Here is a 1,066,879-nt window from a genome sequence, read left to right as displayed (position 1 = left end):
GCAGTTTTCACCCCCAATACTAGATTTCTTTGGCATCTTATAGCATTTCTGATCCTCATCTTCTTGAGTTTAATGAATAATTATCTAGATACTACTAAATCAAATGTTTTACCAAAGTCCAGGCTGATAAGTCTTATAATTTTTCCTTTGTCCACAAATGCAATTATCTTATCAAAGAAAGATATTGGGGTTAGTCTACATATCACGCCTATCTTGAACTTTAACCCATTTTCTTGTTCCCTCCTTGTCCTCTGTTACTCATGGCTAACATTTGCTCTAAAGAGCCTATAGATTTTGTACTAAAAAGCGTGTAGATTTCAATGATGTAGATTATTTAGTCTTCAGAAGTGAAGGGTAAAGGGCTCTCGAGTTCAGTGGCTGTGTTGCATGTGTTAATTTCCATATCCATGCCCTTTTGTCCATTAAATGTGCTGCCTCTGCTCTATGGGTTTGCATTTTCTTCCTTACGGAAATTAAAGCAACATATTCCTTTAGCTTTTAGTTACCTACCCTGTTGTTATTGTTAGTGATCCTTTATTTTGTTTTCCTTGTAATCATGCAGCTAAAAACCTTTTGTTCTTGTTTTCCTTCCCAGTGCCTGTATGATTTGTTTTGATTTTGAGCTGTACCTTTAATTATGGATGTTTGAAGGGTAGTTTTCTCTGCATATCACTGCCTTCCTTTTCTGCTAGACTTTCTGCATATTCCTAACATGTCCTGCACTGTCTGCATCACAGTTGCTTGGGCATATGGAGCTATGGGTAATATTCTGCCTTTACTTTGTGTGATCTCTTTGGAGAGAAGTAAGATTCAGAGAGCCTTTTCTGTCTTGTGACTACTTGGAAGCAAAGCAGAATATGAAATTTGCAATCCTTAGGGTAGTGACCTGACAGCTTCACTCCTTGGCAAGTCTAGGAATGCAGACTTCAGAGTTTAGGGAAAGAAGAGCCGAAAATCAAGTTTTGTTTTGTCTTGTTTTTTACTGAATCTGGTGGGCTGATGTCAGCAGGACTCAACAGTGAATGTTGAGTTTTCTCACTTGTGGAGCCGTGGAGTAGTCTGGGGTGAGTCTGGAGTTTAGAACAAGGACTTCCAGGTTCAGCCTGGTTGTCTGAGAGGAGCCCACCAGCTGTGAGCGTCCACAGGAACCTTCCCCAGGCCAAGGTGTGCAGACCATCAACACTTCACATCTACCCAAAGTGCAAGCTCCACACTGGACCCTCACCTTCTGCCAGGCAGCCTGGGGGACAGCGTTAGCATCAACGTTAGTCGTATGTCACAGGCCTCTTCGTTTTCCACTGGATAATTTTTGCTCATAAGCTTTCCCTGAATTATATTTTAAATTGAAAATTTGCAGGTTTTAAAGGCATGTATATAAATACTAAATTACTGTTTGCTTAATTACCTTTAATTACAGGTAGTAAATAGTAAGCATTTATACTGAGGTAGCATGTAATATCTCAAAGCAGCTCCTGCACAATGTTAGATACAAAATAAATAATGTCAGTTTACATCCCTACAAGTTGACAGTCCAAATTACTTACAGCTTAACAGCTTCTATGTGGACTTCTTGCAGTCTGCCTTTACTGACTCATGGGATCTAGAAAACAAATCAAGAGTGAAGTTTTTACACCTCTCATTTTATTTAGTTCAATTCTCTGCTGCACGTTCTGATTGGATCATATAGGAAGAACTTTTTTCACACTTAAATTAGTTCTTCAAAAAGGTACTTACCAGAAAATGAGACTGGATTTTAGCCCTATAGAAATGATATGTAATTCCAAGTAATTTTAGGAATTCAAGCAGAACAGAGTGAGAGGCCAGTTGTAAACCATCTGTACTCTTCAGGGCTTTCTGCAATAGAGTGGAGAAGGTTTTCAGGAGAAGTGACATATTACAGGCTTACAGCAGAACTGAAAAACTTATTTGCTGGAAGAAAAACAGTGCTGGTAACTTAATTTTCTATAAAATAGATGTCAAACCCCAGGCAACAGACCTACAAAGGCTTTCCAGAATCTGGATATATCTACTCTATAGGCAGCACAAGCTGCAATGGGATGGAAAGATGTCATTTGGAAATTATGAAGCAGATGCTGAACTGGTTAGAGAGTGCAGCTACAAGTGGGAGATATGGTAATAAGGGGTCAGTATCAGTATCCACCAGCAGAACTTACATAGGAACAGAGCAGTCAAGTTATGAAGGACAGGTTTGCCTACAAAATTTTCATACTGATTTCCAAACTGTTCTTGTTATCATGATACCCCTGGAAATGGCATTTGACTGAGATAACAAGCAGCTAAAGACGATAATGGGGATCTACAGCAGATGGAAAGATATTTATGTTGCCATAGATACCATGCAGGAAAAGCGTGTAGGAGTAAAGCATGGCACAAAAAAGCTTCTAGGAGAAGTGGTGAGTAAGTGAAGGACTGAATTCACTCAGCAGCTGTTAAGGTTAGGTGAGACATTAATAAAAACACATCAGTTTTTCAGGGAATTGAGAAACACGGAGGAAAGGGTCCTAACGATGATTTGCAGAACAGTTGTAGGCTACAATGCCATGTTGTGCTATAGGGTAAGACAGAAAAAGTCTTCGGGCAAAGGTTGGAGGTGGCCATAAGACATGAAAAAGCTGGGAAGGCCCTTGACCACAACCATGGTGTGTTTTCCTCTTGCATCTGTTGAGCGTGCACCAGACCCAGGCTGGTGGTAGGGGATGTACTCTCCTCGTCCTTCTCCTCTGCCCCTGCATCAAGTCCATACATGCTCAGGAGGTGACCCAGCCCTGCTAATTTGTTATCTGCAAACTTTCCCCATGTGGAGAACATGTTTAGTGGTCCCACAGTGCTGCAGGACTGACTCCTCAGTGATGGGCTCACATGTGGCTACATTTATGGAAGGGAAAGTCAGGCCCTAAGCAGATGAATGCATGTTTTTGAGTTACCCAGACAAAGGGCTTGACTAGGGGGATATCTTGAAGAAGTTTCTGTTTCACTCTTTACTGGGGCAAGATCTCCTTGAGCTCAGGAAGCAGAGTCCCCCAGGGACAGCTGAGGCAAGGCAGAAGGTGAGCCCTCTCATGGTGCAGAAGGACCAGACAGAGGTGATGGGCTCCAGCCATCACCCTTTGCTCTAGAGCAGCCTGCACTGCTGCAGCAGGCAGTGAGGCAATACCCTGAGACATCTGCCTGCTCATGGGTTGGAGAGCAAAGAAATGTGTCCATGGGTGACTTGAGCAAGCAGAGGGCTGGTGCTTGGGGAAGGCCCATGACACACATCCAGCTGTTGCAGCGGAAGCAAAAGTGCTCAACAGTGCTGCGGCTGTCAAACTGTCTCCAGTTCTGGCCATAACATGGTTGTCTCCTGCTGCTGCTGGCGAGCTCCCTCTCTAGGACAAGTTTTAGTCTGTGAGGAGACTTGGAACTCCCTGCCAAGATGGGGTATAAGTGCTTTAACTGTGCCTGGGTGGTGGGCAGAACCGCAGGTTGCCAAGGTCTAAAAGATAAAAGGCAAGATGAGCGTGGGGATCCCAAAATGCTGGTGTGGAGAGGGATGGGGCTGCTCTGCTCTCTACTCTTGTGCAATGACTGCAGAGCAGTGTTGCTTCTGCTGCTCTTGCAGCCCTGTGGCTGCATGATGAGGATGACAGCTCCAGGCTGTGGCAAGCCCCTCTCCACACAGAAGCATTAAAGAAAAATGGCTGTACACAGGCAGTAACTCCAAAGAAACTGCTCTGGAGGCAGACATAAGGTCCTTATAGAATCACAGAATCATTTCAGTTAGAAAAGACTCTCATGATCATTGAGTCCAACCATGACCTAACCTAACCCTAGCACTAAACCATGTCCCTAAGAACCTTGTCTAAACACCTTTTAAACACCTTCAGGGAGGGTGACTCCACCAGTTCCCTGGGCAGCCTGTTCCAATGCCTGACAACCCTTTCCGTGAAGAATTTTTTCCTAATATCCAATTTAAACCTCTCCTGGCACAACTTGAGGCCATTTCCTCTCGTCCTGTCACTTGCTACCTGGGAGAAGGGACCAACCCCCTCCATGCTACAACCTCCTTTCAGGTAGTTGCAGACAGTGAGAAGGTCTCCCCTCAGCCTCCTTTTCTCCAGGCTAAACAGCCCCAGATCCCTCAGCCTCTGCACATCAGACTCATGCTCCAGACCCTTCACCAGCTTCATTCCCTTCTCTGAACTCTCTCCAGCACCTCAATGTCTTTCCTGTAGTGAGGGGCCCAAAACTGAACACAGGATTCGAGATAGGGCCTCACTAGTGCTGAGTACAGCTCCCAGGGCACGATCCTTTCCACATCTGGATCATGTTGGGGTGTTGTAATGCTGGAGCCTGGGGCATGACTCAACACAAAGTCACATTGAGTGCAACTGGAAATGGTGCCAAATGTGAGTGTGAAGGAGATGAATGGGTTGTCAATGGGGAGGGAAACTTTGTAGGCAACATGATCTGCTGCCGTCTGTGAGTCTGATGCTTTCAGCTGGGCCTTCATTACAGCAGAATATGATGCACAGGGATTGATGGAGAAGAGCAAGGAAATTACGAGATGACTGTGACTGTAAACTGTAAAGCCCAAATGAAAAAAGGGTTTGGCTCATTAAGGCTACAAAAGGAATGATGAATAACCATTAAAAGCAAGCATCAGATGTCCTGCACATGAAACAGAGCAGTGCTTCATATGTGTGTTACATTACAGCAAAGCCACACAGCCAGTAACTCAGTGATATCTGTAAACCTCCAAAACGAAGACATTCTTTCAAATTGTATAAACTTGAAATACTTTGTAGTACATTTACCTGAAATAATTTGCAGTGCATTTACCTGACCTTACTGGCCATTTTTACCTATGGTCAGGAGAATACAGCCATGTGCTCAGTATGTTGAAGGAGAAAGGCTGTTTTTTAAACCAAGTTTCCTTTCTTGTTCTTGTGTCACAACATCTACAGCTTTAGTAGGCAGGCATATTTTATTCTTAGTAAGAACAGGAAGTTCTTTCATGCTAATTATCTAGAAGGGCCCAGAAAACATAAAACGTTTCCCAGACTATTAATAGACTCAAGTATCAGTTGTCTTGAGAAAGAATCTAGCCCTAAGAACCATTGATTGCACAATTAACAAATGCAGTTGTGAAGTGCTAATAAGCAACGTTATTTTTCTGGTCATATTCTTGTCAGCCACCAGCTCCCCCAGTTCAGCAATACTTGTGAAAAGTCGCACTCCTCCTGCTATAAAGGCAGGCTGCACCTTTTTCCTTTCCCAGAATTGATGTTGTTCCTCTATGTGCCTATAGAGGATGCAGTTCCCTTAGCAGAGACGAGCAGTAACCGCTAATCAACTTCTGTGGACCAGCTACCAGAGGAGGACACAGGTTTAAAACTACATTAAACTTGATCTCAGCCAAAGATACTTTTTAGTTCAGGAAGAAAAACAACTGCCCAACTGACAAAGGAGTTGTAGAAAACTTGTATAATAATTCCTTTTTTAAAAAAAGTACTTTTTTTAAAAAAAAAAAAAAAATAAAAGCACACACACAGGTGATGAAAAATATGCTGGATTTTAGAAATCTGGTTTTTGAACACGGATTGATGTTGGTGCTCTGAAGGAATGATACTGACCTGAAGAAATGCTAAGCATGCCAGACTATAAGCTTTGGAAGAAATCAGCAAGTATTATATGTTTTTGATAGGATCCTTGAAAATTTTCTGAAATTAACAGGATGATAAATTATGGCAAATTGGGCAGATTTTTTTTAACGTGAGTTGTAATAAAATACAATCTACCTCAGTTCATAGCCATAATAGGGCCTACAAGGATTTGATTTGACAAATGTTGATAAATGCATGTTGTCCTTTTCACACTTTCCTCTTCCAGCTCTTCCTGGGTTCCTCCTGCAGACCTAGAAATCACAGCAAGATGCCAGGTGCAGGCAGGGCACTGCTGTGGGACCTCAGCGCTCGCCCTCGGCCGCGCTTGCAAGGGCCAGGGTGGCATTTTGGCCACTTTGAATCACTAAATTATAACTGGGGAAGGAGACGGAGAGCAGTCAACCCGAACACAAGCTAGCAGAAACAGTAAACTAAAGACAAAAAAGGCAGCTTGAACTGTAAGTCCTAGCAAATGTGGTTATGCTCTGCTAACCTTTCTGTGCTGTTGAGCATTTTGTCATTGCCACCTTACGACGGCCTCTGGTACTGCGAGTGCAACACCTTTTTTTAAGAGGGAAAAAAAAAATCAAATGCATGGGGGCAGCGAATCTGAGTTTCTCAGTGAGCAGATGCTGAGGGGCATGCATTACAGTACACTGCAATTATATTATATCTTCAGTTACAAAGTCAAGTGATCGGCAGAGGAGGAACTAACAAGTTTTCAGGACAAGAGTAGTGCCGTTTTGGCCAAAATTTTCTTCAATGGACAACCTTGACTCTGCCAATCTCTTCTCTTGTGGTTGCACAGGAGAAAAATGCAACTGAAAAGGCGCCCCCCTCCTTTTTTTTTTTTCTTTTAAATTTTCTTGCAGTGACAAGCGTGCTGCTAAAAACCCAGAAGTGTGGATTTTATGCCTGTGCGGTGGTAATACATCATGACTCTGTAAGAGAGATTGTTGGTGTAGGTGCAACAGGCAGTCCTCGCCTGGGATCTGTTAGCTGAGATTATGTGTGCGTGCTTGGCAAGGAGGAATGGATATGGGCTGATTTAGAAATAGATTAAAGCTTAGAAGTATATTTTAAAGACATGATGCTCATAACATCCTATCCTTATTTGATGGCCAAAGGCAAAGATGTTTTGTACGCCACCGGCAAAGCAGGAGCTTGTAGGAGATGGGAAAGACAGGGCAGCCTTCATGGGCTATGAAGCAGCTAGCAGGGGGATGCTCTGGGTAAATAAACAATTTGTCTGAAAAAACGTTCTCTTTTACATTTTTGCTTCTATGTAGATTCTCACATAAGGCATTTTTAGCATCTTTTGTGTAATGGTTGCTCACAATATTGTAGGTGTGTAACAAAAGAGCCGGAGAGAGGGGAAGTTCAGGTAGACAAGATGGGGAGCAGAACCACAACCTCACTAACCACAGGCATGTCCAATTCCACGCTCCTCTTCTTCAGGTTCTGATTGATTAAGGACAAAACAAGGAGCCTCTGCCCCTGGTTTTAAGGCATAACACAGCTGCAGCCAGTTCAGTTTTGGTTCTCCTAAAGCCACGCCTGGCCTAAAAGATTCCGTGCAGCAGAACCAATCTCTCCCAGTTAGCTCAGCTGCCATTCTGTGACAGAAAAAACCCTGCTTAGCTGTTGCCCCTATGCAGTAACTAGCGGAAAAATAGGAGGAGATATGTATTTCCTCTCATCCTCAGGGTGTGCCATGGCTTTGCTTGGTGAATTAACTGCTGAATTTGACCTGGTTTGTGTGCCTCTGTGACAACACTGAGTGAGATCCTAGCCAAGAGCTTTCATGTCTCTGCTCGTAACCATCTGCACACAACGGAGCTGGCATCCCCACACTCTTTGTTTCTCTGTTTTCTGGAGGGGAGAACTATTTTAAAGGTTTGCTGTTGCTTTAAGTGCGGTAGTAGCTGAGAGCGGCCTAGCGTGGGCACAGCTGCCCGCACTAAAGATGGCGGCGGTGGCGCTGACCCGGAAGAGGCGGCCGGCCCGGGCCGCGGGGTGAGGGAGCGGGAGGGCGGGTTTCCCCAGCCCGCCGCCGTCCTGTGCGGGGAGCCGAGCCCAGCGGGGCGCGGGGGTGCCGGCAGCCGCCGCCATCGCAGCCCGCATGGGGCGGGCGCGGCCGGGCCCCGGCGCGGCCTGAGCGGTGGCCGGCGGGCCGCTGGGGCGGGCTCCCTCCCCGGGCAGGCGGCTCGCCCTGGGCCGGGGGCGCCCCTGAGGGGGCGGGGAGCCGCGGCGCCATGCAGTGCGCGGACCCCGCGGCGGCCATGAAGGGGCCGGAGGGCGAGGGCAAGCCGGAGCAGCAGCAGCAGCAGCCGCCGGCGGGACAGAGCGGCGGCAAGAGCAGCGGCGGCCGCGGCGCCAAGGGCTGGCAGTACAGGTGGGCGCGGCGGGGGCGGTGAGGGGCCGCGGGCCCGGGAGCCGCCGGGGCTGCGGGGTGCGGGAGTGGGAGCGCTCGGGACCCCGCCCGGGACGGCCCGGCTGCCGGGGCGCGGGTCGGTGGAGCAGCCGCCCCGCCTTTGGGCGCCCGCGGCGGGCGGACCCTTCGCGGTACCGGGGCCAGGCGGGCAGCTGAGCCCGGCCGCCCGCTCTCCCTTCCCCGACCCGGGGGGGCACGGGGGGCTGTCAGTCGGCTCCGGTTTTGGTGTGTTTGGGTACGAGCACAAAGCCCGGCAGATGCTGCCGGGGATCGCGCCTTTGCTCCGTCCTTTCGGGTCGTATTTTTGCCTCATGGAACGTGGAGACCCGTGTAAAGTTAGCGGAGGGAACTCGTCGCTTTCCAGCCTTTCTAAAAAGCTAAACTTTGTGCTAAATTTTAGCACCGTGCGTCTTCTTAAAAGAGCTTAATAGCAGTCTTATTTTTCTTTTTAATTGATGCTGTTAGTTGCTGATAGTGAAACTTAGAGTATGCACAGAGTTCATGTATTATCTGACTTATTTTAGGAATGGCTGTACTTAGCAGAAATCAGGGTGATTGCTCAGGTACAGCAGAAGAGAGCAGAGCAAGTGGGAAAAGCCGAGCACACAGCGTTATTTTGAGATGGATTCAAACTAAAATCCTTCCTTTGAATGACCTGCCTGTGCATTTGAGGGATTTGGGTGCGTTTGAGGGATTTGGGGGATTTCATGTACATTTTTCTGACGTGCTTTTTGGTTGGAAGACTTTGCGCTCACACTTGATAGTGAGCTCTCTCAGGCATCGCATGAGAGACTTCAGAATCTCTGCTTTTAGGTCTCTCATCCTTGACTGGAGTTCTGCCATGTTGCTGTTGGAAATACTGCTGTTATGTGAAGTTTGCACACTTCTCCTACAAATGGAGACTCTCCAAAGCCGTCATCTGCCAGCCCAGATGGACGGGCTTGCTGTTTCCTTCATGCGGAGACAGCAGAACCGGCGTGTGGTACATCTGTGTGTGCTGCACGGGATGGGGGCCCATCAGATGGCTTAGGGAAACCTGCGCCCAGGCCCTGCAAGCACCAAGTGCCCCGTGGTTTTAATAGGGAGATTGGTCATTGCTGAGAATCTGGGTGATGAGTAATTTGCTTTTCTGATGACTAGTGCTTGAAAGAGAAATGATGATTTCAGGGCAAATAGTTCAAGCTTTTACATAGGGGAAGTTTCTTGTCTGATTCAGTTATTGGTTGCTTTATCTGCTGTTTCTAGTCACTCCTAAACATTTTTTAAACTATGAATTTTCTAATGAGAATTGCTGCTGCTGTGACCAAGCACTTACTGTCCATGTATTTCACACGTGAAACACAGGAGTAAGTTTATGCTATCAAAATGAAACTATTTTATGTGGAGTTGGAGATAGTGGAAGGGATGAGACACCTGGTTTGCCTGCACCTCTTTGCTATAATGTTTGAGATGGTGGTCACAGATCAGCGCTATGCAGTGGAATTCACTTTTAAAAATTATCCATCCAAGTGTTTTGTTTCTTCTTTCAGTGCTGTGACTTATAGAGCAAAAGTTGAACAGGCTCATTTAGTGACAGCCAGTTTGGTGGCTTGATGTCTGTAAGAGGAACTGTCCACATTATTGCTTGCAGCTGAGAATATCTAGTTTAATATGCTCTAATACTCTAGTGCAAATTATTTTTTTTCCTAGATCATTTGGACAAGTTTAACATACTGATTATATTATTATGGACACTTGAAGTACCTCACTGTTAATCTCCACTCTGTTGGACAACAATTATTTACTCCTACATTTGTCTCTATATCTAATTACCCGCAAAATATCACCTTTCACCCCTGCCTCCTTAGGAAGTACTCCTGGATGGTATGGTGTAGCTTAGTTTTCAATTTGTGAATTACTTCAATTCTAAAATATATTTGACAAAATAAAGACCCCTCTAACGATAAATCAGTGCGTAAAATACGGGGTTTAGAAACGAATTTGCTGGGAGCTTTGGTGGAAATTTGATATTTTTTTTTAACTTTTATAGCAGAGTGTGAGCAATGTGGGGTGATGCAGCTTGGCAGGGTCCTGAAGTCCTCACTCAGTGTAGACTGCACTGATGCCGATGTATAACTCTGTCAAAAGAGCTGTAGCATAGTTGTCAGACAAATGGGACAACGGGTACTTGATACTTTAATGCTCCAAATGGGGAATTATGACTATGGAAAAAGAAAATCTCCAGCGCTGCTGGAACCTGTAATAATGAAAACTGAATCTGTCAAAGAGTTAGAAAGTCCCACATACTTGTGGTAAAGTGCATGTCTAGAAAATAAAAAATGGAGCAGAAAGTCTAACCAGATATTTTTTGTAGGGCAATATTAGGGAGGTTTTTAAATAGCTGTGATAGACCAGATGTTTATCACAGTGGACAAGAGGCAACCAGAGGCTGCTGGACACGTCAGATGATGCAGAGATAGAGCTGAACCTCTTTGTAGACTTTGCCTGTAGCCCATGCTCAGCGAGCTCAGCCGGGACAGTAGCGCCTCCTTCACTATTTGTAGGGGCTCCGTTTCTTCAGAGGACAGGAAGATACTTTTTGGACTTAATAGTTCTTGAGAAACTGCTCTTCTAGACATCTGACAGGAAATGATCTTGTTCACGTATGCATATATGATCAGCGTTAAAATGTGTCTGAGAGCAGCCAAACCTCAGCTACATTTTCTTGGCCAGGGTGAGGAATAACATGAACATTAATGTGCAGTTCAGTAAATAAAAAGAGCCGGAGAGGCTGTGCTGCACCCTAAACTCTTTACCCCTGTTTCATTTAGAGAAACATTTACTATGAGGTGAGACTTCTGAATAACTTCAAATTATTAAAAGATGACTTGGTAAAGTAATTTAAGATTATAACGTTTCCTAACAGCTGCTTTGTTTTCAGCAGTAACCAAAACTAGGAAGGAAGTGTAATGTTGCCCGTATAAAGAATTATTTGCATTCAACACTTCGATTTTTTGACCATCTTCGTTTTGTTTTGCCTTGGTCTAACTGAAATAGAGTAGTTTCAAATCAGTGAAAGGAGACAGACAGCGGGTGCTTCTGTAACCTGTGAATCATAGTCATTCAAATAACAAAAATTTCACAGCCAGAAAGCAGAATCTGTATCTATGAGCTAAATAGAGAATTGGTCAGAATATGTGCCAGAGAAGTATAACAAGTCCCTTCAGCCTGGCTTTTGGATAATTTTGAGAGAAATGACTTGTGATAACTGGTTTTCATTTAGCTACAAAATTGAAAGTTCAAAGCACTGTGGTTGACTAGAGAAACAAGATTGTCTTACCCAGTTGGAGACATGCTAATGTGCTGTCCTCTTACATTTTTCTTAGTGGTTCTGCTCTGGAATACATAAATCAGCTGCTATTAAAAGGATTCCCAGCATTTCTTCCCTTACTGGTAGAAATACACGTAAGATGTTCCTGAATTTCCCAAATGATTGCTTATTTTTAAGGTTACTAGTTACATTTCAAAATGTACTTCCTTTTTGGTTGTGTGGGTGTTTTTGTAGATAACTGCCTTTTTTCCTTATTTTGGAAATGGTTTTAACATCTGGTCACTATGGATTAGGCATATATGTTTAGGATTTTTTTTTTTTAATTCATGCTATCTTGCAAAAAGGATCTAATTAGTAATAATAAACGAATGTGTCTTGAAATTGGTACAATCTTGTTGAGTGGGTGTTGATAGGAATCCTTTTTGAGGGTGGCGTTGATGTCAGTCTTAATTTCTAGAAAAATGTGTAGAGTTTTTATAGTTTTTGTGCATTTTAGTCACATTCCAAGAATGTTTGATCTCAGGAGGATAAACTTTGTCAGTTTGGCCTTTAAAGCTGAAACTAGCTTGATAGAAACAGATGCAGGAGGTAAAGGCAGCAGAAGGTTCAACAGCGCTCGTGTTGCAAACCTTTCCCTTGCTGGTCCTTCCTTGTTCTTGTTTCTGAACTTAACATTTCTCATCATAGTATTAATATGAGCATTGAATTCTTGCTTAGGCTGCAACAGAGTGTGTTAGCTGACCTAATTAACTCTGCACCCCTGAGAGCAGGACAAAATTTAAGTTAAAGTCCCTATCACTCGATAAGTAGAAGAAACCTTCCGAAGCTTCATGTAAATATTAGTGTCACCCTAGGGCAGTTCTCTCTAATACTGCTACTCCTGGTACTTCTTTTTATTACCCATCTCCATTGTTTTCTACCTTCACTGCTTAACACAAAATGCTTAGGGGTTCCACGAGGAATTGTTGTATATTTACTGTAATCAATGACTGCGAACTGCTTCCTTGTGCAAAACTACAGAGGGAGGCCGTAATTTTGGGGTGTTACCTGGGTGGTCTGGCGAGGGCTGCTCCCCGTCTGTTGCAGCTCACCCCACGTCCCCGGTGTCCTGCTGTCATTGGAACCTGTTGGCATTTGTGACATCGAGGCGCCAGCCACCAACAGGGATGGAGTTTCTGCCACCCTCACCGCTTTCGGGTTGGCTGGTGGCTCTGATGTTGAGCTTGCATCAAAGTGAGCCCTGATCTTCCTCGCTTCTGTTGCTGGTGACTTGTGGAGATGCCTCACCACTGTGTGGCCTTCAGAAAGCCCTCGCTGCTCGCTTTTGCTGGCCTTCTGAGATGCGATGAACTGGGTGCTGAAAAGAAAAGTTTCTGAGGTGGTTGCTGGGGAAACTCAGAATTTATTTTTGCAATTTTGTAAGTTGTATTTCATTTTATTACTAAAAATCAGATTAAGATGGCTGTCACATTTGTTTCACATGCTGGAGGGAAATGACTGAAAAACCTGCTGCCTGAATTTCTTTATCCTCATTGGAGTCTTTGCTTAATTCATAACATCAATTTAGAAATGCTGCACTTTACCTAATTTGCTCATTAAAATAGACAAGAAGCCTGTGTTTAAAGTGGTCAGCTGGCTATATCCACCTCAGGATCCATTCTGTGTTATTAAAATGTTAAGGTCACTGTTTATCAAGCTGAATTTATAACACTTGCTGAAGCCCCAAGCATTTTTCGCAAGGCAGGTGAGCCATTTGTGTTCACACAGGTATTTATGACCTGGAAGAATGGGGTTGGAGTAGAAGGAAGCTCAAATGCATTGTAAGTTAAGACAAGGGGTAATAAGCAGATAGAGTTGGGGAAATAGGCTTGGCTAATTTAAACAAGAGCTTCATGATGGCTGATGTTCTAGTAAGGAACCTGAACATCATTTCTGAACCAGGTCAGCAAGGTCTGGGTTCCCTTCTCCAGCCCTGTGGCTCCTCAGCGAGTGGTTGTTGAGAGCACTGTCCCTCTCTTGCTTCTCAAAGCATCCTCATGTTGAACAGGCAGGTTGTGAAAACTCGCTGGGGCAGGGGTGACAATGTGGGTGGGGGTTGGTTCTGGCATTGCAGGATACCTGTGTTAATACTGGGATATTCCTTTAGCATTCAAATTAAGCTAAACCAAAGATGCACAAACTTTTGAATAGCTTCTAAATATCAAATGATATGTGCTTTCCATGGAATAGATTTCTGTAGGAGTTAATGGCCATTACAAATGTCTGTCTGTCACTAAGTGCAAAGGGTGTTTTTCAACTTCACCTTTTCTAATTTACTTGCATAGCAGCAAGTTAATTAAACTTGACTACAACATTAACAGCCTGCTCTGCCACACACCTTCTCTCCCCAGAGGGAAGATGAAAAACAAACTGCGTGTGGCTGACCTAATCACATTGCTTAATGCAGAAGGTGCCAGCTGCTGCTGCTAGGTTGTACTAGATAGGTTCTTGTGTTGTGCTCATGGTACCATGAAAATTAAGGCACGTGTGCAAAGACATGTGTTTACTGAAGGATGTTGCCTGGACATGCACTCTGATCACCTGGCAGTGCCAATGAATTCATCTTGTAGGGGATCACTGCCTGCTGGTAATGCTGCTGGAGAACTTTTCTTTTTAGGGTGTTTGCAAAGCTGATACCATTTCAGATTTTCTGTATTGTGATTCTGTGATATGGGAGGGGAGTACAGACTGAGGTGCTGTTACTTCATGTGTGTTAAGCTATTATATATTTGACAACCAGTAATGCCTCTGCTTTGGAGCAGGAATATCCATGTTGGAGGAAGGCTTTTTGCTATGGGTGTGCATTTTTTGCCTTTTTTCCTTCCAGGTGTAAATTCCTGAGCTTTTGATGAGGCTGGAAATCTTTAAAATCTTGACTAGTGCTTAGAGGTTGGCAGATCAGGTTCCTGAAGAGCCCAGTTTGCTTTGGGAAGTTGATTTAGTTTGTTGCAGTGGAGATGAAAAAGAAAGTCAGAGTTCTGCAGGGCAGAGCTGCAAGATGCTGTAATAAGGAGCTGATTTCTGTCTCTGACTTCCTTTCTGGTAGCAGCCATATTCTTTAAACTGGTTTCCACTGTAATCACTGTGTGTTCCTCTTTTTTATTTCGGAGGCCTAGTTTGGAACAGTTTGCTCTGATTTTGTATAACTTTTACAGGGTCACAGCTGCAGCTGAAATCAGCAGAAGCTGTGACTGGAATGTATGAAGAAGATAAAATAAAAATTGGGCCACAACTGAGACTGAAAATTCGTTGTGCCTCAGTTCCCTGTCTGTAAGATGGGATGATAAATGTCTGTGTCCTTGTGTTGTTTGGTACATGACACCTTCATTAATCTTGATGATGATCATAAGAAAAGAAAACAGTAAGGAAACTTTTTATTGAAAGAGTGTGAATACCAAATGAATAGTACCTGATGTTCATTGCGTGATGAAAAGGAGACTTTTAAAATAATTCCTTGTCTGGGAATTGCTGTCCACCCAAAATGCTGAACAGTAAAGTAGTCCTGCTCTTTTTATGTATTGTCATAACGATAGGTGGTTAACACAAGTGCCTTCTTAATTAGTTTTTAAACCTGAGTACCTTACGCCTTAATTTTAATGTAGGAATATTTTCATTTAATTTATGTATATCAAAGAATAATTTGGGTTGGGAGGGACCTCTGGGAAATCTCTACTCCAGCCTTCTGCCTGAAGCAGGGCTAGCTTCAAAATTAGAACAGGTCATTTGAGGCCTTCTCTGGTTGAGTTTTGGGTGCCTCCAAGAACAGAGACCCCCCCCCCCACCGGCCCCCGCCAGCCTTTCTGGGCTCCTCTTGCAGTGCTTATCCCCTCTCACTGTGAAGAATTTTTCCTTGTGTCCAACACTAAATTTTTCTTGCCACAAGGTGGGACGGTCACCGCTTACCCTTCTGCTCTGTATCTCTGAGAAGAGTCTGACTCCATCTTCTCCATAGGTAGAGGAGACAGTGGTGAGATCCTCATGGAGCCTTCCCTTCCCCTGAAGGAGACTGAACAGGCCCAGGTCCATCAACCTCTTCTTCTCTGGCATGACATACGCAGCTTGCGCTGGCCCATGGGCTAGTCCATCCCGGGTGCAAGGCTTTGCGTTGCTTTTGTGCAAGTTCTGGTGGTATTGGTCAGCCTGTTCCTCTGGACAGTCAGGGTCCCCAAAAATCCAACACACACTCCCACGTCCCACCTGCTCCCTGAGGTTTGCTCTCACCTAGGAGGCTGCAGGGAGTGTGTGCTGGTCCAGCAGCCAGCTTAGAGGTATTTCACAGTATTGACCCCTGTATTGCACCACTTGTGACTGCCAGTTGGATTTCAAACCATTGGCTACTGCTTTTGCAGCCTGGTAGTCCACACAGGTTTTTGCATGTGCTGTTGCACTCCAGGCTTATGGTTTTTCTGAATATTTAGATAATGTAGTCAACTAAGTGTGTTCTTGCTTGGAAGATAGTGGTAATTGCTATCCTCTGTTTATATGAAATGTCTCAAAAATGGTTCAAAAATAATTTTAAAAAGGCAAGAGGCTTATCTGGAGTAGCTGGTCAGTGTATTTACCTTCCATTTAATAGCCAGTGTTTTATTACTGCAAAGTCCAGGATGGCAACATGTAATTGTCAATACAATCTTTTTAAAGTCATAATCACAAACAAGTCTTAGAACTGGGAGGGCATATCTGTGTATTTCTGATAGGATAAAAGCTGCTAGATTAGAAGCAGACCAAAATACCTTGGGATGGAATGTGCAGTAAGCTAAACCACACTGGGCTGTGCTTGGAGTCACTAAGTGATGTGAAGGTTTGCTCGGCTGCTGTCTGTGAGTAGTACTGACAGGGGGCTGCTGCTTTCTGGGGTGGAGTAGGTCAAAGGTCATCCAAAACTGCACAGATGCTCATCCATCAGTGTGTTCATCTCACCTATGTTATGCCAGTACTATTTGTGGAGCAGACTAGTGCTCATTTGACTGCTTGAGCTTATCTGAAAGTACTGCAAGGGAGAGTTTGGGGTTTAAGTAGCAATAATATGTGAAATGTGGTGTTATGGGGTGCTACTGTAAACTGGTAACATAGATGATGGCAAAGCTGCAGGCAGCAGTTGTGCTCCAGAGGTTTGTAGTGGAGAGTTCAGACCTTTTAAGGTACCTTTTTATGTATATTCCAGCTCTAAAATGTTGTTGTCTAAATCTGCAGTTGTATTTTTCCAGAGGTAGCTTGAGTAGTAGTTAGCATTGTGGAAAAATCTGCAAGGCTTGCTCCTGACTCTTGGGTCCAGCTTCAGTTGCGTTACGCTGACGCAAATCCACAAATAAATTGGATGTGAGTGGAGTTCTTGCTGACTTGAGGTGTTCACATATGTGCAAGAGAAATTGTTTAGTTGAAACTTGCTGCAGCTTTTTTCAGGCAAATGTATTTTGAGAGCTAAAGAGAGCTCTGAATGATAAAAGAGTTAAATAATCAGCTTTACACTGGTCCAATGAGAACAGTGTTTTGCTACTTATTGGTTAAATATTGTATATTTCCTTGTTTTCTGTTGCTACTCTGCAAAAACGTTACAATGCAGTTTCATTCGTGTATAAGTGACCTGTGGCATTAATGCACAAAACAGGAGAATCCAATGCAGGTTTAATTAAAATGGTTTTAAAAAAAACTTGTAAGCTTGATTTATCATTCCCCTTGAGAACTTGTGTTGATAGAAGCTTGAGGTGCAAACACAAGCGTTGTGTTGGTAGCAGGGTCTGGGGGGGTTTAGGGGTGGGAGAGCCCCTCACCCCACATGGGAGCCTGGGCTGTGTTGTTCTGTGCTCACGGATGGGTGACAGCCTATTTTGGCTCTGCTGCACCCTTCCTTCGTCAGAAGCCTTTGCATCTCTGCCAGAACTTATCTTACCACGTACTCCTGTAAACCTGTAAGAGCACAGATAAGTTTTTGTCTCTCATGAGGATGTGTGTGTTGCTTGCACGCTTGTGGCCAAGTGGTAGGTGTTCTGAAGCATCCCAGAGACTACTGTCAATGTTCTTGTCATGTTGTTGGACCTGTTTTCCTTGTTGGTTTCTAAACTTATAATTGCATAGTCAAACACATGAGCTGAAGAGCAGAGGCTTTGCTGCTGCTTTACACTTGACTGAAAGGGCGCTGCTGGTGAATTGTACAGCAAGGGTAGTTTTTTTTTCCAAAAGCTGTTTGCAAAAGCAGAACTGATTTATTGATGTAGATACTCTGTAAACAGTACAGGGCCTTTCCTCCTTACATTACTGGGTGTACTGGGGAACCTACACATCAACAAGCCATGGGACTGGAGTGTGTTGTGGTGGTTTTCTGGGAGCAAGTGATCTCTGCAGTTGCAGATCTACCCAAAGTTGCTGTTGCTGACATAGGTTTTATTTTTTCTTCTCCTCTGCCCTTTCCTTCCACGTAACAAAAAGAGGAATCAGTGCACTTTGAAGTGGTCAGCAAGGGAAAAAACAAGCTATTACAGATGGCAAGCCCATGGACAGATAGAGATTAACAAGTTCAGTGAAAATGGTTACTTCTTTTTTCAAACTGTGTAGTCAGAACCACTCACTGGCTTGCTCTGTTACAAAACTGATTTCTTCTTTTCTTTATGCTCTGCTAGCTTTTAATCTGAAGACAATGTCTTTCACCAGGTTTTTGCAGCGTGCTGTGAGCTCAGTAGAAGGGAGCTTCTTCCCTTGGCCAGGGCCTGAAGACACCATCACAGCAGCAGCTGTGGCAGTGGGATCCCTCTTTAGGAGCCTTCTCTGGCATCTGTATGGGCTCCAGGCTCCTGGTCATCTTTTCTACTGGAAGCAAATCCACCCATACTCAGCTGCTCTTGATGCCAGGCCTTGCAAAAGGCCGTGGGGAAGCCTTTGGCCACCACATTTGCTCTTGAAACAGCTGTTTGGTCTTCAGAGACCTGGCTGCTCAAAGCATCCCACACAGTGCCGTCTGGGTCCCAGCGAAATTAAAATCATCAGAAGGGCGGTCTTGGAAGTTTTCTGCAGTCGCTTTCCAGATGGGTGTCATTTTGTGCCACTGTTGGCGGTGATTTCTTTATGTGGGGCTTTTGGGGAGAGCTGCACCATGAGGGGTGTGGAAAGGACTTCTGCATCGGGTTTTGTTCTTGGAGAAAGTGTTGGCCTGGTGCTCGGCAGGTGTGAGCCTGCGTGTCTTGGCTGGAGCTCCATAGACACGTCATTCTGGGACTGCTGGTCCTCTGTATCTGCGTCCAAGGCTTGGGTGCTGCATGTCAACAGGATACAGGGGGAGTTTAGCTTAAATATCACTCTCATGTTCCTCCCCCAGGACAGGGGACAAGCCCACAAGGCACTGACAGCTGATGCAATGTAAGAGGCATAGTAGAAAAGGACAAATAAGACTAAAGGATAAACAAACTAACAATAATCCTTTGTAAAAGCTTTATACCTATTGTATTTTAGTAGCACTTGGGTATGTAGAAATCTGGCTCGTGGTAAACGTTTTTGAAGACAGGGAGGAGTAGTTTTCTGAAAAGAATGTGAACTGGTTTGTAATTTATCGACTTCAGGCGTTTGCTTACAGTCCATCTCACAACATCTACAAACTAAAAAAGTGTGATAAATGGGCAGCCAATTCAGTGGTGTTCAGCCTTCGAAAAAGGAAAATAAAGCAAAACCAAAAAAAACCAACCAAACAAAACACCACAACCAAAAAAATCCCCAGAACCCCCCCCCCCCAAAAAAAACAAAACCCAAACCACCCAGAATTTGGGGGCTGGTAAATGGGCTGGGCTGGAGTTCAAATACTGAGCCGTGAGTTTGTGCACACATTTTTTCCTGGACTGTGACTTGCCCAGTATCCTCACTTAAAGTTGAAATATTTTTACATCTTTAAGGATGTGACAAGTCTGTTGCAACACTTAAACTTTTTTTTTCTGTCCTTCTTTGAAAGGACACGTGAATTTCTGCATAAATATGGACTTCAGGGGTTGTTGACTCATCGTTGCTGAGCTGTTGCTGTTCCTTTGACAATCTGAGACTGCTGTGAGCATTTTGAATGGCAACAACAGCAGCATCTTGGCTATGAAAAGGTACCCGTACCCATAGGTACATGTACATGCACGTAGGCGTGAATGCAAAGGTTTTTCTGAATTTGGGAAGGATCCCTGTGCAGCCAAGCTGTGCTGTCAACGTTGAGATAAGTTATTCAGTGGTTTAAGTCAAACTCACTTGTGAAATCTGTTTTCTAGAAGTCAAAAACCCCAATGTGGAGAATTGTGGGGACTTCTCAAGTGCAGAAGTGGCTTTGAAACTACAGTAAAACCTGTTTTATTAGAAACAATGTTGGAAGATCTCGCTCATATTTACTTACTGCAGTTTTCTGTGAGCAGAGCCAGGGCCTGAACCACTTGTTCTCAAAATCTACCCTCTTCAAAGCTTTCTGTAGTGCTCTGAAGAGCTTTGCTGTTAATTCCATATCACTGAAATATTACTGGAGTTTTGTGCATTTTTTTACACTCTTAACTGCCTTACAGCACTGATTTAGCAACAATTATTTTTTTAACCCTTGCTGTGGAGACACTAATCTGAAAATCATTGAAAAAATGCTCTAGTTATAATTCCACAGCCTTGTTGTTCATAAATAATACTGGGAAAGATTTTCTGTATTCATAGGAAAGTACTAATGCTTACCCTGAAGATTACGTTAACTGTGGTTCTGTAATGGGTTTGTACAATTATAGGATCTACCTTTTGTGAACTGGAATCTGCAGACTGGATTAAAATATTTTTTTAGTGTGTAAAATTGTTAATTATTTAAAAGAAGCCTTAGTTCCTGTGTTGAAAATGCCCTGGCCCATGTGGTGTTGGAATTTGTGCTGTGAGAGTGTGATTACTGCTTGTAAGGTCTGTTCATGCTCCCATCTCTTTGGGCTTTGGCTCCTCTCACATCCTCTCGTCTCCCTAAAGGCAAACCATGGCTCGGTCTCATCCCTGGCAGTTGGTGTGTTATAGAAAAGCCATAGAATGTCCTGAGTTGGAAGGGACCCACAAGGATCATTGAGTCCAACTCCTGTCCCTGCATGTGACAACCCCATAGTTCACACCATGTGTCCGAGGGCATTGTCCAGTCTCTTCTTGAACACTGTCAGGCTTGGGACTGTTCCAGTGCTCCAGCACCCTCTGGGTGAAGAACCTTTACCTAATATCCAACCTGTTATGTCCAATCTTTTCCTAATGTCCAACATGTTCTAATATGTTCCGCACCTACTGCAGAGGTTGGTCTGTGCAGGAACCTCCCTCAGCTGAGCAACCTGGACCTTGGGACTCGCACCACCCATTGCTGCTGCGTGTTGGGCTCTTCTCGCTTAGCTCTGGCAATCAGTGCTTAGTACATTTCCATCATTTTGTGGAGTAAATAAAGTGGTCTTGCTTATGAACGGGAGATACTTGCTAAATGTACTCCCGAGCTTTACCTGGGACACTGAGATGTGGCTCTTCTGTGGGAGATGCTAGGTTTGGGGACACCTGTGTGCAGAGTTACGGATTCCGAAGCAGCTGGTTGGTGTGCTCGGCATCGTGCACTTGTGCTCATTTGCTGCAGCATTCTCCTGCCAGACCAGCAGTGTCCACAGGGCTGGAGGTGACTGGCTTGCTTGTCCTTGGTCACTTTCTTAGACTTCTCTAGGAGGCTATTTTTAAAATTTTTTCCATTAAACCATCACCTTTAGGGACTAACAAGGCTAGAGACAGGACTTATTGAAGAAGAGGCATTTGGAGAAGTTTGGGTCTAGTCAAAGTGAAGATGAAGGAGTGGAGGTGAAGGAGAAATGCAGTCAAGTGCTCGTTTGGTGTGGAAGTACGTCACCAAGAGGGCTGCGTTCCCTTCCATGGCTGGCTTTTTGTACTTCTGAAGAGTGACAAGATCAGTTGTCTCATCAGTCACAATCAAATAAGTGATGTCCCTGCTCATTGCAGGGGGGTTGGACTAGATGACCTTTGAAGGTCCCTTCCAACCCAAACTGTTCTATGATTCTAAACATGTTGAATAATTTTAATTGAAGACTGTTTAATGAATGGGCTTTCCAAGGCCATACATGTATCACTACTGTGTTCGCTGCATTCTGGTGTCACCTGTCTGATTTTACTTGGGTTCTGTTAAACACACCTCGATTTAAGCAGGGAGTTAGTGGCTGAGTGTGCAGGGCTCTGGATGATGTCTAACTGCAAAGCTAGGGTGGAGTTTACATTCACTGAAACTCAAAAGCAATTAGTTGTGACTAGGGACAATTTTCAAACGATTAAAAACCAAGCTCATACATTTTTATGAGTATGCAGTCTCTTAATTTTCAGCTAAATTAAGACAGCAAGCAAGTCTAAACTGTACTTTCCTCGTATGCCAGTAATAACAAAAGAGAGGCGTCTGCACAGGATGAGTTTGATTATGTCTCCTTTAGTGTTTTTGTACACTTAAAATATACAATAGCCTGAATACCCTCTGCTCTCCTTGCTTTTATTTTTATCTGTAGTAGCACTTAATGAGCTGTTAGAAATTAAATTCCTAGATAGACCTGTTGGCTGCTCTCCATTGCAGGATATTACTGCAATACTAATTGCCAGAGTAGTAGCTAGAACACATATTTTTGCTTTTAAATGTAAAATTAAAAATCAGCAACTTGTATTTTGTTTGTTTGGTTGTTTTTTTTCTTTGAAAACTTACTTTCTCGCATCTCTTATATGACTAGTATTACTGAGTGGCAGTGATGTACTCTGAGGTTATCTTCATTAGTGGTACCCTAAATAGCTTACTTTAGGATGAACCTTAGAGTAGCATGTTATATTTATCAAATCATCAGGTATCTAATTAATCTGATGATACTGACACTATCTATAAATGAGGTGTAGGCAGAAGCTTCAGTTGGTTTAATTTTACCCCAGTACTTAGTCCAGCTTAGTCTCCACGAATGGGGATGATCCTTTGGCTCTAGTAGTCCCATTTTTTCCCCCACCTTTTTCCCTTTTGCTGATATGGGGATACTTTGACCTCTTAACTGAGACAGTTGGCTTCTCCAATGGACTAGGAATGATTTTAATTTAATCTTCAGCATACTATGAGTTACAGAACTTTTAATTAAAAATCTAAGTAAAATGGTTCAAATGCAACTTTCTTTTAAAAAACAAATAGTGCCTGATATCTGGGTCATTGTTTCAATTCTTCATTGGAATAGTAGGAACTTATTTTCTCATGCTGGACCTGAATTGTCTATCAAGAGCGTGTTGTTCAGTGTAGGATTATGCCCTACTGTAAGAGGCGAGGGCATTGAGGTGGCGTTTCTAAAATTATGGGAATGTACAGTATAAAGCAGGCCTTTAAGCTGTGGTTTTAAGATGATTAGTTCATAGCCATAAGACCTGCAAGCCTTATTTAGGACGATTGGTCACCTATTTTGCCTATAGTGAGATGAAGCCTCCGTGCCCAACGCTCTTGATGGGTTCTCATTTTTGGTGGATGTTGCAAGTTGAGGCTTTGAAAGAGAAACTACCTGATTTTCCTGCCAGGCCAGAGGAGGAGATGTTTTGGCTTCTGTTTTACATTTCAGAATATCTTGATGTGACCTGTACCCGCACGTTGTGTCCTGTCGAACATCTATTCAAGTGCGTGATTGTTCGTGTGGTCAGGAAGGATTTGGGGGATGAAGGATAAATAAAACCCCACTGGTGTAGGAGTCCCTAGGGACTGCTTTTAGTTAGTCACCATCATCAAGATTCTGTTAGTAAGCTTGTGAAAGTTAAATTTTGTTCAGGAGTCTAAAAATACAAAGCTTGGAGGAAGCAGAAAGCAGGAGCAGCGTGGACACTAAGTCTTTAATTACCCCAAACTAGTGCAGATATGTCCAGGAGAGCCTGCTGAATAAAACCCAAGTATTGGTGAAACTAATTATGACTCAAAATTATTTGAGGTTCACTAAGTCTCGTTAAAGTGTCCTATGAAATAATTTTAGAAATGAAGCTGAAAAATAAAATCTGTTAACTGTGGGTAGTTTGATTAAAATAGTAGTACCAGTCTAAAAAGGAAGGTGAAAATTCATTTTCTGAAAGTAGATAATGATGATCAAAAGCTGGGAAGGAAGATCTAAAATTTAACCGGTATTGTCTGATTGCTTTTATCTTTTTTTTTTTTTTCTTTTTTTCCTGAATAGTGATCACATGGAAAATATTTGTGGCTACTTAATGAAATATACCAATCTTGTCACTGGTTGGCAATACCGGTAAGTCTTTTATGGTGATTTTTAGTAATGTTGGTCTTTTGAGGCATCTAGATGAACATGTTTCAGATTTTTTTAATAATACTTGGATTTTTCCCTTTTTCTATTAGGCAAGCTTTATGGAAGAGCCTTTTGCTTTTCTCAGTATAGATTAAGCTAATTTGTTGATAATTATTATTTGTATTAAGGCAGGGATAAGAAGAAATGCATAGAAAATATGAAGCAGTTAACGCATGTGGCGGCTTATAACTGTGCTTGTTTGTGTAAAACAAACAAAACCCGAACTAACAAAAAACCAAACCAGCATTCTTTTTCCTTTTTCCTTTTCTACTGAGTCTTCAGCTTTATACAAAATCACACCAGTGTTTAAAAAAAATATATATATAAAAAATTGTCGTTACTGAAAGTTCAAACTCAAGCAAGCTTTTCCCTTTAGTTCTCCAGGATGTGCCTCTCCTGGAATAACTCACATTACTTTGGCCAAAGAAATGTGAGTTTCCTGCTCGATGCTGTTCCTAGGGCAGCACAGAGCAACCAAATCACTGTTGGTGAAACGAGTGCTTAGCACACCACGCTGCCCACGTTCCTACCATGCTACCACCAGCATGCAGTGACTTGTTTCAATACTCATTTGATTAGTTGAAGCATAGTGTCCACTTCATTATTATTATTATTATTATTATTATTATTATTATTTATTATTATTATTATTATTAATTATTATTATTATTATTAAATCTGGAATTGCTTCAGTTTCACGGTTTCGTATCTCAACTGTTTTGTATGAGGGGCAGTTTTACCCTTAATTTATGAAGTTTGAGGATGTATTAAGCCTTAGACATTCAGGATATTTTGATTCCCAAGATCTTGCAATAGCACTTTTCTGTGGGCGCAGCTGTTCTGTTATGCAGTCCATGGTCTCTGAGAAAAAAATTGGTAAGAACTTAATTTTTATGCAGTCTTTTTGGGGATATAATTCATATGTTTGGTATTTTTATCACCTCAAGTCTTTAAGTCCCAACCCCATCTGTGCCAACTTGTAACCAAAGTCTTCCCTTTTCCCAGTAACACCCCTCCGACCCCAAATAAAGGAAAAGAATGAGCTGGTTTTATTTATTGTATTTGCTTTATCATTGCAGATTTTTTGTTTTAAACAATGATGCTGGCCTGCTGGAGTACTTTGTGAATGAGCAGTCCAGACATCTGAAGCCCAGAGGTACCCTGCAGCTGGCGGGAGCTGTGATTTCACCCAGTGATGAAGATTCTCACACCTTTACGGTCAATGCTGCCAGCGGGGAGCAATATAAACTGAGAGGTAGGGCCTGGGTTCTTGGCCAGGGGTTTCTTCCACTAGAGGACACTCCTGGCTCTCACCTGTGGCTGCTCTGCTGGGCTTGGCAGCCGGTCCAAAGCAGAACATGTTTGGCGAACTGTTGCAATGAGACTTATATGTGAAACATTGCTCTGTCCCGCTCTTCAGTTAGGAACCATCCTTCTTTATGGGTGGTTCCACACTCGTTGGGTTTGACTTTCAGATGACCATGAACTTCAGATGTCTAAGATGGGATTTAATGTTCATGCACAGCATCCCTAAATTGTACTGATTCAAGCTTTTCTAAATGATTGTAGGTAACAGTACTGTGTTAATGCTTGCAGAGAACTCTGTTATTCCTAATGTTCAGTTTATTAGCTTTCTTGTGATGGTTATAGAAGCCCATTAACTGATTTTGTAGGCTATGGAAATCTGGGCTAATATCTTCTAGTATTTCTTCCATTGAAGCCTTGCTATCATTTTCTAATTCAGGGTACCTCACTCTTATTCCAGGAGAATGTGTCACGTTGTTGAATTAAAATATGTGTGAGGGGAGTTGCTGTCTGTAGAAGTTATTTCTGTGTTACAAAATTTAATAAAAAATACATGCCTTTTATATTGAACTTGAATTAATGATACAATTACAAGTGAGCTGAACAAGTTTTAGATTTTAAAAAATCCTTTACTTTTAGTCTTCTGACTATTTTAAAGAATTAAGCAGGCTTTTTTGGCCATACTTTGAAATGTCATAATTTACATAATCCTTTTGTTTTGATTTTATTAGCTACTGATGCTAAAGAACGGCAACACTGGGTTAGCAGGCTACAGATATGCACACAGCATCACACGGAAGCTATTGGAAAGGTATGGTGCGACTGATATTTTTGTGGGCAAAATGGTTTAGGCCATTGTGGAATTGTGGTAGAAGCAGTTGTGAATACAACTATCCTGCTGTCTGAGATGAATACTACAAAAGGGCCTGTGGTTGGGCTTGAAATTTACATAAAGAAACATTTTCCTGAGTAATAGCTGACTTGTAATAGAAAAATCTCATTTCACAGATTGTTCAAAATTAAACAATACAACAGGGCAACTGTCAGCAGATAGTGGAAAATATTTATTTAACAGTTGCTACTAGTACATTTTTAGGGCTTTGTCATCTGTCCTTACTGTATAAAAGAATAAGAATTAAACTGCTCTGCTGTATCTTTGAAATTGGAATATTTGCTGGTTATTAGGAAGTAATTATGAATGTTTCTCAATATGTTTCTTCACTAGAACAACCCTCCTCTGAAATCTCGCAGCTTCTCTCTTGCATCCCAAGGAAGTGCCAACTCTCCTGGTGTGCAAAGAAGACCCAGTCAAAACGCAGTTTCCTTTTTCAATGTTGGACATCACAGATTGCCAACTGGAAAAAGAGTTCCTATTATGCAGCCAGATCACCTTGTAGATGTTAGAGAGGTTTGTATGCCCTAAATTACCTTATAATCGTTTGAAAGAGCTGTCTTATTATTTGTAGGTTGCAGAGAAACCTGCTATTCTTAGTTGGATATATTGTCAGTAGCATGTCCTAAGCTATTATTTCGTAGCTGTGTGAGGGTAACTTACTGGCCTTGGCTAATTGTAGAATTATGTGGTGTATATTCTATGACTTTTCTACTTCACAGTAACATCCTGATGCTCAAGGTAGAATTTTGCATGTCCTCATCCTTGCAAGTCCAGCACTACAGGTGACAAGGAATATCCTTAAGGAAGTATAATGTCACACTATGAGACTATTCTATCAAAAACTGTGTTTTTTCCCATGTCAAGCTATAGAATTGTCTAAGCTGTACTTGTATCTCCTGTGAATAAAGAGGCATCAGTCATGGTTGATGTTTAAGAATACTACTAATACCATGTTCTGGTTTGCTAATTCACATGGACAAATTGTCTAGGGATGGATGTGACTGAAAAGAGAGCAAAATAAAATGAGCAGCTCTGAAGCATACTTTTTCATTACACTTTCAGGTGTAGTGTATTTTGGAAAAATCCCAAATAATTACCTTTCCATCTTGACTGACAGAATGGACTGACTACTACTTGATTTAACTTGAGAGTTTTTACGGGGTAGATCATGCAGATCTAAAGATAATAATACTAAACCAAAATACGTTGCTGAATTGCAAACCTGTGTTACTTAGTAGCAGTATTGATATCAATGAATATTTTAATGTTAGTGTAATTAGTGTGGTGTGGTATGTTTCTTGGCACAAATAAGTTTCTAATGGAGAGCTCTTTGATTTAGCAAATAAGGATTTAGGACGTGTCAATAGTTAGATGTTGAACTTGGACCAACTGGGGCAGAATAGTGCTCTATATTGTAAGTGTCATTAACCTTAAAATATGTGGCTGAGCATTGTGTTAAGTTCATCAGTAGGAGGCTGTAAATCGATATTGAAAGCACTTCCCCTGGTGTGGTTTGCTGTTATCATCATTGTTCTTGATTTACCTTAAGTGCTGTGGCATAGCTATTCGGGAAGATAGACAAAGTGACTGCCTGTTCAGATCTTAGAGTCTGTGAATCTCTCTATTGTTGGACATGTCTTGCTGAAGGGTAACTGCTGCCATCCTCTTTGTACCCCCAAGTAGCAGTAAAGTCTCCTATAGTGCTAATGCAAAGAAATGCAAAGGAAAACTTCAGGGGGCATTTCTGTGGCTGCTGCTTTCTATGAGCTGATTCATCTGCTTTCTCTTCTGAAAGAGAAGTTTCTCTTCCAAGTTCATTTTAAAACTGAAGCTTTACAGGTAATTGCTTTTCAGTTTCATTCATCAAGTTACCTCTTACTTGTGATAAACTTCTTACTAGTGTGGTACAACAGTTACAACATACGGTAAACTTAAATATTTGCACTTGCCTACCCATTGCATGAAAACAGCAACAATACAGAATATGGCATGAATATTTACAGAATTTGTGCTAATAGCTCTCTTAGCAGTTTTTCTTTCTTTTATCTGTTGTGTTTTGGTGTTTGAGAAGGTGAGGTAATGTTCCAGAAATGACTTTATAAGGTTTTGACTTTTCAAATGGTGGTATGGCATTCAAAATTCAAGGGAGGAAAGAGGAGAGTGTCTGATCTGGAGCACTGAAGCAGGGGCTTGTGTCCTCTCATTGGGATTCTCACTGGCCTGATCCTGGAACAAAGTGCTTAGGTGCTGCCACATAGGAAATTACTAAGAATGAAGAATCACCGGAAGGTTTGTGGTGATTTGTTAACTATTATCTGTGGTTTTTCTTTTGTCTTTTTTTTTTCCAGAAGCGTTTTTTGAAGTATTGGAATAAGAGTTGCACACAAAAACTTGTATTGTGTTCATGACTAGAAAGAAAATAAGATACTTGTTCTGATAACAGCTGGTGTGTTTGTGTGGGCAAGGCTGCATAATTGTTTTATTAACTTTCTGGCCTGTCACTCCTGGGACATGTGGACGCTGACTGTGCAGAGTTAACTCTGCTTCCGAAGAGCTGATGCTCTGTAAATTCACACCAGAGCACATCATGTAGCCAAGCCCTAAAATGCTCCAAATACCTACTGTGAACTTTGATAAATAGATATTGCTTAAGTATTTATTGCATAAAACCTTCCTGGAAGGAAGGCAGGCAAAGGTGCTGAAAAAAGTAATCAAGATACTGCTAGGAACAGTGAATTAAAAAAACTAAGTAGTGCCATAGCAGTTAAACACATAAAGTAATAATTTAATTTGTCTGTTCTGCTAATTCAGTCTATTTTTACAATTCATTTAACTGCCACAAAATGTAATAATTGCAGACTTCACTGTCCAGTTATGTTAATGCTGTTTGTACTCCTAGAAAAGGGACCAGCATGTCTAGAAGTTTGCGTTCATCTCTGTGATTCAAAATCAGGCAATATGCTGATTTTTGGCCCCCCTCTGTGAAGTAGCCAGTGAGACAGTGATCCTAAATGTGGTGGCAGTGCAGACAATGAATGGGAATCCTGTGTGGTTTGAGCCAGACTGAGCGATACAGGTCTTTTCCTTTGAAGTGCTGGATCTCTTCTTGTAGGGAGTGGAAAGATCTCAATGCCTACAGATAAAACCTCATAGATCCTCTTCCAGGCTGTGTAGAGCTCGGAGCTAAATTACTCCTCACACAGACTGTGTGGGGTTTTCACCCCTCGCGTCACTATCAACCAAGCATGAAAGCGTTTGATATTCACTGCAGCAATTACCATGGTCAAATTCTTCTTTTTGAAGGCACTTTGATATTCTTTTCTTGTTAGTAAAGTGCTGTGTATTGCTGTGGGAATTTCATAATGCATTTAATGACTCTTTAATAGCTGTATCAAAAAAAGTACAGTTAACATTATATACATCTGTTATCTTGTAGCTTCATTATTGCCATAAAATCATTTGGGATCCTCTGTGTGCACACTGAACACACCTCCGTCACCTGATAAATGACTGTGTTGTTTGACAGATGATGTCTCAGGCTGAGGGCCAGCAGAGAGACTTGATCAGGAGCATAGAATGCCTTCCTGTCTCCGGTCACCTTACATCCTTGGATCAAGACCTGTTAATGCTCAAAGCAACTTCCATGGCAACCATGAACTGCTTAAATGACTGTTTCCATATTCTCCAGTTACAACATGCTTCTCAGCAAAAGGGATCTTTACCAGCAGGTAGGTACAGGTGCTCACAAAGAACAGAACTCTACAACAAACACTTTGAATCCTTTCCTTCTTGCAAAAATAATCGTTCCACTAAATCCAATTTCACATGGGCAGAGAAAAGTGCCAGCTGTCTGGTTTCTTGTGAATTTTTCCAGAATCTGACTTGCTAGTGTTGGGTAGAACTCCATGCACATAGTGTATTTTCTTTATCGCTTATTCTATCAAGAAGTCTGTGGCAGCAGCTGCATAAAGGTTGCATCTAATTGTTGTGGAGCATCTCACAACAGAATGAAGTACATAAGGCACCACAACCAGAAGGCGCCATTGGGATGTAACTCATCGCTCAGGAACAGTAGTAGTAGAGGGGGAACTTTATGGGATTGCAGGCTCTATGATGTGTGGTGTCCAGTACAGCTCCGTCAAGTGTCATGCTTCTCTGACTTTTTTTCACACACTAAATACATATTATAAGCATTTACACATGTGTAGGTTTCATTTCTAGTTAAGCATTAACCTGTGCAAAATAGTGCTTTGTATTTTATTACTGAAAGTGTTTATTTATTAGTATTTTTATTTTGATTTAACATCCTAGTCTAAAACATAGGCTAAGGTGTCAGTTTTCATTCTGAGGCCAGAACAGACTTGAAAGCAAATTGTTCCACCTCATTTTTGTGCAGTGTACTGAACTGAATATGTTCTTTCCTGTTTGTAAATTCTTTTGCATCGTACTGTGATTTTGTTTTTTCATGGGTTTACTTCGTGTTTTTTTGTGGCGAAAAAGCTTTTTCGGATTCTCAAATTCTTCTCTTACACAACAGATAGGGTAGATATGCTTAGTATGTAACAAAGTACACTCATAAGTTGTCTCTTACCTTATCTTTCCCATATTCCTATCATATTTGTGGTACTTGCTTTGCCAGTGCATGTTATTTCAGAGCTATAATTAATTTAGCTTCCAAGAGGAAAAAAAAGCTGTATAAAAGTATTAAAACTATATTGTTTGTGATTCTTAAATCACCACAGGCATTAAAAGAAAATGTGTGAATAGGATGAATTAACTTTTTTTGCTGTATTTGAGTTTAAAATACCATTTTAAAACATGGAAAACTGGATGGCACCACCCCAAATATTTGGCTGAACTTCAGAGTTACTCACACTGAAAGAACTCTTCCAATTCCCTTTTTTTAAACTGTAGATGCATAACTGCGGGAGGTATACCTTAGGAGTCTCTTTGTTTTGACATTTTTGCATGTCTTACTAAGGTGACCCACTAGTACCAGGAGGAATAAGTAGAGCCCATGAGCACCACTGTAATAATTTGTGAAGAAGGTAGTGTTTTTTTTATCCTTGATGAGTGTTTTTGGGTCTTATTTTTAATTTTTTTTAATCATTCAGGGAAAAGCTCAATTAATCTGACTGTCTGACTGCAGTTCAGTTGGTATCTGCTTGTTAATGGCCAAATCTACAAACATTGCTTTAAGAAGTCCAAGTCTTGAAGATTTCTGGTGGTGTCGTAGGGAGGTGGACAGAGCAGGGAGGAGCAGCAGGTTGGATTACTGGGGCCAGAGTTGATTTTTTAAGTCTATTTAGCTTAGATTTCCCCCCACACTTGGGAGCAATACTTATTCTTCTGGTTCAACTGGTGGAGTCTTTTTGGTGGGCTTCAGAGGGTCATACAGAATGGAAAAGGCTTGTGGCCTAATGCAGATGCTGCAGGAGGTGTTTTTGTATGTAAGTGTAGGAAAACATCAAATGAGGTAGGGAAAAAATCTCGAATACAGACTGTTCTGTCTAATAAAACATATAAAAGCACTATTTAGTTTTCCGAGGATCAAAAAAGCAGGTCAGCACACTTCAGCTGGGTCCAAGTGAAATGCTGCAAGAAGTGATGATGAAGAGGAGGCTTGTCTAACAGAATGTGAATTTAAACATGAAGCAGAAAAAAGTATTTCAAGGTCTATTGGAGTGGTACTTGACTGCTAAGAACGCGTTGAGCAAGTGCATGGCAGGCTTGAAAAACAAGGATTTAGAAATTATGTATTAGTGCTGGGTTGCTATAAATTGTTCAAAGAGAAAAAAATAGCAGAAGGATGAAAATACTGCTCCAACTGCTTCAAGCTGGACCATAAATCACAGATTTAAAAGATGAACAGGGAAGTTACAGGTATTAACTTTACCTAAATTCAAGTCAAAAGGGGTGAAATGTGCTGGATTTAAAAAAAAAAAAAAGTACTTTATTATCATAAAGGTGAATTGTAACAACAATTTGCAACTCTTGAAGAAAAATGTTGAAAGTGAAGACTATGGACTGTGAGAGGTCTGTGTTGTAGCAGAGGGGAGATGCTGAAAACTGTTTCAAAAAACATGGGTGAAGTCTTTTGGGGGAGGAAGTGATTTCAAGAGAATAACTTGTGCTACCTGCAACAGTCAAAAGCAGATTTTGAACATGATCTTCCTGTAGAAGAGGAGTAATGGTGTGCTATCCTATCTTCTCATAAAGATTAAAACACAACTTGTAGCTCAGATCACTTTAAAAAAAGGTGTTTTTTTGTTAAATTTAACAGCAAAAATTAAGCAGAGCTTAACAATAAATTTTAGAAGTAGCTGATAGAGAGTATAAAGGAGGCTACTTGTGAAATTGAAGCTAATACTGAGGCAGTGAATGTGGATTAAATGCAGCCTAGAACATGCGGTTAGAGATTATGTTGTTGAAAGTTACAGCTCAGAAAACAGGTATTGTGAAGAGGTTTTAAAGATGAGTAAAAACCTTTTCAAAAAGGTAAGTGTGACAGTGATGTTCTGAGCATCTTGTTTTTTGACTTCTTTGAAACTTCTGTTTAAATAGCTTAAACCGCTGGGGGATTCTTGTTTCTTTTTGTGTAATGGATTTAGGAGTAATAGACTTAATGAAAATAACTGTGTTGCTATGGAAAAAGTTGTCTTGTCCCATAAGTAAAACTGGGCTTTTTTCCCACCGCAGTATATTCCTGGTAGAAATGCTGCTGTTTAACTGAATTAAGCTCATTTTGAGGGTGTGACCTAGTTCCAGGTCACAGATGTCTTGAAAAAAGGGTTGTGGAACATATAGGAAGAGAAAACAGACACCTCAGTGTAGGTCCCTGAGCACGAGAAACTGCCATATGGTGGTGGAAATTCAGACTTCTCAATAACTTCAGTGTTTGCAACCTGGCCAAGATGGTTTGCCAGCTTGTGTATTCTTCAGTAAAAACTGATTGGAGTCACCTGTACGTTTATTAGCCTTTGAAAAAGAGTGGAACATTTGTATTATTAATGAGGAACCTGATCCATTCTGAAAAATTAGCTGGAAGTAACTAGAGATGCTGGAGTCATTGAGTTGGGTAATAGCTTTCCAAGCCCTGCAGCTTTTTTTTTTGAGCAACTATTATTTATTCAACACTGTGTGCTTACCTGGAAAAAGACAAGTTACCCTCTCCAGAGGAAAAAAAATGGCAACAAAACTTTTGCTTTAGCTCGTTTTCATCTAGAAGTTTGAGAATCTGATAAGTGACTGACTCTCTTTTCATTTTGGTACCAGGTAAAGATAATTGTGTGGGTTACTTAACATTCCTGCAGTGCTGGGTTCTTCCTGCGGTGTCTGATTACACCTTTCATGACACCAACTAGTTTCTCCAGTCCAAGTTGCATGTATTACAGCTCACCAATCGCAGGGTTTGTGCTAATGATCGCTGAAGGTGGTGTCTCATTGCACCACCTTTGTTTAGTGGCTGCTGAAGGGATTGGCTGCAGCAGGAATTGGCTGCTTTCAGCTGATTCCTTTAAAAAAAGAAATATATATAGCTCTTTTGTGAAAACTGCTACTCGCTGACCTTCCAGAGAATGAGCAAGTTTCAGCGCAAACTTTCTTTTGCTTCAGGAACAACAATCAGTTGGTTGGATCCGAAGATATCTCTGGCAAACCACTTCAAAAATGGAGCAGCGCAGAATTTCCCGGCAGAGATAAACAAGGCAGCATCAGTCAGAGAAGAGCAGCCCGTTGCAGAGCCCTGCCAGCTAACAAGGGTAAGGTAATGTGAACATCCCGTTTCTGTGGGGAATTACTTTGAGGAATACCTGTAAATGCTTCAATCATATTCTCTGAAAATGATTTAATGACAAATCTTTTCACACTTCTCGATTAGCTGTGTTGGAAGAGTGAGTACAGTTGCAATAAATGAAACTTTCTAATTGCTTTTTCAGTAATTTTTGCTGCTTTATGTAATGGGCTGTTAAGTGGTGGGAGCCAATTGGGCTGATAATGCAAGGTGTTGAAACAAGCAGTGTTCCCTTGCATTTTGACCAAAAACAACTGGAAACTGAAGTGCAAAATCCTGACTGGAATGCATGACACTCAAAATAGGCCCAAGAACTGCCTAAGCAGATGAAAGACAAATTAAATTCCAGCTATTAAATCTCCCTGTCCTTCTTTCCTAGCTCTTGCTGTGTCTGTTTTTCTTCATCTGAGCAACCCTCATCACTTCAGGATGGCTTAGTTTATTTGAAATACAGCTGCAGTCTGTATCATTATAACTGTCAGAATTGATTTCAAGTACAAAATATGAAAGTAAAAAACCAGCAGGGATTATGATAAAGAACATGTTTTCCTAACTGGGCTAGAAAATCGTAATTGCATTCTTTTTATACTAGTTGGTTTCACACAGTTGTTTGGATGAGACTGTATCACTGTGAAAAGAAAACGTGCTGTTTTATGTCTCTGCAGCAGCACTGTGCTATCTTATGGTGAAATCAAAACAAAGATTTTTTTCAGTTGTTATAATTTATAGATTTTTAAATGAATCTGAGTAGTTGCTACTAAGTTAAGAAAAGAAAAAATGAAACAAATCAGAAGCTTTCAAAGAAATAACTTAATTCCTTAAAATAATTGAGTTATAGTCCAAGTGCTTCATGTATATCATTGTCTGTGTTTGGAATATGACTAGTCTTATGGCTCCCCTTGGATATTTTCAGCTCTTATTTATGATAGCAGAACAGTGTAGCCTCTTCGGAAAGGAGTCACCTGTGTGATACTGCAGTTGTCATCATGGTTTGAGCTCTGTGTGGAGGCCTGGCCTTCTGTTTCTGGTGGTTTGAATGTTCATACCTTGAGCTGGAGCAGGTGCCTCTGGCCGAAGGGCTTTGCTTGGGCAGTCGCGTATCGCTGCCCTCCTGCGGCATTCGGTGCCTCTCCCCTCCACATCTGCCCCCCTCCAGCTGTTTGCCCCAGGAGGATGCTGCACGGAGCCCCGGGGACACCCCATCCCTGCTGCCTGAAGTGTCCCACCTTCTGCTTGCGGGGTGGTGGTTGATACAACAGCACTAATATAATTTCTGCTAGTGTGTCTGGATGCCTTGGTTATAACAACAGACAACCCATGTGTGTATGTTGTTTTTATAAAACTATCCCAGGTTACTTTTCCTTCTCTGTTACATGTTGGCACTAGCAGCAACACTAACGCTTCTGAAGACCAGCCTGTAGATACGTTTATTGCTTGTCACCAGGCACATCAGTGGGATCTACCGTTTGCTGTAGCCCTTGGAGTAATGATGGCAACACTAGGAGGCCTGAAGTCAGGCGGAGGTGAAGGAGTGTTACTGAGATAGTTGGAATTCCAACTAGCTTTTGCTTCACTATTTTTGTCTATGTATTAGATGCTTACCATAATGTTAGCTCACAAAATTTACAGGAAAACAGGTCATACTTGCTTTTAAGCTTAGCTTTTTTTTTTCCTCCCCTGACCCATGTGAAAAATGGTGAGAAAACTTAGACTGAATCTTCCAAAATGAAATTTGCACCGAGTTATCTTAATGTCTCTTTCAGTTCAACTGTTGTTTATCTTGGGTGTTAATTCCATTGTATAGCTCTCTATACTTCTAGTCTTTTCTTCATACATGGACAGCTAAATACAATATGAAGTCCTTTCTGGATATTGTCACATCTTTGAGTTGATGTTTATGACTCTTATCACAGGAACCTGAAGAAATAAATCCGGAGGAGGAGCTGGAGGATATCTGTGATGATAAAGAAGATGACCTAGGAGCAGTGGAAGAGCAGCGCAGTGTTATCTTGCATCTCTTGTCTCAGCTGAAACTTGGCATGGACTTAACAAGAGTAAGTAACTGATGTGTGATGACCGGCTGCAGTAAAAGTGTCGTTTTAAATTCAGCTGCCATATTGAGCAATATTGAGTTTAATATGAAATAGTGGCCTGTAACAACTTCAGGTCTCAAGATCCAGTTTGACACAGGTTTTTAAGTGAAATGTGCTGAGGGGGTGGATTTTCTCTAATACAGCTGGCCATATCTTTTCTATTACATTCTCTTTTTGGCTTTCCTATAATAGCCTGTTTTCTTTCCCGCCTTTGCACCTTACTCGTTCTGTGTTGTTTTCTACAGCCTTTTCATGTTTTTATCTTTATTTGGCTTTTTTCTCTTTGTAAATTGCTTTTCTGGGACCTCTGATCACTGTGTTTTGCTCACATTTTAGAAGAGGGAGAATAAATTTCGGTCTGAAAGTGTGTCCAAAACAGGACAGAACCCTCCACCTGAGAATTTCCCTTACAAAAATGTCTGTCTTTGTTTTACTTAATTAGAGCTTTCTGGCTTTTTCTCTTATTTCAGGTGGTTCTTCCCACATTTATTTTAGAGAAGCGATCATTGTTGGAGATGTACGCGGACTTCATGTCCCATCCAGACCTCTTCATTGCAATCACCAATGGCGCTACCCCCGAGGAGAGGATGATCCGCTTTGTGGAGTATTATCTCACGTCATTTCATGAAGGTCGCAAAGGAGCCATCGCAAAGAAACCGTACAATCCCATCATCGGGGAGACGTTTCACTGCTCCTGGAGGCTGCCGAAGGGCGATGTAGCCACTGATGCTGGCAGCAACTTCTCTGCTCACTCCCCTTCAGAGCAAGGAACTTTCTCTAAAGATCTGGAAGGCCAAACAGAGCTGGACTATTATACAGTAAAATTTGTAGCCGAGCAAGTGTCCCACCATCCTCCTGTCTCAGGGTTTTACGCCGAGTGTGTAGAGAGAAAGATGTGTGTCAATGCCCATGTCTGGACAAAAAGCAAATTCTTAGGAATGTCAATAGGAGTGACAATGGTTGGTGAGGGTAAGTGGAACTTCTGTCCTTTATTCGTTTTAGAAAGCTGTTAAAATATTAGTTTGAGGGGATATTTGATGTTGTGTGCCTCTGGCTGAAATATAGGTGAGTACTGCTCGTTAGTTTTCTTTCAAAGACTTCTCAAAAAAAATTTGCTTGTAGAGATGTCAGCTACTATTGTGGGCTTTCATGTTGGTTTTTTTTTAATGTATTTTTGTTTTTCCTCTAGTCTCTGTGATCTGTAAACCTCAATGTGCAGTTATTCAGTGACTTCTTACTTTACTGTTTGCAAAGTACAGAAGATACTGCAAGTCCTCATAAACAGCAGATTTTCATATCGGGGGAAAAAAAAAACCTACGTAGGTTTATGCTTTACCAAAAATCAGGATTATATTTGGAAATAAAAATTCAACTTTTAAACTAAAGGGCAGTTACTATAATTGAAACATTTGTAAATATCAATTTACAAGCATCAGGCAAACTAATTTGCACCAGATGTTTATGGAATAGAAGTGGGATTCAATTTGCATATATTGCACTTATGTATCTTACTATGCAAGTTTGGATTTGAACTACAGAAATTGGTTCATTTAGTGAGAAAGGTAACTGCCGTTACACCATAATGTCCATTTAGTGCCAGTGTTTACTGTGAGAGATAAGGCAGCATCTCCTGTTCTGTGTACCCTGCGTACATGTCTCAGTAACTGGGGATTCTGGGCACTTGCGTGACTACTGCATGTATGATGGGATGTGGAAACATCTTGGAAAACCCAAAGAAAGTTCTATTTTTTTTTATCAGATTCTTGACATTTATTGCAAAAGCTACTGTTAGGAAAAAGAGTTGGGTTTATCTTGGCAGAGAGGTGCGGTGAGGAGAGTTGTATCTACCACCTGCCTTCAGGTAGGGTGAGATGTGTTACAGGGAAGGAAAAAAGGAGTATTAGCCTTCCTCAGGATCTGCAGGTAAGGGTGTTCATTCAGTATTTCCTTTTGGCAACATAAGTCTTATGTTGCTGTGTTCCAGAACCATCAATGAGAGAGGGACCAGCCCTTTTACCTACTACTGAAAAGTATATTGCACAGCACAATGTTGTACTTCATAGGGCAATGTTATTAGGATTAATGTATTTTCCCAAAAGAAACATAAATGCGTGTTACTCAGGTTGGTAATTTCAGGAAAATGTTTGTGTCTTGAATCTGTAATGAATTTCAATTTCCTGTGTGTGTATGGTGTTTGTTTTTTATGTGTGTATGTGAGGAGCTATGAGGAAGATTAGTCAAATGTAGTATTTGCTGTCTGTCTCAGTAACTTGTTTGATCTTTTCTGAAGTGTTACTGATTTAGGGATTCTTGTATTTCTTCACACAGGTCTCCTAAGTCTGTTGGAACATGGGGAAGAATACACGTTCTCTCTGCCCTGTGCATATGCTCGGTCGATTTTAACTGTTCCCTGGGTAGAACTGGGAGGAAAAGTCAACATTAACTGTGCAAAGACTGGATATTCTGCAAGTATTAACTTTCACACCAAGCCCTTCTATGGTGGCAAATTGCATCGGTGAGAACACTTTTCTTTTTCCCCTGTAACACACACTCTGGAACCGCTGTGTAAATACTGTTCTGTGTACTGAATAGTTCTCATTGGATAGTCTGAAAAAGTGTAGGTTTTTCCTGTTTAAAAATACTTGAAGGTATTATTATGGTCTTAAACAATACCATAGCTAAACAATTGAATCTCTTGTGATCCTCAAATGAAAAAATCAGGTTGCCTTTAAAGAGAGTAAGGAAGTTCCATCCTTGTCTATGTGTTCAAGCCAGTGGAAAGACAGAGCTCCTGGGTTTTATTTGTGGCTGCCACAGATTGTCTTATTACTGACAGAAGTTGGTTAATTTTTCCTGTTTTTTCTCTTGGCTCCTGGTTTGAAATGGGGTTGATCTTGCTGTTTTAAAGGTTTGCATGTTTGTAACACGTGCTGTCGTTGCATTGCAGGGATCATTAGTAAATAGTCTTCTGTTTCTTACTGTTCTTGGGATTTCTGTATAAGAAGCATAAGACTATCAAGTTAAGCAACTTGCAGAAAATCCCTAGGTAAAAATACCTTGTTTTAAAGGCAAAAATTATGTTCTTGCAGTGGTAATTCATGTGTATGAATGTTCAAAAATTCACAGGTAAAAGAAAGATGATCCAGGGAAAGATACTTCACGCGGATTCCAGGAAGTATCTGCACACTTAGTGCAAAATCACTGATATTGATGGTTTTAGACGTTTTATAGAAAGACCTCTGCAGATTAACCTTGTACTAATAGACATTTAACTGAGGAAGGAGAAATTTAAGTAGTAATCATACAAAGAATATCTTATTCCAGCTCTCAGCCATTTCCTGGATAGTGCTTGTTTAAACCTTCCTTAGATTAAATGTGTTAGAGATGATAATAATAAAATACATAACAGCCTAGAATATAAGAACTTCTTAAATGTGGGTTGCCTCTCACAAGTTGCAAAAAATCAGCAGTTTTCTCTAAATCCCTTTTCCTGAAACAATAGGGTAGGGTGGCTTCAAGGAGAACAAAACGAAACAACCAAATGAGCAAAACCCAAACATCAAAACCTCCATCTTAAAGCACTTTTCTCCATAAATTCCTGTACATGCTTTGAATTTAAATTGCAGCCATAGCTCCCCTATCCCAATGGCATCTGGAAAACCAAATATCACGTGTAGCTCTGTTTCACTTGTGGCAATTTTAAATTATGAGTAGTTTGTGATTTTTTTTGTTTCCATTGCTTACAGTGTGTCTTCCACCTTGCAATAGCTCCTGTCATGCCGTGAAAAATAAGCAATAGAATGCAATTTCATGTCAGCGATTTAGTTTTGGGAACTGTTTTTTTGTTGTGTCTCTGAAAGCAGTCACAGGTGTAGAGGCTTTTTAAAGACATAACTGCTCAAGGTACTGTAGCTATTGAAAATGTGACATGGTGATGATTGGACATTGTCAAAAGAGTCTCTTGATGGGGAAGCAGCCCTGTTGTCATGGTTACGTGGAGCACAAGTCAGTTGCTATGACGACGTTATAGATTTATTTTTTTGGTAGAGTGACCCTTGTTGTTAGACCTCAGCTGGATAGTGGCTGTTTGGTCCTGCACCTCTTAGGTGAAACAGAGGATGATGATGACAAACAGCTAGGCGTGTCTCAATCAAACAAAGCTTGCACGTAAACGCTAGCAGGTTTTTATCATTAATATTAGTTCAGGCAGATATTATGAACTGCAATGCTGGGAATGGTTGTGTGTCACAGAGCAATGCAACATGAAGAAATGTAGGTTGCAATGAGAGTTTAATGCAGCAGCTTGATACTGCGCCTTAGTAGTGATGTAACTTTTGTTTACTTTGAGCAGAGACAGTAATTTTGTGCTTGACGTTAAAATACTGGATGTCAGTGTTGTGTTGTAACCGCACGGCACTTGGAAAAATTAAATGCTTAAACTTGTGAGGATGTAACTACAAAATCTGAATGGGCTGGTCTCTGACGTCCTCTGGATTTGGTCTGTTCAGAGATCTCTTGGGAGCAGGACAAGGACTCCACCACTTGCAATGGCTTTGGTGCAATGTGGTAGTCACAGGATGAAAAAGCCATACAAAGTGAAGGCTGCTTGCTTGTCACCTGCATTGTCAGTTGTTTTCAGGAACTGTTAGCACTTGTCAACATCCACCAAAAAAAAAAGCGCTGTATAGTTTAATGTAAATTTGGTCTTATTGCTTATATCGCTTGGAGGGTCAGGCAGATGCAGACACAGCTGGAGGGGCTGGTGCATGTGGAAGAGCATCAGAGGCACCTATGCGTCCCATTCTCCATCCTGCTCTGAGCGTGGGCAAGTGGGAAGTACGGAAGAGCTGCTTTCTGCTCCTCTGCACGTAGCCGTTCAAAGGGATTGAGCGCAAACCAAAAAACTGGTGCGCTGTTATGAGCCGCACGTAACGTAAGTGCGAAAGGAGATGTAACGTGTGAGCACTGATGCACCATGGGGAGGGGAGCTGGACAGTGGTGTGTTTTAGAGAGCTTGTGTATGGGTAATTACAATTTAATTGGTGCTGGAAATAGTGTCCTTTGTGAATACTGCAGCACCTTACAAGTGAGACTGTCTCAAGTCTTGTTTGCGTAGCTTGCAAACTCTTGTGTTTCTTCTTTCTGGGAACAAAGTTCTGTTTGAGGGTGGAAATGTGCCTGGCTGTGCTCAGTGAGCTTCTGCTCCTTCATTCAGGATTAAGTGAATGTTGGGAGGTCTTTGGACAGATATTGATGTTGAGAAGAAAAATACGCATCAGTGTGGGTAGTTATGGTGATACTTGAGCATCTGTGCAACACTTGGATTGAAATATTTTATATTAGACATTTTTAGAATCTTACTGTTGGCAGAGGTTTCTGTGGAAGAGACAGGGAAGAAGAGCGGTTCTCCTGGTTCCTAGTTCCCTACCTTGCTTTCTGCCCTTGTGTGTCTGCTGCTTATGTGAGCAACATACAAATGAGACCACCTACATATGGAAACATTGAGATGTAAAGATGTGAGGTAAAGTGCTGGTAGGTAGTGAGTTACATTCTTGGTAGAAAGCTTAATTTTTATTTTTTAAGCCTGAACTGCACATCTGATGTGATATTTCAAGTGGAAATGATCAATGCTTGTTACATGTGAACCCTCTTGTGTTAGTTTCTTTTTCATTTTCAATTCTGTTACAAGCTTTGAAACAAGTTTAAGCTGAAGCCAAAAATAGGGTTTCCTGGGTAACATGAAGAGAACTAAAGCAACGAGTGGAAGTCACTTTGCTCTTTGAGCTTCTCTGTGCAAATGCAATTCCGGTAACCAACACTTTTCAAGACAGTGTGACAAGTTAACAAACTCATTCAGGGTGAAGTTGAGTGATTATGCAAGGAACAGTCCTCAGCTGTTTTCAGCCATGGCCTTTTAAAATAAAAATTACTTTCCTAGAGTCACAGGTGAAGTGAAGCAGAACACGACAAACACGGTGATGTGCAGAGTGCAAGGGGAGTGGAACAGTGTGCTTGAGTTCACCTACAGCAACGGGGAGACAAAATACGTGGACTTGACAAAGCTGTCTGTGACCAGAAAACGAGTCCGGCCCCTTGAGAAACAAGGACCATTTGAATCAAGGTAGAGTATGTTTGCTATTCTCTGATCCTTTGTGTCCTGAGCAGTCTGGATAATGCTCTGGGAAAACCTGCAAATGTAGATGTTATTTGTGGATAGTGCGTAGCAGCAGTGATATTAATTTTTTAGTTTTTTAAAAACAAAACCTAAGTGCCTGATGAGAAGTGCAAAAAACAAGTGCAGGCACATGGTTGTTTATCTTGTCTCTCTTATTTGTGGACAGAGTTATCTTATGAGTTTGCAAGGTGCCTGCTAGAACGGATACTCCTTATTTGTTTTGTTTTTAACCATCAGCTACACAGCAGGGCAGCTCCTGACAAGGGAGGTCCTCACAAGAAGCTGCTTGTTGACTAGCACTCAAATGGCAGCTCTACAAAGTGTGCAAAGAGGTGTTAGATTGGCACAGCCAAAACCTCAGAGCCGTTTCTATCTGCTCCTGATTGCTCATGTAGCTGTGAGACTTGACCATGAGCTCTTCCACCTATGCTGGTGGGACTCAAAGCAGCCTGAGGTGGTTCATCACATGGAAGCAGAGGGAGGAGTGCTCCTGTTCTGTGAGAACTGTGTGTGGCCATCCTGTAGTTCCAGGTGGCAGGCTGAGGTGACTTGTGAAAACTGATGTTAACGATTTGTTTTGTAGGAGGCTGTGGCAGCACGTAACAGAGTCTCTGCGGGATGGAGACATTGATAAGGCTACGGAGCACAAGCGAGCCCTTGAAGAACGGCAGAGGAACGAAGAGAGGCTTCGTGCGGAAACAGAAACACCTTGGTGTACTAAATACTTCCTTAAAGAAGTAAGTTCCCAAGCAGTGTAGCCTTTTAAGGCAGAGGCAGATTCTAAGGAGAGCATGTGCACACATGGATCTATGTCCTGTCAGAATAAAGTATGTAGCCTTAGGTTTTATAGACTAGATCCATAGGAGCAGGGTGACCTGAGCACTCCCAAACATAAAAAGCTGTGACTTCACTCTTCACAAACACTTCAGTTTGTTGGTTCCATTACAGCAAAATGTTTGGCTGTTTCGTGATTCACTTTATTTTACCAAGGCCTTCCTAGTGGTGTGGGAAAAACAGCTTTACATGTGCACGTGTAAGTAGACTGTAACAGTAAATATCCAAAGAAAATAATCAGTAGTATTAACTTTGCTTATGTTGTTTGCAAATGAACTCAAGATATTACTGGTAGCAAGAAGGAACATCAGTTCATTCTCAGCCTAGAACTTTTTGTGTTCTTGTACGTTACGTTTTGGATTGATCTTATTTGTTCAGTGGTTTAACCTGTATTTCAGTAATAATAATAATATAGTAAGATTTTTAACATGGTGATCTGCAGCCTACCAAAGACGGCTGGGGGCTGCTGGTATAACTGTGAAAGAGGCTTTCCTTGTGATCCAGATGACGAGAACCTGCTTGTGTGCAGAGCTTTGCAGAGCCTCGTGCAAGATGGGAGGACTCAGCTAAAATTTGTGCTGTAGTAGGTTAGATTCTCCTTGTAGTGAAAGCTTTATCTGTTAAACTGCAGTTTTGTAACTTCCCCTTCTTTTTCTTCCCATATCTGTGATCTAGTAAGGTTTTAAAACTTAGACTAAGAAGGAAACATACATATTTCTCTTTTTTTAAGTTTGGGACTATCTTTTAGCTCTAATAGAGCTTTTTGTTTTCTAAAGCCATGGTAGTATGATTAGCTCAGATTTAGATATTTGTATAATTAGTATCTTGATTTAGAAGAGGTAAAATTCTCTTGCTAATCCACAGTGCAGGTCTACTCAGAAAATGTTTAAACATAATCCTGAGCTGCTTCATTTCTGGGTAAGCAGTTGGGCTGCGTTAGAGCTGGAAATCCTGAGTAGCTGCCTCTTGCTTGCTTGGCTTTTTAAAGGAATGGAGTGGAGGAGAGTGGCTTTCCATCTGGGTTAATTACAAACGCAGCCGATTGCCAGGGAGTGCTCTGGGATTCCCAGAGTCCGTGTGTATCCTGAGCAGTCTTAGCAGCCTATGGCAGTGATCTCTGTGTCTTAATCCGTGGGAGTTAAAGGCATAAGTGATGCCCCTCTGATTTTTGCAGCTATTAGTCTAATAGTTGTATGAAAGGAGTTCTCTTGGGGCAGTGTCTTTACTATAACCATATTTTCTCTTTAAATTGCAGGGAGATGGCTGGGTTTATCATAAACCCCTCTGGAAAACAGTCTCTGCTGCGCAAACTCAGCAAATGGACACTAACTAGAAAAGATGCTTTAAGATGAGTTTTCTGCTTTTCCTCTCCTTTACCTCTGTCTCTCAAAACACGGTAATCACACCGAGTGTCCCCTTTTTATGTAATTGTGAAAGTTTAAATGAGCATAAAGAAATAAGTAAACTAGGGCACTTTAAAGCTATTAAAAAAATCAAAAGTTGTAGAGACAAACTTGCCAGGTACGTTCAACCAGCTTGGTTTTTTTGTATGATCCAAGAGATTTTTATCTGAATTGTGTAAGATTCTTCTAAGTAGATCTGATTGCAAAAGCTGCCTAAGAGAAGAAGGAATCGTTGGATTTTGGAGTGGCATGGGAACTTTGTTGAGAATCTGCATCAAGCTCTTTAATAACTGAAACCTGCTCAGTACCCATGTAGACAACAGCAACAAAAACTGCTGCTTTTATACCCGGTGATTAACCCTTTTGGCAAAAACCGGAGGGATGTTTGGAAGCGGTGCCTGAAATCAGTGTTAAGAAACAATTGGATCGTGTTGACTTTTTCCGTCGGAGAGAACGCGTGCATGCATCGGAGGAATATGGGATACATGTAGAGACTACGTTTCTTTTTTATGGATTTATAAAAGCAATTAGAATTGTAACCATGGAGAATTTTTTCCTCTGAAGCGTTTTAATATACTTGAAATAATTGACTTGAATTGGAAAAGTAATTTGAAAACTTTTCAACTCCTAATTTTATTAAATCTCTTTGAGTGACTTTGATTTTTCTCATGTTATAGTGTGATGAGGTTTGGCCTTTTTTTTTCCTCTTCCACTCTCCTTTCCCAAGGACTAAAGCTTTCAAAATGGTCAGAAACCAAACAATTTTGTATTTAAATTTCTCTGCCCATCTAATCATCTCAGAGGTGAAGTATCAGTGTTACAAACTGTCCTTTGGATTGTTTTGTTTTTTCTCCTGTGGTGTTACTCAGAACAAAGCAGTGAAATGTGACCTGTGAATACATGGACTGTGGGTCCTGGTTTTTCATCTTACCATAAAAAACAAGCTGATTATACTGAGGACTGGGTATTGATTTGAAACACAATCAGAAATCAGGAAACTGTATTCAGGTACAAACATCCTTTTTGTTTTGTTTTTTTTTTTTTATAACTATTTTATTGAAGTCTAAGAATTGCTGGCAATTAAGAATAGTACTTATTATGGCTTTCCTTATTGGTGTAACTACAAGCTACCTTAATTTTTCCGACAGTGGTGCCTTAATCTGCTTTTTCTTCTGATGTAGTCTTCCAGACAGTGTATATAACATTATCTGCCGCTTCCCAGCCATGGCAGTGGCGGCACCTGATCCAGCATCATGAGAACTCGCAATTGTGTGACCTGGTAAGATGTTTTCTGTGGAGAAGATCTGAGTGTAAGAATGCATCAGAAGGTTTAAATACCCATATTAACTTTCAACACAAACTGTAAATTGTGAAGGGAAAAAAAAAAAAAGAGTTGGGTTTATGCACAACTGTTTTGATCCTCTTGTACTTTTTTTTTTTTGCTGTGAAATGCACTGAGATCTCAATGCAAGTCATAGTCTGTTTGTGAGAAGTGGGGGTGGGAATAATAAAACTACAAAATGATTCATTTGTTCTGTCTCCTTTCCTAGAGATCAGGTGACAAGGAAGAGTTAGGTTGTTGTTAATTTTGATGCTGGCAATCTGTCTGTCTGGGCTTTCCTTGGCCCTGGAAGTGGGATGTTTTGGCACTGTGCACTTGAGTATTAACGATATTCTCCGGCAGAAGAATGTTGTAGGCCCTGCCATCTCGTTTGTGATATTCTATAGAACCATCCTGTTGTGTTAGTTCTGGATATCCATTGGGCATTTTCATGTTTAACCAGGAATAAAAATAAAAATGAAAACAGTGGGATTAGTTCCTCCTTGTTTCTGGGTCCGCGGCACATTTGGGGTGTGCTCCTTGGCCAGTTCCAGGGTTTGGGGTAGGGGTTGTGGTGGCAATGCCTGAACTGCCATGCTTCATTGGTACCTGCACCAAACTGGGGGCAGTAGGGGGACAGAAAACAAATATATGTATATGCTTCATAGTTGTTTTATCCATGTCATATAGCGGATTTGCTTTTAACAAACATCAAGGGCCGTGGTGCAAGGTCCAGCTTTTAACATTGCAGTGATCAGAGCGGAAAACCCTTATCAGCTGAGTGTACTCTGAGGATCAAACTTGTGCTTAATAAAATATAGACCTGTGACTCAGTCACTTGAGCTCTGCTTGTAGTTTTGATTTGTGAATTTGTCAAGGTGATGGCTGTAAAGCAGACTGGAAAGCTCCCATGTTGACTATAAACCCTTTTGTGTTCCTTACATAATATTATCAGTAAAATCTTTTCCACTCTCATCTGGTATGCTTGTGGTTTCACACTGAGAAAGCTGTTACTAATTTTGTTGCGTAAAAATAGACCAACACTGAAGAAACAGTCTTCTAAAATACATGAAACCGTTTCTTTTAACATGGGGGTGAGTTAGGAAAAAAAGAAAGTGAAGTCTGCCTTTGCTCAGGTGATCACAAGAACTGGAATGGCTTCCTGATGTGGATTTAGTTATGATGCAAATTTCTAGTTACTTCTAGAAACAAAGGACAGAGTTGAAAACAGTTTAAAAAAATTCCAGCCGCTGAATATCCAGCTTAAATTGGAAGACGTTTATGTGATTCTTCTGGGAGTTGCAAGCACCCTATGGACTAACGTGTGTATTTTTAACTCTGACCGGATCTGATTATCTTGCGTAACTGCTGTTGTTTCCATCTTGTACCTTCTGGAACAGGGAAGGGCTCAGCACTGCGGCCTGTGCAGATATTTGCTAAAACCACAGCATGTTCAACAGGGAGCATGGCAGAATGTAGGATTTGGGTTTGTATTCCCTTCTGTCATTTTTGGCTTGATTGAGCTTTGCTGAAGTTAAGAGCAAAATTCTTGTTGATCTCAGTGATACTTTATTTGTAGGATCCCTGAGTTATAAACAGATCTTGGAGCTTAAATCAGTGTTTCTCTTCAGAGGTGCTGTGTACCCTGCTGCTTGTGGAAAACCCAGAATGTGACAAGTCACTTTTATTTAACATGGGCATTCAAGCGTATAATCCTGAAAGCTTGATTCTGGCTTGCCTTTAATGGGAAAAAAAATGCATTGTGTAAATCAGAGAGTTCAAGTTTTTAGGCATGTGGAGGGGAATAGACTGAGAAGTTTTTCAGTGTATTTACAGTGTAAACTGTCAAGCCCAGGATTAAGTCTCTGACCCCCCAGGTTAATTTGCATTCCAGCCATCAGAGTCAGCAATGTCTTCAGTGTCTCCTTTCCATGGGCCGATGCCCCCGTGTCCCAGTCACCTGTGAGGAGAACAGGCCAGAAGTGTCTTTTAAAGCCTCTTGAACCGAACTTGGAAGAACAAGTAAACATATTCATCAGTGTCATATCCAAACAACTCGGTGCAGAACTTGGTAGGGGAAATTTTGCACTGAGTATTATGGGAAGTAAGGATTGAATAGCCTGGGGGGACTTTGGTGTGTTTCTGTAATTTCTTATCTCCATGTCAGGAAAGCTGCCACATGCTCTCTGTTCCTCTTGGGCATAAATACAGTAGAACAGTGGTCAATGCATTAGAGGAATGAGACTGAACTGAGGTGGATGGAAAGGGTTTTTGGTGAATTGGGGGGGATATGCTGCAGGAGAAAGGGCTTAGCTTGGAAAAATGGTAAGATCACAGTTGCAGGTGGAGACTTACACTTGGTAGCTGAAGTTAGTTTTTATTATTTAGATTGGATGCAGCCTAATTCATTCCCCTTCTGTCCTTCTCCAAAGTGATTAGAGACAATTTTATTCTAGGCTTTTAATTTAGCTGTAGAAACAGTCCAAAAGGTGGGAGCAATAGAGCCTCGGCTGCGGAAAGCTCGAGGCTGTTGTGTGGTTTTCTCCCTTCCCTCTTGTAGGGGCTGACCCGTGCAGCCGTGTGCTCCCGAGCAACGTGTTCCTCCCAGCTGTCCTGAAAACACCTCTCTGCGTGGGGGAGTGTCAGGAAAACCTTAGAGCAGCAAAGGGGTTTTATTGCCTTTTGCTCCCAAGGGTGGAGGGGTTAAGGTCTGCACAGTGTCGAGGGTTCAGAGTGAGGTGCCCAGGCAGCCTGGCTTGGTCTGGTGGTGATGGGAGCAAAGGTCCCTGCTTCTGTCTGATCACATTTCCTCAGATCGAGTAACAGCAGACAGGTGGGAAAGAGTTGCAAGAAGAATGAGCCAACACGTTTGTGTTGATGGTATTACTGTGGCACAAATCCATCACCTAGAGGTGGCAGGAACCTGGGCTGACGTGAGGACAGAGTTGTCTGTGTACCCCATGTGGAGACTTCTTAGGGTGAAACAGCAGCATCTGCATGGGCAACTTCTTTTTCTAATGAAGAAACTTCATGCACTCACCTGAACTGTCAAGTGCACCCAGGAATTTCCCAGTGAAAAAAGGTGTGTTGGAGTTGCAGCAAATCAGACTTTTCCAAACTGGATTATCTGGTATCTTCACGATGTATTGGGGACTGTCTGATCAATGAATAGTTTTCTTGGGTTCTAGCACTTCCTCCACTAACAGTGTGTTACATCTCAAGATTATTTTTTTTCTGCTGCTACAACGGATTTTTGTCTGTGTGGAGGCCATTAAAAAAGGAAAACAAAAAGTTGTCCTGATCTCTGCAAAATAAGCAGTTAGAAGAGAAACTTGTGATAGCAATATGGAAGAACTTCAACAGATAGACATGGAATTCAGGTACTTATTAATAAAAGATTAAACATTATTATTTAAAAAATAATAAAAGGGATGCTTTGCATCATTATACATTTAAAGTAAGTACAAAATCAGTTCATATATAATGTTGCACTTTAACCAAAGTATTGATTCCACAGTTCACTGTATCTGTGGGAGAAAACAGACCTTATTTATATAAGTTATGTTCTAGATCTTAGTTTCATTCTAAAAAATGGAGCGAGGGGGTTTTTTTCCCCATGAGCTAAATGCTTCTCGCTTATCCTCTTGTTTCTCACGATGAGGCTTTTTGCTTGCTGTGTCACTGCGTATTTCTGCTGCCGTCACTGTCCTGGTGCTCCCCGCTGGGAGAAGCTGTTTTGCTGGCCTCGTTGTCCGTGTTGTTGTTGAGGATGTCGTCGCAATCCATCTGCGCCATCAGGTTGAAGCGCTCGGCCACGCAGTGTGCGGTGAGCCGGGCCTCGGGGTCGTGGTCCCAGCACTCCGTGATGGTGTCGCACAGAAAGCGCATCCCCTGCGGGCAGAAGGGCCGAAATCAGGATCAGAAAGCAAAACGAAGAGGAGCTGGAAGCTGATCTAAAGCAATCACAGTTTTACCATATTTTGGACAGCTTCCTGCAGAAATACCTTTTTTTTTTTCTTTCTTTTTTAATTTATTTTTTGGCTAACCTTAAGCACAGAAGGAAAACAGCCTTGGGGAGCTGTGGCAAGTGCCAGCGTTTGTACCACCACCGGCAGCGCTTGTGTCGGAGCAGCTCACCTGGGATCTGGTCCCAAGGATTTTCCGCTCTCCCTGGAAGTCAGGTTGTGTTTACTGTGGGACTTAAATAGGGGCTGGAAGGAAAGAGACCCTCCATTATCTCCTACCAGCCTTGCCTGTTCAGAGCATCCTAAAACTGGGATGGAGAGGAGAGGTCCAGAATTGTGTGTCCAGCAGGACCAGTGCAGTGATTGTCCCCCCTCTCCTTGGCACTGGTGAGGCTGCACCTCGAATCCTGTGTTCAGTTTTGGGCCCCTCACTACAGGAAAGACATTGAGGTGCTGGGGAATGTTCAGAGAAGGGAATGGAGCTGGTGAAGGGTCTGGAGCACAAGTCTGATGAGGAGCAGCTGAGGCAGCTGGGGCTGTTTAGCCTGGAGAAAAGGAGGCTGAGGGGAGACCTTATCACTGTCTGCAACTACCTGAAAGGAGGTTGTAGCATGGAGGGTGTTGGTCTCTTCTCTCAAGTAACAAGTGATAGGACAAGAAGAAACGGCCTCAAGTTGTGCCAGGGGAGGTTTAGATTGGATATTAGGAAACATTTATTCATGAAAAGGGCTGTCAGGCACTGGAACAGGCTGCCCAGGGAGGTGGTTGAGTCACCATCCCTGGAGGTGTTTAAAAGATGTGTAGATTAGGTCCTCAGGGACATGGTTTAGTGCTACATTGAGGTTATGGTTGGACTCAATGTTCTTAAGGGTCTCTTCCAACCAAAATGATTTGATGGTGACCTTCAGGTTGGCTGTGTGGTGGGTCTCTGCATTTCAGGGCTGTGCCACCTGGGTGGAGAGGAGAGTCAAAGGCAAGTTTGGGATTCAACATCTTAAATCTGACTTAAATCTTAAATCTGAGCTTTCTGAAAGGATCCGTGGTGCCAAAGAGTCATTGTGGTGTGCAGCTGAGCTCTTGTTTTTTCACCACAAAATAGTGTCTTGCTTTAGGTGGGATTGGGTGCTTCTCAATGTGCTCCAGAACATGTTCAGTTTCTCTCAGTTGCAATGGTTATTTCTCACAGTGAGATATCTGTATATCTGTATATCTATATATCTATATATCTATATATCTATATATCTATTATTTTTTGCCAATTGTGTGGTGCTCTGAAAAGAGTCCAAATATTTTTGGGCTTAAAACCAAGGTGGCAGCATTCAGATGGTATTTTTCCCACTCTGAAGCTAGTAACACAGCCAGCACCAGAAGCTACGTGGAACTTTTCTTTGCTGATATAATTCCTATCATGTGCTATTGCTTTCTGCATTATGGTCAACCAAGGTTGCAGCACAGTGGAAAAATCCGTATTCTAAGTAAAGCTTCATGTTTTCCAGTAGTTTACCTGTAGTTCTTAATTTGCAGTTAAGAGAAACCAAAATTCTCACATGGACCAACAAAACAGGAAAATGCAAGTCCTACAGAGATGTACTCTGTGTCATCCCCCTTCTGCACCTTTCTCTGAACTCGCTTGTACTAAATCTTCCATAATGGACACAGATTAGAACAGGATTGTGCAGTACAAGTGACAGATGGTGTGTTTCGGTACCTCTTATATCACTCATTTATTAGCTTAGTGGAAAGGATTTGAGGATAATTGATTAACATGCAAAAACAAAGTGGCTTAGCTGAAGCTTTTAAAAAAAGCCTTTTCTCAAACAGAACATAGCACTGTCACGTGGTTTAGTAATTAGATTTTCTGTGCTTATTTAGCCCTGAAATCATGATATTTATAAGCAGTTTGCCTTGTAAATAACAACAATGCTCTTTTGAATGGTACAGTCAGAACACCTCGTTACACTCACAACATGGACTTAATTTGGGTTTTACGTTTGATATCAGATTTCCAGAAGATGCTGAGTTTTACCAGTGTGTTTTAGTGGCAATATTGACTTAAGCTCCCACTGGTCCTGTCCTGCACCAGCCCATTGGTTGTGTCAGTGCAACAGTCTGTTTCAGCTGCTTCATGAACCAGATCCAGGAATTTACCTGGCTTCAATAACCACTTTATAATAACTTATGGTGTGGTGTGAAGTGAGGAGGAAGCATGGGCTTAAGGTGTTTGTAAGTTATCTTGGAGACTTTGGGGATAAGTTTCTTCAGTGGGCTTTATTGTGCAGCCTTGCAAACGGTTGTCCTGGAGCTGCTGGTGGGCAGCACGTTGGGTGAGTCAGCTCTGTCAGGACAAGTATTGCCTGTGTGTGCTGAAAACCTGAAACCGCGAAACAATGTAGGTCTTCACTTGGCTGATAGGGATCCTGATGGCTGAAACGTGGAAGTAAAGTTTGGAGCTTTGCATTAAGCTGATTTTTGTTGGTGGGAACATCTATGGGTGCTTCCCATTCAGGTGAGCAATTTGTCACCCTTCCTTCTTTTTTTGCCACCCTTTCTTTTCTTCTTCTGGAGCATCTTTCTTATGAGGGGAGACTAAGGGAGCTGGGTCTTTTCAGCCTGGAGAAGAGAAGCTGAAAGGAGATCTCATAAACATTTATAAATATCTCCAGGATGGGTGTCAAAAGGATGGACCAGACTCCTTTCAGTGGTGCCCAACAATAGAATGAGGGGCAATGAGCACAGACTGAAGCACAGGAGGTTCCATCTGAATGTAAGGAGCAACTTCTTTAATTTGAGGTGCCAGAGCCCTGGAACAGGCTGCCCAGAGAGGATGTGGAGTCTCCTTTTCTGGAGACATTCAAGCTCACCCAGACACATTCCTGTGTGATCTGCTCTGGTGAACCTGCTTTAGCAGGCGGGTTGGACTGATGCTCTCCAGAGGTCCCTTCCAACCCCAACCACTCTGTGATTCTTGGGGTCACTTCCTCCCTCAGGAAGCCCCTGAGCCCAGGAGTGGCCCAAGCCGGTGGTTTTCTGCTGCTTCCCAGCAGATGGTGCTGCCCTGTGCTGCATCCCGGGGAGACTGCTTGTAAAATACCCGGAAAAATCATCTAAAGCCAGGCTTGTGAGGAGATGCTTATTAGATCAGCTAAGATTAGTCGGAGCCAAACTTTCAGCAACACAACATGGCTTTTCTGTTCCTCTTCCCCGATGAATATCAGGGGGTCTAATAAAAGTTACTGCCTTGTAAGCCTTGCTCTGTTTACATGCTAGACCAACCCAACTACAGCAACGTTATTAATTGGAAGTGATTGCAGTCGGCCCTTCTTCATCTCAGCAAACAGTGCAGTTATGGTCAGACTCTGTCATAGTGTGATTTTTCACAGCCCAAGCCTGTGTACACTTCTCCTGTGGCTTCAAAGTTTATCAGAGACCCTGGGAGGTGAATGTCCAAGATGAATGCTCAAAGGCTTTCAATGTGTAGCAGTGCTGATTGAAGTTCCTGTATTTGCCTTCATCAAGGGAAAAGGAACTTCAGAAATGGGCTTGCTGACTGATAAACTCACCGATGATCCAGCAGAAACCACGCATTCATTTGATGCTGTTTGCAGCTTTGGTCAGTCAGGTCAGTTCTGAGTCTTTGGACAAACATGGTTTTTAGAGGTGTTGTAGGGAAAACATAGTCGTCTTGTATCATGAAATTAAATCTTTCCTCTTGAAAAGCCTGGCTTTATATGCCATCCAGGCAGAGTGGAAGCAGCAGCAGTGTGTTTTATGGGTGGATACTGCAAAATGATGCACTGAACACCACAAAGCTCTGAGCCTGTGGGCTTGATGGTTCTGCTTGTTTTTTGGATGAACTGAGTTGTCGATCAGCGGATGGTGTTTTTCTACAAGACACGTGAAATTTAAGTAGCGCCAAAGTCAGACAAGGTTTGAAAATCACAGTCAGCATGCCCATTACCCCTTGTGTCTTCAATACATGGAAGTACTGGACCTAGGGGAAAGGGACATCTCATGGCCAGGAGGTAACTGTTTCTGGTGCTGGTTGGTCTGCATGTGCTGGAGGATGGCTTTTACAGACCAAATTTCATCATTGCTGAAGTATTTCTATTCTGGAGAGCTGCATTGTGCTTTGTGTGCTGAAACACGGTGCTTTCAGACCCTCCAAGCTGAAGGCTGCTCAAAGACTTCTCCTTGGCAGGTTCCCTGCTCTCAGCTTCACATGCGTTTCCCACTTGTTTCACTCGCAGGAGACGCTTCTAATTTTGGTTTTCCTTGCAGAAGTCCTTCTTATATGCCAAGTCATGATTTCTCATGTTAGAGGTAATTTTGAGCTTGAAATCTCCACGACCAGACAGATAGGAGGCTGGGTGCATCTTCCTCCCCTCTGTCCCTGCTGTGCAAGGGGCTGTGAGTTCCCTAACTAAAGCTTTCTGCGTATGGTGGTTGTGGGACAAATGGGGTGGACCCATACCATGTACTTGTCTCACGAGAATAACTTGCACTGAAATGGTCCATTTTGCTGTTATCCGCAAGGTAACAGAGTACAATCTCTTGGCATTTATAATGCTTCCCGATCAGAGCAATTTATTCATCATTATATTTTGCCGTGCCCCTGGCTGGTGGCTTCTAAACACTGGGGAGCTGGGTATTGTGGGGCTTATGTGGGCTCAGCCAGCCAAGAAGGAGCTGTAAGTAGGGCGCAGGAGTTCTGCCTGCTGTTGCTTTGATTACAGCCGTGATGATTTTTTTTATGCCGGGTGAATGAAGTGGAACAATGTGGGTTGCTCTTTACTGGAGCAGTTACTCCCAGCTTACCTGATGCACCAGCCAGCTGCTCGGGATCTCAGGACGTCCTCTGCCGTGCAGCACGATGTCCCTCATGGTGTCCACGCAGGGCTGCTCCTGGACTTTTGACCCAAAGGGCAGCTCATAATTCTTTACCTCTGTGAAGAAGCAACAGCAGCATTACAGGGTGTTTTTCATGCATTTGGTGTTTTGCTTTGGTATGGTCGACTGGATGAGGATATATTTGTTTCTCAGACTGCAAAAATAATTGAATCTGGAAACAATTTAGAATTTGAACATAGAAATGTAGTGGTGAGTTTTCATGTAGAGGTTATTTTCAGAGACATGACCAAGGAACCATCTGGCCACCTTCCTAAACCCAAGAGATGTGCTACAAAGGACTTGGTGTGTGTTTGGGTGAGACGTATTTTTAACATGTAAAATGTGTTATGCTGGTGATAGCTGGGAGAGGTGATTGTGGACCAGCATCCAGATTCCTGCTGCGGGCAGGGATCGGGTTAGAGGAGAAATGGCCATTCCAGAGGAACAACCCCATCTCGTGGAGAAAAAGCCTGTTGCAGGGGTGAGAGGCCGCCCTTGTTTCTGCCAGCTCCTGCCTGGACACAAACACAGGTAAAGTACGAGTGGGGAAGGATGGCCTGGGATGCTGGTTCGGGAGCAAAGGCTGGACGGGACATCTGAACCAGGCAAGGGTCTCCCACCACCGAGCGTGGGGCACACAGGGCACTTGGGGCAGCTTTCCTGATGAGGGTTGGAGCTTCTTGCAGCTCCATGGGCTTATAGTGCAAGTACATGGGATAGGAAAGGAACCAGAGGGAGCTAAAAAGGGAGGAGAGGGCAGCAGGGCAGGCAGGGGCGAACAGCAGGGCAGTTAATTAAATGTTTGCTATACGCAATTTCAAATGCCAGGATGTGGCTCTGTTGGAGGCTGGAGTTTGAGTCCCCTCTAAACATAAACTCTCTGGCATTTTCTGAAAAAATAAAAAGTGCTCATGGACAGGGAGGGCGACACAGCTTTGGCTGCTTGGCTTGCTTTGCATCGCCAGCAGTGGCCGGGATGTGACTTGGTGGCTGGGGCCAGCTTGGGGTGAGGGCTGGACCAAGTGACAACCTGAGGTCCTGTTGTGCTCCTCTGCCACTGAGCTGGTCCCCTTGAGCTGCAGCACACAGGGCAGGCAGCCATGGGGCAGGATCTGCTGCCAGCTCTTAGCATCCCTGCAGAGGCCCAGGCCTCCCCAAATCAGGTCCCATGGGGGTGCTGGGCACATGAGTGAGCCATGTCCATGTATGGGGATGAAGGCAGCAAAATGGAGCATGGCAGCCCCAGTGTGATTCTCCTACCTCCTACCACTTCACATCTGGAGGCCATTTCCCACAAAACGAGGGCCATGGAGTAGACATCCATCTGCTTGAAAGACTCCAGGTCTTCCAGGTTCACCCTGGACTCCAGGACCTCTGGGGCCATGTACCTGGCAGTGCCCACCTGCCCACAAAGAGGAGAGAGGTGTTAGCAGGGGTGGGTGAGGACTTACTTTGGCTGTGGGGTGACCAGGGGTGGTTCAGAAAGGGTCTGCTAGGTTATACTTGCCTGACCGCTGTTGGCAAAGTCGTCCACTGTCAGGGAAGGGTCGAGGCGTATGGCAATGCCGAAGTCACAGAGCACGCACTCCTGCTCGTTCTTCACCAGGACGTTGGTGCTTTTGATGTCCCGGTGGGCGATGGGGATTTTTGGCCTGCCGCAGGCAGTGTAGTCACTGTGGAGGTGGGCCACCCCGCTCACCAGGGAGCCTGCCATCTTCTGCAGGTCCATCCAGCTCAGGACATGGCGGGAGAGGTAGTCCTTGAGGTTGCCCCGGCTGTGGTAGGCGGTGATGAGCCAGTACTCCCGGCGGGGCCCCGTGCCCCGGTCCTCGGCGGTGAGGAACCGCAGGACGCTGTCGTGCTTCAGGCTGGCGTCGGTGAAGATCTGGCTCTCGTTCTTCCAGGAGGAGTACTCCTCGCAGGGGAAGATCTTCACAGCCACCGTCTCGTACTGCCCCGAGCGGCTGTGGCTCAGCTTGGCCCTCCACACCTCCGCAAACTGCCCTTTGCCCACCATCTCGTCCAGCTCGATGGGGAGCAGCTCGACGGGGCGGTTGCTGGCACAGACGGGGCTGGTGGCGGCCGGGCTCTCGTCCATCAGCACGGACAACTTCTCCTCCCTCTCAGCGGACCTCCCGGGCTCCGGCAGTGCCGGGGGCTGCCTCGGTTTCCCTCCCCACGCCTTGGCTCTCTTGCGTCGCTTCTGCGTGCGGCAGAGGTAGAAGATCACAGTGATCATCATGGCCACCAGCAGCGGGGGCAGGAGGCTGATGGCGGCCACCGGGATGACCTCTTTGCTCTGCAGCATGGAGTAGCCTGTGGGGAGAGAAGCAGAGGTGAGGGTGCTGCAACAGCTTGTTTCTATCACACAGAGGAGGAAAATATGCAAAGCTGCTAATGAAGCGCAGCCCTTTGCGGAGCTGCAATGCACGCTGAGCGCAAACCCCGGCCCAGCAAAGAATCCAGATGTGGGCAGTTGTTAAGTGGGCTGCTCAAATTTGGCTCCATTTATCAATTTATTTATCATTATTATTTTTTTTTCATTATTTAACGATTTATCAGGATGCCAGCCTGTGTTAATTGGGCCAATGCAGCGTGTAAGACCCTGTTGCTGCCACGAGAAAGGCTCGGCTGCCCTTTGGCGGCCCCCAAGCGCTGCTTGTGCTCACGGTAAGGGGAACTGGGACAGAAATAACATTGATAAGGCTGAGGCAAGGCCCAAACAGAGCAAATCTCTGAGGGGGTTTGTGGCTGGGGCTTTGCTGAAGAGCCAGGAGGGATGCTGGGAGGTGGTAGGACTGTGAATCCTGGGGGAGCACCAAGACGCTTTGCACAATAATTAGTGTAAATGAGCATAATTTCAGTGCTGTCTGCCAGTGTTGGCATCTCTTCCTTTGTCCCACTACAACACTGGCCCTCAGCAACCGCCCAGGCATGGCTGCTTTTGTGTTATTTCTTTTAAATCCTCCGTCAGCTTTCAGATCATGGGGGCAGGGGGAGCACACAAAAAGCCCTAACCCTCGCACAACATATAATTGTCTTATCCTTTGATGTTCGCGATTCCTGGAATAAACATGCTGACTTCAGTAGAGATATTCAAGTAAAATCTTACTCAGAGGTTTTTCTGCCAAGTATAATAACCCAGGGGAAGAGGGATAAGAATCATTCCATAAGCAAAACTCTCACTGCTTGACCTCAGTGTGTGCAAATCATAATTCAGGTTCTGGAAAAACAGAGCGTTTCGCTATTTTCTTTGGCAAATTTCAAAAAAATGTGCTGCAGCTAATTTCTGCAAGGCCGTGAAAGCGTTTCTAAAATAGGCATCAGGTTCAAACCACAAGATCAACCTAAACTGATATAAATCAATAACTAACTCAGGAATACGTTTATTTTGGAAAGCGTTAGGCCTGGATATCACCTACTGCTTTAATGGATTTACCCGGTGTTTAAGGTCCCATCCTTGAAGCGCTGAAGGAAGAGAAGGTATTTTTAAGGGAGTTGGATGTGTGAGTCCTGCAAAGGGGAAGGTAACACAGCTTCAGCAAATTCCTTTGTGAGGATGCCCTGTTCTGATGGAAACCCTTGGACACAGAGGGGTTGCAGTGTGGCTTAGACTCCCTGCACAGAGAGCAAACGCAGCTGCTCTGGTGATAACCGTGGGTCTTTAAACCCAGGCCTGGCTGAGCATCACTGTGGGGGTCTTTCCATCCCTGCCATGGCTTAAGAAATCAAGAAATGGGAAAAAAACCTGCCTGCTTCAACCATTGGAGAAGTGCTCATCTATATCAGGTATTTTTCTTCTCAATGTTTACCTATACTGTCAAAGATGACCATAAGTCAACATTTAAAATGCAAACAACCCATTAAAGCAGAAGAAAAGGAGTATAACAATGGGGTCTCTGAGTCTGGGGCTTCCCAAGCTGGTTCCACAGACCCAGTCAAGGAGGGGATAATTGTTGAAGGCTGTCACTGCTCTCACACAGCGTTCCAGCACTTTCCATGCCGGCTGGCAGGAGGAGGCTGTTTGTGGAAGCCTTTGGTGGGGGTGGCATTTCCAATGAGCCAGTTGTCATTTTTGTGTGAAATTACATATCCCAGCATCAGCTTTGGGATTTGACTATCTCTCCCTAGAAGTGTGTGTACCTGTTATGTTTGGCTTGGGAAGCAGCAAAGAACTGCCAAATTCAGCATAATTTGCCTTCGTTAAAAGCGGCTTGTTTGTTCTGAGAATTTGCATTCTATTTTTTTAATATCTTTATTTTCATTGCAGAAAGTTGTGCCACTGACTTGCAGGTTACACTTAGGCTTATTTGCAGCATTTCGTTGCTTTGTAATTATGGAAAATCTGAGGGGTTTTGCTTTGATTTTTGTTACGGGTCATATTCGTATTAGGCATTTGGATAAACCTGGTCCATTTAGAGTAAGGGAGGTTTGGACGAGCCCCCAAAGGTTCAGGATCTAGCTGGAAGCATTTCCAAATCATATGACCCTCCTGAAGTACAGAATTAGCTGTCTCTTTCCCTCCTGTGAATTTTCATGTCCTGTTGGATCTCCAGCCATCTGCAGAAGCATCCGCAGGTGTGCCCAGCCGAGCTCAGGCTCATGTACAGCACCGAGGTAGCTCTGGCCACCCCTGCCCAGGGGAGATGCTAATGCAGAAGTCCCAGGAGAGTGGCAGGGGAGGCACGGTGGTGTCGAGCCCCGGCACCAGCACCTTTCTGGGATGCAGCCATAGTGGACACCACCGGTTCCCCTGGGTATGTCGGGGCAGGATTTGCTTCCAGAGTGCTGACTCACACTGGGTTCCATCAGCTTCTGGGTTCCCTGGTTGATTTGCCCTGCACTGAAGGGCACAGTTCACCAAGAGATATGGTGGATTTTCCATCTCCTGATGTCTCCAGACTGAGGCTGGAGGCGTTTTTGGGAGGGATGGTTTAGCCACAGGTAAAGTACTGAGCTCAGTAACGGGGTACAAATTTTACCCGGCTTTTACATAGGAAGGTCAAAAAATATGCGGAAAGAACTCCTGTCATTGCATCTCTATTGGAAATACAAGTTATTTGTCATTACCATTGGATGCTTCTCCCCCCATAAATCACATTAACAAAAGCACTCACCGTTCGTGTGGTTTTCAAAGATGAGTTTATCGTTGCACTCCTGCTCGTCCACGCAGCCGCAGATGTAGATGATCCCGTCCTCGCTGGGCTGGTGGGTCATGATGCAGCGCGAGGTGTTGTAGTTGGGGACCATGAGGTTTTCAATGGGGCGGTGGGGGTTGTGGCAGAGTGTGCTGATCTTGATGCTCTCGTTGTCCTGTCTCCTGTGCGTGCCAAAAGAATGATAAAGCATTAGTCTAGCAACTCAGCCTTCAAGTCACCTGCATGTCATCTTAAACCTGGTTTTGAGATCATTAGTTTTAAGCCGTGTAGGGAATGGCTTGTTTTCACTGGCTCTGATATAATTTTAATTATACATGCTTTGGAGAGTCTCTGTTGAAGTCCTTTATCTCTTCCAAATGGTGAAAAGATAAATGTTCAGCACATGCCAACAGTACAATGTGAATCAGAGACTCTGGTTGTTTCCATTAGATAAGTGACCGGTTCATAATCAGGCCTTGGATCAGGTAGTGCCAACCCCTGCGCAGGGTTTGGAGCAAAATCCCTCTTTTACCAACACCAGCTGCTAGGCCAGCAGGTTTGGGGGCTGTACGGTCCTAAGGAAACTCTCCAAAATGAACTTCTCACCTCACTGTCACCTTCGCTGCAACACAAGTCATAACGTGTCTGTCTCAGCAGGGGCTGGAGTCTCTGCTGCCCAAATTTCACCTGTGCAGGGTGAAAACCTGAGAAGTATGGGACATGGTGACCACTTTCCAGCAACTGCTTGGCTTGTCCTTCCCTCCTGCTTGGCTTGTCCTTCCCTCCTGCTCCTTTACAGATGGAGCTGTCAAGTGCTGTCTCACCCCCTCTGGGCTGAGGGCTGGCTGTCACATCCTGTCCTTGCAGGACCATTTGCTCCCGACTCGGGTGACCTGCAGCAGTAGAGCCCTTCCGTTGCTGCTCAGGGCTATTTCTAGAAATGGCTTGACCTTTGGAGTTGCCAAATTATAACGTGAAGGTGATGTGACTCCCAGACCATGGGGCTGCGTTTGTGTTTATACCGTGGCTACAGACACTGGGGAACTATGGATGAAACCTGCTGTGTCACCTGGAGACATGTAACATCCCCCATGTCAGAAATGGTCCCTTCTCCTACAGGGAGGATCAACACCTGTCTTGTAGAGCCAGGGGATAATTAAGAGGCAGGGTTTGACCCTTGTTTCCGGAGCCTTCCCCAGAGGAGGTGGGATAACCCAGCACCAGTTGGGTTTGCAGGGCAGCCCTGGGGAGATGACAAGTGACAGGGAGTGATCAGCCCCACATGGATCATCATGGTGAGCATTGCAGATACTCCAGGGGATGTTTAAAGGAAATTACAACTATTAATTACTTTTCCAGGGGCAGCCTCTGCTTCTTGACCTAGCGGTGTGAAGTGTGAGGGGAAAGGTATGGAGGGGTTTCACGATGCCTTCAAGGTTAGCTGGGAAGTCAGACATAAAAGTGGTGGGAAGTCCCCCTGTTTCAGTGGACTCCACGTTTTCCTTGGGTTCCCAGGTAATTTGTCAGAGGAGCTTCCAACTGAAGAGTCCCAAGAGGGTGCAGTCCCAGGCTGGGCACACTGGAGGATGTGACCATGTTGCTCATGAACATGGGGCCAAAGCTGCCGCTGTGACTGCGGGATCCACGCAGGACAAGTTCAGATGATCCAAATATGCCTCTGCAAATGAGTGATGGGCAGCAAGGGTAATAAAAGGTTCTGGAGGGGGATATATGACCAAGCTGGGGCAACTTTCTCCTCTCTTGCTGCCTCCTCATCCTCCCTTTGCCAATGCAATAAGCCTGAGCTCACTGGGAGGTAAGCTGTGTTTGCAAGGATCTTAATCTCAGGATGGGTTTTAGGATGGGTTGGGAGGTGCTGGGAGGATGGTGGCAGGTTATCTGTGACACTACAGCTGCCTCAACCCAAACCCATCCGATACAAGGGGTGATGTTGCAGCCCCATCCCATCCTGCGGTTTTGCTTTCCTGGCCTGCGGATTTATGCTGCAGGGGTCTTGCTTTTTTCCGGACGTGTAGCATGTCAATGGGAAAACCCAGCAAGATGCTGGATTGCCCAGCCATGATTTAAGGTGAATTTTCCATAGGCACACAGGAGAACTTGGGGCAGAGGGTGGATTGGATTTTGTTTCTTTGTGTGTTGGTTTTTTTTTTCTTTCAAGTCCATAATGCGACAGTTATGTTGAGGCAAACTCCTACTGAAAGTGGGGTGTGCAGCATTCATGCTAATTAGCAGGTTGAGATAAAGCCTAGCGATAAGTGCTTGGCTGGCTTTCACATTGGCAGCCAAATTAAAAGGGAAAGTGGAGGAAAATCACTCTGGGCAGACCCAAAATGGATGGGTTGTTTTTTTTAGTTTTGCTCATGGGGACCAAAAAGCTGGGGAAGGCACTCTTCCGGGCAAATGATGAGACATACGCTTGGCCCGAAATGCAAGAGTGTGTTTTCCTTCCAGTCATCTCCTGCAGAAGCAGGAAAGGGCTTTTCCCAGGGGATGGGGAGGAGTTGGGTTAAACCCAGTGGGCTGAACCCCAGTTTGGTACCAGCTCAGACATTCACACACCAGGTGGGGATGGACCTCAGCTGCACCCCTGCATCACCACCATCAGCAGCCTGATGCAGGAGGACATCATGGGTTTGGGGTCAGGGCTGCTGGTGTTGCCCAGTGGGTTCAGCCTATAAAGTTAAATTCAGGAGTTTATTGGGTTTAGGTATCCTGCAGCAAACTTGCCACACTTTGTGTTGGGTATTTACACGCCTAACTTATTTAGAAAATAAACTGCTGCTAATTATAGGGCAGACCAAACAATATTTACTGTGAATTGTAACTTTGATTTTAATGGAGTCAAATGGGAAGGAAGAGAAAGCCTTGAATTTATTTTAATGGGCAATAATTCAAGTGCAGAGGTGCGTACCTGTGTTCCCATGAGCTGTCACCCTGCAAACTCCTTTTTTCTCCCCATGTGCCCCCTTGACAAGGGGATTGCCACTTACCATATGGCCACGCAGATCTCGTAGGGGTCCTCGCAGTAGGAGTTGAGGTTGCAGTTGCTGTAGCACACCTTCTCCTCGCAGGCGGGCGGCGTGGAGTCGCACCACTTGCACAGGTTGGTCTTGAGGCTGCGGCGGGCGCCGGCACTGCAGGCTGTGGGGCAGAGGGGTGGTAGAGGGTGAGCGTGGCTGTGCATGCCCCGAGTAGGGAAATATAACCACTGTTTACAGCAGTTTGCCCAACCAGTTGTCCCTATTTCTATACGCATTTATTTATAGATTTCATTTTGCTCCATCACTTGTACAAATGTGCTTTAGATTATCACAGAACAGTTGGAGTTGGAAGGGACCTCTGGAGATCATCCAGTCCAACCCACCTGCTAAAGCATGTTCACCAGAGCAGATCACACAGGAATGTGTCCAGGTGGGTCTGAATGTCTCCAGAGACAGAGACTCCACAGCCTCTCTGGGCAGCCTGTTCAGGGCTCTGATACCCTCAAAGTAAAGAAGTTTCTCCTCATATTCATATTCAGATGGAACCTGCTGTGCTTCAGTTTGTGCTCATTGCCCCTCATCCTATCATTGGGCACCACTGAGAAGAGCCTGGTCCCATCCTCTTGACACTCACCCTTGAGATATTTATAAACATTTATGAGGTTCCCTCTCAGCTTCTCTTCTCCAGGCTGAACAGACCCAGCTCTCTCAGTCTCTCCTCATGAGAAAGATGCTCCAGTTCCCTAATCATCTTTGTAGCTCCCTGCTGGACTCCATCCAGTAATTCCTGTCCTCCTTAAACTGGGCATCCCAGAACTGGACACTGCTCCAGAAAGCCCAAGCCTAGAGGAGATGAAGGGATGCTGGTGTGCAGTGGCAGGTCCTGCTAGATAAGAGCTTTGCAGAGCCTGGGAGCCACAAGGAACCACATTTTCCCTCTGTGTTTCCCATACCATTTATCATCAAGGGGAAGTTTGTTTCTTCCTTTGCAGTCTCAGCTCAAAGCATCATCGCCCTTCATCCTGAGTGCATGTAGTGTCTGAAAAGGGGCATCTCTGGGTCTCTGCCTGAAAACTTGGTTTATTCCCCTCCCTGGGGGTAATAAAAGGTTCTGGAGGGGGATACATGACCAAGCTGGGGCAACTTTCTCCTCTCTTGCTGCCTCCTCATCGTCCCTCTGCCAGTGCAATGAGCCTGAGCTGGGGAATGTGTTTGCCACCCTCTTCCTGGTAATCTGTTTTTTTGGCAAAAAATGGTGGGCTGGGACTTTCCGAGCTCTGAAGCGACAGGGGCTGCTCCTGCCCTGGCTCTGCTGCCTCAAGCTCTCCTGCCCCTGAAGCGCTGGATCCAGCCGCAGCAGCAGGAATAATTGCTGCCCATGTGAAGCTGCTCTGTGTGTATCTCACGGGCATAAAATTATCTCTATTTTTATATAGTGGGTGAATGAACTATGCTCAGTTAAGGGATAAATCCCAGCTAAATTTAAACTTCCTGTTTTAAGGCTGCTAAATGTATCTCTCCTCTCTCCTTTCTTCTCCTCTCTCCTTTCTTCTCCTCTCTCCTTTCTTCTCCTCTCTCCTTTCTTCTCCTCTCTCCTTTCTTCTCCTCTCTCCTTTCTTCTCCTCTCTCCTTTCTTTTTTTTTTTAAATAAGCCACTAAATGACTTATGTAGAAATATATATTTATAATTTTTTACTTAAATAAATACACTCAAGAGTGTTCAGATAGGAACCTGAATCACAGCAGCTAATTTTTCGAAGGTTTGGGTCATCTGTGCTTCTCCAGCTGCCATTTCCACGGGCCGCCCAGCAGTGCTGGATGCTCCTAGCACCCAGCGGAAAGGGCAGTGGTGGCTCCCTGCTCTGCCACAGCCGCCACAGGGGTTTTCCATCACCAGCTGTTACGTACAACAAGAAACAAATTGCAAAATCCCTGACCGTGGCTTGGGAAGCCTTAGCCCCTGCAAACAAGGTCCTGCAGATACAGGAGTGCCCTGGGTCTGTGGGCACCCTGCAAGACCTCCTGCATCCTTGATGCTTGTGTCTGCGACCTGCTACGGCCAAGCCTGTGGTCAGTCTCCTTTTTAATGCATGTACTGACCCAACAACAAAAAGGGATTTTGACTCCTCTGCTTCCCAAATCTGGGGCGTGCAGCCAGCTCTGATGGCATATTCTTGCGTGCAAGAGCAGCCCAGACCCCCCGTCATGAGACAGCTGTAAAAGAGCTGCTGGGAAGCTCCCACACAGAAATAAACCCTTTACCAGCTCCTGTGGCCTTGTATGTAGGGCTAATGTTAACGGCAGAAGGGAAACCTGGCTGCAGAAGAAAAGCCTGTTGCATCCGGATGTTGGAAGGAGGAAATTTTGGTTTAAATGACCCATGAGAGGCTTAAAACGTGGCTCAGCAGGGACGGTGTGGTGCAAGGCAGTGGGGGAGCTGGAGGCAGAGCGAGCGGGTGAGGATGCTGCCCACAACCTCTCACTATACACCATCTCCATCCTTGGGGCTTCTCTGGCCCTTAGAAGCACCTGGGGCTCTTGTGGGTGACCACAACAGACCCCAAACCCCACATCCATCCACGGGTTAACTATCAATATCATGACTTCAACTGGGATTTGAAGCAGCTGCAGCCCCCACAAGCCACCCTTGTCTCCCTGCCTTGCTCTGCCAGTGCAGGACCTGCAGGACCCTGGGCAAAACTCCTCTCAAAGACAAGAGTTTTGGAAGTGGATCAAAAATTAAGCCCAGCCTTTGTGTGAGGCTCTCATTCTACAGCATCAGCCACCAGGCTTTACAAAGTCCATTGGCATTATTATGCAGGAATAGAGAATGGAAAGGTTTGGGGTGTTCTCGTGGTTTGGTTTTGGGGTTTTTTTGTTTGTTTGTTTGTTTTCCCCAAAACCCCACTCCTACCAGACCCCGGGTCTGTGCTCTGGTGGTGTCACTACCCTGTTTCTTCTTTCACCCTTTCAGCTCAACCCATCCATGCCCTGGCTCATGCAGTGCTCACAGCACGTCTGTACGGGACCGTGGGCTCAGCACCATCATCCCAGGGATATTTGGGGGCCCCTGTAGAGGAGAAGCAAATGGACAGATTCGGGTTGTAGATGTTGCTGATGCAGAAGAGCGATGGGGTTTGCTATTTATGTATTTATACTAACCAAGAGTGTTATTTACTTATATCAAGGGTCTCAGAGTAAAATGTCAGCCCCGGCAGTTTTGTACTGGCACATGTGGTGGGGATCTTGACTTGGCAGTTGTTTGCGCTGTGGAGCGGAGGAGCCAGGGCAGATGAAAGAGTTAAATATGGAAACAAGATCCAGAAATATAGCAGTAACTGGACAAAATTCTTTGGAGACAAATTGTTCTAAACTAGCTCAGGCTGCGATTCTGTTATCTGCTCTGCAAGAAAGGTCAGAGAAAGAATATCTCTGTTGGGTTTTTTTCTTGTTCTCCCCCCTCCTCCTTCTCCTAGGAAGTTGAAAAGTAGATCACAAAGCCCACTGCAAGTTTCTTCAGGACTTCGTGTCCTTGAACCATTAGCTCGTAGGTACAATTTAACTGCCACATCACTCATCTTGGCCTTGATTAGACCCAGATGAACACTTTCAATATTAATACTCGGATGATTTAATAAAGCTGCACGAGCAGTAAAAGTAACAATACACTTCCATAAAGGGGTTCCAGATGTTGCCAAGGCAAATGCTAAACATCAAAATACAAACTTCAAAAAAAAAAGAAAGGGGAAAAAAAAAAGCTGGATAAGCAAAACTTGGAACAAACTATAAACTAATTAAACGTGGGTTGAGTTTTCCAAAAATAAATTGAAGCCATAAGGATGTGATGTGAGCCAATAAATAGTACAGTTAGTCAAAGTTATTGTGGAACGACCGTTGTAAAGATGGTTTGAAGTCACCGATAGGTAGGCTCACAGTAAGCTTGGCTTTCTATCAATAGGAAGGCTTGTTCTCTTGTGCACGAGAACAAGATCAAGTCTTCTGGTATCTATAACCGGGACCTCAGAGAGGTTACTGAGGGAATATAAGATGATTTTCAAGCAGAGGAATAAAGGAAAAAAATACGCCAAAAGTGCCTGAGTCTCTCCCACAAGAGCAGCAGGGGTGATACCACCGCACAAGGACATTGGGATAATTTTTCATACGTGTTGGGGCAGCTCTTCAGCCTCTCATCGCCCACAAAGCATCCACGTTCTCTGCGAGGCCACATGCAAGGCCCATCGAAGCACCACCGCCGCAGTCAGAAACCCATCCTCTCCCCCCATAGAAGAATAATCTAAAACAGCTCTCCAAGAGAATTTCACGCCAGTCCCATCACCGCAGCCACGGAAGCAGTCAGCTCCCAACAGATGAGTTTTACTCGCTTGCCAGGTGCTCAGCTGCCAATGGTGACTGCAGCTGTAAGAACCCAGTGGGATAAATAGGGCTCTAATTTTCTTGTCTCTATCAATGCAGCCCCAGGTAGCAGGTAGGTCACCTACCACCTCACTTTGGCTCTGTTTTTCTGCATGCTGCAGTCCCAGGGAGGATGAACCAGTAAGGAGCAAGCCTGGGGTGAGGGAGGGGGGGACACGGTGCCCTCATTACAGGGAAGGAGAAAGCGCTTTGTAGCCAAAGCGATGGCATGTGCGGGCAATTCATTTTTGCTGTGGAGCAGAACGAGCAGTTTGAGTTCTCACATATTGTCCCTGGCATGCTCATTTGTGACAACTAAACACCAGATGGGCTTAAGGAAAAGTGCTCGGTGTGAGACACTTGCACCCCTCCATCTCTCCTCCTCCCAAGGTGGAAGGAGACCTTCCATAATTTAAGTGCAATTTGCCCTGCAATTCAGCTTTTATTCTCCAAGGAAAAAGAGAACCTGATCATTTTTAGGTCATAAGTGCTTTACAGTGAGGTCTACCCTCTCTCGTCTAAGCAGCCCGGGGTGGGGCTGGTGCTCAGCAGTTGCTGGGGGCTTCCCAGCTTGCCGTCACTGCAGCAGCTCCGGGACCTCTCTGCACCATCTCTTCCATGCACGTCAGTCAACCTGTAATCCCCAGGCTTAGCACTTTGAGAGACCAAGGCCTGGGAGATCAGCTGCCATGCCCGGAGTTTTTCTGTAACCAGCAGCATGCTTAAATGCAGGATGGGGGAGCACCTGTATCTTAACCCTGCAGACACGTTGCTCCTGGAAACCCCCCAGGTAGGTGCCCTGATGGAATCCCAACCCATTTAGAGCCACGAAGATGACTGAGTGGAGCATCTCCCTTATGAGGAAAGGCTGAGGGAGCTGGGTGTCTTTAGCTTGGAGGAGATTGAGGGGTGACCTCATTGTTTATAAATATGTAAAGGGTGAGTGTCATGAGGACAGGGCCAGGCTCTTCTCAGTGACAACCAATGGTAAAACAAGGGGCAATGCATATAAAGTGGAACACAGGAGGTTCCACTTAAATATGAGAATAAACTTCTTCACAGTGAGGGTGACAGACACTGGAACAGGCTGCCCAGGGAGGTTGTGGAGTCTCCTTCTCTGCAGACATTCAAAACCCCCCTGGACACCTTCCTGTGTAATCTCATCTGGGTGTCCCTGCTTTGGTGGGGGGACTGAACTGGATGATCTTCCAAGGTCCTTTCCAATCCCTGACATTCTGTGATTCTGTGCTGAGACTCGCGTTCCCACTTGGGTGAGCCTGGGCTTAGCGGCAAGTCCTTTGTCCACTGCCAAGTTCAGGATTAGGCTTTGCCTTGGGCTTTCATCCATGGCTAATGACATGACTACGCAGTAACAGAGCCTCTCATAAAATTATTATGAGAACAAACAAATTCTTTCCCTATTATATATAATACTTGTTTTTAAGATTAAACCAACAGCAGGGCTGGTGGGCTCCGTTCTCTTGCTGACCCATGTGAGAACACCATTGGTTGGTGTTCCCCATTGGCAGGTTACTCCTGAGCTGCCTCCTCCACGAAACAACTGTCAGTGCCATGGATGGGCTATGTCAAGGTATCTCCTATGTCCCCGATTTCCAGGAGATCCTCTGCAGGGTCAGAAGTCCCTGTTGCAGCTGCCCAGCATGACCTGTGTAACAGAGGTCCCAGATTTCCCGCAGTCAGCTCTGGCTTGAGCTAGATCTGGATTGTCGGAAAGCGCCCAGTTTCACTGTGGCATCTCACATTTCTGCAGGATCAGCACAGAATGAGACCTCGGCTGTTGTACTTTTATTTTGGATGGAGCTTGGCTTTATTCAGCTCAGTTCTGTTCTCCAGTGGTGGGATCTGGTGCTACTTTCCACTGTTGAACCAAAGAGCTTTTTAGTATCATGCCACTGTTCTCCATCGATGTGTTTTACAAACACTGTATCTTCATCTCTGTAGGAGAGGTTGAGCTGATCAAATGGAGCTGAAAAAACTTATTATCCCACTTTTTGTCCCTGCAAGGCACAAGCCCCCAGCTCCCACAGGAAACCCAGCAGCACTCATGCTGCATTTGCTTCAGGGGACCAGGCTCTGTCCTCAGGTATGTGGTCCCACGTTGTGCTGCATAATAAATACTGTGCTTGGCAGAGTATGGAGCAAGGAACGAGCCAGTAGTGTTTCCTGGTGAATAAAAAAAGACTGATTTTGATTGCATTAGACACCAGTGCTTCCTGGTGCCAGAAAGACATGCAGTATACATTTCTGGTTTGCTGGACCCTCTTCAAACAGGCTGGTAACTGACTTATTCCAACACTTATTTTTCCTTTGTGAAAATATCCCTTTAAATTAAGTGTTTAGCAAATACTGCTTAGTCCCATTACAAAGCAAATTGGGTATGGATCATACCAGCAGACTTCTCCAATCTCTTTCAGATGCTTGAATTACATCATGATCTAACTTCACCCTGGGGAGAGATGAGCTCTGAAGAATGTTGTCCGTCCTTCTGCTTTGGTAATCTCCAGTATTTTTTGGGTACCTTTCGCAGGTTGTCTGTGCATCAGTGCAATGACTCCGCTTTGCATTGGGACAACTCACGCAGAGGTTTCCCCAGGGTTGTTCCCACCAAAGCTGGCTCCACCCGGGTGAGCTGGAGCACGGGGGCCAGTGGGGTGATGCCCAGTGCTCCGTGGGGAGGATTTGGCCAGAGTGGATTCTCTTTGGGTTTGGTCAGTCGATGTCTGTGCCTGTGGGTGAGGATGGGGAGCACACCCGACCCAGTGATCCTCTGTCTGCCCTTGGAGCCGCTCATCTCCTCCATCCACCGCAACAGCCCATCTTGCTCATGCCCAAGGCACCAAAATCAGGTAACACCAGAGACCCTCCTCCTTCACCCACAGCAAAATGCTTCTCCTCCAGATCTCAAGTTTCCTGCCCCAGCTTTCACTTTCTGTCCCCTAAAGCTGCTCCTGCCTGGACAACCCGTGCTCCTTGTTTGTGTCCCAGAGCTCTGGGTGCCCTTGTGGGGTCGGGCTGGCAGGGTACAGGGGTGCTGCTCAGGACGGCTGGGCTGGTGGGGACGCCTGTGACGGGAGAACTGCAGGGGCAATTATCTGCCATATTGTGCTCTCGCTTGTGTTTAAAAACAAAAACAGCTCAACTGACTCATAGATCCTACGGCCTCTGAGTCATTTTTTATTTCTGGATGTCACTGCTCTGCCCTTTGCAATGAAGGGAGTTACATGTGTGTGCACGCTCACACACACACACATCAAGTTCACATTTGTTTTTCCCCTATAAAAACAAAGCAATTTCCATACCATTAATGAAACAGAAATGATTTGACTTCGCGTACCCTGGCTTTTATTTTCCATTGTATAAACTCTGCAGATGAAATAATGATGGTTGTAAAGTAAACCTTTTTTTTTTTCCCCTTTCCCTTTCCAGGCAGCCTCTTTTTGAAATAGCAATAGGGAGTCACTTACAGACTTGGCTTGTGTTGAGCCTGTAATAATTAACTCCTTCATCGCCAGCTTTTCCTCTGTTGGTATTTAACCACAGCGTGGGTGAAGGCGGCAGCAGGTCTTTCCTGAGACTGGCAGTGAAGCGGGGGGCAGAGCAGGCAGGGACACATGTGAATGGAGAAGGGCTGGTCCGTGCAAAGCAGAGGAGGGTGCTTGGGGTGATGCGCCTGTGGGTTGCTCAGCTCTGCAGGGAGAGCCAGGGCACTGGCACTGCAAAACCAGAGGTACCTAAACTCTTCTTGCACACCCCACTTTTTCGTGAGCAATTCAGTTTCTGTGCTTAGTCTCCTTTCCTTCTTGCTCCCCTGAGGCCACCAGCGCTGACATCTCAGCCCAATGTCCTCTTTACTCCCCACCACCACTGCGGAAATAAGCTGTAGTAAATAATTTCATCACCAAGTCTTGCTCTTTCTGTTTACAGGCCCGTTATGGTTTTATGAAGTATGCAGAGAAAAATTAATACGGTGAAGTATTCATAATACCTGTCACGAGCAGCAGAAGCGGCTGGAGCTGGGTGCCCAGCACGTGCCTGTGGGATGGGATGAGCTGCCCTCCCTGTTGGAGTGTAAGCTCTGCTTTTTTATATACCCTTGCCATTGCACACAGTCTGTCTGGGCAATTTGTCTGTCTTCAAGGCTTATAAACACACCACAAACATTTTTCCTAATCGCATCTATCATGCAGCGGCACAGCCCTGCATCCCCCCTGCATCGGTTCAGATGCTTCACTGGTGCCTGGCCCGGGTGCGTTAGTGACACTGGCTGAGATATTGTTACTCTTCCCAGACTGGGTGATGTGTTTTATATTATTTCTCTTGGATTTATTAAGCATTATGTAACCGGCTAACCAATCCCGCATGCGATGCGATCGCGGCTGATTTCATGTCAGTGGAAAGAAAACAAAAAAAATGTTCTGAAGTGGTTGAAGTGAAATTCATTTCCACATGCAAAGCAATTCCTGGAGGATCTTCCTCATCTCCACATGGCTGCTTTGCATCCAAGCTCTCATGCAACCCATCAGAAAAGAGTTATGGAAAAATTGCATGTTGTATACAACAGGATGTTACAAGCAAATCCTCTATTTACATCCTGCATTAAACTATTCTGATAAAGTTTATTTTACTTAATTATTTTTAAGCATCCTCGTGGATTTCTGCTGCTTCTTGAAACGTGTGGCGTTTGCATATTTTTTGCCTTTTAGCTGGAGGACTCCTTCAAATGTGAAAATTAATCACCAAAGAAAGTCTGGCATTAAAGTTTGAAAGACAAACTGAGCCAGCCCTGCAGTGCCAAGGTCCTGAAGCCCAACAGAATGTGACCCAGTGCGATAGGGAGGATCCTCTGCCCTTTCTCAGCTTTGAAGTACTCTAAGTATCAGGTGAGGCAAAAACTATACCCCTATTAGACTCTGAACTCAGGCTCTTTCAGTAGTGCTCTTCTTGCTGGTGTTATGGACAGTGTCCTTCCCACTAACACCAGTCTGCGCCCTGAGACATTGAGCTGAGGATGGAGGAACATGAAAAGGGTAAAACACAGACCTAGAGGTCCTGTACCTTTTGTTTTGTTTTGTTTTGTTTTCCTCAGTGTCTTTGAAACACTCAGCAATGTCTGAAAATGTTGTATTTCTGAATCCATTTCACTGATGCACTTAACCTTCACTGCAACATCAGTAAAGCTGGTGGCTGGGGGAGGCCTGTTTGCACGTTATTTGCATTATTTTTCAGTGAGACCCTAAGGCACCCAAGCCCCTGCTTCACCCAGATAAATAGCTAAATTCAAGTTAACCTGAATTGCTGAATTGAGCCTCGATGGGCTGTTGGATCATGTAACAGTGTTTGCCACTTGCTGGGCTGCAATTTGAACATAAAGGTGGCACCAAGCCATGATCTCAGGAGCAGGCAATGGACTGTGGATGGACAGGACAGGACAGTCCTGTAGGCTATGCTGGTGGGCAAGTTCACAGCTCCTCGTGGTTGCCAACACCGCACCTTGCCTTGTGCCAACTCGCTAGATGAGCAAAGTTGTCCTAAAACCAGGAGGGAACCCACAAGTTAGGTGTTTGTCCACCATCCAGAAGCCTGCTTATCCCCTCGGGAGATGAGCAGGGACAGGGTCTGCAGGAGTGCTTGGTGCCCTACAACCCTTATTGAAAAGGTGGCCTGAAGGAGGGTTGAAGGTTAGCGCAGGAGTCCCTCAGGTCATACAGGACAGCAGCTTAACATGGGTTTTTTTCCCTCCCTAAGTTTGTGCTGGCTATTGTGGGTTGCTGTGTTATTATGGCTGGTACCTCCAGAGTTGATACCATGCCAGGTAAAAACTGTCCTGGTAGACAACAGCAGTTGTGATTTTGCCTGGCAATAACTGTGCTTATCCCACTAGGCATTCAGCAGCCACTGGGTAAGTACTGGGCTATGAAAGTTGGACGCGAGGAGCTACAATGGAAACAAAAGGCTCATGGCTCTCCTGTGTCTGAAGAGGCAACACAAGATCTCAGCTGGCAAGAAGTCCCTTTCATTGCACCTATTGCCACTGTTCCTTTCTCTTTTGTATCTTTTGCCGTCTTTCCCACCCACATGTGGCACTGCAGAAGCTCTGAGAGAACAGGCTAAGTCAACAGTGCAGCTGGACAACACATCTGGGGGCTGGGAGGGAACCCCCCCCAGCTGCAGGTCAGCCCAAGGGAAAAACACACCATGGCCCCATTGCCACAGCAAATCCCGCCAGCCCAGAGGGTGCGTGAGGAGAACATGCCATCTCTCCTGGCAGATGGAAAGCATAGCAACTTACTCAAGCTCTGAGGAATGGGAAAACTGCTGACAGCAATGTTCATAAATGATCTGAGCATCTCTGCTGGCATCTCTGCTTATTTGGGGCATTGCACTGGTGTATGCCATGGCATGGTGTGTATAGGCTGGTGGTAGGGTTTACCTCCGCATGTCCCCCATGGGAAGTGTCTTCTAATGAATGGGGATTGGCACACTGTGTTTTCAGAGGGCTCTGATGCTTCAGCCCTTTGAAGAGCGCTTTGCAGTGATACAGTTTTGACTAAATGCTGGTCTCAAAAATGAGTCCCTTCTTCACATCTCCCTTGCTGCTTGGGAGAAGGAGTCACAGCCTGGCCATACACAGGTGGTTTGAGTTTATCTTGTCTCAAGTCGTAGCAGAAATTGCTGAGACCAGCACTTGCAGGTCTGGGAGCTGAACAGAAGAACGTAAGAGTCAACCAACCCCATAATGCCGTTGCCATCATTTTTGTTGGTCTTTTTTCTCCAGAGCCACCAACAGTATCTCCTGTATCTGGTTTATTTAACTGCAGCTTCTGTATCTCATGCTCAGGCAGCTACAGCAGAGATGAGTCCCTCTCTCTACACAGAAAAAGCCGCAGCAACCAACCTAACAGCAAAAGCAACCGAGCTGCAAGCTGATCACAGATGCTGCTCTCTCTTAACTACTGCAATCCAAGTAAAACTGCTACACAGCAGTTGTGTTGGTTTTTATGTTGTTTGTTTGTTTGTTTGTTTCTGGTTTTTGTTTTTTGTTTTTGTTTTTTACTGTTATTATATTATACTCTGGAAGTCAACTTCACACATCTTTTTCAGGCTCTGCAGGAATCCTGAATCTCTGTGAACAGACGGAAGTGAAGTTTAAAGACATCATCCAAATAGGTAAACATGTTAGAAACATTATCTGGGTCACATTTGGGCAACAGAGTTCGCTCTGTTTTAAGTGCAAATGGTTTACTGATGATTTAGATGAACTTCCTGAGGAGTGTTTGAAATTCCTGGCACATGTTCGGTTTACCATCTGCTGGAAGGACTTTGATGAGCCCACAAAGACTGGAGCTGCTCTTCATATCTCATGTGGACTTTTGTGATTGACGAGTCTGAATTTTTTCGCATTTGTATTATTTTGATTCCTGAGGAGAAACAAGGCTTGCAAGGGACTGCGTGATGAGCTGCTGGGGCAGAGATACTCTGTTAATTCTCCATCAATGTGCTGTCATCAAGTTGTTCCAGCACTGCCTATTGCTTACATCTGTTAAAATTATTATGTGGAGTCAAGTTTTGCCCTCATCTAACAGTAATTAAGTAATTTGTGATGTCAGAGGGAACCTGAACTTGAGACTAGCCTGTATTACAGGCTCTCAAAACTTTCTTGCTTTTCCTGAAGTGTCCCACGTGTAGTGTGTAAATAGATGGTGTGTTCTTCTATTTCATTTCTTTCTTGATCTCTTAAAATATATAATTCAAGGATCTATTGTTGTCAACCTACCAAAAAGCACTGCCCAATAGGGTTGAATTCAACCTGCATATTTTCCATTTTGCTGAAGCAGAAGTGAGCTATGGCAGGAGGGCAGAGGGAACAGGCTTCTGGAAAGGAATTGTTGCAGGAATGAGACCGAGAGTCCTGTTCACAAGGCCCGAAAGGGCTTTTTCTGCCCACATGAAAGCAACAGGATCTTGCATGTTTGCATGGTGCCTCTCCAGAGACCCTCCTTGCAGGAGAAGAAGGTTCCGCAGGTCCCAGCCCCAGGGAGCCCAACAGCCAGAGGGGACACAGTGCAGGGGACAAAGCTGCTCCTCCAGCACAGAGGAACGGACAAAGAGGAGGAAGGTTCTCCATTCACCACCTCCCACTCTGACGTCTCACCATTCAGCAGTACCACTTTGCCTTTTCAACTCGGTGTCCTGCCCCAAGGTACCTCCTGAAACGTGTCACGGTCTGAATATTGCTGAGCAATCCCTCTGCCCAAGAGCTGCCTTCCAAGCCGCAGCCTGTTGTAGAGGTAAGAGCCCTAGTGAGGGTGAAAAAAAAAGCTTATGCTGCTTGTGCAGCTCTTTTGCAAACAGGTGAGCACAGGGCAAATATACAAAATGAGAGTGAACATGTGCTGGGGAGATCTCACCCTCAAGCACACATTCTGTCCCTCTGGTGGGAACATCTGCGACCATGTTCTACCACCACCGAGTGCCTTTGACATATTAAAGACATGGCAGGAGCTGAGCTCTCGGGGGACCCATTGGTCTTATTTCTGTGGACACTTGTACCCTGGGTCTATTTGAAGATGGATGATTCATTTAACTGCTTGTTGCTTATGGCTCTGTGTGTCACTTCCCATTGTACGAAGGGTCCTGTTTGCTGTCGTGGATGGTTTGGGCTAATTTTGGGACAAATCTAGCATGGAAAAAATGCTTTACGCAGCAAGACAGTGGCTGATTCAGTTTCTTTCATGCTGGATTCTGGTGCTCAGAGTCTCCCAGGCAGGAAGTTTTATCAAGTAACATCAGACAGATGTTCTTCATCATGTCCCAGTTGTATTGGCTGGTGACTTGCTCTGTCAAACACTTGTCAGATGACACAGAAATTCATTCTGCACGAGTGGCATTTTATTAAATGATCCACCTGAAAACAGCAATGGATCTTTTTAAATAAATATGTATACCTGTAATAGTTGTAAAGACCCTAGAAGGACTTGCAGTCATGGCACTTCAAAGAAGTGTTCCCAGGAAGGGGTCTGATTTCCTGACTTTGCAGTACCAGTGCCAGGTACATTATGAACTCAGGTTGGCAGTATCATTTTTCTGATGGGATGCACAGTGTGCCAAAGCAATGCAGGACACAGTCTAGCTCTGTGGTTTGGGATGGCTGAGGTGAGAAAGGAGCCCTATCAAAATATCAGGGTTTTGCATGGTCAAAAAAGAAAAAGGCCCCTCTTAGTGGTGTAAGAACCAGCAAGGCAGGAACTTCAACAGGTGTCTCTGAGCCTCCCAGAAGCAAAGATACAAGACAAGTATGTTGTTTCCAAAGGGAACATCTCCACAGGCTTGTTGGCAGAACTGAAAAAATTAGGAGGTGCTCAGATATTGGGGCAAGGAGATGTCTCATCAATGATCGGATCACATCAGTTGGTGTCACTTCAGGTGCCTGTGTCATGGCTCAGCCCCATCTGGACCCTGGACCAGGGCAATAAGCCAGCCCTGCCTGCTGCCTGCCACGTGTGGTGGCACAAGCTCATGAGCAGCGCTGTGCATGCAGGGCATGTGTTAGGGTGTGATGGTCCTGGAGGCAGGGACTCTTCAGCTCCTAGGCATGCTCAGAGGACTTGCCATCATTTGTTGCAAGGGAAGGACAATAGCTCTTTGCAGGCTGAGTGAAAATGGGAAGGTATTTCCTTCAAACGCCTTCAGGCCTCATCACCACAGACTCTGGAGCTGGGGTGGAAGCTGCTGGCCATGGCTTTCTTTGGAGCTCTGCTTACCCAGAAGAGCTGGAGTTTTTGACCTGGTGGAGACTCAATGACATGGAGCTATAGGGAACATCTCCACCCCCAGCATGGCAAGGTGAGAAGTGTTGCCACAGGCCAAGTCAGATCATGTCCAGCACAAAGCTGCTTCAACCCCTTCCAGAGCCGTGGCCAAGGTGTGGGTTGACCTGGAGTGTGGGACTTTGCAAAGTGATGCCTAGCAGCTGCCATCACTGGATCCTCACATCAGCTCCCCGTTGTGCCTGCTGATAGCTACAAGCTGCACAGCAGAAATGTTGAAAATGTATTTTAAAAAAAATATTATTTTAATCTTGAGACCAGCTGTAAATAATCCTGTCTAGTTAAGGGCAACACTTAGGCTGAGGAATATCCTCAGAGCTGCTAGAATCCATGTGGCTGATAGCCCTCCGTCCAGCGCAGGCTGGCAGGCTGGGGTGTACAGCTGGACGCGCTAATTGCCCCAATGCTGAAATGCATTTGCTGTAGTATAAATCAGCTGTCGCTTGTCAGGCGTGTTCCTGGCTTATCAGTGGGAAGCAAAACACTGCAATGGAGCCGCTCCATGAAGGGTAAGTCCTGGAGTGGTGTAACTGGTGGGAGCATAGGCTGCAGAGGGGACTGCACGATAACCAGGCTCTCCCACTTCTCCTAAAAGCTTGACAGCTGCCAGAACCCCTTCATGGTCTGTAACAAAAAGATGAACGAACTGGCAAAGAAGAAATATGACTCTGATGGACCTTACAGATCCTTTCCAGAGGCAGGATCACGGCGGTCGCCTGTGAATTCAGGGATGTGCATGCGAGCAGGACAGCTTTCAGCCACCCCTTCACTTCCCCTGTGGGTCCCTAAGGAAATGTTATCCCGCAGTTGGGGTCCAGCACGGAGATAATGTAGCTGTAATCCGCAGTTTTGATAAGGCAGGCAGCCATCAGTGGCGTTATCTCCCCTCTACGAGGAGGCCCCTTCCCGCGCGAGGCTTTCACTTGGCACACAGCGCTGATGTGAAAAGAGCAAAGTGTGTGGGAGCTGCTGATTGTGTCTCCTTGGTGGGACTGGTTTTTTTTAAAATTTATTTATTTTTAATAAAAAGATCAGATGTTGCTCTTCCTTGAAAACATGACAGTCTATGGGAGAGTTCATTAGTTTATGGCAAGTTGCAACGCTGTGGAGCCCGGCTGAAAGCAAATGTTATTGCAAAGAGTTATCGCTAAGGGGAGAGGAAAATAATGTCCTGAGGAAATAAACTCGGTAGAGCAAAACATGGAACAATATAAAGCTGTGGAGGACAGGCTGTAGAGTTAAATACTTTCTCAGAATAAAAGCCCCCAGTCACCTGTTTTTAACGCCAATGCTTTCTTTCTGCAAATTCAGTGAATATGTGGGATACATCTGTTCAGGACTCCATCTCTAATGGGAGTAACAAGTATCACGATTGCAGCTGGCTGAACTCTTTTACTACTAGTACACAAAAATGTCTTTGTGACCAGCATTAAATAGTGATAGCACCAGTAAAAATCAGCTTTTTTTTTTTTGCTTTTTTTTTTTTTAATAAAAAAGAAAACGAAAGAAAAAAAGAAAAGGAAAGCAGTGTATTTTCACTTCAAGCTCCATGGAATTATATTTCAAAAAGGACTTTCCTCCACAAAGCCCCCCGATACAATACAGATTAGAGCAGCTTTAATGATGACCAGTCTGTCTCAAGTCTGAGCAAAGCTGGAGATGCAAGGGGAGAGGAAATGCCTGCTTTTATAAATCTGACATAGCTGTACACTGCCAGCTTTCTTAGCCTTCAGTTATTCCAACTTACACCAAGGGCTGAAACCGTAGTATCAGGTTTGGAGAAGTGTAAAGGTGAATTTGAAATAATCCATCACTTGCATTGCTGAGTCTCATGCTGCTCACAACACTGCAGAGGACTCCAGTTTTGCATTGTCAGGGTTTTTTCTTGTACTTTCTTCTTCCATTTCTTAACTGGAGAATTTGTTGCAACTTTGTTCTTATTTAGCCTAATGGTAGGATGCACAAGTTTCTCCTTGAGGCAGTGGGATGCTGTGCCTGCTGCCAACCCACCTATATCCACCCAACCAATGTGGGGCCCTTGCAGCCTCTTTGTTTTGAGGGTGATAACTTATTCCTTGGTGCTTTGGCTGTCTTAAAACACCATCAAAACAAAATATGGTGCTACTTGAGAAAGACTGTCATAAGCAACCCTGCAGCCATGTATTCCAGGGTGGTAGAGGAGGTCTGTCCTGTTGCCCCAGCTCAGCCTTGGACCTTGCAAAGCACCTTTCTGCAAACGGATATATTTGTCTGTGAAGGGTGACTCTTCCTTTGTCTTCTTCCTTCCCCTGTCCTCTCACCATCTGAGGTTTTCCTCTCTGTTCCTGAATTGTGCATTGGTGTCGGAGTGCAATCCCCATAGCTCCCCTGCCCAAGGAGTGGGCTGGTGTTTTGGTGGCAGTACAACCCCTGATTTTAGATCTGGTGACCTTGGAAATAAGAGTCTGACTTCTTCAATGAGCTGCTGGAGGAGCCTGGGATAGGTCAGAGATTTCATGAGCAGATCAAAAGCCAGAGATGTTTTTCTGACAGCCCTGGAGCTCCCTGTAATGATTTATGAATTATATAGGCTCTACATGTTTAGCTGAAGAGGCTTACTGGGGGAACAGGGCTGGTTTGTGCAAGCAGGAAGGAGCACGTGGCTTCAGAGGGCCACCATCTACCAAGAGATACCCCCTTGAGCGTTCTCTGCAGACCATCAAAGTGCTTTGAGGGACTGTGGCAAAGGGGAGCCCAGGAGAATCACAGCAAAAAATATCAGGGTGTTTTACTGGGCCAGCATTTTAACGGGAGACCAAGTTATGGGCAAGCACACCTGCAACATTCCCTCGTTTCACAAATAATTTTTCTCTATCTTTGGAGCTTCAGCAGATCCCACGAGGTACAGCTCTCCCTTGCTAAGTGCTACACGCCCTGGCAGATTTTGAGTTTCACGTCCTCTCTTGAAGGCTGGGTGCCCAAAAGCTCCTTGCCAGGCTCCTGGGGCTCTCCATCCTCTGAGAGCTGTTGTCACAGCAGTGACACTTAGCTCATGTTCTTGAGGTTGTCTCAAAGGCTCAGAGATGTGGTGCTTTTCTCTCCTCTCTGTGAGAAGAGACTTTGCTCAGCCCTGTGCCTGCACGGCCTGACCTGAGCCCTATTCCTGACAGGCAGCACAAGGGAGACCTTCCTGATTCTGATGCAAAACAGGGCAGGAAAACTCCTGATTATTAACTTTGAGGCCAGAATGTTTCCATGTGCACAATACAGTAATCTCTATATCATGTCTGTAACTTCTAGGTTATAGTCTACTGAGCAGATACTCTCGCAGTCATTGAAGGCTTTTGAGCAACAAAAATCCACCACATCCTGAGCCTGAGTAATTACCTGCTGGAACAACTTCACTGTGTTGCGCACTAACACAAAAGCAGCTGGTTTCAGCTTCCAGCATGTAAATCTTGTTTTTCCTCTGTGCCCTAGAAGAAGAAGCCCTCTGCCAGAAAGCATCTCTCTGGAACCACGTTAGAGATTACGACAAGCTCACCTCCCAGCTCTCTCCTGGCCAAACAAAAGACACTGAAAGCCTGCACCCCCCCACAACTCTAAGACAGGTTTTCCAGTCCTGAATGATCCTTGTATTTTTTTTTGTCCCGGGCTAGGTAAATCCAGAACTGTGCCAGCTCTCTGCCCTGCTCCCCTGTGTGAGCTTTTGCATTAGCAGTGGTGCAGCTACAGCTTCTGTCTGCGCCTTCTGCTGAGAAAGCCGTGTAAAAGTGCTGCCCTCCAGCAGCCACTGCCACTGGGGAGAAGTTTAAGGGTAGATATTCTGAAGCCTTTCCTAGGGCTGACCAGGGAGAACTAGAAAATCCAGTAGCTGAAATTTCAGCTGTGTGTCAGGCTATAGTGTCTGCTGCCCCGGTGTAAACTCCTAGGAAGAGCAGCAAAGTCCCTGAAGATGCTCAGCTGGCCTGGAGGGAGTTACTCTGCGATACCTCAGATGCAAGTGGGGCCATGTCCTCTATGGCAAGTTTTAAACCTCTGTGCTAAGAGGAGAGACTTTGCTGCTGTCAGGAAGCCAGCGCTGTCACTCTTTAAAGAGGTTGGATGAGCCGTGGGATTTGTTGCTTGAAGAATAACTGAATGTGTATTTTCTGTCATTTTGGGGCATTTGCTGTTCCCTTCTCTCTTAATGTCGGTGTGAAGTGGGCTCCCAGGGAATTTTTACTGTCTCAGAATGGCTGTGTGGTTGATCTTAATAGGTAAGGGAAGTGGATGTAGCCCCAAAAAACATATACCATTGTTGAGCTGAATCAGAGCGAGCGAGCCTTGGTTTATTATTTTTTTCCCCTATACGGAGGCAAATTTTGTCATCATATCACTCACGTAACCTTTCAGATGAACTTAGTAATCATGATACGTTTTGGTTTGGCTTCTTTCAGATTAAAACCTTGCCTTTCAGAAAAAGGAAACCATAAGTTAAATAACTCCAAAATTAGGTATTTCTGAAGGATAATTAGTGGTCTTCTTTCTTACCAAAAACAACCCAAGACTGTGCTTTAAATAATACCTTGTCGTTATTCCTTCAGTTCTGCTCCAAATGTGACTAATTTAGCAGAATGTTATCAGTATAACATTCTACATTTTAAACCATATTTTAGTGTATTATCTACAATAATGAATACTATATATCTCCACAGCATTTTGAAAAATCAACCAGATCTTATGTCCTAAATCCCCCCATCTGGGTCTCTCTACTTCAACAGTTGCACCAAGTTGCCTACATACAAATTACCAAGCGATCATATTATTTCATTCTCCGTTCTTGTAGATAGGGGGACCCATGTAAAGTGAATGCAGATACAGATCCCTGCCCCCAGTTATTTCATTTGGATGCAAAAATACTGGAGTTATAATCCTCCTACATAACCGCTTTGAGCAAAAGGCAATTTTTGTTGCATCAAGTTTTCTATAGGGTGGTGACTGGGTCTGTATTTGTAAAAGAGCTCACTGCAAAAGCTGCCATTGTCTGTGTAGATAAATATATACTATATAGGGATATATATGTGTATACATATACACAGGCACTGTATATACAGAAAGACACACACACATACTTAGGGGATGTGTATATAACACTCACTTATATACAAATCTATTCCCTGTTATGAAACAATCATCAAGATATAAACAAGAGAAGTTAAATCATGGATGGGCGCATTTTCAAGTGCTGCTGGAGGGTTTTATCTACAGTATTGAAGAAGTGCTATCAAAACCTAAACAGGGCACTTATTACAAAGAAATCTTTACGTAAGTGCTGGAAAGGTTTGCCGAATAACCAGATGTTGTTGCAAAGACACTTCTCCTCCCCCTCTCCCCATTTCTTTCCTTCTTTCATAGTTCGATTAATTCTGCACATAAACCAGGGCAGATAAAAGTTCTAAGCTGCAAACTTCCCCACATCTGGACACTGTCGAGGCCAGATCATTCAGCGGTGCACTTCAGTTGCTTTTAAGCTCCCTCAATAAAATAAAAACTTCCAACAAGTAATGCTGACCTATATATATTTTTGCACTGTAAACACTGACATCTGCGAGCTGCTCCAAGCGAGCATACAGCACTTTCCACTAAGGCAAATGCTCGCCCTTCGCTGTAAGAGAAAGACACAGCTGATGCAGTCATAGCAGCATATTCTGCTAAACTCTCCGCTATTTCCAATCCTCTGGCTAATTGCTGTCAGGGGAGAAATCAAAGATCAGCTTTTTTGCTGGAGGATTGAAAAATAAACGACCTCTCGGAGCATGTTGCTTAACGTTGTCTAACCAGAAACATTTTTCTACTCACAGAAGGAGAGCAGCAGTAAGGAAAGCAGACCCGGTCTCCTCCAGTAACCCATTTTCTGGATCCCACCAGTGACCAGAAGCCCGGCTTCACGGCGTTGGCCAGTTCATCTTCCCTCGGTGCAGCCAGCCTCCTGCGACTCTGCTGTCAAGCCCGGAGCCCCGGCTTTGCGAGGCTCCCAACTCGGCTTGCCAGGAAGGCGGATCCAGCTGCTAAAGCCCAGCTGTGTGTGGGGTCCGCCCAGGAACTGCAGTTTATGAACAAACCAAGCCTGACCCTCCTCTCGAAATAATATATACAAATATGGGAGGGGGGAGCCAGGGGGAAGAAGCCTGGCTCCAAGAAAAAGAGTTTGATTCTTCTTTTTTCCCCCTATGACAACACGGAGCTGCTCCGCACAGCCCAAGGATCTTTGAAGGGGACCTAATGCCTACTGCATGCATCTAATCAGAAAGGCATGGGTGCTCCCGCGTGCCTCTTTCATCTGAATAAAACATGGAAGGTAACGCTTCAATATGTTGAGCTGCCATTAATTTGCTACTTTCCCCCCCCCCACTTTTAGAAATTAACTCTATCTTTTAAGTAAGCTTCAGTGGGTTATATATTTAATAGGGGTAATTGGAAAGTTTAGGGCAGCTTTTTCAAAATAACCACATCAATATGAACTTAGCCTAAAGTACGGGCTTTTGACCCATTAAAGCAGCATGTTTTAAACATATTCTTATATGTTTTCCTGAATCAGGGCCTAAAATAATAACATAGAGCATTTAAATAGCCGCTTTCTCCCCAAGATCTTAAACTGCTTTACAAAAACTTGTAAGAAATATTATCCCCACTTACAAAAGGGAAACTGTGAAACATAGCAGAAATCTGACTTACCTTGGTTGTTAATCAATCAGTTGCAAAAGGATGAGCAAAATCCTCAGACTCTTGTCCTGTGATCTACCCCAACCCTTCAGAATGTATTAAAATAATGATCAATGTAATCAAGTGCGGCAGAGAGAAAGAGATGTTGTTATTGAGTTTTTGCAGACAAAATGCCTGCCCTAAGGTAAGGCTAATTTTTTATAGCTATTGATAAATACACCTATCACTTTTTTAATGCATACACAGCATTCTAATTCAATGAGTCTCCAGCTTTTTATTTACCTATTTTACAATTAATCTTTTACTTCATTCATCAGTATGTGGTGGATACATGGTGTACCTGCGTATGTTTATGTGTATGTGTGATCATTACTCGTGAGTGTTTTGCCCCGCTGGACATGAAGATCCTTTATTTGTATTAATCTTTCCAATAAACCACACCTGCTTGTTTTGTAAACTCCATAAGTCATTCTGTTAGGGAGTTAAATAATGACATGTCTTTTCCCTTCCGTATTTAAAAAGGAACAAGGCGAGGTGTTAGATGAGGTACAGACACAGCTGATACATACAAAGCATCTCTCCTAACGCCATGGCTACACCAGCACACGTCTGCAGAGAGCTGCTTGGTCTGCTCCCCCTTGCTTCAGGGCACCCAGATGCCAGCCAGCTTGGCCTGTCCTCCATAGAGAAATGGCCACATGTCCCTGGGATAACAGAGCAGAAAGCTGTGTGGATGCACTGAGGGAAGACAGCACTTGGGGTGCACAGAGAACATCCGTCTGGAAGAATGAGTCCAGAAACTTGGCTGACCCAGGGATCCCTGGAGAACATCAGCTTGAATCTAAGGAGAGATACAACATTGCTCTCCCTCCCTTGGCTGTCTTCACATCGAAACGGGCATCTTTCTATGTGCTGTGTCGTACTAATCTAGAAGAGACGGGTTGGTCTGAGTTACAACAGCTGAAGTATGGCCTTTGCAGACTAAGGACAAGCAAACGTTTAGCAAGCTTTCAGAAAGACGTTATTTTCCAATCAGCGTATTGAAACTGCTGAGTGCACAGTGCTATCTTTGGGTGACCTGCCAACTCTCCTCTTTCTGATCCAGAGCATTTCAAGATGCCCACAGATCCCTCAGACTGCCGGTTGGATTTGCAGACGTGAGCTCTTCTGCGTGTTACAAGGCAGCTGGATAAGGCTCACGCTAGGAACGCCACAGATTATTCATGATCTATGGGAGCTCTCTTTAAAAGCAGGAAGAATCCCCCGCTGCCTAGCAAAACTCGGAGAGAAATAATGTCCCCAGTAGGAGCCTGGAGGGGCTTTAAACAACAGTGGACATTGACAAAACACGCTGTATGATTTGGAAGTGCAAGGGAGGCAAGGGATATTGTTTTTTTAGTGGCAGGACCTGGGAAAGCAGCAGGAAGCCTGCACAACGTCCCTGCAGCCAGGCACCCTGAGCCACAGGAGGTGCCTTTTCCAAAAGCCCAGGCAATCCCAAACAACTTCTGGGCCAAACCAAGCCATGTAAAATACTTCATCCTGTCTGTAGAATAATCTTAGGGCGAGATTTTGGGCCAGAGCTCACTGAAATGAGAGGAATGGCAGTAGTTGTTCCATGCGATGGCATCTTTACAAGGCAGTTGAGTTTCTACAGGAAGCTCTGCAAGGGGAAGCTTTTGGGGAGCGATGTTCATCCCACTCTTCCTAAACAGCTGTACTTATTTCTAGATGGTGTTAGACCTGCTGCTTGGTAAAACATGGTGTCGTGGTGACATGGGTGAGGGTTTGCTTTCACAGCCTCTGGGCTCTGCAGGCTGCTTTCTGCACTGAGGGAAACTGCTCAGCCCTTGCTGCATGTAAGATTGCACAGAGCTACATGTATCCTCCCATAATCTGCATTTTTGGTCCACTGAGCTGAGGCTACTGCAAGCCTCATTTGCAAAATAGAAAAAGTGTGAGACTTAGAGCTTGTTCCTTTCCTAACGCTATAATGTGAATGACCCCGGATTGAGCAGAGAGCCGGGCAGCATGTGCCTCTCTGACCTGGGCTTTTCTCTAGCCAACAGCTCTGTTCTGGAGACCCTGCTTATTTCTCAGACCTTATCCAAGGAAAAATGGAAACTAAAAATCCACCAAAGTTACTTGAGGAAAAGTAAGAACTCTGGGATTTAGCCTGGAGTGTCTAAACTCACATTATAGAGCTTTGCTTCCACAAGAGAACACAGTGACCTTTGGACTAAGGCACTAGGGAGGAAGAAGAGATAAATGGTTATTTTTATTGTTGGCTTGTTTATGCCTTTTGGTGTAAATTCTCCTGCTCCTCTATTAGTGATCTGGACAACCTCATAATTCAAGACACACTGAAAGCTGGATTTAGGCTGAGGAATGGAAAGTCTCCGCAGGGTGATTTTTAAGTTGCATTGTAGGAGCAGTTTTCCCCAAGTTCTCGTTTAGGAGCTGGAAGATATTTGCTAGAGAAATAAAGTAAAACATTGGCCACCTGAAACAATATAGCATATATTTAAGAGAAGGTTTCAAACAGCCTGGGTTTCCACTCTGAGAGGCAAGGCTCTGCAATCGATCAATAGATTTGAAGCTCCCAACATAAGCACCAAACACCCTTGTGCAGGGTAACATCATGATGGACATCTGGCAGACGCAGGCAGTAAAACCTCTTACTCTTTCCAGAGGCAAAGATGACCCTCATGTGACAGGGGACATGAAGGGAGAGAAGGGGAATAAGGGAACCATGTAGCCATATCCCAGAAAGTGCTAACACAAGGGCCAAAGCTCCTGAGCTTCCGTGAGCCTCCTCCATGCCCCAGAGAACGTAGCAGGGCCATTGGGTTTCAAATGACTGACCACAGCAAAAGGTGTGGGGTTCACTTCTACATCAGAACATGTTCCCTTGGCCATCTGGATTGCTTGCACATTACACGACTGGATTATCTGTTGCATCTGCTTCGTTCCTTTTAATCTGTTGATATCAGTAGTGATGTTGGGCTTTGGATAAGGCCCGTGAGTGTTTCTGTTGTGAAGAGAATTTGCCTTATACTTCACAGTTTTAAAAGGCAGGTCTAAGGAAAATGCCTACCTGACAGGATCACGGACTCAGTGCATATTAGTGAGCAGAAATCCATACTCTTAATTTATGTGCACATATTGTGTGCTTGTATCAAACTACTTCCAAGTTGCCCTGGCAGTTAATTAAAGCCCAAAAATGTCAGTGTCATCATTTCTGCACCTTATAAGCATGGCCTTGGTTTCACTGCACCTTCAGCATTGGTTGTCTGAGAAGGATGTGCACCCTGTGCTGTGCATCTGATCCAGCCGGCATCTCCATCCTGCGTTCACAAGGACACGGGCTCCAGTCCTGGTAGGGCTGAATACACTCAAATGCCATTGCCTAGTGGACACTGTAGGTGCCCATCGCTCTCTGGGAAAAGCTCTCGTTACCTTCTCGCTACCACCGTTTGACGGTGTTTTGGTGTTTGAGCTCACATACATGCTATCACCTGAGGGAAAATATCGTGACTTGACCTTCGGCATTTTCTATTCTCTCCCTGCAGCTTGTCTTAGGGATGGCGTGGTGACCTTTGATGACCAGATAGCACGACAAGTGCAATCAAAGCCAGCAATGCATCCTGAAGGCCACAGCTACAGCTTCCCTGGGTCAGGTGGCCTTGTCTGCATTGCCACAACAACTTCTCTTTAGCCCTGCCAACTTATCTGTGTTTCTGCATCTCAGCTAATGCTTATTTTGGTAGCCACACAGGACAAAGGCATTTTCTAATTGATGCCAGACTTCTATTGGAGTCTTTCTGTAGTCCAGAAACACTGGCTTAAATTCTAACTGCCCTCAGACTGCATACAACAGGTTCCTTGACCAAAGCTGCAACAAGATTAAGTAAAAGTCTATTATAGTTTGCTCATCTCTACCTTTTACAGTGTTATTGAGGGGGTATTTTCCCCCCTGTTCAGTACTGTCCTGAATCTTCTTGCATTCTACCCATAAAGTTCTGAGCTTTTCTTGCTGCTCTCTTTTTGCTGCTTTTGAGGCCACTTTCAGTAAACTTTCATTCATACTATTGATGTGCTTGTACAGATTCTTTCAAAAATGTGGATTAGTTTTGGTTTTCTAGTTTGTATGCATGGATCCAGTTCCACTGTTGCTGAAATGGATGGAAACCATCACTACCAATTTCAGTCGGAATAGGATCGAGTGCTTTCTTTTCCCCATGAAAGACATCCAGGTCACTTTTTCAGTTTCCACTTACCTTTCCATGAGTTTTTTATTTCCCTGAGTAATTAACAAAATGTTGATTTTTCCACTGCTTATTGGCCATTTCACACAGCCATTTAGATGATGGAAATATGTCTATCAGGACCCCAGACTTGCATGAGGAGAGGATTTCCCATTGCTTCTTTTTGAACCTATTTTGCCCCTTGGTCTATTCCATGCTGAAGCAGCTACTCATGCATTCTACTGACAGTTCCTTGACATTGTTTCATCCATTGTGTTTTCTTAGGGAACCTCAGCAAGTGCTGTTTTCTGCTCCATCCTACCAATGACATCAGATGCAACAGATGCCAGGGTCTTCAGTGAGGATCAACCTTAGAAGACCAAAAGCACAAGCTGGCATCACTTGGGCCGCCAGTCACTCCCGGTTAGCAAGAACCTTCTGGTCTGGAGGAATCGGCCTGTAGAGGGAAGCATGAACAGTTCAACAGCCTGACTCTGATCTTTATGTTCTATTATTATTACTAGTAGCAAAGTTATTATAGGATCTAGGAACCTGAACCACAGATCAGGAAGGTGCTTTCAAAGGGAAACTCCTGGCCATCTCACTTTGGCTTGTGCTGTCCTAAGCACTTTTTGCAGCAGCAGCTAAACTGAAGGGTATGAAGGGTGGTCAGTCCCCAGAAGCAGGCCAGAAGTACCCCAAAAATATCCCTAAGATACATGTGGTGTGCATGGTGGCTTCTCAGCTCCAGCTGCGTTGCTCCACAAATCTATCTATCATTATCACTTCTATCATTGTCCTTGTACATAGAGTGTTTTAACTCTTCTCCATATCTCTTAGAAGTGTTAAGAAAATTCAAAGCTGAAAATAGTTTTTGAGATAACTGAATGTTAGACCTGCAAAATATGACTGTACTTTATTGATAGTGTTTTTTCTATAATAAAAACATTTGGTACAAAGTATGATCCTGTATGATCTTCACATAAATACTTCCATTATATCACTGATATGGATCAGAAAAATTTCAGTATGCACATCCTGCAAATGCAAGTGTAATTGATACAAGGTATGTATCGTAATGTACATCTTGAGTAAACATAAGAAAACCATATCCTAATGGAAAACAGACTTTGTCTTACAACGTGCAATCATGCCCTTACATCTAAACTGGGCTTTGGGTTTAGAAAACAAATCTTAAATCAGTCCTATTCAAAGGACAAATCACAGTTCACATATTTGTAAAAAAACTTTTGTTCTAGGAAAGTCTTTTATGAAAAACCTTGGGAAACTCCATCCAGCTACAGTGGTGGAGGGGTGGGAAAGGAGGGATTGAGGTATCAGTTCAAACAATCTGAGGAAAAAGTTGAATAAACATTGAAGACAACAGAATAGAAACCAGACGCCAAATATTACTTCATGGGATCTTCAAAAGGGATTTTGAGATTTATTTTAATTGTTGTTGAAAGAAAAAGATTAATTTTTGGATGAAAAATGTATGCAAATAAAGCTCCGGTCAACACTAGAAAAACCATTTCCTACTCAATGCAGAAAAAAAGCAAAGCAAAGAAACCTATAATATCAACTCTTTAATCCCCCGAGGTGGCCTGTAACCTGGGCTTCAAAAGGGCAGCAAAAGCAAAAAAAGCTACATGAGAATATAAAATATGTAGTCCCTGAATCAAAAGACACGAATCTGGTGCAAAAATGGGAACTCTCAAGGGAGTGATATGTAAACCAGAGAACGATGGGTGTGCTCCCGAGTGTCCAAAGTGATGTTTGGCATACAAGGAAAAATGAACAGCAAGAGGCTTCCCCAGAGCTGAACCTGGGGGATTTTAACTCCTCGGGTACCCCCTGGGGAAGCGTGGCGGGGTGGGACACACTTCGGTGTGAGCCGGAGAGCTGGCGGGCAGAACACGGCTCTGGGTGTCTCATGGCTGCCGGGACGGGGCCAGCGGAGGAGGCAGCGTGGGCTTGAGGGCGAGTAAAGGGAACACAGCGCGACTGAGTCCTTTGCTGCCCGCAAAGGGGTGAGAGCAGAGAAATAACAGACTGGTGGGCTTTAAAAATAAAAATAACCCGAGCTGCATAATGTTAACAACATCCAGCGGGAAAGTTAATAGCTGCTGGGAGAGGATCTGTAAAGCAAAATGACAAGTTGTCCTGCTAAGAAGGGAAAATAAGACACAGCATGGGTGCATCAGAAACTTTTCAGTGACCTGAGAGCTAAGAGAGGAGCATGAGCAAAAATAAATCTTAGAAATAAACATTTACAAGTGTTTAAGTGAGGATGAGCACCCGAGGGATGGCAGAAGGTCTGCTCTCGCCTGGACAGGAGCTCACGCTGCCTGGCTCCTCTAACAACGAGAGGTGCCCTCACCCCCGTGTTCGCGAAGAGGTGCCCACCCCCCGGGGACACTTCTTCTGGCAGAAAGGTGGGCAGGACGCCTCGAGAGGGCTTCGATCGAGGCAATCGATGAGCATCGGCCACGGAAGGCCGCCGGCCGGCGGGGTTCGCCGCGCCTCAGCGCCGGCCCCGGGCGGGCACACACCCCCGGGCGGGCACACACACCCCCGGGCGGGCACACACCCCCGGGCGGGCACACACACCCCCGGGCGGGCACACACACTCCCCTGGGCGGGCACACACACCCCCGGGCGGGCACACACACCACCCCCGGCCAGGCACACACACCCCCGGGCGGGCACACACCCCCGGGCGGGCACACACACACCCCCGGGCGGGCACACACACCCCCCCCGGGCGGGCACACACACCCCCCGGGCGGGCACACACACCACCCCCGGCCAGGCACACACACCCCCGGGCGGGCACACACACCCCTGGGCGGGCACACACACCACCCTCGGGCGGGCACACACACTCCCCCGGGCGGGCACACACACCACCCCCTCGGGCGGGCACACACACCCACCCGGGCGGGCACACACACCACCCCCCCGGGCGGGCACACACACCCCCCCGGGCGGGCACACACACCCCCCCGGGCGGGCACACACACCACCCCCCCGGGCGGGCACACACACCCCCCCGGGCGGGCACACACACCCCCCCGGGCGGGCACACACCCTCGGGCGGGCACACACACCCCCCCGGGCGGGCACACACACCACCCCCCCGGGCGGGCACACACACCCCCGGGCGGGCACACACACCCCCCCGGGCGGGCACACACCCCCCCGGGCGGGCACACACCCCCCCGGGCGGGCACACCCCCCGGGCGGGCACTACCCCCGCCGGCCGCTCTCTCTAGGACCTGCGATGAGTTTGCCCGCCGGAGCCGGCCTCAGCGCCTGCGCGGAGGAAGGTGGCCGGGCGCCTTATAGCCATGGAGAGCGCCGAGGCCGAACCCAGCGATAGCCGTCCGGAGGAGGACGGCGCCGCGCCCTGCAGCGGCCTCACGCCTCCGGAGCAGCCCGTAGCCGCGGCGGCCACGGTGAGGGTGCGGGGGGAGGCGGCGGCGGGACGGCGTCCTTCCCGCGGGCCGCCGGCCTCTGCGCGGCCTACTCCGCCCGGGCCGAGCACCGTGCTTTCCTGAGCGCGCTGCCCGGCCGCCGCGCCGCTAGCCTGGGGAGGGGTGCGGGGCTCGGCCGGCGCGGAGAGGCTGGGGCCGGGCAGTAGCGGGAAGGCACTGCAGGTGGGATGAGCTCTCACTCTGCGTGCCCGGGGCCGAGCCCCTGGCTAGGGCTGAGCTGTGCACCCCGTCCCTCCGAGCAGTGGGGTTCTCCTCCTTCCAGTCTCTGGCTGTTGTTAGAGGGATTTTTGTGCCGTCTGCCCTCATCCCTTGTGCCCTATTGTTATTTTTATTTCTCAACGTTTTTGCCCTCGCCCCCCCAGTTTCACAAGTAGATCCCCCTCCCTGCAGAATTCAGCTGGAGGTTCCTGGAGCTCTCTCTGCCTTTCCAGGGTGGGCGTGCGGTCCGGGCCCGCTCTGCCTGCCAGGGTGTGAAAGATAACGATCCTCCTCCGGGAGACTGAAAGAAAAACATCGCAGTCCGGATGTGTTCTGTTTCCTGTGAAACGGGAGAGGCGGTTACGTGTGTCCCAGGTGTCTTGAGGAGGAATTCACCGGTAGTTGGGAAGTGTTTGGGTAGAAAGTGCAGGGGTTTGTTTGTTTTTAAAAAAGGTTACTTTGTTACCTGTACAGAAGAATATTAGTTCTTCTCTATCGTACTGGGTCATGATGACTTTTGGTATCTAAAGTTATCTATTTGTCGGCTTTGATTTTTTTTTTTTTTCTCCAAAAGCAGGCTTTCTGTTTTCATTTGCAAATGTGATGCAGAACAAAGGTATAAAACAAAGACCTGCCAAAGCCTTTATCCTGTAGAGACCTGTCTTATTTGAATAAATGTGCTGTGAGAGAAGGGGAGGCAGGGTTAGGAACCTTTGCCTTGTGTGGCTAATGTTACATGAATCTTTATTTTCCTCCTCTAAAAAGATGGAAGACTGTTTGGCAAAAAAAATGGAAATCACTGTTTCAGAAGCCGAAAAACGGACTGGGAGGAATGCCATGAACATGCAAGAAACATACACTGCTTACCTCATTGAGACGAGGTAGGTGATGAGAGCTCTCTCTGAATGCATGGATGTGCCATTCTAAACCAGCTATCTCCCCTTCCCCAAAAATATTAAGGTACAGTTGATGAGAGGATTTAGTTTGTTTATGATTTGTTATGTGATTATCAACCTACTCCAGAGGAACTTTCCCCATGAAAACTTGGCATCTGATCTCCAGTATTAATGCTGGTGTTGGGTAACTCTATACTGTAATTTTTCATTTAGCTAGGTGGAAAACATGTGTGCTTGAAAGATACTGCTTTAATATGGTGTCAGCAACTGCTTGGTTATTTCTTAGACATGGTTTGCATAAATTTATATACATATGTATGAGGTTGTATGTGAGAGAGGTTGTGCATCATGGTCTAAAGTAATGGTTAGGCTTGTTTGGGATCACAGGAAAATAAAGGAAGGCTCATGACTTATGTCATGTGGTCAAAATTTAGTGCTCCACTAATATTTGAAATGATTTGCTTGATCTGATCACCACATACTCCTTGTAGATGCTCTAAGGGTTTGGATTAATTAACTGCTTCCTTCCTTCATATTAGCTTAAACTTTCACTGGAGAGCTTACTGCTTTCAATCTTCTTGTGTTAGTAAGATCAAAAATACAAATAAACACTCCTTTTACCACAAAGACAGCTTGGGTTTTTAAGCACTGAGTAGTGAACAAAGCTTTAAAATCTCTTCTAACTTATAGTTACTTGCCAAACAGCCACAGATGACTCCTATTATGCAGGATCATGTTACTCAGCTGAAACAAGAATTTCAAAATCAGATTTTATTAGGAGTTTTGTCTCTCTCTTCTTTATATTAACAGTTTTAACCTTTGGGCCTTGCCTCAGGAGTGATCTGCTGTACAGATAAAACCTTCTGAAACAAAGCAGTTGCATTTTGCAAAGGCAAAGAGTTCACATTGTAATATTATCATGTAAGTCTTGTAGTTACTAGTTAAAAGGCTTCTTAACTTGCTTAACAGATGAAGGGACACACCAGTCATGCTAACTGCAGACCTACTGGGATACATTTACTACATATTACTAAGCTTTCGGAATAAAATCCAGAATAGACGTGCATGGCATACATTATATTTTTCAAATATTGTAGCTCTTTGGCAGTTGCTCAGATGTTTAAAAAATGCTTCTACAGTTTATTGGTATTAAAGATCACATATTCTCGCATAAGTAATGTTGTTTTTCTTTTCATTGTATTTCTGAAGGAAAAGAGAAGAAAATCAGAATAACTGGTGTCTAACTATGTTGTGAAGTGTACTCTGGGGGCATCTTTACACAGCTCTGGAACACACTGACTGCAGCATCTCCTTTCCCAGTCATCCTTATGTTACTTTAGACTCACTCCTGCTGGTCTTTCCCAGTGGTTCTTTCAGTGGCAAACCTGTATTTTGCTGCCCAGATTGCATGCTTTCATTAAGATTTATACTGCAGTCAGCAAATACCAAGACCAATTATATGTTTGTCACAGAACTATTGAAAATGTGGGTTTGTCACATCTCTAATAAAATAGGTTCTCTATTCCTTTTGCTGAGAAGGCAAAATTTCTTGCATAAATATAATTGCTGGCTATTAAATGTGCTTCCTGCTGAGCCTGGAGCTGTAGGTGGGCTTCACAGCAATTTGTCTGTGGGTAATAGGATATTTTGTAGCAGAAGAATAAAACTCAGTTTATAGTACTATAAAAGGAAGACCACTTAATAATAGTTGTATTACGTTTATGTGAACTGGGGTTCCACTGTTACTGCTATCTAGGATTTAATTTCAATAGGAATTGCATGCATCTGGGTGAATAAGGGACACAAGATGGATGCAATTACAACCACTGTACATTTGTAACAGAACAGGAGCTGAGCACCTAAACTTTTTAACATGTTAGTTTCACTGGTGCTGATGAAACTGTTTTCAAAATGCAAGTGATGGTGTTGCTTCCTTTTTCTTTTCAAAATGAAAATAGCTACTCTCACGTTTTCATGTGACTTTTGTGTGTTTTGGGTGTTTAAGTGATATTACACCTCCACATAGATCTCTTACTTTGAGACAAAACAAACTCTGCTGCTCTAGACTGCAGAGCCTCAGCAAATTCCAAGGGTTGTGCTTCCTGAAAGCATCTCCTTTATTCTTGGTTTACACCTTTCTGCATTAGCTAAGTAGATTTTTGTGGTGAGCCATTTCCGTTCAATTAGTCTTGAAGTCAGTTTGTATAGTTTAATGGAAGCTGTGAAACAGTTATTTAAAAATAACTTAGTTTTTATATTCTTCCTGTGCAAACAGATGAACACTTCCACCTCTTTGTGGGAAATGGCAGTAAGGCAAATACAAATTCTTAAAGTGTGTAACTAAATATTCCTTCATGAGATGTAGGTGCTCAGCATATCACGTGTTTTCTAGAAGGGAAACCAAAATATCCAGGACCTCACTTAAATTCAGATTTTCTTGCTTTTTAGAAGTTTTGTCTTATACCAGAGTTGGTGTGAAACTTCAAGAATGGAGACAGTATAAAAACCCAGAATTTCACTCCTGGTCTTGTGCTCTTTGTTTTCCATGACAGAGCTGAAAGTTGACTAGAATGCAGAGAACCTCTAAGTGCTCTGTGGTGATGGGTGTTTAATCATAGTACCTACAGGGATGCCTTTTTTCCTGTTCTCCTTCAAAGTAAACAATTTCTTCTGTAGTTGTAAGACGCTTCCATTTAGCTATTTAGTTAACTTTGTTTCCCTCCCTGCTGCCTTTCAGGTCTCTGGCCTGGTCCTGGTCATGAAACTTGATGACTAGAGGTTTTTGTGTTTGTGTGGTTTTGGTGTTTGTGTGTTAGTTTTTTGTTTGTTTCTTTTTTGTTTTGTTTTTTGTCAATGTGGCTTTAGGAAAAAGTAACAAACTTTGTGCAGCATGGTAGCTGACTACTTAATAGCGGGATTCCTGGTTTTCAGCCCTACTACACTTATCTTCCTTTTGATGTAATCTGAAAGGGTGGCTCACTATATTTGCTTGTTACTCCCACAGTATGGCTGGGGAAGTTACACATATTTCTGCTTTCAGTATTTCAAAAGTTTTTCATCAGTTAAATTGTGACATGAGCGATACCTACTTCTCCCATAAGATGTTGGATTGTGCATCTGTAGTGTAAGGGCTTCTAATGACAGTTTCTGTGAGAGAAATGAACTTCTATTGTAAATGAGTAGCCAGTTCAGTGGTAGCAATGCTCCACCACGGGTCTTCAGGAGTTTTTGCTTTGTTATGTTTTAAGTTACTTTCCCAAAGTCTTCTGCTCCACGTTGGTCTCAGCGAAGAGCCCAGGCATGTATTTCCCGAGGACAGGCACAAGGTGAATGCTTGTAGAGGTCTCCTGTCTTCTGATAAAACAACAAAATGCAGATTTTGGTCACTGAGGGTCAGGAAGACTGGTCTGTTCCCTCCAAAGGAGGTATTAGGTAAAAAGGAAGAAAGTCTGAATTCAGCATGAGCTTTAAACGGCAGCATCAAGAGATGAAAGAAGGTGGAGGAACGGAAATTTACTGCTGCTTTATACTTAATTGATACTATGAATCATTAACCTGACTAGTGGATGTATAATTTAGTTAAATAGAGAACTGTTTAGGTGACGGTATAAAAAACCAACCAAACAAAACACCACCAAAACCAACTAAGCAACCAAACAAAACCCACCTGGCTGTGAAAATCTTCTGACAAGACAACTTGCTAGATAACTTTTGGTGGTTTACAAAATCTGTAGTTGATCTGTAATGATTGCTCTTCTGTCTGTTTAGAGGCCTAAATACAGAGACCATTTCTAAATAGCTAATGGAAAAAAGCTGCCGAGCCCTCTGCAGTGTTATTCCTCTACAGAGAGTGAACCTTGTCTGCTGTAGGGGACTGAAGCGTCACTTCTTGTACGCTGGAAGGTCAGAGGCTGAAAGCAAAGTTACTGCTTCTACGATTGAAGAGGTGATTGCTTTTACAAGGAAATAACTGATGTATTTCCTCCTTGTCTGATTTAATATTTTGCAGCCATTCCTCATTTTTATTTCATTCAGAATTGTTTAATGGCTTGTTTAAGATAATTAGTTTTAAATGGGAAATGGGAAGAGGTTAATTAGATGGACTGGAGTTCTCACATTGGCACTTTGAATTAAAGCAAATGAATGTGACTTTTGGAGTAATGTAATCTTCCAATCGCATATGATAACATCAGTTATGAATGCAAAAGCTGAAGGTTTCAATTTTGTCTTTTAATTTTTTTTCAGGCAGGTTGGTTCATTCAGTGAATAACGTGCATTGTTAAAACTGTTCTTGGAGGGGAAACATATGGTTTTTCTGCCTGAAGACTGTACAAGTATTATATTGTGTTTTTAAAACCAAAACAAATTGAGAAGTTTGACTGAATGTCAACAAGTGATTATAATCTTAATTGAAACTGGTCTGCAGTACTTGCATTTAATGGTGGAGTTCATAATGTGGTCTAAAAAATTAGATGGTAATGAAGGTATTAAGTGTAATGAGTACCTTTGTGGATTTCTACTTCCTTTCTGAAACGGGGTTCCTGGGGAGAAATGCTCTTGTAATTGGTGATATTTTATGGTCTCATATGTAACCAGGTGAAGACATTTTTGCTGTGATTAAAAAAATTTTCTCTCATCTTACTTGCCTGTCCCAAATCCATCCATGCAGCTTCAAACGCTTATTACTTGATTTGAAAGGCAGTGGTGTGGATGCAGACTTGTAACTGAGGGCTGTACAGCACTTTCCCGTTGCAGCTTTGTTCTCTCTAGAGAGTGGAATCTGGCTGCTTTTACTATATCAAAGCCTGGGTGGAAAGGGGATCTTAAATTACTATTAGTAACTTCAAAATATGTTTAAAATTTATTAAAATGGGTTAACTAGAAGTCATTGATTCTTTGTTTGGAGCTACTTGTCTGCCCTTCTGAAATGTTGTGTTCCCCCTCCAGTCACTAAAAGTTGCTAAACTGACATTTTACAGCGTGTTGGAGAGAAAAACACAAACAAGCAAAGTCCCCAAACACAGACAAAACAAAACAAACAAACCACACAACACCCCAGCCAAGACTGCTGGAGTGGGTGATGCTGGTGGCAGAGGCAGCAGGGATGTCCGTCTGTCCTGCAGAGATGGGAAAGTGTGGTGGCAGGTTCCTGCTGAGGCCCAACTGTTAGGGTGCAGCTTTTTGCAAGAGGATGTTGGGTGAAGAAAAACATCCAGACATTTCTCTGGGCAAGTGTCTGTCTACCTGTTTTGCTGTCACATTTGCTTGCTTTACCTGTTGTCTCTGAACTGCTTTTCACCCCAAGCAAGAACTATGTTATGTAAAGATAGAAGCAACAACTACAACCAGAAAAGGCAGCATTCTCACTTTAAGACAGTGAGAATAAATGCATGTTAGAATAAAGGAAGTAACTATGATCTGAGAAGAGAAATAACACCAGGCTGCTTAACACAGACCACGTTGAGGAAGCTGCATCAGGTTCTGCCTAGTTAAAGAATAAACTGTGCAGGCAGGTTTGACCTTCAAGGTTCTCTGGTAGTAATTTAACCTTTTTCTTTAAGGTCTAATGTGAGGCTCATGTGTCCTTCATAAGGGTTGTAAAGCTTGATTAACTTAGACTTAGGGAAGTCTGTTTTGTCAGAATAAATTGACAGTGTAGTGAACTTCCTTAGTTTGAGCGTGAGGAAGATATGGTGAACGGCATGATCTGCTCTGGCAGTTGCTTCCTTCTTCCTTGAGTTCTTGAGGACCCTCGTGGACACAGAACTTGAAGTAACAGGGTACCTGCATCTCTGTGGGGTGGTAGTGGTTTGTCCTGATATAGGACTTGACTTGTCTATAAAGCTGTGGTCCTTCCCTGCTGAAGTGCACCCTCCTAGCTATTTTACAAGTTTTTGGTTCCTGTTTAATTTTCAGCTTGATAGTTGTGTGTGTGGACTGAGATGTTAGTATTCCAATTATTGTGGGTTTTTAAAAAATATTTTAAGTAACCCATGTGTTCTTGTTAATTCTGACAAATACAAAGCTGATACAGCAGACGTGTTGAGATATTTTTTGCACAGTTAAGGCTCCACATGGTTGTTGCTGCTTCTAGTTTATAATTAACTCTGCAAAACAGTCATGAAGCTTTAACAGCATAATTTACAATGGAACATTCTCTTGTCAGAAGGCTGTGATTTCTTACAATGACAGCTTACTGATGGTGTGTTGACCTGAACCCTTACAAATGGTAAATAAACCACTGCATTATTAAAATATGTGATGATTCTGTTGGTGCATTTCCCTCCCTTTGCTGTTTATAGGATAGGAATGTGAAATGTAAGTGCATCCTCTTCTAACCTGTAATCTGTACTATGGAAGGAGAGTATATATAGTTCTCCAAACAGACTTGAATCTGTGAAACTGCTTTTACATTTCTAAAGACATTCTTGATTTCATTTATTTTTTTCCTGTTAGTTTATAGCAGAGCACTATTCTTTAGTTTTCTCACACTTGTGGTGTTAAAACTGTTGAAACATATTAAATAATGTGACTCTCCTAAATGCAGGAATTGGGAGTTCTAAGAAGAATACAGATTAACTTTTTCATGGTAAAACTGACTTGTCAAAAATGAGTGTATGGAGGAATGACAAGCCAGAGCAGGATGAGTTAAGGCAGATCAACTATGGAAGACAAGCTACCTGACTTTATACCGCTAATGTGTATTACTGCAATTGTGTTTGTTATGTTGGTGCCATATTGAGGCCACTTACAAATGCCACTTACCAACATTTGGGATAATTTTCTAACATCTTGTGAAGTTGTATTTCTACTGAATTGCACTTGAAAACAGAGTAGGAATGTCTTGACCAGAAACTTCCTTGAAAGATAAGCTTTTCATTCTTCCCGGTACTGACCTTGTTGACATTATGGGTTATTCAGAAAGTGATAAATATAAGATTAGACTTGAGCTGGATTGGGTTAGAGGCAGAAGACAGCAATTAAGTACACACTGTGGTGAAATGGAATAGCTAAAGGAACTTTTCTAACTACTTTGTGTTCAGGAGGTGGAAAACTTCAGGTTTGAAGTTGCCTGTGTCAGTGTAAGCCCATAGAATAAGTGGAGAAGAAAAATAATTGTGGCTAGCAGTACTTTTCATTAAGGGCTCATATTGACAAGAAAAATAAGAATGATATTTAAAAAATAAAGGTAAATGTTCTTCTTGCAGTTTCCCTGGAGTGGAAGTTCTTAAGCCTCTCTAACTTTACGGTCTGCCTGAAATGTGGTAGGCTGCCATAACCTGTCAGTGGTGTGTGCACACCCAGCCTGCCTCTAGTTACGAGGTGATGCAGTCAGTCTTAAACTTCAGTTAAATTTTAAAAAAGATGAATAATGGAACTCTCCTATTACAGAAAAATGAAAACTGGAAGGAAGAACTAGTTAAGCACGACTCCTGAGCCAGTCCCAGGGTTGCATTTGCTGTGTCCAGGAGATAGTTAAGTGCTGCAGTGACAGACACATAATAGCAATGGGCCAAGTGCATCCTCCAGGTTTTTGGTTTTTTTTCTTCTCTTTGCCTGATAGAACATGCATTATATTATGGAGAACTCAGTGTTCTAGGTCTGAGATGTGGATCTATAATCTTGCTGCCTTTAGAGTAAGGGTGGCTGCCGTCTGCCTCGCTCTGTACCTCCATGTGAGTCTGCAGTGTCTTCCTGCTGGTGCAGCAACATCTGTACCTGCAGCACAAATGGGTCCTCCTGGCACGTGACTGGGTTCTCAGGGCAGTCCTGGCCCCTCTGTTTCTTGTATCCCTGTCAATGTTTGCATGTGCAGTATGTTCTCAGACAGCACCCACATAATCTGGTGCATTGCTGGTAGCAGTCTTGATAATAGCCTGTGCAGAAGTAGTGCTCTTGAAACCTGTGGTGTAAGTCAGTGCAGCTGGTTGATAGCTGCTGAGGTTGGAGAGTAAAAGGGTCCCTAATTCTGAAGTACTTTCATGTGAGCATCTTCAGGGGCCAGACTGTTTACCAGACTCTGGGAGTTTCTCTTCTAGGAAAGTGAGGTTTGTGCCTTCAGTTTTCAACACAACAACTGAACTTCCAAGGCATAGTAGCTTAATTCTTTGTCTATTTAAACTTACCTCCAACTCAGCAATAGTACAAACACTAGATACCTGCTTTTAGCTGAGGTGTTCTTGAAATGTTTAAATTGTGTAGTGTTTGTGTAGGGAGGAATGCTGCACAGCTTGTCATTGCAGCACTAAGCTCAGCTTACCCTCTTCAAAACTCTGTTTGCAAGTTGCAGCTTTGAGTTGAAATACTCTTAATAGGGGGGAATTCTATGGGATGTTGGCAGTACAATTTAGTGGCTGTCAGCAGTGTGCTCACCTCTTTTTCTAAGTCAGTCTCAAACAGTTTTATTCTGCAGCAGTTTGTGTTGAATGCTTATGAATACATCCTTTCTTTTTCCTCCTTGTGAATTTCTGTTTCCTACAGATTCAGTCACCTGGAATAAATGTCCTTTCCACAAGGCAAGGATAGATAAACAGAAAATGCTCAGCCTTACTCATTTTAAAAAGATTCCTTTTGCATAATTCTGTATTAAATTACTTTAACCTCAAGATGTAACGATGCTTTTAAACAAGAGGGTATAGCAAGGCTGTTCTTTTCTAGTGAGAGTTCAGAAATGGATGACAAAGGCTTCTTGTGTTTTATTTAACTGTATGGAATAATTGGGGTTGCCCTGCAGTGGGATTGTTTGTTTTTTCGGTAAGGTCATTAGAAATCCAACCTTGAAGGTTAAGAATAGCTTAAAAAAAGTGTGCAATTTACGTGTTTTTAAAACTTTACTCCAGGAAGTTCTTATGAACTCAAGGACTGCATAGCCTGCTTTCTGCTGGAAGAAATAATTTAGTACTCTATTCTGAGTATTGTAGAGTTAAGTACTTGTAGTTCTGGGTTCCGTAGTACAAGTAGACATAATAAAGCAAGTCCAGTGAAGGGCCACGATGATGATGATGAGCTTGGAGTATCTGGTGTTCAGGGAGAGGCTGAGAGAGATCACGTTGCTGGGTGATGTTTGCTTTAAGTTTTCAATAATTTTTTCAGATGCATCACTTTTGTACCTGCTTACTCTATCTTTAGCTAGTTTGTTAAACTATGTCTGTAGTCCTTAACTATACAAAGATATCACTTTGAACCCAGAAAACTGGAGGTGCTTTGAAATTTGTGAAAACATCCTTTAGAATTTCTAAATATTTAAGTGTAGATTTTAAACTATTCTAGCTGTTGCAGACAAGACAATTTTTATCCTCTGAAGTGAAGACTTTCCCATTGAATAGTAAGTTCTTTCTTGTAATACTCTGTATCCTTCAGCTGCTTTAAGAAATTCTGCTGGCTTGAAACCTGACACTGTTCCAAGAGAAATATGTCTAATTCTGTAGTGTCATGAGCTAAGTCACTTGTGTGGCTCTTTACTTGACTGCGATCTACCTGTTTGTTTGTGGTGTGATGAAAATGTATTGACTTTGCCTGTGTTTCTGAAAAAATAAAGCATGCTGTCAGGCAGAAATCAGAAATATATGGGATGTGAAAATAAGGTTACTTTAGACTATAGGCAAGTTATGTGGTAATGATTACTGGGTAACTATTTTCAGGACCTTTGCTATAATTTTACTGATGGTATGAGGAAGGAGTTGATAGCTTACTGATGCTTGAATTTGCTGTTTCATGTTTCAGAGCTGTTGAGCCCCAGAGTGAGGGACAGTGTGCCCCAGTGGACTCCCTGTGGCGACGTTACAGTGAATTTGAGTTACTGAGGAATTATTTGTCGGTCACCTATCCACATATTGTTGTTCCCCCTTTGCCAGAAAAAAGGGTAAGGAAAGCTGAGGCTGCAGCTTGCTTTGTCTTGTTTGCTATTTATTTACTATTAACACTCTTCTGTTTAAATAGGCTGACTTTGTTTGGCATAAGCTATCAGCAGATAATATGGATCCAGACTTTGTGGAAAGAAGAAGAATTGGTTTGGAAAACTTCTTGTTACGTGTGGCTTCGCATCCTGTTCTTTGCCAAGACAAAATCTTTTATTCATTTTTAACACAGGTATAGTAAAGTGTTGTGCTTTCTAAATACATTCATTAGCAATTATTTATTTAAGATGATGTCTTTTTACTCCTCTTCCCTGCCATTGACCCACAGCTTGTTCTGTATCTAGAAGAAGGATAGACAGTGTGAGTGAACTTCAGGTGGACAGGTCCATCTGAAGACTTTAACAGCCCACTGCAGTTGTACAACAGGGCTTCTGAAGTACCTTATGGCATTTTTCCAGTCTAGTTCTAAGGTTCCGAAGAGAGAATTTCCACCTCTTTGGAACAGCGTATTGGGAACTTAATGTGTATTGGTTGGGAAAGCTTCCTTAGGACTAAAGCTGAAATATAATAGTTAGCGTGCTGTACCGCTGGCTGCAGAGACAGTACTGGCTTCCAATTCACTTTTTGGATATCCGTGGTTTCTTTAGCTTTGCGATTTGACTCGTGATCCATTTGTATGTGTCATGGTCCAAAACCACTACAGTATGTTGTCACGAAAGTTGTGATCCAATTGTCAGCTAAAGTATTGCATTCTGTGGTTTTGAACTTCAGGAGATGTTGGATGTCTTTTTTTCTGTGCTTTGAGAGATTCCCAAGTAGTGGCCTCTGCAGGTATGTTTACTGCCACACGGTATAGCATGTAGATGAACCAGTGTATGGGAACTGGCAACAGGGGACAACCAACTACACGTGAGCGAGGTGACCGCATGTGCACTGTAAACAGCTGTGACCTGTGTGTTTTCTGTGTGCTCTCTGCCTCAGCCTGTGAAGGTCCTTGGAGCTGCTGCTGATCTAATAGGCAATAGATGGTTACTACTCTTATTTCTAAAGAGCTGAGCTCCTTCTTCAGACAAAGCTGTGTGGCTCCTGCCCCCAGTTGATAGAATGAGGTAATTGAGTAGTGCAGAGACTGTTTTTTGGGGGGAGGTTAGTATGCAAACACAACATAATGACATGTTATTTTTAACCCAGATTCTTGGAAAGTCGTGGGGAAGGTAGCAGAGTCAGAAACCAGGCTTACTGGAGAAGCTCTTGTGATGTAGGGACTGATACAGGGGCTTGCAAAAGCTGTGGCACTCTTAAGTAACTCTTACTCAACGTTCTTTTCCTGTGTTTTTAGGAAAGTGGATGGAAAGAAATGGTGAATGAGACTGGATTTCAGTTAAAGGTAATTACTGTAATTGTTTGTCTCAAGACTGCTGTGACACAGAAATACTCCAGCAAACGTGTTTTAGGCTATTATTTTGAAGGACTGTTTGCTGATAGAATGAGTTAGAGGCATTGCTTTATGTATACTTGTAACTACAAAAAAACAGTGGTGTCCGTAGCATGTAATAGGGAAGACTTCAGTTGTGAAGTTCTCTAGGAGGCTTGTTAATATGTGCCTATGTTTGATGCTCAACCTTGTAATTCTGGCAGTAATGTAGAATTGTGATCCTTATAAGCTTTAATGAACTTGAGCCCATAGTTGACAATAATTCTCTTCCATCATTGGTAGGGCTTGCATATTGCTAGTATTCATAATATAAAAAATGTAAAGCTCTCAAGCTGTATTTTCCTAGTCAACACATCTTTATTTCAACTTACACTGTAAGAGTTCAGAAGGTTTTTACTGGCAGGGTATGTTCAGGAGTGCACACAGTGACGTGTGCATAAAATAAAACTCATAGCAGAGTGCTGAGAATATTTGCCTACCTGAAACCATATAGTAGATTAAATGAGAGATGAGCAAGTCCTGTTTTCCTTCTAGATTTGATCACATGTGTAGTTTCCTTTCAACAGTTCCTGTTTTCTTAGTAAAGAAAAATAACTTTTTGTAAAAGCCTGGGAAAGGGCATCTTCTCTTTATTCAACGTCTGAAGTATAAACCCCTCAAGATTGGAGGTTATTTAGCACTACATAGGAGAACAAACCCCTGTTCACTACATGTTTTAGACTAGAACCAGACCACTGGTTTACATGCTGCTGCTGTCTCTGCTGCTAATGCATTAAAGCAGGATGTGTCTTTTGTCCCAAAGGGCTTGAACCCGGCTAACTAAACTTTAAATTAGGCATTAATGCAGTGTAGCATGTTATAGTTGAATGTTGATGTTGGAGACTTTGTTTACTCTGCCAACTGTATGATTAAATCATGCCTCTGCTCCCTTCTGCCTCCAGCACTTAATTTTGTTTTTTAAGGTATTTTCTTGCTTGGGATTTTAACCCTTTGTTTAGGAAGGAGAAAATTCCCATCTTTAGTCTACTTAAATGATTGTAGGATCATAGTAGGAGTTAGTTGTCTGAAAACTCCTCGGCTGTACGTCATTTGATGGGGAGTTCATCTCTAAATGATTGTGTGTATTACCCTTAAATCAAGTTTAAGACTGAACAACTGTTTTTCTAGCAGTGTAACTCTGCAAATGCTCGAAAGTGATGTGTGGGAGTTACTGTGCTGTTAATGGCAAGAAGGAAATAACCCTACTTATATAGCTGAGCATTGGCAGAATCTTGGTTCCTGCCTGAGAGTGCTTGTGTACTGCTGAACTCTTCCTTGAGAGCACTGTGTGTCTGTAACAAAAGGCAGAAACTTGCCCTGGAAATGTAATGTAGGAAGCGATACTTTTCAAGTGTAACCTCTTGAATGTGCGTGCTGTCCCAACAAACTCAAATGGCTTTGCTGCCTGCTGTTGATTATAAATACAGTATTTTGTGAAATAGCGACTTAGAGGGAAGGACTCTGATTTAAAGTCAGTGTACCCAGGTGCTGTTTGTACTGTGAGAAATGTGTGAGGAGTACATGTAGGTGTGTCTGCACAGCCTGAAATCTTCCTGGCTTGTGTAATGACTTGTTGGGCTGCAGCAGTGGAGGTCCAAGGCCATATAAACCCATGGAGCACTCTGAATGATCCTAAAGGCTGGGACTTGTGGTTACTGCAGTGTTTTGTGTTCCTTGTGCTGTCCTGGACACGCTTCCCCATGGTGCCTTTGTCTTCCCTTTGCAAAATATTCTTGAAGGAGCGCTGTGTGTGGCAGTGACAATGTACCTGTCTTTTTCCAATATCAGTCAGTCCTAGTCTTGCAGGTTTCATTCGCTTACATTGGGTTTATGGATTGTTTTGTGTTGGTAGTTTAGTGATTGGAGGACAGCTAAAGTTAGCAAGATTTCCATCAGTACCTGTCATCCTAGTTGCAAGAAAAAAGCTGCTTTTCTGTCAATTTAGATGCTTTCCTAAGTGCCCTCCAGATATGGAAGTGAAAGGAACTTGCAGTGATACTCAAATATGGGATCTTCTGCTCAGCCCCAATGCTGTGGGAGGTGAAACAGTCTCAAACTGTGCCTGTCTCATCTGCAGAAGCTATTGCAAGGGTCCTAAAGGAAGCACTCTGGTCTTAGCTTGGGAAAACACTGTGTTTCCCTCAATGTAAAATTCAAAATAGCTCTTCAGGCTCAGAGTTGGCTGTAACAGTGCGCAAAATATTCCTGTGTCATACACCAGCACTAACAAATATGGTGAAGTAACTGGCTGCCAGCAGTTGTGGCACAGTCTGGCTCAAAGAGAACACTGCAGGGAATCTATACACCCCACAAGATGTGTTTATTTTTCTTTCCCTGAAAAGAGGGATGTTTTCATCAAAAGTAAACTCCAGCCATGTTCCTGGGGTTGGAGTTTTCATGCAGTATAGATGAGCCCTAAGTGAGCTGTATGGAAAATGCCATACAGAAATTAGAAGTTGTGGTGATACAGGTCCTCTGTGGGTGAGGCTGGGATATCTAATCTGTGTTGGAGTCAATACCCATTGGGCAGTTTAATGTTCAATTAAACCAAAACCACCTCCTTAGAGAGGTTCCATACTGCTGTTGCAGTCATTGGTAAACCAACATCTCAAAGTAGCCAACTACCTTTTTAATTAGGTATTGAACTTTAGAGATTTATATATGCTCTGTTATAGAAAATAACATTGCATTAAGAATGCTTCTATTCTGATATACAAATTACATATTTTCTGTAAAGCAAGTAATAAAATAAAGAGAACACCACATAAAAGATTTTGATTTCACTGGGGAACTGTTCCTGGTAATAAAGAGCATATAGAGGTCACTCTGCCACTAGTTTTATTTTGGTTTGAAAAATATAAAATAGTTTGTCCATATGGTCTTATGTTACCTGATTGCTTCATCTAAAAAGAATGTAGGGTTGTGTATCTTAACTCTGATTTGTGTAACATTTTAGGAAGGGACTATTTTTGTGGGATTTGGATTATACCAGCTTAATTTAGTTGATACTGTTTACACCCTAGTTCACAAAAATAGCTTAGTGGGCTTATTTTTTTACCTTTTAATGAAAAAAATTCAGACATGCAAGGCAGCTATTTGTTCAATGCTTGAAGGATTAAATATGCCAGGGAGGCAGAACTTTTTTCTAATGGTGCTGCCAGAAGGCTGAGATTTTTTTTGTCACTGAAATTTAATTGCATTAAATTAACAAAATGTGTTTTCCCTTTTTTTTCAGGCAGATTCCAGATTAAAAGCTCTTAATGCAACATTCAGAGTGAAAAACCCAGACAAGTAAGATTCCACATCCTTCTTCCTGTGTTTTCCCTTTTTCACTTAAAACCGTAACTTCAGATGACGGAATATTCTATATCCTTAGAATAAGTTCAGAAAAGAAAAATTATCTTTCTGCACTTCAAATCTTAACAGAAACCCAATAAGGAGGTAGTGTGAAAAGATTTGATAAATCCTGTGCCTAGGAGTAGGAAACATTCAGAAAAATGCCGTAGCTTTGTGCAAAATGAGTCTTCCATTTTAGCTGGATTAAAAGGAAGGGTTACATGAAAACTGACTCTGAAGAACCACCTCTTAATATTTGTTTGTAAAGAAATCTTTGCAAGTGTGAACAGAGTACAGATATATAGGATGTCTTCCCAAAATCGACTAGTGTGCAATTCTGGATGATGCACCCTGATGTTGCAGTTCAGAGTTCTCTTCAATGTGCCACTCTTCACAGGTGCTTTTGGGAGCCTGGAGGTCAGTTCAGCTCTGTTGCAGTTTAAGAAGCTCTGGGACAGGCACTAGAGCAACTGGCTAGATCAAAAAAATGATCAGAGTTGTCAGGGTATGTAGCGGGACATTCATCACACTCTAGGTGATGTGAGAAGGGTAAAATTAGTTTCTACTTCTGTGATAGTTAGAAACAGTGTGCAGAAAGAGGATGAAGAGATGTTGCAGTTTGCCAACTATAAGCCATAGAGACCTGTATGAAATGCCCTTTGGGGTTCATCTGCTGTCCCACAGTGGCAATAGGAGATGCTGTTTAGGGAATGACCAGCCATATGCCTGAGTGCTTTCTTCTGCCTGCTCCCTTTGTACTTCTCCAGCCTCTATGGGTATTGTATTAAGGATGTGAGAGGGTACATACCTTTCTGTACCTCTTATCTGTGAATTGGTGCACTCCCTCTTTTTTATTGTTTTCTTTTGCAGCCTTCTGTGGCAGCAAGGAAGCTTTTAGCTGGGGTTTAATATAAGAGATAAGTCATCAATGATATCAAAAGACAGCAATTCTCTCAGTAGCTACAGGTGAAATTGGTCCCTTATTTGAATGCTTCATCCTCAGTCTTCATCTGTAGCTTGGACTTAAGCCTTTTCTGCTTTCACAGCAGGGAGACTTAGCCAGGAGCCTGCCTGTAGGCCTAGTTGGGCAAGACTGGTTAAGGCTGAGGTGAGGAATATACTGTTATCTTCTGAGTTAACTTAATGTTTTGGAAAGCAAACCTGTTGTGAGAAGTGGCTTGATAAAAAGCAGGAAAAGAGTTAATACAAGGAAAATGTGAGGAAGGGCTTTTAACCAAACCAGTCCCTGAGTATCTGTCTCTCAATAGAGATTTCACAGCACTGAAGAGATCTGGCACATGCTTTCTATTGTATTCTGCCACCTACATAGCTTCCAAATTGAACTTTTGGATACAAGCTGTTTAATAAATAACTGATGAGCATAACTTTTAATTCCTGGAGAGCATTTAGTATGGTGTGTGCAGCTCTAACAGGCAGAATAGTGCCCTGCTCTGCCCAGCATGCTTAATGCTTGAGATGCCTGGAATCTGACACTTTACCCCTCGGTTACCTTTGGTGCTTGCGTGACTGGCTTGTAAAGTGTGTTGAGCAAGCTCACCTTGCTGAAACCAGAGATGTGACCACTGTGGAGAGTGTAGGCTTTCAAGTTACTGGACCAGGAAGGGTTCAGGTGAAGAACAGCTGCAGCTCCCTGTCCAGATTGCCTTGCGGTGCTGTGAAGCTGCACCCATCAGCTTAGAGCAGCCTGAGGAGCTTTAAACAGCTGAAACGATGCTGCCAGTATTTCAATATAGACTGGAAACTAAACCTCCTCCTATGGGAAGCAATTAATGATGGAATTTTATATAGTGATAAAAACGTGATATTCTGATACTCAGAGGTAAATTTGTATCTACTGCAGCCCTGTCTTATTCAGCTTCATGGCACCCATCTTGTTGTTCTCCTTCTGTGCTATAATCAGACCAGTAGCTTTCTTCTTGGTGAAAAGTTTCTCTAGAAGACACTAAATCCTTTCCTAAGCCAGAACTTAAACAAAGAGTAACTTTGGTTTGTTTGTGTTTTTTGTTTTTGTTTATTTGTCTGGTAGGTTGTCAAGTGGCTTGTTGTTTAGTAAACTCTTCCTTTCTTGTAGTGTTGATACCTTCCTTCACAAAACAGGACACTGGTGCTGCCCTTCCTGGTGTAGGGAGGAGTTCTGCTGCGCAAAACGCACAAAGTAGATAACTGATACTGAAATACTGTCTCCTATAAATAACCTTTTCTTTGCTGTTACTGTAAAAGATATTTTTGAGAAGAAACCTAGTGATGTTCCTACAGAAATGTGACCTGATCAGTTCTTCATTTGTCTGAAGACAATTAAACAGCTCAATTAAATCTTTAGACTGGTAATGTCGCAGAATCAGTAAAACCAATGGAAAAGCACTGGGCTTGCTTCAGTTACTGAGTATCAAAACTGTCTCCTTTCACAATTTATTCATGATCCACTAGGAAATAAACAACCCTTGGTGTGCCTCACCAAACTCACTTTGAAATTACTTTAATTATGTAATTTCTATATGTGAGCAATGAGTAGGACTTAAGCAAATACTTGAGAAATAAACACCACTAGTTTCTTAAAGCCCCTTTTTTTCTGAAAGATTATATTTGTAAAATTTTGAATCTTCATGGAAGATCAGGCAAAAAATAGCATCACTTTGGTTTATGTTTTTCTGAGACAATAAAAAGACAGCTTGGTTCTGAAGTGGTGACTTTTTTTGTTAATTATTATAATTACTAAAATTATTAATTATTGTTATATGGAGGAGAAATTGGCACAGGAGATAATGTATTGCTGCTAGGGTCCAGGATGCTGGAAGTTCTCTTAGGTTCCTGACTCTTGCCTTTAGGGAGTATGGCATTCCTGGAAGTTTTCTTGCCACAAAACAGGATAAATAAAACTTTTCATTATGAATTTCTGGAGTGGAAAGAGGAGTCTTCCCAAGCTGAAGGCATGCTTTTTAATCTTTTGTTTTTAGTTCAATTATTTCAAATATCTTCACTGTGCATGTCTGCAGCTGTCCAACATGCAGCCCTAGTGCATATTTTATAAAGTGTAAACTGAAATGATTGCTCGCTAAACCCCACTGTGCAGCTCAATGACTGGTTTTATCCCATACACTTTCTCTACTGGCTTTTAAATCTTTTCATGTACTTTAACCCGGTGTGTGTCATAATCTTATAAAAGATGCTCCTTGGAGATCAAAAATATTAGAAATGGTAATAAAGCTCCTTCTTCCTGAATGTGAGGAGGAGAATATTTTAGGGGAAGACTTCCTGGCAGGGGAAGAAGAGGTGTTAAATGGAAAAACCCTGGAATTTCGTACTTGGTCACACAGAACAAGTGACCTGACACGTTTCAGTAAGACCTCTCAGGTAAAACTGTTCTGAAACACAAAGCCTGACTGTGTGCCTGCTGTGGGAGGGAGGGCTGAAGGTTTTAATGCTCAGACATCAACCTGGAAGGCTAATCTCATTCTCCCGTTCCTTAATTTGAGTTGTGTTCTTCTGTCTGTTTATTTTCAGATCATTGTTCAGTAATTTAGGTAAAGCTGTTTGTGGCTTCCCCTCTGGATGAAATACACATTCCTGTGCACCAAAGTAGGTCACCAGTCAGACTTGTGTGTAGCAGGGAGGGTTTGCGTGTACAGAAGAGGCTGTTGCAGTGGCTTAGTTGGTTACCTGTCACTAACAAAGCTGTGGCAACCGATCCAGTCTTGTCATGAGCACAAGCTAAATATATTGACTTAAACTACCACCAAGGCTTAACTAGGGTGGTGGATAAAAGGCCTCTTTCCTTCAGCAGTGGCAGGCCAGCAGCGTGTGTGTCCCTTGCAGAGGTGACTGGTGCTTCACTAAGCTGGAATAACTTGGTCGCTTTTAGCCTTGTGTGGCTCTTGTGCAGGTACAGGTCTCTCTAGGGTTTTGTGCGTAACTAGTTCCAGTTACTGTACGGCTTAGCCTTAGGGGAACTGTGGTAATTGTGAGTGATTCTGTGAACTTCTGAAAGGCTGTATTAAAAACTGGCTGGATGGCAGCTTGAAAGTGAAGTAGCTTTGTCAGGACAGAAATATTAATACATTTTTATTAAGAAATATGTATGCTTCAGCAGACTTTAGCTTTGTACTTATTTGAAGCTTTCCTATTCTTTCCTGTTGACTCACGCTTGCTTTTATAAATCCTATTTTTTAAAAAAGCTGATACCCAATACAATTATGTAATAATTTCAGTTAACTACTTGTAGTTCATACAAATGTATCTCTTAAATTGTTCTGAACTTCCATTTACACAAAAAATGTTATGCAAGTGTTGGGTTGTTCACTTTAGGGAAATTAAACTCTGCAGTCACTTTTTTAGGAGTCTTCAGATAATTCCACCTCAGCATAATTCATGCTGTGTCTCGCTGGCTGTGGCATTGTGGCTCTATCTGACGTTCTGTCACACTTGCTTTCATGATGCCTAATGATGTACTATCTGTTTCCTGCTCCCAGGAGATTTACTGAACTAAAACACTATAGCGATGAACTGCAGTCTGTCATATCACACCTTCTGCGAGTGAGAGCTGTAAGTATTTCCCATGTGTGTCGTGACAAACAGTATAATTCATTTCCGAGGCAGTATTTCTTGTTCAGTCAAGAGAACTGGTGTATCTACTCTAGAGTAAGGGCAGTTTTGCCTGAGGAGTCTGGCTCTGGAGCAGGAGGTGGCAAGGAGGAGGTGCTGATTTAGTACAGATTTGGGAAGGGGAAGAATTCCCAATGTTATTGTCAAGTTTGACAGTCATCAGAGGAACAAATATATACATGTTGCTAATCTGCCCGCTCCCCTGCTGGTCACATATTGGAGGGAGGTGTTTTAAAGTGAATCAAGATATCTGCTTCTCTCTACTCAGCAGACAAGTTGCTTTTGCTGCATGTCTGGGCTGGGAAGGGCCCCAAAACACTGTTTTCTGGTCAGACATATAATACTTAGTTTTCCACAGCTTGTAGTATGAATCGTGTGTGCTTCCCAGCACACTTTTTCTTTCTTTGGCTTGTTCTTTGCTCTGTAGTGAATAATGTTCTTTCTAACTACGAGAACAATTATGTCATGCATCAAGATATTCTATGGGTTGAGAATGGAAGTTGGTTTTTTTTTAAAAGCCACAAAAAGGAAATGGAAAATTACAATTCCAATAATGAGGAGCATGATCCTGCTTTTTAGTATGTTCTACAGGGATTTAATTTTTGATGGAAACTGTGCGGTGTAGAGGACAGTAACTGATTGCTGTGTTGAGCTGAAGTTCTTGAGAGGATTAATCACTGGTGGTGTACTGACAGTGACTTTTACTCAGGGCAATATGTGCATGAGATCTATTGGGCAATTTGTTTGTTTCCTTTTTAGTGCTTTGACAGACCAATAATGGTAACTCTTACCAAGCTTCAGTCTCATTCATTGGTATGTCACAGTTACAAGGGCATTATCTGGATTACAAGTCACTCTTCAGAGTGTACATGTGGTCCCTTCTTCTGAGGATGTTGCCAGTGTTGTAGCACTGACTGCAGCAGGCACTGACTCTCCAAACAGCTGAAATGACATATCTAGCTTGAGCAGTAAGTTCTGCAATGGATATAGCTTATTTCCTTTGTTTTACTGAGCTGGATGGAAAAATCAAGTCACTTGTTACAGTTTTGCTGAAGCTTTCCCTGCATTCTTGGTGTCAGGATGGACTTTTGTTTTGCTATCTTTGTGTTAAATAAGCAAGTGTGTATATAAATTTGGCATTATTTGGGTGAAGGAGAGTATGCCTTACATCTGGTTTTCAAAAACTGAAGGTAACTTGATTTGTGATCTTCATAGACGTATCCTGTACATGGGCACCTCCAAAGAGATATGTGAAATGTTACTTTTCAATATAGCATTGACTGTGACTTCAGTCTTCAAAGACTTAATGCTGTTGATTTTTCCTTCAGTAGTGGCTTAGATTAGATTTAGGCTTAACCTTGTTTATCTGTATAAAAACATTAAGGCTTTATCTTGAAGTTTGTATGTTTTTCACAAAGGAATTGCACTTAAAATTGATGACCAAAAATTGACTCTGTTTTTAGAGGGTAGCAGACCGGCTCTATGGTGTCTATAAAGTCCATGGCAACTATGGAAGAGTATTCAGGTAAGAGTTAATCCATTTTTTAAATATGTACATAGGAGAGATGTGTGTGTATAGAGTAGGGGATTTGTTGGTTATGTTGTTATGCTTTTGAAAAGTATATCTGAAACATTTAAATGCTTGCCTTGAAAAACTTCACGTTGCTGTTCAAATGAGTTTTCTGTGTTGGATACAGTGATCTCCAGATCTGCTGAGCTTAGTTTCAAGTGGAAGATTTTAGCTTTTTGGTTTGTGTTTCAGACCCTTGGGGCTTTTGGTTTTACATTGGCGTTCTGTATCTTTAGAGAGTAACTTGCTGCCTGTTTTCATGCAGTTGTCTCTGAAAAGCTTCTAGGTACTTTTAAGGATTAAAAATCAACAACTATATCTGTTATTTTTAAAGTGAATTTGCCAATGTTTTTTTGATTTATATGAGTGAATTGCGTGCTCCAGTTTTCCATCTCACTGGAGAATTAAAGAATCTAAACTTCTGGTTAAGGGAAACCTCTTGCTTCTACACACTGTTCAAGTGCTAAATTTAATTCTCAGGGTTAATGGATTGCAGATGTCTTTCTTGTTGGGGGTTTTAAAGTGAAATTAGGTGTAGTTCTGTAATAACACAAAGACAAACAAATGTCAACATCAGCAGAGTGGAATGTTTATGAAAAAGTGAAGGACGGGATAGATGCATTAGACATAAATTATGTGCAATATAAAGGGACTTACTCCTTTTTTTTTGTAAAAAGAGTGGTGGGTGTAATTCTGGTAACTAAGAAATCTCATAAGGTTTCACAAAGCTGAGAACACCATTAAAATTGCAGTGTACATACTTGATGGCCTGAACAAGGCTCTTGCTATCTTTATTGCAGCTCTGTTTCTGTCTCTATCTAAATGATCTCCCTAATGTGAATAGGTAGTTGCAGTAATGAGGGGATTGCAAGTTATTTTTTTAATGAATAAGAACTCAACAGCAATTTACTATGAAAATAGAAAATTACATACAGCAAAGAGTTTCAGGAGCAGTAAAATGCTTGCAAATGTCAAGTCTCACCTTCTGGTTTTTGGAATGAAAGGCTTCTATCTGATGTGTTGTAAGTCTGGAAAGCTTAGTTTCTTCTTGATGAGCATCTTAGGCCAAATTCTGGTTTAGAAAGTTCCCTCTTTTTCCTTAAGTGTTAGTATTGTGTTGGTTTTATGTGTGTGTTTGTTTTGTTTTAAAATTGAATTGTATCTATTTAAATGACTCTTTCTGCTCAAAACCAATCCCAAACTTCAGTATATTTGTGAGGATGAGTTTAGGTGGCAGGGACAATTGTGCTGAAAATCGCCTTGCCACATTGTCAGTGTTGCTGCTTAAGAAGAAGAAAAGAGGTTGGCTAAGCCAGGCTTTGAGGCAATTTCTATTCAGGTGTCACCTGGAAAGAAACTATATACAGGATGCAGCTTATTAACTTCCTTACCCTTCATGTGTGATGTTGTTTCTCATTTGTTTTTCCTACAGTGAGTGGAGTGCAATAGAAAAGGAGATGGGGGATGGTTTGCAGAGTGCTGGCCACCACATGGATGTGTAAGTACTGACTGAATATCTGATAGTTTGATGTAAGCCAGATGTAGAACTCTCCCTCTTTCCTCTCTTTTCCCTCAATCCCAAAGTACATAATGAGTAGAGTACCAGGAAAGTTGGGGGCGCGTTGTTTTTAGGTTTAGGGTGTTTCTGTGACTTAGATACAGGCACAATTTTAGCATCTATGTACTGTATTAAGTAGCTCAAAAGGTCTCCGGAGAACCGGAGGGATTTCTTTTTTTATTATTATTTTGAAATTGTAGAAGTGTTTGGAATTCTTCCAGTTTTTCTTCTAAGCTACTATGCCAGAAACTGGTGGAATACAACTTTAATGTACTGCAGACCTGATGAGATCCATTTGGTTTTGATAGCAGCATTTTGTACCATGCAGTAGATGGTAGATAGATTTGGACTTAATTACAGAAAGTTAAGAAATGTAATTAATCAGCACTGAAACGCTAATGTTAGAGTCTTGAAATAAATACTGACTGGATGTAATAAAGTAGAAAATCCTCCCTCCTTGCATCTTTAGAGTCAGTTGGCAGAGTATACAAAACAGAGCTTCAAAATAAGAGTCTAGCACTTCAGAGGGCTTGCAGAAGTGGTATTCTGGGTTTGTGCTTTCTGCTTTTCAGATAGTCATACATAGTAAGTGAAACAGTGTAACTTCTCATTGCTCTGATTCCGCTTCTGTAATCGCACAGTACACATAAAGTAACAACTCTGTCAAGAGATGGAAGCTGTTCACATCTTCATGCAGCATTCTTACTGATAAAGTGTAATTTCTGTTGAAGTTACCACTTTAGTTTACAGTGCAGATTTATGTACTGCTGCCTGCTTGTACTTGGTTTAATGCCTTGTCAACTGGAAGGGTATGAAGAGACATGCCAAACTCTGCCCTCATCTTCTTCAGAATAATTATGTTTTAATGACATCTGTAAGAATTTGAACCCCTGTGAATAATTTATTCACACTTGTGTGTTTTGGCTAACATGGTGGTTTGCACCCCAAAAAATGCTGTAATAGTTTTCAGACAGAGGGCTCTGGTGAGAATGAAGAAATGGAGAATGCGTTCTGCTTTCAGAAGAAAATTGAAGTGGAATACAATGATAAGCAACTACTACAGTATGCAGACATTAAATTACCAAACCATGGTATAATATAGAGGAGTTAAGGCAGCACAAGTAGGTTTTCAGTGGTTCAGATACACACTGAGATGTCAAACATGTAACCAGCTAAAAGAAGTAGGTCTTACTTCTCAGTCAGGGGGCTGAACCCCCTCTAGACACCTGAGATATTTAATGTTTCTGTCAGTGACACAGTCAGGGTTAAAGATCCAGAGCAATGACAGTGAGTTTCTGGGTAACCGTAATCACTGCATGGTGTCTGAGGTAGCTTTCCTCGTCTGTTGTCTCTTCTGCTCTGGCACTCGGTACAACAATCATCTCTTAGTGACGATCAAGCAAGAAGCAGCAGCGGTGAGATTCAGAAACTCGTTCAGTGACCCGTGCTGTCTCCCACCAGTAGGGATCATATCTGGGCTCACTTGAAAGTATAACTTACCAGCCCAGTTACCACTCCCATAACATTAGACGGGAGTTTATTGTGACAGAAAGCTATTTCACAAAGGTTGCCTAATATAGACGTGAAACTTCAAGGCTAATTTAATTATTCTCTATCTATTCCATATGCTGTGGTTATTACTAGATGTTTGTTTAAACTTTTGAGTTGTTGTTGTTGTTTAGTATGATCTAAAACTGCTTAGTATTTGGAGAAGGCATCCCAAAGCACCTCTGGGTGTGCATTGTATGACAGGATGAAGCTTGCTAAAGTAATAGAAAATGAGAGTATGCTGAGAAAGCTTGAGTGAATGGCTATAACTCTGTCATTTAAAAGATGAAAGAAAAATATACCAGACCCTTGACTTTTGTTCTTTGTGCTATTAATGAGTTGTCCTTTATCTCTATATTAACTAGGCTGTCATGACAGGTGGAAGCAGTCTAAACTAAAACAGGGGTTTAGTTGATGATTCCCATGAAGAGTGGAAACATATTGGGTACCTTCACTGCAGTGTTTCTCCTTAAGATTTTCCTTGGTTTGCCTCCCTGCTTAGGACAAACCAGTATTTAAACTTCAGCTTAGGCAGCCCAAAATACAGCTTGTCTTACTATGTTTTTCCTCAAATCAAACTTAAGTGTCATTATGAAAACCCTGTCTAGAAAAGGTGGGGTTTTGTTTGGTGGGTTTTTTGTTTGTTTTTTGGAGAGTTGTTCTGCCACAGATGAGCTCTAGCACTGCTCTAAACTTAGAACTTACTTGAAACTGAAATGTCCCATCTGCTGCTTTGAGAAATCTAACCACTATACTAAAATTAATGCACTTAAGAACTTAAAAATAGAGAGGGTAAGCCACTTATGACCTGTGTGGCTGCAGGATTTTTTCAGACCAAGTATATTTTTCAACAGTTTGTACTTCTTCTTTACTTTATTAATGTGAATTTGCATTCTGCCTGTTGTTTTATCTCTACCTAAACTGATCTGCTGTTGCTGGTCACTTCATCTGTTATGCTTATTTATCACCAGTAGCCTTAGGTAGGGCTTTTCCTGGGTGTGCCATGTCTTTGATTTTTGCAGAGATTCAAAACAACTCATCTTGCTTCCAAACTTAAATTCATACTTGAAGAGATGGGCATGTCTACAACTCTTCCTCAGGCTTCACATTCTTCCAGTTACTCTGGAAGTAGCCACTCGCTCTTTGAAGAGCCATAGTCTGCACACCATCCTGAGCAGCCCTGAGGGTGGTAATAACAACTTTCAGGAGCATCTCCCTTAGATGCCCAGGAGTCTGTGATATTGTTGTTCCTTTTAGAGCTAGCAAGAGGGATTTCTTGTTCTATCCCAGGTCATATTACCAGTTCCCTTTCAGCTTGAGACTCTGCTCTCTTCTTCTGTAGAGCCAGTTACTGGAGAGGCACAGGAGGAAAGGGAGAAATTCAGACTTTGCAAAATCTTTCAAGCCAAGAGATGTTGTAATGAACATTTGAGTTACAGTGTGGTGGTCACCAGACAAGCATGGGCATGTGCTCTCTTCAGAGTGCCTGCAACTCTGCAGGGGATTGCCACATACTTGAGAATCCAGGCTGAGCTGGCAGAATAGATGGAGTTTGTCATGGGATCTCATTGATTCTCTTTTATCGCTGGTGGCACGTGCCCTGTATTGCCAGTTAAAGTGGCCTGTTCTATTTCTGTCACTGTGCCAAGTGAGATGTGCTGTTCCCTCTTAGCTGTAGGCCTGTGTCTGCAATTGTGTCCGAGCACAGTCATCTCAGTTAGTGAGTCCCTATTAAATACTGTCCAATAAGCCATATTAACTAGAAAAAGGAAGTGTTTTTTTCCATTTTTAGGAGACATCAGCTTAAGTGACGAAACTCTTACTGAATGCAAGAGCTGCAGAGTTGTTCCAAGCCCTTGTACTTCAGATTTCTCCCTAAAAGGCAGGTTTAAACTTCTTGTTGCTCTGAATTGATATGCCTGACTTACATAGCAGACAAAGCAATGCACTATCAAGGAGCTGAAGGACTCAATGTTGTGGTGTTCAGAGCACCACTGTGAGTTCTGTTGTACTCAGGCTGAATAATGAGCAGTGGAAGCAGCCTTTTAAATACTGCCTCTTTGCTTTTCAGAAGGTACAATGCTTGTGTTCCTGTGCCTTAATGCTTTAGGCCTTGCAGGGTTTCTTCTGCACTATGTCTCTTCTGTCTTGGTGCTGCCTATTGACAGTTCACTGAAGAAATGGAATAAATTGTTTTCCTTTCCTTTAATAAAAACTGTCTCGTCTTCAGCAGGAAACTTATGGTAGATCTTGTTGTAGTCAGAAGATTTGATGTAGTAACAACCAAAGAAACAGAAGTGTTTATATAGCTGATTCAGAGTTAAATTAAAAACAAAGGAAAAACTGCTTTTGGAAGTGCCTTTCACTGCTTTACTTTGTGACTGGTGTTTCAGGTGTCTTCCTTTCCTGCTGTATGCTTAGTCCTTAAAAGGTTAACTTAAGGGGCTTTGTATTTAACCGTTGCTGTTTTTCACCAGATATGCAGCTTCTATTGATGACATACTGGAAGAAGAGGAACATTATGCAGATCAGCTGAAAGAATATCTCTTCTATGCAGAGGCACTACGGTATGTATAGAAGTGTATAGCTCAAATGGAAGCTGTACTCCTTTTCTCTGTACATTGGGTTGATACAGAATTTCATTTGGTATCCTCTTCTGTTCTCTGAGAAGCGGGAATGTCAGTGTTGTAGAATCAGAATCTGCATTTTCTCACCGCTTGCTTGTGTGTGTTTGCCATGTGGGTGGCAATAAAAATTAGAACTGAGCTGATCAGCAGTGAAGCAACAGAAATGTGAAGTGTGTATACTATGAAAGGTAATGCTGTTTATTCCCCTGATTACACTATTTCTTTGGCTTCTGCAAAATAGTGCCCCAATGTACTGAAAGCTTCAGCTTTCATATGAGATAGGCCAAACAGAGCTGTCACAGCCCTTACAAATTCCAGCAAGTTTCAAAGTGCCTTGTACAACTTTCATCTGCTGTACGGTGTTGTGCATCTAACTACTGAGGGTTTTAAAATTTTTTTTATAACGTTAGCCTTCATAGGGCAGTCCTTATAAGTGTGGATACAAAAGCAAATTGCTTTATGCTGTAAGATTGTACCTGAAGCTGTTGTACTGTCCATGGGCTGGCTCTGAACCTCTTGGAGAGGTTCAGTAGTGCAGCAGAGAATTGGGTTGGCGAGTGTGATGGCTGCTGTGTGGGAACCCGGAGCATGAGTAGCCTCTCCTGGGAGACAAATGTGCATCCGGCAGCAGAGTACGGATGTAGCATCCTCAGCCCACACAGGACTGGGACTTACTGCAGGTGGTCAGAGGGAATGTTCCTCTTTTTCCAGATGAAAGGCACTGTATGAATCTAGGAGCACAGTTTCTTGTTTCATTGTTTAAAAAAATGTGAATAATTTTATGATTGCTGCATTGCTGCTGTGATGAGTACCATCTTTAGGTACCTTTTGTCATAGCTATCATTTTTCTGTAATATTTTTAATAGAACTATTTTATGGTGGTGGTGTTAAGTAGATGGTGGGACTGGTATTACTGAGAGTGTCTGGGAATGAGTCTATAAAGAGCAGCAGAAGAGCAGAGTGCTGCTGTACTAAGAACTTTCTTTATACTTTGATCCAAGCTTGCTTAACTACAGCATTTGCAGTTATGTGTTTTGTGATAAGGCTGTTGAATTCAAGCTAGATAAATAACTGAATGTGCTGCCTGCCAAAGAAAAAAAAGCACGGTGTCATTTGTAAAGCTTAAATGGAGGGAAGCGTAGCAAAACAAAGTATTACATGACAGGTCTTTCATTGCTTACTTTTCAGGGCAGTTTGCAGGAAACATGAACTAATGCAATATGACTTGGAAATGGCTGCACAGGACCTGACATCTAAGAAACAGCAGTGTGAGGAGCTGGCAACAGGAGTGAGTCTTTCCACTTTCTTTTCCAAGATGCCTTTTCAAAATTATTTTTTATTTAAGCCAGCTTACTTAGAATGACATTTAAGTGGCACTGACATGCTGGCTGCTGCTTATGAGAAGCAGTATCATATGAGCTGTAGGCATCTGAGGTTTAAAGTAACTTGGTTCTTTGTGACACAAGCTGTTTGTACTAAATTTATTTTATTGAATACTGAGCAAGTAAAGGGTTGCAGGAAATACGACCTGAGCAGTATAATACAAACAACTCTATCCTAAAAATGAAAATTCTGATAGGCTTCCACTCCCTTTTCAAAGGTGGATGTTATTGATATGTGGGTAATCCCTTTTATAGGGACGATAACGTTACTTAAAAATTTATCTTAAAGTGGTAACTTCAAAAAAGTTTAGAAGTCTTAATATTGCTGTTGGATCTGTTGATGCTCTATATGCAGCTACTTTCTTTTTAACACAGAACACAAGACGTGGGTTCTTTCCTACTTGAGCAAGAAAATTGCTCTGAAAGGTTATCTGTGTCAGTGGAATGGCTCGCTTATGGTCTAATCCACAGACCAGTCTGAAGAGTTTGAATGTGAAATTACTTCCTCTCTACTTTGCTCAGTATAATGTGAGCTACTGTACCTCTATAGTTGCTTATCAATGGGACATTTATGAAATGGAAGTTAAAGCCAAAAATCAGCTGAATAATAAGAATAAGCCCAAACATTGGCAAAAATAACATAATGACTTGTGGCTATGCTCAAGAATCCCAAACCTGGAGTGTCTTTGCTTTTTGTAGACTGTGAGAACATTCTCGCTGAAAGGGATGACCAGCAAGCTCTTCGGGCAGGAAACCCCAGAGCAGAGGGAAGCCAAGATAAAGGTTCTGGAAGAGCAGATACAGGAAGGAGAGGAACAACTTAAGTCTAAAAATCTGGAGGGCAGGTAAATGGGCTTGACTTTTTCAAAGAAAACACAGGGCTTGTCTTAGCAAAGTCTTTGACTGGATGCTCTTGAAGGTGTTTGCATTTTATAAGTGTTTTTAATATATTCTTGGTGTTTATGAGCTGTCTATAAAAGCTCCTGTCAGCTGCAAGCTGTGAAATAAAGTGCAGTACATGCAGTTAGCTTCTGGTCTGAGTGCATGGCTTATGTAAAACCTGATGACTTTCCCAGTGACTGAGCCCACTCTAATGGCTGACTTGCTTGCTTTTATGTTCAGCTAGTAATATGTTTAGCAGGTGGCCTTGTAGGTCTGCAGCTGAATAGCGTAAGACTCAAATGCTGATTCAATTCAAATACAGTATTTAGTTTGGTTTATGTGTATGGGTCTTGAGCTCATATTCTGCAGCTTCTCATATGGGGGACAACTAACTCCTGTTCGAAAGATGTTAGAAGTTCTGGTGAATTGTGTTTGAGTAACTGCTTCTCGGTGCCCTAATTTTCTTCAGGAAGCCAAATGTGAAAAATAGGAACTAACATTCCTAAAGCCATGTGATGGTGTCAGAACATGTTCATCATATAACACAAGGGTTAAATGTGGTATCTCCTAATATTTTGGGATTAGAGCTGGAAAGATAAGACTAGTTCATGAATAGTTCAAAACAACAAAACGCTCAGTAAATGCAGTTTCTTAATCATTTTGACAGAAGTACTGGTGGAGATCTGTTTTTGTAGCTCTGGAAGCAATTTTCAAGTGAATACTTGCCTTGTATGTATAGTCCAGCACAAATGAAAGCTATGAATTACAGAAATCCACCTCTGTTTTAGTTAAGGAGACCTGGAGGCACATCAAGCAAACCAACACAATTAATTCTGCAAGTGAATTGTTCAAGTCAAATTTGCATTGTAAATGTTTGTACTTGAGTGTCTCAAATGCTGATGACAAGCAAGTTTTCAGGTTGAAAAGACCAAGATTCTGACTTGACAATTGACAAAGAAATGTGCAGTGTTGTGTGCTGAATGTCAGCATAAAGATCTTAGTTACCCAAACAGCATCTAAGGAGAAAAGTGTATTCTAAATTATGCTGGTTCTAGGGCAGTGATGCTTACTGGAAGAAAATCCCCAGAAAAAAGAACCAAACACATGTAAAACTTACTCTCTAGATTACAAACCTAAAGAAGATGTCAATTATAAAATGAGGACAATGTGGGATGCATAATAACTACAGAACTTGGTTTACTGACTGAAAGATGGAGTGCTTCGTCACACATGGCTTCTCCGCTGAGGGTTCAGAGGAAGGATGGAAAATGTAAACCAGTTACTAACAGAAATATTGCTTTTAATTCCAGAGACTTTGTGAAAAGTGCCTGGGCTGACATTGAACGGTTTAAAGAACAAAAGAATCATGATTTGAAGGAGGCGCTTATAAACTATGCTGTTATGCAGATTAGCATGTGCAAAAAGGTATGTTTGTGAACGGCCAGGCAAGTGTATATATCGTATCAGCGGGGGATCAGATGCAAACCCTCAATAACTAGGAACACTGCGGTCACAGAAGGTTGGAAGTCACTAGCGTGAAACCTCTCACGTATTCTGTCCCACTCTAACTCAGTCCTGTGTTAATGTTGATATATTATAGGCAGTGTGGTCCAATTCCACTGTGGTCTCTGACTTATTCTTGTGGAACATATTCTGTGTGACTTTTTTGCAGAGTATTCTGTGAAAGAAGGTCTGTTGATGAGGTTTGCAAAGTATATTTCCTCCTATTGATTTTTAACTTTTTTTAAAGGGAATTCAAGTTTGGACAAACGCAAAGGAATGCTTCAGCAAGATGTGATTATCTGGAAACGAATTCCTCCTCCAAGTGCCAGAGAACGGAAGCACAAATGTATTAACACCAATGTTAAGTTGCTACATGACTTACATATAAATCATCAAATAAATGAGTGAATAGTTTTTCTTTCTGCTGATTGTAATTGTTAATAAAGGACAAAAAGGACATGTCATTAAATGTTAAGCCCTGACTGCCACTTCTGTGGCATATTTTATATGTGGTAGCAAAGAATTCAGGGGTAAAAGAGTTACTGAAAACTACAACTCTGTATTGGGGCAAAGGTACAGGGAAAGTTATCCCAGAAAGTATGAACCAAACTGTTCTGAGACTTGTGAAACGCTGTGCTCTGTAATGTGTAGATCACTTCCAGATGCCCTTCTTTTCAGCCCTTGCTGTTTAGAATTTGTAATGCTAAAGGGTGCTTTGTTTTTTTAATGGGACACATGGTTGTATTCTTGAGGTCTACACTGTAAGAGGGCAAAAAATGAAATATTGTAACACCTAGGGTTCATATTTAAATGCCTTTGCATGTCCATAGAGAAATGTGCTTCTACCGAGTTCAGGTTAAGCAGTCTCAAGCTCCTGAGATGTTTGAAACTCTCTACAGTAGAGGTGTTGTATGATGGTTTGATACGATATTCTGCATTTACTGGTTCTCACTTCAGTTTTGATATGGGCATTGATTTCTTATCAAACTTCTTCCTGCAAGTAAAGGAGACTGGTGATCCAGCTGAGCAGCAAAACCAAAGTCAAAGCTGGTAAGAAGCAGATGCAACTTCTGTTTGGTTGTTTGGAACCTGTTTACACTAGATGTGAATCTGGCCTGTGGTACCTCCTCTTGTAATTGAAGTGGTTTGGTTCTTAAAAGAATAGTTATCAATGAAGATGCTGAAAAAAAGCCCAAACACCTGGTGCAACTTCTGTCATACTTAAAAGCAGTGATGTGCAGAATCCACAATGAACTGAGGTGTCTGGCTCTTGTAATGATGTTTCAGTGTGTGTATGTGTGTGCGTGTATATATATACACACACCAATATAACATGATTTGCAGTTACAGGTACTTGCATTAAATATTTCCAGTTATGAAAAACACCACTGTCTAATAATGGGCTTTTTCTACGTACTTAAAAGTTTCTGAAAGTCTTGTGGAATTTGTCAGACTTGATTGCTAGTCCTAGAGGAAGCTTTGTAATATTCTCTTAAAGTGTATTTAATTATTCTGGATTGTAACACTACTCAGATTTTGATTTTTAAGAGATACTCCAGGAAGTCCTTGAAAGTTCTTTTGATAAATAATCAACAATTTTGTTACTGGTATGCCCCATGTTACTTTTGTCTCTGCAGCATTTCTTTTCTATAAAACCATTGTAAAGAATTCATAGGCCTGGTGTACACTACAGCTTAAAACTCTGAAGTTAAATGCTGGTTGCTCTGATAATGTATGTTACTTTGTTCAAACTGTGTGACAGTGACTCTCCTGGCTGAGATGACGTTGGGCAGACAGACGTTTCTCCATATGAGATTTACAAGAAGTGCTGTTCTGTTCAGAGGTTGTGGTATCCAGTTCTAATACAGGCCGAAGGACTCTTATATTCCAAACCAAGAAGTTGCACACTTGATGTATTCAGCAAACCTTCTAAAGGAGTGGTGCCTTAATACAATACCGTGAGGCGCTCAGAGTAGGTATTTTTCATGCACTTTGATTTTTGGTAGATCTTTCTGGTGCCTCTTTCCACATTTCACTTGCTGTACAGCTTATTAAATGTATTAGTATGCCTTTTTCCTTGCTAGTTGTACTAAATTTAAGAAGGGAACAAAACAGTTCTTGTAAGTTTTGTGCCAAAAAAGCTAAATAAAATTGCTCTTTGATATCTTTGTTATGTTGGGGTCTTTTTGTAAAAGTGTTCCCTTCCCAATTATGACAACAGCTGTTCAATTTCTTGAAATTGGTTCTTGTCCATCTTGGCTCTCAAATGGCCTCCAAACTGGGGTTTAAAATTCAAGTAAATTGCCCACAACCAGCTTATTTGCCTCTTAGGTGAAGAACAGTGTGTTAAGGCCAAACTCAATGCTTGTTACAAACCAGCTTTGATCCCTGCTTTGTTTTTGCCCAAACAGAACTGGCTGGCTGAATTTCACGTGTCTTCATCTAGGTGAGAGAAGATGCGTTTGAAAAGGTTTTGTGTTGCTTGACAGAAAAGAGGTGAAAGGTGGGTTCAGGATAATTTGCAATAAGATTATTTCTTCTGCTATTTGCAGAAAAGCATTGCATGTCATCTGTGTACTTGTGGATTTTAAGAAACGGAGAAGGTTTCTCCCCCTGTTTTAGCTTTTTATCTTTTTAAGGGGAAATCATCTAGTTAATGGCTGTTTCCTTGTGGTTAATGGAGTCCAGATGATAAAAGCACACTTGTGAACCGTGCATTTCTCCAGCTACGGTGCAGATTTAACTTCTATAACTCAGCCTGCTTTGCCTCAATGTGCTGCCTTCAGTTACCTAGTAAACATCAAAAATTGATGGAAGGCCTTGAGAATAATAGCAAGTGGGCAGACTGTTTTGACTTGACAAAATGCATCTATGTGCAAGAGTTTACCTACATGGATGATGAGATCTGTTGATGGAGCTGTCACATCTGCCTCAGGCAGCTTTGCTGGGTGGATCATCACTGTTTATGGTGTCCCCGACCTTCCCCATTTCCAGCAGGACCTTGACTTGTCAGTACATTTTAGTTGCTACTGTTGTCTGCTCCTGAAATGTAGCTAGGATAAGGGAGCCAGCTGAAATGGAAAGATAAAGTGCTTTTATTAACCCCATTTTTAAAGAATGTTGTATTATTTGAGTAACTGGCCTGTCAGCCAGAGCAGAATTAATCTCAGGGCTGTGAGCAGGGACCACCTTGGCAAACGCAGAGCGGATCCTGGGGCTCGGGCCCAGGCTGAGGAGCTCTGGTCCAGCAGGTGCGCCAGAGGGACACGGCGGCTGAAGCCAAACTCGCGGCAGCACCAGTGGAGCGGGGCTGAGGTCCTGGCAGGGCTGTGTGAGACACTTTATTTTTCTGTATAACTCTCCTTACCACCAAAATTATGTTGAAATGAGAAATACTTTGTCCTTTTGAGGGTTACAGGGAAGGAAGTAGTCTTCATTCCCATGCATGCCTGTACCTGCCATGCAATGGGAAGGCAGGGGTATGTCCTGGTTTTGTTAAAGACAAGTTTCTTTTTCAGTGAATTTTGCCTGTCAGCTAAAGCCTTTGTATTAACTGCATTTTCCTGGAGAACCAGACACATGTTTTGGTAAACCTAGCAATGGAATGCAAACTTATTGATAAGCATGGATGGACATCTCGCGAGAGGGGCGACGAGAAACAAGTGACCAAGAAACTGACCAACTGTGTATAACATTCCATTCACCTAAATACTTCATATAAAAGTGGGAGATCACGAGGATCTCGTCCCTTTTTTCCCTATGGCCGACATTAGTAGAGGACCTTGCTAGTCGTCCCTGCGAACTGAGGCCTAGTAAGAGACTGAATCCAGCTCCGGTTGGCTGCAGAGTCCAATCCAGGACTTCGGGTGCCGGCTCTGCAGTTGCTGAGACTTTCAAGATTGGTTTTGTATATTTTGCATTATTTTTCTCTATTCTTATTAGTAGCATTAGTAAAACATCTTTAATTTTTTCCAACTCTCTTCTCTCTGTCCTTCTTTCCCTCCCGATCGCCTGTCCTGAGTGGAAAGGGGGGAGAGGGAGGGGCAAAAGGGAGAAATGTGGGGGGAGAGGGGGTTAACAATACATCTGCCAGGGTTTTATGGTCACCCTGCAATCTTAACCCTCGACAGGGTATCATTCATGAATTCTGGGGTTGTCCTGTGCAGGGACAGGAGTTGGACTCGATTATAGTTGTGGGTCCCTTTCAATGCAGGACACTCTGTGATTCTATTTCTGTATGTCTGTCTGTTCAGTGCATCCCTGCTGCCTGTGACTTGTGTTTGCTCCTAGAGCTCTGTGGGGAGGTGTGACCTCTGTAAGGAAAATCCTCATGCTTGGCTGGGCAAAGCAGAGTGAGAGCTTGTGAAATGGGGGCACAGGCTTCAGAGCCAGATCCAAGTACACACACCTGTGTATCACCAGCAAAGGCAGCTGCTGTTGTCAGGTGTGTCTTGCAGAGGATGCTCACTGCTGAAGCAGCTCCTGTCCAGGCCTTGGCACTGCAGGAGAACAACTTGTGTGAGCTGCTTCCCTCTAGTGGGTGGTGACCAGGGTGGGCAGGATGTTCTCTGCAGCTGTGGTGGCCAGAGAAATGTCTCTCTTTAAAGGGCAGAGGCTTCAGTGTCCCCCAGCTGAAATAAGGAGGTTTTTATGTCCACACCCACTGTGGTGAGTGCATCCTTCTGCCTTGTGCAGGCGGAGAGCCTTGAGTTGGGGATTGAACTAGATGACCTTTGAAGGTCCCTTCCAACCCAAACTATTCTATGAGTTCCTGCATAAGCAAAGGGCTGTGACTCTTTAGCTGCTGTTTTCTGATGCTTCTTGGTATGATACAGAGTTATCAAAAGGATTTTGCATTTGTGGCTTCTGCAGGGTCAAATACAGAGGAGAAACCATTTTATTTTTTTGTTGCCTTTTAGTTGTTTTTGAATGGGTTCCATAAACTGGCCTTCCCATTGCTTTATTTCCTTTCCAAAAAAATATTTTTGCTTTGACTGGTTGTGGAAGGTATCTAAAACACAAAACAAAGCCAAATTGGAAAGAATCTTGGGTGGATTTGGAGGAAAACAACTCCAGACAGTGAAAGCGCAGAGTATTTGGAGGTGAGGGGAGATGGCACCATGCTGGGAGAGGCACGGCGGGGGGGAAGCTGTATACATGTGAGAGAGATGCACAAGAGGGTGAGGAGGTAAGAAGGAGTGAAGAGGCAGGAGGGAGAGATGGGATGGGTGGAGGAGCTGGAGCAGCAAACAGCCTGGAGAGAGAGGGCATCTCATCAGTGTTTATAAATGTCTCAAGGGTGGATGTCAAGGGGCTGGACCAGACTCCTTTCAGTGGTGCCCAGTGATAGGGTGAGGGGCAACGGGCACAGCCTGAAACATGGGAGGGCCCATCTGAATGCAAGGAAAAACTTCACTTTGAGGTGCCAGAGCCCTGGAATAGGCTGCCCAGAGAGGCTGTGGAGTCTCCTCCTCTGGAGAAGGGCTACTCTGGGTGAACCTGCTTTAGCAGGTGGGTTGGACCAGGTTATCTCCAGAGGTCTCTTCCAACCCCAACCGTTCTATGTATCTATGTGAGAGAAGGAAAGGTGCTGGACCTGCAGGCTGTGCTGTGCAGGAGAAGGGGAAAATAGCACTGCATGGCCCTCCTTTCAGAGAAGGGAGGGAGGTGGAAACAGGAGATAGTGAAAATTCAAGAGCTATCAAAGACATGAGTATATGATACTAATGATAGTATCTAGGTCTGAATGAAGCATGTGACGATGCCAAGTTCAACACTGATGTTGTAATGTTTCTCTTGAGCTCAGAAGAAGAGATTTAATTTGTCCATTATTTTGTATCTATTTTTAATATGATGACTTTGAATTTTTTGGATAAATGAAGTAGGAGAAGAAGGTTCAGTCATCAAAACACAGCACAATTGTTGCAGACACCCTGATCCTATGAACACCAGCATGATCAGCCATGCGATCTGGAGGCCTGTGGGCTGATGCAGCCCTAAAAACAGGTTGCCCCACATACCACAAACATCCCAGGGACTACGATTAATAACTAGCTTCTTCATCTGCAGTAAACGTTTTCTTTTATCTGTATATATTGTGGCATATGATAACACTAATTACATTGTCTTCTGTGGCCACTTATAGCTACTCTCTGAAGATGAAAAGCGACTCTGTGGTGAGCCTCCCTGGGATGCTAACGTGGAAAATTATGTAGTTGAATGGAAAATGCAACCCCGACCGCCCTCTTGTGGGTCTCCAGCCCGGGCTCGCAGGGGCCAGGATAAAAGTCTGCAGCAGGAGGGAGGCAAATGCCACCTACTCCCCTCCTGCTGCTCAGAGGTGTAAGGGCCATCGCAACAGCTGTGGTGTGATGGATGCTTAAATACAAAGGGATGGTTATCCTGGAACAGAAATCCATGCAGGATTTGGTGATGAATTCGTGTCTTGCTGTAGGTTGCTAATGCTGATGTTACGCTGTGATTTGCAGTTTGTGTGCAAGTTCCTTGGGCAGCTTTCACAGCTGCTGCAAGTTGGACTTAGGAGGTTTCTGAGCTAGCAGTATTTTTTTTCCTTAAATAACGGTGTGGAAGCAGTACTGGCTGCGTGGTCAGAAGAAGCGCTCTGTGACCGTGTAAGCTGCACTCTGGTATCAGAGATGGGAAATTCACCTTTGCCCAGAGCTGCTTTGAATTCACTTCTTCTGAAGCATGTCCTCTCTGATCCCAGCTTTGAAACTCTCTGGTGACAGAGAGGCTGAATTTCGTGATGGTTGTTCCGGAGGCTAAAAGCATAGACTTTAATTCCAGTCTTGCTTGTCTGCTTTATCTTCCAAGCTAAGTGTGTGTAGGCTCCTGAGGTGCTTGGGGGGCAGCTCTTGCCTCTTGTTGGCACGATCCCTCCGGGGCCACATGTCAGAGCCACATGTCCCTCTCTCCCTGTGTTTGCCAAGCTGTAGTGGGCATTGCAATAGCCACAGCAGCGTTCCTGCTTCTGCAGGTGACGTTCCCTGCTCTCCTGTGTGGATCACATCAGCTCCCCAGGCTGTCGCTGCCTGTTTCAAGCCACATCTGGTGCTTCTGTCTTTCAGAATGGCTTTGGGACTGGCACCGAGCTACTGCCCATTTGTTTCCATCGGGTGACTTGTCACTGCTTCTCAGCAGCATGACCTCCTCTTCCACTAGTGACTCCTTCATCTCTTCATCTCCATCACCCGTGTGATGCTCTGACTGCAGCTGTTAGTAAAGATGCAACAAGCAGCACAGAGCCAAGGTGAGACTCTAGCGGGACCCACTGCCCCAAAGAGCTCCCATTTCCAGTTACATCCTGAAACCTTTGGCCAGATTTTACTTTACTAGCTTGGCTCTCTGCTTTCTTATTCAGAGCAGAACTGGCCTAACCTGAGTGAGGAAAGCTGCAGTAAGTTGGATTGCTGCATTAATAATATTGCTCTATCAAGAAAACAGTAGTGTATTAAAATGAGAATCAATTTGACAAGATCTGTTTTCCACAAACATGTTGATTTGCTTTAATTTATTTTAATTCTTTATCAACTATTATTTTCCCAGGGGTATCTTTCAATCTGAGACAGGCCTATAATAATCCAATGTAGCTAATTATACATTATTATAAATAGGGAAAATTTTAGCCTTCTTCTACCCTTGTGAAATTTCTCCTGAAATTCAGGACTTGTTGAAAAAATCAGTGTCTGTGGTTCAGAGGTCTTGTATGTTGGGACTTCCATAAGCTTGAGAAGAAGCTGTATGGATCCATAGATACAGGGAATTTAGGAAGCTGAATTTTAGTGCTGCACCCTGGGTGGGACTCAGGAGAAATCACCTTCTCGTGATGGAGCTAACGCACAGCTGTGGCTGGCGATGAGCACACACAGAGTATGATTTGGTTTTAGCATGCTCCTCAATGAAGTGAAAATAATATCCTTACGTAGTTTAACATGTTATTACATTATAACTCTGTGCTGTTGCTGAAGTTTGACCAAACTTTCAGACATCTCAAACTCCAAGTGCTGAATTAACCTTTGAGCCATGTAAAGTGTTAGGAATGTTTGCTGGCAGAAGGGTTTCATTTGTGGACCAGGAGATACCATTTGCTCTGGGAGGCTGAACTATTAGAGGAGATGAGGAATCCTACCTTCAAAATCTAAAATCCTTCTCAGTGTTAAATCTCCTCTAAGTACATCTTGCTTCCTTATAGATAATTTTTTCCTGACCTCTAACTTCTCTTTATGATTAGCTTTACCCTTCCTCCATCACACTTTACCTGTTTCTGTTTTGCCAGGATAAGGGTTTTAACATGTGTTGCCTTTTTCAGTTCCAGGGCACTTACTTAAAATATTCTGAAATAATTGTTGGACATCATTTGCTTTCTGTTCAAACTCCTCCCTGCTGATGTAGTCACTGCTATTTATAGCTTTTAAAACCTAAATACATAGTGCTTAGCTGGGTCTTTTTCTGTTTCCTTCCAACAAATACAATGATTGCGATTATGAGGCAATTTAGTGGTTGCTTGGTTTCATGTTACTTTTAAATTTCAAAACATTTCCTCTTTCTCATGTTAATGTCCACTATAGAGCTTCCTGTGCCGGAGTTAAATAAAAAAGATGGTAAGTAGCGATTCAGGGCCCTATTGCCAGCAAACCTGTGTGTGCAGGACAGACACTGCCCTGAAGGTCCTCAGCACATTGTCCTGGAGAGTTTTTGACTTGATTCAGGTGGAGCTTCTCCTTCCTCCCTATGCCCCGCTACCAGAGCGGGGTGTTTTTTGTGCTGCGCTGCTGGATATTCCCAACAAACACAAGAATCAAGGAGGTGGGTCTAAGGAAGATGCTCCTGGAGGGTCACGGGGCACCAGGTTGCTGTTTGGGGGTGTTGGTGAGGTTTTTGTCCGGTCTCATGCAAGTGGAGGGCGGTGGAACCCAGCTGAGGGGAGGTGGCTTCAGGAGCTGAGAACCTCTGTCTTGCAAGGTCCCACTGTGGGTAGTCAGGTAAGGATGTAGAGGGGAATTGAGCTGCTTAAAAGGAGTAGGTCTGGAGGTAAGCACAGGGAAAGAAACCACAGAGCTCTGCAAGCCCAGCTGGAGGTTTGGGTAAGGCTGGGTTTGGCAAACACAGGCTGAGCAGGTGGAAGAGTTTATTTATAGATTTGGCTTCCAGGACTGACTTGCACACGAACATGCCATAGTTAGATGGCTCAAGAGCTGAGCTGGGGTTATTTTTTTCATTCAAGGAGCAACACACAGGATGCAGGTGCCCTGGTTCTGAGAGACAGAGCGGGGTTTGGCACCTCAGGTGAGAGCGGCCTGTGTGGGGTGAGAGGGCATGTTTTGGTGTCCTGGGCAGATCGAGCTGCCTAGGTAGACACAATTTTTGGTTCAAAAGTGGTTCCTATCCTTTTTACCAGAGGGTGTAGCTTCTCTTCCTCTCTCAGAATCATAGAACAGTTTGGGTTGGAAGGGACCTTCAAAGCTCATCTAGTCCAACCCCTTGCAACAAGCAGGGACATCTTCACCCAGATCAGGTTGCTCAGAGCCCCATCCAGCCTGGCCTGGGATGTCTCCAGTGATGGGGCATCGACCACCTCTCTGCTCAACCCAGGCCAGTGTTTCACCACCCACACTGTAAAAAATTTCTTCTTAATGTCTGGCCTGAATCTCCTCTCCATTAGTTTAAAACCATTACCCCTTGCCCCGTCACAACATGCCCTGCTAAAAAGTCTCTCCCCATCTCTCTTATAGGCCCATTTTAAGTACTGAAAGGGCACAATAAGGTCTCCCAAGAGCCCTCCCTTTCCAGGCTGAACAACCCCAACTCTCTCAGCCTGTCCTCACAGCAGAACTGTTCCCACCCTCTGATCATTTTTGTGCCCCTAATGATCAGAGGGATGGAACCCTGCTTTGTGCTTTCCATTGGTGTCAATGCTCTGGCATGTGACTCTTTGCACTAGGCGTTGGTAATGCCGCTGTGCCAAGTCTGTGCCTGCAAATGTGTCACAACAACTGATTTTTGTGCGTTGCCTGTGCTGTGGCACTGCTGTGTCAGCAACTGGCCTGTTTCCTTCATTGTTTTTGTTCTGAACAGCCTGGCTCAATGGCTGCTCCCTTCCAACCTCCCTTTACACCAGTTAAACACCATTCAAGTTGTTTAGTCTGCCTGAGGCTGCTGCTCAGAAAATTGGGGTGGCTTCTCCTGATGTGGTGCTCATGCAGGATATACAGCCTCCCATCCCATTGGAACAGTGTGCCAAAACCTTCTCATCTCTCGCTTTACAATGCAGCTTCATTGATTAAGGATAAAGAGGGTCTCAAGAAACCCATCTGAGATACCTGCTTCTTCATGTGATGCAGAGTCCTGTAAAGTCCTCACCAGCACACTCAGTCTCCTGGGATGTATATTGGCATTGTCAGCACTGCTGCTCTACAGGTGGCTCCATAACCAAGTGTCCTGGGAAGTTTAATCTTAATTACATAAGTATTGGCTCTAGAGAGGCAGGAACCGTATCCCTTGAAGGCTGTTCTTCTGTTATCCAGAAAGAAATGTTTTTGTAGTGGCTAAAGAGCTTTCTCTGTTGGCAGAATGCATTGCCTCTCAGGTTGGGTTGAACAGCCATGTCCAGTAGTGCGTTTCCACTCACCATTTATCTTTCTGCCCTTTCCTCTTCTGTCTCCAGCCCACAGTGCTTTGTCCTTTTGTCTCGTGGTTAAAACTGACTCCTGCTTAGCTTTGACATGAGCCATGACCCTTGCAGACACTTTTTCCCTGTCATTCTTACAGCGTGGGTGTCAAGGCCTCTCCAGCTGGATTGTCCAAGAATTCTCCAGTTGCTGAATCAACATTTGCCTTCCAAACCACCGATTTTCTTGTAGTACAGTGACCAGTGTTCGTTTATCAGAGAGGACACCTCCTCAGCTGCAGGTGGGAGATGTGGACACTGCAGCAGATGAGAGCTGCGTTTCCCCAGCTGGCTGTCAGGAATGTGTCCTGTTCTCTTTGTGTCCTGGCACCTGTCCCTCAACAGGGGGCATTTCTGGATCCAGTGAATGGAAAAGCAAACTGTTGCATGGCTGTATGGGAACACTAAATGCAGTTATTAGATTGCCATAATCTGGGGGAAGGAGGAGGAAAACGAAGCACAAACCGTGAAATTGCCTCCTCTCACTGACTGATCTCACCGTTGCTGCCAGTCCCTTGGGTCAACATACGCCAAAGATATTCCTTCAGCTCCAAGTGTCTGCAGTGGCTAATATTTGGAAGGATAAGCTGCTCTGCAATGTGTAAAGGGGCGGTCTGACCCATGCGTTGCAGAAGATAGGATCTGGAGTTACTTCTGTGTAGCATCCCTGGATGCTGGGCGTGAGGAGTCAGTCACATCCCAAGGTAGGTGTTTAAGGTAGGTTAAGGAATTGCTCCCTGGAGATCCTGTTCTGTCTGCCTCGACTGCACAGGGAGTTGCAGAGAGATAATTAGATTTCAGATGTGGTCTACCCTAAATAAGGAATAGAAGCTGTAGTGGATTGCTGTGTATTTGCTTTTGAAGATTTTTGGCCTCTTTCTCTGTAAAAATTAGAAACTGGGAATTTTATGGATCCTTCTTGGGTTTGGGCCAGAAACACAAGCTTTGCTGTTCTGTAGGAAAGGGAATCTCTTAGAGATGTTTCTTTCTCTCTCCCTCCAAAATAAAAAATAAATAAATAAATATAATAAAAATTGGAGGTCAGTATGCCTCTGGTGCCTGGATTTATGTGCTTGATGTGTAGGGCACCAATCCCCGAGGCAGCAGACGCTGGCAGGAGAGCTGGCTGCTGATGCTGTGTAGGTGTTTTGCCCAGCGGGACGGCTGCAGGCTGGCAAGAAGAGTTATCTGTCGGTATCTGGAGTCAGTGTGTGCAGAGCAGCTGTTAATCCGCAGACAAATGTGTTCCAACAAGAAAAATAAATTCTTGTCCGTACCTGTGCTCGTTTGCTCCAGAGCCAAGTTGCAGCACCAGCCACGTTTCTTGCCTGGTCCCAAGTCAACGTCGTTCCTTGTGTCGGAGGCTCTTGTGCAAGTGGGTGCAGCTGGGGGGTCAGCGCCAGCATGTGAAGGCACCAGGATAAAGCGACGCATTTGGGGTTTTGCAGAGTGATCTCTCTCTGCTCACGCGTCTGCCAGCGCTCGCTTACCTGCCCCGTGGCGTCCGCAGCATGGTTTGCTCATCGCTGCTTTCCAGCTGTCTTTGCAAACGTGTAATTCACAGCCGCGTCACCGTTTCTTTGTCTCCCAGGTGTTCACAAGCATATTTGTGAATCCTCTCAGATCTCAGCATTTTAGCACAAACGCTGGTTGATGCTGCTGTCACACCCCTGTGCCGCTCCTGGGGCGGGTGAGCCCCCAGTACAGCTCTGGTGACAACGCACGTGGGCAGCCAGGGAGCATGCGGAGCAAACCCACGCTGCACACCGTGTTCAAACAAGTGCCTTTTCATCCAACACGCTTCAGCAGAGAAATCCAAAACTAGACTAAACAAAGCAAAACAAAAAAAAAAAGGAGAGAGGTTTAAGGCGTGTTTTCCGCAAGGTGAATGGTTGTTTCTGGGTTTCTTGTTTGTCTTTCTTAGCTAGCCCTTAGCTTTTCTCTGAAAATCAGACTACTTGTCATGAATTTGGGGAATTTAAATAAATCTGAGGACCTTGCCCCAGTGCGCAGCAGCCGCTGTTGCTGGGTGAGCATTTGCAAACGGCAGTGGTTCCGTTGCCATCAGTGTGGTGGGGAATGCAGGGGAGGAACAGCCGCCTCTGCCCCTCAGCAGCACTCATGGGGAAGAGGTGCCCGCCAGGCAGGTTGGTTTGTGAGAGAGAGGTGAAACAGCAACAACAAACGCTCCCCCCTCCAAGTCCTCTAAAAAAAGAAAAAGTCGTCTAAACCCCGAGAAAAGCCATCTAATGCACACTTACTGTTGGCTTTGCCTTGCAAGCTGATACATTGTCTTTGCTATAACCACGAGAACAAAACCTTTCAGCTCGAATTTTTCCTACTGGACAGTGTCTGTGAGAGAAACCATTTCCATTTCTGGGCCTGGAGAGTTAAAATTATAGGAATAACTCCTTTGCTTGTGGCTAACCTGTCAGAGGAGACGCAGATCTTGGCCATGATGCTTCCAGCCCCATCCAAACTTCCTATACTTTTGGAGCAGACAGATTTCAGCTTTTCTGTTGTATGTGGCTCCAGATGCAAAACTTCGTTCCAGCTGCTCTGAGATGCCTTTTGGATCTCCTGCTTGGCTGGGGACCATCTCTTGACAGGAACTTCAAGAGCAGAGTCTGGACTTGTACCTTCTGTTTAGAAAAAAACCCCAGCAAACCAAACGAAACATCTCGGGGTGGAGAGCATGTAGTCAAGGTGCTCCTCTCTCCTGCAGCCTTCTTCTGTGCTGCCTTCTTCCAGCCCAGTGGGAGATGCTTCTTCCCCTCCTCTTCTTGCATAACATCAGCTGCAGTCAAGCCCTCTTTTTTTATTATTTTTCCCATCCAGTTATTTGATTATTCATCCACTTGTTCCTTGTGACATGCTCCTCCACAAACAGCTCCTGGCTGCATCCTCCTCTTCATGCCCACCTTCAGCAACCCTTTATTTCATCCACAAAGCGGGTGCTGCAGCCAAGCCTGACAGTGTTCAAGAGACTGGACAACACCCTCAGACACGTGGTGTGAGCTGTGGGATTGTCACATGCAGAAGTAATAGTTGGACTTGATGACCCTTGTGACTCCTTTCCAACTCAGGATGCTCTGTGATTCTATAGTGCCGTGTTTGCTGTACCCTGGCTATGCGTATTCTTTGGTAAGTGCAAAATCAAGGGTCTGGAATAAAATCCAGCTACGAGTTAGTGCGCATAGTGGTGTGACAGCGGACAGTGTCTTATCTCACCTTTCCCTGGTTGGAAAAGGTCCCTAGGGGAATAAATCTGGGTCGCTGGTAGCTTCTGGTGGGCTGTGATGTGGCCTGAAATGTCCCTGTGGGAGGAAGCAGTTTAAAGAGTGATTTGAGGGCGTTGGGGGGAAGGCTGGGGACAGGATGGACCTGCAGCCATCTGCACTGCAGTGTGTCCGTCTGTGAGGAGCTGCAGAGGAGTGAAGCATCGCAGGAGATCAGTTCCCATGTGCTGGGGAGCTGTGGGAGCGGGGACACGACGTGGGCTATGCAGGACCTGGGCACCGCGCAGTCAGCAGTGTACAGGGCGTTTCAAAGCTGGCTCCAGGGGTTTCACTCCTCAAACAGGGCTTGTGAGCACGTTTTGAGGCTTGGCTGCTGCATCAGTGGCTCTAGGATCAAACGGGGGCATGTTGTGTAGTCTGAGTGTTTTGTGAACAATTAAACTGCAATTTGTGCCAGTGTGATTGCTCTTACAATGTGATGACAATTAAATGAAGTGCAATGTTTAATGACCAGTATCTCATTTTCTAGAGGGCGATTGAGATTTCTTTTTCACACTCTGATGCAAGTTTCTTTAAACTTAAGATCTACTAGGAGGGAAAGGGAACAATTCCTCTAAGACAAATCACAAAAACTTGCTAATTTATTTAGGTTGTGTGCTCTGTGTTGCTGCCGTTTTGCTACTACAGACTTTTCTCTAGATATGAAAAAACTTCCACCATGCAAAGAAGTTTATTTTCCTGGACACAGGAGCCATGACCCTGACGAGAAACTCTGCAAGCACGAAGGGATGGCCTGACCATGCAAGGTGGTGCTTTTACCAGCAGCTGCTCTCCGGGGTCAGGCACATCGTGGGGAGGACCATGGCAACTCCCTGCTCTGCCTCTCTCCTCCCCAAATTCCCCAGCTGCGGTAGGTGATCTAAGGTTAATGTTCCTTTACTCATTAATTTAGTTGTAGCTATAAATATAGACATCTTAGAGGGGATCGTAAGAGGATGTGCAAATTCAGCAACAAGAGATCGAGTACATTATATTCCTGTTGGTGGTCATGCCTTTATGTGCTATAACAGACTTGAGGATGGACAGACCTCTTTATTTTGATGGTAGTGTCCAGTGTGGGCAGGTCTTCAGTTCTAGCAGGACCTCTCAGGTAGTACCACAACATCAATTAGTCAGGAATGATTTGATGTATTAAAAGATTTGACAGGTTGAGACTATCAACCATTTCCAAAAGTAAACAGCACCTGTGGTTTTTTTGCTCTTTGTTGTTTGTACCACCCTGAGCCTCTACCTGTAAGAATTTGGATCTGGTGTAACTGGGAGCAGCTGGTGTTTGTCATCGGCTTCAGGTTACTGCTCCTGCAAAGACAAGTGAAATTATTATACCTTTGTCTTTCTCTTTTAGTTTCAAAGAATACTTTCTTACAGCTCTAAAGTATTATGAAAACCATCTTTCCCTAGACTAAACTTTGAAGCTGCAATATTAACCATTTTATATGCCTGTGATCAGCATTTCTGTGCTGAAGACACGACATCCACTTTCTGTTTTAACCCACCCCATTTGCTATTTTTGCATTCAGTATTTTATCTCTCACCCTATGCTACACCTTACTCTTCTAGTTTTTTTATTTGTGATTCAGATCACTTATGTATTACCAACATAATTATTTCAATAACATTCTATTTAAAACAAAAGCGATGTTTTGAGCTTGCATTGTGTTTTTTCACTATCTTCCCCCCCTAAATTTTATTTCTCTGCTCTGGCACTAAGTAAAACCTGGTTTTCTTCCTTCTTAAGGACATTGACTTACTAATTTCTACATGAAAAATTCACCAGCATTAGGACTACTCATTAGTATGCACAGTTACAGCACAGGATGTTTTATTTTTTGACAGCTCCAGCTTTGTAAACTTCTCTGTAAACTGTGGGGAAAAAGCAGCCATTTTAGTACATAAGTGGGCTGTACTACAAACAGACACATTTCCCAAGCAGAAACCGATCTGCAAAATATTTCCACTCTGCATGGAATAAGGAATGAGATTGACTACCGTATATTAAATATGCTAAGTGAGTGGATCACAAATGGCCAAGCTAACAAAATGAAAGTATCCTTGATCTATATCTAAATATACTTTTTTTTCCAAATTAAAACATAGCTTTCTATCATGCTTTCATATTCCAATAGCTGTCATTGATTTCAGCCTGTCAGCTTGCATCTACTGATGTTGATTAAGAGTCTTAGACAATATGCTGATTTTTAAAAATAAAGCTATTTTCCCCCTCTCACATTGTATGGATTTTGGGGTCACCTTGTTGTTTTTGCCCTTTGGTATTCAATGAGTGGCCCAGAATCTCCTGCTCCACCTCCCCCCCCGCTTTCTTTTTTCAATTTTGCAAGGTTATCAGCTAGATATTTCATCAAGGTGTATTTTTCTCTGTGCCTCTGGATTCTCAAAATTGGGAGTTAACTTTGTCTGGCAGTTTGGACCAACTGCACAACTGCCAGCAGCTTTGCAATATTTGTCAGATGGAGCTGTGGAGGAAAAGGAGAGGAAAGGGAGAGGAAAGGAAAGGGAGAGGAAAGGAAAGGGAGAGGAAAGGAAAGGGAGAGGAAAGGAAAGGGGGAGAAAAGGAAAGGGAGAGGAAAGGAAAGGGAGAGAAAAGGAAAGGGAAAGGGAAAGGGAAAGGGAAAGGGAAGGAAAGGAAAGGAAAGGAAAGGAAAGGAAAGGAAAGGAAAGGAAAGGAGAAAGGAAAGGAGCCTCTGCTCTTGGGACAAGGGTTCTCCACACAGCTTGAACCCAAGTTAGAAAAAAAATCCAGTCCATCACAATTTACTGGCAATATTTGTTCTCTCTAGTTACGTGCTTTCACTCCCTCACCAGCTCCTTTTCCACCTGCTCTTTGAAGCAGTGATGGGACATTTTCTTCCACCATATACTGCTGCTCCTCTCAGGCTGGGCAGTGGTCCCTCCTTCCACCCAGGGACCAGTTTTTCTTCACCCGCACACATCCAGCCAGCAAACGAGGCCAGTGCGGTTTACAAACAAACATGGTTTTATTTATTAAAAGCCATTTAAAAACATTTATTTGACTTCTAAATTATCCTCAGCATCGAACCCTGCTTTGCAGATGGAAGGCAGCACTTAGCAAAGAGCGTTTATTGTCTGGTATATCCCCAGCCCACGTCCAAACTGTTTTGATGTTCTTCTGGCCACTTTCATTTTATATTGTCCCTAAGGCTCAGCCAGGCTCCCTGGATTTCCCAGGTGGGTGGTAATTGGTATTCTGGAGGCTTTTTGAGCTGGCATTATACATCTCAGCCTCCTGACAGACCTCTGAGGCTTTCAGGGCATCAAATTTGATGGTGTGCTGTCCTTCTCCAGGGTCTCACCTCCAGGACACAGGTTGTTCTCCTTGTTCTTTGCCAAAGCCTTCTAGAGGCTTGAGCCAGGGCTTAAAAATACCATGCCAGCTGTGATGCTCTGGAGCTTGTGAGCTCTATGAGACCAGGAGAGATGGTGCTTTTCCATCAAGCTACTGCGTATGGTTTGAAAACCACATTGGTGCTGTTAACTTGAAGTAATTTGGTGTTGCAACATCACCAGCTCTAATGTTAAAAAACAACTGCTACCACTAATGAGACCACCTATGGAGAGACTGGTTTATGTGCAGCATCGCTGCTTTAACCAAAGTGGACCCAAGGAGAGAAGCTGAGGAGGGACCTCTTTTCCTATGTAAAATACTGTGATGTATCAGCATTAAAAAAGGTCCCATTTTTCTTAATGCCCACACACAGCACCATGTTCCTTCCTAGAAATTGCTGTCTCGATGTCTGTTTTCTATTTTAAACAAATTTCTGGCAAAATTTCTATTACATCTCTGAAATGTGGCCTTAAACTCACCCCACTTCGAGCTCAGTTCTTCACAGGCACCAGCTGAGATGTACAAATAATTGAAAATTTAATGGTTGGAGTTATTCAGTAATAAATAGGTTTGTTAAGTTAACTTTGAGTAAGACTTGGCAACTAAGGCCTTTGCTCTTCCTTTTTATAAGTGCTGTTGATGCTGTCATCCAGGTTGGAGATCATTTGTCAATGTTTATTTGTTATTGGATAAACCAGACACACAGAAACAGCTAGATACGCCTCCTTGATACATACACTCAGTTTTCTTAGCATGATAACAAGGCCACAACTTTGCAAAGTTACTGCTTTGGGGCAAAACAGTCTTTCTGGTCCAGGACACATTACGTATCTCAGGCAGAAAGCGCTTGGATCAGACCTGTTCTCTGTTCTTACAGTGACGTACAAGTATAACCAGCCAGTCCTCAGCCTACTGGGATGAAGTGTCCTCTAAAAACAGATAGTCCTCCTTTTTGGTCTTTTAAAAGAGCAGTGTCTGAAACTTAAGCTTTTTGGCTGCTTTCCCCCGTTTTATTCTGTGGTTCAGGGGGCTGCTGGCTGGGGTGGGTTTGGTGGCTCTTGCCTTGGTCCTTGGGCTGGTGGGAGCACCATGGCTGGTAGCAGAAGTCCGTGTGTCCTTCCTTCAGCGACTCCTCTTGCTTGGCTAAGGGAGAGCTCTGAAGGGACGGAGCACAGGGATGAAGGGCCCAGGAGGGACAGCACAGAGTGGTGCAAAGGGCTGATGGCAGGCAAACAGAAGATAACATTTTGTCACAGATTTTTAACGTGTCTCATATAGCTATGTTGGTAAGCCATTTTCTTTCTCAATCGTTTCGGTTTTAGTGTCAATACTTTGGATATACCACAGCAGAGTTCTCCATTTTAATCTCATGTTGTCCAATTACATTTTTTGAAAAAAAAAAGTTTGTTTGTTTGGTGGTTTTGTTTGTTTTTCCTGTAGTGTTTGCTGTTGTTGTTGTTTGGTTTTCTTTTTGTTTTGGGTTTTTTTGTTGTTGTGGCTTTTTTTGTTGTTGTTCTTTTTAAAAAGATTTTTAATATTAGTTTGATAGTTCAGATAAGGTTCCTTTATTCTACAGAATGAGACAAGAAGAACAGAAGTTCCTGATCAGTCTGTACCAGACATTACTTCATGTACTTTTACTCGGTCTCCCTTGTTTTTCTCTGAACATAATAATCCCAATCTTTTCAATCTTTCATGAAGTGCCATGACCTTCATCCTACTTGTTGCTCTTCTTTGAATCCTCTGAAGTTCTCGGTGTCTTGGAGATGGCTGGACCACAGCAGTCTGCTTGAAGTTTTACCACAGATCTATGTCCATACATTCTTTTTATTGTTCTTCATCCTATTGTTGCTATTAGAAAAGCTGAAAAATACCAAGCCTAACGCTTCCTTGCTGCAATTTACATCTTATAAACCTCCCATGGGCAGGGAAAACAGCTTTTTCCACTCATCTGTGCAATGGCCTCTTGCATATTTGAAGCCTCTCATCATGTTTCCCTGTTAGCATTCACCTCAGGAACAAGTGCTGTTCAGTTCAGTCTTTTTGGTCACGTTTTGTAGATCTCGTAATTCCCACTGTCCTCTCTGACTGAACCGTGTATTCCCAAACCAGGCTCAATACTTCCAGCTGAAATCGTAGCATCGCTATGTAGACTGAACAGAAATGATTTCTTCGTGTCACAGCCTGTTATCCTACCTGCTCTTCGAAGCTTTCAGTCTCGCTTTTAATCAAGTAAATGCTAAACTCGTGAAGAGATGTGAATCTGAATTTTAAATGCAGTAGTTGCTTTGCACAAATGCTCAGCACATGTCAGGTGATGTGATGCAGCCTACAACATTTTAATGTAAACCAAGAGTATCGACACAGAGGAGATATGAAGTAGCTGGTGACTCTGCACTGAGTAACCTCCCCATGCGGACAAGCCTTTAGCTCATGGTTCAGCTAATGCCATCTTTCAAATTAGATCCACTGTAATGCTCCAAACTAAAGAACTCGGCTACAGTGGGACACTTGGGAAAGATTAAGGTGAATTAAGTAAAGGTGTGACATTAAATTGCATTAGTTGAAGCCCACCAAATCCCTGGATGGGTGCTCTCTCTTTTACAGAGGAAATATCCCTGTTTTCCTTTACATTTAATTCTGAAGGGCTGAATTCTAAAAAGCTCGTGCTGGGGTTTAAGGCCCTCTTAATTTCCCATCTGCAGTTAATTCAACTTAAATGTCTTAGGTAGACAGTGGATCTAAGAGTGGATGGTTTTCTGCTCTGCTTATAACTTGTGTTTTAAGGCAGAGAAATGGTTCTCTAAATTCTGCCTCATTGTGTCATTTGACAATTTATGTTAGGCAGAGTATAATAATTGTTGTTGCTTTTTCTGCCTATTAGGCATCTCAGCATGGGACATTAAACATACTCTTTTATTTTAATCTGGAGATTTATAATGCCAGTATTAGAGGAATGCCATGTGGGACCAAGTCAAACACATTACAGATATCTGAATATCTCACATCTACACAAAACCATCCTGACTGACACTGACTTACTGTCTTTCTTTTTTCAGACAGGTATATCTCTCATCAAACCATTACTTTTCATTTTCTCTGGGGTTTTTGCGATGACTTCAGCTCCAGTTTTAAAGCACTTCAAGCTGCTGTGTTATTGTGAAATAAGTGAACGAGTCAAGTCAGGTATATTTGTAGCATTAGAAACTAATCTGTTATGAAGGCTTCTTCAGAGCTCAGATGGAAGCTGAACAATGTTCTCCTCGAAAGAGATTTGGGAGCAGAAAATACTTTGGAACAGAGCCAGGTGACTGTCATGTACCCTCTCCTCCTGACCAATATTTTCCATAACTAATTCTTTTTGTTTACAAGCATCAGATGCACAGGTATTTTCAGACATACCATATCATCCCATTTCTCTGTGTTATTAATGCCAGGACCAGCATACCGTACAACTCTGTGACTGAGAGCATGACGATTGATTCCTGATCCACTACCACCATAGGGCAATGCAGACAGTTAAGTCAGGTTTATGTGGGATCATGAATTGCAAGCCTGCTATTAAAAAAACCCATAATTTAAACACAAATCCAATCAGGGATGCTGAAATGAAGAGCTGCAATTTACAGACAACATGAGTGGATGCTCAGACAATGGACTAATTTAATTTTCTGCACTGAATATTTGTGCTAGTTAAAGCCCCGGTGAAATATGTGAATTGGAAAAAAAAAAGGATGGAAGTAGATTTTCTAGCTTTCAATAGCAATCATTCCCCGATTGCATCCCCTGTTGAAACATCGGGTCATTGAAACATCTAGTCATTTCTGAAGCATCCTTCATTGTATCGCTGGCACAGACCAGTATGAACCAGGGCTACACAGACCTCAGTGCTCCAAGGAAGGAGGAGAGAATTTGAAGGAGGCATTTAGTTTTTTTTGTGATTCAGTATCTCATAGCTCCATTCAATTCAATGGGATATTTGCATGTTTGAAGCTACAAATGTGTTTGGCTCTGTTGCTGAACATGGAATGAGAGATAAATCTGCAATGAGGATGAAGTAGTGTTCATCTCCACTTCAGTGGCAACAAGCCATTTACAATAAACTAGTTTATATTTACTTCTTGCTTTCTATCCTGGGTTCAGTTCCAACAATGATTACTGTTCCTTCATGCAGTCATGATCTGGTACTCACTTTTGTCAGTGTTTCCAGACAAAATTGCAGGTGGTGCCCAGAATGTAAACTGGTGAGACACACAGACACTAAAGCTTAAACTTTCACATAATATCTGTTATCTCTGAAAGTCAAGTTAATCATCCTGCACCAAAGTTATAACCTGCAATTGTTTGATGATCCCACAAGCACAGGAAAGGCTGGTTTAGCATTGTTTGGGAAAATGAATTGTATATTTCCACACCTTAATGCCCCATCCTTTCTCTTGGATTTACCTTGGTTTTGAAGTTTCTCTTTGCAAATGCCTTTTTCAGAGAACATAAAGATTTTTCAGGCAGTATTCTCTTATCTATAAATTACTGACACAAATTCTTCACTGATAGTCTTAAAGTCTCCTTCTTTCAAGATTTAGTGTGGTTCAGTTTGTCACGCAGGAGGCCAAACGAGACGGTTCTGCTTGTGCTACAGAGTTATTTCTGAAGCCACTTCCTCTTTAAGACCTTTTAAAACACACGTATATTCTCCGATGACTCCCCAAAAGCCACTCTTTTTAATATATAGCCTACTTGTACTTCCTGCTTTTCTTGGTTTCTGGATTTATATAGAAAAGGGGGGAGAAAAAAAGTGCCTTTCACTTTCCGTTATTTAGCCCTCCTAAAAAAGGGAAACCGAAACGTACTGAGCTCCACGCTGTCCATATGTTGCCTTTTAGTGGGTTACTCATGGGTGGGCAACTTCTGGAATTCAGAAGGGAGAGGGAAAATGATATTAAAGACTATTAATTTTTTCCCTAGGGAAAAGCAGAATTTGTCTGCTATTTACAGAATAGCATTAAAAAAAAAAAATAAGGTCAAAATGCAAGCACTCCTTCGGGCTTCTCGAGCTATGGGCTTTATCTAGTCCTTTTCTATTTTGTTATGTCAAAACACTCATATAAATAAATAAACACCGCAGTACTAAATGTGTGTCAAAACACTAATATGAGCAACAACTGTGACTTGGTGAGGAATTGCCATCATTTGAAAATGTGGCTGGCAAAGAAGTAAAGGTCCAAGGTCTGACACATCCTTTTACTGCTCCTGCTTCTGTGAGGACTTCCAGGTGAACGAAGCGCCCCAAGATTCTCATTCAACCTGACCATTTGTAGGTGCTCAGTTCATCTTAAAACAACGGAAACCTCCAACCCAAACTGAGATTTGAAAACTGGGGCATGCCTTGATTAAGAACAGTAGGAGAGTAATGAACAGAACCCAAATTTGCTGAGTCTTACTTTGTTGCTTTAAATACAAGACAGTCTTTCTTCTTCATATTACGCTGCTAATTGCCAAACAACATTTTTTGAAAAGCAGGTTCCAATTGATGTGTCCTTGGAGAAAGACTTGTGCTCATCCTGCAGAAAGCTTTAATTCCTCAGTGTATTTTAAAAGAAGGTTTTAGCGCCAAGCTTCCTGACTCAGACTTAATGAAATTCAAAAGATTTTTTTTGACAGGTAAAAATGAATAGTCACCAAATTAATTGTCTTTGAAGGGAAAAAAAAATAATAAAAGCTGCATAAATGTACATCTTCCCTCTAAAACTATTTTTGGAAAATAAAAGTTTCCCATTTTATTCAGCAAGCATGTTAATGACACTTCTTGTATTTATGCAAAACTGTAGATGACTGCATGAAATTTAGCCACATTCTATTAACTCCATCCTCTATTAGTACAGACTGAGTACTCAGTGAAACGATTTTGAAATATACACATTGCATAAAGTCACGGCAAACCTTGAACCTGGGTCTTAACATCATTACTATTTTCTTCTTAATGCAATTTATCACTCTGTAACTGGATGGCACAACCTCCGACCTGCACGAGGATGCAGAACCTTATTGATGCACCTTGTTAGAGGAACAGGAAACCCTACATGAAGCTGACTCACCAGTCAGATGCATCTTCTAACAAGACCTGAACAAAGGCCATTGGCCTTGTTGCAGAGACAGGGTGATCCTGTAGGACAACTTGGGAATAACTAAGCTTGTAGCAAAAAGCTTTGGGCCACTGCTGATTGAATGACTCACGAAACTAAGCCCTACGAAGCTTCTAAATTTCACCCAATAGAGCTTATGCAGATTTTGGCTTCAATCCAGCAGAGCACTTAAGCACGTGCTTAATTGTAAGCAAGTGACATAAAGCAACTTAGTTAAGCACGCACTTAAGTACACTGCCGGGCTAAATACTTTATTTAGAGAAATGCAGAAATGTCGGTAACCCCTGAAAGAGATGAAGTTGAGAGACACAAGGCGCAGCCGAGGCTGTAAAGGCGCAGATGGTTTGGGTGGAGAGCCATCCCCAGGAACGCACGGGCTTCCAGAAGATCTGGCCTCCAGCTACTCTCTGAGTTGTTTACTGTGGGGTCATGGCGAACACCACGATCGTGGAGATCACACCGCAGGAAATTCACCTGTGGGAGTTACACGGCCGCTCCTCCGTGCGCGCACCGCGCTCCGGGGCCTCCTGAGGGATCGGGGTTTGCTCCAACCTCCTCCCGGCCACCGGCCGCGGCCGTGCCGGCCCCTCTCCTCCCACGGCCCGCGCTGGAGACGCGGGAGCGGCACCGGGGGCACCCGCTGCCCCTCCGGCCCGGCCGCCCCGCAGGCCCTGCCCGCCCCGCCTCCCCGCAAGGCCAGCTCGGGGCAGCGCTCGGCCGCGCCGGCCTCCTGACCCGCGCGTAACCCGCGCCGCCCGCCCCAGCCGCAGCCGCAGCCCCGGCAGGAGCCCGGCCCGGCGCAGCCCCGCTCCATCTCCTCCGCGCTTCGCCGGCCCGCCGGTCCTCCGGGCGTGTTTCCCATGCTGCACCGCGGCGCGGCGGCGCTCTGGCCGGGCTGTCGCTGTCACCGCCAGCAGGAGGCTGAGGGAAGGCGCCGCTCGCCCCGCCGGAGCAGGAAGAAGCCGCCGCCGCCGCCAACTTCCCCTCGGCCTCCCCTCCCCCGCCGCCGCCTCCCCTCCCCCGCGCCCCGCCGCCGCCCCGCCATGCCCGGGGCCGCGGCACGGGCCCTCTGAGCCGCCGCCGCCGCGCCCCGGCCCGGCCCGCCTTCTCTTCGCAGCTCTGCAGCCGGTAAGTGCCGGCGGGCGGGAGTGGGGAGCTGGCCGGGTCCGGTCGGGCCCGCCCGCCCGCGGCGGCGGCGGCGGGAGGTGCGCGGAGGGAGGGCAGAGGGAAGGGAAGGGAAGAGAAGGGAAGGGAAGGGAAAGGAAGGGAAGGGAAGGGGGGGCTGCGGCGCGGCCCGGCCTGGCGCGTCTCGCCCGCATGGGCCGCGCTCGGCCCCGCCGGCGGAGAGGCCGGTGAGCGGGGGATGAGCAGCGAGGCGGCGGGCGCCCTCCTCTCCCCCTCCCCGCCGCGCAGGGGGGCGCCGGGAGCTCCTGCCGCTGCCCCCGGCTGGCGGCGGGGCTGCCCCGCCAGAGCCTCCCCCGCGCGGCGGGCCGGGGCCGCGGGGCCAAGCAGGCCTCGGCGGGGCCGTGGGGACGGGGCCGGCGCTGCCGGCGGGGCCGTCTGATAGACGGACAGACAAAGGGCTGGGGGAGCCGCGGACGGACGGACCGACAGGCGGGCGAGCAGCGTGTCCTCTCGGCCCCGTCCTCCCGGGCGGCCGGATCCTCCCGCTGCCCGCCGCTCCATTGTTCCTGGTGTAACATAGGTGAAGTGTGCCGACTTGTGAAGATTAGTTTTATTCTGTGGGGTTTTTTAATAACCTTTTCCGAGCCTCCTTTCAGCTGCTCGGGGGACGCTTTTGCAAGGGACCTCTCTGCAGCATCGGGAGCTGGTAACAAGTGCCAGGCTGGAAGTGCCTGGGAGGGCAGGGGGGACCAGCAGGAGTTGAGGAGAAATTAGTTTGACTTCAAACACTTTCACTCTTCATCGTCTTTCCTCCCCCAATTCCTGCCAGACCTCAGCTGAGATGAGTGCAGCAATGTCTGTATGAAGCTGGTTCATAAGAAGGGAAGACATTTACGTTGCAAATGTAAATCATCTCTCTGATCACTTCATTTTCGTAAACTCTTCAGAGCAGCTGTGAAGGATTTTGCACAATGATGAAAAAAGTAGATAGGTGGAATCCAGTGATCACAGCTTTAGTCTGGCTTTGAAAGCCTCCCTGTGGCATGACCTGTCTCTCTGCACACATGTGACATTCTAGTCCAAGAAGTTTTCGATGGGAGAGATGCCTTATTTCTGATGAGCAGCATCTTTGCTGTTGGTATATGACGAATAACAGAGGACTATGGTTTTTCTTTTGAGTAAGATCTCAGTTGCGTTCTTGATTTGCCATACTTATTTGCAGATTTCAGTAATGCTTTACAGGCTTACTAGGAATATGTCCCTGGGCCTGTCATGCTTAAACTTTTTGGAGTGTTCAGATCAGATTTCATCCTTGTAAGTGATATAACCTTTGCGGTTGTTCTCCATGTATTTGGTGAAGCCAGGCCTTATGAGGGAAAGAGGTGGAAAAATAGACCTAACCTGTATCAGTTTTTGCAGGTCTTCTTATGCCGTACTCAAAATGAGACAAGATAAACCAATGGTCTGATTTAAAACTTAAAATCTGTCCTGCTATGTAAAAAATTTGCGTACCTTTGGGCAGCATTAGTTTTTCAGTGTTTGGGATTCGCGCACGTGTCCAGTGACAGCTGTCACCTGCGGGAGCTTTGGCTGCGCTGGGCAGTTCTGGAGCTCAGCCGGCTGCTTTCCTGTGGGTCTCACGGCATCTGCAGCCTCCCGGTGCAGGGCAGGGATTCACAGCAGAGGCAGGCAAACCCCGCTGTTGTGGTGATGATTCAGGAAAACTCTACAAAATTAATTTTTAGTTGCATGATTTCCTGCAAACTGTTGTTGTGGCCTTTCTTGATGAATATTCAGCTCTATATGTGTGTGTGTGTGTGTGTCTGTTCAGTTTCCAAAAGTATTTTCTTTATAGTTGTTTCTGGATGTCTGCATGCCCCTCTTCTTCAAATATACGTATAGTTGGCCAGTGAGCGCGTATAACGGAATAAAGTTAAAAAAGATGCATCTGCCCTCTTGTATTTAACTGTCATGCGCACGTGTACTTTTTCTGTCTTCACTCCTCAGTCCAGGGCCTGAGAGAACAGGTGTATATGTAATCTGTGTTTCTGTTACTGTCCTTCTTGTCCCTAAGTGCTTAATTTCTACTGTATTGCAAACATATTCTATTTATGGAAAATCCCTAATACGGTGGATCATGAAATCAAATCATAAGTAAGTAAGTAGCTACTTGAAGAACCACAATGGTTAAAAACAACGGATGAAGAATTATTCAGAACGCAAAAAGTTGTATTGCAGGCTAAATTGTTCACCCGAAGGAACACATAGTTCTGTAATATTATTATGTAGCTTCTCAAAAGATGATTTTTCCCTTTCAGTTCAGTGTATACAAGTTTGTGTGAGGATTTAAGGCTTTGTGGAGTGTGTGTGTGTTTTCTAGAGACAGTATCATAAAACCATTCAGGTTGGAAGTTCTCACTTCCAGCCAAGAACTTCTGTGTACCACTAACATTAAGAGTTGAACTATGAGAATATTAAGAATATATTATTCTAGTGAAAGATGGTGACAGTACACCTAAAAGAATTTAGGTAATTTCTATAAGAATTCTTTGCACCACAGGCTTAATAATGTAAATTTGCAAATAGTGAAGTTCAAGGTATTGATTGTTAGTGTATGGATTTGGGTAAAAAAAAATAAAATGTGCTATTGGAGAGGAAAGGTTTGTTGTATTCTAGTATTTTGGGGAAAAGCAGAGTGGGATTGTCTTCTGTATGTGCTGCTGGAGATTTGTGATGTTTTTGTGATGGGGATCTTTGTGGATTCTTCCTCCAGTCAGGACTGTTATGTGTGCTGTTGTTGCGTTGCAAATATTACAGATAGAGACCTGGCTGCTTGGAAGAGGTTGATGGAGTGGGCCTTAACCTATCAAAACCACTTCAACTGTTTAGCACAATTTGGGATTAAGTTGTATTTAGTTTAATTTTGGCTGTAATATAAAATACATTTTTCTGTGTGAAGTAACAAAAGTTAAATAAGAAATAGTGATGTTGGTATAACGTCTTTGATAAATAAACATACTACTATTGTCCTGGAGACCCTAAACATAGAACTGAGGTGTCCAACTTTCTTGTCCAAACTTAACAATGTCTTTTATATTAAATGAATGGGACAACAAATGAAAAGTGGATGCCGTTGGAAATACTTTTTACTTTGAAGACTCTTATATGGATCTAACAGAACAATAGATATGTTTTATTTAAAATAAGTACTTCTTGTGCCTTTGCCTGACATTTTATTGATAGCTGCCTTTCAAGCCAGCATCATTTATGATGAAATAGATTCAGGCCTTCAGCCTGCAGTCTGATATGCATAACTGAGTGTTTAAGGACAAGTGAAGCCCCACAAAGCCTCCATGGATCTAAGCCGGCATGGGTGGCTGCTTTTTGCAGGTTGCAGGGCTTATTTGAAGGATAAGTACTGTGATTAACTTGCACTTTAATTTATATGGAGTACTGAGATTCAATAAATATTCTTTCCTTTTCTGTGTACCGGAATTTATGCAGAAACCCTTGAACTAGTATTGAGTTTACACCTCTAACTTACTGGTTTTTAAGAGCTCAGACATAGTTATTGACAGTACATGTCAGCAGAACACAGTCATTGGCTATAATATAGCTATATGCCAGGCATAAATTTCTGCCCAACAAAAGAAAATCCATTCAGGTTTTCATGAGATTTACTTTCATTTACACAAACGCTGTTAGTTACTTTATTACAGTAATTTCCAGTGAAGTTAAAAACACAGCTCCATCTGTTTAGCTCATTAGTACTCTATAGACATTTTAAATGTACAGCATTTTTAATCGTAGAATATTTTATACATCAGCAATAATGCCATAAACTACACAAGTGACATAGGTTTAACCTATTTAAATTTCAAATTAAAATACAATAACATATGTGAGTTTTCCAATATTATGAGTGATTAAATTGTCTTCCCCTGATTTAATATACAGATATTCTTCATATTCAGACATTCAGCACGTTGGATAAAATATCTGGAAAAATCCGTAATACATTCTCACAGAACTTGATTATAAGCATGTCCTAAGGGGAAATTCAGTGTCTTTTAGAAAGACTTTGGAAAGCACAAGAAGCAGAAGGGTTAGAATCTCCTAATAACTTCTTCCATACTGTCAGAACTTTATTTTGGGAGCTAATGTAGAGACTGATACTGGTTTTGCTCAGAAATAATTTTTAGTCTACTCTTATGATATTATCAGTGTGTTAATGTATTCAAGGCTGCAATATCAAGAGATAACAGTGTGAATACTGTAATACAGTTAATGTATTACTTATTGCTATTACTTTGTGATTTCATTGCACTTTGGAAAACAGCAAGACGTAGCTCTTTAATGGGGTATGGATATTGGCCTGATCCTGCATTAGATACACTCTAGTGGCATATTAGTATTACAGTATCTGCATCTTGTCACCGTTTGTGCAGAAAACTTTAAGGCAGTATTGTCTAATTCTTCCCTGCTGACTAGGGTGACATTTTTATAGGTGCAGAATTAAACAGTCTGATAAAATGAAATCTGTGTGGGAAGAAGTTCCAACCTGCAAACAGCAGTAGGATATAATTTATGAACAGGCTATCAAATATAAACTGTCTAGATCTCTGGTACTGGAGGAAACACAAAAAGAACCAAAAATCAAGTTGCCTGTAAAGTATCTGAAAACAATTTCTAAATGTAACATGTGATATTACTAATACATAAAGCTGTTGTGCTATCTGTGTGAGCTCGGATATGTGATTGATAAGCCTTCTGCTCTGAAGTTATTTCAAATGGCAGCTACACTCATAAGGTAAAAATGTCCATTCATAAAATTTTTGACAAGTATCAATGCTTTGTAGTAATTTCCCATAAAGTTTGTATTAACTTTTCCTACTTATGTATCCGCAAATGAATATGAAAGACATCATTAAACAGGTTTATGATGCCAGTGACATAATGACCAGGCCATGTTACCTTAGTGCAAGAGGTAAAGTGGGAAATATCAATGTTGAGCAGATTGGACATTGTTCACTAGTGATGTTTAAGAAAGGGCAAACAAACGTCTTTGTACACTCTGTAATTTAACCACTACATGTTTGCCCTGAAAAATTGTCAGACTTCTTTTTTTTTTTTCTATTGTTGGGGTTAGATCTGAAATGAGAAAGTGGTGATGTACTCCTAAAAGGTATGTGTGTGTATATATGTATATATAAAGCTCTTTTAGAAGGTATTTATGGTGATCTCTGGCCTAAAGCGCTGGTCACTGAGTATGAGAAATGTTCAGCATAAAGTGAAGTTTATTTTACCAGACAGTAAGCAACATGTTATGCGGGTTAGCCGCCTGGGATGGAGCTTTGTTTTATAGTTTACTGGGAAAGGGCAGAGCAAGCACACAACTTATACATTCACCGCTTTGTGCAGATTTCCTTCGGTAGTAAAAACTACTTAGTCTTGCTTTCAACAGTGAATCTGTAGTATTGCATTGCAAACATTCTTCAGTTTTGTGAAGGGAGGGGAGAAGGAGCAAAATGAATATTAAAGCCAAGAAATGAGTGCATTTCACGAGATCCATGGGTAAAGTTTTAGTCTATAACCATTAAAACAGTCAGAGTTTCCAGATGCAGTAGATGAATTCAGAGTTTTTCAAGTAGGAGTACTCTAAAGCGAATTACCATCTCTGTTGCTGACCTCCTGAAGTACTATTCTCCCATTTTTAACCACATACACAGTGGTTCCCGACATAGGTCATTGTTATATGTGAGTATCTGTCAGATGAAATATATGTGAAAAGGATTACAATTGTCAAGCTTTTAAGTCGGGTATAGCACTGAGCACTTCTAGATACAACAGTAGCTATATAAATACGTTTAAGAGATCTTTTCAGTTTGTGTCCTCAATGTTTCGTTTAACAAAGAAGTTCTTCATGAAAGATTAGTAAATTCAACCAACTCCTTTTTTGCTAGAGTAATCTTACCCTTCTTACCTTGAAGAAAATTTTGTATTGACCACAGTAGATCAACTGTAGAGGGAGGCCATCAATCCTCAGGGTACCAAGATGTGGCACAATTATTTTAGACCACAATTACTTGCAGATTTTCTAGAGGTTTCTGTAAGGTTTTCAGCTTACGTTTTGAACTTATGACTTATTTTTGGGGGGTAAAATCTAGTGTGAAGGTTCCCTGTGTGGATATCACTTTAACGATATCGAACAAAAATGAATCATTCTTTTGGGAGAAAGACTGCCGTCATCCCTGAAGGAGGAAAGCTTTACTAGGCTGCTGTTCTCAGGAGCTTCCTCCATCACTAGTAAACCCGACAGTTGTACTCTGAGATGAATTTTTGTCCGAGTCAGCAAAAAGATGTGAAAGTTATGGGATTGTTTTCTGAGGATCGGGAAAGCTTGTGTTGTTAGGAGGTGTAAGGAAGGAAGGGAAAACTACTTGGCTTTAATGTTGCTTTTCCCTTCCAGAGATTAAGGATTTTTTAAATGAATGATAGAAAATAATTCTTATGTATTTAAAATGTATTTTTATGATCACAAATTATTTATCCCCAACATGAAATTAAGGGATTGGGAGGGGGAATAAAATACGGTTTATAGGAAAGGACCACACAGAGGATGATCATCCAGTTGTCATAGTATATTGCTTGAATATATAAAATAAATGGCATTTTGTTGGCAAAACCAGTGGGCTTGTTGTCTTAATCTGACTGTTAAAAGATCACGCAAAGCAGATGTGCTCCGACTTTTCTGGTGCATCTTAGGAACCTGTGCTCCATCTTATATACACCGTATTGGGTTAAATATTAATACAAGGCAGATTTAAGTCTGAGTTTACATTACTGTTCTTGAAAAGTGACAGTCAAAGGACAAACTGACAGAAAACCTCTCAATTCTTTGCATGACCTTGCAGTTTACTCTCTAATGAGTTGTTGTGTTGTCCCCAGCTTACATTCCTTATAGGTCACAGGACGGGGGCTTTCCACAGTTGTGGTGGTGATGAGAGCGTGGCTGCAAAGCCAGAAAGCATGGGATCCATCGTAGTTAAGTGTCACATGCCTAAAATTTGCTGTAACGTTGGGCAACTCTTCATTTCCCATCTTTGGTTGGACACGAGTTCAGCGCAGCGGTTGTGGCTCCAGCGTTTGCATCTTGGGCACCTGGAATTGCTGCCCTTTTACCTGTGGGAGACGTCTGTGCATCGAGGGAACCTGGGGAGTGCAGCTGCACCTGTGATTTGAGAGCTTGAGGACTTGAGACTCTAGATATGGTTCGATGAGAAGTTAGTATCTGGAAAGCAGTCCATAAACACAGGACATGCTGGGTTTTTCTTTTACCAGAGTCCTGTAGGAAAGTTTACTTGTTAGATTGCTTTGCTGCTTGCTTTGTAACATGGGTTGTATTGAATGTGTTTCGGTAGGACTTGACTTCATTGTGGAGTTTCTTGACTATGGATTCTCAGAAATTCCAGGCCTATTTGGGATGGCAGCTCTTAATTGTTGGCCTGTGAGTTAATAGCATCAAAAGCTTTCAAGATTTTTGTTCCTAATAATTACAGCAGTTATTATAAACACGAAGCATATCTTTTGATCAATCTGAATTTCTGTTTTAGTGTATTCTAGCACTTAATTAGCAAGAACTAGCTGCAGGGTACCAAAGTCATTGAGGTAGAATCCAATTTTCTCAATCTTTTTATTCAAAAGGGCACAGTCCTGAGAGGTCTGGGTTTTATTTTTTGGATTATTTTCAATATTGGTTAATGGGCCAGGATTTCTCTGTTATTATTGCTCTTATAAAATGGCTTCTAGACATCTCATGTCTTGGCTTGCCTTGATCTGAAGATGGGTTTAAGTGTTTTAATGTTGTCTGAGAAATGCAGAACTGTAATGAGGAGTAACCACCTTGGGGTATGTGATAGAAGTCAGTGGGATTCCTTGTTCATACCATTCTTGGAGTATCAAGGTGAAGAGTTACCTGGCAGTTCTTGTTGAGGTTGTAGATAGTGTTTTGAAGAGGATACGCTGAGCAGCACATGAGATTTAGTAGTTACCTGATTTGACTTTTTTTTTTTTCCTTTGGCGTGAGGATCAGCCAGATTAAAAGAAGCTGACTTACAATTCTGGAATTTTATGTAAGCAGCATAGGAGTAGTTCTTAGTTGATTTAATCTGACCATAAATCTTGGCTATCAGTAGGGAGGTGGTGGATTTGTTGCAACAAAGTGGGCAAAAAGTCCTGACTGTACAGAAGTGTACTCTTGAAAAACTTCTTTATTGCTTTGGTAAATTTACATGGTCTGTAACAAACTTATGCTCCAAGAGGAGGTTTTGAGAAAGTGACCTGGTTGCTCACTTCTGTGGATTTAGAGTTTATTTCTGCTCCTTTCCCCTCTGTATGATTTCATAGTCTTTAAATACTAATGTGTCCCTTTATGTGCTGACTCTTCTGCTTATTCGTGATGAAGATGCTCAATACAGTTGTGGTGCTGTTGTAAGAGTGCTGGTCAGGCCACAGCAAGCACTGATTCTTCCTTGGTGCCCAGTTCATAACTGGTTGAATATTTTGAAGAACAGTGATAATTTTTTTCTTGTTGTTCACTGTTGGTCAGTGGTCTCTCTAATGGAGCATCTCAAGATCCTTTGCTCCTTATTTTTTGTCGTTTTGAAGGAAAGGGCTATACCAGAGCATATTGCCTGAGCTGCTGCTTCTAACAATACCTAAATCGTTGTGACTTCACTGTTTTTATGTGGTTATACAGCTGCCATCTCTGAAGGGCACCTTATGGAAACGTCTTGTGCATTATGATTAGGAACGGTCACCTTTGATTCTTTTTTCTCAGAGGGTTATTATGTGGCCTTATTTTTTCCATCAACTGTGTTATATGTATGTTGCCTTGTGTTTATGCTACCAAAGTGGAGTACATAAGCTTATTTATGTGTGTTGAAGTAGTTTATTTTCCATGTTTCATTTTTAGTTGCTGGGTGTATTGGTCTTGTGGAATAGGTGCCTGAAAGGCCTTTTTTATTGTGAGGATGGCAGACCTGTGGTGTTTGAGGAGTGGAGTGAAGCAGTCAACTCAGATCTATATCGCTGGGCTTTAGGGAGGGCTCTTTCAAATCTTCTGGTCCACACCGCCGGTGGATTTGAAAGATAGACACTGAAGCTAACACTGTTGTTTGAAAAACAATATAGCAAGCATAGGATTTGCTTGGTCTGCCTGCAGTGAATCTTTTTAATAAAGAGGTATTCATTCTATCATGTTTTGGACTAACTGGGTTTTTTGAGTTCACTGTTCTACATGTAGGTAAAAGCTATGTTTGAAACACAGCTGAAAGGCAATAAATATACATTAAAAATTTATGCTGGGATATGACACTGCTTCCTCAGCAGGTTTAAATGGGAAAATGTTCCTTGCCTGTACCACTACTTGAAAAGTTAGTCTACAGAGAGCCAAGGATATTTCTCAGAACTTTTTTATAGGTGTTACACAGAATGTACTCTAACCCTGGATGAGTTTACCTTAATGAAATTAGGGAAAAAGATGTCTGCTTAGTGAACACCGATGTCCTAAAATTGAAATTGCAGCTTAGGAGAATGTTTCCTGTATTGTAAAACACTTGCGTTGTCCTCACAGCCTGAGAGCCTGTGTTGAAATACTGCTTTCGAATGCTGAAGTAAGATCTAGAAATATTGTGTGTGCTCTGTAAGATCTGTTTTGCATCCGTTATCCATGTCCTTCTCACCTGGGGTTTAGTGTTGGTATTTCCCTGAAAGTTTTCCTTACACTGTAATGTATATAAATGAGGGTTTGTCTTCCACAATCTCTGAGACGGCTTTTGCTGCTAACTTGAAATCTTTTGGATCAAAACTTTCTTGATTATACTTGAGTTAGCTTATTGTCCAATGTTATTTAGTGTATGTGGGCATGTTAAGTAATTGGTTGAACTTTTCTGTATTTACTATTTTTCTGTAATACATATCCACAGCCTTTTAGAAAACAATGAAGCTGAAGATATTACAGGCAAGAAAAGCATGCCCTTTTAAAAAAACAGTTTTAGGTGTAAGTCAAGCACGCAAACATTAAAATTGCAGCATTGAGCTATACTTATGTCACCTTGATTTTGCCATCCTAACTGTATGTATGTCACTATATTACTAATATATTGTACCATATTATTATATTGTAGTCTTTCTTGCTACCCAAACACAATATTTCCCCCCTCCAAAAGCCCCTACCTTTTAGACTGCACAGGATACATGCTGCTCATTAACTGAGCAGCTGCTCTGTAATTTGCTTTCTTCTCATTGCATAACTTGTGTTCTCTTACTGTGCTTTGCTTAATCCTGTTCTGAAGGCAGAATGAATATATTTCTTTGTGAAATTTCCGTAACTGTTACCAGTAGGCTTGTGAGGCCATAGATAGTTCCTACTGTTCTCTTCACGCTTAAATCCTAGGTAGGTCATTGCCCCCATTTCGGGGACAAGGAGGTGGAAATACAGGGTGGGGAATGATTTGCCAAGATAACAGATTTGCCCAGCAGCAGTGGCAGAGCTGAGAAAAGGAGTCAAATCTCTTACAGTTCTGTTACGACATCGTGGTAGTAACCACCATTTCTCTCTTCAGTCTTAGCCTCATGCTTAGCTTTTCTTGATGACAGTCCTACCCTTTGTACCCTCATTCCTCTAGTGATTCTCCACCAAAGTAGCTACTGTCCGTTAGCTGGAATCCTACTGGTTGTGCTTTCTGAGCAGTGAATAGGTCCAAGGAGAGGCCGGACCCCTCTTGCCCACCTTCTGCAAGTAGTTACCAAAGTAACTGATGTGGGTTTACCTTTCCATTGACGTGTGCCACGTGGCCACAGGAACATGAGCACTGTAAACTGATTAGTTCACCGTTGTGACCTATATTGAATGTTGCTTATTCTTACAAGTATTCCACCATGTCTCAGGGAGAGGAAATGGACACTTCTTATTATATAGTTGGAGAACTGATACCTGGAAGTAAGGTGAAAATTTGTGTTTGGTGTGGATGTCCATTGGGTCTCTTTGTTTGCCTTTAAAAAAATAAAAAAGAAAGGAATATATAGCATTGTCTCCATCTTTGCATTTTCAAACTGTTCCTGTCATTGATTTAATTGCAGCCTTGCACACTCAACATTTAGAGTAAATCTACCCCAGATGTGTCAGGGTAAGCACCCAGAAAATAAGGGAAGTGTAATTATTGATCATCTATTACAAAACAAAACCAAAAATCCAAACAAGTTTGGTAGAAATGGCTTGTATGGACTTGTGCAAGATCTCTGGCAGGATCAAGGACAGGATCCTATTTTGCAAGATAGCATTCAACTGCTTAAATGGTCGTGACTTTCTTTTCCTGCTCTCTGTGTCTCATTTACACGTTTCAGCACTTGCAACAAATGGAGCAATGATATTATAAACTATCTTACGAATTTCACCTGCTTCTATGAAGCAGTTCTATCTAGTGTGCTGAAGGAAATGATGCTTTGTAGAAAAAAAATTATATATATACAAATACACACACATATATTATTAAAATCACAGTGTCAATAGGCTAGAGAGGTGAATTTTGATGAACCAGGGTACCTTAGATGTGGTAGCCCTGAAACTTCCATGTGTTTGCATGCAACTTTTTGTATTCTTCTGGGGGTTTTAGTGTATAATGTTTTCAGGTTTTTTAAAAAGCAACCTGGAAAGAAACACCAGAAATTCTGTTACATATACAGACCTTTGCCATTTAGGCCACTAGACAGAGTAACTGACAGCAACAGTGGGTTGTCATATTCTGTAAAACACAGCATAGTGCTAGTGACGAGGGGAGATGCTTCACAGACACTTGCAGATAGTAGAGGAGTGGTAAGACCCAAAGAATTTAAGGGCTAGTCTAAAAAAAAACCCAAAACAAAACCAAAAACCCCCACAGTTTTTAAAACGCAACAATTTTTTTTTCTGTTTATTTTCAAGGTGAAATTAAATAAGAGGGCCCACTCCTGCACCCTGTCCTGAGCTGCTTCTGACACACTGTCTTTATGGTAAATCCAGTCAGTGAGTTAATCTGGCAGAAAATTAATAACTGGGGGAAAAAAAATTGCCAGGCTGATGGAATGTATAAACCAATATGTCTTGGCATGAGCATCAGAGTAGGCACAGAAGACAGAGTGAACTCTTGACAGAGCAGGGAGCAGGATTGCCCCTTGCAATGACAATTGGCTGTCAGATTGGCTTGGCTTTGACATACAACTGCACTGTTATCAAAATCAAATAAACATTTGATCCAGTATCTGAAATATTTTTACAAAGATTCAGCTTGAGGCTTGCATGCAATACATGACATTTCACAAAATGTTAAGCAGTTGGTCTGAAGTTATAAATTACTAGAAGTGGTTAGAGTATGCTGGGTAGCCTTAGTTGTGTGTAGTGCTTGCTTTTCTGTGTGTAAATTTAGTTGGAAATCTCTGGAGTGAGCACATTTGAGTGCCTGAGTTTCATAGTGTAAGGGCAGAAATTCTGCGTTGTTCTTCTGAGGTTTACTATACACTGAAAGAAATTCCCATAAAAATTCTCAGAATTAACTGCTTTCTGGTAGTTTATAATTTAGTGCCACAAAATCAGTGGGCTGTTTTTCCAGCTAAAAAGTAACATTACCTTTGGGTTTTGGAATATTTAAAGTATGTTTGCTAGGCTGATGACATCCCTGTGAATTTTGACATGTACCTGTGGCTTTGTTAGTGTGGTGTCGAAAGCTTTCTGATACACGTTTGATATTAGATTATCGTTATACTGGTGATGATCTAACACTGATTTGAGGATAAACAAGGTGGCAAAGATTTTCACACATGAGTAATTTTATGCACGATAAGTAGATTTTCTGCGAGTAATCTTGTTGATTGTAATAGGACTATTCACAGCTCAGTACGAGTGTAAATCTTGGGGGGATCAGGCCCTGTACTTGCACATGTTCAGCAACATGGAGCGTTTAGAAATAGCTGTGCAACAAGTCTAAAGAGTGTTTGTATCATATGTTACATTTTAGAATGTGTTAATTTTATGATCTGTGAACCTTTTCACAATGACTTATATTTGATTATTTTCTTTTTGCAAGTCAACACATTTGAATTTGTTCTTACAAACACTTGTCTGTTAATTTCAAAATCTTTCTTTTAGCTGTCTTATTTTCCTGAGTAGGGAGAAGAGGTAATTTTATTTAACATTTTTTATTTAGAACCATTAAGTAGGGTATTGTTTTTTACTTTTGAGTATGCAGTATGTTAGAAATTCAAATTTTGATATTATGAAAGCTATTTCCTTTTATATTGGACTATATCCATATTTTAATAGTGCAAATATATTTTCTAATGTGAAAATATTCAATGGTTCATGGTCTGGTAGGGTTGTTAAGAGTATGTTAGGAACCTCTGGAATTCTGATTTTTTCTGTTGGAGAAGATTGTGTTGATGGCTGTTTTATTCATGGTGGTGCTTAAACATAGCTAGTTTTTAATGTGCTATTAAGCCATGTTGCTTTCTCTTTCTTTATTAGCCTTAGGTATTGAAGAATTATTTGTGACTTTTAGAATTCCTTTTAGGAAGAAGGCATTTGAGAATGTAGATGTATGTTTTTCTCTTGATCTAATTTGGCATAGCTGTAAGGTATGTTTGCACGGCAGCTCTACCTCCTTCATTTGTGTTGTGTACATTGCATTTGCGGAGCTGTTTCACAATAGGCTTTGATCTAATCTAACCACCGACTGCTGCTGAAAGCCGCCGTCCTTTTCCCTCCTCCCTGCTGCCTCACTCCTGCATCTCCCATCCACTCTGCCTGCACTGTCCCACTGCTCCAGAGGAAACCTCACGGCTTTTCTGGTGGGCACATTGTTTCTCGAACTCCCTTCTGAGTTGCACAATGCTGTGCTCAACCCAGGGAAGGCAACAAGAAGGTCTGACGAGGGAGAGGCGCAGGGTATTACTTTAGGCAGGTAGCCCATGGATCAGATTGTTTCCTGCAGCTGTATCCTTGAGAGCTGGGTTGACTTTTTCTAAATAATAAACCACACCAAATGTCCCATTGGAATGGCCTTTGGGTTGGTTGAATTTTATTTTTAAAGTGAATCTAATCAATATCTCTGGGTACTTCCTCATTAAATTAAATAATGCTTTACAAAGAAGGGAGAAGACAAAATAACCCTTAGCTGCCATCAGTTGAAGTGGAGAAAAAGAGCTGGACAATGTGTTGTCCTCCGGTGGCTAAAAAGTTCTGCCACATTCCTTCAGGGTCTCTGTTCAGCTTTACTTTGTAGCAACCACCATCCCAGCAGGCTTTCTAAAATCCATTAATATTTTCTTACGATTGTATTTTAATTTTTGAATTGGAAAGGTTGTCACACCTTTCATTTAGTATATTTTTGTTTAAATGGCTGTTTCTTCACTTAGGAATACTGTTTTTACCACTTAGCTCTCCAACTTACTGCACCAGGAACCTTTGGAGAAGCTGGTGTCAGGGTTACTGAAATGCACAGTTCTGTATTACCGCCATAGGGTTTGGGGTGGCAGCAGTTTGTGGTTCTCTGACTGTAGATGTTCCACAAGCAACTGTGGGGCACTGAACAGAAAAGGTGCTGGGATGATCTGGGAGACTTTTTCTGTGCAGTTCCGCCCTTTCTCCTTTCTCCTCCCCCAAAATGTCAGCACACCAAGGAATCTCTGCCTATGGATATCTCTTGTGAAATTCTTTGCCTAGAGTAAAGGTGTTGAGAACCTCTACCAAGTTTGAAGATTTAGTTGAAAGCTTTTTCCCCTTCTTAGTACACAGAGAAACTATAGATTGAAAGAAAAATCATGATTATTTGGCGAAGCTTAATGAAAGTTCTGAAATTCTTCGGAAAACATCTCTCCAATAAGGACAACAATGTTTTATGCCAAGAGACGTGCTTGTGTGTATTAGCATGTGGTTTGTATTATTGTAGCTTCCCTGAAGATAATCTCAAAATACATTGATCTTTATTTCACAGATGCATCTTGCACTTAAAATATTTATTTAATCTTCTCAGGCTTGGTAAAGTGAACTTGTTTGAATGCTTTTAACTTACATTTTCTTTATCATGCTGTCATTCTTCCAAGAAAACATCTTGTCATCTTCAATTTAAATGATAGGATTCCATTTATGTGAGCCAAAAGGAGTCAGTTGACAAATTACACATTTTACTGAATTGATTGCAATTGGGGTACTTGTTGTTTGGATGAATAGCTTATTTTTGTTTGTGTTTCTTAATTTTAGAACAGTACCTGCATGTCATAGACCTTACATTGTGTTTCATCACTTAGAATATGCAACCTAACACGTATGAACTCTCATTATTTTTCAATGAAAAGCCAGATGTTTGCAGGCCTGGTTTAATAAGCAGAACACTCGCTGTACCAGCTGCTGATATGACTCAAGATCACGACTGGAAAACAACTTGAGTGCTTTCAGTTGCATGACTCTACTAAGCCTACTAGTCAGGGTGAGAAAGAAAACGTTTCCATATCCTTGACAACTGAGAGAACTAACAAGACCAATAAATACCAGTACCCTGCTGGCCTCATTTCTGGGCAGCTGCTGGATCTTGCCAGCTGTGCTAAGATTCCGCAAGTCACGAGTCTTCCCGCTGCTGTTGGTGAGAGCAGGAGGCTCTTCTGCAAACACTCAGCCTCTCTGTTTGCAGAGCTAGCTTTACATCCAGGATTTCTGTAATTCATACCTAATTTCAGAGTGATATGGCAGCATCCTCCATGTGGAACAACCTTCTGCGCTGTTCTCGTCAGTGGCTTGAGCAGACAGATTAGGGCCACCGCGTTCTCACACTTGGTGCTGTTTGTTCTCCCCTGTGAATGTCTTTCAGCATTTTGAGTTCTTGTATTCTAGTACCTGTCCACGTCATTCCTCTTAAGAATCTGCAGTGAGCTTATGCTGTCACATTTCTGTAGTGTGGAACAAAAGCATAGTGCATGATGATCTGTGTGAGATGTACTCTGAGTATGGATTAACTTGGGATAAAGGCTGAAATAAGTAAACATATCTGCTTGTTTTCCTTCAAGTCTGTCTTTCATGCTGCATATTTAAAATGCCCTACCTAAGAAACCAGTCTCAACCTTAGATCTTTTGCACGTTCTCTTATCAAATAATGGCTCCACAGGAGACAGATTCTTAAGAACTTCTATTTCTTCTCACATTTCTTAGTTGGCACAGGATAATCCACACTGATAAGATGATAAATTAATCCTCGTTTTCTTCTTTGAGGAGCACTAAGGTCTGTTGTTGCAAGATCTCTCTGGGAGATCTGCATTGGTGGAAAAAATACAGGCTTAGTGTGGTGCCAGGCTTGCTTTTTGTTTGTTGTTGTTATTGCTGAGAAACTGTGAGTATGGTCTCCCAGTTATCTCCAAAAAATACTTCATGATTTACACAACGTCCACAGGTGGCTGTGTGGCATACTGTACCTGCGTTTTTCCCTTGGAGACATGCGGAATCTCATTCTCTTACTATAAAGTGGATTAACTTGGAGGTAAACTTGTCACCTAGCACTACCTGAACTCACTTAAGGCATTAAGGAATTGTTGTCTGTATTTGAAGACAGTTGTTGTGAAAATCAAGAGTCAGATTTCAAACTTCTTTGTGTTAGCATTGCAGGAGAACAGGAAAGGACAAATTGCAAGCAAAAATGTTCTGAGCAGAGTTTTTCCCCATGCTCTCCTCCTGTCACAGGCTTTTTTTGATCCCTAGAATGTGCTAAGGAAGAATATTATAAATTTAATAACATGGTCATATATAAACACATTTAGCTTGGAGGACTCTGTCCTCCTGACTTAGAGCAGAGGAAGGCTCACTAAAATAAAATGTAATTGACTGAAAAGCTTCTTTCTTTGGCTTGGCTCTTAAATATTTGAAACTTGTGGAAGTCAGACCATCCTGTCTGTCCACCTTCCTGTGTTCAGAAAGTGGGAAGCTGTCACAATAGAGAATAGGGATAGCACATGAGTTGCTACCAGAAGGTGTTAATGGGCCTTTTTTTTAATTTGTTAGGGTGTGCGGTGAGTGAGTTTGTTTGTTTTTAAGAAATTGAGTGAATTTCACTTTCAGAACTTTAAGAACTAGTAGTAGTATTTGAAACAAATTATAATGTAGCCAAATGTTGAGATCTTTTTCAGCTGTCTCTACTGGTGGCTTGCATTCTTACTGAGTACTCCAGGATCTCATCTGAAGAAAGGCCACTATTTATTTTGTAAACTCAGTGTAGTTTGGTATAAACAAATCTTCACAAATGTTTGGATAGCTGCGGGAAGATAGAGGGATGAAGGAGGGATGTCTGTCTGTCTGAAGGAGCAGACTAGAGCACTGTGGAATGGGTAGGAATGATGGGTGTGGGGAGCAGGGTGAAGGAGGCTGCCTGCTGTGTACGCTGGGGAGGAGAAGAGACTTAGGACTGTCTTGCATATATAATAATAAGTAGAATAAGAAGATGCTGCCACTTCCAGCTTCACAAAAGCCTGCCGCGCTGTGTTAAAAAACAATAATGTCACCACACTTGTTGGAATATTATTTTGTATCTGTGTACCATAAGTCAATGTAATGGTATTACTACTCATGACTGGAATTCATATTTCCTGACTAATGTTCCTGCTTAGTGTGTGTGAAAGTGAATGCGTTTTCCATAAGGAGATTTGACATCTCTGTAGTCTTCATTTGGCCTTTACCTTTAGCCAGAAAGTTGCATTTTCATAGAATCATAGGACAGTTTGGGTTGGAAGAGACCTTCAAAGCTCATCTAGTCCAACCCCCTGCCATGAGCAGGGACATCTTCACCCAGATCACGTTGCTTAGAGCCCTGTCCAGCCTGGCTTGGGATGTCTACAGGGATGGGCCATCAACCACCTCTCTGGGCAACCTGGGCCAGTGTTTCACCACCCTCAGTACAAAAAATTTCTTCCTCCAGTCTAGCCTGAATCTCCCCTCCTTTAATTTCAAACCATTACCCCTTGCCCTATCAAAACAGGCCCTTCGAAAATGTCTGTCCTCATCTTTCTTATAGGCCTCTTTTAAGTACTGAACGGGTGCAATAAGGTCTCTGCGGAGCCTTCTCTTCTCCAGGCTGAACAACCCAAACTCTCTCAGCCCGTCCTCACAGCAGAGCTGTTCCAGACCTCTGTTCGTCTTGGTGGTCTCCTCTGGCCCCTCTCCAGCAGGTCCATGTCTCTCCTGTCCTGCGGACCCCAGGTGAAGCCTCACCAGAGCAGGGGGCCAGAATCACCTCACTCGACCTGCTGGCCACGCTCCTTTTGATGCAGCCCAGTTTTCTCTCATTTCTGGCTATTAAGATGTTCCAGCAGTGACAGTGTGCCCTGGGCAAGCAACAGTGAAAGGGCACTTAAAGGACAAGGAACTAGGGAGGACACCACCAGCGTGAATGAGGCATTTGTCAAAGACAGTCAAAATAGAAAAAGGGAACAGAGTAAAAAGGGTACACAGGAAAAAAAGGTTTTGTAAGAAATGAGAAGGGGAAATTAACTATAATTTAATTACCAGTATTTTGCCGATAATCAGAAGGCACGTTGATTTGAAACTTTTTATTTGAAAGTGTTCAATTGTGTACACATGCATGTATGTAAAAGGAGAATCTTTTAATGTTGAAGCAAGATATGCAACTTTTCGCTGTTATTTAGCTACCAGTTTGAGGAGTGCATGTGTGTGTGCTGAGTACTGACTGAGTTCTTATAAAATGTTTTGAAGTAAAAAATTTTAAGCAAGAGCACCAGTTGTAGATGTTTACTATTAAAACTTTCTTTGTAGGTTATTGCACTTAAGAATGAACATTGAAGACAAGCTGGGAGGATTATTTCTTAAATGCGGTGGCATAGACCAGATGCAGTCACCCAGGGCTATGGTAGGGATGGGTGCAGTATCTGACCAGACTGGAGTATCGGGAGAGCGGCAAGAGGCAGTGCTGCAAGATCGGACTATGGCGCACCAAGAAATTCTTGCGACAGACGAAGTGTTACAGGAAAGCGAACTTCGACAGCAAGAGATGATTTCGCATGATGAACTCATGGTCCATGAGGAGACGGTAAAAAATGATGATGACATGGATGCGCCAGATAGACTTCCTCAAGGGATGCAGTATGCTGTTAATGTCCCTGTAAGCAATTTCTTTGTGAAATATTGGAGAAATTACTAGGAAGCTTGATCTGGTAGTCTAGTGCTACTCTGGCAAGAATCTATTAATTGCTTGTTTGGATTTTGATTATCAAAATATTTATGAATGGATGCTATTTATGAAAATGTCATTTGCCTCTGGCTGTGGATAAGTTTTGCCAATTAAGTATAATATTTAAGTATCTGTTTTATAAATATTTTATAAGCAGGCTGTTACCATAGAGTTAATGCATTACAATGTGCTCTTTTAAATATATTTAATGTTTAAGGGTAACTACAAACCAGAATAAATAGCGTTATTAAAAGGTGCATACTGTTTATGCTGTTCATAGTACTGTTTAGTTTCTTTTGCTATAGGAAGCATCTTGTATGTTTTCCAAGTATGTGGACGCTTAGCAATTGCATTCACGCTGCAGGTTGGACTGTGACACTTCATACATGACCATAAATTTGCCCCTCCTCGATGTCTCATAGACAGTGTCCCTCAGCTTTCCCAGAGAGAATGTAGATGACTTCCTTTTTGAAAACAGAGCGTCTGTCTGTAATGCAGCACATCATCACTGTTACCCTTCAAACATCAAAGATAATTACCAGGACTTTAAAAGTAGACAGCCGTATATGCGAAGAATAACCTTTAGAAAGGTAGCATTGTTAAAACACTACTCTGTTAGCTGTAGATCAGGTGATTCAGGTGTTAGAAAAATGTAAGAGTATCATGCTCTTTATTAAAGTTTACATTAGATTATTTTTTTGGAAAAAACCCTTCATCAGCACTATTCTTGTTTTCTTAAAAAATACTTCTGTCTTAAATATAAAATAAACTATTCCGTTAAATATTGCATTGACAACACATGGACTAAAGTAAAATAGGTATGAAAAACTTGATGGTTTTACAGATGGAAGTGATTTTAATATAAGAACTGATCTCAAAATCACCACAGGTCAGAAGGAAAAAAGACTTTGGAAGATGAATGAAAGGATACATCAAAATGTCACTGTAAAAATTAACTGTGCCCTTTTTGTTTAAGATACTTATTATTCCTTTCACTTAAATTTCTGAAAGAATGAAGCCACAAGATAACTCCCTTAGAAAAAGGTTTTCTGTTTTCAGCAGTTTGTCATCTTCTAAAAATGAAAAATTGCTTTTCTGTAGTGAGAACCTTACCTGAAACTGGCACTTGGTATCTTAACAGATCAGTGTAAAGCAAGAAATTACCTTTACTGATGCATCTGAACAACAGAAACGAGACAAAAAACAAATACGAGAGCCAGTAGATTTGCAGAAAAAGAAGAAAAGAAAACAGCGTTCACCAGCAAAAGTAAGACATTGATTTGGCAAAACCAAGATTAAAAGAACCTGAAGATTTGGTTGACTATGACTAATTTCATTAGCATTTGAAGTAGTTAGGCTGGAAATTGTTTGTTTGCTCAGTAAAGATGCAGTTCTGAAGTTCACCAGAGACCCAAACCAAAATCTGATATAACAGTGTTTTTCTTTGAACTCCTTTTAGCAACATGAACCCTTGACATATTTTAACATCTGTCTCTCCAGGCAGTTCTCTCTCCAAATATTTTTTTGTAGACAATTTATAAATTGTTACTCTGTATCTATCTAATAATAGTTGTGCTTTTCTGTCAGCCTGATAATTTTACATGCTTCATGCATAGTAGTGAAAAGTTTTTAAAAAGAAATCTAAAAGGGTAGTTTTGAAAATTCTAAAAAGTTTACTAATATATATAAAATAATTTACCAGTAAGGAATATTCCTGTGGTCATAATCATCTTCATATATGTATTTATTTATATCAAAAGATTCTTACCATAGCTGCTGGTATGTTACTTCAAAATTTGTTTTGTAGATCCATTCATGAAGAGTATGTATCCCTGTATGTCTGAAAACAATTTTCTTCTATTGAGACGCACGTCAGATAAAACCAGAATCATTTCACCTCATGAGGTAGCAGTGTTATATCTTCTAGTAATTCCCCAAATCAGTATTAATTTTCAGACTTAAACTAGAACATATACAGGCTGCTCTGATAGGCAAAACCCAGTTCTACATGATCACACAGCAGCATTAAAATAAGCCTACTCTGAAACCAACCCAGGCTGTGTATACATTGAAGGAAAACTCACCCTAACACCAAAAAACCTCCAAAACCACCTTTTTGTTGGCCTGGGAGTGGGAGCCCTCAGTCCTCCTCAAAGCGCTGCCAAATTAGGTTGCACCTGTAGTATTCTTGGAGAGTTGAGTAATTGTTTCAGATTGGGTGTGGAAGCAAGTTCCAAATCCTGTGCTTGGAGATACTTCTCCCTTCGGTAGGAAAAGGAGCTCTAGGTTGAGCACCTCCACAGGTCACTTCCATGGAAATCCGGTGAGGTAGGAGAGCTATGTGTCCCTCTTTCTACAGACTCATATTTGCATGCTTCCTTTTTACCTCCCAGTCTGTCAGTGTTAGTCTTTTGAGGTGACAAAGACTGGAAAATGATCAGGAGTATCTCTAAACAGGTTCTTTTTCAGTCTCTCTTCCCCTTTTTTCAAACTTGTCAGCATAGAAAGGCAGAAAGAAGCTGAAGGACTGACATAGGTGAGAGCCTACTCCAGTTTTAGTATTCCCAGAGTAATGGGATTGACTTTCCATGCAAACAGCAACTGGGACTTTTACAAATGGAAGTCAAATAACATACTGAAACATTCTGAATTCTGTTTTATATTAATGTAGTCATCACATAAATAAGAAGTCAACAGCTTTCATGAATCCTCTCTACTTTTCCCTCTTCCATGCACGCAAACACATGCGCACACACACACGCACAAGCTTTTTTGTTGCTTTTATTAGGAAAACTGCACTGACAACGTTAACTTTCTTCATTTAAGAGGTGGTACAATGAATGGATGCAGGACAAGAGCCCACGTTTAGGATAACTGTGAAATTAAATGTATTTTCTGCACAGTTATTAAAAAATTGCCATATAGTCTATGAAAAACATTTCATAACATGCATTTAAATTTATTTGAAATAACCAGTCAGTGTTTCATTAGCTGCATGTTGTTACAGAACAGAGCTTTTATAATTGTCTGTATCTGTGACTTACTGGAGCTGTAACATGCCACTCTTACAAACGTATGAATGTGCTTGTCCTTCAGAGTGAATGCACAAGACTTTGTTAGCTCAAGACTTTCACTCTTGCTCAGTTTTGATGCAGCAGAATTAAGAATTGCTTAAGTAGATCCTACAGTATTTGCTATTATTGTAGAGATACTATTTCAGTTATTGACTCTCTCTTTCTCATCACTGTCATTATCATAAAGCCTAAAACATTGTAGGTAATCAAATTGCAGCTGTGTTTCCCCAGCAGACTTATTTTTTTGTTGATAACAAGGGACTAAACTGTTTTGTTTAAGGTTACTTAAGCTCTTCTTTATAGTTATGCTTCTAGTTAAGTAAGACTTTTAGAAATGTAATTTGTTTACTGGTTTTCTGATTTTCTTGCCAGAGATAGTAGAGAGTTGGGGCTTTTTAAAAATTTATTTTTGACAAATTAGAGAAAACATGTGATGAACTTTATTGAATAAGGTAGATATTATGTAATTTTTTTCATTTCAGTTTGTTCAACTATATATGAAAATAGCGGCTTTGTTTGACAGCAAAGCAGTTGAGTGTGGCAAGCTCAATTTGTCAAGGAGATGCTCTGATATATATATTGAGTGAGCAATACTTCTCCGAGTGAAAAACCTGAAAGGGGAGAAAAAGAATATTATATTCTTGATTGTTTGGTTTTGGGGTTTTGTTTTTTAAAATCTAGTTTTGTCTCCGAAACTATTGATATTATGTAGATTTAGAGAATTTGTATGACTATCCTGGATAAGTTTCAATGCCTTTTAGCAAACGTCAGCTATCATGACTTGAAAAAAGAATATAACTTTTCACTTCTGCTTTAAAATATGATTATCCATGGTTCAGTGCCCAGAGGTGATTTGGTTACTTTGCATCCTTTCCAACAGACGGACAAAGTAAACAGTGGCATATAAAGTGACTCAGCTGTGAATAGGGGAGCCCTAAGCTGATTTTCCGTGAGCTGCTTTTGTGTCCGTCCTGTTGAAATATCTCTTAATACACAACGAGGCACAAGTTGGATTAGACTGCAATTGGAAATGTATACTAGAAGCCTAACACATAGCTTTGTAGAAATTAGCATTGTTTTACCTGAAATATTTAAATTTTCTGCTTTTTTTTTTTTTGTAGTTAATAAGGTATCTTTAGAGGGTAGTGTGAGAACAAATTTTACTCTTTTTAAAATAGATCCTTACAATAAATGAGGATGGATCACTTGGTCTGAAAACCCACAAATCTCATGTTTGTGAGCATTGCAATGCTGCCTTTAGAACCAACTACCATTTACAGAGACATGTCTTCATTCATACAGGTACTGCTTGACTTCAAATTTGTCTTTTCTACTATATAAAGAGTTGTTTACTTATGTTAAACATGTTTTCAGCTCTATGCGAATTTCAGTTTTAAGAGTGTAGCTAACTTGGCATCTAAGCTTAGAGATTCCATGCACCAAAGTGTCAAAAGAATACCAGAAAAAAAAAAAATCAACATATGTTTAATAAACTGAAGACCTAACTGTTTACAAGGTTTCTTTTCTTTCTTTATCAGAAAGTAATGGGTTGACTTGTAGCCTAAGTGCCAAAATTGACCCCTTTGTAAAATGTGCTCCGGCTGCTTATTTGCCTGATGAGGCTGCTTATTTGCCTGATGAGGTATCTCTCTGGTTCGGAGAAGTGAAAAAGGTACTTACCATTATAATAGCTTGCCAGTATCCTGAATGCAGACTTATGCCAGCATCATGATTGATCTTATTCATGAGGAAATTACAGCCATTTCAGATTACTCTTCCGTCTTAGTCTTAATGTGACTCTTAGGATCATGGAAAGAATTCTGCAGTTCATATACTTAGTAAGGCTAATGTGGTTTTTTTTTTGGTATTAAGAGTATTTTTGGAATTCGCTCAGATGCTGGTTTTTTAGTAGACATTTTAATATTCCTCAAAAGTAGTTATCAGAAACAACAGTGTGTAGTTATTAACTTATGGATCTGGAATTATATTGTTCAAGGTGAAAAACCATTTCAGTGCAGTCAGTGCGACATGCGTTTCATACAGAAGTACCTGCTACAGAGGCATGAGAAGATTCATACTGGTGAGTATAGTGCCTTGAGTATCTTTACTGGCGTGCTTAAAATCTGTTTCCCCACTCAGGCAAGGTTTCTGATCATAAATATGCAGCCTAAAACCCTGTTGTAGTTTGTTTTAAGTTTATGTATGTTATAAAACTATAAAAAATAAGTTAGTTTTGTGCTTTCAACTTGCTCCACTTTTCTTTGGCTGTAAAGTGAGTATAAAGTCTAGTAAGCAAATCTGAAGGTAGTATACTATGAGTAACCCCAAAGTGGCAAATCCTGAAGCTTGTGTATTCATCAAAGTCAAAGGTTTGTTAAGCAGTTCTATCTTTTGTTGTATCAAGTTAATTCAGACAACGGGAACTTCTAAATTACATTTCAGTAGATTGATTTATTTACTAATTTGGAATTTGATGGAAAAGTGCCAGGACTAAAATGGCCAAAATGCCTAACCCCAAAGGTATTAGTATCAGCTTTCCTTTTCACTTTCTTTTTTTAAGTTTTAATTCAGATCTGTTCTAAAAATAAGAGCCTTAGTTTAAAAATATGCAATATAGGTCAAATAAGGCCCGAAGTTTTAAGCCAAAGAGAGTTAAAGTTTATACATGTTTATTTTTTTTATCTTCTTGCACTGCACAAAATCACATTCTTTAACAGGTTTGGCTTCGTTGGGTTTTTGGCATTTTGGTGCATGGCCTTTCAATCCCTCTTTAAATATTTTGTAATATGGTCCCTTTGGACTAGATGCCAATTTCTCAGCCTCTTTTTCAGAAAAGCAGAGCTGGTGAATGTGCACAGTGTTTCTTGGCTGTCGCATTTAAATGGATATGAAAGCTACTAACACGCAGTGCAGTGTGTGCATGTGTACGAGTCGAGAGGGAGAAAAAAACTCTGCAAAATGAATTTTCAGAGCAGTGTACAGGGAGTTACATGCACAAATGCCCTGTTGTTGATGGGATTTTTGTATCCTAGGTTGCCATGAGTGCAGACTAAGTAGGTTTCCTTCAGCCAGTCAGCCACAGAAGAGTCTGCCATTCTTCTGCCCAGTGTCTTTATTCTGCTCCTAGTCTTCCCTCTGGCTCTGAATTGGTGAACCATGCTGCCTTCACTTGGTGGAGATATTATTCCTGACAAGAATGTTCATTCATTCTCTTCCATCTGTCTGCTCACTTCTCCCTCCCTCCCCAAAAAAGGCAAAAATTTAAGTGCAGTCTTCACATTTTTCAGGAGATTTTTTTTTTGTTTAAATGAGGATTATTCCCTGTACGTGGCTTTGAAAATGAGAGTCTTGATTGCAAATATTTTTAAATGGATTTAATTATCTTTTAAAATTCAACTTCTAGCTCTAACAAGAATTCTGTGTTGATTGTAAGCTTTGGAGGGAGGGGGTGTGTGTGTGTGTGTTGGGGGGGATTACAGGCTGTTTTGTCAGCTCTTACATATACTAGTCTTTGTTTAGCAGAAGAAAAGCTGCCATTTAACACATTAACCGTATTGTTATCTGACCTTTTTAGATAACTGTTTTCTTCTTTTCCTCAGCACCCTGAGGTATAGTTTGGTTGTCAGAAAATTGAACATGGTGATTATGCTTAAATTGTTGAATTAAGGGTGTTTTCCTAGGTGCCAACTAGTAGGTGGTTAGGAGAAAACACGTAAGACCCAGCTTCCAGCAGTGGAAAAAGCTTTTTTGAAGTACATTCCGTTAGCAAGTATTTGACTACTGCTTAATTTTTTACTTGGCCCAATTATAGTACAGCTAATTGGCATTCTACATACCTGTCTGTGCTTTCATTTCTATATGACAGTATCCCCTACGGGGCTATAGCTGTTTGTGTTGCTGTTCTTCAGGGCTGTATAACTGGACCCATCCAGAAAAGCTGCATTTCCAGCTTTGCTTCTCTCACCAGAAGGTGAGCGGTGGGTCTGTCTCTTACTTTGATGGAAGTAAAGGAAAGGTCTCTCTGTGTTATTCATACTCATTTAAGAAATATTCCTTATAAATTCAATACGATATTTTTCCTTTTTATTTTGCATTTTTATCTCTCCGAATGGCTGCTTTTAGCGCCAGCTTTTGTACGGTGTTTGAAACACTGACAAAGAACAGGATGTTTCTTACTCTTTTAAATATATCAATTTTCCAGTTTGTTTTTAGCCAATGGAAGACAGTGGTAACACTTAGAAACCCCATTTTATGACTGTTACAAGCCCTGAATTTACAGTCCAGCTGGTTCCAGTGTGGTGTGAGTTCGGTTCTCTGAACTGCTCCTTCAAATGAAATGTTATGAGGGAGTTAGGAAGCAATCAATGAACAGCCTTATTCTGTGTAAATAATTAAATAGTTGCATCTAAAAGCAGACATTGCATTAATACAAAATTCACTTACTAGAAATAATTGTATGTAGAGGAAGGCAGCAATGCTGGAACCCTGCGGCTAAAAAATATGCTCATATTTTTAGTTCACTGGGCTCATGAAGATGCTGAATGTTTGGTTGTGGGTTGGTTTTTGTTTGGTTTGGTTTGTTTTGTGTTTTTTTTTCCCAATATGTCTGCTTTCTTTTTGGTTAGAGATGCTTCCATACACCTTCCCCACTCATGGATTCATGTGTCCTGATTCTGTAACCCACCCTACTTTCCATTTTAAATACAAAAAAATGAGATTACATTTTAAAAAAATAAAGCAACATTGGGGCTGACAATTTGAGCACCTTATTATTCAGTCATGCTGCTTTTTTATTGCCTCCTTTGGTATTTTATCATTTGTATTTTGTCTGTTTAAATTTTAAAATGCCTGGGGGTTTATAATTTTTACAGCCTTCCTACACATAGTATTTGTACCACACTTTACAAAGTAGTTCTATTGCTCAATTTTCATAGATTTCCAATGTAGACACAAAACATAGTCTATTTTTGTAAATAATTCATATAATTATTTTATTGCACTTTTAAATTTTGACTTTTTTTTTTTCTATATCAGATTCTTTCCCACTCACCAAGATATTTTAGAAAAATATGTGCTAGATTCTCCCTACATTAGCAAAGGGTTATTATTAATGATATCCTCCATTTGCAATAGGTACTGTTTGAAAAGTACAGCAAAGTTTCAGAAGGCCTCTGAAGTTCCAGGCTTCTGCTGGGAGAAAATTATTATAGGAAGCTTATCTTCACATTAATTTTTAATCTTTTTTTCTAATACTAACTTGCTTATTAAAGCAAGAATTAAGTATGGTATCAGTTTCACAAAGTGTTTCTTAATCTCACTTCCAGAGTGTTCTGGAATTTTACTGAAAAGCATCATTTTCTGTGTTGTGCCCAGTAAGGCAAGGGCAGTGTCCCCAACCTCCTTCTCCTGCTGAGGCACAACCAGCAGCGCCTTCCTGCCTGCTCTCAGCATCTCCAAAATCGCTGCTGGTGGTTGTCCTCTGCAACGAAAAACCTCAGCAGCCCTATTTGAGCCTTGAGAAGGGAGCAGGTAGCTGGGAGAGTCTTCTGGCAGCAAATAGTCAGCCTGAGGAGACAAATGTTAAGGAACTATGTGATCATCTGAGTAGGGGCGTGGGTGTGAGGCTGAAGGTAAGTGCATCAGTGACAGCGGGATGGCTGTTGCAGGGCTCTTCACAGCTAGAACAGGACCAAGCTGTCTTGTTTCTCTGGCTTGGTTTGGCTGCTGTAAGGCTCAGGATAGTTTTCATCCCAAACAGCTGCTCCTTTCTCTGAAAAACCTCTAAGAGAGTGAAAGCCAAGTTCCAGATAACATAAGGAGAGTTGTTCGAAGGGGTGATATAAAAGAGACCCAAAGTAGAACAGTGGAGCAAAGGGAAAGAAAAGAGGATGAAGTGGTTGTCTTTGGGAATGGAAAAATTCCTGCGTATTACACGAGAACAATGAGACCTGAAAGTCTTGCCTTGTCTTTAAAAGCAAAGACAAGGGTTGGAATTTTATTCAGACAGTCTTGGTGCAAGTGAAACACCATAGCGTTAAGGGTAACAAATGGATTAAGAGAACGTGAAGAATGAAAGTGGAGTTTGCAAGTTAAGAAACAAGCGAGGGAGTAGGTTTTCCTTGTAGACAGTATGAGAGAGGGTTATATGATAGGTGCGATAATGTATAAAGGGTGCTGAAAAAACCAAAATTTTATGGTGATTATAAATAAGGAAGAAATGGTAAAAGTTAGTCTTTGACTAAATGTGAAAGAAGAATTTGAATGCTGAGGCTGTGAGCCTGGAGAAAAAAGAACTGATGGAAGCTGAGAATCTTAGGAGATAATTTGATTTAGAAGAGAATAAATTGGAATAATTTCATCTAAGGAAGGGATTGGCTGAGAAGCCACATGGAAAGGTAAGGATTAATAATTAGAAATAGGGCATAGGCTTACAAAGAGAGAGATTTAGAAATTGCTTGGAATTAAGAAGGTTGAAACTCTGGGCATTAAAGACCAGTCTGGGAGCAAACGAGTGGGTGATACAGGTATTTTCCATTCTAGTTTCTATAAATACCGGTGTCTTATTTTAAGGTACCATATTTCCGTTTTTAGAAGGATGTGGCTAAATATCTCTGTTCAAAAAGGAAAATATACACTCTAACAACATTTCAAAGAATAAATTAAAACTTATTAGCATTTAATTAATCATTAGTAATAATTTAATAAATCGGTTAATAAAATAAATTCTAAGAATAAAACTACCTTAGAAAAATAGAAATAGCTTGCATGTTTCTGGAAACAAAAGATAGATGGTTTATATCCCCAAAATCAGTGCAGTACAGTAACCAGAACAAAGAGGATGTTGCCAAGACAATCCCTGATCTCTGTCAGTTGAAAAGATTTCATAGTAAATATTGAGAGGAAAGTTTACTGTTGTTCAGGGTGGGTTCTGTTAAATAACAGTGAACTTTTCTCAAAGCAAAACTTGAAGTCAATGCACTTGAGCTTTTAGTTTTTTTCAGAGCAACCTAGATAATAAATATATCAGATGGAAGATGCGAGGTAAAAGTTAAACAACATAAAAATAGAGTTACTCCATGTTCTGAAAGCATCGTTGCAGGGCTTCTGTGTGAGGAAAAATAAGGGGAAAGCTGAAGATTAATTCAGGGCGATGAATATTGTCTGAGCAAATATTGCATGAAAGTGAAAAACAAAAACCAAACCAACAGAGAGAAAAACCTGTAAGTATGCAAATGCAAGTTCAGCCACAGGAATTCCTTGTTTTCAGCTTCATTTTTAAAATTAAATGCTTTTAAATTATTATTTTTTTAATAAATAAATCTGGTTTCCAACCAAAATAGGATTTTTTTTTTCAGAGCAGCTATTTTAGTTATACGGACAGATACGGGGAAAAAAAAAGAAGTGAAAAATACAGAGCACCCTATAAAAATGCTAAATTAAAAGCTTGGAAATGCATAATTCTGTTGTAGAAGGGATAGGTTTGAGTTAAATAAGTTTGTGAGAGAACGAAGGAATTTTTATGCAGTCATCTGTCCTGAGGAAAAAGATCGTGTAGTAGCAGTTGAGGAAGGCTGCCTTTGTAGTACTTCATTTGCTGGGTTTAAGGCAGATATCTGCACCTATATTAGAAAGAAGGGGCAAGAATTTAGTTCTAAAGTTTGTGGGTTTTTTTGTTTTGTTGTTTTTTTTTTTAATGTAAAAGCTTAAAATAATTTTAATGCATCAGCCACTGAGTACTGGGAGAATAGTGATGTGAGCAACCCCTATGTTGTTTTTCAATAGCAACAGATTAAATTCTCTTCTTTCTTATTTCTAGTAAAGAATATAGTATATGACCTGGTAATTTTTTGGAAGAATATTGATTTATTTTTTTTAGATTAACATTGCTATGTGTGTTTTTTTATCAGGTGAAAAGCCATTTCATTGTGATGAGTGTGGTATGAGGTTTATTCAGAAGTATCACATGGAAAGGCACAAAAGAACTCACAGTGGAGAGAAGCCTTACCAGTGTGAATATTGTTTGCAGGTAAGATGACGTCGTGAAATCACTTGCAATTAAAACTAAAACACCAGTCAATTCCCAAGTAGTACAGATGGGGCTTTCTTCAAGTTTTGTAGTTACGTGAGTACAAATAAGTGTATAAAGAATGTTTTTTCTGCTCTGGCAGCCCGTCTTGGTGCGCAGGCAGAGCAAAGTCACAACTGTCTGCATTTGATTGTATTGATTATGTACTGTTGTTTGACACTTCATTAGAAATCAGTAAAGTGGATAAATTGTCAAGGAAATGAGTTAGACTACAAGGTTTATTTTCTTTTTGCTAATGTATTTATTTTTGTATAATAATAAAAATCTTTTGCAGTATTTCTCCAGGACTGATCGGGTGCTGAAACATAAACGTATGTGCCATGAGAACCGCGACAAGAAACCGAACAGAAGTGCCACCAAAGTTGGCTTTTTGCCATCGGAGGAAGATTCTGGTTTCTCTACGCCTATGAAAGACAACTCCTTGCCAAAGAAGAAAAGGCAGAAAACAGAAAAAACAAAATCTGGGGATAAGGAAAGTGCAGATAAATCAGAACAGAAGAAGGACAAAAATGACTATTTGCCTTTGTACTCTTCTAGTACTAAAGTAAAGGATGAATATATGGTAGCGGAATATGCTGTTGAGATGCCACATTCTTCGGTCGGTGGGTCGCACTTAGAGGAAGCAAATTCTGGAGAAATACACCCGCCTAAGCTCGTTCTCAAAAAAGTTAACAGCAAGAGGAGCCTGAAACAGCCGCTTGAGCAAAGTCAAACCATTTCACCTTTATCTACATATGAAGACAACAAGGTTTCAAAGTATGCCTTTGACCTTGTGGATAAACAAAGTTTACTGGACTCCGAAGGTAATGCTGACATTGATCAAGTTGACACGTTACAGGAAGGGCCCAGTAAACCTGTACACAGCAGCACTAATTATGATGATGCAATGCAGTTTTTAAAGAAAAAGAGGTATCTACAAGCAGCTAGTAATAACAGTAGAGAATATGCCTTGAATGTAAGTACCATAGCATCTCAACCTTCAGTAACGCAGGCAGCTGTGGCCAGCGTCATTGATGAAACTGCTACAGCCTCGATATTGGACACACAGGCGCTGAATGTTGAAATTAAAGGTAACCATGACAAAAATGTCATTCCAGACGAGGTACTGCAAACTCTGTTAGATCATTATTCGCACAAGGCTAACGGACAGCATGAGATTTCTTTCAGTGTGGCTGACACGGAGGTGACCTCCAGTATATCAATCAATTCTTCTGAAGTGTCTGAGGTCACCCAGTCGGAGACAGTCGGAACAAGCTCGCAAGCTTCCTCATCAGATAAAGCTAGTATGCTACAAGAATATTCAAAGTTTTTACAACAAGCTTTGGACAGAACTAGCCAAAATGATGCCTACTTGAACAACCCGAGCCTTAATTTTGTGACTGATAGCCAGACTCTTACAACCCAGCCAGCATTTCCTTCCATGGAGAAGGTCTACACGTCTATACCTGTCAATAGCTTTCGGTCGGGCATGAACTCTCCGTTAAGAACAACTCCAGACAAGTCTCATTTTGGACTAATGGTTGGTGATTCGCAGCACCCTTTTCCCTTTTCAGGTGATGAGGCAAATCATTCTTCTTCCTCCTCTACACAGGACTTCTTGGATCAAGTAACTTCTCAGAAGAAAGCAGAGGCACAGCCTGTTCATCAAGCATATCAAATTAGCTCCTTCGAGCAGCCCTTTAGAGCTCAGTACCATGGGGCAAGAGCTGGAATATCATCTCAGTTTAGCACTGCCAATGGACAGGTGAACCTTCGGGGACCAGGGACAAGTGCTGATTTCCCAGAATTTCCCTTGGTGAATGTAAACGATAGCAGAGCTGGGATGACTTCTTCACCTGATGCCACAACGGGCCAGACTTTTGGTTAAGGAATCTTTGTAAATAATACTGGCACTTTAGAACACATTTGTCAAAAGGGGGTTGCTCTGTATAAGATGGAGTTCTGTACAGCTTTTAAGAGCACTATGTTAAAACAGAAGTAAGATGATATTAGCAAGACCAATAACTGCTTCTTTCTTTTTCTTTTTTCTTTTTTTTTTTAATTTTTTTGGTTAGTCACCAGTCATTGAACTGCCTGATGTTGGTGCCCCTAGCAGAGGCAGTTTTTTATTCACATTTGAATCCAGAAAATATTTTATCTTCTACGAAATTTAAAGTAAAAAAGCCAGTTCCCCAGGTGAGGCTTTCCCCAATGATTATTTCCTGCTGGTTTCCTTGTATGCTTTGGGAGGACAATTTGCTGTCGGATACTATTCATATTGTCATTTCTAAGCTTGTCAGCATAGCCATTGCTCTTCAGCAGGGAATTGACATGTACTAAACACACAAAATAAACAAGAAGTTTTAAAGTCAAGTAAATATGGCTTTAAAAGATGGCATTTTCTAGAAAAATAATCTTTCTTCCATCTCTCTCAAAATCAATTTTAGACCATGTGCCCTTTACTTCTGCTTTGCATTACCTTGAGTTGTGTTTGGAGGAAAAAATGAATTCTGATAGGCTAGCTCTACTATTTAAAAGTCTAATTAATTTAAAATACTTTAAAAACTTTTTTAAGCAAAATGCCTAACTGCTAAAGCCTTTACTTCGTTCCTGAAGTAATGTGTATTTCTTTGTACAGCTGAATCTAGATGTAACTTTTTAATGACTTTTTCATACGCAGATATCAAGATTTTGAAGTTTTAGTTAAAATACTCTGTAGATGACATTCCCAATTGCATAATGCTTACACAAACTGTGTATTCCAAGATTTAAAAGCTTAATTGTACCTTACCCTACATACTCATAATGATTAACATAGAGCACTTAGTCAACTTGATAGTTTTTTGATTTCTCAAAAAATAAAACCATGTTTAGATTTTTAGGTTTGACACGGTTGCATCATTTTCATCTCATACAGCTCCAATAGTTCTTTTCAATATACTTGAGATGGGGTATTCTTCGCTTCTGTAAAACCTGTTTTAATTCTCTCTAGAATTTTGACAATTCAGATCATTAAATTTATTGAAGTATTCCCAAAAGCTGAAGAAGTGGGCATTCAAATTCCCTCTTTTTAGTGTTTGCTTAAGTGAAAGTCATTACAATTTTACCAACCAAAACCGCTGATATGCTAGTGAACAGGGTTTCTTTTTCCAGCGTAGCTGAGTGATCAAAGTTTTTGTTGCATTTCACTTTATAAATAAACTGCAAAGTTTATCCCTGTACCATGAATATGTTTTTTTCAATAGTACTTTGTCTTGAAGTATACAGTATGGTACGATAAGTAGTTCTGTGTGCATTTTTAAGGTGGTAAGATTTGAGTAGCATAACTATTGTGTAGTTTAAGTTAACAAGTTACAGATTTTTGAACTGTATGTTCATTCTATTGCACCTTCCCTAAAGGGACACTGTCTGGTAGTTTAAGGCAGTTTAAGCCTAATGTAGGCTGATTAACCAGGGAAAAAAACACACACACACGTGTATATATATATGTAGGTATGTATTTATAGTTGGGGTTTTTTGAGGGTCTTTTTTTTTTAATAGGATTGCATACATCCTTTTCCAGCACTATTGCTAGCTGGTATCTCTCAGATGAAGCCATCAGCTAGGAGAAAAGACTGCATCTCAAGGGGCTAAAATATACCCTGTGTTTTAAGACAGGACTTGAGCAGGACATACAGCAGTTCCCACCTCTTCCCAAAGCAGTAGCAATATTTTTCTTTATTTGTCATTACTAGGAAACTGATCCTGCTCTGTCTCTTTTCCCTTACGGTACCACTATTACAGCACTAAGGTCACTGGGTGCAGTTGAGGGAGAAAGTGCTTTTCTTATCCATAGGTTGCTTCTTGTATTGACAAGAAATACAATTTACGTGAAATTCTTACTTAGTACTTTTGTATAAGGAAGCAGGTTCTGTTCTCATTCATTGACCCTGTGTATAATATAGGAACGTGTTCCAGCGTGCTATGACTTACCAGCAAATTTGTCTGAGTATTTGGCCCTGAGTTAAGAAGAATGAGCCTCAAGGGAGAATAGTAAATTCCTTATGGATTATTAATGATACATGTAAATGAATGTCTTTGAAAGAATATTTTTAAACTGATCCATGTGTGTCTGTTTTTCTTCCTTTATGGTCAATTTGTTTTTTTGACTTCCCATTCTGTTTTGCACAGACATAATATGTATGGCCCCTATATGCCAGGAAGCCACCTCTTGTAACGCATGTTTCGTTTTCAGCGCTTCATTTCCATGGCACCCTAGTTTGTGCTGCCTGAGTGATGCTGCGTTGGCATCTTTGTTCTCGTGTTCTGTTTTTGCAAGTAGATGGCTGTTAATCGTACTATTTGTTGAATGCAACAAGCAGCAAAAGCAAGAGTTAAAAAAAAATGAAAAGGCTATATTATTACTGCGCTTCTCTGGCCCCATAGGGAGGCAAGAGAAATAAAGTCACCTGCCTTGTAAGGAGACTGACTCAGCCTAATTTTAAAAAGTTATCGCATTGATAGTCTGCGGTGAGAAGGTGCCTGAGGAGGAGGAGGAGGGAGCAGCTTTTGCTCTCGCTCCATGACGGCTTGTCACAGGCGCTGCTTGGGGTGCGAGCGAGCGAGATCTTGTACCGAGCGAAGGAACTTGCTCTTCCCCGGAGCAAAACGGGAATCATCCGAGGAGCTGTTATTCCTCATGGCGCAGCTGGTTCCCCGGCCAGCTGCTGAGCTGTTCCAGCTGTGCGGTGCCGTTCCAGCTGTGCTGTGCCTTAGGACAGGCTGTGGAGTCCCAGTCTGGCCCACGGGGACTTCTCGTGGGGTTCTTCTCCCCGTACAGTTGATGTGGTGGGGTGAGTAGTCGATCCACTGGTGCTTGAAGCTTTCTGTACGAGAGGATTTAACCAAATATACTGCTCTGATTTCCTGAGTACATGCCCTCTTATTCTGGAATAAGCCTGTGCATAGTTCTGGGGGGGTTAAACTATGTAAAAAACTCTTGCTTGTGTAATCATTATATTATTTAATAACATTTTCCACTGCTCCTGCTGCTTTTAATTTGCTTTAGATGCACACTCTTCATCTTGATCTGGTCAGTGTTCATTTCTTTCAGTTTTCTGTGTATGTCTGGAAAAAAGTGACTTTTGCTTTCAGTTCTGTTCTTGTACTGATATTGTTCAGTCGCTGAGCATAAGGCTGGGGTGAGCATTTCTATTCCCCAGCACTACCAACAGATGTTCTTACTTAAAGGTCATGCAAGCACTGAATATGTATGTATGTGTCTGTGTGTCTGTGTGTGTGTGTGTAAGGTGGAATTTTTGGGGATATCTCCTAGTGACAGAGCAATGATGATTTTAAAAAAGAGGAATTTGATGACATTTAATACCAAACTATATATATATACAATATGCATATATATATGCGCACATATTAATAGGCCATATGTTGGTCCTAAATTACTTGACAGTGTCCCTTTTAGCATGAATCCTTTGATATGTTTTACCATTAATATAACAGACAATGAAGGAATCAGCTTGTAATGGTATACTAATAGGCATTTACATTTTCTTCATTTGATTTGAGAATGAATTAATCATAAATTACAAGGTTTGGGGAGAAGGATTAACCATGTGTATTACTGTATGTTGGTTTGCTAGTAACAACATAAACAATTTCAATTGGATGATAAAAGAACTATGTTTATGATTTTGTGTCTCCTAGCGTTGTCTTTAGGAAAATTGTATTTCAAGAAGAAAATAGGACGAGAAAGTATTCATGTGAAGTAACACTTGTATTATTTTTGTATTGTACTTGTCAATTTCTTGGACGATGAGAGCTTTTCATTGTTAATTGAGAAGTACAGTAAAATCTTGCTAATTCGCTGACTGCTAATCAGAGCATCCGATAGGTTTATACATCCCCGATGGTCTCTTCCTCACCTCTCTGCAATGGTCTAAAAAGTACTGTAGCGAGGTCTCATGTTAGTAATCCTGTACTACTTCGCCCAAGTACACTATAGAATCTATATGAGTATACGGGGAGGTACAACAAGTATTGAGAACTAAATTGCAGTTGTCAAAATAAATGAACAAAGTACATTTTGTGATGTGACATCCTTGCTTTCATTGCCTGCTTCTTCACTATTTTCAAAATTGTCATTTGTAGAGGGTTTCTAAGGAATTGCTGCGAATTATTGGGGTTCTACTGTAACTTTTGGAGTTTATATTCCTGTTCTCCTCTGAAAACTTTCCAATTGGACAGATAACAGTATATTCCATGCTTGTTCAGAATATTTTTATAGTATTTGTATCATATGTAGTAACTATTTGCAATGAACCAGAATATTTGGATGAACACACTCTGAATTTTGCAGCATTGGATTACTTTATGTATGTATATTTGCTAACTAAATTTTATTGCGTTTGAGAGCTTTGATTTTTATTCTTCTTTCTTTGCTTGTTTTAATACCATTACAAACCGCAGGGAAAATCCTAATACTCCTGGGAGTCCGTTTGGAAATTTTAACAGGCAGAAATATGCTTATGCAGTCGGTACCAGTACACATGTGAACTTTCAAATTACATGGTTGGTACTGAAGCAAATGAATAATGTTACGGTTTCCTGGTTTGAAACGTTTTACTGAAATGAAGCCTTGTAACTTTGAAAGTTCATTCGACTTTACGGTAATGCATGTTTATGTTAGGCATGTAATGCGTTTAGCTAAAGCTCACTTTGCAAAGGACAAGTACTAAGAAAGTATTACTGCTAATGAAAAGAAATGTCTAAGTTAAAATTAAACCTCTGTTCAGTTTTAAATTGCTTTGTGTCAGGGAAATAAATTTATAGTCGCTTTTGCTCTACTCGGCGTATAAAACCTTATGTTTCCTTTTTAAAATGGCATCTTTTGGTAGGAAACACAAACTGAGGCAAGCAAACATTTCTAAGAGTTGTTTCTTGCTTTCCTTAATCCAATGGATGGAAAGGTAATATTGTGTAAACAACATTATTTTATTTTTTTATGCAATATCATGCTGTAAATATGATTTATCAAATAAGGATGTACCTATGATTGAATCTTTGATTCTGCACAGCTAGAGTTTATATATAAATATAAATGTGTCTTGACAATCAAGGACTTATGTCAGTCTTCCTTTATGACGTTTCTTATTGTTATGCATTCCATTTGTTTGACTTGAGTATTTGTATTGTCTGTAAAGTATGTAATGTTTTTATAGCTTGTTTAAAAAGACAAACAAAAAAGCCTGTAAATGCGTAGGAACTGATGACAGTACCGCTCTGTTAGAAGGCACACGATGATGTCCTGTTTGTAAGCAATAATACGTGACAGTGCTAACTTTCCAAGTAGCATGAGGATAAGTTCCAAAAATACCTTTGGGAGTTAATAGCCTTGTTTGAGTTCATGAATATTCTTAATCAACTTTTTAATAAATCAATTCAGCTATCCTCCTGCCGGAGCATAGAACACTGTTTACACAGCACAGTTTCAGTCACAGAGGGGACAGGCTTTAGATCTCTGGCTCCATCCGTGCACGCTCTGAGTAAGAGATGAGCGGCTGGGCTGCACTTCTGCGGGAGGAGGAACACCGCAAAAGTCGGATAGCTGTGTCTCTAAAGGAGGAGAGATCCTGTTCTGCTCCTGTGCTGATCCCTGGCAATTCCGCTACTTAAACGCGGAGTCTTTAAGTCCTGATATTGAACTGATGAGACTTGGGACTCCAGTAGAAAGGAGTAGTCCTCTTCTTATTCCATATGCAGTAAACAGTGAACTTACAAGTCACCTCGCCATTTGAGTTGTGTATTTTTCAAATTAGGAGCTATGAGATGGGTTTATTCCGATAAATAAACTAAATGTCAAACTTATAGTTTGAATTGAATAGGTATTAGACTGTACAGAGCAGCATAACTATTTGAACAGTCATCACTGCTTTAGAACTCCCCCAGCCCCGATTTATAAATGTATATGACCTACATTTTATAGAAAAAAAATGTTTTTAAATGCTAGTCATTTATATAATATGTGCTTTGAAGGATTTGCTAGTCCACTTCTGTCACTTTTAGTACACTGGTATCTTTTATATGTAATGTATGCTTTTTATTATTATTATTATTATTATTATTATTATTATTATTGTAGTAAAGCATTTCAGTAGGAGGAATTTTGCAACGGTATGAGGAGTTGAAATTTTCATTGTCAGAAATGAATTAATTATACTGGACTTTGTCTGTGTAGTCCTGTCTTTCTTTTAATGCTCTCTGGAAGGGAACTTGCTATTCAATAAAGCAAGTGACCTTTTATTTTGAAGGCATACTACATAGTGCTGAATTGGACCTGGAAATATGGATTTGGAGACAGAAGAGTTAGTACGAAATTTAGTGTTACAAAAGAAACGGTGTTAGGAAAAACGTGATGATATATTTAGTGGAACACTGTTACAGTGGATTTTCTGATATAGTGTTATTTTCCTGAAGTCCATATGCCTTCTTTGTATTTCAATTATTAATAATAATAAAAAAAATCCATATAGATAAATTTAGGATAATAGGTTTATTTCAATTATTACACAGTGTTTCTTTATCCTGCATCTATTCCGTCCCTTTATTACCAGACAAAAGACCGTAGCCTGAATTCCATCAGTAAAAGTATGTATATAGGTGAGAGACGGTTTTGTAGGAACCTGGAAAGTATGAATTTGTATATTCCTTATGTTTCTGACAGAAATCAGTATGTGAGTCTTTCTTGATTCCTGTGAAATGAGGATTTTCCTGATATCAAGACTGTGTGTGTGTGTGTGTGTGTGTGTGTAGGTACATGAAAGGTGTTTGGGTCTCATAGCAAAAATGACACAAGTATAAAAGGATTTAACGTAGTTCAACACATCGCTTACATTTAATATGTAAAACATTTAAATTTCATAATTCAAAAAAGACAAAAATAGTTTTGCAGGAAACAAAACTATTTGGATAGCAGGCTTGACCAAATGATTTTTATTTTTTTTTTTGGTTAAACTTGATATATTTTAAATGATTCTATTTCTGCCTTTATTTCTGCCCTGAAAGCAACTGAAAATATTTTGGGAGTTACTCTTCCTGTTTATTTGACTGTGAGTGTAATTTATATCATGGTTTACAAAATGTGGCATGAAGGATTTGATTGTTTTATCTGTATAATACAATGAAAGATTGGGGTTTTTTTAACATAATCATGGTAAATGGTATTGTATTCTTAGGACTGATTTATTCATTAAGTGACTTAATGAGTTTCATCACTTTTGACATTATTGTTTTCTTAATGGTTAACTTAGTATTTTGGGGTTTATAATACCCTTCTATGTATTGTGATACTAAGGGAAGTTATGTTTTTGCTTTATTTTTAATTAAACTAATAGTTTGATAATTTATATTTGCAAATGATGCATTTTAAATGTGGTCACTTGCTGTTTGAAAAATAAAAATATAGAATACTGTTTTATGAATAGACTTAGCAGCATTTTTCATGTTAGGTTAATTTCCAACAGAATCTTAATGAGACAGATGAAGGCGTGCAAGGATACGTATCGTTGTGCAAGAACTGAAGTGGATACTTTCAACAATTGAATGAAATCTTTAAATATTGGATTTGAGGCATATAAAACTTAGTTCTGAGTTTTCTTCCCCTTTGGATATTCTTCTTGCCTGCTTTGGTTTTAGAAAACTGAATATCTGACCCTAATTTTAATCCTGGACTTCTTGAAAATTGCACTGGAACCACTTTAACAGAAACACCTTGTATTAGACCAGCTTTCCTTTGGTGATCCCTGTTTGCCCCGGAGGGCACATACTCAGTGTCAGCAACTCTTCATGTGAATGAGAATCAGGACTTTGTTTTAATCTCAGTTGTAAGAAAGTTCTTAAGTCTATTGGATGACAGTATGTCATGTGTGCACTGCATCGTTTTGTAGCTGTGTAGTATAGAGTATTTGTTACGTGAATTTTTTATCATTGAAGGAAATATTTTAAAAATCTTGAAGACGGTAGCATTTATGCACTTACAGAAGCAGAAATGTGCCCCCTAGCACCAATTACTGATAATTTAGTTTTCTTACTTATATTTATTAATGTGTTAAAGGCATTGTTTTCCTTGAATCTTTTGGTAGGGTCCCTTCTGATAAAGACTTGATTTTTGTGACATGTGTGACTCTGTTGATTTTACTTCGCATGAGAGCAAGTTTTGTATAAGAAAACGTTGAAAGTCGCAAAATACCTTTTAAAAAGGGGGAAAAAACAAACCAAAACAACAACTTGGTGAAGTTCTGTGCTAAGACTTGAGCTGTGATCAGACAAGTGCAGAGTGGGTGGAGTTGGGTGCCAGGGGCTCCCCATGTGTGTCACAGCAGGTCCGGGAGCCCCTGGGGCTCCACCAGCCCCTTGAGCTGAGCCCAAGGAGCTTTTTGTCTGGGCTTGGCCTAAACCCCTTATGAGGGGGTTTAGCCCAGGTGACGGAATTGGTGTGGGAGCAGAGAAAGGGCGCTTGGGAGATCTGCTCCGGTGTCCTCCCCGGGAACAGCAGCCCCAGCAGAGGCGGCCGCAAGGCAGCGAGGGATGGAATGGGCACAGGGGTGCTGTGCTGGGACTGGCCTGGGGGAAACTGTCCCACTCCTCCTGTTCCCCTTCTCCTGTCCCCTTCTTCCTGTCCCCTTGTTGCTGTCTTGTGGTGCCTTTACCTACTTCTGAAGTCCGGACCGAATGCGGCAACGTGACTTGGTGTTCGACACGGAGCAACGTGACTTGATATGACTTGGTTTCACTACTGCTCTAGTGTGCCGTCTTTTGGTCTTGTTTTGAAAATAACCTCTCAAGAACTTGCTGTGGTATGGTAACATCCAGCCAGTATAGTAACTGCTTTTAATTGTGTCATGTTTCATAGTTTTAGATTGTGGCTGCACTCTGCAATATACCTGAGTGAGCAGTGCCTGAGTACTCAGCCACCCTGCTTGTCTTTAGTTTTGTTACCTTTGCTTACATTAGTTATACTGATTTTTTTAATTTGTTTTTAATTATGCGGTGGAAGTAAGAAATCAAAGCTGATAGTTTCTGCGTATTGAATTTCATTATTAAAATTGTTGAATAGTGAAGTGATAGAGAAAAGATGACATTTTTCAATATGTTGATGTTAAAAAGAATTGCTAGAGCGTACGTTTTCTGTTGAGTGAGAAAAAAAAAACAACATTAAAATAGCTTTACTTTTTGCTAGGAGAAGGAAACAGTTTTCTGTTTAAAATGATTAGTTATTTGTTTATTTACAGGGCTGAAAAAATCTCTCTCTCTCTGAAATGAGTATTTTTTTGCACTGTGCAGGATAAACTATTTCGTAGTTCCAGGATAGTCAGAAGTTGATGAAAGTAGATTTGGAGGCGAGTTGGTTTAGGGAGGTGTTCTGGTAGAGTGTCCATTTGTTGATTATCTTCTGCATTGTACTTGCCGAAACAACAGAAGATAGTTTCCTATAGAATACTGTTTGCTCTTTTGTCTGCTTTAGTTGTCGAGATACGGAGTTTACAGAAGAGAGCCTTGGGCTTCAAGCAGAGCCGGTGCGTGTTGTCCACAGACACCAGCCCTGCCCAGCTGCTCGGGTACATCTGTACATCTGCAGCACCTTTCCCCTCTCACATCGGCTCTGGGCTTCGTGTTCGTGACATCCCTCCTGCAGCATCTTTTCTAATGCAGTCACACGCACATATGCATCAGTCACTGGCAGAGATTAAACACGATGATTTGGTGAGGTTCTGTCTCAAAATGGGGGGGCGTGTGCATATTTTCTGCAATCTGGCAAACTAGCTGGCCAGTGCCTGTTTCGGCCGCTGTGCACATTGTGCAAAAAGCACGGCATCCCCTTCTTTCCTCTGTTCTTTGTGTTTCCTTCTGGGTGTTTGCTGGGTGAACAGGTAACTGCTGGTTTTGCCACTTGGAGTCCATCTCCCCAGGCAGCTCTACCTGCCTTACACAGGAGAGCCAGGGCACGTTCCTGCGTGATAATCAAACCCCGCTGCCTTCTGGTAGCAACGCGGCTCAGCTTTGGTGTGGCAGCGGCTGCACCTTCCACACCTCAGCTGGAAAGGTGGGTGCCTGGTCCCAAACCAAGCTCTGTGCTGGTATATTTGGCGATAGCTTGTATGTAGCTGCCTTCATTTAGAAGAGGTAATACCTGTTCTGAGAAAGGTCATGTTTCATAGACCTTTTCATAGACCTATGGCCCAGCTATAGAAATGCAGGCTGTGCCACTGAACATGTTTTCACTTTCATTTACGTATAGGTTTTTCTATTTTTTTCGTGGTTAGGGCCATTTCAGAGAGGCAGAAATAACAAGAGTTTTTCTAGCTGCTGTTGGTTCAAAAGCATGAGCCTGGCTTCAGTGAAACCAAGAGGATTCCATTATTTTAGTAGTGTAATTTATAATATATATATATATTTATGCATTTTAATAAGAATAACAACTGTTCAAGATGTATATTTTTTTATACTCTGAAAGCTCTTCAGGAGCAGCACAACACTTCCTTAATCAGTCTGTCTTGTCACAAGATAAACCGAGTCATGAGAGATGATGAAGTGACGACCAGGAGCGCTGAGAATACATTCAGGGTAATTGAAAGGTAATCGCGACCCTGCGGTAATGTGTGAGAACAAAGCAGGGGATGTCACCAGAAGCTCAAAGGATGACTTGTTTGTTTTCTCTCAAGTCCTGTATTTTCCATTTGTCTTGCCAGTTCCTGAAAGCTTCTTTTGTTATAAAGCTAATGATAGATCAGAACAGCCTAAGAAAGTTACAGCTGGGAAGACGGATAAACAAGGTAAGCGATACCAGTGTGCCAAAGTGATCTTTTCTTCCAAAACAGGACTCAGGAGGATTTTCTTTAAGATGGTAATTTGTTAGCTTAAAGGAAAGTGTCAAATCAAAATAAATGGGATGTTCAGTCACCTACTCAAGTATGTAGCTGGAATGGTGGATGTTGCAGCTAATTGAAAATGAGCCACGAGTGCTCCCGTTGGGTACGGAAACACACCTTGGCAGTGCTGGCTCTGAGAGTCGTTCTTGTTGCCTGGAACTCTGTTTTAAGGAGTTGAAACAAGAATGTTGTTTGTGGCGATGCTCAGGTGCTATATTGCTAACCGCTGCATCCACGGACTGAACAAAATCAGGTAAAATGCATTTTTAAAAGCAAATTATTTTACAGTTTATAGCTATGAGCAAACTTGAACAGAAAAAGGGCGGCTCTTCATTTTGTCTAGGAATATACTCTCTACGTGTAATGGCCCATTTTACTGTTGATGTAGGGTTTGTCAGTAGGTCACAAATGTGATTAGCTAAATGGTGCAGTTCATTCACAGTTCGTGCTGTGTGTGTGGATGGGAATCAGCTTGCTTGTTGCTGTGTTAGGAAAGGCGGGCATGTCTGGCAACTGAAGTCCATCATACGTTGATAAGGTATGTGATAAATCCATTCTACTGAGAATCGATCCTTCCCACGTTTCACGGGATGGCCCAGACCTGTGCATGTTCCAAATCCACACCTTCTCTTGCTGACTGACCCCTGTGCTGCTACTTTCTCTGTTTCTGGGGTCCATGTTTGTATCTTTTGACACTCCTGTATTTTACACTTCAACTGTTTTATCCCACATAAGCTTTTGTCACCTCCCTCACTCTCTTAAATCTGCCTCTGGTTGCCATCCTCTGGAGCAGTTTCCACCAAGTGACACCACATGGACTGTCGAAAGTTCTCAAATCACAGGTCGGGATGTCCAGTAGTGAGGTCTGCCAGGCTTTGGATGCTGCACCTGGCAGTCCTGAGGACCTGTGTAACCCAAGGGGAGGGATTCCTGCTGGTCTGTGCAATTCGCAGCATTCACCGCAAGCCGTAAAAGCACACAAGATAAATTGATAAAAACTTTAGCTTTTAGTTGCTTTTTTCTGCCCTTTTCCTCCCAGTGCAGCTCAGGTATGCAGAATAAGGACAGAGAATTTTTCATTAGGCCTTTTCTGAAACTTTCTCAAATGGTTTGCGATGGTTTTCCTGGAAGGTGATGTAGACCGTGGGGCAGTGCAGAGGAAGGCTTGCATGAGCACAGCGGTGGCCGAACCCGCTGTGTGTTACACAGCCATCCCGAGTGTGTGATGAGGCAATTTATACCATCCCACATCACCACATATTTGTTATGAATAATCTTGGAGCTGCTTCTCTTGCATTCAGGTTACCTCTGTATGTGCAAAGCCCGTTCTTTAAAGGAAGCAAACCTCTTTGCACAACTGCCACTTGTTGATGGCCCTTGGAGAAGTGACAGCGTACATCACTCTACGGTTTTGCTCGTGTGCTGAGTATGGAAAAGCAGCATGTTCCTTGGGAGCGCAGGTGGCCCCGCTGCAGCAGTGCTGCCTGTTGGGTTCTTTTGCCAAGAAGGAAAGCGCTGAAAATTGCCATGGCTTAAATAGGATCAGATGGAGACCAAGAACAAGCACTCCTGAAAGTGCTTTTAAACAGCAGTACTCGGTGAAGAATAGTGCAGACAGCAGGACCAGGGCAGTGATCATCCCCCGATACTCGGCACTGGTGAGGCTGCACCTCAAATCCTGTGTTCAGTTTTGGGCCCCTCGCTACAGGAAAGACATTGAGGTGCTGGAGAGAGTTCAGAGAAGGGAATGGAGCTGGTGAAGGGTCTGGAGCACAAGTCTGATGAGGAGCGGCTGAGGGAACTGGGGCTGTTCAACCTGGAGAACAGGAGGCTGAGGGGAGACCTTATTGCTGTCTGCAACTACTTGAAAGGAGGTTGTAGCATGGAGGGTGTTGGTCTCTTCTCCCAAGTAGCAAGTGACTGGACAAGAGGAAATGGCCTCAAGTTGTGCCGGGGGAGGTTTAGACTGGATATTAGGAAAAAAATTTTCACAGAAAGGGTTGTCAGGCATTGGAACAGGCTGCCCTGGGCAGTGCTGGAGTCACCATCCCTGGAGCTGTTTAAAGGCCATGTAGATGAAGTTCTTATAGATGTGGTTTAGTGACGGTGTCAGGTTAATGGTTGGACTCCGTGATCTTGAGGTTCTCTTCCAACCAAAATGGTTCTATGATTTTAATGTCGATGTGTTACTTGAAAATACCTTTTGTGGGATTCCTGCAGTCTCTATTACCTGTTCGGCTCTTGTGTAACGTGCGCACACGTGCGTAGGGGCAGACGTGCCTGCAGGCAAGTCCCAGGGCTCAGTCCTCAGTGAATTACTGACTGTTCACCAGTTCTGCAAAGAATCGAAGATACTTACTGCACATTTTGCACTGTCTCTCAAGATGAGATAATGTGGTTGAACCTGTTCCCGGATAGTTGTAAAGAGTGTAAAGATAATGAAGCTGGAGGAGAGCTTCCACAATATTGCAGAAGTGGCATGTCTTGGGGAGATACCTGCTGATTTCCTCAGTTAGGCTTCACCTTCCTTTGAGAAGCACCTGTCTCCTCTGAACTCTTGCTTTCCTTTTCTGACACTCGCCTGTCCTTGCTGTGTCTGCCCAAGAGTAAAGGCTTGTTTACATGTTACCTCCATGGGACACTCTGGAAAACTGAAGTGGGTTCGCTAGATTACATGATGTCTTGTGTGGATACTTTATTGGAAATAAAAATGGCCCTAACTCATTTTGGCTGACTTCATTTTGGAAGTAAAATAAGTCAGTGACTGCTATTCAGCCTCTAAGGAAGGGTGTCTAGCTTTAGCTTTTAGATTTAGATCCTGTTTACATTGAGACTATCCAAAATTCGTGCCTTTAATTCAGACGGAGCTTTGTCTATGCAGGGTCACAGGGTTTCTTGGCAGCCCTGAACAGGGAAGTTACGCTGAAGTGAGTTCGTATTGAAACCAGGTTGCAGCCGCTCCTGTGCAGAGCCGGAGCCCTATGTCCCCGCGGTTGGCAGCTTTCCCTCCTGCTGAAACCAAGCAGCTCTCAATTTCATTATTTATATTTTTTGCTGGACTCCTGAGAATGTCAGATTTAGTGGAATTCTGCTCCTGAACCCTAATTAGTTCGGCTTCCCGCACTCAGCGACACGTGTGCCGCTGCCCACCGCTTTGGCACCGCGCCGTCTCAGCCCCTCCTGCAGGAGCCACCCGGCGCTTTCTCCGGCCCCGAGTGGAAACGCTCGGAACCGGGTCGATCAAGCGGCCCCGGCGGGCAGGGGCTGCCCGGGACCGAGCTCCAGCGCCCGGCCGGGGGTGGCAGCGCTGCCCGGGTAGACGTGGCAGCGCCCGGGGCGGCCCCGCTCGGGAGGCGGCGCCGCGGGGCAGCGGGCGCGGGGCGGCGGGCGGGCCCGGGCGGCGCAGGTGAGTGGGGGAGTGGGGCCGGGGAAACCCGCGCCCCAACGCGGCGGGGCCGAGCGGGGCTGCGGGGGACACAAGGCCAAGCGGCGGGGACCGTGCCGGGGGCACCGCGCTTTGCTTTACTTTGCGTTGCTTTGCCCGCTGCTCCGTCCGGCTGGGGTGGTGCGGTAGCTCGCTCGGGGCGGGGGGGGGGTGTAGGAAATGGGGGAAAGAAATGCTGAAGAATAAAAGTGGGAGGGGGGGGGGAGAGAAAAGAAAGGCGAGTTAAAAGGAAAAAAGGCAAAAAAAAAGGTAAATTAAAAAAGGCAAAAGAAAAAAGGCGAATTAAAAGGAAAAAAAAAGACAGAAGGAAAAAAGGTGAAAGAAAAAAGGCGGATTAAAAGGAAAAAAGGCAAAAGGAAAAAAGGTGAAAGAAAAAAAGAAAGACGAATTAAAAGGAAAAAAGGTGAAAGAAAAAAAGGCGAATTAAAAGGAAAAGAAAGGGCAAAAGAAAAAAGGCGAATTAAAAAGAAAAAAAGGGCAAAAGAAAAAAGGTGAATTAAAAGGAAAAAAAGGCAAAAGGAAAAAGGGTAAAAGAAAAAAGGCAAATTAAATGGAAAGAGGGAAAAAAGGAAAAATAAAGGAAAAAAGCAAATCAAAAGAAAAAACAAACAACAAACCAAAACAACCAAGCATACAACAACAACAACAACAACAAAAGCAAAGGAAAACAAAAAAATCAGGGAGAAAAGCAGGAAAATAAAAAAGGCAGAAAAGAAAAGGAATGAAAAAGAAAAGGAAGAGCGCGCAGGTGCTGCCGTGCTCTCCGGGAAGGGGGCGCGCAGCCCCGGTGCAGCGATGGGCCGGAGGCACGAACGTGTTGGCAGCACCGCGGCCTCTGCAAAACCGAAGCCGTCTGACCGCACCGGGAAATTAAAGCTGCTGGGGTGAGCCCGGGCTTGTTTCCTGCCTCTCGTGTTCCGCAGAGTTAGTTACGCTGCAGAGATATGTAAAAACAATAAGAGTTGGGCAATTCTCCTGGCTATTGGAGTAAATGAATAACTGGGAATAACTGAGCGCTCCTGTGCGTGGCATTACCTTCTGGCTGCTTTATTTCCCTTTAATTCCTGCCTTCTTCAGGGTCCCCTAAGTTAGATGTTTTTAAGAACTTGACCTGGAGAGGAGTTGAGGGGATTTATTAAAGCTGAAGTGCTGTTGGCTGCTGGGTCCCTTGAGGGAGGAGGTTTGGAAGCACCTCCTCTGGCAGGGATGGGGGCTTTGGGGGTTGCGAGACCACCCGCAGTTGTGCTTGGGAAGGCGTTAACCTTTTGTCTTTAAGATCAGCCAGCTGTTGAGTAGCTCAGAGCAGCGACACTTAGCTCAGAAGTGGCTTTAATGTTACGATTGATAATATATTATTGCTTTGAAAGGAAGGCAGGGAAGTTTCACCTGTAGGAACCTGGTTTTGTAATTAAACATAGAAGCGTTGCAGGAAAAGGAGATGAGCCTGTATAGTGTTTCTACGAGGAGCTTTGCTAATGCTGTTCTGCTTTCTGAAGCATAAATGGTATGGAAAGGTTAAAACAACCATTCTTCTTTCATTTATAGACCAGTTAGTGTCTTTGGCAGAAACTTCAGGAAGAGTAATGCAATTAAGTTGTGAGTTAGACACTCACTTATATTAGAGGAAATTTGTGCCTGTTTGGCTTTTTTGGCTGGCTGGTGCGTATAGCAGAAAAAGCTTCTGCTGGGTCGGTGACCTAGATAGATAATACTGCCCAAAACCATCTCTCTGCTGTGCAGCAACGTAAAAACTCTTCTGTGCTGGTTGAGTGCTGCGTGGAATGAGAGGAAGGCTCCTGCCCCAAGGACTTTCCACTTTCAGACCCCAAGATACGTGCATGTCGCGTGGACTGGGACGTGGCTGCATGTGCAGCTGCCGTCTTGGCATGTTTGCTCAGCTCTCGCTTCTGCGCTTTACACCGCTCCTGTGTTTGCTTCGGTTCCCACGCAGGGCTGAATGGATCCATACATTGAGGAGGGATGTAAACAATTTAAGAGTTGAGTAATAAGGTATTAAGTGGCTGGAAATGCTGTGGAGGAACAATAGTGGAGAGGTAATTTCCTGCGACTGCAGAGGAGAAAGCGTTTACACTGACACAAGCAGGAATAAGCTGAAAGAGCACAGGAGCACAGGGCAGGAGGGGTGTTTTAATGCTCAGAAAATGGAGGGAGATTGTGACATAAGGTGTTTTAAATGTCCAGGAGGGTAACATTTAATGGTTGGATACAATGATCTTGAGGGTGTCTTCCAGCCAAAATGATTCTATGATTCTATAATTTCCTGCAAGGTGAGTTCCAGGTGTGAAATCCATGCAGCCTCCCTGGGCTTTGCCCATCCAGGAGTTTGAGTGGCCACAGTGAGCCCTTTACTGAGGGAAATCTCTGTCGAGGAAGGGCTGTCTTGGGGAATTTTAGGAGAATATGGCTGTTATAATCTTGTTTCCTGTTGTGTATTTTTTTTCTTTTATTACTACGGCTATTTGCATAAAAATATGAGCTTTGTTTCTTTAGCATTCATCTGCTCCTGCTGCTTTTGCCCTGCTTGAAGCCCCAGTCTCCCCATAACAGCAGTCATTTGTGATACTGTGAAGGGTTATTTGCTTCAAAAAGAGGGGAGGGAGCAGCAGGGAATCAATGAACCCTTACGGCTTTGGTGCTGCTTAACCGGCCACGTAGACAGGGTGAAGAAGAACCTCCTGTGCTGGCCATTGTATCCCAGCCACAGGAGACCTTCTGCAGCTGGAACACCGTGGTGGAGCAGCAGCAAGCACTGGTTATTTATTAATGGGTATTTAAAAATAGAATAATAAAGGCAGGATGGTGCAAGTGCTAATCTGGGAGCTGAGCTTCAGACCTTGATGGAAAAATCCTGAGTGACCCGAACTAGTTTCTGTATGTCTGTCCCTGTGAAATAGGAAAAGCACATTTCTTTTGGTTGTCTTGTCTCTGTGGGTTGTAAGCTGGAGGAGTCAGAGATTCCTACACTGTGCCCATGGTAAATTTGGCCTCTAGTCTGAAGAAAGGTGTCCATTCACTGGTACAAGCCATATGTGACCATGGTTGGTTCCTATAAGTGTGTGAGCTCAACTGGATGGGAAACTGACAGCCCCAGGAGAGCCAATGATCCAGACAAACTGCCCTCTCCACAGCTGTGGAGCACGTCTTGCTCGCCCCTGGCTGCAGCCCTCCTTGTCGTACCTGGGCAGGATGTACCTGTGCTGAGGAATGGCCAGAAAAGCTCTCTTGGCAATTGGCATGGGAGACTGTGGGCAACTGCTTGCTGGCCATCACAGAACCATCTGGGGAAAGTGAAGACTTGCAGCTGCCTGGAGAGAGGTATAGAAAAGCAGCTCTCCACAATTAGAGGGAGAACTTAATGTAAAAACCACCCCAATGAGGAGAGGAACCAGCAATTTTGAGACAGAGGAATGCTTGTGCTAGCTTTCCCCTTCCATAAAGATGGTTTAAGTTGTCCTTGAAATAAAGCCTGATGCTGCTTTCTTGGTACACACATGGTGTGTATAAGCCTGACCCACTGCTAGAGTCTGCCTGTGGCAGGTAAAACTCTGAAGCTGGGCCACTGCAGACAAGAGGACTGTACCTCCAGCGTGGGTATGACCATGGAGAAATGCTCCTGTACATCAGTGCAGGGGATGTGGCTGAGAGCATCAAGAAATCAACATGTGGGTCTGTGGTGGTGGAGAGTTTCAGCTGCTTCAGTTCCAACTCTGCCTTATACTGGAAGAGGGTCAGAGTGGGGTAATGAGGTCACTTGTCAGGGGAGAGATTACATTGATAGGTCTCTAGTCTGCAAAAGGTATGGCTGAAGGGGGTACGACCAAGGCGGTGAGGTATTTGGTGGTGCTGGGAAGTGAATGGTCCATGTGTCCTGTGTCACCAGAGAATGGAATGAAATTATCAGGTGCGAGATGTGAAACCAGCCAAAGGAAACACTTTTCGCAGGCAGCACACAGTGAAGCTGTGGAGCTGGTGCTGCAGGATGCTGGGAATGCCAGGGGTGTGGATAGATTCAGAAAAGGCCACCAAAGACTGTTAAATGTGGGGCTGATGATAGAGCCTGTGCTGCGGGCAGGCTCTGGGATGGTGCTGGGGGAGTATCGCTCTCTGCTTGCTCTGCTGTCACCCTGTGGTTCAGCATCTGCTACAAGCTGCTGTCAGCTCTGTCTGGGTAATAACTTCGTGCTTCTGAAGGCTAAGAAAGTGACAGCGGTGTCTTCTGCCTTCCCTGCTTTCACAGTGACTGCAATAAAATAATGAATCTTCTACAACGGAGGATCCAGCACTGCAGGAATTTGATGGAGGAGAATAGCTGACCTGCTGGGATCAGCCTCACCCGTTGTAGTGTTAGAGCTGCGTGTTGGGCAGGTGAAGGCAACACCAAGGATATGATGTTCAGCCAGAATGGTGCCAGAAGTGAGGGATATGTCCAAGAGCTGTTCCATGAGGAAGCACAGCAGGTATGTTGGAGAGCTATTTCTCTTCATAGCCCAAGTTTCTATCTCTGGTGGTCTCTGTACCCCCTCCTGGTCTCTGTGGCTGGTAAATAGGGCTGAAATAACAAGGCCACTCTTCTTGCAGCTATGTAAACCTGAGGGGCTTTATTTAGAAAGGGAGAAGGGAGGTTTGACTCCAGAGTTGCAGTGGGAAAGCTGCACTTTCCCTGTAGTTTCAGCTCTTGGTTCCAGCAGCTCCAAAATCTGCTGGTGTCCTGAGTACCAGGGTCCTGTATCTCCTCTAGAAACGTAATGTCCTGATCCCCAGATCTGTGGGAGATGGCTGTGTGTGGTGGCCAGGCCATCCTAACCTACTCTGTCAGTCCCAGTCTGTCCAGCCTGGTTTGTCATCTCACCTAAGAGACTTTTCCAGTGCACTGAGGACCCTGCCTGTCTTGGTGGGGTGCTTGGCAGGGACAGAAGGAAAAGCACAACATACAGCTGCAGGCTTTCTGAAGGACCCCCTTGAATGGTGTCTTTGATTCATTCAACCTCATCTAGGTGTTCCTGCTCTGGCACGGAATTGGACTTGATCTTTCAAGGCCCCTCCACTCACTAACATTCTGTGATTCTGTTATCATCAATGGGGTTAATTTGCTGGTTCTGCTACAAGAACATAAATAGGATATTACTGGGAACCATCTCTTCCAGGGCCCAGGGATCCCAGCAGCTCTACTGCCCCTTCATCTTGGAGATAATTTGCAGCAAACTGATGTCTTAGCAGCTCATGGCGGCCATCCCGCTGCTGGTGCCTGCTTGTTCCACCTCTTCAGCAGCCTGCCTGTAAAACACAAGAAGTAAAACCCAAGGCTTTGCTTTCCTCCAGGTATCTCAAACGCAGACCAAGCCCTGGTGGAAGATCCAGCTCTTTGTGTGGGAGCCAGTGCTGTTTGGAACATGGGATGGTGTCTTCACCTCCTGCATGATCAACATTTTTGGAGTGGTTCTTTTCCTGAGGACGGGATGGCTTGTGGTGAGTGCTGACTTGGTTGAACGTGTGAATAAGCATTTTCCTCCTCACCTCCTTACTTTGTACCTCTATCGCCACCCAGGTGTTTTGTGTTCTGTGCCTCTCACTTTATGCATTGCTTATGTTCTATGGTGTTTTTTAGTATTTCAGAAAGTTCCCCTAGAATGGAAAGCTAAAGTGGTGTTTGTAAGTGGTTTCCTATTTTAGCTTTAGGAGAGAGAAAGAAAAACACAGCCAACCTTGACAGTGAACAGGGACACTCTTGTGTCATATTGTTGAGATGAAATACTGCTTTTCAGGTAGTATATTGCTGTAGTCAGAGCTACTCTGCCATCTTTGCAATGCCACTGAAGCGGATCTCTTCTGAACACATCAGTGTTGGAGTCCCTGATGTCTTGAATGACAATCCTTACTGAGGGTAAATTGTCATTGCTATCGAAGGGATGTCAACTTATGGATCCAGAACAGCATCTCACTGAGGGTCAGAGCCTGGAAGAGTGTCTCTGTGTCCCTCCGGATGCAAAATGTTGTATTATCCCTTAAAACTTCCACTTAGAAGAAGGAAAGATCCTCCGGGGATGACTGGAATTTGAGCTTTGGGCAGAGTTCATGTCAGAGGCATAAGTTCGTGTCACAGGCATGGTGGACATCTTCCAAAAGGAGCAGGAAAACACTTGCATTCTGTATTGAGAATATCTTTGCTGGAGGCTTTGAGGGGAGCTGTGGCCATCGTGGTGGAGAAGTTGGGATGATTTTCCTAGCTCCCTTTTCCTCTTGATCTTATTTTCTCCACATCTCCTTTGAAAGCAAGTTACTGCTGGAGCGAATGCAAATAAAAATAAAGCCAGTAAATAAAAGAAAAACTGAAACAACTGGAAGTAGCATGAAAGGGAAGGGAGGAGAAGTTGGGGTTGGCAGGAGCTCCCCTGGCAGAGGACGGTCACATCTCCAGGCGTTTGCAGAGTCAGGCTTTTGCTATAAATTTCCAGAGCTGGGGCTGGTAAAGCTTTGCAGTTCCAGGAGACCCAAATCTTGCCGAAATGTCCAACAACTATTGTAATGCTGCACTAACCCCTTCCAGCACGCATGCATAAATAGGCATTGGTGTTTAATGGGACTTTTTCTTCTCACTTTCTCTGCTGGCTGGTGTTGCTGTGGGTCCAGCCTTCCACCTTGGTCTTTGTGTTAACCCTTACTTCTGTGGGAACCATTGCATTGCCCATGGACTTGTTGCTGCCATAGCCTAATGCCACCAGCAGATCCTGGAAAAGCCCAAGGCTACGTGTATGTTTGCCTATGTGTGGTATTTTTTTTTAACTGAAGCATGTCGTATTTATTAACCCTTTTAACCTAAGTGTAAGTTGTTGAAGAAAAAGAACAATTGTCCTTTTAAAACAGGAGTATGGAGTTCTAGTGGGCTGCGGTGCTGACCCAGCCAGCAGCTGCATTTTTAGCAATCCTTGGCTCCATTCCCTACTGACCAGCTAAAGCCCCTGTCAAAGGCAGCGGGATGCTGAACCAAAATAGGATTTTATGATGATAGCAACATCCTGGATATGTTTCTGTTTTTTCACCAAGAAAAATTAAAAATCTGGGATTTCAACCAACCCCGAAGCTGAGAAGCAGCCTTTTAGTGCTGGCGATAAGCAAACCCCATCAAGGCTTGCATGACCTCAGAAATGAGCATTGCGGGAGCAAGGTTGGAAAGGAGGGACGTGGAGATGGGCTGCAATATGAGTAAAGGCAGGGAAAGGGAAGCCAGATGCTAATGAAGCACTGGGCACTGGAGGAGATTTCTGATCGAGCAGTTGGAATTGCTGTACACGGGGCTGAGCGATTTGTCAGCAGGAGAAGGTGGGCTGGAGCACAAGGGAAAGCTTTTGACCCTGGAAAATAAATCACAGCCATGTGCAAGAGGGTTGGGAGGTCCTGAGCTCGGAAGAAATGCTTGAATGCTTTTGGGGATACTAAGTGACTTCTCTTTCTGAAAATCTGACCCAAATGGCAAACTGAACCCCCAAAATAGGGGTGATTTTGCTAACCAGGGACCTGCTGGGTTTGTTCAGAGGCTTTTGCTCCTCACCCTGCGGTGGGACAATGGCTGGTGCAGCAGCTGCTCCCAGGGCTCTCCCTCCACTTCAAGCAGGATGGTTGGTTGTTCAGTGGGGTGAATCCTCTGGCCAAAGCTTTCCTGAGGACCAGGAGAGCGAATGCCACCTGCCCCTTGGCTTATGTCCTGCAGAGAAGGGCCAGCATGTCCTGGTTTGTGAGACTGTTATTAATCTTCCACACCATGTTGCTTTTGGGCTTTTGTTCTTTGGGGTCTCATTGTTTGGGAGTATCAGAGCTTTTAAAGATATATGTTCTGAAAAATTAAAATGCAAGCTTGATGCTGTTAATAAATCAGTTGTTGCAACTCCCAAAGGTTCTATTTTGAAACTATTTTTTCGTTATGACAGTGGCTTTTTTTTTTAAGCATGTTGTTCTAAAACATGCAAATAGGTGGTGATCCCCTGCCCATGGTGGCTGAATCATTGTTTGACCTCCTTCTTTTTGAACCAGAGGACAAAATGAGTGATTAATGCAAGAGCCTGGTGGCAGAGCAGAACCTGATCATGCAAAGGTCTGTCCAGCCCCAGGATGAGTCAGATCTTCTTCAGAGGGGTGTTAATTTGATCTGTAAATCTGGCAATCGGTTACATTAATTAGGTAAGTAGGGGTCAGTTACATTAATTAGGTAAGTAGGGGTGTGTGATTTTTATTTTGATCTGTGGTGACTCCAGTTTCATTGATGTGACTAGGAGCAGATAGATCCTTTATCTTTCTTGACTAATCTTCATGGTGTGAGTTGAACTTTACTTATGGGTGTTCTCTTTCTTTTTCATTCCAGGGAAACACGGGCATTGTAATGGGCATGTTTCTGGTGTCCTTTGTCATCCTGGTTGCCCTGGTGACAGTCTTATCTGGAATTGGGGTGTGTGAGAAGTGCAGCATCGGAAATGGAGGAGTCTACTCTATGATTTCTACTGTCCTTGGAGGTCAAGTAGGGGGGACCATTGGCCTCCTTTATATTTTTGGCCAGGTAACAAAAAAAAAAAACCCAAAACAACAACAACAAAAAGTTACTTAAAGAAAATTTAGAAACTTTGCAATGATGGTATTAATCTTGTGCTTTCCTGGCACAAGTACAATCCCAGTAATGCTCCAGCAAGGAAGAGCAGCGCAGGGACCATTCAGCCCCACTCTGCTCCCCACAAGCAAGCCTGTGCAGGGCAATACACCACCTGGCATGGGTCACAGTGGTGGAGGAACTGGGTGTTTGAACATGCAGGACCTGCCCTCCCATCCCAAATTACCACCAGTGCCAGGACATGTCCTTGCTGGTGAGAGATTTGATTTAAAGCAAAGGGGGAGAGTCCAGGGTGGCCACCTAAAGCCCAGTGGGCGGCTGTTGGCTGGCAGGTTGGTCTTGGTGTGTTCCTGGTGCCCTCAGGACCAGGCAAGCCTTGGCTGCTTCTCTGCAGGAGCCACAGGAGTGGAGCTGGTGTGGGAGGAGAGCTGGGCAGCGGTGAGGGCCACAGCTGAGTGTCTTCTGGAGATCCAAAAGTCACAGTTCTGGGTTTTCTGAAAGGAGCCGTCATGGTGGCGGAGCACTGAAATACATAAGTACTAAATATAAAGAATGGAAAGTAATCTCTTAAACTCACAGTAACTTAACCCCCTCCCCCTATAAAGATATTATGAACGGTATAAAATGTGGTGAGCAGAGAAGCATTTATATTGAGGTTTGTTTTTAACTGACTGGCTTGCAGCAATCTCCAAAAACCCTTAAAAAGCCCCAAACCAAAAATAACCCCCTCTTGTCCTTTCACTCCAGATTAAAAACAAGTGTCCATAAAACACAAACTGAACGCAGTTACAAGCCAAGATATGGAAATGGGCCACACATGAGAATCCTTCCTGTCATATTTTCCACTCTGGCTCTCCGAGCAGACCCCGGCTGGGAAAGCAATCAGGCTGCAGCCCATCCTGGGGGCTGTAAAAGCCATGGCTGCTGCAGCCCTGGCCCAGGCACCCCCTGTGTGCAGGGGGCTGTGGGGTGGGAGCTGGCAGCTTGTTCAGGATCACTTTGTCTGCTCCCGAAAGTTGATGCCTTTCCCTTCTCTTTGGCCGTGCTTTCTGCCTGACGTGCTTTGCACCAGCTGCAGGCTGCTCCCCTGCTAGAGATGCTCATGGAGCACTGTAACCTCCCTCACGAAGTGAGTCCGGCCAGCAATGGGGGTGTTCCCTATCGCCTGGTCTGACTGGGGTGAGTGGGGCATGACTGGCCACATGCTGCTGATGCCTTGGGAGATGGGAGGTGGCTCAGTGCCCTGGGGCTGCTGCAGAGATCATAGAGTCATAAAATAGTTTGGGTTGAAAGAGATCTTCAAAGGTCATCTGGTCCAACCCCCTGCCATGAGCAGGGACATCTTCAACTAGATCAGGTTGCTCAGCGCTCCGTTCAGCCTGGCCTTAAGTATTTGTTTCCAGGGATGGGGCATGAGCCACCTCTCTGGGCAACCTGGGCCAGTTGTTTTACCACCCTCACTGTAAAAATTCTCTGTGCTGCATCAGTCAAGGTGAGCTGAGACCCAGATGGACTTTGCAGTCCTCCTGGGATGTTCCATATGAGAGGCTTAATCAGATTGTCCTAAACCATCCAGCACACATCTACCAGGTCTTATGAGACTGACGTGTTTGGTCACTGCAGCTCTAACCACGAGGCTGGGGTTTGGTGCCTTTCTCCGCAGTCTCCTTTCCTATAGTGGTTTGCAGTAAGACCTATCTGTGCAAGCAGAGGTTTTCCAGTGTCCAGCCCTGAAATCTGAAAAGTGAAGACAGTGGCAGCAGTTGTCTGTGTGTTGAAAATTGATTATGTTCCTCACCCAGCAGTTACAAAGCCTTGTAAGGGACTGATTTCTTCAAATTTCAGCCTAGAACTCAGTTCTCATTTCAAGACTGGTAGTTCGTGTTGCAGTGCTGCTTGGCCATGGCTCTGTGCAGAGCAGTGAGGGGTTTGTGGGCACCCAGCTCCTCTGTTCTGCTGGTGCTCATGGTTCATCAGAGGAAAGGCTTCAACGTGGCTTGCGTTGCTGAGACTATGTCAGTGTCTTACTCTGCTCTGCTCCCTTCAGAGTGTCCTTGCACATTGCTGTCCTTGGCATGGAAGGAAAGAAAGCTTATTTAGTTAAGAAAATTTCTTCAAAAGCTGACATGGGTCAGGTGGGGTTAGGTGATACTGCTGTCTGTCCACAGGGCTTTTCCTCATGTGAGAGGCAAGAACTGCACCTGGTTTTAATGCATTTATCAGAGTTGGATTCTGTTTGCAGTTTTTTTGGCTTCAGGTCAGAAGTGCAGCTTTTGTGGATGCCCCAAGAGGAGCTGTGCCGGTGTGGGGTGTTGTCCTCTGCCAGCTCAGGAGGAACCCATTTTCCAGAAAGAACACCTGTGTAGGACATGCATGGTCCACTCAGTGGTGGTGTAGGCCATGCTGAACACAAGTAAACAAGAATACTTCTTCTTACCTGGGGACTTCCTTGCAGAGTCTGAGGCTTCTCTGGTGGAGATGTTCATAGTGGAGCTACCAGTGAGAAAAAGGAGAGACTTTCAGCATTTTAGTTTACCCAATCTGTGCTAAGTGTCTATCTCTAGAGATGAATCCTTCTCCAGGATCTTCGAGTTGTAGGTGTCCTAGTCTGAATAGGTGAGTCCCACACACCTTGCTTGCTGAAAACCACACTTGAACCCACAGCTCCTGGTTATGGGTCAGGTCGCCCTGAACACTCTCAGTGGAGCAGTGCTGGGTCAGTCCAAGAGAGTTCTGCAGCGAGGGAGGGGGCTGCTCTGAGTCTTGCTGGCTTGGGTGGAGGTTTTCTCCCTTCCCATCATGTGGGAGCTGTGTTGCACATCCCTTGTCTGTGCACGGGGACAGTGGGGTGGCAGGACCCGAGGTCACACCACCCATGTCAGTGTGCAGCCATGCGCTCAGACCTGTTTTGCCAGGGATGCTGTGCACTGGAGAAGGTTGTTGTTGAGATGTCAGCTGGTGGGAACCTCTGGAGGGAAATGTTCTGGTATTTAGGATTGCCCTGCGGTGGGGTTTGAGGCCTGAACCTGTGTTGCAGATGTCCTGTCCTGCAGACTCTCAGCCACCTAGGGCACAGCGTGTGTCCTGCTCTGCAGCAAGACAAACAGACAGCTGTCCCGGCAGTGCGGGAGGCATGGCTTGCACAATGTGCACTCCTCCAAAGTGCAGGCTCTGTTCCAGCAGCGAGATGGGGAGCTGGTGAAACCTCAGACTTTACATCCAAACTAAACACTGAGTTAAAAATAACCCCTGGGAGGCAGTGAAGGGGGAAGCAAACTGCTGTTCTTCAAGCAGGTGTTGAACAGAGAAACAGGAGAAGGGAAGAAACATAGAGGTTGACTCATCCTTTTATCCCTTGTAGAAGCCAGTGTGGTTTCTCCTGTAGCATTAATAGAGGGTTAATTTTAAAGCCAGTGGAAAGTTACTGGGCTAGTGCCCAGCCTTCTCTGTTAGCCTGGGCAGTAGGTGTGCTGCCCTGGCAGCATGCTGTCTTACAGCAGTAAGGTTCAGTCCCTGTAGGCCAGAGTGACATTAAAGACTGTGTTGTGACAGCAAACATCTGTCTGAACAGAGGCCTCCCAGCCTGGCATGGAGGCTGTGGATGGGAACCTCTTCTTCTCACAGAGCTCTGTCCTTCAGTGTGTTGCAGGTGCCATGTACATCACTGGATTCGCGGAGTCCATCGCAGATGTCCTGAGCCTCAGCAACATCTGGGCGGTGCGCGGGATCTCCCTGGCTGTCCTGCTGGGCCTACTGGGGATCAACCTGGCCGGGGTGAAGTGGATCATCAGGCTCCAGCTCCTGCTGCTCTTCCTCCTGGCTGTCTCGACACTTGACTTTGTCATCGGGTCCTTTACACATCTTGATCCAGGTAAAACTGGGGGTCAGGAGGTGTTAATCCTCCAGAGCTTTCTCCTTCAGTGTATTCGTGAAGTTACACATCTGGGCAGAGGTGGAGTTCAGTGCTCCCAGACATGTCCCCTGTCCTTTTAGAGCTTTTAGAGGCAACTTGTAACTTTGCAAGGAATAAGGATTTCCAGAGCATGACTGAAAATGCCGTATTAATTTAGGTGTTTAACCACAGGAACAGGTCTCAGGGTGTGCACTTGCTATACTTGTATAAACCCGGAGGTTTTCTAGCAACAGAGAGCGGCTGCATTAGCAATCGCTCTTTGTAGCCTTCTGCTGTCTAACACTGAGCGTCGTGTCCAAAAGAAGGAAGAATTGTGACTGTGGATTAAGGAGCTGTTCTTGTCAGAGACCCTTGGGGTCACTCAGACCCTGGCAATGGTGGGCTGTGTCCCCAGCTGCACACTGCTGGATTTGCTTCCCCAGCCTGACTTCAGCCTACAGCAGCTGCTCCAGCTAGGGCAAGGCAGAGGTTTGGGGCTCCCACCTGCAGCCCTGCTTGCACCCTGAGCCCCTTTTCCCCTTCCTCCATCCTCATCCATGAGAGGTGTTTGCAGGGAAACACATCTCAAGACGTGGGGAGTTGTTGTGGATGGGGTCCATGCGGGCTGCACCGCCACTTTCAGCAATAACGAAGTGTAATTAGCTGAGTAAACAGAAGGTGTCACCTTTTTCTTGGCTTCCCCTGTGTCCAGCAGCAGCTTCGGGGGTTGCAAGGGGCCTGTTAAAGTCTGTTTAAAGGAAAGATCTTGACTTTTGATTTACAGTCAGGATTCAGCTGCCGAGTGGGGCAGCGAGAGGTGAATCTCATAGGAGTTCACAGTGCCTATGGAGCGGCTGCCTTTCACTCTACTGGGGTTTTATGCTGCTGGGATGGTGTGCAGGGACACCGGGGTGGGCGCAGGAGCTGCTGCCCCAGCAACTTCTTCCCTCTCAGAGAGCCTTGTGGAAAGGCATTTGCTTTTTATACTTAAGTAAAAAATGCCCCAAAGGAAAGCTGGTAAAATTCCCAGCAGACACTTGTAAATGAGAACGAAGCGAGGACGGTTGTGGTCCCTGTGATGAGTAAAAAATGCCCCAAAGGAAAGCTGGTAAAATTCCCAGCAGACACTTGTAAATGAGAACGAAGCGAGGACGGTTGTGGTCCCTGTGATGTGTCCTGCAGAGAAAGCAACTGACCTGCTCCAAACAGCTGCATTTCATAGGAAGTTGTTTTCTAAAGGAAATGGGGCTGGGGGGGAGATAGTGTTTTGGTTGTGCTCAGAGGAGAATTTTAATGTGGACCTAGAGACCTTTCTAATAGTAGAGAGAAGATGAATACTCAGGGTAAGACCTGATGGTAGGAAAGTAAACATGGGATCAGGAGGAGAGAATTAGAGGAATACAAACGTCAGCAGGAAGCAAGCCCAAGTTGAGGTCAATGTAGTTGTCTTTGATTTCCTCCACTGCTGAGCACTATGTCATTTTCTTCTCACTGAAAATAGAGAAAGGAAGGGAAATGAGGCTGTTGAGCATTGCAGATGCTGCAGTTTAGCTGTGGCTGGCTAAAGAGAGGATTTTCAGTGTATGGAAGAATGTTGGGCTGATGGTGGCGAGATCTAAGCTCCAAATGCCAGTATCCCAGAGCAGTGCTGCCCGTGCAGCCATGAGACTGGCTGGGGAGACCTGTGGGTTTCTCTGCTTTTACAGACCGCCTCCGTGTGAGAAAACTGTTCCAAGCCAGGCTAAGTGCTTAATTCCTCACAAGTCCTGCACTTCCCCAGAAGGCCTCTGAGTGGTGTGTCAGCACCAACCGTGAGAGCTGGGCTTCAAGAAGCCTCCTCACTCTGTCTTGCACGCTTTCTGCACGGCGTGGATGGATGCTCGTCTCTTGGGCACAATTGCACCCATCAGGAAAGCATCCCTTCTGCGAGGAGGCTGTGGGCGGGATGTGCAGGTGTGGGTGAAACTCCATCCTCGGGAGGTGGCTGATGGCAATGGTGGGGTGCAGTGCATCTGAGCCCAGCACTTGGGGTAGCATTTGGGACCCTTTTGAGTGAACAGTCAAGCGGTCACCTCTCGGCAGCCTTCACCTGCCTGCGGTTGTTTTGGGTTTGGTTCTTTGGATGCAGCCGTGACTGAAATGCAAAGGGCAGCATGCAGGGAGAGGTAATTTTTGAGGATGGACCTATGAGCTGGAAAGATTTCAGCTGGCGTCTAGTTCTATCCTTGTTTAATGACAGGTTTATGGCGTTTCAGTTCACAGACTCAGGTCTTGGTCTCTGAACCTGTAAAATGGGCCTTGTGTGGTCACCCTGCCATTCTCACTCCTGCAATGGCAGCCTTTTCCATCACTTTGCATTTCCAAGTGCTGCACACATACCAAAGGACTGCACATCTGCCAAGCAGCAGTTATTTGGATTGAAATAATCTCCAGGAATGCCTGTCCATCTTGAAGGCCTGAAACGGCTGCCTTTGTGCGGTTGGGCTGGGTGGAGTCCCCAGCTCTTCTCCCCGTTCCCTCAGCGCACACCCAGGCACACACCACATCGGATATTGTCCAAGCACTCACTCCCTTCCTGTGGTTTGCCTTTATTTTTAGCCTGAGGATGGAGCGTGTTTACACAAAAGGGGGCTTCTCAGCAGGGCTCCCCGCTGCTTTTGCTCCTTTTATATTTTTTTTTCCTCCCAATTGCCAATGGTTGCTCGTGCTCTGAGAGCCATCCAGGCTCTTGCAGCCTGGAGCTGGGGCTGGAGGAGCTGAGCAGCTCCAGCGAACAGAGGATGCTCTGGGTTGTTTGTCCAGATGCTGCTGAGACCGCAGGCAGACCTGCCTGCTCCCTGCCAGGCTGCAGCATCCCTCTGCCTGGCCCTGAGGGCTTTTGCTCCTTCCCGCAGGGTGGAGTGGGACTGGCTGAGTTTTTTGGAGTTAATCCTAAATCCTCCCCTTGGCTCTGGCCGACGCTTCCCCTGGGAATGTGTCACAGTCCCAAGCTGGGATCTTGGCCAGGGGTGGGTATTGAGGAGAGGGGCTCCCTATGCCGTCTGAAATCCAGCCTCATTGAGCTGTCTCTGGCCACTAGCCTTAAAATTCAGTCCCATCTGCAGAAACATGTGCTCTTTCCTGGGGATTTTTCCCTGTGCTCTTTCCTGGGGATGGAAAACATCTGTATTCTCTTTCTCCTTAGGCCCAGCTTACTTTTTTTACCAAACTTAACACAGGTGAATTGAAATTGGGCAGCACTCGACTTCTCAGTCCCTAACCAAGACCCAGAACTTGCTACAGGTTTGCACAGTAGCAGTGCAGGGGTTTTGTGGCTTGCGTACATTTGTGTTTTAATTCTAGAGGTCCATACCTCAAAATCAGCCTGAGTCATTTTGGGAGGAGCAGTGAACGTGAAGGAGAGGATGCTCCTCTCCGTGACCAGCTCCTCAGAATGGTATGTGAAACTTTTTGGCCTTTTCACGTCCCGAACATTAGAGTCACGGAAAAAGAAGATAAGCCCGCTGTTAATGCCCACTCTTTTATTTTTCTAGCATATCTCTGCTAATTTTTGTGTAGGGTGACTCCCAAATACTCCCTTTCAATTAGGCGCCTGCTTTCCTGTTTTGGCAGTGGCTCTCAGGTGCCCTGTTGAAGCCAAGCGGCTGCGGGAGCGGATCGGGGTGGGGGTTATTTGGGGATGGCTGGTGTTAATTTGGTTGTGCTTTGTTGGGGAGATGAAAAGAATTGCAACACGCAGAACGGGCCTGACAGCAGCTTCTTAAATGCCTGGGGAAAATAAATAAATCTGTTGGGAATTCATTAATTTCAATAATTGGGTCTGGTTGGCCTGGGACTCGCCAGTCCTGCAGCACACGGTACTGTGTGGCTGAGGCAAGCATGGAGCCTGGCGGTGTGGGGCTGAGCCCTTCTCCTCCCACCTGGGAGACCCAGTAGTTCCTTTCTCAGGGATGCGAGGAGGTTTGAAAGGCATCTTGCTGTCACAGTGCTTCTGCTTGGGATTATTTTCCATGCAAACCACATCCTTCATGTCACTCACTTGGGTTTTAGCTTTCCAAAGTTGCTCACGCAGAGCCCAGAAAACTCATTTATCATCCTCTCCTCCTCATCCTCTCTTCCTCATCCTCTCCTCCTCATCCTCTCTTCCTCATCCTCTCCTCCTCATCCTCTCCTCCTCATCCTCTCCTCCTCATCCTCTCCTCCTCATCCTCTCCTCCTCATCCTCTCCTCCTCATCCTCTCCTCCTCATCCTCTCCACTTTTCCCTCCGAGGGTGAGTTCTTTGGAGGATTCATCCCCCTCGGGTGTTCTGTGGCTGAGCTGGGGAGCTGATGCTCTCCCCTGGGTACCACTGGTGAGGAGCTGTGGGAGATGATCTTTGCCAGGGGCTGTTCCAGCAGACAGGGAACCTGCAAAATTGTTAAAGTGATTTATGTATATAAACACTCTGGTATTGTAAAGATCCCTCAAATGGTGCCTCAGGGGCTTTGATGTGTTGAATTAATTAAATATATACTCACATATTTGATATGAAAGTGATCAAAGCATTGTAATTGGGGGCTTTTGTTTGGCTCTGGGTTGTTTTGTTTTATTTTTGGGCATGAGGGGTGTGCTCCAATTTCATAAGAGAGGGTGCAGGAAGGATGTGTGTGTCAGAAGATGATCTGCAGCTAATCCCAGAGGCTTTATCCAGGCTGATTGCTGACTTCCTGGCCTGAGACACATCTGGAAACTGGCATCGAATTCCACGTAAAAATCATTGAGTGAGCGGCAGCAGAAAAAAAATCCCACTTTGCTACTGAACAAGGTAGACACCATGGTGAATAAAAGCAGGAGGCTGCTAATATGCTCTTTATTTATTAAAAAACACGGAATTGCTTTCCCCAGGTTTTTCCAATTATAGCACATTGAATGGCCCTGACATCACTCTTGAGCCTGGGCCAGCCTATTCAACAGTCTGGCGAAGACATTTATTAACTGGTTACCTGCCAATTGTCTGGGCTAGGAGCTGTGGGACAGATGTGTTTTCAAAAGTGATAACATTGTTAGGGGCCTTATTTAGATAGTGAGAGGAAAGCTACACCACTCTGTCCAGGCTCTCTGAAGTACGTATTTAAAGCAGTTTATTTAGAAAAAAAAAAATCAGGTTGAGATGTAATTCTGCTGTGATAGTTCTACTCTTTGTAGGTAGGTTTTCATGGTGTTTCCTTGCTGGAGGACACCCGGTGGTCAGGGTTTGTTGAGGAGCTGTGGTCCTGCTTGCTGGTGGATGCTCGGGGTGTTGGTACAGCTGCAGCTCAGTGGAGGCTGGGGCTGCTTCTCTGTGCCCTGCTTTGCTGAGGCTGCCACCTTGAGGCATCTCCCAGGAGGTGGGTGAGGAGGAGGGGAGGAAGGCTCAGGGTCCTGCCCTCCTGCACCCACTGGGCTGTGCTGGGGATGCCATCTGCATGTAACCTGCTCTTCAAAATTTCCAGTGATGGATCCTCTGCTGCATACTTGGAGACTCTGCACTGGTCACAACTATCTCAGGCTCATTCCTGCAGCCAAAACCTTTGGGTTGGCTTTGGGTCTCTCTAGGACTTGGAGACTAGCCGATGTCCTTCCTTTCTGTGTTAAAGCACCTTGCTTGGAAAACCTTGTATGCTCCCCTTCAGTCTCCCTTTCTCCAGGCTGCACTGTCCAAGTGGCCACGTGGGGCTGGGAGCGAGCTGCCCCCTGCCACATGCTGCTGAGGAGGAGGAGGGTCCTGATCTCATTTGACACCCTAAAACATGCTGCTGCATGGTCCCACCAGGGCTGGGCTGGGCTGGATCCATCCCTGGAGCAGCAGAGGGTTTGCTGAAGCTGTTGCAGGTTTAAACTTGCTTATTAGATAATACTGCTCCTGATTTATGTACAAGATTTTGTATGCGGTTGGTTTAACCTGTAATTTCTTCACTGTTGCCCTGCAAGGCAATGCTAAGCTCGTCTTCCTAGAGCTTGTAAATAAATCCTGGAATACCTCGGCTGGCTCTGTCCCTGGCTAGGCACTGCCTTCCTAGGGGCTTTCCCCACCCGCTCCCCCCATAAAACCCTCCCATTCAGCAGCGACTTGTTTAATGCTAGAGACCTAATAAAACTGACTGGCTCGAGGAAGATATATGTCATCCCATAATCTCTCCATCTCTCCCCGTTGCTTTGTTTAAACTGGACAGCTTTATTTAATTGCATTGATTTTTTTTTCCTTTTTTTTTTTTTTTTGGTGCCACTACATAATTGCTTTTAAATGGTGGCGATATTTTAAATCCTCTTTTTTTTTCATTCCCCTGGTGTTTAACTCCAGTCACACTTCAGCTGTGCCCTCAATCAGCTTTCCTTATTCAGGTACTTAATTTATGAAGATGATTTCTAGATATTAGATTCTTTCTGCAGCCGCTTTGTTTCTAGTTTGCATTCCTCCCCTAGACTAAAGAGAGAACTTTGCATGGGGCTTGGGTCCTTATCTGCTGTGCATCATCTTCTCTGCTGGCTTGTGTTAACAATTTTGGGCCTTTTTTGGCTATAGGTAAGAGATTTTAGCCTGGTTATACCTTCAGTGGCCTGGGTGATGGTTTGGTGATTCTTGCTGGTTCTACTCAAAGGGGAAATACATTCATTGAAAAATGTGATTTTGGTAGGGAAAATGTATTCTCTGATTTAAACTGAATTAAATTAATAGTTTCAAACAAACAAAACCAAAATTCTTTTAGGTGACAACACTTTGCTCAACCTTTCCAAAATCAAACACTGTTTGATTTCCAGTTTGATTTGCATTCTAAAGTCAAAGCTGTAGCTGTGTGTGGTATAGAAGATAATGAAAACCTCCTGAAAAATAATCAAACTCTCATTTTGGACACAGAATCAAATCACTGAATGGAGTAGTTTTAATTTGAAAAAAACATTGTCATCTGGATAATACATCCATAACCTGGAATAATGGGATGATCCAGTGATGAGTATGGCAGAAGACTCTGTAGACCATGGCAGCGTCTGGTGGATAATTTTGGTTAACTGCTTTCTTTTGAAAGATGGGGATTTGGTGGACGTGGATTGGGATGTGTCCCAAGCAGTACATGGAGTATCTCTGAGTTAGAAAGGAGGTCACTCCAGTGGGCCCAAAGGATGTGTGTCATTGTCACTACCACTCAAATGCTATTCATTTTCCTCCAATTGTTGTGCCTTGACTCAGCCTAAATTCTGATTTCTCAGAGCTGGGGTTTTGCATCAGAGAAGTTCTGCAGAACCTCCCACAACCAGGGACTCTAGGCAGGACTTCCAAGAAATACTACTCCATAATTAATAATAATAATATCCCTTTGCTGCAAACTATTTTCCTAGAAAAAAGATGAAGAAAGGAATGTTTTACTTCTTGTCCTCTTTGTAATGAATAAAACCATTTCCGCTGGCTGGTTTGAATAGCACTGAACAAGCCAGGTAGTAGATACCACATCAAAAAAATAAATAGTAATGGAAGGATTTTATATATTATGGCAAGTCTGGTGCTTAGCATTAAATAATATAAAACATGAGTGGACTTTATAGAGGTGAAACACACATGTTAAAATATCTTCCTTTTTTCTCCTAACCAAAATTTCAGATTTTCCACTTGCAGAAAATATACATTTTTTTGGCTTTTTTGCAAAAAATAATTAAACCTCACCAACCTGCAGAGACAGAACAAGTGCCAAATAGCTCTGCTAGCTAGTCCCACGGGCACGTTTCTGAGTTTGCTTTTATTTAAGCAGTACCGAGGTGCTGTGCTTTTGGGATGGGGAGCTGCCTTTGTGTGCTCTTGTGTACTCTGGTGGTTTTCCACTTTTCCACCCTCTTGGGAAGCCGAGGTGGAGATAGAGCAGGCGCATGGGGAGTTGGGCAGAATTTAGTGTTTCCTCCCACCCAGTCCAGTCCCGCAGGAGATGTGATGTGGCTGGGGAGGGCTTGAGGGAGCATAGGTTGCTTCATGATCTGAGAGGGGTGACAGCATCCTGCAAATGAAATTTGCCCCGTTAGCTAACTGTGAATTTTGGAGTCCAATTTAAGCAGCTCCCTTTGTATTTTCTGCCATGTGCCCTATTTTTAACTGTTGGCCAGAACCCCTTATTGCAGATCAGTTGGCTTTAGGAGGAGGAGGATGCTTGCGACCTGATGGTCGGGATGCTCCGAGGTCTTTGAACCGTGAGGAGATTGGTGTGGGGTGTGAGTGCATTTACTGACTGTCACCACGCCTGAGGCTTGAGTCCCCATCTCAGCATCCCCAAGCCTGATGAGCTGGGCAGAGGGGGAGGATGTGGATTCTTGGGTTTGTCACATATACAAAGGACTGATGGTCCCTGAGCGTTTTTTTTTCAGGTTTCTTCAAACAGATCACCCCCCCAGCACTTCTGCTGTAGGTTTTCTTGCTCACTCGAGGATTTTCAGAGCACGAATCCTTTGCTCCTCCATGCCTCCTGTAACACTGCAGACCATCGCGCTGGTTGGTGTTAAACCTCTTTCCGAGAGCACCAGGCTGCAGGACGTGCTGCCGAAACCCCCAGCAGCTTGAGAAGAGGTTGCCTGCTATGTCCGGAGACTTGGGAGAAGAGCGAGATGGGAAAATAGCCAGCGATTGCTTCTCCTCGACAGCGCTGTCAGTCTCCACGCTTGCTGATTTGTCTGCTCAGCTGAGAAATATTCATGCACGGGGGTGATTCATCGCCCTGCAGCAAGGTTGCTGGCAGCCATCGGCGCGATGCCTGTCTCCATGCTGGTGCTCCAAGTGTGATCTAAACACCCCGTTTTCATCCCCACCGGTGGTAGCCGGGACGGACAGGTGCGGTGGAGGGTGTTTTTCGGGAGAGGGTTAATGGTGGGATCCCTCGGAGCCCGTCAGCAGCAGGAAGCCGTATTGTGTGTTGACTTTAAACAGGAGGTTTGGGAGATCAGCTCTGGAGCAGAAAACAGGGGTTGGGAGGAACAAACACTTGCTGCTTCAGAAGGGCGGCGATTTCCTTTCGGGTAAACACGTCATTAATCTCAGGGAGCACATTCTTTTCCATCGAAAGATAAGGGATTCAAGTTGCCTTTCTCAGGGCTTGGCCTTTTTAGATTGTTTTAACTGTGACTTTCACTCCTTCAATTACAGACTTTACATAATCTCTCATTTTGGGTTTGCTGGGCTTATTATGCGTGCGGAGAAAGTCTTGGGCAAGGGAACTCCTTTCCTTCTTTCTTTGAAATTGCTCTGATCCTCCTCCCCCCTGCTGCCGTCTTGCCAAATTGTTTTTTCACTAAAAGCTATCTGGTTTTTGCTACATGCAGCTCTGACGAATTTGAAACGTAAGCATGTTGTTTGTCCCAACGTATGAAACCATCTCCTGGTGCTAGCGATAGAATAGGCGGTTATTTGTGCACCACCACTGGAAAAGCAGCAACGGGCTCCTGTCCCCACCCCTCTTGCTGCTGCTCAACTTCATTTTGGTGTTTTTGAAGATGCTGCTTGCGGTGGGGAGATGTGGGCTATGGCACCCAGGGCTTAATTTTAAGCTGACACCCTCCTGCCACGTGAGGAGGCAGCAATCACTCCTGCTGCCTGTGGCTCGGGGTCTGCAGTTGCTCTGAGCTCTTTTGATAGTAAATGTGTTTATCTGGGATTTCAGGATGAAATTACAGAGAGAATTTGGTCCCTTCCCGTTCTTACCTCCTCTTCTTCCCAGGACTTTGTGCTTAGGGCTGCCAGCAGCTGCATGGGTTGGGGTGGGGTAGAGCAGGACCTGGGAGCTCCCGCATCCCCCATCTCAGTGTCCCAGCAGCTCAGGCAGATGCTCTGCAGTCTTTCTGCCCTGATCTGTCAGCGTGGCCACATGCCTTTGTGTTCGCTGCATAATAGCTGCGTTTTTATCACTGCATAATCATTGACCTGACTGTATTCCACACAAAAATTCCTCTCTATTTTTTCCTTCGCCTAGTTTAAGACTCCCACAGCAGAAATTCTGAGGCTGTGGGAGCTGCCAGCAGGTAAGATGTGACCCTGAGAACACAGATGAACCCATCATTTGTGACCTATAGAGGGTGAATCTTCAGGGACAGGTCTCAGAAGTTGTGTGTTTGCTTTTCTCTGTCTGAGCTGGGCTGCATGTAGCCCATCTCCAGCTACAGAGCAGTGCTGCTGCCCGCAAGTCGGGCACAGGGCAGATGTGCTGTTTGCTGATCCATGATGACTCACATGGCACACGCGTGGCACTGAGGCTGCAGAAAAGGGCAACCTGAGTTTGGTGAATGCAGTTCCCTGGGTGGATGAGTCCAGGAGACAGAAAAATCAATCTGCTCGGTCTGTCCCATCCTCCTCCAGCTCTGCTCCCCTGCGGCTCTTCTCTTTTCCTTCTGTTTCTTCCCAGCCTTCCAGCCAGAGCTTGTATATCCCAAGGCGAAGCAGGAGATGTCCTGGGAGATGTTGAAACAGTTTTGTATACCTGTACAAGTTCAGCGAAGGTTGTGTTTATTCTCTGTACCTGCCAGCACAGCTCTGCCTCTTACTGCACTTTGCTTTCATGACTCATCAGTTCCTTGTCTCTTAGAGGACTGGGACTTTCTGGTGAGAATCTGTTCATGCATCTCACAGGCCCAGACTCAGCCCACAGCAAGTTGAGCAAGTGGACTGGTAGCACAGAAAAACCACCACACTGTCCATCGACCTCCAGTGCTGCTTTCTTCTCACTGTTTTCCTTGCCAACCTTTCCATGTTTTCTCACACATCTCTGCCTGCCCTGTCCCAAGCTGTCAGGCAGTGCCTGGGGGCAGAGGTGGTTGTGTGGGACTGGCTTGGGAAGAAATACTGGGAGGACCTCGGGAGCTGGTGCTGGGTGGTTGCAAAGGCAGGGCTGCAGAAGCACCCTGGCCTTGCAACAGCATTGGAAATGTGATTGTTGATGTCGGTGTTAAACAAGCCCAAACACAGGAAGCCAAGTGTGTGCACAGAGGGATGCTCAGGGATGGGGTTTGCGACTGCACCACTTTGATTTTTTTTGTTGTGTTGGGAAAAGCGATACAAGCATTATTCATGACCCCAGTGCCCTTTTCATACCTCTTTGGTGATGCCAGACTGCTGGAGAGGTGCATCATTTTCAGTGACCTTCCTTGGGTGTTCTACGTGTTGTTGCTGGGCTGTGGTTGCAGTCAGCTGGACCCATGTCTTTGTACATCCTGTCTGAGTACCCCGTTTGCTGGGGAAGCCCAGCACCATTTGGAGCATGGCTATGTCAGTGCAGAGCATCCTTCAGAGCTGTTGTGTCAGAGGATCCTGTGCTGCTTGTTGCCTCAAATTAAATTTCAGTGTTTGCATAGCATGGGGGGAAAATGAATTTATGAAGATCATGGGGTTTGGATGACATTCATGGCTTTGCATCCATCTCTTCACATCCATAGTCTCTATGTGGAGGGTTAGTCCTGTGTTTCTGCAATTGCACACCAAAATGCTGAAAAACCTATTGCTGATGGTGGTTTGGCATAAAAATATTGCTTCATTAAAGCCAGGCATGCCTGACTTTGCCTTGGCAAGTGAAGATGCTTTTCTTGTGTGGTAGGTGATGGGTAGTAAGTATGTTTTGGTGAGTTTGGTGACCACCATACCATCCATGGATAAACATCTGCAGGCAGGGGAAGAAGTAGTATTGGGCTTTTGGTGGGAGAATTTCACTCCTTATGTGCTGTAGAGAATTCAATCTGGGTAGAAGTTAATTTGGTTTACCCTCCCTCCCCCACCCCCCAACTGTCATTTGATAGACCATAACTTCTGAGATTTACCAACCTGACAGGGCTTGACTTGCCTACTGGAGAGTTAACAGCTCAGAATTCCTGGGCTTGTACCTTGCCCTTGGCTAAGAGTTTGGAGGAGGAAAATGCAAGCGTGTGGCTGGTGAGGAGTGAAACGTTATCTTACTTCAGAGGTGTGTGTTCAGGTGAGGATGCAGCTGTGGGACCAGGCTGTGACCATTCCTGTTTTCTTCATACTGATCTGCCTGGGTATCTCCAACACCTGCACCAGGACCTCGCTCTGGGCGTGCACTTGAACTGTTGTCCAAGGGGAATGACTGGATTTTGGAGCTTATGCCAGAGGGTTTAGAAATGGAAGAAGAAATGGCAAAGAGAGAGGGAGGAGATAATTATGCCAAGGATATGTAATTACTCTTTGGCTCTCCGTGTCTTACATTGCACAGGATCCTGAAAACACTAGGGTCAGACCTGGGAAATGTGCTGCAAGACAAACACTTCCAGCTGTTCCTCTGAAAGCAAATCTCAGCAAGTACCTTCCAGGCAGGAACGTGTGGGCTTACTTATTTAGGAAAAGAAAAAAAAATCTCACCAATTCAAGGCTTCAGCATCCACCTTCGTAATTAAAATCTCTAATCACAAGCAGAGTGCAATACGTGACTGTCTTCTGGGAGCTGTTTCTTAAGGTGGTTTTCCATTTTTGCATTATTTAGCCCCTGCCTCGATGCCAGGGTTTACTTAACCTTAAGCTTGCGAACAGGCTTATTGAATTTGGCCAAGACTTGACTAATCTGTAATGAACTCCAGGTTGCCTGGAACTTGGCAGCACCGTCATCCTCTGTGCCGTTGTATAATGGCCTGACCCCACATAACCACGGTTTCACCTCACGCCCCCTTCTCCAAACACCTCAAGTCCCTCTCCGAAACCCTGGGCTTCACGGAGGGGTCACCTTGCTAAGGTGGATCCCAAGTGCTGAAAACAACCTTGGCTGCTTTCATCCTCTTCCATGGGATGAGAGGTGGGATAAAGTGCAAGAAAAGCTTAAATATGGAAACCAGTTGAGGTGGAGGGGGGGATGCAGCGGTGGCGGCCAGGGCTGGTGCCTCCTCCCATGCATCTGTGGTGGCCAGTGGGACAAGAGAATCCTGGCCATCTTCCTCCTCTTCTTCCTCCTGCATCAGGCTGATGTGCAGCCCGCTGTGGTCCCCCTGCACTTGTGAATGGAGGATGCTCATCCTGAAAACTCTTCCATTTGAAACTTGCTAGGTGGTTTTTATTGTTTATTACATCATTTTAATAAGGGAAACTGGAAGGACTGAATTTGTAAAAAAAAAAAAAAAAAAAAAAAAAAAAATCACAGGAATAATTCAAATGTTGCTCTAAGTCAATTTTTTCCCTGTTGTTTATTTACTTCAGCTCAGCCACTTGAGAAAACCATTATTTGCCTGCTCCTTATTGAGTATCTAATGATGAAAATAAATTGTTACCACTCTTTATTGTGCATTTCCCATAAGGCTGACACGGCACAGAGAAGGAACCAGATTATTTTCCTTCTAGCATGACACTGGGAAGATTGTTTATAGCACTTCAGCTCCAGCTCTCTGCAAGCCAACCGAGAGCAGGATCATTAAAGGCAGGATTTAGAAGCTGTGAGGTTGCATAAATTAATTGAGAGCAAAATTTGTCAAACAAACATTTTGTAATGAGTGAGGAGGGAGGAATCTGGCTTAGGTCTCATGTACCCAGCAGTAAACTGGAGGAAAAGATCCTCTAACACACACACAAAAAAATAATTGATAAAATGATCTTGCCTTGTTTGGAGATCAGAGAGCCAAATATAGACCCTATTGCGTTTCCTTCCCTCCTCCTTCCGAAGCTCGTCCTTTTGAAGTGCCCTTTCAATGGGATGTGGATAATTGACTCTCTGAACAACCGACTGAGTTCTCTGTTGGTTTAACCGATTGGTCTCAGTTGCTGATTCCTGTTTTGTTTTGGATGATTTTCAGTCCAATTGCCCTGTCAGCCACAATTAGTCCCATTAATACGACAGCAGAAAGGTCGCAGATGACTCGCTCCGGTGGCAGGCGCGAGGGCGGCCAGGAGATGCTCACAGCGAGTTGTTCTCAGCCCCGCGGTCGCGTGCTGGTAGCTTGCTTAATTTGATGGGTGTTGCGAATCCTGGTAGTAAAACCTGTCAAAAGGGATGTGAGATTTGCTTCATGACAGGGTGATTGACTGAGAGATGAGGTTGCAGTGACAAGTAACATTTGGATGAACTTTTGTTTAATTAGAGAAGAAAGCTCTTGGTTCTGTACAAAGGGGAAATGTGGAATGGCCGGGCTTCCTCTCGCCCGCCAGAGCCATGAGGAAAGGAAGCAGAAGTGGGAGAGAGTTGTAGGTGCATCCTGTGGCACTTTCAACAAATCCACATCTGTCTTTTTTGTGTGGTTCCAGTGACATCTACCATGGTTTTGGGCTTTGTCTCTTCCACCCAGGATTTACACTTTGGGGAATAAAGTGGGAAAGGGAACAGCAGACGAATGGGTGGAGCACAAGGGATTGTTTGTCTTCTTCAGATTAATAGGGGCCAGATGCACACAGGTGCGGGTCAGATGTTGGACTCATGGGTTTCATGGTCTCTCTTTGGCCGTGGTATGGCCAAAACAATATCACGGAAAATGTAGTCTGGTTGTATACTCGTCCTTTTGTATGAGAAAGGCAACATAAGGCACCCAAAGTGCCTGGATCAGGTCATGGTTGGATTATATAGCTCAAAACTTGGTTGGAAGATCCTGTTTGGAGATGGTTCATTCTCAAAGCAGGACGCCGTGCCTAGTGAGGTTCTGCAAGCGTCTGGTTTTGGTTTGGTATTATTTAGTATTTTCCTTAACCGCTTGGATTATGTAAAGAAGAATACGTAGATTTAATTTGCAGATGGCCCCCAGCTGGAAAGGGCTCGCAGCCGCCTGGGTGAGAGGGTCAGACTTCCATAGGAACTTGCACAAGCTGGGGAAGTTGTGTGAAAAGGACAATTTGTGGTTTGATTAAGGCAAATGTGAAATTTTATAGACAGCACAAATGGTTGACTGTTGCAGTGCAGAATGGGGACTGTTTCCAGTAGGTGAAAGAATGCTATTAAAAATGCAAATAGCTTGTGGATCAGGAAAGAAATCACATCGTGAGCTTCAAACAGGGTGATTTTGGCTGGACAGCACGGGAAACTTAAATGATAAAACCAGGAAAATATGAGAGTAAACCATCAAAAGATGCTAGAGTCCACTTCACAGGTGATTTTAAGAATCGGTGGGGCAACTTTTGCCAAGAGTGACAGATATATTTGATTCTGCTGCTGCAAAGTACGGGTTGGAGAAGGTCTGCAGATCTCCTCAGGGTGAGAGGAATATTTTACCCACTCCTTTTGTTTTACTTAACATTTCTATGAGGAGCACAATCTTGGTGAAAAACCCCTTGGCTAGGGACCAACATTTTCCCCAAGCAGTTTGGTGGGAGCTTTGCAGCCAGGCCCTGTGCCGTGGTGGGCATGAATTCCAGTTGAAGGAGCTCAGCTCTGGTCTTGTGCAAACATACAGCCTACACAAACCCCCCCTTCTATTTCTCCAGAAGCCGCACCTTCTGCGGACATCGTGGGGTCCTGAGGTCAGTGTGCTGTGCTGAGCTTGTTCCCTTTAAATCTCGCCTGGGACTTGTTCCTAGTGCAGATCACTGGCAGTTCTAAAAAGCCCAGCAGCAGGAGACCTTTTCCATCTGTGTGTTTCCATCCATGTTCGGGCAACACAATGAATGCAGATGTAGTAGGAAACTTTTGATTATCTATAGGACTTTTCTGTGGCAGCTTCAAAGGTCTGTGGTTAGATATATTCTGAGACTTTAAATGGGTATGTCTTGCGTTTGGAGCTCTGATTTAATTTTCCGGTTTAATCTATTGTCCAAGCATCATTAATGTTGTCTTTGAGGCATGAGACAGCTTTGATGGATCTTTTTTTTTCTTTTAATTTCTCACCATCACCCTGTGCAGCCATAAACAACATCCTGCCTGCTAATGAGAAAATGCAAGTTATTGCAGCCACATGTCTCGTGGAAATAGATTGTAGTGGCTGGAGGAAAAAAGGAACCGACTTTGCTCACCTCCCACCTCCAGCTGGCACGAGGATTTGGATTACTGACAGGGAGGAGAAGTTTCCACAGATTAAGATACTACATTAACAAAGTTGCCTGTTGAAAATTGAATTATTAATTTTGTACATGTATTGTTAATTCCTTAACCTGCTTTCATGAGTTATCTTTGCTACCTTTAAGCATCCAAAACCTTTCTTAATTAATGCTCGGCCAGCATGTCAGCTGTCAGGCTCATCTACTCCTAAGAAATCCAAGTTTATGGAATAATTTGACCTTTCCTTCCAACATGAGGGAGAAGTATCCTCCGTTACATACCCAGTAAACCAGTTGCATGATGTCGATATCTTACCCATTGCTCTTCCCTCTCTCTCATCTCCTGTAAAACTTTTTGTTTGGGAAATAAAACTTGTGTGTGTGTGACCTTGGCAAGACTTGGCAGGAGTTGGTGTGGGGAGCAGGGTACAGCCCAAGCTCTCGGCATTTGCTCCTTGTTGCACCATGAGAAACATCTGCAGGAGATTTGGGATGGGGGTGGCTGGTTGTGATGCTCAGCCCTGTGTTTAGCCCTGGTTTAGAGATAACACAGCAATGGGAGAGCAGTGGCATCAGGAGGGTAAGCGTACCATATGGCATCAGAGAGCAGTGGGCAGTTTTAGAGCATGTTATTCCTTCTCCACTGGGAAACCCATCTTGTAGGGGAGACCCCCCTCTAACAAACTGTCTGCATTGGCTCTGGGCTTATTGGAAACCAGTGTATAAATCTGGTGTGTTGGTAGCAGCTTCACAGCAGGGGCACATCTCAGATCTTATCTGTGCAGGAGTTTGACTGGCAGAAACATGGAACTGGGGTACAGTGTCAGGGCTTGCTCAGGATTGCAGTTGTCTTGTGGCAGCATAGAATCATGGAACACTTCGGGTTGGAAGGGACCTTCAAAGGTCATCTAGTCCAACCCCCCTGCAATGAGCTGGGACATCTTCAACTAGATCAGGTTGCTCTATTTGGAAAGAGCGTTTAAGTGACATGGATAAATATGTATAAATATTAGCTGATCCTTGCAGCCAGTTTTCCTCTGTGGACAGGTTTTACAGAAAGGTATCCCACTTACTCGCAGAAAGGACTCAATACTATCCGTGTTTTGTCTTGATGAGAGCCTCCCAGTCCAGTGGTGCTGCTCAACATGCTGGGCTCCACTGCTGTGCCCATCATCAGCTATGCCTTGCTCTGGCATTGACACACTTGCAACCACACTGACCTCTTCCCTGCCAGTCACCCTTTCAAACCATCCCTGGAAACAGACACTGCTGTCACACATGTTTAGAGGATGGGTGGTTGCCAGGACCAGACTGGAGGGTCTCCTGCGGTCCCTATGATTTCTGAAGTTCTCCTCTTGCCCTTTGTCTCTTCACAGAGCATGGCTTCGTCGGCTACTCTGAAGAGCTAATGTTCAACAACACGCTGCCAGACTACAGCCAGGGGGAGTCCTTCTTCACTGTTTTTGGAGTGTTTTTCCCAGCTGCCACAGGTACCGTATTTTTTATCCTTCCCGTCTTTCCTTCCACAGTCACATCATGGAGACAAGTAGAAGCAAGGGGAATTCCTCTGGACTGCTTGGCGGGGCAAGCAGGACCGTACTTGACTGTAGCAGACTCAGCATGATCGATCCCAAATGTTCAGGCTTTCCTGCAGCACCTCAAATTTTGCACACTTCTGTTCACCTGAATGTGCTCTTCTGTGTCTCTGTGGTCAGAAACTGCTGGTCAACTCCATGGGTTGATGTGGTGGTGTAAATCCCTCCCCACTCAGGACAAGGCTCAGGCACTGATCTTGGCCAATGCTGTCAGGTATCAAGCCTTTTTAAAAGTGCCATTCAAGCTTTAACTTACTAGATAAGCCGTATGATTTGATTGCCCTGGGAGGGTGAGAAGAATTGGGCTGATGCCATCGCTCACGATACTGACCCGCCACTCTCTTCACAATGTCATGGATGCATCCTTGCCTGTCAGCAGATCTCACCTTTATGAGCTTAACTGGATGCTTTTTCATATTATTCATTCCCTTAAATTCTCAAGGAGATCCATGTCCCCTTTTCAAAGGTGGCAGTCTCCGGTGGGAATGAAATCACTATTGATCGCAGTTACAATACCTTTTGTTGATGCTGGATTTTTTAAGCTATAAAAAGTACCAATTATAAGCAGTTTCCATAGCGATGAATCCTTGGATTACAGAATGAATTTTCAGAGGATTAGCTCTAAGCAACTCGCTGGAAGTTGTTTGCAGAATTGCTGTGGTACAGGGATACAAACTAAAGGTTTTTGTGAAGCAGATGGGTCTGGAGGAATCATCTGGTAGCAGAAGTAGTCACTTCGTCACGTGCACCTAGTGCAGGACTTCAAATTTTCCTTTGAAATCCTCTCTCCCAGCCTATCAGGCTGGCTATTGCCTCCATGTAGACTTCCTCCTGGAAAACTCACCTGCCTGAACTATAGGCACCATGGAGAATTTGGCTCTCGCCCTCTTTATTTGTCATTTCTGCCTGGCCTAAGCAAGACCCTGGCCAAAGAAAGAGACCTTCCCTGTGAGCCCTGCCTCTGCAGGAAAGCAGATTTTTTCCAGCTCCCTGATTGTAGAAGAAGGAATAGTTATGACAAAGCTGTGCAGAAAATTACCCTGATTAGCCATATTAAATGGTTCTTCATCACTGCTAATGCTTGGCTGCTAGGAAGAAGGCCAAAGCTAATAGATATAATTTATTTAAAGCTCTGGCAGCCTGTTGCTTTGTTAGTTAGCAGTAGTAATACCAGTAGTAATGTTAAACATTCTCTGAAAATACAGTCTGGGCTGATGTATAATTACTTTGGTTGCTGCACAGCTTTTTCATGCATTCTTTTTAATTGCTTGGTTATTTACAGGATTTAAATTATTCCTTTGGAGTAGCGGTGCCAGTAGTACCATATAACATCGCTATTGCTCCCGTTATTGCTGTTTGTAGCACTGTGGAGTTCAGGAGCCTCATAAAATGTAGGGTTGGGTTCGGTGCTCTACGTGGAAGAACTTGTGATTTGATTAAGAATTTTGTAAGAAGGTGGGAGTAAAGACTTCTCTGCTGGGGGTCACAAATGGGGAGCCCGGTGCAACTTCAGAAGAGCTGGGAATAAAGCTCACATCTCCTCGAACTGGGTCAGTGAGTGAGGGCTGGTTCCTCCGTGTCCCTCCGGACCCATGCTGGCTTAGCTCACCTCCTTCCCCATGATGGGGTGCGATGCTGTTGCTGCAGAGGGGACCCTGGATGCTTGATCGGAGCTGCTTCCCACCACAGTGCAGAGGCTGCCTGGGCGAGCCTGAGCCCGCCAGCAGGACAAGTGGTCCGTGAGGTTGGAGATGACAGTTCAGGGGTGGGTTTGGCGGCAGCACTGATGTCATAGCAGGCTGCGGGGATGTGAAGGGATTGCCAGTGGCTCTAATGCAGGGCAGGCAGAGTGATGCAGATGGCGAGCGAGCAGCAGTGTCCATCCTCAGCACCTCCAAGTGAGGAGGAATGGCAGGGACACCTGAACATCACCCCCAGGCTATCACATCCAGCCTGTGCTCCTGCCCAGCACCATCCAAGGTGGTACCTGCCTCTGCTGGGACCCCCACAGTGATCCGGCCAAAGCAAAATGCTTTGTGTTAAGATGCAAAGGAAATTTGGGGAGAGTTTCAGTAAAACAATATGTTGTTTAGTTTTGAGGAGTTACTTTGAGCCAGTCTGAAACATTTCTTTGACCCAAAGCAATGTTCTGTTTATCTTTGATTATTAAATGTTGCATTTACACTTTTTAATTTTTAGCATATGCTATTTACAATCTAAGATGCTGTTTTGATAAGGAAGTTTTTTTAAAAAAAAAATGTTTAGGAAATTGTGAAACAAGATGTTTGGGCCTTTCTGAGATGAAATGTCCCTCTTTGAAGTGAAACTGTTTTGATCTCTTCAGGATAAGCTCTTTCCCTCTGAAATGGTTGTCTGAATTCAACCGGTTTGTCTCTGGGATGTACTGAAAAGTGGTTTTCAGTTGCCCGTTTCCACCAGAAATTGCAGTGAAATGGAAACTTTGGATAGCTGTAGAAGCAAAGAGGGGCAGCCGCTTTGGGAAAGGGGAGCAGGACCTGCAGGGAGACCCTTCCTGGAACCGGGTGGGTGGGAGAAGCAGCCAGGTCTGTGCCTTGGCTGGAGGGGTGAGATGATTGTCCCAGCCTGCCATAGACCAGCAGTGACATGCTGCCTCCTGTGAGCATCTTCCTAGGATCGTTTTGCTCCAGGTTGGGTTGTTTTCTCTGTTTCTCTGTATTTTACGATTGAATGGTGCTAAGCAGAGGCTGGTCCGTTTGCTTCCTGGGGGAACGCTGTTTAAACCATTTCAGCTGGGTGTGCAGTGCAGCTGGCTTTATTCCCCCAAGTTTGTCATTTAATAACAGAGAAGTAGCTGAGCGATCCAAAACATACATCTAGAGCTGGCCTAAATGCGAGCACATGGGTATGGAAGACTCGGATTTGCTGGCTTCAGTCAAAAAGACTAACATACTTGCTACAGAATGCACACCTATAGATATTCTGTGCATTAACCAGATATTTTTCTGTGTTTGTAAATACCTTCTTAATGCATATGTTTTGCTGCCATGCTGTGATATGCAAACACCCAGCTACCCATCTAACCAGAGCTTTGCACGGAGAAGGAATCTTGCGTTCAGCTCCTGGCAGCAGACATGCAACCGTCAGTGCATTTTAAAAATGAAGTTAAACGTCGTTTCTGTTGTGCAGAGAATGTTTTTCTGCTAAATCCCCGAGGTTTTCTGTCTAATGAAAGAAGTGTGTAGTCATGTGATACAAGAAAGTAAGACCACGTTTGAAGCGGCATTAGTGGAAAATATCATCATACTGAAATCAGTTCTGAAATAAACCATATTTGGCACTAGCAAAATGACAGCAAATTGATTTAGAAGTTTTGGGCTGAGTTATCAGATGATGTAAACTGGCACAACTCCATTGAAGTCGATGGAGAGGTGCCAGCTTACATCAGTGGAGAATTTGGCCCTTTTAAAAAATTAGCTACAATTCTTAGATAAGATTTTCCATTCTTCATCTCTTGAGTGAAGGAAAAAAAAAAAAGCCCTTTTATATTTTATAGTAAATTCACTGGAAAATGCTATGGGTGTTTGAAAGCGGTCGTATCTACAGTTATAAACCATAGCTGGTGGAGCTGATGGTCGTATCTAATGTACAATGTAGGTGGTCCCCTCGTGCACATATCCACCGCCTGGATGATACCCAGGACAGGATTACACTGGGAATAGCAGCGATGTACAGACTGTCTCAGCCATAATTTCCTGGCTGAGTTGACTGTGTTTTAATGCTTCCTTGTCCAGAAGCTTTGTCATTATCTGCTGCTCTCTGAGATAATAGCCAGTGTGGAAAATCCAGCTTGCTATCTCACCGAAGCAGAGAGGTGGATAATTTTCTCCATGGACAATCTGCAGATATGATTGCTTGAGTTCAGAAGGGATTGGCCATTTCCCTAGGGACAGGTCTGTGTCTGGAGGAAGGCACGTCCCAACTTCCCTACGTCGTTGAGTTTTATATAAAAGTGTTGGGTTTTTCTTCTGTTGAGTAGCTGGGGTCTCTGGAAAGGCAGTCTGTGGCTATTGAAAAGTCAGACCAGTTCTCTGACTGGGAGTGACTAAGTCTATGGATGGTGGAGATTGTTTAGGTCTTTTTTGAAAATTAATCAGACTTTCTTTAAATTGAAAAGTGGGGTGGTTAGTCTGCTGCTTGAAAAATACCTACTCAGTACTGCTTTTTGGCAGCTGTCATCCTCTCTGGAAAATTGCTCTTTGGCTGGTGGTGGAGAGGTGGCTTCTGCACTGTCCATACATCTGTACTACCAGACTGTCCATACTTTTGTAATAGGTCAGAGGCATGCATGGAGGGGATGGCTTTGGCCTGAGTGGCTGAGCTGTGTTGGTTCTCTCTGTGGTGGCCTTGTCCTTTGACAATGGAAGCCATGAGACTCTGGTGACCTCCTGGTGGTCGTGACAAGAGCTAATGGTGTGCACTGGCCGGAGTCTGACCCCTAGTTGCTGCTGGGCAGGAGGTCAGTCATTGATCTCAAGATCCTGTTTATGTGGGCTCTGGCAGGTCATCTCCTGGCTGTTCCTGAATATGTGTGGATCTGTGGGAGGGACACAACAAGATGGCCTGGGCTGTGCAGTCATTGCTGTGCTGATGACTCACATCTTCAACTTTTTTAATATTCAGTCCAGAAAATGTCGTTTTGGTACTTCCCCAGTGCTTTGCTGAGGCAGGAGTTTGGATGAGGAAGAGTTGAGTCAAGCTCAAGCTCAGGTTTAGAGGTGGTGCCAGATGTTTGGGAAACTCGGCCAAGAGGCACATGAGATTAACAGCTGTCCTTCTGACAATAGTTTCCTCCCTTTGGAAGAAAAATTCAGAGTATTCTCAGCTTTCTGCTTTGCCACTGATTGGCAAAGTAGCATGTCACTGAAGAGTGCTTCATAGGGACTTCATTTAGCGTGATGGCCAGCAGGACCAGGGCAGTGATCATCCCCCTGTACTCAGCACTGATGAGGCTTCACCTCGAATCCTGTGTTCAGTTTTGGGCACCTTACTACAAGAAAGACATTTTGGTACTGGAGAGAGTTCAGAGAAGGGCAACAAAGCTGGTGAGGAGTCTGGAACACAAGTCTGATGAGGAGCAGCTGAGGGACCTGGGGCTGTTTAGCCTGGAGAAAAGGAGGCTGAGGGGAGACCTTATTGCTGTCTACAACTACCTGAAAGGAGGTTGTAGCATGGAGGGTGTTGGTCTCTTCTCCCAAGTAACAAGTGATAGGATGAGAGGAAATGACCTCAAGTTGTGCCAGGAGAGGTTTAGATTGGTTATTAGGAAAAAATTCTTCACTTAGAGATACCAAACATTGGAACAGGCTGCCCAGGGAAGTGGTTGAGTCATCATCCCTGGAAGTCTTTAAAAGACGTGTAAATGTGGCACTTAGGGACATGGTTTAGTGGTGGACTTGGCAGTGTTAGATTAGTGGTTTGACTTGATAATCTCAAAGGTCTTTTCCAACCTAAACAATTCCATGATTCTATATTTATGACCATTTCCATGGACTTTTGCCTTCCTAACTTTTCTCACCTCCAGCTAGGCCTATTGTGTAGCTGTTTAAAATGAGCAGTGCTTGAAGAGCACTTGGAAGCTTTATTTAAGGGAAAAGCACACCAGTTGATGAGCCTTTAGCAGTGCTGTTCAGAAATACATCCACAGAATAGTCTTCTAGGAGAAAATTAAGAACTCACATTGATTTGTAATGTTTTTGGTATGGTGTCAATGGTGCAAATCTGGTCTGAATCTGGAAGACAGCTCTTCCAGGAGCTGAGGAATGGTGAGAGCCTGTGGGGACCAAGAAGCGGCTCTTGAGGCTCTGGCTCTGTGCTGGAGAGGAGGACAGAAAAAGATAGCTGGTGAGTGGAATGATCAAGGGAGAAAAAAAAAGATGATAAAAGGAAAAATATTAATAATAAATACATAAAGTCCTGGATGTTTAGCTGATGTGTTTCGCAACATGTGTGTTCCTTGTGCTCATTAACGTGCTATCCTCATGGCAGCACAGCGAGGAGAGGAAGTATTACAATTCCCATTGAGCAGATGGGGAGATGGAGCTATAAGATGCACAACAAAGCCTGAGGCAGAGCAGGGAGATGAGCCTCTGTTCCTCAATTAGCAGCCCAACCGTTACTCCCTGTTGGCAACCCATAGGTAGCCACGCAAGGTCTGTAGGGAAAGCATTGATCTGACTGAGCTGGGTTTGTCCCCTTCACCCTGAGGTTTGTCCCACGACTCTTGTCTACACTTCATCTTGGGAGAAAACCCTCCCAAGCAGCAATCAGTGTTTGAGCCTTAAAATGCAGTGGGTTTTTGCTGACTTAGAGCTGTAGTCACTCAGTTTTGCAGCCTCAGAGGCTGACTTTGTCATTCTTGTGCCCCCTGAAAATGAGGAATGACTGCTGGGCTTGGCAGCTGAGCGGCAGGCTGACGTGTGGCCGGTTCCCTGCTGCCGGGGCTGGCAGATGCTGCGAATGCTCTGGCGTTGGCATCCTCCTTCTCATTGTTGTTCTGTGGTGATCTCACCCCGGCTCCCAGGGACCGTCCCATGAGCACTGCTGGCTGGCACCTGGCCCTTGTGTCCTTATGAAGATGTTAGCTTGGCATGTGAGGGGTGGGACAGTGATGGGCAGAAGTTAGTGTCTTAAAGAGGCTTTTCTGTCCTGCCTTCAAATTGCCCAAATTCTCATCAGGATTCTAAATCACAGGGGTTTAATTTTTTTTTAAATTTATAGCAGGTATCTTAAGTCTTCTAGGAACACTTTTGGAATAATATGACAAGAGAAATTGTGTTTTCTTGCAAGTCTGGTATGACTTCACCTTCAACTAGGGGCAAAGCCTCTCAACCAATTTGTACCTCAGGTTCCCAGCCTCAACGTGGAGACTGAAATCCTTCGCTCCATCCTGTTTCCCTTTCTTGCTTCTTTAGATGGTAATTTTTTAGGCTAAGAACTGTCCCTGATTGTACAATACCGTGTACTCTGGCTTAAAATAACACTTCAGTACTTTATTCTTAGTCCTACCACGTGTTTTCTATGTGACACTGGGAAAATCACTTGCCCTCTGAGTGCTTCTGTTTTCCTATCTGCAAAGCAGAGATAATGCCCACTTCCAAAGCAGATCCCTTGGCTGGAAGGTGCCACCTACGTGTTGAGCACTGTTGTTCCCTCTGCTAAATGTGCATGTGATTGTCATTAAACACAGACAGGACAGGACATTTTGTGACGGCAGTTGTCCCCCGTGAATGCAGGGACCTGTAATGGATCTGGTCTAGGGGGGTTGTACCACCTGCTGAATGCACTGCCCTGATGAACGGTAGCATTTTTCTTTTCAACAATTGGACAGCATTGTCTTCTGTGGGGTTTGCTTTAAGATAAGGTGGGTTTTGTTCAGATTTCTGCTTTTTTTTTTCCTTCCCCCCAGCATTGTTCAAACTGGACAAAGGGCTCTCTATAGATGTGTTAGTGGTGGCTTGCCTCTATTGAAGACATGAACAGTTTCTTACCAAGCAATTGATGAGGGCCAATATTCATATGTGTGCCAGTGCAATGAAGTGAAATAGTTACTGTTCTGAGGCAATCAATTAACTGATTGATTAATTTTTATTGCATATTATAATGTGTATTATATATGTTATAACTTAGATTAACTCTAAATTGCATTTCTATCTACAAAATACAGGTGTAATGGCTGGGTTCAATATGAGTGGAGATCTCCAGAAGCCTGCTACCAACATCCCCCTGGGGTCTCTGGCCGCTATTGCCACCTCGTAAGTCATAAATTGAGGAAAATTTACTCTTTCGAGGCTGCCCTGGATGTGACCAATCCATTTCATGTTCCCATCAACCTTTTATTACTCAGCCATCTGGAAAATTAAAGTCTGGCTTTCATTCAAATTATCATCTGTTACCACCACCTACTCTGGGTGGGTTAGAGGTTCGTTAGTGCGGCTGTAATCAGTCCTTCCTCTGATGGGTGGGATGTGTGTTGGTTCTGGAGCGGTTGTGCTACTGCAACCTGGCTGTCTCAGAGCGGGATGCAAAGTTCTCAGAGGCTTGGGGAGCGTGATTTTGTCACTTATTGATGTTGACTTCCAAGTGTTTTCCTTTTCTATATACATAGAAAATATAAAAAAATATAAAATGCATTAAAAATATAATTTTTAGTATTGGGAAAATGGGGCCAAGACAAGTGAGATGACCTACGTACCTGCAAGGCCAGGGGAACACAGGAGCCCGGGATACCCGAGCAGCACTACTTTCCAGGAGTAAAATACTGTTACGCATTAAAAAAACTCAGTAGGTTTTCCTGCCTGCTTTCATTGTCACCTAGATTGCTTTTGAAATTATTACTTTTAATTGTGTACCAAGGTTCAGAAAGAAAGGATCTTCAAAATTCAGAAGGATTCCTGCTGAAGAGGGTTCTTGTTTTAAGTGAGGTGATGCCACAGGACACAGAAGTATCACAGATGGATGGACTGTGGTCATTCATATCTCTGCTGCCTGGGCTTTGCAGACAGACTAGCTTATCGCTCCACCTGATTGCTGGAAAGGCCAGAGACACCAGAGGAGGATCATGACTGAAGTGGTAGATCAGGCTTGCTGCTGTGTTTTTATGTCACTGCCAGATGAGGGGACCTGTGTATCTACAGAATCATGGAATGGTTGGGGTTGGAAGGGACATTTAAAGGCCATCTAGTCCAATCCCCTCCAGTGAGCAGGGACAGGAAAGACGTATTGAAGAGGGTCTGGATGAGGCCACAAAAATGATCAGAGGGCTGGATCACCTCTCCTGTGAAGACAGGATGAGAGAGTTGGGTTTGTTCAGCCTGGAGAAGATAAAGGCTCCAGGAAGACCTTATTGTGGCCTTTCAGTACTTAGAGAGGGCTTATAAGAAAGATGGGGACAGATTTTTTAGCAGGGCCTCTTGTGATAGGACAAGGGGTAATGGTTATAAACTAAAGCAGGGGAGATTCATGTTAGATATAAGGAAGAAATGTTTTATGAAGGGGATAGTGAAACACTGGCCTTGGCTGCCCGGAGAGGTGGTTGATGCCCTGGAAACATTCAAGGCCAGGCTGGACAGGGCTCTGAGCAACCTGATCTGGTTGAAGATGTCCCTGCTCATGGCAGGGGTTGGACTAGGTGAGCTTTGAAGGTCCCTTCCAACCAAAACTATTCTATGATTCTATGATCTTCAACTATCGCCTGAGGCCCTACTGAAAAGTCTGTTCCCAGGACTGGTTTATTCCCCCCATGCACACATCAAAAAGGCAGGTAGCTTCTCTTCAGGGGTACCGTATGGTCATGCTGCAGCTGTCCCTGGTACATTGTGGTGGGTAAGTAACGTGGACTGATGTTAACTTCAGCCCTGAGGCTAAATCTTGCAGGAACAGCCCGTGCAGAGTGATTGATGACCCAGCTTGTAGGTCCTTGACCTGGCTCTGCTAATGGGCAGAATTCTCAATGGTCTTGTCTTGCTGGAGGAAAATAGTTTATTTTTATTATTTACAGGTGGTTTCTCTACATGGTCTTTGTTTTTTTGCTGGGAGCCATTTGTACCCGTCAGTCACTCCGCTATGACTTTATGATAGCTGAGAAGGTAACTTGTTTCAATAATCCAATGTGTTTTTGTATAATGGTGCTTTTGGGTTGTCATCTGCCTTACTAAATGCTTGAATTTTCCAAAAGCCTAAGGAATTCAGGTACCCATCCCTCATTGAAATTCAGGGGGATTTTCCCATTGCAAATCCCAGTGTACAGTTGATTTGAATAGCTTTGCATTCACCAGCATATCCAGTAATGCTGAATCTTGGCATAATCACCCAGCAATAGCTTTAAGAGCTAAAATATGCTAATGTGGCCTAATGATAAATGCTGTATTTTATTCATTGTATCCTTTCTCATTGGTGAAAGCTTAGACCAAATTGAAATCTCTAAAGAACCCCACTGCTTATCTTTACTAAGTCAAGCGAAGCTTACATTTCCATATCTAGTGTGCTGTAATTGCAGAGTGAGCAATAGGATTATTAAACTCGAGGCATTCCACATGGGTGTATATATGTGAGGAAGGTTTGTCATTGCAGGCCTTTAAAAAGAGAGATTTTGTTATGTGCCATTGTCCTCCTTTAGATGGGATACGGAAGGGCTAATTTTCTGTTGTCAGCATTATCCAAAACCACCGGTTCACCGTGTTTGACACTATTTCTGTGATTAATTTAAAATTAGGTGTTTGTCATTTATTTGCTTTGTAACATGGTTTTAATCTAAAATATCAATTTGAAACTCTGGCTTTGTTTTTTTCTAAGTAATTTGTAGCTCCAGCTCCCCCAAAAAACTCCAAATTATTAGTATGGCTCCTGCCACTTCCTCCTAAAGTAAAAAATCATTTCTGTTTCAAGGGGAAAAAGGAATGAGCCTACCTTCTTTGAGGCAATGTCTTTGTATGTCAGTGACTTAGTGGGCGAAAAGTACAGTAACTAAATGAATCAGCTGAAGAGAAAGAGATGGTTAAAGCTGTGTTTTAACTTCAAAACCCTCCGGGCGGGGGGGAATGAAAAACCTCCCAGGAAAGAATGTGAAGATATTTAATAATGTTAAATACAGAAAAAAACTCAAGCAAATAAACAAAACCCAAAAAAAGCAGATTCAGTTTTCTTTTCCCTAGTATGGAACAAAACAATGGTGTAGTCCAAATATTCGTGTCGCTTGTTTGAGTTATTACAAGCTGCTTTAGATTTTAGTGACTTTGGAGGGAGGGAGGGGGGAGAGATCATTACCCATCCACACTCTCCCTTTCTGTCACTCACAGGTGAGTGAGGGCTTGGCTGCTTTTCTCCCTTACAATACTTGTTTGGCTTTTTAAACATAAAAATGAGATTCAGTAATTTCACTTCTAATGAGCTCCAAGTGCCAATTTCTTACAAAGTATTCACACTCTCTGTGCTCACAACTCCCAGCAAAGCATTTCATCAGCCTCGGTGAAAAGGACTCTTCCCCTCTAACACTGATTTGAATGTCAAGTAGTACATTTAAATGCAAGCATTTTTGGCAGCTAAAGTGATATATGATGTCTGGCACAACTGATTGTTTCTTCCAAGTATTTGTCAGGGCAGGATTAGAGGCAAGGGAAGGGAAGATTCCCCATCGAGTGTCTGTCTGTTGTTCTAATGGAAGCTGATATCCGCTCATCTTTGCCTCAAGTTTCTTCTGTCCCACAAAATAAAATTCACAAGGCCAAGTGGATTTTCATGGGAAAATAAATGTTGTGGTAGGAAGTTTGTGTGATTCTGGACCACAACATTAATTTTACATGACTTCCCCAAACACCAAGCATTTTATGGCTTTTTACCCAACCTCCTTTTTGCTGCATGCAGATTTCATAGATGAGGAAAAGGCAGATGTAGCTTGAATTGTCTTTAGCCACATAGATTTTTGTAATTCCTTCCAATAAAGCATGTGCCACCTGACTTCAACAGAGGCAGAAGCTGGGAGGACCCGTGTTCATTTGGACTTTATTTTCTGTGAGAGGAGAGGTGGGAGCAAAGGACTTGTGGGATGCAGGGCACCCTGCCCATGTCCTTACACCAGGGTACCAGCAGCACTCCCATTTCAAAGCTTTCTTGCACACTGTTCATATTGTGGGGTTCTGTGTATAATAGTTGTGTGTGGGGGTTTGTTAGATATGGTGCCTGTGCTTGCAGCTCTTGACAGTGGGGACCCCAGTCCTCACTTCCATGTGACAGACGCTGAGCTGCCCTCCTGTCCCTCCACTCCCGCAGGAGATGCTCCCGATTTGAAAGGGCACTCACTAAAAACCAGTAATAAACCCAGCCTTGTTAGCACTGCAGCTTTAAAGTATTTTTTTTAAAGTTTCGTGTTGGCCAAAGGAAATTCTTTTCTCATTGAAGACAGGAAAATAAGGTCATTGTATTATATCCTTCGGAGCGTATTTTTTGAGATGGCATTTGTTTAAGTGGCAATTTTGATTTGGTTTCACTGTGTATTTTCTTTCAGGATTGGTTTTCCCCGCTGGGACACAGGGGTTTGTCTTCCTGTTTTGGATGATTGAAAGCCTGGGCAGCTTTTCCTGTATGATGTGCTCTGTATATAAGTGATTTCTCCTGAAATAAACTCACTTCCAGTTACTTAAAGGGAATCTAATAGCTGCTGCTTTGCTACAATTGCTCTAAGTGGCAAAGAATTTCTTGGATATGAGCTTGTCAAATGGCTCTGTCGGTACAGGATGTTCAGTATTAAATTACTGCTATGGGATAATTTTCCTGTGTTAATTACTTGCACTTTACACCACAGACCAGTTAAATTGCTGCTTTCCCAGGGCTTGCTCTGTTTGTTTAGCAAGGTCACAAAATATATGAGATCTCTTAAAACACATGTATTTAAGATTGCTTGGAGGGTCTTTAAAGAACAATATAATTTTGTATTGTTTACGCTTCTTCCAGGTATCCTTGGTGGGTTTCTTGTTTTTGCTAGGGCTGTACATCTCATCCTTGGCCTCCTGCATGGGCGGGCTGTACGGAGCACCCAGGATCCTGCAGTGCATCGCCCAGGAGAACGTGATCCCCATGCTCGCCTTCCTGGGACGTGGGGTCAGTTGTCCTTTCTCTGAGATTGCTGTCAAGCCTTCACCTGAGAGAGAACCAGTGATTTAGGAAACTGGGGTTTCTGTGTGTCTGTCTGGAGAGATGAGGGGTCTATGAAAATTGAGGAGAGGAAGGCTTGGGATCTGGTACCCAAGAGTAGGCAGAAAAGCTGGGAAATGAGTGATTTTTATAAAAATGGTCCTTTCCCACCCTTGGACCCACTAAAAGCCTCTTATGATATACCTGTGATTTCTCTTTTGGAAACACCTTATCTATGCTGGTGCTGATCCTAACCATGAAGGAGGGAGGTACCGAGCTCTTCTCTGCCCTCCCATCCAGGGCAGAGGCCTGAAGCTTTTGTCTGAGCACTTTGATGAAATAGCAGCTGCCTCTAAATATATATTTCCTTTTTTTTTTTTTTTTTTTTTTTCTTATTTTTTAATTTTTCTCTCTTTTCCTTCTTTTTTCCTTTTTTTCTCCTTTCTCTTTCCTTGTTTCTCCTTTTCCTTGTTTCTCCTTTTCCTTGTTTCTCCTTTTCCTTGTTTCTCCTTTTCCTTTTCCTTTTCCTTTTCCTCTTTTAGCTCTTTTAGTTTTCCCTTTTTATTTTCTTTTTTCTTCCTTACACCTTTTCTTTGAGCTGTTCCTGTCCTCTTTGATAACCTCATAGCTGAGTATGTGACTCGTCCCAGTGCAGCGGATTCAGTCTGTGTGCACTGGAGGACACTTCTTTGTAAGATAAGGTGCCTTTTGGACGCAATAAAATAAAAACAAATAATAGATTTGAAAGGTTAAGTTAGGGGCTGCTAAGCTTTAGATATGTTTTGAAACAAAGCCTTGCTTTGAGTACGACAAGAGGCTTTTTCCTTGTCCTCATAAGTAATCCTCGTTCACATGAGTCGTTCCACTGAGATCAGTCAAAGTACCAGTCACTAAGGACTTAAGCTATAGATTCAGAGCACACTATTTTTTATGTCTTACTCTTCTTCCAAACAAGGAGGAAATAATTCCCTCGCTCTCAATAACCTGCAGCACCTGTCTCTACTGAGCAGTCTGAAAAATCTTACGATGTTTTGCTCCTTTAAAGCAGCTTGTAGCTAGAGAAACATATTTTACAATATTGGTATTTATTAATGTTTTAAATATTTAAATGTTGTATAGTTATAATAATTTTCTAGACTTTTTTCATGTTTCTCAAAGTAATTTTCTAAAATTGAAGTAATAATAATAGCAATAATAATAATAACAATAATAATAAATTGTAGTAATTATAGGTGAAGCAGGAACAATAACAGTAAAACCTTCCAGCTCCTGACAGCAGTTGTCAGACGATCTCAGAACAGGCTGTTCTCCACTTGGCAATCCTTTGCAAATTCTCAGTGAATTAGGAAATTTGTCTGTAAAGCTTATTCCTTCTTTTCTCTGATAGTTTTCTGTCTTTCTGTCAAATTTTCTGCTCTGAAGTCTGTCCGGGCAGGGTGCCACAATGGGAAGGGCTCAAAAAGAGGTGAGAAATCAAAGGCAGATCACTTCCCTCATCCTTCTCTCTACCACCATGAAAATTTTCTAGATTTGGTTTATGGAGAGTTAATAAATTTAGTTTGCCCTCAGCACTCTGTTGCACATCAGTTCTTCTTTTCCATGGTTGAAAAAAGTGTTGTAGTCACCATAACCCCAGCTGATGTGAAGAACACGAGTTTTTTCTGTAGGGTTAAACCCAAGCCAGAGGTATCACGAAGTGGTACCATCTGTTCCCCACCTCAGTATGCCTTTCTGATGCTGAAGATGCTTTCTGAGAATGATGTTCCTTTATCCCTGAGATGCATTTCTATTTCTTTGTGAGAAGGTGTAAGGTCCAAGACTGGTCCCTTATTTTATTAATAAGTAAGAGTGGAGGAAATAGAAATAGTTTCCGTTTGAGCTGTGTGTTTATTAAAGAGGTGCATGCAGTAAGTGAAAACCTAAGATATTTTGTAAGATGTCTTGTGAGATGTTTTCCAGTGAGGCCTCTATGCAGCCTGCACAAGCTTCTCAGGTACTGAAACAGCAAGACCATGTCTGGTCCAAGGGAGGGAACATTAGACCTGAGATTAAAGTTCAAGAGCTGATAGCTCAAGTCTTTCCGCCCCTCCATGCCCTTTGCTTTGTCTCTCTTTTTCTCCTCCCCTCCCTGCCTTCACCCCACCCCAAAGGAGAGGAGCAGGCGGTGTTTCTCCTGGCTGCCCAGCATCGCTGGGGCTGCCTGCTGCCCTCCAGCATCCTCGCTGCCCAGTGTCTCTGCTGCTCTCCTGCAGAGGTTGGATGGGTGCGAGGAGGGAAAGCCCAAGTGTAGAGGCCCAGCAGACAGTGGATTTAGCTCAGCCTGGTGTCAGGGCAGGGCCAGAAGCTGCTGATGAGGAGGTGGGCAGTGATGCAGAGTGCTGAAGACAAATTAGAGATGAACAGTTAACTCTCATTAGCACGTTTTATTGCCAGACTTCCCATAAGCCACACAAATCTCTCTGAAGGTTTATTGCTGCTTGAATGACATTGTTTTACCATGAAGATACAGAGTAAGAGTGGATGAATTTTCCAAAGACAAAGCTTGAGTGAGGCTCAGTGGTGAGGTGGGAACTTGGCAGCTTTGGGCCACCAGCCTATTCTTTAATTTATTAAGCTGGAGTCTCTGCTTGCACATGCATTGCATGTATTTCATGACTAAGGGGGTACTGCGGACTGCCCAGGTAAACGCCCATGGCAGCTGAACAAGTGGGGAATCTTCGTGGTAAGACTTACGGTAATTTAAATGTAAGTTTGTTTTATTTGTGAACTAGAAAGGACCCAACAAGACTCCAGTGGCTGCGATTTGCTTAACCAGTCTCATCACCATGGCTTTTGTCTTCATTGGCCAAGTGAACGTTCTTGCTCCCATAGTCACCATCAACTTCATGTTGACATATATTGCGGTAGACTATTCCTATTTCTCAGTCTCCTTGACTTACAACATTCAGCAGAAACCCGATGTGACCCAGATGGAAAATGTTAGACCTGCTCACCCTTCCCAGCCTTTACTTTTCAACAAGCCCTCCGGCCATGCAGTAGATGGAATAATTCAAACCAGATCAAATGGCACCTTGCTGGAATTCACAAAAGACATGGACCAGCTTTTTAAACCATTTCGTAGTGAGCCTTGCAAAAAGGAACAAGCCGAGAACTTAACCCGAAGGGCCAAACAAAAGAAGGCAAATAAGCCAGCCAAGCAGACATTACAAGACAGCTTTCTTCTGGATCTCCATCACGATGCTCTCTCAGCTTCATACAGCTGGGATGGGACCATGGAGCCCCACCTCAAGAGCCAGCAGGACCTGGATGAGCAGGTCCATCAGAGTGACGTGGGTCCGTCCTCATCACTTGCTATGGATGCCCAGCGGACTCCTGGGCTGCTGGAGCCGGGGGAGCAGCTCTGCAGCGAGGTGCTCCCCGGCCAGCGGGGAGAAGGTAAGGGTTGTAGGAGATGGACATCTCTGTGCTGACAGGGGAATGCTTTATAACTACTGTCCTCTTGGTGCTTTTTCAGAAGCAGGCGTGAAACCAGTGTTATACGGGGCTGTCATTCAGTGATTCATAGCAATAATATCATTTATTCCAGGTGAGGGTAGAGTTCAGCTTAGCGCATCACAGGAGAAGCTCCGATGCAATTTCCTACGGAAGATTAATCACAGGAAAGCAGGCAGGACTGCATTTAGTGTAGGGTTGTTTACTATATACTCATTATTCTACACATGCACACTTAGTGCTGTACATTAAAAAGGTTCTGAGTGTATCTTGGGGTTTACTTCAGCTTGGCATGGTGTAGGAGAAATGGAGCCATGCGAGTCTAAAGCTCAGGCTATGAAAATGCAGCGGTCCCTGTGCCGCAGGTGGGGTCTGTGACTCCACATCCACAGCTGCGAGTCTGAATTGGTTTTGTTGGCAATGTGGGTATTTGATACTGTGTGTTTGCTTGGAGCTTGTTATCTCAGTGCTGTAGTGTTTTATCAGCATTAGTCAATTAAGCTTCATAAAACCCTGTGGGGGAGAAAAGTAGTATTTATCTTTTTTCACTAATATGGAAACTGAGGCAGATGTGGCCTTCCAATGGACTCAGAACCAGAGCTGGACACTTCTTCTTTTCTTGAACTTCTTTTCTGGTTTCATTTTAGAGGTTTTGTTTTAACTCTGCTCTACCCAGATCTCAGCTAGAATTTCTGCTTTGTTGTTGTTGGTTTTGTTTGTTTGTTTTTTGTTTTGAATCTGGTAATGTAAAGTAGAAGAACGAACCCCAACATTATAGCTCCTTTCTATATTTTTTTCTCCCCATGCAGAATCATCTATAAAGCAGCCAAGTCCAGAGCTGGGAATTCAAGAATTACCAGAATCCATCTACTCCAAATTCTGCAGTCACTGGGTTTCCTTTGCTGGTGTAAGTAATTTTCTTTTATTTTGAGGACCAGTTTGTGATTGTAGAAAACAGAAGGAAGTTCATCACTTACTACAGTGTAAATACACTCCAGTATTTTAAAATGGCTTTTGATTCTAGTATTCCTGGTCACCTGAGTTAAGTACTCAAGGTACCATGCATCCAGCAGTTCAAATTCAGAGGAAGCAAGATGGCATATTAATTAAAACAACACCAGGAAAAAACAAACAAGCAAGCAAACAACCCCCTACACAAAAATAAACAAGAACAACCCCCAAACAAACAAACAAAGCCGAAGCCAAATTAAAATTAAAAGTCTGACATCTTAGGACTTGAGAGTTGCTTGGCTGGCTGGAAAAAAATACCATCAGTGTCTCTCTTTTCACCACGTGCCAGCCTGCTTCTTCTTGCCCTGGGATGGAGTGAGACAGCAGCTTCAAAGCTGTTTTGCTTTTATTTACGAGCTGTTTTCTGCAAGCTCGAGGTGGGTTTTTGTTAGTGCTGACCTCCTGATACCAGCAGTCCAGCTGTGAAATTCCACCTTTGGAGGGAGGAAAGTGGAGCATTCCTCCAGCATGACACTTTAAAGAATAAATTTTCAATAGCTTCTGTCTCAGGCACTGAGGAGTTTAAGACATTTAAATTCATCTTGGGAGGATGGATTAATGGGTAGATGACAGGAAGGGGGTCAGATATGCATAATGAATGAACCATATGGCTTTGCTGCATGGATGGGGATTTTGTAGCTGTGTGTAAAATGTAACAAACCTATTCAAACAACACACCAAGTCCTTTTAGTTTAATACTCGGAGTTGTAAAGTGCGCTCATCTTGCAAGGCTGAGGAACAAGCTGTTGACCTCGTGTGAGGCTGTGTGAGAAGGTGAATAGTCCTTCCCAGACACTACCAGGTCAACAGAGCTGCTGAGCTTTGCAGAAGAAGGAATGTCAGCTTGTCATCAATGTGTTCTCCTACAGACTCAGGGGTAACCCCAAGCCTTGTCTTCCCAACAGGCGGTCGTGTCCCTCATCATCATGTTTGTCATTCAGTGGATCTACACCCTTGTCAGCCTGGGTGCTGCTCTTATTCTGTATTTCTACATCGGCCAAGTAAGCCCAGGACTCCCCCTTGGTGAGCTTTTCTTTTTTTAGTGTATTATTAAATCTGCTTAAAAATTCATTAAGCTTTAATTTAACTTAATTAGGAATCGGGACTCTTGTGTTTAATATGCAGGTGACACAGTGAATAATAAGGTTTTGTTTCATTGCTAGGTTTAATACATTTTCTCTCTGGCTCTTTAATTATATATTGGATTCTAATGGTAACTAGCATGTGTTTGATACTATGAACCTTGTGCTTATTGCTTTAATATATTGTACTTTAAATGGCAAAACCAGATACTAATACTAAGACTTAACAGGGATGGCAGATTGTAAATGTATCACAGCAACGAGAAAAATCTGGCGTAAATACATTTTAATAAAATTAATCAATCTAAACCCACCTGAGAAACTTTAATGAAAATGGGAATTATGAGTAGTATCTCATTAAATCTCAGCATTCATAACTGCAGAACAAGAGAGCCTTTTGATTCCAGAACTAAACAGGTTGAATGTGTTGGGAACGTAATCTGGGAAAATACTCTTAGGCCGAGGGCATTAGAAATGTCTGCGCATGTGATCGGCTTAAACAAGTTCAAAATTAAACAGCGAAGCACATTTAGAAAGAAGCTTGTGAGAGTCTGCAGCTCCCTGGCACGACCATGGGAGGGGTTTGCATTGGGTTGTGTCTCTGAAGGGAGAGGGTGATACACACGCAGTGTCCATGTACTCGTGTATTTACGCATAAATATATATGTAGGTGCACACAGACATAAGTACCTGCACGTGTGTACATGCAATTTTTTGTCCAGGATGAGAAACCGAGACAAGAAGAGTCAAAAGAACCTGAGTTTCTGTCTTCTAAGCAATGTAGAAATAGCTGCCTGGGTTTATTTAGATGAAAGGTTATTAGACTCTAGGTAAGTAGGTACCAGATTTCAGAAACGCAAACAATAAGAAACCAAAAAATAGCTGTCACTTGGTAATGACCAAAACACCTCTCACTAATGCTTCTCTCTGTACTCTGATTTCTTTTCTATTTATCTGTATGGGGTAGTAGAAAATTGCTGACACTGTGGCTAGTACTTGCTAATTTGGATCTTTTGAGATATATCTCAGTTTAACAAAGTTTTTTATGTATTAAAACACAAATAAGGTTTGCAGACTTTGGACTTTTCTTTGCCTTTGTATATTCACTATGTGATATCTCTCTTATCTGCTTTTGAAATATTTACCAAAGGTGACTTTAGAAAGAATTTCCTAGTCAGTGTGCAGAGGATTTTGGAAGGTGATCTGGGGAATGGCAGCATAATTAGACATTTTTTTTCTTGGTTTCCTTTGCTCATGCATTCCCACATATAGAGTAAAACAACTCATGGCAAATAAGTTAGAAATGAACACTCAAAGTTCAGCCTGATTTTTATTTGACTGTGAGTGAACCGTATTTTGCAGCCACATAGCGTCCAATGATCCATGAGTTTGTTCTCCAGAAGACTGAATGACCCCTCTGTCTAGAAAGGTTGGGAGATGCTGGCTTGAGAGATGCTCTGGATTAAGGACTAGATTGAGACCTTGGGAGCAGAAATGCTCTGGGATTTTGACACATCCTTTGTCCTCTCTCTTTCTCCCCAACAGCCTAAGCCAAACCCAGCAGACACTGCCAGGTCTCTGCTCTCTTCCCTATCCCTCACCACAAACTTCTGCTGCTTTTGCTGCCAGCTCCGGCACTTCCCTGCCTCTGCAGTGAGCCAGTGCAAGGAACTAATTCTACAGAAAAAAATGGCATTGGTGTAATAAATTAAGCCAGCTCTCCATGGGGTGAGAGGAGAGGGGACAAGTGGTGAGACCACAGCCACCCTGGTTGAGGTGGGTTGAATGGCTCCTCCTGTCTCCTCATCCCTGCAGTGGGAACATCTTTGCCGTCCAGGGAGGACAAGGTCCTGCAGCGGGTGTGTGCGCTTTGCTCACGGCTTTACTGGGCTTTTCACAAGCTGTTGGTCTGGGAAAGGATAGGGGAATTGGGGTTAAATTTCTTGACAATCGTTTAAAAGCCGCAGTGCATGGGGAGACTGCAGGATTGTTCTCGCCATCACGAAGTCTTTGTGTGCTGAAGGCTAACAACAAGCATATTAGTTTGAGATTTTATGCAAAAATTCAATGGCATAATGCTATTATGAGAGAATTAGCAGCACACTGACTTCTTGTGCCTTTTCTCTGCAGGAGCAGCAGCAAATTTCAGTTTCTTCAGCTGGATTAAGTCGGTTTTGATCACCTCGTGCAGGTTGGTACCAGTCACTTGGCAGTGCCGGGGTGGTGCTCATTGTTCTTGTGACCCACTAATGTGCATAGTGAGGGGTGGCAGGGTTGACTTGCTTGTGACCTTACACAGTCCCTTCTCACGTACTCAAAGTAATTCTTAATGGCAAAAATAACTGTTTGCTCCCATTAGCCTGGCGTATGGCTAGCCACATAAGTGGAGCAGCTGGAGACTCTGCCTTATGTGTGGACACATCAGCTGCCAACCATATCTCAGTGTCTGAAGCTTTATCCTACCCCAAAGGTCTGTGGCTCAGGTTGAACTGGAAAATCTGGTAGGAAATGAGGCACAGGAGACTCCATTCTCCATCTCTTCCACCGACCATCCATTGAAAGCAAATGACTGGTGGTAGTGGTGGAACAGGAGCACATGGCAGCTGTGCTGGAGTTTCAGAGAGGAAATCCAAGGGGAATCTGCAATAGCTACGGGACAAATACAATAAACAAGGTCTTCAGTGAAGGAACCGTTCAGTATTGAGTCTGTATGGGACTGCAGTAGCAATGTCTTGGGATTTTCCTTCCCAAAAGACCTCCAGGTTTTTGTTTGTTTGGTTGTTAACTAGTTTTTTTAATTAGTTTTGATCGTATTAGTTATTAATTCCATCTCATTTGAGTTTCCCACGGTGGGTAGTGACCATCTCTGCTGCTGTACAGTGCAGTGGGATTTAAGGTTCTCGGCCTGCTGGGTTGCTTTTTCATTGTGAGTGAGCACTATAGTACGGACTGTACAGCACAAGCTGCCATGCATTATGTGGGCAAATTCGATGGCTTCTTTGAAATAAATGAAAGTCCAGGCATTTAAGCACATTGGCATATGCCTGCGCCTGTCTTGCCAGCTCCTGCCTCTGCCTGCAGTCCCTATAATGTGGCCACATGCCTTTGATAGCAGAGGTGTTTTGGGAGAGAAGCTGAGGGTGATGGGACCTCTTTTAGGTGCCCAGGGCAGGTCTGTGGCATGGCCGAGAACAAGCAAGTCTGTTCTCCCACATCATATCCATCCCTCTCTCTGCCAGAGAGGTGGATGTTTCTGAGTATGAACAGAGACTGATCCCATCAGTGCAATCTCTGGGTCAACCAGCCAGCTTGGTCACCTTCTCCTAATGCCAGGGCTTCTGCTCATGCTGGCATAAAGACAAATGTGGCTCTGCTTGGGGGGTTGGGTGGGCATTATGAAGCCCGTCTTTGTTACACAGCAAGAAGTTGCATTGAAGTTATTTACAGGTTTCCTAAGCTCTGTTTTCTTGCAATTCAGGGAAGATATTTGAGTGAGTTAGAGGTAACGAAGAAATCCCATTAAACTGCAAGAGAATTGGAGCCAACCAAGGATCCTTGATACCTCTAAGGCTCTTAGGTGTTAAACAAAGTTTGAGTCAGTGCTACAAGCTCTTACAGTTTTGATTTTCAGGTGTGCAATAAGCTTTTCTTAAAATCAGCCTCTGGGATAAAGAGATTGAAGGAAAATCTCGTTCATTTTAAAGAGTTACAAAAATAATTGTACACTAAAGCTTAGGAAATGATAAGAGTATTTTTATTAGAAATGCTTCAAGCTCCTTCTCCTGCTGCACAGTGTGGGAAGTGTTTTCTATAACCAACGTCCAACGAGGAAACTTATTTGTTAAGAAAATGCATATTTTCCAGTGTTTGCTGGGGGAAGGGGATAGATTTCTTGTGCGCCTTCTACGAAGAGTGTTTTCAGATTAGCTCCCTGCCTCCCAAGGGCACTGAGAAGGATTTAGCCTCTTCACAGCAATGGTTTGGGCTGGTTTTGTTTGCGCAGCCACTAATGGATGGCAAACAAGGGCTGATGTGGGTGCCTGTGCTGCTCTGTTTGCAGGAGAAGGCCATCTCCCAAGGAGCAGATCGTGGTGACACCGTCCTTTGCAACAGTTGGCATGGAGACCACGCAGCTCACCGAGGAGAATGCCGACTTCGCCTTGCGGGACCGCTATCACCAGTCCTCGCTTATCAGCAGAGAGGAGTTTGGGAATCAGTTCCAGTAAAAGACACACACACAGAATATCAAGCCATTACTTGAAAAAGCATTTAGAAATGCTAAATGGCTGCCACAGTGCCCTGTGAAATACTTGAATATATATGGAAAGGATGTGAATAGTTATTTATATATTTGAGGCTTCTTTGTGAAAAGTACATTGCTGGGTTTCAAATGTTATCCAAAATGAGGGAAAAAAATGCAAATGAAAGGGCCAGTCCAGGGAAGTGATGAGTTACTGAGGACAATATAATCCTTTTAAAGAATTCAATTATAAGCGCTATTGAGCTCTAAAGAGCGCTGCTGCTATAAAAGCTTCCAACACCCCATTTCAAACGTCCTCTGGGTGACAAGGGATGCTTTGTGCCTGGGAGCGGTGACCTCGGCAGCAGGAGCCAGCACCCCGTTCCCAGCTGTGCCATGGATGGATGCGACCTTCCAGGTCAATTCACTTCTCGGCATGAATTTGCCTGCTTGTAATACAGTAATTTTCTACCTCAGCATTTCAGTTTCCAAGGTCTTAGAAAGTACTTTAAGGCGTTAGACAATAGGCCAGAATCAGTGGCAAGTGCAAGAAGATTATGAAGTATATTCACAATTGGAATCACACATTTAAATGCAGTAATGCAGTATAATGACCTCTACTGTGAAACTGTAAAATGATGTCTTAGAAGCTGTTCATAGTGTTTTCCCACATCCTTTCTGATGTGACACCTGGGGCTTGACAGCATAGCTGGGTCTGAATAGAGCATCTGCTGGCTGAAGGTACAGATGATACAGAAGTGCCTTAACAAAATATGTTTAGCCTCATGTTTGCTAATTTTGCTTGAAGCCCATCCCATAGTGAGCTCCCACAAGGAGCCGTTTCTCCATCTGCTGTGATTTGGGATGCTGCAGGGTTTACCATGCAGACCTTAGTTCTGGTGGGGTGAGGTGAGGTCTTACACAGACACCTCAGTCACCATGGCTTCTGCTCCCCGGGGAAAAGCCCCTGGCTGAGCACTGTCCTGCCTACGGGCAGTGGTCCTGGCAGACACTTGGGGAGGTGTGAAGGAGGGCTCAGGGTTCAAGCAAGCCCCAGCACTACAAATCAGTTCTGATGCTAAAAGGAGGGGGAAATCACTGCCTTTCACTTTATTTCATCTCTCATAATTTCAGATTATTATTTATTTTTCCTTCTGTGCAATAAAAACTCGAGGCACCAGGAACTTGTCTCTGTGCTTGCTGTGGTGACACTCAATGCCTGTGAGCACTGGGGCTGCTGTTCTTGCTGGCATCCTGGTGGTGGTGGCTGTGGGGGACCCCCCCTTCCTATCTCATGGGACGGATGCAGCTTTGGCTTTTCCAGTTATCTTACAGAGGGAAGCAAAGAAGGCTTTCTGCTGAAGTGAAGAAGACAGTGATCCTGGTGCGCTGCAGAAAGCATACTCATTTTTCAAGATCACAGGTATTTTATTAAGTGTTTTTAACCTTGATTATCTCAATAGAGGCAAGAGGGTGGTTATGCTTTGTGTGGCCAGCTCTGAGCCACATCAAGTTGGTCGTTCTGTGTTGGAAATGCTCCTTCCAGGGTTCTTTCCTTCCATTGCTTTTTGCCTTTGGTTTCCAAAAAGTCTGGATCTCCTGTGGGGGTGTGGCTCTGTACTGAAGCTTCTCCTGTGTTCCCTGGGACCAGTGGGTCCAGAGAGCCTTCCCTATGCTTGTAAGCATCCTTGTATTTGACAGGTGCTGCTGTTGTGCAAACTTCAAGCACTCCTTGGTGCTGATCTACCGCTGGCAGACTGCATTGTGCTGTGTTATCACACAGTTTGATACACAACCATAAGCCCTTTACTGTAAAATCTTGTATTTCATGAAGTCTTGTCACATCAAAATATTGCCTGCGACAGGAGTTGCCCAGAAATGCATTTATCTATAGGCTGAACAAAAGAAAACTCAAGAGCATGGAAAGAAGTGATTAATGGGCAGAAATTCCTGGGTTAACTTTTTTTTTTAGCTCCTAAACAATGTAATTCCCTTATTAAAAAAACCACAGAAATCAGGAGATATAAAGAGGGAGGATGGGGAAGGTTCCTTGGCCATGTATGTACCTTGCCTGGGAGCTGTGCTAGGTGAAGCCAGATGACTCAGTGGTGGGGAGTATTTGCCTCTGCGAAACTGCTGTCCCTGCTCATCCCCAAAACTGGGATGTGATGGGCCAGAAATGAAAGCAGCTTCTCCCTTGGGCTAGCAGTATTAGGAAGGTGCCTGCTGGCTTCGCTTTCAGCTAAGTTCACAGCAGCTGACCCTTCCCCTGCCACCACTGGTCCTGCCTCTTTCACTCCAGCAGCCCTTTGCATCCAAATGTCCTCTGGAATGATTTTGGTTGTGTTCACCTGCTGCTGGAGCCTCCGGCTGCCGAGGAAGGCACGGTGCTGTGCAGGGGCCTCGTGAGAGGCTGTCCAGTGGGTTCCGTGATGTGTAGGGCTGGGTCGTACTTTGGTATTTCTGGAAAAAGGCAGCGGCAGGGTGGGCATCAGCTCTGGGTGACAATAGCTGCTGTCGGGGCCTGGCAGTGGCAGAGATGCTCTGCAGAACACGTCGTGCCAGGGAGTTCTGGTCTTTGGGCTCCAATTGCTGCTGCTGATGGAGAAACTCTGCCACCTCCTCCCCAGGCAGCTCCAGCACAGCAGGAACCAGCTCCCTGGTCCTCAGCTCCCTCTGCCACCTGGTGCTTTCCTTCCCTCTGTCTGCAAGTGAGGAACGTGTCACGTGGGGCTGGTTTATTTGCTGCTGTTGCAGGTGATGAGTAGAGCAACTCCCCTGTTTAACGCTTTAAAAGGGACATTCTGATCTTTCCTGGAGTGTTAGCTCTAGTGTAGTTAACAGTAAGAGTGGAGGGAAGCCTTGTTTTAGCACCAATAACCCCACAGACTGGGTAACGTCTTGATGAGTTCAGTCTGTACAGGTATGCAGGGCTTTGCACATCAAGGAAGCTTTTCCAGCAAGAGAGCAAGCAGTTGCATTGCCAAAGATCGGGGTGTTACGTCAAAAATGTTTGTAGCTTCTGTAGCACCCTAAAAAAAATGGATGAAATTAAGCGTATGAATTTATCAGCTTCACATTCAGTGGCTGAAGGGAAGCAATGCAGGTGGGGATTGTTGATGCGAGTGGGAATGTGCTGCCTTCACCCCCAGGAGCCAGGATGTGACTCCAGATCCTGCAGCTTTTGTGAAGCTTCAGGTTTCCTGAAGGTGGGTTTGGGACTCAGCTCTGAGCATCCAATGTCCCGTATAAGTTGCAGATTTGTTAATGTCATAATGAAAGGACTCCTATCTTCTAAGCCATGTGAACTTTCTTAGCATCTGTAATTCTTTTCTTTTCAGTTGGAAATTTCATTGGTGAATGATGATGATGATGAAAGAAACGAGAATGTTTGACAATGGCTCAGAGTGTGAAAACATTTGTTTTCAAGAGAGATATGGATGTAAAAGCTCTGGTTTTGTTTCTTTTTGAAGATTTCAGCTGTAAATTGGTGGCCCTGGTTTTCATGGCTTCCTCTGCAGAGCACACAAGCGCAAGAAGGCAGTGAGGGATAAATATTTTATTACTTGCCTTTCAGTATTGCCTGGAAGCTCATGCTGTGTTTGTAATCCCACAACTCTAAAAGGGTCTGGAAATCAGAATCTTCTGCCTCAAAAAACCTGCAGCATAAATAGTCAACACTAAGAATGGGCAGGAGAAAAGTGAAGTCTTATTGTGATATTGGCATTAAGAGGCAGTTGCTCAGTATAAATTGTCATCATCCACCTGGATCTTCCCCTGTGTCCTGTTAGGAGCCTGCAAAGGGAGAACCAAGCACCTTAAAGCCACAGCTTAGCTCAAACCCATCCTTTTTTTTTTCTGCCCTCTTTGCTCTCTCTTGATCAGCTTTGAGTCTCCTTGGATGTTATTTGGTGTGTATAGTGGCCAAAAAAATCACACGCCTGCCGTAGGCACCTATTCATAGCAGAAAGTTATGACCACAGTGTTGAAGTAGCAAAGGATGATGACAAAATATGAAATGATGCTTCAGTGCAGGACCACATTTAGGCATGGGGGGCTCTCTGTGCCCTGTGAGCTGGTACGCTCTGGTTCACACAGGCAGAACTTTAACCAGCATCGTACCTACACCTGTGAGGCTGTAAAAGGTTTGCTGAATCACAGGAGCCAGCCTAGGATTAACATTTAGGTTAGTGGGAAAATGAGGTTATTTGAATTATTGCCCTTGCCTAGTAAATTTTAGAAAAGGTAATTAATGGGACAAAAGAGAGAAAATTTTGTAGGCAACCTATAAATTGGGTAATTCTGTATAAAAGAGGTGTATAGTGGACTTCCTTGTATTCTGCAGCAGTGTGTCTCTGAGACCCAGATTTGATGTAGCATCACATAAACCTGAGACGAGTTGAGCCCTCAGCAGTAACAGCCTTAAATCTGTGGACCAGAGCCTCTAGCAGGAAACTGCAGGCTAGAAATAAATAGCTTTAAATCCCATACAGCACAGGAAGGGCTCCTTCCTTTTCCACCTTTGGCTTCTCATGGCTTTTTTCACGTGATTTTCACACACATACCTCCCAATGCCTGGGATTTGACTCCCATCATGCGAGAGCGAATGGAAGCATGGGCGCACTCCCAGAAACACAGCGGTGAAAGAGCGCACCTGTAACTCCATTGGATCCAAATGTTGCTCGTAAACTTTGGCAGGGGCTTCTTTTTGTATTTTAAGGGTGCTACTGCTCAGTGTTTTGCTCAGCTCTGAAACGGCTGAGTTTTTCTCGATGCGCTCCAAACTGGAGCTGGCTGAAAAGTGAGCTAAAAGAGATAAATCAGAAATTTAGAATTGCTTCTTCCCAGCTAGATTTAAATGTCTGATTTATTTATTTATTTCCCCCAGAAAATACAGGATTTGTTTCCAGTGACAGGATTCAAAATTCAACGTAATTTTAAATTGTTGTGCATTTTTCTGTGAGGGATGAGAAGAGATCACAAGACCTGTATCCATCCTGACCTCCAAATGTCAAGTATCTGGAACAAGTTGCTTCCAAGGGAGGTACAAGGCAAGCAGTTCTTATAAAAATAAATCAATAAAATACCACCACCCCTAAACTGTCAAGAAAAATGGTCAGGTACTAAGCGTCTTTTGGAGGATTGGGATCCATTAATGGATGGCTTACGGCATTGAGAAGAGATGGGAAGGTAATTAATTACTGGGTTAGGAACTATCTGTCCACTTTGGAAACTGGAGACTTTTAATAACAAATTCCAGCAGTAGAAAATATTCACTTTGTACCTTAATTCATCATCAGCTTAAAACTTGTCTGAGGTTTATGAGCCTGATCCAAGTTTTGGACAGATCTGGGCTGAGTTTCAAGGGAGCTGCAGGAGTTTCATGACATTGGCCGGGGCTTTGAAAGGCTCCTATGGAACCGAAGAGAAGGGTCCGGTCAACATAATCCTGACAAAGTGCTACAGAGATGCTTTTTCTGTAGAGACTCCTGGGGTTTTTGGTGATTTCAGACCAAAACAATGCAGAATTGGGCAAATTCAGCCATGTGTCTCCAGCCCTTCAATCTGGAGAGCAGAAGTCTAGGTGAAATAAAAATATGCCATTTTTTTTTTCTCCCCAGACAAGATGATGGTGGGATTCAATTAATCAGCAAATGGTATCAATCCATGTTTTATGTAGTTATGTCAGAGGCTTCCTGTGTTGACGAGGTTGTTGTTGGATTGTTGGTTTGTTTTTAACTCCTTTGCGTGTTGAATGTGCTGGCTGCTTTCAGATGAAAGTGTTAAATGCATTTTATACATAATTCGGGGACACATTTAAGGTCGCCGCCTCTTTCAGGAGGATATGGTGATATTATTTTACATCAGGGTTTGCCCGGTCTGGCCGACTCCGCAGACATGATTTCATGCATTTAAATCTCCTATTTTGTGCTCTGAAGGAGGAGGAGAGCACCCTCAGCCCCGAGCTGCCCTGTAACGATTATTAGCGGGATGCAGCAGTGGAGCGTGCAGTGGTGCCAGGGGGATAAACAGCTCCAGGACCACGTGAGGTAAAGCCAAGCGCCGGTGGCCGTCGCTCAGCTCTTGTGCAGCTGCCTTCATCCTGCTGCTGTGCATCCTCCTCATCCTTCTCCCACCACCCATGCTGCTTCCCTGGCCTCCCAGGAGTGTGTGTAATGTGGCATGTGGGTGGTGTCCCCCCCACACTACCCTCTGCAGTCCCAATGGATTTAAAAAAAAAAAATCTTTAAAAAAAGTTAGTGTTTTTTTCTCCCCATGTTCTCATGTGGCTATTGAAGCTGAAGCAACAATATCAGTAATAAATCTATTTCTTTGGTGCAGGAGTATTCCTTTGAAGCGATGAAAGTTGGAATAAAATAACATGGGAGGAAAACACAGTAGCTTTAAATTTACAGCCGCTAAACCTTGGCAAATTAAGCACCTGGCGGGGGAAGGGATCGCATTTGGGAAGCCTGAAACTGCCTGAAAATATCGGTGTTTCCTTTCCAGGTGCTTGTGAATAATGTTCTGCTCGCGACTGGAACCGTGACAGCAAGAGAAACGATTTCCTCATGGTAAATACTGGTTTAAACACAGGGGGCCACACTGCGGAGCTTTTGCCCTGGTGGGGCAGCGAAGGCAGCAGCCTCACCGCTGCTGTGTGTGCCGGGGGCTGCAGCGGGCGGTCCCTGGCCCGCCGGTGGGTTTTCCCACCTACGTTGAGCTCTGCCGGGATGTGGTCAGTTCAAGGGCAGTGCAGGGCCGGCGTTTCCTGGCGCTGGTGTTGCGTATGGGTGTGCGCTCCTCGTGGTTACCCCGTCACGGTCAGAAATGCCTTGTTTGGTTCAGCAACCAAACCTTACAGCAGGTTTAATGGCAATTTGGGAGAGGGTCAGCTGCTCCCCACAGGAGGGGTTAATCCAGGTCTTTGCTGCTCACAGCATGGTGGGTCGTGCTATGGCTGTGCTACAAGAGCAAGGAGAGATGGGACTGTTTGATACGGAAACTGATTGTTCTTTCAGCAATATTTGTTTTGCATTTGCCTGCTTTTGCTATTGCTCTCGGCATGCCTGTTGAGTAAAACAGTAGGAAGAATTTATTGATATTTTTTTGGAAAAGCATTTGATGCTGTGCTTCCAGCTGGTTGGATTTACAGCTTGGGAGGATGCAGTAAGAGCAGGGAGCTGCTACGTAGCTGAGATGTTGAGGAAATCTCTTGGGAAATGTGGTAGGAAAGGAATGGGAGCTGTAGGCTTGGTGTTATGGCCCTCGCACTTGAGAGTGAGCGGACAAAAGAGCATCCATTTTGCGGCAGGGCTGGGTTTGGCTTTGATTTGCCCCACATAGCCCTGATGGTGTGTTATTGATTTTGGGGAGGTTTCTCTGCCTCTGCTGCCTCACCTGTATTGCATAGTTAAAGGATGCAGAAAAGTGTCAAATTTGCTTATTGGCAAGACCTTTGTTTCAGGGACTAACAAGACTTTCTGAAGAATCATAATTATTAGTGATGCTACTTATTATCTTGGGAATTGGTAACGCAGAGTCCTGCGTTTCATGTATAAAGATCCACAAATATTTAAGCTGCTGCTCTATGCTCCCTGCGCAACCTCCCGAAGTATCAAAATACTTCACAGCTCTTCACCTGAGCTTTGACTCAATCCCATAATGGCACATTACTTAGTTTTGTATTGGTCTCTCTGTCTTATCAATGAGGAAGCTTTTTTTTCACACAAACTATTCCATAAAGAATGGATAAGTACATTGACATAGGCTGAAGGAGCCTAAAGATGCCCTGTGTGGATTATGCACCTTGGTGGTAGCTGCCTGTGGTTTCTGGGTCACTCAGGTCACCCCATTTGCCAGGACTGGGATGCTTCCTTGTACAGTTGAAGTGACATCGTGATTTGTTTGTGTTTTATGTCCCAAACTGACACTAGCTTGACTTGTTCCTTGGGTTTAAGCGAATCTGAAGCAAGAAGGTGCCAAAAGTTGTGGGGAGTAGAATAGAGAATGGGTTGACAGAGGTATGCCTCAAAGGGTGGTCTTTTCCTGGGCTTCCATCTATGATTCTGCAGACATCAGAGTGGAGATTTCCAGTGTGCCTCATCGCAAAGCTGCGTGGGAAGGTGCAGAAAGGACCCGCATGTTGTGAGAAAAGCACAGTAGCAGGGAAACTAAGTTCTGTGCCTGAGTAAAGCCAAGGAATTAACATGCTGGTACGGGCTCATGAGTGCCACCTTTTGGGTGGAAAGAGGCTTTCAGGAGAGTTGGTGTTTGCCAGCTGTCGACTTCTGGTTCTGGTGAGGGCAGAAATGGTGAGTGGGGGGCTGTGGACCAAATCCCGGTTTTGCTCAAGGTTGCAGCTGTCTGGATGTGCTGTATTGTCACTTGTCACCCCACTTTAAAAGTTCAGATTCTGCTTGGCTTGTGGAAATTAAGCCTCATTCTGAAATAGCTCAAGAGAAAAGGGCCCAGGAGCATCTCAGAGGGGAGAGGCTGCCCAGGATGGGTTTCTGTTCCTCAGGGAGGGAGAGCTCAGCTCAGGATGCCAGCAGCCTTGGCAAAGCCCGACCTGCTGCTCCATGGCATGTTCTCTTCGAGAACTAGGAGCATGAAATTATGAAAGGGAATTTCAGAACAATGAAGGGAAATCCTTTGCCTCCCATACAGCCCAGCCTGGGAAATTCACCACCACAAGAAGTTGCAGGCTCAAACGCTGCTGCTGGCATTTAAACCAGAAAGGGTTAGCTTTGTAACCAATAAAAGGTTTGAAATTATTTGGCAAAGACTTTATTTCGGTGGGCATTAAGTTTGGGGCTATCTAATTCTCACCAGTCTCATCTGGAAAGAAACTTTTCAGTCTTGCAGTGCAGCAAACAGCCAGCCAGGGTTTCATCCGCTTCAGCAGCTGTATTGGTGGCAAAGCAGAGACGCGATAACGCACTCGATCCATCGATCTGTGGCTTTGTTTCCCCGTAGCTCAAACAGGAGCGCGGGAGCGTAACGGGGCCGATTTCCCGGTAGCTCCGTGCGGGCCCCGGGCAGGGCGGGACTCCCTTCCTGCAGCCGGCTGGGTTTGGCCCGTTCTCCCCCCCCCGACCTCCGCCGCGCCTGGGGCCTGGAGCGCGGAGCAGGGGAGCGCTGCCCTGCAGAGCAAAGCGGCTTCGTGTGGCAGCTGGTGCCGCGGGGCGGGGAGGGGGGAGCGGGGCCGCTGCGCGGGGTGCGGGATTTGCGCGCTGCCTGCGTTGAAGCGCGGTAGTGATAAGGCTGCGGCAAGCAGAACATCTCCTCGGCGGCTTGCGGCTGGGGGTGGTGGGCAAAGCGCGGGGGGCGGGTTGCTGCTCACCCGGCGTGGCTGGGAGATGCATCAGGAAAAATAAAGTAAAAGTAAAAATTAAAAAAAAATATATAATAATAGTAACAATAATAATGATACTGATGCTGCACGCAGCCGGGTGAGGGAGCGGGCGGCCCGACGGCTGCGCGGGGCGGGAGGGGGCGGCCGCTCGGGGCCGGGCCTGGCCGGGGGGGGCCGTGCGGAGCCGGGCCGTGCCGTGCCGAGCCGAGCCGCGGCTGGGTGATGTCAGGCTTGAGGAGGAGCCTCCGCCGCCTGCCCTTTTACTTTCGGGCGCCGGCACTTGGCCGCAGGCTGCTGCCACTGCTGGCCGGTCCCCCCTCACCCCCCTTCACCTCCTCCACTATGGGCACTCCGCACTTTTAAAGCCGGGGCGGCCGCCCTCTGCGCCGCCCCGGCGCGGGAGGGGGGGCACGGTGAATTGATTAAAAATCGCTATTTACGTGGTTATTCATTGCCCCGCTCCGGGCATGTGAACAACCACCTCCCCAAAACACTCCCCCCCCCCCCTTCCCCATCCACCCCCAGCGCCATGCCGGCAGCCTGCACCCTGCTGCTGCTGCTACTGGGGCTGGGGCTGGTCCCGCCGACCAGGTCGTTGCCCCTCGCTTCTCCTCGGCGCCTTCCTCCTCCTCCTCCTCCTCCTCCGTCCCGAAGCCGTCTCGACCGCCCTTGCTCGACTCCCGCCGTGGGACTCGCCGGCAGCTCGGGTGAGTGGGGATGGGATTCGGTCCTGGTAAACGATCGCGGGGTCCCACACCGCGCGGGTCCCCACGCACTCTCCACCGAGGGTCGCTGAGCATCCTGACATCACCCAGAGCTGCATCTGTCCTCCCAAATCCCATTGTAACCTTGCCCAGACCATCGTGGTACAGGCAACACTTCAGTGGGTGAAGGTTTGGAATGGGAACCGTGGGTGGGAAACTGTAAACATGTCATAGCTGCATGGACTTACTTGAAGGTGAGCGGTGAAAACTTCATAGTGGAATTTAAGGAAGGCTCTAGTGGGTACCAGAGGCATGGCTGAAACACGTCCACCCACCAGAATGTTTCCCAGGTGGGAAATCGGTGGCTTCCATATGTCATCTTCAGGATCTGAGTGGCCTACCGTTCATCTCTAGATGTGCCCTCATCTCACCTTGGGTGCTGACCCACATCCAGGTGTGGGGACAGATGCCATCAGCTCGCTATAAATACCCTCTCTCTCTGTGTCACCTACAGACTGTCAGATTAGTCATGAATAAAGTCACATTTTTCCTTGCATGTCACATCTAGTGTCGCTATCAGGAGCAATGACTAGTTTGGTGCTTTACAAATGATGCTGAATTTGGTTTCAGCACAGTATAAACCATATTTTTTCCAGAACAAGCGGGGCTCATTTCAAATGTCACCCTTTAAACTGGTTCATTTACTTGCTGAAGAAGACACATAGCTCTAAGGATGACTAATTCTTGATGAGTTTGCAAAGTGCTGGGTGTCTGCAGGTGGTATAAAGAAATCCAATATGTCAAATTAGTCCTGTGGAGGTTTTAATTAGGTTTTAGGATTGATCATCTGCCTGAGCTGAACTGTCAAATTTCATCTTTTAATTCCCAATGTGAAGGCAATATCATGCTTTGCTACTTGGGGTGAAGTTTACTTTCATGGAGCTACATAATTTCAAGAAATGTGACAAAACCATATTTATAATATTTTAATTTTCTTCACAAAAAGCATGCCTTTGTAAGATACATCCATCTTAAAAAAAAACATATAGTTGGGGATAACAACTCGGATGTACTCTGCAGGGGATTAAAAAACTCCTAACAGCGTTTGTGTGAGAACAGCCTGTTAACTGGGATACTACACCGGAATTAGGGAGATTTGGGTCTATTCCCAGCTCAGCCACTTCTTTGTGCCACTTCAAATGTCAGTTTGCCCTCCAAACCAGGAGAGAATAACGCTGTCTTACCTGCTATCAACCTTGTGAAGATAAGATAAAATCTGCAACTTGCCAGCAAAGTGCTCGCCTATTATTTGATGAGAGCTGCGCAAGTTCCTCGGTGGATAGAAAAAACTATTTAATTTCATCTCAGCTTTCAATCTGGCATCTTTTCCTGTGACCTTGATGACTCCTGAGAGTCAGCGGAGGAATGCATTTCCTTTGTTAAGAGTCTGAAAAGCTCAAGCTCTCTGTCTACAGGCTGGAAAAGCCATTTGTTTGGCTACCAGCGCCTGGCCGCCCGGCTCAGGATTTGCTCCATGCTGCCCGTGCTCGGCAGCCACAGGTGCTCATGAATCATGTCAACCCCATCCAGGAGGAATGGGGGATGCGTCGTGAAGGAGTGATAAATAACCCGGCAGTAGCTCACTCCCCAGCAAACGGCATCATGAATTACGCGGGGTCCTGACAGCCGCGATTCACTTGCTGTTAGCTACAGCTCTATGCTTGTCAGTCAAGAGAATTGTTTGGTGTTATGGGAGTGGGCTGATGGGATCTCCTGAATCACTTTCAGGTTGAGCTGTTGACGCTTGAGAAATCCCTGTTTGTCTCACCGCTGCTCCTGTCCTTCTGAGATGTTTTCACCTTTGAAAACACTTGCTTGAGGCAGGGGTGAGAGCATTTCTTGTGAACCCATCGCCCTGGCACTACGTGGAAATGAAGATTGGGTCTCTGAAATGAGTCTGAGGTTAGGCGGCAAAAGCCCTTTCTCAGGCAGGGCTTAGCGAGCAGATGGCGAGGCAGTGGGTGTAGAAATGGGGGTTTTGAGTCTCTCACAAAGCGTGGGGCGAGGGGTTGGGGCGGGAGCCGGGCTGCCCTGCGGAGCCTCCTGCCTTGCCGGGCCTGCCTGCGCCTCCACACATCTGCTGCCCCTCCCGGCCAAACCCACCGGGGGCTTGTCTGGTGAAGAAATGAGGACAGATGGCTTTCGTGTGTTGTTTAAAGTACAGGCTGAACCCGGGGAGAGAAACATAGGAAAAAAAAGTAGGTAAAGCAGGAAGAAAGAAAGCTGGTGAAAGTGAAGTTAAAGCATCATCAAACCTCTCTGTGCAATTCCTCCTAGCAGCTGTTTTACGTGGGCACCGGGTGAGCCAGAGGGCATTGTCTGCTGCCAGCCTGGGTCGGATGAGGGTTTGGTTCCAACCTCTGTCCTCCTGCTGATCTCCTTATTTCAGGTTTGCCATCTGTAATATGGGAATAATTCCAGTGAGACCACAGGGACAGTGGAGGTGGCACTGCGCCCTCAACAAAGTCACTGTGGCTGGATCTCCCCGTGTTTCTGCAGTGTCCTTTTCCCCTTTGCTTCTGTCCACACTGATGCTCTGCCGTGCTGCCTGGCACAGCACAGGGCCACTGGCAATGGACTTGCCCTGAGAAGCTGATCTGCTTTTCTGCCATCTGTGTCTGTCCTTCTGTCCTTTCTCCCTCTCTCTCGTGCCAGCTGCCGCCTTTCTTTGCAGCTTTCACAGTGGGAGACCTGGAAATAAGGTGTGAAATCACCCGAGAAGGAATCAGCTTAGCTTGCAGCAGAGATTTAGGCTGGCTGCTAGGAGGAACTTTCCCAACCCTCTTAGAGGGACAGAACAGTCTGCATTTATTTATGGTTTTGTTATTTTATTTTAACTTTCTATCTTTGAAACTTTCTGTGTGAGGAAGCAGCAAATTTGGGAGGGAGGGAAGAAGATTATGAGGATGCTTGTTTGCAGTGATGTATGGTGCTGCCTCCAAACCTGCCTCAAATTTCACTGTATGTATTTTGTGGCTCCTGAGGGGCAGAATCCTGGCTCTCTGTGCAGTCACACTAATGCAAAGGTAGAATCAGAGGATCATTTGGGTTGGAGGCGCTGCTGTTTAGCTTTGGTATGACTTCAGGTGACCGTGGGTGGTGCAGGAAGGATGCTTCCTCCCCCTGTGGTGTGAGGACAAGGAAGAATCCCGCGCCTCTGCATTGCTGTCAAAAGACCCGTAGGCTGCAGGGTTTTCCTGTCTTGGGCATCTTCGCTGCTCCTCTCTGTGAGCTGTCAGTGGATTTGGTTGGTGTGCTGCGAATGTGAAGTCCCTGGGATTGTATAGATTTAGCTTTTATTCTTTGGGGTACATAATTAAAAGCAAAAAGAGAAAAGAGAAAAAAAATAGGTGTTTAGAAAAGGAGGGAGATAGGAGATCGGCTTCCCTGCCTGTTCCCCATCCTGAGCCCCTGAAGATAATGAGGGTCATGCACTGACCAGCTGGGTTCGCATCAGTCTGTAAAAGCACTTTGCATGATATTTAAGTGGTAAATGAGTATGGTCCAAGAGATAATTGTGTAATCTGGCTGGCAGGGAGCACATAGTGCTGTGTATTGATTTACACCTCCGTACGCACTGAATGTGAGTGCTAAGCTGTGACCAGGGCACAGCGGGTAAGGGGAGAGCTGTAGCTGAAGCCTGTTACTGGGCTCTCTGCACAGTTTGATTTCCCAGTAGCAAACTGCCAGAGCTAGCCCACACCTGTTCGTCAGGTGTTTACAGCTCACTCTGCTCCTGCAGCCATCGCCACTTCAGAGGGATCATTAAATTTGCTTTAATTTTCTCCCATGGCTGGGAGGACGAGGGAGATGGGCAGTTGCTTCTGTGTCTGCAGGGGCTGATGCCAGCCTTGCTGGTGCAGGCGTTCCTTTCTCACAGAATGTTATTTTCAGTATCAAAAGTTGCAGATATTGGTGAGTTTAGAGGAGCATGTGGTTTCTGGGACAACTTACTTCCTTCACTTGCTGTTACAGATCCCAATTTTGGGGCTGGCAGCCAAAAGCCCTCCATGATGGAGCTCCCAAGCTGTTCTGTGTGCTGCCTCTGTCATCCCCATCCCATTCGTCTATAGGGGACATGTCACAGCAGCTGAGCATTGTGCGGAGGCTGATGGCTCCATCTCCATCACATCTCTCACAGGTGGCACAGGATGCTCACTTAGCAGAGGGATCATGCTACCAGGCTAGAAGGGCAGCTAGTCTTGGTGTTGTTGTAGTATAAAACTCAAATGGATGCTGCTGTGGCTGGAACTGTGTCTGTGCAACCAAAATGGTGCTTCTTCAAACCTGAAGCATTTCAGGCAATCCTGGAAAAGGGGTTTTGGGAGGTGTCTGGGCAACAGGAGCAGGGAATTGCTCTGGCCCACTAGCTACCAAACCAGGCACTGAGCCCTCCCTTGGGTGAAAGCGGAGGTGACTGTATGTGCGTGCTGGCTGCTTGTTTGGGTGCTGCCATGGCCAGGCTGGGCTCTGGAGCTATGCACGGCTGTGTGGGAGCTGCTGCTACCCCACTCACTGTTCGGCAGTGGTAGCATCAGTCTGGTTGTGATGGCTTTAATGAAGCATTCATGCCAGCTAATAAAGAAACCTCAGAATAAAGAACTATTTCAGTTAACAAGTTAATCAAGCCAATAAAACCTGTCAGCGTAGCAGTAGTGTTTCAGGGCTATGATGTAGAGACTGAGGCACCACCAAAGTGCTGCGGGCTCTCCAGCAATGGTAGCTATGTTTTATTTCCAAAATAAGGATAGTACAGTGCTGTCTTTTTGCAAGACAAAAATGCTGTTGTTCTGCCTGTGTCTATGTTGCTGTGGGGAGGCAGGAGGGCGCATGTCGTGCTGCACCTCATCCGGCTGCCCCTGCCATGCATGGGGTGCTCAGGGCAGGGCTGCAACCTCCTAAATACACCCCGGGGAAATGATCCAGAATTGGATGGATCACAGATAACCCGTGTGAACTCTCTGCATTCTGGCTTTGCTTCCCCATGTAGTTTGAAGAGAGTTTCTCAGATGTGGGGGGTAAGGCAGGTCTGGTGGGTCAGGGTATCTCCACACAGGCGCTCATGCCTGGGCTGCTGTACTCAGACATGCACAGAGCTCCCCTGGGAACAGGCATGGTCAGATCCTGGCACCTGCTGTGGTATCTTTTCTGCTGTTGCAATGCTGCAAAGAAGTTTGCGGGGCACTTTGACCAGCCAGAGGGTCAGAAGGTGCTCCAAGTGAATCAAAGGTTGGTAGTTTGTAATATAATATTCCCCTGATAATGTCCAATACAAAATCCATAGTCTGTAGCTTGTGAGCAAGCTCATCACGAGACCTTAATACCCCAACCACAGGCCGTGTTATTTACATTTGTTTGAAGATGTAGGTCATACGATATTTTTTTTCTCTTTCCTGATCAGCTAAGCATAAAAGGCAGAATCCAATTTTCAGTGGCAGCAGGCCTGATTACAAATTCAAATTTTTATTTCTCTGAGCTGTTTTGTGACATTTGCATTGTAATTTGCTGTTTCCATAAATATTAGTGGTTCTTTTGCTGGGATATTCACCCAGAGCAGATGCAAGACGGTTACGAGCACAGGCTTGGTGAAGAAATGAAGTCTGTGGGGACCTGTCATGAGAAAATGGTTTTGTCACGTTTGGCCACCCTTCTCTCTCACCCTTTTCCTCATACGTACAGCTGATGCATGTACACCCATCACCATATATTTTTTTAATGCCCAGGTGTTATACCGTAACATCCTGCTGCTTCAGAAAGGGGCACAGTTCGTTTACAGCTCTTTGATTATGCAGAGAGTTCGCATTCATCCTTTCAGGCTGAAATCATTCGCACCCGAGGACAAGGAGAGAACTTTCCGACCCAAAAGGGAAATGATGTTGCATTACTGAGTGGCCAGCCCAAGAAATAATATAATCTTAGAAAAATGCAGTTCCCTTGAGTAAAGGAAGCTCTGTAAACTTCAGCTCCTCCAAGCTGTTAGCATAGCTGTTGCCTGTGTTATAGTAATGCTGCTGTCAAACCCAGTCTTCTGAAATGCTGAGGAAAGAACAGGGAAAAAAGAGACTTAAGAACCAGTTCCTGCTTAAAATTAGGACCTCCTGTAGGATCTGAATACTGTAAGGTTTATAATGCAGATTTTAGGACTTTGTGTCATGTCCCTTTGCTTTTCATCTGAGTTGGGTGCTGGATGGGGTGATGGTCACCCCTGGTCTGAAAGAGCTTGGAGAAGGGGCATGCAGAGTCAGGGTGAGCAGAGAATGATCAGTTGGAAGAATGTGAGGTTTCTTCTCACTGGGGTGCTGAGGTCAAAATTCTGTTTGTGTCAAACCAGGAGAGAAAGAGGCTCATTTTTAGAACTGTCGGTGTTTGGGCAGACCCATGCAATGGAGATAGATGTGATAAAGTCACATCTACAGCTGCAGCTGTGGCTTGCTCTCCTCTGCTTGCCACAGGGTGGGTGGCACTAGCGTGTGACATAGTTTGTTCTGGGCTCTGTGGGTGCTGAGTGTGTACAGGTCCCATGGCCACAGAGACCATCCTTGGGCTGGGTGCAGCAGCTTCTCAAGCTGCACACTCGAATCATGGAATCACAGAACAGTTTGGGTTGGAAAAGACCTTCAAAGCTCATCTAGTCCAGCCCCCTGCCATGAGCAGGGACATCTTCACCCAGATCAGGTTGCTCAGAGCCCCATCCAGCCTGGCCTGGGATGTCTCCAGGGATGGGGCATTGACCACCTCTCTGGGCAACCTGGGCTGATGTTTTACCACACTCATTCTAAAAAATTCCTTCCTCATGTCTAACTTGATTCTGCCGTCCTTTAGTTTAAAACCATTACCCCTTGTCCTGATGTAACATGGCCTGCTAAAAAGCCAGTCCCCATCCTTCTTGTAAGCCCCTTTTAAGTATGGAAAGGCTGCAATAAGGTCTCTGCGGAGTCTTCTCCAGGCTGAATAACCCCAACTCTCTCAACCACTCCGCTCACTGGAGTCTTCTTGAGCAAAGTGCCTGTCTTCATGGAACCTGTAGGAACTTGCTGTCCTGGAGGTCTCTGCCTTCTAGGCTAATTTGTTTCAATGTGCGGGGGGGATAGATAGGAGGACAAGACTGTGCGATCTCAGGAGCTTCATCTCTTCAGAAACCCATATAAAATGCGTGAGATAAAAAAAGTGTCTTTTCAAAAGTGCCTGAAATGCAAAAATCCACCTATTTCCTATAAGCAGGGCACTTACAGGGATTATCGTACATGCTGTTGCTGCTCCTGTGCTGCTGCCCCAGTCCCTCCCATGGCTTTGGATGAAGGCGTTCCCTGTTGCCTGTCCTCTGCGTGGGCAGGGCTCTTGAGGAGGGTTGTATCTGCTTCTGCATCTGCATCTGCTGTGCCCTTGACTTGGAGTCATTTGATAAATAGTTTTGCAGTTGGTTACTTAAGCATCTCCCAAGCTGCAGTGAGCATCTCAGCTGTGGGTGAGGAAACGCTGCTGCCAAAAGTCAGGGTCTGTGCTGAGAGCCTCCTCAGATTTGGCTGCCTTTCCTTAAAACCCCAACTCCTGGAGTTGTCGTTACAGGAGAATCGCTTAGAGGGGGAGAAAAAGAGCTTTTGGCTGTCCAGGTGGTAGATAAAAACTCCCTGAAAACGTGAGCTGCAATTCCAGGAGACACACAAGAAGTCCAGGTTGACTGTATTTAAAAATGCCACTAGTTCAAAGCTGATCTCCAGAGGCTTCTGAGTCCAGACAGAGGAGCGGTTTCAGACACCCTTGCTTGACAGGGCTCTGCCTGTGTGTCTTCAGGAGAAGTGCAAACAAACCTCAGCTGTCTTAATTGTCCTGCTCTGCTAGGAAAACAGAGGATGTGTAAAGAGGTGCTGGACAATACAGCAGGAAAATTGGGTGCAAACTCAGTGGTTTTCTGTCTAGCTCTCCAAATACCTTGACCTTGACTGATCAACTCTCTGCTGAGAGAAGCAAACTCCATCTGCCTTTTCATTCTTTGTGAGGATGTGAAGTCTAGGAGGACTTTTAAAACTGTGTTTGCAGAGTCCTGACTATGGTCTGTCCAGTTTAAGCTGTTTGAGGGTGACTGTGTCACTCACAATGTGACCAGGTCCTTCTCTTTGCCTTTCTGCCTGCACACTCTGTCTTGGGGTCCCAGGTCAGCGCTTGCAAAAAGTCCTCTGGAAATGCCATGACCTTTGTGGTTCTTTCGCCAAGGCAAACAGGGAGATGTTTGAGGGACCTTTTGCACAGAGGTTAGATGGCAACAAGGATCTTGCAGCTGAAGTCTGGGAGAAACTGCCCTTTTCTTTTTAACCCTGAGCTAATTTAGCTCTGGAGTGAAATTGTCTGGGAAAGGAGTGAAGAGAAGTTTTGAGTGATCTGATAGAAAGGCATGCAAACTGTGCATAAAGGGTTAACTCGTCAGGGTTAATGGTTGTCCCAGGGGTGCAGCCCAGGCTGCACCTCCCAGAGGACATTGTGTTGCACATGCATATTCAGGGCATTTTTCTCAGCATTTTTCAGCATGCTATGATGGCAGAAGTTTTGAAGGCTGTTATAGGAATCAGACTGACCTCTTGCCTCTGAAACCAAGTGGACATCATTGTCATTTCTGCTACCAGAACCACCCTTGGATTCCCTCAGGTATCTCTAGACCATGGAATAAAGCCCATGCAGGAGTTTTGGACTGATGGACAGGTTCCTTTGAGTAGTAAAGGAGGGTTCTTTTTATCCTGAAGAGCAGGCTAAAAAGCACTTCTGCCTCTGGAGTGACAAGAGGAATTTGGATCTATAGAGCACAATTACCCACATCACTGGTTGTTAGGACACTGGCGTTAACACCCTTCCTTTTGTGGAAAATCTCTTAAGCCCCGAGGACCAGTGTGAAACATCATGCTCTGTTGAACTTTGCTGAAATGGGGATGAATCACACTAAGTTGGAGATTTGGCTTCAATATATTATCAGAAAGATACCTTCTGTGATAGCCAAGCAGGAGGGTACTACTGCCCACCCAGGGCGGCAGGATCTGTTTTGGGGCGAGGACAGCACTTTTTGGACTATGCGTATATTGGGGGGATTTAGGTTGAAATTTGGATATTTGAGGGCTTTTTCATTTGGTTTTGGTTTTGAGTGTTCTGTAAAAGCAAAAGGCCGGTCTGAAAGGGATCTCAAGACATCTCCCAAGGGATTTCAAGATGTCTCCCCTTGCAGGATCATCTCAGAAGATGTTTATCTAATACATTTAAAAAAAATTATGCCAAAGGAAGGTTTCACAGCATCTCTGAATAGCTGTCCTGCTACATCTGAGCCATTATAGGTAAGAAAGCACTTTCTTATCAGGGAAACTGTAGTAGCTGGTAGTTAAACCTTCTGCAAAGAAAGATATCCCATACAAGTGGTGGCCAGGTTTGACCCTGCATAACTTGTAAGATCTTACGAACTGACAAGTTAAGGTAATTTAGCACTCTGAGGAGGTAACACAAAAGGTAACCCTGTGTATTGAACTAATTTCTACCCCTGTGATGAGAAAGAATTTCCAGGCGTAGAAAGATCAGCAAACCCACTGCGCATGATTTGCTTTCCTTGTCAATCGGAATCAAGGACCCTGATTGTGGAGCATAATACTGCTCTTGTAATTCAGCTTTTATCATTGTGCCGGAGCTGGGCATAATCGTATCTGTGTCTGGAGGGACAAGGAGAAGGCTTTCAGTAGCTGGTGCTCACAAAGGCATCTTTGGAAAGCTCCATACCCCTGGTACAAGCTTGGAAGAGCTCAAATGAAAATACCCCTGAGTAGCTTTAGGCATTTGAACAGTCATCATTGTTTGATTCGGATTCAGTTACAGGACTAACATCTAAATGTTAATTCTTTTTAGGACATTATCAGCTCTTTTAGCGAATACAGAATGGGGCTGCAGTATTAGACTGGCAGCCAACTCTGCAGATAAAAGCCCTTTGAAAGGATGTTTCTTAGGAGGGAAACTTGATCAGAGGGTGCAGAATAATTGTGAAGATGGTCTTTTCTGAGGGCCATGAAACAAATACATGTGTGAGGAAATCCAAATGAGGACCAGGAGGCTTCTGACCAAGGCAATGGGAGTATGAGCAATTTTGTGGCCTCCAAGAACTGTGCATACTGTGCAGACAGAGATCCCATAATCCTGTCCTGCAAATTGCTGGTATGTCCAAAGATTGTCTGGTGCTGGGTAAGGTGTTTCACATGCTGGATTAAGACCAAAGTTAATGGTCACTTGATGGCGAGAGCGTGCCAAGGTGGTCGATGTGGAGTGGCTCTGTGCTAGGTCAGTGTGTGGTAAGATGGGGTTTGGGTGCAGATTTCTGTCTTCTTATCCTCTGTACTGCCTTTCTCAGCATGCAGTGCCCATATGCACCAAGGCTGTGACCTGACCCTGACTCCTTAGTGACAGCTTGGAGCGTGACAGCCCAATCCTGCCCTTCTCCATCACCCATTTCCACTGCTGGCCACAGTGCTTGGTGACGGGGCTGCCAGCTGCAGAGCAGGGACACAGCCAAAAGAAGGCGTCTTATTTACAGCCTCCCCGAAATGTGGGCAGAAAGGCACTGGAATTGGTAAACCCCTTCCCCCCACCGGGTTCTCAGAAAGGAAACGTGTGACTGCAGAGGCAGCGAGAGAGTGGTGGGGGCAGCAGGAGGGACACCGGCTCCAGCCATCCTGGGTCATGCTGCTCCTCCGCGGTGGCAATGGTGACTGGCCAGCGGGTGCCAGCGGGGAAGGACCTGGCTCATCCCCTGGAACAAGGAGGTCCCGCACCATCCTGAGTGCTGGCACCACCACTTCCGGCAGCAGATCAGCACGGTGTCATCTAGGAAATGCGATTTAGATCATCATCCTTTCGCAGCAGATGGGGGGAAGGGAGGTGGGGGCCCTTATCTCGTCTGATGATTAATTTCTCTTTAAGCTGCTTTATTTTTTGCCTGTTTACCTTTTTCTCCATCGCCTCTCAAGTCACACCATCCCTTGCTGGAAGAGCAGGAGCCATGAGAGGATCCACGGTTCGCAGTGCCGTGACACCATGCCCTGCACCCCACCTTCCTCTGGGCGACAAGACCTGGGTATAAGGCTGGGACTGCTATCACTTTTCCCCTGGGGTGAGGCTGTGTTTTGCTAGGCCACATGAAGGGAAGAATCCAGTGATCCTTATATCTGTGTGTCACCAAAACGCGCCCACCCCTTGGTGGCCTTGTGATCCTCCTGCATCTGAGAGGACCCTTCATCCCCACAACATCCTTGAGAAGTTGTTCACTTTCCAGGTTGGTCATCATCCCCAACGTGGCTGCTGGCCAAAAGAGCTCTTTGGTGTGTGCTTAGCATTAAGCATGGAGAATAGTTCCCTGAGGAGCTTTTCTTAAGTGCGTTGCTGGAGCAAGGCTCTGGTCAAGACACTTGGACCGATGCCCACCCCACAGCGATGGGCAGCATCGCTCTGCTCCTGGGAGCCCATGGCAGGCCCTGGCTGCTCCCAGTATGGCCTTTTGCCATGCCAGTACCCCTTTTCCTACTCCCTCCTCCATCTTCGCAGTATTTTTTGTCCCCTCCTGGCTGTGGGAAGCAGCTCCTGGGCTCAGACCAATTTGGAGCATGGACCTGTGGTTTTGTTTCCAGTGTCTGACATGAAAATACCACCTTTTTTTTTCTCCAAAGCCCTTGGCTCGTGGGGCAGACAGCTCCTGCTGCACATGCACTTCGCACCACTGGGCATCACTTCTTGATGCACGCTGAGGTTTTATGCAGAAAAATCTGTGCTTTGCCTCTAGTTTGGGTGGTTTTAAGCACATTCCCAGATAATCACAAATACCAATTGCTGGGTGTTTTTCCCCTGCAATAACCGTTTAAGTCAAATACAAGTCACTGAGCTTATATTGGGAGTAAATAAGCTACACAGAATGTCTTTGGTTATACATGAGGTCAGACAGAATGAGCTAATGCTCCCTTCTGGCTTTGAAATTAAACTTTTTCAGAAAGCAAAATTTCATCCTGCAGCTTCTAAGCTGCCTGCGCCTTTCCTTACGGAGGAGCCCGAGCCCTGGGGCCGCACAGCTCTCTGCACCTTGTGAGGCTGCTCATCCTCTTATCACCCAAAAACAGCCTTGCTTGGAGGTAGTTTTCTTATATTACCCAGTTTAAATGAGCACGAGCAGGTACTGGGGGTGTCTGATGGTGCGAGAAGGCTACACGATGATGGACTGTGATGCCCTAGTTAAAGTGCAAAGGGTAATTAACCTCTCCATAGCAGCGACAGGCTAGCTTCCCTGGAAATATTGTTCTAGCAAGCCCCGTGTGAGATTTTTACAATTGCAAACCTTGGAGACAGATTCCAATTTTCTGGAGTTATTCATGTGAGAGCTCTGGAGAAAGGTCCATGTTAGAAATAAATCTGTGTGCTTATAAAAGCCAACAGCGGCATCGTCCTGCTCTCTCCATCCCAGTTTCTTTCCACTTAACCAGTACTGTACACACTACCATGGCTTTTTTCCTTCCCACCCCCCCTTTTTTTTTGCAGCCAGGATGTTTTTTCTTGCCTTTTTATTGTTCCAGTGACCTAGCAACTCCACTTTGGTGGAGCCCTGCCAGGAGACTTCCTCCCTGAGCCGTCTGACAGTCTCCAGCAGCGCTGCCCTCGCATGGGAGCACCAGTTAAAACCACACTGGACTGGGACACTGCATGGTTTTTACTCTGCCCTTGCAAGCACCGATGTGGTTACTGCTGCCTTCCCACCGAGTAAAGCTTCCAGGGGACTTCAAAAACCCTGGAAAGAGGAAGGAGAAGTGTTGCGTGGGTGATATTTTCTGTAACTTTTCTGCAGGATGTTACTGAAAAGCCTGCAGGGTTTTAGAAGTAAATTAGGTGGTGCTGGGATTTGGGCTCTGCAGTGCAGGCAGGGTGGCTGGAGACAATTCAGCATCGCAGGGTGGTGGGAGAGGGGACAGAGAGGAGGTGCAAGTGCTCAGAGAGCTGTGACATTTGGGAGGTTATTTTTTTGGCTTGTTTTTATCAATGTTTGCTGAAAATGGTGAGAAAGAAATCCCTTCAGTAAGTGTTCTTGGGGCCTGTCAGCTGGTGCTGGGGCAAAGCTGCCTTCCCACCCCTGGGGCTGCAGGGGCTTTTCCTGCGTTGACATGGGACAGGACACATTTGAGGTAGGAAATAGATGAGCTGACAAGCAAATGAACACAGCTATTTTGGACTTTTTGCTCAGGAAAGGCATCAGGGACGTGGGTTCCAGGGCCTCTCTGGGGCTGGAGGCTCAGACACCTCTACATTGGCTGTAAGGATGGATTGCTTGGGATTTTACTAGTGTCTCTGCATTATTACGGGGTTTTTGAGGGGGGAGGGTATGGGTAGTCATGAGACAGCTTACCCCTGTTGGAAGCGGACTTGAATTTGAAGGTGTTTTCCAAAGACTCAACAATAGAACAATACTTTTTTTTTTTTTTTTTTAATTCAGTTGCCAAAAGGTATTTGAAAAAAAAAAAGCTCATGCAAAGAGGTTTAGGGGACTCTCTGAGCCCTGGGCTGGTGGTTTTCAGGCAATGTAGGTCTGTACAATCCCAGGGATTTGTGCATTGAACCCAAACTACAAGAGAAATAAATAAGAAGCTCGGTGTTTCGTAGGCTTGGGCTGGTGATCTGGGACCCTGCACCTCCACTGGGAAGTGCTTAGGACACCAAAATTAAGAGACTGGAAAGCACTGGATAAGCAGGACAATATTCTGTCCTGCACTGTGCAGGTTTTATCCCTGGTTGCAGGTGGGCCCTCTGCTTGCACCGCCTATTTTTGGACATGACAGCAGCTTTCTGTGTGCTCTGTATTTTGGAGTACCTGTTTCTCTGCTTTAGGGTACTGCTCTTAAGAGCAATAATTGGGTCCTTTTTTTTTTTTTTTTATGGCATCTCCAAGCATCAGGCCCTGGGACCACGAACACACCACAAATAAGAGAGGGTAGGAAGCAAAAATCGCCTTTAGCATCCTCCGTGGTTTTATAGGTCCCGGAGTGGAGGTGTTGTGGAGGCACAGTCTGGTTTTGTCTCATAAAGCAGCACTGTAAGCAAAGTGCCATGGCCTGGCATAGGAGGGGCTGAGGATGATGCTGATGTCCCCAGCCCTGTGGGCATCTCTCACCCATAGCAGCTGGATGGGCATTAACCACCTGGACCTTGGCACTTGGTGCTTGCAGGGGCTGCTGCTGGCATTGAACCCCCATCACCTTTCTCCAGCTGACATATTAAAGCTCCAGTCACCTTTGGTGGCTGTGTAAATCTTTCATATTATGGTTAAAATGATTTAATGTGCGGTGAATTGCTGTCCTGCTCTGCCTGGGACCCGATGGGGAGAGGATGAGGAGCAGGAGGACCACAGCAAGGCTCTGCCAGGGGATGTGTATTAGGGCACCCCATCCAAACCCAGCCCTGCAGCAGGGTGGGAGGTGCTGGCAGGGCTTTCCTGCACCTCTTCTCTTCCCCACCCACCCTCTCTCACCACCTTTCTTCATCCAGCTTGCATAATTCTGTTTATTAATATCGAAAGAATTAGCAAAGAGGGTTGACCACATGTGGTTAAAAACCTCTCGCGTTCTTCCTGTGCTTAGTGCACTCAAGGGACCTTCCCCAAGCAATATTATCAGCATGTTTACACTGAACTGACCCATCTCAAGTATGATTTTTTTTTTCTAAGCTCCATTTCACACACCCCCCCATCCTCCCCCCACCTCGAACTGCTTCTTTCAGGGCAAGAACAAGGAAGGAAATTGAAAATCCCAGAGAGCCCTGGACAGTCCAGATTTAGGGCTGTAGCTTTTGTTCGCACAAACTCACTTGGCTCCGAACCGGCCTCCACCCATGATCCCGACATCCGCAGCAGCCGTTCAAAACACGGCGCAGAGCCTGGCCCCGGCAGGGACCGGCAGCCACCCGTGTCACCCGCCACAGGGCCGCCAGCCCCGCTTGGCTCCCTACTTCTCCTCCCTCGCAGCCTGCCTTTCTTCCTAACCTTTACCTACAGCCGGCAAGGAGTTTTCTAAGATGCGATGAGTTTTTTTTCCCTTCGCGAGCCTCAGATGATATTAAGATTATGCAATGTTAACAGATGTGGGCTTTATAATTATAGCTGCCTGTCCTCGGGAGGAGCCTGCTTTAGCTTCACGCGTGCTCAGCTCAGCATGGGATGCTCCCGAGGTGGCCGCAGCTTTGGCAAAACAGCGGCTGCATGGGCGGCCGTACTGGGAACGGTCCCCAGGGAATCGCCACCCTCCCGAGCAACCACTCTTGACTTTCCTTGTGTGCAAACACAGATTTAAATTGCGTTCCGTGGTTGAGGGAATATTTTTCTGCCCTTTGAGGAGAAAAAAAATCCCTTCTGCAGGAAAGCAGCGGGGCTCGGATGGCTCACGGTGTACTTTGGCTGGCTGCGATGCTCCTGCCAAATGTTGTCTGTAGGGATCCTGCTCCCCCGGTATTGGCAGCATACACCCCTCCTCACTCCCTGCCCTAAAATGTCTGTGAGAGATCACGGCCACTGCTGAAAATTTACAGTATTGTGCTTTTGATGTTGTGTTGTTCCACGGTTGAGCCTTGAGCATCCCCCTGACATTGTCCTGGCAGCAGCCACCTCCTGGCCCGTGCTGCACCCAGGGATGGAGACAAAAGTCCCTGATGCAAAGGGAATTTCTCAGGAGCCTCACAAGGTAGATATCCAGCCGGGCTGCCAGGGGCAACCCCAAAGCCTTGAGAAATCAGCTGGAACTTGATCTGTTTGTCCTGGCCGTGCTATAACTCAGCTCCCAGCAAGCCATGGACTTGTTATGCTTACGAAGAAAAAGTGACTCCGAGACTCGACCTGTCTGGTGAGCATCACTGCTAGTTTTAACTGGGAAGGAAAACACCAGTCTGGTGGGTGGCTGGAGGGTTTTGTGCTGGAAGTCAAATAATACCCATGGCAGCTGTGGTTACATGAAGCTAGAACGTGGAAAGCAGTTGGCAGCTTAGGATGTCATGACATTGTTAGTGACAAATCGGTACCTGAGCTAAAGGGCCACTCTGCTTTAAACCTTTAATGTATCAGGCAAGGCCATATGATCCCGTGTATATTTTTTTTGAAGAAGTTTGCATCTGGTCCATCTACTTCAGCAGAGGGTCATCTTTGAAGGCTAATTTCTGCAGGCAAGTTGAAGAGGAGATTGCGGATGTCTTGCACTTCTGGCAGGCTTGATGGCTCTGTGATCAGCTGACACTACATGTCTACTTTGTTGAGCAGACTGATTGTTTTGAATTTCCTTAATACATGCCGTAGGTTGGCCTTTCCAGCATGGCTCATGCTCTGCGCCCACCAAACCAGGGAGCAAGCTCGTGCTGGCATGTGGTTTTCCTCCCTGCACTGGGCCTGGCATACCTTGCAGGGCAGAGTTAAAAATGCCAGATGACTCTAAAAAACACATGTAAAGAATACCTTTGTATTCAGCCCATCCACTCCCTGGCTGCACTCAAAGCCAAGTTTGCTGACCCCCATGATAAGGGAAAGAGTTTTGCTTCATTTTAATCCCAGCAGCTCTGCAGAGCCAAAAGAGGAGAGAGAAAACTTCGGGGTGGATTTGCAGGGAGAACAACCACCAGACAAGCAACCAGCAGCATTATACTTTCAGACCAGTTGCTGTTCAATCAGGGGTCATAGCTGAAGGTACTGCTTGCTCCTATTTCCAGGGTTATTTTTAAGAAGCGGCAATTAAATGCCTGCTGCAATGCCCCACTATATATTTTAGCATGCCTGGCTGGAATGCTTGTTGACAAATGACTTGGCAACCTGAGAAAGCAAATTTCCCTCTGTCTATTCTCATCCCCTAAGGGTTTCTTTAAGCAACTGCTGCTTCTCCTTTATTCTGTGCAGCCAAGCCGGCTGCTGGGGCATGGTAAGCATGGGTTGCACAGCTGAAAGCTTTTAGCGAGAGGGGAGCAGAGGGAAATTCAGTGTGCCGCCCTCCAGCAGCACACCCAAATTTTTCAGCATCAGGGCTGCTATAAATGGACTTGTGGGCTACAATTACAGGCTGGGCACTGGCTTGCAAATGAGCATAGTGAGCATCCCCTGAGACTTTGCATCCCTTAATCCAAGGGGCAATAATGAGCAGCTTGTTACGTGAGACAGGAGTTGGCTCATGGGACGGGGCATGATCCAAATGGCAGTGAAGATGTTTGGAGGGATGGACATCGCTGTCATTAAAGGCATTCAAGGGGGCTCTGCTCCACTGCAGCTCTTGTCTCCTTGGGCCTCATGGTGCTCAGACTCCCAGGATGAAATGCAGATTGTCCTACCTACATACCTCTCTTTTCTTGGTGTGTTCCTGCTGAAGCTATTGCAGAAGGAGAGAAGAGACTGCTCCTGAAATTGCCACCTCTTGTGTGGCAGGTACAGCACCCCAAAAGGAGACACGAGGCAGGGAAAGTGGGTGTTCCTTGGGGCTTTCTCTGAGGCACAGCCTTTAGCCACTGCCTGCGTTTCATCTGCAACCCAGTTTTGAGATGCCATGGGTGTGCCAGGGAGTAGAGCAATGTGGGCAGGAGGTGTACCATAGCCTGGTGGATCTCCGAGCTGCAAAATGGGGAGGGTTCACCTCCCTCTATTTGACTTTCCTCGATTTCCTGAGGGGCTTCCAGCCCAGCAATTGTGTTTTGGTTATAAGGAAGATGGGCAAAATGGGGATCTTGCCATTTCAGATGACACGGCCATGATTTGAACTCGCTTTGACTTGCAATGGACTGGCAGTACCTGTAATGTAGGGCAGGGACAGTCGCTGCTGGTTTTCACATGACTGACGTGCAGGGAAATCCTTGTGCAGCCCTGGCTGGTACCAGAGCCTGGAAACCCTGATTCCCCCAACCAATCTCCCTGGAACCACTCATGGGAGCTGTCACTAGATGCTCTACTCCAGACGGTATGGGGCTGGGTGGCAGACCCAAGGCTGAAGCTACAGCTGCTGCACTGATCCTGCTGCTGCTACCGGTGGTCAGCATTAATGATTGAGCTGAGAAGTTGCCTGTCAAGTAATGTCTTCAGTCCTTGCTTAGGGCCTAATTTGAAAACACGTTTATATTGTAGTGTAAAGCGTGTGATGCCTGTTGACTTCCTTGGGAGAAGTCCCTTTGGGTCCATGAGATCCTGCAGGTGGTAGAAATGCAGGAGAAACTTGTGGAAAGAGGAGATGAGATGATTGCTTGGTGGAGAGCAAGCGGAGGGAAGAGCTAGCTAAGCTAAAGGGCAATGCTGGCTTGAGAACCAACATTTATTCCATAAAAGTGTTTATTCATTTTCTAATGAAATGAGAAGATTATTCTGGGTGACGGGAGGGCTGGGGGTTCTGTGCAGCCTTCCAACAGGAGCAAGAGAGCAGACCCAAATGCTTTTAGGATGAAGTAGGGCTCTGGCAGTGTTAGCTCACAGAAAATAGACCTGTAGATGCACAAACTTCTCCATCTTGTTTCTCATTTTCTGGTAGACATTAACATCAGGTACACCAAAATGTGCATTGTCTTGGGGTGCTTCAGCACCTGGATGGCCAGTGTGATCCACACCATAAGTTGATCTCTTCTGTCCTGGTGCCCTGTGGTGGCTGGATGGGTTATGCCAACCCTCCTGTTTGCCTTCCAGTTCTCAGGCAGCCTCACGCTGTCTCACTGGAGGCAGTGGGATTCGAGGCCAGTGTCCAGCAAGCACTGGACAAGTGGAGAAGAGGGGAAGAGCTATGGGGCCGGCCCTGCCCCCATCACGTCCTTGGGATGGGGCACAGGGGCTGTGCTGGGCTCCAGCTGACTGTCAGCTCTGGACACCTCCACACTCCTCCATGGACTCCACACCGCACATATCTCCATCAGTTATTTGTTTAAGGATTTTTTTTTTCTTCTTTAAAGATTTGTTTCTCCTAACACACACGCAAAATCATGGGGATGCTGAGTTGAATTAATCTTGCTCACAAAGGTGAGTTTTGGCATTTGGTCCCAAAGACCAAGAATTTCCACTGGTGTGAATCCAAAAATAAATTTCATGTCTGTGTTTTGATTATGCAAAATTTTCTCTAGTGTAAATGAGATCAGAGCTTGGCCTCAGTGTTACTGCAATGAACTGAGCCTGCATGTCCGGCACCGATGGATTTTTAATTTTTTTTCTTGTATTTCCTTTCAGTCATCAAAAGCAGCCATCAGGCGAGAAGTTTGCACATGGAGATGAGGACTTCTGGGACTCTCGTGGACAGTGTCGAGCTGGTGACAATGCTGGGCAGGAGCGGGGAGCGAGCATCACTGCCTGCCAGGCATGGTGCGGTGCTGTCAGAGAGTGGGGTGACGAGGCACACTGGTCACCCCCCCAGTGATGAGGATGTCACCCCACCAGGAGCAGGACCCCCAGGCAGCTCTTCTGCTGGGACAGCGACCCTCCTGCCCACCCACAGCCATCCTTCTGGTGAGTTTTATCAATGCAGGAGTCTCCCATCCTGTGGACCGAGTGTACCTGGTGGTTAGGAAGTATTCTCGCCCCGCTGCTAGAAATGCAGATTTTTAGAGGAAATACAATCTCAGGAAAGCTGTTTTTTTGTTTTTGTTTTGTTTTGTTTTAATGCTACAATGAAGGTGATTCTTGGGAGCTGCCCCTGTTGTTATTCACCACCAAGCAGCATGCCGGGGAGTCCTTGTCCCTCTGCAGAGCTCAAAGGCTGCGAGCAGAGCAGAGACCCCCCAGGATCCCCAGGGCTCCTCCCATTGGGACCTGAACCCCATCACGAACCCAACAAGTAGCCACGTTAATAATATCTGACCATCTGCATTGTGATTTGTAGCTGAGGTCCTCGCGTGAAAATCCTGCAAGTGAACACTTAACCTTTGGGCTTTTTCATAATCTTCACCACATTAGGTGGGACTGTGTTCATGAGTAAACCAGTGTACTGTTTTTAAGCATGCATGAAATTAAAGTCTGTTTCCCACACCAGCGGGACAAGGCTGTGCTGGTTGCCCTTTACCCACTTTGTTTTTTTTCTTAATATTCCTAGATGAAATAAGTGTCTTGCTAAGATATGACCATAGAGATTTTCCTTAATTTTTTAATTCCTCTTTTTTTAATTACTTAGGGATTAGCATGTGGAGCTGGCATGCCCAGGCTGCCAGCTGCTGGCGGTCCCGGCATAAGCTCCTTTCTGCCTTCTGCATTTTTAATGTTTGGGTTTTTTTTTTTAAATCTGTGTTTCTTTTGTCATGCACAAACGAAGACAGATTTTGAAATACTGATATTTTTTGATGATGGAAAAGCTCTGTTCCCAGCAGTCCCTCTTGCAGTACTCTCTGTATTAAATAGAAGGAACACAGGGGATGCAGCTGTGACCCTACCTATTGCATATCCTAGGGCTGGGTACCACTGTGGGTGATGCTGCTGCCACCCCGGTGAGAAAAAAATTAACTTGTCCAGTGGTAACATGACCATCTCCACCTTGTTTTCCAGCCACTGGAAGCCATCACCATGCTGCAGGCAGCTGGGAGAGAGGCAAGAGGGCTCTGGCTTCTCTCAGCACCCCTATAGATGCTGAGGGGACACCATGGGTTTTGACAGCCATCAGCACCAGTTCGGCTGAGAGGATGCTGGACAGGCACCGAGGGACCTGGGACGTGGCAGGGTTCAGCAATGCAACGAGGACAGTGCTGCTGCCTCCATCCGTGGAGACTCATTCCCCAGGTGAGCCATCCCAGTTCAGCCTAGGAAAAAGGTGGATGCTGTTTGCTGGAGAAACTGGGCACTGGTTAAGCCTGGCTTTCCTGCATCACTAGAGCTTTTTGCGCTGGATCCAGCCCTCATTCCTCACTGATATGCTCAGGCAGTTTTCTGTTTTGCTTCATGCACAAGGGTGGAGAGGAGGATCCATGTGGCTTCTCCTGGCCTTGAAAATTAGGAATTACTCAGTGCAGCTCCCAAAACCAAAGTTACTGTACGCAGAGTACAGGCAAGGGGACTACAGGCTGAGGGGGAGGATGCTGGGTGGGCAGCTCAGCCCATCTCATGCTCTCATTCACTTTCTCCCATTGCCTTGCAGGCACCGGTGGCCCTTCTCGACCGGAGAGAGGATGGACAGGCACGGAGCCACCGGACAACCCAACCACGGGCACCACAGTCCCTTCCTCCAGCCCTTCGGGCAGCAGTAGAGGGACACTGCGGCCCATCCCCAGCACCCCCCTCCCTGGCTCTCCAGGACAGCCCCAGTCATCCCCCCAAGCTTCCAGTACCCAGACCGGTGCAAAGCACATGGTGCTACACCCCAGGGATGTTACGGGGGACCCCACAAGCTCTTTGCTCACAGCATCGCCTGCCACAGACAACACTTTCAGAGGTGAGCTTTGCTGGCTCATGGATTTGTTTTAGGGCTTTAAAAAGTTTTTATATAGCTTTTACTCTCTTGAAAGAAAACAAGGAAGATGCTGTGTTTTGTACACTCTCTGTGTTTGTTACAAATATGCATGGTTAGCTGAAATGCCCTGCTGAAAGCAGCATAAAGCAATGGGAAAAATAATTTTTCAAAAAAAACCCCTCAATATTTTCCATTAAAAAAAAAAAAAAATAAAAGGTTAAAATATTTGGACCTTATGACCATGTTTCTACAGAGTGTGAAACCCTCACTCATGGCCACGCCGGGTGGGTTTGCTCTCAGCTACACAGGGTGAGATATCTGCGCTTCAGTAACCTGTATGGGACAACAAACCTGAGATCCTTGGGCTCCATGTCTTCCCCTCACTTGTTTTGCAAGCAGCTATTTCTGAAGCTCTCAAAACCAGAGACTTTGCCCCACTCCACATGAACTTATTTAAAACCTCTAGGTTGCTGAGTCCTTATCCAGTGCCCAGGGCTTTGCAGGAGCAAACACATCTCCAGAGTTCTCACATTGACATGTGACATTCCCTTTGCCACAGCTGCTGGGAGCAGCAGTGGGGCTGCAGAAAACCTGAGCTTCGGTATCCGAAGGGCAAGATCCAGCTCCACAGCTCAGCCCCCGGCATCAGCGTCCTCCTCAATGGCCCCAGCGTGGAGACGTTTCCCTGGGCTCTCCACAGAGCACCAACTTGGCCGTTCTCGCTCAGCCGAGGAAAGCACTGGCACAGATGAGCTCGGTTAGTCTATAATACGTTGTTTTACCCTATTCTGTGCTTCCTTAAGCATTTTTCCCCATGTCCCATTAAGCCCTGGGGTGTGTAGTGAGCTGTAGGCTCATATGGGAACGTGGCCATGCTGAAGTTTCTCCCTTTTGCTGTTTGATGCTGTGTTCAAGCTCCAAAAAATTACTAAGAGAGCCTTGGCTGAATTCCACTAGTCTTAGAGCAAGGTGGGATTTAAAGGCAAGTCCCTTCAGTCCTTGTCCCTTGGGGTTTCCTCCGGCCGAGCCGCCCCAGCTCTCACAAAGCTGTGCTGTCCTGGCAGCGAGCCCCGGGTTCTGTGCAAGATCTTCCTGCAGCAAGAGGATTCAAGCCTTTCCAAAAGAGCACTTTGTCCAGATTGAAAACTTCCTATGCTTAATATCCGTATGTGCGCTGTAAGCATCTGGGAAGAAAATGGTTCCATCTGTTTATAATTTCATATGTAAAAATTCAGGGTTTTTTTTGTTGTGCCGTAGCCATTGGAAGCAGCTACCACCCGTCCAGCATCCTGGCCACGGAGAGAGGAGTTTCGGATTTCCCCGCCACCAGCACCTCTGTTTCCACAACAGCCACCAAGGGTGGAGGGAGGACGTTAAGGTCTCTGCCAGCCAGCACCAAACTGGCCGGTTCAGCAGAGATTTCCACTGCTGGTATCGAAATCACCAGCAATTCTGACCAGACCTCGTCCCCTGGAGTGTCTTTGGGAGCCCATGGTGGTGGTGGCAGAGGTGCCACAGACCTGTTGCTCACGGACTCGCCGTCTGCTTCGGAAAGCGCTTCCATGAGTGAGTTTTGATAGCTAGCTGTATAACTCAGAACATTATTTAAAAACTCTTTTTATAAACAAAATACATCCTTTTTATTTTAAAGAAAGGAGGAATAATATTGTATTTGGCAGATTCTGTACATTTAAAAACATTTCATAGAAATGAAAGTATGGATAAATATTATTCTTGTTGGAAGAGAAGGATAGATTTTCCTTGAAAACTTTCAGTTGAATTTTGCAAGCAATAACTTGAGGATTGCCTATATAGAGACTATTTTTTTCCCTGTCTTAATGATTTCCCAGTATTAAATATTTCCGTATTGAATATTCATGTATACATTGTCTAAATCTACTGATAGGGGATTGAAACCTACCCAGCTGTTTTCATTTATGTGTATGCAGTTCTACATTTCTGTTCTCCTTTGTTTAGCCTCTAGCAGCAATTATGAACCCAAGAGCATCTCAGCTGCAGAAGAGGTGACACTGAACTCAGATCCCCACGGTGCTGACGTACCCAGCGTGGCAATGGGGGTTCCAGGATCCCCTGCAAACAACAGCACAGCTGTGGTGACAAGAGGCTCTGCCACCAGCACCAACCCCACCAGCTCTTTTGGGGAGACCTTCTCCTCCTTGGGGACCAGAACGCACCGTCATACCAGCTCACGGGAAGCCACCGACCTCCCAGCACCTCCTGAGAAGCCTTTGCTGACAAGCTCCCTCTCTGCCTCTGAAAGTACTTTCAAAGGTAAATTTGTTAGTCTGAAAGTTGGCTGCTTTGTGGCTGGATGGGATTTTGCATCCCCATGCTGTTTTTCTTCAGATATGGCCATCAGTCGCTATTGGCTACGTGGATGTTTTTGTTACTGGCTGAATGGGGCTGGCAGCGGGGCTGGGGGGAAGGGTGGGAGCGGATCTCAGCTTTTGGGTGAAAAAGTGAAAAAACATCCATGTCCTCATTGCCGATGAAACTCCTGTGATGGGAAAAGCAGCCATTGCTTAGAAATATGTGCAGGCGCTTTTTCCCTGTCGTAGACACTTTTGCTGGGGATTTGCAGCCGTCACCTGGCGCTGCCTCTGCTGTGCAGGTGATGTTTTGAGAGCCCCCACAGCCATAACAGTGCTTACTTGCCCTGTGCCCTTGCAGTGGTCCCTGCTATGTTATTTTGCCCCATAGTTCACCATTAATTCACAATTAAGCCCATCACTTTGCAAGCCACAGTGCAGCTCCTGCTCCCGGTGAGCTGTTTAATATCGGCATCCCCAGCTCGGGAGAGCCCTGGGGCAGCATGTCTCCTAAACTTGGGGAAAATCAGGCTGGGTCCAGCACCAGGTTGGGGTGCTGGGGTGTTTCTGGGCATCTTCTGACAGAGACTGTGTCTGACCCCGCATGGCCCTGTGTGCCCAGTGCTGCAGGGAGCAAGGTCTCATGGCTGTGCCATCAGCCTGGCACTGACATGGCAGCTTGACTTTCTGCACCATCACTAGAAAACCTAAACTGGGCGTTTTTTAGCTCATCATCTAGATTTGCTTTGAAGCTAAAGGTATATACTATTGATTTAAACAGGCTCAAAGGCACTTTTAATGCATATATCCGGTATAGTGCACAGCCTGCAGTTATAAAACTTGTTGAGATTTTCATGGCTTTTTGTAAGCCACATGTGCCTGAATGTAAAGAATTCACATCTTCCCAGAGCAGCGCCTTTCCCAGACTGAGAATTTGATCTATTCAATGTCTCAGCAAGCAGTGTACAAACATAGACTGTGCGAACAATCCCTCAAATGTATATATGCATAAATCAAACCTGGTTTTATTGTATCTTAGGTGTCAGAAGCAGCCACCGCCCAGTTAACAGCTCAATGACAGAGAAAAACCCCCTTGCTTCCTCTCCCACCAGCACTTTCATTTCAGCCATGGCCACCGGCAGTGGTGGGAGGCCCCCGAGGTCTCCCACGGGCAGCAGCCCATGGGCAGCAGAAGTCTCCACATCCAGTAGTGGTACATACAGGACCTTGGGCACAGTCCAGTCCTTATCCATGTCTTCTATGGGAGAGACCTACGGAGGTCACGAGGCCAGAGACACCACAGATTTCACTGAGCGGGTGGCAGACCCTTCGCTAACACATTCTCCTTCAGAAGGTCCTTCCACAGGTGAGCTCAAGTTAAAAGTGAAAAACCATTTCTCTTGCAAGTAAAAGGAGGACAGTTATTGTATCTTACACTTGCCTGACTCCTTTTTGCTGTCAAAAGATGAGACTGCTGCACAGAGTATATTGTTTGGAAGGATGCAGTGTGATTTTTTGTGTCTGAAATATTTCAGCTCTTGCTTGACCAAAAATTGTGGTTTGGGATTTTTACAGAAAGGGCACATGTGTGGAAAGTTTCATTATGCCAAGAAAAATAATTAACTTTCAAATAATGATTCTTTTTTAACTATCGCCAGTTACTATCTCCATTTTATAAGCAAGAAAACTTGGCACGCAAGGATTAGCTCATGTCCCTGCAGTCCCAGGGACCAAACTTGAGCTCCTGCCCTCTGTCCTGCCCCTTGGACCATGCTGCTTCCCAGGAACTGAACCAGCTCAACAAATTTAAGGCAACTTTGAATGTGATCTCTGAGGTCCTTTATGCTGCTGTTTGGTCCTAGACCCTGCTGCGGCACTGAAGGAGTCTGATCCTCCAACCCCATTCTTCAGACTTCTTTACTAAAATGTGCACACTGCTCAGCGTTTTGCCTTATCTGAACTGATTTTCAGGCTTTTCTGGGCTGTTACGGTACTTGTTTGTTCTAGCAGCATGGAGTGCATTCAGACACACAATGGTGAAATCAAGTGCACAGTATCTGTAGTTCAACGGTTTTTATGTAACAGCACTTTTCTCAGTATCAAACCACATTTTTTAGGAGACAAATGTCTGTCTGTAAGGAGGTTTCATGTCTTTGGAAATTTTGTATTTACTCTGGATTGACATCTCATATTTTCTACTTGTGCGTGTACTTGCTGCTTCTGGGTGCCACTGAAAGAAAGCTTGTCTGTTTATTTCACATATGTAAAACTGTAAATTTTTTTCTTTATCACATCTTAGCTACTGGAAGAAGCCATGTGTTGTTCAGCATCCCATCAAGAGAGAGAAGAACTGATTTCCCTATCACCAGCACCTCAGTTTCCACAACAGTCACCAAGGGTGGAGGGAGGACGTTAAGGTCGCTGCCAGCCAACACCAGACTGGCCCAAACAACAGAGATTTACACCACTAGTACTGGAACCACCAGGTCTCCGGACAATACCCACTCCTCCTTAGGAGCCCGGGGTGGTAGTAGCAGAGATGCCACCGTGTCATCCATGGACTCATTGCTCATGGGTTCACCAACTGCTTCAGAAAGTGCTTCTCCAGGTGAGCTCTGACCTGTGGAACTTCTTCCCGTAGACTGCAAACATCTGCTCTGTGTGGAGTGAGGGCACATCAGAAGATGCTGGATGATGGCATCAGGCATTATGGAGGAAAATTTCATGCATTACCTGTTTTTCGCCTTTGGTCACCAGAAAAAAAACAGCCTTACTGCATGAGTAGTCTGTAGTACTGCACAGTAGTAGTGTGACCCCAACATTTGGAAAAGTGGAGGAGGGGTAATTGGCACAAGTTACTCCTGAGGTGATTCTGATTAGACACAAGAGGGAAATTTTTCATTATGAGAACAATCAGCCACTGGAATAATTTCCTCAGGTGGATTCCCCAGTATTGGACACTTTAAAAATTCAACTGGACAAGGCACCGGGCTATCTTGTCTAGATGGTGCTTTTGCCAAGAAAAATTGGCCCAGATGATCCTTGAGGTCCCTTCAAACCTAGTATTCTATGATTCTGTCATTTGGTGTGTTTTGTGTGGTTGTGCAGTGGTGGTGTGGGCACTGCAGAGGTGGTGTGGGCACTGCAGAGGTGATGTGGACCCTGTGCTGCTCATGACTGGACTGTAGCTCTGGGAGCAGTGCCCAAGGGAAGCAAACCCAACAGTGCTGCCACAGCTTGTTCTTAGTGCCTTCTTCAGGGTGTCCTCCTGTGAGCAGCACTTCCTTGCACAGGAAAGGATTGTGTCTTCACAATTTCCTCCAGGTTTAGATCTTCTACCATGTTATATCTGTGCTGTCAGCCCAACGGTGGTGATGGAAGAGGGCGTGCCTACCTGTTTATGGCATAGTGTGTATAAATCCATTTGCCTTTGTCCTTTCCCAGCAGAAGGCACCTCAGGAGGACGCCTGCCCAATGCTTCTCTCACCAGTACGCCCAGGTTGGTGATGACCACCAGCAGTGAGGAGAGGACCGTGATGCCTGTGTCAGACACCCGTGCAGCATCCAGTGCAGCAGGGAGCTCTGCTCCTGCTTCAGCCCACACCATGTCATTGGACGTGGTCCTTCTGCCATCCTCATCAGCAGCAGAGCCCGGCAGGCAGAGTGACGTTTCACAAAGCAGTGCTGGACTTGGTGAGCTCACCACAGAACCACTGCCTGTGTTTCCTACCAACAGTTCCATGCCTTCGCCTTCACCAAGTGCTTCAGGTGGGTCTTGTGGTTTACCAGTTTGCCACAGAGGCATCAGTAGAACTTTAGCCCTTCCTTAAACCCCAGGTATCATGTGTTTCTGCCTCCACTCTGCTTTCAGGGTCCCACTAGAGCTGGTTTAAAACTTGCTGGTCCTCCTAAGGGAATTTTCTGCGTGATGTCCAAGACCAGGTCCTACCTCCCTGCCACCATTCTCTTTCAGACATGCCATGCATCCCAATCCATTTTATTTTTCTGGTGTAAATGGGGAAAGTACAGATAACCTGGGAACCTCACTTAGCAAATAAGTGATGTTGGTCACCAAGTGCCACCTCTGCCGTGGGAATTTAAACATTCAGATTTTAGTCACTGTAGAGGCCTCAAAGGTATTGTTAATATATAAAATATATGAATTTTTATATATTTATATAAATGTATGTATGTGTATCTCTGCTTTGCAATTCCAGAGAGAGGAAAAAGAGTTTCTCGTGCTCCTACTCAGACCATGTACACCTCGACTGCACTCTCCAGTCATGAGGAGGGGACATCTCAGGCTGCTGCTCACCATGGCACATGGAGCACAGTGGCAGCAAGCCCCACGTCTTATGTGGACATGGCTGGGGAGCCCCGCACCAGCCCCCTGCCATCCTCCACGGCATGGCCTGGAGCAGGACACGTCTCGTCTGGCCGTGCGGGGTACCCGGAGATGGAGGTCACCCCTTCATCCAGGGTCTCCACCTACTTCTCAGCTGCTGGTGAACCTTCTAGTGAGTTTTTCTGAACTTCAGGATGGCATTTGAATTAGGAAAAAACCCACTCCCTCTCCCTCTTTTGTGGGGTTGATATGACCACATGTTAGAGCAGCTGTCAGTGTCATGGACAGGATTTATAAGTGGTGGTGATTCTGCTCTTTGGTGTTGTATGTCTGCAGCTGTTGGTGCTTAACAAAAAAAGTCTCAGGAATGAGACATGTGTCTTCTTGCTGTGGGAGACATCTGCTACCTGCTTGGGTTGGAGTAATAATTATAAATAACACAAATACGCTATTATGACTCTAATGGTACTGCTTGTCATACTGCATTTGGAGAGTCCTATTTCCATGGAGTAGGCTTTGTGTGTTAAATCCATATTTAAGGTGATAGATATGTGATGTCTTCTTAACCTGTACTTAATCTGTGTTTATCTGTGCAATTTTACTAATCTGCCTTTCCAAACAGAATTACTGTAGAACTCACAAGTGCTCTCTGCTCTGAGATGATAAAATCAAATGCCTGCTTTTTGATGCTATTCCAGCTGTGGGCAGCAGCCATCGCTCCCTACGCAGCTCGAGTGCTGAGGGAAGGACGTCCAGCCCCATCACTGACCCTGTGTACAGTTCATCCGCGTCTGCTAGTGGGAGAGAGAGGACACTGCACCCGGTGACAGATGGCACGCTGGCTGGTGGCATGGAGACCTCTGTATTCTATGCTGAGACCTCCAGCTCTCCAGGGCCAGCTGAGCCGGCATCAGTGGAGCACAGTGGGATGGCCAACACCTCGGCTAGCAGCGTGGGCTTTGCGACAGAGACGCTCTTCACACATTCTTCCAAGATACCCACTTCTTTCCAAAATGATCTCACAAGTAAGTTAGTGTCTCCGAGTGTATACTTTTTTTGGGGAAGTTCATATTGTCCTGAATTTATCTGTGTTGTATACAAAGTTCTGGGAGCCCTCAGGCACAAGAAGGACGTGGACATGTTAGAAATGGTCCAGAGGAGGTCACAAAAATGATCAGAGGGCTGGAACACTTCTTTTGTGAGGACAGGATGAGAGAGTTGGGGTTGTCCAGCCTGGAGAAGAGAAGGCACTGTGGAGACATTATTGTGGTCTTTCAGTATTTAAAAGGGGCCTGTAAGTAAGATGGTGACCTGTTGTGATAGGACAAGGGGTAATGGTTTTAAACTAGAGGAGGAGAGATTCAGACTAGACATGAAGAAGAATTTTTTGCAGTGAGGATGGTTAAATACTGGCCCGGGTTGCCCAGAGAGGTGATCAATGTCCCATCACTGGAGACATTCAAGGCCAGGCTGGATGGGGCTCTGAGCAATCTGATCTGGGTGAAGATGTTCCTGCTAATTGCAGGGGTTTGGACTAGATGACCTTAGAAGGTCCCTTCAAACCCAAACTATTCTATGATTCTGTGATTAGTACATGTAATGCCACCTACAGTGCACTCAGTGGGATGTTTTCATCAAAGGACTCAAAGCCAGACCCCACCTGGTTGGCAAATCATTCTAGAAGTGAAACTATGAACCCAAGCAGGGAAACTCTCATGTTTTGATGGCCACATAATTTTTTTTGCAGCCTAACTGGTTTCTGTTGGATAATGTTTTCAGAAGTGTTTCATGATGACCTAAGTCAATCGCAGAATTAAACCACATTTTCAATACACTATTTTTTGTTTTTAGACATTGCTGAACTTCACTGTACATTCTGAAATTCATATTATAAGACTGACTGCACCTTTTATGGTGAATAATGTGATTTTTTTTGCAGAATGATGTGGTACTCCTTTAGGATTTCCTGACTGCAAAGCTTTCAATCAATGAGTTCATGATAAGCTGCAAATTAACATAATGTGATAATTTCATCCTGCAGAGGCATGAAGTTTGCTGTGTCTAAAAACAAAGTGACTGAAGTAGATGGATGTTCTTTATTTGGGGATAGAGGATAGGAGGGAGATGATGTGAATTTTATGAATTATGAGTGATAAAGAGAACAGATGGGTTTTTCTGCTTAGCTTGCTACAAAATATCACAGAATGCTAAGTGCTCAGTCCTGTTAGAAAATCAACACTGGAAGAATAGTATTTTAGAAACCTACAGGATTCATGGGAGCTTTGTGTCTGTCTGAGTTCACCATTTTAGAATGAGCTAAGAAGTGCAGAAGGCTCCTAATTCAATAGCCAGGCTTGCATGGTGCTCTAAATTGTTAGAAGAGCATGGACCAGTTCACAGACAGAACATTTAACGTATTTAGCAAGTGATTTTAATATGACATCAAAATGCTTTCCTATTACTCTGTCTTTCTAATACGTTTTGTCCTTTTACTCCAGGCTTTTCAAGTAGCCATCAGCCAGTTGGTAGCATTGATGCTGAGAAAAGGACCTCAGTTTCTCATACGGATGGCACATACATTTCAACCACATACACCAGAGGAGGAGAAAGGACCCTCCTGTCTATCTCAAATAGCAGCACCTCTGCTGACTCCTCGGAAAGTTCCACCTTTTTTTCTGAAATTTCGAACCCTTCTGATTCATTGAAGTCTTCTGTGGCCCAGGACAGGAGGAGGAACGTATCGAGCGATGGCAGTTTTGTTGAGCCATCTACAGAGCCATTGCTGGTACACTCTTCCAAACAGTTGACTTCTGCTTCTGCAGGCAGTGTACAAAATACAACTCTTTTCAACACTGACTCTGAGTTGTTGACCACTGATAGATCATCTCTATCTTCATCAGAATTTCCAGCCTCTTCCTCAGTGTCATCACTGCATCACTCACTGTCATCAACACCACCCCCAACTTATTTGTTTACATCATCAGAGTCATCTGAGCCACTCTTGTCCTCTGTGATGGCATCCTCACCCCCTCTGCAGGCTTTGTCGTCCTCCTTGCCTACTTCCTCGTCACTTTCCCCATCTTATTCATTAGCATCTTTATTGCCTCTGTTTTCATCATCATCATCTGTCTCACAGCCCAGCGATAGTGATCAAGCAAGCACCTCTGTGGCTACAACTGTGGTCAGGCGGGTGCCCTCCACGGCTGCTGTGGCCAGGAGCTCACCTAGAGGGACCAACAAGCACAGTGTTACACACCAGCCCCAAAACAACACCACCTTCACCTCCACCAGGTCTCCTCCTCTCCCCACGTCGCCCATGGAACAGCTTGGTGGTCATATCGTGTCTGCGTCCACTCCCATGACAGTAACAGAGACTGCCTCACTGAGAGCCACCACCATCCAGGGAGACAGCTTTGCAAAGGCAACATCGCTGCTCACCACAGCTGGAGATGCCCCAGGGACTGGGCTGACAGATGCACCCCTTAGTCCCTCACCAAGTGCGACAAACCACAGCGTCATTGTCCCTGCATTGGCAGTGACCACAGTGAAACCTCCTGTGCTGACAACACCAGCCAGTCACTGGCCAACCCCAGGTGATGCTAGCACCACGAAATCTCACAGAACTCAAATGCCTGCTACCACTAAGCACATGTATACCACTGGTGAAAGCACAGAAGCTGTGGATCCCACCACTGCAAGGCCTGGTAAAGTCACTGAGGAAAACAGCCCTGTTACGAGTCCTTCTGAAACTCCTCCAACCAGCAAGACCACTGTGAGCATTGCAACTACTTTGGCTGCTACCAAACCAACCACTGTTCCTCTGTCAAGTAGCACAACTGGGCTGAGGACATCATCTCCAGCAACAGGTAACATGTCTAATGGCACTCATCAGTGGTGGGGCCAGGAACCAGGGGGCCAGAAACACCTGGGTCCCACTTCAAGGGTTTTTGAAGGGTTATGTATGTATGTATGACAAGTCTGTTGTCAGCAGGGTTTGAGGATAAGAACTCAGTCTCCACGTTGGTATTTTTAAACTAAAAGTTTAGCAATCAAGTTGAACTGCTAGAAAAGACAAACATTTCTGTTAGAAACATTGGGTTGAAATTTGAGAATTTCAAGAAAACAAAGCTGGCTGATCTTCCAGGTAAGCATAGGATGAATTTTATATTTGTCAGTCTCTCAATGATATTGATTAAAAATTCATGAGAAAAGGTGCTTGACCAACACTTGGTATTTGTGTTGGAACTTCTTCTGTTGTTATGACGTAAGGTTGTTTTCTCCGCTCCTTACTAAATAATCTCCTACTGAAGCCTGTTGCTTCTCCTGGTAGGCTATGTATTGCAATCTTGCTGAGTGTGGTGGTACAATAATTTGTTACTGCTCCAGGTTTCTTATCTTCTCAAGTAAAAACACTGACTGAAGTTTTATACAAATGGAAATCGAGTCTGTGTTTGATTTCAGGAGTCTGGCCCACATGCCACTGTGGGATACTGTATGTGCTAGTCGCTTTAATCTCAGTGAAATACTGGCAATAGCATACATTCAATGCAATAATTAAGTATTTAAAGGTTATTTCTCAGGCTGATTTATTTTAATTATAGCTATGGCTTCATGCAAAATAATTCACTGTAAGTGAATGGATTTTTTTAAATCAAAAACTAATGTAATGTATCCTTTTTACCAAGTGATTCACACTTTTCCTGAATTACTCTTTCCTTTAAATACCCAAATTTGCATTTAGCAGAATGAAAAGATCCTTCTACTGCTTGAGATGTAGTGCTTTGTACGTGGGCACTCACTGCCATGAGAGAAGGTGCTGCCTCGCTCCCCACTGAATAAAGTGCAGACTGAAGGACGGCAAAGTGAAAGGCAACATTTTAAAATACACCCCCTCATTTCTGGCTGCTTAGATTAGAGACGCCAGATCTCCTTCTCACTGATGTAGCCATGCCAGGCTAGTTGAGACACAAAGATCATGACAAGCAATGTGTCCTAATGCAGATATTGGCTCGGGACTGTGTGATGCCACGGGGTATATGATGCTGTCAGAAATACACACACACAGCTGTCCCTCACACTTTGGGCTTTAACCGCAAAGCCCAGCCTCCCTGCCTCTGCTGCAGCACTGGGCAGCAGCTGCAGGACAGGTACAAGTGGCATGTAAGCTGTCTTGCTTGTCCTGTAGCTCCTTGTCACCAACAAGTCCACAGTCCTGCCCACGCTCTGCACTTGCATGCATGTGTGATATGCATTTGTGCCTGCGTGAGTCATACACATGGCAAGAGGAGCATTTTTGACCAGGACCTATTTTTCCTTTTTTTCAAAGGGAGGTACTGGATATCTTCTCCAGAACTTGCAGGTTGAGTTATCTTATCACACACACAGAATGGTCGTGGTTGGAAGGGACTTCTAGAGATTGTCTAGTCCAACCCATCTAGCCCTAACCTCTGAAGCATCCAAGACTACCACCATTAATCCCCTGAAACACCATATCTCACAGCTGGTGTCGGCTCGCCAAGCCCTTGTTCACCTAGCGGGTGCATTGTGAGCAGTGGCACAGGCAGATATCGCTGCTGTCACCATCCCCAGCCTGACATGGAGGAGGCTGCAGCCCCAGTGAAGGAGGTGACAGCAGCCAGGACTGCCTCTACCATTACTGGATTATCTCCAGACTGCATCAGTATTCAAGCACTAGCTTTGGATCATGGAAAGAGGCATTGGATGAAAAGGGCAGGACCTTGGTGAGGAGCCCGTGCTCCCATGCCTAGCTCTTGCTGTCAAGGTCCATTCTTCGATCTCTCCATCCATAAGTGTATGGTTGGTTGTCTTTGAAAAGCACCCTGAGATGTGCAGATGAACAGTGCTGTAGGCAAGCTGGGTGTTCATATTAACATGAATCAACACTGCATCCCAAGAGCTTTTGAATGAATATTCAAGAGAAAGCGGTTTGTATTTATTCTTTCAGCTCCAACAGAATAATTAAGAACAGGATAAACAGTAAGTGCAAATGATGCAATGAAGCATCCAATAATGCTCAGGGGGTCACAGAACAGGAGACAGATTCATCATTTTTAGCCCAACCATTGATGATTTTTTGTGATTCTTTAACTATAGCCTTTTTTTTTTTTTTTTTCTACTTTTCTAGATGTGGATAAATGTCTTTCCAACCCTTGTCCTGCACTGGCCACCTGCAACAATACCCGTGGCTCCTATATCTGTCAGTGTCCTCTTGGATATGAGCTGGAAAAAGGAAAGTGCAATCTAGGTAAGAAAACAAAAGTGAAAAACCAGGGGAAAAAAAAGATGGAAACAATTATCTCTAATCTAAAATAAATTAACCTAGGCTCAGACTAGTTCAGGAGCTTAATGTTCCTCCCAACCACGACTTCTAACAAGAACCTCGTAGTGTTTATACAAGTGCATTGTCTAACACCTGTCATGTTGGGGTGCCCTGGGGAGCAGAGGCAGTGATTAAAGGTTTCTTAAAAACACAGCAACAGAATGATGGGCTCAGACTTGTTAGTAAGGATGTGCCCCTTCTGTCCCTAATGTGTTTTACAACCCCCAAAAAGCATTCAGCAGTTTATTGTATCTCTCGGCTCTGCAAACCCTTTAGGAGAAACGCATGGAGCTTCTGCGGGATTGGCCATGTGCAGAAAGTTAAGCAGCCGTGAAAGTCTTTGTAAGATCAAGGTCTCGTTTCATACCTTTAGCATTTTTCTTGCAGCACAGTTATTAGTTGGGACTCAGATTTTGACCCCGTCCTTTCAATTAGAGGACTCTCAATCTCAAGGACTTACAATGTCCCATTGTAAAGGGGAATTTGTTTTCTTAGAATTTCTTCTGACCCTTAATCAGCAAGGATTAGAGGCATGGAAATTTTGCTAAGGAAACATGAGTGAGGCGTCTCTGAAGAGTGTTTTGAAACATTTATTCAAGTTGGAATGTGACAGCTTCTAATTTAGAGAGTTGTTTTGATTATGCCTTGAACTGGGATACAGGCAGATTATGTAAATACTGTGAAGGTGATTCTTATCTTATTTTTACCCAGAGTTGTTACATTAGAGCTGTCCGATATAAAATTTGTGGTGAAGATAGGCTCTGTGGATGGGAAAAAATGGGAGGCTTTATAACGTTGTCTGCAACCATATTTGTTTTTCTGGTGGAACATAAAACTGGAGCTCTGAGTTCTAATTTCCACCAAGTATCCCATGACACTTAATCCAAGATTTAGGGATATTATCTCTCTAAGTCTGGACAATTTGGATGATTGCATTCTGCTGCCATGAATCAAGTATGAATCTAAGCACGGAAAAATGCATCTTTTGGACCTCTTTTCAAATGTCATTGCTCATTCTGTCCAACAATTTGAAAAATGAAACTGTCCTTTCTACAGTGTTTTATTTTGACTTGCTGATTTGCTTTCTTTCCATGGGTGGGAGGGGAAAGAGATTTAACACCTTTACCCCAAATTATTTCAAATAACTTGGATACCTGAAACTGTTATGCTAATAAACTTACCCAACTCTTTCTGTGTTCAGAGATCCTTTTAAATCAGTTTGTGTTTCCATTAGAAACGTATGAATGCTGCAGTGAAACACTGGCTGTTCAGCAGCGTTGAGCTCTGGAATTTGACTGGGGCTGTGGGAACATCACAGAAACCCTTGGGAAAAATCCCATGGGGTCTTTGCTTTATTGGGGCAGGGACTCTCAGGGGCAAGTTTTCTGTCCGCTGTGTGAAGGGGATTTCCATGCAGGCAGCCTCTCATGTAAGGCAGATGAAACAGCAGCTACACATGCCACGGGGGCATGTCTTGTAACTAACTTGTCTTATTCTCCTTTCCAGTAAGAATGTTTATCGGCCAGGTCCCCCTGAAACTTAATATTACGCATGGGAAGTATGCGGAGCTCCTCCATGTCGAAGGTGAAATCCTGGCGATGGTGAGTGTCATTCTGGGGATTTTGGCATTGCTGATGGGCAGGTCCCCTTTGCTCCTCCTATGGTTGTTATGGGAAGCCACAAGGCTCTATAGTGTGGATTTAACCTTTTTAATTGTTAAACTATCGTGGTCCAGTGTAAGTAAGACTGGTGAGATGTACATTTTTAAATCCTGGCATACCTCTCTCCCCTGCCCTGCCCAGGCTGTCAAGCCGACAGGTGTGAGATCTATCTCCTGTGGGGCTTAAGACAGCACGTCTGCCCAGAAAATCCTAGAGCTCTTTTGTGAAGAGGTGAGGCTGGGGTCACACTTCTGTAGCCTCCATCCTTTAGGCTGCACTGTCTTTTCCAGACCTTGAAAGGGCATTAGTGCTTCTCCAAGCTCAAACATTAAAACAGTAACTCTGGGCTTCATTGTTCATCAGTAAATCTGATGGTTTTGGCCTGCTGGGACATGTGTTGGACTGCAGCTGGTGCCATCCTACTTGTAGCCAAACCCTGTGGGATGAAGTGGAGCAGCAGCAGTGCCCAGCCAAGTGTATCTTCCTCTTGGTGGAGTTTTCCAGCCACGCTGTCATAGACACATGGCACTTGATCAGTTCAAAGGAAGTGCTGGGTCACCTTATGACTTCCCCATACTCAGTGCCATCGGTTGATCCAAAAATATCCCTGGGATGGGGATAGGTACATCTCTGATGCTTTATTTTGCCAGATCATTGCATGCATGAGTTCATCCTGTTAGCAGTTCTGGGGCTGGCTGCAGTTCGTTCCAACTCTTTTTGGAGTAGGTGATTTGGAGATGCCACCAAAGGAGACAGGGTATCCGGGGTGAATTGTCTCTGTGCTGCCTGTATGGCTTGTGCTGGGGAGAGAGCACAAACAACTGCATGGATCTGGGGAGAGAGAAGCTCCTTAGAAGATGCACAATCTCTGAGGATGCTGCTTTGAGCTCGGCCACATGCAGAGCTCTCTCCCTGCTGGCTTCTGGTCTTCATTCTTCTCCAAGGGTGTGTGATGGTGACTTCAACTGTCCCTTGCTGACAACAGGATGGCACATCTTTCTTACTGAGCAGATGAACTGCTGAGATGCTCAGAGCTCCCTCAGCCTCGTCAGGCAGCTCTGGTGAATGCAGGGGATGGTGTTGGTGACCTGGAAGGGCTGGCCTGAGCTGCATCCCACTGGGCTGCCTCCCTCCATCGTCCTCCAGGGCACTAACAGCTGCTCTCTCCTTCCTTGCAGCTCGATGCAGCACTGTCAGGCTTGCCAGGCTACCACCGCTCCACGGTTAAGGTGACCAGGTAAGGTGAAGGCTACCAGGGCAAGAGTGAGAAACTCAAGCATTTGGGTTCTTCAACTTGAGATCCACATTCCTCATTTTGAGTCTGTGCTGGGCATGATGCAATCTGGCCCAGTGGTCATGCAGGATGGGGATATGCCTGACCACTCTGCCCAACTCACCCTGTACCCTCCTCCTGGCCTGAGCAGCCTTGACATGGGCTTGTGAGCTGCTATTGGAAGGATTCATGGCTGGTTTCAAAGTGACCCACCAGTACCCCTTCCAGCCCCAAATTTTCCTCTCTGTCTGTAAGTTTGTCCTGTTTTTAAGGTCTTTTACAGTGCACAGCTATTTCAGTATGTGTGCAGTATAGTGTCTGAGTGAAGTATCACTTGTGTTAATAAGAGTCCTATGTATAACATGCTAATGATGACATCAGACTGACCTGTGATACTCAGGGCTGTTTTGTTTTGTTTTCTGTTAGGGAGGCAAATTTTGTGCATGTTTCAGTGCAATCCACGTTCTCTTTAGCATCCAACGTGACTTTCTACGATGTTGTCAGCAGTGTGAAAAGCTACATTCGAGCTTGCAAATCCCCCACTGAAGCCTGCCAGTTCATCTCCAGCCTGAAACCACTCCACAGAGGTAAATGGCATCTGGAGGGACTGTGATGGGAAGGGAAAAGGCTGTTTTATTTGGCTTTTTTATAACAGGGAGAAAGAGAAAGATTTTTGGCATTTAGAAAAACCCCTCTGAATCTTTTTAATCTTATTTGAATGGGAGTCATCTTAAGAGCCCCGCAGTACAAAAGGGATGCAGATATCGAGCCTTATCTTTGCCACATGTGTGAGAAATCTGCCTCTCTGTGAAAACACAGTACGGCACAGGATTAGAGGCATTGTAGGGCAGCCTTTCATCTCTGGGATGTGACACTGGGCCTTGCCCAGATCAAAAAAACGTAAGTATTATTCTGCCTGTGCAGCCGGGAGCTGGGGAAACAGTGTGAAAGCCAAGAGACAAAACCCCCCAGTCAAGTCGATTAGAGCTGCTGGAGGCTTTGCGGGGAGCTCTGCTCTTCTGCCTGCCAGATTTCAGTGCTGCAGGCTGTAAAAATAGTTCACAATTAAGAGCTTTCTATTTCTGTACCGAATCCTCTACCTGCTGAAGGGCAACGTGGGTACGGAGCAGAGAGACCTGGAGAAGCACACCAGTGTTGTGCAGGACCTTCTCCAGCTGGGCCCCGTCAGTGCTGGTGGCCCAGTGTCCTCCACCTCCTGGTCCTCACTTTCTGAGGGAGCAATAGTGGAGATTTAGCCAGGAGAGGTACCAGTGGGATGCAGGCAGTGAGCATCCTTGGAAGATGGGCCTCTGCAAGGAGCTCTGCAACTTTGGGGTTTGAGGCTTCGGGGTTTGGCTTTGAGGATGAAGGGTGGCAGCATTTAGCTTGGGTCTAGTGGGAAACCCCTCAGATCGTTTTGGTGAAGTAAACATGAAGATGAGAAATTTAGCATGTGCTTTTGTTTTAACGTGCTGTGTTTTAAAGCCACACTCCACCACGGATTGAATTAAATTATTTTGGTAGACCCATTCAGATTCTGTCTAGTTGTTGCTTCTGGTAAAGTCTGCTTCTAGCATGAAATAACCAGCATAAGAAACAAATTATTTTCTTGTGTAAGTACTTAAAATAAAAGATGTTAGATTAAAACAAAAAAGATGTATCTAACAGGGAGTGGTTTATAAAAGGTGAGTGCCAAATGAGTGACATGTTTTCAGAAAAATTCTGTTTCTCATGAATATTTTTTCGTTTGTTCATTCTGTTTAGTCTGACCTCCTAGTAAAAAATGTAAATTTGGTGACATGATTTCCATAATTTACTCACAGTTTTGCTGAATGCTCTTTGTAACAAATCTGTCTTTCTAAAGTAAAACACCGCTTCGAAGTAATGTAAATGAAAGGACAAATTCTTTGTTTGAAAAATGAAAAAATCCAGTGCTTAATATTAAAATGGAAAAAAATTGTTTTAGGCTGAGCAAAATGTTTTGCTCGATGTGAACTTAAAAATTGATTTGTTGAACTGTCTTGGGGAGTGAATGTCTTTCAGCTTGAGCCAAACCAAATTTTTCTTTTCCATTTCTCCTTCTGCCTCCAAGCTGAAACATTTATTATTCGCCTCCTCTATTTGCCTGTACAAACGATGGTAGATATGCAAGAAATTGTGACATAATGTCATGCTGACTGGCTCCTAATGTAACAAATATTATTAAAAAAAAAGAGAGAGATTAAAGCAGCACATGAGCTGAATGTGATGCCTGGGGAAAGCAAATGTGCATAACGGTGTGTTCAGGGAGAACTGCACTGATGTTGGCCGCCTCTTCCTGGCAGTTGGCAGCTTGTGCAGGCAGAAAGACCCTGAGTGCGACAAGGAGACATCCGAATGCACCGACTTTGATGGGGTTGCCCTCTGCCAGTGCAAAAGTGGGTACTTCAAATACAACAAGATGGACCACTCCTGCAGAGGTATTGCTCTTTTTATGGTGTGTGTTTTGCCTGAATTTTGCTTAATTTTTTTTTGTTCCAGTGGAAATGAGTATGTCTGCACATGCAAGAAGCTCAATATTATGAATAAATATTAGCAGCTCAGGTTTCTTTCATTTAGTTAGGGGACTTTTCAGCAGACACTGGAGATACAGTCTCTCTCTAGGAATAATATTATCTCTTTCTGGAGCACGCTGTGAGTCACAGTGATCAAGGAGAGGGTGAAAGGGGCCCAACTGCTTTGGGCTCCAGTTCAGTGGCACGGAGCAGAGATGACGTGTGGCTTTGCCTGTTTTGATTGTGTCTGAACTCTCAGCGAACTTAGGAGAGGTGCTTGAAGCTCACAAGCTTGTATTAATACATCATCGATATTTTTAAAAGAAGTATCTGAAAATGATTATTAATTCATTTTTCAGCTGGGTTCCTAATAGAAATTTTAAGCTTAAGGCTTATGTTATTTTTTAGCTACTCCTTATATCATGAAATTTGGTTTTGTTACATTTTAAACAAGGTCTTTATCTATGTGCCGGTGGTCAAAATGACTTCTGTAGGATCAGGGTGTACATTCCCTAGTTCCAGCAGTTGTTGTAGGATTTCTTAAGAAACGCAGTTTTCTAATGACATATCTGTCAGAATTGCAACAGTGGTTATATATTGCTTCTGACAGTGTCTGCTAATTTGCTGTTGAAGTAGGAGGAGATGCTTTGTTGATTCTAAATATCATCAGAGAGCGACAAAGATGTGCCTGGAAATAACTCATGTTCTGCAGGCTCTGGGTTGGACATCTCAGAGATGGGCATCTCTGGGTCTTGTGTCATGGTCCTGCCTCTCATCTGCTCTATGGCTCCAGGCTAAACCTTTCTCCTTTGTGTTTTCCTTCTCTCCCTTCATCTTATATGTTGGGGGAAGGATTTCCATGAGGAATTTCTATGAGTATCTCCACTGACCCTTGAGAGGCAGAGAGGGGCTATGTAGCTGAGCTGAAATCCCAGAGGCTTTTGCCTAATTCTTGTTCCACCATTGACAATGGGGATGCAGGGCGAGTTCCTCCCTTTTTCTTGTCCATGCCCCTTGCCAAGCAGTGTTGTGAAGATAAATACCTGCAAGACTGTGAGGAACTCAGATGAGATGGTTGCAGAAGGCTAAGAGATCTATCTTTGTGTAAATGTGGTTACTCCCTGCTTATGGGTCTTGTTTGCTCTGCAGAATGTAAAAAACCCTGCCTGCACACAGTGAGGCCTCAATTCCACCTTCAGCTTTCTGCTTGGAGTAGGAAACAGTTTATTGACCAGCTTGAGAGTATCCGAGGGATAGATTTGTTGTGGGATTTAGGCTGCAGTGCAATGGTATGAGGGTAGCACCGACTGAGGGTAGCATGGTGCCACACTTGGGCAAAATACCAGATTTTCAGCATCACTTTGTTCCCATCTGGGTAAGCCAGGTGGTTGAGATTTTTAGAGGCTTTTTCAAAAGCCGAGGTATGGCCCTTGTTTGACATCTAGGGCTATTTTCTGATAAATATAGCATACAATATACTAGCCTCTTAGAAAATATCTGTCCTCTTAGTGACTAAACAGGAACTGAGGTCTCCTGAGTATCCGACCCTCATTGTGGGTCATGAAAATGTGGCGTGGTAACTCCAATTATAGTATTTGCAAAGAGGGAAACTGCTATTGTGCTGCCCTGTCCGGTCTCCCCCGTGGGAAGGTGAGTGCGGCTGGGAGAGCTTTTGGGGCAGGGGGGATCCACTGCAGATTTCATTATTGCCTCGCTTTGGTAGAAAATTTGTTCCATAATGTTTTCAGTCTCCTTTGTGAGTGAAAGGAGCAACCCATCCAGTCCTATTTTGTCAGTGGCTCTTTGTTATGAATGAGCCAGGCAAGCATCCTTTGGGATTTACTGCTCTTGCCCTGGCTGTTGTTGGAATGAGGCTCTTAACTCTTGTCCGGTTATCTCTGGTCTCTCCCTTGACTTCAAAGAAACCATCTTAGAGAAAGAGAAATAAATGCAGTACAAAAAGCATCATGAAGAGCTGCAACAGGGGACCTATGTAAAGAGCCTCACCATCCCCAGCTCTGGGAGAAAAAATTGAGCAAAGAGGTGGTGAAGGAGTAGTGAGGCTATATAGGGCAGAGAAAGGGGTGCAAGACCAGCTGCAATGGAAATCAGCTTCCCCATCATCACTGGTGCCAATTGCTATAGCATGTTTGTGCCCAGAGTTGCAATATTCACAATTTGAATGCATTGCCCATCTGCACCCACACACCCCACAGGCAAAATGGCATGTTTAGTGACAAGGTGCTTAGTAAAATAAAATACAGGCAAATGATGTTTCAGGATGACCACAGGCAAGGCTGGGCATCCAAGAGCAGAGTGCCAAGCACACTGTGGGTCATGTCTCCTGGATCACAGGGGCTTGGGCAGAGCTGTGAAGGGAGCTTGGAGGGTAAAGAAGAGGTCTGGCTTGTAAGGCTAATATGGTCCCTGGGTGCATTTATGGGGCATGGGCAGGCAGAAGAGGAAAACTTCTGTTATCCTTGGGCTGGTGACATCTTTTTCTGAGAATGAGAAGTCAAAAGGGCCAAAGAGAACCTGTGAACATTCAGAGAAAAGCTGCATAACCAGGGAGACTCAAAGATCTCAGTGCCCTTGGCTATATTAAAGGAAGATGATGTGATGGTGAGGAGGAGAAATGTGATCATATAACCTTTCCCAGCATAGCAAGAAGATATCCAAAGTCTGGAATTTGACACTGGGTTAATTCAGACCAGAAAGAAGGTGAATGTTTTTAGTGGCTGGAGAAATTAAGTTTATGAGCATCTGACCCAGGGTTGTGGTTGATTGTCTGTCACTGAAAATATTAAAATCAATCTTGGCTAGTTCTCTAAAATGTAGCTTCAGTTCAACTATTTGATTTGAGACTGGAATTAAATTTAGAGAAGTTCTATGACCTGTATTATAAGGGGGAGGTCACAGTCATATTGCTCCCTGCTGGCATCAATATCACTTGTTATTGGTGCTGGAAGAGCCATAAACTTCTGAATCCAGCCAGACTACTAGTGCTCCCTCTTGGTTTACTATATGATATTGCCAGCCCGTCCTTGCAGACAAAGTTACGTCTGTCTGTCTTTTCTTCCTCCCTCCCCTTCTGTGCTAAGTGCTTCTGAAAATACACAGTCATGAGCCATGCCAGAGGGGAAAAGGCATTTGATGTGCTGGGATCGGTGGAGGAGGAGAGGAGGCACAGGCTTTGCTGCGGCTCGTCTGGGACCTCTGCTGGAAGCCTCCTCTGCTCCCCCAAAATTTCCTCATGCTTGCTGGGGCCAGAGACCACCAGAGCTTTCGGCTGTGGGTTTCCTCTACAGTTAGAGAGCAAGGCAGAGGGAAAAGGACTTAAGGGGAAAAAAATCCATAGGCATGTTTTATTTTTCTTAACAATCTAGTTTTGTCCTCTGTGGAGTGTGTTGCAGGGATTTCCCAGACCCCTGGGTAATGCCTTGCAGACTCTTGAGGGTTCCTGCACATGCCGGCCCTGGCTTGTCCCTCTGCCTAAAGTGACTCAGTCCGTGTCACTCCTGCCCAGGTCTCTGAGCTGTCTCAGGTGATCACGCTCGCTGCCTCTGCAAAAGGCAGGGGGTCTGCAGGAGCTCTGGTGAGAGTATTGCTGAGAAAAGTGGTGATCTTATCAGTAGTCTGAAGCTTACAATTGTATGTTCAATGTATCATCACCTTTGCTGTTCATCACAATTTTCTCAGCTAATTCAGGTGATGAGATTGCTGTCCTTTGAGCACAGCAGTTATTTGGAAGCAATAGTTTCAGGGTTTTACCCACATTTTGTACATAGCAGTTTTTCTGCATTGTGTAGCCTAGTAAAAAAAATAAATTTATCTTCTATAGTAAAATATGATATTTTAAAAGTTGATTTAGCTCCAAATTTGAAACAAATATTTAAAAAGGTAACATTTTTCATGAGGCAAAGCATAACATACCACTTTGGGTTAACCGTGACTGTTTGCATAACATTTTGTTGCAGCACTAACATTTGAAAGCAACGAATAACATGTATCCAATTCTAAAGTAGCACTGTTAAAATGAGATTTCAAAATAAACACTTGGAGACACTCGCAGGTGTTTTACACTGCTATTTAGTGGGAAGCAAGACAAGTGGGCAGTGAGTTTCCATTTGGGCAAAAAAATCGTTCTGCTGGGAATCACATTACCAGCTGCTTACCCTCTGCCAGGAAGCCCTGAAATGATCCTGTCAAAGCCAGCAGGAGGTGAATTTAAGTGCATGGTGTTTTGCCTAAACCAGAGGCGATATTGCATCACACCAGAGTGCATTGTGTTCCTGCTGTGCCGGCTTGTTGGTCCCCGAGGTGGTTTGTGGTGAGGCTGGGGTGGGAAGCAGCGAAGGGAAATGCTGCCCGGCACCACTGCGCGGTGCTCACGGACCTTCTCTCTCCTCTGCTTTTAGCCTGTGAAGATGGATATAAGCTGGAAAACGACACCTGTGTGAGGTATGGTGACCGTTGTGTCCTTCTTCTACCCCATCGTCCTTCTTAATGTTGCTGTGATGACCTATCAGCACAACTGAGCCACTGAAACTCCCTCTTGTTTTCTGTTACCAGCTGCCCCTTTGGTTTAGGTGGATTCAACTGTGGAAACCGTAAGTACTGAGTTTTGTTTCTTTTGAATTCCACAGTGTCAGAAATGGGAAATTTGAAACAAGTAATTGCAAATTACTGTGCCTAAAATGCAGTAGTTACATGCTACTCTTGTCAGTGTGGGGTTTTTTTTCTTAATTTCTATTGAAAATTACTTTGTTGACCTCCTTTGACAAAGTTACTTCATATTATCTCCTAAGGATAGGCAATCTTCTTTCTCTGCATACTCTGTCATGATAGCCCATATAGAGGGCACTCTTGAAGCAAAATATTTGGAGTGGAATCCATAAAATATTGTTCGAATTATTCTGATCTATTGGTGAAGGGAATCCATCCCTGAGGGAAACAAGAGCTTGTTCTTCCTTCAGCAGATCACAAACTCCATCCATTTCACTTGAAAATTTAAGGCAGTATTGTTTACAGAGGGAGGGAAGAAGGGAAATAAACAGTTAATCCCTTTGCATGAGGACTGTGGATGTGTTCACATCAGTATTTACAACCACATCGCTGTTTCTAAGTGAGTCTCTGTCTTTCTCCTCTGTAGCGTATCAGCTCATCACTGTGGTGATCGCGGCTGCAGGAGGGGGACTTCTGCTTATCATGGGCATAGCACTGATTGTCACCTGCTGCCGGTAGGTACTGCCACCAGTCCTGGCTTGTGTGGCATCTTTTCACTGGGTTACACCACACTTAGTGCTCCACATGTGAACCCTGAAGGACCAAAACATAGGTGAAAGCATGGGATAGCTAAGCGGGTAGGTTAATCAGAGATTCTAAAGTACTATGTTGTACTTTCGTTTCGGGCATATAGTTTTTTTTCCAGCAACCAGCCTAAAAAATTGGACTTGGTGTCTCTTAAGGATGCACCTGACAATCATGTCTTCTAAGGATGGAGAGGCAAAGGAGTCCTTCCCTCTCAGAGCTGTAAGGCAGCCAGGGAGCAGCCTCTGAAACTGCAGGCTAAGTAGAAAGGAGAAGTTTAGGCAACAGGAGGGGTTACTGGCCATTGCTGAAGTGATGTTTGAGTGTATTTAAGGCTATTTTCATTTTCCTTTATGGACAAGTCCTGCATGTGCTCTCTGTGTGTTTCTCCCTCTCAGATGAGGACACACACATGTACACATGTAGTTCCCATACCAGCATGTAGTTTCAGACTAGAGGCAAGAAATGCTGCTGAGAAAGCTCTAATTTATGATTTATAAATCCTGAAAAGGGATGCCTTGTGGTAACACCCTCTGCCCTGGGTTCCAATCCCAAATCTAGGATTCCAAAGCTCTCTGACTAAAGTCAGCAGCTGGATTTATCAGTAATGTAGATGTGGTTGTGGTTGGGTCGGCACAGTGGTGTGCACTTCTTCCCATGTGTCTTGAACCAGGGGCATGCCAGCAAGCCCCAGACAGGACATGTGATGGCAACTATACCTCCAGTCTCCAGAGTGCAGATCTCTGCAGGGCAAGGCTGACTCCTGGCTTTTGGCAGGTTATGTGACATCCTGGAAGGTACTTTGCTTTGAAGTGGAAGTGTTGCCAAAGTCCGCCCATACGACTCACTAGTCATGTAGGGGCATTTGGCCTCATTCAGACAGGCAGCTTGCAGGTCTTCCTTCTTAGGAATTAACATAGTGCCCAAAAGTGCTATAATTATGTACTTAGAGACTTGAATAACATGGGGCCTCCCATACATTTTTCTTTCTTCCTAGATTTCCATTACTTTTGCATTGACTCGTGAACACATGCACCTTTAAAAAGCAACAGGCTTAAGTTGGAACAGGAGAGGTTCAAAGTGAATGTAGGGAAAAACTCGTACACCAAGAGGACAGTAAGGCAGTGGAACATGTTGCTCAGAGATGTTATGCCATCTCCATCCTTGGAGATTTCAAATCCCACCAGATAATGCGCTGGGTAGCATGATCTGTCCTCATATCTGATTTTGCCTTGGAGCACAAGATTGGACTATGGCCCTTTTGTAGTGATTTTGTTCCCAGTCAAGGTTCATAACATGAAATAAATCTCCTGAAATCAAATCAGAAATGCATACAAGATTGCAGGATATGCTGTATGTTTTAACTTTCCTTCATTCTTCTATAAACAGGAAGAATAAAAACGACATAAGTAAACTCATTTTCAAGAGTGGAGATTTCCAGATGTCACCATATGCTGAATATCCGAAGAACCCACGGGCACAGGAATGGGGCAGAGAGACCATCGAGATGCAGGAGAACGGAAGCACCAAGAACCTGTTGCAGATGACAGATGTGTATTATTCGGTATCTATCTATAGCTTAGCTATTAACCTTTTGTGCCTGCTACAGCAAAGACACATTACTGCTTAAAAGGATTGTACAGTCCTGGTCTTAAACATGAAAGTTCCTCAACTGAGTGTCCCCAGAAGATTTACTTAAGAAAAGGAAAGAGAAAAGAAGGTCAGATCACTTTGTATTTGACATATAATTCAAGTGGCTGTGTTGGGAGAGTAGGTAACTATGGTTAATGGGGAGAGAAGTGCTCCCAAGTAATACTCAAAGCAGGACACTAACTCTGATTTTCTAGAAGAGTTTCCTTTAAGTATGGCTCTGTGACGACATCATTTTCATGAGAGTTGTTTCTATTCCTGAGCTCATCAGCACAATTCTCTTGGATTAAAAATTAACTGTGCACTTATACTGCACCTGGTGGAGTCAGTTAGGTGAACTTCAAGTCTGCTAACTGGCAAGATGTCGAAACTAGATTGCATCAGAACAATCAGAATAATCCCTTCAGGCAATGCATAACTCCTTCTGGGTTATGGACATCATTAGTGATCATGTTGTTCCTTCTAGCTACTGAAATAACTGCTGGGAAAGGTGGTAAGACTGTCCCTGAAGGGGGATTTGAGTGTGAGAATAAGAGCCTTTTTTTTTTGTTTTTTGCTAATACAGCCAACTGGACTGAGAAATCCTGAACTGGAAAGAAATGGACTTTATCCTCCCTACACTGGTTTGCCTGGATCTCGACATTCATGCATCTACCCTGGACAATACAATCCATCCTTCATTAGTGATGAAACCAGAAGAAGAGACTATTTTTAGTGGGGAGTGGAGAGGGAGCAGAAGATCGACACAATTTTGTGGCCCTTGATCCCCAGGTACAATCTGTCTCCTGGGTGGTTTGGCCCACATCAATCTGACTCTTCCCATTTAACAGGAAGGACTTTGAACTCCACGCCGAGCGTTGCTGTCCCGAGGAACAGTTACACTTGCTGAGCAGCAGGAAGAAGGAGGAGGGAATGACTCAAGATGCACATCACTGAAAAACCCAGATGGAAGTTAACACATGTACTCCGGATTTGTTCTGTGCTGCTTTTTCCACTCTTTACGCTACATGGCAAGCATGGATCAGCACAGACAGATGAACTGTGCCCGGCACTCTGCGTTGAATACCACTAGGGAGTGTTTTGTTTACAGATCATGCTCACTGTTGACTGTGCTTGTTGTCTTAGCCGGCCTTCATGCAAAAATTCATTGTGTAACTCCTTTGGTAGGGCAAGTTTGTCTACTTCTTCCACTGCTGCATTGCTTTCTGTTTCGTACAGGACAGGCAAGCTAGCTGGTCCTCTGGCCCTCATGTTCTTACTGGTAGAAGTTCTCCAGATGGCTGGGTCCTTGCTGAAACCTGGTGCTTGACAGTGTTGGCTGAATTCGTGGGCTGATTGTCTCCAAGGAGTACAGGAAAGTTAGTCATTCCACTGCAATTCTAACTGAAAAAGACACAGTTGATTCTATGGGCCACTTTGAAAACTTCCTGTACATAGGGAAGAGTCCAAGTACATTGTTGTTTTGTCAGCCAGAATTGTTCAGAAGTGATGTCACTACATGCCATCATAGTGCTTCCATGTAGGATCTTTTGGGGCTCTGTTTCCCTACAGGGTTTTAAATGCCTGTAGAAACAGAAATATCATTTTAAATGGTTGCTCACAGGAAAGAAAAACATGAGCTGGGAATTCAGCATGCTCTTTACAAGGAATCTGTGAAGGAGCAATAATGCTATAGCCCTGGTTGAGCAGGTGGAACCTGAATTCTGGGCACTGCAGGTGAGACGTAGTTTTCAAGCCTCCACAGACCCCATCGATTTCAGTCGGTGCTGTGGAGGCTTTTGATATGTTGGAAAACGAGGCTCGCTGCAGTCAGTTCCATTTAAGAGACAGAAAAACATGATGCCTTCAGTTGTATCACAACAAAGATCACTTATGTTGAACTGTTTTGCTTTCTTCCATCCTAGTTTCGATTCATTCAAACCAGATCGGTTTCCTCACCTAGGTATGTTATTTCATATTAATCACTGTGGCAAAAGGTGAAGAATGTAAGATATTACATTTCTCACCAAAGATTAGATTAAAAGCTCATGGACTGTATCCTGATCTGAACTGGGTGTTGAAATAGATCTTGTTGATGAAGTATATTTACCACTTAAGTGGTACACCTACTGCTGTGTGAACCTGAGTCATCCAAACCCCGTCCAGATATGGATCCTTCCCATGAATGTGACTGTGCTTTTAATTCAAGGTGGCTGCTTGTGTGAGGATAAACCAATAGCACAATTCCTTAGCCATTAACCCACCATCTCTGTAGTGCACACCTAAGCTAAATTCACCGAAGGGCACATACCGTCCAATATTCCCTTCTCCCTTGCAGTGCTCAGAAAGACACACTGCCTACAAGCAAGTTCATAAGGAACTGCCGAGGACAGTGTGGTTTGCACTTACATGATTTTATGGTGACGATACATGCAAGTTCATGTCTGTCTGATTGATAATCAACCTTGCAGGTGGTAGTACACAGCTTATTTTAACTGCAGGGAGGAAATGAATGGATGCTCGTGGAAAGTACAGCTGCCAAAGGAGCTATATGTAAGGAGAATTCTAGTTACAGTATCCAAAATAGTGTAACAGGTAAACTAGGTGTTCCCTGCCAGGCTGATCAGTGTTTCTAGTCCGTGAATGATGTTCTTCTTCCTTTTGTTAGCAGCCAATATCTTAATTACACAGGATCCATTGGATGATGTGAACTAAGGACCTGACTCTGCTGTGCCATGGGGTCCTTCAAAGAGGACATTGGCAGGGTCACTTCTGTCCATGTGAGTTGCCTCTGTTTTTGAGAGTGCCTGGGACAGAAGGAACGGCCTTCCCCATGGGACAGAGGAGGGTTTTGTCTGTGTTACAGGAAAAAAAAACCAAACCGGGGTATCTCGCATTCATGCTAAATCTAAATCCAAAGCATATAGCCGAGCACTGGGATTTGCCTCTATTTGCTAAAGCAGATTAACAAAAAGGAAGGGTATCCCAGCAATGGTGATAGGATTTAACCACGTGCCGGTGTTTCATCAGATAGGGAGGAGTTTAGGCACATGTTTACAGGCAAATGCATTTAATTGCTTGGTTAGTTCAAGGACTGGGAAATGTTCCTGTGTGTGCCGAGTACGAATGACAAAGTAGGAAATATTAACTCACAATTGCAGATAAATCCTTCTATACAAAGAGTAACAGGGATTGTATGAACAAATTTCCTGGTCTGTATCTCACAGCAAATTGTGGATGACAAGGGATTTGAATGGAAATCAGATAGGACTATTTGTAATTTAGATTACATGAAAGTTTGCAAGTAATTAATTTTCATTTCTTAATGATCTTCAAATTCTTCTTAATGCTATATCTGAAGTGAAAGAGTCTCCGTTAACTCAGGAGGATTTTCTTGGACTTTGCCAAACGAGAAAACTTTATTACAGTGAAATTTTCTCTCTGCTAGAGCACGTAAACTTCGGGAGATTTCTTATAAGAATGTGTCTATTGCAGCCTGACCTTTCTGTTAGTTTTGGCAAGAAGAGGGTCATGGAGCCAATGCAGGAGGAGAAGGGTCTCTTCTGACCTGCAGCACCTTCTCTGGGTGTCCAAGGAGGCCCCGCTCAGCAGGCAGGAGAGGACTTTGGCAGATGTCAGCGCCGGGGTGAGCAGAGGTGTTTTCCCACAGGGTGCTGCAGGAAGTCTCTGCGGAGCTGGCAGATACAGCCCGGGCTGCTTCAGAACCCGTGGCCTCCACCAGCCCAGCCGCTCCCTGGGCTGCGATGCTTCCGTCTTCACAGCAGAAAGCCTGGCTGCTGTGCGGTATGTTTTGACATAACTCATTACAGTTATTTTACAGCAGTTATTTACAACCACATCCCAGCAGCGATGGGCTTGGTCAGCCTTGGCACAGATGTGACGTGTTTCTGTGCAGCTTTTCTCTTCAAGCTTCCACCAAGGTCTGCTGCTGTCTCTGCCATAAACTCAGCACTCTCTGGGAGCGGAGTGGGGTTTATCACTGCTGTCAGATGTGAGAGGTGTCTTCACATGCCCTCAAGCCCACTTTCAAATGCAGATGCCTCTCTGTTCAGTACCTAGCTCCCTATAGCATGTCTAAATAAATGCAGCTTATTTCTCAGGCTATTTAGATTACTTCTGGCTCCCCCAAATTGCAAATTTTGAGCATACTGTATGTTTTTGCTGAGGGGAATTGCTGTCTACTGTCCAAGAGGATAAGATAGAAGTGGCATGTTTCTTGTAAGGAGGATGCAAGTGGTTCAGCCGGATGTGGGGAAAGGAAGAAAAACTATACCAACACTGCACTGAAATTTGCTCTTGCTCTTGGCTGCTGTGGAAAGATAAGGCAGCAGTCGGCAAGGGCCCATGAGCAGTTGTGTGGGTGTATTTTTTATCAACTTTGGAGAAAAAGTGCTAATTCTTTTGCTTGACAGGAAAAGATATGGGAAGCGCATGTTTGCTGCAATGATGTTCTGCTGATTGTGCTGACAAAAGCCCCTCACCCACAGAAGTACCCCCGGCAGTCAGCCCAGGAGAGACAGTCCCAGCAAACAGAGCAGAAAAACGCGGATTTGAGGGGTCAGTCAAAGGGATATTTGTATGTGCAGATTTCCAGTGCTGCTGCTTAGCCTGGCCAGCTGCACTGCAAGAATCAGGGGGCTCTTGCACACTGTTGAAACCTCACAGCACCGGATTGGGCTATATGGGGAAAGAGCATTTGGATGCCCTTTGCCCTCAGCATTTAAAGCATTGGGTGACACAGCAGCAATGAACCTCATTGCTGCTGTAGCATTTCCAGTAAGTGCAACTGTCACAGTCATGTATTGAGTCATCCCTTGTGACCCACCTTTTAAAAGGTGTTTGCCTCCACACTGAGCACTAGTAAAATGCTTTTAAGATAGCAATAAATAGGAGTTAGAGAGAGGTGTTTGTTGTTGCAAAATTGTTTGTTCTGTTACTGGTAAAGGTTGTTTGTCGTGAGGGGAGCGAGCAGTAGGGCAGTTTGGACATTGCTGCAGGCACACCAAGTGCTTCCCCAGGACTTGTCTCTAACGCTGGTCACTGGCCTTATCCCTTCCAAATCCAACTGGACTTCTCATTCCCTCACAGTGATGTTTAATCTTTAGTTTTCTTCATTAAATTAACAAGAACGGATGCATTTTACTTAAATGCTCTTCCTATGCTGACTTATGTTTTTTCCTCTTTACACACAAAGGACCTAATCCAGCATCTATAATAGTGACTGGGGTAACTCTCACATGGACTGTAATGAAGTTTTTTATAGGCCTGAATTATTCCACCACTAGGATCACCAGTGTGTAGTACATGCTCTGTGTTCTGCCTATTTCTGTGATAGTGTTGCTGGCTTTCCATGTTGCATTTATTTTTTAAAAGTATCTGTATTACTGGAGCAGGACCTGTATTATGTGGGATTGAACAAAACAGATCCAAGAAGAGAATGAATGTGAATTTTGTGAAGTTGTTTTACTGATCAGCCAACCTGTTTGCTATTGTGTAAGATCTTCTAGGGACATAGAGGTGCGTTCTGCAGTCACAGATAAGAACTACTCGTCAGTTCACTCTTACTTTTTCATTCAGAAATGGAGCAAGATCTCCCAGTTTTGAAAGGGGTATGCACTGTGTGCTTGTAAGATTTTGGAAGCTTTGCAAGGTGTACTTAATTCTTTGTTCCCTTCAACTGTTGCAATTGAAAAGTGGGACAGAAATCCATGAACGAGTAAAAATCAAAAAAAAAAAAAGAAGAATGGAAGGTGCTTACTTGTTCTGCAGAAGTAAACATCTAAAGCGATTGTGGCTTCTGTACTGTAAGGTGGTATATGGGATGACACCTCCTCTGTGTCTAGTTTGTGTTGCATGAGTGCGATATCCTTGTTGAGGGAAAACCTAGAGAGGGTGTCCGATGTTCCTCAAACGTAGTAGGTAAATGCTAAGTACCATGGTCTTTATTCTGGTAAAATGCTAGAAGGGATGAGAGTCTTGCTTAGGTTAACGACTGCAGCAGGCAGCCTCCAGATCTGCAAAATCCTATATGGAAAAGTAATGTGAAATACAGTGAAACCTGATCACTTCTCTTGAACAATTCCCCTGACATAAAAGGTCTCCAATAAAAACAAACCAACCAACCAAAAAAAAAACCACAACCCAAACAAAATCCAAAACAAAACCCCAACAAACAAATAAAAACCAAAAACAACACACAAACAAAACAAAACCAAACTAAAGCAACAAAGAACCCCCACAAAGCAAAACCAAACAAAAACCCAGAAAAAATATTAATTCGTTTCCTTTTTTAAAAGGAAATTCTGTTAAGCTCAGTCATTTGTTTAAAGCCCTGTTAAATTCTATAGGACTTTCCCCTAACAGAAGTTCAAGCCTGGTGTGTAAAATCATAATGGTTTGTTTGAGCAGCTTTCAGAATTGCAGTAGTAAAGCTCACCTCTTGTGAGCTCTATTTAAAAGGTAAATTTTCAGCATTTGTTTGTGCTTCTGTTATCAACCTGGATGTAAACCTGCTTTATGTTCTTGACGTTGCCCTGTTTCCTTCCCTGTATCGCTCAATGTTTGCTTCCCAGTTGCTGGGGTTCTGAGGACATTTTTCAAACCAGTATTATTTAAAGTTGTATAATTTTTCAGCCTCCACTAATTATACAGTACTGTAGTAGCAAAATATAATTTTTAAGGATTGGATTATTTTTATACCTGCATCCAATATTATTAAATCTGGCGTTCTAGTCAGTATTATAAAAGAATACAATAAAACTATGAATGTTACTCTGTCTCAGCTTCTTTATTGTGTTTAGCTTTCCCTGTATAGAGAGGCATACACAATTTTAGATGATTTTAATGATAATTAGAAATCTAATCTATAAAATAAGAAATTTTATAGTTCTGGTTGTGCTCAGTGATTGAATAACTAAAATGAAAAGCACAGGGAAAATGCATATCTTCTGCTATTTGTGCTAAATGAACTTCTGCTCACATTAAATACAAATTCTGATATTTATTTCAGTAGCATTAAGCAACCCAAAGTTTAAAAATTGCATCAGCTTCCTGCTGGAAATGCAAGAGAGTTGGTGAAGTTGTGTTTTTGCGTGTGTGAGTGCATGTTTGGAGGGGACGAAGAGCTTGGTGCAGCAGGGCTGTTTGTGAGGGCAGGGGACTGGACCCGACCACAGTGAGATCCATCCTACCTTGTTACGTGCCAACAGGAACATCCAAGTGTCTCTCAGAGGAAGTAGGAGGGTGCCTTGGATCCAGATGAACCCAGTGTCCAGCCCAGGTGGCTGGGCAGAGGCGTGATGTGGAAGAATATCTGAAGGAATGGCAGGTATGTTTATGTGAGACAATCTTTTCCTGTGTTGCTCCAAAGGAGTGCAACACAACTGTGACCGCAATCGGTGGGGCTAAGGTGAAATTCATCTGCCCTACCAAAAATTAGGTGGCTAGTTTGAACCCATGTCTCCTCCAATAGCCATGAAAAGAGACAGAAGGTAGCTCACCCCATGGTAAGGTATCCCTCGCCCATGACAGAAGTGTCAAAAGACCCCGCACTAGATAGCTGCCTAGATGAAGTGAGTGCCACTTGCAGAGAAATGGTCACTCTACAACATATTTCTCACTACATCCTGAAATTTTAGTCTACTTTCTATGATGATATAGTACAGAATTGTGTTATATGCCTGCTCTTGTCTAGTAAGACCCTGGTGGGAAAATAAAGCAGAAAGTAACCTGATTAAATCCTGAGGTTGTGTTAATTTGCAAGAGCAGGACTGTGACAGCGCCTCAGTTTTATTACTGATACTATTACCAGTGGTTCTGTTTTCTTAGTGACATTGACATCTTTTAAGGAAATTGGCAGTGCAAAAGGATGGGTCACAGCATTGCCATGAGACTGGGTAAAAAATCTTCACAGTTATGGGCAATCACATGATTAAGTAGTCCTGCCCACTTCAGATTTGCATACCAGTGCTTCTGAGACCATGGAATGCATCCATAGTGTGTGTCCTCAACCATCTTGGGAACCACCTGAAAAGAAGGCAACGTGCGTCTGCTTTCCCTGATTATGGGTGCATCTGTATGTATAGCACTTTGATTTAGACTTTCTGGAGGTTTTTCTTAAAACTTTTAGCTAATTACAACATATATTTCTACTTGTGTATGTAATATGCAATGGATGAACCAAATTTATGAGATAGCAAAACGTATAGGAGTCCAGTAAGGAACAGGATTGAAAAAATACACATGAAGAATTCAGCTGATACACATGATGAGCTATAAAAAGATGTTTGCTCCTACTTTAACGTGTCTTCTGGCAGCAGGACTGCCCCTTGATTGCATGCAATTTGCAGGTAAATGGGCTGTGCAGGACTATGTGCCTTCTAATAGATAAGCAGGGCCTTTTACCTTTGTTACTTCTTTTTCCTGCCATTAAAAAAAAAACATAAAGAAAAGAGAACAACTACTGTGTTTGTTACTAAATATAACACACTTTTTATTCCATTATAATAATTTATCGGTGTTCTTGATAGCCGTATCTGAGCTTTGACGCACAACAGTTTGGTTTTACAGCTTCTGGAAAGTTATTTAGTTATTTCTGCAAGGGATTTCTCTGTAATACTTCAAATGACCTCACAACTACTGTGGTTGTGCAAGTCTGTCTGAACTAACGGTCAGCTATCTGGTCTAGCTATGTGCTTAATAACGTCACTAATAATTGCATTAGAGTCCCTGATGTTTCACTGACATCTGTTCTCCTCTTTTTGTAATTCTGTATTTCTGTTCTAAACCATCAAATCTCTATTACTAATTCCCCAACAAATTGACAAGTAATGGGGCACAATACAGGCTGTCACCCCTCTTCTCTCCAGGGAAAAACACCGGTGTGTCACAAAATCAACAGTGAAGAGTAAGCAGAGATGAAAATATCTGGTATATGAAGGTGTATTTCTGTTCAGCACGTTATTTCCTGGAGGAACTGGTGCCTTTTGCATTGCAGATGATTTGCATTTCTCAAAGCTGTGATGGTGATAAACAGGAACAATCAGGTAAGAATGGAAGTGAACTCTAAAATGATGGTTAATATACTCGCTCCTGATGTGCATTCACTGTAAAGAACAATTTTAATGTACAAGACTGCACCCTCAACCAGCGTAGCCAGCAAAGCTGCACCACTTACACCTCCTGAAGACCTGACCCTTGTTTTTCATAGTGCTCTGGGAAGTTCTCCTGGTCCTACATACTCACTTCACAGCCAACACAGAGGTTTTAAGACGTAGATTAGTCTAGGTGCACCTTGAGACAGCATTGGAAAATTGGGATGTATCATGATGACTGAAGAGTCTAGATGTGGGAGATGAACATCACCAGAGGACCAGTGGCACAGAGCTCTGCCAAACACCTTCCACAGACAGGTTTGTTCTCCTCCAGACAACAATTCCAGCTGAAGCATGTGCTGTGACTCCCCAAATGGCTGGTGTCTGGGGGTGCTGGGTGTACCTGGAGGCTCACAGCAGTCTGCTCAGGACTAAAATTCTGTATTCATGTGAGACTTCAGGTTTAGTTCTTGAGTGCATTGCGTGAGGCGAAGCTGGGAGGGTGGTAGTGACGTGGGGCAGAGGGTGGATGCTGCCCAAGCAGAGACAGACAGGGCTTTGGTGACAAACACCTCCCAGGCATTCCCTTCCCCATTTCTGTCAGCTCTCTGGCAAAGAGGAATTTTAAGGAGGGGCTCAGAGGAACTGAATGGGCTGGTATGGGTGACTGGCATGGGAGCGAGCAGCAACAGGGGCAGGAGCTGGATCCAGCATAGGCTGGAGGGGTCATTGGAGGTTGAGGGGGGCTGTGAGAACCTCCAGCACACCCCAGGCCACCCCAGGTCTGGCTCTGGCTCTGGCCCTGGCCCTGGCTACCCTCTCAGGCTGGTTTTCTGGATGAAGGCAGTGGGACAGAACCTGGGTGGCATATTGAGATGCCAATACCAGCCTCCCACCACACACAATGACCCTGGTGACCATGCAGGGTGTCCATCATGGGGCTCCCTCAGGAGCCAGGACCAGGGTGCCATGGGGCAGGGCAGGTGCTGCTGGGGGGTCACTGTGGGAACTGGGTGTACGTGTGGAGAACAGGCTGCACTGGAGGGGCTTTAAAGCCCAAGGGACAAAGGAAGATGCAGCCAAAACACCCCATGGTTTGGCTCAGCACACTGGCAGGGTGCAGAAGGATGAGGCTGGCAGAGAGGCACCGAACCATTTTTGCTGTCCATAAATCCACCGATGTTTCCTGGTTTGGTGCAAGATAACATTTTATGACAACTCTAAGCCCAAGAGTGACTTGAATAATACTTCTGGTCTCTCTCACCCTCCTACATAAATGAAGAGCCACCCTCTGAATATATGAGATTAGTACACAAGACTGCATATCTTGCTTTTGAAACAGCACATCAAACAAAAGCAGGTGAAGGAAGGGGAGAGGCGTTTAACACACAGAGCTGTTACTTTGCATTCAGAAATGTGTTCATGACCTGCCAGTGTTGCTCGCAGCAGAGTTTGCCAGAGGAGACCAGCTCCACAGCCATTAGAAGTGGCTTTGCAGGGGATACACTGATGGGTTGCTCATCCTTCAAGTCTGTGTCTGATAATGATAGGGTAACCTGTGTTTATTTCACAGAAAGACTTTACTGGCAGTTGTGGCAGCATCCAGGGTCACCCAGACCTTCAAAGTGAGAGAAATGACACCTTTGCCTGAAAAAGAGGAATGCAAAACCACCATGGGGCCTTCCTATTTCTAATGATCTCCAGCAGTGCATTTTATTGGAGCACAAAGCACAACAAACACAGTGATCAGCTAGAGAACTTGTGCAGGTGAGACAGCTAAAAGTAAGAGAGTTTGGCAAAACCAGACCCTACCCACAGAGACTTTTTTCCCCCATCCTGGTGTCTATCTAGCAATTTTCAGAGGCTTCCTGGGATACAATGTCAAAAAGTCTCTGTCTCCCACCTATTTTCCCTGTGTCACAGGTATGTTACCTGCTCTATGGTCTTCTGGGCTGCTTCCCATTTCTAGATCTGCTGTAGGCTCCCTGCCTGAGCGTGACCATCCCTGCTTCCAAATGTCTTCTCGGCATAAACACGCTCCCTCTCAAGGAAAGAGGATTGCCACCCAGATAAAGTCAAACACCTGCCAGCTGTCCTGCCCGCTCCTCCTTCTCTTGCCACGCGGCTTTAGTGAGCCCATAACACGCATAAGATAGCTGCAAACAAACCTGCCATGATCGGTGCCAGAAGGGCCAAGGTCAGTCCTGTTTATTTGATGTGAAAGATGCAGGTGTCGTCTGTTGCTTTTTACCCTGTTGATCAATAAGTGCTTGGGCATGAAATTTTGCTTATAAGGAAAGAATAATTGGGGTCTGTACTGGTAATTTATTGTGAAGGAAGTGAGCATGTGTGTCCCAGGTACTCTACTCCAAGTACATAATTAGCATACCTTGGAATGAGATGGCTTTTTCCACTTTAAAAACAGATTACACAGCACCCTCCATTTAATTTGCACTGAGAGTGTCTGTATGGAGAGCTGGCAAGGGAAATCTGGTGTGCTGTCAGTTCCCACATCAACTTATTTAGCAGTAACTTCCTTGTGTCAACAGGTCTCAAGCGTTTATGACTTAAAGGAAGAACACTGCAGGTCCAGAAATCTCCTCCCAGCCTGAGGAGGAAGAAAAGCATAGCTTGGGTCTACCATTTGCCACCTGCCACCATGACGTCATCTCGGGGCTGAACTCTCCACCTGTAGCTGGGACCTTAAATGAGCTGACGACAGAAGAGAAAAGCAGTTTCTCTTACGTTTAGCAGCAAGCGGCAGCAGCAACAGAAGCGGCAATGAGACGCTGTGTATTCCTTGCTGTGTTGCTCGCCCTGGTGTTGAGCCTTTCGAAAGGTAAGAAACACTATCTTCTGGTTTGGGATTTATCAGGGCAGCTATTCTGTGACAGTGAATGGATTGCTTAGTACTTTCAGCAGCTGCTGAAAGGCTGAAGGTCAGTGACGATACACAATTCAGCACGTCTAGATTTTGATTAATCAATGATGAAAAATGTCGCTGCAAGACAACAGTTTTCCTTGTTCACAGAACAATGCAAAAGCACTGGTGCTTATGATTAACCTAAGGTAGTCTATTCCAAGAGCAGTTTTCAGGACCTGCATGCTAAATCCAGGTAATTCAAGCTCTATTACAGTCATCACAAAAGGTGCGACTGTTCCACCCCAGTACCCAGGGAAAGGAGTGCAGCCGCTGGCCTTCCGGCCAGAGGCTTCTTAAATAACCAGTCTGGAAAGCAGTACCGTCTGACTTGGCTCACAGAGAATTTGTTCCCTCCCGTTGAAATTGATTAATGGGAACTTCACCACCAATCGGGGTGGCAGAGGGTTGCACTATGGTCTATTCAAAACAGAAGGGCAGGTGTCATTCCTTAAGCCGCTTACTATTTTTTCTGGCATTGTGACAAACTGGGTAGTTGTGGGCCAGAACCTCTGCCCAAACTTGCCTGTCCCTCATATTCAGTGACAGATACAAGGGAGTGAAGGCATTAGCAGAAGTAGAGTTAAGGCAACTATATGAAGAGTTTCATGGTGACTTGAAGAAGTGAGAGGACTTGGAGTCTCAGCGAGTATGAATATAAAGTTACAGAGATATGAGCCCAATTCTGATTCATGGCAAGTTCAAAATGAGCCAACAGTGTGCCCTGGCAGCCAAGAGACCAACCGTGTCCTAGGTGCATCCAGCACAGCATTGCCAGCCGGGCAGGGAGGTGATTGTCCCGCTCTGCTCTGCACTGGTGTGGCTTCACCTGAAGCCCTGTGTGCTGTTCTGGACGCCATAGGATAAATAAGATTATAAAGCTACTGGAGAGTGTCCAGAAGAGGACCACGAGGTTGGTGAAGGGTTTGGAGGGGAAGCTGTATGAGGAGCGGCTAAAGTCACTTGGTTTGTTCAGCCTGGAGGAGATTGAGGGGAGACCTCATGGCGGTTACAGCTTCCTCACAAGGGACAGAGGAAGGGCAGGCACCGAACTCTTTCTCTCTGTTGACCAGTGACAGAACCTGAGGGAATGGCAGGAAGATGTGCCAGGGGAGGTTTAGGTTGGACATTAGGAAAAGGTTCTTCACCCAGAGGGTGCTGGAGCATTGGAACAGGCTCCTCAGGGAGGTGTCACAGCCCCAAGCCTGACAGTGTTCAGGAAGAGAATGGACAACACCCTCAGACTTATGGTGTGTACTGTGGGGTTGTCACATGCAGGGACAGAAGTTGGACTCGATGATCCTTGTGGGTCCCTTCCAACTCAGGACATTCTATGATTAAGAACTTCACTGATGTTATTAAGCTTTCAACTGGTTGTGGGTCTCTGTTGACTGCTCCAAGCGAACATATGCATTTCTGGCTACAACTACAACGTGCTACAGACCAATTTTTAGCTATAAATTATAAGCATAGGACTCTTCAAGACTGTCAGTTGGTTGGTTTTCTGTTTGGAGTCTTGCAGTTAGCAACAAGATATGAAAAAATGTGACCCAAGAGATATTGAAAGCAATGTGAGTCTTTCACTTACTTGGAACAGACTTACATCTGGATGGTCCTTCCCAGAAACCTTTTTCATTCTAAGCAAACATTGTAAAAGCTTCGCAGGATGTGTCCATTTGATTAGTACTGGCAGAGGCCCTGCCCTGCTCAGCAGCCAGATGTCTCTGTTATTCCATAATCTTGGTTGTAATGCTGTCCATTTCTCTATCTCCGTAGTAAACGCCTAAGTCTATTAATGCATCCTGTTTCCTTACACAGAGGTTGGGTCTAGGCAGGCTGAGCTGTAAAATGGCCACCTAGGCTCAGGTTACGTCTCACGAGCCTATCAGCAAGGTTCAATCACAGCTCGTGTGCTCTGTTATCACTACAGATGTGATTCTTCTTGGGTCCAAAGGGTACTCCGGGACAATGGCAGCCAGAGCCTCTGCAAGGCTAACAGTTGTTGTAGGCTAAGGACTAGCTCTCTAAGAGGGTACTGGCCCAATATCCATTTTGACAAGGCAGTCTAAACCTCTATCGGAACTAGGGCAATGGTTGTCCCCCTATACTCAACACCAGTGAGGCTGCACCTCGAATCCTGTGTTCAGTTTTGGGCCACTCACTACAAGAAAGACATTGAGGTGCTGGAGAGAGTTCAGAGAAGAGCAATGAAGCTGGTGAAGGGTCTGGACCACAAGTCTGATGAGAAGAGGCTGAGGGAACTGAGGCTGTTTAGCCTGGAGGAGGCTGAGGGGAGACCTTGTCTCCCTCTACAACTACCTGAAAGGAAATTGTAGCGAAGTGTTGGTCGGTCTCTTTTCTCAAGTAGCAAATGATAGGATGAGAGGAAATGGCCTCAGTTGTGTCAGGGGAGGTTTAGATTTGATATTAGGAAAAACACCAAAAAGATTGTCAATGATTGGACCAGGCTGCACAGGGAAGTGGTTGAGTTGCCGTCCATGGGGGTACTTAAAAGACATGAATGTGGCGCTTAGAGACGTGGCTTAGTGGTAGACTTGGCAGTGTTAGGTTTACAGTTGGACAAAATTATCTTAAAGGTCCTTTTCAACCTAAATGGTTCTATAATGCTAATACTCCAAAACCATGGCCTCTGGCCAACATAGATTCACATTATCAGGGTTATAGGAAAAAATCACATTTCTTTACATTGATGGGAACAAATAATACTGCCTATAGGACTCGGTAACCAGTGGAGGCAGAAACCTTGGCAGGGGACTGGCACAATTGCTCATATCTCCTCTTCACCTAGAGGAGAGCAATGTATTACTTCAGGAGTTATCTTTTTGATAAACCTTTTCTTTATTGATATACCTTTTCTTTATTGATCAGAAGAACAAAGTTTATAACATTTGCCTCACTCTGGATTTTCAAAGCCTTAAAAAGTGGGTCTATTTCTCAAATGTTTGTTGAGATTTGCAATGGTTTTTTTTAATATACCAGCTTTAAGAGTGTGTTAGTGCCAAGGATTTTAGCCACAAATATATTACTCTTGCAGCTGCATGCTGTTAATGATTTAGATTGCATTATGATTGCAGTGGCATTAACTCTGACTAAATATGTTTATTCCTAACTCATATATTAACTAATTCAGATTGAAGTTAGATCATATGATCCAAACTGGCCATTTGTCAGTATCACATGTTTAACAGCAAGGCTGGTGTATTATTTAATCTCCTTACTTGTAGATAAAAAGAAACCCCAAACATTCCATATGCCAAGAGTTAAGAAAAACACTGTTTCAATATTAAATAAACATCCTAAAAATAAATAGATAAAATACTTCAGAAGACTAAGCACAGTAACAGATAATGCTGAAACCAAAATAAGGGGAAATTTTCTTCAACTATTGCCTGGTGTCAGCCAGGTTTATATTTATTCAGAAAAAAAAAAATGTATGAGGAAGAAAAAGAATGACCAAAAAAAAGTGTACTGTCATAACCAGATAGAGGTGTAGTCTTGGCAGAAAGGGTCTTGATACCACTGATAATTTGGCAGTATATGCATTCTTTGAATAAAATAATCTGCTTTTATTGTTCACTTGAATTTATTACAGCATAATTGAAGGTGTTAGCAAAGGCAGCCATTCTTCCACTGCTGCTCTGAAAGAGTTCATGTAGAGATTTTAATGATGCTTGTCCTGAGAGAACCTTCCGAAGTTGAAAAGTATCTATGTATGTATACCTTGCAGTGATTGAATTTTTGTAGATTTAACTGAGCTATAGAGCATAATATGAAGGGTCACTGTGAACATGTTAACTGTGGAGTGCAGTGTCATGTAAATCTATTTAATATAGGTGCAACAAATGAAGATGAATTATGAAAAAAACCACTGCTTGTTTAAAGGGCTGAGAAAAGCAAATTGACATGACAAGGGAAGTGGGCAATACTGGCAGTAGGTCAGGCCAGAGCTCTGCTGGCTCTAAAGCTGAAGTATGAGCACTAGAGATGAGATGTCTCTGACTCTACTCCAGCAGTCAGTGCTGGGTTTGTGGTGTTGCCTCAGGCAGGCAGAGGGAACTTTCCTGCAGGAGACACGTGTGCCCATGGCTGAGCCGGCCATGGCCAGGAGTGCAGGTGAGCTGGGGCAACACACTGCCTGTGTGGGGCATGTGCCCAGGCACTGGGATGTGGGGGAGAAGGGACCATGGAGACATCAGACTGCCCAGGCATCAGAGCCTGGAGAGCCCAAGGGCCAGGCAAGGCTGTCCTAGGCTTTGGCTGTTCAGGTCTGCGTGTTTCCCCCTCACCTGCTCAGAGTTTGTTCTGCACACACAGAGTTCCCCAAGACTTTTCCTCCAGAGAATGCTAAGGAGTGCTACTATCTCTCTTCTTTTCACTTTGTCAGGAGAGAATAACATAATTGTTACTACACCTACAATGACAACTGCAGGCACTACAGATAAGGAACAAAAATCCCTCAGTCATCCCCTTAGGAGGGTAGATTTGGGTTACTCATCCTGAGAGCTATGCAGTCCCTTCCTGACCAGGTTTCCATGAATTTGTCTCCCAGGAGAGACAAAGTTGCTGAGGCTCCACCCTTCCCTCTTTCCCTGCTGGCCTTTGCTGCCAGGGAATAATGTTGAGGAAGATTCCACAAGCCTTGTTGTCTTCTGCTTTGGATCTCTTCATCCAGAATAATAATTTGTCTTCAGTAGCACCTCTGGAAAGTCAATATCTGGAAATGAGCCCTCTAGTAAATGAAAGTTCATCAAATGTTTTGCTTTCTGTTTTTTGGGGGATGAAAGAGTGTTAGTTCATTTTTCCCCATTACACATAAAATCTCTACCTCATCCTTGAGAAGGTAGCTAGCTGATGGTACCAAATCTCTTCTTCAGGCTCAAGCTGTGACACAAGTCCTACCCCAAATTTGACAACAACCACAGAGACTACAGGTAAATTGCAAAAATCCCTAATTGAGGCACCTTAGGATAATAGATTTGGGTCACTCGTCCTGGGGATCTACAGTCCCCATAGACAGCAGCGATGTGCTCTCCTGCCTGGGTAACCCCGAGTTCATCTCATCAGGGAGATAACAATGCCCAAATCAAGGCTGTGAATCCTCTCCACTCTTCCCTCTTTCTCTACTGACCTTTGCTGCCAGGGAAATGGGTTTGGAAATACTTGTAGAGGCTGCTCCATGGAGACCCCAAAGAGAGGGCAAGACTGCCCTGGGCTTTGGCTGCTCAGCCCCATGCCGGTCCTCGCCTCATCTGCTTTGCGGTTGTCCTGCACTCACATAGGGCTCCCCAAAACTTTTCCTCCACATAATGTTAAGCAGTGATACCACATCTTTTCTTCAGGCTCAAGCTCTGACATAAGTTCCACCACAAATTTGATGACAACCACAGACACTCCAGGGAAGGAGCAAAAATCCCTCTGTCAGCCATTTTGGACAGATTTAGGTTACCCATCCTGGGAGCTCCGCCTTCCCCACAAGCAGGGATCTGGTCTCCTAATAGGGTTTTCCCAGGTTCATCTCCCCAGTCAGGAAAAGGATGCCCAGATCAAGACTGTGGGTCCTTTCCATTCTCCTCTCTTTCCCTGCTGACCTTTGCAGCCAAGGAAAAGGCTCAGGGAAGATTTGAAGTGGTTGCTGCAGGGAGAGCCCAAAGGCTGGGAAAGGCTGCCCCTTGTACGGCTCCTCAGCTCTGCAAGTTTCCCCATCACCTACTCACAAATTTTCCTACCCACCCCGAGTTCCTCAAGACTTTTCCTCCATACAATGCTAAGCAATCCTCCCACATCTCTTCTTTTCCATTCATCAGATAGTCATGATCACTTCAGTGATACTTCAAATACAACGGTAACCACAAACAAGAAAGATAAGGAGCAAAAATCCCTTAGCCCCTTAGGAGGGTAGATTTGGGTCACCCATCCTGGGAGCTCTACTGTCTCCACAAACAGGGAAACAGGGATGTGCTCTACTGGCTGGATTTCCCTGATTTCATCTCCCAGGGGAGAAACTGGTGCCCTGCTCGAGGGTGTGAGTCCTCTCCACTCTTCCCTCTTTCCCTGCTGCCCTTTACTGCCAGGACAAAGGATTAAGGCAGATTTAAAGAGGCTGCTCTTTTCCTGCTTGATGCCTTTGCCTCCCACACCAGTCCCGGGTGCAAGAGGATCATGGCAGATGAGGTGCACAGGGCAAACCCATGACCAGCAAGGAGTTGCTCTTATGGCTTGTTTGGGCATGAGCAGGGAGGGATCTGAGGCTCAGACCAATTGGACTGAGTGCTAGAAGCTGTGACCTGGCACCATAGAGTGGTCCCTGCCAGGAATCTTCCATGCCCTGCCAAGCCACCTGTCCCACTGTGGTGTTGGGGAACCCCATGCAGGTGGGTCCAAGCTCCTGCAGGCGTAACACTGAGGAGGGAAATCCTGCCCAGTCCTTGAGCTCTTGTTCCATCATGGGCATGGACAAGCATATCCATCCTGCCAGCACTGCACCTTCCCATCATGTCTACCCACTGTCTGGACTGTCTGGAACAAGCAGCTGACTCACACTTTCCCCAAAATGATCATGGTTAGAATGGCATTGTGGGGGAATTGCAGGATGTGCTGTCTGGGTGCAGTCTGATGGGTGTCCTTGACCTGCTCTGACATCCAGTGCTGGTGTGCGGTGCTGCCCTGGGCAGGTGAGGAAACTGCAGGGGCACACACGTGTGCCCATGGCTGAGCCGGCCGTGGCCAGGCCAGCAGTGCAACTGAGCTGGGGCAATACACTGCCTGTATGGCATACATGCTCAGGTCCTGGGATGTGGGGGAGAAGGGACCATGGAGACATCAGACTGCCCAGGCACCAGGACCCCGAGAGCCCAAAGGCCGGGCAAGGCTGCCCTGGGTTTGGCTGCTCAGCCCCAGCAGGTCTCCCCTTATTGCTCAGAGGTTGTCCTGCACACAGAAGGTTCCCCAAGCCTTTTCCTCCTACAATGCTAAGCTGTGCTAACAACTCTCTTCCCTTCATCAGGAGAGAATGCCACCACACCCACGACAACAGACACAAATGCTACAGGTAAGGCGCAAAAGTCCCGTAGTCGACCCCTTAGGAGGATAGATTGGTGTCACTCATCTTGGAGCTCTATAGTCCACACAGACAGCAGGGATGTTCTCTCCTGCCTGATTAACCCCAAGTTCGTCTCCTCAGAGAGAAAATGTTGCCCTGGGCTTTGGCTGCTCAGCCCCAGCAGGCATCCCCTTACTTGCACAGAGGTTGTCCTACACACACATAGGGCTCCCCAAGACTTTTCCTCCACACAGTACTGAGCAGTGCTAACATTTCTCTTTTTTTCCCTGCCTCAGAATTAACATTTGAAACGGATTCTGCCACAACATTAACAGCAGCCACAGACACTACAGGTAAGGAGCAAAAATCCCTTAGTCAACCCGTTAGGTTCATAGATTGATGTCTCTCATCCTGGGAGCTCTATAGTCCCCACAGGCAACAGGGATGTGCTTTCCTGCCTGGGTAACCCCAAGTTCACCTCCCCAAGGAGAAAAAGTTGCCCAGATCAAGGCTGTGAATCCTCTCCACTCTTCCCTCATTCCCTGCTGATCTTTGCTGCCAGGGGAAAGGGCTGAGAAATGCCTGAAGAGGCTGCTCCATGGAGACCCCAAAGCCTGTTCAAGGCTGCCCTGGGATTTGACTGCTCAGCCCCACGCCAGTTTCCCACTTACCTGCTCAGAGCTTCTCCTGCACGCAGAGTTCCCCAAGACATTTCCTCCACACAAAGATAAACAGTGATACCACATGTCTCATTTTCCCTTCCTCAGAATCAACATCTGAAACAGATTCTAACCCGTCTTCCCCAACAACCACAGAGACACCAGGTAAGGAGTAAAAAGCCCTCAGACAGCCACTTACAAGGACATTCTGGAATAACTCAGTTTCAGGGAGCTCTGCAGCTCCCACAGGCACAGACAGGCTCCCCTGCCCAGGTTTCCCCAAGTTCCTCTCCTGGTGGAGTCATAGAGCCCTAGATCAAGTCTGCGACTCCCTCTCTGTCTTTCTTCTCTGACCCTCCTGCCCCTTGCTGTGGGGGAAAAGTGTTGGCGTTGATTTTGGCAACTCTGCCTCCTCATGCTTGGTGCCTTGTCCTCCTTGAACAGACCTCAAGACCCACATATGTTTCCCACATCCTGCCATGCAGGAACAATTACTACCTCAGATTTCCCAAAACAGTGTTGCCAAGCAGGCCATCGTGGGTAGCATTTTCATGGGATGATGGTTGCCCTCAGCGTGCTCTGAAGCTGTGCTGAGTGTGTGGTGCTGCCTTGGACAGGTGGCGGGAACTTTCCTGCAGGGACACAAACATGTGCCCGTGGCTGAGCCGACTGTGGCCAGGGAGTGCAGCTGAGCTGGGGCAATACACTGCTCGTGTGGGGCATGTGCTCAGGCACTGGGATATGGAGGAGAAGGGATCATGGAGACATCAGACTGCCCGGGTATCAGGAGACCCCAAAGGCTGGGCAAGGCTGCCATGGGCTTTGGTTGCTCAGCCCCAGTAGGTCCCGCCTTACCTGCTCAGAGTTTTCCTGCACACAAATAGGGTTCTTCAAGACTTTTCCTCCACTCAGTGCTAGCTGGTGGTACCCATCCTGGGAGCTCCGCCTTCCCCACAAGCAGGGATCTGGTCTCCTAATAGGGTTTTCCCAGGTTCATCTCCCCAGTCAGGAAAAGGATGCCCAGATCAAGACTGTGGGTCCTTTCCATTCTCCTCTCTTTCCCTGCTGACCTTTGCAGCCAAGGAAAAGGCTCAGGGAAGATTTGAAGTGGTTGCTGCAGGGAGAGCCCAAAGGCTGGGAAAGGCTGCCCCTTGTACGGCTCCTCAGCTCTGCAAGTTTCCCCATCACCTACTCACAAATTTTCCTACCCACCCCGAGTTCCTCAAGACTTTTCCTCCATACAATGCTAAGCAATCCTCCCACATCTCTTCTTTTCCATTCATCAGATAAACATGATCACCTCAGTGATACTTCAAATGCAACGACAACCACAGTCACTGAAGGTAAGGAGCAAAAATCCCTCAGCCCCTTAGAAGGGTAGATTTGGGTCACCCATCCTGGGAGCTCTACTGTCTCCACAAACAGGGAAACAGGGATGTGCTCTACTGGCTGGATTTCCCTGATTTCATCTCCCAGGGGAGAAACTGGTGCCCTGCTCGAGGGTGTGAGTTCTCTCCACTCTTCCCTCTTTCCCTGCTGCCCTTTACTGCCAGGACAAAGGATTAAGGAAGATTCAAAGAGGCTGCTCTTTTCCTGCTTGATGCCTTTGCCTCCCACACCAGTCCCGGGTGCAAGAGGATCATGGCAGATGAGGTGCACAGGGCAAACCCATGACCAGCAAGGAGTTGCTCTTATGGCTTGTTTGGGCATGAGCAGGGAGGGATCTGAGGCTCAGACCAATTGGACTGAGTGCTAGAAGCTGTGACCTGGCACCATAGAGTGGTCCCTGCCAGGAATCTTCCATGCCCTGCTAAGCCACCTGTCCCACTGTGGTGTTGGGGAACCCCATGCAGGTGGGTCCAAGCTCCTGCAGGCGTAACACTGAGGAGGGAAATCCTGCCCAGTCCTTGAGCTCTTGTTCCATCATGGGCATGGACAAGCATATCCATCCTGCCAGCACTGCACCTTCCCATCATGTCTACCCACTGTCTGGAACGAGCAGCTGACTCACACTTTCCCCAAAATGATCATGATTAGAATGGCATTGTGGGGGAATTGCAGGATGTGCTGTCTGGGTGCAGTCTGATGGGTGTCCTTGACCTGCTCTGACATCCAGTGCTGGTGTGCGGTGCTGCCCTGGGCAGGTGAGGAAACTGCAGGGGCACACACGTGTGCCCATGGCTGAGCCGGCCGTGGCCAGGCCAGCAGTGCAACTGAGCTGGGGCAATACACTGCCTGTATGGCATACATGCTCAGGTCCTGGGATGTGGGGGAGAAGGGACCATGGAGACATCAGACTGCCCAGGCACCAGGACCCCGAGAGCCCAAAGGCCGGGCAAGGCTGCCCTGGGTTTGGCTGCTCAGCCCCAGCAGGTCTCCCCTTATTGCTCAGAGGTTGTCCTGCACACAGAAGGTTCCCCAAGCCTTTTCCTCCTACAATGCTAAGCTGTGCTAACAACTCTCTTCCCTTCATCAGGAGAGAATGCCACCACACCCACGACAACAGACACAAATGCTACAGGTAAGGCGCAAAAGTCCCGTAGTCGACCCCTTAGGAGGATAGATTGGTGTCACTCATCTTGGGAGCTCTATAGTCCACACAGACAGCAGGGATGTACTCTCTTGCCTGACTAACCCCGAGTTCATCTCCTTGGAGAGAAAACGTTGCCCTGGGCTTTGGCTGCTCAGCCTCAGCAGGTATCCCCTTACTTGCACAGAGGTTGTCCTACACACACATAGGGCTCCCCAAGACTTTTCCTCCACACAGTACTGAGCAGTGCTAACACATCTCTTTTTTTCCCTACCTCAGAATCAACGTCTGAAACATATTCTGCCGCAACATTAACAGCAACCACAGAAACTACAGGTAAGGAGCAAAAATCCCTTAGTCAACCCCTTAGGATCATAGATTGATGTCTCTCATCCTGGGAGCTCTATAGTCCCCACAGGCAGCAGGGATGTGCTTTCCTGCCTGGGTAACCCCAAGTTCACCTCCCCAAGGAGAAAAAGTTGCCCAGATCAAGGCTGTGAATCCATGGCTGAGCCGGCCATGGCCAGGAGTGCAGGTGAGCTGGGGCAACACACTGCCTGTGTGGGGCATGTGCCCAGGCACTGGGATGTGGGGGAGAAGGGACCATGGAGACATCAGACTGCCCAGGCATCAGGGCCTGGAGAGCCCAAGGGCCAGGCAAGGCTGTCCTAGACTTTGGCTGTTCAGGTCTGTGTGTTTCCCCTTCACCTGCTCAGAGTTTGTTCTGCACACACAGAGTTCCCCAAGACTTTTCCTCCAGAGAATGCTAAGGAGTGCTACTATCTCTCTTCTTTTCACTTTGTCAGGAGAGAATAACATAACTGTTACTACACCTACAACGACAACTGCAGGCACTACAGGTAAGGAACAAAAATCCCTCAGTCATCCCCTTAGGAGGGTAGATTTGGGTTACTCATCCTGAGAGCTATGCAGTCCCTTCCTGACCAGGTTTCCATGACTTTGTCTCCCAGGAGAGACAAAGTTGCTGAGGCTGGAACTGTGAAACCTCTCCACTCTTCCCTCTTTCTCTGCTGGCCTTTGCTGCCAGAGGATGATGTTGAGGAAGATTCCACAAGCCTTGTTGTCTTCTGCTTTGGATCTCTTCATCCAGAATAATAATTTGTCTTCAGTAGCACCTCTGGAAAGTCAGTATCTGGAAATGAGCCCTCTAGTAAATGAAAGTTCATCAAATGTTTTGCTTTCTGTTTTTTGGGGGATGAAAGAGTGTTAGTTCATTTTTCCCCATTACACATAAAATCTCTACCTCATCTATGAGAAGGTACCTATGGAGTTAAGTGAAAGAAACCAGGCAAGGTGAAAAATAGAATTTGGTGACTTGGAAGAGAACCGTAATTACCATCCTATATTTAATGTCTATTGAAATATAACTTTTAATTACTTATAAATATATAAATTATGTACAGATATGAAATACATATTATAAAATCCTTACAGAATATATAATTACTTAACAAAAGTATTATGGAGACCATTTTAGGCAAACCCTAGAAAACGTTACTTCTCCCTAAATTTCTTTCTTCTGATGGATTTACTATCACATCTTTGTGTTTTCTCTTTCTTATTGCTGTGCATGTTTCCAGGCTAATCTCTCAGAGGATGATTTTCAAGGAAGGATTAGCTGGAAGTTTTCCTATAGTACTACTCCTCTTCCAAGTGTATTAACAGATTGGAATTGAGGAGGACCTGGGTTGGCTCAGAACAGTGACATAAGCTGCAGGATTCTCTGGTTACACTGAAGATGCTGTGGAAGCAGAAACAAGAGCCTTGCCCTGGTCTTGGGGTAGCAATGGCAAGCTTGGCATTGAGGGAGAAGGGTAGATATGTGAAGCCTGCAGGGCTTTTGGACAGAGGAAATTTGCAGGAAGAAGGCAAATCAAGTGGAGAGAGGTTGCTGGAGAAGAGGTATCACAGGCCGGCGTACAGATTAAATCACACTAAGCAACAGGTTGTAGGAAATAAGGGTAAGACACCGAATAGGCTAAAGGGGGAGGTAGAAAGAGGTTTGGAAAAGGTTTTGAAGCACCATACCATGCTGTCCTTGATGGCCTCAGCATACTCTTTAGTTGTATTTATTCTCTACAAAACATACCTGATAGTAGAACTGGCTATTGCACTTTCATAAAAATTCTGACATCAATATCTTTATCTTAGTATCAGGGGATTTCTGCAAACCAAACCCTTGTGGAACAAATTTGGCTACCTGTGTTCCTTTAAACACCACTTTTACCTGCCTGTGCCAATATGGATTCTACTACAGGGACAATGATTGTCACAGAGGTGAGCTGCAGAAGGGCAACCTATATTTTTAATTACTTCTACTCAGGTGAATTTTTCTTTCTGTATCCCTTGTTCTCATGTTATAACTGAAAACATAATCAGTCTGGGAAAGTGGCTGCTGAATAATGCCTGGCTTTGCAGACAGCCACCAATGCAATGACCTAGATTGTTATCTCACAAAACAGTAGCAGCCAAATAGGTTGATGTGCGAGGAAAAGAAGGTGAGGTCTTTGTCAGAAGTGCTGGAGATTAAAATGAGTGAAAAGCAGGAAAAAAAAATGCAAGTTTAAACCTGACATCAATATTAATGGCCAGGATTTAAAGGGGCCCAAACACATGAAGACCTCTGAACAACCATCTTGATTTTCCCGGCTGCTAAACACTCATCAGAGTCCTGTTAAAGTGTATCTCTGAGATGCTGCTAATGATCAAGTGTGTGAGCAAATGGAGCTTCTCATTTAAGTCCCAGCAGGCAGGATTCTCAAATATACTATGAGCCTAAAGAAGCAGGTAGATACCGAATCACTTTCTCAGATATGGTGAACCACATTAACTGCTTGGTGGCTGTGACTGCAAATTTAATGTCCTTAATATAGGTATTCTCTCACCAAATACTGTAATATCTCAGATGAAATATTTTATTAGCTGCAGCCATGCTTACAGTTTAACATAATTCAGTTTCATAGTCTGACCGGTTTGGTTGAGCCCAGGATCCTGCCTGCTTCCCATTAGCCAGAGTACATTCCTCATTGTAGCTGAATTGACCATGCAAACATTTGTCCCCTGCTGATTCCTCCAATATATGAAAAACAACACTGATTTCTGCATTGTATTTCCACATCTCTGAAGGCCTGAGAACTCTAAGGTAAAACCTTATTTATTTGCATGCTTTCTAATTAATTCATATTCTCTGTTCTTATTCCAGGGAAAATATTCCCAGGAGTCATTATACTGCAAGGAACTTACGATGATAGTGTTCTAATTGCAAATTTTATGCAGTATGAAGAAGTTTTAAATACTATAACACAATTTGTGAGTGATAATTTTTCAACCCTTTCTGTATATTTAATGCTTTCTTGAATCTCATGCAGACAGGGGATACACATTGCTTTCGAAGTTTAGCCTAGGAGAGTTTCACTTGAGAAATTTACTTCTTTCAAAGCATGCTTCATACTAGTTTAGACCTATTCATGAAAAACCTGGTTTTTGCCCTCAGATGAGTACATGCATGGCTCTTGCTGAAGAGATTCACCTGAAATAAGTAATATTTGCATTTAAGTGCTGCTTGTATTCTGGGAAGTTCTCACATCAATTGCTCTGTATCTTTCACCATTCCTGCTCCCAAAACCATGGGGTTGAGCAAAGTTTTCCAGCCCATTTAGATTCTGATCTCTGGTGTTTGCTGAGGGATCAGTAATACTCATTGATATAATAAAAAAGAACTTTTTTTTCTTTTTTTTAAAAAAAAGAAAGCTATCATTTCCACACAGCACAAACTTTTCAGAAAGGCTGTCCGGCTGTGTCTAAATACCTAAATAATAAACCTCTTCCATAAGTATACCAGTATTAGTATTTCATTAGTGAAATGGACATTACACATTTTGAGCATTCTATGATTAGAGGCAAAATCTTGTAATGGATTTCCTGGAGAAATAAGATGAACAGTTACATTTATGCTATCATGTTCAAAGAAACAGATTTACTTATGTTGAGAAGAGGTATGCAACTCTACCAGACAGCTGATCAAAAAATATTCACCAAAGATTAATCAGAATTAATCAAAAATGGTTATCAAATTCATGTTATACTATTACTTCCTATGAATGTTTTATCAGAAAGTAACCAAAAATTGTCTCTCCAGAATGTTAAAAAGTATTTTCTTCAATTTACTTGTCCAGCATTTTTTCATGACGTGGCTACAGAAGTGCATGTTTTGCAGCATTAGGATATATATGTCATAGTATGCAAAAGCAAAAATAACATAGAAAATAATTTTTATTTTATTACAAAGAAAGGATAGCTTATCTTTTCAGTCAACCAAGACATCTTATCCTTTTCTCATGGTTCCTCCTGCTTGTGTGGCAGTTGGAGTCAGCTACTTCCACCAGTTGTTCCCTGCTTCACACAGGATGAGGGAGAGAAGTGAAACCCCCAGTGCTTTCATTGGTGCTGCACTTCTCCCCACAGAATCAACCTCTGACAGTCCCACTTCACTGCATCTTAGGGACACATGCCATCTGTAAGGATGCTCACTTGTCCCTCTTCCCTTTACTTGGACATGGGTTGGTGATGCAGGGATGCCCTTTTAAGCGATGAGCCTGCAAGGCTGTATCTGTTGCTATCTGGCCAGGCAACCCTAATGCGCTGCCTGACATTCATTCAACTCATGTCTCTCCATCTCTCCACTGTGTTCCTGTATTCCCTGTTCACAGCACCGTGCTGCTGCTTCTCTTCTGCAATACTTTGCACAGTGGATGTGACAGATCAGCTTGCTTTATTTGTGCTGACAGTGGCATATTCTGGATTAAAATTTACAGCTGAAGCCTCAATGCTTAGTGCAGCTTTGGTCTGTGTTTCTGCTTGTCTTTAACTCAAATTCATTTATTTTTTACAGTTCAAGGATGCCTTCGAGAATTTAACAGGCTATGAACAGACGGTCATTATGGAAATTCAGTAAGTGTGCCAGGTTGGGTTTTGCACACTGTGTGCTTCACACACACCTCATTTTAATCTGTTCCCCATGGAGTACTCAGTTCAAGAAAGGATATGGGATGAGTTCAGTTCATAGAATCATAGAATAGTGTGCATTGGAAGGGACTTTCAAAGCTCATCCAGTCCAACCCCCTGCAATAAGCAGGGACATTTTCACCCAGATCAGGTTGCTCAGAGCCCCATCCAGCCTGGCCTTGAATTTCTCCAGGGATGGGGCATTGACCACCTCTCTGGGCAACCTGGGCCAGTGTTTCACCACTCTCATTGTAAAAAATTTCTTTCTCATCATCTCTAGCCAGAATTTCCCCTCTATTAGTTTAAAACCATCACTTCTTGTCCTATCACAACAGCAGTATGCCTCCTGTTAAATGAGGGCATTCTTTTTGTATTTTTAAAGATTTTGGGATGCTGGCCCCATTTTTACCCCATGGATTTCCAGTATGTCTGTGAAGTGGGCTGTGTGAGACATTTCCACGGTGGATCTCCCACTTACAGTACCATGTAGGATACAGCACTGTGCTATAGCTAGCAGTCCCTATGATATCTGACGTCTCTGAAATTGTGACAGTTAATGCAGATGTTCCTATGAGCAGGTCTGACTTGGAGTCTCAGTAGTTTAATTTAAGAAACGCCTCCATTACGGAAGCCCACTGCATCTCATTGTGCGTTTGCTGGTCTCTCCTGATGGCAGGCTGTGCAAAGATGTTATTTAAATGGGCTGTGGTTACTGTAGCTGTGGACATAGGTCCTCTGCTGATGTAGGTGGACATCTTGAGATGTCCCTCTCTTCCCATCCTCACCTGTTACAGGTTACTGTGCCCAGAGCTCTGCCAGCTTCTCTGTGAGTGCTCCTTAACCCACATTAAGCAAAGCCTGGCATGCTGGCACACACAGCAGTGTAAACCCTTTCAGCGAACCCCATGCGTTAAGCAGAGAAGCAAACTGCTATTCTAGCAGAGATGTGAGGGCAGTAACTTCCAGCAGAGTGGTTGTGACAAATAGATGGGGCACAGTAACATCTTGAAGAACTACAGCAGTCTGCCACTTAGAGATACTTGCATGCATATCCCAGAAGCACGAAGTTCAGCTGAAGAACAAGGTAGTCACTGCTGCTCTGCACCTCACCGCAGGAAGATTGCTGTTCAACTGAACCCAACCCAGCTAGCATACATGTAGCATAGATACCTCTACATTTCAAAGAGATCCTCCCAGATCCATTGCAGACATATCCTGAATTATCCTCACCATGTTCAGGATGGGTTCTCTATGTCATGCCTGGATGACACCACATGCTGATGTGACCATGTGAAAGTTAGGGTCTAATAGAGGAGGTCCTCCATGCTGCAGCCAACTTGAGGTTAGCCCAGTAAAAATAAATATCAGCACACAAAGGAGGGATGTTGTCAGCACTAAATCCAACAGCCTTTGCTTACCAGCTACCTATTTACACCTGGATCTACCAGAAAGATGGCCATTAATGGATTCCTAAGCAAGGCTTGAACTAATTTTCAGATAAATGAGACTTGAGCTCATTTATCAATACCTGCTTGTGGGATGAAAGAAGCTGGGGAGAGAGGGGGGTTAGGCAGAAATCTTATCTTGTCTTTGCATCTAGCTTGCTATCCATATGGATTATATGAGGCTTTAAAATGATGCTATCTGTACTTTTCAGACTTCTAACAGAAGGCAGAAGTTCTACTAAAATAAGGGTAACAGTGATAAACCTGTTTATGAAGAACACAACTGCAAACAATGAGACAGTTAGTGCTGCAGTAATGAATGCAACAGATTATTCTTCCGTTGTCCTTGAGTACACAGGTATGTGATTCCTTACTGTGAAAGTAAATAATCAGTAGAAATAAAGGTTCCCATCTTTGAAGCAGGTTAGAACACTTCTGTGTGCAGCACAGACCATCAGAACATCAGTCTTGTTGATTTTAAGGAGCTGAAAGTTCAATCTTAAGTAATTTTGAATACTCAACCATTCAATGCTGGGCTTTTTTGTCTTACTAAGGCTTTTTACTTCCTATGTAAAGGAGAGAAGGAAAATACTTATTCCCAAGTAAGCAATGGCCTGTTGATTTTAACCTGCTGAGTGTTAAGTGGCTGGAAAAATCAGGACTAAATATATACAGACGTATGCTGTGTTTCTGAGAATAAGCCAGTATCTTACCAGCAAAATAGGATGAAACTCTCTTTAGACTTATTCTTCCATAATTAACCATGGTAGTTGAAATGAGGCCTCTCTGAGCTAAGTAATTTATTTTTCTGAACCAGTAAAGTCTTGCATTACTAAAAGTGTAATACTTTGAGAATGATTTTGTAAATAAAATGTAGATTTTTTTTTTTCTCTTTTTGCTCCTATTTTGAAATCAGCTTTCGCAAAAGGTATAGCTAATAATTAAAGGAGTCCATTTCATGACTTATAGCCTGAGTTTAGTCTGAAGGTGATTGTATCTACTTCAACCATGATGTTTCCTGTGTGCTAGTCCTAATCATAAGGGGAAAATAAAAAAAAGCACACTTGAAAGCTCTCAAAGCACCAGAGTAGTTGCATCCCTATACAGAGGTTTGTAAACCATCCCCACCACTTGAATATGGATCTGAAGAGCAACATGCTGGGCAAAGAGCATACTGATATTGCTCATGAAATGAGCTGCATGCCCGTAAACATTTATATCTACACAGAACTGTGTAGGATCTGGATCTCACAGTTTATTTGTAGAAAAAACTAAGGGGATAGTGCTGGGTGGTTTTGTTTGTTTTTTTTAAGGTGAGTCAGAAAGTCAGTGTCCAGAATATGAATTTATAGGCAGAATTTCCCTCTTTGTGGACTGGGGGGCAGGAAGGTTTGGAGGCAGTTGGAGGAGGCTGAGAAACAGAAGTTCAGAGGATGTGATGGAAAATATGCCTTAACTTGTAAAGAGCAAGGGAAAAGAAAGTGTTTGGTGTGTGGATTGTTTGTTTGTGTTGTGGTTTGTTTCTTTGTTTTTTCCCTCAGAATTGATAAATAATTGTTTTATGATTTACTTAGCAGGTGTACTGTTATCTATGAAATGAGATTATTAGTACTCAGGTTTGTTTCTTGGTTGTTTATCTTTTAAAGGAACATCTTATTGTGCAGTTTATAACTGTGATCCTAAAACCACAGTGTGTGAAGACTATGAGTTTCCACAATGCACATGCCGAAATGGATTATCGAAAACAGAATGGGATATGCTTTCTTGTTCAAGTAAGAATCATAGAATCATTTCGGTTGGAAGGGACACTCAGGATCATGGAGTCTAACCATAACCTAACTTCAGCGCTAAACCATGTCCCCAGGAACCTTGTCTGAACACCTTTTAAACACCTCCAGGGATGGTGCCTTCACCACTTCCCTGGGCAGCCTGTTCCAATGCCTGACAACCCTTTCTGTGAAGAATTTTTTTATAATATCCAATCTAAATCTCCCCTGGCACAACTTGAGACCATTTACTCTTGTCCTATCACTTGCTACTTGGGAGAAGAGACCAACCTCCTCCATGCTACAACCTCCTTTCAGGTAGTTGTAGACAGCGGTGAGTTCTCCCCTCAGCCTCCTGTTCTCCAGGCTGAACAGCCCCAGTTCCCTCAGCTGCTCCTCATCAGACTTGTGCTCCAGATCCCTCACCAGCTTCATCACCCTCCTTTGCACTCTCTCCAGCACCTCAAAGTCTTTCTTATGATGAGTGGCCCAAAACTGAACACAGAACCTTGCTACTTTACCTTTTTCCCTGTCTCAGTCCCTTTTTGAAAAGGGTGCTCTGCAAATGTGCTGATCTCTAAAAATCAGGGAATGTGTGTCTTATTGAGAAAGCCATAGAAAAACACATTCTCACATTTAACTTTAAACGCATCCATAATTCTACTCCAGTAGTAAAAACTACTAAAACCTGAGAAAATTATAATTGAAAGCAGAGAATGGGCAATTCTTTAAATGCATTGTTAAACTCTTGATATAGAATTGAAACCTAAATAGGTAAAGGATGGAACATAATCGAATCCTATATTCACAGCCTTTTCTTCTAGGATATATTTTGGGAATAAATTCTACACGTTACATAGATGCACCTATGGGGATGCTGACATAACTGGAAGTCTCATGATACACTACAACAATCTGTTAAAGCTCTGTCTCTTGTTGACAGTTCTAGGATTTCATTACCTGTGTTTAGACAGGTTTTTGTGGGAAGAATCATTTGTGTGATTTTTAGGAACTGTTATTGTTTTATTTGCTCACTGGTTTTGACTCTTTTAATGAGTACTCTGTTTATATTTTTTAGCTTTCTTCCACAGCCATAAGATGTACCTTATTTTCTTCTTATGAAAACTAAAATTTTCACACTAGCCAAAAAAAAAAAGTCTGAGATATTAAGAAAAACAAAAAATATTGTAGGCATTCATGATAAAATAATGAAAGTTGGCTACAATAAAGACCAGTGAGATGTGATCCAGTGTAGAAGTTTGTGGCCCCTAATTGTCTAAATCTGATCCAGTTTTAGATCAGTTGCAATATGAATTATCTGCTGTGAGATAGAACTGCAGGTTTTACTGCGTAAGATGCAGCCTAGCCAGATTTACATTCTGATGAACTGGACGGTTTGAGCTAGACCATTTACTTCTAATTTCATGCTTTTGTATTTCAGTTTCTATTCTACATAGATATGGCCCTAAAAAAGACATTCTGGTGCTTTTAAGCACAATGAAGTTTTGTGTATTCACAGTGCAATAAACAAAAAGAGGGCAGGGGGATTTTCTGCAGCGTTGATTTTTTGAGGGCTGTCTTCACTCCTCTTTTTTTCCCTCTGAAAATACAGATTGCAGTGAAGACTGTTTTCAAAGAGAAAACATGTACTGTGCAAAAGAAGATGGGCTTCCAAACTGCACATGCATTTCTAACTTCGAAATGAAGGGTGAAAAATGTGTACCGTGAGTACTCAGATTTTCTTGCTTTCCTGTGTTCTGGCAAAGGCAGGGGAGACGAACGTCTAACATGGGGTCACCCTCACTCTAGAGGAACAGGATACTGCTGCATAAGTCATAGAAGTGCCCAAGGTGATTAGCAGGTGGACAAATTCCCATGGTGTCACAAGTTATAGCGTTTTAACTGCTTGGTGGTAGTTGTTGGTGTGCTCTCGTAATACCTCAGAGGAAAGTCAAGGAGATCTAAGATAATCTGTGAATTAGTGAAGAGGATAAACACTCATATGTTGTGGGTTACCCACATAAACATAAACTATTCCCCCGGAGTAACTGAGCCATGGGAATGCTGGTATGCTGAAGTGTTTAGTGAGCAACAGGCGTTAGAGACAGATTTTCCTCAAATCCCTGGAACGTTTCCACTGCTATCAGTGGGGACTCTGTTATTTCATCTCGGTTTTCCCTCTGTGGGTATTTCTGTCAGCTCGGGATCAGAACAGAGTGCTGTTGTTTGCTGGCAAAGCTGAGTAGGTGACTGGTTGTGCTCTGCTCTCCAAGCAGAGGGACCTCACCCCCCATATCCATTAATTTAGCTCTTTTTTTTGTAGTTACTGCTGCTACACACTGAACACTTGTTACCATAAATTCAATACATTTTAAATATAAGAAACGAGTATGGGAGGAAGATAAAGAGCTGCTAGTCATTACAGACCTTATATAGAGGCTTTTCATAAAGACAGTGGGTAGCAATTCCAAGTGGCTCAGAGGTATAGGGTTTAGGTCTTTGGAGGAATTAGGCCCTTTTAACATTTTTCAGGCTGACAACCTGAAACTTTGAGTGCCCAGCTCACCAATCATTCTGAAAATGTCATATTGTTTTACTCTAACAATGAAACTAAACAATTCAACACTAAGATAGCATTAAAGAGGAAACCTAAAATGAATGCACCTCGCAGAGAAATTGATAGTAAAATGTGGATACATACTGTTGTTTTGTGATCATCTGCTTAATGACGTTTTCTTTTCTTTTCTTTTCTTTTCTTTTCTTTTCTTTTCTTTTCTTTTCTTTTCTTCTCTTCTCTTCTCTTCTCTTCTCTTCTGTTCTTTTCTTTTCTTTTTTCTTTTCTCTTCTCTTCTCTTCTCTTCTCTTCTCTTCTCTTCTCTTCTCTTCTCTCTCTTCTCTTCTCTTCTTTTCTCTTCTCTTCTTCTTCTTCTTCTTCTTCTTCTTCTTCTTCTTTTCCTTTTCCCTTTCCCTTTCCCTTTCCCTTTCTTTCCTCTTTCCTTTCCCCTTTCCTTTCCCCTTTCCTTTCCCCTTTCCTTTCCCCTTTCCTTTCCCCTTTCCTTTCCCCTTTCCTTTCCCCTTTCCTTTCCCCTTTCCTTTCCCCTTTCCTTTCCCCTTTCCTTTCCCCTTTCCTTTCCCCTTTCCTTTCCTTTCCTTTCCTTTCCTTTCCTTTCCCCTTTCCTTTCCCCTTTCCTTTCCTTTCCTTTCCTTTCCTTTCCTTTCCTTTCCTTTCCTTTCCTTTCCCCTTTCCTTTCCTTTCTCCTTTCCTTTCTCCTTTCCTTTCTCCTTTCCTTTCCCCTTTCCTTTCCCCTTTCCTTTCCCCTTTCCTTTCCCCTTTCCTTTCCCCTTTCCTTTCCCCTTTCCTTTCCTTTCCTTTCCTTTCCTTTCCGTCTTCTCTTCTCTTCCTCTTCTCTTCCTCTTCTCTTCCTCTTCTCTTCCTCTTCTCTTCCTCTTCTCTTCCTCTTTCTTTCCCCATTTTTCTCTTATGTAGTTGTGCAGTGGGCTACTCTGGAGAGGGATGCAAGAACAGTAAGTACAAGGATTTCTGATTTTTAATTACAGCATGAAAAAGTATGCAGTAATGTTTAATCTAGCTGAGATAATAAAAAGAACAACCAGGAACATTTAGGGGTGACACTGTCCTGTATTGATATCAGGAAAATGTTAGGAAAAAAAAAAAAAAAAAAAAAAGAGAGAGAAATTCTACTATTGCCTTTAAGGAAAAATCCTTCTTGAAACTCATATTCAGACAGGCAGTAGTATTTCCTCTAATGATCTCTGCATTAAGCCAAGTAGTTTTTAGCCAAACACAGGTTATTTGATAGAAATGCATTTAGTCCTCATCTAAAGATATGCAATGCTGAACTCAGCACCACTAGTGGATTAGTTTCTTCTGTAATTGATCACTCCCTCTATTGAAATGTCAGTGAATTACTCTCATTTGAAACGTTTCTGCTTTAATATCCAATCACTGGTTCTTGTTTGTGCTTTACCTTGCAAGCAAGCACTGCATAGTATCTAGCATTTTATGCAGGTGAAGAGATGATGGTCCTGACTGTGTTATCCCAGAATTTTAATCATCTGGATAAGCAAACCAGACTGGTCTTCCAAAATTTTTTCGCTTTTCTGAGTCAGTTTTGCAGCTCTTCACTGCACCTTCTCCAGTTTCTACCACCGTATAAATTAGGAGAGGACATTCTTCATGCCTTGCATGTGCCTAAACTGAGAACTTCTAATACAGTCAAAGCCAGGTTGAAAAACAAACAGTTATGGTGCTTCACTTCTCAGAACTCCTTTGGCTTTCTTTGAGCAAAAGATATACTCTCATGTGGCCCTTTGGAGCCTCACACTGCTGCCTTCTGAAACTTGTACATGTTTAACATACCTGTGTTTGCAGATATGAGATCTTCAAGGGCTATCTTCCAGTTTTGCCTAAAAGTTTTGGATGTAGACTAATGGTAGTTCTAGCACAGCACAGAGAACCTTGCCAGGTGTAAATGTTTGGCGGGAAGGATATTTTTCATCACATAGAACATATTTTTCTAGAGAAAGTTTTGGGAATTTTAAGGCTTTTTTTTTTTTCATCAAGTAAATGAAAATGCTAAATTGGCACAAAATCAACACACTGTGAATTTAAACACTAATTCGGGACCTGCTAATAATAGACCCCATTAATGGCCTCTTCTTCTCCATATGGCACTTGGTGGGTACTGATGTAAAAATTTTGCTGAGCAATAACCAAGGATACTTTATGCATGTATTTGGCACAATGGTCTTTTGACAAATCACATCCACTATTGTTTCAATGTATGCTCCTATGATTAAGTGTGCTGGATTCTTTTGCTGTTAATAGCACAGTTGGTGGTTTAATGTTGTGTGTCTCCAGTATAGTGTACTAAATGGCAAACTCATAAATCCAGACTGGGATCTTCAAGTAGTTACCACCACTAATATTGAGTAGCTCAAGAGATTATCTTACTCATCACACCCTTATCTTGAAACTATGCCCTGCAGGACACAATTCTCCTTTTATTTTATTACCATGCCTACAGAGAGCTAAGTCTCGGTTTTAGTAACAATTCACAGCTGAAGGAAGATAAACAGAATCCATGTCTTCCTCCCTTAGTCATGCTGGTTCTGCAGCAAGATCAGTGAAAAGGAATTTTCTTTGCCAAACATTTATTCAGATATAGGATATTTATGCAGTGCTCATAGGGCCACACAATAGACTCCTCAAATCAGTGTGCCTTATGTGCCTATTGCATGAGAAGAGCCTATTAGACACTTTACATCTTTGAGCAGCAATACTGTTTGAAGCAACCCTTAACTGTTCCTGTCCCTCAGCTATACCAGAACTGTGTGTGAAGCCATTCAGTGCACAGGATTGGGAACCTGAGTTTGGATCAAAGTAGCCATTCAGAAAAGATGGTCTTTAATGCACATCATTTCCTCCATTTCCATCTTTCTGTGTCCACAGTTGTACTGAGACAGCTCCAGGAACCTGGTAATAGATAAAATCTGCCTTTCTTATGAGAGACAGAACTTGTTTTTCAATATTTACAATGAGTTTTCAAGTGCTGTTTTTTGTTTCCTTGTTTGTTTTTCCAGATAGTGAACTCATCCTTATAATAGTGGGTACAGTGCTTGGAGCGGCTGTCCTGTTTTTAGCCATAGCAGTCACTGTGGTTTCAATAAGGTAAGAGCATTACTGACAATAACATAGAAGCCTCACTGTTCCATGTTCCTAGAGAACTAAACAGAAATTCAGAGAGGATTGGGCTGAAAATGTTGTATTCTAAGTTAATTTAAGTAATGTAGACATTAGAATCTTGTTTTGCTTGTGTATTTATTCTCTTGCTAATAATCTGACCATGAAAGCTTCAGTCAAGTCTTTCAAAACACATACCTGAACCATTAATCCTAATCCTGCTCTAGTCAGTACTGATATGGCATCTGTATGAGCCTGAAGAAGGATGCGGATGTTAGAAAACTGTGTGGCCCAAATTCAGGATCTGCATCTTTCCCTGCTAGGACTTCAGCTCAGGGCCTGGCATGCCCCTTTCAGCTCAATACAGGTGGCATTTCCAGCCAAGCATCTCTTTACTGCTTGCTATTCCTGGTATAGTGGCAAATACCCAGTTGCAATGGCACCTCTTCACTTGTCTCCACACTATAAATGTAGAAATACTCAAGCAGGTCCTCTGCCTTTGCTCTCAGCAGAGCCCAGGAAAGGATGCTTGTAAAACATCTCATGTGACCAAGGAAACTCCTTCACTCTAAAACTAGTTGAAAAAGGTCAAAGTCTGCCTCTATCTCTCCTAGAGCTTAGCCCATCTATGATAAGAGATGCCAAACTTTGCACTGTCATTGATAACAAGGGTTTTGCAATAGATATGCTAGAAAAACCTGTTACATGTTTCAGGCAACACAATAAGTTGGACTTAATAACTAAAGGACAGCAAAAGGTCTTTTAAAACCTCATTTGTTATTTCATTTCCTCTGAAGAGCTAAACACAAACAAGATCCAGAGAAGAAGACACTGCTAAGGTCAGGTTATTCCAACCCAAATACCTCTGAAGACAGACAGCCCACGATGTTCCCCAGAGTCCGCACCACTACTGGCCATGCAAACCCTGGATACCAACCAAACAACCCATATGAGATGCGAGATTTTGATGATTTGGTAAGTATTTCACACAGGCCTACAGGAACTGCATTCCTAAGCTCTAGTATTGTGGGTGACAGACATTGGAACCTAAACTCTGCTCTGTCTATCCCCCTTGATCTAGAAGGCCAAAGTGGTATTAAGGCAATCAAACAACTATGGCTGCAGCTGAAAACATTTCCCTAACACAGAGATCAGCACTCAGCTTATGAAGACCTTTCTAAAGGTCCTTGAGTAACAGGAGGGATATGTGGAAAGCAAGGGTCCAAGCAACAGTTTGGCTGCCCAGCGTAGGACACTTGTCTGCATTGACTGAACACATCCCTCAGCATAGGTGCATATTCAGACATCCCAGGCTGTGACAACGTGCGCTGCTTTTAAGCCAGATGTAGCATCAACAGGTGCTGCGGTGGCGCTTCCGAGTTCCAGCCTCCTGCATGATTCACACTCAGCTTAATGTGGCAGAGCTGCCCAGGGGTCAGTGTCCTCTCACCTGCTCTGCCACCATCTCATTCACAGCAAAAGCCTCTGCAGTTGCTGTGGCATTGCAAAGGGGTAAAGTGTCATGAAAAATCTAGCATGGCTTTTGTATTTATACAGCCCAGAAGAGCCTGTTCAGTGGAGGTGTGTCATAAGCTGTGCTGAAAAAATGGGGTTTAGCTTGAACTTTGTAAGGCGGCTGCACATGAAGCAGGGGCCTGAGATGTGCTACTCTGTGATATGATTGATTTGCTGGGTTCTGCATGCATCCACTAAATAAGAAGCACATTTTCCATGCCAGACTTCCTTAAACGACATTTTAGCAACACCTCTGTGGTGCAAGAGACTATCCCTGTTTAGTGAAGAATAGCTGTTTAAATGTAATACACTCACGTGTTTTGCAGAATTGAATCCTGAACAGTGATAGAAGCAACACAGAAACCTGATGTTTGAAAAACAAACAAACAAAAATTCTTTTAAAAATCTGGTAGTTAAGAGAAGAAAAATATCTGTTTAGTTAGTTGATTGGCCAGATTCACATGGATTTTGACATTTATAACTTTCCAGTGAGGGCTGGTGTGTCCCAGAGAGAGTGCTATCATGTGCAGTCTGCTATATGTTGAACTATTCTGAGAAAGGAGTTTTCTGACCCAGAGCTACTCTTTATTTCTTCTCTTCTCCAAATTCTCTGTAGTATGAAGCATCACGGGAGCCTGAGGGCTTTCGGATACACAGCAGAAACTAAGTGACCAGAGTGGCAGAAGGATGGACAACCACCATGACAATGGGTCAGACCAAGGAGTTTCACAGCATCTCACCAATGCAGTTACTTCAGCAGAAGGAACAACAAAGTCCACAGCCCCAGATTCTCTGAAGATTTTCTAAAGACCCTGCTTGGAAGACATCATGGCCAACTTCCCTGAAATAAGGAAAAAATGAAGGGCAGGGAGAAGAAGAGGATTTTAAAAGAATCATAGAATCATTTAGGTCAGAAAAGAATAACTATTTGGACTTCAAAAACATTGGACATTTTTAGGAGGCCAGCACATCGGCAAAAGAGCATGTGTAGACAAGATATCAGGATTTTAACCCTGCTGCTTTTCAGTTCTTCTGGAAGATGCTCCTGGCAGAATGTGTGATGCTGAAAAATGTCAGCTTCCAGAGCTTTGCCTGTATTTGTGTTCACTCCAGCTACAGGCAGCCTGCATGGCTTTGGGCAGATCAAAGTGAGATCAAAACTGTTCTTCATGAGAACCTAACCTCCTTCTCTTTTCTATGCCAGATAGAGTCTCTTCTCCCTCCTCAGTCCCTCAGTGTTTCCTATCTGAAAGCATTCAGTTCAGATCTCTGCTGACATGTGTTGTGTGAGACAATGGTGCTTGTCTGACCTTTTATGCAGCCTTCCTTCCCAAGACAATGGCAAGAAACAATATCTTCATACAAACATTATTGTTCTCCATCTTTCACAATTATGTTGATTTTACCTTCTCAGCTCCTGTGGAAAATGTTAGTGTTTTTTGTTTTTTTTTTCTCTTGCACTTTTCACATTTTGATTGAATCATCTTACATCTTTTTATTTTTCATTTCTTACGTACACTCAATAAATCCCTCTGTAAAAGAATCCACATTTTACTGTATTTTGCGAAGTGTGTGTTATCTATTGACTAGAATTAGCCTTTCCTTATATATATATATAAAATATACATATGCACAAATATGTACATATATTTATAGGCTAAGCTCATTTAAAGTATCATTTAAATCTATGTTATATACTGTGTTTTGGTTTTTATATACTCAGATTAACTTTTCCTATTAAACATTATTGTTTCTCAGTACCATGACTTTCTCATGTTGCTGCCGAGTGGTGTAAATGTTTGGGTTTTTTACAATTCCAGAGACTATTTTACATTGAAACTTGTGCAGAGTTTAGATGCAAGTGTGTACAAACTGCTTGCACTGGCACCCAGCTTTCATTCAGTGGTTCCAATCAGAAATATTAGTAAGTCTTAATGAAGCTAAAATGTTTATTGTTGCAGGGCTGGCACCGATTTTCTGTGATCGCTTTTGATGGGAATTGCGTAGATAGCGCAGCTGTGTCTCCTTTGAAGATGCCAGACAAGTTTCTCTCTGTGGTGGCAGCTTTGTGTGGGTCAGTCTGTTAATATCATGTAGCTAAAATAAGAAATCTCTTCCAACTTAAATGGCAGGTTTAGGGGCCAATGACAGAGAACACAGTGTGTGGCTGCAGAGGTTACCTGGATGTGCATGCAGATGGGTTGTTCCAGTGCTCTCGATGATCAAAACCAGCTCCCACTTGCCAGTGATATGGTGGAAAACTGGGGACTAAGCAGTCCTGATCCTTCTCATGTGGCTTCTCTAGCAGAAGACAGACCCTGCTTTTTTTTGGACTGCTCACAACAAGCAGTTCAGAGAAGTAGCCTGGGGAGAAAAGGTGCGAGTTTCTCTCTGTTGTTTTCCTGGGTTTTCACTGTTAACTGGCAGAATTTCTTTCTTCCAGTTGACTCCTGCTACCTTTGCTGGTGTCACCTGGCTGCACAGCGCCAGCCCTTGCCAGGTGTCTGTAGGAGAGCAGATTCTGGTGGCCTTCACCACCCTCCACTATCTGTGTTAATCTCAAAAGGCACAAGGTGACCTTCACTCCATGCAAGCATGGCTAACTGGATTTAGCTATTCATGATTCCTTACTCAAAGGACTGTAGAGATTTGGTCTTATTCTCTTGAATTTTCCTCTGGAAGTACTCATTCATGAGAAGTGAAACACGGTGTGGTGGCTGCACTTAGCACGTCCTTCCTCCAGCTAGAAAAACCCTACGAGAGGGACCAGCTCCCTTCCCACCAGTGTCATTAGTGTATGTCACACTCTGCCTGCTGCCCCTTTCTTTTTCTTTGAGCCCTGTGTGTCTTCACCATTCCCTGGGTGAAGGAGATGCTCCCTGCCTCTGATAAGCCCTTTCCTTTTCCCCTTTTTCCTGAGTTTTCAGGAGCAGGAAGAGGTTCTGCTGCCAGCAGAACATGCCGGGGAGTTTGCACGGGGTCAGATACTGAAAAATGGATGGGATATGGGCAGAACAAATGGCAAAAAGTCATGAAGTTCTGTGTAGACATCTACTTTGTTCAGCCAGATGCTTTTTTTCTAGATTCCCCCTCCTCCCCTTGTTTGTGTGGCAGACTGAAACTTGGGGATACCTGGAGTCCAATAAATAGGTTTCTCCATATCAAGAGTAACAGCCTGTGCACCATGGTCTTTTATTGAGGTAAATTGCCTGGTTCTATCAGCTTAGAGCAGAGGATCCTTAAAATACATGTAACAGGACCCTGCTGTAGTGACACATGAGAAGGCTTTTAGGTGTTATCTCTTATTCTTTTGCAAAGCAATAAAACTTGGAAATATAGCTGAAACTGAATGATAGATGAAACTTCGATGCAGTAAAACTTTATTGAGGGTGTGATACCTAGACCTTTGTTGTCATTGATAATAAAAGCAGCAAAAATAGTCAGGTGTTTGCGTCACTTAACTGCAGAGGAATTTTCATTGCTCTAGTTCAAAGCTAATTTCTGCAACTGCAACCAGTTCTCATTTAGCCTGTGCTGGGGAGGAACTATCAGATACTACTGTAAACCAACCACTCGTTAGCATATCAAAGGCTGCTACAGCTATTTTATCTGGACTGGAATTCTGTACAGAAAGTGCAAACTCTCAGATATTTCACTTCTGCTTGGCTATTAGCAACGCGTGATTATGTTGGGAAATGCAGTCATGGAAAATAGCTCTTTGTGGTGTTTTATGACTGCTGTTACTTTGTTTCAGCTGCCCATCCTTGAAAATCCAGCTGGGTATGGGAAAGGGAGCTGAGTGTGACCCTCATTCTTCAGTGCGAGAGAAAACATGCCTGCAGACAGGATGAGAAGCCACAACTCCTTTTACATCCTGGGATCTCCCATCCATCATGTCCCTTGGGATACAGGGTGTCCTGCTGGCACGTGACCCCCAGAGGAGGAGGGAAGATGGTGCTACTCGGGTCTACCACCTACTTTTATCCTAGACCAAAAAATTACACTGGAAAACGTAGTTGCCTGGCACATCTGCACAGGGTGTTACTAAATGGCACTAAAGGAGTTGGGACAGAGGTTTGCTTGATTGAAACACATACTTGCATAGAGGTGTTGGGATCACTTAAGTCACATGCTGTTCTTCATTTATTTGGATATATCTGAGCACGTTAAAGCGATTCTGGGTGGTAGGGGAGGGGCACAGTGCTGTGGATGGCCATGGGGTAAGAGCCTGGGTCTGGGCAGATGCCTTAGAGGCTGTCCCACATTAATGGGATGGGACAGTGAGGTAAGGATGGGCTTAATCAGGCCTGATAGATCTTGTGCTGTTTGCACTGCTTATGCCTGAAACCAGTCTCAAAAATGAGACATAAAACTCTGCATCCACACACTCCCAGCAAAGCCCTGACTCCAAACTTGCATGTGAAAGGCAGCACCATTCAGGCCTGAAAACAGGAAGCATTTTGCATTTTCTGGTTACCTGCTGGTGAAAACCACCCCTTGTTTCCTTTGTGAGACTGTTTACACATAGATCTTGCATGTGGTGTGCCAGCTGGAGACATAAACAAGCAAAGGCAAGCAGTGAAGGTCAGACAGTATTGCAGATCCAAGGGCTTGACTTTTCCCTTCTTGTCTGCTTTCTTAGACTTTGATGGCTTGATGTTTTCTAGATGAATGATAGCATACCTTCCAATGAGAGGAAGAGGGTAAGGGAAAAGGAGCCTCCTCTCTAGCAAGAAGTGCTCCTCTTCTCACTTGAAACAGCTTCCCCAACAGAAACCCCAGGTCCGGAGAGCTTTTAGGTAAAATCAGGTGAGGGCTGAAGGGATGCAGGCAGATGCCCCGGTGAACATCATTGTCCCTACCTGGTTTTGAGGAGATGGCCCCAGCTTCATCCCAGGCTCAGGAGGATGACTGGATCCTGGCACAACCCAGGGATAGATTTCCTGCTTGAAATTTGGAGTTCATGAACCCAGGGCCACAAACCACAGAAAAGCAAAGCAAGCCTAACACTGCCTCATCCTAGCACTCTGCAGCTTCTGTGAGAGGAGGGCTGTCATTCGTCAAGTTTGGTAAGTCATCAGTCGCTATTTTTCTGCAGTTTCCCACCCTTTACCCTATTTTATTTGATTTTTTTTAGCCCAATAATGCTTCCCATTTGAAAACCTTGTTTCTGGTGTTTGTGGACAGAATAGCTTTGCTTATTAAGGGTTCCCAGGAGGATTAAATTTACTTCTCCCATGTTTTGGAGTGCAAGTCAAAGATACTGATTTTTTTTTTTTTTTTGCAGCAACTAGTCAAAAAAATCCCCAAACCCAACCCTAAAATCCCAAAGCGGTCTAAGAACAGGAAAGTCCATAAAACATGTCAGGTCACAAACAGGAAATAAATAAGGCTAAAAATAAGAATCTGTAAATTGCCCTGCAAAGGTTGCTTTAACTGCTGATAAAGGGCTCTTTAAATATACCAAGACTGCAAAGGCAGCTAGGAAATGAGTGGGAATGCTGATGAGAAGGGTATAAAAGGGGCAGATGGGGATGATGAAGATGAAGCAGAGAAGCTCAGTGATTTCTTTGTGGCTATTTTTACAGCTGAAGCTGCTGGGCATCTGTCACACTCTGCAGTGGATCAGCCAGAGGAATCAGAGCAATTGGAAGTAAAAAGGTAACGTGGAATAAAGAGGTAGCAAAAGTAAATGAAAGTGAGTGAAGCAACTAGGTAACAGGAGGTATAAGGTCAAACAGATAAAGTGGTTGTTAATAAGTGACCAGGGCCAGGCGGCACTGACCCAGGGGACCCAAAGGAGCGTTCAGCCCAGCAGTACGGGGAGCTGCCGTACCCAGCTGTGTTCACATGCACAGCCAGCCCATCACACCACACAGACTCACCGAGACACGCTGAGCCATCATTGATGGATCTCAGAAGTCATTGACGCGAGGTGGCAGCCAAACATCAGCAGAATTTGAGGGCACAAAAAGCTAAAGGATGTCAGCGTAAAGTAGACAGAAAATATATACTTAAAAGGCACAGGTGGTGACCTTTCTGCCACCATGGGTTGCAGACACTGTATCTGCAGGTTCAAAAAGATATTAGGCAGATTCAAGGATACAAATGCATGACAGAGATGTAACAACAGGCTGAGAAAGTGCGGGTGCTGGGGGAAGGGGCTGTAAAAGGAGACAGGTCCCCAAGGTAGCCCCTTGTGTTGCAGCCCCTGGTACAGAGCCTGAGGCTGGAGGGACAACCTGGGCCAGGGGACATTTCTCACCTTCTGAACTCATTGACCTGCTTTGTTCAACAGCAGCATGGGCTGAAAGGTGATGCCTGGCATGTGTGTACATAGCGTGTCTTGCACGCCCTAATTATGCCCAGGCTGTTCATAAACCATTGAGAGGCCAGGTAGGGTGCTGTACACTGGGCTCTTTCCTGTTTATGTAAAAACAGTCTCATAAAAAAAGCAAACAAAACAAACAAAAAAAAGAAAAAAAGGGGGGAAATTTTTGCGAGCTCCGAAACCACAAAATGCTTCCTGCTTTGCATCCAAAAGGTGCTGCCTCTCACACAGAAGCTCCAAAGAGCTACCTCTGGAGAGCAAAGTCTATTTCTCTCCTCTCCATGAAAAGCAAACCAAGACCAACAGCTTCCACCCTCCCTCTCCTGGTGGAAGCAAACCAACTTGTGAAGGACCTGGGCCTTACTTGCTTCCCTCTGTCCCCAAACCTGGGGCAGTGTCCCTCATGGTACCTGCCAAGGTGGGCGACATCAAGGGGAGCATAAAGAAAATACCTGCCCAGCTGCCGGCCCAAATACACCAGAGATTTCCCCAGGGCAGCTGGGAGACTTGCAGGGACAGATAAGGTGGAAAAGGAAAAAAGGGGCACTGAGAGGAGTAAGAAATTTTGCTCAGTACTCCAGTAGAGGGCTCTGGAGGGACCAGCACTGTTTTTGGCGGGCATATATGGCAACAGAGAATGTTATTTTTAAAAATTTTGTTTTATTTATCAGACTAATGTCCGGCTTATTTCAGTGGAGTCCTTTATGCATAGAGATCCTTTTATGGGATAAATCAGCTCAAACTTTTAAAAATGTTACATATCTGGGACAGTCGACAAATTCAACAGGTTATTATAGTGCTAAGGTACCTAATTCACTCTCAAGTAGCGGAATGTTTAAATTGGTGTAAATCAGGGCAAGTCTGGGCAGGTATTTCACTGCCTGACTTATACTAACATTAATAGGAACAAGGGTCCATGGGGAGTAATTGTGCACCAGACTCTATGTATCATTCCAATAAATGAAACTGGGCTTGAGTTGCCCATGTGTTACAGTATGTTACTATCCTTTTCAAAGCAAGGTAAATTTTTCATCATTTCTCAACTTTTTTGTTCTTCCAAGGTTGGTGTGAACAAATTCTGCAGAAAGCTCATGCTGGGCAGAAACCATTTGCCAGAAAAATCAGCAAAATAACAGAGTCCAAGGATTTATTTCAGATAGTGATTAAATAGCCAAGTGTCAACTGAAATTTGAAAAAGCTGAATGGGGCATTGGGAGACCCAAACCACACAGATGAGGGTGAATTTCTTGGAAAGTACCTCCGGAGCACTCTGCTCGCCAGGGTGTTCGGGACCTGGGATTTCACTCCATTCAGTGGGAATTTTGCCAGACATTTGAGTGGAGCGAAGCCTAGCTGGTTCTACCTGCTGACATATTAAATCAAATTTAATGATGCTTCCCTCACATGCACATGTATGAAGGGAGTCTCCTAGGGCTTTCCATTGCTGGATGCACCCAGTGAATGCTCCTGGCTTTTGTGGCTCTCACCGAGTGCTAATCAAAATGAGTCCTGTTTATCTGGGGTAAGATGTGCAGGAAGGGAGAATATTTCTTAAAACACTATGCAAGTCTTTAGGGACGGACCCTTGAGGCCGCCAAACCCTCCTCCCGCTCCCTCCTCCCTGTGACTCGGCCGAGTCCTTGGCCACAAGATGGAGCTGGTTCTTCGCAGTTGCGGGACAAGCCCCTACAAAGGCAAAACCTCCTAATGAGCACACTCTAATTGGGACTAACCATTAACAAAGACGGTGGGCAGGTTTCCAGTGAGCTGCTAGTTTTTAACCCTCTCCTGTGTCACAGCCTTGTGCATCTCCATGCTCATCTCTTTGATGGGACGCTCCTTAACTCTGGGGTTTGGGGTGTATTTTTCAGGGTGGCTCATGGCTGGAGATACCTGTCACCCATTTCAGGTCAGCACATCAGTGAACCCCTCGTGAAAACAGCTGCTTAGGCAGCCAAGTGCCGCCCAGCCTGCTCTGGGAGCTGGAGGAACACCAAAAATCGACAGATTTGACCTGGCTTCATCACCACTGTTTGAAGGACTCAGGTTTATGCACCTTAGTGGCATGAGGAAAATCTCCTCTCTGTACCTCCCTTGTTTACCAGCCAAGCAGCTCCAGGCATGGACTGGCACGGAGTCTGAACATTCTGAACCCTGCCTTTTTTCCTGTAGGAAATGGACAAAACTCGGCAACACAACTTTAGGTGCCGTTCTCTGCTTCCCAGTTGTATTGCAATGCTTCTTCTCAGCAGGTCAGGAGAGGTAGTGTTGCTGTTGAGCAGCTGAGAACAGAGATTGGTCCTCAGATGGTAAAAATAGATATTTTTTAATCTATTTTTATAGCAGGCAGCAGCAACATGAGCAGCACGTTTAGCTGGAGGAGAGCACATATTGCTTAAGAAAGGACGAGAGTAATGATTGTCATTTTTTGGCATCTGATAATTGCCTATTATTGTGTGAACTGGATTTTTTTTGTAGCTTCCATGGGAAAAATAGGAGACAAACTTTTTCCATGGTTGTGAACACCCCAGTATCCGGTCTGTGGGCTTATGGGGAGAAGTAGCATGGGGATGGTGAAACTGCATGGTGCCCATGGCGTGTGCCTCTGCGCTCCCACTTCCCATTGCGGTGCAGCCAGGAGAGCAAACAGCACAGTAAGGAACTGGAAAGGAAGAGAAAGTGTTTTCTTAACACAAGCACTGTTTGTAACATGGTAGAGGTCCCCAAGGTTCAAACAAGTTTGCATTTTATTTCATACCCCTAATCCTACCCCCCAGCTTGACCCCAGCTATCTCCAAAACTCCATTTTATTAAAACCACAAATCAGCCCAACCTGATCACCATCTAGGTTCCTGTTTTGCCCATTTTTCATTGTATGGAGGGGTGCTTTGACCAAAAGGCTGAGGGACTGGCAATGCCCGGGGCCAGACTGCATCTGGATTCCTCTTCCAGCCATCACTGTGACTTCTGGAAATGGGTCATCTCCTCTGGTCTTTCTGTCACACGAGAAAGCTGTGCCCAAGATCCTATGGCTTCTGAACTTATTGCAGATATGGTGGTTGAATGAGTTATATCCAATAATGAGGTCATAATGAGTTATGTCCAGTCAGAAGATGTCTCAGCTGGAGCTGCTAATAAGTAGCAACCCTAAACTTATGCCACAGAGTCTCGAAACAGAAGAAAGTTGGAGGTGTCCCAGGATTTTATTGCAGGATCAAAGCAACAGTTTGTGAAACACTGAGGCAAAGGTCAAGTGTCACTCTGACACAGGCTGTGGCCATGGGCTTGTGCCCCGTGACTGGTGTTTTGCTCAGACTGGTGCAAAAAGAGGAGTCATCATTGAAAATCTAGAATGTTTTCAGTGCCGTAGCAGACATATAGATGTGACTCAGATGCTTTCATCCACCCTTCCTGCCACAAGTAAGATATGACAATGAAAACCTATCTTTAAAACACCCAAATTATCTCTAATAAAGCATTTTATTTGTTTTGACAGAGGATAAAAGAGCCAAAGAACTAACTTAAAACTGCATTGCTTGCAAATGCATGACTAGGTCATCTACACTGGGTTTATGTCCTGCTTTGACAAAAGCTTTAAAATGCAAGTGATAAGAGAGTAAGCACAAAGGTTGGACCTTTCCAGCTGGGGGGTTTCCTCCCTCTGTTCAGCAGAACTGTGTGATGATACTCAAAGCCCAAGTTCTAGGGCCTCTGTGACATCTAAATACTTGAAATAACCTGAGTGATCTCAGTCCCACGGACTAAGTGATCCTCAAGAATGGCATTTTGTATACAGGAGATGTGGTGGTCAAGAGAGAAAAGGCACAGGCAGCAGTGATGGCTGCTCCTGGAGATCAAGAGTGACTTTGCTGTAGACCATCCTTTCACAGTCCCCAGGAGATGGAGCACTTCTTTGGGTTCCTAACCCAAAATCATGGAGCTGCCTCAAACTCATCTTCCACTGGTTTGTATGATCCTTTTGTCCTTAATAATTTGTTAACACAGGGGCACTAAAAGCTTTCTTTCTCAGTCCCTAATTCAGCACAAGGTAATCTCAGGAGGAAGATGAAGGGCTCATCTGTTTTCATACACTGAGGCAATCTTCACTTTGGACATCTTCTGTCACTTCGTCCCTGACTCCAGAAATGCAGCCAGCACACATTGGTCCAGTACCCACATCACAGGTAAGCAGGAATGATTAAGGCAAATGCCTACTTTGGGGACCTCATTTCAGGCCATACATAGCTCTGCTAATTCCTAATTTCTTGGTCTGCAGCTGACCTCAGGGGCACAAGGCTGCTTGTTTGCTCCAGAGCTGAGCTGCCCATGGCACAGGGGTGCTTTCCATGTTAAATGACTGCAAAGTCCCCCTCTTGAGGTTACAGCTGCTTGCTAGGTCTTTAATGCAATTATACCACTTTTGCTGATGCATGCAGGGGCAAGAGCATAGTACTGGCTTCAAAGAAGGGTATTAACATTGTTCCCATTGGGGAAGCCACAGCACTTCCACCCCTGTAGCTGTTGGGGATCTTTCCTTGTAAAGCCTTGGACCCACCATATGGTCAGTGGCGGTGTATGGGGATGAGATACATGGCTTGTGAATCTGTGGGACTTCCATGGGGGTTTGGCTTGAAAGATATAATGATAAGGGTACATGATTGATAGCAGATGTTGAGTGCTGACAACTGTCCACAGCTCAAAAAAACGTGTAGTAGCTGCTCCTGACCTTCCCCCTTCTCTCAGGAGTTCCTCATGGGGCCTGTGGGTTAACGTCAGCCTGGGCACGGTGGGCACTGGGTGTTCATGGCAATGCCACAGGCGCTCACAGAAAGTGAGGGCAGGAGCTTGACCTCAGCTGAGTTCAGCTAAACATAACCGGTGACTGGTGAGCTCCTACACCTCGCCCGGCTCCGGTCCAGCTGCAGTGCATTCCTTCTGGAAGTCGTTCCCCTCTTCCTCAAATCCTCTTCTCTGCTACTTGAGATGCCACAGTCGAGGCTCATAAGGTGCTTTTCTTTCCTCTGAGTAGTTTCCTCCTCCCGTGAACCTGCTTTTCCTCCCTGCTTTTCCTTTCTCCCTCTTGCTCATTCACCACTTGCCCCTGTGCATCTGCTCCTTCCCTCCAATGCTTCCTGGGGACATGGCAGGACACAGGAGTGAGGGACGGGGGATGAGAGTCTCCCTGATCCTACAACCAGGATGATTAAAGCTCACACATCTATCTATGCATGTTTGTACATGTGGTTGTGTCTTGGGGTACTTGGGCATGGACAGAAGATCTGAGGAGGAACTTCTAGATCCACATGAGGCTGCTCTGGGCATTAAGGCTCATAGCAGATACTTTATCTTATGCAAATGCAGGATCTGCATTTCATTTTCTTTCTTTTCACAGCAGTATTAAAAATACGCCACAGAGGAACAATCCACTTTGAAGTCTCTGTACGCCACGTCCTGCATTTACAGGTCAGTCACTACACAACCAGTATTAAATTTATTATTAATTTTATTATTACTAAAGGGTGATGGCATGCACCTTATCACACTCTTGGGTTAAGAGGGAGAGCTGATGTTGCCCCTTTCCCCACACACAGCCTGGCCCCTGCACCACATTTCTATCATAGCAGAGGTTTTGGTGAGGCTTTTAGTAATATTTTTCCACTGGTTGCAAGCAGCTAGGATTGTGATGCTCCTACGGCCACACCAGGAGTTACTCTGTTTCAGCAGCACCAGGACAGTTAAAATGTTACAACTTTTGTAGGTGGTTTTTCCTAACACAACAAATAGTCACTTTAAACCCAAATCAAGTGTGTCCCAGGGATACTGGGAGTTTAAAGAAATCAGCGAGGTTTATGAAAACAGTGTTGAAAATCAGTGCAAATAAGGGAAAATTTTGGCAGGTGGCATTACAGTTAGTCATTTCTTTCTGAGAAAAGCAATGCAACGTATTGGACTGAGGGCATGCCTTTTAAGCAAAGTCTAATGGTAGGATCTAGTAGACATTATGCTAAAGTGGCAGGAAGGTCTGCAGGCCATGGATAGTTAACTGTTGCTAGAAATTGCCTTTAAAATCAGTGATCAGGTCTACAGTTGATTTATTATTTATTTTAAAAACAGAACACATCAAGCTCCCTAGAAACCCAAACACAATAATAAATCTGCTGTTTCCTTTAGATCTGAAGTGTTGCTGTGTGGACAGTGCCAAAAAGCTGGCAGGCAGGGCTGAGCTACCCGAGTGCCCCCGCATAGGGAGCCCTTTAACAGATGGACCCAGTTTGTTTGCACATAGAAAATCCCTGAAGCAGGAAAATGCCATGTAAGAGCAGCCAGTGACCCGTGGGGACATCAGTGCAAGCACTGCTGGGAGCCAGGAGAGGAAGAAGCACATTGTTCGCGTGCCTGTGGGTACATGTATGCGTGTGTGTGTGTCTGTGCACACTGTGCATGTCTGCCTGTAGGTACGTGTCTGGGTGTGCCTGTGTACATGCATCTCTGTGTGCAAGTTACGTACATGTGTGCATGTGTTCCTGCATCTGTGTGCAGGTATGCACGTATGTATGCACATGCAGGTGAGTGTGTATGCACGTATGTTTATGAAATGTGATAGGACAAGAGGTAATGGTTTTAAGTTAAAGGAAGGGAGATTCAGGCTAGACATGAGTAAGAAATATTTTACAATGAGGGTGGTGAAACACTGGCCCAGAGAGGTGGTCGATGCCCCATCCCTGGAGACATCCCAGGCCAGGCTAGATGGGGCTCTGAGCAACCTGATCTGGGTGAAGATGTCCCTGCTCATGGCAGGGATGTTGGACTAGATGAGCTTTGAAGGTCCCTTCCAACACGAACTATACTATGATAACACACGTGGGCATGCAAACACGGGCGTCCATGTACCCGTGTGCCTGTGTGTGCGTGTGTGCAGATGCAGTCTGTGTGTGTGTCCGTGTCCCTGTGCACGCTCATCCACACGTGTGCCCGCTCCGCGCCCGCGGAGACTGGGTTACGCCTCCCTGCGCGGCGGGGCGGGGAGGTGGCAGCGCACCCTCGGGAGCGGGACGGACAGACATACAGACACACGGACACGCACGCCTGTCCCGCCGCGGAGCAGGGAGCTCAGCTCCCGCCGCCCCCGCGCAGCTCCGCGGCGCCGCCCCCGCCTCCTCCTCCGCCGCCGCCGCCGCGGCTGCACAAAAGGCGGCGGGGAGGGCCCGGCCGGGAAGGGCTGCCCGGCCGCCCCGGCCGCCCGCACCATGCCCCGCCGAGGGGGGCTGCCGGCCCCCGCCGCCACCCGCCGGCCCCCCCCGCTCCTCCTCCTCCGCCTCCTCCTCCTGGCCGCCCCGCTGCAGCCCGGCAGAGGTAAGGGCCGCTCCGTTCCCCGCCGCTCCGGGCCCCGCGAACACCGCCCCGGAAGGCGGATTATCCCCCAAACCAGCTTCGGTGTACTTTTGTTACGATTTACATTTTTCCTTCTCTCTCCCCCTACTTTCCGGCTGCCCCAGACCCGCTCCCATCTCCCCACCGGCGCCCCGTGCTGGATTTTGTCGCTGCGCCCGTTCCCGCTCCAGAATCCGTGCCGACGGGACGCGGTTCGCTGCCCCCCCTCGGCCCGGATGCGGCCGGTGCCGGGTCTCCCTGCGCTTCCCCGCCAGTCCCGGGACGTCCCCAGCCGCGCTGGGCTCCGAATCCGGGGTGTCCCCCCCCTCGCACTGGGCATGGAGCGCATCCCTGGGCTTCGCCGTGCAGGATCTTACACCGTCGCATTGCAAAGCGTGGAACTGCTGTGTATACATATCTCTCTTGTATACATATACTTTAATGGAGTCAGCTATAACCACCTCTATTAAGGGAAAAGAACTTCCCTGGCATGTTTGTCTCAGCAATGTGTATTAATTGATTTGCAGCAGCATTAAGCCACAAGCATTTGCTCTGCTAGTGACCCACTTCTACGCTCTCACCTTATGTCGTTCCCCCACATAAGCTTTGTGCCCAGGGAGTGGTCCTTGTCCCCAGCAGGGATGCTCTCCTGGATGTACTCAGAGACTGCTGTGCAGTTTGTGAGTCTGCTCTAGTACTGCTGGAAATGTGTTTTCTCTCCTCTTCAAGGATTCAGGGAAACTTTTTATATAAAGGGAGCCCACAAAATGCCTCAGTCCACCATTCCGGTACTTACTCTCAGTGCTTAATGTTTTAATGAGTTGTCTTAACAAGAGGCTCATCTTACAAAGTGCTGTGGCACGCAACTGCAAAACCTCTGAAGAGGTTTTCTTTGCTTATTTATTTATTTATATTGAGAGTCTGATCCTTGGAATTGATGATTTGATAATGCAGTAGACCATCTCAGTGAAGAGACTGTTAGAGTGCTTATTGTAAGCATAAATAAAATGATCTATTTTCACCCTTAGCAGAATAAAGGCTAAAGTACATAAGGTTTTTTTTTTCTTCCCTCAAGCAAGCCAGTACATTAATCTCACTTTGGGGAGCTGCCCAAACTAGGATTTCTTGCAGAACAGGTTTAAAATGAAGTCGGATTGCCCAGAGCATCTTTATGAATAAATTTGCTGAGCACCTTTCATGAGAGTTTCCTATCTTGCTCTGCATCAACAGTTTGATGTATTAAAATCTCAGCTGTCTAGCGGGATGCACTGTCTTCCTCTGCTTTTTTGGGCTCTCCAGTGGCTCAGCCCACAGGAAGGATGATGTTTGGAGATGCTCTTCATGCCTGCTGGACACTGCTCTGCAAAACGAAATAGGGTGCAAGGCTTAGGAGTCAGTGTGAGGGTGTGGAGCTCAGTGGTCCAAGGTGGGTGGGTGATTTTCCTCTAGAGTGATGCCAACTAAAACCTGGATGGAAATTTCACCATGATAAGATGTTTAATCAAAGTTTAAGTGTAACTTCATTAAATATATCAGAATCAAGGAGCAAACTGAGTTTCTTCCAGCCTTTTCTGTTGACTTACCCCAGCATCTGGAAGGATCTGGACTAGCATGAGCATCTTCTGGACTAGCATAAGCATCTTCTGGACTAGCACAAGCATCTTCAGGTCCCTCCTTTGCCCAATTCAGGAATGACTGCACTGAATCAAGCACAGCAAAGCCTTGCATCTGGAAAATCCAACTCAAAAAGCTCAGGTTTCAGTCCAAAATCAGAGGGCTTCATAAAGCTCCATTTTCACAACAATGCTGGAAATGGTTTGGTTTTGCTCCAGAGTGGAAAGAAAAGCATACTTGGAAACTTCAAAAGCCGCCACCAGGAGGAATGTCACCCCGTGGCCGGCCACAGGAGCGTGGGCTGCTTTGGTCATGGCACCCGCTAGAAGGAGGAGACCTTGGTTTTTATTCAGATATCACCGTTACTAAGTAAACTCTCAAAAATCCAGCAGTCAGAAAGGGAGGTAAATATTATCCTATTTCCATGCAGATGGGCAAATGAAGCTGTGGGAGAGCCAGGGCTGGGGAGCCAGGGTACAAACACAAGTCTTTGCTTTATAAAGCCCATTACTTTTGCTGTGTTTTCCAGCACACTGCTACCAGAGCAGTGGCTCTTGAGGAAGAGTTTTCAGCTGTATTGTAGGGTCTGCAAAAACAAGCATTAATCTCTGTGCAAATTATAAGTCAGTCAAACGAGTTATGTTTTTACTCTATTTTACATATATGTTTTTGAGCTCTTGCAATGTCCAGGAGCTGGAGTGTAACTTCAGAATGTGAACAAGGAATGAAATGCTTGGGTTGTGGTAACAGCCAGCAAAAGCAAAAAGAACACAACACCCTAAGAAGGCTCTTGTTCAGTATGAATGAGCCCAAGCAGCCTCTCTGAATGGGGGCCATAGAGAAAGTCCAGGGCTTGGCGCTCCCGGGTTCAAGTTAACTACCTTGCGGGCAGCAGAGGAGCGACAGGGCAGGGTTCTGACACGGTCATGCCTCAGCGATGACGGAGAATTACTGACAGGACCTACTTATCCTCTTTTTGCTTTTACTTTAGGGCATGCTAAGTTCTCCTGCAGCTGTCCAACTTAATTCTCTGCTTCCTGTGCTCACAGCCCATCCCCATATGGGAGTGACCCAGGCAACCACCGCTTTTAGTTTTTTGGTGCAATATTCAGTTGGGACACAGTAAAAATCCCTTTTCCAAAGCTCTTGGGGCAGGAAATTCTTGGGACAGGAAAAAACTCTGTCTGGGGCTTCAGGAACCATCAGCAAGTCTGTGCCATCGGCAGTTTAAACTCAGCAGCAGTGTGGTGCAATGGTATCTGCAGATGCAAGTGGCTGAAAATAGAGGCCTGACAATACTTTTATTGACATTTAGGTTGGAAAAAATAGTGGACTCGGACTTTGAGCCTGAGGCATTTTGTTTGGAGTGTGCAGCCTCTGTGCTGAATCCTCGGTTGAAGACTTTTTTTTTAATCAGTTATTGACACTAAAAGTTAATAGCTTCACCCCAGGGAGCTGGGGCATCAGTGGTGTGGAAGGGCACATTGATAGCCACAGGCACGCTTAAACAAGCTGCTGCATTCACAGCTGATACCCCTGATGTTTGTTTCGGCTTCACTTGTTTGGTTCCGCTTTATTTATTGAAACCTAAAGCCCAAATTGTAGATTCTACAAGCGAAACTCGTTTGGTACGCCTTGTGCTGCTGGACACCAACAATCCAGGAGCAAAGAGCATCACTGCTGCCAGTGTCGCTGCTGCCTCGGTGGGCGCAGAGCCCCTGCCAGCATCGCGGGCAGGGAGAGCCCTCGGTCGCTGAGCGGTGTCTTCCAGCCCAGCCAGCCTTGGATGTGCCCCAGTGCAAACACCCTGCCCGGCTTAACCTGGATATCCTGTGGAAATGGCTCCTGTCATAAATTAAAAGTAATTTACTATAACAGAGTCCACTGTGGAAATCACCTGTATGGAAGGGAGAGGCTTCCAAGGCTGCTTTAGGTGAAAATTTTGGGGAGGGACCCTCCATATATTCAGCTGGAAAAATAGACAAGATGTGCCTAGTTTGAGTTTAAAAATTGGCATATTGGGGCATTTTGGACAGCCACCCTCATATTTCAGGCTAATCGAACAGCTATTGCATTCTGTCCACATTGATGGGAGTATTTTATTGGGAAGATGAATAGATGAACTCTTTCATTAACCAGAAACTATTGAAAAAGAGGAAAGAAAAATCACCAGAGTTGTATTTTGGTTATTCTAGGCTCCTCCAAACTAGTTTCTGTCCTTTTTGTTTTTCTTGAAGGAAAAGAATAGATCTCCTTACAGTGAAGAGATGTTTATTCCTTCTCCAGCCTTTTAAGCTCCCAAGAGATTCCTTGCTCTTGACAGTTTGAACTTACAGTGTGTTTATCATTAGGAATATCTCAGAAGACCCCTGAACAGTTTTTTGGAGTGGAGTAACTGCTCAGCCCACCTCACTCTCTGTTTTTTCTCTCTTGCTGAAGGTCTCAATCTGTGCACGAGTGGAAGCGCCACGTCCTGCGAAGAGTGTCTCCTCATCCATCCCAAGTGTGCCTGGTGCTCCAAGGAGGTATGTGGGCAGACTTCGTTTGTCTTGCATGTTTTTTGTAATGCAGAAAGGGAGCTATTCCTCCCCCCTTGCCTGTTCCTGACACCCTCATGTGCCAGAAGGAATGGGTGAGGGCAGCGGGCATTCTCATGCTGAGCGTATTTTGGGTGTATGTGACTCTTCAGCTTTTTGTCACTGTAGGAAATAAGTCTTTGACCCTGCTGGCCCCTGTGCATCCTCAACAGAGCAGCACTGTTTCTTCAGTCCTTCTGTCCCTTCAATTACCTTCTTGTTTTTGGTGGGCGCAGGGTCCCTGCATGGGCTCTGTGTTGCAGGGAGCATTGTTTGAAAGCTCTCTCCCTAAAAAGCCCCAAGCCCCCAGCTGGTGTCTCGCTACATGTCTCTTGCTGCATGGCCTGGCATTGCACAGGCTCTTTGTCTATAACAAAGATGATTCTCCTCTCTGAATCTATTGTGTTGTTTTAGGAATCAACCCATGTCTCTGGCATCCGCATTGTGCTGTGGTGATGAGTTACAGAGCTTAACTGCGTGCTTTGGGGTGAAAATGCATCCTTCTGTTGGGTGCTGAAGCTCCTTGCCCATAATTTAATTTGACCTTCTTGGTTTGTAAGAAATTCCAAATATCCTTTCCTGCTTCCTAAGGACTACTCATTAGTAGGAGAAACACAGATGTTTACAGGCGTGTGGAAAGACTCTGTTTGCAGGCATAGCTGCTGTGTCAGGAACAGCTTTGGGCTGTGAGAAACCCCAGAGCAGTGCATGATCTTCAGCTTCATGACAGGCATGGCCAGGAGCGATGCTCTCCTGTTCCCTGCCAACCTTTCTTCCTTCTAGTGTGGCCATCCAGATCGTTCTTTTGGGGGAGGCAAGCTGTAAGCATACACTTCACCTCACCATAGCTGGCGATGCAGGGCTGAGGATGGGGGTGCTGTCTGTGTGTCGCTCTGCTGCTCCTGTCCCTCCTCCTGCCTCAGGATAGGGGAAGGGGATGAAGATGGGGATGGAGATAAGGATGGGGTGAGGGGGGGGTCTCAAGCCCCATGGTTTACCTGGCTCTTGGGAGGTACCCTGGCCTCTGTCTCTCCAGCTCTATTTTACTAGGTTTCCACTTGCTTGTAGGCACAGCCACAGCTCTACAAGAAGAACTCCCTAATGCTACTTATGTGCTACCTGACAACATCATAGCTTTCACGGTTTGCCTTTTTTTTTCCCCCAGCAAGGAGAACGGTGTGCAGAAGGGAAATGGTAAAGCAATAGATCTTGCTTTGAGACATCTTGTAAACAGCTGCAAGAGCTTCTCTTCCAGCCAGCTAATCTGCGGTGGTGAGATTGGATCCAGGAACGCTGGCTATTAAGCTATGGGTACCCAATTGCTTGCCTTTTTTTTTTGGCATCTAAAGACAACTTTTTGCAAAATGCTGCCAGTGGAAATGTTTATCTGGTGGTCGCTGTGACCACTAATTGTATGGCAGCTCATGGGGCTGGCAGCCTGACTCTTATCTTGCAAACGAGAGAGTTACCAAGAGAAAAAAAAATCCTAAATGGAATGGAGGGGCCAAGAAGGAAGCCGGCTGTTTACAGGGAAGTGCTGTAATACTTCCTGACCTTTAGTGGACAGCAGCTATTTAAAAATGGGCCTCAAGGTGTTTAGTGCCAAGAGCTATGTGTTTAAAAGCTGCTGTCCCCATTACATGCTGCATGCTAAAACTTAGTGACTTATTATTCTATTTTTTTTTATTTTTATTTTTTTTTTAAATAATTTGCTATTTGAAACTCTAATTATTTCTCTTTAACTGAGATAATCAGATGAGGTAATAGGATTGCAAAAGATACTAGAGGTTTTTGACTTCCAAAGTTTTCAAGTAATCCTATTATCTCTTAATATCCACTTTCTTTGCATAGTCATTTCACCACAGTATTTCCCTTCCCTCTGCCATAGCCTGGTCAGGTACGCTTATTAAATTGCTTTTAATCCATTTTCCTTAGCTATTTGCAATAGCTGTCATTTGCTATGTATGTTGCCTGGGTGTGTATATGCCAGTCAAATCCTATAGCTCTGCTGCTGTTTAAGTACCAGGGCTAAGATATTAAAGCAGTTTATACAGATGCTAGTTATGCTGTGGCAGAAAACACAATTAGCTGGTTAGTGTGTATTTTCTGCTTCCTTTGCATTTACTTAAGAGATTTGGGTGCAAATTGGGCCAGCTGTTGTCATATTTGTAGGCAACAATTGATTTTTTTTTCAGGAAGTATATATAGTAGAAGTCTATAAATAGATATAATATAATTCTATATATAATTATATATTTATAATACGTGTATATGTATTATTTATACAGGAAGTGTAGAGATGTCTATAATATATATACACAAAATATATTACGTATATTAGTGTATCTTCCTGTGTATATACACCTTCTTATCTATAATTATCCTTACTTTGGGGAGTAACATCACTTGGTGGGCCCATCATACCCATCTGTTCTTTATCCCCCTGGGTGCCCAGCAGCGCCGATACTGTGAGGGACCCCTTGACTGTGGGAGAGGAGCAGTTTGGGCAGGAAAGCCATCCTGTTTCCCAGAGAGGGTCACGCTTCATGCAGCCTCCTGCACTGTTGCATTCTCCTCCATGTCCCCTTGCGCTCCTGGATCCAGGCTCTGTACGACCATAGAGGAATAGAGAGCCTCTAGTGCTCATAAACTGCAACTAGGGGCTGGGAGTGAGTGAAAGCAATTTTGGGGATACAAGGACCCCTATCCCGATGGTTTTCCAACTGGGATAATGTTCCTTTTGTTTACAGTGCCTTGAATTGTGAGGGTAAGAATGTGTGTATGGATAGATGCTCACAGCAGAGCAGTCAAGATGCTATAAATTTATGACTATACCTCCCAACCTGTTAGTACAGGATGCATCACATCCCCTTGGCTGGAATCATCCTCTGTTCACTTCTGCTTGTGTTTGGCATCTCTGCTTCCATCCGAGAGGGTGATGATGGATGAGTTGATGATAGCAGCTTCTGGTATCCGGCAGCCCCAGAGCCCCCAGGGGCTGCTGAGTTAACCACAAGTCTTTGGGCTGTTGGAAATTTGGAAGCAGACATGGATTCTGCTGGCTCATGGAAGAATACCTTGAACAGCAGGACATAAATGAGGTGATCCGTTTAAATGGCACTTAAAAGAGGTGGTATGAATGTGTGGCCTTAACCATCTCCTGAGCATGCCTGGAAACAAGACTGTCTGGGGGACATATGTGACCCTTGTGTGACGGAGACTGCTGCAGCCTTTCCATCCATGCTGGAATCTGAGGAGATTCATCAGCCTCTCCCGCAAGGTCCGGAAGAAGCTGGAAATGACTAGAAATTGCTGACATGTTGCTCATGAAAGACTCTGGAAGCTGCCTGCTGGCCCGTGGGGCTGCTGTGATCTTTGTGGCAGCCTGGTTTTCATGTGTGGGAGATGAGGATGCTTGTTGGATTTTTGCAGTGGCATCAAGTCACCCAGGTTTGGTGGGGCTTGTCGGGCTTGCTGGGGAGAGCAGAGAGCTCTGCAAGTGGCTTCAGTGCTGTCCTCTGAGCTCCAGGTGGGGTTTGTTTTTCAAGATAAACCTACCTAGAATGATTGCAGGGGGGATCCTCTCCAAAAGAGCATCTGGAAGTACCAGTATGGCGGGGAAAAAATTGTCAATATGTTGCTGTTTTCTTCTGCTTGACATTTTGGGGAGCAGCATACCAGTGTGCAGAGGCTCCTCTTGTTTCTTAGGTGTGTGTAGGTTGTGTGTACATGTGTTCAGCCATGCATTACCTATGTGTATGCATTTATCTGTTTTCCAGCAGGTTGCTTGTACCCCATCCTCTCCCATCTCAGGAATACATGCCTGCAGAATGAGGAGGGAAAATCAAGGGTGTTCCTAGAGGAGACATGACAATTTTTTAAAATGGATAAAGCAGGAACAGTTCAGACAGAATTAATGCACAACAGGATTGATTTAAGCAGAAAATGGTAGGAACATGCCTAGTCAGGAGTTAGATATAGTCAGTTAGGCAGTTAGTGCTATTCTCCATTTTTATGGCATGAACCAAGCAATTTGTCTTAAAACTGTCAAACTGATGAGCATGTCATTGTCACATTGTTGTCTCCATTCACTCGGGGCTGCTTGTGTCCATTTGCTTTTGTGAGCTTGTGAATGCAGAGGCCGGGCTGCAAAGTGCCCCTGGGGCTGTGAGCAGCCAGCCTTGTCCTGCTGATAGGGACGTGGTGGGACCTTCCCAAAGTAATGCTTCTGTAGCATCAAGCCATGCTTGGGGTGGTCCCTGCTTGCTATGGGGTACCTGCCGCCTTTCTCTCTGAAGTGGGGATGGAGGCAAATGGTTGCAAGGTATTTGGGCATACGGAATTGCTTAACTGACTGTGAGGTGACCTCTGGTCAGGGGGAGCTGGGGTTTGAATTTGTGCCTTATGTGAGCTGGTGTGGGGCTGCCTTTTGCTTGGTTGCTCATGAATTATTTGGACTTGCGTCCTTTACTCCTCAAATGTTCTCATGCTTTTACTTAAGAGGTTTCCTTTCATTTAACCTCCAGGAGTCTTGATTTTTCTCTGTCACAGAAAACTTTTCACTTGAGTTGGATGGTTCATGGTAGCCACAGTTTTGGCTTTGGGTTTTGACCTGTGGGTGCAATACAGGGTACTGTGGCCATTGATGGGGCTTTCCTGATGCCACTGTCAGTGTCCCTGCTCAGTGTCAGCCTGCTGGGGTTTGAAACCAAAGCAGAAGTAGAGATCAGTCGTGCAGCCCCCGGGTGCTGCACTGCACCCCCATCCCTGGGGCATTTACACACCTGAGCATTATTTTCTTTCACCCTGGGTAATGCAGCATTTCACCAAACAAGAAAGGGCCTGGACTTGATCTGAGCTGCATCTTGTTCTGTGGCAAGTCATAGAATTATAGAATCAAAGAACAGATTGGGTTGGAAGGGACCTGCAAAGGTCAGCTAGTCCAACTCACCTGCCATGAGCAGGGACATCTTCACCCAGATCAGGTTGCTTAGAGCCCTGTCCAGCCTGGCCTTAAATGTTTCCAGGACATCAACCACCTCTCTGGACAACCTGGGCCAGTGTTTCAACACCCTCATTTCTTCCCCATGTCCAGCCTGAATCTCCCCTCCTTTAGTTTAAAACCATTACCCCTTGTCCTGTCATAACATATCCTTCTAAAAAGTCTGTCTCCATCTTTCTTATAGGCTCCTTTTATGTACGGAAGGGCTGCAATAAGGTCTAATAAGGTCTCCCTGGAGCCTTATCTTTTCCAGGCTGAACAACCCCAACCCTCTTAGCCTGTAAAGTCCTCTGGGCCCACTTTAGAAGAAAGTTTAAGATAAAATAATGGGGTTGAACAAAAGGGACCTGTGCAGAGGTGCTGCTGACCTGAGAGCCTTGTGCAGCTCCTGCGGGACTCATGCAGGGGTTTTCTACTGACCTCCTGGGCTTCCACTGGAGAACTTCAGTCACAAAGGCTGCAAAAAACCACATTACAGCAGTAATTGTTTCTCACTGCTGTGCAAATGGACAGGCTTGCACATGCCTGGCAGGTCCCACATGAGTGTGTTCCTCACCCCTTGTGCCAGTGCTGTCTCGTCCTCAGCGTGTGGATGCTGCTTTCCTGTACGCCCCTCGCTGGGATGATGAACATCAGTATAAACAGTACCAGAGCCATCTGTCGTGGTGGTACGAGCTCAGCTGCTAAAGAGAAGCAGCTGGGGGAGGAAGCCGCCATCCTCCTCTCCCAGGGCTACCCGCCCCTCCTGGCTCTCCTGCTACCCCAGTCCCAGCCGGAAAATTAAGCCCTAATTCAAAGCCCTTTGAAGTTGAGTCTTTCTGTTCACATCAAGAGGCTTTGGAGCAGACCCCAGGGAGGATTGGAAATGCCTGATAAAGGCTGCAGTTGCACGAGCAGCTCTAAATATCATCCTATTTGGTTACCTCTCTCCTTCCTAGGGAATACTAAAGGTTCTCGGCTGCGCTCCAGGTGCTGTTTGTGTTGCTTTTTGCACAACCAGACTCACCTTTCTAATAGGTGGCAGCAGAAATGAGCTGACAGAGGTGCTCAGCAGGAGTCATGGTCCAGGCATGGGGACAGCAGGAGAACATCTTCCTGTGGATATCCTGCTGCTGGGCAGACCAGCCTGGGAGAGGTTCTGGACACCACCGGCTTTCGTCTGACTTTTAATCAAACCACATCTGAGAGAAACTTTTCTCCAAGGTCTGCCTTAAACGTCCTGCTCTGAAAGGCTGGACATTGTTTTCCGTTTTGAGGATTCTGATTTTTATTTTGTCATGCTGGGAGATGATTTAAATAGTCCCAGTCCTCCTTTCTTGGAAGTTCATATGTTTACACGACACGTTCCAATGAATTCATGTTCATATCCATCCGACGCACTGTCTCCTTGGCTGGACTGCACTGTTGTATTCTGGAATGAAGATCTCGCATTTTTCAAATAGCGTTGGGACCTTGTAGTGAGAAAATGCAGCAGAGAGCCTCTGTCTGTGTCCTCAGGGCTGCAGTTGTCCTCGAGGCACCCCTGGAGCACCCTGTGGGGTGTGAGGGGAAGATCTGTCGAGCAACCTCTCCCTCCTCAATGTCTTCCTCATCCTCTGCCATGCTGGAGCATCAGCAAAAATTGGCGTTTATTCAGCCCCATGCTGATTTTTGGCTGTGCCACTGAAGGAGGGACTGTGAGCATCTTCTCTGCATTATTTAATGTCATTTTAGTCCATCCGCCCCAAAGCAGAAGATGGTTGTCTCTATTGTTACAGTACAGAAATAAGTAGGAATTGGCTGTTGAAAATTCAATAAGTTTTAGGCATGTGACTCGCTCCCTTTGGCCCTTTTGGCAAAAAAAAAAGACATTTTAACAAATGGGCTCTTTGCAAAAGGCCGCATTGTGCAGCCGGTTGTCTCTGAGCGCTGCCCCGCACAAGGCTGCATTGTGTGCCAGGCGTGGAGCTGGCAGTGAGGGCTGGAGCTCTGGGGACGGGCACTGGGATGGTCCCTGCCAAGGCAGCCCATCCTCTGGGACCCAGCGGCTGCCTGCGCCCAGCTGCCTGCAGCCGGCAGGGACTGCCTTCTGACCAGCCCCCATGAGCGTTCTCCCACCTCCTTCATTCTCCAGCAAAGCCCGGGATAGCCTGCCCATGTCAACCTGCTGTATCTGTGCTCCGCCTCAGGGGCTGCTTGCTGTGGTCAGTTTTATTCCCGGTGTTGTTGCCACACCAACGCCCACAATGCAGTTGTGTGAGGGGCATGGGGGACTTGAGGTGCTGCCATGGGGACATGTAGTGTCTCGCCCAGGGCTTGAGGGTGCAGGTTCCTGGAGCCACCCAGCTTCAATCCGCAGCTTCACATCCTGGCTTGGCTTTCTGTGTTGGTGGGTTCATCCTGCTTCCCACAGTGCCATCTCTTTGTCCTCTCTTTTCTCTTCTGCAAAGCTCCTTCAAAACAATGCATGTGCAAAAATTGACAGCTTCTCACCTTTTTCCTCAAAGAGATGGCAACTGTCTGTCCAGGCAGCAAACCACACACTTTGCCATGCCTTCACAGGGCTGGGAGCAAGCGCTGCTGCTGTGGCTGGAGTGAAAAGCCAGGTTTAGCTTTCTGCTGTGGTGGTCTGAGAGCAAATTCAATTTCCAAACCCCTGCAGGATTTCTTTTTTGATAGATCCCTTTGACAGGCTCAAGGCTCAGTGCAGGCTACTTTTGACTACAGCCACCACAAATGACACCAGCTCCTCCTTGTCATCTCCTATTTGGTACAGATACCAGCATGTCAAAACAAAGCTCCTGCTGTGAGATTGATTGTTTGTTTCTGCCTCCCTTTCCCTTTTGTCCGCTCTTCACCCCCAGGAGTTTGGCAGCACAAAGTCCATAACGTCGCGATGCGACTTCCTGCAGAACCTGATTGCAAATGGTTGTGCTGGAGCCATCGAAAACCCTAGCAGCAGCATCAGTGTGGTGGAGAACGTCCCTCTGAGCAGCAAGGGCTCTGACCAGACCCACCTGGATGTCACGCAGATCACACCTCAGAAGGTCGCCTTGAATCTTCGTCCTGGTGAGTCCCCAGTGGCTCTGAGCCCTATGCTGGGGTGTGCTTGCTGGGGGTGAGAAAAGGTGGCCGGGATGTGCCCGGAGCCTGTTGCAGCCCATGACCTTGTAGCCCACTAAAAAAGGTGGCTGCTGGCCCCTTCTAGAGCCTGTGTACTTCAGTGGTACATCACAAACAGGCTTGAGGTTGAGGTGTGCTTAATGAGAAGACACTGCTGTTGTGCCAAGTCAATCAAATCCCACCCGAAACTCTTGTCAGTACTAGTCTTAAGCTTTGCATGTACTTAAAAGGAACCTGCTTGACTTAAAAATGTAATCACTGGGTGAAAGGAGTTAAAGTAAGTTTGGATCCTCCAGCAAGCTGACACTGCTTGACTCTGAACTGAGACAGCTCTTTCTATAAATTGGAATAAAACCCCACATATCTGTTTTCTGTCAGTATGCAAAAGAAACGTGGGATGAAGGCCGAAGATGGAGATTTGAATTTGTGATTCAGATCTTGGACTGTGGCCAGATCCCTGTTCCATTGCCCTGAGCCATCACTTTTCTTCAATCTTTTAATTAAAAATTAGAAAGGAAGGGCTAGACTGAGGCATGCGAGCATGCTTGTTATCAAAAGTTTTTGCATGGTGGGGGGAGGCTTTACTGTGGGTTCAGAATTCTTGCAAAAATTTGGCAGCTGATATTTCTGAAGGGAGGAAAAAAAGCTCTTTATTGCAAACTTAAGAAGCAAATATAAAAGCTTGATTCATTATAAGCAATTGGTGTGGGTTTCTAAGGTTTATCGTTTTCTGACAGCTCTCATGAGTGTACAGAAAAAAATGAAATATGTTGTTTTGCCAAAGAAAAACAGGAGTTTGTGGGGGTGCTCGCATGACCAGCACTCTTCCAAGCCTACCAGTTGCTGCAGGATTTTTTGTTTTAATTCTATGTGATGGATGTCACAATGTATTTTAATTAACTCTTCCTCAGCAGTATGACTGCTGTCATCAGTCAGACCCTCAAATGTAAATAAGTTTTGCTTCAAAGCCTTAAAAGCATATACCTGAGGGTAATCACCACTGGACGTATGTCTAGATGCAGGGCTTCTGCAACCGAATGTCGCTGATGAAAGAAGTTTGCTCCCACACAAAAAAAGTGAGTTGTTATTATTCCTGTTTCTTGACACAATTCCTGCCAGAAAGGGCTGGCTCAGCTTCCACATCTCAACTCCCGCGGTCCCTCCTTCATGCCCAGTGCCCTGCGCTCAGCAAATTCCCCTTTCCCAGTCCCCGGCAGTTTTGCCAGCCAGAGGGATGCCACCACTCAGCTCTGCAGCCATGTGTGGGTGTCCCTCTCCCGTGCCTTCCTGGGGTCTTGCTGTCGGATGCTTTTTGGCCAGGGAGGTCCCCTCCCTGTGTACCTGTCATTGGAGTCATTGCAGGAGAAAGGACATACCTGGATTTTTGCAATAGCATCTCCCATTTTTGCTCTCTTTTTGATGCTGAGCGGCACTCCATCTTAGGGCTAATGACTTCCTAAACCCTTATATTAACATCCCCAGTTTAAATGATCCATTAATCCTTGAGCTTGAGAATGGGTTTCACCCTGTGAACCCAAGACAAAAAGGAGACAATGTTGATTTAATTTTGGGCATGAAGGGTGTACTATTTCAAAGATTAATTCACATGGCAGGCTGTGGCAATGGTGATCTTCTATTCTTGGATGGCTAAGCAGAAGCAGAAGGGGATGAATTGTCAATTGTTCGCCATTCCCACCCAGGCAGTTTGATCTAATCGTCCCATGGCAGGAGTCACATCCCCAAATCTCCATGCCCAGAGCTTGTTTCCAAAGGCTTTAAATTGATGTCCGTCATATTTAGTATTTATAATATTGCTTTTTAATCTTGTGTTCAGTTATAAGGTAGAGTGTCATGGTTAGATGAAAAATTTGAAGAGTGTAGAAGGAATTGAAAAAATGAATAGATTCAAGTTGTATTGTCCATCAAGCCTCACCAAGCAGAAAGAAGAGGTTTTTGTGGATAAGCGTGATTGTCGAGTTTGCATTTGTAAATGGGCCAAAAGCAGTTTTCCGTTTTCTGCACTGCCTCTGTGTGGTGGTATCCAAGACACATTTCTGAATTCAGTTTTGAGTTTTAAAATTTTTCAGTAAGAGCCCTAAGGAGAGGATGGTGGTGATGGTGTGTGGGGAAGAAGGGGGCTGGATTATCCCTAGAAGTGTGGGAGTAATTCTGTGCACAGAGAGTAATAAATTCTTCTGCACTTACATCTACACACATGGAACTAGGGAGGGTTTTTGTCCCTGTGTGCAGTTCGGTGCAGCGTGACCCCAGGTACCACGCAGGGCTCCCGCCTGCTGGGCTGCAAAGCCCTTCGTGCCATGTCTCATGAGCAAGTCAGTTTTGGGATGAAGATGCTGTTGCTGCATGTTGTTGGGCAGGCAGTAAGTGGGAGCAGCTGTGCTGCTGCGAACAATGAGAACAATAAAATGGTTCAGGAAATGTTTTCATAATACTAAGAAATGTTTCATTTCTGGGTAAGAAGAGGGGAAGCCACGAGTGTTTTGCAGAACCTGCCAGTGCCTGAAGTTCAGCCTCAGCTGTGAAGAGCTGGGAGAGGTGGGCAGGAGGGGAAGCTTAGTCTAGAGAGGATCTGAGTCCCTGTGTCTGAGACCACACTGAGCTAGAAAAGGAGCTGATGTGGCAGCTGGGGACACAGGGTCTCCAAACCAGCCTGGGGGTTGAGGGTGCTGGAGTCTGAGTTTCCATTTAGGCCCCCCTCTCAGGAATGCAAACATTTGCCACCTCCTCTCTACTTCCACCAAGGTCCATCTGGTGCAAACTTGAGTTCACTTTGAAGCCACTTCACCTTTTTTGAGGCGTGGGCAGTGCTGGTGGTGGCCTCCTCTCCTAGGTACCCCTTCTGGAGGGCATCTCTGGTGAAAGCAGTTTGTCAAAGGAGAAGATCAGAAGAAAGATTTTCCTCTTCTTCACATTTGCGCAGCCTGTGACTCAGCCCTGTCAGTTCCTTCCCTTGTGGTCATCGCCTCAGGAAGCATCATCTCTGTCTTGGTGCTTCTTCATGTGACCCTAACAACCTTCCTTTTCCAGTTCACTTCCCTTTTGCCTTGCTTTCTCCAGCATCTTGGTGGCACAGCTCTTTTTTTCGGGGAGATGTCCTTTTCAAAGTCATTTCTTCTGTGTCTGCTTTCACTTGACTTCCCTGCACAGCTCAGAGGGCATCTCACATTCATCTCACTGTGGCTGTTTTCTCCTGACCCTCTTCCTTCTACTGCTCCACTTCCTTCTGTCTTTTGTGCAGGACTTCTTAGAACTCTTCTGGTTTGCATTGAGAACATACCCAAGTAAGCATGTGCAGGTTCCCTCTTTCAGTTGTCTATGAAACATCCATTTTAGGTTAATTCTGCTAGCTTTTACTTCCAGCTTTCTAGGAAAATCCTCCCGGACTGTACATAGTCCAGGGAAGTAGCATTTTCCATGTGTCTTCCCTTAGACGTTCTCTCAGCTGAGATGGAAAGACCCTTTCCCATATCTTCAAAATAAAATAGACATGCACTCTATAGATATAGTGTCTTTCTTGACAGCCAGTATGTTACATAGCTTAAGAGGACCCAAACTCATTACCTACTTTCCTCTTAGTGTCCTAAGGGTAAAGCCTCACTCTCCTCACCCTCTCCTTTGGAAGTGATCTGTCTTTGCAGGGCAGGAAAACAATGCCTGTGGTCTGGATAATCTGTGTGCAAGGAGTTTTCTTTTCACTGCTCTCAACTCTTGTGTGTCTACAGGTGACCGGACTTCCTTCCGTGTTCAGGTTCGGCAAGTGGAGGACTATCCCGTGGACCTCTACTACCTGATGGATCTCTCCCTGTCCATGAACGATGACCTGGATAATATTCGCAATCTGGGGACCAAGCTGGCTGAAGAGATGCGAAAACTCACTAGCAATTTCCGTCTGGGATTTGGCTCTTTCGTGGACAAAAACATTTCTCCTTTCTCCTATACGGCACCAAGATACCAAAACAATCCCTGCATTGGGTAAGTGGTAGGTGTACACTGAAGGGACAAGCCCTGTGTTTGCATAGAGCCTCGCCGCAGTCTTCTCTTCCCGTTCTTGCTTTAAATAATGAAGCACACTTAAGCCCCAACTTTTGGGAATGCTGATTAGCCATGGCTGTCACTGTGATGGTCTGGGGCAGAATTTCCAGTTTTGCAGTGGCTGTTGGGAAATCTCTGCATCTAGAGATGGGAAACTGCTGTATCGGGAGGCTGAAACTATTTTTAAGTACCTGAAGACGATGCAGGCATAGCAGGCTTTTTTTACAGGCTTTAAGAAAAAGGAGCAAGAGCCAGAAATTCCTATTTTCTGATCCTAGCTCTGAGTCATAGTTGGACCTTGAGTAAATCAATTAAGTTCTTTGTCTCCATTTTGCAGATAAGGAGACCAAGGCAATGTAAGTCCTTCCCAAGAGAAGTGTTTGGGGAAAATGAGATTTGTGACGGCCTGTGGTACTGATTAGTGACTTCTTATAAAGTGTTTTGAAGATGTCAGGCAGGTTTTTTTTAATCTTGATTGCTGTGGAAGGGAAGCAAACTAACAGTTGCAAAAGACACAGATTGTGTGGTTTGCTTTGTGGTGATATCAGAGCATTTGATTTTTTTTTCTTGTGTTAGTGTTTTTGCTAGAGCCTTTTCATTTGCCTTTTAACCACTGGAATTGGGATTGAGTCCTGTGTATTGGGGATTATGCCAGAGTGAAACTGGATGTAATGGAGGGTACCAAGGCTCGGATGCATTTAAATGTTGGCACGAAAGGATGAATACAGCAGCAAGTGCCTTCCTGGGAGAATGTCACTGTTGACACCTTTGTGGTCCCCATCTTCACCTCGTCCATCATTGGGGTGCTTTCTAGTCATGTAAAGACAGTAAGATTAACACTTTTATTTGAGATGTTTGTGGATACTTACATTGCAAGATCAATGAAGAAATGGATGCCAAACTCTGTGAGCGTGCATCCTTGAAGTTTTCCGTATAAGAGGCAGATTAAAAAGGGCTTGCATCAGCTATGAGTTCCTAGGCCAGCTTTCAGCATTGACCAAGCAACTGGCATCTCATTGCACATTGACCGTTGACCACACAAAATTATCTATATTCTCGTTTTGCCGGTTCTGTCCAAAGAGGAAGGTCAAATGGATTTGAACACTGAAAACTCGTGCTTTGGCCATGAAGCACCACCAAAAGTGACCATGCTGACTAAGCGAGGGAGCTGACTCTGCCACCATGGCACCATACACCATGCTCTTCATAGCTCTTTCTCCCAGAAATCTGTCGTAGCCTCAGAGAGACACTCAGTTGTCTTTGTTGGCCTCAGTCTCCATCACCTGCTCATGTTATTTGTGGGCTGGGGACAAGGTGTGCTCCAGCTGGGGAAATCTTGGAAACTTTGTGTGTCTGGTGTGTGATTTAATTGAACTGACATGGCTTTTGCAGAGTGACACATGCAGGAGGGGAGGGAGGAGTGAGAGAGGAAGAAAGGGTGGAGCTGGACAACTCTACAGCAAGACATGCCTGAAACTGCCAATGCCCTTTCATTAAGGGCATCCAGAGCTGTCACCTCAGCTTCTCCAACCTTGATCAGGCTATCTTCATGTCCTTTGGTTTTACCTAGTTGGTTGCTTTTCTGTTTGAGTTACATTAAGTCAACATGCTCTTGGGAAACCATTTATGAAGGGTTGCCCAAGGCAGCTGAACTGGTGGGCACTCCCTTCCAGTTGCCATCTGTCTCCTCTTCATCCAAACCAGGGGTGCTGGCTCCCTGTTCTCCAGCAGGATCACCTTCCCCTGCCTGCCATACCAGTGGGCTGTCGCTGCTGCCGAGGGGATCGCTGATGTGCAGTGAGGTGGGTTGTCACGTGTGGGTTTGTTTGCAGCTCTTTCTAGTGTCAAAGCAGACTTTGTCCAGTGGCCTGCTCACATTTAGAAAAGCTGTAAGTAAACATAAGCTGTGGTGGGTGGTTTTTGCCCCTGATCCAGGCTCTCTCCTCCTCCTTCTTGCAGTGATGGCTGTCCTGCCGGTCTGGGTAGGGTGCAGCCCTGTTTTTATGTGGGGTCTGGCTGGAATCCCTTGTGCCACCTCCATCTCACCCCAGTTCGCTGCTTGCCTCTGCTCCTGGCTCAGCATCCTGGCTGGGACCTCCTGAGGAGCCAGAATGTGGCCTCTCACAGCCACAGTGTCATTTGAGAGAGATAATTTGAAGGAAACAAACACTAAATTTAAAAAGATAAGGAAGACAGAGGGTTTGACTGAGAGCCTAATTGCCCATCTATCTGTGATAGGACTTGTGGAGGTTACAGCCTGAGATAACCCACCCTTAGTGCTGGGTGCATAGTCACTCAGATATCCACCGTCTGGTCTGTCCTGCTGCTGCCTGCAGCTGTTGCCAGCAAACCCAGAGTGTAAAACAAACAAAAAAGGATTAAATTATAAATCTTCATGGGAGATGGGACTCTTTAGTGTGTCAGTGTATGCTTTCTGCACCAAGGCTCTGGCAAAGCGAGCATCCTGATGTATTATATGGGTTCTGAGACTGCAGCGCAGAGGTTTCAGACGTTGCACACTCCTTGCCTTGGCCCTGGGCAGGAGCAGGATGCAGGTCTGAACATGGGGCTAATCACAAGGGATGACTCTAATCACCAGCTTGGGGCTGGGGCAGCACGTCCTGCCCCTCAGTTGGGTGTGTGCATGGCTGTGTGTGTGGAAATCCCTGCTCAGGGGTATCTTGAGAGGGATTTGAGTTCCCAGTAAATCTTAAATACTGTTTTGTGTAAAAAACCTCTTACAGCTTCCCCATAGCAGGTCATGTGTCAGCAGAGGCTTTTAATTGTTCTCTGTTCTTATCTTTGAAGATAAGAGTGAATTAGTGCCAGCCCAACTCGTTTTAAAATACATTTTCTTCTTAAGCCTGCCTTCCCGTCATTCCTCTTCCTTGCAGGCTCTCAGTGATTTTCCACGTTGCAGGAGCTGCTCTGCTGAACAATCCCTGTCATGCAGTAAGCATGGAACCTGCCTCCTCATGGTTTGCATGGAAAAAGAAGTTATCCTGGTAGCCTGCCAGGCTTTTCTCTGCCTTAGGGTGCCACTCCTCTCTTTCTGCTCCAGCAAAGCTCTGGAAAGCAGAGATGGTGTTTGCTCACTGGCTTGCAGGGCAAGTGGGAGGATGCATGAGTTGGTGTTAGTTATTAATGCACGTCATGTTTGGCAATTGCCAGGTGCCCGGTGACATGCAGTGGGTGCAGGGTGGCAGATACTGCCAAAAAAAATGGATGACAGAGTGAAAGTGCATATTGAAAAACAGGGGAAAAGCAGCTCTCAGCAGTGATGCTCCTGTGTGGTGCTCTTTGGCACCAGCTCACTGGTTCTGCAGGCGTGGGACGTGGATTGAGCACCCTCCCAGCCTGCTGGGGACGGTGGCTCTGCCAAAACACACCCTCTGCATCACCGTGGGTTGCATCTGTACTGCAGATTCCCAGTGTGAAAAATACTTTATGATTGCTGAAAACTGCAGAGCTGCATGACCCAGGGTGGGCTGGTGCTTGGTGTCTCCAGTCCTTACACAGAGAGTAAGTCCTGGTGATATCTCTGAAAGCTTCAGCTACTCAAAGCCCCTGTAGAGAAACAAGAAAATATGGGTACTACTGAAGGGTTTTGTGGATAAATAGCCAGAAATCAAAGTGTCCAAACATGAAGCCTTGTGGAAGTATTTTGTCCCTCTGAACAGAAGTTTGGAGACCAACCTGGCAGAGCTGGGAGCTTCTGCAGTTCTTGGCTGCTGCTGTGGTTCCTCCCAGCTGACCACTCCTCTGTTCCTCCTGCAGTTACAAGCTGTTCCCCAGCTGTGTCCCGTCTTTTGGCTTCCGCCACCTCTTGTCCCTAACGGATAAAGTTGACCGTTTCAACGAAGAAGTTCAGAAACAGAAGGTTTCCCGCAACCGAGATGCTCCTGAGGGCGGTTTTGATGCGATTTTGCAGGCTGCTGTGTGCAAGGTGAGTCGCTCTGATTTCTGGGGTTTTAAAGCAAAGCAAAGGGGGAGGTTCCTTCTGCTCTGTTTGTGGACCAGGTAAAGCTTCGATATGCCATTTCTTGGAATTAACTACTACACTTTTCTTGCAGAAACCATGAAAAATGCCTTGAAACGTAGAGACTATTATTTTTATGTGCTTTTGTGCATGAACAGACAAAGAAATAAGGTTAACATTTTCTCTAGTTTAAAGGGTTAAAAGCAGAGCTTTTGCAAATGCAAGTTTAGGGCTGAGATTTCATCCCATGGTCAGACTTGTAGGTGCTAATCCCTTAGCACCTGGTTCGAAATCCTGTAAGATTCATGTACACCTGTGTGCAGCAGCACCGTGCATCGGATCTTTGTGTTTCTTAAGTGTGTGTCAAACATGTCTTGCAGCAGTTGGTCCACGTTGAGAGTTGGAGCTGGTTCCTACAGCTCGTCCCTGCCCCTTTTGTGCATGGGGCTGGATGATCCCACATCTGGGCGGTGATAGCCTGCTCTCCTCTGTCAGCAAACCTGGAGCTGTTAGCAGTAATTAAAGACAGAGTTCATTAGCTTGGTGCCTTATTAGCCACATCCTAAGGGTTTTTGGAGATCTTTACTTGAAGATCTTTCTGGAACAAGCAAGTGGATTGCTTCATATCCCTTTGTGAGTCAGGAATGGAAGTGTTTGCTCTCCTCTGCCACGTGGCTGAGCTTTCCCGCTCACCAGGGATGGCTCCAGGTGCTTTTCAGCCTCTTCACATAGAATTTGGTTTTTGTTTGCTCCAGCCTTGCATAGTCCTTTTGCTTGGGTGTGGTTTCTTCTGGGTCTGGATTTTGGGAGCTGGGAGATAAGCATCGTCTGGAGGAGTGATGTGATGCAAGCTTATGGGAAACCAGATCTTCCCTTGCCTGGGTTGGCTTCATTTATGCTTCATGCCCTTGGCAGGGCTGAACCTGCCCTGTTGGATCTGATGCAACCCAGTAGACTACTTCACTCTCCCAGCCTGGCATGGATATTGTTGTTGGCACAACTACAGTGCTGCTCCCAACACTCTTCTGGGTATAAAGTGCTTCTCAGTGTTGGAGGGTAACTCTTATGGTCAGAGCAGAGACATTTCAGGATGATGACTCATGCCAGCCACCATATGGTTTTTTGCAGTCCCTTCTACCACATCATTGCAAAAATGAGACAACATTTCCCTGTGGTGCAGAAATACTGTGGTGTGTGCCATAAGGGCTCATTTGGTAGGTGTTGGTGGAAGGCAGGAGACCTGCAAGATATTTCCTGCACAATTGTGCCAATCTCAAATTGTTGATAAGGACACAAATCTTTGACTGTCACTCTTGAGTGCACTGTCTGGTCTCTTGTAAATCCAGAAGATGACTTTAGATGCTGGTACCATCTAAATCCCGGACTGAGCATCCTCTAGGAAGGGTGAACAGAGGTGACTGTGTGTGCTTGTGAGGCTCTTGGCATGAGTGGCAGGTCATGACAGAGGAATTTCTGCAGCCATGGTGGTTAATTAATTAGCTAGAGCTAGGGTGTGGGAAATAAATTCAATGGGACTGGATCATGAGGCAGGAGAACCAGCTGCACTGTAACTCGCGCTGCCATGGCAGCCCCTTGCTGTAGTTGGAGCAGGTGATCACAGGCATGAGCAGCAAGGGCTCTGCCCAGCCAGAGTTAGAACAGCCAAAATTTCAGGCCAGCTAATTGACCTTCTAAGCCCCATAGCTGAAATGGGAGCTTAGAGATTAACTTCCCTCATAGTGGGTGAGTGATGGCCCAGGTCAGTCAGTGGCTGTGGCTTGTGGTGGGCTCGGCACCATCAAGGTGGGTGGATGTGCTGGATGTCTGGAGTAACAATGAGGTGCTGCTTCCTGATGAGGATGCTTTTTGCTCCAATTAATCGTTCTTTGCATCCAGCAGTGATAAATGAATTATCGTGGGGACTAAACCCTGCACAGCCAGTAGTTTCTAGTAACTCAGGAACTGTTTTCTGCCAGAACAGGGGGACAACCATACCGATACCTTGGGGTGGGTTTCCTCATCAATACTGTGGAACCTCATTGCTACTTGCTGCTGTGATCCAGATTTTTCCAGCTTTCACCCTCCCTACCATATTCAAACCCCAAGAATTAGGGCAGTTATGACCTTAGAAAGTCTCCCACCTTCAAGGTGATGCAGTGTGTTGGCCATGAAGTACTTTGTGCCCAGCAGCAGAGTTTGTGGCAGCAAGGGGAGCATCCTGGGGAGAGTCGGTTGTGTCATGGCAGAGCCTGGCTGTTTCCAAGCCACGGTGTCCAAGGGTGGTTTTCTCCCCTTCAAGCGCTGAGGTGGCAGAAACAATAGCTACTCTGTTGACTAGGTATTTTTATACTGTAATTCATATCAGGCATTTCTTCTGCATGAACTGTCTAAGAGCTCTGTAGTGCTCAAGTCATATTTTGGCCTGGTTTTCAACCCGAGGAGCGGGAAAAGTTTGTACAGTTAATACAGACTAACAAGCAGGCTCAGGGTTTGGCTCCTTTCTGAATGATGAAGATATAGTAAATGTTATTCTGGAGGCAAAGAAAGAACCAGAAACAATAAGCCTTTATCCTGATGCTAAAATTGTTAGCCAGGAATATTAATCAACGTTTTGTAATTGCATTTTCCATTTGCAGTATTTTGGTTTTCTGCCATTCCTTAAGTGCAAGCGTCATGTGCCATGGTGGTATGTATAAATTTCAGATCTTATACACTAAGATGCAGTGAGGAGATAATGCTGCATTAGAAAATAAAGTGTCTTTTGAAACAGTTTTGATCAGTGTTTGCTAGACACTGGCACAGGGACATGGCCAAGACATCTGGGAGACACTGAGGTGCCTTTCAGAGCTACGTAAAATGAAGGAGGTTTTGGCTTTTAATCTCTATGGCATACTTGTCTTGCACCTGTATCTGTTTCTTGCTTCCAGCAAGTTCTGCACCTGAGAAACTGGTGGGGTTTTAGATATATAAATGAATCCAGGGGTGTCTCCTGGCAGTTGATGTCTTGGTAATTGAACCCATTTTACTCAGAACCCAAAGCATAAATTTAGATATTTATTTAAGGCTTGGGAATACTGATGCAGGGTTTTGCAGCCTTTTCAGTAGGATTTGGAGGGCTGGGCTGTGCTCCGACCACTGTGGCAGTTTTGCCAGTCACTGTTGGCTGTAAGGAGGGAGAAGCTGGACTCTTGGGGTACGGGAGGCAACTACAGCTGGTCGTAGGAGTAGGGGCAGGATCTGTAGTGTGCCCAGCCCTGTGGAGGCACATCTTCCCACTGGCTTTTTTTCAGGTCCCACCTCTGCTTTCAAAATCCTTTATATCCCATGAGGATCAAAAATCAGATGAGGGGGCAGACATCAGTGCAGTGTGGTATTTTTGTTCAACAGTTGCAGTCCAGTAAAAATAAATGAAAATCTCTTTGGTTATTTGTTTTAAAGGGAGCAGAGCACTGCTCTGGGTTTCGCGGTGGAAACTGCGTGCCGAAGAGCTGGATTTTCCAGTGCCTGCAAGCCACTGGCAGAGGAAGCATAAGATGCAGCAGCTCCTTGGTGTGCTAGCTTCTCTGGGTGCTTTTTCCATAGGTCTCCAGCTTGTTTGGTGTGGCATCAGCACCGGCTCAGTCACCTCATCCGAGACACCCTGGTCTGATGCTTCAAGGCATCAAATGCTCTCAGTGCCTGGTTATTGGCACCAACACTGGGGGTGCTAATTTCTTTTTGGAAGTGAGATCCTGAACTGAGCAGCCAAAGCATTTCTGATGTTGTTTATGTGGGAAAGTGTGTGTTGGAAACATGGAAGGTTTGTCTCTAAAAGGGTGCTTAGCCTGTGATTTAAAGGTGGGCTTAGCAGGTAGGTGAACAGAAGCATCATCCCTGAAGTGGCTTCATAACTGCTGCTTGAATGCAGCTAGTTTTCTTCATGCATACTGCATTTCTAAGGAAATGAAACTCAAATTAATCCTTTTAATCTCTTCAGGAGTTTCTTAGCCTCAATTGTTTAAATAACTGCTTCTTGCATTCTTAGAGCCATAAATCACATTTGGGTTGAGTTCTTGAGAAATTACATTTTAGTGTGAAGATTTTGCCTTTTGTTGAGTGGGGTCATCTCAGTGGAATGACTCCTGCTTCCCAGAGCAAAACTTGCCTCATGCATAGTGAGCTGATCTGTGATATGCTGGTACATAGCAAAGGATGTATGTTGCCAAAAGCTTCTTCCTATGGCCTTACTTGTGTTGCATGTGTCTTTAAAGTACCATTAAAGAAAATATATCTTCTGCAATAGGAAGGAAAAAGAAACCTACTCTGGAAGAATGTCACTGAAACAAGCGTTATATTTATTAGAACGATCAACAGGCTCTGGGCTATGACTCACATTTACAGGAGAAAATTGCACTGGCAGCCGTGATTTGGGCCTCTGAGCCGGGCACTGGAGGGAGGTAGATGCCGAGTGTTTGTGGGCAGTGAAGGTGCAGGGCTGTGTCTTTGCCGGCAGAGGGGCAGGCTGGCCAGCCCAAGGGGACGCTCTGGGAGATGGGGCTTTTTGGCTCTGGTCTCTGCCGTAGTTGGCAGGAGGGATCTCAGCCCACCCATCTGGGCATGAGCTGGCAGTGGGAGCAGCCAGCGAGAGCAGGGGAGTGTGCTGCAGTGCTGTGGTGTCCAAAAATTTGCTTTAGGCTTCTCTGTTTCCTTCCACTTAAATTGCAAAAAACGTCTTCAGTGTGCTGTTGTAGGAACAAATCTGCTTCTCGGGCAAATGCAAAGCCAGAAGCTTGGGGAAGCTCTGCGGGAAGGAAACATTTATCACCTAAATCTCATCCCTTTACATGGAAAAAATCTGTCCCTGCATCTCCCTCCATGCAAAGATGGTGATAATGTCTGGTCCTTGCAGTGAAGGACCAAGGAGGGTTCAGAGGGCACTTGTGTTGTTCTTGACATCTCAGTGCTCTCGTATGGACCACTAGAGCATGGCTTGGAATTCATGTGTTTTTAGATACACAGAAGTTGCTCACAGCAGAGCTGTGTGGGGCAGTTGTGTGTGGATTAGTGCAAGCAACCACTGCCAAAGCTCTTCTGGGCTGTGGTGCAGGGGGGATTGAGCTGTTCAGGGCGCATTTTGTGGTATACAATGAAATGGCAGGAGGCTTGGAGGCACCATCGCTTCCAGAAGATGTGTGCAGAAGGGGGGATCAGGGCAGAGCACCTGCACATGCATATGGGTGCACTAAAGCCAGCTCCCTTGGGCAGGGACCTCATTTGGTGCATCCCAGCTCAGAAACAGCCTTTATGAGCAGGCAGTAACAAAAATGCGGAGCGGAGATATTTCAGCTCTTGCTGTTGCCTTGGCTGCTCTACAGAGTTGAGGAAACAAGGTCAGATTAAATGTGTGTGGAGGAATTTGGCAGGCCTCCTTTGGCTATAAAAGCAGCTGAAGTTCTTATTCTTGGATCTGGGTAGAGAAGGTCTGGTGGACAGTCCACATACCTCCTCATGCCTTTTAAAGTAAGTGTCTTGGAAGGAGATGCTGGGAAACATTAGATGGGCCCCTGACATTTTGTTTTCTTGCCAGAGATGGGTGGACAGGAGCATGGTACGCTTCTAATTAGTGATAATGGGTCTGCTGCTGGATGGGGGTGTGGCTGGGACCATGTGCAGGGTGAGGGGTGGAGTATGGGCTTGGGAGGGGCTGACCAACTATCTCACAGGGCTTGTTTTTCCCCAGGAGAAGATCGGCTGGCGTAAGGAGGCATCTCACCTACTGGTCTTCACGACAGATGACGTGCCCCACATAGCCTTGGACGGGAAGCTGGGGGGCCTGGTGCAGCCCCATGATGGCCAGTGCCACCTCAATGAAGCCAACGAGTACAGCGCGTCCAGCCAGCTGGTGAGGGGGGAACATGAGGACCCAGCTCTTGGAGACCTTGGGTGTTGGTGGACCTCTCTGGAGACCACCCACCCTCAACTCTATCAGCTTTTAGCAAATGCAGTGCCTGACCAGCATGGTTTCACATGGTCCTGCAATTTGCATACACAATTTGCCCTTCCCATTGGGCATACCCCCACAGTGATTGCTCCTGTGATGGTCAAAAATGAGTTAGGAACTTAGCGAGTTCCTTCAGGGCTCATTTCAAGGGAGGCAAAACTAATTCAGCGTCCTGAAGAGCATCAGATTTTGCCTGCAAAGTGTAGAAGAAACATAAACGTGTCATCTCTTTTCTGTAATGTCCAGTGGACTGTCAGCTTCTCCATGGGGAGTCGGAGTCTACCCTGATGTGGCTACACTAGCAAGCACAACAGGATGCTCATCTTATTCAAAGCCTTTGAGCACAACACTAATGTAGCTCTTAGCAGTATATATGCAAACTATCCTTTCTAAAACATTTAAACTCAATGGAGGAAACTTCTGGGATGAATGTTTGCCTGCCACCTCATTATCACACCCTTCCGCAGAATGGTGCTTTGTTCAGCAGATCACAAGCACTAATTATGATTTTTGCTCCTGGATGGATGTCACCCTGTAAGGGGAGGTGTTTTTGGATGGCTGTGTTATGGCCAGACGCTATGCTCTGTGGAGAAACCTGCTTTCCACCCACCTGTGCAATCCTAGCAAGACTATAGGTAAGGGAGTACAGCCCCCATACTGACATGGAGTTAACACTGGGGAGCTGGTGTGGGGATGCTGGCCCAGTGGTGAAACACTGGCCCAGGTTGCCCAGAGAGGTGGTTGATACCCCATCCCTGGAGACATCCCAGGCCAGGCTGAATGGGACTCTGAGCAACCTGATCTGGTTCAAGATGTCCCTGCTCATGGCAGGGGGTTGGACTAGATGAGCTTTAAAGGTCCTTTCCAACCTAAACTATTCTGATTCCATGTTTGAGTCTTGGAGGCTCTCAATCAGCCCTCCAGTCTGCCAGTAAATAAGGCTTGTTTTTTTTTTTTTTTTGAAGGACAGCACTTTAGAAGCATCCAGGGCTTCTACACTCCATCTGGTCTCTTGAAACTGAGCCCTGGTTCATTATTTTGTTGCTTGTAGGTAGCTAGAGCAGTATCTTCCTGCCATCCTCTCTGTCTGGGAAGCCTACAGAATTAAAGAGCTCATCATAATCTCTTTATGGTTCCAGGATGCAGAAAGAAAAGACAATGGATGTTTCCACTTTGGGAGATAAATCATATGTTTCTGCTTACTGCAGTTCTAGGTCTCTCTGCCTCGCATCCCTGGAGGCAGCAGCCAGTGTATTACACATGCATCTACTGATGGCAAAACAGAAAGAAGAAAGAAATCCAGTGTTTCAGGTGTTGCTGTAGCTAACAGTGTCATCAGTCATATATAGTGAAGTGTGCAGCAGAAATATTTGAAGGATGACAGGATTTCTACCGTTTCAGTTGGGATTGTGCTGGCACATCAGGGACTTCATCCTGCAGCTGAACATGCCATGTGTCTGGAATGAATTCTGCTGTTGGAAGGAGAAAAGGAGAAAAGCAATGAAATTAATCTTTGTTTCTGTGTTACCCACCAGTCTTTCTGTCCTTTTTTTTTTTTCCGTAGGATTATCCTTCTCTGGCACTTCTTGGAGAGAAACTTGCTGAAAACAACATCCACCTGATTTTTGCTGTTACGAAAAGTCATTATGTCCTGTACAAGGCAAGTACTGCTGAGCCTCCTGTGCTGTGGGGAGATTTAAATGCCTTGTGAAAGCATCTTCCTGCTGGCACTGTGGAGCAGAGGCAGCGGCAAGTGTGCATGTGTGCAGCCGCAAGCACGTGCTGCCCACAGGGCTGACAGGGGCAGGCAGGCAGATGCAGGCAGGCGAGGCTCAGGACACCATCCCTCTTTTCAGCAAAAAGCACTAAAGCTTCTTAGAGCAAACAGATATATATGTTAGCAAGCATGTGAAGACTTAAAATAGACTCCAGCTTAATCGTGATGTTCGGATGGCTGCCAGCCGTGCAGCATGTAAGGGAACCAGGAACCTGTTCAACCCATTCTGCAGTGACTTAATCCCATTACCTAATCACACACAGCTTTTCTGCCCAGCTGTGTTTTTCCATCACGGAGTCCAGGGCCCTGATGTGCCACATACAGTTTGAACTCCCTCGAAAGGAAAAGGTGACTTGAGCCTCAAGGGCCTGCTTGTGTCTGGAGCTGCCTCACACGGTTTTGCCCCTCTGCAGATGCAGGGGAGGTTTTTCAGGCAGGGTTGCTTTCAGAGACCTCTGTTCTTGCTCTTGAGGCTCCAGCAAAAACAACAAGCAGCCACGTTGCTACGGTGGAGATGCTGCTGCTCGCCTGTGGAGCGGAGCAGGGCTGAGCTCCTTCTCCACCCCCTCTCCTGGGGATGCTGGTGGGTGGTGAGGCCAGATGGGGTGGCTGCACGTCCCTCCCCTTGGTGCCGGCTCTGCCCCATGCACAGCAGCTGGATGTTGCCGCCTCCAGCAGCAGAGCCGGGTCCATTAATCCCCATCACTTGGCCACGAGCTTTGTTTAATGTTGGATGTAACATGTTAGCAATGCTTTGCTTTCAAAAGCTGCATGTTAACAGGAGCCACGTCATACTGTGCACACCACCACATGACAAGGCAGGGTGGGTGGCCAGTGTCCCCAGCACAGCGTTGGTCCCTCCTTGCCCTCTGCTTTCCTCTTTGCATCTCAGCTTTTTCTTTTTTTTTTTTTCCTAGAACTTTACTGCCTTGATTCCTGGGACAACAGTGGAGATTTTGCACAAAGACTCCAAGAATATCATTGAACTGATCGTCAAGGCCTACAATGTAAGTGCATTTTAATGCCGCAGCTGCTGTTGTGCAAAGCACCAGGAGCTTGGCCAGCTCACCCCTCCCCGGTGTGCTCCAGCCGGCTTGGCCACCTTCCTCCCCCGTCCTTCACATGCAGCCAGAGCTGGGGCATCCACTCTGGGGAAGGAAACAAGGCATGTGAGGTGGAGAAGGAGCATGGAGCTACTCAAAGGAGCCTGAGGCACAGCAGAGGTTTCACTCCATGTCTCCCATTTGTAGAATTACCCTTAAAATACCACCCTGATCTAAACCAGTTCTCTCTCAGAGAACCCTGCTGGTAGAAAAAAATAGATTATTTCTTTACTATCTGATGTTCAGAGGCCTCACAAGGACATCACCAGGCTCTGGCTAAGATTGCATTATTTCGTTGGTCTTCATCCAGGAGGAGTTGGTCTTCAGCACTCCATGAACATCACCATGTCTCTTGGTCCCAAAGGAACCCTTTCTACATGACGTTGCCCATGCAGCCAGCCCAGCCATGCTGGGGCCCATGGAGTACAGCAAAGGACCTGCAGTTGTACCACTGACCAGACACTGTGCATTTCCATGGGGATTAAGGAAGCAGATAAATCAGAAACAGCTAAATGGCATGTTCATTGCATAGTTAGTTGTCAACATTTCTGTTGACTTCTCCCTGAATTCTTATGGATCAACTCTTTGTGCTCCTGGAATGATATTGCTGTGCAGGTGCTGGTCATGGAGATCTGGCCCCATGATGCATCAGCCTTCAGTTAGGGTTCTTCATGCATTGGACTTGAGAATGCAGTTTTTCCATAGTGGCAAGCTCTTCTACTTGGTACTGTGCTCATTAGGGTAAGGGAGTGAGGAAGGACTCTTTTGGAGCAGTTTACACATCCAGCGGTCATGTAGGATTGTGTTATGCTTTGTGTGACCTGTAATGCTCATCTTTACTTCCCCCAAAGTTCCAGGCAGTTAAAGCAGTCTTTGGTTATGGCCTTCGGAATAGTGCTTCCCAAATGCCCTTCCCAATAGTGCTTCACCCTCTGAGGAAAGGCAGTGAGCACCTAATGCTGCTAATGAGGCCCTGGAGATACTGCAAATCAAAAGCCCAGTCGCCCCAGTTTTTCTCCTGGAGGAAGGAGGGTCTTGTAGCTAAGGTGCTCGGCTTGGGAGAAAGAAATGAAAGTTGACTCTACGTTGACTTTGCATGTGGTCACAGCACCATCACGTGAAAACCTCCCTTTGCCTCAGTTTCCCAGCTGTAACATGTCCATGTCTCCATTTTCCCACCCCTCGAGCCTTTGTAGACAGGTGTAAACTGATGAAAGCCACTGGGGATGTGATGCCCTCAGCCCTGCTCCCTCCTTCTCTTTGTGAGCTTTCCGGTGCAGCTGCCTAGAAACCACCAGGATGCTGAGAAGGAGCAGTGTGGGGTAAACTGGCGGGCACAGACTGGGACAGCCTGGGTGTTGCCTGGAGCTGCCTGTGCCACAGGTAGCCTGGGGCCACAGGAAACCTGGCGTCTGCCCAGCCCGTCTCCTCTCGGTAGTGTTGTTTTTTCCTGAAATGAAGCAGGAAACTCTCACTGAAGGAGAAAGCAAAAATTTCTGGTTCTCAAGGGGGAATGAGCTTTCTTTTATTGTTCATGGAAAGGAAACTCTGAGTCTGGAGAAACCCTTCATCTGCAGCAGGGACTGTCTTCTCCTGCAGGGTGGCAGTGGCTGGTGCTCTGGGCCTGGGGTCAGCCTTTTACATGCTTTGGCCATCTGGTCCTTTCTCATCTGCTTCTCTTCACTGATGAATGCATCAGGCTTGCTCAGGGTTTACATTATCCCCAAGATTACTTTCCTCCATCCCTTCATCTTCCATCTCCCTTTTTCTTCTGCCCAACATGCTGTCACCCTTCCGTCATCCTGGAGTGATGTGAAGCCAAAGAGAATGGGAATGGCTTTTTTCCTCTGTTCTCACTAAGACAAAACCCTTCCCCTAGATTTTGACAGGTCTGTGAGATGGAGAAGCTGCTGGGCGGCTGTGCCCAGGCTGGCACAGTGCTGGGGGTCTCTGCCCAGACATGCAGGCTGGATTTGGACCAAAGGCAGCAAGCAGGACCCTGGTTTAAAAACTGCTTTCCTAAACCCAGTTCAGGCAGGTCTCAGATGTGTTTCTCATTACACCACTGATGGGTGTCCCATGGTGAGTGGCCTTCATGTCAGCCATCCCCAGAGCTGCTGCCGGTTCAGGATTTCCTTGTTTTTGCACTGGAAGTATCAGCCTTTGAATTTCGCAGCTTTATTTCAGGCAGAGACATTCCTCCACCTCTGGGACAGGTCCTTCCTCTCTCCTGTGCTCTCTGCTCATCCCTGAAGGCACAGCAAGCTTGGTGCCACCAAACAGCACAGCAGCAAAACCTGCTGTAGCCCTCAGTGGTGGCTGAGGTGCTGTGAGAAGGTATTGCTGTGTAATGACATGAAGTGGCTAATAATAATAGCATTACAATTAAGCTAATAGCATTACTATCTAGGGCTAATAAGAAATGTTAGCATCTGCATAAGAACACTGTAGGGGCCCATGCAAGGTCATAGTGAGGGCTGGCCTGGTGTTCTGTCTTCTGCTGTGCCCTAAATTGGATGCTCTGGGCAGGAAGATGAGAGGGAGTTATCAGTGCTACAGCTAATTCCTACAGGATAATTTTGGGCAAAACAGTATGTTCCGTTTTACCAACACATGCGGCATTCAGCCTGCAGGCGATGGATGCTCTGTATGGTCCAAATTGCCGTCTCATGAACAGCTCTTCTGTTATTGCAGGGAGACTGGAAATTATCCCTTTTTTCCTCGAGGGCTGTTTAGAATCATCCAGCCAAAATTCATTTATTTCCTGCCCATTTCCAAAAGCATTAGCTATTTGCTGGTGTGTGTACCCTGGTTTTGTTATCACATTGACTGACAAAAGATCTGAATTAGCACTTTTCCTTAATCTGGCCACTTCGTTGAGGGCTGGGGACAAGAGAGAGAGGGATGGAGCTGCAAGCTGGCTTTGGAAAATAAATGTGTTTGTACAAAAAGCTCAATTTTGGAAACCTTTGTCTTTTTTGGATACCATTTGTAAAAAATCAGTTCCAGCCATTGCAAGAATGAAACAAAACAACCTCATTCCAAATTAATACTTATAAACTTCATTTTGTTTTGATTTAAGTAGTCTGTGTGTCCAGCAGGGTGGAGAGATGAGAAGCAGAAGGAAGAGGGTAGGAATATACCAAAACCTTGCTGATAGAAAACGTTTTTCACTTTGAAAAGTTTTGTAAAGAGATTTTTTTTTCCATGGTGATGTTTCCAGACGATGCATCCGAAATTGTACTTTTGTTTGGCATTTTCGTTGAAGAGGGAAAATACATTTTTTCTGAGCAGTTAGGTGAAATCAATAAAGCAGGACAGAGGCAGAGCAGTTTTACACCTTCCCTGTGCAGTGCGATGGACACAACAGGACAACTGCTGGTGGAGCATCAGGCTTTGTGCCTCGCTGAGGGGCTGGTTTGTGGTGAGGAGGAGGTGCAATTGTGTACACAACGCTCTGACCTTTGTCTCAGAGATACTTCATTTGTGGTTGAGAACCTTTTCTTCTTTCTTTTTGTTGGGCATTCATATCTTTTCAATGCTGGCTACAGTGGTCATCATGATTTTCCTAGGGGGAATAAGGCATCCACCGGGGTTTTAGGTACCTTCTCTTGAGTCTAAGCTGTATTCATTAGAAGTCTCCTGAGATGGTTAAGTTAAACCCACATGTCAATGCGTGTCCATGAGTGATTTGTTTTCATATAGGTGCAGAGATGGCCTAGCTGCCCTCTGAAAACATGAGGAGAAGGGACTAACACAGAAGATATCCACCCACCTTTGGGAAGCTGATTGTTTGCTTTCTCATTTTGTTTCTAGAGCATTCGGTCTAAGGTGGAGCTCACAGTCTGGGACAGTCCTGAGGACATTGGCTTGACCTTCACAGCCACATGCCAGGATGGATTGTCCTATCCCGGGCTGAGGAAGTGTGGGGATCTCAAAATAGGAGATACGGTGAGTCTGCCTTTTGGTCCATCCCCTGGAGATGCTGTTTCTCCCCATGTGCAACTACTTGCCTCTCTTGATGGGTGGCCCTGGGTGATAAAATATAGCTTTGCTCATCTTCCTCAGCTCTCCTCATGCTGTGCCATGTTAATATGGAAACCCACAGAGAGCAGCTCTGCTAAAAGTGACTCTGCATTGTATAGATCAGCCCAAGGTCGGCTGCGAGTCCAGAAAGTGAGAATACAGGAGTCTTGTCTACAGCTCCCTGAGCCAAAACTTCTTTATCAGGAAGCAGGATGCAATAGTCAAGAATGGGCTTTTTTTTCCTGTAATCCCAGATATTCACATCACACTCTTGCCTGTGAATTTTTAATTGCTTTTGTCTGCTGGTCTTTTACTGGTCTGTTAAATATTCAAGGTTTTCTTGTTATTGTTTGAGAATCCTGGCATGTATTAGCATCCTCGCATGTATCAGCACTAGTGTGGCCAGCAGGACCAGGGCAGTGATTGTCCCCCTCTACTGTGCTAGTGAGGTCCCACCCTCAATCTGGATTCAGTTTTGAGGCCCTCACTACAAGAAAGACATTGAGGTGCTGGAGAGAGTTCAGAGAAAGGCAATAAAGCTGGTGAAGGGTCTGGAGCACAAGTCTGATGAGGAGAGGCTGAGGGAACTGGGGCTGTTTAGCTTGGAGAAAAGGAGGCTGAGAGGAGACCTTATTTCTGTCTACAACTACCTGAAAGGAGGTTGTAGCATGGAGGGTGTTGGTCTCTTCTCACAGGTTACAAGTGATAGGATGAGAGGAAATGGTCTCCAGTTGCACAAGGGAAGGTTTAGATTGGATATTAGGAAAAAACTCTTCATGGAAAGGATTACCAAGCATTGGAACAGTCTGGCCAGGGCAGTGGTTGGGTTACCATCCCTGGAGCTATTTAAAAGATGTCCAAATGCAGTGATTAGCAACATGGTTTAGTGGTAGACATAGCAGTGTTAGGTTTATGGTTGGACTCAACCAAACCAAAATGATTCTGTGATTCTAATCTAAACCTATCTTTCTCAGAGTGAGGAGGTCATGGTTAACTTCGGAGGTACTGCAAAAATAGTCAAGGTGCTCAGAAAGGCAGCAATGCTCCTCTCATCTGTTCAGTTCCCAGGGTTACTGGATGGCAGCGCAGACTGAAAATATGGTTTGCCCCTGACGTTAACAGTATACATGGCATAATCCATCCAGTGCTTTTTAAATAAGGAACAGAGATGCTAAGCTTTGCTTGTTAAAATTTAGTATTGATACAGAGAAATGGGTTGCAGGAGGGCTCAGACTAGCGGGGAGCCCCCCTGCCCCCCTTCTCTAGGTTTTTGCTGTCTGCAAGGACATGGATGCAGATTCATTAGCAGCCTGATTGCCTTATTTGAGAAGACTAGCTCTGCAAACATACCAGAGCTCTAAGCACCAAGGCATATAAAAATAGTTTGAAAAAGTCAACAGTAGGTGGATTTTTACCCCGCCAAATAAGGATCATGAGAAGTGTTAAAAAGCAAGGTGGCCCTGGCATTTGTAGCTGACTTTACTGGATCTCCGATGGGTGGGTAAAAGCAATCCCTGGAGTGCTGCCACGCTGGGCATGTGCCCTCCTTGTTGCCACAGCAAAGCCTGAGCCCCCAATGTAGCAGAGTTAATCTGGTGGTTGATCCTGGGCTGCTGGCTTTGGCACGAGCAGGCTGGTCACTCCAGCCACTGTAGCTCGTGCTGTAAAAGAGTTTGGCAGTGGGTATGTACATGCCTGTATCTGCAGAAGCTGATGGCATGAGTGGGAACGACTGGTTCTCCCCATCAGGATGAAGTGTACCAGGTGTATCTTCTGCCCAGGCAGCAGAAGATTTGGGGTACAGCAGGAGCTGGCACTGGTGCCTCTCCTATTTTAGGTACACCCCAGTATCAAGGTGCCTGCACAGGCAGACATGTCACAGGATCACGTCTCGTCCCTCCATCCCTTTATGTTCAGCATTTTTTTGCCCTATTGTTTCCATATGGATCAAGATTTGGCTCCTGCTAAGAAAGTTTCCCCGAAGAGGACAGCGCTGGCACCAGACCCTGATCCGCTGGGGTTCAGTCCTGGGGGCGTGGGTGTCAGTGGGTGAAAGGGAGCAGGATTACCTTGATCCCCTTAGCTTGCTTTCTGATCTCATTCTTCTCTGTGTAATTTGAGCTTGTTGCTTAATTGCTTCAGGCCATGGGAATAGGAGGGGGTCACGGGAGCCTTCAGGAGGTGCAGCTTTCCTGGCTGGGGGATGGCTGCTGTGCTGTCATCTGCATGTCACCCCTTGGCATGTGGGGCAGTGCAGGCAGGGAGAGCTTGAGGTGACCCCAAATGTCTCCAGAGGCTAATCATTCCCTCCTGATGCACAGGAGAGGGGATTGTTTCTTCGGAATAAGGTTAATCTCCTTTGCTAACCAGCAGCTCCGGGCAGTGCTGGCTGGCCCGAGACCCCCAGTGAACAGCAGGATTAAATCAGGGGCCAAGCAAGTGCCTTTAGGACAGTCTTGGTTTCCCCAGGAGAAAAGCCCTGACACTGGATTGTAGCAACAGAAAGTGAGGGAGGGGTGTGAAGTATAACGCTTCTGAAGCCAGTCTTAATAGAAGCATCCACCTAAAATGGCCTGTTATCAGCATGCTGAAAGCCTGGAACTGTGTGACTGATACACATCTCTATGTTCAGGCCAGGATGCCATAAAACCTTATAGAGCTGCACTCTTGTTGGCACCTTGGGCCCTTGTGCTGCATTGGTTAGTTCATTGCTAGTGCTTGGTTTCAACAAAGTTTATTATTTTTGATAGCATGAAAGCCAGGCTATTTGCTAGATTTTTTGCCTGTTTATTTCATGGGGATAGACAGAAAACAGCAGTCCTTCATAGGCAAAATTACTGCCGATGACTGCTAATTGAGAGTTTTGGAATGTTAGGACTGCTGAATCCCTTAGTGCATTGAGCTGCAGATGCCCTTGCTAGAAATGCAATTTTTTTTGTTTTGCACACCTGGGAGTGAAGCTTTACATGCTGAGTGTGGCCCCGCTCCAGGGAGTTCCTCCATGGAACTCAATATGTGAGGCTGCACCTCAAATCCTGTGTTCAGTTTTGGGCCCCTCACTACAAGAAAGACATTGACGTGCTGGAGAGATTTCAAAGAGGGGTAGCGAAGTTGGTGAAGGGTCTGAAGCACAAGCCTGATGACTAGCGGTTGAGGGAACTGGGGCTGTTCAGCCTGGAGAAAAGGAGGCTGAGGGGAGACCTTATCACTGTCTACAGCTACCTGAAAGGAGATTGTAGCATGGAGGGTGTTGGTCTCTTCTCTCAAGTAACAACAGATAGGGACAAGAGGAAATGGCCTCAAGTTGCATGAGGGGAGGTTTAGATTGGATATTAGGAAACATTTCTTCATGGAAAGGGTTGTTTGGCATTGGAACAGTCTGGCCAGGGCAGTGGTGGAGTCACCATCCCTGGAGCTGTTTAAACGATGTGTAGATGAGGTTCTTAGGGAGGTGGTTCAGTGCCAGAGTTAGGTTATGGTTGGACTTGATGATCTTGAGTGTCTCTTCCAACCAAAATGATTCCATGGCTTTTCCTTGTGACATTTCCCCTTCCATCCTGCCTTCCTTCCCAGAACACCCTTAATGGTCATTTCGGGGCCATGTGTGTTAACTTACATCTCAACTTGCCCCCCATCAGGTGTCCTTCGAGGTGGCCGTGGAGGCCCGGAGCTGCCCTGCTGAGGACACCTCCCACATCTTCACCATCAAGCCTGCTGGGTTTCGGGACACGCTGGAGGTGGCGGTGACCTACAACTGCCTCTGCGGCTGCACCGGCCGTGCCGCCCCAGCCAGCGGCAAGTGCAGCGGCAATGGGACCTACGCCTGCGGGCTCTGCGAGTGTGATGCCGGCTACCTGGGGGCCAGGTGTGAGTGTGAGGAGGGGGCCAGCGGGAACATGCACCACGCCATGTGCCGAGAGGCGGAGGGCAAACCCCTCTGCAGCGGGAGAGGGGAGTGCAGCTGCAACCAGTGCCTCTGCCACGAGAGTGAGTTTGGGAACATCTACGGGCCCTTCTGTGAGTGTGATGACTTCTCCTGTGCCAGATACAAGGGAGTCCTCTGCTCAGGTAGGAGCCTTTCCTCCCTTGCACCCTCTGTTTTGTGGGAATGGGGAAGCGGCCCCAAAATGGGGAAGGCTGCTGGGGTGGCATACACAGGGTGTGCGAGGGGCTGTGCCTGCCCTGCCTGCCAAAATCTACTCTGTTTCTGTGGGGATTCCACCTTCCCTTTCCTTTTCTTTCAGAAGGTTTAAGTGCATCTGTACTAATGAGCAGAAATTGTGTTATCTCCATCAGAATGGAGTTTCCAGTGTTAGAGTGACAGGCTCTCTCCTGGCAAGCTTGTCATCTGCCAGCGTCCCACAGAGATGAGCAGAGTCTTGGCTTTGGTGTTTTTATTTTGATGTTAACGATGTACATTGCTTGCACATGGAAGTATATCCCTAGGAAGGAGTAAACCAGCACAGGCTTGAATCATAGTATCATAGAACAGTTTGGGTTGGAAGGGACCTTCAGAGCTCATCTAAGTCCAACCCCCTGCCATAAGCAGGAACATGTTCACCCACATCAGGTTGCTCAGAGCCCTGTCCAGCCTGGCCTTGAAAGTCTCTGGGGATGGGGCATCAACCACCTCTCTGGGCAACCTGGGCCAGTGGTTCATCACTCTCAGTGTAAAAAAAAGTGGTAAAATATGCTGAATCCACAGAAGTTTTTGGTGTTGTCTCACTTAGGATTTCTGTTGCCTGTGCCATCCTTCCCCGTGGAGGCAGAAACAATCTTTTTTAAAGGTGAAGCATTTGAAGTAATCCCCTGGTGCAGCACAGGTGAAAAGAAAGGTTGTGTTTCAGAATGTTACTTATTAGAGAAAGCCTATGTTAAAGATTCCTAAAGGTATTTTATGTATAGATTTTTCTGCCCACCGGGAATACAAGTTGTTCACTGAGAAAGACTTGCTTAAGCAAAGGTGGAAGACTTATTTAGCTGTGTTAACTAAAATCACTTTAATTCCTTGTCAGTCCAAGGTCACATAATTTACCTTGCACATAATTGCCTGGATTAGCTTTTGGACATAATTGCCTCAGTTGGAACTGGACAGAAGGTTATTTTAAAAAATGCTTTCAAGCAAGTCAAATATTTCCTTAACTAAAAATCTTGGACAAAACTTCCAAAACAAGTGTAAGTTTGGAAAAATAGCTATTTTTTATGCTGTTGCTGAGGAAGTGGTGTTTTTTTCCCCCACTGCTTATCTTGCCCTGCATGTTTCTGAGCTGGGCAGTAACTGATGGGGCAGCTTTTGGTTGCACATTTCTGGCTGGTTGAGACAGGTGGTTGTGTTGTTAGGCAGGTAGAAGACATTTGTACCCATATTCCTGTAGCCAGGCTAGTGATGTTTCGGCACTGCTGAAGGTGGGGCAGGTGATATTTTGGCTTTTGGCATTGCCCTGGGGATGCCCACTGCAGAGCAGTGAGAATGGCCAGTACCACCCCCCACAGGGAAGCAAGTTGTGTGCCTTCTGTTGCACCTGCTTTCTTTTGTCCCTGTGGATGGCTTCTGGTGCTGGGAAGAGCAGCATAGCTGGTCTGGGATTTGCTGGAATTTTTTAAAGTGACCTTAAAGTTCTTTTTATAGCTATGAAAGAAAACAAAGGATAGGCTGAAGACAAGTGGCCTCCTCTTTGCTCTAGGGGTGGGATGGAGTTTGGCATGGCTGCGTGGGGTGGTTCTCCCTATGCCTCCTGTTATTTTCACTGCTGTTGTTTTGCTAGCTCTTTTTTTTCTTTTTTTTTTTTTTTTTTAATTCCAGCAGTTACAAGGCTAAATCTGAGCTGCAGCAAGTGCTGTGCCAATGATGTAACGTTTTGAAGTGGTTTTGTTAGCCCAAGAGGCTTGGGGCTTCACCAGCCCACTCAAAGTGTCTGAGCTTGCAGAGGGCTGTGCCCAAAGCTTCCCCTAATGCAGGGGTGTCAAACTCATTTTCACCAGGGGCCACATCAGCTTCTCAGTTGCCTTCAAAGACCCAGATGTAATTTTAGGACCGTATAAATCTAACTACTCCTACCTGTACATAGTCCTAAAAATACATTCGGCTCTTTGAAGGCAACCAAGAGGCTAATGTGGCCCCCCAGTGAAAATGAGTTTGACAGCCCTTCCTAATGAATAGCCCTCTGGCACACAAGTGTCTCTGGTGGCTTCCAGCAAACACATGATCTCTCCTCACTATACATGTGGCCTTCTTGAAAAAGACCATACGTTTAGCTTGACACTGAACATCTCAATCCACCAGCATGTGTATACTTAGCAGCCAGAGGAGTTTGGGTCACAGCTCGGGTGCAGGAGGTCCTGTGGCATGATCATGTAGGGTCTGGTCACTGCTTTTGTTTCTGCAAGGGGGAGAAATGGCATCCTGACCCCCCCATCTGCTCTTGGGCACAACTTATATCCCTGAAAGACCCCAACATCCCGGTGCCCACCACTCCTGAAGGGTGAATCCCACCGTGAGGGAAGACTTCTGGGTTTTAGCAAATGCAGAAACCAAAAAAGCAGCCTCGAGGGAACTGATGTCTTACTGCAGCTTGTTGTTGTCTCACTTGGGAGTTTGGCTTGGACCCATGAGGGGAACTCATCGCTGTGGTCATTTATACTGTATGAATCTTCTTGTGGCATAGAAGATGCTTTGTGGCCTGCAGTGAATTTCTAGTGAACGTATTTTGACCAGTGTTTTCACCCCAAAGAAACCCAAGTTTTATCAGATGGGCAGTAGTGTCCCCTGTTATGCCCGCCCAAGCTGTTGAACAAGACAGTGTCATGAACCTGTGACTACCCATGCTAGCCAGAGCAGGAGAGTCCAACCTGACTTCAGGTTTGTGGGAGCACGAGGGGGAAGCAGGAGGAAAGAAGAGTTTTCCAAGCTGAGCAGTGAAAATCCATGCATGCAAACTACTTTGCACATATGTGGCTGTGTATTTTGCATGCCTCAGCTCAGAGACACCACAAGCCCATCACCAACCAGCCTGGACATTTCTTCATTTTATGATGCAGTATCCTGGTCAAGTCACAGCCACGGCACAGGGCTGGGCAGCAGATTGCAGTCACACATCATATATTCACAGCAAAAGCCACAGTGGACTGAAATGAGCCTTGAGATTTTTGTCTCATGCTACTCAGACCTTTGACCAGCAAAAGTGTTTTAATTCATGGGTCTGTTTATAGATATTAGCATCTCATCTTGTCAGTGTTTGAGAGGAGAGGTAACTGCTGACAGTGCAGCACATGGCTCCTGATTTTTTGTGGCCTCCTGTGAAGTACAGAGGCAGATTTGGGGTGGAAGATAATCTAAAGGAGAAGCAAGAATTTGATTCCAGTTAGTGGGAGGTTTAACGTGCCTACTGCTTCTGTGAGGCAGGCAGGAAAAGGAGTCATTTATAACATGTAGTAAATGTTGATTGAAGTTGCATCCAACTCTTAGTCAATGCTGTTAAGTCACTAATAAGTAGCATTTGTTCTGCTGCTTCGTGACTCCAGTTAACAGTTCCAGAGTAGCTGTTTCAAACCATTAATCCAGCTTCTGGAAAGGCCATTGGGTTGGCTTGCAGACGTGATCTGTTCCTCCAAAAGAGGTGTAACTGGGTTATCCATGGGATCATGCTCTGACAAAGCAGGCAGTTGCTTCCCAAAGCCCTGAACGCTTTGTTCCCTGTTTTGATCTGGATGGAGAAGTTGCCCTCTTATATTGAGAGCTTCAGCACAGGGCTTGGGCCTCTGCTCTGAAATGTGGATGTCTGCGGGAGAGAGGAAGAGAGTCCTCCTGCCCGCAGCCTCCCCTCCTGCCTGCAGCTGGGCTGGGGAAGGGGCAGCTGGCTGCGCAGCCCAGCAGCTTTTGAACCCCTTGGCTGCCTGCCAGGCAGTTTGACAAAGGAGGAAATGTCTCAGTGCTAATTGCATTCCTGAAGGTCCCATAAAACTAGGTGGCAAGAGGGAGGAGAGGCCCCCGTGAGGGCATCATGTGTTTGCCTCTAATGAAGAGAGACTGGCTTGCTGGAGGCCAAGCTTCATTAGCTTCAGTGCCTCAGACCTGTTTTGGAGGGGGGACGTGCAGGGTTGTATGGCCTTGTCTTTACTTTGGTGTCTCTAGAGAAATTTCCCCTTAACCATCATTACTGTCACTCATGTGGGTGTCAACTGTACACTCTTCAGTCCAGGACTGTGGTTGTGTTGGGACTATGCAGGAAGATCACAGCCTCAAAGTGCTACTGAAGCATCAGGACAGAGCACTTGCCATGCTGCAAGCTGTTTCTCTCACTCAAACATGAAGGATCTCATCCCAAAAATCCATACTGCCTGAGCAACTGCTGGTGTTGGTGCAGCTTTGCAGGATCAGGTCTTTTGTGGCTTCTCTTTTCCATTTTTTTTTAAGTAGGCAATGAATCAGATTTATAAACACGTTTCCATTGTAAATCAAGCCTTTCAACTTCTCTTTACCTCTTGAGTAGCTGAGATTATCTGAAGTGGCTAAGATGGCTAAAGCATGGTGAGATGGCAACTGACCTCGCTTGCCAGTATGGGGCTTCCAGTGCCACAAAAAGCTCAAGTCTGTGATAAAGTATTGGGTGTCAAATTTGCAAATACATGCAAGTACCAGAATCACTTCTGAAATGGGATTGGGAAAGTGACTGCTCATTGAAAATCTGTGGCTTATTTCACAGAGAATAGCCAAGATGGCATGTGATGCAACGCCAGCCGCTGTGCAGAAACCACTTCAAAAACTGCTGAGGATGTACAATCCTCAGTATTTATTTCTGAATGCTTCCCTTTCTTGGTTTTATTAAATGGGGAAGGACTGACTTTTTAGCCTGCACAAAGGCCCAGTGAGATAAGGCTTCATGTGTTTGTTTTAACACAGCCTCAAATTAGATATCACACTCCTGCTTCTGCAATTTGTTTTTGGCATTCCATGTCCTAGGCACAGTAACAGTGTTTAATAGAACCATGTTTGCAGGAGGTCTCGTGAGGTGATGGCTCTGGTGCCAGCACGACAGTTTCTGGTTGTGCAATAGAGTCCTGGGCTTCGGGAGCAGCGCTCAGGTTTGGTGGTACCACTGGTATCTCCGCCCTGGGGTTTCTGGTGGGGTTTGTTACCATACAAATCACTGTGCTCATGGGCATATCTTATGGATATAGACTTTTTTCCACACTTATTTTTGTAGTTATTATTCACCTACCCAGTGGTAGTGCCTGGGTGGAGGATGCTGGTGTGCACCTGAAGGCTCAGATGTGAGAATAAAGGTGGCCCAGCTTTAACATCTTTTTCTTTTCATAATTATCTTAATTCCTAGTGTGTAAGCTTTTACCAGATGCTGCTCTTAAGAAAGAAATGGGTAATATTTGGTTTATTAACCTCTGAGGTGCAGGCGATGGGTTGAATGTGGTTTGGGGAGGGAGTTTGGCTGTGCCCGCTGCTTGTTGGGGATGGCATTAAACAAATGTAGCCCGTGCCAGAAGGGAAGAGGGTGGCCTGGGGAAGGAAATATAGGGAACAGAGCCTAAACCACATCTGCAAAGTTTTCTTTGAAATTATGTCAAATCTTGTTATCTTTACGTTTTTGATTTGGGGGATTTAGGGGGATTTTTATTTAGTTTGTGCAAAAAGGTGGAATCTGAGCACTGCCTAGGAAGAAAGAACCTGAAGGGGAGATGCAAAAGGACTGTGTAAGACATGGAAGATAAAAATAATCCTTTGGTTGTTGCTAAGTGCTTGTGCAGCACAAGCCATTCAGCTGTGGAGGAGATGTGGCTCCATCCCTGGGGTGGCTGTCCTGCGGATCGGTCCTGCTCTGCCCTCTGGGCTGGAGGAGGATGGGGAGCACACGTCTACCAGCATTTTTGAGGCTTATTTTGGTGACAGAGAATGCAGTGTCAGCTTGGGTCACTGCAGTGCAACATCACAGCGCCGGTTGCTTTGTTACTGGTCCCAGTGATTAGCAGCAGGTGGAGGGTCTGCGGGGGGGCAGGCAGTAGCTGTGTGTGCTGTCAGGGCGGCAGGGTATGGGAGGGTGGTGTGGGGTGAGCTGAACTTAGTAAAGTCCTCTGAGACTTTACAGGGTGCCCATCACACTTTCTTAGCAGCCAACAAGCCTGGTTTCAGGCATCTTGAGCTCTCCTGCCTACAGAGCTGTTACATAGCCCAGAGGGACCTTGTGGCTAGAATAAATAGTGAGAAGATGGCACTGCGGTAGCATCTCTCTTTTAAGATGTGGTCAAGTCTCAGGCTGTACATTTATCCTTAAGCTTCCTAAAAGCCAAGGCCAAATAGGAATGCAGCAAAGAGAAAGGTTTTTATCATCTGCAGAAGCTGCCCAGCAAAATCCCTTGCTCTGAGACATCTGTGCACCTAAGAAGAAATGCATAAAACAAAAAATCCTCCCAAATAAGAGGAAAAAATAAACTTCTGGCTTGCTGTGTCCCATAGCAGTGATGAACTGAGGGCAGAGCACCTGTGCCTCGCATCACTGCTGGGTGGGCATCCCCTCTCCAGCTTGCATCCCACCTCCACCTGTGAAACATTTGGCTCCAATAAGAATTTATACAGACTGCAAACATTTAATACGAAATCGATAAAATGGGGAACCTCTGTTCTCTTCATTTTTTGGGGTTAAACTGCAAAGCTGGGTATGTTCCACTTCCTCTTATCATGTGGATTAGTGTAAAGAAATGTGAGGTTTGGGTCAGCTCCATTTACTCCCATCCTGTGGGTCAGCCTGAAGAAAAGTAAAGTCTGGGTCAGCTGGGGCAGGCAGGGCAGAGGGCTGTGATGGGGATTAACTGGAAGAGCAGTCAACTGAACTTACCTTCATACTGCTCAGACTGATGCCACTCTCACCCTGTGTACAGGCTCCCTGCAGATGCTGTTTGGCTGTGAGTCCAATGTCATTTGTCTGCACGACATCTGAGCCCCAAATCAGGGAAACTCCTTTTTTTTTTTTCTTCTCTTTCCCGAAGTGTGTTTGTATAAACCAGATCTTTTCTGATGTCAGTTGTTGATATTCCTGCATTCCTGCTTGACCTCCTGCAGAGCGTGGGGGCTGTCGTGCCGTTGCAACACTTTGGTGATGCAGAGGGTAGTTGCTCAAGTGGTGATTCGGAAAACATTTCCACAGACGGGGAAGGAACTGCGGAGGAGCCGGCTGCTGCTGTCACAGCTCAGAGGCTGGCTTTTAGGTCTTACTCCAGCGACACGAGCCAGTGGTCAAGCCCTGGGGTCATCCTGGGCTGCTTCTCGTGATGCTTTTTCAAAAGGTCGTGTCTGGCTGTGCTTGGTCTGAGAGCAACACTCGAAACCTCTCAGCCTTTAATAGGGAATGTCATTGAGAAATTCTCAGCTCTTTATACAGTGTGAAGAGCATGAGAAAACACAGAGAAGTGTAGAGGACATGCTTACCTGCTGTGGACAGCCCCATGCTTGAGTCCTGCCCCACATCGGGGTGGCACATTCTGCGGTGGGAAGCAGGGACACCAAGCCCCCTGATCCCAGATAATTTGAAAAGGTAGAGAGAGGGTGCCCAGGAGCTGTGCGAGTAGGTAGCAAATGTTAGCATCCCTCTTTAGCAGTGTTTGAATTTTTCTTGTGAGTGGTTCCCAAGCATCAACTACCATTATTTTGGAGGGCTGTGGTGAGACAGAGAAATGGGGACACTCGCGTTGATGACTGATACCTGGTCACCATGTGTCAGTGGACTACATGTTATTTTGTAACAGAGAAACCAGGGGTGCAGGCTTTCTGGGTCACACAAAGTGGCTTTGTCTTAGTGCAAGCCTCCCTCCTCTTGGCAGCCCTAAACTGAGAGAGAGAAGCCCCCCATGAACTACTGCCCTGGAAGGGACCTATCCTTAACACTGCCTTGCTGGCCTCTGTGCAGCCAACCTCTCCTGACAGCTCCTTCACTCTTCCCAGGTGGTTTTGAGGTATTTCTGTCCGTAAAGTACCAAATTCAGCAGTGTGTCCCACGAGTTTCTGGTTGTGCTCACCTCCAGGAGCTGTGACTCATAGCACCAGTGCAGAGAGGGTGTGGGAGCTGGGTGGGAGGTGTTTGCTTCCCAAATTTCATCTTCATGAAGTCTCTATTTCTCTGGCACGCAAATCCTCAGTGAACCTTCAAAGGAGCATGGCAGTGCCTCAGTGCATGTGTTTCCTCATATCTCCAGTCCTTGGGAGGCTCCTGAAACCTCCCCGTTGCTTCCCCCTGGGGCATCATTTCCACCCTTCCCCAATCTCTCCCTTCTGCTTCCCCTCCGAATTTATTTTTTGCCCTTTTAACCTGGTTTCTGTTCTCTTTCCAATTTTATCCTGAGACATGTGCTGCTCTCCTCTGAGACCGCACGCCTCCCCATCCTGCTCCACGCTGGCTCAAAAGCCTGAAGATCCCAAGGGTCTCAAATGGCCATTGGGCTGGGGCAAATGGCACAGGGTGACCCTCGTTCTCTGGCTATGACCTGAGAAAGCATACGCAGCCCGTGCTTATAGCTGCAGTGTGTAAAAATGCCCAGCTCCCCCCTCTAATTGCTCTGCTAATGACCTCCCATGTCGCCCTGCACAGCTGTGGTTCAGGTTGGCGGTGGCTGCGTTTCAGTGCAGGTGGATGGTTCTTAGCTAGAATGTTCTGTGCTTGATGTATATGCTCCTCTGGATTTCTTCCACCATAAGGAAATGCAGTATTAAGTATTACACCACAAGGCATTACCGTTACGTCATTGTATGTAAAATATTGTTGATTATTTGGAAGTTGGACTCTATGATCCTTATGGGGCCCTTCCAACTTGAGATATTTTATGGTCTTTGCATGGATTTCTCGTGGGAATACAAATGATATTTCCATTTGCGTTTCTGCTCCATACTGTGTTTATTCTTCATCTTTCTTTGTGTTTCTGGCAGCAGGTATGCCCTGCCTGAACTGCCTTGCTCACACCAAGGCTTTGTGTTGGTTGTACGCACCAAAACAGCAATTGAGTTGGACTTTCTCTCCCCAGCAGATCAAGTATTGCCTCACCAGAGTTTCTATTCCTGGCACGAAAGGGCAAAGCTGCCATTTTTTACCCCTCCTTTCCCCCTGCCCAGGCCCTCATTGCTGTTAAAGACTTGCAGCTCTCCCCAAATCTGGCATTAGCTCCTTGGAGTACCAAACCTCATACAGCGCTGCTGTTCCTGCCTCTTTTCACTGGGATTTCTCCTTGTCTTTGAGCGGACCTTTTGCAAGCATTAATGCATGCTAATGAGGCACTAAATGCCAAGGCAGAATAAAGAAGTGACGTCTTGGACATCTTTACGGGAGCCAGAGCTCTGTCTGTGGGTGTCTGTTCTTAAAGCAGCACGGTGTGTTGGTCGCAACCAGGGGTGTCATCTGATGGTGCATGGATGTACCCAAGCTCCCTGTCCTGCTGCACCTAAATGCTCTGCCTTTACAGCCAGCATCCCAATGAGTTTGGGGTTTGGTCCTTCTGATTATAGTAATTAGCAGAAATAAACATTTGGAAATAAATGCTGTATTTGGGATGTAGAGGCACATGAAAGCCTCAGACCAGCATGTGAGTGAAATTCTGGGTCTCAGCATTTCTTTTTGACATACACTGACAACCCATGAATTTTGCTCAGTTTGGTTTAAAAAACTGAATTTAAACAATTGACCTGAAAGGCAAGTGCAACACAGGCTGTAGGTTTGGTTTTTCTCTTCTGTTTTGTCTTATGTTGAACAATATTCTTACTTCTTCCAGCTTCTTTGGGAAGGGAGAGATCTGTTCCAAAACCATGGACCTTTGGTGAACTTGCACCAGAGTATGTGTTTGCATCCAAATACAGAACTGGGCAAGGCTCCCAGGGCACTGGATTTTGCAGAGGAAAGATCCCTGTGTGCTTCAGAGCCCACTCCTCTTAACGAGGTCCAGCTGAAAGGACATTCAGCCCATTTGGGCTTCAGCAGAGTGGAAATTATCCTGCTTTTCATTTGAAGGATGAGCCTGAACCATAGAATTTGGCCCTGGAGCGCAGACATTTGGGATTGTGCAGCTTTGTTTCGGAGCCAAGTTTTATTTTAAGAACAAATTTGGAAGTTTTTTGGTGGTAGGATGTAGTAGGAGCCTGCTTGGGCACCAGAGGAGGGAGACGAAACTCATCCTTCCTGGAGGCACCATGTGTAGGTGGGAGGGTTGTATTTCATCTAATGGATGGTCACCATATGTCCCCTCATCTTTTTAAGTCTTCCAGAGCCTTCATGGTGACAAAAACTGAAGGCTAGATGTAGAGTTGTGTAAGTAGACTTGGGCTAAGAGATGGACCAAGAAGTATATAAGTGGGGGAGAAGCTCGTGTTTCTGGACCCACGGACATTGGTGGTATCTGTGCAGTGTTGGGAGAGCCAAGTGGAAACTTCTCTTTGTCAAGCAATTTTGTTTGCCAGGCTTTTTGGGGAGAAAGGAAACAAATGTGGGGAGCTGCACTGAGGGGGTTTTTTGAGTAGGTCTCAGGGAGAGCTGGATGGAGAGAGGAGCGCTGCAGTGGGAGAGGCACTGGGGTGTCCCATGGGAGACCAAATAAACACCTACATGTGAATGGATGGAGGTCGATGGAAAAGAACAGTGTCACAGAGCCCTTTCTGAGTTAGAGGATTGCAAGGAAATACAGCAGAGGGAAAAACAGATGATTCCAACCCCCAAAGACACTTTCCTGTCTGGCTTAAGGAATAATAAGAATTATTAGCAGTTTTGGCAGTGTGTTCCACATCAGGTACTTACGGGATAATGAAGCCACGAATGAGCATGTGCCCAGTTTGGTAGGATGGTATTTGGACCCATAACTCAAAGGGAACCATCACACCCATCCCAATTGCCCCCTTTCAGGATGAAGTGCTGTGTCTCTGGGGTGGGTCCTGGCAGCCGCCCTCACCCCGTATCACTCCCTGCATCAGTAGCAGAGTCGGCAGCAGGACCTAAAAGCTCTAATTCCCAACTCTGGGTCTCCATCCAAAAGGCCACGTGTGGCAGGCTCAGCTCAGGCACTAACGTAAGCAAAAGCTGAGAGATTTGTGGAGTGCTGAGCTTAATTTAAAAAAAAAAAAAGAAAAAAAGGAAGGCTTTATTTTAAGAAATGAAGAAATGCAGCTTTAGATCTCCTTCAGGAAATGACTCCTTGCTACCCATTTTGGCTTTCTGGTGGATCATCAGCGATATCTTGTGATTGCATTTCAGCTCCCCTTCTGTAGCAAAGAGATGGAAAATGAGGAAAGTCTGGCCAGAGCTGCTGCAGGAAATCCGCCTGCCACTGAGTGCTTTCAGCTGCCTTCATGAGACAGCAGTTTCCAAAGCCCTGTTTTCCCTGCCCAGTTCTCATTTAACCCAGAAGTTTCCAAGTGAGTGAGAAATTTGGAGGCTGAGGTTTGTTGTGGTTTTTTTGTAACGGCAGTGCTGTGACATGGGGGATGCTGGTAGCAATGTGGAGCTAGTGATGGGTCTGGTGGTACCCAAGGCTGAATTAGCAGCTCAAGCATGTATTTATTCCTTGGCCTTTGCCTTCATTAATTAGTCTTCTTCTCTGATGCCATTTTTGATGATTGGTGAGCTCAACCAGTGCTAGGATTGAAATAAAGGCTTATTTAAAGCCTTGTTGATTCTTGGCCAAACCTGCATGCTTCAAGACATAAATACGTATTGAAATGAATGCAATGGGAAGATGTGCAGATGCATGGTGCATGGTATCATTAACATACAAAAAAGCACTATTTACTTATTACTAGCCTCTTAGTGTATCCAAACTTGTGTTTTAGTGTTGTCAGAGTGCTAAATAATTTGGAAAAAAAACATTTCTATTTGGTTTCTTGGCTAAACTGTTCTGGCTAGATAAAGTCTGTTTGATGCTTGTTGCCTGCCTAAATTAACTTTTGGGGTTCCTCCATGACATGAATACAATGGGAAGATGCACAGATCTGCAGTGTCTGGTATAAGTAATGTACAAAAATGCACTATTTACTCAGTACTAGCCTCTTAGAGTTTTTGTTGCTTTGGTATTGCACTGTGGATAAATAAGCATGGGTGAGCTCTCTTCTGGTGTGAATGGAGGCAGTTGGTGGATGCATTTTAGAAACTCTGGACCGTCGATGTCTATCTGTCTTAGTTTATATAGTAATAGTAACTTTCACAAGCAGCTTGTTATGCTCTGTAGGCTCCAGGAGCTGAGGATGCCCTTGTTTTCCCTGCCAGACAGGTGTGACCTGGGAAACAGATCCTAAGCATTTGAAATTCCCTGAGCTCTTCCTGATTTCCTACCAGTGCCGACCATGTGGCTGTGAACCCAAGCTGTGCCACGGGCCGGCTGCCTCGCCTGGCCTGGCCTCTTCATGTGCAGCACCGGCTGCTTGGAGTCATGGAAAGGGATTAGTGAGGAAGTGGATGATTTATTTGCCTAAGCAGGCACTGTGTCTTACCATAGCCCTTTCCCAAATGGAAAGGTCTATGTTTTCCAAGTGTTCAAAGCCTCTTCCACTGCCCTTCCTCCTCCCACTCAAAATGTGCTGTTGCCAGAGCCTCTCCTGCAGACTTTGGGTGCTTTTACTGGGAGATTGGCTGGTCTTGTACAGCAATGATGCTCAAGCAGTGCCCCGTGTTGGTAGGGTTTGATTTTTTTCTTCTCTCATAAGCAGATGGTTTTGGTGCCTTTGCCCCTCAGGAGTACAAACAACATTCGGCTTCTGTATCGGGGCTCTCCGAGTGACGAGCACAGTGACCAGGGCTCCTTAAAGGGATGGATGGCATCAGGGAATCTGGAAATTTCTTACCATATTCTTAACTGGTTTTCTTGTGGTGTTTTGGTGGGCTTTTTTTCAAACTAGTTGTTAAAGTAACCAAAAATGACAAAAGCACAGAGCATTTTGAAGGTCCTGACTCAAAGCCTGGATGTGAGCATGAAGGCACAAAAGTAAGTTGGCTTGATTTAACGGGAACAAAACGCAGCATGACTTTTCCCTTCCTCAGTGCTCAGAAACCAAAAAATGGCTTAAAAATTATGAGGATTATTTTTTCTTGTATAGTAGGCACATCAATTTAATATTCCAGAAGGTGGGGAAAACAAGGAGTGTTGGAGTGGTTTGTTTTCAAACCCTTTCTCCCCCTTTGTAACAGCTGGGATCATTTTTTTTATTTCTCTCAAAAGAAAGCTGGTATTTTGTGGTCTGCAGAAGTAGGGGCCTTTGGGAAAAAACACTTTCTGTAAAAGACCTAGTGACAGAGCTTTTAGCACATTGAGTTTCAGAACTCTTTGTGCAGCAGTGGTCAGTGCAATTCCTAAAAGGCAAGCTCTAGTGTCACAGAGGGCAGATGGGCTGCCCCACCGAGTGCTCAGCCACCATGGGGGATGAAATCAGGGTCAGTGAAACTATCATCGTCAGCATAGGGGTGGAAGGCTTCCCGCAGGCATCATATTACCACAGCAACTGCTTAACCACATCTGCACTGCGTATGACCGTAATGGTTTTACACTAAAGGGGAGTAGATTCAGATTAGAGATAAGGAAGAAGTTTTTTACTATTGAGAGTGGTGACACTGGCAGAGATTGCCCAAGGAAGTGGTAGATGCCCCATCCCTAGTGACATCCCAGGCCAGGCTGGATGGGGCTCTGAGCAACCTGATCTAGGTGAAGATGTCCCTGCTCATGGCAGGAGGTTGGACTGAATGAACTTTGAAGGTCCCTTCCAACCCAAACTGTTCTATAATTCTATGATTTTTGCAGTGAAATATGAGTACCAGGTAGCACCCTGCATGCTACAAGCCTCAGCTCTGTGTCACTGTCACCAAAAAACACACTGAGAAAATAAAAATATCCCAGTCACCCACCCACGTTTCTCCAGTCTTCAGGCTGCGTGGGAGATGGATAGAGAACACTAGAAGTGGAGCTCATGGTGGTTGCAGGAGTGGTCACTCTTGATGCAGGCAGTGAAGATTGTAACATCTTTGCTGTTAAAGGTCAACATGGAAATTCCCACTCTTGGCACATTCCCTGTGATGAGCTTCAGCCAGTGACTTGCACATTGAGCCAGTGTAGCTGAGGCAGAAAACACATTTCAACATGTTTTAAATTTCAAGCTCACACCCCACACTTAGTCACCCTCATATAGAAGGGCTTTTTCTTCTTCCCCATCAATAAACTCAACCTTTTTCTTTTCTTTTCTCTTTTCCTTTCTTTTCCTTTCTTTTCTTTTCTTTTCTTTTCTTTTCTTTTCTTTTCTTTTCTTTTCTTTTCTTTTCTTTTCTTTTCTTTTCTTTTCTCTTTTCTTTTCTCTTTTCTCTTCTTTTCTTTTCTTTTCTCTTTTCTTTTCTCTTTTCTCTTCTTTTCTTTTCTTTTCTTTTCTTTTCTTTTCTTTTCTTTTCTTTTCTTTTCTTTTCTTTTCTTTTCTTTTCTTTTCTTTTCTTTTCTTTTCTTTTCTTTTCTTTTCTTTTCTTTTCTTTTCCTTTCCTTTCCTTTCCTTTCCTTTCCTTTCCTTTCCTTTCCTTTCCAAGATGCTATGTTTAAGATTTTCCAATCACAATGGTTTAATAGGATGCATTTTTTTGGAAATAGCTGTTTCCCTTTCCCGGGGCAGTTGTTCAGGGCTCCATCCCCAGCCTGCCAGGGGCTGGAAGGGACATGCTGGCCTGGCGCTGTTGGCTTTAAAAACTCTACCATTTAATGAGCAATAACACTTGCAGAGAGAGATTCTCAATGGATTTGCATCATGTGCTTGTCTCTGTGGTGTCCAAGAGCGACCAAGCTCAGGCTGGTGGTGCAGTGGCTCTGCTGCTCTGCCCAGGGGTGGTTCCCACCCAGATTGGGGCCATGGGTGATGTGAATGCAATTGGCTTGCTTCTCTTAGCCCTCACACCTCAAATTCAAGCATGAGCACATTTACTAAATGCCATATACACAGATTCCAAATGCCAGCTTCCTTGAATTCCTTGAAAACTGTGATTTATAGCTCACTTGTACACATGCATTGCCATGGAGGCACCAAACTTGCTGTGTGCAAGAGCCATATTGCCTGAATTAATTGTGAATAAAAGCCAGCCACCCTCTTTGGTTTGTTTGTGAAGCAGAGGGGACGGGGGTCCTTGCTCTACAGCTGGTGAGCAGTGGTGGTGGACGTAGCTGTGTCCATGGGATCGAAACTGGAGCTTTGTAGGGAAGGAGCAAACCAAACCTACCTGTAGGGATGTGTCTGGAGAAAAGGCAAGGCTGTCATTGTGAAGGCAAACAGAGCGAGGGATTTTTACTCTCCATCAGATGTAGGCAGGGAAGGAGGTCACCTCTGGAGATCTTGTAAACATAACGTTCTCTGTCTTGTAATGTTTGAGTTTGCAGGCTGGATCCAAAGCAAACGGTGGGAGTGCAAAGAGGCTGTAGGAGGGCAACTGGGACATATGAAATGCCTAGTAAAACAGAAGGTACTCCCATGACTTCTGGCAAGGGATATATAACTTGGCAATCCACAGCCTGTCTGGTAATTTTGGAGTGATGGGAGAGACAGGGAGATCAGCGTTTTTTGTGCTGATGAAAGGAGTGTGTATATAATTTATCTTGTCTGAGGTGCTTGAGGCTGTTTCCAGTGGGAAAGCTGAGCTGTAATTAGGTTGCTGATGATCCTTGTATACAAACCCTTCAGCTCTATAAACTATGCCTTCAAAGGCATCCCTTCTCCTAGAGACAGACCAAGGAGGAATTTGAGCAGTATTTCTAGTGGGCTGACGGGTGTCTTTCTGAAACTAGATGCTTGGCAGCCAGCCACTCCGCTTACTGTCCCTGAAAGCCTTGAAGCCCATTGATTTTTCTCAACCCATTGCTAAACTCCCTAACTGCAAGGGGATGCTTCGGGAGAGAAGTGACCTTACTGGATGGGTTCCTTCATCCATGTCTGCTGTGAGCTGCCCTGGGCTACATCCTGAGGGAGACTCAGCTGGTCCCAGCAACCTTCATGGTCCTGGCTGGGACACAGAGGTCTTGTTTGGATGCAGGATACAGTGCTTGTTGATTTAATTGTTTTTAATGTGTTTTAAGGTTTTTAAGGTAGCTGCCCTGTTCTTCCCCATGGTCACCATTAGTGCTTGAACCTCCCAAGGGCAGTGTGTGCCCCTGTCATGTTCACCTGGTCCCACCCAGGAAGGGGGAGGTGTCCATTTGTCTTGAGCCATGGTAAAGGGAAGATGAAGGAGCTGCAAGTAGGTATTTTTTGCTGCTAAATACATATAATAATTTGATATCTAAGTGTTTCCTACTGCCATCTGTCACTCTGCCAAGTGAAGTCTCTCTGGCAGCTTTTCCTGCTGGGCTGCTGATGTGTCACCCTGCTCTCACCTTCAGGCCATGGAGAGTGTCACTGCGGGGAGTGCAAGTGCCACGCCGGCTACATCGGGGACAACTGCAACTGCTCCACTGAGACGGACAGCTGTGTTTCCAGTGACGGGCAGATGTGCAGCGGCAGGGGCACCTGCGTCTGTGGGAAGTGTCAGTGCACCGAGCCAGGGGCTTTTGGAGAGACGTGTGAGAAATGTCCCACCTGCCCAGGTGTCTGTAGCACTAAAAGGTACCCACAGAGGCATTCAGGAGGGATTTCTCCCTGGTGGGAAGGGCAGCTCTTTGGTTTCTGGGAGGTTTTTCAGCTAAGGAATTACTCCTCCTTTGTTAAACAGGGGTGATTAGCCCCAGGCAAGCCTGCAGCTACTCGGAGCCCATGCTAAGCAACCCAGGAGTATCCCAGGTAGAAGCGACAATTGTTGCTGCCCAGGTGCTCAGGGAAGTTATGTCACTGTTCATTTCCAGTGCTGTCCTGCTCTGTGGGAGAGACTGGCAACCCCAGTTTTGCCACACTCTGAGCTGCACATGTCCGGGCTCAAAGAGCTGTGAGCGGTAGAGGAGGGGAGGATGGGGACAACTGTCTGCCTTGCGGCGATGGAGGTGCCTTGGACATCAGCCTCAGTCTGGCACAGAGCAGCAAAGCTATCCTGCCTTGGGCTCAGGCAGGATGAATTTTGCAGTAGCTGATGGGCAAACAGTTCCCATCCACCCCCAGAATAAATCCCTCTTTGAGATGGAGATGCATGGCCCTGAAGTTTCTCTTTACTTCTGCTGTAGATGTGCACCCTCTGAGCCAACAATCAGGGAGTCCTTTTTTGAGGGAGGCATCTCTATATTCATATACGGTTTCTGATGGGTGCTTTATCTTCCCATCCATGTATCTTTCTGCAGGGACTGCATTGAATGCAAGCTGTTTAACTCAGGAAGACTGGCTGATAACCAAACCTGCCAAAAGCACTGCAAGGATGAGATCATCACCACAGTGGATGTTCTTGGTAAGTAGGCAGCAGCAGGACTGCAGATTATGGGAGCCAATGACTGTGGTGTTGAACTACTCTTAAACCCAACCATAGAACCATAGAATGATTTCAGTTTGAAGAGACCCTCAGGATCATCAAGTCCAACCATAATCTAACTCTAGCACTAAACCATGTCCCTAAGAACCTTGTCTAAACACCTTCTAAACACCTCCAGGGATGGTGACTCCATCAGTTCCCTGGGCAGCCTGTTCCAATGCCTGACAACCTTTTCTGTGAAGAATTTTTTCCTTATATCCAATCTAAACCTCCCCTGGCACAACTTGAGACCATTTCCTCTTGTCCTATCACTTACATATTTGTAAAGAAAGCCTCAGAGAAAACCTAGTATTTATAAATGTATGTCTGTATGTAGTATGTATATGTGCATATGGGTATGTGTGACCCTCTATCTGGGCTGTAATCTATAATGAAATAGAAAGGCCTTTGATTTTAAATAATATCTGAAAATCAAGATTTTTGAGGACCACTACTGCCAGTGCAAGGAGCAAAGAGGATAAGATGAGGTCAGTTGAGCCATGAGAGAGTGCAAAAGGACAAAGTATTGCCCAAGAAAAGGCATTCTCTAATGTTCTGAGAATTTATCTTGGATGAAGTGAGCTTGTAAGAGAAAGCAAAGCTGTTTTGGGAAAGATGAGTTCTACTTTTGTGGAATGGACTGGTTGTCTCCTCCCCTTTATGTCCTCTTCTAGAGGTCACTCTGCATGAGCTTCACTCAGCAGATGACTTTCTCTGCCTTCTTTTCAAGCTCCTTTTTGGGAGTCACTAGTTGCTATCTGGAGGAGTAGAGGGGACCCACACTGTGACAGGTTTAATCACAGTCCTGACCCCAGCCCTAGCAATACCCCTTAGAGGGAGGGATGGAGATCACACAGAGATAAGTAACTGTCCACATCTGACATTTCCTCCTCTTCCTATCGTTTATAGAGGTAGAAGTGCTCTACCTGGCTTGTCCTTTCTCTCTCCTTCTCCTCAGCTGCCTGCAGGCAATGTTTTTCCCATTGACTCTTCTCACATCCAGTGTCTAGCTTTTAAATTATGACCAGTGGGGTTTCTTATATTTGCCTTTGGGAGACTTGCTCTTGTTCCCTCCATTCTCCTTGCAGCTTAGTGGGGTGTGCACCTGAACCAGCACACTGCAAGAGATTGCAAGGCACTTGCAAAGCACTCAAAGCTCCTTCCTGATGCCTGGTCAGCTTGTGTTTCTTGGAAGCCAGAAAACACTGGGGGTTAAAGCTCAGCCCTCCTGCCTGGGTGTTGCACCATGCCAAAGCCAGCTTTTGTGCTGACTGCACCCTGGGAGGTGAGGCTGGGCTGTGGTTTGCCAACCCCCTGCATGGCTTTGAGAGACAAACACAGCCAAATTTCTGTTTAAAGACATTTTGGGGAATTACCCTTATTCCTCTGTTCAACTATGGCAGTCAGATTGTGGGTGGTTCTGCACTCTTGGTAGGTCTGGGCACTCTGCAGCTTGGAGATCTGGGCTGCTGGGAAAAGAGATAAAGCAAAATATTCCTAGAGAAAGTGCTTGTGGACTATGACTTCTTTACAGGCAAACTCAGCCAAATCCTTGTGTTCAAGTGGTTTTGTATTATGTAGCACATGTCAAAAGTCCCTGCTGAGAGGTGAACACTGATATTTGTCACAGAAGACACAGTTCTCCATTGTTCTGGCAGTGGAGGATGGGACCTTCTTAAATATCAAATTCCAATGAACACACATGCCTTTTGGCTCTGGGTGTGAAGCAGCCAGTGCTTCAAAGGTTAGTAGAGCAGGGGTATTTATCATTGGACTGATGAACTACAACGATGCCTTTTGAGAGGTTTATATGACTTGCATTGGATTCTGCAGGATCACCTACACTTCTGTAACATTACATTTCCATTACTGATGGTTCCAGAAAGAAGCTTTCATCATGAGAGGAGTGTGACAGGTCCAGTGCTGAGCTGAACCTGCCAACAGCACACATCAGTGGACCTGAAAACTCCATGGGGCCATCACGTGTCTGTCTGTGGATTTGTGATCTCTGAAACCTAGTGAAGACCAATAGAGATCATCACTATCAAGACTTCAATCACAGCCTCTTTTAGCAGAATAATGGTGTAAATATGGGATTGGAAGCAACTGGGCCTGGAGGAACTGGGATTTGCTGCTCAACTCAGAAGGGCATTAGTCAAGAAACGTGAAAGTTTTATCTATATTTATCTAATTAGTACTTTGCTTTGTAACAATCAGCACTTCTCCAGCCCTACCTTTGATAACACTGTGTAGGTAGAGCAGGTTCTCCTGTCCTGAGGGTAAGAACAGCTGAGGTTTGTCCACACCAGAAGCCCCACCAGGACTCACCAGAGGGGCAGCTGCATCTGGGCTCAGAGCCGTTGAAATGGAGGGAATTAATCTTTCGTCTGAAAGCAGGTCAAAGGCATTGGAAGGGAAGACAAACAGACAGGAGAGAGATAAAGGGCTGGAGTAGTAGTCCTCATTAATGCGATCATTTTTCAGTATGACAGACGGGCACAGATACAAGTGAGGAGAGGGACTGCAGGAAGCATTTTCCAGGTGCCTAAGCCAAGGCCACGTCTTTGCCAACCAGTAACACTGGGTGCCCAAATCCTTTCCCATCCCTTGACTCTCTCAGTCCGTACATCCCTACAGAGATGTGCTCCTGCAGAGCTGCCTGGCATGGTCGGAGATGTTGCCCCATCTCCCTCTGTCACTGTCCCTGCAGTGGGGACACCCCACAAGCTGTGGCCATGCAGGGTGATGGCTCTGCTGAAATCCCCCCTGCAGTTAGAGCTGGAAACCTCAGGTGATGGCTTTGCCAAAACTATGTAATGGCTTTTGTGAAGCAGCATTCCTCAGGAAGCATCTTATAGCAACCAGAGCAGCTACAGGCTCTGCCTGGTGCTGTGATATATTAAACAGGCAACCAAACTGTGTCCATATGGCCATGGGAATCAAGTAGTCACGTATCTTGCTTGACCACCATCTCTGCATCCTCTCCTCCAGCCAGCTCCTTCCTTCTCCCTCCATCTATCCTCCTCTCCCCATTTTCCTTCTATCTCACCCTTTAAAAACAAACTTCTCAACAGTTTCCGGAGCTGGAGCCGTTCAGCACAGCTGGAGCTTGAGCTGGCCGTGGGCTGCTGCTGCTGCTGATGGCCCTGGTTGTGTCCTTGCAGGCTGAATCTCTGCCCCTCACTTTCTCTTCAGCTTTCACCCTTCAAGAAATTTAACAAATTAAAAAGAAAATGGCATTTATTGCCAAAGCCGACTTGTGTGAAGGAAGGACATGTGTGTGTCTGCGAGTTGTGTCATGTTTGACATGTAACATTTGCTGAGTGCCACATTTTCTCATGCAGTAAGTCTGGATGCTGCTCATTTACAATTTGCATGAATTGTGATCAATCTGTGCTGCTTTCCAGGCTTGCTCCCTGTTCCTCTGCTCCCGTGGGAAGCCCTGCTGAGCTTGCAGAGGAGAATTGTGCTAATTCCTAATATTAAACCTGCCAACTAAGCCAACCAAGTGCCATATTGCAACTTTAGACATATCCTGTTAAAAAGGGGGACTAGGTCAAAATCAGGGGAAACCACACCATCAGAAGTTGTTAGGGAGGAAGTAGCTTAAAAAGAAGAGGGTGTTGGAAACATTTGTGTAAGAATTTAGGATACAAAAGTTCTGCAACTCTTCATCTTGTTCCAGAAACAGATGACCCGAACGCAATCCTCTGCGCCTACCCGGTGAACAACTGCGTCATGAAGTTCACCTACTCGGAGCTAGCCAGTGGGAAATCCAACCTCACCGTCCTCAAAGAGCCAGGTTAGCCCTCCCTTGGGTTTCCTTTTGATATCACAGGCTGCCTTGGGGAAGCTGATGGGCTGCTGGGGAGCCTGGCAGGCTGCCAAAAGGCTGATTTCACTGCCTGCACAAAGGCACCTATGAGCAGATGAACTGGGATGATTTAAAAAGATAAAGTGTTTTACAGTGCTGAAATCCATCTCCAAATACTCGTAACTCAGTAAATAGTGAAACGCGCACCTGAGCTGCCAGCATTGCTAGCAAGCAGCTGAAGGGCTTTTTGGCAGCTTGGGATGCTGAAATTAAACACAGCCTATTTACATAGCAAAAAGCATGCCATTTACTGGTTTGGAGATATAGCCATTGAGAGGAAAATAAAATAGAAGGAGAGATATGGTCCTGCTGCTGGTTAAGTTGGGATGTTAGGAAAGCCCCAGAGCACCTATGGATTTCTGCATTTCTGAAGAACTCGCTCTGGGCTGAGCAGCACAAGGGCTGTGTGTCCCTGCTTCCCTCCCAGGGCTGCTGCAGACAGCTGTGCTTCCTGGAGTTATTTTAATCACGTGCAGTGCAGTTTCTCAAAGAAAACCCCACGTGGTCCTGCAGGATGAGCTGGCGAGCACCCAGCAGTAGCTTCTTGCGATCTGCTCTGGTCCTCTGAGGCACAGGCCAGTATGGGAAAGACTGAGGGACTGCACATTTCATTTTATTTGTGCAGCAGCTTCTACTTAATTGAAAGACCAGTTGATTAGCTGACAGTTAATGTACTTATGTAAAGTGCCTAGTGATCACCTGCGTCCATGTGGGCCAGAAGCTGATCTGGCTTTTGCCACAGGCACCTTAACCCTCTGTATCCCACATGGTCAGCCAGCATTAAAACCAGGCATCACTCTTGGATAGTGGCACTGCGGCACAGCTTGACCCTCAAAGCGTGATGATGCATCCTGGCCCCAAGTGATGTCTATGGGACCTGTGCCTTTGACCTGTCTCTAGTCAGCAATTTATTTAACTTTTAAAAATCCCTTTGGTTTCAGAGAGGACTGTTGCTTTTCTTTTTTTTTTTTTTTAATTTAGTCACTGCTGCTAGCACTGCCCTGAGGTCACCTGCTCAGTGGCTGTGGTCCAGGTCATTACATCCCAGTATCCTGATACGGGACACACTTGCACCAGAACTAATTACCTTCTCCTCCTTTTTACCAGCATGCAGCTCAGCCCCCAGCGCCGTGACCATCGTGCTGGCGGTGATCGGCAGTGTGGTGCTGATTGGCATCATCCTGCTGGGGCTCTGGAAGCTGCTCGTCACCATCCACGACAGGCGGGAGTTCGACCGATTCCAGAGCGAACGTTCCCGGGCCCGATATGAAATGGTGAGCCCTGGGTTGGGGTGCAGCTGGAATATGGGCAGGGGCTTTACTGCTTTTGGAGATGAATGCACATTTCAGTCAAAACCTCTCCTACGAGGACAGGCTAAGAAAGTTGGAGTTGTTCAGGCTGGAGAAGAGAAGGCTCTGGGGAGACCTTATTGTGTCTTTCGATACTTAAAAGAGACGTATAAGAAGGATGGGGACAGACCTTTTAGCAAGGCATGTTACAACAGGACAAGGGGTAATGGTTTTAAACTGAAGGAGAAGAGGTTCAGGCTGGACATAAGGAAGAAATTTTTTTACACTGAGGGTGGTGAAACACTGGCCCAGGTTGTCCAGAGAGGTGGTTGATGCTCCATTCCTGGAGACATTCAAGGCCAGGCTGGACGGGGCTCTGAGCAACCTGATCTGGGTGAAGATGTTCCTGCTTGTTGCAAGGGGTTGGACTAGATGAGCTTTGAAGGTCTTTTCCAACCCAAACTGTTCTATGATTCTAAAGCATTGTTATCACAGGAAGGGGGAAATAATACACATTTTTGCCATGACATGGGTTTTGTTACTCACCTTTGTTCTTTTTGTCCGCTTATTTCTTCGAAGGCATCTAATCCTCTCTACCGAAAGCCTATTTCCACGCATAATGTAGAGTTCACATTCAACAAGCTCAACAAGTCTTACAACGGTACAGTTGACTGATGGGGTCTTGGCGCCTGGGACTGCTGTGGACAATTGCTTGACTGTATGTGCTGCTTCCTCACTTGAAGACGGGATCCTCTTCACGGGGGAGAATCCCTCACGGCAGGACTGGTCGATGACCAAAGCCTGTTATTTGCACAGTAAGGAGAAAAGTCTGGTTTGTTCTGGAGGCACGGACACGAAGGCAGGCTCCCCGCCTCTGCCAATGGACACCAAGCCTTTTGTGACTCCATACACCAGCTTTCTGGATGTATTAAACCTGCCAACTAAGTCAACTCAGTGCCATATTGCAGCTTTAGACATATCCCGTTAGAAAGGGGGCCTAGGTCAAAAATCAGGGGAACCCACACCATCACAAGTTGTTAGGGGGGGAATTAGCTTAAAAAAAAAAAAGAGGGTGTTGGAAGCATTTGTGTAAGAAATTAGGTACAAGAGTTCTGCAGTCTTTAGGATTTTTTTTATATAAAAAAAATAAAACTATTGTGCATATATGATGCTGAGAGTAAATTGTTTCCTTGCTGAGCTCCCCGCACCGACAGACTAAACAGGGTTTTATGCTTGCAAGCACAAGTGGTGCTGCCTGATTGATTTATTAATAGGGCCTTATCGGTGAAAGCATGGCTATAAAAATAGGAGCTGGAGCCGCAGTGACTGCCACAGAAGGTATGTTGATTTAATACCCTAGTGTTGACCCAGAGTGGGGAGGTGCCACAAGAAGCTCTTGCTCTGTGCCAGCAGTGTTAAACAGGCCAAGGGAAATGAGAGTTTAAGCTGAGGAAACTAAATTAAACACCTTTTTCTTGGGGTGTGCAGGTAGGTATCTGGCATGAGTGCCTGCAGGAGGGCAGCTGGGAGCACACAGCAGCTCACCCAAACCTCTGATGTTTTACCGGAGGACAAGAGCTGCGGGGTGCAGTGGAGACCAGCTAGAAAAGCAGGGGAGCCCTGAGCTTTTGGCTGGGAAGAGGGCTGGATAAAACTCAGTGTTGTTGCTTCACAGCATACATTTTGCTTTGGTTTTGGTTTTTTTTTTGCCTCTCAAACTGTCCTCCCAGCCTCATCTGTTTTCCTCTGGAGCTGGAGTCTGGGTTACCCTGGGTGACAGCTGCAGCTTTAAACCCACACAGGGTTTAAACCCACACAGTCACCCGCAGGAGAGAGAAGCTGGAGCAGTTGCTACTGCCTGGTTTGTTGTTGTTTTTTTTTCCAACCTTTTTACTTGTCACTTTGCCCTGAACAGATCACGCAATCGTCAGCTGAAGGAAGCTTGCCAAGGAAAAGCAAAAACAAATTGTGCTCATTGTTTTGACTTGCTCTTCTCATTGGAAAAGGGCCATAGGCCCATCCTTCCGGATTTATTTATTCTTTATTTGGTTTTGCCTCTATAAACAGAAGCTCTTATTTGCTCAGTATAAACAGCTCTCCTTCAAGAATTTTATGGTCCCCCCCTCCTCCCACCAGCAGCACTGAAGAAATGCAGCAGACCACACTAAAAATAGCTTGAAACAGGGATTTTTAGGAGTGCAGCAAGTGGCAGATTGGCAGCATCGGTGCTGATCAAGTGAGGTAAAAAAAAAAGAGCAACTAAAATCCCAAACAAATTAAATTTGGGCTCTGTCTTCCCACTTGATTCCACTAAATTTACCCAAGCAGGGGAGGAGGCTGCATACATTCTGAAATCAAGTGCCAGGGCAGGCTCTGGTAAAATGCTGGTTCTGCCCCTGTGTAACCCACCTGTGCATGGGCTGGGGGCTGTGCTTCCTCCCCGTGAAGTGCCACAAGTGACAGGACAGGCCTGAGCACTGCAGAGAGGCAGCTCTTCAGAGTTCCATGTTTCCTACACAGTATTGAAGTTCAGGGCTGATATTTACAGGCTGAGATGTTGTGTATTAAATACGTGGGACTAATGCTGCCACCCGCGAAGGAGCATCCGTGGGATAAATAAGGTTTTTGTGACCATCCCACTGCCTAGTGCCAGGCTGGCAAGATAGATTTTGTCACTACCATGAAGAAAAAAATAGAAAACAGTCAAAAAATAATCATCACAAGTAAACAGAGCAAGTTTCAGCTTAGTTCATGTGACTGTCTCCCACAAGCTGTACTGCCCCAGGCATGGAAAGGGGGAGCAGGAAGGAAAGTGGAGGGAAAGGAAGGGCAGGAACACTTAAAACCAGCTTTGCTATCCAAAGCAGCAAGCACTGTGAATACAGATCTGCTGCTATTAATTCATGAGAGAGCAAGTACTTTAAAAACAAAACCAACCCCTTCATTTTCTTCTTTGCACTCCGAAAGGAAAGGCACGGGCAGTGCCCCCTGCCACCCTTTCCCTTGCAGATTACCTTTGTGCTGCGGCATTTCCCAGCAGGCTGGGTTAGAGCTGAAAAAACAGACAATTAAGGCAGCGGCAGGGAGATGAAGTTTGACTCATTGTTTGAGTAGGGAGGGTGCAGAGGAGGAGAGCAAGGGCCTGGGGACAGGACTGCAGGTGCCCTTCCCCTGCATGGGGACACTGGGTTGTAAAGCAAACTGCTCTGTGAAGTAGCCAGGGAGAAACGTGGGGAGAACGTAGGTGAGGGAAGAGAGCCACAGGACGGCCTCACAAGACAGTGCAGCAACAAAGTAGGAAATAGGGTTGATTGCTGTCAGCAAAGAGCATCCTGCTGCCCACAGCACTCAGCCAGGCAGCACAGAGCAGCCCCCCAAATTTAGCTTCTCCACAAGGTTGCATCTAAAAAAACAGAAGGAAGTGATGCTAAGAGCAAGAAGGCGTTGCTTTACTGTGTAAGCAGATATGCCTTTACCCTTGCAAGGTTAATGCCAAGCAGAGTCATGGGAATGGTATATTTCAGTCAGCAGCAGTTTATTTGTGTCTGTAAATACAGGCAGCCTGACCACAGCGAACATTCCTGAATGAAAACTTCAGTAGAAGCCACCGAAGGGTCACATGTGATGGAAAAATATCAGTGCTTGTCTGGCCAAGCTGGAATCCAGATGCCATTGCAACATCAGCTCCTCCTGTTTCCCAAGCCACAGCTGGTGGCTGCTGCTGCATGGCCTTGGGGCTGGGGCTCCCCAGTGCCTTTTCCCTCTGTTGCTGGTGTTCCTGGGGCAGCGAGCATCACATCACGCCTTGGGAAAACTCAAGGCCAAAGGCAGCATTATTTGCTTTGTTAACCATGGAGACACACCGTAACCCTTTGCTGTAACACCAGCAGGCGGGAGGCACGCCTGCTTTGCATCATCTTTGCCCTGTACGGTGGAGTGAGAAGGTGCTCAACAGCTGAAGGCTGAGCCCAGGCTTTAGAAGATGAATGTCTCACACTCTTTAACTTGTTTAATGGTGCATTTCTTCAGGGAAGTGGAAAGCAACGGAGCTAGTGTATTGAGGAGAGGGTCACTAAGATTCCTGGAAAAAACACCAAAGCGAGATAACTGACTGTATCAGCAGCACGGTAGCATCTCCTGACCTTGATATTCAGCATCATCTCTGTATGTGAACACACTTTGAAATGGAATTAACTGTTTTTTCTCTACTTCCTCTTCACTGTCAACCTGCAAAAATCCAAAACAATACAATGAGATAGAGACACAGGATTTCATCTCATCCTATCCCTTTCTCTATCCCCACTAGTTAGTGCCGGTATCCACTGGATGCAGCCCAACAGCAAATCCTCCACTCTCCTCCGTCATGACCCAGAAGGGTCACCCAGCCTGTGGGTGGGCAAAAGTTGCAACTGTGGGTTTGCAGAACTCTGTCATGCACAAGGACAGGGAGGATTAATTTCCTACATTACTTTATTACATTTTACTACAGGTCATCACTATCAAGGCAAGTACACTTATAATTAGTATATATATACTACAAATTACTACTGGAAAGGAAATATATATTTCAACAGTAGCATAATCTATATTAGTAGCAAGTCTATATTTGAATATTACAAGTTACTATAGAATTACCACTAGTAAAGCAGCAAATATACTTATCAGTAATTACTTGCATGCATGCCTCTCTCTACATATATATGATGTTACCAGTACCAAGTGCTTACCAAACCCATCTCAGAAGTGGGGCCAACTGGACAAAATCTCACTTGGTCGATGATCCGCTCATGGAGCCCGGAGTCAGCCCAGCATTCCTGGTGAGGTTCCACTCTGCCAAGGAAATGTCGTGGGGAACAGAGGTTCCTGCATGGACAGTTCTCAGAGAATGAGGATCCATTTTGGCTAAAAAAGTCCTTTTTATATCACAGACGCATAAGAGGTTGAAGGGCACCACCACCTGGAGCAGCTAACAGATGCTGCTAATCTCTATTTTTCACCTGGCACAGTCAATAAATGATGATGCTTTCTACTCTTTCAGACCAATTTTTATATTTCCAGACTGTTTTTCTGTTCTGTCAGTTAGAACAAACAATGAGAGTTACCAACTCTTCCTTTCTCAGGATGTTTTCCCCCTTTTCCAGACTTTTTTTTTTTTTTTCACCATTCCAGATGATATGTTACTGTTACAGTTCCTTGGTTTTGCACTTTGCATTGATAGTCTTCCATTTCTTGGTACCCAGCTGCACTTCAAAGATGCCAACTCTGCTCCTCAAGGATGGTTCTGGTTCCCAGGCTGGCCTACAGCCCTTGGCCTACAGCCACTGGTAGGTCACTAAGATTGAGACTACACCCTTCCTGGTGTGTCTGTCTTGCCTCCTAATGCGTGAGGTGAAGGACACTCATGGCTATGTTGGTCCCAATGTTGTTGCAACTTCTGAGAGGGTTTGTTGATTGAGGCACGAATGTACAGTACTGGTTTGGATAAAAGTGATGATGCTTTGATATGAGATGATACACTGCAGAAAAGCATGAATGCTACAGCTAGGAGGAGAGCTAATGTCACTGAGATGCACGGTGACCATGTTCTGCAGTCTGGCAGCAAAGATGATTGCCATGGCCGGTTCTGGGCGGGGGCTGCTCTTGGGTTCTTTGGTGGACATGTTGCTGAATAACATTCACTTCATGTTCAAGTTGTTTGACTTTGTCAGTGCAGAGCAATGGATGCTATTCATTAACACATAAATAACCCCCTGAGAGCCTAAAAGATAATCCAAGACCCAGCCAATGTGCGTAGCTGTGGCAGCTGCACCACTCTGTTCAGACAACACCAACACGCAGCCTGGAATGAAACCAGCCCTGCCATGCGACCCGTGAGAACTGTGCCAGGCCACATCTCCCCAGGGACCAAGGAGCTTAGGCCACATCTTAGCAGGACTAACAGCACCAGCCTGAGCTGAGACTAGACAAGACTAAACTTGCTACAGATACACCAAGAGCGGGTTGCTTAACCTGGAGAAAAGGAGGTTGAGATGAGACCTTATCACTGTCTACAACTACCTGAAATGTGGTTGTAGCACGGAGGGTGTTTGTTTCTTCTCCCGAGTAACGAGTGATAGGGCAAGAGGAAATGGCCTCAAGTTCCACCACAGAAGGTTTAGATTGGATATTAGAAAAATTTCTTAATGGAAAGAGTTATGAAGCACTGGACCAGGCTGCCCAGGAAAGTGGTGGAGTCACTGTCCCTGGAGATGTTTAAAAGATGTATAGATGAGGCTCTAGGGGACATGGTTTAGTGCCAGAGTTAGGTTACTGGTTGGACTCAATTTTAAGGGTCTCTTCCAATCAAAATGATTCTATGACTACCACTTCATCACTTTATGCTATAGATATCTGCAGCCCCTGAGCCCACTAAGCTTTCCTGCACAGCAGTGGGCTGCACAGAGCTGATCTCCCCTTGGGCAGAGATGCCTCTCAAGGTTACTCCTCAAGGTTGAGAGACCCCTTACACAGCATGTGATGTCTGTAATGAGGTAAGTGACATTTTATGTTAGGCCTAAAGGTAAATTGCATGCTAACAACATATATATATCCACCTATGGCTTAATTATTAGAAATGTAGTAAGTAGTAAAATGTTTGCTGCCTAAATCATCATCTAATCACCACCTAAATTATCATTTAAATAATCTTTTAAATCATTGTTAAATCACTGTTTAGTTAACATTCAATTATTGCTTAATCACCATTTGATTACTATTTGTTTTTCATTTAATCATCGATTAATTACCATTTGATTGTTATTTGATCACTAATAAATCCTTTTAGTTAGATCTGCAATTATGATTTCTCTTAATACTTCACATGTAACAGTAGTCAATTGTGAGAGGGAGTTAATCTCTGTCTGTTGGTTCCTTAGCAGCACTTTGAGTAATTTCAAGTGTAGCAGAAATATCAACAACAGCTCATTCTAATTCAGTGACACACACGTTTGGAAACACATGTACAAACTTAGGGAACTTAGATGGTCTTGTTACTGTGGGCTTAGACGCTCTTCCCTGATTACCTACAGGGTAATGGTTGCATTGAAAGACAAATGTCCAATTTTGAGACCAAAATGTTTGAGGAGTGAGATGTGCTACGGTACAAGTGTCAACTGTGGTGGTAGACTATTAGAGGTATTAGTGCTGCAAAGCCAGAACTATCCAGGTGTTAAAATGCTGGCGACCAGCTTTGCCCAGAGTCATTGCCATGTTTGCAGAATGAATTAGAAAAACACAGATTAGAAAAACAATTCAATTTTGTTAAGCACATGAATCAGAGCATCCAAAAGGGGTTATGATCTATACAGCCAGATACGTTGCTTGGGCCATGCATGTCCCCATTATCATTTATACTAAGCCAACCATTACTCTGTAGGCAAGAGAATGTAGAATTACGACCAGTGAGATGATAGTATCTTTGACAATTCCTATTATTAATGTTCTATGTAACATGCCAGAGTCCATTAAAACCCCTTTTGTTCGTAATTGTTCATTCATTATTTCAGGTCCATGGGGTTTCCAGAATCAATACAAGCTTGTGTTCTGTCTCATTGACATTGAAACAGTACTTGGGTGTGATTGTAATATGAAGTGTAATTACAATTGCTTGTCTTCCCCACCCCAACTGAATTTGTGTCCTGGGGCTTCATAATGCACTGTGAGGCCTTGAATGTGCTTTGAAAGGTTGTTGTTAATAATTTGGTGCATTGGGGAGTAAGTATACCAAATTAGGTTGATATCAAGATGCTTCAGGGATAGGTTCTGCTAACCACCAAAATTTGGCATCTAATGATTGAAGGTGGCGTAAGCAATACCAACAATCCAATTTGTCATCTGCTTGAGAAACTGTGTTCATAAATTGAACAGTGTGATCACTATTCCATCCTTGACATAAGGGAACAAGCCTGTTCCTTGCAGGAAATCCCACAAGCGTCTCCGTTGCTGGTCATGCTCCTGTTTGCCAGGGCATTGCTCTGTGTTAGATTGATTAATTTCAGCATTTTGAGCATTTTGTCCCTTTTTCTTATTCTTCCGACCTCTCTTCAGTGTCTGGACAACCCTGACCTGGCCTTGCCTTTTACAGACTACCGTTACAGGAGCGCTTCACCATCCTCTTTTCCTCTGCATAAGGGCTGTCCAATTTCGCAGCCCTTGGGCCATGATCGTGTCCTGGTCCTTCATTCTTTGGCCCTCCAGACAATGCATTTTGCAAGAGTTTTCATTTCCCTGCTGCTGCTATTCTACTGCTGCTTTTCTACTGCCTTCTCCCAGGAATCCACGGCTATCACAGAAGTCCACTTCTGATGCCAATTAATGCCACAACCCAGAGGGTTACCTGGTCTGTGGGTGTGCAAAGAACACAGCTGTGGCTTTGCAGGACTCCATCATGCACAAGAACATGGAGAATTTATTACTTGCATTTCTTTACTTCATGATGGTTTGCTACTGTCAAGGCAAGTATCGTTACAATTGGCAAAATAAGTATACCTATACTACAACAAATTATTACAAATTACTACCAGAAAACAAATATATACATTTTTTCACAGCTGCAGCAATCAATATTAGTAGCAAGTCTACATTTCAATATTACCAGTTACTATAGCATTACCACTAGTAAAGCAGTAAATGTACTAATTAGTAATTACTTGTACGCGTATATATACATTTTTCACAGCTGCAGCAATCAATATTAGTAGCAAGTCTACATTTCAATATTACCAGTTACTATAGCATTACCACTAGTAAAGCAGTAAATGTACTTATTAGTAATTACTTGTATGCATACCTATATCTACATATATTCAAAAATATTACCAGTAGCAAGCGCTTGTCAAACAGATCCCAGCAGTGAGGTCAATCAAATCCATCCCAGAAATGGGGCCACTCAACAATCGACAAAGTCTCACTTGGACAGTGATCCACAGCACAGACCCTGGAGTCAGCCCAGCGTTCCCTGTGAGGGTCTGCTCCACCAAGGAAATTTTGCTGGGAAAACAGGTTTATGTGCAGGAAAGAGGCTCCTTTTGCATAAAACTGAAGTACTTTTTATATGACAGAGACATAAAAGGGTGTAGGACACAACCACCTGGAGCAGCCAATAGATGTTGCTAATTTCTGTTTTTCACCTGGCACAGCCAATAACTGGTGGTGTTTTCTATTCTCTCAGACCAATTTTTGTTTTATCAGACTATTTTTCCATTCTGTGAGTTAGAACAAACATTGACAGTTACCAGCTCTTACTTTCTCAGGATGTTTTCCCTCTTTTCCAGACTTTTTTTTCACTTTTCCAGACGATAAGTTGCTGTTAGAGTTCCTTGTTTTTCACACTTATCTCGGGCTGTCTCTGCTTTCTCAGTACCCAGCTGCACTTCAAAGACACCAGCTGCACTCCTCAAGGACACTTCTGCTTCCCAGGCTGGTAGCATTTTCTCTGGCAGTGTTTGAGCAGAGATCTTCTTCTGTGCAATATTTTCCCGCTTTATAGCCAGGTCACCTTTATGGATTCTCCCATCATCAGCCTAAAATGATACCTCTCAGCAAAGCAGAAATCATCAGCTGCAGGGGACACTGCACAATTTCCCCCTGTAAATAGTTCTATTTGTGAAAATATCTTTTGTATGGCTGTTAGGTTGGAGCGAAACGAATTGTGGTTTTTGCATTGTTGAAATTTGCAGTTTGATATTGGATACATTCTTAAATAAATGTGGTTATGTCATATATAATTTTAATGCACTTTTCTCACTTTGTTTTTTTGTGAGGGTTTTTTTGTTTGTTGGTTTTTATTGTTGTTGGGTTTTTTTTGCTACTGACTTATTGCTTGCTGTTTATTTTATATTTATTTTAGACTATGGAAATGATGTCATACAAAAAGCAAATTTGAGCGATTTTGTTATTCGAGTTCAAAAACGGGTCATAAAGCAGTGGAGACAACTCATAACATCAACAACGCATTTAGCCCAGGAACAGCTAAAGGATGTACAGTGCAGTGGTGGTTCAAGAGGTTTCATGAAGGAGATGAGAGCCTTGAAGATGAGGAGCATAGCAGCCAGCTATGCTCCAAAGAACTCAACACTGACCATTCTATGGTTATTTGGCATTTGAAGCAAATTCGAGGGGTGAAAAAGCTCAATAAGTGGGTGCCACATGAGATGACCTCTTGCCAACCTACTACCATTTCTTCAAGCATCGTGACAACTTTATGCAGGGAAAACACTTCCACAACCAGCAGGATGAAGAAAATGCTTTCCAAGAGTTCGTCGAATCCCAAAGCATGGATTTTTATGCTACAGAAATAAACTTCTTTCTCATTGGCAAAAAATGTGTTGATTGTAATGGTTCCTGTTTTAAATAATAAAGATGTGTTTGGGCCTAGTTATAATTATTTAAAATTCACAGTCCAGAACTGCAATTACGTTTGGCACCAACCTAATAGAAACAGGGAACCAAGACAGAGGACAAAGTCCTCCAGACGCAGGCAGGATCGCAGCTCCCAGCCTGCAATCGCTTGCCAAAAGGTCACAGGAAAAGCTGGAGCTGGAGTAGGCACCAGGCTGAGTTTTAATTTGCTGCGGCATTCGAACATGAAGCTGTACTTGTCACTGTGGTACAGACCGATCAAGAACCACCAGAGTGCTTACAAAGAAACAGATCCAGCCTGTCTAGCCCACAGCCCAATTATAAATCTTCCAAAACAGACCATTTCCCTGAGTCAGTGACCTCCAAAACTCAGATCTGGAAACAAACTTCCTCCGGGTGTTTGAAATTCCTTTGGGCCTGTTCCTTAAATGCAATGTTTATGTTGCTTGCTAAGAAAATCCACAGCAACAGGCTTTCCAAATAAATTTAAAGGGAAGTGATTCAGTTATTTTTTTTCTGGCTTTGAGTCCTAAATACATGTTCACAGAATAGGCTATGGAAACAATAATATAACCTGTCAATTATTTGTTAATAAAGGCAATGCTGATACTGTGATGTACAAATACTTCTGAAGACAAAAATTTTAACTTGTCTGGTTTTAATTCGGTGCTGAGTTTATCAAGATTTTGCAAGAATTTGAAGCCTGTACTTAGGCAGTTATACTGATTGAAGTGCCCATGCTGGGTTCTCTTGACACAGCACTTGTAGAGATAGCCACAGCCTCAGTGAGATAATAGAGTGAACTTTAAAATAATCAAAAGCTACATAACAATTCCTTAATGGTTCCAGCTTGTGCTGGCCTCACATGCAGTCCCTGCTATGACTTGTTTAGAAATAACAGTAAAGTCAGCCCTCCTTCTACTGCAAGCACTGACAATGCTGGATCACAGTCTTATTTCATCGTGCCAAGTGTGCTGTCCTTTCATTCTGTTATAAATCACACTCGTGAGTGGATTAAGGGTCACAACTTCACGTAAATACCAGCTATTAAATCATGAGCTAACCCAGAAATTTAAATATAGCCCTATGCCGCTACCCCAGACTCGAGCAGATCAGAGAACAAACTGCAAGACTTTCAGATTCATATATTATGATGCAAATGAGTTTTGTAAATTGTGACCTAGTTCCCATGTTAGGAACAGTTGGGACCGACAGCAGGAACTATGCCATGAATGAGAGCAGTGGGGGTAAGCAAGGAAATTAACAGTTGTTCTTAATTTGAAATGGATTTTTAATCACTTTCAGGTGCCTCAAAGGAAGTGCACATGCTTGTTTACTGTAATCATTCTGACAGAAGAATGCATATAGGAGGCAACATTTTTGTTTTGCTAATTGAAATGTTTGCGACATTGGTGTCAAATGAGGCCCCAGAATACAGCTCTTTCTGGATGATTTACCGAGTGCACAATGAAGGACTGTGAAATGAAGTTTTCCAACCACTTTGTTCCTCACAATTTGTTTTGTAAAGAAAATGAATTGCAAATATCCTCTAAAAGTGGCTGGATATTACATCACCTCCGTCTCTCCAAATCCAGTTGCTATTTTTTCAGCTAGATGCCTGATAAACCAGCTCTCAGAAGACCCTTCGTGGACGTCAGCTGCATAGATGTCCAAAGCGGCTCAGCATCATTAGTAGAAAACACTGAACTCACAAAATTCTGCATGTGCTGTAACAGTCACACTACAACACACAGTGCTGAACCCCAGCCAGAGGCAGTTACCTGGTAAACTCTGCTGTTTTAAATGAGGGCATCAACAAAGGTGTAATTTGTTGAAAAACAGACAGATTATAATTTTAAACATGTCTAGAGTTGGTATCATCATTGGGAACTATTAGCTGACCGGTGTCAACTACCTTGAAAAATAGAGTCTCTGCTCCCTCTGGTGGAAAATTTTCTGCACACCAGTATAACAGGGAAAGTCAATACCATGAAATAATTAGGAATAATTAGGACGAGACAGTCAACAGATCCCAAATTCTCCCTTCACTTAGAAGGCCTGGAACTTCTTAGAAGCTGATAGAAAATATCACAACTCACAGACCACAGCAGGGCATCTGCATAAGATAAAATACACTTAAGTTCCAATTTTCCACCAGCATTCAGATTAAAGAAAATCTAAACCAATTTCCACCACACAGAGAGTAGATACACTTAGGGTTATACTATCCTTTCTTGTCAAAGTGAATCATACAAGGTATTTCTACTTTATGCTAAAGCATGGAAAGTATTTCCTGGAAGCATGCCAGTTATTGTAACAAACCAAGTCAGTAAACAGGAAGTACATTTTTTTCTTATTAGAGGAATCAATGGCTCCGCTGTAATTAAGTGCACAATAACTAGTTGGTCTGACAAATTCTTTGTAGCTCCTGTAAGCAGAAGCATAAGTCAGACACACTAGAATGACTTATTTCTACAAAACTGGGGTTCTGAAAACAGTATTTCACACCACTGCAGAAAGACAACTTGTAGATCAAATCAAAAGGAAAACAGTAGCAAAAGTATTTATTAAACAATGCATTATTCAATTTCACAGTGTGGGATTAATTTCTGTACTTGTTCCTTGGAAATGGCAGAGCTGAATACTCCTGTGAGAGCAGGGTGGCAGGGCTGGTCTGCAGGTGAAGTTTATTAAAAACAGTAAAATGCTGTTTCCACAGACAGAATGTGAGGATGGGAAGGAGAAACAAAAGCAACAACAGCAAATGAAGTGTCCTTGGAATGTTTAACTCAACATTTTTCAGCAGAGAAAAGCTATTAAGGCTAAAAACTGGGCATCGAGTTTTGGTTTCATACATTCAAATATTAAAAAAACAACCATGGCATGTACAACTTCATCTGCATGTGTGCAACTAAAAATAATTTAGCTGGTAACAGATTTTTCTCCAAAAGGGCAGTTTTCCACTGGCTGGAGTGTCTATGTATTTAACTGCAAGCCTCATGATGACTGCAGCTCCATCAGCTTCGCATATCGATGAGGAAAATGGCCCTGCTTTCAATTTTCTGCTTGAGCACCAAGCCTGCTTACATAGCTCTCCCAAGCTGCCTTCCTGTACTTCTCCGCTTCTTGAAGAGGGTCTGAAGCTGACAAGATGCCACGTCCCACAATAATGATGTCTGAACCTTTTTCACTAATAACTTCCTTGGGGGTTAGGTACTTCTGTCCAAGGTTATCGCCTGAAACAGAGACACCTTTTTATTTTTTCAGTTCTTACACAATTATATCTACTCAAAACCTTCAGAGAGGTGCTGGAAGAGAGAACAGGTATGCTGTTCCAGCTCTCACCCTAACAATCCACGGACATAACTAGAAACTTTCTCCAACTAACAAACTCCCTACCTATTACACAGATCAGATTTGGCAGAGCACATCCCCCTTTTTTCATGGTTTAGCAGTTACAATAGATGGAACAGTTACTCAAAGCAGCACTGATCAGGATTACTGAAATAAGCCTTAGCCTTCATATAACAGGCAAAACCCCCAAACATTCAAGTAAAGCTTGCGATTTCTCAAGAATTAAGTGCTGCAGTGAAAGACAACTTCCCAACCTGATCACCTGTTTTGTCAGTATAAGACTTCCAATTCATTGATATTGCATCTATATCAGTACCAACAGTGTTAGACTTCTGTTTTGTTAAAAGCCTTTTTTTTTTTTAAATCCTACTGAGTAGCTGTACATTTAACCAAACACCAATCTAAACAATTTCACATTTTTCAGACTGTATTTTATGTGCAGACCTCAGAACAAGATCTAACAAAGCTGCAGAGGCTGCTGGTTGCCTTTCAGAGTTCCCAGGAAAGGGGTCAGCATACCCAGAAATACAGAAAGCAGCCCAAACCAGCAAAAATAGACTCCTCCCACCAGAGAATCAACAACCAAACCCTCTTCAGAAGCCACTTTTTCACTGAAGGCTGTATCACTTACTGCATGTACAAACAGAATCAATATTTCAGAAAAAGTTACCTCCAGCTTGCAGCTGCACCCCTGGAGTTAAGTGAAGAAATTCAGGTTTATTACCAACTCTAGATCCAGATATGAATCCAAAAACAAAATCTGAGTTATCTTCAGCCATCTGTACCTGAAGAAGATCAGTAAAGAGTTACAAGTGACATACCTGAAATTAAGCTTGACCAGCAATTTGTTTCTGGTCCACCCATTGACACATTGAGCTGTACAAGGCAGGCGTATGAAACATCTGGGCTAACAAATCCTAACTTTACCAATATAAAGTCACTTAGAGCTGACTCACCCCCTATTGATCTAGCTATGGTTGCAGCCAGGAACACAAATGTTATGGGGTTTATTACGTTATAATACAATGAATAAACTTAAACTATTTTTTGAAGTAATACATTTCTAATAAGTGGCAAATAAACTAATTATTAAGTAATAAATAGCAAACTTAGCATGTTTACTAGAAACTTACAGTGTGGACTCCAATTACCTTACACTACCAGCCTACAGCTGCAACCTTTAAACATCACACTGTCAGATTTCTGAGTTTCCACAGGAGGAAAAAAAAAATTAACAGCTGGTGCTGGAGAGACCTTTGGAAGTGCAAATATTAGAAGCGCACAAAACCTCCCCCTCACAACACTTTACAAACTTTCAACTTAAAACAAGACTGCCTACTTACTGCAGCTTTGGTGTATTCACCCGTTGCAAGCGATCCTTGGGAACTCATCTCAGCAACCAGCAGACAGCCACGTCGCAGCGGCAGACCCACCTCCTTCAGACCTTTCACAACTCCAGAGCCTGGAACCGCGTGGGCATTAACGATATCTGACCAGGATGCGATTTTGAAGAGACCACCTGAGAACATGGATAAGACGACACAGGCGAAATGTCATTAGCAATGTTTCAAACAGGAAACAAAAGTCAAACAAAACAAGCTGCACGCTAAATCATTCACACTTTAAAAGACAGGTTTACTACTGAAGCTTGACAGTTACAAGTTCAGTCTCATCAGTCCTGACTGCTGCCTAACCACAAAGAGTAACTGCTCAGTTTTACTTTTCACAAAGACTTCTTAGTATTTCACCTTTAATATTAATTGAGGCATTAATTGTAACCTAAAAATCCACTGTCACAGGTACTACCTTGCAATACAGTGTGCAGATCATACAGGACACACAATCAGAAAAACAGTTCTACAATTGCAGATGCAATAGCAAATGAAAACCATAATGAGCACACAGACACATGACAGCAGGCTGCCTTCAGAAGCCATGCTGTGTTTTCTCACAGCAAATAACTACTCAGAAGTACTTACTGAGCACAACCATAGATTCAGAAAAAGGTTTAGGTTGGAAGGGACCTCTGGAGGTCATGCCCTCTCAGCACTTCAAAGCTAGATCGAGTTGCTCAGAAACTTGTCCCCTTGAGTCTTTTCCCATTCTGGAGATTTCACAATCTCTCCTGGCAACCTGTGCCAGCACTGCAGTTACACACAGTGGCAGCAAAGTTATGGTAAATCAAGGATGATGGTAATCACCTTCATATTGATGTTTCACTGTGTTTCCAATGTCTGCAAATTTCCTGTCTTCAAAAATCAAGAACTCATGTTGATCTGCAAGTTTTCTCAACTCTTTTACTACCTCTGGGGTGAAATCACTCAGGATGTCTATATGAGTCTTCAGGACACAAATATTGGGACCCAGGGTGGCAGCCAACTGCAGCAGCTCTTTGGAGCTGGTGACATCCGCAGAAAGGCACAAGTTTGTTTGCTTCTTTTCCATGAGCGTGAGAAGCCGGGCTGCAGTAGGATGCATCCCCGGTAGCTCAGCACGAGCGCGGAAGCTCAGCTCTTTACACGGTCTCTTCACAGGCGCAGGACCATTCTGAGCCACTGGCTCGAACATGTTTCCTTCAATGAACTTCTTCACCTTTTCAACCATCTCAACAGCCACTTCTCCCTGCTGCTGGAGAATCTCCAACACCCCAGACAATGTGCACACAGAGTGCAGGCGAATTCCACGTTCCTCTAACCTGGCCTTCCCGCCCTGCTCCCTGTCCAACAGCACAACTGCATCTGTGACTCTCAACCCTTCTTTCTGAAGGACTTCTGCAGTTTCCAGTACACTAGATCCACTTGTTACCACGTCTTCAATGATCAAGCACGTCTCTCCTGGATTAATGGTGCCTTCTACTAGCCGCTTAGTACCTTAAAAATAAAAGGCAAACACTCCAATGAACAGAAGAAAGTTTAAAAGACCGCCCCCCCCCTCCCCCGGCAAAAAAAAAGAACTTACAGTATCAAAACTTTAACTTGCTATGCTAATGTAAAGATCATACTTGTTCCACATACAAGCATATGCTGTTGCATATGCTGACATCCAATGGAATTGGACTTTAATAGGAATTTCACATTCACTGTCAGTATGGAGAGGTAATTCGTTTAGTTATTACCTGATAACAGTTATAATAGCTCTTACCACAGGTCAGACACTGATTTGTAATTCAATTGATACTGTTACTTTTCCAAGTTAATACAATCCTTCCTTATATTTCCAGAAGTTACATTGCATTAACAAAACTGACATATTGTTAACTGCACAAATTTAAATCTTTCAATGATTACAGAAGTTTATTATTGCCATGAACTGAATTCTCAGTATTACAAAACTATTTTCCCCAGTTCTTTGAAACATCTTTAAAGCAGCTGAGTTACTGGTACTCCTCAGCATATTTCCTATTTTCCACAAGCATTATTCAGCAGTTAATATGCCTGCTGGAACAATTAGAAGGAGTAAAGCTCCAAATGCCTTTGCCCTAACCAACAACAGGCACATGTCCATGAAAGGCCTCCTGGGGGGCAACAACAAAGGATGCCCAGCCTTCCCAGGAAGCAGCGAGCTGTAGGAGAACATTATGCAGCCAGTGCGGTGCTTAGACCACGACGGCCCAGAGAAGGGGGGCACCTACAGCCTTGCAATCCATGTGACACTGGAGACCTCGTGCCAGGCAGTTAATTGCTGTCACAATTGACTTCACAAGAAGGAACAGCAAATGTTTTAATGAGTGGCACACTGACTAACATGGGAGTAACATAGGAATAATTACATACTGTTGGAAGAGTATAGCTTTCACCACATGTATAAATCCAGTTGCTACAACAGGTTAACACTACAGTCTTCTCTCTCTCTTTCCTTATCAGAATCAAATAAACGGTTCATTGGGTAGAGAATTTGCTGCTTCTCACATGGTTCACCTTGCGAAGTGATTACAGGACTATAGGACATGACAAAAAAAGGGGTTTGAGAGGTAAAGAAGATGAGACTGGAAGGGTTCCTCTTAAGAGCTGATATGTGAAAAAACCTGTTTGGGGCAAAATGTAGCACTGGTCTGAGCACATCAGAGAAACTGAGTTATCAATCTTAGTTTCTGGAGAGGCCAGTAACCCAGAACCATGGTAATGGTGCCAAGAAAAAAAAGACACTGCTGAAAAAAAGAAACAAACAAAACCCCACAAATGAACACAAAGAAACAAAAATCCCCCTCAAGAATCTCCAAATCTACTACAGTAGGGTTCAAGCTGCAACCAGCTGGGACAGCCTGACCAGCCTGGGATGCTGTGGGAGGCACTTTTAGGGGAAAAAGGGGCTGCTTTTTGGAGTGGTAGCCTTAAACTGGAATGGAGATGCTGCACATTACAAAGGAACCAAAGAATCATGAAGTCGTTTCCCAAGCAAGACAACAAGTCGACACAAATTCTTGATTTTAAAGTTTTACCATAGTCTTTTGCTTCCTTCCTCCGTATAAGCATTGGAATCTGATTTTCAGAGCAGATAATCGTGGCCAGGGGCAGCGCCGTGTAAGGAACGCCGCACACGCAGTCGTAATGGAGACCAGCATCTTTGGCTGCTTGGAACAGAAGATCTGCAACCTGAAAACCAAACATTTTTTAAAGGTCAGGCTGGCGTGAACGCGACTAATCCCGTGCATTACCAGGAGTAACAATGCAAATGCATTAAATCCTCTCTCGACGTGCCATCGCCGTCCCTGCAGCAAACAGCCAACCTGACGTCCATACCCAGCGGCCCCAGGCAGGGCTCTGTGGGGAGGCCCCGGCAGCGCTCCCGTGTCTCCCCCTCCCCCCGTTACCTAAAACAGACCCTCTACCCCGCTGAGAGACACCCGAGAGCCCTGGGGTGCCGGCACGGACGGGCACCCTGAGGCACCGACGGGCACCCTGAGGCACCGACGGGCGCTCTGCAGTCAGGGCCAGGGTCCGGCCCCTCGCCCCTCCCCGCACCTGGCGGAGGAGCCGCGGGTGCGAGACCAGGCCGCGCAGGTCGATGTACACGGGGGACGCGCGGCCGCTCTTCAGCACGAAGTCGCCGAAGCGCAGCCCGCCCGCCTCGCGCAACGCCAACGCCGCCTGTGTCGCCGCCATTGGCCCCAGCCCGCGTGCCGCTCCGGCGCCGCGAGATGACGAGGCAGCGCTGGGCGCATGCGCGGGAGGGGCGCGGGGAGGGGCCGGTGAAGGGACGTCCCGTGTGAGGGGACCTCCCGTGTGAGGGGACCTCCCGTGTGAGGGGACACCCGGCTTCAGCGCGGCCGATCCAGGCGGGGACCGGCCCCCTCTGCATCCGCTGGGGTGACTCCTGAAATGCCGCTTGTTTCCGGGGTTGATGTGTGCCAGGCTGAGTTGGCCGGCGCGATAGGCCCTTGCTCTGGTCTCCTGTTGTAAGGAGCCGTGGAAAGAGGAACATTGTTTTTATAAAACTGAGGACCTGGCACCTGACCCCAGCTGGGGGTCTATGAATCTTTAATGTAAAACAAAGTCTTTTTGAACTAATCACAGAATGTTAGGGATTGTAAGGACCTTGAAAGATCACCCAGTCCAATCCCTCTGCCAGAGCAGGAACACCCAGATGAGGTTACACAGGGACGTGTCCAGGCAAGTTTTGAATATCTCCAGAGAAGCAGACTGCACAACCTCTCTGGGCAGCCTGTTCCAGTGTCTGTCACCCTCACTGAGAAGTTTCTTCTCACATCTAAGTGGAACCTCTCATGTTCCAGTTTGCACCCATTACCCCTTGTCCTGTCATTGGTTGTCACTGAAAAGAGCCTGACTCTGTCCTCTATCCTGGTCACACTCACCCTTTACATATTTATAAACATTAATGAGGTCACCCCTCAGTCTCCTCCAAACTAAAGACACCCAGCTCCCCCAGCCTTTCCTCCTACGAGAGATACTCCACTCCCTTAATCCCAGAATGCAAACTGATTACTGTATTTAAAAAGTTAAGCTAGAGGGAAGGGTAGCCAGAGAACCAGGAATCCCTATTTTAAATACGTCTATAAGGGGAAGGCAGTTATTAGAATTGGGTGAATGAGACAGGTAAGCTGAGGCAGGCATTGGGTAGTCTGTAAACCCTGCAGTACCAACCAGTGGGCAACAGGGGAGGGAAATTGCAGCCGGGATTTGGGGGAATATAAGCAGGGGCTTTTTGCCCTGTTATGTGTGCCTACCTTTAGGTATAACACCCGATCTTGCAAAATTGTTGTTAAAATATGCTTTGCTGACAGATCCTGCCTGGGCCTGTTGTATTTGCAAGGTAATGGTTTCCTACACTAACATCCCTCCAAAAAAGATGAGCTCAGTAAAGTAACCAGTGAGCTCTGAGTCTTCCAGGCCATAGAAAAATAGGCACACATGTGAAATAAGACTGACCCGGTCTTCTATCAACAAATGTATTTAATCAAAAAAGCCCAGAAACGGAATCATTAGTATATTCTATTTATAGGAATGTAAGGACAGAAAATGTACAGTTTGAAGCTACATCCGTAGATGATCATATATACTGCAGTACAGTAATAACGACATGGGACAGCAAGTAGTCACCTCACAACAGTACACATGGGTGATTAGACTTACAAAGGAAATATTTACAAACTTACCTTTACAAAACAACATTGTGTGCATACAAAATGAAATTCACAATAAAACTGAAGACACATTTAAGGCAGACCAGCAATACACTGAAATAGTTAAGGCTGTGGAATTACTTTGCACCTTGAAAATGCTGAGCTGTTAACAATACTGTTTCTTTTTTCCTCCTTCAATTGTTTGTTGCAAAGATTGAAAAGCATCAATATATTCCAACTGTTTGCTCTCATCTCAGTGAGTAAGTATAAGATTTAATTTTTTTTTTTTTTTTGCATTTCCTATTACATTTGCCTTTCAAAAGTTATCAGCAAATTGACCTCAGTTGCAGAGCAAGGCTGAACAGTTTGGTAGAAAGAGAAGTAAAAGCACCAGCATCAGAAGTTGGACATGAAGGTGAAATATGGCTTGAGAAGATGTTGTTTTTTCACTAGTTCCATAATAGAGACTACAGTTACAGTGAATAATCAGTATCCTGACGCTATGGTAACACTCACCACTATACAGATCCCAGAACAAGAATTCATCACTTGATGGCAGTGTGCAGTCAGCCTAGTAAAATGGGATTTTTATTTTGTTTCCTTGGGAAAGCACCATTTTCTGATGGGACGTGAAAGAATGAGCTGGAAAAAAAATCCAAGCCCTGTTTTAGAGGAGAATCTACCTCTGCAGTGAAAGGAACAGAAACACAAACCAGGTGGTTAGCCCATGTGTGGATTAATTATCTGTTAGACCTTTGTATATACAGACCAGTCTTTGAAGTTTATATTATCCTGGGTCACTTGATGCAGTCCCCTCATTGCAAGGGTATTAAAGTATGATTTCATATAGTCAGGTCATTATGTGCAGTTCTGTATTCAGCCTTTATTTATGATATTCGTAACAAAGGCCCAGTAACACTGTTGGAAATGCTAATGAACTCCACTGAAGCCATAGAACTTGTATAGGCCAGTTGAGGGGACGGACTTTATCTCGGCATTAACCAACTTTAAAGATAAGATGCTTCTAAAGCTAAATGTTACTGAAAAAAGTTAATTTTAAACAAAAAAGCAGCAAGACTAAACAAGACTTGTTGGTACAAGTAGGAAGAGGGCAGTTTTATAAATTTTAAAGCCTGCATTGCTTTAAAATATTGAAGTTTAGAGCCCCAAACTGGCTGTGTGACACCCCTGTAGTAACACGTGTAGATGCCTGGAGGTGGTGGCTCTGTGTGTAGTGCCAGTCTGCACCCAGCTTGGGCTGCTCCATTACTATTATAGTATTTCTGTTGGTCTGAAGAAGTTTCTGCAGAAGCCAGACGGTGCAGCTGCCATCACACCTTCCCTCGGCTGCCTTGGGAATACCCTGAGTGGTAAAGCTGCAGGTGGAAATCTTCCCCTCGGAGTCAGCTGCTCTCCAGGGAGATTTGCAAAGGCCTAACAGAGCGTGATGGGAAACCGTGTTTCCCCATGTTTGTTACCGGCAATATTTCACACACAAAAAATCCAGTAGTTGCAGAATACTGCAAAGGCGGGTTGGCTCTGATACTTCTTACTCAGTGGGCTTGCTCCAGGCCTCCTTACTGAGCTCCTGTAACCTCTTTACAAGAGAGTTACAGTTTACAACAGTTACAGGACCCGTTGGATCTGCAGAGAGGCCACAGATTGGCTGGAAAAGACCTCAAGAAAGCAAGTCCAGAATATTTCCTCTGTATTTATCATACTGCAGCATTTCATGTCAACTTGGTATTATGCAGGCAAAATAAATCTTTGAGATAAAATGCAAGAACAGTTCATAATCACGAACATATCTGGAAGTAGTTACAGGTTCCAGTTTTTCCTGAATGGGCTGTAAAAAGAGCAGTGCCCAGGAAGAGGAGCTCTCTAACATGAATATGGGAAAAAGCAGAACCGTAATGGAAAGCAACCTCATGACATTCAAAAATCGTCAGAGTTCAACACCCTCAGAGTTCACAGCTCTCCCTTGAAGAAGAATCACTTTTTTGCATCCGAGCACCAATACCTAAACGTGTCTCCTCTTTCAGCCTGTTGGGGTTTTTGTCTGTTATTTAATAGCAATTGGACACTTAAATATTCCCTTAAACAAGCCAGCTTTCCCCCTCTGTGCTTCCAAAGTGTCTGCTCTTGCAGTTTGAGATGCGAATGCAGGAGGCAGGAAAATAAAATGATAAATAACTGCAGCTTTCATGTGAAATATGAGAAGTTGTTTGTTTTAATGCCAAGCAGAAAAACTGTGGCTTAAACTGTACCCACAGGCGTCATAAAAGTTGTGGGTTTTGTAAACCACACTTCTATAAACATTTTTTGTTAAGGGCAGCACGATAACAGCACCAAGAGCCAGCTTTGACAAATAGGAAGAAGTACAAACAGTCCTGTAGGGAGAAAGTACCTGAGGCCGGTGCTAACTAAAGATAACCATTGATGACTATTGTTTGAAGGCATTTCAGTTGCTAAGAATTGCCATACCTTGCACTCTTGCTCAGGATGAGAATCTGGTCTTTGTCTAAGAGGTGCTGCTGGATTGCTTAAGAACATCAGCTGCTGCACTGCAGAAGGGAACTGAGATAGGTTCTACCTGATCAGAAGGTTTAGCCTTTTGTGAACACGCTCTTGTTCAAGCCTTTCCGCAACTTCCCCTTGTATTAGTTGTCTCTCCATTGGCACGTGGCCTCCTACACCACTTCTGACCCTGCGCGGGTACCCAGGCTCACCCTTCTGACTGTGGCTTCCCAACCTCGAGGTCTGTTCTTGTATCACACACACGCAGTGCTGAACGTTGTGTCGTTTTGTTTATTTGTTTGGTTTTTTTGTTTTGTTTTGGTTTTGCTATGCCTCCTTTCTTCTCCACTAGGAGAATACTGACGACTCCAGCATAGTGAGAGCAAGCACAAAGAGAAGGGCCAGGTCTCCTACCAGCATGCTGTGAAACTGAGCTTAGAGGTGGATCAAAAAAGGGCTGGCAGAGCCCTGAGAATTTAACAGTACTTGCAGAATATCTCTACCACCTGCTGGCAGAGACAGCTTTTGCTCCTGCAGATGTATTGCAGGCTTACAGTGCAGTTACTCAGCGAGTGAATTAAATCTGACTCTTGCCCTTACAAGAGAGTCTCTGCTGAGCACACATGGTCAGATCAAGCCCTTTTCCTCAGGAAAACCTTTAGTAACAACCGACATTTCCCATTGCAGACACAGCAACGGCACTCAGCACCCAGACAAAGTCCTTGCACGCCAGGGTCAAAAAGAGCAGTTGGGGAAGTGTTTCCCCTCCCAGTCCCACTGCTAGAGAGGAGGATTTGGCCAGCCTATGAACTCCTGTTTTGTCACTGCAGGCTCCCTGCCTTGGTTGTACTTAAGGCTGGCTCTGTAACTGTAACATCAATGTGATGATGTTGCAACTTGGCTTGCAAGAGAGAAATTATTTAATTGTGAATATTTTTTATTTTATTACAAATTAGGCTTTGGACATAAAAATATCCTCACAAATGCTTTGGTGATGAGGTGCTAACAGTGGCTGAGAGATATTTACAAGTTTGGAAATGAAACAAATGACATACTTTAAACACTGAAAATTATTTTCAAGCTGTAAGCACAAAGGTGAACTCACCACTCCTACTGTACTCGGAAAGGCTTAGATGGACTTTGGGCCAAGCAATTCTGAAGCTAGAAATGGAACAAGATCCTTTATATATATATATATTTATATATATTATACAATCTATGTATACTGAAAACCTGTGATAGAAAAGAATCGTCTTTGTCATCATCATCTAGTTTACAGATACTGCAAAAATTGGACACAGCCTTTTCTCAATGCACAGGTTTTGCAAAAGATTTATGTACAGTGTGTATAAAATACTTTTAAAAAACCCATCGTAGTCCCATTGTGCTTAGTCAGAACCAGCTCTATGCTCCAATGAATTCATTGCCTTAATCGTACCTCTGAAAGGTACTGCACACTGACTTGACACAGCAGAAAGCCCAGGGATTAACGGGGGATTTTGGTCTGAGCACTACCACATGATGAGAGTCTGCCTAAGCCAGACCACCACGGAGCCAATCCAGCAGGGACTGGGGCCTGGTATTGCATGTCCTGCACAGGCAAAGTCCCCACCAAGATCACAGCAGACCTGGGCATACGGGGTGTGCAAAATCTGTCTGCTAGCCCGAAGCAGGCTTGCAGTGACTTCAGCCCAAACTGACTTAGGTCCAGTTCTGCAGTACACACTAAGGTTAGCCTAGTCTCACACCCCCCACTACCCTACTCCTAATCTATTATACATTTTGAAATCAGTTCAGCAAGATCAAGAGGATTTCTTATAAGGCTGCCTCATGAAGATTAAGGCAACTGCAATTTTGGCTCTTGTTTCCAGTTGGTGTTTGCTTCCTGCAGTCTGTTTTTGGTGGTGGATGCAGCAAAAGTACATGTCCCAAGAGGAGCCAGCCAAGGAGACGCAGCGGGTACTTGCTGCTGTTCACCCCCCTTTGCTTTCATCCCGTGGAACTGAGCAGGTGCTACCACCTCCACTATGATTTGTACCCTGCGATGAGGGAAGCCACGTGAAATGCAAATGCTGGAGACGGGACTATGTACAGACAGATCTGCCTTGTGCCTGCTCGCTCCCCACGCCCTGCCCCAGGACCAGCAGTGTGGGACCCCAGGGAAGGAGGCGTTATGTGCCGGGGGCCAGCCTGCTCATCAGGAAACTCTTGACGCTGGGGACGGGATGCACATCGTACTGGTGCCTGCGGCGCTCAATGAAGGAAGCCAAGCGGGAGGTATCCAGTGGGATCTTGGAATAGCTGCCGTTGTGCGGCTGTAGCCACGGATGCTGTAAACAAGTGGCTGCTGTCGGCCTTCTCCTGGAGTCTTCCTGGAGGATAACGTTGATGAAATCCCTGGCGGCATGGCTCACGTCAGAGAAGTACTCGGGGGGAAAGCTGAAATCTACTCTGCACACGTTGATACAGGTCTCCTCTCTGCTTTCATCCAGGAACGGAGAGACACCGCTTAACATGACGTAGGTGAGGACACCAATGCTCCAGATATCTGTGCTCAGGGAGACGGGAAGGCCTTGGATCACTTCAGGAGCTGCAAACTCTGGGTTTCCGAGGAGGTGGTGGACGTGGTAATGACCTGTGATCTGAACTGCATCTTCCAAATCGATGATCTTCACACGAGGCACTGGGATCCTTAAATCAATCAGCAAATTTTCTGGCTGTTGAAAAGAAAATAATAAAAAGTTAATTATGTTTTTGTATAGATTTCATTCTAGATAAGCGTCTATCCAAATATTTAGCTTTGCTTTTTAGGTTTAATAGCCAATCAAAACTCACATTTAATCAGATGTAGGAGGTACAGATCAGGAGTGTGAATGACAAGGAGCCAGCTCAGCTGTTATTAACACTGCTGTAACTTCAGATCAATGCTGAAATTGCAATGACAATATCCTCATTTTGCACTACGGCAACACTGAGATTTTGTACATTGCCCCAAGTACTCCCAGTTTATTTTCCCGAACTAACCTCTACAGACTAAGAGCACTGACAGATTTTTAAATTTTGAACCAAGACTTGTGTATCTGGTCAGTTTATCTAGATTCCATTTGTTTAGGTGACTAAATGGCTACATAAATGTGCATAACTTGTAGCAGAAATATTCTTCATGAAGTAAACATTCAACTTTGCTCCCACTACCACATATGCTGGGAGGGATGCTGGTGTGTGCCATTATGGTTGCTGTCAGTTGACATGGATGGAGCTGCTGGTGTTCCCTTATAAGCCAGAATGCAATTATATTTCATCTTGGTTGGTTTTCCTTCTGTTTTATGAACTCTTTCAGTATTTAAGACCTCTCTCTCAGTGGGAGATGCTGAGTATCTGCTCTGGGGACTGAGAATGGATTTTCCTTCCTTTGTTGGCTCTGATGTAATTTCTGAATTTACTTCTTGCACCCCCTCTAGACTCACTTTTCTGTCCTATAGCCCCTCATCCTCATACCTATTTTACTGCTGCCTCATGGCTATATATATAAAGCAAAGTTCACTACACTGTCGTTTAAATCTCTCTGCTTGCTCTTCTCTTGTGCAGTCTGCACATTCTTGAGCAGGATCTTGGGACATGACAGCCCATGGCAAGGTCTGCTGTCACTACCAATGCATCTCCCACTTCCCACTTAGCAACAGAAGGTGCTTTATTTAGCATCCCTCATTCAGGAGAACTGTAAATAGGTCACAGAAAATTGGCTTCCCACCTTGTTTCTGGGAAGTATCTTATGATCAAATAGAGAATTCAGTGCAGTTTCTTACCCAGTGATACCTACTTTTTGACAGGTCCTATAAATACAGTGGAAAATACAAACAATTTTACTGAAAGAAAACAGCATAATTTAGCCTTTTGAGACTAATGTTCACATAAGGTACTGTGCAAAAGGAATGATTTTTTTATATATAGTGGTAATAGGCAGCAGAAGAATTAAAGCATCACTTCATCTGACGTGCCTGGGGGTTGGGGAGTTGAGAAGAGACCTCCTTGGAGCTGGCTTGTTCACTATATAAGAAAGTTAAATTCATCTCTCATTCTCCATTTTTAATTGGCATTTAAGTCTGAGAAAAAATAGAGATTATCTGATACCCCTAGCAACTTGAATCAATGTTGCGGATCACAAAATTCAAAACATTTGATCATAACTTCAATCGCCAATTCTCTCTCATCCAAGATAGGTGGGATGTTGGTGAGCACAGCAGTACAATGCCTAATCTGGGACAGTGCGGTGCCTCCTGCCATGTGCACTAACAAAAGGAGGTACGAGCTGTGCTGATCTAGTTGAGTGTGACATTACACGCTGCCTGAATTTCTTATCCACAGTGCAGCTTGTTCTTCCTCTGAGCCTCTCCCTGCGTGTATTTGCCACCCAGTTCCCTGCTCAGGCTCTGCAGCACAGTGCTGCTCTCCTTTGGCCCTGTCAGCCCTCCCCAGCACCCTCTTCTCCCCTTGTTTTGGGTTCTCCAGGGCACTGCTGTGGGTATGAGGGAGACGCATTGTCTTCCCGACCTGCCCTGAGCTTCCTGGGCACAAACCAGCTCAGGAAGCTTGGTAGCTAAACTGGTACAGGTGTGAGCCCAAACCATTCCCCTTCAGTCAGGTGCTAGTGACATCTCGTTCTTGTCTCAGACATCCTCCTTTTCCTTCATTAAATCCAGAAAGCCCTAGAGAACAAGCCCATCATGAAGGAAATAGGTGCATCTCTTGTCTGACCTTGCACTACAGGTCAGCAAGTCCTTTCTCTGGTCAATAGGTCAGAATGATAGTGCTTGTCCATTTAGTGATCATTGCTTTGGGGTACGGACTGCACCTCCTTCCTGTCTGTGCAGCTGGAACTCTCTGTACAAGAGAACTGAATAATAGCATCGTTCTCTTCTCACCTTTATGTCTAAGTGAGCCACTCTGCAATTGTGAAGATACTGCAAGGCTTCCATTGTGTCTCTTATATAGAAAGCGACTTTTTCTTCCATAAGTTCATCATGGTTCATTAGGTAATCTAAGAGACGACCGTCATCCATCCTACAAACAAATCAAACTCTGCACGTGAAAGATCACATGGTATCTCTAGGAACAGTTAATATTTGAAAACAAATTTGCAATGGAAACTTCATGACCTAAAAATAGAGGAAACTAAAATGCAAGGTCTGATTAGTATTTAAGTGATATCTCAAGCTACTGCAGGGCCATGAAAGTGGTAGAATGATTAACCTCAATTTTTATATCCAGCCCTTGAAAAATTTAGCAACAGTCTCAAAGTAAACTCATTTGTTTAAGGATGGATTCAAGAGGTGAAGGTGATTCCTTTGAAAACAGATCCTCTTAATTATTTGGATTCATCTATTTATTTATAGAGCTGGTTGCATAATGCAGAAAAGAAGTCAGCGACATTTTCAGCTGGTAATATATTTTGTGGGAAAACTAACCCAAGAAAAGTTTTCCACCTAGTTTTATTTATCTATATAAATAAACAAGCAAATAGCTCAAATATACTTTGTTGGATAGACTGTAACAAAGAAGCATTTTGGATCTTGGTTGTTATTTCTCCTTATTGGGACAAACATGGTTGCTATACAGCTTTTTTCACCAGGAAGTATTAGAATAATGCAGGGTTCAATCTAGCTGAAACACATTTACTCAAACATAAAAATTGGACCAAACTGCCCAAATAAATCTCACGCTGTTCAATGGGACAAACTAACTGCTGATACAATTACCCAACCTTCACCAGAGCAGAAAGCAGTTTTATTTGTCCCTCTGAAACTTATTTACTGTAAAGACAAGGCAGTAGAAGCTCTGCAGAAAATAGCTATGGCATTTGACGTCACAATCCATAAAAAACAGATGAGAAAATCCTTGCCCCACTTAAATCAGGGTGAATTTTGTCCTTGGACTTAATAGGGTTGTGATTCCTACCCAGACACTTGAATTCAAGCTCCGCATACTTACAGTTCCAAGACTAGGATGTAAGAAGTAGGAGACTCGTAGGTATCATGGATAGTGATGTACTGAGGATGCTGTAAGTGCTGTAACAAAGCTGCTTCATGTGCTGCCTGCTCTTTCTTTTTCATTTTTTTACTAATGAATTTTACAGCAACATCTTTCCGAGTGGCTTTGTGAATGCATTTCTTTACTATGGAGAATCGTCCCCTGAAAAAAACAAAACAAAACAACAAAAACCAACCACTGAATAATGAAGCGGCCTCATGAATAAATTATGCTTAGTTTTCAGTGCAAGAACAGACTGATTTTCAAAGTGTTATTTGATTCAGTGCATTAATATTTCATAAAGAATCAGACTTAACTAGTTGTTCATAACCTTTTCCAACAAAGAGCCTCCATCTCTTACCCTGGTTGTAGAGATTCTTTGGGGATTAGCAAACACTGAGAGCAAACAGTGTTGCTGCTTTGTGCAGCCATACTGATGTCCTCTAACAATCTCCCCTGGGTTCAATTTGCTGCCACTTTCACAGGTTCTGTCTCTTTTTTTGTTTTGTTTTTAAGCTGTAGGTCTCCTTTCTCCAGTTGCTTCAATAAAGAGCCCAAACTTTCTCAGACAACGGAAAGTCTTGTTAAATAATCACTAAGCAATAGTTTTGTCTCACTGTTTCAGGCACACAGGAATAAATTAAGAAAACAGCTGATGTGAAAACGTTTAGGAAACCTACATGGGCTAGTGCTTAGTACCATTCCTGAAAGAAAAACTACCCAGTGAAACCATGTGCTGAACTCTTATTAACACATCACTCATCTTTCTGGAGAACCAGATAGAATCCTATCCTTTCAGCCCCAGAGTTACTCGCCTCTGATCTCTGAGATGAAGAACTAACTGCATTAACTGGAGTTGTTTGCATGCTCCTTATCTGTTGTCTGCGTGGAGCACCGAGGGCTGACAATGCCTGCAGTTCCGATTTGCGCTCCTGTTCAACTGACCGTCCCAATCAGTGTGTGATTTAAGTCACATGCCCAAGTGCTCTGGCAAACTCAGTCTTTGAGGTTAAGCTTATCCAGAACCAGCAAATTGTCTTGACTCACATCAAATCAGAGATGTCAGAGGAGATCCAAATGAGAGCTAGCAGTGGCTGTCAGAGATTTGGCTGCCTAATTACTCACAAGTTTGCCAAGCTGCAATCTTCAGATCACAACTGATCTTGAAAAACAGGATTTAGTCCATATTTTACCAGTCTGTATTTTAGTCAGTGCTTAATGTGCAATACTCTTTGAAAGGTGCAGCAGTTTTCAAGCTAGCTACAGAAAGCAACCTAAACTTTCTTCCATGGAAAAAAACTTCAAACCATTGTTTTGGTGTTTCACTGCATGGTGAATCTTACCTCCCAATCTCATGCAGCTCTGCGTAAGCGAGGTCAAAGTTTTCCTTCCACGAAATAGTGGCACCATCGGCAGCAGAGTCTTTGGGAGAACAAAACACATTCAAGAAAGCATAAAGATAATGACCATTTCCTGTAGACTATAAACTGCATATCATAAAATTATATGAGACTATATTTCTTAAAACAGCAAACAACCCTAGGAATCCAATTTCATACTGCTCAGGCACATCTCCAATGTATTGCACCACTAAAAGACAGAGCTCCCCAGGGGAAGGTATGGATAAGGTGGATTAAAATCTCTCCTTGCAATTTTGGGCTGAAAAGAGCCACACAGACAGTCTAAAGTCATGTCTGTGTGTAACTGGGAGCGACATTGTGTGAGCTCTCATTTCATCCAGCACAGACTATCCAAGCCAGTCACAGATCTGGTTACTGACTGGAGCTACTGAAACGTGGGGTAATGTGGGCTCTGCTCACAGCACCGTCATGAGTGAGCTTTATCCCAAATTCCTGCAGCCCCGTGCGCTGGGGGCTGCCTCCATCACAGCCTTCCTATGTAAACTGCATTGCTTATAGAATAGAATCATAGAATCATTTTGGTTGGAAGAAACCCTCAAGATCATGGAGTCCAACCCTTCATCTGACCGTGTCCCTAAGAACCTGATTGACAGACCTTTTAAACACCTCCAGGGATGGTGACCCCACCACTTCCCCAGGCAGCCTGTTCCACTGCTTCACAACGTTTTCCATGAAGAAAATTTTCTTAATATTCAATCTAAACCTCCCCTGACACAACTGAGGCCATTTCCTCTCATCCTATCATTTGGTACTTGAGAAAAGAGACCAACACCCTCCATGCTACAACCTCCTTTCAGGTAGTTGTAGACAGCAATAAGGTCTCCCCTCAGCCTCCTTTTCTCCAGCCTAAATTGCCCCAGTTGCTTCAGCTGCTCCTCAGACGACTTGTGCTCCAGGCCCCTCACCAGCTCCGCTGCCCTTCTCTGAACTCTCTCCAGCACCTCAGTGTCCTTCTTGTAGTGAGGGGCACTCAGGGGGGCACATTTTGCAACCTGACTTGCAGATCCCAGCTGGTGCTGCCGGCATTGTGGAATGGCAGGGAGGACACCGGGTATGGTGTGGAGCCTGTTGCCCAGAGATGAAGGCAAGAAATGGTCTTTGGATAGAAAGCAGAGATCTGGTAGCAAACTGCGATAGCTTCTGTGACAGAGTGAGGCTGTGAGCCCTGCTGTAGAAGCAGACATGAAAAGCCTTTCTAGTAGCAGGAGCTGGCTCTGAGCATCTCCCAGGCTTTCTCTTGTATTCCTGCCAGCTCCAGAATCAATGTTTTTATCAGGAGCTGTCAAAGCACAAATCTGTCTCACCATACAGACTGCACAAGTGGACACCTGTGCCCACCAGCCCCCTTGACATGCCCCACTCACCGTACTCTGGGAGCCTCACAAATTCAGAGGGGTCACTGGGCAAGCTGATCCCCCAGGGATTGCTGGCGCTCACACGAAACTGATACTGGCAGCCTGGGGACAGGTCCTCAATGACAAGGTACGTGTCCAAAGTGGAGGCCACTGACTGCTGCCAGACCTGCGAGCCTGTGGTTTACGGAGGGAGAGAAGAAGAGCTGAAGGAAACAGTCTCAAAATGTGAACTCAGAGCAGACGCCAACTCTGCCCAACTCGTGCAGTACCTTGGGAGGTTAAAATCCACAGGACTTTTAAAAGGCAACCATTATGGCAGACTGATGTATTTCTGTTAAATCAGAACCAGACCACAGGAATCTATTTTGTGCTGCAGCCACCTTCCAGTCTGGTTAAATGAGAGAACAAAGAAATGCCCCTGACTTGACCGATAGCAATGGAAAAACCGCAGCCCAGGGACAAGCTGATCTCTCAGGCAGTCTAGCCGTGCCTGTGTACTACAAGTGATGTCTCAGGGCAGCGTGATAAGATAAGAACAGAGAGTGAATTTGATGACAGCTCTGCTGTGAGAGAAGTGGTAGTAGCAATACTGCAAAAAGAAATACGGACATGGGAGTCCCAGGTTAAGCTGAGACAGGGAACCAGTGCAATCAAAGAACTTTTGTGGGTGATGTCTTTGAAAAGACATGGTAGCTCCAGTGAAACACAGAGCTACAGGAGGAGAACCAGCTTTCTGAGGCTTAGTGTGGGCTTTGGCAGATGAGCAGAATTGCAGCAAAGAAATGCCTGACTGTCATGTGTTTCTGCTTCTAACAGAAACAAACTCAACCGTTGCCTAACTTGTGGCATCCCAAGGTGCAATACTTTATTCATCTGCACAGAACAGAAAAGGACCCCTGGGACACTGAGCCCTGTCACAGCCCATGATTTCTTTCAAGAGTATATAAAACTGTATCTTATTTTAGTAAGTCCAGGGCTTTGTACCTTTACATTATTTACCATGACCCATATATTTTATGTGCACTGTGGGGAAATTCTGATTGCCAGGCCTCACAAGGTCAAGGTTGATTTTACAGGAAAGAGTCAGTGATTCTTCTGGAGTGGGAGCAATACTGAAAACTGAAAATACTGCTGCTTTTTTACGGTTTGTTTTGGTGGTTGTTGTTAACAGAAGAGCTCTTATTCTTCCGCAAAAATGCCAGTCACACTGGTGACACAGTGAGGGTCAAGGCAGAGTATTTGCTAAGAGAGGGTATTAATATGATGGAATGATTAAGTTCGCACATTTACTAACATGAGGTAGGATTTTTTGAAGAGTGAAGGGGAAAAAACAGAGGTGACATACCGACACATCTAAGGCAAAGGTTTAGTGCCCAGGGACTCTCACACCTTTGCAGGAAGAACACTAAAAGGGATGCGAATCATTTAAAATGCCCTTTTCAAGAGCACATGCCTGTGCATATTGGGAAAACAGTTCATTTAATATCTAGTTAATTATTCAGAGGAAAAGGGTGGTTGGATTTAAGAACAAATGGATTTCAGAGCTGAGTTTGAAAAATATGCAGGGAACTGCAGCTCTATCCAGATTAAAAAAAAATAAGGCTGCTTTGTTTTTGTATTCCAAGGAAATATCCACCAGAATGGATGGATACCATGGTGGTGAAATGCAAATGATGAAAGGATGCCTTAGTGATGGATATGTTCTAGCTTAGCACACTTTACTTGCTGTAAGTGACTGGAAGAAACAGGAAGGTCTCTAATATATGAGAAGCTGGACTGGATTATAGAGGGGCTTCATTTGACCTTACATGTTGGGACCTGTGATCAACGGTTAGTGGCACCACGGTGGGGGCAAGGATGATTTTAGGACCTGTTGTGCCATGGAGGTGACTTACTTCGTTCTCATTCTCCCAGACAGTGAGTACAGCTCAAACCACTTACCTTCTTCTCTGTACTCCACAGTGTAGCCTGAAATGGTGCAATTGCCTGTACTGGATGGAGGTAGCCAGCGTAGGATCACAGAGGTGCAGCTTCTCTCCTGAGCAATGGGGCGATTTGGGGCAGCTGGAACACCTTGGAAGAGAAAACACGCAGCAAGTTTGGCATCATGTCAACAAGTGCTAGTGCTTCATTCTGAAGATCGGGTCTCAGGTACATCAGGTCACTACGTGGCAGCTGTGCCTTGCAGAGGCAGCACTGTTTTTCACTGGGTTACCAGCACAACCAGAGAAAAGGCAGTGTCATGGTCCCATTCACCTACCGCTGTGAGTCTGAGACCTCCGTACTAGCAGCTAAGAGAGAACCATGCTGCTTGCAAGCCCTGCTGCCTTGACATGGTATCATGGTACTACAGCACAGGGGGAGATTTTTCTTGCTCACAGCTGGTGGTCAACTGTACTGCAATGCCACAGGGAGCTCCCTTTGAGACTGGCTGGGAGAATCAACCCTTGGGTGCAGATCTGTCTGAGCTCAGCTGCTGCCAAGGCAGAGCCTCTTTGCTTGCCACCTTCTGCTGCTAATTTTGGCTTCAGCTCAAGACCCAATGCAAAGCCCATGGAACTGAGGAAAACAAATATTCCCACAGACTTCACCAAGCAGCGAGTGAGGTTTGAGAGGTGGGGAGGCAGTTACCTTTGAAGCGTCCAAAAATGAGGCATTCAAAGTGCTTCTGTGTGTATAGTGCTTGGTATGTTTGGCAGCAGATTGACAAATGACCAGTAATTCTTCTGTGTTTTGCTCCTTCAGCACAGGAGTCGTTAGTGCAGCCACTAACTTGCTTGGCTAAATTAGGGAAATGATATCTCTAGGGCAGTTTGTGAGACCAAACAAATTGTCTTTTAAATGCTTGTGACACTCCTGCCTCTGTAAGTCACCAGTCAGACATTTGTCTCTGTGCCATCTCCTTCAACACAGCAAGCACCTCTCATCTCTCATGCTCATCCCCATGAGCAGCCAGGACATCATCGCCACCAGGGGCTCGGCAGCTTGAGGGAGCTCAGCTTCCCCCGGCCGACCCTCCCCAGCCCCTGGGAAGCAGTGCTGCCAGCAGGATGCAGGAGCTGAACCAGTGCCAAAGCATTTTTGTTTCCCAGATGTGATGCTTATGATCAGACAACTTAATCAAGTGCGAAGAGTCTGTGATGCCTTCAGCCATCAGTGGGAGTTTTGGCTGAGGAACAGTTGTATGATTTTAACGTCTCGATTCACCTGGCACAGCTCCATGTCTGGCTGCCTTTGCATCGGCTATTCCTGTGTGCTCCCCGCCCCCACCAAGAGAAAAACTCTCGGTGTTGAGGTCAGATGTGCTACCTTGAACTTTGATGGTCGCTGAGGTTGATGCGGTTCCATGTTCATTGGTTGCCACACAGGTGTAAATGCCGCTGTCCTGAGGCATCAGGTTGCAGATCTTCAAGGTGAGCTCCCCAGAGTCACTGCGGATGCAGAAGGCCCAGATTATAAAACACTGCTTCACTTGCTAATGCTTTTTACACCAGTTCCTGCCCTGCCTCGTTACAAACACACCTGCACACAAATCCTTTTAACTCATTTGAAGGGGCATCCCTCCAGCAATCTGGTACCCAAGGGCAACCCCTCCATATATCAGGATTAGGCAATTAATGAAACCTTTGAGCAAAATGGTCCAAATTGCCTGCCAGGCAAATCTGCTTGTGTGCTGTGGCCTTGGAGGAGATGGGGAAAGATCACTTGAGCAGCAAGCAAAGTCCAGGAGCTGAACATTTACTGTGCCTGTCTAGAGCCGGATGCTTAGACCCCTGTATCTGGAAAGACATCTCCAGGCACATCTTTCCTGTCTTGGAAGATGCTGAACTGCTGGACCTTTGCAGTTAAGCCCAACACTGGATGGGCAAAATGGGCTTCCCACAGATGCAGAAGGCAGTCACACAGCACAGGGTGCCTGACATTTCTGGGAAGCTTCAGACCCCAGCAACATGTGCTGTTGATCTAATGAGGCTGCCAGGCCTGTGGTCAGAAGGCTGGACATCTCACAAGAGCTAGGGATAAAGAACGCCAGCACCGACTTTGTGAGAGACGCTCAATCTTTGGGCAACATGAGCAAATAAACAGCTCTGCAGAGTCTAGTGAATTTATAGCAGGTCTGTACACAGTCACTTCAGTTTTCATGTTGCGGTCTTCACTGTGCAATTTAAAGGAGTTGGCCAGAATTAAAGGATTTTGCTCGTGTAACTGCTTTAGCTGTACTGGAGACCCAGCATAAAGCCAACAATAAATTCTCTTGATGGTAGAACTAGACTAGTTCTTGAATGCGTAAGCTGTTGGAAACTGCAGAAGGACTGCTGGTGTAACTGCCTGCAGTGTGGCTTTTGCTGATCTGAATATGCTTATTTAAAACAAGACATAAATATCCCCTTCCCCCGCAATCCAAACACTCATGCCAACAAGATTTGTAAGACAGCCGCTGATCTGCTGGGCCCCTCCTTGGCAGGCAGTGTCTTCACTGAAAAATAAATACAAATAACAAGACAATACAAGTGCTGATAGCGCACAGGGAGCCAATGCACAGGCGGAAGACTGTGATGGAAAACAGAACTCTGTATGGAAATATTCCCCCAGCCCAACCCCAGCCAGAGCCAGAAGATAACGCGCTAGCGATCAACTGAGTAATGGCTAAAGAGATAATTTTGGGTGCTCTGGGACAGCTGCACAAGCCAATGGTCTCTGAAGGGAGCTCTTGATCAGCTGTAATTTTTTTTATTGAACATGTAAAATCCCTTCTCTCCTAGTGTTCATTTTTCACTTTGAGTGACTTTGTACTCCCTGGATTCATGTCAGGCTGCGCCAGAAGTGCTGAAAAGTTTGCATGAAGGATTGTGTCCTGGAGATTTCCACTGCAGTTTGGCCCGAATCGCTTATATAAGCCGCAGATGAGCATCCAGCAGCAGGCTGTTACCTGACCTGAATTCAACTCCAGATCTTTTGGGATCTTCCCAGTGTTTGTTGTAAAGCTGGTTTTCTCGCCCCCTCCCCCCAATCTAGTCAGGCTGGGAACATCATAACAAGCATCTTTCTATCCAAGCATAGCCAGATCTAGCCTTCCCAAGAGCAAATGTAGGCTTTTTTAGGAACAACTCAGGAAAACTGCAGGATAACTCCTGCAGTAACCCACCTCTTCCTATGAAATGAGAAAATGCCCAATAACCTATAGGTATTGCAAACCGGTGATGGTTTGCTTTGCTCCACTCCTGTTCCTACCAAAGGTGAGCATAGCATTGAACTCAAGCAGAGGAGGCTCAGCAATGCAGAGGCAATATCAGCCACACTAATATGTTGGAAACATTAGTTGCTTCTTATTTGCAGCTGACTCATGAACTAAATCAGAGAAAACTTGTGTCTGCCAGCTACACACACTGTGGATATACCCTACATCAGCTTGGGAAACCATAGAGCCGCCTGGGCCCCTAAGTCTGACCCTTTCTAGCTGACATGTGGTGCAGTGATGTGCAAATACACCATGCCAGACCCTATTAAATGCATTTCTGATGAGCCTTGTAGCCTGGCTGGTGCCACATTTGAGGGCAACATGACCATCACACCCAGCTATGCTGGGACCCGAAGGCAGGACCTTACCAGGATGACACTGTGTAAGTGGCCGTGCTGTTGTCATTGTCAAGAATGTTTTGATCTGGTCCTTTCCAGGTTATTGTTGGTTTGGGCCGCCCACAGACTTTGCACTGCAGCATCACTGTGTCGCCAAGCAGGCAGGTAATGTCCACTAATGGCACAAGAAACTCTGGAGCCACTGGAAAAAAAACATGGGGACACACAGATCACACCTTCTTATATCTACAGATGAGAATGTTCCCCATACAAGTCTAGAGAACACATTATAGGAACAACTATGGAATTGGGGTCCCAAACAGCTGGGGGTCGTGGGATTGTGTTACCAGAACTCTCCCTTCACTGAAAGCCAGCTGTTGAGAGCTCAGCAAAGGAGGCAGCGGGGACTGTCTGCCCCACAGGCCTGTGCTCCACAGGAGCGTGAGACTTAGTGAAGGCAGGTTTGGGGGGGGTTGAGCCTCACAGCCTTTGCTGCAAGTGCTGGTGGGTGCAGAACATGTGGTTGTACCAGGGGGAATCACAGTTGCTGACTTGCCCCTCCGTGCCTGTCACCGCACAGCTGTCCTTAACTCACCTTCTTGAATGAAATTGGGGTTGATTATCTGAAAAATACAAAGAAATAAAAACATTTATTTTTCTGGACAGCAACAATGAGGCGTCTGGTTCCATACGCTATTGTGATGGACCTGACCAGAATCACAGAAGCACCGACCAGTGGCTACAACAATCTCGAACACCCTGCAGACACAGCAAGCTCTAAGTGACACCTGAACAAGCCTGTGCACAGGTAAATGAAAGCTATGGCTTCTTGAACTTTGATAAAGCATCACAGGTAACAGGCACAACACTGAAGCTGAGGAGGGTGGACATGCTTTCTCTTTGCTTGAATGATAATGCTTGAGCCATTAACTCCTTTATTCCCAGAGGTGGTGTGTGCCCATCGGTGGCCGGCTCCAGACCCACATCACACAGCCCCTGCAGTCACCATGCACCTGGGACATCTCACCAGCGCTCTGGCCACTAACCAGTTTTGGGGAGATGTCTCTTAACTTCTGCTCATCTTCAGAAAAAAAAAAAAAAGATAAGGCACTAAATCAGAAATACTGACTTTTTTTTTGCCTTCTGACATGTATCGGTCCTGCAACAACTCTTGACCTGTCACAGTGAGTGAAATTTCATTCATTTTGTTGGACTGCTGGAAACTTTCCAACCTGAACTGAGGTTTGGCTAACTGGGAGTTATTTTATCTAACTAGTTAATGGATCAAGTTATCAAAGACTTGAAAAACTACTGTCTTGCTGTGGCCTGTGTATGCCAATTACCTCATGTAAACCCTGGAAGCGATGGTGCGAATAGTGAAGGCAATGCCAATAAGTTCTCACATAGGGCATAAATCCTAACTACATAGTGGTGTACAATAGTATAGATGTTCTAGCCTCATTAACCGTTTTAATAATCTCACAAGACTTTGTTATCCAAATTCAAACTCATAATTTGATATCAAGCACCATAAACACCAGTGTGGTTTATCTTGCCCTAAGTATCTTTGTTACTATCTATTTCAGAGCTATTTTGGAAGATGCCAACGAAGCAGTGACCTAATTCGTGGTCTGCTAAAGCTGATGGTACTTTTTGCAGTAGTTCAGAAACCAGGCCACAAAGTAGAAGCAATAACCTTTCAAAATACCATAGTTACAGCTTAAAGATTTATATTTCTGTTTTGGCTTTATAAATAGTTTTCCGAGGTGAATGGCTCAGGGTGCCATTCAAGGAGGCACTCAAGCATATTCAGATTCATTTTGGTTTCACAGCCTTTCTTCCTAGTCCCAGGCAAATCTCTGGTACCAGCTATGAGAACTCAGGTATGTTTTCCCCTGTCACCACTAAAAATCCCAAACGAACGAGGCATAACATGGACTCACCACTAACGAAGGTTCATTTTTTTTCCCTACAGAAACATACCTTACATGGACAAATTACTCTCCATCTGAGACTGAAACTATCCTTTTCCTAGCAACAGGCAGAATTTGATCCTTCAGGACACATCTACAGAGACCACGTTCATGGTACTGGCTGAAACAACTGGTCCATGCCAGTGCTTTGTACTCCGTGCTCCAGAAACAGGTAGGGGCTGCTGCCTGTGGGCAAAGCCAGTCTCAGTTCCTACCACACAGCCAGTAGGTGTGTAGGTCTGTACCTTGTGGGCAAAACTGTGGTGGTTTGAATTCTCAGATGCTTCCAAGAGTGCTGAGATTTCAAACATTTCATCCCCAGCATCCCGTAAGGAGTCAACCTCTGCCTGCATGCCCAGAGAGGACTCTTTGAGCACTATTACTATATTTAAGACTTATTTTTTAAGCAATGTAAGAGGGCACTGGATGAAGGAGAACATCTTCCCTCCCACTTGTGCATGTGGAAAAGGAGAGATGGATCTTTGTGATTGTGTCTCTCATACAATCCAGCAAAGGAAGAAAAAGCTGTTCTGTGGATAATCATTGCTTTCCACTTTCACTCAGTGAGACCATCTACATAACAGTTTACTAACCTGAGGCAACAGCTCATTTGCATGTACATCTTCATTTTTTTGTAGTTTTTGGCTTAACTGGAATACACATCCATCCTCCAAAGCTCTCTCTTCCCTGCAGCATGCACTAAATTCCCTTATTATTCACTGATTTCTATCCTTGTAGGATTAGAGATCAGGAGAAAGAAATGCTACTAACACTTTATATTAATTTTATGACTCTAAAGGATTCATTAGAGTATGCAGCTACAATGATGAATGTAATGGATATATCTATAAATAAATAATGCTACATTTCTAATGACTTCCAAGGCATAATCGTTTATAATAAATGCCTTACCGATGTTTTTTCCCTTGCCTTACCATGGGAATATCAGAAAGCAAATTACTGCTGTTAGATAATATTGGGAGAGTCTATGGGTAAAATTTACATTTCCTTTGCTAAAACTTTATCTGTTAATTAATAAAATGTAACATAACAACACTCTCCAGCCACATTGTAGCTTTTGCCTGCTGTAAGTTTAGACAAAAATAGAAGCCTGTTTGCAAGAGCAACCTTTAAGTGCTACCAAACTGATATAATACATCGCTTAATTAGGGAATGGAACTTGGTCTGCTTTGAAGGAGGGGTCAAATTATGGGGTGAGAAGTGCAGAAGTAGGAAAGCAAAGCTTCACAGCCAGCTCTGCTGGTTCCCACGTCCGCTCCCAGGCCTGAGGGTTTACTGCCTCTCTCTGCAGGTTGGATGGATTTCCAGGCTATGGGCAGATGACAGGAGATGACACTCCACAGAATCCTTCTAGATTAAGTAAAAGACCTTTGGAGATGATCTTTTCATTTGCCAAATAGATTTTTAAACCCCATGGGTGGAGAGGAGGGCTCCAGAGCGTGGCCCCGCTGCCCTTGGAGGACGGGAGCTCACGTACTGCTTGTCTGCACATCCTCCTGCCAGTGCTGGGGCTGGTTTTCCTTATGGAATGACTTGCCAAGCACCTCCCACAGCCTCTTGAAAACGATGGTGTGTGCAAAAAGCTGGAAAAGCTGTAAAAATGCCTGCAAGTAACTCTTCCCAATTCTCTTTCCCAGGGCTTTTGCAGAGAGATGAAATCCATGCCACGCTGTTCTGAAGAGCAGAAATCCCTGCCAGCGAGGGGCCCAGGACAGCTGCTGTTGAGCAGGGTGAGGTGCTGTGCCCTGAAATGGGGGTCAGGGGCAGGGGGTGCAGCTGCCCCACAGCCACCGAGACTCAGGGGCCAGTTTGCTGCACCTGCAGCACACGATGCTGCCAGAGATGTTTGCATGGGCAACACAGGGGGCTGCAAATCCAAGGGACTTCTCTCTCAGAGAAAAGGAGGTGAAAGGTGGCCCTCTCCAGCATTTTTCTCCTTATGTTAAAGCCCCTGCTTGCCCAAGGGAGCTCCCACACAAGCCAGAGGGCAGTGGTGATGTTTGTGGGGGAGATGCAGGACTCCTGGCTTCTGCATGTCGCTTCCTCAGGGAACGCTCTGCACTGCTTTGAGATTACCAAGTGGAAAAAAACCCTGCTGGTTTTTGCAGAGTTTTACTTTCCTTCTCTCTGAAAAGCAACCTGAGGCTCAGCCCTGGAACCTCACTCAGTCCGCAGCCATTTGAACGAGGATCTCACAGCCCGTCTCTCAGCCGAGCATCCCCAGCCATGAGCAGGGAAAGGTGACCCAGGGCCTCTCGCTAAGGGCTCCCTGCAGGAATCCCAGCAAACACCAGCTGCACCACTGCAGCTGCCAGCGAACAAACTGGTGGAGGTGGAACTACCCAGTGCAAAAACTTCCCATATCGTCTTCAGTGTTGATCCACAACAGGTAAACACAAACCCTAAGGGAAGAAATTCAGTTGGCAATGCAGTCACTCCTCAGGTAAGAAACACAGTGAGATTTTTTTCTCTAGGAACATGAATTTAGCTGAAATGAGATAGATTTATTTTTTCCATTGGATGAAATACCTGTCGCTCAGTCCAGGGTAGGTGAAAACTTCTAATGCTCCCTCCACAGCTAGGAGGTTTTCTGTTTCAAACACAGTGATAGCTAAAAACAGAAACCGCGGACAAGGTGACAAAGACAGATCATGAAACGGCCTCTGCTTGAGTGATGTGGGGTCTAGTGCTGACCAGGCACAGACAGGGAGCTGGAAGGAGGGGGGTGAGAAAAAGAAATGAGGGGATGGGCCAGGGTTATTAAATAAAAAAGCCAGAAATAGACCTTCCTTCTCCCTCCTCCAGCCTGTGCTGTTTCAGGGCTCCAACCAAGAAAGGCACACGAGGCGTGTACTTGGATGCCTTTGGGGACCTGCAGGGATCTAAGTGACTTAGATCTGAGTGACTTAAGTAGAACTTAGTGTAACAGTCAGGCTTTAGAAAAGCACCACAGCTGCTGCATCCAGCAGCTCATTATTTTGCAGTACTGGGCCACTTTTTTCCCAGTTTGTTAAGTTCATGTTATAAAGATAGAAAGGCATCTGCAGCAATAGCAGCGAAGTCCACTTGCAAAGTGACTCTGACTGCCCTAATTCTTAGCAAGAGCTTATAGTCCATTTGTGCACACACGCTGTATCTTTTGGGGGGAGTGGGAAACCATTCTGCAATGCCAATGGCAAATGGTCTGCAAGTGCAGCTTCTCACCTTGGCCAGGCTTTGCTGAGATGCATCTTGCAGAGCTGTCCTCGCCATGCCCAACCCAGCTCCTGGAGGAGGCTTGAGCCCAGCCCAGACACACACAATGCACAGAAGGACCCAGCGGATGCCTCCATTTTTCCAGTGTCACATTTCAGTCCCATTTTAAGGGAGTGCATCACAACTGGGACTGAGAATGTTTTTCCCCCAAAACCATAAGGCTGGGCTGCAAACAAAGCCCTCTGTAATCAGATCCAAGCTTTATTTTAAACAGTAGAGGGCATGTTTACTCCAAGACAAGCAGCTCAGCATTTTGTAAACACCTCATGGCACTTCTCTTTCACTGAGTTAAAATAAAATATTGATGCATTTGCACATGTTGGTAGCAGAGTCAGCAACATGGTCCTTGCTTCTCTCCCCATCCCCCCAAAAAAGACAGATATTAATGATTCTCAAAAAAAAAAAAAAATTAGTTACAGAGGAATGAAGCCAAATCTAATTTGTAGGAAAAGATCTATTAATCCAATCCATCTCTGACTAGCTCAGCTTTTACTTTGAGACTTTTGGGGGGACCAGCTCACAGTGTCACCAGCCTCCCCTGCCCTCTAAAAGAAACAAATTAACAAGAGAAATTTCTTGATGAAAGGAGCAAATGAGGATCCCACTATACATGGATAGATGCTACCAAAGGGAAAAATATAATTTAAAATGGGAGAATGGTACTTGATGGAGTGTCCCATGGCATCAGCCTTTTGGTGGGGATGGGGGATACCTTCTGGCACCAGCATGGATTGTTCAGCTGCCTTTGAGACTGCTGGAGAAGCCTCAAGGGATGCTGACTGTTTTACATGCATCTGTGCAAAGCAGAAGTCCTCCTGCCCTCATCATGCTCTTGCTGCAAGGCGCTAATGGCTGGTGTGCTTCAATGAGGATGCTGTGGGATGTCTCTGGTGCTCCAGGCACCATGTTGTTGCACTCTACCACCTTTCTGCAGATGAAGTAGGTCACTTTTTTCTTTTCCAATAGCTAAACCACCGCACCTGTGCTGCCAGCTCAGGCTACCTCACACCTGATGAGTCACCTTCCTGGCTGGTCTCAGCAGTCTCTGGCCACTCAGGGCAGCAGGACAGTGGTGTTGCCCATGGAGGCCACCCCAAGGGAAACACAGGAGGTTCCTAGGATTATACTCATTCATACTGTGGTAACAGGCCAGGAAAGGCTTTCTTACAGTATCATACATGATCTCATGAAGACAGTATGTTAGGTCTGCTCTGGAGATGGAGAAGTCAAGGCAGGGGGTGAAGGCATTTGCCTAAAGCACTTGGGAATTCTTGGCCTGAGCTGAGTGTTGACTCAGAGCCAATGCTGTATCTACCAAACCATTACTTACTCAACGACTTGGGCTGCCAGGGCGCTAATACAATATTCTTCCCTACAGGATGTTTCCTAGGGCTTATCTGGCTCTAAGTATCTCTGAGGAGTTCTTAATGTGCTAAAATGTCATAACTGAAAAAAACAGATTATGAAACCCAACTTACGTCCCTTGGCAGTGTCCCAGCTCACAAATCTAATGATGGCACTTCCCCACTGACTCGGGGTGGGCCTGGTCTTCATCTCTCCTTTGCACAGCTGAGGAACTGGAACACACACTAGACGCTGGGTGACAGTTGTGTGATGATCAGGATTATGTGTAACGTGCTGCAGTTGGAGTCATGCTGTGCAAAACAAGATGTCTGGACTCATGTCAGAACCCTCCATGTGAGGTCCACCCCAAAGCCTGGAAGAGCCGCTGCTGAGTTTAGTGAGGTTTAGCTCAGTCACGTCTTCTGACTGCTGGAAGGACCTTCACTTAGATAAAAGAGGTAGCCTGGTGGGATTTGCACAGTTGATTTATGACCCCTTCAGCAATACTGAAACCCCATGAGACGTTACGACACAGAATTGCAGAGCAATTAGTTGTGTCATTGTCCAGGAGCCCAGACTTGGGTGTGGACAATATTTACTGATTCATGAGGGCATACACCTTCTTCCCAGAAGCAGAGCTGCCTGTCCCTGTGCGATTAGCTACAGATATGTGGAAAGGAAGTCTCTGATCTTTCTTAAATATAGGTTACCTCTATTCCTCACATGGCTACACATGCTCCTCAAGTGCCTGCTTCTACACTCACATGCCTAACAGGTGAGTTTGCACCTCCTGTTTTGTGAAACAACAGTGCAAAGGAGAAAACAAAGGAAAAAAACCCCATATTTTGTTTCCATCTTTTTGTACTTTGATTACATCTTGATAAACAAAGAGAAAATAAATAGCCACTAAGAAATGCTATTTCTATTCAAAGTAACAATGAATGGAAAGTTCTCCAGGGCCAGCAAGTCCCTGTGTAGGCAAAAACGCAGTAATGGCATTTTAGCTCTTCTAAAAACAGTCACCCAGTATTTCAGTTTCCTGCTCTCATTATTTGTGTTCTCCACATTTCTTCCTTTTTATGTTTCCCCTTGAAACAAAACAAAGCCAAAGCACTTCAGAAATCTGCAGTACGCTGAACAGATAAGTGATTCTAGAAACAGCAAGCAAAGCTGGATCTGAAAGACCACAGTAGCCATGAGACATCATAGATACTACAAACAGCTTACTGACTTCTTGTGCAGCAAGTAGGCTGGTGGTAAATTGCACTGACATTTCCAAGCAATTAATACGGCTCCTTTGCAATCAGAGGCTGCTCTCTCTATTCCAGTACAGGGTGCACATTCTCATGCACGATGGGAGGAGGAGGGACGTCAGGGGTGACAGTCCTGTATGAGAAGCCAGGTGACTTGCCCTGTTATTACCTGGCTGTAATAACAGCTGTCAACAACTCCTCCTTAATGAAACATGGGGAGGGCCTCATGCACATGTGAATGTTGATGGCCAGGACACAGTCCTACCAGCACTCTCAATATCAATAACATCCATCACGAGCTGAGCCAGGTGTGAGGACAAGGTCTTCCCCCTCCTCCAGTTCCCCTGGGAGCTCCCCAGTGGCTCCACTGGGATGGACCACAGGGAGCAGGGAGAACCAGGTGAGATATTCATTTTCAGTGCACAGGTAGGCTGGGGGGAGGGGTAGAACAGCTGTTTAACAATTATTTAAGCCTAGGACACAAAGCATAAAAGATCTAATGAAGCCCTAAACCTTGCCTCTGTTTTAATGAGAAAAGACTTTAGCTCCCAAGGCCTTAATCTAGTTAATTTCTCAACATGTTTGAAAAAGGACCATCAAAACACTTATAACAAAAGGAAAGAGAGAACAGCTGTGGCTTCCAGTAGTGAATATCCCAGACCTTTAGAACCAGGACTTCCCCGTGGCCACTACTGGGGCTGTTTCCCTCATGAACATTTTCACAGCCTGCCCTTGCCCTGTTCTCTCTGCATGATTTTGTTTGGTTTATACTGGGTTTCAGCAATACTTCCCCCTGCAAATTTCTTAGCTGGACCAACAAGCTGATCACACTCACTGGGATGCCAACGTACTAAAACGAGCACAAAGCGAGGGCCATGCTGCTACTTGCAGGGCCGTGTCACCTTAGGTCAATATTCATCAACCCCAAAATTGCGCTCATTTTCTCTCCCTCTACCCTTTTAAACGTTTGCTCAGCCCCAAAGTGTTTTGCTCAGAGGCAGACTTGAGCTCTCCAAGCCATGAGGAACATTGTGGCTCCTGGGGCCTGCAGTGCACCACAGTGACACTGTGCAGTGTCATCTCCAGTAAGTGACCTGGGACATGCAGGACTGGGTTTCTGAGTGTAAATCAGGTCACATTCATACTACAGCCAAGACTTCAAATTAGCATCTTTGGGTTTAAACAGAAAGAGTCTTACCTCCTGAACTGAGGAGCAGGCAAGAACAGTACCAGTGTAAAAGAAAATAATCAAACAAAAAGATCCATGTGGAACATGCCAGAGCTGACTAAAAATGCCAACAGTGTAAGGACTCCATTCACTATTGTAAAACATCTGGTTTCCCTCCTATTGAGCACAGTCAAAACACAGAAATCTTCTGCAAAAAGCACGGTGATTCTCACCCAGCTCTGTACATGACCTGTATCTCAGCCACCTTTTACCCCACAGAGCAATTTCCAACGATCTCAAGTTTACAGAAGTACGTGCAATAACTGGGAAATGCCTTGTAACAAATACATCTAGTTGTTACCTGTGATTGGCAAAATGCTCTTTGAAAATGCGAACACACCCCTGGGAATAACGCAGCTTTAGTGGTAAAGCACCGTTCAATCTTCAGAATGTCAGCTGGGTCAAAAGCTTTCTTTTAGTACACATCCCCTTCTTAAAGATGTGTTTATTGACACCAACACAATTAAAATAAAAGACTTGAGGTTAATATCTGAGGTGGTGCCTCTCAATACATTTCTTCTTTTTTTTACCCTTCAGGAGGAAGATCAGCTTTCTCTGTCGAGATGTTTGTAGTGCAGCCTGGCTGGCAGTATCCTGGACATCTAGGACACACAGATATCCCTGTTCACCAATGACCTGCCCTGTTGACTCTGCAAAATAATTCTGTCTCTCTGATGCTTGTCCTCGCCTGTTTCAGTAGGAAGCATTTCCAGCCTCGGTACAATGTATACAAATGCCTGGTGTGGTCACTATACACAGAAAAATAGGTCCTGCAAAGTATTAATTGAGGAGAACCAGATATATAACTCTCATGATTTTAAGCACCTTCAGGCTCTCTCAGCAAGGCATGTCTCGGTCACTCCACTAGAACTGGTGGTTCAAACTGGAAAAAGAGGCATGTAAGGTGTCATAATTTGGGTCCACCCATCTGCATCAGCCTTCTCTGTGATACAGGTACATTCGTGCAAACAGTTTTACCATTCTTCAATACCTTCATAGAAATCCAATTTCCCACTCTGCTGGGAGAAAAAAAGAGACGTCGTCTTTCCTGATCTTCTAGATAAGTTAAAGCACTAGTTGTGGGGCAACAACATTTGCTCCAGTGGTTTATAGGACAAGCCTGACCAGCAGCTCAGTGTGTATTGCCAGGACAAGGGGTGTTTTTAATATAGAAAACTGCCACATTTTTTGGCAGCTGACATGGACATGTTATCATTTCGTTGAATGAGGTCTCAGGTGGGGAACAGCAGCTGAGAGGGGCTACCTGAACCTCCAGCTCAGCAGGAGCTTGTTCCCCAGCTTCCTCCGCCGCTCCCATCACAAAGGCAGCCCAAACTCCAGTTCAACACTTGACAAAACCAGAATTGGCACTTTGTGTGACTCACACTTAATTGGCACGTGTGTCCATGAGCGATACAGACCCACCAGCTCCCCTTTCAACTAAGGCATTTCAAAATGGGCACACGTTCTTGGAAATAATAATAATAATAATAATAAAAAATCACAAGGATGATTGTCTCTACCTCCATGCTAGTATTGGGGTCAAGGTCATCACATTCTGATTCCTCTGAGCTGTTTGTCTCCTTGTGTGGCAGCATGAAGAGGAAGAAAGAGAACAAGAGGTTAGAAGAGAGATTGGTTAGACAGGGCAGAGCAGCACAGGAGTTGTGAGCAGCATGGAAATGGGTAATGGTACAGAAAATGCTCAAAAAAAAAAACCCAAAACAAACAAAACCCAAACCAACAACAAAACATGGGAAGCAAAGACATGCTTTTGCCAAAGAAAAAAGGCAGTGATTCTGCAAGTTGTTCAGGTAGGAAGAAAAGCAAGGACGCAAGAGGAGGAAGAACTGTGGCCACCACCATGCTGGAGGAACCGCTTCTCTCAGGCTCGGTCCCTCCTGGCTGTGCAGGGGGTGCCAGGGGTGCCCGGGTGGCCGTGGCAGGTCCCTCCCTTCGCACATGCTATGGCTGTGTCACTAGGCTTACAAGATTGAAAGCCTCTGCAAAGGAAAACACTTAATCCTGGGCTCTCCTGGATGGGGGTGGACCCAAAGGACATGCTCAAGTGCTTTCCTGAATCAAGGCTGGGCTTTGGTTGTGTCAAAACCACACCAAGCGTTTGCTTGCCTCTGTTGGGAGGGAAAGCCCCAGCTTAGTCCTGAGCAGGCCTCATGGTCCGTTTATAGGGATGGATCTTCTGAATTGGAGCACAGTAGTCAGGCACCTAGAGAAGGAGGAGCTTAACCCCACAGTTCTCAACCTTTTCCATACTGGGAGATCTCAGAGAGAAAGAGACAGACACAGACACACACACACAAGATCCTCTCCTGGTAAGACCAAGTCAGCATCTCTGCGCTGTCTGATAATAGGGAAAGAAAAAGGTCATTGAGACCCTCTCCCCAGACCAAAAGTTTTAAGTGTCTCAAGGTTGAGAACCCCTTATCTACTGGCCTAAAGAAAACTCAGCAACTTCACTAAGGCCGTGGGTTCACCCAGTGGCTTCCTCAGCGCTGCAGCTGCTCTGATGGAGCTGCAGACTGGGCTCACTCAGAGGTCAGTAAACCACTGTTGTCCCAATTTCAAGAACAGTTATTTAACCTTATATATGAAGATTACTTACTTGCATGTGGGATACCCGGGAAAAGAAAACGAAAAACAAAGGCTGCATTTTATCTTGCATGCAAAAATCCTGCTAAAATGGATACTACAAAAAAAAAAAAAAAAGAAGAAAAAAAAGATAACTAAAGTGGAAGTAAAAAAAGAAAACCAAAAAACAAACTCAAAATTGCTGCCCCCTCCCTCTCTCAGGAGAGGATGCTATAGGGGGTGAAAAGAATGGGAAGCAGGAGAGCAGCACACAGCTTTCAGATGGCCTTACTCACTTTAACAGAGACTTTGTTCCCCAGAATATCCTTGGATTTACGTGGCCCATTGGCTTCATTTTTGCCACTGCTCTCCTTTTCCGCCCGCTTTCTCATGCGCAGGGTATGCCATGAACATGACTTCCTGTTGTACCAAAAAACGCAGCAATCAAACGGCAAATCAGAGCAGGAAGGAAGGATTTGGAAATGGGAACCAGCATCCACATTTGTGATTACTGCAGTTCCCTAGAAAGTGAAAGCCACCGGCGATACGCCCATCTCAATCTCAGCAATGAGAGTTGAAGTTAAAAACCAAACCAAACAGTTCTGCGAAGCAGATGTTGTGCCACACTTGCTGTTTAAATGCGTGGAGCAAGAAAAAAATGCCCATGATGGAAGCAGGCAACTAGAACTTGGTCATCTGGTTTCAGGGACTTTGCCACAACAAGAAATTGATTTTATTTTTCCTACAGTTAAAAGGTCAATTTCATCCTCAGTCTTGTTGGTTAAAAACAGTGGAACAAATGTACATATATGAGAATGGTCTTGATAGATTATTCAGTAGAGGAAATAAAAAAAATTAAGAAAATCAAGGTGTTGCTCCCTACATATTGCTCAGAGCATGAATAGCTCAGCAAATAGGAGCTACATCATTAACTTTTCAAGAGATGTCATTTCCCAGAACAACAAGCTCTGCTGTGCCTCTCAAGACCAAGAATTTCCCATTTAATTTTGCCAATTTGGTTAGAGAGGACATCAGTCAGTCCATGGCTTTTGGCTAACATTACAGCAGGCATGATTTCCCCTACATTTGTCACTCCTCATTACTGCTCCTATGATCTTACTCTTGGGAAAAAAAACCAATAATAGACCACGTCACCCTTTGTAAGAGCAATGCCGTGTCTATAACAAAAATTGCATATCAAAGAAGACATAAAAAATTAAGAAAAAAGCAAAACAGTTCTTAATATGGATTTCATTTGGTTTAAATAGTGGACAGGGCGGGGGGGGATATTTGGGAAGGGGTATGTTGTCCAAAGCAGAAAGCTCTCAAAACAGCAGTGAGATGAGCTGAGATCCAGGTTCAAAGCATCTGCCCACCTTTAACTCATGCAAATTTGATTTGCATGTTTAAGCCCAATGTTTGGCACATGTCACGTCTACAGTACCTTGATACATTTTACAAAGCAAGTTGCCTGTAATCCAACGATCACCTGCGATGCCAACAAAACGCAGTATGTTAGCAAGGTAGGACTCCGAGGACGCCCCACACAGCCAATACTCCCCCATGAACACTGCGGCTGAGTCCTAAGCATTTTTTTGTTATACTTCAGCACCTGATGGGAGCTGTAAAATAGCTCAAATTAAAAAAATATCAAAAAAGAGTAAACTAATGGCTTCCCAGTAGCTGGCTGCCACTGACACAAGGCTGAATTGGGTCATATTGAGTGTTTTTGCAACCAGGATTGGTGTCTCCACTGCAGACAGATGGCACGAGTGGTCACATTTGAGCACAAGGAGCACCAGAGGACTCTGCACATCCCAGCTGGACAGTAAGTGCTGTCTGACATTTGGGTGTTTCTGGAGGAGATCCAAATTAGATGTGCAGAGCTGGGTAAGTTATCCAACACTGCAGGACTTATGCATTTCTTTAAGACAGGGTAAGAGTCAAGGATGTGGCTGATGGACTCCCTGACCTACCGGGGAATCATACATGGTGCCAACACTATTGCATCGATCACATATTTTGTGTATAGTGCCTGTCAATGAAAGAAACAGTTTTATTATGTCTACTAATTAGTAAATGTGATCTGTCAGACTAGGCAGACAACACCTGCTCCAGGTCATTTTTTATCCATGGGGCTTCTATTACTCAAGTAACTTTTTGGTTTGAGGGTTGTTTTGGCTGTTGAGTCTGAAGAGATGATTTAAGACTTTAAACCTCATTGCAGCGAGAAAGAGAGGAGTGCAATGCACGTGCTTTTCAATTTTGTTACGCTTTCCTGGTCGCAATTCATATGACTACATATAATTTAACACAGAATGTGACTGTGCAGCTGCCGTGAAATCAGAGTCTTCACCAGGAGCCTGGTGCTGTGGATGAATGTACGGGCACGTGGGTGCATCGCATGGTTAGAGAGGAACGGGAACGGCCGTGGCGTTTGTGCAAGAGACGTGCTAAGCAATTCCTTTGGCTTAACATGCAACTCATGGTAGCATTCACTACTGACAGGTAAAGTCGTCATTTCTCTTAACTCAAACTGCAGCAGAGATCAAATTATTATTTTTAGTGAATCTGTTGCAAAATCTTTCCTTATGTTCAATTCTGCACCTCAAGGTACTCGTGTAAGGTAACACAATTCATAGCATACATCATGCATTACCATCTAGTCATTTTAGATGTTAAAAGAAATCAACAGGTATTACTGAAAAGAGGGTTGTACCTTCTGTATTTAATACCAAAAAAACCACTTTCTTGCATTAGTCATTTCAGACTGACAAACTTCTAAAAATCAGAAAAGAAAAATATATATCCACACATTTGTTAAATAAACAACAGAAGGTTATAAACAAAAAAAACCCAAACAAACAAAAACCCAAACAAAACCACAAAACCAAAAAAGGGTCAAACTGGTTCTTATACCTCATTAAAACATGCTCATTGTGAAAATTTATTTTACATATTTAAAATAGTACATTTAAAATTAGTTACATTACAGATACAATGATGAACATTGCGACTCTTCGTTATATTGCACAACCTGACTTCATCAATATGAGTTTGTTTCTCTTCTTTTTTTTTTTTTCTTTTTTTTTTCTTTTTAAATAGTGCAAAATACTTTATACAGGAATGTACTTGGGTGGGGGTCTTGCAAACCAAAAAATATATTACAAAAGTTACTGTGAACAGAAAAAAAACAAACCAAAACAAAACCCAACCCAAAATAAAACAAAAAAAAGATACAAGCTGTACAAGGAAATTGCCATAGACAAGAAAATCTCTCCTCCTTGAGAACCGAACCTCAGTCCAACATGGGGCCTGGATGTTTTTGTGGGTTTTTTTTTTGCTAGACGTTGTTGTAACCAATATATAGATTAGTAACTTAATACCACATAAATATAAGTCCAGTCCAAGCAGGTCCATGTTGTTGTAAAATGGTGTAACATAGCTTTAACCGTCTATGGTTTTATGTTTCTCCAAAGTATAAACAAAACCCTACAAAATGAAAATAAGCAAAGCTTGAGCTATCCACCATGGCTGCCTGATGCTGCAGGTTGACCACTCAGCTTGTTCCAATGGCACTGTAGATAAAAATCAGCAGGAATTCCCTACCATTTAGGTTTTTATTTATTTATTTATTTTATTTTTTCCTCAAAAAATCCACATAGCGCTCCCAGTGAAGCCAACATGGCACTTACTTGATGCTTCCGTCGCTATTATCTGTAGTGGATTTAGTGAGGGGAGCCAAGATATTGCCGGGGATCCATCCTTCAGCGGCCGGAGAGTGGTCGTTTGCAGGCTGGTACACCAGGAACATGTTCTGCTGGTTGATAGCAAGGATCTGAACCACCTCGCCTTGATTCACACAGATCTCATCCTCCTTCAGTGCATAGTAATCTTTAATCACCACCATGGAAGAGGTCCCATTGCACCCTCCCAAATCAGTCTGCGGAAACGGACACAACAGAAACCGGTGAGCAGGCAGCGCTGAGGAACCTGCCTTTCCCGGCAGCAATCCCACCGCTTCATTTCCAGCCTAACTGTATCAGGGAAAAAGATATAAAATACTTAAAGTTCACATTGGAAGAAAAGGATTTTAAGGATCTGAAAGGCAGCAGTGACCTGATACAAACCAGCCTGATATTTTATATTAGATTTCACAGCTGCTAGTGACAGTGCCCCAGCCATGGGGCACTCATTTTGTCTCATTCTCATTTTGTCTGGTGTTACAGATGAAAGATCTGTGCCGAGTCAAATGGGGGGAAAGACCAACGAAGGCTCACGTTAGAAACCAAATGAATACTCACACATCTCATGATCTTAAATATGGGTCATGCTGGAAAGTGGCTTTGGTCAACTGCAGCCAGCAGTGGGGTCCAAACCTGGCTGATGGTTACTGGCTCTTTGGTGGCTTGTGTGCAGTGCACAGGCAACCAAATTATAACCCTCAGCAGGCACCCTGAGAGCTACTATGTGGGAAAACAATCTAAAATCTTCTACACCGTTGGAGTAGACCTCTTCAGGAATGGGTGGTTAATGGATATCAGAGAAGCATGATTATAGCTGTTGCTAGTACTGCAAATGGAAATTCAGTTCACCAGGTCTGCAAACACAGTGCCCTGAAAAGTGCTGAGTTCGGCCCTCCAGGCTCCAGGATCAGGCTCTGCCTCTGTTTCCCAGCTGATGTGCCACCCGTCTGGATGCCAGAGCTCTCACAGTCTCCGTTTAATCCCAAAACACATTTTACACCATTGCTTCAGTGTGTTGATCCCCGTTGACCTGGTTAGCTGATAATTAAAGCTAACTTCACAGATGGTCTATGGTATAAGAAATGGGCTATGAGATCATGTTTTATCAGATGAGCTCAGTACCTTGCTTTGTTCATACTTGTCTCCGGGCTGTGAGTGTTCATACCCTGTGCTGCCGTTGGAGGTAGATATCTTCAGGGGTGGGAGAGATGGGTTACGGCTTGTAGCCTTCAGAGGTTTCTCAGACTCTACTGGAACAGAAGAATAGGGTCTGCTGTTGGGCTGAGGAACCCTACCGGTCTGCGGCCTCAGCACTGCTGAGCTGCTCTCTTTGCGCTGGTACTCTATGGGGGACTGTAGCGCTGCAAAAAGAGGACAAGAGTTAGCTATGTGCTTTCAATGACATTGCCAATGGCTGCAGGGAGCATGTAGGGTGATTCAGTCGGGACAGACACACAGGTTGCAAAACAAACAGGAACAGGAGGTGCCACCCCTGGAAGCACACAGCATGTTTATAGCTAGATGGGATGCGAGCATTTTACATTGTCCTGCTCATGAACCAAACACAGCACTCCATGCTACTGCGAAGAACAGCTTCTCTAACCAACGCACTGGGCTAAAATATTTGCTCTTCACAGCATACATAATTGCATTCACTTTCTTTGAAATCACACAAATTAATCACATCCTGTACTTAAAACAAATGAAAACCTCAATAAGAGATGCACAGCTCATTTACAGTGAATTTTGCTATCATTAGAAAACACAGGTCAAGATCCATATGTCTCATTTGTGTATTCCCAAGAGAGTGTGACTACTAAATACTCTTCAGACATGATGCACTGCAGCTTGACTCTCTTATGTGTTTTTTATATTAACTACTTTGATTCAAGGAAATCACTGGAAACTGCCAGCAAGTGAAGAAGTATAGATGGCATGAAGACATTAATCCCAGCAGTCCAGACCTCTCCAGAAAATACCCATAATCCACATTAAACTGCTTCATAAGCCCTTAAAAAAAAGAGAGTCTGCTTGTGAGAGTATACATTCCATAGTCCTGGAGAGAGCTTACACTGGGAAAAGGAAGGAGAAAAATGCCAGATGGTAAAGAAATAAAAAAATTGTTGTGTTTGGAGAAGGGATCAGGACTGGGACCCACAGTGAACGGGAAAGGAACAGATTTTCTAGGCTCAGACTACCATCCCCAGACCTATGGGTTTGGTTTTTGCATGTCATGTGTCTTTAATGGATGATTTATGGTCAGTTAATGCTGTGTAAATGCCCCAGACTAAACCTACTGGAATGCAGAGAGACTAGTCTAGCAAGAGGCAGACAGAGGACACAATATCACAGCATCAGCCCAACCAGAGAACCACAACAGAAGGAATGTCTTTCTCAACAAAAGAAAAAAGAAAGAAAACCAGAAAGGCTCAGCACCACACAGCATATTCTCTAGCTTTGCCCTTCTAGAGAAAGGGAGGGCTATTCCAACAAGAAATCACATAATACTAAGGAACAAGAGACTTAAAGACATATATATATGTGTATATATATGTATCAAGGAGCATGCCAGATCACTGTTTTCTCCAAAAGGACACAAACATAGACTTGTAGCAATCCAGAAGATTACTTGACTCCAAAACCTATACAGTGACCCTTGTCACAGAAGTGACCCATATTTCTGCCACAGTGACTACCAGTTTCACTCGCTTACCTCAGCTGCACCTGAAAACAGTTTGATCCTGCTGCAGATCAACCACTGAGAAGGAAGGTTGGGGAGAACTTTGATAGTGATTTTGATAGTGCTGGTGACATTTTTCTAGTATATACAGCACACTAAGCTGCAAGGTCTTTAGCCATAAGGCCTGAATAAATACTTATCTATCTTGAAACAATCCATCCTACTCAGTGCTTTTAAAGGGTATTTAGCTGAGTGTCCACTTGTGACTACTAATTCCGCCGTTAACTATCACAGTGATGCCTGGATTCAGCCTCCTGTTCAACATCTGTTAGTATTCTTACAGGCTTCTGGCAAAAATCAGTGTCTGCGTACTTGTGTGCTCTCTCTTTCTCTCTTAACCTCCCGCCCCTGCCCCTGCAAAACACGATTTTAAAAAAGGTACAGATCAATGGCATTTTCCTTATGAACTATATTCATCAGTGACATATTTTCTTTACAGCTTGCTTCTTCAAGGAGGACAACAGTCACTATAGTAAATGGTTTGGTGCACACTGTTTCTCAAGCTAGCAGCTTTTGCTTTTTCAAGGAAAAATCTGAGAAGCTTGAATATTGCAGTGTAATCGCAGCAAGTTTTACATTTATGACCAGTGGATACCGACACTACGCTTTGTACATAGCCCCTTACTATATAGGGCTTCCCTGTTGAAGAGAGAAAATCAGAGACAGCTTGGGCAAGAACTCACAGGGAATATTTTGTTATTGAGTTTACAGAGCATTGGCTCAGTGGGGATTTAATATGATTTTAAAGACAGAAAACATCCGCTTTAATGAAATGCAAAGCTAAAGAACATATTTAAAGATTAGTCAGCTTCAACAAGATTACATCCTAAAAGCCACTTAAATTGTTCTGGACTGGACAGGCTCTACTGGATACAATATCATTTTCTTGGATCTTATTTATAGGTTTAAAGTAAAACCTTAAGCCTGTGTTTTAATATAGATCTATTTTTACTTCTAGCTTTAGAGATACTGACGATTATGCTCCTAAGCCACCAAATTCTTTGCTGGCCCTAAATAGGGTCTATGAAGATGCGTCAGTAGAAAAAGGGGCTCAGGAGGCAGTAAGGCCTGAGAGAATAGGAGGCAATACATAAAAAATAAAACAATGAGTAAAAAAGATTTGGAAGGGGCACAAAACCACTGCAGTAGTTGTCTGTGGAGTCCTCACAGGGTATAAAAAAATTCTCAAGCTAATCATTATTGGCACTTATCCTTATACCAATATGCCTTCATTCAAAGCCAACTGCACTGACACAAAACGGGCAAGTTTTGTGACCAGCTGGTCAAACTGGAGAACTCAGATTGCTCATCTCACCAATAAATTTAAAGAATCATTTACATGGTTGTATGAGGCCCTTTCTATTCCAAGTAATGAAAACTTAACATCAAGGTTTGGAATCACAAGTGAAACACCATTTCCCTTCTCAGCTCAGCCATAGTTTTTGAGCTGTCACAAACAGCTTTTGCATGTAACCCTTTCCCAGTCAACTTCTGAAAAGAAAAATGGAGCTAAATTAAAATTTTAAAAGGACTACAAAGCCTTCACATTGAAGAAAAGGGAACCTTTGTTTTGATGTAAATTGAAAGAGCCTCTTCAGTTTTTGCAACAAAAAAAATCCACAAAACTGAATACTAAAACTCCTAAATCAAAAAAGCTAACAGATTGTGCCAAGCCAAAAATATTTGATTAAAGCAAATTAATTACTGAACATGTATTACATTTTTAAATATAGAATTATTTTCTAATATAAGCTCCATTAAAAAAAAAATACTGTTTTGCAATGAATAGTGAAAACCTATTTTGAAAGCTTTCAAAGTAATGATTTCCACTTCGTTGTTTCTAAACAGACAGAGATACTATTTTAAATATTTTCCTGTAGTTCTGGTTCCTTCTCTTTTGCTCACTCATGAGCAAGAACAAGCTAAAATTGGTAACTAAATTTGATTCCTCTGTATTTTCAAAATCCACACTTTCACTGACCACGTGTGGTTTTTGGGTTTAAGAAACACAGCTTTAATTTGAAATATTATTTCAAACAACCCTGAATCTATTCCTAAAGCAAAGGTGACATTTTGGAAAGGCCCCTGTTCATGCACAGCTCCCACGCTTCTAAGAAGAAACATGCCCAGATGTTTCCTTGCCCTCTCATTTTTTGCTGAAAGCAGCTGCTGCCTCACCAAGTGTGGACCTGTAAGGGGGTGGATGGTGAGGCAGCCTTTGTCCCACCTCACGTCCTCAGCCTCTAGCACATGGTGATGTTGAATAGGAAGTTCCTGGGGATAAGCCTGGCTCTAACTAAATGGCAGATACTGTGCGGATACACTGGCACCCTGGCTGCAACATGGTCTTGGGAAGGAAGCAGATTTAAAATCTCCCTGTAGAATGGAAAGCACCAGGAGATACAGCCCTGCAAACCCCAGCATTTTTAAAGAATCTTGCACAAAAATACCACCAAAGGCACGTCAGTGACAAGAGGGACTTGAGACCTGAACGTGAACCTGACTGGTATATGCAAGGTAGGGACACAGATATAGGCTGCAGAGGAACACACTACCTGTTTATGCAGGCTGCCGAAAACAGTCCAGGAGGTGCTGCTAATGGAACCAGGGCAGAATGACCTGCAGTCTTTAATGCAACATGGGGCTCCAGCAGCTTCTGAGGGCGGGCACCAGGGCCACACAGCAGTTCTGATCAGGCTTGTCTGCCCTCCTCCCATCCCTCACCTTCCCACCAGGCAGACCTGGCATGCAGGACAGAGACCTCTGTACAGTGGCACCAAGGTGGTTTCTTTTCAAAGACCAGCTGTAAATTATTAGGACTCTTTCCTTGTACTCTGTGAATACCACTTAGAATCATAGAACAGTTTGGGTTGGAAGGGACCTTCAAAGCTCATCTAGTCCTGCCCTCTGCAATGGGCAGGGACATCTTCACCCAGATCAGGTTGCTCAGAGCCCTGTCCAGCCTGGCCTTGAATGTCTCCAGGGATGGGGCAACAACCACCTCTCTGGGCCACCTGGGCCAGTATTTTACCACCCTCACTGTAAAAAATTTCTTCCTCATGTCTAGAACTTGATCCATTGCTCAATGACAGGCAGACTGGGTTCTACTTTTCTCCTTGGGATTTTCCTTATGAAAAGAAGTTGCTGAATGTTTTTCTCATAGAAGGAAAAAAGACACAAAGATTCTAAATCCCATTTAGTGTCAGAGTTTGTGAAACAAAGCAAATACCATGTACCTACCATTTAGAAAATCTCTTTGTGTGTCCAGGACTTGGTTGATGTCCTGTACCCAAGCTTGTTGAATTTCTGGATTAGCTGCCTGTAAAATGACTCTCTCTGATGTTTCCCGGCTCATTAGAGCAAACTTGCAGGGATCATTGTCCACATTTTCTTCAATGATAAGGTAGTTCATCTGAAACAAGCCAAGGTAAGCATGTGTTACATAGAGCAGGAGTGAATATTGCTCAAGAATCAGAATAAAATTGTTGTGAAAAGTTCCTGAAAATATAATAGTTGAGTCCAATAACAGACTGTCAGATGGTAATCAGAATTTGCTTGAGCTAGATTTAGGCAGATAAATCTTAAGCTTAAATATGATGCTTAATAAAGCCCTGACAGATGTACCAGACATCCGTCTGACTTGTCTTGAATGACAACTCTATTTTAAGTTAACACGGACCTGACTGATGTGCTAAAAATTTACCACAATTTGTAAATAGAGTTAAAATGCTCCTATTGAGATGTTAATAAAGTCTATAATTCCTCCAATTTAGAGAACTGTTTACACTTCTTATCCTCCATGGGAAAGTCTCCGTCATTAGAGTATTTTAAAAATAGAATGGACTGTGCAAAGGGATATAGAGCAATTCTCCCCCGATGCTCCAACAGATCTTCTTATTTCTAGCAGATTACACTGTCATCTGTGTGCAGTCGCTTCTCCTGACTGTAGTCTCAGATACTCTTTCTGGAAAGCTCATGGATGGCAATTCTGGCTGCTGTCCTGCCCTTGTGAGGCTTCTGTTTAAATGTAACCATAACTTTAACTTTTCCTGGGCTACTTATATCTATGATAGTAAACAAGAATATGTTGGCATAGCCAAATATGTTGGCATGTCAAAAGTAGACAGCTCCGAAGACTAAGGCAATAACGTCACTCTAGAAGAAGTCCATCTCCAGTTGCTCTGAATATCTGTCTGTGCTGTAGGCACTCACAAGAGAATGAGCCATTTGCCAAATGGAAGAAAAGAGGGACTCACACAAAAATTTTAAACTCAGGCAGTGGGAACAGCATTACTTTCGTACGCTGTTTAACTAGAAGAGCAACTCATACCCTTGAGGCACGCTCATTTTATTGACATTAGAGAGATTTATTTTTCTCTCTTTATCTACAATATACAATTCAGGAATTGTTTCCTGCAGATGAAAGCCTCATTGTGATACACAAATAAACTGAAGTAAAAATGATTCATGTTATTCCCATCTCCAACATTAATAATGATTTAAATCAGCAATAAGATAAAATCAAAGCTGATCATCTAAATCAAAATGATTATTTATTTGTACACTTTAGGTTTTTCCTTTATAGCTTATTATTTGTTTGGAAACCATGAAATACACTGACTTACAAATGAATATAGGCTTTTCAGTAAATGCTGCAGTTTCTGTCAGCCAAAAAGATGACTTCATTTCAGTAAATATGCTGTTCATCATAGATTTGTTTAGTTCTATATGGTTAATATGCATTATTTCACCTGATATTGTTCTCTTCTATTTCATATTAATGTGCCATTTAAACATTGTGCAAACACAATGCATTCTCTCACATCTCTTTCTAACCTGGAACTTTGAAAAGCAAATCAATCCCAGTCTGGTTTCTCAGTTTTGAACAATCAAGACATTCAAATGAAGCAGTGACTTTGCTCTTTTTACAGGCACAGCAAAGGCTGTTCTACCAGGAGAGGCGTAACATTCATTCATCTTCATTTGCCATTTCAGAGGTTAACTTTGCACTTGTTAAACAAGCATAAAACCTCTTAAACAAACACATAAACAAGTAAGTGTTTTCCCTGATTACTTTCAGTTTTTACTTTTAGTCCCAGTTCCATCATCTGGAAAGATTATTTAAAACCAACATTAATTTCTTAAAATGTCTTTATAGTTTAGCTGGGTTTATAATTCCTCATGGCTGCATTTTTAGAACTGTTTGTATTTTTGTTTGTTTTTCAAATAGCTCTGTCTTCTTGCAACCTTCATGTTTGTACTAAGAGCCTTCCCCCTAGTAGGGAGAACATTTCCAGTAATATCATGGAGAGGCTTAATATTGACTTACAGTTTGGCCTAAGATGATTGTTTTGGATACTACACTTTCCCCCACCTTTTATGATTGTGCTTAAAAGCAACTGTTGGGTACTTCCTTTGACTGCTGCTGGCTTTATAGCAATATTTGCTAAATCAGAGCTATGAATGATAGAGGACCTGTCCTGGCTGTGTTCCTTGTAAAACTTATCCAGTAAATTTAGACACCCAGTAGTTTATTTAGAGATAGTCTTCAATGGCTTTTGATCCACTGAAAGCTAAAAGCAAATTCTTTCTGGAAATTGTTGTCTACCTATGACAAGATCGACCAGTCTCACAGAATAGAAAATTGGTAAGATTTCTTTATGTGACCATCAAACAGAATTTGCCTCTCCCTATTTCTTACCTTTATGCTTTTCTTGAACATGTAGCCTGGTGTTAAAGATCCTTTCCTAAGGAGTTCGCTGAAGATAACTATTTGCTCAAAGAGAAACACCCTACGCTCCTTCGGTCGAGACTGAACTCCAGAATCCTGCTCTGTCACGTAGAAGGTGTCCTGCTGCAGCAGTTTGCCTTGAGCTGTCAGCTTGCCCTGAGAAGCACACAAGGCATGAGCATTACAAACCCCAGCCCACCACCATCCCACAAGATGATCTGCTATGTTTCATGCAGTCCAAGTTTTCTGAGCAGTACTGAGTTAATGTGAGACATATCCCCTTAAAGTTATCAAAGCAGCGATCTTGTAAATGAAGTACTCAGTTTAAGGAAAATAACATGGGTTTTATTTGTTTTCATTGCCACTGATTTTGCATATAAAACCAAAAGTAAGAGGTCTCAAGTAGACTGCTTTGTTCTTAATTTCAAACACTGTTCCCATTATGTAGTTTTGGTGGTGCCTTAGATTCCCTCTAGTCATGAGCTCTCCATTACCCCTGAAGCCAGTGACACAACACTCTGAAGGTGCAAAAAATCAGGACCTACCTGTTTGCAGGAATGCTACAATGCATTAGTAAGACAAAGTTGACTTCATTTTGGAGATGACACATCTCCCCAGGACTGCCAATGTCTACATTGGCTTAGTTACAAACCACAGACTGCAACCTGTGGGGTTATAACTCACAAGGTCCCTCCTGGATGTTGCCAAACTCAGAGGGAGCTGTTAACACGTTAATGCTGGATGACCTTACTAACAGACAGAGCAGTCTGGTTCACTGCTTGTTTTGCTCTGGTAATAGATTTAAGAAGTGCAATTCAAACTTGTAGAAGCTTTACAGACCTCACGTTTTGAAGAAACAATAGATAGATTGTCCCAAGTTTAGAGTGAGAGCTATATAACCCCCAACTTTGAAACCTCACCGAAGCATGCAGCTCAGCACTGGAGAAGAACATGCACGAGATAAACAGCCTGGTGTAGGGCAGATTGTAGAGACAATCATAGAAAGATAAAATACTTTTCCTTGCTTAGCTGTTATTATAAGTAGAATGCAAAAGCATACCTCAAAGCCTTGGAGGCGACCCAGGTTCATCATATCATTGCAACGTTTCGGTACAAGGCACATTAATTCAACTGCTTTCTGTTAAGGAAAAAGGATGTCGTATTGTTACAAGAGAATCAGAGGGTTCCTAAAAGCAATGTGTCAAATAATGAACTTCAATAGCATGATCACTGCTAGCAATTATTCATGGTGAGGCCCTCGTGCACTGAAGATGTACGGTAATGTCTAAAAGAGGATGGTGCACCTACAATGTAGGACTGTGCCTTCATCTTTTACTTCTGACTTAAGCTAAGAGAAATATCACATTTAGAACACCAGCAGGATCTTTTTTGTCAAAGGAATACTGGGGTTTTTCATTCCTCCATATAAAGTACCATTAGATAACATAGCACTATTGTCCAGGACATTAATACGCACCTCTATATCAGAGCACTCCAGACCAGCTTTTTCACTGTACCTCAGGAAGTCCTGAAGAAAGCAGAAAGGTTTGTATTAAGGCACTTCAGAAAGAGAAAACAAAAGATACCAGTTTGAAAACGAAACAAAAAAAGACATATTCAGCATGTGATTTTCTGACATGGAACATACTAATATTAAACTCTTCTTCAAAGGTTGCTGAATGATATAACCACTTTATAGATATGGAAAAGGGGGGTGGATGACCTCTGAAAACACCACAGAAAAAAAGACAATGCTGGGATTAGCCTTTGGGAATGTTGATTTGTTCCCTGTCTTAAGCCACAAGACCACACACACTTGAAGATTTTTCTTTTCCTCTTGGCATTTGAGGGAACACACTGCTGGCTCTTTGCTAGTGTACAATTACCAAACTGTGGGCTGATGGCATTCTGTTTGAGACCGCTTCGAAAAAGAGAAGAAACCAGTTCAGAGCCCCCGTATTGCCGGAGATTACAGGGTACAGTTCAGACATGCCTAATTCTAGATATTAGCTTGAGAGCCCTAGGGGTGAGTTTTTAGAAATACTGAATAATTGGCATCGTGCATAAAGTCAGCAGAAGCCAGAATGGTCAGAGTCCTTGGAAAAAAAAATTGCAGTGGGCTCCCCAAATTATAAGATACCAGGATATTCTGGAGATAAGTTTCTTATGCTAATTTGAAGAGAGAGAGTCAGAAATGGAGGCCATAGTATTTATTAGAATCATGCCATTCAGCACCAAAGACAGGCTTTAATAATACACTTGTGCATCTTCATTGCAATTTCAAAAAAAAAAAAAAAAAAAAAAAAAAGAATGATAGTTTGTTCTGAAACTTCAAAGGAAGAAAATTCCTATTTGAAGTTAACTCTTCTATAAAAATTGCCATAGAAAATAATAATAAAAAAATTATATTATCCTAAATTGCAAACTACTCCCACCAGATGTGGCCCTCCTGCTCTCTGGACATTTTCCATGGGCCTCTGTCATTGTATGCCCATGTATAAGCAGACTCCTCTTTCTTCCTAATTTGATGAAGTTATTCCTCAGTTAAAACCAAGGTGGATTAAAAATAACATCTAACACAAGATGCAGATGACAGTTTAGTCCAAACTGAATCTTTCCACTCACCTTGAGAAGAAGTTGATATTTAGTTATTCTTTGAATGGGTTTGATCAGAAAGTCACTGATGGTTAGCCGCTGGCTTATTTCCTGTTGAACCTCCTAAAAATTGAGGATTAAAAACAATTGCAAACAATCACAGAGTAAGACAGAGAACACGACAAAACGTCTCAGCAGAGACGTGTTTCCACAGAAAGTTAGGCTGTTCTTAATCTTTTGTTTGTGAGAGGGAATTTTGGAGGATTTAAAAATCTGGCATATCCTATTTAGGCAAGGACCAGGCAAAAGTCATGACCGAGCTGGAAGGCGCTGGGAAGCACAGGGTCCATCCCCCCCGAGCTGAGCCAGCGCCAGCGGGACAGGAGGTCAGGAGCCTGCTCCTTCCACTGCAGCGGGGATTAGCTCACAAAGAAGTCCTGCAGAGCTTGCCTCATGCCCTTGGGTGAAATGAAACAGCTTTCCCTTGTTAAACAAGCTGCTTTCACATTACTATCTAAATGTGTCTAGTACCAAATGTTCCTTGAAACAGACAAATTTACTGGGAATTTATGAGGGGCACCACCCAGCTCCAATGACTTTTACCTCCTGCCCTGTTTGTAGATTACAGATTAAGATGTCTATTTTATTTTGAATGGAAATCAATACAGTTGTGGCACTCTGAAGACCACAGGCACTCAGTGCTGGATTAAGTGTTTGTTAGAAATTAACAACATGAGAATTTGAAGTAAATGAAATAACTTCTTTTTCCTGTAGCAGAGACTTTAGCAGCATGTACACTAACAAAATCTTCTAGAGTTTGTTTTAGATAAACCCCACAGGTTACAGAATGCTCCACTTAATGAGGACCCACAGCCATAAGTAGCAGTAATGTATAATAAGCACTGCTTACCTCAAAGTATGCCTCATACTCAGCTACTATATATTCAGATCGTGGCTTGTTTTGGCAATATACCACGTACATGTGTAATCGACGCTCCTGTGGAAGCAAGATGCACAGCAGCCTGGTGAGATACTGGCTGCTGTTTTGTTCTGCTATTAAAAGCTGGCAGAAAGTTGCTAAGATGTTCTGCTTGGCCTTCCCCATTTTTTGTTTAATCAAAAATTTAGTTTGCTGAAGTAGGAAAGTAAATTAACAACTAGTTCTCTTCTCCACTTCTGCACTTTAGGCAAGGGGAGGTTTCCATGGAGGTGGCCAGCTAGAGATGTCATCCCCACACTGGTAGGTCTGAAATTTGCTGTAGAGTTGTGCTCTGGCTAATATGACACAAACGCGTCAATCATAACAGTTGGCAAGTATTTGCCACAATTATATCTTGGCAGATGTCCTTGGCCACATAAAGTTTGCCACGAAAAGAAGAAGTGTACAAGAAGGCAATGTTTAATGCTTTAGTTCCATCCAGCTGCTCATTCAAGGTGCATAACTATAGGGCTACTTTATGTTTAAGTTGAGTTTAGACATGTAAAAATATGAAGTTGATACAAGCAGATTATTTTGGAAAAAAAGTCATAACACCCTAAATGATAATTATACTATAGATAGGTAACAAAATAAAACTTACGTGCTTAATAAAAAGTTGTGCTAAACGGTCAGGTTCTTGAAGACATTTTTCCAGTTCGGCCAGGAAAAAGCTGAAAGAAAGGATATCAACATTTCAGAATACTGTTCTTCAGGTCATCTCAGCAGCAAGCTAGTTGACCTTCAGAGATATTAGCACAATTTTAGCTTTAGTATTCACTAATAAATGAAGAGGTAAGCTTGGCTTCAGCCCTTAATGGTGGCATTTCTAAAACATTAGATGAGAGCTGTGAAATATGGAAGTCTTGTCTCGCAAACTGTCTGCTCTTCTTTACTATTACAGTGGCTTCAATTATTTTAAAGTGTCAATTACTATCTAATTGCAAGAGTTGCTTTCCTTCACTAAGAACTCCCAAAGTAAAACTTCTCCCTAAACCAAAATGTTTGTGAAAACTCAAATGAAGCTTTACCAGGAGTTCTCAGTTGCATGAGCAGAGTTGAAGTACTGGTCAACGTGAAAGAGATGCAGAAGTTTCTACTTGAATAAACAAATTGACACATTTTTGCTGGTGGAGTTTTGGTATATTGCATTTTTCAGTATATTACTACTAGTAATATACTGTAATTCATCATAGTAATTCATAAACACTGTCTCTAGCTTGACCTGCAGCTTTGGGGAGGTCATTCATTCTAGCTTGAATGACCTTACCAAGAATATCCTGGGATGCCTAAAAGTGAGGTAAAAGCAGCTAAACTAAACTTCAGAAATACCGGTAGGTTTTTCTAACTGGTAAGCAAATATTCACAACCTCTCTTTTCCATGATCTTCCTCTTTTTTGCTGCAGGATTTCTAGCTCAAATGTCTTCATGGATTTGCTACAGTATTCAGATTTGGTAAGAGGACATGCCTGCAATGGTCTGATCTCAAGAAGTCCCAGAACCTCAAAGAAAGATGCACATTGGACAGCTGTCCCAACTAGCATCCCTATCACTATCATCAGATACAGCTATTTCCAAAACTCAATCCTCTCTAAATGTTAAATTCAACTGCTTTTAAATAGATTTCTTGACCCAAATATGCAGAATTAAAAATAGGGAATTTGTTCCTATGTGTTACAGAAAACTCCTATCATCACACTTAAACAATGAACAGCACTGGTAAAAACACTCTGTTGCCAGTATCAACTTAATATATCATGAAGATTTTCTGACTTTATTTTTTTTTGTGCTCACAAGGGCATCTGTCAGAACATAAGGACAGGCACAGGCTGTGAGATAAGCACCCATGGGACACATGATGGGAAGGACACTGTCTCCTCGGTGAGGGAAATGTCCAGACCTGAAGGAAGATCCAGCCTGGTGTCCATTGCTCAAGTCTGCACATGCATGCTCAAATTCTAGTTACCTGGAGCTCTAGAGTGTTTCTGTGTGGCAGAATTGAAATGATGACCACATTGCCCATAAACAAGATAATGCTGCTCATTAAGTTACAGCAGAAATGGCCCAGGGTTTCAAATATGCCTCATGTTTCCAGCAGCTTTTAAAAATCTACTCATATGAGTTACATTTTCAAGGAAGAAGCTCCTAATTCAGAATCACAAGCACCAGCTAGGCCACAGCATGTCAGAGCTTTCATGTGTGAAGGATCTAGAAGGTATTTTATCATGCTGCTAGCCAAATACTACTGGTATGGTCAGCCTTCATGATCATATCAGCTGCATGTGGACATCCTCATGTTGCTGAGAACCATAAGACACAGGAAGGAAACCATGACTTTCCAGCACTGCTGCTGCTCCTCAGCGGGATGCATTGAGCTGTGACCCAAGAAAGACAATTACAGCATCCTCAGGGGAATTCCTGAGGATTCAGCAAGTACACCACAACTCTCTGGAAGCCACGCTGGGACTGCTTATGAGCAGTAGTTCAGGAGCTGGGGATGGATCATAGTGATATCTCCCATTAAGCCTCCTGTTGTGGCTCCCTGGTGAAGAGTGGCAGCGCCGCTGGCAGCACAGCACTGACACAGAGCAGGGTCTTGTGTGTGCAGCACTTCTGTCACACTGACCAGCGCTCCTGGCATGGCATAAAGCTCTATCTGTGATCAGAGACAGCGCGACAAGCACCCTCCTGCAAAGCCAGGCAGCAGAAAGCTATAGCCCAGCAGAGGTTTTTTCACTGCATTATGCAGTTGTGCCAGTTTTGGCTGGGTGGACAAAGCCCTGTATCAGGATCTAGCGTATCATGGAACTGTGGCTAAAAGCACATGAGTTAGAACATGTTCTCAGGATTCCCCAGGTAGCCATGATGAGTAAAGTTATTAAGCAGCACTTACAAACCAACAGAGACCATTTAGAGTGAGGCAATGTCCTCTGGAAGTTCAGCCCTGAATAACCTGCTGATGTTCAATTAAAAGCAGCTTAGATGTACAGACACCATATATCCCAATACTTTATGAACAACTGGCTAAAAAGGTGCTTAAAAAGGAATGAAACAAAAAACTTACTCTTTGTGCCAGTCATAGATCTGGTGAATGTTGCCAAACACTATCTTGTCTTTCCCTTTCATATCTTCAGAAACTCCTTTTTCTTCTATCCTCTTCATGAAGCCCTTTAGGATTAATGATCAGCGATTAGCAAAGGGTTCATTTGAAGGGAGAGCATAATTACAGTCTTTTTTTTTCTTTTCAAAGAAGCAAAAGTTTAATGTCAGTATTTTTTACATTGGAAATACTTAAAATACCTTTTGCACAATTTAAAACCAGAAACCCATCTAGATACTTTAAATTACAGAGTTTGCTTAAAAGAAAACTTTAAAGGATTTATTCTGAATATCTACAATGCTTATACAAACTGTTATTAGATGTCATTCAAGTGACAAGTGCAATTAGTAGATAAAAGTTAAACAAAAGCAGTTGATCAAGTTCTTGGCTTCTCTGGTAAGAGGAAGAAGACAGACTGTACAGAGTTCTCCCATTCATCACCATGAGTATTTATTAGGAGCACAAAGCCAAGCAGTAAGTTTGAAGAATCACATGAATAGGATTTCTCACACCTCCTGAGAGTTTATAAGTCTTTGGAGCACTGCAGCCCTGTCAGGTTTCCCACTGGAACATGGTGTAAGCAGAAGATAATACAAAGGTCTTCAAGCTTGGAAGCTGCTGAAAATAACTGTTAGATGGGCTGATAATTCTCCTTGGACTAGTGAATGCCAAAAGCATTGCTGAAGGTGCATTTCAATCAAATGTCTCCAGTTCTGAGTCCTTGCTGGGAAAAAAACCTGGACCATGCATGTGAGTTGGCTCTGAGAGGTAATTCCCAGGGATCAGCCAGGTCTTTACAAGTTGAAGTTTAAAAAACGATGATTGTTTTTTTAACAGAAAAAAAACAAACTCTATTTTATCTCAAGGGGCTTTTTGTTCGTTTGGTCGGTTTTGGTTTTGTTTTAAATAATAATCTGCAGGCCATAAATGCACCTCAGCTTAGATGCAAACCCAGCTTCTGGAAAGGTACTCAGACACAAGACTGTAGTCCAGGTGCACACTCAGGTAAAGTATGTATATACCATTACTCAATATGATGGCAAGAAAAGCGTGAAAAAAATGGTAGGAGCATAAGTTTTTCTCCACCACTGCCCTCAAGGCTGCATTAGAGCAGGAAGAGTTTGTCACAAGCAGGGTAGCCAAGAAAAACCTTTGCACACTGGAGCTGAAACCTAAAATACAACATTTGTTAGATGGAAACAAAAATAGTTTCCAAAGACATTTCTTCTTGTTTCTGTCAACATGAGAAGGGGACCATGGAAGCAGAGTGCAAAATAAAGCACTTTGTTTCTCATGCAGTGTTTTTTGTTGTTGTCACTTTTCAGCATGGTGCTTTTTAGTGGGAAAACATTTTGCGCGGTTTCAGCTCACCTCCACAACAGTTCCCAAGTCTTTGACGTAGTCTTTTTCAGTCTGTACCAGTTCATTTAAGACAAACCTAAATTAAAACAGAACACATACATATTTTACCATATTCCTTGATATTACTGCTTGTTCCTCTCACCACGTATTACGCCACCATCATTCCAGGTCACGTAAAACAACTCTTCACTCACTTACAGCTCAGTGGAATGTAAATGACAAAAACATCACATTACAGGTCAGGGTAACTTCAGTTCTCCTAATCACTCTTTTCTCCTGCCTCTCTTCCCTGCAACATCCCAAGACAATGTAAGAACAGCAGCACAACCAGTCGCCTGTACTTTGAACTCCCCCTATCCGCTGTTCTCTTCCACCTCCTGTGCAGCCCTCCTGATAGCGATGGAGATGTGTCCTGACCCATTCTGCAGCACGCAGGAGGGGATTTCTTGTCCCAGTCCCTTCAGTTTTGCTCAGGATTCAGCAATTATGTTTTAATTTGGAAGTTTCAAACATTTGCAAAACAAAACCCCCCTCCTGTCATGACCAAGAGCTTAATCTTTCAGACTAGGTAATCTATGTGTGGGTGGCAAATGCTTTACGCTGATTTCAGAGCTAATAATCCTGGGTGGGAGAGTCATCTAATGAAGGCCTGATGCACGCAAAAACCAGCAAGCTAAAAAAAGCTCCTCTGTTGTAAATCAAACTGACTAATCACATAATGTTCTTTCGAGGACAATTTTGAAAAGTTACAGCTTGCTGCAGACAGTTTGCCTCTCAGTTACGCCAATACACAGATTTGGCACATGACAAATAAACTCCATCTGCGCTCAAGTTTGCTACGGCAGTAACAAGGCTAACGAGATAGAGGAGTGCTTTCATGTCCAATATTGCTCCATTCATATCAATCAGCAGACTGACCCACTTGAAACGATAGGGCTGAGGGCAAACAGTGCTAAGATAAAAGCCTGGTTGAAAATATCTAGAGAAAAAGAAAAGTAGATGGGCACTACAAAGAGAGACTCAGTTATGAGAGGTTACTGAGAAAATAAATCCTGCTCATGCTGCGTTCCCAACGTGTCCCTTCCTCAGAGAGAGTGGAGAAGATACTTAGAACACGTGGCAGGAAGAGGTCCAACAGCTTCTTGGTCATTTGAGAGTGAAATCCAGCCCCTTGGCAGAAGGCAGGGCTGGCAGCGGCGATGCCAGATGCTTGTGCTCTCCGAAGCGCCCTGCCAAGTTCTGTGCCTGGGTGCTGAACACGTGCAGGGCAAAAGGCTGCTCTTCTACAGAGCAGCAGCGTGTGGCCTGAACAAGTGTGTGCTGTGCAGTCCCCCCTCGCTGGCTGACCTGCCGTGCCCTTGTGAAAGGCTTGTCACGTCCCCTGACGTCCCCTCTGCGGGGGGAGCTGTGCTGGGAGGTTACTTTTCTGCTTGCACCACCTCTTGTCTGTGTTGTCCCCATGAGCTGCTGAAAAGATGGGGAGAACGTCTCCCACACACCCATGGCCTCTCCCACACCTGGACTGCTCAGGTTTGAGTCACTGCAAGGAGACATCTGGCCAAGTCCTACTCTAAGAACAAAGCAGTGAGCACTTGTAGTACATAATACTGCAGCACATGGAGGCAGGTGGGTGTGAACTAAAAATCAGTGCAGCAACCAGGGTGAACAGACTAAACCTGCCAATTTAAACCTCTGTTGGGAAACAGGGTCTGCCCCTCCATTGCCTACCTTACCCTCAGCACCAGCATTTCCCCAGCTCTTCTCTTTCTAGCAAGCAGAAAAATCAACCTTCACCCTCTCTATTAGTTCTCTGAAGCCTACCCTGACACAAGACCTTAGAAGTACTCCCAAGTTTAAGGTTCCTAAGATGCATGTTGCCAAAAATTCAAGTTCACTCATCTCCTCATCTGATAACAAGGAGCATGGGCAGGCAATTGCTTGGAAAGTGCCTGCCCTGGCCACCAGCAAGAATTGACTATGCAGATGTATTTAAAATGGCGTGAACCGGAACAAGGATGGAGGCTCCTCACTTCCGAATATCTGGATATCTTGGTAATTCTGTATTAAATCTATACTGAACAATGCTACTCAATGAGACTATTGCCACATTGCTCATTGGAATGCTCATAGCATTGCTCATAGCAATCAAGTCTGATGGAATAGGGGTTTCCTAACCCTAAGGCTAACTGCTGGAATGTACGTGCTGCCACAGACACGGGAAATTACCGCCCAAGTCTGTGCAAGGATTCAGCTACTGTTTTATGGGGAATGCGGGGGCTCACAGCTCAAGTTTGGAGCTCAGTTGCCTCATATGGCTATGGAATTAAACACAGTGAGCCATAAAGATACAGAACAGAGACACAAAGGAGCTGGAGAGAAGACAGATGTCTTGTGCTGAAAGCTACTAGCAGGTGCTCCTAAACATCCTGGCGTGTAGGAAATCTGTACGGAGGCAGCCACTAATTACACATGACACGCTGCCAGTCCCCCTGCCAGAAGCATCGCACACTAGAAAGCGTCACTGTAGTTACACTTACAGGAGCAAACAGCAACCTGCAGTTAGTTGCCAGTTGTCTAATTGATGAATTGCTACCAGAAAAACCCAGGAACTTGTAATATTGAGGAGCATTTAGGAGACAGGTGTGGGCAGAGATGTTCCCTGTGGGAAGGCTGACAGATCTCTGGTAGAAAACTTTACCCATTCAGAAACACATCCAGGAGTGTCTGTCCCTGCCTGCTGCTAGGAGGTGATCCAGCCCCTCACTGTACTCCTTCACTGGCTGCCTACAACAAACTGCAGGAGCCAGCAATGGTTTTCACAGACCTGTGACACTTCGCTCCTGCTTCCCTGTTTCCACTTAATTACCCCCTTGTCCTCCTCTGACTTGGTTTCCTTCCCTGCAAGGCGTCTTTCCCAAATGGGCTGCTCTTCTCCTACCTCTCACCGCACCACACTCTTATGAGACCTGTACATACCATTACTTTTCCCATCAATGTATGATTTAATTAGATGACGGCAGTTACCAATGTTACTGTAAGAGGCAGTATAAATAAAACAGCTACTTGAGCTCTATTTCATGTAATTCTTGATTTTGTTTCTCCAATTCTCCGTGTCCTTCAGCTGAAGTATGCATTTAACAAATGCTTTAATCATAAGAAGCTTTGAAGGCACAAGTGGTTTTTTGTTACATTTGTGGAAGTGTACAGATAATTTTAAAAAACAAGTTTCATGAGCTGTCACCATTTCTTTCCTCTTCTATTACCACAAACATCAGGGTTTTTGAAAAGAAAATTTCTCTTCAGTGGTGTGTTTCACCACAAATGCATCTGAATTCTGCCCCTTCCTTTGCAAATAACTGAGGCAAAAAATATTCTCTAATTCAAAAAAAATCCTAGTGGGATTCTCTTTTCTTTTCCTTGAAGGCAGCTAACACGGTCAGCCACATATCCCACTCTGAGAGATGATTTCACCTCTGGAAGTGCCATCATTACCAAGGCAAACTTCTCAGTAATACTTGCCTAGCTGTTCAGAGGCTTTTACGGCAACATGTATTTGCTATCTGGGGTAAAGGCTGTACATTTTAAAGAGTGACAATGACCCTCCTGGGTGTGTAAGTGCTTTTATAAAGTATTTTTACACGTTAAGACAAAACAGAAGCAAGCAGAACACAGTTTTACTCCCAGTGTCTGCTCATTCACTCACTACAAACTATTATTTCAGTGCAGCTATGTGTACTCCTTGGGTACATATTTCAGAAAGAAAAACCAGCAAGACAACTTACATCCTGCCTCTCATTGCTTTGGCTTTTTGTTCCTCTTCAAGGTTTCGTGGGGGAGTCGAAGGCGTCATTCCTTCATTTAAGCAGCCAGTGGCATCTTTTAAGCTTCCTCGGTAAGATCCTCCTTCAAGGGTCTAAAAAAACCCCAAAGAACAACAGAATAAACATTATCCTGTAATTCCAGCAATACTTTCCCATAGGACTTGGTGAAACACAACCAAACTAGTTTTAAGCTGATATAAGACCCACCCCCATCACCCCAAAGCATTAAAACAGAGAAGATGTCCTTTTGCTAGAAGGTGGAGAAAGATGTTCCAGTAAGCCTAGGATGAGAAAGCTCTTCCAAATTATTTCAAAACAACCTGAAAACATCATGGTGTCGCAGCCAGAACCAGTGGTAGACTACACGAGGTCAGTGTTCCTCTGTCAAAATGTGAATGGGGATACTTAGTAGCAAAGTAAAACACAAAACGAAACAAATAGATGGATACATAGTAACATTCCACAATAATTAAGTTCCCCCCAAATCCCTGGAAAGTAATTGCAATTGACCTAACAGCCTGCTTGTGGGGGAGAGAAAATAAAATATGCTCCGAAAATACATCTAACTGGAGTAATGAAATACTTCTCAATTTGTTAGTCCCTCGATGGAATAAAACTATTTTGAGTAAACTTTCTGGGAATGTCCTCGGTTTCCCATGTCACAAAGAGCTCCTTCATCACTTACTCCTTACGAAGCACCCTACGAACGTTGACTATCTTCATCTCAAGCCAAGAAAATACCAAAGCCCTCTCAAATGATTCGCTAGATAAAGCTGCTTGCACAGAGTTACAGTAATTTAATGATCACTGCAGGCTTTTTTGTTTTGTTTTTACTCTCTTCATCCTTTCAGTACACTTAAGGAAATTAACCTTTGCAGGCTTATCATAACGCTGCTTTAATCCTGACTTGTTAATTAAATTAAACTTGCTCAAAGCAAGTATTTATCTAATTATAGAGGTCCTAGGACATACAGAAAAAGGTTTATCTTTTATATTAATATTTTGAATTGTTCTAGGGAAAACTTAAGAAAAGTCTAGATATTAAACAGGATTTACCCTATGTCCAGCAGACATGGGACCAAACAGGGAGAGAGCATGATACTGAGATTTTTGAACAAATTAAATCCAGAGCGTTTTTATTGCTTATTCTATTCCCTGTCAGAAAAAGTTGACAAGGCAGATTAAAAGCGACATATGAATCTTTGTAAAATAAAAGCACAGCTGTGATACTTCAAGCAGTTCTGCTCTTTAGAGGGTCTTTTCAAGGAAGCCAGAATACCAAATAAAATCACATGTTGGGTAGAAAACTCCAGTGCCTGTGAACAAGCTTTAAAACAAAGCAAACAAAACATCCCACTGTGTAAAACATTTGGAAGAACACCAACAAGACCCCAGAAAGAGTACAGTGTATTAGCTCATTCTCTGCAAAGCCCCCTCCAAAAGTGCTTTTTGACTATGCAGACCAGGGTCTACAAAGCAACGTGAGATGCAGGTTTCATCTCACTTGGGGAGGAAAAATATTAGACTGTGTACTGAGAAGCAGAGCACACAGGGTTAATAAAAGCAGAGCAGGTGAAGGTGAAAAGCAAGGAAAACAGAAACAGGAGGCAGACCTTATAAAGCCCTTCCTTAGAGTCATATTAGGCCTGGCGTGTACACAGTTTTCACAACACTAAACTTACCAGCTTACTTTTGACCAACTGTTCTATTGCACTGACAAGATCCGCAGCGGTTGGGACATCGGAGGAACTCTGCCGAGCAGCTAGCAAAGAAGAGGACTGCAAGACACCAGGTTGCAAAGGAAAAGCAAGTTAGCAGGATGAGAAGGGAGGAGGAAACCAGTGGTCAGTGAAGCAGCTTCTGAGAGAGGAGAACAAACATGGATGGGGAGCAGGAGGGTTAGAGGACCACATGCACAGTCAGGGCAATGAGTGCCACCCTATGAGATAAGCACAGAATTGCTGTATATTTCCCTGCAGCAGTTCCAGGGCTGGGAACCAGGGAACGGCGTCAAAGAACAGAAGTTCATCTGCAACTAGGCTACAATATTCTTAATGTCTGCTGGTTCCTTCTTCAAAGGACAACTACAGTCTCGCAGGCTCCAAAAAATTGATGTAAGAAATTACCCCCTCCCCCATACATACATATTCAATAAATGCAGTTAAGTACAAGGAGCACATGGAGTTACAGGCAGTAGGGGAGGGAGATAGGGGGAACAACTCCCTTCCCCACAGATCATTGCAACCCTAAATGAACTCAGATGATACCTCACATTCATGCAACTTCAGCCATCTAAAATGTGCATCTTTTCTCACCCCCTTCTGCAATCAGTGGAGAGAGAACACCCCTATGTGTCTCATCCATCCTAGGTATGTGGCACAGGAGGGCAGGCACACTCTGGAGATGCTCACTTTTCCCTATTGACATTAGTTAGAATATTTTCAAACCCACTTCTCTATGCCTGTCTGTTCCTTGCAGGTATTCGATTTTTGGTGCCGGACATCATGTAATGCCTTTGGGTGTCTCCACACTCAGGTAGCCACAGGCAATAGCTGCAGGTTGTTACTGATCTCCAGAAACACTGAGACCTCATCAATGTGCTACCCAAGCATCCCCCACGGCCCTGCAAAGACTGGTCTCTGTGTGAAATATTCAGATTTAGTTTAAGGTTTTTGCTCTACGTGAGCCTCTTCACCCCTTGGTCTTTGCCCTAAGAAACCTCACTTTGAAAACCCACACTCATGAGATAGCTATGGGAGTCAGGATTTATTAGCTCACCTGTATGTACATTTCTTCTGAACAAAATACAGGCATCAGCTAAAACTATGAGCCCTTTGATAACCTGCTTTTGGCAGGCTGATGTGGGCTAAATATGGATAAATGATTATAAATTCTACATTGAAATTATTAAAAAGCATATTCATCTCTCAGCTGCCTAATAAAGGATTTCTGGAGAGCAGCTATTTCAGCAAAGTCATCGTGCAGGTGCCAACGAACATGCATCTGAGATTAAATAGCGCTGGAGAGAGAGAGGTGGAAATGTGATGGCAGGAATTAGGCTGCTGGCCACCTCTTCCAGCAGCCCTGTGGAGTGACATAGCCCCAGGAGCAGACAAAAAAGGCAAAGGAGACCAATCCCAACCAGAAGCCTTGTGAGAGATCAGAAGCATCAACAGCCTTCCTCTTGTCATCTAGTCTTTCACAAATAATACACCTAATCAACAGTTCTAATTACAACAACAACAAAAATGACACATAATCAGGCTGGTAATTGAGGAATTAGGCTGGTAATGCAGGAATATCATAAAAATGTAAAAGATCAGACAGCCTGTTTCACCTGCAATGCAGACAGACGAAGGAAAAAAAACCCCTGAAAACAGGGACTTTGAAGAGATACTGGACAAATACATCAACAATAACTGTCAAACATAACCATTCTAGCAGGAGGAGTCCAATTTTTGGAGGCACTAAACAGCTGTTGCTCTCCCTTCTTTTAACTGAAATTGCTCAATATCTCTCAAAAGTAAATAACTGCAGGATTTTGAAGGGAATATGGAAACATTTGCTGCCTACAAGTCCTTCAAGGCAAAATAAAACTCTCCTGTGATTGACGAGAGAGTCTGGCTTGTGTGGGGCAAATAAAAAAATGGTGTTTCTATTCCCCAGGAAGGAAATCATAGATTTATCATAGGAAGATAACTTGCAATTCATATTTATAAGAGTCTCCAGGAGCAGCAAGGTATGATTATTGCTGCTTTGCAGACGGGTTTGGGGAAAAGTGCCATCCCTCCACTGTGCAGACACCTCCCCCCGTCCCTGCCACCACCCCACGCTGCTGCTGCTCCAACCTGAGCCCATGAGCTGTAGTAGGACATGAGCCCTGTGCCCAAATTAACACTGTTAACGAGCTTTTGGCTCCAGCATGGCTCAAACATTGCTAATGCAGTGCTCCCATGCCAGGGAATTCAGAAGCCATGTTTGTGAGCTTAAGTTTTTTTCCCTCCATGGCAAAAAGAGTGGGGGAAGAAAAAGAGAAAGAACAAGAGCTTCAGATGCATCTTGCTCTATTTAAATTTCTCTTTAGGAGTGGGTGAAGAAACAGGATGCCAAAATGCTCTATAAAGCTTAGACATCTGGAGGGGAAAACAGTTTAGTTCCACAACATCGGTGCTGTCAGAAACGTATTTAAGAAATACTGAAATCACATGGCATGTTAAAAATCAAAAATAGTGACCCGAGCTCAAGCAGTTATGCTTTTCTTTGAAACAAACAAACCAACGAACTAAACTCCCTCAAAAAACCACAAAAAGCAAACTAACCCCAAAGCATTTAGCTAAACACCAGGGGGAAGAAGCCAGGAGCACATGCTGTTGTGCTGGGTAGGGATCCACCGCGACTCTGCTTCACCGACCTTTCGCCTCTGCGCCTCGTCAGCCAGCAGCACACGCGGTGCTCAAAGGGCGAGAGTCCGCAGCTCCAGCTGCTTCCTTCTGGCCCTGCTGCCACCACAATGTCACAACATTTCCTGACAGATGAGCAGCAAGCCCCTGAATCCTTTCCTCCACCATTCTGCTCTTTGAATCCCATAAATATTTGCACCCGTCTCTCTCTGTATTTCCAAACTCCTGCTTGAACCTTCCCCAAGAACATTCTGGGCTGGTTTTATGTTGTTTTTTTTTTTTTTTCTGACAATTTATTAATCTCCCCTATCCTTGCTTCTGTGCATGCAGTAATTACAATCAGAGGATAGAGATACAGAAGTGCAACTGCTAAAAACAGATGCCAGCAGGAAAGCAGGAAACAGCTACACAGGAGGATGGATTTCACACCAGGAAAGGGTGTGGGAGGACACCTGCAGACAGGACCCACACTGACTGTGAACACAACCCTCCATCACAGCCGTATTCACAGACTCTCACCCCAAGTCCAAGAGAGCAACAGAAGGACTCTGCAAGCCACAATACCATCTACCACAGCAAGTTCTGACTTAACATTCAAGAGACCCTGGCTAACAGCAGAGAACTACCACCACCACCATGAGCAGACCAAAGCCTTTTCCACCACCCTGAGAAGGACTTCAGATGCCTTGTGGGCTTCTGAACCAACTGGAAGTGATGGAACTTTCAGTGATGATCAGCCACATACCCCAGAAATGCCAAACAATAGCACTGGGGAGGCTCTTCCATCTGCAAGTTTTAAAGCACTTCAAAACAGAGAGTGCAAGGTGGGGCACAGACTGACGACATCCCTGGACACACACGACATCCCATCACACACAAAGCCTGAGTGGAGAGCCCGAGCTATCTAACTCTTGGTGAAGGTGGGATTTCTGAATTTAAGCAGCCTCCAGCACCTGTCCTGCTCCTGAGGCCCAGACTGACACCAATTACTATTTCTGTTGCTACTGCCAGACACCAATGGCACTTTTAAAACAGACGTGGAGAACGTATGTTATCAGCCTGCCTGGAATTCCTGGCCACACACAACACAAGCACATGATTGACCTGCCATGAAATGGGATGCCAGGGCTAAATTGCTTAACTGGCACTATTTGTAAATCCAGTTGGTGAAAGGCATTAGATTATGATTTGCATATAGGTGTCTCTTATAACTGCAAGTCTAGGCACTGGTTACTAGAAGACCACTACAAGACGGCTACGTGAGAAATGCACTTAAACAGCAAACTGGTATAGTAGGAGAGGTCTTACCATCTCATCTTGGGTTGGATCGTTGTCAAAAATCTTCATAGGAGGAGGAAGAGGTGTGTGAGACTCTTCGTCTGGTTCATCTTCTCCCCAACCTTTCTTGCTCTTCTGAAGGATAGTGAAATACAATCAGAAGCAGAGACGGGTTTCTTTTATCTTTTTAGAAATCTGAGCCCTACTACCAGGCTTTGAGTCTGTTATAATAGTGGCTCAATATTGCATTGGATGGAGAGAATAGCTGGTAATGCTAAGCATCATGAAAGAAAAGCAATAAAGATGTAAGGTTTTGCCAGTTAATCTCGGTGCATTCTATGAGTTACAGAAATACAGTTTATAGGTCAGCCAAGCAACTAAGGCAGTTACAGCTGTCTCTGTGCTGATGGAAAAGCACTTTTTAATTTCAAGGAGAATGGCTCAATGTACAGTTTTAAAAAATGTGCTTCTCTATTTGCATTCAGTTAATATTTTCTCCATTTTCAGCTTGTAATTCCATATTCACTTTATCAGGAAAAAGTTATTCTGGCAAAGAACATGCCTTCAGAGAAACTGCAGTTACAAATACACAGTAGATTTAACAGAAACATGGCTATTTCTCTGAGCATTTTCTTTCAATAAGGCATTAGACTGCCATGGTAGGATAAAGATTATATGAACCTCAGCAAAAAGTGATAACAGCTGCTTAAGAATAACTTCACTTCTATCCTTGGCAGCTTTCTAATAGGCCATTTAAAAACATCTAGTCAAAGGACAATAATATATGCAGACTTTGAAATGCTGCTCCCTGTATATTCCATTGCTCTTTGGATGACAACGCGTTTTGCAACACAGCTTCAATCAATGCAGTTTTATAAATGATTCGCTGTTCCCTCTAGACCCTCAGGGAACTGCGTTTACTCAAGCGTGAATCACACACCATGGAGGAGACTATCAGAGACATGGCCTTCCCTGCAACAAACACCAACACACACCTCATCTGCGCTGTCTCCTTGAGGAGTGGTTTCATCTCCAGTCTTTGGTGAGCCGAGGTCAAAGCTCTTCCTTCCATCTCGCACCTTCTTTTGTTTCTTGATGTTGCTCTCGGTCTTCCCACTGTTCAGTCGGCGCACAGGACTCGTCAACCATTTCTTCAGTGTGTTCGTTGAGCGCTTGGGACCAGGAGAGCTCTGGATGGAGTTGAGGGATGGTTGAGGTTGTAAGTTGGCCACTGAGTCAGACTTGCCCCCGTTGTCATTGGAAGAGACTGAATATGCATCTGGAAGAAAACGATGCCGGTGAGAGATCATACCAGCACCTCCTCTATCTCCTAGTGCACACCAAGCACTCGGCAGTCCTAAGCATGGAAATACAAACTGCCTTGATAAAAGGTTTTGTGACCTATGGACATTGTACAAACTTTATTGCACACCAAAGAGAGGAATATGCCCTGCAATGGGCGTTTTCCACAATCTTAGGCACTCCTTTCATTTCCTGCCAAAATATCTGTCCTTATGAAAGATCACAGACAGCAAAGTTATCTAGTTTTAGCATGAAATTCAAGCTTTCATCAAAGTGCTGAATTTCTCAGCTTCTTCCCACAGAATTCATTGTGAATTGTCAGGAAGAAAATAAGCACAAAAAGCAGATTACTACAGGAGACATGACAGCCACCAACACTCTGTCAGGTTCCAATTCCATAAGTGTTTCTCGGCCATTTCCAGACCCAAATGACATTAGTGTTAGTAAGAATACCTATTAACATTTGAAGGTTATTTGAAGCACCTTAAAATTATCTCCTTTGCCCCTGAGAGCAATATGTCAGAAGACTTTACACCTTCCCTAGAACGAAGAAACTAGAAAGAACAATTAAAAGATATGACAAATTGTTCAAACCAAAGGAAACTCCCAAAAAAGAGATACAAAGCAGGCTTAAAATGTAAAAAAAAAATCCATTATATCCAAGCAGGAGATTCTGCTGCACTGTGTCCAACTGCAATTATCAATACACATGTTCAGACTAGCAGCTTAGAAATGAGTGCAACCTCCTGTACTTCCCACCAAAGCAACACACCAAAGATGTGCCCATGTCAGTAAGTCTTTAAAACCAATGCAAATAAGTTGCTCAAAGATTTCTCAATTGCCCTTTAGGAACAAGTGCCCTGCTTTCACCTTTCTGCAACCACTGCAAGGCAACTGCCTCCCCAGGAGCAATCAGGGACTGTGATATTTAATCCCACAGAGTTTAATTGTTGTTTTGTTTTGTTACATAATTCAGAAATTGTCACACTTCTATAACATACATCTCAGATTGTACATCAGAAAACAGTCAGATGATGTTATTAAACACTTTTCTTCACAGAAAGGGTTGTCAGGCATTGGAACAGGCTGCCCAGGGAAGTGGCTGAGTCACCACCCTGGAGGTGTTTAAAAGACATGCAGATGAGTTTCTTACGGACATCATTTAGTGTCAGTGTTAGGTTGACAGTTGGACTTGATAATCTCGAGGGTCTCTTCCAACCCAAATGATTCTATGATTTTTAGATGGTTATTTCTGAATCTCTTATCCACCCCAGCAGGAAAAAAGCCCCATAAGTTACAACACACGAAAATAGCCTGGTGCATCCAGCTATTCCCGGTTCAACAATAAATATCATTAGAGGTATTGGGTAGTACACATGCTGAGGGAGAGCTGCTCTCCTGGAGAATAGTTACCTGTATTGTTTTAGAAGCCACTTCCCGCTACCTGCATGCAGAGCTTGTACCCTGCCAAGCAGAGCTGCTGCTCACAGCCGGCTCTGCACCGAGCAGAGATTGCAGCCTGCCTTGACTGCCAGCTTGTAAAGCACAGACCGAGAGAATTATAATGTTTTATGATATTTCATAATCATAGTCAGCCTCAGACAGAAGTTGAACCAAAAATTTATTACATACCTGGGGTCAAAAGTGAGGTTTTCAGAACACATGGAAATAATTGAAACAAGCTAGAGGAAGTCAAAGTTCATTTCCCAGACAGGAAGAAAATCCAAGCATCTGTCTTCTGATGACAGGGGTGAGCGTGAGAGGGGCTGGGGGGAGGACAGATCCCAGGTGGAGCTCCTGGGGTTTTTCTGACATTCCTCCATAATGGCAAAGTAGCAGTCTTATCTCAAAAAGGCCTGGCTTTACCCAGCTCCCATTGATGTTATTTCATGCACACAAAGTAGCGTGAAATCAACTAGTGCAAGATAATATTTGCCAGTGACCATCTTATCTCCCACTCAATAGGCTTTAGATAGTCTCCTCTGGCAGACTCCACGTGATGCTTTGGGAGTTTATCGGCACACCTTGCGTCAGCAAGTCAGCAACGTTCACTTCAGGGTTTCGCGATGGCGATTTTAGTTGTGCAAGGGGCCTGGCCCCTCTGTCCCCCCGGCTCCCCAGTAGCACCCACAGCCCTGTGGGCAATGGGGGCAGCTCCAGGGCTCCTCGCCAAAGGGTTGCATCAAGTGGGTGCCCCCCATGCTCCCACTGCTGCTGCCGGAGGATTAACTGGGGGAATTACTGGTGCAAAGGAAGCCAGGCTGCAGTCATGGAAGGAGAAACACTGGAAGCAATGGGTCTGTGGAGGCTGCCAATATCAAGAATGATTTGGGGTACGTAGCCATATCATGGGCTCACTGCCTTTGCTGGGCTCTGGGCTCTGGGGGAGGTTGAGGAGAACTGAGGACAACCTGATCTTTCCACATTTTGATTAATGTTCAGAGAGGTTTTCACTACAGCTTGGGAGTAATACAGCTCAAACTCCTACCTCCAGTTACTGGCACCTTGGCAATTTACCTTTTAGTAAGGGAGAGGAGCAGATAAGAAGCTAGATGGAGCCTGGGACAGCTTCCTCCCCCACAAGGATTTGTTAACAAGACACGCAATCCCACCTCAGCCCAGCAGGTTTAAGGCAGGGCCAAATCTGGGAACACTGAAGTCCAAGATGGAAGGGGTAGAGACCTCCCTTCCCACCAGGAAACACCCCTGTTTTTACAAGCAGAGCCAGATCTGGCCTTGCTGCCTCCCTCCCCTCTCCCCAGGTGACAGAGCCATGGCCGGGCATGGACAGACACACAGCACCACCCACACCACAGCATTCTTCACTTGAGGCCATGCTGCGGAAGTGATGGTCAGTCATTGCCCCCTGTCATCCTGGTGAAGGCAGTAGGTGGGCAGAAACAGCCCAGATCCTGAGCTGGCCCACAGCCCACCCTGCCAGATGGCAGGAATTTTGTCTGAAGTTTAACCTAAAGCCAGGAACCCTCTGCAGACCGAACATCTGGCCTCCAGAGCTGTGAGCCATGATGAAAGCCAACCCAAAGGTTTTTCCAGAGGGAGGTGTGTTACACCGGGCAATAATCCCATGTGAACAAGGCTCTGGATTTTCCCAGTCAAGGTCATGCCTTTGGTGACGAAAAAGGCTATTTACCAGAGAGTTACTAAATCTCTGTTGTGCCACGCTGTACACAACCCTAGCAGATATGAAGTCTCCTTCTTTCTCCTTGTTCGCTGAAGTACCCTGGCTGACCACTGTAAGCCCTCTAGGACTGAGCCTGGGCTTTGCTTGGCCCATGCAGCCCAAGACTGGAAATGTGGCCTTATCTTGCCTTTCATGGTAACGTCTCCACTGGCTGGAGGACAGGCAGGAAGGTGGAAGAGAAAGGCTGGTCCAAGTCTCTCTGCTCTTCAGTCACCATGAGAGCCCCTCAGGGTGGGATGAGTTTGCTCTACCCAGCACCTTACACATGTACAAAGCACTCTCACCTCATCCTCTCACTGCCCACCATCATCAAACATGCACTGTCCAAAAACCACACTGAGAGTCCACACACAACATTGATGACTTTTTTTCCTTTTCTTTTTTTAAAGGAACTGCAAATATGGACACATTTGTGAGCAACTCAAACTTTCCATTTGCCAGCCCTGCTGAGAATGATTTCCTTTGCACTTAAAGCAGGTCACCATGACACGGTCGCAGAGGCAGGAGCGGAGCTCAAGGAAGAGCAGAGCTCACGAAATGAGAGACAGAAACATGCAGAACAAAAAATCTGCAAGGAAAATACTTTGGAGACAACCTCCTAAGCTTTGCTTGTGTGAGCTGCACTGCTTCCACAGCACGTACAGCTACAAACACATTAATCATGACACTCGATACTAGCCTGAGATCCAGACACCAGGTGGATCAAGCGGAAGCGAAGGACACGTTAATGTGCTCTAGCACATATGTACTCTGCAAACCCTATTGGTAGAGCTGTTTGGAAACACAGTTTGCTTAAGAAAAGCCAGAGAGCACTTTGGAAAAGATGCAGCAGCAATCAGTCATCCTGCCCCTACTGTCCTGGGATACACATGTCTAAAAAAAGGTATTTGGTGAAGCGGAATGGGTGTAGGGAGGTCAGCAGACTAGTGTGGCTGGATCAATTTCCTGGCCAAACCATTCATTCAGACAGAAGAAATGATGGTTTCCAAAACACCCCTTAAGCAAATCTCCAAGAAACTTCTGGCAATAAGACTGTGACAGATACTCAGTCAGACCAAAGAGCTTTAACATTCAGAGCTTTTGCACTGCTTGAGGCATGAAATCTTTGTTGTTGTCAACCAGGTGAACTGACATCTATAAAAGCACAGCTTTTCTACTTGAAACATGTAAGGTTCCAGTTCTGTGCAACCTTGGGTGAAAGGAAAAATGAAAATCTCGTAGACCTGTTTTAGAGGCACAGTTGTATTCCCATTTCAGTCAGCAGGAATTACTGCTGGAACAGAAATACAAGGCAATTTATTTTTACCTCCTTATTCCCCAGAGCACGCCTGGGAGGGAAGGTCTGTCTGATGAGACTCATGCAGCACTGGACTCATCTGCAGGAACTCAGATCTCTAATGGGAAAGGGAAAGGCTTCTCAGAGCAACACAGAAGAAAACATCAGGCTTCTGCTTTTGATCCTTACTGACCAGAGATTATATATGATAGGAAGAAAAGATGCTTCCACAACCAGAAGTATAATACAGAATATAGCTATGGAGGCAGGTGACAGGACACAATTTTGGCTTAGATGACAAGAGGTGAATCTTCTGATTTATGTATGGCTCCATTTCTCACCCAGAAAAACAGCCTGAGAGAACAGAATTTTTCCACAGAAGTCAAAGATGATGGGCCAGAATGGGAACTCTGTAATCCTATTAGTATGTGCATTTAATTTTTTTTGCAGAAATAATTCCACTCGTGAATGAAAGCCAATAATGACAATCTGACCAATGAGCAAATGTATTAGCTCTGCTATTCTTGACAGAGCCCATTTTCCATATTTAGTGATTCCTGTAAAATAACATTTCTGACAAAGATGGAACTGAATCAGATGTGGGTGAAAGACCAACTCAGTCTTTACTTGAGCTATTATTTCCTGAAGAATGGGAATCTCTGCACCAGAAAATCTTGGAAAGCAGGAGTCATCTAGACGGACCCTATGCACAAACAAAGTCTCTAGGTTAGTATTTTACACTCAACAATAAGAATCACCTAAAGCATCAAAATACACCCTCTCCTGCCTCTTCCGAGTGCATCTCCTTCACCATACAGGCTGTAGGCTCCAGTTCACAGCTCTCAGTCCCTTGAGGCTTTATACCCTCCCTGGGGAAGCTGCTGTAAGAGCCTCTTCAGATCTGCTCAAGGACCTTCAGGGCAAAAGCTCTACTCAGAGGATGCAAAAATGGCAGAATGAGGTATGAAAGCTGCTTCTTTCGTCCTTCTGTGCTTTTGTGTTAAATGTCCAAACCACGCTCAGTGAAACATTTTTATTGGCACAAGTCAGGGTTACAAAACTTTGTGGCTTAGGCAGATGACAGTACTGATCCCAGTTTTAGCGTTAGAGCCTATTCTGCCTGGAAAATCTGGCATGGATTTGCAAAAATTTAGAAGGTAACAACATTTGGATAATACAAAGTCAGTTTACGGCTATTCCTCAAGTGAAAACACTAGTTCATAACAATGTAAATAATGAATCTGACAAATTTTAATGTCAACAAATAAACTATCTCCTCAGGCATTGCCTCTGAAAAAGGCTCCAGTGAAGAACATAAGTGAACATGAGGAAATTTTCAGTGCCCATGACAGACAGAGGACAACTGCCTTGAAAAGCCCTTTAGATTAGAATTATGTTAAACTTTCACAATGGAATCGCAAAACTCACGCTGGAGTTGTCCATGGCTCCTCATCCAGTCCCAGCCCCGCTCAGCCCCCTTTACATGTGTCCAACCCCAGACCTGCCCCGCACTTCGCTTCGGGGGAGAAATGAGATGAAACCATGTAGAACCCAGTTTCACATCAGAAGGTAAAGACACATTCAATTTATGCCACTGAAATCTAAATGCAAGTTTTGCTCTGTTGTTCAAATGTTTTCCCTGACTTTAATAATCTTCTGCAAATTAGCAGAATTGAGACTGTTCACCTGAATTGTCTGTTTGTGTCTTGGAGTATCATTTGAAGCTTCAAGTTGGAAGCAACGTCAAAAAGCACAAATCAATCTGGCAGGATTCTCACAATTCCATTTATGTGGATGAAATCACTTCTTGTCCAAACTCAAGAAGAGCGGTATGGAGTTAAATATTTTATGCCAAAGTTTCTAGTCCAATAGAGAAAGTAGCCTACATGGCTAAAAGCAGACATACTTGACAAACTTTCCAATTACTGTAATGTAAAAACTCAAAATCTGACTTTCTGCTTCTCTGCCAAGCATGCAATCAAGACTAACTTCCAAAAAGAACAGGGGGAAAAAAAGGACTACAAATTGAATTAATCACACGACATTCAGAATACACTGTTTCTTTATTAAATAGCTGATATTTCTTGAAAAGGGGCGAGGAGAGCTGCTTTGAGATAGAAGTTGACCTGCGGAGTTCCCTTCAGCTACACTGCAAAGCATGGGATGCTCCTGGGGGATCTTGCATAGGGGTTTTGCTTTTGGGAAATGATCACCGATACGTTGGTTTTAGTATTCAACATCCTGATCATTACCTAAGGCAAAGAAAAGAAGCCCTCACCCAGCTGGGGCCAACGCTGTCACTCAGAGACGCTCATTTTTGTGGCAGGCAGCAGCTCACCTCAGGCTCTCGGTAGACAAGGAGCCACGGGTGCTTTTACCCGGGGGTGATATGGAGTGGGAATTACCCCATGTAGGAGCCTCTCTCTTTCCATTAACTATGGAGGGAGTCCAAGGAAATTACACCCTTAGCTAAATGTAGTTATTGTGAATCCCCTTCCCACATTTGAGTACGTTTCATACCAGGCCGATCTCGCAGCAGGAAATGATTAGCCGAAGTTAAGCATCTGACAATTCACTTTAATGAGCAATAACTCATGGCAACCCGCCATTAGCTTCGGTTGAATAGCTTTTATTTTTAGCTGGTGTTGCTCAGATGCGGCTTTCATCCAGCGTGTGCTGGGAAAGCTGACATCCCAAAGTAGTCTCCAGGTCTTGGTTGTACCAGCCGGAGTGTCAGGGCTCCAGAGCTCCAGTTCCTGGAGGTCAGAGAAAAGTCACTGCAGTTCTGGGAAAGTTTCAAAGAGCGAGATAAAACCAAAAGCCTGGAGAGACAGCACAGAGGCGCGCGGTCTCCAGAGACCTTGCAAGAAGAGTTAGCGAAATCCCGAGAGCGTGCTGAAGGAGCGAGCAGGGTCTGCAGAGAGAGAAACAGCACAGCGAGAGAGCCTGCTGGAATAAAACATGGCTTTGTTGCTGGCCAAGAGTGCCTAGCGAGAGGAACAGCTACAGAAGTCACCTCTATTGTATCTGCTGCTTCATGTGCACCTAAAGCTATTGTCAAACATAGGGAGGCCATGTGGAAAAGAGGAAGATGAGTCCTCAGATGAACAGAGGGCAGGGTCTTGTTTCCTACAGACAAGCACTTAATCAAGGAGCTGCTGCGTGTGAAAGGCTGAGCATACCCTTGTGCCTCTGGAGAGACTCTCAGGAAAGCACGCAACTCAACCCTGCAGCATGAAGCACTTGAACAGCAGCTGAAATGTCTGCAGTCTTCCTCTCTCGGTGTCCTGCTCAGAAATGTGTTTCCATGTAACAGCTTACAACTGTGACGGGTATCTGTGACTTCTCCAGTGGGAGGTTTGAGCCCTTTTCTCTCCATCTGTCAGCCTGACAAATTCATCATTCAGAATCCCATCCCACTCCCCAGATAAGCTGGCCTGGGCTCATGACAGGAATAAAATGAGAACAAACATCCACAGAGTAAAGTCACCAACACGTTAGTAAGTGAGATACTCCTAGCCAGCTCCTACCACCAAATACCATGAGATAGGTATGTTATTGGCCTGCCTTGAGTCCTCCAAGGGAACTTTGCTTATCCCCCCAACAAAGCAACAACATTTTAGAATAGGTTTGTACTGAATGAAAAGGTGTGGAAAAGCTCAGGAAAAAAAAAAAAAAAGCAGTTGCTTCACACAGCAGAGTCTGAGGCCAGATGCAGTATTTCTATGCACTCAATTTCATTCACTCATTCTCCTGCCTTCCCGACTGGCCCAGAGCACAGTGAGAGCAAACCCAACACATCAGCTGGGAGAGCACATTGGAACAGCCTTGTCATAATGCCCCACAGCCGGGAGAGCAGATTTCAGAAGTCAAGAGGCACGCATTTTGCTTTAGCAAAGAAAGGAAAAAAAAAGCCAAGACTAACAAGATCCAGAAAGGGCATGTTTTTGTTTTTGTTTTTTTTTTGAACAAATCAACATTTATTTCAATTTAGTCAGACAAATCGTTGAAGCACTTCTCTAAGTTCTTCTGCTTTACATTTTCTATTTACACTGTCCTCATTCTGTGACAAAAATAAAGTAATTCCCGACCCTGAAGTTTCCAGAAAAAGTGTCACTAGCAGCAAAAAGAACGAAGCCCCAAACACAAAGCAAAAATCCTCCTTGATATATTTTGATAGGAGACTTATGCATGTTCTGTAAAAAAGTCTTAACCCTGAACTTTTATGGAAACTTATATGGGAAGATGAGGAGGAAAATGTCATGTTTGAAGCTGAACTGGAGCAGCAGCGTTTGCTGGCCTTTGCAAGTACACTGTTACTTTTAGCATAAGAAACTGTGAAATGCTTAGACACCCACATAGAAGCAGACTTTTTAACTTTGATCTAAGCAGTTTTGCTCAGCTGGGAGAGTAAGGGCACCAGAGTTGGCGAATACCATCTTTTATCCTGGTGGTGGGCACAAAACCAAACTTTATTACACATGGTTTCCAAGCAGCTGTTAGTACAACACAAGCCTTATTCTTTTGTGAAGGGTCAAGGGTCAGCTTCATTCAGAAGCTCCCAAACTGAACTACTGTAAGAATTTTTCCACACTTAATGAAGTAACTTCTCAGCTAAATTACATTGTTGCTAATGTCAACTTTGCCTTACTCTTGAAGCCAGCAACATCTATGACAAGGTGGACCACTCTGCTGAACGGGAGGAGAGAAGGGAGAAGGACGACACTTGAATATTGTATTAATGTCTCTCTACCTCAAAGGAAAATATGGCTATGTCCCCAAACAATGCTTCATTGAAACACCAGAAGAGTATTGGTGACAAAATAAATTGGAATTGGAGGGGAAAAAAAAAAAGCAAGAACAGAACCCAAAGCTTTTTGGGACAGGAAGAAAAACTGCATGTTGAGAAAGAAGGGATTGGTCATTAAACTTTCCAGGCACACACACGGCTTGGAAAGCACAGAAAACAAGCAGAACAAACAAACACAACTGTGTGCATCTTAGCGTCAGCTTCTTTTGCCAAATGCAGTAGCTTCCAACATTCAGCAGCTGTCTCTTGCTTTCTAGTGCTGTGGAGATCTCTTTGGTACTTGGAGGCTGTCAGGAGCTCCGGGCAAAGAGAAAGTCTTTGTCCATTTACCAACCAATTCCAAAGGCGTTGATCTTGAATAACTTTACTAAGCAAGACTGACACAGATGACTAGGAAAGGGGGCTTTTCTCTTAGTAAAGTTGTGGTAGGTGCAGTGGAAACCCAAGGCAATCTACATGCTTGTCAAATTGTGCCTAGGTAAGAACAGAGTCCTCCATGACCGTCTCTCATTTGTTCACTCTTAAATTATTCAGGCTCTGACAGCCCCTGAAAAGAAAAGAATGGAATAAGAATAAGTTGCAAGTGGTGCAGGGTGAGAGCGGACACCACGTAACCACCAAGAACAACGAGGTTGGGGTGTTTGACGACAGACACACTGCAGCCAGAGCCTCCAGGGCTGGTGCCCAAAGCAGCTTTCTCCACACCCTCGTCTTCCAGAAATACTAGCAGAAAATACAAGCTCACAGCAAAGGTACTGGTTGGGATGAATTAAAAGAAGTAATGAATGAAGTAAATGCAAACAGCGGTTTGGAAATAAAACACACAGATAAGAACTGCTGGTGCTTGCGATGTTTTGCTCTTTGAACACAGCACAGTGAAATGGCTTAGCAGCTAGGAGACTTCACTGCACACTCAAGACTGTCAGTTAGACTTAGAGGAAGCTTTAATTCACTCAGCTTAAGTAGGAAAATCAGAACATCACTTGCCACCCCATATAACAGGCTCACACAATCTACATCTTGGTTTTTTGTTTGACAGCTCTGCAGGGCCGGGAGCAGTTCATTGAGGAACCTTTGTCGTGCTGCCGGCCAACAAGTTCATCAAATTTCAGGTGACGAAGTCACTACGACACTCTATCTGCGTCAGCAAGCAAGACAGGATGGGAACTTGAAGTCTCAGAGAGCATCTGCTGCATGGGAACAGGAGAGTGCTCCACAGCACCCTGCCGAGGGCTCAGCCCTCTGAAGCTGCACAAGTGCCTTGACCCAGCCACCAGCCTTCCCAACAAGGTTAGCTCTGAGAAACGCATCAGTTTTGACTTCTGGAAGGCCACATGGAGCCTCTCACAGCTTTCACGGTGCCTACACCTTTGCTTCTTACCAGCAGCCTCCTCACAGAAAAAATTATATGTCCAGCTTAGCAAAGATGTGCAGAGGTGCACTTCATAAACTGTACCACTTAGTTCCCAGCTATATCACTGCACCTAATCACAAGTAGCTGTAAAAAAGCTGTACCAAGCAACATGTCTAATAAGAGATTATCATCACAAAATCCATTTTCACTGTTGCTGAGTAGTTACTTTCTTTTTGACGCATCTTTCAAAGTAGCTAAGAAAAATAAATGCTTGAACACAACAGCAAGGGCTGGACTGGTCTAGCAGCAGAGGCTCTTTGATTCTGGAAAGACTTTGTCGAATATGGGTGATCCCTTACTGCAATGTACAATGTCTGATCACAGACATCCACCTGCCTGATAGTTTAGTATCTCCAGAACAAGTGACTGCAGTGAATATTCAGCAAGCATTAGCCTTTAGACGTTTGTCTGGAGCTTGCCTTGCTTGAGGCTTTTCTTAGACACACTGCCAGCTCAAATTTTACAGCAGCACAGCTCTGAGCAGCTACAGCCCTCCCTGAGCAGCCTGAGGTGTTCAAGCCTGAGTAATTTCTCTGATACTAAGACAAAGTCAACTAACATGCTGCCGTCTGCTCAGCACCTGTGCCCTGGCAGAAGCTGTGCTTTGCTGTTGCTGTGCTGAACTTATAACTGTAACATTCAAAGTGTTTGCCTCCTTCTTGCCTAAAGCTATGATTTTCCTTCTGCTGCCCTAGAAAGGATCCCTGTTGATTAATACTTATTCCATTTCCTAAAGAAGTCTATTCAGCCTTCACACGCTTCAGCTGAGAGAGATGTTTGAATATCATGTTGATCCTCAGGGTTCAAGCTACAGAAGGTACAAAGAATACCAGACTTGAGGCACTTCAGTGGTGTTAGCTGTGAATCATCTTTTTACATTGTACTGCTCAGATACATTTGGATCTAAAATACATTTGCACTTCTAATTAAAACAGCTTACCATTAGTAACTAAATAATGTCTTAAATCAGAATCCTAAGGCCATAAAAGCTAATTGCATGATGCTAAAACTAGATTTCAAGAATATACATATTATACCCCCTGCAGGATTAATTAGGCAACATCTCTTCAAAAGAGTTCTCAAAAGTGTATTTATTCAGCATGTGGTTAAATTAAACTGGGTTGTGCAACACTTTTCATAGCCTGCCCTGGCGCACGCTTCTGCGGCAGCAGACAGCTGGGGCCTTGTTCATCAGGGCTGCTCAACATGGGCAAATCTGATTCAGAACCGCAGCAAACCCCAGCTGATGAGAAGGAACACACGTGCTGATTTGTGTTCTCTGCCTCACAACCCCCGAGATGCTGCCTTCACCCCTAAAGCAGCCCCCTGCTCCCCACTGTGCAGCTGAGGTGGTTTTAGCCACAGTTAACTGGTGCTTCTGGATGAGATGATCTCAGCTACATGTGAGATGTGCTTCCTAGGACATGCAGGCCTATAAAAAGGCTGAAATCAACTGGTGGATATAAATCTGGAAGCTATAAGTACTGGTTATTTGATGCTTATTTTGTTGCCCATTCCCTGTGTGACTTCGAGAAAGTTTCAGAGTGCTCACTGAACTGTAATGTGTTTTCAGACTGGTTAATACAGCACAGGAAAAACGTGGACCTGTTGAAGAGGGGCCAGAGGAGGCCACCAAGATGATCAGAGGGATGGAACACCTCTGGTATGAGGACAGGCTGAAAGAGTTGGGGTTGTTCAGCCTGGAGAGGAAAAGGCTCCAGAGAGACCTTATTGCAGCCTTTCAGCCTTAAAGAAAGATGGGGACAGACTTTTTAGAAGGGCCTGTTATGACAGGACAAGGGGTAATGGTTTTAAACTAAAGGAGGGGAGATTCAGGTTAGAGATGAGGAATAATTTTTTTTACAATGAGGGTGGTGAAACACTGGCCCAGGTTGCCCAGGTAGATACCCCATCCCTGGAAACAAGTATTCAAGGTCAGGCTGGATGGGGCTCTGAGCAACCTGATCTGGTTGAAGATGTCCCTGCTCATGGCTGTGGGGTTGGATTAGATGATCTTTGAAGGTCCCTTCCAACCCAAACTATTCTATGAAGATTGTACTGCATGTCTTGGGGATGTGAGAAACTTCTGTTCCCTAAAGCTGCATCTGTATTATGAAGGGAGGAGAAAATAAACACTACACAGTATACCAGGGCACAGCCTCGGCTGCCAGAAGTTGTAGCTACAATTGTCAGCAAACCTAAACTGCACGAAAAAGTGTCCTCAGTGGATTTTGCTGTAGCTGGGGATGTGGCACTCCCAGCTTTCCTGGTGTGCTCAGAGCTGCTTGCTCGAAGTGAAATCTGAACATGGAAAAATGCCTGGAAAATATAACAGTGGAGACACCTCCATGGTCGCTAAAGCTAGTCCCTTCTTATCACAGCTAAGAGTCCATCACTTTCCTAAATATTTACTTCAGTGTTGTCTTGTGCTAACAAACAAGGGATCTTTGCTCAAAACTGACTTACAGACTGTACTTGTGCTTTCCTGTATACAGCAACATTAAATTTCCATGTTTAATTTACAGCCGTCCAATACAAAAGATAGAAGTCTCCACCAGAAACCACCCACTGCTTCCTCAGGATTGTATTTGCTAATGGGTTCCCAGTAAGTCTGGCTTCACCCCTTCATGCAACTTCACAGCCTCGCGCAGCCTGGAAGATAACTTCATGGGGATCCAAAATTTCAGAACTGTTGAGCTGTACCAGGACTTGCGATGGTTGTAACACACAGAACAACCAAGTGCATCAGGGTGCAATACGGGCAACAGAATAGCAATTACCAACTGCTCCTGTGGCAACACTCAAAACAGATGGGTTTTTTCCATTTTCCAAAAGTACTGAGCAGCCATGGTTCCCATGCAGTAGAGGAGGAGCCATAAGCATTGGGAAGTGCTGGGAGGTGAGGGAAGAAGAAACCAGCCAGAGCTATAGTGGGCTTTCTGCAGCGTGATGTTACGCATGCTATATTAGAGAAAAGCAAATGACAAGTACATAAACTGAAGGGTATATAATGCCTCTCTCCCCATCAAAGAGAAGAAACCCCCATGGCTATTCTATTATTAACTGCTGTAATTCACTTCGCAAGTTCTATTTCTTGTCGTATTAGGACCTGACTGGTGAAATTTTGTTCTAATTATCTGAAAGAAGCCCAGGTGACTTGTGTGATTTCAATGTTCCTGGCTTCCTGGGGAGAGGACTGCGGAGCTGGTCCAGGACAGGCTAACAGATTGAAAGGCACATCAAACTTGACAGGAGACCTGATGGGATGCACCAGCTACCTTTAACCCAAGGAATGGTGTGTGTTCAAGCATAATTAGCCCCATCAAACATTATGAACTAAAAGCACACAGGTTAGTTTTTGGTTTGTGGTTTTCTAATGGCAAAGAACATCAGCCAAGGGAAACATTTTTGAGCATATCTTGTTAGGTATTTTCAAATAACTCTTTACACATGCTGAAGTCCTACTTATGATCTATAGATCTTTTTCAAGAAAACAGTCAGATGTGCTTCTGTAGTTGTTTTAAAAAGTATCTTTACATGACATTGAATTGTGTGATGCAATATTAGCAATTGAACTGTTCTGCAACAGCAACTGATAAGCGGTGGCTAAACTGGCAGAGAACTGGAGTTACTTACTGAACTGCAAACCACATCTCTAGATCCCCACTGTAATCATTAACTGCTCAACCAATTCTTCTGTTTTGAAAAGAAATTGCAACTTTTGCCAAAGATTAAATTGTTTTTATAAAATCTTTTAACAGACAGGAATTAAACTGAAATGTAACAGTGTTCAGGTGTTTCAGAGAAGTATCTTTAAGCTATTTTTAGACTGAAACATTTTGAGGTTTGTTTATTTTTAACTTTAAATGATAGATTAGTTTTCCTAATATATACACAACATTAACAAGGCATATACTGAAACACAACAGTTTGGAGAAAAAAAAAAATCCTTCTGGGGTCATGTGAAATAACTACTCTTTTTGTTTCACTTCAAAATGGATAGATTCCATGCATTGAATTCCTAAACAATAAATCTATCTGGAACTTGTTTTATAGGAAAGCAGCATGTTTAGTTACACCATGCTTTTTGCAGTGAGCAGGGAGTAACCCAAGCTATATTTTTCACAATTATCTGTTCTCTTTCCCTTAAAATAAAGTCTCCCTTCTTCAGGTTTTGACAGGATGAATAAAGCCTTGTGAATTCTTATATGCTTCTTGGAACAAATGGGAAGTTTAGGAGCTTTGCCTGCATAAAAGCAAACCCCATGTTTCTTGAAATTGGATGAATTTGTGGAAGTTGAAAACAATGCAGCAATCTGAATAATAAGGATCCCCATCACACATTCACCCCCAGACTAGTAACTGAAAGCTGGTCTTTGTAGAAGCTCTTGCTGTCAATTTAACACATTCAAAATAAGATCTGAAAGTTTACTTTTCGTACATGTTCTGTCACATCCTGTATAACCACATTGCAAAACATAAGGCTGCAAGAGCAGCCATGAAAGGGAGACACAAAACTGGAGGACAAGGGGCTAGCTGGTGTCGAGAGAATTAGAGCTGTCTAGCAGTGTGCATAACTTTCAAAAAAAGAAAAGAGAAATAAAAAAGCTAGTATTACTTGGATCTTGGAAACTGAAAGTTGTTAAAGCATCCCAAACACTGGCACTGATACAATAAACATCAGATTTACAGAAGGTGGCTTGTGGAAGATGAGAGTGGTGAGCAGTTGTGTGCAGCAACCTGCAACTTGAAAAACCTCAAACCTCCTGTGCTCTTGGAAGCTTTATATTTTGCAGTAACAGACCCACTGAAAACATGACCTGCTGTATCCATGAACAAGGTTTCTACCCTCAAAAAACCCTCTTGCAAGCAGGTAAGATTTAACAACACTTAAAACTGACAGTCACAAAAAGAGCTCACTGTCCCCCCAGCCTGCCAACAGTGCAGTGGCCATGCTTCTCCTTCAACTGTCCACGTTCAGAGGTTACTCATCAGCCTCAGCAGTTCTGCTGAAATCCAACTACGTCTCATTGCCACGTTCAAGGGAGGTCAAGCCCACGCACAAAAAGACTGACAGGTTCATAACAGTGAGCTTTCATTTACCCAAAAAGACTGGCATAGGGACTATCATGCAGGCTTTTGGGACACCCTTAACTCAGGACTATCTGTCAGGAGGGTGTAAAGCAGGTATGGGAAAGCACATTTCCATACTAAAAAAAGAGCAAGCTTTTTGCTAACAGTATTCACCTTGTCACGTTAATCCTGCTTGCTTAACTGAGCAGCATTTTCATCAACTCTTTTGTCCCTTCCAATAACTATCTGCCATGACCTACTCTGACTCCTGACTCAGCCTGCGGAGGTGTGGAAAACACAGGACATTTGGAAGAGAGGTTCCTGTCACGGGCTTACCAGATTTCTCTTAATAGAACTGGAGGAAAATAACAACAACTCTCCCAAACCTCACCACAGCCATTTGCTTGTGAACCTGCCAGGAGAAAGAGCCGAGCACAACTCTGGCACAAGAGACAGACTGCTGACAGAAAACCAGTACACTTGATCCCCTTGACTTCACTGAGATGCAACTAATGAGCAACAGATGGACTTCACCCAAGGAGTATACTTGTGGAAGGTAAGAGTTTCCTCATTTCTCATTCAGGAAGGACCAGGAAACCAGACGAGCTTGGGTTGACACCCTTGATTTTACTATTGTTTTCTCTTCTGCCTCAATTCTGACGGAACTGCTTTGGCCATGCATTCCATTACGCTTTACACAGGGTAACCATGGCTCAGCCTAAAACACTAAATAAAATATGTTCAAATTAGGAAATGTTATGGGCTTGAATATAATACTGCAGATCACTTTCTTGCTACCACTCAGCACAAAGGTACCAGTTTCCTTAGGAAAGCTCTGCAGCTTGCTGTAACACAGTGTCAGCACCTTCTATAAAAAGCACCATCAGATCTCACTTTTTACCTAATGAAGAAATAGCTTTTATTAACAGGCTGTTGACAACCCTTATAATGATGCCGGTTTGCCTAACTTCCAGTTAAGGCTCTGTTTCTGACCAGCTAGCAAAGATGTCCAAGGTGGCTGGCTGCACTCCCTTCGTTGCACATTAGTCACCATCACTGTCAAGAGGAGCTTGCTTGCTTACTCTGTTAATCTTACAGCAAAGAGGTTCACCAGACTGAGTCAGTAACAAATCAAAGACTCAGGGAAGGCTGGCAAGAAGAGGAAAAGGGAGGAAAGAAAGAAAAAGAGGACAGTAAATTAAAAAAAAAATGCAGAAGGAAGAGCAAAACTATAGGAGAGAGAAGCCAGAGGGACAAGAAATTTAAATAAGAACTTTACCAAGAGCTTAGCACAGACACAAACCCACTCAGTCTTTCATTTTTAACACACTGAGATTAAAGGTTTGACATTCAGATTAAGTTTCTTTTGTTCTGAAAGGAAAAGTTTGGATACAAGCGGCAGACTGCTCAGAAGAGCAACTGCTCAAGGAGGCAGCGGGACACATTTTTTGTTGAAGCCAAGACAGTGCATCCATTTAAATCCATCTTCCCTGTTTCTGGCTACCCTCAAGTAAAAGTGGTTTATATTCTCATCTGAAGCCACTCTGCAGCCTAGAACAGGGTGTAAGATGTTGCACTGCACAGTTATACTGGCAATAGACTACTTTTAACCACAGACCCTCTTTGAGCTGTACCGGAGGCACTCATAGGCAACTTCTCAAGTCCAGTATATCAGAACTTCTACCTCCTTGCATTCAAAGAAAAGCATTTCCTACACTTTGTTAGTGCTTTCCACCCTCCTAGTGCCCCTTAGAGCACCCCACTGTGCTCCAGGTTGGGCTAAAACCAGCTGAGCTTAACTACTGTGAAGAAATGTCCTCTAAGGCCTGGGGTATAACGCAGCACACAGAATTTAACTTGGAGGTTAAATCTGAATTGCCGAATATTCTTTACAGCCGCTTGAGTACCAGAGCCCCGAGTTCAGTCCCCACCTGACCCAAGCTCCATGCATACTTTGTGCTGAAGGTAGCACAGAGCGGTGGCACTCACCGCAGGACTTTGCTCTGTGTTTAAAGACAACAAAGTTTTGACCTTGTCACATTCAAGGCACTCAGCTGACCATGTGCTTTAGGAAAGACATTTCACAAAGCAGGAACCCCTCCAATTTCTCTGCTTTCCCTCATCACAACCCTTTTAAAGGAGCCTCTAATCTGAACCACATAGATAACTGAGGAGCTGGACTCCATGTTAAAAGAAAATAAGCTATATTCACTTGCAAATCCTGGAGTGATGTCTAAGGACAGTTCAATGACTTCCTTGTTATCAGGAGACCATCAGAATTTGAACCCTCCTATCAATCTGCTTTCAGGGCCAGTTTTGCAGCACTAAGCAGCATCCCATTACACTAGGTCACTTTGCATTTGTGCATTTAGGAGATACTGTAAAAAGCCTTGCCTACCCACTCTTGTCTGATTAAGGCCATTGGCCTGGAGGCTGTGAGAGTCGCCTGCTCTTAACTACCCCTTTTTATGGCTGAAAGCAAGTGACAGACTCTTGCTCTGAGACACTCCTATATTAGGATTCATATCTCTCCATACTTCAGAATAGACAAATAGTCCTTATTTAGTTTATGCAGGGGACTATCGGTGTCAGAGCAAAACTGCAAATGGTACTAAGTGTCAGTTGCTTTCTCTGGATGGATCCCAATAGCTTTGTACACAGGCAAAGCTGACACAACAAGAAACTCATCCAGTGAAATAAGCGAAATAGTAATATCAAGGTCTCTACTGCTGTAAAAGACAGGATAAGATTGCTGTAAAAGAGTAGTATGAGTTATTTGTCAAAATCCTTCAGATAAATGCCCAGTTACACAAAATTTACACATTTCATGATACATTGGGGACCTAGGGTTTGGGTTTTCTCATGTCTGCATTATTGTTGCTATTTAGGAGATCAAGCATCCACATCTCTTCCAAGTTCCACAGCAGGAAAAGCACTGACACAGCTTGTACCAACATAACCTCTGTTTGAGCACAGGCTACACGTTCATCTTCTCAATTTCTCTCACCGGATGGTTCTTATTGGCACAACAAAACCTACTGAGTTCTTGCAAAAGATCAAGATACATCAGGCATCTGTCACCAGGAAAAAGCAGAGCCACGTTTCCAAAGGCAAAGGGAAGGTCATCTATGGGGCACCAGTGAGAACAGCTCCAAGATGATTCACATCCATCTTAAACACAAACTACAGTCACCTCTTCATACTGCAAGTCTGAGATCAGTGAGAAGTCCTGGGATGAAGAGCATCCCCAGAAGCAAAGATGACCACTGACAATGCAGAATATATGAAATTAGAGCCTCAAAGGTCTGGTTGCCACATTAAAGTATCTCCAAGCTTAATGGCAGAAGCTGTCAACAAGAGCACACTAATGCTGCAGTCCGGGGCACCCACATCCCTTATCAAACATCAGGTTTGGTACCTGTTTATATTCAGGGAGTATTTCCACCATCTGACCAGCTCTGGTTTTCTTTAATAAACAAACCATAGTAGATATAGCCTTTTACAACTTTTTACCCAAAGTTTGCTACCAAGCACAAGAAAGAAGTTAAGCGATCGGTATCACAAAACACCTTTTGTTACTAATCTGTTAAACTAGAACTGCAAACACAGTTAACATTTCAAAAGGAGAGAGAAGAGCCAGCTGTTTCCCCTTCCCCCTTCTAGAGAGGTTTGCAGTCCAGGCAGCAGGGAGATTTTAATCTGTTAGAATCAACGTTTTAAAGACCAGGGCAAAGTCAGAGAGCTTGCATACTGCTCAGACCTGCTACATGGGCCAGCACATTAAAGCATAGGCTGTCAGAAAGACATGGCTTTCACAGCACTTTAGTACCTCAGCCTTCCTGTCGTAGCCCTACCCCTGCAACCCGGTTATACATTCCTTCTCAAAGGCTGCAAAACAGCAGGGGTTTTGTGCATTGACCTCAAGAGTCGCTTCTTTGGCATGAAGTAGTGTGTTCTTCCCAGGCTGAAAAAGATCAACATCTTATGAAATCATGGCAAACTTCATCACCAACTAGTTTGCTGCTGTCACCGCATAAGCGTGAGTCTAGTTCAATAACTGAGGAACCAGGCTTCAGCATTGCAAATGTGTGCCTTGAGAAACTGGTAAGCCCACCCGTCCTCAAGTCATCTTTATCTAGGGATATGTGAATGGATTCCATGATTACCAAAAAAACCCGCATTTCAGGGCTTTTTTCTTTAAAGAAAGGTATGAAATCAAAAGAAAATGCAAATTTTGTTTGGGGTCTTTTTGCTTAGCCATTCAGAGAACAGGAAACACTGAAATAACACGCACAGATCTTCAAAAAACTCACATTATCCAGAACAAGTTCAAAAGCTGTATCACAGTGTAAAGACTGTAGGCTAGGAAATCTTCAGTCAGTGCATCTGAGCTGCACCGTTCCTTGTAAAAGGCAGGTATTTATTTTATTTTTACGAGGCGCTCTAGCTGCTGTGGCTTTCCCACATCTCTCCCAGCGTTTCAGCTCAGCCAGCTTCCCCAGACCTTCCCACAGAACCATTCAGAGATTTGTGAACTGTGAGAAACAGATGTTCTCAAAGCATTTCGCTCCTCTCCAAGCCCAAGAAAGACTAGAAAGGAGGAAAAAAAAAAATCTCACTGAAGCAAATATTTCTCCCCGCCCTATTGACCTTACAGTCCCAGGGTGTTTCCTACCAGCAACGATAAAATGTGTCCATGTATCCTGTCAACTTCAGCCCTCTCCCTGCCCGTGGCCGGTTCCCCGCCGCTCCCTGCCCCGGGGCTCCGGTCGTGCCGGGGGGTCCCGGCCGCACCCGCGCTGCCCAGCGGGCTGCGGGGCACCGAGTCCGGCTGCTCTCCGCCCTCACCTGCCCCGTCCCTCCGCTCGCCCCGGGGCACAGCGGGCAGGCGGCGGGGGGATGCTGCCCCATCGCGGGCACCGCTGAGCTCCCGGCCCCCCGGCGCCTACCCCAGCCCTCCTGGGGGAACCGGTCCCCGAACCCCACCGACCTTTGCAGGAGCAGCAGCAGCAACACTTCGCCAAGAGCCATCCTACACCGGAGCGGGCGGGATAGCCGCGCCTGCCCGCTTTCATGCTGCCTTCGGGCTGCTCATGGCAAGGAGCCACCGGCCCGCTTGGGAAAAACAACAAATCACAACTTATATTTAAAAAAAAAAAAAAAAAAGGCCCTAAAGCCTAAATGTTTTAAAATGACCGTGACAAGCGGCCGCGGCGCCCGACAGCCGCTGTCCCCGCCGTGCCCGGCGCGCACCTCCGGGGGCGGGGCTTGGGGCCTGGGGGCGGGGCCCGCGGCTCCGCAGCGCCTCCTGCAGCGGCGGGCCGGCGGGCGGAGCGCCCTGCGCTGCCGGGGAGCGGGGGGGGCCCTGCGGCCAGACGGGGCTCCCGCCGCTGTCTGGGAGGAAAAGGAGTTTTCAAGGGGAAAAAATGCTGTCGCTGCGCTCAGGCCGCGGCTGCGCGGGCGGCGTCCGATGTCGGGAGCGAGAAATAAGAACTGCCCGAGAGGAAGTTTGCTAAAAGCTCTGATACGGTGTGGAGGGGAGCTCCTTCAAAGTCTGCAAAAGGCAAAACTTTGTATTGCTGGTTTTTCCTGTTGCTGTTCACAACTTCTTTTTTTTTGTTTTGTTTTTATCCTCTTCCAGCCCCATTCCTTAGCTTAAGCATCTGACAGCTAAAACCTTTTACAACTAGTTCGCATACCAACCAGCCTGTCATGACCCCAGCCACTCCTGTCTGCTTTCCGCAGCAGACCTGCCTGAAGCACTGCAGGGTAAGTGCTTACTCTTCTTGACACGTGGACCAATAAAGCACAGCATGCTGTGGAAGGTGCCAACCTGTTGCATTAGGAATTCCCACCTAAAGCATGGAAAACTGGAGGTGCCAAAAACGTCCCAAACCTTGCTGGAGGCAGCTGGTAGGAGAGGTTGTGCAGGATTCCAGACTGGCAGCATCATAGCTTTGCACTCTGGGTATTAAAAGCTGAACGAACCCAACAGGCTGCTTCTCCCAAGGCAGAAATGCGCATTGAAAGGGAACAGCAGAGAGGAGAGGTGGGCTGTGCTTTGTGCCTCTGTGCGAGGACAAGAGAAGGCTCCAGGGAGACCTTATCGTGGACTTCAATACTTAAAAAGAGCCTATAAGAAGGGAACAGACTGTTTAGCAAGGCTTATTTGCAATAGTACATGGGGTAATTGTTTTAAACTCAAGGAGGGGAGATTCAGGTTAGACATGAGGAAGAAATTTTTTACAATGAGGGTGGTGAAACACTGGCCCAGGTTGCCCAGAGATGTGGTAGATGCTCCATCCCTGGAAACATCCAAGGCCAGGCTGGATGAGGCTCTGAGCAACCTGATCTTCTTGAAGATGTCCCTGCTCATGGCAGAGGGTTGAACTAGATGAGCTTAGAAGGTCTTTTCCAACCCAAATTATTCTATGATTCAGCCTGTGCAGGCATGGCTGACTGATGCCACAGGCTGGTGATCTGGACTGAGGCTTTTGGTTTGCTGTGCAAATGCTTTGGAGTAAGTGACACTTCATGGGGACAAGGGCTGTTTGTGGAGAGGTTGGTGCTGATGGATTCAGCACAGCATTCACAAACCCACATGGGGCTGCACCCACCCAGTGAGTGCTGTGGGCCGGGGCGAGGCCTGGGCTGGGTGATTTCATGTAGCTGCCAGGTGGGATCCTGCTGACCCTAGAGCCATCCTGGCACAGGACTCCAGTACCAGGTGCCAGGGGAGTCCCAGAAAGCTTCCCTGAGAGGCTCCCTCCACCGCAATGGCAAACACGAAACCTTCCTGCTCCACTTCTGGCCACATTGTGGGAACTGTTCTTCGACTACAGCCTCACTGGAAGGACTAGCAACCTCATAAGGAGATTAGGGTGTGCCAAATTTTCCTGCCAGTGCCCTTAAGCACCAAGGTGCTTTTCAATATGTAAGAACAAAGGGAAACTTTACTTTGTTTCCACTTCACTGTGTCTTTCTTTGACTTGGGGCTTTGCCTATCTGGGACATGCAAGAGAATGTCTTGTGCCTGCAGCAGGGTGATAATATGTCACATTGGAAGCAGAAACCACAGCTGCAGCCAGAGGAGTTGGACTGGGAACCAGCCAGGACACCCCCACCCTTCTGTGCCTCTTCCTTTCCCTATGGACTCTTTGTCCCTGCCACAGCACCCCAGGCTGCAGCCCTTCAGGTGGCTGCTTGGACTGTGCCAGGCAGTAAGAAGGCACCAGCTTAGGGCCTCTGAGTGATTTGGGAAACTTATAGCAGGGTTCTTTGGCAAGGCAGCTCTTCACTTTCCTGCTTTCTCTTTCGTACCACATCTCACTCTTTTCTAATCCGCTTTCTCACACCATGGCCACCTTCTGCCTTATGGGTTGGCTGCCACCCACCTAAACTCAGCCTGCTTTGTGCAAACAGAAAAAACGGGATAAAATGAACATGGTCTTCACTGACATCTCACTGTTCACGTGGCATCTGCCCGGGCAGGCGTTACGGTCTTTGAGGCAGGAACAGTCCGTCACTGAATTCTATACAATGCCCAGCACACCGGAACTCTGCTCTTGGTGGGTTTTAAAAGTCATCAGGAGAAAACCCTTAAGATTTCTTGTGTAAGAAACTAGGAAAATCCTAGAAGCAACATTTCACCCCTAAATTCCGGTGACTCTTGGAAGAGCTGGCTGCTGTGAGGACCAGCAGCAGCCTGGGCTGCAGGGTTTGAGGGTCCCCAGTGGCGTTGGTGGCTGGAGGGGTGGGAGGGGACACTGAGCTGCAAAACCCGACATGTCAGGTGGACAACCAGCTGCGCTGCAAGGAGTGCAGAGGGCCTGGGCTCATCTCACTCCAGGAATGTGAGAGCCATCAGGCCAAGAAAACATCAGAGAGGTGTGGTGTGTGTTACACCAAAGGCACAGCAATAAAACAGTGTTTGTGGCTGAAGTTTTGATAAAACAGCTCTAATACAGTGAAGTCTGAGACTTTCAGGAGGGTTTTGAAAAATGTTTGTAGCTCTTGCGATTGCAGCCAAACTTTAAAACATAATTGAGGTGCAATCTCAGCTCTGAAAAACTGTTCGCTTAATTAAAACAGAATTGAAGTCATTACCGTGTGGGGAAGCAGGCTTCCCCATCTTCCACTCCCCCCCAGTCTACTGTTCCAGCAATATTGTGAAGGCTCTGCCTAAAAACTTACTCTTTCAAAATATGAATAGCTATGTCTACTCACTAATGAATTATACACACAATAAATATTTCACAAAATAAGATAAGACAGAAAGACATACTCTTAGATCGCATCTTATCAATTAGCTCCTATAAAGCAGAAGAGGAGACATGCTGTGGGCATGGTCTAGCTCAGCTTCAGCCACGGCTGAGGAAGACTTCTGTCATCAGCATCAGTGGGAACACTTCTGCCAACTAAGCTGCAAGTAGGGATTTTGGCCCTTGGGAAACAGAAGTCTTGCAGAGATCACACAGGGCAAAAAAAAGTGTGCACAGTCCACTTGCCCTAGGTGCGGAATGAGGAGGTGCTTGCCTGGGACTAGAAGGGTTCCTTAACCTCATTTTCCATGTTCACATTATATTTTTCATGTTATTATTGGACAAGGTACATTACTGTGTGACTCTGTGGTCCATGAATAACCTGTATGTCCCCTGGCAAAGAAAACATCCCTGCCCTTGCGCTAAACTACACCCAAGGCACAGGAAATCTTCGAGGAAACATCTCCTGGCACCATGGTCTGAACACAATTGCTGTTATCTGTAATGGAGTGGCTGAGAAAACGTCAGGGTCCTGACCTGCTGCATCTGAAGCTGAGGCTCTTGGCAGTGTGCCTGCGCTGCAGGCCAAGTGTGCTGCCCTGCTGTGGGCAATGGAAGGGAAGTCATCTCCGTCTAATGTCAGGATGACGAGGAAATTAGTTCTGTCTGCTCTTAAATACACCTCTAGAAAGTCCCCAGGCATGAGTTGCTTTCATATGAAATCTGAGAGAGTCTGTAGAAATTACTTTTGTTGTAGAGGAGGAATAAGTTATAATACTTTTACCCAGTCATCTTCTGCAAATTTGGGGTGAAAGATGGAACATATCTATTTTTACACTGTCTCCAGTGCTCTCTCATACCTGCAGCAGCTATTCAATTTCTTTAGGTTACAAACGAAGAGGCCTATCTGAGGGAAACATGGGACAAAATAACTAGAGGATGTAAACTGGCATGGCTTCATTTGGGTCACCAGAAATGCAGTGAAATATGCCTGGCCCAGATTGCCCTGGAGGTCTGTAGTGCAGAACAGCAGCAAACACATTTCTGCCATGGTAACAGGTGCTGTTTCCTTTCCCCCCCATCACATATAGAGATGAATAATGTAATAGCCACCAGGAGCATCTGTTCATTACTTATGCAAGTCAATCCTACATTGTGCTTTAGGGTGTAAAGTGATCTCTGCAGAAAATCCATCCCTACGGGCACCGCTATCACAGCTGATTTATTTTTTTAATCCAATGAAGCTTAAGTATTAGCTACTCATTTCTTAGGAAGGAATAGGAAACCAGCTGTCTAACAGGAATAACCCATGGATGGCAAAAGGAAGATAGATTTGTACAGTTTTAAATACATCATTAAAATACGTGATATAGCTTACAGAGATGTATTCAGATAGCGCAAGGACACACGTGAAATTTAAGCTTTGTTAATAGGGACAATTAGGTAGGTCCCACCTCTGCAGAGCAATTCAGATGGTGCCACCAGGACGGTAAACAGAGATCTGCCAAGAACCAGCCAGTGAGAAACAGCAAGAGCAAGGACTCAACAGAACTTATTTTCTGATTATGGGCTTGTCACAGTTCATGGAGAAATCAAGAGTTACATAGCACCTTAAGGAGTCCAACCAGCTAACTACTTTCATTACTGATCCTACCAGTTGCTTGCTGGGTGACTTTCGGATGAAAAAATGACCGTTACATGCTTCAATTTTCCCCATGTCCAATAAAAGGGTATTAGCATTTCACATTCCCTTCAAAGTGGTCTGAAACAGAGATTAGACATCCTACACTGAACAACATGAAGAGCTCTTATTGTTTGATGTGTCTTGAAATGTGTGGCAAAATATGGCTCTGACATTATCAGCCTTCAGATTTAGTGTTAAAAAGCACCTCAATCATATGTCTTGCCTGCAAATGTTTCTCGCAAAACCAGGTAAATCTGAACAATTGGAGGGAAAGCAGATTGGCAGAGAGAAGCAATCATTGCTCAACCAGCACAGTTCAGTACATTATTCTTGGCTCTGGCTCCAGAGATTTTCAACAGCACTAAACATTCATTAGATTAAATCAAATGAACCACATTCTTTAAAAATAGCCAGAGCCTTGTCGGGCCAGTTGGAAAAAACAACAACTTTATTAGGTATTAAAACAGATCAAATAAATGAAAAAAAAAAAAAATAAATAGAGTCATATTCCCTCCTGGAGCAAGGAAGCACAATTCCAAGGAGAGGTTTTTGGCTCCTTGGTTCAGTACAGCAGTAGGTAAAAAAAAGAACATTCTCAACTAGCTAAAACAAACAAATTAGGAAGAAATATAGACTGTCCAGCACAAACTCCACACTGAATTGCAATGTAGGCATATGTTCAGCAAATGTTAGAATATATCATTCCTGATCCCTCTGCTGTAGGTGGTAGCATGAAGTAGGTTTATGGCACCTAAGAAAAGTTGCCATGACCAAAGAGCAGGCTGGTCCACCAGCTCTCCTGTACAGCCTCAAAGGCCACAGCCAGACCTGTCTGTGCTGCTGAGTTGGGCATCAACTACCCACCTCACCCCAACATCAGAAGTCCTCTGTCGACATTAGCATGACTTTCTGTCCTAAATTACAACTCATCTTTTTTCTTTCTCTTCATCATATAAAGAAGGAAGAGCCTATTAAAAAAAAAAAAAAAAAAAAAAAAAAAAAGTGAAAAAAAAGTGAAATTGCTTGGAGACTTATCCACAAAAGTATCTTAAGAAGATCATCAAATAAACAGTATGAGGATGATGGCTGTAGAGCAGATTGCAGAATAAGATAGACATGCTTACTTTCATGTAATTCAGTCTGTTTCAAGGAAACCTAGATTTGCCCCCCAAATATTCACGTAGGTATAATCTAGGATATAATCTAGGAGAGTCTGACCTACTCTCAGGAGCAGAACAGACCTGCAGAACACACATGCCCCTTCAACCTCTAGCCTAACTTTGCCTTTCAGATATCTCAGAACAGATTTCTACACTGTCCAGTTCCTCTGTTTTCTTGGGCACAGGACCAAATCAACTATACATGAGGCTTTTTCCTATGCAAGGACTATTTTCTGACAGTGGGTTGCTTAGAACAGTTAGAAGCTGGTGTGCAGTCCTGCCCTGCTGCCTTCCTTCAAGACCTCAGCGCAGGTTCACCTTCCCCTGGACTGGTTCTACTGCTTCAGCAAGGTCTTGTGTGAGCACAGAGGACTTGTCTGACCTACCAGCAGTATGGCCAGATGAGTTACGCTCAGATGAGGCTGCAGCAGAGCCTCACCTCACAAACCAGTTTAACATAAGAGGTCCAGTAGTGGAGCCACCTACCACGTTATGTTAGTAGGGTACTAATTTGTTTCTTGGGAACTATTCTGGATGGTAGACACAAGCTGAACAAGCCACTGGTCAGAATGAAAAACCCAACGGTTCAGCAGAAAAGAGTGAAATAAAACTTTAAAGCAGGTTTTGTGTTCATTTCCTGAAGCACTTATCTCAATTAGAGCAGAGACATGTCTCTGGGAGTTACTGCAATAGCCAGTGATGGAAGACACAAAGCATTAAAGCACTGCCTTTTCACATGTTTTGGCTCCTGTCTTACTCCGTTGGGCCTCAGTAGGGAAATCCTGAGCCTATCTCAGCCCATCATGGTCTACTTTCCAAGACAAACAGGAGCCTCACCCACTTGTGCATGACAAAGGTGAGCTGTTGTTTTAGCAACTACAGACTAATAGTGTAACAAAACTATTTCTGACCTGCCTGTCTCAACTTGCCTGAAGTTGTTCTATTTGGATGGTAGAAACCACAGCCAATTTTCTCCTTAAACGGCATTTCTCCTTCCTTAAAGTAAGGTGTTACCTGTTTTGTTTACTTGTTTTTGTTTGGTTTGGTTGTTCTTGTTGTTGGAAGAGTATTCAGACTATTTTCCTGAGATGTTCTGCAGAAAATTGCAAGTTATATTCATTATCTATCCCTTCTCACCCAGTATCTAACACAATTATGGTTCAAGGCAAGCTAAAAGAAAAACTAAAAAATTGGTAGACATCATTTGCTAGGTAGAGAGAAAATTTTCTCTGTTTGCCCATCTGGAGGAATTAGACTTGAACTAAAATAAAATTCAATATCAATATTGTAAAAGACTTTGTTTATTTGGGCCAGATTATTGCATTAACTGTATTTTCCACCTCCTTTTTTTCCTAGGTTAAGAAGAGAATGCAGAGTTTTTACCAGCCAATGTTTAGGATGGCAAAGATTTCTGATTTACAATATCAGATATAAGACAAGCATAAAAGAATTTGTAAAGCTGTTATTGAAACTTATGGCAGGTATTAATAGCAAGGGCACACATAACAGGCAGCCTGCTGCGCAGAGAATTTAAAAAATTAGTTTTTAAGCTGGTTTTATGAGCTGGTGGAATAACTGGCTAGAAGATAACCCCTCTGCTTTTATCAGTGTGGAGTACCTCTGCCTGCTTTCATTCTTTAGTGTCCACAGACCAGCAATAATGGCATTTTTAGGATGCTACCTCTCTGACAGACAGGATTTCTGCTGACGCCCTTGTACAGAAATGCTGCTCCTGGAAATGTCAGTGATTAATTGCTAATCTAGCACCAAATACTCTAGAAACCCCGCTTCTGCTTGGTACCACCAGACATTTCCAAAAGCTGGGCTTCTACACAGTTCTAGTGTCTGTGAGATGAAAAAAATCTGTTATCTTTGTGTGAGAGGGACAAGTACGTGATGTCATGGAGAATTTTGTAATTTCTATGTTCAGCTGATCTCTTGGTACGTAACAGCTCCACATGACATGATAGTTCCATGAGTAACAAGTTGTCAAGAGCCAAGAGCTCTGTCAAAGCCCTTTGTTGCCTTTTCTGTCCCACCCAGGTGCCTGCTCCTTCCTGCCACCTCCTCTGTGCCAACAGAAATGTTTGTGCAGCCTCACAGCAAATCTGATCCACAAATGAATCTGGGTTAAAATTAACTTAGGGTGGAAAAAAAAAGTTAATTTTAGCCCAGATTGGTTCTTTGATCTGTCTTGGTTCTCCTGTTATTACTGTTCAGATTTTACTGCAAAAGCCTCAAGCTATGTGACTGATGCATCACCTGCACTGTATTATCTCCTGGTGTCAGTGATCCCACTTGCTATGGCAGGTCCTGTTTCCTCGGGTAGGCACAGAGCACATACCTGATGCTCAGAGAGGTTCAACCTCCCCGTGTGAAAGAAAAGGACCACTTCCATCTGGCCGACTATCTTTTACTCAGCAGAAAGAATCACCAGCCCACAGTGCTGCTGAGATCAGACCCATCTCTGTCATGCCTGAATGTCCCTTAGCGAGTTTTATGATGGCAATCAGGAAGCTGAAGGGGAATAGAATATGCATTTTTGTATCTTTACGTGCAGAAAGGCATGTTTGTGAAATAAGGCTGTAACACATTGAATATTGCAGAACGTGTGTAATCCCAGGTAAAGGCTGCGTACAAAGCAATTGCTCTGTGGAGCAGCACTGTGTGTGCACAGCACAACTACAGCAGATTTGTCTGAGCACATGTGCAATGGCCATGAAGACTACTGGGGTGTAAAGCCTGAACCACCTTCCCCTGCCCATGCACAAAACTTTTTTAGATTGAGCTTTTTCACAGGTTAGAATGACCTTCCTCTGCAACAATAGCACCCTGATTCCTTCACACCATATGACACTTGATTTGACTTTTGCAGGCTGTGGAAGGAAAAATGCTCTTATTTCCCTGAGTCTTGCAGAGTTAATAAATTCTTCAGTGCTTTTCTAAAGAATGCCATTTGGCTCTTAAGGCCACAATGTTCTCTGATACCTAAATGCAATTCCCACAGATTTCCAAGGAAACTGAGTATATATTTCTTGGCAAAATGCAGCTATTGGCTTAAAATTCTGAAGATATGTGAAATCTGCAGAGCAAATAAAGAGCCGGGTACAGTTTGGAAGGAGTAAAACTGAAATGTATGAAGATCTAGGAATACTTTTGAAAAGTCTGTCTTGAGCTGAAAGATTTCAATATCCCTTCCTAGTCTGGAAAACAGAAAAAAAGCCCTTGAAATATAAACAGTGGGTGCTGCCATTTAATTTTTCAATCTCTTTGTCTTGCAAAAGCAATAGGAAATAAAAACTTGTCATTTGGCCTCTGGCAGTTCAACATTGCTGGTAAGAAACATGGAGCCTTAGATTTACTTCATGAAAACCTGAGTCACCAACACACAGGAGCTGCAAATTGCCTTGCTGTAGACAAGAAGTCAGGGCTGCTTTATTACGTGAGGTGTTGGATAGTGTGTCACTGTTGTGTCTCTTTGAAGATGCACCTTCAGAGAGGCTGGAGGCCATTCCAAACTTTAGCCCAATATTCAAGCAATAATCCCTCCCCCCTCTTTTTTTTTTTTACGCTGTCAGAAATGTAATTGTATTTTGCAAACTCTAGAAAGAAAACAAATACTTATTTCACTGCATTACAATTCTGCAGGATCAATAATTTTTCAGTGCATTTATGAACAATAAGTATGTATGTTACGTATGTGAAATAGAGCCTTTTAATAAATGCTGAGGATTACAAAAGACAAGAATGGTTTAACCTCTCATAAAAAAGGGAACTGTTCTTTAGCTGTTCTGAACTATGAGAGACTTATTTAAAGAGATATAAGGAAAATACTGTCAAATATGGACTCTGCCTTAAATGAAAGAAAAATGCAATTAAGGAGTTAAAGGCAACATTTGTAAGAAGAGATAATATCTTTTATGAGATCAGTTAATATAAATAGAAAATAATACACTGGCATTTATGTAAACAACCTCCTGTCCTAGACTTTTAGACTATAATAGTGATAATAGCATTAACTCTACTTTCTAGAATTTGGGATTAATCTGAACTAAGCAAAGTTGACATTGGTTTGGGCTCTTTTGCAAAATGCGTAACCTGGGAATAACTGCTCTGACAAAATGCTTATGTAAAGGACAGGAAAATCAGGCTTCTTGTGTCAAGATCAATATATCAAATCTATGCAGTGTTCTGGAGCAGATATAGAGAAACATAATTTCAATTACTTGAAATACATTATTTAATACACATGTGCTTTGCATTGCAGTTTGCCTATCTCCGGCTCAGACTGGTTGGGGAAATGGGATTTTTAGCAGAGCTAGTTCACTTCAAAATATACTTATAAAATATTTGTTTAAGATTAGCAACGGAAGGACCAGCCCAACAATGTACAGGCCTTGCAGGGTGCAAATGCTGCATTTAGGATTAGTCCCTTTAACTGCCTGGAAGCTGAAAGAGTGAGGAGGCAACACTTTGGAGAAGCCAAAATTCTCAATCACTAGTGTTTGTGTTACTGCAGTTCTTGCAAGTACCAGTTATAGGCTCAACCTTTGTGAGATGCTCTTGAAAAGTACATCCACAGTTTGATATTAAGATAGTGGGGATGTCAGGCACGAACCCCGAATCAGCGGTTTATTTTTCCTTTATGCTTTAACTTTAAACATGTCAGGGATAAGGATCAGGCAAGTAAGTTACAACATATTCAACAAGACAGAAATGAGGAACGTAATAATGAATTGCAGCTCCTTGAAGCTGGTTGCACAGTAAAAAGCCTAGGTAGACAATCCAGAGTCTGCTCTTCCCCCCACAGTCCCAGGTGGATTACGGTCCAATGTCCATCTGTGAATCTGCTAAATTTAGTCTGGCCTCAGAGGAAACACAAGACACAAGCCATCCACATGCTCCCGTCGCTCTTTTGGGATGACCTTCCTGTGAGCTCAATGGGCCAAGTACTAGAGAACAACTCCCCCCTTCCCACCACACTACATGTATTTCCAGACACGACTAAATACAGAGGAAATAGATTTTACTCAAGAAGCTATTTTTATACCGTTCCTCCAGGCTGCTTTTTTTCACTAGTGGGGCAGATGTGTGGAGATGTTATGGCTGCTGGCTTCAGGTCAGAGCAAGTATAGAACCTCATGTATAAACCAAACTCTCTACTCCACCTGCTTACCCTGGTGTCTACAATCCACCCAGGTACCACAGCTCAGAGGAGGAGAAGAAACAGAAGGCATCTATAGAGTCCATAAGCAGTTAGTAAAAAGAAAAAGGCATCATATTCAGACCATTTTCAGTAGGTGCCTCTGTTGGAAAGCTGTGCAAAGAGCCTTGGGTAATATTTGACCTGGATCCTTGAACCTCAGTGCTCCAGGAGGAACCTGAGTCCTAATCAGTAGAACGACCATTGCTTGGGCTCAATCAGCACTTTTCATGGGGTCCCTTTCAAAAGGCTCGCTCTCTGCTCTGACCCCACTACACAAGGGAAGGCTGAGCTCAGCCATCTTATGAAAGGACATGTGCTGGGAACACTGGGAGAGCTGAGGACTGGGCAGGACAGGGCCTCCCTGGTTTAGTGTTCTTTCTATGGGAGATGCCTCTGGTCTTCTCCAGGCAACACAGGTTGCTGCACAGCCCGGATTATTCCAAGAAATGATCTCACTCAATGAATTAAAATACAGTATTTCCTTAGTAAAACTATCTTTGATTTTTGTGATGTCCCAATGGTTGGGACATCAATATCACAGAATCATAAAGTACCAGGTTGGAAGGGATCTCAAGGATCATCTAGTCCAAACATTCTGGGCAAAAGCACAGTCTACACAAGATGGCCCAGCACCCTGTCCAGCTGAATTGTAAAGGTATCCAACATTGGGAAATCCACCACTTTCCCTGGAGCATGGGCTGGCCCTAGAGAAGGGAGGTGGGAAAGCAGGAGGGCCAGGAGAGCATGGAGAATTTATGACTCTGATCTTCACAGAGGCTGTGGGAAGAAATGCAGTCCTGAGCCTAACACAGAGAGGGACTCTGCTATATATCTTTTCTTCCTGTTCAAAAGCATGAAAATGCCTTCTAACAATGACTTTGCAAGCAAACTTCAGCAGTGAGTGAGAGTCTTAGAGAAGCATCAAGAGTCAGAAGGATGCATGGCTATGTCTCAGCGACTCTGTTCTCTTTCTCTGCCTCATCTTAAAATGCTTAGCTACGCCTCCCTGAGTATTCCTCAGACAGACAGATATAAGGCAAGTGAAGAGAGAAAATAGGTCCAGGGAAGCCATAAGAGAAAGCTTCTTTAGAGCTGCATTCCCTCTCCGCCTTCCCTTCACTCCCTACAGTTCCAGCCACCAAAAAGAAGACCTGGTCTGGCAGCCAGCTGCATGCTCAGCTCCACCACCCAACCCTGACCTGCCAAACCATCATCTCTCCACAAAACAGAAGTGCTGCAATAAGTCACTCTACCCTCTTCCAAAAAGTGCCCCTCCAACAAAGCCACAAGCATATCTAAAGGAAACAAATGACCCTTTATCTCGAGAGAGAAGATTTTTCATTTTGGAAACAGACATCTCATGAGCATCACTCTGCTCAGTGTTGCCAGCAGGCTGCATAGCAGCGATACACTGTGGTCATTGTTTCCTTCTGTAGAGACTGGCATTTAACCCTCCTGAAATGTGAATGTTTCTGTCCTCTTACAGATCCACACAAAGTTTGGAAACAACCTGCACTGCATTATCAAGGATGCTTCCTTATTTGACCACCATAAGGGTTTCTCTGCCAGTTTTCCTCTATTTGTCAGCTGGCCTTGACTAGTGTGATGCTAAAATGAGAATGATTTATTATCTTGATAGGCAGCAAATCTATCTCATAATTGGTCACAGCCTTGGACGATGGTGCCAGTATGTTAATGATGAGATACAGGTGATCAATATGATATCTGCTACCAGGAAGCCCTATTTTCTGAAAGCCTCCCAGCCAAACTAAGTGAAGGTCCCAAAGGTGCCATAAGCTATGCATTAGAAAACTGAGTCACATGAGTCGCACAATAATAAAGCTGTCAGAGACTGTAATGCCAGAAGGGGCTTTTAGCTCAGGTGCCTTGAACTTTATGCAATATCAGATACTGAATTCTGCCCAGTTTTATCCTGTATCGTTCCTATTTGCCATACTCCCCAAGTTGCTCCTGGTACAGATGCAACAAGGTGACCTATGGAAAGGATGGAGGAAGCAGCAGGAAAAGCAGGGAGGTGGGTTCCACACTGGGGAATCAGGCCCAGCAAATAGTGACCTGTCCCAACATTACAGAGTCAGTGGTTTAATCCTGATTGGACCATTAGTGATCACAGTACAGCACTAGGCGTACCACTGCTGGGTTTGCCCTCAGTTTCCCTGCCAGACCAGGTGCTGAATCCTTTGGCATTCTTGATGAGTTCAGCCGGACACAGCATTTTAAATTCTCTTACTTATTTTTTTTAATTGGTAGTTTTTGGTGAAACAAACATCATGGACACCATACAGTGAAACTTGGGGTTAAGCTGACAGGGGACTAGGTGGATAAAGTTTTACCCCCTGTCAGAAGGGGAAGCAAATGCAAAGTAAACAAGAAAATTTGCAGGCCTTCTCTCTTTTAAACAAAGACTCCTGTGTTTAAAATAATAAAAATCCACTGTACGAAAGCAAAGCAACTTCCCCCAAAATAGCCTTTCCTGTTTTATCAGAGCATTCATCAAAATTGTACTTCTCCACAAAAATAGAGTTCCAGGTAGAGCACTGGAGGTCTTTTGCTTTGATTAGATAAAAAAGCAGCTGAAGCAATAAGTATAATTGACTTTACTGGCACCCGATAAATCCTAAACAAGTCCACATGGCTGAATCTAGCTTCAAATATCCAGTGATGCCATATTGAAAATTAGAAAAAATAATGCAATAGAAACGCCACATCAGAGAAATATGGGTATTCACAAGCCATCAGAATATGGCTCCAAAAGCCACAATCTGCATATGTGACTTTTAGCTGCTACAACTTACCATGTAGGATCAGTATTTGCTATTTATCTAGTTACTCAGGTGGTGTTTGGATTGATGCTGCCTCTAGGGCTTGACTATGCAAGGATTTGTCAGTATAGTTTAGTCTTCTTGATGTACTGATGTACCCGACAGGTGAAATCCCTGGCAGAGCTACAGTCATAGTGATATGAATACCCTCCCCACCCACCCCCCCCAGTTTGGCTTATCTTCTTGGGCTTGACTTGGCCTGCCTCTTAGAAACAAGGAAAATCAGACCTCATCACCCATATTGGCAACAGTTGCTAAATATTTGTTCGTTTTTTATTATTTTGGAAATGAGTCCAGGAGAAGCTGTAAGCATGGACAACACCAAGGACGTATACTTTATGGGTATCTGAGTTCTTCCACAGGGTGACTATGAAGTAGGAGTAAGAAGTCTGGGATCAAAAGATACTAATAGGTAGGGGAGGAAGGCAACAGCAGCTCTTCAGCACCGGGACAGACATTGCCCACTGAGCCAGAAAGTGAGTGACATGGTGGGGAGAGGCTGTGAAGGGCCCTGAAGGCAAACAGCCATGGTTTGATGAGAGAGAGGAAGAAGAGGAGAAGAAAAAACAAGGGGAAGGACAACCTGATCGAAATAGCAAAGTCAGTTTGGGTTATTTCATCTTTCTATTCCCATTCCTTCCATGAATGCATGGAGCCACACTTGTGTGCTGATGTGGAGCAGTGTCCCCAGCTGGGCCCCGGCAGCGCTTTGTGTCACCCCCAGAGAGCTGCCGTGTTACACCATGCTGGTTAGCTGACTTGGTGAAAAAGAGTGAAAATGCAGCAAGAACTTTCCTGTTGTGATTTACCTATGTAAGCCTTGTCCTGAACTTGTGACAAGGATGCCATGACAGGAGGGGTCCACATGACCTCTCTTGAAAGACAGTCTATACTATGAGATTTTGACTCTGAATACCCTTGTTGGAATTGTATTAGGAACAGAGGTGAGGGGTTGTTTTTTTTATTTAAATACTGCGTATTTATATTGACAATGGGAGACTTAACATTGTTTGCTTAATAGAAGGCCCATGGTCTGTTTATGTGCCAGTTAAATCAACTCTGTTACCTAATGAAATGTTGCCTTTAGTTGAGAGCCTCACAAACATTTTAATCGACTGCTCTTAATTAAGACCTTTGAAAACAAAAACAAATTCTTAGCCTCTACAAGGGTGACTGAAGGTTTAACGCAGTGCACTAAAACTTCTGAATCGTCCTCAGATATCTCCCCTGGGATATCAGGAATCATTACCATCGAACATGTTTCACAACAGAGATTGTTTAAAACACAATAGAGAAAATGCATGAGCCAATGTAGATTGCAATTTAATACTCAACAGGAACAGAGACACAATAAAAGCAGCCTAGACTCTTTTCCCCCACTAAAATCCAAGATGTTCTTAAAACCAGAAACGTGGGAAGAAACAATTATGCTTTTCCCTACATGGATCACTCTTCTGAGATCAGGAACGGGAGGAAAGCGATTTCCAGCCCCAACAGGATTGGATTAGCCTCACCAGCTTTGCACACTAATCCATTAAATGATCTGCTCTTTCCCACAAAGAGTGGTCACAAAAATCGAGGTCTCAGCATGACCTCTTTTTCATTGATATCACTCTTCTTCTCACCAGCTTTGCTAAATCCCTTTTCTGCTTCTGTTTGTCACTGCCCAGCCTGCCATCACACCAACCAGCCACAGGCGCTCTCTTATCTGTAGGATGAGGTAGGTGACCCCCTAAATGTCCAGGCTGTCACCTGAGCAGCACCAAGACTCCTGTCCCTCCTGCCCAAAGTCTGGTGCTCTCCCAGCTGCTGCACCAGGGCCAGTGTGACCCAGCTGGGAGGTGCAGGCAAGATGCTCACCCTGCAAACATGCACCTTGCGAGACGTATGTTACTTCTTCAGCTGGAAGAGACCCAACTATTTCTCGGTTTGCTCTGTTAGAAGGACCCACCACTGCCACCAAAGCCCCGCTGTTAAGTGGCCATCTGCCTGCACAGCAAGATGTTTGCATAGCATCTTGAAAAAATATATTCCTCATCTCCTCCAGAGATACATACCAGACACAAGTGTACTGTGGGCAGGATCTGGTTTGGGGCCCTGAACGGGATCCCTTTGCATATCGTCAATTCAAAACAAGCGCCATAAAACCCTACGGTTTTTTAACGCTTTCTTTTTCCTTTGCTGATGGAGATTGCTTAAAATTACTGCAAGCACTAGATTCTGACTCTTCGAATTACACTGTGACTTCAATGTTACAAGAAAAATGCTGGGTGAGGCGTCATAGGAGTTTTAAGATCAAGATTTCATCTAAATGTTTCATGGTCCAAAATCAAATTTGGAATCACTCAGTCAAAGCTGACAGGCTGACACCAGGAATACGCTTGTCGCAGTCTGCTTAATGGATATTGGCTAGGTCATTAAGTTGCTTTCCATCCATGTAGATTTCTCTCTTAATTTGAAATTTATAGCTTAATACCTTAGAGCTCAATTATAGGGTAAAAGAGACAGGAATAAATGTCATAGCTTTCCTGTAATTAGCCACGTGGGATAGTTCAAACAGAGGTTTATTCCTAGTGTCACAGGTCTCTCTTTTTACTTCCTAGGAATGCTAGTCAGAAACCAAAAATAATCCCACAAATTCTTGAGTACAGTAACAGAGACTACAGACAAGTTCCTTTTACTCAATCATCTGCAAATCACTCACAAAAGGTGAATCCCTGAAACCTGCTTGCCTTTTTACAGAAGGCAATTGCAAACACCCTCAGGTCACAGGGAAAGAAGGACAGGCAGAGCTGCATTTGGGCTCTGAGCTGTAGTCAAGTTATGGAAAAATCAAATGTGTATCCTCCAAAGGAACACAGCCAGCAGGCAGAGCAGTGCTGAAAGTCCCTGCACTTTTACTGACCAACAACAAGAGAAATCTGCAAAGATATTTCGTTATAAAAGGTAGAAAGTGTTCTCTTTTGTGTTTGTTCTCGTATATTACAGTATCACAGTATCACAGTATGTTTGGGATTGGAAGGGACCTCAAAAGATCATCTAGTCCAATCCCCCTCCTGGAGCAGGAACGCCTAGGTGAGGTTGCACAGGAACATGTCCAGGTGGGTCTTGAATGTCTCCAGAGAAGGAGACTCCACAACCCCCCTGGGCAGCCTGTTCCAGTGCTCTGTCACACCATGTTGTTCCTTGTGCAATATTCTATGTTAGTTCTTTACCTTTTTTCAAAATAATAGTTTTTAAAAGTGAGGATGAACCAGAGCCCACACTCAGTTGCAAAGTTTGGTTTTGCATTTCCAGTGGCTTTCAGCGAGGCTGTTTAAAAAGGCTTATTTTTTTTGTTTGATGAGGACTTGCATTGATGTTATACAAAATGTTTTGGTGATCCTACCAAATCCTTCAAGCCTTTGTCTGTTTAGGTGTTGGCTGACATATTACTTATTTTTCTCTTTCATTTTAAGGATGGTAGGTAGCTTCTGTGAGCCACATGTTTTACATTTATAGTCCACCATAACTTATAATAGGGCCAAACACAGTAATTTGCCATTTCCCTCTAAGCAGATGCAACTATGTTTTAATCTTGTCAAAACTCTGTGTATTTCTATCATAGATGGCAAATTCTATTATTAGAAATGTTAAGTTTTGAGTATAATACTTTCTGTTCTTGAAATTACAGTGCTTGTAAAAACAAAGAATTATGTGTTTCCGCAACTGCAAACTACACTCAGCTATTAACCTGCTCTTCTGCAACTGTGAATGTTTACATACTTGAAAAAGACAGGAGACACCATTTGATGTATGTATATTATAAAGTGTGCCAGTATTTGTTCTGGGTTGTAGAGAAAGGCCAGAAAGTTTGGAAGCCTTGACCAAGGGATTCCCAGTCCAACCTAAAGCTACTGGAAACAGAGAAGGACAAGAATCTGAATAGTCAGAAGCTATTTATCATGCTTATCCTTCCAGCATCTCATGAGACTAGCAGGCTTTTTCCAGTGACTACTGCATTTTCCCCTTTAAACTTACCCCTCGTTCTTTAGCTCCAGCATCTGTTCATTCAGTTTAAACAATTTCCTGTTTTCCTAATAGAGGGAGAGCTGATTCGACACAGAACCTATTTGCTGTACTCTGGCCAAAATTGTGGATTGGGTGGTTATTTTTATTATTTCTAGCTGCACTTCTGGATATCCCATTAATACTGAGGCTCCCTGATAAAGCTTTAATATGTGCAGGAAGAAAATGAGGCCAAGGGGGAAAGAGGCATCAGGAACCAAAGGCCATGAATACATGGCTGGAACCAGCTGGCTGCAAACTCACTCTGCACCTGCCTGGAGATGATGGGATATGAGCCAGCTCTGACCTGGAAGTAGTCACAGGGTGCTGCATGATCTAACCTGCCCCACAGGCAGGCACAGCATGCTAGCGCAGGCTCGGTGCTGTGCTGACCCAGGCACCAGTCAGCTGTGGTCCACCATCTGCAGCCTGGCACTGTGACTGTCACACCCCGCCTGGGGTCCAATTGTGCCCTGAAGCTCACACAATCGTGCCAGAAGCAGGGTCCCCATGTCCCCTGACAGCCCTCAGCCTCTGCACATCACTTTCCACAGTTTACTCCCGCAATTTTTAGTTCTCTTTCATTTGAGGGAAAGCTCTACAACCTACCGAAGTGTGAGTGGTGTTCTACAGTGTCCTTCAGCAGAGGACCCAAGCCCAACTGCTGGACAATGCACCCAGCAGACACGTCTCTGCCTTCCTATGAGTCATGCCACGCGGTGACTGCTCTTATGCACACCAGATTCATTATCAGCTTTACTTTTCTGTTTATTCACAGATTTTATTTGCATGTAGGCAATTGCAGTGCTTTCTCAGGGGATGGCTGAGGACCAGGAGAGGCTCCTGCAGCAGCAGGAGCAGGGCAGGGCCTGGGTGTGTGGCAGGGAGGAGCGGTGGCCACGGGTCTAAGGAGCGCGTGATACATTTGGAGTTTGTACCGCAGACAGAACTGACAGCCAGCGCTGACTTCACCTCCTCCCTCTTGCAAAGTAAGGCAAGGGGAAGCACCCAGCCAACAGAGACCTGCTGAGGGGATCAAATCTGAGAGGAATAGCCAAGCTCTCCTCCCCCAGGTTTGGATCAGACAGTGTTCCCCACTCCCAGCCTCTGCAGTGGGAGCGCAGGCAGGGAGCAAGGACAGACTACAGCCTGGATTCAATGCTTTTTCTCAAAACAAACAAAACCACCAAGCTTAATTTGCTCAAACAAGAACGGATCAAATTCTATTTCCCTTAATACAGAAGGAAAAAAACTTTAAAAAGCCAGTTCAGGTTATGGGCTTGAAGTCAGGAGTGGGATGACAGGAACCTTTCCTCCCTGGACCTTACTTGCATTGTGCATGGCCAAAAGTGAGGGCACAGCCAAAAGGAGACCTGCTGTGGCCACACTGAACCCAGCCAGTTCTGGTCTATCACTCCAGAGTGTCTCCTATGCCTGGTTGCATGGATGCTATATACAAGACACACATTGCTCAGAACAGAACACCAAGTAAATAGGCTACAGACACCACAGAGACAAACAATATTTCACCATTCATTGCAGGTGAAGCCCAAGCTCTCAGGATAATACCAGGGATGTGTTTTGTTGCGCGCTAGTTGTGAAGGATCCTTTCCCCACTGTACTGTGCCATTACACACAATGTCTCAGTTCATGAGTCAATAGAGGGTAACAGTACTCACTGGTGGCTTGTTTTCAATAATACACCAGCAGCAGGGATATACTAAAAACCCACATACTAGTGTGCACTGTGACACTCATAAAATAACATATCCACAATTTGGGGCATCCTGGGTCTACACACAATATGACTTTCCTTCCCTCTAGGCTTTTAGGCATGGAAAAGAGTCCCTTTGTTGTTTAAAGGTTCTATTTTTGTCCAGTGTCTCAAGACAATAATGATTGCCACACAGCAAAAGATGCACACATACAAACATTGATACATGGAAATGGAGTTAGGCTAGTGCAGTGCCGATTCACAGAGATCTGGAAACAAAACTCACTGACGACTAAACAGCCTTTTACCCACAATGACTGCAAGAGCAGCCCAAGCAGCTTTGCACTTACATGATACAAAAAGCGAAATCTGAAATAGAGTTAAACCTGCCGGACTGTTGCCTACCTTTTCCTGAAGGGAAGAAGCAATCCATCTCCACGCTGCTGCGGGAATGGGAAATGCAGAGAGCGCTGCTGGGGACCAGACCCTCTTGGGGTGGGCTCCGATCTGTGGTCCGGACCAAACACCAGCCCGGCCGTTCACTTGGCCTCTCCAGCAGCTCCACCGTCTGCCCCACCTGAATGCTCAGCTCGCTGCTGTGGCCCGCTGTGAAGTCCTGGAGCACCACGGTTAGTTCACACCCTCCAGACAACTGGCCAGGTTCAACAGGAGAAAAAAAAATAAAAGAGCAGGAATAGAAGTTAGAGAGGGCAGGATGAAGGCAATCATCTTTGCATCATATTTACACTGGCAAAGACCGGATTTGTCTTACTCAGAAGCCAAGTTAATGATTTCTTTTGTCAAAGTTCAACATGTTGTGGCCCTGGTTTCCTTTACTTCTTACTGATTCTGCTGGACTGAACTGAGAAATCAAAGCTACCCACCCAGTTAACTTTTGAATGCTAGCTGTGGGTGACTTTTCTAGCTGTGAATTTTCTAACTGTGGGTGTCCATCGGAAACCTTGCTTTTTTCTTGCTTTAGTTTCTGGGGTGGCTTTCTAGACTGTCAATAGGCCAGGCTGCCTTGGCGCTGTGCCTTGTGGCAGGACAAATTCCAGTTCACCCCTCTACAGCGTGAGCTAGACACATTCCCATATGCCACCGGTGTAGTAGGGATACAGCTACAATGTTTTTGCAAGGCAAGAAATATGGCCTCATCTTCCCACACTTGCTCTAGGGACCTCTTGGGAGACTAGGGAATCCTGACTGGGCAAAGCGGAAAAGCTCCTCCCATGCTCTCTGATGGAAAGCAGAGGTGTAAATTTATAAACGTAGAGTGATTGATTATATGCTGACTTCCAGGGTTTGTAACTAAGAATAAAAGTATCGTCTTACTTCCGTACTAAGTGCTGGCAACCTGCTGCTTTCTTTCAGCCTCACACCCTGTGACTCTTGATGAACACCACTGGTCTCTGTTTAATTATAGTCTCTATATAACCAGAGACCGGATATATAAGAGCTTGTATGTACAGCAGAACAAAACAGAAGAAGCTACTGCACAAGGCGCAGAGCTAATGAAGCTAATTTTCTTACAAATTTGGATCTCAGTGTTAGATTCTCTGGAGCCTAAAATGGTGTGAGCACAAATCTAGGCTTTTCTGGTGCTCCATTCTCTCAGTGCTCCTCTGCAGTGTGGATTTCTTGCTGTGTGCCCTGTCGTCAGGGACCCTCGTGTGGGTCTTTCTCCTCTACCTGCTGCCTGCGTCTCTGAAACGTGGGAATCTTCGAGGTTCTTAGTCAAATTTGAATGAAATTAGTCCACTGATTAAAAAGTTATTAAGATGAGAATAGTACACAATCTGATTCAAACGAGTACAATACCATAAATCTCACTTTCTTAGCACATGAAACTAAAACAAAGCATATTATAAAAGGTTTTTAAAGGAACTACTTGTAAATCAAACTGAATTGGGATAAATCTTGTAAAAGGCCAAGTATCTCTGTGAAATCAATGAGAGCTGGGATCTGCTCATCAGCTTGAATGAGGGAGACCTTAAGGAGAGTACACTCATGTCTACAGACCTCACTCTTCACTTGGGACAATCTCAGAATCCCTTATTTTAGCCCAAGCAGCCCTGAATGCACACTCACTCCCACGGGAACAGCTTGTCTCCCCACTCAGTGGCACAGGGGTTTGTGTGTCCAATGCAGATGTGAAAGAAATCCCATTCACAGGGGTGATAATTACAATTACAGAAAGGGGTCAGTGGACAAGGACTGGTTCTCACCTGTCCTGTGTCTCTGCCGTAGACGAAATGCTAGATTTGGGGAAGAAGAAGGAAATATTTCTCTGAAAGATCATTTGTAAATAAATAGAAAAAAACCAAACAAAACAGACCACGGCAGCTGTTCGAGGCCATTCAGACAAAGTGCTCCCATTAATCCTGTCAGAAAGAGCTCAGTGGGTTGATGAAAGCACACGAGAGATCACTTTAGCACCAGCTATGCAGTTTATCAGCAAACCCACCATTCATCACACTGAAATAACCTCCCCATAACTGAAGTGCAAACATTCACAGGTATGGGAAGAATAAAACACTGCTGTAATATTTGCTGAGGTTTCTTTGTTATGGACTAATTTGAGGTGTAGAAAATATTTCTGGTCCAATATGGTACCTGATGTGGTGTAAGATACGTAAGACACAACAAGAAACACAGTTACTTCTTGGTAAATACACTGACAAATCTTACCAGTGTGATGAATTTCCCCTAATTCTTCCACTACTCCTTGCTAAGTACATTTTCTATACTGTACATTATGCTATCTATTATACATTCTCTGAAAATAATAAATTCTCTCCTTCTTTTAGAGGAAAACGTGAACAAATATTCTGCTGTATCTACTCTCCTGGAGATAAATTTAAAGCATCTCCATGCTCTGCACTCAAATACCACTAGGTGTCCGTGTTTGCCATCAGACAGCAAGCTCATTTGCTATAAAGAATTAACTCTCACTTGTCCTCAAAGTGCTTATCTAAATATCATGTCCGGGGTCTGGGGATGAAGGAACTGGTTCAGACAGGATCCCAAGACCCATCATTTCCAGTGAGAATGTTCCAGAATATTAAAAAAAAATTTCTTCAGATGGGTCAGGTTGATTTTTAAAAAGTCGTTTTTGTTGCTTAAGCAGGAAAGGTCAAATACACCTGAAATATTCCAAAGAAAAAGCCTGATGAAGACAACACTTGGGAAAGTTTGAGACTAACAAGGCACTTCCCGGGGAGCTCTGGCCTGGGAAGTGCCACCCTAAGCAGTTCCTCACTCCCTGCTCTCCACCCTGAGGGGTGGGTAACCTGAAATCAGTCTATGGCAGGCCTTTGTCAATCCCTTCTCAAATACCCAGACTCTGTGGTACAGATGCATCGATTAGGGCAACACCTGTAAACGTTACCCCAGAGGAGGCAGGTGTGCTCCGTGATCCTCACATACCATCCTGGCCCCCAGCTCCTCTTTTCTCTGATTCATTAAAAACAGAGATCTAATATAATGAGAATTGGAAGGAATTGTCCCCTCTAGGAGCTGCTCAGCACCTGCTGTGATCAAGCTCTTCCTCAGCAGGGAAGATAGTCTCCCCCTCAGCTTTAGACCCTGCCTTTGATGTGAGGCTGGGGGAGCTGACTGCCCCCGGCACCCTGAAACCGTCTGAATTTACATCCCTTGCTCCTCCAGCATCCTCCGGATGGAAACACGGGCCATGGCTTCCCCCATGTTCCAACTCACCTCTGGAGGAGCTGAAGCTAAAATAATACATTTTTAGGGAAAGACCCTTCCTCTTTGGCAGGAGGAATTAAGCAAGCCTCCCTATACAGGTGCAGGTGGTAGCTGCACGCTGTCAGCTCAGGTATGGCCCCACTGAGAGCTTTTAGGTGCTGGCCACAAAGAACAGAAAACAAACTCCTTCATTTTGCCCAAAGACTTCCAAGTATTTATCATGACTGTTCTGTGTCTTACATACCACCACACCACAAAGAACATTTGCTTACCAAATTAACCCACAGCAAAGTAATCTCTCTAGAAAGCTTACATTATACTAATACGTACACAATTTCTAAGCCACTGAGGAATAATGCAAATACATCTGATTCCCAATGACAGAAATCCTTTCACCTATGAAGTGATCCCTCAAGCTATTAGTTGCTTAATTTGTTTTTAGAGAGTAACTTTCCAATCTCAGATAAGTACATCATGCTTCTTTCTACCCGGAAGCATGAAAATTGGAATACAAATGGCTTGCTGGTTTCTTACACATATTGTATTTGGTTTGGAAAGAGGAAGACAATAGAAATTGCCTTTAAGGTTGAACTTCACAGGTAAATGGCTTCATATTTTAACATGTAACATTCACTTTTATTATTCCTGTGATAAAACCCACTGATTGGATATATTTAAAACCCAGACAGTGGTCTAACCTTTGTATGGTACAAGAAGATTGGTGAAAGACATTAAAATAAAAGAACAATGCAACATGCCTTTACAGAGTACAAGGCATAACTGAAAGATCTGACACAGGAACAAATCTAATGAATCACACAGCAAGCAAAAGCCTTAAAATCAGGAAGAAAAGGAAATGGCAGAAGCAAATAGCGAAATGCAAATGAAGAAGCAGGAGCGCCCCAAGCAGTCCTGAGAAAACGTGCCGTATGTTCTGAGAGCAGCTGGCAGGAGTCCCAGCCTTTTCCATGCTGCCTGCACCAGCAAACCGTCTCCCATCCTCTGCGGTCACTCATGCCTGTGCTAGAAAGCATCACTGTGCATTCAGTGTGTGTTTTCATCAGAGTGTTTTATAGAATTGTAGAATTGTTTTGGTTGGAAGAGACCCTCAGGATCATCAAGTCCAACCATAACCTAACTTCAGCACTAAGTCATATCCCTAAGAACCTTGTCTAAATGCCTTTTAAACACCTCCAGGGACGGTGACTCCACCACTGTCCTGGGCAGCCTGTTCCAGTGCCTGACAACCCTTTCCATGAAGGGATTTTTCCTAATATCCAATCTAAACCTCCCCTGGTGCAACCTGAGGCCAGTTCCTCTTGTCCTATCACTTGCTACTTGGGAGAAGAGACCAACACCCTCCATGCTACAATCTCCTTTCAGGTAGTTGTAGACAGTGATGAGGTCTCCCCTCAGCCTCCTTTTCTCCAGGCTGAACAGCCCCAGCTCCCTCAGCCACTCAAACCTGAGCTATGATAGAGCCTTGCCCTCTGTCAGTAGTGCAGGCAGGGACTCAGCCACACAGGGACTGACAACTCCCCTCTGTAGCGCAGGACTTTGCTCACAAACATCTGAGCACCGGTGCAAGCAGCTTATGTCAAGCATTGACTATGGTGAATGAATTCTGTCATGACTTGTATGAGCTTCTGGGAACATCCAACCAAGTGCCCATCAGCCTTGGGAAGGTGAAGTGCAAGCAATCAAAATGATCCCAAGCATGGACACATCCTGCTGCAGGGCACCCAGGCTGCTCCAGGGACCAGCAGGTTCCAGTTAGTGCAGGATTACCCTGAGATGGTCTTTTCTGAACCACAGTATGTGTGCACAGCCACTGCTGCAGCTGTTTAGTTTTCAGCCACACAGCAGCAGTCAGAGGTAACAAGGCTGAACACCACAAGCATATTATTATACTGCAGATGGAAAAGACCTATCAGGTCACATGCTGTCCTTCCTTCCCTCTAAAATAGATCTTACGTAGTACTGAGTCCACTTCAATTGAAAAGAAAGTGGGAATGAATAGCTCTCTAATGAGGTAAGCAAGGATTTGGGAGATGGGTATCTGAAGGATTCTTTGGGCACTTCTTAAATGAGTGACTAAATGATTTATCCTGCAAATCATGAAGGATCTCATACTGTCTCTAAAACATGAACCCAAGCTCTGACAGGCAGAGAACTAGCAATAGTGACCCTGGGGTCATTGTATCAGCATAAGTGAATAAATATCCCAGCAAATGTAGCAGCATTTCAGTTGTTTGTTTCTACAAGGGTGCAAAATAATGGTGTGCTTGGCTTTCCCTCCTGTGGCACAGCACCATAATTAAGGTTTTTGTCCTTTTATAATTAAGATCTTAAGCTTCTTAGAGGCTCGCAAACCACATCATTGTCTGTGACATGTGAAGGCACATAACAGAGACAACCTGTCTACCTGTTCTGCCAGGGAACTGCATTTGATGCTCATGGGAGTCCCTGTGAGCGGGACAACAGCCAGGGTTTTAGCCTGCCATCCCCTCTCAGCCAGCCATGGAGCAGATGCTGCAGGTATCTCAGCAGTTCCTGTGGCTCAGTGCAGTATTTGAATCCCCATACCTTTGCCAAAGCCTATAGACTATCAGACTGAGGGCTGGCACCTGCCAAAGATGCTCTGACAGTACATAACACAACAGCATCTTCTCAGGCAATACTGAGATATTTAAAAATAGAATACAATGTAAAGAACCATGCTCAGTCCAACTCACTACACTAAATTATCCAGTGTACTCTGTTATTAAAATTGCTGTATCGTTTCTTCTTATTTATCTCCCTTCAGTTTCAATTTCAGTATATTTTTCAATCACAAAATCATATTCAGAAACAGAATCAGCAGTGAACAGCATCTACAGTTATATGTAAAATATACTGTATTTCAGGTAGCATTTCATGTTGTTTATTCTGCAGTACAAATCTCAAGCCAACATCTGATTTTCATTCAAAGAATCAGCAATGGAGAATGAATCTATCAGGGTCAGAAGAGCTGCTCAGAGTATTTAAGTATTCTAAAATATACCTACATCATTGGAAAAATCCACACTAGCTAGTTATTTACATATATTCAATAGGACACAGAGCTCTGCTAGTTTAAACAAAGAATTCTGTGTGGTGCAGTACTCTGTCCTAATAAAAATTGCTAGTTTTCTGTTGCTCTTAGGCTTTCTGCCCATCTGGTTTTGGATGATAGCCAGTTTTGGAGAGAAGCATTTAGTCACCATAAACAGCCTATTTCAAGAGGGTGAGAGAGGCAGTGGGAGGAAGAATGGGATTTGAATTCTTATTAAGAGATTAGAAAAGGTGAATAAGACCACTCAGATGTTGATTCTGTCTGCACTGAAATAGATCCAGGAGCTATCACATCAGTTGGGGAACAGGCATGAGGAACCTTCTCCCCTGAAGAGTTCTTTGTGAAAATTTCTGTAATTTTGTAGAGATTTTCTTTTTACTTGGAGGTTAGAGAAAGAGATAAATTCAGAAGAAGCCTTTGAGGAATTTCCACACTAAAGAATGGCTTTAATTTTATTACTTTGTAACAGGCTGTTTGGAGCTCAAATACTGAGTCACCCATGTTCTTCCCTCTGCAGCTCTAAAGGATGTTCAGCTGAGAGCTCTGGCAATTCTGATGAATGCTTCATTGCACCAGCATGGAGGTGCTTCTGTGGGGACAGACTGTATTTCAGGAGCTATGGGCTGAACCAGGATTAACCTATTATGGGCACCAGAATTGCTCTGGACTGAGTTTAGGATCAGAAATTAGGTGGAGAATACCTGACTCATCTCTGAGTCTTCCTGAGTCCTCAGGCCCCTCTAACATTAAGATGGAGTTGTTGCTTCCCACCTTTTCTTTTGTCTGACCAAACAAAGAGGAACACTGCTCAAGCTTCAACAGGAGCTCTCTTTCTATTTAAACAATTAGTCAAACACATGGCTGGGATCACGGTGACAGCCCTGTAGCCCAAATGTACCAACGGTGCTCCTCTCAGCAAGGAGATAACAACAGAGCATCTGGATGCGCAGTATTCTATCAATCAAGATATAGTAAGTTATTCCACAGCAGGAAGAAGAGACAGAGATGGCATGTGGGACACATAAATATGCTAACAGAAAGGAAATCTGGTGTTATGGTCTCAAATAGCATATATATTTCCTGTCCAGCATCTCTTGCTGGAGTCCCTACTAAACGACTGTATCCTGATTGTGCTGGATTTTGGACTCCAACACATACTGACATCTGCAGAACAGCTTGAATGGAGCTGTCTGAATTATTTCTGGAGGCTTTTTTCCCAGAAAGTAAGAACGAAAGTTGACCAAAATTAAATAGCACATACAACTATAAAAATACTTTGAAGATAAAGACAACCAGACTTCTTTTTTTTCACCCAACAAACTGAATCAGAGCATCAGTCTGTGTTTGATCCTATAAGACTGAAGGTTTTCTCATGGAATTTGGCTCAGGGAGCTGGTACCCAAATTCCATTCCTTTCCCTTTCCTAGAGAAGCACAAAATGGAACAGATGTAATCTGTTTCCTCAGTGACACAGAGACAGCACAACTGGCTCCAAATCCCTTTGCTGCCAGTGTTACAGAGGGTGAGAAAGGCAGATCGCTGAAACCCTCCAAGGTGAACCCCTACTTGCTGTCTTTTGCAGCCAGAAGATGTTCTAAACTCACCCAGGGTTAATAAAAACACAATAATAGACTGAAATTAGGGAGTACTGACTAGTTGCTTTCTTTTGTATGTCCAGTGTAGCCTGAGCAAAGCAGAAAATCTTGACCTGGGAGGTTAAGAGTTTCAGTCAACAGATGATTCATCAGACATCAATTCCCAAGACACTGCTAGCAAGTACATAAAATCTGATAATGTATTCTGGCCAGGAACTTTGTAAATCGTCTTCAGGTACAGACAACACAGGCAAAGTGTGGACAATAAAAGGTCTACATAGCTTGAGTTTAAAACAGAAACCTAGTTGTCACCATGGGAGAGATACTGTTGGAGAATTCAAATCCAATAAATGTTTTAGGAAGACAATGACGTAGAACGGGACAAGCACACGAGCCCTTGCAAAGGGTGGGGACTGTGTACATGTGTCTTTAACTGGGGATTTCTGCCCTGGGCAGAGTTTTGAGAAGGAAGGAATGAATGAAATCATTTTCCAGCAGCCTTGTCCCCTCTTCAATGTTCCCACCTGGGTATAACCCCCACTATTTGTTTGTCAGCAGAGAACCTCCAGCTTCCCTGATGTCCTCATCAGGGAACAATTAGGACTTAGAGAGCCCTGATGAGGTACCTGTGCTTTTAAATGACACTGAAATAAAAGTAGTTACCTGAAGAATTAGGAACAATGGCTCACAACAACCAGAGGAAAGACCTCAGGAGATGTCCTCTTGAGAAGGAAGCAAATGATACTCAGAGAAAAAGGACAAGATCACCCTAGGGATGCTTTAGAACAAGAAGAATCTCAGTTTGTGCACTGGATTAAATTTGCTCAGTACACATATGCCCAGATTATATTTCCTTTATAATCTAGATAATTTTAGACAAGTATGTTGCTGTCTGAACAGTGACACTCTTAATGGAGTTATGAGAAGTGTTATAATTTTGAGCAATACCTGCAACAGGTCTCTCCCCCTTGTCAAATATAAAAAGCAGATATTTCCAAGATGAACAGTTGTAGATTGCTTCAAAGCTATGTTTACCTGCTATGGTCCTGCCGTAAGAAGTGAGTGCGTGAAGGCAGAAGAGAGATTGTCTTGTACTTTACCTCTGTTAGTGTGCAAGGATCCAGATTTAATGGCCAAGTACCCTTATGTTTTAGATGCATATAAGCTTGATTATATGAGACAGATGCCCTCCCCAGTGGACATGGATGCTCAGCTCCCAGCACTGCTGTGAGAGCAGCGCACAGGGCTGATGGAGGATCTGCCTCCCTGGGTCTCAGCCCAGCTCCAGCGCTGCCCCTTCCTCACTGACCTGCCTCAGGTGCTGTGGGATCCCCTGAAACACAGCTTTGCAAGGGAGGCTGGATATCTGAAGGCAGAGCCTAGCACACAGAAATGCAAAACCCGGCACTGATACTTGGTAGCATCATAGGGAACCACAACACTCTTCCTTCAGGAATATTAGCTCCTCAGAATGGGTAAGGATCTGAACAGAGAAACCGAAAACCTGATGAGGGATTTAAAGTATTCCCTGATGTTCTTTTTGCCCAATTTGTTGAATTCACAGATGTTTTATATAAAGTTGACTTTATTTTTAATTAAAGGATATTATTTAAACTATGTATAAGCTGTATGGCCACGTAAGTTTGGCTCTACTGGAGAGGCTACCTTGGCATCCCTCTCCTTTTCCAACTCGTTTACTTTTTAGAGATTTAATAGCTATTATTTTTCTTTTTTATTGTTGGTCGCCAGGTCCCATCAATAGAATAAATCAGGGCCTTAGGTCTAAATTTAACTCAAAGGTGGATTTGGATAAGTTGCTTTTAAGGATTTTCAGTAGTAGGTTGGTCTAATAGAACATAAATGGAAATGCAGACTTGAGGCGACAAAAAATGCATCAGGAAGAGTGATGACAGTAAGTGCTGTCAAAGGAAGACCTGGTCCCAGCTGGCACATTTTCCTGTTCCATTTCCCCTTGCAGGTGTCACACTGCAGAGTGGGAATTTTCAAAGGGATTTGGTAAATACTAGAAAAACCAGGGCATGTTATTGACATGACTGTTAGACTATGCTGGATGCCAGGAAGGCTTCAGGCTGAATGAACATGTGATGGCTGAGGGCATTGCCCTGTCCCAGCGCTGTACCGGGCACGTGTCCGGGCTCAGCGCAGCCTGGCCTTCTAGTGCTGCTTTCTATCACACCCAAGGCAGTCCATGAATTTTCATCAGCTGAGAGGAAGCATGCTTCTGGGAAATTTAAATCACATTGTAAGAGGCTGAGGCTGCAATGTCGACTCTGGACCCTCTTTGGATGAGGTGGTTGCAGTTAGTCTGACCACAGCCCGGCAATCTCACAGTCCCTTTCTCCCTCTCTCCCAGGCTGTTTTTTCTAATATAACAACCAGTAAACTGCAGGCATTCAAGTCTCATCCTAACGATATGTTCCAGCTCAGTGTTCCCATTAATCGCTATGTAGAAACATACTACTCTAGCTGCAAATAGGCTGCATAGAACTCCACGTGAAGCGATGCTCATTCTGAGCAGTGGAGTTTGTAAAACTATTGTTCACCCACACCCGCAGTCACTGTTTTGCATTGTGGAAAAAGGATCTTGAGGGAGGTGATTATTTGTGTTTGAGTCCTCCCTGTTGCTTGCCTTGTCCACTGCACCCACTGAGCCTTTTCAGCATAGCTGCATCATTTTCAGCTTGAGTCCTAACAGCCAAATCCTGGGGTTTTCATTCTCTTCTCCATAATACTGCTATTTACTTGAGGTGACCTCATTTGCTAAGTGATGTAACAGGGTGCCCGATCGAGCCTGGCACATGTAAGCAGATGCTTGCAGTGGACACAGAAACAGCATTATGAAACAAAAATATCGCTTAAAACCTGAGCAGCACGAGAGATTACAATGGCCTTCATGCAGATCAGCTTACCTAAAATAGCGTTGAAAGGCCTTTGGCTGCAGTCATATGCCTCCCCCTTTGAAATGAAAGACTGTTGCTTGTACTACTGTAATGTGACTCCCCAAGGAACCACCAGCTGCAGGTTTTGAATTTTATAATTTTTGGCCTCTCTGTTTGATAGACTTGGCTGGAACATGCCTAGAGGACACTCCTCCCATAAAATTGATCTCTTTCAACTACAATAACAAAAAAATGGTTGCAAACTTTTTTTTTTTTTGTGTGTGTTTTGCTTTAGTTTCTAACAAGGTAATAAATTCTATTTCAAACAAGAATATAAATCCAAAGAGTTTGATAGTCTATCTGACTCGCTTTGTCTCAACTGAAAGGAAACACTCATTGACTTTGCCATTTACATTTGCTGTCATGTCACATTATCAGGGAGGGCTAAATATGGATCAATGAAGTCCAGCACAAACAAGAAGAAGGTTGAGGGGAGCCTGAAAGAACTTGCTATGTTCATTTACCAAAGGAAGAGCAGAATAATAAGGTCTATTGATAAGCACATTGCCAGCTCCTGCTTAATATCTTTCACTGAAGACATTTCAAATAAAATACCCTGCCCTGTGCAAACGCTGTTATGTGCAAATGGTTCCGGAATGAATACCTTTGTTTCTGTTCTTGCTGGACTCAGTTTGATCAATACAGAGGCCTCAGTTTTCAAAGACAGATGTCTGCATTTACCCACAACACTCATACATGTGTTCTTTTGTTCCCCAAAACCACGTCTCTTTTGCATGCAACACATGCTCAGGAAGGTGATATGAACTGAGTTTAAAACATCCTCAGGGTATTTGACAACATGAAATGCAACAGTGTCCAGGATAAACAAAAGATTTTGGTAGGCAAGTATAAACTTTTCTGCATGATATCCAAGTACACTTAAAGTTTGATATTACTGTCTGTAAAGCCATGTGGAGGATGCATTCGGGGCAGCTCCACCAGAGAGCTACTGCTGGGGATTTTGGAGGCACAGAAGGATGGAGCCCAAAGTCAGTGAAGTTCAGTGTGAATTGAACATTTACTTCCTCTGGGTTTCTTCTGAAAATCCTAGGCTAAATCTCTCTTTTATCCTTAATTGGCAGATATAAAGATATATGCTCAGGGGAGCTACATTTGAGTTTTTGCTAGTGACTGGGAAATAAACACAAACTGTGCAAGAAATCCTATTGCAGAAAGACAGTAAATCCATAGAATTTGGCAGATCTGATTTGCTTTCTTCAGCTGGAACAGCAAAGGATTTTGTGGCATCCCAGATGTAGACGAGAGGGACAACCAGAGCCTGTGCATGAAGTGGAGGCAAGAGGAAAGCACAGATGGCAAAATGAGAGCCTGGGGGTGGGCAAAGGAAGATGGTGAATACTTGTAGTGGTAACTAAGAGGTCAATAAACAGCCCTCAGTGCTGATCAGCACTTGTAATGGAACCAAGCAATTCGTGTACAATAACTTGTGTGAGATAAGTTTTACAAACTACATATTGGGGAACCCTAGAATTTAGAAATAAATTAACCTTTTCTTAAACTCCACTTTCTATTACTCTTAACAGCCACAGCCTATCATCCATACATGTATTTGTAAGGTGTTAGCATTATATGAATTGCACCTACTTAACCTGAACAGCCAACAGGACACTTCCTTGGCTGAATCTCTCTTTTTCCAGTCACAGAATTATGTTCCCTTAATACATTTCATTTCACTAATTCATTTTTTCTTCATCTATGCTGTAAGATTTTTGGCATGAGCATCTGTTTCCTTTCATAAAATGTAGGCACATTTTGGACAAGAATGATAATGATAAATAATAAGTAAGCAATTTCCTTTACCCCAGGCAATGCAGTAGCAGAGCTGTCTGTCCAAACCTCATTAACCCCTCCCCATTCTAAAGAAAACACTGCTGAAATGCTCTGGTTACCACAATGAGTTGTAAGTGGAGGGAAAACATGCTTGAATTAAAAGAGAATGAATTTAGCCTTTACTGCACAAAAAGGGATTTTACCATTGCATCACCACATGTAACACTATAATTACGAGCTAGGGGCTCTTTCAATTATGAATTTCTGAAAAAAATTATGAAAACACAATGTAAAAATTTTGTTTCCTTCTCAGGGGTCACACGCAAGGCCTTAGCAAGTAGTGACCCTATTAAGAGCATGTACATAACTTATCCCAGCCTGCACTGTTTCCTTCTCTTCTTTCCAATTCTCCTTTCTTTCCTCCAGCAAAAAAAAGCCTCTTTATCACATTGCTCCGTATTGCACCATAACTAATGTCTGGATTGATCCAAGGTGCAGATAAATGAATTCACCTTTTTCCTATATCAAAGATATTTTTCTTCGTAATATGCACCATTGAGACATGGGAAAAACACAAAGACAGTCTGAAAATTACCAGCAGAAAACAGAGGAACTCAGGGGATTCAGGAAAATGCTCTTGCCAAAATTTTTCTCCTTTTTCAAAAAATCTCTAAATTGCAGGATTCAGAGAGACAGTTTGACACAGAAAGCTTAAAAGAAAAGCAGAGGGGCAAATGGCCATTTCAGTATGCTAACAAATGTCCCCTTCATGATGCACCCTGAATGTACAGAATTTAATGCAAGAGGCGTCCACTGTAGGACTAATTCAGTAGAGCTCCCACACGTATGCACAAGTGCAGTAAAAATCAATAGGATTTAAATTGTAAACGGTGGTGGGGTTTTTTTTGTGAGTCAGAACTGATGTGAGTACCTGCAATCAGGACAAAACAAGTACTGAATAAAAGTGGAGAAGCATTTAGTTTTTTGATGAGACCATTAGTTCATGTCATTCTGCAGTGTTTTAATGAGTGGGATGATATTTTACGCCTGTAGAGAGGGATGGGGGTCACTGAGAAATAAAAGACTTGGTTCTATTCCTCAGCCTCTTGTTTATTCTGTGTTACACCAAGCACATGGCAATTTCATTACAGATACCACAGTCATGTCTCATGAATATTGACGATGAAGGCAAAAGGAGCACCTTTGAAACTAGATCACAGATGTGCCATGTCTTGGTTTCCCTATCCCATTTCCAGTGGTAGTAAGAACTTAAAGTCTTATTTCACAAATGTCTCTAAACCTTTTTCTTGTCTACCAGCCACAAAGTCCCCAAAGAAAATTCAATGATACTACACTACAGAGACTTTAGATCACACCAATATCTTTCTGTCAGGCTGAAATCACCAGAAAGAAGTTTAAAAAAAAACATAGAGGAGTGTACAACATTTTCTAAACTGAAGCCGAAGAGAATTACAGTTCTTCATAGATATTTCCACAATATTTACACGTACTCGCCACAATGGCAATAGTACTGATGTAGCTAAACCTTTTTTCTTTCATAAAAACGACAATTTCGTCTTCTACAGAAAACAAAATGTTTATCACCCAGTTTTACTTTTTCTACCTCCTTGAAACTTGGCAGCCATTTGACATCATTCTTCTCCCTTAGGATGGCATGGGCTATCAGCTGAACACCTATCTTAAATCACTGGCTATTTGGAAAATTACAGGTGGTTCTCTCTTCCAAACATTTTTACAGCTTGCTAGCTCCACTACATACATTTGGTTTCTATTTGTATAGTAAATGTAATTTCCATTGGCTGGCTCTGTTTTCCTTTTCTGATCACCTTATGTCATTTTATTTTCAGCCTTAATTCCACTTTGCAACCCAATATCATTTGAATCATCATCCATATCCATGACCTCTTACAAACTATATGATAGGAATTATTTAGCTTCAGGTATATTGTTTAGCAGTAACAAGGACACACATTATTAAAATTATCATATGTTACCATAGACAAAAATGAAACTAATAGAAATCCATGTTTTAGCCATGGTAACAGAAACTATTAACACAGCACAATTTTTCAACTGATTCAAAGTCTTCTGAAAACACAAAATCTACGATTTTGCTAGTGAACCTGAACAGTCCAGCAAAAATGGACTGCTTTCCCTGCTAACACATTTTTCTTTTGAAAAGAAGGGAATTTATTTTCACAGGAATTGTTAGAGCATTTTTTAATTATTAGAAATGGGACGGTAGTCAAAAAAGCAACACTGAATGCAGTGAAAAAGTGATCTAATCTAATTTTTCAGAAAGAAAACATTTTCAGTCAACAACACTAAATGCAGAAGTATTACAGTAAAAATTGGCAGAAAAACAGTCATTCCAAAAACGGGCTACAGCTTATTGCTATACATCTACAGCTATAGATGTGGTGTGATAAATATAGGTTCAGTTTTCTCTTTTTATAGTAGTGTTTCTAAAAATCTTGTTTGGTAAATGCTAGCAAAACCTTTCCTCTCAAGCAATGCAAACACAGAAGGAGTTTTGTGCTCTTCTTTTGAGGTACAAGTCTGATCTCACCACCCTCCAACAGGATACCCCAAAAATCGGAGTGTCTGTAGAACGGCATTGCTTGAGCAAATGCCTCTTAACTGGATTTCTTTGTGAGTGAGAGCTCCGGCACCACCTACTCACAGGATGGATCTGTGGTAGCTCAGGAAAACTGCCCTGGGACTGGAATAACACTTTCTAAACCTTCACCCAAAGTTGTTTAGAATCAGGGATGGAAAATGTAAAAGCTGACATACCTTCCCCTCTGGCAGTTCAGCAGGTGTGTACTATATTAACTAACCCTGTCTCCGTGCCACTGCCACCTTGACGTCATTGTTACTGGGTTGACAAAAGGTTTCCATGACAAATGAGAAAGCTGATCTGTTATCTCCCCTCTGGAGGAAACCGAAATGCCCTCTCTCCCATATTCTGCTAGAACCACCCATCTTGTTTTTGGCACGTAGCACAGAGGGTGCGTTTTTGTGATTGATTTCAATTTCTCTCTGCTCTGGAAAAGAGAAGCCAAGTTGTTTGTTGTTTTTCCTCTAGCTTAAAATAGAGAGCGTCACCCTCCTCGTCCCACTGTGATCCCACCCACCTCACCCATGGCACAATCTTCTGTGCAGGCATGTTGACTACCATGCTAAAAAAGAGAACAGATAACACTGAAAGAGGACAAACACCGAAGCAATGAACAAAAACACTATTAAGATATTTGATTCTCTTCTTGGCTATAATTCATTACCTCCACTAGCAAGCATGGCCCATAATAGTTAGCAGATGTTTGAAACATCTCATTTTGAACTTTGTCTAAGATTAAAGAGGTCTCGTACTGTTTAAATAGCAGCTGCAGAATGAAATAAGATTTCCTTCCTAATGTGACATAAATGTTCATCCTAGCCTTAAACAAGGAGGATTATTTTATGTTCTGTAAATACTGAGGAAGCTAAATCTCTGTGCACAGGCACCCACACATGATAAATTTTATGTGTGTCTAATTTGCAGCAATATACATGAAAAAACCCTGATGGAAAAGGCCGGCCCCAATCCCTGAACACTTCTTAGCTTTTTGCTAGAATTTACCCCAGGCCTATAGCTCGGGCCACTAACACCAGATTAACACATTCACAGGGCCAAATTTATTTATTATTGTCATTGCTGTTCTCACTTCATCGAGGGAGAACCAAGCAGTCCTGAAAGAGCATCATGTCCTGGATATGGAAACAAAACTAAAGAATCTTCAAGGCACAATAAAACATATTTAATTCCACCTGTGCATCCCTGCCAGCCTTACTTCCAGGCTGGTCCCAGCAGAGATTTTACCCTCTGCAGCAACAAAAATTCATCTTTTATTTAAGCACTGGGGCCTGATGCTAAATTCAATCTCAGAGGCATAGTCCCTGTGAATCCTCCAGAACTACTGATTCCCCTACCTCTTGTTCCTACAATGAATCAGCTTTAGCCAAAGGCTAACTAATTAACTGGAACAGGTGGCTATGCTTCTGATTTGTGGAAGTTAACATACAGACAGCTAATTTAAAAACAGGTTTAGATCTCAGAATGAATTATTTTTCCCTTTCATACTGCATGCATTTCTTCTTTGCTTGGCAGCATGGACACTTCCTGAGTTTTTCATGAGTTCCTCATAATTGCAGGTTTCTTGATGGGCACAGACAGAGATTTTATGTGGCAGCCAACCCTGGTATGAAACAGATTTTGAAAGATCTGCTGTAGCGAACAAAGATGGCCCTAGCATATATACAGCTGGTTTGAGTTAGTATTTTTATCCCCTTAAAATACACAAGATTTTTTCCTAAGCTAGGCTTTTCCTAGTACACATGTCTTTTTCTGATTTTAGTAACAGAAGGTTGTAATATACTGTTCTTGAACAGATGTGATTTTGGAGCCTGTCCCGAGGAGCAGTGCACACCTTCAGAGGGAGGCAAACTCTAAAGCAACTGTATACTATTGTCTTTGAGAAAGACAAAATGCCTTTCTTTGACTCCCATTAAGAGCATTTTAAATTCTGCTGCATGATAGCTGGTTGCAACTATGTGGCACATAATATTAGAGAATATGAAAATAACACTTTTGAGAATATAATCTATGTATTTAATTCATTGCCCCACTAATGTTCACAACTCTTAAGACGTTCGCACTAGCACAGGACGTAAAAAACATGCACTTAACCTCAAGCCAGTGCTAACTCTGTTCCTACTGAGCAGAGCACAGCACAGCATATGCTTAACATTAGGGGCATGTGCTTAATGGGCTCACGAAATGAGCCCTGTTTTACGATTCAGCACAAGCAATTTGCAGCTCTGTATTTGTCTTCCTTATGACCAGTAACGGTGCCATGAAATTCCAACAGGCTGGTGGCAGGAAACAGAGCACTGGTCACATCAAGGGGATCATCAGGCTGAACCAGCACAGCACACAGCACCAGTCCAGGACAAGACGACTGCTTCAGCCCTAGTGGGAACCCCTGGTCAGCATATTCAATTTACAACCACAGAACAAACAAAAGAAAAGAACCACAGCTAATTAAACATCATAGATATCTAGCATAAACAACCTATATGAAGGAATAATACCCAAAGAAGTTTCTACTACAGATTTACAGAAACTCCACCACTCCCGGCAGGTGTCAACACTCCCAACATGGAGAACTCGTCGCCTGCATATATTTTTTATTTAATTACCATGTTTTTCAGAAATTTGCTTTGCAGTGCTCAGAGCAGAGTCGTTAATCTTCAGTAATCTCTTTGAGCAACAATTTCAACTTTTATGAGCCTGGAGTCCCTCTCTAAAGCAGTGGCTGTATTGTCTGAGCACTGGATTTAATACAAGACAGTTGGCATGGCAACATGATGGGGAGGGGGGAACCCAAACAATAACTGAGCATCAAAGAACTGTAAGTGAAGGTAAAATTCAGAACTAGATTCCATATTAGAGCTATAGGCTGTCCAAACTGCAGATTTTTAAAGCTCAGGAAGACTGGATATTATTATACTCTCTCTTGGGGATGGCTGTGTTCCAGTAATGCATTATCACTGATCTGTTCCCATTAGAATCCATCCATTTCACTGAAAATGACATGTTTGTGGGGCAGTGGAAAAGCAATCTGAAAGGAACAATTGTACATCTCTGCTTTTGGTAGAGAAAAGAGAATGAGGGAGGAGGGAAAAAAGGTTATAATCAAAACTATATTTCAATAGCAAACCTGACTGTTGTAAAAATAATAATGGTCTTGGCTAGCCGCTTGTTGTGAAATAATGAACCTTCTGCACCTTTATAATATTATTGCAGGCATTCTATAGTGCACCCTAATAAAAATGGATGGCTAACGAAATGAGAAAAGGCTGCGGCATTGTTTTATGAGGCAATAATCCAGTTCCAGAACACATAAATTGTAAACCCCAAACCAAAGAGTTTATAACAAGAACACAACACAACTTTGTTATTGTTGCCCTGTTGCTCTTGTATATGCTGTTACAGATGTGTTTTCAAAATAATTAAAATCTTCAAGAGTTAGCAACAGAACAGACCATAATTATCTCTGAAAAGTGGTGAGTGTCCCAAGCTGTTATGAACTTTCATATAACGAAGGGTTTTTTTTATGTTCACATGGATTGGTTTGCTGCTTAAAGATGGGAACATACAGATGTGGAAGCTAAAATAACCTAACAGAAGGCCATCGCCTGGGACATAGAAGATCTTGGTTTTAACTCCAACTCTGCCTCTTGTCCAGTGCTTAACTTGTTTGCTCTCCTATATCCCTTCTGGATCTTGGAAACAGCCATAGTGCTGGTCACCTTTTCATGAGACCAGGAAAAAGCTTGCATTTGGACCAGTGGGTATTTTTGCAAGTAACATTCTGTTTGCATTAGTACTTTTCTAGCAATACAAAAGCCACCACGACCTTGGTAAAATCACCAGTCTCCTCAACACCACTGCTAACTCATGTCTGCAAGCGTGGCTGATATTCTCAACTCCATGATGATGAGATTTGCATGCATTAGGCCATGTCTTGTTTACCTATGCAAAATTACCAAGCTATTTGGATCAGCAGGCTATTCTCTTTGCTCCTGACTGTTCACCCAGCTGCAAGCATTAGTGGCATACTTTTCTTTGTTTTTCAGTTTCTCACAGACAACTAATAGTCCACACAACCACACAACCAGCTTCCCACAGATCTGGGCTGTGTGGTCAGTGTCCAGGTGCTGCTTTTTCTGACGCTTAAGCATCTATGAGGTGTCTCGGCCATATGGATTCTCTAGGAACGTGTGTCCATAAATACGTGTGTTTATACTACTGCATTTCTCCTAATCAGAGCAACTTCTGTGTTTCTCTCCTTATCCTTATGCTGATCTCCACAGAAATTATTTTTGAGATAAAAAGATTCTGCTGATTAGCTTGAAATTTGTCCAATGGGTACAAAAGGTACTAGAAGGCAGAGCAGAAACAGATGTGGAAAACATGAAAGGAAACCTTGTTTTCTTAGAAAATGAAGTTTAAAACTTTCTCCTATCACAAAGGTAAGGACCAATCTCTTTAGGATTTCTCTACAAACTTGGCTGCCCTATAATAACTCTATTTATATCTGTAACTGTCAACTAGCCAGGTTTCAATCCATTTAATTCACGCCATGTTTATTTTCGATTGTTCTGCTTAGTAAAAATACCATGTGGCCCAAAACAAATGCCCACAAAGGTCTATCATAGAGACACTATTTCCTCTATTAGCTGAATTATAACCTCATTAAAAAATACCAAGTGAGTTTAATTTCATTTTCTACAAACAGGTGCTAACTGGTATTACTTACATGAACCCGATTTAATCCATCGTTAACTCACACTCTTTGTAGTTTCATTGTTATCCCTGGAGTCAATATACCAGGTCTGGAGTTCAGTTGTGTTAACTTAAAATGAGATGTCGCAGATTTTGAGAACTGCAATCTCTTCATCAAGTCACAGCTGAAGCGGAATGATTTGACACTTATAGATCCTCTTAATGTTTTCATTTTTAAGTCAAATGCAATTTCTGAAGGTATTTCAGGATATTTTGTAATATTTCTACCTCATGGAGGAACACAGATACCCATTAACATGTCATAGGAAACCACATCACTTTTGACTACTGTCAGTCAGATAATTCTTCTAGAATGAGAGAATCAGCTATGGGAACTTGAACAGAAATTGTAAAGTGGCTCCCTAATGGATATGACAATGCAGTCTATTCGTGACACAGACCCCTTGCCCCATTCCTCCTGGACAGGACCAAATGGTTCCATTACATTAACACCTTTAAAAGTTGTCTTGCAATGGAGGTCAAGGATCACTTGTGCCCGACAGCTGAACTGTACTTTAATGTGAGCCGTGAACACTGGTGGGTGAAGATGACTCAAGATGGGGAAGTTGCTCAATACAAGTGTGTAAGTGCAAGCAGAGGTGCATGTCTGTTTGCTTGCACGCTGTGGTTGTTTTGCTAGTGCTTCCTTTTTCTGCGATATGCTAGAAACAGCCTGCACAACCTATGAGATGGAACAGAACTGTCAGTGATTGCTCAGCACAAATCATTCAGGGCTCTTTTTGTAGGTTCAGGATAAGCGGCTTCACTTAAACACTACTACAGCTCTCCCACTGCCTATGAGACAAGACAGTCTATGGCATAATGGCTTGTTTTACTGTATCCATTTCTGATTCAGTATTCCTTGGCTTTACTGCAACCATTTTATGCACATTTAGACATTTAAAGATGCTTCTTTCCCAATATGCTCTCAGCTGTAATAATAAAACATTATTTTGGACAGTTTGGCATGTGATTAATAGCTGTTCAGATTGCTTTGGCAGTTTTAACATATGCTAATTGGGTTAACAAGGTACTAAGTGCTCCAAGGTGTTATGCATGTGCTGTAAAATCAAAAGCTCTGCTGTTAAATGCATTCATTACTTATGGTCTGTAATTTGCAACAAGCCTACTCCAAAAGACAGTATTCTGCTGTTTCTCCTACTCTTCTGTGAAAGACATCATCACAACAGCACAAAATGCACCTTGAATGATACCATCACATTTCCAGTAAAGGAATCTCAGCCAATAGGCTTCCTGGTATCTTTGGAGGGTGTTGGATTCCTCTTCAGCTGCAGCTGGACAAGTCACAGTGGGCCCCTTGCCACAGGTTGCTCTCAGCAGGCTCCTTTGGGACCAGCAAGCCACGTTTGGCCACCTGGGCACAGCCAGTCTTCCAGGGGGCTGTGGACACAGCGGGGCTTTGTCCATCTCACTGCTCTACGAGGGACCCCCACCCACTGCTGGGGGCTGTTCCACATGCCCTCACTCCCTGCTTTTCCCCCCTCCCAGCCTCTAGGCTTTATTACTGTTCCCATTCTTCTGCTCCCCACCTTTTGGTCTTTGGGCATGATTCCTCAAGTCCTGCTTCGTGCCACCCAGTCACACTGTGTGTGTTTCTGATCTTTGCAAAATACCAGCCATGGCACGATCAGACCAAAGGGCTGTCACAAGCACCCTGTGCTCTCCATTTTACAGGTAATCTCAGATGAAACAGCCACATTACTTTTCAAGTTGACAGAAGAGAGCAGAAAGTCACAGGATCACTTGTTTTCATTGCCTGTTTTGCTGGAACACACCCAATTTATCTACTGACGTAAGGGACAGGTTCACCTGATACCTTGTCCTCCTTCTGCTAGCTCTCTCTTTTTAAAATTCATATCTCTTGCTGTCAACTTGTGGAACTGAGTAGCCCATTATTTTCTGTCCTCCCTCTTCCTGTTCCTTTCCCATTAACACAGAAGTCTTACTCAACAATGCTGATATTGATTTCTGCTCTATCTGAAATCAATAAAAGAAGATAAACCATATATTTTCGCCTGGTTACACTTTGTGACAAAAAGATCTCTGCCTGCAGGTACAACCAAGTCATACCAAACTGAGTAACTGTGCCAGTTGTTTCATCCAGCTAAAACACTGGATGACATTAAGATGAAATGGTGGAACTAAAGCACTTAATTGTCTAATTGGCATCAGTGAACAAAGATCCTGGCAACGAAGAGGCTGAATCTTACTTCCTAGATGTATGAAGCAGTGAAGGATAGGAAATTTTATTTGTTTCTTAAAAAATGAAAATAGAGTGAACCACTGCACACTGTGCAGCAGACAGGAGAAAAACACATGGATACAAGAGATCAGGTAAGGAATGATCACCCAGTCAAGAGTTTGTTTGCATAAGACTTAATCATTCAAGAACACACTTTAGCGGAAGCTGGAAAGGAGCGGACAGAAGATGACATGTTCCAAGGAACAGCTGACTGTAAACGGTAGCACCTCTTTCTGCAACTAACACTCGTCAGTGGAAACAGGTGTGACAGCAGGAAGGAAATGTTTAATCTCCGGATCTAAAATCGTGACCTTTCCTCGCTTGACTAAAAGATCAGTGTTGGCTCAAAGCCATATCAGGCTCATAAAACTCTCCAGTTTCAAGCATAAAAGTTCAAAGCAATAACCTGCTGCAGAGAGGAGACAAATTCAGGCCCCACTACAGTCAGTCCCCACATGCTTAGAAGGGACAGGGTTTGGCCAAAAGTGGAGGTAGGAACACACATGTGCTGAATCCAGGCAGCTCATATGTGCACTTTTACACAACTGAATTCCGTATTGCAACTGATTTTATATTGCAACTGATGAAAAGAGAAAACATTTTTTTTCTGCATCAAAAAGATAACTGTGACCGTTCACACAATGCAAAACTGCCAGCCCTCAATCAGCTCCTGGAAGAGCCGCTTGCGCTACCACGTTACCCCAGCTCGTAACGCTGGTTCTAACCTGGCAATGAGAAGAAGTAACTTGGCATACCAACAACGAGCTTATTTTGTGCTGAATCAAGGCTACTGTTCCCTCTCTGCCTCCTGCTCGTGAATTATGTACACGACTGAACAGTTTGGCCACCTACCCTCTGTGGTGAGCAGATGATGTGCAATTCAGGCTCCACATCCAGTTGCTGTTTCCAGTGGCTTCTTCCCTCCTGCTCGCCCACCACAGCCCCTGTAAGATGCCCCTGGGCTCTGCAGGGGGAGCGGCTGCAGCTGAGTAATCTAACAATCCTCACCCTTTTGGCTCCAGCAATTTAAAGGAATGCACATAATTTGTTTAATCCTAAAATCCTTCTTATTGTAAGAAATAATAGATACAGCTATGTAAGACATTCCAAGCATGGCACCATAAATAAGAAAGCATTTAAATAAAAGAGTCTGCAGCAACTGTTCAAATCCAGTTCCAAGATTCACTTCATTAAAAAACAAACCAATGTATTAATCTCCACTGTTGTATATTTTAAAGACGTGAAAAACAGATTCTAAGAGCTTCTGAGGACCACAAGCTGCTTTTGCATTTTGAAAATAAAGAAGAAATAACATTAAATCTGCTTTTTAAAGGCTTCTCCTTCCTTTGCCTGTTCTCATATTTTACAGCACGTTTCATTTGTAACCTGGCATTCAGCCCCAGAGAGATATTTTTTTTCCCCCAACTCAAAAATGCTTCCAGGAACAAAACAAGGCTCTTGCTACACTTACAGACTTCTGGTTAAATCTACAAAGCATCAAACCAAGCCTTGCCCAGTGCTTTCTTAAGAACATAAAGTACATAGAAAAAGAAGTAGGACATGGCAAGTGGTTCTCTCTCAGCCCCTGTGGTGGAGCAATGATGGCCAGGAGCCTCTGCAGCCCTGATGGGTTAGTAAAGTGATTTGCTCTTTACCCGGGTAAATGCAGGTAAGAGCACAACTTCAGCTCTGTTTCAAGAAGGCAAAATATCTCATATAAAATTCTACCTCGATGAAAAACTTAAACATGGATTAATAAAAAAAAAACCCTCACAGTTCATTGTCTACCCTTGACTATACTAAATACAGTCTGATTCACTATTCATTGCCCTTCCTCTGATAAAGCAAACCAAAAAATGTCTTTCCGATTTTTGCTGTATGGGTCACATGCTGTGCCACTGGCATGAAAAGCCAAACCTCCCATCACTTGTTCAGGAGTCAGCAGGAACACTCTATTCTCCTGGCTTGTTCACCTTGCTGCTTGTTGCTTCCATATCTTTCAGGCCCAGTAACAGAAAGCTGAATAATTCCTTAACGAAGTTGGGCTTTAAACTAAAATAATCTATTTGCCACTAAAATAAGATGCTTAACAAAATTGCTGAGTTGAAATTCCAGCCTGGAATCATAGAATTACTATGTTCCTTGGAAAATAAGCATTTGAATCCAGAAATATAATACTTTTGTGGCTCACCTTTAGCTTTTAATAGATCCTAAATATGTAGACACTAACATTCCTTGAGCAGATAATTTGTTTCCAGATGGGATGGCTATCTAATTCTTCCTGAAATGGGCAGAATTTCTCTCTCAAAACAGAAATACAAACCCTGTCTGTGAAGGTTTGGCCTAACTAGAATTTGAATAATGAAAACAGGTAAATTTGGTCCTCTAATTCAGACCCACCTGAAGGCAGTGAAGACAAGACACACACAAACTACATTTTTAATTGTACCACCAGAAAGATGTCAGGAAAACGTCTGAACTACTGTTCATTGATCTCCCATAAGAAATGGTGCCCAGTGGATTTGGCACAAATTGGGACTGAAACAAAACCTCTTTGTGCCGGGGCAACAGCGTGAGCCCTGGTAAATCACATCACTGCTCTATGACCTGGTTTTATCAGCCATAAAATGACGCCGACTGCTTTGCATTAGACTGAGATCTATGAATACAGAATGCAAGATAGACATACCATGCAACTGAAGTCGATCTCTTGCAGCTTCTCTGCATATTTGTTAAAACAGGATTTACCACCAAAATAGAACAAACAGGGAGACCTCTCCTGTTGGTGATGATAATGTGAAAAAGGTAAAACTTCTTCCTAATTCTGCCATTGCTCAGGACTCATTTAAAACTCACTAAACTTCTAATAGCTGCCATAATTTTAATTCATTTTCCTCAATCATATAGATGCTGCCTTGGGACATTCAGAATCACTCCTTTGTTGTTCCCCATCAAGAATTTATTTTAAGTATTTAAAATCACTTCTCTTTGCTAGATTTATTTTCTCCTCTACAGCATAAAAAAATTTGCAAGAGACTCAATCTGTTGTGATTAAAAAGAAAAGTGTTCTAGCTCTTACGATAGAATTTTATACTGTTTCCCATGAGGGGAATTATCTCCATTAGTGGTGACTGCAAATCCCTGTGTACTGGGACATTAGCTTCCCTTATGCCTGTTACCGAAATGAAAGAAGACAAATAAAATATTACAGAGCTGCTTTATAAAGCACTTATCCTATTAAGTCACTTAGCCTTTGTCTTTCTTTACATAGGGATGGGATGCCCAGAGAATTCTTTGGGGGATTTATCAGATATAATATTAAGAAGTGCAAAGGAATGCCCTCATTCATTAGGATCCATTTTAGCAGTTACCATGTTACTGCTATCAACAAAAATACCAGGTTCATGGATGCAAGTGGTCATATTGCAGATCTGCACCCTGGGAGGCACATCCTGGTTCTCCTGAAATGCAGCAGTGCTGTTCTCTCTCTCTGGCAGCAACCAAAGACTGGGAACCAGCACATGGAAAATAAGGTTTGTATTTGTTTAGAAGACATCTGCTTTAGCCCAGATTTTACTGAACTATTTTTATTTCTCTATCTACCCCTCATCCCCAAAGAGAAAGTGTTTTGTTCAAAGTCTGGAGGCAAATCCTGCTGCTACTACTGAAACAAAACCCCGAGCAGCCAATGGGTTCCTGAAGGCCTTGATGTAGTGTGGAGTTACGAGATGCTCAGTGCTGGATAATCACCTAGTGCACAGTGAGGTGGTTTCCTTTAGCCAGTGAAGCAAAACTCACATTTCATCCTGTTTTCTTTCCATTTCTTCAAATGACTTATTCTTTTTCTGCCTTGCACCTCTGACTCTTGCAGCTGCCTAATCCGGTGCAACAGCTCTCATCGTCTCCTTCCTCCCTCTTTGCAGTACCACATAACTAGCTGCATTTCAACTTCAACAATGTCATCCTTTTTCGTGGAAATGAGCAGTCAAATGCTCACAAACAACACATAGGCATCACACAATGAGAGGTTCATAAAGGAGCAACTTGATGAGCTTGAGAAAGCTCATGGCTGAAATGTAAGAGGTCTGAACCAGGCCTTCAGGGTTATTTTTGTGGGTTATCTTTTGAAACCTCTGATGTTTTGTATTCTTTCAGAGGTCCTGGTCTCAGTGCTACGTGTGGTTATTTTGCAGAGACTGTGAAGTTGTGCTGCATCCCTGGCAACTGAACCTTTAGTACTTTTTGCCTTTGTGAAACCTCTGCCCTTAAAGCTTTCTAGGAGAGAAATTTCAAGACTGAGGAAGGACTTTAATGTTCAGACCTCTTACATTTCAGCCACAGAGGGAGAGGGGATGCACCTGTGGTCTGCTCATCATTGCAGCAAAAGCCAGAAGATGGTTCAGGAACCTCAGCCATCAGGCCTGAACCCACACCCTGCAGCTGTTTAAGACAATACAACGCTGGGGGAAGGTGTCCCCTGGCTGGCTTTGCTGCTGGGAAGGTGTGGGGTGCCAGAGACTGAGTGCTTCCAGCCTTCAAATTGCCCCTGCACACACTGGCAGCCTGCACAGTGGAGCTTCCTCCATGACGTGTGATGCCTACCCGTGAACACAGCTGAATGCTACTTTTCCCATCTTATATATAGCAACAGATCCAGAACATGACCTTTCTAAGAAGAATCAGGTAAATTCATGTGAAAATCAGCTCTCACTGCACTGTCTGTGGCAAGCCAGAAAACTGAAGTTTCTCTATGTGTGTTTCAATTTGCTTCTCTCCCTATAAATGTCACATTTCTAACTGATGGTTTAACAACTCCAACTCCACTTTTAAAGGAACATCACATGGTTTGGTTAAGGAAAGTGTTCCTTCCCTTGGGTAGACCCCCTGCTGTCCTTTTCTATCAACTCCTCAAGATCACGCAGTAAACATCAACACTGGAAAACTTTTAGAATTAATATTGCCAAGTGAGGCCCGAGACCTGTGAGGCACAGCTGGTTTCCACCCTCAATTCTTCCTGCAGCCTCTGCAAGCTGAGAAGGCTCAGCACCTCGAGAGCTGGTGCCCTAAAGACATGGCAACAAACCCAACTGCCTCTTGTGAAAATAAATAACCACCAACCGACAAACAGCTTTTCTCCATGAGAGTGGAAAATATGCATGTGTGGTCCAGCCACGTTCTTTCAATAATTGTTTATTTGCAAGTACAGTCAGGAAGTGATGCTGTGGTGTCAGGAAAAAGGGATCCAAGGAGAAAATGGATTGTGGAATTGTGCCATACGTTTCACACCCCTCTTTTTCTCACCCACACACATTTGAGGAGTGTGAGGTCAATTTTGATTGTTGGTGGTTTTTAAATTAATACAAGATCCAATCAGAAAAGTTATATTGGTCTGGATAGCAGTAGCACTGTGATTCTGGAAACCAAGGCTTGGGGGAAGCTTTGGTTGTCTCTCTCTCAGCTGTAGGTTGCCAGTAACAAGGCATGCACATGGTTTACAAGGTGGGGAGAATGCTGACTCCGAGGCAGGGAAATGCCTCCCGGGGTATCCTGCAGCAAAAATACTTGACTCCAGAATAAATACTGCCTCAGATCACCGAAAAGAGTTTGAGTTTGTGGACTAACAGAAGCAACCAGAATAGTCCTCATCATCACTCGAAGTCTTTTCTTCCCAGCTTGACCTAGGGGTGAGAAGAGGTAAACTCTTCCTGGGGACTAAGGGGAAAGAGAAAAAAAATGAATGATACATTATGGGGTGTGATCTCTTCCTCCAGTCCCCTCACATCTAACATCTCCACTTCTCAAAAAAGCTCTTGCCTCCCTCAGCTGCCTGCCCAGCTCTGTGCTTCGCTGTGGCTTGTCCTCCATGTTCCACTGCCTCCTTCTATTGCCTCCCCTTCCAGTATCTATGCTCTTGTGATACTTTGTGGTCCTCCGTTCTCACAGCTGCACTCAACCAGGCAACACACAAAGAAATAAAGTCAATTAACTCACTGTCTGGACCCTTCTGCTCATAATCAGGCATTGCACCTTTTATGAGGGTATGCCATTCCACACGAGAATGTGTGAATGAGTTTTATTTAGGTTTTATATACAGGTTTGGATGGAGAAATGGTTACCAGCAGACAGCAGCCTGAAGAGACGAAAAGTACGAGCTGAAATATTCCCAAGAGCTGTGATCAGCTCCAGAGACAAGCAGTCTTGCGGAATCCCCAGGAACTGATAAATTCGGTGTACCAAGAGTCAGCCAACTATGGACAAGGCCACCAGCACATACCAGCATCAACAACTGGTTGTATAAGTAGACCACAACTGAGAAGGTGGTGACTGCTGTATGCAAAAATACATATACACTCGATGAAAGAAAGGATCTTCTGAGACTTTCTGAATACCTCAGAGCTACTGCACACCATTACAGCCCTCCACTCCTGAATTAAAGGTGTTATAAATATTGGCTGTGATCTGTGTTTTTCTGAATTAATCCCCTATATGAAGAAAAGGGATTATGCAACTCTTTCCTCTTGTCCCCCTCCTTCACATACAGTTTTGTTTCCAATATCAAACCTTGCTACTATTAATGTTGAACTTGGACAATCTCCAAAGTCCTTGATCAATGACCAGTGTTGCTCAAAGACCTGTTCTGAACCCTAATTTTTGATCACATTTAAACTTTTCTCCCTTTCTAAACAGTTATTCTGTGTGATCCCTATATGCCCTTTGGAACTATGCTGTTCCAAGGTTTTCTAAGTTTCTTGAACAAACCTGGCACTTTACAACTAATAAGCATTAACCACATAAAAATGATGAATTCTAAAAGGAAAAAAAAAATCTTTGCCAACAAGAAAACATATTGTTCCTCCAGAGGGATATATTAATATTGTACAGCCAAATCAAACAAACACGCTGTAATCACCAGAATGAAACCTCAGAAACAACTCAAAACAACAGCACAGGATAAATAAATATGAACTCAAGTTTTTTGAAGAAAAGGAGAAAAGGAGAATGATCAGGTTTAGATGAGGAACAGCTTCTTGCTTAATGACAACATGGAAGGTAGAACTTGAAATGAAATAAAAAAAAAAACAAACCCAAAACAACAAAAAAACCCCAAACCAATGTAAAATACTCTTGTTTAAACTCTTAACTTAAACTCTTAAACTCTTGTTTAAGTTTTGAATCCTGCTTGCTCCTTTCTTTCTAAATGTAGCACTTTAGATGGTCTAATTCCTGGCCCAAGAATGGCTACACAGACAACCCCAAATACTGATGGACACTTCCTGTTCTATTATATTTATGTTCTCATTTTGAGGGGACCATATAATCTATGCACTTTTAATTAACCCTTTTGTCCTTTCTGTCAACAAATTAACAAAACCAGCATGATGCTGAACCAGGAGTATCGATTTCATGTCTTCAGCAGGCTTGTTCACAAAGTGGTGCTCAGACCTTTCAGATTGTAGGTCTTAGTGAGTGCCACTGTTTCTCTTGACAAGGCAACTGAGTCTGAGGAGTCAGCTTAGTGTGGTTGTAGCTCAGTATCACCATTCATTCTATGCTGTGCCAAAAGTGCAAGAACAAAAGTGAAAAGGAATTGTTCAGGAGGAGAAAGGGAAGAAATTAGTGAATAATTTACAAGTCACTGAATGTTGATTTTGATAAGTGATAATAAGGAAATGGCCTTTAAAAACTTAGAGCTCAGCTTGTGCTCTCATTAGCATATATTTAGAGGAAAAAGCAACTCAGCCACTTGATCTCTTAATATCTGTATTTTTGTCTAGCCATTACAGACAGAACCTTGCTGGGAAAAATAATATTTTTGACTAATATGAATCAATTCTAACAGCTTCCAATTCAGTCAAAGATAAATTCAGATTGAGAAGATCCTATGCCATGTGAAGTCCCACTCAGTTCCTCTCGTAACATAAATGGTAGCAAATCTTTGACATCTGATTCTTTGAAAACCGCAGCACATTTATAAAAGTCAAGCAACATCTGGTCTATCTTTAGAGCGGAAAACCAGAATATCCTTTGATTCTTCTGTGGAAATCTATAATTTATTTAAATCCTTCTATTTTAAAATATACTAAACCTGGGTTGGTGGTGACTTTGAAAGAAAGATAGGGATTTTTCTGTGCTTCCTTCCTTCTTATTCTGTTTTGATTGCATCAAACTGATTCACTTAAACATCCCCATAACTTCAACATCCTCTTTTCTTTGTAGTAGGCATCAAAACTTTTTTTATTTGGTAATACAGATTTATTCATATGGATCGTGATTTATTTCCTGTCATTTAATGCCACAGTGTAGTCCACAACTGGGTTTCAACCACCTTTACAAGGGCAGAATTCTGCACCTTATTTCTGTACGCTTCAAAATTACAGCCAGCCTATCTAAGCAAGATCATGTGTTCTTCAGAAATCTCTTGTAATTGAGAGATACCACATTTGCAGTGAACTTAGGGTACTCATTATATCAACTAAGACAACCTTTAGGTGTGTGCCTTGTGCCTGTAAGGGGAAGGTGTTCATCAGCACATTAGTGTATAATCTGATTTTCACACTGCTGGCAGGAATAGAAAGAAGAAATCAAGTTGGCTGCCACAGAAATTACATTAAAATACCCTCACAAGAATGTGGTGACCCTTGATATTCATAGCTACAATGTCCTCAGGAGAGCTTCAGCCTGAAGAAGTCCTATACACTTGTTTTATCATAGAGGGACTTGATTCACATTTTCAAATGTTACTGATTTACTTATTTTCCACCAAAATATGCATTAGATTGAAATAATCTAAGAATAAGTCTGAAATCAGACTGAATGTCCCTCCTTACTTCCTTAATGGAAAAAAAAAAAAAAGTCATCTATGAAAATCAATAATGAATGTTCTTTATGAAATTGATAGTAACAGAGAAGAAAATTTATGAAAGAATGAACATTATATTATCTGCCCTGGATGTAACTGCCAGTCATGCATGGAGGGAAATGCCGAAAAGAAATCTTCGAAAAATCTGTTTCCCTAGGACTGCACTTCCAGGGACTTTCAGCTGGATCTTTTATCAATGACTGATCACCCAAATGAGTCTGGATTCATATCTGCAGTTATTTATGGCTGCAAATAAAAAACTGGGAGAGGTGTTAAGAAAACATCCCTTGCTTCTGCACTGATCTGGAAACAAACCCATGATTGCTGACGAGTTACCCTTCACAGACCACCAGAGGAATGGTTTTCCTTTAGGGACAGAATTGTGTGCAAGCCATTTGGAAGCAGAGGTCCTACTTAAGTTCAATAGCACTTCCAGAAATCTCCGCTGAAATATTTAAGAGGCAAGGCAAATTTCTGCCATGTCTTTTATGAAGCTGTTTCCTGGGACTATTACCCCATGAACAATATGATTTCTAGTCCCATGGATACTACAGATCATAGAATATCTCAAGTTGGAAGAAAACCATGAATATTATCAAATTGAACTCCCTGTTGCTTGCAGGATGACCTAAAACTAACCCATATGAGGCAGAGTGTCATCCAGATGCTCCTTGAGCTCTGACAGGCTTGGTGCTGTGGCCACTTCCCTGGGGACCCTGCTCCAGTGACTGACCACTCTCCATGAAGAAAAGATGTTCCATGTTTCCAGATATTGTTTTTGTCCATGAAATGAAACCAGAGCCTGCTTCACAGTTAGCAACCTCTTGCAAAGCTTGTGTGTTCTTCTTTCTTTTGTTTTGGTTTTGCCATATTTTCACAGTGGTGAAGCCAGGGTTGTGTGAAACACTCAAATATCTGGGAAATTTCTCGCTAAAATTCAACTAAAAGACAAAAAAATAGGAGCCTTTGGTGAAATTCATCTACCATCATCATCTCTCAGGTAACTGTGCAGGGAATTGTCCAGCCATGCAGTACAATAAGAAATGGATAAGGCTCCACTACATGGTTAGGACTTCAGACAAACTTCCTTGAGGAATTACTATGAAGTTTACAAGTGTTTGCAATGAGTGTGATATTTTAAAAGCAGCTGCTTGTGTTATAATTTGTTTTTCAAAAGAACATACACACTTTTCCTGAGAAACTGTTTGAAACAAGACAGCCTGTCTTTAGTGCTGTCTCCTCCCATAGCTGTGACAAATACTTGCTGGCAACAACAAGATAAATGCCTCCACTCTCAGCGGCACTTGCACCCTTGACAGGTCACTTCTCAGAGGTAAATCTCTTGATCAACTACTTGTTACATTTATAAATGGGTGTCAGAAAAGACAGATAACCTGTAATTCAGGCCAGGATTAAACCTGGCTGAAAAGCAAGGTTGGTAAGAATTACTTTTTCCCTTGTTTTGAAATCTAGTTCCAATCCGGGGAAGACAAAAGTGCATTTTTCCAAAGTTCTCAGAGGAAAAAAAGGCCAAAGGCTTCAGAATTCTTCAAAATACATCCAAAAACCCCTGTCAACTGACTCTGCTTGTAGATGACAGGTGGGTAAATTCCTGTAGAGCTACAAGTCATAGTGACCAGTGTAGAGACACAAAAGGCGATGTGAGACCTATCATCCATTTCCCAAAAGAGAGACCAAGGGAGAGCATAGGCCTGGCATTGACTCTGAGCAAGGAACAGTTCTAACTATTTGGATCACACCTGGGGGTTTGGTTTTCTCTGAGTACCCATGTATTTTGTACAAGGAGTCAAATAAGGGGCATGTAGCACTTCAGTCTTCAGTTGGAAATCTAAAGGTGTAACCTGGAATCTGAGTGTGTTATATTTCACTCCAAGAGCCTCAAGAATTTTTTTCCAAAAGACTGAAAAATCTCATATGGAGACAGGCAAGTACAGCCCTGCAATTTAAAAGCTGGAACATTTAATGATGCTGGCAGTGCTACATTTGTGATAAGATATACAGAAAGAAAGGCAAAGTCCTTACTTAGGAAAGAGAGAACAAAGTTCCATAGTAGTGTTACTGAGCACGAATTATTAGAAAGGCAAGTTCACATCAAAGGTGGCATTGCCAGCAGAGGCAAAACAGTCTTATTTTATCAGTTCCCAGTATCACTTTAATGACTCGAAGAGTTGAATTTACAGGGATCCTCACCAAGATTCAGAGCAAGAATTGAGAGGCAGTCTCCCAAAGCCTAAGGAAATTTCAAGAAGCTACTATTAGAGAGAGATATGTCAGCTCCTGGCTGAACAATTTATTTCCTTGATAAGATGAACATTTTGCTACTACATGACAGTATCTTGAAAAGAGTTAACAACCTATAGCTAGTAAGCACTCAAGAAGGCTAATTACAGTGCCAAAATGTTTTACGTCAGGATTTCCTCTGCTGGCTATCATGTTCTCCCTTTTCCACAGGTGAGGGCAGTAAGAACTAAGTGCGATAACCTCATTAATGCTAGGCAGCATCCTGGTGATATAAATATATCCTTGTAATTCACTCCTCTTTTCCTTATCATGTCTTCACAGGAAAAAAAAAATCACTTAACAGCACTCATTTATATTACACAAATTTAATTTTACTTGGGGTACCATAATTCATTAGTCACTATAAGTGAGCAGCACTCCAGGCAGTACACTGCTGAATTCTGGCACATCACTTGCCTTGACAGGATTAGTGTAGAATAATCATAATGACACTTACATAAATGAGACCAAATCAATCCCTTCCTTTGCCCTTTAGAAACTCACACTTGTTAAATCTCATCTAATCTACTGAGAGTAAAATATATAGGTTGGAGGAGGAAGAAATCTCTTCAAGTCAATGCCCAGCCTCACCTGGCAGACAACTCTGTATGTGTCACCTTTCACCAGAAAACAGGCAGATTTCTAAATAAATACTCCAGATTCTGTATTTAAGTGGCTACCTCCTTTACCACTCCATATTCCCATGATCGTGCTCTCCCTTAGCTCTACCATAGTCAGAGTTTATATCACACATTCCAACTCCCTGCGCATGGTCTACAACCTGTAGAAGCCATTTGCTGCCATTTGCCACTGGCAGAGGGACTTTCCACTGACAGGTGTTTTCTACTCAGTTCAGTCCCAGTGCTCAAGTACTGCTCAGACTCCAGTTGATGGTGACAGATCAGGGGTGTCAAACTCATTTTCACCGGGGGTCACATCAGCCTCATGGTTGCCTTCAAAGGACTGAGTATAATTTTAGGATTGTAGAAATGTAGGAGTAGTTACATATGATAGATGTCTTGACCATACACAAGAACTTCTGGGGCTCAACAGCTCTTGTTCCTTGAAATCCCTCCAGTGCTGCAGTAGAAATGTATCTCTTGCACATGCCTCAATACAGAACTCACTGGCAAAGGTGAAAAAGGCCTAAATTCAGATCATGGGATGCACAGATTGTGCCATGATAATGCCAGAGGGACAGAAGGTTTGGATCACTAGCTGTGTAAATATTTGGTAACAGCCTAGAGATGATTTAAAAAGCCTTAGTGCCAGAAGTTCAAAGGAAAAAAATGCTTCAGGAAAGTAAAGTATATAACTGAAAGCTACAGAATACTTCAATAGCACTGAAGAGAGACAGAGATCTGCTATATAGTTTTTAGTTCTGCTTGGTATACGAGTTCCCTTGCTGAGAAACCAACTAGAAATTTAATTGTCAGCTCAGTCTTAGTGAAAGAGCTCTTGTTAGCAGAATTACTCTATGCATTTATTTTACGGCATTGTTTTTAACTTCTGTGCCTTTAATTCCTTTTCCAAAAAATGAAGATATTTCTAACTTTTATCCCAGGTCTGCATTTTCTGTATTTGACAAAGTAATATTTCATATTGACAATTTTTTTTTTTTTTCTTATGTTGATGTTCTTATTTCAAGGTTTCAAGGGGATTTTCATTAAACTATTATTATTATTATTTAATTATTTTGTAGCAAATGCTTCAATTTCTTTAATTGCGCTTTTCCAAATCATCCCACCTTTGAAAGGAACCTTAGGCTTGCTGCTGATTTTAGGCCAGCCTGACAGCATAGAAGAGAAGAATGTTATTAGTACCAAAACCAGAGAAATCTTCAGTGGAATCAGTTTTATGGTCCAGGTAGAGCTGATGAGCAATGCTGGTGGTAGCAAGGATTATGGCCCCACTGCTAGTGTGCTCCAAGGGGCTAGTTCCACTTCCAAGTGGTGAGAGATCTGGGCTCATTTGTAAATACAAATTTGGAAGTAGGTCCTTCTCTGAAGTGCCTGTGTCTCCATGTAAACACAATCCATGTGGAAACTCAACTTTTATTTGCAGGATCCATGTCCTGTGACAGGGAGAGCAGGGCATGCACTGTGCTGGGTTGTTAGGTTGGCTGTTCACTAGAGCGAGGGACAAGACTTTTCCCTTGGTGACATTTAGTGAATGAAGCCACAGCCACCAGCATCCACAGCTCTGACTTCAGAGTCAGGTTTCCACCTCCCAATGCTGGGAGCAAGTGGCTGAACTCCAGCTGATGGGATTGACAGTTTCAGAGAAGAGAGTATTTGTAAAGTTCCTGCTCTTCTTAACTTCATTTCTTTATAAGCTGCCCAGTCAAAGTAGGATCTTTGACTTTTCTACTTTTGTTTTAGGCACTTTAAATTAAATATTTAATTTCCAGATTAATTTATGCTGGAAAGCAATGACTGACCACTTTGTGTTGTATATGTTGGTGGTGTCATCTCATATACACAGTAATTTTCCTTATGTCCTCCTTGTGAGGTACATAAAAAGAACAAGTTTCCCTTATTATTGAATGAGTGTGCAATTCCATTTGGTTTTGGGTTTGTTTGTTTATCAGCACATATTAACACTAGGCAATAGTTCAAGGAAATAATGCCTATTTAGAAAAACATGCAGCATGCTGGTGCACAACTTTATGGAGTTCAAACCTAAAATAACTAGTAGCCTCAAGGGGGATCAAGGCATTCCTCATGTCTGTGTTACTTGGAAAAGAAATTTCCAAGGAAATGAGAATTCTTCCTAAGAATCTGAAGCAGTACCTGCTGCATCAGCTCCTAACGTCTGCTGCAATAACAATACCACAGGGATAAAGCTATTTTACCTTCATTAGAAGCCTCCAAGCAAAGAGAAGCTGCCCCTAGGTGATTTGTTCCAACAAGTTGTAATTCTAAAATCTCCCCTCTTATACCAATTACCTTCAATTAGAAAAATCATTATTCCCAGATTTTATGTAACACCACTGATATCGAAGAGGTCAAGATTTCAGTCTCATGACTGCTGAAAGATGAGCTGAGTCCAATATCTAATGGAAAAGATAAAAGTATATAATGTATATTTATTTTTAGAGAGTAAAAACCTTTCAGTTCACATTTCAAAGCTTTTTTCTAGTCCAAAAACAACAGGAGAACATGAGAAGTGCTCTCCTCAGCATTCTGCAAAAGCCAACAAAAAAAACCCATTAGAAGATGGACCAGTATCATCAGAAACAGCTGTTTTACAAACCAATAGATCAATGGGCTTAACAAATGAGAATGCCCCGCATGCTAGCGTTTCCTTTGAATCCAGATATAAAGACTGAAATCCTGTCTGCTGTAAATTGAATAGGGCGAGGATTTCTCCCAGAGGATTGGGTTTTAGATGGCATGCTGAAGAAGGCTTACAGTACAGAACAAAAGCCGCCCAGATTGCCTTTTGGAAAGGATGAAGAAAATTTGCATAGTATGTTACCTGGGACCTGACTTGGATGCTCAATAGGAATGACAGTACTCTTGTCTAATGGTTCTTTAGCACTGAGTCTAGTTCATGAACCTTTTCCCCCTCTATATTATATTTATATAATTCCAAATGACAAACCAAATCATTATTTTTCTATGTAGGAAACATTTTAAATTATAGATTGCATACAGAAAAAATCATAAGATTGTAAATGGAAAAATAATAATTTTACATATTCTCTCTTTCTTTTTACGGAGGTATAGACCTACAAACCTCACTTGAAGTCTGTATTTCAATTATACAGTATTTAATGAAAATGAAATGTTTGAATCCAGGGATAATTGCTTTATATATTTTTGAGAGAGAAAAATCCAATAAAATTAAACATTTTTAAGGACTAAGATCAAGATTTAATAAGCTACTTAAACACGTATTTAATTTAAAAGACAGGAGTAATTTTTCTATTATTATTATTTTTTAAACAGACTTGGACTTTTTTTTTTTTAAATCTGAAGAGTCTCATCTAATCACCTGACCACTGCCTGCAGCCTGGAAAACCTTAATATTTAAAGACTTTGTAGCATTTCTGAAGTCAGGCATATAATTAAGAATATCTTCAAAGCAGAGTCTGCTACCACAAAGATTGCCGTGAATTTCCTCCAATATACAAAAATGGCTTTGAATTTGGGTCTGTATCCTGTGTTGTTCCAATGCTATAATTAATGTACAAAGGTAATGTTTGCAAGAATCCCTGTCTCCCCTTCAAATTTCAAATCCAAACAAGAAAAAAATAAAGACAAGTGCAATGTGCCATCAGGCACAATTTGTGGTGACATCCAACATGGGAGTGACAGAGCTCAGGACTCAACTCTTCTGGTGCTCTATCCCTTGCGCTGAATGTTCCCCTTGACAAATGTTACAGCTGTGTTCACCTGCCTTGAGAGAAAGCAAAATCCTTGCTGAATTTACAGTAATGTTATCTCATTGCCACTTAGCAACAAAAAAGCTTCTGCCTTTTTAGGATTTTGAAATGCAAAAGTAAAGCCTTGCTCTAAGGCTGCACTGTGATGAGAGAGATAGGAGAGAGAAATCGCTGCTTGCAACCCAGAAGGAGCTAGCTCACAAACAGGTTGAAAGAAATACATATCACTTGAGGCACAAGAAGTGTTGTTAAGCAGAAGTGCAACTTACAATTGGGAATCTTTGAGAGGCTGTGATTGTCTTTGTCTAAAATGTTGCTTGGCATTCTTGTCTGAACATTCAACTAATGTGTTAGGTAATCCTCAGGCGTAATAGCAAGATTTAGGGAAAGGACAAAGTGTGTCAGCTAAACCTTTGAATTGTTTTGCCTTTGGAGAGTAATATTAACTCTTAGATTTTACTTGACAATTGTTTCTGGCACTGAGTTAATGTCAATACATAGATTGTCCCGGTGCAGGATTAATCTGCTGCCATCCTGGCACACTGTTGGCACCAGACAGCTCTTTGCATATGTGTGTAAATGAGGCTGTTGTGAATAGCTACAGTTTTTAATCGTAGAATCATTTTAGTTGGAACGCTCAAGATCATCAAGTCCAGCCATTAATGTAACAATGTCACTAAACCATGTCCCTAATAATCTCATGTACACGTCTTTTAGACACCTTCAGGGATGGTGAACCAATCTCTTCCCTGGGCAGCCTGTTCCATTGCTTCACAACCCTTTTCATAAAGAAAGGTTTCCTAATATCCAACCTAAACCTCCCCTGGCACAACTTGAGGCCACTTTCTCTCATAAAAAAGAGGAGCTCTTTCTCCCGGCTCCTCTGGATGGAGATCTCACTGGGGTACACAGAGAACTCACTCATGGAGGCTGCAGCTGTGAAAAAACTCAGAGCCTGAATCTGAACGTCTGGGAATAACTCTGCTCCCTATGCTGGAGTTAAATAGTCAGGGAAATCACTACTTGCTGAATGCATTACTTATTGGTGCTGTTACCAGTACCACATGAGTTAATTACAGTGTGTATGTTATAGCGTTTACCCAGTGCTAACAACTGTGTCAAGAAACCTCATCAAGACAGAATGATATGGTACAGCCTTACAGTGCCAATAACTCAGTACCAGTCTATGTGAGGAGGTAAATCTTCCTAGTCCAATGCGATTTACTCAGACCATCCTAGAAGATAAACTCAAATACAAACTGGAGGAAAAAAATCCCATTTTAAAGCTGGAGAGTAAAATAACTTGAAATGACACTGAACTGTTCCCACATGGTAAAATGTCACCACTGAGAGTCTTGTGTCTTGGGTCCTTGCTCAGCTATGGGATCTCTTGACACCAAGTCCCCTCACAGCAGATGTCAACATATGCTAAGGGTTTCGTGCAAGCAGCATAAGAACTGATATTTGAGCCAAAACTGAACACAGGTATGCTCCATGACGCTTCAATGGGGAGTCAGACACCTCAGCTCTGTCTGTTGTTAATTTGGGTAACGTTGTGTAGAAAAACTGAGAACTATAAAGCAATGCAGGGAGTTCATTTTTCTTGGAGCAAAGACACAACAATGCAGCACCCTGGGGACTAAATTCTCCACAGTATTCTGGCATTAGCATCAGTGAAAATCAGGAAACTTTTTAGCAGGAATTGCCTCTCTATGATGATATAGGTCTAGCACCTGTATCTAAGGATGATAGCTGCTCAGATTCAACAAAGTACATACAAGCATATTTAAGCTTTAGCTGTATACTGGACACGCAAACACACAGATAGTCTTAAGTCAGCAAGTGAACCTACCCACCCTAAAAAAATAAAAAACATGACACAGCCTCAGAACTGAATTAGCCTTTCCCTGTACCATCTGGTGCTCAACTTATCTCATACGTATTCACCATTCAGTTCAAATAAGGTTTCGGATAGAAATTCCTGTAACACTTCCTTTCCAGTCTTGCATCCTTAAACCAACTGTTGCCATGATGGTCTGTCTTTCAGGGTACAGCCTAATAGTCCCCTGTGCTGTTTGCACTGTAGATCTCATATGCAGGCACAGCATGCAGTATGGAGCATTTACCTAGACCTTGTCTGTCTACTATAATACATGCAACTGACACAATGGACTTGGGGCAAATGAGGAAAGCTTATGTGAATGCTTAAAATTAAGCATGAGCTCAAATACTCTACTAAGTCAGAGCCTTTCTCAGGAATGATAAATGTGAAAAACATTGAAACACAGGGCAAGCCCACGTGGATTGAAGACATAAGAAAACACTTATTTGACATCAGGCAAAGTATTTGCATACATTACAGTGGCCTTTGGATTGTGAGGATTAATACTTCTCTAATACACAGTACAGGTCAAAAAATCAAAAGCATGGGAACTCGCCTTTAATATAAATATAACAGTTCATCTTATAGTAGTAACGTATTTGCAATTAACTCCTATTTCTGTGTCCAGCTTTCAAAATAACATCTGCACTGAACCTTACTTGTGAACTTCACAATCATACACTTGAACTCTGATTTTGTGAAGACATCCTTTACCTTGTGTCAGTGGCAAAAAAATTAGAGCCCTGACAGATAAATCCATAATGGTGCTGTAGAATTCATCCTTTTGCAAGTTACACATGATTTCAAAACAACACATGAAGAGAATATACACATTCTTTCAGTAGATATGACAAATCCCATTAGCATAGCTAAGATAAATCATTACTAACAGCCCATTTACTCCTACCGTCAAGTGCTAATTCAGCCGGAGACTGCAGCTGGAGGTATCAGGGTGACAAATTCAAGTCAGGCATCGTAGTGGAGCTGGGAATCTGGGCTCAAATCATCCGAGAAGTAAAACAACGAGTACATACGTGCTGACAGTGTGCAGCATTCCAACAGAATCTAGCATGTCTCAGGGCCTTCCATATGCTCCACCATATGTCCACAAGGAGAGAGGTTCAGAATCACAGCCTCTGGAAAGGCTTCCAGGCTCTCAAGATACGAGCCAGGATCCCAATTTTGCTATATTAATTGGTGTGTAAGCACCTGTATTCCCTCCAACAAACTACTAATTTTAGCTCAGAGGACAAATATGGAACACAACCAACTGTTTGCTGATTCAGAAGGTGTCTCCCACGGGGTGAGTTGTACTAGGGAAGAAAAGGTTGCTCTGGGCTGTGTTTCTTCAGAGCCAACTCAACCTCTGTGTATTAACCACAAAGAAGCTGCAGCAAAAGAGATGTTACCATGTAAAACAGTACTGACGAGCACCTAGGAACAGATTGGATTTTAATAGCCTAGTTTAGGGAATATAAGTTTTGACTCATGTAGTAGAAGACAGGTTCCTTCATTTTGCCTTTTATTCTACTCGTCACTTACATTTTTCTGGTGGTAATCACCTGCTTTGTATTTTCACATTTCAGTCCTACCTTATCACTGTCCACTGTGTTCTGTGATGTCCTGGATGCAATGGAAATGGTGTCAGGTTGACTGCTGCCATCTCCTTGGCTGTCTGCATCATCTACTCCATCTCTGCAAAAACGTAACAGGGAAACAATGATGCTTACTTGACACACCACTTTGGAATGCACACAACCTTATAGACCGATCTGAGAAGTGCTGAGTCAGCATGCTAGACCTGGCTTTGTGCTAAAATTGCCTCACTGATGCAGCTCATGTCGCTATGTAGCTTGCAATTTTAAATTATGTCATGGGATGAGCGCATAATCACGAACTGTGTTACTGGAAACAGGATGGGCACTGCCTGCATATTTACAGCATAAGAGACCCCAGTGTTCAGAAATAGCTCTGTAATGAGTGCATCAGGCAGAAATTTTTCCATCAATTAGATTTCTGCCTTAACTGAAACCATCCAGCCCAGGATACATGTGTCACTGAAATAAGGGGTACTTCTCTTGCCTCACAGGAACCACATCTTCAGGGATTTAATACTAAACCATAAAAATGATATCCAAGCAAACATAAACAAAAACAATATAGAGTGCTACAATTCTAGCTCTATGAGTCTAATAACAGAGGGTGTTTTACTCTCTTTTGATGCATAGACATAATTCTCTTAACTTTTACTAGTTTTTCAAAATAAACATTTAAATAATGCAAAATACATATTTAAGGACAAAGAAAAAAATTAAGATCCCCATTCATATAAGAAAACTCTTGTATTGGTGCATGTCCCCGGGAAGAAATGTTTGGATCTCTGTCTTGCTACAGGTCTCCTGGGTGACCTTGGTTACTTACACTTTGGATGACTCTATCATACAGCCTGGAGTAAGAGAATGATAAAACTTGATGAGGAAATGGATATGTGAAAGTTGCAGATGGCTATTGGGAATGCCAGCATGACAGCAAAAGAAAAATTCATTTTCTATAATTTCCACTTAGTCCAGGATTCAAATAAGTTGGCAAAAAAATAATAATATTACTTCACAGGCTGAAATGAGTTTGTGTTTGCTGATGAAGCACAGATTCTACACTGCAGTAGTATATTGTCATGAACAGCTGTGATTGACATTGTCAAACAATTCAAAATGCCAAACAGGAAAGAAGAAAAAAAAAAAACAACAACCTGTTAATACTCAAATGTGGAGTAAATTCTACTTCAGGAAAGAAACAAACTTGGACTCTAAAGTATTTTTACTGTTCACTTCTCTCTAATACTTTGGAATATTAAAATAAAAGACCTTTGTATGTAGATCATAGAAAAGCTTTCTAGTTACTTTTCACAAGAGAACATATAAAAAGCAAAGATGATGAAAACTTCTTTTGACTATAGTAAGAAAAATAAGTGAATGCAATAAAAAGCCCATAGATACAGCATTGCTGTTGGTTGAGAAAATGCTAGTGATTTCATGTTGTATGAAATGAGTGTTACCTTCTACTGTTGTTTCGCTGCTTTGCTGGTGTCTTGGGGAGCTGAATTGGCTCTTTTAGAGCTCCTTTCAGATGGATAATCCTTTCTTGAATGACTTCTCGGATATTTTTGATCCATTCCTGTTTTGTTTCGATACTGGATGCCTAAAGTTCCACAAGGCAGAAAGATAAACACTTTACCATATTCTCAGCATGTCACCTCTTATGTAGAAGCATCATGGCTGACTGATGAAAATGCATCATTAACTGTTTCTCTTCTCTGCTGTATTATTTTAGCTGCTGAAGTACCTGGTAACCCCAGGAGAACTGAGGGTATTTTTACCAGCCCTACTTGGCAAGCAACAGCAAATCAGCTAAGCTCTGGATAAATACATGTAATGCTAGTGATACAGCACACTCTGTAGAGGGGAAATAGGTTATCAGTGCACAGCTGGGATTTCCTCAGGAAAAATAACTATAACATGAATTCTTCACTAGAAATTCACTTGACAGACATGGCTGTCAGCTCGGGAGGTTTAAGGACTAGGTTGATCGTTGCTAAGCCCAGTGGCAGAGGACTAAGAGAATTAGAGTTCTGAGCCAAACACTCCACGATGTGCCCTGTGTCAGTGTGCAGCTGCTCAACCCAGGTTGCAAAAAGAGATGCAATTTCAGCCAGGCAGCACAACTGCACTGTTGTTATTCACACTGAGGCCTTAGAACTGAATTGTTCCTGGTGCAGGTGTGATCCCACTGACAGCCACGGGAGCCACATGAATATGAGAAGGGAAGAAACTAACCTTTCATTTAGCGCTCCCAAGGCCTGAACTACCAGCTCTAAAAGCAAAGAAAACAAGCAGAAGAGACTCACTTTCAGCACTGTTTTATTGTCTGAGGATGGTGTTCGTCCAGACCACAAAGCAAATTTACAGGGATCTCCTTCAACGTGTTCAGTCACTCCCAGCTCTGAGGTCTAGTGTGAGGAGAGATTATGAGAGATTTCATATATATTAAGCCTCGTGAGTTCCAAAAACTTCACATTTGCAGGGAGAAGTGGGGAGGCAGGGATAGATCAGGGAGTAAGATCTTGTCCCTGCTTTGCTACACACAGGTAAAAGAAACAGAAAACTAGCAGAGGCTGGCAGGGAAGTGAATGGCTTGAGTGATCCTCCTTGCTTTTCTCACCCACCCTTCATATGTCTCTATCTTAAACCTCTCCAGACTCACTGTGAACTTGGCTTTCAGGTGAGCCTTGCAGGGCTCGGAGCCAGCCCTTCTATGTGGTATGAGTGTCCCCAACCCAGCATGGGGACATGTGAGCCATTCCCCAAACTCCACCTCTACCTACAAGAAACACAACATCCAGAACATATTCTTTGCAGCCACACCTACCAGTAACTTGTTCTTGTAAACATATTTTGTGTGTCCTGAAGAATCTTTGATCTCTTTGCTAAACACCAAAGAGATTTCAAAGAGAAACAAATGCCTCTCACGGCCTTTCCGAATGAGAGACTTGGGATCCCACACTTGGAAGGAATCCTGAAGAATCAGCTCTCCCTGGACGTCCAAGTTCTCATCAAACCCTAAAACCACAAAATACATTGGCTTATATTTGTTCTTTGGACCAGTAATGGACATTAATGAGCATTCATTGTCCCAGTGAAGATATTTGTCTTTTTTTCCCCCTACTGCAATGATATAATTATTTCATCAGAGGCAAATACACCATATGTGCTAAATGAGACTGCTGTGAAGTGCAGTAGCAATTACTTAAAGATATATATTATAAAGGTTTCGGTGGTGGTTACTATATACAGAACTGCAACGCAAGGCATCTTTTGTATGTCAACACAAATTCAGAGAAACATAATGTGTGGTGGCTGGAAGTGCCCCGTCATACTAAGATGCCTTCATGCAAGCTAACCCAACCTTCAAGGGCCTGTGAGTCCACAGCAGGCACATGGGGAGCTGCACCTGTGAGAGCAAATTGGTATGGTGTCTGAATCAAGCTGCCTAGGAGGAGGTTTTAATCTTCGAGGCTGTATGTTACAAATCTTCACATGTCTGAGGATCACAGGACTCTCTTCCCATAGCTGGGAGGCTTGAGGGAAAAGGGAGCCCCTAGTGCAGGGTGCCCTCCAAGCTGCTGTCTCAGCAGCTTGTGGGTCACACATCTCTCCAGAGCTGTGGGCTGCTCCTCCACCAGCACAGCCTGCTGTTGCTCATGCCAGATAGCCCTGGGAGAGCAGCACGCAGCCCTAGTCCCTGCTCCAAGTATTCAGGAATAATGTTTTATGCAGAAGACAACTGTCCAAGACTTTGTCTACCCTAACAAAGCCATCCCTGCTTCTTCATTATCGCATGGTGCTGGTCATCTCATGGGGACAGGTTATCCACATGTTATTTTGGGAAACCTTGCTTTTCACCAGACACCATAGATAAAACTATCTTTATAGCGTTTCTATCTATGCTGGTTCAGTTTACCCCACTGCAGTTTTAGTTAACTGGTCTTAATGTGCTGTTTTGCTACTGGCAACATTTCCTTTTTCTTGCCTGTTTTAGTACTCTTCTTGTTTCCTCCTTCTGACTCAAGCCAGCCTGGAAATGTTTTTCCCAGGTCAAGAAAAAGTTTGAGACACAATAAAGCACCTCTGTCCAGAACAAAATTTTTAAATTTTAGAAGTACTGTAGACATCAAAAAGCCAATAAAATACATAACTTTGGGGCAAAGTACTTTTTTCCTAATTTTGAAATACTTTTTAATAATCCATTTTATTTATTTATTTATTTTAATCTTTGGGATAATTACACTAACATTTTGAAACATAAGCTGTTTTGTCTCAGAAAGTCAGAGCTTTTAATTTTGAAATGTTGAGACAGTATTTAGAAATGTTTTCATCCAACAATCTTTATGGCTTCTAGCAGCTAAACTGACACTGTTTTTCAGGAGCCGGGGTTTTGTTTCATTAAGTAAGAATGTGTTAACCAAATATACATATACATTGCGTATGTATACATATATATACACACATGCATGGAAGCACATATATATACACATATAAATACATGTATACACGCATAAGACATAAATAAATAAAACCCCTAAACTTCCCAGACAGCTTTATTCTTCCAAGACTTCTCGAGAAGTATCAGAAAAGCTAGGAAGGACCTGAAAATTATGATCAGTAAACAGTATTGCTACAGTCAGCCTGTACTAACTTTGCACCCAAGTTACAAGAAGGCTTCACTTATCAGCAGGTCCCTCCCTGCCCCAGCCACTTGCCCATCTGTTACCTTCCAGCATGCTGACGTGCATCGCGTCGTTGGCCTTCTTTGGGACACTGAGCATCACTTCCAGACCATCTTTGAGTTCCCCTTTGCCCTCCTCGCAGCAGGTCAGCAGTTCCTAAGAAGCAATGCAGGACAGCAATGAACAATCTCCGGACAACATGCCTGCTTTATCTCAGATTGATTTTCTTGGCAAGTAGAACACAAAGTTGCAACGGCTTCGCTAACAGTGAGGAGAGAAAACTGATCTGCATCAAAACACACAGTGGATGCTCAAAGGAAGTGGGGATCAACTGGGAATGACTATAAAGCAAGACAACATAAGGTGCTCCCAAATGAGACTCTGCACTCAGAGCCCATTTAGGCAGCTCACTAAGGTACCTTCAGTAAGAGTTGATATTTTGTGATCCTCTGGACAGGCTTGATTAAATAAGAAGAGATAGAGTTGGCCAGACCATGTCTTTGCTGAATTTCCTAGAAGAGATAAAACCAGCAGTCAGTCAAGGAAAACTATTAACCCCCTGCCAGACAGAACCACCTCTAACTAGTTTTAGCTCTGTATCTCTGCATTTCTTTTAGTTGTTTAGCATTCTTTAAGCTCATATGCAAATAACGGTGGTTTCAGAGAGGCTGGCAATAAACTGCAGAGTCCCCCTAAGGCCACTCAAACTGCAGGGGCCCTGTGCAAGTCAAGCTAAGGCTATGTTGAGTAACCTACAGAGGCTTCAATTTAAATATGATTTGTGTCAACTGGTTTCTCTTATCTGTGCAGGCTGAAAGCAGTGTCTTAACATTCAATTAAAGTGGAGTGAAATTAAATTAAATTGCATGCGTAGGGTGTAATTTAGCTGTCTAAACACGAGCATCTAGTACCATTTGATTACCCTGGGGTAGCTGAAACACCCACATGGGAGTACCAGTTCTGGCACAATGCTGACAGACCTGTGCTGTTCTGAGGTGGCAGCTGGGGACCAGGAGAAATACCCTTATGATGTCTCTTACAGCACTGAATAATCCTGGTTTGTCGCCTGAATCTCAACCAAAGTGCCTGTGCTGATCAGTGTCATGTGCCCATGAACTTCTGGAGACATCGCAGAGGCACCTGGTGAGGTCTGCAAAGGGCCCAGCTGCCTCCCTCCAACTGGTTCCAGTGAGAGTTGGGAGCGCCTGAAAACAATACAGGATGCCAGTGCACATATTTAACCATCTAAAAGACTTCAAGCTCATGGCCTGCAGGTGCAGATTCTCTGCTGAAATACGACAGGTTGAAATTCCTTGTGTCTCCATCAGGCCATGGACATGCCTCCCCTTGCTCCTGGCTGTCAGGAAACCCTCAGTTCCTAAAGGCGCAGATGGGGAGGGGAATGTGACATATCTCCGAATACTGAAGGTTAAATTTAAGACTGTAAAGGGAAGAAGTTACAGAAGATGAAAGGGGAAGAACTGCCAAAAACTGAGATTTTCTTTCTGCATACAGTCTCATTTTCTGCTGAGTACTAGGGAGGTTACCAGGTTTTTTAGCTCCAGTGTTTATGCAGCAATGCAAAAATAGCCACTTCTCACACAATATGCCAATGGATTATTTATTTCTTTATTTATATATTTTTTGGGTACTTGGCAAGTTTCTTTTAGAAAAAAACATCTCTGGTGCCATGAACAAGACCCCAAAGGGAAGGGACTCTGCATGGGGCTTGATGGGGTTTGCAAAAAGCTGAATCACAGCTGGCTCTGAACAGGGACAGTGCCTGCAGAGCACACGGCTGGGACTCAATTAATAGCTGCAGGAGCCAGCAAGACCTTGGCCATGTCTGTGAACTTCCTGGAGCTGGCTCAGTACACTTGTTTTTGTAGGATCCAAGTAATGAATTTAGCGCTATTCCTTCCTCCCAGCTCTCTGCACAGCAAGGCTTGCTCCCAGCAAGATGCGTCCCCTTGGGGCATTCCTTGCTCTGCCAGGATGCTCCCTGGTCAGACTGTGTAGAGACAGAGGGGGCTGGTGGAGTGACAGATGTCCCTGCTGCCCAGGAACCTGCTGCAGGGAAGCAACAGCACTGCTACGTGGCAATCAGAGAAATACACCGCTGGAAAGGGACATTCTCCTGGCAGCTCCTCCCTCTAGTCCCTGAAGTGCTGGAGAACAATGGCACCCTGCTGGAGCATGTCTTGGGTTGGCTTTATAACAACTGGAGAGGTTTGGACTTACTGGAGGTGGAAATTGGAGAGGTCTATGCAGGGAAGAGCACAGTAGCACAGACATTCCTCACACATCTCTAAGTAACATGAAGCACACAGATATCTGAGCTGGCTTTGAAGCAGCTGTCAGGGTTCAGAAGCAAGGTAGCCACAGGGCTCTGTGCTTTCTACTTTGCTCTGCTTCTTGTTTAAAGCAAGCTTGGCTCACATTATAGTGCACCATGGCTCACCATTAAAAACAATTTCAGTTTTTCCTTGGGTGGAAAAGCGTCCCAAAGGTCTGGAAGAAATGAAGGTACCTGATAGGTGCCATGTGCTGGCAGTTGAGTGTTGCAAACCAGGTGAGCTGCAGAACAGGATCAATGTGTAACCTTACATGCAATGATCCCAGACAAACACCAAAAATATCTTCTGTGTATGGCAGCACAGGGCCCTCAGAGGCCCTTGGATGGACAACATAGACAAATTAACAGGCATACTTAAATACAGTTTCATACTGCAGCAATTGCTGTGTTTACCATGAAGCAATAATAAAGTGTCCAGATTTTGTATCAAATGTCTTAAGAGATTCATAAATTAAAATCTCATCTACATTTGTTTAGAAGAAGGACAAACCGCATCCTGAACTGGGTGGACAGACCAATGGCTTGCTGAGTAGACTGATTCAGCACTAATATCTTTTGGTGAGCCATTTCAGAAAAAATATTACTAGGGAGAAACTGAGACCCTGCTTGTGCCTCTGCCTGTTTCCTAAGGGACACTCCAGCTCAGCAAAGAAACTATCCGAGAACCATCATCCATGTAGAAACTGCAGTACTGCCAGCCAATGAGCTTTACCATGCCTCACTCTGTAAATGCTGGCCATGTAAGCTAAAGGTGCCCTGTGGCTTCCTGAATATAAAAAAATGATCTTTTCCAAGATTTAAAGGAAAAAATATTCAAACTAATAGAAGCATATAGATGACTGAACCAAACTCTGTCCTGAGGACCAAAGCTTGCTTAAATAACAGACACTAACATCAACTCAATCACCTCAACAATATGCTGACTTTCACCAGCTGAAGCTGAAAGTTAACACATGCTGGTAATCAAAAATACATCTTGCTAGCCTGAAGTATATGGTATTACAAATATTAAAAATAGCTAAATACGGTAAGCATCATTTATCTTTGAAATTACTGAATGAAGAATACAGTTCTAAGTAATGTAGTAATACTCTCAGATGATGAACAAGAGAGATACAAAAAGTGAAAGAACCAAATTAATGAGTCTACTGCAGTTACGGAAGAGTAAGCACACTAGTTCCATTCCCTATGCAATTTCCAGCTAATACAACAACTTCCAGCTAATTCCAACAACTTTTGACTTTTATAAGCAAAGCATGATCTGTAAGCAGGGAAGACAGCAATCTTTATCCTTTTTTTTGGACTAATGCTATAGGAATAACTAGTCAAGTTTTACAACTGAGAGTTTCTGCAGAATTTTCCACCTGTATCAATTGGTTTAATATATGCTTTTCTCTGGATATATGGCTTCACTTATGTCCTCAGAACATCACAGCTATGATAGCATCGCTAATAAATTTCTTCACAGTTTTGAATGAGATATGTCACTTATCTTTGCTCCTTCTTCTAATTAGTTAAGTCTTGCAATGATCCTGGAAGCTTCAGATTTTCCATAGTCTAGACAGGTTCAGACTGATTACTGGGACTGCTTGTTTTCATCTCAAAGGTGGCCTTCTATGACACTTAACACAATTTGAGGGGTTGTACACTTGTGGCCTTCAAGCCGGCTTTTTACTAAGGAGTGTTATTCTAGACAACTCATTCTTATCAGAGTGTTTTTGGAAATTCCAGATTCTGCCTGGAAGAAAAGAACAAACCATTTCCTCTGTATTCCTCAGCCCAGGCTGTCCCCTGTCCTGTAACTTAACCACTCCCACTCCAAAATCAAGATAAGAAGGACCTACAGGTACTTCACACTACCTTAGTTACTCGACTGAGTGACTCCTAGGAGATTTTTTGGGGGAGATAGCCGGCTTTCTCTGACACATTAATATTCACTATTAAGCAACATCAGGCAGGTTTCCAGCCCATGTACTGAGCTGGGGTGGAAAAGCTTAGTAGAGGAACTGCATTTAACCTGTGTGAACAATATCGATAGACACCTAAGGCGACTCAAACCTTCCAGGAGCCACCAACCAGTTCAAACCATTCAACAGGCTCAAGCGCCATCTCCTGGAAAATGCCTTTCAGTTCAGTTCTACTTTTAGGCCACTTGGTTACAAGGCAAAAGATAAAGGTGTTCATCACTTTTCTTCTGGCTCATGTGAGACCTTTCAGTGTTGAGTTTAATCAAAATGCTATAACCATTGGCACATGCAAAACCCAGAGGAGCTGATTCATGTCAGCTGCCAACCACACCACAGGTTGGATCCCACTGAGTGGTTACATCCATAAAAAAGATTGTCATTGCTTTGGGAAAGAGGTCTTTGCATTTTTTTTTCTCCAAAAGGCAACTAATTAGAGCTATAAGGTAGCAGACAATCATGGCAAAATGGATGAGGTTCCAAAAATCAGAAGGAAAGCTTAGTTTAAAAGTACATCAAAACTTTAAAGCTTTTTCTCAGCCTACAAAACTGGGATTGGAGCCTGCAAATGTTTATCACCAGGTGTAGCACTTGTAAAGGAAATAGTCTAATTATAGTCAGTAGAGTCCCTTACTAGACTGATGAAGCAAATGTTTACTATGGTGGGTAAAATCTGCAGAACAGGAAGACAGGATCTTGATTTGGACTTGGAGATTTCAGGTCATAAAATATAATAATGGCATCTGCTTTTCGTTTTATGACTAAACCCAGAAGTAGAGAGTACATCTAAACGGGATCTTTAGAAAGGACTAAGTCTGAAAAATACACGAAGGTTCCCATAAGAATGTATGTCTCCATTAAAAACAACTTGCCACGCTGATGAAGGTCACACATCACACCACAGCCTATTGGTTTTCACAGCATGTGATACCTGCAGTGGAATTAAAAACCCAAATGCCAAAGCACCAAAAGGACCCTGTTGCTCAGATGTGTTTCAGCTGTACCACATGTGCTGAAGGAAAATAGTAAATGCTGCTTACATCAAAGAAAGTCCCTGCATGTTCCAAGATGAGCTGGTTGGAGTCAGGCTTGTTTTTGCAGTAGGTGACATACATCTGAAATTTATCTGCCTGTGAAAACAAACATCAAGGGAAAAGAAAGTTAAGCTATTTTTCTACTTGCACAGTCTTTCATTCAGGCTCACCAGGATAAATGCAAGTGATAAACTACCACCTCGCAAAGCAACATAAGAAGTGAAAATTAAGAATGGAAGATTTATAGATTGTTCATATCTTACCTGAGCAGTTCTGAGGGGAATGAGGTGCACTGTTCAGCAGCTATGGGAGGCTTTCTTTAGCAAGTGTCACAGAGAGAAGGTCTAAAACTTTAATCTAAGTATGAAATAATTTAAAAGCTCTAATCATATTACGCAGATTGTATCCAAAAGTCTACAGGTCTTAAAACCCAGTAATGAAGCGTTGGCTCTATCACCTACTTGCAGATAAAGCCAGTGTAGAAACTCTGGGCAAGAGACTCATTTAGCTTAAACTGGCTCAAGCCAACATTTTTGACTTGAGACTGGCTGAAATCTGTGATGCTGGCCCCAAACTTGCCTTTCCCACTTGGTTCAGACTTTAATGCCTCAAACTTTATGCTGTGCTAGGAGCATTTTGTATCTAATTTCCTAATTTATTTATTTTAAGAGGAAATCAAAAGCATCTGTGCACTCCTGCCTTAGAGCAGCTTCTTATTGCTGAACTCCGGTCTCATGAAGAGGCAGGCAAACAGAAGAGGATGATGGCCTCCTTTCTTTTTAAACTATTGCATTTTTGATACCAGGTATCTAAATGACAGGACTCTACAATTGGGTAGGCAGCTTTGTGTCCATCTTTCATAAATATGTAACCTCTTCTTTGCAAACAAAATTTCTGAATCTATTTCATCAATATTTGGCACATGTTTTTAAATTAAAGCCCATTTTAAATCATCCAAACACGCTTATTTTTTTGATAAGTGAAAAATTTGCATAATGACTTTTAAAATACTAATTCTCAGCTTTGAAATAGGAATAAAAACATCAGAGAAAACAAAAAGATGCCTGACTTGCCTGGTAAATATTTTGAAAAGGGAACAGCTTTCATAGAGATAAATTACTGTAGCCAATTCCTGGATCCTCCTATGCTCATGAAGACTCTTAGCATCAAGATTTCAAAGTCCCGTTAGAAATTATCCTGACATTGGATAACAAAATGAGAGAGCACAGTGGCTCAGCAATTTGACACCAATTTCTGAAGAAAAATGTTGATTAAATATATTCATGCTTTTGTAGCAGTCTCATGGCATGACTAAATTCTCTAAGGAAGGTATATTAATATTTTAAATGTCTGTCTTCTCCGGGCCCTTCACAAAGAAATGGATGTCACTCCCAAATACAGGTTTGATTTGACGAAGTCCTGTTAAATAGGAACCAGCAGAGATAAAGTCTGTACTGGTTAGTGCAGGATAAGGAGAGAGGTTCTGGAAAGCCTTTGCAACACTCCTAAGGAGAAGAACTAAGGGAAGAAACACTTCCCCCTGGAAGAGTTGAAGGACAAAGCAGTCAGTAGCTACAGATCAGCTCCTAATCTCGCTTATCACTAAGGATTTAACCCTTGCACGAATTCCCAGCTTGTTTCTGTCTGTGCTGGAAGAATTAATTTGAATAAATAATGAAAAGAAGAAGCCTCATTACCCAGGTGACAAAGCAGTGGCCCACATCCTCAGGCAGTTGTTCATATTTCTCTAGCTCCTTTAGAAAGATGCTGCAAAAAAGACGACACCAATGTAATTAGTTACAGTCAAATACCCAGGAGAAGCAGAATGACCAATGAGTTAATCAGTGCTAATGATCAATACTTGTATCTTGATTACCAGGCTAATCAGGTACCCTGCCAGTGGAAAAAGTGTGTCCTTGCCACTTCAGCTTTTTGAGCACAGTCATGCCCAACTCTACTAGAGAGGATGAGGTTGGAATCCCTAGTAGGGGGCCAGTGTGTTCAGGACAGTAAAGTGATATTCAAGAACCAGACTGAATCTTCAAAGAGATCTTGTGCAGTGATTCCGAGGAAGAGCAAAAAGAGAGGCCCCAAACTGCCAGCTTTCCATCACCAAACTCAGCACACTGGGCAAAGGACAAAAATTTAAACAAGCTTGACACTTCATAGATAAGAAGTAAATCCCAAAATACAGATTTTGTAATCAGCTCTCTTCCAACATCTGTACCATGAGTGACATCTGTTTGCAGATAGAGCCCTGTACAATCCCTAGTGGAAAGAGGAATGTGCAACAGAAGCTGAAGAAGGTGAAGCAAGAGAATGTGCTGTTTCTCCAGCCCTGAATCAGGCTGGGAAATGCCTTAACATCACCAGCCAAAGGAGAAGATTGTGGAAGATGCTGGTGGAGGCAATTTATTTTAGCATTGCTAGAAGTTTTAGTGGGAAAATGACTATGCAGATGCAGCAGGCCAGAGGTGGAGGATGGATCAGAGAAAAGAGAAATGACAGGAGCAGGGAGCTGAGGGGCATGACTGAGGTTTGAAGTGGCAGTAGCTGGGAGCAAGGGAGAGTCAAAAAGGAGAGCAATCAGATGGTATCAGTCAGGGTCACTAAAGAGAACACAGAGAACCACAAAGAGAGTGAAAGTGGGAAGAGAATTTGGTGATCCTAGCATAGTTTTATATAGGAGAAGAATATTTACCTGTATCAGAGGGCAATCTTTGTGGGCTGGAAGTCAATTTATCTATTACTTAAAGGCCTTTTTAATGTAATATGTAGTTTGAGTCTACTATTGTGACATGCTTTGAAGCTGACTGCGCAAAAGCATGCATATGGTAGCCTCTACTGGACCATATTTATATGTATGTGACAGTGAATTTATTTGGCTGAGGCCAGAACTTCAACAGGGTTTATGATTTGTTTTTCAGACTGCTTTGGTTTTGGTTTGTAACCTGAAGACAGACTTTGAAATTCGGAACTAACTTGTGAGATTCAGTACCCCTAAACATTAAGTTATTAAAGAAACAAAACAAGAAATCAGACATTACTTTGCAAATCTGCATCAATTACTTTACACTCTTGGGTGCACTGTACTGTAGGTGCAGACACCACATAGGTGTGCAGGTATACATATGCCTTTGGTTTCCTTAGTAAGTAAACATTAACAGAACTATTAGGAAAACTTACTTGTTGTGAAAGTCATAGATCTCCTGAATATTGCCAAAGATTATGTGTTCTTTATTAAGGATCCCAGCAGGTATTTCTTCTACTCCACTTGTCATTTCCCAAAGGTAAGTCTGGAAGACACCGGCAATTCTTAGCTTTGTGAGTAAACGTAGTGGAAAAGGAATAGATCTCCCTGTTTTATTGCCAAAGGCACAAACTGACAAGAGAACTGTGTATTACTTTGAGATTAAACAAACAAGCTAAAATAAAAAATATTTCAGTGTCACAGAAAGCTCTCCAGAGAAATTCAAAGTGCTGACACTTAGAAGACGTCTGAGGAAAAAGCAGAAACATGTCAACACCACCTGTCTTTGCTGTCCAACTGATGGTGTCCACAAACTGCAGGCAGAAACAGCTGAAATATAAGTCAGATTTGCCAATTCAGTAGCATTAGATACATAAAAATCTCTTTCAAACTGGAGGGATGTGAAAGCTGACAGATTTCACTGAAATACACTCTGCTTTTTGCCCTGAATATCACAGTCCCCTTCAGGAACACCCTACTGTAAAGTTAGGCAAGGTATTTGACAGTGCAAATCCAAAGGAATAGATTTGAATTCTTAACAAAATGCTCCATGATTCAAAAGAATACTAGAAATGAAGAAATTTCAGGTCAACGTCCAAATACATTGCTCTTTGCTGAGTCCCAGTCTCCCTCTGCCAGGGTGAGTGCAGATTTGCCAATAAAGGTGCACTCAGGTGTCCCCAGAGGTGCAGATGTTTCCAGCCACACGTGAGGAGCACAGGACATGGTTCTGTTCATGGCAGACAAGCTCGCTCAGCTGCCCACCTGCAGGACATGGCTCTGCAGCTGCCACCGATGTGGATACCCTCACATGGGCTCTTGTCCAGGTCACCCTTTGCAGCACAGTGAACATCACTGCAAAGGATACCATCTCCTTCCTGAAAATATTGGAGACTCCCTGGGCTGTAACTTACCTCTAAACATTCATGTAAGTCCCTGACGTAAGCTTTTTCTGTCTGAAGCAGCTCAGCCATAATGAATCTGGAAAAAAAAAAGAAAGCATTTCAGGTGTTTTGGACATTATGGGCATTTGTACAATGAACGGAAAACAAAACGTCCTTCTGTTGTCTTCATGAATCAATGTATGTTCACTCTAAACCTTCATCTGTCTCACTTTGCACATTTCAGCTCCACAAATGAAATACCACTTCATACTCTACTGTCTTGCAGGATTGTTTTCTAAATAACTTTTCTCCATAAAATTACATTAAGTTGTGTTTCTGCAGCCCTGAGTTGTGATTCACTATCTACATGCCCAACCTTAACAGTCAACTGATTCTCACAATTTTTTTCCCAGGAGTAAGGACTTGAGCTTCACCAACAACACTTGGATCTTTACTAATAGGCAGTGGAAAGTCACCCTGAAACTTGACCTTCAGTGCAATACAGATGGATTTTGGAGACATCACTAAATCGAAGAGGCTTCAACAGCTTGGTATCTGACTGGAGAAAATCCAGACTGCTGGGAAGCCCAACAACCACATCTGTAGTGCCTGAGTCTGAGCATCTTCAAGTTTAAATGTCCAATGTTTTGGAAATCTGACAAGTGTAACCACTGTTCCCTAAAGCAGAAACTATTTCTTATCAAGGTTATTCACTATAGTGGCAATTTCAGAGGGTTAAGAAGGACTGTACGTACAAATGCCTTCCAGAATAGTTTCACACAAAAATTAAGACAAAATACTGTGGAATTTCACTGTTTCTAGATTTAAGTGCAACAAGCACTCGCTCTCCAGATATTTCATCTAGTGTGAGATATTTCCAGTTTTCCAGGTTCTGCCCCCATTAAAATTTAAACCTAAGCTTCAAGTGAACTTTTGTGTCACTGAAACCCAGTTAACTCCTCTGGATGTCATTTGAGTTCAGATAATACCCAGACATGTAAAGATGCTTTTCATTTTTTCCTGTTCATTTAACTTTTCACATACACCCAGGAAGAAATCATGACAATAAGGCTAATCAAAGTTCTTGACTCATTCCTTTCCCTTTCCAAAAGTAACTTCTGATTAAAAAATACAACCTGTATGTTCTGAAATTCTCCAGCCTAAACGTCACAACGTTTGCTCTACACCTGTAGACTTATCTCAGTAGCTCTGCAGCTGCAAAGAGTTATAGGACTGTCAGTTCTGGTCATACAAATATCACAGAACCACTCTTAGATAATGTGTCATTGTGGACTGTGAGCATTTGGGGACATACTCCTTCTTTCTGGCCGACTTCCTTTTTTCTTCATTGACTTCATGATTTGCATCTCGCAGCTTTACCTCCCGGTCTGAAAGACTTGCTGGAATAATATCTAGTTCTAGGTCCTTGTTATCCTGGAAAAAGTGAGAGTGCAGATTTTAAATTCATTGTAATCCTACTGTTAAATTCATTGTAATCCTACTGTTAAATTCATTGTAATCCTACTGTTGTTGTGCAAAATGCAGCATGTTCATGAGATCAAATGGATGAGGAGGGACAAAAGTAAGATAAAGATACCAATGTCAGAAAGAAGAAAATTTAAAGAGGTAAGAACTAAAGTAAGAATGGAGAAGGTGAGAGGGAAATTTAAAAAAAACGCAATGAGATTTATTGTTGTCTTCACCATTACTCCTATCTAGGAACAGGTATTGATGACAAACATCTACATTTTACCTCACTCATTCACATCTAAATTAGTTGCCTAGTATGGGACTTCATAAATACTTGGATAAATTAAGGTGCTATCCAGAGACAATCCAAACTATCAATAGTCTTCTGCCATGGAAATACCTTACCAGACTGTGGCTGTAAATTTGTGTACACCAGAGACCCTACAAGGATCAGTACATTTAAGGTATCTTGAGGGTGTGAGGGAATTTATTCCTCTTTCTTTGATACTTAATTTTGAAGGATGGTGACTGAAAGGTGTTTTTGCCTCTGGCACTCCCCTTTAGTACTGTGACCAGGGAATAGCCTGAGATTCCAATATTTGTTTTTCTTGTATTGCTCTATTTCACCTAAAAGAGCTCAGAGATGAGGTTGGGGATCAATTTTTTGGTTACTTTGAAGGGTGAGAGAATGGAAACTTACAGTCAAAACCTTTGTTTGATTCAAAATAATGGTGTGGGAGCAGGATTTATGGCTTATGTTAAAATTAACAGAGACTTTTATTCCAACTATGTGTTTCCCCTCCTTTGCAATAGCTGTATGGTCTCTTGGAGAATTATACAAACATTTGCTTATAAAGCCTTTCTGATCTTCACCTATCTACTCCTCATATCACTGATCTGCCACAAAAACCCACACTTTTTATCTTCAGAAACAGCTCTGAGCTAGCCTGGTTTGGTTGGTCAGGTTTTAAGTGGTTCTAATGAACACAGGATACCCTGCAGCCTTCATGCCATGGGCTTCACTGCCCTTTGTGACTTTCAGCTTTGGTATAAAACCCCAGCAGGACACAGACTTACAGTACCTCTGTATTGATTCCAAGGGCTTTTTCCAGGGAGTAGCGGTATTTCCCCATCCTGAGAGAGAAGTCACGGTAGCGTTTGTCAACGGTGGTGACCCACTTCCTAATTTCAGTGGCGTGTATATGTCCTTTTTCTACAAAGCTGTCAGCCAGCTGGATGAGGAGCTTCACTTTCTCCTTTGTTTGCTGCCCAAAATATTATCCTCGGTTATATTGCATCCTTATTACTTCCTTTGCTTTAATTCACACAGCAGTCAGAAGCAGCTCATAATTTTTTATACATCATTAAAGCATGCCTGTACTTCATCTAATACAGAATCAGATGCCTTAAACCTTACCCAGTAAAACATGAAAGGACTGACATTTTAATAAGAACACTTACGAAACTGAAGGAGATAGAAAAAGTCAAGTTTTTGAAAACACACACGCACAAACACATAAGGAAAACATGTTGGAAGTTAGACATGCCTCCTTCCCATAACCAAAAACTTACTTTCTTGTGAGCTTTGGAGTAGAAGACAGGATTTGAAAATCATACCTCATAAAATATAACAAGTTATTCTGAATCTGTACCGGGGTGGTTCTGCAGACCTGTGTAGGCAGGTCATTAATACACCACATATCAGTCCAGGAAGAGAGTTTGAGTCACTGCTGCTCTTTTTCAGAAACAAACAGAATTTAAATCCAACTTCCTGGACTACTAAAAAATCACCCATCAGTATTTTAGTTGGAGCATTACAAACTAAAAGATGCCTGAACTTCAAGATATAAACTGAGCCCCCAAACCTTCCAGTGGTCTTTTGTATTCCATTGGGGCTCTGACTGTCCCTTAGTCTCTATGGTTTTTCATGTTGAGGAACTTCATGCAAATCTGGCACAAAGAATAGTTATAAATTTTAGCTTAGATTCCAAATCTGCCTCAGGAACTAAAGGTGCCTGCACCCTCATTTGAGCCAAGTCAAGTACAAATTGTTTTAAAAACCTGAGATATCAACTGTATAGACTGCGCTTCAGCTGTAACACACATTTTAATCCTCAAAAGCAAAAGGAAAATCAGTCGTATCCCCAGAGGTAATGGCAAGCTGCTTTTCAGAGATGGGGAAAACTTTCCACTCTGCCCGAAGTGAGACATCCTGTCAGTACTTGACATTATCAGCAGTCTGGCCATAAACGGGCAAATGCATGTCAGACTAGAAAACATGTAGCAGATTTCAAACACAAATCTAAATTCAAGACATTTCACCAGCAAAATAAACTAACAGCAGAATGGGAGGCCAGCTTAACAAATTAACTGAGTTCTTAACCAAGGTGAGGTATGTAGAAGTAAAAATCTGACTTCATATTTAAATATTTCATTCCCAAAAGCTACTGGTGTCTTGCTTTCCAATTAGTTTGCTCCAAAAGTTATTTGGATGAGGAAGGCTTTCAGTTACAGCCTAATTTGAGAATAACATCTGTGTGGAAGCAATAGGCATTTACCAGATTCCACGTGGCAGGTAAAACATTCTAGGTCAGCAGTAGGAAAGTGATTTACTAAAGGCCTAGGGAGCAAGACAGGATGTGACAGTGTAAGGAACAACTAGGAATAGTCGGTAAGGAACAAGTTATAAAACTCACTTCTAGGCTGATTCAAGAGTAGAAATAGTTTGGAAATTTCAGGATGAATTGGGATTATTCGGATCAAAACTAAATTATAAACTGGAACGTGATTTTAGGCAGACTGATTATGGGTGGTTAGCAGAAGTACTGTTAAAGGAATGTTGTAAGGGTCCTGTCTGACTAAATTAACTTCCAGATACTTCTAATTATCTCCCATTCTCACAAATATGCAAGCTAAGGAAAAAGAAAGGGGAGAAGAAGAACACAAGGGCTGTGAATCAAACCCATGCAAGCATGGACAGCCTAATGAGGAATTTAAGGATTACAGAAGATCAGTCTCAGGACACAGTGAAATGAAGCTACATAATACCAAAGCCAAGGCCTTGCTGCAGTCTGACTTTGCAATTTAAATCCTTATCAGTGACGGTAATACCCCTATGGATTCATTGTCTGTGAATTACCTATGGTTTGAATTAATTTGTCTGAAGCAGATCCAGTCACTATTCCTCTATAAACCCCATCAGATTTCTCAGAATTGCTCCTTATAAATTAATAGATTCTTGGTAATGAAGCTTTGTATTAGAAGTGTTCACCCTGGAGTTCACAAACCCATTTATTTTAAGTATTTTGTTGGGATCAGCACATTATTGTTAATGAGATAAATGATCATCTGTGATCAAACCAGCTGGAATTAATGAACCAAATTGTAGTTGTACTGACAGAAGAAACAGATAGGTAATCCGAGATGACCTTGGATATGTTCAGCTATTCCATCCTCAATCATACAAGAATGGTATTAGAGTATGTCTCATTAGATTGCTGTGAATTCTGTATGCAAATGGACTTTTTCTTCTGATCAGAACAAAAATGCTCCAAAACCAATATAGACCAAGGGGCAGAAAACCTCATTTTTGTGCCTATATCTTGCTAAAACTGAAAGATCACCCTTCTCAAAAGACATTTCGCTTTTGGGCTGGGAATGTCATGAGAAAAATACAAAATCAAGATAATATTAGTACAAAGATTTAAGGCATTGAAACAGGATCATAAGCATAGATTAAGGCATATGCCGTAATTAAAATTGTTGTTTACCTTGGCAGGTACTCTGAATTCCCCATATTCCTTCAGGAGTTCCTGAGTTTCTTCTGCTGATTCCCCTGTGGAGGTGTGAGTAGAGAGGTAATATTCGCCTGTTTCTTGGATCCAGTCTAAGGCCTGTGAATGTCAAAAACAACCAAAGGAAAAACAAAACAAACAGTCTTTGTATTTCAAGAACTAATCCTCTGACAAAAACAATCTGCCAAATAAAGGATATCAAATCCATTGGGACTTAATACTGTGTACACTAAAACACTTTCTAGGAACACATAAAAAGAATACAGTAATCAAAGCAGGTGGGAGAGTATACAAAAGGTGCAGTATATTTCCTAGGAGAAAAAGGGGTGTAGGGAATTCTACCTATATACAGATACATTTGCATGCAGGGAAAGCAGTTTTCTCATTCAGTAATATCTCAATAAACCAAGTTTGCATTTATATTTGTTTTCAAACAAATGAATAAATCCAGAAGTTAATTTGACCTAATGAAAATACTGAGTTCTGTTGTAGAGTTTTGGCGTTTTATTTAATTGTTTTAAAAAGCTACCTTTGCCATGTTTTCAAAAGTTACAGTTCTTAATTACAACTGGAGATTGTAACAGGAACCCCACACAAAAGTGTTACACAGGTACAAGAAATATTTACACACTGCCAGGACATAAAGCCAAAGCAGGGTTTTTACACTACCTGTTTAGCACTGCGCTCAAAGACAACATATTGTTGGCACTGGTCTAATCTTCTCTTCTTCAGGGTCCAGAAGTGAAGGACCCGGTTCTCCCTCTGCAGCAGCTCACTCAGAATGGCTGAGGGCAAAGGAAAACATCTGCATGATTAGTGATTCTGTGAGTTCCTACAGAAATAAGCAATAAGAAACTGAATTTACTCACTCTGCCTGAACTGCATTCCCAAGAGCAGAGCCCCTGAGATTGTACCTCTTAAAAACAAGTGCTAATGCAAAAGGGCTGCTTTAAAACAATGACAACAACAAAAGTACAGTTGCAGGGTTATCTGGTAAAGAACAAGAGGCTAAACCAGGGTTTGGGATTTACCCCAGCAAATATGCTGGTGTACATGATCTCTAGTCCTTTCGTTCTTCTCTAGTGCTTATTTCAGGAGCCTAGTACTGGTTGATATAGAAGATGCCCTTTTACCACCTTCACTGTTGCACTGGCTATAGCTTCCCAGCACGTGGCACTGAAGTCTGCTGTCCCATTCAGACCTCCAGTCATGACTGAAAATAATTCAGGCCTGAGGCCCAGGTTTGACATACCTGGTAAGGTTTTCTTATACAGCTGTGCTGCCTGGTGACCCTCTGTGTTCTCCCTCTGCAGCTACTGCTGGGCTACGACTTCGGGTTGTATTGGTTCTCTAAACTGTTTTCTATGTGATGGAGATGTGACAGTCATCCAGATTCAGGAAGAGACTGGCAGGAGAACTGCTACTCCTTGGAGTCTAGGACATACATGTTCTCCTTGAAAAATCCAAGACTATATCAACTTGATAGAAAGGCGTGATTTAGCTCTTAAAAATACTTTTAAAAGTATCATGGGTTTAACCGAAAAGACTGCACACAGAGACAGTGCAAGAGATTTATGCTATATTATAACACAAACCTTAATTAAACCTGAGTTTTTCAAATTAAACTGAGTTTAGCCATGTGTGGCTGGCAGCAGAGTGGCTCATCCCAGCCACGGCTGGGTCCAGAGCTCAGGTTGACACCTTGCAGGAGGCGCAGGGCCACCCTCCTGCCCCATGCTCAAAGCCCAGCGTCCACCAGAGAGGGCTCAGGCACAGGCACCCCTGTCAGAAGCTACACTCTGTTGTATCAAAACATTGAGACTGGTTTCCCAACCACTTGCAGTGACTTACAATCATCTGTAGCACCTGTTAAAACCTCTCTCACCCTAAGCCCTTTCTGAATGTATTGATATTCATTGCTTATGTATTAATACCAGTGGCAGCAGACAAACTTGGATGTATTCGTTCCCACTTACAAGTGTGACACTGATTACGGTCAGAAAATCTGTAATACCTAAGTTAATTGCAAAACCTAGCCCAGTCTCTGCTGAGGGCAATGGGAACTTTGAATGACAAAAGAAACTTGAAGATTGTCATGAGCATTCTAGATGAGAGCTCTGCATAAACAGTTTATGCCAAAAACCCTAGGTTTTTTCTATATTAATGACTTTGATGTGGAAGCTCAATAAGTATCCTACTAAAAAGTGCTTTTATTCTGAACTAAAGTGCTCACTTCAGAGATGTTCTGTGGATACACTTGCCAAGCATAGGAATTACACATTTAGCTTACAAAAAGGCTAATATACAAGCTGATATTTATACAAGTGAGTTATTTCAAACAAGCCCAGTGAGGAACACTCACAAGCTTATATCAGGTGCATATTTGAGAGCTTGTTGAGTCAGAGTTTAACTAAGTTCCCCATGATTTTCAACTGAAGGGAACAAGAGTCCACAACAACAACAAGCATCTGACACATTAGAGGAGGAAACTTGAACAAAGAGCTATTAACATTGAAGAAATGGTACTGTAAGAAAGGAAAATAATCTCTTCAGTAGCACCATTTTAATCTTCTGTGCGTAACCAAAGTTCCCAACCCTCCCACATATATAATGCCTGCACTGCTTTTACCCTGTCTTTCTACGGCCTGTAAGAAAGCCAATAATAATAATACAAAAAAAAAAAAAGGGTTAGTTCTGCAGAATCACTTTCCTCATTCTTATCAGTACCTTGCAGCATTGCTAGGCATAGATTAAAAACTGTTTAATTAAGCAGAGGAGTGGAAACATTTCAAACACCTCAGATGTATCATCTGATTGTAAACAGTGCTCCTTTGACCAGAGGAAAGTTAACTACAGGGAGATGCTTTTGCTGGTGATTGTTTGATGTGGTAGCACACCAGACATGATTCCAGAGACAAAAGAAAAAACAGCAGAAGCATCCTAGGAACAAACGAGTTTGGGGTTATTTTTTTTTTCCAGTGCTCAGCAGTAACAGGATGCATAGAGATCTTGTATTTTATATGTGTTTATTTTTAATGCATTTTAAGATATTAAGGCAAAATAGTGTCTGATCATCTCAGCCGACAACCTACATGATGAGGGATGGCACGGTGTCACTCCCACAGACTCTCCTGACAACAGAAGCCAGAGAGAGCCCATGTTTCAAACCCTTTTTGTTTTTTCCTCTTCCACCACTTGCAACAGCAGAGTTCTGTAGAAGAACACACGCCCAGCTTTTGAGAGACCTCGCTAACACTATGAAAGCTGTCAGGCAACCATATCCTTTTAGTGACAGTAGGTGGCAAAACTTTAGGTGCCTTCTCAGCATGTCCACAAGCTTTATGAAGACCACACAGCAGAGGGGGAAGCAAATGAGACCTTCAGTGCCGTCATTGCACCAGTGCACCAACCTTTCACTTGCTGCTCGGGCCCCCTTGTGTGGCTTGCTACTCCGGGCATGCTGACGTTGTTCCGGTGGATGTACTTGAGGAATACCTCAGCGTTCCTTCGTGCCAGTGTGCAGGCCTAAGAAAAACAGCCCCCACCAAGAGGAATCAGTAAAGATGAGAAAAGAAAGAAAAGGGGACTCAAGGGAGTTATTTACTTATTTTGCAGGGAGAAGTTCTCTTTCATTTGAGAATACGAGAGCTTCAGCTAAGAGTCTGTAAACTCAGCCAATAAATTAACAGCCTCATAAAAGTATTAAAACACAGAAGTAATTTTGATTATACTGGCTGATTTTATATAGTAAGGCTAATTAATGACAATAATAAAACAACTAGTTTTATTACTGTCATTATGTCACATATGTCACTGTCATATGTCACATATAATTTCAATCTAACCAAAGCTAACCCATCTCCTGAGAAAAGTACTCATTTTTTCAAAAAATGCACAATCTAGAGGCATAATTTCTTAAGCCTTGACTGCAAGAGTGGTTTCATGTTGTGTATCAGTTTTAGTGGAAGGTGGAAGGCTGGTTGTCTGCCTGTCAGATCTGCAGATCTTACAAAGCAGCACCTGGAAGGCAGGAGAAAAATCTCTGTTTCCATCCTGGTGCTGCCCTGCAGAGACACAGTTGCTTCAGTTATTGGCTTGAGGTACAGAATTTAAATGCCATGCTGTTTATATAAGCCAATGCCAAAATGTCATATAATACCTGACATTTATAATGCTCATTGTATGCAGTTTTGATAATTTGAACTTTGAATCAGCACAGCTAATAACCTCTGAGTGCAATGCAAAACCTACCTAGATAGTCCTGATGACATCTCCCTGAGATGTGCATTGATAATGATGTATATCACTTCTACTATAACAATGTGAAACTGGCCTAGGGTTTATACAGCCAGCCAGTAGCTGATCTGGAATTACATCTCAGAGCCTCCTCTCAAACTCATTAACACTGCTCTAAATCGACTAATTAATGGGGAGTTTTCCTGATCTATTAGAGAACTAAAATGAGACCTTAAGAAAAGCCTCCTTCTGTTCCAGATGTTTGCTGATCAGAGGGATGACGTGGTCTATCTCAGCTGCCGGTCCAAGTTTATCTCGACCTCCACACCAGTCTTCATCCCGTCTGTATTCTTGCTCCAAGCTCTCTAATACACTGCACACCTGAAACACGCGCATTGCACACCAATTCAGTTATCTATGATCATAATCAAGTGGAACATGTTCGGTAAAAGTCTATGATCAATAACATTCCAAATCAAAGTGCTTTGGACTGTGGGCCATGGCATGGAGGATAAATGGGTATGAAACAGGCCCTGGACAGAATGATCTAGCAGTTCTTCTTATCCATAGGGATCTCTACTGTTTAGGATGAAATTCATCTGTTTTAAGGGTGATAAATCTTTCTTTGATTCCAATGGATAGTGATTGAGGAACCTCATAAGGCTGAATCAAGGCTGGGGTCAGTGTTGGCCCCAGTGGATCATTCAGGAAACAATCCCTCTTCTGGAAGGGTGGTTTAGATGTGTTTAAATCCAACTGAAGTCAAGGGACTTAGCACATACTTAAATAAAAACACATGCTTAAATACCTTCCTGAAACATAGTCTGAAGCTGGAACTAATTCTCTTCAGCTGCATGTTAGCTGCTCCCTATACAGCTTTTGTACAAACTGATGGAAACTGAAAAACATTAAATCAGTGTTGCAACCCAGGTGGTTGCAGGTGTTCCACAGTACTGTGCTAACACAAGTACCTTCTGTCTTGGTAGAATAATGGGAAACAGGTAAATAAACCAAAACAGCCTGCAAACAGTATGTGCAGTGATCTCGGACAAGGCTGAGTCTTTTGTGTTGTGAATCCCAAGAATTATTCTTAGTGGCCTGTTCAGATACTGCAAAAACTGTCAAAGTTTTCATGGTTATTTGGGACTTCACTCTTCTGTCTCAGAGGGCTCTTCCCACACACTTCACTGCTGAGATTATGCAAGATCCAATTAGTTATTGCTAGGGGTCCAGATATCCATGGTCACCCTTTTCTTGCTTAATTCTGCAACTTTTATATGAACACAGTTATAATTCAGAGAACTCTAAATGCTCAAGAGCATAGTCTGGAAGAGTTTCCAGTGCCACCCACCAATCCTCCCCACTATCACAGGCCATTTCCATATAATTCCATTCATCAACACATCAAACTCATTTTTAAAACTGGTGAACTGATCAACTTACCATGCTGTGAGGCTGTTAACGGACCTTACGTGTTTGAAAATCTGGAATCATCTTCATGCTTGGATGCAAACCAGCATTCACCCTCAAACACTTATGAAGAGCAAATGCCCTTGTATTTTTTAGACACAAAAAAGCATTTCCATTTTACTACTTAGTTCTTGAAAAATTTGGTACTCTATTGAACTTTGGAGACCTAAAAAATGAAAGAAGATGGACTGTCTGGGGTCCACATCTTTCCAGAAAGGATGGTTCTTGAATATGCAAGTATCATCTCTCTGCTCAGACAATGAGAGAAATTAATGTAAAGTGGGGTGTCAATAAAGTCAGAGAGAAACTTGGCTACTTGAAAGCCAGGATTCCACCAGTTATATCAAGAACGCAGTACGTTTCGTGAAGACAGGCATGAAAAAGTTTGGCTCTGACAGTCTCTCCACCCTCTTAGCTGCTTTTTCTAGATACTCAGGGAATTCAGGATCCAGTAAGATATTCAACCCACTTTCATCCAGTCAGGGACCAGACTGCTAAGGACCTTAGATCAGTTGTGTAGCCCAAAAGAAGGCAACAGACTACTTGCAGCAGTGAGTTTATGAAGACTGAGTGGTCTTTGCCTTAAACATTTGTTGAGTACACGCAATCAATGAATGAACTGGTGAGCACTGCAGTATATTCGTCTATGACTTGGAAATGGGTAGAAAGACTGAAGTGATAAATTACTGGCTGTGCACATTTTGGCCAGCATATTTGACTGTCTAAAGCACTAATGAATCCCTTAATGGTTTTCATTTCTCACGATCCTCCACCAGCAGTAGTTCATTTCAGTCCTGAATGCATCAGGGACTGTAAATCTGTTTGAAACTCTTCACAGTGAAAGACATTCATTATAATGAATGAACTCATCTTAAACAATCTTAAAAATGCATTAAACAAATGATACCAAATTGTGGCCCAAGGATCATCTACAGCCTTGATGTTAAGGAAAAAATAATCTCGTTCCTTAATGACATACTTCTAGTTGTCATTTAGCACAACATTTAGTTGTGCTAAAAATCTTCCCATGTCTGGTTTTCTCTAACTGAAGAACTAATTGTGTGATAATAACAATAGAAAATTTAATGGAAAGCACTGCTGCCTTTTGTATAAAAGCACAGGTTTCTGCAGTGTCCCCGCTACCATGAACTGCCTGGCTGCAGTAAATTACATCAGGCAGGGCTATTCGAGCATCCACATCGTGACACTAATTCTCACTGACTACAGTATAAAGGACACCTGTTTGTGCAAGTGGTGAAAAATCTCACCATACCAGCAGCCATCTGGAATGTTTGCAATTCACAGACACCTGGAATGAAGTAAAGTGTGTCAACATACAATGGTTACTGTTGTAATTATCTGTGTTGCAGATGGATTTAAGAGCAATCCCTTCGTATCTTGTACTGCATGCAAAATAACAGGTCATTAATTACAAGCAGTTCTCAAGGAAAAGCAGATTTATATTCTTCAAAATTAACTATGACATCACGTGAACATTAAACTAAAATGGTGGGATGTCTGAAACTCTTCCTATTGGAAAGAAGTTTTTGTTTGTTTGTTTTATTTTGTGTTAAACCAACTTCAAGAATTTTATTGCTTTACTGAAAACTTTAAGGTTAAAGTTATTGCAAACTACTGCCTGCCTTTGTTTGTTTGTTTGGGGGATCTTGTGTTAGAATACTCCTCAAAGAAACAATTTGGCTAGTTCAAAGTTCAGTTTCCATTAGTGGTTTAGCCAATCTAACAAGTTCAGTTAATTTTGCAAGTGCTGTGACATCCTTTGCTGGCAGAAGACCCTCTGCACTCAGGGTCAGAGTAGAAACTCCACACCTGCTAGCACTGCGACACCGTGGAACACACTCATGTTGGTGTTTACCAGCTGGAAGTCAAGTGAGGGCTCAACACTGGCCCTATTCAGGTGACAGAAAGGTTTATAGGCACCTAATGTCTGGATGAAGACATGTAAATGTATGTAAAAGGACAAAGGGCAGCTATTAAGGTCAAGCAGGGCTGACTAAAGCCATACTCTTTCTAGTTTTAGGATTACTCGAGGAAAAGGGAGAAGTACAAGCACTGATCCTTAGTGGTATTAGCAGAGCAGGTAGTTGGAACAGTGGAAGAGTGGAGAGACTGCACCGCTGACCTTGTCGAGACGCAAGACCTTCGTGCTATACCCTGGGAGCTAAATCCCAGGCTGTGGCACTCTGCTATGGCACAGATGTGACCCTGTTCAGCTCACCTGCTCAGAAGTTTTATAGAAGGCCACCGAGGCGTTGACAAGTTTGAGCCTGTCCTCCATCTTCAGCATCAGCTGCTGCCAGTGCAAGGCCACCTTTTCAGCACACTCTCTGATAGCATCGGCATCATAATGCCCAGCCTGCAGCAACACTTCAGCCTTCTGCTGGACCTGCAGGGCACTCTGGTGTGTCTTCTGTAAGGAAGTGGCATGAAAGAGGGACTGTGTATGGGGGAGGAAAGAGAGGTTGCGTAGATGTGCCAGATATATGGTAGAAAGGTGAAGCGAGGTGTGAGCATGGAGATGTGAGAAGAGTGAAACATTTTCAGTGAGTTATCTTCAGTTAACAGTTACTTTACAGTTAATTTTAATTTCAATTATTCACACATATTTGCAACATGTTATTAAAGCTTGGGACAAACAAGCACTGGCTAAGGTTAACTACTGGCTAAGGTGGATGAGCTGTTGCCCCTTGGGCCACAACCAGGGATGGGGCTCCATGTTGACAACCCTGGTGCATTCTGCTGTTGTACTGAGTTCCCACCCAGCCTGCACTCAGTGCTCACTGCAGCCCACACAATCTGCAGATATCAAAGCAAACACCAAAGAGCTGGCAAAATACGGGCCTAATCACCCTAATTTGACTCTTGCCAGGCTGTTTGCTGGCATCGTCAGCTTTACTCGTTTGTGTAATTGTCCTGCCCATGGGATACAAAATGTCAACCCCAGATGACATGAAAATGCCTTACTAAATGGCACGAACTATATCACAAATATCAGCCCCTACAAGATATCACAAGACATGAAAACGCCTTATTAAATAATGGCATGAACTATATCAGCCCCTACAAGAACTGAAAATTAGTACTCATATGGGAGCTACACCATGCTACCTTGAAGGGTAGAGCTGGGGGAAGTCAAGCCATTTTCTCCACCATTCTCAAATTAGTAGTCCCTTTATAGGCAGGACTGGATCATCTGCCCCATTCCCCAACCTACACCACATCCTCTCAGAGTAACCAAGTGTTGGTTCCAACATCCTCTATGGGTTGCTGAGAGGAAAATAGCCCCCAGCCCTTCACAGCCTCCAGAGTAACAGTGTTCAGGCATGGTTTAGTCCCATATTTGATTTTAATCTGCTGAGCAGAAGCCCTAAAATCTCCCAAAGACTCCTCTGTTCTGCATCCCATTTGTAAATGCTGCTGACAAATTCTCATGTGATATTTTTATGATCTAATCCTTGAACCTGGAAAGAAGCTTGAAATCATCTGGTAATACACTGATGAATAATGCAATGTAGAAAAAGCTATTAGCACAAAAAGGATTAATACTTGGCAGAAACATTTAGGAAGAAGTTCAAGAACAACTGGTTAAATTTAATATCCAGCTGCTTTACTGATGTTAGAGTTGTAATACTTGTTTTGAATAGACTTTAAAGGATTTCAACTGAAAATCAATTCAACATCTAGAATGCCTTTAGAGAACTGTCTGCCCTGTGTGCTTTACTGATCTCTTCCCCATATTGAGCTTTAAACACTTTAAGTATTTGATCTAGTGTTTTCTCCCTTTGCAAACTTATTTTCCCCTTACTGTGGTGTAACCCTCTTCTCCTTCTGTGATTTGCATTTACCACCAAATACAAAGCACTTCCCCAACGGCAGCAAGCTGTGATAACACAGCCAGGGGGTGTCTCATTTCCAACCGCTGTCTGGTGATCGCTGCCAAGATGTGGTCAGCACAGCTTGGTACCAGCCAGCTCATACAGAATTGACAGAAAACTTCTCCCTGTTCCCTTAGGAGCTGTAACAGCTGCTCTCTCCTCAGTGTGAGTGGAACTGGATCAAAATAGGTCATTAGGTGAGATTTAAGCTCTATACTTATTAGCACCACTATAATGTGGATTGACTTATTTAAAGTTTACGAGAAGACATAAAGACACCAAAATCAAGCATCTCTTCAAATCTCCATTAAGGAAATATTATTTTCATAGTTTAAAGTTTGGTTTAGTTTTGGTTATTTTCAAATATATATAAATAATTTATTCCACTATTAACCTTTGACTGCATTATGAGTTTAATGATAAGCTGATTTTCTAGAGATTTTATTCCTTCCATTCCTTCAAGTAAGCAATGACTGATGCCAAAAGGATAACCTTCTGTATGATCTTCACCTCAGAAGGAAAAACAAAGTTAACTTAATTCATGTTACCTCTATGGCCAGCTGAAACTGTTCATGCTCTCGCTGGAGCTGCTCAGCTTCAGAGAGGGAGCTTGCATTGACAAGGCTTGCATTCAGCATTGATTCACCATTCCGGATCCAGCCAAGCACCTGGAAAGAAAGGATGTGCTTATGCAAAGGTTGCTTCAGTACAAAGGTTTATGTAGTCAGCCATCAGAAAATGCTTCAGCCTGGCTAACAAAAAGGTATTTTGCCCATTGTGGCCTCAGGCTGAATCAGTGAGCAGAGAGAAATCCCAGAATAAGGACTTAATGACAGAGTTTTAGAGGGCAAAGATCTTCCTGAAAAAGTTATTGCTTGAAGAGTTAAACTCCTAAAGTATTTACATGGATATTCAGATTGCAAAGACCTTTCATTTCCAAGGTTTGACCACAAAAATGAATGTTCCCCTGTGCAAATAACCCAGGGCAAAACCACAAAATGTAATGAGGGAGATTTGAAATTAAACATAAAGATCCTTTTCAAATTTCCAACTGGAATCAGGGACTTTGCAACTCCTTTCTACTCCACTTGCCTGTGCTTCTTTCACACAAAAGTCAGAGCTTGGGGTGAAGAGGGAGAAGACACAGTTGGTTTTATCTGACACAGAGTTAAGATGCAGTGGAGTTTCCACCTACATGCAGAGCCAGGAAGAAATCCCAGGTCTTGCATTTTATATTTAGTCAAGAGTCTTTACTTCAGGGATATTCAGATCATTTCTAGACATGCAACCCATGCTGTAATGACTGCAAAATCAAATCATAAATATACATAATTAATCTATCAAGCTTGTATTTATCCATTTAAGCAGCAACATTTTCTCCAATTTTAAGACACCTGTTTGGAAAATTAGCATCCAGAACACACATGCAAGTTCTTTGCTCTGCTGCTTCAAAGCCTATTTTCTACCTGTGTGGGTGTCAAATTATTCCAATAAAGCCAGAAAGTTGCTGAATTCAGTTCACAGATGGACAGGAAATCTTGACTTCCCAATCACTGCCCTAAATTTAGCTTATGATTTACAAAGCTCCACAATTGACTTTACTGCAATATTCTACACAGTATTTTCCCTTTTGTGTCATCATTTTCAGCAAGTGATTCATTAAATTGTCTGAAAGAAATAGGGATTTTCTGTTGTTTTGGTTTTTATACCTACATCCTGTATCACCCTAGTAACAGTCATTCAGTTCTCTGTAGGGTAGGAAAATGAGTTATCCCTGGGAGAAAGAAAGGGAAGCTATCTACCCATGTCGCTGACCCTAATTTGTAGAAAATTACATTCTGCTCAATACAACAGTGTGGAAGATTTCATTTGCCAGCTTTCTCTCCTTCATCAGCAGGTGTTATTGTTCCTGTGGGAAATGCAACAAAGATTTAAAGGAAAAGAAATCAGGTTATCATATGGCAATCATTCTGGCTGGCATCTTCTATAATCCATCAGACAAGAAAGCAAGAAAGCTACATGATTACCTACTACATGGTACAAAAAGCTGAAGTTAACTGAAGGATCAATATGTCTGGGAAAGACTTGAAGTAAGGACATCATAAAGCAAGACATGCTTTCACATTTTATGTACTGTGATATATCCTAGCTTGGGCCATTTAGAGTATAGAAAATATATGCATGCTAAAAATGAAGCAGCCTTTTTTTTTTTTTAAAAAAAAAAAAAAAACCAAACCAAACAACAATACAACCAGGGCATGACAAGGTCCTCTTTGGAACAGCTTTAATTTGAGCTGCCACCCCTGAGTTGTTCCCTTCCTGCCTTCCCCTGAATTGGGGGTTCAGGCCCAGGGAGCACTCAAGCACTAGACAATTTTGCTTGAAACAATTTAAATAATGACCCTATTCTGCTTCCAAAAGTCTTACACTTATTTGGGATTGTATCATTTGGGAATCTATCAGCTTTTTCCATAGTACTGCTATTCTCTAAAGTTTTTTTCCTCCTCTTCTTGTGTGTGTGTGTGCGTAGTTTACATACAGTAAGAAAAAACAGTTGTATAACCAAACTTAAGTCTAAATGCCAAACCCAGTCACCTGCAAGACCTTTCATTGTGCCACAGGTTTGGGAGAGAGTATTCACATATTTGAATATCTTTACAAGGCCTGCTCACAAATAGGCTCTTACTTATATGACGCTTAATACTTTTTCATTAAAATACGTATAGAAGCTGCTAATATAGCACCAAGACATTCCTCTGATCATTTCCTGCATTAATAGATTCACCATTAGCTAGCAATGTGCAGACAGGCCAACAGCAAAAGATGGCTTTCAACAGACATTTCCTACAAATTACAGATTTTATCAACTCTGTAAAAGCAGTGATTAAATAATTCTGGAGTTAAATAAATCTCCAAAGACTGTCATAAAAGCCTAATCTTTTTTATAATGGAGAAGCAGAAACATATTGAAAGACACAACCACCAGCAAGGACAACTTCTGTTAATTTTAATCAAGTTCAAAACTGCCCCAGGTTTCCAGGAGTTCTGTAGCATTAGATTGGGAAAAAAACCAAATATATTCAGTGTTTCTCAAGTGACTACTTCCCATCATCCTTTGGGCATATTCACCTGGAAGTAAATCTAATGCCAAACAGCAGAAGTGGGTAGCCTGGATAACAGGCACATGAAAAGCAACAAATACACTTCAAAACAACCTGGAAGATCAGTGTAGTGGGACACTGTGAGGATAACTGGATGTAAATCAGGTCAAGTTCAACAATTATATAAAAAAAAAGAAATAAAACATACAAAGATAAAGTAATGGGTTAGGGAAGCCAAACAGCTGCAAGCACAGCATTAGAGAGTTTGTTTTTTAAACTGATCTCCGCAAATCTACTCTGCTATTACTTTTATGTAAGCAATCAAACTCTGTAGTTTCTTTTGGAAATGAGTGGGATCAAAATGAGGGGAAATCAGTCTTGAGCAGGATCTTTCTTAGTAAAGAAGAGCTTGTGAATCACTGATCTATACTATTTCCACTCTACAGCAGTTGACAGAACATCTCATTTGGAATTGTTTCGCTTTAATGGCCTCAAACTTCGATTCATTGTCTTGGCATTCAAACCCTTGGTGCATATGATATAAAGCAGAAATCCCTGGTAAATGAGACTTAAACAGAGACAGTTAAAGAGTTTGTGTTTCCATGAGCCATTATATCAAAATGCAAACACATGTACATGTAGCAGCCTGGACCAATTTTACTATGTCAGCAGAACTTAACCACAGCTACAGTAGGTGTCTTGCAGCAACCACTTCTCAACTGATTCACAAGAGTGAGAGCAATTTTGTAATGAGATCATGCTTTGTCTCAGATGGACTAAAATGAAAGTGAAGGAAAACTGGACTGGGCTGGACATTATCTACCAAGTAAAATCAGTGTATTTCCCAGTTTCCCTAAATGGCTTGGAATATGACTTATCTGCAGGAAATCAGATAGATAGGGCACAGACATATTTTAACTTGTGTCTTTCTAAGAGAAACTGTAGCTGTGGTAATTTATAGGTTAATAAGCAAAGGAGTCCTTAGTATTCAGCTGAACAAATAAAATGATTCTTCACTATGGGTTTGCTGAAAGGTCACACAGTAATGAAGGGTTTGATGGTCCCAAGCTCCATTAAAGAAATCCTAATTCAAGGCAGCTGTTCTCCTCTCACAGTAAGTATTCAATAGTTCTGTTCTAAAACCATTTCCTTTGGTTAGATTTTGGTTTGTAAAATAGTTAAGGCCCAGCAGATATTAGATAATTAGGCAAGTAATACCAGGTACCTGCAGAGAGTGCTGCACTGCCACTGTACGGCTCCAGGAGCAGCCACAGGGCTGAGCAACCAGTGCTTTGTCCTGGTCAAGCGGGCCAGCGATGCTTGGTCAGACAGCCATAACCTGTGCTTTTAACATTTCTGCTACACATATTACTCCTCTCTGTTTTCTGTTGTAAGTTCAAATGACTCTATTTCATCATAAATCTACTGCACAAAACTTCAAGCTTAGCTAAGTTGTGTGTAAGAAACTTTGGGAATCTATGGAAAAAAAGATACACTTCATAATCAGATTAAGGTGGTGATTATGAATATCAGAATCTCTTTCTCAGGAGAAAAGCAAAGCACTTTATAGAGCTGTGCAGCTTCCTGAGAAGCTGGCTTTCAATTATCACAAATGCAAAATGACTATGTTTTCAAAATAAGAATTTAGGAGAGTTCCGTGCTATTTTCATTTAAAATTCCAAAATATTCACATTAAAGGGGACTCTGAAAGAAAATATATAAGCTGGTGTTGGTGTTGCAGATTCTAGCTCAAGAGTTGTCTGAGAATGAAGGACTTGTCATCATCAATGATAAAACAATTCAGATAAAACATCATTCAAATATTCAGTTTTGAAGAAAGAATAACTTATCATGTGTACTGAGCACTCAGTGTATATATATATACATATATAAATACATATATATTTAGTAAACAAAGCAGCAAATCTTTTTTCATGAACACCTTGTAGTATTTGGAAAAAAAAAAAACCCACAACCAAACAAAAAGCCCAAACCTAAAACAAAACAAACCAACACAACCCTCCCCATTTGTACTGGTAAATGGAAATCTGAATATCCCAGGTGTCTGTAAAAGTGTTCTTGGTTTTTCTAATGAAACCAAGACCATTCCATTCAAATCCAGGTATACACTGAAGTGTGAAGCCACCTATGGATTAGTAAGAAGGAAGCAAAGTGTTATCCTATGTAGCAAAGGAAAACAAAGAAGTGTGAGGCATCCAAACTAAATGTCAGGAGAAACCTAGGGAAGCAGAACAGGACTGCCTACACTACAATGAAATCTGGAAGAAAAGCAATGTAACATTACTGAGATGGCTAAACAAGTCCTAGGGTCTAGAGTACACAGACAGAATTTTTTATCTCACCCAGATGTTTAAGGCTCCTGCAGGTCAACAGATGTGTAGCAATAAACGAAAAGGTGAAACTACTGTAATGTCATACTTAGACCTCACAGCTCAGTTATCCTTTGCTTTGGGCCAGTTCTCCAGAATAGCTTAAGTCTGGATCCCAAATGAAGTAATTATAATCCCAGAACACATGGAGTTCGAGGTAGCTTCTCCAGTTGAAAATTTCCAGAGTCAGTTCCATACAGATCTCTCATAACTATTCTTGAAGCCAAATACATGAACATTAGAGGGAACAGAGCCCTTTGCTATTTCTAAAGGGTCATGCTGCAATCTGTCAGCAAATCAAGTACTGTTAAGGAAAGAGGGATTAAGATGGTCCACCTAGAGGTATGTGACTTGGCAGAAGCTGTTTTAACAGTTTGCATGTATGTAATGGCTGGAAACCCATTTAAGACCCTTAAGTGTGGTTAAAATCTCTCACCTGTTTGACTTCAGCCTGTAGGTGCCGGAGCTGTAGGCACTGCTCTAACCTCTTGTGAGTTTGGTCAGCATTAAGCTCCAGCTCATGCTGTTTCTCATGAAGGAATTCCAGCAGTTCTTGAACCTGTGTCGCAAGATCAATGTCTTTTTCACAGATCAGCTCAATGCCTGCAACATGCAGAGAGATGGATCATTGTACTTATTTGAAATTTCTGTTGTTGCACAAATGTAAGCATCAAAATTTTTTGCCACCTAACATATTGATTTGCAACTCTGAGTAACTCTTTCCCATTAAATTCTCTCACATCTAAAATTTGACTTTCCCAATTTTCTATTCTGCATCACTACGTTTTTCTACAAAGTAGCATTTCTCTGGTGATCGTTGCCCATCTCATCCATCAGCATCTGGCTAGTAGGACACGATTTAATCACAACCATGCTCATAAAGACAGAAGAAAGCCTTCCTATCTTACAGTAGTTCATTAACATATACTTTAGAAATGCATGTTGGAAAGAACTCAGGAGAGATAAAAGATGAGGAAGAAAACAGAAAAGTGAAATAAAAGAAGCAAACTCAGACCTACAATAGGGTGACAAGTGTGTGGAACTCCACAAATTTTTTTTCCGTCTGGCTACTTTATAGGATAATTAGCGACAATTTAGTTTAAACCAACCTATAGTTCATTCAGAATCATTCCACACCCTGGCTTTCACCCAGTCCTCACATACCAGACAGAAAAGGTGCCTTAGTACCATGTTGTCCATCGCTTGCATCCTGCATGAAACTGACAAACCCCTGAATGACCTGGTCTGATCTTATAGCTGATCTTATAGCTTAATCAGGAAGTTGACATAGAGACCTCCTGAGTCCTTTCCTACCTCCTGAATTTTCTTATGACCCTTTGAGCCCTGTGTGTAGTGGTTACATGCAATACAATGCAGAGCTTCACAACTTCCTTCTTCATTACACTGGTGTGATAGCATTGCTGGGTACATTACCAGTGTAATTGTGAAAATTTGGCCTGAAGGAAATATGACGTCATCCCTGTTACTATGATCCCTGTGATTATAAACTAATAAAGACATGACTCTTCCTTTATTGAGATCTACTGGAGTTTTGCCATTGACCTCAATACAGGGAGGATCAGGAACTTAACATAAAAATAATCAGATTGCAGTAATGCTGAGAAAAGACTACACTTTCTTCCAAAGCCATTTTATCTCATTTAATGGAATGATAGGACACTAAAAAATAAATGTGTTAATTAGAAGCTGCTGTGCAAAAGACTTGGACACTATTTTAAAAACCCATTTAGAAAGATGTCTCTGCTTCCCCCTTCACCCTCTGCAGAAACTTGTGATTTTCATTCTCTCTCACAGTGATATCTACAGAGGACAGTACACAAAATGAATATGACCTTATGATTGACTCTATCCTCTTTTCCTGGTTTGTGGTTTTACCAGAAAAACACATGAGAATGCAAGTGATTGGCTTATTCCCTTTCCCAGCCAAAACAAAACAATTTCTTCATTACCAAATAAAGTGAAATGGCTCCCGAATTCCCATTTAAAACTGGATATTTAATATATGTTTCTATTCTTGGGAGTGAAGTTCCTTTCAATTGCCAGACACCAAGCATTGTTGCTACAATTAGCCTGCATATGGTTCTGTATACTCAGGACATGATGGCTTTTTGTATGCTTGACTTCACTACACCTATTTGATATTAAATGCAGAGTTTTTTCTCCATGCACACTCAGCTGGCAGGTTCTGATTGTGCAAACTCATCAGCAGCAACCAGTGAACTGCCTGGGACACTATTCAAGGGCAGTCTGTGCTCCCTATGATGGATGATCTGCCCTTTCTTTCTTGTCATATGTCACGCAGATTTATTCGACAGTGCCAGTGCATGCTGTGAGTGTACTTATTCTTCTCAAAGATTGGTTTGCAAAATAGAAAGCCTTGTTTTCAGAATAATTTCACACATGTTATCTTTACATTGTGTTTTGATAGATAGAGAAGCACAGCTGATTTTCTGATAAACCAAACTTGATTGCCATTTTTTTCGAATGCCCCAACCAGCGCAGCAGATATCAACTAAAGGATAATGAACTGAAAATATTATTTAAAAAATATCACAGAAAAGAGTACTGAGCCACACTAACTGACATCCTACAAAACATACATTAGTTACACCTGAGCTAATCACAATGTGAGATATTATTCAGTATAAGGAAGGAAGGAGTATTGCTTTTTGATCTGTACAAAGCTGTTTTGAAACTGCTTGGAAGCTGTTCTTAGGCTGAAGTATTAAAAGCCTGTGGCAGGTAAGTTTAGTATCCTCTTTCTTGCAATATAAACTATAGTTTTAGCTACCTATAAAGTAACATCACAAACAAAATGAAATAGCTTTGCATTTCCCTTTTGAGTAATGCAACGCTGGGAAAAGATGTGAATGATGTTAGCTTGACAACTAGCAAACAAAAGGGCTTTGAATTTTCCACATAACAGGTAAGACTGAGTAAATTTCCCCAGCATCAGCTTTGCAGTATATTTTAGGCTTGACTTAGACAAATTGCTTGTAAAACATGAACAGGTAGCTCTGTAAACCATGAGTGACTCCTAACTGTGGTGCTCATTACGACAATGGTGCTGGCAATGCAAATGGACTTCAATAACCAGAGAAAACTGTGCAATCAATTAACCAGTTATTACAGTATAACTAGTTTTAGTACCTGAGAGCAGAATGGCTAAGGTGTGTATACTAATGAACTACATGAAGGCATCATCACTGCAGCCCAGGTCAAGATGTTAAATCGCTGCTGGATTATGGTCCTAAACTTTCCATAAGAAAAGGATTTCTCAGTAATGTCTGAGCTGCCATTTTTGGAAACACCAGGTCCTTTCAATATATCAAGTTAGACGCCCAATAATCAACAACCATTTTAGAGAATATTTGCCCACACCTTTAGGTTTGCTATCAGTAGAAGAGCTACAATCAAATTAGAAAAATGGAAGACAGGTTCATTGAAATAAAAAGTGCTTGCTCATTAAAAAAAGTCCAGTCTTCTTGAGAACACTGTTATAACATTTTCTAAATGCAAATATGTTTCCTGAAGGACATACATTTTAGTGAGACATGAAGACAATTTGAAAGTACGACAACATTTTGGAAAACACAATCTGACTTCCAGGATCTTACATATTCCCTAATAAAAACAAACATTTATTTGAAGAGTAATTATTCTGATGGTGATCCAAACCAGGCTCACCCATATGTGCTGGAGTAGTGGAATAAATGAAAGGAACATAATTCTGAGCTGTGTGGAGCTTTGGAAGTACAGGACTTACACAGATTGCTCACAGGACCACTGTATTTGTTGTACCAGCATGACAATGTTCCCAGGGATTTCCAGACATTCCACAGCCTGGTAAGAATCAATGCTCCAAATCCGCATCAGACATGTAAAAATCATGGGCAAATGTCTAAAAGCTTCTTCTTCTACCTGCACAAGATTTCTAAGTGAAAAAGGCATCATGTGTGCAAAAACCTGGATGTAATTTTATCTGACAAACTTACTAGCTTAAAGACCTCCAAGCCAAGCGCCAAAGTAATAAAAATTGAATCAGTTTCCTGAGTGACATGATAAAAAGAATAAAGCTCAAAGAGAATTATAGGCAAGGGAAGAAACTTGGTCAGTTAAGAGTGGTTGGTTGGGTAGAATATCCCTGAAGAATCACATTTTTTTCTGGCTTTATCTTCTATGGCTACACCTGAATATTGACTGTAGCAGTGGTGACACTGTACAATAGGAAGCAGCAATAGCGGCTGATTTCCCAGAACCCCTGCAAGTTCACAGGTCTGGCAGCAAGAGCAATCACCCCTTAACTTATGCACTGAATGACTACAATATAGGATTCAGAAAGAGAGAGTAAAATTAAATGAATTTTTTATGGAGTATAACAGGCCTTTATTGAAATAAGAAACAGTTGGCTGCCTAGAGCAATTTTTCTCCCTTATTTTGCCATTCTCTCAGCATTTAGCATTCTGTGCATGGTAGACATGACCATTACCTTTGATTAACTATGGTTACATCCCCATTAGGCTTCTGCTTCCTTGCCTTTGGGAGCAATGGATTTTTATTGTGTAGGCTTTGTAGAAAGTGATCTTGGATAATGTTATAAAAACATTTTAAAAGTCACTTCATTTAGTCAGTAATCTTTTGTCTGCAATCTAAACAAAGTTGTTTCTAACTTCTTGACAAACACAGTTTTAAAAAAAATATTGTTATTTTTTCCCAAAAAATCAGTCACTGAGACTCCTGACTGTGCTCTGTTCTCAAGCATATTCTTTACTTCCCATTAATTCCTACTCATATTAAGATTCTTTCAGGATGAAACAAACAAATAAACAAACAAAAACAACCCAAACAAAAACAAACCCAAAGAAACAAGCAAACAAAAAACCCCCCACACAAAAACCCAACCAACCAACAAAAATAAAACAAGCAAGCATCTTAACTGATGTATTAGGACACCTTTTCTATCCCAGAAAGCACAGAACCAGGCACGGTGTGGGTAGATCTCATCGAAGCTCAGACACACAATTCGCACAATGCACCAGATTGTCTAGTCCACAACATACTCTTGCAGCAGAGCTTAAGTCTCTGCTGAGCACAGCTTGACAAATCAGGCTGAATACTGGCAGATTTTTTTAAAGGTGAGTGCCTAAAGGTAAAGTGTTTGCCAAAGAATAAAGACATAACAATCTTTTTTTATTATTTTGAAAGTGCAAATTGGAGGGGAAAGAACAGGAATTGTTCTTGCTTTGCACTCTTTCCAGATATTTAAGAAGGTTAAAACACTTCACAAGTAACTTTCACTTCTGGATTTTATGTAGTGATTAATGTGAATTATGATATTTCTCTTCCAAATGCAAAATGCAAGGATACAAAAATCCTGATTTATAGGATATCTTAGAAATAGGATCCTACTGCTGAGAAGCAGAGTAAGAGTATCAGAGAGACACCCCATCAACATGAATCAAATCTGTCATTTCAGAGCACACGCCAAAGGTTTGGGTTTTTTTTACATCAAAGTTGCTCCCTTCAACTTTCAAATACATGCTGAACAGGAAAATTCCAGGATGGCTTATCATATTCCCTTTTTATACAAAATATTTCCAATTAGAGTTGGCTGGAAACAAGAGTTCCCTTTCATGACTGGTTTCATGGCTCTCATGTTTGGATTCTTTCCCAGAGGGTTTTTGGATCACTAGCTTCTTTCTCCCTTCACCCCTCTCTCTCTCTCTCCCTCGGGCATGTCTGCACCCTCAAATGTGGCACAGAGGAAAACAACTCAGGTCTGTGGAGAATGAAGCCAGTGCATCTGCTCAGTTTGCCTCTCAATGGAGTCCAGTTGCAGAAAGGTTAACAAGCTTAGGGGTCTATAATGACCGTAGTTCATCCAGACCTAAGGTCTGATCAGCTGGCTCAAGAATCTGGAGCTCCTGACTCCCTGCAGTGCTTGTTCCTCAGCTGGTGCAAGGACAAGGACCTGCTAGTGCAACTTGTCTTACCCTGTCCTCTCCATCCGCTTTGGAATTGATTGTGAACTCAATCCTGCAGTTGTAAGACTTTCTGAACAAAGCTTGAAAGTCAACTTTTTTTCCTCAGTGAGTTTCAGTCTCAAAGAAACAGCAATTTCTGACACATAATGCTGAATCAAAGAATTCCCAAAACTTGTGCAACTGTTCTGGGAATGAAGAGACACTTATTTCTCAAACATACTTATGTTAAAAGCTGATGTATTTGGTAGGTTTGGGGTATTTTTGCTTGATATTTTTGTTTGTTTTGTTTTGTTTTTTTTATTTTCGCTCTGCTCACCTGAAGCCTGGACCTCCATGATGTATTGGTGTAAATCTTGCCCTTGCTGGATGACTTCGAAGGTCATGTTGTTCACGGCCAGTTTCCGCTCGGTGTGACGCTGCAGACGCTGCTCAGCCAGAGTGAGGTCTTCAGTGTTAAAATCATTCATTTGTCTCAGTAGATCTTCATTCCAGGCGTCTAATTCTGCTGTAACCTTCATAGGCAGAAAACAGACAATGTATTCACTCAAGATGAATGAAAGAAATCTTACTCTTAAACTATATTTTGGATCATAAAAGTCCTTCATATTTTGACTCTGATCCAGAAATCCCCAAATCACAGCCTCGATATATTCTGAATCCTGCCCACTTAATGGTCCCACTTAACATTTTGCCCAGGTGAGGATCCATAAAAAGATTATTGGTCTAACAAGAAATCTTCTTTTTTCCTTACAGATTAGAAAGGACACTGTAAGAGAAGACTCACTATATTCACATGGATGGTAGAGATAATATTTCTGAATAAATTCAAATTTAAATGAAGAAGTAGTGCTTATGGAATTGCAAAAGAATTTGTAACACCTGTGACCATATAATCCCAAAATAGCTTAAATGTTCCTAAAACATTTTAAAACACACTGTTACATATTACAGATGGAAATACTATTTTTTTCTGGTTTCATATAAGTGAAATTATAATATGCTTCCATTAAGCCCTAAAACAGGGATCGCTAACAGATTTTTAGAATTATTGATACAAAATATTGTGAACAGTAACTACCCATTGTTCAAAGAAAATGCATTTTGAAACTAAATATTTTATGGTGAATTTTGTGAGTTAACCCCCACAGCACTGATTGCAGCTGTATAGAGTCGTATGCTGGGCTTTCAAGGACTGACAGTTTTTTATAATGGTCTTTCTGTTGTCTTCAGTGGACTTGGGAACAGGCCCTGGATAATTTTTTTCTCCTGTGGATCTGAAAGTTTTTACACTGGAAAATGAATATAAACAATTTGCTTTTGCAAAGGGGAAAGTACAGCACAGAAACATCATACTCAGGGGCTAGGTGAATCACCAGTGGCATCACAAATCATACCTGGCTCTAACCAAAACCTATTTAACCTGCCAATAACTCATGCAAATTTTTCTGTGGCTTTCTCTGCTTCCTGTTTATAACACACAATCTGATGACTTTAGCAATCCATTTACTTTATCTTCTTTATTTTACATTTTAGCCCACAAATAGCTAACCAACATCAAAGTCCTCCTCTGTTTTTGCCTGTTCAATTAAAGCAAGATCTACCCTCCATCCAAACAGCACAGTCTCGCCTCAGTCTAAATTCTGCTACTAAGAAAAAAAAGAGGGGACGTGCTAGTGACAATGAATGAGCGGGGAGACAAGGGACATGGGAATTAAATCATGCATATAGGCTAGTACTGTGCAGAATACATTTTAAAAAATATTTTTAAAGTGTTAAATAAATGCCTTAATTCTGACTCATAGGTCCATTTCTCATAGCTAGGTTCAGGAGAGCTAAAGCTAGGTACCCTAAATTCCCACTTGTGCATGTTACAATGTAGTGAAAAGTTCTCTGTTTCTCACTGAAGTTGCTCGTCAGTTCCTGTGTGCAGTGAGATGCTTAACTTCCTAATTAGCCAGGATTCAAAATTCTCTATTCATTTCTCCTTTCCAGAAAACATACATTATATTCAACTCAGGCACAGGATGGCAACCCAAACGGACCATCTCTCATTCCTTATCACATTAGCATGGATGGGAGTGCACAGTTTTGTATTAGAAGGGAAACCACAAGCAATTTTTTAGCTCTTTTTTTTTTTGAGAGAAGCAGAAAAGCAGATTTACTCAGCCAAGAACCTGGGACCTCAGCTGCAGGTTGAAAGGCAGAGTGTGGACATCCTGAGGGACTTTTATTTTTCTTCAGCTTGTTCCATTGCCCATTCCACTCAATTACCTTTAAATAATAGCTATCTCTACAGTCTCTTTGGCCCCATTCCTGATTCCAGCAGCCTCTGATTTATTCACATGTGGTAGCTGGAGTTCCTGAGCTGTGGAGGCTTATTGACAGATTTAATGGCTACGGAGAAATGGCCGAAGTAGATGCTGCAGATGGATTTTACTAGGTATATTTGCATTTAGAGACAGATCCTCAGCTAACAGTAATCAGAAACTGAGGTGGTCTTGACCTTGTTTCAAACTACAAACAACTGAATGAATTTAAAGTAAGTGTAGGTTCCTACAGTCATGACAATAACACAAAGTTTAATGCAAAATACTTGATGGTGTGTGATACAAATGAATCAGAAGAATTTTGTTTTTTATGAGGTACTAAAAATATTGTCTGTTTGAATTAATTGCATTGATTGTCAGGCTAATGAAACATAATGATTTGACATTTTGCAAGGACTCACAAAGTACTTCCCAATTTCCTGTGAACATTCCCATGCACGAACATTCATGGAGATACTCTTACTTATAAATGCTGTTAGGTAACAGAAAAGATTAAAACAATCAAAGCATGTGTTACATTAGTTTTCTCTGACAGCCATGATGCTACAATTGGGGGATTCTGATCAAAACAAAATCCCTCCATTCTGTTTAGGTCTACGGACATCCTCCCCAGGACAGGAATATGCAAATCTTCCAGGGGGTTGAACTGTCAGGTGAGTCGATGATGAACACAAGAAGGAATCAACAAATGTTTCTACAAGTAAGCTGAGATCCAGCAGTTCTACAAAACTGCCTGGGTAAACCTGCCTGCAGTGGTGCTGTTTCTCTTAGTGACTTTACCACTTGGCCATGGAAGAGACACTGAGCAGCATTGCTTTTCTTAATAAATCTATAATAATTTCCACTCAAGTACAGGGAAATGACTGTCCAAGACCCACCTCTAGCAGAGAGGCATCATCATTCATGATTAGGGGCCTAGAGCACCTTTCTTAAGAAGAGAGACTGAGAGAGCTGGGTCTGTTCAGCATAGAGAAGGCTGAGAGGGGATCTCATCAATGTTCACAAATATCTCAAGGGTGGGTGTCAAGAGGATGGACCAGGCTCCTTTCAGTGGTGCCCAACAATAGGATGAGGGGCAATGGGCACAAACTGAAGCACAGGAGGTTCCATCTGAATGTGAGGAGAAACTCCTTTACTTCAAGGGTGTCAGAGCCCTGGAACAGGCTGCCCAGAGAGGCTGTGGAGTCTCCTTCTCTGGAGACATTCAAAACTCATCTGGACACATTCCTGTGTGATCTGCTCTGGGTGAACCTGCTTTAGCGAGTGGGTTGGACTAGATGATCTCCAGAGGTCCCTTCCAATCCCAACCATTCTGGGATTCTGTGATCCAAGAGAGGGATTGCCTCCCAGCAACCAGTGCTCCTTGTGCTCATGTTGGCAGCCAGCTTTCCCAGGATCCCCATGCAGGAGCAGCTGCACCTAAATATTTACCTGTCCTACCAGCCATTGCAAGGCACCAATGGGTTCACACTCTGTTACTCACACTCCCCAGCTCAAATCTGCGGTTCCAATGAAAGAAGAAAGGGCAGTACAAGCAGTCAGGACATGAGCCGATAAACTCTTTGGGAGGCAAGGCCAGTCCAGGGGGATCCATCTCACATTGCCAGGACTGGCAACAGGGGCTAAGACTGCACCTGGGTGGCTCTGAACAGTGGGGCTTGTTAGCTCAGGGTCAGCTCTGCCAGGACCAGGAGCACAGTCACCAACAGAGGGGACAAGGAAGGAAGGATGGAAGTCGTCCCCAAGCGGGGGCTGATGAAGGAGCAACAATCACCCCATGTGCTGGGTTAGGGGAATGGAGGAAGAAGTCAGGCACAGCAAGAGGTGGAATATCACCACATTTCTCAGGCAAAGTGTGTACAAGAGGGCTGGGTACATTGCTCTGAGTAACTGAGACAAACAGATGGCTGGAAGGGAATCTAAAGCACACGAAGGCAAAGAAGTGATAGCAGAGCTGTGATAACAACCCAAGTTTCCTGAATCCCAATCTGGTGTCCTATCCCAGAGATCATTATGCTTTGCATATCTCATTAAAACATTTCCTTTTCTGTCTGTACAGCCAATGACTCCAAATCTCAGCATTTTCTGTACTTTAAACCACACTATTTGGAAACAGTCCCAGAGTTTGAATTTGAGACCCTAACTGGTTTGACTTGGATATAGGGAAAATGGTTTATTTTTCTTCAGGAAGAAGCTGTAATTAGGCAACTCTGTTAACTACAGGTGTATATTTTTCAAGTCTAAGAAAGGACTTCGGATGCTCCACAGATTGGTCAGGCACTGGCATATCTGGTGAGACTTGGACTGCATCAGATAAAAGTGTCCTATCTCCTAAGCTGTGTAAGAGCCAACTGCACTGGGTCTGTGTCAGGAATTGTCTCATAAATGAAGATCAGTTGGCCATGACCTTGTTTAATTCCCTTTTGACCCAGAAGAATGGCTGATTAGAGTTTACTTGGTTCATCTGCTACATTTTTTGTGGGAAGAACTGAACAGCACTTATGTTTATTCACTTTAGTTCCCAGTGTTTGTGATTCTAAATAGACCTTAACATCCGTCACACGCCCTGAGAGAAGAGAAGCCCTGAGCTGTGCTCTGTTCTGCTGTGGCATGAAAAAGAAATCGTACCAAAGCAGAAGGGTCATGAGAGCAGCAAGTGTGGCAGCGCACAGGTCTGCATTAACAAAAGCAGCAGTCACATCCCCAGGTGCCCACAGTGCTCCCAGGAAAGCTGCAAACATACCTCATTCTCAGCCACACTCTGGCTGACTCCTCAGAAGAAACCATGCTCCTCCCTTGCAGGTCATTCAGAGTTGGTGGCCAAGAAACAGCTCCCCACTACTAAAGGAGGGCCAAGTGACCCAAGAGTACCAATGAGGGACAAAGACACAATGAAGCTCTTGATTGAAAATGAGCCTAGAAAGCACATTTCTTCATTCTTCACCTGAAACAGAGGCTCCTGCTGCCATGATTATGGGAAGGGGACTAAGGCTGGTAGGGAACCAAAACTAGTATTAAATGAGATACCTGAGATATCCTTAACAGAGCAGTGGAGGTAGCACAAGAGTTAACTTCAGCAGGTGAACAAATACTGGGTTTGTGCTGAGCTCCATGTTACTCTGACAAGCTCTAACAGATACACAGACTATGTCAGTCAGGTCTATTTTTCATGCAGACACAGTGACCACAGTCTAGACGACATACTCTTTAGGCAGGAATTCTCCTAAAGGATCAACTTAATATACCCAAATTCTGACTGCTGCAACACTGATGCATTTGCTGCTTCCTGGGTTTATCATGTTGTAACACCAGCAGATAACGTGACTGAAGGGAGAGGGACAAGTTCATCTTCAATTCTGGAGAAATAGGAGAGGTACAGAGAAGAGATACACTGGTACAAACTAATAAGAGTAATAAAAACAGTAGCAGACCACCCATCTCATGCCTACATTGCTTGCTTGTGAATTAGGCCAAAGAGCCTACCCAAGCTGCAACAGCTGCTGTGCAGGCAATTGTACATCTGCAATAATTTCTAAATCCTAAGTATCTCTCTCTTTTTTTTTTTTTTTCTTTTTAATACTGCTGCTGAGATTTTCTACAAAATGCTGCTGCTGAGCCTTGAATGCTGCATGCTTGGCCTTAATTCAGTGTTTGAAACCTAAAGTTGTCGTCTTTAATGCCAACTAGAAAATTTTGTTTGCCAATTGAAGGAGGCGGAGAGGGGAAGTGAGGAACCAAGCAAAATAAAATATATGGTATATGATGAAGAATGAATCACATAGGAGCTGATATTTTAAAGCATGGGCTGAGGAAGGGCATGTGAGGAGGAGGGAAAGAAAGTTCTATCCTGGGAGCAGAAGCTATCAACACAAAGAGAGTGGGCTCACAAGAAGGATCTGAAAAAAAGCGAAGATGCTTGGAAGAACAAGCAAACGTGGGAGGTAGGTTGCAAGAGAAATGTTGGTGCAAGTAGGAGGAGGAGCAAAGGTGAGAAGAGTGGGTAGGGCATGGACATGAGGCAGGACAGGAAGAACAGTCACACAGGCACAGGGCAGATCTGTACAAAGCTCAGAACTAAGAAAAGGGAATGTCACCTCATTTCTAGAGAAAAAAAAATGTGGCAGCCATATAGCTGGGATGAACAGAGAGTGAGGATGGATGAGAGGTCAGATATGATTCAGGAAGGAATCAAAAAAGGTAATTCTGACTCCTGGATCCCAAGGGAATGTTGGCAAGTGAAGAAAGAAAGGGATTATAATGGATTCTGTGATTATGGGAGAGCAGAACTCTAAGGCACATATTAGAGACTGGGCAACAAGAATGCCAGGAGCAACAGCACTTGGCTCTGCTTCAGCATTCAGGGCAGGCTGGAAGAACAGAGGACTGGATGTGACAGTATAAGTGGATCTACGAGCAGATTACTACTGAAGGTATATGGTAGAGAAGTTGTAGGTAGGAAAGGATGAATCAAACTGTCACTTCTACAGATCAGGAAAGCAGAAATTTCATTGTTCTCAGGTCTCATTGTGGGCTGATGCTGTGCAGTGTGACAATACTGTCACCCATTTTTTGACAACAGACAGAAATATCACACTGGCTTAGTGGGGACCTGGGCCACTGAAGTGTGAAAAGGCTGTCACAGTGATGATTCTGCTCTGGTGCTTTTGGCTCCTGAATCCCTAAAATATCAAGAGAAACAATGGAATTCAGCTCCAAAAGACAGGGGACAAGGACAGCTTAGTGCTTACCTTTCCTTAGAATGAAGTGATGTGCAGTTTGAAAATGAGCTAAATATGGAAAAGGAAAAAAAAAGCTCACTAAGCATGAGACATTATAGGATTCCAGCCTATGAACATTCCCTTTCTTTCAAATGTATCTCAAGATCTCTGTAACTCTTCTAATAAACAAACTCACATCTAAGTGTCAGCTGCAAGTCAGTGAGGGATTATAAAAACTTCTTGTACATTCACATAGGCTACCAATTCACTTGAAAGATTCTGCTAATATTATAAACCTGAAATGGGAAGCTCAAGTGAGTTGTAAATAGCAGTGAAATAAACTACTGTGAAAGCAGGTTCCTGTTCACTTCTAAACTCATGCTCAGGGATGGATGCGAACAGCCAGAAGAGCCAGCAAGTGAAATCAAGGCTGAAAAATTTAATTAGCAGGTGAAATGGAGCCAAAGAGATTGAATGGTGGAAAATTAGATATCCAGCAGGTGAAGATTTTAGTGATCATGGGGCTTTTTGAAAGATAACAAACAGCATACAAAATCAAATTTATTTTGTACAGTGGGAACCCTGATAATCCTTTCCAGGACTATGTCTTGGCCTCGAAACCAGGTTGCTCTAAAACTACGGTGCTTAGGCTCTGTCTGGCATTGCACAGATCCACAGGCATCGCAGGAAACAAAACGGCACACGCAAGGGAAGGAGCTGGGCAGCTCTGGGAAAGGGAGAGGGAAGCTTCTTTGGAGGTAACAAACAAATGTTGTCAGATAGGTATTAGCAGAGATCATTTCTGTTCTCAGAGTTTTAGAGAGGCCTACAGGTGAATTTGATCATCTGTCTACAAAAGATATAAAGAAAAAACATGCAGAAAGACTCTGGATCACAGTAATTTTGTTGCGGGTTGCAACTCAGTGCATTTTACCATTAATTTCTTATGCATTTACTCAGCATTTTACTGTATATTTGCATTCATTCAAACACTGGTTAACAAGCCTTTCAATAACTATTTCTGAAGCAAGGAACAAAGTATACTTGACAGATTTTGCCGAGGATATAACTCTGGTATAAGACCATGCTTTGCATGTGAAATGTGTTCAGTTGGGTTCTGACACTGCCGCTTATGTCTGCCAGCTATCATCCCTTGAGTCGTACACACTATTTCCTCGTAGTGGATCAGCTACCACATTCACATTCCATGAAATCTCCTGAGTTACTTGCTTGGCTGCATGGACTCAGTTGAAGCCTGTATCATATAGAAAGATCAACCATATAATCCTAATGATCACATCTTGTCTTGAAACGGGTAATGACTTGGTAAAGGAATAAAACATATCAGGCATCAAAGTTAGACACATTTCCTAAGTAAAGAATGGGTTGTCATTTTATGGTTTTAAAACCTAAGGTAGAACAGCCTCCCCTAGGGATAGCTGGGGTCTCTTGTGTTTCTCTTATGGCTGTTTCCAGGTGTTGTCATAGTTTGGATTTCATAATTTACCCCAAGAACCCAAAGTGCAAATATGAGTCAATGTAATGATATTAAGGCAAGAAAGAACAGGCAGCACATGCTATGTGCTAGTGGGTTCATATCCAAATTTATATCTGCCAAACCTTGACTCAAGTACAACAAAAAAGCTGCCTGTGGAACTTAGAAGTCCTTACAAGTCCTAAATGAAGGCAGCTGGTCTGCCTTGCCAAAGAAATAAGCAGGTGTCTTCTTTTTATGTAAAATACCTTTACTGAAGACAAAATGCAACAATATTTGGCAGATTTCACTGGAGTAAAAGAAAAGGTCCAATGATGACTAAATAGATAGAAGTAAGTGTTGCTCATGCAGTAATCATTAATTCTAAGTTTGTCTGGACTCCAAACCTCTGTCAAGAAGAGAAAATGACAGAAAGGCTCAAAAACCAGGAGAGCTACAAAGCAGATGGGTACAGTGCAAGTTCAGAAACAAGTGCCAAAGGAAAGGGTTATGTGAACCATGGCATGGATTTTCATATCTGGGGAGAAAGGTAAAAGCAGGAGAGTTTCGAAAGAACAAATGACAGTCAGACACTTTCTAAATAAAACTAAAGGCAAATCACTCAATTGTGATTTAGGAGTTTGAACGAATCCTAATACTTTTGTTCACATTATTAATTACAAAGGAGAGAGAAAGGGTGGTAAGGAAAATAAACAGAATTAAAAATGCTTGGTATCAAAACTGGATGGAAAGAGACAACATGACATGTAACTGTTCTCTGAGAGTGAGCTCTCATGTGCAGCCTTCCCTAAAGCTGTTGGAAGCAGATGGGCTCCCACAGCCACATCCCTCTGGCTTCCTCTAGAGAGAGGCCAGATTTTCCTCTCACCAGAGTTCCCAGAGAAGTGTCCTCATTGTCAGGGATTCCCTGAAACACAAGAAGCTGAGAACCAAGGGTGAGAACACAGACCTGAGGGGGGACAATGGGGAACTCAGTGCTTGACAAGGCAGAAGCGATGAAGAGGACAAAGATCTTCATGTCTGGGAGGTGGAGGGCCAGCTTTCTGCAGATGGTTTGATTTGTGTGAGTGCAGGAAGGAGAGGGATTAATGTGGCTGCAGCAGGTAGAGGGGTTTTGTTAGGGATGTGATCAACATGGCACTGCTCTTTGGACAGATGGGAGGGGGCTTATCTAGGCTAGAAAAGGAGAAAGTCATTTGACAATCATACTGGTACACAGTATTTCTTAATCTATGCAGATCTAGGCTATTATGGAAAATTAAAAGCTAAATACCTTTCCAGTCATAGCTCAAGCTACTTGTCTTCAGTAGAAAAAATACTTCATTTCCCGTTTTAAATTTCCTCATTTTCCCTTAAAAGCTCGGAATAGTCAACCGTCAGAAATACTACATGCTTTTTAAATATGGTAATGAAAAAATCTTTTTGCTTCTCGACAGTGGTATGAGATTATTTTGTTAATTTTGATAACATTTTCTTACTGATTTGGAATTTTTATTACATGGCTGAGGCAACGGACTGCAATCTACTTTATAAGGATCATTATTGTGTCAATTTGAGCCAATTCAGCTGTCGTTTGAAATGCATAGCATACATGTGTCATTTAATATTTTATTTGAAATTGCCTTTCTCTTCATTATGCATCAAACTGTTTTTTCTTGTTTAAGCACTAAATATACTTATAAAATTTAATATACTGACCTGGATGTATTTTTCATTGTGTGTTCAGTTATAAATTAAATTTAACAATTATTCTAAAATTAAAAAATATTTTTCAGATAGAAGGAGCTTTCAAAATAAAATCATCTGCCTATAGACTCCCTTCGAATTATATTCTCAGATTTCCTTGTAATATTAATGCTGCAGAGGGAATTCAGATGTTCTTATGATAAAAAATAGTAAATCTACAGTGACAACTAAGTGGTGATTTTCTTTAAAATCCTTTCTAGCTAATCTGATTATAGAAGACTCTAAAGCACATTTTGAATTTTAAATATCTTCATGTATCACAGCCGCTCCAAACATGTCTTCGAATACGCAGAAGTAGGATTCATGCAGAAACAAAACAGAGGGATCTGCATAGTATTCTCATCTCTGGTACCACATATGGAGGGGACCAGGATAAGTCACGTCATCTGCTGATGCCTCAGTTGCCCCATCAGTAAAGCAAGCCACAGTGGTAACAGCCTTTGGAGTCTTTGATTTAAAGACTATGTACAAAAATAAAAAAGAATTTGAAAACAGTATTTTTTATTTTTTATTTAAGATCTTCACTTAAATCAGCATAATTCTAGGCTCAGACCTAGAATTTGCAGTGAAACAGGCTGAGATCTTAATGAATGACTCACACGGGTTCACCATGTACTGCCTACAGACTCATTTGTGTGTTCCAGAAGAACATACTGTTTTTTTCACTTTTTTTTTTCCCCCTTCACTTTTGAAAACACAGGTGCCATTTATAGCTACATCAAGTATATGCATTCACAGTCCATGTATATCTCTAGAGTAAAGTCTCAATTATTCAACATTTGCCACACCATTGTATCAAAATATCTTCTATTTAAATATAGGAGATACTACTGTTACTGCAGGCTCCAGAATTTTGAATGCAGGATTCTTGAGATGAAGTATGTTATCTGACAGGAAATACATACATTTATACTTATATGCACGTACAAACAATATTGTCTCTCAAGAAGAAAGAGGTTGTCTATAACTGGTAAGTAAAATGAAACTATTCCAGTTTACATACATAACACACACTGTAGAACAGACTTCAGTACAGTACCTAAATAAGCAGTCACAACAGGAAAACTTAGATGCTCGGTGATTTCTATTCTGGCAACAAATTATAGACCAAGATGCATAAAATCCTCTGTTTTCAGCCTTTTATTCCACTGTCATTTATCATGCCATGTCTTAAAATAAACACAAAGTACAACACAGCATTCTAAGGCTCCCATTAATTACAGATTACCTACAGATTGACAGACACCACCTTCAGGCACTCATCATAAAACTCTTAAAGTGGCTCCATGAACTGACAGTGGGAAACAGGAGTAGGAACATACCCCAGAAGGGACACAAGCACTGACACATAGCTTTCATGGACTTTGTGCACAAGTTAACGTACATGTTGTTCTTTATGCACCATGTTGTATTAGAATTACAACAGGTAATTAGTGAGACTGGCTGGAGTCTGTTCGAAGTTCCTCTGTCCAAGAATATCTCAATTATTAATGCTCTGATGAGTTTTCCATCCAGTGCTTTTGATTTCAAAACAGAAGTACAAATCAGAACTGAAAGATCATTTTTGCATGAGGCCATAAAAATATACTTTGCCTTTTCTTTTTTTTTTTTTTTTTTTTTTAAATTTCCTTTTTAAATAAAGCTACTGTAATGGTTAGAAAAAGCTCATCTTTTAAATATCCTTTACTTTAATGCATGAAGTGTTTTTTTTCCCTCAGTGGTTTAAAACCAAGCACGTACCTGTTTGGATGCATCTATGTTTGTATGTAAAGAGATAAGCCTCACTTATGAGTGATACAGAACTTCCAAATCCCTCAGTGACTGCTGTCAGTAAAGGCTTATAACAGGAACATCTTATAAAGCTTCTTTGCAAAGCAGGCAGATTCTCAGCATAGTCAGTTAAGCAGACACAAATCTATTTCAGTGTATTCTACCTGTATACCCTAAAGCACATTTTTAATTTCAACATGCCTAATTTAAAACCTGGTTGTAACACTTCTTCCTCACTGGACAGCTGAGCAGAATCAAACAGCTCCAGGTTTATCCTAACAGAGTGTGTTTACATCCAGTCCCTCTCCCACAGCTCTACCTTTCTCAGGTCACGCAGCCAGCTCTTACCTCTATGGTGTACTGCTCAAAAATCCGGAGCTGAAGGAAAATGTCTAGCTTAATCTTCCTCTCATGGAAGAGCTCTTCCATCTGTACTTGGGCCTCGTCAAGCTGCTGAAGGACAGATTCAATGTGGCTGATGGAGCTATTGTGTGGAGTCTTATTGTTGGAAACAGCAGAGTCCCTGTAGCAAGGCAGAGAGCGTGGTTAAAGCTGAGCTTTAAGGCAGGCAAAAGAGCAAGAACTACACACTTGTGATTCTGTGTGCTGCCGAGAAGCAGACCAAGCACAAAGGGCTGAGGTACATGCAACCCTCGTCTCTTCTACTTGCTGAAATCCTGCCACTCCTGAGCTTGGCACAAAGTTTGAACAAGGGGGATCATCTTTTCTTGTGTCATGACACTGATCTTACACACTTGGAAGGGGAACAGGAGGAAAATGGCTCTTCAATCTCAATGGCTTTCTTGAGGAGACCGGCTGGCAATCCCCTTTCATGCTACAGGGTGGCCTGCTCCAGCCTACCCTCACACCAAAGTTGGGGATGCTGTTTAGCCAGCTTTACAAATTAATTTTGTGCATTTGATTTATTTACAGGCTAATGGAATCAGAATTAGCAGCATTTTAGACCAAGGGGTAGGGATGCCTTATTATGTTATTATGTGATACAGCAATAGATGCACAGTATGGTGCAAAAATTTCCACTGAAAGTAAACACCTTTTGAACACTGCAAAACGGACTCTGATTCGTTTTTTCATGAGGGTAAATGAAATGAGACATGCCTGTGACAGGTCAGATACTGCTCCATCTACAGCTTCCATATACAGGCAGCAGAAAGGAGGTGTTTCATGGATAAAGAGGTTTTGCAGACATAGCTGAAATTTATCCTCAAATGTGCCACGCAAAGTCCCCCAACTTTAACAAGAACCAGAAAGGAAACCCAGAAGCCATAATTTAATCTTAACTTTGATACTTCAGCTAAAACAAGATTTAGATGCAATGGTTTTCTCTCTCCATGCTTAAACCAAGCCAAATGAAAACCTGTGACCTGGAAGGTTAACAGGATGAAGATGGTAAGCCAGCAGATCCATCATAAGCCATCAATATTTCCTATCAGTCTCCAGTTCTGCCTTGGAGAATGTGGTGGGGACAATTACAACACCAACAGCACATACTGTACTACTGGCACAACAATAAACTCCTAGGTGTGCAGAGAACCGACTAACAATATTGGAAGACAAGCAAAATGCTGCCAGGTCACCATGTTGTCCCACAGGGACCAAATGCAGCTGGGAGCCATTCTTCTGGCCATCTAACCACGGCTGAAGAGTAGAGGTGCCTGTGAAATCTCCCTGGTGGTGGAAGAGTGCTCATACGTTCCCAATTTTTAGCTTTGTATTTTCCTTTTCTGGGTTGAATTTTCCCTCCATAAACATCTACCAAAGCATCTGTAGCTTTCTACAGAGTGCTTGTGCTTTGCTCTTTGTAAATTATCATAACATAGGGTCAGATCAAAACAATGTACAGTCAAATGTTAATTGAACACTTGTCAGTGAGCATAATTGAGATTAAAAAAAAAAAGTATAACCTTTCACAGATATTTTAAATTGAAACTAGGCACTGACACAAAGTAATTTCAGGTGAGTTTAAAACACACCTTAAAGGTTCTAAAGCAACAAAACATACATATTATTCTGTTTTCATGATGTGTCTTAAAGGAACAGAAGAAGCATTTGCCTGAACATCTGAAGTCTAAGAATAAAATTAAAAAAATGCAGAATAGTATTAACTGCATAGTGGTTTGCTCTTTGGATGTGTTTCACCGCTTCTTCCTCAAATACTTTATGTTTGATAGACTGAGATTCAGATGCTCCAGCATTATTGTGAAGCAAGTACTACCACCTTTCCTTGCTTATAAGGGAATATTACACCAATATTACTGTCTCCAGGTGATACGGTTCCTGCCCCACTCAGTCTTGTGTTTTCACCTTTTTGGTGACCACAAGGTCTATCTCTGCCTCCACATTAGAGCTGTACAGAGGCAGAACAAAGATAACAAGTTGAGATTTTGACACTATGGATGTACTACAGGCCTTACTCAATCAAATTCTGTTTCCTTCAGTCGGCACCTGTCTTCTATGAAAGGACGTGAAATATGTCTTCATTCAAATGCGGGATTATTCCTATTCATATATTATCTAAATGACTCAATGAATTATTCAAGACTGGTGTTGAATAATCTCTCACGGGATCTAAAGACACACTTGATTTTAGAAATTATTTTTAATTAAACATTTCACTCTTCAAATCAAGCCACACTTGCATTTCAGTGGCTGATGCAATGCAAAAATCAAAGTGTAATAATCTGGTATTTTTTCCACAGTCTCCTCATACAAGGCCTTGGCAATCTCTGTACAGTCTGATTTAAGAAAGATCTCCTTCAAGAAAAAGAAATTTCTGAGATTAGATTCTTCTGCCACAAGATTTCAATTTCCTACTCTGTCTGGTGACGAACAATTCTGGGAAAGAATTCATGGAAGATCCTTACTAGTCTCAGAAAGAACATGCAAGAGAGCTATAAACTGCAAGGAAATTATGGGAAAAAAATACAAAATAAGCTTTGGGGAATGTAAAATTTGGCTTGCTGCAATGCTGTTGAGTTTGTTCAGAAAGAACATCATGCTCCTGAAACCACTTCCAGTACTTTAATGGGGAGAAAGCTTGGTGAAACACACCTGTTATCAACAGCTGAACTACTGGAAAGAAGGAAAGTTATGTAACTCTTCACTGTCTTTTTTGTTTTGTTTTCCCCAACATTCCTGCTCTTTTACATCTCCCTGGAAAAAGTCATTGTTTTGCCTTTCACAGATGTGCAGAACTACTGTCCCCAGCAGCATTTCTGAAAACACAGTTCAAAAGATTTGCTTTGGTGTTGACTCCTGAGAATGATGATCACCTCAGCAAAACACTGATAAGGAGGCATGAAAAAAGTGTTTCCAATGCTAACCATGACATGTATAGTGCTGCTAGACAGGCCTATTTTATTCCTGACAGGTATGGTTGACTGATGCAGAGCCACAGAGGCCCTGAAGACCTTCTGTGAAGAGCAGTCCCAGGCATTGTATTTAACTAGTTTAGGCAGCTGAGCTTTTCCTAAGCTGTCTGGAGGAGACACAAAGTGCTACTGCATACATGGTCTTCTCTAAACCAGTCTGTGTTCTCTCAGAGCTGATGACAGGAAATGTAAAGTTTTTCAAAGTCCCATTAGATTTATTTGGTTTAACATGTGGTATGGCATGTGTGGTAAGAGCAGCGTATGTCATTCTCTTCATCATCGTAGCGTTTCCAATCTTCAACTATTCACATCAGGCAAAAGGTGATTCACACTGCAATGCTGTGTTAAGGAAAGACAGCAATTCTAATTTCTCCTCCTTTCCTTTACCTGTGCGTTCTTTACTTTTGCCATCAGTCACAAAAGCTGTTAGAGTGGGCGCACACAGAGATGGTTTCATGTTTTTTCTTACACAGTTCTGTTTCACTTTTTGAAAGAATCCAGGGTCACATTACAGGCTTTGCAGTTAGAGTGTTCAAAACCAATACTTGACTCAGAGATTGTCCTGACAATTCAGATCTACAAGCCTTTGCATGCGCTAAGGGCTGCTGTCCTTCAGACAACTGTTCTGTGTTTAATCTGAACTTTATCAGAAGCAGGGGATCACTTTGCACAAATACGTCCACCCTCTTTGACCTTGCTCACTGATCGGAATACAAGCCAGACCCCCAAAATAATGTTTCTTTTTTAAATACAGCTGCCATAAAACCTCTCTTGGAATTTCACAAATGTTTAGGCATGACACCAGTTCCAACAAAAGTCTGAAACCTGTGGCCACCCTTACTTTTCAAAGACTGAAACTAAGAATTGACAAAGTATACATTAAAAAAAGCTGAAACCTCACACACCATCTCCCAGTTCACCTCTTCCACTGCATGACCTTGCAGCTGCCACCTCAGCCTTTCTCCAATAACTGCTGTTTATACTGATGTTCCACCAGCTTTTTGGTTCCAAGTATTGCCCTGGCCACTCTCCAACTCCACATGCCACTTTCCTACTGACTCAGGTGTAGGCAAAAAGCCTTTACATCAGTCCCACAGCCAGCACCAGGACTCCTTCAATAGATACATTTTCTGCAACCCCACACTCCACCTGATGTGCTTATATAGGGTACCTTGCAGGCTCTTCACCATGGGCATTCATACTGAAACGACGTTATACGAATAGATGGGATGAACAACAAAAAAAATCTTCTCACTGACATTTTGTGATCTCATGGAAATGCCCTAAACTTTGCAAAAAGTTTCTCTGCATAAAGGGAAATTACCATGCAGACCTTTGCCTGACCTGTTACGGCTGGCCATACATACATTCTTATCTAAAACCCCCTCCTTTTGGCAGCTCACTTACTTATCAGCAAAGATGGATGAATGAAGCCTACCTGTGTCTACTCCTGATCCTTCCTTTCCAACTCTGATTTCAGCAAGCAATACCACAGCTTGAGTTCCTGGCCATGCCCCTGTGATGCGGACAAGCCACATACAAGAAGACTAGGGATTTACACAGGCTCTCCTGCTCTCCTTTCAAATCTCCTTTTTTTTTTTATTCCTGACCCAGAGGAGAAGATTGCATCCAGGGTGATAGGAAAAGATACAGAGGGAAGCTCAGCATGCGGCTGTAGTAAAAGACTCAGGGACTCCAGGAGGGCTCTGAAGGGCAGAGCTCCACCAGGGTCCTTCATGATCTACTCTGCTCTAGAGAACCTCAGGCTGTTCCTATCATGGCTCATGGTTTTCTGCACTTCTCACATGAGAACTGAAGGCATCAGATTAGGAAAGCTCAGGGTGAGGAGAATGACATAACTCTCTGGGACAGTCTCCAGTGAAAAATATAAGACATGGCAGATTTGCATATTCTGTATGTATACAGAACATACACACTATGTACATGTAGATAAGGACAACCTGTAACAATACAAAGATCTAAAGAATAAGTGGTGTGTTGGACTTGGTTTTCAGCTCAGTAGCAACTCTAAAGGGCAGGAAAACTCCACTGCTGTCAACAAAGTTAAAGCCACAGAAAACCATTGTAAATAACCACAAATGAGAGGGATCTCACAAGTCTTATGTAAGCTTACTCTGCAAACATCCATTCTACTACGCTTACAGACTAGAAAGCAAAAAAAACCCAACTTCTTGGTCCCAGTCTTTTAATATATTTTTAATCAGGTAAAATGAGCTGTTTCAATTCATAATGCAAGTAGAACTGGCAGTATAAGAGCCTCTTTGACAGCATGAATAAACCCCACATGGACAAAGATAAATAGAAGGCTGCTGCATGCAAAATGAAGGAGTGAAGATTGTTAGACACGTGTATATTTTATTAAGAGGAATACATTTCTACTTCAGGAGTACCCATATAAATAATAAGGCCTCAGCTCATAACCATTTAACAATCTTCTATAAATATAAACTAAAAATATTCACGTGAAACACATTTGTTTCAATGCACTTCACTGTGGCTATATATAAATACTCTCTCTGTCAAATAGGAACCCATGCTGATCCACAGACTAATCAGTCCACACAAATCACTCCTTGCAATTTCAATAAAATACTCAAACAATTTGAAGAGTCATAAATAAGCAAATAATTAAAAAACTCTCTCAATTAATCCTAACTTACAGTTCCCTGTTTATGTACATATAATCCACAGGATACACCAGATTTCACAGCACCTGTCCTCCAGGTGGTTGCTTACCTGAGCTGTTGGATTAGATCTTCCCCTTCTTTAATAACATTGAGGGTAGCATCCAAGGTGGCTGTTTGTTGCTGCTGAAACTGTTTGATAAGCTCCTGAACCGCATCCACAGAGTCAGCACAGACATCCTCTAAGAGCTCCTTCTGCAGATCTTCCATCCATGTCCACAGCTGGGAAGGAGGGGAGGGAAATATAAATCACAGAGAGATTGAGATTTAACCCTTTTGCTCTCTAATTCCAGATCAGTAAGCATTAACTAGAGTTGCATGTTTCACATGAAAGCTGACCTAAAGTTTGTAAAAACAAAATGATGCACTGGTCATTGATTTTGGTTGATGCAATTCCACTTTAAAGCAACAAGTAATATAAATATAATATCAATAATAACAATTAATTTGCATATCAGTTTATTGTATGACAACAACTAATTATATTATTCTGATTAACTCATTATAGAAGCAACAAATTACAATGCCCTACAGCTGTGATAACCTAACCCTTTCAGGAGCTGTGTGCTATCAGCTGATACTAATTTCTCATGCAGCTGAAGCCTGTTGCAGAACAGAACTAAAATATTTGGTAGTATGTATGGTACTGGCTGGAGTCCAGCTGTGCTTGCTCAGTTATGCCTTCCCAGGCAGAAGGTTATGTGGAGGGTTTATGGGGTTTTTTTGTTTGTTTGGGTTTTTTGTGGGTTTCTGCCACTTACCCCCCTCCTCAAAATGCACTTCAGATTCTGCTTTTTAACTTTGGGAAAATCCAAACATAGGAGACAGCAATATCACCAATCAATCCCCTGCAGATCCATTAATTTTAAATAGTCTTGACTACCAATTTCAAAACAACAACAAATCATTTGAGTAAGTGCTTAGATGAGAATTTCCAGCCAGCTGTTCGTCAGAGATCTGGACAGTGGCAGGCAAACCCCAGCAGCCTTTCCTTGGCTGTAAAGGCTTAAAGCGAACGGAGGTTTCCCCTTTAAGCTTGCTCTGAAAAGCGAGTGTAAAATTGCACCAACCGAGCTGGCAATCTGCCATCAAATCCTAATGACTCCACCAGAGAGACTATTTTCTGTGCCATGCCTGCCCCATTAACCCACATTCTGCTGGTACATTCTGCAAGGTAGCATAGAAGTACAGGAGTGGGAGGCAAGACATTGCCCCAGTGCAGGGGGACGTGTCAAAGGATGTGGTGCTGGTGGCAGCAGGGCTGCACGGCTGCCTGCCCAGCCTGGGAGCTGCAAAGCAGTTTGTCTCCAAGGGAGAGAGAAGTACACGTGAAGCAGGCAACAGACGTCGTGTGGGGGTGGCAAAAGAGCTGGTAAAATGTTCCTGTTCAAAACAAGACGCACTGGATCCCCATCCTACCGGATTTCTTCTGGGATTGTGAATTCCACGTGTCCACGTAAAATGAGAGGAGGAGAGGGACTGTCTTAAGCATCAGCTGGCAAAGCCTCTCACAATTAGGGTCCAAACCCAAGGCCAGTCATGAACTGTTACACTATATGCACACTACTGACTTCAAGGATATCATCCTGATCTAAATCAAAATAATCAAAATCAGACCCTGTCCCAGCACTGCTCATGACACCAGAAAGGGGAAAGCCTAGCTCCCTGTGCACTGTCCCCATCTCTGTTACTGGCTCCTTGCTGGAGAGACTTACAAAGCTGAGTTTTAAAACATATCGATAATTTGAAGGCTTTTCAGCTAGATTTTCAGAGTCGGCTTTTAATATTTTGGGTAAACGCCTCTCATTATTTATAAACAGTATCATAATGGCCTACCCACCTACTGGCCTAAAATGGAATGTCTTTGCTCAGATTATTTACATATTCTCACATTCTCAGAAGTACATGATACTAAAAGACAACTATTAATAAAAGAAACAAACATAACTAAGTAGTCAGGCTTGTGAAGCAAATTAATGAAAACATGTTTAAAAAATCAAATACAGAGCTTTTTCTTTTGTGGCCTCAGGTGCAGAATTTTGGGAAGTCCTCATAAAGGAAAATGCATTCATGCTTTTATATATTAATTACATTCAGAATCTTCCTGGTTTTGATCTGATCCCTGCACCCACTCAAAGAGCAGGGACAGCTGGACTATAACAGGCGAGGATCAGGTTGTTTGGGAATATTGCTTTCTCTGCTTATCAGATCTTAAAGTAACAGAGCACTTTGTAAAGAGAGAAAAATGGCCATGTGTGTAAATCATCCTTCTGTTGCATGTTGGGAAAACCAGTAGCTTTTTAATTTCTTGCTGTTCTTAATCATATTTCATTTTTCCACTTAAGATAACAAAAAAAAGCACAGGGAATTTCCTTCAAAAATGAAAATGAAATAATGAACTTGCTTCATTATTAGAAACCTGGTCTTTTCTTGAAATTATCACGTTAGAAAGGGTAGAGGAAAAAGTTTCTGATTCCCCACTGCAACTTCAGAGGAAAATCCCATTTTCAGAAGTATCTCTGGAAACCAGTTTTCAGCAGCAGTCAGAAGGATTTGGACATTTAAGATCCTAAGTCACTTTTTGAGTATGCTTTTAAATCAAAGCTGTTTTGAAATACTTAAACATAAACTGTACTGTACTCACCTGGAACCTAAACACTCATTAATTTCAGAGAGGACTCAAATATATTAACTCTTATTAGCTTCAGATGTTTCCATTAATGACCTCTGATTGTAATGCATAATAAAATCTATCAGAATTTAGGTCATCCTTGACTCAGAGGCCTTTAATCCTTTAGACTCCACCAATCCCTGGGAAATCCTAATACAAAGAATCAGTCAATATTAACAAGATTAGGAAGATGTTTCAGGAACCATTTACAATAGGAATCTGTTTCAAAAACCTCCTAGGTTATATGCTACAACTAACAGCACCTGAAATAAATTACTACCAAGCCCCACTTGTGAATGCCACAGCAAGAAAAAGATGAACTCCATGTCACTGCAACACCAATGTCAGAAGAGCTGTTAATCATAAAATAGAAATCACATCCTGTTTGTCACAGCTCAGGAAAAATCAGTCCTTATTAGGGCTTGAGGTTTAATTTCAATGCATCTATTAAACTCTTTTTAAATAATCTTGACTAAACTCCCAAATCAATAGACACCTTGTGCATTTCCTAATTCATGCTTCAGACAGCTGACTACCTTAGATTGAGTGAACTGTTTCAGTTTTTCGTAGAAATGTGACATATTATACAGGACAACTTTTACCTCATATTTGCAGAAACTTACTTTCATCTTTTGTTCATAGCATGAGCAAAATTTGTGAGCATCTGTCCCATTCACATATATATTCCAAACTGTTGCTGCTGTGTATCACTCAATCCTATACGTGGGGTGTATGTAGATATATGCAGACAGTTCAGGTACTAACACAATATTTCCACATCCAGCTGTGGTGACTTTTACTAAACTTGCCAGTAATACACGCATCCAGAAAAGGTGATAATCTCTGTCTACTATTACTTAAGACGTACTAAACCAAAGATACAGAATCCTGGAAAACAATGTAGAAATAACACAAAAATAAATTTTGTGCTTCCTTCAAATTGATCTATGATTTGGTATGATCAATTGGATATGGAAATACTAATGCATTATGTGGTAAAACCTGAATTAAGGTCATCAGAGAGATCCAGCCACAAATCTGACTCATACAAACTACATTTAAAAATGTTGCAGTTGTCAGGTACACAGAAGTCTAAGGCAAATACCTAGCCTTAAAATGTCCATGATGAAGGACCACCAAGGCTTCAGAATTGAGGTTTTATTTATCAAGGTAACCATGGCTTTAAACAAGAAAAACAATTCAGTATCTGTACTGATTGTTAAACCAGTGGAAAAGAACAACCTCCCCCCCTCCATTTCTTTTGGGGGAGCATCTGGCACCTCTCATGCGTTGTAACAACTTCTGCGTCTTTCTTGGATGTAAAACATAGGCAGTTTCCCTCCATCCAAGAGACAATACAGCTCTTTATTCCCAGCTATTTCATCTGATGCAATACCCTTAATTTTACTCAAGTACTTAATGAGACCACTTACTGGAGGTTTGAAGGACATCTGTGCCTGTTACCTAGAAATTAATGCTTCTGACTTAGAGCAAGGGACCGCTTTAAACAACATCTAAAACCTAAAGAGACTGCTAAGAAAATCTTGCCTGCATGTTTGGAATAACTACTAAACACCCAGTGTTTATATGCTGCTATTTGCAAATGCCAGAGATGAGTTTTAATCCCCTCAAAACCAGTTTAAAAACAATGAGAAATGAGACCAGTGAAAAGCAAACAACAAGTCAGTTCAGTCCATGAGATCCACATTTTTTGCCAGTCATTCAAAACAGAATATTAATGGAAACAAGCAACTTTCCAGGGTTCTATGTCAGAGAAGTGTCATGTGTTGCAGAGCAGACCCCAAAGGATGCTCATGCCAAGTCACTAAAGTGAACATCCATGGCAGCCATGAAGGCTAGAGCAGAATGCAGAATCCAGTGAAATATGGGGACCTTCTTTTCCCACATGACTTACACTGCATCCACTCCATGAGTTGTAACATAAATGTGCAGAAAACCAAGGTTGAGGAAAACAAATAAACATACAAACCAACCCCAAAACAAAAAAAATCCCACCAAGCATGGAGTTGATCCAGAGAGAGATGTCCATCAACGCTATTTTCCTCTACTACTACACCAGGTTTATACAAACCTAGTCTAAGCAGTAACATCTAGCTTTTTCATAATATGCATGAGCAAGTCACATAGACTCCAAGTTCAGGTTCATTTATGGGAGGACTTCAGCTTGTGCTGAAGCGCCTGTTCAAGTGCTGTTGTGCACCACTGCACAGCCTTTAGGAAATTACCTTTTCTACCATGATTTCCCCACACCAACATGGTGGAGAAAATAAAACTTTTCTGCACAATTAACCTTAAGCAGTTGATGTTTATGCACACTTAGAATGCATCCAGTGCCATTTCAGTTGAAAGAACTGATGGTTGTTATAAATTGGAAGCATATTTCAACCACATTGTCCTAAGTCACTTTCAAGGTCTCATGAAGCTGTCAACAGAAACATAGAAAACAAGGTAGGTAATGATGAGCTGTAATGTGATTGCGTGCCACCAGCAAAGTGTCACACAATGACAGTAACCCTAATAAAATGTGCCAAGATGGGATACGACCAGACACTACATATGAAATGCCACAATATGCGACTTCCACAGTAAGATACAGGTGATGAGACACCCTGGTGCAAGAAGAAACATTATCAGATACCACCAAACTGTTGGGAAGAAACCACAAGTGGAAAGAAAAGGAACATTCTGTGAAGAAAAGCATCTGATCTCTTCCTAACCTCTTTCTTGCTTTTTCCCTTTTCCTTGCCAATTCCTTGACATTCATCCTTGGTTGGGCTGCATCTGGTGCTTCTGTATTCTGACACTTTTTAATTAGTAACCTTGCCTATGGCAAAAGGATTTGCAATGCCTAAACATCTGATGTTTTTTCCAAGTCCTGCATGGACCAGATTGATAGAGCACAAAATAATCTCCTCTCAAGGGAAACGTGATTTGGGTAGTTACGCTTACATCAGGGAGTGTGTAGATCCCCAGCCCAAGGTCATGTAAATGTAATTCAGGGATTACTCGCTCTGGGAGACGAAGTTGGCTTTTAACTGAAGAATCAGGTGTGCATGTTCTGTGGTGCTTCTGCTAGAGTCATGAATTGCAAAAACATGTTCCTCTTCTAGTATGATTTTAATGTAAGTTATTTGTAATTATGAATCTGGATGTAATTAACTGCAGTAATTGCACTAAGCAAATCAAATTCTGCACTTGATCATACTGATAACAGGCTTGGAGAAATTCTTCCTACATGAAAAGATTTACTCAGATTTACACTGGTGTAATACAGTACAATTTGATGCAGAAGGAGCTTTCCATAGCTGTATAATATACACAACAAATTCAGCAATTTACTTAAATATATGCAAGAACCATTTCATTTTTCCCTAAATTGTTCACTGGTTCTAAACGTTTCATTACTTCTCAAATTGGAGTTGCATTACCTCTTCTCTCTGTGCTTTTTCCAGTGACTGGCCATATCATTTGCAGTCTTACCCCGTTCTGCTGCTTTAAACCTTTTGTGCAAGTTTGTGCATTATGCCATAGGAATCTCAGAAATAAATCACTTGCGGCAACCCTGAATCACTCTGAAAACTGCAAAGGATTAAACAAACTATAGGACCTTGGGACTATGGGACATTCTTACTGGATTCATCAGCCTGAACCACTACACTTACACTAACCATTCTAAACTAGTTGTGCAAGACTCCGTTGCATACGTGAACTTAAGTTGCAACAGAATGTGTCTTTTGAGTGAAGAGTGACTTACAGGAGTGTCCCTGTATGGCTCTGATGAAGATTTACTCAATATGTAAATTATCACAGGCACTGGTTGCCCACTCTGTTGCCTTTATACACAGCTGTAAAAGCTGCAAGCCCACACAGTGGAACCGGAAGAAGCTCATCTTTGTCCGCTTCAGGAAATTGGGAAAATGGTCTGTAATATGACTAATAAAAAGGTACTTTGTGAGAGTTGGCATATTCTATTTAAAGGTGCTTGCAAAGCATCCTCTAGCTGCAGCATGAATGACTGTTATCTGGAGTGCAAGGCATATAGGCTGGAGACCCATCTCCATAAGACACAAAACATGTGCAAGGACTTTCAAAAGCCAATGATGGTATCTGAGTGAAGCCAAGCAGTCAGTCAAAAGGCTGCTGAATGGCCTTAAAAATGTGGGTGGCAAAGAGTGAACTTAAATGCAGTCTACAGGAATCCTTTGGCGAGCACACAGCAGAATGGCAGAAAGTACTTCTCTTCCATGCACCTGCCCTTGGTCTGCCTCAGGTTCAACTTCCTAAGATATGGTCTATATGGCTGCATTTACAGCATTTAATTCTTATTACCTTGATTCTGTCTCAGGATTTTTTGCCATCGCAGATGGCAGAATTTTATTCACTAGCTGTCTGGCCGTACTTCAAACTCCCCTGCTCAAGAGCGGGATGTGCTGCCAGAATACCACAGCTCTCTCCATTCCCAGCTTCTTAATCCTTCGTAAAAAAATCCTCGTTTCTAGACAACAAACGGTCAGGAAAGAGGGACACCCCATACCACCCCAGCTGTCCTGGTTCCTTGGTCCCAGATCTTCTGTAGCTTTACAGAGAATATTTAACTCTGCAAAGAGACCACCAATGTGAATGACTAGTGAATGTTTGCATTTTGATTGAAGCCACAGCCTACACTCTGGAGTCGGAGAGGGATTTGCTCTTATTTTGCTGCTTCATGGTAAATGATTGCTGATAACCCAGAGGGAACTTTTACATAGCTCAAACAAAAATAACACTTGTTAGAGCAGCAGAGCCCTCTCTATAACCCAGATTATCAGAATAACAGTAAACTGGCAACATATCTGTCTTCTCCAAGGAATCTGCCACACAGGCAAAGGACTGCACACACTTTACCTGTATGTGCAGCTCTGGCCGTTCCTTTCTACCATCTCTTCAACTCCCTGCATATCTACCTCTAATGGGAATATCAGAATGTATATGAACTGAGCACTTTAAAAAATAACCAACCAAACAAACAAATAAACCCTCAAAACAGTAAGAAAAAAATCAAACAAGCAGTTACTTAATCCCTTATAAAAGCATTTTTTTTTCACCCCCTTGTCTTGTGATTTCTCTGCTTATAATATACTACCATCAAGCTACACTGATTCAGCTCCCAGCAAAAACAACATTCATAGTTGTAAGAGGCATAAATTTAAGGTGTGATGTTTCACAGCCCTGCAGTGAGAGGAGGGGCAGATATTTTCAAAGTCTGATCCTGTATGCTGCTTGGCATGTATTTCAGCTGTTCATTTTGTCCCACTGAAGTAACAAAATGTCTAGCTTTTGAACAAGGCAGGTGGTGCTTAATTCTAAACCTGAAAAGTGCAGAGATGTGAAATGACCAGTCAGTGAATACTTTATATGCAGAGAGCCAGTTTGGGTCATTTTTGTGCTTTAAGATTTCATTGTTTTTTAAATCTGGCCATAATATGAGAAATGGAACAAAAGCACTGTCCTGGACAGCAGTGTACAAGTGTGTGTGAGATCAATACTTTGTGGTAGACATTCAGAGATGAAGACCTTTTCAGGACTTCTAGAAGTTGCCAGCAAGTGGAATTGCTAAACTGATTATCACCTTCATCACAAATCTCTATTATCTAATGTGCGATTGGTCTGAAACCTCAACATTAACAATTAAAAGTCAAACAACAAAGTATTAAGTTCCATAACATTAACTTTGTATCCTGGGTCAATTTACAATGAATGACAGGATTTTGCAATGTATCTCAGAACCACTGTCATGTTTGTGTCATGATTAATTTTGATTCATTCTGTCAACTCTTCTGAAAAGAATCAACAGCAGCAGACCTTCGCCCCATGAGCTTTCTGTCGCCTGCTTCCCAGCAACTCTGCCACAATGCGAGGGCCAAGCCCTGTCAAAATTATTGACCTACGCTGAAGTAATCTCCTAATCATGATATTCAACCGAAGCAGAGAGAATTTAATTTCACAGGCCTTGGTTATTAAGTAAAATTAAGTTAGCAGTGCCTGTAATAAAACAGTGTTATTGTTCCTAAGTGACAGGGTAAACCCACTCCCATTACTCACTTGAGTAACCCAACGATATCTATGGGGTGACCAAGGTGACCTGCTGAACACAAATAATCTAGGTCTATATAGGAGGTTGCCTGACTCTTTAATGGTCCAGGACTTTGCTTTCATTTTCTCATGGCCTTATCATGCAAAGCTGTTCAGAGTGAAACTTTCCATACCAGGTATCTGCCTAAGGCTGAACTTGATGAATTTTGAGGTAAAAGGTCCAGAAAGAAAAGGGACTTACTTTCCCTGTGTTAGGAAAGGAGTCTTATTTCTTCGCACATGAGATGCACCAGACCCTCAAATGCTTTTAAGAGAGTTTGAAATTTTGCAGGGTTTAGCCTTGATGTCAAGAATATGCTCTTTGTCATCCCTGTGAAAATTTGCCCAAATTTGGTCACTCAGAAGATATCTGACAAGTTCCAGTTTGCACATGTTCAGTAAAAACCAGTTAAGAGTTTGGCAGTTCATTTTTCTCAATATGAAATATTTCCTGAACATACTTATCCCCCAATTCCACGAGCTGGGAAGTCTTGTCAGGCTCCACAGGCAGCTGCAAGCACCGAGTACCTTGTCCTATTGTTTTTCAAAACTACTAAGGGACAAAAAAAGCACAGGGCACATGGCCTGAGACCACACTACTGTCCCCTCCTGCTTTTTGCTCCTGTCTTGCAAGACCCAAGGCAACACTAAGGTGGCAATCTGAAACAGAGTGAGGTATGAGAAACCTGGAGGTGATAAAATAAGCTTTTTGTGCCCTGAAGAGCTATGAAACAATTGCAGAACTGCTTTGCAGTTCAGGTAAGACCCATATACTGTAAATGGATCTAAATTGAGTGCAGTTTCTTCTTGTTCTTAAATCAGTAACTTCAGTAGCAGACAATACAACAAGTAACACAATAAAACTTTACTTCCGTTATACAGAGAATACACTGAGGTACACACACTTGCTCTTAAACACCTGCATTAATTCTGGAAGCTTAAAATCCCGTTGACGAAGCCAAGAATTTATTTGGGTGTAGATCTCACACACAGCTATCTATGTGTAGCCTCATCTCAATGCTTACTTGACAAAAGTAATTCCAAGGCCTTTCTATAATGTTGTTTAAACCCCCAGCACTGAAGCTGTATCAGAGACTGCTGGTAGCCATATTTCCTGCCACTGTAAGCCGGGCAAAACAAAGCTATGATTTCTAGAGAGAGGAAAAAAACAATCTTTATGGAAAGTAAAGACATTTACAGGATGCTAAATCATAATTTATTTATGCAAGAGGATTTTCAAAGTCTTTAATGATACACAAATGGTGACAGTGCACTTTTGTGTCTAAATTGTAAAGCACACTTCAGAACCATAGGTATAAAAGTGTAAGACCAAGGTAAAATATTAAGATTCACACTAATCACAATGCATTTTTATTATTTGCCTTGAGGTTTTTGAGTCTTCAGGGTATGGTTTTACCACAACTGCAACCTCCCTCCAGGAGGCTCAAAGACTATTATCTTTTAAACAAAATTAAATAACATCCAAGAATTTTGTATCATCTTTTAATCCTGGCAGCTGAGAGCTCACAGAAAAACAGGAACTATCATGAGATTCGTGATAAAACTGTAAGATCTGACAATCTTGCCAATAACTGATTCAGATCCGAAATCACAACCTGAATTCAATCACACTTAATCCTGAGAGAAATGATTTGGGTGTAAGTCTGTTAAACGTATTTATCCTACTGATAATAATTTATAACTTTACCCTGCCATACAGATAATTGGATTTGATTTTGAAAGTACCAGGTTTCTGCTCACACCATCAGGAATGTCTTGGCCTGAAAGGGTATAAAAATATTGACTTAAACTAAGAGAGCATAATGAGTACTGTAGGACAGTAGGACACACAGCATCTCTTTTATAGCCATGGCAATAGGACAGCTACATTACTCATAAGTTATGACACTAACAATCACTTAGGGGACTGCTCTAAATTTGTGCCTCTAAAATGTTTTTACCAGACCAGAAAGTCATCATTTCAGCCTATTGCATGTATTCTTAAGTAAGGCCACTTTAAAAAATAACTCAGAATTATTGTTATGCTTAATTGACAGCTTTTTCCATATTCCTTCAACCCTGTAAGTCACTGTTTAGCAGAAGGAATCCTCTTATAATGCTTTCACATGAAATGAGAGGTGATTTGAGGAGTCTATCATAGTATAAAAAACCATTCTTAACTTTCATTGCTCATGGGATATCTGGATTTAAATGACTCCCTAATTCAACAGTATATATTTTACTGAAGAAATTCTAGCAAGGCAAATTACAAAAGCAAATATTTCTTTGACAAGTTCACATTCTAAAAGCAGGAGCTTTTAAAATATTCTTGGGTGCTGGGGATCTGAGTAGTCCCATATGGGGATGAAGAGGTGGGCAGAGTATAGATGCAGCAGTGAGAAGTTCACAACCAATGCACTTACCTATGTCTGGGAATGATCACATCAGTAATGTAATTTATCTGTGCTAGTAACACAGTCAGAAGCAACATGTTCATTGCAGGAAGATATTTAGAACATTCCCATAAAAACATGTCAATAAGACCAATTATTTCTACTTAATTCTGCCTTTCACCAGTTCTGTCTCAGTAGATTAATATATCAAGAAATAATGAGTATTTGGGAAACTTAGATGAAAAATATGTCTAGGCCATAGTTTCCTGCATTATTGCCAAGAAAACATGAAGGGAACTGCTTATTCATTTCCAATGACATAAGAGAAACAGTTGTCAATATTTTAAGAAATTATTTTAAGAACTGCAGAAGGTGAAATGAATAATGATGGTTATTATGAAGTAACAATGCCTTCTAGAATAATGCAAAATATGTCAGGTGTTAAACACGTTAACATGCCAGCCAAACTACTTTCTTCTTGCCCCAAGACACTCCCAGGTGATGCCTTTGGATGGTCACAGGACAGTCCAGCACCAGGCACAGCATGGCTGGTAGGAAGGGCAAGATTAATCAGGGAGGCATGTGTCAGCACCATAACTGGAACACCTCCTGGTAAAACAGCAGCAATGGATATCAGATATCTCTGTATTTTACTGCTGCAGTAAAAGGATTTTTTGCCCTGGCTTCTGCTAGAATTCACATCTGAATCCAAACTCTAACTCAGTTAAAACTTGACTTGAAGGGAGTTTTGCTTAATAAATCAACTTTAAAAATCTAATGTTATCTTTGTTGTTTGGGACTGAAATCCCAGAAAATGCAGTGAATTTAAGCAGTTTCATAAAATGAGCATGAAGGGTGCAGATCTGACCTAGACACGTGGACAAGCGATTCGAGCAAGAGCCTGCATTTGGCCCAGCCCAGCTGAGCACATTTCCCAGTCAGAGCACAGCGAGGAACCAACTGAGATCAGTTGGTATGAAACAGATAAAGGACATAATACTGTCATAGGCATGGTGGCAAAGGAAGGACATTTGTATTTTTTCATTTTTTCTGGAACCCAGCTCCCAGTTTTAAATTCATATTGAAGAATGACGATTACATTGGTTAGTTTGCCATTTTACAAAATACATGAAGGGCAAAGCAAGGCCAAGAAATGAGTCACTTCTACTTGAGCCAATGTATTTATAGCTTAGAAAGGCATATATATATTCAAACATATGCAAAGGCTGTCTTGTTGTAATGCTTTGCCCTTTGCACCAGGCTCCCCTGGCAGTCTTTGGTTACTTCACTGTGTCTGTGGGGATCTCCACAGCTGGCAGACAAATATTAAAACCACAGCGACTTCCTCACTTATTATTTTTGGCAAAAAAACGAGGTACTGGGCTGTGCGATTCCCACCAGTGCAGAAACGTGTCACTGAAGGAAGCAGGTAGTGACACACAATGAAATTCAGTGAACCTGCAGAAAAACAGAATGTTTGGGCCTGGCAGGAGTGAATTACTCCAAGGGTAAGGAAATGAAAACCTCTGTTCTGGTCCAGAGCTGCTGTGCATCCTCTGGTATTGTGGAGATTGTAAAAACTTTAGCAGCCTCTTTGCACCCAACCCAACAGCTGCCATTCATTCGGGTGAATGGGGATTCTTGAATCCACCCAGACTTTGCTGATGTCTCAGTTCTATGCTACAGCTCCCTCGTCTGATCCTTTGGAGAGAAAAAAGGCACTCGCAGTCTGTCCACTCCAGATCTCCCTTAGACTGACAGCAAGTGCTTACTGAGCTTTCCAAAAAGGCATCACAGCACCAATCTGTTTCGTGGGTAAATGTCAACAGGGCAGAGATTTAGAATTTATTCTCAATAGCTAGTAAACAGCATTGATGCTGTTACCAAAGACTAGGGGTTTTTTTTCCTGTTTTTTGTTTGTTTGTTGGTTTGGTTTTGTTTTTTTACAGTTAAAAAAATAAAGTGCATTTTTATACATCTGCATTTCTGTACACCAAAACAGGGTTAATTAAAACAAGGTGAGCAGAGCACGCAAATTCCCTTCTTGTTGAAGAAGGGTAGCAGTGAGTAAAGTGCTCTGCAATCCAAAACCCTTCATACAGGAAAGGTCCAGTTCCCAAAGCCAAATTAGGCTACACAGTACTGGTAATCATCAGAAGAAATTTAGGTGATAGAAAATATATTACACTGATAACTTCCTGGAGTCCTGCCTATCTTCATGTTACTAGTCACCACCTGCATAGGTGAAGCGAGGTTAATCACAGTAGGAAACTGTTATGGAATAATTTTGACTGAGGAAATAACCAATTAAGTTTCCCCTGTGGCAAACAAGCATAGCTGCAAGCATCTGAGCTACTCTGGAAACAATAGTACTATTCACAAGCTCAAAGTAACTACATTTTAGCAGAAGCAGGATATAAAAAGAAAACCTTCATGTGTCAACAGCTATAATGGACACACTGTAACTCCATCTATCTTTCAGATATAAATGAATGTGTGCATACACCTTCTGTCCAAGGAGGCTCCTCAATACGCTGAAGTCTGTTATACACAACTTGTTTGTAACGCAAAAATCAACAAACACAGACAAAGTTTTCAGCATCTAAGAGCGTCTTTCTGATCAAGTGTGTTTTTGCAAACAGATGTTGCAGAATATTAAAACAACCATTCTGACTAATTCCATCTCTCTTAGCAGAAACCCTGTCTTTAAAAGTCACTCATCACTGAATGTCCTTTGGTTTGCAGAAAAATGCGAAGTATGCTTTAATTGCATCCCCTGTGGCCTCACATTTGATGTCTTGTTCACTGTATCTCTGTCGAGACAGCCTTATCTCTGGGTATTTTTCAATTACACTAAACAGCATTTATTCAGGTCCTCACTGATTCACTGCATCTATATGTGGCTATTTGCTCTTTAACTGTAATTTTGAAAAGTGAAGTATGCCTCATTAAACAATGTAAGATCTCTAGTAACGCTTAATAATAATGGCTACATTAATTAAAATTATATTCAAATGGAATCCCTTTGAGACTACGTACCACACTGCTAGCATGTTTATACCTAATATGTTAATATCAGCTCATGTTCTTATAAGAAAATTCTTGCTTTATAACAATATATTCTAGTTGTGAATTAAGCACTGCTTGATACATTAGATATGTTGTCCCTACATTTTAATTTACTATATAATTCATACATATTATTCACATTTTGTTTCCACTTTACAATGGCTACTCAAATGCATCAAATGAACTGGATATCAGCCCTGTGCAGTGAAGACGCCTTTTCTCTATCACCTGAGTTTTCAGAGTCAGCCTCTTGCAGCACTGCAATACACAGATAAAATCCCTCATGCACATCTTACCTCTTTGGTGTGGGTATGGAATGAGACTGACATGTCCAAGAGAAGTTTCCTCTGTTCCACCCTCCGGACAAAATCCTGAATCCGTACTTCCAGATGCCGGGCTGCTTTATAGATCTCTTCAGGGTCACATTCCCCAGTCTGAGCCAACTGCTCTGCAGCCTCCAAAAGCTTGTCTGCATTGGTGTACGTATTCTACCGGCAAACAAAGCAAGAAATGAAGTATGAGTAATACAACTGTGGCAAGTAAACCCCTGAAACAGGCTGTTTATACTTTCAAAGGCATGAAAGCAAGTGATTACCAGAGTTTTAAAACAATGGTAATAATTCCTGCTGGCACTGCCATCTGCGGAAGGAGAAGGTATAAAGTCACATAGACTAATCCCTGAGTACATGTGAAATAATTTATTTTCTGAAGCACACCACCCCAGCCCAACTCTGCCAGGCACAGCAACAGGACTGTGCACTTGTTTATTTTCAAGTTCCCTGGAATTTCTCAAAGATAATGTAATGAAACAAGTGGGACTAACTACATCGGATGCCTATGGTGCCTCACGTGACCCTCGGCTACAAGCTTGTTGCAAAGGCCTCCCAACAGCTATCACATTACAGCATGTAATGTTAGCCAGAGATGTTTCAGCCTCAAGAAACATTTGCCTTTCCCTGGCCTTTGTGGGAACTTGAGGAGCCTGTGCCTTCAAGTTCCTTCTATGTGTTTTCCTCCGGTCTACTGTTCTGCATTTTGTTTCTAAACCAAGTAAGTCTATTTGATTAGCTCGCAGATGCCAATATGTAACACTCAGGTTGATTTGGAGGGGTTTCATTTTCAGTTGATCCAAGGTGTGTACCTGCCCTCCATTGCATAAGAATTTGAACGCTTCACCATCCTGAATAGGTTTACCCCATAGTCATGGCCTTTGTGATATAAGATGTATTACCACTGTTTCACAGAGAAGGAACTGAAGAACTCAGCAATTAAGCGATGTGCCCAAGACATGTCAGACTGTGGAGAAATAGGTGAATTCCATCAAACTTAGCTTTCAAATTACCTGCCCTTCCTTTCTGCTGTTCACATTTCTGGAAAACACCACTGAACTAATACACCGGAGAGTCTCATGAATACCAGCAGAAATGGAAGGAGAGTGCAGACATCTTCTCCATAGACATGGTGTTACAATTTACTCAGATATGTTTAGCTAACTAATCATAGCCAGTCCTTGCTGTCACAGAAAAGCTTTCTTCATTTGAGTCCAATAGCTCAGTGGTGTTTAACATTTAACAAAAATAAGGAGAGACAAAGACATCTGCTCAAGGGTGTTTTCAGTACCGAGTGAGATTTTCAGAAATTCTTGGTGTTGGCCGAGTCCTGCTCCCACTGGGAATTTTAACCTCCCCATCAATAGAAGCAGTTGTAGCATTTTCCTTTTCAAAATCCTACTAAGAATCCTCTTCAGTTTAAAAATGTGTTAACTTTCTACATATACACAAAATACCTTTAAACACTGTGGACACACATATTTTTGAGTATTAAAGGAACATTGTGAAACACAAAAGCCATGAATGAATTCACATTGTTCTTGCTTAGATAATATCTTCCTGCAGTCAATAGTTGTTTCTGGATAAAATAGTCAATACAAAGATGGAATATTGGCCTCCAAGTGTTTAATGGGGGAAAATATTTCCAGTCATAAAAAGCAGAAAGAAAACAGCTCTTTCACGGTTCATTTTCCCAGTTTCTGAGGGCTGAATATAAATATAGAGTATTTGCATTACTCCTTTTGGACTGTGAAAAACACGTTCTAGACAGTTTTGTTACCAATAGTAAATTTTTATTCCCTCACTTTCAGGCCACAGCTGTAATGGTTAGGCTGTTAACAGTGGCAAAATATTATGTTTTAATAATCATTTTTTGGAAATCTCTTTAGCTGAGAATTTGTAAAAAAATGTTCCATTTAATACGATCTGAATTAAGGTCCAGTTTCACTTAACAGCATCCTTTCTGAATGATCCTGTTCCAATGGTATTTAGAGCAAATGCCAAAGCTAGTACTATTTTTCAAAGTCTAGTCCACTCTAGGGTTTTTCACACATTACCACTATGACAGCTCAAACACCAGTCCAGCTCCCTGGGGAGAAGGCTGTCCCCTGCTTTTACATGTAATATTTAGTATACTTTTAAATGCATTCACTCTCTTTTTATGGCACAGATTTGAGACACAAACACCTTTGCTGAAATACGGTATGAATACAGCTTTGCTGCATTTGTACCTAACACACTTGTGTTCATCTCTACTGAAAACTATTACAAGTTTACTGATTCCAACATGTGACGTACTTAAGTACAACTAGGTGAGGTGAGTTCACCAATATGAGGATCATATATAAATACACTGCATGGTGAAAAGGGCACAGGCCAAGCCCGAGACTTTGGGGATAAAAGAAAGAGTGCAGGTTGCCCTCAACAAAGGAACTGGTCACTCTGCACAGGCAGTAAAAGATCCAATGGTCCTGTACAAGTCCATTTGCGTTGCACAAGGTTCTCCAAAGGCAAAGAGGATTTTTTGCAAGGAAGCTGGCTGGATGAGGAAGGAGGTAAAGACAGTGTTTAGCCTGGGCTGTGCCAGGCACTGTCAGTATAGAGTGATGTTTCCCTGAAGCATTCATAGCTCACTTTGGACATGTTTGTTTAAATGCATCATGCACAAGAAGCCTGAACACAGCATGTTTTAAGCATGGCAAAACTTTTGTTCATCTCTTTCTCTATCTTTGCCCACTGAGTTCCCATCTAAGTGTCTGGGTTTTTAAAACAGGTGCAGTTTAAGTTGGGAAAAACACTAATGGATTTATTCCTGTCAGGCCTGGTGCTGAGAGATTTCCAGTTCACCGTTGCAGATTTAAGAGGTTCAGATACATTTCAGATAAGCAAACACATTTGGGAGTTAACCACACTCTCCTTGAACTTCAGAGTTTGACGTATTAATGAAAGGATTGACATCTGCTGTCAGATGAGATGTAAACACAGTGCCATCCAGATAATCTAGATGTTAGTGATTTGTTGAGGGCTTGCTCTACTTTTGTTCTGTTCATTTGTTTCAAGTGCACATAAATCATATCTGAAGTTGTTATGCATATCAAATATTTTTGTGGACATCTATTTCTCTACAAGTGCTGAACTGGGTCTCTTTAGCTTGGAGAAGAGGAGACTGAGGGGTGACCTTATTAATGTTTATAAATATGTAAAGGGTGAGTGTCAGGAGGATGGAGCCAGGATGTTCTCGGTGACAACCAATGACAGGACAAACAGCAGTGGGTACAAACTGGAACACAGGAGGTTCCACTTAAATATGAGAAGAAACTTCTTCTCAGTGAGGGTGACAGAGCCTGGAACAGGCTGACCAGGGAGGTTGTGGAGTTTCCTTCTCTGGAGACATTCAAAACCCACCTGGATTCCTGTGTAACCTCATCTGAGTGTTCCCGCTCTGGCAGGGGTTTGGACTGGATGATCTTTCAAGGTCCTTTCCAATCCCTAATGTTCTGTGATTCTATAAAGCTTTGCTGAACCCAGGAGCTTCATCCTGGTTGGGACCAGGATAATGCTGCACTGCTTGCCTGCTTTGTACGTTTTCATCCTGAGCCTGCTTTCTTAGTGAGATCTTCAGAGTACAGACCCTTGTTTCATTTGTTTGAAGCACTTCATGCTTTTTTGGTGTGACATAACCCTGGATCAGGCAGGGGAGGAATCCAAGAGAGAATTAAGTCTCATGATGAAGAAAAGTCTACAATGCCTCCTTGTCCTGCTACTTCCAGCCAAAAGAGGTTACCTCAGACTCCCAGCCCTTCTGAGATCTGGAAGTATCTACTAGGGGCACAGGATCTAGGTACATCTCCAAACTGGTATCAGGATTAAAAACTCTGGAAGAAGTCAAGAGCTAATGCAATCACAGAAGGAAATTTTTGCCAGTAGAAGGACAATCATGGTTGTCCCCTTTTCTGCAAACTGCAGACCCATGGAAGGTTGTTTGTGGCATCCTGGGGAAGATGACACCAAAAAGGGCTAATACATCCAGAGGGAAGATCCCATGAAGAATCTCACTTCTACATCTATGGAAATTAAACAATAATAGCACGAGTTCCACAGAAAAATAATCTATGAGTTATAAAAGGATATGCTCTTCCAAACTACAGGGGTGTGTGGTGTTTTTTCTTAATGATGCATTAACCCTTGAGAGAATTGTTATGTGTAAACCCTTGAAATTCTCACTGATCTGCTAACTGGCATTACATACTTCTGCACCATTTCAAGGAAAACAAAAAACCAAACAAAAAAATCCCAGAAAACCCCACAACCAAACAAAACCAAACAAAACCAACCAACCAACACAAAACAACACCAAAAAAGCCCAAACTTCCATTTCAAATCTCTTAATAATCTTTCTATACCAATCTTTCCATAATCACCTGTTTCAATCATGAAATCTGCAATCACAAGAAAATGAAACTGCACCCTTCAGGTTTTAGAATGGAAATGGCTGTAATATATGCTTTCGGAATTCATTTTATAATAGACAGAACCAGGAGACTTTAACAGTTCTTCTGTTTCTTGCAAATAACAATAAAGAAACACAATTATGGAAAAGAAATAGACTAACAATAACTACACAACAATCCCTATCACAATTCAGAACTACAGGTGATTGTTGTCTTAACCCGCGGCAATATTTACTAACAGGATTTACATAACTGTGATTCATTATTTGTTAACAATTTGATATTTTGTAGCAAATTAAACCAAAACGGTTTATGAAACTGCTGATGTGAAATTCGCCTGTTACATTTATCACGTTTCCCTTTACATTTCAGACCAACAAGCGCTGAAATGTCAGGATGCATTTCCATCTCTGACGCAGGCAGCAGATCTCAGATGAGATTCCACCGTGTCTCCAGGTTGATGCGTATGAAGCCATTGCAGCGTTGCAAATGCACTCTTTCATCAAACTGCCTGAGAGTTTTCCTTAAAGTTGAAAGAAACATTACTTTGTCCATATCTTTGTGCCAGAGAAGTGTCTAGTCAACTGTTCTCTCCAAATCTTTTTAACCCAGAGCAGGAGTTGCGCTGGCTGCCTGCAGTTTGTGCTTGGCCTTGTCTGTTTCACAGGAAATAGCACTGCAGTGTTCAGAACAAACCAACCAAAGGGCCTCAACTCTGGTTAGAAAGTATTTGGCATATTTTTCCTCATTAAAAACAAATAAATAATTAAATTAAAAAATACTGAATAATGCATTAGTTAATTCTTGGACCAATATAAGGTTAGAGGCAGCAAAATAGAAATATTTTGCCTTTCTTATTTGTATGTGTTGCAAGTCACTTAGAAACAAATTAGAATGGAACGGAATTGAATAGTTCAGTCTGAAGGAACATACAACGATCACCTAAGTCAATCTCTCTGACCAGTTCAGGGCTGACCAAAACTTAAAGCGTGTTCTTAAGGACATTGTCCAAATGCCTCTTAAACACTGACAGGCTTGGGACATCAATCACCTCTTTAGGAAGCCTGTTCCAGGGTTTGACCACCCTCTCTGTAAAGAAATGCTTCCTCATATCCGGTCTAAACCTCCCTGATGCAGTTTTGAACCATTCCCATGCTTCCTATCACTGGATCCAAGGGAGAAAAGCTCAGCACCTCCCTCTCCATGTCCCCTCCTCAGGAAGCTGAAGAGACCAATGAGGTCACACTTCAGTTGCTTTTTCTCCCAACTAGACAAACCCAGTATCCTCAGCCACTCCTCACAAGATATTCCTTCCAGCCCTGTCAACAGCTTTATTGCCCTCCTCTGGACTCATTGAAGTATCTTAATATCCTTTTGAAATTAAAAAAAAAAAAAAGTACCAATCATATATTAATATTTGTGCTTCTCACTGACTCCCTCTCCCTGCACTTTTAAGGCATCAATCGATGTAATGCAGCATTTTGGTTTCAAACCAAGTGCATTTTCAGAAAATGGTTCCATGTAGTTTTCCCTCTATTCCTGGCAACTACACTTGTGTAACTAGTTTGTTGGCACATTGCATTGAAAATAATAGTGTTAGTCCAGGTTGTAGTTCATGGCACAAATCTAGGCAATATTTTTCCAGAACAATCTCTCCTTGCACAGTATTTTACAGCTCTTTATTATATTTGAAAGATTTTCACAGTAACTGTCTCCAAGGTCTCCAATGCATTGTGAACCACGACAATCAGCCAGAGAAAGGTACTTAGTTGTAGACACCAGAAGAAACCTGAGGTAGGGGAAGGGAGCAGGTGATCAGATACACTATTGCATTAAACACAGATGACATGCCCAACACACTGCACTTCTTAAGTAGATGTTGAGATCTGCTGAAGGGGAACAAGGCAACACTGGTTTGCTTTATTCTGTGTTAATCAAGTTCTGGGACTGTGAAAGGAAGTTCCAGGAAAACGTTTCTTGGTTGATTCAGAGAGTTTTCACCATGTAAAAGACATGGAAGAAATGGCTTCTCTAGGGGACAGTAAGTTCTGACTAGAGAGAGAACTTAGCTGACTAGCTTATATCTGACCTTCTTGACTAAAGACTAGTGATGTGAATCCCATCTTAATGCCTGCAGGCTGAAGCTTAGGAGACTTATTAGGCTTTCTCTGATGTGGTATCTCCTTTATGTTCTTTAGAGTCGTGACTTGACTCTTCAACACCAAAGATGAAATTGCAGTGTTATTCACAGCATGAAGATGGGATGTCGAGACAAAGTTCAAAGCTTGATCCATGTCTCACTGAAAACAATAGAAAGGATCTCACTAACTTCAGTGAGAACTGGGTCAGCCTTCCAGGCATTTACTTGAGATCACAGGAGACAAAAAATGGCAAAAGGCTAAAAATAGAACTCCTAAGCGCTTGTACCCCTATTCTGTGCATAGATGGTGAATAGTACTCCTCCTTGCAGAAACTACAGCATGGTTCACATTCACAAAATGATAATTGCGTTTCTTCTCAGTATCTATAAACTATTGTTATCTTTAACTATGAATCTCAGTTACTGCTATCGGATTCTCTGCTCAAGTCATTTTGTTAGAATTAGCTCCAGTTTTTTGTTTAGGTTAAGTGATCTCACAGTCAGGCTTTGGTGAAGAATTATATCTTTAGTAATTTGATATTCTAAAGCTAAAATGACTGACCACAATGAAGCATTACTTTGATAAATAAATCTGGGGTTTAAGGACGCATCCATCTTTGTCAAAATTCCTTCTCCCTTAAGAAGGGCAAAGGCTAAGTGCACATGATGATCTAATGTAAGATGTGATTTTATTCAGTTTGAATTTCACATAATCAAATCAAGACCTGTATTCTTACTTGTGCTCTATTTCTCTAATTCAAAGCAGACTTACCAGGAATTACAGTTACAGAAGTTGAAGGCAGAACATCTCTCTGGGGTCATGCAGCCACTTGCTCTATGAGAACAGGGTTGTTCCCTACTGTACACTGCAACAAAAACTTCTTCAGATCTTTTTAAAAAATATCCAGGTTAATGAAGTTTCCAGCACCTTCTTTTGCAAACTATTATTCCCTTAGATATGCCAATTTATCTTAAGTTTCTCTTGTCAAAATTCTGCCCCACTTCTTGCACTGTCCTTGAAGTCTGAACTCTTCAAACACTACAGTCTATTATATTAAACTTTTGATGGGCACATAAGAACATGACTACATTTAAATGAATGAATCATATCTGTTTAAGTAGTTTAACAAATGAGGGTCTCAGGCAAGTTTGAATGCAAGCATGTGTGTATGCCCAAGTATCAACCACTTGACAATTTCAACAAAATTACTGCTATTCCCAGAATTGCATCTATTTGCAAACACAGTCTAGAAACCAGAGTGCCAGGAATATCACCTACACTTCAGCACACCAGCAATGCATAGAAAAACCTCCCTGCCAGCTCCTGGAATAGCTACCATTGCAGCTGGTATATAGGGTTGAAAGGTCCTTATGCCTCTCATCTCCCATTGTGGGACTGTGGCTCACTCACAACGTTTTAAATAATTTTTCTTCAAACATTTTCCGGCAGAGCATCTGTATTTATTGATCCATTGTTACTTCATTTCTCACTGACATTTGAAGCTTAGCTCAGTTCAAGAACATCCACAAATCTGGGGAATGTGAAGTTTGTTCCCATTTCAAATGGCTAAAAGGCCAGACATACCATACTGCTACAAATTACTACCTGGATTATGAAAGCATAAAGGATTTTTCAGCATGAATGAGAAATAAATAGTTCTCAGGAATGATGAGGTGGGTATCACACAGCATCCTCACTAACCATCGCCTACAACCAGATATTTTTCCATGTATCGTTATCTTTTATTTATGATTCTCCCTCAGGGTTTGCATACAAATTGAGATGAATTTATTATTTGAATTTAAAAGAGTGACACTTACACATTACATCAAACGCTGAAGCCCCAGATAAATTGTTTAAAAGCTACCTCAGACCTTCAAACCCATAAATAAGCAAGATTAGAATTAATGGCTGGAAATACATTAGCTAAGAGAATTATTTGTGCTATTTTATATAGAATGCTTACTTTAGATTTAAAATAGTGTCACCTATGGTATATTTTATCACATCAACTGTTCACCTCTCTCAGAAGTTGTGCCATACATCAAGTAAAGAATACTTTTATTAGCAAAATAACTCTAATTAACTCCACTGTGATCACAACCAATATTCAAGGGAAATGCCAGTGAAACACATAGTGAAATAATGTTTTAAATGCCATCTAATATCACACAACATATCCAATGTCATATGTCATATCCAATATTAATAAGTATGCAGAGACACATAGATACAACATGCATGAGCATACCACATAGACACAAAGAACCTGCTGACTTCATCGCTCCATGTGGTCAGCTTAACCATCACTGAAGTTTTCTGTCACTACTGAAAAGAACCACCTGTGCAAGGACTTGGCTTTTAATGCCTCAAAAGCTATTTTCTTCTTCTAAATCAGAATGCTCAAAGCATGTTTGGCAAAGATCCAGACTTTTCAAACCTCTGCTTAGATTAATTTTTTTAATATTGCAAGACTTTTTGTTGTTGTTGCAAGGGGGAGGAGAAGGGATTTCATTCTTTTTGTATGCAGAAAGATTACACCCACCAAAGGCTTCACCTGGAACCTTTCAAATTTCCTCTTTCTATTCTATTTTATCTTAATAAGTATGTATGTTCAATGTTCTCTACTGAATAAACCACTAAGCACTTGCTTTATATCTTTCCAAGATAGCAGCCTCCACAATTCATGTTATAAGGAGGGCATATTATTGAAGGATTACATTGGAGTCTGATACACACCCTTGAAGAAGTTTACCAGTTTACCAGAAATACATGTACCGTTATGCTTTGTAGAGATGGGCTTTAATAAGTTTTGATCTAAAAAACTCCACATAAGAGCTGGAAGAACACCCCTTTGGCATAAGAATGAAGCTTTAATTCCACAAAGGCATCTTCAGCATCTTTCCTGAGGCAAGAGCCATTGCCAGCTGAGACAGCAGTGCTGCCCCAGGAAGGCTCATCCCCTTGGTCTGACACAAAAACAGCTCCATTTACAAACTAAAGAACCATCAGAGGAAACAATTTTTGGAGAATGTGTTGAAAAAAAACGTAACAGTTTTAACTGAGGTGGTTTCACAGTCCTTCAAAGCCACTAGTTATACCAATATACCTATACGCTACTAGAATTAGGGAAGATATCTGAAACTGATGATTATTGGCCAAGTTTTATCCTAACATTTGATCCTTGGTAATATCCATAAAAAGAGCTTGATTCCTTTTCTTTGAGAACATCTTTGCACAGTAACAGGCACGTGGAAGTGAGCAACAGAAAGGACAAGAGAACAAAGAAGACTATACAACCAATTGAAATGCCATTGTGCAGTAGTTCTGGTATCAGACATGAAGTCAAAGTGGTTTTAAGGCCAAAAAATATTATAACCTGATATTGGTTGGTGTTATGCAGCACAGTGAGTGTACCAGTAAAACAGCATTATCACTCCACAATGACTTGATAATTTGTTAATTAGCAGAGTGTATGAATGAGAGCTGCTCAAGTGACTGTAAGGTAACTGAGCCTTCCTCAGAGGTGAGGAAAGAGTATGTTTTTTTTGTAGAAACAACAAGGGAGCACAAGAAGGCAAACTGTCAGGGGTGAAATGCAGCATTTTGAAAGCTTCTCAAATGATAAATATCATCAATAAGCCCAGATAGTCCATAGCAAAGCCCTACAACTTCCTTATGATGGGGGGAAGGTGAGTGAAGAAACAAAGAAACCTGTGGCAGCTCAGAGCTGAGCAGCAGTCTGGGAGGGCACAGTATTGTTTTCTGTCCCAAAGGCTCAGCTTGTGTCTTTTCCAAGCCCTGCAGACATCAGTACAATCATGACAGCTTTATCAAGTCCTGCTGGTCTCCTGGATTGAAATAACTTCAGGATTCTAGGTTTAATATCACGCTCACATGCTTTCAAAGTCACGGCAATGACAGTATTAAAAGGCTTTGGACTATTTACAGCACAGAGAAGAGTCAGAACCAAATACAACTGGCAGCATTGCTACCTTGAAAATGGAGGCAGAAATAAACCTATGATGACATGTACTCTGTAAACTGCCTAGCCTTGTTTCTAGTGTCTAGGTTTTTATGAAATCTGCTTTAAATAAGAGAGTAAGGCATTTCCTCTCCGTTTCCCCAACAGCCACTAACCCAACTCAGCCGTGCCTTTACTTCCATTAATGTAGAGAGAGGTTATAATATCTTTCCTGAAGCACATTTTGAGTGACAAGGGACTGTTTATAGAGTGAGGTAATGCTTAACAGAAGAAAGTTCAGCAAAATTTTGTCCTGAATTCTTCAAAGCTTTCAGTTTAAGAATTGTTATATAGCCAAATATAGAGACTAGGCAGTCTGGAGCACAGCATAGTACTGCATATACATCACATAACAATCATACTTTCTTTCTGTCTGGCAATATGTGATAAAAATATTACTATAAGTTGTTGCGAAAGATAAGTCTACTACAAAAGCATCATGAGACCTCAAGATTTGCAGTGAATGCTATTTTGCCATAAGTTAAAGGCCACGTCTGACAAGCACACAGATGTTTGACCAAAAAAGTATGGAGGAAGATACGCTAGAAACTTCTGGCAGAATCAGTGCACTGCTGCTACCTCAGGAAGGATACAGAGATTCAATGAAATTTTTGCTGCTACTTCTTTGAAACACAGATTACCTCCCTGACACACTGCACTGCATCGGCTCCTATGCACCGACCCCACTGGGAGCGGTGCAGGTAATGGGCATCACGTCCTGCAGTGCAGCTGAGCTGATGCCACGTGCTATCACTGTCAATATTCCCTCCAGGCTCAGAGGGAAGCAGGGAGTCCTTTGTTGTTCTCCTGGATCCCTTCTACTTGCCCAGGGAAGTTTAACTTGTAGCAGAAATTCACTTAAAAAATGATCTTTCCATTCAGAGTAAACCTTACACTTTAGTACATTTCCTGCTGGAGACAAAACACCTGGTGAGAATAAAACACCAACACCTCTGTTTTGTTGATAATTTGGATATTTCAGTTTGGCAAAAGGAGGTTTCTCAACATACCATGTGAACAGGAATGGTAACACACCTCCTGCCCACCAGATAACCTACATCCCCATCCCCCTACTCTCTGGACCTCAGATAACTTGATGGCAAATGCCCCTTTGTTGTCTACAAGAACAAAGCAGCCTCCTCAGCTTCAATTAAAGTTTAAGTAACTTTTTACTTCATCTCCTTATTCCAGCTCAGCATCCTTAAGAGCATGTCAGCAAGATGGTTCCTTTGGATTCCAAACCTCTTCACTATCTACACTAATTCAGCCCTCCAGCATGGTTTACACATTGGAATTTATTTCAAATGAGTAGAAACCATTCCCTGTATCTTATTAGATTTATAAACCAATTTTTCACCTCCGTTACTTGACTGACATGTGAGCTGTCTGTATGGCTTACCCATCAAATTAGTTCTTCAGACGTGCCATCAGGCAAAATGACTAAAGGTTTTGTCTTCCCTAAAATTTAGAAAGATTAAATTCTTCTGCAATCGCCAGTGAGACGTACTACGTATTTATAATGAGGAAAAGTAAAAGGGATTTTAACTATCCTGGAAATAATAAACCACTTTTATATTTATTTATTTTACACCAGACTTATTAATATACTTCAGAAAAGTTCCAGATGGGAAATAAAATTTTTCATGTTGGTCAGAAAGCATTCCTATGGGACACATTTTAAAAATGTGTTCTACCATGTGAAATTCAATTCAGGTTATCCATAATCACAACAAATATTTAGAAAGATAACATTTGTTTTATTTCTGGCTCTTATTAGGCGGCCACACATGATCTCAGATAAATATATTTTAGTAATGACTTACAGTGAGAGATCTGGTACAGAACAGTATTCCCACCAGAAATCTTTGTACTGTAAAATGTATCAATTTTTGGCATGGAATAGATCTCCAAGAATATTGCAGGCATATGAAATACTGCCTCTATAATCAACATCTGCCAATTTTTTACTATAAATAATCTTGAGAGCTTTCTAGTGTATTCTTTATTCAATGTAGCCAAATCCTTCCCTCTCCCTATCCAATCCCCCTTCCTCCAAAAATCCCAAATCAGGCCCTCGAAGGATAAAACTGGACATGATATGAGACAAAAACGAAGATCAGAGAAATTCTCATTGAGTTGTCTTTTGATGTCTCTCTGCCTTTTACCCCAGATCTCAGTCTTGTGCCAGACCTCAGGCAGTAGGATCTGGGCACCTGTCCCCAGCCCTGGAGATGTGCCCAGCAGGTCCGAGCAGCAATTCACACTCCCTTCACCATTCTCATCCCCAAATAATCTCCTTATTCTGTGCTCATAGCCTGGCACACCAATCAGATTCTGCTCTGTGCTCTGAAGTATCTTTTTTTTTTTTTTTCTGTTCCACATTTACATGTCACTACAAGAAAACTAAATTTACGGTGGTTAAATGACCCAGTGACCCAATTACCAGTCCCAAGGGGGAGCACACGCTCTGGTGAGTTGACCGAGATGTCAGCGCGGCTGCACAGCCCTGGCTGTGCGGTGAAGCTGCTGCTCTCCCGCTCGGTTTTCAATGCACCACAGAGGAGTAGAGTGGGAACGGAGCCCATCACTCGGTGTGCACTGAGGAGCTGTGCTTTGGCACAGATAAAAGTATTAATTCTTTGGGAAAGGGCCTGGCAACCGGGAGGGACAGCTTGCCACTCTGTGCAAAGAGTCAGCAATGGTTACTTTTTACAAAGGAGGAATGGTGTGAACGCATTCCTGGCTGGGCAGTATTTGTTTGAGCCACTTTTGTGATGGGAACAAACACCTACCTCTGATTTTAAAAACAATTCAACTAGATCTATTTTGAACCTAAAACAAACCCCAGAAGAAAACAGAAAGTAACGCTGAAATTGTACTAGACCTCTCTCCCTGCTTAATATAATCTATTTCAAAGTAGAACTGTGGATCACTGCAGGTTTCAAGTCCTTCCTACACTCAACTTTGATGTGTGGGCACTGACAAATCTGAGTTCTGGTTGTCAATATAAATCCTGGCCACAGGCAAAAACCCAAGGAACCAGCCATCAAGAACTAGCGCGCAGCCATCTCTCCTCTCCGTGCAGAAACACCCTTCATTTCACCCAACACTCAATGCATTCGCTTCAGCTCTCAGGCTGACACATTTAACGTGATGGCTGCACTTTCCATTCCCTGATATTAATGAGTCACAAACACCCTTTTACGCTGTGCACTTTTGCAGTGAGCCCTAATATTACTCCAGGGGAGGCAAAAGCAGGCTCAGCTCTCTGCTTGCTGCATAGCTGTGGATCTCACTAATGTCACGAGGAGTTACCTACACTGTGCAGGAAAAAATAACCCTTATGAATTGAACAAAGAATTCTAACAATAATGGGGCTTGCATGTTAATAGAACATCATGTTTTGGAGCACATAGTTGTTTCTTTCGTATTAGCTGCCTGTTAATACGGGCAACCATGCTAAACAAACACCTGTGCACATCCTCACTGACAGTTCAGAAACAGCTCCTGTCTCTGTCCCTGACTTCTTGCAAATTCTGCAATTTCTTCTCCCCAAATAAGCTTCATTTTAAGCATGGTGACATGAGAAGGCTGATTCTACTTGCTTTTCGCATCTTAGAATTTCTCTCCCTAGTTCAGCAAAGGCAGTACACGGAGAGGACCCTGTGCAAGTAGTAGTGCTCTGAACCAGACACTCTAAACAAAGATGCTGAAATGCCTCAAACCATATGACATTTCCATAGTGATGCAAACCAGTGCTTTCCTGGGGCTTGGTTAGGCAAAACCAGACCTCCCAGACCACAGTTATGGAGGGCAATATTAATGGCTACATTACACACACTGAATCAACAAGTGAATTATTTATACACACATTAAGATTTTTATCCCTGTTCACACACATGTAATTCCAAAAGACCTCTATAAATCTACTGATGTTGCCTTATTTCTATACAAGAGAAACTGAGATCCAAACTCTATCCCAGGGAAATAAATTTTGAAAATAAGCTTATATGCAATAAAACATTGGTTGAATACTTTCCATATCTATATAATCACTATAAAACGTTTTCAATAGTTTCATTAGGCAAGTGTAGTTTTTAGACAATTCAAATGCCTGATGTGAGAATGAAAGGACATCCTTCATCTGGACAATCAGGAACTGGTGGCAGGAAAAGAAGAGAGGGACAACCACGTTGCCAAGCAGCTTCCCTGCAGTGTAGATACAGAGATTAAACTGGATTCTCCACTCCTCAGAACAAGTTAATTGTAAGGAACTTCTCTGTAATTGGAACTGTGATTTTGTTCTAAATCTTGTGCAGTAGAGTGATCAACAGGACCCAGTCAGTCTATTCCCAGAACATTTGCACAATGATAATGAATACCCAAAATCTGTCCCTGAAAATTATTTTACTCTGTTACTGAATACAAATCACTTTCACATTGCCTTAATCTACATGAAATTTCCTTTACGAAATGTCTGCAAAGCAGCGTATTTGTGATTTGCAGCAGTGTCATGATTCAGTTGCTGTGGCAAGAGACCACTGGCTGGCCTGGAGGCAGCAGCACAGCCCTGGGCTCCTTCCACTGCCCCATGGCAAGACCAGAAAGTGAAAATGCTGATCAGATTCATAGTGTCACCTTTTTTCCCCATGAGCCCTGCTACTATAATAGCTACACGAAATTGAACTGAAGAATACTAGTCCACCACCATTACAAATGAGATTCGGACATTGCTGCAATTAGTCTTCCTGAATCAATAGGCACAGTTTGATAACCCACTGATCTGCCAATAAGATTACAAAGAAAAACACTAGAAGGGATCAAAAAGCCTTTATATGACAGTGGTCTTCACTAACATACACAGGTCAATCAAAACAGCAGTGGTTCATCTCAGTGTGCATGTTTCACAGAAATTGTCAATGGTAATTATCTTCTGTTTCAGCTGTATGTTTATTCAGTTGAGACATCAGTACCATATTGAATATATTTTTAGTATGCATGTTATAGATCACAGTGTTATAATTTCCAGTATTGTCTTTAAGAAATTTATGGGCTTGAAAAAACAAATTCCATTATTTTTCATCTTTAGGAAATTTTGGCTTTCTTTTCTGATTGAAAATTTAACAAATTGAAAAACTCCAAATTTCCCACACAATAGAAATCCAATTTTCCACAAGCTCTAGAATTCAAAATAAATCTTTCTTGAACAGCTTCATTGTTCTCCCAGTCTACCATGGGAGGAGCATTTTACATTTATGGGCAAATTAAAGGAATATATTTTAAAGACACAAAAATAAACCTACCCAAATAATCCAGGAATAGGAAGTGAGCTCCTGGCAATTGTCAAAAATGTATTGTGTTGCCAAGCCTTGAGATTTTATAGGGAGTACTTAGATTGTGAATCATGCTGCAGGCGGTTTAATGAAAATATCCAGCTGTCATGTGATTTTGGAAGAGAAGAAATGGGAAAGAAAATCAGCTCTATCTTGAGGAGAAACGCAGACTTAGAGACACGGTGTAATAGGCGCAGCCCCCCAAGTGACCGTCACAAAGATTTTTGTCTGCTTATAGGACCTCTCTAAAAACAGGTTCTCAGTTACCATGAGATCGTGGAGTACTAACGGCCACCACTTCGATCACATTGCTATCCAAACTGTCAGAATATTTGCCAAGATGCTCTTTCAGCATTCTCTGCTAATGAAGTCTCCATAGGCATGTCTGGATTGTGCAACAGAGCATGATATGGATATCCACAGTGTACTTTGAGGAGTGTCACACTTCCTCAGGGAAAATATGTCTTAATTGACCTGTTTCTGATTTAGGTCTGGCAGTCGAGTCCTCAAAGCATCACATCTAACACCGCTGTACCACTCAGCCCTCTCTGGCTCCTGGCTCAGGCTGTGCAGAACAGTTTCAGTATCTCTGCACTTCCAATGCAGTTATGTTCCAAGTCCCTCAGAAGCTGCTAGATTTCATGCAAAAAGTTACATCATTGCTTGCTTGACAAACTATCTGGCTCTTGAGCTATGCTGCTAGAAGTTTTTAGATCCAGAAGTCCCAAGATAACCTTCACAGACAACCCCTATATAGGCAATTTCATTTTTGCTCTGCTGCCGGTGGCTGCCAGATGCAGCCGGCTGCCAGCCAGAAGATATTATACCAACAGCTCTGGAGTCCAGATCTCTTGCATCATGGTACAGAGACCTGTGTAATCTGCTGACAATGGGCATGTTTTCCTTTTTTTTTGTAGAAGTGAATACATATACATAAATGAAGTTAACAGGAAACTGCAGATTATAGCTTCAGAATTTGCCAGTGACCGTGCAAAGGATGATGAAGATAAGAGTAGAGCTGATTTTTTGTTGCCTGTCTCATGTTTTTGTTATTTTTAGAACTGTTTGGTAGTATTGAAACCACATTTATTAATGCTCACTTCGAGCATAGCTTTTACCTGTTTTAATGGTCTGTTTTCTCCCTGTTTTGGCCTAGTGTTTCATCCTACGTAGAATTCTAGTTATTCAACCCAAAGGGAGAAATCCAGTATGCCCAGTGAGCTAATCCTTGCACTAACCAAGTAGGTCACAAAATTTTTAAAAGTAATAATAATAAAAATTAAAAATCGAAACAAAACAAACAAAAAAACCCCAACAAAACAACAACAAAAAAGACAAACCAAAAACTAAACAAACACTCTGGGGCAATGCTTCCTAAGTGCTCATTATCAACACGGGCTCCTAAGCTATGCCTAGCTGTTTTACATCAGTACTGAACTTCATGCCAAACTTTAGAACAATGACATCCAACAGAGCTGGAATTTGTATGTGAAAGCACTAGGTTTTTATCCTGAAGGCCAAACAAGTAGCTGTTCGCAATTCTACTTTGGCCTGACTATTCCTTTACCTCACTTAACTTTTAAAGCAGTTCAAGTGAGACTGTGTGGGTCTGAGAGATGACAGAACACCATTTTTACCTGCAACACTTCTTACTTCATCCATTGGATATTTCACATGACAAACAATATAATCATATTTTTCAACATATTTACACTTGAAGTTCTGTTGATCTCCAAGAGCTTTTTGGAAACTCTGAACTGACAGCATTTCAGGAATAGTACAATGAAGGAAGGGAATACTCCAGACAGGAACACTGGAGCACAAACTGCTTCTGAGATGAAGAGTATCACTAGATCTTTGATTTTTAAGGGAGGACACAGGTTCTTGGCTTCCTGAATGTCCTTTGAAAGCCTTCCTTTACAGGAAATACATTTACCCCTCCAAGAGGAATAAAAGGAAGAGCTGAATCTTCAAGGAACTATATGTGTACACATAAGGTTAACTTTGATGGTTCAAAGCTGGTGTTGAGGTGTTTAATCATCATCTTCCAAAAGTTCTTGTGAAAGAAAGGAAGCACAGATACCAAGAACAGGAAAACTGAAGAACTTCCCAAGTAGCATATTGCAAAGCTCAACATTTTTGCTTGCATTTTGTCTGGCTCTCCTGCTTCACAATAATTCAAGAAAAGTCCATGAATTGCATGTATACCTTGGCAAAACGGAGTCTGTAAAACTTCCCAAGTCAGGAATACAGGATCCAGCTATGTAGCTAAATCAAAACTGCATTGGATGTACAGACAAGTGCCATGAACTTCAATAGCCAAAGCTCAGCCTCCTGTCAATCTTCTTACTGTGTTCAATAACAAGGGACAACTCTACACATTTTGAACCAAGGCTGTTCAGAGTGTGTGCTTTGATGCATGCTGGAGTTGTGGTATTTTGCTTTACAAACATGAGTGCCTTTGGATTACTGCAAAAAACAAAGCAACTATTGCATGCAGTGTGTGCACAGGTAGTGAATACAGAAGCTGGTTGTAGCTGTGAGCATTATGTGGCCCAAAAGCCTTGAAAACAGCTTCACAAATCTGAGAGCAGCTTCTCCCATAAACACAGATGACAGGCACCACCTTGCATTAAAATATTGACCACTCAAAAAAGAAAAAAAGAAAAAATAACCCCAAAAAAACAACACCGTGGGTTTTGGCAGGGGTGGGAGAACACCAAGGGGACAGTGTGTGAGCCAGCTTCCGCTTCTGCTTCATTTCACTTAGAGACAATGTTTGGTCAGTTTGGATTAGACATCAGCTCTGTTTACCATTACGGGAGCTAAAGGCTTTTACGATGCACTGCGAGTGCCATCTGCAGGTTGAAATACGTACTGGTGGGCATCCGCATCCCCAAAATACGGAAAAACCTGCCTAATAGGAAATATTAGTAGTGCATCTGATGGAAAAGCTGATAAATGCAGAAAGACTGTAGAAATGCTTGTTTTGGATCACTGAAATCACAAAACCATTCAGCATAGCGAGTGAGATTAACAGAGCTGTTTTCTCAGTATCTTTCCTAATTCTGTAGTGATGCTCTTTGTGAGCAGAGATGTGGAGAAGGCCACCTAAACCTCCCATTGCCGAGATTTCCAGAAGGGAGGAGAACAATCTGTGGTTCCTCTCTTCATATACAGAGAGTAGGAGAAGAGTTTCCAACATGTGCATCTCAACTGACATACTGGGAGATTTTGGGAACACAAGCCTGTTAACAGAGTTTTGCAAGTGGAAGACAGGTTTTCAGGATAAAAGCCCTGAAAAAGGAAAATATAATGAAATTATCTGTGGATTTGCAATCATAGCTGGATGAACTACGGTTATCTGATTAACACAGAGTAACTCCAGGCAAGCAAAGAGGCTGTCACCGCAGGAGCATTGCAGCTCCACCTGCAGAATGGTGTTTCTTTGGTGATATCTTGACACCTAACTCATTGACAATGCCCAACAACTAAATTTCCCCATGTGACAGGGACTGTGCCCAAGGTTGGCATTTTTCAGGATGGCAGCCTGTGAACAGTAACAGCACTGGCTGAGAAACCATTCCAGGTATATATGAGATAACAACCTCTCTCCCAGGAGCTCAGTCTTTTTAATCCAAATTCAAACATTTGCCATCTGTGTGTTCCATGTAGTATAACTACAGTCAGAAAAATTGCCAGAGCATTGTCTAAACAGCAGTTATGAGAGAAAGGGACCCCAGATTATATTTCCTATTACCCATAATGCAGCACTCTAAAATCACTGACATTTTCAGAGCACAGCTGTATGCAGGAACATGATCTATCTGGGCCATGCCTGATTGGATTATTACATCCAGATTTATAAATCTGTGCAGTTTCTAATCAGACATAGAGGGAACACGTTCCACCTCTCAATCTAGTGCCTTGACAGGTCAGTCAATCAGAGCATTTCTCAACAAAGCAATCCCAGACACACCACTCTTCTTCACATGCAACACTCAAAAATGTGACTTTTTTGCCTACTATTGAAAATATCAAGAAAACTCATGAAAATTGCTTCTAGGCTGACCTTTGCAAATGCCTTCCTGAAACAGTAGAATATAAGAACAAATATAACAGAGCCAAAAGAAAGTAGATTTTAGAGAAAAAAAATTATACTGTATGGTGGACTAAGGATAAGTGGAGTTGTTTTGTTTTTCAGAGAACTGCCAATAGCAAATTCTGTACTGTGAGTCTCACAAGGTATGTCAGTACTGCACTTTTTATTTTATTTTTTAAGAAAAACAAATACAACTTTCTTTATTGTTGTTAACAGCAATTAACATCCTGATGAGGGAAACGGGCAAACTCAGTTTGTTTCAGGGTCTCAACACATGTTTTATTATTTGGCTAAACCGGGAGGAAGCAATGCCAGTTATTCACCCCAGCCATGGCAAAGGTATTCAGTATCTTGAGAAAAATGACAAATAATTAAACTAAAGTTAGAACTAGTTACCAACCAACTCTTTGGAGTTCAGTGTCAAGAAGGTAGTTAGGAAGAATAAAAACTGTTCGTAATCAGAGTGAAGAGGAGAATTACTTCCCAACCACAAAAAACAGCCTCACTAGAAGCTTCTGCATAACTCCAGGTGTGATAAATTTATGGTCACCCCTCTTACCCTCACTATTACTCTTTCCAAAGCATAGAGCGTTTATGCTCTCAAGTCCTTGACCTTGGATAAAGCCTGAGATTCCTCTCGCTTCCCCTCAGCGCGTGTCCTCATGTCCAGTTCCCACCACCGCATTCCAGTGTCACGCTGCAGACAGGACTCATAAATTAGCTATTGTATTCTGGTGTAAATGCACCAGGGGAAACTATTCCCAACAAACCCAGGGAAAAAGCAACCCATTTTGACTTCTGTCAGTTATTTCTAATTGGGGGGCACCATAAATTTCATACTTGGAGTGCAGAAGTGATCGTGTTTGTTCACAGTTGTCCAGGCTGAGCAATTAAATGCTCATTGATGATACCACATAGGATGTAAAAGAATTAGAAAGGGTGTCTGTAAATGTGTCTGAAGTTATTCACAGAGAGATATGCTGAAATAATATAGGAGAAGGACTAACAGAAGGGTTACAGAAGTCTTAAATGACATATTCTGGTTTGACTTACCCTAGTACCTATGCATGGGAGCTGCATATCTGTAAATTTCCTAAATCCTGATAAGGGAATATATCTCTAAATTACATCATCCAGTGGAGCAAGCCTTAAGTGAGCTGTTGTTTCCATGTGCAGACAGTTACACAGCTTGCTCGCATCTCTGTTGTCAAGACCATGTAATTTTTCTGTCTTTTCTCACCTGTTCTTAATTTGTTTCCTACATCTCTAGAGGTACCACTCAAGAGGAGGTTAAAAAGAAAATAAAAAGCTAACTGTGAAACGGAAATGGGAGATGTAAGATTAATTATGAAGCCAATGTGCCATATTATAAAAAAGGGAGATTAAGAAAACATTGATGCCATAGAGGACATAAAATCATCTAGTTTCAGCTCCTGTATATTACGTCATTCTAATTTTCATTAATTACTCCAGTATTGTACTCAGTAATAGCTAACCTGAGCACATCTGAGAAGGCACCTTATGTTGATTTCAGCATGAAACGTCTCACTCACTTGTGCTTTTGGATGACGCCCTGTAGAGCCAGGGCTTACAACATCTAGCTTAAGGTCTGTTTTAATAAACTTGCAAAAGGTAATTCTAGAAATTCAAGCCTCTTACCAGAAGGCTTAAACCCAGAAGAGGTCTCATGGAATTTTAGAGACACACCAATCTAGAACTACTGCTTTCAGGCTGCGTGGTTTGTCAATGGCAGACAAAGACAACCCATCACAGCTGAGAAGTGACACTGAAGTTCACTAGCAAGCCAAGTAACAGAATATTCCATCAAGGGCTGAACATCTGATTAAAAGAAGCATGTTGGCAAACTGAACGGATCCAAAGAAATAGGTAACAAAAGATATTTAAGGGATTGGTTAATAAGAACACACTAGCAGAATTAAATATATTTAAAATGGTTAAGAAACACATAGGAGAAGACATGCCAACATTCTTTCTCCTTACGAAAGATAAATAAGAATAAAGGGATATAAACAAGCAGGGGGGAAAAAAAAATGGGAGAAATATAAATTAAATATGAGGTATAGAAAAAAAAAATGATCTAGCCAGTAGCTGCCATGAGACAGTGAAACAGTTTCCCTGAGGGTCCAGTATGTTCCTGTTGCTGGACATAAAGTAAACTAGGCCAGCACATGGGAATGGTGCTACCGAAAACTAAAACTGAAGTCTAATACATTTTTGTCTTATGACACAGTGAAATATTGGAGCAATAACCTGCCTTGCGTACATCAGGAAGACAAGGCATTTGATACATTCTGCTTTACACAGATTAATCAGGATTTTATCTGAAATATCCAAAGCAGAAGTACCTTTACAGAAGATCACTTTCTGATAGAGAATGCTGCAAATCTAAAACAAAAGGGTGTAACATCATCTGACAGCCAGACCTGAAACTGAATTACTTCTGGCAATAAGATACTTTAATAAATATAAATAAATAAATAACATAATAATTATGGACCTCCCTCCTCCCCAAAAAAACCCACAAAAAACAAAACAAAAACCAAAAAACCCACAAAACCAGAACCAACCAACAACAAAACAAAAAAAGTTATTCAGTCCCCGGAAGAAGTTATCAAAGGTTCTGTTCCTTTTAAATTCTATAAATAGAGACAGGATGTATGTTTAACCATGACTATGCTTCAAGGAAAAGCTATAAGCTTTTGGCTTCATATCAAAATTCCCAGACTAGCCTTGCTTACACTGTGCTATGAGGAAAATAAATAAATACATACATATGTAATAACAATAATAATAATAATAACGTGTACCTGTAATGATTGCCTCTCATTCAAAACCAAACAAAAAACCCTTCCATGTAATATGCCGTACCCTCCAAAGGAACGGAAGGGTAGTTGCCCTTACTGCAAACGCACTCCAGCATTTGCCATGCTTCTTTGCTTGCTGCTGCCTCCTACCTTATTCTCAAGGTCTTCAGTTTCCACTGTAGGAGTTACAATTGATTTTTCTATTTCTCTCACTAATAACCATTCTCTTCTATGTCCCAACACTTTGCATTCCTGTGCCATAAATTGCTTGCAATTTCCCAAAGGCTTTGAGAAGTCACATCAACCCAGTGTGGTGATTTTCCAATGACAAGTCCTGCTGTTACCATGTTGTGCAGCGTGGATGCTAACTTTCAAAGAGAAAGGATCCCGGTCAGCTCCAAATGTCTGAAGAGAACAGTGTGACCCAAAACAGCAAGAGTGTTTTGTTCTCAATATACAAGAGGAGTAACAAAAATGAAATGAGAAAGCAAAAGTCTCTGATTCAGACCCTTACCTGGGCTACCTCTTCAAAATCATCGTGTCTTTTCTGCAGCGCACGTGCTCTGTGTAGAGATTTCCCCACTCCTGTATGTTTACTCAGAAAGGCTTCCCCATGATTTTCAATCCAGTCCAGTACCTGCCAGAAAAGAAGAACATCCAATTACCTCTCCTGTCAAGGCATCACAGAGAAATTCTCAGGGTGAGGACAAAACAGCTGCAGAGGTATTGCTTCGTGTCTGGTATGGCTGAACACAAGCAGATCTGTCAATGTCCATTCCAGTGGGTTAGAAGATAAATGTTTATAGATGTTACTGGTAAATTAGGGTTATAGATTTTTTACTATTCAATTAGCTTAGTTACTTGAGCCTGGAAGATACTAAATATTTACTTTTGCATAAATGAATTTTGGAGAATAAGAATCAGAAATCTGGAATCTTTGAGAAAAAGTATCCTCCTCTTCAGAGCTCCTTTTGTAAACTGGAAAACAGTCATAGCTGATTTCACATACACGGCAGATCTCGATATGAAGCATTTGAAGTGAGTCCAAAAGCACAGCAGAAAGATCAATTGAAGTTTATTTTGATGTGGAGAGAAAACATTATCAGAGTAACTAGAATGAAAAGATTAAGAATCCTTCACTGCAGCCTATAAAATATTGATGGTGTGCACCCTCCAAGTACTCCAGGTTTTCACTTCCACATGTAACTGATTCTTCAGGAAAAGTGAAGTGGTGAATCTGATATTCTGAGGGTTAAAGAGGATTCACTTTTAAAAATAGATCAACTGTATGAACACTATCCATTTGGAGCTCCTTCTCACAATAACACTGGCACTAAAACTAAGATCGAATCTGTTTGAGGTCTACTACCAGCCGGAAAAAAGAAAATAACTTGGCAATATGAGCCTGGAAAATTTCAGGAAGTGATCTCCACCCTTTCTACATACACACATACAACATACAGAGGCTAAGAGAATAAACAGTACTAGATCAGTACTGGTATTTCTGTAAGTAGGTAGGACTTCATTCAGCAAGGAGCCCTGCACTCACAGTGAGTTGTTGATCCTCGCTGATGCTAATGAACTAGCAACAACAGCTGATATTTCTGTCATACTGAAGGGACAAGACACCATAAACATTCCCAGAATAGTGACACAGCCACAGAGTGCTGGACCCACAAACGGCCTCCGAACTGCATCCCAGCACAGCCTCGGTGATGCCGGGCAGGGGCAGCTCCTCGGCCTGGCCTGAGCAGGGCTCTGGTACCCACTGGTCTTGGGTGGGCTGATCAATGAGCAGATATTATTGGCTAAGCCTAGAAACCTAAGACTGGAAAAATGGAAGATGTGATTATTTTTTTAATTTCAGGTAAGTAAAGCTATTTCATGGCTTAGTTGTACAGAATCTAACCCACCCGGGCTTTAAGTCTTTGCTGTACTGTAAATCCCAAGCGTATTTTTATAAGAAATTCCAAATATAAAGCTTTATATGCATATAGTTATTTCCCAACTCTACTTCTTTGCTGGAAAAAAACCCCAACATTATTTTAATCAATATTTTGTGCTTAAAATGTATTTTTCATCCACAAATAATCTCACAAAATGGGTTATCAAAGCACTTGATGTCCTGCAGGCACAACACATGTTTGGCACAAGTGTCGCTGTGGGGAGGAGAAAGCAGGACCAAGTGTGTTGGCAGTACAGTCATCGCTTGCTGCTTCCATTTCTCTGACCAGTTTGTCTCCCATTTGCTCTAGATAGAGAACCCCAAATACATTCCTTCAAACTGTTTGACAACCACAGCCCAGTGGGTCTGCTAAGAAAGAGCTTCTCTACAATATATTCTCAACCAGGAATCTGTATGTAACTTGTTATAACATTAATTATTGGAGAGTAGCCTTCTAGCATTTGTGTCATTAACAGTCTGTAAATAATTCCATTAACATACCCTTTCCTCTTGTCCAGAGTTTTCAACTTATCTTTTAAAAATGGAACCAGATCAAAATTCGATTTTGAAAAAATGTCATCTAATGAGGCCTCATTTTCAAAATATTTTTTTAAATGGCAAATGACTTTGATTTAAACAATGTTTCATATGAAGTTAGTATGCAGTATGTGCTTTCTATTTCTTGACATTTGATAGCCATTCACTAGAATTCTACAGCAGACTATTCTAATAATTTTTTAATGCTTATAGCATTAAAGTAGTAATCATATAATAATAAAATTTTTATCCCAACCAGTGTCATATTGGGCTGCTTTAGTCACTATTAGATGATTGTTGACTGAGATCGCCTCTTCTATCTTATAAACAGATGTTTCATTACATGTTTCAATTCAGAATAAGAAATACAATATATGATGCCCAGTTTAAATGAGGATGAAAATAAAGGCAGTGAATCGAGGACAGAGTACTGATCAAAATATGGATACTTTACTCTCAAAAAACCCCTCAAACCAACCAAAGTTCTAGAGCATTAATTCATAGGGGATAAACCTTGCTCCAGGAGCCATGCAAGAGCTTGCAACTCCTGCATCAATGCCTCATGTTGCATTTGGGCAGTTATTCCATACAGCCCAACACAGAAGGGCACCGTCTGGTGATTCACCAAATCCTTCCTGAAACATGAAAGCTTCTCTTTAACGTCACCTATGCAGGTATTGATTAGGTTTCCAGATCCTTTAGTTTATAAGATTAGATATAAAATATGCCATAAGGATAACAAAATCGTATATCCACTTAATAAATCAACATTACATGAGCAGATAAGATTAAATATATATAAACCATCCACTAGTGACCCTGGTTGTAATATCCTGTTTGATGACTTCTTTCCTATGCCATTTCTCTGCTTAGAATGCCAAGTCTCAGATTTCATGGACCCTATCTGCCCTTTAAAAAGTTCTGGTTCAAATTGTTCCATAAACTCTGCTTCTACCACAATTCCCACAAGAAAAAACTCACTGCTTCTTAAAGAGTAGCTTGCTTAACAGCATTTTTTGTGGCTTTCAAACCCATGTTAACATATTGGGCCACTCCAGCCTTCAATGCATTTGTTTGCACAGCCATTCTGTGAAACACATAAATGCTATAATTTCATTTTGTTTAGAAGGAAGGGGAAACATATTTGTATATATTAAGAGACTGAGTGAATTGCTGAGATGTCCAGGAAGTTGGCAGAATACAGGATGTTAGCATGAGGGTCTGATAATCTGATAGCCGTAATCATGAAAAGAATCCTCGGCATTTATATGAGCAGCTAATATGTTTTCTCTTATATAAAGCATTTGGCATTTAATGAGCTCACAATAATCTGCAAACGTGCAGAAACATCACATCTCTGTTTCCATCATATAAAGCACAGAAAGATTGCTCTAAATGAGAAGCTGAGGTATGGAATAACTGAGTAAACAAAGCAACAGCAAGAACATAAATCTGGATGGATACAAAGCACTTACTCCCCAGTGAAAACAATGAGAAATGTTAAGCAATTAGTCTGTGGTAAATGCAGGAACAACTCTGAAAGGTCAAAATTAAACCTGAAATCACCAGCACTTGTAAACATCTACCTGTCAGTGTGTTCAGAGACATTCTCCCTTACCCTGAGGAAAGGAAATGTCTTCAGAACTAGCATAACTGTGTAATAATTTAAGATAGACATTAAACATTTTAATTGAGAGCACAGACTGGGTAACTTGCTCTACTGTAGAACATTAACATCCTGAGATATAGCTAGCCATTGAAGTTACAATGACTTAGTTAAAATAATTTAATTACTCCTTAAAAATGTAAACAGCTTGAAAACACGGTTAAAAATGCAATTAAGAGTGTTTTCCAAATTGCATCTTCAAATTTCCTAACTGCCCTTCATTGCAAAGCTATTTTTTTCTCAAAACAGCTAGAAAAAGGCTTCAAGTCATCCATTTGTTGGAATAAAAATATTGTGCTACAGATAGATCCATCATGTTAGTTGTTTCTTGAAACTTAAAATATATTTTGTAACTTCAGTGTATGTCAGCTCTCTTTTTAGTATGCGTTTACTGCTGCACTTTCACTAGTTTGAAAGCTGCTTGGGACAGGGGCCAGGACCTCCCTTTGCTTTGCAGCTCCTAGAACACAGGAGGAAATAAATGAGCTGCTCCGTTTACTATAGTGGTAGCTTGCATGGGACTCCAGCAAGCGTGCATGTGGAGCTGGGAGGTGAGGAGGATGCAGATTTGTAATTCTGTTTCAATATCAGCTAGTAAAAGTTTATATAGCATCAGGCTCAAAAGCATGAAATGTTTGCTAGGAGCCTGTTAACAGAAGGAGAACATAAACCAAATGCTCAAGAAGCACATCTGATGGCAGCAACATTTATTGGTGGGAACGCTACAGGATACACATCTTAAAAATAAGATTTTAATATTTCCTTTTTTTTTTTTTTCCCACCTAGTTTAAGATCAAAAGCGGTAGGAGTGTTATTTTCTTTCTATGATGATGTGCATCTCCTGTCTCCTTATCTCCTCAGGGGCACAATTACATACCCAACAAAATAAGCAGCAAACCCAGGTCACCAAGAAAATCAAATAAAACTCCAGTACAATTACAGCAGGCTGACTGCGCTACCTATTACAGTCATTATGTGGCTGGATAACCACAAGATTCAGAATGCTACCTGGAGGAAGAATAGCCGTAACAGTCCCTTTTGAATGATCTATGGAACTGCAAAAATAATAATAGTGGCAACTCAGTTTTCATCTGAGCGCAGCATCAGAAAGCAGGTGCTTGGAAGAGAAACAATTCCAGAGGCATCTCCTCAAGATCCAGCTTTGTTGATGGGAAGTCCAAGAGCTCTGGCACACCTGAACTGGCACAATAAATACTGCCCAGGTGACGTCAAGGAAAAACACACCTGAGGGTCCATTTGCAAGGAATGGTGATAGTTTGTACAGGACAGAGTAGGAAAATGTAAGAAGAAATAAATGGAAGGATGGTTTTAAAAGAAAGGTTGAAGAAGTAATCAAGCAATAATTAAGTGAAGTTCTGGGATGGTAATTGCTCTTCCTCTAGGCTAATTTGTATGATAGGAATATGGCAAGATGATTACATTAGTGCAGTTAAGGTCAATTCTTTTAATAGCTTAAAAAGTTAACTTTATTTTTAAATTAAAAATAAAAACCCATGACAACAAAACCACCACCACCAAAAAAACACTCAACCAAAACAACTAAATGAATTCCAAACAAAAAGCCCCACAAAAATGATGGGCACTATTTTTAAAGGGTAGACTTTTTCAATGTAGCTCTTTGAAGTCTCTTTCTGCAGGTATCTTTCCTAATCAGTAAATGTCAACACTATGGACCACCTCATAACTTTATCTGACTTTAATTTAAAGTCCACTTGGAAAGCAACTCTTCCCTTGCAAGTTCCCATGCGCTGCTCCCATTTTACATGAATACAAAACGTGAAAGGAGTAGCAAATTAATTACTTTAAGGACCCATATATGTTGTTTAAGTTACTTGAAAAACTTGTGTATTTTCACATCTTTTAAATTGTATTTCTTTTAGTAGCAATGGAGGAAGATGAAGTGAGAATGGCTTGGAGAAGGACACAGAAGCTTGTTCAAATATACCTGTCACTGAACCCTGCCCTTGTCCTACAGGAGGGCGATGAGAAGTGTAAGCTGGTGATTAAACCCACTTTAATAAGATGCAGCGTGTTGTGCTTGCAGTGACTGGGCATCCTAACTTCTGTGTTTGACCCAGGCTGGTGTTGAATAGTTTCATTGCTCCTGAGTGAGATGACACACTGAACTGCCTTGGCCAAGGGAATTATTAATCTTTGTTCCTCTAAGACCCACTGTTGTTGCCATAGTGTCTCCTAAAACTAGGTTACTCTGAAAAATGAAAATAAATTATACCATTTTACACTTTAAGCACTAAAGAGTCAGATCTTGATCTCAAAACTCTACAAACCTGGCACAGCTCAAAGGGGTTATGTTAACGCTTTGGTAACTTTAGCAGAGTTGTAATAAATTCCAGAGCAACTCCAGTGAAGTATACCAAATTTATTCAGCTTTAAATGAGGCCTCATTTCAAATAGGTGCATAAGCATTGCCTAACTTTAAACCCATGAACAGAGCCTCTAAAATCTGCTAGGCTTATGGCAGTGAAAGGAAGCCAAACAGTATCGAGTTGCCACTATGTGGACTTTATTGCTTGCTCTTAAGATACTATGGGCTAACTAGAGTCTTGGTATAATACCAGAAATTCCTATGGCACTTCAGATCTTGTGGGTTTAAAGTCTCATCACCATTTCCACTCACAAGAATTAAAACTTATCTTTACCTTTTCTGTAACTGCTGTCATGAATGCTTAGTAACTCCAAGGGCTTACATGTGCAGAATCCTTATTCCAGAAACTCTGCCTTTGCAAAACACGCTTTTTGTAACCAGGAAGCATAGTTAAAAGTTCCTGTTTTGGATTGTGCTTTAATAGACAATTTACATCCAAAGATTATTGAAAATGTTTTATTTTACTGTACAGCAACAAAATCCGATCTTTTCTGTCAAAGCCCTTCAAAATTGTACAAGCCTAGTTAGTAACACTGACAGAACTAAAATTTGCAGATACAAGACAGAGAATCTCTTGGCAGAAGATAAATAATTCATTTTCTTACAACAGAAGAACTAGAATCATCATCATATACACATGAGCAACACAATTCAAAGTAGGTGTTCTCTCAGGATGCCCACAAACCACTCCCTTCTTGGGAGGTAAAAGGAAAGAGCATTTAAGTGATAAAGACTACATATTTGCCAGGGAGATCACTGAGTGACTGGGTGGAGGCAGTAGCCAGAGTGGGATTGTCAACTTCTATCCATTGAAACCAAATCGGCTCCTGGAAAATGTTGTTCTAACAGGCTATATGGGCAGCCCAATGCCTGGCTGGCTACCAGGCCACCTAGGAGAATTTGGTGTCAGCAACAGCACCAGGGAAGACAGAATAAACACTGAGAATAAGAAAAACAAAACAAAACAAAAAATCCCCCCAAACCAACAACAACTCGAGGAAACTTAATAAATCCCAATCCTCTTTAATGAATAAAATGCACACCAAGTCTGATTTAAATTAAAACATAGTTTCTTTGTTGAATTCCACATCATTGCTGAAAATAGATTTCTTTCCCCTCCTAGTCCCAGCTCTGTCACAGCAGGGTAATGTCAAGTAAAGGTCTAGCTGAGAAAATACACCAAAACACAAAGGAACTTATCCTCTAGCTTTTCCTGCTATTATTAACGGTTTATAATAGAACCCAAACCAAAACTCAGCCACTCTCATTTGTAGTTTTTACCTCCTAATAAAAACTGAGCTACTTTTTTTCACTTCTTTCTTCATTATAATTTTACGTTGGTGGCACAGTAATTTAAAAACAGTTTTTTGAAGAAGGGAATCATACCTCATGTTTAAAAGAGAAGCGCCATCTTTGGCTCCTGTGACATTATTTTTAATTTCACAGACATCTATATCTGACTCTAAAAACTCAGATCTTGTTCCAGCTAAAATCCACAGCAAAGTTTCAACTGCCTTCAGCAAACACAGATCAAAGACCCCATGTTTGTAAAGTCAATAGGCAGGGGCTAGTTATGCATCAGCAGAATTTGAGCCTCTGGACACGTACTTGAACACAATGTTCTATTTCCCATTTAGCAGCTTCTGAACACATGTAGTTCATATGACAGCATCTTACAAGTTGAATAGGTTAATGCAGATACCTGCTCTCCTAATGTACAGATACAGCTCTGTTAGTGCAGTTCAGTAGCAGTAGAAGGAAGCAGCAACTTACTCGGTTCACTCTGGTTAAGCATGACAAATTATGCAAGAGTTGTGAGAAATAAGCAAAAAGCAGCAGGACTTCATATCAAAAGTAGGCTGGAATTCAAGTGATTTGGTTCAATGCCCAGCACTGCAGTTCAGCAAATGACTCAACTTCAATGCCTTCATTCTCACTTCTAAAATGACATTAACCACACTTACAGTCAAAACAAGCAAGGCTGACAAATAAAGTGTTTGGAGTGAAAGCTGCCTTTAAGTTTTTGCAGCCTCTACCAATATGTGGCTCCACATTTAGCTGGGTGTTCTAGGAACCTTTTCCAGTACAGGAACGTACTGAAATATCATAAACAACATCATGGCAGCTGTACAAAATTGAGCAGGCAATCCATTGAAAGGCAGGGCTTTAAAATCAGGTGCAAGACACTCCAAATTCACTGTGGGATAAATGTCTTATTGCTGATCATATAGCTATAAATCCTGAAATAGCCTAGCTTGACCTGTCCGTGTGAAGATGACTGATTCATCTTCAGAAAATTATATAACCAGCCAAGCAAGTTCTTCTGTACTTAATTCAGCTTAGATGGTCAGTAATATGTCACTTTGTTCACATTGACTTGAGATCTAAACAGTGTATCCCACTATCACCAACCAAGCAATGTGAGGTTTCTTCTTGTTTGTTTCTTTTAAAGTAAGGGTGGAACTGAGTGAACGAAGCTACACCCATTAACACAGTCTGAGGATTGGACAAGAAAGTTTAATTTTGATACTTCTCCAATCTTTTATCAAGGAAGATCTCTCTTAAAATGCTGCAACAGACAACCTTGCCCGGAGTCAGTCGAAAATTTGTCACCTACATTTTGCCCTTCATTTTCATCACAGCTGCTCCATGTGGTATGTACATACTCAACTGTGCCTAGGTCTCTTTCAAAAGAGAACTAATGCAGTTGCTATTAAGTATGATTTTTTAATCACTCCCTGCTTTTCCTCTCTAATTGTAGTTATTCCAAATACCACCACATAATTAAAGCGGTCTTTTCAAAAGAAAAAAACATGCAGTCCCATTTACCCTTGAAGGGAAAAGTAACCTTACAGACCTATCACTATTTTTCTGTATAGTGCAACTAAATTAATGAGGGCAATTAAATGCAGAGCCAATTACAACATTTAAAAAATTTCCTTTATTCCCTTGTCTACATTCAACCAAAAAGAGAAGCCCCCATGAAATCAGATTCTAGGTGTTTTTATTAGCTTCCTGGACATTATGTGAAAGTTTCACCTCTGCACAACTTCTCATTTTAACAACAAAAATCTAACCCCTGTATTTTTTTAAAAAATCCACTAGTTTGCCAAAAGTTCTTTGCAGTGGGGACAGCCTTGCAAAGTGCAGCTTTTACTAGTGAACACATCGCAATAAATTATACAATTACTGAGACATGTGGATCCACCAACACAGAAGAGTGTCAGAAAAGTCCTCGATATGCAAAAATACAGGCACATAGTCTTATTCAGACTCCTCACTGCTTCTAGCACCCACAGATATCCTACAAACCCATCTGGAAACAGGACTGTAGGAGTTTGTCCAGACAAGACAGTCCCAGCAGCAGGATCCTTGTTCGTCAACAGCTTCTACAGTGGAAATCACTACAGAATAACAACTCCCCTAGCTACCCTCTTCTTAGCAGCTTCTATTTTAAAAGTATGCAAAAACACTTGTGAAAGGGCTCCAAAGTTAGCAGCATGATCAAATGAAAGCATCCTAAACGTGTCCCATGGCAATGGCCTGAGAACCCACAAGGCTCAATGTTTCTGGTAGAACTCTCAGAAGTTGATGGTTGCTGATTCAGGCTGTAGTTTGCAGTAGCTCTTCCATTCCCCAGCTCCCCCCAAGAACTTTCACATTACTGTAGATCTATACAATAGTCATAAATACTCTTGCCTGCTCCCAGAAATGCCACCCTCCCATGGGCAACAAGTCTGCTCACTTCTTGCCGTGATGAGGTGTGCATGGTTTCCCATACAGCTGCTCCAACTTAACTCCTTACCTTTTCACAGGCTTACAAGGCAAAAATCTCCCCATGTCTGCTTTCTGCATATGGCTATTATGTACTGGTACAGTCCTTCACATCTATAAACATATTTTGGTGGTTTGAAACTGACATGCATTTGTAGAAGAGAATATGATGTGTTCTGGTTCCATCCACCCTTACTCAATGTAAAGAAAAGAGCTGATCCAGTAATGAGTGAGATGCAGGATTTAGTCATGTCTCTCCCTTCGGAACAGCATGTTCAACTCAGGTCTCTGGCAGAGCTGGCTGGGTGTAGCTGGGCCTTTGGAGAGCAGGACTTGCCCATTTCCTCTGGGCGCTGGCTGAGGTCACACAACCCCAACCTGCTCCTTCACTAAATGCTGTCAGCTAGGATGCAAGTTCCCTAAAAAGGAGTGGGAATACATGTACCTCTCTTACCCTGGGAAAGAATTTCTTTCAATTTAACATTGCTTTCCTTTGGTAAAGTTCCCATTCATCAAATGTATCTCACTTATCTTCCATTTTCTTGATTAAATATTTTACTTGATAATATTTGGCAAGTGCCTCTTTAAAAACATTCCAAGGAAGAGAACAATAGACAGACAAATGAAGAAGTAATGTTTCTTCCTTAATGCCTGGATTGTTACTAATGTTCCCAGAATATTGTTTTTAAGGAAATTAAAAAAAAAAAAAAAAGAAAAAAGAAAAAAGAAAAAAATCTTCACATTTAACTGTTGTATTCTTTAAATGTTGAACTTCTTTTAGAGCAAGATTCAAAACTGCATGTGGATGGAGAAGCTATAAATAACTACATTTGTGCATGTTCCTTCTGTACAAGGCTCAGAAAATGTGCTCTGCATCAGCATAGCAAGATGCTGCTGTGCTCCGCATGAGGTTTCTCAGGGCTGGCAGGTAGATTATTTCTTTTGCAGTTATGCTGCTGGTGTTGCTGTTTGTGAGTCTTTTCTCCAACATTCAGGAATCACACCTGGCACTTGGCCATAGTGTGATGAATTATCAGTACAACTAATCAGTCCTCTCAGTTTCTTACCAGTGGTTGTACATAGAAATACAGAAATGCTTTCTTATCTAGGGGATACAAAAGATTTTGGTTGTTGTGGTCCATAGCACCAGTTAGAACAGTGATTTCATTCTTTCCAAGGTTTTCCTTCTGCTCCTTCTGAGGCTATTTTGCTTTCTCCAGGTCTGCATTTCTTGTCTCATGTTTGTCCTTTCATATTAGTTTTATAGGGCACAACCACTGGGTCAGTCAGGGCTGGGGCCAGCTCTAGTCTTAGGTCTGGCTGTCCCCAACTGGGTTGTTTGCTTGGACACTAAAAACTCAGGGGAAGAACAAACAAAAACCAACCAACCACCACCAACAAAAAAAAAAATAAAACCAAAACCACAATAAAATAAACCCTGAACACACTTACTAAATGTTTTTTCAGCTCCAGCTGTAACCAGAGCATAACCGTGCTAGTGTAGGCAGATGTATAATAGCATAAAGGTAAGTTGGGAAGGCATCTACCTTGCCTATTTAGTAGGAAAAGAGCAACCTACATGGCTGGCTCCTAATGTCAGTTCTCTGCCTCACTGTCTGGAATTGCTATGACTGCACTAACCTGAGATTGCTCTCCTAATTTAGACAGTACCATCTACATTTTAATGGTATCAACCCACCTAAACTGTTACTAGTTTAAACACGATATTTAAAGGCAGTTAACAATTAGAAAAGACTGATGAAGCAAGGATGAGCTTTACAACAGAGCAGTCTTCAGTGCAAGCTCCACACAGGCACTGCCCACTGTGCTTGAGTTCGCTGCTTCACCACAGAGAAAACTGCTGACCGACCAGGATTTTAAATAAAGCGCTGCTTTAGGTTCCTGTTGGGAATAAAGTATTTAATCATCCTAGTTTAACAAGGCTTACAATCACAACACACAGCAAAGACAGGTTTAGTAAGAGAACAAATCCCAACTGGGACAAATGGGTCTTGGTGCATAGTCTCATCACAGTAACAGAAAATCTCACCAGGATGGCATAACACTGTGGTATCTTAAACACCCTGCCAGGGTCAGGGCCCCTTGGGGCTGAGCATCATGCCAACATCTAGGAAAACATAACCTTTCCTCCACAGGGCTCTGACCTGATTTGAGACTAGAGGCAAAATACAAAAGTGCAAACCGTGTAGGGAAGGAGAAGCAGAACAAGGATGAAAGAAGCATCCTGAATGACAGGAGTGGCTATTCTCCATTTGGGACTTTCCCAGAATCTTGTCTTTTAAATAAATAGCCTGATGTCTCAAACATTTTATCTCGCAGTTTAAGATACCCTCATGTTTCAGGCTGCGTGCAGGGAGACAGGAATGCAGCGCAAGGCTGTGTTTGACCTCCTGGCAGAGCTCCTCTGTCACTGGGTCCTGCCCAGGGATTCACACCTGTACTGCGGCATCTGTCCTGCTGTAGGACCACTGCAGCATCTTTTCTGCTTGCATTGCTTGTCTGTCAATCGCTGCTTGGGCAAACCTGCTGTGCTTCACACATGGTGACCCAGGGCAGAGAAGTCACAGCTCACTACTGCATAAATAATAATAATAAACTAGAATATATGTGCAAGTAGGACCAGACTTATGAAAAGCATTTTCAGCAAGGAACAGCCTTAAGCTGTTCAAGAGAAAAGAAGCCACCTAAAAGACTCCAGGAGTGAGAGTCATGGGAAGAATGAGAGGGGCAGAAGTGGTTTGGGACTTCCTCTGAAAGCACCTTTTCAATGAAAAGTTCAGTTTCCCCCAAACTGAAGTTTTCTGTGAAAAACTGGTTGCTTTCTCATGTTTTCCTCCTAGCTTGGTGGACCCCAGAATATGGCATCTCATCATCCTGAACTTCCTCCTCTTCAGGTTTCCTGACACTTCATTCGCCTTGAAATCCTGAGGAGGTAAGCAAGCAGAAACAATAGCCCAAATACATCTTGATTGTTTCAAGTTACATTTTGCTGGAGGAAGAGGGAAAAAAAAGAAAGTTTCATTTAGTGGTTCCCCTCCCCCTCAACTTTTCCTCCTTATTTGGGAAGGGAACTGTCTCAAGGTCAGAATGTTTTGGATGTTGCTGATGCCAAAAATAAAAGTAATTTTCTCCATCCTTCAGAGCACATCCCATCCAAAAAAGTACAAAAGTCAGGAAAGAAACAAGCAAAGAACTATAAAAACAAAGGGAGGAGAAAGGTAAAACACTAATGGACAGGCCTGAAATACGTTTGTTTTGCATGTTTTCACATTTGAAAGGCATTTTTGTTAAAAGGGAACCATAGAGTAACATAAAAGAAAGTTTATGGCTGTAACAGTATACTGGAGTTTGAGCCAATCAGCTCTGTCTAAAAGTGCCTGAAGGGTCACCCCAACCTAGGCAATAGCTTCCAGAACTGCAATCCAGAGATTACAACTTTAAAAAACAAGCAAGCAGCTTTGTGTGAGAGTTCCCTATGAGGAATATGAAACAAAAGAAGTTGCTTAAAAGTCTCCGCTGAGCTAAAACACTGTGTTTAGTCTTAAATAGTGCACAACCTCTCTTCCAAGGATAGAAATACCAGAACTCATCAGTCAGGTTGGTTAGAAAGAGCAGCTACTGAACTAAGGCACAGCCAAGAGGAGAAGCTAACAGAGCAAAGAGCTGCTGTAAAGCATGGCTGTACAGAGCACAGCTACTAAAAGTTTGTGGTGTGGAGTAAGGTAGAGCTGCTAGAGGGAAGAGAGCTAGGAGTAATGATTTGCATGGAGAGGAGCAGCCAGCAGAAACAGGTCATGGTGTCAGATCATCTCAACCTAAACTGGACCTTGCTACCCAGCAAGACATAATCATCTCAACTCATGAGTGCAATTAATTACCCGAGGGGAAGAGTAACCAACTGGCTGAGCAGCTGCTCTGTGGAGGAAAACACAGTGAAACTGTTATACTTCAGGAACTAGCTATCATTATGCTCTTTGTTGTCTGGCTAGTTTTTTTCCCTACTTCAATGAAAATACCTTTTGTTGGCCATCACTCAAAAGCAATATGAAAGAGGACTGATCACTCTGAGTGACAGGCAGGATCATGAAAAAGCTGTGAGGCCATATGAGGAGATAATTGGGAGGAAAGATCACGGGAAACAAATGGAGTAGAAAAGAATGACTATTTCAGATTCTTAAACCAATGCCTAAAATAGCATATTTGTTTTGTAGCATAGCAGAACCTTATTTCATTTTTAGATAGTCCCAATAAATCCTATAAGACCTTTTCATAAGGGGTAAAACTGGAGTAGCACTGACTTTGAGGGTTTAGAGCAGGGATTTGTGAATCAGACATCCTGACATGAAGACTTCTAGTCATAAAGTTTTCAGTGACCTTTGGCAAGTCACTCAACATCAACCTTTTAGAAAACCCATAAACCTGAGATGAAAGAAACAACAATAACAAGAAGCACTACTGTTATTGTTACTTCTTAAAGTTACAGGGGAGAAAGCCTTCTGGCATTCCAGCCTACATTTATTCAAAGATGTTATTTTTCTCCATGTCCTTGGTGACAATTACTCATACTAGCAAACGCTTTCAAAAATTATACATATTTCTGGAGAAAATTCTACTTCATTTCTCTTCCTTCACTATTGCAGCCCTACTATTTTTGTAGGCCTAATCAGTAACAGACAATCCTGATTCTTTCTTCTCCTTTGCCATGACAATGAGAGCCAACGATGCCTTTCAGAAACAATAAATTACATGTCATATTTTCAGGGATGCTGGCACAGAAATAGACAATGAGGATATGCTATATAAGGAGGACGATTCTGCTAAAGCATCACAGCAAATTTTAGCAGTTTGCCTGGGACTGACTTCCTTGCAGTTTGCTGTGAAGAAATCCTGGGCTAGAAAGGCACTAATGAGCCTGGTATGATGGTTAGAGGTGCTCTGCACCATGCAGGACTGGGCTCTTGCATCCTTATCCATCTCATCAAACATTAGGTAATAAACGGAAGGTCTGATCTGAGGACCCTACCTTATCATTATTTCCCTGACAGTCAACAGTAAGAAAGGGAAGTATCCAGGGTATAATTCAGATCTTAAGACAGACTGAGTCACTCTCTGAAGATGTCAGTGTGTCTCTGTTGACTATAAAAGGAGACTGTGCATTAGGATCATGACTTGGATGATTCAGTTACACTCCTAAACACAGGCAGGATAAATCTAGACCATGGGTAGATGCATCTACCTACAGAGAATTAGCTGTGCCTTTATATCACCTCCATTTTTTCATACTATGACTTAAGTCCTCTTCATCCACTATACAATAGATCCAAAACATCAGTGAGTAGGATGCTGGACGGATTTCAGAAGGCTCTCAGTAAGAATCTAAACATTTGCAGTTCAGGAAACAGCAAAACAGACCATTTGAAAGGACTAGGTCTTGAAGGACAGACTGCTCTAAACAAGAAAAACACTTTTGGGGGCACAAAAGAGTTTTTTTTCCCCAGTTCCTCTTCTCACTTCAATAGGTTCAGAGATCAAGCTGTCTGGTTCAGATGTCTTCAGATCCTATTTCCCAAGACAGCTGTGGAGCTCATCACAGTGTTCTTGCACTGCTCATACATCAATGCTAAGTAAACTTCAGTTGGTAACTGAAGCCAGCCCCTGAAGTTTGATATCCCTAATACTACTGCTCTGTGTCTAAATTAAAAAGTGATCATTATTATTTTTTAATCAGTGACTCTTGAAAAGCACAAAGAACAATTGTCTGCTGGGCTTAATAACTGTATAGATGAAGAAAGACACAAAGGTTGTCTGCAGATAATTTCAAGTTATACTTTAAATCAAATTATGAAGAGGATGGAGCATTTTTAATCAGCAGCCCTTAAAGAATCTCCAGAATAAATATCATTAAATTAAAATGTAACAATTTAAGTCTATAGTTCTTTGTGAAGAGTTTTGCACAAAAAAAATACAAGATGATACTGATCTGTTTTTAAAAAGTGCTGTCAGAAGTTTAGAACAGAGTTCTCAAATAAGTTTGAAGTATTTAAAGCAATTAACTTAGGCTGATAGCCTGAGACATCTCTGAGGTGTCCCTATGCCACACCTTGATCACTGGTTACAGGGTGCAAATGTGACAGCCTGGACAGAAACACAGACCCTTGCTCTGTACCAACAGCCATTGTCTGAACATACTCAAATATCACTGTACCACGTATTTGCACTCCCCACTTGTGAAGCTATGCTGTGGCCATTAGGAGGACAGATTTTTGTGCCAGAATCACTGCTGAAGAGGAAAAATACATGTTATTTCTTTCAGCTGTGTTCTTTTACCAAGAACCCTGTCCTGTTTAGTTTGGACAACCATGAACATACTGTCCATAAATGCTCCATGTCTTTGCAAGCTAAAGGAACTAGAGAAAGATCCGTATGAAATCACCAGAAACTGAAAAAATATGTGGGCAATATTCTCCTTCCTAGCACAGCTGCTCATGTGGCAAAACCAACACAACCTGATCATTGAGCAGTAGAGATTATATAGCTGTGCAGGGTCCTTTTATTCTCCTGCTCTGTCTGCCAACCCAAGATTTTAGACACACAGAGTCAGTAGAAATCCTCTGAAAGTCCTGCATAATCCCACGCCTCTGTGGGTTCAAATTAAGGAATTACAGTCCTTTTTTAACAGTTCAAAATAAGCAACTAAGTCACTCAGCAACCCTCGTGTTATTTAAGTGGTCATGCAATCATTAATTCTTTTCATAGTATTTGCAGGATACTAATCAGCACAAATATACTACCACTTTACTTTCAAACCAGTGTCAGTGCTGGATTCGTTGTTAGTTCTCTTCAGAAGGTGAGTGGGGCCACAATTCTCTTCATTGCACTGATAGTGCCTGAAAATGTGCCAGCTCCTTTGGCAGAAACAAAAGGAATGGCATGAAAATCGCTCTAAAGAAGCTGTTGCCAAGATGCTTTTATTGCATGGTCTGTGACCAAGAGTGCATGGTAACAAGCAAACAAAAAATCCTTCTACTATAAAGGTACCATCATTTACTGCCTAAATAATAAAGCAGACAAGTAGTAAGTAAGAGGATGTTATGGAGATAATGTGGGTTTGGAAACACATGCACATCTTATTAACTTAGTGTTTTAGAGCCATGTAGGTAAAACTTGTATGGTCAATACAGAGAAGTTGTATGATCAATAAGAAATGTGAGGTGAGATATTTATATCAGGTAATAAACTACACGTGGACTCCACAGCCTCAACAATTGCTAGAAGGACAGGGTTAGTGAAAACAGAAGTACTTGCCTCTCGGTCACAGATAAAGAATGTTGTTTTCTATCCTGTGACATCCCATTGGGAGAACGTTGTCAAGTAGTTTCACCAGTATTGGCTCCTAAGTTTCTTTTTCATTGATTTTTGGGGACACGATAAACATAATTAGAGCTTCTCACTATTAAGTAATACTGTAATCTTGTAGCTGGTAAGGTCACATATACCTTCTAAGTTCAGAGAAAGTACCGCAGTAATACCTCGAAAATGTAAACATGTAAACATTAATTGCATCTCATTACTTGATAAAGTTATCAAAGGGACTGTGAAAATTCTCTAGGATGCTTTGAATTGTAATCTTTTCATTTCTAATCTGTCAGTGGTAAGTATTTACAGGCTAAATCTGCCTAGATGGTGCACAGAGCATGTGATGCATTTTTCCAGGGTGCTGTGGCTGAAGTTATAAGGTAGTAATGGTATTATTGTAAACAAAAAAATAAAAGGACTTATATAGTCTGATTTCTTCTGTCTTGGAAACAAATTATGACAAGTTGGAAAACTACAGAATTTTGGAGAACTTTTCATTGGCTTGAAGTGATCAAAACAACTGAGTGTATCTGTGCATGTGTGGGGGTATATACAGAGCTAATCCTCTAAAATCTTGTGTGAGAGCTAAATGAATCATGAACTGCCTCAAATAGCCCAGCATTCTTCTGCAAATGGACTACATAGATCACACATGTTCAGTATTCCCAGGTAGCGTATGGAGACAGATAGAAGTTGGCAGGACATTTTTCCATACAAGTGTTGTCAGGACCATTCCCTGATCTGTTTTGTCGGCCAGTAAAAGCCAGACACATCAGAAGTTGAAGTGTTTGGTTATGAAGAGAGACAGCCTTTCCTCTGCAATACTTTGCTGTGCCCACCAAAAATGGCAGCTGGTAAATGTAATGATATCAGTATGCCCACATGGCCTTTTTATACATCACCAGAGGCAGATAACCACACAAGGAAACTAAAGCTACATCCATTAATGTATCTGGGCATGAAGCCAACAAAACACAGATCCAGAAATTTAAAGAAATCCAGGTGAACCTGACACTGGTTTAGGCTGACCTTTTAAATAACCAAGAGGATTTGAGATACCCCTACAGCTGGCATGGCAACAGTGCCAGCTTTCTTCTTTCTTCTGCCAGTAAGAGTCTGTGTTATCTCACTGCTTACCACCAGCCTTCAGCTGACCTGACAGGCCTGTTCCATTTTGCCATGCAGAGCCACCCCAGCTAACTTAAGGCTTTGTACATAGCCAGGAATCTCCACCAGCACACACAGCACCTCTACATCCACCTACTTTCCAGCTTTTCTTTTGAGGGTAACTATCACAACAACCAAAGTGAAGCGAGAAGAAAGTGGCACCAGAAGTGTCTCTGAGAAAATCACATGAAAAAGGCTGCTGGTGTCAGGCTAAGTGTTGGTGTCTGTGTATGGAAATGATGGAAAGCCAGAGTTTCTGTGAGAAAGAAAGATGCCTGCAGAATAAGCGTAGCAGTTTGACTATTCTGCCACCAAAGTGCTTTAAAATTCCAAGTTCAAGGCTTGCACAGACCATTTCAATAATGCATCTATGTGTCTCCATTTTCCTTCTACTTTAATAGGTATGCTTCAGGCTTTACAACTTCACTTGAATGAGTTTATGAAGTGAGAGAATTCAGACAAAATTCTTGCCTATATGGAACAAAAGTGATGGGGGAGGCAATGGGGTGAAGAACAATGCTATAAACTTACTTTAGCTGTTTCTGTGGCTGCTTGGTAACATCTGCTCATGGTACAACCCTTATGCTACCATTGCTGTTTCGCAGTGTTGCTGGTCATGGGACCAAAGGGAACATATTAAAGTGGAGAGATGCAAGTGGAGGCAGACAGAGTAAATCAGGATGTAACAGTGGAAACTGGAGACAACAGGAGAACAATTTCAAATACCAACAGAGATGGAAATGGGGTTACTTTGCTGGTAAATAGCCTAATTTGCTAGTAAATAGAAGGGGAAGACCCAGAGCAAGGAGAGGCAAAAAAGAAAAGCTATCAAAAATGGGCTGAAGCATCTGCAGGAATTACAGAATATCAGTATGAATGTCAAAGGGATTTTTTCCTCCCTTGCAGGACAGAATCTCAGCACCTCCTCCCACATCTGTGTTCTAAAAGGATCAAACAGCCCAGCTCTTCCCTATCTGAAATGACAGAGAACTTCTAAAAAACAACTGAAGCAGTGAAGTATTTTACACACTTGGCAACCCAACATTCCTATAATAAACCTAAACACTTTTGGTGTTAAGAGTTCCTTGTCAGTTTCTGCCTGTGTAGGACCTCATAACAGCTCACAAATTGTCTTATCTGCTATCTCTTCTGTTTGAATGGTGCTCCATTTCCTGTGAAGACTGCAAATGCAGTTTTACACCATTTATTTTTTTTCCTTCTTTAAAATGCCATATATTCATAACTCAATGCCCTTAGTACACCATTATTCAACTTAGTTTGCATCTGCAAATTGATGTAATTTTGTTAATACATAGATGTCATAGCAAATAATCTTGTAAAATGTCTGATGTTGTGAGGTAGCGTTTACCTCTGATGACATTTTATAGCATAACATTTCTTACATTAATATTGTAACTTGGCAATCCACAGTGTTTATTTAAATGTTTTTTCTGCAGCACAACTTGTATTTGCTTATGACATGACTGCAAGGATGACTGAGTTTCTTTCCCAGAATAAAAATTACTTTTATTTCTTCTATCCTTCATTTTCAATGTTTTCAGGTTTTGTGCAGTTCAAACTGAAACGTAGCTAGTGTCCAAAGAATTTCCTTAGGAGTGGAGAACTATCTGAAAACACAGCCCTGACCTACCTGTAATGCATACAACATGTACTCTGGCCCTGCTAATGGTGCAAAGTACATTCAGGAATTATATGAACAAGTCTGTTTAACACAGCTTAACCTTTAAATCAGTCCAAAAGGCATCCACTTGGCCTACATAAAGCTCTCAAGCAGCTAACCAGTTTTACAAGACCTCTATATGAACACTTGATAGTGCACACCTAAACACTTGATCCCTCTTGGCAAGACTGACTAGAGTAGTTAGGTGAGGAATAATTGACCTCTCAAGATTCTTAAGAGATGTATCTTAACTAAAAGCTATTAATGCCATTAATGACAGACTTGAGAGGATGCAAATTAATCCTGGAGTCTGTATTAAGAGCATGCAACACAACAAAACCTGTCAAAATCCATTCACATCTGCTTTTAAGACAAGATCAATGCAGAACAGCTCACATGAAGAGAAAGTTACAGATGAACAAGTGAGAGAGTGTAAATTCTGACATGGAGATCATTCTTCCCAGAATTTTTACTGCAATGGTCAACAGTTGGAGAAGGTGGGCATGGGACATCCTTACAGGGAAAGCTGCATCTGGAAGAACACACTGAATTTTGGGCTGGGTCAAAAGGAGAATAGGAGCATCTTCCTTAGAGGAACTACCCTGTATCATTCCTTGCCTAGAATATAGTGAAGTCTGATAAACTTGGGGCTCTCCTGGTAGTTTTTTTTTCTCCCAAATCTTCTCTTTTTAGGCTTGAACCAGGAAGAATTTGGTTAAAGTTTATTACCTTTTGCCAAGGCAACAAATTATTGTAGGTAAATGTTACTTTTGGTTAGTAACAACATACAGGCAGACATCTTCACCTGCCAACTGATAGGCATAATAGGAACTGCACAACAAATATATAGGAGATGATTATTTTCAAAAAAACACCATCAACATAGTCAGATATCTTCCTCCCCCTCATGGAATCTGCACTTCATATTTCTGTTTAGCTGATAATTTCATTTATGAATTACAAAGCATTTATGTTGAATAATACAGATGTTTAGTGAACAGAATGATTCATCTCTTCCTCTCCACTTTCTGCAGGACAAAGAGATTCCCCCGGTAAGTGTGTGCTAGAACAGAAACATGTCTGTCACTAAGTTGTCGCTTCCTAGATAATAACTACCCTTTAAGAAAAAAATTTTGAAAGATTGCTGCCAACAGAACTCACATAGAGTGATGCTCTCTAAAGGGATTGTACTCCAGTTACTTTTACTGTTTGTTCCCCTCACCAAAAGTCACAGTACGTACAAAAGATGTTCCTTTTGAAAAGCAATGACACAGCCTCATTGCTTTGCATATGTGGGAAGGACAAGTCTGAATGGGTTTCATGAATCAACCTGATAAATACTGCTACTGATTTCAGAAGATGTAAGGCGGAAAGTTTTGGGCTGGAAGGATTGAACAAAAGTGTAAATCACCCTAGGGGATGAAGAATACTTAAGATAATATGGATTCTAATTGACATTATACACCACAAGTGGAAAAAGCATAATAACATCAGAATTTACAACCCTTAATTTTGAGATTGTAATCCCAAAATTGTATTAAGACAATATGCCAAAATTCGTATAGTTTGCAGAGAGTATTCTAGCTGCATTCTAAGTACATGTTCTATTTAATATACAGCTTGTGAATTTCATTAGCATGCAGTATGTTTGCTGACATGCAACAAAAATGAGGTTGCTTAAATTTAACATCTGTTACATTCAATCCCAGTTTTAGTTAAATATATGGCATGAATATCTGTGTGGTTTTATAGGAAAAAAATTAGCAGGTAGAAATTCTGACTAAATTTTCCCAACTGCCAAATAAATGGTCATGCGTATTTGCAAAGGATATCTACAGCTGCTGTCTGTGCTGCTGCGCTTCAGCTATGGCACTACCAGGACCAGAAATTTGCATGTTGAAGAAAAGTTCCCCATCTCCTGTCCTTGGTGGTTCATGTCTATTTTGTATGTGAGAGCTTTGTCACTCTGTCTCCACCTCTTTTTTCCCTTGGAGGAAGGCAATGACATAAAGAACCCCAGGGACATTAAAATGCTCCATAAACATGATTAGAGCTTTCAGCCTCTTCATTTAAAGCAAGTACCATATTGCTACCAACATCTGCTTCAGGCTGTAATGGGGCTCCTTAAACAAGCCAAAACACCCTCAATGAGCAAAGTCCTGTAACATCTGTTGATTGTGCATATTTGGCAGCTACAAACGTGGCATTTCATACTTACTGTCAGTTATGCTGTTGTACTAGTATTCAAATGGATTCCTTTGGGAGATAAAAGTTATTCACCTGAAGCCTGATTTCTCAAAAGGTACCGTATAAACTGTAGAGAACTGAAGTGGGGTCCGCACATGGGGGTATGCAAGTTATTCAAGGCAGCAAACTTATAGCACAGTTGTGTGGACTCCATAAGTGATAATAATGCAAAGATCATCTAATCACCACTAAAAGGTCTCTATTTGTATTGTTTCCACATTGGAAGGTGAAATATGCCACAGTTCAATTGCTTTTTACACTTGAAATTCTTTTTCTGTTAAACATAATTTTTTTCAAGAACAGTACAGTACCTACAGCTAATTGCTCATGCGTGAAAAATTAACCACGGAAAATAGTATCACGTTGTGGGGAATGGACTGCTCAATAATCAGTGTACTGACTGATAATTTCCAACACAAAACTGAAAATTACTGAAAGGCACATTAGGATTTTAGCGTATTCCTAGCACAGATAGAGCTGCATGTGAAATCTTGGTTACGGCAGTATCCTCAAGATGAGTCACCAAACAATCTTTATGATTGCAAAGGAGGACCATTCTTTAACTCCCTCAGTAATGACATTACCTGTTGAACATCCTGCTGGAAAACGCAGAGCTGCAGCCTTTGATGGAGCCGGACCTTTCTGTGTTGCCAGATGCTCTCTAGGCGCCGCTGGTGATGCAGAACTTCATGTACCACATCCAATACCTGGTGAACCGCCTTGGAGTAGTTTGCAGTAGCAGTGAGGGATTCAGAGTTCCCAGGGCTCAAGGGACGCTGTAGAACATCCAGCAAGGCTTTTCCATCCTGGCTCACCTGAGTGAAGAAACAGGTCTACTTCACTGCACTGATACTTTAAACACACAATAGCTTTTTTTTTTTCGCCTGTGTGTTCTCATTTTTAAGTTAAAAAGGAAGAAAGACCTAATAACATCTCTTTTTTGACTTGTACTTACACATTCAGCACTTTCCTTTGCTTTCTAGTGGGCCTGCTGTGTCCCTCAGCAGGAGCACAGATACGGCACTGCTGGGGCTGCACACACACACAGATCCCCAGATTATATTACGTTCTGACATTTGGGTACTGAAAATTCATGGCATATACTAGTTGATGACAGGTGGCATTTGCAATTGCGGGCCTATTTTTCTGAGGAGGTGGCATTTTAAGAAAACCACAGATGGCAGAGTCGTTCATATTCTGTATGATAAGGGAGAGTCCTTTCTTCATAGGACTACTAAGTACGTATATACATCGAGAAGTATGACATTCCAATTCTGTATTTCATTCAGTGGTAGTGAAAAACAAATTTGTGTAAGACAGTGATTCTTTTCTTCCCCAGGAACAGCTCAGAAGGACCTATAGTCTTCATTTTCAATGGGCTACAAAGTTTGCTGGCAAATGCAAAATCCTCTGCACACATGTAACTTTTTTTGAGCATATTAAAAGACATTTGTGGATGCAAAGGCATTTGGGCATTAAAAAAAAATAGAATGTCAGGGTTTTTAATACCAGATTTTTTCCTGGAACATTCCTAGAGCATTTCCATATTGCAGGGGCAAAATGAAAAATGGAACCATAAAAACCAAACTGCTATTAACAAGGGTGTTCATGCACTGGTCCTCTAAATGTGCCTTTGGGAAACACTTTTTAGTTGCAGATTGCAAAGTTAAAACATCCTGTTTAAGAGAAATTGTAAATGAGGACACTACTGGAATCCTCCCTTTCTGTTTCCAGCCCACTCTTCTCTTTCCTCTCTGAAACAAACAGCAGTGAAAATGACAAGAATTTTTAAAAAAACTTTTTTATATCTATGCAATCACAATCACCAACCTTGCCAGAGAATGGTTTAATGAATATTTTTCACCCAGTTTAAATTTTTAACATTATCAGTCAAAGCTAAAACACATCTCAAGGATTTCCAAGTCTCATTTATTTCTGTATAATAAGTTGCTTGTTCAAATGTAGCAAATATTGTTTAAGACGCAAACATGTGTCTTTTGGCAAGCCATGCCATGTCCAAGTCTGTCATAGCAGTGTAGATCTGGTGCATTTTCAGAGATTTATACTGACAAAAGTGGGAGTCAAATCTCACCATATTTATGAGTATTAGGTGGGCTTACGCAGATCCTTGGAGATTTTTTAAATATTCAGGGCAATTTGGAATTAGATCAGGAAATAACTGGAGACTCCACAGGGAGTGGCTTTTTATACTCAAATTCAGTTGCTGCTGAAAACCAGCTGGAACAATTTGCACATGCTGGAGCCTGCTGGGGTCACTGAGAAAATGACTGTACTTGCCAACAGCAGCAGATAGTGACCATAGAAGGGAGGATTTTAGGAGGAAACACTGGGGCACAGGTGTTACCTTGACAACATTATGGAGGTGGCAATAGCTGCTAGGCAGGAAGAAACGGCTTCTAGACAGGGAAGAAAACAAGGCATACCATGTCCTATTTTATCTGTGGGAAGATAATCAGCAACAATTTGATTGCTGGGAACGGGAAAGCAAGGCTATGCACACACTTGAGCACAGCTAATTAGACCAGAAGTTCACTTTTTGCATTGGCTAAAATTCACTGTGTGGATTCCTTATGTTCTGTTCCTGGCCTTTGGTTTTCCAGTTGGTCTGAATCTGTCCCTGGGTGGTGTTACAATGCTTTTAGTATAGTCCCTGCTGATTTACACTGATAGAAATCACATCAGAATCAGGACTAACAATAAAGGTTCAAAAGTTTACCAGTAAGAGATATGTGACTGCACAGACAACATGACAGACACGCTTTACTCAGGACAACTTTCCTGGAAACCTTATGCCATAATACAGATCTATTCATAACTACACCATCTCCCAAGTACAGGCCCTACATGTTGTTTTTTGCCTACCAGAGGTATAAATCTGCAATTCTTTAATTTTGAGGGGTCAAATCCTTGGCTGAAATATTCTGTATCCTAATTACGACTGATCAAAACATCAGACTAAATTCAGCCATCTTACGAAAAAGTGCTCTTCCAAAGCTGACTAGTGGGAGAACACAGCTAGCAAGACCTTTTCAATAAAGGGTCTCAGTGGCACGAGCAATGCAGAACAAAAATAATGTTTCAAAGACAACAGGTTACATATCCCTGCTTCATCCAAACATGAGGCAGGACAATGTTCTCCCAGATTTGTGGTGTGAGGAAAAGAGCAAATACATTTCTGTGCTCTTTCTTACCCCTTTTTCTTGTACAAGATTTAGGCTTTTATCTATTGCATGATAATTTTTTCCTGTTGTATGGTGATATTCCTGCATTTTGGCTTCATGGTAGGAGAAGAACTAGGATGGGTAGTATGGAAATACTTCTGTAAGAAGTTATGTCACCTTAGGTGAACCAGAAAAAAAGACTATGTTGTGCTGTTGGAATAATCTCCACAGATGCTGTATACATAGCTAGGGAATAAGTCAAAATCTGTAGATATCCTATATAGTAGGTCAAAAAGATCTCCAAAGACTTGCAAGTGACTAGACTAATGGTGCCATCTGTGAAACAGCTACTGCTTGCACTAGGAAAAAAAAATTGGTCTTTAGAGCAAATATATCATGCCTCTGGGAAGAGAGAGTAAACTATCGTTAATCAAGTTACAGTGAGCAAGATGCTCTTACCATCTACCAGGCTCGAGCCTGACTGGAGAAGACCTTTCTGTCTCTCCCTTCTTATCTTTCCTGAATCAACACTGTCCTCAGTAGAGTGGTCCCAAGATTCTCTCCTGCTGTTCATCCACTAGAAACACCCATGAGTGCCACCTCTGCTATTGCTGAGCTCCACTCAAGTGCAAGATAGAAAAGAAAGCAAATAATTATGGCTAGAAAAATGGTAAGATGGAAAAAAAGTACCTTGCTAAGATTCTTTGGATGTGTCTTCTTAGGTTCCTGCAGTGAACCTGAACTGCTTTTTTTATGCTCTGTAGCAGAACAGAATAGGCGCATATATCCTAATAAATGTTAATTAATATCCTTTTAAATATCAATATTAAATGGTTATTCCTAGGAACATTCTATTCCAAATCTATGATAATTATCAAAATGAAAACTGAGATTTTCAATGAAAATAAAGAAAAAGCTACAATTTTCATCCCACCGTAGAGAGCTCTGAGGAAGGAGACATTATTTTCTATGGGCAAGGGGCATTATCTAGGTCAGAGAAACAGGCATGTAGATAGGAGGCAGGACTCCTAAGTCTAAATCCAGGGTTTTCAGCTCACTATGTAGCTGTGTGAAAAAGGATGAACATTTCCAAAATAACAGACTGTAAACTTTCTGGCAATTCTATGTACTGTTTAAAATTGTACTTATTCATAAAATAATATAGAAATGTTTTAAATGTCTGAGTCTGCAACAAGTTATAGCTTTCTGAGGAAGCAATATGCATGTTAAAGGTTGCTTTTGGTAATGAGTATTAAATGAATTTTCATTTCACAATAACTGAGATTGGGGCTAATAAACAAAATGCCAGTTTCAAACATTATTATTTTTAATTTAATCAAAGTTTTACTTAATTTTTAGAAATAGTTTTTAATGCAATCAAAAAACCCTTAATTTTACCTGACTAGGCACATGTCGCAACTAGACGTGAACAGGACAGTTCTGTGTTTGCTCACATAACCTGATGTTCCTGAGAAGCACAAGTATTGAATAAGGAATCACCCTTCATGATAGCAACCAAGACGTGCTCATTCTAATTGACTAGCTCCCAAAGTCTTACAGGTCATAAATAAGAGATTTCTATCCAACATTCCTTGCATTCATCATCAAGGTATGTGCACAACTTGACTGGGTAAGTGTGAGTGCCTATCACCAAGCCTAGATTAGCAAATCCTTTTCCCTTGTATTTTATACTATTTATACTTCCATGATGACCAGAGCAAGGCTTGAGTATGAAGGAGAGTTTTTATGTTCTGGAGTATTCATGTAGTAACTTACTAAGTACAGCAAGCACTACCACAGTCCTGTCCCTTGATAGGGAGAAACACAGTCAAGCACAGTACAGGGAAAGGAAAAATACAACTAAACCCAAGCATTCAGGTGATCTGTAGGTTATTTTCCAACAAGCTTGAGTCCTGGAGACATGAATAACAGAATAGAATGGATAATGTACATGTTCAGTAAGATCAGTTCAATGGATAATGTAATGTTCAATAAACTAAGGCAGTCTAGTCTGTACCAGTTGCCCTCTCCCAGAGTAATTTGCAGGTTGGCCCATGCCTGGGTAAACATCTAGACTAGTCTCATTCCTAAAGGAGTCCTCCCAGATGCCAGGGAGGTCCTACAGCCCTTTTGCAAGATGAAGTGGACAGAACACAGACCCTCCCCTGCACAGTAGGATGCACTGAATGTCAGCTGATTGTAGTATTGTTGTCAGCTGTAGTTTTTATTTCATGCTGCATGAATGGGGGAAAAACAAGTGAAGAATTTTATGGGTTTTTTTTGACAAAATAACAGAGAGTATGTTTTAATATTTGCATCCTTGAACCCTCTTTTAAAGGAAAAGAACACATATCCTATTTAGGTCTGAGATATTTGACACAACAGTGTATACAAATACATCTAAAGCACAGTCTCAGCGTCCACTGTAATGAGGACCTGACAGCTCTGTGACTCGGTACATTGAAGGGAAAAGCCTTTGGCATCCTCTGTTCTCATTAGCACACCTGTGGTAGAGACAGGACTCATTCGCAGAAGGAAAGCAACAGGAGTAAAGTTACTGGTGCCTTAAAGGGGTTCCTTGTTCAGCAAAGGCAGTGAAGTGGCTCTTTTTTGGGGTGCTAACACTAGTTCTAGACTTTGTTTTTGTATGGGGTTTGTCCCCCACATTGTTCTTTTGTGTCCTTACAAGCAGATTGCTGGGAGTCACATCCTACAGCCTGACTCCTTTTTTGAAAACGTTGCAGAAATGGAAAGCAGACCCTAACTGTTTTAGAAAAACTAAGCTCCAAAATGCAGTCACATGTCTGTTATCACTTAACAGATACTCACGTGACTTTCTGGGAAGAACATACCTCTGTGTAGGCCTGTGTTACTTGTTCGTACAGGGTCTGATGATGATGGATGGCCAGTTCCAGATCTTGCATTTCTGAGGGGAGGCCTCCTTCACTGCACATTTTGCACCAGGCATCCACACCTGAGAGGAACTGAAACAATTCCAGGAACAATGAGCAATAGTGACACAAAATAACATATCAACATTAGAAAATTTTGTTTGTAGAGTGCCACAGATGACTGCAGCAAGGACTGAGGAAAATGTGATAGTTACAAAGGAGTCCTTTTGGGCACCTTGGGACAGCACATTCCTATCACCTCCTCAGTACTTGAAGAGCACCTAGATCCAAAGGAATGTTTTCTGTTTCTTCTGGGTTACAAAACAAATGCTCCTTTAAACTGACTCAGATATCCAGTCTCTAAAGGTGTTCGCAAACCACTCAGGGAGGCTACAACATGTTTAGAAAAAAAAAACAGTTTGAAGCACAAAAGGACAGAGTTACAAATCCAGCTGTATTTCACACTGTCTCAGCTCTCAGTCTTCCCTCAGTTGCTTACCAGTCCTTAACACTACTAATTTGAGTAATAGAAAACTCCCATTAAAATCAATGCTGACATTCATTTCAGTGAAAGGTAGACAGTCTGTATTCAAGCAGTTTCCAACTCAGGGCCAGCTCAGAGGGATCACTAATAGGATACCAAGGCTTCAAACCCCTGGGTCACACATTTGATTCTGGCCCAGGTCAGCAGCGATCAGATGCCATTACAGTCTGACAGCTGCTAAGCAGCCAGTGCAAAATGAGCTGCTGGTCTCAGTCCAGTTCCTGGTGGGCAGGAATCCATGAAAAGGGAGAAAAAAGTCATTGCTATTGCAATTGATATGGTTTAGCACCTTGGTTGGAAGCCTTAAACAGACAGTCAGAAACTGAATGGCTTTGGGCAGCAGAGAGATGGAAAAAAAGAAATAATCCACTCTTAAAGGCCTCCAGAGCGGTGCTGATGTACTTTGACAGAACAAATTGGGGAAGCTCCCCTGGGTGCTGCCTGTTCTTTAAAAGAAAAGAGGAATTGAGTCTCTAAGGTTCCCATCCTGTTTTTCTTTTAAGCAGGGCTTACTTCAATTACAAGCTCACATGTTCATATTTCGTCCATACTTACTGCCTAGCGCCACCTCATTACTTCTCATTAATATTTTCTCTTCCTCCACCTTTCCACTAAACCAGCCTGCCATACTTTTGGGCTATTTATAAAAAAGAACAGCTAACTATACAACAGATGCTGTGCCCTGTAGGGTGAATGTATAATGCCACAAAACCAACCCCAGGATCACAGCCTTATCCACTCCTGAAGTGTTCACCTGTGGCTTGTTAGTAAAGCATTCACACATAGCACGAAGGGCTGCGAGATTCAAAGCAAAGAATTTCAATTCAACCCCGGCTCTGGCATCAGCATCCTTTTTTATTAGCAGTGCAAAGCTATTCACCATGCTGCTGTGTAATGAAGGCTATAAAGTATTTGCATTGTAAACACTTCTTTTCAGCGCACAAAGATTCAGCGACAAAGATGAATTCCTAAACATTCATATCTACAAAGTTTAAATCCACCAGTGAAAATTATGCTTTCTAAAAGGCTGGAGGCAAGGATGACAGGTTGTCTTGTGTTGGTTTGACTCCTGATCTGCTGAATGTCTTCAGATGAAATCCTCCAAAACACCCTTGCATAAAGCTGAAGTCATCATATTTTGTGCCAAGGTAGTGGAATTCACATCATTTCCTATTCAGTTTTCAGAGCACGGAGCTGAGATCAATCCCTTTTGGGGCTCTTACATGAACCTCTTGGTTGAAGCAGTGAAGAAAAGACCTTTACACCTTATAGACCAGTGTTCCTGCTGCTGGAATCACACTGTTATTGCTCTTATCAAAACTGCTGAATTCTACCAATTTTAGTACAAGCTCTTAATAGTCAGGTTACTGACTCATATACTCATATCCCCAGACTGTGATTCACACAGCAGGTGGAAGAAGTCTCAAGAAGATCCTGGGTACATATCCACATTTCCAACTTGTTGTCTTATGTCTGTCTTTCATTTGTACCTCTATTGTATATAGACAATGTCACATCAACAATTCCATCAGTAATTTCACTTCTGCCACTAGCAGGAGCAGTTGACATTATCTGTTTTAAAAAGTTTTAAGGAATGCAGGCTGTCAGCATTTTACTCAGATACCCCAAAACAGTGCATGGTGGGGTGTGCTGCATGTGCAGATTCATGCAGGGATATTAAACATGGTTTTAAGGGTTTTACAGTTCATATCACAGAACTATTGATTTAGGTATTTTGAAAAAGCAGCTATGTTAATTTTTATTATTTGTCACATACTGTGGCAGACACAAAAAGCTGTTAATATAACCATTAATGCTAGAAGATATGCACGTGACAAAATCACCACTCACTGAGTTGAAAAAACATGCATTTAAAATGGTAAATTGTTAACTGTTAGGTTGGAACATAGCTGTTACTGTCCACTGGATACTCAATACCATTTAAATTAATTGCTTAAATTTCTAGTTACCTTATAGACTAGACTATCTCCTATTTGGAACACAAATCTCTTTAAATATTATTTGAAATGGCAGGTTTCAATAATTGTCCATGTTTTTCAAGACTCCAGGAAAGATTAAGAAAAATTTCTCCTAAAAAATAGAAAAGTCTCCCAGGTACCTTTGTGCCTCTGATCCAAAAGTAACTTCAAAGTAATGACCTATACTTACTCCTGACTCACAGCCTATTCACCTAAGTTGCAAATTCTGTATTAAATCAGGTAATAATGTATTATAAGAACAATTCTTACTAGCTTTCTTCAAGGACTGCTGTGCTGTACCACATAGTTCCTTCAAAACACAGCTCAAACATTTTTTAGTCCATATTTCTCCACATTTTTTGCACAGTCCTTGCTTACTGCTTATTAGGCCTCTGAGTGGAAGCTGTGGGAAAACCAGGGTGGTTCTCCTAGCCCCCAGAGAAATTAAAACCAAAGCCTAGTGTACTTTCATGTTCTGTAACAGCTGTGGGAAAAGATGGGAAGAAGGTCATGAAACTTTTCCTCAGCAACCTATAATACCTCTCGATGCCCTGATTTTTTTTTTAGTATGAGACTAGTTCTATATTTCCTGTTGTTTCTGCAATTTCCCTGTCTAATGCAGAATTTATCTTGGCCGTACCCCTGCATCTTACAGATATCAATTGGCTTTTCCTATCTTCCCTTTACTCAGATTCTTTCTCCCTTTTTCCTTTTCCTCTCTTTTTTCATTTTCTTTCCTCAAACAGGGGAGTGTAGGATGTGCTTAGAAAGATCCAGGTAGAGATGAGAACAGTAGCCTTCCTGCTTGGGGAGTAAGATAATATTGAACAAATGGTCAGGGGTCAGTTTTTAGAGAAGCAACATAAATGTCTGCTGCGTGCACCTAACACCTACTATCTTAAATAGTAAATCTGCTTGTGCACTACTCAGGGTAGACTCTCACCCAGAATTAATTGGTTAAGATCTCTTGCCTGATTGAAGACATTAATTGGTTCATTCTGATAGGATCAGTAGAGTGAGCATCTTATGAATTCTTTAGCACACTTTCAGAGATTACATCCAGGAAAGGGAGGACACCTGGTACGTCTGCTTCCCCCAGCTGGCAGTTAGTGGGCAGGAATCTCATCTGGAGTAAATCACCAGAGTTCTCTTGAAGTCACGGTGAGATAAAACATATTGTCCTACATTCTATTGTAACTTTGAATAGCCTCAGACATACCTAGAGATACAGAAGCAGGTTCTCTTTTGCGCTAGAATATCTGCATGCTAGCATGGGAAAGGGAGGGAGGAAAAAAAAAAAAGAAAAAAAGAAAAGAAAACAAACAAAAAACTCCCCCCGACACCCCGCCCCGAAACAAAAAAAACCAACCAAACAAAACAACAACAAAAACACAAACAAAACAAAAACAAAACAACACAAACAAATAAAAATACCAAAACAAAACAAAAACAACCAAGAGATTTAGGAAACACCTTCACTGAATATCTTGAGTTGCACCTTGACCTGGACATAGTGGTTGTTTGGAGTTTAGTTTACTGGCTTGTGATCAAACACATGTGCCAAAGGAAGCCTAGCTGAAGGCTAAGTTGGTAAGATCTTTCCTCCTTTCCTTTCCTTTTTCCTTTCCTTTCCTTTTTCCTTTCCTTTTTCCTTTCCTTTTTCCTTTCCTTTTTCCTTTCCTTTTTCCTTTCCTTTTTCCTTTCCTTTCCTCTCTTTTCTTGATGATGGTTTACTATGTACAAATTGTGTTTAAAAAATAAAAATAAAAAAAGAAGCTTTGATCCAGGAACTCATTCAGCCGAGTCCCATTCAACATGCCACATGTATCTGCAGTAAGAGCCAGAAAAGCGATGGGATTCTGAGGCACGTGAAGACAGATGTGAGGTTCAATTCTCAGCAGGGTTGACTCAGCCTTTCATCCCTCCAAAACAGACAAATTGTATTCTGTGCAGTTTTCTGTGTGGGGTCTTTTGGAAGGGACCTTGAAAAACAAGTTGCTTCCTGCTCAGCTTGCATATTCTAGAGATTGTAGAGTTTTTCATTAATCTCTGTCCCAAGCCAACAACTTCCTTGCAGGCTGGGCTGTGCCAAAGGCTGAAAGATTATGGTCCTAATAGACTTGCTTCCTGTTGGCATCACAGAGAACTTCAATCAATAGGAAGGAATGAACAAAGAGGCTGTAGCAGCTTATCACACTGGAGAGGGAAAGGCAATCTGAGTGTCAGATCGGTATGAGGGAAGCAGGGGTGCACTGTGGGAGAAATGGTTGGATCCGCAGCAAGATTACTTTTATTGACAGAACAAAGGAAGCGAAAAAAGATTTGATCTGCAACAAAGAAAATAGCGGGTTTATCTACATCTTTGCTTCAGAGATTTAAGCTGTGTTTATTGTAAAATAACAAAGACCTGATCTGACTTAAAAAAAAAAAAAATCAATGCTGGGTGATGCCAGATAATAAAGAGTCACCTTTGGAATGCATGCTTGGTAGACAGTAGACTGAGTTATAGACCAAATCCCAAACACCTCATTCTTTATACTATACAGAGATCAAATGACCAAGTTATTAGCATTCAAGTTATTGGTTTATCCTACCAGAGTTACTAAAGCAAGGCCAAAATTTTAGTCCTGGCTAATCAACACGCTGACTCCCACGTTTCTTTCTTGCAGCAGTCTGAGTTTACAGGCTTCACATCGGCACTTATCTTCCACTGAATTGTCTCTTATTGCAAGTGAGGAGCATCTGCTGTTCACAATTAGCAAATTCTCCTGTCTGGTTAGTAATGAGTGAATGGCTCCTGTCTGACAGTACAATGTTAAGTTCTTTATGAAGAGGTGTCAAGGCAGGACTGTGTTTTTCACACCCATTCATTCAATTGTAAAGAAAAAATAACCCAAGGCTGGAAGTGACATTAGAGTAGCTTTTTTTCAAGTTAAAACTGAGGTAAAATACCCATTTTGACAGTGTTCAAAAGGTAGGAAGACAAAAAAAAAATTAGCTTGACAGACAGTTCAATACAGCTTTCTGTTTTATTGCCTTTCATGCTATGCAATAGCTCAGCAACCCCTTCATAAACTGCAAACAAGTCTGACACTTCAGAAAAATATGAGATTGCTCATAAAAAGAAAAAACAAAACAAAAAAACCCAAAAAAGGAACCCCAAACATCAAACAAATTGAAACAAGCAAGCAAGAACTAATTTATTAGTAAACATTCTCATTTTGACTATTGACTCGATATAAATTCTTTTCTGATTTTTCTTTAATAACATATGATGACTGACAAATTTTAACAAGAAGAATACACCTAAATACTACAGTGCCAACTCTACATGGAGAAAAGTACTTGTACTGGGCATCATCTTGGTGTATCAGTCCCATCAGAGCCACTGAGTGGCTTACATGTGTAAGTGCCCAGTAGGGTGAGTAATTGCTCTATGCTGTGGGCTGTTGTCAATAGGAAACACAAAATAAAGAAAAATCCATTATAATTCTATGGTCAGAAACAAGCAATAAAGAAAATCTTTACTGTTCGAGCTAAGCTTTTCCACACATATATTCTGACTTTTGAGGCAGTTTCTGGGTTATCAGGTATAATTTCTTCTTCAGACATTGAAAGTATGGTTCATTTTATAAATATCAAGCACACCCACCTACTTTTTTTTACGCTAACAACTTGGAAACACAAGGTCACAACCATACTGAAGAAAGCCCCAAAGCAGTGTTTGTCACTGGAAAATGAATGTGATCAAAGTTGAACCGTCACTCATTTTCACATTTTTTTTAGCTATGAAATTATCGAATAAATCTGGTAGTTGTTAAAGACACAAACCAGAGTTCAGGGACATGGAAGATCTTCTTGGATGTTCCTAGCTGTCTTTGAAGCCTCTACTTAGTGAAGTCTAACAAAGTTTGGGACTATGGAGAGCACTGCAGGAGTAAGTAGTGGAATTAATTCTTTGAGATTCATTAACAATTATATTCTTTTCCTTCTAGAAATTGTCTGCTGGTATGGGTCTATGTCATGTGTGTGAATATTCCCGTGCACATCACACATACAACATTGGCATATGAGTGCAGAGACATACCGTTTTCTTGACCATAATACTCCTGAATTTATTTGCAGCACTGATGAAATATTAGGCAACAGAAATAAAGCAGCATGTTAGTGTACTAGTGCACTTCAGTTATGATCAGATTCTTTCTCATTACTAAGGCTTAAACATTTTCTTACCCACTCAGGGAACATGTACCAGTTTTTTGGGAGAAATGTTGCTATTTGTTTTTGAGGCACTGACCCACTAGGAAAAAGGCTCTTAACCTCTCTGCACATTAGCTAAAAGCCATCAGGTAAAATTGCAGCATCATCATTACCAAAGTAGCAGAGAATCATTTTGCTAGTCACGAAAGCATCTCACCTGTTCAGCTTTCTGGTGAAAGACTGCAGACATGGCTAAGATGGTGCTGCGCTCATCCAGAGCTGCAGCAAAACTCTTCCACTCTTGATCCAGCTGGCTGGATATTTGTTTAATTTGCTGGGAAGCGTAATGGCCTGCCTCGGAAAGCCTTGATGCAACAGACATGATCCGATTGATGTTGACATAGGCATTCTGAAAATTAAAAAGCACACATAAATAAAGAGAAGGAATAACCGTGACCACCCTCTGACTTCATTATGCATTCCGAACACCATCAGTTGGAGTAAAGCCGAGCAGTTCAGTCAGAGCAATCAACCACACGCTTAAATATGTATGAATAGCAGGCAGACTAACTTCCACTCTAAAAATACATCCCTCAGGAATCTTTTTGCACATCTATGCCATCATCTAACACCGTTATCTCCCCCTTTCCACTTGAATTTATTTATGTAAAACTAACTTGCCATTGCTATTTACTCACCTGTTAGGGCCTACTCATTGCTTCTATCTTATTCTTAATATTTATGTTGCATTACTTCATATTTCTGGATGCTAAATCCACATATTCATAAGTGAAATGTTTGCTTTCTGTCCTTTGAGAACTCCCTGATAAACCTTTATAGACATGAAGCATGAACAAATGGAAAAGTCTTACAGAATTTAAAAGAGTTCATAAGGATATTCTACAGAAATATAAGAGTTTCCATAGAAAAGTATATTAAATTATATTCTTTGGTTAAAATGTTATCTTTTCTGCTGGTTATTTTAAGCTGTTCTCCAGCAGAGATACCGTTTAACTACATTCTGAATTTAGAAGGAATCAAAAAGCCTACTAAAAGAGTGACATTTTCTGTTCTTTCATAAGAATTTTCCATGATGGTTTTTATTCAGCCTTGAAGTAGTGGAAGAATAGTTCTTTCTCAAACTGAACTATGGACAGTAATGTTATTGCATTAAAATAGACTTGTTCTGCATAGGAATGTAAATCTGAAAATAGTCATCATGACAGTACCTTACAAAGATGCACCATCAAAAGAAAAATGACAGCTGTCTTCCCATTTTCTGGAATGGTATTTGATATAAACATTCTCCTTTCTCTTCCCTCCTAATCAGAGGAAAGGAACATCCCAGAATTTGAGATATTTTGCTAATGTTGGCTAACCAATTTCTTGATTCACTGAAGTATTTGAAAACAACTTTGGTTTTCAGAATTTCAGAGAGTAGAATCTGTAAGACCCTTATGCACAAGGACAGACAGAGCCCTGATGATTTTAACAGTATTACTCATGGGCAAATAATAAATCAGAGGTGGAAGTGTTGGAGCAGGATCTCATCATAGTGAGTGGGAGCACAATGTGGAAAGATATCTGCCAAGCTAAACATGAAACACAACAGAGCACTGCCAAGGTGGGCACAGGTCCAAACTTAGTTGGGAAGCAGAGTGAAGTGTGTCTGCAAAGCGTGTGGGATACCTACAAAGTACACTCATCACACCTGTAAGTGCTCAAGGAAATAATGATGGGGCCACAGCCCTTATAGACACTCTGCTCTCCGTGGCAAAACCATGACTGTGACAGCTGTCACATAAATAACACATCTAAAGCAATACTCAACCTCCAAGTTTGTACTTTTCTTTTTTTCTTTCCCTCTTATCATCTAAGCCTTTTCTTTAAAATTGGATTTGGTTCTAAATTGTGAGATTAAAGGATTTTTTTTTTTTTTTTTTGTTACAGTTAGAGAAACCAATCAAAACTATTTTGGAGTTTAAAGTGTACTAAAAAAAGATATTATGATTTGGAATTTTGACCATCAGCCACAGTCAAACACTCTCTAAGTTAGAAACTAGAATTTAAATATTTAAGCCTTTCTCCCAGAAGGTCACAATGACTGAGCCTCAGCCAAGATAACTTTGCAACATTTCAGGTCAGTTCTTCTGCTGGAAAGCAGTGTAGCATCGCTATGGTTGCTGGAGGTTGGATGAGTTGCACCAAATGAAGACATGGAACTTGGCTGTGTTTGAAGGAAAAGTTCCTGAAGAAGTTTAGATTTCATGTTAAAAATAGTTGCTTTCATCTTGCCTCTTTTTTCTCTACACACTTATCTCAGACATTGCAATGCAATAAGGATGGAGGAAAACAACTGTGAATTCCTTGGTTCCCCATAGCTACAGTATACAGATGTACTATAATAACTAGTAGAAGGGTAAAGGTACTTGAAATACAGCAGATGTTCCTAGAGTCTGTTTTTTAAGTTAGGGGGATTTATATATTGTTATGTCTGTATGTTATATTTTTATACAGAGATTAAGAATTTTATGGATGAAATTTCACTTTGCTAGATGAGGATTTTTCATGGAAGAGTACCAACGTATCCTGTAACCAACCCCCTGACTCCATAGCTCTTCCAGCAGAAAGCGAGTAGCAGTTTGGGAGTCACCTGCTCACACCTCCATTCTTGGTGCATCAAGGGGAACTGGCTTGGGAAACAGAGACTCCAGAGCTTCTCCTGTTGTTTTCTGAGCAATAAATGGATTCAAGTGTAATATCACACGCAATGTGCTCTCCTGTATACATCGAACAGGTAGTACAATGGAAACACCTCCTACTTCAGGGCATGCACTCTACCTCTGCTCTATCAGTCCCACCTCAGTGAAGCAGAGACACTGAAGTGGGGCTTGGACACATACTACTTGTCTAAGGTTTCACAGAAAAACAAGACAAAGACTTGGCTAAAGATCTGTAACTTGAAATAGCACATCCTACCAGATGTAACATATTTTACAGTCTCGGGACCCTGACCCAGTGACACTATTATTGGGAAAGATGGGATGACTGTGGTGGATTGAGGTAAAACGCAATATGGCTTCAAGGCATTCCAGAGTTCAGTTTCAGGAGAAAAAACATTTAATCAACCACAATCCACAAAATGCAAAATATTTCTTAATACAATAAAATTATAAACTGCATTTTTTCATCTTTATCTGCCAATGTGTGATGTTCTGAGTAAAATGGAAGAAAAATCTAGGCTGCCAAAATTCAACTGTTGACATTTCACAAAGTTAAACCTTCCTTTCCCCTCTGGTTTGTTCACCTCTAAAAATGAATGAATGAATGCAGATTTGTACAGTGTACAATGCAGTGTACAAAAGAATGAATGCAGATTTTTCTATCTCACTGTTATATAGATCTTCTTATCCTAACAGGAAGTAAATTAAGTAATTCTTGTGACTGTTTTTCCTTTAGGCTGGAAAATCCACTAGTAGTATGTTCATAGAGAGTCTCACTTTAAATATAACCTAAGGGCATAATCTTTTTTTCAAAACTGAGAGGTGTCCCCAAAGAGGACTGCAAGAGATTACAGATTTATGGCTATACAGGACTACAACAGGTCAAACAATGAGAAAACAACATACTAGTGTTTAGAAGTAAGTGTAAAAGTACTTCAGTTGACATTCTGTTGTAGCAACACTAGGATGCACTCAATTTTTGGCTAATATATATCCTTTATCATCAAAAACCTTTATTTTAGATGTATTTGCAGACTTTGCAAAAGCACTCCCCATGTTAGAGTTAATTTTTCATTGACTTTATTTCAACTTTGAAAATTTAGTCAAAAAACAGGATTCTTCCATTCTAAAAACCCCTTGACTGGCAAACAAAAGAAATATTTCCCTACATTTACATTAGCATTACGATATGCAAGAGTTTCTTTTACACATCAAGAAAGCCTTGTGCAATGCCTCACAAGTGCACATACCCCTCTTTGTCCACCAATTCTCTAGTCCATTTCTGTCACGTAAACAAGGCCTTAATTCTGGCCATCAATGTCTATAACAAAGCTGCTCCTTCCAGCAATCACTGGTAAGGTCCCTAACACCTGGCAGGACAACAGCCCTCAGTCTCAGCAATAAGCACTGAGAGGAGTGGAGTTTTGATTGTGGAACAATCTCCTACAGGGGAATAGACTAATTCAGCCCTGATCATCTAGCAGATATGCTGGGAGAACTTCCCTCTTAATTGAACCCTCCAACTCTAGCTGGAACAGTCCATTCTTCTAATACACATGTAAAAAGAATACCTTACACTCACAAAAGAAAAATGAGCAGTGAGAAGCATTAAATCTGCAATAAGCTTCGCTGCGCTCATCTGATTTCCTAGAGAACTAGTTGAGATATTGTGATGGCAAGCATTGAAGGTGAGATGCATAAGAAAGGTTTTGCAGATTAATCAAAGGCAAAATATGATTGTTGCAGAGTTGTCCTTTAAAATACAATAAAAAACCCAACTGGCTTCCACTGTGCTTCTGTGAGTTTAGAAACCATCTGTGAAATGAACCTAACACAAATCGAAAGCAGAATGTTTCAGTGACAAAATAAACTCATAAGGTTTCTTTAAGACCTTTAAGTTTCAATAAAAAGCCAATTCTATGTAGCATGTTGCAGAATAATATTGGATGGCATTTTAGCTCAGCCTACATAGAGAGAAATACCATTCATTTAAGAGAAATGTTGGGAATTTTCAACAGACATCATTAGCCTTTACATGATGTTTATAATGTGTTTGAAATATATTGTGACTTTCTTGGGACCTCTATCTAGGGTCAGACAGCTCTAACTCCCTGACAGCAGGGCAGGCAGCAATGCCGGCACTGAATGCTGCCATTTTTATGTGCACCCCACAGAAAGTGATAACTCATTCTTTAAGGAGGTTAACGGATCCAGGCATAAAAGACTTCTGGTAGAGGAAATACAAATAACTTCAATCAGAACAAATGGCACATATACCATGTATCCAAGTAGAGAACTACAACCAGTATACCTTGTGTCATATTGAAACTGTTTTTTTTTTTTTCTTTTTCTCTAGTGAATTTCCTGGATTGAGATTACTCACAAAATGTTGGAGCTAAATATTCATCTTTGTGAAAAGTATTATTGCTTCAGTATAAACATTATACAGCTGTGATAAAGACTAACATAATTTATTTTGAAACTGAAGCGAAAACAAGCACTGTTTGAATCACAAAAAAATATCTATGGTCCTTACATGAAAGAAAAATACCACACTACAGTTTATTACCTCAAATACATGACCTCTCCACATCCCACATTGTTCATTTAAAAGAAGAATTATTATTGTAAAAAACAGAGTAACACATTGTTTTTTAAAGAAGGAGCTTTGGTCACAGCATGCCTACAGAGATGTATAGGAAGAGCGTGGGACAAAAGGCATGACCCAATAAACATTTTGAAAGTATATTTTATAGAGGAACTGAAGATAATATTTCAACTATTAGTTATGTCATGCTTATAGGACACTAGGCATAGTGTGAAGAAAATAAAACACCTTAGAGATCCAAGATCTGATCCAACTTCCCCTGAAGTTTGTAGGGTTTTTCCCTGCAAAACATAGACCCATCCTCAGATATATTTTCTGCCTCATCTTCTCTCAATACTGATTTTAATGTATTGACAAAACAAAATAAACTCCAAAGCCATAAACAACCCAAAGCACCACAGCCAATAAGAGTGCTTCAAGTTCTTGTTATTTTGTTACTCAGATTAACAATAGTTGAACTATTCTCAATCCAGTTGCTAGGACTAATCTATTACCCAAAAAAATTAGATCTAGTTAAATTATAAAACAAATTTCTAGCAAAATCACAATTATAAAGCAAGCTCCCAGAGAAAGTTCACCTTTGAGACTCAGAAACCAAAAGATTTAAATTAAAAAATTCAGCACCACTTAAGTGGGTTTGAGAAGTCGTTCTTGAACTGATCTCCATGTCTGAGGCATAGTAGCTAAATATTTGAGTTTTGTAATTACCACAAGAAAGCTTAAAGGCTCATCAGATATTAATATAATTTGAATTTTTAATTCATTCAAACTCACCTGAATCTTAAGTTTTCAGACTTGGGTGGGTCACAATAACCTACTTGGGATTTCAGACAGATCTGGGAGTAATAACCTCCCCATTCTCTAGTAAAGAAACAGGAAAGGATTCCTGTTGTTTTCTTTTTGCAGCCAAGGGTATTATATGAAGAGATTGAAGAATACTGGATTATAAACACAAATGAGTACATACAGAACAGTAAATTCAGCAGTTATAGTTTTCTCTATAACAACTTCTGCATTATGTTACTTAATCCTAATCCTTAACTTCACAAATATGTATCTTAATGCAAGACAATTTTTGATGTGCAAAGGTAAATAAAGTATATAAATATTGTAGGAGCGGAGCCTTTGGCAACAGACTGCAAGGCAAAACCCATTTCTTCCTTTGAAAGTGTGTAGCACCTAGAACAGTGACCTAAACTTCATACTCTTACTACAATACCAATATTATCAAATAATATGCACTAGCCATTTTGCAACAGTCTCCAACAAAGATCAAATGGTAGCATGAATAACTGAACTAAAGATGTTGCCACAAAAATAAGACAGTTGAATGAAGGCAGTTGTGCAGTAGCAATCACACGATTATGTGTTTGTAACATCACTGACTGTAATTTTCTTAGAGAAAACTCTACTGTATAAAAGAAACCAAAACCCACAGCAGACTGTGCATCGGGAAACCTGGCAAAACACGTGGACCTTGTATATCCTGCCTCAAGAAGCTCCAATTAGTTGTGGTGATTCTTTCCTGCTACTTTCTCCATTTTCAGCAAGATTTCCCTTCACTAAAGCGGTGTTACACATAAACCAGACCTGATTCATATTTCTAGCCCCATTTCTCCAAGCATGACTCAGATTGTTGTGTAGGCTTGGAGTATGTAATGTTCTACCACTATGCCCATAGTCATAACCTGTCTTTCTCTGTTTTTACTTCATTCAAGTAAGTCAGTCTGTCTTGAGTCCATTGCTAAGTGTCACTGACTCTTGCCTTGAACAAATCCTCACCCTCAGTGCAGCGTGTCTTCACATGGGTTTGCACAAGCTCTTGTGCATGCCAAGAGACAAAACCATCTACCACAGGAGCTGCCTGTGGCCAGGAAAGGGTCATTTTAGTTTCTATCTTCTTCAGGTCTCCCTGCATGCCTTACCACAACTGGAGCGACTAGTATGCAGCCCAACACCCTGATGCAGCAAGCTGATGTCTCCTGCATGCTAACGTCCTCATATTCACAATACTGACTTCTGAGCAGAGCAGAAGTCACTCCGCATTTTTCTAGCAAAAAATCTGTTCCATCTACAAAAGACCATCACTGCTGACAGCAGCACTATGCTGGCATAAGAACAGCAGCTCCAGGTTGGTTCAAGTAGTCTGCATCTTAAGGTTATTACTCTTTTCCCACTATTTTCCAAATGTCCTTTCAGCTTGATACACCCCCACATCTGCTATTCCAAAAATAAGATGCCCAGCCCCCTGCAAGGCAGCAGCCCCGTTTAATTGCCCAAGTCAACCTCACCAGGCTCTAAAAGTCACTACAGTTGCCAGCCTGTGCAATGCTAGCATTGAAATGCCCTCTAGAAATGTCATTGCGCAGACACATAACCCAAATACAGGTCTTTCAGCATTATGGAAACTCTTGAGAAACCTATTTGATCATGAGGAATTTCAAACACCGAGTAAAACTGGTATTCCTGGTAAACACCATGAAGGCTTCATTTAGTATTAAAAAAAAAAATAAAGAACGGAAAATTGTAGCCCTGAGTTGCATCTGTATCCTGAAGTATTTCTGTAGTCTTTTTGTCTTTTTTATCCTGACTTTGTCATACTGTCAATAACAATACCACAACTCCTTATGTAACCTCTGTTCTACAGGTGAAATCTAAGAAATCCAAGTTGCATAAACTGTGCCTGTTTGCTGTCTGAATAGATATTTATCCTAAACCAAAATGAAACATCACGCCATCAGAGGGGATCCAAGGTCTAAAATTCAGCTAAAGCTAAAAGAAAAGGAGCATATGGGAAATTATATCCGGGTACTGCTCTTTTTCAGTTATGTTTATGTGCAGATTATGTGAGAACAGATATATTTGATGTATTTGTTATATTGTGGGGTTCCCCCACACAATCATATATTTCAGTCCAATGAGTTAGAGCAGAATTGAGTGTCACATCTCACTGTACTTATAGGTTGGAAGTGAAAAGTGCTCACTATTCATGCCCTTCCACATAGGTCCCCTATGCGGAGGATAAAGAGGTGGAGGATAAAGTCTTTGTAGATTCATTTCTGCTGACTGTATGGGCTTTCATATGACTATACATGTGTGTGGGTTATACTGGAGATGGTGTAAAATGTGTGGCACATCATCTGTCACACTCTTTCCCTCAGCAGAAAAGGTCTCTCTCCTGGGCAGCTCTATCAGATGGGAGTTTGGCAGCACTGAGATGGCACAGCTAAGAGCCACAGCACAGTCACAAAGAGAAACCGGCCACCAGAAGTTCCACCAAGATCTTTGCAAATGTCTGTTGTGGACAGATGTAAGAAAAATGGAGGAAAATAACTTTTCCTCAATTAGGTGGAACCCTCCCTGTCACCCATTAATTTTCTGTTAAAACTATTTCCAAGTTTAGCTCCCAGTTATTTTAATAAAATAATACTGTACAGCACCAAAAAAAGGATAAAGTGAAGTCCTCCTGCTTACCTCTTCTAGTGATGCTCTCTGAATAATTATGATTGACTTTGCATCTTTCATAATTCAAATGATGACTTTTAATACACTGACCTTCAGGACACATATTTTTTAGGATTTTGTGAGCAGCAGTATCATATCCTGCACATCCTGCATTTTGCTAGATGGTGTTGTGATAGCAAGCTTAACAATCAGGTGCCTCGAATCTGTTTTTCAGTCCTCCTTTCAATTATAATCGCAATAAATACACTAATAGCCATTATAAACATTTCTCACCTTCCACTCTTATACAATGCCCTAGTGAGGCACAGTGCTTTACTGAGCAATAGCTAGGTCAGTAGAAATGAACAGTGGAATTTAGGTCAGAGAAGTTAATTACCTGATTTGGGATTTGGCCAGAATACTAGGGTTAACATCTGTAATCATGAAAGTAGTATCTAGCCTATAATGATCTAGGGTCATCAGGACTTTTTTCACATTTCAGACAACTGCTCTCAAGTACCTTGCCCTTTGGCAGCACAGTCAGATATGGTTTAGTGACTTATACCATCAACTTAAATATCAGCCACCACCTTGGAGGTCTTAGCCCCACTGCAGCTGTACTCTGAGGGACACCACATGAAGAGGGACACCTGCAGCAGCCGCTTCACTCAGGACAAGCTTTTGTGCAGGTGACAGTGAGCGTTCAGAGAGGGCTCATCTCTGCATTGTTCAACTGCAGCAGGGGGTATGCATGCATTTTCATAACCCAGTGCAACAATCAAAACACCAATACATTCTGTCCTCATTTCTGTGCTGAAAGCACAGCAATTTCCAGAACAAACACCCTACACCTGAAAAGAATAAGAAAGCTAGAAAAGCACTTATAAATGTATAATGATGTTTCAAAAAAACAAAAACAGAAAAAAAAACAAAGGTAAGTCGAGGCGCATTCAAAAAGACTGACCAATTAACTATTGAAAAAGCCAAACTGCCACTGTGGCCACAACTGACAGCTTGATTAGCTTTTCTTTTCCAAGGTTTTGAAAAGTATCTTTTGCAGGGTGTGAGGGGAAAATCATAAATTATTAAGCTGCCACCTACAGCTCTCATTAATTCCCGGTCAAAGAAATGTCAGACACATTTAAAAAATATTGTATTTCTTTTCCAAAATGCAAACAAAGTCCACAGGACTGTGCTGCTCTTAGTCAAGGAAATAATCATATACCAGTGCCTGGGTGGACAGAACAATACTCTGCTTCCCAGAAATCAGGCTGCTATAGCAGCCCAGCCTGACCTTCCTCACTTCACCTTCCACAGGTCTGCGGTGCTCTTGGAACTGATGGCCCTTTCCTCACCCATGTGCACAGACCGGCTGTTCACAACGCGCCCTCAACTCACCATGGAATTCATGGCAAAGTGGTTGTGCTGCGTCTGGAGGTCAAGGGCATGTTGGTAGCTCACGCCGATCTCCGTGTGACTCTGCAGGAACAATTCTTTGTTGTGGCTGATCCAGTCGAACATCTAGAAGTATTCACATAGGGGAAAAAGAAGTATTAGAAAGGGATGAAAAAGTAAGAGACAGTGCAGAGTATAAAAATCCACAGCTCTGAGACACACATATAAGCAGCACAGAGAAAAACCCCTCATCTATGTTCTTTGTAAAAATAAACTGTTACTGAGCAATGGAAGCATTTAAGTTATCGCCACATTCTGTTATTAACAGAATGATAAGTCAGGAAACATAATTCATAAAGCACGTTCCTCAGTAAGCTGGTCCTATCATATTCTTCTTATAAGTAACAGGAATTTCTTATATACAAAGATGGCAGCAGAGGGACCTAAAATCAGGGTTTCCTGATTCTAGGGTATTATATTAATGTCAATAAAAAGTACACATTTAAACTTCACCCACTTCCAAATGTATTTCCAAGCAAAATGGATAGTTCAGGTACTTCAGACACAGATATAGACTGAATAAAGTTGATTAAATTCATTCCTTATTTTGTAGCATGTTCATGTTACACTTCAATCTGCAGCATGCTCATTCATTATTAGGCATCACAAGTCAGCTAAGAAATAGTGTGTTTCTGTTTTGGCTTGTTCTGTGCTGTGCTAGAGACTAAATGCTTTCAAAGTGAGAACTTTCCATTCTTTACTCCTGTCTACAGCTCTTCAGGCATTACAATCTCAGGTTTCTTCTTTTTTGTAAACATTTTTGTTACAGAATCCCTTCAAACCACATTCTCTTATGTCTATCCCAGCAAGCTGCGGAACTATCCATTTAATAATGACTCTTTCATAATTAAAACAAACAAACAAAAACGAAACCAAACAAACAAAAACCCCACTAAACACACTACAATCTCTCCCTGCCCCAACATACTTATTAATTCATTATAAGGAAAGAAAAACTAATTATAGAGGCAGCGGAGGTCACGTCAATACAGCCCCTGGTGGTAAATAAAGTATTTTAAGGTGAAAAGGCAAGTGATGCAGCTCCTAAGCAACCACCTTACAGTCCAGATCATTGTTATAACATTTAGGTGTCCTCCAGTCAAGAACTGTTTTGTTTCTTAGCACTGAATAACATTTTTTGACCTGTGACAGCTGAAGAACCCTCTGAGCCCACGGCTCAGTCACTGTGTGTTGCTCAGGGCCAGTGACCTCTTCCCTGTAGAGATGATGCTCCCAAGAGCAGAAAATAGGCCCTGTACAGATCACATATGATTCCTGAGATAACTTGGCATTTCGTGCTGAGCATTCTATTCTTCACAAGATTGCACTCCTTTTATGTAGGGGATTTGCAGAAACAATATTGAATATCCCTTTCATCAAAAAGTAAATAAACATTGCAATTGCTCCAATGCCATCAGACACATTGCACTGACCTGGTCCCAAAAATCTGTTACATGTACTTGACTTCTTAATCTTTTATTTATAAAAATACACTTGCAACCACAGACTCTATACTGGCTTGTATTTTGTGCTGATGGACAGTCTTAAAGGCCCAATTTGGTTCGAGTTACAATGATGCAAGTCCGCAGTAATATCACCGACACAGCTGCTTTCTCATTTGTACCTGTGGAGCTGATCAAAATCAGACATACCAGAATTTTTTCGTAAAGTATAAATACCAAGATTTTTTGCAAGAGTGAGGTCAGGGGTTTCAAACAGTGCTGACAATTAAACAGAATGAAACAACCTACTATAACCTGAAGATGCACCTAAAGCTTTCTCATTGGATTCCTTTTTCTTACTTTATTAAGATCTAATAAGCAACATAAGCACAAAGTATGTTGTCACACTTGTGGGCTCAAAGAAAAAAAGAAAGCCATAAAGCCAATAAAGAAAGAAAAATTCCATAACAACAGAGTTCATGTCCCAACAACAAGATTTTACATCTCTGCTGAGAAAACAAAACAGATTTCTTGTAAGTAGATATATGTTTGATGTGAACATTTTTTAATGTTTTAAACAACCTAAAGACATCCAGGGAGAAGAAAATTGGCAGCAATCCACTAAAAATAAACAGTAAATCTAATATTTTATGCTGAGCAATGCCAAATCAGGATCTTTTTAAGACAAGTAATTTAAACTAGTAATCTATTATTCTGTGGATAGGGAGCATTTCCTCCATCTAATCTATACACGTATTATTGGATGAGAATCTAGGTTAAATTAAACTATGCTTCTGCCTTTCAAAATACAATAATAAACTACCAAGAAATTAAAACTAAACTTAAAAGATGATTAATCTTTTTGTCTTGTTTAATCAACTGAAATACAAAATAGCAGTTGAAAGAATTACCTTTAGGAATTTTGAGAAACAGACCTCAGCGATAAGATCTGTATCACCTTCCAAAACCGTGTATTTTTAAAACTTCTGTTCATGGTCAATAGCAGATTTTGGAAGAGACTCAATTTCACTTTAGACTTTGAATCTTTCTATTGCATTCTTTATAAAAAAATACTTTGGTTTCAGCTGGCCTATGAATGTAGCAAATTATGCACCATCAATATGGTCTGAAGTCTCTTCCTGACTCTCTCAAGCCTCACTTGAAAGCCCAAGGAATGAAGAGTTTTGAGTTTAATGTAGTTTGGAGCAGGGAGGAAATAAAGCAAGATGCCTAGGAAAGAGCAAAGAGAAAAAAAATATGCAGATTCACTACAGTCTAAGGTAGGTTTAATGATGCACTCTGTGCTGTAAAAAAATTTGTTTTTCTTGGGTCTTAATGAATTATAAGCAGTATTTACAATCAGTCTTGCTTCACCCAACAACCAGGGCTTTGCAAGACTGCATACCTTACAGAATGCATCACTGTATCTGAGACAGCCAAACAAGTTCCAGATGAACTGGTACCTCTGCATGACAGTCTAGTGCTGTGTGGAAATACTAGCTTTACCTCCAAAACCAAGACAGACTGGACACATCAGTGCTTGGATTTGTCTACATAGCTTGTGTTTCCAGGGCTGGTTCATTCAGAGACTTCTGCAGTATTTCTGCTTAATGCCTACTTAACTGTAGACGTTTTCCCAAGTACCCAGAAAAGACTACTGGGTTTTCTTTATTGCTCAGGTCTGGCATCATGGGAAACTTTGTACTTTCACCCTCCTAATGAAGGATATATGGAAATTATAAGTATTACGCAGTTCCATAGATCACAAGATTGGCTTAATAATCATGGGATTTAAACAAATGAATAAATAGATCAAAATTGAGTCTTACTTGCTTTTGAGATCAAATATATTGTGTTTTCAAACTTTTCTCCTCAACCACAAGATCTACAAATAGACTTAAACTATTTTCTTGTAATAATACAACCAGAAGTTGAGGATCTAAAAATACCAGATGTTGGGTGACTTGTGATGCTGCTGCAAGAGTTAACAATGTGTGGCCAGGAGATTTCAATATGAAAGTCTGTCAACTATGCCTGGCCCGGCCCATATTACTAGCAATGTTTCTTGAAAGCTTTTAAGTTAAACTTGTTTTCCACATGAGAAACACTGACCCTTCCTATGTTCCTGAAGTGAGTTTGCTTAATTAAAGCATACCATTAAGGATGTGAGCATGGCAATGACCCAACAATTGCTAATTCGCTCAGCCCTGTGAGGACCACCTCACTTTCAAGGGATTTAGTCGGGCTCCTGGAAAAATGTTAAACATTCTTTGATAAGTTAGTTTTCCTGTCAAACAAATGAGTTTTTAATACAGTAAACAGCAGAGTCTGGATAACGTGCCCTGTGAAATCAGCTTAAACTAGATACAGTGTCTCAGCTAAGACTGTCTATGTCATTATAACACTGATATAAGCCACTGTATAAATGGATCCCATGTCATTCATGAAAAAAACTGCCGTAACAAACCTAGCCTAGTGATCATCATAAAAATAACGGATCTTCAATTATTCCTTTAGCTTACAGAATTCTTAGTTGGTGCCATACTGATTGCCAGTGAATTAATTCTTAAATCTGCTAATCATTTGTGCACTCACAAATTCACAGTAAACAGGAGCACAGAATAAGTAAGATTGGACATTATGTCACTTAAAATACATGAACCAACTGTCCTCAATGTCTCCCAGACTGGCATTTCTCCACATTTCTGTAGATAATCTGGAGACTAGTTAAGTAGTTAACAGTTTTCCAATGACTGAGTAGCTGGAGAGAGGGGTTAAGCATATTTAAAACAGGAGATAAACTTTCAATGTGATTATCTCTTGTAGTCACTGTTTCAAACTATACATGAAGGAAAGACAGTACGTATGCTGAAGAATGTTAAGTGCAACATTTAATTAATAAAATTACTCTCTTACGAGGGAGTCAGAAGAACTAAGAATGATCCAAGGAGTCTCTACACGACACTCTGCTAATGTGTCTACCTATCATTAATGATCATACACACACCAGTAATTATTACATGTGGGGTTGTGAGGTCACTTCACTTGAGAGTTAAGGTGTCAGATCTTAGCTCCAAAGTCAGTCATGCTGGGAACAATGAGTTCTTAACCTCATGTTTTGTCATCATGGTTGATGAGTTACTAGAAAATCCAGGTTAAGTGTTAGACCAAACAGCAGGTCTCAAGCTGGTCATGAATAAGTCCTATGGAGGGACAATGTGTCTCCACACTTTCCCTGGATTTGTAACATCTGGCAGGTTAGTATGCATAGGGTGAGAACAGCTGTTTTGGAACAGAGAAGAAACATGGATATGGAACAGCATGTATGCAGACTGTGTGCAGTCCAGCCCTATCTCAGATAAAATGAGATTTATAACATCATTTCAAATAATAACTTCTGCTCTCTGGCTTTTGTCAGAACTCGATAAGGAGTACTAGCACTGGGTCCTGAAATAGTGGTGCAGAACACAAGATGAAGTTCCCATCACATGGCTGGCAACACACCCTATGCCAAGCGGTACCAAGGGGAGCATTACAGCCCTCATGTTTTTGGCAGCAAGTGAATTGAATGTATTTATTAACGGATTTTTTTATTCATGTTAAAAATAATAAATCCTAAATCCATCTTACGCTATCCTCAGACTGGAATTAATTATGAACCTGCTTGTGCTAAATCATCTTCTCTGTAAGTTCTGAGTCATAAATATCAAAATTGTACTGGAAAGTAAGGACAGAATGTTAAGCATTATAACCATACCATCTTGAAGAACAATACAGGGTTCATGTCAAGAAAATGGTCCCAAAGGGACACTTAGGTCAAGTCCAATCCCTTTCATAAAGGGATGAAGTTCCACCTGAAAACTAGTTAAGTGCCACAGCTCAGGTCCTCCTATGAGAAGCAGTTCCAGAATCTTTTTGGTCCCATTGCTGAACTCTTCACATACTCTCTGACCTACATCAGACTCATGGCCAGTTTATACATGTTTGCTCTTAGGTCAACACTCTCCTTTGAGTCAAAAAAGTTCTCCTTGCAGGTGTTTAACCTTTTCCAGTGTGGACATGTAGAGTTCATTGTCTGTTCTGATGTTTGTTTTGCTAGAGCCCAGCTCTTCTATTTCTTCGTATGATACACAGCCTCTCTCTGCACTTGTTCTAGCTCATGGTTATTTTTCTATCCAAGTTAAGGTCCTAAAAGGACTTTGTAGAATGTTTTTTTGCTGGAAATACTCCAACTGACATCATCTAGGATCACCTGTGCAGTGCTTCTGTCATCAACTTCAGAAAAGAAAGTGTAAAAATGGGAGAGCAACCGCTACTGAATCAACATCAGTACCTTCTGCATTACCTTGCTATCTTTTCTCTTGGTATCCTCCTCCATAAATATTGACAAAGATCTGTAGTGTTTACCAGATTTACTCTGACAAGCACAACTTGAATTGTATTCTGAATAAGAAGAGCAAATTCAAGAGCACTTAGAAAAGAAAGGGTTTTTTAATAAACTCCCGTCAGTCTCACATGTAATACATCAGGCATAAATGTACACATAAACGTATTCTCTCAATATGCCTCCGTATGCTGCTAACAAAGGTAAAAAAATGTTAATCTAAAAGAATATCTTGCTTGTAGTTGAGTAGAGGACAGATGACTAATTATATGCCAGATGAAATCCCTATTAGGTCAGTGCTTTTCAATCTATTCAAATTTGCAGATCCCATCATGTTTTTCAAGGTAAGCGTTATAGCAAATTAAAGTCTAAGGGAAACAAATCTGTTCTATCGAATACTTTTACCAGCTACCAAGGAACTTAATATCCATGATCCACAGGTTGGAAAACATTGGAGACAAGCATGCATTGCTTGTTAAGTAGAGGTCCGTATAAGAGTCCATGTGCATTTTGGATTTTCAAAGCTATCCAACCAGTGTTAAATTGACTAATCTACAACAACAAATGGAAAGTTCCACTCTGAGGGCATCTACAGCTAAACATTTTCATATGTTTCCACAATATAAACAAAATAATAACACACATAGAACAGTAACTGCCAGAGTCCCTCTCTTGAGGTTTACCAAGTTTCCAACTACAAGGTCTATTCCTATGTCATTAAGTGAGTTGAAGTATTCACAACAACTCAATTAAAGATGCATCAAGCCGTATTCTTTATATCTCTTTCAATTTAATTTAGACAGTATTTGAACAAAAACAATACAGATTTGTGGTACATATGCAGTCGATACTAATACACAAGTGCTTGATCCTGGAAAGACTTGCATGTGAGCTACCTTTACAAAACTCAATTAATCAAGAAAGTCACCAAGTGCCTCCAAACAAGAATTGTAACTATATTTTAATTTGAAACAGCTATACCTAAGTCACCTGTACATCTGCAAAAGGCCAACAGCTCCACAAAGAAGCACATGAGAAGAGCCAACGGTAAAGCAGGGATATCAAATTCATTTTCACTGGGAGCCACATAAGACTTGTGGTTGCCTTCAAAGGACTGAATGCAATTCTAGGACTGTATAAATGTACAAGTAGTTACAAAGCAGTATTCAGATTATCTTTGTGCAGATGTGGGCTGGTCAGTCCCCATGGTCATGAACTGCTTTCCCTTCCAGTGCTTGACACAAGTGCACAATTGCATGATGATCTTTTTCAGGAATGAAATTGTGTGTTAATGAGATGTGTCAACTGTGAACTTCAGATCTACACAGACATTGTGGCCATACCTAAATGCATCTTCAGTTAATGATTTCACGTGCTGTTTGAAGACTGAACACCAAGCTGAACTGAAAACCAAATGCCTTTGCAGACATATTCTGTTTATCAGGACATAGAGTGGAGAGAACATTACCCCATAGGTTCTCCAGTTGTGCTTCTAGATCAGGGATGTCAAACTCATTTTCACTGGAGGCCACATCAGCCTGGTCTAAAGAATCAGGATATTTTCCTGGAATACAGCAAAATCCCTCCACTCAAGCCTCTGAACTACATTCAGCAGAACAGATGGCTGATGCTGGCTTTCCAGACTAGCTGCTCCCTGATTGTAAGGAGCCAGGAACAAAAATGCAGCCATTAGGGCAAGGGCCTTATTAGTCAGAGGCTGTCCCACAGCCCCTGATAACAGCCAGGTTTAGTGAAGAGACCATCAGACAGGTTGTGGTGACAAGTCCAAGCTTAAGCTAGGAAGTCAATCAGCAAGTCAGGATCAGGTCCAGCAAGGGCAACTAGGCTCAGACACAGCCCCATGATCACACCACAGGTCCACAGAGACACGGCAGGTTCCAAGTCATGGCACAGAATCAAACGATGGCCAGGCAGGGCTCTGTAGAGCTGGAAGCTGGTATCCCACAGCTGAGCTGAAATGGGGCTTCTGGCCAATGGGCAGGGGTTGGGGATGTCCCAGGTGAGGCTGATCAGAACCTCCGACACCCAGCAGTGCTCACGGGGCCCTGACATGGGCTGCTTACATGAAGGGTCACTAGGAAAATGGCTGTTCTCAGACAGAAGTCTACTGGCCTCAGAATAAGTTCTGGACTTAAAGAAAACTTTGATAGCACATTTCATTTTTTTCATGAATCAACAAATTTCATGAAAACTGATGAAAACAGAAAAAAAAATCTCAATCTGCTATAATTCCCATGGCTGCTCTATAAATACAGCCTTAATTAAATCAAAGTACTTGTAGGTTTAAAATAGTACTCTGAGTACATCTAAACGCTTTGCTAAGCCAAGGCCTAAATACCAAGTTGTGTTTGGTTTTGTATTTGTGTCTTGTTTACAGATGGTGATGGACAAGCCAACACTTCTGCCAGATCTTTCCCTTTCACATGTGTTCAGCATGATCCACAGCCAGGGTAAACTGGTGTGGTTCCAATGAGGCGAATTTACACCAGCTGAAGATTCAGACCCACAGCTGTATTTGTGTAACCTCAACGCCGCATGAACACAGTTTTTCCATTATAAATATCTGTGTATATGATTCATAGCATACAGTAAGTTTAAGCTACAGCACATTAAATTATTCCATACAATGGGCCCAAATGTCAACCCACTAGAAAATTAGCTAGATGTGTGACATGACAGATAGCTCTGTATTAATATCAGAGCACAACCTTCTAACAGACACTGAATGTTCCTACTAAATGCAGGAGTAAGACATCTGTGGTTTTTTCCTCACAAATACCAAGCCACAGCCATGCACAAAGTAAAGCATGTGATTCCTACAATGCTGAGTAGAGAAGCAATAGTTTTACTGTTGAAGGTGGGAAAAATTACAGATACTGACCACATAAATATGACCAATGATATTGGGTATATTTTATACATCCACGTGTTCGCTTTGCTTTTTTTTGAAACATTGTACCTTTCCACCACAGTTAGTGACATTCAACACTCAGACATTCCTGGAAAATATTTTCTGTTCCTTAAAATGGAAATAACCTTTCCTGGGCATAGATCATTTACAGAGAACTGCTTGCTGCCTAAGTGTAAATTAATTCATTAGCTGGATAGAAAATGTAATACCAAAAGACATAAACAGACAACAGTCTCATGAATGGAAAATAGTGTAAATTATGAAAATATCAGAGTGTGTGCCCAGGTAGGAGATCTTCCTCCCATTTTTCAGAATCTGTGAGATACAATCTCATTCAGCTAAAAGTTCTGTTCAAGTTTGGTGAGTTTGTTATGGACCTTAGTTCTATTCCTGGCTTAATGTGTGACACTCCCATGACTCCAAATATCTGCCATTAAAAACAAAACAGCCAGGCAGATGTTTACTGCTTCGTATCAGAAGTGTGGCATTTCCCCTCCCAAAAATCACCTGTGTCTAAGGTGCTACACCTTTTCATCACCTGTGTAGGACATAAGGCACCCAGGATTTAGATGCCAAATCATTTGGAGGGGCGTTGTAATACATGAAGGTTCAAGAAAACACTTCTGAATTAGTTTTCGTAACATGCATGATACGTAAGAAGAAAAGCCAGAGTGACCTGGTTTAAAATGACCCTGATACTCTTGGAAATGATACACAGACCGTGCTCCTGCTTTCGTTCCTTAAACCATCACCAGCTCCTTAGAAGGCAGCCTCTCAAATGCACACTCACGGTTACGTGTTCCCTATAAACATATATGAAGGCTAATTTAAGGTATACATTAAAGGCTCAAGCTCTGCCAAGTGTGGGCCATTTAAAGGATTTCAGCCAGGCCAGAAAGACACTCATTTAGGAATGATCCCATAGCTACATCTGAAAGATGCTGCACAATAAGTCTATGAACCTCACACACAGTTTAATTACACTATTTCCTGGCAGCTAGGCTCTTATCACCTAACTTTGAGGACTAAAGCAATAAATTAAAAAAAAAAAAAAAGAAAACAGCTTTCTTCTTATATGTATGGCCCTCTTTCGTCTCTTTTTCTAGACGTGTGGGCTTTGTTGCCCCTCAGAGTATTTGAGTCGTCTTGTCTTCATTAGTTAAAGCAGAACTTCATGGTTATAATATGCTATATTCATCCTTAAAAATTAGTTTAAGTATGTATTCAGACGCCAAAACACTTTCTCTTGCCATGCTGATCAGGGGAGCATTCCTGTGCCTCCCAGCGGTGCCAAGTTGGAAAAGCTGAAATGGCCTCAGAATGCTCTCTATCAAAATTGGCAATTGAAATAAAGAGGAAATTTGTGCAAATGCAAAATTATTCCATTGGAACATAATGCCTTCAATTATTTTTGGACCCGTTCTAATGTTCATGGAGGAAGCAGGAGGAATAGTAACTGCGTATCCAGTGTCAGCAGCAGGAAACTACAAATAGCACAGCACTCCCCGTTCCAGTTCCAGCTTCTGAGCCGTTTCCGACAGTCAGGAGCAGACGGACTGTGAGGCGACTGCTGCCAGAGTCTGGAAACGTAACGCAGGAACTACGCCATCACTTGGTTAATGTTCTGCCCTCTTGCACTGAAAGGTCACAAGTGTGTTGGATGATCCAGTGCAAACGGGACAGAAAGTGGCCCCAGACTGCTGTAACTAAGCTATAGGGCACGCTTAGCACGAAGGAAATGCGTAAGTCTTCCTCATCCCTAGCTGCAGCAGTAGTAGCAAGGCATTGCTATTGTTTTTACATTCCCATCAAAAATATCAGATTCAATTCCAAGTGCTGTGGAGGCAACGTATCTAGCTGCTTGCAAAAAAGAAGGCAGATTGGATAGAAAAGGGCAGAATGAATTGCTAAAGAAACATGGAAAGCACTGGGATTTCCATTTTACAGATCAGATCAGGACTTCCACTGCAGGACAGGCTTCCTATGTGACATGATGCAAAGCAGTTAACCCTTATGGTTTTTAATTCCCAATTTTTAGCTTTGAACTTTGCATCCTTTGTACTTTTATTTTGCTGCTCCAAAGCCAATCCAGCCCAACAGCAATCAGTCTCTGGCAGATGATTGCCAGCTGTCCACATCTGAAAAATCAGCACCAGAAATGCCTTCGGAAGCTTCATACGTGCTACGCTTTTGGAGACTGGAGTTGGGGTCATGGAAGCAATATAGGAGGAAGTTTGTATCCCCAGAGCTGGCAAACCAGCAACAGACTCACTGCAGCAGAAACAGAAATGTAGATGGTGGGCTCCAAAAGGAGTCCTGCCCCATTCTCCACAAGAAAAAAAGATGGTTCCAACAAGGGCAGGTGGCATTCATCACTAGAATAACACCCACCATGAAGAGAATTTCTGATCTATATTTATCCATTTCCCTGTACTGCCCTGCTCAGCAGGCAAGGCGATCCCGCACTTCCTCAAACCAGATGGCAGAACTGGGTTTGTAGCTGCTTTTATTTGTAGGAGCAGCTCAAAGCAGTTGGTGTGTGCTTGCGAATTTGTCCTGTTGTAATTGAATTTGTCCCCAGACTTTCTACTGGTGGATGGAAAGGCAGAACAGCAAATATTCACAGTATTATTGGTACATAGTGGAAGACCCCCTGTGGCCTTGACTGATAAATAAGAAAGTAGCAGGAGACAAGCTTGACAGTGTGAAAAAACTGCAAGATCCCGTGGAACATCACTAATAATGAAGAACATTTTGATTTTACAATCCAATTAGCAGAAACGAGCTCTATTTGTGCTTTGAGGGGAAGCTAAAAACTTCTATAATGATCTCCTGGTCTTCAAAAACCTGTTATTTCCTACAGATATCAAGAACAGGATCTTATTAAGTGTGATCAGCAGTGGTCAAAGTAATGAACAGTTCCTACAGAGTCTCCTGTGATTACATCCCGGTCCAGCAACTCCTCACTTTAGATTGGGGGCAACAAATTGTGGATGGCATTAGCAACCTGTCAGAAGCCTTCTGCATATTAAACCAAGCAGATGTCAGCCACTTACATCTTTAATTCGGAGCTATAGTCTGCAAAGACTGCAAGTCCCAGCATGCAGGTTCCTGAACTGAGAGACAGGCTATGCATGATTCATCTTTCTGTCGAAGATGAAGGTTTCTTGCATACTTACAGATGCTGAAGAGGACTTACCCCACAGTTCCCTAATCATTCTTTCATTTCCGTGGCTAGGTGAGAGGGACTGCAGATTTAGCTGCCAATCTCAGAGCCTTTCAAAACAGAAGGTGCTGATTCCCCTCTGAAACCTCTTTAGCACATGACATCTAAACTCATAGCATCACAAGGAACTGGTAACACACACTATGTGCACAACCACCCCTTGTTATAACATTTTTTTTCTGTTTCTAGGCAAACTTTGAGTTTTTGTTTGTTTTAAAAAAAAAAAAAAGTCTGAGAACATGTAAACCCAGTAATTTGAGGAATCCAGGAGCATAAGTCCTGTTTTCCTAACAATGAGCTTCACAAAAAAAAAATTCCATAAAAATACATTCATAACATCATAGTGTTTATGCAGCTGCATCAGAAAACCTCATAGTGGCTAATCCATGACAGAAAGCTCTGATGTGGCTCAAGACAAAGCAGGAGCAGCACTCAGTAGCAAGAATTCAATTATTTTAAAATGTAAAAAAACACACACACATACACACAAAACCAAACATCACCATGATAGGGAACACATTTGAATGAACACTGAAAATTAATGAAAAGCTGCTGTTACAATAGAGTTGTTGCTAAATGCTTTCAATTCTCACCTGTTTTATTTGAGCCTCCTTTATTCTAAGATGCATGAAGTAATTAAATAAAGTAATTAAAGTTGGCATAGGTTCCTTTGGGGAAATAAACAGATTTTTAAGAATGGATATACAGTTTCTCCCTTTGACATGAATTTCCCATGTTAGTCCTTTGTCCTTTATTGATGCTATTAGCAAGGTCTTAAACAAACTGCACATCTGCATTTCTTTGCTGGAAACAGCCAATACTCCAGCCAGATTCAGTACCTTACTGTGCTAGGTGTCATACGAACATATACTTAACTATTGTTTCTGTACCCAGCTCATTCTCAATTTAAGACCCCTTTCCATAGTATCTAAGTATCTTTCCAACATTTTAAGATCTGATGTTGTAAGAATTTGTCCACCAATTCAACAATTTAGGAACCTATCTGCACCTATTTTCTGTGTTCTGCCTGGTATTAGAAATCCTGTGTCAGAGCAAACACTTCATGTTGAACATGGGGTTTGTCCTCTCTGTTGTCATTTTAGATTCAGAGTGGGCTTAAGTACAAGGATGACACAAGATTATGATATCCTGTTCACATGGCATCTTATTTAGACTGGTAGCTGACTTTCCTTCCCAGCACTGGCATTCCAAGCCTGATTCTATTAACAGGGAAGAACAGTCGGCTAGTGAGAATCTCTATACCAAAAAAGGCACCATATGCCAAGGGAAACTTCAGATTATAAAAGAAAGCATTTTCACTGGCAGTATGAGAGAATAAATGCCAGATATGGAAACAAGGTTTCAAGAGAGAACAGACACTGTGTGCTCTGCGCAGGAGTCCATATGCATGAGAAAAGACAGAGAAAAAGAAGCTAAAGCAACTTAAAATACTTTGACTAAATGTTGCTCTTGAGCAATGTCTATTCACACAGACAACTCTATTGCTTTCCAGATCCAAAAATATAGAGAACTGTACATTTCTTCTATAGCTTAAAAATAAAAACCAATTGTGTCATGAACATTTTCAAAGCTTATTTTTCTTATTTTAGGACTATTACAAGCTGTGGCAAATCAGGCTGCCCATAGTGTTGCAAATATGTACTTAGAGAACTGGAAAATGGAGGAGGCACCAGCACAGTCAGCTGGAAATAAGGTCCCATGTCTGTAAATTGCCAACCCCGCCATCAGCAAGGCTGGAACCAGAGACAGTATCTAGAGATGGTGGCTACATAGCTCTTGGATGCTGGGCTCCAACAGCACTGGTTTGCAGAATATATGCCAGTGGGAACTCTTACAGAGATTGTGAGTCTTACACTAATTTTATCAGAAGTTGAGATTCATTCCTCTTTACAGGACCAAGCCTCTGTCTTTTGAGAAACAGCTCAGGGACATCTCGAGCACCAAAATGCAATTGGATCAGGATCAGTTGCAGGTAAAACTAGCCTGAAACTGAGTTATTTCACATGATGAAGAGAGAAGCAGCTGCTTTGGGCTGGGAGGGCTAGGTATCAACAAGAAATTGATCTCTGGGAACTCTTCTTCTGGGACTATGGATGAGGGATTTCATTTGTACTTAGCAGTAAATTCTCAGTTACTCTTCTTACAAAGCTCTCTGCAAACACATGCATGTTCACTAATAAAGACCCTGGTTCAGTGCCTTTGCCAGGCAGCATCTGTACCCCAAGTCCCTTGTCCTTCTTTGTGTGCACAGGCATGTGGGATGGGCTAAGGATGAAAGTAAAGTGTTTAAATGAGCCTCACTTAGACCTTCCGTCAAATGTCTCTGCAGAAGACACTAAGCTTATTGACTCCTTTTATTGTGGAAGTCTTATGGAGCTTACCTCAGGTCTAACAACAACTCCTGTGTTCAAAATCTCCAGGAAAGCTCCTTACTGCGATGCTCACTCGCTGTGCTCTTGTGATAGCTGTGGTGTAAGTATTTAGGTGGAAAATCCAGGACATGCTGAGTTCTGTATGCCAGTGTGGCATTCATGTAACTTAAATGAAATCTAAATCCTATGCAAAAATCCATGTCTAATTCATACTTATTATGCCTGTGTGATTATTACTGTTAACTGTTAAATACCATTCATTCAATAGCAAACCCTTCCACACTGAATCAGCACAGAGGGCATATATACTTCTTAGTGCAATACACTATGAATGTGCTCTCATTATTAATCCTGACTCTGTTCTTTACCCTCTTAATATGCTTCCTGCCTTCACCCCAGTCCTAATTAACCACCTCCTCATAACCCATTCGCCTGGTATTTATTTCACATATGACAGCTCCCACCATCACCTTCTCAGTACTTTTCTCCTTGGTTTCTCAGTCTCATTACCTGGGACATATTCCCCTTACAGTAATTTCTAAGGCCACATTTCACACGAAATCTTGGAGGTAGCTGCGTATATGGCACATAGAACAGATAAAAGAGAGCGAATGCTTCCAGCAGTGAAATAAGAGAGGGGAAATGGTGCTTCACTAAATGGATTTTATCTCAGTCAGAGGAGTCTGTCCCAGGTGTTATGACTTTTAGCATTACACAAATACTTAAGGGTTAATATGACATGTTGTAAATGGAAAAAACCCATCGCTGCTTATGTATTACTTCCAGGGTCTTTTGACACTGCTAGAAGAAGAAAAGGTAGAGGTGATGGAAGATGAGGAAGGAAGTAAAGATGTTGCTGATCTTTTTAATCTTTTTATGCTGCTTTTACAGAAAGTCAGCTAAGACCATTTCTAGGAAATGCTTCCCCACACTGCATCACTTCACTAAAGGAGCAGCTACAATTGCTTTACTTAATGGACTGTAATAAAATAAACTGCCTCCTATTAGCAAGAAGGATCATATCGTCAGATTTGTAATGCGTTTTATTACAGAACATACAGCATCAGAATTTTTAAGTGCAGTAGAAAGGGAAGTAATGTATGAAACAGTTAAAGTGAATATGTATCATATAATCATAAATGTGATGTAACGCACAATCACAAATGCACTGATCATTTCCCTTCTCTTAAACAGCAAGATATCAGTGTTCCTTTCTTAAACCCTTCTTTTTTCCCCCTAAACCACAGGGCATATTTCCACATTTTGCACTTCATTATTCCGTCAAAGTTATCCTGCATGTTTTTAGACCAAGAGTAGCTTGAACAGCATTCCTTCTTCCTGATGAACATGAACCTTTGACAGGTGTAACCCTCCAATAACAGTGTAAACATGCTTCAAATACTCAGATTATATACTTCTTGGATAATCTTCTCTTCCATTGACTTAGCTGTAGAGCTAGAGGTTTTCTGTATTTTTCTAGACTAATTGTATGGTGTTAAGCTAGATTCAGAATCAAGAACTACTGAATTTCATCTGGCACTTCAGAATAAGCATAGAATCATAGAATCATCTAGGTTGAAAAAGATCTTTAAGATCTTCTAGTCCAACCGCTAACCTAACACTGCCAAGTCCACCAATAAACCATGTCACTAAGCACCACATGTACGTGTCTTTTAAATACATCCAAGGATGGTGACTTAACCACTTCCCTGGGCAGCCTGTTCCAATGCCTGGCAACCCTTTCTGTGAACAAATTTTTCCTAATATCCAATCTAAACCTTCCCTGGTGAAACTTGAGGCCATTTCCACTTGTCCTGTCTCTTGTTACACAAGAGAAGAGAGCAGCAACCACACATGATAGGGTATATTGTGCTCCTGCTTAAAATCAATAGGACTTTCCACAATACTTTAATTCGGAATGCGAATAGGACATTAGACAGGAGTCTAGTACAGCTGGTGTATCTGTGATTTTCCACCTTCCAAAACCAAATGTCTCATAATTTATTTCACTAAATGGATCCTGAGTTTAATAGCACCTGTCCAGTGGAATAACATATTGGTTCCCTTATTTAAGGAGACTGGACGGAGACAGAGACCTGAAGCAGCACTGTGTGTGAGAAAGGAAGGATTTGGGATGCAGTGAGTGCTTCTTGGTACCATTCTCACTGCCCACACCTGCACAGGGAGTGGGATGCAGGAGAATCGCTGCAGCTCTTATTCCACTCTATTTCCCCTCAACCTTTTTGTGTATTCCTCCCATTCTCCAAACTTGCCTTCAATCACATGAACTTTGCATTGTTATCACGCCCTTATCACTCTTGCACTCCCTGAAATCTTTCCATCATTCCAAGCTGGTCACTTCACCTGGGAAATGGGAGCAGCAGCTGCTGTGGGGCAGGAGCCATGTCCCCTGCTCCCCCCTGCTGCAGCCACCGCAGAGCAGCGGCACCACAGCAGTGACCAGCACGGCTTCCCACAGCCTGTTCCACAGGGAAAATCACAGGCAGGGCTGTGTTTTTCAAAGGGAAACTTCAGTACGGATGAGGTGGATGATTTTGACTGCAAGCCCTCTACTTCACCGCTCCTTGAAGAGTAGATGTGGCCTGTGGTTTGCCACTAGATTTTCTACAAAGTTGCCCATATCCAAAAAAAATGTTTCTCCCACCACAAACTTCCAGTGAAATTCACTCGTGGCATTTTCTATCTACATTGCCATCTTTTGGAGTTTGCCTTTGTGTTATGGACTTTGTAGAAAGTCAGGAAGGAAAAGTGGAGGTGAAGACAGAGACAACATGCAGGGTGTCCTCTTGCCTCCCATTAGAGCCTGACCCCAATGATATTACAGCAGCTGGCTCTTTCTTTGCTCTGGTGTTCCAAGTTTGCAAGAGAGAACTTTGGTTCAGTCCAGCTGATAAGTATAGTGTTTATACTTAATGTGGACAATGACGATTACATTATGATAACTGTTTTTCATTCACATACATGCCAGTGTAGTAAAACTGATATGGAACCAACCCAGAATGATGGGGAAATTCCTACAAAAGTCAAGTTGAGTGTCAGTTACAAATAATTCCTGGAAGAGCTGGTAAGTGTAGAGTGGAAAGATAGTTTTTTGTCCTTTTTTTTTGGTATTTATTCAAGTGCAAAACGTGTGGACTTTTCCGGAATTCTTCTCCCTGTCCAGATTTCAACCAATTAACATTTCTCAGATAGTTCTAATAGCTGGATCTATGCTGATTGTGCTTTTTTTATTTTAAACAATACCCAGTTTAGACAGGACTACATTTTACCATGTTACTAATGGCTAAAAGTATTTTTCCTGTTGCCCGGTAAAAATACAGCGAAAGCTCAGTTCTGATTTCAAAATTATATATATATACATGTGTACATACAAATGTATATTGGTTGGTGAGGAATGAATTTGTTGAGCAGTGAGTGTCAGGGCTGCACTGATGTCTGAAATGTGTTATTTATCAGTAGATCATCCCAGCCAGCACCACACAGCATGTGAGCTTCCTCCTACCCCTCTGCCAAAGCTCCCCATGACTGACCCACCTCCAGCCTTCAGCTTCAAGGAACTTTCAGTCTCCATCTGGGAATTCAATCTCACTGCAATGCTTGTGCTTATGCAATAGCTCAACTTTTTCTTTCCCTCAGTCTCAACATGGCAAAATAAAATCCAAAGGGCCTGACTTGGAGACGAAGGTTCTCCATAGAGAGTTCTGCTCTCTCCCACTGATTTGAGTGGGAGCAGCCCAGGGTGTTACTGCCACTCCGTCCTTTTATTTTGTCAGTAACATGAGTTGCTGAACGCACAACTATACAGGCCTTCTGTAAGTTTTAGTACCTCTAATTTGAATAATTCATGTGTCCAGCCAGTGATTGTCATTTATAAATATTCCAATGGAGGGAATCTCTGAAGGAAAAAAATGAATTGGTATGCTTTGAACATCTGGTATTTTAATACCAAGGTGTCCAAAATTAGCCTACCTTAAAATGCTGTGTGTTTTTACTTCTTGTGTCCCCTCCATTTTTTTCCCTCCCAACTTTAAGAACTTTTTAGGCAATGAGGACACACGAAATTTTTAAAAACAGAAGTGTCCAGAAAATGGAAAATCCTAATCCATTTTCTCCTTAATAGAACAGCTTTCCTAAAATATCACTCAATGAGTACACAGAGATATTTTAAAAGGCCCTGAAACCGTATTTATATTCAGAATTTAATGTTGGAGTTTGAGCTTTCACAGGGTATTAGAGTTGTCATTTCATTAGCACTAAATGACATATCCAGGTTATAGGGAAAGAGCTGTGCCTCCCCCCAGGAGATGAAGACCATCCTGGCTTTGCTACCGTACCTAATTGTAGAGGGTAAAGTTCAACTGAGCAAATGGAGGTACCAGGAAACTTTAAAATTCAATACACAGACACACTGTGGTAGATATTTATACAGTGGAGACAGTGCTCAGACTGGATTTAGCGCCGAACATTTTACAAGACAAGTACTTTCCAGCCTGAGATGGTCAGACTACTTCAAAGAGATCTGCAAAAGGCAGCTAAGGAGAATAAGCACATCCATATTTTACATCAGCCTACATGTGAGGAATGTGAAGTAAAAGGGTCTGCAGCCTTCCCTGGAAGAATTTTAGGAGTCACAAAATGAAAAGATTAAATAAATTGATTTGAGAATATAAAACAACAAAATATTTTCTATCTTTGGGAAAATGTAATAGCAAGCAGAGAGACTCTGAGAAGCTGAAGCAAGACTGTGTGTTTTGTTTAGTGAGGTCAGTGAATAAGAGATATCAAGAAGATTAAAATGCCAGTTTTGCCAATCAGGAATTGCTCAAGATCGGCAGTGTTATAAGGCAGGAAATCACATTCTCACTGCTTCTTCCTTCACCTCAAATGTTTCATTTGGCTGCTGACTTGCCTAAACCCTACTGTTAAAAACCTCAGAACAGCTCATGCCAAAGAACCTAGCTGTTACAATGCTCAGGCATGCATCACACCATCTTTTTTTGACTTTTCAGGAGATAAAAAGGAAAAATATATTGGAAACTTCCTTCAACACTACAGAACAGTGCTTAGCAACAAGAACTCAGACAATTGCTTCAAATTTCAACTTATAACATCAATAATGATAATTTGGTAAATAATAATAATAATTTGCTAGTAATATTAGCAAATAATAATGATAAAGAAAATTAAAAATTATGTTAGAAAGCAGCGGTCATCTGAATAATCCCAAAGAAACTGAAGTACTGACTGAAAAACAGCCATCATTGGGAAGGACAACAGTGAGTGACCTCCTTACAGCAAGTGACACACAAAGGGAGAAGAAGAAAAAATGTTAGCATTTGAAAGAAAAACTCTGCTCTTATGCATTCTTGAGTGATGCTGCAGTGATACTCATTTTAGAAGGACTCATATGAATTCAAGGTTTTCTCAATAAGACGACTGATTATACAATGATGGAGCCTAGCATCCCTTAGAGATATTTAGTACAAGCATTGAAAACCAATGTCTTGTGTCTTGCTGTGCACTACCGAAGATTATATTTGTTTCAGCAATGCGTTTCTCAATGAAGTTTGAAAAACAATAGAAAAACAATCTTCATTGAGATCACCCTGCAGACGAGGTCTGCATTTCTTTTGCTATTCCAGGCAGACACATTAGTGAAACAACTGGATCATACGGTAAGTGGAGAAGATTCAGAGGTTGGTGCTTTTGATGGATATGCAGGCTAGATAAACATATGAGTCTGAGAGCTCAGTACCTCTCACTGAGAATACCCTGGTTCTGTAGCCTAGAAACATGCAGCAAAGACTTCTCATGAAACCACCTAATGCAATGGCAAGCACTTCTGTGTTAAGAGAGCAAGACTGACAAGACTTTAGCACAACACAGTTTTCTAAAATAAATTCACCAAAATGAGTACCTGCATATACTTCCAGGGGCAAACAACAGATGAATATTAGAAGTAGTAGGAAGCCTGCTTTTTGTGTCTTACTGAAATTTGTAGCTGGTAAGACATGCTTAGGGAACTCTGTTTGACTTTTAGTCAGTCTTTTTAACAAACATCACAGGCTGCTATGAAGCTCCAGGTTCCTGAATGAGAATCTTCTGAAGAGGCAGGGAAGGGGATGTAACTCTGCAGTGATAACTCACACCTGTGCAACTGCAGCTGCCTAAAGCCACATTACTTACCAGGGCTTCTGCTGTCCTGCATTCTTTTGTATACTGTAGTTCATTCTGAGACACCCTATGTGCTTTTCAGGCTGATATGCTACATTACAAAATGTCTAAGAAATATGAAATTGCCATGTAGTCTCTATGGAATAATTTAACATTAAGTATTTCTCAAATAAGGTCTTATGCTGGTGAACAGGATCTTGGCCACTGGCTCATTGTCAGGTATGAATTCAAATGCTGTCCTGATGTGTGTTTAATGCAAAACAGCCACAGTGAGTTTTGTGTGCTGCCCTCATTTCAGAATACTTTCTCTTGGTCTGTTTATATGTTTAACCCAAACACAGTCTCAGATCTCATGCTGTGGGAACTAAGTGGCCGTGTCCTTGCCACAAAGTTCCATTGCTAAAGATTTTACCAGTTGCAAATCCTATTGTGATTTCCTAGGAAAGGGAAACTCAAAATGTTGTTTGAGATAATAATTAGGAGAATTTAAACTACAGATTTCCCATAGACTCACAAGAAGTGCAAACAATAATCATAGTGAATCAAACTCCAAAATAATGCTTCTTTAAGTGTTGTGACATGTAGATAAATATATTCATAAGCTTAATAAAAGAAAATTGAAAGAAAAGCCTGATTCTTGTGCTAATGTCTACCAAATGTACCCATTGTGACACAAGAAAGTAGATTAACTTCCATCAAAAGTGACACAGACAAGTTATTCTTGGATATCATTATGCCTGCTACATCCAACTATTAGTTCAGTGGATTTGGTTTACGAGTCATATGAAGTGGCAACATGAGACTTACACCTGTGATGAAATCCTCATGTTGTTAACTATAGAAAAAATGGTCACAGTGTCCTTGTGACAAAGTCTTGGTTAAAGTGTGAAAGGAACAGGTTATTTCCTACCTTCTCAGCATCTTGCTCAAAAAGCCGGAGTTGAAAGCACTGGTCCAGTTTCAACTTGCGGACATGCCACATCTGATGCAAGTGTTGCCGGGTAGAATGCAGCTTGTCTAAAAGGCTGGTGATCTTTGGCACAAGACTTTGAAAATCTGCACTTCCAGGAATGCAGTTCCTACCAGAAAAACCATCACTGCATCTTATGCATTGTAATAACCTCTGACCCTCACGATCCAGTTCTTCCACGGGAGCTTTAATTACTTTTTTCTTAAGCTGCGTATGCTCATCAATCAGCCTTCTTGAGCCTTCAACATCAACTGGAAACTCCTTCCTCGCCAACATTTCCTGGAGATCCTCCAGCCTTGAGAGTAAATGGATGGCACTGTTGAAAAACTCTTCCAAGGAGACACGCAATTCTATCCATTCATCATGGTTGTAATCCAAGGATCCTTCAAACTCATCTGTCAGTTGAGAGGGATCTACGAGTTTTGCCAGGCCTTCCACAGATACCATACTTGTCTAAGAGAGGGAAAATTAGAGCATTTGAATCAGTGACTGTCTAACCAGAAATAACAGTGCAATCCATAAATAGCATGAAGGGATTATTTTCCTCATCAATGCATAACTGAAGGAGCGTTCTAAAAGATGCTGAGGACTATGTTTAATTTTGATGAATTAGTTGGATTGAAAACTTTTCTATTAATGGCACTGATTTATTTATTTATTAAAAGACATGGAATTTACTGGAATAATGTCTACCTTTTCCAGATGGCCTATCAAAAATTTACAATGCTTCTTCCTTAGATAACTTTAATCCAGATGGACACCAATGGCTTCTTACTGCAGGTGTTGGATTCCAGACATGATTGTTCACTAAACAGATATTTCATATTACAAGGATTCTGCTACTTGTGTTACACTCAAAGTAATTAGTGGCTATACAGAAAAATTAGCTTTAGGCATGTGAACTGAAGCAGGTATTGTTACCTGCCAAAACACAGAATACGCTGGGCTTTTTCTCCAGATTATTCCAGTTAGCTTTTACCACAGGCAGATGTCTTTGATATGTGTGAACTCTAACATAATTAAGCCAAAATCAATGTAAAAGTGAAATGTCATTAGAGTGTTAAGAATTAGAATTCTTGCTAATAGAAAGTACTGTTCATGAATCATACACATTCAATGAGAGATCGTTTTAATTCATTCAGATTCAGTAATGTCAGAGTTAGAGAAACACACTGGGTGCCCAGAAAGGAGATTACAGTTTAAGGACACAAAACCTGATGGCTATTCCTATTTATTTTACAATTTTTTTTTTTCTGAAATACGAGCATAGGGTTTCATATTTTACTAGAGATTTTCAGTGCTGTCATGTTAACACCCATGTTGGCAGCAGTTAAAGGCTTGTGATTTTTATCAGTGACTGCCACTAAAGAATGTCAGAGTTTGTGCTCTTCAGAAGTGGAGGCATCCAATAATCACAGCAATCTTGTAAAAGTCATCTACAAAGAAAAATACCTCAAGTCCATTATGCTGATTTATGTCCAAAATAGCAGGCTGCCCACTGGTTTAAAGTTAATAATAGGCTTTTCTTCCAATTTGTATACATCTAAAAGTATCAGGTATTATGCAATGTATTAAAATTGGGATTGTATTGAACTTACGCTCAGCAGAAAGATTATTTTAAAACTTCTTTGCAATGTTCCTTGCTTTGGGGAAGGGGAACAACAAACAATGGGAAGCTAAGTATGCAGCTTCAGGGAGATTTAAAATTTCTAAACCTCTTGACCTGGACACTGACCCATTGAAGATAATTCAATTTAGAGTGCAACTGCCTGTCAAGAAAAGTCTTCTCTTCATGGCTAATACCTGGACACTCCCCCTGCAGTATGTCAAGCTAATGTAAGCACTGCTCTTCTCATGAAAATAATTTGACAAGATGGTATAGCAGAAAGGCTTTTCATTTTATGACTTCTGCAGCTAATTTCCTTGCTCAGATTTGTTTTTCTAAGGAGTTCTTGAAACTCCTATGAAAACAACCTTAGTTAGGCAGGTAGGTAGCAAGAATTGTCTTTCAGGCATCACCCATGTTTTAAAAATCCCTTTGAAAGGCATTGTCCACTACTTAAACCCTTTCAGAAAGAGAAATAAAATAATTTTGAAGGCAACTCTGAATTAATGCTAATTAAGCTGCCTGGTTCATTCTTCAGAGTGACAAGAAGCTTTGGATTGCACATACATCAACCAAACATCTTTGTGTGAGAATCTGAGGGTGTGCTTCATTCTCTGGACTGTGACACAGAATCATTCTATCAAAGCATCACAACAAAAAACCCAGATCGTTACCCTCCACTAAGGGTCATACACTGCCCTGGAACATGCATAATGGTTCAATTAAGCTCAAAAGCAGAATCAAAGAGAAACAAAGGAAGGACTGAATGCAATACTACCAAAAATTAAAAACCACAAAAAAACCCCTCACCAATGTGGACTTTTTTCTCTCAATCACAGGTCTTGGGATTTTTTTTTCTTAGCTGAGGAAAATTTCTTATTAGAGATAATGCTTTACCATACATCTCTCATGTAGCTCTCACCTCAAAGATGAACTTGGAACTGCCGAAGTTTGTTTTCTGCTTCTGCCAGAAATTATCAGGTTTTATAATCAGGGCAACATGAATCTCAGCGGGAAATGCTTCTTGAAGGGTCTTTAGGAGAGGCTTGATCAAATCCCATTTGGATCCCCGCATATCAATAATAACAGTGAATCCTCGTTTACAAACATCTTCACTGTAGAAATAAAAGCATGTCAAGATAATTACAATTATGGACAGCCACACTGACACTTAACTTTTGTTGCCAGCATTCAGTGCTTCAAAGCAAAGTAAGAAATTTTATACTTCAAGATAAAAGGCAAAAGATAGAACAGCATAAAGGCTATATGAATTTTACCACAAATTAAGCTACACAAAATTCAAGTGTGTATATTAGAGTTTAATCTCTAATGTCCCAAATACATATAATTCAAATTTTCACTGAAAACATACGCATTTTCACACAATCAAAACCAGAATCAAAATCTATCTGTGTAGAAGCTACTTACGTGTACATACAAGGGATTCAGCTTTCAACATATTGAATTCAATCCATAGCAAAAGCCAACAAGCGGATCCTGTGCCTTAGCATTGATGGGCACTCGTAGACTTGTATGCCTTCATTTTGAAAGGCCACTTTAAGAGCTTTTAAAAAATTGTCATTTCCAGAAAAGAGCCCAGCAACCACTCCCTCAAAGGAAGGTCTTCGTGACACAGCATGTGCACTGTTAAAATTGGGGCCTTTTCCCCTCCTAATTGATCTTACAAATGTTGCAGGATCTTTGTCAATCTGCAGTCATGCTTTTCTGCTGGGCCATGCTCCTTCTGTCTCAAAAGTTCAAGACAGTTATTTGGCCTGCTTATTGGCAAAGCATGGGGCCCAAAAGTGCCAGAACATTAGCTTGTAAACACATCTTCCCTTTTTCTTCTTCAGAAGAGAGGAGAAATAACGAAAGGACATATTAATTCAAGTCAAATCCGGGCAGCTTTCAGCATAGCTTTTCCAGGAGTGTAGTATTGCTCCTCAGAAAAAGGGGTGTGACTCAAAAGTGTTATTCCATCTGCAGCATCCAACATTTGATGCGATTTGGGAAGGTTCTACCTCTCTGACTGACCAGCTAATATATCTGCCATGCATGAGGTTGAACGCTTGAGATCTATGTACTTGCACAAAATGTGAAATTCTCTATCCTCAGTAATATTATTGGTTTGGCAAATTAATAAAATTCACTGGTGATATACTAAAACTGCCAGAATGGTCTACCTACTGATCTAATATACACATATTTTGAAAACAGAAAGAATAGTTGAGAAAGAAGAGAAACATAGTGAAACGTTAACATCTTTTATATAACTAATGCAACAGTGAGGTACAGAACAAGAAATCCTCTTTAACATATGAATATAACACCCTTGACCTTTCTGCAAATTGGCCATCAACATAAATAAGATCAATATTGTAGATATACAGTTGTACACAAGACTATTTGAAATAGCAGGTGTTGCTATCATTTGAATGAACCCAAAATATGCCAAGGACATATACTATTAAACATGGTTGTAATGCAGAAATTGTAAGACTCTGTTTAGCCTTTACACGCTCAGTGGATTATTTTCACTATACTGCACCTCTTTAAATCCTTAAAGCACTGTCTCTGCTAATAAAATCCAGCTCCTACATAAATAACTGAAAACAACTCTATAAAGCTCGCAACTAGGTTTCTGGGCTCGAACAAGAGCAGGGGTGTCCTTCATCGGAGGCACACTAGATTAATATATGCAACAAAATTCCTTGGTGACCTTAGCAGTATCTAGAAAGGCTTGTGCACAGATGGGCCACCGCATGGAAGAGGGGATTTTGCCATGTTAAGAGAGTTTGTTAACTTGAACAGTCTACACTTAGTGTCAGGAAGGAGCAAAGCCAAAAAGCTTGATCCTAGGCTTTACCATAATTAGCACATCCAGAGCACACTGCATGTAACACTCAGTGCAAAGAAAAACTAAGGAGACCAGGCACTTCCAAACACTGTCAGGAGTATAGATCATTTTATTCTCCTTTTACCTACTGCTGAAAGGTCAGACATCTGATCCTTCCACACTAATGCCAAAAAAGGCTGTAAAAGAAGCTTTGTTGGTGGTGCTACTGCCTCTTGCCCTTTGGAACGAGAGCTGAGACAAAGAATCAAATCAGAAAGGGATGAACAAAAGGGGCTTTGTGTTTTGTTTTTTCTTCTTGCAAAGCTTTATGGGGTCTTCAGTAACTTCTGCCAAGTAACCAATCCCTGTTATACTGAAATGACTTTTCCAAGGACTGATTTTTCTTCAAACACTTGATAAAGAGATCCAGAAGCCATATGGCACATGGGGAGCCCCAAGAGTAGACACAGTAATATGTAAGTGCAACCCGTCTTTTCTTAACTAGCTAACGAAATAAAATAAATAACCCCACACTGCAACCACAGCAAGGCATAACTAATACTAACTTCATTCCATCTCCCTGTGGCTGCTGTCAACCTGATGACTTACCATATCTGATCTAAAACAATAATTTAATACTTACCAATGAACAACAGAAAAACCTGTTTCAGTAAGCAGAAGAGGAATGTCCTGGGGGACTTAAGTCTTCCATTTCTGAACCTGAACTAAAGTCTGAAACCCAAACAGCACCAAAATCAGACTCTGCTCCCAACTTCAGAGTGTAGACAGTGTGATATCATCTTGACACTCACAATTGCACACCACCATGACTGGAATTTCAGCCTGTAGTAAGACACACTCCAGATAGGGAACCAAGAGATGCAACTATAGGCTGGATCCTGTGTTTAACGAAGGTGTACAGCCTCCCTGGACTTTGGAGTTGTATAGAAGCAGTGGTGGGAGCACATGATACTGCTGTCCATTCCTGTCAGCACACCATGTCTAAGCATGCATGTGTGAAAAAACACTCCGCAACACCCTAAATCCCTACTTTCAGGTTCGTGGAGACTTCACAGTATGTCTTCAGTGGAGCAACAATGAGTAATGATTCACAGCTTTTTCTAGTGGACATAGGAGAACACCCACAGCCCCTGTGGGACAGGCTGGGATGTCAACCCGTTGCTAGGGGTCAGGATGCTTCCTGTTTCTTATACAGATGGTATGTACCTCTCATTTTGAGCAAATCTAACTCTGTTTCAAGAATGCTCGCACAGTCCTGCAGAAGTGGCTCTGCTTGCAATTTTTTTCTTCAGTGAGATGAATGGTACTAACCTGTAACAAGACCTGTGGGTCTGTTGTCTGTTTTACAGAATTTGTTCTCCCTGGCACAGTGATAATTCCACAGGCCCTTCTCTGACTCTTTGCACAAAATTAGCATCTGATTTCTACAGCCACTTGTGATAAACTATTATTTAATGGTGTTTAAACTGTTGCAAGTCAGAAAGCTGTCTGCTCATTATTTCTACTTCCAGTTGCCGAGCATGCTGTGGAGAAGACTGCCTTTGAGAGCACTTATACTATTCAAGCAGGCAGACAGATACTAATCAGATACTAATACCACTGAGAAAGAAGAGGGAGATAAGAAAATTATTTAGATTGTGAGCTCGTCAGGGCAGGGACAATCTGCCATACTGTGTTTGTATAAGGAGCCTGCCTTGGTGAAGGATTCTAGGTACCTATAGCCGTACTACAGTCTTCAGCTTTCTAGGATGAATTCCAAAAAGTTACTCTTCATGATACTATGGATGCAAATGCAAAGAATTAAAAACAATGAGTAATAATAGTCTGCAAAAACACAATTGAACATGTATATGAAAGTACAAAAAGCTTACATGAATGTGGGAAGACCTCACAGAAAATTTAGTTAAAAAATCAACCAACTAACCAAACCAACCAACCTTAAAAAGACCAAAACTTAAGTTGCAATATCCAAATATTTACAGCTATTGATAGGGTCCTAAAAAAGTTTGCCTTATGTAGCCATAAGGAAGCTCCCATAAACTCTGGTGAGTCAGAGCAATCTGTGAACATTTGTCATCTTTGACAGTCAGTCGTTTTTCTTCAGTTACCTCATGTACTGAGGAAATGACCCTAAGTTCCTTTTGAATAGTCTTGCCATGCTCATTAAATTTATTGTTTAAAAGCAACAACTCAACCCTTTCCCAGTTTAGCAATTGATTGGAAAAAGCATCAGTAGCAATCAAGCTTCCTCCACACTGTCCAAGCAAGACCTGCCTTATCCCTGGCTCCCAACATGCTACATCAATCCACATATCTATTATGCACAAATACTCGTTTTAGGATGGCAATTATAGTTGATTGTGGTGCTTATTTTTTTTTTCTGGTATTGATATTTAACTAAAAAGTGAAGAAAACACTCAGATCAAGGTATTTGGACAATCCATCAGCCTTTTGACCGTGCTCATCTGGACTAAATTTGCAACGGCGAGCACAAAATATTTGATAGTTGATATGTCATTTCAGTTGCTACACTGCTTTTAAACAAAGACAAAGACCAGCTTCTAAGTTTAATAAAACATACCCTAGAATATTTGTGAAAACAATACTTACGACCCGGATTTTTTTTTTTGTTTTTAAGCATAAAATTGAAACTCAGAGGCAGATGTGATAATTTTGCCAAAATAAATGCCTCTATTTTGGTTTCTAGTGTACTTTCATAGGGTTATTTTCTCAAATTTCCTCCTTAATTTAGGCACATTCTAAATTGTATTTTCTTTGGCAAGAGCTGGCTTGCTGGGTACCAAATGAATTGAAGGACTTCATGTTTTCTGATTAATCTTTCAAATACCTATCATTGATTATGTGTACTTTTCATCCTTACAGTTTGACCAAAGCTTCTGGCATTTAGAAGCTTCAGCACTTGATTAGCTGAAATAATATAATATCTTCCTTCCCATTTTGCAGTCATGAGATAATGATAAAGAAGCACATTTAACACGCTTGTTGGACCACTAAAAGCACAGGTCTGGCATGTATGGCATCTCATTCAAAATATGATTTGTTAACAGTGAGAGCAAGATCTCCTTTAAGGAGGGTCAGCATAACCTTGTCAGGAGACACTCTCAGAATAACAAGTAGCTCTACAAGCATCAATTTGTAAGCACAAAATCTGCAGGAACTTAATTATTTCTGAGATCACCATTCCTTTGACAAATGTGGCCGTAGCCAGCCAATTGATTCAGAAGCTGAGGATGGAAAAGGCAGAGAAGAAAAATGGGCATGTGAAAGCCCCCAAGCACAGACTTATCCCAAATGCCTCATTTTATACTGAAGCCAAACTAACTCTCCTGCCTAGTATCCATATCAAAATGTGCCAAGGATCACTTCAGTAACTTATGCGTTAGTATTTTTATCTATTGCAATTTTTTATTCATCTTGTCTGTGGTTTGTTTAGTCAGCCTGAGAAAGAAGCTAGATGGGAAGGTTTACAATCAGTGTCACTTAGTTTGGTTCTACATTACCATGTTGAGCCTGACGATCACCATGTCAATAGAAACAGCCAGTCATCTGTATTCATAGTGTTATTCCTAATACATTTAGAGGATCAGATAAGTAGTTTCTAATAGATCTGTCTGTCACACTCTCTTGAATAAGTACTATTTATTAAAATGTTTTACTTCATTTAATATTGCTCAGCAAAATGTACCTTGCTCATTAACCTAGTTACTGGATATGTACCTCAACTTTCCCACCATCAGTCTGAGTTCTCACCCACAACCCCTAGTGACTTTTGCTGTTTGACATGATGGGGCATGTTGTCTTCTCAAAGGTCCCAGGCCACCTGTGGCTGCCAAGCCCCACATCTCCCTTATGTGCTGGTGTACCAGTGATAGGTGGAGTGATGCACATCACGAGAGCACCATTACTGTGGAATAACAATTCACAGAAAGCTCCCAGCACAGAACTTCAACTACCCCATAGACTGTAGGTAGACAGACTTCATCCTGAATTTTACTTCTTGCATTTTCTAATTTGGTTTCGCAATGCTTTTTTTGTAATTAGAGGAGAAACAGTCATCCAGCCTCCATTTCCAATTAATCCTTTCTTCCTTACTGTGACCTAAATTTGTTTCTTCTCTTTCAGCCTGAAATCACTCATTCTCACTTTTTTTTTTTTTTTTAAAAAAAAAAAAAAAAGAAAAAGAAAAAGAAAGAAACCAAAGCCAGTTTCACACTGGCTGGAGCTGGATATAAAGCAGTGATCTAGAGAAATTTCAGTGACATGTTGTAAAAAGACTTGGAGCCAGTGAGGTCCAGTCAGAGACAAACGTCCTGTCTCTGTTTTCCAGCCACTGCTGTTAAGGGACATGAGGTGTGATTGCGAATGGTACAAGAATGCAGATGTGTGGGCTGCACAATGTCCACATTCAACCCCCGCCTCTGGCCTCATGTCAAGAGAAGGGAACAGAAAGAGAAAAAAAACCCAAATATTTTGGCAGAAGCTAACCGGTGCCAGAATGGGTGCTCCTGCTATTATCAAGTAAGTAACTTATTTTGGTATTACATTTTTACTTCTAAGAAAAATGGCTCTAAAGTCAAAGTAAATCTGTTGTAAAATGATGTAAGCTAGGAAGAACTCAGGCACCAGCTAGGTGTAAGAAAATCTTTACCCAATATCTAACCATGATCCTGTAAGCTCCTGAGAGTTGTTATGAGAGCTGCAGGTCCAAGATGGTGTCTCTGTCACAGTCCAGCAGAATTGCATTGTGCCACCTTCTACCCAGGTAAAAATCCTCACGTACATCCCTACACCCCAGACCAAAATTGGGACGCAGAGCTTTGCAGGCATTCGTCCTCCTATTTAATTGAGCAAATAAACACTATTTGAGAAGCTTCCTGTCTTCATTCAAATAGTAAAGATATAAAACACAGCTGTGTCCAAGAATGCATGATTGCAGCTGTTAAAGCCAAATCTGGAGGATGAATATTATAATTTTTCACATTCCTATTAAGTTTCTACTGGTGAATGATGCCTTCATATAAACCCATTTACCCTTTTGTTGTTGCACATCTACTATATTTGGATCAATATCTGGCAGGTCTTCCTTGAAACAGCTGCTGAGATAAGTATGAAATTAATGAGGGTTTTGTTTTTGTTGAAGCAGGGCTCCATTTAAAGATTTGTTACTACAACAAAGAAATATTTGAACAGTAAGTACCATTCAACTCTCTCTTGAGCATTTAAAGTCTTGTATTCGAGATGATTTAGCAGAAACAAAATAAAAATGCTTTACTAAATGAAAATTATATGTTATTAACATTTGCTGGAAAAAATAAATATTAGAGTTGTGTTGAAATATAAACACACCATTCTTGAAAGGGTTTAGATGAGCAGAGGCTATTGAGAATGTGTTCAGAGATTCAAATCTGTTGGACTCCAGGTGAGAATGAAATATACATGGTTGTTCTCAGCACAGCCAAAACGGTAAGATTTTTAAAAGAAATATCTTTTTTTGCCTGCACTTCAAGCATTTTTTTTTTATAGTTTCAGCAAGGAAACCATGAGGTCTATTTCACATGCAGTTGCTATGAAGTTTAGTCTATAGTCAACACCGCCAAATTTTCACATAAGGAAAAGGATACTTCATCTGGGCAATGACTGTTAGGGGTTCTTAGACCCAGGACCCTGATAAATCAGTTCAAGGCATCAGTGACACAAAACATGAGTGAATGGAGCGTGATGAGCACCTCCAGGAATTCCAGTCATCACAGTAAAACGCAGTCCCCCCAGAATGGAAAGTCTCCATATTGCAAATGCATACATTTCATTTAATGCATTATGGGAGTCAGAGTTACCCATAGTGGAAAGACCTTTTATAGCATAAATAAGCCTGCAAATACATTTGGCTCATGCAAAGAATGATTAATGTAGGTTTAGACAGTAGACTGCAGCACCTGCTGAAATTCAATATATGTCCATGCCAAATTCAGTCCTGATGTCAGCAGGTATAACCACTCTGCGACTAGCACACTGGATCCAGGGGTCAATTGGGCTCATAGATGAGACAGGAAAAAACAGTCTTCAAAGATGCTAAAATCACTTTTTCTAAGTAGCATTGACATTTATGGCAGTAAAACCTCATCAGTCCTCATATGCTGCTCCTGGCAATACAGGAAAGCAATGTAAATCCATGTACAAAAGAGGTGTAATTAAGATAAGGAACTAAGAAGAGAAGATGAGAAAGATGTTTTATGATGAGTGCAGGTTCTCACAAAAGTGTATACTGAACTAAAAACTGAAAAAAAAAAAAGCTCTTATAACAGCAAAATATTCTGCGTAGGCCTTTTCAAATGAAATGTTTAATCTTTTTCTTAATTTTGTTCCTTTTGTTTGTGATCAGACAACATAAAAAAAAAAAGAAAAATAGAGCAGAAAGTTTGAATATTATCAAACTAAAATATTTTGATTGATATGATATTCTAGAGGTATTTTTGCGATAAATTCATAAAGCTTTTAGATTTTTCCATATTCAAAAATCTACACTTCAAAATGGCAGATTCTTCCACAAATAAGTAACTTAGCTTCTGCTCATTTGCAGTGCAGAGTTCATAATGAGATTTGCTTTGCACTTTTTATCTCTTAAGCAGAAGTGATATAACCATTCTTTCAGGCTTACAACATTTTGGCTGGGGTCCACACATGTTTTATTTAAGAGCACACACTGGATTCAAGTGCATGTGTGAGGAGGAAAGTTTGAATGTTATGTCCCAGAAACACTCTGCAGTCCTTGAAATGAGTCTGTTGTGTTAAGATAATATGTGAGAATTTGAGTTCTCTTCAGAAGTTTACAATTTAAAAGCTGATGCCTCCGTTTTCCCCAGGTTGGACAAGGGGAACTGACTATGACTAATAAAATCAGTGGCACTTATTTTGTTTTGAGCTCCACCCGTATACAAACAAAGCAAGTCTTTGTGGGCACAATGATTTACCCAAAATAGTTCACTTATCGGATAGATACTTCCTGGCTTGCCAGGGTGGGTGAAGACTGCCTGTGGTATTGCATCCAGAAGAGCTTGCTCTGAAGCTACAGAATCCACCTATTTTATAAGATACACTTATAAAATCATTTTTATTTATTCCTTTACAGAAAGGACTTTACTCATTCTTTCAAATAACTACCATGATGGCGTTGAGAGTCCTTTTTACTGAGTCCTCAAAATATGCTATTCACAATCCAGCTCCAAAACATCTGGCTCATATCTGATTTTTTCTGAATCTGTCTCCTATCAAGGCCAGGCTCTCTCGCTGTGCCTAGCATGGGGGACTAAGTCTTGCTAATGAAGTTATTTCATGTGAGATATCCCTTATTTGTATGGAGACACAAATGTAATAGATCAAAAATGCTGATGCTGACTGAGCACAAATGATTCCATGAGTTGGTATTTCAAAGGGTCAAAGAAGACCCAAAATACACTATTGACACCCAGAGTGGGAAAGCTGGGTCCAAAAGGCTTTTGGAGAGCAAAGATGAATCCAACACTTGAATAATGGAACTGAAGATTGGCAATAATCATGCAGACCTCAACTGAGTCCCTGGGCTAACACTGTCTTCCCAAGAGCACCTGCAGTATTTCTCCAGCCTCAGACACTCCCACCTTTGTAGGGTATTGAGCTCCTTAGATGACTGCATGTGGTTCCCTCAGTTTTACAGTCCATCATGCTAAGGCACTTTCTCACCCTGATGGGAACTCATATGTTGTCCCATCTCTGGAAACATTCAAGGCCAGGCTGGATGGGGCTCTGAGCAACCTGATCTTGTTGAAGATGTCACTGTTTACTACAGGGGGTTGGACTAGATAACCTTTGAAGGTCCCTTTAAACTTAAACGATTCTATTATTCTATATCTGTGTCATGCCAGCACACTTTAAGGTTGCTGCCCTTATCCTGAATTTCCATCATGACTACTAATAATTTTAGTTCCCCATCAGTATCTCTTCCTATTAGTCACCACTAATTGGAAAAACCCAGAACTGTTTCATCAACTATAGAAGGTTCGGAAAAATGTTCTGAAAAGTAATTGTGTGGTTTCAACTGCCTGCTCTATTTCCCCTGTTAGCTATAGTGTTTCTCTATCAAAAGCACAATAAAACTTCACAGGCAAGTCCATCTACAAGTGTCACATGTCAATGTGCATCATCCTATTCGTATCAAGAACTGTACACCCCAAGTGGTGCTTTCCTGCTGCCAGACCTGAAATTATATAGACAAATTAATGTATACCAACATAGGAATGATAGGAATCTGCTATTCAGAAAACTCTTACAACTTGTTATAGATATAAGCCAGCCCATGGCAATAAAAATCATAGAGCAGCTTCATGGAGCACTGCACCTAGGATATTTAGCCTAATAGTGAATGGCTCATTTGATCTGGAAGAGACACATCAAAGATATGTCACAGACCACAGCTACTCCATCCGACTAATGGATTTCCTACCTGTGAGTTAAACTAATGCAATATAACATCCTGTCAAGAAATGGGCCTAATGCAGCAGGTTTCTGTAGCAAGTTGAACCACTGTAGTCATCCCCATCCTGAGTAACAACTGGTGAGAAACAGCAGAAAGCATTTCACAGTCACTCTGCAACCCTCTAACCTCACATTAGACATACCACCCCCTACAAAAAAAAGCCTATTAAGTAGGCTGAGATAACACAAATAACTGTAACTTCCTTTCAAATATAGCTTCAAAATTTATTCATATGTTAAATCTGGCTGCAGCACTGCAGTCCAGGGCATGAGACTGTGAGACAGGCAGTCCTGGTTGGGTTGCTTGCCTTCTTCTCATGTTTCTGTGGTGTAGCTCAACTCTATCTCCATTTTTTTTTTCATCTGTAAGATGGTTGTTGCAGTACTTTTCTTTATTGAGGCTAACGCATTCTTCCAATGAATGAATTATAGTTACCACATTTTCAGACACAGTTAGGATAGATAATTACAAGAGAATTACAAATTGGAAATAGCCATGGCTGCTTCATGGTTAATTCACAAAAGCTTAAGAGAGAACACTTAATAATCTAAGTGTGTGCTTATTTAATCCATGTTAAGCGATATTCTCTGTCACATGTGTGCTGATTTTATATAGGGAACACTTATTACTCTATACATGTGCTTATCTAAGTGTACTGAATACACATGCTTTCTTAAACTCATAAATGAGCACATTTATGGGTCTATGTGAAAGTAGAGCCCTTCATATTTTATTTATAAAGTGGGACAATAGAACTGCATTGACATAGAACGTCTATTTAATTCAGTGGATTTAGGGTCGTCCACAGATTTTGCTATTTTTTTGCCAGAATCAAAGCTTTTGGTTTTTTTAATTAGATTTCCAGCCCATCTGCTTGCAAAGATAGCCTTGACAATGTAAACTAATGCACATTTGTCTTGCTGAGTCTGCAGCCATTGGAAAGAAACAATGAGACGAGAAGAACAGTGAACTTGCACCCTCTATCTTACTGCATGTTAACTAAAAAGCCAGTTCTGACTGCCAAAATACCAGGATTCTTAACTATTTCATTGCTGTTAATTTTGCCACTAAACCTGCAAATAAAAGGTCTGTCAATGCCCTGAATTATTCATATAAGCTCTTGCCCATTTTGATGACTGTGCTGCACAATCCAGGCTGTCAATTAGGACCAGACAAGTATCTGGCTAAATATATAAGTCTTCAATTATAATCAAGGATTTTGATCCTTTTTTTAAATGTGTGGAGTGAAAGCATTGATCACAGCATAATCAGACAACTAGTACTAGCAGCCTATAGTGGAAAAGATTGCAAAACCACAATTATTCTGGATTTGATATAAAACCCACAGGAGCACTAGCCTAATATGTATAATTTTAAGTGCTTTATGATATAAAATGAAGAAAAACAGATTAAAATCTCTGTTGCTATGACATGCTTTACAAACAGCACACAAAACATAGCTCAAATAGATGCAGACTTTTTCCTGCCACTTGAAAATAATAAAAATACTGCACTGGTCTGTTATGAGAGTGATGCTATACCAATTCATAGTCCTTCAACACTAAAATCACCCACAAAAATAATGACTAAAAAGACCTGGATATTCCTCCATTTTCTGTAATTACTGATTCTAAACTTGAATCACTATTTCAGCCCTCTCTGACATAAGCTTTCCTAAAATCATTAACAATGTGTGTTTTTGTCCATCAAGCAACTTCACAGGTTGCTGATATGAGAAAATAAAAAGGTTAGATTGAGTCTGAGTTTATGACAGTGGCTGCTGCCTGAATTATCACACTGTGGGGATGCTGCATGGATGCAGTCACATCCTGATACCGCGTTTTTAAAGGACCGGAATGTTCAATGGCCATGCTTCTTTAATCCTATGGTCTGTCTGATAAAAATATCTTCCATCTGGTTCCTGTTTGTATGGTTGTGCCTCACAATATAGGCAGCTTGATTAAGCAATTACGATGGTGCATGAAGCTCATGTTTACACTTGCTGGGTACGGATGGACTTACGCACACACTTGACTGCTTTGCTGGAGGAGGATCTCAGACAGCACTAACAAGAATTAGGAAAAGATGAGGGGAAATAGAAGCTGACCAGGCAGGCAGGATGCCTTGTGCTCTGGTTGACCTCTTGCAACACCTTCCAAGTTTATTTTAGTAAATTAACGTGTTAGCTTAAAAAAGTATTGATACCATTTAATTTGTAACTAAAAGAAGGTGTAGTGAATACATATTTCCACCTTTATGATTTCCCTCTTATGCCCCTAGCAATTTACAAAACAAATAAACAACTTTGTTCTGTTGTAAGATATAAGAGAGTTGTGGGAAAGTCCTAGGCTTGGTGAATGGCTGTCTAGACAGACCCTCTATTTTCTGTTATTTTGAGACACATTTCTTTCTTGACTCTGTTAGCAGAAAAGATTAAGTATTTCCAATACATTCAAATTCTGTTAAAGACGTCTGTAGCCTTGAAAAAACAACAGGTGAATCCTGTGATTTTCACATGAGGCACCTACCAAAAGTAAGATTAACTAAAGGTTTGATAAATCAACCCAGACCCTCTCATAAAATTACCTAATATATTTGTTTACGACTATGATCAAATCTACTAAAAAATCTTGCAACATCATCTGGTGATAACAAGTTCTTTGCTCTCCTCGCTTTCCCATCTAACTAAAATAGTTTATCATCAGCTTTGCTAGAACTTGACAGATATTTGAATCTATGTGATGCAAAACATAAAGTGCCCTATACATTACTTTTATCATTGGAAGAATAAACCTACATTATAAGAATACTGTCATAACCTGTTGTATCATTTTTCATCCTGAAGGATCTTTAAAGAGCTTTGCCATGAGTACTCTGGTGTTAGATAAAACAGAGTTTAATCTTATGCTTTAGAATATTTCACTCAACAACAAAAGCAGAGGGAACTGCCTTTTTATATCAAACTCCGATAAAGAACAAAATACACCCCAGAAGATATTTGACAATTTTCTTTGAAAAGGAATTTAATTCTTGGCCAAGAAAATGAGAAACACAAGAAGAAAAGCAAGGACTTAAAAAGCTATGTGCCAAAAATATTCACAGGTGCGGGAAGTAGACTTTTAACAGAATCCTTAATTACCAATCCGATTTTTGGCATCTTTTCAAGGCAGCATGAGCACATTTAAAGTTCTTTTGTGTATTTGTGTCCTCCCACAAAAAAAGGCAAAAATGTGTTTTCCTTTGTAAAAAACAATTATAAATCAATTATCTCTAAGTGGACAAAGTGAGCACAATATTGGTAAGATGGATTTCAGCTTCTGGAAATATTGACTTCTCACCTATTTTAAAAGCTCAGAAATGGAGATCAAGACAATTTTGCACTGTTATTGTATTCAATACATTTACTTGATTTATATTCCTCCACTTTCTGTACCTTATTCAAACATATCTGCTTTAATTTTCCAAGTGCCTCTGGGAATGTATGAAATATGTATCTTAACAGGAGGAGAATTAGCATCCTATTCACTAAGGGAAATGCTTCTAAACCTTGTATTAAAGTTAGAGCGGGTGGATCCCCAAGTGGCCTCTTTCTCAAAGGTACAGAGTAGATTTTATTATATCTAACAGAAAACTGTGCCTTATTCATATAATTAGTAGTGTCCAACAAGTCATCAGGAAAGTGCTGCCTATGTTTATACACCACAGATGAAATTTAACAGCCCATAAAACTACAGAGATGAAGTGTCCTACAGAATTCATTTCTAAATTAAAATCCCAGGAAACCTTTCTAGCTGATCCTATTTTCCTGTCACCTGCCATATGCCATCTGATACTGCAAAATCATTGGGATAGCTGTTCTGGAAATTAAAGAGAAACTGAGATTTCCAGTAAGCCTGGTAAGTGTGGAATTACACAAAGGTTGAGTTCTGTCGTGTGAACAGAGAAGAAAGTAACCCTAAAAAACCCGTACATGTTGCTTGTGTATTTGATTCCTAGTCTAACAGTTCGTTAACAAAGCAGAGCTTCCAAACATTCTTCCTATGGGTAAGATTGCTCGCCACTTTCTTATGTACCTGCTTTTCAATTATATTTTGGAATGGAGTCACAACCCCTTCCCACAAATCTCCAGTGAGAAGCAAAATTTAAACTAATCTGTGATCCCAGAGATGTTTGCTTCTCCAGATGCAGTTTCTGAACTACATTACAAATGTTGTAGAAACAGAAAGAAAGAGAAATAAAGGGACCTAACCAGAAAATCGGATGTGATTTATCAGTGTTGTAAGAGTTCAGTTCTGTCTTGAGAATGGAGTGAAAAGAAGTCTTACAGAAAAATAACATATTGCCTATTTGATTAATTCTTGGACTAACGGTTTATTAACAAGGCAGCATTTCCAGCCAGTCTTCCTGCACATAATATCACCCATTAGTATATCAGGTACCTGTTTTTTTTATTTGGATTCTGGTTTGGAATTACAGTTATTCTCTAAGTTCTACTCCCTCGACTTCCTGAATGGCAAACTGGTATCTTTGTAATGAGATGCTTTTATCAAGTGCATTTTCTAAGGTCAGGAGGTGACACAGTACAAGGCCAATTTCTTATGCACTACTCCCAAGGCAGTAATGGGAAAGGCAATTTTAAAGACCCTGCTTCCCAGAAATGAGAGGTCTACTTAGTGCATAATATTAAAGGGACCCATATTTCCACCTCATGCAGTATAAGTATAAGGAAAATACTTAAGGTTTTCTATCTTAAATATGTAAAAATATCAGCTAACTTGTTTTCCCAAACCTTTGTGAAGTGTTTCCTGGTAAATTCAGGTTATACAGTTAAACCAAGGGAGAAGAGAACTCAAGGTTGAGTCCAGAACTAAAACTCGGCAATCTTTAACTGTGTGTCATAATGGCACCTACCTTAGCACAAATGTGACTCAAATGCATGGCCTAAATTAAACCTGAGGCTCCCATCCAATTACCATGTACAAAGATCACAAAAGACACAAGCAGAGCTGCTACTAAACATAGTCCTTAGTTAGTGGTCTAAGCAGAGCTGTTAAGGCTAGCGAAAAGGCAATTTTAGTCTCCAGTTAGGATTGACACACAACAGAAAAACAATGGACGGAAAAATTTACATTGCTGCATTAACAGAGGACTTTGGCCTGTAGGGTGGTCAAGATGGAGATAGAAGAAACATATTAAATCATCCTAGCCAGAGACGTTGTTGGTACTTTGTCAAGAAAGAATAGCAATCAGTATCATAAACCTAACTTTCTTGCACCTAATCTTTAACTAGCATTAAATTAACATGCAAATAAAGAGGAATGATTGGAATGTATTTTAGAGGTATAGTTTCTACTAATACAATTTCAAGAATATTTGAAAGTGTGGAAATATAAAAGTCTCCATCCACTGTTACTGAGGATATGTCTTTTTCATGTGACTTACAAAGTGTAAGTGCACAGTAGATGCAATGTGTACAGGAAGCCCATTTGGATTTATCTGAGGAAAAAAGCTTTTATTCCTAGTGGGATGTGATATTTGCTCATGGAGCTGCTTAATACTACGCAACAGCTCTTCAGAAGCTAGCATTCATTCTCAAGCTGAAATAAAGTATTTTGCTGATCATCCCTCAGGACCAGCAAAGCCATTTATCATGCTTTGTAGAATGTTGATCTGCAGAGAAAATTTAAAATCACTGCCTGGAGTTCCAAAGTATCCCAGCCCCATGTATTACCCTAGATCATGGTTGTTCATCACAGATGTTGCTCGAGTATTAATTGCTCCTCTAGTAACAGGCTTGTTTTGCTATTTCACTGTAGAAATTATTGCTGATTGGTTGAATTGAGTGCATTTAAATTAGTGGTATTGCTCCAAGATTAGTTTGGTACCATGTGTACTTTAATATGTTGTGAAGTTCCCTGCTAAGGATTGTTATGTTGGTATCCTTTTTCATCTGTGTTCCTTACCTGGACACATTAAATAACTGCTTAGATGCTGGACCCTGATTTAGGACTGGGTGAGGAAGGAGGTTGCATTTTACCAAGCCATTTTTTTTTTTAATGAGTAATTCTTTCAAACTAAATTTCAAAAAGTAATATTTGTTTGATCCTCAATGACAACATCAATAGCAGAAGCATCTGGCAAGCCAGATGCTCATCTAAATAAATTAACAATCAAGCTTAACTCGCATTTCCATTAAAAGAATAAGTATTAGTATCACTCCATAGATATTAGACATTGTAAATTCTTCCTGTATTCTCATGGGAAACAGGATGATAGAGGAGAGCTACATTCTATCAACATCACATAAACACTGGACCAGTGCATAGGAAAAGCACAAGAAAGCAGCCTGAATTTGACTGGAGATGAACTGCTGCTGCTGTTACAATTTTCACGGAAAGATGTAATTATTCCACAAAGCCAATGCTCCACTGTGTTTTCTATTCAATGTCTTATACCAAAAGGACCATAATAATGTCTCTCGTAAATATCACCCTGAGCCTACAGCAGGTTCCTGCTGCTCCTGTATGCTGTGGTGGGGGTACGTGGACCTGCCGGATGGTTCCCTGACTGCAGCTGCAGGATGAGAGAAAGCTGTTTGAGTGGCTTTTGCTTATTGGTGAAGTGCCACAAAGGAACTTTCTAAAATATTACATCACTGGAAAATTCTCCAGAGACTAAGGTTTCTCCTTAAACTTAGACATAAAATAAAACCCAGTGTACACAGGCAGGGAAACCAATGCTCTCTTGTTAATAGTAGAAAAGTATACTGTGGCACACGTTGCAGACCAGACAATACCTGCTGAGCCAAAAGCATCTTTGAGTTACGCTTTTCTGGCTTTTCTTGGGGAGGAAGGAGAGATTCTAGATTTTTCAATTACTATTATTTACTATTTTATTTTAAGTATTTATCTCTTTTTTGATTTTTTTTTCTTATTTTATTTTTAATATAAGTAGCCCAACAGCCTCACACGCCATAGTTACCATTACATTTTGCTGCAAACAGTGTTACAGGATCCACAGGGAACTCTGCAGCAGCGCCAGGATCCACAAGGAAAACATTAAATACCACAGACTGACTTGGTTAGGAGCACCTTGTGGAAAATGAGAAGAAACCGAAGAAACCATTGATGAGATTTACGACTGTCTACCAAACTTGGATACCAATTCCCTTTGCAAACAGCAGGGAATTGAGCATCCCAACCTCTGAGACAAGTTTTGCCAGTCCCAACCCGTACTTTCCATGCTAAAAGAACATCAGCCTGCTCAATACCACATGTTACCATGAATTGGTCATTGTTCTATTTTAGTATGATCCAATTTTCTAATACCATAAACTAGCAGGCACTTTTATGAGCACAGGAACTGCTGAACCCTTGGTGGTGGTTTGCATGTTGATTCTCTAACATCTAATAATACACTTGCCTCATCTGGACCTCTCATGCGCTCTGGAGATGTCCCCTCTACCTGCAGTCTCTAAGAAGGCATGAGTTCAAACCACCTTTCCCTCTCTGTGGACACTAATTAGGGCTCTTTCCTTGACACAGCTGTCTATTCTCATTAAACTTGTAGGAATTTAATATTCTTGAGAGTCTCTTCTGACAGATCCGGTTTAAACAGTGACTGACAGACAGCATGATCGTGTAAGCTTTTTATCACTCAGAGACAAGGCTAAAAATATATTCCTGAAAACACATCTCCCGTCCTACTCAAGCTGTGCACTGGGGAATCCAGACTTTGCAGCAGCATTCACAACACCTCCCATCCATTTGATGAGGATAAGGACCAGGCAGTCTAGACTGAGCCAACTCCACCTCTGTGTCTCCCATTATTTGCTCCATATTGGCACAAAGTAAAGGTTTCATCCATTCTCCATGGGAGATTAGAAGAGCTTTCCATTGGTGTTAGGATATTTTTGACAATACTGCTGTTACTAAGCAGACTGCAAATCACAGCAGTAGTTTTCCTGCTTCTAATGACATCCATGAAGAGGGTGGCATAAGACTCTTCCAAATTATAATAATTCCTAAGAGTGAAAAAGATGTAGCACATACTGAAGTTACTGATGAGGAACACAAGCACCCATGTTGGAACAAGACAAAGACCATTTCACAGTCTCTGCAAAAACCGTAGGAAAGAGATCACCAAAAAACCAGTTAGGATTGGCTGAACCACTGCATATTCTGCTGACGGCTTCAGGAGGATTCTGCACACAGCCGGTGCCAGCTCTGCTGCCAGCGCACAGCTCCCGCAAAAGGTCTGTCTGCTAATTTTAGCTTTTCCGAATTACTGCTCACATTAGTGCAAACCTGCCTTCTCCACGAAGTCTCCAGGTCGCTGCTGCCTGGACCTCTTGGAATACTGTGGAGCCACAAATCTAGTGGTTAAAAAGCCATGTAACATGTAACAGATTTAAATCAGCACTAGAATGGAAAAGGCCAGAGAGGGCAGCACTGCAGAGACTCACAAACCACTTGCCAGAGCCACTGAGGAAGAGGATGGAGAAAATGATGCTCTGCATAAAATTTGTATCAGGCTATGGTGCCCACTGTCTCCCTCACCAGTGAATGGGCACAGGATATATCCTAGTTTAAAGTTGTTGCCTTTTCTCCATCACCTCTGCTCCTTCTTCCAGGCAGCAAATGCAAAAGTCATTTAGCAAAGAGGAACAATGCTGATCTAATCCCCAGATTGAGGGCTTGGATGGAGCTCAAAAAGCAGAGTGCAGCAGCGCAGCTCTACGTGAGACAGCTCAGGGGATGGGATCAGGCCCTGGACCACACCGGCACCTCCAGATGTCACTCAGTGATGGCAGCTCCTGCATCCCAGCAATGGTAGTGTGCATGGCATGGAGGGGATGGGGATGGTTGTTTTGCTGTTTTCTCCAGATTTGGAGAAATCTGATCAGAATCCTTCCCTGGCCCACATCACCTGTTGGAAATGCAGTCAGACACTAACTTCAACATTGCTAACAAAAATATGGTGATGTGGGAAGCAACTGCACAGGGCAGGCACTCATCCTGTGCGGGAAAGCTGAGCAATGTCTGAAGCTCCCCAGAGAAGACAGCTGGGGGTTTTCTCAGTGCTGTGGCAATACTCAGACCCCTGGGCCATCAGCCTCTCATATCGCCTTGAGGAGGCTCAACTGATGCCATTGCAAGGGATCCCCATCCTTACAGGAGGGCAATATTTCCAGTTCAGCCCCCTTGTCCACCCCTTTGGTTGGAAGTGCTGCCACAAGCATCTCTACCTCCGCTGCATTTTAGTAGCACTCCAGTCCATCCTCTCCCAGTGAGAGAGAGAGAAGAAAGGTGCAGTGATGCTGTGGAGTTACAGCTTGGGAACAGCAGCCTGTTCTGGGGGCTTTTTTCCTCAGTGGACCTGGGAAGACAGGAGCTGCAGGTAACAACTCCTGTAACTGTCATCCTTCTGGCTGCTCTGAACTTGCAGCCTGAATGTGCTACCTCTGATGAGGAGAAACAGCCCACAGGCAGGACAGCAGGGCTGGAGCAAAAAAGGGTAGACCAGTAAAACCAAAAGAACCAGGTAGAGACATTTTCTTTGCTGTTTGGGAAGAGCAGAAAATAAAACTGTGACCTTTTATTCCATCAGATTTGTGCCCCCATTGAGTCCTGTCTCCCGACTCTGCTGAAGAAGGCATGACAGCTCCCAGCGGGCTGGAAAAGTAGCGTGACAACGGATCTTCCAGACCTGTGCGTTTTCTTTGTATGTTAAATTTGGCCTGTAGTGCTACCTCCACAATCCTAAATCTTCAAATGAGTAACCCGCTGGAGAATATTTATGTTGGAGATGTTAGGTGAACCAGAAAGAACCCAATATGACTTTGAAATCTCAGCATGAGTCTGCATGGTTGGCAGTACGAGAACACTGGGCCCTCTTCCCTCCCCTCTAAAAAAGAACAATTGCCTTGGAAGTAATTCAGACACAATAAATGAGGGATTCCTTCATATTAACTGCTTTCAATTGCAGATTTATAGTCTAAAATTAAGCAGATGTTGAGTGTTGAATAGAATGCTTAAAAACACAATGGCAAGTTGAAATCCTAGTTTCTCTGCATGTGGCAGTCAGTAATTTCATTATTTATTGGAACACAACTAATATATAATAAAATGGAGCAAACTACTACTTAAAATATAGAAATATTGAAGAAGTTAGTAGGAAGAAACAGTAACGGATTTTCTGATCTTCTAAAATGGAGCAAACACTTTTGGATCCAAGCTGGACAATTTACAAAGGGATTTGCAAAACATTTTCTGTGCCCTTTAAGGAATTTATTTCAAATAAGGAACTTAGTCTTGAAACAACATCAACCTTTTTGTGTGTGTGTGTTCTCATGTTTGATTTTGTCTCAGCAGTACGTCACTCTCATTTGCCTCTGTTTCACAATAGGGAGATGAGAGATGCTTCTACTAGACCAAATAGAAGATATTGATAGTTGCTGGTAGAAGTGATATGCCGAGCCCAGCTTACCCTGTCTTTTATTGGTCTGTAGAAGAAAAAGGCTACGTGAGCTGCGCAATTCACAGTACATTAACTACTAAGCTCTGTATCATGCTATTTTGTGATGTTCATCACAAAACCAGTCTGAAAACACTTGCAGAATTACTCAACTGGAAGGCAGAGCACGGCCCAGCAGCTAACAGAGCTGGAACCAGTCTAGGAGCACGCTCAGCTCCTGCTGAGGAATACAGGACATTTGTTCTAGGTCCAGAGCGGTGCAAGGCTGATCCTTACAGTATCCAAGAAAACAGCATCAGGCAATGAAAGCAGGAAGTGATTTGGAAACGGATTCAGAAAGCTCCCATTTACTTTAGGTTTGGACAAAATTTCAAAATAAATCCAGGGATTAAAAATAAATACAGGAAATTAAAAACTTGTACCTATTTAAAAATAAGTCCCTCTGCTGCAAGAGAGGAGTGACAGTACCTGGGTCATTTCTGATATGCTTTCTAACAGGGTCTCAAAGGTGTTACAAGAAGCCAGCTTCGTTTCTTCAATCTATTATTTTAACTCATTTCTTTTTGTCCCATTTGCCATGTACACTGAGATCAGATTATTTCCTTTAGTTCAGTGTTGCATACTGGATTGTAATCACATAACTTTCACTTTCTATCTCTTTAAACCAAGCATCCCCAACACCTTCAATCTTTTCTCGTAACTCCTGTTTCCCAGGTTCTGACAGCTCCTGTTACTCCCTCTGCACTCCTCGGAAGTCCAAATTTTCCAGCAGTTTGTGGTAAACGGGGCAGCTTGCTGGGATGGCAACTGTAGACACTGCAGAATTTTGACATCTGTTATAGCCACAACCAACTTCTCTAGGAATAAAATGCCTCAGCAGGTTGTTACTACAGCTGGAAGGAAATCAGAGATCCTCTTTTGAGGAGCTGATCTCCAACAAGAGATAACCTATCACTTGGTCCCGAGGTGATCAGAAAGTGGACACAGGAACCATAATAGAGTGATGTAGTCTGAAGCCTTTTAACAGAACAAGGTGAGACCACCAACTATTTCCACAGAAGTCCCCCAATCCCTAACAGATGGCAAAAGTAACATCACATTCCAATACCGCATACAATGGAGGCTGGATTTGAACTGGTTATCAAGTGACGAAAGGCTTTTAAATTCACTAGCATTCACATCAGTTATATACTCCTAATACAATTAAAATATTAAAAAAAAAATAAAAATCAAAGTATATCTGAAGAAAATACTAAACCTACATTAGCCTCATTAGCTGTGCTGCATTTTTTACTGTGGTATTTTTATGCAAGTGTATGGTGGAATAATTATCTTACGGATGGCACCAGATATTTGGTTACTAAAATTAGTACAAAGTCCCTGGTGTTATTTTTAAAATACGTGGTTATTTTTGTAGTGTTACAAAAGAGCCTCCAGAAAAAAAATGATCCTCAAAAGCTTCTTTTGTGTTAGTATCATGTAACAGAAAGTAGAGCTCTAGGGTTTAAGTCCTATCAATCAGCGAAATGAGTTTCATGCTGCTCCTGACTAGAGGAGCTAATATACACAGTACCACAGGTCATCAGAGAAGATCTTAAAATAAATCCAAGATTGGACACGTATTGCTACATGTTGCGATACACTGTATTGTTCATCTAATTTTAAAAGGCCTCAATCACTGAACTAATTAGTAGAGGCACATAAATTGTTTTATGGATCCTAGCACCTTTCATTGAACTGGGGCAGCACTGCTGAGCTGTTTAAACACAGGGCTGTTCCTCGGAAACATTTTGCTACTGTTGTGAGCCCTGGATGTCCCCCAAAACAGGGAAATATTTGAGTAGGTTTTTAAACAGAGGACAAGTAAGAAGTAGATGTCTTTAAAAACACAGGCCCCCAAGGCATCTCGGGTTTCCCCCTCTGCAGACAGCAGAGAAGACTGCTTATCTTGGCTCCAAAACAGATTGATGTGTTCAGCCGGAAGATTCACTATAGCTGACAGAGAACATTTCCTTCATCATATTGCTTCACCATGGGAGGAGATAACTTAGGCTAAAATTATTCTGTCTCCTTTTTATCCTCCTATAGCCTATGCATAACTTAATTCTTAATTCCAAAGGGCTCGCAGAGGAGATTGGCCTGGTGTTAGTTTCATTTACACACATATAAATCAAAACTCAGTCTACCGGAATAGATGGTACTGCACTAGTGTTAAAAAATAAAACCCACAGTGAGGCCAGAAAATTCCCCTTCAGCTCCCCCAATCACAAACACCATATTATCCTAGGTTCAGTTACACCCTTCAAATTTCTAAACATCATATCCCATTTAAATTTGCATTTAAATAGGAGCTATCCTGATTCACAAGATATACAGCCTTGCCTATCCAGAAAGCATTAGTGCAAACGTAAAACAAACAGAAAATGGCAGAGTGGGAGAAGCCTGGCATCCATGGAAATTATCTTTACTTCTAATGAATAACATATTTGTTTCTTAGGAATTAATTATAGTGGAACTGTTTGGAGATACAGACTCGATATGCCTGAAAGAACCAGTGTACAGTAGCAAACCAGGACCACATTTATCCAGTGTCAGATAGCCTCTCACTGTCTTCTCCTCCTAGTATCCAAGACTGCAGGATCAGTCCTTTGAGTCCTATAGGACCCCCAAGTCACTCCAGGTACTACAGGCTGCAAGGTGACCATTTTGGGAGATGAACAAACCCTGTTGCTAGATCTAAAGACTTAACCTCCCAAGCAGTGATCCTCAGCCACACAGAACACCCCCGACTGCAGGTACCTGCCTGATCTGGACTCCATGCTTCATGAAAGCACTCGCTACTCGTCTCTACCTCAAACATACATTGATACTTCCACAGAAGGCACATTACTGTTCTGGTTTTGAAGCAGGAATTGTGGAAAGCTGAATCACAAACTGTGAAAGCTGCTAGCAAGACCCTGGTTTCACTTACCCTAATTTATTAGTGTATTTCATCACCAATCTCCTACCTGCTCCAAGCTCCCAGCACTGCTCCAACTCTGCCCCCTTCATTAAGATATAAAACAAGGGTTAAGTGACAGATAGTATCAATGTGGAAAGCAATCTGTCCAACTGAGAAACCACTGCATTGAGAATAAAGCATTATTATACTACTGTCAATATGATAAATTACATTCTTACTTTTTTTCCTAAAGAAGAATTTCTAGTTTTTCTACTAGCACAGAAAACTTGCGCCCTTTCAGCACTCTGAACATCAGACCAGTTTCTCCCAACACCCTGTTCAGAGTCTCTGCTGATGAAACTGTTTATTTTGGTGGATGGCTGATGCAGTTATTTACTACATCAACTCATCCTGGAATGAATATGAACTGTGAGCCACTGATATGAATTCAAACTGTTCCTTTCGTCTACTTGTCTCCAGAAAGTAAATCAGTTTGAAAGCTCTTCTGGCCACTCTTGTTGAAGTGAACATAATATTTAGGGAAAAAGAATTTTCAGAGTTTTATCACACCACACAAGTTACACAATCCCACGTGCCGAACCCATAAAGTTTGTGATCACATTTCCCTCCTACAGCAGTGAGTTCACAGCTGTGGCACCAGGCAAGACAGGACTAGGAGGAACTTAAAGAAGTCACCTCCTGATTCATTGCCTCTCTGTGACAACCATACCCACACCAGAGGTTTGCCTGTAGAGCTGTGGAGGAATTTAAGAAGAAATTAGATGACTTATTCCAGTGCTAATGGGAATTCATCAGAAATCTTTCCCTCATATCCAGACTAAGCTTCCCTTGCTTCAGGATAACGCTTTTCTTTCTTGTCCTAGCCCCACAAACCCTTTCCTTTTGCAGCATTACAACATGCTTTTAAAGACCCTACTTATTCTCTTCTGTTCGCTAGGCTGAGCAACCTCTACCCTCTTCGTCCTTCCTTGGCAGGTCACTTTTTCCAGACCACTGATCACTCTTGCTGCTTTCTATTCCACACCTCTCAAAGTGTAACATCCTAAACAGAAGACTGCACTTTGGTTGATGCCTCCACAGTACCAATCTGCAAGGATCCTTGGGAAACTGGTGAAAATGCTTCATGAGTAGCCAGTCTCTCACTGCTGGGCACATTTTCATGATGGGAGGTTGTACCACAGAGCAAGGAACGTTCTCAGGTATAGCTAGAGAGAGGTCCTTCAAATGCTTCAAACATCAGGGCAGAACAAGGCTTTGCAGTAGAGACCATGAGGGAGAAAGCTTTTTTAGTGTTTCTAGCACAACAAGCAGCTGGGTCTTGTATGAGCTCCTTCAATGTGCACCCCAGATTCTGCATCATCTGAGAAAAATAATTGCTGGACTGATTCAGAGTGAGGCAACACAAAGCATCAGCAAAGACTGAGCTTGACTTCCCTCTTGACTTCCAGATGCAGCCAGCTCCTCTGCCCTCAGGTGTTAACTTTGCACTCTGCAAAAACAGGAGCACTATACCCTAAGTTTTAAAAAGTGGGAGCTCCTGGGTGGCACAGGGTGTGTCATTGCAACGCTGAACATCCCTTCTCAGCACCTCACTTGCCCTGGCATAACCTTCACCTCAATAACCAGTGCAGTGGTTATTGGATAAGGATGTTTGGCAAACTTGAAAATAGGGAAAGGAAGGTGGATGAGGATGTACACAGCCTCCTACTCTCAGAGACATTAAACTTTGGCTCAGAAACACCCACCTGGGCACTGAGGCCTACTAACTGTCTCCTAAATCTTGCAAAGATAAATATGCAGTGGCAACAGATCTGTCCTTCAGCATCCCTAGGAAAGGGATGGGGACCTGCACGTTGGAGAAAGCACATGTGGACTAATGTAGAGAAAGGTGCTGGTTTGCATGCAGAACCATTTGAAATGCCTTTCTTTGAATGCTTCCCCCTTAGTCCACCCACTTTTCTTCCCAAGCCTGAAGAAAGCTCTGGCAAGTGCTGAAGCAGGAAGATCTGCCTCCTCATGTGGGGCAAGCTCTACTCTTCAGCAACTACTGCCCCCTACCCCAGCTTTCCTGAGCCTCCCACAAGGTACTAAAAAGCAACAGCAGGCTCTCCCTAGCTTGTTTTGTTTAACTGCAGACCTCTAAGCACTCTCCTCCCTTTCCACTCTTCTAGAAGACCCACACAGAAACATGAGGGATGAGAGCTGCCCCTCGCTGCTGTCACGAGCCTGAAGACTGGGTTTGCTCACAGCACCTCCGCTCTGGGGCTCCTGTACTACCACGTGCGCAATAAAATCCATCGGACCATACACAGGAGGAGGAAGGGAACACTTTTGTTTCTCTGTCCCAAGAACTAAAGGTACTAAATGTTAATACTTGGAAATCAGCAACTGCCAAGAACAAGTTCCCCACCCACCCATCCACCCTGAGCTTTGAAGTGTTTTCTTTCTAGCTTTACCTTGGCACACTGGCCAAATAAGTCACAAGTTTCCGAAGGTCTTCCTGTCTTATTCTGTCGTGATTGCTGCGGGCTGGGAAGGTCAAGACAGGACCACCTCGTTTATCACGGCCACCTGCGGAAAATAAAGGATTGTTAGAAAATCGGGCAGGAAGCACATGTCAAAAAAACTATGTGCGCTGAATTGATAAACACAAATTGCAGCACATTCAAGAGATCTTGCAGGCTTTGTGGCTTTCAGGCTTGCCTAATTAAGGAAGAAATGCTTGCAGTTGCTGGAGCTTCAAAAGGAGGAAATAGAAAAAAAAAAAATCCACATTTCTTCTGATTTTCACCTAATCCCATCAAATTTAATATAACTACCAATCCAAGCAGGCAATGCTAATGAAATCACACTGTGAGGATAGTTTTAAACTGGTCCACATCAAGAAAGTGAAAGTATTTTTCACTGTTATTCAGTGTGCTGCATTGTTCATTGCCTGATAGTTTACACTGTCCTGCCAGTTAGAAGTGATGTATTCCAGTAATGTGTAGGCAAGTAAGACATTCTAATCCAGGGATGTCAAACCGCTCCTACATTTATACAGTCCAAAAATTACAGGCAACTGCAAGGCTGATGTGGCCCCTGGTGAAAATGAGTTTGACACCCCTGTTCTAACCTATCTGGCAATTCAATTAAAATTGAAACTGTAATTTTGATTAGAAATTCATGCCTTCTACGCTTTCTTTTCTAGTGTTGTTGGCAATTAGAATGATTTTTGGTTTGTTGTTTTTTGGTGTGGTTTTTTTTTGTTTTGTTTTGTTTTTTTCTGTAGCTTTCCTGTCTTAAAACCCATTCCTTTTAAACTGCCAGTGTCTGACACTTAATGTTTTACAGCAAGCATCTAAAAGTTTAGCCATAAAGGAATGACTCTCTTCTGAATCATACAATCACAGTGGTGAATACAACCTATTCTACAAGCACCTTATTTTTTGCTGGGAATAAAGTTTAATAAGCTTGAAACTGAAATCTAGCGCCTTACACAATGTACAGTTCTTTCTTGATATAGTATAGCAGGATTTTTTTAGGAATTGTGTGTTAGATACATGTTTACATTGTTATCTAGGAGAAAAGTCACAGCAAACCTACAGTTCAAAAAGCTAGCACAGAACTCCAAGGACTTTGCAAATAAGCTGTAAAAATGCAGATGGGTTTGTGCTTTTCCATTGAAAATATAATCCTTTTAACAGAAATACTGCTTTTGAGAAAGGAAAATCACCTGCTTCTCTGAACTGAATTACCTGGCCAACAAGAAGAGTAAAGCAATACAAGGACATGCACATCTCTAGCACCCATCCACACTGCATTCTCTAGTACAGAGCACAGGACAACCCCAATCTGTGGGGCCATGACTTCTATAAGGCTCCTAAACACCTTTGTTGGGTAGGAAGAGTTCTAAGCGGCTCTGCTGTCAGAGAAGCACATGTGTGCTTGGAAAAATAGTAACCTGGATCACCACAGGCAAAGAATTGTTCTGGGCAGATTTTAGATCAGGAATCAAGGAGGTGCCTCATAGGGCAGGAGTTCCTGCAGGTGCACAAACTAGAAACCAAACTGATGAGATACACAGATGTACCACCAAGGCACAGGTTTTCCAGCTCTCCCTTTCTACGGAACAGAGAAGTCACTTGTAGATCCAGGTCCCACCTGACAACATACCCCCTTGTCCATTTTATCCTGAAATTGTCCGTTCAGTTGATGTCACAATAGGTACAAGCTCACCTTATAAAACAAAGTGTCTCCCTACATGACCAGGTCACATAGGAGCAGATAAAATAACAATGTTATTATTATATATACATTTTTTCAAAAAAGTATATCTTTTTTCCATGGATGCTATATATCTGAAGGGCTAAATTGTGCAACTCTCCATTGGACACAGGTCATATCTGATTTGTACAAATAGAGAAGCAAAGACATGCCATCTTCATTTTGAGCCTTCATGCATCCAGGAACACATATGGAGTACAAAACTGTCCTGTCTAAATCTCCACTCAAATCTCTGTGCCTGATGTTTGTCTTTGGCTTCACACCATGAAGGTCAGGAAGATCTGTGGGAATTTGGTCTTACCTTGGTTGATTCATGCACCTGCCAGCTGGCATGAGAACAGGAGTATAATATAACAAGGAGTCCATTTGCAAAGAAATAAGCTCAGTTTTATTTTGAGACCTATGTATATACATATGTGTAGTGGGTTGACACAAGCTGGACATCAGGTGCCCACCAAAGCCACTCTGTCTCTCCCCTCCTCAGCTAGACACAGGACAAAAAATATAATGAAAAGCTCGTGGGTCAAGATAAGGACAGGGGGAGATCACTCACCAGTTATTGTCACAGGCAAAAACAGACTCAACTTAGGAAAATTAGTTTAACTTATCACCAATAAAATCAGACCGGGATAACGAGAAACAAAAACTAAATCTTAAAACACCTTCTTCCTGGCTCAACTTCAATCACAATTTCTCTACCTTCTCCCTCACAGCAGCACAGGTAGACAGGGAGTGGGGTTTATAGTCAGTTCATCACACATTATCCCTGCTGTTCCTTCCTCCCCAGGGGTAGAACTCCTCACACTCTTCTGCTACTCCAGCATGGGGTCCCTCCCGTAGGAGGCAGTCCTCCACAAACATCTCCAATGTGATCCCTTCCCACAGACTGCAGTTCTTCATGAACTGCTCCAGTGTGGGTCCCTTCCATGGTTAAGTCCTTCAGGAACAGACTGTTCCAGTGTGATTCCCCAGTGGGGTCATAAGTCCTGCCAGCAAACCTTCTCCAGCGTGGGCTTCTTTCTCTACGGGGCCACAGGTCCTATCAGGATCCTTCTACAGCCCAGGCTTCCTACAGGATAACGGTCTCCTTTGGGCACATCTACCTGCTATGGTGTGGGGTGCTTCATGAGTTGCTGGTAGATACCTTCTCACCATTAACCTCTTGTTGCAGATGGGCTAAGCCTTGGCCAGCAGTGGGTCCATCTTGGAGCCAGCTAGCCTTGGTTCTCTGAGACATAGGGGAAGCTTCTAGTAGCTTCTCACAAAAGCCACACCTATAGCATCCCCACTACCAAAACCTTGCCATGCAAAGTCAATACAATATGCGTACAAAAAACCCACAACCCTCATTTTAATCACATTCTCCCTTTGTGGAGATTATTTCACACACTGTACCAGTGCCAAAACCATTATATCATACATGACGTGTCCAACAGAAAAGCAAGCCAGCCTATAGAACAGCAAACTAATGCAGCAACTAAAGCTGGAGGGAATTTTTTTTTTTCAACACAGGAAGCTTTTCAAGGTTTTGAAAAATTTCCTGTCATATCAAGATGTAACCAAGGCTTTCAAAAGTTTCCAGATATTCACTGAAGCAGAGGCCTGAAGTTGAATTGCATCCCAGAAGAACACGCTACTCAGTCAGGCTCCCTCTCCTCCATTCCCAACTATTTAAATATTTCTACAAAATGGAAAAGCACTAAGAGATGAGATCAGGAGACATCCAAGCCCACAGTTACAATCGTCTCCCAGGATATGAAACACCCACAACAGGACATGAGCTTCCCACAGCCCAGTAACCCTGTAATCACTCCAATGCTGCCCATTCACCTCAGCTCGGTAAATGAAAAGCTGTGTTTCTGGCCAGGGGCCCTTTTCCACCTACAGTTCCATCAAAGTGAGCTCTGCAAAGAAATATAAATTAAAAAACATTATCTAAATACTGGTAGACTGGAAAAGTTAAATCAGAAAATTCTTGACCCCTTTTACTAAAAGTAACACAAAGATTTTGGCTACAGAAAAGGAAACAGGGTCCAGAATATTCCTGTCCTGTCTTTGCTTTAGGATACAAATTGTCCCTTAACAGTTCATCTAAACTGTCCTCAAGGGAGCAGGATAAATAAGGCTCTAGCACAGAGTCAGAAGTTACCAGGACAGACTGGGGAAAATGGGTTAATTCTTTTTGGAGGAGGAAGGATACACAATGACCCAGTTGGAGGTTTCTAGATGATGGAAGGATGAATAAGTGTCTGGACCAATTCCTTCTAGTCCTATGGCACAGAAGAACAAGGAGACACGGGGCAAATACCAAGAAATGTGAGGTTTAGAAACAAATATTCACATTTGTGATAAAAGTACTGCTCCATGTTCTGAGAAGTAGGGTGAAATTATTATTACAAGTGCATCATACATACTAAAATCCTTTACTTGTTTCCAAATTATTCATTAGCAATCCCTAATTTTTATGAATACCTGCATAATTCACAATTTTATGAAGAGACTGTACAAAGAATTCTACTATTCTAAGAAACATCAGGTTTCTTCCAGAACAAAGCATAGTATGTTTAATTCACCATAGGACTTGCAGCATTCAGTAACTGCGCTTTACTCTTAAATACTAACAATATGTAGCTTTTCCATTGTGCTTTATAACTGAAAACTTCAGGGTTTTTTTAGGCAGACTAAATAAAATATTACCACCATCTAACTTTAGACACCCAACATGCCTATATTAGGGCACTCATCTCCTCTAATGGAGCCTCTAGGCAGGGAGTAACAACAACTAGAGGAGAAGAAAATCTTTTGGCATTGGCTGTACAGGGACTTTATACTTTTTTCCCCTCTTTATTATCTCTTTAATTTTTTATTGAGGGGAATACAGAGGTACAGAAAGTGGAAGAATTTCAGCCCAGATGCCACAGCAAGTCACTTGAAGAACCAGGACTAGAAACGAGGTTTTCTGACTCTTAGTCCACTGTGTTAGATCTCCATAGTGCTTAGGCTAAAATTCAGCAACTGAAAACATTATAGAAACTCTGTCTCTGCTTATAAGTAATTCACCCAAGGAGGATAGTATTGCCCGAAGTCAGCCATGATCTGAACATTAATTTTACATGTACAGTCTCTTCAGAGAACTACCAAGCATATTGTTTTGAAAGGAAATAAAAAAATCGAAGGGAGTAAAGAGTCTCAATTGCTCTAATCAATATGTCTCTTCTCCTGCCTCCCACTGGGTTTACAGACATGGAATGCAATAATCAAACATGTCATTAGGTTTGCTAATTACAGTTATTAAATGTTAAAACAAACAGATGAAAATTTCTAATTGTTTTTCAAGGTGGGTTTTCATGGGCTTTGCTCTGATTTAGAGAGGCGAACAGATGGTCTAGTTATTAGTGCTCTGGAAAAAGGAGTCAGAAAAACACATGTTCTTCAGGGCACAAAGTACACTGAGAACAACTATTTAGCCATATATGTCTTGCATTCTTCCTACAAAATCCTTTCTTGATGGCTTTGCCCATCAGTGGCTTGCTTACCAGTTCTTCCCATCTCCCTTTCTTCTAGTTTTTACAGAGACCATTCAGCTAAATTCAGCATTTCTTCCCAGAAGTGAGATTACATCATTTTTCCTCCACAAATCATACAGGGATATTGCAGTGATGGCACAAGGCATACTGCATTAAAAGAAAACATTAAAGAAACCTCAAAAAACCTGCATGGAAACAGGCAGCAGAGTCAGTGACCTTCTGATGACGACTTCTCTGGTCAAGCCTCCAATCAAGAGGAAAGGGACTCCAGACACAGGATCCCTGTCCTGGCCACTGCCTGAACTGACATCTTAATCCTCTCAGTGATGGGCCCAAATGTTTTTATCTATGGTGGCTGCAGCTGCCCAGAGTTAAGCCATTATGTTGGCCAACGCAGAGCATCATTAATGTGAATTCTGTGTAGGAGCCTGCCCAGTTTCAAGTCCCGAGGCACATCCAGCTCTGATAATACACAAAAACCTGAAATTCCAGCTCTGCGTAATCCTATTTAGAACAGGAAATTATCAGTGTCCTTTAACGCAGACTTCTTGTATATAGCAGATGATTTTATGAAACTCTGTTTTCAATCTGCATTTCTCCAGTTCTATCAGCCATTCCACCATGATACTTACCTGCTTGCATTTATCTATATTTAAGGGATTCAAGCCCTCTGCTTCCTTTCGCACTCTCTTTATAAGCATGAATTCATAAGGATTAGCCATAGAAACAAACAAACATGTAAAAGCTCCTGAGTACTTTGTCTAAGGTCCTGCAACACATCAGCAACAGGGACAGGAGTAGCACCCAGCATCTCTGGCTTCCGTTCAGATGTCTACTGCAGTTCAAATGAACATGCTGCTTCATCTGACCCCCGTAGATCACAAACTGATCAATCTTGATGTTGCAGACTCTGCTGAGACCATAAGTGAGTTTCCAGAAGAGCTGAAATACTCCTCAAAAGGTATTTCAGTCCAAAACGTCCTGGAAAATGAATGATAATGAAGAGAAGTAGGCGACAGAACAAGCTCAGCTGATGTCAGGCACTTCGGTAAACTGACAAACAATATGCTCTGGACTTCTAAATCTAATTGACAGACTTCCTTGGAAAGCAAAATATCAAGGAATTGGTATTCAGAGTCTTAAAATAATATTCCTTTCCCTGCCATAGCTGAACTCTATGAGAGTCTGTTTGCTACCAGACCTTCTGGGAACAGGCTTCTATACTAAAACTACTCTAGCTTCAAGAGGGACTAATTTTTTGTAAGGGCAATATATAGCATTATCTGTGTGACCACCCTCAAACTCAGTTGGTTCCAAAGCAGGTGATTCTAGTGCAACAGCGACAGAAATTAAAGCTCCCACAAGAAGCCCAACTGCAGCTAACGCAGCTGTAATGCAGTCACCATGGCCTGATCCTCCAGTATGTTGTCCTTTGCAGCATCCCATATACCAGAGTTAATTGTTTGAATCAAATCCTAATGGCCAACATTTGCAACATTACATTTAGGGTTAATGATTCCAAAAACAAGGCTGTATGTTCCCACCAGAAGATCCCTTGGCAGAGCAGATCAGAGACTGTAGGCAGAATCTTCAGCACAGCCACCGGAGAATCCCATTTCCCACCAGGTAGATTTGTTCTGCAATCACCCAGAGCCAATAAATGGATTTGAAGAGACCATATGCTGTGGCTTGTAATACACCATCACTGACTTATGCAAGCATTTTTGGGTACTTCTTTAATTTTAAATGTTGAATTGCCAACAAGCCACTGGGAAATGTGTCTCTTTTCCCATGGAGAAAGTTGTTGCCCCAACAAAGCAAAACTAAGGACAAGTGAGACTCATTAAAACAAAGGAAGAGCTTCTCTGTGTGGAAGGCAAAACTTTCAGAGAGAATATAGAGGTGCCCATTTGTGTCTCTGGAAGAAGCTGGTGAGCTGTGAAGTATCAAGGGAGCACCAGCACCCTCCTCTTCAACACTGGCCCTTACACCTACACAAATCTCACTGCCTTTTGCCCTACGTGCAAATTAGGTTTGTTGATCTCACCTCTTCTGTTGCAGAGGTATGGCAATAGTGGTATATATTTAAAAAAACAGTAGAGAAACTGAACAAAGTAAACCCCAAAGCAAGCTATTGAATTTACATAATTGATATTAGGTAGCCTTTTTCCTCTCTGGTTTTAAGAAGAATTTGGCCCAGAGCTGGAAAACACTGGCAGATTAAAATGTTTCTGAAATTGCACATTCCAGAAAAGTATTTCCATTTCAAATAGCTTATATTTTCCCATTTAAAAAAAAAAAAAAAAAGCTTAACCCCCCACCCCACCATTGCTAATACAGAGGGGGTTGTCCTGTGGTGAATTTCAGTTCTTCTTGTCAGTTACAATTGATTCGGAAAAAACATAAACCTATGAACCAAAGTGCTTTCACAGAAATAAGGAAGTTTTCAAGGATGATGAGTCTCATTAGTAGGACAGAAGAGCACACCTTACTGTAAAATGACCAAAATGGTTGGTTGTTGTAACATTAATTATCGCATATGCTACAATCACCTCCCTGTGTCCCTATATTGTTTTATAAGCTCCCAGTCTGAATTTCTGTAGGATGACTCTTGACTCCCTGTGTAAATGAAGATGAGACATTTGCTGAGATACATATAGAGATCACCATGTCTTTAAAGATTGGATCTTGGCAAGCTGTTGGGTGTCCGAGAGCCAGGACAGTATGTTCTGGCAGTGAGTAGATATTCTCCACAGACACTCTTTAATTCAGTCCATGGTTATGGTTAAAATTTATGGAAAGAAATAGGGAAACTGATTCTGCACACTATATTTACAACCTGTAAATGAAATCAGAAATTCCAGGAAACATTTTTATTTCTGCTCTAACCTTAGGGTCTTGATGAGGACACCTAAAAAGCACCTATAGGTAAAGGTTCTTCCCTAGCCTCAAAAATGACCTAAGAATCTTAAAAAGCAAAAGGAAAAAAAAGTACTCCCAGCAGACTCAGACCTCATCAAAAGACCTGGAAACTTTGCAATCTAAGCTTTCTCATTTTCTTCTTCAAAGCAAAATCTTCATAATGCAGCAACAAATTCTAGATGAAAGCATGATGCCCCCAAACCACTAGGAAAATTCAACATCCAAGAATTGCTATGTTTTTCTAATAGCATATTTCCTCTTTTTGGAATTTCCGTTGATTTCAAACTACGTCAGGGAATGGTATAAAGAGGAAGACATTTTTCTGTAACAAAATATAGAAGTGTTGATGTTTCATTTGAAATTTCCATTCCAGAGGAAGAAGAGAATGGAAACTTTAAATTTAAATAAAAACATTTTGTGCAAATATAAAATATTTACATCATTCAGAAATTAAATATTTTGGTTAGTTCTATTCCCAACCCAATACAAATCCCAGTGTCCACAAATCAGTGTTTGAGGCTCCCTGGAACCTGGATCCAAACTCTTCCAGTGCCTGGAGGGCCCTGGGATCTCATTTCAACCCTTCTTCTGAAGAGTGAAGTGCATTCATCACAGAGAAAGCAAAACATGCTCCTGCACATGTGACCCCAACGTGCCTATGGCTCAAAGTGACCTGTGGTGTCTTCAGACAAACTTTTGGGAAGGTCAGTGTATTCCCCTCTGAGCCTTCTCTTTGAGTCATCCTGCTGGCCTAAATTTAGTGAAACCTATTTGCAAAGCTGTCCTTCCATCTGATCTGTTTACACTGAAATTCATCCTCTCAAATCTCTCTGTTGTCCCTTCAGGCTCTCAGCCAGGCTCAGATGTCACTGTGACCCAGCTCCAGAGACACACAGGGTTGAGGACAGTGGGCTTTTTGAAGGATGGAGGTGGCCAAACCTTTACTGCACCCACTTCTCCCTGCCCTGCGCCTCTTGTTTCCCAAAGTCCATAGAAAAACCTCCCACTGCTGAACACACAAGCTCTGCTTGTCACAGCTGCAGCAGCTCACCGGCTTGTTAGCCCCTTCTGCTGTTGATTCTTCAGTGCTCAACCACCCTCTCAGAAACCTGGCCAGCCTCCTCCTTTGTGCTCCTGCCTGGGCAGATGAGCAGACGGTACCTGGGTGACAGGTGGAGCCCACACGCTGCGGCTCTTCTGAGTCCTGCAGGGAACGGGAATTGGTGGGGAGGATTCTGAGAAACTCTTCTGAGTAGGATGTGAGGAAGGGGCAAATGCTTTCAGCGAGACCCATGGCATTAGTCAATTAGTAAGCTTTTCATAGCCTAAGTGTATGAAAAGCTTCATGTGGGGGAAGGGAACACGGTAACACTCTTCCCTCCCTCTCCCGAGAACTTCATTCACTTCCTCCTGTATTTCACCAATCAATAGAAAGACTCCTATAAATATAATTAAGCAGATGAATGACATGCCAAGTTAAAACACTCTTCTAAAACAGCATCTGTGTTTCCTAGGAAAGACTATAAGCCCAGCTTCCAAAATATTGCACCACCTCTCACTGAAAAAGAACACCTAAAATAATCTACAACTTGATTTATTTCTTTTTCTCTGTGCTCAGCTCCTTCTCACAATACAAAAATCAGTCTCTGGCCTGTAGCTCACTCCCTAGTGGTTCCCAAAGCCATTTCACTGCTGGAAGCAACACAGTGAACCACCCAGGCAAAGCCAAGATTTTATAAGGGTTTAAGCAACAAGCAAGCGGCCAAAGGCTCCCCCTCGCCAATCCCTTGTTTAATCCACTTCATGAGGTCAGTGATGGAAGCGATCAGACAGCAATGGCCAAGACTTACTGACTTTTCAGGCCACTGTTCTGCTTATAAGTGCTGGAATGAGATTTTCAGGTGCTGTTTAGACACACACACATGAACTTTGCTTGGGTTCAGTCTAGTTCATACATGAGATCACTGGAAGAAATCAAGAACCAGTTCTAGGAAAAAATCCCAATGTTACCCACTCCTGAAGTCTCCCGCTGTGCAGGGATGTGGATGCAGAGTGCTGAGCCAGCTAAAGGGAAGCGTCAGGCAAAGAGCCCCAGACAGCATTTAGGCTGGATGAATCCGTGCCCAGCTAGTTAGCGCTGTATTTCAACTCTGAAATTAAGTGCACTTCTGAAAGCTCAAGTGCTCTTCTGAGATGCCACGGCTGTGCAGGCAGGTCCTGCTGTGCCTGCTCTGGAGCAGACAGCACCAGTGTCACTCCCTGCCCACTCTGACCTGCGTGGTCTGGGTGTGGAGCATCCACAGTGCTGAAACACAAAGGATGGTACAGCCACCATCTCAAGGAGCTTGTCTACTCTCTGCAGCTTCCTTTTTGAATCATGGACTAAAAGACAAGCTGGTGAGCCACAGCAGATGAGAAGAGAAATAAGCTTATGTAACTGAGGTGCTCAGCTGAGATTTTTTTTGTGTGTGCTGATAAAGTCTGCTAGTGTAAGGAGAACCCTTGACAACTTTACTGTACTGTTATCGTTAAAATTAACTGTGGTATAAAACTCTGTAGAAGACTCAATAAAACTCTCCTTTTCCTTGAGGAAGCCTGATTACAAATGCTATGTGTTCCCAGAGTCTGTGTTAACTACAGAATGACTTTTTTTTTTTTTCATCTTGAGAAGTCCAGCTATTTGATTTTTTTTCTGTTTTGGCAAACATTTTCTCTTCTGTGCTCAAAGCATACATTAGAAAGTTATTCCACTTTAATTAAAAAGAACCTAGGCATCAGCTGAAGTGCTCAAATACTTGTCTTAATCTGCTTCATTAAAACAACCCGGGGGAAGACTGAGCAGTACTTAAACTCTGGGCTGGGGGGTGATGATGGAGTTATTGCAGTAAGACACCATCAGCTCAGAGTATTTTATCTGCAAAGACCCCTGACAATTTTTGCCTCTTGTTGTTGCATTTGGAGACCAGGGACAGGAGGTGTAAATCCTAGGACAGCTATCTATCTAGCTGTGTCAGGAACAGGCATATTTTGAGGAGATAGAAGTCTCGAGGCTGGTGAGTCTATGAGGAGCAAGGTGTTGCTTGCCTGCAGCAGATCACAGTGCAAAAGCCCAGGGGATCATGATCATGTTGATGCTGCTCATTTAACGCCCCCCCACAAGGCAAGCCTGGCCCAGGACAGCATCTAATGAGCTGATGATTTGGTGCGAGACCCTCTAGCTCAGAGCTGAAGGCAGGCACCATCACTGGAAAGGGCTATATAAATGATCCAGAGAGGTTGTAGTTATTAAATATTCCATGAATTACCAAATGATCCTGCAGTTGTTTCCATGCGATGCAACTACAGGAGCCAAGAACTGAATTCTTCCCGAGGGTGTCTGTTTCAGCTTTGTGTCACAAACAAGTCTGCAGGTACACTGTGTTGTCATGACTATGTTTCCCTCTTCGGAGCAGGGAAAGACAACCACCATGTCAAACGTTTCAGGACATTCTGAATGAGACACCAGTGAGCGGTAAAGCAGTCGAGCGGCTGAGTTCTGCTGGGATAAGCTTGAGTTTTCACACGAGGCTTTTGGGATCTCACAAACTTCCCTCAAAGTCCTGGATTTTCAGAAAGTTTAGGGTTTATAGAGTCACTAATGGTTTGTGCAAGTCACTGCTGGATTTGTGATCCCTGGACAACTTAACTGTTGTTACAGGGGAATGACATCTCACACCAACCATTAGTCAAGGCAGAATATTTTCCTGCCTGGCCAGGCATCTCTATGGCTCAGCAGGGTAACAAGCCCCATTTCCATGGACCCCACTCCAGCATCCATGGGGCAAATCAGTGAGGAAGAGCCTGGGCACCTAATGGCCTCACTGCTGCTCTCCTCCCCTCTGCAGTCAGCATTACTGCAGAGACTAAGAAAACAAAAAGCAGAGATTGCAAACAAGGGGGCCAGCTGCTTTTGATGCAGGTTTTCTCATTGCAACAAGGAAGATCATGAAAAGCAGCTTGAATGGTTTGCAATCATCATAAATGCTGGCACTAGAAATACCCCATTTTTATGCTGCCAATTTGAGTGACTTCATGTAAGATTATGATCGCTTCAGACTTTCTCTTCCTCCTCTCCCTGACAAGTTGTAATTCACCTCAGAAACAATATAATCCAAGCCATTGTCTCTTCTTCATCCACCCCTAGGTCCTCAAAATTTGTCTCCAGAATGAAGGCTGTAAATCTTTGTACAGGATGGCAGGAGATCTTTCAGCATCTGAGTTATTATGTAAATGCAGCATCAATGGTGCTTTTAACTGCAAGTTGATTGGGATTGCAAATGAAACACCAGTGATTTACAGGTCTGAGTGCTTCCTACAAACAGGAATTAATGCTATTCACTGACCTTGAACCCCAAGCAGGATCCCTGAACCATTCTGAATGCTGAGATAGCACACATCTGGGCTGGAGCTGAGACGCTGCATTTCATCCTACTGTGCTGTCCATTTATTTACCTACCCTTTTCTCAGAATAAGAAGAAAATCACCATGGTCCAGTTTCCAACACTCTTGAGTATTACTTCCTAGTCCTGTTCCACATACAGCCCATTTTTTAGCAGAAGAGCTAATTTAATTGCTACAAAGTCCAAACATGAAACCGATCCCTTGTGACCCTGCAGCACCATAAGGATCAGGATATGGCAGGCAGTGCTCGTGCTGGGCTAGAAGGACCCAGGAAAGATGTGCTCACCTGATACAAAGGCCACTTTCTCCTTCAGAATAGGGAGGACATCAGCAGCTTTTAAGCCATCATTTCGAAAAGAACCTGCAAAACAGAGCAAAACAGGAAAGCCACATTAGAAAAGAGCATGTCCTTGCTCCCAGCTTCACGGACACTCCATGTTTCTCAAAATCAGACTGGAGAAAGTCTATAAATTACATAAAAGCACCAAGAGCCAGACCTTAATGGCTGATACTCAAACAGCATAAGCATCAATAGAGATGTGTTTATAAAAAGAAAATATAGAGAATCAACTCATCACTTTATTCTTCAGGAGTCTGAAAAGTTAAAAAATTTCCCATCAAGGAACCAGCTTTATTCCCACTGCTTTTTTCGCAGACCATAATACTGAGACTGAGAGATGCCCAGGTTGCACGCTGAGCCAGGAGCCCTCTCCCTTCACTTTCTGAACACAGTCCAGGCAAAACTGCAGGGAACAGTACAGCATATACACGTCCATTTGGCATCAGCCCTTGAGACAGATTTGCAAGGGGACTGGGTAAGGTTTTTCACCTTCCCTTCTTTCTGCTCTACACAGCACAGCTGGAGATGTAATAGCTCAAGGTGGGAACTCCACTTACACTTCTTACAAGCCAGCCAAAGTTTTCCCTGGGTAAGGAGTGGTTTGAAGCCATGGCACATCCTCATGTAATCCATGTTGTTTGATTATGAGTTAAATATACCTGCACAGGCCATTTGCTTTCCATGCAGTACAAAATTATTTCATCTCTTCTGAAAGTTCACCAAAGAAATTCCAGATTTTCACTCTTCTGGAAGCATTAGGCAAAAAAATTGCCAATGATTTCAGCCACCACCAACATCCCTCTGTTTTTCAAAAGACCAGTGGTGATGGATCAGCCCACAGCAAGCCAGACACTGTTATTCCATCAGCACTATTACAAAACAAAAGGTGGGTTTGAAGGACATCTTTGCAGTAGCTCTGAAAAATAACTCATCCATCAGTGGGTAGTGAATATCCATCATGACAAGTGATCCTCAATATGGCTTTAAATCTATTCCAGCTCACCAAAGAGTACAACATATTTGCAACTGTATTTTTACTTTCACAGGCAGGCAGCAATAACCATTCTTCTAAGATGGTACCGGGGCATGAGTGTCTTCTCACTAGGCAGCTTTACTGACTGGCTAGAAACAGGGCAACCTCACTCCAGCCATCACACCTTCCTTGCTGAACACCGCAGACAACACCTGACAACCTGTGTCTGAATGTGGAAATGGGGAGAAAAGCCCCTCATCACCTGTTTTGTCATCTATTTCTTATATTATGCAGCCTACAAAGGTACAGTGATTTGATCCGTGCAGACATACAGAACAGACAAGATGAGGACCATAACAGCCATTTTCGCCTCCAGCTGGACTTGAGTTTTATTATTGTTATTATGGGTGAGTTATGGTTAATGGCAAGTGCGGTAGCATTTGCCATTCACAGTCAGCTTGTGCAACAACACTGTCCTGTACATGCAGATATGTCCTTCACTAGTGACCTTTGCGCATTCTATGTTAAACATATGAGACTTTGCTATTAACTTATCCTCTTAAAAAGAATAACTTCCCAGATCCCAGGCTGTGGCTAGTTCTCACATCAAAGGCAGGAACTGTTCAGCCACAAGCAACATTTAGAATTTAAGCAGCTTTGTATATAAGCATCTCATCCACAAAGCAAATGAGAACCAACATGCTAGACACATCATGATGGCTTGAAGACACTGAGGCAGAGTACTGGGCCAAATTTCTCCAGCTGCAAGTTCAGCAGTGTCAGTGCAAGTTGAGTTTTGGCCAATATTTGTTAAATTTGTCAAGGAAACAGCAACATCTATTCTCAGGCACTTAACTGTGAAGTAGACGTTATACAACTGAAGTCTTGGTGAACGTTACCAAAAAATGTCAGTGGGTATGGTATTTGTACAGGAAAAACACACAATAAGGACTTCCTAGCAAAAGACCACCATAATGAGGCCTGAAGGGCAATTTCAAACACTCTCCTTCCAAGGAAGGACTGCATCTCACAGAGACCAGGAGAAAAATGTATGACTTCTAAAGATGGTCATGTCCTGAGCTGCAGCAGGGCAGGCTGCAGGCAAGGGGTTCACTGCTCATGGCTCCAATGTCCTGTCTGTGCACAGGAAAGGCAAGAAAAGACATGAATAGGGGCAGTGCTGCCAGCAGCATTTTTCACATTTCTCAGTATTCCTCAGAACAGGTCAGTCACCCTCCAAAATGATGAAGGAACAGGAAAACTTTGAGCCCATCCTACAGCCAGGGAAACAATGAAAACTCCCATGAGCTGCAAAACTTTCCTTAGGATGAGGGAGGAAACTCCTGTAGATCAGTGCCTGAAGCCTTGCCCCTACTCTGGGTGATGTACATGCTCACCCAGGTGGCAGCTCATGACCCACAGATGAGGCCGTGGCCACTGGTTTCAGAGGTCACTCCAGCTCCTGACAAAATCCTCACTTTAGCAGCTACATCTCAGAGCAGGCTGCCAGGTTTTCCAGTAACAACTGGGGGAAGGGATGCATAAATGGCAAAACCAACGGCTGTAATAATGGCTCCAAAAGGAACAGCAAATCTGTCTCCAGGAGGGCCCAGAGCAGCAATGTTGCATTCCCCAGTTCATGAGTTATTATAAGCATACCCTAATAATGCTCATTTTCATCCTATCCCCCAGCTGTTTCTAATACACTTGTTTTGTTTGTTTGCTTGCTGGATCCAAAGCAGTGTCTGTATAGAATGGTCTAATTTTTGCCACAGAGTCCTGGTTATACAGTCTTTTAGCCAGTTCATTTCTAAATGATGACGAAGGCTGTATTTTGTATCCTGCCCTATACCCCTCTCCTATCCCTGTAAGACCCAAGCCCTTCTGCAGCAAAAGGACAAAGAAGGGCAGACAGATGAAGGAAGGCTGAACACTGAGCCATCCTGCCTATTGTTCATGCATGGGTTTGCTGCTTCACCACCATCATAAGCACAGAACTACATGACAGTGCCCCTCTTGCCTTTCTACCTGCAAGCCTCACCATGGTCTGTGAAGAAGCTTAAGCATTGCAGTTGCCTCTTTATCAAAAGAGAGGTGCAGAGAGGACAGTGCCATGTCCCAGTCACCCTGCAGCCCCTCACATCTTCATCACATCCTGGCTGGGTGTGCTATCCAGTGATATGTGACCATCCACAAACTTATAATACTCCAATTACACAAGAAGAAAACACACCATGCCTGAAGGAGCCATTGACAGAATAATGTGAACCTGGAAGCATTGAAATATTAAAATCAGCATGACTGATCCATGTTTCACACATGCCTCACACATGCACAGCCCTTCTCTTAGCAGGAATTCCCTGCGTGGCAGAAGCAGCTCAGTTTTAGGTGAGATGCTGTAATGAGAAGCCAGCTGGGTGAGACTGGAAGCTTAAGGTACGCTTCCACATTAAATGCAGCAAACCTGAAACTGATAAAATTCCATTTTTCCTGCACAAATGCCTCAGTTGGCCTGGTGAACCCGCTGCCGCAGGACACAGAGGTCAGCAGCTCAAGAGTCTTCCTAAATGGGTTAGGGATCTGCAAACAACAAACATCTCAAAGGAACTGTAAAGATTAATAAAATAAGCAATAGCTTTGGAAAGAATATAAGCTTAGAGACTTTATAGTGAAAGCCAAACTCTGATTCTTGCAGTGAAATATAAATTACCTCTGGAGAGAGGCCTGTGGGTTTTAGGATTTCTTTCTGTATGCAGAGTGCAGGGTCTCTGTTGGAGGCACCATCTTGGGCTAGATGGACACATGGTCTGCTCCAGAGTGGCTTTTCCTAGAAAAGCTTCAGTTCTAATCTAAAAAAATGCAGCTATTGGCTTCAAATAAAGATCAGCTGCTGGAAATATGGAAATACTTTCTATACTTAAAAAAAAGTATGCGTAGGCAAGAAGGCGGCCTCCTGTCAGAGCACTGCATGGGGCTTAATCACTTGGCTCCTGATGCCTTCGACAGGAGTTGTTCATCCCAAGTCCCATGCAATGTTTCAGGAAAGGCAGCCCACATTCTCATAATTCTCAGAACAGATTTGACTATTTAAAAACTTTGGCATGAAGTTTCTTTAACCAAACAAAACTGAACTCCTTGGGCTAAACCCAACCCTCGAGGAACTCTACTGGAGTCCAGGGTGCAACAGTAGAATTAATCTGGTCCATATTGTTTCTTTCTTCTTCCTTCAGTAAAGGCCTCTCCTATATTTCTTGTCCCCATCTACCCTGGTTTTTGGAGCAGTTATCTCTTAGGTTTATCATAGTCTATTTGCCTTCCTATGTCTTTTTTTTTTTCCCCTCAAAGCCTCAGTGGATTTTATTTTTGTTTGCAGTATAGTAACATCTTGGCTTTCTACAACATACAAACAGAAGGGACATCTGATGTGAGCAGAGGGAAGAAGAACAAATGAGGCTTTATTATTCCCATTGTAGCATTTGCAAACTGAGACACGGAGAGATTGAGTTGTCCAGTGTCAGAAAGTTTGTGCAGAGCTGAACCTTCATTTCCCCGATGCTTCCCTCATACAACCATCCCTTTGTTTTCTAGAAGAATATAATCCTCCTTTTTCTTCTCTTTACACTTCTTGCTTCCTCCTCCTGCCCTTCTCTCTCCATTATTCCTTCTTTCTGCATTTCTGCCTCAAATATTTACATTTTGAGTGTGCTAAACCCTCTTTAACCCCTTCCTTCCTTTCTTGCACATTATTGTCTGTCCCCCTCAGGGCCGTGAGCATTCCTAGTTTGATTTCTCTGATTTTCTATGAGCCATGGAGAGGGGCTTAGCTGAGGGCTGCTGAGGGCTTTGCCGCTGGGATTTTGCTGGCTGAGGCTCATTGGTTCAGAGGCAGAGAGGCCACAGCATGGCCCGAGCATTTGGTTGAATAGAAGCAACATGTGCTCTGGACTAGTATTTTAGCACCATCTGGCAGAGATAAATGGGGCTGGACATTCTGCATCTGCCGATCACTCCTCTACAGACAGCAGACACCTTCACTGATGCAAAGAAAGAGCATTTTAGTGCCCTGAGACTCCCAGGAGCCTGCGACGCTCTCCTGCTGCCCTTCCTCACCGCAGGCAGCAGGACAGGTTTTGACAGGAACGATGGATGAACATAAGGACAGAGGGATTGAATCTGAAGGCAGCACCACCCAGAAGAAATACAAAATTCGCCTGTAAATATCATTATCAGTTGTTACTGAAGATTAACCCAGAGTGATACACTTCACTAACAAAGGTTATTATTCTCCTTAGTAACCAGTAAAAAGCAATACTAGCCTCAGAGGAAGCATTTACAGTCCTGTGACTGCAGGTGAGAGCATGGCAGGGACAGGGGAAAAGGCAGGTTGGACTAACACCATAGCCCCAGGGCAAGGATGGCAGCTGTCTGGCTCCACCCCAGGTTCACTTTCTCAAGCAAGAACTTCTGACCTGGTGCCCCGGACACATCCACTCTTCCTAAAGGAACAAGCGCAGCAAACAGACCGTCTGCGTTCAGCACACCTTGAGCAGTAAGTGTGGCCATGGGACGCAGCGCTCATCTGGGGACATCAGCAAAAGCTAGCACAGACACTGCAAATATTTTCTGTTGAAACACAGCTGGTATTGGCTGTGTTTCTTACCCTCTGTAGAGCAGGGGCTAGGGCATTGCTCTTCAGTGGAAATGTAAATAATTCCTGAGAGCTTTGTAGGCTTGTGATGGTTTTTCCGTGCTATAACCAAAGACCCACACATCATTTAAGCTTGTGGTGGAAGTCTACTAATTTCTGCATGTGTAAGTGTATATAAACACAGAACTATAGACATAAATGTATGCAAAGTCCCTAACAGGTATCTGATGGATGATCCAACCATGAATCTTCTACAAATCTGATCTCTGATACTCCCACTAGTCATATACAGAGTAAAGGTTTTTATGCCAACAGATCTAGTGTGCAGACTGACACACAGACCCACACTATGGCCTCAAAATTTGCAAGAATCACCGACACCAAATAGATCGTTTGCACAGAAGACAAATCCCTTGCAATGCATGCCAAGCATTTAGTACAGCAGAGACGAAAGTTATACTCATTACATTGCTGCATTTATTCTAAAATTAAAAGATTAATTTGGGTTTTATATGTAATACTTGGGCTCACTCCAAGACTAATATTATTTTCTCTGTGTTTCCTTATTCTATCCTTCCTTTTATTACTCATATACCACTACTGCTGGCTGGAGCATCCTTTTGAATACACCTATTGGGTGGCAACCCTACAGGCTCCCTCTGCTCCCAGGTTTCACCAGTGCTTGTCAGAGGTCCCACAGCTTTTCTGTCCCCTCTACAGTGACAGGTCAGTCCCTCTGATTTCCCACTGCTTGAATCTCCAACGATGAGAGAGCCCCTGCCAGCTCATCATCCTTTCCTCCCCTGCCTGTGACACGGAGAAAGGCAGGGCTGGGCTTTGGGGGAGCTTGCTAATTGCTGAGATTGTTATTCCTTCCACGAGGTACTTGGCAGCATCCAGCCTCCCAGCACAGCCTTTGAATGTCCACACATTTAAACTGTAGCCTCAGTTTGAAAGCACGCCAAAGAACAGGCAAGGCTTCAAGAGAGATACAGCCGCTTGCAGCCAGCATGCAAATTCATTAGCCTCTGTGCACACGTGGTGTCTAATAAGCTGTGTTCAGCATCTGAAGCCCAAAACATTGCACCCTGTGCATCCTACCTAAGCCAACAGCCAGGCTTTGCCTTTTCATACATTTCACAAAACCATTCAAAGCACCAGGATAATGAATTAATGCACAACCTACAGCAAAGCCTCTGCTTCATCTCCATCCATGAGGGATTTTCATTTTAAACATACACTAATAGAGATGCTAAGAGAATGCAATGACTGTGAGTCAATCTTTTACACATTTCCTTTTTATTTTCATCAGGACTTTGGAATCAGGCTGAGATCTTTCAGTTCCTACCCTTAGAAAAATAATTAGATGTTATAGGTAGCCCTGTGGATAGCACATCTGACTGCTAGTCAAAAGACTTGGCTCTATTTGTGGTTCTGCTCCTAAACTGCTTTGTGATCCTGAACAAGTTGTTTCAACGGTCTTAGATTTTGCTTTTCATCTCTACAGAACAGAAATAATGACTGCTCACATTAGTAAAGCACAGTCAAGTCCATAGACCTCAAAAGCACCTTACAAACACGAACTCATTTTGTCTCAAAAAACCTTTCTGAGGCAGGGAACTGTTGCAGCGTACTTTTAAATACAGGCAAAAATGAGGCTCTGACAGCACGAAAGACCTGCTCTGGTGATCATAGAAAGGACTTTTGGGACAGAAAAGGGAGATGTTAAGAGAATTGGAAAAATTGGGTCAACTGACACAAAATCCTGTGTTTAAAGTGTGCAAGGGATGGATGTGCTGTCCCAAAGATAAACAAGCATATTCAGCACCTTTAGCTTTTAGTCATTCAGTATCTTGCTGTAGATTGTACTACACATCAGTGACCACCCAGATGCAAGAGTCTTTTATGGCGCTAATAAAGAGCTATGGGCCATTTGTAATCCGAAGTCACATTTTAAGCATGCCCATAGTTTCTACACAAGCCTAGTGTGCATGAATATTTTCTTTTCATTTCACTCCCTTCTCAATTACAGTTGGATTCCTTATGGAAACATTCCTCAGAATTTTATAATCCTATAAAAAGTTTAGAACTACTGATAGATTTCTGTAGGAAAGATGCAAGTCCTCTGTGCAGTTGGAGATGTTGGGTACCCAGTGTCTCATCCTCTATGAAATTCTGTAGGTTAGCATCATTTCCCCTAACTGGTATTGGTTTAGTTGACAGGCTTTGTCCAAAAAGCTGCAGCAGGGCATCTGCCACCACCTGTCATATATCAGAGCTGTGCTTAGGGCTTCCCATCCGTCTCTCAGAAAGCCTACCTCTCAGATCCTGGAGGTCCCCAGCCGCCAGTAACTTCTCCAGGACAAAAAAATAAAATAAAATATCTAATTATGTACAACATTCAGGAGGCACTTTGCTAAAACGCCAGCCTTACAAAGGAACCATATGCCAGTGCCTCAAGTGTGCTTTGCAAACATCTGCCTCTCAGGGGGATTTCACGCCAGACAGTAAGAAAGCAACTTTAATTAGAGGCCAATTGAGATCCTTGTTCCAAGGCCTGTGGCTTCCCTAAAAAAAAAAAAAATAAAAATAAAAAAATCCCAAACCAGCAAAGTAATTGCATTTACTCCCATGTACATTTTATCTTTTGCTGCAGACTTCTCTTCAGTTTTTCTGACAGGGTTCAAACGTGCCTCATCCAAACAGACACACAGGCTGACAAGGTTCCCATTGCCTTCAGAAAGACCCCTTCCTAGGAAGAAGGTTGTGTCTGGTGTGAGTGTCAGAGTGAGGTTTAAATGAGTCATTTCTGATTGTGGTTCATCCAACATTCACAAACTAACACTACACAATTAATCGGACTTATATTTCCCTCTGTCTCATCTCACCTCAAATCCCACCTGATCAGGTACATTTCTTCCTCCGCTCCTTCTCTTTGTTCCCTCTTTCTTTCTGCTAGGGCTTATGATTTCATCTTGTAGCTATTGTGTCATCCTGTAAAGATGACTTAAAGAACAAACAAACAAAAACCCAACAAAACAAAACAAAATAACCCACAACCTGCAGCTCAAAGGCAAGTTTTCCTTTCCTGTGCATGAATTTCCTGGTTAGGGATAAAGCAAGATCCAAGTCCTGAGATCTTGAAAGGGGGCAGGCAAGTAGAGATGTGGGTACGTGGGAGAGCAGCCAAAGCCCTGGCAGGATCGCAGGGGCTGTCCCCACCCCCGAGTGGGACACAGCTCATCCAGACTAGGTGGTCACAGGTCTCTGCATGATGCACGTCCAGACAAAAACAGCAAAACCAGCAGGAAAGGCAGAAGAAAGCATGCCAGCTTGCGTCAGGTGCAGCACATCCCCGCAGGGCACAGGGAAGGCTCTCTGTACCCTCACCTGGGGAACAGGACCTCCCTTCACACTCCACTCTTCTGGCCTTATTTTAGTTTCCCAGTGTCTACCCCTCTGCAAATCAGTTTAAAAACAACTCAGCCCATCAACAGGGACTGCCTATAACCCATCTGCAGCTGAGTTCAGATTGCCCAGGCCTCCCTAACGAAGCACCGAACTGTAAAGTCGCAGCAGCTCCTCCGAGGGTCTCACAAGGAAACACTCCGGGTGTAACAGCGATCAGTTTAACTTACCCAACAATATCTTAAATCTAAATAAAACTGGGGCAAACATTTTACATACATCAGCAGGAGGGGAAGGCAAGACACTTACAGGACTAAATAATTTATCTGCCTCTCTTACGGATGCTGACATTTTTGACATACATTAAACATTAATGAAAATCATTTTATGGATGGCTGAGTCATGTCAGTCAAAGCATAATCTCCTGCCTCTCCACCTGCCCCTTTCACCCTCATCTGGCTCCTATCTCGGAGTGCAGCCACTTGTAACTCTGACCCCAAAAGAGGCTGGGCTCCCCCAGATGCCAAAGAGCAGAGCAAAAGCACTGAGGGGGCTGAACAGACCCCAGCAAACATATGGGCAAGAACTGAGCCCACCGAGTCCTAACCCCGCTGCTGTTAAATTCACAAACCTGCTGTTTTGTTAATTAGCTAACACGAGATGCTCTGAATCATTTTGGAAAGAAAATTACCTCCCTGATTTCTAAAAGCTTCCTAGCCACATTTTTTTTTAAACTTACTATTTTTTCCTTTTCTCAATGTATAAATGCCAATTAAATTACTGCCTGTCTCTGTTTAATGTTAGCCTACTCATACTTTAAGCCCCTCCCTAATGCCAGTACAGCCCCTTATGCACAAATCTCTTTAGCATGCTAGTATAAATGTTTATAGCCCTAAGACTTACTGCTGTAAGAAGCTTGGCATTTTTTGTGGTAAAAACCTACAATGTTATTATAACGTTGAATAGAAAACGATCACCAGTGGGTTGAAAACGCAGCTTTCTTTTAGTTTGTTCCAGCTAAAGACACATATAAAGAGATAACTGGGATTAAAGCTTTTCTAGCTGTCTAGATCCCTTCCTGGGCAAGCAGTCCTTAAATTTACCGAAATGGTACTCACCAGGAGGTAGAGTTACACAAAGCCATTGGGCAGCCTTCAGAGATAGAGGATACACATTTAATTTCATCTCACATATCCCATTAGACTTGGAGACTGGACGCCAGAGTTACCAGAAATATGTCCTTCAGCCCAAACATACTTTTCTGTATGGAAGGAGTGAAAATATATCTAACAAGATTATCACCTAAACTCAGTAAATTGGCTTCTTTTCACTAAGGGAGATCTCAGAGCTGCACAAATAACTGGCTGCAGGTTAATGAGATCTGACCGATCTCCAGAGGGTACAAGCTGCTGCTCTATAGATCCCTGACAGCTGGAGTCAAATGACCATCTAACTCATCCCTAAAACACAGGGAAATAGTTGGGGCCCCTCTTTTCAGCCCACTGCCAGCTTGCAAATGCAACAGCCACAGACCTGACATCACAGACCTGACATTGTCTCCTTTTTTTTTTTTTTTTGACCAGAGGTGACAGAAGTGCAATATATTGACAACGATTTTCTAATTTCTTCTGAAGGGATTTTATTAGTTGGTGATTTCCCCGATCTCAGTTCAACTGAACAGCATGCTCTGGAAAAAACAACAATTCCAGGCAGGAGAAAACTGTCACATGCAAAGTGTCAGTCCACAGAGTTCATTAGAAAGGTCTCCTAAAGATAGTGAAACTGTACATTGATCACAGACACCTATTGCAGCCTGAGGTTTCTTACCAGGATCTTGCTACGGGCAGCTGTTGAGCCTTGAGTGTAATACTGAGGAGTGGACTGCAATCTAAAGCCAGCTAAGTCAAAAAAAGGACATTTATTACCTTCAGTAAATTAGAGGTGAGGAGAAAACACAGCTACTCCTTTCTCCCACATCTCCTACTACAGGTGATATTTCAGACCAGTTTTAATAACCCATTTTTATACTTTTCCCCAGCCAGGAATACTTCCTGCATACACATCTCATTCAAGGCATCCCGGCTCTCCAACACAAACATGCATCCACATGCACCTTCTCACATTTTGGCTCCAGATTTGTTGATAAAAGGTCAGACCTTGTCCATATTTCCAGCCTTCAACTTGGCCTGGGGTTACCATGACCTTTTCCTGCAAACTCCAGCTCTGCTGCTGGAATGACTTGTCCATTATGTTAGTTGTTCAATAACTCTTAGGGACTACCAAGCTAATATGGCTTTGAATAAATGACAAATCACAGTCAGAAGTCAATGAAACATCAGGAGTGGTAACAAAACAAAAATGGCAGGTTCACTGCACAAAGGAAAAGAAAGAAATGTGCTGATATATTTTTGCCTGCTTCCCAAGTAAAGGCAGAATGCAAGATGGTCTGGAGAGAGTAAATTCATCATGCTTTGGCTTCGTTATTATAATAATTAATTTATATTAACAGGTGCACATTAAGAAGATGTGTTTCCACCCCTCTGCCACCACCAGCTGGTACAACATGTGTGTGTCAGTCATAGCAAATAGTAGCTGTGCTGATGCCCCTCACCATCCATCTTGTCTATATCCTTCCCTGCCTGGAGCTTTCTTGTGGGGTCCAGTCAGCATCACTGGTACAGGGCTGCAGAACCACATCATGTAGAGCAGCTTCTACCCAAAAGTACCTAAAAACGGCCAGAGCCAGCTATGGTTGGTGACATCCAAACATGTAATGGTATTTCCCATATTTCATGGCAGATAACTGATAGAGCGCAGATGTCACGACCAGGGATTTTAGGCAGGACATTTACAATATCCTTCTATAAACCTGGCATTTATAAACATGCACTGGAAAAGCAGGTAGGACTTTCCAGTCAGAACTCTTGTTCCTGAGGAACATATAATGGAAATGTTCATGAGTCCACAGATCTCTGTTTTATACATCATCAGGTGGATCCCACCACAGGATTTGGCCCAGTGCCCACCTGAAGGGTTCAGGGATATTACATGGGACTGAGAAGACCAGAAAAATATCCTCTTGCTAACGCCTGCTTAAATTTTGTGATCTGATAAAAATGCAGCCAGTGGAAATCCATCTACCCACTTGCCTGGGAATCCCTATCAAATGTTGCAATATCCATTTATAGCAAGGTGTACGTTAACTCCAGAAAGACAATATACATAACACTGATTACTAATGAAAGTTGCAGGATAAAGCAATAATGACATACTTGTGAATAAAAAAAATGCATACTAAAATATCATGAAAATAATGTTACCATGCAGGAGAGGTACAAAATTCAATTTTTCCAAGTGGTATGCTGGTTTAAATGATATAGACAAACCACCTTTTCATGGCCATGAGATGGTTCTCTGGAAATGTTTTGTGAACTCATGGAGAGAAAAACAAAGAGATAAATAGCCTCTTCTTCCCCTGCACTAAAGAACCACAGTACTGAGCACACTGCCTGCTATAAGAACACTGACAATTAAGGATGTGTCACCCTGAGCAGTATCTCTGTCTGCACATATCTAATCTGCCCATTAACACCGTCCTCAGCCACTGCAATACAACCGTGCACAGAAGTCCTACATTATGAGAATAAATATCCATTGAAGCCAAAACGGCAAGTCAGCTGAGCACATAAATTGCCCAGATTCTACCTGAGGACAAGAATAATTATCTTTCCAAATCTACTTTAAAATCCTCACTAAAGAATACTTTCTGAAGAGGTCAAGCCCTGATGATAGCTAATACTTTCAAACGAATCTTTGTTATTGCCTAAATACAAAGAGCTGTTTTAACGCATCACGACAGAAGAATACTTCCTCCAGGAAGGAGCTTGCCCCCATTTGTATAGATCACTTAAGTGTTCGGCAAGTCATATGACTTTGTGGCTTTGAAAGGTTGCACTTTGATGTCCAACAGACAGATGCCAGCATAAAAAGGTAGGGGGAAAAAAAAAGTACAGGCTCTACACAGCCAGCTCTAATTACCAAACAGCAGTGAGTTTGTGTGTGTGCAGCCCAAATAAGCAATAGCAACCGAGCTACCTCCTCCATCCTTTGCTGTTTAGCTGTAGTGTAGCTACAAAAGTGCCAGTAAGGTGAAGTGCCCTAAGACATCACTACCTGCTCAGCAACATGGCTATTAACTGCTTACACTATCACTTGCTCAGGAGCACCCACCGCTGCCAAAAATTAGCTACCCAGCATTATAGAGTACTTAAAGCTTTAACACCAGTTAGTCCCTTGGGTGTCAATTGTTTGAGGAATAGTATGTTGTAGCTTATGCTACCACTGGCTCTGTTGTTCCGGGGACAAACAGAAGGCTTCTGTCATCAGTGTTTTCAATCCAGGCCTTTTCACAAGTGCTGCTATTCAATTATAATGATTGTTTTGTTAAGTGTGGTTCTACTTGGAAAACTGACTCCATAAAAATAGGATCATGGAGTTCATGTTTATTGCATCTCAATGATTTCCAGATCAAACACAGTCATTTTACAAGAAAAAAGGATGTTTGGTTTGTTTTTCCAACTACCAGGTCTACAAACTCATGCTGGGATCTAGAAGTTGAGTTGTCATCTTTTTGGCTTGTACGACTGCAAAAGGAATGAAAAAGAATTTTGCTCGCCCACTCCTGAAATAGCTGCGTATTTCCAGCTTCAACAGAGATAATAAGGAATAAAAATGAGGACAATATTTTCAAACCCACTTATCTAATTCTGTGCTTCAGGGCTCTGGAAAGGTAATCTGATTTTAAAAGCTACTCCAAGGACAACTTGAAGTGACAAAACTTAAGCACCAGTTAAAATCTTATCGCATATTTAGGTACCTAAATAGTATGAACCTAACTTTAGGCACCCATTTCTCAAAATCATTCCCCTTAATTTAACAAGTAAATTAATCAGATTTGCATGTGATTACACATAGATAGCAGATAATTTAAGTAGGAAGGTGCTATTTTTATATAGACACTTGTCGGAGTAGAATTGCACGTTAAACTGAAATTTATGAGTCCACAAGCTGAGTCTGAATGAACTATTTGACAGCTGCAAATTATTGCGTTACAGACACTGCCAACTTGCTTACACAGACACATGTGTGTACATGTAATTTAACCATTCCCCAGTTGTCTGTACAACCTCAGCGTTGTAGGGGTTAGCAGGTTTCCCCTCTGGCAGCTCCTGTAATCAGCTATCTGAGGCTCACTATCATGAGAGAAAGAAGAGGTTCTAGGGGCAGAGGAACTCCTGAAATGTGTTTTGCTATAGATTAGCTTCCTACCATGTTGACAGACAGATTCCCAAACTGTCGTGTTCCCTACAGCAAAGCCTCCACTTTTCAGCCATGCCTTTGCTTCTCCCCATTTTATCCCCTCAATATGCCTAGACTCTTTACTTTTGGGCTCCTGTGCCAATTGGTTTTGGATGCTACTGGTCAAAAAAATACTTTATCCCTAATGCTGCTCTGTAGATCCCAGTACAATGATTGCCTTGTGTCTTGCAAAGATTCAAAGGAGTCTTAGCTAACAGCTGTATGTGAAACATGGATTTATTGAGGGTAAACTAAGGAAACCCATTAACCTGATGTCAAGAAGTGTTTCCCCAAGACCCATAGTACAGCCACAGTTATGCTGACCATCCTATCTATGTTCAGGCTTTGCCTCCTCCTGCCTTGTGCCTTTGGGAGTTAATTGCAACATCTGACAGCAACCAAAGAGATAATGCAGAAGAGCTTACAGGAAAAGTAGGCTGAAAATAAAGGCTGGGAACATGGCCAGCATTTACAGATGTACTGAGTTAACGAGTTTGGAGGTACTTTCCAAAATATTACCCGGTTTTACACACCCGTTTTTTTCCACAAGCCAGAGGTGCCCGCTTGCATGGGCAGTCCTGCCAGACCATTCCTGCAGCATTACTGCAGCTCTGTCCCCTTCTCCATCCCCCTCCAACAAAGACAAGCAAGGGTGTTTAATTAAATCCAAATGTTATCATTTCTAGCTAAGTGTAAAATTGTTGATTTGGAAAGCACTGTGCCTGGCTTTCATCGTTAAGGAATGCTGTGATCAATGTAACATCAGGCCAATTACAGCAGTTATGGTGCTGAGAGATGTATTTCTGTTCCCTTTATGTATTCAGGTGCAAAGAAAAGTGCAGCAGTAAATGCTAATTGCACTGTTTAGAACATACTCACTCCCAAGGAGCTCCTCCCAGAGCCCCTTCAATCACAGAGCTACTTAGTGCCAGACAATTGCCAATCCTTCTCCAGTCCAGCCCCAGTCAAGGTCTTGCCTGTGATGGTGAAGTCTGCCTGCAGATTTTAGAAACCCAAAATCATGCAAGACAAAGTAGTTGCTCCTGCAAACAAGCCACTGCTGACTTGCCTTCATAAACTGTCAGGGGGATGCTGAAATGAGCACAGCAAGAAGGAATGGGTGTACTTGTGGCTCACTCCGTCCTCCAGATGATATTTTCCCAGCACGTAGTCACAGCTCGTGCTATTTGAGTCATCCTCATCTGAGAATGCAAATAGTTCCCAACTGGTAATATAGCATTTCTGTTTTTAGGCTTAGATCTCAGCTTCTCTCATGATGCTTCAAGCTGAGCTGGGTCCTGGAGACCCAGGAGCTCTTCAATGTCAGAGAGAAGGGTCTGGGTACATCCTTTATGTGCTTCACAGACAAAGACATCAGCAGCAGATCCTGAAGCAGGGGCTGAAGGAGCTGGGAGCAACTTCCCATAGCACAGTTTGTTCTGATGTTTGCACAATGTTGCCCTGAAGACTAAATTTCTGCCCTGGAAAAGCTGCTGCTACTTGTGCTCTGCTGTGCAAAGGGTGCTGTTCCAAACCCCAGTCTCATATCAATGGGATAGGCCTTGAACAGCTCTAATTTTCATCCAGATGGGGGACAGTAAGGGAAAGTCTGTGTTGTAAAAAAACTAGCCAGTGTAGCTACCTGAGGAAGGATGGTTGGCAATAAAATGCCTTGGGGTGGAGGGAAAAGGGAACCCTCCCAATACCACTGGATTTAGACTTTGGATTAAACCCTGTCCTTAGTCATGCCAATGCAGAGAGGAGCAGCTCTATGAAGTTTTCACAGAAGTATAGATTTATTCCACCAAAACCATGCTTTCTCTGTGAATTATTTTAATTCCTTCTAAGAAGAAAGGGATATGCCTTGCAGTCTACAGCAGAGGACTTCGCACAGCTACTGACTCAGAACTCAATGCTTACTGCTGGATTCCCAAGAAAAATAACATTAAGTTGGAGTTTAGGTTGAGTAAATTCAGATATCTGAAAGCAAAAGTAGCATTTTGTGGAAAGTTCTAATTATTGCAGACAGAAGATTCAGAGCTAAGTTAAATGTAAAAGCAAACCAAGATGACTAAGGTTTGGAAATAGGTGTCAAGGCAACAAAATTGCAGAGACCCTTCAGGAATGCTAGAAAATAAGTGCACAGCTACAGCTATTGTGCAGTACTCATAGCTGCACATTAACTTGATATTGAAAGCCCATTTCATTTTTTATCTTTTCCTTATTAAATTATTTTAGGATGAGAAAAAGGAGACCACATATCTGTCTGCCAAGAGTATGCAGGTACACCACATTAATCTAGCAATAAAGCCATCATGGACAATCCCTTGGCTCAAAGCCTGGGGATGTATACCCTACTCAAAAGTTGCTTATAAATTAATTTAGCCCAGGAAACAGTTATTGCCTCATGAACATGGGACGTTTCTAACCTTTCATTTACCTATTCTCCTTCAAAAATAGAAGCTGGCAGAGATGCCCAGACATCAATACAAGTCATAACCCTTTTTTGTGGCTAGATTAAGCAAGCTCTCCATAAATCAACACTGAACCCACACTTGCATTTTATTCCTTGGAAGAAAACAGCCTTCTCTTCCTTGGCTTACCCTCTCCAAATGCCTGTGGAGGATCCATGTCACAGCGAAGAATAAAAGCTGCAGGTGGCCCAATAAATGAGACCTTCCCCAAGTTCCATGCAGCTCTGCCTGGGATCCTGCTGTGCCAGCTCTGGTCTCCAGGAAGCTCTGACATTTTCCCTGATGGTCCCAAGATAAGGAAGGATAACGGTTACTGGGGTTTTGCTCTTGAATCCTGGCCACAGACGTAATGTATGACCACACGCAGATTGTTTGCTTTTCTTGCATCTTGGTTCACCCATATGCTGAGGACATTGTGCTTCCTTACCTTCTCAGAGCAACCGCAGAGTCTGGAAGCAGCATCTTGTCTCTTTACTGGCCAAAAAAATTTCTTACCATCAGTGGTAAGTGGGTGTTTTCTCTGTACAGTTTGCTCTAAGGCAAATTAAAAGCCAGAAAGAAAAGATGTAAAGCTGTTCCTGAAAGAAAATATGTCCATCTCTAGAAAACTGAGAAAATATTCAAGTGCCACTCGCTTAGCAATGCTGCCAAGTAAAGTCTCGAGCATAAGTCTGCTGGCCACTTAAACTTCATTGGGTGTAATCAGTCCAAGCCACAGGTCATTTCCACCACATGGTGGTCACAGACAGTTGTTCTCAGCTGCCCTGCTGACCTATTTTGATCCAGTGAAGACCTTCAGGTGCAACCCACCATCCAGCACTAATTTTTAGTGGAGCAAATGAAAAATAAGAGTATAGAATACCTCATTCAGAAAGAAAAGTAGCTTGTCTGAGTGATCTCTGAGCTTCCAGCACACACATCCTTGAGCAGCATCACTCATACCCCAGCACAGCCACCATGGAGGCTCGGAGGCAAAGTGCTGATTGGGTGAAGGAAAAGCGGGATGGGAAAGCCAAGTCTCTCATTGAGGTCATGCATGGAGTTATCACAGGCTCAGGATAAGCCCCTGTCCCCTTGTTGCAGAGCCCTGTGCCATGCGCCACGCTGCCTCCCCTGACAAAGGCCAGGACTGTATCCATCATTTGCTTATCCTCTACACTGCAGTTGTTTACAGGCGATTTTAATGAACACTTCAAAAAGGCACTTGTCTCAGGAGTCTGTTTACACATTCTCCATCTTCTGAGCTTTCAAACATTTCATTAGATCTGAAATTCCCACCACAGCAAGCAGTGATCTTCAGAAAACATGGAGTCTAGGTTCTGGAAGGGGCATTTAAGTGCAGAGTGGGTGTTAGCCCAGATATCTTCCTCAAGCCTTCCTTATATTTGACAATGACTGCACCAAATTTCTGAGCAATAACAGCTCCAAAAGTTGGCAGATTCGGAAATAAAGCATGAGACTAGAGACTTACTTGCCTGGGTGCTGTTGCATATAATTTCTCTATCTACAAGCTTGAAAGCTGCCAACACAGTTGCAGAAATGACCTGTGGCATGGGGTAACAAGCATAAGTCTTTTGTAAAATGTTTTTTGCAGGAGCGAGAACAACTGGTTGGAAAAGCCACCACCTTCGACTTTTATGATATATGCCTCAACCCTGTGTGGGATTTTCAGTGAAATGAAGATGAAGACTTGGTCCTTAATAGGAAAACCTACACATTGAAATCTGGAGTAATCAGTTGTTGGTATCTACTCAGGTGATGCAGCTCTGACATGAAATTACCTCTAATTTAAAGCACCTGTCCCATATGGCTGCAAGTGAGGTGCTAATCAGGGCATGGAGAGGAAGGTGGCTGTGGCTACAAAACCAAGACAGCTTCAGAAAAGAAAAACTCTCCCTGATCCCAGTTTTCCAGTCAGAGAATAATCTCTAGAATAAAACCACTATTGCTAAAGAGGAGACTCACCAGAGGCACTAAAACCTCCCACTCTGGAAATACTGGGTTTGATGGAGACAGTGATTTTAAATTGTGTCAGCTAACCAATACTGTCACCAAAGAAATTCAGAAGAAATTTGTATCAAAAATGAGGAAAAAATGGTAATGGGCAGCAGAGGAATGTTGTATGAAGATATTAATGACTAGATGATCTTTGTCTTTCATCCTAGTTTCCTGTGAGGAAAACCAGGTCTCATACAGGACTTCTAGCTGTGAGCCAAATTGTTCCTTCAGACAGGAGAATGATCCAAGATCCCCAATGCATCTCTACCACGTTAGGTCCCAGCCACATGCTCTTCTGGCACAGAAGTCCAAATTCCAGGGCCTTTTTTAGGCCAAGACCTGTTTTTTATTGTGAGGGGTCTTTTACTGAAAGTCAGTCAGTGAGTCATAAAGAGACATGCTCATCTCCAAGCTCTCCAGGCTGGAGCCGCATCGCTTTATAGGAGGTTTCTGTTAGGGAACTTGTGTCATCTGGGAGACAATGCTTATCATTTATTCAGGCTGCATACTTTTTTATTCAAGCCACAGATACACGTTATTGCTTGAAAACAGGGTAGTCCAGCTACCCTGTTTTATTCCTTTAAGCCAATGAGAATTTATATGCATTTAATGGAATACATAGGTCTTTCCTAAAAGAACAAGATTGTGTGATAGCTCAGAACCGTCAGGCCTTTCCAGCTGAAAGCTGGGATGAAAATGAACAATTAAATGATAAAATGAGGACAATGAGTCAAAAAAGAGAAAGTGAGAAAAGAAAACCCTTGTGCTTTTTAATGAAAATATTATCCTTCTGAATTGAGTTATTAAAAGTCAAAAGAACAAAATTTGAATGTGGTATGAGTTTAAAAAAATTACATTTTTATACAGTTTTTTTCCATCCTGTCTTCTAAACAGTCAATAATCTATTGCACATAAAACTGTAGGATGGTAATAGGAAACAGAGTCTGGTCCCATGGCAGGAAATAAACTCTTATCAATGGCTTTTGCAGATCTCAGTCAAACAGTTGGGAATTTGGTAGTCCTGAAAATTAATACTTAAGATCATGTTCTTAGAGAATGATATAGCAAATACACTTATCAGTAATGAGTCCATACTGGATTTTTTTTTTTTTGCAATAAAGATAACCGTTGAATAAGAAACTCAGCCATTTACTGGTTTGGACTTTGTCAGGATTCCTGGTAACAGCATGGAAGAGAAAACCCACGTAATTTGTTTGGCAAACTGAGACAGACTCGAGCTTCCAAGCAAGCACAAACAAGAGATTTTTAGCATCTCACGAGCCGAGCTAAAGACAATAACAGAGCATTATATAACGTGACAGAAACCCATTTTCACCACAATCCATTAGTGCAGCTGAATCACTCAATTCTGCAAACTGCACTGATCATTCAACATTAATTGGGGAAAATTACACCACAATTTATGACTTTTCTCTTTCATAATTACTTATGGAAGGAAATCGTGAGGAACTAACAATTAAGATTATGGGGGAAAGCTTCAGAATAATTTGCTGAATACGAGTGTCCTTTCTTTTTCTTCCCCTCTCTCTGCTTACAATAGACTAGTAACAATTTACCTGTTGGTTACTTGTTTCATCATTTACAACTATGTCCCAATATCCAACTCATAGAAAACAGAAAATTCACAGCCGCCTTTCTCTAGATGTATGGATGGGACCTGTGTCCATACTTGTATGAGAGACACCCAACAGCCAGTGGACATCCTAGGGTGATACTATAGTGGAAAGCATTTTTAGAAGAGAGGGAAAAAAAAATGCAATCAGTATAGCAAGGAGATCTGGAAACCAAGGGAGGAATCCACAAGTTAGAGGCCTATGCATCATTACAGAGCAACAGTCCTGGCACAGTACAGCTTGTGCACAGGGCCTGTGCCTGTCTTTATCCAGAAAGATGATTTGGACACTTAATGAAATCCAGAAATCTTTTCAAACAAGACCTAATAACTACTGCTTATCTTAAATGCACAGAAAAGGAAATTTAACTTAGACTCAAAGGCAAAATACATAGAAGAAGAAAACCTCTAGTAATGTAACCTCATAACCAATTATTTCTTTCACAGCCTATTATTCTTTGCATTTTGTCAGCCCTCTTCAGCTAAATGCCCATGCTATTTTAAAGACTATAAATCAGTGCCAGTACAAATAGATGTTGTAAATTCATACAGATGAGGAAGACATACACCCAAGCCATAATTCTTTATTCCAGGCTAACTTGCTCAAGTTATAATCTTCATTTTTGTACACAAAAAAGGCCTGAGTGATCCATTTTTCCATGGTGATCAGAAGACAGGATGTGGGGTTGATAAGAATGTCCTGATATTTGGCAGTAAAACCTCATCAAACCTTTCCAGACAAGATAATATTTACATCCAGGATCTGAAATAAAAGCAGTATGCAATTTCTTGCCCAAGCTGAAAATTCATGATCATTTTGCTCCCATTTTACTCCTGTCACACTCTGTTTTCTTAAGCAGAAGGCATTTGTTAAAGAAAAAAAACAAAAGGAGTTGACATGAATAAAATGGCTTTGGTTCCTACTCTGCCTTCCTGTTTACTAAGTAGCAAATCTTGTCTGAATTTCTCTACAATATGCAAAGATAACTAGCAGCTAAATAACATACTGAAAGCAAACATATCATTACAAGACCAAGTCAATACATACAATCCATGCAAGGCACACCCTCTGAACAAGATGAGAAATCTTGACATGGAGTGATTACAGATTCAGTACCAGCTGGTAGGATGGAGCATATTAATCAGAGAAGTTGGCCCTTAGTTTATATTTTTGAAGATAACCTGTCTTTAAACAACAAATGAGGCCAGCTAGAGACTGGTGATAGGTTCAAATGATGGCTGTTTTTTCAAGGAAGAACACAAAACTGTGTTGGTGCAAAGGGTGATGATGCCTTTCCACTTCTTTGAGTGCAGAGTGGAGAAGCAAAGAAGGATTTTTGTGGACAGCTCACATGAGGATGTCTTCACATCAAACAGCAGTGAAGCGTGCAGATAATCAAGCAGCTATAAGTGCACTTGAGAGGTATTACAATGAAATGCTTGGCAGAGCCATTGCTCATCTTCCAGGCAAGAGAAATGACTGTCCAAGCCTGCTGTGTCACTAGTGCTCAAGTCAGCCTCTCCAACCTGTTAGTGTCATTGCCACTGAAACCACAAGAACAACTCCACCATCTGGAAATTATGTCTTGATCCTGTTCACTGAAGGAATTTGGGTGTGGAATGGAGATATTCAGGGCAGTAAACAAGTAGAGCCTGAGCAGCAACAGCTGAGTATGGCTTCAGGTTGGAGATGCTCTTTGCTCTGTCCTCACAGTCCACCCTCACTAGTATTAGCCATGCAGGCCTGGAGAAGAGCCCTGAGTTAGATGGGGTTGTGTTATGTTTCCCTGTGTACATGGACCAATTTCCTTGTATTATGAGAGAAGCACCATCCTCCTAAGCCCAACGATGACACACATCCTTTCCTCTGCCAAATTTCTCATCTATCAGGTGTCTCTATGAGAAACAATGCTTGTTCCTGTTCTTGCCTATAGCAGCAAACCAAAAATAACAAAAAACACTACTGAGCATTTTGTGACTGTTTTGAAATACCACAAATGCTTCTGATAACAGACCAGAATTTTCAAAGGGATGTCAATTTGGGGAACCTAGTTTCTTAGCAACTGCAGAAGACCACTTAAGAAGCAAAGATTTTAAGAAGATGAGCATGCTCTAAACCTAGCCTCTCTTTAGGAGACTCCAGTAGGGTGACTTGAAAATACATTGTTGTATCAAGCACAGCCTTCTGTATCTTATCCCCTTTGCATCCTCCTCCTGCCCTCACTAAAGCAAATAGGTGTTTTTGTCGTGCTGCAAGCAGGTCCTGTTTCCATTAAAATCAATCTTTCAGCACACTTCGGAAGTTCAAACAAGCACTTGGCTCTAAATCTGAGGGTTTTATCCAGGCAACGATGTTAGCCTTTCTGTATGTAGGAAATGATGCAGATTGACCTAATGCTTCTAAACCAGGATTTTAGTACCTCTCCTGTGTCAGTCACAAAAGTGATCAGCAGAAAAAATGTTAATTGTTATTAAAAGGGAAAGTCAGTTCTCAAAATAAGATATACCACACTCCATCACTTCTCTGCCAAGCATTCCCATGCACTTAATTACTCCACTAGGAAAAGAAATTAAAGACAACTGTATAGCTTGGATTATCAAATGACAAACTCTTTCAATCTGCAATTCTGAAAGGATAATGTTCTGGCATCCCACCCCACACTTCAGCAGCTGGAATATCAGGTAAAACCAAGGCTTGCTGAATCCACCGCTAGTGAGAATCAGACTTTACACTGTGATGTGAGTTTCCTTTTACTGTTGGAGGGGAGTTTTTCTATTAGTCCAAAACAAAAAGCAGCGCAGCTGAGCAGAACACAGGGTAGTTTTGTCCTTTTCACTTGTGTTGCTGAATGGCCTGTCAGTGGTTCAGTCTATGTATGGTGAATGCTAAAGTACTGGTTCAGACTCGAGTCCTCAATAGACCTGCTGTGGTACCAGGCAGCCTTGTAATTCCCACTGCTGCAAGAGCAGCACAGCATAACGAAAAAAAATCCCCCTCCAAAACCCCAAACATGCTCGCTCCCTCCGCCCCCATTTAGTAACACTTCTGCTCTCCATTTCTGCCTCCTCTTTCTGCATTGCTGAATATACATCAGGGACCTGCTCAGTTGCATTTCAGTGCTGCACTTTATCCTAGCTCTCCACTGGGAAACAGGAATCACTTCAGGTGCCTCTTCAGGCAAATTTATTTGGTAGCCTCCTGTTTCACCCCTCTCCTCCTCCCTGCGACTTTTTCTGATCTCTGAATAATTTGTTCACACGCTATTTCTTCCTTTGGCATTAGAAGGCATAAATTAAAACACAAGCACTGCAAGGTCTTACATTTTCAGAATCTACTACTTTTTTGGTTTATTTGGAAAAAAAAAAAAAAATCTATACGACAAGTATGATGGAGTCACAATTGCTCTTTTAACACAGGCTGATGGAAATTGAATTTAACCCAAATTTGTGCCAAAGAAGAACCCTTCACCTCTCCTTCCTCCATCAATTTAAAAACAGAAGAGTTCCCCAAACTTTGGCTCATTTTCTGCCAGCAACCATTAGGTTGCTGTTTGCAGACTGCTGCTCAGCCCAATATGCCTGCCTGCTGGGCTCCTTCCCTCTGCGGTCCCACCACAGCCTCTGGTCTCCCTTGATCCTGGGACACAGGTTTGAGGAGGGCTTGGTGCTGAGTCAGGCACCTCCTGTCACCTTCACTGTTTGTCACCACAGGGCAGCAGGAGTGATGTTGTGGACAGGGAATCACCATGACAAGCCTGGCTCAGGGGCCCTGACAGTCAGGTTCGGTATGGCAGGACAAAATTACCACAGGGGGAGGAAGTGCTGGGCCAGGTAGCAGTGGGATTCACTCCAGTAGCTGCTCAGCAAGAGAAACGCTTACTGTCCCCTAAGATGTTTTTTCCTGCTCTTCCGGCCAAAATCCCCTTTTGTCATTAAATTACTCTCATGAGATCTTTAGGCTGACAGGTCCAGAGTAACAGCACACACTATAGACCCAAAGACTAGAAAATCCCCTATCTGTACTCAAGAAATAAGAGAGCTGGTCAGCACGTTTTTATCTGTTAAAGGCTCTATCATCCTGCATCATCTCTACAATCTTCCTATGGAGAAATTCTGCCTGTGATTCAAGGACAAATGTTCACACTTCAGCAGTGTACCTCACGAGCATTTCCATCTGGTTTTGGACTCCAGTAACCTAAAATCTGCAGTAATAAGTTCAAAGAAGTGACATGAACACAGAGTCTTGTTTAATTACCACCAGCCCTCAGAAGCTGTTTGATACTAGTGAGTGCTCTTCAGAAGGATCAACACCTCACATATGAGTCCCTGAAGCACATAATTCCACACCCAAAAACAACATCTGAAAGCCAAAAGTGACTGCCTGAGTCTTGTAGACGACCTCAGTGAAAACAAACATGCACATACAATAGCACCCAACTATTGCAGCAACTTGAAGCCGCCACAGCCAGCAAAGCCAAAGGTGAAGCTCAGTCACACTGAAATAGATTTTTCATCATGGCCCTAATCCTGAAAGTGCAAAGATGCATCTTGCAGAGTCAGGTCAGCAGGAAGTTATTTTGGCTTACTACATCCTATATCTCTGAGAAGAGGAAATAGTTGCAAGTAAGCAGAAATTTGTAAGGCATGTTACTTTGAAGATGGTTGTTATTCTGGGTTGCTTTACAGATGTCAGAATTAATTACCACATAATTTCCTTTCATTAAGAAAGTATTTTTTGTATCTGGATTTCACCAGCTGCAATGCCTGAGACAACATTTAAAGCATCAAAGAAGGGCTTTCACCACTTTGGAGCATTGGGGTTTGTAACCACTTCTACAAATCTGCAGAATTTATGGATGAAGTGTGTTTGTAAAATGTGATCCCAGATTCCAAGAAACAAGATCTCAAATAATTCAAAGCTAAACAAGGGCTCACACAAATGTTAAACTGCGAGGTCTTGTCTTTTAATTACAGGAGCTTCTGAGCATAAAGAGAGTGCAGTCAGAGTCAAGTCATTATCCAGCTATCTCTTCCCAGAACTCACTGGTAGTAACCACTAAGGTCTGCATCCCTGCTAGAGGATGCTAGCAAGGCTGAATGCTCTATTAATGATCCATATACCATTAATAAAGATTATATACACACACACAAACTTCCAAAGGCCAATATGTTTTAGCCAATCTGTGAAAACCGGGCAATTAGTGCAAATTCTCCTGTTAAGAGCTAGTGTCCTCAGTTAACAATTCATGACAGATCACTGAAAACAATTACAGTTGTTAACATACAAGGCACTAATGACATTTACAGTGTGAAGTCATGTGGTGCCTGGGCACGATGTAGATATTTTATAATAGAGCATGTTCTAAACTTTCTCATTAGTGACTACCAGAAATGCCAGCTTAGGATCCCAGTTCCTTTGAATAAAAATGTAAAAGGAGTAATACATTTTCTTCTGGTGATGCATACTACAGTTCACTGGAGTTGTCCGCTTAAAAACAAGAAAAAGAGAGAGAGAGGAGGCAAAAAGACAAACCCTTGTTCCCTTGGGACATCTACTCTCTGGACAGGTCTTCCAAAAAGGTGCTTTTAGCACCTGTCTAATTGGTGCTCTTCTCAGACTCCTGCTGTTCTCCAGGTCCCTGTCCCCATCTGCCATGTTTGCAGGGATGGGGAGTGGGTTACTGCAAGAAAACAATAGCAATAATGGACACACCATGGAGATGTATTTAAAATTCAGGTCTCCTGGGCAATCCCTCTGCTTCCCCTCTCTTTTAAAAAAGCAGAGGAGTTCCCTCTGTGTAGCCAATAGATGGGATTTGACTCCTGTAGCCTTTTTTTTATCACTCCACCAGTTTTAATTATGATGGAAGGAATAGTATTGCTCCTCTAGCTTTACAAATTCTGTTCCTACGGGAAAGTCAAACAAGGTTGTTTTTATTCCAATTTTGAAAGAAAACAAATTTGGTAATGTAGAAATTTTCCATAAAGCAGACTTCCCAATGTTGACCAGCTGTCATTCTAATGCTTTAGTGGGCATTATAAAGAAAAAGAAAAAAAAAAAGGCTGAAACAGATGGAATACCTGGAAAAATTAAATAGAAACTCTTGATTTAAGAAAAATATAAATTGATGGAGTAACCTGCATTAGATGCAGAATTAAAATGCACATGGGAAATAAACTGGAATACCTTGCTCAGTTTTTGTTCATCACAGGTCATCAAGCTAAAATGAGAAAAGCAAACTTTCAGTGTTTTACTAACCTGAGTTATGGAATAGAAAGTGGTCTAGGACTGCTCCCAAAGCAGTTTGGAAAAATATGCATTTTTAAAAAGGCTGATTCCTCTTGGCAAATTCATAACAGAATATGGCCACAAGCTGTAGAGGACAGACCACACACATGCTTACTGGACAATCAGCAACTGGACAAAAGTCTTTCTTCTGACTTAATGATATAAACTTGATGGTTACCAATATTTACTTAGTCTGTAAATAAAGGTCATGGTTTGGTAACAGTTCTCTGTTATGAGGGCTTATTTAAGCATGCTCTTAAACATTACAGAAAGCGATGGAATACAAGGACACGGTCATGGCCTTTTCTCAATCAAAAAAAACCCTTTGTCATATATTAAAAGGAAAATCCCAACTCAAAGGAACGCAAAGAAGATGTCAAAGAGTGCAAACTGAACTGAAGCTCAAACACAAAACACAAAGAAATTTGCTGTCAAGGCTTGAAAAATACATTTTTCCTATTTGCTAGGAGTGACTCAGTGCCTTTGGCCAGTACCAACACGTCACGAAGCCCTCACACACCTCTATGATTTTGTATTGCTCCTTTAAAACAACCTCTGGAAACACTGGAAGCCCAAAGCAGAACTATCAAAACTGACACAAAATCAGAATATTTTCCTCCTTTTTTTCTCTTATCCTATGAAACATACTCATTCTAGGAAAGCAGAAGACCCCCCCCCCTGCAAACCCCACACAGCCTTTTCTTTCTTTATTTTCTTCAATGGCAATAGCAAGAAAGATTTTCATAGAGCACTGAAGATGAACAATCCAGTTAATAACATTGCAGGAAATTCACACATCTGGGATAAAAGCAAGCTTCATCTTGACAGCTGTTTGAAATGTATCAGATAGTCTCATTATGTTGAAAAATATCTTCTCAGTACAAATTTCAGATGACTCAGACAACTTTCTGTTCTAAATTTATTAACTCACAACGTAACGCTTCCTTATGAAAATCCTGCAAGTTAATTTCCAGAGACCTGAAGATCTCTGGAGATTTAAAGATATTCAACAGACTCCCAGTTAGAAGAAACGACACCTGAGCTAAGTGGGTGTTGATCCAGCATAACTCCCTTGAGACATCTAGGTTTGCACCCCCCTACAGCAGTGAGCAGAGCCCTCTGTCCCCACAGTGGGCTCCACCAGGACATGCGGACATCACGTTTAACAACAGCTTTCTCAAGATGCAGAAGGTAAACCAGAGGAAGCTGCCAGTCATTCACTACATACATCACGCCTGTGTAAACTCCTGCCATCCAAAGCAGTTTCTGTACCTATAGACAGTAGATATATCCATTTGGAAATCCTTGTCCTCAGCATTAATAACAACTGTGCCATATATAATCTGCTGGTCCAGAGAACAACTTAAATTTACAACATGAATAACAATGAAACAAGAATTTCCTCCTTTTCCACTATTCAGATTCATTTTTTGTTCCTTCTTACTTTTGATGTTGTGCGTCCAATATTTTGAGCACTACCTGCACGCTTAGAGAAGGCAAAGGCGCTGCCCATTCACACTCACAAGCATCCAGATAAAAATTTCTAGTGCTACAAACCACTCCAAACTTCCTTTTAATAACCATTGACAGACAGATGTCCACCTAAAAAAAAACTTCCAGTTGCTCCATCAGCAAAAATGATGCTTTCAGAACAGATTTCTACCCAGTTCTCCAGACAAGAAAGACGGATCAGAACAAACCAAATTGTTTCAGCACAGGGGAAGGATTGGGCAGGAGGTAAATGTGAAGGCATACAGGGAAAATACACACAACACTAGTATTTGACTGCAGGGACCTACAATCTGGAGTCGGAGACATACAGGTTTTTTTTTTAACCTTTTGTTCATTGTTTTAGTAATTTTATCTCTTGATGACAGATGAGGCGGATATTGCTAGGAAACTAAATGATTTCTTTGATTCAGTGTTCTGCAGGGAGAATGAGGGAAACATGCCAAAAATGAAGAGAAATTTCCCGGGGGCAGAAAATGAAAAATTAATGAAATGCTAGGCAACACCCAAGTATGTCAAATGAAAGAAAAAAGGGATGAGAACAATTAAAATCAGACAACTCTCTGAAGGGGTCAGGAAGATCAGCAAGGCAGGAGCCATTGTCTGAAGAAGAACTTGTATGGTGGAAGTCCTTTACCTCCCCATGAGAAGCAGAAAGGGAATGTCGGGCTCCCTGAGCCCAGCTTTAGCACTGGGAAAAGTTACTGACAGTAACCTGAATAAAGAGTGACACACATTCACAGGAGGGATGTCAAGGTGGACAGACGGATTGGCCTTTTATTTTTTTTCCTGTAGTGAGATGACAATGAAAACAGACCCCGTATGAAGAAGACAATCTTGTTGACTTGGTTTTCAGCAAGCAAGTACTATCTTTATAATCAATGACAGCACTTGAAAACAGTGTAGAAATGTGGTAACTTATCAGTTAGAAGAAAAAGTAATATATGTGGGCTAATTTTCCTTATTGTCTATAAAGCTGTATATGTATTATTGTATACATAGATGTCCTGTGCCCATGACATCTGGTTATTGGGAGGCTGTGTCAGCACCAAGCCCTAATTTTTCTGCTCCCATCTTGCAGCCATTCAGTTGCCCATGAGCTGTTTAGCAGAGTAGTTAACAGTTCTGAACCCCCATCTCTAACCTCATCATGACTTGGGGCTGCCAAAATGACTCTACATACTGATCCTGCAGTAGCCCCAGGGCCTAGTTCAGAAACAGCTCTCGGCAGGGGACAGCAGGAGAAGACCATGGGCTTAGGTCTAAACTTGAGAAGGCACTTGGGCATATGGCTATGCCTCTTTGGGACAGGGCTGTTTTCCTAGATTAGTGAGTGACACTTCAGCTTGCTAATAATAACACAGGGGAAGACTAGATGCAGAGACATGAAGAAACGAAAAAATAGGTCAATCACCACTTCTGAGAACAGAAGAGAGGGGGGTAGTGCTGAAAAACAAATAGCTGAAAGATCTAAACCCAGCTACCTTGATGACGGTGCATGATACTAACTAAGAAAGCATCACAGGTGACAGAAAAGCAAAACAAAACAGGCCAAGGATGGAAAACAGACTGCACGTCCTCTATAAAAAAAGTAGAAAAAAAAAAAAAGCTTTCTATGGGCCGTATCCCAGAGACCAACATGTTCTGCAGGCCACAATCGTAGCCTCCAGTCTCCTTAATTCTCTCTTAAAAGGATTAATTTCCTAATGAGGGGACTTGCCAACAGGTCGCATGGTGAGCACAGCAAGTCTGCTGGTATCAGCCAGGCTGTGCTCCCTACCAGAGCAGCCAGCATTTCTCTTTTACAGAAGCAGGGTGAGGAGAACTGTCAGAGAGGTGCCAAAACTTCCTTGATGGAAGGTGATAGACAGGTCTCACACTTCTATACCAACTGTTTCAAGGCCTGATTTTTCAATCACTTTTAATAATTTCTTTTGGATCCAAAATAAATGTGGACAGATGACATGATACCCAGACAAAACCTGACTCTCCCAGCGGGAGGAGGAATATTCCTGAGGTTAGTAGGAACTCAAGGTTTAAAGCCAAAGAAAGTAACATTTTTCCTATAATGCAGCCATTACATTTCCTTTCTGTGCATCTTCTCCTTCCTGTAAAAGAAAAACACTCAAGACTAAGTGAGATCCAATATATATATTTATGTATATATATAAAGTGTGATTCTGGAAGAAGTCTGCTGCCAGAAACCTTGGATGCTTTGGGGCCAAAGCTGTACTGCAATCAACTGGAGTCCTTCATTCACAGCTCAGTGGCATCTCCCAAAACCCTGCAACGAAGCTGTAAACTCCAGAGCCTCTCCTGTGTGTGTGAGAGAACTCATGAATTATACATTAGGAATGGCACAACACGAGAAGCAGTCCCATTCCTACCAAACTGATTGGCAGGCTTTTGTCCCAATTGAGTCTTTCACCGGTCCAACAAGAATAAACACATCATAACTGGTTGTCCACTTACGGCACAGGGGTAAAGTGTTGCTCACCCAAACCAAACCAAGTCAGACAAGGCAATGGGCCAGCTGGCACCTGTCAAAGGCAGCCAACAGTAGGAGCAAAGGTACAAGGTGGAAAGTCAAGTGCCAGATTTTAACTTCAGGTGTGTCTGTGCAGACTTGCGAAGCTGTGGGTTTGGAAGGGAGTTTGTGTAGCTGTAGCCAGTACTTTTACTGCATTTATCACAGCATCAGGTTTTAAAGCACTGGTACGACGGCACAATGGTGAGCAATGAAATCACAGCCGGGATTTGCTTTTGGATCTACAGCTGTTTATCTGAATTTTTGGCAGACATCTCCACGAGCTAACGTTTTCATTGGGCTCTTTGTTTGGTACTGGCCAGATCCTCAGCAGCTGGAGTCAGCAGCTGTAATTTCACATCACTTCAGTGAAACCCAGGGAGCTGTTATGATTTGTCCCAGCTGAGGGTCTGGCCCACAGTACGAGAGAGATCACATCATAACAGCTTCACCAGGGAGCAAGGCTGTGGAGCCATCGAGTCTGCCATCTGGCTTTGCAGCACAAGGGGTTGACACTTTAAAAGAAGGAGAGGAAGGAGAGATTCCATTGAGCTGCTACCTGGCTGCACAACCCTGTACTGCATTTGAGTGGGGAAATAAACCCCTGCATGGATCCTTTCATACTCTGAAGCACCTCTCTGCACTGGATAATGCTATGCATTTTTCTACATTACAGCATCCAACACATATAAATCAGTTGCATCACCACAACTCTCTAATTCATTCACTGGCACAAGTGAGTCCTAAATAAAACCCAGCACTTTGCAGATTTGAATCCCCTACACAGAAAAAGGAGCAAAACCAGCCTTTTTACTTTTCTCCAAAATCCAGCTCAAAGTCATGGCCATAGAAGGCTGTGAGCTACTTGGGCAGGAACATCATAGACAGAGATGAACCTCAAGGTATTTTGTGCCAGACCAGCCCTGGGACAGCCATCATGACACCTCTCATACACACACAGACCAGCCCCCCCACTTTGATGGTTTTCCCTTGGTTCTGTTGCTTTCCCATTGTGTACCCTTTGGATGCTGCAGGGCCCATCTACCCCTACCTGTGGCAGTGCAGCAAAGCAGAAGGTGTTTGCAGAGTGCTCAGAGCCGGCTCCTATGCCAAGGGTGAGAGCTGCCAGCTGTGGAACTGAAATGTCTGTGGGGGAGAAAAAGAATTGTGCAAGGAGTGGCTGCAAGGCTGCAAGGCTCTTGAGGGAGAAGCGTCTCCAAAACCCATGGATTAACCCATCCCTTTGCATAAAAGATGGAGAAAAAGTTCCTGCTATTCAGGGCTCTTCAGCATGGGGAGGAGGGTGTGCAAAGCACCACAGTTTACCCCCGGGCCCCTTTTCAGCACTTACATGTTGGATATCGCATCACCCTGTGATGCATCCCGGCCCTGGGGCATCCCACGGCCTCTGTGTGGTCCTGGCTTTCTTCACAAACAAAAGTTAAAGAAAAGCCTCCAAAAAAATCTCCGCAAGAGGCTGGTTCATCAACAGGCATCTCCCCAAGCAAGCCCCTTACCCTTGACACATGGCTTGTGGACCTCTCTGTCCCATCACATAATTACAGAGAAAACCAAAAGGATTTCTTTTTGATAAGCAGGTGTGTGTGGCAGGCAATCACTAAAATAATATTTCAGCTTGTCAGAGCATCTCCTTGTGAGAAGATCTCGATATTATGAGGTTAAGAAAATCTGAATGTGAAGCTGAGCCACAACATAAAAGCCATGCTATCTGTCAAAGTCATCAGCAGCCTTGTTGGTGGGATTTAATAGTCAAAGTCCCAGCCCAGAGCCTGTCAGCTCTGTCTCACCCAGCAGATAACATGTTTAGCAGCAAAACTCCTCCACATGAGACAAAAAAAATAATAATATTTGACCACAGAAGAGAACTTTGGATTTCAGATTCTGCTTTTTTTAATTGGTGATGAACATGTAATAAAGGCGGGGGGGGGGGGGGGGGGGGAAAGCAGCTGTAAAATGACTGAGAATCAGGTATTTCTGAGTTAGACTGGAAGCTTTTTCTGCCACAGGACTGCACACACCTGATCTGCAGCACTTCCAGGACTGCATGCCTAAAATATTTCCTAATTTAACAAGTAGGTTTGAAACTTCTACAAAGTAATAGCTGACCTTCATAGCCATTGATCAGAAAGCACCTCAGTATGGAGCAATTCTCTCATAACCTATATATAAAAGCTTTTATGGAGTTCCCCCCATTGCTGAGATGGTGGGGTTGGTATGGCTAGAAGAAAACAGTGCTTCTGCTCAGCCTCCACATCCCCATTGAGGAAATAACAGCAGAGTATAAAACAAAAAATGTAAATTAACCAAGGACCAGGACAACTCAAACCAGGAAACACAAAATGTCCAAAAACTAGTGCAAAACTCCTTCCTGAATGGTTGTGTTCACAGCTGTGAGCCACACGCCACAGGGCAGCCCCATCCTGAGCTGAGGGTGTGTGAGCATTAGAGTTCTCTCTAATGGATGTCACAGAGATGACACAGCACTAATAGTGCCTGGGCTGCATCATGACCTACCACACTTAACTAAGAGCAGAGACAAGCCTGAAATCCCTCCCCTACCCCACTGAACTCAATGCAAACTCTGCCATTCCCTGAAAAAAAACCTAAGATACATCATGTGCAATTTCACAGAGATGCACAGCAGTCCCTAAGGGAGCCGGTGTCCTGCCTCCTGCCCACTCCCAATGCCAAATGCACTGGCACCACCACTCCAAGGGCCTCTGTGCCCACTGAGGACTGCCTTGCTGTGAAAAAAGGAATATTTGACCTTCCTACCCAAAGGAGGTAGCAAATTAGTTCTGTAAATCTGCATCAATTGGGTTGCGTTAAAAGGAAGAGCCTTCATTCTCTGCAGTAAATCTGTAATTCAATCGACATGCTGAGCAGCAGGATAAGAAGGGCATCTGACATACAACAGATGTCAGATTATATATATTTTTTTTTTCCCAGCATGTCTAGACAGTGGGTCTCACGTGCTCCCACCTGGGGACACGTCTGTTTGATCAGGCTCATGGAAATGAGGAGTGATGCACCTTGAGTGGATCACCCAGAGAAACCTAACCTCTCAGGGGAGACCCCACACCGTCACTTAGTGATGATGACACCCCACCATGGGCTAGAAGCAGGATGCCAAGGCAAGGGTGAGCTAGTCTGCTATACCATTCAAATCAAACTCTGTCAAACCAGCGGCAAAACACCGTGATGTTCAGCAGAGAATAAGCCCTTGCCTCAATGCCACAACACAGGCAGTGGAGCGTATCCTGTACAGACACCCAAACCAGCAGCTGGGAGCCCTTTAATGAGGACATGGAGAAAACAAGCTGCAAATCTCCCTCACTTGCTCAGTCTTCGAAACATTTGAAACGCTGTCCTAAAACTCTTTGTTCTCCAGTGTTTGCAGGTCACCTCTTCAATAAACTAGTTTCCAGCTCAGTTTTTAAGGACAAGTGAGGCACTTGTGAGCTCCCAGGGCAGGGAAGCCCCTGGGCCAATGCTGCTCTGCAGCGCGATGCTGAAGGGGAGGGAGGGTGTCCCAAATCTCCACCAGCACCGCCCCCCTTCACCTCCCCGTTCAGTATAATGAGAGCACAGACATTGCACCCTCAAGCCTAACTAGCAAAGAAGTTTAAGATAGATAAGTGGGTCAGCTCTGCAAGGCTGCGAATGGCTTTTCCAGAAGCATGTTGTTATTTATATAGCACCACAGGGGACTTTGGAGATTCAAATACAAATAAATCACGACAGAGACCCTCCCTAAGGGGCTTTGTGATGTACAACTCAGACCCTCCGGGATGTTAAATGCCTCCTATGAGGTGCTAAGTGCTATCAGCTCCCACTTTAATGGACATAAGGATGCTCAGCACCTTGAAAGACAGCACTTCCAAATGGCTTTCATCTCCAGCAGTGTGTCCACTTACCCGTTTTTAACATAATGAAGTAGCAAATGATAACAATACCAAAGAACAATGCTCTGCAAAAGACAGATGGAGGACAGAACCACCTAGATTCTAATATCTAGCTTCTACAGTACAGAGATTTGCTGGGAGATGGACATCTCTGAGAGTTTGAACAGAAAAGTGCAGCAAGACACAAGTGAAAACAAACTAGCAAAGGTGACTTTCAGCAAGGGCATGACACCACACTGATCTAAAGTGGTTTTGGGGTAATTCTTTGCTTGCTTTGTTTTTGGATTTTTTTTTGTGTTTTTTTTTTTAAACACATTCACTTCAATTGTTTTATGAATATTAATGGTGTTTTTAGTAATAGCCAACCATCCACAGCACAAAAATTCCTTTCCTAACAGGTAAGTGATCTAGATTGAAGGGATGCAGGGGTGTCCTAGATCTTCAGACTATAAATCTGATTCAGCTGTTGCCCCCAAGCCCAATCTTGTAATTAAATTTTCTCCTTTTGTAAAGTTTTGTTGTGTTTTGTTTTTTTTTTTTCCCCCCCTCAGGAATCTTGAATCAATGGGTTTGACTTTTTTTTTTTTAAAACCTATAAATCTCCAGATAATTTAAGCTGCTTCGCCCATGTAATCCTTGCTCAGGTCATTGCTACAATTCCACAAAAATTTCAACACACAAACAGATGGGTCCATCCTTATAATGAAACTTATATTGCGGGAGTTATAATATCTGAGACAGATAGTCAGTGGATATTGATGTGCTCTATTTATTAATACATTTGATGATGAATAGCAAAGGTTATTTGTGGGGTTTGGGTTTTTTTAAGTCAAATTACTTTTATTTCTGTATAGTCAGGAACAGATATTGATGCTCTTTTACCAAGTGGTACAGAACCAACCCTTCAAATCACTAATCAGAGAAACAAAGTCATTCTAGCATGTGCAGGAGGGAAAATATTGTTCATCTTTTTAGGACCTTCTATTTGAAGATCTTCAAATGTTTTGAAAAGATCAAGGATGGCAAAGAGCCAGTGTCCATTAAAGTCAATTAAAAGTTACCCTTTAAACTTCAAAGTGATCTGTATCCACACCTAAGTCTTACAAGCAGAGCGACAGCAAAATACAGTCACCAGGTATTTTGTCATCAGAAAAAAAACCCAGAAGAACCTCCATGTGAGGGAGCACACAGGTGGAGAAGCAGACACAGCCCCTCCAGCCTATGTGCCTGGAGAGCAGGATCCACCTTCCTGTGCTTCCAAATCTGCCCCTGGCACACGCACACATCAGCACACTGCCCTGCTCATCAGCACTTGGAGGTGTGACATCCATGGGGACTTTCACATTCAACTGACCCTAAAAAGGGACAGGGCAACTCTAGTTTATGTCCACAGTTTCAAAAAGTTTCAAAAGTAAATCCCCTAAGTACAACAACTACTTCTAGTTCCAGAAACAGTAATATAAACATAGGCAGTGTCCCAAAAATAAACCTCTTCCCAGGGGGAGAAAGACACGAAGAGTCAGAAGAGAGATCTGAGCTTATTTACAGACCAGTGTGAAACAGCAGAAGGCTTTCCAGCCCCGTCATCCACTGCTTCCCAAAGGGCCCCTTAAACATGTTATTGTTTTCACTGGGATTTCATTCCAATGAGGGAAAACAATCCATCAAACATATTCACTTACTCCACTCTAAAATGCTGCTTGGCTTTATGAGGAAATAATAAACATATTCTTATTAAATTTTATTCCCGTGAAAGTCAAACAGCAGCAGCACGTATAAGAGCAGTTGCTCTGACTTAAGCTCCACGTTTTCCCAGTTCACTGACAAAACTAGATTTCCTTTCCATCTTGCATTTCATACAGGGCTAGATTTCAAATGAGGACTGCGTTTTGAAGGTGTATTTTTGCTTCCTACTTAATTAGGGCACCCCCATTTGTGTGCCAGCCTTTGAGAAGGAAGAGCCAGGCTGAATACTTGTGCTTCCTTCTGCTCCCATGTGGCTGCAGATCAAAGACCTAGAGAATATTCTGCACCCTAAATTCATTTAGAAGGTTGAAAACTAAAAGAAAGGCTCAGGGCTTCAAAAGCCATACCTGAATGCTCTGCATTAACGATCACCTCTTCCATGCAATAATTTCAAACTGCTTTGACTACTTGTTATGTAGATCAAACTCAGGTTTCTGCTCGTATCTTGTTAAGGCAAGCTCCTAGTCACCAGCGCAGCTCAGAGAAGGCAGTGAGAGCACTGCTTAGAAACACATCCAGATAACAAGGAAAAAAAACCTCAATATCTAAGAACATAACTTGTGTTATAAATGTGGTGTACAGGCCACTTGCAAAAGTCAAGGTTGTGAAAGACAGCCAGAGGAAACTGAGCATGTATGTGTGTGTGTATACGTGTGTATGTACATGTGTTTATATCATGCGTACCTACATGTACAATTACATGTGAGATTACAGTCTCTATAAAACAACAATGGTGTACAACACTCCTGGGAACAGAGACAATTTTGGGAGATGCTGTTGCATGGAAGGGGCTTTTTGCTCTGCCATCCGTATCTGAGAAATATCTGGCTTTCAGCAGGAAAGACTCACTGTGTGCTGCTCTAGCTCCCCACATGGCATGTGCTGCATGTCCAGCATCAGGTCACGTTGCACCCATGGCACGATTCTTTTTGTCTGCCAGTTGATTAAGATTTTGTGAGTCACAATGGTTGATTCCAGGGGCTGAGTAACACTGTACTCTTACAGAGAAATGAATTATCCTTTCCACTGTAACTCCTGATAACTGCAAAGTACCTAATGCACTTTCCCTTAACATCTCTGCAGAGAACAGAAATACCGCCCCAATTTTATAACAGATTTGCTTATGTTTTGTACCTGAATACAAGAACTTACCGTATATTTATTTTTCAGTATGCAACAAGAAACTGAGCAACAAATAGCTTTTGACCACCGAAATGCCTTTGTATGCTTGGAGAGTGGCTCTAGCGCTGTTTCACAGCAGCTGACCTGGGCAAAATGGCCATTAGTTTTAGAATAATGGAGATCATAACGGTTTTATCTAATAGCACTTTAATTTGTTCCTATCACATACAGTAATAACATTCCATAGAATAGACAGTTGTCTGCATGCTGTGCCCCTCCAAAAAACCCAGTTTCAATTTCTATGAATAGGCATAATGCATCCCACCCTCCCCCTCCATAGAATTCTCCCTTTATCCATAATATGTTCTCTAGCAATTTTTATTTGGAAATAAAAATACTTGTGAAGCATCATCTCATTTAATTAGGCCCTAAGCAAGGCAGATATGGCTTGAGCACTGGCTGATAGGTATCTGTCTTCCAAATAAAAACTGCTTGCAGATATAGGAAAGCTGTCTAAGTGGCTTCAGCAAGACACTCGAGGTAATGTTTACACTTCTTTGTTCACAGATCTGTCCCCTTAGATGTGTTTAAGGTTTTTTTCAAGTCTAGTTCTACCACTGAGTTGTATGCTCAAAGGTCCCTTCTGCTATTGAGTAGAATTAAAAAACATCATTCCAAAGGATGTGCCATGGGCTCAGCAGTGTCCAAATACCACTCTCGGCATCTGCAACCAATTGTTGGGTGCTGCATTTTGAGGTTAAGAAAGAGATGTTTGCAGATTATCCATCTGCAAAGAGTAAGGTGGAGGGATTCCTTGGCTTGGTTTACAATGTTGAGAATTGAAAGAAATCAAACCAACTTATTATGACCACAGACCTCTGCACACAGGAGGAAAATGCTAAGGAACCAGCTATTTCCTGTTTTCCTGTGTTGCTGGTCAAATCTGGCACTAGGAGATGTTTTCAAGCCTTCAGCTAGCAGCCAGTCTAATTTCTGAAACAGTATAGTTCTACAATGGATTATCTCAGACAGGATTTTCTGAAAAAGAAACAAATCAGAAAATATGAAAAGACACAAAGGTCAATAAAACCTCTTTTGGAGTATCCATCAAGTGATGTTTACTGTCATCAAAAGGTTATATTTCTCTAAGAGCGTTACAAACTGAAGCAGTTTGTGCTGTGATGCATGGGAAGCAACAGGGATGTTGCAAACAACCCTTAGAGTGAAGAAGAGCACTCCGCTTTGGGCCAGCCAAGGCAGGAGGACAATAAATCCTTCTTCAGTTCCACTCACAAGTGTCTGTATATCAGACTAAATCTGACCGATGAGACTGCCAGGAGCAATGTCTTATAAATCTCATCTCCTGTCCAGCTTTTCAACACCCTCAGCAGGAGACTCAGCAAGTCCACCTGGGCATCAGCCAGTGATGCTCATTGTCCTAAACGATCCTTTAAATTTTGGTAGCTGATCCACAGGTCAGGAAAAGGGATAAGCCTTGTGAATTAAATGATGTAGCTCTAAATGATTCGGTCACTTCTAAGACATACTTAGCAAAATAAAACACAGGACCTCAAGATATAATCTCATCTCTGCCACTCTCACAAGTGGCAAAAATCTACTCCTTTCATTTAAAAATTCAAATGGAAACATTGCTCATTTCAGAAAGGAGTTGTCAAAAATTAGTAGCCTCCCCTTCTTGCCTAGAAGGAGTAAAATCCATCAACCTCAATATAGAAAAGTTATATCAACAACAAATGCACGTGGAAATACCGAAGTCAACATTTAAGTACCATGCTGTACCAGGTCAACAAATGAGAAATAACTGCACAAAAACATCTCCAAACATACTGTGTGAAAACCATTATAAATAGGTTCACTGTGACTGTTGACACAGAGAAGCAGTTTTCAGTGAAGTCTATGACTGTCCTTCTGCCCCAAACTTGCCTTACACCACTGACTCTTGTTCTGCTCAGAGAAACCATCATTTCTGTTTGAACTGAAGAAATAGAATTTTAAAGAAAAATTCAAGCAGCACTTAGGTTCCCGATCATTATCAAAATTCAGGACTCCTTTGTATGAAGCTGAGTGCCTTTAGTTTCCCTTGACTTCAGTGCTGATTGCAGGCATTCAGTACATCACAGGAGATGCTTTTTATTGTGCATTACTATTGCCTTGAATCTATAACTCTTCAAAAATTCAGCACAAAACAAAAAGGCATTGGTGTTGTATGTCCTCAATAACACTACAAAGAGATACACAGGATGACTATAACTTGGCCCCGATAAACTTCCACAGAACCCAAATCTGGTTGTGCATCTATAGCCACCTCCCATGTAGCAGCAGAAGGAATGAAGAGCACACAGCAAAGAAGAAGACAAAGTGTAAGAGAGGACCTGAATGCACTGCTCCAAACAAGGGAGGATGAGTGAGTCTCTGGCACATACAACTCCTGGATTGATGCAGCTACAGTCTAACCATAATAAACACAGTCTAACCATAAGAAATTCACTTTCCAGAATCTCTGAAAATTGAGCCCAAGGCACAGGAGAAAAATCCTTGCATTTAAATTAAGCATGAAAATGCAAAAGTACAAATCTACTCTGACATAATGCATGGGAGCATAACATATCTGGATACCCAAGCATCAATTAAAAACCAGACACTTTTAAGTCTATCAAGCAGGTAGAAAATATGCCTGGATTGTCTGTGCTCCTCTGAAAGGAACAGCCTTTCCACCCTCAGTAAGGATCATTTATTCATTTAAAGAAATATAATCTTAAAATACTTGCTCTAGCCTTTGATCTCTAGTCATCAGTACAAAAAGCATTTGGAGTACTGCTCAGAGTTAATTAGCTTGCTCCTTTTTTATACACGACCTCAGTCACACACTAATTAATCCATTTATAGTTAAAAATCTATCAGTCAAATCCCATACTTCATTCTTAAGACAACTTCAGAAATGGATCCACTCCTCCTCCTAATTTGTTGTACTCCTAACAACATCCACCCATCCTTTGGACAGTTACCTTGTCCTGTCCAAGAAAAAACAATGAAAAGCTTACACCTCTGAGGATCAACTGAATTTGGATCACCTGGAAACAGATCAAAAAGGAAAAGATAAGCCTTATTTTATAAAAAAGGAGAACTGTGAAACACTGAGCCCCGCCTCCTGTATTGCACTGAGCCACTGCTGGATGGAATGCCGAGAGCTGTCAAGAGATTTAATTAGGATACAAAATCCGGCGATTTAAGAATTTTCTCTCCTTAGAACATTCTTAGGGATTTACTCAGAATTAGAGGACGATTTCAACATTAAAGAGTTTTTTTTCCCCCCTTTAATGAGATCAGCTGCATACTGGAAAATGAGACTTTATTTATCTAAATATCACATGAAGAACTGAATAATTTAATAACCTCTTTCAACTAAGTCCAGCCCAACATATTTACATCTTTGTGTGTGTGTGCGTGTATAAAATACTTATTTGGTATTTGACTTCCAATTTATAAACAATTCTTAGATTTACAAATCTTAAAGATAAATAACTAGGGTTCTATATTAAAAATCAACTGTTATCTTTGCTAGTGATAAAAAGTCTTTAACTTTACGCTTCTATTCAACTGTGAAATCATATGATGGTTATTCACTTAGGCTAGATCTCTTAATAAATATTTCTGGACATAAAAACTGCAGAGAGGTTTTCCCTGTTTTTTAAAGAAACTTTCACCTTATTTGAAAGTATTATGTACTGTTCTTAAATCAATTATTGCCCATTTTAGATCTAAAATAGCACTGGTAATCAATAACTAACACCCAATTGATCATTAGGGACCTAGGAACGCCTGAGTTAGGCATTCAGTTAAATACAGATTTACAGAAAACTTTGACACTTCAAGGTTTGGAAAATTATCATCAATACTGGAAACCTTAAAGTCTAGTACATCTATTTCTTTTTGATACTGCTTCATTTACCACTAGGGCCAGATTCTGCTACCCTTTAAAACCATTAGTGTCTCAATGGAATGACCCATTTAATTTAGGTCCATTTAATTCAATAAAGTCAGTGTAATACCAGGAAGATTTGTTTTCTCCTTCTGATACATGAAAAAGAAATGGGTGTGGAAAACTAGGATCTAGTCACTCAGAGGGACAGGTTAACCAAAAATAATCAGTCTAGTTTATTACCTAGAAATAATACTTTAAACATTTTAAAATGCAAATATACTTGGATTAGCCAAAAAAAAAAAAAATCTCTTGCATCCAGCACTTGTAAAGTAGCTTTACTTAACTAATACTAAAGCAATTCTACAGTGCAGGTTTTCTGTATTTCTGCATAACTGAAATCCTATTTGTATCCTTAGCAAGCTCGTTATAAATCATGAACCAAAAGTATGTTGGGAAATAAAAAATAAATAAAAGTTGGTTTTTTCTAAATTAGTAAAACCTAATGTTGAAAATATAAAAAAGAAACTTGAAGCTATATAATTACATTTCTGTATAGTGTGTTACCTTGCTAGCAAAAACTGCCAGATTTGGTATAAATTATGTACTTTGGCAAATCATCACATCCTAATTTTTACTAAATAATATAAAACCACACCTCGTACATTAAAAGATTGAAAAGTAAAAAGGAAAAACAAAGAGACTTCTCATGTTAATTAGAGAGACTAGATGGACTCCTCGGTGTGATGACATTAAAGGTGCATCTGCCCACTTTGGTGCATCTTGTCTGCCCGTGAAATTCTGCGGCTGCACTTGAGCTCAACAAATGGAAAAGCTGAATTTGTGCACAGCTGCCAGCAGGCACTCTGCTCACCAGCCTCTCTTTCTCAGCAGGAAAGCACATGCTTATATTAATATTTATTAAGGCCCTCTAATGGTGCAGGCCTATTTGCGTGCTTCCACTTCAATCCACGGTTGCCTCACAAAAGCATGGTATGAAATAAATCATTTCCCCATTTGCAATATCTGCTTTCTTGACTGCAATATATGGCTGCACGTTGTGGCAAAATGCAAGCTAGGAGGTTTCCACCTCAAGCAGCTTTTCACTTCCAGCTGCAAATAACACAGAGTGGAAGAGTGCAGATCACCGTGGTCTCTCGCCACTTCCTTCCAAGTCAAAGATGCTCCGTGATCAAGTAAAGTAGGAGAAAAGTGAGGGAAATCGAGTAGGTTGCAAGGATGCACCTTTGCAGCAAAGCCTGATGACTCTGTGTGGGCTCAGGAATATGTTCATTTGTAGGTTTTGCTCACTGCTTTTTCCAGTTAAGAACACTTTGGAGCATTCCCAACTCCTCTGTTCCTGCTGAGTCTTTGTTCTGCACAGAGCCGTGGTGGGTGCAAGCTCTCCCTTCACAGCGGAGCGCTGGAAGACAACTACAGAGGCCAACATTCAGTGGTTTTCCTTCATTGGGTGCAAATGGCTTATAAGAGAATCAAAGGAGAAAACAGAAATGGGGCAATACAGGGTGCAATTCATCTTATTTGAAGGACATGTCTAAAAAATATTGGATGAATCACTCTGAGTATCTAAATCTTGTCGTAAACAACAAAGAGATTTCTGATTAGCCCTGATGAAGGCAGAAATGCTGTAAACTTCTGAAGCGGGATCCATCCCATCCACAGCACCTTCAGAGAGCTAAGCTACTTGGGTGTCTTTGAGTTTCCTCTGCCTGCAGTTTTGCCATTAGCAGTAAACAAGTTTAGGCTGAATAACATAACACAGGCTCCTAACTATGACATGAAGGAATATTTTCCAAAGTTTAGGCAAAAACTGACAGTAAAACAACCATCCATATGTTTGAAACCTTTCCATGGGCTAACATAAGCCACCAAACTTTGGGTGTCTAACACATGGTAGACACCCAAGTGCACTGTATATTGTCACCACTGTGTGGTCATCAGTGAGGCAATGAGCTCTGCCTTTCAAGAGCCTCACATCAAGAGGCTTGTCTGCAGGTGAAAAATCAGGTTGCACTTAGGATGAAAGTCTAGGTACATGGGACATGGCAGCCCTACCTCACGCAACCTCTGCTTGCATTAGCTGGGAGCCTGACGAAATAACAATTCCCAAGGACAAGACAATCTCTAAAGTGAATACACACAGAATAGGAGAAAGGAAGGAGCACGGTCTTATTTATGCTATAAGCAAACTGCAGTGCCAGAGAGATGAAAAGTTGTGAAGGAAACCGTCTCAATCCAGCACAGGCAAGTGTTCCAGTAAAGGACTGTCCTTCCTTTCCAAGAGAGAAAAAAAGAAAAACAAACAAAACAAAACACACCAAAACAAACAAACAAACAAAACAACACTTACTTGTACTTCAGGCTACAAGTAAGGAGCTGACACTTTCCCAGCACTAGCACAAAACAGTCTCAAGATTAACTGCAAATGAGACCATGTTATGAGTAGTTCACTACCAGGTTCTCATAGTCTGCTTTTCATTTTCATCAAGCCTACTTCATTACCATTGCCTTGATGCAAATTAAAATAAAGTCATCAGTCTCTAGATATACAATTTTTGTGAGAAAGGCGATGAACACGGTTCCTGTTTCTGCAAACAATTATGCAGTAAGCAGTCTGATTTTCTACAGATGGCTTAATGAGGTTGCAAAGTGTAAAAAGTTACCCATAGGCATATTTGCAGTGAAAAAGCCAGAGCTATCTCTTAGCTGCAGGGTCTTCCAGAGACCAAACCGATTACCATTGTTGAGAGCAACAAAAGCAATGCTATGAATTCATCACTAAAACAAAAATTTCATAATTGTGCTTTAATAGTTACACCTGGTGTTAATATTTTTAATGATGAAGCATTATTCAGGGGGGAACCTTCCTGCATTTTGCGGTGATGGCTCCAGCAGCACAGACACAGCCAACGTGTGTCTGTGGCAGCTGCAGAGTCCAGAGAGCACTCAGATGCTGGGACTGCACCAACGGCCGAGCCGCGGAGCTGCATCCACACAGAGGGAGGAGAGCACCTTAAATTGATTCTGTGGGACTGAGGCAGAGACAGAGGGAATTAGCTGGGACCACAGAGGTAAATACTGATAGCACAGCTATGGGCTCCATCACCTACTCATCTAATGCCATCTCCTCATGAACAGACCAAGTCATATTCTGTTTCTTCTCATTTTCAAACATATCTCAAGACTCTTGTCTCCATGAAGAACTGGATTTTTACTGAGGAAGGATGGCTACCTCTGCAGGAACTACCTTCCCATGGTGGCGGGCTATGTCCAGGCAAGGGTGGCACGATGTGATGGGGACACCAGGCATGTCTTCATCACATGAGTGGGAGTGCTGCTCATGGGGGAAACCCCAGGACCCCAGTAATGTCTTCAAATGTAGGGCATGCCCAGAAGCGTGCCAGGTGACAGTCAGGACATTATGCTGATAACTATTAGAGTCTTTCTGTGACTGCAATGGGATGTTTTCAGGAGCAAGTCTAGCATTACTGTTCCTACATTTCCTCACTGGCTGCTCTCAGCAGGTGTCTTTAGACTTTTTGAAGGCTGAGTACGTTTTATCGGTTGCAGCCCTTCATTCTTTAGGGCAAGCCAGCTGTGACACTTTCCACCTCTCCTATATAATTTTCATCCAAATCCTGACTGCAAATTGCATGAGAATGTATTTTCTCGCTGCCAATAAAAGTTTCCACTTGCTGCTTTTTAACAAGAGGCACATCCCACAGGGCATGAGAAACAAGAATTTTTATCAATGACTGTCATACATATGTTACTTGGTTCCAGCACCGTGAGACCAGGATGACCAAGTTGTCACAAATCAGAGACGAGGCAGCCTCAGGTACCCTTGGGTGAGGCTGAGAGGCTGGAAACTGTTCCCTTGCAGTCTGCATGGAGCATGGACCCTGCAGCTACCCAGAAGGTAAATAAGGAGTACACAGCCCAGGGACCTTCAAAGAGATTTTGAAAGGAAACAGCTGGTGTTTCAAACTCCCCTGCATTTCTGAAAAGCAGCACAAAGCATGTAAAAGGAAAGGAAATATTTGTCTTTGAAAAGAAAACAAAAAGTCATTGAAATCTTGGAAGATGTAACACCATATGGGAAAGTAGATAGAATTAGTTCTTAGAAAATATATAACTTAATATTTGTCTCATTTAGGTGCCTAATATTCCTAGGCTTCCAAATTAGACCAGGATCCAGGAAGGCTCCCTCCTTTGCTCAGACACAGACCAAAGACTCCTTTAAGAACTAAGGGGGGGAATCAGCAACTGTGTGCTGGAACATACCTGTGTGGGAAGGGATAACAAAACTCACCCAAAATCTGAGGCAACACCATACAGGAGACAGTGGAGGTAAGAGAAATGCTGCCATACTTGTACCTGTACTACGGTTGTACTGCAAATACCTTACCTATAGAAACAGGAACTGTAGGAGACTGATTAGACAAATCCAGTGTTAACAAAAATAGCAATGTAAAACAGATACATAAATTGGGATGTTGTTCTGTCATGTTGAACAAATAGATTTTCTGGCTCTGGAACCAGCACTGTTGTCAAAATAATTATCAGTGAGTAAAGCAGAATGTATGGCCTGTTATGGAGATGAGCAGGATCCTCTCAGGGACCATTACCAGCCCAGTGTTAGACCTCATTAACCCTAGTTGAGACAAGAAGGATTATATGCTGCAAACTGGAGCTGAATTTGGCTTTAGATTTACCACTTGTTTACACAAGTGGATCAAACAAAGACCATTTCTGCTTCCAGACACCCTCACTGACCACTTCATGCTTCCCTGGGAAAATTCTAATAAAACAGATGCACTGTTCTACATTGGCACAGCCCTTTTCAATCCTAGTCAGAGTGGTCAAAGTCCAGGTCTCATGCTTCTCTACAGACAACTCTTGTCACCCTGATCACCTTGCAGGGCATGCCAGGGGAGTTTGGCATCCTGGTGCCTTCAGGAGCTAGGAAGCAGCCAGTTCCTCTTGCCTCCTTCAGAAGCTGGAATGGGTGGTTTGCCCACCACATGGACATTAGTTTAAACTTGGACCACACAGGTTAAATTTGATGAGTAAACTAAATGCAGGCTGGAAGTCAGTGCTCTTTGCTGTTGAATAAATGGTCCCTGGCAGGATTTTAGCTTGTGCTGAGTAGCACTTTCCTAAATGATTTCCAAGGAGGGCAGCACAAGCCACAGACTGTTCTCCCCACTGGCAATCTGCATGTAGCCATCCTGCTTTGGAGACCAAGTCATGATCTCAGAACAGACCTGGGATACTCCATGTCAGACACCACCACTGCTAGAGAACAGCCTTGACCACATTAAACTTGCTGTTTCAGATGTACTCCTGAGCGTCAGCTCAGTAGCTTTCTCAATAAAATGGTGATTAATTAGCCTTGTGCTGCAGTACAGGGATTACTTCTCCTTGATGTCTCATGTAAGCAAAACACAGGGGAAGACTGGCTTCTGGTGTTGGCTCTCCTTCCCAACAAGGGATCAGACACGCAAGCCCTGTGCATGTTAGGATGGAGACAGCAGCCTTGCACAGACTATATGTTCTTCTGCTGGGCAAACCAAATTCCTGGCCCCACAACTTCACAAATCCTACAACCCTCTGGACCAGCTGGGACAAGGTGAAGGCACAAAGGAGACAGGGAGGATGACATTGCTCAGGTACAAACCAGATCTGTGCTTAAGCAGCCCCCAATCCCTATTGCTGGGGAGCTCCAGCTCACCACATTTTTAAGAGATAAAGTGATGCATATCCATCCACTGCAAACAGCCAGTGACTCAGAGGGAAGCACACAGGCAAGCTGAGATGATCAATCTGCCGCAGCTGAGCACATCCAAGTCCACTATTGTCACTGAAGGATTCATAACAGTTGTGCTTTGGGAAACAAAACAAACAGCAGCATGCTTCTGTATGCACCAACTCAGGCAGCTCACCAGAATCAAACCAGATGAGCAAGGACTGCTCAACCTGGAGGATTTAATTAGAGTCAACCTTTCGCCAAATCAGCTGAAGGGTTTACAGTTTTAATCTTACTAACCAGCAAATTTACTGCTCTTATTCAAAAGGGAAATTCACCACCTCAAATGTCAAGAAGTTTTGTTCAACTTCCTTGTTGTGTTTTGACCGTCTCAACATGAGTGAAGTAACCCTTAAAGAACCAGAGGAGTATGGCTGCAGAGAATATTTACATTGAAGGGCTCCCATACATCACTTAGGACAAGGCTCCATGCTGGGGAGCTCTCATCCATCTCAGACCCAGGAGATACCTCCTGATTTCAATGGACAAGTGTAGAACAAATATTAACATTTTTCAATAAATTTACAAAACCAGTGAATAATCTAATAAAGTCCAGTTCATCCTCCAAAATGGAAACTTAACATTTAATTTCTAATTTATATTTTTAGTTCACTGTTTAAAACCAATAACTGAGTCCTCAGTTTTTCTCTTCTTAGTGAATCAGCATCTCATGCAGCTGAGTGGGGTTATAATACAATTGACCAAGAACAACTTCGATGTGCCAGGGTGAATTCTGGATAGTTAACGATTTCCAGCTTAAAATTTCCAGAAGCAAATAAATCATCAAGTTTCATTTAGAGCATTGCTGAAAATGCCACTCAAGCTGAAAGGAACTTCATAAACATTAAATATTACTCCAGTTTCTGGAAAGAAGGGAAGAGAATGGGGATTTCACCATGTTTTCAGCAGAAAGAGAGCTAGCAACAGAAATACGGAAAATGTGAAAATCTCATCTGTCACGTCAATTATGAGTATACCCTAAAACGATGAGGACAATACAGTGAAATTTCATCTAAAAGTGCATTTGCTTGGCGGCTAGAAGGCAGCAACCAACTAGTACAGCACTCCTGTTGTTATTTCCATCCATGCACAGGCTTTGGAAGGGACAGGTGCCCACAGGCCAAAAGCCACTATCACAACCTGCAGTTTTGCTGGCAGCCTCAGCTGCAAGGTTGAGGAAGCAAATGTGTGTGGAAGATCAGCATGTCTCCCCTGCTTTTGCTCCCAGCAGGTTCACTTGGGGACACTTCTGTGCCTCAAAACAGGGGTAACACTGGAAATTATGCCCCTGTGTCTTGAGGAGGAACATAAAACTGCAGATGTTGCACGCCAATAACTTCCAGCAAGTCACTTCCAAATCATTTGGATTTCCACTTAGACAGCACAAGCTCCTCTACCCAGTGTTGTGTGAAGGGTCATTTCAACAATTGGCACCATCTTTTTGAGGTCAGCTACACCAGCTATTCAGATTTCCTTGCTGTTGCAGACACATACAACATGCTGTGTGGACACAGGACCTTAATGCTAAGGAAAAATCCGTCTTCCTCTTATACCATCATTGCTGCTGCAGTACAGTGAAAGAGAGGTGAAACTCAACTGCTATGAGGAATCTGTGGCATCGATTTCTGTTGTTTTTCATCCATTGCAAGAGATCAATGAGGTGCAAGAGCGAAAGAAAGATGGCCCTCACTGGCATGAAGTTTTACAAGCATCCTCCCACTGCTTCAGCCAGCTTGCACATTTCATAGCATTATGCTGTTTAAATGCCACGGGATAGATCTGTCTGGCAATAAATTCAGCCAAAGGCAATCTCTTAAAAAGCCATCATTATGTAAGGGTGTGCTTGCTCATTATAATGAAGGATGGAAAATACAGTATGCGTCACACAGTGTAATTCAAAATTGATTTCCTATCGGGACACGTTTTACAGAGGCTATTCTGCACAGTGCCTTTGCCATAGTCTGAACTGGGACTGTTTTCCCACTTTTCTTCCCTTTCATCTTCTCCTGTTTGACCAGTGCAGGAGACTATTTCAAGGCAATGCCTTCATCTTCACTGCACATCAAAAGCAAAGCAAGCGAAGAGTGCTGCTCATACCCTGGCAGCTCTCCATCACATTTTAAATCTCTTCTTTGAACCAAAAAAGCACATCACTCATTTTATTTTGCTACTTGTCAAAGAAGACCTGGTTGCTAACAGCAAAAAGAGCCACTTGTGAAATGCGCCAGCTCCTGGTCTCATCCTGCCAGGAGCTCTATCATCTCAGTTCCCACCAACGCTCTGCTTCCTACAGGAATCCAGACTGCGCAGAATTGGCCTCTCATAGAGACTCAGATAGTGCAAGAGTTATGTTTCTACTTTGAAGGCTGTATAGAAACCCTGTCACAACAACCTCAATTTTTCAGCTGAGCTTTTATTTCTGTTTATTTAGATATTACCTCTTTAGTCACTTTAAATTTGTAATCTTTTAGTGCTGATGCTGCTAAGGAGGTCTTTTTATCCCCAAAATCTATTTATCACCAACAGTGCTTGGCACCCTTGTCTGCAAACTCAATAGAGGTGCCAAGGGCTATGGTGTAAACTACATTTCCCACCTTTGATTTTTTGTTGGACTGTGCCCTTGACATTACTGGTACTGTACCTGTACCCCTTCACAGGCTTGTCAAGTTGATGTTACATGCACACACAGCCATATTTACACCTACATAAGAAGTTAGCTTTGACCAGTGTTATAAAAGTAAAAACCCCAGAGACTGAAGTCCCTGTGGAAATAAAATGCGGTGAGATACCCACAAAGCCACTTCAATAAGGTGACCTGCTACAATATCATGCTACGACCTGCAGCATCAAGCAAACAGCCAATGGGGCAGAGCAGCCTTGGTGGCTCAAAGGCCTCTGCTCACCCCAGATCCCAACAACCTGGATCTGGAAAGGCCATGAGCACAATTCAGTGATGATTTCTCAGTATTACAGCCTTTTCTCTAGCCTGCCCTATGGGCTGTGGTTATGCTGCAGCATGTCAAATATACAGTCGTGCTCTCCATGTCCCTTCTATGCCCTTGCCTCCTAGCCAGCACGCTTCACACCCTTCCCGCAGGATACTGGGGAGACAACTGGGTTCCCAAGCAGGGAAAGAGCCATCGCAGTGGAGATCAGGCACTGCCCCGCTCCTTGCACTGGGAACAGAGCTGCCAGGGCAGGATTAAGGAGCTTATACAGACACTTACTTGTACTTCACACACTATAAAGAAGTTCCAATTCCTCACCTTCAAAACTTGCAGAAATCATTAAAAGATTATTAAATGCCTGGGGTCCAATGAAAATTGGACTTTCTGTGATTGCTATTTTTAGAAATAATAATTGAACTGCTATTATTTCTATTCTGTAAGACGGAAAGTTCACCAACTCGGCATTCAGACCAGTGCAGCTCAGGAAAACAAAGCAGCCTGACAGCCCTACAAAGCCCATCAGGTTCAGTTCTTGAAATCCTGCTCTATGCTTGAGCTACAGCACCATACTTGGTCCCTTTTGTCTTCCCAAAATAGCAGCTAATAGGACTGGAGAAGAATCAGTTCCCAAGTAAATCTCATGCAAATTGAAACCACACAAAGGAGGCTATTAAACTGCAATGGACATTGGCAGAACCGCTCTCAGACCTGCATGACATGTTTCAAAAGAAGCTGATATTAATTAAAAATGAGGCTCAATTTATTTATGTTTCTTCCTACTGTGCTTTGTTACTTTAATCACTGAACTACTGAACAGTTGTGACCCATTCCATTGTACAGTTTTATTCATAATCAACACATGCACCTCATCTTTGAGTTACATTAAAATAAATATGGTGTTTTATCATCAATATAAGACAACAAATTAGGTTTTGTCTGTAGTTCCAATTTGTCCAATAGCCATATTTAAACAGATTTGAAATTAAACAGCACAGATGTTAACCAGATAGAAGTAGGTTTGCTGTACCTTTGCATGAGTAATGCTTCATAAAATAATTAAAATTTCACATTTATGTAACACTTTCCATCTCCAAGGGATCCCAGAGCCTATTAAGTACAGCAGAACAGACATATTTTGCAATATTTTGCCTTCCTGTGACAACTTCCTTCCACAGATTTCAGATCGTTTCACAAACACTAATCAAGCCTTCAACACCCCGCGATGTGGCTGCACGGTGAAGGTGATGGGCTCAGCAGAGGGCACGCAGTCCCGAGGATGGGGTGAACGGCAGCAAATCAGAGAAAAGGCTGACTTGGTACCAACGGCCTCAATACAGCAAAGGTTTCTATTTGATAAAATACTTAATCATATGTTTAAGTGAGCTTTAATGGATGGAAGCATGGCCTCAAGCATCTTGTTGAATGTAAGCGTGTCGTGAATGAGGGCCTGGGAAAACCGTGGAGCAGGGCAGAGTGTGCCCATGAAGACAGCTCCTCCCTACCACCTACAAATATTTACCATAATCACTTTGGGTTAAAAGTGAAATAACCTAATGAGTTATTTTTGTTGGCTTTTATATGTGATGAAAACAACTAAACACCCACAGACCTATCACTGTTTTTTCTGTTCCATGTAAAGCCCCACATCTTTAACAGGTCTTGCAACTCAGCTTTCTTCCTCTGTATACTTTCCAGTTTTCCAGCCGACAAATTTTCCAGCTGACATTTTCTAGAAGAGACTACATTTTAAATCAAGCACAGTTCTCTCTGCCGAATTGTCTTACTTCAATAGCACCCCATGTAATGGAGAGGTACTGGGTGAAGCAAGGGGAGAACCTCCCACCCAAGTGCTCTCTGAGGGAAGCAACAAACTGTTCCCAACCTGAGTTTCTCCTGCGCTGAGCACATCAATCCATGTCCACAGCTTTGGCCACTTGCCGTGGCAACCACTCTTATAGGCATGAGGAAGAGCTGACTAAAAGCAATTCACTGTTATGTCTTAAAATTTTCTGTATCTGTAATAATGATGATTTTGTTTAAAAGAATATGATTTAGGGATCATGGAAAAAACATGTGTATACAAAAGATATTTTCACATAAATTGTTCATTACCACACTAAAACATTTCCAAGCTCAATTCAGAAGTCTGAAAAACATATTGATTTGTGGACAATGTAGAAACAATTGAATTTCTCTTTCTGAGGCATTAATGTAACAGCAGACGTTTTCAGCATCGTGTTGGAGAGGACACAGAGGATTCTGCCTGAGGCTTAACTGGAACATACTTCTTTTTTCTGTATTAGCACCAAAGGATCATATTAAGAGGTCCAGAAGACTACAGCAGAGTGAGGAATGATTATCCTTGTCTTTTAAGAAAATGAGAACAGGGCCAGGGAAGAAATGCCCAATAAAGTCTATAAATGTCCATCAAGATCTAAGCCAAGGACAATAAAACCTTCCTCCTCTTTAAACTCTGTACTGACAGCAAACCACATTAAGAAATATAATGATTATTTCAGCCTAAGGTTTACTTTGTTTTTCACTTTTTCTTGATGGAAGTCCGTGGTTAATTCATCACCTGTGACCAGACTTAACTGAATTTAGAAGAGGAACAATGATATTCTGCATTTTTACCGCCTATTATTAAATGCTGGTTTCTATTTTTGTTTCAATGCCAGTTATCAGGATTCAATTTACCCCCTCTGAAGGTGATGTCTGGAATCATTCTGAGAATAATAACTGCCATATATTATGTTAATTGAGCACTAATAAGCTTCACTAATAAGCCTAGTGCTTTTGCTTCCAAACAGGAATGGAAATGTCATTTTTTTAAATAGAGTGTATTAAGCACCTGTCTATACCTGCATCACCTCATTTCTGAATCCAATAATCTGAGGTAGCAACACAGATTTGCTGGAGACTGCAGAGACCACAAGGAAAATCCTAAAGATCTAATTTCTATTAACATGCTCTTCTTTAAACTTCAAGCCCTGCTTAGGAAACTAGGAAATCCCACATGAAGAATGCATTTCATTGAGATGGCTTCCCCTGTCAGCAGCCTCTAGTGAACTTTAAGTAATGAACTTTAAGGCTGTTGTCCCAAGTATCATCAATCTTAAAGACAAGGAGTCTCCAGCAGTGAATTTCTCTTCTGCCTAACTCTCAATAGAACTGTATTTCATGCAATTAATGTCAGATGCTGCTTGTGCATTTTGATCATTTCATTTACTTATAGCACAAGAAATGATCATGACCACAAATCTAAGGCATCTTTTGCACTCACTAAAAATTTGGCAGTAAGCCTGCAAAGTTATGCAGACTTGAGAAGAATCTCTGGAATAAAAGAAGATTATACTAGTTATCCTGATTAATATTTTATCATTAGACAGACTAGGGACAACAACCTTTAAAGATGAGCAAGAAGAATTCTCTTCTATTTCCAAAAGAGATTAATATATGCAATTACGTCCACTTGTATCGGTATAGATTTTGAATGTAACATGTTGTGGTCATCTTGTATTTCTCATTTTGGCAAGACAAAAATAAATAGAAGGTTTAACACTGCTTCAATTTGAACCTTTGCAACAGAGCCAAAACAAACAAACAAAAACAAAACTCCACAATCTTGATTACTTGCACTGCTTTAATGAAGGCAATGATACCTGGAGAAGTCGCCTTACTCCTCCCACCACTGGCTGCACTTCTCAGTACCAAGCAGATGATCCGGGGGAGGCATAGCCCCATGTGCATGCTGGAATCCCGGCTGCAGAGCCATCAGGGGCACAGCTGCCCCAGATCTGGTAGCCCCAAGCCTCCCACCTCATCTCCCTGGGTACCCATCCTCCTGCCTCACCAGCTGGTGAGGATGAGCAGAGCCATGTCACACCACCAACACCTTTCAATTTTAAATTTCTCATCTACAGCAATGATGTATCAGTGTAAAGCCAGCTTCCAGCAGCACACAGACACTCCAGACACTCCTCTGCTACTGCTCATCATGCAGACCCTTTTCCAAACCCTGCTTTCTTCCTTCCTCCACGACCATGAGACCTACATGCAGCTCTTCTACAAAATTCTCTTCCTCTGCCATAGCACAAACATCATAAAGTGTCACCAGAAAGAAGCTGGTTGAACATGACCTCCCCAGCCAATCCACAGTGAAAATACACTTTTCTAGGTGTTTTCTTACTGCATTACTTGAGAAAGCTTCCAAGGAGTTTCTTGTCCTAGCAGCAGCTATTAAGTAAACTAGCCTACAGTTTTTGGGTTCATCTCTTGAACCATTTAAAAACTATTAAAAAATATGTTGTCTGGTACTTCATAGTCCTCAGAAATCTTTCTGGGTAAAGAGCTTTCAAACAGGTCCCTTTCGCAGTTCCCAGGCTTTTTCCTCCTCTCTTACAAGACCTGTGGTCCTTTACTTGGAAATCAGAAATTTCAATAGCCTTATGTCTGTAACACTCCTACATGGAATTTCTAGGACAGAAAACTACCAGGAGTTGTTTTGGATGTGCCAAATTTGCTGCTCAAGTGCAGCAAAACTGGGCAGCAGATGCTGAATGGGTCCACCCCACACTCGCTGGCAGTGTCAGACCCAGGCACGTCTACAACCTGGCAGCTCTAGGCCTGCTTCAGCAATAGCTTTATCTTGCTTCTACTCAGTGACAGGTAGGACAGTGAGATGAACCCACAAGTCCCAAAGCATGCTCATTACTTCACACTGAAATTAAGAACAAGCTTAAAAGCTTTGCTGAACTAAGTTTGCAATGATCAGCTCAATCTAAATAGGAAAACTTCACTCTTCACCTGAGGGGAAATCTGATGTCAACTGGGAAGGGTGTGAGAAATCTCCTCAAAATCCTCCCTTCCTTCAGTAAAGCCATGCTCATCCAACATTCGAGCAAAGCCAGGATGTTTTCTGCTGAGCTGGGAATGGATGGTAGCATCTCATCTGCAGGAACATGCGTTCCTTCTGTAATGCATCAATGTAACTGATTGTTCATTTTCAAAGGTATACTGGGCACTGGGAAAGATGCATCTTCTTTTACACATCATGCCCAATTGTTAACACCTCTTATCTTGTAGCCAGACATTAAAGATACAAGCTGCCATTAAAATAATGTAATTTATTATATATCACATTCATTTAGAAATCCTCATTGATTTTTAAAAACCACAGGGGAAAATAATTAGATTTAGTAGGTAGCAAAGCTTCTAACTGATGGTGTAGAGTCCTTTTTTTCAACACTCCCTACACAGAGAGTTGCAGAAAAAAATAAATTAAAAAGCCAGTTCATTCTCACCAGGCACAAAAATAAATAAAACAAAATCAACATTTCACCAAATGCATGAAATTAAATACGTGCTTGCTGGCATGTGCTGTGAGGGTGTCACTCAGGAGAGCATTTAAATGCATCTGCTTGTATTTAATGAGCTATATCAGACTTTGGAGTAGGTTTAACGTCACATGTGTGTGTCTGTCTTGGTGCACAAGGGACATGTGGTAAACCAAGATCTCAGGAGCTGAAGCACCCCAAGGGTACGGGGCTCAGCAGTGATGAAAGCCAAGCGTGCCTTGCTCCTACAGAACTGCTCAGCATTTTTCATGGCTGATCCCCCAATGTTTCACAGGAAACATGCACATTATTGCACTTTGGCTGTGCTTGCCAAAAACAGTCTACTGGAGCCATGTGGTGGTTCTCCCTCCACAAGGAAGAACAGCTGATACCTCCTTGTCTCACGATAACTCTTACCCCTTTAAATCAAGTTGACTAGAAGACATAAATCCCCACTTTTTTCATGCCTGTGGCCAGGTTCACAGATGTTTTCAACATCCAGGCTGAAATCATAAACAGTGAGGCAAATTCGAACCTCCGGAGGCTTGTGTGAGGCTTGATGTGAGAGAGGAGCTGCCTTCACCCAGGCACTACCTGCACTGCTGCCCCAATACTGGCAACTGAGCCACTCGACTGCAGTCTGGAGGATGCCTGAACCACGAAGGACACCCCCTGCTCCCCTGTACCCAACTCCTGACCTCTGGGCTGTCTCCTTGGATGTCTGTGATTAGATAGGGAGAGAGAGAGAGAAAAAAAAAAAAGGACCTCAGTTTTGGCTTTGAAATTAAATGAAAAATTATTTTTAAAAAGGATGATACAAGTAAAAAGGCTAAATGCCTGAGTGATTATTTCAGTCTTCTGTCTAGTCAGCTTCTACTGCAGGATCCTAGCATAAAGTAAAAACTTCACACTGGATGGATCCCTCCAACTCAACCTCCTGGTTCCAGGCAATGCTTTTTACTCAGGTGTAGAGAATTATCCTTCACAGAGCAGTTGCACTTGGAGGCCCAGAGAGGAGTCAGGAGCCCGCACACACATTACTGTGCAAACACACAGTAAAAGCCTGACAAAGATCTTGTCACAGTGCATAGGGACAGCTCGAGAAACGCGGGACAGGAGGGGGCTGCAGCAGTGACGCCAGCTGCCTGCTGCTGCTCAAAGATGGTGGGGGCACAGCAGGACCCAGGCACCCATCTCCACATGGAAAGATCCCCCTCACCTCTCTTGTTTTTTGCACCTCAGTTATTTTTTCTCAGTGAATTTTGTCCTGCTAAAAAGCTGTTCAATCTGGACACCCAGAGAACAGGGTGCCCCCTAACAGGCACCAAAGAGATGGTCCTCATCACCTTCAGCGAGAGCCCAGCAGGACCATCTTCACAGCTATTATTTGCAAACTGGTGATGAAGTGGGGGTACATTTTCATTTTCCGCTCATTAAGAGGCAAAGGGAGTGGGACTACTGCTGTACTCCTTCCATGCGCGCACGGCACTGGGCAGCTACTGAATGAGACAATGCTCCCTCATTAGGGAGAGGGGCGACAAATGCGTCTGTCATCCTTCTGTTACTATTTCCAAATGAACTCAATTAAGTTAATTAATTTTTTCAGTGCAACAAAAATGGCAAAAAAAGAGGCTGGAACATTAAATGAGAATAAAAATAAAACATCGCTCCTCCTTCTCCAACCTAGATCTCAAGATTGTTTGCTTTCAAATTAAAATAATTTTCAAAACATTAACTTGAAGAAAATCACTTAGTGTTTTTCTCTGTGGCTGCTTAATTTGAAAAGTCACACCCATTCTTCTCCCTGCGACCAAGTATGATTAATGCAAAGTAACATACATTCCTAAAAGAGGAACTGCTGTCACATTTCCATAATCTAAATCAATTATGGGTACTTCAAAAAACACAATGAGTTTACCTTTAATCACTACAAAAGTTTAAGGAAAAGATTAAGTTATGTGCTTTGGATATACGAGGATAGGGGCATATAGTTTTCATTAGGACTAAACCTTCTTTTGAGGAAATCTGGTAGGTAAATGACTTATAAAGCCACAATTTCATAACTGACTATTTCTGTTTTGCCTCCTGATGGAGTCTTTAAAATCAAATAGGATGCTAATACATTAGGACTTATATGCATGTGCCTATATGTTTTCCCTACCATACAGATTTCTAGAAAGTGGAAAAAGAAGAAAAGCTTTCAATTTTTTGTAATCTGCCGTAGGTTGGAGTTAGAAAAGAAAAAGGCAGGCAAACAGCAATAAGGCAGATTTATCATAAATCTTTAAATATGATTCATTTAAATTATTTCCATTTCATTGCTGCTTTACCCTTTTTCATGTTAAGGATTTGATGATTGCACCCAGCAAAGCCAAACAACTTTTTTTTCATTTTGAAGAAATTACAGTATGAGTGAACTTCAGTGCATGAAAAACACGCTCCCTAGAAAAAAAAATCATCTTTTATTGATGCATTAAAAAGGAGAGGAGAGGATACCTTCTGTTTGTAAACTGGTTTTAGGTCTCTTAGTAACAAAATCATGAATGCATATGGAATTTCTATGTGAAGTTCAATCAAATGCAAACAAACCCAAGTAGTTTTAGCCTGTGCATGTAATACATGCACAGGGACAACACAAGACCGCTTTCCAGATGAGGGCTTCACCATGCCATGCCCCGTATGAGACCCAGGCTGAAAATACAATTAATGCTTCAAGAAGCCTTTCAAGATGGTCAGAAGTTGAGTGAGATTTCATCTCTTAATGCAGAAACGGAGTGACCTCAACTAGACAGAAGGCCTCACTTCCACCCCCAACAAAGCTCTGTGCAACCACTAGAAAAATATCATCACCTTTGCTTCGTCATGCATGTTCGGAGTCAACACTCTCATCATCTCTGATACTAATTTCACTTTGTGCTTTGCTTCCCCTCATGTCAAACCACCTAGGAAGCCAACACTCTCACTGAGACACAGTTAACTAGAATTATCCTCCATCTGGCTGGAACACAGCTGCAGTAAGTGAGGATGTTTTTTATCTTTTTGTCCCAGGTCTCTCATAACAGTCACTAAATGAGTTCTTGGAAGACTCCTACAATGCAGTTAATTACTGCATTGTTTCAGATCTAGAAAAAGGCATGTAAAAAAACCCCTAACCTTTAGAAGTAGGTTCTATTTTGATGCTTAGAGGCTCTAAATCACCCCTGGAGACTCCAGTGAATTTATAGAGATCACCTAAGTTGCTGGTTGAAGTACTCGGATGAAATGCCTAAAATTGGGATGCCAGTATTCCCTGTTGGAGATCAAGTTTCAAAGGTACTGCCTAGCATTGTAGAAGTTTATCCAGGTGACACCATCAAATAAATCAGGAAAAGCAGACAGTGTTTACATGGGCACATCTAAACTATGGTGTCTGGGAAATTTTCCCAGCTCCTATGTTGGATGTGTACTCTGGCCACATCCCAACTTAATGTCAGGGCAAGTGCTAAGTCCCACTGTCTCCTCTCCAGGTCCTGTTTTCAACTAGAGGAAAACCTTGGTAACTCAGGAAACCCAAGTTATCCTCTGACACATTGGATGACCAGGACTGCAGGGCACTTCCCTGCCTGCTTTGGCACCGATTAAACCATTTGGGACTCCAGATTCATTGAAAGTTGAAAAAACTTAGCACCCAGGAAGATGATAAAGGTCTTCAGTGATTCAATCACCACTACATCATTTCACTACCTTACCCTCTAGAATGCACTTTATTACTATTTCCTAATTATTAATATCGATCACCCTTATTTAAGGAGCACATTTTTGGGGGGTCTAGTGAAGGCTGCATCTCCTTAACTTTACACAGAGAAGCTTCTAAGTAATCTCAGCAAGTGACCCTGCCCTGTGCCAGGAACAGTCCAGCAACCAAGGCCAGCTCTGGTTCTCAGGCAATTTTGTTTCTGATGTTGACAGGGGATGAGATCAGTGCCAAAGGGCCTGACTCATGGAGGAAATGGCCCATAACGAGTCCCTAACTCTGCCCGTTACAAGGTCAGCCATTTGTCTCACTGTTCAATACTTTCCTGGCAATTCGTGCCCCCATCTATCGTTTATCTGGTAATCAGCAAAGAATCCTGCTGGCAGCTCTTTCATGCTGCCTACCTACAGCCTGATACTGATTCACAAAAGCTTTCCTGTACATAAGCTTAATGGATAAAGCAATCAATACAAACAAAATCAGACACTGTCCAGCCTTTTTTTCTTCACTAATTAGAATCTGAATACTAGATTTTTGTCTGAGCTGCTCTCTGGGTCCATGGTAAAAAAAGACAATATGGATATTTACAACCTGCTATAACACTTCTAGCATAATCATGAAATTAGGGTAATTTCCTCAATCCAGTTTATTGCCTGGCAAAACGAATCTCATTTGTGAAACTAGTGCGGTGCTGCAACACTACAGACCACCAGATAAATGTGGGACAGCCTTTGAAACCAGTGTTTCAGGTGTCAGATCTTTACTTTATACCAAACTGGTGAAGCATAGATGAAGAATTCAGAGCTCTAGCAAAATTGCCTTTCAGTATCTGCTAAGAAAGAGAAAACCAAACAGCTACATGCACTTGCTTCCTATCAAGGTTCTCATTAGGCTTTCATGCCACCAGCAAAAATAGCAAAAGAGCTGAAAGCCAGACTTTTGATGGAGGTTCTGGGTTGTTTTGATCTACCTGTTGTAGAGAAGTACAGTGTGTTCTCTCTTATTCATGTTTTAATGTACTGCCTCCCCTGCTGTATTTCACCATGAACACACTCCCCACAAAGGAAAAATGGGGAAAAGATGAGGTGAGCTACAGAAACTCGTGAGTAGCAGGTCCTCAAATGCCTGTAAAAGCACCGTAACAACAGTGTGTGACCAGAGACTGCTTTTTTTCATATTCCTCTGTAAGGATGTCATAAAAACCTGGGACAAATGTTAATAAACAATTTCATATTTTTTTTTCACTCAAAGCATTCTTACTCCAGTGTTTTCATCCTGCTTCACCCTGCAACATACATCAGCAATACAATCACCAGGGGACAGTGATAAGTTCAGTTTTCTGTCTCATATAAAACCATGAACATGTCCAGAATCCTACACCAAGACAAACCTGGGGGATGCCTGGCAGCCAAATGAGCAAAAGGCTCAGCTCCTCTCTGTCCTCCCGCTATGTTGCTGCACCCCCATCAGCCCTTTGGCAAGCTCCTTTCGTCCCTGCATATCTCTCTTTACCCTTAAAGCTTTTGTCTGCTGCTTCCATTTAGTCTGGAAGTTTCTCAAGACAGAAACCTCTTAATGTCAGAATGGTCCTCCACAATACCTAAAATAACCATGAGACATTTGCCAGTTATGATACACAGTTTTCTGTATTTTAAAACTTTTCCTTGCTAGGATTTAGACACTAGTTACAAATTACATGCCAGACAGGTCTGAAAAACTTAACAGAAAATCTCTTACTGCAAGGGGTGACTGCCCAGTCACCAGCATTATCCCCAGCACACACCTGCAAGCCCAGCAGGGCACCCCAGGAGGCAGAGGCAGGCGCTGCATTTTTGGAGAGCGCAGGAGTTATTATATTATTGATTTATAAGACACTAACTGCCTTGCAAGGCTGTAATGATTTCCCGCAGAGGTCATCACAGACACTGTTTTTCAGTCTGCTTTGAGCGAATCCCATTAATAAGTAGGTGGCTGCAATGTTTATTAAGAAAATTGTGAGCTACACGACAGAGCCGTAACATTACAATTTCAGTTCCATTGGATGGACTACAAATAAGTGGAACTCAGTGAAGCAGGTATTCCCGAGAGAGGAATATTAATTAGAGAGACATACATAGATAGCTTGGCACAGTTTGAGTGCTCTGAACTGCTGGAATTAAATACCATGTGACCACACTTTATACTTACCTTTCATACATTGATCTCTGAGCTTAGATTTTACCTCCTTATCATTTCTTCATCCATCTAGCACATAAGAAAGATTTATAGCATGTTACACAGGGTGAAGCTGTGAAAAAGCAGTTACCATGGCAACCCAGTATTTCTTTTCTGTGTAAACTTGAACTACTGAAGCAAAGGAAGGCCAGAACTCCACACCAACTTCAAAGTTGCTCCTTGTTCCTATTACGTTTTAAAGCAATCAAAATATTTTACTGCCAGCAATCAAGCGTAATAAACATGTCTTTTAAAACACTTTAAGAAAACACAGCCCTCATGGTCAGTTATTGCAAAGCACCTGAGACCCACGACATAGTTTGCCACACAATCAAACACATTATCACAAAAGAAGTATCTCGAGAGATTCCCTGACTGTGCACACCTGGGCAGAAGGACATGAAAGTGCAATAGGTCACTGCACCCCACCACAGGAATTCAGCAATACAGGTCAATTTTGCAATATTAAGATGCTTCATAGTTGCATTCCTACTTGTTCCTCTATTGGATCACAAAGTTTAAGCTGCAAAGATGAATCATAACTGTATTTTCTAAAAGTATAAAAACAGAGGCTTCATTTCAGTGAATCATGACTATGCCTTTGCCCTGCCATTTATCACAGACTACTTCATGTTCAAATGCGTAGGCTTCACTTCCCCTAAGTTTATTATTTCCCAGAAAACTGCATCTTAATTCAGGGAATCCTTCCATTTGTATTGACATCGAGCAGATTTACTGCAGAAGACACCAGCAGATACCTTGGGGTCAAGTTGCTTGACACAAACCCTTGAGCCCCTTCATGCCTCTACAATTAGCCACGGGGAAAAGGCAAGCAGAGCTGTGGTCCTGTCTGCACCGTGGAGCAGGGACCGTTCTCTATAAGCAAAGCCTCTCTGCCTGGGATGAGCAAGATCTGTGGCCCACACAGCACACAGAGCCCAACAGGTCCAACAAAAATAAACAGATGTGCACCAAGGTGGCCTAAACATCTGCTAGGACCATCTGTCAGGACCTTTTGATAGAAAACATTTATTGAGAAAAAAAGAAAAAAATCCAGAAGAAAAAAAAAAAAAAGTAGTATGTTTCCACGGAAAAACAGATCAATGGTAGAACTACAAACAACAAGACAGCGACCTCTTTTTCTGTGTCCCTTTTTTTCAAATGGGAAACACTGGCATAAATAGCTTCAGCTGCAGGATACATCACTCACCTCAAAATGTGGAAATCCAAATTTATAATTTATGATTTTGACTGGGGAACTTACCAGCTCAGTGTCATTCAGCAACAGGACCCTAGCACCCCTTTTACCATACAAGAGCAACATGGAGCACAAGTTTGATGAGGAGCGGCTGAGGGACCTGGGGCTATTTAGCCTGAAGAAAAGGAGGCTGAGGGGAGACCTTATCGCTGTCTACAACTACTTGAAATGAGATTGTAGCATGGAGGGTGTTGGTCTCTTCTCTCAAGTAACAAGTGATGGAACAAGAGGAAATGTCCTCAAGTCGTGCCAGGGGAGGTTTAGATTGGATATTAAGAAAAAAAATTCTTCACAAGAAGGGTTGTCAGGTATTGGAACCGGCTGCCCAGGGAAGTGGTGGATACACTGTCTCTGGAGGTGTTTAGAAGGTGTTTAGACGAGGTTCTTAGGGACACAGTTTAGTGCCAGAGTTAGTTAGGTTATGGTTGGACTCAATGATCCTAAGGGTCTACTCCAGCAAAAATGATTCTATGATTCTACGTGCTGACTCAACATGTGAGTAGATGGACTAGGACAGGGAGAGGCAACCATCTTGACTGCTTCATATCCTAGTGTTGCTTTTCCTTTTCCCTGCTCCAGTGTGTTTTCCACACAGCCAAAGCCCTTGCCGATGGCCTTCACTGCCTGTCTCTCATGTCCTTCCATCCGTGTGGTGGGACACCAGACCAGCTCCATTGCACACTTCACTTGTTCTCAACTCCCTTCCAAGTGAAATCACTAAGTCTTTTTTTATTAATAGTAAAGGCTAAATTTCCTGTGGCGCTTGGTAGTGTGGAAACACAATCTCTGTTTCACAATATTGAAAACACATTTTCCAGACAAAATTGAGTAGAAAGAGAGAGAGGTAGTGGGATACATGTGTCTTCCACTGAAGACAGCTGACCCTCAGAGAGTCACAGATAAATATGGAGGTACTGCCATCTGAGGGAAAAAGAACAGTGCTTTTTCAGGGGTCTGCTATATAAATGGGTTGGTTACAGCAAATACTTCTTTTGCTATGTAAACTCTGAGGTGACTGTCTGTTTTTTCACCTGCTGAAGCGCTCCTGTTGTGATGTGCAACAGCACTCTGTATACAAAGCTCAGGTACTTTCTTGTACAGTTATTGAGGGAGACTGTTCCCAGTGAACCCCACAGTAACACAGTGTCATTAAGCAGAGGCCCACTGCTGATCTCACTAAGACCGGTATCAGAGCAGAGTCATTCCTTTACACTGCGGAACTCCATTTTAATTTTATTTAGGGAGGCAGCATGATCTCATAGGCAAGGCATCAGGAGGTCTGGGTTGTGTTCCCTGCCATGCCATGTGATCACAGGCAAAACTTGCAAGTGCTCTGTGCTTTGCTTTTTTTTTTTATTAAATTGTCTGCCACATGCTGGAAATGATCATTATTTACCATCAGAGTGCTCTGAGATCAATGAATGATGAACCCTAAAGAAATGCTAAGTGTTATCAATGAAGTGTGCAATTTTTATATGATTAGAATGATATAAATCAAGACTAACCCCAGTGTCACCAACGTAATGCAAAAATCAAGCCTCGAGGTAATCTGAGTTAGTAGTAAAGTGCCTGGGAACAACATATGACCCAGTGAAAGTACAGTTTAGTATGCAGCACAAAAAATGATATAATGGTATAACAGACTTTGACGTGGAAGACAAAGTGCCACAAAACAAACAAACAAAACCAACCAAATAAAAAAGTGAGTTCATCTTATTTTGTTCGCATTGCATCAGTTTTCCTTTCCTTTTACAATTGCATTCCCTCACACACATATTCTGTCTCACTTTGTTCTGGCTAAGGTTTTTCTTGGTCTTACAGCCTCCTCCTCCCTTCCTCCCCTTTCTAAATTCATGCTGTGCATAAAATTGTCTCACTCATTTACAGTAAGATTTACTCTTTTTGGCCTGATGCTCTGCTCCATTGTAGGCCACCAGTCCTAGAGCAGGGAGATTTAGCATGTGTTTCATAAAATATTTCAACTCCTAGTTCATGCTTTTATTCTTTTCCATTTCTTTTATTTTCCTTTTTATGGAATTTCATTAACACCACAGGATTGGTACCTCGGCTCTATAACAGCTGACTGAACCACGTGTTACCCCATTGTGCTCAAGACAGTACATACTAATGATAACTCTGTCAGGTTTGTTCCTTGTTAGTTTAAATCATATAAGACAGAAAATAAATGAGCATTGTTGGCTGTACCTTGAATCTAATTTAATCCACACAGTGGCATCACTATATCTATTATTAGTAACAAAACTCCCCACATCATAACATATTGGTGCTCTGAACACTTGAAAGTTGAAAGAAAACAGAAACGTTTCTGTATCAACATCTACAGATCTTGGACATTTAAGCCAGGTCTGTCACAAGAAATGCCTATTGCAATGAACAAACCTCATAACTCTTGGGCAAATCAGTTTTTTAAAAAAGTGGCGACTGTTTAGAACCAATATTGTTCCTAAGACAGAAAATAAGGTAATATGAGGTGCATATCTGGGCTTCATGTCACCGGGCTTCTTTCCCCAGGAGACAAGAAACTTGAACTGGAGGGAATACTACTAATGCAATTCTGAGTAGTTATGAGTCGTAAGCACTTCAAGCCATGCTAACTTTTCCAACAAGCTGGAAATTGTTATTATTAGGATTAAAGCTATGACAGGGGACTTCACTTGCAGTTTTTTACTTTCTTTAAATACAAACACTTTTTGAAAGCCACAGTTTTCTGTTAAAACTTCATAGCAAAGTAGACACTGCAGTATCTGTGAATTAGTTCACTTCTATTCTGTATTTCTCTTTAAAAGCTGTAGAGTTTTGCAGGATCAAAGACAGCTCTTCCTATCTTTCTGGAGAGAAAAGGGTAATAGAGAACTACAGAACAGCCACATCTTTCATTGGCAGTGACTTCCAATATGCTGGTGAGACACGATCTCCACAAGAGAACTGTCATGTCCAGAGCAGGATTAAGCACAAGCTCTACAAGCCAGACCAGTGTCAAATGAATTAATAGACTCAGCTTAGAGGAAAAAAATAAAAAGTCTTTAACTCTAGGGTGTGTATCTCAGTTACTGCCAGCCTAAACATGGAAGAGATTGAAATACCCTTTAGTGAAAAGAGGTTTAAAATCCCCCTAGTCTTCTATTTTAGGTAGCAAGTTCATTCGCCCAGATGGAAGAAATGAGCTCCCAGAAGGCTCTGCTTACATAGCCAGGTAGCACCAGTGACAACTAATATAAAACACTTTAAAATACTGCAAGTGAACTTGTTCTGCTTGATTTTGAAAAAGAATCAAAAGCACTTCCAGCTTGCCATTGCCAAGTCAAATTTGGCCTATAACAAAAAATCAAACTCTTAATAAAACCAGAAAACCTAGGTATGTTCCCATAACCAAAAATGATTGAGCTGTTACAGCTCAGCAATTTACTGCCCATCCACTCACAGTTGCAATAACTATGTGTGCTCTTTAAGCCCACTTCAGTACTGAAATAAAATACATTTGCTGAAAATGTGCTTCAGGGGATATCTGCAGCTGTTTCACGGAGTTTTAAATTCACCTTGTTAGTGACTGGAGTAAACTAAGAGCATACTAAAAGCAGATTAGCATGTTTTGACCGATAAACCAGAATTTGTTAAGCCACAGCTATTTGACCGCTTCCAACCATACAAATTCACCATTACTCCGTTAGCAGAAAGATTAGGTGCTCACAGTGACATCAGCTCAAATTAAAACTGCTGCTGATTCAGAAAGAAACAGTCAAGACTAAGTCATAGGTCAACCAAAAGGTTTTGAGAGAGCTGCCTTATGGGATATGTGGCATAATCAGACACTGAAGCCAGTAAAATTGTATGTTCATGTCAATCACACTTCTGTAGGTATATTTTAAACACACATATCTGAAAATTTGAAAACAAGACACGTTTCTGCTTATATTTTTGGAAATGAATGGTTCATTTGGTGGGGTTTCTTAATACTCCTGTATGCAAATCTACATGCTCAGAATTTCTGAATCACTCCCTAGAATACCATACATATGATAAATATTTAATTCCTTGCACTGACATTACAGGTTGAACACTTTTATATTCCTACCATATTATTAAAGCCACCAACAGTGTGGAACAGACTGAAATAATCAATTATATTTGAACACTTTTGGCCATAGCCTACTGCAAGAAAAAATCTGCCAAAGGAGAGGAAAAAGTGAAAATACAAGAACGTGAAAAAGAGATTGAGAAACTTGTTTGTTTGTCATGATGTGACAGCAGCACCACATGCCTCCTCATGTCTACATAGAGAAACAGCTTACAACAGACTTCAGGAAACTTTTCTGTGGTCTCAAAGCATGTAAGTGGAGACTCATGGACACTGGAAGAGACAAATTTTTTCGATACCAATAACCTTAAGGATAATAACTAAGCTATGGGCATTTGCTTCACTATCACTGGGCATTTGAAGCATAATAATGACCTTTTCCAGTGAATTCACAAAGATGAAGTTGGGAGCAGGCAACATAAACCCATCACATAGACAGAGATGAGAGACCTGAGGACAGGTAGGCTTCCCCATCCAGGACATCTGATGGCAAAGCTCTGCTTTTCCTGCTGGGCAGAGATCCCATCCCTAGGAGGGAAGTTTTTTGCAGAAATGTAGTCCCATGGGAAATTCACATCAATCCACTCCGCTCCCAGCCCTGCGATCACAAGTTTGGACCAACTGATAAGTCCCAGACACCAACTTATTTCTAAATCTCTCACACTCATGGGAGGGTCTCACTGTGACCTCTCTGCCTCTCTCCCTCTGTAACCAGAGCAGCAAACTGCCAATTTCTCTTCCAGCCCTTTTCAGTCTGGAGAGCCAGAGCTGTGCTCATAGTGATTTTTCCATCATTGTTCATTTGCAGATTATCCAACTGCATTTGATCAAGACAGAGAGAAGAAACTAATAACATAGCACAGCACTTATAGGAGCACTAATTGCAAATTACTGTTACATAATACATCAGCCCTCTCTTAATTATGGCATCTCATGCTCTCCTCAGAAAAGTGCAGCATCTCCTAATGTAGTTTTCCAGTTACTAGGATGAAGTTGCAGGGAAAGTGTAGAGTAGTGGCTCCTTTGTATCTTGACCTGCTCTAAGCCTAAGTTTCCATAAAGCTTTTTTTATATACTTCTTGAACCAAGACACACGCACTAACATCCATTTCTGAAGGAAAGTGTACACTGTGAACCTGTTTTGCCTGAATAAGTTATTAAATCTTGTATCTCCCATTTATTTCCATAGGCTTTCAAGCTGTGACACTGTAAAGTCTGCAGATTTCATCTTTCTACTTGCTTTACTGTACCAAAATCCTTGCTGCCATTTTCTCCCTTTAATCTGCCATTTTCCTCAGTATCTGTATGAGGCACTGAAAGATGCTGAATAACTCAGAGCACCTCTAAGGTTTGTACTGCCACCCAGTTCTACACATGCCCATTGCCAGAGTTTTCAAAAGGCATCCACAACTGTGAGCTCTTTAATATCCTCATATTAAATATGAGGACAGCCATGACAAATTCTCAGCAGCAGTGAACCCTAAGATTTTGCACCAGCTCTGGCATTGAAAACCAGGTGCATTAGTTTCTGTACCCAAAGCAAATGGCCACCTTCGAAAAACATTAAGGAAAATTATTTTTGCAGCACTATCCATTATGTCAGTGGTGGAGGTGGAATCCAAGCTCAGCTCTTCTTGATTTAATCCCCTGGGTGTTACCACTTCTTAGGAGCACCGCACTCTAAAACCTCTCATTTGAACTTTTAAACAACTCAGAACATTGACAACTGGATCTGTTCATTTCTGTCTATTGTCTAATATTTCCATCAGGGTTCAAATAAATCGTGTTTAGTGCATAGGCCTGACATGCAAATAAAAGTGTAATGCAGCTTCCAGATGTACTGTTACATATAAACAACACAGTCTTGCTATTGGATCTTCAGGTGACTGTATTTAGTTGGTCAAATTTCTCACCTGTAGTCCCATGACAGCATCACCAAACTAATAACCTAAATGAACCGCCCTTCTAGCTCCAGCTAATTAATCACATATCTTTATCTGACAGGCACAGGCTTGAGATTATTGCTCTGAGCAACCAGTTTTCCTTCCCTCAGAGAAAACCAGCAATTAATAATCAAAGGAAAAGAAAAAAGCAACCTCAACCTCACCGAAAATCCACATGGGCCTTCAAATAAATTTTTCAGCCTGTACTTCACAGGACACGTATCCTCATACTGACAAAACACAAAGATAGGCTTTTAAGTTCTCAGATGTGTTGACCTGTGAATCTCCTTGCCCTAACACAACCCAGATCTGAACAAAGGATAATATATTTTATTTTGAGTTCACCATTGGACTGAAAATCTTCTCAAATTTTACAGGAAAACCAGTAGAGTCAAAATATCTCTTTCAAGGTAGAAAAGGTGAGATGTTTGCTGGAAACTTACTTCCTTTTCAGAAGCAATCAAGGTCTACATTGGTTCCCAAATCATTCCATAAAAAAACATCCCTGAGACCTGTATATTGCCAAGAAACATTTCGGCTTCAATGCACAGCAAGTAGACTCTCTCAAAATGTTTCTGAGCAGTCATACCAGAGTTGCAGCCCCAGCAAAGCCACCCTTCCTTGGCACACTCGAATTTCCCTGCCACTGGCAGAGTGAGTCTGTTCTTGTGTTTCCTTAGAGAATGCAAAATAGAAAACAGCCCTGATAGATAATTAAATAGAAAATCTGGCAGACTTTTAGACACACTGCTACCTGCCTATGAATACAAAGCAGTTTTGCTTGACAGCCAGCTAAAGCACTGGCACTCCTGCCTGGGTTTGGGTTAGTCTACTGGAAGACTTTAAACAAATGTTTATGATAGATCAGTATTACACTGCTCAGTCAGTCTTGTCCAAGAGACAGGACACCCACATCAGTCTTTGATGACTCAAGTAAAAATCCCACCCTCTCCCAGCAGCACTGTGCATGCTCCTTCTAGGTTTTTCATCTAAGCAATGTCCAGCCCATTTCTGGGTATTTTCACTGGCAATCCAGTAGATCCCAGGTATTGACAGCTAGGTTATTAGCTGGTGCTGCTCAACGGCATTTGTAGCTGCTTCCACAGGATTTCCACTTGTTCCAAACAAGTATTTTATCACTCACAGATGTACCGTGGGGTCTATTAACCCCATAGTATCCAGGCAGGTATAAATGAACAACTTTCCTCTCTTCCCAGAAGCCGTAACAGCTGAAGTGTTAAGAGCGTACTGAGGGCAATGCTCTTTTTAACAGCTCTTGGCACAATTACACTTTATTAATTCAGAGCTGTTATTTTACAGCTTAATTTGTTTCAGCCAATTTTATGTTTTGAAGGGTGGAGAAAGCATGAAGGAATAACAATTTAAGTGGAGCTCAGCAGATAGAGCACAAGTACCTTTTATTCTCTCCATCGCTGCTGAAAACAGAAGTATTCCACTTCACAGGGATCTCTTGCCAAAAGGAGTTAAAAATTCACCTCAGCTGTTACCAGAGCAGTTGAACCATCACAGACAAGTAAGTTTTTTGAGATATTGCATGGGGAGTCACAGCTGGGAAGGAGACAGCCACCTAAACAGCACCATGTGTAGCCAGCATAGTGAACCATGTCTTCTGGAGACCAAGCCAAACTGGCACTTTTCAGCCTCTTATTTTTCCTGACACACTGGATATAACAGGGGGGCAGCTGCAGGAAAATGTGACCTGACATGCCAGGTTGCCACACCTTCAGGCTTTGTGACTAAACCCTGGCATGGGCAGACCGCACTGCAATTAAAGGATCATACAGGCTCATGAGAGGAGAAAAATAAAGAGCTGTTTATAAGGGAAGTGTCACAGGCCACAGGAAGCTACATCACTGCCCAAGCTGGAGAAGGAGGGCAAATCAGCAGTTAAAAGCACATGAAACAAAAGAGACTTTAAAACACACGTCACTTTAAAATGGTCCAAAGGAGGAAAACATGCTGTTTCCAATGTGGGATATCACTAATTTACAGCTCAGCTATTTGGGCACAGCTGCAGTAGCCCCATCATAGTCAATGTCATCATGGTGAGTTGGATCTGGTGGAAACCCCCCATCTAGGAAGTCCTCCCAGAACATAGTGGTGGGACAGGAAACACAGCAAGTAATAACCACCCTGGGGGCAGGTACAGAAGCTACAGAAAGGGGATGGCAAACTCAACAGTCTCTCACCCTCCCCAAAAAACAGAGAGGCAGATGTGGAATATGGTGCAGGAACCCTTGCCTGGGGGATTTTTGTTTTTCACTCTGCTCTTCAGCTCACTGCACAAAGTGCTTACATACCTCAGTAGTGAGTGCAGTATAGAAATGGCTTCAGAGGTAGATTAGATTAGAGACAGCCAAACAAGAACGCGGCAGCTGAAGGGATAATCAGAGCTACCCTCCGACAAGGAAAGGACAAGTCTCAGCACTTTTCTCTCTGTCAAATTGCTTCTAAAAATAAACTCGGGAGCCAGATTGAGGCCTGATGGCATAACAACAGTTAAATTGCAGCACTAGGGGCCTATAATGCCTTCTGTAGCTACAGAAGTGATTAGCTCAGAGAACCGTAATAATTTCTCAGGCATCCTCCACTATGGGCAGCGATCAGGTCCCAGCCAGGATACCACATCAGCTCACACCATCACCCTCCATTTCAGAGCACAGCTTTTCCTTTTTCCTGGGCAATGCCAACTTCTTTTCTCCACTCCAGTTTCCAGTAGAACAAGGCAGCACAGGCTCAATAAGTTTCACTCAGAGCTCATTATCCCATGATTTTAAAATCTACCCTTTCTTGTGCTTCCACCTTAGTATCGCTGAGGAAGGCAGGACGCAAACTTCCCTGTCAGCTGCAGCTAGGGGAGAGCAAAAAAACTTGTTCGATTCCCTTTCAATGAACTGTAGCAAACACAATTTTTTTTCCTACCTATGTAAAAAAATCAGTGTTACAACTAATAACACCCTTTCATGGGACCAAAGTAATCAGTAATAGATGTCTGGGCTGCAAAATAATACTTGGCAAACCCACAGTGCTTTAGGGTCAACAGAGAAATGTCATTCCTTCCTACATAAAATCATTAACACTGACGCCACAGATATGCTACTCATAATGCTGGGTAAATATCCCAGAAAGATTAATAATATTTTTATTGAACTCTCTATTTAAAGGAATATAGAAGCACCATTTCATCCCTAAGCTGATAATAGGGTCCACGTGTGAAAACAATAAAACAATAAAAGCAACATGAATAAGATTTCAATGGAAAAAATTTTACCCACGGAAAAGTTTCTACATCAAAGCAGGTAGATAATCTGACAATATTTTCTTATACAAAACTGGATAAATAAACTTAATGATTTAAATAAGATACAGTATTATAATTTTTATTACTCCCTAAGGAGCTACAACTAAGCTGCAGGGGAAAATTGCCTTCCTTATTCTGGTGGGAAATCTAAGGTAATTGTTATTTTTTTTCTGTTTTTCATGATTGTGACCAGAAATGCAAATAACTGCTTTTCAAAAAATACAACTGCAGTGGGTTTGGTGCAAAAGTACTCAGGAGTTGAACTGTACAAAGATCTGATCAGTTTTTCAAATCAATGAGAGTAGGAAACACCATCCTCTTGCTCCTTGCACAGCTGTTGTGTTCCTTGACTGGCACCCCACACCAGAGGCATTGCCAAGAGGCACAGGACACTAAGGAGAGCAAGATACTTCTCAGGCAGAATGTTTCTGGGCTCATGAAGTCAGGATGAGCCTTTAACAGAAAAAGTTTCCAGCTGGCCACCTCTCCTAAAAGCAGCCAAGAGCTAACTGAATTCTTCTATTCCAAGAGGCAGCAGAAAAAACTAATGGACTTTCCTTGCCTGCTTAAACAAGTGATATACATGTTTTTTGAGGGATAAGTATCAGTAGCAACATGTGCAATAAACAGCTCAGCTGCTATCAAGAGAGAGGCATTCCTTGTCTCTCTATTGAGCTGTTGGATTTTCTCCAGTGTGTCTGACATTTATGTCAGTAGCAGAGATGTGAGAGCAGTAAAGGTGTTGCCATTTTAATAACAGTGACCTATGCAGTAATTTGGTCGTCACAAGTGAAGAAACCACCTACAAAACTAACCATGGATTTAGTATCATCTTTGTTACATTCTCAACGAGCATTCTTCTCTTCCATTTTTTCACTTGCTGAATCCTTGCCACAGTCAGTGTTTTGTTCAGTGGGGTACATACACACATGGCATCTGAGGACAACCTGGCCTTGAAGTTTAGACCTTCATCTATCTCCTGAGTTTTCCAGGCTCCCTCGGCAATCTAACTAAGGATGTTCAGGTTAAATATCTCTCAATAAGAGAGGTAAGACAATAATAACTCAACAGGAACAGAAACTGAAGTATTAGGACCAGAAATATATTTGTGAAATGAACATTCTGTAATGTAATCCCTATAGAACTGGAAAGATCTCGCTCATTCTTTAAGTATAGATGTTACAGCTCTCCCTTGGCTCTCTGTGTATACGTAATCCTGGTCATAATTACAGGCATATGTTAGATATTATTTATAATTCCATGACAAGAGGTAGATTTCATTTTTGTTTAGTTACTACTGCTCTGTATGTTTGAGCTGCATAAAGCACAGATTTACTTTGCCAATCAAAATCTGATATCTGAGATCCCTATGGTCAAAACCACTTTTTTTTTTTTTTTTTTTTAAATCCTTCGAAAGCTTTTTCTTTATTCACAGTGCTCAAAATTCCTTCTTCTGCCTCTTTTTTCTTTTCTAACTTGTTGATCCTAATGCTTAAGCTATGCCTGTCACTAAAGTATCCGTGTAGCAAAGGAGCCAGGGCAACTTAGGGAAAAACCTCCACCTCAGAGCCACACTCACCAGATCACTTAGGGGCCTTCTACACAAGGTTCAGTTTCTCATACCAAAAATCAGGTTTCACCCTTTCCCCTGTAGCACTGGGGTGACAGCACTGACAAGAAGTGCAGGGAAGTCTCAGAATTTGGCTCAGAAGCAGCATGATATGTTTATTTGTGAGCAGCACATCAGCAAAGCGACTCTCAGAGTCCATCTGCCTCATTACTGAGTGAGGGACCAAACCACAAGTACTTTGGACACAGATCAGAGCATCTCCTCTGTACAGACTACAGGCATTCACTTCAGTCTCAAATTACAGATATGAATAGTAGAAGAAAAAAAAAGCTCTATTGCCACAAGGCCAGCAGACAACCTGAGACCTTTATACGTCCAAAAAGAGAGCTAAGGCACCAGGCTACAGAAACATCTTCAGGTATCAGGGATTCAGGAGGAAGAAGAGGCACTTGCCTGCAGCTTTATGAAACCAAAAAGTGTATCACATCAGCAGGCATCAGGTGCTCAAACTGTCCTACTTTCTCTAACAGATGGCTTGGGGACAGCCCAGTCTCCTGAAACTCTAATTTTGAAAGTGCCTCTGGTCTAATAACAATGCAGGTATGCATTGCTTTATATCATTAATGCTGTTTCATGGCACAGACAGCCTACAAAAGCAGAACCAGCCTGCTGAAGAGATACCTGAGAGAAAAAAAATCTGTCAATGAAATACAGCTGGGTTCACCTTCTTCCCCTTTGGTTATTGAGCAGCCTATTGACACTGAAGCTACTTTTAGTTTTACTCATTTTAAGTTCATGATGCAGAAATCAAAAATACTGGGAGATTTATTATTTCACTTGTCACTGAAGGAATGACAGCAGATAAGTTATGTCCATAAGTGGATTGCTGGGTAAACGACAAGCAGAGTATACGTAATTCTGGAAAATCCAGTGATGCTAGCCAAAATTATTTAACTTGATCTTAATAAATATTGCATCAAAATTCAGAACAAGAAATAAAGAGTTTGTACACGAGATTTATGTTTCTACTTTATGATTCACATTATAAGTGATTTGATTAAATATTTATTCTAATATCCACTAGGGTTAAGAATTATACCAATCTGTCTGTACATATCCATGCAGAAGCTCTTACAAAATCTTATTAATACACCAGAAATGCATTATTAACCTTCTAGGTTTGTTTCAAAACCATGCGTTTTTTCTTTCTTTCTTCTAAAAAAAAAAAACATTACCAATGTAATTTGTTCCTTGCCACCGGTGGGCTATTCATCTTCACAGTTATTGTTCATGGGCTAAATCAAGAGAGGTTTCCATAAAAAGAGAATGTGACTTAGACTCCTCAAATACCTTCAGAAGCAGAAGTGCAGTAAAGTGAACATTAAAGAAGAACTTCTAGAAGGTTGTAGGTAAGCTCTGCTGATTCACCATGCTCTTTGATACATTTCATGATTTAGATTACACCCTTTGAAAAGCTAAACTTCATCCGTCTGACAGTTCCGTTAACAACATATTCTTTCTGCTAGAGGGAATGATTATGATAGCTTGGCTTTTCTCAGATTGAAATCAGCCCAAAAGCACATGTTATTTTCCTGAGAATACAAAGAGATCAACAACATTTACTCAAAAAAGTGCGTGAATATTTAAAACTGGCAGGTGATGTTGAGAGACATTTAAGAATATTTGCTCTTAAAATTGTTTATGGCTCAGACTCTGAAAATGAGCTCATGTTATGCATTCCACTGTCATTAGTCATATCGTAAAACAGAAGCCACAAGTCATGATTGAATGGGTCAATTATTGGTAGCTGACAACCACTTGTACGTGGAGCAGAACTTGAGGAACTTTGCTGTCAGCACTGTGTTATGGGGTTCTCACCTTTATTTTTCTTCCTCTGAATGAATTCAGAAGGTTATCTACCTCTCTTGAGTATTATAGACTTAAGAGACAAAAGACATTATATGTATTCCCACTGTGTTACTGTTTATTAATTAATGTAGTAAAAAGGCATGCTCATGCTCTTTTTTTTTTTTGCTTAGGCACAATGGACAGCCTTGTGAAATAGTTTCAAGCTTCACCTCTGTTGATTTTATGAGGAAATATCATGTCATTAAATACAAAAATGGCAAGCATATGATGATTCTCTTGGTCTGGCTTCGCCAGAATCTACCAGCAGACTTGCATATATGGTCAAAAGTTATATGTAGTGAAAAATATTCAACATTTCTCATCTGCTTTTACTACAACTTCTGTCAAGGTTCTTTCAGCCAGCCTGTTCCTACTAATTAAACAGCTGTTTAATATAGCATACTTGCCATTAAGTGTTCATGGGTCATTTCTGAGCCTTTTTTTCACAAAAGGTCTTAAAGGTCACTACAATAGTGGTCTCAAGAGATTGTACTGTCTAGAAGCCCTTGAAGTTCCTTCTTGCATGTTCGTACATGCAAAGCCATGGTTGCTTTGTCTTCCAAGCCAGAGTAACACATCCTGGCACAACCCCATTGCATTACTGATAAGATACAAATTGCCCTAACCGGCTTTCAAATACTGGATAGCATTCAGTCCTTGATGTCCTTTTCCAAGAAAACCTTTCTATCACCAGACCTAGGTGATCTGGCTGTAACCTGCGATCCCAAAGAGAGAGGGCAGTTAAGGGATAAGCCAGGTGGCTCTCCAGCCTGCTTAGGGATATCGCCTTCTCTGGAGATGTTCAAAACCTGCCTGGAAGCATTCCTGTGCAATCTACTCCAGGTGAACCTGCTTTACCAGGTGGGTTGGACTAGATCTCCAGAGATCCCTTCCAACCCTAACCATTCTATGATCTGTTAAGATCCATTGTTTAGAAGACAACCTCACTATACAATGCAGATTCCCTTTTTTTCCTACTTTTCTGGTTCTGTGTTTTATAAAGCTAGATGAAGTTTTATTAAACTATAAAAATAATAGAAGATTATTTTACAGAAAATACGCTCAGATACTTCTCTCTCTCAATTCATCATATCAGATCCTCTCTCAAATTTGTCTCCTCCTGAGACTGGCCAAAATCATAATTATGCAGCTGTATGCTCAATAGCTCAGTGCATCAGTATTCACAAAGCATAATTTCTTTAATCTGCATTGATTAAAAGGAAGCTTGAGTAGAGAGAATAGTACTACAGACAAAATGCTGTCCCCAAATTCCTTCTTCTCAGGCAAAACGTGGTGGTCAGACACAAATAGGACAATCCCACCTGTTGTCAGCTGTGGACAGGACAGCCAGAACATTAAACATATATCCAGGTGAGCACTGTCACCCCAGTACGTGCAATCACACCAGCTGTCTTCATTTTCAGCTTGATCAAGTCATCAAGTACCACCACATCAGCATTTCCCCCTCAGCAAGGAACAGACACAACAAACTGCCCCAAAGAACCAGGATTGTGTAGGCTTTACCACTGTTTCCCCTTGATTGCTTTTCCTTACTGTGAATCATGCAAGTGCCTGTGCAAGGTACTAAGGTTTCTCCATTGCTATGGGAACACTGTGCTCTGCAGCTACTGAAATATTCAAGCCCACCTCCACACAACACCAGGATTCGAAGATGACAGCCAAATACCTGAGCAAACAAAGGTTTTCAAAAGCCAGTGTGGTATTAGCATTTAATAAGGAGAAAGGAAGGTTATTCTTCCCAAACAGCTTGACGCTACACCAAACAATGGAATTGCTGCTGACCTGCTGCACCCAACAACTATGCCTCCCCCGCACCAGAGGTGTTCATAAAAAGGCAAAGCCCTGGCAGTAGGAAAAGACAAAAAGAAACACGTATTTCCAGAATTACACAAACACCGGTCATCCAAATGTGACTGAATATTTGTGGTCAGCATCCAGCCATGTGGCACCCAACAATTTGTATCATCTCTGCCCTGAAATTACCCTCCCACAGACCTCCAGGATAGGCACACAGAAAACATCCAGACGTCTGGCTTCTACCTCTGGGATGGGGTTAGATGGCATTCCTGTTCAAAGAGCTGAATATTTCTTCTTTTCTTTTACCCACAAACTCAAATATCAGAAGAAAAATAAGAGTTTATTTCCCATCACCGCTGGCACAACTTTTATATAATCTGGAACAATAAACAAGGACACTTGCATGGGATTTGGCTTTTGTTAGGCAAGGATATTACTGGGATTCAGTGGGTTTACTTCTGGTTTATTGGGCTATTCCACTTTAATAAGCCAGTTCTTACACAAACATATTTGCCTGTCAAGTGGTAAGATGAGGCATAAAAACTAAGTTGCAACAGAATTGAATTCAGCAGGAGGGGAATTAATTATTTCTCTTTGAACAAAACAAAGCAGAAGACAAAAAAACTCTTCCAAGCCTATTTCCAGGATCATTCTGATTCTATTAACACCAAGTGGGAACCAGATGATCAACTGGATTACAATTAAAAGCCCTGTAAAACTGCTCTCACTGAAACTTTTGTGCCTCGCTTTCCTGTGTTCCCAGCGATGGTAGGAGCTGTAGGGATTTAGGGAGTACACGAGGACCAGCCATACCTGCAGCCTTTGCCAAGCAACACCAGCCACATTCTCTGAAGACCAAGGTCCTGGGCTCAGAGTCCAGCAGCATGGGAAGAGGATGGCCAGTCCATGACAATTGGCCACAGCCCAGGATTTGCTTCTCACTTCAGTGATAAGCATCCATGATTTCCAGTGTCTCACACTTTCTGTACAGGTTGATTGAAATAAGTCATGTTTGTGGCACCATTCAAGCCATGCAGTACATGTATCTAGTGCTTGGTAGGTCACAGGACCTTCCATTTTGTCCTGTTGCCTGTCATTAAAAGTATTTACTGGATGCTTGCAAGCCACAGGAAATTAGGTTACTCCAAGACGTCTGATCCAGCCCACTAGACTCTGGCCATGATTTGAAAGGATCCATCTGGACATTTGAAGAACTTCACAACATTCTTACAAATAATGACCAAGTTCAAGCTTCCTGCTTTCCAGAAAACTCACAGAAAAGTTCAAAGACCAGCTACTAACCCAAACTAAATTGTCCTGATATTCTGGATTAAACAAGAATATGGAGTTCAACCTCTTTTTTGTGGTGTAGAAATAGATTATTTCTTCCTGTATTTACAGGAAAACAAACCTTATCTACCCTCAGAGTCTTCATTCTTTTAGATAAACAAACAAGCCACATCTTCAGTATCTTTTCAATGAGATCTTTCTAGTTCTTCTGATCATCCTAGTAGCCCTTCTTGGCAATATTCTTGAATAGAGATGTTCAGGCTTCTTTATGTACTTTGTTAATAGCATCTTATAATGATTTGGAAGTACTATTTATTTGTAGTAGTCCATTTTTGATTAAATCATACTAATTCCTTAAGCTATGGTAATATGCTGTCATGAGTTCCAGCTTTTCTTCAGATTGCCTAATGCACTACTGGAAGACAGCAGGGGACATGATGAGCATGGTACTCAAATGTTGGATAGGACAGAACAGAAGGGAACATGAGTTACTGGCCATCCTGTTAAAGATCACAATAATACCAAAGACTAAATGTTCAAACAGCAAAAAGCAAATATAACACAAGTCACAACAATATAGATCTTAATAATTAACAAGTAGATAGCTTCAGTTTGTGCCTCACACAAGTACATGAAATTATAGGGATTTATGTTTTTTAAACAAAAAGAAAGAAGTATCTCAATTAGGCTTGTGGGGGAGGGAGTACTGGGCTTTATATTCAAAGCTCCATTTTAACCAGGGAAAATTACTGAGTGCTGCACGAGGCAGGATTCAGCTTCTTTCCTTTGCTTGAGCAGGGCACCCAGCTTACCTCGGGAATCCAAACCCGGCAGGACGCCTTTCTGACATCTACCTCCTGACTAGCCGTGGGTGTATCTACTGACACGAAGCAGCATGAGATCTTCTCTAGGAAGCAAAGCCCTACGTGAAAAGGTTTCACTGCAAAAGGAGGAAAAGTCTTTAAAGGGAAAACTACACAGCACGCTGCTCCAGAAGCCAAGTTGAGCTTTCATTTTAGATATGAGCATTCCGTAAGAACAGAGCGTTCATCTAGTTCCTACCGTAAATTACTTTCTCAGCTGCATATCTGTATGCTATAAATTTTTATATAAACTTCCACAGAAAAAGAAAAGCCAGCAGTTATCATCCCAGCAATCATGTAGGCCCCTTTCTGCTAGACAGTAGAGGTTGAACTGTTACCAGTGACAAAAGCTCTGTGCCCTGAAAGAAGTAGGACAATGAATTCCCATCATGTAGAGATAACGAACCCCTCTCCAGGTAATGAAAAACTGAAAATACTGTCAGGCAGCATCTATGGGAAAACAAAACAAAATACCACCACACACAAACAAAACAACACATAAAGCAGTAAGACCCAAAGGTCTTAAAGCCTAGCTAAGAAGCTTGGCCTGCAAATTACACCAAGGCAAAATCTTTAGCAGCGAACTAATGCTGTTCCAATATTGAAAAAGTACAAGCAGTCAGTTAGGACAGCTACAGAGCCTGACATCAGCCTCAGGCAGATGAATGTAAAAGTTAATACACAATGCAATTGGTTGGGATGAATACAGCCAGTACCTCAGAGCATACTTCAATCACTGAAATATCTTGTCAAGCAAATCCGTCTTCATTCTTTAATGAGGTTGCAGGTTTGGTTGCTGAAGTCTCATTGTATTGATATAGTAAACTCAACTTTTTATAAAATATTTTATTTAGTGTGGTGCAATGCTCATATTAAAAATCAGCATGATAGAGTACCAATAAAGTGTAAATTGAATTAATTCAGACCCAGCTAACTGACAGATCTCAAAAATATTTATCAGTGGGGAATCATACACAAGGGATGGGTGTTGGCAGAAGTTTCTTCAGGAATTATTATTATTATACTTGAAGCCACTGAACATTTTCATCAGTGTTCAGGAGGTAAAAGTAACTTTGCTGCTAATGCAAAAGGAAAAGAACTGGAAGAAGAACTGGGAAAATACTGCAGATTATAATAGTTATTGCTACAGTAATACTGAAATTTTGGAAGTGATGCATAAAATTGCCATTAAAAAAAGTCAAGGTATAGAAAAAAAATCTTAAATGAGTCTTCTGAAAGCTTAGTTTACATAGTTTAGAAGCAATAAAACATTTGACTGGGTCAACTGGGTCTAACTACTGCCACTTTAAAAAAAACCATTCAGATAGGAAAGACTATAGCAAGAGCATGACTGGCCACAGGATTAGCTATAGGCAGACCTAAGTTAATTCTCCAGTTTCTCACTAGCTTTGTATCAAATGTTTTGGTTTGGTTTGTTTTTTTTCCCAGGGAAAAATAATACATAACAGCCAAGTAAATTAAACTGTTAAGATCTCTTATGACCCCAGCTGAGTAAAATATCTTCCTTTAAAAAGTCGTACAATCAGTGTGAAAGTCAATAGGTGCATCCTGACTCAATCTCCTACTTAATCTAACACAAAGCAGCAAAGCTTAAAGGTGTAATCCTCTGTTTGTCACAGAGCAGACTTCACAATGACTTACTGTGAACTTGGTGCATGACAAATTCAGGTCTGGGCCCCTTACCTGGGCAGCACCTGCTGCACTTCAGATGGTGTGGACTCTATTAGTTTGAACCATTCAATTTGAAAGACAAAGAAAAGAGGGGAAAAGGCAAAAGAGATTGGTAGACATGAATACTCATAGCAAAAGACTAAAAAAAAGATAAAAGGAAAATTATTTCAAATTAATAGTATTTTCCACCTAGATAAAGTGTTCATGGTCTTTGGATAAAATTAATATCTCCACTAATAGGACAAGTGAGTCACTGAAGAATTAGGACATGCTTTTCTCTGACCACTGTCAGGTCCCTTAACTACATATCACAACTAAAATGTGTTATAAGACCTAGAAATAAATCCACATTTATGGATATAAGACCATGGCATCTCAGACAGACCATGGAAATAGACCGTTCCATATTATCTTCAATTAACTTTGTGTGTAGCTTAATAGCATTTTTGTGCAGTTATTGCATAATAATAACAGAGGGCAAGCCAGCTACATGCTCAGTATCAATCAAACATAACATCTCTGGTGTCACAAAGTCTGCAGACTCTAAGTCCTGTCCCAGGGACAGCAGCACATCGCCAGTGGCCACTAGTCCCTGTCACACCTCCAGCTCCACAACCCTCCACAACCACCACCAGACCTCCTGGCTGCTCTCCTGAGCTTCTCACTGCTGGCCCAAAGTGACACTTTATATAAGTGTACATACACACACACACAGACAGAGAGAGAGGGGGCTGAAAAATCTGCACACATTTAAGCTGCTAAGTACTATATATGTTGTTACACCAAATATTCGCTGACCTTTTGCTGAACGCACTTTAATTGAGGTAATTATTCACTCAGCTGCTGGAACTCTATCCTGACATGTCCGAAAGTAAATGGCTTTTCAGACGGCTGCTTGGAAGGCTGGAAAGTATCTGCAGATTGATATGCAGCTGGGAAGGGAGGCTTCCCAGGCCTGCCTGTATTTTACAGCTTGTCTCATCAATTTATCAATGGGTTTTTAATACTCTTATCAATGAGTTCCTCTTAGGTTAACATCCTGATGTATGGATGAAAAGCACTGTCAGGGAAAGGCTTATGGTTTGTCCATTTCTGGTGAGTATTTCCAAACCTTATAACATTCTCTTGTTTTCATCACTGTAAATTGAGTTTGAACTTTCAAGGTAGCAAGTGTGCTTCTTGAGTTTTCTTGTGAGAATTTTCTCTCATTAATTATTCAGTATGTTAAAAAGTTTGCGTTTACCAACACAATTGGCAAAGCATTCATTGATTCAACTTGGAAAGATTTCACCCTACTCTAAAACACTGCCTTAGCGTTTGTGCTTCCCTAGAAATAAGATGATGTTACAAAAGAGCATTTTTTTGGCCTTTCCAGTCTCTGAAAGGGCCTTATGCTAATGCTAGATCATGCTTCCTATAGGGTGAAATAAGTTCTAAGTACCTAAGTCCTCCTCATTTGGCTAAGACAGTCTCCAGGAGCATCCTCATTAATGAGAATATCACATCCATAGTATTGAAAAGTACATCTGGATAACACAAAAGCTAAATAGCTTTTCTCTAAGTAAGTAGGACAGATAACAAAACTTTTTAATGCTTTTAAAGATAATCCAAGAGAGCAAAAAAATTACCCAAGCAGTTAAACCAAGTCAAGGTTAGAATCAGCAAAAAAAGACCCAACCAACAAACAGATTTACTGCTTCCCAGCCTCTTGCTCTAATTAAATACAATCAACACTAACATTAACAATGCCCATTTCTTATGTTTTTGTGTCTTGTGGAGGGGCTCCCTGGGGTGTAAGACACATTTCGATCCAAAGTCTTCTCTACAGCTTGGGCTTTCAGAACTGCCCTTTACAACAGAGATTCTCTGGGGTCTAATAATGATATAACTTGATTCATACTCAGCCTTTTCCCACTGAGCTCAAAAATTATTATCCAGAGAACTGGCAGTATCTCTCAACCACCACAATGGCATTGGCCTTTCAGAAACTGGGCTAAAAAACAAACTGGATTTGTTCAGTTGCTTATCAAGAAATTTTGCAAAGCCTTTTCTACATCTTCTCCTGCTCTGTATAGAGATGTCACAGTTTGCACATCCCAGGTATTTCTAAACATGTCAGAGGTTTATCTGAGCTGATTATACTTTATAAATAGCTAACTAGGACTATATAAACAACTGAAAACTTAAGCTTAAGAATATATTTTTTCTAGCAATTTATATCAGATACATCACTAGGGATGATGGTGTTAAAATTCTTGACAGTGTTTGGTAGTTTAGTAACAACAGAGGAATTAAAAGATCTGTTTAGTTATTCACTCAGGATTCCTAGCATTGTTTACAACACAAAGGGACTTATGTATACATTAATTACATTCAATTTTAAAAATTTAAACCCGTGGCATCGCAGGAAAGATTTATAATGCAAATGACCAAGGCAAAAAGATGTTAGGAGAAGTAGGAAAATTAATTACAGAGACTTATGCAGTTAATAACAGCTTTGCACATAATGCTATCATGTTTCTTTTTCATAAGTTAAAGCTGGAAACTGCTTGTAATTATTGGGGAGGCCTCAGTTCTGCTGATTTTGTTAGACCTCTGGCAATTGCACTTTTACAGGTTAATGAAATGAGCAAATTACTCAGTTTCACATTATTAATAAAAATCTGATACTTTTAAATGCACAGTGAACTCCTCTTAGCCTTTGTCGTGGAACAATCTCCCCAGATAAGACAACACCCCAAATCTCTCTATGACCATAGAGTACACACTTATTCCTCCTTAGTTAATCAATTGCTTTTTATTAGTCTCTGGGAGGGCCTGTTAAGACAGTGACTCCTACATTGTCCCTGTAGGCACCAGAAATAAATGACTTTTTGCTTTATGATCCTCTCCAATCCAGCCTTTTTTCCATTCAGAAGACAGGGCCTATGGCTGGAAGGTGCAACACTGCAAACTCCCTCAGAGGACCTTTGAGCTGAACGCAATCATTAAGATGCTGCCTAAAGCAAACACCCAGTGCTGACCACAGCCATCCTGTCCTTGAGCTGAGCCACTGCCTCCCCACCACCCACCATCTCAAGGATGGCTCATCCTTGAGCATCCCACAAGGGTACCCAGCAGTCCGCTTCCTCTGGGCTGTGCACCTACCACCTTTGCTTTCACTTCATGTGCTTGAGAAACTTCAGTATATATAGATCCCACCTCTCCTGTGTCTCAGTCTGCCTCCTTACCTCATGCTCTGCAGCTACTACTCCCCAAAAAAAGATATCCAAAGGTTTTGCCTTCACCCAAACCCTGGTACAGAGAGTTCATGTTCCCCATGTATACTGACCTCTCCAAAAGGCTAATTTATTTTGCAAGCTCAGAATACACATTTCTTGTACACATGTACATTTTCTAAAGGGCTGCTCTGTCCCTTTGAGTTACATAACGGATAAGTTGCCCAGCCTAATATATACTGACTCAGGTGCTTATTTTCTTTTTTGCATTTTCTAGGCTGTGAAATCCCTGAGGAAGGGATTATTGTGATATTTGCATCTCATACAGTGCCGTGAAAATTACAAGCGCTTAACAAATACAAAGCAATATCCACATGCAAACAACCCAAACAGAAGAACCAAAATGGAAATGTTGCTTCTGACAAGCAAATGAGAAATATTAGAGTAGAGCGTTGCATTCTCATGCTCTAACCCCTGTGTTTCTCCAAGCTTACTTTGGCAGGCAAGCACTACATTTTAGGGGTTCATTGCTGGCACTAGCAGGTTTTAAATTAATATAAATGAGTGAAAAATATTCTACATTGAAATAGTATATGGCACCGTAATGAGATGTCAAATTTTAAGAGACATCTTGTCAATGGTGTTGGATGTAAATCTATAGGTATCTCATCTAAGAGACAGTACGGTATTTCCACAGGGCAAGAATTAAAACGTATATAAATCTAATCCAAACACTCATTTCATACCATTGGATTTCAAGAATCCAGATTTCCCGAAACAAAGAAATTCTGCAAGATCTGTTTTGTGTACACCAGTGGAAGCAACACATCTGTTAATGCCAAGAGGTTTAGTTAAGCACATTCAGAACAGATTTGCTGCACAATGTTAGCGGCGCTGAACCCGAAAGCAATCGTTAGAGAAGGAATTTATTCTTGTGCTAACCCCAAGCAAGAGTCACCATCCAGCCAATTTAATATCAACAGCAGTAATTTCAACAATATGATACTTAACCACAATCCTAAAATGGCTCAGTCTGGAAGCGACGCAACATCAGCATCTGAAAGAATGCGTCTCCAGCAACATCTGAAGAGGGAGGAAAGATTCAAGGCCACAGTGGCTTTTGCAAGAGGTTGTGGACACAGCTTTTTCTTGAACTTTTTCTTAATTGAGGTCACAAAAGTGTATTCTGAGGAACGAACCCAAATACTGTTTCAGTCAACAGCAAAGACTTCAGAGGACAGTAACAAATGACAAGTTCTTTGTTGTTGCAGCATCTGAATACCACAACCTGTGTATATGTCAAGGGATCCTCAGGTATCCATCAACCCTTTCCAGTTTTTACAGGTGAACCCCTAAATGCATAATCCAAGGAGATCACGAGGCCCACAGACTAAACCTCTTTTCCTTCTATAATTCCTACATATGCTCCCCTCTTCTCTTCTCCAGCAAATTCCCCCTCCCCAGGGACAAATTCGCTTCCACTTCTTCTCCTTTCAAAGTGCCCAATAACAGAGAATATTTTCTTTTTGTTCTTGTGGCCCTCTAAGCAATCCTGGCTCAGAGGAGCCCAGACTGTAGCCCCTCAGCCATATGAAGTTTTTCATGACAAATCATTTGGCCTTGAAAACTTTGTGGCTTTTGGCAGGAAGGATGTCAGTTCAAAAGAGCTCAAATTGTTCAAATTCTGACTCAAATCTACAATGCCTTCATGAGACTTTCCTTATGAATCTTAACCTTGTGTCAGTGTACTCATTGTGTGTCTTATCAGTCTACCTGATTAGATCTTTCTGCATAACACACACATCAGGTGAAACCCCTTTTCCACTAAGATTAAGTTAGTTTTACAATTAATTTAAATGGCAGAAGATTGCAATCATTAATGAAAAGAAACAGATATACAAGCTGATGTAAACCTCTTTTCTCAATAGCTGCTTCCAACAAAATGTACTGTGAAACTGTTCCACCAGATAGATTGATAATTATATGACAAATATAAAATCCTGAAATAAAATAGCAGAGCTGATTTTGTAACATGATTTATATGCACTTCCTTCTCAATAAGCAGTGAAGAAATAAATTAAAAAGACCTAGAAAAGGCAAAATAATATTAAAAACAGAGAAAAAAGTAAAGCAACGGAACAAAAAAAAAAAAAACCCCACACACGGTCAGAAATTTGCTCTAAAGGGATTGTTGATTTGCTCTTGCATTGAAGTCTCCATGCTCTTACAAATCCCTATACTCTCCTCACCATAACATTGAAGAAACACTGTATTTCATATCTGGAATTTCCTTGTAGAGTTCTTTACCTCCTGAAGTTTATAGTACTCAAGATGCCACAGACAAAAGAAATGTAAGAATTTCTGCTGAAAGCTCCTTGACTAATTACCATGAATGCATCCAGCATACCAACCGGGTTTTCTCTCGGTGTTAGCATGTATTTCTCCTCCAAGCTTCAGTAAAATCAGAAAACTTTGCTGCTGAAGGAGACATATCAACCTTTTATCAGCCCTTCTGTACTACCCTGTGGATAACTTGAATGGCTTCAAGTATTCTATTAAATTAAATAGAATAAGTAGACACAAGTTCTTACAAAGGATCAGATAAACTTTAAGGTGAAAATAATACAAAATCAGTGCTTCTGTAGAGAGTCTCTTATTCCCTTATCCTTTGTAAGAAAACAAATGTACTGGTAAATCATAGACTTACAGCCTCCAGGAGCGTCTGATTGTGACTAAGCGTTCCATCTGTCAGCACAGTAGCCTTGATTTAGCATTATCTAACCTCTGATTACACAAAATAAATATTCCCAGTTCTCACTCAAACAATGAGCAAAGTTATTATAAGACAATTCTAAGTAAACTGATTTAGGGAAGGAAATGCATCACCATGAAGAAGGAAGTTAACCACTTGCTAGATGTTTTCAATAACTGTAGTATCATCTTCTTCAACCAACTACCCTTTACCAGACCCTGTCACTTCTGTCTGAAGCAAAACGGTTACTGTTCTGTAACCAACACAGCTCCTAACTCTCCACTCATTAAGTCCTTCTCTTAAAATTTCCTTTTTCTTTCACTTTCTCACATGCATACACACCCACTGTTCAACTTTACCATAGCTGATCCTGAGTCAAAAAAACAATCTTCGTTTTTATCGCAGACTATTGTTGAAATGCACTACGTAAGCATGTTCTTCTGATGGATTGCTTAAGTAAAACAAAACAAACACCACCATCCAAAAAACCCACCCCAAGCCCCCCACAAACTCATAGCTGTTAATCTGAACCATCACAAAGGCATATTTTAACTTTTAACAATTCTTGTCTTCTTTTCTTTGCAGTTGCCAGAAAAAGAGAATGCTGAAGAATGAACAACTTGAAATACATTTGATTGTGGGACAATTTCAATACTATCATCTACAAATAGGAGAAGGACACTTCAACATGGTAGTGCATAGTTTAGATCAGTTAAGTCATGACTCATACTCCACAAACATAAAATGATAAAACTGATAATTTATCAAAGCAAATCTAAATGGTTATTTACCCACACACTTGCTATGGCTCATCAGGATTACATTTGCTTCTGTGTTTGATTATTATAAATTCTATCCAGCCTAAAGAAGTCACAGAACATTTCTACAGTGCAGAGTAGATAGTATGAGTACCAGAACCACTAACGCTGTGACTACTCAGAATTCACTCTACATTCTTCCCAAGAAATGAGCCTGCTGAGACCTCCCCTCTGCTGCAGTGAGGCTGCTTTGGTACCCACATTAGCTCAGGTATTTCTAACAGCTCATTGCTAACAGACCAAGAACTTTGCACCCATGAACACCTTGGAATAAAAAACATGCATCCTGGCAAGTGTTGCTCCTCTGCGCAGCCCATGCAGAGCTGAGCCCCACACGTGCCCCAAGCTGTCTGGTGAAGAGGAGGTCTTCAAAATGCAAGCTGAGCTGTGCTTAAGTTTAACTTATGCTGCTACAGATAGGCTTTTTTAGAATCATTATCATCATTTTTGCAGAGGTGTAAAAAGCTGAGGAGTAGATCTAAAATATGTCTGTATAAAGTCCACTGTACCCAAATGTCCTATAAACCCAGCTTTTCCATGTGTCTTTGAGCTCTGGAAAAAAAATATTGATGGATATATTGGCCAGTTTGGATGAAATTTCAAGATCACTTTTGATAGATATCTGGGAGGCCTCTGTGTGATATATGCTTATAAAGACTGGAAATGAGCCTTGCTGTTAAAACTTTGTAGTTCTTCCATTCACCTATAAGTGAAATGGAAAGAATGAGGACACCAGTTACAAAATTTGTCTCAGAAGTCCCATCAAGATTGAGTTACGGGCCCTGGAGGATGCATGTTTCTTTCTTAAATGTTTTAAACTTATCTTTGCACAATGCAAAACCAGACCTTTTCTAAAACAGATCTTCTGGAGATCTTGTTGGGGGGCCTGACTTCTTCAGCACTGGCAGGTCCAAAATACCTTGGCTCTATACTTTGGATAGAGACAGAAGATGTCAGTGAGCCAAACTAAAATCCTTTCCAACCTTGCCAGGTAAATGTTTCTAACTGAGCCTTTTCTACTGCTGGTAAGGATGTCTTGAATATTTATGTGAGCTCCCTCTTCCAAATAGCCATTCAACACCCATTTGGTGCAGAGTCTGGCCCTGTCTCTGAGAGATTAAATTTGGAATTAAGAGCATGATTATAAGAAACTGGAGAATGCAAACACCAAAGCTGAAGAACCAAAATATCTTAACTGTGTTAGGGTCTGTTAAACACATTTCAGTCAGAGCTTTCTGATTTGTTGAAGATCCCTCGCCTGGGGTGGTGCACACATAGGTGCTTTGAGCTCCCAATTGGCCCTGGCCATCCCAGAACAGAAGCAATAATATTTTTTGTTTCCTTGCCATTGCACAGGTCTGAAGTAGGAATATTGCATCTGTTACTTAGAATTAATTCATAATTGCCAACAAACTCCCTGCTCAGATACCAGGCCAGGTTGGGTTGCCCTCTGGAATCCATTTCTTAAATATTACCTTTAGGGAACCAAACCTCATGGATGATCTAGAAATTGAGAAGAAATAAACCAGGATTTGGTGAAATAGATTAGGTCTTGTGCAGTCATAATCACAATCACATTGCCACCAATCACTGGATCAGTATGGACTTTACCAGACAGTAGAAAGAGTTATTCACCAGCATAAAGATAGCAAGACAGAAATCAGAAGACTGTGAAGAGACAGTTCTCAGCTGGACACCAGAGCTTGAGTTTGTGTGAGGTTGTCTGTGCTCCCCATCCCAGAGTAGACATGTGTTATGGAAACTAAGCAGAGACTAATTTGACATTTGATAATGATACACAAAGAGGATGCGGATTAATATCAGACAAGGTTTGTTTGGTAAATACACAATCAACCAGCTCCAAATACACCACTTAGGAGCCTAGCATGCTGAACTGACATGCATGCAAGGTGGTGTGGATCCCAGCCAAGCTTGGCAAGATCTGGCTACTGAGGCTGTGTGAACTCATGAAGTGTTTCACACGTTTCAGAGGGGACTAAAGTTCTTCTTGAGGAGCCAGCTGGCTGGTGATGTAGAATCAGCACAGACACAGTGACAGTATTTCACATAGTAATACCAATTTTTCTTTGTTTTATTATATACCTAACCAAGCAAGAAGGAACTGGTCCAGAGGGATTCCTGACTGTATTTTGAATGAATTGAAGCACTTCTACACTGGGAACAATGAACTGAGAGGAAACTCAGAACAACCCTGTGTTTACAGCATTGGAAGGAGGCAAAAGCAAAACACACAGAGTAGCAGTGCCCAGATGCAAACACTAGAATCTCAGCTATTCCTTTCCTTAAAAATCTCAGCTTGCACCACACTCAGAGCTCTGAGTTTAACTGTGACAGGGTCAGCCATGACCACAGCTCCTCTTCTTCTCTCACAGATGCAGAAGATGCAAGGGGACAAGCTGGTAACAGCCCATTGCTTTCCCCTGCATAGACCAGACTTGGACATGCAGATGGACTTTGTCATGTTAATGGCGACTCTTAGGGTCAAGACTAACTTAATTTGCATTCATACAGACACAGAGGTGTGGCATTTCTACATCTTATTGAGCAGCAGTTTGAAGCTTAACCCATTTCGTGCCTTCCCACCCCAGCTGTGCCTTCATTTGTGTCCCTTCTGCTCACCAGCGCTTGCTCTCAGCTCTTTTATTTAACACTGTGCAATCATCAGGCCAAACCTACAGTCAGCTTGTCCCAAGTCTTCTGTTCCCACATGCAAACTAACTTTAAAATGTTATTTATAATTTTAGGCCACCACAGACTATAAAAGAGATGTATGGATGAAGAATGAATCACTAATAATAAAAAGAATGTCATTGCTCATTTCTTTAAAGAAACTACATGAAACAAATTAGAGTGTTTTTTCTTTTGAAACTCTTAACTATCAAAAACAATGATCTCATGCTTCTGAAAACAAAGAGATGTATTGAGAAATTTATTTTAAAAGGACAAAGACAGCTTCACTGCAAATAGATTTAAAGGAAAAACAATATAGGTGAAAGTTACTAGATGGCAGAACTTTAAATTATTTCAGTGGGAGTTATAAATGTCCTAAATGGCTCAGAGCCTGGCCCTCACTGAACACCAGTGTGGGGAGCCTGCAATGTCTGCACATGGTGCTTGGCTGACATCAACATTATCCCATACCCCCACAAACACTAAGTACACCAAAATTAAAAATCAGTGAATACAATGAAAACCTTTCCCTACTAAAACAAAATGGGTTGAGTAACATAAAACCAATACAGTTTTATCACATTAAGAAATTTCATAGGATCTTAGAATACCAATGTGGTATTCTAAGTAGGGTGGGTTAATGACTTCTTTATCTCTTCTGCTGGAGATGCCCTTGTTGATGCAGCCCAGTATCCCGTTGGTTTTCTTTGCCACAGCAGCACACTGGTCACTCATACTGAGCTTGTTGCCACTAGGACCCCCAGGTCCTCTTCCACAGAGCTGCTCCCCAGCCAGGTAAACTATGCTTTTCTGCATGCAAAACCTTAACATTTGTCCTTGTTGAACTTCATAAGGTTCTTGTTAGCCCAGTCTTCCAGTCTATTCAGGTCTTCCTGCTGGGTGGCTCTCCCTTCTGAAGTGTCCACTTCCCCACTCAATTTGATATCAACAAACTTCAGCAGGGTAGAGTTGATCTTATTATCCAGATCACATAAGAAGATATTAAACAGTGTTGGACCCAATATCCATCCCTGGAGGACCCCACTTGTGTGTGACAGGTGGCCAGACTGAAAAGGAGCCATTTACCACTACCCTCCAGGTGCAGCCTGTCAAAATAATCTTGATTTTTTTTCTTTTTTTTTTTTTTAATTCAAGAGCAAATAGAAAATTATTTTATGTTTCCTTCCTGGTTTTGTTTGTGTGATGCATTGTTGTTTGGGTTTTTTTTTTAGCTTGGTTGATTTTGTTTGGGATTTTGTTTGTTGTTTGGGTTTACGTTTTTATGTTGTTGCATTCTGCTTTGATTTCTTTTGTTTTTCTGATGTTTCTTGGTGAGGTTTTACTTTCTCCCCTGCCTCAGTCAACTCTAAATCAAATCATAACTGCTGCTTGGAAGAGTTGTAGTTCATCCCTCCCATAGATTTCATCCTCTGTACTCCTGGGTTTGGCAACAGGACAGAAGCCAAGGTGACTCAGTACTGAAATGGAAGAGTTGAACTCAAGCGATGGAAGTTGCTGCAGAAAGCCACAGATGTCTTTATTGTATTCTTACCTATGTCAGCACCATTTTAGCCAGGTTTGGAGCAGACAGGACCACCACATTGGGGTAGCAGTCTGGGGGCAACACTCTGCTACCCAATGCTTTCAACAGCATCCAAACCCAGGGAAGAAGCCTGGATGGCTCCCAAAGCACCCAAAGCAGCTTTCCCAATCACCACCTCCTCCCCACACCCTGGCGACAACAACAACAAGCAAACAGTCTTGATTTCCACCAAGGATAAGAAAAATAAGGACTCACTTCTTCTTTTGAGATATTTCTTTTTTCATTGCCCCTCTAAGCACAGGGCAGTGTGGCTCTGAGTAAGATGGAAGCAACCTCTGGCTAAAGTCTTGTTTGGCTGGAAGTGAGTGTGCTACAGTGCCAGAAGGAATAACCCACCAGTAGTGAAGGCATCACTTGCAGATAGGGATTCCAACAAAAACTTCAGCCTCAAACTTAAAAAGAAATAAGATGGACGTAACACTCTTAAAGCAAATAACCAGGGAGGATATATTATGACAAGCATCATGCAGAAGCTTTAGCATCCATCAGTACTTAAAGAATTTCTCTCTTCACAGTTAATACTGAAATAGCACTACAACCAATCAGTTAACCTTTAACTATCTCAGAGTTTAGTCCTACCTGGTTTTCACACACACACAGCTTCCGCCCCCGTAGATTTTATAGGATCAGACCCATATAATCTAGAAGTCTTGCAACCAGCCCCTGCTGATGTCCCCCCACAGCATCATTGACAACTCTGCTCTTGACAAGAAAAATAACTCCCTTCCCGCCCTCATGGCAAGACGGCTCCCAGTTCAAACGTTCAAGCTGTGTTGGGCTGGCAAAGGCAATGTTTATAGTTCAGTGGTACAAATGAAAACTTACACAACGCTTTGCGCTGTCAAAGCAAAATGTGATCGTTCCGGACTGTGCACTGACATTAGTAAAAATATCCATTAAGGCCAAAAATGCACTTTTACACTGAGCTGCTTGGATTAGATAGTAACCAGCTCAAGGATAAGAAACACTGTTTATCTCAATCACATTTAAAAACCCAGGCCTCTGTATTATCCTCCCCCTCAATAGCCATTTCAAGTGACAGTAGGAACTCCCCAGTGGCTTCAAAAAGATTTTTTTCTGCCAACAGATTCCTTCTCCTGTTTTTATAATTTTTAGGCAAATGCTACCAACTCACAATCCCAAACAATTAAAAAAAAAAAAAAAGAAGAAAGAAAGCAGAAAGAATAAAAAGTTACACACACAACACGAAACACGCAGGACAATTTGCAACACAGTGCCAAACGCTTATTTGCCTTCATTGGAGGTCAGTGGGGCAAATCAGGAGGAACTATTTGTAATTACAGGTTGGTGAGAGAAAAACGTGGTGGCTGCATGGTCTTTTAATGACACATTTTGTTCTAGTTTTGCCTTGGAGGTCTTACAAGAAATGGAAAACACCCAGGGCTCTGCAGGTTCCCAGGGTGTTTACTTGAATGTGGTCAAATAAGTCAGACTAATTCATTTCCAAACTCCAAAATTTTATTTCAATAAAACCTGTGAAATATTACTGCATGCAGTTAAATTATGATCAGTGCATTGTGTTGGATGAGTATCAACAAGTCCCATTTGTATCTCATCTGGAAGTACAAATAATACGCATAGAGAAAAAATTATGCAAAACTTCAGTTCTGTATTACTATTCAGACTGGATTTAACATACAATATAACAGAGACTGGATTGCTCCTGATTTTACCACAAGCCTCTTCAAACTTTCCTAGAAACTCTGTTATCAATGCAAACTTTAAAATGACAAATCCTATAGGTTTGAATTCCAGAATACATATACAAAAAGCAAGCAAACATTTTCTGCTCACTGATCATTTTTAACGTATTGGTGAACCCAACCCACAATTTTGGAAAGCCTGATGTTCACAACACTGCATAAGGCTTCCAGCTAAACTACATTTATTAAATGATCCCCAGCATATGCCAGAAAGGAAGGTGAAACTTTGCACACGTAAACAACTTTGTGCCTGGTGAAGGAAGATGAGAGAAAGATGAGAAATAGCAGCGCAATTTAGAAACAACTATAAGCACAAAACACTTATGATACTCTTTTAAGTTTTCCATTATTTGACATCTATTCTGCTACTATTACTGGTTTTAGATCGGTACTGAGATACTATTGATGTTTATCAAATTTATGCTTAATCAAACTTATTGCCTGAAGCCAAATTGTAGCACTTCTGGGGAACAAACTTCACCAGCACAGAGTTCAAGCTGCAAAACTAACATTCAGATTTTAATTCCTTCAAAACTCAGTTTTTCTTTTGCTTTCTGCCACATATATTATACATAGTCCAAAACATGCACCTCTACATTTCTCAAGTTTCAGGTTGAAGATTTTTGTTCATGTTTCCTCCTATGCACCACCAACTAAAAGAACTGTTGCTACTTTCTCATTTCTGAAACATGAGGTTTTTGGCCTGTGTAGGAATTTTTATGATACTGATTAACAAAAGCAGTCTAGAAGAATGGGGCTACACTTGAAGAATGCTTGCCTCAGTGACAGAAGGAAATCTGGACTTCTGTGTTATCAAGTCACGTATTTCATTTAAAAATAAAAATACCTTTTAACAGAGAAAATAGCACTATCGTGCCACAGTAAACTGCTAGCCCCAAGCAGAGCACCCACATACAGAAAATACAAGCTCTTTCCTTTCTGTGCCTCTGACTTCTCACACCAACCAACTCCTGCAATGGGCACTGGGAGGGCAATTTCAGGGTGGAACAGAAAAACCAAAAAGCATGATTTCTGTGCCTTTTTAATAACAACTCTGTCCACAGCAACAGTTTCTATGTACATACAGGCTGCAGAATAGTCAGGCTCTTGGCAGCCATAATCTGGTGGAGTGGCTGAGCATGTGGTTGTTAGCAGCAAGAACATCTCTGTAGCTAGAACTCCTCAAAGATCTAATGTTACTTTTACCACAAACTGACTGTTTAATATTAATAATTATGCACATTTCTGAGGTTTCCTTTTTACATGCAAAAAAATACAGCTAACAAGGCAAACACTCAAGCATCCCACAGCTTTAAAGCCAAGGACATGAACCATAAGGGCTTTTACAACATCCTGGGTGAGATCCATTGTGTAACACTGAGATGCTGTTTGAAAATGAAGAATGAAGGACACTCCACTCCTGCAGGCCTGATGAGACCATCAGACTCAAGCAAGAGACTTTTGGTTTTTTTCTTTGTCTTTGATTCCTTCTTCCATTTTAACATCAGCCTGGCACCTCATGAATGCAGACCTTCCTTGGCTCTCCAGCTTCCTTTAATCAGGGAGAGGTTAGTTACTGAGCCTGAGATTTAACCTTTAATGAGTAAAATAGGGGAGGTTTTCCAACATATATCCACATTAGTTTAAATCTATACATCTGCACTCAGACCCAGACCATGCTGATAGTTTCCTCCTCAAACCAATGTTTCTCCTGAACAAGAATCTTTGCCCAAAATACATGCCAAAACCTTCTTAAAGACATAGGTTAAAATAGATGAAATATGAATTCAACAAAAATCTCTTAGAGTTAAAAAAAGGAAAAGTAATCCTAAATTAACTTCATAATGTACTGAGCTTAAATCAGGACTCCAGTGTAATGGGGAGAACAGCACGAGGAGCGACCAGCTCCTTCCCACTGTGGTGCCGTCCCAGCACCTCTCAAAAGCTTATTCTTGAGGCTTAACTCTGTCCTGCACCAATTGACTATTTGTCCTAAATATGCAGCTGAAAATATGGTCTACATTAGAGTATTGCACAGAGAGTCTTTTTAAAGCCTTGTGATCATTAATGTTAAAAGCCTGATGAATAATGTTGTTCTTTTTAAAGTATATGTGGTTCGCTTTGCCTCCCTGCTTTATTTTGAGACAGATATACTTAAAATAGTATTTTAAAAATATGGAGATTATTATCCAATCTAAGAGATTTAATTTAGCATTTATATGGGTTTTAAACGCATGCCAACACTTTCCTTCATTTCAGTGTTTGGCAACTGTTCAGTATTCACTATTCCAAAGGCTGCAGACACATGTCTGATCATTTTAGGATATTTACAGTTGTAGCCAATAAAGACAGTACTGATTTTAATTAAACTTCTAATTGCTTTCTGAGACAACAACAAGAAGCCATGGTTGCATGAAATTGTGACTGGCTCCTTTAAATAATAGCGGGTGCAGGTTGCCAGAAGCATCACTGTCCATCATTTCTTAATGGATGGGTATAAATAACTGCTAAATCATCACTCCTGATCACATCAGTGGTAGTTTGGTATTCCAGCTCAACCATAAACATCTTTGTTTCCAGTGGGAAACAGAATATGGACTGGACCAAAAAAAAAAAGCTACAAAAAAACCCACACAAACAACAACCTATAAATTAACTGTTCTGCCAGTCTATGCCTGCCTTAGGAAACTTTACAAGCACTGCAGCTACAACGGATGCCAATATACATTATAGCAACTCCCAAGGTGGAGTGGGACAATTCAGGTGACTGGGAACAGTGTGCAGTGTCATCCATGTCACCAGTTCGAGTCTATCTCAGGTCTCTCAGCAGGAAAATCCCTATGTTGTCTTGAGGCTGTACTGTAGCATCCATGCCTGCCAGACCTTCCCAAATCACTTTCCCTTTTGCTCTCATTTAGGAAACACCTCCCATGCTGTTCAAAACTGTGCCCACATCAGCCATTGCTTATATGGAAAACTCCAGTATTTCTGCAGCCGCTCTACAAGACCCTTTAGCAGCTGGAGGCACAGCCACAGCTCAGAGCTGTGTGGGTCACCCAGTCCAAGGGACAACCAGCAAGCATCCTCCCAGCTCAGCCTGGGAACTGCAGGTGGACAGGAGAAGCATTGGTGGCCTTTGGTCAGTTCCTCCGGGCACACAACCATGTGAGAAAGTCACAGGACACCCAGGACCATTGGGTCCTGTGCGGGCAGCCTTGGGTGCTCCTCATGCAGGGCCAGACACTGACTGTGCTGCTGTGTGCAGGACGGCTCTGTACATAAATAAATGACTTCAGCCTCCAGGGCTCTCACCAGCATTAAACTGCCATTTAACAACATAAACCACCCGCTCAGCCACCCTGTGGATGATGAAAACTCAAGAGCCATCAGCTGGCATAGTCTGTGCCCCACTGTAACCTTCTTGGAAATGGAGAGGGGAACACTCTGCACCAGCCAGAGACATCCCACCAGCACTGGTGACCACCCCGAGCATGCTGAAACCCTGAGCAGGACCTGTGCTACACAGGCAAGTGAGGGTAACATTTTATTTTTGAATAGACTTCCTTCAAATCATACAGACAACCGCTTACACAGTTTACATATTTAAGCATATTACATCATTCTGGAAAGACTAGATTCCTTATTCACTACTACCACTGTATTTTGGAAAACAACAGCAACTTAGACATATCATTAGTATTTCGTGACAATTAAAAAGGTCTGCAAGGTCTGTCAGTACAATATATTTTCAGGTTCAAACATAACTGTGTGGGCCATGTCAAGAAACAGCCTTTTTATATGGTTCTATACAGCATGGAAGTTGTTAGCCTATCTATAAATGCTTACCAAAGCATCCACATATATTTTACCTTTGTGCTGAAATGTAAATACATTTAGTCTTGTCTGTGGACAGGCAACACAAGACATAAGCTCCTAACCATGAGCTAATAATAATGTTTAGTTATTGGGAGCTCAAAGATGCTTACATAGTTATAACCAAAAGCTGCTTTATGAAATAACCTACAAGACATTAACACCGATGGGACCTTTTAGGTGTGATTATACAACTATTTCAGGCAAGAAAAGCCTTGCCGAAGGGCTGAAGACATGGGCTTTTACGGTCAGCAATGGCTGGCGATGACAGTCCCACCCACATCTGTAAATGACGAAAACCTCCCAACTCCTTCAATTGCTGACAACCTCCTCCTTTCCCCTACAGTACCTTTAAGCTGTTTGGCTGCATTTCCACAGACTTTTCTGTTATTCAACACTGAGTCTTTGCTCAAGACCTCCTGTATCTTGTTTCATGTAAATCATGCAAAAATTCACACTCGGCCTGTTGACTTGCTATCCTCTACTTTGAGTGCTCATATGCACACCGCAAGGCAGCAGGAAACACTGCTTGCAAAATCTACAAATTTTCAACCCCCTTATTTACGGAAAAGCAGAAAATCCCACTCTATTGATGGAAAAAGCTCATGATAAAATATGAGAAGACCCATGCTAGTAATGATACTTCCTCAAGAACTGGAGATTTCCCACAAAGTAAAAATAAAATGCAAATTATTATTGTACCACTCACACCAAAATACAGAGAAAGCCCTTCAACTATTTGGTACATCTACTCAATTTAAGTCAACATTTATCATCTCAGTCCCATGAGCATTAGTGCCATTCATAGAATCACAGAGTAGTTTGGGTTGGAAGGGACCTTCAAAAGTCATTTAAGTCCAACCCCCTGCAATGAGCAGAGACATCTTCAACAACTGGAACTTGGTAATTATCATTGTAACTGCAGGCAACATTTTGCATCTCCTCAGTGATACTACACTACACAAAATACAAAAGAATGTTCTGTAAATATCTGATCAAAGATCAACTGATTTGAGCCACTTCCATACCACAGATGTACTTTTCACATCTGTACAATTACATTGGTATTTAGACATTATCTGCATGAAGGAGCATCCCCACTACATACGGTTCAAAGTACTGTCCAAAACATGTTCTGAGTGTATTTGGGAACCTTTGCAACATGGTTTGAGTGAAAAAAAAAATCACAACTCAACAAACAAAAACAGTTGAGGGAAGAAGTCTCTTAAGCCAAACAAACAAAAAGCAAAAAGTCATTATAATCAATATTTAGAAAGGTGGGAAAGAAGGGACAAACTCCCAAGCTCAAAACTTATTATTTCCCATATAATTTTCCCATTTTGTCCAAGTTCTGCCTGCAGTTAAGTCCCCCATACAGTTAAGTCCCCTTCAGCCTGAGTAATGCCAATTAGTTTACACAAGTTTAACTGAGAACGGGACTTCTTTCCCGACTGGTAATATGTTTACTGAAAAGGCAGAATTGGGCATCAGTCTGCCAAAAGCTAGGAAGACCCCTGGGGAGCAACACTGCGAACCCTGTGCTTGTTCTGCCATTGAAACTTTGATATTTTCAGTGATGGCCTCATGGACGGGACTTCCCATGTGTTGGCCACAGGAATCCAGGAAAAAGACCAGAAGCTATTGTTGCTCTCTGTCTTCAAATTGAACAGGATATACATCAAATCAATATAGCATTGTTAAATTCCAGAGCATTTAAATTAGTATTCCTCAGAAGCTGTTGAGCTGCATAGGACACGTAATAAAATCCAGGCTAAGTGATTGATAATCCACCGTGAAGACCTCAAACATTGGAGCATTAAATTGAAAAGCCCTATAATTATACCTTACCTACTACTGTCTCCAAACTCCCAAAAATGTAACACAAAATAGAGAATGTGTGGACAATCCCCTTAATCTCTTCATCAGCTTTTTAAACTGTTTGCATTATTTTCCACATGCTGCTTTGACAATTATTCCTATTTTACACTTCTAAAATATGGGTGTACACTGATACTCAAACCCAAGTCCTAGGAAATGCAATGAGTGTACCACCATTAAGTCTGATGGACTTTCAGGCAAACCTCAAAGACCTACAATTTAAGGCTGTATTATCTAGGCATCTGTTTTATTCTCATATTTTCATGGAATATTGCTAAGTAGCTTTTTACACCAGTAACTTTTTTCCGGACAGATTATTTAGCTTTGTATCTGAATAAACTTACAAGTAAGATATTTACATGTCTCTGATCAATATAGAGGCATAACAAAAACGGAGAATAATTTTTCCAGTTCTAGCTACAAATCACACTTTAGGTTCTGCATTAGTGCAGGTGCATACTGCTGGCCAAATAACTACAATATTGCAACCTCTGTAAATATCTATTTATGTACTAGAATAGAATAAATATTGTGCTTACACTAGCTTTCAGGAGTTCTACTGATGTGGAGACTTATACTCTATGCAATGCCTTTTTTGTGTGTACTCCCAGGGCTGAATATATATTCATGACCCAATAGCACTGGGATCATCTATAAGTTGTCTGTGTAACATGATAAGGAAGCATTCAGAGCTCTTTGCTAGCCAGGCTTCCCTATATTTACCAGTGGTAAAACTTCAATTTGACAATCAGAGAGGCTAAAGTAGGCTGACAATGAGGCCATTTCAAAATTCCTTCTCTGTATCTTAGAAATGCTCAATATGACAGCTAGAAAAGTAGTGCAAGATTTGCAATACATTTTGATACTTCTTGCCATAAAGAGATTTCCTGAATAGTCTGAGACTGTTACAGACCTATTTTGCAAGAACTCTCAGACATAAAAAGGAGTCCATCTATTGCAGTTTCTGACTATCAGTGACAGGTGGCTGTCATTTTACATATACTAAGAACATTTTTCTCTCTGCCTTAAATACATCTTTCATATCCAACTCCCTCAGGTTCCTTTCACTTAACCTTACCAATACCATGTATCTGTGTCAAAAACTGCAAACAACTTTGGTAGATCATAAAATGCTATCCTACTCCACCATAGAAAATTACTGGTAACACAAAGATTAAAATAATCTACACAGACATCTATTGCAGTTCAAATTAACAGAAATTCTACCCAGTGAGTTAATTTTTCTATACTACTTAATTTATTTGGAAGCTACATCACAATGAAAATTAAACTCTATGTAATAAAGATTAAGTTTAAATGCTTCCTCATGTTTTCAAGTTAATACACAACAGCAGTATGTCAGCATCAATATCAAGCAAATATAATTTTACTATTATACAGAAAATATTAAAATGAGAAGACAGCATTAATTCTTTAACCATTTAATCTGATTTTACTCTGTGGTGCTTCTACAGTGTAATTAGGATTGTTTAGTTTCATAGGCTAGGTCTCCCTCAAGCAACCAATTTCAAAGTAAATGGTGACAGGTAATCCTACAAATAACAAAGGGCTTTTTAAATTTCCATTTCAAGGTATGAACCAGTGCCCTGTTCTTTGGTCTATCCTGCTATATTGGGACCAGAAAGAAGATGCACAAGTCGAATGTCCTACAGAAACTCAGTGCCATTGGTTCTTCCAGACACAGGTTTTGTTAAAGCTGAAAAAGTTTCAACACTGCTTCTTGTATTTCCACATCCCAAGATCTAAACAAATATTTTCCATCTAAACAAGCTTATTTTATCTATGAAGAACCACTGCAATGGACAACCATGAGTCCTAAGAACAAATCTTTAAAGGCAGAACTTTTAGAAATATAAAGATGCTGTCCAACACATACACAAATTATTTCTACCAGGTAATAATCACCTTAAATAATAGTGCTACTTACTGTTTAAAAGCATTTTGAACAAGACAAAATGGCACATTGATCACACCAAATACTACCAAGTGAAAATTAGTTTGGTCTGTGATCTAGATTAGGCTTGTGGTGAGGTAAAACAGCAGAGCACTCCATCCAAGATCGCAGCGCAGAATAGTATGGGTCACGTCAGAGGTAACAGGGAGTTGCTGGGGGAACTTCAGCACATCTCTTCAGGAAACTATATAACTTCTTGTAGGACACCACTTTTTTATAAAAGAAATTAAGCTAGGAGAGTAATTTTCACTTTTTCCAAATAAACAGAAATAACAGGAAAAAAAGCCATTTATATCATTTTATGGTCTGACTATTGTAAATTTCATAATATTATTTATATTTGAGAAACACCTGGGTATATTAATCAGCCCTAGTGCCCATTGTGCTAAAGTTGTACACACATACTGGGCTCTGTTCTGAAAAGCCCAAACTCTGGATATGCAACTAAAGGAAAGGATAAATGAAATACAAAGCAGAAGACAGAGAGCTGAGTCAAATAGAGCTTAAGAGATCTGCCCATGGTCCAAAAGGACATTTACAGCAAAGAAAAGAACTGAACACAGACTTTCTGTTACATAGTATAAACACATTACCACTCCTCCTCCATCATCTTATGCCTCTCCTTTAACCAACAAATTAGGCTTAAGTTCAAGCCTAGTTACAACACCTGGAGAAAAATACTGGTCCCCAGTTACTACAAAACATTCTGTTGCAAATCTGACAGAAATAAGTGGTTTATTTTTTGATATGTCAATAGCCTTATTGTTTCTTCTCTCTTCTTCCTGATCTTTAACACCTCCTAAATTACACATATAGACCGGTTCTGTTCTTTAATATTATCTGCATTCAATAGCGCTTATCCAAACAGTATTTTTAGTTAACATGAAATTTGGATAGGACTAGCATTCCAAATCTAACATTTATCTTGATTAGTTTAAGCTAACTGTACCCACAGGCTCTAAAATGCCAGTTTAGAAACTGCTCTGGGCACAAGATAATACAAGATTGCTAATTAACTAGGAAGTTTTAAAAGATCTGATTTAGGCCCTGATTCGGCAAACAAATAACATTAAGCATGAGTAAGCCTGTGAAAAACATGTGAAGTCGTTGCATAAATCACAGAATGTTAAGTGCACACTGAAGGCACCTTGCTGAAATAGGGCCCAATTTAAAAGTCTCATGTTCTCTTTAATGGAGCATACTTCAAGTGCCTGGTGTGCTGTGGTTTCCTCTTCTCCATTAGGGCAAATGGTCTGAATGCCGGGCCAAGAGCCAGGAATTCCTGCTTGCTTAATCTCCTTCTGAAACTGTCTGTCTGTGTTTTGGACAAGTCTCCTAACATGACTACATCCCAGATTATCGCTTGAAAAATGTGAAAAAAGTTTCTACTCAGCAACCTCCTGTGCAAAAGTATGGTTAGGATCAATTATTTTTTTAAAGATCTGGTGATTCACTTTTAAGGTCTTCTAATATAACAGATTTTCTACTGCCCCTAATCAACTTTCCAAATTTATGCACTCTGTGTATGCATCTGTTCCTCTATTAGATATTTTTTAATTAATAAATATCATTTAAGGATCTTTTTAGCACTAACATCCAGAGGAACTACAATGGAGAAGCTGCTTTCCCATTGCAAAGATCCTGCACAACACAATGATGAGACCCTGAAGTGGGGCAGGATTGCCAGGAGATCTAGGCTGGCAGGTGACAGCCCTTTTGGGTAGGCTCTGGCACCAACTCCATCATATCACCTCCGTGTTCTGCTGCCGGACACCACAAATTCAGCTCTTGTGTTTGCTCAGGGTGTTCTCACTTCATCTCCCTGATATCACCAACATTTATTATGCCTTACAAAATTAAGAAAATAGAACTAAAAGCCAATAGGTCCCTAAGGACATATAACTTGCAATTCCAGTAAAATGCTTCAGATCTACCTCGAGTGAGTAGTTCTTGCTGACACTACTTGTTCCACTGATTTTAATGGAAATGATCAGGCACTGACTTTACTCAGATGCTACTGGACACACAGCACAGTGGCACATATTAAGGAAAGGAAAAAGGAGGGGGAAGGACTAAAGATCACAACACGGGTTTCTATCTCTTTACATATCCCAGTGTTCCCTGTGCTGCACAACATCTGTAACTAGAGGTCATTACTGAGAATTGTAACTTCAGGACACAGTCAGAAAAAGGGAGGCAATAAGAACAGATGAGGAAGACATTTCTGAAGAAGAATCTGATGTGAAGAATTAAGGTTAGAAAAAGAACACAATACTATTGTTTTTCTCCTTAGCAAATAAAGAATACAGATCTTGCTGTTCGTTTGAGCTCATGGGATGGAATGTGTACCAAAAGGAAGGGAACTTCAGGCAAATAAAGGCCAATGGGAAAAGGCAGATATGGCTCATACTAATGGAGATACATCTCATTTGAGTCCCTTCTTGGTCTCTCATTCTCCAGACAACAATACACTGAAAACATTCAACAAGTCCCCAGTACTACTCATAGCAGATATAAGTGTTCCTTACGATCCACTGCAGCATTATCTGGTAATGAGCATGTTAAGAAAATAGAAGAATATAATCACAGGCTTTGAAGCAAGACATTACTCTCTTCTTAACCATGACATAGACATTTTCAAACAGTATTTCTCATACAAATATAGTTCAGCTGATGCATTTTTTTCATACGCATTCTTCCCATGAAAATCAGGGATGGTGTCTAAACAATGTAAAGAACAATATCCACTAGTATTGTTATTACTAGAAAACACATTCCCACCATTACAGGTAGAAGGATATTTTTCAAAAGCACAAAAATCCTCACATGACTATAACCTACAGATAATATTTTAATTTGAAGCTTTACCAAGACCTAACACTCATATATGAGGGAAAAGGGGAAGAGAGAGATGCAGGCTTCTCTCCCATCACTGCCTTTGAGGCTGATTTGAATTTGTTTTGAATTCAGGAATCTGTCAGCTCCCTGTCTCACCCTGAGCTACTGGAAGAACAGGCATGTGTGAGTTCCTCTGTGTGAAGGCAGCCAGGTGAAAATATTTTGCCTGATCACCATATTTAGGGGTCTGTCATATTCCCTGAACAAGCTACAATTTCACTCATGACTGAAGAAAGCAGGTAGAGCCTCACAAATGTAAGCAGCTACATAATGGCTGCATCTGTTTTAATTTTTAGTGGCTTGTCAAATAATTATTGTTATTAAAACAAAGTGTATTTTGTCACAGATGCTTGCAACAAAGACTAATTGGCTGCACAATTACCAGACTGTGGTTGAACAAGCACTGGTGCAGAAAGATGGGTCTGCCCAGGGTCAGCACCCCTGCAACCTGCTCAGGATGGGGAAAGCCCAAGGGCCATGATAGACTCCTGGTTCAAGCTCCAAATAACATAATAGAGTTAGAAAACCACCTTGCATAACCAGGGCTTATTACCACCAAAGCAAAAAAGCTTTGATTTAGATCATCCTTGTATTTAGATCTCAAGCTTTGAGTGTGCTAGAACATACTCTCCAAGTTCAGAAAGTTTTGGGAAGTGTGATGTCAGAGGCGGCTTGCCTTGTGAACCCACCCTGTGTGCAGCCCCATAAAACAAGAAACAGGAGCTGCTACAGCTCCCTTTGCCCTGATTCTAAGGAGAAGAAAGGATGGAGCAGTGACCCTCTGAGCCTCCTTCAGTCCCTGATCTATTATACTTTGCCCAAACCTTAGGACAGAGGTTTTTATTCATGCAAAGCTTTCTTTGCTTCATTTGCTTTTAAATAGCGATACCAAAACTTGTTTTTCAGTGAAAGGTCTCATCTACTCAGGTTGCATGTGGTCTACATAACTGGAAACCAATATTTTTCAGACAAACATAAATTTCTGAAAGCCTCTCATTACTCCAGTGAATCAGACCCAAACCCAACATTCTTCAGAAAAGGGTTTAAAAAAAAGTTTTCCGTATTTTTAATTCAGCATGATCTGTCCTACTTTAAAAGCAATTTTAATTATGTTTCAGTTTTGAATTTATTTCCACAAGATTCATCAATATTATTCTTCATTTAGACTGTGTCACTGGAAGCATTTCATTACAGGATAAAAATCCCTGCAAGCCTGTCTGGCCTCAGGGTAGAAGTGACTGAAATGACATCTCTGTATTTCTAGTGAGAGAATTAAATGTATATGGGCTGCAGCTCCAGTCCCTCATGGCAGGCATCCTCTGGGAGGAGATGGCACATCACGCATCACAACAAAGGGAAGAGAACTTGGTGATGGAAGGCAGGCAAGAGACTAACGACAGTCAAACTTGCTCTGAATTTTATAGACACGTGGAAAAGCTCAAGGTAAAACCTTGTTGAATCTAAAAAGAAAAGCAGGAGCAACCATCTGGTATGTCTGATGGAATTGCATACAGGAGTCAATAACCCATAGGAATATATAGTGTCAGATAAATTGCTAAGCATTTCTGCAACATAAGCTGCTTCAGGAAGAATGGGTGAGGCAATTGCAGCAAATAGACTGAGTATGGGTACACAGTACTAACAAGATTTAGTTACCACTTCTGCTGGCCTGAATTCTCTGCCTTAAGAGATATATATATTCAGGCATGAACAACACACCTCCCTTCACTCTGCATTCATACTACATTTGAGTGAGATTATTCAGCATCCAAATTATGCACTCAGCAAGATCACCTCCATTTTGATAATTGCCTTATGAATGCATAACATGGCAGCGTGGGGATTTGTATTCCCAGGAACGTCTGCTATCAGGCATCAATCGTCAGTCTGCTGAGGACATGGCACACCAGTTGATAAAGAAGAGTCACATGGCACTCTTGAAAGATTATCAGCAAGAATCTGACCCTGCCTGGTTTCACTGGGCTCTTTCTCCATATATGCTGACCTGAAGGTAAATTTTAGTCATGGCTTGAAACTTGTATGTAAGTTACCTTTCCCAGGGCCTGTGCAGGAGAAGTCAGCAATTTTTGGAGGTCTGGTAGGTAGCACAGCCCTGCAAACCCCTCTCATGGAAGATGCAGTTTGCAAACCTCTATGCCCTTGCACATCTCCAATCAGTGCAAAGGGACATTGTAGAGACACTGCTAGTCTTGCTAGGGGAAAATAAAAAATGAAATCCATCTATTATAAATTCTTTACTTAAGGATTGCAGATTACTTTTCTCCATAGGGTGTACACAGAGACAGGATCTGGCATCTCTGAAGTGAAAGAGACCTCAATTACTCATCACTCTCTTAACCTCAGATACCCCAGTAATTGCTGTGAGTCAGTGAGGCACTTCCAGTAAGCACTCGACACAGGGGCTGATATCCTCTCTGCTCTTTTCCAAAATAGCAACCACTTGAGTGGGAGCAGCGCTGACGTGCACACGGATGTCCCTGGGAGAGATGGAGGTGGAAGGACTTGGGGGAAGTCGGTTCCCTGCTCTTCTCCTGGCTGAGGGGGCAGAGCACAGCCCACGCGGCAGATGGCAGGGGCTGCACTGCAAGGTGGGGCTATGCCGATGATGCCACAAGCAATCATGTCACACTGAGGAAGGGGAACACAAAGAAGTAGTTTTGGAGAACCATTCGTCTCTCAGAAACACAATAATAATTATTGCTGATTAAAAGAACAGAAGGGACAAATCGGCTGTGCAGGCAGTGGCCACTCACCTCACAAAGGTAAGAGTAAGTGCAGCTACTGTAGCAGGACAGGGCAGGTCGAGAAAGCAATTCTGAAGAAATCTCCCAACTGCTCCCACTTACTGTGCTTTAACTTGTGCTGCCAAATGGTCTTATGGACACCCAAGTGCATTATTTGATGACAGAACCCAAGTGAATGGCAGGAAGATGTGCCAGGGAACGTTTAGGTTGGACCAGTGTTCAAGAAGAAACTGGACAACACCCTCAGACACATGGTGTGAACTGTGGGGTTGTCACATACAGGGACAGGAGTTGGACTCAATGATCCTTGTAGGTCACTTCTAACTCAGGACATTCTATGACTCTTTTGAATGATGCTCAAATGGCTGATGTACACACACCACAAACGGGTGACCTGGGCATCCACAGGCCAGTCCAAAGTGCAACAGCTGAAATGCACAATGTGCAACTATCAGTTCCTCCACACCAACTGTTGGTGCAAATTCACTCCCTCTTGCACACTGTTTGCTACCGTACATGTAGCATCATGTACTGGTTGGGGATTCCTCACCATTTCTGAGTGTTCTGAGCTCCCAAAGCAGAAACAGCACGCAGCCTCTTCCACAAGATGCATTTTTCAAGACTGAAAGTCCGATATTACTATTCTCTATCACTTAGTCAACTGTGGATTGGAAAGTGCTGAGCACAGCCAGTAAGTCAACAAAATGAATGATAAGATAGATGGTTTCCTTCAGCTATAAAAAGAGGAGATTCAGATCTTATCGTATTCTACCCATGAAAAAACATTCTACTGTAATAATTACAGGCCCGGCCAGGAAATTCCTGTTGTCACCACATTGTACCCTGTGGCTACTAAACATGCAGAACAGGGAACAGTCATGCACAGGTCTCCATCATCCATTTCATCATCCCAAGACACTACTCTGAGGACTGGGAAAATCCAGTGCTTTTTCTCTTTTTTTCTGCATACAGATATGACAAAAATTCCTCCTACAACAGTACATTAGAGTTTCACATTTTTCTACAAAACAAAGACTACTTGAAGCAGACATGCAGCTGTCACAGGATTTGTTTAATTCAGAGGCTTGCACAACCTCAAGGGTTGCTGTCTCTCTCTCATAAAGGGCTGTGCTATTTGAGATTTTTTTTTCATGGTCTTGTTGTCAACTTAGGTAAGAGCCATTTTTCCAAGTCAGCTCAACATCACTGCTACTGAAGCATTTTCACTGCAGAACCCAAACTGTTTACTTCCATGAGACTCCATTCCTGGTTGGTCTGTTTCCCCTGATGGAAATGCAGCTTCAATCCATACTCCTGCAAAAAAAAAAAAATCTATACATGTGGCCCTGATTTGCAACCTCTCTGCAAGTCTACTTCTGAATCTGCCACATTTGTTCGGTGGAAAGGGACAAAGTTATTACTGCAGGTACCACAACTCAGAGTTACAAATTACTATAGAAACAATAAGCCAGTGTAAGCAGTAACAGTCAAGAACCCAGACACAGATCCCATAAAACCAGCACTTTGCCAAACTTCTTACGCCAAAAATCCTTCAGCAGATGCCTTATGAGTAACTTTCAGAAATCCTAATTTGAAAACTATTGGACAAATCAGCAACTAAAAGATAAAAAAGAAAATCCACACAGTTAGAGCTTTCAGTGATGTTCTTTTTTTCCCTATAAACATGCAGGACCATATTCTGTTCTTATTTATAGCCATAAGAATCGCCAGTCTCAGCAGACAGCTATCCAAGATTTACATTCACAAAACACAGAAAAATTAAGTTCAGGTTATTTCTGTGGCTGAAACTTTTGTTCTTGGACACAAAGGAAAAGTTATGAAACATCTCAGCAGCCTTAGCATAGCAAGGAAACACAAGAGAAGTTTTCTAATGTCCCAGACTGCTGCAACAATAGCAAGGAGGACTGAATCACAATTAGAAAGTAGAGAGGGCAGCTGGTTTGCAGATGAAGATAGAGATAAATTACTGTGTGGATGGGATGGAACAGAACAGGCAGTAAATTTCCTCTTTCTTGTGCTGGATCTCTTCATCCCATTCTCAGTTACTCAAGAATCCCATCTGAAAACTAGCAGCAAGTAAATATTATACTATAGTATGGAGCAAGAAACAATAAAGAGACAATACATGAATTACAACATTCAGGAAATGAAGGCATCCCAATCACTTGCATCAGAATTACAAGAAAATCATTAAATTGGCACTGGGCCACCTGGAACAAGCTGAGTCAGCTAAATAATGAAATGTTAATTCTTCAGTGCTGCCTTCTATTTTACCCAGTCAACTGTTTGCAAACACTAACTTCTCTGCTCACAAAAAAAACAAAAACACCCCACAAAACAACAACAACCACCACCACACAAAAAAAACACACACAAAAAAAAAGCAACCAAAACAAAACAAAAAAAACCCACAAAACAAAACAAACATACATATACATATTGGAGAGATGCCAGAAAAGTGCAAAGATCCAGAGGTCCAGAGCACATCAGGTCTTGTGAAAAATTGAAGGAACTGGGTTTCTTTTATCAAAAAGGACTATGAAAAGACACACTAAGAGTTTTCAAGGATATTTGTGAAAGGAGAGCTTCAAACTTCCAGATTCCTGCTTAAATTTCTGCAAAGGAGATAGAGTTTGGCGAAAAAAATGTTTGAAAATGAGGCATAGTAAAGGGTTGAAGAGACTCCACTGTGAGGGTTGTGCCATCTATTTGCTGAAGCTTCTAGACATAAAACAGAAGTCACCATCATCGACTGAAGCACAGGAGGTTCCATCTAAACACAAGGAGAAACTTCTTTGCTTTGAGGTGCCAGAGCCCTGGAACAGGCTGCCCAGAGAGGCTGTGGAGACATTCAAAACCCACCTGGACACATTCCTGTGTCATCTGCTCTGGGTGAACCTGCTTTAGAGCAGGTGGGTTGGACTAGATCTCCAGAGGTCCCTTCCAACCCCAACCATTCTGTGGTCCTCACCATGAAGTACAGAACAGACTAGGCAACCTCTTGAGATCTATATTTTTTACCATTTGCTTTGCAAACAACCTGCCAACAACTCCGGTAAGCAACTTTTCTAAAGGTGATACACTGAAGATGAACAATAGGCCACATCAGTCTCCCCTGTCCAAGATGCAGGGCTTTCCTATATCTCTGGTGATGTAAAACTTGAGCATCCCCCTATGCAATATCCAGTTGCAAAACAGACACTTGACAGCATCACTGTCATGACAAATCTAAATCACAACCAAAAGATCCAAGTAGTCTTTTAATCCATACATGTTTCTTTTAAAATATCCTTATAATTCATTTTCCAGTGGTGGTAGCAAATGGCTGAAATGTAGAAAGGGTCATTTTAGGTAACTCTCTGAAGGGCAGCCTCTACTATCTGCAAGATATCCTTTAAACTTGGTAATGAGCCATATTTTATAGGTTGGGTGGAGGGGGGTGTTATAAGTTTAATTTGAAACAGATTGTCCAAGTAATGAAACAAAGTTGGCCAGTTGGAATTTCACCATGTGGCTCAAAGTCATCATCACAAGTACATGGGGGTGCTCAGGGCCCTATGTCTGTCCCAGGCATTTGGCAAAAAGCCAGTATTCTGTTTCTACTGCCACATGATGCTTTTATATTCATAGGATTTAAATGTTTCCTGTTCCTGCACATCCATTTATCATTTTCTGAATGAAAATCTAACACAAAGATTTTAACAAGCACATAGTTACTTCAGGCACCTCAGTTTCAGGCATCAGCTAGAGACAACAGATACAAGAATCTGAATTGTATGTTATTCATTCTAGCACTTAAATCTCAAGCTAAACCTGTCTAACTGAAGGCAAAGTTTAAATACAGACTTGTATAAAAACATCAAGAACAACTCTGGACAGGACTGTATCCATTGTCTCTACCATGATATATCTATAATCTTCTTTTCCCCTCGGTATCCCTTGGGCACAGTAAAAACCTAACAGTGTTTTACTGAATTTTGCAGCTCCAGTTACTCTGTGCTTAATCAACCTTTGCTCTTCTAGATTTCCCATTTTGCAAAACTAATTATAAGGAATTGCCCAGCATGTACACGCGCTACTGCTCTTCACCATATCAAAGGATGACCCAAACACCTACTATAGGCCAGCTGTAAGTTAATAACCACAACCAAATTTGAACAGATGTTGTGAGTGAAGAGCTTGTGGGTTTGGAACTGGTAGACAATGCTCCATCCTTGCTACCCTTTTCGAGTAGAACTTACCTTCCATTGCAGATAAGCTAGATCTTCTATCTAAGTAGGCAGGTGATAGATAGCCATCTTCTAGATATTTAAGGACTGATTTTTTTTTTAATTATCATCAGTAATTATCCACCGTATTCATGTTATTGTTACAGAAATATAATAGACAGCCCCCAGCATACAATAAATATATTCATCCTACCATCTGATTGGTAGGGAAGCAATAAACTACAGCCAGTTTTAACATGGATGTGCAGAGACTTTACACAGTGATCCTAACAGGTAAATTTGAAGGCAAAAATCTATGGTGAAAAATTACACCACTGTATGACAGAATATAGTAAAGCACTCGAGTGAAAAAGACTTACATTCAGCCTTGCAGCAACACTTAACATTTCTACTCTACAGAGCCAGATATCTGTCCCCAAGTATTTTTTCCTCTCTCATCTAGATTAGAACTCCTGCAGAATAAAAACTGTCACCATCAACATAAAAACATCCCCTGACTGCTGACCTGAATTTTTTTTTTTGTCCCCTAGAAAACAACCATGTGAAACTCTGATTAAACGGGATGCACAGGAACCTACTCTCTTTTCCCCAGTGGTGACAAAAAATAGCTTTTCTGAACAAGCACATCAAGAGTAAACACAAGCTGCTTCAATAAAAGAGAAAGTTTGATTTCATAATTCTTCCTTACGCAAGGAAGTCTTTTTAAAGAGAATATTAGGTTAGGCAGGACCCTAGACAAAGCAGGGGAAGTCCCATGGCAAACACACAATAAATGGCAGCGCTGTTAACATTAGGTCACAACCTCCATGTCACTGAGCCTTTGTGCACATTGAGCCTGGTGCGCTCGGGGCTGCCAACAGCTGTTCCAGGGCAACACATGGCCAAAGAGAAAAGCAGCAGCCAGCGAGGGGTTAAAATTGTTGCTTTGATGGTTTTTTGCTGTAAGCAGCACCCCTTGAATTCACTATTATTTTCCTGTCATCTCCCTTAGACCTGTCCAAAAACACAGAAGGTGATGTAGGTCTCTGTCTGAAGTAAACAAATATGCTAGGTGCTTTCCTTTCCAGTATAAAATAGCTGGGATCTTTTCTACATATTTTTTTTTTTTTAAAGTCATTAGTTTCAAGCACTCAGGAGTTCATCATTTGGACTTTTTTAAAGACATTATAAGTTTAGCACACAGATTATCTGCTCAGGAATTCCAACATACTAAGATTCTCTCTTTCAGCAAAGAAAAAATAGCATTTGTAAACCCAGAACTTCAAATTTCCTTCCTTCAAAACAGCAAGTAAACCAACGTGCTGCTTCACACCCCAATAACAAGTTTATCTCAAACATCAGATGGGTCATAAACATTATCCTTACAGTCTTTTTAAACAAGAAAAAGCAGCATTCTTTATGCTCATGGCTTTTCTCAAGGCACTGGCAATATATTATTTCTGAATATAAACCATTCCCAAAATGCTATCATTGCATATAATAAAAAGATGCAGCTTTTTTGGACCATCTTGTGGCTTATTGCCAAAAAGCATAAAACTATCTTCCTATCAGGAGTTCATATTTATTCCTGAGGAGCAACATGCACTGGATGGAGCTGATAAATAATTCAAAAGGGAAATACTCTTTCACTGCAACTAGAAGAGTGCTCACTCAGAATGAGAACAGGAAAAACCAGGGGAAAGGATGAAGTTGTGCTGGAAATTAATTCTTCAGGATGTCACAGTGACATTGCATAGGCTGAAACAGCTTCCTTCAAAACACACTTCCACATCTTTGTGGACTGCAGGGAAGCTTAGTGAGGCATATACCAAGGGGCCTTAGTAAACAGGAGTAACATAAAATAAATAGTGAAACTGCAGATATTTCTCTAATTCCCAAAGCCAGGTATGTATCCAGTTTTCCTCCACAGGTGGCTGCTGGCCAGGGATGCGATTTTATACCAATACAGTCATAAGTACACTGTCCTAGCTTGACTCCTGCTGTGGACATCACTAGATGATTGCAGTTCTCACCTCTATCCACACTAGTAGGTCCTGACCTGAGAAATTGCCTTTCCTGTGAAAAGCACCTTTAACTACCCCACCTGTGGCTACATTAGGGAGCAACATGTTGCTTTAGTAGCACTGATGGTCTTACTAATGGTACAAATTCCAAGAGGCAAGACCTTAGCAAACTACTACAGGTATCTAGCAAATTCAGGATGTGGTGTGTCCCTCACCATGACAGAGGCTATAATCATAGTTTCTTGGCAAAATGCTACAGACTGAGGTTCCTGTTGCTCTGCAGAGTACATAATCAACAGCAAATGTAGCCAGCAAAGAGATTACTGTGAGCTTGAGACAAAATGGAAACTTTTTTAAAATTTTAAAAAGCAAAAAGCAAGAAGAAACAAACTCCCTTAACTCTCTCATTCATCAGACATAAAAACTGTTTCATTTTCTATTAAGCTCTCACCTTCATCTCGTTGAATCAGACCCTTTGCCTTATGTAACAGGCCTGGCACTAGCCTTCCCCTCCTCTCCCATGCACAGGACAGGATGAGGTTCAAGACATTGTAGCTCTTTAGTCATTCACTGCTTTTCAAATAATCTTGTCATAAATCCCCCATTCAAGTCATACATAAAAGCTGCACACCCATTAGTAACTATTAACCAAGTCTAATCAAATACTCTGGCTGAGTTTGAATGTTGTTATCCAGTTTGGGATGTTTAAACATAATTACAAGCAGCAAGACTTTTGACATGACAAATATTTTTTAATAACATTACCAGAATTGTTAGTTCTGTTTTCACTGTGAAAGCAAACAGAGCAATTCCAGCTGGAAAGTTAACATTTAATCTTGCAGTAGGCTAAAAAAGACAGACTCTGGCAGCCAGCAGCCAAGGAAACTGCTTCCACTAACCAAGGAGCGATGATGCTTCCAGGAACTCTCCCACTGCCAACTTTTCTGTACTTCAGGGTAGTGAAACACTAGAAAACTTCATGTGATAATAGTTCATTCCCTTATTTCATTGTTTTGTTTCATAGTACCTTCCTTCTCACACACAAGCCTTTTGACTTGCACTGGGTTAAGCCATGATGAAAATTATTACTTCTTTAGAAAGTTGAGTTACTCAACAAGGGAAATCTTCCAAGTCTAAGACGACAGTCTAACACTAAGAGCAGAAGAGTCAGAAGGGGGAAGGTGCATGTTAAGAACCTTTGCGATCAGAGCTGACAACAATAGACTTTTGTTCACTTATGTTCATTGTTTAAATTGTGTTCTACTGCAAGGAGTCTGGGCGCCTTTCAAATGTAAATATTTTACAAGAGAATACCATATGGGAGACACAGCTGTTTGTTTTTGTTAGGAAAAAAAATTGAATCCTTTCATTTTGCAAAGCTTTTTTTTTTTTTTTTTTTTTTAAAGTCTGACTCATAGTTATATGCCAACAGTTGAATTATCTTAATTCATATTAATCCCTAAGTATTTGCAGGAAGTGTTTGAAGTTGAATTTTTGCAGTTGTAAAGTGCTTAAAGAAGTTGTAAAGGAAATCAAGATTGCAAGATGTTTATACATCAGTATGTTTCCATGGTTGATAAATATATATATATATATATAATTTTTATTCCTTACCCATTACTACAGGTGACATATCTAGAAATTGATAAGGCATGATGACATTTATCCAAGAACATAAGTAACATCAACTACAACAACAATATCTGGCCTAAAATCAGACACTTAGCAAAAGCTTCAGAGTAACTAACTCACTTGCCAAATTAAGTGTCTAATTTTCTTTACAGATGACTCAAACAAAACCTTGCAGATTTTCTCAAATGTGTTGCTGCTTAAAGTTATTTGCCAAATAATACCATTACAGTGAGTTACAGCAGAAAAAAATGCTTCGCTTCTGCTTTTAAAGCTCAGTGTGTGCAGTACACACAGAGCCATGAGCAGGAACAGAGCACCCACATCCATGAGACTCACATGCCCAAGGCTCCCAAGAAGCTGCTTCTGTTTTTTGGGAGAGCTCTCACTGTGCTGGTCTCTTAAGACTGGAAAGAACATACATGGACATACTTATCTTACTCACTGTCTTCTTTTTTCCTCATATTTTGCACAGCAAAACTATATTTTTATGTCACCCAGAAACAGACATCATACTGGAGAACATCAATGCTGAAGCACTACACTTGTTAGGCCCTAAGCCCTACCCAAGAAAAAACAGGTATAACTACAAAACCTCACAGAGGGACTGTAAGACCCAGACACCTGATGAGTGACCCTTCTCTAGAATGCTCTGACAGCAGACAGGGGTTTAAGAGTTTTTCGTGAAACAAGTTCTAATTAAACTGTTCTGTAAGCTTTTTTGCTAGACTTCCCTTTCATGAATTAATTTAATCCCTTTCTGCATCCATTTATAACTTTTATCCCTACAACCTCCTGTGACAATGAACTTTCTAGTTTAATTAAGTGCTGGGCAGAAAAAGTATTTCCTTCACTTTAATAATTCCCTGGCATGCAAGGTGCCCTCAGACTTGTAAAACATTTTGTGTCCTACACAGCCACCCAAAAGTAAAGGTGTTAATGCGAGGTCCAAAAGTGCAAAAGCTGAAAAGTGCCAAGAGCTTCATCTCCACAGCTCTGGGAATCAATTGCTGCCCAGGACTGGGTACTAAACAGAGGTTAAAAAATTACACCCAAGGAAACATTCATCAACTTTTTTATTAGGTAGAGCAGCTAGGTGAGCAGGTCTGAATATCAGAAACCAGCCACTAAGTCATCATGTAACCCATCAGCTCACCATCACCCCAAGTCTTCCACTTTGCAATGATTGCTCCACTGCAACCCCTTCATGTGCTGTTGAAGGTGATGTAAACCCTCTCTCCTTTTCCTGTACACCAGCCAAACATTGTCTGTTCCTCCTCACGCTCCCACTGCTGCCTCTCTCATCCCAACCACCCTGAGGTTCATGTGATTCCCAGAAAACAAAGGCCAGTGCTACGGTGTCATGTGAGGAAGACTATTGTACTCTGAGGATCCACACAATCCATATAGAGTGGGGAGAGCAGCCCCCCAATCCCTGCCACAGGTCAGCAGTGCTGGCTGCCTTCCTCCCAGCAGCGGCCCTTTGCCTTTCTACTATTGTTTGCTTTAGAGCAGTAGCTAAACCTTTCAACTAAAATTGAGCTGGCCACCATGCACACAATAAACACAACATCCACTTAAGAGAACTTAAGATTTGGAATAAGATAACAAGCAATGGCAGAGAGAATTCAGGTCAACACCTCCACATCCCAAGCAGGGAGCAGCACTGAGCAGCCCAAGCTGCTGCAGGTGACTAGGGCCCATGTTGTCCTGAGAAGGTTGTTATTTCTATGAGTTACACCCATTTGTCACTCCCTGTGAGAGGCTGTAATTCAGTACTTCTGCACTGGCTTGGGGGCAAAATATGGTATGAACTGACCACATATCTAAAATTAATGATGTCCCTCAATAAAGCTGGTGCATGTGGGTCAAGATGGGACAACTTTCTTTCAAAATAAACAGGCTTTGGCACAGCTTGTGATGGACAGCACAAACTACAGAGCAATGACAGTTTGCCTTGTATATGTTTACGTAAAGTAAATCCTGCCGATGTTCATTTATCCCTCCATATGGCCTCTGGGATTGCATTTTCTCCCCGATATGAACAAACTGTTCCTTCCACACCAACACAGCAGAAACTTCTCTGAAGGAAAAATCCCTTATTGGGGCAAGTCTGAAACTCAATGTCACTCATGCAGCACCTTTTCATCTCCCAACACTTGCAGTGCCACCACCCCCCTCATAGCCCACCCCACGCATCGCTCCCCAACACAGCAGCTCCCACACAGCAGCTCCAGGCTCTTCCTGAAGCAAGTGACAGTGGTGATGCTTTTCAGTCACCACCTGGTAAGATCTGGTCACCCTACAAACACTGATGCCAAACATTAATTTACACAAACAAGAAGTAATCCATATACATTACAGCCTGTTGAGCAATGCCACTGAAAAGCCAGTCCACATGAGGGCATTTCCCTTTTCTGTAGCTTTGTGTTTGAAACTCAGTGATAGAACTAAGCACAGAGAGAGAAAAACTTTTTAAAGATAAGGAAACTGTATTTCTCTGGACAATCGGCAACAAAGGGGTTACTGATGTTCAAATGCATACTGCAGGCAAGAGCTGGCTTTGTGACACTCTGCCCCAAACCATGTTGTTCCTATAATAAAACCATTCAGGCATCAGTTGTAAGGCGGAAGATTGCACTGAAATAGTACTCCCCAAACTGTTTCTTTTTCATTTGCATTATTTACTGCTGGGCATCTGAAAATAAAGGACGGCTTATGTAAGAGCCTTACCCAGGTCTGGGAATGTTTTTCATTTCTCCTTTAACACAAAATCTTTCTTCTTAGAAAGCTGAACTATACAAATTCAGACATTTCCTCTTTCTGGCTGAAGTATTTTGTAAGAGTAAGAGCGGTTATCACTTTGGCCCGATGTTGGGGTTGAGCAGCATGAATAATCTCTCTGATATTAATGAAAAACTAACATCTGTGGAAGGGGAGCTCTTCAGAATGACCTCTTTTGCCTACAAACCTACCTGTAATGACACAGGGACTCTCTAAATTTAGTGCTTGCAGGAGTGATGCAGGATGTCACCTCGCAAGCACTTACCCCCACCTGCCAGCACAAATGGGCTGCACATTTTGAGGCCGTGTTTGCAGAACTGCCCCAGGTGTCCACTGCTGTTGTAGGTACCACTGCCCTCCTAGGATGGCATCAAAACTAGCACTAGGCTTCGAGAGGCACCCGATGGCACAGGGATCCAGGAGGTAACGCAGGTGAATTTACACCTCAGAGCACATAAGAGGTTCAGTATGTAACTAAACAGCCCTTCTTAACAGCTGAGCTGACTGCATTTGAGTACCAGCCTACTTCATTGGCCACAGTTACTTATTATTTCCCTTCAAAGGTGTAAGACTGTGTGGTAGCTCCATCTCAGTGTCTTGCTCCAGCAGTTTGAGAGATTATATTAAATGTGTTTATCGGGGCTGAAAAGCATCGATGGAGATTTGCTATGGTTTCTTAACTCAGTTTGCACCTCAGCCCTCCTTTATCAATACAAAACATCAGTTTTTGTGTGCAGGGCACAGCTCCTCTACCTAACTCAGGAAGGAGTCGGGCTGAAATCTCCAAGAGAGCCAGAGGAACGTGAAATAGCCTTGAGATCTTACTGAAAATAAAGGGAGATGGATAACCGGTGACTTGCAAACCCCAGAGAGAATCCACACCACATACCATGGGTCACGGAGCCTTCGTGAACCCCAGCTGAGGGCAGCCACTGCTGATGGGGCATGGGTACCCTTCTGCACAATGTGCTACACTGCTCAGACTCTGGTGTCACACAGATTGGGGCAGCAACTCCAAAAGCATAGCAAGACAAATGCAAAAGAATAGATTCAGGCAGGGGGAGAGGGATACCATATGTTCTCCTCTTAAATAAAAACCTGCTGAGAAGCAGCATGCAGATGTACAGCACAGTGAGTAAATAAGCACTTTGTCCTTCAAGGGTTATTTTCTCCCCTTCAAGGATAGCTGGTGACCGAAGTCTCCTGATCCTGCCCTGAGGTCACCCTTAGTCAAACAGAATTCTTCAGAGAGGTACAAACAGCTAGAGTGTCACCTGCCAGCTTTTAGGGCTTTATAACACAATTTCTCTTCCCCCCAATTTGTATGCTTGGTTTGTGACAACATGAAGTTCCCCCAGCAGGTGAGGTCTACCTTATATCCCAGGTGTGAATGAGCAGCCACTAATGTTATGTAACAGGACCCTGAATGTGGCTGTTCATAGATGCCATAATACCAGCAACACAACTGTATGTGATGATGGGATCTCCGCTTTTCCCTGGGTTTTGGATAGGACTGTCTCCCTGCCAAACTTAGCTATTGGTTACAGCACCTATGAGAAATATTCAGTGAATAACTAGAAGTTAGAGTTCAGATCTACATTAATAACAATGACAAAATTAAACACATAAGTTTCCAATGTAATTTGTTCAACGTCATCAGAAAAGAAATTGTTACCACTAATCCAAATTTCTACATAGGTCATTGCCCCATATCCATCAGTATGCAACAAGCAATCAGAGAAGCTATTCCAAAAAAAGAAAAATACATTTTGCATTAGCAATACATTTGCTACAAAAGATTTTCGGTTAGTCATTAATAATAGCATATTCCCCACTTAGGACTCAAGTGCCATCAAATAAAAATAAGCTGCTGTTGCCAAGTGGAAAACTGGCTCCATATGTGTCTGTTGGAGTTAAAGCAGCACAAGGGTCCAGGTGTAGAGGTTATAATTTTGGCAAGGAGAGACCTATCACTTCTGGAGGTACGTAATCAACATGACCACAACTCAGTGTGCTGTCCCCCCTGCTGCCAGGCCACATCAAGAGGATTGTGTGCCTCAGCTGCAGCAGCTAAGGCAGCAAAGCACAGATTTCAAAAGGCATTTTCACATATGACTCATTAATTTAAGAGTTTACGTATGGACTGTTATTAAAATACTTGTGAGGCTACAGCGCTCACTCAGTAACCTGCATCCATACAACCTACTTCATTTTCACTGCCTGGATTAATAAGGCTTTAAATATAAAGAGTCTAGCTACTGAAATCAACAGAAAATAAGTCTATAAATATTCTGCTGAATCTAAATCCTAAATTCTTATTCATTTCAGTGTGACCTAAGAGCCTAAAATAAAAGTTAGATGCTTAAATTAATTCTCAAATCCAGATGCCAGGCAGCAGGCATTTGCATAGGGCCTGGAAAACACCTTAGACCCTTCTTGAGGCTTTTGATCTCACCAAATGATAAATAAATAGAATTATCAGAATTATACTTTGCCTGCTGTCATTAACTCGTATGGAATCAATCTGAAACACCAGGAAGGCAACAGCACTGAAAACATTAGGAGGGTAGAAAGAAAGATCAAGTTGATGCTTCAAAATATGGCAAGAATGATAGGAGTATATTATGCTAACATATGACACTTTTTTTCAGAGACACAGCATTATTCATACAAATGACAAAACGAAGTGGAGCTAGAAAGAGCAGTTCCCCAGTGTGCAATACTTTTTTGGTTAGTTCAAACTATAGCTGAGATAGCTAACAGTTATTTCTTCAGGATAAAAGAGGTCATGAGGCCAGTCTCTCACAAGCTGGTATAGTACCAAGTCTTCCCCTACTGATAACTAAAGAGATCATAAAGGCTTTCTTCCAAATCCTCAGCAACCTTTTTGTAAAATAAAAAAAATAAATAAAGTAAATCACAGGTTTACACATACTCTCTATCTATTTAATCACTGTAAATGTCACTGAAATATCAGACAAGACACCTGCACAAGAAGGGCGAATCAATTTTGCTTTTTTCTCCAGACTCTCTTTGGTTTTCAGTTTGTTCTTGCACTGGTACCAACTCTCTCATTGGCAGGTGATGTTATAATTAAATACATTGTGATCCCCAGAGTCTTCATGGTACAAAAGTCTCCTTCCCATCCAGTATCTCAAGGACAGGGCTGGCATCAGGGCAGGACATGGGGCTGACCCTGGGAGCCCAGCACAGCCACCTACCTTTCCTGCCATGCAACTAGACAGGTACATATCTCCTCCCAAAATATCCACTTGATCAGAGCACACTCACAATCCTAATAACTAGGACACAATCTGGTTCAGTGCTTAATAACTCCATTATGCTGCAAATTTGCTCTGCTTGTTCACGTCTAACATGAGTGGGAGCACGATTTGGGCACAGCAGCTATATAATGATGCCCTTTTATAACATTCTTCTGACACCAATAGTTGATGGTAAAGTTTTTTGGGAAAACTTCCTTACGATATGATAGAAGATCTGCACAGAGTTATTCTTCTGCCTTTCGTAATATGCCTTTTCACAGTTTCAGTTTACCAACAACAGCTTCAGAGTTGACACTTTGATTAATACTTTGTGAGGTTTTTATCCTCACAAGGTATAAGAACACATATAATTCAAATCTGGCAGCTACAGGTAATCATTCAACAAATCATACCACTAGCCAAGAATAAACAAGGAACACTATGCCAGAGAACCTCATCCATTACAAGAAGGAAGCAAGGACGTGTTAAACTGGATAGTTTTTACAATAAATTTGCAGCACTGCAAATAAGTAATTTGACCCCCATTGAGAGGCACTTGTGATAGAGAAATGAAATATCCAAAAGATCATCATGCCTTATGCCCACACATCCACCAAAATCATACAGATCCTTGATCAGAAATGCAAATTTGAAAAGCAATATGAAAAGCCCATGCAGTGAGACATGCCACAAACTGTAGCTCCTTAAATGAATACTGGAATTGTTCATTTCTAAGAGACCTGAAAGGGGCTTCACCTTCAAATTAACTTCTTTATCCATGATTTACCAAACAAAACTCTGAGCATCACATCACTAGGTATAATCAGCCCATCTGACAGCTTTAAGTTAAAACAATGGCTCAGATATCACTAATCCTCTTACTGGAATTCAGTCAAATCCAGAATTATTTAGATTACATAGCAATTTGGGAAATCCAGTAGCAGAAGACCATTTCCCTTCCAATCAAGAACAAAGAATCTGAATTCTCTTTCAAGAGGAAAAAAAAAAAACAAACATGCATTGGCCTTGTACAAAATTGCTCAACTGAACAAACTTGTAGCCAGCCTGGAAGCTTAGTGACTGTGTCCCTGTGCCAAGCCACATCTAAATAATTGTCCTTGTGTGCTGCTCCCATGGCTGAGAGCACTCAAGAGACAACAGAAGCAGCCTGCTTCAGAGCAGGGTACATCTCATGTTGTTCAGCAATAGGCTGCTTTGGCCCCAACCTTATGGCCCGGGCACTACAAACTAAACAATAAGGAAAGGCACTACTAAGATTTGAAAAAAGTCTTGTCATGGTCTTCTGTGCTTTCACATTGGTTTATCTCTCACAAAGTTTGAGGGCTGGTATAGGAAAGTCCATCAAAAAGGGAGAGAGACAAGCCCACCCCGCCCAGAGAGCTGGCAGCTCAGCATCTGGACCAAAGTCCTGGATGCTCAAGTACTGGGCAAGTACATGTGTAAAGCAGACTCAAAGCCTTACATGAGCACAAACAAACATCTCGATTTCCATTTATGTCAACAAGGGCTGCAGAGATTCAGCATGTCTGAATCAGGCATGTGTTAATGGCATGTCCATATATGGATTTAAATGGCCAAGTTTTTTAGGATGTGTGTTAAAAATATTGGCCCTTTCTCCTCAAAACTGTTAGCACCCGATAATTCTTTAGATTGAAGCGAGAGATTTCTCTTTTACTTCATTCTCATGACAATTTAGCATTGCTGGCTTCAAATGAATTATAACAGAGTAAGCCCAAGTGTTAACAGTGAAAATTTAGGCCCTAAAATTACATTTATTAACTAAACAATGCTGAAGTGAATAAACCAAAAGACTTGACTAAGAGAGCAATTTAACCAGCACTGTCTGTGTTTTTGCTAGGCTATAAAGGAGAACTTGTGGATGTTGTGACAAAACTCAGCTTGAAGCTATTAATTTTCCAAACAATGACATACCCTGAAGCTGATCTGAAAGCTGTGAATTAGATGGAAAGAATTTCTGACTTTCAGATTCTATCACATATTTTCATGGTGGGGAAAGAAAATAAATAGTTTTGTTTTCCTCATCAGAGGCCTGTTGCATCTTTAGGAAGAGCTTTCCTTTTGTTCAGTGCTGTCATCTCCCTGTGCAGTGTCATTTAGTCCCACACCGTGACACTGCACAACGGGGCTACACAGCTCTTAAGAACCACTATGGAAAGACACCAAGATTAAAAGTAAAATGACACTGCTACAAACTTCTCCTTGAGCTGGAAGTCAAGTTCACTTTTTTTTTTCTGGCTTGTGCAATATCAGTAATAATACAAATTCTTTCAGGTCCAGTGTTGTGTAAATCCATTATATGTTAATTATATACCCCGTGTCATCTGGCCAACCTTATTTCCTTCTTTGGGGTTTTACACGTGTCACTGCAAGCACAATTTGAATACAATGAGCTAGTAAATTTGAAGAAAATTAGTTTATACAGGTGGCTTTGCAAGATAAAAGCAGATAATAATTCTGATAGTGTATAAACTAAGAAAGGCTTCAGGTGTTTTGATCAGAGTTGGGGTGATTCGGTAGAGCAAACTTCAAGACCTGATTTTCACTGTGTGCAGTGAGCAGATCTCTGGAGAAAGACCAGATTATGTCATTTCTTTACAAATAACTGTATTTTAATCACTGGGGTTGTCATGGTTTGGGAAAAAAGGAAACAGGAAAGTGAAGGCTAAAAGCAGCACAAAGGAGGTGTCAAAATGCCCACATATTTTTGCCTGTACACTTGTGCCCACCAGGGATGCACTGAGGTCTTTACTCCAGCTCACAGAGCTGTGCCAGCACTAGAGTTTCACACCAATGCAATTAAACTGAACTGTGCTGATGGGGCTTTGGAAGCAGCATTTATAAGTTTAAAAAAAAAAAAAAAAAAGTAAAATTGCTCATCAGATTTATTCTAGTCTTTCCCAGGGAGGGCTGAGCACAGCTGTGCTGGTAGAGGTACATTTGTGCAAGCGCCTTTGGCCAGAGGAGCTGTGATGGATACAGGAGCTCAGTGGTGACAACCACATGGCATTGAGGCTACAACTGGTCTGGGAAGTGATTGAAAACCTCACATCAAAAACCCACATATCTCCCGGATGGCTTTCTGAGCAATGAACTGTCACATCCAAGACCAGTTTGTCCTCAGGCCCAGGTAAGAGGGAGCAGCAGCACTACAAGTACTCATGAACAGCCCAGAGCTGCTCCCAAGGAAGTCAGTGACAAAGTTCCCAGTGATCCTGATGGAAACAGAAGCTGGCACAAAATGCTGCAAGTCACTGCATGATCTTACTATGACAGTACTCTGTACAAATCAATACTTAGGCTGAATTTCATTTTGCAAATTAAATCAAGGATTCCATTCCTCTGTCTTACAGGAAATGTCTCTGCCTTACAAGATACCACAAGCTGAAAAAGAAATAACTCAAACATGCCTTCTAATCATTTGTGTCTATTCTAGGACCACAACCACTAAAATGCCTTAATCACATATTTAGCATTATTGCAGGGCATTAGTATAAAGTGGATTATTTGACTGACTTAATTGTGCATTTCTTATCATATCATAGAGATTTATTTTAAATGTCTCTTTAACTCCTAATTCCCTGTGCTTGCAGTACTTAGATCTGAGGAAGTTACGGTATGATACTCCCACCCTCCCCCAGTCCCCTTGGGAAGGAAGACCTATCTGGGATTGTATAAATCCAAATGCTACTCTGGCTGTTTACTTCACCAGACAATTTGGCCCAAGGTATGTTGTAAAGCTCAGGATGGGAGAAAGGAACAGCATGTTCCAGCCCAGAAAGCAGGTCTGAAGGACATCAAGCCCCTCCTTAGTTGTACTTAGATTAATGCAGCTGATATTGGGAGTGTCCTGAACACTCTTATTCACTCTACTCCTGCTAAAAAATCATGTGATGTGTCAGGGTGGAATGTTAATTTTAAATCACAGTACAATCAAACATTTTTAGAAAGAGGTCACTTCTACGGGTTGGATACAGGGCTGCTGAAAGACTTGAACTCATGGATGGAGGCGCTATCCCAGCATCGCTCATGTCCATGCCTTTGGGGATGTGTTTACCCCCCCTCATCCCTCATGTCTAAAAGGACAATGAGATTTAAGATTTGCTGAGCCTGGTAGTCAGGATAAATTAACTACTGAGCTGGTTCTTCCCTTAGTTATCTTCAAGTTTGATTTCACCATCAGTCATGGCTACAAACATTTATTTCATTATTCAATCATTGGACCTCAGGAAATCAAAATACCTGCCCAACATAAGAAACAGTGGCATAATATTATAAATAACCTGAACCATATTTGCAATTATCGGATTCAGAACTAGCTCTACCCACTTGCTTCCTTCCCATTCCCACCTTCAAGAGAACTCATTTCATTCATCTTCCATGAGCTCCCCATACATCACAGGTTACACTGCAGTCCTTATTTCCTCAGCTCAATTTCAGATTATCTATCAGCTACATTTTCAAATGATGCAATGAACTTCACTCTTCTGACTTACTAGAAATTGATGAGAGTTAAAATAACTTTTGCTATTAAAAACACAGCCAAAAAAAAGAGAACATTTTACTTTGGAGAAAATCCATTTGGATGCACTCTCTTTTAGAAGTCCTAAACAGCCTGATCCAGGAGACTGGATCCAGGATCTTTCTAAAAAGAACGTAATTTCTACTTATAGCAGGCTGAAGAAACTTTTCCCTTGGAGATTACATCACTTTGATTGGATGTTATGTTTTCCACCCCAATCTCTCTAGTAAAGTGAAACTGTAGGAGAAACACATTACTCATTGAAAAGCTGCATACAAGACTACTGCAAAATAGGGAGAAAAATACCAAAGGAAATAGAAATCACTTGAGCCAAATTCTTTCCTAATTTACCCCTCCACTACCAGGGTTCAACTGAAAAGTTCTGTCTTCAATATGAGAAGGACAAAAATCAGTAACAATTTACTTTGCATATGAACGTTAAAAATGCTCAAAAACAAACCCATAAGACAAAACAACTCCAGCATGAAATGAAGAACAAATAACCAGCTGAAATCCAACACTAACATTACAAAACATTTATTTTAGTTTATACTGTGTGCATATAAATAGAACACAGGGCAAGCATCACTCTGAGGCAATGACAAGGTTGCACAAAATCACATTCAAAAATCAGGAAATGCCAGAATTAAGGTTTCCCAGGCAACTTTAATTTTACCCCCCACCACCACCCCATGCATATGCATTTTACAGCACAGCCTTTAAATACACCATAGCATTCCATTTCTCAAATAGAATCACATACTGAGGAAAGCTCCTAATAGCAACACCAACTTGTCATGTTGTACATGTTGGCAACTTTTGCTACAGGGAGGAAGCAGATTGGTCTGTAATCTGTCTTATTGCAAGAGTGAATTAATTTCACCTCAAATTTAGCACAAAAATGTTCCCCAACATCCATCCGAGAAGTTATTTTGCAGCCGTTTCTAAACCTTGGAAAGCAAAATTATTTTCATCCTGGCATAAAGTCTGGTACCGACATATTTTAAATAAATATACCTGTGTGGGCAATGTAGGCTTTGCTCACAGTTGAAATTAGTCTTCTCCTGGGCTAAACAGATACCATGTTTGCCCTACAGTCAGAAAAAAGCCTGGGATATTGGCATGAAGAGACTAGATGAATTAGTTGAGGCAAACACAGAACTTGTTAAGCTTTGCTAATTCGTTTCTCCAACAGGTAAAAACTGGTCCAAGGGAACAAACCAGCTCCTGTGAAACAAGAGAAAAGAAATCCCCTTTCCTGAAGGAGCTGTGGATATGTAACACCATAGAGCTGTAGAGCAAACAAATACAAGCACAGGAATGAAAATAGTAAACTTCATACTAGTTGATGAAGTTAAGGAACATTCACTAATAATTAACCAAATGAAAATACACATTTCCTCCTCTCCAAGACAAGCTCATGAATAAAGAAACTCAAATCACAGCCACCTTGAAAACATCTAATTACAATGGTGTGTTTTGTTTCCAGGAACATTACTTCTCTCCTGTTTTAACAAAGATCTTCAACATTTCTGAAAAGCCAACAGGAAAAACTTCAATTTATTTCTGTTTATCTTATTGGCATTCTGCCACACAGCACATTGAACTATTCAGCATCAGGACAGCTTTGCTGAGAAGGCAAATGGCTACTCACAGGACTAGATAAGCCAAAGAAAAATGGTATAGGTGGCTTCTATCCCCCTTTAAAAGAGGCACTGTAGCTCCCCATTAGACAAGAGTCTGTCCCTTCTCCTGCTGCCCTCAGACAGCAAAGGGCAGATAGTGCTCCAGCTGAAGCCAGTTTGAAAACTCCCTCAGTTCCATCAGAAGAGAACCAAAATTAGTCCAGCATAGGACAGAGTAGTGTGCTTGGGAGCACTGAACCTAGACCGAACAGACTTGGCTACGTTCCTCATCCCTGCCAGCCACTCCAAGCAAGCTGTGTCCCTTCTGCACAGCCCTCATCCTTCACCTGACAGCTTTCCCTTATCTGCCTATTTAAATCACAATCTCTTTGGGGCAGGCTTCCCCTCCAAGTACCTGTTTGCACAGTGCACAGCACAGTAAAGCTGTGATCTCAGTCAGGGTCTTGAGTTACACTTGGAATATAAATAATCATGAAAAAAAAAAAAACTAGCAATAAGAAAAAAAGCAACTAAAGCAAAGACCTTGACTGGTACAAAATAATCCATGGCTTGAACAAACACAGCTTGTGACAGATTCTTTCCTACTGTCATAAAGCTGATGGCAAAGATCCCATTAGCCTTAATGAGAGCAGGATCAAACCCAGCCTGCATAGACTGAAAACTTTAAAAAAGCCAGAAAACGTCTAGCTTGAATGATATACATCACTTCAATTCCTATGGAAATTTCAAATTCCTATTGAGTGTGTGATGCAGTGAGGCCTGAGCCATGAGTTACATCGATTTCCAAGCACAGAGGCTCCTCAGGGACACAGGCACCTCAGAAGCACTGTGAGCTTTATGAGAAACTTCAATCACCTAGACAATAATACTTACACCAAAAATAATATTTTCCATTCTCACATATTGCTAAGTTGTAAACTGTTCCTTAGATACCTGGACACGGAGTTTATGAGAAACACATGTAAAATCTTCACAGGCAAACCTTGTTTATACTTTTACACAAAATAACTACTGAAAGGACCAATTTTCAGAAAACGTCTATCGGGACCTGTCAAGTATACAGTATGCCAAAGACATCATGAGGCAATGCACTTCAGACACTGTTCTGCTTTCCCCATGATGCATGCCACCCCCAAAATCTCCCTTGCTCTTTTCCCCAGGGCAGATATCACCCTAATGGTTGCCTTCAAATGTCACCAGTGACTCAATAAGAGCTTGCTGAGCTTTCCCAGTAAAAGAAAAATTCTCAAGTTCAAGACAAATCCTCATAGAGTCCACTGTCTGGTTTAAATCACTACTCAGTGAATACCACATCTTTGCAGTGTTCGCTGGGACAAGATAAAGATCTTTCTACTCAGCTCAGAAGATGCAAGACCTGATAAGCATCTCTACATTTGCAAATAAGCCAGAGGATTCTTGTGGACTACATAACATCTCTATTTTAACTTGGAACACCAAAGTAAGGAAAAGTCAGCACAGTAAGAACTTTCTCTCTGTAATGTAATTCTAATGACACTACTCCATCCCTTGCTGACTACTTATGAAGTGCATTAGAACAAGTAATATGGTACTTGGTTTGGATTATTTTCTCCTGCTGTATCTTTTCTGCATCATCTCATGACATCCTTTGGTTAACTTGACCTTTACACTTTCCAACAGAGCAAATGAAGAAGCACATTCGAAATTGGTTTTGTACTTCTTGTAGCAATGCCTCAATGCAACTAAGCTGTTTTATATGAATTCTAGGATGACACAAAGCTGTTTTGCCCTGCTTAGATACACATGCTTATTGAAAGTACACCAGGCAAATATTCCTTTCAGCTTTGCACTGTTATGTCACTTTAACCCCTAGAGCAGTAAACTTGGCTCGAATATATGACTCAGTACCTTAACCGATAAAAATGGATTCACTGTAGATGAGCAGTGCTGTAAGAGAATAAAACATGGTGCTAGAGAGCCTGGGTTTACTCAGCAAGAAATTTCATCTCCTAAATGGACCAAAATGTGTCCCCCTATCTAAAATTAGGCCAGAACATTAGAGTTTCACTTCCAGGCTCTCTCTCTTACATTTAACTACCTAAAAACTGTGTCACAGACAAAAGTAGTGCTATAAAACTTACATTCCAGGCAACACAATCTCTTCAAAATCATGATCAGAAGAGTACCTTTTTTGATGTAATTTCAGAGGATTTGATACACTAACAATTAGTCCTCTAAACCACCTGTTATCACTATCTAGCCCACACACAAGCTGGCTTGGCATTCCCTGTATTTTTAGAGGAATTCTATTTCTCAGTCCATTTCACAAGTTGCGTTTGTTTATTTATCAGTGTGCAGGTAAGAAAAATCCTGAGAACACAACTATTCTCTGTAAGAAGCAATAGATGTGCAAATTAGACGTGTCTCTTCCCTTGAATACAAATAATATTTTTAGCATGAAACCAGCAGCATAATGTCCCTACTGAATCTAGGATACAATTAGAACTTTGTTGTTTTGGACCTTTGGTAAATACTCTTTGAAGATTTGAGGCCCTTTGCAAGCTGAATCTGTTTAAATCAGCAGTTATAAATATAAATACCTAATGAGGATGCAGAACAAACAGTACTTTGACTAACTCTAAATTATGAAATTGAAGCTTGGAGATGACAAACTGAGTATTAACTTTATCATACACGTAGAAAAAGAGCAAAGTGGGTACCCTCCCTCACATTGTTTTTAGAATTATGCGCCAGTGCAATGCTGAACATGAAATCCCATCCATCACCATTTATCTAAAAGAGAAGTCTGAAACTAGAACTTGGAGAATTTCAGCCCTTTTAAAAGACTCTGAAAAGCTCTTAATCCACACCAGGCTCTTTAGACATGAAGATGATCTTCAACTGTTCATAATCACCCTCCAAAACTGTCAGTGAAATGACAGCTGTGCGCAGGATACAGAGAAACTCACCACAAGACAACACAGAAAAAGGAAAGAAAAGAGAAGGGAATCCCAGTGGTCCTGTCATTGATGTATGGATGAAGAAAACAGCTCTGAGTGGAATCTCAGTATTTCACTCTGTGCCAAATGCTCCAGTCGAACAAGCTCAGAGGGACATCAATATGTGATTCCCTAAAAATTAAGTTCTTATTTCTTAAGACTAGAATGTAGTGCTTTGGAGATCACTGCCTCATATTTATATGAAGACTGTTTAGAACTGCATTTAGTGACCTGAACACTTGTTGGTATAGACTGCCACATATTACCTGAATAACCAACACAGCCAGATCTGACTGAGGCATCATTTTTTTTTTTCATAAGTAAATAAAGAAGTACCTCTGCTTGCCATCAAATCACAAGGATAATGACTTCACCATCAGTGAGGGTGTCAAGAAGTTCTGTCATCTTTTAGAGGAAAAATAGGCAAGGAAGTTAGAGGAGTCTGGGCAGCGTACTTAACATTAATGGGACTGCATGAAGGCTTGGTGCTGAAAACACGTTTTTCTTGACTGCCTGGCAGACGATCATGAGGGTAACTATTATTATTGTAGTATTTCTGTTCTTTTCTTTGAAATTCAACAAAGCGTGCTCAGGCTGTTACGATACACACCAGTATATCACACATGAGAAATAATCTTTTTGTTGGAAATGTGCACATGAGGCTGCCAAAATAGGCAGATACATTCCCCTCTCACTTCCATCAAATGCAGACAGATTTTCTGACCATCACTCTCCCAGAGCCCATCTGAGCTTGTTACACAGGTGACAGAGGGGTTATTTCACCTAACACAGCCAGCAGTGTTCTGCTTGCTTGAGGCAACACGAGGAGGAAGCTTAAGGGAGACAGGTCAACCAGCTCCTTACTGATTTCTTGGTTGTAACCCAGCCCATTAACAGTCCAGCAACCCCTCTGAGGTTCCAGCTCTGCAAAAGCCTCTCCCTGTCCTTCTTTACTACTGAGTCAAAGCATATCAGACAAAATGCTCAAGGAAAACCTGGACCATGTGAGAGCCAGGCTCTACTTCCTATTACAGCAGGCTGCAGTGGCAGAAAGGACATCCTGCAGTTAAGCAATAGAAAACTGGATCCATTTCTCTTCCCCCACTACTGACAAATTCTAGCATTTCATCCATCTCCCAGGACTTCAGTGCCATCTGTAAAACAGAGATGCTAATAATCCCCGCATCTCACAGCTGTTCTGTAAATTAACTCACCAGAGCTCAGCAGTGCTTCAGTACTGGTGACGGGAGCTAACAGGACATACACAACACAACTCTTTTCTTTGTCAGCTTATTAATTATCCCATATATTCGCCAGGTCTTGCAACTGAGTGTGTTTCAATGGATGAAATAAATAAAATAACCTTTCCCTGCCTATAAATCAAACACCTGTCACATTCCTGGATATGACAAACCTCTAACCAATATATAATTTTCACCCTGTTTTAATGAGTGTGGCTGTGTTGCTACCTACTGCAGATTGCAGCTATGTGTCCTGTTGGACTTGTATTAAAAAGTTCTGTGATAGGAGATGATGCCAGCCCAAAGCCTTCATTCCTCAGTTGTGCCAGATAAGCCTGAGCACAAAAAATGCATGTTAATACTACATATTTTACTCAGCTTCCTAAATGGGAGACAGCAACAGCTTTATAACCATAGCAGCTCCTAAAAATTAAAAAGCAGTCATAGACTTTGCAAAACCTTTTCCTGGAATAACCAAGAAAGTTTTCATACAGTTTGTTTCAGACTAAACGGACTTCTCTCACACTGTCTGGGCTACATCTCCTTCTGTCGGGATTTAAGCAGCACATTAAGCAAATGCTTAAATAGGAAACATCCAAGGAACAGTTAACTGTTGAGAGAAGGGGATTTGAGATGGTCCTCTCCCTTCTGGGTCAGGTATAACTAGAGCTAGGAAGAGAAAGAGGCTGTTGCCTAATGCAGGATATTAGGATTTAAAAAACCTGGTTTTGTTCCAAAAGAAAAACGGGGCCCTAGTGGCTTGGCAGCCTGTTCCTGAGCCACAGATCCTGTGATGTCAGGATCCTCAGCCCCACAGCTGTTTCCATGGCTGCCCCGGCACCATGTACCCTCTCCCAAGTGGGCACCGTCAGCCCCACAGCAGCTCACACAGTGGCTGGACCCACACCAGGGACCCTGGGAAAGGTCCCACTTCTGTCACAATTCCAGCAAAATGAAATCACATCAGCAAAATACACAGCTCCTTTCAAAGCAGGAAATCCAGTGCAATAAATTTATCTCATCAGCTTTAACATAAATCTGACAGCCCAGGATGGTGTGGGTAAAGTGAGATCTCAAACCATCTCAAGTAATAACAGGTTTGTGGCCACGTGTGTTTCCTTACATCTTGTGCAAGAAGAGCCTTTGCAGTCCAATCCAGGTCATACTCTGCTTCATGGAAAGTGTGACAGGAGATTCAAGAAATTGGAAACATTGTAATTGAATCTTATTGTAAACAGCAAAAACAAAGAGAAAGGCCACAATCAATAAATAACCACCTCCAAACAAATAACTAGTTCACTCTCCATATTTCCATATCATTACCCTACACACAAATATGATTTAAAGTTTAAATTCTAACTTTCCTACTGCTCCATGCTGGACTGAGAGGCTGCAACAGACAGAAAAAACAGCAGAGCAAGAACATGCTTCGTCACTCCTGGCACTCAGGAGGGTGTGCAGCACTGTACGTATGATGAGAGGAACAAACAGGCAAGCCCCTCATTCCACTCACAGACTATGACCTCTTAACATTCAGTTCTATTTTTTTGGTCCTCAGATGATATAAAAAGCACTGTGGGACTCAGAAAGAAGACAAAATTGCAGACAGGAGCCATTCTTCAGCTCGCGTAAACTGTCATAGACTATTTTGTAGGGGGTCAAGTGTGAATAAATGGCAATGGACGGAATGGAGGATAGATGGAGTATACTCAGGCTCACCGAAGCACAAGACACCAAATAAAAGCTAAAACACTTCAGTTGCCTTCCCATGTTCAAGACTGGGAAAATCCAGGTGTGGAGGTCAGCTTGGCTACAGCTTCAGCTGGTGCTGGTCCTCAGTGGTGCTGAACCCCACAGACACATGCTGAGACTTTGCTTTCCTGGTGAAAATCACAGTGCTGAGGGACTTTGATGCACAGCACCAGGCTTATTTCATGTGCGAGACAGCAGAGCCCATGTTCACTGGGACAGCACAGCAACAAGGGACACCAAGGCAAGAGACTTGGGTTTCATCCCAGATTACACCCTGATCCACTACAAGTGAGGTCCTTGCATCTCCAGGAGGAACACTCCCTCAGTCAAAGGCAATGGAAACTCAGGATGGAAATAAACGAAAAATATCATGATCTCTAGTGCCTCCATCACAGGATGCAAAAGCCACTTCTTTCATCAGGCTACCCACAAGGAGGCCATATAAAATCCACCACTTCACACACAGATAAACAAAGTCCAGATGGCACTGGGGAGAGACAGAGGGAAACCTCTCTGTATGTGCACACTTTATAATTTGGGGAAAACTCGCAGATAACAGGGCGCAGAGCTTTGATACATCAGCAGAATGGAAGCAAGTTTCCAATATCACTGCTACACTGCTGCTTTTAATCTCTGCTGGAAAGAAAGCATCAGGCAGCTACAGCAAATGGTATTTTTGGTGGTTAGAGCAGACCTGGCTGGCTCAATACACCACTGCTCTTTCTGCTCCTCTTTTCTGTAGGATGATCTAACCTTACTGAAGGGAATAGCAAAGCCCTCATTGACTTCACTGGAAATAGGATTACTGAAAACAGCTACACTAGAGGTGTCAAGAACCCAGATTCTAACATTTTAATGATCTACAAAGGCCTTGCTTCTTTAAAGAGTATTAACCTTCTACAACACTGACATTTTAGCCTGTTATGAATGCACCTCATGAAGAGCAAATTGGGGCAGAAAAGGGTCTAAGACACATCATTTAATAGTTACCAGAGCTGCATTTGTCATTCTAAGCTCCTAGAGCACTGTTTAGAGAAAACATATTTTTCCATCTTCAATTTTCTCTGCACTTGGCTCCTGGCTGCATATCTGAGACATTAATTGAACTGCTCTATCACAGCACCTGATCACCAAACTAAGCAATAACAGCAGCCATGGATAGCAAAAGTCACAGAAAATTGACCTTTTGTTGCTACCACAGCCTTATTTGGTGAGGAAGCTCAAACATGCCATTATTAATGAATCAGACCAGAAGTATTTCTGTCTCTCTGCTTGTTCAGAACAGACAACTACCTCATCGTTTGCACTGCACAAGCACTCAGCACACCAGCACAGGCTGCTCTGCACCAGTCCTGCCCCCGCAGTGAGCACAGAGATGCTCCAGCTGCCACCAGTATAAGATGTTCTGCATCCCACACACTCTGAAAACTACTGCCAACATCTTGGTCACTTAACATTGGACACCTATTGCACATTCTTGAACAAGTGACTTCACTTGCAGAAAACAGAGAGTTGTGTTATTGTCCTTTTCCAAAATGCAGTCTCAACTCATATACAAGTCCAAAATGTACTCATATGTCTAATATTCGGAACTGAAATCTGAATCTTTAGTCTAAGCACCCATTAGGCTCTGGTATCAAAACTCATTTTCACAATGATGAGGAAGAGACCTGTGTTGCTTACAACTTGCAGTATTTGGTACTCATAATACTTTTGTTACTATAGGTACTCAACTGGGCAGATTTGGGGGTTTTATTTAATGAACCGGTGATACATAGTGTATTAGTTACGAAAGGCTCACAGTAACACACCCTTTTTCCCCAAAAATAAGATAGGGTCTTCTATTAATTTTTGCTCCAAAAATTATTATTTTTTTACATGTATAGCTGCCTGGACACTATTTAAATTGACCTTTTTTAATGAACTATAACTAGGGCTTATTTTTGGAGTAGAGCATCTATTTTGAGCATTCTCAAAAACCCTGAAAAATCAAGTCAGGGCTTATTTTCAGGGTAGGTCTTATTTGGGAGGAAACAGGGTAGCAAATTTGCCAGCACACATACCCTTCAGCAGCCAAGTCAATGAAGCAGTGAGGTTTCATATTTTACTAAAATGTGTTCAGATATCAACAATTTCAGTTGTTCTAAAGGAAAAAACAACAGGTAACCATAAACTGCTGCAATACCTGAGGAAATACCCTAGGTAAAGCAGAAATTAACCTTCAGAAAGCTAAGAATAAAATGCTTCACCCAAAGCACAGTATGAAATGATGCTGATCCACAACCAAAGGCACTAGAAGATGCTCAACACATTTTACTATCAGGTTTTAAACAGAGCTTTACAACTTCAGAGGTGAGCAGGAAAACATATCAGGCTTTTTTTTTTTTTTCCCCAGTACCAGAATCTCTTCCTGAAGTACCAAAAATATACAAATAAGACAGAGAAGCAAATATTGCAGACATTCAATTTCTGGTTCCTCTATAGACAAAGGCATTTAGGAAATCCATTAAGCACAAAATAGCAGTGAACATCAAGATTTTCAGAGCAATGATTTTTTTTCCTTTTTAGGATATCTACACTGAACCAAACTATAGTGGGTCTCCTTTTCAGAGGGCTGAGTATCTGCATCAGAAAAGCACCATTATTTAAGAACTATACACAGAGCAACAAAGGGTAAAAAAAGTATACACTGGTCAGAAGTCCTACAGAATGAAGTTAAGTGTTACAAAAGACAGCTCACAGCCGTACATCATGCCACCCGGGCAACATGGTAAAGGCAGAACATGCACTAGTGCCAAGGCAGTCCAATGTGCACATGTAAGTCATGTCCAGGGTAGATGAGGCTGTAACTATTGCCAGCTCTTCTAAGCAAACCAAAGGACTCATCCCAGCCTGAGGGATGGAGCATGGTTCCTGATGCTTTAAGCCAAAACCAGTTCAACATTCTCTCTATGGCTCTGGTCACACCAGCGCGACAAGTCAAAGAAAAAAAGTATACATGATTTTTGTTTTAACGCAAAACTAAAACTCCTAGAATAAAAAAGTCTTATATTCCACATCTTCTGCAAGCCATGATAAAGATACTACCATGCCTACCGTTGCTTTTCCAGAGCACCATGTCCAGCATTCCTCTTAATTATTTCTGTTCCCCCTCCCAGGACAAGGCCAATAACTGCCCATGCTTTTACACTGTGCTATCCAGACCAGCCCTGCTGTGTGAATACTGAAACACATGAAGAAGCACTAAGGAGCATTAACACAATTCACCCCATAGAAACAAAGAGGACGTGAAGACAAGTTAAAAAGCTGGAACTATTCAAACAGGAGTAAGCCTGGATGATAACCAAGCCAGGCGCAGAGCAAATAAACCCAGCTTTCCTAGACACATTTATTTTTCTAAAGAGCTGTACAATAAATTAGACAAGAAAGTGCAACCATGAGGTAGGAAAAAAGACAAGAAAAAAGACATTTGTCAAGAATACTCTAGAAACTGATTTTCCACTTATTAAGAAAGTAATAAGTATTTGGAATCACCTGTAAGATTTTTAAAACAAATTCACTGTAACATCCAAGTGTCATATGGATTACATTTTTCAAAGAAAACACAAAAGTGGGAGAGGAAATTACATAATAAATTGATTTTTTTTTTCCTTTTAACTCTTCACATTTTACTTCAGAGACAGAAATTCATTCATACATACAGGAAAATATCCTTTTCCTCTTAGACATCCTAAATCACATTCAGTAGACAGATTATGGGCACAGGCATCTGCTGTGAAGGTACAGAAGAGAAGGAGGAAACTCTTTGCTTAAGGCAAAAGCTTCTGACATGAACAGTTATATATATGACCTCAGAATGCAAATTCTAACAAAAAACAGCACAAAAGATGCCACAGTGTGGACTAGCCCTGGTCTCTAAACGCTTCCTTTAGAAACTATGAGTGGGACCCAGAAAACTTAAGAATTTCAAAGCAACTACTCAAAATCTTGGCTTAGAAGCCAATTTCCAGGTTTTTTCCCTAATTGCTTCACTTTAATGTGGCACAGCTCATCTTTCCGTGTGAGCAGACACATGGAACAGACTCCCGGGGGACCAGGCTCGGGTGGCCTCCTGCAGCAGGATCAGACAGCTCTGAGATGTTACTCAGCACAGGATTTTGACAGCTGCTGGAAGGAAGGCAACAATTCACACGTGAAAACAATTTCAATAAAGTTGAGATAACCCCACTGCAGATGAGCACCACTCATGTTGTTCCGAGTGAGGATGGAGATGTCATCCCCAGCAAGCTGGAGGATGTGTTTATCACTGCTTTGTACCATGCCTCCTTCTTCTGAATCATCCAGGTGAGGTTTTGTTTTCTTTAATAATCTGTAATCAGAGGGGAAATTCCAAATTCATACAAATAGGAAAATTAGGCTCCATTTACTTGTTAAACATGGCTTAGTTCTGCTCAAGTTTTGCACTTCATGACAAAATAAATAAAAAACAGCTTTATCTCACCTAAACTGCTATGAGACGTGACAGCAAATCTGTCAGTCTCATAACCCAACACCACATGTATCTGTCTTGCCTTGCCATAAATTTCTGCTTGAGCAGCAGGAATATGACAGCTGCACCATGAACCGGCATATTCGCAATACTAAACCTCTCCAGAGTTGTTTGATGAAGGGATGAAAGCTCCATATCCCTTCGTGAAACAAAGCAAGCCAGGGAGAGAAATCCCAAAGCACCTTGGTGGCTAACAGCACGTTGCACAGTTTGGTGAATAAACACTGCCAGAGAGCAGGAGGGAGGAGAGTTTGCAAACTTCAGCTTCTGTTGTCCTTCTGGAACCATGATACTTTATGACTTCCAAATAGCTAATAAATTGACTACACCTATGTGGTAAATTGCTACTTCTGCCTCGTCCCTTCCCCACTCCACCCCCCCAATACTCTGTATATTCAATGCTATATTCTGCAATATTTGTCAATGCAAGCAGGTGTTACTCTTTTATTTCAAGAGTTAGCTTTGAAGTAAATAAGTGAGGGAAGGGGGAATTGTTATCTTAAAATAATTACTTATTCTTAGATGTACTGACTTCCAAGCATCCTACACAGACAGCAGCCCCAGGACCTCTTTGACCCATCAGACTCCCAAAATAAAGTTTAAAAAATAAAGTATAAACAGATGCAGGGAACTAACTACATTTTGTGAGAATCTTTCTTTTCCTTCTACTTATATACCCCTCCTCCCATGCTGTAATCGTACAGGCAGTAGTTGATCCAAATATCTTGAGGTCTTTCAGCAGTCTTTGAAACTATCCCATATCCACTGGTGGCACAGGTCCCTGAAGACCAGTTCCTCCCATGTTGTTAAGTTTCTGGTGTTTTTATGTGCTATTCAGAGCATCAGTTGCCTTTGCTGCCTAAATTGCTATGCCTAACCCAAGACCTCTAAACTGTCCTTGTCTTTTAAGGTATTTATTCTTGCTAATGATGTAACCAAGGGCTTGCAAATCTAATAACATGCTGAGCTGGCCCTACCATAAATAACTATATATCAGAGATAGTAACATCTAGTAGGACAAACCAGAGAACCATTTGCATCAGGGAGATTATCTGCCCTCATCCCACAGGGAAGTGAATAAATAGTGGTCTGGAGCATCTTTGTGACAAGGAAAAGCTCTGGGCTCTTTTGAAGGCATTATGAATACCTTTCACAAGGAATCATGTCCACAGAGAGAAACTTTGCTTTCACATGAGCTTCACATGCCTGTACATGAAGCACAAAATTCAAGTAACCATCACATAACATATAATTTGGACAGTGCATCCACAAGGGCATCTTGAAGAACTCTGTTGGTTGCATCCACACAGGTCCTCACAAGCTGGCTCAGGAGCAGAGAGGAGCACGACAGTGGCACAGATCTGCCTGTCTGTTCTCTACACGGGGGCTCCCCTGCAAGCTGCCTGGGGAAACTTCTGCAAGCAGCCAACCAATAGCCCATTGTGTGCTCCTCGTACCCTCTGAGCCATGTTTCTGTTATGCTGTATCCACACCAAAATGCCAAGTATATCCACACATATCCACACAATCCCACATGGCTCTGAGATACAAACCCTATCTATACTAGTACTACAGGTTCACTGAAATACAACATGGCAACTCGGTTTGACTGGTTGGTGCTCCTCTAAGGCAGAGGCACACTCATCTCCAGGTAAAATTCTTCCTGCCGAAATATTCTGATTGACCAGAAACACGCCAAGCACTTCAGAGAAACACAGACATAACCCCAGCCTTGTCAGTGCTCAGAGACAAAAATAAGACAAATCTGTATTAAAGTGCATCATTATTCAACAAGTGGAGGCATTAACATGCAGACAAGACAGAGAGAGAGGGAAGAGGCAACTGCATCAGAGCACCCATCAATCACTACAGCACGAACAGAGCTGACAGCTCCATTAACTCTGGCACGTGCAGGTCCCAGGCTTACTTGCTTGTTTGTTTCTTCGATATATTATCAGCCTTGTTTAAAAATGTAAATATTAAAGCACAGTAATTTATTGGTGATGCAAACAGAATTTTTTAGAAGATGCTTAACCAACTAGTTAGAGGAACAGGGATGAACAAGGAGTTTCCAGCAAAATTTTCTTCTCACTATGAAATATGATTTTGACTCAGCAAAATAATCAAAGGAAAGTGCCACTTGTTCTCAAAAAAGCTTTTTTGTTGGAAAATGTGAACTACTCATGAACTGAAAGTTTCTGTTTGAAAACCTCTTAGAAGGTTAGGATAGAAGTTTTCAGTTATTGGTGGTTTTCTCCAACACGTGAAATTATCTGGGGCTTGGGGGGGTTGGTTTGTTCCAGCTGAAAGCTGAAGAGTTTTTTCCTGAAACCATCAATAAATATGGACATTTTTACTGTTAGCACCAGAAATTTTATGATGAGATGATGTGGAGACCACTGCACTACTGGGATGCAGAGATAGCAGGGAAAAAGCATGAGAAATGGTAAGTGAAACAGCCTGAATACCATGAAATTGGACTGAAATTCTACAAATAGAAGACAGTTGTTGCAGAAAAGCACCGTTTAAGGTTAGAGGTAGCCAATTCCAGCTCAAGCCATGAGCTCACAGAGTCCTGGCCTCCAGGCAGGTATATAATTTGAAAGAGACCAGACAGTGCTATGAATGCCAAGTATTTCCAGAAAACACAACCAAATCATAGCAAAAGCATCTGGGATGCAGCTTTTCCTGTGTTTTTGCATCAATTAAACTTATTTCTAGAAATAAACCATTCATGCACAGAGTTTTCCAAAATGTTGAAGACAGCCTGTGGGCTGGGTATAGGCTTGTCCCTGCATTTACCACAGGAAACAGGAGGACCTGGACTGGGAGAGCATACGCTCATAACACAGGAGAAAATGAAGATTTGCCAAACGCAACCAGCTGATTCCAGCCTCCGCTCAGGGACTGCTCAGCCCCACTGGTGTTCTGAGCACTGCTGTGAGATTTCTCATCTCATCCCCACAAGTGTAATTGAGCCCAGAGGGTGCACAGCAGCAATGTCAGCCCTTTGGGTTGTACCTGTGGCTGTTGTCTCATGCTACAGCCATGTGTGCACAAGGGAGCGTGCTTCAAGTATGAATCAATTTCTTTCTCCTCATATGAATAATGCCTATTGACAAAATCACTGGCTTTAAATGACTACAACAAAACTAAAACCAACAGAAACAAGCTGATGGACTGAGATAAAAAGATATTGTATTTCTTCTATGAAGGACATGCATTCAGTGACCCAGGAAAACATACCACAACATCTAGGTCTGTTCATTACAAGCAGGTGTCAAGATAGCTGAAAGACAGACTTTGCCTCTGTCAGCCAGAGTCGGGGAAGCACTGGGTCAAGCTGTGAATGTATTTGGAAAAAAATACCAACTAGGAAAAGTCATTTCTCTTTGGCTGTCATCAGCTTCAGGGCTAGAAGACACAAAGCTATCATACACCATCATCAACACCTGCAACATGCACCAGATGGGACTATTGAAGGCAATGGGATGGGCACCTCATCTAACGGCCGGAGCACCCCTCCTCACCATCAGGCACCACACACTTCACAGCAGCATGGCTTCCTCACTTCATACGGATGCTCAACTCTTATGAATGAGCATATGCACCAAAATAGGATTCCCCTACTGTTGCCTCCATCAGAAATTGAAAGAGGTCACAGGTTGGCCAGAACATGATGTCTCACTGAGGAGCTGGATCACAGCACCTGGTGCGTGTGCTGTGGGAACACAAGGATTGTAGCTACTGTGCAGGGGAGACAGGGTGAGAAGATGCTCTTTTATAGCTGAGGATATCTTGGAAATGTCTGCTGGCAACTGACACAGTGGTGGCTTATTGTGCAGACAGGTCACAGCATGTGGACATGACCTGCATAACCACTGCCAACAAGTTACCCAAGGGGAAAGAGAGAGTATCCATCCCTTGAGCGGGCTGAACTCATGCACACTGATGTTAAACCAGAGTAATTGAGTCTCAGCACAGCAGAAATCAATGAGATCACTGTCTAGTCCAATGTCAAACACACATATTTACAAAACTTGCCCATTGTAGCATTACAGAGATTTTTATACTGTCTTCTGTGAACTAAAATCTTGAATGTTTCTACTCACTTTTTTGCAGAAAGCTTCACTGTATCTGTCCCTTACCAGCCTGTTTAGAAGGCTGTGAAAACCCACGAAGCATCTCATGTCAAGACTACATGTGTCAGACATGTGCACAAACACCTGAAAAATCACAGCTGTTACCCAGAAAATATTGCAGTTTAGAAGAACCTTGATGTTGCTCTAAATTGCCTGTAGTGGAAAAAAAACAGCCACTACCAGTCACTCGTGTAGGAAGATACGAGCACATCTACTTTAGACAGCAGGCTTCAAACTGATAATCAGAGGTCAACCTGGGAAACATCAGCTGCATTTCTAGCCCTCTAGACTATTTTATCATTTCCTACAAAACAAGGCTATCATACAGAACAAAAGTCAGGGCGGCCTGCTGAACGCACCCACAGTTCACGTTATTCAGCCTGTGGTCCAACTCGCAGCTCAGCTGCAGAAGAGCTGGGTTACCGCCCCCTCCAATCTGTCATTCTATCTGTACACAGTCGCTCCCTAACCCGGTTGTGTCAAAATGATCCAGGCTGGCTTACTATTTAAAAGCATGAAAGGTTTTCTTTAACCCAGATCGTTTTGACTGATTTGGGTTAGAGAATGACTGCACATGCAGCTACGCCTGTAGGTACCCACCCTGTAGCATCAAGGACAGTGCCCAGTCACTTTGAGCCTGGCTTGGATCCAGAGCCTTTGAACCCAGCTCAGCCACAAGCCATGAAGCACATCTGGCCACAGCTGTAGATACTGTTCAGGAAAAAAAAATTGCGTATGAGGCTGCATTCAGTGTCACAGATGAGCTATGTAGTGTAAAAAGTTAGGATATGATTCACAGGAAACACCACTTAGCTTCAGATTCCATTATGACAATAAAAAAAAACATTTGTACTAATGCTCTTAATTTTTCAACTAAATTCTTCATTTTAAGGTAACTAAGATTGGCTTGTTAATACTACACAGCCAGACACAGATATGCATCTCTTAGTACAGGGAATGGCTTCAATCAGCTCTTGAGCCACAGCTAAGTGTGTATTTGTTTCAGACAATACAACTCTAGAAAAATGATTTTTTAAAATGGAAGTATGCTGGAAGAGCTCAGATGCTTCTCTCCCACAAAACATGCTATTTGTTACCTGTGTGGTAGAAAGGCAGCTCAGCTCTTTCTCTCCCCCCGCGCTGGCCGCTCTCACGCACCAGAGCCCTTTCCTGGCTTCCCAGGCATGGGCAGAGCTCCCCAAGGGACACATGCAAATATAATTTGGAGCTCAGAGTGAGAAGGAAATAGTTTTGCACCCTTGTTTTCTTCACCTGCAAGAGGCATCAGCCCCCTGTCCTGGATAACATTCAAGTCAGGGTCAAAGACAGTGAGACCAAGAATCTGTTCCCCAAGTTTCTGCCTAGGCACACCATCTCATGTCATCTTCCAGCATCCTGTGCTACCAGCCTGACATGTGAGCCAGGTCATGTCCTCCTGCTGGCTAACATTGCTGTGAAATGGGAAATGACATTTTCTTGTTTCACAGAAGTTTGGTTAGACTGAACATATTTGGCTTAGTAAAATATATCAAGATCCAGAGATGAAAGATGTTACTCAGGTAAAAGAATCTAGTACTCCAGAATTTGTTTGGGGATGTTCTAAAGGATTATATTCTTCAGATCCACTCAAACAAACAAAAAAAATGGTTGCGCATATGCTTCAGCACAAAAGTATTTATCTGACATCCAGCCAAAACCATGTGTCTCTGTAAGCAACCCTTAAACACTGCAGAATACATTCACTTTTTTCATTACCAAATTATTTTTTAAGAGTTCAGCAGGTAATTGAAGCTGCAAATATCTTAAACTGGTTTGGCAACACTGAGATTTCTTAATGGACTTGCTATCCAAGGACTTTAGAGTGAAAAAAATTAGCTGGATACTAAATATATATCCTAAAATAAGATAGATTCAAATTACACCAAGTAGCTGGCTTTTAAAGACAGGGAATATTTTAAATGAAGAGTAAAGCTCTGTTCAGAGGAGGTTCCATGATGCTGAAGCTTCAGCTCATTTTCAAAAAGACAGGGTAAAAAATCCTGAGAATTTTCCAAAGACACTGTTGGCCTAAATCTGTTCCTGTTGAACTCTGGGGCTGTTAATTTTCACAGAAAACTAATTAGGACAATGCTGTCCTATATACTTTGTACTATTCTTGTTAAAAACAGATCTCTAAAACCTTTTTCCTAGATAAAAACCATTTTATTTATTACTTTTCCAACTCAGCCGTAACAGCAAAAGGAACAAACCTAAATCTTTTCCATGCACCCAAGTCCTGTGCAGTTGCTTGGCGCTGTGGTGCTGGGATGCAGGCAGGAAGGTGATGGGCAGCACGAAGGCTGCGGGCTGGCCAGGCAGCCGCCAGCTTCAGGGTCTAATGAGGACTCTCGCCCCAACTACATCAACAGCTTTTGGCAAACCATTTTCTGCCTCAGTTCCTCACATTTATGAAGTGGAGATGATGACAGTGTTCTGTGTTAACTGTTATAGGCACTGCTTCAGGTGTTATCATTTTATAGGGCTTTTCATCCACAGCCAATTACTCATTGCTTAGAGGGAGACTGAGGCACAGAATAACACTAATTGCTTGATGCCATCCAGTAGGGCACAGCAAAAGCAAGACCTTCAGCTCCTGAATTTTACATTATCCACTATACTTATCTACAACCTTGGTACTAGGTGAAAATCAACTTGCTGTTTGTCCAGCACTTTCAGACAAGGAGATACTTGCTTACTTGTGCTAACATTGCTATTTGCAGCCTATCTCGTTGTTGCTGTTTTTCCTGCAGAGAAAGTACAATATTTGATTTGCAAAAATCACACCGTAAGGGGAGACACTGTGATAGCAAATGCAGGATTATGGTCTCACTGCAGGTTCTAGCAGCAGGAACAGGTGATGATGATGCAGGCTGCTCACGGTCTAACACAGAGAGCTTTAATGATGAAAAGAGGAACACAGAACTACAGGACCAAGTGTTTTGATTTTCACAGCAGCAATCATTTCTCTTAGGATTACTCTAACGCAAAGGAAAAACAAGCTTGTTCTGCAACAGATCAGTTTTCACAGCAAGGGGATAACTGATATTTAAGATGAACAAGAATAATTGAGGAACCTTCAGGTCTGACATGGACCAGAAAAGATGAGATGCATAAAATGAAAAGCCCAGTAAAAGATGCTGCTCTAGCACATAAGATTCCAGAATCCAAATTATGATACCCACCAAAAGGCACAATTGTCTTATCTTACAGGGACATGACACTCATCCCTGTATCACAGCCTTGCTGCTGGGGCATTTCTATTGCAACACTGCCATGTGTGAACATAGCTTGGGGACACCTACAACTTCAAGACAAAAGTTGCTGGCTGCACCTAGACATACCAACCCCAGCAAAGTAAGCCATTAGAAATATTGATCAAACTATCTGTCAGATAAAGCACACTAGGCATTACCTAAGGGAGCCTCAACAAAATTATGGATGCAGAAGCTCAAGAGCTCCAGTCAAAAAAGCTTGCAATTCAGTTGCTGCACCCTGATGTATAAACACTACACACCAAAAAGCAGAAGAGGGCTGAGATATTGAGAACTCAACTGCAGCCAGCACCAGAAAAATCATCCATTTTGGGACACTGGAGACAACCAGAGCCTGCTTTTCCCCTTCTTTGCACACAGCAGGTATTAACTCACAAGCCTCTTATCAAGCAGTGGAAACTGGAAAGCTCTGCCTGGTCAACACATGGTATTTAACAGCTTATAAACTTCTTTAACAACAATAACCTAATTTCACATTTTACAACTCCTCTCATGCTGCAGGGCCACGACACACTTTGCCTTCTTAAACAATGAGCTGGACAGGAAGAGCTGAAGACATGAGGAGGTTTCCTTGAGGCGTAAGGCTGGGACGTGACGCAAGGGAAGCCCGTGTGTGTTCCTGGACAGCTTCGGTAGCAGCCGGGAAGGATGGGGTACCTGGACATGGTGTCTGCATGTGCTGTTCCTAACACAGAGCTGCCAGAGGCTGTGTTTGTTTTACCTTGCCTAAAACAAGAGAGGTTATGCAAGGACAATGGAGGTGCTAAGAATAGCAGGATCTTAACCCCAAAGCCCTATGGAAGAGTCACAGATACAAATTACTTCTCAGTACTAAAATGCAGCAATTCATACAGTCAAATTCAGCAACGATTCATGCACACCAGCATTGCAAAGCATAACCTCAGAGTAGAAAGGCAGTAAAGCAAGGGAAAACTATAGCTATCCCAGGAGGAATCTGGCCAGGATACTGAGAATGCAGCCTTACGTGCCAGAAATTGTTCAGCAGATTCCATAGTTGCATCAATAGCTTCAAAACTGTGAACCTCAAGTCTTAACTTGAAAAAAAAGTGCAGTTAATCTAAATGTCTCTTAGGGGTTCCGATGGATGGATTCCAATAACAGAGCCACGAGCACCTACTCATCCATGGAGCTTTTTGTCTAAAAAAATCCCATTTATCAACAGAGTCCCAACAGTATGATAAACACCTCTGTAACAAGTCCTAAACTTCCAAGTGAACACATTCATTTACTTCCCCATGTGTAAAAGTATGACACTGAAACAGACAGCTTTCTCTAGCCTCAATACCTAATCCAAAGCAATGCATTACAGCTTTCCCATTTGTTTCTGGATTGAGAATAAACTCAAGTTACTTTAGCACAACGGAAATATTGTTAAGAATTACACAATAGAAATCTTGAGACAGCGTCAAGAGACTGAATACAAGATTTATATTCACTCCTACATGCTGAATGCCTCTTCTGAGGAGATATACAAGAGCAGGCCAGTGCCTACCAAAGTGCCATTGATGTTGAGAGGAGCTGTGCAAGGATGTGTCCAGATAAGGCATCAGGGACTGATGCTGCAACAGCCCCTGGCTCTCTGGATCAAGGTTGTTCAAGTTTCATTTACTGTAGCTGAGAAGTATGGGTGTTTGTAACTGGTGGCTTAAGGTCTTACATAGCTCCTGTATCTGTAACTCTATAGCAAAGTTAAGGATTAAACTTATGTAAACTCCTCCATAAACTGTTCGGTCACAGAGGATTTTTAAATCATTTTTTACTGATGTCAAAATTTTTTTTTTTTTTAAAAAAAAGGCAATAGTGTTTCATAAAAGATGACAGCACCAACTCCGGACTCCCAGCACCTGAAGGGAAACAGGACAGCCAAGACACCGCAATATGACAAGCATAGTATTGCTCTCCCAAACAACAGATCTGCAGCTCTCCACCATCACCACACAAGACAAGCAGGATAGAGGATGTGGAGTCTAATTTGTTGCTGTCCAATACAGAAAGCAGATAGGATAGCAATGGCAAAACAGCAGTAAGGCTCCTGTGGGTTCAGTCTGTGGGAGCACAACACGTGTGTGCCCAACACCAGTTCAAATCAGGTCATAAAATCCAATTCAAAGTAACCTTTTAAAAATAGATTGCTACAGTTGGCTTCCTCTGCAACCTAACTACTTCAGGCTGCTACCCAAGCCACCGCTCACAGGGTGTCCACACACCAAAAGGAAAAGTAATAACTAGGGAGGTTTTAATTCAGTTCCTGGAACAGCTCTCAGGGAAAAGACGTACATAGATTGAAAGAGCAAAAAGGGAGCCAGGAGAGAAGATCCCTTCAGAAGTCATTAGCTGCAGCTGTTAAAATAGCTGCATGTTAGATAGGGGAAAAAAAAGGAGTTTAGTCTTGCTTTGTTAGCCTGTGCACTTTGCACACCTGCTAGGTAGGTACTTTAAGTCTGTCCTCCATGCTATCCTATCAGTTTCAAGGTTTCAGTTTAATCTGTATGGAGTTTATCTTGTCCATTTAACACACAGCTATTTTATTTGCAGAGGGCACTGTGCACCCCAAGAGCAGCAAAAGAGGAAAAGGAGTGGCAGACTCCTCCCCATAGCACTGTCTTGTTGAGTTCTACACAACTGAGGCCCATTTGGATTGGGGACACCTAGAAAGAAGACAGAGCCAGGGAGCAGGTTTGCTCCCTCTTAAATCTTCCAGGTACAGATTAGCCAAAGGAAGCCCCTGCTGGGGACCTACAGCCAGCAAAAGGTAAGGGCTGTGCTCTGGACTGGAGCGTAATGGGGGGACAGTGGCACTCACACAGGGAGAGAGCTATTGCACCAGTCTCTGCACTCCACGGACTGGTGACACTGTCTGTGCTATACATTTCACAGCTTCTGTCTCTAAAGAACAGAAATACAAAGATAACTTCCAAAAAGGAAACTTTCCTTTGTCCATATATTCTCATAGGAAGATGAAACGTGACTTTCTCTTTCTTGTCAGTGTGAAAACTACTCTTCAGAGTAGCACTTAATTACAACTCTTTACAGTTCTCTCATTCACATGTTAATTGGGGATCGTTACTGGTAAATACAGGTGGTATGCACAATCAATTCAGCACTCTTAAGAAGGCCACCAGTATGTACTCTGCCCTGGACAATGCCACATTAAGCAAATGGCCCCATTTGGAATAGTGACACACAGGTTTTACATTTGCTATTATAGATCTATTCCAAGAGGAAAAAGTAAGAGGAAAAATGAGACCAAGAAAAGGAAATTACATACTATGTTTATAGATTTGTTAAACTCTTCTGTATGGAACCATTCAGAAGGTACCTTCCTGTGTCCCAAGTAACTAACGCACCCATGGGAGACATGCACAGCATTAACTTCATGGCAGAGTGGTTGTCTCTGTAGTGAAAGGGAATCTAGAACTCGTGAAAGACAACAAAAGCAGGATCAGAGCTGTAAATGGCTTCTGACAGCATTCTCTTCATGAAGAGATCTCTGTGAAATGTGGAATATATTAGCAAACCTGGGCTGGAAAGTAAAGCATTTTTAGGTAGGTGGAACTTTTTAATAGCATGTCATTAAATCTGTCTTACATTTTGCATTTAATAGATGTAACTTTCACAGCAGCACGCTCATTACAAAAAAGGCACAGGGGACCCTACCAAACAGTAAGTAGAACAGACCCAGAGCCCAGTGCCTTGTTTTGTCAGCATTCAGGTACCATGGTGATATGCAAAATAATCTGGATATCTTAACACATTAAATTAGAAATATCCTTACTCTGCTACTAGTCATGTTTGGCCTCATCCCCACCTGAGTCTGTGAGCTGAACATGGGCCAAAATCTCCGCCTGTGTAAATTACTGTAGCTACTCTGCTGCCACTGGCATTGGGCCATTTTTTATACCAGATGTGGCTCTGACCTACATACATTTAAAAATAGGGTCAGGGTAATAAAAATCTTAAGACCCTTTGACTGGTTGGTGTGGACATCAGCAAGGTGTGTTAATCCCATTTCCAGGACTAAGGCCAAGATGTATAACCTGTCTGAAGTAGGTCACCTGCATCCATATATAAGCACCCTTATCAAGTGGTTTAAGAAGAACTGAGTGTTTGCACATCTCTCAGATATCATCTGTCACTTCAGCCATGACTTTTGACAATCCTACAGTAAAAGGGGATTGGTGTGCTTTTCCCAGGCTTTGACTTGCCAACAGAAGGTAAAACCGTGCAGCGCTTTGTCAGGGTTTGCTCCACCACCAGGACATGGATTTTTCCAGAAAACATACACAAAGTCTGTATGACCTCAAGAAAACCTAACTTACTACAGCTTTGTGTCTGATTATCCCCTTTTTATAGATGGGTTGATGAGACTTCCCTATTCTACACAACTCTATTTAAGTGTTCTGAAATGATGTATTATTCTGAGTATTACTTCCAATTACCATTATCTCCATTACTACTGCATACCAAGGGGAGCTGAGGATGGCTGAGCCAACCAAAACAATGACTGTTCATCCTGCACATCTCAAGCACTGCTTGACTTCTGAGGTGGATCATCCTCAAGCTGTCCCTTGACTACCCGAGTAAAAATCTACCAACCATTGTTTTTTAACTATTGTACATGAGCATTGTGAGGCTCCTAGACACAAACACTATGGACTAAGCACTGAAATCAATCCAAATCACAGCAAACATGTCCAAGCTGCCAGTTACAACTTGCTGCACAATTCAATGAAGATGACAAAGCAATTATTTTTTTAATTTTTTTTTTAAAATCACATTATAAGGGTTTACATACTGAGAACTGTCTTTTTTTTGTTGTTGCTTACGAGATCCCATTACCACACAGATCACTTTTAATTAATCTGAACTCACCTAACAACAGGATTTTCCCTCTGTTCAGTTTTAGCACTAGAGGTGTTTTAAACCAAGCCAGTGTTAACAACTTTCTCCTGGCCTCAAATAGTTCAAGACCATCTCACCAGGAATTTGATAAATAACTTGAAGCGACAGACAGAATACAGACTAGCAGGAACCTGTAATAGATAGCTGACCTATTTAATATCCTAGGTAACTTTCAAGCAGGATTGAGTTGAATAGGAGCAAGCTGTTAACTAGAGATTCGCACACCATAGATCTAAGTCCTCGAAGCTCACAAGATCATTACTATTTACCCAGTAGGCCTGACTTGCTCCTTTGGACTAGATTTATCCAAGTGCTTCAGACTGACTCTATTAGCATCACTTCTGAACTCTCTGCCTCAGCACAGAAGAGCAGAGCAGTAAAGTTAAATTGCTGCAAACACAGTGACAGTCAGATCTAAAGAGGCTGGCTCTTTATGACATATTTCTATGAACAAGATGCATTAAATGTGAAGCCAAACACCCAAGGACTTTAGTTCTGTGTCTTTGTTTCATAGGGAAATGCCTTCTCTTTGCACTGTCAGAGCAAGACAGGCATTTGGTGCAGTCACCATTAAAAGACTGCGGTGTGATAATAATGGTCTTTGATGGTGAGTGGTATCTCCTAGAAGAGAAAACCTTTTTTATTTCTCCTGTGCTTTGCATTACCTATAGCTGCCTTCCCCATTCTGAGTGTGGTACATGCATAGGCTTCACCTGTTCCCTCCCTTCCCTGTGTTCCCAAAGTCTGCCATTGCTTTTATCTGAAGTATCAGAAAACCTACCTTTGGCTTTCCATTCCAAAAGCTACAACTCCAATCAAACCACTTATTGTCTCATTTCTGTGAGTTCCTTTGGCTTCTGTCCTTCCCCACATCCCTTCCACAGTGGATGCAGGCTGTGACCCCTTTCTCAGCCAAGTGCTCTTCAGCTCTGAAGTGCTCTCCTAGATAACTTTGTTGCAATCTTCCATGGATTTTTAAAGTCTCCCTACAGTTTTCTCATTTCTTCCCTATTTTTCTGTTTATATCTTATTCTCATCTATTCCCTCTGCTCCACACCCAGTGCCAGACTCTGTAACTCCTCTGGCTTGTCCTTCAGACATATTTAAAAGCAAAGCAAAGTGAAAGACAAGCCTTCTGTTCAACAAATTCACAATTCACTTGACAGCTTTTATCATAAGCACTTGATGGCTGGGATCATCATTTTGTCCAGTGTTCACACAGCATCTGCGTCAGAAGCAACTAATCACTGACTGAGACAATAATACAAATAAAACTCTAGCAGAGAACCATCATAACATAATGACAATATTGTAGGTCCTATAGGAAGACAGCCCTTTTGAAACTTTCATTACATCCACCCACAATCCTTCAAAAGGTCTCCTGTACCTATAGCTTCAAAAGCCGCACAGACTGACAGGTACACCACTTGAAGGGCCTGGTGAAACCAATGGCAACCCACAAACTTTTCATCTGGAGTTTGCACTAAACTTGTCCCGTGGGAAAAGACAGTAGTAAACAGTGGAAAAGAAACACAGTCCAGACATTTCCACAGAAAGTAAATCTGCTTCCACAGAGTACTGCATATTTTTTGCTAGCTATTATTTTTAACCTCTTGCAGATTTATTTTTACTACAATTTAAACGTATCTGTTATATGCCATAACATTATTATTACAAGAGACACTAGAACAGCAAAGTATTCTAGGCACTTGATACCATTTAACAAAACAGGGAATTAAAGCCAGCAATGACAAAGCACTGCAGCAGCCACTGGTGCACACGAGCCCCTTTCAGCCTCACTTCTTCAGCCTCTTCTGTGGACAGAGGAAGGTGTACAAAAATTTTGAATTACTCCCAAAGTTGTGGTGTACTTGCACTTGCTGTTTAACTAGGGGGGAGCAAAAGAAGAATTAAAATGCATCCCATGGGAAGAACTTCTACCTGCTGCTACCAGGCTGCAGGCACAGCCTTGGGCTCACAGCCCACAGCCACCAGCTAAGCCTACACATCTCACGCCAAAAACTACCTGGGACTGGTACATACCTTAGAAACATAGAGCGGTTTAGGTTGAAAGGGACCTTCAAAGCTCATCTAGTCCAACCCACTTGCCATGAGTAGGAACATCTTCAACTAGATCAGGTTGCTCAGAGCCACATCCAGCCTGACCTCGAATGTCTCCAGGGATGGGGCATCCACTACCTCTTTGGGCAACCTGTTCCAATATTTTACCACACACATTATAAAAAACTTTCTTCCTCGTGTCTGGCCTGAATCTCCCCTCTTTCAGTTTAAAACTATTGCTTCTTATCTTGTCACAACAGGCCCTGCTAAAGTCTGTCCTCATCTTTCCTGTAAGCCCCCTTGAAGCACTGAAAGGCTGCAATAAGGCCTCCCTGAAGCTCTTCTCCAGGCTGAACAATCCCAGCCATCTCAGTCTGTCCCCATAGAAGAGGTGTTCCAGTCCTCTGGTCATTTTTGAGGTCCTAACCTTGAGACTTCCATTCTATTTTTCACTAAGCTGTTTTAAATAAGCAAAAGTTTGTTTGCACAACAGCCTCAGGTTCTGGCTTCACAGTGTATACTCCATTAAGTCTAATAAAATACATTTAAAATAAATAAATTCTGTCTTCGTTAATCAGCTTAGCTTTTCAGTGCTTCAACACTGAAGAACATCTATTTGTGTCAAGACAAACTACAGTGAAGTGTAACTTTCCACTCCTGAAAAACACTGCTGCAAAGCTCTTTGTTTTCAGCCTGGATGCTGTTTGGCACAACAGTCTGACGTTCACTTACAAGACTGGTGAAAAATATGCACTGCTAATTTTCCTAAGTGCCATGCCAGCATCTCTGGGGGCCATGCATTTGCCTACCTTCCCATACAGTAATATGATTTGCTCCCAGCTAATACAGTGGACTTCACATCAGCTAAGGAAAGACTTTAGTTAGAGCATCTCTCTCCTTCGTTATTGAAGGATATATTCATGGCAAAGAGCTAAAGTTAATAACATCTTTAAAATGTTTTTTTTTTGCCTAACATGGGGGATACAAGCCGATAATCCCTGCAGATCTCCTTTTTCCCCCCCATTGCCCCCGTGGTTTATCATGTCCAATTAGCCATCTGCCATGGCTGTGCTGCCATACAAAGGGAGCCGGCTCTCCTGCACCACAGCCCAGCAGCGGGGTTTTGTCCTGGCTGACAAACAAGAATCAGACACTATTGTTTCCAGCTGATGATGCTGCTCCCAGTGTAGGCTGCCAGTTGCCATTAAAACAGCAGGAGCACCAGGGCACTCTCCAGGAGTCAGGAACCGTGCCAGCAGCATCAATATTACCAGGGAACCTTTACAAAGCTTTTTTTCACTATATTTATATATATATATATATTCTCTAATGTCAGGTAATAAACCAACCTGGGCTAACTACCACTCTTCACATCCCAGCTGCTCTGGAGCATGCCTGACCTCCTGCCTTCACTGTTTTACCAAGCGCTCACCTTGCAAAGAGAGGCTCACAATGCCCAGAAAGGAGTAACATCTTGGAGTCAAATCTTTCCTTGGAATAATTATTTTTTATTTCAAGGCAGGTCTTCTGCCAATTCAGCACAGCTTATTCCATACACACACACACACATCAGAACCCCAAAAACTCCACTAAGTCCACATGAGTACAAATTACACAATGAGGTTAATTTCATTTCTCTCAAACAACACACACTCACCCTTTTTCCCAAGGCCACTTCACTAACAGAAATGACCAGAGCAGCTGGTCTGCCAGTCACCGAGATGTTAAATTGAAGATCATTTCCTCTTATTATTCTCAGCAAAGCATGATGTGACCTTACGCTAAAACCTACAGTCTGCCTAATTATGGTAGTTTTGTTCCATCAGTGACACTGAAATGCTGGTTCATATAATTAAGGTTACAAAAAAGAGAAATCTCATTTTTAGTTTTAAAGGCAATTTGTTGCCTTTACGTGGGAGTGTGACAAATTAGGCCTATGTACCTGTATGTTCTCAGTCATTATATTGTGTAATTTGGAAGAAACAGAAAACACTCCTAGATTTTAGTAACAAATCTACACACATTGAAAAGGGAGAAAGAACTGAAACCACAATTTATTATGGGCACTAGTTAATGAAACCGATCAAATAAAATGTTTATATATAGAAGTAGAAACAAATCTATTTCCTAAGCTCTTGATTAGGAAACAGGAATTAGTTATAATTCAATAAATATTTTACATGGTATTTCACACTCTAGCATTGAACATACATAATTTTAATATACTACTTTGAATCTTCTCTGAACAGTTCAAAATAAAACCAATGAAAAGCCACTGAAACTAATGTTATTCCACAGTAATCACATATGTAACGACTTCTGCAATAACTTACAAAAGAGGAAAGTCATTGCTGTAGATTCAAATACTGGGCCTATTCTGAACAAAATCCAAAATACGACATGGAAACTTAAATATTTTGCTGAAATACTACTCTATTCTTAGCACAAAATGCTCTAAATCCCATTTCAGCACACCGCAGTCACACACAGGTGACTGACTTGAACCTAGATTTACAACTGCCATTGTGGGGTCTGGGCCATGTTCTGTTTTCAGTTACATCCATGAAAACTCCCAAACAATTCCTCTGAAGTCAACAGCAACACAAACTGTCCCAAAAACAAGTGGAAAAAAAAAAATCTTAATATCATGATGTCTTTATTTTACAGCCCTCCACACTTTAAGGTTCTCCATTTAATCATATTTGACCTCTCTTTTCATATCCAGCTTTCCTTTGCAACACATGTATTGTAACATTCACTGTTATTCTTGCTAGATTCACTAGGCAAAATTCCCCAAGTGGCAGAGTCCCTTCAGTTAAAGACAGGGTGCCTGTGCCATGCGAAGCTGTAAAACAGGAGTTGTTTATCCAATGAAATGTTAAAAGCAGGACACCAGTCCAAATCAAACAAAACCACGAATACCTCTAAGTTGTTTCATGACTTTAAGTTCCAGCCATAAAATGCACAGTACTATGGGTTTATAAGGCCTAATACTCTGTAAGTATTTTCTTTGACATAACTATGAAGTACTTAAAATACTACTGGGTACTGTACCATACATGTCACCACGGAGCAATAAAGCTGCTACGCATCCATAACCAACCTTCCTAGGGACCATAAGGTCACAGCAGCTGAAACAACAGAATACTTCACCCCCAGACTTCAAGAGGCCCAGAGCACCTGTCTGGCCAGAGGAGCCCCCAGCAGGCTCTTAATACAAGGGTGTGCTTGGAAATTAAACCAAGAAAAAAATCCCCACCAAACCCATCAAAGCTGCTCCCATTTTTAAAACCTCAAGTTTCCCCAGCAGGTTGTTATTGTGAGACTTGGTAAAATACACCATGGGAGGTTGGTGGTGGAAAACAGCAATAATTACATTTGCCTAGCCAAGCTGGATGCTCACTTGCATCTGTACAGCTCATCATCCCAAGACATACATTGCCATCTAAGGCCATGTGCAAAATGCCCCACAGAAGCACTAGGAGGGCTATACAGGGCTCCTCTTTGATGACTTTGGGATAGCACTTTTCTTCTTTCAGTTTCAGCCCCAAAACACAGCACAGGCAACAGCTTTCCCCCCACATACACACAACTTCTGCAGGTACCATATTAAGCCTCATTGCATTGCCTGTGCACTTTACTAATGCCTGTACTATAAGTTTACATTCCCTATTGCACCCTGTCCTGCAAACCAAGGATTGTGAACCTCAGTACACACCAGTTCTGAACAGAAGCTGGATGTGAAATGCCTCTTCCTCTGGAAGTCATTCTGTTCAGCATTAATTGAATTCATATCAAATAGAATAAATATCTTCCTACTGGGCTGTAACACAATGCAATCTCATCAAGAAGAAATACATGGTAAATGACTATCAGATGTCACCCCTGTTGCCCTGTATGTACTTCTGAGTGAGGAGGAAGGAAGAAGTATAGCAAAGAAACACTCTTTTGAACATAAATCACCAATTTAAATTGCTCCCTTCCACGATCAGATGACAAAAGATCCTTCCCTTTTGTCACAAGATGCCACAAATCAGCAGGTTCTGCCCCATTTCTGTCTACATGCCAATTCCCAGGCTAGCAGAGCTCCTTCCAAGAGTCCTGAGGAGGAAGAGATGGGACAACAGCAGGGCAGAGCCACAAGACCTCCCCCATGCACTGGAGCACCTGGTGACAGAGACTTGGGAGGATCTCAGTCCCCACATGTAGGGAATCAATCACATGAAAAAAAACACCCACATTTGACAATAAGGAATGAAAGGAACAAAAGTCATATTCCTGACAGGGTCAGAGGTCAAAACATCCAAAGAGTAACATGGATTTTAATTAACAATATCACCTTAAAAAACACAGGAGCTTTCCAAGTAGTAGACACAATCTGGCAGTCTTTCCTACAGCAGAGCCTTCTTTATCAGCACATGTTACCAGACCAGGCCTTATAAATTATGAAGTCTCAAGGTGAGAAAGCCAGGCATCATCTGAACACCTCTTCCCCAGCGACATCTCGATTGAATCAATTTATCTGCTCTACAAGAAGACACTTGATTCCATCAACCTCAAGGAGCACTTCTCTGCAGACATCATTTCAAGCACATCTATTGATCAAACAGCCTGGCCCCTGCCAATCATTTTAAAGTTATTTAGTAGCAGATCTGTCAGTCACTCATACACAAATGAACAATGCTGGAAGCATAACTGGCTGGCAGAAAGAAAGCAAACAGATTAATTCATCCTAGTAAAAGGACATGGAACAATATCAATTTTCAATTCACTCACAGGAAGTATTGATGACAAAGTCAGTATCTTCATATCAGACATAATCGATGTTACACTTAAGTGCACAAAAAAATAAATCAGAAAATAAAACTCTACCTGCTAGTGGATAAGAAATATTGATGATTACTCTTGCCAGTAATTGGTAGTTTGCTAAACTGTTCTGTCACTGACCTCTATAAATATTTAAAATTTTGGTAAAGGATTTCCTTATGTTTCACCTTTGCTTCCAAAACACACTGCAGAAATTCCTGCAGCTTAGGCAGGAATTCCCCCTGTGTCTGTATCCAAGGGATACCCATCATCTGTACACTTTACAAAGTGACTTTATGTTTGAAACAACAACTATTTGGATTTAGTTCCATGCAATATTAAAGACTTGGTACACATTTAATATAGACTACTGAGACTTACAGAGAGCTTGCTCATATTTTATCTGTCACCAAAATAAACACACGAAACTTAATAAGGCACACATAGGCATAGATTTTGTTTCTTAATCAAACATGAGCTCAAACAGAAAAGATAGACATCACACAGAAATTACTGCCTCAATTCAGCAGCTGGTGTTATCCCAGAAATCAGAGCTGGAGACTGCAATAGTCATTCCTGCCCTTAAAGTCCCTCTGCCTGTTAATTTTTATCCCAATTACATGGGAGTGATTCTCTAAAAGAAGATTGAATTACTCTCTGCACATATCTGATGGTGAAAATTAGAATAGCCCCTACCCTGCCTGTCTCCAGGGAGGTTTAACTGACTGCCAGCATCAACCATGCAGGTGTTAAATCCACCCTTTTCTTAAAAGTCATTCCTAGTTCTCATCAGTGCAAGCACAAGAACAGACCCTCTTTTATTACCTTGTGTTAATTCCTTCAGTTTTACTTTCCAGATACAGCTCAGAGATCTCTCTCTCAGCTGTCCTGGCTGATAAGGGACTGCCACCTCGAGTGTCTGGGTGCTGCTGAAGGAGCTGCTCTGTGTGCAGCGCCATCCCCAGCACCAACCTCCTCCACCCGTACCAGAGAGCAGCCTGTCGATCCTCCCGCTTGAGTGCAAAGCCCAGCTGGTTGCTAAAAGCCTCTGAGTGAGACATTAGTAGTTTAGACTCCATTTTTTAAACTGATAATAATGAGTTCATGCATTTCCATGTAGTAGATATGAATTTAGGAAGAGTTTAGGCAGTTCAGTGTATGTTTATGCTATTGGAGCAGCTAATCTTTAAACAACATAGATTCATTTTTTATTTTATGTGAATACAAGGTGGCATGTAAGCCACAAGAGTTATGCTTTACAAATCCAGAATACAAATCAGGACAGAAGGAATAAAATAAAAAAGGCTGACATCAAGGGACAAATGATGCTAAGTTAATGCAGAACTCTGCAGCTATCACACAGTCCTTACTCAGGCAAGATCACCACCAACAGCCCAAAAGAGGAGTGGGAGAATCAGTTGCATCCTGTCTAAAGCTGTTCTCCTAAGCACCACACGAGCCCTTCTCTCTGCCACCCATTAAAACCAACTTCAGACAGGTACAACAGCAGCACACAAACCCCATCAGTGAACAGTGCACTGACAACACCAGAAACCAACAGTGCAATTCCACACGAGTTGTGCCTGCTCACATGCTTTTCCTCGATGTTGCCTGGCCATTGCAACAGCTGACAATCAAGATGAATTGCTAACAGGTCTGGGTTTTCTTTCCCCCCGCCCAGGTCATCTTTTTTGACACAAGATGCTACATAACAGTACAGAAACAAGTATTCTACCATCTCATTCAAGGAAGCTTGAGGTAGATGAAACAAACATCAGGGATTGTCTAAACATACGTGCATCAGTGCAAAGATGAGGCCCAAGCATCCCTCTTCCAGGCCCAGGTTCCTCTGATTTTGTTTCTTCAATAAGCAGAAGTGTTAGGAGACTTTCTGAAATTTCCAGGTTAAATGTATAGGAGAGGTGACAACAGTTTCCACGTATCTACAGGTGATATTTCAGGTAAATGAGGCAGACTGGGAGAAATGCCTAGTCATGTGGCTCCCTGAGCTTTTTCCACATTTAGGACTACTTTTCTCATATAAGCTAAACAGAGCTGACTTTCTCCAAAGTAATTTTGCTGACATGCTTATGTTAAGAAGGCAGTGTCACAGGGAAATTATTCAGCTTTGGGTGAAGAAGAGAACAGAGAGAAATAAAGTGGAGGGAACCTTAATCAACAGGTTCCTTTTCAAAGGAAAACTGGTGGGTTACTTCTTCTAAAAGAAAAGCCAAAACCACAACACAAAAACTGTCATTGTTGAGACTTAGGAAATTAGCTTGTAACCAGGTAGGCTATCAACAGGCAAATATCCTATGGCTTAATGGCTTGTGGATCACAAGATACACACAGCTAGACCTTATTATAGTTATCCTTCAGATCAAAGGGTTTTCACATAAATGGGGTGCAGTCTACCATAACAGGGAGCCGCTGCAGGCCTCCAAGATTTTACTTCTTTAAAGTTTTGGTGATTGCATAATTGTTTCTTTGTAACTGGAGCTCAAAGCACTGTGTTCAGCTAATGAGCAGGTAAAAGGAAGAAACCAGCTGAAAAGCAAAGTCTTGACAAACAGCTGTGTGAATAAGTGTCAGTTCTAGCCTAAAAGGGTCAATCCCCTTACAAAACAAGCATTTAATCCTTTACAATTTTTAATTAAAAATCTACCAAGAAGCCTATAATACTTCAAGATTTTGTCAGGGAGAGAATGGAGAGAAAGGAGGGCAGACCACCAGTTGTTTTAGTTGAGATGCTGATCCTGTGCAAAGCCATGTTTCAGAGCCAAGGGCTCCCACACGTACACTGCCTCACAAATGGGTAGTGCAGTGTGGACCCCAGCACGTACCCGTTGTCCAGAGAATTTAATTAACTACTACATCATTAGCGAAGGCCCCACACCACGCTCTACTATAGTCCAGCTACACTTCTGCTGCACTTCAGCATCCTCTGAAAAGCGAAACAGGCGGCTCTCACGCAGCCCGGAGATGCTTTGCGAGCCCATCCCCGCGCGGTCAGCACCCCCGGCCGGCAGCGGGGCTGCGGAGAGCGCTGCCCGCGGCGCCTCCGCCCGCCGTACCCATCCGAGGGCGGCTGGGGTAGCGCCCGGCGCTTTGCCCGGGCGGAGCGGGACAGCCAACCGGCTCCCTTTCCAAATACCGGCCGATACCCCGGCGGCCACAGCCGCCGCTGCCAGGGCGGGGACCCGGCGGGGCCCAGCCTCCGGCGGGGACGACAACGCGGCGGCTCTCCCCGAGCATCCCCGCGGGGCTTTTGTGCCTGCCCGGGGCGGGGACCCGGCCGGTCCCTTCCCAAGGCGGTAGGTGGCGGGAGCGCAGCCCTGCGGTAGCATCCTTCGGGGGCGGGAGGGGTGACCGGGGCACGGACGAGCCGAGGGGCTGCGGCGGACAAAGCGAGGAGGCAGGCAAGGACCCCCCTCCGTTCCCCTTCTCTTCACTGCCGGCGGTGCCCGCGTCGCCGCCGCCAGCCCCGCATCCCGCGGCGGAGGCAGGGCCCGGCGCTGCCCCAGCCCCTTCCCCGCGGCTCCCCTACCTGTTCGGAAGAAAGCATCCACCTCGGAGTCGGGGACAGCGCCTTCCTCCGCCGCCCCTTCGGTGGGATTCATGGCTGGGGGAGAAGCAGCGACGAGCCCGGCGGCTGGTAATATCCAGTGAGTTAGGGAGGAGGAGAGCCGAGAGAGAGAGAAAGAGGGAGGGAGAACAGGAGAGAGGGAGGGATGGAGGCGCGTTTAGCAGTGAGTCCAGCCGAGCGCCGCCCGGATCATCCCTTCCGCGGTGCCTGCGGGGCGGCTGCCCCGGGGCTGGGCTGCGCTGCCCCCGGGCTGCGCTGGGCGGCGCGGCCCAGGGCGGGGTGCCGGTGCCGAGCCCCGCCGCCGCCGGCCCCCTCCCCTCCACCCGCTATTGTTCCGACCTGCTCTGCTCCGCTCCTCTCCCCCCCGCTGCCGCTGCCCCTCGCCGCGCTGACAGCGCAGCCAAGCCAAGCCCAGCCCGGCCCCCGCCAGCCGCCCCCGCCGGCTTCCCTACCGGCACTTCCTGGGCCAGGCCGGGCGCCGCTGGGGAGGCTGCTCGCCCCCCGCCGCCGGGGCAGCCCCTCCGCGGGCGCGGCCGCCCCGCGCAGCAGCGCGCCCCGGGCGAGGGCCGAGCTGCTGCCAGCAGGGTAGGGCAGGCACAGGTGCAGGCAAAGGCGTCCCAGTTGAGGGGTGGATGCTTTTATTTCCTACCCCTGTGCGCTCCGTATTGATGTGCATCACCGGTGTGCACCGCTGCCATGTCTCCCCTCTGATGACTAACCACGGCTCTCAGCTGGGCAGGTACTCGGGGAGAGAAAGTGAACACCGGTGTGGTTACAGGGAAAAACATTTCTTTGTTTTGAGGTTGGTGGGGTGTTCTTTTTTTTGTTCATTGGCTGTGGGGCACGATTGCTTTGGAAACGATCAGTGAAACTGCATGTTGTTGCAGGTATGCCTTCATATTTCATTTTTTTACAGTTCTAGATGACTAGGGAGCCAAAAAAAAGGAGTTTGAAAAGCCAAGATCCTGGTCCCAGCTCAGACATCGATCCAACTAGGTAAATTATTCCTTTTTCTCTGCTGTAGCTCCAATATTTGTGATTTGGGACAATAATTGTCATCTCAAAAGGAGTGCCGCAATGAATACTTGCTTGTATTTTGTTAGCAGCTGTGTTAAATATTATTAGCTGAGCCCAGCTGATCAAGATTTCAAGCACAGACAGGTAGAGATAGATAAAAAGACAGATGTTTGCCATTTGGGCACTTTCCTTTCTTCTCCTGTTCACCTGTTTGAAGTCTCACCAGCTCCTCATTTTTCTACAATTGCGTAACAGCACTAAAACTAGCAGCCTGCTCAAGGAGAAATATTGCTCTTCTACCTATTCAAAACACCATTGTGAAACAGGAGTGTTACTATCACACCTCACAGGTGTTTTTCTTTGCTACCTGTACCATGAGAAAGAAAAAGCAACTGTTGGAAGAATCACCCCTCTGGCTGTATTACCTTTGGATAACCCATCCTTGATGCAAAATCACATCTCCCACTTACAAGAACAAGAGTCTTTTAGCTAGCATGTCCCAGTGCCCTCAGTGTCATTATCCTGTAGGGGTAATGTCCAATCACCACTGCTTTGCCACTGAAAAACTCTGCTGTTTAAGGGACTCTATAGGTGCATAGGAGGAACTCAGCTATAGATTTGGACAAAGCATCTCCAGGAACCTGGTCAGCACAGAGGGACCCACTTGAACAGTTTCAAAGAGCTAAGTATCAGTTTTGTGCATCTCAAGAAAGAAAATACTCTGAATAGCAGAAATCTCAGAGCCAGCTGAGACACTGGATCAGATCTCAGTCTATCAAGTAGGTTAGTAGCTGAGCCTGGCAGAACCTTTTCTGTTTAAGCCAGAATATTTTAGATAAGAACACAGGTTTCCTCCATCTGATCTTTTCTCAAGAGAGTGTAGAGGAAGGCTGGATTTGGATATATGCTCACTGACTACATATATTGCACTTGATAAAACGGCTGAAGCTTTCTTTGCAGAAACTTAATTGTCAAAACAGCACTGACCAGGCAGGCTGAGCACAGAGATGTCAGTCACATTTTCTCTGACTTTCCTGTTTACTACTGGAATTGAAACAGAACTGAGAAGTAAATCATATGTCATGTCTGAAGACTGTGGAAATCAGAGCAAACAACCTATAGAGACCTATCCAGAATTGAGTTTCCCTTTGGTTGACTTTTTCCCTTCCATTCTGATCAACTGCCCACTTCCCAAGCCTAACACCAGCTGTTTTTACTGAACCCACTTACCTTTTTATGCCTATGGATTAAAAGGGTCATTTCACAACTACCCGCAAACATCATCAACACAAAAGCTATGTCAAGGCTGCCAAAGCTCATTGCAGACCTGTGCACTGCCTCTGAGCTCACCTCTTTAGCACAACCAGGATGCCAGGACTACCGCTGCCCCAAGAACACCTGCAGCAGGATGTTACCACAGCACAAGCACCTGAATACAATCAGTCTTTTGAGCACCAGTCTTTCTTCAGTGACCTTTCACCCCTTCTTCCACATCACACCACCATGCAGAAAAGCCTTCAGTCTTCCGAGCTCAAGCAAGCTGCATCATCTTAAATCCCATCTCAAGATCTCTGAATATTCACTACCCACAGCCTAGATTCCGTGCTTAACCCTCATTGTCCCCCAGACTTTTACATAGAGATTGAATTGTGAGTGTGGGCTAAAACCCTGGTAGCTGGGAAGAATGTGGCTTCCTTGTGAAGCACTTGAATCCACTCGGGATTTGGTACAATCTAGTGGTGTTTAGAGTCAAAACATTCCTCCTGTAGGAGCATCCTTAGAAGCTAAACAGGAGTTACCCATAAGCAGAGAAGGTTTAGCATCATCCAAAGGGAAATAATGTTGTCAAATACAGACAAATTTATATTCCCTTGTCATTATGAACCCTGCAGGTGTGGCCTACAGCATCAGTTGTAGAAATCATATAGGCTACAGAAGGCATCTTTGTCTGTATAACCTCCAATCAAACACATTGGAAAATGCTGAGGGAGGCACAGCAGTTCATTTAACTGACCTGCCTTTCTGATACCTACATGGATTCTTGGTTAATGATTAAACCAGTTAAGGAACGTATATTTAACTGTATAAAACACTGTTATCTTCTGAAAACAAACTATTTTTTTCTTCAAAGAACAATTTCATTAGAATAAGAATGGTTCCAGGTCTCTCATACTTTGAATAAAATGGGATTTTCCACTTTTTAAAGAATAAAGTTGTTTGTTTTGTTGGTTTGGTTCGGGTTTTGGTTTTTTAAACCCATTTTCATTAAAGTATACCAAGATTTAGCCATGCATTTTTGTTGCCCATCTCTGCTATGCAAGGCACAGCAAGTTTTTCTTCTGTGCCTGCAGCTCCACAGGCCAGGGAAGCCCCAAACACAATATTCACTGTTTTCATGGCATTATCATTGAAGCACCAGTCCTGCTGTCGCAATCTGCATGCGTCTCCTTCATGCACACACCATGGCAACGCAGGACAGCGAGTACCACATTCAGATACCACCAAATTTTAGTGAAACCCCAGACATTAAGCAAGCTACTATTTTTATTAACATTGCAAGCAAAACAGGGCTGTCACTGTAAAATATCATTAACAACTACAAACCACCATGACTTCAGCCCAAGTCTCGGCAACCAGTTTACAGTTTTTGTTGTTCAAAGAAGAGCTGTTAAATATAGAATGAAATACTTTCTGCAATGTATAATTCACTTTTTAGATATAATGCTGAAGGCATCTACAGATTCCTTGCAATATAAAACATGAAATAAAAAAAACCCAACCTGTAAAATTACATAAGTCAAAATACATGAGTTTCACTGACAGACGCTGCTTTAATCTTTTGCATGGCTCTGCTTGACAAATACCTCAATCCATACCAAACAACTTAGTTCAACTAGGTATGAATGTTTTTATTTGTGACAGCCCCTAAAGCTGCTCAAAGATCAGAAACTGTCACACAGGCTTTTGATTTAAGGCCTCTGATACAGTCACGTTTTCCTATGTGATGGCAATAGATGGCATCTGAGATGAAACATTTTTTAGCTAAATCTCATGAGCTTGCAAACTATAGGATAGGGGGAGGGAGAAGAATTTGAGCAAGAAATCAGTAAAATTCATCTTTCCAAGACAGCAGATCCAAGACAGGAGAGATGTATCTGAAGGCTCTAGGAGAGCTGCACTGCTGGAAACAGTACAGCACTCCAAGAGAGCACATGCAATGTGGGTGTCCTGCATAAAGGATCAGGAGTCGAGTGCTGCAAAACACAGTATACGCACCAAGGGTTCTCATTCAAAAAGGGACAGGGAGAAAAACCATCCCACCAGGCTCAGCAGCCAAGCCGCGGTCTGCAAGGTGCTGCAGAGACTGTTATTTGTGCAGAAAGTCCCTCCCTTTCAGTGTCACAGCAACATTTAAATAGAGAGTGTTAATAGGTAGGATCAAAGAGAAAACCTGAACAGCAGAGCAGGAAAACATACATCTTAAAAACACCTAAGGCTGCCTTCTTAAAAAGTTATTTGCAGCTACATTCTGGGGTATGTGAGAAGAATTTCTCACACCCAGACACCTGTTCAGACCTATGTCTAGGTGTCAGGGCTGAAATTACTATGCTCTTAAATTTGACCAGGCACAGGAAGGTAGAAGTTGCCATTCATATTTTAGGCTATAAGGAATGCTGCAAGGGAAATTCTGCAATTCCCCAGAAAGACGGGGTGCAGAGGAACCTCTGGGGCAGCATGGTGGAGGTAGAAGGCATGGTTCATATGCTTAGACTCAAACACCCATTCAAGTACCAAAGATTATTTCTATGCTTACTAGATGGAGCATGCACACTATATTTGGCTTTACAGCACCCATATATATATTTACACATGTAGGGTAGCCCTACACTTCACTCAGATATGGAACAGCTGTATGGGCAGGCATAGAGCAAGCTCTAATCCCATGCCACAGCTCTTGTCTCAGCATCATCCCTCCTGTTGTTATCCTCCCCATCTGGATCAAAGCTGAAGTGGGACTGTCTCCTCAGTCACCATCTAATCTCCTGCTTCCAGAGTCAACTTTTGTTCCAGTTTCCCCAAACTCGGACAGAAAGCTGAGCAATAATCACTCCTCTTTCAGAAACACCACCCCATGCAGAAGAAAGTGATAACAAATAGCAAGACAGTCTTTAAAAACATAGTTTTATCACTGTGGCCATGCAAAGGTTTGCTAGCATCAGCAGACAAATGTGCCTCTTCCGTAAGATACAGAACTGCATTTGCCACTCTGGCCACAGAAGCTTAAGCAGAATTAGCAGCAAGCAAAATAATTGATGCATCTAGGAAAAAGATACAGGCATTTCTCTAAGTTTACAGATATGAACTTGGAAAGAGTCAATAGTGACTGAAAGTCTTTTTCTTCCCGGTAACTATTTGGATTCATTTGTTAAATAAGTTGCAAGTGCTAATGGATCACAGATTCTGTTAACTGATGAAAACAGAAAAAGAAAAAAACTAAAACAACAAAAAAACCCACACACAAACAAAAAAAACCCCACAAACAAAACCAAACAAACTAACAAAAAATCACAAAGGTAGTATCCCTTAGCCAGCTCCATTTGCTACAGCAGGGTAGAAGATAGAAGCTTGTGTTGGCCAAGTCTACACTGTACTTTTATGTACCTAAAGAACATCAGTCTTAAGCACCGTTAAGCTGGAACATTTTATTCTAACTAAGTTTCCTGCAAACATTTAATCCTGATTCTACAGTTGTGCCAGATTCTTAGCAATCCTGAGCAGTATTTATTTACCAGGAGCTACTAAACTCCATGCAACCTCCCAAGAAAGTTCTGCTCAGTGCAGAAATAGTTACAGAACTAGGCCAGAAGAAGGAAGTATTAAATATTGAAGAGTTTTGGGAAGAATGTAAATGTACATAGTAGCTATTCAGAAAACCAATTTTAAGGTGAAGCATGCATTGAAATTAAACAGTGACTACGACTTTATTACCACAACCATTCATTTCAGTGCACTTGTAGGATACTAATTTCACACATGGCTGGACATAAATACTAACCTGTTTTCTATTTCACCAGTATGAATTAGTGTGAGAAAGAAGTTTCTTCCTGGGATAAAAGTCATGGTGCTGTATGCAAAAAACAAAACCAATATGAGCTCAGTGCATTTTTTTTTTATTATAAAAAGTTAGAATACTAAATTATTCAATCTCTAAATTTGTTAAAGTATTTAGGCTTTGGATTCTCCTAAGAAGCCCTAGTAAACCTAAAATTAATCACCTAACACACTGAAAACATCCTTAAGACATCAAATGATGCATGTATTCCTATTGAATCAGGTGGTATCATCTTCAACAACCTTTCAAGGTCCCCTGGACCTCCTTACTACAAACTACACTACACAGGCCTCATAAATCCTGCCAGCAATCTTTACAGACCCTATACCTGGCAGCTGTTTATCCTGTTCAATGGTTTGCAATATCTATAACACTGAAAATGTACATTGTAATGCTCATACCAGACTCCAGTAACTGGAATGTCTTTTCCCAAATTACCCAAATTAATAAGGTTAATGAAATAAATTTTGTTTTATTTATAAGTGAACATCATAGTATCACTCGTAACAAATTTGGATAATTCTTATCTGCAGAACATCACATGAGGAACTGTCACAAGATGCCCCTCAGTTGTGTTTTTGTGGTGGTTTGGATTTTGTGGTTTTTTTGAAAACAGGATTAACATTACTGAAGGGAGCAACCAATAAATTACCGAGGCCACATCTGATGGACTGGGATTGTTCAGTTTGAGTTTTCACCCCCCTCCTGCAGGAACACAGAGCCATTTGTTCCACTAGATCTCAGGGGCAGCCATAACTCCTCCTGACACCAGGAGCAGAGGTCAGGTATTCAGCATCTCCCTGCTTTCCAGTAACTACTTCTCTCCAGAGAGCTTTAAGAGTCTTGCTAAGCAGATCTCTTCTGCCACTTACCCCAGATATCTTTTCAGCCTGGCTTACAGCTATGGCTGGAAAGTTTCCAGATGTTCTCCTGCATTTATTGTCCTTTCGACTTTTCCACCCACTAGCAGGTCTCCTTTCTCTGCTGCCTATAAACAGAGGTTCACAAGGATGGAGAGTAACTCCAGCTTCCTCCCAGTATTTCTTGCTGCAGGTAAGCGTGAAAGAAGGACGGTGTTGGGATACCAGGAGCACAAGAGAAACACGTGTGACTGCAAACAAAGACTAGTAGCTAGTCAAGGAGGAAGATGTGTCCAACCAGCCACATCCTTGTGCTTCCTTCCCCACCTGGGCTGGGGACCAGCCTTCCACCCAACTGCACAACCATTACAGACCTGGCACTTAGCTGCTTGCAGTGGTACTTCAGATCTCACATGGCTCAAAGCCCAGCTTAGCTTTGGACTTTAAAAGTAGGTCTCTACTGCCACCACATCTTGCTTAGGGTATCTTACACTTTCCATGCATTAAAAGGTCAGGGAAGGAGTCCTGTGGTTCACAAGGAGACCTAGACAGACAGATAGGGATGTCAATATGCATATGGTATATTGGAGATTCCTGATGAGGTTTGTGCCAGTTCAAACAACTTCAGATATGAATGTTTTTCACCCTGCAAGAGAAGCTTCGGTGGCAGAACATTTAAGAAAGAACCTCAGTACCACAGAGAGACCCAAAGCCTCTTGTATAATTTGGGTTTTTAGTACAAATTGCCACTTTGATATTTGCATTTTTAGTTCCAGTGTTAATGGGACCAAGATTCAGACTGAAGTGCAGATCTGATGTGCTAAGAGCTTAGGAGGAGATAAAATTAGGAACCAGATGGGAAGTCACAGATGATACTGTTCCACAGAAGGAGCAAGAGAGTATCTGAAGATCTTATTTTCAAAACAATATTATTCCTAGCCGCTGTGATGCTTGCTCTGAGGGAGGTCATTTATATGACAGCAGGTAAGGCTGACATACTTTGTGCAGCAGAAGAGTTGCCTTCAAAGTGATATTTCTACAGCCCAATCTGTCAGTCTGATAGAGGCAGGTATCAAAATTGCCCTCTAGGAAAGCTGTGCTATAAATTCTTAAGGACCACACATGATTCTGAATATCTTTGAAAACATAATGCCTCACATCTGCTGGAGGTGAAGTACTCCTTTCCTTCAAAGGGTAAGCCTTCAGTGGTCATCTGGATCTGTTTAGAAACACTAATATCTGCTAAAAGGAAGCTCTCTGTATCATTATGACTGATACAATGAATGTAGAAACTGTACACAAGTACAAGTCATCTTCCTTTCTTTGACTATGTCATGTCAGTTCTTCCCTGTGCTCTAGAAGAGATCATCTAGAAGAGACCAAACCCATGCAATGCTACGTTAGCACACTTAATTTCACATGCAGCCCTAGACAGCTCACACTCCAGAGCTGCAAGAAGTCCAAGCCATAAGCCACAGATCCAGCATCTTTGCACCAAACAGGGTTTTTCAGCAGCAGACCTGGGGTACAACACAGACAGAAGTCTACAAAGGGCTTTGTGCACTATGTTGTCAGTGATTAGAGAAAGCATAACTCATTTCATCAGGACTTCATTTCTTGGGTAGAGCTGTCTGGGGCAGCAGCAGGGAGCTCAGGAGACCAAACAAATACCCAGAAAGAGAAGACTGAGCAATCTTTCTTTTTTCAGTGCAAGGCAGAGTGGGGCTAATATCAGTTTTTAACATCTAATAAATCTGCAGTAACACACAGCTTTGGCAAAACTGACTGAAAGAATTCTGCTAGAAACAGGGAGAAAGAATTCCGAATGTTTTGCTTTAGAAATCTGACATTTTGACTCTCTGACTGAAAATGTTTTTCTTTGCTTCAGACTTTTCTTTTTTTAATCGTTTGTGGTTAAAGACAAGCCAAGTATCCTGAAAGTGAAACAAATACAGGATACCTCTGCAGCTCGAGCAGTTATAGCTACTGGAAAAAGTCTGAACCTGTGTACATGCAGTACGGTGATATTCAGTCACATGTAGCCAAAGATAAAATAGTTTTACACCAGTGCCAAAAACAGAACAAATATATATTATAAGTAGAAATAAATATTGGGAGTAAGGACTCTTAGATTCAAATCCAAGATTTCTTTGTGCTGTGAACTGTGACCTTCCAGAGAACAACTACCCCTCTAAATAATAATTAACCTGTCTGCAAGAAGGCTATAGCACATTCAGGGAAAGGCTACATCCATTATGGTTCAGTGAAATATTCTTAGATCTACAGCTGACTGACACATTACTTCAGGGCGAATTTTACTCCTATGGGAAGCCTTAGTGGATCCTTTGCACAGAGATGAATTCCACATTCACATTTATGGCAGGTGGTATAGAGGCATAGCAGGATATTTTGGTGCCCAAAAGATACACATTACTCCCCACAGCCAGCACTGCAGGCACAGTCTGGGCCACATTGGTGCCCATTTACTCACAGGAGAGACACCCAAAAAACAGCCACCCCTGCTCCAAGTCTGATGTTCTCGAAGTGCTAAATAATATCAGATTGCAAGTTCTGCCAGGAGAAGCTTTTATCTCAAAGATAAATATCTTCATCAGTTATAAAATGGAACAGCACAACATGACAAATGAATTTAAGATTCAAATGTCAATATTGTAAACATACGCGGCTTTCCTAGGCAACAGAAGTAAACAGTGCAGTCATTATTATCATTCACGCAGTCAAATATCATTTGAAATCCATGAATTCATATTTGTTTATATGTAATGGCATTTTAATCCTTTTATTTAATCTCTTGCCAAGGCCATCCTTCCTGCTCCCTTTATATACATGTGTATACACACATATATTAAGGCTGATTCTCTTCCAGTTGATGCAAAGGAGAATTTCACACACACTTCTTTATATATATATATATATGTATATATATATATATTTGTGTGTGTGTACTTTTTTTTTGTTTGTTTTTAAAGTGTGGGGAACCAAATTAAAACTAACTTTGGCAATGCAGATTTAACTTATCTACTAAATATTTTCCTTTATTTACTAATTTACTGAGTAACTTTGTAAGTACTAATTGCTTACTTAATTTACTACCTTGTCTAACTTATTAGATTATAGAGGCTTTCTATGCCCTGTACCTGCAACACTGGCACAACAGCAGCATTTAGTTTTTGTCAGTAGTGTACGTAAGTGTCGTAAGTCTACTATTGACTTCAACTGTGGAACTGGAGTAAAATCCGAGTCTCACAGAAATTAAAAGCAAAAGTCCCTCTGACATCAAGGAGACCAGATTCCATACAAGTGCTTCTCAGCCTGATCAGTATATTGTTTTTATTGCTGAAAATCCCAGGTTCAAATCCTACTACCAACACAAGTTTTCATACATTTAGATTGTGAAACCAGAACTAATCTTAGGAAGTTTAGTCAGGAGCAATATCTCTTACTTGAATCAAAATCAACATTTATTGTATCATGTATGTTTCTAGTAAATGGTATTGTTCAGAAAATTATCCTTCCACCCTGTACTAATGCCCTCCAGGATCTCCCCCCCCTACTTTCTTCTGCATCAGTTACTAGACTTTGCACTACCCACGATAACACCAAATTCTTACACTTGACAAGTTGCAGCTAATTCAGAATTCATCAGTGCACATGAGCAACTTAAATTATTTTCCCCAATGCATTATTGTGTGTTTATCTTCACTGAATTTCATTTGCCATCACACTGCCCAATCAACCAGTTTCATTAAATCCTTCCGGACATCCTCCCAGTCCTCCATACTTTCTTGCTTGGTTTCACCACCTCATTATTTAATTAATCTTCTAAATCATTATGAAGTGTATTGAAAGGTATACTCTCTACACTGCAAAGTGATTATTCTTAAGATTGAATTGCTTTTTGCTGTAATATATTTAGCAGTGAAAGAAATACAATCATGAAAGCATTAGAAAAATACTCCAAGATACATCCCTAAAGAAAATGAAAGTTAGGTGGACTTCCCATCCTCTCCAGGGGCTCAGTGGTTTCTTGTTCCAGGACCAATAACACTTTGGTGGTTTATGGTACACTAACAAACCAGCACACAGTTAAAATAGAGCCTGAGGCTTCCAGCCTCTCCAGTGCAAGGGAGCTGAATATCCCTGATGTGTCAGTGAAGCTTGTGTTTGCTTTAGTCTTCCTTGTACTTAGGAAGAGCACCACAAGCCTGATACGGCTCACTGACATGTGGTCCCTCCTTCTAGGAGTTCTTGTCATCTCCTGCAAATCCAGGTGGGGAGAAGGAGATAAGTGAAAAGGAAAAGAGGAGGGAAGGAAAAACATCACCACACGAGGATTATACCAAGAGCTTGGCAGACTTAGGCACTCCACTTCGATTGCAGTTCTGTAGACATGCCAAAGACCATGAAAATAACTTTGAAAATCCCTAAAGAAATTGCTGTATCTGCCACACTTTGCCAAGGCATGGAGCTGCCCCCTTGCTATGCTATAGTTTTGTCCGTAACAACGTGGGTAGACATTTTTAGACATTAACATCAGGTGATGGAATTACTGACTCGGAACTAGCTTGTGAACTTCCTATCAACAGGAGTCAACTGCAACCTCTCCCTCTGGAAAAGATTTTTCTGCAGCTTCCGAGAAACTGATCCATGAAAAGGTTTCAGAAACCTCCAGCTGAGCCTGCCCAACAGACGTTGCTTTCTGTCCACCCTCAGCCCATGACACACGCTTCTTCAGAGCCCAGTATAATTTTCATAGAAGTCAACAGAAAGGCAGTTCAAGCTCCAGGGCTGCCACTTCCTCATTCATTTTGGAAATACTCTCAGCTAAAGCAAAATTGCTATTGGCCTTCTTCCAGATCTCAGAGAACAACTGCAGAGTTTGACTCTTATTCGTAGTTTCTGATTCTTCAGGGCAATGCTTTCTGTTTCCATGCAATTGGCAGTTTTCTACCCATGTTTTCAGAAATCTCATTTTCCCATCTTCTTCTCTATTATCTTAATGAAAGACAAGGTATCTAAACAAAAAATAAAATTGGAGGTTGATCAATAAAATTCCACAACTGTGAGATAGAATTGTCAGAAGTAGGTGGAAGCGCTTGATGACCCAGAAGTTCCCTCCCAGTCCTGTCCCCTTTGCTGCCTTCCAGTTACACTGTCCACAAGGGAGAAACAGGGCAGCTCTGGTCAGGAAGAACACACTGAACATGAACACAAAGATTTGGATTTTTTTTTTGTCTTAAAGGTATTTCACCATTTATAAGATTTTAAATGCTCCCATATTTTCATACATAAAGCCTCTGAGAGATTTGCATGTATATGAGCGGCTGTGTGTGTGTGTGTGCGTGAACACACATTCTTAGACACGTACAGGAATCTCTGGATCCTGTAACAATTATGCTACGGATTTGCAAAATGACCTCCAGCAATTCACAGTTCTGTGCGTCTCTCTCATACTTTTGTAAAATGGGTGTAGTGATACTTATTTGCCTCACAGGAGTGGCAAGGAGCCCTTGTTCCGGTTTATAGTGTTTCAAGATGCTCAAGGAGTGCTAAAGAAAAGTGGAAAGTTAATTGGTTCATAAATTTTCAACCTTATGGTCATCCTCTAGGTTAAAAATAGCTTTAATAAATCACTTCTTTTTGAGTTAACACAGAAAAAGGCAATTACTTATGACAAGGTAGGAAGTTGTGGCTTGTTCTTGGGTTTATTCTCTGAAATGTACCCAAACACTAATTAGTGTGTAAATATTTATTACAAACTACCACTCTTCAGAGAATTGCAAACAAACTTCACTACAATCCTAACAAAAGCTACAGCACAGACTGCTATGCACACATCACATATACTTTCTGTAACATATTATTGTAATACTAATTGCTTCAAGACATTATGACGTAATTATAACACCGTTACGGAGACAAAACAATGATTCCATGGTTCTGTTAAGATAATGTTATGACACCAGAATGAAATAATGTCAGCATGTATGGAGGCAACGCTGGATTGTCAAAGTGAAATGAAAGGACGATGCTCTGAATCGCTAATGAGCAACCTTTAACAAGAAAATAGCAGTGACACCAACACAGTTCTGCAAAGACAGCATGATGTCCAAATTAAATACAACAAAATTAGAGACATTCCATTTAAATAATGTTATGAACAAGAGCATTTATGCATTTGTGATTCAGGTTTTTAAATGAGTCAGTTACAACAAATGACAATGTTTTGACAGTTCATCTCGAATGGCAAGAGGATCATCTGAGCCATGAGTCTTTTTTTTTCTTTTCCTCTAATCACCTTCTGAAGAGATTATAAAGTGCATTTCTGGTAAGATGAGTGCTTTCATAAAGACAGCACTCTGGAGATCGATATTTATTCATTCTCAGTGACCACCAGAGAAAAGCTCTATTCCTACATTTTTTGGCCTATAAGGTCTCATTTTTACTGTAATATCTAGAGACTGAGCTAAGATCAGAGCTTTATGTTGCCACATACTACCTAGGCTGTGTGTGCAGACAGTACCTGGTTTGGAAGAGTTTGCAGCCTGAACAGCAGAACTCACTGGGAAGTTTCAGTCTAAGTATGACATTTTAAGGAAAAATAGTCTTCCAAAGTTCAAAATGTTCCCATAGGAAAATTCCAGATGAGTCCACCTTTTTTTTTTTTTTCCTTCCATTCTATGATGGAAAAATACAAATTTGATTGTTTCTTTCTTTCTTTTAGGCTAAATTTGTTACCCCTCAATTTTTACCTAAGATTAGTCCTCCAGCCTGCACTGCTTCCCATGATGTGTCACATCTCTACCTTGAATAAGCCACCACATGTTGCAGGAGCCAATCTGTTCAGAAATCTCAACCCACATAGGAGAAACATCCTTCCTGTAACTGCACGGAAGTGAAGATGGTGCAGAAGCTGCAATTCAGACCAGCTTTTAGGTACATTTCTGTTCTCAGCTGCATCATCCAGACCTGCGCATCTGGTGAGGCATCAGCTCAAACCCTACACGGGTGCACAACGACTGCAGCCTCCCACAGAAACCTTCAGCTGCCATGTCAGTGCCAAGTGCATCCTCCTCCTCCTTTTCAAGAGGCTCTTTCATGTAAGGAAATACATTGTACTATACAGAAATCTTTCTCGAATGACCACCCAAAGCATTAGTGAAAATAGGATGCCCAGTAATGGCATTGATTTCTATTTGACCTGCAGTTAAATTCCAATCTAGGAAGGCTGATGAATGTAGTACAAATAGCCTGTAAGGCACATTGCACCGAATCGAAGTCTTAAGACACATCCTGTATTAAGATGCCTTTTCCCAAATAATTTCCTAAGTTTTCTGATTGCCTGTCACTTAAGAGATATTTGGTTGAACAAAGAGATGCTGAACTGCCAACACCTCTCCCACTGCCATTTGAGTGTGCAGAGGATCCACTGTGTGCATACTATAACCTCCCAATTTCCATAGCAACACCAGAAGAGTCTTGTTAACCACAGGTAGCACAAACACTCACAAAGGTTTTAAACCATTCTGCAAGCCTCAAAAGCAAGGTGCCCAATATGCTGATTATAATTTAAAATTCCTGATAAGAGCATAATTTTAAGGTAGCAATTGACAAAAGAAATCTCTTTCAAGTAGAAACAGAATTGCTGTTCAGCTCATCCAGCTGTACTGTTAGACAACTCCCTAAGCAAAATTTTCCATTTCTTATAAAATAAACTCTTATTTTAATAGTTAATATGAATTGAGGGAAACTTTACTACAGAAAAGACCACATCATTTCATCTAGGTAGTTGTTGTTTTTCTGTAAATCTGCTATACAAAGCTATAACACAGATGACAAAGAGAAATAGAGCAGCAACAGTGCTATTGCTCCCTCTACTGTAAATATTCATTATTTCTTATTACAGGTGATACAAACTAAGTCATTAAAAATAATTGAACTAATAAAAAAAAAACCAAACAACAAAAACCTCCCATGTTTTCAGAATGGCATAACCAAATTTTTATGTTCTCTAGTAAGGCAGTGGAAATAATATAAAATGATATAAGATGCCTTTAAAAAAAAAAAATAAATATATATATATATATAGAATTGCCATGTATCCATAGGTTTCAATTCTAGCTGTAGTCACAGTTACATCCATTACCTTAAAAAAAATAAACACATGAGCAAACCTTTCTGTCCCTGAGCACTCTTGCTTCCTAGTGGCAAAGGGAAGACAGAAATAATAAGTGCCTAGTGAGAGGTATTTTGCCCTTCTGAACAGCCTCCCATTACAAACATCGGCACCAAGGAATTCAAGGATTTAACCAGGAAGAGTGGAAAATAAACAAGAAGGTGATTCATGAGGAGATTTAGCGAGCTGAACTCTATGTGCATGGGAAAGCAGATTATTGAGTAACGCACAGCTTTCCATTCCCAGAACTGCCTTATTTCTCAGCTCAGGAACACACTCATTGCCAAGGTGCCAGCCTTACAGAGAAAGTCTTCAAACAAACTCTGATCCTCTGTCAAAGACCAAAAGGGCTGAACATAATTTTATCCAAACCACCTAAAATAGATTGCTATTGAGCAGAGGACAGAAAGAAGTTGCCTCAGCACCAAATTGCTCTCTTCAGAGGCTTTGTTCCTTTGCAACCAGAGATTTGTAATTTAAGAAAAAAGCCTCCTCCATCTTTTCTGCAATATTACAGTAATGGACAATGAGAATGTAGCTGCTAGATTTATAGTACAAAATTACTGCTGGGAGGCAATTTAGAATTGCCTTCCCTCTGTCTCAGTCCCTGCTGTGGCTTGCAGCAATCAGCAGCAAGGGGAGCCCATGGAAGCAGGGGCTGAGGGCAGGGAATGGAACCTCTGGGTCTGTCTGGCATCTGCACAGGCACCAGCATCTGTGACAAAGATCCCCAAGACGCACAGAGAAGAGAAGATTCATATACCTCCAAATTTCTAAGCTATTTAGAGAGCAATTTGAAAGTTCATTGCCCTTTTATACTTTCTCTAAAATATTTCTTTACAGGAAGGAAAGAGATAACCTTCGTTTTCTACTAATTTTAATTACACAGGACAAGGTTCCTCAGCTGTTTCGTTCTAACACACCCTCCACTCTTTGTTTTGGACAAAGCTCCTTGTTTTAGCACCGAATCAAATCAACAGAAAAATCCTCACTAGTTTCCTTGAGCTATGGATCAGATCTTTGCACTCTGCAGCCTTTAAGGATCTGAAACTATGACTGTATTTTAACACAGAGTTTTTTTTCTTTTGTGCAAGAAAGTATCAGTCAGGTGCTTTGGGGAGAGTGTCTTATTCACTCTGTGCTCTGCCTCTTGAGGAAGCATTTTGCTCTTTGTGTTTGAAGTCCCATAAATCTGCATTAGTTTAAAATAGACAAATGTGAATCATTAGCCTAAGATTTCAGAGCCAGTAAAAAAGAACAGAAGTTCAAGATCGCTTCCAAGCATTTCTGAATTTGACATTGTCATGACTGAGAATAAGAAACACCATAGTTGCATACTTAAAGTGGGCTACTGACCACTCTTACAACAGCTTTTTCTAGGGATAAGAATTGGTATTAAAGTTCAAAAACATTTTCTATTTTTTTTTCTTTAGAATCTTCACATAAAAAGATATTGTGAAGATTACATACCCAAAATAGCAACATCAACACTTGAATCTAATTAAAACCATTTGTCAGAAACATATTTTAAAATTCAATGAGACCTGCACACCCAGCCTTGAGTTCAAACTACAATTATCTTGCCCTGTGTATAATTAGAATCACAGGGATTAACGAGCACATACAACTACACATTTTTTTCCCTCCACGCACTTTTTCATTTTTGAGGAGGAAGGAAACAAGTCATTGAGGAAGAAGGTAAAAAATAAAAGGAAAAGTTGTGTATTTCAGACCACACTGAAGTGAAAAGCATCCACAGGGAATAAATGGGATTTTGGTGTGAAAGAAAGACTTGGCAAAGTTTGGAAATATTTACAAAACTTTAACTTCTAAACTGTCTTCATGACATGGCCGGAAAGATTTGAGATTTAGGTGCGCTCGTCTTTAGACACAAGGATTATTGTCTTAAATTAGCGTTGAAAGTCCTAGATGTTTAACTACTGACTGAATTAATAAAAGCTATTTATTTCAAGTAAAGAGGAAACAAAAAAATACAAGGACACGAGATAAAATTCCTTCTTTACCATGCACCTCCTTTCCACTTTGTTTATTCCTTATCTAAAGGCAAGAAAAAAGGAAAATCAGATGTAACGCCAAAGCATCTTTTTACAGCCTTAATGCTGATCCTGCTTCAGGCTCTGACCAAAATCTCACAGCTACTCCAGCCCTTGCTTTCTGTTGGGTTGTAAGGAACAGAATAACTAGAAAATAGTGACCTCTTATTAAAACCTCTCTCCTCCACCATAATTTATTAACTCACCTGACATTTCTCCTACAGTAGGTTAAAGGTGGGGCAGCAATGAGCTGCTCCAGCTGCTCCACATCACAGAGGATGAGCAGAACTAAATAGGATAAAATGCAAAGATCCTATATCTTAAATCACACAGCTATCACAAAAAGACCTATGGTCTGCAAAGACAAGAAATATCGCTCATTAGTTTGGCAGATAAAATTGCGAAACATCAGATACGCTTTTGGGTGCAAAAGTCTTCCTTCAGGCCTTTGCAATATTTTTCCCTGAAAACAGGCTTACATTCTCTAAAATATGTCTGGTTTTCCCAATAATACCATCTGTCCTAACAAAATGTAGCATGTTTTGCTACGTTATTTTCCTTGTTTATACCTTTAGGCAGCATTGTTACAGCTACTCCACAAACTCTATAGCAAGATCGAATTATTCATTTGTTGTTAGCTCAGCAGCAGGTTGGGCAGGCACCGGTATCCTTTCATCACTCAGAAATAGTTTTTCAAATTATAATCTTATAAGATTTCCAGACACAAAGAAGTCTGAGGTGATAAGAAAGTTCCATGCAAGTATAAGTCCAAAGCTCAGGACTCCAATTAAGTCCTCAGGGCTGCTGTTTTAATTCCTAGGTGCCAGGCCTTATCAAGGCTATGCCTTTTCATGACCTTGTACCCCTTCTCTTAACCTGATCCAAAGGTTGCTTTTTCACTAGCTTTTCATGGACTCTGGTTATGACTAAGTTAACTTATCTGATTCAGTGAATAAAGAACTTCTCTCTCATTGGCATCATACAGCTTGCTTCTCTTGATTTTCCCTGAGGAGATGCTCCTTTAAAGGCTTGATGAAGACTGAACCCACAGTACATAAAGTGTGGATATGCAGATTCCTTAGGTTTTCATAGCTTTTCCCCATCATATACGTAATACATGGTGCTTGCATGGTGTGGGCAGAGCTTTGCTACTGACAATTCATCTTTACAACAAATGCCTCTATTTGCTGTAAGAAATCCAACCACTTTTTGCAAAGCAAAAGTAGAAAAAATGCAGACTCTGGCTGCAGCCACGATAAATAATCTGAACAACGGTGGCTTTTTTTTTTTTTAGTTCAATCAACGGTAGTTTCCTTCCAATTTTCACTGCCAAGTCATTTCTTTCTGTGGTCGTTATGTTGCTATTTGTACAGTGAGAGCTGCTTTACAGGAGAAGTACACGACACTGCTTCTTTTGCCAGCATCAACAGGCAATTGGAAGACCACAGCCCAGACCTGAGAGGATGCACTCATAGGTTTGATTTTTTTTTTCAGTGCCAGAAGAGAAATCAGGCCCTCATTTTCAAATGATCCAAAGGAAAAAAGTGATAAGCAGCACAGGGAAGACAAAAAAAAAGACTTAGCTCTGTAGTGACATGATTACATGATTCTCTAGTTTTATTGTGTGTTCAAATCTATCCGCTCTTTTTCTAAATTAAAGCTGTAATTTAGTAGCCTTCCTGACTAGTAAACAACTGCTATATATTATAGAAAGATATATCTGTTATTTAAGTATCATTATTAGACCCAATCCTTTTCCCTTGCTAGCAATTGTAGGCAATTGCTAAAGGTTCTGGCTCCTTGCATTTACGCAGAAGATTTTGTCAATGCTTCTCTGCCAGCAGGGATCACCCGAGACAGGACCCAGCTTGTGTCCCTTTGGCCACTTCATCTTCAAAGTGAAGAACTTTCCCCCTGGGTGCTCTTTCTCTCCCCCAGCCCATGGCTCTGCACCAGGGTGCCCCCAAGCTACCTCGACCTCCCACCATCTGCAGCAACCAGCTGCACCCCAGGAACCACCACAATCTGTTTGTCTCAACCCCCTGATCTACCTCTTCCCTGTGTACCCCATTTCAAGACCTAATCTTTCTTCCAGGGCATTGTAATTTAGGTTTAACACAAAACTTTTAAAAGAACCATGTTTGATTTCATCTCGTTTAGCCAAAGGTAGGAGGCAGATTTTCTAGATTTAAAGGGTTTACTATGGTAGGTACCTGGGTCAGTAAAGGATTTCATTACCATACTCTTCAAGTTTATGAAAAGGCAAGGTTTTATTTTATTTTCACTATGAAGCTTGCAGTCATGTTGCATTTCTTCTTGCTTATTGAAGATAAGCTCAAGAGTCTTTCTGAACCTTAACTACATTAAAATAACATGGTAAGAATAAAGCCATTCTAATTCGATCATTTACAATGCCACTTACTGAAATGAGCCCTGTGGGTAATTTGGAAAATAAACAAAGCGGCACTTCAACCCCAGTTGTCTTCTCCACTGTCCCAGAACATCTTTCCTTATCCAGCATGGTAAAGCTAGAAACTCCCGTCTCAGCTGCAGAACTCTAAAAGTTTTGAAACTGGGTAAGAAAGAGTCACCTTGGGCAAAATGTGGGACAATAGGGACACCTAAACTTCAGAAAAACATATTGTAGAGTAGGGAGTTAAAACCCTATTTCCTGCTTGAAGGCTGTCACACACATTATTCAAACCCTATGGATAAGGTCCCAGGCTTAAGCCCTGACAAGAAGGGTCATTGATGCCGATGAGCAGCAGGTTTGAACCCACGGCTGCTCTTAGGGAGCACTTCCAGTTGGGAACCCTTGCTAAAACTCTCCTGCTACTGCTGCCTCCTGGGCAGAAGGTGGCCAAAAGCCCTGACTTTTTCATCCTCATGCTCAGTTGCCACATGCTTATCTCAACATGTCATAGAAACTTTATAGGTTTTATGTCACCATCCCTTGATATAAATGACAACATGCTTCTCCAGTTAGCAGCCACTTTTCTTTGCTCTTCGCTGCTGTTTCCCCGACAAGTTCTGTTTTACTATCATTTTTTTGATTTAGTACCTTTCAGTTTCTCTTTCCAACTGTGCACCATTAAGGCTCTTCTATTCTAGTCTTCTCCTCAACTGCTGAAAATTATAATTCTTTCTTCTAGTACTTGGCTTCCTACCCTTTAATCCTTTTTTTTTTTTTGCCTTCCTAGTAAGCCACCTGATCCTTTCATCCTTCCTCCACCCCTTTTTCCCTCTTAAACCTCCTTCTCTTCTTTCTTAACTACTTTCATCTTTCTTTATCTTCATGCTCTGGCTTTCCACTTTCTCTTCAGCTGAAAATGTAAATTTTTTCCTAGAGCTTGATAAAGCCCAGAAGTCAAACCCATCATCTTTAATTTTATTTTCTGATTTTCAGTATGGATTCTTTTCAAATGGAACTGGGGGTTTCCACTTCACAGTATACTGATGCAACATTATCAGCGTTTGTTTGTGGAACTGAAAGGAATTAAAAGCCAAAGCAAAATTTAGATCCTCTAAGTATTTTTCTAATTTAGAGATTAGCTAAAACAATGTGTAGATGTAGATACATCATCTCCACCTTTCATTATGTACCAGTCTTTGAAACTCGCTTGTCTTTTTTCATTAGTGAAACAAACAAAAATAGTTAAAGCAGTCCAGACCAGGAGATGGTTATCCAAATTGTCAGGTTTCTGTTGGTGAGCAGGGGACTGACCAAGCTGTACAATTGGAGAATAAGAGTCAGGAATGCAACATTTGCCAATGGCCTTTGTCAGGCAACACACACAGGTGGGGACGGCACCCAGCTCATCAGGTCGGCAGTGTGGGCCACCCAAACCACTCAGTGTGATCCCACAGAGGGATCTACAAACATAGAAGAGGAATTTACCTCACCCTCATGGTTTTGGTTTTGTTTTTTTCTTTTCCTGCCAAGTATCAGAGCAGCCAGTGCTGCAGCAGGTGGCTAGAAAGGCTCAGGGGTCTTTTAGGATGAGTGAGAACACTCTTTGCTTCAGCCATGGACACGTTATCCCTGTGTCATTCCACCTCCGCTGGAGAACCAGGGAATGAAAACATTGCAGCCTGAAGGAGATGCCCTAGTGAATTTTGCTGCCCCTGGGTTGTCAGATTGGATGGCAAAAAAATAACAAGATCAAGCAAGGAACTTACAGTAAATAATTGATTTAGACCTCCCAGGCTTGCTGAAAGATGTACCCTTGGGATGAAGATGGGAACATCTGAGTTTCAAAAATGTATTCGGTATTCAAAACCCTCCACCTACGTACATATTGCACCCCACTAAGGTCCAGGAGCAGACAATATATGCAAGGCTGGATGTGCAAGGCTATTGTTTCCCTTGGCTATGGCTACAAATAGGGAAATAATAACCATTCAACTCTCCCCTCTCTATTGAAGGATATGGTGATACAAAATCAGCAAGTTCCTCTGTATTGTCTTTCTCTTGTGTCTTTCATAGACTATTTGTTCTTTCCGAAAGACAGGATACAAACACAGCATGCCTCCACTGCCCCGGCAGTTTGCTTCTATTTTGTTTCTGTCAAATGATCCCAGTGCTCCAACCCATGGAGTGATTACCCCCTTCTCTCTGTTCACCTTCTTATCAAAACATGGATTAAAGAAGGGGGAACCACTAGGAGCAAATCAGGGGAGGAAGGAGCCTCAGCAGAGCTTTCCTAACAGTAACAGCGAGCATGTCCATAGCAACCTCCTGCCTACTTGCTTCCATTAGCAGTAATGTGGTTACCACACAGCAGCTTTCTGAGAGACGCTTCCTTTGCACACCTTGTCCCACTCATCATTATTAAGCTTTTGTTTTTATCATAACATTACTGTGCTATGCTATTCAAGAATTCATGTTCCTCTGTAGATTAATTAAATACATTCCTATTAAATAAGGTTTATGAATTATTCTGAATAGTAAGAAATTATGACAAAGAATAATAAAAAAATATTAATCATTACATGAGGATGATTTAATCAAACCCAAATAAAACTTGTTTAATTTAATTTTCTCAAGGAATAAGTGTCTATATTTGCAGTTCCTCAGATTGATTTAATTCATTCTCCATAAGCTTTGTTTCTGCTCTTAGAAGTCTGCAGAAAAAAAAGTTACTGTGCCCATGTTCTATTGCATTTGCACCCTCTCAGCAGTGATATAAATGGTATTAAGATCCCTTGACAGTTTGTCCAATACTTACAGATTATTGCTGGGTTTTTTTTTTACCCTGGGGCAATCTTGTGTCAAAAAACGTCTTAAAGGAAAAACAGAATGAAACACAATGTTTCTATTATTATATTCTGCCTTATTACAGCACATAAAACCTGATTTAAAATTACCTGCCTGTTAAAGCCAGCTTAGATAGCATTAAGTTTAATAATAAATATGTATATCTAAATAAAAATAATTCTATCTATTTAGTCAGGGTGAATATTTTCAGATAATTCAAATGGTTTCTGAGTATCCTGAAGGTGAGGAAGCCCAGAGATAGCCGTTCATTTCCCAGGTGCTATGGGTAGTCTACAAAGACAATAAAACCAATCTTCCGGTTTTAATTTGTACCAAGCTCCTATGCCATTTTATTGAAACAGTGCTTTAGGAACCTGAAGAGAAGAAAGTCCAACTGCTGCTGAGGCCAGTGTCTCTTGCAGATTGTGGACAAGTGTTAGAAACAGGGTCCCCTGCACCTTCTGTGCAGTGGGGAAGGAGAAGTTGGCTTTCTGCTATTTCTTTTCAGATGGAGGAATCTCACTGTCTTTTGTTTACCTCCTACAGAGTTTCCTACCAGGCAGCATGATCCAGCCCTCGATAATTAAGATGCCCATCCTCTTCCCACCACATTCAAGTACAAAAGCCTACTCTGACATCAATAGGAAAGAGAAAGTAACATTATTAGTGCTACCTGTTTAGCAACAAATCTCTCTGGGCCATGTAAAGCCTATTCACAGTTACGCAGGGGAACATACAACAGCATGGGAACTCCATCAAGAATTCTCAGTGAGCCTGCAACCAGTTCAGCACAGACTTCAGCTAGCTAAAACCAAATAACCAGTATGTTTTGGTGAATGACAATTTGGCAATATTATTTAGCTTCTTATATCTGTGGAGAAACAAAAAAAAACCCCAACAAAACAACAACAAAACCACAAAAACAAACAAACAAACAAACAAAAAGAGTGTCTATTCACATTGTTTCACTTCCATAAGCAGCAGGCTATCTCCCCTGCACTTCCTGACCTTCAATGATATGCCACAATGCAATTTTACACAAAAGCATCAGGAAGGAAAAAATAACCTTTGTATATAGAAATAAAATAACCAAATAACTATTTCTGATTCATTTGTAGACTAAAACCACATAAAGAAGTATTGTCAGCTTCTGCTGGAAGTTATTTAGGTTTCACCTCTGGACCAGCCTCACTGCAGTCAAAGTGCAGCACAGTTCCTGTCACCCAAAATGAAGGCTCCAGTCTCCCATAAACTTCAAGGAAGATTGCAGATATATAATATTCTGATAAAAATATTTGAGTTTTTCTATTGTAATAATTACAAAAATGCACAATTTCTGTAGTTGTGCTGCTCTAATTACTGAATGATTCCTTTTTCAGAGCAGCACATTATTATTATTTACAGCTTTCTTTTGTCAGATATCTAGTTTATATCTACATCACTATATTTGCATCTATTGTGTTATATACTGACAGCACATATTAATAATTCAGAAAGTATGTACTGTATTTCTTGACTCTAACTCTTCATCCTTTAAGACGTTTTGCATTTGAAGGTTTTTGACTGAAGCTTCCAAACAATTTCCAAAGGCAATACCCAATCCATGGGAGCTGCTTGTATCATACTTGTTTGTTGCTCTGAGGCTAATGCGATGTACCATTTCAGGGCAAATGGACAGGAATCAGGCCTCAGCGTGACCTTGCCTTCCCTTGGAAAGCTTTTACTTTTCAGAACTCAGATGGCCTCCTGGAGTTATTGCTCTTAAGCTATCAGCCTAAAATCATTCCACTTGAATCAGGATTTTAAACAGGGGATACACACACATCGTGAATATGTATCTTAACATAAAACAGGCTCTAATTTAAATATACAGTTCTAGAAGCTGACAAGACAGTTTGACATTTGAATAATATTGTGCTGCTGTCCCCTTAGACAGTCACACACAGGTTCGCAACCCCACTGAGAAATACACTTGCAGACTGCTCTTGCTTTTCTCCCAACTCTCTGATCCCAGCACAGCCCTTGTCTCTCAGATTCAGAGCTCCCAAATCAAGGGTCGCTCTATTTTGTACAAATGTGTTTGCAAGTTCCCTGAAAAACTGCATGCAGTGTCCCTGTCACCCCACTACATTTACACACCCCGTGCTACCTTTAAGTATTCTTCGGTATAGATTGTGTAAACCAATACCTTGCCTGTCCCCAGAATCACAACAATATTTCGAGGTGACCACCCTGAAGGATTCAAATACTCTCTTCTTTGCTGATCTCTGGTGTGATTACAAGTAGTTTTTTTCCTGGAGCACCTGTGACCTGACCAAGCTCCCCAGCCTCACCCTTCCTTGGTGACACAACACCCAGCTGATGGGCCCACGATGTTTGTGATTCGCACATGAAAAAAGAGCCTCACTCCTGCCAGTAGGATACAGCTGGGATCACAGAGGTGCTGCTAGAACCAAGTCCAGTGGTTCCTCTCCTTAAGACTGGCCAAGCTCCATGGAGAACACCTCAGCCTCTGGTAACAATGGAAAATGGGGAAGAGCTTGGCATTGGGGAGAGAGGGCCGGTGAGTGTGCAGGCAGGGGGGGAGGGACACAACTGGAGTAGGGATAAGCATGGAGCAGAAACAAATTAATAAGCAGAGGACAGTGGCAGAGAGGGTGGTGTTAAGGTGGGAAAATTATGAAGAGGTGAGATATCTGCATGGACATTGGTCATGGAATGGGACGAAATTGTCTGCTACAGGACAGTTTTGTTACGAACCGTATGTTTAAGAGCTCAGGGAGGTATTTCAGGATGAAGACTTGCAAAGGGTTGGGAAGTGAAACAAGGAAGGTGGAATAGTAGAGGAAAAGGAGCTAACTGACTTGAGAACTGCAAGGTGGGAATTATCTGATACAGGGGAAGCTCCACTAAGCAAAGCAAAGAATACAGGTAGTAATGTCATATGGGATGGCAATTTTACAAGTGTAGAATTATAGATGTTCAAGCCCTGGAGGAGCTCAAGCGTTTGGGATATCAATTTTGTCATTTTTGTTAGTGTGGTTTACAAATCTGAAAGAAGTCAATACCATTGCCTTGGCATGATTTCTTGATCCACTAGTTTCATTAGCATTCTGCACAGTAGAAATTCAACTCCAGAAATGTTTTTTTCTTTTACTGTTTTTGACCTAACACTTTCCAAGTCCTATTTTGTCTGTTAGTAATCACTTGGGAGATTATGATAACATTCTTTGCATTCATTTCACTTTTAATAACATTGAATAGCAAAAGTAGATGAACAAGTTTCAAGATGGTAAACAGTTGTCTTCAGTTTCATCCTCTGATTCTCGTGCAGAAACATAATCCAAACACTGAATCAAATATTTAAAATCAGATCTGCTTTCCTGACTTTTTTGTTAAAGAAATAAGACATTTATTTAATATCAGGCACTGGAAATCTTTAGAAAAAACCTACATTTTGAGTCCAAGCTGCCTAATATCAGTTGAAGCACATTTAGAAGCCAATCTTTTAAAAAGGTCTATCCCACACATACTGAAGTGTTTACTAAGCTCAGAACATGATAGCACAAGTCACAGTCCTCTCCAGATGGGACAGGAAGCAAGAAGCCAGCACTGAACCTTGTAAAGATCAGTCCACTGTAAACAAAAGGCTGACACTTTTGGTGCAAGATAAAGGCAAAGAAGCAAGAAATAAACTAAGGGAGATGACAACTACTGAACTCAGAATGGGGATTAGAGACGAGAGTGAAAGTGAGGGATTCTGTGGGAGACACTGAGCACAAAACCAGCTTATTTTAGGCCAGCAAACTTCTTTCACATGTTCTGACACAGATGCTAAGACTGAGGCCACCACTTCCATCTCCAAGAATGAAACTGGAAATGAAGCTGCAAATAAGTTACAGCTCTGGAAATCAAACCGAGTTGGAAAGGGAGAAAATCCAACATCTTGACAGAAGTCCAATAGGGGAAAAAAAATCCAATAGGTTTTACTCGAAAGCCAGTACAGTGTCTGGATGTCAGGTCATCCTCTGTGTGACCAAGATGACAGGTCACCTTGGCCTAATTCGACCCTGAGAAGGAGATGCTTGTCCACCTGATGCAGGACTCACAGAGCTCACAAGACAGCCAGTCCCATGATACAACAAGCGTTACAGCATGTCTGAGTTTAAAGTCAATATTGGCAACTTGTGCTGTTGGAGAAGGACAGAGGATGTAGCAGTTGCCTTAGAGAAATTCTCCTACATAGCTCCTTTATGTCTTCCCATATGAAGAAGCAGAGACACCATGAGTTCAAGCTTCATTGGCCTAAGCCAGGTAAAGTCCCTCAGCAGTAATCTGAGAAGACTCATATTACAAAAGAAACATAAGATTTTGAATCTTTATATTCTCAGCCTTCTCTGCTGTGGGAGTCATAAATTATGCTAACATATTCACTGGAAAGCAGAGTGAGATGACTAAACTCATTTCTCCTAAGACAACAAACAGTCATGAGATAGGAAAAGATCTCCAGTCATTTTCAGCACCAGGCTGGGCAAAATTGAAGGAAATAATTTCAGGTGATTTTTTTTCCATAAAAGAGAAATGGTACAAACCCTGAGAAAGGTTTTGTAAATGTTTGCCCTAAAGTTTAAGGAAATATGATGAGGATGGTATCCATAAAGGATTTACATGGCAGTTCTATAAGTAGAAGTAAAAATGATTGCTTTAGAATTTTAGCTGAGAAATATTGAAATGAAATAGAAGATAAAAAGCAGACTTTCCAAGTAAAGACTGTGTTGGAGCTAGATGAGAAAAAGTGAAGCACAGTTCCCATCCTATAAAACAGGTTGGGAGAACCCTATTTTAGAGGATAAGTGCTTTTCCTCAATAATTGCTTTTTCTCAGATAAGATAATTAAGGTGAAGGTGACCATATTGATGACTTAATGGTCTTTACTTCTACTGAATAATTTAAGATGAAAGCAACATTTTACCTTCAAGCTGTTACTTGCATCCTTTGACATAGTCCCAGGCCTAAGGAGACATAACTAAAAGTTGCTTATTTTCAGCCATTTCCTATATTGTTTCAAGGAACAGATAATGATACATTTTCAGCACTATTATTTGGCTTTTAAAGAAAATAATCCCAAGCCTAGTATTAAATGAATAGTAAGTTTCCTAATTACTTTAAATGCTTTAGGTTAAGGTCTAAAAGGGTAAAAAATACTTAGACCTCGAATAAGATTAGATTCAGAAAAGTCCCAGTGGCTAAACTGGAAATACAGGACAGCTTCCTAGCTAGGGCAAATGTTTTACGTCAGTTGCATACCTGGCCCAGCTGGCATTCCACTTTAAATGCACTGTAGCATCAGGCTCATGTTTTACCTCATACACTAGAAAGATAAGACATGCCATTTAGGCAAAGCTCATCACTTTAACAGGCAGAATATCACGGAATTTTTCAAATTGAGGAAAATAATATTAATTAAATATATAAGAAAAAATCACATAAGCACAGTATGTACAATTGAGTACAAGATTTGCTGCGAACCTGTTTCTCCATCACCCCACTGCCATGTTTTGAAGTCAATCCACTGCAGTAGCAACTCTAAACTGGAATAACCAAGCAGTATATATGAAAACAGAAGTAATACACTGACTTTTTTTATATAATGCCTTCTGACAAAATGTATTCATCATACTATGGTGTTAACATTGAATCGAAATGATAATGGAAATGTCTATGTTATTAATTACTTTGCTAAAAGGAAGGGTAAGTATTTGATAGAAGAAGTGGGTAGATGCAGCTACATGTGGGTAGATTAAAGGGAACAGATTCCAACCACAAGGACCCAGGCGATGAAACCTAAATTAAAAATTCCCTTAACATATTTTTAACAAAGTATAGAAATATTGTGGGAAAAAAAAAAGATAGTCGTTCAATAAGGGGATGGGCAAAATTCTACATTGAGTCAGGATTCAGCAAAAATATACAGGACATAAGGAATAACTGGATAGCTCACCGTGTTGCAGAAAGTTTTGAGGAGTACTGTGAAGTTCAACATCAGCTAACAACACTGTGCTTTTGCAAGAGAAAAACATTGTACTGAGAAATATAAACAGGGGTAGCATTTATAGAGAGATGATGTAATTCTTCTGTTATTCTTAACATTGGTAAGGTCTCAGCTGGAGTGTTTTGTCCAGTTTTGGGCATCAGATTTCAAGAAAGATGTGTATCAGCTGAAGACTCCAGATGAGAGTAACTAACATTTTATGGAACATAGCACACAGGCAGGACTGAGCAATTTCAGGTTGTTTACCATAGAAAAGAGAATATTAAAGGTGTCATGGTAATTGCCTTCAAATCTTTAAAACACTACTGAAAAGAAGAAAGGAAAGTGATGTTCTCCAAGTTCACTGAGAACAGAAAATAAAATGGCAGGTTAAAATGCAGCAGGGAAGATTTAAGCTGGGAGTAGGACCAGCTTTGTCACTGTGAAGCACTACAACAGATTGCTCAGGGGAGTGGTGGCATCAGAGCACAGTGGGGCTGGCTGCTCCCTGAGGGGTGGGAAGCCAAGAGCCAGATGCCACAGCTGTGAGGGCAGAGACCCGCCAGCCAGGGCCCAGCCCACTGCTCCCAGAGAGGGTCCAGGGCAGGCCAGGGGGGGCACCCTGAGCCCAAGACAACAGGCAAGTTCCTGGTGATGAGGCAGGTCCAAGGTCCAGCCAAGGAGTCAGCTGGAAGACTGGAATCAGGAGAGCCCACGGCCAAGCCAAGCAGGGCTGTGGTGGAGTCAGAGCCTGGCATTGTTATAGGACAACAGGTAATGTTTTTAAACTAAAAGAGGGGAGATTTGGGCTACACATGAGGAAGAAATTTTTTACAATGAGGGTGGTGAAACACTGGCCCAGGTTGCCCAGAGGGGTGGTTGATGCCCCATCCCTGGACAGGGCTCTGAGCAACCTGATCTAGCTGAAGATGTCCCTGCTCATTGCAGGGGCGGTGGGACTAGATGAGCTTTAAAGGTCCCCTTCAACTGAAACTGTTCTATGATTCTATGATCCTACGTTACTGCTGCGGCAGGGACTGGTGGCCCCAGGCTGGGCTGAACAAAGGGTCCTGGGACCAAAGGCAGGCAGGTGGGCTATTCCAGGGGGGCTGGTCAGGAACATTCAGGCCACTGATGCCCTCTGGGCTGCAGCAGGTCCAACACCACATGGAAAGACTGGAGGTCTCCAAGAGCAGGCTAGATGGGTACAGACATCTCTGACCCATGCCTTGGGGCAGAAGAAGAGACCAGATGACCTCTAGGCTTGCTGTCTTTATTTTGACATCTTAAGTTTGATGACATAGCTCTGAACTATTGTACATCTGCTGTGGCCCTTGGTGATGTTCCCGGAGACATCTGGCAGGGATGCCTTGGACAGAATGAAAAGATGTCACACCAGAGATCTAAAAGGTGCTGAATCAAAGAGCAAGAAATATCTTCCCTGCTTCTGGGGAAAATATGTACGGCATTGATAATTTACATCCATTGGCTTTTGATTATATTATTATTCCAGTAATATTGCTACACTTACTACATTTTCAGTTTGGATTATCTGCTTTCTCCTCTATGTCCATAAATATTCTATATGCTTAACATAAATAAAATGGATGGTGAATACTAATCTATTAGCTGTTTCTATATGGTAGAAAATCGGTTATTTCTTCAGCTATGCTTCCTTTGGCCCTGAAGATTTATGGTTTTCATACTCAGACCACCTGCTGACCCAAGTCACAACACTGTTGCCAAAGAAAGAATACACAGGAATTAATGTCCATAACAAATTTAAAATTATAGTCAGGCCGCACTTTGGTAAAATTAACATCCTTCCAGATGTTACAGAAGTAATTATTTCCTGTACTCACACTGTTAATTTTAACCATATTTTTATAACTTGTAATCATTATGTGCTTCCGCTTTTTCTTTCCATTTTACTTATGGAGTGTTTTCAATAAAATCTTTCTTAACTGTAGCCACCAAATATATGCTTTAGGCATCCAGTAAGTCTCTGATATCACTGATGCTCCCTACATATCTAGCCCCTAATCATCACAGCACACTTCAAGAAGAGAAGCCTGGGTCAAGCCCAGTTCAAGTGTTTTAGGTGTGATACTGGATTACAGAAAACTTTGTCTTCCTCTGAATGAAGGTGAAATAGTGTGCATTTGCCCATGATGCACTTTTTGTTTATGCTTATCTTCATGTGGAAAGGAGAGCTATAATGCAAGTAGGTTGACTGGCTCACTTGTGGGAGGCACTGAATGTCCCAGAACACTTATTTGCAAGTGTAATGAATATAGGACATTTTACCAAAGAAACTGAGTGGCTAAAGTTTTTAGCCCTGGCATGTAAACTGGCTGGAGTTGTAAGTTTATTCATACTTTCATGTTGTCCTGGATGAATATGCTGTATGTTGTGATCTTGGCTTAATGTTTATGTTGAAAAAGGAGACCAACTAATCACATTTTAACCAGCTACTGTTTTCAAAGTCAGGAGAGAATCTTGTATAGGAAAAAGGGAATTACTTTAACTATATTCTTTCAGGGATCAATGGAGCAAGAATACTGATGGTAGGCTCTTTTCCAGGTTTTTCCTTTCCGCACAATTTGCAACAGATTAAGCATTGGAGCAAACAGCTGGAAGGACAGGGATAAACATTGTAAGCTTCATCTATCAATTTGCTAAAGCCATTTATGCAGGGCTATGCCGTAGCTGTAAGGGTAAACCCAAAAGAGTTCCTTTATTTGCAGCATCACTCAGCACATATGACTGATTTAATGTATCCTGGTTTTGTCTTGCTATTCCTTACTCACTCTGATTTTGCATAGTTAATGTGGGTGACTGGAGCAAACTTCCTGTGTCAAAGGAAACAGGTCAACATCTTTTCACCAGTACCTAATAACCAGACAATCTCTGTCAAAGAAACCCAAGAATATGGGAGAAACTTAGTACATTAACACATGTTTTCAGTTACTGAGAAAACCAAAGGCCAGGTAGTGGTTTTGGATCTAGTGGCACTGGATAGTCAAATCATATGGGAAGCAGATCACAGTCTTCTTGCATAACGTCAAGAAACCGGAATGTAAAAGCCTGTCAGTGAATGCTGACAACCCAGCAAATGCTGTCACAGATTTCACTATGGATTCAGAAAAGTACCTAGATACTTCTCATAGCACTTAAATGGGTTGTTTCTTAAATTCTTTTAACCATTTAATAGAGAAAGGAAAATGCATTTGTGATTTTCTATTATTAGTGGAAGACAACCAGGTTACTGAGCTGCCATGACTACTTAGATGTATTGGTGTGATTGATTCACTTGCAGATTTTAGGAAAGACCTCCCTTTCTCTCATCCCAAATACCAGTGCTGGGCAACCATTTACATACTGAAGTCTACATATTTTCATAATTCACACCTGGGGCCATTTTGAGGATTCGCAGAGCACCAGTTACAGCACAGTTATATTGGTATAAATGACTTTATTCTCTAGCTCAAAGCTTTAATTCAGATGATATTAGGCCATGGATGTGAGCAAGGCAGTAGATTACACTAAGGTAAGAGGGGACTTGAAGGGAAAAAGTGGAAGAAAAAAATTCTGAATCAGAATAACAGAACCATCTAGCTTGGAAGGGTCCTTGTGAGGTCATCTGAATGATCTGGTACAGCTCAAATGGAAGTTAAAGCTTCAAGCAGAAATTTGTGGTTAAAGCTCTATTGTGTGTGTGCAATGGAAGTATACTATTTTAAAAGTCTCTCAGATATTACAACTTATCTATGGATCTGCTCCTAAACCAAAAACAGTACAAGATTTAACTTTGATGGGACAAACTTCATTGACCCTTGTCTTCAATACTGTCACCACTAGTACTAATTCCAAAACCTGCCTCACAGGAAATCTGGACAAACGCTCTAACTAGAGACAATTCTCTTTATTTGATGTTCTTCTCTTGGTTCATTACTTTTTCTAATTTAGAATTAAAATGATAAGTGTTTTGAGAAATTCACCTGTTGTTACAGTTTGCTCTTCCCCTAAAGCCATTGGATTATAGATTTTATTATACTTACGTACTGTGAAAATAGCCTATTTTTTTTAAAGATCATTTTGATGCCATGGTATATTTTATATGTAGTAGAACAATAAATAAATAGTCTCATGAAGTGTTAGCCCAAAATTACTATTTTTATACATACACTTTGACTAATAAAGTATTATTCCTGTCAGTAGAATTGTCTGAAATGACAAGTATGGACAAAGATTCCACGAAATACCAGTGGAATTGTCCTAATGTTACTTAAACAAGGATGTGCATTGATTTATCTTAAGGAATTAGGGAATCGGCTTTTGGTTTAAATGCAGTTATTATTGTATGTTCATGTGGTGCCATCTTGTGGGAGTCAAAGCTCATGCACAAGTATTTTGTGCAGCATTATGTCATCAGCTTTCTGAAAAACCTGGGTTGTTACTCGAAATGCCATCAGCTCAGAAAGGTCAAAACAACTTGAATCTCAGTGATGTTTCCTACAACACCCTTCTTCAATACCTTTGTGATCTTGTCCTTGTGAGAACTTCTCAAGGTGAAGAGCATTTAATGTGCTTTACATAAGATGCTTCACTTAAATGTGGGCACACAGGCCAAAGCTAAGTTCTTTTGATTTTCCCACTATATTTACATATTTAGGGGAAACTCACAGCTTATACACCTATTAATTCCAAATACATCACAAAATCAAAATCTGATGACAGGCCTTTTAAACCACAGAGATCATGGGTCTTCCATGCAGTGAGTCCTGTGGCAGCCTTCAATAAGTATGATTGAACTAAAGCATCTCTCTGACTGAGACATTGAAAATCGAGTATAACACTTTGCAGATTATTTTCAAACCTATTTTAAAGTTGGACCACAGTTCTAGGGTCCATAGCATCCAGCTTAAACTACACATTACATATCTCAATTTCTGCTTCCTCAGTATTCTTATCGTGATCAAGACATCCCTTATCCTCTTTTCTGTTTGTTACACGTGGATTGGAGAATAGCTTGACAGACAAAAAAAGTTGTTCATTCTCTTTCTGTTAGCCAAGTTGTAGCTTTATTCCTTAACTGTAGATTTGTGGGGGTTTGGACGCCTAACAAAACAGTCTTCGACAATAATCAGTTATCATTGATATCCTTGGCCTATTTGTCTCATAAAAAGCTCCTGATTTTGTAAAACACTCCCTTGTTAAGCCCACACAAGTTTTTGATTGTAACTCATCCAGAGGACAGCTTAATATTGGTTTGTGCCCGTGCTTGATCGTGCTTAGGTTTTACCTTTTGTGTCCCTGAGGACCTGCAGGACACGGGCTGCACAGGCAAGCAAAGCCCGTGAGGCAGTTTTATGAGCAGCCCCACACACGTCCGAGTTCTCCTTCAGGGCGGCCGACCCATGTGCAAGGCCCGTTTTTCCATGTATTTTATGAGTGCACAGAGCCCCTGCCCTACAGTGCCTGCTCCTAAACGGTAAGACGCAGCTATGTGAGGAGATTTTATTTTTCCTTATTAAACAGAAAGGCAGGTGCAAGGGCTGCTCGGCGAGGGGCGGCCGCGGAGCACTGGAGGGACACAACCACCCCTGACGGAACCACAGGCTGCAACTGCTGCCGGCCTCACAACCCACCTTAGCCCCGCCCATTACCCCTCTCTCCTCCGATTGGCTTCCCGATGCCATTCTCCACCAATCCCCAACCGCGCTTAGCAACGCCGCTCCTTCCCCTTCCCGCGCCAGCTGCCGCCGGCGCGCGGGGGCGGGGCAGGGGCTGTTAGCACCGCCCCTCCGTAACGGCCGTCCCGTCCGCCAGCCAGGCAGGCTCGGGATTGGTCGGCGCGGGGCGGAGCGGGACGGGACGGCCGGTGGGGCTGAGGCCATGGCCAAGGCGGGCGCTCCGCGGCCCTGCAAGGTGCGTGTGGGGGGCTCGGGGGCTCCTCTTGTCTGCAGTCGGGTCTCAGCCCTCTCTTTCGGTGCCTCATTAGACCCCTGATGTGCCTGGCGGAAGGAGGGTGTCCCCGCCGGGTGCGGAGATGGGCGGTCCGCATAGGGACTCCTGGGGGGCAGTCAGGCCTTCTGGCCCTGAGCGCCTTTGCTTCCTGTGCTTGGCCCAGCAGCCCTTCCTCAGGACCCAGCGGTTTTGGGTGTGTCGGTGAGGGGCGCTGCAGCAGTCTTGCCATTAAACGGTTCTTCCACCTTGGTGTATCTGTGGTTTGAGCAGCAACTGTAGCTTTTAAAATCCCCTCAGTTCAGGTGTGTATTTATATGGCTTGGCTGCAGTCTGGAAGGTATGTCTGTATGTCAGCCTTTGGCCGTATCGTTAAGTGAATTGCTGTATCTATGGAATGCTGTGGGATTTAATGAAGCTTCCTGTGCTAAAGGCATGTTTTGTGAAGTGAAAACTATAAGATTCAGGCCCTAATGGTGGTGCTGGGCTCCCCTCCTTGGTCTGAGAGCTGTAAATTAACTGATTTGCTTCAGCAAAAGTAATTGGAATTAGTGGGCAATGGTACTCTTCAATTGTGTTGTGAAAGTACTTAATGAAAATCGAAGTATATTTCTGTAATCAACAGGTACTGTCTTCTGGAAGGCTAACAGGAGCAGCTAAACTAACAAATGGAAGGAAACAGTAAGACCTTAATCGTGAATACAATCTAAGATTGAGTGTATGTGTGAGAATTGGTGAACCTTATACTTATCATACCTTACAACTAGCCAAGAATTCTTTGTATATATCAGAAAATGTTTTTAGTTAAAAGGCAGTATGGCCAAGTTCTAAGCAGCCTGTGAGCAGACAGGCACAAACTGAATAGAAATTTTGACTGTAGAAATACAGGATTGATTTTGTGTGTTTTATTAATAAAAGATTGAGGTTTTTTAGTTACTAACCATACATAAGACTGTTGAGTAAAGACTGAACTCTCCTTTGATATAAGCTGCTAATATCTGCTAAACATGTTTGTTGCAGCAATGCAAAGTTTTCAGAAAGAGAAAAATATTTTGTTTCTTGATGAAGTTAACTTTAGTTTGTTATTATTGAACAAAAGTATTTTTTGGTTTTGTTGCATATTAAGGAAGTAGTGTGAATGGTGAACTTGACTTTTGCAGGTTTAGCTTAAGAAAAGGTTGTCATTCTGATGTGGAATCTGGGTACTCTCTCTATTCTGCTGACTCTGATGATCAGGTAATTACATTATTTTTTTAATACAGTCATCACTGTTATCAAAGAAGAAGAGAAATTGGAATATCTTGAATAATAGAACAAAACCAGGTTAATTTAGATACTGCTGCATCTGGACTAGAAATAGCAAAGCTAGCAAGAGGGTCTGTACTGCATCTTGTAGATACATGCAAGTTGGCTTTGTGTGCCTTGAGTTTGGCAAATCTCATGAAGGCACAGAATATATTTTGCAAATGCCGCTATACTGTTCATGGACAAGGTCTGGCCCTGGCAGAAGTATAGCCATATTTGTTAGGTTTTGTGTCAAAAAGAGTGAGTTGTTTGGAGTCAGTGCTGCAGCACTGTTTTCTGTGTAGTGCTGAGTCAGTTATCTTCAACGTAGAAACAGGCTGTAGATGATAGCTTAACTGTACATGGAAATAAAAATAAAAACCATACACTTGCAATTACCAAACAAAATCCGGCAAATAGACAAGTGTGCAGCAACCCAATTTAGGTGTTTTGCAAACTTCTATGTAATTGCAAAGTAAAACATTGAAAATGACATGTTTTTGCTGGTTATCAGTTGTTCTTTTTCAGGTGACAGAGTGGGGAACACTCTCCTCTAAAATAATACCTTGGTTTACTAAAAGAACCCCAGTATTTTCTGACCGCAGTATTTTTTGTGTAGGTTGATACTCTTCATAATGGACTTGACCGTTGTGCAGCTTTACTGAAGACTATCTTACAAAATGAGGCTACAGGTTGTACCTATTGAAAATTCAAGTTAGATTTTTAGTTTTTGTAGGACTGTTTTGATTTGTTTTGTTGACTAGTTTTTCTTTTGACTAATACTAGGAAGGGAGACTGTCCATAAACAACCTGGGAAAACAACTTCTCTTAAAATTGCTTCCAAGCCTTTGCTGACCAAAGGAAATACTTTAAAGAAGAAAGGGTTGAAAAAAAACATTACTCCTGCCCACGTCCAAAAAGAAATTGGTAAGTGGGCTTTCTTAGGCTTGCTTTTTTCTAAAACAACATTCATATACTCCGCAACTCATTGAGGAGGTATAACAAGGTTTCAGATATTTGTTGTAGATTGCTAGAAGTTGACCCAGGACTGGATCCACAGAACAATGTAGTTATTCCTCATTGCCTTTTAGAAACCTTAAGTGTTTACTGAACAGTTACTAAAATTCACAAAAGTTTGAGCTTTATGTGCAAAGAAGGAAGTTGAGTGTGTTTACAAGTGTGTTTACATCAAGTTTAACTGGTAGGAAGTGTAGAGGAGAATGATATTATGATGTTATAAAACTCATGTAGCAGAATGCCTATTTTGTGAATTGTAGAACGTAAGCACATAGCTGGTATCTTTTCAGCACTGTAAAAATATGGAGTTTTAACTATATCCAACCTAAAAAAATTAGGTTTGGTGAGTGCTCTAGTATGGGTTTTTCCAAATGATGTAAAAGCTTAAGGAGCAGCTAAGCAGAGATTTTATTAATTGTGTTTTAAAACTGGCCTTCTGTCAAATTTAATCTCTGTGCTTCCTTCATGGACAAGTGTCTGTCCAACTGGATTGGGTTCCTCTGTCTGGAAGAAAAAGGTAATGGATTGATTTTCTGGTGAGTAAAAGTCTGACTGAAATCTTAGGCTGTAGGATGTTTTCGATTTCTTTTTGAAATGATCTTTTCATTTTCGTTTTCAAAGTAATCTACCAGAGTCTGCCTGACAGCATAATGAGTTTGTGCAGATTGAGAAGACAGGCAGCTTCAGCTGGGCTTTTTGTTCATTCTTTCTTTTTTTCTCTATAGTGCCAATTTCAAATAGAAAACTTGCCTCATCCACCGCACCTTCAGCTGAGAAAGAACTTTCCAGTGCAGTGCAGAATCAGATGGTTCAACGAATTGATGTGCCTTGCACTCAGCACTCTCCTGTGATGCATCAGAAACTGTGTGAGCATGTGCAAACCCAGATGGCTCTGATAACTGGCCAACCACTACAGGACAGGAATGAGATTCCTACTGTAACTCCTTTTTCTACCTCAAATCATGGTTAGTGGAACTACTAATGCAGAGCCTGCTATTTTACAGTATGAGTTTTGCCTGAAATTAGCCTGATCTATGAGTTTTGCCTTTTTTTTTTTTTTTTTTCAGGATGTCAAAATGTTACAGCTTGTAATTATCAATTGCCCATCTCCACACCAGCTCTGTCCCTGCAGCAGTCAGCTAATCCCGTATCTACTCAGTCAGTAAGTAAAAGTTTGATTCTGACTATGAATAAATGTTTTAAATTAGAACTGTTTATTTATTTATACATTTGTTAAAGTGTAGGGACTTTCTTGGGTTTATGTAAATTTCCTTAAAGGAAAAAAAAATGCGTATTTCAACTTATAGTGATGAACAGAATAAATAATGAGACAAAATACTGCTATTTAAAATATATTTTATTTAAACATCAGAAAACTAAATCAGAGGCATTTCAACTGGCTGCTTGTTTCTGCATGGTGAATTCTGTAACGGACAGCAAACATGGAACGTGCAGGAAATTATTCATTACTGTTAATAATTCCATTCTCAGTAATGCTCATTAGGATTATTAACCAAGTCCTGATAAAAGAAATCATGGCTCATATGTAGCTTTTCCCTGCCAATGATCAAATTATTTCTTGAGACACTGTGTATTATCTTCGAGCCACATTTAAAATACTTGTGTATTTCAAGGTATAGAATAGAGCTAATGGAGGGTACCAACTGCCACCTTGGGAAATGTGGTAAAGGGCTTTCACCTTGAAACTAAGGCTGTAGACTTACCTTCCATCTGCAGACAGTCCATGTATAGTTAGTGTTGTCCTTGGATTTTAAGAAATTAATCTGCTTAAAATATTGAAAGGTAACAGTGTTGTCTATTGTATTTTTGGTCTTCCCTGTACTGGTTTGATTCAAGGAATGAATGTTCATAAAGAAAAAAAATCCGAAACGCTGCTGAGGTTTTTTCTTTACAGAACAGCTGAAAAAGAACTGAGCTTTAATGTGGCCAATAATATTTAAGATAAAGGTAATCTAAACCAGATTTACATTTTGATGACTCCTTAACATACTGGAAAATTGTGCAATTAATGAGTTGTAGTTGCTTTTATAATTTGCAAAGAGTTAGACGAGGGTGTTTTTAAGATTTAAAAAAATCTTGTTAACTTTTTATTAATATTAATATTCTTTACGCAGGATGTTCCTGTAGACAGTGCCAATGAACATGTGCCAGAGATGGGAGGACCTGTGGTTTGCCCGGTAGTTTCTGCTGCTCCCGCTACTGCTGCACAAATGCAGCCTGCCACTGCTCTTCCTGGTGCAATCCCTTGTATAGCATCGGGTGCATTGAGTAACTCTGCAGTGCCTATGTTCATCCCATCATCTTCTGGCAGAGAGATGACCCCAAACCATGAGCACCTGATAAAAGAAGCAGATTTGATAAGATGTATACAAGCTCACTTGGCCCTGTTACAGTCACATGAAATGATGAACGGCAGGGCTGATCAGAAGCACTGTCATCATTGTCCAGCAAAACACAATGATTCAAGTAACAAGGAGGAGGATTCTGCTGAAGAACACAGTGAGGACACTGTCAGTGACGAAGATGAACTGAATGGACTTGACATAGACCCAGTGAAAGATACAAGCTGTAAGACAAGTTTTGTGAAGAAAGTTATAAAATCTAGAAAAGAAAGTCCTGAAGAAGCAGCCCAGAAAGTTACAACTGTAAAATATCTTCTGGGAGAGCTCCGAGCACTCATAACAGATCAAGGTGAGGACATTTTCATTGGACAGCGGAGCACTTACATACAAATAACACAAGAGCTGTTTTAAGTGCTTGAGCACTTCAGTTTCTTGGAGTTGCGTGTGTCAGATGATAATGTGACATCTGAGAGTGGTTTTCCACAACTTTAATAGATCCATATTTTGCTCTGGATAAGTATTAAATTATATTTTGGAGTATTTTAACATTACAGTAACAGCCAGAATAAAGTTTATTTCTTATTATTTCATATACAATGTTTTCCCCTGAGAAGGGGACCAGTGTAGACAGTTTGTAAAAGCAATGCCGCCAAGATCAGTCAAGAGATGGTGGGTTGTGATTTATCAAGAACCCAAAGCAAAGTTTTCATAGTCAAGCTTAAAATTTTTAAATAAATAAATATAGCTAGAATCAGTGAGGTTTTATTAAAAAAAGTAGTAGATACTATTAGATCACTTTGTAGATTACTTAATTGCATATAAAACATTACTGTCTTATTACAGGTTTATGTGTTTATGGGGTCTTTTTTTCCCCTCACATCTTGCAGATGACTCAGAAATGTTAAGGTTGATGAGTGAAATAGAAGACTGTGTATCATTACTCCCAGCTGTAGTGGGAAGTATGAACATCCAAACTGAAATAGCACTAGCATTACAGCCTCTCAGAAGTGAAAATGCCCAGCTGCGTAGGTTGGTACCTCGTCCATGATTCTGTATTTACTGCAAACGTGCCTAAAGCATCTTTAACTAGTCTGCTCTACATCTAACTTTTATCATTATTATGGTGTCAGTGTTACTACCCTTTCATTCTTGTTTGTGTGGTATTTATATATTAGAAAGGTGTGTTGGTAAGACTATACAGTTTAAATAACAGATAGCATGACTTCAGATAATAATGATGTTTTAGCAGCATCAGTTACAACATGATTGGGCTTTTATCTAGGTGGGATTGATGTGTCTGTCTTTCTGAAAACTGCAGTATCAACATAGTTGGCCTGCTTATATTCTTCTTATAATGTATTCTGAAATGCAGAAATTGCTCTTATTTCTGAAGAGCTCTCATATACATAACTGGGTAGCGCTTTACTTCAGAAGAGAGGGAAGGATATCTACCAGAATTTGCAAAGGGTCTCTTGTGTTGAGGAAATATAGTCATGTAAGAAAAATGCATTAATAAAACGTTTTATATTTCTGAAACATTCTGTGACATTTACATAGGTAAGAAGTTGCTACTGAGAATTAATGTAAAATGCAGTGGTTTTCAACTTATTCTGGACTTCCTGAATTTGTGCTTTTTCACAATTCACATTTAGGAGACTGAGAATATTAAACCAGCAACTCGGGGAACGAGAAAGAAGTGAGAAGACATCTGGACAGAACTGCAACTATGAATGTAAAGTACTAATAGAGAATTACACTTGTTAGGGACATTTTTCTTAAAGCTTTATTTAAATAAATACAGACATATAAAGATACAGATATATAAATAAAACCAGGACATATTGTGGCCTTTAGTGGCAACTGAACTAAGTGTTGTGAGACTAATCATGCGACTGGATTTGCATGGATTGTTGTACCTGTGTAGACTTCACATAGTGAGACTCAGCTTTTCAGCTGCCAAGATTATTTATCCTTATGTGCATCTTAAAATGAAGATGACATATTAGATAATTAAGAAAACAGCTTGAGTTTCATCTTGCTGCCTCAAAATCCCCTTCCATCTGTAAGCAAAATTCATAATACCAAGATTTTCTAAAAACTTATTTTGATTTAGAAATTTTAACTGTACTACACAAAACACTGAAACTTTTTACGATTTACTTTTGGTAGTAGTTTCTTTGCAATCCTTGAATATGATGCTCCAGAGTCAATTGAAGGAATCACTGAAAGGCCTTGAGTCACTGCAGGCTAAAAACGAAGAACTACTTAAAATAATAGAAAATCAGAAAGAAGAAAATAAGCATCTTGCAAAAAGTATTCAAGATAAAGAAGAAGAGTTGCTTGAAAACAAACAGCATTATGACATTCATTCCACCAAGCTCAAGATTGGTATGTGTTGTGAATTTTATTATTCATTTAGTGTTTTAAAACTTAAATAAGTACGTAAATTCTTTTTGGTGTTTTAGAAGTGGAAGAGGCGTTAGCACATGTGAAGGGCCTTCAGTTTAAGCTGGAAGCTTCGGAGAAAGAAAATAAGATTTTGGGCATAACTTTACGTCAGCGTGATGCAGAAGTTAACAGGCTGCGGGAATTAACCAGGTACACTTTGCTAAGTTCTTTTTTTGCCTCTTGAAGTCGCTCTTTTTTTATTTTTTTCCTTCATACTTTGAATTACTGTAGTCATAGTATGTTCGTGATAGGAAGTCATGTAGGCTAAAACTTCTCTTTGTAGTTTCTTTTACAATATTGGTGCTATAGTTTAATTAAAGGAGCTGTCATGCTCCATGAGTTATGTTCTGTTGTAAAGTAAAATGCCGTTAGTATCTGCTGTAACTTCTGTGACGTTTGAATAGCAGACGTGCTGATAAGGAACTCCATAGGAAGTGCATGGACCTGAAAACCTACTGATATTTCCCTTGAAGCCATAGAATTTGGAAGCTAACTCTTAACCTGAATTAAGGAGGGATTTCTTCCCTCCCTCACTCCCTTCCTCCCAGAAGTTGGTCTGTTTTGAGAAGAACTTGCAAGGTGTCTTCATGGCCCACAGCAAGCTCTTCCTGTTGGAGTGAGCAGCCCGTTCTCTAATTGTACACACATATGAAGTAGATTATGCCTAGATATTAGTTATGGGTAAATGTGGGAGTTCTTGGGTCACTGAATGAATGTGGCGTTACTCACAATTTTTTAAAATTACTACTGTGAAGTAGCATGTACATAAATTTGTTTGGACGGAATGTGCACAGGAAGTTAAACTGTCTGTCTTGTTTATAGTTGATACTAATTGGAATGTGAGAATATTTTTAATCAACACTTCAGATTCTTTAAGAGACATTTAGACACATTACTTCTATGACTACTATACTGACCACAAGATGGTAGTATAATTATGTCTTATTACATATGTATGTGCTTTATACATGAGCATTTAAGCCTTCATTTCTTTTGATGTACAAAGCAGAAAATTGGAAGAATTGTTTATTATATTATTTACATGCAATGAGAAGAATAATTCAGAAAAAAATTCTCACTTGTTTTGGTAGCTCTTTCTATATGTTTTGTAACAGTTTCTTGACATCAGTTTTTCACTTTGTAATACTTGAAGCAGGTAAATCAGGAATACTCTCAAGAGCTTCATTGGGTTATGCTGTTCTAGTTACGTTATAGGCACATTAAGCTGAGCTGAAGAAATAAATTCAGGAAACTTGGAATTGGTTCACATTTATACTACATTTTATGATAACATGTAGAAAAAGTATTATGAGTTTGCTGCAGTTTGATACATCTTACGTTTAACTATTTTTTTCAGTGACTATTTTTGAATCTGATTAATTGATCTAATCTTAACAGAACCTTGCAGGGCAGTATGGCCAAGCTTCTGTCTGACCTCACAGTAGACAACGTTAGACCGAAACCTGAAAAAGGTCTCTCAAAGTCTCTTTTGGAAGACCATGTAAAGCAGATGCAACCTGATCCATTTCCTGGCAGTACTTCAGTAATGACTTACCTTAAAAAATTAGAAATGGATCCTATTTTGACAGATACAGAACTTCAGTTCTCAAATAAAAGTGGAGAATTAGAACTGCGAAATCTAGTCTATGAAAAGTTTGCCGCCGGAGAAAATAAAACAAACAGTACGTTCTCAGAAGAAGGAGCGTCAGCTCCCAGAATCCTACAGACCTCACTGAAGCAACATGCAGAAACAGTTAGTGATTCTGGGACTTTACTAGATGACCAAAACAAGGTGGATGAGACTGTTTATATTCCATTGACTAGCAGTGCCTCTAAAAAACAGCAGCCGATCTCTGAAAGAACTGGTGTGCTACCTCAAAGTAAGGGGGCGTGTAAGATATTGGACTACCAGTGTGAGCTCTCAAGCTCTATGCAGCAGAATGGATATGAGCCATCAAAGGATCCAACTATTCTGGATAAATTAAGTGCTGGGTACAGTGTAAAAAAGTCTATGGAAAACACGCTTGAAGTTATGGGGAACAAAGTGAAGCCAGAAGGAGACAAAGTCCAAATGAGGCCAAAAGGCACTCCAGGTGGAGCTGCAAAAGACTTCACAGACAAACCAGACCAACCTCAGCCTGATACATACCCTTGTGTATCGCTGCTATATCCGAAAGAGACTTTACAGAAAAAAGGCAGTGAAATACCTGATTTTAGTTCCTTTGCATTTGATGATATATCAGGGAAGTCTGAGTGGAGTGCATCTTCTTTCTCGACATTTACTTCTCGAGATGAAGAGGACTTCAAGAATAGCTTAGCAGCCTTGGATGCCAACATTGCTAGGTTACAAAGAACTCTGCAAAATAGCATTATGAAACAATGAGTGTAAGGGAACAAAATGAGTGCACTTGTTTTGATAATTTACATTTTTCTGAATTGTATTAATAAGTGTGGTACGGATATGAATATTTGGGGGTTTCTGTATGGAATGACTTGTTCCTAGCTGTTTAAATTATGGATATGATTTGTTCCTCATTAAGTTATGGTGCTGCTTCTCTTGATGTGTACAACTTGAAATAACTGCTATATATGCCTTTTTTTAAAAAATATATGTTTTTTTAAATTATGACTTAGGTTTCTACTCTTTAATTGCAAAGTTAGTTCTTGGAACAGCACTTGGTAACTGTTTAAGAAACCGCTGTGCTCTTAGCAATACAGTTTTTTCTATTAAATGATAAAGGCCACTTGCATGTTTTTTTCTGCGTGCTTTTTTGAAATATCAAGAACAGGATTGAGAGAATGCATTTCAAGTCAGTTACAGATGTGATAAAGAGGAATTTTTATTTCATTTTAATTTGACTGTTATAAAATTGGCTGCATAGTTATTTTCCTTGTTTGTGACCATGTGTTTCAAGAAACTTACTTCGTGTTCTGGTTCACCATGAATGTGTGGAAGGAGTAATGTCAACATCAAGGAAACAGGCGGGCAGGACTTCTTATTCTGCTGCATTGCTTCTTAGTCCAAGTTGGCTTTAATCAAGAAGGGGGAATTTCACTGGTAAAAGTGGAGCTGCCTTGAATGTAAAAAGTATTCTGGTTTGACTGGGTGTATATCTTAAAGTTGTTTTTTGGGTTTGTTTGTTTGTTTGTTTTTAAGAGGAACTTTGGTGCAGAAGGCTAAATTAAACATTCTCGTTTACTACTGTTTTTTCTTCCTCGAAGAATAGTTGCAAGGTACCATATGTGGGCAAGAGGTTCCACAGGTAGAGGCCAGAGGAGAGCTAAGAGCAGCTCTGCAGGAATGTTGAGAGTCAGGATCATGCTGTTAAATAAAATGCAGCTATCTTATGGGATTCACACTATATGGTAGATCCTATGAAATACATGAAGTAATCCTTTTTTTTCTTGTCACTGGTAAAAATCAATTTAAAATTGACCATTGTCCTTGAAGAAATAAGGACAGTTTACATGAGGGCAAGTAAAGATCCATCAAAGTTCTGTTCTCTTCTAAAATTCTGGTTTAGGTCATACTTCTTACAGATGCTTGATTTTATCTAAAGTAAAAAAAGATATAGTACCAGTGCATAAACACAGAACAGCCTAATGCTGAGAAACAGTCAGTAACAGGCTTCAGCTGGCACAAAGGAGACAAATTAGGCATTAGTGAAAGCTGGCAAACCAGTACAGTTAGTGGAGCACCAGAATATAAAGTGTGAGGAAGTAATGGAAATTCTACAGTTGTTGAGGTGTCAAACATCTATTGGGCATAAACAGAGGGTGTCTGGACTGAGTCACCCAAATTGGCTCTCACAGGAATGGGAGCGGAGTGGGGAATTATTCCACTCCATTCTCCTTGGAAGGTCTTTCCAGATCTCAATGTTAAGAATATGCGTCATGCAATTTTTTAAGTTACAGGTGTGGGAAGGTGGTAGTACCATTCTGTTCCTCTTGCACACATAGCAGTACTGAAACACTGTTTTTCATGACTCGTGGTTTTTCGGGAAAAGTATATTTGGAAAGGGAACAGCAGTGTAAGGACCTGAATTTGAGACACTGCTTTTTCTGCAGAGTTGCTTATTTCTTTTTCCTAGAAAACATTACTTGATTTCCTAGTGCTGACCTTTTATGTTTCCATGTAGGATTAAAGTCTCAAGTTTTACCACTTTGAAGAATTTTATTCGTTTCCTTGGTTAGTTGCTTGAATGAGCCTGTTCTAAAGTGAGGGCCCTGTCCATGCATTGTGCTGTGGAGCAGTTCTGTGATTATTTTAGTAACTGGTAACTGAGTAATAAAAAGGTACGAAGACAACACGTAGTACAGAAGATGCCAACTGGCACTCCTGCTTTGAGAAAGGAAAGTTAGACTAAATAGTGACTTCAGTGATTTAGAATGCTTTTAAGGCTTGGCCTGTGTTTCTTATTACACTCTATACTACTTGTGCTCAGATTCAAAATAAGGTTGATGATATGAAAGTGAACAGGTTTTAATTAAATATTTACAAGCAGTTTCAGTGTAGAGGCAAAGCAAGATTTAAACAGTGATTATGGTGAAGATTAAAGACAAGCTACAATAAATTCTAGTATTTAAAACTCACAAGAAGACAGAGAAAAGATTGGAAGAATATTCATTAGTGGACAAACTAATTCAGTTTTTTTCTTGCAGCTTTGACTTACTCCATTGGAAGGAGGATATTTGTCCTGGCCACAGCTAGTTGTGATGTGCATAAAGCAGCTGTGGTGTCATGATGCCCAAGCACGTTCTTCTCACATTGAGAGCATTTATATTCACTTTTATCTCAGCAGGGGAGGATGTTACACCATCTTACTTATGTCCTATTCGTCATTACAAAGTTAGTTCTATCAAAGCATGAGGTAACTATTGGAAAACCTCTTGGGGATAACAAGATTTGAGCAGGTTTGTAATGTGTAACCTTCTTTTTCTTCAAAGGAGGAGAAGCTAAGAAATAGGAAGGAGTCGTCTTTTAAATACAGTTCTTTGTTTTGTAATCAGACATGTCAATCAGAGCTATAGCAACCTTAAATATAAAATTTCCTATATATGGGCATTATGAGTGTGCACTGTTGTGGAGGCAAAAGCCGGCAAGATCAAATATGTAAGTCTGTAAAGGTGAGAAAAGCTTCCGGGATTCAGCTCAAGACAAGGATATTGAAACTATGGAAGTCAGTATTACTCTAGAGTTCAGGAAGGCTGAATAGAAGAAAAATAATGATAACATTTCTTACAAACTTAATCTTTTAATGTGTTGTATGGGGTAAATAATCCCTACAGAAAATAAAGGAAATCCTAGCATTTGCACGTTTTGTCACATACTTAGTTTGACTACTCAAATTTGCCTTATTTGCTGAAGTGAAGCCAGTGCTGCATCTGCACATGTGTAAATAACTTACCTGGGACATCACGTGTGGTCAGCAGCAACTTCATTCAACTCCATAGGGAAGGAAGGTTTTACAGCTCACGGTGCGTTTCACGAAACACTGATGATCGCTACTGGTACTTCAAGTACCTTCCTTAAGTTACTTATGCAGGCGTCCTTAATGGGTGATTTTTTTTTTTTTTCCTTATAAGGGAGGGAAAGAACATTTCCCTGGTTAGAATCTGACCTGTTAGATCAGAGAAACAGATTAAGGAAAAAAAAAAAAAATCATAGGTTTAGTCACTTAAATGATCTCCCCAAATAAGGCAGAGGAATACTCAAGCTTGAGTATTTGCACCACAAACTACCAGAAGAGCTGAGAATGTCAAGTCAGCTGCGGGGTATTGAAGTGGGTATGACAGACAGTTCAGTCCAAACACATATTTAGCTCTAAACCATCCTAGGTAGATCAGACTACCCGCATTAGTGACCTGTTTCTGATTAAGCTCAGTCAGGCCCTGTTGACTGGTTCTTGATCAAGGTTAATGCAAATAGTGTTAGAGATTAGTGTCCATCTTCCTCAAAATTCAGGGAATCTCTTCAGTAATTTATTTGAAAAACTAAGTCCTAGAGTTAATTTTCCTTCAGCTAGATCCAGGGATATTCTGTAGTCTTTAGTTATATGAGTGGGTCAGGGATTTTACCTGCACAGTCCTAGGTACAGGAGAGTCAAAACAAATAGCAGATGAGGTCTTATTGCTGAGCTTACTTTAACCTGTCTGCTTTTAAGGTGAAATCAAGAGTGTCAATAATTTCCATTATAGTTCTTATGATTTGAGCTGTAACCAGACAGGAACCTGAACAGAACCACCTGGCCTTTTACCCAATTTTCAATTAGTATTGCATTTAATCAGCTCTTTCTTCACCATAAGAATAGTTTATGTTTTGGGTTTTTTTTAAAGGTGCACACTTATGTGTGTATGGCGTATACACATACACAGTGCATAAGCTGATAAATCTTTTTGGTAGAGAAAAAAATAGTTTTCTCACTTTTTAGTCTCCAGATTTCTCTTAATCTGTGGAAATGAATGGTTTTTGTTATTTTTAACAGTCTTTGTAAGTTTATTCATTTTAGCTCTTTTCAGCTGTTTTTTCAGTGCAGGCAAGGGAAAGGTACCTCTCCGTAAGTGGTCCACAGCTTCAGTTCTTGGCAACCCTGTGCTACACTCATCAGGGGTTCTCAAAGGCTTCCCAGTAAACTATGGTGCAGCTGTGAGCGGAGCAGTATTCAGATTATCTTTGTGCAGATGTGGGCTGGTCAATCCCTGTGGTCAAGAACTGCTTTCCCTTCCAGTGCTTGACACAAGTGCACGGTTACGTGATGATCTTCTTCAGGAATGAAATCATATGTTAATGAGATGGTTCAACTGTGAACTTCAGATCTACACAGACACTGTGGTCATACCTAAATGCATCTTCAGTGAATGATTTCACATGCTGTTTGAAGACTGAACACCAAGCTGAACTGAAAAACAAATGCTTTTGTAGACATATTCTGTTTATCAGGACACAGAGTGAAGACAATATTACCCCATAGGAGCTCTGGTTGTGCTCTTAAATGTTCTGGCCACACACAAGACTTAAGTGAAAGTGCACAGCAATGCAACAATCGGCAGTCATGAAGTGACACCAGTAGTATTCCAAGTTCACTAGCAATGACACCTGCTGAGAATTCTCCTTTTTGCACACATGTAAACATCCATTACTGAAGTTTCTACACTGTGCTCCAAAACCACTGTAAAAGTGGTGCTTTACTGACTGGAAAAAGAGCAGCTTAAACTACTTAAAGTGTAGTGGCCATCTGTGCTACAGTTAACATTATGTGGTTTATAGGACCTTTAAGCGTTTGCATGTCTAAAGACCACTTAAAAGTATTATTTCTTTTAAGACTCCTGGTTTTGTCCAAGCCCATGATGAATTCTGGCTACTCCTCTGCTGCAATCATAGAGCCAAAACATATATTTTCTTACTGCCTTCTCCCAGATTCTAATCTGTATTTAGAAGCTAGCAGTGATGGTTTTGGATTTGCAATGATGATATTAAGCTAAGTGTAAAATATTTTTCTTGGCATATGCTAGAATATAAATAGCTTTACCATCAGTTTCAGGTTCTCTTTATTCCCCTAGGCAATGCCAGTTCTCTTTCATAGGTATTCTCAGAAGTAAGATCATCCCAACATCACCCTTGCCCCAGCACCCCCTTTCCAAGAAACACAAGCAAAGCAGGGCCCAGAACTCTTCTCTGCTCCCCAAGAATTCAGACAGACAACACAGAATTATTGCTCTGTGCAGCTGTTCCCATACATTCCTTCCATGTTCATCCTCCTGCCGTCCTGCTGCAGAGATGCAGCAGTTCACCATGACATGGGTTCTCTCTGGCACTAGCACTGTCCCCAACCAAAGTTTGCATTTTCTCTTCAAATAATTTTTCACCACAGTATTTTTCTGTCTCACACTGGCCCCTGGGCCAGGGCTTGAAATTCAAGGGCTACTGATTTTCACCTTTCTTCTGTAACACCAAGCACAGAGGAATGATGCCAGCTAGTCCAGCTTTTAAACCATGACCTTCTATATGAGAACACGGTGGAGCATTCCTGCGAGTAATGGGACTAGAGATGAAGTGATTACTTTCACAGCAGCCATTGACTAAGCAATGACAAACTCAGATACGATTTTTCTTTCAAAAGCACTTATATTTTTATTTATAAAACACTATGTGCCATCAATCTGATTTGCTCAGTGTAGCATATACTGAGCAAATATAGGCATTTGTCTTTTCAAACTTCCTAGTTCTTCCCAGGAGCGTTCCTGAACAGGGTCCTGCAACCACTGCTGTGCTGTGAAGAAGACTCTGGAGATGTCCCACCTCAAGGAGTCACCAATACCTACTGTCCCTCTGCTGTCCCTCCACAAGCGTAGGCAGCAATGCTGACAGCAATGGCAGCTGACACAACAGCCAGCAGTGTGCAGAGGAACGGAGGAGTCACAACCCATCCTCAGTCACTCCCTATGTTTGGTGAACACACACTTAATGATCCCTCACATGCCATCGCTGGCTTTACTCCACTTTTGTCTCTGCCATCTCATAGCCCCACCCTGATCCTTGCAGAAGACTTAAGATCATCCCCAGAGAAAGCATCGCTTGGAGGGGCAGGCTTGGAGTGTGTTCACTGCAGCAGAGCATCTCTCCTAACAGCTGGCTGTGGAAACGAGAGCAAGAATCATCACCACAAACCCGCCGAGGAGCCTCAGACCCCGTTCATGCAGCCTGTCTCAGGCCATGTACGGAAGAGCTGCTATTGTTAGTACCACTCAGGAAATATTCGAGGCAGTGAGTAATTGTTTACGCTCAGATTCTTTTATCAACGCTTAATTAACTGCAGTTACAACACATGTTCACCATTAATATTTTAAATTACTGAGATGTTTTTTAAATCTATTCTGTCAGTCTTCTTAGAAACTTTCACCAGAGGTTCCAGCAATGATAGGACATAGTCCTGTGCTTGTAGTACTAGCCCTTTCTAACTTCAAGGTCTTCAACTATGATCTTACATGAGTTCTACATTTCAGGCTCATTACAGCACAAAAGGGACCGTTTCTAAAAATTATCTGATGCTGATTTAATTTTCTTCCTTTGTAAACAGCTCCAGGCATTTCTAAAATACTGTTTTACCAAGCTACAACAAAAGCTGTTGCCATCCAGCCATGCTGCAGAAAGTGGTTACTTTGGATTTGGCCACATCTTCCAAATACACCGTTTCATCAGTCATTTCATTCCACAGAAGAAGCCACAATGAGAAACATTTTGCTTCTAAAATCCAGAGACCACTTCTAAAAGTCTAGAAATTTTCCCCCACTTGGTTTCTTCAGCTGCATCCCCTCTGCTGAAGTAACTGAGCAGCAGCTTTTTCACCTTTTAAATAGGAACATACCTAGTCTAATGTATTCAAAGACTAGTTATCCTTTTACAGAGGCCTTGGAGGACTGCAAAAGAAAGACATTTTACAGTGCCTGGGTTTTGTCAAAAAATCAGCCAGGGGTCCAAAAATTAGCCAAAAAAACATCTTCCTGACGATTACAGGCTTGCAAGAAGATTCATTATGTGGGTCACAAGGCTTGAGTTGACCATTCACAGCCTATGCTGCAGATGATCTGTCTGTGCAGTATGCTTAGTGATTAAAGATCTCATGTTTGTGGTTTTGCAGGGGTTTGGTATCTATAGGAGTCATGCTGATGGTTTAAGGGGACATCAACTAGTATTGTTGTTCCTGCCCACCTCTTACAAATATTGACAAGTAAATAAAGATTACAATTAATGCATTCTTTCTGTGCATCATTGCACTTACAGTTGATCAAATCTGGCAACATCATTCCACTAGCATTGAGAATACTGCACTATTTTTTCTGGAGTAGTTGTACATTTTTTGGTCTAATCTGTGTGCCTTTATGCTCATATATTACAGCCTCTCCCTTTCCTTTCTGCCATACTTCCCTCCTTGCAAGTATCATGTTGTACATGGTTCTGCTCCTGCCTCCCTTCCAGTGCAACCCTTATTGGATCAAGAGTCTTCCTCGGTTACCCACTGGAGGAAACAAATTCCTACCATAATGGCATCTGAATGTCTGTGGGTAGTTCATTATAAACCATGGCTCTGACTTCCAGGGACATTATTTCCAAGCCAAGTTCCCCAAATAGTGCTCATAAAAGTTTGGGCGCTTAAGCTCAGTGTAAGCATCTGCACTCCGAGCCTGTGAAGGCACTCTGCGTCTCAGTTTTACAAACAAGACCTGTGTTTGTTCGATTCTGCAGTGCTTATGCTACCTAATCGAGACACTAATAGCTGAAGCAGTGCTTTATCTAAGATTTCAGTTATTCTTGTCCTTTCTACTCCATAATAGATAATAAATTGCAGTATTCTGATGCTTCAGTCCAAATGTGTTTACTGAAGGCTTCCATTGATCTGGACAATATTAGGACTACTACTAGAGGAGTATCCACATTTTAATGAAAAGTTATTTTTTCCACAGGCAGGAAAGGACTTAAAGGATCATTTAAAACAGTTAAAGAGAAAGATTTAACTTCATAGCCTTTAGCTTCTTTTGCTGAGGGCAGCAAACATTTTATCTACATATAGAGCACAACCAGTGATAATCACTATGCTGAAGTCTGTGCAACCCGTACTTAGGTGTTCTGTTGATTAATTCGGAATTGCTGAGATACTCTATCAGCACTTCCCCCAATGGATCAGTACCAAGATGACATCTCCTGATCCATTTCTTACAAAAGAGCTTTCCCATACACTAAAAAAAACAAAAACAAAAAACAAAAAACAAACAAACAAAAAAAATTAACAAAGATTAGAGACTTTGTGATAAATGCAGATTTTTGTGTCTAGTGCTTCTGGGAAAAAAGGAAAAAAAAAGTGAGGGTGGGCAGTTTGATAGTAAGAAATGGACTCTATTATTTAATGTAACATTAAAGGACTGCCTTTGCACAGCCATTCTGAATCTGCTTCCAGTCGAATCAAGGACTGACACTTATTATTGAAGCTACACACAATCCAAAAAGATACAAAACTGAGGCATGGTTTTGAAATTTAAAAAAAAAAAAAAAAGTCCTTCTTCACCTTTTCAGTTACATAGTAGCTATAACCATTATCTAGTAATATAAATCCATATTACTTGTACTGAGGAGTTCGTTGAATATTCCCACTTTTTCTAATGAGGCTGAGCGAGGAATTATTGTTAAACTTCTTGCTAAACTCCAGTTTTCAGCAAGATTTTTCATATGCATTTTTACCTTGTGTGTGTGCATGGTTTATCCGACAGTGAGGCTCTGCCAGCAATTTTTGACCTGAGAACTGGACATACCAAACACATTTTTAGGAAATCATGCCTCATTAGTTCTACTTCTAACAGAAATATTTGAGTTTTGTCCTATTTATTTTATTTTCAACTTGTTTATGTGTTTTGGGGAAAAACAAGCTTCTTATGATATGCCCTGAGCATCTGGAGAAGTTATGAATAGTGAATGTGGTGGTTCTGGTCTCTCAGGAGAAATTCCCATGTAGAGCTGGAGCTGCCCTGGGAAAGGTCTTTGTCCTGCACCCTGAGCTCTAATGCTGGACCTGCCGCCTGCATCGTTACATTTGATACGCAATTTTCCTGAAGAGCTCAAAGCACAAATGAAGACACTACTTTTTTTAAGACACATCTACAGTAAATACTTCTTGTGTTGTATGACTTTGGAAGCATTATAGCTGTCCCGCTGTCATTCTTATTATCCAGAAGGTCATTTAAGCATGAATGAATGCTCTAAAGATTGCAAGATAAGATATTAATGCCTGTCTTACTGGATATATAGTTTCTTCCATTATTTTTCAAGAAAAGGGCAAAACTTATGGGAATGAATGGCAGTGAAATTCAGGCTGGGAATTAGAACAGCAGATAGAGTAAGATGAGAGAGAGAAAAAAAGGCTTTTGTAGATGAAGGAGGAAAAAAAACATTCTGCGCAATCAACAGCATCGTGGAAATTACCTGTTTCCTGGATGGTTGAATCACTGAAACACTTGAGGGACAACTTAACAGTTAAGTATCATCACAATTTATATTCTGTTACTTTTAGGCTTCTCCTCTGTAGTTTTATTTTCAAATAATTGTTGCTAGAATGCCTTTGCTTTCTTTTTAAGCGTGCCTGGTCCCACGAAGGATTTCAGTTAGCTCTAGCAGGCATGAGGTATGCTGTTTCTTTGGAAACATCAAATCTAATTAAAATGGTAGTGCAGAAATAATGCCCTTGAGTGCCTGCAACCTAAGGCTTATCTGGGATGCTGGGAGATGGGATAATCTCTCGTCAGTCTGTAAAGGTCACTTTGGGGACTAGTGGCATCACCTTCCAAGACACAGAGAAGCCAGATGTTAATAATGCCTTGGAGCAGGGGACAGAAAGTGGGGAGAGAAGCAATGACACCTACCACTATTAATTGTTAGTGACTGCTTGACTTCTCCAGCAGGCATAATTTACCCAAACTGTTGGGTAATGGTGAACCCAGTGCCCAGACCCAGCGCTCCAGAGGCAGGCATCCGCAGGCGCGCCGTGAACCAGCCCTCCCTGCCTGCGCGCTTGGTGCTTCTCCACACCACCCTTTTTATTTTGCATTTGTATTTTCTGTTGCCATGCCACATTGCTGTTCATTACATCGTTCAGCAAAACTTTAAAGCTTTCTTTTACTAGTGAGGTGTTACAAGCTCCTTCCTACTCTTGACAAGAATATTTTCTCTTAGATCTGTTAATTTGTATTTTCCAAAACTATGTTTTCCTTCTTTTATTGGCTTTTTTTTTTCAACAATTCCTAATGTACTGTGAATTTAAGATTTTATTATTTTTGTGTTTTGTCTCCCTTTAAATCTTTTTATTAAAGTTACATTTGGCTCTACTTTACAGCTTGTTTCCCACCCTTTAGAGAACTTGCAGTCTGACTATAGTGCTCCTGTGCAGCTAATGGTACATTCTGAACCATGGCTTTATATCCTGTCTGCACTCACACAATCTACTACAAAACTAGAGAAATTATTAATATCCAAATATGTAGCTATTTTTTTTAAATTCTTTTAGCCTTTTGGCTTCAATGATATGAGACAGAGCACTTTGGAATATATTTATATTCTGTAATGGTGATAACAAGCAATATTTTGTTCGGCTGTAAATACGTTGCTTTGGGGTTTCAGTTGATATTCTGTAGGCTTGTACTTGCAAGCAAGATAATGAGACAGCTTGACATGCTTTCTTTGGTCCCATACAGAATTTCACAATTCTACTGTCCCTTCTTAATTACCTTCTCTCCAGACTGCACACATACATAGCCACATTAAAACCAGATGCTGTTACATACATAAAAATGTTAAAATTTATTATTCAGCTTTATTGAAGCCAAATGAGTTCTGGTCAAAGCTTATGCCTTGGATAAAGGTTGTGTGAGAAGAGGAAATGGGCTTTCCAATAGCAGCTGTAGAGCCTAAAGCCTCAGGTAGATTGTCAACAGTCAATCTGTTCATACTTAGGCAATTTTTAATATATAATGAAAGCATAGGGATTTTTTTGCTTTGATTTCATTTGTTTTTTTCTTAGCATGTGGTTTCAGATCTATTTGATTAATTGTTTTCAACCTATCATTACATTTGCCTTAATGAGATTAACTTTCTAAAAACTGTAGTTCCATGAATAAACTAATTCATTCATGTGCTCGGTACTTTAGACATATAACAAATTATTTTGAAATGTTCTCAGAGAAGAAAATCTATTGCACCAGAGAAACTGTTCAAGCTTTTATTACAAGATTTGTTGCAAATCATTTAGCACTTGAATACTTCTGCTGATAAATAGGAATCTGATCTGAGTCTCTAGTTTATGCTGTTAATTAATTAAGGCCATTTTTCTGTGAAGTCAATGTAATTATTAATTTTGTTATGAGGCTAAAAGACTGCAAACTCAATTCTGTTTTAGAAGATGAGAGATACATACAGAGAAAAAGGCAGCGCAGAGCTTGTAATCCTGAAAGTCCAGTACAAATAGGCCAGGAATATGTGTAATTAATTATTATTAGAACTTCCGTTTAAAAGCAGGGAAGCTGAGATACAGAAAGCTACCCAAATCAAATTACATTGTAAGTCTGTGGTAAAGAAATTTAAGTGTTTCTTTAGCTTCACAGATGTGGTGAAAACATTTCACTTTGATGTAACTAGGCTACCTCTAATTCCCAATTTTCTGCTAACATGTGAGACACATTTATGTACCTCATGAACTTGTTCTCTAGGATAAAAGCAGTATGTGCAAAATCTAAATATTTCGATCAGTTCCATTTTAAAATGAAACTCTAGCAGCAAAATGTATAGATCGAGGGGGGTTTTCCTGAGTTTTATTTTGGGGCTTGATTTTGGAGTCTCTTTTGGTTGTTTCTAACCCCAGCCTTTTGGATGTTTCAGGGTGCACTGAATCAGGTGTTTCCACTGAAGCGAGCATGTTTGCCAGCTTACACGTATTCAGAGAAAGAGAGCTGGCAGGAAGCCTCTCTCTTTTTCATTAAGGGGTCAAATTGCAACTGATTTTCTTTCATGCCTACAAAAGCATTGGGAACTGACAAGTCTGGAGACGGACACTTTGTGTTCACACACAGAAATGTCCATTCCTCTTCTATGACTTCTATCACTGCTATCTAGAAGATGTAGTTGGTCAGCAAGTTGTCATTTCTGTTGAAACACTTGTCATTTCTGAGAAAGTGATGCATGAGGGTGCTAAATCAGCACTACTAGTGAGATGAGTAGTCTGAGCAATAATCTGGTGTAAGAATAATTAAGATGTACCAGAAAGCCTTCTAGATCTTAAAAAAAACCCACAACACGCTTCATGAAACAGTCAGGGTACCTTTCAAGAGACTCTCTGTGTGAAAGTAGGTTCCTGAGTATGGGAGAAACACTGAATCCCATTTGTTCCAGTGACCATATTGATAAACAGCTATATGCAATCATAATTCATCTGGATCTCACACCTTTACTATTGTCTTATTTTGGGACTGTTTTTTTTGCTCCATCTTTTTGGAAAATATTTTGCAACACACAAGTAGAAACATCCTTCATGATGAGATGATGCCAGAGATCTGGGGATGTAAAGAAGGTGTTGTTAGTACATATCTAAAAATTCAGGAAAAGCTTGAAAATGGTGTTCATTGGACACATCTGCTGTTTACGATATTTCTGCTCCACTCTGCTTCACTCCTTTATTTCTGTAGTTCATCAAAAAACTTATTCAGCCCTTTGAGCTGCTACAGCCATCAATCTTCAAATACTTCAAGCTCATTCAGAAGAATTATTTTTGAAAACAATAATCAGAGTTGACATCTGCATAGCAATGACATCTTAGTCTGTTTTGAAGGTCAAGAGGCAAACCAGCAGCCTTTCTCCAGATTAAGGCTTGGAAAGAGCTCAGTCCTCTGCTTAACGACTAAATATTGCCTTAGTGCTAAAGACAGTCACACGCATATACATATGTATATTTATACATGTATGCATCTAGCAGCAAAAAAATCCTACAGCCACAACATTGTTTTTAAAATACTCTAATATTTTGTTAATCCTTATGGCTGAATAACAGAGCATTAGTCACAGTTTTCTATATCAGAAGCATTTCCAGAAACAAAATCCACAAAGTACACATTTTCGCCAGAGTCAAATTCCAACTTCTCCAGCAGGGATATACACTGAATATCTTAATGAATGCCAGGTATCCAATACCTACCCACAGCTGCCTGCCTTTCCCAGCTAACAGCTTGTGTTGGAGCAGCATCAAAGCTACAGGCGCAGCAAACGTATGCACCTGCACAGAGTAATTACCAGAGCTAATGCCAGTACGTATTAGCTTCAGTGCTCTTGTGAAAAAAGTATGGATTAACTCACAGTATTCAGCTTATTATAGCTGTCTCACTGCACATCCAGCTTTTGTGAGCACTTGGAAAGCAATATCCATCTATGTTCCTTTTTTATTTCTGATGATGGAGTCCTTCAGCTGTGACATTGGAGTGTGCTTCAAAGATACTCCATTGTCTGCTTTTCTCCCTCCTTTTTTTTTTCACATTTCAAACCCAGTGTTACTTTGCACGTTACTACTCACGTACTACCACCGTGCATACACCTATTGATCTATTTGCAACTTTTCTTATAATATTTACTTTCAAATGTCTTAATACTGGTTTCTTCCTCATCATCTGGAACCAGTGTGAAGATTGGTAAGCCCCAAAAGACAATTTAGAAATCACTTCTAAAAATCAAAATGGCTTTGACAATCAGTGCTGTCTGCAGTGGGTATTCATCTAATGAGTGCTGAATTTAAACATCCATTACTTCTGACCAGTATTGACCTATACTGGAATAAATCTGGAAACATAGAAATGAAAAGCTGCTACTTCTCTAACCATTTTCTTGAGCTGTCCCCAAATCCACTTAAATTATTTATCTTGTAAAGTTTCAATTCCTTTCCTGTGAAAATGGAGTAAAGATAAATAAATTTGAGCTCTAATACCCTGCCTGTCCTGTGTATGCCTGTTTTGTCTAGACTGTGAGCAACAAGAACCAGACACCATCTGAAATGTTAATTCAGTTTATTAAGGAAATGAGACTTATATGATCCTGGTGTCTGTCTATGTCCTCTTAGTCTCTTTAGAACTCATTTTCTGATTTCAAGCAAATGTGACAGAAGTGGGAGAACAACAAGCTAATTAAACTACTACAAATTCCGTGAAAAGTAAAAGTTGGATAGAAGAGAGCTATAAATGCCCTGAAAGCCTGCTGCAAGAATGCACATGTAGTCTGAGATTAAAGAATTCATACAGTAAAGTTCCATTATAAATCTCATCTCTGCACCAAAAAAACCCCTAGAATCTGAAGTTGCAGTTGGTCAAGAAATAGAAATAAAGAGCAAACCAAGCTTTACTAGTCTGGTGCCCAGGGAATTAGTCTGCTTATCTGTCGACAAACAGCAATGCAGCCTGCGATGCGCAGGAGGAGCTACCACTGCAGCGTGACAGGGCTCAGATTGTCCTGGTGCTGGCTGGGGCTGGCAGCCTGCGGAGCTGGCACGGGTCAAACAGACACCGAGCTGCAGAAATGCTGTCTGAAAACAGTGTTTACTAGAACTGTACTCGGATTTGGCTGCCAAAAACTTAGCAACTACAAGGGCATAAAGCAGCCCTGACAAAAGTAATTCTTTTGATCAGAGGTGACTTGAATACCCAATGTTTCACTGCAGGGCTGCAAAGAAAGGGGATGCCAACTTGGATGTGTGCTGGTTCGCTGCTGCAAGGAAGACAATTAAGTCATTTTTAAAAGACTCTTTTCCTAGCATGGGTGAAAGGAAGAGCATAAGTGGTATTAAGAAGCTGCCCCTGGAACAGTAAAGCATAGTGACACTGGAGCAGTGCCATGAGCAAGAGCAAGCAGATATGGTGTATTTTACCCTGAGCATGTGGGATGGGAATGGGAAGATGAACCAAGAAAGATCTGAGAAGAATGTAGTTGCATTTTTCTTGGTGCTACGTGTATCTCTAGGCTGTTAGTCATTTTTGTGCTCAGTCTCTCCCCATTTTCAGACCAAAAGTTCAGGGCCACTCTGAAGTCATTTTGCACTTGGCTTAAGGGTGGACACGTGGCATAGTCAGCTGCTTTTCATCTACCTGCCATCTCTTTGGAGAGCCCTGTTCCACTCCTAGCAGAGAAGGGAGTCCTTCCTCTGAAGATGGAGGAGAAGATCTAACTCCTGGAACAAAAATTCGGCTGTGCACATGCTGATGGTGTCATGTCAGGCATGTAGGCAGGCAAAATAGCTCATTAGCCCCAAAAAGATGTTTCCTAGGTATCAGATTAAAAATGCAACCGTGTCCTCTGCAACTGCTAACTATAATTGTCACATAACAAGTTCTGGTCGTTGTTATTTTCTGCTGTCTAGAGTTCACTGATCCGTTCTGTCAGCCAATCACTGCTTTGGAAGTTGTTGAAACAGGGAATGATTTTATTTGGAGTGTAGTTTATTAATTTTCTATCCATAATGAAAACTAGCTCACCTGCATGCTTCATCTTCTTCAAAGCACTCTGCTGATGTAATACACCTCATCAAGGGGACCAGAGGGTTTATAACCAGGGTTTTTTGTTCCATCAGTCACGAGAGGGCACTGTTAATCATGGTCTCTGTCTCCTCGACACAGGGGTTGCCTGCAGGAATATTATAGTTCGTAATACCTTAATGCCTTGGAGCTATGGCAAACAGTTATACATTTTAGAGTTACACTTTAGACCTGCCTCCTCTGGTGGTGTAAGATGTTGACAGCAGAAGGGTATATTAATTGTTTATTTACTAATAAGGAACATGACTATTGTAATTTACTCATTGCTTTGTAATCACAGAAAAAGAAACAAGAACTTGCCTTGTGTAGTTGTCAGCCCTGCAAGCAGATTCCAGATATCCCGTAACCTTCCTTGGGTGGGGAGTGGAAGAAGGCAGTAGGGTGTTTTTGTAAGAAGCAAAATTTAAGCTAGAACAGATTACTTTTCTGATTCCCATAAACTGTACTGGAAATGCAACAGCCGACATTTGCTTAAGATACATTTTCTCAACACAAGGCTACATTATGGAACTCCTTGCCACAGGACACGTTCGGTTCAGAGAACTAGCGTGACTTCAAAGAATCTGAATGTGTCCATGGAAACCGGCAAATGCTGAGTCTTCAAAATTAGCACAAGTAATTTTAAAAGGGTATTAGTAATTCTTCTGTAGCTTAAGTCATCTCTTTAGAGAAGCTATATGGGGACTTGCTGTTATGCTTTGCTTGCCACATGGTGGTTGTGCTGCTCTGGCGAGTCCCAGGTGGGTGGCACAGCACTGGGCTCAAGCGGCTGCAGCATCCTCAGCGCCACGCTGTCCTGTGTCTCTGCCCAGAAACTTCTTCACACTGCGACCGAGGAGGACCCTATATCCTACAGTATCACTCTTTTAAAGCTTGTACCTGGCGCAGTACTCCAAAGTCTGTGAGGGTAATAAATACTGATTTGGCACCCCCAGTTTCCTAAGGAATTAAATTTTCCCTTATGCTAAGCTTTTTGTCATGCAAAGTAAGATCAACTGAGTTCTAGAATTCAAGTGAAGAGAAGCAGGGACCAAAATGTTCTCTATTGCTTTTTCTTATTATTATTACTATTCCTCATTTTAAGCATCTGAAATGCTGTTTATGTCACTGCCCATGTGCTGAAGTTCTTAAGTAGCTGCTTGTTTGTCCCATGAGCAAATAGAGGCCTTCACTCAGTTCTCTAAGTGCTTTCTCCTCCCTCATTCCCAGTAGGCTAAGATGTGTATTAATAAAATACACGAATGTGTAACATAGAAATGCTTTGAAGCAGGTTATGTTTAGCAAAGCAAATTACCTGACTTTGAGCAGTTGGATATTTGTACTGCAAGAGGATTGTGAAGTCGCACTGGGTGAGGTATTGTCAGAGGTCTACAAAAGAAAAGACACTGTTTTGGAAGGAGCCGGGAAACACCTTGTATCCTCCTTGTGTTACAGCCTACAAGTGAAGTCTGACTGTGAATTGTCTGTTTTATCTGAGTCAATGAGCTCAGATAAGTGGACAGGCTTGGTCTCCCAAAACTTTCCTGTAGCTACTGCCTTGTGTAATTTCTCCAAAGACTATATTGACACTTACAAATAGGATTAATTCCTGGCTTTTACTGGTTGCTGGTAGAGCTGAGAATTGCATGTACTGCCTTTAGGTGTGCTGTGATGGTCTTACTCTTTCTATGAATAATACTGTTTGCTGTGTTAGGACAGGAGAGTGCCATTCACTGTATGAGGAAAGGTAGGGTAATAATACAGTTGGAACGTAGAACTTGCCTTAAAGAAGTGAAGCTTCATATTCTAGCCATAGAAAGAAGAGCTGCAAATGTTGTTTAAAGCTCTTTCAAAGAAAACCTTGATCCTGCAAAAGGAAGCTGGAGTCCACAATAGAAAGTCAGTGGGATTTTTGCAGGGGGAGGATTCTCCAGATGGACTGTAAACTTCCAACCTGTTCTCTAGGTTTGAGAACTCACTGTGCCTATGGTAAGGATTTGCTCACTGACTACATGCTTTTAAATGCTGTGGTGGGATAAGTGGATTTGAAACAAACATATTAAATGTTCAGGGTCTTGTGTAATTCTTGGTATGTTGACAGAGCAGTAATGAAAGGCTGTTTCAGCTGACCAGTTGGAATATAGATAGAGAATGTGCATGTGGCGAAGAATCTGCATTCAATTATCATCCTACCACAGACTGGCTGCAGACAAGGCAATTATTTTGTGCCTCAGTTCCATAATTCTAAAACAATGATATCCCTTTGTCTAACTTGTCTACTTAGATGAGATGCTTCTTAGAGCACTGATTGTCTCTTTAAAAGTTTTTTGTTTTATCAGTTAATACAAAGCAGCTCTGACTATCTGTGCACTACTAGAATTATATTGCTCCCAATCAGAAGAAGTGGTTAATTAGTCATTTGTTATCTCTGTGTTTCATTTTTGTTGTCTTTATCTAATGCTGGCAAAAATGCTTTCTTCTTGGGTAACACCACCACATGGTACTTTCAGAAAACTGTCTTACATTATGTCTTTATTTACCTTTCATTCCATTCCATCGAAATTCAAGAATACCAGCAATGGCAGTCCAAATTCCCATTTTAGACCATGCAGACAGTTTTTCTCTTAGACTAAAAAAGTTTGCTATAAACAAACATATATGACCATGACTGCAGAGCCATTTCGTTGCTACTTAGCCCCCTGTGTATAAAGATAGGTTGGTACTTTCAGATTAAATTTAAAATGCCAAAATGTCGCTAACCTAGGTGAATTTTAATACAGTCTCTTCTGCATGTGTGTTATTCACATTAAAAATATCACATTGGCACAGAAGCAGCTTGCGCTGACTTAAAAATATTTGACCAGATAACAAGGAGACGTAACAGTCACTGAAAGCATTTCTAACTTGGGATATTTAATTAGACCTTATGACTGAAAATTCTTACTATCATCAGAACATCAACATTCCAACATACTCCTGGTCGTGTTTATTAAATATTCCCTTTTTTGGTCCTAAGTGTGAATGTTTGGAAAAATGTTAAGTTAATACAACCCACTTGACTTCACTGGCACATTTCACAAAAGGAGGAGGAAAAAATGTGGAAGCCACTGAAAACTAAATGGTTCTTGCTTTGGAGAAAAACAAAGTTCAAGCCAATGCAACAGACTGGTTGGAACTCTTCCACAGTTTTAAAAGGAAAAGACCCTATTGAAGTATCTTTTCACAAAACTCCTTTGCTTCCTTTGAATAAAAGAGGAACCAAGCACACTTAATACTGTGTAAAACACATTTCTTTCAGAGAAGCCAGCTTTATCTTCAAGCCCCAGCTCATTAATCTGTTCAAACTCATTTTTAACTTAAAGTCTCAGAAATCTGACACACCACAGGGACTTAAAGTTTTTAGTCTAGATGGAATTTGCTGACAATACTCTCAGCTAAGGCACTGATATAGCAGGATTGGTTTCTCTCATTATGTGTGGTAAGAATAAATGTTTTTCTCAGGGCAAAAAGAAGCAAAGGGGACAAATAAAGAATTCATTTTCTCTCTCCATAGATCTGTGAACTGTATTAGCTACATCAGTATGGTATTCTGAGACTTATATGCCATTTATGAATGATGTGTAAATACAGTTGTTCTAGAAGTGGCTGGGAAATCCTGTGTGAAGCATTTCCCCCCACCAGTTGCATGTTTTCACCTGCTTTGCAACAGAGGTCTAGCTATAAATTCAGAAGCCTAGGTATATCTACAGTGTAACTGGAGTTGGCTTCCAAAATATAGATGGTGAACTATTTATGTGGAGCTCCTGCTGTGGTTGGTTGGCAATCCCAAATGTGCACAGGAGCATAGTCAGACATGTGTTGCATTTCCAGGTAACTATAAAATCCTCTTGAATTTCTACTCTTTGACTATTGGCTGATAAGTGCAACAGAATTTCCTGGCAAAAACTTTTAATTACAAATTATATGTTACTCTCCTGTTAAAGTTACCTAATCTGAGCTTTGCCAAATAACAACTTCATTGCCATCAATTAGTCAACCTTCAAATATACCTTCGCAATTTATCATGTTTTCTTCTTCAGGATAATGAATTTGTGTTATACGAGACTTACCAGCAGTAGTTTCTATCACACTGTTCTTACCTTTCATTCCCAAGGCTTGGACTACTTGCATGGCTCTTAAGCTTTGTATTAAAAGAAAAAAACAAAGGGCAAGAATATTGTGGACCTCTGTAATCATGCTGTAGCCATGTAGCCATTACCAGTAGTTCTTTCTTTAGGTTAGAAATTGAGATTAGAGGCTGAAGGTTGTAATAAAAGTAAATTATACTCTGCAGCTGGCTTGGCTGGTCTCTGTATGGAATGGGAGTGGGCACTAACTGCATATGTAATGGCAGCTCTCTAGTGCTCAGCTGTTACTTGAGCAGAACGTCAGTATGCTCTGCTAGAAATGGTTAATAAGTGTGTTTGCTGAATTTTTCCAGCCTCTGATTCAGCTCAGAACCCCCTTATCAATTTGAACTTAGTTCTGCAGAAGTGAGAGCTTCAGAACAAAAAGCTCTGTCTTTCCCATATGTGCCAGTACTATATGTTTCCATTTCATGAAGAAAAGGATAAAGCTAACTCCATGATGCAGAGTGGCAATATTGTCTCTCTGTTGATTGTCTTTCATTTGTGGGCTTAATCTAGCCTCAGTCAGTACCTGTTTCTTGATGCCTTTTTTGCGTAAGACAGAGTAACCAACTCGCTTTATCCACCACTTGACTCACATTAAAACCAATAGGACTCTGCTGATTGATTTAATTCAGCAGTAGTCAGAAGTAGTTAATGTTTTTAATGTTTTAATGTATGGAAGTGGAGGTTCTCTGCCACCACCAGTGGTTTTAGAAAAATGATGGTGCAGAACTTCTGCAGCCCAACCAAACATTTGGTCTGCTGGTCTGAACAGTTGTACACTTTAGCTGCTATTAAAACCAGTGAAATTGCTAGCTTTTTGCTGTTTATGCCACTAGCTTATACATTATTGCAACCTTTAAATACAAGAGGATAAAACAGCTGCTGGTTTTCCAAATCTGTAATTTCCCCAACAGCCAAACATTTAGAGCCCTGTTGCTTTTTTCCAACAAACCTAAAAGTGTAAAGACTCCGATACATGCACACGTTACCAGATATGCCTAAACTGCCTATGTGGTCTTTTGCTGACAAATCCAATTCATTTTTCTTGCTCTTGAACTGAGTGAACTAATGCTGTCCTAAACGTTATATGTCAATGTTAGCACTCATTGTGTCTGACCTCTTGGCTTCCTCCCTCTTTAGGTACTCAATCTCTACTTGCAGCATGAAACCCACAGGCTTCTCAGAGCTTTCTATGTGTTCATGGTCAGCAAAGGCACAAGCAGGATGGGAGATGATAATTTATTCTGCCTGTGGATTTGGGAAGATATTATAGTAGCACACTTTTAGAAGATTATATCTTCTAATCTCAAGAGGCTAGAAGCTGCATTGCTTTTTAAAATGAGTGCTTATATTCTGCAAAAACAGGCACTCATATGACAGGGGAAAAAAAGGCTCTGGGAAATGGATGAATGTGTTTCTTCTCAACAAAGTTACTTCCTAAGCATCTGATTCTACCAGTTTCACTGTTTAATAAGGGGTTGTTTCAAGAACAACCCCTATATTTAAGCAATTCCTGGAGCAGAAGTTTAAATGAGAAGGAAGCACATATAAAGGTTCAATTGTTTTTAGGCACCTTCTGAATCTTACCCTGAAGGAAACCTAAAAGGTTTTACAGAAAGATTCTGAGTGAGAGAATGAATCAGGAAGAAAGCACAAGGCAAAAGGAGAGGTTATCTCTGCTCCTGTATGCAGCTCTGCTCCTTGTACTCCTAATCACCTGATAATAATCTGAACCCTATAGTTCAGCTTCAGTAACTCACTTTTCCAAACACTTCAGCCAGGTAACTTCATCTTTCATTTGTTTCCTGTGCCTTGCCCTACAGAAGCTATATAAGCTCTCTGAGGGTTTTGCTGATTATAGTCCGTGGCTTGTAAGATACAAAAATCTAAATGTAGATCAAGATGAGTTGAAATCTTTGAAACGCAGCTAGCCACTGTTTCCTAAACATGTCCCTGGAGCAGCTGCATGAAGGATGTTTACAATTAAAAAAAACCCTCAAGCAGCCCTTTAAGAATGCACGGGATTATTCTAGCCAGCAGCATTAACTAAATGTCATATCTGAATATTCATTATCTTGAGCCTGATCTGATTTAAGATCAGCATCTAAAGAAGTGGTACTGTCGACTTCCAGCATCTTAGAGAGCTCTTAGGACAAAGACCCAGCTAGAAGATAAATAGTCCTAGCAAGGACTCTGGGAAGAAACTGTGACTGGACATGAAGTGTTATGTCATACCAGCTTCTACTAGGATGGGACATCCCTCACTTTTTTTTTAATCTTTTTTTTCCCTTCTTGATCTGACTTGTGCAATCAAAAAAAACCAACCAACAACAACAACAAAAAAAAGAAAACCAACAAAAACCCCACCAACAACAAACAAACAAACAAACAAAAAAGGAAAAAAAAAAAAGAGAGAAATATGTGAGCTCTGCTGAGAATGAGTCAGATGAGTCAGACCCTTGAAACCCAGCAGGGGCACCGTCTGCTTTCCTTATGGAGCTCAGTGGCTTTCATCTCAATTCAAGTGTCTCCCACCCGGCCCCCTCAGCTGAAGGCAGATGTGGGTTCACTGGCAACATTGGGCCTTGTTCTTCGTGAGTGTTTAAGGCCTGAGCAATCATTTTAAATTGAAAGCAGAGATGCTGATGCTATTACAAGATTGTCTAGAGCAGCAATTCCCAATTGGTAAGACATGAGAACTTTTACAAGAAACTGGTTGTATGAAGTCTAGGCTAGGAATCGGCAAAGAAAAGCATGTGCATTATGCAGAGCAGCATCTTATTGGAGTGAATGCTTAAAAATGTTGAGATGAAAAGTCTTTCCCGAAGGTTGCCAGCACAGACTTTGGTCAGTTGTGCCATGGAGAAGGTCAAACCAAGCTTGTGCCAGGCTCTGTGTGGCTATCTTGAGGTTTCATGTTCTTTCTGTATTCTGATGCCAAATAAACATCTATCTGCAGAAAGAAAATGTTTATATAATAAGCACCTGTCTTTTAACAGCTCATTTGCCAGTGGGAATGTATCTGTTTGATACTGTGCACATGCACTGCCATTTGAAATCAACTATTGATGGAGAGTCACACACTTCAGCAGAGATCAGGTCCATTTGTTTTGGACTAAAGGAAAACATATCTGTACAGTCCAGAATACACCACCTGGCTGTATGTAATTAGCAAAGTAGATATGTACAGTTGAATACTAATGCTATGAATGGTGTTACTTGGTGCCATATTACCTGTGAAGTAAAATGACTAATAGCTGTCTTAGCTGTACAACAGCTGTACAAATTTCTTTGTACCAACTCTACTTACCTTTTTTTTCAAAGTCCCAGAGCCTTTAAAACAGGGTATCTTGTGCTCCTAGCAGACAGTCAGTCTAAGGGAACCAGGAGTAACAAAAGTATCCATGCCAGTAGACAACTTCCTCTTGAAGGGGCAGCAGCAATTCCTCCTGGTTCACTTGGTTTGTACTGCACCTGGAAGAGACAGGGTTCAAAGTGATGGGTACAACTTTTTCTGAGTTGACTGCTGTTGAGTGGAAATAGAGTGAGGGAAAAGAAAGAATTAGAGACTAGACTGTGGTTTTCTCCATCACCCCTAGAGGTACTTCAGAGCCTGGTGAGGAGGGAGGCTCTCTGCAGCCCGTGTAGCAGTTAGGACCCCATTTTAAGGTATCTAGCAGTGATTTAATTGCAGCACAGAAGAACGCAAGATGACAGAGAGGAAATGCTTTATCCATAGAACCTGGGCTTTAGGTGTGCTATACCCTTGTGTGTTTATTACACTGTAAATGCATTTCAGATAGAAAGTCAAGTTTTATTTATATGTTTTTTATATGCGTAAATAAAAGTTTTCAAAGTACTAGAATAAAAAGGCTTTATGTTTACAATGTACCTGGATTTCCCTGCCACTTCCCTGCAGGGCTTCTAGTTACACATTATAAAGCAACAGTTTTAAGCTCTTAGTACTGAAGAAGATGCAATTTGTCACCATCTCTCATTTGCTTTTCCTTCTACACTACTTTAGCACTTAATTAACTGTAAATGGTTTATTAAACTAAATCCCCTGCCCCAGACTGGGATGTCCCTAGGCAGATGTCCCAGTGCACCAGCCCTAGCCAGGCTCTAGGGTGGGGGAAGGCAGGGGACAGCCCTGAGTCCCCTGTCTGCCTGAGAGGGTGCCTCATTGCTGGGATTGGGGTAGGAGGCAGCAGGACTGCAGCTCTATACAGACCCCTACCTTTTCCATACACACTCAGCATGGGTGTGGTGGGGAGCAGCTGAGGGACCTGGGGAGTTCAGCCTAGAGAACAGGGGGCTGGGGGGAACCTTCTTGCTCTCTACAGCTACCTGAAATGAGGTTGTAGCATGGAGGGTATTGGTTTCTTCCCCCAAGTAGCAAGGGATTGGACAAGAGGAAATGGCCTCAAGTTGAGCCAGGGGACATTTAGATTGGATATTAGGAAAAAATTCTTTGCGGAAAGGGTTGTCAGGCATTGGAACAGGCTACCCAAGGAAGTGGTGGAGTCACCATCTCTGGAGGTGTTTAAAAGGCACTTAGACAAGGTTCTTAAGGACATGGGTTAGTGCTAGAGATAGGTTAGGTTATGGTTGGACTCAATTATCCTTCCAACTGAAATGATTCTATATGCACACCCCTATAAACACACACCTTAAGCATCCTATTCAAGTCCCGTACAGGCCTTCACATACATCCTCTGTGCACTTCCCCTATACACAAGCCATACATTTAGCCCAGAAAACATATATACATTCCATACATATTTCACTCACATCCCATACAAGACTATAAATACACCTTGCTATGCTTCCCTGTACAGTCTCCATACATATACTGTTTACACCCCCCAACATGCACCTTATACAACAGCCATTTCCCTATACAATCTTCACACACCCCACATACAGAGCTCTATACACTCCCCCACACCCAGCTGCCCCACCTGTGCGAGCCGCACTCCACAGGTGCTGGGCTGCCGGCCCGGCATGGCCGGCCCCTCCCCACCACCGCTTGCCGTGGCGAACCCAGGACCCTCCCCAGCCCCGCGGCCGCTGCCTAATAAGGCTCCGAGGCGGCCGCTGGCCCGCTCTGGTGGGGCAGGGAAGGAGTTAAAGGGAGCCGCGCCGACCGCAGCGAGTATCGCTGCCGGGCACCGCTTCCCCCGCGGGTTCCGCGCTTCCCCCGCTGCCGGAGTGTGCGGGGCTGTGGCTGCCGGCTGAGCCGAGCTGAACGGCAGGTGGGCTGATCTGGAGGCGCCGCGGCCGGGCCGGGCTGGGGGAGTTCAGCAGTGAGGCGGCTCTGGTAGCGCTACCCGGACCCACGGGGTTCGCCGTGCCGGCTGCGCTCCGGGACACGGAGGGAAGCCCGGGGCGGGTACCCGTGAGGAGCCCGGTGCATCCTTGGGGCGGAGAGGGTGGAGTAGGCGGAGAAGAAGGAGGGGAACCTGCTTCTCCGGAGGGACGGGGCAGCCGCGCTGCAGTGAGCCGGCCCAGCGGCGCGGGCTGCGGGCACATGCCGGGCTTGGAGCATCGGAGCTGCGGGTTTTCTGCGGATGTTCCAGCCCAGCTCCCGTCTCTGCCCCCGAGAGAGCGTCAGTCGGGCTCCTGCAGTGAGAAGGGCTCATCTACGGCTCCCCTCCCAGAGCGCGTTAATCTGAGAGCAAGTAAACCGGGCAGTAAGTACTTGTCATCTTTTATGTGTGATTTGTTGTAGTTTTATTGTTCTTTGTTGGCAAGTAGCGAAGGACAGTTAAGAATAAGCATTTATAGGCTAGGCTGTAATGATAATCTCCTGGGCTCTCCCTTAGATTTCTGAGCCTTTCAAATGTAAGGGTGCATATGTGGAGACTTATGCAGAAATGTTCCTTCACTGCACATCTACATCTTTCACGTTTCAGATAATATGTATGCTTTTCTTTCAACTTCTGCTGTTTTCAAAGTAATTTGTACCCTGTTACACAACACACTTAGTGCCTCAGTGAAGTATAAATCCTGGTGACACCACTTAAACATATTGCATAAGGATGGGAGAAGGAGATGGATGCTTAAAATCATTAACTTAGTAGAGGGGGAAGAGGATGTGAAATCATTTCTCAGTGTGTTGCCTTCACGCTATGGAGCAATTTGCTTTTTGGGATTCTTTGCCATTTAATCCTCTTTCCTGTGTGTGCACATCTGGACTCTGGCCTGGCACTGCTCCTTGCACTTGGACTGGGAGTGGCACAGCAGATGAGCAGGAGCTGGAGACCAGGGATAAATAGACAGAGAATTCTCCCCTTCTCTTGCAGTTTAAAAATACTTTTTAGCCACAGCTCGGTTCTCTCCAGAGTAAACCCATAGGAGAGTCAGGAAACAGAATCAAAAGTGTTTTGAAGCATAGATTATGTTGTCTACAAAGGGAATGGCTGAGAGGATAAATGCAAATACCTGGTTCCACACATCCTGCTTCTGAGAGTTTTCAAGCACTGAACCCTATGGAGGGTGAGCATGGACTTATATGACATGTAGAAGGTGTGTTCCCCATTAAGACTCTCCAAAATGACACCGCCTCTTAGTGTAGTGCTGGAGATATCATGTCTGTCAGGGAAGCTGTAAGGAAAGGAATAATTCCTCTCACATTTTAAATCCTAGACTGAGTGACTATCTCCCTCCCCTTACTTCCTACACGTGTTTATTTTTTTTTTTTTCTTAGTGACTTGCATTATTATTTGTCAAATATGATATGTGTCTTCCTGTGCAACTTCATATTTGCTGAGATGTTTCTGGTATTAAGTTCTAAGAGTGTGCTTTAGGAGCTTTTTCTTTTTAAACCCAAATTATATTTACTATTAACTCTCAGATGGCATGAATAGTTAATTTTCTACTGGCACATGTTCACAGTATTTTATGCTTCTTCAAATTATACTCCTGTAGTTAGTTGCTATATGCACGGTAGTTTTGTAGCTTGTGCTTACTGTAACACATTTCCATAATACACTTATATTGCACTTATCCTTAGCATTTTGTGTTCTAACCTGATAGGACAAGTGTTTTAACTCCAGCAGTAATTGGGTGACTTTGATCATAGTACGACAATGTTTGCCACCAGAGGACCAGCGACTATAAGGATTGGCAGCACATTCTGTGCTAGTGTGTGATTGTGGTGTTTAACCTCTGTAGAGAGACATAAACAGAAAAAATAAGTGCTCAGTTTAATATACATCACAGCTAGGATTTTATGTAAATGTGGGAGGCTCACACTAGTTAATATCACTGACCCAAATTTTATTGGTCTTGTAGGGAAATCTTAACAGGTCTGCTGCAAAGAAAGTTAGAAATCTGATACTTTGTTGCAAGCATCTCTCCATAGCTTTGGTTGCCTTGCTACATGGTGCAAAGGAGGATGAAGGAAATAAGTCAGTGAAGTTCTGTGGGTTTGCGTGTATAATGCTGAAGGGAATTTATAAAGTCTGAAATAAGCAGTGGTTATGTATTATCATTGGCTTAAGTTAAATGTAAGAGATGCAGGATTTTTGGTCTGTTTTGAGTTCTCCCTGACTCCTCCTTTAAGATCATTAGGACTTCCTCTGGGCGATGGTCCTATTTTTACAGTCAATCAAAATCCATACCAATATCCTTATGCAGGCCAAATACACTGTATTAGAAAGACTATAAACCAATAGCTACAAATTACTTTCAGAGCTCTCCTAAAACAAAATGCAGATGTAAATAGAGTTCAGAACTGCTCCAAATGCTGTTGTGCTTTTCTAAATCTGGAAAGTGTGCTCAGAAGCTCTGTTTGAGAGCCATGTAGGGAGATGGATGAAGTTTTTGGTCAGACTCTGGAGAACTGGGAGTCATAGTCTGTGGTTGTTGGACTTGTCTAGGTAGTTTGGGTTCAGGCCTGAGCATGGGCTGGAGGGGATTCTGGACTGTTTCATCCTGTTCTCGCAAAAAGACTCATCTCCTCTCCTTCATAAACCTGTCACATTCATAAAAAAATACACTGCAGTTGTTTGCTTTTGCTCTGTTTAGAGCTTTAGAGTTTAGAACTTTGCTCCACAGCTATGAATTAGGAGGTAACAAATGTAACTTTTTTTTTTCCTCTGTCTGGTTAATACTCTCTTCTCTCTTTGACGCTAAATTATTCATTTTTAAGTTCTCATTGGAAGATAGGGTGTTCTTTCTCTCATTGCACTAGAAACATGTTGCTACACCTGTTGCAGTAGACTTCTTAAAAGGTTTTCTGAGCCTGAATGATGACAGTGGCATCCACTGTTCCAGACAGGATCTTAGCAAGCCTTGCACAGCTGCCTTCATCCCCTTCGCTGATGGAAATGCTTCTGTGATGTACTTTAGGATTACATATGCGGTTTGGATTTCAGCTCTGCGTGCAGAGAAGATATGATGAATCTATAGTGCTGAAAAGGATTCACTAGTGAAAGCAGATGGAGTCAGGTAGGATGGACTCTTGACTTCTTTTGCTTTGTTTTTTAGTGGGTTTGGTGTTTTTTGTTTTTTGGGGTTTTTTTTTGTTTAGTTTTTCAGAGCTTTAAATGTCATTTCTGTTGTCTGTGATTATGGTATGAGTTTTCCTAAAATATGTGTTTTTCTGAGCAGTTGTAAAGGGTCTGTTGAATGTCCTACAGCAAGGTCTGTCTCTAATAATGTCTTCATTAAGCCTTTCTACAAACAGAAGAGTATACTAATTGCCAGACTAACATGTCATTTGGCTCTGTGAACAAGCTACTGAATGTTAATTTATGAGTGGAAACTGAGAAGGATCATCTACAACCTGCTACATTAAAGAAATGCCAAAATAAAATTAAAATACATTTCTACCTCTCTTGTTGCTGTTGCTAATAAAGCTGATATAGAATTCCAGTTTAACTTTACTGGGAATCCTGACTAATTCCATAAACTTTTTTTGCCTCTGACATTTCAGCAGCTGCTCCCTGTATAAAAGCTAGAAATAACTGGTTCTCCTTTGGTAAGAATGAAAGGAGAATTGAACTCTATAGAAACGAGGAGATTAGAACTCCATGAGGCATATACCCATTTAATGCTGCTGAAAACCAAGCCTGCTTGAATAATCTTAACTCTCACTTCTGGTGAGCAGAAATTCTAGGGAAAAAAGAGAAATTCCCTCAGTGACTTATTAACAAAAGCTTTTCAGGTTTACTGGGATTTATCATGTGAGCCTAATCTACCTTTTGTTCATCCAGTTGGCAGGCTTAAGATTTAAAAGGGTCTGCAGAAACTCCTCCCCCAAACTCCTTATTTAATTAAAGAGGCTTTGTGCGTTATTTACCTTTGAGGCTTCCATTTATGTGGGAACTCCGTGTTGGGGTTAAAATATTGTAAAATATTTGTGAATTATGCATTATAACCAGAGACGGGGGGTGGGGGGGAAAGCAGAAGCTCTGGCTGTACCTTCAAATTTACACCAATTTACATGGGTTCATTCAGAATGTCTGGAAATGAGGCCACTCCTACATAAATACTGAAGTATAAATACAGGTGTGTAAGTACAACAAATGTCCCTGACTCTGTGGGTGATTAAAGAGTCTGCATGCAAGACAGTCTTCATTTGCTTCTATGGGAGCTCTCCAGAGTAATCAAATGTGCAGTTTTGGCCTTGCATATGCCAATATTTTATATATTTTGCTTTGGTGGTTCAGCAAGACAGGCTGATAGCTGTAGTTGGTTCTCTCACTAGTTCCCCCAGTTTCTTCTCCTCCCCCACTCCATTCATTTCTGTAGCTGTGAGCATCAAGTTGCAGATAGAGCAACTTCTGAGAGAGCAATGGGATGTGGCTCTTGCCAAAGGCAATTAAGTGCTTAGGATTACAGTGTGCTTTACAAAGTGTGTTTTTGCTGAATCCCTTTCCTCTTCTGCTTGCTGGCACAAAGCAGTTTCTTGGCATTTACCTTTGTAATAACGAGTCTGAGCATTGCTAAACTTCACTACAGTGTGTCAGCTCTCTAAATAAGTCTAGCATGCTGCAGTGCCTTATGTTTTGAGGACAGTCTTGCTGGTGTTTCTTCAGTAAGAATCAGCTTGACCTCATCACCTCTGCTGTAATTGGATTAAAATCACTTGCTTGCCAAAAATATGGCCAGCTGATGGCATATTAATTATTCAGACTCAAGTGCTACTTTTTATGCACAGGATTCTTGGTTCCAAAGGTATTTTTAGGGCTTGTGATGCAGGTGATGTGCCATAGGATACAGAATTGTCACCGATCGATGTTTTCACTTATGTTTTTCATCAATAAAGGATTAAAACAGGCCACACTTTCCATTTGAAAGTAGAAGATATAACCTGTGGGAGAAGGAAAAGATGCGCTAGTTGCCAGTCATGTGCTTCACTTGCTATTTTTTTCTTGTGAAATGTGATAAATTGCTGAGAGTCCACAGGTGGTCTGAGGCTGCAGACCTCCTGGCTGAGGAAAGTGAGTGATGGCATGTGGTGTTTTACATACCCACTGCAGTTTATTTCTGATTGCTGCACAGCAGGTTAAGACCATTGCTCTGAGTTGTCTTTTTACCGCTGCTTCTGTTATTCTTCAGCTGCCTTGTGATCTGAGGTATTTGCAGAGCAACAGGATGATATCTGAGCAGAAAGATGTGCCCAAAATGATACCAGAACTGTGTAGTGAAGGATAATCTGACCACAAAGCCTGTAGTTTCATCCCAAGACCTTTGATATAGTGTTTAAACCAGTGTAATCCAGCTTTTAGTGGGAAATGCCGCTAAGTAGTAAAAACCGCTATCCTGATTGTTAACCTCAGGAAAATATTAAGGGATGAGTGGGTAGTGGGGAGACCAAGGACTGAGTTGCAAATACTCTTACAAAGAGGATCAGGATTTGAGTCGCTGGAGAGACACAGCAGTACTTGGTCTGGCACAGGCACTCTCTGAGATATTTAAAAATGTGAAAGGCTCCCTGTTCTGTGAGTTAGCTGGTCTTATCTGCCTGGAAGTGCTGCAGGTTTCCTGTTTGTTTCTAAGGCCTCTAAGAATTGAGTTTTGCAGGGAAAAAGAGTGAAAGTAACTACAGCTACCAGTTCTTAGTTCTGGTCGGGACATCATTGCATCTGATTTCATGGGGGTGTTGTTTTTTAAGTGCTATAAACTGATGCATACTCATGGTGCAAAATGATAGATAAACAAGGTGAGATGGTGATGTAAGATTTTCCGTACCTACTAAGCAACAGTCACGATTTACATTTACAGCGTAAATATGCAGTGTAAATAAAAACAAGGATACATGCTTTAATACATTATCAAATGTATATGGTTGTGTAATAATATTTTCTGCAGTGTTAGCTCTTATGAAGTTGCTTCTTGTCTCTTAATGGAATAAATGTACCATTCCATTAATATATACATATATATTTTTTTTGGTCATGTATTTGGAATCAGTGTTGTATAAAAAGAAGAAAATAAATCACTGACCATCTCTATAGAACAAGGATTAACAGTCTGACTGGATAAAGTGTGAAGGCATGTTCTGTAAGAAGAACTCACAAAGTCTGGGTCAGGGAACCACTCTTTGTATGGTCTTACACTGTCAGTTATATCAAAAGGAAAGTTACAAAACCAAAGCAATAAGCAGACTGTGTTTAAAATACACAGGAAAGAAAAAATTGTCGAACATGGTCTGCTTTGCTCGGGTTCTTTACCTTGATCTTGACTTTCCCTTTGGTGGAAGAAGAGGAAGGTATTATGTTAATACTTCATGTCTGAAAGTGTTACAAGGTCTCCACTTCAGTAGTTCAAGTCCAGTCTAGTTTTCAAAGCAAGAAACCTCTTCTGTTTTGTGCAGCATAAGTTTACTCCGGCACTGTTGTAGGTTGGATTGGTGGGATCTGCTGTTGTTTAAGCTCTGACACTGTGGTTGTGGTGGCCTCAGGGGGTGTATCGCAGGCAGAGCCTGTGAGACCATTGGCTTTGAAATGTAACAGCTGGTGTATGGGTGTCTCACCCCCAACATCACAGCAGTGCAGCTCCTCTGACCTCAGCCGAGTTGCAGCATTCATGGTTTTCAGTAATGTGGGAGCGAAACTGTGCCCATATTCTTTTAACTGGTCTATTTAGCAGCTCTCTTCCATATGCAGTCTCCATGCCAGTGACAGGAGCTTCCTGGAACTGACAGGAGACACAAAAGACCCTCTTCTCTAAATCACTGGACCTTAAGAATATTGAAAGGATGTTACAACAATCCTCATAATACACCATTGTCAGGCTCTCTCTGAAGATGCCTGCAGTGGTATCGTACCTCTAAGCTTTCCAGAGGGGGTGTGATGACCCCACATGGAAGAAAATAGAAGAGTAATGGTTTGGGTGGCTGTGAGGAATTTTATGGTGCTGCTACCCTTGGCTGTAACTTGAAACCAGCTGGAGGGATTTAGGGCTGATATGAACATCAATATGACACAAGCAAATATCTGAGCATGTATCACGCAGTTTTTTTACAAGAGATCCTGGCTTGTGTGTCTGAGTGCACCTTTCTCACACACAGGGTGTGTTGAAAGGTTTGTTTCCTTTTCTTTCTCATTCCCTTTTCTCCTTGCTATTCATTTTCCTGTTCTGCTGCATCACAGCAGTTTTTCATCTTGTTGTGAAAGTGTCCATGCTCCTCAGCGAAGTGAACACATTTGAATGCAGAGGGCTGCTGGTTTTTGAAGTCTGAACCTCAGAACTCCCAGAGGCGCCACAGAGTTTGCATTCTGCACTTCCCTCAGCACTGCTCAGGGATGTGCCCTGGCACTGTGTATTAATAGTATTCTCACCGGAGAGTTCATGGCAAGCTACCTCTGTGCTGCTGGCAAAACAAGCTTGAGTCGGAGGATTTAATGTCTTATTATTTTCTTGGCAATCAATACAAACTTGTGACTGCTGATTCACATGCTGAGGAACAGGACCACCACAAACATTTATGAAGTCACTTATATAAATACTTAGCCCTTTCCTGGGTAGTCTCTGTTGTCTGCACGCTCACTGCAGGTTGCAGTATGGTGGCAGTGCTGAGGCAGGCTGTCCCTCAGGGTACCGTAGAATGTCCTGAGTTGGAAGGGACCCACAAGGATCATCGAGTCCAACCCCTGTCTCTGCATATAACAACCCCACAATTCACACCATGTGTCTGAGGGTGTTGTCCAGTCTCTTCCTGAACACTGTCAGGCTTGGGGCTGTGACACCTCCCTGAGGAGCCTGTTCCAGTGCTCCACCACCCTCTGCATGAAGAACCTTTTCCTAATGTCCCTGTCCTCTTTGACATGGAGGACCTCACAGAGTGTCCCCAGCCCTCAGTGGCTGCCATATTATTTCCCTGACTCCTTGTATCCAGGTGCTTCTCTGGCTGAGGGAGGTTTTGATGTGCGGGGCTCTGGCACACAATGGTTTTCCCTGCTGGGGACTCCTCAGCACCAGAGCTGGCGGGAACTGGCTGGGACCGGCTCAGGGTGGCTCATGTTCTCCTGACAGACCATCCTGCTGTGCAACTTGTCACTCACACCAATTGCAGTGTTGCTATGTGAGAGATGTGAATAAAGGTGTTGGCTATGAGGATGGCGGTGAGTATCCTGAGGGAATCCCCTCATGCTGAGGGGCAGGTGGGGGGGCAGACATGATTGGCATGAGCATGCGCCATTTTAGCTCAGCTCTGACCTGTGAGGCCTAAGCTTTACTGCAACTGCGGGGAAGTTTTGTCCAAGTAACATTCTTTTATCAACCTGAACATGGGTACTGGGCTACTTAGTGTCAATTAAGCACATCTCATGCAGAGTAAAAGTCAGTGTGGCTGTTTAAAAGGCTGTTTTATGCAGATTTTCTTCAAACACTTCTAAACTTAGTCAGCAGAAGTATTGCTCCTTCATTTTACTTGAATGTGTCATTATCTAATTCATCTCAGATGACTAAAGTATTTAGTTTTCTGTTCAGTCTATTTAACCGTTATATGATGTGAAATTTGAAGTTATATTCCATCTGCAAGGTATTTGCAAGCTATAGCTGTGGACGTTGGGGTTTGGAGATGAAATCGTTAGTCCTGATTAACCTGAACGCAAGTGGGGACTTGGTTCCTGACTGGACACAGTCACATCCAGAAAATGAGGTTGTAAATGTGAACAGCTGGCATGCATCTCAGCAGCAAGGGCAGAAAGTGAGAGATGTAAGAATGGTTTTCCAGGTAAAATAGTGTGGACCTTACTCCTTCCTCCATATGCATGATCTTGACCTTAGACTTAATGTAGTGTCCTCTAATTGCAGAGTCTTTACCACTCGATCCTTTTTGTGTTGTCTGGGATTGTAAATGTAAACATAAACATGTAAATATGTTTTAATACTGGATGTTATATTGTTTTGGGGTTTGGGTTTTTTTAATTCTTATTATTATATGGTACTTTACTTGACAACTAAGGTAACTTGCTTTGAACTTGCTTTGATTGCTCATCAGTGCATGAGCCCCGTGCAGTGCCCTGTATTTGTGCCACATACCTGTATAACACATTAGCAATGGATGATTATTGGTACTGGTGTAGGGAAATGCAGTAACATAGCCTACTTCTCACTAAATTAAGAAGAAAAACGCTAATGGTGTTTCACCATGTTCTGCAGTGAACAGAATTTACTATATTGCTTTCTAGTGCTAGTTCCTTTCTAGCCTGTTTTATTACAAACATAAGTTTTTGAGACAGTGTCGAGAGCAGGCGTAAGAGTTACCTTTGTCAAATCTTGTTAATTTTTGGTCTGTATAGCATAGAATTTTTTTCCCCAAGAATCAAACTGTAATATTTTCTTTTAAGATTGTAAGAGTTACAAGGAAATGAACTAAATTGAACCGTAAAACAAAGGATTTATTGTCTTGAAGACAAACTCACTGTAATTGGACTTCTTGTAAGGTTTGGTTTTTTTCTGTCCAAGCTTAGATTTCACTTACAAGACAGGAAATAGTTTAGATTAAATTTTTTTGAGATATAAATAACTTATTCTCTTCAAAGATTATGCTAATTTAAAAAATGCTTCTACAACAAAACTTTGAGTTAACAATGAAGCTAAAATCTTGATTTACCTGGCTTGGTAAAATAGTTAACTTATGGATGTCTGGAGTGTGTGTACAAATGTAAAAGGTTCATTCAGGGGGAAGGGTGTTAAAAGAAAGGCTCTGGCACCTATATCTGGTTTGAATTAATTTCCTATTCTTTGTTGTTCTTGTCTGTCCTTGTCCCACCCCTACCATGAGAGAAAATGTTTGTTTGCTTTCTATCAGCCTGCTCCTTTGCTGGGATTATACAACAGATAAAATAACAAAATGAATCCAGAAGCTGAACAGGAGGAAAATACCACCCGTGTGTATATCTTATTTTATTGTATCGCTTATGGATAATTATAATTCGATTCAAGAGACAGTGGTCAGCATGTTGGCAGAAAGCAGATCTCTAAAACAATATTCCTGTGTTTAGCCAAGCAGTGAATTGTAGTTTGGTTGTCACAGTGGCAGGAGGTCCTTCTCTGAAGCCCTAATGAATGTTGGTTATCTCCTATCCTCCATAAGTGGTGTTTTGTGTGGGAATGCTGAGTCTACCTAAAAAATGAATAGCATTAAAACTGCCTCAGCATTCCAACTAGCACAGCATTGTGTCTGACAAGTTGACAGAAAATTCTTTAATAGCCACTTTTTGAGATCCACTTTTCTACCTACCTCTCCAATTTTCACAGGTTTTGTGTTAAGAGTATTAGAAGATATGTACAAGTATCCATTTATGGACCTGTTATCCAAGAGTTTGTCTAATCCCTTTTTGAGTTGAGAGACATTCTTTGCCTTCACAGCCTAATGTGACAGTGAGTTCAAGAAGCTCGTAACCTGCTGTGTAAACAATATTTTCTATTTAAATGAGTTTATTGCTAGTATTGGTGAGTACCACCTTGTCTTAGTGTTGTGGGGTCTGGCAAGTAAGTTCTGCATTCAGCAGCCTGTGGGTTTTTTGTTATATCTGGTCATATCCACCCTGAGCCACCTTCTTTCCAAACTGAGTCGTCCCAGCCTTTTTAGCCTCTCCAAGTTAAATATCTACTGCATTCCCATTTGGTTGCCTTTTCCTGCACGCCTCTGACATTACGATATCCTTCTTGTTATGCAGAGAGCAGATCACAGTACTCTAAGTGGCAGAAGGGCCCTGCTTGGCTCTCAGTAGCCCTATATTTTGCCTGCTTTTTTGACTGCCACTGAATACTGAGTCAAGGTCTTTAGAGAACTGTCAAGGATGGCTCCAGCTTCTGAATAGGAGTGGTTAGAGCTGATATTGCCTAGATGAATAACTAGAAGTTTATCTTCACTAAAGCCTACCTAGCAACCTTTTTTCCCAATCAGTTAGTTCTCTGATTGATGAACAAGCTGAGTAATGCCAGTGCCAGCACTGATCACAGGGATTGCACTGCTCTCAGTCGTAAAAAATGTTTAAGCTCTGTCCTTTGCTTTCTTATTCTTTTTAATGTGCTTGCTCTCACTGTGAATGAAGTTGGACTTGCCAGAGAGTGGTTCTCAGGTTCCCCTCCTGTAGTTGGAAGTTAGGCAGGCAGGAGCCTGAGTCCTCTGCACAGAGGCTTTCTATAATGCTGGTTTATACCCTGGCTAGTGGTTCTTCAAATTCACATCTGAGTTTCTTCAGAACTTGTGTGAATATTGTTCTGTCCTAGTGATTTATTAACATCTAACTTCCTTGTTTGGTCTAGTGTTTCCTTCAGATTGATCTGGTTCCTCTGTTAGATTTGCTACAAAGAGTGCAATGGATATGAAAATCTCCCTCAAGATTTCAGCAGTAAAGACTGATGTAAAGAATTCACTGAGCTTCTCTGCTGCAGCGTCTTTGCTACATCCCCATCTGCCCCTTCTACACCTTTGTCACCCAGCAGTTTGACTGCTTTCCTGGCTGACTTCCTGTGGTTGATGTATTTAAAGAGCTGTTTGCTAGAACTGTGATCTTCCTTTGCTAACACTTTTTGGATTGGCTTTTAGCCCTCTTAATTTCCTGCTTACATTTGACTTGCCATGTTTTATGGTCTTCCCTGTCTTTACTCAAGCAATCCATTTTCTAAGAGCTGACCCATGCCCTGAAATACTCTTAACTCTCCTTGAGGCTTCTTGCTTTCTGAACTGCTCCTCTTTAGTGTCCTTTTCTTTCTTGCATCATACTTATATAGTTCTTTCTTGAAATTTAATATCTGTACACTGACTTTGTTTGATGACCCTAAGTATCAGTGCCATTCTTTGTGTTACATAACTGGTAGCCTTTATAGCTTCTTCTGTTTTGGATTGTACCCTATACTTTTCCACTAGAGAACTGCATATGGATCCAGAATAATGACTGATGCTGTATAGTCCCTTTCTTTTCCAAATGGGCAAATACTGAGTATTTCTGAATGTCCTCATGCGTTGTTGATATATGGCAGCTATTATTATTTTAACACTCTGTGGAAGCCATCTATTAAAGTTGGGAGGCACAAGTTGGGCATGAAGCTGTTCTGGGTATTAATGGAACTACATATATTCCCTTTGCGCATGCACAGTGTATGCATTTACACATATTCTAGCCCAAGGTTTCATAAAATTCAAAACCCCTGCACTTAATATATGAAAGGAGAAGATAGCCTTGTTTTTCTGTTTTTGCAGATGTGGAAAAAAACTGAAGAATGCTCAGTGTTTATATGAGAGGTCTCTGTAGACATGTATACAAGAGCTGAAGTGTGTTTATATTAATTTCTGTGCAGTTACCAGAAGACTGTCCTTCTTTTGTAAAGCATGTGCATGCACTTGAAGGAGCAGTACAGAAGTTTATTCTGTACAAATGCACTTTGAAGAGCTGCTTTTACAGATGCAATCCAGCATTGAAACAAGATATACAAACAAGATATGGTTGATTAGTATTGCTAAGCTAGTTGAAGCTAATATTAAGCCATAACATCTAAACAGGCAAATAAACCTAGTGTTGTGTTCCCTTTGCACTGCATCAGCAGAGTCACATATGTTCTTTTTACTAGGAGCACAGGAGTGGAGTGGGTTTTCTTTTTTTGGTTTATGTTGGGATTTTTTTTTTTGGGAGGTGGCTTGGGCGAGAAGAAGGGTGTGAATTTGTTTTGTTGTTTGGGTTTTCTTTGTGTGGATTTTCTGTTTATTTTCTTTTGGTTTTTGGTTTTCTTTTGGGTTGAGACATGTCCTGTCCCCTGCTATAGCATTCTGTAAATAGAAACACCTGAATTTGCAGATCTTGCCTGTTTGAGCCTTTATTTAGCCTCTCAGTACTGGACCAATCTTGCTTCAAATCTAGCTATGCATCTGTGCTTTGTTGTTGGAGGTCTTGAATTCAAGCCTACTACATATCAGCCTGGACCAGAAAGCTGTTGGAAATTTATATGCTGTCTCTGTGTAATGACTTTTCTGATGAGTTGCAGGAGTTTCCCATCATATGAGATAAATAATGAAGTACGGTTGTATACTTTAAAAGTTGCCTAAAAAAAAAAAATGGAAGTGAAATTGTCCAGAACAATTTTTTCATCAAAGCTGACTGGAGTAACATCTGTGGTGAAAACTTGTACCTCATCACTTGGTAATATGTGCAATGGTAATGATGTTAAGTGAAACAGTTGCATGACATAAAGTGGAACTGCACTTCACAATACAGAAGACTTCTTCCAGTCCTGTATCTGACTAATCCATTCTTGTGAGTGATTTCTTATCAAATTAAACTTGAATGGCTGTTGGGATCTTTTGTGATCATTGGCTTCTATGCAAGTATTTAGCTGTGAAATAGTTCTCAGTGCCGAGCTTCAGAAGGATTTTGCTTATTATCTAGATACCATTTTCTACTTTACAGTTAGACTGGTAGATTTATGTAGCTGTTCCAGCCAGACTTCACTTGTCTGATATTTAAGTATTGATAATTTCAACAGCACACTAATTTGTTTTTCAAATTGTAAAATACCTTCCTTAATGTGAATTATTTGCAGGATTTCTAAGGGTCTCTGAGGGTCTCTAAGATTTTGCCCTGTACTTGCTTTAGTATTAGTTTTCTTGACTCGGCTGCATTAATTATATCAAAAATATGTAATTAATTTAATGGGGAGCCATAATATTAATTTCTTCCATAATGGGAGACTCAATGTAAAAACAGTTTTCAGAATTTAACTCTGCCTTCTTGTTATCTGTAGCTATTCCACCCCATCAGCAGACCAAGATTTTTAGATGCTTATCAAGTGGACATGAAGCTATTACTTGCTACCTTTGGAAATCTGTAGCCTGAAAAATAAATAAGATTAAAAATCAATCTTTAAACTTATTACATGGATTCCTTGTATCTTGCCCCTTCCAGATGACAAAGTTGTCCACTCTTTCCCATCTTCACATGAGAGAACCTGAATATGCTTTATAGGAAAACCACTCTGCAAAGTTTCCAAGCTTACAAGGAAAAGAAAAACTTCTGGAAACTAAAAAAAAAAAATGAGCTTGCTAGAAAAATAAAATCTTTGAATTATTTGACAAATATGGAATCTCAACTTGTGAAACAAAATTTTAGTTTAGGTTCAGTGTTGGGACTTGACACTGTTTTGAACAGTTCTGGTTAAATCGAGAGCAGGAGCTGGCTGCTTCTTTTTGCATTATGGAGTACATAGTGCAACAATTAATTTTGAGTTGTGTTATGCCAGATGCTGTGCAAACACTGAGGAAGACCTTATCACTGCTCCCAAAGAGTTTTGCCCAAGATAATGAACAGCTGCTTACTTCTAGGGCAGGGATATGTTGTATATATATATATATATATGGAGAGCTGTATTGAACTGATAAAATTCAGTAGCTGTGATTTGTTTGATTCTTTAATCTAGGGGAATTTGATGTACTTCTACTTTTACTCCCTGCTTTTCAGAAGCGTGTCTTTTCATTGGTCTTATACTCAATAACTCGTGTTGTTAAAACCTATTTTCTAGAAAACCACCTGGATTTTTAATCTGAAAAAGATAGGAAAACAAAATTGCATGTAGTTGTGGTTTTGTTTAGTGTGTGGTGTGTATTTGTTTGTTTCTGATTTGTTATCTTTTCCTCTTGCTTTAGAAGAAAGGCACTCAAATTTAGGCTTCTGCAGCTTCAGATTCCAGCCCCTGGGTTTTGGTATGTCTTGCTCTGAGATAACTTTAGCATCTGGTACTGCTAGTCTGCTTCTGAAAGTACTTCTGCTCTGCATGATAAGAAACCTTTGTAAGCATCTTAAACTGAACTTTGTACATTTTTTTGGCTACAATAAACAAATGTATATGTTTATATTTTTAAAATATCTTTCCCAGTCTCCAAATCACTGTCATGCCTCATTTAATTCTCTCCAGAGTTTTTCAATGCCCTTTTAAGTGTTTACATGGATAACTCTACTGTGAAGGCAGAAGTCTGTGGCTCTTTTGGCTCATGTGTGAGAAGACTTGCATTTGCTGCAGTGAGGCTGTAAACATTTTCCTTTATGTGTGTGTACATCAAACTGAGACTCCTTGTTAGCGCTTCGAAGTTCTCTGAAATGGTAAACTCAAAACCAAACACTGGGGCAAAAAGGTGCTAATGTTATATGTTTTTCAAAGAAAAAAGGAAGAAAACAAAGGAGAGGAGGGACTAACTAGGCCCCTGGGGAATGATCTTGACTGTGCCTTATTACAACAGCTTTATCCTTTCCAGTTCTTAAAGATGTTGTCAGTTATTGAACTCTGATGACCTGATTAATGAATTGGAGGGATGCCTATAGATTGTGGTACTGATATTGTTTCCAGATGGTCTCCTGGCAAGCAGATTGGCAACAAGATGTCATCTTTGTGGTGGCAAGGCAGAATAGTGTGGAGCTTTTCTCAGCAAATAAATACCAATCATTGGGTCAGTTGCTCTGTAAAACAGTAGCCTTATGGTAAGATGAACTCTGTAGATTTATTGGAGTCTATAGAGTAATACAACAAAAGGATATGAAATCTGTATTGCTTGCAGAGACTTAAAAACCCTGTAATACCTGCCTCACCTTCAGTCAGCAGGGAGCTGTCTTTTGAAGCTGCATGTATCCTGTGCATGTGGAATCTATGGAATAATCCCAGATATGTTTCTTGGGCAAATACTGGATTTCACTGGACTTAATTCAGAGAAGATTTGAGTTCAGTCAGTGCAGCAGCTCTTAGGATTTGTCTCCCACTATGTTGTGCTTCATCCAAGTGGCAATGATCAGTCTCAATAGAGGTGTGAAAGGGTTAAACTGAGTTGCTTACAGTGTCCAGTAGATTAGAACAAATAACTGTCCCTTCTAATGTTCCCCCCTGTCCCTTTGTGACAACAGTGTAATATGCTGTCCACTTTTCTGTGCTGCCAAGAAAGAGCTTCTTTTTAGGGACACAAAATTTTGTTTGCATGATGGTCACATGTACAGCTGGTTCCATTTAACCCATGAGACTGAAATAGTTTAGGAAGTGGCTTCTTATTTTTATTGTTAAAGCAAAGATTAACCTCTAATCTCCTGTTTCTTACAAGGGGATTTCTTCCATATATCAAAATATAAGATGAAGACTTGTTGGGTTGAAGAATCATGTGGGAGACTGGGAGTGTCACAATGCAGTTTCTCCTTTGGATCAGAGTTCTTTTGCTCCCAGAAAAATGCTTCCCTTCTCTGAAGGGAAACGAGCTGGATTCAGTGCAAACTTCCTATCCTAATAAACTGAAAATTACCTTACTTTCTTAGGGAGATTTGCAAGCTGTGCTGTTTCACTGTCATAACACATTTTAAAACTAATTCAGCTGTGTCTAGAGGAGCTGTCCTCTGTGCAAACAGTAGTGTACATATGTTCTATGCATCGTAACTTATATGGAATGAGATGGAAACTCGCTTTTTTTTTTCTTCTACCTTCATTGCCTTACTGTTTCACACCACATCCATATAAATGCATGATTCTACCTACGGACATGCTAGGGCACAATTTTCTTCCTTTCTTATCTGTTGGTCTAATTTAATGTCAGAAGAGATCAAGATAGAACAAGGTGATGTGTTTTGCTGACCTCAGGGCTGCACATGACCTCAGTGGTCTGCACAGAAAGGTTTTTTTAAAAGGTGGATGCTGTATCTCTGGACTGTTATTGCATGTTTACATATAACCTAGGGAGACCATTGTACTGTTTGACTTTTAACACTGGAAGAGAGGGAGATAACAAACTGCTATAGGATGCAAAGCCTTGGCCAGAGTTTCAAACTTTAATAACAGTTTTTGTTGCAAGGAAGCTCTGAAATTGCAGTGGTGCTGAGCCAGGCCGTGCTATAAATCTGAGATGTTAGAGACAACTTGCTGATCATGTTCTCTGAGATTTCTTACAGAAAATGTGGTTCTTATTGCAATATGCCTCCTCATTCCAAGAGGACTGGCAGCTGGTTCTACTACTGCTTGTGCCAACAAGGCTGTAACTCTGTTTCTCTCTTTATCGTCAAGTTAATTTTCTTCTAGCCCATGAAACAGACTTCCATTTAGACACAAGTTTAATGGTGGGTTTAAACTTGCTGCAGCCTCTAGGTTGGTAGTGTGCAGTGTAGCAGGTAGAGGCTCACGGCTTTGGCGAAGTTCCACTTATCTACTTCACTTACATTCAGTTTATGGCCTGTCCTCCATCAGCTTCAATACTGAGTCCTACTAACTCTATCTACAGCCAGGCCAGTAAAAATGTCATAGGAGTTTGAAGTGATGCATACAAGACACAAAGCCAACTCTTGCCATAGTTCTAAACCAACTAAATCCCTAGTGACTGATTTGTGTCTTGTGAATATCTGGCCAACTGTTCCCATGCAGTAATTAATGGTGACTGTCTAGTGAGCAGTCTCTAGTGGAAGGATCGCTAAAGCTTTCTGTGAGAACTTTCAAGGCCAACCAGTGTTCCAAATTCATTTCACCACTTTGGTCATCTTCTGAGGATCCACAGCAGCCTGAAATACACAGAAGCAACAAAAGTCTTGCTCCAGTTTGCATTACAAAATTGAATTACTGTGGAGAGAAAATGCACATCAATGTCATTGGCTAGTGTCTTCCACAGGAGAAATTACTCCAAAATGGGTTCATTGCTATAGACATTTGAGAGGGACAGGGAGCATCTTGGTGTACTCAGTCTAAAGCAAGGAAATCTGAAATAGAGATTTATGTTCCCAGCTTAATTCTTAAAGCTGTGGGTAGGGAGGGAGAAACAGAAGTGTATTCAGTGGTATGAGGCTAAAGGCAAATTGCCCAGATCTGCCCTCAGAAATGTAAGCACAACTTTCAGTAATTTCAGAGGGATCTGTGTGACATAATGCCAGGATAAAGTGATACACAGAAGTATCCAACTCTGGTATTATCCTTGCAGGGAGTGAGACCCAGTGGTCCAGGGGGCCTTGTCCAGCCTTATTGATAACTGTGCCACATAACCTCTCATACTCTGATCTTTAAGAGGAATTAACCTTCTTTCTTTAGTTAGTAGGAAGCTCCTCTGCCATATTGGATGTATTTTTCTAATTTCTAATCTAAATATATTGACTGTTCATTTTATACCCATGACTTTTATGTCTTTGTTTATCTCAGCCCCTTCTTACTTGTAATTGTTCTATTGAAATATATTTCTGTTTGATATCTGTGAACAGTAGGCTATTGAGAGTGGGGCTAAAACCCAGCAGGGGGTTGTTTACAGTGAGAAAGAAAATGTTAGATTGCAAAACTGCAGCTTTGGGTGTAGAACTATTCCTCTCAGAAGGCACAGCTGACCTCTTCCTGTGTTCCTTTGCCACCTGTGCAAGAGGAAGATGGAGGCACTGGTGGCCTTATACACGTGGTTCTTGGAAATGCCCTGGTCTTACCTAGTGAAAGGTGATCTATGTCCAGAAAATAAATCAGCTGGGTGCTTCCTAGTCCCTCATTTTATATGCCAGCTTTTAAGTCCATGAAAATTGGCAGTGTATTTAGTCTTTCAATGGCAAGAGATGATCTAGAGTAGTAGGTGACAGAGATAATTAAATAGAAATGTGAGAGGTAGCACAAAGTAACACTATTTTGTGCCAAGTCTAGTAGTTAATAAAAAGAAAAAGAATTCTGCCTTAGTTCAGTACAGATAAAGCTGGAATGTGTGTTATTTTGTTTCTACCTTTTTCACTTTGTGTAGTAGCAAAAAATATTTACATTCTGTTGAACAACAGTGGAATTTAACATAAACTATCCAAGGAGCTCTCTGAAAAATTTGTTCTCTTTGAACTACATTGCTTTTGCGATGACTCTGGAGAGAGGCAATGTTCCACTTGGGAGCAGGGATCCTACCTGCTTTCCTGTGGTTCTCCTGGGTAAGGGCTGAAGTAGAACAGCAAGTTCCTCATCCATATGGAAACAGGAAATGAGTCTGCTGTTCCATGCTTAGATGCATGTAAAAATAAATAAATTTTAAAAAAGCGCTTTTTTTTGTTACTTTTTTGATTGAAGCACTTAAACATATAAGGTTTGTTTAGGTATGCAAGTTCTCTCCTTGGCTATATCTCAAATTTATTCCTCAGTAAACCAAAATAAGCTGTGCAAGTATCAGGGAAGAATATCGCTTGAAATCCATTACTACAGTGTGTCATGTTTTACACTGGACAAAAGCTGTTAGGTGGTATGTTACGATAAGAATAAAGGAAATACAAACTTGCAATAGCAACAAAATGAAAATGGTTTGCTATGAGGTTTCTAAGAGTCCTTCTTATTTCCATTTGAAATAGTAACTGAACCACAGTGAGCATTGGTGTGAGCTGTGCTGCTCCTGCCGCTGTCAGACAGTGTGCTCAAGGAAGGCCTAGAAATAACGCAGCTAAATATATAAAGAGGGAATGTTTGAGTTGTATGCCTTCTTCCAGTTTCACCTTTTCTTAAAGCATCAGCACACATACAGTTGTTTTTTCCCAGTGGAAGTCTTCAGCACATTTTGTTTAGTTCTTCATTGTGAAGCTCACTTGGATAGTTAATTGCAATTGCCTTTATATCAGTCCACCTTGGGAAACTAGAGAGCCACAGCATGTCTTAGGCTACTGTGTTGCCCTGTGTTGCTACATATTCTGCTTCCTCAGCCGACCTAGAACACTGAAGGTAGTAAGCAAATAAAATAAAATTGTTTTATAACTCACATCCTCCTCTTCACACAATTATCATGCAAGCTGATAAGATTCACTCTTCCCCCAAACTGGAAAGTACCAGAAAATTCCCTTAAGAAAGAAGTCTCTTATAGCCTTGCTTTAAATTACAGTTATGGGCAAGTATTACAAAAACTCTAAGGTTATATAATGTTTGGCTCATATCTACTTGTGTGGAAAATTATAGTATGCATTCCGCTTACTAGTGCAGAGGCTATAGCATTTTGTTAGCTTGCAAAAAACCCTGCTATGGCTCTTGCCTGTGCACCAGATCTGGATGCAGTGAGGGCAAACCCAGATTTGCCTTCTTTCATTTGCAAAAAATGACCTTGAAGCTTCCCAACTCCCCTCTTGTTCTCTGTCCCCAAAAAGTATCCTAATATTGGGAATTTGTAAACACCAAATTTGGGATTCCGTATGCATCTGGAACTGAAACTCTGTTATTACAGAGATGAACCTCTTTATATCTCTAACCTAGGAATTCTCTAGAAAAAACTTACCAGCACATCTGATGTAGATGTAAGCAGATTCCTAACAGCTAAAACCAAAATGAAAAAGTTGCTGTTGAATGAGTTGAATTTTCATTGAAAACTATGTCACCAGGGTGGGGGTGTGTGTGAATAAAAAAAAAAAATTAGTCTGCTTGGCAATAAATATACCCATAATATTTTTGAGCTAGAAACTGAAGAGATGCGAGTCAAACAAAACTTGTCAGATGGCATTAGTGGGTGAGAGAACCTTTTGGAAGACACTGAGTAGTGAAAGGGGGGTGTAAAAGAAACTCCCAACAAACCAAAACCTCACCCTCTTAGATTACTTGAGGTTCAGCGAATGGCTTTGTTGAAAACACAAGAAAAGAACTTAAATAGAGAAGTCCTGATAAGGTGCAGGGCATCACAGATCTGTTTCCATAGTGACATTGTTCAAACAGAGGTTTAAAGGAAGATTAATACCATTGCAGCTGAACTCTACCCAAGATACCAATCTTCCAATGGGGATACTGGCTTCTGTTTTTTTGATGTTTTTCCTTATTAGCTGGATTTGGGAAAATGGTGGTGAGGGGAAAACAAAGGCTTAGACAAGTAATTGGCTTGACAGACTCCTGCTTCCTTCCAGCTCCTGCTTTCTGCATTTTACATGACTTCTCCACTCATTTTTACTTTGACTGTTGCAATTGATAAAGATTGCATTTAAGTGTTTTCATAAAAAGAAATAGACACCTCCGCCCTGCACTCACCTATACTGAAGCAAATACAACTTTATGGCAGTGTGGGATCCTAAAATGCATATTCCTTCGTGAACTGTGTTTATTCTCCTTTCATAAAAAGGTGCAACTGAACCATTTAGTCAAAAGTGAGTGCGGTGTGAGTGCAGCACAGTACATTTAGTATTTCCTGTTGCCCACTGTCCTAATCATCCTATATCCATTCGGAAATCCACCAAGCATCACCATCTTTTCATAACTGATGCTTTTCTCTTTGAAAAGCAGTGTCAAGTTCTGGTTAGAAAAAAAAGCTGTTTCATGTTACAGATATCATGGTTTTGAAGTTCTTGATTCCCTTTTTCTTCTCAAAATTGCCATTCTGCAGATTTTTCTTAGTTAAATGTACTCTGGAAACAAACACAAAACCCTTAAGTTATAGCTGTACAGAACATATTTTAAGATGAAAAGTATAGCAGTCACATCTCTGTCTAAATTATGATACATTTTCTTAAAAAAATCAACCCACACACTTTAAATAAAACCACAGTAGTTCTTGGACTTGAACTTTTTAGTACAAACTGAATGCACAACCTCATAAGAAGAGAAATATATGTAGAAGGAGGATAAAAAAACTCTTTGTGCTTCTTTAGCAGCTTGACTTCAGTGCATAGAAGAGTGTGGGAGTATGGAAACATTGATTTTTCATTTATGTATTTATTTTTAAAATATGTGAATGGCCAGGTTTAGATAACTCTCACTCAGACATGAGCAGCTTCATATTTTGGATGGATCGGCTGATTCTTATCATTACCGTGACTGTTCCTCTCAAAGTGTATGAGACTGTGTGGAGTCATTGGAGTTGCACCCAATCTGGATCTGATCATTAGCCTGTTTTCGTCTAACAACATGAGTAGTTTGAAGTGAGAACATTATGTGCTCATTGAATCCATTGACCCTGAGATTTAGGGAGAATTATCTAGGGAAGAGTTTTAGCTTTAGTGAGGTAAATTGATTAATTTTTTTTTTTTCCTCAGACTGATTAGTTGACCCAAAATTTTACCTTTAAAGTAACTTGGATGCATATTGCAAAATATTAATTTTCCATATGTTGATTCAATAGCTGCTTTATGAAGACACATCCCAAAGGTGCTCAGAAGCAGAGGGAAGAAAAACAAATTATTATGAAAGTGCGGTGTCTTGGCATGAACGTGCTAACTTTAAACATGCTATTCTAGTTAGACTGTGTGTTTGTTTTGGTTAAGGAAACAGGCTTGTACAAATGTCCTGTAATAGGATAAATTAGAGTATTGAAGTTAGACTGTGATAATGACAAACTTGAAAGACAATTAATTTTAAAATGGATATTTCTGCAGAAACTACTTATATTTTGGAGTGAAATCAGGTTTTACATATTCCATTTGTTTCTTCCTCTCAATAACAGCCCTTCTGAGTGCCAAAACAGCAGATAGTACTCACTAAATTCTTCCCCTTTTCCACCCCCCACCTTAAGGGAAAAAATGCTTATATTGATATTTCTTATTTCACTTCTTGGGAGGGATAGAGAGCTGGGAATTACAGACACCAAAGCAAAAGTTACTTCTCTTCAAATAGTGTGGAAGTAAAATGTCAATTTTAACTAAACTCTGCTTTTACAGAAAGGTGCTGTTTTGCACTGTGCTGTTGTATTTAATATAAAACTATGTAAATTAGCCAGAAACTGAAAATTGGGCTCTTCAGTTTCCACTTTTCTCTCCAAAGAGATTTCATTGTCAAGTGTCTCCTGCTCTAGTGGGAAATTTTCAAAGATTTCATACATAGGCTTGCTACTGAGCTGTCGATCAAACAGCAGCTTACATTTACTTGAAAGGGAGGTACAAAGACAAAATAGTCAAGTTTTTCTTAGTAGTAGCAGATGGAAAAACGAGGGGCAATGTCTACAAGTTGCATCTTGGGTGGTTCACATTGAACCAGAGGGTAGTTCAGGACAAGAACTGGTTACTAAGAAATGTTATGGCACCTCTGTTTGTGGAGGTATTCAAGGCTTGTCGAGACAAAATTCCAGCTGATTTGATCGGGTGTTGATGGTAGTTCTTCAACTGGGATGTTGGGTTATGGATGTGTAGAGATCCTTTCCACCTAACACTTCTGGGGCTTTGCCATTACATTATCAGTATATCATGTTTACTTCTTCTGTCCTCATCTCTGGATAAGATAAAGAGCTCTTACAGCATGTCCCAAAATCTAGTGAACTCTGAGTCCATAGTTTATAAATTTGGATGGCTCATTCTAAAGTGTATGAAGCTGTCTCTATAATCCCATTTCTGAAATTTCCTGGATCTCAGCAAACAATGTTAGTTTTTGATCATATTCTCACTTATGTTTTGTGGCTGTTGTGGGTTTTTTGTTTGGTTTTGGGGGTTTTGAAGGGATTTTCTTTGTTTGTTTTATTTTTTTCTGATAAGACAAACAATCTCTGTCTATCAACCTTTCATGGAAATAATAATGTCCTACGTCTCTTAATTTACTGCCATACTCTGAGCCTAAAGATGCATATTCTTAAAACTCTACATGGTAACTGTAGAATATTTACTTAACTGTTTGGAGTAGAAAATACAAGTGATCCTGGCTTTAAATATGGTGAAAACATACACATTTTTAAAAACAGTTGTCTCGTTCAGTGTCATGTTTCTTACTGCAGCATGTCTTTTTGAAGTTCTATTTTAGAAGGAGTACAGTTGCACTTTAACTGCCTGCCTTGTAGAGACTCTTCAACCATATGCTTCTATAATAACTGGGTGGTTTGGTTTTGAACCTGAAAGGACCATTATGTTTTTTACTAGAGTCAAAAGTAGTACAACTCAGGTTCTCTCTCTGGAGCTTGCATTAGTGCTTTGTTAATGTTAATGTTGGCTTGGCTTTCTGCAGGCAAACACTTGTCTGGGAAGAAAGTACATGTTGGATCATATAATTACACTGTCCTAGTCTATCTGAGCTGACTTATTGTCACAAGCTCTATAGCTGGGGTTTGAATCTGCCCTCTGTTGCACTTCATGCCAGGAAGGTTCTTGTTTTGATAGTTTACTTATGCATATGCGAATATCTCTACTGTCAGTGCAATTCGCTGAAGGTGTTTCCTGTCTCTTTTGGATATTGGAGAAATGTACTGGAAAGCTAAACATGACAAGCACACTGTCATATGCTTCTTTTAAGCCTCATTACTCCTTCCGTGATTTACATTTAAATAAGCCTTAATACTTTGAATCAAGTTACACTGAATACAAATATTTCTTTTAAAATCCAAAATATGTAATACTATTTGAAAGATTTTTATAAAGACATAGGCAACAAAGTTGAGAAAATCATATTTCCCTGCCAGATGAAATCTTCTCTAACAAACAGAAATTGAATGCTATGCTATGATTCTGATGATGCAGTTGTCTAATGTATACCCATGCAGGAGAAACTTGGTTTAATACAGCTTGTGAATTTTATTTGTCCTGTCTGGGATTTACCTGAGGATGGCAGGTCATCTGACAGCCCAGTAGGAAGAAATTTTGCCTCTCCTCACTGGTACATAGGCAGTTTCTGCCTCTTTGGATGTGCTATTGTCACTTTGGTAGGCCAGATACAGTCATCTAAGTTTTACCATCCTATTATAGTAAAAAAAGTGATTATTTTGGTGTCCCTTTTCTTCACACATTTAGTTGGATACTTCTTTCCAGTGTAGCAAACACACCTACTGCTCTGAGTGCACCAAAGGCTTATTTAATGTATTAGGAAGACTGTGACCAGCAGGTCGAGGGAGGTTCTCCTTCCCCTCTATTCTGCCCTGATGAGGCCACATCTGGAGTGCTGCATCCAGTTTTGGGCTCCCCAGTTCAAGTAGGACAAGGAATTACTGGAGGGAGTCCAGCAGGGAGCTACAGAGATGATTAGTGGTCTGGATCCTCTTTCTTATGAGGAGAGACTGAGTGAGCTGGGTCTGTTCAGCCTGGAGAAGAGAAGGCCAAGAAGGGATCTCATCAATGTTTATAAATATCTCAAGGCTGGGTGTCAAGAGGATGGGACCAGACTCCTTTCAGTGGTGCCCAACAATAAGATGAGGGGCAATGGGTACAGACCAAAACACAGGAGGTTCCATCTGAGTACGAGGAGAAACTTCTTTACTTTGAGGGTTCCAGAGCCCTGGAACAGGCTGCCCAGAGAGGCTGTGGAGTCTCCTTCTCTGGAGACGTTCAAAACCCACCTGGACACATTCTTGTGTGATTTGCTCTGGGTGAACCTACTTTAGCAGGTGGGTTGGACTAGATGATCTCCAGAGGTCCCTTCCAACCACAACCATTCTAATTATCAAATTATTAATTCACTGTGTGGTAGGTTGTTCTGTCTATCCTGAGTATTGCAGTAAACGTATTTCATTATAGCATGACAAGAGACTACTGAACTGTATACAAAAGTAGGCTTGAATTGGTTATTGAAGTATGCTACCAGCTTTTGCTTAAGATTAGACATTAATTTGGCATCATGGACCTGTGTCCACACTCTGTTTACTCCTTAACAAAGAATATAAGGAATATTGTAACATTAACCTAGAATGTATTTCTAAGACAGCACGTAGAGAGGGACCTTTGAAAAGATCCATCTTGGAACAGAAGAAGATATTCAAACCCAAAATTCTGGTCCTTTTGAATGTAATGTGATTATTTTTTTTATTATTATTATTTTTCTTTCTTCAGTCCTGATGCAGCTCCCTCTGTGCTTGAGTGAATGTTGGACTTGGTAAAAAGGGAAGGGTAAGAATATGAGAATGGGTTGGTGGACTCAGGCAGGTGGGGGTGAATGTAGTCATTGGTAGCAGCTGATACTTAGGATGTGGATACAAGATCCCTCTAGACTGAAGATTAGACACCTGTTCTTGTTGCTGTATAAGCACTAACAGGCACAGATCCTGGGCTAAGGAGTTTCTGCTTAAAACCACAAAGGTCCTGTCATTTAACAAGCAAAGAGATGAGGAACTCTGTCCTGGAAAGATTAAATACCCTGACAAAGATCACTGTAGTTACCCCTTCTCACACAAACTGATAGTGCTTCAACTCATGTCTTCTGAGTCCAGGGCATTACTGCCAAGCCATGCGTTTCTTTCCCTAATGTTTTCTAACAGTCTAGTCAACAAAACAAAGCTGGTTACCAGGGAGCTGGCAGAGACCTTCCCTGTGCTGTGGAGGGACTGTGTGTGCATATTCTGTTCCTAGGATAAAACTACAATTCTGCCTTCCAGGAGCCTTTGAAAATAACTTTCTCTCATTTGCCATCCAAGCAAGCAGCATTTAATTTGTGAATTTGGGATCTTTGAAGCGTCCTGAGCCAGTGGTTATTTCGGAGCCCAGTATTGCATGCACAGAACGTGGAAGCACTCAGTGGGTGAGAAAAATGTGATGTTTTCCAAGTACCTTTCAAGGTATATACGGAATGATCAGTTGTTTTTTTTAAGACTGGATTAATATCGGTCAGTCTTTGTCTGAGTTAACATTAAAGACTAAGTGAATTAGGACCTTTTTTTCTACTTCCAAAGGAATCTATGTTAGTTTTAGTTATTCTGGTTGTTCAAAATGAGAAAATTTGTTAAAGTCATGTCACGAGGGAAAAAATTATTAAAGACAATTAATAATCTTGCAAAGGAAGTGTCCCACTGTGAAACCTGACACCAGTGTTTGGGGTTTTTTTCATTTGTGTGGGGGTTATATTTATGTTCTCTCCTCCCATCTTTAGTCACCCCTCTATTTCTAAGTGATGTGGAAAATGTTGGTGCCAAAAATAGCTAAATGAAATATTGATAAATGTGGGAATTGCTTACTTAGAACAGAGGCAAATTAGAAGGCAGCTGGTTTTCATCTTTTCTGTTAACTTGGGAGGTTAGTGGGTGGGTGTGTGTGAAGAATTGAGGCTACTGATTTATGTCCCCTTATCATGTTCTTGGAGAGAGGGGGGAAAGCAGGAGTGCTGGGAGTGAGAACTGAGCACACAGCATTTCTTCAGGCTTCTATTCATTGTAGATTGACTTCTAAGAAATGGAGGGAATGGTTTTTGCAGCTTTTTGTCTCTGCTTTATGTCAAATGTCCTAAGTGCTAGGGATGATATGAGACTAATTCATGGTATGCTTTATTCCCAAAACAACTTTCTACTTGAAAACTTTACTGAAGTGGAATGAGTGCTCTTCTGTGTTTACAATGTTGAGGAGAAGTTGTGGTGCTGGGAAGGTATTGTAGTAATAAATACAACTGAGGAGTTGAGAATCCCCACACAATATGTTAATGGAGAATGTAATTTAAATTATTTCATTTGAATAAAGGGAGAATTCAGTAAAATTCAGATGATGAGCTTAGAACAAGTTCGTGTTTTGGTTTGTGTGGTTTTTTTTTCTTTTTAATACAAGACATGTGCAATTGATTGTAGAACTCACTGCAACAAAATGTCAAGAAAGCCTAAGTGGGTTCAGGAATAGGTTAAATTTATAGAGGTTAAACTCAGGGACTATGAAACATGATGGTCTGGCTTCTTAAGTCCATAAACCACTCATTGCCAGGAGGGTGTATTTGGGAAAGAATTGCTGTAAGCTTACTCTGGCTTTGTGTTCTTTCCCAGGGCAAGTGCTACTGATGGTCACCGGAGATAGGACATGCATAAGAATTAGACATTGGGGCAATTTTATGGCTTGTTTTCCAACATCTTTAGCTGTCTGACTCCATTTACAGACATGGTATTTTGGTAACATTCCACTTAATGATCAAACTACATACTTGTATTTATTCTGTACTCTCTTCATATATCAAGGCGTACAGTAGCCCTTTCTGCCAGAGCATCATCTGGGAACTTCTCTAAGATACCTTTTCACTGATTCTATGAATTTCATTATAATGATGGCTTTGTGAGGTGCTGATCCCAGTTTTGGTTTGCCTCTTTTGCAACATCAATACACTCCATCTTCACTTGCTGTCACTTTAATCATCTTGGAAGCCTTTTCCACTTCTATTTATTGAAGTTATTTACTGTTGTTATCTAGGTCATTTAACTGTTGCTTTCCTAGTTGGGACCCATACTTGTTTCCAGCCACTAACCTTTCTGTTTGTCCACTTTCAGTTATAAGTATTCCTCAATTGAAACAGTGGGTGGGGGAATTTCCTGCTTTTGTCATGGAAGGGATAGAAGTGTGGTGTTCTGGTTCATGTTTGTGAATTTGAAGGAAGCAATACTGTAAGCTGTTAGTTCTGTAAAGCTCCTTTGACAAGTAAGAGACAATTGTATTTCACGTGTGCAAAACGCATGTGAGATTTTGTTATTCTGGATTTTACTTGTTTAATCCTGTAACTTCCATGAGTGGAATTCCAGGTCAATGCTCTTGTCACATTAGCAATGTGTGCACCAGTGCAGTGAAGTTGCAGGGGCATGCTGGTTTGTTAATCTCTGTACTGGTGTACTTAAAAAGTGTGTATATTTTTGCTGCTGTCTCAGACACTGGGAGTGGGAACTTGGAAGTTTCCCACTGCAATCAATAGGAAACCAGCAAGTACTTAGGAATGAGAATTGCTTTCCTTTCTGGTATCTGGCCCACTGCCTATTTTTGTGATTTATGTGATATTCCAGCCTTCACACTCCTCTGGGGGTGCAGAGGTGACTGCTTCCTTCCCTGGCCTTGCATATTAAAACACGGCTTGCATGCAGTAGGAATGTACGCAACTCTAGGCAGGCCATCTTCAGGAACCTGAGGAAAATTTTGTCATGTTGAAAAATGCTGTCCCAAGGAAAAAGAAAGAACTGTGTCTTAAATGCATGACTTCCAAACTAATGAGGTATGCTTCCTTAAAAAGGACTAGCTAAAGCTTGGAGGCTACACAGATGTCATAGTTCTACTCTATTTTCTATGACCAGAAGTTTTCAAACTAACTCTATCTTTAAAAGGTTTTTTTACAACTACTGAAGAGTGACCAATATGTTACTGCTGCAGCCATAGCCACCTGAGTTGGCAGGCAGCCTGAGACAATAAGCCTTGAGGTGTGAATTCCTTTCATTCATTCAATGGATGGTTGATCCAAATGGCATTGATACAACTGTAAAGGTGAACGTTAACTGTTTCATTGTGCATCAAAGCAGCTAGAAAAATGGGAAGGTATGTAATGAAGGTGGGTTGTATTGGGTTGGGCAGTCTTTTAAGTACATAGACTGAGCTAAAGACTTGGCTTCTGAGTATCTGTGCAGCCCAAGTCTGCTCAATTAAAGAAACAGTAGCTACGGATGAGCAGCAGTAAACAACAGAAAGTATGAAATGAATAAAGAGAAAGCAAAAAATAGACCTTTGTCATAATGTTTTGACTGGAGTTAGTAATGTATCTGCTTGCAGGCATTCTCATGCTTACAGAATTCTTTGACACTCTTGGCATCAGAAAGAGGTTGCCTACTTGGTGGATGTGGGGTTAGTACCTACCTAGTTTGAAGGAGGTAAGTCAAGATAAGGAAGTGCATGCTGTATTTTGTTGCTGACAGAGGTAAAGAGTAACTTTGAGATTTTTCTTTTTCTTTTCATTTAGCACAAAATGATGAGTTTGAGAGGAAGACATCTGTTGTTATGTAGTCTGGCTCAGGAGGAACTAGCATGCCCTTTTGTGCTCATCTGAATTAGAGAATATGAAAGAAATCTACTGCATGAGCTTTTATTTTAAGGCACCTTCAGCTACTAAATAACCATTCTGAGAGGCTGATATGCATTCAAAAATCTTCTCTTTCTCTATATCAAACATAATTGCTCTAATTACAGATTGTTATTGATATTTTTCAAATTGCTGTTATGTTAAAGGACTTCAGTGTTGTAGTCTGGTGAAAAGACTTCTAGCCTCAAAGTGCTTCAGTCTGGAATTAAGTGGTATGAAAGTAGAAGAGGAAAGTGGTAAAGCTTTCCAAGACATTCAGTGTAGATAAATTATCCAGGAAGAAGAGCTCTTGGATTTGGATGGAAGTCAGCTCTGCAGAAGCCAGGAGCAGATAGGCATTGGAAACTGTCAGCAATATAGGAATACTTGAATATTTATAATTAATTATAATGAAATCCTCTTAGGCTGTGTCCTCCCTTTACAGAAGCTCATTGAAAGCAGCTTCTCCTTGTCCAAATTCATTTGGACATTAATGACAAAGTACATTTTTGCCAAGAGGTCTGGAAGGTCAAATAGCATCCAGAATACATTTGCTGGACAAAATTGTCTTAATTCTATTCATTAGGCCTCAAAGAGACTTGCAGTTACCTCAGGAAATTTGTGTCAGTTCTGGGTTTGAGTTGTTCTGAGTGCCCATTGTCAAGTACTGGTCTTCAAAAATTATACTGCAAGATTTTTCTGTCCCAATTCAATCAGTTTCCTAACACGTGCCCTACCTTTTTTTTTTTAGAAACTCAAAGCCACAGTGAAAGAGGCAGTGCAGTTTTCATGTGTACATGCAAAATTGTCAGGGCCACCTTAAAATCTGCTTAGCTTCACACTCTGCCTTGAGTCATTACTTTTCCTGGTGTATCACATGCACTTTCCAAAGGAAGGGGCCAAATGCTGTGAAACTTATTGGAAAGGTTTAAAATCTTTGACCTGTTCTATGTTCTACTTGTTCCCATTTTTCTTAGACTCTACAATTGGTAATTCCATTCAGTCTGTCCCATATTCTTCTAATCAATTCTCTCCTAGATCTTTTTCCATTTGGCTGTTCTTGGAGACTTCTGATCTTGTTGCCACGAACTCCTAAACTGGTTCATTTTCATGACTTGTGTTATAAAATTTTTTTAAGGGTGGCCAGTATTTCTCAAACTCTCCATTCCTTTTCCAATGTCTGAATCTGAGAGCTGCCCAGTCATTTAAGCTGATGCAGTAGCTACTGCTGTCTGAACTGATCCTGCTGAACTTGCACAGCTAAAGCTGAGCATCCCAACTCAGGGATGGCTACACTCCGGAGCTGGATGTAACAACTAATGTATAAAACTACAATACCTGGAAAGCAGCTTGGGACAAAAAGGACATGTGAACATGTCCGATATTAATGTCAGTGTTCCTGGAGGCCTTACTGTCTCCCCAGTAAAACAGGTCCAGAGATTGGCTTTGTTTCCCTGTGACTGAATTCAGCCAAGATCATGCCCATCCAACTTCTTAAGTGACTTGAAAACACTGAAATAAAATGCTTTAAAGCCTAATAAGTAATTTCTGTTACTAAGAAGGACGTATTCACTGCCAGCATGGTACTGGTGCTGAAAGTGGATTACATTAGCCTTTTGTTTGAAATCAATTGAGTTTACAACTCCACTTCAAAGTCTTTAGAGCTTTAAAATAGAGCCAGCAGAAACTGTTTAACAAGTCAATGATGCCCTGGGATTTGCACTGTTCTATCTCTAGTTGTGAGGTGGAAACACTTAATTTTCCTCTACTTTCACTTTATCCAGGGAGAGTGGTGCAGAACAATAAGAAGCCTTTTCAGTTTTGCCTCACCACTGGTTTGTTGGGTTTTACCTACGTGCAGATGCCTCCCTACACAATGAATTGTAATTTCTCTGGAGTTTCAGAGTGGTCTCACTTTAAGTCTTGATTTATTTTTAGATAAAACTGTCCTTTTTGATTGTTTCAGTTTTCAAAACTATAGTTATGATGAAGAATCACTTAAAATAAGTTGATGGAAGAGTGGAGCTTTTTAGACTTCACACATTAAATTCTTATTCCTCTTGTACAAATGGAAGCTCATTCTTTTAGTGACTCAGGGAAAAGAAGAGCATTAGTTTAAAGCACAGATGATATCCTACCATTTCACCCTACCACTAATAAACCAGGAAGCCTTAGTTTAAACATCAACGGTTTCTTCTGAAGTGGAGGAAGCATTTTCTATAAAATAAGGCCTTCTCTTTAACCCACGCACAATTAAAAGACTTTTGTCAACATAAGTAGGCAGAAGGGGAAGAAGAGAGCGAGTGGGTGAGAACCATTGTTACTTTAAATGTTTGTCTTTGCGCTCTCATTTGTGGCTCAAGCAGTGAGGAAGATGAAGCAAGCAACAGAGTGCTTTTAGCCTTAGTGAAAGGCTACATCAGTCTTGGCTGTCTTTTCTAACCTTCCTTGGTCTGTGTTGTTCCAACTCAGGAGTAAAACTTCCATATTTTGCAAGGGTCACTAACTTGGAAGAAGATGAAGTGAAACATCAAGTCTGTGGGAACAAAAGCCATAGCTGTTCCTTTTTTTAGGACTGAAGCAGTTTAATCTCTAGTTTGAGGAGAAAGTGTAGGGGCTAGGTTACTTGTAGAGCCTGTCAAAAATGGAACAGATAGTGAAAAGCAATACATGCTTAAATGAAGCCTCAGTCGTGATGTGTTGAGCATAAAGGTTTCTCTGTGGCTCTGCTGCAGAAGGAACCCCAGGCTGTTCCAGATTCCCTCCACCTCTTTTACCTCAGGGACAGGAGCAAGGGGAGATACAAACTCATTATAGGCTTACCATTAAAAGACCTTTTAAATTCATTGAGGCACTTCACATGAATTGAGTCATGTAGAAGACCAAGGTTCAATAGCTGGTGTGTCATACAGGCAGAATCTGAAGCAGATTCTCCCACAGTCTCTGAATATTTATGTTCTCCTGATTCCTTTGGGGTAAGTCCAGGCTGACTTTTTCACTTTTTTCATTGATAAGAAGTTGCCTTCTTCAGACTATCATTTATCTTTCCATGAAATGCTTTGACTGTAACAAAGAGGAACAGAAAGGTCCTCATTCACCCTACTCCCATCCCATTAGTATCCTGTCTTTTTCAGAGAAACATGAAAAAGCCTTGGTTGTCCTGTTCTTACATGTGATACCTGTGGCACCTTAACACAAGGCTCTACCTTGTTGCATGAAGAGAAGCAAAGTTAAAGTAGCCTGGCAGAATGAATCACTGAAGTGTTGGATTGCCCGTGGTGTTTGCTGCTCAGAGTTTCCTTGTTCCTATAGCAAACACACAAAGTGCTGGTGATGGAACAACCTGATCTTGGTGTACGTGTGGAAGTGATAGTGGATAAAGCAGTATGCCTCCCTCTGTAACTGTTGTTTCTCTAAAGCATGCATATGGATTTCTTACATCAATGATTCACACTACTACCAAAGTTACATATCAAGTAAGCAAAGCTTTAATTCAATTTGATGCTCTGAACTTTTATCTTATGATTGTTAATATTTCTGCATTCTAGGGTGCATAGGATTGATAAGACTGAAGGTTGTGAGCAAAGTATACTTATTTTTGCTTTTTCCTGAAGACTTGTGCAAGGGAATGGAGAGAGAGGTAGCAAAAGTGTAATAAACCCAGGTCTTGTGTTTAGATCTTGGAAGGGGGCGGGGGGGCGGGGAGGCAGGCAGGGAAGTTAATATCAAAAAAATGGCTTTAAATGAGAAATAACTGATATTTACAAATAGTGTCTTCTGTTGGAGTGCAATTTGCATCCTAACACAAGCTCTTCATTATAAGCCCTGGTTTCCCTGTACTGGTACAGAAAATGCATCAGTGCCTTGTGCTGCCAAGCACACAAGCACAGTGGTTTTTCAGAAGGAAGAATAAGGCTTAATGCTATTTGTTCAACCCAGCCGGAGATCTACTGTTTATAATCTGAAATATCATAAAAACATGTTTTCAATTACCTTGTGCATATTTTTAAAGAATTAAATTTCCATCAAAGGATTTCGGGAGCTGTTTGATCTTGCTGTGTCTAAAGAACCCAATCTGACTGGAGATAGTTTTGTCTGAACACATATGGCACAACTGTAACAAATGTGCCCTTTGAGTGGATGTGACTTTAAGTTAAATCAGTCAATTTATTACTGAGAGAAGAGAATGGTAGGGGGCTAATTTCTAGTGTTAGCTGTGGAATAAGTAGCTAAAGACTAAATGTGTGAAGGGAGCATGGTTCTTTTGTGCTATATGGCTGACTTGAGCTTTTGTTTTCTTCTGTGTTAATCTGGATATACTATTCCACTTTCCAGACATCTTTAAGTGTGAGACAGAGCCCTACCCTACTGTGAGAACCTGGAAACAAAAGATGTAATATTTTTTTGTTGTACTGAAAAAGACTGCTTGTGATGCCATTGTGCTAGGCTCTGTACAAGCACAGAGATTCTTTGCATAAAGCAAAGACAAAAGGAAAAAGAAAGAAAAATGAAATAGTTTTATGCAGAAACAGTGTCTGATGTTTTAATTCCTACTATTTGATAGTTCTGCCTGCTAGACAGTGTTGTCTTTCTGGTGTCAGGCTCTAAATGGTTTAATGATAGAATTCAGATTTCTGCTGCACCTGAATGGAAACTGCATTTCCTGAGCTAGAAAAGCAAGACAACATATCGAGAATACATAGTTTTGCTTTCTGTGCTGATATATCTTACACAAAAAACACCTGGAAAATTTAGCTTGGGTCTCAAGAGTGATAATTAACCCAGTGGATTAGCATGTTCATGTTGCTATTTTAGCTTTGGAACTGGCCTGGATATTTTTATAGGACACTGTACTGCCCTGATTAGGCTTATAGGAGATGTAAGAACACCTATTCCATTAAAGTAGCTGTTATGTCTCCTTTTTCAATGCTGCTATTCAGACATAATTCTCCTACTGCAGTAAAGCACATATTATATCTTTTGATCTCTTTATCTCTAAGGAATCTTGAGACAAAAACAGAGTTTTTCTTACGTGTTTTGCTTCTTCCCAGCACTTACTGTTCACCTCAAATCCAGGTCTTGTTTTAGCTCAACTGAAGACTGGGTAACAGTTGCTATTTTTTTTCTATGTACCTCTTTTAGAAAGTTATGTTTATCTGCATTTAACTAATTAAAGAAAATGTGTATTACATGAAATTAAACTGAAATTAAGTTGGGAACACTTGATTACGTGTGTTTGTGTGGTGGCATTTGACCCGTCTTTTCCTGACATTGTAATTGTTACTTAGGAAATGCCAATGATATCACAAATAGATGTGAGGTAGAAAATAAGCAGCAGTAGGTGAAGCCTTAAAAAGACAAAGAGCCTTTTTGTGCAGATGTTGTCCATTCTAAAGAGAAGGAAAGAGAAAGCCAGACACTCTGTACAGCAAGAGCACAGTTATATCTAAACAGAAAGCTGCCTGTTTTTCCACAGTTTCCAGCTAGTGATAGTAATGAGATACAGAACTGCTTTCCATCTTACTCTGCCAATTCAGCTCCAACAAAGATGCCAAATAAGTTTCCATGTATGAGCTTTTCAGTAGAAAACAGCTTTAGCAAAATCTGTTTTTTTCCTGCTGAAATTGTCTTTCCCAGCTTGTGATATTTGCTACCTGTCTGACTGTCATTAGCATGAAGCAATGGAAGATTTTTTGTAAATGATATGTATGGAAAATCCCTAAATCATTCACTAGCTGTTTCTTGGTATTTCTGGAAGGGAAAGAAGTGACATCTCTAGGGATGGTTTTTCTATCAGCTAAGCCATCACTAACGTGATTAGCAGGCTAAGTACTCCAAATGAATCCATCACTGGCATAAATTGCATCAGAAGTGAATTTTGTTCATATGTTAATACATCAATAAAAACCCAGTATTCGTTTCCAAGAATCAGTGGAAATGCATTAAATTCAATACTTATTTTTATCTACACTGTGTTTCAAATTAGTGTTTCAATATAACATGTACAAAACCATTAATCTCTCCTGACCTTTGCTTCTACCAAAATCTTACGGGAAATTCCCTCATAAGAGAAGCACTCCGACTGCAGTACACAGTGTTCTGATGCTAGACAAACGGTTAATTCTAAGGTGTTATTGATACTATGCAAGCTTCCATGGGGAAGAGTGGGTGTGTTTTTCATTGTTTGTTTTGTTTGTTTGTTTTGTGGTGTGGAGTTTCTTTTAATATATGTATTTGGGGTTTTAACCCATATTATTATACATATTCCTTGCATTATTGGTTAAATATATTCTAATCTGGATCTTATTGCAAAGCAGACATTTTTGTTAAGTCACTTGTTAGATCATGTATATGGGAGCAGAATGTGGGTCACAGAAAATGGAATATTACATCTGAGAAAGCAGCTTTGGAAACATTTTGGGGCTAGAACTGGATAAACAAGGAAATGAGGATTGTTATTGTGATGCTGTAAGCAAGAGATCTGATTAAACCCTTTTTGAGATGTAGAGAAGGGAATGAAACATCAGCTGACGGTGTTACTTTTTTGTAACACTGCAGAGATCATTATCCACTTAACATATCCAATTCTAGTAGCCACAGTTCATGAAGGAGGCTGAAACTGGAAAAGATTCAGGGAAGAGATAAAAGAATTATTCATTGTCTGGAAAAATGTCTTGAAGCCAGAGACTAAAGCAGCTCAGCCCATTTAACTTTACAAAAGGATAAAAACATGACTCTAACTGATTATAATTGTACCTACCTGGACAAGGGGTACAGATTGTAGGTGGTAGAATTAGACTCATAGGTTGAAATCTGAAGGAGGGCTTGATTCTCACTAGAACTGAGATGCCAAAATGTTTAATGATTTAAAAAAATTAATAATGACTTTAGAGACGTCTTGGGGTGATTAGACATCCTCTCTAAAGAATCTTCAAGTGGACAACTTCTTGCATTGTTTCTTTGGGTTGTGTCCCACCAAGCCCAGAAAAAAATGATTGGAATAATCTCTTCTAACTTCGAACTCAATAGAAGTTATCAGTTGATGGTTTGAATTCAGTTCAAACTTCCAGTTTGTGGTTCAGTTTATAGTCTATCTGAAGGCCTATTAAGATGCTGATTAGTGTTGTCTTACTTTTGGAGGACAGATATCTGTTAAAAAGCATCCTTATAACCAGTGCCAAAGGAAAGTGTCATTAGAGCCTGCATGGCTTTGATAATTAATGTCTCTGTTGCTGCCAGATTGTTTTAACTCTTGAGTTCCCACAGGCTGTCTTTCTGTAAATCACGTTGAAAGACTCATAGGCCAAATGAAGACTAAAATCTGTTTGTACTGTAGTACAGGTGAGCTAGGAAAACACTGGGGTATACAGCCAGACTTAGAGCATAGAAAAGGGACAAACCTTTGAGCTTGAATCCCACTTCTGCAGTGGTTGAGAACTCACTTTGGCCAAAGATGTCATGAGCGAGTGAGCATAAGTGTGTGTGTCTATCCAAAACACTCTTAAGTAGGAGATTTATGTAGAACAAGCAAGGGAAGCTTCTGTTAGGTTTTTTTTGTGTGAAGCAAAGAAACTTAGGGGAAAACTGAAGCTTAATGAGGGTGGTTTGGGTTATTTTGTCCACTGTAGCTATGACCTTTAAAAATAATAATAGTTATTTGATGGAAGAAAGCTCCAAAGAGCAGCTGGGGATTATTACTGTTAGGTGTCCCAGTCACAGGAAGGCTGCTGTCTGTCTCTGTCAGGAATATGGAAAAACTGGCAATCTTTTAAAATGCCTCACTTCTCAGCTCATACTCAAATTGAAGCACAAAAGAAAAATAAGCTCTCTCTATCCTCAGTCTGTCTGAGGAGTTAACTACTGATAATGAAAACATATATGCTATTGCAGAAGGAGAATTACTTACTTTATGAGCACTTTTGTGATCTTTTAAAGAGAGTTACCACTGCATTGTTTACCTATATAACATCTAATTAATAATGTATTCATCTGAGTTTGAGAGGAAAAGCTGAAAAGCAATCAGGTTTTATTAAGCAAAACTGTGAAAGGTAACAGCACAGTATTTCCACCACTGAGTGAAAAATTGGCCTCTGATAGTGCTTTTCAAGTAAACACGTACTTTTTTTCAAGTAACCTTATTTCATGAGACCATTTATTCCAAAATACACAAATCATATTTGTTTTAGTTGGAAATGGTCTTGGTTTCTCTCAGATTCATAGAAATTGAATAGTCTAGTAATTGGCGCAGTGGGGAAGAATTTAGACTTCCAGATTGCAGTTACCAATATACATGGAAGAAGGATCTGTTTTCTTGGGCATTCTGGAGAACAAACCATCTTCAGGGAGGTGGCAAATTCTTTTCTATGTATGCTGCCAGCCTCTACACCTCACTCTGCTTACATAGTTTTTGTATGTCTCTTGGAAATACCCGGAAAGAATGAGTCCTACAACATGTTTTTAAACAGTTTTTTTGCTTCGTCTGTGTTCACAAAGCCCAAGCATACAAGCAGTAACCCTGAAAATTTTGCTGAGTCCTAATTTAGAAGATGGATGCCCATACTTGAAGTTCTTCTCTGGAAGCATTTTAGGGTGAATTTCATTCCCTATAATAGGATGTCATAAAGCTACCACCACCAGGCTTGACTGAAAACAACAGTGATTATTCTGTGGGTTTATTTCTAACATATGAATCTGTTGTCTAACGCTCTTACCTTTTCTATTTGCAGATTACTCAATAACACAGAGAGGTCTGTTTCTGACCAAGGCACTTTCTTACAGGGCAGGTTGTCTCATTTGTATTTGTACTATCTTACCTATTTTTTTTTTTCTGTGGAGTTCAAGGTGTAGCAGCCACTTTTGCATGTAACTGGAATTAGCTGTTACAAAGGAGAAGCTGGATTGCACCTATATTACTACTGTGCCTGTTAACCCTAAATGGGGTGTGATACTGCGCTAGACTAATCCCAAGTCTCACCTTATTAACAAAGCGCCAGAACCAGTTTATGTTTGAGCTTGGCACAAAGAGAATGTCTGGGGCACTGTAACTTGGCCATGGCACATTATCTTTGGGAATGGCAATACACTGTCTAATTTGGAGGTCTTAGAATTTAGAGAAAATGGGGAGGGGAGGTTCTCCTGCGGGCAGGCTTGCTGTTATAGGTGGGAAACACTTTTCCTTGCATAGTTCTTCAAAGAAGAAATGAAATATTTCTTTGGGGAACATGTCGTACAAGGGAATTTTTTTCTAGTTATTGAAAATTTCATGGTGACTAGGAGTGGTTCAGGTTTGTTTCTTAACAGAGAGTGGCACATATTTTTGCCAGACATGGCTCAGCTCTGATTAATTTAAATCCTGATTAAAGGGAATTTCACTATATTTTATATGATTGAACTTTCCTTCCCTGCTCCCTTTCCCATCCAAAGATCCCCACAGTGAAATAAAAAGATTGTGGGCTCCCTTTAAGAAGCTACATTAAAGGAACTGTACCTCATAAACAAAACTGATGCAAGTCATTGTAATCTTTCCAGTCCCCTGTTGTGCATGTCTGCTTCTCAGGTGGATTCAGAAATCCCCAAAGGATCTTAGATAAATAAGATTATATTATGTAATCAATAAAAGGAGAAGCAATGAACTATTAAGAGCATTAAACATGAGCATTCTAGATTAAAACATTTTTGCAAATTATAATCTTAACAGTTTTAAAACTACTGAAAGGTCTCAGGTTCTTATTTTTCTTCCTTTTAATATTAAAATTTTAACCTGGTATAACCTTCTTCTGGTTAAATGGGTATCAATGATTACATTTTCAATTACTGTATTTTCCACTTTTTATGAGTGTTTGGACCTCTAAATAGCACCTGTATAAAACTCTTAAAGGTAATAGCACCATTCCTGTAAATTCATTAATTCGGTCCAGTTTGGATCTTCAGTCCTTTAAAGTGCTGTGAATTGAACTTGCAATGAATTTCCATTTTTCCCTCTTATTGGGTGATGTCATTGCAGGCATAAAGAAATAAAATGATTATAGATGGAGAAGCCAAAATTCACATGAGCAGAATATGCTATTTTTTTATTAGACATTTTCATTCCAGAGAATTAAGTCTATTTTTCCAGCATTTAAAGCCATTATGTTCCTATTTAGTATTGGTTTTTTCCCAAGTTTTGGCACTAGTTATAGGTCAGGAGCTGACAAAATCTGATCACAAGCAGGTATTGCTTAATCTGTTTTCTCTGCTTGTTGATGATGCGGTATTTCCACTACAGAGCCAATCTCTTGATGAACCCCATGGGATCAAATGCAGATATTTTGATCCTCCAACAGCTGTAAAATCCTGATTTATTTGCGGTTTCACATGTCCAGTTTGAGTTACAGTGACAAATATGCTTTTTCAGCAGGAAACAAAATATCAGTTATACTGAGTGAAGGCAAGTCAAGATAGCTCCTGGTATTCTGAAGAAACTCAGTAGTTCAAGTCACATATCTCTCTTTCTGTTTCTACCTAGTAGAAATGTGGAATGTGCCAAGAACAGCCAAAAGCTTTTTGAACTTTTAAGGCAGGAGGTGCTTTGATGCAGGATTGTCAACAGTAGCTTGACTGGATCTTCTTGGTTTTGGTTTGGTTTAGTTTTATTGATATACTTTTTTCATCATTATTCCTGTGATGCAGGGATTTAGAGGGTTACACAGGTCTTCATCACTTACTCATTGCATTGTATGCATGGTCCCTCATTAAGAGAGGAAGCTGATTGGAGGTGCAGTGGTGAACACCTCCAGTTCAACCACAGGAAGGTGCCATTGCTGTCTCTGCCGAATATCAAAAACCTGTATGAATCCTCAGTGCTGAAAGCACACCAGTTTCCAGACAGTTAATACAGTAGCTTTATTAGCATAAAATTCACCTGTGTCTTTGGGATGTTATTGGATATGTTTTTTTCTTTCGATATCCCTTCTTAGTGAATGAGCTTTATCAGGTACTTTCTCTGAAGCAGTGATATGCAGGCATAACTAGCGTGCCTAGTGGAATCAGTCCAGTTCAGAAAGTTGGGTTGAACTTGGACATTAAACAATTTGTTAGGATGGAAAACTAATACTCTGAAGCTGATCTTGATTGTACTCCTTTAAAACAGTGAAAGACATTCATATGTGCTGGTTTTCCTTATTGGTTTGTGCTAGTAACCTCTGTAAAATAAATTGTGACAATTAAATTATAATCTGGCTTTTCATACTCAGATTGTAGAATGGACTGGAGTTGTCTCAGCTTGAGTCGTTTCTAATGGCTGGAATGCAAAGACTATTTACTGCCTGTATATGCTTACTATGTGTTGCTACTGCACTGACTCAGCTCAAGGGAAGCCTCTATGCCATGGCCAATTCTTTTGGTCTTAAAAATCAGACTACAGAAAGCCATTGACTGCAGAAAATGCATTAATAGGAAAACTGCTTGTCCTGGGAAGAATTTACAGCTGTAAATCTAGCTCACATTTTTAATTTCTTACTCAGATTCCCTTAAAGAAAGGTTTGGTCTTCTAAGCATGTTAACCTTGAATGCTGCATATGTACGAGTACAAACAGGTTGTATGTTTCCTTTGTAGATTAATAAGTTTCCTTTTAAAACATAACTAATAAAGTGACCCATGAGAGCAAAAAATGGGAAGAGGGAGAAAATGTAAACCCAAATAATACACAAGTACAGGATTCCTCAAACTCCTGGCTGGACAGTTACATTTAACATATGTCTTTCTCCAAGAAGCATTATAAATGGGTCTTTTCCTAATGCTTTAACTAACAACAGATTTTCCTGATTATTTACATTTATTTGTAAACAATGCAAGCCTGTTTTACCCTGTGGATGAACTGAGTAGCCTGGAGCAGATGTTCATGTGCTTAGATTGTACTGGATGTCTGTTCCTGAGCCTCACACCTGTCAGCAGTGCCCTGGTCTGTGTCACAGTGGTGCTTTTCATGCCCTGTAAGTTCAGAATCAATCATTGCCATTAAAGCATTTGTTTTCCTCAATGTTTGCTTAACTCAAATGCAAAAACATTGCAAAGGATTCAGTTCTGTCAGATCCGAATAATGTTACGCCTGAAGACTGCAGAGGATTAGGTTTCTTCTGACTGAAAGTTGTACTAAGGCTTGTCAGATGTGTTCCATGGTTGTAGCTTCATTTTAGTTTCTGTCTAGGTGTTCATTCTTAGTATTGCTTGTCTAAATAGACTCACCAAACTCATGAAGAGCTTTATGTATGTGCAAGGTTGTGCAGCAAGCAACGAAACTTGCAACAAAGTCCTTAGTGAAAGGGACTGACATTAACTGAGATTAGCACTTAGGGAAAAAGTTTTCAAACCAGAGGGCACGCTATGCAGCATGCTTTATATGGTGTGCATTTATTTGTTCTATTTAATGAACGTTAAAAATGCAAACATCCCATTGATATCTTTTTCCTATTGTTCAAAATTATTAAAAAAACCCACAAACCTACAGGAGTTTACACTTCAAAGTCAAGTTGACAGTCTCCAAAGGATGGGAAAAGAAGTAGCTTTGTAACAATGCTGAGAGCCTGAAGAGGCTAGAAACTTGTAAGCAGTCATTTTTCTGTTTTTCATTATTCACATTTTTTCCTGAAGCTACATGCCTTTGAGAGGAGCTTGTTAGTTTATTTTGCCTACTGACAATCTTTATTTTGTTGGAACAGTAGCGACATCTAACAGTTATTTAAGTGACATGTAATTTCTTCTGCCTCTAACAGACCATTTGGGACTTTGGTGATTTGAATCTTCCATGCAGAAGATGAGCAGCTCTGCATAAGAGGGGTTAAAATCTAGACAGTACTTCAATCTAAAGAAAGTAGCAGTTAAAATACACATAGCATAGGGAAATCTGGCAAAAAGAAAGCCCACAAAAACCCTTTTCTGCTCTCTGGAAGATTTATAAGGTGCCACGGGACCTTCCCAAAATAAAATTATTTTAAAGATGCGGCAAGACATCAGGAAAGTTACTGCTACCACTTTCTGAAAACTTAGATGGAAAGATGCAGAACTTAAATGTTTAAGAACAACAAAATCCAGATCCTCTAGTCCTCCAAAATAACTACTACTTTAAAAACAAAACTGCTTGGACAGGAGTGTTTCATCAAATACTCTTCCAACAATCTCCAGTTACTGCAAGAATACTTTCCACTTCTCTGGGTGGATGTTTCGCACCTGATAATCTGTAAGAGTGTTACTGATGAAGTTTGCCAAAAGGCACAATCAAAAGTCTCTTAAATTGGAGGAACCTTCTCCTCCCTTGAATGTGAGGTATTAACTCAATTTTAAGTTGAGGCTGGTTAGAACAAAAGCTAAGTATGAAGCTATTCATTATATGCCCAGTTTTCACTGCTTGTTTTAAAGTCACAGCCCTTGACAATATCAGGTCCGTTCCTTGACAGAATTAAAGCTTGGCATATAGTTAAAATTTTTAATATACCAGCTTTCAGCTGATCTGTCTTTCTCCAAGAAAGTAGAGAACAATTCAGGCCCTAATGCTGTGAAAACTTGCTTTCATGATTAGTTTGATTCAGAAGTGCAATCATATTGATCTTGGCCAAAACTCTTTCCATGCAAACTTTCATGCTGTTTGGTGTTGTGCGCAAAGGCTTATGGGACAACCTCTGACAAACCTTAGCAAGCTAAGCAGGTGATAATCAGGACTGTCAGAAAAGTGGCCCATGGATGAGATTTTACTTTTATTTGTTCTGGCTACTGAGTGATTTGTTTCTTCCTCAAACACAATAATATTTGTTTCTTTTGAACTTTAGGAAACTGGCATAATGTAGCTCTGTGCTACCAGAATCATAGAATTGCTTAGGTTAGAAAAGACATTTAAGATTATTGAGTCCAATGTCAACCTAACACTGCCAAGTCAACCTCTAAACCATGTCCCTAAGCACCAGAAAGCTGGGTAGCCCTTTGGAAGAGGTGATTAGAGATCAGTCTCTTCACTTAAGCTTTGTTACCTGTTGCCTGGCTTGAGCAGTACAGTGTGTTTGAGCATGAAACCATCAGGAATTAGGTCACTGTTGCAAGTATTATAGAAAACACTGAAGCATATACTCTGCAAGACAGGCTACTCTCAAAAATTCAGATTTTATACAACTGTATAAAACCTGTCTTCTTTAACATTCTTCCCAAGGATCAAACATCACAAGATTATTTGTCAGTGACTCAATATGTGAGGTTTTGTATTATGTCAATGGCAAGCAAAGCAAATAATAAAATCTGAGTCCTGACATAACCATTTGGTAAACCTCAATCATACGGCAGCATATCACTTCAAGAATAGAAGTCTCAGCTTCCAGTTTGTATAAATATAATTAGAGGTGCCCCAAATCTCTTAGTCTTCCAATTGGATAGTGTGTTACTTTGTATTAATAATTTAATATTATAGATAGTACTTCATAATATCATAGAATGTCCTGAGTTGGAACGGACCCACAAGGATCATTAGTCCAACTTCTGTCCCTGCATGTGACAACCCCACAGTTGATACCATGTGTCTGAGGGTGTTGTCCAGTCTCTTCTTGAACACTGTCAGGCTTGGGGCCGTGACACCTCCCTGGGGAGCCTGTTCCAGTGCTCCACCACCCTCTGGGTGAAGAACCTTTTCTTAATGTCCAACCTAAACCTCCCCTGGCACATCTTCCTGCCATTCCCTTGGGTTCTGTCACTGGTCACCAGAGAGAAGAGTTTGGTGCCTGCCCCTCCTCATCCCCTTGTGAGAAAGCTGTAGCTGTGATGAGGTCTCCCCTCAGTCTCCTCCAGGCCGAACAAACCAAGTGACTTTAGCTGCTCCTCATACAGCTTCCCCTCCAAACCCTTCACCAACTCCATAGCCCTCCTCTTCCTATCTAATGTTTCCTGTGACTACCCCTCCCCTCATGCCTACATATATGGGACATATAGGTCAGAAAGAAAACAAGAGCATATGTACATACCTGGTCAGTTATGATTTGTTTATGGTGTTATAAATCTAGATTAACTTTATCAATACCAATATATTTATTTCACTTTCAAGAAAACAGCATGCATTGGAGGACTCTGCAAATCTGTTTCAAGGACTTAATATTTAAAGAGTATTAATATTGACTTTTTAAAAGCATACTTTGTTTGATCAGATATTTCACAGCAGTTACCCTTGTATTGTTATCTTTGTGTGATCCAGGAAACAAAGCAAACACAAGAGTTGTTTTTTATATTCTCTATCCTTATTCTAGTTTGGAAAAGCATTATTTGGAATATCTTTGGGCAGTGAATTTCTATTTCTCTTTTTGGTGCTCCACTGTGTAGGAAGAATAACTCTCCCCAGGATAGAAAGCTAACTGCTAACATATTAACATGCAATAATGAATAATTAGAGATTTCTTGTGTGCTAGTAGAGGAACTTTCTGGCAAAAAGCTGCTCTGAATCTTGATGATTTTTTTTTTTTTCTTTTAACCAGCTAGCATTTTTAGTTTAGTTCTAGTTCATTGTTGCTTCTGAATAATGCAAAATCCATATCCTAGCTCTGGGAAGGCTTTTTTAAACAGCTTAAAACAAAGTCTTACTCTCCTGTGACAAGTGCTCTTGCTCAAATAAAGGCTTGCCTACTCAGCAGGTGTGTCTCTGGTCTCTTTAAAGGCTTCTCTGGTAATTTTCAGTCACTATGATGGTGTTTTGATGCTTCTCTCTCACCTCTTCAAAGTCCTGTTAAGAGGAACGAGTCATCACTAGTGGTGCTTTACATAGAAAGTTTCTAAACTTATAAAGCAGAGTGGTAGAAGTGCAAGTGGCACCTTTTCATAACAAGGTCTTGAAAATTTGAGGTTGATGCATGAAAATCCAGGGTGACTGTAGTTCCTGTCTCCTGTCAATGTGAGAGGAGATAGCCCTGCTGCTCTCCTGCCATCTGGTACTGTCCCATGCTGCCCTGAGGCGACAGAGTATTGCTGAGTGTTGATATTTCCATTATTCCCTTCTTGCTTCTAAATCCCTTTGATCATTGGATCCACATGGTTGAATGCAAGTGGAATTAATATTGTTTTAAGCCTCCAGGCTTGTTCAATTTAACATGTCTCTTCCTTCATATGTATTCAATATAGAACCTCCTGTTGAACTGAAAAAAATAGTGTATTTGTCTGCTTAATTCATTTTACAAGCTTCTAAGAGCTTATGCTGCTGTGTCCCAGCTAACATATGTTAAAAAAACCTAGCAGAAGGCTAGCTTCATTTTTCTGTGGCTTTGTGTGGCACAGGAGCAAAGCAGTCACTTGCTGAATAGGACCAGTAGTTTTTCAGCCAAAAAATGATTATTGTGACTAGAGCAGCAAGAATGTCTGCAGCTTTACTCATACAGGCTCAGCATGGATCTGTTTTATTCCCTTTCTGCTTGATGTGGGTTTGCATTAAGCTTGGGTTTCAAATTCAGGGAAAATCAAATACTGGAAGGAAAAACTTGGTGTGATTAGAGATGGCAAAGGTAACTGAAATGTTTGCCACCCTCAGGAAATTGGCCTAAGTTTTAGACTTACAAGAAATCACTTTAAATTGGGCAATTTTATTCTTAATTCAAGTTTTGTTCCAAGGATTTCCAATTGTGGTATCAAAAACCTGTAAAAATTGGTTTACTTCTTATTTTCTCTTAGATTTCTCTTCATGCGTACCACCAGTAAACCCAGAGAGTGTCTGTCTTTTCCAGCACAGGAGCAGCTACCTTTTTGTAGGAAATGGTTAAGGATTGTTTCAGATATCTCCTGGTCTTAGATAAAAGTGCTGGGAAAAGATGCTCTTTTCTGTTAAACCAACAAACCAGTTCTTATTTGGAATTCTTCTGCATCCTGTTATTTGTTATTGCTCTTATTCTACATCAGAAATTTAAAAATAGAAAATAGGGTAGTAATAAGTTTCTCTGGTATCTCTCCTGACTGCAGGAATTGCTTTTTGCTTTTATTTCTTTTCCTCCTTTTTTTTTGTTCTTTCTCCTGACTTTTCAAGAAGGGAATTATTTTTCTGACTGTATTCATGACTCTGTTTGTGTTAGAAATGCTGATGCTTTGCTGAACGTACCATGTAATGTCATCTTCTAGGATTCTAGAAAACCTTTTTTCATCCTTGTTGAGTTAGTCACTCAGATGACCACTGTCAAACTGCATATAAGTAACAAAGTTGCCTCTGATCACTTGGACTGAAATGTCCTCAAAGCAAAACTGCATCTGGCCACACACTTCAAAGCTTTCAGAGTGTATTGTGGTGTTCACTTTAATGATAAAGCATAAAGCTTCAATAGGCACCTCATGAAAACTTGCATCATTTCTATCATCTATTTTATAGCTAGTCTGTATTTCTGAGTGCCTTAACAGCTGCTTGCTAAGGGCTTCTTATGTAGAAACTGTTTGGCTGTCATTTCTAGTCATATGAAGTTGACATGAATGAATGGCATATATTGTGCAAATACTAAAGATGATTAAAAACCAAAGACTCAGGCCCTACTGATTTCTTGCAGCAGAGTTTTGATCCAGACTTGTCAAACATGCTTTTAAAGAACTCAACTCTTAAAGCCATCTCTGCTTCTTGTACCAACCAGAAGATGCATCGAGACAGCAGGGGCAGAAAAAGATCACAAATTGAGAGGGAATCAAGATCAGAAGCAGAATCTGGAAGTTTGAGCTCCCTCTCTCCTCTTCAAATTACTAGATCATGTGTGGGATTTGCCTGGATTACTGTTTCAAGGTTATCTATTAAAGCAATGAAAAAGATACTTTGAAATTTCTCCAGTGTTTGAAAACAGGATCACACTATTTAATCTAAAGAAGAAAACTCTTGGTAGCTACTCTACTTCTGGTTTCAGATAATCTAGTCATTCCAAATATGAGGCTGTTGCCTCAGAGGCAGAAATAAACCGTTGTCCTGTACCTCACCAGGCAGATTCCTGGAGGATGGTTTTTCCTGCCAGATAAGAGAATAAATAAAGCAGAGTCACTGTGATTGCAGATCTCATAGAACTGTAGCACTGTAGTTCATGATTAATGGGTTTACATTGAGCTGCCAAGACTTACTTTCACAGGAAGATGTGCTACCAGATCCATAGCCAGTGTAAACTGGTTCACTTCTGTGACTCCATGAAAACAGACTGATTTATACCAGTTTAAAACATAACTCCTTACCTTAAGACACTCCTCTCTCTTATGGAAACATGATAATACTAATAATAAATCACATTATTTACCTGCGCTTCTGTGGCCCCTGTGCTTTACCTTTTGTTTTAAGTAGTCTGGTGTATCATGAGCCACACATTTATTAAGTCATCAATAATGGTGTCTGTAGAATACACCACTCTACTCCCATACTGTGAAAATGCATCTGACAGTGATGTTGTTGGAGCATTGTGTCACTGGAAATAGTAGGAAAATGACTGCAGTTACAGGAAAAGCAGGAATTGTATTTGAGGCATAGGGGGAAAGTTTCCTGTGTTGTAACCTGTGACATTCTTATGCTGTTTGTTTGAGCCCGTGTGGCAACGCACTGTCGGAATTCCACTGCAGACCTTGAACTTACTGTGCAAAAGGCCTTTGTGCTTTTTCTGACATCTTGGCTTCCTGTGCTGTGGGTCCTAGAGGTAGTTACTGAGGGTTTAGGGTTTGCTGATTCTTGTCAAAATATTGCTATATTAATTTGGAGTTGTTTAGTGATGTAGGTTTCTAGTCTATATATTCTATATATTCATGTGGTCTTATTAATAACCTTTAGCTCTCTGTCTTGGCAGCTAGATTCCTCAGAAACTGTATCTGATGTTTAAAAAAAAAAACAAAAACCAAACACCAACCTCATTTTGATGCATTTAGATGTAATTTAGTTATCTTTTTCTGGAAATGGCTGGGTGCTGAGGTGTTTGATTTCTCTTCATGAGTGTTTGTGCTTACAAAATTTTTTCAAGGATCAATTATTTTGCATGTGATTTTTGGAGGCATCTTTTAAAACTGAAGCCTAAGCATTCCGTGATCAGCAGACTTGGATATATATCACATGAGGTGCAAACATTCCAGGAATTTCCTCAGCAAGACCAATGAACTTTGTTTGTGTACCTTTGCAGTAATCAGTGCAATGACTTTTGCTCCCTGTTTACTGGTTCTGGATATAGATTATGCTTACAGTTGCCTTTTATTGGAAAAACACTGTTTTAACAATTTCTATGAGAAAATGAAGTGTTCTTGTGTAACTGGCAAAACAGCCCTTTGCTATACAAGTGTCTGTGCTGTATCCGTCGGTCCACTGGGAAAAGCAGTTTTCTACCCTTCTTTCTTCCCCCCTGCCTCCCCCACCCCAGGCTGGTTTCAAGATTTGTGGCACAGAGGTTGTTGGTTTGGTTTGGTTTCAGTTTTCCATTTTTGTTTGGTTTTGTTTGTTTGTTTGTTTATCTAAAAGGGGACTTCTGTGGTTTGCAAAACTCTCATTTCCATTTGACATCTTCTGTGACAATTTCATAAGGTAACTTTCTGCTTGCTCCTGATACAGGAAAAGAGACCCTGCTTAAGGGGAAAACAGTAAGGATTTTATTGATGTTTTCTCAGACCCCCTTCCCAAGCTTTACAAAATTATTTAAACTTTTTAATGCTGTTTATAATAACCAGACATCAGGTTTCCCATTTGTTTTATTTCCAAGTTATTTAAGAACCCTTTCTTCACAGACTTCTAGAACTGAGGCACACTGTTCCTTTTTTAATTTATCAATGACACCCCAAGGCACGTCTGCTTTATTGCTTCTCCGCAGACTTTAAAAGTGGACCCAGTTCTAAACTGGTTTTTAGAGCCCACATTGCTCTGTATTGAGTGCGCACAGAAGTCTCCTGGCAAGTGTTTGTAAATGAAGAGCTTGCCTTGGGCTGGGTTCCCTGCTCAGCCTTTCATTGGCAGCCTTTCTACTGACTTCAGTGAAATTGAAGTGAGAAGTTATTTTGTCCGTTGCTCACCTCAGATATACTGCTTGTGGAATAAAAATGTGTGACCAGGAACAAAACACAGAAACTGGCTGGGTTCTACCCTCTCTTTTCCATGGCTGAAATTGTTTTTCAGAATAAATTTGAGGGAGAGAGATTAAATTTTAATCTCGATTAAATCTTCAGTATGCTGGTCTTCTAAGAAGTCTAAGTATCTCAGTGTGGTGGGGAGGTAACTTAAGGGGAGGAGAGAGATCATTCTCTTAATCTATTGTTAAAGAATAAATATCTGATAGGGACTGCATACAGAAGGAACTGAAAAGAGAATGAAGAATACATGAATAATTCTTGTTTGCACAAAAATATGCAAAAGAGATAAGATATGACATGTTAGTGGCATGTGTCGCACTAGATTTTTTCATATGTGCTTTTTAAACATCTTCCTTAATGCTTGATCTTAGAATAGTGAAGAAAGCATTTTTCTGTTTTTAATATCAACATCGCACATTTTTATTCACATCTGTGTAAACACTTGGATAATTGGCACCTTTCTGACCTGCTCTCGTTCAGTATTGGCATCCAGAGCAGTTGTTGGGATCTCATCTAAAGTGAGTGAGGCACTTGTGTGGGGAGAAATATAAAATGTTTTGCAAACACCAAAGCTTAAAAAAAAGTAGAGGAACATGAAGGGGAATGACTCCTCAACAACCTGACTTTGTGGGTGAAATTCTGTCAAAAGATGTTTGTATGAACCTCACTCATTCTTGGATTATTTGTCTGTTCTTTTATGGGGTGGGGGGAATCAAAAAAAATGTCCTGTTATTCATTCAATTAAATCTGTGAAATTCAAGAATGGAGCAATCATGATTCTCAACCATACTGCCAGGACAGCTGAGAATTAGCTGGCCTTTGACAGTCTTCGTTTTATGTTTCTTGTTATATATTCTCTCTGCCTGTGTGAACAAACTCTTCCCTCCCTCCTCATTGCCTTTCTGCATCTTCAGACAGTTGTCTTTTTAATCAACTGTTCACTTATTTTTCCTCCTTTTTCCCTTTTTTTCTTGTTCTTAATCTTTTTTTCCCTCCTCCTTCTCATCTGTTTACTCCTTGCTGGGGATCATCTCTGCCAAGTAGTGACATGAAATGGAGTTCACCTCCCATCTTTCACTGCCTGTGAGGAGAGCTTGGCCAGTTGAGCCCAATGTGATAGACAAATTGATGTGATGGACAGGATTGAGCCTCTCTAGAACATCTCCATCACAGTGCTATGTTTTGCCCAATTTTGGCCTTTTAAAAGGGGATAGAAAATTATCGCTTTGTAGACATGATGGAAAAAATTTGTTATTCCTAACACATTTTTCCTTGTTGAAAGTGTAAATGTTGATGTGTTCATTGAACGGATACACTATGTAAAGAGGGACTGAGGATTGGATGAGGTCCAGATTTCATGAGAAGAGCCATTCTAACAAAATTCCATGTAGAAGAAAGAAAATGGGCCCTTCTTGGGTCTGTCTCCCAGCTGGAAGCAGAGCAGCCAGGACAGACTTCGATCTCAGACTGAATCCCACCGTTCTTCTGTTCACACTGGCCCCAGAGAAATGTAAATAGGGTCTAAACCACTGTTCTGCATTTGCATCTTCTTTTACGTACACTGTTAAGCTGATAGCTTCAAGAACATGCATTGTGGGCTTTTGTAGAACACAGCTGAACAAATGTGATGTGATCTAAGTAACTTACTGCAGCTTTCTAATTAGAAATGCAGTAGGAAGTACATATAAAAGAAGCTTTTCATGCAGTGAGATGTTCAAATGTAACAGGGCAGTTTATGTTTGAAAATGGAAGTATCTTTAAAGGCATTAATTTCTTTGCCTGCATATCCCACTCTCTGCAGTCTCAAATGAAAGCTTTGTTCACTTGTTATCAGAAGTGGACATTTGGCTGAGATTTGCAAACTGGTGCTTAAGATTAAACCAGATTCCTTCTGTCTGCCTCCTTGCTAAACTCTGCAGTGTTAACTCTTTGTATATTGATGCTGTTGTGGTTTTCGTAGGCTTTTTTTGTCACCTTATAACAGTTGTTTCTTTTCAGATTTATAATGTCCTCTACAGAATAACAGTTGTTTTACTGGCCCATATCCAGCATGTGTAAGACTTATATTGTAGTCCAAATTTAACATCAATTGTCAAATGAATCATAGAGTCATGGGATTGGAAGGGACTTCAAAAGGCCATCCAGTCTTTCCCATGTCCAAGGCTAAATCAGCTGTACATGTCATTCCTGACAGACATTTGTATGGCTTCCAGCACTGAAGACTCCACAGACTCCTTGAGAAATCTCTTCCAGGATTGCTTCAATTTTTCTTTGTTAAACTTTCTCACTAATGTCTAAATTGTCCCTAGTACAATTAAAAGCTTATGACTTCACATCTTATTTTTATGTACATTGAGAATAAATTTATCTTCATTTTCTTTGCAGCAAGCTGGTAAGTGTTTGAATATAATTACCACCTTAACTTCTCCTTTTAGTGGGGCCAATTTGGGGAATTATTCTGCTTAAGAATTTATAAAAATGCAACCACTTCTTGTTCACTTGTTTCCAAAGTCTCCAGCTGGTTCATGCCTCAAGTGCAGCTTGAAGCACTGGATGTGAAACCTTACTAGTTGTAAGAAGAGGAGACAGATGGCCTCAGTGTTAGGAGTTGGTCTTGTTTGTTTATATCTTTGCTAAAACCTGGTCAGTACAGGTAAAGTAGAAGTCTCCAGCTCAAAGGATGCATGTAGAGGTTCACATCTCATCACCTGAAGACTGCTTTAACTTCTGGTGCAGCTCTCCTGGATGACACTCTTTCATTTCTTTCGATGAATAAGGACAGGAGGAAGATGACAGGAAGGTGTCCCGTGTCAGATAGTAACGTGGGATTTAGGGGGTTATGGTTAAGCACATTCTCTCTAGTAGGCATTGTCTTAACCTGAAGTTCTGAGAGATATTATACCTGCAGAAAAACTTTTGCAATCGAATTGTAGATGTCCTTGTCAATGCTGTAACTGTCTGACTGCCTGGAGCATCTTGCAGCAATAAGTTTTGCATGCTTTCTTGTGCTTTTGTGAAATAAAACCAACTCTTTGTTAATTAAGAAAAAAAATATTGTCATTGTATAGCCCCATCTCACAGCTAGGTTATAACTTTTTCAGTAAGGTGGTGTTTCTGTTTTCCAAATACTTTAAGGATTGATGCATAACCAATGATTGCTGGAGTATGCTGGCTTGCATACATGAACAAAACTGCTGTTTCCAGAAAAAATAAACTTGCAAGGAGAAATTATGGGCTGGGGTTTCTGCTGACAGTTAATGGGACTTCATAGAATGGAAGACAGCACAGAATTTGGCCTTGTGCAGAGTATCTCAGCATGAAGAACCAGTGGCTCTTTCAAACTAAGAATCTAATTCCTTTAGTATTAAGTATTTACAGCATAATTTGAAACTTAGTGATGTTTATCCATGGCCCAGTCCATCTCTGGCTGAAGTCAACAGTTTTCTTTCCAATGTTACCCCGGGGTTCACACACCTCAGCCAGCAGAGTGCATGTGTTCATTTTCCCAAATGGCACAGGACTTGGCAGACTTGCATCTCTCTTTGGTTTTGGAGTTCTGGCTATATTTGAAACTAAAGCACAAAGCAAAATTTAGAGGCTAAGAATTCTATGTTTTATGAACCACAAATCTTTCATGAGTCATCTTTCATGCAGTTTTATGGTCCTACTGGCTTGGGAATGGGCAATAGCAATTGGCCACCTGCAGCATCAATATCAAGTAAAATTAATGTTGTGGTTACTCTCTGAAATGTGGAACCTAAAAAAAAAAAAAACCAAAAAAAAAAAAATTTCAAAATAATAATAATTAAAAAAAACAACAGACAACTTCACTGTAAATTGCTGATTTTGAGAAAATGTTCTACTGCTAAGATATTGGAAAAATATGATATTTTCTATAAGACTTTTAATTTGAACCAAATTGTAGGCAGACCTTTCAAAACTTGCCCCATGATAACTAGCTCCAGAATTAAAATTGTTAGCTCTGCTAGAAGCCTTGCTGAAGCCTGCACTTGGGTGAATGGAATTACCTTACAGAATAAATAGGAAATAAGATTTTTCTTTCTTTTTCAAAGTTTTACTTTTTATTCAGTCCTTGGATCTTCCTTGATTTCAGTTTTATTTTGTCGTCTCCCAGCT

At 42.3% G+C, this 1,066,879-nt stretch overlaps 10 protein-coding genes across 16 annotated transcripts; 7 read left to right on the top strand and 3 right to left on the bottom strand.

Moving 5' to 3' along the window:
• Positions 1 to 7,683: 7,683 nt before the first annotated feature.
• On the top strand, positions 7,684 to 45,618 carry OSBPL11 (oxysterol binding protein like 11). Its single transcript, XM_080347180.1, has 13 exons — positions 7,684 to 8,061; positions 23,629 to 23,697; positions 24,834 to 25,009; positions 25,791 to 25,870; positions 26,285 to 26,467; positions 29,481 to 29,682; positions 33,569 to 33,714; positions 35,660 to 35,800; positions 36,310 to 36,808; positions 38,168 to 38,354; positions 41,778 to 41,960; positions 42,598 to 42,751; positions 44,104 to 45,618. The coding sequence occupies exons 1-13, from the start codon at positions 7,922 to 7,924 to the stop codon at positions 44,179 to 44,181; spliced, it is 2,238 nt and encodes a 745-aa protein (XP_080203306.1). The 5' UTR covers positions 7,684 to 7,921; the 3' UTR covers positions 44,182 to 45,618.
• A 3,632-nt stretch (positions 45,619 to 49,250) lies between these two features.
• Positions 49,251 to 82,726, bottom strand: LOC308041562 (TGF-beta receptor type-2-like; the record flags this gene model as incomplete). Its single annotated transcript, XM_080346312.1, has 7 exons — positions 82,646 to 82,726; positions 62,574 to 62,724; positions 59,542 to 59,744; positions 55,932 to 56,740; positions 55,685 to 55,826; positions 54,353 to 54,480; positions 49,251 to 49,463 (listed from the first exon to the last, which is right to left on the bottom strand). The coding sequence occupies exons 1-7, from the start codon at positions 82,695 to 82,697 to the stop codon at positions 49,251 to 49,253; spliced, it is 1,698 nt and encodes a 565-aa protein (XP_080202438.1). The 5' UTR covers positions 82,698 to 82,726.
• An 8,368-nt stretch (positions 82,727 to 91,094) lies between these two features.
• Positions 91,095 to 124,860, top strand: SNX4 (sorting nexin 4). The gene is made up of 14 exons (XM_080347023.1): positions 91,095 to 91,214; positions 92,217 to 92,332; positions 102,071 to 102,209; positions 102,287 to 102,436; positions 103,544 to 103,591; positions 106,914 to 106,969; positions 111,502 to 111,574; positions 113,098 to 113,159; positions 114,637 to 114,702; positions 118,788 to 118,877; positions 120,126 to 120,225; positions 121,019 to 121,164; positions 122,512 to 122,626; positions 122,952 to 124,860. Exons 1-14 carry the CDS (start codon positions 91,107 to 91,109, stop codon positions 122,997 to 122,999), a joined length of 1,317 nt encoding a protein of 438 aa, XP_080203149.1. The 5' UTR covers positions 91,095 to 91,106; the 3' UTR covers positions 123,000 to 124,860.
• A 22,243-nt stretch (positions 124,861 to 147,103) lies between these two features.
• Positions 147,104 to 184,616, top strand: ZNF148 (zinc finger protein 148). Of its 4 annotated transcripts, none has more exons than XM_080347266.1 (7): positions 147,104 to 147,325; positions 166,164 to 166,437; positions 167,720 to 167,845; positions 170,831 to 170,954; positions 171,649 to 171,732; positions 177,560 to 177,678; positions 178,013 to 184,616. In XM_080347266.1, exons 2-7 carry the CDS (start codon positions 166,180 to 166,182, stop codon positions 179,603 to 179,605), a joined length of 2,304 nt encoding a protein of 767 aa, XP_080203392.1. In that variant the 5' UTR covers positions 147,104 to 147,325; positions 166,164 to 166,179; the 3' UTR covers positions 179,606 to 184,616. The 4 variants fall into 4 exon arrangements, with proteins under 4 accessions (XP_080203392.1, XP_080203391.1, XP_080203393.1 ...); XM_080347265.1 differs by having other exon boundaries at positions 166,164 to 166,509; XM_080347267.1 differs by lacking the exon at positions 167,720 to 167,845 and having other exon boundaries at positions 166,164 to 166,509.
• Positions 184,617 to 198,491: 13,875 nt separating this feature from the next.
• On the top strand, positions 198,492 to 246,593 carry SLC12A8 (solute carrier family 12 member 8; the record flags this gene model as incomplete). The annotated part of the gene is given in 15 exon segments (XM_080347022.1): positions 198,492 to 198,560; positions 199,423 to 199,569; positions 202,457 to 202,648; positions 206,336 to 206,567; positions 223,898 to 224,011; positions 231,822 to 231,909; positions 233,655 to 233,742; positions 234,858 to 234,904; positions 234,906 to 234,951; positions 236,603 to 236,749; positions 239,554 to 240,217; positions 241,084 to 241,181; positions 242,191 to 242,308; positions 244,498 to 244,558; positions 246,428 to 246,593. Coding segments are annotated over 15 exon segments (2,277 nt in total).
• Positions 246,594 to 256,494: 9,901 nt separating this feature from the next.
• On the top strand, positions 256,495 to 304,297 carry LOC308041973 (uncharacterized protein; the record flags this gene model as incomplete). Its single annotated transcript, XM_080346970.1, has 21 exons — positions 256,495 to 256,672; positions 275,937 to 276,266; positions 277,828 to 278,146; positions 278,699 to 278,751; positions 279,397 to 279,705; positions 280,117 to 280,431; positions 281,509 to 281,835; positions 282,769 to 283,077; positions 284,687 to 284,986; positions 285,513 to 285,839; positions 287,313 to 288,680; positions 290,960 to 291,079; positions 292,661 to 292,755; positions 293,994 to 294,052; positions 294,515 to 294,675; positions 296,413 to 296,547; positions 301,041 to 301,083; positions 301,195 to 301,232; positions 301,775 to 301,862; positions 303,322 to 303,496; positions 304,148 to 304,297. The coding sequence occupies 21 exons, from the start codon at positions 256,495 to 256,497 to the stop codon at positions 304,295 to 304,297; spliced, it is 5,199 nt and encodes a 1,732-aa protein (XP_080203096.1).
• A 50,579-nt stretch (positions 304,298 to 354,876) lies between these two features.
• ITGB5 (integrin subunit beta 5) lies at positions 354,877 to 415,463 on the top strand (the record flags this gene model as incomplete). The annotated part of the gene is made up of 15 exons (XM_080347020.1): positions 354,877 to 354,982; positions 359,054 to 359,139; positions 367,036 to 367,240; positions 371,038 to 371,287; positions 375,125 to 375,293; positions 381,046 to 381,207; positions 382,871 to 382,966; positions 384,001 to 384,090; positions 388,003 to 388,137; positions 391,851 to 392,280; positions 408,577 to 408,799; positions 409,462 to 409,565; positions 413,311 to 413,427; positions 414,607 to 414,773; positions 415,368 to 415,463. 15 exons carry the CDS (start codon positions 354,877 to 354,879, stop codon positions 415,461 to 415,463), a joined length of 2,436 nt encoding a protein of 811 aa, XP_080203146.1.
• Positions 415,464 to 427,788: 12,325 nt separating this feature from the next.
• Positions 427,789 to 433,643, bottom strand: UMPS (uridine monophosphate synthetase). Its single transcript, XM_080347254.1, has 6 exons — positions 433,502 to 433,643; positions 432,979 to 433,132; positions 430,742 to 431,410; positions 429,884 to 430,059; positions 429,211 to 429,325; positions 427,789 to 428,422 (listed from the first exon to the last, which is right to left on the bottom strand). The coding sequence occupies exons 1-6, from the start codon at positions 433,640 to 433,642 to the stop codon at positions 428,241 to 428,243; spliced, it is 1,437 nt and encodes a 478-aa protein (XP_080203380.1). The 5' UTR covers position 433,643; the 3' UTR covers positions 427,789 to 428,240.
• Positions 433,644 to 439,808: 6,165 nt separating this feature from the next.
• On the bottom strand, positions 439,809 to 943,816 carry KALRN (kalirin RhoGEF kinase; the record flags this gene model as incomplete). 4 transcript variants are annotated; one of them, XM_080346391.1, is made up of 61 exons in its annotated part: positions 439,809 to 440,354; positions 442,560 to 442,698; positions 443,626 to 443,826; positions 445,008 to 445,086; positions 446,450 to 446,614; positions 448,382 to 448,513; positions 449,750 to 449,871; positions 452,048 to 452,219; positions 452,613 to 452,640; positions 462,615 to 462,674; positions 463,977 to 464,100; positions 467,376 to 467,623; positions 468,549 to 468,787; positions 473,407 to 473,578; positions 475,868 to 476,053; positions 476,958 to 477,035; positions 477,375 to 477,425; positions 478,523 to 478,615; positions 479,403 to 479,489; positions 480,073 to 480,142; positions 482,533 to 482,636; positions 483,940 to 484,006; positions 487,713 to 487,843; positions 489,434 to 489,529; positions 493,460 to 493,564; positions 494,425 to 494,708; positions 535,827 to 536,073; positions 537,650 to 537,679; positions 577,272 to 577,374; positions 578,735 to 578,877; positions 579,584 to 579,685; positions 580,105 to 580,295; positions 582,007 to 582,118; positions 582,382 to 582,474; positions 587,323 to 587,412; positions 589,014 to 589,083; positions 590,503 to 590,612; positions 591,481 to 591,547; positions 592,766 to 592,884; positions 594,003 to 594,185; positions 596,691 to 596,813; positions 597,384 to 597,499; positions 600,125 to 600,239; positions 601,182 to 601,331; positions 604,660 to 604,878; positions 606,865 to 606,984; positions 612,244 to 612,410; positions 618,129 to 618,324; positions 630,217 to 630,391; positions 636,018 to 636,187; positions 650,527 to 650,718; positions 673,950 to 674,072; positions 696,821 to 697,051; positions 702,271 to 702,402; positions 709,250 to 709,441; positions 719,206 to 719,328; positions 740,745 to 741,257; positions 743,333 to 743,525; positions 769,692 to 769,806; positions 782,677 to 782,751; positions 943,744 to 943,816. In XM_080346391.1, the coding sequence occupies 61 exons, from the start codon at positions 943,814 to 943,816 to the stop codon at positions 439,809 to 439,811; spliced, it is 8,952 nt and encodes a 2,983-aa protein (XP_080202517.1). The 4 variants fall into 4 exon arrangements, with proteins under 4 accessions (XP_080202517.1, XP_080202519.1, XP_080202518.1 ...); XM_080346393.1 differs by lacking the exon at positions 489,434 to 489,529; XM_080346392.1 differs by lacking the exon at positions 537,650 to 537,679.
• A 34,393-nt stretch (positions 943,817 to 978,209) lies between these two features.
• On the top strand, positions 978,210 to 987,916 carry CCDC14 (coiled-coil domain containing 14; the record flags this gene model as incomplete). Its single annotated transcript, XM_080346791.1, has 13 exons — positions 978,210 to 978,242; positions 978,904 to 978,959; positions 979,439 to 979,514; positions 980,182 to 980,254; positions 980,349 to 980,489; positions 981,305 to 981,544; positions 981,647 to 981,741; positions 982,715 to 983,291; positions 983,830 to 983,971; positions 984,595 to 984,674; positions 985,112 to 985,330; positions 985,408 to 985,540; positions 986,789 to 987,916. The coding sequence occupies 13 exons, from the start codon at positions 978,210 to 978,212 to the stop codon at positions 987,771 to 987,773; spliced, it is 2,850 nt and encodes a 949-aa protein (XP_080202917.1). The 3' UTR covers positions 987,774 to 987,916.
• Between the last annotated feature and the right edge of the window lie 78,963 nt (positions 987,917 to 1,066,879).

The sequence above is a fragment of the Nesoenas mayeri genome, assembly GCF_963082525.1.
Source record: "Nesoenas mayeri genome assembly, chromosome: 6".
Lineage (NCBI taxonomy): Eukaryota > Metazoa > Chordata > Aves > Columbiformes > Columbidae > Nesoenas > Nesoenas mayeri.
This window is presented reverse-complemented; position numbering and strand designations above follow the sequence as displayed.

What these genes read in the sequence shown, in the direction of transcription:
- OSBPL11 (XM_080347180.1), top strand. Translation starts at nt 7,922, where the DNA reads ATGCAGTGCGCGGACCCCGCGGCGGCCATGAAGGGGCCGGAGGGCGAG. An exon ending in GTCACTGGTTGGCAATACCG is followed by an intron (nt 23,698 to 24,833) that starts GTAAGTCTTTTA and finishes TTATCATTGCAG; the next exon opens with ATTTTTTGTTTTAAACAATG. An exon ending in AAAGGGATCTTTACCAGCAG is followed by an intron (nt 29,683 to 33,568) that starts GTAGGTACAGGT and finishes CTTTTGCTTCAG; the next exon opens with GAACAACAATCAGTTGGTTG.
- SNX4 (XM_080347023.1), top strand. Translation starts at nt 91,107, where the DNA reads ATGGAGAGCGCCGAGGCCGAACCCAGCGATAGCCGTCCGGAGGAGGAC. An exon ending in CCGTAGCCGCGGCGGCCACG is followed by an intron (nt 91,215 to 92,216) that starts GTGAGGGTGCGG and finishes TCCTCTAAAAAG; the next exon opens with ATGGAAGACTGTTTGGCAAA. An exon ending in AACTATGGAAGAGTATTCAG is followed by an intron (nt 113,160 to 114,636) that starts GTAAGAGTTAAT and finishes TTTTTCCTACAG; the next exon opens with TGAGTGGAGTGCAATAGAAA.
- ZNF148 (XM_080347265.1), top strand. Translation starts at nt 166,180, where the DNA reads ATGAACATTGAAGACAAGCTGGGAGGATTATTTCTTAAATGCGGTGGC. An exon ending in ACATGTCTTCATTCATACAG is followed by an intron (nt 170,955 to 171,648) that starts GTACTGCTTGAC and finishes ATATTGTTCAAG; the next exon opens with GTGAAAAACCATTTCAGTGC. An exon ending in AGTGTGAATATTGTTTGCAG is followed by an intron (nt 177,679 to 178,012) that starts GTAAGATGACGT and finishes AATCTTTTGCAG; the next exon opens with TATTTCTCCAGGACTGATCG.
- UMPS (XM_080347254.1), bottom strand. Translation starts at nt 433,642, where the DNA reads ATGGCGGCGACACAGGCGGCGTTGGCGTTGCGCGAGGCGGGCGGGCTG. An exon ending in GAAGGAAGCAAAAGACTATG is followed by an intron (nt 431,411 to 432,978) that starts GTAAAACTTTAA and finishes TTTATTTTTAAG; the next exon opens with GTACTAAGCGGCTAGTAGAA. An exon ending in GTGAATACACCAAAGCTGCA is followed by an intron (nt 429,326 to 429,883) that starts GTAAGTAGGCAG and finishes GATCTTCTTCAG; the next exon opens with GTACAGATGGCTGAAGATAA.